The following is a 1,153,433-nucleotide window of genomic DNA, read 5'->3' as shown; positions in this document are numbered from 1 at the left end:
CTAGGTCTGTGTTGTGGTGTCAGTCCAGCCACTCATTAGAAGAGGGGCCTTGGGCAATCCACAAAAACAAAGTCTCAGGTTCTGCATCTGATGAATAGGATAACAAGGCATGGCTTGCCTGCTCCCAGGTCTGTGCTGAGCTAAATAAGATACACAACAAACTCTAACACCACAATCTACTATCTATAATAATGGGTGAGGGCGCCATGGCCTAAGAACATTAAATGATCCTCTTACCTAGTGTCTCCATTTGGGTTACCCCAGAATAAGATATTAAAACAAGCATTGAAATGCAAATGGAGGAGAACATTAGGCTGGGGTTATTGCAGACTTGGAGTGAGAGAGCTGGGGCATTTATACACCAACAACTCAGTCAGTAGTTGATAGTTGTGGGGGCAGAGTATGAGCAGAGTGGCATTCACAGTCCTTTAGAGAAAGCCTTCAGAAAAAGAAAGCAGAGGCTGGAAATTGGAGGTAGGCCAGGGAGCTCTGGAGTGTTAAGGCCCAGTAGGTACATGTGCCATCACACTGGTCTCCAAAGCTAGCAATCAACAGAGCCAAGTTCCAAACTCCAGTTGCCCAGTTAAGGTCTCTACTACTGTACACCATAAAGTATCACATCCTCCTCTGACATAGCTCATTACTTTTTACTCACCTCCTTGTTAGGTTTCTATCAATGCTCAGACTACTTCCTGCCAGGCTCTTTCTTCCCATATATAGTAACATCTAGGAGTCAGATCCAGAAGATCACATCTCTTAGCCAAATTATCCACTCTAAGGTTCCAACACTCGGCCTAGAATGCCCCAGCCTTGCAATCCCAGTACAAAGGCCCTGCCATGAGAACTCGCAGATCTAGTGGTCTACTTCCAGGCCTACAGTATCTATTACCAGGATAACCATCCAGGGGGACACTTGGGCAGGAAGGAAAATAGTGACCCAGGAGAAGGGACAAATAAAAAGAAATGCAAGTGTTTAAGCCCAAGTGGCACAACCATCAAGAAAGGTACAAGAAATTCTTGGTCCCTGGTTCAGACACTAAATTTGTATCACAAGTATCCCTTGTGGTTTACGGAAGCACACATCTCTGGAAATGGTTTAAAGTTCCAGAACAGATCAGACCTGAACAGTACACATATCTTCAGGCATGTACATGGAAATGAGCCAATCCACCAGGGCCAAGGCTCTGGTCTTGGCTAGGGAGAGATGAGCACTGGGCTCTGTCCAGCCAGAATTCACACTACTGGTCAGTGGATCACTGAAGACCTGTGTGGCCATCAGAGTTCAAAGCTTGGGCAAGGAAGTCCTTTAGGCAACAGGTAGACATTTTTCTCTCTATGCTTTCAGGTCAGGAAGAGGTTGAAGGGGGAGTTGGGAGAAATCACACAAAGCACTGAGCAGGGAAAACCCTGACCTTTAGATACTGACTCATAAGTAAAATATAGGCTGGCCTCGTTGCTGCATGACACAGGCTCTAGAACTACATTATTTTCACATTTTAACATCAGTGAAATCGGGGGGAGGGCACTTTTTGCAGCAACAGTGGCCTACAGTCCCCCCTAGGTTTGTGTCATTACATTGGAATTGTCATTGCCTGTAAGCTCCAACTTGGTCAGAGTTATTTCCATCGTTTCCACTTCCATACTGAGTAATTATCATTTAAAATATCTTCAAACCAGAATCACAAAAATGTTAGTAATTGTTGAAATGAGATAATGGATTCATGGGAGTTCATTATTCTGTTCTTTCCACTTTCATTTGTTTAATCATTTCCATAATAAGAAGGGGAGGAGGAATCCTCAAAAACATAATATTCAGCTTTGAAATGAAATGCTTATTATGTTTTCAGAAAAGAAGAAAAACAGAGCAATAGGGTGTCAATGTGATATTAGTAAAACAAACATTTGACATTAAAGGAATGATGGCAATTTTACATTTCTCTCAGAAAATAATAAGCAAGCCCTTTTTGGTATCCAAGTAAGAAAGATATCTACAAGTATATGAAGCCATGTGATGTTTTGTTACTGAGATTGGAGGGAGGAGAAATTGCCTAGGCTTTTGGAATATTTTAAAGTAATTTGGAAGTCAGGTGACTGAGTTATGAATCATGCTAGACTATCATTAGGATCTTGTGTTGTAGCTGAAATGATGCATAAAATAATGCTGCATCTTCCCATTACCAGTGTTTTAGAGTACATAAAACATAATACTTGGCCAGTGCCATGGCTCACTAGGCTAATACTCCGCCTTGCGGCGCCGGCACACTGGGTTCTAGTCCCGGTTGGGGCGCCGGATTCTGCCCCGGTTGCCCCTCTTCCAGGCCAGCTCTCTGCTGTGGCCAGGGAGTGCAGTGGAGGATGGCCCAAGTGCTTGGGCCCTGCACCCATGGGAGACCAGGATAAGTACCTGGCTCCTGCCATCGGATCAGTGCGGTGCGCCGGCCACAACACGCTGGCCGCAGCAGCCATTGGAGGGTGAACCAATGGCAAAGGAAGACCTTTCTCTCTGTCTCTCTTTCTCACTGTCCACTCTGCCTGTCAAAAAACAAACAAAAAAAAACATAATACTTGCAATGTTGAGAATTTCCAATGTTGACCATCCAATACAAAATTTAGAAATATGTATATTTAAAGAGATAAAGACATTTCTTTTTTTAACTTTTATTTAGTAAATATTAATTTCCAAAGTACAGTTTATGGATTACAATGGCTTTTTTCCTCCCATAACTTCCTTCCCACTTGCACCCCTCCCATCTCCCGCTCCCTCTCCCATTCCATTCACATCAAGATTCATTTTCAATTATCTTTATATACAGAAGATCGATTCAGTATATATTAAGTAAAGATTTCATCAGTTTGCACCCACACAGAAACACAAAGTGTAAAATACTGTTTCAGTACTAGTTATAGCATTACTTCACACTGGACAACACATTAAGGACAGAGATCCCACATGAGGAGTAAGTACACAGTGACTCCTGTTGTTGACTTAACAATTTGACACTCTTGTTTATGGTGTCAGTAATCTCCCTAGGCTCTTCTCATGAGTTGCCAAGGCTATGGAAGCCTTTTGAGTTCACCAACTTTGATCTTATTCAGACAAGGTCATAGTCAAAGTGGAAGTTCTTTCCTCCCTTCAGAGAAAGGTACCTCCTTCTTTGACGACCCGTTCTTTCCACTGGGATCTCACTCGCAGAGATCTTTCATTTAGGTCTTTTTTTTTCCAGGGGGTCTTGGCTTTCCATGTCTAAAATACTCTCATGGGCTCTTCAGCCATATCCGAATGCCTTAAGGGCTGATTCTGAGGCCAGAGTGCTGTTTAGGACTTCTGCCATTCTATGAGTCTGCTGTGTATCCTGCTTCCCATGTTGGATCGTTCTCTCCCTTTTTTATTCTATCAGTTAGTATTAGCAGACACTAGTCTTGTTTATGTGATCCCTTTGACTCTTAGACCTATCAGTATGATCAATTGTGAACTGAAATTGATCACTTGGACTAGTGAGATGGCATTGGTACATGCAACCTTGATGGGATTGTATTGGAATCCCCTGAGCACATCTTTAAAAAAAAAAGAAATCCATAAATGACATGAACGAAAAATTTTCCCATTAAATTTATATGTTTGAAGAAAAATCAAAATGAAATATTAGAAAGAACTCAATATGTCAAGAAATATAGTGGAAATCCTTCACAGCAGACTTGGTGAGGCAGAAGGATGAAAATCTGAGCCAGAAGACAAATCTTTGGAAATTTTTCAGTCTGACCAAAAAAGAAGAGATGACTCCTAACTCATTTGCATAGTAGCTATCTGACCCTGGAAAAGTTCCTACCTCTCTTTACATCTCTCTTGTTACATCTATAAAATAAGGATAATAGAAAGAGGACCCTTCATGAGGTTGTTTGGAGATTAAGTGAAATGTGTTCAAAGAATTAAGACTTGTACCTGACTAACGCTAATGGCTGACAAAAGAGAATAATTTGTTTGCTCCTGGAGAGGAGGTAGATGAGATGGATGGGAAATTCAGAGCAAACCCAAGTAACAGAAGCTACTTTTCCTGAAATGCTACCTGAACTTTTAAGGGGAGTATTACAGTTAATGGTGCAACCAGTTGAAACACAGAAAGCATATGCAAACAGAAATAGATGACAGCAGGGTCCCTGAGAAAGTAATTCCCCAGAAAATCAGAGAGTGAGAGGCTGTGGATCATCACAGGCCATGCAATGTGGAGCTAGACTCTGTAATGCAAGATTCTCCACCCAGGTTAAGCGTATATCCCTTTCTCCTCTCAAAGGTGGCACGCTGGTCCCATCTTGAGTTACAGCTCTGATCGATTGCAGAGCTGTACTGAGAGGGATTAGGAAGCTGTTCTCGGGATTTTCAGAAAGCAGCACTGTGAGGGATTAGCAATTTCTGCCTTAGGCACTGGAGGATTAAACCACAGCACAAGCATGGCATTTCAGCCACCTTGGCCTTACGCCAGGTCTGTATCTCCACAAAATTAGAAACAAAGTCAAACTGAGCAAAGCCCCAGCACACAAAATCTCTCCTTCATTTGGCTGGTCCAGGACCCTGGCATCTGGGACAATCCTCTTCAAACTGCATCCTAAAGTCATGAAACTAGACTGGATCCAGGCAACTGATTAACAGTCTGATGATCCATTCATCCATCAGGGACTCCCACAAAGGAATTACCCAGTCCAAATCAAGCTGCCAGCAGGTGTCCCAGGAATTCTCAGCCAAGAAAAGTTACAGATTCTCCATCCATGGGAAGGAAATCAGCAACAACGAAACAAACTGGAAGTTGTAAAATCCATACTACTGTTTTAAAAAAAAAAAAATGCTCATTGAAATGTATAGAAAGAAAGGAAAGAGTAGTTTCAGAATTCAATTTGACCTCAGCAATTATTTTGTTTAAATCTCTCTGTACAGAGGAAGAAACTGAGGCTCTAAGTTAACGAGTTCTAGAATTGTGAGCTCCTGAGAGCTGCCTAGCCCAGGCCTTCTCCTTCATAGTGTTGAAAACACAGTGCATGCTGAGGGATACAGTGAAATCCCAGCCCTGCATATCATCCTTGCTGTTTCATCCTGCAACCTGAGGGAAATCTGGACCAATTAGGAAAGTATCTGCTCAAGGAATATTGATTCAGTTCAAAACTCAGCCACCCCTGCCCTGTTAGAACTATCAATGTATGCTTCTTCTGAATCCCCAGCCAAGAGGAATTCTCAAATAGTGTTTATCAGAACCATAATGATTTGTTGACAGACTGCGCAAGAGGTTCTTTCTCATATGGTCTCACAATAAACAAGCATGATTTTCATTTGAAATAGCAGCTTGTCCCCAAGTCTATCCCCAGTAGCCTACCATGGTGCTTTATGCTCTTTCTCCAGAAGACTTCTTGTAAGTATGAATACACTACTTTTGAGGGCATCTCACAACACATTAACTCTCAAGTATGTTTTGGTGTGTGAAATTCACAGGGAACAGACTTTGGGTAAAAGGTCCAAGTCTTGACCTTTGTGCCATTTATGTTGGGTGAGGATCAGAAGTATCTTCTTGCACTTCCCCCAGCCCCCAGCATTAAGGAACGAGGTGGGTCTTGTGGTAACGGTAATGGCAATGAAAAAAATGGATACCTTGCTTCCTATGCTCATCATTCATCATTATGTTTGTAAAACTCACACATGTCATTGTGCATAGCTGTGGTTCATTCCTTTTCACTGCTGGATAGTATTCCATTGTTTGCATGTGCTACAATTCATTTATTCACTCCCCTATTAATAGATACAAAGGTGACATCCAGTTTCATGCAATGAAGAATGAAACTATTATGAACAATGCTTATTGTTGGTCCATAAATGTGTACACCTAGAAAAGGATTCCCCAGGGTCCTTCATACAGTAGGAAACCTTCAACTATAGTATTCTGTGGTGCTTGCATCATTTTACGTTCCCAATGTGTGAATGAAAATTTCCACTGCTCCATATTGGACTTCAATGTTTATTCTAATGAATTTGTAATGAAATTCTTGGTGGTTTTGTTCTGCATTTCCTTGATGACAAATGAGGCTAAGCACATTCTCAAATATTTATTGACCATTTCTATTGTCCTTTTATGAAGAGGGGGTTGAAATCCTTTGCCAATTTTTCTTTTGTGTTGTCTTTTTATTATCAGCTTAAAGGAGTCATTTATGTATTATGGGCATTTGTATTGATAAGCATTGAAAATATGTGTCCCATAATGGGAAAAATTATTTGCAAACTATGCAATTGATAAAGGATTAATAAACAAAATATACAACTCAGCTAAGAAATGGGCAAAGAAAACCAGGCATTTTTCCAAAGAGGAAATACAAATAGCCAACAGATACATGATAAAATGCTCAGGATCACTAGCTGTCAGGGAAATTCAAATCAAAACCACAATGAGGTTTCACCTCACTTCTGTTACAATGGTTTTCATACAGAAATCAACACTCAGGAAATGCTGATGAGGATGTGGTGGAAAAGGTACCCCAATTCACTGCTGGTGGGAATGTAAACTGGTAAAGCCACTATGGAAGACATTATGGAGATACCTCAGAAATCTGAATATAGACCTATCATATGACCCAGCCAATGCACTGCACTCCTGGGAATTTACCTAAGGGAAATGAAATAAGCATATGAAAAGAATTATCTGAACGCCCATGTTTATCGCAGCTTAAATCACAATAGCTAAGACATGGAATCAACCCAAATACCCATCAACTGAAGACTAGATAAAGAAAATATGGGATATGTACACCATGGAATACTACACAGTAGTAAAAAAAATTCTGGTCACTTGCAACAAAATGAATGAAACTAAAACATCATACTTAGTGAAATAAGCCAGTCCCAAAGGGAAAAATACCATATATTCTCCCTGACTTGTGATAACTAATAGAACACCTAAAAGGCAATCTATAGAAGTGAAATTGACACTTTTTTTAATTTTAATTTTTTTTTGACAGGCAGAGTGGACAGTGAGAGAGAGAGACAGAGAGAAAGGTCTTCCTTTGCCGTTGGTTCACCCTCCAATGGCCGCCGCGGCCGGCGCTCTGCAGCCGGCGCACCGCACTGATCCGATGGCAAGAGCCAGGTACTTATCCTGGTCTCCCATGGGGTGCAGGGCCCAAGCACTTGGGCCATCCTCCACTGCACTCCCTGGCCACAGCAGAGAGCTGGCCTGGAAGAGGGGCAACCAGGACAGAATACGGTGCCCCGACCAGGACTAGGACCCGGTGTGCCAGCGCCACAGGTGGAGGATTAGCCTAGTGAGCCGCAGCGCCAGCCAAAATTGACACTTTCAAAAGCAATGACTTTGAACAGCCCTTGTCTTGATTGTTGAGAAACATTTTTTTTCATATTATTTGTTGAACTCTTTACTTAGTATAGAGTTAATCATATGTGAATAAAGTTAATTGAAAATGGATCTTAGTAAAATATAAGAATAGGAATAGTAGAAGGAGGAGGAAGAGGAGCGGGAGGGCAGGTACAGTGGGAAGAATCACCATGTTCCCAAAGTTGAAATTATGAAATGTATGAAGCTAGTATTCCTTAAATAAAAGATTTCTGGAGAAAAAAATACCTGTCCCCCTTAATGTTTTGTCTTTTCACTTTCATACAAAACAGAAGTTTTAGTTTTAATACAGTTGAATTTATCTGTCTTTCCTTTACAGTTACTGCTTTGGGGATCTTATTTAAGAAATCCTTCTCTATTCCAAGAATATAAATGTAATTGTTTATGCTCAACTTCAAAATATTTCTAGCGCTGCCTTTCACATTTGGGTTTTTCATCTTTCTAACATTAAATTTGAAAATGTCTTAAGCGTCTTTACCCAACTAAATTGGGGGCCATGGCACCATGGTTCGGAGTGCTGCCTTGCAGGCAGGCTGTCTGTGTCTGGGTCAGGACTCAGGCTCTCACTAGCGGTGTGGCTCTGAGGATGTGCTTTATTTCCCTGTGCCTCTGTTTCCCCAGCCTTAACAGTACCTACTGTATGGAGTTTTTATGAGTACTAAGTGACTTAGTACATGTAAAAGTGCTGAGAAGGAAGAATGTTTGGCACATCCTAAATGCTATATAGAACTTACCCACATCTTTGTTTCTCCTTCAAGTTCTTCCTCTCAGACCCCTAAGATCATCCTTGCCACTCAGCAGCAAGGAAGCAAGACCCCATGAAGCTCTGTGTTGTCATAATCAATATTCTGCCTGAAGAGCTTCTTTTGCTGTATGATTTTCTTGCACGTGTCAATATTTATATGCTTCACTTGCCAACTGTAGGCATCTCAGCCTCCTACCAAGCGGATGCTGCTAGTTCTGTCGACTTTAAGATCAGAGAGAAGTGGAATTCAATTCTCCCCAGACATTTCATATGCTCCGTGGGAAGTTAAATAGATCTGAAAGTGTGGAAAAGAGATTTTTCAACTTTTATCCATCTGGGATGCACATTTTGTGGGACACTGCATGATTTACCTAGGTCTTCTTCCTGAAACACTTTCAAGACAACAGAAGTGGCTTTGAGCCAGAGAAGGGAAGGATCTAACATGTGTCGAAAGGACTTTTAAGTTATAACTGCTTTATATATGGTATTTCATTTGATCCTCCCAAAAAGTGTGAGAGAGAGAGAACTGGTGTGCAGAAACACTGGAAGCACCGGTCTTCAGGACAAGGTCTTTCTGGCTTCCTGGTGAGAACTCTGTTTCACAAAGCCTCCCACAAAAGCATTGTGGAGGTCATTAACTTACAAAAATCTTTTCATCCCACCCTACTAATGGACCATACATTTCACACTTTTTTTTATGTTGTCACCCACTCTTCATCTCTGGCCATTTCTTTTCATGCCAGCCCATGGATGTGCCTTTAGCAACACAAGTTGTTCTACCAGTGAGTGCTAGTAATTAACCCTGACCACTCATCACAATTCCCAGGCTAGACTTCATGTTCAAAAATCCCTCTCTGAAAATTCATTTAAGCAGTTGTTCCTGTGGTCTGTATCCCAAGAATAAGATGACATCTATGAAATGTCATAAAATCGCCACTCTAGCACAAACATTGACATACACAGGCCACTTTGTGCCAGTTTCTGTATGTGAATACATGTAAGCCAGGACATGTAATAAGTATTAATAAGAAAAACCATTATATAGAATTATACAATTAAATTTGTACATTAAACGTGACATATAAATTCCATGTAACCTAATTAACTAGTGTGCACCATCTAGAATATTTTTGCTGAAGTCCACTTCTAGAATGATGTAAGTATCAGGAATACTCATAACTATTTTTAAAAATTCCCTCAAACAAGCAAAAGTCCAGCACCCATTATAAGACCTCCAACAAATGCTGGCTGTAAAGATAAATGAAAGAAGAAATGGGTCCACTGACATACAGCCCAATTGTCTTGCCACAGCTAACTCCAGCCCTGGATCAATGATCATTAGACATAAAAGTTAGCACCCTGAAGCAGTAAAGTAGCCAAGTCATCAAATTCAGTCTTGGACTAATTTAGAATTAATTAGGCAGAAGTGTCATATCAGCCATTTCAGAAATTATTTAAACAACAAGAGTTAAGATTAAAGGAACATTCCTTAACACAATCAACACATTCCTTAACACAATATATGACAAACCACAGCCAGAATGATACTGAATGTGGAAAAGCTGGAAGCATTTTCACTAAGACCTGAAACCATATAAGGACGTCCACTTTCACCATTACTAGTCAATATAGTTCTGGAAGTTTTAGCCAGAGCCATTAGGTGAAAAGGAAAATCAATAGAATATAAATTGGAAAGTCAAACGATCCGTATTTGTAGAAAGCATGATCCTATATATAGGGAAACCCAAAGACCCCACTAAGACACCATTGGAACTCATAAGAGAGTTTGGTAAAGTTGCAAGATATAAAGTCAGCATGGAAAAATCAATAGCATTTGTATACACAAACAATGCCAGGGCTGAGAAAGAACTTCTAATATCAGTATCATTCACAATAGTTACAAAAAAATGTAAATATTTTAGAATAAATTTAACCAGAAAGGTGAAAGATTGCTACTACAAAAATTACAAAACATTAAAGAAAAAAATAAAAGGAGACACAAATAATGGAAGAATCTCCCATATTCATGGATTGGAAGAATTAATATCAAAATGCCCATACTACCCAAAGGAATTTACAGATTCACTGCAATCTCAATCAAAATACCTATAACATTCTTCTCAGATCTAGAAGGAAGGATGCTAAAATTCATATGGAAGCAAAAGAAATCCTGAATAGCTAATGTGATATTGAACAACAAAACAAAGCTACAGGCATCACAATGCCAGATTTTAAGACATACTACAGGGAAGTTGTAATTAAAACAGCCTGGTACTGGCACAAAAATAGATGTATAGACCAATGGAACAGAAAAGAAATGCCAGAAGTCAATCAATATACCTGTAACTAACTAATATTTAACCAGGAGCTAAAAATCAATCCCTGGAGCAAGGACAGTCTCTTCAACAAATGGTGCTGAGAAAACTGGGCCTCCACATGCAGAAGTGTGAAACAAGATCCCTACCTTACACCTTACACAAAAGTCAACTCAAAATGGATCAAGAATCTAAATCTACAAGCTTATACCATAAAATTACTAGAGAAGAATATTGAGGAAACTGCAAGACATTGCCATAAGCCAAGACATCTTGGAAAAGACCACAGAAGCATAGGCATTCAAAGCAAAAATATGCAAATGGTATGATTTCAAGCTAAGAAGCCCCCTCTGCACTTCAAAGGAAACACTCAACAAAGTGAAGAGGCAACTGACAGAATGAAAGAAAATATTTACAAACTATGCAACTGATAAAAGATTAATATCTAGAATATATAAATAGTTCTCAAAAACTCAACAATAACAAAACAAACAACCCAAGTAAGAAATGGGCAAAGGACATAAACAGGCATTTTTCAAAGGATGAAATTCAAATGGCCAACAGACACAAGAAAAAATATTCAGGATAACTAGCCATCAGGAAAATGCAAATAAAAACCACAATGAGGTTTCACCTCACCCCACTTGGAGTGGCTAGCACACAGAAGTAAAAGAAATACATATAAATGCCAATGAGGAGGTGGGGATGGGGGATATGGATGGAATGTAAACTAGTACAGCCCTTGTGAAGACGGTATGGAAATTCTTAAGAAATCTGAAAATAGATCTTCCATATGCCCTAGCCATACCACTCTTGATAATTTATCCAAATGAAATGAAACCAGCATATGAAAGACCCATCGGTACCCCTATGTTTATTACAGCTCAATTCACAATAGCTAAGATATGGACTCAACTCAGACGTCCATTAACCAATGACTAAAGAAAATGTGGTATACATACACTATGGAATACCACTCAGGTATAAAAAAGAATTAAATCTTTCCTTTTGGCAACTAAATGGATACAACTGGAAACCATTTTACTTAGTGAAATAAGTTGCCCCCCCCAAACAAAAAAAAAATCATATGTTTTTCCTGATCTGTGGTAACTAGTAGAGTACAAAAAAGTAATATTTATGAGCTAAATTGATATTTTGAAATTTGATTATTGTTTATAACCTTTGCTCCACTATGAGGAACAATGTATTCTTCTTTTTACTATTTGTTGAATGTTTTACTTAGTGGAGGGTTAATCTTAATATTATGTCATTGTAAAAATTAAAAGAAAGAATAAGAAAGGAAGGAGTAGGGGGGAAGGGAGCATAGCCAGGAGGGAGAGTTGGGTGGAAAATATCACTATGCTCCTAAACCTGTATATATGAAATTATGAAATACATAAGATTTGTTCAACTTATATAAATAATTATAAAAAATTATAATCTTTTTCTCAATCCATAATAATCAAAAGCAGCATACATTCAATAAATACTTACTGATTACCCTTCAGAGCTAGACAATTCTAATAAACAAATTCCTCCTCTTCTAGGTATGTATCAACTAACCAAAGTAAATATCCACAGACATACGTGCCCATACATCCTGCTGCCATGTCCACTCTCTGGTTTCACTGTCTGCATTTGTGAGCTGGCAGTAAAGGGAACAAATCTAATTATTCAAAGTTCAGAAAATTCCTTTTCTCCAAACCATTTGAGTTTGCTTTCCTTCATGAGAGTTTGGCAAAAGCTACATTCCCACCCTTTCTTACTAAAGAGGGAATGTGTGATTCTTATTAGAGGGTATCACCTACAGGAGGAACACTACAGTGTCAGCAGAGGTGGCCCTAACCTGCGGTGACCTCCACAGGATTGTAGACTCCTTCCTTAAGCTTCCTCATCTTGCCTTTTGCAGTGTGCCTCCAGAAAATGCTCAGGCAACCCCAGCCTGAAAAATATGATATTTGGACAGAAAGAAGGCATATGCACCCAAACTCCCTGAATCGTTTGACGGTTTTTATAGACACAGAAGATTATTACTCAGAATGATTTCTGGACACTTAATTGTCAGTGTCAATCCAAGCATGACACAGTCACAAGTGTGGTCCAGCTGCCGGAGAGCAAGCAGCAGGTGGTAAAACAAGCAATCATTAGACTTGAGGCAGTGTTATCGACTGAAATGCGTTTCCCAAAAATTCCCATGTTGAAGTTCTAATACTCAGTACCTTGGAGTATGACTATATTTGGAGATGGGCCTTTAAAGAGCCAATTGGGGTGAAACAAGGTCATGTGGGTGGAACCTGACCCAATCTGACTGGTGCCCTTAAAAAAGGAGGTTAGGACAGAGACTGACAGGGAAGACCATGAGAAGATGCTGGAGGAAGACAGCCATCTTCACCTGAAGGTGAGAGGCCTTAGAAGATACCAACCCTGCAACCACATTGATCTTGGACTTCTACCCTCCAGAATTGTGAGAAATTAATTTCTATTGGCTCAGCCATGCAGCCTGTGGCGCTTTGTTATGGCAGCCCTAGAAAATTAATACAGGCATCAAAGAGTGTGGGACTAACTGATCATATGAGATCATTTCAGGATCATAAATGCACACTAAAGGCAAAGAGTCACACTGCCAAAAAAATAGAGAATATTTAGGGTCAACGCATCCCTGTTCTGTATGTTTGCTGATTCCCACTATCTCTGTATCAGTTCTCTATTGCTGTGTAACACACCACCTAAAACTTAGTCACTTAAAACAGCAGTCATTCATTCGCTCACAACTCTGGGTCAGCATTCTGGGGGAATAGCATCAGGGCAGCATGATTACTGGTCTCTCTGGAGCTCACTCACTTGGCTGCAGTCATTTGGCAGCTTGTTCAGGGAGGGATGCTGGAGATGGTTTCATTCGCATGTCTTGCAATTGGCAACTGGCATTGGCTGTTGGCTGCAGTGTTTTGATTCTCATGCTCCAGCACGCTCAGCAGAGCTGTCCTCCATGGTGGTCCACAGTCAGAAATCCAAAGAGGCAATAGCAAAATTGCCTTTCGCACTCTGAGGCCTAGATTCAGAATTTTCACAATAACTTTTCAAACACATTCATGTGGTCAAAATAAATCAGAGGGCCAGATTCAATGGGAGGAAAATTAAGCTTATTTCTTGATGAGAGGAGTGGCAAAGCCATGGTACCAAGGAATATGTGCACAGTATGAGAGGTATACTTTTAGCATCTTCATAAACTTTTTGTCTGATTTTTCCATATCACTTCCTTGAATACAAGGCAGGTGCATTCTCCATCTCAGGCATGGGGAAGAACAGGCCTCACCTCATATGGGTTGTGACACTCATTCACACATCCATTTCACAATTATAAAATGAAAAATCTATTCTGTAAATGTAAAGGTGAATAATGCCCACCTTCAAGGGAGTTTCTTTTATTAGGATCATAGAAATACAAAAAGGTGATCTAGGGAGGAGGTCAAGAAAGGTTTCAAAAAGGATTTGACTCTGGCCTTAAGTTCAGAAAGATGCAGAACATGGCACGTATTAGGATAACAGGGAGTGGGATGATTGATAAGAAGTAGCATCACATCTCAGCAAGGTCAACAGGGGCCTCTCTTGTTAAGGATCTTTGCTGAGCATCATGAGCTTTCCCCACAGGCAATTTACAAACAGTGAAGACTTGTGGATTCAGGCTTGTTGGGGTCACACTTGCAATTTGGTAAAATATGCAGGATGTTCTTGAGGCAAGGAGATCAGTGAATGGGATTTTTCCTGTTGCATTATTATTCTTGAAGCATAACTGGGACCAACAGGAAAAAAGAATGTATCCAAGGCTGTGAAGGTGCTCACAGAGTCAAAGCAGGCCAGCCAAACAGGCTTATAACCCTCAACATGGGACAGCTCCAGAAAGTGTGAAGACAAGATTCAATCAACCGATACCCACCCTCCACTGAACACTGCTGATGCATCCAAACTATTCCTCTCATTTTGATCATTCTGTTTCAGGGTCAGCAGTTTGACAGCAAAAAACTATTTGGCTGAGTTTATATCATGTGCTGCTCCCTGGATGGAGCAAGTCTGGGAATCTCTAAAAATGATTCAGTGGGAGACCCAGTGCTTACCCTTATTGCTTCCCAAGACAGAGATGTGATACCCCAGAAGGAAATCAAGATGGTTCCAGGAGACAGAATGGAAGCAAGCTAGGCAGCCAACAATTGGCAATTTCCACCACAGGGTCATTCTAATAGCCCAGAAGGTAGACATCTGCCTCCCTGGGATGGTGACAACATGGGTCATGTCACTGCATCCTCATTAGCCCTTATGTGCTTGCTTGGAAGAAGTTGAATGAAATCCTTACTTAAAGTGCAAGTAAAATAGAGCTATTTGCCACATAGTGTCTACTGTAGGGGTCTCTGAGTGGAATTTTCAATAAACAGTACTCTCTTTTCTCACCTAGGTCTGGAACAACTTGAGAACTAAGACAGAATAAAGATGGTAGTCAACATATCAACTTAATACTGACTGAGGCTAAGTTGGAAGACACAGCTTAGTATGAGAGCCAATAAAGCCTCTAACTCCACCCAACATCAGGCAGATATTGCCCAGGTAGTCACGATAGGACTATGCCAAGATAGCAGAGGTCCATGCACAAGTGACAGTGTGGAGGAGACATGAAGAATACTCATTAGAGGAAGACTAGTGCTCAAGGCAGATGAATAAAAGTGTTGAGTTACCAAGGACTGGATTTTTTCTATTTTATTTATTTATTTATTTGAAAGGCAAAGTGACAGGGAGACGGAGACAGAGACAGAGGCAGAGAGAGAACAATCTTCCATCCACTGATTCACTCCCTAGATGCCTGCAATGGCCAGCCAAAGCCAGGAACTCCATCCAGGTCTCCCATCTGGGAGGCAGGAGCCCAACTACTTGGACAATCTTTGCCTGTCTTCCCAGGCACATTAGCAGGGAGCTTGACTGGAAGCAGAGCAGCCAGGATCCAAGCCAGCATTCTGATATGGGATGCCAGCATCACAAAGCAGCAGCTTAACCTACTGTGCCACAATGCTGGCCCAATGCTGAACTGGGTTATAAATAAGCATGCCACCTCCGCAAGAATTGGAGTAAGTACAGGAGTGGAGAGAAGAGACACCCAGGGTTGCAGTATTCAAGCTTTCTTTACAGGAAGGACGGATAGGAGTGGGAAGCAAAGTTCTCACTAACATCCACTGCAAGAGAGATGTGTATGGTAATCACCTTTCTATCGGAACAGAATAAGTGCTTTTCTGTGTACAAGTCTTTCATTTCATTCTGAGAAGCACTGGTGCATTTACTACATAAAGGGCAATTTCAGAAGGCATTTTATTATCAGGAGGCTTAACACACACACACACTATTCCAGCCCATGTGGTACATGATAGGCAAATAAATAATTCCTCCCTCTTTTTGTTTGTTCTTCAATCTCAGCATGGAGGCTTTACATAGTCCCTGGTAATTATGAGGCTTCTTGAAGACAGTTTTTACTGATTTCATTTTATTTAGCCAACTGATTTAATGTCTACTATGTGCTAGTTACTGTGTTAGGGACAGAAAGTACAAAGAGAAATAAAACATAATCTGCTCTCAACAAGATGAGGGTGTACTATGAGGGACACCCACAAAACCAAAAACACCATGGTAAGAGCTTCAGCCGAGAGATACATAGCATATCATGAAATTCAGAAGAGAGGATTGGGTTTTCTTCCAGAGATGAGGTCAAGCAAATCTAAAGAGAGGTGATGTAAGTAAATGACTGAATGAAGGGCCCCCACTTGGTAGTCCAGGAATGTGCTATCCTGTGTAGTTTTCTCTCTGATCTTCCCCTTCTGTCCTGAAACAACAGGTCCAGAGTCCACACCAACTCTCTTGCTTTGTCTACCCCTCATCCAAAGCTTAGGTTCCTGGGAGTCTGTGAACCCTAAGCTGAAGGGAAAGAACACAATAAGAATGGAAGTCAAACCTAGGCAACTGGAAATGTTGGGCTGGGAGTGCCAGATGGTATCATTACTTAGCATATCTACTTTGTCACATGCACACACTGAGTATCTTAAAAATCTAGACGCAGTCCATCCCTGTGGCAGTTCTGGAAGGTCCATTTCATTCATCCATTCAACTCACATTTACTGAGCATCCACTATGCACCAGGACCAGATACGGTGATGGAAAAGGTAGCCATCCCTACACTTCATCCTTTCATGGGCTTTCTCCACAGTGGGCTAAAGTAATTATCCAAAGATACAAAACAAGTTAAGTGACTATAAGTGACTAGGATTTGAACCTTGATCTTTCTAACTCCAAGCCCGATACCCTCAGTGCTATATTAAAATAAGGACAAAGTCAGCCCCCAGAAATCATATGTACACTCTCAGGAGCAGCTCCCTCCACAGGAAAGGGAAATAATCAGTGGAAACAAAGGTTAACTTTCTCTTCTTCCCCTGGCCTGGGCAGCTCTTGAATCCAGAACAGCCACAGCAAATCTTTGCATTCAAACTTTACCTACTGCCATGATCCCCCCTCTCAGGCACCATCATAGCAATACAGAATACAGGTGGGTGGTCCCCTTTCATCACATGATGAGCTGAAAAGCATCCTCCCAAAATTCATGTCCACCTGAACATTCAGAATATGACCTTATTTGAAAATACATTCTTTGGGCCGGCGCTTGGCTCAATAGGCTAATCCTCCACCTAGCGGCACACTGGGTTCTAGTCCCAGTAGGGGTGCCAGATTCTCTCCCGGTTGCCCCTCTTCCAGGCCAGCTCTCTGCTGTGGCCTGGGAAGGCAGTGGAGGATGGCCCAAGTGCTTGGGCCCTGCACCCCATGGGAGACCAGGAGAAGCACCTGGCTCCTGCCTTCGGATCAGCGAGGTGCACAGGCCGCAGCACGCCAGCCGTGGCAGCCACTGGAGGGTGAACCAACGGAAAAAGGAAGACCTTTCTCTCTGTCTCTCATTATCCACTCTGCCTGTCAAAAAAAAAAAAATATATATATATATATATATATATTCTTTGAAAATGTAATTAATCCAGGATATCAAGGGTCATGGATCAATTAACTAATTTCCTGGATTGGGGCAGATCCTAAATCCAATGACTGAAGTCTTTATAAGAGAAAAGACAGGGGTGCTTAGATACCCAAAGGAAAAGGTCCTGTGGAGATAGAAGCAGAGACTGGAAGGAAGCCACAACCTAAGAACACCAAGATTCCCAGCAGCCACTGAAAGCTAAGAAAAGGCAAGAAAGGGTTTTTCCCCAGAGCCTTTAGTGATAGCCAGGATCAGCCCTAAGAAGTTCAGCCTTGTGGCCTTAAAAACTGTGAGAGAGTAAGTGAATAGGTCTCTGTTGTTTTATGCACCAGGCTTGCAGTACTTCATCACAGCTGCCTAGGAAACCAGTAAACAAAGTCAGAACATGGGGGCTCACAGATGCTACATGACCAACCAAGGGCACAGGACAACTGAAACTCAGGGTCTTGCCTTGGGTTCTCTCAAAAGAGGTGAGGATTAGGGCACAGGTAGTTTATTTGGGAGGTTTAGGAAATACCAGCAATGAAGTAAGGGAAGGAGGACAGCAAGGAGGGTATTACTAAACAGCAACCATAGTGGATGACTGAAGCACAATCCCACAGGTAGCTTCTGGGAAACAGGAATGAAAACTCTAACTCACTTCACAATCACCACATCAGAATTAAAGGGCATTTATGTCTCAGCTCCCATCAATAATGAGTTGGCCTACTGCCCCAACATTTCTGGCCTGCCTTATGTGTGGGTCCATGGCTCTCTGCAGCTTTGGGAGAAGCTCTCAGCCACAGAGACAGTGGCTGTTAAGAGACACATCAGGAGCACACAGACATGGGGAGGTTTAAGATCTTGACCCGGGTGGGAATCAGATCTTTCCATTCCACCTAGACCACCATGAAAGAAACTTTTGTCCTAAGTAATTGGCATAGGTAGAAATGTTGGCTATAATGTCAATTTATACTCCTCTAGATACCATGTTATCCAGCACTTACAACCTGGTTACTTCCTGAGCATGCTAAGACTCAAGGATAGGTAAACTCAACAGATTGATACATATTCATATTCTCCATATTGCACAAAGAAAGGAGCAAATCAATATCCAGGGTAAGCAATGCAAAGTAAAGCAGATACATCCAGACCACAGCATATTAGTCATTGCTTGGAACTGTACTCATAAGGTTAAAATTCAAAATCTAAATCTGTCCCCATGGAGTCTTCTGATTCTCAGGGATGTTAGGAATCCCATATGGGACATATCCAACCAGGAGCCTACCTCTGAAGGCACAGCCAAGTATAGTTTCTAAGGAGTCAGGCTGCCCTCTGTGTCCAAGTCAAACCACCAGGAACAAAAATGTAATTTCCCTCACAACCAATTGCTATGGATAGCTATCTAGAAATGTACCTAAATCTTCTTTGAGATTGTTTATTATTTCACTATATAACCCTTTTTATGGGAAACTAGCTTCATTAATTTACTCCTTCACCTGACCATATCTTACCCCTTTTAAGTTATAAAGTAGAAACCCTTAGTTTCAGTGTAAATAGTTAACAAAAAGAATAATATCATTAAAAATTGTAAATAGCATTTTAATGTGTCTGATACTATGTTAAGCTATTTTATGTTTAATATTTTATCTAATCCTTAAATAAACTATGTAAGGCAAGTATTAGTATTATACCACATTTTAGATGAGGAAACTGAGATTTAGGAAAGCCAGGACTGGAACCCAGTTGTGTCTGCAGAATGAGTCCACACTCTTGGATTCAACTCTAAGGCTTCATCCAGTCTTGTTTTGATTACATTCATCCCAGTCATTCGTGACTGTGTGAGTTCACTTTTCATCTCTTTAGACAAAAGTCCGAGTTTGTTTCTTCCTCAATTCAGTTCTATGTGCTTTTCCTGAGAGTATGCAATAACAGTGTCCTACATAGACAACTATGCTGAAATTAACAACAAACACTCCCTGCCTTCCAGGTGCTCACGTCTAATGAAGCAGAAGGTAAAGAAACAGCTCCCAGAATACAAGGCAGAATCCTTTTCCCATGGCCAGTGGGGAACAAGCCAACTAACGCAGAACTGTCACTGTCATCAGGGCTATGAAGCTTCACTAGCAAGAGCCACACCAAGGAGGTGATCTTTGGAGTGACCAAGGCAAGGTAACAAGGATGGAAGAGGGAACAAAGGTGTCCAGGTTGAAGGGAGGGCAAAGGCCAAACATCACAGAAGAATTGTAGATGGTGTGTTTGAACACAATGAAGTACTCAGGGCTGTTTCCCTGCTTCTCCAGCTTCCACAAGCATCTTGCCATCACAAACCTGGTCTTTTATTTGTTCTCTATTCTCTGCAGCCTGGCACTGTGGGAAAAAATAGTACTCAAAACAGGCCTTCTGGCTGACTGTCTAAAGAACAGAGTACCACAATATCATACTTACTTCTTAACTCTTGCGTGAAATTTCCAAAGCTTGAATTATAAGGGAACCTCCAACTTTTATAATGAATTACTGAAAATCAGACAGTATGCTGGAGGAATTTGGTGAAGTTTCATAAACTCATTGTTCTGCCAGTGTCAATATTGTGTTGAGCAATGAAGTATCTGAAGCACTGTCTGCTTATCATGGACCCAAAAAGGAAAATATCATGCACACATGGTGAGTGACATCACTTCCATGGAGACCAAGAAGTGACAGACATTGGAAATCTAGACTGTTCTGAATAGTCTTGGTGTGTACCTGGAATAATGACCATCAGGCTGGGTGTCAAATGAGCGGAGTAAACAGTTAACCATTCCTTCATCTGTTGGGTATGAGTACCTTTTGTGTACCAAATACTTCCATGTCCCTATCTAAGATGAGCTGTTACTACAGCCGTTATCAGTTGAGGAAACAGAGGTCTAACGTGATGATGTCATGTCCCCAACATCACCCAGTCTGATAACTTCCTGAAAGTCTCCAACTCCAAATCCTGGTGATTTTCTCCTGTGCCAGGGTTGCTTCTTCTTAAATGGACACATAGAACAGTGGGAGTAACTTTAGCCATGGGAAATGATGAACACAAGAAAGAAAAAATTATAGGTAGAGATAGAAATCTCCAACGACTCCTCTTGGAGAACATTTGCAGTTTAGGGGACAAAGAAGTGGGCCAAAGTAGCAGAGGACAGGTGGCTCCAATAGCACTGAACTCCCATCCTTAACCACATGATGTTCTAGACAGCTGCATCTTTTCCAGAGTCATCTCCTGAAAGAGTGTGTGGCCCTCTATCCTCAGGGTCTGACCAAACTTGGAGGACGCAGGTATTGGTTTCTCATCATGTCGGGGAAGAAGATCCTTCACTAATAAGGAGTCCACTGCAAAGGTGTCTTTACCTCCCCAAAGTTACCTGGCTTTTCAACAGTTTTGAAGTGTCCAGAAGCCCATTCCACAAGAGGCGGCCACTTCAGCAAATCTTGCTGGGAACAGGCATTTGGTCAGGTGGCTAAGATGCCCACTTCCTACATTTTAGTGCCTGGGTTCCACACCCACCTCCAGCTCCTGACGCCAGCTTCTTGACAATGCAGACTCGGGATTGGGTCCCTGCCAGCCATGGGGGAGACCTGGGTGGAGTTCCCAGCTACTGGCATTGGCCCAGTTCAGCCAGTCATTGTGGGCATTTGGAGAGTGGACCAGGGGACTGAAGTTCTCTCTGTGTAATTAATTATTAATTAATTAAACAAAACTTGCCGCTTGGCTGCTGCATCCTCAGACACCTCAGCCCTTGGATGTGCAGGGTCCAGGCCAGAGGGAGGATGCTTGCACCTGTTCGTTCCATCTCTGTCTGAATATGCACTCACAAACGAGTGCAGCTTAACTGGCATGCTGATACATCCCACAGTTCGATTTCAAGGCTAGAGAGAGGTGCTCATACACACAGTTACCAACCACAATCAGACTAATGAATAAATCAGAAAATGTAGAATAAGGGCATGGCTGCTGGCATGTAAATGAGGCTGCTGAAGGTAGTTCAAATGCCATAGAGACAATCTGTTCTCTACAGTCTCTTGTCCTCAACATCATTTGTAGCCTTGGCAAAAAGGGCTCCTGGTTCCTATGGATGTGGTCACAAAGTTCAGACAAAGTGAAAATTAATGAGCTTTCTTTTTCTTTAAATGCCTATACAAAAGCTCCAAACAGCACTTCCCACCCCAGCTAAGTCATCTCTGTCAGGAATTCTAGGTTCGGAACTTTCATTCCACTGAGTTCAACTCCCAGAATAAGGCATTTATTTCTAAAACAGGATTTGTTATTTTCTTCTCGTACTGAAAAAAAAATTGTAAACACTTCAAAAAATTAAAATCACTCAGAAATTCCTAGCTAAAAATACAAAGCTTAACAAATTGGAGTCTTTTCTTCCAGTCTTACCTATTATGTAATATTTTTCCATAAATAATGATTTTTGCTAAGAACCTGAACTGCCACACATTAGGGCAAAGTTCCATAATTAGTGGCAGGAGCAAAGATAGAAGATACTCCCTGGCTACAGAATTGGCAAGATCAGAAATGAATGGTGCCATAAAGATCCCATGTCTTTCATTAATGCTAAAAGCGGAGACTTTATTTATAAGGAGATTCTAAATTCCAGGCTGGTCTCACCCGACTGCCCTTGATCTAGGTAGCCTGTTTGTCATGTTAATGAAGAGGAAAGTTCCAAGTTTCCCAAAGACTTTTTTTCCCCCAGAACTAAAGGAGAGAAAGAGATGTTAGCAGCTTACTGGTGAGGCTGAGATGAACCATTAAACCATTTCCTTACCACTGGGGCCAGCTGGCCTAAAATCAGGACTGAACCTGTTCCAACCCCAAAGAAGGCCGTGATCACACAACCAGAGGTGACGGCCAAAGGCATAGCCACACCCAGTATTTAGGCAGGCTGCACGTATCTATTCCAGCAGCTCTCAAACTTGAGCAGCTTCTGAATCCCAAGGAGAGCTTTAAAATACAGACTGCAGAGCCCCTGCCCCAGGGTTTCAAATTCAGGAGGTCTGGAGCAGGGGGCCTTTAATAAGTCCCCAGGTGATGCCAATACTGGGGGTCCCAGGACCGCACTTGGCACTTGGGAAGCAGTGGTCTATCCTGACATTTGCGCTGTTTAAACAGAGGTTCAGAACCCAGACTCCAGAGTTAGACTCTGTTTTTATTCTTAGCTCCCTTGGTTAACAGCTATATGAACTTGGGCCAGTAATTTAATTAATCAGAGCCTCTATTCTCTCATAAGTGGAATAGGAATAATTACAAGGTTGCTCTAAGAAATGGATCATATATTGTGTAAGTACTAAACACACTGCCTGGCTCATAATAAACGCTCGATAGATGGTTTTTTTATTTTTTCTATTCCAGTCCCACCTCAACAGCCTGCTGGAATCTTTCTGCACCTGCTAGTGTTGATCTCCTAGTCCTGTAAAATGTTGGCTCACTCTCCTTGATTTCCAAGTCGCCCAGGGGTAGGGAAACTCCAGCTCCCTGCCCCCACAGAGCCTCCCAATGCCAAGTGGTCTTCAACCAACCCAGTCCTCTGCTGCCACCTTGTGGCCATAACTCGCCTAACACCTAGCAGGTTAATTGTCAAGGTGGCCCTACTGCCACAACCCCCTGAGCATAAAAGGAGCCAGAGAGGCTGCCCTCTCCAGCTGTTCAGTGGGGATGAGGACCTTCGGAAGTTTCCTGAGCAGGAAAATCCAAAGGACAATTCAAATACTGAGAGCTATGAAATTAAAGAAAGGATCTTAGACCAGGAGCAAGAGACCAGCAGAGCTGCCTGGTCTGATTTCCAGCTGGGGTCTAGAGGCTCCAACTGGGCTCACATGTGGTCTGGACAGTGCCCTTCTGAGCAACACGTGCTTTCAGACATTGCTGAGGAATCTTGGGGCTTGTCTCTTCAGATTTTTCTGCTAAGTTTGTCAAAGTCAAATTAGGGAAAAGACTGCTTATCAAGGGATCCCAAAATTTCCATGTGGGAACCATAGACTCCATGGGCCAGTTTATTATAGCTGGCCTTTGGGACAGAAACCTAGTGCTTTAGCCAAGAAAGAAGGACATGGAGACACGTGTTTAGTGAAATGAAAGACCAAAATGCTCTTACCTCTCACCCACAATATCTCTTCTCCCCAGTATATGTTGTTTACTGGAGGGCCACAGCTCCATGGGGGATGCAAACGCAAATTTTCTTCAGCTGTCTTACCATTCCCCTCTGGAAAGCAGATCACTTAATGTCAGTTTGTTAAAAACCCATAACTTTGAGGATACCTTTGGTTATTAAAACTTATTCTGTCCAGTTTTAAAGTCCTCATATTCCATCCCTCCTCTAAATTCAAGACTGAACAGAAACCCTGGCTCATCAAACAGAGGAAAGAGAGGAGCCTGTGATCCAGCTATGGATGCCTTCTTCCCTTCAGTCTGCAGAGTATAGGAGCAAGGTGAAATCAGAATCAGCATCTCCCCACTTCTACTGTCAGCAAAAGGGTGGCATTGGTTACAGCTGCTTTCCTGGCACATAGAGACTGGCCTCCGCAAACCAGGCAGCCAAGTGCTTACTGTCCCATGGACTCTACATGGGAGTGGCTGGAGGCATGATGGGCTATGAAGATGCCCTGAGCACAGCTGCCTATGAGAGAGGGAGCTCCAGCTTCATATCAGTCTACACTTGAAGGTCACATCCAAGAGTAACCCTGACTATATCTTCTGCTGGGGTACAATGGCTCAGTGAGCAGCCCTGTTGGTGATGTCATCTCTCTCTTCTGTGATATCTTCTTTACTCACATAGAACCTTCACATCTACCAAGCAGATGACATGAATGCAGATGACTTCAACAACACCTATTCTTGTCACTCACACACAGACACATACATGGCCAGGGACAGATCAGCAATAAGCAATCATTTCAATTACTGCACTGAAATGCAGTTTGCCCCTTCTGGTAGGCACCAATAATCTTCACAGGGGATGCACTTAGAGCTCTCCTCCTACCTCATGGAGACTGAGGGAGGGGAAGTACACTTGACTTTCTTCCCTCCCCAACAAGGAGGGCTGGGAGGTGCCTCTTCCCAGGAGCACTCACACCTGAGACAAAAAAAACATTGGAAAGTCCCCCCCCACCCTCTTGTGTGCCCTTGTCATAGAGTAATGGACTGGGAGACGGAGCAGAAAGTAAAGAACGATGAATTGGATAGCAGCTACCACTCAAGAAGGGTAGGCTGGGAGAAGGGTATACTTGGATTCTCTCTTCAGAATGTGGGTTAATGCAGAATGACAGTAAAAGAATAGAAAAAGATATTCCATGCTAACAGAAAGCAAAAACAAGCAGGTATAGCCATCCTAATATCTGACAAAATAGACTTCAAGACAAAAACTGTTAAAAGAAACAAAGAAAGGCAATGTGAAATGATTAAGGGAACAATTCAACAGGAAGATGTTACTATAATAAATGGATATGCAGCCAATGTCAAGGAGTCTGTCTATTTAAATAATATTAGTGGATCAAAGGAGAGACATAGACTCCAATACAACAATATTGGGGGACTTCAACACCCCAATCTCATCAACAGACAGATCAACTCCACAGAAAATCAACAAAGAAACAACAGAGTAAATCTACACTATGAACCAAATGGACCTAATTTATAGCTACAGAATCTTTCATCCTACAGTTGCAGAATAGAAATTCTTTTCATTAGTGCATGGAACTTTCTCTAAGATATACCATATTCTAGGCCATAAAGTAAGTCTCAGAAAATTCAAAAAAATTAAAATCATACCATGCATTTACTCTGACCACAATGGAATGAAGCTGGACATCAACAACTCAAGTATCTATAGAAAATATGACAACACATAGAGACTGAACAACATGCTCCTGAATGAACAGTGGGTCATAGAATAAATCAAAAGGAAATCAAAAAAATTCTCAAAATGAATGAAGATTACAACACAACATAGCAAAAGTTAAGGGATATAGCAAAAGCAGTGTTAAGAGGGTGTCACTCCCCCATTCGTGGAGGAACGACACAGGACCCTGCGCTGTTCTTTTGTCTGTTCAGCCCTTCCCAGGTTTGCTGCTGGTTCTTCCAGGGTTGGCTGCCGATCCCTCCACCTCTGTGGAGGGGCGGTTCCCCCTGCCACTTTCCCCACTTCCGCGGGGGAGCGGCACACCGCCGGCCGGCTCTCTCGGGGGCTGCTCAGATGTTATCCGGATGTTTCCTTTAGATGTTCCTGGTGCATGTTGTCTCTCTCCTCCTTTATAGTCCTCTTCCACCAATCCCAACTCTGCTACCCACACGCTGAGTACGCTGCTCTCCTCCAATCAGGAGCAGGATCAGCTCCTGCAGGTTATTGGTCGAACTGGAGGCAGCTGTGTAGAAGTTGTTTACTCCTCTCCCAGCGCCATATTGTGGGAGAGCAGATGCATAGAATAAGTCTTAATTCCAGTAACTTAGTCTAGTCCGAGTTGCTCCCCACAAGAGGGAAGTTTCTAGCAATTGGTGCCTACATCAAGAAATTGGAAAGGCATCAAAGAAATGAGCTATCAATGTATCACAAGGACCTAGAAAAACAACAACAAACCAAACCCAAAATTAGTAGGAGAAAAGAATTAAAATTAGAGAAGAAATCAACAAAATTGAAACAAAAGATCAACGAAGCAAAGAGCTGTTTTTTTTTTTAAATAAAATGGATATACTATTGCTGAACTAAACAAAAAAGAAGACAGAGTACACCAAAATAAATAAAAGCAGAGATGAAAAAAGAGATGTAACCAGAAATACCACAGAAAGAAAAAAAAATTTTCAGGAACTACTACAGCTATATGACAACAAATTAGAAAATCTATAAGAAATAGATTCCTAGATACATACAATCTACCAAATTTGAGTCATGAAGACATAGAAAACCTAAACAGACAAATGACCAAGACAGACATTGAGTCAGTAATAAATACCCTTCCATCAAAGAAAAGACCTGGACCAGATGGCTTCAGTGCTGAATTCTACCAGACATTTAAAGAATAACTAATTCCAATTCTTCCCAACCTATTCAAAACAACTGAAAGGGAAGGAATCCTCCCAAACTCTGTCTATAAGGCCAGCATCACCATAATTCCAAAACCAAAAAAGAAACAAGAAAGAAAGAAAACTATATACCAATATCCCTAATGAACGTAGATGTAAAAATATTCAACAAAATAATAGCTAATTGAATCCAATAACACATCAGAAAGATCACTCACCCAAACCAAGCTGGATTTACCCCTGGTATGCAGGGGTGTTTCAACATACATAAATCAATAAATGTGATACATCATATTAACAAATTGCAGAATAAAAACCATAAGATTAACTCAATAGGTGCAGAGAAAGCATTTGATAAAATACAACATCCTTTCATGATGAAAACCTTAAATTGTATATAGAAGGAACATTCCTCAACACAATCAAGGCAATTTATGACAAACTCATAGCCAGCACCTTTTTCAATAGGGAAAAGTTGGAAGCATTCCCACTAAGACCCAGAACCAGACAAGGATGCCCATTCTCACCATTGCTATTCAATATTGTCCTGAAAGTTTTAGCCAGAGCCATTAGCCAAGAAAAAGAAATCAAAGGGATACAAATTGGAAAGGAAGAAGTCCCTATTTGCATTTGACATGATTCTAAAAATAGGGGAAGCAAAAGACTCCACTAAGAAACTACTGAAACTCATAGGAGTTTGGTAAAGTAGCAGGATACAAAATTAACACACAAAAATCAATGGCCTTTGTATATACAGAAAATGCCATGGCTGAGAAAGAACTTGTAAGATCAGTACCATTCACAATAGCTATAAAAATGTTTAAATACCTTGAAATAAATTTAACCAAGTTTATGAAATATCTCTACAATGAAAATTATAAAACATTAAAAAAAGGCAATAGAGGAAGACACATAAGAAAAGGAAAAAATTTTCCATGTTCGTGGACTGGAAGAATTAATATCATCAAAATGTCCATATTACCAAAAGAAATATACAGATTCAATAAGATCCCAATCAAAATACCAATGACATTCTTCTCAGATCTAGAAAAAAGTTGTGCTAAAATTCATAAGAGACTGTGAATAGCTAAAGCAATGTTATACCAAAAAAAAAAAAAAAAAAAAAAGCTGGAGGCAGCTGGAGGCATCACAATACCAGATTTCAAAACATACTACAGGGCAGTTATAATCAAAACAGCAAAAACCCAGGAAATCAATCCACACATCTACAACTAACTAATCTTTGATGAGAGTGCTAAAATCAATCCTTGGAGAAAGGACAGTCTCTTCATGGTGCTGGAAAAAGTGGATCTCTACATGCAGAATTATGAAACAAGACCCTTACCTTACACCTCACACAAAAATCAACTCAAAATGGAACAAGGATTTAAATCTATGACCTGATGCCATCAAATTACTAGAGGAGAACTTTGGGGGAAACTCTGCAAGACATTGCCATAGGCAAAGACTTCTTGGAAAAGACCCCAGGAGCACAGGCAATCAAAGCAAAAATAGGTAAATGTGATTACATCTGCACTCAGCAAAGTGAAGAGGCAACTGACAGAATGGAATAAAATATTTGCAAACTATGCAACTGATAAAAGATTAATAATCAGAACATATAAAGAGATCAAGAAACTCAACAACAAAACAAAGGACTTTAACTGGCATTTTCAAAGGATGAAATTCATATGGACAACAGACACATGAAAAATGTTCAGGATCACTAGCCATCAGGGAAATGCAAATCAAAACCACAATGAGATTTCCCCTCACCCCTGTTAGAATGGTTCTCATACAGAAATAAACAATAAATGCTGGTGAGGAAGTGGGGGAAAGGGTACCATAATCCATTGTTGGAGGGAATGTAAACTAGTTACAGCCATTGTGGAAGACAGTATGAAGATACCTCAGAAAACTGAAAACAGATATACCATACGACCCAGCCATCCCATTCCTGGGAATTTACCCAGAAGAAATGACATCAGCATATTAAAGAGTTATCTATACCCCCATATTTATTATAATTCCATTCACAATAGCTAAGACATGGAATCAGCTCAGATGTCTACCAAGTGATAACTGGATAAGGAAATTATGGTATATATATTTTATATATACAAAAAGTAGTTATATATATAACTATATATAGTTGTATCTATAGATATATAGATATAGATACAGATATATAGTTCTGGTCGCTGCAGCCGTCTGAGGAGTGAACCAGCACACGGAAGATCTTGATCTCTATCTCTTCCTCTCTCCCTGTAACTCTGTCTTTCAAATAAAATAAGTCTCTCAAGAAAATGAAATTCACTGCTTTAAACAAAGGCATTTAATAATATTACATCCCATTTTGTAATACATGCTACAAGTTGACAAAGATTCATTAACACGTATGCGTTTTCAATCTTGCAACAATTGTTGGTAGCACAAACACCACTTATTCACTAATAAGAAAATGGAAGTGCTCAAATATTGAAGAATTTATCTAAAACCAGAGCATTAGTTTCTCTCGTGGAACAAAACATTTACATACAAAAATGTGAATTTAGACAGCATCTTGTTCCTTAACCAGCCTGACACACTTATGAGCATGGCCTGGAAGGAATGGGGGCCTAGGGAGCAGGTGGACAGGGTTCCAACACGTCTGGGTGAAAGAAGGAAAGTTCCAGAAGGAGAGCTGATGCTCGAAAGTGGGCAGTCAGGGAGGAGCATGGTCCTGGGTGCCGGGGCAGAGCAAGGGGATGCCTTATAGATTTGTTACCAACCAGCAGAAGGCAAACTCATTCACTTCACATTTACTTTGTCCTCCAGGAGATCCGGATGTGCCCAGATGCATTATGGGAAAAACCCTCTCCATGTCAAAAAGTTCTGAGAAGAAACAACAAAAAAGACAAAACACCTCCCTGGCTAGTTCCAACCATTTCGGCCTTTTGCTGATGGCTTCCATTTAGATAAACTTTCCTCTGTGAGCCTGGGTGCTTCAAAGCCCACATTGTTTTTGTGCATGGTGTTTATGGGGATTCTCAAGAGGGTCCCCGGACATCTCTCCACACCTCGCCTGATGCGTCCTGCCAGTGCCACAGGCCCCCATTCACTGACACAGAAACTCAGAGCCCCACTCATGGAAACAAACTTCTCCAGAGCAAAGGACAGCGCTCAACGCCAACCTCCACCCAGGGCAGCAAGAGCTCCTGGCACCATCAGGGCATCTCCCTCTTGGAGAAGAAGCCACTGGAAAGTGCCAGGGGGTGGCCTGTTTCTCCACATCCTCTGGGAAGGCGGCCCCTCACAGCTCTCTGTGAGCCACCAGGAATGCCAGTCCCCAGCCCCACTTGGCCCGCCACATTGGCTCTCTACCACTTCCTTTTTTTTTTTTTTTTTTTTTTTTTTTTTTTTTTTTTTAATTTTTTGACAGGCAGAGTGGACAGTGAGAGAGAGAGACAGAGAGAGAAAGGTCTTCCTTTGCCGTTGGATCACCCTCCAATGGCCGCCGCTGCAGCCGGCGCACCGCGCTGATCCGATGGCAGGAGCCAGAATCCAGGTGCTTTTCCTGGTCTCCCATGGGGTGCAGGGCCCAAGCACCTGGGTCATCCTCCACTGCACTCCCTGGCCATAGCAGAGAGCTGGCCTGGAAGAGGGGCAACCGGGACAGAATCCGGCGCCCCGACCGGGACTAGAACCCGGTGTGCCGGCGCCGCAAGGTGGAGGATTAGCCTATTGAGCCACGGCGCCGGCTCTCTACCACTTCCTATTGGCCCCAGTTTCCACATCTGGCAAGGAGGTGCTGGGTGAAATGTTTCTAAAGCCCTCAGCATGCTCCTCTCATTGGGGCTGCGACTGGATGAATCCTTCCTTTCCCTCAGACCTGCCTTTGGCATCACGTTCAGGTCTTCAGACACCCAACCCAGGCGTGTCTAAAGGAGTGAAAAGGAAAGAGATGCTTGCTAGAGGGTTTTAACAAAAGTGCCTCACACATCTGCTAAATATTTATCCACCACAAGGGTATAAACGTATTCTGCTCCTAAGCCTGGGTCAGTCTTCACAATTGGGCAGGCTAAGCTGGCTTTTCCTGGCTGGAATCTGACCTGTGGTTACCAGGACTCAGAAGAAAGGCATTCTCTCTCGGTGCTTTGTTTGGCCTGGGGGACTAGGGATTAGGCTGTAATATATGACAAACTAGAGGAAATGTTTACTTTGTGTTAGACCAAGTTGCAGAAGAATCAAATGAAAAAAAAAAAAAAACATTCTGTTGTCAGGTGTTCCCTCAGTGAGCATGATTCGCTAAGGATGCTTGCTCACAGCTGACCCCTCACCACACACCCAGGGAGCCTACAGCCTGCCTGGGGAAGTCTCTGCCCATGCCTGACCCCTCCAAACACATACAGAGAGGGAAGGCAGGTGCTTGGATCCCATCTGGGCTGTGTCTCATCGACCAAAGATTTGTTTACCCCTTGGCACCAACAGTGTGAGAATGGGGAGAGCAGGCAAAGGGGCTGAGGGAGATACCATGGCTTTGTAGAGGCCCACGTTACAAACTCCATGGTAGTGACCTGGGTCTTTAGACCAACTGAAGCAAGGCATGCATTTACTTTTTTTTTTTTTTTTTTTTTGACAGGCAGAGTGGACAGTGAGAGAGAGAGACAGAGAGAAAGGTCTTCCTTTGCCGTTGGTTCACCTTCCAATGGCCACCGCGGCCAGCATGCTGCGGCCGGCACACCACGCTGCACCAATCTGAAGCCAGGAGCCAGGTGCGTCTCCTGGTCTCCCATGGGGTGCAGGGCCCAAGAACTTGGGCCATCCTCCACTGCACTTCCCTGGCCACAGCAGAGAGCTGGCTTGGAAGAGGGGCAACCGGGACAGAATCTGGCGCCCCGACCGGGACTAGAACCCAGTGTGCCGGCGCCGCAAGGCGGAGGATTAGCCTAGTGAGCTGCAGCACCGGCCATGCATTTACTTTCAATTGACAGATAATAATTGCATATTTGTGTACATGCATATATAATAATTGCATGTATATATGTGTATAATAATTGCATATATGTATGCACTGCAAAACAACTGGATAAAACTAAGTAACATCCATGTCACCCCCTATTCTATCATTTCTTTATGGCACAAGTAAGGTATTTAACCTCAGTTTTTTTATCCATAAAACAGAGACAAAAGTACTTCTCTCCTGGGATGATGGTGTTTTTCTTCCTTTCCTCTCACCCTGAGCAGTGCCTCATATATAGAAACAATTTGATAAATATTCATTAATAAATTTCACATTTTTCCTGAGCCAGCTCTGAGTTTACAGGTAAAATCTCAGGCTATCCTACCATAGAGGATTTTTCTCTGAAGTGGAAACATGAGCCTTGAGTCCATTAGTTGGGAAGTCACCCTTGTGTCATTCTGTCGACTTTAGATCTGGGGCCTCCCAGCATCTCCCTGTGTTCTCCCCAAAGAGATGCAAAGCGACTCGTAAACAACAATGAGGGCCAATGTTGCTGAGCTGAGAGAACAGCTCCCTTTCTTGTCTTAGGAGCCACAGTCCTCACTGTTCTGAATTTGGGGAAGAACTTTCCCACATGTCATAAATGTGCCACATCCCAGAACCATCAATCACTTGACAAACCAGGACCCAGAAGTGCCATCTTTGATCTGAGAAACAAAAGTGAAAGACAAGATTCCCCTATCGAAAATCTCAGGAATCAGCAATTTTTGCCTCTTCCCTTTTGATTATAACTGATTTTAAGTCACCATTTAACAAGGGATAAAAAGGACATCACAAATAAACCTTGAACTATCCTCAACCCTTCTTCTGAGGCTGGAATGGATTTTACGTTACTCTCTTATATTGCAGCCTGCAGGTAGAAGCAAGGTATTCTCATCAAGGACACTGCAACAAAGTCAAAATGATTTTCCAAAAGCCCTGCAGGAGAACAGCCACGTGGGGCTCAATTCAGTCATTTATCCAGACAGGGAGGCAGACTCTGGCTCTGTGGCTGGACACATAATGATGCTTCCTATCGTCTTCCACGATGATATGGTTGCTAGTAGTGGAAAAGAAATAATTTCATTAATTTCCTCCGATTCCAACTTGCCTACTTTCCTAATCACAAAAGTCACAGTGGACTCTTTCTTTATCTGGGAAAGTTCTACTGCCCCTTTATCTGCTTTGAAACCTACCCTGACTCTGTGGTTCTTATATGCTCCTGAACTCACAATAGAGCATGGCCCAATAGACATAGAATACTAATCATGAGTGTAATTTTACATTTTTTATAAGTTGCATTCTGTAAAAGGACAAAGTAGGGCGGGTGTTTGTCATAGTGCCTAAGATGCCACTTGGGACACCCACATCCCGTATCAGAGTGCTTGGTACAAGTCCTGGCTCCACTTCTGATTTAGCTTCCTGTTAATACATATTCTGGGAGGCAGCAGGTAATGGCTCAAGTACATCAGTTCCTGCCACCCACATGGAAGGCCCATATTGAATTAAAGGCCCCTGACTTCAGCCTGACCCCACCCTGGCTATTGTAGGCATTTGGGAAGTAAACTAGCAGATGGAAGATCTCTGTCTCTGTCTCTCTCTTTCTCTCTCTCTCTCTCTATTGCTCTCTGAATTTTAAAACATAAAAATAAATAAAATTTTAAAAGGACAAAGAATCAAGTGAACCTAATTTAAATAATACATTTTATTTAAGCCAATGTGTCCAGCAGTATGAATTCAATAATCAACATTTTTAAAGGTTTATTTATTTATTTTGAAAGTTAGAGTTACACAAAGAGGGGGAAAGAAATCTTCCATCTACTGGTTCACTCCCCAAATGGCCACAACATCCAGCACTGGGCCAGGCTGAAACTAGGAATCAGGAGCTTCATCTTAGTCTCCCACATGGGTGGCAGGGGACAAAACATTTGGGCCATCTTCTGCTTTTCTCAGGCCATTGGCAGGGAGCTGGATCAGAAATGGAGCAACTGGGAAAGGAACCAGCATCCTTGTGTCATGCCAGCATCACAGGGGGCAGTTTTACTCATTATGCCACAGTGCTGGCCCCCAACAGTGTGTGTGTGTGTGTGTGTGTGTCAGAGACATACAGAGAGGGAGAGATCAGTTTTACCTGTCTTACAGGTAGAAATTAGGGTTCAGAAAAACCTCAGAATTATATGGCTATACAAACAGAATAAAGATTTAAAATCAACTGTGTCGGGGCCAGTGCTGTGGCGTAGCGGGTAGAGGCACCGCATGCAGTGCCGGCATCCCATATGGGAGCCAGCTGGAGCAAGGACTCCCTGCACCCATGTGGGAGACCCAGAAGAAGCTCCTGGGCTCCTGGCTTCGGATTTACGTAGCTCCGGCCATTGTGGCCATCTGGGGAGTGAACCAGCAGACGGAAGACCACTCTCTCTCTCTCTCTCTCTCTCTCTCTCTCTGTGTGTGTGTGTGTGTGTATAACTCTGATTTTCAAGTAAATAAATAAATCTTTTAAAAAATCAACTGTGGTAGTTGGTGCCGTGGCTCAATAGGCTAATCCTCCGCCTTGTGGCGCCAGCACACCGGGTTCTAGTCCCGGTCAGGGCACCAGATTCTGTCCCAGTTGCCCCCCTTCCAGGCCAGCTCTCTGCTATGGCCCGGGAGTGCAGTGGAGGATGGCCCAAGTTCTTGGGCCCTGCACCCCATGGGAGACCAGGAGAAGCACCTGGCTCCTGGCTTCGGATCAGCGCAATGCGCCGGCCGTGGTGGCCATTGGAGGGTGAACCAATGGCAAAAGGAAGACCTTTCTCTCTGTCTCTCTCTCATTATCCACTCTGCCTGTCAAAAAAAAAAATCAACTGTGTCTTAAAATTTTCAACAATATAAAGGGCAGAAATATCCCTCCTGGGTTTTTCATCATGTATGCCCCATATTTGAACACTACTGTTAAGTTTTGCAAATAAGGAACATGTTGAATTGTTGACACTTTTGGAACTGGATGTCTTCTCCCTTGCCTCCCATCTATCATTTCAGTAGACAAATATATAGAAAAATGCTCTTAACATTTTAACAAACACCTATCAGATAGAGTTGAAATATCCTATGGCTACTTTGCTTTCATTTCCTGTCACTCCATAAAGGTAAATATTATCATGGAATTATATGATTTTATGACTTTCACTTCACTTCTAAGAACCTAGGATTCCTTATCTATAAGATCTGCATAATATCACAGAGAATCCTTGAATAGTCAATGAAATGAAAAATGTGACATTAGCTGGTATAGTGACTGACATATGCTTGGTGCTCAACAAACGCTTATTAAATCTCAACCAAAAATAATTCCCAGTTACCTCTATGAGGAGAGCAGTGGCATATACCTGGTGCGGTCAGGAAAGAATTCCTAGGATGAGGTATATCTGCCTTTGTGTTGATTAAGCCTTGGAAGTTGGGAGATTTTTCTAGAACTAAACACGTTTTCCCCATACAAAAGCAGTGTAAATACATTCCAAGCAAATACCTCTGGGGAGTGGGTATAATTTCATCTTTACCTGTTTTTATATTTCTTTACAGTTGCCATGAGAGCATTCTAATAACCTCAGTGGGGCTGAAAGTGATGCAGAAAATTGCCTTAAGTAATTTAAGGGCTGTTAAACCTAACAAACTTCTCCTGTGGAATAACTAGTTAAGCAGTGATCAGCAGAAAACATGCAAAGATCATGTGCTCTTTTTCCTGCTAAGCTGAAGTGAAAATGTAATTGCACTGCATGAGAGAAAGGTGCAGGTCTTAAAGCTCTTCTTGCTCCAGTCTTGGGTTGAGTCAAGCTGCAGATGCCCCCAAATTCCAGAAAAGGCAACTCGGTTCTGAAGTCATTTCCCATTTTCTGAACTGCCTGCTAATTTTTTCATGCATGCTTCTTAAGATATTAATCAGAGATTTTTTTTTTAGCACAAAACCTCCAGGGATCTGAATTCCAGCCTTGAAGTAGCCAATCACTAGCTGTGTGACCTTGAGCAATTCTTTTCACTTACCCAGGCATGAACTTCTGCAACTATAAAATGAAAAGATTTTATTGTGTTCCATTGAAGATTTCTTCCAGCTCTAAATCCTTTGATCCTAAACAACCTCTATACTCAGAAGTTGCTTTTCTGACTATTTTAACTATCAAACATATAACCATGAATCAAAAGTAGGGCAAACAATAAAAAGAAAGAAAAGATTCCTGAACAGCGTAAGTTAATGTTATAAAGTCCATGAATTTTTAACCTCTCAGGACCTTGCAGACCTATACTCAAAACATTCCTTCATACACTCATCTACTAAGTTTGATTTTCTTATTTGCTAAGCATACAATACAGTAGAAGGGGCAAATTAGAAAAAGCAGGAAAGAACACTGAATACAAATGAAAGCCCAAAATTTCAGGAGATCAGAGATGCTGTCTGGTTCACTGCTGTACACTCGGTGTTAGGCATATCATCTATTCATGATAAATGTTGAATGAATGAATGAATGAATGAAGGCAATACTTACAGAGCTAAATACAAAAAAAGACACAATTTAAATACAGTGATTGGGTTGCAGGTGCAAATAATCATATACTCTAAGAGTTTCCTAAAGACCTTTTCATGTACTGTAATTAATATTCACATGGGTGATCAAGACTCAGCAAGGAAGACTTTAGTTATGCTCAATAATCTGTCATTAGGATAGCAAGCAATTATTTCTAAAAAACCATGACAGATGAGATTGGACATATGTTTATCTTTGCTCCCTCCAAATACCTTACCTAAAATGAAAGGAAAGTAAAATGGATTGCATGAGTGTTTGTGTGTGAGTCTCCATTAAAAAAAAGAGAGGAAAGGATCAAGGATCCACAGTGGACAAGAAATGTCATGTAAGTTTTGTAGACTAGGAAGCATCAGATGAAATCTTTAGAGCTGATAAAGCTGAACAACAAGGGCTTATACCAAGGAGCCAATGAGAAGCCAAGAAAGATGCAGAAATCAGAGGCAGTCAAACCAGAGGCATGAGCTACTGAACTATAAATGGAACTCATTCAAAGGCATTAAGAGTTCCTTCTCCCACCTTAGCAGGAAACTGGAAATTTATTCCACAAATGCAAGGACCCAGTGACGCGCTGGCCCTCAGATCACAAGAGAGCCACACACCTGAAAACAAGAGCATGAACTAAAGTCTACACCAGAACAGTGAGCATCCAGGTGCCCTTGCCTCTCTGCACACTAAGAACACTGACAGCTTAGAGCTCTATTACTCCCATAACCACACTCCAAGGCATAAAACTGGAGGATTTTACCTGGGGTGGGGAGGGGCTGCAGAGGGAAGGACAGGATAGACCCAGGAGGCAGGTCTTTAAATACTGATACTTGGGTGTTCCAACAAACAGCTGGGTCCCTAACTAGCCAGGTTACAAGTGCAAATTCTGTTCCTCCCACAGAAAAGCAACCATTCAGTTCTAATATAATATTCTCAAGTATAAACAGACAAAGAGCACTCCAAGTAAGCTCCAATAAGAAAAACCAAAACCTAAGGAAAGTATAAAAAGAAAAAGGAAATCAAGAAAGCAAGAGAGAAGAAAATTTTGAATGTTTGTAACTGATATCTACAGAGAGGTGAGAAATATTCACACATGGCACAAGAATGATAAGTCATATTTCTAAAGGAATAGAAAACAAATTAGCACTCCTGAAATTTGAAAATATGACACTTGAAACAAAAGATTCTAAAGATGTTTGGAATATGCAGTCAAGAGAATCTCTAAGGAAGTAGAACAAAAAAGAGCTAAAACAAAGAAGATGAGAAGAAATTTTAGTATCAGTCAACCCAAGAAATCTAAGCACTGTGAAACAGAATCCCAGAAAAAGAAAAAGGAGGAAAATAATGAAGAAAAACTATCAAAATATTGATGCACAGAAATTTTCTTATAAGTGAAAGACATGAGTTTTTGTATTAAGAGTCTATTGAATGTATAAAACAATGAAAAAAAAAAGATTTCTCATACCATCTTACATTACTGTGAAATTTCAGAACTTCCAGGAAAAATAAATGACACTAAAATCTTCAAGTCCTAAATAATTAGTTCACATATAAAAGGCTGGAAATATGAATGTCATCAAACTTCTCAACAACACACACAAAGCTTCAAGTCATTGGAGCAACTGCTTCAAATGTGTAGTGAAATTTTGCATCCCAGAATTCCGTATTAATTGATTATTCAAGTAATCAATTAAGTGTAGAGAGCGAATAATATTATTATACCCAGACTTTTGGAGTATCAAAAAATAGTTCTCATAAATGCCTTCCCAAAAAGTTACTGAAGGATATGTTCTACTGAAATCAGGGTGTAAATCAAGGTAAAGAACTGGGATATAAATCAAGATGTGTATCCTGGGAGAGAGGCAAAAAGAAGGGCCAGAACAACAACTAAAGAGCATGCCCAGAGGATAGCCTGGTGAGATGGGAGCAGAGGGTAGGGGAGCATCTCCATGAACACAGAGACCCTGATGCTTCTGCCTGGGTGGGAAATAATAGCCACTGAGTTTGGAGAGTTTGAAAATAATTAGTTGTAATAACATAGATAAATAATCAAGTGGTGGGAAAATGAGGGAACTATTATCTCCAGAAAGAAAAAAAAATTAGATCAAGAAATATAATCAAGAAACACTAGGTTAAAAAAAAATAGACAAACATTTTACATTGCCTTAACTAAAACTTTTTTATTTTTTTATTTGGAAAGTAGGAGGAGAAGAAGAGGTATTGAATTATAATTGATGCTAAAACCTCATCTTTATAAGAAGTCAATGAAAGAGAAAAAATGATGAAATTTGATAAATTAAGAGGAGCATTTAACTCAAGAGTTTAAAGACTACTATTTGGGGCTTTGGTTTGGGGTTTTTCCTTTAGCAACCTTCTAGTTCTGTATTATTTTGATAAAAAAAATTACTTTAGCAAAAAATTTTACATGCCTACAAAAATGAAGTCAGGTAGCATAAGTAGTCTGACCCAAGCCAGTGATTACACTGGAAGCTCTCACCTAAAGAGTGAAGCATGCAGCAATGAGGAAGGAATGATCTTGGGGCCGGCACTGTGGCACAGTGAGTAAAGCTGCCGCCTGCAGTGCCAGCATTCCATATGGACACCGGCTCTAGTCCCAGCTGCTCCACCTCCAATCCAGTTCTTTGCTATGGCCTGGGAAAACAGTAGAAGATAGCCCAAGTCCTTGGGCCCCTGCACCCGCATGGGAGACCCGAGGGAGCTCTTGGCTCCTGGCTTCGGATTGGTGCAACTCCAGCCATCGCGGCCATTTGGGGAGTAAACCAGTGGATGGAAGACCTCTCTCTCTCTCTCTCTTTCTCTCTGCCTCTACTCTCCGTATAACTCTTTCAAATAAATAAATAAATCTTTAAAAAAAAGAAGGAATGATCATAATTGATCATAATGTAGAGGCATAACTAAGGTTAAGTTAGTGCTTGCAACACTGGAATCCCATATTGGAGTGCTGGTTTGAGTCCCAGTTACTCCACTTTCAATCCAGCTTCTTGATAATGCACCTGGAAAGACAGTGGAATTAATGGCTCAAGTATTTGGGTCCCTGACATCCATGTGTAAGACCGAGATGGAGTCCCAAACTACTGGCTTCAGCCTGGCCCAGCCCTCACTGTTGTGGCCATTTGGGGAGTGAACAAGTAGAAGAAATTCTCTCTCTCTCTCTCTCTCTCTCTCTTTCTCTCCTTCAAATAAATTAGTGAATTAATATTTTTAAAAAATGATCAGACCTATGAACTCAAAAGTAGCATGAGCCATCAAAAAAAGTCTAAGAGGTCATGTCCAAAAGAACAGTGCAAGAAGTAATGAAAATATTGTGAGACATCAGAGTATTGTTCTTTGTGACATTAGGTGAAGTACAACTCTTTATTTTAGAGGTTCTTTAATATAAAGAATGTTAAAGCAGTGTTTTGTCTCGGGAAAAATGACTGTGGAGAGCCATGGTTAGGCCTCTAGTTCTTCTAGACTATGGTCAACACTGCACATCAGTCTCCATCATCTCTGTTGGGGTAACTGAGCAGCAGGTGCTCAGGAAAAAGCCTAATCACATCATCTCTCCAGGCATGTGTTAGTGTGAGACTCGGAAGCTTCAGCTCAGTGATTGTAAAGGTACCCAGGAGGGCAGGAAATGTGGCTCAATGAGTTAAGCCACTACTAAGGACAACCACATTGATTTTGGAGTGCTGGTTCAAGTCCCAGCTTCTCCACATTCAATCCAGTTTCCTGTTAATGCACCTGAGAGGCAGCAGATGATGGCCCAAGTATTTGGATTCCTGCTGTGATGTGGGAGTCCCGGATGGAGCTCCTGGCTCCTGGCTTTGGCCTGGCCCAGCCTGTTGTGGGCATTTGGGGCATGAATCAGCAGGTAGAAGACCTTTCTCTGTCTCTCCCTCTGTCTCTGACTCTACCTTTTAAATAAATAAACCAATAAATCTTTAAAAATAAAAAAAATTTCAAGACAACAAGGGACTTAAATCCATCCACATTCAAATAAGCAACTAGAGCCACAAACTCAGATTTCAATTTCTGCAATAGTAGGCACTACTCATACATACCTAGGTCTATGATTTTTTTGGCCCCAAGCCTGGGTAGGGTCAGGTCTACAGATGGCAGACAACATTACAGACAGAGAAAATAGGAGCTGGCACAGGAAGTGACCTACAGTTGAAAAATATCTAATGTAAGCCAGAAAGATTCCCTTCAAAATTGTTAAGTTTTATGTGATGCTTTAGTGCTTAAAACTTCCATTACATGAAATATTCACTTATGTAGAACAGCTCATTCCCCAGTAATATGAGATTAATGAGGCATCACTGTACATAAAAACTGCCGAACTGGCTCAGATCAATGGGCTGTCCTGTCCAGTATCCTGCCTTTGAAAGGGCATAAAAGAATACGAAATTCAGAGACAGAAATAAGTAACTGGATCTGAGACCTAGCTCCACCACTTTGAATCGTGTAGCTTTGGACAAGTTACTTATCTAGTCCAGCCTCAATTTACACATCTGTAAAAGTAATTCTAATAATATCTTCTGGATGATGTGAAAATCCAATGAGATGGTATTCCTAAAAGTACGTTTAAGATTGTAATGCAGTCTAAATATGTCAATTAGTCCTGCTGAATGATGTTTGACAACTTGGTTTTCTTATGTATCCTGAAGATCATTAATTTCAAGTCAGTTCTTAACTTTTCAATATAGTTTATTAAAAATTCTTGGCTCCCAGGGCCAGCACTGTGGTGCATCTTAAGCTGCCACCTGCAGTGCTAACATCCCATTTGGGAATCAGTTGAAGTCCTAGCTGCTTCACTTCTTTTTTTTTTTTTTTTTTTTTTTTATTGACAGATAGAGTTAGACAGTGAGAGAGAGAGACAGAGAGAAAGGTCTTCCTTCCGTTGGTTCACTCCCAAAATGGCTGCTATAGTTGGCACTGTGCCAATCCGAAGCCAGGAGCCAGGTGCTTCTTCCTGGTCTCCCATGCAGGTGCAGGGACCCAAGCACTTGGGCCATCCTCCACTGCTTTTCCAGGCCACAGCAGAGAGCTGGACTGGAAGAGGAGCAACCGGGACTAGAACCAGCACCCATATGGGATGCCAGCACCACAGGCAGAGGATTAACCAAGTGAGCCATGGCGCCAGCCCCTGCTTTACTTCTGATCCATCTCCCTGCTAATGGCCTGGGAAAAGCAGCTGAAGATGACCCAAGGGCTTGCACCCCTCCATCCATGTGGGAGACCCAGAAAAAGTTCTTGGCTCTTCGCTTTGCCTGGCCTAGTCCCAGACATTGCAGCCAACTGATGAGTGAATCAGTATATGGAAGCTCTATCCCTCTCTCTGTGTGACTCTGCCTTTCAAATAAATAAATAAATCTTTTTATAAAAAAAATGAATCTGTCATGGATTACTATGTATCAGGAAGTCAGTGAACCATAATCCTTCAAAATATCAGTAGAATATTTTTTAGTAAACAAGGACACATAACCTAATGTCTTCCTAGACCTTTTTAACTCCTCACTATATATGTGAATACCCTCTGGCCTCTAGCCCTCTGCTCAATTGTCCTCTTAGCAGAAACCTCATGGACCAAGATACTGTGATTGGTTCAGAGGCTGAACGGAAGCTGGAAGGAATTTCTGGACTAAGAGAAATGGTTATTCTTTGGTAAACATTCAGTGAATCACTTTCTGAAAGGCTGATTGAAACTCAGGCCTTCTCTCATGTCTGTAGGAGGTAGTCTGACCCAAGGAACTAAGCCTATAGATTTAGAAGCTGGTTGAGCATGCTCTTCTTGCACAGATGTGCCTAGAAAATTATGAAAACTCAGAAGCAGGTAGATACGTGGAAACCATTTTAGCAGACCCAAGAATGCTAAGGCCTGGAAGTAAGGAAAGCAACAGGCAAACTCATATCTGCTAAAGAATTCTAAGAGGCTCAGGAATTGGTAGCACCAAGTAGTTCTGAAAGAAGAGATAAAGGTGGCACTGAAGGCAAAAAGACTAGTTCAAGGTCAGTGTAATGCAGTCAATGGTCCCAGCAAAAAGCAAGGGGAGGGGAAACTGAAGGGATGGAATAAAAATGGGAGGACACTCAGTAAAATCTGGGTTAACAGTCTAACTTAAAATTTGGCTTGTTCTATGTCTGTTAGTTTGCACTGGTAGAGTGGAAAGGAGGATGGATAAAGAGTGTGCCCTAAATCTGGCTCTGCTACCATTTGTGAGACTTGCATGAGCTTCTTTTCTCCATGGGCTTCAGTTTGTACAAATGAGAGTTTGGACTAGATCACAGCATATTTTCAAATAGTCTCTGTGAGTTTTGGATTTTCCAGGTACTCTGGGTCATATCCAGGGAGGTGGAGGAGGGATTGGTAAGGACAGGGCAGCAAAGTGGTGTCCGAGTCTCTCCCTCAAATCCCATGTGACAAGAACAGATTTACTACTGCTCTTTTATCTATTTTATGTTAAGGTTTTCAAAGGCAGTGCTCCCTAGATAAGAAACCATTTGAAAACCACTGGATTGCGCGTCCCCAGTGCCCCTTTCAATTCTATGATTCTCTGATAAACTAACACTTTATGGCACTGGAGACATGAAATAGAACACACTATCAGATAGATTCTAGTCTTGGAGGTATAAACTTCAGAGATATGTCAAAATTAGTGCACCTGGGGTAACAATGCTCACTAGAAACATCCTATATATCTCCAAACAAATATATCTGTACTCAATATGTACTTATCACTGTATAAATCATCACAATGTATTCATAAAAATGTGAAAAGACACAGTTTGCCCTTGTAGGGCTTATACTATGGAGGAGGTGAAACTGAAACACCCACAAGAGTTACAGCTCAAAATGTGCCCACACACAAGTGTGTAATTAAGACACTTGTAATATACCAACTCCAAATTTGTTTGCAGGTAACAGTAGGAGAAGCGATAGGAAGAGATGGTCTAGGCAGTAAGAAAAAGCCTCGTGGAGGAGGAAGGCATTAAGTCAGGCCTGGAAGGCTAAAGATAAAGTTCCAGAAGTAGACACTAAAAGAGATTTAATGGTTGCAAATAGCATCAGCCTAAGTTAGAAATAACATCAATGTTAACTTATCTTACTGACCTGAAAAGCACTTACTTATTTTGCAGCATAATAGAAATTCTTTCCCCCTTAACTCCTTGTTCCCTTTAAACTTTATTCCTGGAAAGGTCTGCCTAGATTCCTGGTAAAGATACATAACTTTGTTAGTCCAATTATTCAATGACTTGTAGAAGTTATGCTGGGAAAGGTGTGAATATTAGCAAGGGGAAGGCATGCCTTGCATATTTTCATACTAAGTATGACTTTTGGACAAGATGAAACTGCAACTTCATAGAGAACCCTCACACACGACAGAAACAGTATACAAGTATTTACCTCATTCATAAACAATGTAAATACACCAAGGCTTGAACAACTGAGGTAAGACTGAAATACAAAGAACAAATACAGCACAATGCAAAAATAGCTGAAATGTTTAGACTATAGATCTACCAGGCTTGGGTGGGATAATGGCTCCTAAAGATACTGAGAGACAAAAGTCAGGCCCCTGGAGTAAAACAGGATAAAGCTGGCATCACCTCCTGTTACCTGTGATATAGGTAGGCAGACAGAAAAAAACCCTATTAGGTCTGTAAGCTGAAGACCACGCCCTCCACCATGCCCCCTGTGTGATCTCATGCCCCCACCTGATCTCACCTGAGTACCCACCTGCCCATCAGACTATGTAATCACTCCCCTTTGGAAACATATAAAAGGCAAGGAGCACCTCAAAATTTCTCTCTGCCTTCACTTCACTACTTGTACTAAGCTTCTTGTGGCTGCTTATAACCAAACGTTTGCTCCACGTGGCTCCTGGTCTGCTATCTTCTTGGTATGGACCCAACTTAGCTTCTAGACTTCTCTTCCTCCCCTAAATAAAGCCCTCACTCTCCTGCACATTTCTCTCACTGAATAAAATCCTTAAAACTTACCATGTTGTCTGGTCTATTTAAGCCAGTATTCAGAATTCTTCTCTGAATATGTGGCAAGAGCCCACAAGCCTTATTAATATTGAAAAATTATTAATAAGCAGGGCAGTATCACCTTCAGGGATAAGAAGGCTGGGGTAAGTGTTGGGGCTGTGGCTATAACATACACATGCATAGCTTTTCATAATACACATTTTCTATGAACTTTGTTAAGACTCTTTGCATGGATTTCAAAATTTTCGAGCCAAAATAAATTTCTTTTAATTTTATTATCCCACAAACTTTTTGAAGTATCCTTGTACAGATGTGCATAGAAACTTATAAAAGTTGAGAAACAGATAGACATTTGGAAACCAGTTTAGCAGACCCAAGAATGGTAAGGCCTGGCAGTGGGGAAAGTAAGAGGCAAACTTACGTATGCTAAAGAATCCTAAAAGGCTCAAGAATTGGTAGCTCCATGTAGTTCTGAAAGAAGAGATAAAGGTGGTGCTGAAGACAGAAAGAGTAGTTCAAAGTCATTGTAATACAGAGTCAGTGGTCCCAACAAAAGGCAGGCTGGAGGTCTTGCCCTGGAGAGGTTGGATCAGCAGTACCAGGGCTCTTCTACTTCCTTAGAACCCCCAGAGTGCAGGGGACAGTAAGTTAAGGGGAGGCCTAAATCCAATTGCACCATTATTCCTTACATATACTGGGGTGCCATGTGAAATATTATTTGAAGAAAGGTACTGCCATTGGGGAATAATGTTCCCCTAAGCCACAGTCTTACCTTACATCATAGACTTAAAGTATTAGGCAGGCCTACCTTCTGGCACTAAAATATCTGATAACTATGTGGAGATTTTGGCCTTAATTTAAAACATCACAGGGGAGCTAAAGGATTCACATGAGTCTGGGGATGCCAACCAAAAGCCACAAAATGAAAATTCCCTATTCCATTTTGGAGTTAAAAATAAGAGTTGATTTTGGAGACAAATCTACCCAGAGTTTTTATTTTTACACTCCCTGCTCCAGCTCATTGCGTTGCCTAATGCTGGGTACTTTTGACAAAGAAGAGGACATTTGGAAATGCCTAGAAATAAGGAGAGGACTTCAAGCCCAACTTGGATTTCTTGTATATTATTCACAGTAACTAACAGAGTAGAATCAGCCAGCCAGAGGTCAAGCCTCAATGGAGCCATTTACTAACAGGGTAAAATGGAGCAATTTACTGAATATCCCAGGGTCTTGGTTTTCTTGACTCTAAAAGATGAGAATAACAGTGTCTACAACAAAGTGTTAGAGTGAGGATTTAATAAGAAAATGAAGAATAAAAGGGTTTAACATAGTACCTGGGATGGAGTAAACACTAGTTATCTTCATTACTGTTGAAAAAAACACAAACTATACAAGGAAAGTAATTATCACAAGCTTGGAAATTAGCTGGGAGAGCTGCCTATAGCAACCTTTCTTCAGAGAAGGAACTCACACTGTTTCTCCAACATCCACCAGTGCCTATAAATGGTCAAGCTGCAGCACAATACTATCCTGAGAACAGAGCCACTGTCAGAACCCATACTGCCCCAGAAATAGAAACCTCTGCATATTCCCATCCATGGGACCCCACAGACATCCCACCACACTTAGACAAAAGGCTGCAGCCTGAAAAAACCAATTAGATCCAGTTACGAAACTATGACTCCAGCATCCAAGCTCACCCAGCACTGCACAAGGGGAAAGTAGTTTGATGCAGTAGGGGCTGCTACCCTCCAACACTTGAGGAACCAATGTGTCTGACCCTGGGACCTGGGCCCAATCCTCTCCACCATATGCAGCACCATTGCTGGGCTAAGAACACACCTCCCATCACCCCTACTGAAAGTGTAAACCAAAAGCGAGCTGGAGTAGCTATACTTACAGCAGTTAAAAAAAAAAAAAAAAAACACTTTAGGTGTGAGTGAGTATTTATTTTAGCTATTAAGACACTGGTTAGCGGTGCCGCGGCTCACTAGGCTAATCCTCTGCCTAGCGGCGCCGGCACACTGGGTTCTAGTCCCAGTCGGGGCACTGGATTCTGTCCCGGTTGCCCCTCTTCAGGCCAGCTCTCTGCTGTGGTCAGGGAGTGCAGTGGAGGATGGCCCAAGTACTTGGGCCCTGCACCCCATGGGAGACCAGGAGAAGTACCTGGCTCCTGCCTTTGGATCAGCGCGGAGCGCCGGCCGCAGCGCGCCAGCTGCGGCGGCCATTGGAGGGTGAACCAATGGCAAAGGAAGACCTTTCTCTCTCTCTCTCTCTCTCTCTCACTGTCCACTCTGCCTGTCAAAAAAAAAAAAAAAAAAAAAAAAAGAAGAAGAAGAAGAAGAAGAAGACACTGGTTGAGATGCCCAAATATTTCTTAAGAGTGCCTGGGTTTGATTCCCTGCCCTAGATCCTTAATCTAGTTTCCTGCTAATGCAGACCATGGGAAGCAATCGTGATGGCTCAAGTGCTTGGGTCCCTGCCACCACATGGGATACTTGGATTGTGTTCATAGATCCTAGCTTCAGCCTCAGCCCAATCCCAGCCATTTCAGGTTTTTAGGGAGTGAACCAGCACACAGGAGCTCTATTTCTGTCCTTCTGTCTTCCTCTCAAATAAATAAATAAAAATTTAAATACACTTTAATTAAAAGATAGCAAAAAGGGACAAAGAGAACTACTTTATAATGATGAAGTGTCAACCAACAAGAGGAAATAAGAATTATAAGCATATATGCACCCAATTCTGGAGCACACAATTATATAAAGTAACATTATTAGATATAAAAGGAGATGTAGATTCCAATAGAATAATTGTTGAGGACTTCAACATCCCACTTTCATCACTAGACAAATCATTTAGAGGAAAAAAATTAACAAATCAGAGCTATCCTATACTACAAACCAAATTGACCAAGCAGATACTTACAGAAGAGTTCATTTCATAGCTCCATAATTCACATTCAGAAGCTTTCTGCAGGATGATCATATTTTAGTCAACAAAAATACAACAAATTATTAAAAGAAAAAATCATATTATGTATCTTTTCTGACCATAATAAAAAGCAGTCAATAAGAGGAACTTTGGAAATTGTGCAAACCCATTGGAACTAAACAACATTGTCTTGAATTGCCCATCAGTCAATGAAGAAATCAATACTAACTCTTGTGAGGTGAATAGTTTGCAAATATTTTCAATATTCCTGAAAATATTCTTAAAAAATTAAAATTGAAACACAGATATGGAAATCCATGCAATACAACAAAATCAGTGTTAAGAAGGAAGTTTATAACAATAAGGCCCTACATTAAGAAAAGGAAAAAGATTTCAAATAAATAGCAATGTAACTCAAGTAACTAGAAAAGCAAGACAAACCAAAATCAATAATATAACAAAGAAAGAAATAGTAAAGAACAAAGCAGAAGCAAACAAAATAGAGAATAATAAAATAAGACTTCCTTTTGTTAACAAAAGGAAGAGCTGGCTTTTGAAAAGATAAACAAAACTTTACAAGGCCAACCAACAAAAATGAGAGAAAATCCTAATAAGTAAAGCTAGAAATAGAAAAGGAGATATTACAACTCATGCCACAAAAAAGCAAAGAATATATATGAACTCATATTAACAACTCTATGTCAACATATTGAAAAACTTAAGAGAAAAAATAATTCTAGGCATTTATAACTTGCCAAAATTGAACCATGAAGACTTAGAAAGTCTAAACAAATTGTTAAGAAATTTGACAAATGAGCTAAAAATCTCACCCAGAGAAAAGAGTGTCTCTTTAACAAATTGTATTGGGAAAATTGGATCTCTTCATGCAGAAGTATGAAATAAGATCCCTACCTTATACCCTATACAAAAATAAACTCCTAACGGATGAAGGATCTAAACCTAAGACCTGAAACCATCAAATTACTGGAAGAAAACAGGAGAAATACTGCCAGACATTGGCATAGGCAAGGATTTATGGATAAGACCCCAAAGCATAGGCAAGAAGGCAAAAATGGACAAATGGGATTACATTAAGCTAACAAGCTTCTGCACAGCAAACAAAACTCACTCAACAAAATGACAAAGCAACTGAATAATGGGAGAAAATACTTGCAAACTATACATCTAGTAAGAGTTAATACCCAGAATATATAAGAAGCTCAAGAAACTCAACAACAACAAAACAAACAATCCAATTAAGAAATGAATTAAGGACATGAGCAGGCATTTTTGAAGGACAAAACACAAATGGCCAATAGAAATATGAAAAAATGCTCAGAATCACTAGCCATTAGTGAAATTCAAATAAAAAACATGATTCAGTTTCACCTTACCCAATTAAAATGGCCATGATCCAAAAATAACAATGGGGGAAGGGTATCCTCAAATACACTGCTGGTGGGAATGTAAACTAGTCCAACCATTATGGAACACAGTATGGAGATTCCTTGGAAATCTGAAAATTGATCTACCATATGACCCAGCTATCCCACTACTAGGAATACACCCAAAGGAAATTAAATCATCATATGACAGTCACCTATACCCCCATATTTAAAGCAGCTCAATTCACAATAGCTACAATACAGAATCAACCCAGATGTCCATCAACTAATGACTAGATAAAGAAAAATATGGTATATGTGTGTGTATATATATAGATACAAAATACATAAATATACATGTATATATATATAAATACATATATATATATATATATGATGGAACACTATTCAGCCATAAACAAGAATGAAATCCTGTCTTTTGCAACAAAATGGAGGCAGTTGGAGACAATTACCTGTGGGGAGCAACTCGGACTAGACTGTTACTGGAATTAAGACTTATTCTATGCATCTGCTCTCCCACAATATGGCGCTGAGAAGGGAGTAACAATTTCCACACAGCTGCCTCTCGCCAACTTGAGTGATGACATCCAGGAGCTGATCCTGCTCCTGATTGGAGGAGAGCAGCGTACTCGGCGTGTGGGTAGCAGAGTTGGGATTGGTGGAAGAGGACTATAAAGGAGGAGAGAGACAACATGCACCAGGAACATCTATCTGAAGGAACACCTGTGCAGCCCCCGAGAGAGCCGGCCGGCGGTGTGCCGCTCCCCTGCGGAAGTGGGGAAAGTGGCAGGGGGAACTGCCCTTCCACGGAGGTGGAAGGGTCGGTAGCCAACCCGGGAAGAACCAGCAGCAAACCCGGGGAGGGCCGAGCAGACAAAAGAACAGCGCAGGGTCCTGTGTCGTTCCTCCACGAAGACGGGGAGCAACAATTACCCTTAATGAAATCAGCCAGTCTCAAAAAGAAATATATGGGGCTGGCACTGTGGCGTAGTAAGCTAGGCTTCCACCTGCAGTGATGCCATCCTATGTGGGGAGCAACTCGGACTAGACTAAGTTACTGGAATTAAGACTTATTCTATGCATCTGCTCTCCCACAATATGGCGCTGAGAAGGGAGAAACAGCTTCTACGCAGCTGCCTCCAGTTCAACCAATAAACTGTAGGACCTGCTCCTGATTGGAGGAGAGCAGCGTACTCGGCGTGTGGGTAGCAGAGTTGGGATTGGTGGAAGAGGACTATAAAGGAGGAGAGAGACAACATGCACCAGGAACATCTAAGGGGAACATCTGAAGGAACACCTGTGCAGCCCCCGAGAGAGCCGGCCGGCGGTATGCCGCTCCCCCCGCGGAAGTGGGGAAAGTGGCTAGGGGGAACCGCCCTTCCACGGAGGTGGAAGGGTCGGTAGCCAGCCCGGGAAGAACCAGCAGCAAACCCGGGGAGGGCCGAGCAGACAAAAGAACAGCGCAGGGTCTAGTGTCGTTCCTCCACGAAGAGGGGGAGCGACAATCCTATATGAATCTTGGTTCAAGTGTGGGCTGCTCCACTTCTGATCCAGCTCCCTGCTATGGCCTGGGAAAGCAGTGGAGGAATTGTCCAAGTCCTTGGGCTCCTGAACCTGCATGGGAGACCTGGAGGAGGCTCCAGGCTTCTGGCTTCAGATTTGGGGAGTAAACCAGCAGATGGAAGACCTTTCTCTCTGTCTCTTTCTCTCTCTCTCTCTCTCTGTCTATAACTCTGCCTCTCAAATAAATTTTTAAAAAAGATAATTATATGTTTTCTCTAATATGTGGTAGCTAATACATGGAGAACAGAAAGGTAATGTATATGAAATTGACATCTCGAGCTTTGATTATTGTTTATAGCCATTGCCTCTACTCTTGAGGAACAGCGGTCTTTCTGTTTTTCTACTGGCTTAATTTTTTATTTAGTGGTGTATTAAGCTTGTGATTATAAAGCATAAATTGGACAAAAAGAAGAAAATGATTACCAAGGAAAAAAAGTAAATTACAGAAATTTAAAAAAAGATAAGAAAGAAGAAAAAGGGAGGGTGAGATAGGAAGGGAGGATGGGGTATATTGCTATGTTCTTAAAACTATATATATGAAACACATGAAATATGTTCTATTTACATGCATAAATAAACAAATATATTTTTTAAAAATCCCAAAAAAGTCCAGGACTTATTAGCTTCACTGATAAATTCGACAAAATATTTAATGAGGAAATAATTTTAATTATTTCCAAACTATTTCAAAAAAATTAAAAGGAGGGAACACTGCTAAATTTATCTATAAGGTCAGAATTATCCGAATGCCAAAGCCAGAAAAGGACAATGAAAGAAGAAAGCAAAGACTAATAAGTGAACATAAATGCAAAAATTCTTAACAGAATACCAACAAATCAAATGTAACAGCACATGAAAAAGATTACACACAATGATCTAGTGTGACTTATTCCAGAAATGCAAGGAGGTTCGATATACACACCTCAATAATCACAATACAGCACATCAACAGATTGAAGGACAAAAAGCATATAATCATTTCAATAAATATAGAAAAACCATTCAATACAATTCATTTACACATTCATGATAAGAAGTCCTCAATGAATTAGGGATAGAATGACTTTATCTTAACAGAATAGAAGTTGTATAGGATAAACCCACAGCCAACATCACTCTAAATAGGGAAAAGTTCAAGGAATTTCCTGTGAGACATGGAACAAGACAAGAACATTCACTTTCACCACTTCTATTCAATGCAGTTCTAGAAGCCTTAACCACAGTAATTAGGAAAAAGATATAAATGAAGTGTACTGAAATTGGAAACAAAGGAGTTAAACTATCCTTGGTTGCAGACAACATGACTGCATGTATAAAGAAACCTAAAGACTATCAAAGATCCATTGGAACTAATAAACAAATTCACTGAAGTTGCAGGATACAAATCAACAACAAAAAAGTAGCATTTTTAATATACCAATAACAAATTGGCTCAAAAAATGTAAAAAAATCAATCCCATTTACAATTATACACAAACACACACACACACACACACACACACACACACACCCCTAAGGTTATTAAAGGAAGTGAAAGATCTCTACAATGAAAATTATAAATCAATGAACAAAGAGATTATGGAGCTCACAAAAACTGAAAGGAATCCTATGTTTGTGGAATCAAAGAATTAATATTGTCAAAATGTACATATTGCCAAAACAATCTATAGATTCAATTCAATCCCTATCAAATTACAAATGATATTCTTCACAGAACTAGAAAAAATTACAATATGCATATGGAAACTCAAAGAAACCCAGAATACACAAAGCAAAAAGAGCAAAGCTATAGATATTACAACACCTGACTTCAAACATACTGAAAAGCTATAGCATTCAAAGCAGAATGCATGCTACTGACATAAAAGTAGAAAGCTAGGCCGGCACCATGGCTCACTAGGCTAATCCTCCACATTTGGCGCCGGCACTCGGGTTCTAGTCCTGGTCGGGGCACCAGTTCCGTCCTGGTTGCTCCTCTTCCAGCCCAGCTCTCTGCTGTGGCCTGGGATGGCAATGGAGGGTGGCCCAAGAGCTTGGGCCCTGCACCCTCATGGGAGACCAGGAGAAGCACCTGGCTTCTGGCTTCAGATCAGCGCAGCACGCCGGCGAACATTTGGGGGGTGAAACAAGCCATGGCATTGCCTGTGTATACAAAGGCTGTTAATTTTTGTGCATTGATTTTATATCCTGCTACTTTGCCAAACTCTTCTATGAGTTCCAATAGTCTCTTAGTAGAGTTCTTTGGATCCCCTAAGTAAAGAATCATATCATCTGCAAAGAGGGATAGTTTGAGTTCTTCCTTCCCAATTTGTATCCCTTTAATTTCTTTTTCTTGCCTAATAGCTCTGGCTAGAACCTCCAGAACTATATTGAATAGCAGTGGTGAGAGTGGGCATCCCTGTCTGGTCCCAGATCTCAGTGGAAATGCTTCCAACTTTTCCCCATTCAATAGGATGTTGTCTGTGGGTTTTTCATAGATTGCTTTGATTGTATTGAGGAATGTTCCTTCCATAACCAGTTTGCTTAGAGTTTTCATCATGAACGGGTGTTGTATTTTATCGAATGCTTTCTCTGCATCTATTGAGATAATCATATGGTTTTTCTTCTGCAGTCTGTTAATGTGGTGTATCACATTGATTGATTTGCAAACGTTAAACCATCCCTGCATACCAGGGATAAACCCCACTTGGTCTGGGTGGATGATCTTTCTGATGTGTTGTTGCATTCTATTGGTGAGAATTTTATTGAGGATTTTTGTGTATATATGTTCATCAGGGATATTGGTCTGTAATTCTCTTTCAATGCTGCATCTTTTTCAGGCTTAGGGATTAAGGTGATGCTGGCTTCATAGAAAGAATTTGGGAGGATTCCCTCTTTTTCGATTGTTCTGAATAGTTTGAGAAGATTTGAGTTAGCTCTTCTTTAAATGTCTGGTAGAATTCAGCAGTGAATCCATCTGGTCCTGGGCTTTTCTTTGTTGGGAGGACCTTTATTACTGTTTCAATTTCTGTCTCAGTTATGGGTCTGTTTAGGTTTTCTATTTTCTTCCTGGTTCAATTTAGGTAGGTTGCATGTGTCCAGGAATCTATCCATTTCTGATAGGTTTCCCTGTTTGCTGGCATACAAGTCCTTGTAGTAATTTCTGATGATTCTTTTTATTTCTGTGGTATCTGTTGTTACATTTCCTTTTTCATCTCTGATTTTATTGATTTGATCTTTTCTTTTTTTAGTTAGTTGGGCCAATGGTGTGTCAAAAAAAATATCCATCTGTTTTTGTTGTGATGCCTCTGTGCCTCTGGCTTTGTTTTTGTTGTATAAGATAGCTTTAGCTATGCAAGGTCTCCTCTGTTCTTTTTTTTTTTTTTTTTTTTGGACGGGCAGAGTTAGACAGTGAGAGAGAGAGACACACAGAGAGAAAGGTCTTCCTTTTTCCATTGGTTCGCCCCCAAAGTGGCTGCTACAGCCGGCGCATTGCAGCCAGTGCACTGCACCAATCCCCAATCCAAAGCCAGGAGCCAGGTGCTTCTCCTGGTCTCCCATGCAGGTGCAGGGCCCAAGCACTTGGGCCATCCTCCACTGCACTCCTGGGCCACAGCAGAGAGCTGGACTGGAAGAGGAGCAACCGGGACAGAATCCGGCGCCCCGACCAGGACTAGAACCCCGGGTGCTGGCGCTGCAGGCGGAGGATCCTGTGTTTCCATATGAATTTCAGCATCATTTTTTTCTATATCCGAGAAGAATGATCTCTGTATTTTGATTGGTATTGCATTGAATCTGTAAATTGTATTTGGAAGAATGGACATTTTGAGGATATTGATTCTTCAATCCATTTTTTTGTATCTTCTTTTATTCCTTTCTTTAATGTTTTGTGATTCTCATTGTAGAGACCTTTGATATCCTTGGTTAAATTTATTACAAGGTATTTGATTTTTTTTTTGATAGATATGGAGGATGGGATTGAGCTTAGAAGTTCTTTTTCAGCTAAGGCACTGTCTGTGTTTACAAGGGTGTTGATTTTTGTGTGTTGATTTTTTTTTTTTTGACAGAGTTACAGAGAGAGAGAGAAAGGTCTTCCTTCTGTTGGTTCACTCCCCAAATGGCCACCACATCCGGCAATGCGTAATCTGAAGCCAGGAGCCAGGAGCTTCCTCCTGGTCTCCCACACGGGTGCAGGGGCCCAAGCACTTGAGCCATCCTTCACTGCCCTCCCGGGCCACAGCAGAGAGCTGGACTGGAAGAGGAGCAACCGGGACTAGAACTCGGCGCCCATATTGGATGTCGGCACCACAGGCAGAGGATTAACCAAGTGAGCCATGGCATCAGCCCCTTGTGTTGATTTTATATCCTGCTGTTTACCAAACTCTTCTATGAGTTCTAATATTCTCTTTCTCTTTTGGAATCTTTCGGATCCCCCACGTATAGAATCATGTCATCTGCCTATAGGCATAACTTACTTCCTCCTTCCCAATTTGTATCCCATTGATTTCTTTTTCTTGCTTAATGACCTAGGTTCTTTTTATTCTTCCTGGCTCATAGTATGATCACTGCTGTTGCAACAGCCATAACCAGCTTCCTCCAGATACTGAACTATGGTGTCACCCAATCCTATAATCTCAAAGTGTAAAATGAAATAAACTTTTTGCTCCCCAGGAAACAAAAACTGACCAATACAACTTGAAAACCTCTAATAACCACTATTATACTCTCCTAATTTTTTATTTTTTTTAGATTCTATATGTAAGTGAGATTATGTGATATTTATCTTTCTATGCCAGGCTTTTTCATGTAACATAATGTCCTTCAGCTTTATCCATGATTTTTGCAAATGACAGGATTTCTTTCTTTTTTAAAAGTTGAAGAATATTGCATTATGTATTTATACCATGTTTTCTTTACTCATTTATTTGCTGATGAGGTTGATTTCATATATTGGATGTTGTGAATAATGGCTCAGTGAACATTGGAGTATAGATATGTCTTCTTTATTATGACTTCATTTTCTTTAGATATTTGCCTGGCAGTAAGATTGTTGGATAATTTGATGGTACTATTTTTTTAATTTTTTAAGAACTTCCATACTATTTTCAATAATAGCTGAACTATTTTAGATTCCCACAAACAATGTACCAAATTTTTCTTCACCTCTTTGCCAATATTTACTTTCACATTACCTATCACCTGATTTTCAACAAAGATACCAAGAAAATCCAGAGGAGAAAGGGCAGTCATATCAATAAACGGTATTGGGAAAATTGGATATTCACAAGCAGTAACTTATCTCACGGTATTTAAAAATCAACTCAAAATGGATTAAAGACTAGAATGTAAGACCTGAAACTGTAAAACTGCTAGAAGGAAACATAGGAGAAAATCTCCATGACAATCATTGTTCAGGGCAATGACTTTTGGGTGTAGCCCCAATAAGTACAAACAACAAAAGTAAACAGTAAACCAACAGAATTGCATCAAACTAAAAACTTCTGCATAACAATCAACAGAGTGAAGAGAGAATCAACAGAATAGAATAAAATCTTTACAAACCATACCTCTGATAAAGGAATAAGATTCAATACACATAAGGAACTCAAACAACTCAATAGGAAGAAAACAAACAACCTAATTAAAATATAACTAGGAACCTGAACAAATATATCTTTAAAGAGATATCTAAATGGTCAGCTAATATATGAAAAATATTCAACATCACTAATTATCAGGGAAAAGCAAATTATCACCACAAGGAGGTAATACCTCATATCAGTTAGAATGGCTTCATCAAAATTTCTATAAGAGATTTTAGGCAAGATGGCGGAATAGGAAGGGAGCACACTGATGGTCCGGGGAGAGATAGTTTAATAAAAGTGGAGATACTGCAGGTTCAAGGAAGAGTAGGGGAGGAAACAGCAGAAGAAACTCTTCCGGAATGCGTGATTCACAGCAGACCTGCATGGAGAGCGTGGGAGCCCACAGTTCGGGACACCAGCAGCAGACTCAGCACACCAGCACTGGAATGCGAGGTGAGCCGAACCTCAATAGCCCGAGACACCGGCAGGCAAGTGGAGAAAGGAGACTAGAGGGAACGACCCCCGGGGGGGGCAAAGTTCACCAGGCTAACTAGAAGAGAGAGAGAGAGAGAGAGAGAGAAAAGGTGACTGGTACGGACACGGGTTTCTCTCTCTCCGCTCACCTCTCAAGGGCGAGCAAGACAAAGAGCAGGCACCATCTTGGACATACGTCATAGGCAGAGCGACCTCAGGTCTGCACCGGCCCTGAGCCTAGCAGAAAAACCTGACTCCGGGCGGGGCGAATTAACAGGAGATTAGGACCTAGTAAATTTGTGGTGCTACTGAACTGAGACTGTGAAAAAAGAGACGGTGGGGGAGAGAACTCACGGAATTCACGTGAGCACTCTCGAGAGACGCTACAATTCCGTAACTTTGGCAACCCAGTGGGAGACTGAAGGAGAATTGGAGCCCACTTTGAGGGCAGAACAGATTCCCTGTGTGGTGCTTGGGAAAGAGCTTCCGATCTCTGGCTCCTGTGGGTATATCATTCGCCTGCTAACTACCTCCAACTTCGTTCACCTGTGCGGAATTACTTCCCTTTTGAATCCAAAAAAAAGAAAGAGAAAGAGAGAGAGAGATTTACCACGCCTAACCTGGGAGTGTCACCTTTGGCACACCAAACAGAGCTCTCAGGCCACACCCATCTCAAGCCCTAAGGCTCCATCAAAAACAGATAGTCCACTTAATCAAGAGTCCTAGTATAACAAGAAAAAGCACCACAGTGAAGAAACCAAATATCTCCAATATGACAAGGAAGTCACCATGACGCCCTCAAATGAAAAAGACACCCCAATTCAAGATTATGAAGATGATGACATAGAAGAAATGCAAGAAGCAGATCTCAAAAAATTGATAAGAACATTAAGAAGTTCTCAAAAACAAATTCTTGAACTACAGAAATCCTTAATGGACAAGATAGAAAATCTCTCTCGTGAAAATGAAATATTAAGGAGGAATCAAAATGAAACGAAACAACTAGTACAACAGGAAACTGTGATAGTGACTGAAGTGAAGAATTCAATAGATCAAATGAAAAACACAATAGAGAGCCTTACAAACAGAATGGGTGAAGCAGAAGAGAGAATATCAGACTTAGAAGACAGAGAACAGGAAAGGATACAGTCAGACCAAAGAAAAGACGAGGAAATTAGAAATCTAAAACATATTGTCAGGAATCTTCAGGATACTATTAAAAAACCCAACATTCGGGTTCTAGGAGTTCCTGAAGGCATGGAGAGGGAGAAAGGATTAGAATGCCTTTTTAGTGAGATATTAGCAAAAATTTCCCAGGTTTGGAGGACAGAGAAATCCTAGTACAGGAAGCTCACAGAACCCCTAATAAACACGACCAAAAGAGATCCTCACCACGACACGTTGTAATTAAACTCTCCACAGTGAAACAGAAAGAAAAGATCCTAAAATGTGCAAGAGAGAAACGTCAGATTACTCTCAGAGGATCTCCAATCAGACTCACGCTGACTTCTCATCAGAAACTCTACAAGCTAGGAGGGAATGGCGAGATATAGCCCAGGTACTAATAGAGAACAACTGCCAGCCAAGAATATTATATCCTGCAAAGCTATCATTTGTGAATGAAGGTGAAATAAAGACTTTTCATAGCAAACAGAAATTGAAAGAATTTGTCGCCACTCGTCCAGCCCTGCAAAAGATGCTTAAAGATGTGTTACACACAGAAACACAGAAACACGGTCATCAATATGAAAGAAGGTAAAGGAAGGAAACCTCACAGCAAAAGATCACAGGGAATTCAAAGCATATATTAGAACTTATCTTTGGCAAATGGCAGGGCAAAGTTACCACTTATCATTAGTCACTTTGAACGTGAATGGCCTGAATTGTTCAGTTAAAAGACACCGATTGGCTGATTGGGTTGAGGAACAAAACCCATCTATTTGCTGCTTGCAGGAAACATCTTCCAACAAAGATCCATACAGACTGAAAGTGAAAGGCTGGAAAAAGATATACCATGCCAACAGAAATGAAAAAAGAGCAGGCGTAGCCATCTTAATATCGAACAACATAAACTTTACCACAAAAGCTGTTAAGAGAGACAAAGAGGGGCACTATATAATGATTAAGGGATCAATACAACAAGAAGATATAACAATTATCAATGTATATGCACCTAACTACAGGGCACCAGTTTATCTAAAAGATTTATTAACGGACTTAAAGGGAGACTTAGACCCCAATACAGTAGTACTGGGGGACTTCAATACTCCACTCTCAGAAATAGACAGATCATCAGGACAGAAGATCAACAAGGATACAGTGGATTTAAACGACACTATAGCCCAAATGGATCTAACAGATATATACAGAACTTTCAAGCCTACAGCTAAAGATTTTACATTCTTCTCAGCAGTACATGGAACCTTCTCTAGGATTGACCACATACTAGGCCATAAAGCAAGTCTCAGCAAATTCAAAAGAATTAGAATCATACCATGCAGCTTCTAAGACCATAAAGGAATGAAGTTGGAAATTAGCAACTCAGGAATCCCTAGAGCATACGCAAACACATGGAGATTGAACAACATGCTCCTGAATGAACAATGGGTCATAGAAGAAATTAAAAGAGAAATCAAAAACTTTCTGGAAGTAAATGAGGATAACAGCACAACATACCAAAACTTATGGGACGCAGCAAAAGCAGTGTTAAAAGGAAAGTTTATATCAATAGGTGCCTACATCAAGAAATTGGAAAGGCACCAAATAGATGAGCTTTCAATTCACCTCAAGGATCTAGAAAACCTACAGCAAACCAGACCCAAATCTAGTAGGAGAAGAGAAATAATTAAAATCAGAGAAGAAATCAACAGGATTGAATCAAGAAAAACATTCCAAAAAATCAGCCAAACGAGTAGCTGGTTTTTTGAAAAAAATAAACAAAATTGACACCCCATTGGCCCAACTAACTAAAAAAAGAAGAGAAAAGACCCAAATCAATAAAATCAGAGATGAAAAGGAAATGTAACAACAGATACCACAGAAATAAAAAGAATCATCAGAAATTACTACAAGGACTTGTATGCCAGCAAACAGGGAAACCTATCAGAAATGGATAGATTCCTGGACACATGCAACCTACCTAAATTGAACCAGGAAGACATAGAAAACCTAAACAGACCCATAACTGAGACAGAAATTGAAACAGTAATAAAGGCCCTCCCAACAAAGAAAAGCCCAGGACCAGATGGATTCACTGCTGAATTCTACCAGACATTTAAAGAAGAACTAACTCCAATTCTTCTCAACCTATTCAGAACAATCGAAGAAGAGGGAATCCTCCCAAATTCTTTCTATGAAGCCAGCATCACCTTAATTCCTAAGCCTGAAAAAGATGCAGCACTGAAAGAGAATTACAGCCAATATCCCTGATGAACATATATACACAAAAATCCTCAATAAAATTCTCGCCAATAGAATGCAACAACACATCAGAAAGATCATACACCCAGACCAAGTGGGATTTATCCCTGGTATGCAGGGATGGTTTAATGTGCGCAAGACAATCAATGTGATACACCACATTAACAGACTGCAGAAGAAAAACCATATGATTCTCTCAATAGATGCCGAGAAAGCATTTGATAAAATACAACACCCGTTCATGATGAAAACTCTAAGCAAACTGGGTTTGGAAAGAACATTCCTCAATACAATCAAAGCAATCTATGAAAAACCCACAGACAACATCCTATTGAATGGGGAAAAGTTGGAAGCATTTCCACTGAGATCTGGGACCAGACAGGGATGCCCACTCTCACCACTGCTATTCAATATAGTTCTGGAGGTTCTAGCCAGAGCTATTAGGCAAGAAAAAGAAATTAAAGGGATACAAATTGGGAAGGAAGAACTCAAACTATCCCTCTTTGCAGATGATATGATTCTTTATTTAGGGGACCCAAAGAACTCTACTAAGAGACTATTGGAAATCATAGAAGAGTTTGGCAAAGTAGCAGGATATAAAATCAATGCACAAAAATTAACAGCCTTTGTATACACAGACAATGCCATGGCTGAGGAAGAACTTCTAAGATCAATCCCATTCACAATAGCTACAAAAACAATCAAATACCTTGGAATAAACTTAACCAAGGACGTTAAAGATCTCTACGATGAAAATTACAAAACCTTAAAGAAAGAAATAGAAGAGGATACCAAGAAATGGAAAAATCTTCCATGCTCATGGATTGGAAGAATCAATATCATCAAAATGTCCATTCTCCCAAAAGCAATTTATAGATTCAATGCAATACCAATCAAGATACCGAAGACCTTCTTCTCAGATCTGGAAAAAATGGTGCTGAAATTTATATGGAGGCACAAGAGACCTCGAATAGCTAAAGCAATCTTGTACAACAAAAACAAAGCCGGAGGCATCACAATACCAGATTTCAGGACATACTAGAGGGCAGTTGTAATCAAAACAGCATGGTACTGGTACAGAAACAGATGGATAGACCAATGGAACAGAATTGAAACACCAGAAATCAACCCAAACATCTACAGCCAACTTATATTTGATCAAGGATCTAAAACTAATTCCTGGAGCAAGGACAGTCTATTCAATAAATGGTGCTGGGAAAATTGGATTTCCACGTGCAGAAGCATGAAGCAAGACCCCTACCTTACACCTTACACAAAAATCCACTCAACATGGATTAAAGACCTAAATCTACGACCTGACACCATCAAGTTACTAGAGAACATTGGAGAAACCCTGCAAGATATTGGCACAGGCAAAGAATTTCTGGAAAAGACCCAGGAGGCACAGGCAGTCAAAGCCAAAATCAACTATTGGGATTGCATCAAATTGAGAAGTTTCTGTACTGCAAAAGAAACAGTCAGGAGAGTGAAGAGACAACCGACAGAATGGGAAAAAATATTTGCAAACTATGCAACAGATAAAGGGTTAATAACCAGAATCTACAAAGAGATCAAGAAACTCCACAAAAACAAAACCAACAACCCACTTAAGAGATGGGCCAAGGACCTCAATAGACATTTTTCAAAAGAGGAAATCCAAATGGCCAACAAAAATATGAAAAAGTATTCAAGGTCACTAGCAATCAGGGAAATGCAAATCAAAACCACAATGAGGTTTCACCTCACCCCGGTTAGAATGGCTCACATGCAGAAATCTACCAACAACAGATGCTGGCGAGGATGTGGGGAAAAAGGGACACTAACCCACTGTTGGTGGGAATGCAAACTGGTCAAGCCACTATGGAAGTCAGTCTGGAGATTCCTCAGAAACCTGAAGACAACCCTACCGTTCGACCCAGCCATCCCACTCGTTGGAATTTACCCAGAGGAATTTAAATTGGCAAACAAAAAAGCGGTCTGCACCCTAATGTTTATTGCAGCTCAATTCACAATAGCTAAGACCTGGAACCAACCTAAATGCCCATCAACGGTAGACTGGATAAAGAAATTACGGGATATGTACTCTTTAGAATACTATACCGCAGTAAGAAACAACGAAATCCAGTCATTTGCAACAAAATGGAGGAATCTGGAACACATCATGCTGAGTGAAATAAGCCAGTCCCAAAGGGACAAATACCATATGTTCTCCCTGATCGGTGACAACTGACTGAACACCAAAAAGGAAACCTGTTGAAGTGAAATGGACACTATGGGAAACGGTGACTTGATCAGCATAGCCCTGACTGTTAATGAACAACTTAATACATTATCCCTCTTAGTAGTTTTTTTGTCTGTTCTACTTAATATGACTGGTTTAATTCTGTAATTAATATACAGTTATTCTTAAGTGTTGAAAATTAACCGAAATGTGATTCCTGTTAAACATAAGAGTGGGAATAAGAGAGGGAAGAGATGTATAATTTGGGACATATTCAAGCTGACTTGCCCCAAATGGTAGAGTTAGAAACATACCAGGGGATTCCAATTCAATCCCATCAAGGTGGCATGTACCAATGCCAGCTCACTAGTCCAAGTGATCAATTTCAGTTCACAATTGATCATAATGAAAAGACTAAGAGTCAAAGGGAGCACATAAACAAGTCTAGTACCTGCTAACACTAACCGATAGAATAAATAAAGGGGAGAGTGATCCAACATGGGAAGTGAGATACTCAGCAGACTCATAGAATGGCAGATGTCCTAAATAGCACTCTGGCCTCAGAATCAGCCCTAAAGGCATTCGGATCTGGCTGAAAAGCCCATGAGAGTATTTCAGGCATGGAAAGCCAAGACACTCTGGCAAAAAGATCTCTGTGAGTGAGATCCCAGTGGAAAGAACAGGTCTTCAAAGAAGGAGGTACCTTTCTCTGAAGGGAGGAGAGAACCTCCACTTTGACTATGACCTTGTCTAAACAAGATAAGAGTCGGAGAACTCAGAGGGCTTCCATAGCCTTGGAAACTCATGACTGGAGCATAGGGAGATTACTGATGCCATAGACAGGAGTGTCAATTGGTAAAGTCAACAACAGGAGTCACTGTGCACTTACTCCTCATGTATGATCTTTGTCCTTAATGTGCTGTGCACTGAGATTTAATGCTATAACGAGTACTCAAACAATATATTTCACTTTGTGTTTCTATGGGGGTGCAAACTGTTGAAATCTTTACTTAATGCATACTAAACTGATCTTCTTTAAAAAAGAAAAAAAAAAAAGAAATTATCAATTCCCAACTTGACTCTCACTGGGATTAAACATGACAATAGGTCTGATCTGATTTCATCATCATTTAAAAAAAATCATCTATTATTTTCCACTTTATGTTTCTGTGTGGGAGCAAACTGTTGAAATCCTTACTTAATGTTTACTAAGCTGATCTTCTGTATATTAAGATAATCGAAAATGAATCTTGATGTGAATGGAAGGGGAGAGGGAGTGGGAAAGGGGAGGGTTGTGGGTGGGAGGGACGGTATTGGGGGGAAGCCATTGTAATCCATAAGTCGTACTTTGGAAATTTATATTCATTAAATAAAAGTTAAAAAAAGAGATTTTAAATATTCTTACCATAAAGAATTATAAGTATGTGAAGTGATGGATAGGCCATTCAAATTAATTTAATCATTTCACAATGTATGCACCTTACATGTAACTTAAAATTGTACCCCATAAATATGTGCTATTATTGCTTTTCAAATTAAAATACAAGAAAATATTTTTAAAAGGGATATGTTTTAAGAAGTTTAGGTGATTTTGATGTATGCTTACATTTCAGAGCCACTAAAATAAAACAGAAGGCTTAATGACAACTGAAAAGATTTAGGTTTGGAACAAGGGAAGCTTTTATGAGAATTTTAAGGATATATGGGGCCAGCACTGTGGCATAGTGGGTAAAGTCACAGTGCCGGCATTCCACATGAGGTACTCCACTTCTGATGCAGCTTTGTGCTGTGGCCTGGGAAAGCAGTAGAAGGTGGCCCAAGTCCTTGGCACCTGGCTTCAGATCAGCGCAGCTCCAGCCATTGCGGCCAATTGGGGAGTGAACCAGCAGATGGAAGACCTCTCTCTGTCTCTCTCTCTCTCTCTGCCTCTCCTCTCTCTGTGTAACTCTGACTTTCAAATAAATAAATCTTTTTTTAAAAAAGAATTTTAAGGATATACAAGGCTTCCACAGAAAAGCGGTATGTTATCACTTCCCAGTATTTATCTCCCCACCCAGCTATGAGCCTCAAGATGTCAAAAGCCATATCTATATTGTCCTTTGTACAGGAATGTAACAGTTGGTATTGGCTCTGGTATGCTGCACTGAAAAAACAACCTTAAAAGCCAGCATCTTTAAACAACAAAGATTTGTTTCTCACTAACCTTACACATCCAAAAAAGGTTGGGTGGGACTCTGCCTCTTGTAATTCTTACTCCAGAGTGACAGAGAAGTTACCACTGGAACAAGCTGGTTGTTGTGGTGGAAGTAAAGGGTTCATGGCTTTTAAAGGTCCTGTTGAGCAGTGACATCTGTCACTCCTGCTCATATTTCATTGAACAAACAGGTCAGATAGCCAGCCTGAGTTCCATGTGGTGGTACAGCTTCCCATTTAGCAAGGTGGGGGTGCAGAACTAAATATCTGTAGCCAGCCAAAAACTACTTAAAGAGTAGTCTCTGAAATAGGTACCTTTACTTTTCAGATAAGAGAAGTTCATTAACTTGCCAAATTTCCCTCTGCACTCACAGCTGTCAAATTAGAGCTTTGTCTTATTGCAAAATTCATACTGAAAAACACTATGCCACAGTGTTAGAAATAAGGACAATGAGAAAGAGAAATGGTTTTGCCAGAGATTAATCCAGCTTTAAATAGTTATGGGACTTTGAAGTGGAAATCTCCCACAGCAACTCAGAATGCTGAATTAGAATAGAAGAGAAGAGAGAGACAAGAGAACCAGATATGCATATTGATTGGGAACTTTATACAGAGTCTGAAAGACTCAGTGAAATATTTCTGTGATTTTTCTTTAAAGATAGGAGAAAAGAAGATGGAAACAAATAGTCCCCAGGGATATCTGCAGATTGAGTAAGACAAAAGAAGAGCTGAGAAGAAAGTCATAATGAAATAAAGAAAACCCAAGAAGAAAGGCATTCCAGAAGAGTTCAAGGTCAAAGTACTTGTCACAACAGGAAGTTAGAAGGAGAGAGTAAAAGTTTTTATAAATCCCTTTGATTTGAGTAGGAAAAAGCTCGCAGCATCCTCTAAGGAGCATATTTTTAAAAGATGTGAAAGAGGAGACTCCAAATTTCTAGGCCAGAAAAGGAGGAAACTGGATGTGAGCTATAAGATTAAGAAATGTGGAAATAGAAAGAATGGGGGAGGGGAGGAATAAAGGCAGTGTGGATGCCAGTCCTGGATTTTATAGAATTATGTCAAACTAAACACTCTCATAGAGCCATTAACAAAGTACAGAGAGAACCCACAGAATAAGACAAACCATACCTCTGGTTAAGGATTAATATCTAAAACATATAAGGAACTCAATGTCTGAATACAAAAGCATAGGAGAGGTGGAGAACCAGAGTGAGCAAGACAGAGGCATAGAGAGTCTACAAGGATGTGGTGGAGATGGAACTCATGTGCAGGCTTCACTCCATCCATTGAGTCCTCAAAAAACTCTTCAATGATTTCACTTCCTCCAAAAAAAAACTTCCCATTGTGCTAGGTGTTCTCTGTGATAAATACTGGGTTTTTTACAAAATTACCCCAACACACTTATTCAAACACATTCATCCCAAATACTACAGGAAAAGCTTAAGTCTATCACATCCACAGGAGTCTCCTCAATGATGTAGTCTACAGAAACTCCAAGGGGATTTGCAAATAAAAACTTTTTGTCTGAACTTTCCCCTACCATCTAAAAGAGGTCTTCATGAAGTTCATGGAAAACATATATTATGAAAGAACTAGGATGGATTTCAATAATTTTTGCACCAAATAAACATATTTTAGTTCTATTTTCCCATGAACAATCTGAAATACCCTCATATTCCCTCAACTATTTGCATCTTACTTGTCTTCCAGAGCTCATACATACCTCTTTAAAAAAAACTTACCTGATACCTATTTTTTTTCCTAAATGTTATCTTTGTTATGCTATCTATATTAATACTTAATCATGACTTTCTTGTTTCCATCAATTTTCAAGGTTAGGAACTGTTTATGGATCTGGTACTGGGTTAATTTATAGATGAATCCAAAACATGAACTTTACTAGGGAGTAATCAAGGCAAGCCATATAAATTATATAAACTGTTATTTACTATTTTAAGGGCTTATTCATTTATCTCAAGGGCAAACAAAGAGAGGCAGAGAAATCTTCCATCTGATTATTCACTTCCCAAATGCCCATAATAGTCAGGCTGAAGCCAGCAGCCTGGAACTCCATCTGAGTCTCCCATGTGGGTGGCAGGAGCCTCAACAGTTGAGCCATCATCTGCTGCCTTCCCAGGCACATTAGCAGGAAAATGATCTGAGACTCAAACCAGTACTCTGATATAGGATGCATGCATCTCAAACTGCTCTCACCCCTCACCTAATGTTTTCAAGTGCTGAGAAAAGTTCAGAGGGAAAAAAAAAAACAAGTCCATGATTGTGGTTTAAAGATGTACGGAATTTCATGATTACCCCCAGAATGAACTGTGGAATGATTGGAGACACACCATGTTGAGGGTTGAGTTGTGGTTCCCTTCCCCAAACTTATGTGTTGAAGTTCTAAACAACACCAACTCAGAATGTGATCTTGTTTGGAGATAAGACTTGACACAGGCAATCAAGTGAAAGTGAACTCATTAAGATAGGCCCTCACCAAGCTGACACAGGGAAAGTGAAACACAAAGACACACACAGAGGAAAACAACGTGAAGAGACAGAGGAGAAGAGGCCACGTGTAAGGCCGAGGAGGGAGGCCTGGTACAGGTCCCTCTCTCAGAAGGAACCAATTTTGCTGACACCTTGCTCTGGAGACATGATACAGAAATAAATGTATGTTGTCTCAGCCACACAGTTTGTGTTACTCTATTATAGAAAACGAACACAGAGCCACCACCTGGATTTTTTAACTGTCTGGAGAAGCAAACATTCTTCATTCCAAAAAGACTATATTTCTCAAATCCCCTTAGTCTTCATTAGTAGGAAAGCAAGAAAATGGTGCAGACTCACAACCACAAGGCACTGCTACCAGCAGTCATCAGGGGAGGCCGCTCTTCCTTGACAGGGAGGAGCTGAACAATCATTCTGGATTATTTCCCTGAAGCAGCATGGGGCCATTTTCTTTCTTTTTTTTTTTTTTTTTTTTTTTTTTTAATTTGAAAGAGAGAAAGCGAGCAAGAGAGAGCAAGCTTCTTTATCATCATACCTATTTTTTTTTTAATTTTTTGCCAGGCAGAGTTAGACAGTGAAAGAGAGACAGAGAGAGAGAGTTATAGACAGTGAGAGAGAGAGGTCGGTCTTCATTCCGTTGGTTCACTCGCCTAATGGCCGCTACAGCCGGTGCTGCGCCGATCTGAAGCCAGGAGCCAGGTACTTCCTCCCAGTCTCCCATGAGGGTGCAGGGACCCAAGCACTTGGGCCATCCTCCACTGCCTTCCCGGGCCACAGCAGCTGGACTGGAAGAAGAGCTACTAGGACTAGTACCCTGCGCCCAAACCGGAACTAGAACCTGGGGTGCCAGTGCCGCAGGCAGAGGATTAGCCAAGTGAGCCACAGCGCCGGCTCATCTTACCTATTTTTAAAGGTTCATTTTATTTACTTGAAAGGCAGAATTAGAGAAAGAGAGGGAGAGAGACGGAGACGGAGTGGGGGTTGGGGGGAAGAGATCTTACATTTGCTGTTTCACTCCGCAAATGGCCGCAACAGCCTGGGCTGGGCCAAATTAAATCCAGGAGCCAGGAGTTCCTTCTGATTCTCTCTAGTGGGTACAGGGGCACAAGCAGTTGGGCCATCTTCTGCTGTTTTTCCAGGCACATTAGCAGGGAGCTGGATCAAAAACGGAGCAGCCAGGACTCAATCCAGTACCCATATGAGATACTGGCATTGCAAGTGGTAGCTTAACCCATTGTGTTGCAAAGCAAGCCCTGAGAAAGATCTTCCATCACTGGGTCACTTACAAACACTCATTACAGCCAGGGCTGGGCCAGGCCAAAGCCAAGAACTGGGAACTCAATCTGGGTCTCCCATGTAGGTGGCAAAGGCTCAAGTACTTGAGCCATCATCTGCTGCCTCCCAAGGTGTGCGTTAGCAGGAAGCTGGAATCAGGAGTGGACTTGGGACTCAAACACAGGAACTCTGAAGTTAGATGTAGGTATTCCAAGTGGTTTCTTAGCTTCTGTGCCAAACAACCGACCTGAGACCATAGATTTAATATGTAGGTCTTTGCCCTTCATGGCAATGTTGGTAGAAATGACATTTTTGAAGATGAAAATTATGTGGGAGCTGGAGTGCCAAAAATAAGTATTAGAGAACCAGGTCTAGAAACAAAGATATGTTCTAGGGAAGGCAAGAGGCTACTGGTTTTGTTGAAACATTAGGAAAAATATCAGCCAAAGGCTACCTGTAACCTTATTAAAGGAAATCTCAATAGAATAAAAGACAAAATAAGCAACATTATCCAAAAAGCAAAAATCCATATTAATTTCATGATTGTGCATAATCAGTTGTGCAAAGTCAAAGAAAAAATTTGTGAAAAGAAAAATTACCTCCCTAGTTTTGGAGACTAGGAGAGAAAGACCCTTTTCTCAGGATCATCTTTCCTTGAGAGTCTCTTTACCTATATGAAAGGTAAGATAGTAGTTTTCAAATGAGATGTCTTAAAACTATCATGAGATTGAGTCAGGTGGATGGTTAATGGAAGATAATGATGAGGTTCTGGGTTTTTTGGAGCCAAAGGTAATAAAGCTGGTTTTACTAAGGGCCGATTAGTGAGAACACTATGAAGAGGAGAAAGGAAGCAAGCACTGCAAAAAGGATTGTGTTTCGGTTGAAGGGAAAAGCAGTTCAGCTGTTTGTTCTGATCATCAGGTTCAGTTTGCTGCCATAGAGGCTTTGTTAAGGAAGTATATTTTCACATCCCCTCCCCACCACCCCTGGCCGTGTGCCATTCCCTAAGTCACAGACTGCTCCAGGAAGATAGGCCTAGCTTCTTACATCTCTCGAGTGTTAGATAAGAAAGCAAAATGAAGGCATCTTATTTTCAGGCTTCTAGGCAGGGGAAGATCACTAATATTTTGGACAAGAACAGAGTTTCCAGGAAACCTAATGTAATTTAAATTGCTTTTAAAATTTTGGGCTCCTTGGGAAATTCTGGTATAGGTGAAATGGAGGCCTTAATGGGAAGAAAGCAAACAAAAATTGCCTGTTGAGACCTACTACTATAAAAAATAAATTATGACTAAGATGTATCACTGAAATATTTAGGCTGCAGATTCAGTTAAGAATGATGAGGAAGGAGCATGACTGAGCCCCTACCATTTGAAGAGTGTATTTCTGATGGGTTTTATGTTTTTTAACTGGAAAACTATGGCAGGAAATACAAAATTGACTCTAGTCATGAGTACCTGAGGCAATCTGGAAAAAGACTTGGTAGGACTGCCATTGGTTTTCACCGGTAGGCAGAATGAATGAGTCTGACCATATGTGTGCTTTCATACCAAAGAGTGGGGAGAAAGATCAAGACGATAAAATTTCTTAATGAGCAAAGATTCTGGATTGGGAAGTTAAGTAATATCAGCTCATACAGAAATTGTCTGCACAGAGGGGCATCTCATTGTACAGAAGACCTGCAAGATGCATGGGAGAAAATGGACTTAAAAAGAAAATAGGTTGGTTGGAAATGGACCTGAAAGAAATGTTTACAATAAGAGATGATGTGATGGCAGGCATGGAAAGCCATGACACGGTGGCAAAAACAACCTAAATGAAAGATCCTGGTGAACAAGACCCCAGCAGAAGGAACAGGCCATCAAGGAGGGAGGCGCCTTTCTCGGAAGGGAGGAAGGAACCTCCACTGTGATACGGCCTTGACTAAACAAGTTCAGAGTTGGTGAACTCAAGGGGCTTCCATAGCCTAGACAGCTGATGGCAAGAGCCTCGGGTGATTGCTGACGTCATGAATAAGAGTGCCAATTGTTAAATCAACAACGGGAGTCACTGGGTACATGCTCCCCACAAAGGATCTCTGTCCTTAATGTGTTTTACTATGAAACTTAAAAACAACACTACTAGTCAAACAATACCCTATACCTTGTGCGGCTGTGTGAGTGCAGCCTGTTTAAATCCTTGCTTAGTATATACTAAGTTGATCTTCTGTATATGAAGGTAATTGAAAATGAAACATGATGAAGGGCGGGATGGGAGAGGGAGTGGGAGAAGGGAGGGCCACGGGAGGGAGGGAGGTTGGCAGGGGGAAAGCCACAACAATACAAAAGTTGCACTTTGTAAATTCACATTTATTAAATAAAAAAAAAGAGATGATGTGATGGAAAATTTCTACTGCATTAACTACTTTGGAGGCTAATAGATTATGGGAGAAATCATGAGCTCCAAGTCAACAAGGTACTTAACTGGGTACCATTAAGGGAAAGGAAGCATGTTATTACCATTTCCTGGGCTGATCTATTGTGAAAGAGGATACCCAACGAGTCAAGGTTTGTAGGATAAACATCATTGCAACAGATGATTTTCTTAAGTTGACCAGTGAAAGCACTGCTTTTTCAATTGACTTTTCTCCTAACAGATATTTCCTGGTTCCCCTCTGCCTCTAACCCCATCACCATTCCCATTCTCCCTCTAAAGTTTTCCTATTCCATTCCTGGAGCATGAAATCTTTCCATTGGTAAGATCATCAGTTTAACCATGGGAGTTTCTGTTTTCATGATTTAGCAAGCCAAGTAATATTTAGCTATGGTAGCAAGTTCATTTACTGATTTCTGTCTGTCATGGGATACAGATGAATGTATGTTTTTCTTGGACCTTGAGAGTTACATTAGTGACAGAAGCAGCTGTGGGTGCACTGTTCAGAGCAGTGACAGTCTTCCAAAGATTTGTTCAATGTTTCACAGTCAGCTGCCATTCACCCTCATTTTGTTTATGCTGGGTAGTCAGAAAGTGGGCTAGTGGTGGTTTTTGGTGCAGCAATTTTAGACACTGCTTGGAGCACCTGCATCTCCTATCAGAGTGGCTGGTTTGAGTCCCAGTTCCTCCATTCCAATCCTGCTTCCTGCTAATACACAACCAAGGAGGTAGCAGATAATGGCTTAAGTCCTTTGGTCCCTGTCAACCACCTGGGAGACCCAGATTGAGTTCCAGTCTCCTGGCTTTAGTCTGGCACAACCCTAGCTGTTGCAAGCATTTGAGGAGTAAACCATTGTATGGATGATCATTCTCTGTATTTCTGTCTGCCTTTCAAGTAAAATGAAAATAAATAAATAAAATTTTAAAAAGAAAGTAGGGTTAGGTAAAAAGTTTTACAAAATTGGTAATATCAGATCATCTTTAAGTCTCTGCTTCTCAAAGTTTCTGAGATTCCTTCTGGATGTAGATGAAAACTTTAGAAAGTTTCTAGAAAAGAAAAGAAGTCACAGAGGCAGGAGGAGACCCAGAAAGACAGAGATAGAGGTCTTCCACCTTCTGATTCACTCCCCAAATAGCTGCAACAGCCAGAGCTGGGCCAGACCAAAGCCAAGAGCCAGGAGCTCTGTCCAAGTCTCCCATGTGGGTGCAGGGGCCCAAACACTTGGGCCATCTTCCACTGCTTTCCCAGGTATATTAACAGGGAAGTGTATCAGAAGTGAAACAGCTGTAACTTGAACCAGAACCCCTATGGGATGCTGGCATTGCAGGCGGTGGCTTAACCTGCTGTACCACAGTGTCGGGCCCACTTTAGAAAATTTCTGGATAAATTTCTCGGGGTCTAGGTGCTCTCCATAGATTTTGTTGTGACGGATTCTTGACAGGGAAGTCTCTTAAAGAGGCCAATATAACCAAAGGAGAAGAAAATATGAGTAACTTAGTGTAAACTGTAGTTGCCACCAGAGAGATGCATGCATGGTTGTCTGATTCACAAAGAAGAAAAATTTGACTACAACTACTATGTGGTTAAGACACCCCTGTCCCATATGGGAATACCTGGCAATGATTTCCAGCTCTAGCTACTGACTCCAGCTTCTTGCTTATGCAGAGCCTTGGAAGCAGAGTGATGGCTCAAGTAATTGGGTCCCAGTCACCCACATAGGATACATGATTAAGTTCCAAACTCGCAATTAGGGCCCAGCCCTGCCCTGGCTGTTGTGGGTATTTGAAGGGTAAACCAGTTATGGGACCTCACTCTCTCGCTCTCACTCTCGCTCTCTCTCTCTCTCCCTCTCTCTCCCTCTCTCTTTCTGCTTCTAAAATAATTCTTTAAAAGGAGAGTAATGAGTTCCACTGAGTCTCAGGAACCATACACTGCCTGCCATACCAAACAAAATGTCTTGCTCAGGGGTTCTATTTCCTGATTCATCCCTGGGGTACCCTTTCCATTCTGAGGGAGCCCACAGTACTGTGGCCACAAAGTGAATACCCAAAACATGCTGGAATCCTTTTGGTGAAGCAAGCACTTCTTTTAACACTTTCTTCCCTAGGCTTCAATATATATAAAGAATTCAAAGTCCTACAGAGTTGAATAACAAACCCTATGAACACAGGGTTCCCTCACAAGCTTCAGTCTTGGAGCAGGCTCAGAGCTTATAAGGACTTCAGGCCCGAGTGAGTCTAGTTTTGAAAAGTTCTTGGTGGGCTAGAGAGTATGTGCTACAGTGAGTTCCAGGGTTCAAGAGGTCACGCTAAATAGGGGATGTGGCCAACGCTTACCTACTGAATCCATAATTAAGTGCACAAGAAGATAAGCCCTTGTCCTCATGTGAAAGTACCTAAAATGCCTTGCACAGAAACCCAGTAGGACTGCAGGATTTTTCAGACCACAATGTCTGCTGGTTGCTGGGGACACTAGTCAGTACCAGAGCAGCTTCCTGACTTGAGACATAGCTGTGCAGCAGTCAATTGATGAGTATCATTGGAAGCAACCAACTGAGGCTGGCATCATGGTGGTGAAAGAATTCACCAGAGAATTAAGAGTGAGCAGAATTAGATTTATTGAACACACTACAAGAGAGCAGCAGGCAGGCAGAGCAGATAGAATCTGGCCGCTGCAACACGGATGATAATCCAAAGTGTGTACTTGTAGTGGCAGTCTCTTCTTAGGGTGAGATTTCATGGTCCAGTAGGCTTCCCAGCTGGTGAATCTGTATCTGTGGGGCAGAGGTGGGGATCCTGCACTGCCCTCAGCTTCAGGACTTCCCCAGTCCATCAAGTGCTCAGTAGTGACCCTCAACAAGGAGTTTATAAAAAGGAAAGGCTCTCAAATTGGGCAAATGTGAAGGCTCCAAATAGTTGTAGACATAACCTCTTCCAAGTCTATAAATTCTAGCACAATTATTCTCAACACAGGCTGTTAAATGCAATCAACTGAGGACTTTTCAAAACTATTAAAGATAACCCTTTTCCCCAAAGTTTAAAAAAGCAGAATGAATTGAAGGAGGGAAAACCAATAGGTCACAGATCCCCATCAATCAAGTGGAAGGGAACCCTTGGAGTTGAAGAAATGTGAAAAGTAACCCAGATCATCCTAACACTTGCTCAGGTTGATAACCCTTCTCACTAAGCTGCTTTTCCAACACTGGCATCACATTAGAACCTGCTGATAAAACTATGGATGTGAAGCCCACTCCAGGCTGATTGAATCGGAATCTTTAACATTGGGGCCAAGACATGTTTTAATACCTCAGATACTATTTTTCACATTCAGGAGTAAGAATCACTGGCTCTAAGGAAAATCACATGGCTCTAAGTGGCCATGGTGGAAACAGGTGTGCCCAAGGAGACCTTTGAGACATTGCCTACATCTACAATGTTGGACTCTGAAATCTCAACTCAAAAAAAAAAAAAAAAAAAGAAAGAAAGAAAGAAAAGAAAAGAAAAGAAAAGAAAAGAAAAGAAAAGAAAAGAAAAGAAAAAAGAGCAAAACAAGTTTGCCACAAGTCAAATTCTCAGTGAACACAAACCAATCTGCACCCAAATTTTATCCTACAGAATCAGAGCCCTCTTAGGTAGACAGAGAGCTGCTTTGGCTGAGATATAGTTAGTCTGGGCCTGAAGACTTACTTAGAATTAAAATAATAATGCAGGCCTCAGGTACTGGTATTGCATTTAACTACTCTTCTTACCTGGAGTGTGAGTCTAACTGCTGCAATCCAGCACAAATAGTCTGGCCGCAAAGAGCTACAGGATAGGATCATGGGCAAAAACTAGACCAACATAGGAAGTTTCTCACCAGAAGCCCCAACAGAGAATTCAGAGCATCTCTTACCCTGTTACTCGTGTGAGGATTCAGAGATGAATGATGTGTCCTTCTGCCCCAGGCTGGTACAGCCATGCAGGCCTCAACCATAACCACAAAGAAAAACAGAGCTTGCTCTTGCAGCCAACAAGTTTTGCCAGAGACATGATATAGTGTTGAGCATAAGCATCTGCAGTGAGAGATTCCTGCTGATGTGAAAACTCCACGGAATTCAGAGAATAGCAAGCAACAGACATAACACATTGGTGAAAAAGTTCAAGTAACAAAGGTAGAAAATTCTATTCTTTCCATTCCAGTAAGTTCAAGGGGAACTACATGTCTCAAAGGATCAATCTGGAAGAGCTTACTGAAGGAACAGCACCGCTAAGTGCATAGGAAGCACCCTTCAGGAAGGGATTTATTTTAGATTTCTGATGTTCTCTATGCAGGTGAGGAGGCAATGAAATTTGAGACTAATTTTACTCAAATTACAAATCAAAAACAAGTAAATACTGGAGAAATTTGCATTTCATGTATTGAGGGAGTTACAGAACTGGACTCCAAATGAGGGTCCACGACTCCTAGTGCAACGTTCTTGTTCCTGAGCCATGATCTCACTCCACTTGGGAGAAGTTGAAGCTTATCCCTCCATGGCCCTCTGAGTTCTAAAGAATGTTGAAACATTTTAACCAAGCAAGATTGCAAGATGATAGCAGCTTGAGAGCCATTATAGTTTACACCAGAAAACTCCCCTAGAATAATTTTTTCATCATCAGAGATCCATCTTGGGGTTTTTTGTTTGTTTGTTTGTTGGTTGGTTGGTTTTTGGACAGGAAGAGTTAGACAGTGAGAGAGACAAACAGAAAGGTCTTCCTTTTCCGTTGGTTCACCCCACCAAATGGCCGCTACAGCAGGTGCGCTGCACCGTTCTGAAGCCAGGAGCCAGGTGCTTCTCCTGGTCTCCCATGCAGGTGCAGGGCCTAAGGACCTGGGCCATCCTCCACTGCCTTCCCGGGCCGCAGCAGAGAGCTGGACTGGAAGAGAAGTAACCAGGACAGAATCCAGCGCCCTGGCTAGAACCCGGGGTGCCAGTGCCACAGGCGGAGGATTAACCAAGTGAGCCGCAGCACTGGCCAGAGATCCATCTTGTTTTAAAAAATATATATAGCTTTAAAGAATATGGAAGTACATGAGTATATACAATTTTTACAAATATCTGCTCCTAAATAAATCTTTTCATCCTATTTTTTTGAACTTGTTGAAAGTACCTTCATGTATTTCTATATATTCAAATAGGAATTGTGAGTGTGCATCTACAGATATACACATAAGTACAGACACACACATATGCAGTTGGGTTTATTTGCTAATATCATCACAAGAAAGATTTTAAAGTAATATTTTATTATAATAATCTTGTTTGACATTCCAATTAAATTTCTAGGAGGAAATGAGTTTTTAAAGGATGGAGATTTTACTCATTTGAATTTCCACTTGGATTTTATTATAATGAACTTAGAGATGTCTTGTCTCAGTTTTCCATGGAGAAAAGATGGTGTAATGAATCAGATTTCAATAAGTCTCCCTATAATGATATCTGACAACTCTGCCTGTGATGTACTGAACGTGTGCATGCCGCAGGCCTTGCCTAGCATAATACAAGTGCCTTAATCTGTCAAGCTGTTATAGCAAAACATTATAAGGGCCAGCACTGTGGCATAGTGGGCTAAGCCTCTGCCTGCGGCACCAGCATCCCATATGGGTGCTGGTTTTAGTCTCCTCTTCTGATCCAGTCTCTGCTGTGGCCTGGGAGAGCAGTGGAAGATGGCCCAAGTCCTTGGGTCCCTGCAACCATGTGGGAGACCAGGAAGAAGCTCCTGGCTCCTGGCTTCGGATCGGCCCAGCTCTGGCTGCTGAGGCCATTTGGGTAGTGAACCCATGAATGGAAGAACTTTCTGTTTGTCTCTCCTTCTCTCTGTAATTCTACCTCTCAAACAAATAAATAAAATCTTTTAAAAAGGTATAAATTGGGTGACTTATAAACAGCAAAAATTTATTTCTTATAGTTCTGAAGATCTGAAAGGTCTAAGATCATGGTACTGACAGAGTTGCTAGCTGGTCAGGGACCACATTCTGGCTTAAAGACATTGACTTCTTGCTGTGTGCTCACATGGCAGAAGGGAACCACTGGGATTTCTATTAATTGATTTATTGATTTATTTGAAAGGCAGAGCAACATAGAGAGAAAAAGAGATCTTGCATACACTGGTTCACTCCCCACATGTCTTCAAAAGCTAGGACTGGTCCACACTGAAGCCAGGATCCCAAACTCCATCCAGTTCTCCCACATGCCGGCAGGGGTCTAAATACTTGGGCCATCATCAACTGCTTTCTTGTGTGCCTTATCAGGGAGCTGAATCAGAAGCAGAGCAATCGGAACTCAAACTGGCACCTGATATGGGATGCTGGTGTTGCGAGTGGTGGCTTAACCTGCTGAACCATGCTATCATCCCTGGCATCTCTTTTATAAGGGCACTAATATCATTCATGAAGACTCCATTCTCATGAGTTAATCACTTCCCCAAAGCCCTACCTCCAAATACTATTATATTAGGAATTGGGTTCCAGCATATGAATTGTGGGAGCAGGGCAACGGGGGGTAGGGTGGCACATGCACTCTGTCTATAGCACCTAAGGAATAGATACACATCTAAATGTTGAATTTGTCTAGAAATCATATTTTGTGTAGTTCCCTCATCTAAAAAGTATGTTGTTATATTGTTTCATTGCCAATGACTTTTAAAACCAAATTCAGATTTGTTTCAGTATTTTTTTAGTTTGCATTATGAATATTTTATTTAATACTGACTTCTTGAATGATTTGTCATCCTAAACTTTTTTTTGACAGGTAGAGTTATAGACAGTGAGAGAGAGAGAGAGAGAGAGAGAGAGAAAGGTCTTCCTTCCGTTGGTTCATTGCCCAAATGGCCACTACGGCCAGTGCACTGCACTGATCCGAAGCCAGGAGCCAGGTGCTTCTTCCTGGTCTCCCATGCGGGTGCAGGGGTCCAAGGACTTGGGCCATCCTCCACTGCATTCCTGGGCCACAGTAGAGAGCTGGACTGGAAGAGGGGCAACCGGGACTATATCCTGGAGCCCATATGGGATGCCGGCGCCGCAGGTGGAGGATTAACCTAGTGAGCCACGGTGCCAGCCCCCATCCTAAAATTTTATTAACAGAAACTAAAATAAACTTCATTCAAAATTTTTTGCCTACGCCTATTGTTCAGTTGAATTTTAAAATTCAGTAGCAACAAGGGGAAGAGGGGAAATATGCATTGTTGAAATAATTATGAGTTCAGACTAGTATTTTGTAAAACAGAGATAAACCTGCATTTATACTACAAGTCAGTCCATTTTATATTCCATTGTGCGAAAATAACATTTTAATGAAAACCATGGGTCTATCTGCCAGAGAAATACAAATGAATATGAAAATTATTTCTGAATATGTAAAAATATACAAAACATAAATTATTAAAATTTGTAAGCAGTTCAAAAGACATAATCAATATTTGCTTCATATCTTTATATCAGAACCTAAAATAATCAAGAATTTCCACATTGCCTTCATCTTTTTGATTCCTATCACCTGTGGATCATCAGTGTTTGGCTCAGAGTCTAACACATAATAATTGCACTTCAAAGTCTGTCAATTACATAGTTTAATTTCTGAATGGTGACTTTATTTTAAAAACTATATTAAGTTGTTCTACTTTTCCAAGTTTTGAGAAGTAAATACCAAAATATCTTTTATATGCTTTCATGACTTTGAGCTGTGCTGAAATGCAATTAAAGACCACACAGTTAAATACAGTTAAATTTTTTAAATAACCCAGGATGTTACTTATCAGTTTTAGGCAGACATCTGTACAAGTACAAATTATATGCAGGCTATAGTTATAGTATTTACACTTTCCAAAATTATAATTTTTTTAAAAAAAATTTATTTATTTATTTGACAGGTAGGTTACAGACAGTGAGAAAGAGAGACAGGGAGAAAGGTCTTCCTTCAGTTGGTTCACTCCCCAAATGGCCGCTACGGCTGGCACTGCACTGGTCCAAAGCCAGGAGCCAGGTGATTCTTCCTGGTCTCCCATGAGGGTGCAGGGGCCTAAGAACCTGGGCCATCCTCCACTGCCCTCCCAGGCCACAGCAGAGAGCTGGACTGGAAGAGGAGCAACCAGGAGTAGAACCCAGCGCCCATATGGGATGCCGGTGCCGCAGGCAGAGGATTAACCCAGTGCACCACGGCGCCGGCCCCCCAAAATTATTATCTAACACATTTCAAAAGATATAATTTTTAATTGATCATTTTTCCCCACAACTTATTTTTCCAAATGCATTCACCTGCAAATTGAGGCCAGTAAGAAATATTTTTGCTTTGTTCCCAAAAAAAGAGAATAATGGTACATAGTGAAGCAAGTTAAAAATTGCATCATCAATATTGATCAAACCTTTGTACTATTTTTATTAGAATCAGTATTGAGGACATACTTCTATTAAATATTTCATAGTAAATCATATTGATTTATTATTTCTCCATTCATGGTACATAAAACAGCTAATGAGGACTATTTTTTTTTTTAGTTTCATAGGCAACAGGAAGTTGTTTGCCATCTCTGATTAGAAATTAGCACAAGATGTATTCTACACATGTGATGAATGTGAGAAGCCATGGCAATCAGTCCCCACCAGCCCTCATTTCGCATGGTTTGCAGAGATTTTGGTATGTCAGAATATACACACCAGGAGAATGTAGAACCCATTCTATCCATACAAGACAGCTTCTTCTACATCACCAATCTGTGCAAAGAACATTTCAAACATCACATCTACATCCAAAACTTGATTCACTCTGAAATCCACTTCTCTATTAGTAATGCCATCAACATTTGCCAAGTTACTCTGGCCCAAAACAGAATAATCTTTTATTCCTCTCTTGCCTTAACTCCCATTTAGTAGCTTTCCATCACTATAATGAAATGCTTGGGGCAACTACCTTTTAAACAAAAAATGCTTATTTAGCTCACAGTTTTGAAGACTGGAGTCCAAGATTGGGTGGCCCCACTGATGTGGACTCTATGAGGGTGGCAGATGACAATAGCAGAGCACGTGCAGAGGAAGGGTCACAGGAGAGGCAGGAAGCAGAGCAAGGGGTTGGGCCCAATCCTGAGTTCTATAACAGCCCTCTCATGAGAACTACCTTCTGAAGGCACTTCCCCAATGGCATAAGAATCTCCCACCAAGATTTACCTCCACACACTGTAACTGGACTGTTTCCATTCTCTTAGTAACATTAACTAATGACCTGTAGGCTTAAAGTCCTGCATGAGTTTGGAAGCCAAATCATATTCACACTGTAATACCCTACATCCAGTCCAAGACCAAATCTCATTTTCTCTGCCCTCTAAAACCATTCCAGAATCAACCACATCTTATCTCTTCTGTAGCCAAAGCCTAGTCTTCTCCCAAATGCCATCACTCACCTGCCCTGTTACAATAGCCTCATGACCTTAATCCACAAGAATATCAAAGATTCAGTCCCTCGGGTGGGCATTTGGCACATCAGTTAAGACATCACTTAGTATGCCCACATCCCATATCAAGTTCCAACTACTCTGCTTCCATTCCAGGTTCCTAATAATGTACACCCTGGAAAGCAGTACATGATGCCTCAGGCAATTGAGCCCCAGATACCCACATGGGAGACTTGGATTTGGTTCTAGGCTCCTGGCTTCAGCCCAGTCCAGCCCTGGCTTTGTGGGCATTTGGCGAGTGAACCAGTGGATGGAAGATTCTCTCTCTCTCTCTCTCTCTCTCTCTCTCTCCATATATATCTTTCTTTCTCTCTCTCTCTCTCCATTTCAAATAAAATGAAATTAAATAAATAAAAAATAAGCTTACAAAATATTCAACCTCTAATTCAATGTAAAACACCTACATCCACCTCAATGTAAAACATCCACCTCAACCAGCTTGGCCTGACTCAGTCTCTGTGAAAACATGGCCTTTATTACTGGCACCTTCAATCATTGCCACCTTGTTTGTCTACTTTTCCTCTCATGCTCTTGGTGAAGACCCCAGAACCACTAGTAGTGACGCGAAGTACACAGAAGGAAGTGCTAAATGACCTTCAAGAGACCAAGAGATCTGATTCCAGACAGCCTCAGCCAGAAACATGGAAGCAGCTGGTTTATTTTTCATTCTATCCCACAAGTATGTCTCTTACAGAAATAAGAGACATAGAGGCAGACAAACTAAGGAAAGAATTTTTATAGCAGCCAGAAGAGAAATATTTTCAAGTTATAATAATTTCTCAAAAAAAGTAAAACAGAATAAGATGATAAAGAATAATTTGGCAGGGAGGAAGGCAATGGGATCAAACCAAAAAAGCACAAGATAGAACAAGAAAGAGAGAGAGAGAGGAAAGAAGGAAAGAAGGAAAGAAGGAAGGAAGGAAGGAAGGCCGGCCCCATGATTGTATCATTTCAATGCAGCTGAATGTGCACTGTTAGTCTGAGAAAGGTGATGAAGGGCTAGAGATAAAGACAGAAAATGCCGCTATTCTTGCAGAAAGGAAATTCCATAAGATTATCAATGATCCCCTGTTTTGCAGAAGATATTAGGAGCCAAATATGGTAGATTAAAAGGAAATATTAATTGACCCTTGTTATGAACTGTATTTTTAGTTTGACATGACAGGAAAAGGGATGGGCACAAATAGGAGACAAATGAAATAGGCAGCAACAAGCATTGAGTACTCTGCCTGTATTCAGTGGGCTCCTATATATGTTGATCTGAATAGCTAAAAATTGCCAGCTAAAAATTTGGGAACTAGGGGATCACCCAGAGTGAGATAGAATTCTGGACAGAAGAATAATAATATAGAAGGAAGGAGCTCAGAGCCCTACTGAAAAGAAGACTGTAAATTAAGATCAGAAAATTATTTTCTCTGACACCAGAGGGACATGTGAGAGAGTGGATTTGAAAATAGTGTTATATAGAAAAAAATGACTAATGATTTGGGTTCTGTGCAGAACAGGGAGGGGTTTTTTGGGAAAAGAATTAAACTTTAGCACCCCTCCCATCATGCTCAGTTTCCTCTTCTTTACAATGGGGCCTAAATAACAACCACCTATATGGTGGTTGGGATGATTAAGAGTTATTGTGTATCACATTAAATAGCACTTTGACCTCAGAATCAGGCCTTAAGGCATCCAGGTCTGGCTGAAAAGCCCATGAGAGTATTTCAGGCATGGAAAGCCAAGACACTACGGCAAAAAATTTTCCTACATGAAGGATCTCTGTGAGAGAGACCCCAGTGAAAAGAAGTGGCCATCAAAGAAGGATGTACTTTTCTCTGAAGGGAGGAGAGAACTTTCACCTTGCTTATGGCCTTGTCTAAATACTGATGGAAATTGTGGATTCAAAAAGCTTCCCATAGCCTTGGCAACTCATGTCAAAAACCTCAGGTGGGGCCGGCGCCATGGCTCAATAGGCTAATCCTCTGCCTGCAGCACCGGCACACCAGGTTCTAGACCCGGTCAGGGTGCCGGATTCTGTCCCAGTTGTCCCTCTTCTAGTCCAGCTCTCTGCTGTGGCCCGGGAGGGCAGTGGGGGATGGCCCAAGTGCTTGGGCCCTGCACCTGCATGGGAGACCAGGATAAGCACCTGGCTCCTGGCTTCGGATCAGCATGATGCGCCGGCCGCAGTGGCCATTGGAGGGTGAACCAATGGTAAAGGAAGACCTTTCTCTCTTTCTCTCTCTCTCACTGTCCACTCTGCCTGTCAATAAAAAAAAAAAACCCTCAGGTGATCACTGACGCCATAAATAAGAGTGTTAATAGTTAAATTAACAACAGGAGTCGCTGTGCATTTACTTCCCATGCAGGACTTCTGGCCTCAATGTGTTTTATTTTAAGAATTAACTGTAAAACTTGCTCTCAAACAATGTTGTGTGTGTGTGTGCAAATTGTTGAAATCTTTACTTAGTATAGAATAGGTCTTCTGTGTATAAAGTTAATTGAAATGAATCTTAATGGAGAATGGGACTGGCAAGGGGAGAAGGAGGAGGAAGTAGAGTGGGAGTAGGGGCAGGAGGGAGGATATGGTGGGAAGAATCACTATATTCTTAAAGTTGTACTTATGAAACTTGTACTCATTAAATAAAAGGTTTATTTTGGGAAAAAAGAATATAAACTAAATTTATAAATGTTATTAATGAACATGTGCACACCAAAATAAAAATACCTTAATAATAACAATAAAAAGGTATTGTATAAAGAGCTAAGACTGTAATTCATGTTCAGTAATCTCTCAGTACACAATAGCTATTATTCAACTTTGTGATTTTCCCACAAATATCCCACTACTTTTTCTTTACATCATTTGTTGGCAATTCATTTAGATTCAGAGCAACATTTCTTTGATTGTACAGAGAAGGAAACCAAGGTTCACAGAGTTTAATGGTTTGTCCAGTGTCACATGGATAGTAAATTATATAGTCATGGCACAAACCCAAGTGTTATGAATCCAAATTCTATTGCCTTGACATACACTGCCTAAGTAAAAGAGAACTTCTGGACCAAAACAACCTGCAGATAGCAGAATAGGGAGAGAGCTTACTGCTCTACTCTTGGGGAAGATGGTTTTTAAAAAGTAGAGTGCAATTTCAGGGAAGACTTAGGGAGAAAACTTCAGAGGAAACTCCAAGCAAATTAGAGGAACACTGTGAACCTACATAGAGGATGTAGACATGCACAACTCAGGACTCCAGCAAGCAAGAGATTCGGTACCAGCTTTGGAATGAGGTGCAACCAGAATGCAACAGCCCAAGCTACTAGCAATAAAGCTGCGGGAAGAGCCTGGCATGAGTCTTGCAAGGGACCCTGTGGGGGACAGTGTACCTGATAACCAAAAGAAAAAAAGGGGAGATGATTCTCTCTCCCCAACCACCCCAGGCCAGCATCCTATAACTAGCCGAGAGAAGGCAGGTGCCATTTTGGACCTATGTAACAGCTGCACCAGCTCATGTCCACACACCCAGCAACCGGCAGAGAGGGGATGCCTGAGTCTGGCTGTGAGAACTGACGGGGGCTGGGTGCTTGAGACTATAGGAGGCCTGTGTACCTGGACTGTGAAAACACTGGTTGTGTGGGAAGGCACAGGGTGTGGCTGGGTCTTTGGGAAATCACTGCAGGAAGCTCCACATGCTCAGGGATCCCTGGTTCCCCGGTGATGAGGGACATTGCTGCAGGATCCATGCTCAGATCGAGGACTAAAGAGATCCTTTGTGTGGTTCTTGTGGCAGCATGGAAAAATATTGTACCCACTGGGTTTAGTGCCACTGGGTTTAGTGGGTTTAGTGCCTCTCCTTTGGAGAGGAGGTGAGTGTCAGACTACACAAAAATAGCAGAGCGAAAACCCCCTAAAAATGAGATTTTAAAGAAAAATCAAAATGAAATATTGAAAATGAAGAATTCAATAGAACAAATAAAAAATGTGCTGGAAATCCTTAATAAGAGACTCAGTGAGGCAGAAGAAATAATATCTTTGTAAATGTTATAGTCAGACAAAAAAAAAGAAGAAATTAGAAAACTAAAAAACAATGTTGGATATTTGTGGGATAATATCAAACAGCCCAACATATAGGTCTTAGGAGTTCCTAAAGATATAGAAAGAGAGAAAGGATTAGAAGGCATTTTTAGTGAAGTAATTACAGAAAACTTCCCTAATTTGGAGAAAGAAAGAGACATTCAAATGCAGGAAGCACATAGAACTCTTAGGAAATGAGACACACTATAGTCAAACTCTGCACAGTAAAGCATGAAGAAAAGATTCTAAAATGTGCACGAGAAAATGCCAGATGACTTTCAGAGGATCTCCAATTAGACTCACAGAAGACTTCTCATCAGAAACCCTACAGCCCTGGAGGGAATGGCGAGATATATTCCAAGTCATAAGAGAAAAAAATTGTTAACATAGAATATTGTACTCTGCAAATCTCTCAACTATGAATGAAGGTGAAATAAAACCTTCCATAACAAACAGAAATTGAAAGAATTTGTCACCATTTGTCCAGCCTTACAAAAGATGGTTAAGGATGTGCTATACACAGAAATATGGTCATCACTAAGAAAGAAGATAAAAGCAGAATATCTCCCAGTAAAAGTACAAAGGAAATCCAAAGTAAACAATAGGAATATTTATGGGAAAATGGTAGGGCAAAGTTGTTACTTATCAATATTCACCTTGAATGTAAATGGCCTCAACTCTCCAGTGAAAAGATACAGACTGGATGAATGGATTTAAAAATAAAACCCATCTAGTTGCAGCCTATAAGAAACATATCTCACCAACAAAGATGCACATATACTGAAAGTGAGAAGATGGAAAAAGATATTCCATGCCAACAGAAATCAAAAAGGAGCTGGTGTAGCCATCCTAATATCAGACAAAATACACTTTAACACAAAAGCTGTTAAAAGGGACAAAAAAGGGTACTATATAATGATTAAGGGATCAATTCAACATGAAGATGTGACTATTATAAATGTATATGCACATAATTACCTGTAATTACCTATAAATAGCACCTGGCTATTTAAAAGAAATGTTAATGGATTTAAAGAGAGATGTAGACTCCAATACAATGGTAATGGGGGACTTCAATACTCCACTTTCAGCAATGGAGTTCAACTAGACAGAAAATTAGCAATGAAACAACAGTTAATCAACACTATAGACCAAATGGACATAACAGATATCTACAGAACTTTTCATCCTACAGTTATAGAATACACATTATTCTCAAGAGTGATTGGAACTTTCTCTAGGATAAGACCACATGCTAGGCCACAAAGCAAGTCTCAGCAAATTCAAAAAAACTGAAACTATACCATGCATCTTCTCTGACCATTATGGAATGAAGCTGGAAATCAACAACTCGGGAATCTCTAGAATATATGCAAACACTTGGAGACTAAACAACATGCTCCTGAATGAACAGTGAGTCATAGAAGAAATAAAAATGTTTCTGGAAACAAATGAAGATGACAATACAACATATCGGAATATATGGGATATGGCAAAAGCAGTGTTAAGAGGAAAATTTATAGCAACTGGTACCTAAATCAGGAAATTAATTGAAAGGCACCAAATAAATGAGCTATCAAAACATCTCTAGGACCTAGAAAAATAACAGCAATCCAAACCCAAACCAAGTAGGAGAAAAGAAATAATTAAAATCAGGGAAGAAATCAACAAAACTAAAATCAAAAAAATACAAAAGATCAGTGAAACAAAGAGCTGATTTTTTGAAAAAATAAACAAAACTGACAAACCATGGGCACAACTAATGAAAAAACTGAGAAGCTTTTGCACTGCAAAAGAAACTCTAAGCAAAGTGAAGAAGCAACTGACAGAATGAGAGAAAGTATTGCAAACTATATAACTGATAAAGGATTAACAACCAGAATATATGAAGAGATGAAGAAACTTAATAACAAAACAAACAACCCAGTTAAGAAATGGGCAAAGGACTTAAATGGGTATTTTTCAAAAGAGGAAATCCAAATGGCCAACATACACATGAAAAAAATTCTCAGGATCTCTAGCCATCAGGGAAATGCAAATCAAAACCACAAAGAGGTTTCCCCAAATCCTCGTTAGAATGGCTTTTATACAGAAATCAACAAACAGAAAATGTTGTTGAGGATGTATGTAAAAAGGTACCCTTAGTGAGAATGTAAACTGGTGAAGCCACTGTGGGAGACAGTATGGAGATACCTCAGAAATCTGAATATAGACCTACGATATGACTCAGCCATCCCATTCCTGGGAATTTAACCAAAGAAAATGAAATCAGCATATGAAGGAGTGATCTGTAGCCCCACATTTATTGCAGCTCAATTAAAAATAACTAAGATATGGAATCAGTCCAAATGCCCATCAACTGAAGACTGGATAAAGAAATTAAGGGATATGTACACCATAGAATACTACACAGTCATTAAAAATGAAATCCTGTCATTTGCATCAAAATGGATTAAACTAGAAAACATCATATTTAGTAAAACAAGCCATTCCAAAAGGACAAATACCATATGTTCTCTCTGATCTGTGATAGAGCACCTAAAAGGTAATCTATAGAAGTGAAACTGACACTTTGAAATGCAATGGTTTTGAACAGCCCTTGTCTCAACTGTTGAGGAAAAGGGTTTTTTTGTTTGTTTGTTTTCATACTATTTGTTTACTCTTTACTTAGTATAATCATATGTGTATAAAGTTAATTGAAAATAGATCTTAGTAAAAAATAAGAAAGGGAATAGGAAAGGAAAGAGGAAGAGGGACGGGAGTGTGGGTGGGGAGCATAGGTATGGCGGGAATATAAGTTGTACTTATTAAATGCATGAAGCTTGTGTTCCTTAAATAAAAGGATTCGGGGGGTGAGGGGTGGAGAACTTCTAAAGAAATCTTCACACTTCTCAAAAAACTGAGTAATCATGATCATCACCAGACTGGAGGTTTAAAAACAAAAACTCAACTTCAACAAATTGGTCATCCTGTTGTTCTTCCCTTTCTCCTTGCTGACAGATGGAAGTAAAAAGATGGTTCTTTATCTGATAATCAATCATAGATCACAAATGAGGTAGCAGCATTGTCCCCACTGATCCTGGAATTCTTGCCAGCACAGGCACAGAGATATACTTAATTTTATTGGTAAAACAGACTGATGTGCATTTTTTCTCTTATACCCCAAGTGTGTGCAACAATCCAGAAACTACATTTTGTCTTCTGTGTTCTCTTCTACTCTGCATCCTTTGATAAAAATTAGCATTTTAAAGTTGCTTTTAATAAAACCCAGAGAAGTGGCAGTGCAAGCAGGGGAGTAATTTCTGACTATGGACGGTTGCTCAGCACTGGGGTAACAGAGAACTGAGCATCACCTGAGAATGTGACCCTTGGGCTGTGTACCCAACCCTCTTTATGGGGACATCTGTGTGAATTATCTCAAATGTGTAGTGTGTTAAGATTTAAAAGTTGTTGCCCTCCATCTGGTCTGCTCTTTCCCTCCCAGAGAGAGGGATGGGATGTTACAAGAGACCTCTCATGCTGTCACACTAGTGTTCCAGTTGGAGACGTGGCAATGGATTGCTGCCTTGTATACATCTCCCCACCAGGTCCTACCTTTGCCTCCAGCCCATTCATCACACCTGTCCCTACCCTGGATTACACACCCCTTTGATGGTAGCAGTGATCTTTTATTTTGTTCCACATCTCCAAAACACTAGGTAATCAAAAGTAATTCTACAAATATGAAGAGGTAAAATTTAGTTAAGCACTTAGAAAATATCATTTAGCAAATGAAAAAGCCTCATCAAATAATTTTAAAAATCCACTCTGCTTTGACCAAGTTTATAAGCCTCAGACCTGTCCCTCCCTCCTTTACCCAGTATTCTCTTCAACTCTCATCTCACACTCATGGAAATCCAGAGCAAGTTCCCTGCCATTGCTCTGGGACCTTGAGTTCTGTGAAAATCCATTCTTATTCATCTCAAACACATACCACCTGCTTTCACTGAACTTGAAATATATCATCCAGAATTCCATTATCACTGAAAGGAATTAATAGAGAATGTGTGCTGACATTTTGCTAAAGCAATAAAGACAAAAACCAAAAACATATAAGAGTTGCTGGTACAGAGATCCCAAAAAGCTGTGGGCAGTGAGTGAGTGAGTGAGTCTATGGGAGGAAGTGAAGGGAGCTATAGAGGCATTGGCTCCCCAAAGTGGCAAGTCATTCCAGCACACAAAATGTGCTAACCCTGTCCTAGAGAATCTCCAAATTGACCAGAGGGGAAAATTTCATTAAGAAAACAAAACAAGGGGCCAGTAGTGTAGCATAGTGGGTTAAGTCACTGCTTGCAGCACCATATGGGGACTGGTTAGATTCTCAGCTGCTATGCTTCCAATCCAGTTCCCTGCTAATGTGCCTAGGAAAGCAGTGGAAGATGCCCCAAGTGCTTGGGTCTCTGCACCCACATGGGAGACCCAGAAGAAGTTCCTGGCTCCTTGCTTTGGTCTGGCCCATCACCAGCCATCATGGCTATTTGGGGAGTTAACCAGTGGATGAAGATTCTCTTTCTTTCTCTCTCTCTCTCTCTCTCTCTCTCTCTCAACTCTACCTTTCAAATAAAACAAATAAATCTTTAAAAAAAAAAAACGACAACAAAGGGGCCGGCTCATGGCTCACTTGGCTAATCCTCCGCCTGCAGCCCTGGCATCCCATATGGGCACCAAGTTCCAGTCCCGGTTGCTCCTCTTCCAGTCCAGCTCTCTGCTGTGGCCCGGGAAGGCAGTGGAGGATGGCCCAAGTGCTTGGGCCCTGCACCTGCATGGGAGACCAGGAGGAAGCTCCTGGATCCTGGCTTCAGATCTGCACGGCACCAGCCATAGTGGCCATTTGGGGGGTGAACCAATGGAAGGAAGACCTTTCTCTGTCTCTCCCTCTCTGTCTAACTCTACCCATCAAATTAAATAAATAAATAAATAAATACATATTGGATGAAGGAAGGCGTGAAGAAATGAATGAGGCTGATCCCTGGGACCCTGGTAAAGGTTGAGAACTGATGGAAACATCCAAAGCAGAAAGTATGGAAAAAATCAGAAACTAAAATAGGTAGATGAAAGATTTTAGATTGAACCACATGCAACTGCCTATTGAACAATGTCCCACAAAACTTCATATGTTGAAATACTAACCCCCAGTACCTCAGAATGTAGCCTTACTTGGAAGCAGGTTATTCTAACCCAGGACATTCAGTGAATTTGTCTACCGGGCAAGATGACACCTGAAAATGTTTCAGGTTATTGTGTCTTTGTGACATAGTTCTAATCACTTCTCCAGTCTCATGGGCCTGGATTTGATGTGGAGGAGTTAAGTAGCAATAAATGAAGCTGGAAGAAGTTGTTTATAATTTCTGTGTAGTACTGCATTGTGACCCCACCCCCATACCTATCAATCCAGTACACCCACTTTCCCATAATGAACCTGTGTCTCACCCAGGACCAGGAAAGAGGAGACACCATCATGGCCATGTAGGAGTTAAGTTCCACATGGAGGCACCATGAAATTCCCAGAAGGCCTCATGTACACTAAATCCCAACCATTTGTATATTCAGTTAGAGTATCACCCCTACCTCATAAAAGGGACTGAAATACGTGGAGTGACCATTTTGTTTTTTGGCTTCCAGACCTTGCTTATGGTCCTTCTCTGGCCTCCTCCCATGCTCACTCCTCATGGGGAATTCTGACCCCCTTGTAACAGGTGTCTCTCCATGTGGAGTCACCGACACTCTTGCGTGAATGTATATACACTCTCTCTCTTTTTAAATATATTCTGCTTTCACTTGTGCACTCTATTTATGTTGCTGCTTTGAATTCTTATCTCCATGGGGGCAAGAACTTGGAATAAAAATTGAGATACTTATTATGCCCTTAACAGACTGTGTTGGGGTGCTTTCAGCACTAAAATGAAGAATCAAATTCCATAAAAACATAAGTCTCGGACTGTGAAGAAGTATTTTTCAAATCACATATCTCATAAATGACTTTGACCCAAAAATAAAAATTCTCAAAACATAATAAGAAGGAAAACTTAAGTTATCTGTCTAAAGATTTGAATAGCCACTTCACCAAAGCTATATGAATTACAAATAAACACTTGAGGAAATGTTAAACATCACTGGTTCAACAGATGTATCAGAATGGTTGAAATCTGAAACACATCACATCACATGTCGGTGAGGAAGCAACTGGAACTTTTATACCCTGTTAATAGGAATATAAAATGGTGCAGCCACTTTTTAAAACATTTTGGCAATGTCTCAAAAAGTAAAATGAGCACTTATCATACAACCCAGCCATTCTACTCCTGGGTATTTACTCAACACAAAGGAAAACATGTCCACACAAACTTGTTTAGGAATGTTCATCACAGCTTTACTTGTCATAGTTAAAGCCTAGAAGCAACCCAAATGTCCATCTACAGCTGAATAAGCAGTAAAATATCACAACATAGAAAACTACTCAGCAATACAAATATTAGTACATATAACAAGACAGATGAATTACAAAGTAATTATGCTGAGAGAAGTCAGACCAAAAAGTCCACATAGTATATGACTTCATTTGAAAACATTTTTAGAAAATGTGAGCTGATATGAAGTTACAGAAAGCAGATCGGTAGTTGCCTAGGGATGGGGAAATGTTTGATGATAGTTTCATGGCTTCAGGGTTACACACGGGTGTCACACTTTGGGGCCAGCACCGTGGCGCAGAGGGTTAACGCCCTGGCCTGAAGTGCCAGCATCCCATACGAGTGCCAGTTCGAGACCTTAGCGCCCTACTTCCGATCCAGCTCTCTGCTATGGCCTGGGAAAGCAGTAGAAGATGCCCCAAGTCCCTGGACCCCTGCACCAATGTGGGAGACCCAGAAGAAACTCCTGGCTCCTGGCTTCAAATTGGCACAGCTCTAGCCATTGTGGCCTATTGAGGAGTAAACCACCACTTAAGAGATGGGCCAAGGACCTCAACAGACATTTTTCAAAAGAGGAAATCCAAATGGCCAACAGACACATGAAAAAATGTTCAGGATCACTAACAGTCAGGGAAATGCAAATCAAAACCACAATGAGGTTTTACCTCACCCCAGTTAGAATGGCTCACATTCAGAAATCTACCAACAACAGATGCTGGCGAGGATGTGGGGAAAAAGGGACACTAACCCACTGTTGGTGGGAATGCAAACTGGTTAAGCCACTATGGAAGTCAGTCTGGAGATTCCTCAGAAACCTGAATATAACCCTACCATTCAACCCAGCCATACCACTCCTTGGAATTTACCCAAAGGAAATGAAATTGGCAAACAAACAAGCTATCTGCACATTAATGTTTATTGCAGCTCAATTCACAATAGCTAAGACCTGGAACCAACCCAAATGCCCATCAACAGTAGACTGGATAAAGAAATTATGGGACATGTACTCTATAGAATACTATACAGCAGTCAAAAACAATGAAATCCGGTTATTCACAACAAGATGGAGGAATCTGGAAAACATAATGCTGAGTGAAATAAGCCAGTCCCAAAGGGACAAATATCATATGTTCTCCCTGATCGGGGACAACTAACTGAGCACCAAAGGGGAAACCGGTTGAAGTGAAATGGGCACTATGAGCAACAATGACTTGATCAGCTCTTGTCCTGACGGTTGATGTACAATGTAATACTTTATCCATTTTAGTATTTTCTCTTTGTTTTGTTCTAGTACTATTGGTTGAACTCTGATTAACACACAATTATTCTTAGGTGTTTAAATTTTAACTGAAAAGTGATCCCTGTTAAATATAAGAGTGGGAATAAGAGAGGGAGATGTACAATTTGGGACATGCTCAATCGGACTTTCCCCAAATGGTGGCGTTAGAATCATGCCAGGGGATCCCAATACAATCCCATCAAGGTGGCATGTACCAATGCCATCTCACTAGTCCAAGTGATCAATTTCAGTTCACAATTGATCATAATGATAGGTCTAAGAGTCAAAGGGATCACACAAACAAGACTAGTGTCTGCTAATACTAGCTCATAGAATCAAAAAGGGAGAGAACGATCCATCATGGGAAGCGGGATACACAGCAGACTCATAGAATGACAGATGTCCTAAATAGCACTCTGGCCTCAGAATCAGCCCTTAAGGCATTTGGATATGGCCGAAGAGCCCATGAGAGTATTTTAGGCATGGAAAGCCAAGACACCCTGGAAAAAAAAAAAAAAAAAGAAGAAGAAGAAGAAGACCTAAATGGAAGATCTCAGCGAGTGAGATCCCAGTGGAAAGAACGGGGCCATCAAAGAAAGAGGTACCTTTCTCTGAAGGGAGGAGAGAACTTCCACTTTGACTATGACCCTGTCGGAATAAGATCAAAGTTGGTGAACTCAAAAGGCTTCCATAGCCTTGGCAATGGAAGAGATTACTGATGCCAGAAACAAGAGTGTCAAATTGTTAAGTCAACAACAGGAGTCACTGTGTACTTACTTCTCATGTGGGATCTGTCCTTAGTGTGTTGTCCAATGTGAATTAATGCTATAACTAGTACTGAAACAGTATTTTACACTTTGTGTTTCTGTGTGTGTGCAAACTGATGAAATCTTTACTTAATATATACTGAATTGATCTTCTGTGTATAAAGATGGTTGAAAATGAATCTTGATGTGAGTGGAATGGGAGAGGGAGCGGGAGATGGGAGGGGTGTAAGTGAGAGGGAATTATCGGGGGGAAGCCATTGTGGTCCATTAACTGTACTTTGAAAATTTATATTTACTAAATAAAAAATAAATAAAAATAAATAAATAAATAAAAGGGGTAAACCATTGGGTGGAAGATCTCTCTCTCTCTCTCTCTCTCTGCCTCTCCTCTCTCTGTGTAACTTTGAATTTCAAATAAATAAATCAATAAATAAATCTTCAAAAAAAAGAAACAAAGTCACACTTTAAATATGTGCAGATTGTTGTGAATATTATATCACAGCAAATCGGTAAAAATTTTAAGAAAAATCAGATTCTATTAAACCGAGGTTTTCACGTTTTTACTCTACTTGGGAAAAAAAACCTTTGGGTGGTTTAAAACAAGACACATACACAGGGGCAGGTGTTACCAACTCAATTTCCTTATTATACACCTAAGAAGCAGCAGACGATGGCCCAATTACTTGGGTCCCTGATACTCATGTGAGAGACCCGGATGCAGTTCCTGATTCATGGCTTCAGCTTGGCAAGGCCCTGGATGTTGCAGACATCTGGAAAATTATCAAGCAAATAGATGCTCGCTCACTCTCTCCCCCTCTCTACCTCTCCCTCTCTCTCGCTCTCTCTCCCTCTCTCGTTCTCTCTCTCTCTCGCTCTCACTCTGTGTGTGTGTGTGTGTGTCCCTCTTTCTCTCACTGTGCCTTTCAAATAAATAAATATATGAATCTTCAAAACAAGACACACATACCAAGAATCACAAGACCAAGTGAAGCCACGGTAGAAGGAGGTGTTATTTTCATAGCAGGCAGGTGTTTGATTTTGAGAGTCCTGACTGCTGAGCAGGAGAGGACAGCAGGAAATCTGATGGTTACACAGTTATTATCTCACAAATGGAAGCATCTCAATTATTCAAAATAGATTCACTCTTGAATTCTGAGAAGAATTTATCACATGGGGACTTTTTGGAAGCCACTGAATGAAATAATGAACAATCTCTTTTATAGCAATTTTATAACAACAGTCAAAACTTTCTTGGTACACCTAGGTCTTCAAATCAGACAAAGGACAGCCCATTCAAGTTTAACCATGCTTCAGGAGAGGTGTGGGCAGAAATGCAGCATTTCCAATTACCTAATTTGATACAGGATACTTATTGCATCCTTGGTTAAATAGATAAATTATGCCCCTGTGTTCCCTGGCATAACCAGCTGGTAAATAGATATACACCTCCAGTCCAAGAAAACTCCATCTTCTTGTTCCCATAAAATGACAGTACCCTAACAAGTCTGCTGCCCCCCCCCCCCCAGCATATCTGCTGGATACAACGAATGCTCCTGTAGACACCACAGTGCAAACCTCCCTGGCACTGCTCCACCTCAGCTGGCACAATGACATGGACTCTGCGGTCTGCTCTGGAGATCACTGTGGCTCGTGGGGCCACTTGCACTGCTGCCCTCCCACGCTTGGGAGACCTGCTTTGCTCCACAATCTGTAGCAGAGCAGAGGAGCCTGCCTCACTCCCATTTGTCTTACCAGTTCTGTTAATGTAATATAGACTATTTATTGGAATGGCACTTTCTGTTTCTGTTCATGGTCCTCTTTCTCTGTAGGTCTGCAGCTTACAACTATGACACCAGGCAGGGAATGGAGTGAAGCAACTACTATACCCTGTGTCAGAACTCCCAGCTTTTGTGCCTGAATGTGTCTGTCTCACCCCCTTCTCAGGTTCTATCTAAGTGGCCACATAACCCCTCTGCAGGTGGCTTTGGTGGGGTCATTCGACCCACTCTTCTCAAGTGGCTGGCTGTCTTCAAATCCATGTCTATCATTGATACAATATACACCAGCAGAGCTCAAATTTTGCCATATGGATTGAACCACCTGAGCATCTGTGAAAAGTCACAATGTCTAGGACATACCCAGACAGGAAGATGTTGGATGAATCAAAGACATCTGTATTTTTTAACAGTATCCAAATGATGCCAAATACAATGTGCAACCAGGGCTGAGGAACCCTGGGCTAGATGGAAGCTGGAGTCCACACTACAAATAGGCTTGACAATTCTCTTTTGTCTCTCAAGACAAATAAAAACGAGAGTTAACTTGCTCTGGATCATCATCTCATCATCAGTTCTGTCTCTGTAAATTCCCAACCTAGAAGTAAGGGAGCTGAGGAATATTTAACAGAAAGAGAAATTTAAATTAAAAAGTCAAAACCAGGAACTGTAAAGTCTGAGTACAATAAAAAAATTTTTACGCTCAAGTAAAACATACCAGAATCACCTACTCCCACCTGTATTGCTGATGTTTGATTGTTTTGTGCTGAAATGATAAGTTTTGTAAAGAAAGCATATTTCCTTCACAGGAAGCCTTCTATATTTTCTGTTTAAATGACAGTACTTATGATGATGTATGAATTTCAAAGAGGTAATGTCCAAGCTCATCTTGGGTTTACTTGGGCATTATTATTCATGAAGCCCTTTCTGGGCTCCATTTGAGGATATCTGTAGGATATCTGTAAGCTGTTTCCAAAGACCAGGGACCCCTACTGTAATAAACAAGTCATTTACATGAGAGAAATGAAAACCCTGCCTTGTCTGCCAAAGGAAGCCAGACAAGCCTGAGCAGACAAGGATTGATGAAGCAAGACCAGCAAGAGCTAAAGGCTGGGTTAAAATACATCAAATCTGCCAAGGGGCAGGAACTATACCAACAACCAACAGAAGTGGGTGTTAGTGCCTCCATCATGCAGCTATCAATTTTTTTGAGAAAAGCAATATATATGGGAATTCCAAAAACTAAGATTTAGCCAAACCACAGCCCAAGTATGTGAAACACCTGCCACATGCTGCTAAAGCATAACTGCGGGTCTTAAGGCTTCCTCCCTTCACAATTAGAACAGCACAGGTATCTGTTCCGCTTCAGTAGATACAGATTTTCTGTACTCTGCACCCAGTGACCCAGAATCTAGAACAACTCTGGTTTGAAGCATAGGCTGTGGTTTCCAGCATGCCTCAGCAAAGGCCACTAAGCCATGGGTGTGGCTTTGCCCCATTCACCCATTCTGCAATCCCTCATAGTGACCCATCCTGGATCACATTTCTCGAAATCTTCAGCTTCAAGTTAATGTGTTTTATTTAACTGTAACTTGTGCTGTCCTTATTCTGTGCCACACACTGTTTAAAGCATTTATCAACAGAAATTCATTCATTCCTTTTGACAACCCTCCCAGTCAGGTAGGTACTATTGTGATCTCAATATTACAGATGAGGCATGGAAGAATCAGAGCCTTGGAGAGATTGAGTAAGTTATTCCAGGTCACAAAACAAGTGAGCATGCAGAAAGGATGTGAATGAAAGTCAGCTTTCAATGGTTGTCTATTTTCAAGTTGGGAAGCACTAGGGTAATAAACTCATGATCTTTCAGCTAGTAGAAGATTTTATCCAAAATCATTTTTTATCATTGGGGAAAATAAAGAAAATGTCTCCTGAGGAGAAAAAGAAAAACCAAAGAATATAAGATTGTGTGAAGACTAAAGATGAAGATACATAGTTTCATTAGCTTCTCTCCCACTGATTAAAAAAAAAAAATACCATGGGGCCAGCACCATGGCTCACTTGGTTAATCCTCCACCTGTGGCGCCGACATCCAATATGGGTGCCAGTTTCTAGTCCCGGTTGCTCCTCTTCCAGTCCAGCTCTCTTCTGTGGCCTGGGAGAGCAGTGGAGGATGGCCCAATTGCTTGGGCCCCTGCACCCTCATGGGAGACCAGGAAGAAGCACCTGGCTCCTGGCTTCGGATTTGCACAGCGCCTGCCGTAGCTGCCATTTGGAGAGTGGACCAACGGAGGGAAGACCTTTCTCTCTGTCTCTCTCTCTCTCACTGTCTATAACTCTACCTGTCAAATAAATAAAAAAGAGACCTTAGTGGATTAATCACAGCCCCACAGGGTCTACTTTAAAAAAAAAAAAAAAACCTGCATTCCCACCAATAGCATATATGAGTACCTTTTTACTCTCATCCTCACTTGCATTTATTGTTTTTTGATATTTGTATGACAATCGCTGTCATTTGTATGACAATGTGGTGAAGTGAAAATCAGTGTGGTTTTTATTTGCATTTTCCTGATGATTAGTGATCCTGAGCCTTTTTCCATGTGTCTATTGGTCATTTGAATTTCAGCCTCTGAAAAAGGCTTGTTCATGTCCTTTGCCCATTTCTTGACTAGATTGTTTGTTTTGTTGTTGCTGAGTTTCTTCAGCTCTTTATAGATTATGGATATTCATCTTTTATCAGCTGCATAGTTTGCAAATATTTTCTCCCATTCTGTAGGTTGCCTTTCACTTTGTTGAGTGTTCCATTGCAGTGCAGAAGCACCTTAGCTTGATAGAATCACATTTGTATATTTTTTTCTTTTATTGCCTGTGTTTCTGGGGTCTTTTCCAAAGAGCTTTTGCCTATGCCAATGTCTTGCAAAGTTTCCCTGATATTTTCCTCTAGTAATTTGATGGTGCCAGGTCATAGTTCTTTATCCTGATACATTCTGAGTTCATTTTGTATAAGGTGTAAGGTAGGGGTCTTGTTCCATACCTGTGCATGCATATATCCAGCTTTCCCAGCACCCTTTATTAGAGATTGTTCTTGGGGCCAATATTGTGGCATGGCTGGTGAAGCTACCATCTGTGTTTTTGGTATCCTATATGGGCACCATTTGGAGCCCCAGCTGCTCCACTTCTTATCCAGCTTCCTGCTAATGGCCTGGGAAAAGCAGTGGAAGATGGCTTGAGTATTTGGGTCCCTGCCACCTGCATGGAAGCCCTGGATGAATCTCCTAGCTCCTGGATTTAGCCTGGCCCGGGAATGGCCATTGTAGCCATCTGGGGAATGAATCAGTAGATGGATCTCTGTTTTTCTCTGTCTCTCCCTCTCTTTCTGTAACTCCTTCAAATAAATAAATAAATAATTTGAGAGAGAGAGAGAGAGATAGACTGTCCTTTCCCCAGGGGTTGATTTTAGCTCCTTTATCAACAATCCGTCGGTTGTAGATACGTGGATTAATTTCAGGGGTTTCTACTCTGTTCCATTGGTCTATATGTCTATTTTTGTGCCACTACAGGGCTGTTTTGATTATAATTGCCCTGTAGTGTGTCTTGAAATCTGGTATTGTGATGCCTCTGGGTTTGCTTTCATTGTTTAAAAAGGGAACACATAAATAAGACCGACTATCTGGTAATAACAATAGATAAAATTAAAAAGGAGAGAATGATCCAACATGGGAAGCAGGACACACAGAAGACTCAAAGAATAACAAATGCCCTAAACAGCACTCTGACCTCAGAATCAGCCCTTAGGTATTAGGATCTAGCTAAAAAGCCCACGAGAGCATTTCAGGCATGGAAAGCCAAGACACTGTGGCAAAAAATGATCTACATGAAGGATCTCCGTGAGTGAGATCCCAGTGGAAAGATAGGGCCATCAAAGAAGGATGCACTTTTCTCTGAAGGGAGAAGAGAACTTCCACTTTGCCTTAAGGCCTTGTCTAAATAATGTCGGAGCTGGTGGACTCAAAAGTCTTCCATAGCCTTGGCAGCTCATGACAAGGGCCTTGGGTGATCACTGATGTCATAAATACAGTGTCAATTGTTAAATCAACAATAGGTGTCACTGTACACTTTACTCCCCATGTATGACCTTTGTCCTTAATGAGTTGTACTGTGAGAATTATTGGTAAAAATTGTCTTCAAACAGTACTTTATACTTTGTGTGTCTGTGTGAGTGCAAATTGTTGAAATCTTTACTTAGTATAGAGTTAGCCTTATTTATATAAAGACAATTAAAAATGAATCTTAATGAAGAATGGGATGGGAGAGGGAGTAGGAGGTAGGACAGGAGTGGGGGTGGGAGGGCGGGTATGGGGGGAAGAACTGCCATATTCCTAAAGGTATACCTATGAAATTTGTATTTATTAAATAAAAGCTTTCTAAAAAATGTAAAAGGAGTAAGTGTACAAAAGAAATTTTCAACAATAATTGTGTTATATAAAATATGACTACTTAACTGAATTCCATGCATCTTTTCAGACCACAATGCAATGAAGCTGAAAAATCAACAGCTCAAGAATCTCTACATCATATGCAAACACATGGAGAATGAACAACATATTTCTGGATGAGCAGTGGGTCATAGAAGAAATCAAAAGAGAAATCAAAAAAATTCTGGAAACAAATGAAAACAACAATACAACTTAGCAAATTTGTGGGATACAGCAAAAGCAGTGTTAGGAGGAAAGCTTATACCATTTGGTGCCAACATCAAGAAACTGGAAAGACAACAAATAAATGAACTCTCTATGCACCTCAAGGATCTAGAAAAACAGCAGCAAACCAAACCCAAAACCAGCAGAAGAAGAGAAAAAAATTAGAGAAGAAATCAACAAAATTGAAACAAAAAAAATTACAAAAAATCAGCAAAATAAAGAGCTGGTGTTTTGAAAAAATAAACAAAATTGACACACCATTGGCCCAACTAACCGAAAAAAGGAGAGAGAAGACTCAAATCAATAAAATTAGAGATGGTAAAGGAAATGTAACAACTGACACCACAGAAATAAAAAGAATCATCAGAAACCACTACAAAGAGCTGTATGCCAATAAACTGGGAAACCTAGAAGAAATGGATAGATTCCTAGACACACACAACTTACCTAAATTGAGCCATGAAGACAAAGAAAACTTACATAGACCCATAACCAAGACAAAAATTGAATCAGTAATAAACGCCCTCCCAACAAAGAAAATCCTCAAAAAAATCCTGGCCAATCGAATCCAACTACACATCAGAAATATCATTCACCCTGACCAAGTGGGGTTTATTCTTGGTATGTAGGGATGGTTCAACATTCGAAAATCAATTAATGTGAAACATCACATTAACAAAAACCATATGATTATATCAAAATCTTTATGTTAACTTACAACCTTTGAGTATAAGGATACCTCAAAAAATTTATGGAGAATTAGAATTAAAGTATGTTTATTTTGGTGCAAAAAATATTTTTTAGGTATTTGGGGTCTCTTGTACAGCCATATGAATTTTAGCATCATTTTTCTAGATCTGAGAAGAATGTAATTGGTATTTTGGTTAGAATCGCATTGAATTAGTAGTATGGACATTTTGATGATATTAATTCTTCCAATCCATGAACATGGAGGATTTTTGCATTTTTGTATGTCTTCCTCTATTTCTTTCTTTAATGTTTTGTAATTTTCATTGTAGAGATCTTTCATAATCTTGGTTATATTTATTCTAAGGTATTTAAACTTTTTTGTAGCTATTGTAAAGTTCTTTCTCAGCCATGGCATTATTGTGTGTACAAAGGCTATCGATTTTTAGGTGTTGATTTTATATTCTGTAACTTTACCAAACTCTTATGAGTTCAAATAGTCTCTTGGTGGAGTCTTTTAGTTTCTCTGTAGTTAGGATCATGTCATCTGCAAGCAGGGAGAGAAAAGAAATAAAGGGCACCAAAATTGGGAGGAACTCATATTAAACATGTTTACAGATGACATTATGTCATGGAAAAACCTAAATACTCCACCAAAAACCTGTTAGACTTGATAAGACAATTCAGTAAAGTTGCAGGTTACAAATTAAACATACAAAAACCAGATTATTTGTATGTTAATGATTAATTTAAAGAAAGACAAATCAAGTAAGAAATTCCATTCACAAAAAAGAAATCCCATAGCCGGGGCCCATGCTGCGACACAGCGGGTTAACTCCCTGGCCTGAAGTGCCCGCATCCCAAATGGGTACAATTTCGAGACCCGGCTGTTCCACTTCCGATACAGCTCTCTGCTGTGGCCTGGGAAAGCAGTACTGGATGGCACAAGTCCTTGGGCCTCTGCACCCATGTGGGATACTCAGAAGAAGCTCCTGGCTCCTGGCTTCAGATCGGTGCAGTTCTGGCTGTTGCAGCCAATTGAGGAGTGAACCAGCGGATGGAGGATCTCTCTCTCTCTCTCTCTCTGCCTCTCCTCTCTCTGTGTAACTCTGACTTTCAAATAAATAAATAAATCTTTAAAAAAAAAAAAAAAAGAAAGAAAGAAATCCCATAGCCACAAAAAAAATCAAATATTTAGGAATAAATTTAATCAAAGAAGTGAAAGCTCTACAATGAAAATTATCAAGAAAGAAATCATCAAGGGCACAAAAAAATGGAAAGATAATATTTGTTCATGGATTAGAAGAATCAATATCATTAAAATGTCACTGACCCTATCAATCACCCAGATGTTACCACACACAGTTGAAAATCTACATAAGCATACATTTAGGCTTAAATTTGGACTCCATTATCTGATAAATTGCACCCAAAAATGAAATAGAATGCTGTGTGAGACATGAGTTCCTCAGCTTTCACTTGTTACTGCATAAAACTCCTCTTGGAAAAAATCCAGTCTAACAATTATATGTCTCCCATAAAACCACTGACATGCAGCTGCCCACGCTGTGTGCCCTCAATTCTCAGCTTGGAATTTTACCCATCTTGTTAACCAGATTCTTTTACTTCTTAATTAACTAGGGACTTAGAACCAGTCTAAATACACATCTCTCTCTCTCTCTCCCCATCTCTCTCTCTCTCTCTCTCACTCACTCTGTGTGTGTGTGAGAGAGTATGTATGTGTGAATGTTCTCTTCACCAGACAGAAAGTAAAATCCAAAGATTCCAAACAGGTCTCATTAGCCAAGCCACAGATTTGAGATCCTAAAGATTTCTAAAATGCACTTTGAGTCCCTCAGCTGAATCTGTGAGCTCTGTGACACTCTGATTGTGACATAGCTAATTTCTTAGGAAGAATGTCTGAAAAGCAAAATGCCAAATGCCCCTCTCTTTGACAATGTCTATTTCTTTCTGAGCTCTTGTGGCAGACATACTCTAAAGTGACTCCCAGTGAGTCACACCCTATCGTAGGCAGAACCTGTAATTTGCTTCTAATCCATTGAATGCAGCAAAGTGTTAGGATATCACTTTTATCATAGATATAAAACTATGTTTCAGTGGATTAGAGAGAGACATCTTCTGCTGGCCCTGAAAAAGTGAACAAGCATGTGTGCACTGCTGAGAGGAGAACCACAAGACCAAGGAATCGCTCAGAGCCTACTTGAGAGCAGCCTCCAGCCAATGACCAGTTAAGAACTTGAGACCCTCAGTCATCCTACAAGGAAATGAATTCTGCCAACAACCAGAGTGCACTTAAAAGTGGAAATTTGTATAGATGACCCTCTATGTGAACCCAGGCAAGCAGTGTCCACGTTCCTGACCCATGAAAACTATGAGATTATAAGTATGCATTGTTTTAAGTGATTGACTTTGTGGTAGTTTCTTATACAGGAATAGAAAATGAACACAATCTCCCTCCTGCTCTTTGACCTCCCTTTTATCTTTCTGGAATTTTATCTGCAAACATTCATTCATCATTTAAAATGGTATATACATTTTTTGAGATTCCATTCTGTTTAATGCTCTGGACCAGGATACAATAAAGATTAAACAAAGTCCTTGCCCTCTTGATTCCAATGTGGAATGTGGGTATCTCAACCACCAGGGTAAATGCTCACCCCAGGAAAACACTGTAAAATTTAACAATCAAAGTTATGGCTCTATCATACTTTAAGAATTCAGTCAATGATCCTGGGATTGAATTTAATAACCAGGGAAGGTTAGTCCTGGGGAGCAACTCTTGAGTTGGTAGATAGGACTGATACAGAGGATGCAGAAAGCATAGTGAGCAAGGTGGCATGCTTCTTACCTGCCTTATCGTCTGCAAATACATTTAAATGATGCTTCAGTTACCCCAAGGTGCTTAGTCCATTGGGAATCCAAAACACAGTGATCCTAGGTTAGGATGACAAACCAGTGGTTCTCAGACTCAGAATCAACTGGGAACTTGTTAAAGATGTTATCCCTGGAATTCACCCCAGATATACTGTTTTGGGTATGTAACAAATTACTTCCAAAATTTGGTGGCTTAAATTTTTTATCTCATTATTCTGTGGGTCAGGAATCTCAGAATGGCTGAATGGGTGCCTCTGGTTCAAGATCTATTACGAGACCACAATGGAGGTGTTGGAAAAGACTGCAGTAATCCCAAGGGTCAACAGGGAAAGGTAGGCTCCCATACTCACTCATACATCTGGTAGCAGGCCCACTGTTCTCGCTGGCTTTCACTCAGAGACATAAGTTCCTTGTTGTGGGCCTTGCCATAGATCAGCTCACACCAGACAGCTGCCTTCCCTCAGGGCAAGCAGCATAGAGACCAAAGTCTTTGTAGCTTAATCTCAGGAAGTGGTGTTCAACCACTTTCACCATATTTAGCTCATTAAATTGAGTCACTAGGCCAAGTTCACACTCAAGGGGAGGAGATCACACAAGGGCATGAATACCAGAAGATGGAATCTTTATGGACCATCTCAGAGGTTGCCTACTTGACTTACTGAACCAAAAACTCTGTGGTGAGGCCAAGATATCAGTTACAATCAGCCCACAAGTGAACAATATACACACAAGTGTTTCACATCCACTGAGCTTGAAAAAGAATAAAGTTCTCTATTTTGTAGAAAACTAGAGAGTTGCTTCCTGGTGCTAGTCTTCCCCAATATTCATTTTTCCCCCAGAAAACTTTAGTTGCACATGTCCTCCCTCAACCTCATTGTAAACAGAGAAGTACAATTCACTTCATTTAGTTACAAGCATATTATCAGGACCTGCAGTAGGAGTTGAGGATAGAAATACTAAAAAAATTATTCTTACTTGCTGTTAATATACTATCGTCCCATGTCGGAATACCTAGAGCCCATACCTGTCTCCCACTCCTGACCCCAGCTTCCTACTAATTCAGAACCCTGGAAGGCAGCACTTATGGCTCAAGTAATTGGGTTCTTGGCAACCCCATGAGAGATCTGGACTGAGTTTCTGATGTCCTGCATTAACCACAGATGTGGCCTTTTGTGGAAAAAAGGAAATATACGCAGTCTTTTCATAGTGCATTCGATCAAATTTTTGCAGACATCTCATATGCATGGATTTCAGATATTTTTGCACATAAATAATCAACTTTTAATTCTGTTTTCAATGAAAAAATTATTCTTACTGTCACAGACCCTACAGCCTAGTCATATAAAAAGAACTTAAATTTTATTTTATTATTGCCAATAATGCCATTTGTTGAATATTTGGTATGCACCTGGCATTGTGCTAAAATACTTTACAAACACTATCCATTGAAGAATCCCAGAACCAGTGAGGCACATATCATTATCCTAATTTGGCAAACAAGAATTTTGAGGTTCAGGGAAGCTAAGTGACTCACCCAGAATCATACATAGGGTGAACAGCCACGTGAAGAATCAAAACCAAGCCTTCTGATTACAGATTGAAGGAACACCTAACATCTTAGATCCAAAGGTCCAAGGCTAGATAAATGGCACTGTCTGTATCTCCTGTTGATACTTCTCTCTCGAATACCCTGAAACTCCAAATAATCAAGTTTCAAGTCACCTTGGCCCCACTGGCTACAAACCTCATAAATCCTGCCTGCCCTAACAACAAGAGCAAGAGTGTAGGGAATCAAATGAGAAACTCCAGGCTCCAAATCGGTCTCTCTTCAGAAGTTTCCAAGGCTATAGGCTTTTCAGACTACCTTCCACATTTTGGGGGGCAAAAATGAATGGTAGCTTGGGAGCAATGAGCTGTCAGAGAAAACTTAGACTAGTTCCAACGAAGCTTCTACGAACCCTTCTCTGGGAAATGCCCATCCATGTTAATTCTTCCAGAGCCTTGGTTCTCAGCTCTGGTTGCCCACTAAAATCACTGGGAAATGTTGCAAACACCTCCATGGTGTACTCATGGCAGACATCCTGCTGTAATTGTTCCTGAATGGGACCCAGTCCCTGGGGCTCTAACAAAGCTTCCCCAGCAACCCTGTGCCCAATTTAAGCAACTTGGTTCCAGTGTTTCAAATGCTGCTTAGAGCTGCCAAGAAAGGGAACATGAACTTCCTCCCAATTCCCCTAAAGCCCATCACCAACAGGGACAGGAAAACAGAAACCAGGAGCAGCATGGGTTCAGAGATTCCCTCCCCAGCTCAGCTACTGCAGTGGGAAACAAACCAAGCACATGAATGTAGGCCCAGATACCACAGAGCAAACAGTCAGCAAAATCATTGGGTATGTTTTGCACTAGAACTCAGTAGGACTTAAGATGTTTTCTTAATTGTTCTAGTTTTCTTAGCAATGCCTGACACAGACAACAAAAACACATGGTTCCTGCCCTCTAAGAGCAGGAATGTGCAATGAAAGAAATAATACTGTAAAAGGGAAAAAAAAGCCAAACAACCAAACTGAAAATACAAGCTGATTTTTCACCCAATGCCTTAGAAGCACCTGTTTGTTTATTCATTACATATTCAGTGTGCCCACACTGTGTGCTGGCACTGAATCTATTATGGAAAATGTGGGTGAACAATAAACAAATTATCTCTACTTTCACCAAACTGACAGTCTACGGGAAACAAATATAACACAGATAGACATGCAAGAACTCTAAACCAAATACATGTAATAATTTCTCGGGTAGAAATGAGTAGGCTGCTACTCTGAAAGATAATTAACAAGGGCAGAGAGGAGGTTAAAATAATGATGGGAGGATCTGAGAAGGCAGACGTAAACAATGAGTAGGAAGGAATTCATCAGGTGAATGATGTGCATGTCAGCCGGGGTGGGCAGACAGAGGAACATGTGAGGTGTGTTGTGTGCCAGGGTTGAGAAAGAGGTTGGTGTAGAGTGGCTACTGTGAGTGAGGCACAATGAGGTGGCAGAGTTGGGGCAGCTAAAGGAGTCATTTCAAAATGAGGCTTGAAATACTTATGTTGAGCCAAACAGATCTCATGAAAATCAAAGGATTCTAATGAAAATTTCCCAAATACCAATCCAACTTTATGAAAAAAGAATGCAGGATAGAAAACATGAAATTGCTGGGGCGCCAACAGCCTTGGAAGGCCAAGGGCAAATAGAGACCTCAAGGCTTAAGTCTGTTTGGCATTGAGATAGGCTGGCCCAGGTACCTCTATTCCAATCTTCCTCTTCCTATTAATCTGAGTCTTCTGGGAGATTTCCGAAGAGTTGCCTTAAGTGAGACTTAAGTCCACTTCTGAATACACTTTCCCATCAGGCCAACATCCTGAAAAGTCAAAACTGTGGGCAGTCATGATTCATTTGACCATTTAACATGCATATGTAGTTGTTAGGTTAAATTTTAAATGTATCATTTTTCATGAAAATTAAAGAGTACTTAGTGGACATGACCTGATCTACTATGCACTAGGTACTCTATTAGACTCTGGGGATGTAGCTGTAAATTAAACAAATGCACTGGCTGGTCTCCAAGATCAAGTATCTTGTATCTATTTTTGTATTTTTTAAGTAAAAGAAGACTTTATTATCCTTTTGTATCTCTATGGGGGTGGGACCTTTTTTTTTTCTTTTTCTTTTTCCTTTTTTTTTAACTTTTATTTAATGAATATAAATTTCCAAAGTACGGCTTATGGATTACAATGGCTTCCCCCCCATATCGTCTCTCCCACCCACATCCCTCCCCCTTCCCACTCCCTCTCCCCTTCCATTCACATGAGGATTCATTTTCGATTCTCTTTATATACAGAAGATCAGTTTAGCATACATTAAGTAAAGATTTCAACAGTTTGCTCCCACACAAACATAAAGTGAAAAATAATAGATGATTTTTTAAATGATGATGAAATCAGATCAGACCTACTGTCATGTTTAATCCCAGTGAGAGTCAAGTCGGGAATTGATAATTTCTTCTCTTTTTTTTTTTTTTTACAGAAGATCAGTTTAGTATACATCAAGTAAAGATTTCAACAGTTTGCACCCACATAGAAACACAAAGTGAAATATACTGTTTGAGTACTCATTATAGCATTAAGTCTCAATGTACAGCACATTAAGGACAGAGATCCTACATGAGGAGTAAGTGCACAGTGACTCCTGTTGTTGACTTTACAAATTGACACTCCTGTTTATGGCATCAGTAATCTCCCTATGCACCAGTCATGAGTTTCCAAGGCTATGGAAGCCTTTTGAGTTCACCGACTCTTATCTTGTTTAGACAAGGTCATAGTCAAAGTGGAGGTTCTCTCCTCCCTTCAGAGAAAGGTACCTCCTTCTTTGAAGACCTGTTCTTTCCACTGGGATCTCACTCACAGAGATCTTTCATTTAGGGTTTGTTTTTTTGTTTGTTTGTTTGTTTTGTTTTGTTTTTTGTGTTTTTTTTGTTTTTTGTTTGTTTGTTTGTTTTTGCCAGAGTGTCTTGGCTTTCCATGCCTGAAATACTCTCATGGGCTTTTCAGCCAGATCCGAATGCCTTTAGGGCTGATTCTGAGGCCAGAGTGCTGTTTAGGACATTCACCATTCTATGAGTCTGCTGAGTATCTCGCTTCCCATGTTGGATCACTCTCCCCTTTATTTATTCTATCAGTTAGTATTAGCAGGTACTAGACTTGTTTATGTGCTTCCTTTGACTCTTAGTCCTTTCATTATGATCAATTGTGAACTGAAATTGATCACTTGGACTGGTGAGATGGCATTGGTACATGCCACCTTGATGGGATTAAATTGGAGTCCCCTGGTATGTTTCTAACTCTACCATTTGGGGCAAGTCAGCTTGCATTACTGGCAGGCCTTACAAAATATCAAATTAAAAATTAGCCTGTGGGGCCAGCATTCTGGCATAGTGGGTAAAGACACCACTTACAATGCTAGCATCCCATGTGGGCACTGTTTTGATTCCCAGCTCCTTCACTTTTGGTCCAGCTCCCTGTTAATGTACCTGAGAAAAGCAGCAAAAGACAGCCTCAACTGTTTGGGCCCCTGTACCCACAGGGAAGACCTAGAAGATGTTCCTGGCTCCTGGCTTTAGCCTGGCTGAGCCCTTGCTGTTGAGGCTAACTGGGAAGTGCAACAGCAGACAGAAGATCTTTCTCTCTGTGTGTCTCTTTATTTTTAAAATCTGTTTTTAAAAAAATGAATCCTTTTTAAAAAATAAAAATCAGCCTGCTACAATTTATTGAATTTTGAGACCCACCTGTGGTTGCCTCAGTAGGGCCAGACCACATAATTTCACAGACCTTATATGGCCTGTGGGCCAGACATTCCCCACCCATGGTAGGTTAAGTGAGAGCTAAATTCCTCTCAGAGGATGGCATCTAATGAAAGCTGGACAATCTCAAAGACTGTTTTAGAAAGATGGCAGTTGTGAAAGAAATGGTGGAGCACAATCTCTAGTATTCTTAATCCTGAGTAAACAATAAATACACACACACACACACACACACACACACACACACACATATATATATATATATATATATATATATATATATATATATAAACTGCTCCTCCAGGTAAGCTACTTTAAATGTACTTAGCAACAAGTTAGTTTGACTTTTTTTTAGGTAGAAATGGAGCCCTGTGAAGAAGAAAGGACAGAAAGGCAATATTTCTGCAGGTGGTTTTCTGGGATTGTGGTATTGATGTTTTTCCAGCAGAGAAGGCTTAGAGAAAGATTTGGCCGAGGCAATGAAGGCTGGGTTCCCAGGAGCTAAGTAACCAACTTCCCTGAAGTAACTCGGGTAACTAATGACTCTAAGACAGAAAAGGGTAAATGTCAGGTCAGCCCTCATTTTCCAAAAGTGCTTTTAGTGGGAGATACATTCTCAGCAATTATCATTATCTAACTGTGCAAAAGTAGAGTGGAGACTAATTTGGGTTCAGTTGAAGGTTCAGCAGATTGACTTTGAATGTCCTGCAATGCGGGTGGGCCAAAGAGTTTGTGGTTTAAACAACTTTCACACAGAATTTAGATCACTCAAAATATTCAATTATTTTCTTCCTTTGCTTCTTTCCCAGAATATAGCAGTATCTCAAATAACATCTGTTCAATGACCTCCAAATAGTGCCTGGATCAGGATGACATATTGCAGTGTAGTCCTAATCACATTGCCTCAAATGGCTGAATTATATTTAACACACCTAAAACTTCCAGATGTGTTTCTGCCAGTGTGAATTAACTTTATTGTGCATAATCATCTGGTACAAGGTAAGAGCTTTTAATAAAATGTCCTGGTGTGATCTGTTTTTGAGATTATGCCAACAGGTTTGGGTATATCACTGTAGGTGACTGGGGACCCTGTATCCTTGCATGTCACCTCTTATCTATTAGATAAAACAGAAATATAAGGTAATTTGGCATATATTAGGAGCATAAAGAACCTAGAAAACCACACCTTAGAGACATCATCAAAATGAAGAATGCAAAAGGAAGCAATTTTTGCAGTATTTGGCTTTTTATTTCTGAACTTTGTGCATAAAACAATTCCTTTGAGTCTTGCAGAGTTGGGTCTAAAAAGTACCACTTTCTTTTAATATTTATTGAGTGGCAAGTAAGTGCAGGGCATGACTCTAGGAAACACATGGAGACACAGAACGTAAGCTCTGCCCTTCAGAGAGTATACTGTGCCTGGGAAACACAAGATGCGAGGGAAATAAAGGTCAGGAGATAGCTGACCACCATGAGATAGACCATTTAGGCCAGAGGAGGTCAAACACAAGCACAGTCCCACAGGGTTGGGGCTGGTGGGAGACTGAAGACTACTGACAGAAAAGGAAAGGTAAGCGTTTGGGATGAAGTATACGATAGATTTCGGCAAGAAGATGCATTTTAAGGAGGCAAAGTGAAAATGAAAGTAGACACACATGGTTTGTCTCTGAGTTCAGCCAAATGTAGCACAAGTCTTCAGTAGTGTTTGAGGATGACACTTTTTCCCATGAGGCACTTTCCTGGGTTCAGCACCTCCCCACCCTCACTCATCACTGGAAACCTGTCACCTGCAGGTGCCTTGTTGAAGAGGACACATTCATTCCTGAGTCACTGTTTAACCTTTCCCAGCAGCTAGCAATCATAGCACCATCCAAATCACACTGTAAAGGCCTCCTCTCCCCCTAGGGCCAAAATCAAAGTTCTCAAGTATTGAAACATCATTAATTCAACTGCTGAGATGATGCCCTTCTTTCCATATCAGAATACTAATGAACTAAAAAGTTATTAAAGATAGAACTCCTTTATTTGAATAGAAGCCATGAGTACTGACCTTCACATTGTCAGCTCAATTTCCCCTGGGTTACAGAATACCTAACCAGGCTTTTGATCATAAGCAATTTCAAATCTTGATCCCATATTGGACTGAGATGGTCAGCCCACAGAGCTCTGATGGAATCCCTGAAAAAATGAAATTGATAGGGAACTGTGGCTCCTTTTCTAGTGGCCTTTCCTAAAGCTGCCATGATTCTCTTAAACTGTCCATCTCAATTGTGTGTGGTCAGCTAATTAGTAAGAAGAGTTGCACTCAGCTACCATAGCCAAAGGCAAGACCCTGATGCCTCCCCGGCCCTCCAGTCTTATTCCATCTCATGGCCAGAGACCACACTCCAACTGTGGCTCCCTCTGCAGGGCAAACATCCCACTACTCAAATATGTGAAATTGCAAGAGGGTGGGCGATAAGCCCAATGCACAATCTGAATAACTCTTTTAGGAGGCACATGAGTATCAAAATGCTATTCATTCTAAGCACCTCCCTTTCAGCACTGATGGGCTCAGATGTCCTCCTTGACCACTGGCTTTCTTTTTCTAGGGAATATCCCCTTAGTATAGGGTGTAATGCAAAAATCCCACCAAAAACTTCCATGGAGACATCATGTGTTGCCTCAAATGTGCCCTGGGCTAACATTCTACACTACCTGATACCCAGTTTCTTCCCCTAGTAGGGGCTCACTGCTTCCCTGTCCAAGTGGGTGAAATTGTGATTCTCTGCTTGGTCTTCCAGATCCATTCTCTACCTTTCTCAGCCCTGCTAGTGTCCCAGGAATCTGCTCCATGTTTTGCATTATCTGTGTTTGCCTACTGTCTGCCTTCCAGTCAGGTTCAGTAAATCCTCCTACCAGCAGGTGAGGAGAGGGGTGGGAGGTCAGGGCATTATTCCCCTCCTTCCCTCCATGTCAAGCCTTGACTTGAGTAATAGTTGCGTTCCTCCACATAGGACCACAGACTAGAAAGGCTTCACACAGCACTGGTCTCATCAGCCTTAGGCAGAGCTCCCCAACCCTTGTCATTTCAGAACTAAAGGTGGTAGTGGCTGTCACTGTTGTTGATCCCAGAGTACACATCTTTGAGTGTGCCATCTGTTAGACACCTACCAGGGACAACCCAAGGTACTGAAAACCAAAGGATTAACAAGCCAAAGTCTATTGAGGAGAGCTGATGTTCCAATATGAGAGAATAATTCCAAGTCCAGGAGTTAGCCCAGAAATCAAGGTCAAGATTGCAAAACTATAAGGTGAGAACCTAGAGAAGACAGGGCCAAATAAAGGAACCCAGTCAGAGACCAGCAAAAGTGTCTCCCAGGGGATCGCTCATGGAGAATCATGCTCATCTTTCTAGTCAGCAGGTATGACCTGCTTGAATAGAATACACAGGCTTCAAGGACAAGGAACACAGTGAACATCCAAGAATTCCCATGCAAGGTTTTAGTCTTCCTTCTCCAGGAATTCAACATTAAAATGAAAATATCTCGGGAAATAATTTAAGTCAAGGATTTCAACCCTGGTGCTTAGGGTCTGCAAGGTCATGTATTTCTGAGCAGAAGCCATAGTATTCACCGGATCTGGAAAGGAATGACAGGAGGCAGGGTGTGCAGCTGGCAGTTAGGACACCAGCTGGTATTCCTGAGTCCCATATCAGAGTAGCTGGGTTCAACACCAGCTCTGATTCTTGACTCTAATGCTGACCCTGGTAGACAACACTGATGGCTCTAGTGATTGGGTTCCCATTACCCATACTGGACACCTACATTGAGTTCCCAGCTCCTGGTTCAACCTAAGCAGCCCCAACTATGATAGGCATTTGGGAAGTGAACCAACAGATGGGAGCATTTTTTTTCTTTCTCTTTCTTTCAGCAAACTAGTGGGTGGGGGGTCACTTCCTTTCTCAAATTAATTAATTAATTAATTTAAAAAGAAAGGAAATTTAGGGTAAAAAATGGGAATTACTTCCAGCTAAACTTAAAGTCCATTCAAAAACAACTCTGATATTTCAGCACTGATATTGATGTAGTAGAAACGTGTTGCATCCCAGCTCCATACAGTCAGAAGCTCCTGGGCCCTAACCCCTGGCCATGCCATATTCTTCTCTTCCATTTGTCTATTCCTGGGTTGTATTTAATAAAACTGCAATCATAAGTATAATGCTGTCAGAGAGTTCTGTGAGTCACTCTGGCAAATCACTGAGCTCACAGGCATGTGGGGAGCCCTGCTTTTGTCTCCAAGTAAGACAGAAGTGTGGGTGACACAGGAGTACACCTGGGACTTTTAACTGGTGTCTGAAGCAAAGGGAGTCTTCTAGAACTGAGACTCTTACCCCACGAGGTCTATATTAATTCCGGGTAGTTAGTATCAGAATTGGACTGAAGTGTAGGACACACAATCAGAGAACTGGTGTTGGAATGTAACACTAGATTGGACTCAGACAGATTACAAGTTGGGAGTCTAGGGAAGCAAGGCAAAAAAGTCCCTCCCCATTTTGTAGTGACACCAGAATCCCTCCCAGGGGACACTTGTGTTTTGTTGACTTAGTGATTATTAATGTGTTTTATTTTGAGGACCAGGACCTCCCGAAGGAGCTGGGACATGCTGGGACTAAGACACAGGAAGTGATAAAGATTCTTAGGAAACCAAGAGTGATTTTTCAGAACAGGCAAAAGTCAAAGCTAGAGACAGAGCTTGGGCAGGGGAGTTTTGGGGTGGGAAGGGAAAATGGTATCTTAGCCTGAGATGAGAGAAGCGTTGGAGCAGGGACTGAGGAAAGTTTCCCTGGTGAGGATTTCACTGTGGCATTGGTATGACTCAAGAAAAGATGTGACTGATAGTTACAGGATCCTGGCTGAGCACACCTTGCTATTTCTCTCAGCAGAGTCAACCATATATCAAAGCTCTCAGAAAGGGTTGTAAAAATTTTCAAGAAAGGGCTGTTTTGTGTTTAGGAGATGTGTGGACCCACAGAGAGATGGGAATTGTGTGAGATTCTCAAATTAATGAAACAACAGCAATACAATGCCAGGCCAGAAGTGAGTGAGAGTTAAGACCACAGAAGTCTACACAGATCTTGTCCTTGGTCTTCACCCATGATGTGACTGTTTCTCAGAGTTACGGTATGTGACTCTCACAGGAAAAGGTAAAACCCAGATACCCTTAGTGAAATAATTTAACAAATCTGACTGTATGAGAAAGGCATATCCTGTTCACTGGGTATTTATATAATTGTCCTGGGGAAAGAGTGAAGGTGCCAGACAATAAGAACACTTTCACTTCTGTTCAAAGATACAGTGGTAGAATTCTAGTTTCCGGTTATGATGGAATATCTTTTTTTTAATAGATTTTTTTGACAGGCAGAGTTAGACAGTGAGAGAGACAAACAGAAAGGTCTTCCTTCCGTTGGTTCACCCCCAAATGGTCACTATGGCTGGCACGCTGCGCCGATCCAAAGCCAGGAGCCAGGCGCCTCCTCTGGGTCTCCCACACGGGTGCAGGGGCCCAAGGGCTTGGGCCATCCTCCACTGCCCTCCCAGGCCACAGCAGAGAGCTGGACTGGAAGAGGAGCAGCCAGGACTAGAACCTGGCGCCCATATAGGATGCTGGCACCGCAGGCGGAGGATTAGCCAAGTGAGCTACAGCGCTGGCCCCAATGATGGAATATCTTGATCTGATTAATTTTTCCTGGGGCTGGCATTGTGGTGCATTTGGCTAAGCCACCATCTGCAATGCTAGCATTCCACATTGGAGCCAAAGTTTTGAGTCCTGACTGCTCCATTTCCAATCCAGCTCCCTGTTAACACATCTAGGAAAGCAGCAAAAGATGTCCCAAGTACTTAGGCCCCTGCTATCCTTGTGAGAGACCTGAATCCATCTTCTGTGGGAGACCCTGCCATCCTTGTGGGAGTTCCAGGCTCTTGACTTTGGCCTGGCCCAGCCCCAGCTGTTATGGCTATCTGGAGAGTGAGTGAGCCAGTGGATGGAAGATTTCACTCTGTTTCTCACTTTCTGTCACTCTGCCTTTCAAATAAAAAAAAAAAAACAAAACAAAAAAATAAATCTTTTTAAAATATAAGACTAACCTTCCCAACAGATTACAGTCACTAAATCTGGCAGATTCTTTATAAGAAAAAGATTACCTGAAGGTACTAAAAGTTACTGAAATCAGACAGATGATTCATAAAAGAGCAGTGACAGGGGTAAGATCTCATTTTGTAGATTTTTTGTCCAAGGACCCTACCCAATATGCAGCAGGGGGTAGAACTTAACAAAAGCATAGTACAAGGTCAAATGGGAAATCTGAAAGGTGGTTTATTTATAAGACATTGAATTTATAGTTAAAAAATGGCCACAAATTACATTTCAAGCTCAAATGGTTTGACTAGTGAATTTTCTTAAATCTAAGGAAGAAAAAAATCCCAACCTTAAACCAATTATTTCAGGAAATAGAGGACAATGGAACACTTCCCAAATTATTGTGTAAAGCCAGTATTACCCTGACACCAAACCGTATGACGACAATATAAGAGAAAATTAAACCAACATCCCAAATGATCACATTCACAAAAATTCTTAACACAGTACTAACAAACTGAACCATATGATAAAATCATGAACAACTGGCATTTATGGACAGGAATGCAATCTAATGTTTAAAAATTAAACATTTAAATTGACCATATTAACAAAATGATGTAAAAATAAAATATACAACTATCTCGATAGAGTCAGAAAAATCACTGGACAAAATTCATCCCCTACTCCAAGCAAACAATAGCAAAGCATTCAGCCAGGGAGGGCATTTAGGACAATGGTTAATTTGCCACTAGGGATGCCTGCTTACCATAAGGGAGTTTTTGGTCTGAGTTCGAGATCCTCCACTTCCAATCCTGGAACATACCGTAAGTGGAAGCAAGTGATGACTCAAGAACCTGGGACCCTGCAAACCACATGTGAGATTTAAATTGAGTTCCAGGATCCTGGGTTCTGCCTGGCCCAGCCCTGACTATAGCAGCACTTGAGGAGGGAATCAGCATGTGGAAGATCTTTTCTACTTCTCTCTCTCTTTCTCTGTCTCTTTGCCTTTCAAATAAAAATTAAAATGTAAATAAATAAAAATTTTTAAAAACACATTTAGCTAACTTGGAACAGAAAGGAATTTTTCTCCACACGATAAAGAATATCTACAAATATGAATACCCTCAAGAGCACATCTATCAATATTTGAAACAGGTTTGAAGATTGGAAAAGAAGTAAAACTCTCCCAACTGACAGACTATATTAATTTTTTATATTTAAAAATCTCAAAGACCGGCCGGCACTGCGGCTCACTAGGCAAATCCTCCGCCTTGCGGCGCCGGCACACCGGGTTCTAGTCCCGGTCGGGACGCCGGATTCTGTCCCGGTTGCCCCTCTTCCAGGCCAGCTCTCTGCTATGGCCAGGGAGTGCAGTGGAGGATGGCCCAAGTCCTTGGGCCCTGCACCCCATGGGAGACCAGGAGAAGCACCTGGCTCCTGCCATCAGATCAGCACGGTGCGCCGGCCGCAGCGCACTGGCCGCGGCGGCCATTGGAGGGTGAACCAACGGCAAAAGGAAGACCTTTCTCTCTGTCTCTCTCTCTCACTGTCCACTCTGCCTGTCAAAAAAATAAATAAATAAAAATAAAAAAAGTAAAAAATAAATCTCAAAGAATGTATTTTTAAGACTACTAAATCTAATAAATTCATATAGTAAAGCTTTAGGATATACAATATACAAAATCAATTTATATTTGGATATTTGCAGCAAAAAAATGAAACATTAGAAGATTCAACACTGTTAAGTGACAACTCTTCTCAAAATACTCTATAGAATTCAACTCAATCACAATTATAACCCTGTGGAAATCAACAAGCTTATTCTAAAATTTAAATGAAATTGCAAAACACCTAATTGATTACAATCCAAAAATAGATTGATACATATAAGAACAATGATGCAGAGAACAGATTTTTCAACAAATACTGCTAGACTTACTTGAATATCCATAAGAACTCTACCTTGATCTCCACCTCACATCACACACAAAAATTAATTTACATTTGATCCAAGAGCTTATTGTTCACACTCCTAAATAACAACAACAATAATAATAATAATAATAATACATGTTTTACAAGAAAAAAGAAAATGAACTTGAGGTTACAAAAACATTACTTAAGATGAGAAAGCAGTAAACGAAAAAGAAAAAATGAGTAAATTGCTGTTTATCAAAATAAAAATCTTCATCAAAAGATACAGTAAGAACATAAGTGGGCAGGTCATAGAATGTGAGAAAATATTCATAAAATACGTATCTGAGAAAGATCTTGACCTAGAACAGATAAAGAATTTTTAGAACTCCTCTGGCAAAAAAAAAAAAAAAAAAAAAACCCTACATGAAAGATCTCCGTGAGTGAGATCCCAGTGAAAAGAACGGGTCATCAAAGAAGGAGGTACCTTTCTCTGAAGGCAGGAGAGAACTTCCACTTTGACCATGTCCTTGTCTAAATATGATCAGAGTTGGTGAACTCAAAAGGCTTCCATAGCCTTGGCAGCTCATGACAAGAGCCTAGGGTGATTACTGAGGCCATAAACAAGAGTGTCAATTTGTTAAGTCAACAACAGGAGTCACTGTGCACTTATTCCTCATGTAGGATCTCTGTCCTTAATGTGCTGTACATTGTGATTTAATGCTATAACTAGTACTCAAACAGTATTTTTCACTTTGTGTTTCTATGTGGGTGCAAACTGTTGAAATCTTTACTTAATGTATGCTAAACTGATCTTCTGTATATAAAGAGAATTGAAAATGAATCTTGATGTGAATGGAAGGGGGGGAGAGGGAAAGGGGAGGGTTGCGGGTGGGAGGGAAGTTATGGGGGGGGGGCATTGTAATCCATAAGCGGTACTTTGGAAATTTATATTAATTAAATAAAAGTTAAAAAAAATTTTAAAAAAAGAATTTTTAGAACTCACAAATAAAAAGACAAATTAAAAATGGAAAAAAGGTTTGAAAAGATGCTTCACAAAGGAAGAAGCATCAAAGGTCAAAAACCACATTATAAGGTGTTCTGCATCACCATTCTTCAGGAAAACACTAACAAGAACACTATGAAATGCCACTCAAACTCCTACTGCCATAGTTAAGGTAAAGAATCAAAACCACTAGAAGTTGGCAAAGATGGAAAAAAAAGACTCAAATTTTCCTTAGATAGAACATGAAAACTAAAACCTTTTTGGAAAAAAAAGGTAATGCAACACACAGGTGCCATTCATGCAGCACTTCCATACTGAGGTATCTCTAAAAGAAAAAAAATTATATTCACAAAAAGACTTGTTATTGAAGGATCATTAACAGATTTTTTAACCAATAGCCAAAAGCTGGGAACAACACTACAGACCAGTAACTGGAGAACAGATAAGCAGAAGGTAGTATATACACATAAAAGATTGGTACTTAGGCAGAAAAAAGAACAAATCTCTTATACAAGCAACAACTGGAATAATGTCACATAAACGATGTTGAATGAAAGAAGCCAGCCATAAAAGATTACACCATGTAGTCTCATATAAATCCTTACAGCAGACAAAACTAATTTAAAGTGAGACGGGGCCGGCGCTGTGGCGCAGCAGGTTAAAGCCCTGGCCTGAAGCGCTGACATCCCATATGGGTGCCAGTTCTAGTCCTGGCTGCTCCTCTTCCGATCCAGCTCTCTGCTATGGCCTGGGAAAGCAGTGGAAGATGGCCCAAGCCCTTGGGCCCCTGCACCCACGTAGGAGACCCGGGGGAACTCCTGGCTCCTAGCTTCAGACCAGCGTAGCTCTGGCTGTTGCAGCCATCTGGGGAGTGAACCAGTGGATGGAAGACCTCTCTCTGTCTCTACCTCTCTCTGTAACTCTGTCTTTCAAATAAATAAAATAAATCTTTTAAAAAAATAAAGTGAGACAGAACACAAGTATTCTCCTGGGGCAGAAGGATTGGGTGGATAAGGTGGTACTCTCTGGGATGATGGACATGTTCTATACAGTGAGAACGGTATGGTTGGTTACATGGGTTAATCCATTTCTCACATGTGTGCAGCTGAGATTTACCCATTTCGATGTATGTAATTTTTTAAAAGTTTTTTTATTTATTTAATTGACAGAGTTACAGACAGTGAGAGAGAGAGAGACAAAGATTTTCCATCCAATGGTTCACCCCCCAAATGGCCACAACGGCCAGAGTTACGCTGATCCAAAGCCAGGAGCCAGGTGCTTCCGTCCTGGTCTCCCATGCGGGTACAGGCGCCCAAGCACTTGGGCCATCCTTCACTGCCCTCCCAGGCCACAGCAGAGAGCTGGACTGGAAGAGGAGCAACCTGGACTAGAACCCAGCGCCCATATGGGATGCCGGCGCCGCAGGCGGAGGATTAAGCTAGTGTGCCAAGGCACCGGCCCCAATGCATGTAACTTTTACTTCAGACAACTCTACCAACACCACCACTAAGGAAAGTAGACTGGAGGTCTACAGATCCTACCATAACAGCAGAATATCAGTAAAATTTCAAACCTGGGTGATGTGTGTGGGAGTACAACATACTACATAATTATTTTGCAAATGTTTAAAAGTTTGCATAACAAATGCTTTAAAAGTGTATTTCAGTGGTGAGTTGTACTTCAGCTTTTTCATCTGTATGACTGAAACTGAAATGAACCTAATATCTACCTGCAGCTATCTGAGCTGCTCAGACCACAGGTGGTGATGGCTGCAGGAGGGGATGGCAAGGGCGGGTGGCAGGAGAATGAAAGGGCATGGGAAAGACAAGGTAGAAGACAGTAGATAAAAGGGTGAATGGGACACTCAGCTCCAGGCAGCAATAGCAGTTGTCTGAGGGAAAAAGAGGTTGTCTTGGAGTGGGTACTCAGTGAACAAGGAAGCTAGGGTCAAGAAGACCCTGAAAATGATGTCTTCTGTTAGGGGTATGCCATAGACTGATTGTTTGCTTCTCTTCAAAATTAATTACATTGCAATCCTAATTGCAATTTGATTTGGAAGTAGGCCTTTGGGGGTGGGGAGTATTAAATGAGATTAGTGCCCTTATATGAGACCAGAGTGCTAGCTAGTTAAATCTTTCCATAGGAGGGCAGATGACTATAAAGGAGGGAGCAAACCCCTCAGCAAGAACCTGACCCTAGCATCTCACTACTGGACTTTCCAGGCTCAGGGACTGTGAGAAACGTTTGTTGTTTAAGCCACCTAGTGTCTGGTGGTTTTGTTGTTGGTCTAGTTCACAGAGGGAGCAATCTCATCTGCTGGTTCACTCCCCAAATGCACTGGGCTGAGCTGAAGCCAGGAGCCAGGAACTCAATCCAGGTCTCCCACATGGGTAGCAATTACTTGAGCCACCACCGCTGCTTCTCACGGTATACATTAGCAGGAAGCTGGAATTGGGAGCAGAGCTGGGTATAAAACTCAAGTGCTCCAACCTAGGATACAGGCATCTTAACAGCTGTACTATCACCTTGTTTGTGGTATTCTGTTCCAGCAGACTGGGCTAAAAGATCACCTGTCCTGCATCTGAATCCTATCCCTGCAACGAAGCCCCAGTAAGTTAGACAAGAGGTCTTCGGCCTTGCAGGAAGTTTGAGATGAAGTTACCAGTCAGAAACAAATGAAGTGCTTTCCTCCCTGGTAGGGGTGTCAGCCCAGGCTGCCCTAAACACAGCAAGAGGACAAGTTAAGAGTTTATGACAAGGCCAAGCTCCAGTTGAGGCCACCCTACAATGAGCACCCACACACACCTCAATATATATCCTACACAGGTACCCTGTAGCATGAGGTGTGGGGTAGGGGTCGTCATCTCTCTTTTGAAGAGGAAATGGCTACAAGCAGGAAGTAAGTTCCTCTGGACTCAAAGACAGTCACTGAGTCCCTTGGCCTGGGCAGAAGCTGCTGCACTATGCCTCGGTCTCTTGACACCTGCTCTTTGTACCTCAGCAGTGCCTGCGTATGGTCACGTAAGCTCCCAGAACATGTTTCCCTAGGCCTTCCCAGTCCACCTCCAACTCCTCCATGTGCACCTGGTGCTGCTTCATTTCTTCTCCCCCAGCCTTTGCACAGGCTGCTCCCCTTGCCTGGCCGACAGTCCTCCTTTCTGCATGGCTGGTACCCTTTCAGCCCCCTCCTCCCCAGGGATGACAATTCAGTCAGCCTTTCTTCATTTGGCATGACACCCAACAATATTTTCAGAAGCTCTTTGTTTCCTTCAAGGCAGTTACACAATTTAAAACTATGTGTCTCTCCCCACCCACATGTAAATTCCTAATGATAGGTACCCTCTCTTCGTGTTTAGGGACACTGGAACTGCTTCGTGTTAACAAGCTCCCTTTTAAACACAAATAAGGGTAGTCAATAGTCTTCCTGCTATCTTTCAGTGAACATCTTAAAAGCTCAATCAAAGAAGGTAGGCTCTGCAAAGGGTAGGGGATAGCTCTTTACAGAATCACTGATAAGTGCGGCATTAGTGAAGACTCCCCATTTCTCAACTGAAAACACAAGAGCTTCTATCTGCAATACACATGACAACCATAGACGTAGTGATGGTGGAGGCATGACAATTAAGTTCACCTTCTTCTGCGTCAGAAATTTACACATTTATTTCTAACCCTTCAAAGCACCCTGTAAAATGGAAATTATTATATATGATATAATTGATTCAAGACAACGAAGGTCATTCTGTCTAGATAATTAGACAAATGCCATAGTGAAGTATCAGCTTCATTCTCTTGAAACTTTTAGTCATAGGGGCTGGTGTTGTGGTACAGCAGGTTAAGCTGCTACTTGAGACACCACCAGAGTGCTGGTTTGAGTCCCAAATACTCTGCTTCCATTCCTCCTTCCTTTCCATAATGTGCCTGGGAAGGCAGCAGAAGATTTCCCAAGTATTTGGGCCCCTGTCATTGACATGGAAGATGATGCAGTTTGTAGCTTCTGGCTTAGGCCTGGCCCAGATCTTGCTGTTGCAGCCATTTGGGGAGTGAACCAACAGATGGAAGAGCTCGCACTCTCTCTCTGTCACTTTGCCTTTCAAGTAAATAAATAAATCTTTTTTAAAAAAAGTTTTAGTTACAATGTTCTCGTGTGTAATTCAGAGACCCCCCCACCCCAACACACACACACACACACACACACACACTCCTTTGTATCTCCCACTCTCCCCATAGTAGAATAACAAGTTTCCAAAACCATATTCAAATCAAGGTAGATTTATTGGCTGTCTCTGTTATACAATGAGGTGAAAACATCTCAATTTAGGACATTCAAAACCTTGCTTTGGCTTCCCATTGTAATGAAAGACCAACCCCAGGCACATAGGCTGACAATCAGTGGACAAGAGAAGCAAACTGCTGCTGGTTCACATGTCTATCATGATTCATTCCACAGTTTCAAGAAACTTTGGTTTGTTCTTTCATAGCATCTTCCTCTTTTCAAATTCCTTGAGAAAGAAAAAAGAGGGAGAATTGAGAGCAGATAAAAAGGTAAAAGATCCAAAGTACACTCATGGTCAAAATGATTCTAAAATCTATTATCTTTAGGATTCTTTGAACCAAATTACAGAAGTAAAATGTACCAGGAGAAGGGTACTTGAAGACAAAACAGCAGCTTTCAAATTAGTCTGTGTCAACTTGAATATAACTAAGCTAGACTCAGGGCTTCAACTTTATGTCTCCTAATCTCAGAAGCTGAGTGGAAGGCTCTAATTAATACTTTCTTCCTGCAATATCATTATTAGGAGTTGTTAAATCTCACTGTGCTTATGCAAACCTGTATACATGAACCCTAAACAGGTTTGCTTACATTCTCAGAGAATAAAACTACATACAGATTCAGTTAGAATCTGAACAAAATTCCAAGAACCTTAAAAATCCTCAAAACAAATATGTACCTTAAATCAAGTATTGTTTAAGGAAATAATACCAAAAATCATAATTTTCTAGACTTTAACAATTAGAACAAGACAAAATGTATAGATGTCTACTGCCCCTTACTGGATTAAAATGGTAACACATTTTCAATGTGAATTTAAGCATTTGCTTTTCATTCCTTTTCCCCTACTTTCAAATAAAATATTTCTTCACACACTACTAATCACCTAGATTTCTTTCAAACACATGGCACACAGTATGTTCAAAACAATATGAGAAGTTTCAATAAAATAAGGAGTCCATTTTATTATTCCTAAGATAAGAGCAAAGATGATTGTACCAAATCAGGATTTTAAAATTCTCACTGAATATTGTTTCCTTCTGGGACAACAAGCTGTGCCTATTTTCAAAATGCTTTAGAAGCAGGGTTGTTGTTTTGATCATATTTTTTTTTTTTTTTTTTTTTTGTCAAGGCTTCAACCATCATAAAAATAAGGAGAGTCTTAAAAGATCACTCCAGGGACGGTTTCCAGGGACCCAGTATGGGCCCACACTGGCCATTTGGGCCCCTGTTAGAGCTTACCTTGTAGATGGTAGTTCCCAGCTGTGCAGGAGACATGCTGACCACAACTCCTGCGCTCTGCAGGGCAGAGATCTTCTCTTTAGCTCCGCCTTTTCCTCCAGCAATAATTGCCCCTGCATGACCCATTCTTCTGCCGGGAGGAGCAGTTAAGCCAGCAATGAAGGACACTACAGGCTTGGCATTTGGACCCTGGAGATAAAGTGGCATTTCAAACACTCTTAAGAAGTTGATAAAAACTGGAACTCAAACCCATGACTCTGCTGGTAAATGGTAAATGGTAAATGTTAAATGGGTTGAACTAGGAATCCTAAAAAAAAAACAAAACAAAACAAATATCAGACTATGACTGAAACCCCTACAGCATTTGCCCCTGGAATGTTGCAACCTCCCACGCAAACCCAGGAAAACAAACCTAAGGAAACTTTTATATCTGGTGAATATTAAACTGCAGCTTCACTGGCACAATCCGTTTTACAAGCATGTCAATCTTTCATTTGAAAAACAAAAGAGCAAATCTGAAAACATGTGATATAAGACTTGGATTAATAATTACTTAACACACATCTGATTATTTTACTTCAACCTAATTTTGTGTCTTTATTCACTATTAGCTCAGCCTTAATAAATGTGCTAAAAAAAAAAAAAAAAAATGAGGCACAAAAGCATAAGGAAAAGACCCAGGACTCAGATTCAAATTTATTGACTAAAGCTGCATGACCTTGGACAAGGTACAAGCAGATCTCTGCTTCCTCATCTTTGGAAAGAAATGGCTGAATGAGATTAATGGAGAGCCTTTCCTACTCTGAATTTCTTGGTTTTAGTCAACAAAATTAACTGTAATATACAACCTTTTTGTAAAGAAATATCACTGTACTAGATTCTGAAGTTTCAAAAAATAGAGAAAAAAAGAATTTCTGTGCTCAGTATTATATAGTTGAAGAAATGTTAAATATGTATATATTATTAATCAGTTATGAGATACCAAAAAGCAATATATGAATCTATTGTGAAGTTGCACAATGAATGCTAATACTATGATTGTAATAGGAGTCCAGAGGTAATAATGAATACAAGTAAAGCAGAGAGGCCTGGAGAAGGCAGAACCTGAACAAAGTGTGTAGAATGTGAGAGCTTTGATTCAGGCACTATCATCTTCCCCTAGATCAGCAGCTCTCAAATCATTTGGTCTGGGGAATCCCTTACACTTATAAAGATTACTAAGGATCTGAAGGAGCTTTTGTTCATGCATAGATTATATCCGATATTTACTATATTAGAAATTAAATTTTATAAATTAGAAAACAAATTTTATAAATTTGTTAACTCATTTACAGATAACATCTTAAAACTATTTAATAAGAGTGGCATTTTAAAACTTACTTTTATAACTTTTGAATGTTTAATTTAATAAAAACAAAGAATATCTGCTGTTGTAGTCAATCTGTTATATTTTATTTTGGCTGAAGTATAAGAAGAAAATCTGATTTCATACAGATACACAGCTAGAAACATAAGTATTTTAATTGCCATTCAGATAACTGAGGATGTTCTTCTTGATACTACATGAACCTCTTCAAGTGGTAATTTCTCAAAGGTTAGATGCAATGTTGGAATCTGAAACCCATGGCAATAACTTCTTGTCCTCTGTTACTTTGAAATCCATTGGTCTTATACTTTGGATATTTTACCCATGATTTTGTAACATGCACTGGCAAACTGAAAAATATCAATTCATTGAGTAGATCTTCCAAATCTTGACAGATTTTATCATTCACTATCAACAAACCAGAGCCAACAGTATCACTGTCAACTCTAATTAGAAAAGTCATTAAATTGGGAGAAAACTGAGTTCAGGGTAGCAGATTCAAATTTTCCAAAACTTGACACCTCAAATTTTATCATTGGTAACAAATATTATCAGTTGTTTTCCTTGATATGACAGGTTCACATCATTCATTTCTTAGAAAAGTTCTATCAAACATCCAAGTCTGAATAACCACTCTGTCTGCCATCATTATTTCAAGCAAAACTGGTATCCATGAAAAAAGCATCTAAGTTACTTCAGCTTATAATTCTTAAGGCAAGAGAGCCTAACTTCCCATCTCATCACAAAATACTGACTTAATGGTCAAGACTTCATAAAATTAATAATTTTTATCAGGGTTTTTTGTTTTCTTACTGCAGGTACACAGCAGTAAATGATCCTAGTGTGATTCCACTGCTCTGATTTCATGCAGGCTGCTGCATGGTCTGACACTGATTACTCTAGCCTCGTCTCCTACTGTTGTTTTCTCCTTTTTATCTTCCATTAACCAGACTTCCCTACCTGTATGTGCCTCTGCTGAGAATCTTTTCTACTTTCCTGGATATCTAGACAATTTTTACTTTTTAAGACCTAGTTCAAGCTTCCTCTTCCCCATGAGCCTTTCCTGACTCTTCCTCCACACTCTGCACAAATGCCCTTATAGCTAATGATCTGATCTCTTTAGTGATCTTGCTGTCGTTTTACATGTTTCCACTATTACATTCAGTAAACTCTCTGTAACCTATTTCCCATGTGTTCCCCTACAAAACTAACATGGCGGGTGCCAGCACTGTGGTGTAGCAGGTAAAGCCACCACCTACAAGGACAGCATCCCATATAGGCATTGGTTCGAGTCCCAGCTGCTCTACTCCCAATCCAGCTCTCAGATATGGCCTAGGAAAGCAGTAGAAGGTGGCCCAAGTCCTTTAGCCCCTGCACCCATATGGGACCTGGGGAAGCTCCTGACTTCTGGCTTCAGATCTGCACCTCTCAGGCCGTTGCGGTCATTTGGGGAGTGAACCAGTGGATAGGAGACCCCCCTCTCTCTTTCTCTGTTTGCCTCTGCCTCTCTGTAACTCTGCCTTTCAAATAAATAAATAAATAAATCTTAAAAAAAAAAAAAAAGTGTTAACGTGGGGATTATGTTCTCATTCATTTCTGTATGTGCAGCATGTACTATAGTATCTGCAGTTTAGAAATAAAAAGAAGACCTCACAGTCATTGATTCCTTCACTCATGGCCTCTGCATATTATATGAGAATCTCATGTTTGAGTGGCTGCAAAGAAACAAAATTATGACAAGCCTAGCATGTCAAACAAATTTATGCTCTGTTCCACTGATGCAGAAGAATCATTGGCAGTTTTTTAAATGGAAAAAAATATAATTACACTATGGGAAAGTATAGCCTGAAAACAGGATATAAATAATGATAAGTTGAAAGTCCAAAAGCAGAAAGATCGGCAGAACAGTGTAAGGATAGTCGGAACATACACCCAGGAAGGACTGCTGGCTCTGTCCTGAACCCCTGCAATCTGCCTCCTGATCCTTTCACGATGTAATGGCAAAGTCAGGCGAGCTCTGGCATGAATCCCACCCCTGGGTCATGTGCTGCCGTCCTACCACTGGCAAGACATTAGCCTTCCGGTGCCAGTTCCCTATTCCTGAAGAAAGGACAAAAAAATCTTGCCCTACAGGTCAAAATAAAGATTAAACAACTTCTGCAAATAATTACTATCATTAACAGTAACAGTGTGGTAGCAGCAGGTAACATCTATCGAGTATCTGCTCCATGCCAGGTATCATGCCAAGTATTTTATATACTATGTAATCTGAACTGCTGAACCTAGAATCTTGTACTATAAAAAAAATTAGTCCAACTGGGATGAACCAGGAATAGGAAAACATGTGCCAAATTAAATAAAATTTCTATGTTTAGTTTTCCCAATAAATGTAAGCTATTCAAAAAGATTCAGAGTTGGGTCCAAATATACTTAAAATTCACTTTAACATAGTGAAAGTTCACATTAACTTAATTTTTTTTCCAAGAAGAAGTTTTTAGTTAAACTTCAAATTTCACAACTTTTGTGATTGCAGGAGAATCTAATAAAATTTCACTCCTAACAACACACTTTATCCTTTCATTTGACATTTGATGCCTACTGCATCAGAGAACTGGACTGAGCTCCAAGAAAAAGGATACCAGTTGCTATTCATAATACAACCTAGAGTGACAGTCAAATATTAATCATGCCTCGCAGAAGAACAATTAAAGGCAAGGGGAAAGGAAAACTGGCATATGAGATGGGATGAGACCTGGACCTGAGAAAGAAGGTTGGGTGCTATGCCAGGGACTGAACTACAATGCTAACCCTGGCCTTTATCTGACATGCAACGTGAAACGCTGTCTGGTTTTAAAGAGGGACAAATGGCACCAAAGCCTGTATTTCAGAAGAGGTGATAATTCAGGTGATCATAAGGAGGATAGTCTGGGGTGGATGGGGGAAACCAGTGGTGATATCAGGGAGGAGACTAGGAAGAAGGCCCTGATGAGGTAAGGGTCTCCCCCAGAGTAGATGGAAGATTTGCAGAAGGAGCCTTAAATCTAGATACACCACCAAGGTCACAGAGACAGATCTTGGTAAATAAGTGGAAATAGAGGATGAGAGAAACCAGACAGTTCTCAAGTTCCTGTCACCGGAAACTGCGTGAAATAAGACACAGTTTATATAAGATCATCATTCATACTTAAAGAATAGAGAAATAAAAAAACATCCCGGGAAGGATAGAGGAGGAAAACCAAGAGAAGAACTAACAGAATGAGAAGATGAAAAATGAATCCAGGGCACTAGTGACCTCTACAAAAACATATCAGGAGAGCAAGGAGATTCAACAGCAGCAAGCAGTTTGGTAAGAGTGCTAACAATATGGCAAGCACTACCTGGCTACACATTAACTCATTAAACTTCCAACACTTACAAAATTCAAAGACACAGGTACTACTGTATTCCTATTCTGTCAGGGAGAAAACTGGAGGCATCAAGTTAAGAAACATTTCCAAGGTTTTATAACTTCTAGGCGGCAGAAAGAAGCCAGACTGCTAGTGAGGGGAAAGTTCAGTCACATCTTACGGAAGTTAGGGTTAACATCACCATAGAAGAAAACCACGTATTCGAAGTACCCCTTGAAAGTCCCCTAAAGCACAAATAAACATGCATTGTATCACATGAGAGGTGATATTCTTGGCTTCTTTTAACTCTCAGTATTCATTAATTTTCTATAACAGGGGCTGGCACTGTAGCTTAGCAGGTAAAGCCGCCACCTGCAGTGTCAGCATCCCCATGGGTACCGGTTCAAGTTCCGGATGCTCCTCTCCCTCTGCTATGGCTTGGGAAAGCAGTGGAGGATGGCCCAAGTGCTTGGGTCCCTGCATTCGCGTGGGAGACCCAGAAGAAGCTCCTGGTTCCTGGCTCCAGATCGGCCCAGCACCAGCCATTGCGGCTATTTGGGAAGTGAACCAATGGACAGAAGACCTCTCTTTCTACCTCTGCCTCTGGCTCTCTGTAACTCGATCTTTCAAACAAATAAATAAATCTTAAAAAAAAAGTTCTATAGCATTTAATTCACTCACTCCTCCATTTTTTCATAAGAACAGAAGTTAGTTCCACTCTTACCTGGCTTCCTGGAGCTGCTTTTCCACCCATTCATAGGCATCAGAGAAACTCTAGAGATCACTACCATGTTGTTAACCACAGCTCTTGGATACAATGGCCAAAGCACACAGTCACTGTGTTGGTCATTACTGTGTCCTCTCTCCTCCCTCCTTCACCTCAGAAAGGGCTTAATTCCCTTAAGCTAAGGAAAATTAGAAGCCTACTCCACACTATTTCTTTCCATTTAATTCTGAGAGAATGGCAAAAAGGAAAGCCCTCATCGATACAAACAGTCCAGCTCTCCTACACGATCTGCAGGAGGAAGTGCCATTCTGCATGGGAAGACTGAAACTATAGGAGGCAAGAACCTGCAAATGTATACAAGAGACAAGATGTTTAGAAAGACAACTTAATTCCTTCTGCGACTGGAAGAAAGAACACCAACCACAGGTGCAATGGTAAGTCTGCAGGTCAAGTGGGCATTTTCAGGCTGATGGCCTGAATGGTCTCTGTTCAACAAAAGGCCAGCTTATCTACCACAAAGCACTGGGTAAAGCCTAGGGAGGAAGGTTCATAGCAGATAATAGTGACGGTAGGAAGAGGGGGAGAATTAGTCCACAAAGAATCCAGAATTTTCTGAGTGTCTGGTACAAAACTGCCAGCTCAAAAAAATTCAATTTTACCTTTGTTTTCTTGAAAAATTAATCCTTGGAGGGAAAAAAAAGCTTCTAAAGCAAATCTTTGATGTTATTCAACAGCAAAGAGCTGTATCTCTACAAACCAAACCCAGACTTACTGAATTATGTTGCTTCAAAAATTCTGCAGCATTTTCTTCTGCATTACCACCAATTTCACCAATCAGGATGATGCCTTCTGTAGTTGAATCATTTAGAAAGATTTCAAGGCAGTCAATAAAATTTGTTCCATTAAAAGGATCCCCTCCAATGCCTGAAAAAGTCAAAGAATAACAACACTAGCTGAAAATTTAAGGATGAATCATAGAATTTAGGTCAAGAAGTGTTTTTTCAACTAGTTTCTTATTTTGCCTATCCCTGCTCACTAATATGTTTTAACGTGTAACAAATCTTTTATCTTGCAAAAATCATAAATGCTACATTTATTTCTATTTGCAATATTAATAACATGTTAAATGGTAGTTGTCTCCTAATATTCATACACTTTATTTTAGCTCCCTTTTCAAACCTCTTCTTTCCTACGAAATTATTCTCAGGTAACTCTTTAGAAATAAGCATTTTAAGAAAACACATGTTGGGGCCGGCGCTGTGGATCACTTGGTTAATCCTCCGCCTGCAGCACCAGCATCCTATATGGGTGCCAGGTTCTAGTCCCGGTTGCTCCTCTTCCAGTCCAGCTCTCTGCTGTGGCCCGGGAGGGCAGTGGAGGATGGCCCAAGTGCTTGGGTCCCTGCACCCACATGGGAGACCAGGAGAAAGCACCTGGCTCCTAGCTTCGGATCAGTGCAGCGCCGGCCGTTGTGGCCGTTTGGGGAGTGAAAGTTAAGCCAATAATGGCATCCTACCCTGAGGTGCCTCTCCAAGTCCTGGCTATTCCACTTCTTATCCAGCTTTTGGTAATAACCCTGGGAAAGCAACAGATGAAGGCCCCAGTATTTGGGCCCCTGACACCCATGTGAGAGACCTGGGTGGAGTTTCTGGCTCCTGGCTTCAGGCTGGACCAACCATAGCCACTGTTGCCATTTGGGGAATGAACCACTGAACAGAAGGTCTCTCAATCTCTCTCCCTGTGTCACTCTGCCTTCCAAATAAATAAAGCTTAAAAAAACAAAAAACCTGAAATTGGAGACCATGGAATTGGCCACTCTGAAATCCTTTCTTACTCCCCCCATCACACTACATTTTCTTGTGCCTAAAACTATGCTTTGCATATACAAGCTAGGCTCAAGTAATGGTTGAATAATTAATTGATGAATTTGGATTTTAATAAAAATATTCCAGGTCTATATTTTACAGATATTTCTTATAAAAATATATTTCTGAAAACCTGTAACACATATTCAAAGGATTTAAATGAATACATGTAAAAAAATTTGCCTGGCTTTTCATAACAAACAATGACATTATTTTAAAGTGTGAAAATATGCAAAAATTTTTATTTTTTCTAAAGATTTATTTATTTGAAAGTCGGAGTTACAGACAGAGAAGAGAGACAGAGAGACCTCCATCCTGATTCACTCCCCAGATGGCCACAAAGGCAGGGACTGGGCCAGGCTAAAGACAGCAGCCAGGAATCAAGAGTTTCTTCCAGGTCTCTCCCACATGGGTAGCAGGGGTCCAAACACTTGAGCCATCTTCCATTGCTTTTTCCAAGCCATCAGCAGGGAGATGGATCAGAACAGGAGCAATTGGGACATGAACTGGCATCTGTATGGGATGCCAGCATCACAAGTGGCAGTTTAACCAGATAAGGCACAATGTTGGCCCATAGAATTTTACTTTTTAAAGAGGGAGGTACAAACCAAGTTTATAAAGCATTTAACCTTCTACAACTTCCATTATCTTACTAATAAGGCTATAATAGTACAACATTCCAGCTCAGTGCACCCCAAAGGGCTACCTTAAGAATGAGAGTGAACAGCAAAGAATTTAGTAACTGTGAAGCACTGACCATAATTACAATAACAACAAGTCATGATATGAGGTATCATTTCTTCATAGCAACAAAATAAGCAATGTTCTAGGGCACCAAGGGTCTCCACAGGCCACACATCCCAAATGTTTATTCTTCAACCAAGAAATAAAATCTTAGACCATGATCGAGTCCTGTGGTCTCTGATTCAGATTCAGTTCTGCTTCTGATCCAGCTCCCTAATAATGTGCCTGGGAGATGGCCCAAGTGTCTGGGTCCTTGCTACCCATGAAGGAGACACAGAAGGAGTTTCTGACTCCTCACTTTGGCCTGGCCCAGCCCTGGCTGTTGAGACCATTTGAGAAGTGAATCAGCACATAAAAGATTCTCTCTCTTTCTCTCTCTCTCAAGCTCTTTCAAATAAATTATTTTTAAAGATTTATTTACTATTTATTTGAAAGGCAGAGTTACAGAGAGAGACAGAGAGTCACAGAGAGAAATCTTCCATCCATTGGTTCATTCCTCAAATGGCCACAACAGTTGGGACTGGGCCAAGCTGAAGCCAGGAGCCAGGAGCTTCATCCTGGTCTCCCATGTGGGTGCAGGGCCCTAAGTACTTGGGCCATCTTCCACTGCATTACCAGGTATACTAACAGGGAGCTGGATCAGAAGTGGAGCAGCTGAGACTGGACCTGGAGCCCATATGGGAGGCCAGCATTGTAGGTGGCAGCTTATAGCCCATTACACCACACAATGCCAACCCCTCAAAAAAAACAAATCTTTTAAAAGAAAAATCTTGGACCATAAATCTTAAAAAAATACAAAAGCGCTTCATACCTAAGCAAATTCAATTTTAGATCCTAACAACTTTTTAATAAAATGGCATCAAAACCTTTTATAAACAAATTAATACTTATTACTATACTCATTCAATAAAGACATTATACTTTGATAAAATGATTATAGCAAAAATCCCTCACCAACACACAAAGACTGCCCCAATCCAACTTGTGTTGTTTGGTGAACTGCTTCATAAGTCAGGGTGCCGGATCTGGACACAATCCCTTAAAGGAAGAGAATTCAAACATATTACATTTTGATTTTACTACACAGACTACTGTAAGGTGAAATAACTTGGAAATACCTGGAGTAACTAATATAAGTATACATGAAATTCACTCTATGATTTTCCCTCCAAATCAATTAATATCTTCAAATGATGAATAAAGAAGAAAAGGCTTAAGTAAAAGCAGGAAAGTTTTTAAAGTTAAACATAGGAAAAAGCATATTATCAAAGTTATTTTATAAAAAAACTATAGTAACTATAACTAAATAACCATAATTAAAAACAAATGCAAAAAAAACCTAAATCACCTCTTCAGAGAATCTTTTCTGTGAAGGGGTTAATATCAATATGAACTTGGTAAGTACAATACGGCGTAGGGTCTCAGAACATCACAGATGAGAATTTAGGTACTCAAACTATTAAACCATCAAAACTGGCCATCAGTCACATTCAGGTATGCTACCTACCATCTCTACAACTATTTTTCCAATAATTTTCAATCAATATATAGATTTTTAAATCAATATAAGGAAAACTGGAGAATAAGGTCAAGTTCCTTCTCAGTGCCTTCCTCCCATCCACATCCTGTCTCCTCAATATAACCTCCCTCTCTCCCCACAGGGAACCTAGCTCTGAGAACATTAGGTAGGTAACTACTACTACCTATGTACTTGCTGTATTCCTATCAAAATCCCAGTAAGAGTTTTTATAGATATGGACATATATCCAACAAAGTACTAGCATCTAGACTACATAAAGAACTTTCATGAACAGTTTTCTAAAAAAAGCAAATAATCCAATTAGAGCAGGAATAGAAAAGGTAAGGGGGGGTGTCAGCATTTCACTGAAGATAATATATAGATGAGAAATAAGCAGGAGAAAAGATGATCACTATCATTAACGTTTAGAAAAGTACAAATTAAAACCACAATGCAATGTCACTAAACATTTATCAAAATGGCTAGAATAAAAATTAATGATAACACCAAATGCTGCTGAGGATGAAGAAACTGAATCACTGAACAGTCCCAAACTAAAAACAACCCAGAAGTGTTTCCGCAGGTGAGTGGCTAATTAAAGTATGTTATGTTCGTACCACAAGACTATTCAGCAATAAAGATGAATGAACTATTGATAAACACAACAACCTAAGTGAACTAGAGATTTATTCTGAGTATAAACAGGCAATTGAAGAACAGATTATTGGTTGTTAGGAATTAAGAAGTAGGGCAGCAACAGGACAAAAGTAAGTGTAGCTATAGAATAGCAACATGAAAGATCCTTCTGGTGATGGAAAAGTTCTCTACATTGACTGTATCAACATCAATATTAGCTATGACCTTGTACTACAGTTTTGCAAGATATAACCACTGGGACAAACTGGAAAAAAAGGGAACTGTATTTTTCTTTCTTTTTTCATTTAAAAAGGCAGAGAGAGAGAAGGAGAGACAGAGAGGGAGATCTTCCATTCACTGGCTCACTCCCCAACAGTCATAATAGCCAGGGCTGGACCAGGCCAAAGCCAGAAGCCAGGAGCTTCATCCTGGTCTCCTTGGGTGGCAGGGTTGCAAATACTTGAGCCACCTTCCACTTTTTCCCAGGCCATTAGCATGGAGCTGGACTGGGAATGGAGCAGCCGGGACTCAAACTGGTGCCCACATGAGATGTCGGCATCACAAGAAGAGGCTTTATCACAATGCAGCCCCAGCTATGCAATTTATGAGCTGTCATTAAGAAAAATTAGAAAGCCACTGCACTGTCATTTTGCTTTACATTACAATAGGTGTCATTCAAAAATGCCCAAGGGACTCTACCCAGCAAACTCTTCCTTTCCCAAAATTCTTAGCAATTCAACAAGCTACCAAGAATATTAGCATTAGTATCAAAATAGGAATAGCTGGCACAGATAACCATCGCTCTCTCCTTAACATCTCAAAAACCTTTTGGTATCACAAATTTTATTTTAAGTGAATATTAAAATTTTAAAATGTCCTTTCTTGCGGCCAGTGTTGTGGCATAGCAGGGAACCCATATGGGCACCAGTTCAAATTCCAGCTGCTCCACTTCTGATCCTCTTCTGATCCAGCCCCTGCTCATGGCCTGGGAAAAGCAGCAGAGTACTTGGAACCCTGACATCCACGTGGGAGACACAGATGAAGCTTCTGGCTCCTGGCTTCAGCCTGGCCCAGCATTAGCCTTTGTAGCCATCTTGGGAGTGAACCAGCAGATGGAAGATCTCCCTCTCTGTCTCTCCCTCTCTCTCTGTACTCTCAGTTTCAAATAAATAAATAAATCTTTAAAAAAGAAAAAAAGTCCTTTCTCAAAAAAGGGAAAAGCAGCCTCTCAGAAAACTGTCTCGATGTGCTATGGTCATTCCCACAGCTAAGGTCTAAAGCACTAACCAGAAACTTTTATTTTTTATGTTTATGGGCACCTTAGAAGGCAGGGCATTGATCAGAAAGGCAACTCAGCCTACAGAACCCCTACTTCTACATTCACCTCAAGACTATATTAGTAGCCATTCGAAGCAGACCAACTAGTATTTGGAATATTCAAATGTGTACAGGGGCTTCTGTGACAATGTAGATCAACAATATGGATGTGCTGACCTATGGAGTTCCCTGCAACCTCTCTCACATGTGAACTTATCAAGTACTCTACTTGCAGCAGAGCTGTCAGCTCTAAGACATTACCAATAAATAAAAATCATGACCTGTATTCATGACCTAATTCTGTAAACTATATGAGTGACATTCATCCCCTCTGATGAATACTCCCACTTAGTATTAGCAGCTATGGGTTATAAAGAGAAAAAAAAACTGTAACCACCTAGCATTATAAAGACAGTATAGTTTAGTGAAGGGTCTAAAAAGAACAGGCATACCATGCCTAACTTTGAAATGTAAATTTGGCTTCTCTCTTGAGAATTAACCAAGTAGAAGTAAAATTTTTCTAAAACATTTTCACAAGAAATAAGAAAGTAAAGTAACTTTTAGACAGGACACAGTAAGACTACCAATAAAGATATTCACAAGGACATATGATCTAACAAAGGACTTATATCCAGAATATTTACAGAATTCCTATATTCAATAATAAAAAGACAGTACTCCTATGTTCAACAATAGAAAGACAAACAACCCAATAAAAAATAGGCAAAATCTTGTACAGATACTTCATAAATTGGTAGAATTATTAAGTGCTTCCCAGAATATAAAAACAGATTCATGAAAAACATCCCCTTATAAATTCTACTAAAGTTAACTTAAAATAAATTTTATTTGTATATTCACAAATTCTCCTTATAAGTTTTGAGAGTTTAAAGTAAATAATTTTTTTTAATCTATAAGAAAGTAACAAACTCACCAATTCTTCCTTTCTTGTGAATATGGCCAGGCATGATGCCAATTTTGCATTCTCCAGGCTGGAAGAAAATCAATCATAGTTTTAGGAAGGTAAAAAAAAAAAAAAAAAAAAAAAAAACAAAGAAAGAAAAAGAAAAACTCAAAGGCCATACACACAAATACACTTGGAATGATTCAAAGCTGTTTGGCCTGTTGTTCCTGTCCCTTTCTGCACTCACATTGATAACTCCAGGGCAGTTTGGCCCGATTAGCCTCGTCTTTGCTTGGCGCAGCAGTTTGTGCTTGACTCGGACCATGTCCTGCTGTGGGATGCCTTCAGTGATGCACACAACCAACGGCATTTCTGCCTCAATGGCTTCATCAATGGCGGCAGCGGCAAAAGGAGGAGGGACATAAATGACAGAAGCTGTTGCTCCTGTCTGTTCTTTGGCCTGAAATAGTAACCAGGAAACATTTCGTTGGTTGGGTCGTCAACATTATAAAATAAAATAAACAATATGACTCTAATAACGTCTTGGGATCAGGAAAGGAGAGCAGTCAGGAGGCACATAATGTGCTCATTCCTCCCATGCTCAAGCTCACTGCACAGTTAGAAAATACAATCAAGCTGAGCCTCTTCTCTGCCCCATTTTGAATATTACTATGAATTAAGAGGCTGATGACGGCTTGTCAGTAAACCTGAAATACTGCCAGATTTACATTTGTGTCCACTCATTCCTGTGGCATGCTCATTTTTTCTGTCAAACAGACTAAGACACTATACAACCAAGACACTGAACCACCAATCCAGTACCAAAAACCCTACAACTGCCCAAGTGAACAAGGGACAGTGACAGATCCCCAAGTGTTGAAAACTTGGCTCTCAAATATCTGTTTAAAAATATATCATAGGGGCCGGCACTATGGCGTAGCAAGTATAGCCACCGCCTGCAGTGCCAGCATCCCATATGGGCACTGGTTCGAATTCCCGGCTGCTCTACTTCCTATCCAGCTCTCTGCTATGGCCTGGGAAAGCAGTAGAAGATGGCCTAAATCCTTGGGCCCCTGCACCCACGTGGGAGACCCAGAAGAAGCTCGTGGCTCCTGGCTTCGGATTTGTGCAGTTCCGGCCATTGTGGCCGCAGCAGCCATTGGAGGGTGAACCAACGGATCAAACAAGCATCAGACTCCACTATAATAACCCATCACAATGCAGAGCACTTAAAGACCATCAGTTTGAGTGCTGTTCTCGCTGTAGACATAAACCTGCATTTGGTCTCAACATATTCTCCTCGTATATAATCTGATCTGATGTATCCACCAATCTGTATGAATGGCTATGTCTTTTTTACCATATGGAACACTCCTTGAAGTTTTTTTTTTTTTTTTTTTTTTTGACAGGCAGAGTGGACAGTGAGAGAGAGAGACAGAGAGAAAGGTCTTCCTTTTGCCATTGGTTCACTCTCCAATGGCCACCGCAGCTGGTGCGCTGCGGCCGGCACACCACGCTGATCCCAAGGCAGGAGCCAGGTGCTTTTCCTGGTCTCCCATGTGGGTGCAGGGCCCAAGCACTTGGGCCATCCTCCACTGCACTCCCTGGCCACAGCAGAGAGCTGGCCTGGAAGAGGGGCAACCGGGACAGAATCCGGCACCCTGACCAGGACTAGAACCCGGTGTGCCGGCGCCACAGGTGGAGGATTAGCCTATTGAGCTGCGGCACCGGCCATGAAGTTACTCTTGAAGAGCAGCAGCACCTATTCCATAATAAGCCCTGTAAGAGGACTCAATTAAAGCATCAACACAATCCGGAATGCTTAAGATCTATGTTTTACAAGTCAGATGCCAAGGCCAAGAGATATTAAATAACTGCGTAAGATCACATAGTTAGGAATTTGCACAGCCAAGATTTACATACAAGTGTATCTGATTGCAAAGTATCCACTCTTGTCATTTAGAGGCTGCCTCCCCATAAACACTACAAACATAACTCAATCAAGGTAAAAGTCAAATGTTTTGGAATATACAGTTACAACGAGAAGAAAGGACAGAGGTAAGACAGTGTCTGAGAATCACTGCCGAATGATGGCCCGCATCCCCCGACTGAGCAGCTTTCTTTAGCACATCCCTAGCAGAAAGAGGTATCTGGACAGTGACAGAATAAAGTCAAAGGACACTGACAGATCATCCACAAATGATGGGGGTTAAAAATTATTTTTCAAAAACTCTGTTCAGCGCAGGCATTGTGGTGTAGCAGGTCAAGTCACCTCTCGAGATGCTTGCATCCCTTGTAGGAGTGCCTCAGATGGCGTGCCACCTTCCCGAGAATGGGCATCCTGAGGCAGCAGAGGATGGCCCAAGTTCATGGGTTCCTGCTACCCATGTGGAAGACCTAGATGAAGTTCCTGGCTCCTGGCTTTGTCCTGGCCCCTGGTTGTTATAGGCATTTGGGAAATGAACCAGGGGATGGAAGACTTTCTCTCTCTCTCTCTCTTTTTGTTTGTCTCAAATAAATAAATAAATAAATAAATCTTAACAAAGAAAAAAATCTGCTCAAGATGATGATAGAGGGGAACAAAAAAATTAAAAACTAAGAACCAGGCCAGTGCCGCGGCTCAATAGGCTAATCCTCCACCTGCGGCGCTGGCACCCCGGGTTCTAGTCCCAGTCGGAGCATCGGGTTCTAGTCCCGGTTGCTCCCCTTCCAGTACAGCTCTCTGCTGTGGCCCGGGAGGGCAGTGGAGGATGGCCCAGGTCCTTGGGCCCTGCACCCGCATGGGAGACCAGAAGCACCTGGCTCCTGGCTTCGGATCAGCGCGGTGTGCCAGCCGCAGCAGCCATTGGGGGGTGAACCAATGGCAAAAGGAAGATCTCTCTGTGTCTCTCTCTCTCACTGTCCACTCTGCCTGTCCAAATAAAAAAAAAAAAAAAAAAAAACTAAGAACCAAAAGTAGACCATAGGCGTGTGTGTATCCTATTAAAAAAATACATCCTACAGTTCTCTACCTGTTAAGTGCTACAAATACTACCAGAAGCTCAACTGTGACAAGTACTGTATGCTAGCTGGGAAGTCATGCTAAATAAAAGGATTCTATCCTACTAACTCAGAGAGTTCTCTGTAAGTTGAACAGGTAAGAAATAAATAGTGTCTGTCAAAGAACTTAACAGGATATTTCAAATGCTACATCTATTTGTGTCACTATAAATAATAAATGAATGGTATATCAACAAAATTTCCTTTAAAACAAAGCCAAAGAGGCTGGTGTTGTGGCATAACAAGTAAAGCCACCACTTGTGACACTGGCATCCCATAGGGGCACTGGTTCGAGTCCTGCATGCTCCACTTCTGATCCAGCTCCCTGCTGATGGCATGGGAAAGCAGTGGAGGAAGGCCCAAGTTCTTGGGCCCCTGAATCCAAATGGGAGTTCTAGAAGACACTCTTGGCTCCTAGCTTCAGTCTATCCAGCCCTGGCCACTGTGGCCATCTGGGACGCGAACCAGTGGATGGAAGATCGATCTCTCTCTCCGTCTCTCCCTCTCTCTGTAACTATGCCTTTCAAATAAATTTTTTAAAAAAATCTTTAAAAAAAAGAAAAAAATAACTCGTAACAAGACAAGACTATGAACAGGAATTATGAAATATCTCCTATTTTTGAGGTCATAAAGTCAGCCATGAGAGAACTTAAAAGAGGGGCCGGTGTTGTAACATAATGAGTTAAGCCACCACCTGCAATGCCAGCATCCCATGTGGGCACTGGATGGTATCCCAGCTGCTTCACTTCCAATCTAGCTCCATGCTAATGGCCTGGAAAAGTAGGAAAAGATGATCCAAGTGTCTGGGCCCCTGCTGCCCACACAGGAGACAAGGATAAAGCTCCTGACTCCTGGCTTCAGCCTGATCCAGCCCTGGCCATTGCAGCCATCTGGGGAGTGAGTCAAAGGATAGAAGTTCTCTCTTTCTCTTCCTCTCTAACTCTTTCAAATAAATAAATAAGATTTTTATTTTAAAACATAGTTTACAGAACTTAAGGGAAGAAAAGCTTTAACAATTTAAAGCAAAAAAGAGTTTAAATGATTCCTCTACAGAACATATGATTTGTAACATTTTTTTTTAAACTTTTTTACTTTTTAAAACAGTACATTTGCCGGTGCCGTGGCTCACTAGGCTAATCCTCCGCCTTGCGGTGCCGGCACACCGGGTTCCAGTCCTGGTCAGGGCGCCGGATTCTGTCCCGGTTGCCCCTCTTCCAGGCCAGCTCTCTGCTGTGGCCAGGGAGTGCAGTGGAGGATGGCCCAAGTCCTTGGGCCCTGCACCCCATGGGAGACCAGGAGAAGCACCTGGCTCCTGCCTTGGGATCAGTGTGGTGTGCCGGCCATAGTGCGCAGGCCACAGCTGAACCAACAGAAAAGACCTTTCTCTCTGTCTCTCTCTCTCACTGTCTACTCTGCCTGTCAAAAAAAAAAAAAAAAAAAGAGAGTCACAGCAAAGAAGTTTAAATTAAAAATCATTTAAAAAGTATTATCAAGAAATCAGAAATTCAGAATAGAAACTGGGACCCTGTGATTCGTCATTTCATATGCAAAGGACCACACTATTTATTCTGAGCCGTCCTGAGTCTAGCACTTTCGAGTTGTGAGATCATTGGTGAGATCCTCAATTTCTCTGCACTGGCAGCACTCTTGTCTTGAGAAGGAAGATGACAGGGGCCAGCATTGTGGAAGAGCAGGTTAAGCTACCATCTACGATGCTGGCATCCCATGTGGGTACCTGTTGAAGTCCTGGATGTTCCACTTCTGATCCAGCTCCCAGCTAATGAACCTGGGAAAGCAGCCGAAGAAGGCTGAGCCCCTGCTACACACATGGGAGACCCGAATGAAGCCTGTACCAGTCCTCTCTCTCCTGTCTCTCCCTCTCTCTATAACTCTGCCTTTAAAATAAAATAAGTCTTCAAAAAAAAAAGGGAGTGGGGGTGGGGGTTTGACAACAGCACTACTTCAAAGGGTTGTAGCAAGGCATGAATAGGACAATGCGTACAAAGCACCTAGCATAGTCCTGCCACACGATCCATAACCAGGAATAGTTAGGGGGTAGCTGCTGACATCCAGAAGAAGAAATGTAAAGAAAATATAACAAGGCAAAAAGAAGCCAGTCATAGCACTTCTTACCTTAATAGTTGATGCATGCCTATAAACAAAAATGGCATTCTCATTTTTACTACAATTCTGATTTCTCTAGGTTATTAGATTTTCAAATAGCAAATAGTGACTCCTCCAAAAGGGACAAAATTAAGATCTCTACTCAAAGAAAGCTCACTTTTCCCCTTCATCCCTTGCCAAACTCAGGTGCCATTAATTACCTCCTTCACAGTATTAAAGACAGGTAAGCCCAGATGTGTCTTGCCTCCTTTCCCTGGAGTAGTTCCTCCAACGAGTTTGGTGCCATATTCCAATGCCTGCTGGCTATGGAAGGTGCCCTGAGGGGGAAAACACATAAGATTCATAAGAAAAGGCAGACTTAGATGCCAAGAGCTGAAAAGGCAATCTTAGCCACTTAGGAAAAGAAAAACAAATGGTTAAGTATTCCCAGACAATAAGGTCTATCTAGCATATTCATCAACTTACTAAACATAGTTTCAAACCTTAAAGCAAATCGGGCTTCTGCAAAGCCAAACTATGAAAAATGGTCTCTTTTTATTCTGTTTTCAAACTTGGCTGATGATACTCTGGTATTTACTTGAAAGAACATCCCCTTTTCTTTATTCCTAAAGTCCCCATGTCCACACCCTTCTCTTTGTCCAGTTTAAAATCTGTGGTCAAGAGGCCAGAGCTGTGGCATAGTGGGTAAACCACCGCCTGCAATGCTGGCATCTTATCTGGGTGCCCATTTGAGTCCTGGCTGCTCCACTTCTGATACAGCTCTCTCCTATGCCTTGGGAAAGCAGTGGAAGATGGCCCAAATCCTTAGGCCTCTGCACCCACATGGGAGACCCAGAAGAAGCTCCTGGCCTTGGATCAGCAATTGTTTCAGCAATTGTGGCCATTTGAGGAGTGAACCAGAAGATGGAAGACCTCTCTCTCTCTCTCCCCCTGTTTCTCTATAACTCTGCCCTCCAAATAAATAAATAAATAAACCTTAAAAATAAAAAAAAATAAAAAATCTGTGGTCAATCATTATACTCACACAACAATCTTGGATCTCTCTCACTTGAAACTACACATGTAACAAAACCAAAAACTTAGCTAAATCCAATTTGCTACCTACTCTAAGACCTCACTTGTGCAGCCAAACACTACCAAAAAGAAAAAAGAAAAAAAAAAAATGCTGACTTGTCTCACTTTAAATTACTGATCACTAAGTGATCCTTTTGTTCATTCAAAGCTCTCTTTCAATCTAGTCACTTTAAGTGAGCCTTTAATGCCACCCAGCCAACATCCACTATTCCCCTACCCATTCACTCTCCCCTCAACTACAACTTTATAGACAATATGGACATGATTTTTTTTTTGGGGGTGGGGGGGGAGTTATAGGAGATCACCCTATAACTCGTAGGCTATTTAAAAGCATTCCTAGCCAGCGCCGCAGCTCACTAGGCTAATCCTCTGCCTTGTGGCGCCGGCACACCGGGTTCTAGTCCCAGTAGGGGCACCGGATTCTGTCCCGGTTGCCCCTCTTCCAGGCCAGCTCTCTGCTGTGGCCAGGGAGTGCAGTGGAGGATGGCCCAAGTCCTTGGGCCCTGCACCCCATGGGAGACCAGGAGAAGCACCTGGCTCCTGCCTTGGGATCAGCGTGGTGCGCCGGCCGCAGCACGCCGGCCGTGGTGGCCATTGGAGGGTGAACCAACGGCAAAAGGAAGACCTTTCTCTCTGTCTCTCTCTCACTGTCCACTCTGCCTGTCAAAAAATTTAAAAAAAAAAAAAAAAAAAAAAAAGGCATTCCTGGCCTCTACTAATTAGATGCCAGGACAACATCCTCCCCTCCACCCATCATATTGTAATAATCAAAAATGCCTGTAGGGATTAGGATTTTCTTTTCTTTTTTGCTAAGATTCCGAGGCTCTACTTCCTTTAGTTTTCCTCTGCTTTCTCTCTCCCCAGACTTCTATTTTCTCTAAAATTCATGCCCTTAGTTATGTCACTCTCATCATAGCAATAAATGTCACCCATAAGGTAACCCCTCCTACGACTTTTGCTTTGCACTCTATACTTACACTGCCAACTGCCCACCTGAAATCTTCACTTGGAGAAGTAGTAGGCATCCTCAATTTAACACGTTCCAAACCTGAGTTTGGAACATGGCCCTGTCCATGCCCCTCTACAGTCTACCCCACCTCAGTTAAAAACAACCCCACTCTACAGCTGTTCAGACCAAAAATACTGAAGTCACCCTAGATTCTTGTTTCTTATATCCCACATCTGATCCACTAGCAAATTTTATTGCTCTACCTTCAAACCATAAACAACAACTTCTCCCCTTTCCACTGCCAAGACCTTGATCTAAGTCACCAAAACTCTTCAGGGATTATTGTCCATGCTCACTTTCAATCTTTTCTCCACAGTGGCCTCAGAACTTCCCGGGATAGCAGGAAAAGCCTGCTTCATGGCCTCGCTTAGCCCTTTGCATCAAATGCAGTTCCTTAGACACCTACTTGGTTCATCTCTCTAACTCCTTTAGATCTTGACTCAGAGGTTAGGACTTCTCTGATCACCTAACGTAAAAGTCCTCTTTCTTACATCCCAACCACCACAATTTTACACACATAACCAAATCTTCCTTTATCTCATTTATTTTTTCCACAGTAATTATACTTCTAATAAACCACATAATTCATGCATGGATTTTATCGATATATTTTCCCCCTCACTAAAATCCAATTCCATGAAGACAGGCACTTCTATTTTGTCCATTATGATATGGCATCTAAATCAACACATTGCATAAAGTAGGCATACAATGAATACTTGTTGAAAAAAATGAATGGAGCTATATGGTCACTCTACAGGGACCCAAAAATGCTGTCCCAAGTATTCAAGTTCTATTAAAGGTATAAGTAAAAATGAGAATGTTTACCAACATAACAGAGACATTGCTGCAACTTTTACTGTATTTTACCAAAGCACTGATCCACATCAGATGAGAATTAAAAACAAACACCTAAACTGGTCTTTAATCCATATACTTTGAGAAACACTGCCCTTGTCTACACTGCCAGATACATTCAAACAGACCCATTTTTTTTTAGTCTTAATGTAGTACTAAACAAGGATATCATTTCCATTCAAAATAAGCTTATTTTTCTGGGGCCAGCATTGTGGCGCAGTAGGTTAATTCTCTGCCTGTGGTGCCAGCATCCCATATGGGCACCGGTTCTACTCCCAGCTACTCCTCTTCCAATCCAGCTCTCTGTTGTGGCCTGGGAAAGCAGTAGGAGATGGCCCTAATTGTTGGGCCCCTGCACTCATGTGGGAGGCAGCTGGCTCCTGGCTTTGGATCAGTGCAGCTCCGGCCACAGCGGCCATCTGGGGAGTGAACCAACAGACGGAAGACCTTTCTCTCTGTCTTTCCCTCTCACTGTCTGTAATTCTACCTCTCAAATAAATAAATAAAATCTTTTAAAAAAATAAGCTTATTTTTCTTAGTTCTCCCATGATCATCAGCCAGTGCAGTTATGACTAGAAATAATTTTAGCAACTCATAAAAGCCAGTAAGAGAAATTAGATGGCACCCATTAGAAATCTGCACTGCTGGAGTTTACTCTAAATGTAAGTATTCCTCATTCACATGTGGAACAATGTGTGCACTGAAAAGAGAACTAATAAGATAAAATGAAAATTTAGAAGTAAACTCTAAATTTCAGACTTCATAATAAACTCCATAGTAACAATCTAAATCAACAAATCTAACAATTAAAGCCTTTGACAAGTTTAAAAAAATCAGGAAAAGTGATTGCTGGTAGCTGAAAGACACTGAAACCAATCTTAGATTTAAACATTTAGACAAACCACCACCTAATTTAGGAAGCAGGGACAATTCAAAATAGTACTTATACCATGGACAAAGGTTCTCACAAAAAAGCTCACAGGATCAAATAAAGCTTACCAAACAAAAAATAAAATCATATATAATAAACTCATATCAGGAGTTTGGGTTAATCAAGCATTTGATTATTACAATTATTATTTTTTTAAGGTTTTATTTATTAATTTGACAGGCAGAGTTACAGACAGTGAGAGAAAAAGAGAGAAAGGTCTCCCTTCCATTGGTTCACTCCCCAAACTGCCACAACGGCCAGAGCTGCGCCAATCTGAAGCCAGGAGCCAGGCGCCTCCTCCTGGTTTCCCATGCGGATGCAGGGGCCCAAACACCTGGGCCATCCTCCACTGCTTTCCTAGGCCATAGCAGAGAGCTGGACTGGAAGAGGAGGAACCAGGACTAGAACCAGCGCCCATATGGGATGCCGGTGCCACTAGGCGGAGGATTAACCTAGTGCACCACAGCACCGGATGCAGTGATTTTTTTTAAAAACAGGCTAAATATAACTTGAACTAGGCATGAGAGTCCTGGACTGAGTTCCAGTTCCCAGCTCCAGCTCCAGGTCAGCCTCAGCCATTGCAGGCATTTGAGGAGTGAATCAACATATGGGAGCTCACTCACTCACTCTCAAATAAAAATAAATACTTAATTTAAAAATAAAATAACGAACTATAAATAAAAGTTTCTAAGTGCTTTAAAAACAAAAGTTATAGCAATGTGAATATTTAGGGACCATCCTCAAGATGAAGGTTAGCATTACTGTCTGTGGGATTTGATTCACCACCTGGCTTTGTTAGTTAAGTTTTATTGTAATATAGTCATGCCCATTCAATGACATATATCCTGTGACTGCTCTCTTTGTTGCATGCTGCTAAGTAGTTTTAACAGAGACTGTATGACCCACTAATCTTAAAATGTTTACTATCTGGCCTTTTACAGAATAAACTTGCTGACTTTAGCTCTAGATTATCAATCTACTAAAAAAACTGACATGGCAATTCTTTCAATTACAGAAAAATTATTAACTTTTAAATTACAAAAAAATTTACAAAATTACCAGGAAAATCATTAACTGCTTTTATCTTGTCATATCTCTTAATAATAAAGGAATACACTGAGTTACGACATGTGGTTGACATGGTTATCTTCTAATTGCTGTCATTTAAAAAAAAAAAAAAACCTGTGTATATCTTACAATGGAAGTTTAAATTCATTCAACTGTTTCATTTATTTAGTTATCTCAGAGACAGACAGAAAACTCCCATCCTCTGGTTTACTCTCCAGATGCCCATAATGGCCAGACTGGGCAGAAGCCAGGAGCCAGAAACTCAATCCTGGTCTCCCACATGGGTGGCAAGAATTCAATTTGAGTGATCATCACCTACACCTCCTAGGATCTGTACTGGCAAGAAGTAGAGTCAAGAATCAGAAGTGGGGGGCTGGCGCCATGGCTCACTTGCTTAATCCTCCGCCTGCGGCACCGGCATCCCATATGGGCACCGGGTTCTAGTCCCGGTTGCTCCTCTTCCAGTCCAGCTCTCTGCTGTGGCCCAGGAAGGCAGTAGAGGATGGCTCAGGTGTTTGGGCCCCTGCACCCCATGGGAGACCAGGAGGAGGTGCCTGGCTTCGGATTGGCGCAGCTCTGGCCGTTGTGGCAGTTTGGGAAGTGAACCAACGGAAGGAAGACCTTTCTCTCTGTCTCTCTCTCTCTCTCACTGTAACTCTACCTCTCAAATAAATAAATAAATAAATCTTTAAAAAAAAAAAAAAAAGAATCAGAAGTGGGAATGGAACCAGGGTACTGTGATAAGGGATGCAGGTGTTTTAACCTATTAGGCCAAAAACTTGCCATGCTCAAATATTTTAAGGGGCAATTTAGCAGTAGCTATCAAAATTTTACATACACAGAGCTTTAACATCTGATTTTACATTTAGGAATCTGTTTTCCTAGACAAATACACTATATATGTAAATACAATATATTAAATAAATAATAAAATATGCATATATAAAATGCTGTACAAATTTATATAATTCTTTCATATATATTTTATATACACACATTATATGAATGTATGTACAGGAAAAATATCTGGGAGAATACATACTAACTTATTAACAAAAACAATTCTTAGGGAGTAGAATGGTAGGAAAGAGGAATAGGAGATCCTTATATTGTAGATTTATTATAAATCACATGACAGATAAACATGCAAATTCTATGATGTAGGCAGAGGAGAAGGAAAGAGAATGAATATAAGTGAATGAGAACTAATTAAAATAAAATACTTCAGGCAATTTTGCTTGTCAAGCCTTTCAAAGACCATACGTCTCACAGAGTGTAAGACTGGAAAAATCAATGTGCTGATGCCTCTGCCCACTTCAATTCCCATGACTATCAGTTTGAGCATTTCTCCGCACTGAATGTGGATTCTGTGTACCAAAAAGTGGCTTTTCTGAATGCATCTGAAACAGAAGCAATCTACTTTACCAGTTGCTAAAAAGAATGATCTGTTCCAGCACTGGCATAAAACCAGCAGTGCTGTATTTGTTAAAAGACAGTATGTGGGTCTCTAACATGGCAAATATCTAAGGATTTTCAAGGTAAGTTTAAACACAGTTTTCAGCTCACAGCTGATTACAGTACCCATCCCATTCCCAAAATATAGCCCTACCACTGGATAGTATACTTTATATTATTATTTTTATAATATTAAAAATAGAAAATAGCTTCATTTTTTAACAAAAATCTGAATATACATACCTGTTTACCAGTGAAACCCTGGCAAATAACCTTCGTATTTTTATCAATATACAGATGTTTCCGGGAAGCTGTATAGGAACAATGCCGAATTCCATTTTGTTGCACTGAAAAGCAAAGATAATATGTTAGGAAATTTTTCCAAACTTTGGAACCATGAATTCAACTGGATGACCCAAAAATATAAAAAAATCTCTAATGCAAGCACATTCTTTGATTACAGCAAATTTAAATAATACTTTTTAAAGTATGGCAAAGAGAGATGGACAAAAAACAGAGGGCTCCCAACTGTCACTTCATTCCCCCAAAAGTCTGCACAACCAGGTTTGGGCCGGGCATCTGGGAATGGTGGCAGCAACCCAATTAGTTGAGCCCTCACTATTGCCTCCCAGGGCATTTTCTATAAGCAAGAAGTTAGTCAGAAGCCAGAACTGGGAATCATTTCTGGGCACTCTAATGTGGGACACAGACATCTCAACCACTAAGCTAACCATTCCTAAATGTCACTTTTTAAATGAGCCACTCTGACCACAGTAGTGGATTAAGGAAAGGGAAAAAAACTACTTTATGCTGGATCCCTCATTAACAAAAATCTTGTAGTGTTTTCTAAATTGAGATAGAAAAGTTGGTTTATCATCTTCAGATGAAAAGTGAGGCTCAAAGATGAATAAATGGCTCAAATTAAATACAGGGACTGGAAACCAGGTATCAGCACCACTAATAATGTTTACTAAACAGCCACCTGCTTTCCCATGACTCAGTTTTTTAAGCCCAATACTTATACAAACAATGAATGAGCCCAGAAGGACACTTTCTCAGGAGCATGAGTAAGAACTACTCTGCAACTCACTGCCCAGGAATAACAATACATTAAATGTTAAAGTTACAGAATAAAACTTGTCTAAAACACACACACAAAAAAAGTCATTTAATTTCTTCTGATCAAAGACTCAAGGACTCATATAAAAAAGAAAAAGGGGCAATAAAATAGGAAAGGAGAAGAGAAAGATTTATTTTTTAAAAAAACTAAGTTACTGGGGCCGGTGCTGTGGTCCAGCGGGTTAAAGCCCTGGCCTCATGATATTCTATATACTTCTTTATAAATATACTCATCCATGCACACACATAAAGTGTAGCATGCACAAGTACACTGTTTTTAACAAATGAAAGATTTGTGAAAGTGCAGCCTCACTGTGAAAATGAGGATAATAATATTACCTCCTGGGCTAATGTGGTAGTTAATAATATATAGAGCAGATAACACAGAGCCTAAGGTAGAGAGAGTACTGATCACCAATGGCTACTTTGTTATCACTGTTTCTGATACAGAATGAGCAGACCAAACTGCTCTGTGGTATTCACTATGGCAGGCTATCATCCAGCAGGTACCAGGCATAAACAGGTGAATAAGGCAGACTCAGGTCCTACCCACATCAAACTTCCTGCCCTGAACATTAAACAAAGGAACACAAAAGTACAAACTGTAAGAACAATGATGAAGGAAAGGGACTGAGTTGGCCACATACCAAATCTTCTTCCCCAGTAACAACTGCATCATTATAAACTGTCTGGTGGGATTAATGACGCAATCTATGTCCAAAGCACATCTGCCCAGGTGGGACTCAAACCACGGCCTTGTATGACAAACAACATGCTTCTAACCAATAACCTAAGACTCTGTTCTATAGAACAAGTGACAATAGAAAATCAAATCATTTTTTCATGGCTGTATTTGTACATTTGGATCATGGCCAGTTTGTATTTTGGAAACAAAGGTTTGGTTGTTAGCTGCAATGACACTAGACTTTAGTATGAGAACATCAATGTTAAGGATCTGCTTTTCCTAACCGCATTTCTAAATACTTCCCCGATCCTAAACACAGGCCCACACAACGTGGCAAGTATTATAGTAAAAGTCAAGTGGTAGCTCTGAACAGGGTAGTCACCTTCTCAGCAAACCTGAGGCTGCCCCCCCCCCCAAAAAAAAACAGCACTTAAAATAAGAAGGCTCCAATTATCACACAGCACACATCAGCAGACAGGATACTGCATAGAGTCAAAGACCCAGGTTCTAGTATCCCATGTGATACTGACTGGGACACTGTCTGTGTTTATTTTCTCACTTGACAAAGGTATTGGACCACGTAGATTGTGCACTTTAAAATTAAAATGCCACAGTCTGTGCGGCGGCTCACTAGGCTAATCCTCCACCTGCGGCACTGGCACTCTGGGTTCTAGTCCCGGTTGGGGCACAAGATTCTGTCCCAGTTGCTCCTCTTCCAGTCCAGCTCTCTGCTGTGGCCCGGGAAGGAGGATGGTCCAAGTCTTGACCCCTGCACCTGCGTGGGAGACCAGGAGGAAGCACCTGGCTCCTGGCTTCGGATCGGCACAGGCCGCCGGCCGTAGCAGCCATTTAGGGAGTGAACCAACAGAAGGAAGACCTTTCTCTCTCTCTCTCACTATCTAACTCTGCCTGTCAAAAAAAAAAAATTAAAATGCCACAATTTTGAAGTTCAAAAATACTGGTTTCTATTCTTCATTTATTTTAAAAGATTCTATTTAAACTTCAATATTTCAATTTCAAAGATACTTATAAATCCTTAAACTTACAATAGAAATCTTTCTCACTTTTCACTTTATTTTCCCTCCCCACTTTAACTGGACTCTTTCCATTTTTTCATAAGCTCTAAAACTGGAGGGCTTAGAGGGTCAGGAATTGCTAACATTCTAAACTACCCCTCCAGTAGGGTTCTGGAAGCACATACAAGTGTCTGCTTGGTTTGTTCTTTTTAACTCAAATCAATATTGCAACACTTACAACCTTCAGCACATAATGTACCATCAACTGAAATTTAAGAGAACAGAGGAAACAAAATCTCCTAGTTTCTCCAGTTTTTTAAAAATATTACTTATTTTCATCTACTTGAAAGGCAGAGTGACAGCAAGAGAGAGGGAGAGGGCAAGCGAGAGAGGGAAAGAGCAAAAGCGAGAGGGAGCGAGAAAGAGAATTGTCCATGCCCTGGTTCACTCTCTAAATACCAGAAGCCTAGAACTCCATCTGGTCTCCCACTTGGATGGCAGGGACCCAAGGACTTGAGCCATCAACTGCTGCCTCCCAGGATGCATTAACAGGAAGCTGAATCAGAAGCAGAGTAGCCAGGACTCACACAGGCATCCTGGTATGAGGAGCAGGCATCCCAAGCCACTGTGCCACAACACTTACCCCTTTTTTTTTTTTTTTTTTTTTGACAGAGTGAACAGTGAGAGAGAGAGACAGAGAGAAAGGTCTTCCTTTGCCGTTGGTTCACCCTCCAATGGCCGCCGCGGCTGGTCCAAAGGCAGGAACCAGGTACTTATCCTGGTCTCCCATGGGGTGCAGGGCCCAAGTACTTGGGCCATCCTCCACTGCACTCCCTGGCCACAGCAGAGAGCTGGCCTGGAAGAGGGGCAACAGAGACAGAAACCAGCACCCCGACCGGGACTAGAACCCAGTGTGCTGGCACCGCACGGTGGAAGATTAGCCTATTGAGCCGTGGCGCCGGCCGCACTTACCCCTCTAGTTTCTATTAACCTTCAGATCATAATTTGTGATTTTATTTTTTTTTTTTAAAAAAGGAGTTTGCAAGGTAGTTGTGGCTGCTATTTTTCTAGTGGAAGTAAAAATAAGCTTTAAATTGTGGTACGGGAGAGAGGATCTAGAGGGTTTTACACATTAACCACTGTTGTCTGTAACCCCAGTTCTAGTAGAGCAAATATTGCGGCTCAGATCTCAACCTTCTCAGATAATTTAAGACAGGACTTGGATCATTCAAGACCACTCCAGCAACAGAAAACAAAACCAGAGGATCTCTGCGGATCTAGGGAGAAAAAACTTCCAGTTCTACGAGATGAGGACAGTTAAGGACTGCTGAAAGTAGATAAGGAATCAGCTCCTTTAGACGCTTCCTGTCTGCTCTCGATTCCTCTCCTATTCAGACACCAGACTTACCCAAGGTTAGGCTCTCCAGAACCCCAGACCAGCAAGCGCCCAGGACAGAAAAGAACAGGTGAGCAACTCTTTCCAGGGGTTTCCCACCTCATGGCTATGCTACACATCTTACCTTCTACACTTTAAACCACACCCTATTCAAAAGGAGATAGCACAGGTCCATACCTAACTACTCACTCCTTAACCCTTCTTTTCCTTCTGCCAACACCACCCTCAAGTGTTACACAACCAAAATCTCCAGAAGACTCCCAAATAAACCCAACTCTTTCCTCTTTGACCAAAGCTCTCCAGCCAACCTCTGTCCTGAAGTGATCTGGTAACTAAGCAAAGCGATCAGGGCACGTTCCCCGCTGTACACTGTGGGAATGTAATCTTCTCAAGAAAGGAATTAAGTCTCATCCAATACTTAGTATAAGCAGTGGAGTTAGAAGCAAGGTGGAAGAAAGGAAGAGATAGGAAAAGTCACTGTAGCTGAGTGTCTATTTCACACTAGATGTTTTATAAAAATCACTTCACTTTGCTGCACAAGGACCCAGATCCTTCCGTACTTCATCATTTCTGTGATGCACATTTTTTTTTTTTTACCTTGCAACATGATTTAAATAAGGATGCATCAGCCAAGCAACAGGGTCACTATTTTAATTTGTAATCCCTTTCCCTTGCTAGCAGTAGACAAAATAATAGCGTTCTTTACAAGCGATGGTGCCTCGCTTTCATTAACATAGGGAACTACTTTTGTGTGGTTTGAACCATTCGCTGAGACAAAGATTCAGAAAAGCAGACAAGGTTATCACACAGATAGTAAAGAGTCTAACCAGACTTCAAACTCTGATGTGGCGAATTCCTAAGTTTCTTCCTACTGTAACCTATCTGACAAACACACAGACTTGGAACACAGCAAAGATTTTCAACAGTCAGCGTTACTCAAAGACTAGAACTCCGAGTGAGAAGTTTTCGAGAAGTGAGGTGTTCATTCTGCCTGGTGGAGACACTGCAAATAACCTGGCGAAGGTCCTGGTCAACTCTAAACTTCCCGGAGTCTAAAGGACTCTGTTGACTCTGAATAAGGAAACCGCCTTTCCCCTGACCCTAATTCGGACTGCGGACTCTCCTGTACAAGAGACGGCTCCATCTCCCAGTATCCTGCTAGGAAATTCCTTGCCCCATCTCTCAATCCAGACACTCACCCTCCCAGCTGAGTCCATCCTAGTCCTCTTCACTCCCCGCACCAAATAGGGCCCGTCTGGGCGCCACCCCCCACTGCTCCACTCGGCAGCGCGGGAGAAGAGCACGCTCCCAGCTCTACGGGGCTCCCAGACTCGAATTAACTCCACCACCCTCGTCACCATCCTCCAGCAGCCTAAGCCAGAGCCCCGCCCCGAGGAGCCTTTCACCCAAGAAGGTTCCCACTTCGGGCCTGGGCCTCCCAGCCCGCGTCGCGGTGCAGCCCTGAGGAGCCAGCTGCGGCCAGGGTCAGGTCGTTGGGCCCTGCGGACCCCGGAGCCCGAAGGGGACAGGAAAATGGAGTCCCGGCCCCACTCACGGAGGAAGGTGCGCGACAGCAGGCGCGCGGCGACGAGGCCGCTGCTGCCAGAGACCATGGTCGCGATAGCAGCGGCAGCGGCTAGGGCTGCGGTCATCCACCAATGACACTGCTAGGCCCCCGGGGACCTTGCAGGGCCCGAAGCCTGTGGGACAGGGTGGCCAAAGCAATAGCCTGACAGAATTTCCTGAAATGGGGGACTCTTTACTGAAAGTGGACATGCTGTGTGGACAAAGAGTAGCGACAGATTCTCAGAGAGCATATAATAAATAACTTCGTCCTCGGAAATGCGAATTTGAATTACCTTAATTATAACGGCATTAGGGGAACCCCATGAAGACTGCTCGGCGCGTGGCATTGTGGGAAGTGTAGTTTTTAAGCGGGCGCTTGGGTCAAGAGCCGCGAGAGGGCCAGTGGGCGGTCCACGCCAGGAGGTGAGGGGCGAAGGGACAAAGGGAGTGGAGAAACTGCGAGGTGAGGTATGAGGAGCCGTGCAGAACTTTCCATGTGTAGGCCAGTCTCCATGCCCCTCGTTTATCGCCTGCCCTTGCTGGAAACCCGGAAGGACTGCGGATGGTGTAGCCAGTCTACTCCCGCCGGTGGCCGGTGGAGGGAAGGTCCGGGCCAGAAAGACCAAACTCTTACTGACACCTTCCCTGAACTTAGGAATCTTATGGTTTAGCAAACTGTCGCACACCTCTTGGCTAGCACGAAGTGTGTAAACTGCTTTTGCTCTGAGGAGCCTAAGAAGCCCGAGGTCACGTGACTTTGTTCCTTGCGTGCACAAACCCTTCATTCCTGTAGGAGCTCTAGAAGGAACCTCAGTCCTAAGGTCAAAAGGTAAACAAGAGATAAAGTCATCTGCTTCCTTGCCTAAAACTGTGCTCCTGAGGTTCCTCGTCACTATCATCAGTAACACTGTCGACCTGGTTTATTTAGGTAATCATAATTTGCACTGAGCTGTGTGATGGGTGAGTGGCACTACCCAAGGAGATCGCCCAATATTTCCTCTATGTCCCAAATATTTTCAGTCTGAAGTTGAACTTAGCTGCAAGCAAACTTCCTCACCTAGGGGGTCATTCCCCTGTGATAATTGAATCCCTCAAAGTTCAATATGATCAGTGCTTTCCAACTACATCTGATGTGAAGATCCATTTTAAATAGCAACATTGTTCCTGAGCCTCCATTTGATATTATTTATGCATTTACTTCCATTTACTTGATAAAATCTATGGTGACAAAAATTAATTTCAGTATGATTTTAAGAATTTATAATTCTATAAATATAGACATTTTAGCTTGTTTTACACACTGATGTATCTCCAGCACCTAGAACAGTGCCGGACAAAGAGAAAACTCATTATTTGTTCAACTGAATTTATATGTAGAAGAAATATTAGTATATACGTTACTTATGGAAACCACAGATAATGTTTGATGAACTTAAGGATTTGTTAATCCCTTGAATAACTACACTGTCACCCCACTTCAGAAGCTCAGAGATGGGGAACAGTTACACTAGACAATAAATATACCTCTCAGCTTTATATGCAGATTGAAGTTGAAAATCAGACACTTCTGGATTTAAATTCCAGCTCTGCCACTGGCTGTATGGCCTCAGTTTCAGATTTTCTCACTGAGAGGTTGAAACTCCCTATCCCATAAGAGTGTTGTGAGCAGGGGCCAGCGCTGTGGCGCAGTGGGTTAACGCCCTGGCCTGAAGCGCCAGCATCCTATATGGACGCCGGTCTGAGACCCAGCTGCTCCACTTCCTGTCCAGCTCTCTGCTATGGCCCAAGTCCTTGGGCCCCTGCGCCCATGTGGGAGACCCGGAAGAAGCTCCTGGCTGCTGGCTTCAGATCGGCACATCTCCAGCCATTACGGCCATCTGGGGAGTAAACCATCAGATGGTTCTCTCTGCCTCTCCTCTCTCTGTATAACTCTGATTTTCAAATAAATAAATAAATCTTTAAAAAAAAAAGTGTTGTAAGCAGTTTACATTTACTATGTCAAATTCTTAGTACATCATAAACTGTCATTATATGATAGTTATTATTATTATAGCTAAGAGCTTTCTTCACATGTCAGGATGATGTTTTAAGGGTTTTAACTAATGTGTGTAAAAAATGTGGAATGGAAAATTTCTATTTGTCACAATTTTGACTAAAACCCTAAAGCTGAGGGCAGCAGGCCATAAATTTCACTGCATCCTAAGTAGAGCACACCAAGAGTTGCCATTCTATAGAGTTTGACAAGAAGTGGCCAGAGTTGTCTTTGGATTCTTACTCTGACAATCCAGGCTCACTCAAATAAGCATGAGACTGGAATTTACTTAATAAGGGGGTTGATTCTTCTGAGTTACAAGTTATCAGCTTAATGGGGTTATTTCCTCCCACCCCCATCCCCATAAATTGTTGGCCCAAAGAAGGCTGGTGCTTAATCCCTGCAAAACTACAGACATTCATGAACCCGCCTCAGTGCCCTAGAGGGTAGAGTGCTTGGGAAATCTTTGGTTTGGAAGGCAGGCCTAAATGTGAAGACTTATGTCTGCCTCCTGCCCAGAGAATTCTAAAGGCAGGAGGCTGGCTGGTGCAGCCCTTATTGGCAAGTAGGGCAGTATTTGGTGTAGCAAGATGAATATTGTTGCCATGAGTGAAGTGTGTGCCAGGAAGGAAAGCTGAGGCTTTAATCCCAAGAATACCATCTTCTGGGGCAGAGAACTCTATATTAAAAGACCAGAGAAGACCCCAGGGTAGGGGTGGGGTGGGGAGGGGGTGGCAGTAGGCAGGGAAGTTTACTAGAGATGAGCCCAAGAGCACCTGGCTCACCATTACCAGAAGACTCTGTGGATGGAGTTCCCTAGGCAATGGAGGGGGAGAGGAGCTTCTGAAAAATCCATGAAGTGCCCTCAGAGAGCCAGCAGATCAGAGTGTCTGGAACATTGGGAGAGAACCACAAATAGCACCATCTAAGAGATTTTATCCTAATCTCATTCTTTCCCTGCAGAAACCAAGAGCAAGAGGGTGAGCAGAAGATGAGCCGAAGGGGAAAGGAAAGAAAACAAAGTTTGATTCCTTCTCAGCTTTGGATTGTGGAGCCAAACTCTTACCAGACCTGTAGGGGGAGGGTGCATTCTATTTTTTTTTTTTTTTTTTTTTTGACAGGCAGAGTGGACAGTGAGAGAGAGAGACAGAGAGAAAGGTCTTCCTTTGCCGTTGGTTCACCCTCCAATGGCCGCCGCGGCCGGCGCGCTGCGGCCGGCGCACCGCGCTGATCCGATGGCAGGAGCCAGGAGCCAGGTGCTTTTCCTGGTCTCCCATGGGGTGCAGGGCCCAAGCACCTGGGCCATCCTCCACTGCACTCCCGGGCCACAGCAGAGGGCTGGCCTGGAAGAGGGGCAACCGGGACAGAATCCGGTGCCCCAACCGGGACTAGAACCCGGTGTGCCGGCGCCGCTAGGCGGAGGATTAGCCTAGTGAGCCGCGGCGCCGGCCGGGAGGGTGCATTCTAATTTAGGTATGAATTTGAAGTTCTTATTTGGATAGAATTTTAATGATTGATTTTTAAATAAGTAATATATTCCCATAGATCAAAATTCAAAAGGCATAATAATTGTATATTGTGAGAAATCTTCCTTCCACCTATCTCTCCACCACCCAGTTTCCCCCAGGCGAAACCTATCAAATTTCTTGAATATCCTTCCAGAGCTATTTTGCATATGTTGAGCTATTTTGTATCTTGTGTATGTAAAATGAGTATATACCTGTTCCCCCTCTCCTGCCCTTCTGTGTCATCACTATTGTAGGAATAAGCAGAGAAAGTTAGGATTATACACAAGGCTGATGGTGGAGTCTAGAGACTGAGAGCTGTTAGGATTATACACAAGGCTGATGGTGGAGTCTAGAGACTGAGAGCTGGGATGGCTGGTTCCCACGGTAGCAGCCTCAGGACCTCTATTTTTTGAGTTTTTTTTTTTTTTTAAACCAGATATAGTCTCTACTGTTTGCAACCAAGAATCCTGACAGGTCTGAGCTAAGAAATGTGCTGATTCAGTGGAAGCAAAGACTCTCATTTGCATTGTATTTAAGGAATAAATTGGTTATAGTCACTACCATATGTAGTCCAATCAGACCAGAAAGGAGAAGAATCTGACCAATAGTCTAATGCATTTTTGGCCTGATCAAGAAATTTTGGCACTTTATACATAAGAACAATTATATTCAATTTAAAAGCAATTGAGTTTAGTATGAGCCCCCATTCTGCCAGGATTTCAAATTGTTTTCCCTACCCCAGAGATTTGTCTTAATCCCTAGAATAATTCAAAGGTAAGGCAGTTGTGGTGAAGGGGGCATTTGGTCTTCTGCCCATGCTAGCATCTCCTGACACAAACCTCTTCCCATCTGGCCCTCATCTGTTGGCCTATGCTCCTGCTGTATCATCCATTATTCCTACTTGCAAAACTCCTTTTGGTCTGGTTATAGGCACATAAGAAACTTCCAGCCTCTCTGGGCCAAAGAAATATCCCTGCTCGCTTACCATTTAACTGCATCTTGCCACTGGTCTACACTGGCTGGCATGCACACTTGCTCACTCCCTCTCCCTCAACCTCAACCTTTCTATCTCCCTCTCCCTTCCACAAGTCCCTACTTCATGAACCCCTCAAACTTTTCTGGTGATTCCTCTGGCTACCCACCTCCTTCCACCTCCAAGCTTGGAAAGTGGAGGCCAGGGGACCAACACTTAAGCCTTCCTGGTTTTCTTTCTTCTTCGCTACTCTGGGACCTTTTCTGATCTTAGAGATACTAGCTCAAATTTTTGTTCTAAGTTATTTCTGTCCTTGGATCTTAGTGGTACACATTTCCTTTCCTAGAGCAATGGACAGATAATGCCGAACAGAAATTGGTAGGGAAAGGAGATATAAATATTGGTGAGCAGAGGGTGAACAGAAGGCAATATGGGAAGGAAAAGCATCCATTAGTATTTTTTAATATTTATTTATTTATTTGAAAGGCAGAGTTACAGAGGCAGAGAGAGATCTTTCATTTTCCAGTTCACTCCCCAAATGGCTGCAATGGCTGGAGCTGTGCCAATCCAAAGCCAGCAGGAGCTTCTTCCAGGTCTTCCATGCACATGCAGGGACCCAAAGACTTGGGCCGTCTTCCACTGCTTTCCCAGGCCATAGCAGAGAGCTGGATCAGAAGTGGAGCAGCCAGGTCTCGCAACAGTGCCCATAAGGGATGCTGGCACTACAAACAGAGGCTTTACCCACTACGCCACAACACTGGCCCCAGGATTCATTAATATTACAAAGCCTCTTCCTACTGTAACCTGGATGTGCTAAAGTTCTGTGGGTATTCACAGTCTGATTCTGCCATATGGATAAGGAATACAAAGAATCTTTTTCTGGGTCCAGTTCTGCCAGCTTCCTTCTAAAGAAAAAGTCTGATGTTGTGGAGTTTCTTGATTTCTTTGTAGATTCTGGTTATCAACCCTTTATCAGCTGCATAGTTTGCAAATATATTTTCCCATCCTGTTGGTTGCCTCTTCACTTTCCTGACTGTTTCTTTTGCAGTACAGAAACTTCTCAATTTGATGCAATCCCAAATGTTAATTTTGGCTTTGACTGCCTGTACTTCTGGGGTGTTTTCCAGGAAGTCATTGATGGTACCTGTATCTTGCAGGGTTTTTCCAATGCTCTCTAATAATTTGATGGTGTCAGGTTGTAGATTTAAGTCTTTAATCCATGTTGAGTGAATTTTTGTGTAAGGTGAAAGGTAGGGGTCTTGCTTCATGATTCTGCACATGGAAATCCAATTTTCCCAGCACCATTTATTGAATAGACTGTCCTTACTCCAGGGACTGGTTTTGGATCCTTGATCAAATATGAGTTGGCTGTAGATGTTTGGATTGATTTCTGGTGTTTCAATTCTGTTCCATTGGTCTATCCATCTGTTTCTGTACCAGTACCATGCTGTTTTGATTAAAACTGCCCTCTAGTATGTCCTGAAATCTGGTATTGTAATGCCTCCAGCTTTGTTTTTGTTGAACAAGATTGCCTTAGCTATTTGAGGTCTCCTGTGTCTCCATATGAATTTCAGCATCATTTTTTCCAGATCTGAGAAGAAGGTCTTTGGTATCTTCATTGGTATTGCATTGAATGTATAAATTGCTTTTGGGAGAATGGACATTTTGATGATATTGATTCTTCCAATCCATGAGCATGGAAGGTTTTTCCATTTCTTGGTGTCCTCTTCTATTTCTTTCTTTAAGGTTTTGTAATTTTCATCGTAGAGATCTTTAACGTCCTTCATTAAGTTTATTCCAAGGTATTTGATTGTTTTTTAGCTATTGTGAATGGGATTGATCTTAGAAGTTCTTCCTCAGCCGTGGCATTGCCTGTGTATACAAAAGCTGTTGATTTTTGTGCATTGATTTTATATCCTGCCACTTTGCCAAACTCTTCTATGAGTTCCAATAGTCTCTTAGTAGAGTTCTTTGGATCCCCTAAATAAAGAATCATATCATCTGCAAAGAGGGATAGTTTGAGTTCTTCCTTCCCAATTTGTATCCCTTTAATTTCTTTTTCTTGCCTAATAGCTCTGGCTAGAACTTCCAGAACTATGTTGAATAGCAGTGGTGAGAGTGGGCATCCCTGTCTGGTACCAGATCTCAGTGGAAATGCTTCCAACTTTTCCCCATTCAATAGGATGTTGGCTGTGGGTTTTTCATAGATTGCTTTGATTGTATTGAGGAATGTTCCTTCCATACCCAGTTTGCTTAGAGTTTTCAACATGAAAGGGAGTTGTATTTTATCAAATGCTTTCTCTGCATCTATTGAGATAATCATATGGTTTTTCTTCTGCAGTCTGTGAATGTGATGTATCACATTGATAGTTATGCGCACATTGAACCATCCCTGCATACCAGGGATAAATCCCACTTGGTCTGGGTGGATGATCTTTCTGATGTGTTGTTGCATTCTATTGGCCAAAATTTTATTGAGGATTTTTGCATCTATGTTCATCAGGGATATTGGTCTATAATTCTCTTTCAATGCTGCATCTTTTTCCGGCTTAGGAATTAAGGTGATGCTGGCTTCATAGAAAGAATTTGGGAGGACTCCCTCTTTTTCGATTGTTCTGAATAGTTTGAGAAGAATTGGAGTCAGTTTTTCTTTAAATGTCTGGTAGAATTCAGCAGTGAATCCATCTGGTCCTGGGCTTTTCTTTGTTGGGAGGGCCTTTATTACTGTTTCAATTTCTGTCTCAGTTATGGGTCTGTTTAGATTTTCGATGTCTTCCTGGTTCAGTTTAGGTAGGTTTCATGTGTCCAAGAATCTATCCATTTCTGATAGGTTTCCCTGTTTGCTGGCATACAAATCCTTTGTAGTAATTTCTGATGATTCTTTTTATTTCTGTGGTGTCAGTTGCTACGTTTCCTTTTTCATCTCTGATTTTATTGATTTGGGTCTTTTCTTTTTTTAGTTAGTTGGGCCAATGGGGTGTCGATTTTGTTTATTTTTTCAAAAAACCAGCTACTCGTTTGGCTGATTTTTTGTAATTTTTTTTGGATTCAATCCTGTTGATTTCTTCTCTGATTTTAATTATTTCTCTTCTCCTACTAGATTTGTGTCTGGTTCGCTGTAGATTTTCTAGATCCTTGAGGTGAATTGAAAGCTCATCTATTTGGTGCCTTTCCAATTTCTTGATGTAGGCACCTATTGATATAAACTTTCCTCTTAACACTGCTTTTGCTGCGTCCCATAAGTTTTGGTATGTTGTGCTGTTATCCTCATTTACTTCCAGAAAGTTTTTGATTTCTCTTTTAATTTCTTGTATGACCCATTGTTCATTCAGGAGCATGTTGTTCAATCTCCATGTGTTTGCGTATGCTCTAGGGATTCCTGAGTTGCTAATTTCCAACTTCATTCCTTTATGGTCTTAGAAGCTGCATGGTATGATTCTAATTCTTTTGAATTTGCTGAGACTTGCTTTACGGCCTAGTATGTGGTCAATCCTAGAGAAGGTTCCATGTACTGCTGAGAAGAATGTAAAATCTTTAGCTGTAGGATTGAAAGTTCTGTAGATATCTGTTAGATCCATTTGGGCTATAGTGTCGTTTAAATCTACTGTATCCTTGTTGATCTTCTGTCCTGTTGATCTGTCTATTTCTGAGAGTGGAGTATTGAAGTCCCCCAGTACTATTGTATTGGAATCTAAGTCTCCCTTTAAGTCCCTTAACATATCTTTTAAATAGACCGGTGCCCTGTAATTAGGTGCATACACATTGATAATTGTTATATCTTCCTGTAGAATTGATCCCTTAATCATTATATAGTGTCCCTCTTTGTCTCTCCTAACAGTTTTTGTGGTAAAGTTTATGTTGTCCGATATTAAGATGGCTACGCTCGCTCTTTTTTCATTTCTGTTGGCATGGTATATCTTTTTCCAGCCTTTCACTTTCAGTCTGTATGCATCTTTGTTGGAAAGATGTGTTTCTTGTAAGCAGCAAATAGATGGGTTTTGTTCCTTAAGCCAATCAGCCAATCTGTGTCTTTTAACTGGACAGTTCAGGCCATTAATGTTCAATGTGACTAATGATAAGTGGTAACTTTGCCCTGCCATTTGCCAAAGATAAGTTCTAATATATGCTTTGAATTCCCTGTGATCTTTTGCTGTGAGGTTTCCTTCCTTTACCTTCTTTCATATTGATGACCGTGTTTCTGTGTTTCTGTGTGTAACACATCTTTAAGCATCTTTTGCAGGGCTGGACGAGTGGCAACAAATTCTTTCAATTTCTGTTTGTTATGAAAAGTCTTTATTTCACCTTCATTCACAAATGATAGCTTTGCAGGATATAATATTCTGGGCTGGCAGTTTTTCTCTCTTAGTACCTGGGCTATATCTCGCCATTCCCTCCTAGCTTGTAGGGTTTCTGATGAGAAGTCAGCTGTGAGTCTGATTGGAGATCCTCTGAGAGTAATCTGACGTTTCTCTCTTGCACATTTTAGGATCTTTTCTTTCTGTTTCACTGTGGAGAGTTTAATTACAACGTGTCGTGGTGAGGATCTCTTTTGGTTGTGTTTATTAGGGGTTCTATGAGCTTCCTGTACTAGGATTTCTCTGTCCTCCAAACCTGGGAAATTTTTGCTAATATCTCACTAAAAAGGCATTCTAATCCTTTCTCCCTCTCCATGCCTTCAGGAACTCCTAGAACCCGAATGTTGGGTTTTTTAATAGTATCCTGAAGATTCCCAACAATATGTTTTAGATTTCTAATTTCCTCTTCTTTTCTTTGGTCTGACTGTATCCTTTCCTGTTCTCTGTCTTCTAAGTCCGATATTCTCTCTTTTGCTTCACCCATTCTGTTTGTAAGGCTCTCTAATGTGTTTGTCATTTGATCTATTGAATTCTTCACTTCATTATGATTTCTCGTCACTATCACAGTTTCCTGTTCTACTAGTTGTTTCGTTTCATTTTGATTCCTCCTTAATATTTCATTTTCACAAGAGAGATTTTCTATCTTGTCCATTAAGGATTTCTGTAGTTCAAGAATTTGTTTTTGAGAACTTCTTAATGTTCTTATCAATTTTTTGAGATCTGCTTCTTGCATTTCTTCTATCTCATCATCTTCATAATCTTGAATTGGGGTGTCTTTTTCATTTGGGGGCGTCATAGTGACTTCCTTGTTCTTATTACCTCGGTTTTTGCGTTTGTTATTTGGCATATTGGAGATATTTGGTTTCTTCACTGTGGTGATTTTTTCTTGTTATACTATGACTCTAGATGAAGTAGACTGTCTGTTTTTGATGGAGCCTTAGAGGCTTGAGATGGGTGTGGCCTGAGAGCTCTGTTTGGTGTACCAAAGGTGACACTCCCAGGTTAGGCATGGTAGATCTCTTTCTTTCTTTCTTTTTTTGATTCAAAAGGGAAGTAATTCCGCACAGCTGAACGAAGTTGGAGGTAGTTAGCAGGCAAATGATTACCCACAGGAGCCAGAGATCGGAAGCTCTTTCCCAAGGACCACACAGGGAATCTGTTCGGCCCTCAGAGTGGGCTCAAATTCTCCTTCAGTCTCCCACTGGGTTGCCAAAGTTATGGAATTGTCGCGTCTCTGGAGAGTACTCACATGAATTCCGTGAGTTTTCACCCCACCGTCTCTTTTTTTCACAGTCTCAGTTCAGTAGCACCACAAATTCACTAGGTCCTAATCTCCTGCTAATTCACGCCCCCGCCCCCCAGAGTCAGGTTTTTCTGCTAGGCTCAGGGCCGGTGCAGATCAAAACAAACAACCCACTTAAGAGATTGGTCAAGGACCTCAATAGACATTTTTCAAAAGAGGAAATCCAAATGGCCTACAGACACATGAAAAGTGTTCAAGATGACTAGCAATCAGGGAAACGCAAATCAAAACCACAATGAGGTTTCACCTCACCCCGGTTAGAATGGCTCACATACAGAAATCTACCAACAACAGATGCTGGAGAGGATGCGGGGGAAAAAGGGACACTAACCCACTGTTGGTGGGAATGCAAATTGGTTAAGCCACTTTGGAAGTCAGTCTGGAGATTCCTCAGAAACCTGAAGATAACCCTACCGTTCAACCCAGCCATCCCACTCCTTGGAATTTACCCAAAGGAAATTAAATTGGCAAACAAAAAAGCTGTCTGCACCTTAATGTTTATTGCAGCTCAATTCACAATAGCTAAGATCTGGAACCAACCCAAATGCCCATCAACAGTAGACTGGATAAAGAAATTATGGGACATGTACTCTATAGAATACTATACAGCAGTCAAAAAAACAAAACCTGGTCATTTGCAACAAGATGGAGGAATCTGGAAAACATCATGCTGAGTGAATTAAGCCATTCCCAAAGGGACAAATATCATATGTTCTCCCTGATCAGGGAGCACCAAGGGGGAAACTTGTTGAAATGAAATGGACACTATGAGAAACAGTGACTTGTTCTGCTCTTGTCCTGACGGTTGATGTACAGTGTAATACTTTATCCATTTTAGTATTTTTTTTTTGTTCTAGTACTATTGGTTGAACTCTGAATTAACACACAATTATTCTTAGGTGTTTAAATTTAACTGAAAAGTGATCCCTGTTAGGAATTTGGAAAACATTATGCTGAGTGAAATAAGACAATCCCAAAGGGACAAATACCACATGTTCTCCCTGATAAGTGACACCTAACTCAGCACCAAAAAGGAAACCTGTTAAAGTGAAATGAACACTATGAGAAACGGTGACTTGATCAGCCGTCACCCTGACTGTTGATGAACAACTTAATATGTTATCCCTCTTAGTATTTTTTTTTGTTTGTTCTACTTAATACTTTTGGTTGAATACTGTAATCAATACACAATCCTTCTTAAGTGCTGAAACTTAACTGAAAAGTGATCGCTGTTAAATATAAGAGTGGGAATAAGAGAGGGAAGAGATGTGCAATTCGGGACATGCTCAAGCTGACTTACCTCAAACGGTAGAGTTAGAAACATACCAGGGAATTCCAATTCAGTCCCATCAAGGTGGCATGTACCAATGCCATCTCACTAGTCCCAGTGATCAATTTCTGTTCACAATTGATCATAATGATAGGACTAAGAGCCAAAGGGATCACATAAACAAGAATAGTGTCTGCAAATACTAGCTGATAGAATCAAAAAGGGAGAGAACGATCCAAAATGGGAAGTGAGATACACAGCAGACCCATAGAATGGCAGATGTCCTAAACAGCACTCTGGCCTCAGAATCAGCCCTTAAGGCATGCAGATCCGGCTGAAAAGCCCATGAGACTATTTCAGGCATGGAAAGCCAAGACACTCTGGAAAAAAAAAAAAACCCTAAATGAAAGATCTCCGCGAGTGAGATCCCAGTGGAAAGAATGGGTCATCAAAGAAGGAGGTACCTTTCTCTGAAGGGAGGAAAGAACTTCCACTTTGACCATGGCCTTGTCTAAATATGATCAGAGTTGGTGAACTCAGGGGGCTTCCATAGCCTTGGCAGCTCATGACAAGAGCCTAGGGTGATTACTGATGCCATAAACAAGAGTGTCAATTTGTTAAGTCAACAACAGGAGTCACTGTGCACTTACTCCTCATGTAGGATTTTTGTCCTTAGTGTGCTGTACATTGAGATTTAATGCTATAACTAGAACTCAAACAGTATTTTTCACTTTATGTTTCTGTGTGGGAGCAAACTGTTGAAATCTTTACTTAATGTATGCTAAACTGATCTTCTGTATATAAAGAGAATCAAAAATGAATCTTGATGTGAATGGGAGGGGAGAGGGAGTGGGAAAGGGGAGGGTTGCTGGTGGGAGGGACGTTATGGGGGGGAAGCCATTGTAATCCATAAGCTGTACTTTGGAAATTTATATTCATTAAATAAAAGTTTAAAAAAAAGAAAAATCTGTCTTCCACAGGAAGGTCAGCTGCTTCATCCCCAGAGATACAAGCACACCTGAAGAGAAATGTGTTTACAGCTTAGCTGAGTTAGCCTAACCCCTTCATAAAGCAAATGGATAGACTGGGGAGCTTCTATACTTTGTCTTTCTTAAGGAAGATGGAGAAACACAAGTCAGAAATAACCCCAGACAAAGCTTCAGCTTTTGGAATACTAGGAGGAGGGATGAGTCAGAAAACCTGGGGATTATTTTCATCTGAGGTACAGCCTCAAAGACAGACAAAACCACATAGCACAATTCTTTTTTTTTTTTAACTTTTATTTAGTAAATATAAATTTCCAAAGTACAGTTTATGGATTATAATAGCTTCCTCCTCCCCCATAACTTCCCTCCCAGTTGCACCCCTCCCATCTCCCACTCCCTCTCCCATTCCATTCACATCAAGATTCATTTTCAATTATCTTTATATACAGAAGATCGATTCAGTATATATTAAGTAAAGATTTCATCAGTTTGCACCCACACAGAAACACAAAGTGTAAAATACTGTTTCAGTACTAGTTATAGCATTACTTCACATTGGACAACACATTAAGTGTCGCTCCCCCTCTTCGTGGAGGAGCGACACTAAACCCTGCCTAGGCTTCCTATCCGAGTCACGGCACCATTATGTCGCTCCCCCTCTTCGTGGAGGAACGACACAGGACCCTGCGCTGTTCTTTCGTCTGCTCGGCCCTCCCCACGTTTGCTGCTGGTTCTTCCCAGGTTGGCTACTGTCCCTTCCACCTCCGTGGAAGGGCGGTTCCCCCTGCCACATTCCCCACTTCCACAGGGGAGCGGCACACCGCCGGCCGGCTCTCTCGGGGGTTGCACAGGTGTTCCCCTTAGATGTTCCCCTTAGATGTTCCTGGTGCATGCCGTCTCTCTCCTCCTATATAGTCCTCTTCCACCAATCCCAACTCGGCTGCCCACATGCCGAGCACGCTGCTCTCCTCCAATCAGGAGCAAGTCCTACAGTTTATTGGCTGAACTGGAGGCAGCTGTGTAGAAGCTGTTTTCTTCTCTCTCAGCGCCATATTGTGGGAGAGCAGATGCATAGAATAAGTCTTAATTCCAGTAACAGTATAGTCCGAGTTGCTCCCCACAGATCCCCCTTTCTTTTTATTTTTTGGCATTGATACGCGCCTGTCTTCAGTGTCCCGTGGCACACACTCTGCTCTGCTTGCTAGAGTTGCCACAGGTTCTTACAAGTCCTATCAATCAGGCAAACCGAATCCGGGTCCTCTCTTCGCCATGTTGTGAGGAGGTTTTTAGGCGCTGATGCGTGCCTGTCTTCGGTGACCTGCGGCTCATACTCTGGTCGAGCCGCCTGCTGGTGCTTACCGCCTTACTAATCAGGCAGACCGAATCCAAGCCTTCTCATTGCCATATTGTGGGGAGGCCTATTGGTGTTGATTCGTGCCTATCTTCGGTGACCTGCAGCTCATACTCTGGTCGAGCCGCCTGTTGGTGCTTACCGCCCTAATCAGGCAGACCGAATCCAAGCTCTCTCATTGCCATGTTATAGGGTGACTTATTGGTGTTGATAACGTGCCTGTTTTCGGTGACCTGTGGCGCATAAGCTGCTAGCCGCCCGCAGGTGCTCATCGCCTTACTAATCAGGCAGACCGAATCCAAGCTCTCTCATTGCTGTGTTGTAGGGAGGCCTTTCTCTATTTCTCTATCTCCGGGCATTCCTATTTCTCCTGTTTTACTTCTATCTACCAGCATTCCTATTTCTCTCATTTTACTTCTAAACTTCTGTTTCTCTTATCCCTGCGGCTTCCCGGCGCCCGCCCCGAGGCTGCTTCTCGGCGGCTTCCCGGCTGAGCCGCTTCAGCCCGCGCCTCTCTCATGTGCGCGGCTCGGCTTTGCGCGCACACTCCGCGGTCTCGCACTAGCCCAGCGTTCCCTATCTACTTGTGCCCCGCACGCTCTCTCTGCGCACGGCAGCCTCCACGAGTCACACAGCGTAGCTTACGTCTCCGCCACTAGCATTCAATCTAAGTTCCCCGGGCTAACCTGGCGAATTCAACCCAGCTCACGTTTCCGCCCCACGATCTGGCTTCCCGTCCTTTGCTCCCCGGGCTAATCAGATGGATCCCAACCTGGCTTACGTTTCCGCTTCTGGTTTCAACTTTTCGCCCCCCCATTCCCGGGCTAACTTGAGAATCCTAAAGTGGCTTTCATCTCTGCCTCGGCCTGCCCCCCGCGGCTTCAATTTCCCTAACATTTTTCTCTACCCGGTATGTTTCCCTAAGTTTTCTTCCAACAATATTCCTCCCTCATTTCTCCTGGCTTTTCCCCACAGTCCGTATCCGAGTCTGTTTGTTCTAGCTTTCACTTTCGCTTTCGACCTTAGAGATTTCTCCCAGCTTCCCCCCTTAGTCCGTATCTGAGTCTATGCCTAGGCTTTCAATAGCTTCTTCCGGCACCTTTTTCGGCCGGCTTTTCCCTAGGCTGTTTGCTAGTCTCTCTCTCCGAAATTTTCCCATTTCTTCCCGTTTCTTCCCTCCTAAGTTTCATATCCGTCCTAGGTTTCCTATCCGAGTCACAGCAGCATTATGTCGCTCCCCCTCTTCGTGGAGGAGCGACACTAAACCCTGCCTAGGCTTCCTATCCGAGTCACGGCACCATTATGTCGCTCCCCCTCTTCGTGGAGGAACGACACAGGACCCTGCGCTGTTCTTTCGTCTGCTCGGCCCTCCCCAGGTTTGCTGCTGGTTCTTCCCGGGTTGGCTACTGTCCCTTCCACCTCCGTGGAAGGGCGGTTCCCCCTGCCACATTCCCCACTTCCGCAGGGGAGCGGCACACCGCCGGCCGGCTCTCTCGGGGGTTGCACAGGTGCTCCCCTTAGATGTTCCCCTTAGATGTTCCTGGTGCATGCCGTCTCTCTCCTCCTATATAGTCCTCTTCCACCAATCCCAACTCGGCTGCCCACATGCCGAGCACGCTGCTCTCCTCCAATCAGGAGCAAGTCCTACAGTTTATTGGCTGAACTGGAGGCAGCTGTGTAGAAGCTGTTTTCTTCTCTCTCAGCGCCATATTGTGGGAGAGCAGATGCATAGAATAAGTCTTAATTCCAGTAACAGTATAGTCCGAGTTGCTCCCCACAATTAAGGACAGATCCCACATGAGGAATAAGTACACAGTGACTCCTTTTGTTGACTTAACAAATTGACACTCTTGTTTATGGCGTCAGTAATCTCCCTAGGCTCTAGTCATGAGTTGCCAAGGCTATGGAAGCCTTTTGAGTTCGCTTACTTCCATCTTATTCCGACAGGGTCTTAGTCAAAGTGGAAGTTCTCTCCTCCCTTCAGAGAAAGGTACCTCCTTCTTTGATGGCCCCGTTCTCTCCACTGGGATCTCACTTGTAGAGATTTTTCATTTAGGTCTTCTTTTTTTTTTTTTTTTTTTCCCAGAGTGTCTTGGTTTTCCATGCCTAAAATACTCTCATGGGCTCTTCAGCCAGATCTGAATGCCTTAAGAGCTGATTCTGAGGCCAGAGTCACATAGCACAATTCTAAGAACCTGCTAACAGCTATGGCTGGTCTGGACAGAGGCAGACTTTTCTTCTCCCCCAATAGGGACTGCCACTGCAAGTCCTAAGGTTGCCTTTCCTAAAGACTGGAGACAAGGAACTTTCTGAAATGCACCTGCAGGACCTTCTTCAGTGCCTTAACAGTTTACCAGATGATTGATTCACTCAGCACCTCCGCTTCATCCACACTGGATCCCACAGGAACATCAAAAGCTTTGACCTCTCCTCTGGAAAAAATGGATCCCAAGTATGGTTTCTTTTCCTCATGCTTGAGCCCTATTGCAGATTTGGCCCTCTGAGAAGGAGAAAGTTTGATGAGCAAGCACAAGTCAGTACTCAGCAAAGCCATAAAGAACACAGCTTGAGGTGGGTGTCCCTCCTTTCCCTACTCAGTGATCCTCTCATTCCTCTGAAGGTGACTCCTTTCCTCTTCCTAAATAGCCAGAGCTCTCATACTGTTCCACATGGGGTCCAGCCATTCACCTCCCACCTTTAAGAACCCATGCAGACTTGTTCTATTTTCCAAGTCAATGCTGTCTCATGGGAATTAGTTATACTAGGGCTGTGGCCTAGTTTAATATACCCTCCAACATTAAATATTTGCATTTTAAGAGACATTAATGTCCCCACACAAATTACTGATTTATATGCACAATTCTGGAAAGATACCAGCAGGAAGCAAGAGTCTCCAAGTCTCTTCAGTCTAGCAGAAGACATTGTCACTCACTTGGTAGCCTCGAGGAAGTAGGAAATAGAGGGCCAAAGAAGCATCCTAAGAGTTAACACTAAAAAAGAGAGAAGAGCAGGTCCCTGAGGCTTATGGAAAAGGAAGAAACCTTGGGAAGCTGGTTATGGTCTGAGAAAGGACTGGCAGACAGAGAATGGCCCACGTTCCTGAAAGACAAAGGACACCACCGAAAAACATCTCCAAAACTACCCAGAGGCTCCACCACTCATCCTGGTCAGTGCTTTCATGGCCTGGGGCTACGGAGTGTGACTTTTCCACTAGGACTTGCTGTAGTTGTGAAATGAGTGAGAAGGTTGAGCTTTGTAGAGTGATATTCCCTGACAGAAATTGACGAGATCTGCTTGCCAGGTTGTGGAACATTGTCTAACAAAACCAGGAGGGTTGTTTTATTCTCTATAAGGATAAACCTCTGTTTGACATGGTTTCACAGTTAAGACAAAAGTAATACATTTATTCATTATAAATTTTACAGATAACTACTTCTTTGGGATTTATCCTTTTAAATGTATTCCACATTTGTTCCAAAGTTAACACATTACTTTTATACCCAGAAAGAGCAGTCAATAGTTTTTGCTTCTTTAAAGATGAAGTGATATAATTCAGATCTAGACTTCATGAAGCTTCAAGTTAACTTATGGGTTTTTGCTTGGTAGAGATGCAAACTGTTTCTATCAAGCAAAAAAAAATCACCTCCAAAATAATGCTTTATTTCCCTGTAGTACATTTCCCAGGTTTATACCTTACCTGGAAATCTGTGTGCCTCAGTTTCCCCAATTGTAAAATACAGATAATAGTAGTGCCTGCCTCATAGGATTATTTTATGGATTAAACAAGATAACACATGTAAAATACTTATTGGAGAAACTCATAAATTGTAAACATAATAAACATCTATCATTGTTTTTATAGGCTCATTTAACCCAGAAAATGTAGGACATATCCCTCAGACATAGGTAGATCCAGTAGTTTAAATAAATTCTCATAAAGACTTTTCTCACTCCAGGCTTACATCCTAGAGGTTCCAACCAAACCTTTCACTAAGAGAATGTCTCTGTCTTAGTTCCTCTAGCAACACATTAGAACCAACTGATTGAAAAGACTTGCATGTACTTGCAAGTACAGGTGCCAATGTGGTGGACAGAGGTGGGCAGCAGGCATTCCAGGCAGAGGGAAAGTCACAGAAATGGCTTCCTGCCCTTGAATCTGTGTCCTACTACCACCACTCAGGACCCCCAGACCATGAGCCAGCCCACACGTCCCTCATTATTCCCTCTTAATCTGTGAATTGGAGCTGAGACTTACAAATGTCTAATAATAACAAAATGTTATCTCTTCTTTAAAAATTATAAACTCAGCCCCAAAAGAGGGGAGAGAAAATGATAAGTAGTAAGGAAACAAGATCTAGCTTGAAAATAACCAACCTCTGTATACCCATCTAGTGCTGGTGAATGTGACACACCTCACTAACATGTAGAAAAGAAAATAAATGTTGTGGGCTTTACCATCCAGAGCTCCTCTGCTCCAGCTCTGCAGACGTGTCACCATGGGAAAATCCCCTAATGTCTCTGAGTCTCACTTCCTTATTTCTATTTAACGAACCTCAAGGAGCAGCTTGTAGGCTTTGCTTTGTTTCCCATATGCTGCAAACAGCAAGGAAATCAGATGTTCAGGTCTTCTTTTCTCTATCCCCATCTGTCTCACTTGATGCTTATGACAATACTAGATAGGAAGGGACCTGTTTCTGACACTCTGGCAGAACTAGTCAGTGGTAACAGAGGATCAGGCTACAGAAGGCCACGTTCTCAAGCAGCATTGTTGAACACCCTCACTTCCTGTTGAGTGATGCCACAGTGACCGTGGAGTACTGGTTCTAGACAGGCCCAGGCATCTAGCACCTTGCAAATCCAACATCCACTCTTTTTCTCCCCAATGATTGTGGCCCCTCCTCTACACCTGCTCTAAGAGAAGTCACATCCTATGGTGGTCCATGCTACTAGCCTAAAGGAAGTTATTTTCAGGGCTACCAGGGAATTTACTGGCTCTGCCTCTGCCATGACATAGATGGCAACTTCTTTTGCTTAAGTAGAGAGAAGCCCCCAACACCCACCACCACCTCTCCTGACCCCACATACAGGAATACCTTCATAGTTTTATCTCTTGGTGTTACCCCTCTTGCATGGCTTCCTTGATATGTAAAATATGAATCACAGTACCTACCTCTCAGGTTTTTTTTTAATTGTTCAAATTTTATTTGAAAGGAAGAGAGACCCACAGACACAGAGAAATCTCCCATTTTGTGGTATAATTACCAAATGCCTGCAACAGTTGGGACTGGGCTAGACCAAAGCCAGGAACCAGCAACTCAGTATGTGGGTTGCAGGGACTGAAGTACTTGAGTCATCACCTGCTGCCTCCCACGATACACATCATCAGAAAGCTGAAATTGGAAGCAGAGCCAGGACTTGAACCCAGGCACCTTGATATGGGAGGCAAGCAATCCAAGTAATATCCTATGTGCTGTGCCCAAGGCCCCTTCTCAGAGTTATAAGGAATAAGAACAACACACACAAAATAAATTGTATATTCCCTGGCCCATGGTAGGTAATGGCCAGTGCACCTAACCCTAACCCTCTGATCCAACTAGTTGATTTTTACAATGGTATTGAAAGCAATAGTATTTAAATAATATTTGCAATGAAATAGATGGCTCAGTGTTTTGGATTTTCCTGTAAATGAAATCAAACCAGACAGTCACCTTAATGTATCAAGATTTTGAGTAGCATCACCTCATTTGGAAACGATGGGTTGAAAGAGTGCAAACTGCTCCCTCCTAGAGGAATCTGAGAGTGTCCATTCTTCTGGGTCTTTAAACCAGCCAGGGGAATCTGTCCAGCCCAATGGTCTCACTCATGACATCAGCAACCTCAGATTCCCAGCTCCATTTTCTCCAACAACTAAGATTCAGGAGGCAAATCCTTGGGGCAGACCTGGCTGTGGCTTATCAGGGCCTGACAGATGTGGCTCTGAATGGCATTCTGGGTGTTGCAGCCAGTTTATTTTCCTTGGAGGCAATCAATGCTCAGAGAGCACAGCTTCTGTGGAAGGAGTCTGTCTATATCTCCCTGGCTTTTTTTTTCCTGCCAGCAGGATTGAGGCCTCCAGGAAAAGGCAGTTAAAAATGCAAATGTCAGACAGGTAGGAGATAGAGTGGGTAGCACTTATTTCACCTCAGATTTTTCTTGTATTCCATTTTATCCTAAAAATTAGCCCAAAATAGGAAAGCAAAATCTCTACCATTACAAAACAAATACAAACGAAAGCAGAGAGAAAATGGCATGCCCTAATTTATATATTTAGAATGAAGCAGATCAAGAATTATTTCTGAACACCAAGCTCAACTCTGAGTCAGATCAACAGTTGGAGCCAACAGTAACCACTGCAGCCTTGGCTCCCTAACGCTTCTTCAGAAGCTAAGGAATCAGAATCTCTCAGATCAGTCACTTTTTAGAAGTTCGCTACCTGATCCTCATGCAGCCCCTGGCATTTGGCAAGTCCTTGCTTTTGACCAGTAGTTCTCAGAGTTTTATACTCAAAGCCTTTTATACTCAAAGTCCTTCTTATGTTGGTTCTGCATGTGCCAGCCAGTGGTAAAGGTAACAGACTTGATATGGAGGAATAGGCCAGCGCCGCGGCTCACTAGGCTAATCCTCCGCCTAGTGGCGCCGGCACACCAGGTTCTAGTCCCGGTCGGGGCACCGGATTCTTTCCCGGTTGCCCCTCTTCCAGGCCAGCTCTCTGCTGTGGCCAGGGAGTGCAGTGGAGGATGGCCCAGGTGCTTGGGCCCTGCACCCCATGGGAGACCAGGAAAAGCACCTGGCTCCTGGCTCCTGGCTCCTGCTATCGGATCAGCGCGGTGCGCCGGCCACAGCGCGCCGGCCGCGCCGGCCATTGGAGGGTGAACCAACGGCAAAGGAAGACCTTTCTCTCTGTCTCTCTCTCTCTCACTGTCCACTCTGCCTGTCAAAAAATATATATATATAAAAAAATAAAAAAAATAAAAGATATGGAGGAATAGGTGAACTGGAAGATTTTTCTCACCATGTCTGTCTCTAGCTCTGCATTGTAACTCCACCCCTTACCTGTCAATCCAGTACATCCACTTTCCCATGATGGACCTGTGTCTCATCCAGGACCAGGAAGGAGGAGATGCTATTATGACCATGTGGAAGTTAAACTCCAGGTGGAAGCTCCATGAAACACCCAGAAAGCCTCATGCACACTAAACCACACCCGATATACAACTCCACCCATTTGTATATTTAATTAGGATACCACACCCAACCCCATAAAGGGGACCCTTACACATGGAAGCAGCCATTTTTGCTTCTCAGCTTATAGACCTAATTGATCCTTCTCTGGCCTCCTCCCATACTCTTTCCTCATAGGCAACTCTCTGGCCAACTCATGGCAGGTATCTCTCTGTGCAGGGTAGCCAACACTCTCCCCTGAATGCATATTCACCCTTTCTCTTTTTAATAAATCCTACTCTCACTTCTGTACCTTAAAACTTCTGCTTTGAATTCTTATCACTGTGGGGGCAAAAAAGTTGGAATATAAAAATTAAGATATGGATTACCATAATGTGATGGCATGAGAGGCAAGATAGCTTCAAGCTATCTACCAAGTGGGAAATAACTCATCTAGCACAGAGGACAAATGTGGAAATAGACCTTAGAAATTTGCTCAGTCATATGGGGTCCTCTCTCTCTCCTCCTCTCCCTCTCTTACCATGCTCTCCACTCCTTTGTCTCTTGAGGACATACAGTCACCTAGCATAACCATGAGATAATGAAAAAAAGAACAGAAAAGTTATTGAGTTTTAAAAAACAACCTTTTATTTTGAAATAATTACAGATTTACAGGAGTCAATAGTAAATTATAGATTTACTGGAAGGACAATGGGCATGGAAGATGCCTTGTTCCACTGCTTGGTAGTGAAAATTGCAGCTTTCCATGTGGCTTCCTCTGACACCATAGGCAGGAAGTGTAGCTCATTATTGCTAGGCAATAATGAGGAGTAGCTATTCAGCATCTCCTTTGTGAGTTCTACTCAGACCTTTATGGGAGGACTTCATTGTTTGTGAGCAGGAATGAAAGTCCCAGCCTGTCACTAGGTCTTTTCCGATACTAATTTAGTTGTGTGAGTGCAGGGAAAGGGGAGCACCTCTTACAGCTGAGCAAGTGTGGGAGTCTAGGCTAATGGGACCATGATTTTTGGCTGAGATAGGAGATTATACTCTGAATGCTGTCCATCTTGTGAGTCTTCCCCTATCCAGGCCTTTCAGCTAGAGAGGGTATGCTTTTCTACTCCTGTAGGAGATTCTAGATTGCTGACTTCTCCATCATCCAGTCAGGGATATATGAAGCAAGAAGAAACTCACAGCCATGTCATCCCTTAGGTCTCAAATCCCTCATAAGCCTTCCATCTTCTCTCTGCATTTGAAAGTCTTCTTATATTTGTTTCATATACTCATAATGTACAGGAATCTTAACTGTGTTTGATTGGAAAGGGGAGAAGCATGTCTATTCCATCTTGGACCAGAACCAAAACCTGACAGCAGTTTTGTACTGGATAAGGCAGGCGCAGTGTTCACAAAAATCAAAAGTTGGGACTTGAACTCAGGTCATAAGATCTGAAATCCCGAGAAGTCCCTTCCATATTGTGAGCATTGATCCTAGTAAAACACTCCAACACATTGCTATAGGAGAAAAAATGAACACCCAGTCTAGAGGCTAAGAATTTTATGACCACTGACTGAAATGTTTGGATGACTTGACAAGGTATTCTTTCAGTGTCCCAATGAGTTATGTTTGCTAGGAAGGTACTGTTTCTCAGAAGGCAGTGGTTTTGTTGCTCCTATTTGGCTCAGCCAATTAAGTAGCTTATATTTTGTGCCTGATTTGAACACCAGGTTTGAGTCTTTTTGAAATCTAAAAGACAATGAGGGAAACCAGAAATAATACAAAGATGCTCCTTCCATTTTAAAGACTCCTCGTTTCTCTAACCATGAGACTATAAAATCATTATCATCATTTTAGCAGTAGTGCTCCTAGTGATAGAAAGCAAGGGGAAAGGCTCCATGGGGTTTGTGGGTTCTATGTAGTCCCTGTAGGTTTGGATCTGAATCTCTACCTCACTTGGCAGAGATAAGCCACAATGGCATAGCCATCAGTTTCACATTTGAGCCCAAATCATTGGATTTAACTGCTAACAGCCAATTGATACGAATCAATTAAAGGCTGTTTTGGAAAATTCTATCTTGACTGGATGCAGACAACCTCACTAGGGAACTACTTCTACAAAGGGGTGGAAGAGGCATTTTCTTCTTCTGACCATTGCTAAAACAGAGGAGATTCTGGGCTATCATGAATGTGCCACACTATAACTATGCTGCTTTTTTTTTTTTAACAGATTTTTAATGTATTTATTTGAGAGGTAGAGTTACAGACAGAGAGAGGGAGAGACAGAGAGAGAGATCTTCCATCTGCTGGTTCACTCCCTAAATGGCCATAACTGCCAGAGCTGGACTGATCTGAAACCAGGAGCCAGGAGCTTCTTCCAGGTCTCCCACATGGCAAGGACCCAAACACTTGGGCCATCTTCTACTGCTTTCCCAGGCCATAGCAGAGAGCTGGATCAGAAGAGGAGCAGCCAGGACACGAACTGCAGCCTGGCATCTCAGGTCACAGTCCCACCTTGGTGCAAAAAATTTTTAAGTCTATGCAGTTTTTTCCATGAACCTTTTGAAGACTGCTCATATTACAGAGATTAATTCAGGGCTCTGAGTTCAGAGATGAAAAATTCAGTTCCTACTAAGAGTCTTATTGGAGACACTGGGACAAGAAGCAGTTAAAACACTGAATAGTTTGATAGAGTAGGGTTCATGGTCTGTCTGACCTCCTTTCTTCTTTCCCATCATAATCTCTAATGGAAAGGTAGGTTTTTAAAAATAATACATTGAATTTATGCTATGACAGTGATAACTTATCCAATGAGTTTGTACGTAGGTACTCTACACATAAGAATTAGCTTATATTTCTATTCATCACTCTTCACCTAGGATTGAGTCTGGAATGACTTTCAATAGTCTCAAACACAGGGTGGAGGTGCAGCAAGATACAGATGGAATGCTTGGGGAGACAGCGGAATAGAAAAATGGAGAAAGGAAGAAGAAAAGAAAGAAGAGAAGGAGATCACGACCTTTGGGTGTCCACTCAGGGCTGATATTGGGATGAAAGGAGACCTGATGGGGATCATAAAGGAATGATTTGTGCTATCCTCTAGACAGAGTGTTTTCATATTCTCTCTGGAGTAAGATCTAGGGTAATTATGATGATAGAAGAGAACAGCAAGGTTGCACAAGACAGTGCTACATGCTGCAGTAAACAAACAGGAGAGTTCACCATCTTCCCATCCAAGAGGGATTTTCATTTTTTCCCCCAATGTTGAAGGTCTCATTCCTCCAAGTCCTTCCTGAAGTCCAGTTACATGCTCAGCTCAGAATTCACATGGATATTAAGGCAACATCTGTATGCTTCTCTGAATTGATGTATTCTATGGGACCTTCCACTCACTTTCACACTAAGGAAGGGGCTTTGAAATATTTCATGTCACTCAAGATATATTGATGGTCTTCTCCCCAGACTCTCACCTCCTGATTTTATTTTGATGCCTTCAGAAACAGATTGAAGTGAAAACCTTAAATTATTTGATCTGTACTCATGTCACTGGCTAGTGCCCAAGCAGCTCAAAACTCTTTCTTTTGACTCATTCTAATTTCAAAGTCTACAACTTCCAAATCATCCCATGTCCTTCAAAGTTGTTTTCAATATGTTTCAGGGAGAGATGCAACCATCAGCCACCTTGAGCTGGTTTGAACCCTATTGCAAGTGCAACACCTGTGCAGGTTTGCCAAGCAGTGTCAAAAAGTCACTCTTTGCTTAATTTTAATGCTATGGTCTCTGTCCCAGGAGGAGCTTAAGCTTCATTACCATAATATGCTATGTGTGCGAGAATGTGTTTCCAAACTGTGCCTGCATGAGCCTATATCCTTTACATGTAATGACAAAGTTTCTCTTTTGGATAGTCATTCCCCACCCAAGATGAAATACTGACTTTCCCTTACTCACACAGCTTTAAAAACCATTCTTCATAGTCTCCTTATTTGCTGCAAATAAAAATTACTGCATATGATAACTACTTCTGGTTAAAGTTTTGATTTCCACTCCCTGAGAACAAACTCTCACTTTTTTTTTTTTTTTTTTTTTTTGACAGGCAGAGTGGACAGTGAGAGAGAGAGAGAAAGGTCTTCCTTTGCCATTGGTTCACCCTCCGATGGCCGCCTCGGCTGGTGCACTGCGGCCAGCGCACCGAACTGATCCGAAGGCAGGAGCCAGGTGCTTCTCCTGGTCTCCCATGGGGTGCAGGGCCCAAGCACTTGGGCCATCCTCCACTGCACTCCCTGGCCACAGCAGAGAGCTGGCCTGGAAGAGGGGCAACCGGGAAAGAATCCGGCGCCCCAACCGGGACTAGAACCCGGTGTGCCGGCGCTGCAAGGTGGAGGATTAGCCTAGTGAGCCACAGCACTGGCACCAAAAACTCACTTTCCGTTTGTAACACTCACAGTCAAAAATCTCCAATCATCATAGCATATATGCTGGATATACTGTTTTTAAAAGAAGTGAAGACTGTGATTTTGCACAACAATATTACTTTGTGTGATGAAGTAGGAAATATCTTAGTTCACCTGTTGCTTTCATCCTTGAACACTCTCCTGACTTCAGCGCAAATTCCTTTTTTTTCCTCATTTCCTCTTACAGACATTAGTTTATCCCACACACTGCCTTGTGCTTCTCAACTTTTTTAAATGTATCTTAACATTGGTGTCACAATTTTGTAACTCTATTTTAAGTATAAAATATATGAACTCCAGGCTGGCACTGTGGTGTAGTGGATAAAGCTGCTGCCTGTAGTACCAACATCCCATATAGGCAGAGGTTCGAGTCCTGGCTGCTCCACTTCTGATCCAGCTCCTTGCTAATGTGCCTGGGAAAGCAGCAAAGGATGATCCAAGTACTTGGGTTCCTGCACCCACGTGGGAGACCTAGAAGAAGCTCCTGACTCCTAACTCCTGGTCCAGCCTTGGCCATTTAGAGAGTGAACCAACAGATGGAAGCTCACTTGCTCTCTCTCTCTGCCTCTGTCTCTCTGAAACTCTGCCTTTCAAATAAATAAATAAATCTGAAAAAGAATTTATGAACTCCAATGTCTTGAGAGACAACCAATGGGGAATAAGATTGGGGCATTGCATTGAATGGTGCCAAAAGAAATTTAGGCTCATCAGTTTCTCAAGGCTGTCCCTCCTCTGACTTTACTCACCTTTTTTTGTACCTTTAGCTGCCTGGTGTTTATTATGACTTGTTGCCACTTAGATACAGTTGGTGAAAGAGAGAAAGGACAAATGCATACTGTGATTATCCAAGGCCTTTATCAACCTTGCCACTCCAGGCTGGAAAAATTCAGGAAAGGGCCTTCAAAGGCAAGTGCTTGGAGCTTGATAAGCAGCTGAATTATCTTGTCTGCTGGTTAATACCTAACTAGCAGACTGCCTTTATTGCCTGTACAGACCTGGCTATCTTCCAGGCCTGCATGGCTGTTTGTCTTTCCCATGGTGAGTAAGGTGGAGTTTTCTTTCATTGCAAATGCAGCTGAAGAACAAAACCCTGAGCAGACAAGAAACAAAGATGCCAAGGGAAACTTGTTTATAAAACTCCCTCCAGCATACCCTCCACTCACTGGTTTAGAAGGACTTTAATGACTAGAAGTAATCAATCACTTTTTCACTCAACAAATATTTATACAGCATTGCCTATGTGTCTGGACCAGGCTTGGTGGTAGGTTACAATGGAGAGCTAAGGAGGCCTTCTGATGTCTGGACAGGCAGAGACTCCTGCCAAAGACACCTAAAGAATTAAAACAGTTAGGACTCAGGGCTGACAACACATACTTCAGATTCACACGATTATTTCTCTTTCTTACTCAGGAACAATGAATGGAAGAAGTGAATATAGTCTGGGACTCGGGAGACCTAGGATTTGGGTCCTGCCATAGGTTGATTGTGATTTTAAAAAATATAACTATGCATTTCATTTCCCATTAGTCAAGTGGCAGCATTTATTTCTGCTCCTCCTATGTTCCAGACTATTTTGAAGATCAAATGTGCATTGAAATTCCACTGGACAATCAAAGATATTATGTAAATGTAGGATCTGTCTATTATCTAAATGACTCAACTCCAGGAAGGTACAGGAGTTGTAAGTAGAATATGAGCCATATGAACAATAGAGAAAATAACTTTTCATTGACAGTTTGAACAACTAGAATGTCATCCACACCCCACAGCTACACAGAGTCTGGTTTATAAGTATACCTGGATGACAAAAGGTAATATCCACAGAACTAATGAGCTGTAAACTCTGATCTTTGGATGGAGGAGAATGAACCCAAATTTATTTTCTGCATTTAAGCTGTAAATTATATAGAACATAACAATTGTTAAATAGTGAGTATTTATAGACACTTGACAAATAATGCTGGCTATGATAAGAGTTCTAATGTCTGTGGTTGATGAATCCTTGTTGGAATTTCACAAATGTATCTGTTCACTGGTAGAAGAAGCCAGAGAGAAAAGGCAGGCAGAGAGCTGAGGTCAGCACTTAGACCCTGTTACTGAGTTTCTGACTATACTCTTTGGACCTGGTACCAAGTCCCTGTCTATGAGAAAAATTGTCAAGAGAAAAAAGCACACCCCTGGGGACAAACACCCTATTCTAGGGCATCGTGACACAGTGGGATATTTGCATGGCTCCAAGTTATCTTTTTAAGGGGCTTCTGTTCCATTAATTGGCATTCTAAAGACTAGCTATCTTTTATACTCAGTTTGAGAATACAAGTTAAGTGCTCTACCCTTAGACTCAAAAAGAAAATTGTGCTAAGAAAATAATACATACATGCTTTCAAAGGTATGCAGAGAAACATAAGAACTGGTCTGGATGCCCCAAGATCAGAATACTAGGAAGGTATGTTAGCTTCCTATGGTGGCAGTAAGAAACATTCTTGATGGCTTAAGACAATACAAATTTATACTTTTATTACTCTGGAGGCCAGAAATCTAAATCAAGATGTTGTCAAGCTACATATATTCTCGAGGATCTAGGAGCAAATCCTTGTCTTTTCCAAAGAATGAGACCACCCACATTCCTTGGCTCAGGGGTGCTACCTTCAGCTTCAAAGTACACCACTCCAGTCTGTACTTATACTGCCTCTTTTACTAATTCTGAACTTCCTGCCTCCTCCTATGAGGACCTTTATGATTACATTGGACCTACCTGAATAACCTAGGATAATCTCATGTTAATATCTTTAACTTAATCACACCTACAAAGTCCCTTTCACCATGTAAGGAAATGCATTCCCAGTTTCCAGGATTAGGGCATAAACATCTTTGGAAGCCATTGTTCTACCACATAAAAGGCATTAAGATGGTAACCTGGGCTGGGGCCTGGTCTGTGGCACAGTGGGTTAACTCCCTGGCTTGAAGCGCAGGCATCCCATATGGGCACCAGTTCGAGACCTGGATGCTCCACTTCGATGCAGCTCTTTGCTATGGCCTCTGAAAGCAATAGAAGATGCCCCGAGTCCTTGAGCCCCTGCACCTGCGAGGGAGACCCAGAAGAAGCTCCTGGCTCCTGACTTCTGGCTTCGGATCAGCGCAGCTCTGGCTGTTGCAGCCAATTATGGAGTGAACCATCGGATGGAAGACCTCTCTGTGCTTCTCCTCTCTCTGTGTAACTCTTTCAAATAAATAAATAAATCTTTAAAAAAGAAAAAGATGGTAATCTGGGGCCTTTACTGGTCCAAACTTATGTATTTGCAAATTTTACAAAAACTTATGGCAATGTGAAGCTACTACTTTGATACTATCCTGCTTATTAATATTTTTTCAATATTAATAAACCTTATGGGCTCTTGCCACGTATAGAGAAGAATTCTGAATACTGGCTTAAATATATCAGACAACATGGTAAGTTTTAAGAATTTTATTCAGTGAGAGAAATGCGCAGGAAAGTGAGGGCTTTATTTAGTGGAGAGAGAAGTCTAGAAGCTAAGTTGGGTCCATACCAAGCAAAGAGTAGGCCAGGAGCCATGTGGAACAAGCATGCAGGCAGGAAGGCAGAGAGCAGGTGACCCAAAGGCCATGCACCCGGAGGGCAACAAAAAGGGAGTACTCACTGTGTGAGTGGCCTTTTATCCACTTTCCTTAAGTTTGGAAATCACTCCCATCTTCCACTTCCAGCCCCTGGCAAGAACTGACTTGTTTTTTGTCCCTATAGTTTTCCTTTCCAGAAAGTTCAATGATTATATCGATATAATTTTGAGTTGTGTTTCCTTCCCTTGGCATAATGCTTTAGAGGAGCATCCAGGTTGCTGCATGGACCAATAGCTTGTTCCCTTACACAGCTGAGCTGTAGAGTCCATTGTGTAAACGTACCACAGTCTGTTTACCATTCATTCATTGAGACATCATTGGGTTGCTTCCAAGTTTTGGAGAATAAAGTACCCTTACACATATGCAATACAGATTTTGAGGTAAACATATGTTTTTATTTTATCTAGGAGTAGAAAACCTAAGTCAAATGAAGAGTGTATTTTTAACTTTGTAAGAAATTGATAACCTGTTTTTACAAGTTATCTGTACCATTCTTACCAGGGATGTATGAGAGTTCTAGAGCTTTTTTTTAACTTTTATTTAATAAATATAAATTTCCAAAGTACAGCTTATGGATTACAATGGCTTTCCACCCCCATAACTTCCCTTCCATCTGCACCCCTCCCATCTCCCGCTCCCTCTCCCATAGTTTTTAACATTTACCTGCTTACCTTGGTTCCTGAAGCAACATATTTTCCTATACAGCATCTTTTTGCTTGTTCTTCCTTATCAGTGGGGGGAGGTAGCAAAATGCCCAACCTTAAGCAATGAATCTGATTGTTTCAAGCCAAGTATAACAATTCTGTGCCCTGCCTTCTCAGCCTCCCTTTCTGTCAGATGTGACCATTGGATTCAGTTCTGCTCAAGGAGACCTAAGCTGAAATCTAATGTAGGAGCATCAAGGAGAGCCAAGGAGAGCTTTTTGCCTTTTTTTTTTTTTTTTGCTAAATATGGACAAGTACATCTTTAACCTTGTTCCTTTCTTTCTATCTTGAATGTGGATATGAAGAGTGGGACTGCAGAGGGAGAAGAAGGTCTCCCAGACCACTTTTTTCTTTAAAGATTTATTTTATTTATTTAAAAGTCAGATATACAGAGACAAGGAGAGAGAGAGAGAGACATATCTTCCATGTGCTGGTTAACTCCCTAAATGGTTGCAACAAAGGGGGCTGGGCCAGGCTGAAGCCAAGAGCCAGGGGCCAGGATCCAGAAGCTTCTTCCAGGTCTCCACATGGGTGAAGGGGCCTTCTTCTTCTTTCTTCTTTCTTCTTTCTTCTTTCTTCTTTCTTCTTTTTTTTGTCAGGCAGAGTGGACAGTGAGAGAGAGAGAGAGAGACAGAGAGAAAGGTCTTCCTTTTTCCGTTGGTTCACCCCCCAACGGCTGCTGCAGCCAGCGCGCTGCACTGATCCGAAGCCAGGAGCCAGGTACTTCTGGTCTCCCATGTGGGTGCAGGGCCCAAGGACTTAGGTCATCCTCCACTGCACTCCTGGGCCACAGCAGAGAGTTGGACAGGAAGAGGAGCAACCTGGACAGAATCCAGCACCCCGAATGGGACTAGAACCTGGTGTGCTGGTGCCGCAGGCAGAGGATTAGCCTATTGAGCTGCGGCGCTGGCCATGGTGGGGAGGGGGCATCTTCTGATAATTTCCCAGGCACATTAGTAGGGAGCTGGATCAGAAATGGAGCATCTAAGATTTGAATTGGTGGTGCCCATATGGGATGCTGATGCCGCAGGTGGAGGCCCAACCTTCTGCAACACAGTGCCAGCCCAGTAGGCCACTTTTTAAAACTCCAGAGAAAGACTCTGATGACTGTAACTTGAATCATGTGCTTACCCTACAAGTTGTTTTTCCGGTTTGGATGTTTTGACTTCTGTATTGGGTGTTAGAGGCCTTCCTTGAATTGTCTAACAGTCCTTATATATCTGCTTAGTTTTGAGAGGGGCGTCTAGCAACACAGTTAGAACCTCCATGCACCCGGTGGAGCTTGTTCACTGCGAGCACCCCTACGAAGTTGGTCTGACCAAGTTACATAGTTGTAGAGCCTCTACCATACATACATTCAGGCCTTTCCTCCTGGGCCTGCAGGATTCCCCACAAAAGACTCCCCCAGTCTCCTGTACAGAATGTGGAAGTCTACCAACTAAGGTTTTAAGGCTAAGTGACCAACTCAGCCTGGTTTGCTCAGGACTGAAAATCTCCATCCTGGCAATACCTTTAGTCCCAAGAAAACTGAAATAATTAGACATCCCATGCCACCAATATAGGAGCTGGGTAGGGAAGAGGAGTGGGTGATCTGGTCACTTTGTATGCACCCATTCAGGTAGTATTCACTTTTTCAATGTGGTATGTCCTCTCAACTGTGCCCACTGCCCCTTAATCTATAGACTCTCTGTTTTACTCACTCCAAAGAATACATTTCCAGTCTTCCTGCGGCAGGGGATGGAAAAAAAAGACATGACCACATCTTAAACAGACTGTAGCCAATCTCCTATTTCCAGAGGCCCCTATTTCCAGAGATGTCTAGCACCATCAATTTCAATACATCTATTGTGTATGTCAGCTTGGTTATTCTCTTCTATCACCATTGCTTAGAAACCACTTTTATGTTGTGTTATTAAATCACCTACAGAATCCAATTTGGATAGCTCTATCTTGACCCATTTTGCTAATTTCTCTATACATCTAAGAAAAGAAAAGGAAAAAGGTTTTGTGGAGCTTTAAGAAAGAATAAAAGCAGTTTGGTATATTCAAAATGCTATAGTGCCCTAATGTCTACAGGAATAATCTTTGCAAAAGCTCTTCATCCAAATGTCTGAGAGTCTTGGTGAATGTAATTCTCAGAGCTTTCTGCTATTGTCCACTGTGTGTCACTATCTTCTCACCGTTTGAAAGCACAATTTCCAAAGTCTCTAGTATTAGCTTACTGAGTCCCAACATATTTTAAGATAATAATACATAATGATAAAGACTACGAAATCCTGACTAAGGCAAAATTTGACAGCAACAAGAAATTTCCTAGGAGACTTATATCTACTAAAATTAGAATGGGAGTAAGTATTTGGTGCAGCAGTTAAAATATTGCTTGGGACACCACATCCCATATCAGAGTGCCTGGTTTGAATCCTTTTTCCATTTCTGATTCAGTTTCCTATTAATGCACACCTTGGGAGGCAGCAGGTAATGGCTCAAGTATTTGGGTTCCTGCCATCCAAATGGGAAAATCCAGGTTGCTGGTTTCAGCCTGACCCAGCCCCAGCTGTTGCAGGCATTTGGGGAGTGAACCAGTGGTTGGGAGATTTTCTCTCTCTCTTTCTCTTTTCCAAATAAAATTAAATAATTTTAATAATATATAAATAAAAATAAAATTAGAATCATAATTTACATTGACTTGATGATGATTTTCTATGTTTACTATCACTCTGTATTCTTTCTCGATATACATGTATTTACTATGGCAGGGTTTGATGAACCTTTTCTTTAAAGGATCAGTGAATATTTTCAACTTTGTGGCCATTTGATCTCCATGGGAGCTCCTCAATCTGTTGATGAAGTGTAAAACCTGACATAGACCATATAAGAACAAGTGAGTGTAACTGTGACCCAAAAAAAACTTCCATTACAAGAACAGGTCATGGTCTGAATTGGGCCCATAGTTAAGAGTTTGTTCTCTACTATGAAGACAATATAGATGTACAGAGTCTATACTATATGTATAGGCTATATACCATATAAATAAACTGTATACTACCCTATATTTAACTCTTTTTAACAAAATCAGATGGTGAACAATATTCTGAAGCACACATTCTCACTTAACAATATGTTGAGTACATTTCCCAGTGTTATGTTAATACATACAATTCTACTCCATTGTTTTAATTAGCTGTACCAATTCAGTGTGCATAATAGTTTGGATATTATATATTTTTTAAAAGATTTATTGGCTGGCGCTGCGGCTCACTAGGCTAATCCTCCGCCTGTGGCGCCGACACCCCCGGTTCCAGTCCCGGTGGGGGCACCAGTTCTGTCCCGGTTGCTCCTCTTCCAGTCCAGCTCTCTGCTGTGGCCCGGGAAAGCAGTGGAGGATGGCCCAAGTGCTTGGGCCCTGCACCTGCATGGGAGACCAGGAGGAAGCACCTGGCTCCTGACTTCGGATCGGTGCAGCACGCTGGGCGTAGCGGCCATTTGGTGGGTGAACCAACAGAAGAACAACATTTCTCTCTGTCTCTCTCTCTCACTGTCCACTCTGCCTGTCAAAAAAAAAAAAAAAAAAAAAAAAAAGAAAAGATTTATTGATTTATTTGAAAGCAGAGTTACGGAGAAGCAGATGCAGAGAAAGAGAGAGAGAGGTGTTCCATCTCCTGGTTCACTCCCCAGATGACTGTAAATGCCAGACCTGCACTGATCCAAAGCCAGGAGCCAGGAGCTTCTTCCAGGTCTCCCACATGGGTGCAGAGACCCAAGCACTTGGGCCATCCTCCCCTGCCTTCCCAGATGCATCAGCAGGGAGCTGCATCAGTGATGGAGGAGCTGGGACTCAAACGGGCACCCGTATAGGGTGCTGGCACTGCAGATGGCCACTTTATCTGCCACGCCATAGCACTGGTCCCTGCTTATTCAGATTTAAGGGATTAAGACCACAGGTCAGGGGCCAGCGCTGTGGTGTAGGATGTTAAGCCTCCTTCTGCAGTGTCAGCATCCCATATGGGCACTGGTTCGTGTCCTGGCTGCTCCTCTTCTGATCCAGTTAATCCAGCTCTCTCTTATGGCCTGGGAAAGCAGTGGAAGATGGCTCAAGTGCTTGAGCCCCAGCACCCACGTGGCAGACCCAGAGTAGGAGACTCCTGGCTCCTGATCAGCACAGCTCCTGGCCTTTGTGACCATTTGGGGAGTGAATAAGCAGATGGAAGACTTTTCTCTCTGTCTCTCCCCCTCTCTGTCTATAACTCTACCTCTCAAATAAAAAAAAATAAATCTTAAAAAAAAAGTCAGGTCAGGGCTCCACAAAGTACAATGATACACAGGTGTGGTGTGTTCCAATATGAGAAACTAGAGCCTCGGTGAGAACAGGAATGATTGTCATTAGTTTGAATTTGGAGCCAAAGGTAGGATAGAGTTGATGGGCCAAGATTAGAGGCAGCACATGCGGGGTTTGGAGATTTCCCCTGACAAACACACTGAGGCTCTCTTTGCTGAAGGATGCTGTCCTAGGAGAACAGGCTGGGAGACAGGTACCTGCCTACCCTGGAGGAAAAGGTTACCATCCTTTTAGCCCAGGACTCCCATGTTTGTATCTCTGTGTAAGATCAGGACACTCTGAGTGCCCTGAGGCCTTGGCATCACCTATACTGTTTTTTGTTTTTGTTTTTGTTTGTTTGCTGCATACAATTCCATAATGCAGCAATTGACAAAGACTATAATTCCCTGATTTTCAGGAAGCAAAAGAAATCATTAGTGAAATTTCTAGATGAAGAAAGTCATTTTCCTACTGTTCTTATTATGTTACACTGCATCTAGAATCTCACTTTTTACTACAGAATTATTAGGGAGTCTTCTGCAAAAATATCATACATACACTGGAGAAATTTGATGGTTAGGAGAAGAGATTCAGAAAATGATTGGGGCCAGCATTGTGGCATAGCAGATTCAGCTGCCACCTGCAAAGCCGGCATCCCATATGGATTCTGGCTCATGTCCTAGTTGCTCCACTTCCAATCCAGCTCCCTTTAATGTGCCTGGGAAAGCAGTGGAGGTTGGCCCAAGTGCTTGAGCCCCTTCACCCATGTGGGAGACCTAGAAGAAGCTCCTGGCTTCTTGCTTCAACATGGCCCTGCCCTGGCAGTTGCAAGTCATTAGGGGAGTGAACCAATGGTTTGAAGATCTCCCCTACCGCCTGTAACTCTGCCTTTCAAATAAATGAATAAATAAATCTTTAGGAACAAAAGGATGATTGAGAAAAGAATAATAATTTGTCAGCTTGTGGAAACAACAAAAAAGGAAACGTTGACATCTAGCACAACAGAACTAACTCTCTAACAATTAGATCTGCCCAACAGTTGCAAAGAAATAATGGATTTCCTGTAACTGGAAGTGATCAGAGATGAGAAGCCACCTTCCAGCTATCATTCCCGCTTGGCATATCCCACAGACTTACTGGACATGCATACTGTTCTTCATAGCATCACTTCTCATGTTTAACCTGCAGTGAACCCCCTGGGAATTACTGAACTACAGCTTGATACAGGAGGTCTGGGGCAAGTCCCGAGAGTCTGATGTCTAACAAGGTCTGCAGTACCCACGCTCCAGCCTGCAGCTCACACTTAGATAGTAAGGGCCTGTGGCAGAGGCTCTCAGACTTGCCCATACATTAGAATCACCTGGAAAAAGCACTAATGTCTGGCACTCTCACTCTTCAACAGTTTAATTAGTAAAGTGGATAGCCTGAGCAGCAGGATTTCTCAGAGCTCTCCAGGTGATCCTCATGTGCAGCTGAGTTTCAGGACCATTGCTCCACAGCCTTTCAAAATCAGAAACACACTGGCTCTGGGATCTTCTGCAAAGACCTTTAATTCCAGGAATCGAATCTGGACTGCACCAGGGATTCTCACTTATGCATACACACATTGGCTCAACATCTTTAAGAAAACTTTTTTAAAAAATATTTTTTTAGGGGCCAGCTCTGTGGTGCAGTGGGTTAGAGCCCTGGCCTGAAGCACTGGCATCCCATTTGGGTGCCAGTTCTAATCCCGGCTGCTCCTCTTCCGATCCAGCTCTCTGCTATGGCCTGGGAAAGCAGTGGAGAATGGCCCAGGTCCTTGGGCCCCTGCACCCATGTGGGAGACCCAGAGGAAACATCTGGCTCCTGGTTTCAGATCAGTGCAGCTCTGGCCGTTGCAGCCATCTGGGGAGTGGATCAGCGGATGGAAGATCTCTCTCTTTGTCTTTCCCTCTCTCTGTAACTCTGTATTTCAAATAAATAAAATAAATCTTAAAAAATTTTTTTATTTGTTTATTTGAGGCAGAGTTACAGAGAGAGGGCGAGACAGAGAGCGAGGTCTTCCATCTGCTGGTTCACTTCCCAAATGGCCGCAATTGCTGGAGCTGGGTCGATCCGAAGCCAGCAGCCAGAAGCCAGGAGCCAGGAAAACTTTATAGTAATAATTAATTCTGATAATTTGTGAGACACTATACCATGTAATGCTCAAGTCCCTTTCAAATCTAAAAGCACTGCATTAATTCACAATTTCTAACGCCTTTAGCAGTACACTCATTTGACCACAAGGTGGTGATGAAGCAACAAAATACGGTAGCCTATATCCGTTGGAAAAGGCAGCACACCTGCAATGTGTATAGTTTTCATCTCTGAGGGACAACAGTAACAGACTCCTTTAAGAATGTGATCAATTTGGAAAACAATAGGCTGAGTGAAATAAGCCAATCCCAAAGGGACAAATAGCACTTGTTCTCCTTGATAGGTGACAACTAAGCACCAAAAAGGAAACCTGTTAAAGTGAAATGAACACTAGGAGAAACAGTGACTTGATCAGCCCTCACCCTGACTGTTGATGAGCAACTTGATATGTTATCCCTCTTAGTATTTTTGTTTGTTTGTTCTACTTAATACTTTTGGTTGAATACTGTAATCAATACACAATTCTTCTTAAGTGCTGAAACTTAACTGAAAAGTGATCGCTGTTAAATATAAGAGTGGGAATAAGAGAGGGAAGAGATGTGCAATTCGGGACATGCTCAAGCTGACTTACCTCAAACAGTAGAGTTAGAAACATACCAGGGGTTTCCAATTCAATCCCATCAAGGTGGCATGTACCAATGCCATCTCACTAGTCCCAGTGATCAATTTCTGTTCACAATTGATCATAATGATAGAACTAAGAACCAAAGGGATCACATAAACAAGAATAGTGTCTGCAAATACTAACTGATAGAATCAAAAAGGGAGAGAATGATCCAACATGGGAAGTGAGATACACAGCAGACCCATAGAATGGCAGATGTCCTAAACAGCACTCTGGCCTCAGAATCAGCCCTTAAGGCATGCAGATCCGGCTGAAAAGCCCATGAGACTATTTCAGGCATGGAAAGCCAACACACTCTGGGGAAAAAAAAAAAAAACCCTAAATGAAAGATCTCCGCGAGTGAGATCCCAGTGGAAAGAATGGGTCATCAAAGAAGGAGGTACCTTTCTCTGAAGGGAGGAGAGAACTTCCACTTTGACCATGGCCTTGTCTAAATATGATCAGAGTCAGTGAACTCAGGGGGCTTCCATAGCCTTGGCAGCTCAGGACAAGAGCCTAGGGTGATTACTGAGGCCATAAACAAGAGTGTCAATTTGTTAAGTCAACAACAGGAGTCACTGTGCACTTACTCCTCATGTAGGATTTTTGTCCTTAGTGTGCTGTACATTGATATTTAATGCTATAACTAGTACTCAAACAGTATTTTTCACTTTATGTTTCTGTGTGGGAGCAAACTGTTGAAATCTTTACTTAATGTATGCTAAACTGATCTTCTGTATATAAAGAGAATCAAAAATGAATCATGATGTGAATGGAAGGGGAGAGGGAGTGGGAAAGGGGAGGGTTGTGGGTGGGAGGGACGTTATGGGGGGGAAGCCATTGTAATCCATAAGCTGTACTTTGGAAATTTATATTCATTAAATAAAAGTTAAAAAAAATCTGAAAAAAAATACAAAAAAAAAAATAAGAATGTGATCAAATCTGTAGACAAATAAAAGAACACACACGGTGTGAATATAATTTTAAGTTCATCCCTGGCCGGCTCACTAGGCTAATCCTCTGCCTGTGGCGCCGGTACCCAGGGTTCTAGTCCCGGTCGGGGCGCCGGATTCCGTCCCGGTTGCCCCTCTTCCAGTCCAGCTCTCTGCTGTGGCCAGGGAGTGCAGTGGAGGATGGCCCAAGTGCTTGGGCCCTGCACCCCATGGGAGACCAGGAGGAAGCACCTGGCTCCTGGCTTCGGATCGGCGCAGTGCACCGGCCATAGCAGCCATTTTGGGAAGTGAACCGACAGGAAGACCTTTCTCTCTGTCTCTCTCTCTCTATCTAACTCTGCCCGTCAAAGAAGAAGAAGAGGAAGAGGAAGAGGAAGAGGAAGAGGAAGAAGCTCACCCCTGAAACTATGGACAGTCAAGGCTAAAGGTGAGTTTCTAGTTCCCATGTGAATTACACAAAGCCGGCACCACTCCCACCTCCATCCTTCCCAGCAGCTGACCTCATCTTCTGCTTTATAGAGAAAATGGAAAAAATCTGGCCTCAAATCTCCTAATTTACCTAATTCACTGCCTTCTGCCTTCCATCTACATGGAATGGATGCCCTTCCTTTTGACTTAAGGCCAACTCCTCCACCAATATCGCTGATGCCTTCCATCCTGGCCTGCACCAAGTTCATGGTTCCTCTACTTTATGCTTTCTTATGGTTTTATCTGCATTTTTTTTTTGGACAGGCAGAGTGGATAGTGAGAGAAAGAGACAGAGAGAAAGGTCTTCCTTTTGCCATTGGTTCACCCTCCAATGGCCACTGCGGCCAGCGTGCTGCGGCCGGCGCACTGCGCTGATCCGATGGCAGGAGCCAGGTACTTATCCTGGTCTCCCATGGGGTGCAGGGCCCAGGTACTTGGCCATCCTCCACTGCACTCCCTGGCATTTTTAAAGATTTATTTATTCATTTGAAAAGTAGAGCGAGCGAGCGAGCGAAAGATTGTCCATTTGCTTGTTTACTCCCCAAATGGCCACAACAGCCAGGTTGAGACCAGGCCAACTCCAAGTACTTGGGCCATCTTCTGCTGCCTTTTTAGGCACATTAGCAGGAAGCTGGATTGGAAATGCCAGCATTGCAAACAGCTTTTAAAAAAAAAAAAAGATTTATTTATTTGAAAGGTAAGTTGTACAAAGAGAAGAGAGGGGAGAGGGAAGAGGTCTTTTATCCACTGGTTCACTCCCCAACTGGCCACAATGGCCCGAGCTGTGCCAATCCAAAGCCAGGAACCAGGAGCTTCTTCTGGGTCTCCTGCATGGATGCAGGGGTCCAAGGACTTGGGCCATCTTCCACTACTTCCCCAGGCCATAACAGAGAGCTGGTTTGGAAGTGGAGCAACCAGAACTCGACCGACAACTATATGGGATGGCGGCACTGCTGGCAGCAGCTTTACCCACTCCACCACAGTGCCGGCCCCACAAACAGCTTTTTAAGCTGCTGTGCCACAAGGTCAGCCCTGTGCTAATTTTAAAATAACTCATATTTCTCAATGAAAATGAAGTATATGGTCATTATTTTTAAGTATGCAGAAAAGCAAAGGCTGTACTATGAAATACCCAGAAATCTCATAAACAATTGTTTTATTTCCATATAGTTTCTGAGTCTATACATTTTTTTATAAAAATATAGCCTTGTTATGCAAACTGTTTTGGACTTATTTAATTTAATCTAACTATGATCTTTCCATCTTCCACCTGCAGATGTGGCTCTTAACCAGAGATGCTCATGTGAATCATCTGTAAAGATTTTTTCAGCACATACATATCTGGATGCCAATTCCAGAGATTCCAGTTTACCAGGTCTGGCATGAGACCTGGAAAATTTCACTTGTGATTTTGAAGTATAAGTTTAGGAATATAATTTGTAATTGTTATAATTTACATATGACAAAATGAAGACAGTCTAAGATATACTACAGGTTTTAACAAATTTGTACATCCTTGCAGCCAATAAAATAACCAAGATATATAACATCTCCAATAACCCCTCTTGTCAGTCCATCTTATATGCTACTCCCAGTTCTAGACAACAAATAACATATTTCCTGTCATTTCAGATTACATTAGGCCTTCCAGAGATTCATACTCATAATTAGACAATATATACTGTTTTGTGTCTGACTTTTCTGCTTCAGCATGTTTTTCAAATTTAATCATATTGTTTCAGGCATCAACAGTTCGTTCCTTTTTATCGCTGAGTCAATACTCCAGTAATCCTTGATATGGTTGTACTTTGGGTTGCTTATCCATTCACCTATGTATGGACATTTTGCTTTTTCCAAGCATGGATATTACAAGTGAAACTACTAGGAACCTTCGCACACATGGTTTTGCAACTCCATGTGCCTTCACTTTTCTTGAGTAAGCAACTAGGAATAAAATGCAGTTATTTGGGGACTATATTCTCCTTTCCTGGTAACTTACTGGCAGAAGAGAAATTTACTTCCTGGGCCTTAGTGGTAAGATGGGATTACCAACCCAGAATTTTGTTGCTTTGGCCTACTCTGTGATTCTCTAACATAGGCAATAGTTGGGGAATATATAGAACAGTTAAAGAATAAAAAGCTGACAATTTGACTTTTATTTTTGTGCCCAGAAAACTCATATGGTAGTATATTTTTATGAGTACACATATAGCAAAATCATTACTGAATAATTGATAGTCCAATATTAGGATAAAAATAATCAGAAAGTGACAGGTAAGTGGTGTAAAAGCAGCTGGGCAAACTAGTGGTGCATAGCATTAGAACTGCAGCCACAAACCCGGTAATGTTCCCTAGAAAGACACATGGCTTCTGGCTTTCAAGATCTCCCCTCGATTTGGTATATCACATATGTCCTAACAAGCAGTCTTGTCCTTCCCAGGCCTCCAGTTCTCCATCATGCACTCTGGGCTGTGTTTTCCGTGTGCAGTAACTTCCTTCCAGATGAGGTAAGTTTTTGAGCCTAAACTTCCACAAGACCACGAATCAGATCCTGCAATGAATAAAACTTACCCAAAATATTGTGCTTCATTCTGTACTTCCCAATGGTCTTTTTTGTTTAAGTTTTAATCACTTTTATTTGAAAGGCAGGGTTAGAGAGAGAGAGAGAGAGAAAGAAAGAAATAGAAGTCTTCCATGTGCTGGTTCATGTCCCAAACAGCTGCAATAGCCAGAGCTGGGCCAGGCTAAAGCCAGGAGCATAGAATTCCATTCAGGTCTCCCACATGGGTGGGTGGCAGGGGTCCAAGTACTCAAGCCATCTATGGCTGCTTTCCCAGGTACTTTATCCAGGAGCTGGATTAGGTGGAGCATCAGGGCCGATGCTGAGGCCAGACGAGTAAAGCCGCTGCCTGCAGTGCTGGTATCCCATGTGGGCACTGGTTCAAGTCCTGGCTCCTCCACTTCCAATCCAGCTCTCTGCTATGGCATGGGAAAGCAGTAGAGGATGGCCCAACTCCTTGGGCTCCTGCACCCACATGGGAGACCGGGAAAAAGCTCCTGGCAGCTCCAGCCGTTGCAGCCAAGTGGGGAGTGAACCATCGGATGGAAGACCTCTCTCTCTCTCTGCCTCTCCTTCTCCCTCGGTGTAACTTTCAAGTAAATAAATAAATCTTAAAAATAAAATAAAATAAATCTTAAAAAAGAAAGAAAGTGGAGCATTGGGGACTCAAGTCTGGGGCCCCATATGGAATGCCAGTGTTGCAGGCAGTGGCTTAACACACTATGCCCAACACCAGCCCCTTCTCAATGGTCTTGCATAGACTAGATTTTAAAGCTGGGACATTTCTCCCACCTTCTTCCATGAATCTGCAGACTGAGGTGCCATCCAGTCTCATGTTATGACACAAGTATCTACCACATTTGTTTGTATGTATTAAACATAATCTTAAATTTAGCAGCAGTGACATTTCATACACTGATGCTGTTAAGCAACTATTGCCACTACCTAGTCTGGAATATTTTCTTCACCCAAAAGGAAACCTCATACCTATTAAGCAGTTACTCCCCAGTTCCCCTCTTCCTAGCCCCTGGAAACCACTAATCTGACTTCTGTATGAATTTGCCTATTCTGGATATTTTATATAAATGGAATAATACATTATATGGGGGCGGAGCCAAGATGGCGGAATAGTGAGGGCGCGCACCGATAGTCCGGGAAAATTTAGTTTAATAAAAGGGGAGTTACGGTAGCCTCAGAAAAAAGAACCAGGAAAATATTGCAGACAAAACTCTTCTGGATCCAGTGGGCGTGAATCGGAGGACCTACTGGGAGAACAAGGTCGCCCACCGCGCGCGAAAGCCGAACCACAGGACCGAGCCGCGGGACTGAGCCGCGGAAGCCGAGCCGCGGGACTGAGCTGCGCAAGCTGCAGGGTCTGCGCGCAAGTGCTCGAAGGGGAGTGCAACAGCGGGGAGACTTGGGAAGTCCAGGGCTCCGAGTCCACACATCGGCGCTGGAAGGGGAGCAGACCTGCGTGGAGAGCGTGGGAGCCCACAGTTCGGGACATCAGCGGCAGACTCAACACACCAGCGCTGGAACGCGAGGTGAGCCGAACCTCAATAACCCGAGACACCGGCAGGCAAGCGGAGAGAGGTGACTAGAGGGAACGACCCCCGGGTCGGGGGGGACTTCACCAAGCTAACTGGAAGAGAGAGAGAGGGAAAAAAAAAAAGGTGACTGGTACGGACACGGGTTTCTCTCTCTCCGCTCACCTCTCAAGGGCGAGCAAGACAAAGAGCAGGCGCCATCTTGGACATACGTCATAAGCAGAGCGACCTCAGGTCTGCACCGGCCCTGAGCCTAGCAGTAAAACCTGACTCTGGGTGGGGCGAATTAACAGGAGATTAGGACTTAGTAAATTTATGGTGCTACTGAACTGAGACTGTGAAAAAAGAGACGGTGGGGGAGAGAACTCACGGAATTCACGTGAGCACTCTCCAGAGACGCTACAATTCCGTAACTTTGGCAACCCAGTGGGAGACTGAAGGAGAATTTGAGCCCACTCTAAGGGCCGAACAGATTCCCTGTGTGGTCCTTGGGAAAGAGCTTCTGATCTCTGGCTCCTGTGGGTATATCATTTGCCTGCTAACTACCTCCAACTTTGTTCAGCTGTGCAGAATAACTTCCCTGTTGAATCAAAAAAAAAAGAGAGAGAGAGAGAGAGAGAGAGAGGTTTACCACGCCTAACCTGGGAGCGTCACCTTTGGCACACCAAACAGAGCTCTCAGGCCACACCCATCTCAAGCCCTAAGGCTCCATCAAAAACAGATAGTCCACTTAATCTAGAGTCATAGTATAACAAGAAAAAGCACCACAGTGAAGAAACCAAATATCTCCAATATGACAAATAACAAACGCAAAAACCAAGGTAATAAAAACAAGGAAGTCACCATGAAGCCCTCAAATGAAAAAGACACCCCAATTCAAGATTATGAGGATGATGACATAGAAGAAATGCAAGAAGCAGATCTCAAAAAATTGATAAGAACATTAAGAAGTTCTCAAAAACAAATTCTTGAACTACAGAAATCCTTAATGGACAAGATAGAAAATCTCTCTCGTGAAAATGAAATATTAAGGAGGAATCAAAATGAAACGAAACAACTAGTACAACAGGAAACTGGGATAGTGACTGAAGTGAAGAATTCAATAGATCAAATGAAAAACACAATAGAGAGCCTTACAAACAGAATGGGAGAAGCAGAAGAGAGAATATCGGACTTAGAAGACAGAGAACAGGAAAGGATACAGTCAGACCAAAGAAAAGAAGAGGAAATTAGGAATCTAATACATATTGTCGGGAATCTTCAGGATACTATTAAAAAACCCAACATTCGGGTTCTAGGAGTTCCTGAAGGCATGGAGAGGGAGAAAGGATTAGAAGGCCTTTTTAGTGAGATATTAGCAGAAAATTTCCCAGGTTTGGAGAAGGACAGAGAAATCCTAGTACAGGAAGCTCACAGAACCCCTAATAAACACGACCAAAAGAGACCCTCACCACGGCACGTTGTAATTAAACTCTCCACAGTGAAACACAAAGAAAAGATCCTAAAATGTGCAAGAGAGAAACGTCAGATTACTCTCAGAGGATCTCCAATCAGACTCACAGCTGACTTCTCATCAGAAACTCTACAAGCTAGGAGGGAATGGCAAGATATAGCCCAGGTACTAAGAGAGAACAACTGCCAGCCCAGAATATTATATCCTGCAAAGCTATCATTTGTGAATGAAGGTGAAATAAAGACTTTTCATAACAAACAGAAATTGAAAGAATTTGTTGCCACTCGTCCAGCCCTGCAAAAGATGCTTAAAGATGTGTTACACACAGAAACAAAGAAACACGGTCATCAATATGAAAGAAGGTAAAGGAAGGAAACCAAGGAAGGAAAGCTCACAGCAAAAGATCACAGGGAATTCAAAGCATATATTAGAACTTATCTTTGGCAAATGGCAGGGCAAAGTTACCACTTATCATTAGTCACATTGAACGTGAATGGCCTGAACTGTCCAGTTAAAAGACACCGTTTGGCTGACTGGGTTAAAAAACAAAACCCATCTATTTGCTGCTTACAAGAAACACATCTTTCCAACAAAGATCCATACAGACTGAAAGTGAAAGGCTGGAAAAAGATATACCATGCCAACAGAAATGAAAAAAGAGCAGGCGTAGCCATCTTAATATCAGACACCATAAACTTTACCACAAAAACCATTAAGAGAGACAAAGAGGGACACTACATAATGATTAAGGGATCAATTCAACAGGAAGATATAACAATTATCAATGTATATGCACCTAACTACAGGGCACCGGTTTATCTAAAAGATTTGTTAACGGACTTAAAGGGAGACTTAGACCCCAATACAATAGTACTGGGGGACTTCAATACTCCACTCTCAGAAATAGACAGATCAATAGGACAGAAGATCAACAAGGATACAGTAGATTTAAACGACACTATAGCCCAAATGGATCTAACAGATATATACAGAACTTTCAATCCTACAGCTAAAGATTATACATTCTTCTCAGCAGTACATGGAACCTTCTCTAGGATTGACCACATACTAGGCCATAAAGCAAGTCTCAGCAAATTCAAAAGAATTAGAATCATACCATGCAGCTTCTCAGACCATAAAGGAATGAAGTTGGAAATGAACAACTCAGGAATCCCTAGAGCATACGCAAACACATGGAGATTGAACAACATGCTCCTGAATGAACAATGGGTCATAGAAGAAATCAAAAGAGAAATCAAAAACTTTCTGGAAGTAAATGAGGATAACAGCACAACATACCAAAACTTATGGGACGCAGCAAAAGCAGTGTTAAGAGGAAAGTTTATATCAATAGGTGCCTACATCAAGAAATTGGAAAGGCACCAAATAGATGAGCTTTCAATTCACCTCAAGGATCTAGAAAACCTACAGCAAACCAGACCCAAATCTAGTAGGAGAAGAGAAATAATTAAAATCAGAGAAGAAATCAACAGGATTGAATCAAGAAAAACATTACAAAAAATCAGCCAAACGAGGAGCTGGTTTTTTGAAAAAATAAACAAAATTGACACCCCCATTGGCCCAACTAACTAAAAAAAGAAGAGAAAAGACCCAAATCAATAAAATCAGAGATGAAAAGGAAATGTAACAACAGACACCACAGAAATAAAAAGAATCATCAGAAATTACTACAAGGACTTGTATGCCAGCAAACAGGGAAACCTATCAGAAATGGATAGATTCCTGGACACATGCAACCTACCTAATTTGAACCAGGAAGACATCGAAAACCTAAACAGACCCATAACTGAGACAGAAATTGAAACAGTAATAAAGGCCCTCCCAACAAAGAAAAGCCCAGGACCAGATGGATTCACTGCTGAATTCTACCAGACATTTAAAGAAGAACTAACTCCAATTCTTCTCAAACTATTCAGAACAATTGAAGAAGAGGGAATCCTCCCAAATTCTTTCTATGAAGCCAGCATCACCTTAATTCCTAAGCCGGGAAAAGATGCAGCACTGAAAGAGAATTACAGACCAATATCCCTGATGAACATAGATGCAAAAATCCTCAATAAAATTCTCGCCAATAGAATGCAACAACACATCAGAAAGATCATCCACCCAGACCAAGTGGGATTTATCCCTGGTATGCAGGGATGGTTTAATGTGCGCAAGACAATCAATGTGATACACCACATTAACAGACTGCAGAAGAAAAACCATATGATTCTCTCAATAGATGCCGAGAAAGCATTTGATAAAATACAACACCCGTTCATGATGAAAACTCTAAGCAAACTGGGTTTGGAAGGAACATTCCTCAATACAATCAAAGCAATCTATGAAAAACCCACAGCCAACATCCTATTGAATGGGGAAAAGTTGGAAGCATTTCCACTGAGATCTGGCACCAGACAGGGATGCCCACTCTCTCCACTGCTATTCAATATAGTTCTGGAGGTTCTAGCCAGAGCTATTAGGCAAGAAAAAGAAATTAAAGGGATACAAATTGGGAAGGAAGAACTCAAACTATCCCTCTTTGCAGATGACATGATTCTTTATTTAGGGGACCCAAAGAACTCTACCAAGAGACTATTGGAACTCATAGAAGAGTTTGGCAAAGTAGCAGGGTATAAAATCAATGCACAAAAATCAACAGCCTTTGTATACACAGACAATGCCATGGCTGAGGAAGAACTTCTAAGATCAATCCCATTCACAATAGCTACAAAAACAATCAAATACCTTGGAATAAACTTAACCAAGGACGTTAAAGATCTCTACGATGAAAATTACAAAACCTTAAAGAAAGAAATAGAAGAGGATACCAAGAAATGGAAAAATCTTCCATGCTCATGGATTGGAAGAATCAATATCATCAAAATGTCCATTCTCCCAAAAGCAATTTATAGATTCAATGCAATACCAATCAAGATACCGAAGACCTTCTTCTCAGATCTGGAAAAATTGGTGCTGAAATTTATATGGAGGCACAAGAGACCTCGAATAGCTAAAGCAATCTTGTACAACAAAAACAAAGCCGGAGGCATCACAATACCAGATTTCAGGACATACTACAGGGCAATTGTAATCAAAACAGCATGGTACTGGTACAGAAACAGAAGGATAGACCAATGGAACAGAATTGAAATACCACAAATCAACCCAAACATCTACAGCCAACTTATATTTGATCAAGGATCTAAAACTAATTCCTGGAGCAAGGACAGTCTATTCAATAAATGGTGCTGGGAAAATTGGATTTCCACGTGCAGAATCATGAAGCAAGACCCCTACCTTACACCTTACACAAAAATCCACTCAACATGGATTAAAGACCTAAATCTACGACCTGACACCATCAAGTTACTAGAGAACATTGGAGAAACCCTTCAAGATATTGGCACAGGCAAAGAGTTTCTGGAAAAGACCCGGGAGGCACAGGCAGTCAAAGCCAAAATTAACTATTGGGATTGCATCAAATTGAGAAGTTTCTGTACTGCAAAAGAAACAGTCAGGAGAGTGAAGAGACAACCGTCAGAATGGGAAAAAATATTTGCAAACTATGCAACAGATAAAGGGTTAATAACCAGAATCTACAAAGAGATCAAGAAACTCCACAAAAACAAAACCAACAACCCAATTAAGAGATGGGCCAAGGACCTCAATAGACATTTTTCAAAAGAGGAAATCCAAATGGCCAACAGGCACATGAAAAAATGTTCAAGGTCATTAGCAATCAGAGAAATGCAAATCAAAACCACAATGAGGTTCCACCTCACCCCGGTTAGAATGGCTCACATTCAGAAATCTACCAACAACAGATGCTGGCGAGGATGTGGGGAAAAAGGGACACTAACCCACTGTTGGTGGGAATGCAAACTGGTCAAGCCACTATGGAAATCAGTCTGGAGATTCCTCAGAAACCTGAAGATAACCCTACCGTTCGACCCAGCCATCCCACTCCTTGGAATTTACCCAAAGGAATTTAAATTGGCAAACAAAAAAGCGGTCTGCAGCCTAATGTTTATTGCAGCACAATTCACAATAGCTAAGACCTGGAACCAACCTAAATGCCCATCAACAGTAGACTGGATAAAGAAATTATGGGATATGTACTCTTTAGAATACTATACTGCAGTAAGAAACAACGAAATCCAGTCATTTGCAACAAAATGGAGGAATCTGGAACACATCATGCTGAGTGAAATAAGCCAGTCCCAAAGGGACAAATACCATATGTTCTCCCTGATCGGTGACAACTGACTGAACACCAAAAAGGAAACTTGTTGAAGTGAAAGGGACACTATGGGAAATGGTGACTTGATCAGCATAGCCCTGACTGTTAATGAACAACTTAATACATTATCCCTCTTAGTTTTTTTGTCTGTTCTACTTAATATGACTGATTTAATTCTGTAATTAATACACAGTTATTCTTAAGTGTTGAAATTTAACTGAAATGTGATCCCTGTTAAACATAAGAGTAGGAATAAGAGGGGGAAGAGATGTATAATTTGGGACATGCTCAAGCTGACTTGCCCCAAATGGTAGAGTTAGAAACATACCAGGGGACTCCAATTTAATCCCATCAAGGTGGCATGTACCAATGCCATCTCACTAGTCCAAGTGATCAATTTCAGTTCGCAATTGATCATAATGAAAGGACTAAGAGTCAAAGGGAGCACATAAGCAAGTCTAGTACCTGCTAACACTAACCGATAGAATAAATAAAGGGGAGAATGATCCAACATGGGAAGTGAGATACTCAGCAGACTCATAGAATGGCAGATGCCCTAAATAGCACTCTGGCCTCAGAATCAGCCCTAAAGGCATTCAGATCTGGCTGAAAAGCCCATGAGAGTATTTCAGGCATGGAAAGCCAAGACACTCTGGCAAAAGATCTCTGTGAGTGAGATCTCAGTAGAAAGAACAGGTCTTCAAAGAAGGAGGTACCTTTCTCTGAAGGGAGGAGAGAACCTCCACTTTGACTATGACCTTGTCTAAACAAGATAAGAGTCGGAGAACTCAAGGGGCTTCCATAGCCTTGGAAACTCATGACTGGAGCATAGGGAGATTACTGATGCCATAGACAGGAGTGTCAATTGGTAAAGTCAACAACAGGAGTCACTGTGCACTTACTCCTCATGTAGGATCTCTGTCCTTAATGTGCTGTGCATTGAGATTTAATGCTATAACGAGTACTCAAATAATATATTTCACTTTGTGTTTCTATGGGGGTGCAAACTGTTGAAATCTTTACTTAATGCATACTAAACTGATCCTCTGTAAAAAAAAAAAAAAAAAAAAGAAAAGAAAAGAAACTATCAACTCCCAACTTGACTCTCACTGGGATTAAACATGACAATAGGTCTGATCTGATTTCATCATCATTAAAAAAAATCATCTATTATTTTTCCCTTATATTTCTGTGTGGGAGCAAACTGCTGAAATCCTTACTTAATGTATACTAAGCTGATCTTCTGTATATTAAGATAATCGAAAATGAATCTTGATGTGAATGGAAGGGGAGAGGGAGTGGGAAAGGGGAGGGTTGTGGGTGGGAGGGACGGTATGGGGGGGAAGCCATAGTAATCCATTATTCGTACTTTGGAAACGTATATTCATTAAATAAAAGTTAAAAAAAAAATAAAAAAAATAAAAAAAAAATACATTATATGACCTTTTATGTGTGACTTCCTTCCCTGAGTATAAGATTGCCAAAGTTCATCCAGGGGGGTCCATGCTGTGGTGTAGTAGTTTAAAGCCACAGCGTGCAGCCCTAGCATCCCATATGGGCTCTGGTTTGAGTGGCTGCTCCACTTCTGATCCAGCTCCCTGCTAATGAACCTGGGAAAGCAACAAAAGATGGCCCAAGTCCTTGGGACCCTGTACCACATGGGAGCTCCTGGCTCCTGGCTTCGGATTGACCCAGCTCCCATGCAGCTATTTGGGGAGTGAACCAGTGGGTGGAAGATTCTCTCTCTCTCTCTCTTCCCCCTCTCTCCCTCTCTCCCCCCTTTCAAATAAATAAATAAATAAATAATTTTTTAAATGAAAGTTTATTCAGGTTGTATCTTATAACAGTACTTCCATCTACTAAGCTCAATGATCGTTGCATTATAGAGTTGTACAACATTTATTGTTCGTTTCTAACACTCTTCCAAGTTTTGCTCTTTTTTTTTTTTTTTTTTGGACAGGCAGAGTTAGACAGTGAGAGAGAGAGACAGAGAGAAAGGTCTTCCTTCTGTTGGTTCACCCCCCAAATGGCTGCCACGGCCGGTGCATCGTGCTGATCCAAAGCCAGGAGCCAGGTGCTTCCTCCTGGTCTCCCATGCGGGTGCAGGGCCCAAGCGCTTGGGCCATCCTCCACTGCCTTCCCGGGCCACAGTAGAGAGCCGGCCTGGAAGAGGAGCAACCGGGACAGAATCCGGCACCCCAACTGGGACTAGAACCTGGGGTGCCAGTGCCGCAGGCGGAGGATTAGCCAAATGAGCCATGGCACCGGCTTCTTCCAAGTTTTTCTAAGTTATCTTCTGAAATTTTGTGCCCTCCTGATTCTCTTTATATTGCTTGCTTTCCGTTTTTTGCTTTTTTATTTTTAAAGTATGATCAGATCCCATTCATATCCTCTTGAGTTCTCATGTCTCTGTTTTTGACCATATACTATATATGTATTGGATATTTATTGTTTAAATAATCTGAGGTCTGAGGCTTATATTCTCCTAGAGAGAAATTTTGTTTCATTCAATTGTTTCAGGGCACTAGCCTACTGAGATTACTCAGATTTCAGGGCTGAGGTTTCCTGGGCCACCTGCAGTGCTGGCATCCTACATATGGGCACTGGTTCATGTCCCAGCTGCTCTGCTTCTTGCTAATGGCCTGGGAAAAGCAGCAGAGATGACCCAAATGTTTGGGCCCATGCTACCCACATGCAAAACCACAGATGAAGCCTCTGGCTCCCAGCTTTGGCCTGGTGCAGCACTGACTGCTGTGGCCATCTGCAGAGTGAACTAGCAGACGGAAGATCCTCATTCTCTCTCCCAAGCACTTGGACCATCCTCCACTGCACTCTCTGGCCACAGCAGAGAGCTGGCCTGAAAGAGGGGCAACCAGGACAGAATCCAGTGCCCCAACCGGGACTAGAACCCGGTGTGCCGGCGCCGCAAGGTGGAGGATTAGCCTAGTGAGCCACGGCGCCGTCCTGATTTTTACTCTTAAACAAAGGTTTTATAAGCTAAAATTGACATACGTTAGAGTTACAATTTGATAGTTTCTGTACATGGATGCACAGGTTAAACAGTCACCTTGATCAAGATAAGGGCATAACCATCAAAAGTTTCTTCACACTCCCTCCTGCCCACCCCTGTCTTATCCAAGTGCATTAACCAGGGCTCAAGCAGAAAAACAGAAGCAATAGATTTATTACCAAGCAAATAGCTTGTGTAACTCCAGGGGCAGATTGAGCAGTCTCAGTAAGGCTGCCTCTGTGACTGAGATGGAGTTTAAAGTCTACCTGGCAGGCAATCCATAGGGAATCTCCCAAGTAGGCTAGAACTCTGTGACCACATGTTTCACGGATGCCTGTGTCCATTCTCATTGCCTTTGACATGGATAACAACGATGTCTTAGAGAAGCCAGGCTCCTTTATTATGAAGCTGTACACAGACACCCAACCAGCTGCTGCCTTGCACCAAAGAGGTGATTCCACAGGTTAGGAATAGTGCATGTGTGCTGCAGGGAATGCTGACTCCCTAGGCCTTCAAATGAGAGAATCTCTCTTGACCCCTCCAAACTGTAAACATGCAAGAGAAAGAGTCCCGGGAAATTAGTTTCCAGCAAGCCAAGGTGACACATAACAAAGCCATTACTTTGGGCAATCATTTATCTTCTTTCTGCCAGTATAGATTAGTTTGCTTTTCCTAGAATTTCATATAAATGCAAGCATACAGAATGCACTAGTTGTTGACATGGGCTCTCCAACCCAGCAAAATATTTGAGATTTAATCCATTGTGTGAATATCAATAGTTAATTTGTATGGATGAACAACAAGCAAGAGTGAACCTGCGAGGCCTTGCTCCTAATAAGCTATGGCAAGTTGACATCACCCACATTAACTCCTTTGGTAAACTTAAGTTTGTCCATGTGGTGGTAGATACTTATTCAAAGGCTGTATTTGCAACAGCCCAATCCAGAGAAAAGGCTAGTAATGTGATAAAGGTGGTTAAATCATGCTGGTCCTTGGTGTCCCCTGGATCATAAAGACTGATAACGGGCCAGCGTATACATCACAGGAATTTAATTCCTTTAATTCCTTCCTGAAATCTTGGAACATACAGTCTGCCACAGGTATCCCATACAACCCACAAGGACAGTCAATCATTGAAAGAACTCATAAAACAATTAAAGACCTCTTATAAAGATAGAAAAACAATCATATGCCCTCAGACCCACAACTTGCTTTGACTGAGGTCCTTTTCACTATCAATTTTCTTACTTTTGATTCCCAAGGGATAAGCCCAGCTTATAAACACTGGGGATCCTTTCCATCCCAGACCCCAGCCCCTGTGGTTAGGTGGAAAGACCCCCTGACAGGAGAATGGAAAGGACCACACCCTCTGGTAACCAAAGGTCAAGGATATGCTTATGTCTTTCCAGAGAATGCGGAACAGCCCATTTGGGTACCAGTCAGAAACATAAAGTCTGCAACTGACAGCCAACCAGAACCAGCTGAACAAGACTGAGAATCCGCCTTGTTAGCAGATGCACCTGCCCTATTATCCTACCCTGAGAAACTGCCCATACCCTTATCTGTTACTGTTTGTACCCCACTAACTCTGGTCAGCCACTCAAACAGCCCACAGCCCGTGTGTGGTCATGCCATTCCTGATAACCATTATTCCTCATTCCTGCTCCTATCTGAGCAAGCAATCCTGTGGTCTCTTGATTTGAGCGCTGGTTAGTCAATGACCTGTAAGATCCCCTGGGGGACAACCTAAGACAGGCACAGCTGCATACGGAGACCACATGGAAATGGGGTCAACAATGGTATGGCCAAGAATCATGCCTCCCGTTGCTCAAAAATAAATGAAAAGGGGGAAATGTGGTGGAATGAGGTGAAAAGGTCATATCAAGATGGCCGCTGAGGTGAAAAGTTCATGCCAAGATGGCCACTGAGGTGAAAAGGTCATGCCAAGATGGCCGCTGACAACAGAAACTGCCTGGCAACTGGCCGTGATTGGATGGCTTCAGAAACCACATGACAACAGAGCCTGACTGATGGCAGGCCGTGATTGGATGGTTTCAGAAATTGCCTGGTGACAGGAGCCTGACTGGCAACAGGCTGTGATTGGATGCTTTGGAAACTGCCTGGCAACAGGCTGTGATTGGTTGGGGCATAGACCACCCCTTGACCGGATTATCTGGTCTTGGCTATATAAGCTGTTGTACTAACTCAAATAAATGAGTGTGTAGGCTGTTCGCCTCAGGCCTGCTTTCACCCGACTCCCGCGGTCTGCGTGGTGACTCCGTGCCTCTTGCCCCCACCACGCTCCTCCTCTCAGAAACGAATCCACTGCAACATTATTGAGAAATCAACTACAACATTGCCTGCTTTTATGATTGTACCAGTCTTCTATTCCTTTGTTGAAAAGTTGGATTTTATCTACTAGCTACTATGAACTAGTAGTGCACAAATCTTTTGGAAAACAAGAATAAAATGGCTGGATGCTATAATAGGTATATATTTTAACAGTTGAAGAAACAAATTGTTTTCCAAAGTTATTGTACTATTATATATTTCTATAAACAATACACTCCTTTTGAGTGTGGATTGTTTCACATTCTCACCAACAATTAGTATGATGAAATCATCATTTTAACCATTTCATTTTAGCCATTCCAATGGTAGCTTGTTGTAGTTTTAATTTGCATGTTTCTGTGACTACGGAAATAAACTCAATTGGCTCTACAGAATGCTCCTGTATGTCTACAGTAATTCAGTAAGTATTCAGGTAATTAAGATAGCAGCTTGCCACATTTAAAAAATTAACCATGAGATTTGATGAGTAGTTTCTAGATAGCAGTATCTTCATAAAACTCCAGGTTTCCGGCCGGCGCCGCGGCTCAATAGGCTAATCCTCCGCCTAGCGGCGCCGGCACACTGGGTTCTAGTCCCAGTCAGGGCGCCGGATTCTGTCCCGGTTGCCCCTCTTCCAGGCCAGCCCTCTGCTGTGGCCAGGGAGTGCAGTGGAGGATGGCCCAGGTGCTTGGGCCCTGCACCCCATGGGAGACCAGGAAAAGCACCTGGCTCCTGGCTCCTGCCATCGGATCAGCGTGGTGCGCCGGCCGCGGCGGCCATTGGAGGGTGAACCAATGGCAAAAGGAAGACCTTTCTCTCTGTCTCTCTCTCTCTCTCTCACTGTCCACTCTGCCTGTCAAAAAAAAAAAAAAAAAAAAAAAAAAACTCCAGGTTTCCGTGTTTTCCAATCCCCCTACACCCTAGCTTAGAATGCTCAGGTATACATGTAACATCTGAATACAATCCACCTTCATCTACTGAAAGGGTGGATTCTGGAAGTGAGAAGCAATAGCCTTTTCTCCACTACATAAACTTGAAAGGAACAGATTAAAATTGTCACTGCACCTCTGAAATGAAATCTGTTTTGGGGAGTACGTCTAACATTTCATGTCAATATCACTTGATGCTCTAATGAATTGGGTAAGCTTTTTCTTTATTACTAGTTATACAAATGATTACATTTTATTGGCTTTGCTTGATTGGCTTTGTGTGTACTTTTCATCTGTGTGAAAAGAGTATTTGTTATGTTTACATTTTAAGTTTTTTAAAATTGGTTTTGAGTTTTTGTTTTTTGAGAGGCAGAGAGACACTCCCCAAATGCCCATGAAATCCTTCAACTGGGGCCAAATCCAGGTGATGGAATGCAATCCAGGTCCCCCTGGGTGGGCAGCAGGGACCTAACCACTTAAACCATCACATTGCCTGCCGGCGAATGCATTAGCAGGAGAGCTGACCCAGGAGTGGAGCTGGGCATCAAACCGGGACACTCTGATATGGGACACTGGCATATTGTCAACCCCCAAACTGTTTTTAAACTTCCCTGCTGTCCCAGTTCTTCATTTGGGACCAGTAGGTCTATATTCCAGTTTGGCCTTTGACAGAACTGTTGCCAGACCCGAAGCAAATCACTTGCTCTGAGTCCCAGGTCCCTTACTACTCAAATGGGGGAGTTAGACTACGCGATCTCTAATCTCTCTTCTGGCTCTCTACCATTATATGATTTTCTATTTTGTCTATGGTACATATACCAGCACCTGAAATACATACCTGAATTTGTTAAGATTAACAAGCTGCATATTGTATTACACATAAAGCACTTCATATAGGGCTTGGCATAAAGTCAAGAACAAACATCAGGGTGGAAAAAAGGAGAACTAAAAGAAGATATTTCCATTGATGATGTGATTCTGCAGGGGAGGTCGAAAACAGGGCTCTGCCATCTAGTCCAACAATTCCTTGAGCCAGGTGACAAGGCTGCTTCCTCTGATCCAGAACCAACTAGGCCTGGTCTTCAATAGGATGGCCTCTGTGCAGCATGGGTAGCAATCATCTGGGGACTTAAGTAGGGCTGCTTGGTAGTTAGGAAGGGAAACTAAGTGATATGGATTGAGCTATGCCTAACACTAGGCTCCCTTCCAATGGTAAAGAACGTTGGTTGAAAGGGCACAGTGGAGTTTGAGGGGGAACAGCCCTCGTTCCTCGAGCCTTAGGACACTTTCGGGACCATGCTAGTAGGTGGAACAGAGACGCAAGACCGTCTTGCCCTTTGAGAGCGACTATGCAACATAAGCCCCTTTCCTGAGATTCTCAAATTTTCCAACCAGAGAAACTTAGTTTAAAGCCATCAAGTCCGTCGCAAGCCTCTTACAGGAAAACGAATGGGAGTCTTGCAGCAGGTGCGGGCGGTCGGCAAGCAAAGGAATAAACCACCTCAACTGCCCAACCTCCAGCACCTGAGCATCGCTCAGTTCCCACCGCAGAGGAGGAACCAGCTGTCCACCATCCAGCGGGGTAGAAGATATTCCAGAGGCACTGCCGGCTGCACTACCGGGCAGGCGCTCCTGGACCGAGAGCTCTGACTGGCCGCGGCGTTGCCGTGGCGACAGGTGACGCATTGGCGCGGTGAGCCTCGGGAGGCCAGGTGGCTGCCAGGCAACGGCAAACACTCCCGGCTGGAGCTGACTTTCTACTCCCAGACCAGACGTTGCTCTGTCTCTGGAGACCCTCGTACACGGCTCTTCTGTAGGACTTGGTGAGTCCGGCGGAACCCAGCCTCCGTGCTGGGCTCCCACTTCTGTGCCAGAAACTCAGCCTAGCTTTATGGAACATAAGGAAAATCTCAGAGAGACAGAGAAAGCCCTCGGGAAGGAATTTCAGTGATGACCTGCTGTGGTTTTCCAGAGATGGAAAGTGAGGAATAGCAGGATCAAGAGACTTGTCCAAGATCTCACAATGGATGGCCAAATCTAGACCTGTACTATTCAATATGATAGTCACTGGACACTTGTGGCTACTCTGTGTTGAGATGTTCTCTAACTGTAAATAAATTACACACTGAAGTTTCAAGGCGTAGTACCAGAAAGTAAAATGAAATACAGTAATCATTTATTGGTTGTGCTTTGAAATAATAGTGTTTTAGATAAAACACTTTAAAAATTCCACCCGTTCCTTTGGCTTGTTTTTTAATGTGGTTATTTGAAAGTTAAAATTGCATACAAGACTTTCGTATTTCTATCAGCCAGAACGGATTTAGAGTAAAATTTAACTCTGCCAATATATGCTTCAAGATCTCTTGTGCCACAATACTACTATGAACGGTATTTTGAAGTGGAATTTTGGTATTGATGGGGAGTGCAAGACCACAGGGTTCATGCTTCCAGTGGTTTAGGACTTTGCTATTCGAAATGTATGAATCAAAATAGGCATCCTAACAAGCTCCTCAAGCGATTCTCTTGCATGTAAAATCTCCAGAAGCAGTGTTCTGGGATTTGCACCTCAGTTCTCTTTTTCTTTGATTTCTTCTTGAATAACTAGGCTGTATTCCTAATATTGCCTGTCTTACAATTACTGCATTTTGAGCAAGCTCCCCAGCAAATGTTTGCATACTCAAATATGAGAAACATTGATTTCAATGCTCACTGCATTTCTCTTCATCTTTCCAAATCCAGAGCAGTAGGATCCTCAGACGAGTGGCCCGAGTAGCATCAGCATCACCAAAGAACTTAACAGAAATGCAAATTCCTGTCTCCTACCCCAGGGACAAGCGCTGTTGAAGCCCCCCAAGCCCAGTTCCTGCTTGTTATCCTTCTGGGTTGAGTCCTTAGGTTGGGAAGACTGGGGTAACTTTAATAGGTTTTCTTTGGGAAAGATGAGCAAATTCAGCTGTGCCTAGTCTTTAAGTCCTCCTCCATTCGCTGCCTTCCCCAGTCCTTTTTCTCTACTTTTTATGTTTCTTTCCACAATTCCATCCCTTCCAGGAGTGAAGATGAATTTTCCGACCATAAATCCTGAATATAAAATGAAAACTTCTGAAGATAATGTACAAAATCCTATGCATCCAAGGCATAACAGTGTCAAGGTAAAGGGAAGAGTAAGTTATATACCACCCACAGAAAATGAAATGGAAACACAGACTCTGACATTTAAGCACATCACAAGAGCGCAGGAGAGAACCAGAAAACGCCAGCAGCCTGTAAGACTGGAGCCTCTGGTAAGTTAAAAACCCAGCATTGTAGGCACTTTCCAGCTACAGAGGAAGTGGCAAAACTGCTTTGGGAGATGGGCGTCATGTCCAGACTCTTAATTAGCTGAGAAGGAATGAAAAATCTGAACATTAAGAACTCATCAATGAAATTGTAAACACTGTAAGCATTTATTCAACAAAAGTTAAGTTCTAGGCATTGAGTTGGTAGAGACAGTAGTGAATAAAGTTTTCTAGTACATAAATCTTTTCTAGAATTATGTATAATATAGTCTCCTTAGGAGTGTTAGATATTTTTAAATATTAGAGTACTGAAAGCTTTAGTATGAATATTATATATGCTTATCTGGTTTTATTACTTTCAAGGTACATACCTGTTTCCTGATAGTTTTGTGCATGTTTGTGTAAAGTAAAAATTGAAAATGTCCATCCCCATGCTCTTGTATTCACCATTATTAATTATTCATTGCCCTTCCAACTGTTTTATATGTTTATTCAAATATATTTGCATATATATGAGTATTTCAAAAAGTTTGTGGAAGAATAGAATTAAAAGATAATGCTCATTTCCCAGAAACGTTGAATTCTCATACATGTGTGTAAACATATATATGATTATACTGAAAGGAGCCAAGAGCCGCCATAAAAAAAATGGCCTTAATAAAACAGTCCTGGGAAATGGGGAGTAAACTAAGTTCACAGAGAAAGCAGATAGCTACTACCCAGAGATAAGGGCTACTACCCAGAGATAAGGGCGACAGAACATCCTGGTATGCACCTAAGCCCCCTCCCCTGTGCTTGTTCAAGCTTAACAAAGAAACCGTGAGGCACGTATGAGGCACGTAGGGCACGTAGCCACCCCTTTCTGCTCTTCAAGGACAACCTCCCCTTGTCCAAGCTTAGACACGTAGGGCACGTAGCCCCCGTTTCTCCTCCTCCTCCTCGACGACCTCCTCCCATTGTAGTTACCCAATAAACTTACGCCACCCTATGGTATGTTAATTTTGTGGTTTTGCCCCTTAAAAGCTGTGTGAGATAGCTGCTCGGGGCTCCTCTCACTTGCTTGCTGCTTGCAGCAGTAGGGGGCCCATTTGCGCAAATGAAATAAAATTACCTCCTGCTCTATTGCATCGTCTGGTCTGGAGTCTGTGCTTCTGGGGTCGTCACAAGAGGACACCGCTTTTGGGGTCCTACAATACAATAATCATACTGATCCTCAAAAGTGCTTATTTCACTTAGACAGGGTTGTGTGTTTGGCCTAGCAGTTAAGGCATGGTTGGGACTTCCCATATCAATACCCAGCTCTGGCTCCCAACTCTAGCTTCTTGGTAATGCAGATCCGGAGAGACAATAGGAATGGCTCAAGAAGTTGGGTGGATCCTGTCATCCATTTGGGAGGTCTGAGTTGAGTTTCCACTGTGAGCATTGAGGGAGTAAACTAACAGATGGGAGTTCATTCTCTGTCTTGCTAGCTTGCTGGCTTGCCCCTAAAATAAATAGAAATCTTTCCAATCTGTGCCTATGGCGGTATCTTTTCTAACAGCAGTACTGTCTTTTTTTGCATGGATATACTATAATAACCTAATGCCCATTTACTGGTCTCCGAATGATGGGAGGTCAGGGTATTTCCTTTTTATTTATTTGTGTGTGTGTCTGTGCACATATTATTTTACTACTATGGATAATGCAATCTTGAGTGACCTTGTCTTTGTATACCTACAGATTCTGGAAGTAGTATCTTATAGGTCATAACATGTGTAAATTTTAATTTTGAAAAACATTTCCTCGTTGCCCTTTAGACAGGTTACATCAATTTACATTTCTGCCTACAGGCCTGCTTATCCATGTCTTTGACAAATTGGATGCTCTCAGTTCTTTCACTTTGGCTAGACTGATAGATTAAAAATAGTATCTAATTATTGATGCAATTTGCTCTTATTAATGAGGTTAGATGTATTTTTATTCATTCATTGGCATATAAATTACTTATTGTGTGAATTATCTGTTCAGAAACTTTGTCCATTTTCAAATTAAGTTACTTGCCTTTGTCTCAACAGTCTTAGAGAGTTAACTTTTTAAAAAAAGATAGATTTATTTATTTATTTATTTATTTGAAATACAGAGTAACAAAGCAAGAAAAATAGAGAGAGATCAAGAGATCAAGATCCTCCATCTGTTAAGTTCACTCTCCAAATGGCCACATCAGCTGAGGCTGGGCTAGGCTGAAGCCAGGAGCTAGGATTTCAATTCAGTCTCCCATATGGGTGGCAAGGATCCAAGTACCCAGCCATTATCTGCTACCTCTCAGGCAAATTAACAGGGAACAGGATGAGAAGCAGAGTAGCTGGAACCCAAACCAGCACTTCATATGGGATGCAGGCATCCCAAGCAGTGGCTTAACCTATTGAACCATAATATCCACCCTAGTCTTAGCTGAGAATTAATTACTAATAAACAAGTTAACATCTTAAATAAAATCACAAAGCCAATACAACTGAAATTACCATAAAATTCAAAGTAACAGTTATTATTGACAATGAACTTCCATTTGCAAGGTGGATATGGCACAGACTGCTACCCCATCTTCTCCAGCAGGGTGTGTCTGCACTACCCCAAGTCGTTTGCGGCATGAGGTCCTCCCTACTCTTTCTCTCTCATGGAATTAATATGAAACTTTTTTACATTTATTTATTTTTAATATATTTGACAGAGTGTGTCATTAACCGCTGACGTTCTGTCACCAATGCAGTCCATTCATGTATGTTGCATGTTCACAAAATACCTACTGTGTTCCAGGCTCTGCCCTGGGGATATAGCAATGAACAAAGTCAAGATTCCTGTGGATTCTGGTAATACTAAATAAATAGACTGTATAATTTCATCAATTATAAGCACTGTTTAAAAAAACAATACCACGAATGTGGTTGAAACAGATAGGTGGGGCCGGCGCTGTGGCACAGCAGGTTAACACCCTGGCCTGAAGCGCCAGCATCTCATATGGGCGCTGGTTCAAGACCCGGCTGCTCCACTTCCTGTCCAGCTCTCTGCTGTGGCCTGGGAAAGCAGTGGGAGAAGGCCCAAGTCCTTGGGCCCCTGCCCGCATGGGAAGACCTGGAGGAGGCTCCTGGCTGTTGGCTTCAGTTCGGTGCAGCTCCAGCCGTTGTAGCCCATTGGGGAGTAAGCCATCAAATGGAAGACCAATCTCTTTCTCTCTCTCTCTGCCTCCCCTCTCTGTATAACTCTGACTTTCAAGTAAAATAAATAAATCTTTAAAAAAAAAACCAGATAGGTGACAGCTTTACATTGGGTAACTACAATGGTATTGAGATACCTGAATCAGTCCCAGCCAGTAGCCTGCACCAACTAACAGATACATGAATAGAACAACCTTTGAGCTGCCTTGGCAGTAGAGACCAGATGTTCCCACTGAGTTCTGCCTAAAACAGATTTATTAGCAAAATGGTTTTTTTTTAAGTTACTAAGTTTGAGGAAGATTGTAATGTACTAATAGAGAGCTGAAACAACACAAACAATACATGAATATAATAATTCATACAATGTCTTGGCCGGCGCCGCGGCTCACTAGGCTAATCCTCTGCCTTGCGGCGCCGGCACACCGGGTTGTAGTCCCGGTCGGGGCACCAGATTCTGTCCCGGTTGCCCCTTTTCTAGGGCAGCAATCTGCTGTGGGCAGGGAGTGCAGTGGAGGATGGCCCAAGTGCTTGGGCCCTGCACCCCATGGGAGACCAGGAGAAGCACCTCGCTCCTGCCATCGGATCAGCGCGGTGTGCTGGCCGCAGCGCGCTGGCCGCGGTGGCCATTGGAGGGTGAACCAACAGCAAAAGGAAAACCTTTCTCTCTGTCTCTCTCTCTCTCACTGTCCACTCTGCCTGTCAAAAAAATAAATAAAAAAATAAAAAATAAAAAATTAATTCATACAATGTTTTAAAATAATAAGGAATAAAGTGAAAATAACCTGAAGTTCTATCATGCAAGAGAAAGTAGCTTAATAGTTAAGTGACTAGCTTCACATGTTTAAGTGTCTGTAGTTTGACTTGCTTTTCAGAGTTGGTAATACTGCGTGTGTTTCCTCTGTGATGAACTCTCCTCCCCTCCCCTCTTCCTTCCCTTTCCCCTTGTCTTTCTCTTCCATGTCGTCTTTTCTTCCTGTTTGTCTCTCTCTCTCCTCCCGTTTTTCCTATTCACCTTTTGTGTTTTTCTCTAGCTGCAATTTCCCCAATCTCTGAGTACCTTTTCTGTTGCATCTGCTATTAACACCTATCTACAGTATGGCCTTTTGCATTAGTCAACTTTTTATTACTTGAAATAAAATACCCGAGAGAAACTACTTAGGAGGGAAGAAGGCTGCGTTGGTTCACACTTTTGGAGGTTCACAGTCCAAGACCGTGCAGCCCCATTGGTCTGTTGTTGAATAAAGGCCATGGATGACAGAACCTTTGCAGAGGGAAGATCACGTGGTGAGCCAGGAGGCAAAGAGACTGGAAACTTGCTCATTGTTTATGTCCTTTGATCTCTATTTTGTCTTTATTTTCTTTCAAAGGCAAGAAGACAGAGAAAAGAGATACTCTTTTGCTAGTTCACTCCCCAAATGTCCACAACAGCCAGGACTGAGACAGGGCAGAAGGCAAGAGACCAAAACTCAATATGGGTCTCCCACATGTGTGGCAGGGACCCAAGTACTTGAGCCACCACCTGCTGTCTCCTAGGATGCACATCAGCAGGAAATTGGAATTGAAAGTGGAGCTGGGACTTAAACTCACCATTCTGATATGAGATGCAACCTTCTAAAGTAGTGTTTTCTTTTTAACTTTTATTAATATAAGGAGAACAGATTTCATGTATTTCATAGGTAAGAAGACAACCACAGTTGTAGAAAGATCACAGTTGCACAGGAGTATAAACAAGGGCTAAGAACAACAATCAAAACATAAGCTGTCCATTTCATTCCCATACATTTTTGTCTCTAGTTATTAAGCCATCATGATTTGATCATGGGGTTCCACGCTCTTAATGTAATCCAATCACTCCAAAAAGGTTTAACCTTCAGACTCTATACTTGGATCAAGCTCCCAACCTTATTTAATCCATCACTAATTGACATCAGTTCATTCGTTGTTAACATAAGACTTTGAGTTTTGTCTGCATGAGTTTTGTGAGCCAAATCCTGTTCAAATGATAGTATCTTTCTGGCCTTCTCCATGTTCCATTTTTTTTTTTTTACTTTCTTTCTTCTAGAACTTTCCTAGCTGTTATTTTTATGTATAATTTTTTTAAAGATTTATTTTACTTGGAAGTCACAGTTACACACAGAGAGAAGGAGAGACAGAGAGAGAGAGAGAGAGAGAGAGAGGTCTTCCATCTGCTGGTTCACTCCCCAGTTGGCTGCAACAGCTGGAGCTGTGCTGATCCAAAGCCAGGAGTTTCTTCCAGGTCTTCCACTGGATGCAGGGGCCAAAGGACTTGAGCCATCTTCTACTGCTTTCCCAGACCATAGCAGAGAGCTGGATAGGAAGTGGAGCAGCTGGGACACTAACTGGTGCCCATATGGGATGCTGGCTCCACGGGAGGCAGCTTAGCCCACTACGCCACAGCTTTGGTCCCTTTTTGATCTTCTTTTGTGAACATTGTATTTCTAATTCTTCATATTACTCTTACTTTTTCTTAAGTTTATTTGCAGGCTGTTGTTTCTCTGTGTTAATTTTGTCTTAGTATTTTTTTTGTCTTATTATGCTTTTCAGATAAAATTATCTGATAAGAATACTTTTACTACCTTCTTTCCAATTTCTATATTTGTATTTTTTCTACACTAATTATATTGCTAGCTTCAGTTGAACATTGTAAATAACTGTGGGACAGTACACATATTTGTCATTCTGAGTTCAGTAGAAATGTTTCTAGTGTTTCCCTACTTTAAGCATGATGTTAATCATTGAGATGTTAAGAAAGTATTCTTTTTGATTAATGATTTTATCACAGTTATTAGGGGCCTGTGCTGTGGCGTAGTAGGTTGGGCCTCCATCTGCAGCGCTGGCATCCCATAGGGGCGCCAGTTCCAGTCCTGGCTGCTCCACTTCCAATTCAGCTCTCTGCTAATAGTCTGGGAAGGCAGTGGAAGATGGCCCTAGTGCTTGGGCTCCTGCACTCACATGGGGACCTGGAGGAAGCTGCTGGCTACTGGCTTCAGATTGGCCCATCTCTGGCCATTGTAAACACTGGGGAGTGAACCAGTGAATGGAAGACCTTTCTCTCTGTCTTTTCCTCCCTCTGTCTCTCAAATAAATAGTAAAATGTTTTTTAAAAGATTTATTTAAGTGTCTTTTCCAAATAAAGTCATTTTTTCTTATAATTAGTAGTTGGCATTTCTCTATTGTTTGCAGTTTTGTTTTTCAAACTCAGAGACTTAATAGTATACTATAATAAGGTGTTGAGAGACACAGAGACAGATAGAGGGAAAGAACTCATATTTAATGGTTTCACTTCCCAAATGCCTGCAGTGGCCAGAGTTGGACTAGACCCAAGATCAAAACCTGGAATGCAATCCAAGGTGTCTTGTGTGAGTGGCAGAAAATGAGTTACCTGAACCATCACTAGTGCTTCCAGGGTTCACATAAATAGACCCGAGTCCGGATCTAGAGCCAATAATCAAACCCAGGCATTCTGATGTGGGATGGGTGCATCTTAACTAGCATCTTAATTGCTAGGCCAAACGTCCCCACTAAGGTTTTACTATTTAAGGTAATTGATGTTTGCTATTGATTTTATTAAATAGTATATAGTTTATTAAGAAGTTTACCTCTATTCTGGTTTTATTATGAAATTTTCAAATATACAAAAAGTATAAGAATAAACAAGTGTTTGTGCCCATATTAATAATGTTGAATTTTGAGCACTTTATTTTACTGTTTATTTTTAAAGGAATATATTATTTATATATTTAAATGCCTTTATAGTTTCAATATGTGCATGTTACAGTTTCAGTGCCCTTTTTCCTCTCTGAGATGATCACCATAGTAAGTAATGTGACTTTGTACTATTTTTGAATATTTTACATAATTTATTTAAAAAATTCAACTTCTTCCAATTTTTTATTACAAAAAGTTTCAAATATACAGAAAAGTTGAAAGTACAGTAAATATGTATATACTATCCATGTAGGTTCAAGAATTGTGAATGTTTTGTCATATTTGCTTCATATTTCTCTGTATACATGTACTCCTATATGCTTGTTACTTTGTTATATAGTGTAAATTATAAATGTCATGGTGCCTTACTCTTAAATACTTTGACATGCAGCCCTAAAAAGAGCAATTCCTTCCATACTACAATACTATGCTCACACCTGAGAATATTAAAAATTCTATGTATAATTATTATATGTATAATATCATCTAAAAATCTACTTCACAGTGGAATTTCTCCAAGTGTTGTTAGAACTTTTTACTTCTAGCAAGAATGTAATTAGGATTAAGGTACAGCATTTAGCAGTTATGGCTCTATAGTTTCTTTTAAAGAGTTCTTTACTATTTTTGCTAACGTTGACTCACTGAAGAGTCTAGCAGTATCTCGTAGTATGTTACACATTCTGGGTTTGTCTGATTGTTTATTCATGGTATCATTTGACTTGTTTCTTTATCTCCTTTAAATCTGGAGGCTTAAGAAGCCTTTTTTGCACGATTGCTTCATAGGTGATAGATACTGCAAGCTTTATATTTTATCAGCTCACAAAGTGTATAACATCATGTTGGCTCACTATTCATGATGCTTAGTTAAAACATTTGGTTAAGGTGATGATTGTGAATGTTTGCTTAGTTTAAACATTTAGTTAAGAGTACAAATTAATGTGTAATCCGTGAGTGATAATTTGGCATTGTGCAAATGTCTTGCTCCCTAAAAACCTTTAACAAAATTAGTTTAGCCTCCATTGGTCAAATATTTCCTAAATCAATCAATGCTTGCCTAGCTCAAGTGTTATATTGATCAAGTGTTAACATTAATTTTCTAATTCTGTCATTAGAATGGCATAATTCTACACTTTTTAGTGTTCCTTTGTACAGAGCATCTTTATCTCCTTTCCTCAAGTACTTATTTCAAACTGTCAGTGTAGATTTATAGCTTTTTTAAAATTCAGAATTCTCCATTATTATAATTTTTAAGTTTGGTGCTTCAATTCTCCAGGGTCCTAAAATCTGTATGTCTTTTTGAAATATTACCAACAGTTTTGAGCACTCTGCTGATTTCTGCACAACACGATATTCAAGGCTTACCTTGCATTTTCCATGCCACAGCTATGAAACCAAGCATTGTTTGTAATGGGAAATGATACTTAGAACGTAAAATGTGATTACTGTTTATCCACATTGCTGTAGGACATCATCCTTTTTTAATTTTTTAATTTTAATTTTTAATTAGTTTTAACAGATTCAATGTGCTTTATGGTTATAATTCTTTCTTTTTTTAAGATTTATTTCTTTATTTGAAAGTCAGAGTTACACAGAAGGAGAGGCAGAGAGAGAAAGAGAAAGGTTTTCCATCCACTGGTTTACTCTCCAGTTGGCTGCAATGGCCGGAGCTGCACTGATCCGAAGCCAGGAGCTTCTTCTGGTCTCCCACTGGGTTCAGGGTCCCAAGGACTTGGGCTATCTTATACTGCTTTCCCAGGCCACAAAAGAGAGCTGGATTGGAAGTGGAGCAGCTGGGACTTGAACCGGCATCCCATATGGATGCCGGTGCTGCAGCCTAAGGGCTTAACACGCGGTGCCACAGTGCTGGTCCTGTAAATACAATTCTATGATACTCCCTTCCTCCTCCCTCTCTCCCTCTCCCTCTCCTCCTTAAATCCTCCTTCCTACTCCCATTTGTTAAAAGTCTTTTAGATAACATTTTAAAATTACAGTACAGTAAAATGGCCTAATACTTGACTGAATAAGAAGTTTTGACAAGTAAAAAACAGACCCTAGTTTACTGGGAATATAGATAACAGCTAGAAACAGCAATTGAATGGAAGAATGATCATTTCACTCATATACAGTAAATTCTAAAGTAATCACAGATCACTAAAACTATAGTGGTATACAATTGTCAACCATTGGTTTGACAAAGTTATAAAACAAAGTTTTACAAAACCATACTTGCAGCAATACTGATACACGCAGACATTTCTTTTTTCTATCTTTTCAGTTTGTTTTTTAAATTTTAGCTCCCACATATAGGGAGAACATGCGGCATCTGTCTTTCTGGGTCTGGCTTACTTTACTCAGCATGATGTCCTCCAGTTGTATCCATTTTGCTGCAAATGGCAGAATTTCATTCTTTTTAATAGCTGAATAACATTCCATCATGTGTGTGTGTGTGTGTGTGTGTGTATATATATATATATATATATACCACATTCTCTTTATCCATTCATCTGGTGATGAATGGATAAAGAGAATGTGGTATATATATATATATATATACACACACACAAATTGTGGCTATTGTGAACAGTGCTGCTATAAACATAGTGGTGCAGGTATCTCTTTGATATATTGTGTTCAAGTCTTTTGGGTATATATACCCAGTAGTGGATTGCTGTTTGATATAGTAAGTCTATTTTGAGTTTAAGAAACCACACTGTTTTCCACAGCAGCTGAACTAATTTCCATTCCCACCAGTAGTGTATAAGTGTTCCCTTTTGTCCACATCCTCACCAGCGTTTGTTATTCTCCGTGTTTTGAATTTCAGCCCTTCTGACAGGAGTGAAGTGATATCTCATTGTGCTTTTGAGTTGCTTTTTCCTGATGGCTAGCGATGTTGAGCATTTTTCATATATTTGTTAGCCATTCGTATTTCTTCTTTTGAGAACTGGCTATTGAAGTCCTTTGCCCATTTCTCAACTGGATTGGTTGGGTTTTTTTTTGTTGTTGAGTTTTTTAAGTTGTTGATATATTTGGGATATTAACCCTTTGTCAGGTAGTTTGCAAATATTTTCCTCATTCTGTTGGATGTCTTGTTACTCTATTGATCACTTCCTTTGCTGTGCAAAAGCTTCTGAATTTGATAGAGACCCATTTGTTTAGTTTTGCTTTTTTGCCTGTGCTTTGGACATCTTATCCAAGAAGTCCTCTACACCAATGTCTCAGATTGTTTCCTCTAAGTTCCTTCCAGATCTTAAATTTATATCTGTAATCCATCTTGAGTTGATTTTTTTGTCTGGTAAGAGATAGGGATCTGATTTCTTTCTTCTACACATATACATCCAGTTTTACCAACAGCATTTTTTGTAGGGATTATCCTTATTCCACGGTATGGTCTGAGTACTTTTGCTAAAAACCAGTTGGCTAGTTGTATGTAGATTACTTTCTGTGCTCTGTATTCTCCCGCTGATCTTTGTATCAGGTTTGTTTTTTTTTTGTTTTTTTTTTTTTGTTTTTTTTTGTTTGTTTGTTTGTTTTTAGATTTTTAATTTATTTATTTGACAGGTAGAGTAACAGACAGAGGGAAAGACAGAGAGAAAGGTCTTCCTTCAGTTGGTTCACTCCCCAGATGGCTACAATGGTTGGAGCTGTGCTGATCCAAAGCCAGGAGCCAGGTGCTTCCTCCTGGTTTCCTATGTGGGTGCAGGGGCCCAAGTACCCGGGCCATCCTCCACTGCCTTCCCAGGCCACAGCAGAGAGCTGGACTGGAAGAGGAGCAGCTGGGACTCAAACCAGCGCCCAGATGGGATGCCAGTGCCGCAAGCAGAGGAATAACCTAGTATGCCACAGCACCGGCCCCTTGGTATCAGTTTTTATGCCAGTATCATGCTGTTTTAATTATTGGAGCTTTGTAGTATGCTTTAAAATCAGGTACTGTGATGCCTCTAGCTTGATTTTTCTTGTTCAGGATCACTTTGTCTATTCTGGGTCTTTCGTGATTCCATATGAATTTTAGGGCTCCCTTTTCTGCTTCTGTAAAAATGTCATTGGTATATTGATAGGTATTACACTGAATCTTTGATTGCTTTAGGTACTATAGACATTTTAATGATATTGATTCTTCTGATCCAAGAGAAAACAATATCCATGTTTTTTTGTCCTTGATGATTTCTTTCATCAGTGTTTGATATTTTTTGTTGTAGAGTTCTTTCACTACTTTGGTCAAATTTATTCCTAAATATTTGATTGTTTGTAGCTATTGTGAGTGGGATTTCTTTCTTGATTTCTCTTTATGTGAGTTCATCATTAGCATATAAAACAGCTACTGTTTTTTGTTTATTTTGTAACCTGCAACTTTACTGAATTGGTTTCTCAAGTCTAACAATTTTTTGGTGGCACGTTTAGGTTTTCTCGTGTATACCATGATATCCTCAGAAAACATGGATGCTTTGACTTCCTCTTTTCTGATTTTGATGCCCTTTAATTCTTTCTCCTCCCTAACTGCTCTCACTAAACTTCCAGTGCTGTATTGAATAAGGGTGGTGAAAGTGGGCATCCTTGTCTTGTCCCAGGTCCGAGGGGAAATGCTTTCAGCTTTTCCTCATTCAGTGTGATATTGGCTGTTAGTTTGTGACATGTAGCCTTTATAATTTTGAGGACTATTCCTTTTATAACTAATTTGTTGAGGGTTTTTATCATGAAGTTATGTTGAATCTTATCAAATGCTTTCTTTACATCTATTGAGATGACTATATGATTTGTTGTTCATTAAATTTATGTGATTTATGATGTTTATTGATTTTTGAATGTTGAACCAGCCTTACTCTTCTGGAATAAGTCCCACTTGATCATGATGTATTATCTTTTCTATGTGATTTTGGATTTGATTTATTATCTTTTTTTTATTCAAGGTATACAAATTTTATGTATTTAATATATAAAAATTTGGGAACATAGTGATACTTTCTACCCCTCTCTCCCTCCCACTCACACTTCCACCCTTACTCCTCTTTCCTCTCTCATTCCCTCTCTTAATTTTAAAATGATCTATTTTAAGTCTAATACTCACCAGATTAACCCAGTAAGTAAAGAGTTCAACAAATAGTAAGATGAAAAAACAACAACAACAAACACTGTTCCTCAACCTTAGAGACAGGGCTGTAAACAATCATCAAATCTCAAAATGTGACTTTTACTGCTATTTATTAAGTTTGGACCTATTCCAAAGTTTGGACCAGTAAGGACTCCAGATGACCGTCTTTTTTTTTTTTTTTTTTTAAGATTTATTTATTTATTTGAAAGTCAGAGTTACACAGCGGAAAGAAAGAGAAAGAGAGGTCTTACATCCAATGGTTCACTCCCCGATTGGCCGCAATGGCTAGAGCCGTGCTGATCCGAAGCCACCAGCTTCTTCCTATTCTCCCACACAGGTTCAGGGGCCCAAGGACTTAGGGCATCTTCTACTGCTTTCCCAGACCATAGCAAAGAGCTGCATTAAAGTGGAACAGCTGGGTCTTGAACCTGCAGCCTTATAGGATGCCGGCGCTTCAGGCCAGGGTGTTAACCTGCTATACCACAGCACCAGCCCGTTATTCAGTCTTTTAAAATAAAATCTAGTGGCTTTGATGGCACCCGTATTTGATGATACAGCATATTGCAGATTTATCAGGTATTATTTCCTGTCTCAAACATGTAATCAGCCATTACTTTAAGGAACACTGATTTTGTAATTAAATTATATTACAGAACATAATCTGACATTGGGTTAGCCATTATTACTATACATATGCATTTGGTTAGACACAGGAAGTCTTAAGACTTCTGTAAGATAGAATATATCATAAGTTCATAGTGATATTTTCAACTCAGATTCATTACTACTACTTTTAATTTAACTTTGAAATTTCTGATTATGAATGGCATTAAGTTGCTTATTTTGCCTTAGTTTAATTATAATGTAATTATCTCATAATCATAAATATTAACCCTAAAAGTATAATTATCAAAAACTGTTTGAAATTTGTTTTTGCAAGTCTTTGCATCCTAAGGCTATATCCCATTAAGAATATAAAGTGAGATTACTATATTCTAAGCCATTCAACAGAGTTCTTATAAATATAGTTATGTTGCAAACTGGATTTGTATTTGCTTGATATTTTTAACTTTTATCAATTCTTTTAAGAATTATCTTTTATTCATAATTATACAAAACATTTAATTACTTACAAAACCAAATCTACAAAACTATATATCAAACTGGATCATCTCCACCCTATTTTTCTTCCTACTATAAAACATTTTTAATTTCATGATTTCTTTCCATTGTCAGAAATACTAACAAATTAAACTCATGCACATGTATATGTGTGAATTTGTACCACCAGCTTCTTAGATAAAGGGCACTCTACCACATATCTTTTTTTCAACATGCTTTTTCAATTAACAATGTGTCTTGGTGTTAACTCTGTAAGTCCAAATATATAATTTATTGATATGGTTGAAATATATGACCTCGGTTGTGTGTGTGTGAATAATGTGTAGCTTTTATAAATATCTTCTATATGACATTTAACTTGCTTCCTCAGTTTTAAGGTCACCTTTTGGTATTTAGGAAACTTTGTGTTTTTATTCAAATGAGTATTTTTGTATAAATGTCCTTTTGTAAACTTCTACCCCCTTTGTTCTTGCTGCCTAGTACTGCTCTATTATAAGTAAAATTGAAATTTGGTAGTAATTTCCAAGCTCTCCTCTTTGTGTTTCCCACTATATGATTTTAACTGCCTTACCTTTACTTCTAGTTGTAGGATTTCTCAACCTTGGCACTATTGACATTTTCAGCCAGATAATTCCTTGTTGTAGAGGGCTTCTCTGCATTGTAAAATGGTTAGCGGTATCCTAAATTGCTACCGTTCAGATGCTAGTCACACCCTCAAGTTGTAACAACTAAAAATGTTTTTAAACATTGCCAAATGCCCCAGGGAGTCAAAATTGTCCCAGGTTGAGACCAGTGGTATAGAGTAATTAGTGAATTTTCTTTAACTTTTCACAAGTTAAAGTTGGTGATTGCTGTTTTGTTTCTACATTGCAAGAGGATATAGTCATTTGCATGCTATGTAAAGATAACTAAGTACATATTGTATGGCCTACCACCATTTTTATTGTGATAAAATTTATATAATATTTACTGTTTAACAACTTTAAGAGTACAGTTTAGTGATATGAAGTACATTCACAAAGTTATGTCCATTTCCAGGACTTTTTCGTTCCTTTCTCCAAGTTTGATTTTTGGTTTTTTTTTGTTTGTTTGTTTTGTTTTTAAGATTTATTTATTTATTTGAAAGTCAGAGTTATACAGAGGAAGGAGAGGCAGAGAGAGAGAGAAGTACTCTATCCAATGGTTCACTCCCCAATTAGCTGCAATGGCCAGAGTTGCACCAATCTGAAGCCAGGAGCCAAGAGCCTCTTCCCAGTCTTCCACGTGGGTACAGGTGCCCAAGGGCTTGGGTATCTTCCACTGCTTTCCCAGGCCACAGTAGAGAGCTGGATCAGAAGTGGAGCAGGCAGACTTCAAACTGGCACCCATATGGGATGCTGGCACTTCAGGCCGGGGCATTAACCCACTGCATCACAGCACAGCCCTTCTCCCAGTTTTAATGTCAGTGTCTCTGTAGTTCCTTTGGTTGTCTGAAGCTCATCCTGTAGTAGATTCCCTCTGGTAGGGATCTTCTCTGGGTTCTTGCATATTCATAGCACTTTGAAACTTTTATATTGAATATTTGTATGGATATGATATCCCTCACTCATACTTGCTTTTCTTTGCATATCTTAAACATGTATTACATTTTCTTCTGACATAAAAAATATGCTTATAAAATCTAGTGACATTGTGATTTTCTTTTCTTTGAGTGACTTTGTCTTTCTTACCTAGATTCTCAAATATTTTTCTTTTTCTTCAACTACTTTTACTAGAATATACACCAGTAAGAGTTGTTCTGGGTTGACATCCCCAGTACTTGGTGTACCCTTGCAGCATGAAGAATCAAATCTTTATTTCATATCTGCATTTTTCTCTTCATCATCCTTCCAAGTTTTTCTAATTCCAATTCCATTTTATTTTTAATATCTCATTTTAAAATTTTTATTTAGGTTATACAAGTTTCATATATTTCTTATATACAGATTTAGGAACATAGTGACACTCCCCTACCCTCTTCCTTACCTCCTACCCACACTCCAAACCTTCTTCCCCCTACCTCTCATATTCCCACTCTTAATTTTTACAAATACCTATTTTCAGTATACTTAATGATTGTTATAGTTAACCTTGCACTAAGTAACAGAGTTCAACAAATAGTATGAAGAAGAAAAAAAAAACACTGACAAGGGCTTCAATCAATCATCCAATCTCAAAATGTCCATTTCACTCCAATACATTACATTTTGGGAACTCTGTTAGATCAGGGAAAACATAGGGTATCTGTCTTTTTGGGACTGTTTTATTTCACTAAATATAATGATTTCTTATTGCATCCATTTTGTTACAAAAGATAGGATTTCATTTTTTTTTACAGCTGAGTAGTACTCCATAGTTTATATATACCACAATTTCTTCGTCTAGTCAACAGTTGATAGACATCTGGTTTGATTGCATACCTTAGCTATTGTGAATTGTGTTGCTATGAACATAAGGATACAGATCACTCTTTTATATGCTGATTTCATTTTCCTTGGTTAAATTCCCATGATTGGGATGGCTGGATCATATGTTAGATCTGTATTCAGATTTCTGAGGTGTCTCCATCCTGTCTTCCACCATGGCTGTACCAGTTTACATTCCCATCAGCACTGGACCAGGGTACCTTTTTCCCCACATCCTCGCCAGAATTTTTTTTTTTGTTGATTTCTGTATGAAAGCCATTATAACTGGAGTGAGGTGAAACCTCACTGTGGTTTTGATTTGTATTTCCCTGATGGCTAGTGATCCTAGCATTTTCTCAAGTATCTGTTGGCCATTTGAATTTCCTTGTTTGAAAAATGCCTATTCAAGTCCTTTGCCCATTTCGTAACTGGATTGTTTGTTTTGTTATTGTTGCATTTCTTGTGCTCTTTATAGATTCTTTATGTTAATCCTTTGACAGTTGTGTAGTTTACAAGAATTTTCTCCCATTCTGTCAATACCTCTTCACTTTGCTGAGTGTTTCTTTGGCAATGCAGAAGCTTCTCAGCTTGATGTAATCCCATTTGTCAATTTTAGTTTTGATTGCCCATGCCTCTGGGGTCTTTTCCAAGAAGTCTTTGTCTATGCCAATGTCTTGCAGAATTCCCCCAATGTTTGATGGTATCATGTGATAGATTTAGGTCTTTGATCCATTTTGAGTGGAAATTTGTGTAAGGTGTAAGGTAGGGGTCTAGTTTCATACTTCTGCATGTAGAGATTCTATTTCCAAACAGCACCATTTGTTAAAGAGACTGTCCTTTCTCCCAGGATTGATTTTAGCTCCTTTGTCAAAGAAAAGTTGGTTTTAGATGCATGGATTGATTTCTAAAGTTTCTGTTCTTTTACTTTGTCTGTAAGTCTGTTTTTGTGCCAGTACCAGTCTTTTTAAATTACAACTGCCTTGTAGTATATCTTAAAATCAGGCATTGGGATACTCCTGGCTTTGCTTATGTTGTATAAGATTGCTTTAGCAATTTTAAAAGACACCTTGATATCATGGATTATAATTTCTGATTGCAGCACATTTTTACTAATGATAGAGTTGTTTTTTGTTCCAAATTCTATTTTTTGCTTAATTAACTTAGTGTAAAAGTTGATTATACTCCCTCATGCTGTTCCTGCAATACATTTGTAATGTGATGTTAGTTTTGCTGTACATTTTATTGACGGGGTGGGTAAAATTGCTTTTAGAGCATTAGACCTTTCCTATCTGTTCTTTTCACTAATTGATTGCAAAGATGGCTGTGTACCTTCTAAGATTCGTGCCATCTGCTCTTTTCCCCCCACATTATCTGGGCCTTCTTTTTACTTCACCCTGATTGCGCCACTCAGGATTCTACTACATGCAGCTGTTTTCCAGTGTGGAACTTTACCTTAATATGAATCTTTGTCTTCATGATTTCAAAAACCTATAGGGAAAAAAAAGGAAACCTATAGGACCTGGGCTACATTGGACTGCCCCAGTAACCCGTGAACCAATTTTGAGACACCCACATGATTTCCAAGTCAGTCTCAGTTTTTCTTACTGTAATTTCCTCTGAATACCTGTTGGAAAGTTTAGGTTTTCTTGTTGCCAAGGCTATTACATGCTCTATTCCCTTCCATCTGCTCCCTCAACACCAGGACTGTTGGGTTGTCATTACCTGCTTGGATGTTGAAGGGTGTAGAGAGGGTTTTGCCACTTTGTACTGTTGCAAGTGTTTGAGTTTTTGGTTTAATAATCCTGCTTTCTAACTCAGTTTTATGTGCCATATAAACTTAAATACTTATCTTCTCAGTGAATTTAATCCTTTTATCATAAAGTGACTATCACTAATAATACTTTTGATTATTTTATATGATATTAAAATACCAACACCTTTCTTTCATAGATAATTGTAATAATATATAACTTATCTATGAATTTATATTTTAGTTATATCTTTTTTAAGATTTATTTTATTTGAAAGGCAGAATTACAGAAAGGCAAAAACACACAAAGAGAGAGGGAGAGATATCTTCAATCCATTGGTTCACTTCCCAAATGGCCATAACAGCCAGAGCTGGGACAATCCAGAGCCAGGCATCAGGAGCTTCCTCCAGGTCTCCCATGTGCATGCAGGAGCCCAAGCACTTGGGTAATTTTCCACTGCTTTACATAAAGGCACATTAGCAGGAGGCTGGATGGGAAGTTCAGCAGCCAGGTTTAGAATTGGTGCTCATATGGGATGCCAGTGTTGCAGGTGGCAGATTTACATGCTACACCATATCACTGGGCCCAATTATGTCTCTCTCTTTTATTTTATTTCATTATTTTTTAACTTTTATTTAACAAATATAAATTTCCAAAGTACAACTTTTGGATTTTAGCAGCTTCCCCCCACCCCAACCTACCTCCCACCCACAACCATCCCATCTCCTCTCCCATCCCATTCTTCATCAAGATTAATTTTCAATTATTTTTATATACAGAAGATCAATTTAGTATATATTAAGTAAAGATTTCAACAGTTTGCACCCACACAGAAAAACAATGTATAAATACTGTTTGAGTACTAGTTATATCATTAATTCACATAGTACAACAAATTAAGGACAGAGATCCTACATACGGAGCAGATACACAGTGATTCCTATTGTTGATTTAACAATTGAGCCACTTATATATGACGTCAGTAATCACCCAAGGCTCTTGTCATGAGCTGCCAAGGCTATGGAAGCCTTTTGAGTTCGCCAACTTTGATCTTATTTAGACAAGGCCATAGTCCAAGTGGAAGTTGGGAGAAGAGAACTCCCTTCAGAGAAAGGTACATCCTTCTTTGATGGCCCGTTCTTTCTGCTGGGATCTCACTAACAGAGATCTTTCATTTAGGTCATTTTTTTCCAGAGTATCTTGGCTTTCCAAGCCTGAAATACTCCTAGGGGCTTTTTAGCTGGATCTGAATGCCTTAAGGGCTGATTCTGAGGCCAGAGTGCTGTTTAGGATATCTGCCATTCTATGGGTCTGCTGTGTATCCCACTTCCCATGTTGGATCATTCTCTTCCTTTTTTATTCTATCAACTAGTATTAGCAGACACTAGTCTTGTATATGTGATCCTTTTGACTCTTAGACCTATCATCACGATCAATTATGAACTGAAACTGATCACTTTGACTAGTGACTTTGCATTGGTACATGCCACCTTGTTGGGATTGAATTGGAATCCCCTGGCATGTTTCTAACTCTACCATTAGGGGCAAGTCTGATTGAGCATGCCTCAAACTGTACATATCCTCCCTCTCTTATTCCCACTCTTATATTTAACAGGGATCACTTTTCAGTTCAATTTAAACACCTAAGAATAATTGTGTGTTAATTACAGAGTTCAACCAATAGAATTAAGTACTAATACTTAATTAAAAATACTAAAGTACTAAAAAAGAAATAAATACTAAAAGAAATACTAAAAGAAATAAAGTAATAAGTTGTTCCTCGACAATCAGGACAAGGGCTGATCAAGTCATTGTTTCTCATAGTGTCCATTTCACTTCAACAGGTTTCCTTTTTGGTGCTTGGTTAGTTGTCACCGATCAGGGAGAACATATGATATTTGTCCCTTTGGGACTGGCTTATTTCACTCAGCATTATGTGTTCCAGATTCCTCTATTTTGTTGCAAATGACCGGATTTCATCGCTGGTTTGTTGTTTTTTTTGTTTTGTTTTGTTTTGTTTTGTTTTGTTTTCTGTATAGTATTCTATAGAGTATATATCCCATAATTTCTTTATCCAGCCCTCTGTTGATGGGCATTTAGGTTGGTTCCAGGTCTTGGCTATTGTGAATTGTGCTGCGATAAACATTAGGGTGCAGACCGCTTGTTTGCCAATTTAAATTCCTTTGGGTAAATTCCAAGGAGTGGGATGGCTGGGTTGTATGGTAGGGTTATGTGCAGGTTTCTGAGGAATCTGCAAACTGACTTCCATAGTGGCTTTACCAGTTTGCATTCCCACCAATAGTGGTTTAGTGTCCCTTTTTCCACACATCCTCGCCAGCATCTGTTGCTGGTAGATTTCTGTATGTGAGCCATCTAACCGAGATGAGGTAAAACCTCATTGTGGTTTCGATTTGCATTTCCTTTACTGTTAGTGTCGTGGTGAGGATCTCTTTTGACCATGTTTATTGGAGGTTCTATGAGCTTCTTGTACTTGAATGTCTCTTTCCTTCTCCAAACCTGGGAAGTTTTCTGCTAGTAGGCCTTCTAGTCCTTTCTCTCTCTCCATACCTTCAGGAACTCCTGGATCCCGAATGTTGGGTTTTTTAATAGTATCCTGTAGATTCCCACAGTATTTTTTAGATTTCTAATTTCCTCTTCTTTTCTTTGGTTTGACTGTATACCTTCCTGTGCTCTGTCTTCTAAGTCTGATATTCTCTCTTCTGTCTCACTGATTCTGTTTTTAGGCTCTCAAATGTGTTTGTCATTTGTTCTATTGAATTCTTCATTTCATTTTGGTTTCTATTCAATATCTCAATTTCATATTCTAGTAAATTCCTCATTTCATTTTGTTTCCTCCTTAAGATTTCATTTTTTCGAGAAAGATTTTCTGTCCTGTCCTGTATGTATTTCTGGAGTTCATGCATTTGTTTTTGATAACTTCTAAATGTTCTTATCATAAATTTTTTGAAATCCGTATCTTGCATTTCTTCTATTTCATCATCTTCATAATCTTGTATTGGAGTGTCATGTTCATTTGGGAGCATCATAATGTCTTCCTTGTTCTTGTTTCCTCGGTTTCTGCATTTGTTCATTTGTTGTTTGGCATTGTGGAGGTTGTTTTTTTTTTTTTTTTTTTTTTTTTTTTGACAGGCAGAGTGGACAGTGAGAGAGAGAGACAGAGAGAAAGGTCTTCCTTTACCGTTGGTTCACCCTCCAATGGCCGCTGTGGCTGGCGCGCTGCGGCCCGTGCACAGCGCTGAATCAAAGCCAGGAGCCAGGTACTTCTCCTGGTCTGCCATGGGGTGCAGGGCCCAAGCACTTGGGCCATCCTCCACTGCACTCCCTGGCCACAGCAGAGAGCTGGCCTGGAAGAGGGGCAACCGGGACAGAATCTGGCGCCCCGACCAGGACTAGAACCCGGTGTGCTGGTACTGCAAGGTGGAGGATTAGCCTAGTGAGCCGTGGCGCCGGCCGGAGATATTCTTTTGTTTCTTCCTTTTTTTCTCGCTCTGGTGGCTTTTCTCATTAGACTAAGACTCTAGATTAAGTGGACTGTCTTCTTTTGGTGAATCTCCAGAGCCTTGTGGTTGGTGTGGCCAGAGAGCTCTATTCAGTTCTTCAGGGTTAAGGGTGTGCCAGAGGTGACACACCCAGGTTTGGCATGGTAAATCTTCTGTATCTCTCTCTCTCTCTCTCTTTTTTTTTATTCAGAAGGGAAGTAATTCTGCTCAGCTGAGCTCTTCTCCTTGATGGCAATCAGTGCCTGAGCGCTAGCCCCAGGTGGTATAATATTGTCTGCTCTGTCCCAAAGACCACACAAAGGATCTGTGCAGTCCTCAATGTAAGCTATGTAAGCTCAGATTCCCCTGCAATGTCTCTCATCATGTAGCTAAAGCCACCCAAATTTGGGGTCTCCCACCAGAACTACTTACGTGTCAGCCACACCGTGAGTTCTCCCACACACCCTCAGTTTTTTTTTTTTTTTTCACATCCCAGTTTATAAGCTCCACACATTCATTAAGTCTTAATCTCCTGTTATTTCTCCCCACCAGATTTAGGTTTTTCTGCTTGGCTGAGGGCGGGTGCAGCCCTGAGCTGACACAGCTGTTATGTATGTCCAAAATGGCACCTGCTCTAGTGTTTTCCCCACCTTTGTAATATGCGTGGAGAGAAGAATCGTGTCCATACCAGTCCGTTTTATTTTTTTTTCTCTCCTCTAGTTAGGCTGGTGTACTTTTCCCCCACAGGGCTTCAAGCCTTGTTCCCTCTAGGCTCTCCTGCCACTTTTCTTCCAGTGTCTCGGGTTATTGGGGTTTCACCTCACCTCCCTTTCCAGCACTGGTGTGTAGACTCAGCATCTGGGGTCCTGAGCCATGGGCGCCTGTGCCCTCCACGTAGGTCCACCATGTCCCACTAATTCCGGAAGAGTTTCCTCTGCAGTTTTTTCCCTAACTCTTCCCTGAGACTACAGTATTTCCACTTTTATTAAACTATATTTTCCCGGACTATCATTGAGCTCCCTCCCTATTCCGCCATTTTGGAGCCCTCCCCATATTATGTCTCTTAGAAACAGAAAAGGGTAGAATTTGTTTTTTAATCTAAGTTCACAAACCCTATCTTCTAACTGAGCTTTTAGTAATTTCATAATTATTGTAATTACTGAGATACTTTAGTTTAACCCTCTATTTTGTGCTATCCTCAGTCTGTCCAATATGTTCTTATTTCTTTACTAGCTTTGATTATATTCTTTGAATTGCTTAATTTTTAAACTTCTTTTTCAAACACAAGTTGAAACTTACACAGTCATTTATTATTGTCAGTAATTACCCTGGCAATTACAGCATGTATCCTTAACTTGTCAAAATCCAATGTTTAGGCTGGCGGCACGGCTCACTAGGCTAATCCTCCACCTTGCAGTACCGGCACACCGGGTTCTAGTCCTGGTTGGGGCACCAGATTCTCTCCCGGTCACTCCTCTTCCAGTCCAGTTCTCTGCTGTGGCCCGGGAGGGCAGTGGAGGATGGCCCAAGTCCTTGGGCCCTGCACCCGCATGGGAGACCAGGAGGAAGCACCTGGCTCCCAGCTTCGGATCAGCACAGCGCACTGGTCATAGCAGCCATTTAGGGGGTGAACCAATGGAAGGAAGACCTTTCTCTCTGTCTCTCTGTCTCTCACTAACTCTGCCTGTCAAAAAAAAAATCCAATGTTTATAAATTCTCCTTTCTCCCATATCATATTCAGTATACCATTTACTAACTATTTAAAGTTTATATTCTAAATCAAGGATTAGCATTACTCTTTACTCAGCTCGTATTTATTTGGCTTTACTTAAATTTGATTGCTTTTTGTTCTTTCTACATTTCTTTCCTTTTGCTTTGAAACAAATCCTTTATAATTAATTTTGTATTAGTTGGGCTAGTATTGCAATGTTTCATTTTTTGTTTATCTGAAATATCTTTATTTCAATGAATTTCTAACTCTTTGACATAGAATTCTGGACTGAAATTTGAATCCCAAAATCTACTCTCTTCTGATTTGTGTTATTGCTGTTAAGAAGTCAGCTATTTGTTATAATTTTGAAGGTAATCTTTCATTTTTTATTTATTTTTTAAGATTTATTTGACGAGCAGAGTTATAGACTGTGAGAGAGAGTTATACAGAGAGAGGTCTTCCTTCCATTGGTTCACTCCCCAAAGGGTCGCTACGGCCAGCATTGTACCTATCCGACGCCAGGAGCCAGGTCTTTTTCCCAGTCTCCCACATGGGTGCAGAGGCCCAAACACCTGGGCCATCCTCCACTGCCCTCCTGGGCCATAGCAGAGAGCTGGACTGGAAGAGGGGCAGCTGGGACTAGAACCGGCGCCCATATGGGATGCCAGCATCGCAGGCTGAGGATTAACCAAGTGAGCCATGGTTCTGGCCCTGATAATCTTTTATTTTGACTTGTATTTTCAAATGCATGTGTATGTGGAAGAGTGATGGTTGGCTGTGTGTGGTCAGTGCTCAGTACTCCTTCAATGTAGCACTAATCCTATCTAGTTGTGATATGTTGGCATCTTTCCATCATTTTAACTTTCCATGTTCACTTCAATAAGTTTCACAGAAGGGTTTTTCAAATACATTCATCTTAGCACCGTGATAACAGATTGTTGCTTAGTCTCTCTCTCTTTTTTTTTTTTAAAGATTTATTTATTTGAAAGTCAGAGTTGCACAAAGAGAGAAGAGGCAGAGAGAGAGAGAGAGAGAGAGGGGTCTTCCATCCGATGGTTCACTGCCCAATTGGCCGCAATGGCCGGAGCTGTGCCGATCCGAAGCCAGGAGCTTCTTCTGGGCCTCCCATGTGGGTGCAGGGGCCCAGGGACTTGGGCGATCTTCTACTGCTTCCTCAGGCCATAGCAGAGAGCTGGATTAGAAGAGGAGCAGCGGGGACTAGAACCGGCGCCCATATGGGATGCTGGTGCTTCAGGCAGGGCATTAACCTGCTGCACCACAGCGCCAGCCCCTGCTTGGTCTCTGTAGTCATCTTATTAAATCATCACTCTTTCTCCCCCTTCCTACCATGTAATTCTAGTCTCCATTCCAGGTCAGTGCTGTCACATAACTTGACTTTTACTTTCCTCAGTAAGTGACTCAAAAGAGATTTTTATCCAAAACCAAAGGAAATTTACCTGAAAAGTTTACATACTTTCAAGACTTTTTCTCATCCATCATATAGGAGATTAACTGTCACACTAAATTTCTACTGCTTCGAAACAAAAACCATTATAGCAAATACCTTGCTTTAGTTTATTGTGTTAAAAGCTGGTTTCATCAATAGTTAAGAATGTTACACTACTATAGTTTTAATGGATTGTGGTTGTCTATATTCCCACTAAACTAGGATCTTCTCATTTTTCACTTGTTAAACTTATTATTTGGTGAAGAATTAAGCCTTTTTACTGTAATATAAATTTAAAGTATGTTATCGCAAAAACTAAAAAACAAAGAATTGGAGTAGGAAAGAGGGTGTGAGGAAGTGGAAGGAGAGCTTAGAAGGGAATATCATTATGCTCTTAGAATTGTATCTACAAAGCACATTGAATCTGTTAAAAACTAATTAAAATTAAATAAATAAATAAAAGCTGGATTTCTGTTGCCATAATTTGAAGTCAGATTTATCTTAAAATAATGCCAATTTTTAGATCTTTAATTAGTTATGATTATGAGACTTTTGGGTAGTGTGAGAGGATTTTGTGCTCCTTCCTCTAGTTGTAGGAGTTGTGAATATTGGAGGTTTCTGGTCAATACTTAGGAAATATATAATTTTATACATACCTAAGTTCTGGGCCTTTTCTCTGATAACCCTAGTTCTATAATTATTTGTTGGTAAAACACAGTACAGAATTCATGTAAATCAAGTAAAGAAATTTTTTTATTGGAGCAGTATGCCAGGGAATGGTTGTAGTTGCTTTTAGGATTCTGGTTTTGATACACAATTAGTCCAAGGATCAATTTCCAACAGGGATAATATCCAAAAGTAATAAAGAATAAGGCAAGCTCACTTTATTGTTGAAGAGATTAATGTGTGTCTCTCTACCTCTCAAAGCCAGTGCTGAAAGTCTACCAAGATCATAAGCAGCCAGAATACATATTTGAACAGAACCGATTTCAGCTAAAGGCTCAAGGACTCCTTAAACCTTCAACAAGCACTGCTGATAGAAGTTCTGTCACTTTACCTACTCTGGCTCTTGAACAACAAGATACTGTGAAAAAAAAGCAGGTAAAATGTTGAAATACTTAATTGATATTTTAAATTTTGCTTCGATATAGAATTGATAATGTGCTTTTTAACTCACAAGAACAGTAGAATTTCATTTTCTATAAGGTTGCATATGAGTTTGGGAAATATAGTTCTCACTTCATCCTATTAAGGAACTTTTGTACAGTGAAGAAAAGTCATAAAGGAAGCTCTTGGCCCCTTACAGTGTCATCTGATCTTCTCTTATATGTTAGAAGAAAATATATTAATGTTTTGAATGTTATTATACTTTCTTCTTTTGTTAAATTTACTTGGAAAACTAGAGTTAGAGAGAGAGATGGAGAGACATGATCTCAGAGTGATCTTCCATCTGGTTCACTCCCCAAATGGCTACAATGGCACTGGCTGGGCCAGGCCAGAGCCAGGAGCCAGGAGTTTCATCTGGGTCCCCCACGTGGGTGCAGAAGCCCAAGTACTTGGGTCATTTTCTGCTGCTTTCCCAGGTACTTTAGAAGGGAGCTGGATCTGAAGTGGAGCAGGGAAGACTTGAACCAGCATCCATATGAGATGCTGGTGCTGCTGATGGTGGCTTAACTCGCTATGCTACAACACCAGTCCCAAGATGTCAGCCCTCTGGGGTTATAATTTCTTCCATTTTCATAATTTTTACCAAAAATGGTAATCTTTAAAACCGTGGTGAAGGGCAATAAAAGTTGAGACTGAGCCAGCTAGCTAGTGAGACTTGTAGATTGGGAAAGTTGCTTGCAACACATAAATGAATAGTAACTTGGGGGAGAAATCACCAGAGCTTGGTTTTAAATGAATATCTGAAAAAAATTAAAGAAGGGAGCAGAGGTGGGAGAAAATGGAAGGCAGTGAAAGTCACAGTAGAGCCAAGATTACTCTGAGCTTTTGATTCAAAGGGGACTTTGGAGGTGCACATTAAACATTTGAGTGCTATTTTGGTTTTAGGCATTGAGCTAAGTGCTAGAAATGCAAAATTGAAGACAACCTGTGTCCTTAAAGGTTTCAGAGTCAGCCGGCGCCGTGGCTCAATAGGCTAATCCTCCGCCTTGTGGCGCCAGCACACCGGGTTCTAGTCCCGGTTGGGGCACCGGATTCTGTCCCGGTTGCCCCTCTTCCAGGCCAGCTCTCTGCTATGGCCTGGGAGTGCAGTGGAGGATGGCCCAAGTGCTTGGGCCCTGCGCCCCATGGGAGACCAGGAGAAGCACCTGGCTCTGCCTTCAGATCAGCGCGGTGCGCTGGCCGCGGTGGCCATTGGAGGGTGAACCAACAGCAAAAGGAAGACCTTTCTGTCTGTCTCTCTCTCTCACTGTCCACTCTGCCTGTCAAAAAAAATAATAAAACTAAATTAAATTAAATTAAAAAAGGTTTCAGAGTCTGGAAGTGAATAGGTGGGCAAATCAACAACAGGAGACACTGTGCACTTACTCCTCATGTTGGATCTCTGTCCTTAATGTGTTGTTCAATGTGAATTAACAAACAGTATTTTATACTTTATGTTCTGTGTGGGTGCAAACTGTTGAAATCTTTACTTAATATATACTGAATTGATCTTCTGTATATAAAGAGAATTGAAAATGAATCTTGATGTGAATGGAATGGGAGAGGAAGTGGGAGTTGGGAGGGCTGAGGGTGGGAGGCAAGTTATTGGGGGGGAAAGCCACTGTAATCCATAAGCTGTACTTTGGAAATTTCTATTTACTAAATAAAAGTTAAAAAATATGGTTAAAAAAAACAAATACAGTGGAGCATAAGAGCTTTGATCACTAAAGGTGGAAAGAAAATAGTGAAGAATTAAAAAGAAAGAACTCTTAGACCCTGGGGCCAGGGGGAGAATCAGTGGAGGAAAAACCATCCTTTAGAGTTGCACTAATCTCAAGAATAAGTGGGAAAGTGATAAGATAGAAAAGGTAGGGGCCAGCGCTGTGGTGCAGTGGGTTAAAGCCCTAGCCTAAAGCGCCGGCATCCCATATGGGCCCCAGTCCAAGTCCCAGCTGCTCCTCTTCCATCTAGCTCTCTGCTATGGCCTGGGAAAGCAGTAGAAGATGGCCCAAGTCCTTGGGCCCCTGCACCCATGTGGGAGACCTGGAAGAAGCTCCTGGCTCCTGGCTTTAGATCAGCTCAACTCTGTCCAATGTGGTCATTTGGGGAGTGAACCAGAGGAATGGAACATCTCTCTCTCTTTGCCTCTCTCTCTCTCTCTCTCTCTCTCTGTGTGTGTGTGTGTGTGTGTGTGTGTAACTCTGACTTCCAAATAAATAAAATAATTCTAAAATAAAAGGTGGGAGAGGTAGGGCTTGAGGAGAAATGATATGGATGGATGCTCACATATGCATGGGTGCTCACTTTGGGTTTGGTTGAGATCATCCTTAAAAGAATGAAATCAGGGGCCAATGCTGTGACGCAGCTGGTTGAAGCCACAGCCTGTAGCACTGGGTTCCCATATGGATGCCAGTTGAGTCCTGGTTGCTTCACTTATGATCCAACTCCCTGCTAATGAACCTGGGAAAGCAGCAGAGGATGGCCCAAGTCCTTGAGTCCCTGCACCCATGTGGGAAATGCAGAGGAATCTCCTGGCTTCAGCCTGGCACAGCCCTGGTCATTGTGGCCATTTGGAGAATGAACCAGCAGATGGAAGATCTCTGTCTCTCTGTCTCTCTCTTACTCTCTCACTCTCTCTCTCTCTCTCTCTCTCTCTCTCTCTCACTCTCTTTCTTTCCCTCTCTCTTCCTATGTTAAATAGATCCAGGAAAGATTTAATCATCCATAAATTAATTCATTTGGCATAAAATGAGCTTCAAGAGCTTAAATTTAAAGAAGAAGCGAGAAATTGTATGTACATCTGGGATGGGAGGGGAAGCTGAAAATGAATGTTGAGTTGTAGGTTATGCCTCTTGATTGTGGCTAGCACCCAGTGAAGAATTAAGTAAACAGGGGTTAAGGACAGATATAAAAAGGGGGTGGATGTTCCATATAAATGAAGAGGGAATTTATTCTGAGAAGAGGGTAAATAGAAGCAGGTTGGTTTCTCAAAATAAATTAGAATGGAAGTGCAACCATTTGGATTGCCTAGGAGATTGAGGAAGGAGCAAAGGGATAGAGGGAGGGAGGGAAAGCTTTTTGGATATTAAGGAAGATACTGGTTTATCAAATCGTAGGGTACATTCATTAGAAAGGAATACTACAGTGTTCATCATCTCAAGAATGGTTGCTTCCTTTAGTCACTACCTCCACAACTAAACATATGTAACTGCTAAATTGAATCACATTTTCTTACTGAATTACAAAATTACAGATGACAATGGCCTTTTGTTGAAGAAATCTAATACTTAGAATGCAGTAAAACATTTTAAAGAATGTAATAGAGAAAATTAATGCATTTTCTGTTAAATCTTAATATTTTAGTCTCATAAAATATTAAAAGAGAATATAGCCCTTGTTGAAACATTGAGATAAGGCAGTGTGCACCTTCCCTGGTTCTGGGTTGAGCTTGAGCTGTTCTTTCATTATTAGAGAACAGTACCATTGCTTCCATCCTGGCCAATAAGTACAAGAGGTACATTTTACCTTTTGAGTTCAAATTTGTGTTTCCTTTAGCTCTGAACATGCTAGGCTTTGCTTTGCAAGCTCCTAGTCAACAGAGATGGAGGATAATTACCCTTTTTTACACAAACATTATGGCAAAGTTGCTGACAGAGCTTGTAGTAATAGATTTCCTATAAAAATGGTAACGTCTATCAGCTTTGCAACAGGCAGTACAGTTATCATTTATATATTTACATCAGTGCTTTAACAAAGCAGGTCCAGTATGGTAACTCTTTTACCTTAAAGCTAGTTACTACTGTACTGTTGGAGACACTGTGATGGCCTGTGGAGTTACTGTCAGATTTCCTCAAATATGGTGATTTACTTTCTGCATGGGAAGAAAAGATGTGAGTGATGCCACCCTCAAGGTTTTTTGAAGAGGAATTAAGGAGTGTAAGTGGTACAGAGCACAGACAGTGAAACCAGGGAGCAGAGCAACGCTCAAGCATGTGTACGTGGTAGAGACCGGGACTCAGCCTTGCTGGTACCAAGTGTGGTCCAGGTCCATGGCTAGCAGGGACTGGGTTAGAAATGCAGAATCTCAGGCTCCATCCCAACACTTCTGAATGAGAATTTTCACTTTAGAAAGACCGGCAGGTCATTCACATGCACATTTAAGTCTGAGAAGAACTGGTCCATAGAACAGGCAACTGTTAGTTAATAAAATATGTGCTTCCCGGAGGCTGTGACACAATGAGTCCTAGTACTCAAGGTAACCTTCCTCACATTCAGAAAGAAGTAAAGTTTCTTATGAATTATGATAGCAGCTATCCAGGAATTCAGTCGTGGAAAAGCATGGAGTTTGTCAAAACCAAGTGAGGAGTTTTAGGGGAGAAATGACAGTCAGGATAAATGCAGAGCCACTAAGCAAGGAGGCTGGACTCCCAGGAACACCAGAGAGCTGGTTGTATTTAGATGTGATGAGCACTGGGTTACAGGAGAGGAGAGGCACTGAGAGCCAGCACTGGAACTGTCCTGTGGGGTAGGGGATGGGCCTCTGGATAAGGGAGTGCTGAGGAGGAGTGTCAAGATTCAGCAATAGTTTGGTGAAAATTTTCAGTTCCAAAATGCTTGCCTTTGAGCTATAGACATTTCATGCAATGATAATTGGGGCTAATATATCTTCACCTTTATGTGTGAAAAAACTAATTCTTTTGAAAATTGACTTTTATTTAGATCCATCGGCCCTTTGATGAGGCGTTTTCTCCCTCTCCTTCTAAGCTGCCACGTGCTGGGATCGGAAGAAGAGGTCTCTTCAGCACCAGGTCTTCCACTTATCCTAAGTACATTTTCCAAGATCAGGATGAAGTCATTAAAGCCAACATCCGTGATCCTTTGCAAATTATTAAAATAATAGAAGATAATGAGCATCTTGGATTTCTTTATATGGTCCCTGCAGTAGCAAAGTCTTCCATTGAATATGACACATTTAATCTGAAGTGAGTTCTCTTTCATGAACCAGTTTACTTAACATTAAAATTACAAATGGGATTGCAAATATCACCCAACATTTCTTCAGTATTAATGATAAATGTGATCAAATATTATTTTGTTTATCATCTAATTATAATTAAATTCTATTCATAGCAATCTTTATCTTTACCTGGTTATAAAAATTAACTACTTTAGGGAGCAATACATTGTTGTGCATCTCATGTATTTACATAGTGTTTTCCTATCAAATTTTGATCAGTATAACAAACACTTTTGATATTTTGTGATCACTCTGGAAAAAATGGCAGTCTATAAAACTCAATGATGCATGATTTGTTTGACATGTCATGCCAGTTTTCCTTTATTGTATCTTTTTATATGACTAATTTAATACAGTGTAATTTTTAATACAATTTTATACAATTCTCCTTCAAGGAGAGGGAGGAGTGAATTACAGGGTAGAAGAGGGGAAGAGTGTTGGAGGCAGCAGGAAAATGAATACAAACAACCTGCAGTGGGAGCATACCTGGTGTGTTCAGGAAGCAGAGAGGAAGCTGGAGTGGCAACAGCAGAAATTGTGAGGCACAGGAGAAGGACCACACAGGGCTTTATCACCCTCTGTAATGCCTTCCGTTTTTACTTTGGGAAAAATGGAGAAACAGTGAAGGGTTTTGAGCAGATGAGTGTCACAGCCTGTATTATATTTTGAAAACAAATCACACTGGCTGCTGTGTAGAGAACAGACTTGGGGAGCAAATTTGAAACAGGAGGGCCAATTAAATGCTGTAATTATTTAGATGAGAAATGGACCTATGGTAGTTGTAAGGTGGTGGAGAAATGGGTCTCGTTATGGAAATGTGAAAGTAATCCAGGGCCGGCGCCGCGGCTCACTAGGCTAATCCTCCGCCTTGTGGCGCCGGCACACCGGGTTCTAGTCCTGGTTGGGGCGCTGGATTCTGTCTCGGTTGCCCCTCTTCCAGGCCAGCTCTCTGCTGTGGCCAGGGAGTGCAGTGGAGGATGGCTCAAGTGCTTGGGCCCTGCACCCCATGGGAGACCAGGAGAAGCACATGGCTCCTGCCTTGGGATCAGCGTGGTGCGCCGGCCGCGGTGGCCATTGGAGGGTGAACCAATGGCAAAGGAAGACCTTTCTCTCTCTCTCTCTCTCTCTCTCTCTCTCACTGTCCACTCTGCCTATCAAAAAAAAAAAAAAAAAAAGTAATCCAGGTAAAGGTAAAGTCAGGTGGACAGCCATAGAGTAATCTAGCATGACTTCAGTGATTCATTTGTGTAAGCAAGAGAAGAAGTAGAGTTATTATTAACTGACACACAGAAGACTGGAGGGAACTGATTCGTCAGAGAAAAATAAGCATTTGGGTTTGGACAAACTAACTCTGAGATGTCAATGAGAAGAACAAATAGGGTGGTAGGTGAAAGTGAATTGGGGTCAAAGTAGAGATTTTTGAAAGACGAGAGAAATAGTTTGACTTAAAATGTGAGAATTAATATATAATGGAATTTAAAGCTTTGTTTCAATATTTAATTTCATATTGTTTTGTTTTAATATAAAACTTAATATTTAATTTCTAAATAGTTAATACTTTAATATCTTTAGCATTAATTCCACTACCTTGCTGCTTTCTTTTTACAGTTCTTTTTAAGTTTTTGGAGAGAAAGTTATAGATCTTAAATGAAGACTAATGGACAAATGATTTATTTGCTGATTTTAAAAATATGCTTTTTGATTCATATATGAAAATGTATTCATAGTTTTATCTTCTGAAAAAAATCATTCAATAACCCTGATACCATGGAATATTACTTGTGATGTTCATTCCCTATTGTAAAAGCCAAATTTTGCCAAATGTCAAGTTCATTCATATATATTTACCAGCACAAAACTAAGTATTCAGTTTTGTGAAACTGAAATTTATGTTTTCGTCCAATGCTGGAGGTTTATGTATTTCTAGATTGGTGAGTGCTTTCACCAGGGGACTTCAGTTGATGTTTTGCCTTGTTTTGGACTGACAAGGTGATGCTTGATAGTAATATGCAAGGTTTCCTTTAAGCAGATATTCTTGAAATCATGGCTTGTTACTGCATTTTAGGGTTTGATACATTTTCCTCTCCAGCTTGAACTCCAAATATTATAACCTAATGAATAAAGGCAATTATTTAGATGCTACACATGTTTAACATTAAAAAATGGGTAAACAAAATGAAGATACATTTTTACAAAACTTTTCAAAATCAGTGTAGAGGCAGAAATTTTTCCCCAGAAACCTTTTATTTGAGGTATGCAAACTTCATGCATTTCATAAACACAACTTTAGGGACACAGTGATAGTAATTCTTCCCACCAGACCTACCCTCCCACCTCCCTTCCCACCATTCTTCCTCCTCTCTCTCCTATTCCCATCCACATTTTTTACTAAGATGTGTTTTCAATTAATTTATACACAGAAGATTAACTCTTTACTAAGTAAAGATTTCAATAAATACTATGAAAAAAGAAACTGTTCCTCAGCAGTTTTTTAATTTCTGTTTTGATTTCTTCTATGACCCACTGTTCATCCAGGAGCATACTGTTCATTCTCCATGTTTTCCTATGTTCTAAAGACTCTCGAGTTGTTGATCTCTAGCTTCATTCCATTATGGTCAGAGAAGATGCATGGTATGATTTTGATTCCTTTGAATTTGCTGAGACTCGCTTTATGGGCTGGCCCAAGGTCTATCCTAGAGAAAGTTCATGCACTGGTGAGAAGAATGTGTGTTTTTCAACCGTAGGATGAAAAGTTCTGAAGATATTTGTTAGGGTGCATTTGGCCTACAGTGTCAATTAATTGTTTCCTTGCTGATTTTCTGTCTGGTTGATCTGTTCATTGCTTCAAGTGGGATATTGAAGTCCCCCATTACTATTGTATTAATGTCTATGTCTCCTTTCAGATCCGTTAATGTTTCTTTTAAATAACTAGGTGCCCTATAATTAAGTGTGTGTGCATTTATTAGAGTCACATCTTCCTGTTGAATTGATCCCTTAATCATTGCATAGTGCCCTTCTTTATTTTCTTTTAACAGTTTTTGCATTAAAGTCTATTTTGTCTGATATTAGGATGGCTACACAAGCTCTTTTTTGGTGTTTGTGTTAGCATGGAATATTTTTTTCTATCCTTTCACTCTGTATGTATCTTTGTTGATGAGATATGTTTCTTATAGGCAGCAAACACATGGTTTGTTTTTTTTTTCTTCATTCAGCCAACTTGAGAGTTGAGGCCATTTACATTCAAGGTGCCTATTGATAAGTAACAACTTGGCCCTGCCATTTTTCCATAAATATTCCTATTTTTTACTTTGGATTTCCTTTGCACCTTTACTGGGATATTTTCTGCATTCACCTTCTTTCATAGTGATGACCATGTTTCTGTATTTCTGTGTGTAGCACATCCTTCAGCATCTTTTGTAAGGCTGGACAAATGGTGACAAATTCTTTCAATTTCTGTTTGTTATGGAAGGTTTTTATTTCACCTTCATTCATAAATGAGAGCTTTGCAGGGTACAATCTCTGGGCTGATAGCTTTTTTTCTCTTAAGATTGGACTATGTCTCTCCATTCTCTCCTAGCCTGTAGGGTTTCTGAGAAGTCCATTGTGACTCTAATTGGAGAGCCTCTGAAAGTAATCTGGCATTTCTCTTGTGCACATTTTAGAATCTTTTATGTTTTACGGTGGAGAGTTTGACTACAATGTGTCATGGTGCAGATCTTTTCTGGGCATGTCTATTAGGAATTCCATGTGCTTCTTGTACTTGGACATCCCTTTGTTTTCTCCATGTTAGGGAAGTTTTCTGTAATTATTTCACAAAAAAAGACCTTCTAATCTATTCTCTCTTTCCATGTCTTCAGGAACTCCTAAGACCCATATGTTGGGTCGGTCGTTTGATAGTATCCCATAGATCTCCAACACTGTTTTTTAGATTTCTAATTTCTTCTTCTATTTTTTTTCTCATTGTAACATTTCCAGAGCTTTGTCTTCTAACTCAGATATTCTTTCTTCTGCCTCACAGATTCTGTTGTTAAGGCTTTCCACTGCATTTTTTAAAAATTAAAAAAAAAATTTTTTGACAGGCAGAGTTAAGGCAGTGAGAGAGAGAGAGAGAGAGAAAGGTCTTCCTTCCATTGGTTCACCCCCCAAATGGCTGCCACAGCCAGCACTGTGCTGATCTGAAGCCAGGAGCCAGGTGCCTCCTCCTGGTCTCCCATGCGGGTGCAGGGCCCAAGCACTTGGGCCATCCTCCACTGCACTCCAAGGCCACAGCAGAGAGCTGGACTGGAAGAGGAGCAATCAGGACAGAACCAGTGCCCCAACTGGGACTAGAACCCGGAGTGCCGGTGCTGCAGGTGGAGGATTAGCCAAGTGAGATGCGGCGCCGGCCTCCACTGCATTTTTTGTCCTATTGAATTCTTTATTTCCAATATTTCACTTTGATTTCTCTTTAAAATCTCAATTTCATGAGAAATTTTCTTTCATATCATGTACAGATTGCTTTAGTTCATGGATTCGCTTCTGATTACTTCTAAGTAATTCTACAATCTTTTTTTATGAATTCCGTTTCTGACATTTCTTCAATCTCTTCATTCTCACTTTCTAGTGTTGAAGTGTTGTTGTGTTACTTTTGGGGGCATGATGTTGTCTTCCTTATTTTTCTTTCTTGAATTTCTGCTTTTTAGGCATTTGTGGAGATACTTATTGGTTTATTTCATTTCCCCCTGTGATGGCTTTTATCTTTGGACTATGCCTCTGTGGATTAGTGGAGTGTCTGCTTCAGTGAATACTGAGGCATGTGCTGAGTGTGGCCAGGGAGCTCTGTTCAGGGCTCTGGGGTGAGGGGAATGTCCAAGGTGATTCTCAGATTGGGCAAAGTAAATCACCTCTTTATGTTTGCTTATCAAAGGGGAGGTTTGTTCAGCTATATTGGCACAGTCTCAAACTCACTTCCTCTCCTCCAAGAAGACCAATGCCTGGACACTAGCTCCAGTGGGTACAATATACATCAGTGCTGCCACAAGAACCACACAAAGTTTCCATGTAGTCCTCAGTGTGAGCACAGATCCTGCAGCAATGACCTTCACTAGGGAATCGGGGAGCCCTGAGTGTGTGGAACCACCACAATGACTGCCCAAAGACCCAGTCACACCCTGTGTCCTCCCACGTAGTCACAGTGTTTTCACAGTCCCAGCATACAAGGCTCCTACATTTAGGAGCACCCAGCCTCCTGTCAATTATCCCAGCCAAACTCGGGTGTCTCCTCCCGGCTGCTTGCTGGAAGTCCAGACACCAGCTGCACAGCTGTTACATAAGTCCAAAATCTCACCTGCCCTCTCTCAGCTTTTTATAGGACACTAGTGTCAAGTGGTCAGGGAGAGAGAAACGTGCCCCCTTTTTTTCCCTCTAGGTTGGCAGGGCTCCAATCCAGACTCATGCCAGGTTCCTCCTACAGCTTTATCACTAGAGGTTTGGGCTGCTGCAGTCTGGCCTCACCTCACTCTCCAAAGCTGGTGCTGAGGCTCTCGGCTGCTGGAATCCTGAAATGTGCATTTCCATACTCTCCATGTAGATCCACAGTGTCCCTCTAATTTGCATGGAGTTTCCTCTGCCATTTTCTCCCTAACTCTTCCCAGAGATTGCAGTCTCTCCAATGCTTTTTTATCTTCCCCTACACTAGAGCAGTAAGCTCCCTCCTTATTCCGCCATCTTGGCACCTCTTGAGGCAGATATTTTGGCACACTGGATAAAACATTGCTTAAGACATGCTCATCCCATATGCGGGTACGTGTGTTCTAGTCCTGGATCCACTCCTGAATCCAACTTTCTCACCAACCTGGTTGCAGCCATTTGGGGAATAAACCAGCAGATGGAAGATTCTCTCTCCCTTTCTTTCTCTCTTCTTCTTCCTCCTCCTCCCTCTACCTCTTCCTCTCTCTCTCTCTGCCTTTTAAATAAATAAAATTTAAAAAAATCTTTTAAAAAATAATCCTTTCCAGTAAAAACTGAATGAAGGTATAACAGATCTAAACTATAGAAATCATTTAAGGCTGCACTCCTCTTAGTGCAAACACAAAAAAGACACACCATTGCTGAGTTGCCTATGAAAGGTGGAGTCAGAGAGGAAATATAAGAGCCGGCGCCGCGGCTCACTAGGCTAATCCTCCGCCTAGCGGCGCCGGCACACCGGGTTCTAGTCCCGGTCGGGGCGCCGGATTCTGTCCCGGTTGCCCCTCTTCCAGGCCAGCCCTCTGCTGTGGCCCGGGAGTGCAGTGGAGGATGGCCCAGGTGCTTGGGCCCTGCACCCCATGGGAGACCAGGAAAAGCACCTGGCTCCTGGCTCCTGCCATCGGATCGGTGCGGTGCGCCGGCCGCAGCGCGCCGGCCGCGGCGGCCATTGGAGGGTGAACCAACGGCAAAGGAAGACCTTTCTCTCTGTCTCTCTCTCTCACTGTCCACTCTGCCTGTCAAAAAAAAAAAAAAAAAGAGAGAGGAAATATAAGTTGCTGAAAAAATTTCCTTATTTATGTCTTAACCAATACCATGTGGTGCACAAGTCAATGTTTGCCATAAATGCAGTAATATATGAGGGAAAGGTGTTTAACAACTCTTTGTTCCAATTATTACTAAAAACAAGTGCCATGGAAGTTTTGTATTTATTTGTGAGCTGGGATTTGGATTGGAGAATACATGTGGCAGTCAGTAGCATCTGAGCACCTAGCTGTGTGCACAGCAAGGAAGGTTTTGCTCTGCTTTGAGAGAGCAAGTGTAGGCCTCCCTTCTTAGCATTGACAGAGAGTGAAATTGTGAATCTTACACAGTCAGCACTACTGTCCATGTACCCTTCCTCTGTCATACCATGAATTAGTGATTAGAAGATTTTAATTTCCATCATGAAATATACAAGCTGAGGATAAGCACGTTTGTACATAAAATTATTCAAATCATTTTATGAAACTAGACCCATTTCTCTGGTTTTAGGGGGGTTGCTCAAATATGTTTTAGAGATATATTTAGCATTTTGAATAGACAAACTACCACTTCAGTCTCAAAATATTCTTAAGAATATAATATTGCAATGTTAGGTGGCTGCATTCTATAAATGGCAAATTCCCCAAGACTTGGCTCTTGTCAACATTTGATGATTTTACTGCTTCATCACATATTAGGGACATACCTATCCAAAAAGCATATTTAAATGAGAAAGTTTGGGCCAGCGTCATGGCTCAATAGGCTAATATTCCGCCTGCGGCGCCGGCACACCAGGTTCTAGTCCCGGTTGGGGCTCCATATTCTGTCCCGGTTGCTCCTCTTCCAGTCCAGCTCTCTGCTGTGACCCGGGGTTCAGTGGAGGATGGCCCAAGTCCCCATGGCTGCTGCGGCCATTGGGGGGTGAACCAATGGAAAAGGAAGACCTTTCTCTCTGTCTCTCTCTTTCTGTCTACTCTGTCAAAAAAAAAAAAAAAAAAAAAATAGAAAGTTTGAGGAGCTGCTTTTCAATCTGAATGCAAAGTTCTAAGCATTTTTGTTTACTGCTATCTCTTAAACTGAAGCAGCCTTGCAGCTTTAGAGTGTAACTTACCTGTCAGCTTAGCATCTGATCTGTGCTGAAAACAGGTGCAGGTAAAATGATCTAAAAAGCCGGGGTCCATACATTGTCCAGAGATCCAAAACCATCTGACAGGAGTTCAAATACATACTGCTATTTCCAAAGAACTGAAGTTGTTATTCAAGACATTGTAATTTTAAAAAGACTGGAAAAATCAGCCAGCTGAATATGGATCCTCACACCGTCCTTTGGTTCAGCTGGCTAGAGAACCTCTTTATTAATTTTACAATATTATGACATATATTTTAAAATTTGTGATAAGACCTTTGCAAAATTTATAGGAAATTGATGGTCTGAATTGTCCTGAGTGCCCACTAAGTGGTTCTAGATGCTGAATGTTTGAGTAATACAGTTACAAAGGGAGATTTCCCAAGGAGTATACCAAAGCAAATGACTCTAGGTGTACCAGGTTGTTTACAGTGCTAGAAATTTATCTATTTTTAAAAAAGAGAAATCATTGAGAAACTTGCTGCAAGTGAAATTTTATTTTCCTAATATGCATATGGCTGCCCTGTTAAACTTCCTGAATTCAGAAAATATTTTCAGGGGTAAGAATATGTAATCCCCTTGGCCAGGGCTCAGCCTACTAGTGGGACATGATACAGCCCATGTTGTCTGGCTGATGAATTATGTCACTTAAGATAATTGTTTCTGTAGACTCTGTCTTTAGTATTCTATGAGAAAGCTTAATAGCAAAACTGTTTTGTGCACATAAGGAACATAAAAAAAAAATCCTTGTTTAGTTTTGTGTTTTGGTTTCATTTATTCTTGTTCTATATAATTTTTCTATTAACAGATGGTATATGTAATTGCTATTATTTTCATAGTATTTTTATTATTTAGTATTAGATCTTCCCCCCAAAAAATAACAATTTATGCACATGTTCCCAAATATTGTTTCTAGCCCTTCATTTCTCCTTTCTTCTTTTTAAAAATTGTTATGTGTTTGAAAGGCAGAATGACAGAGAGAAATAGACAAAGAGATAAGAGAGCAAGAAGGAGAAAGACCACTCATCCACTGGTTCACTCTTCTAATGCCCACAAAAGCCAGGGCTGGGCCTGACTGAAGTCAGGAAACAGGAACTCAATCCAGATCCCCCACTTAGGTGGCAGGGACACAGGACTCGAGCCATCTGACCTGCCACCTCCCAGGATGTGGAATTGTGAGCAGAACCAGGACTAGAACTAGAGCCCAAGTACCGTGATATAGATGTAGGTGTTCCAAGCAGTATCATAACTGTGGCACCAAGTTCTTACCTCAAAGCATAATTTAATAAAGTCGCTTTGGTAAAGAGCACTGTAGGCTTTTCCAGTTTTCTAAAGTGCTTTTAATGACACATGAGTACAGATTTAAAAATTTTTTTTACTTTTTCATTTTACTTTTTAAATTCATAAAATTACTGTTCCTGTTTTTCTAATCACATCTTGAGTTTTTCTTTAAAAAATAAAAACATAAAAAATAAAACATTTTAACACTAATTATCTAAATTTTTTTTTGACAGAATTAGAGAGAGAGAGAGAAAGGTCTTCCTTTCTGTTGGTTCACCCCCCAAATGGCCACCACGGCTGGCACTGCGCTGATCCAAAGCCAGGAGCCAGGTGCTTCCTCTTGGTCTCCCATGCAGGTGCAGGGCCTAACCACTTGGGCCATCCTCCACTGCCTTCCCGGGCCACAGCAGAGAGCTGGACTGGAAGAGGAGCAGCTGGGACAGAATCCAGTGCCCCAACTGGGACTAGAACCCGGTGTGCCAGCGCCGCAGGCAGAGGATTAGCCAAGTGAGCTGTGGTGCCGGCAAATTTTCTAAATATTTAAAAATTCATTTTCTAATAGCATTAAGGTCTACAATTAATTTTGACAAGTATTTTTCTATTCATTCATAATGGACAAATTTCTATTAAAGCTTGAAAATTACTAGATCTTTGAGACAAACATAGTAGTTTTTAAAGATTAGAAATTAGGCAATGAAGTTAAGATTGTCTAAAATTTGAATTTCTAAACTATAGCAATACCCCTATCTTTTTGCCTAAATATCTCTTTTGTTTGGAAATGTTATCAAATGAATCTGTGGTACCAGCAAGCTACATCAACACCACAGCAGAAGAGACCCAGCCCACTCAGAAGGGGTTTAAACTTTATAAAGCATGTGCAAGAACAAAATATAGAACAAAGTTCTGCTTTTAGATTAGTCTGAGAACAGGAGGATCAAGAAGCTAGAAATGCAGAATTGCAGTTTCACCAGTTTATTGAAAACCTTTTAGTTGGAACCAGAAAAGCAAACACAATAATAAATATCATTAGTAGATCAACATGCTAGATAGCATAGATTACTATATTCCAGGATATTTAAAAATTTTTTAATAAAAAATTTGTTGGATGTTAATAAATCTACAGATATCAATAACTGCTAGACAATAGTAGTCTTTAGAATATCTGAGGGAAATGTTTGGAGGAAATGAAGAAGAGTAGGGGGAAAAACTGGCATTTACCTTCAACAAAACATGGGATATTGTGGAAATACTTCTTAAGATGTATGCTACTTCTAGAGTTCATGTTGACAATGCTGTAATTCAGGTAATACATTATTTTGTTCATGGAAGAACTCTCATATATAAACATTTCCTTACAATTATAAATTACCAATGAAATATCATCAAAATAGTGACTATAACGAAACCGAAGGCACCACAAAACAATCTGTTTTTAGCTTTCTGTAAAGAAATGAGAGAAGAACACCACTTTTTGTTATTTCATACTTTAATGCACTGGAGATCCCAAGAAAAAGCTTTGTCAAGACTCAGAAAACAAATAATTCAGCTCTGCAGAGGGATGCAGATGAGGGATGATTCTTGGTTATACAATTGGATTGCTTAACTGACATTTGAGCACCTTAATAAAATTAAAAATTACAGGAGTTGCCAGAACATATATTAACACATCCTGACAAAGATTAGGAATTCAAAGCAAAAGTTCTGCTTTGGAAAATTGATATTTAAAATGGTTCTCCAGTGATTTTTATTGCTATGAATTTAAACCTAGAGAAAGATAATTAAATCAAATAGAATAACATCTATATTTGAAAGTTTCACCATTGTTTCTGAAACAATTGATATGGAAAAGTTTGAATGGATTTTAGATCAATTTACATTATTGTATGAAATTTTGACACTGCATTCATCAAAGGAAGAAATGAAGCAATTATTAGAGTTAATGAATGATGGGGTCTTTGGCGTTTGTTTTATTTACTGTTTGAGAGGCAGAGAGAGACACAGAGAATGCTCCCATCTGCTGGTTCTCTCCCTAAATGCCTAAATGGCTGGGGTTGGGCTGAGCCAAAACTGGGAGCCAGGAACTTCCACTCAGGTCTCCCACATGATGGGCTGCAGGATCTCAGTCACTTGAGCCATCATTGCTGCCTCTCAGAATCTGCATTGGCAGGAAGTTGGAGTCAGGTACGGGACCAAGGACTGTGATACATGACACTGGAATATTAACCACTAGGGTAAACGCCTACCCCTGGTGTATAGTTTAAAGAGAACAACTTAGCAAAACTCCAGTTAATGAAGAGGGAATTATTACCTGTCAGCGATATAGCACTAAATCATCTGCAATTTGCCACCTCCTACTTCTACAAAATTTCTCAGCAGTGGTGACTATCAAGAATTTGAACAGATCATTTACCCTGTCCTAACCAGAAAGTCAGGTAGCTGCTTCGAAATAGTGATGATCACAGCTGTGGTTTTTATGAACTAAGTTTTATTTGAGAGTTTTATCAAAATCAATATAGACATTGTGCTTTAAATCTTGGGTTTTAATTTTTTTATTACATGAGGAAATTATGACCATGTCTTCACCAAGCATCTGCAGTTTACATGAGTGGCATAAAATGTTATCATTGTATTGGTATTTTATAATATGCTAAGTTTGGGAAGCATTGCTATAGAGATTGATAGAACAATTTTCTCCTGCATAAGAATTTGACCTTTGGTTAACTCAGCAGCTCTGTTCCCCTGGTAACCTAAGACAAGTAAAAGCCAGTTATTTCTAGGTAATCTTGCTTATTTCAAAGAAAGTTTGGTAAATTTTATCTGCATTGGGAAGAATTAAAAATGAATTATGAATACCCTGATCAGGGGGTCATAGCTTTGGGCATCCCTTAAGGCCAACATTAATTTTCTAGGTATGTCCCTTACAGGAGCCCTTAAATCTGTGCTTTTGGATTTACTGCAAGAAATATTGGTTCCTGTGAGTAAAAAAGCTGTTAACCACAGAGACTTCCACTTCCAATGTAGCTCTCCTTTCCTCCATCTGAGTTGCCTGAGTTAGCCTCTCTTAGCTTCTAGGTGACTATTAGACTACTGCAAGGACTCTCACAGAAAAGGAAATTCTAATGCTTTCTTGATGGTGAGAAGTAGTTCTTGTCCTTGTCCTTCTGAGTAAGCAGACGCCAAATATAGCCTATGATAGTCTTGAGTTTGAAGATTTCACTGAATCTAAGAAAACCCCGGTGTAGCAGCATTTAAGTATTTCTTTTCATGCTGATATAAAAGGAGCCACTGTTGGCACTAGATAATCCCCTTCCTAGTAGATTTTGGCTTTCTTCCATATCTATGTAACTATTCACCTCACTGTTATTTTAATTATATGAATCCATATTTTGCCTTTTTTTTTTTTTGGTCATTGAAACATGAGCTTGCTCAAGTTATTAAGGAACTGTGGTTGCTACTAGTAGACCAAGATGGGGCACTAAATCTTTACCATGTTAAAAGGGTGAGCACTGTAACTTGATACTCCCAACAGCAACTGTTAGTGGACACCAAACACTGTCCCTCCTGTTCTGTATGCATTACTTTGTTTAAACCTGACAGCAATGCTGTAGCACAATACATTTATAAATCCATTTAGAAATTATGAAACTGAATAACTTTTTTTTTTTTTTTTTGACAGGCAGAGTGGATAGTGAGAGAGAGAGAGACAGAGAGAAAGGTCTTCCTTTTGCCGTTGGTTCACCCTCCAGTGGCCGCCGCGGCCGGCGCACCGCGCTGATCAGATGGCAGGAGCCAGGTACTTATCCTGGTCTCCCACGGGGTGCAGTGCCCAAGTACTTGGGCCATCCTCCACTGCACTCCCTGGCCACAGCAGAGAGCTGGCCTGGAAGAGGGGCAACCGGGACAGAATCCGGCGCCCCAACTGGGACTAGAACCCGGTGTGCTGGCGCCGCAAGGCGGAGGATTAGCCTAGTGAGCTGCGACGCCAGCCAGAAACTGAATAACTTGACTACATTCATACAACCGGTGAATAGTGATGCTGAGATTCAAACCCATTGCAGTTGGGTATTAGGATCCAGGTTCTCATGCTTTATGTCTGATATAGATTGAGCACCTCTAATCCAAAAAATTCATTTTGCAATATTTCAGATTTCAGATTTTGGGGCTGAGGAACCTAAACCTGTGTACTCTATGCAATTATTCCAAAAGTGTTTGTGAGAGGCAGGGTTGGGGGAATGAGACATGAAAAAAATCTTACGTCTTTCAGATAGTGGGTACTCAACCCATATACTTAACTTCATAATGACAGCTACCCCTGCTATTTGTGTCACACAGTGGACCAATGCCAGGCATTGTGCAAAGTGTTTTCATATATTAGTCCTATTTCATCCTTTAAAAACAACCATTAGCAAGGCATTATCTGTGGTTGAAAGAGAAATTGAGGTACAAATATGTTAAGGACATTGCTATTTGATATTGTTTTGTGATTTGCTGATAGGATTATCAGACATTATTTTGAATTTTCTATCTTTAGATTCTATTATTTAATCCTCTGTTCAATGTAAATTTTAAAGCTATCAGAATTTAATGGGTAGGTCAAATTGTATGACAGAGCCCTCCCCATATTCTAAACACCTGTAGGATCCATGGAAAGCCAAGAATGAAGCATCATGTCACCCATACCTCAATGTTTCCCAGTGTGTATTTCAAGGAAAAACAGATCTAAATGATGTTAATAGGTGGATGGTAAAAAAAAATGTGGTTTATGATCATGTAAATTTGAGAAGCATTGAGTTAAAACAATGGTTGTATTTAGGAGTCTAATTGTGACTCTGAAACAAACGTAGATGACTTGGGCTGTTAGGCCCATATTAACATCTACTCTAGGCTCAGGACCTTTTACTTTCTCAGTGATAAAGTTGATTTTCAAGCTGTTTCTGGACCTGTTATGCTAAAATTATCTTTTTTAGGCAGATTTTTAAATTTTAAATTAAGGTTATTCTGTCTTTTGACTTTGATTACGTGTTTGCTGACCTAGAAAAAATGCCAACTTGGAACCTTCTCAAATGGCAGCATTCTGGTTTCTATGTGCAATATTACATTAAAATAAATAATAAAGCTCTATACTGTGAAATATATAGATAGTGTAATAAGGAACAGATGATGTGAAGCCATATTATCTGATACTCCATCAAGTTGTCTAACACAGTGTTAGATTTCTTAGGGTAGTTCATGAAGAAATTTAAGCCTAATTCAAAAAAAATTTGGGGGGGGGGGCTGAGGTTTTTTTCTTTTTTCTTTTTTTTTTTTTTTTTTTTTTTTTGACAGGCAGAGTTAGAGAGAGACAGAGAAAGGTCTTCCTTCTGCTGGTTCACACCCCAAATGGCTGCTATGGCTGGCGCACTGTGCCAATCTGAAGCCAGGAACGAGGTGCTTCCTCCTGGTCTCCCATGCAGGTGCAGGGCCCAAGCACTTGGGCCATCCTCACTGCTTTCCTGGGCCACAGCAGAGAGCTAGACTGAAGAGGAGCAACCGGGACTAGAACCTGGGGTGCCGGTGCCGCAGGCGGAGGATTAGCCTAGTGAGCCACGGTGCCGGCCTAATAATTCAAATTTGAGTCAGCAAGCAGGAAGATGAATCATCAAGGCCCTTCAGCTCTAGATAGTCTCCCTACCCTTCCTTCAGACACACACACACACACACATCATGGTACTAAAGGAGGCTATGATGCTTCAGTTGATGAGTTCATGTCATAACAAAAACTTGAAAAATTGAAAGCAGTGGTTCTCAGCCTGGGCTGCTAGACAGGAGTACCCAGGCCCCTCTCTGTGATTTATTTAATTGGTTTCTGATGGAGCCTGAGCAGGACCAGGTCTATAAAATCCATCAGATGGTTCCAGTATTCACCCAGAGTTCTTCACCATGGACCCAGAGCGGGAAGTTCTCAAGCAAATCCTAAAGGAAGAGTTAAAACACAGGTTATTAGACTCTCAGTGTTTCTGATTCAGTGGGCTTGGGGAGGAGCCAGAGATTTTGCAGTTCTATGTGATGCTGATCTTGCTCTTTCAAGGACCATGCTTTGAGAACCACTGACTCTGACTGATGAGACTTAGCTGTTTCCTCTTAGTTATGCCTTTGTTTCATCTTTTAGGTAAAAATGAGTTCTTATTATATATTTTACTATCTTTGGTTAATCAAACCAGAAGTAAAGCAAACCTGTCTATTCCCCTGTTTAGGTTAGATCTCATACCTGATCCTTAGTCTACGGCCACACCACCCTGGACGTGCCCGATCTCGTCTGATCCTGAACATTATCAAACATTATCAAACAATCTTACGTCCTGATACTGAACATTATCAGACTGCGATTTATAAATGTAGAACTCGGGAAATGCTCTCTTTCCTCCCAGAGACTCGACTGCTTACCTTTATCCAATAAAAATGTTCAAATCCTAACAAAACTGCTTCACAATGAAAATAGAGAACTTAAAATTCAAAGGGCCAAAAGTACTTGTCTAATTCAGCCCACTACCTTAAGTCAGACATGAAATTGCTCCCTGGCTTGTAAAAATCAGAAATTTGAAAGAGGTAGAAGGAGGGAACAGGTGAGCAAAGACATAGGCATGCATGGCTTAAAATGGACATGATGAAAAACCCAACCTGATTAAAAAGGGTGATTTTTATTTGAGAGGATAAAAACAACTTATTTTAAAGGCTGAGTGGCAGAGATGGACTGAGAGACAGATCTTCCATCTGCTAGTTCACTCCCCAAATGGGTGCATCAGCTGGGACTGGGCCAGGCTGAAGCCAAGGAGACAGAAACTCCAACTGGGCCTCCAACCTGGATGGCAGGAACCCAGGTACTTGAGACGCTATCCGCCTCCAAGGTACACTAGCAAGAAGCTGGATCAGAAGCCAAGGCAAGACTCAGTCCCAGACATTCCAGCATGGGATGCAGGCATCCCAAGTGGAGGCTGAGCCCACTGTACCACAGCACCCACTCCCAAAAAAGGGTGACTTTTATAGACAGAAAAGGAGCTTATCTGAAGCAAGAGGAAAGTGCCACACACACCTTTCAGAATACTCTGGGTTTCATGACATGAGCACTAGGAGACATTCAGAGTTCTTAAGAAGGGTCTCATGAGGCAAACCATGTTTCTGCAGTATTAACCTGGTAGACTGGTTTCAAGATGAACAGAAGCATTTCCAGTCACTGCAGGGTGTAGTGGATAGTGCTGCTATGTGAAATAATAGATCACATCGAGATATTATTGTTTTGGAAAAAGCAAACAATCCTAGCAGGAGAAATCTTTTTTTTTCTTTAGAGTTTTGGAAGGTTCACTTCCAGTTATATCTGAAATGAACAATAATAGGACAATTTATGATCTACCACAAGGACCCTGCAATTCTCTCCATGATCCTCTCAGATAAGACACACAACTTCTAAAGATTAACAGGAGCCCTGAAGTCCAAGTTTTATTTCAGATGGACAGAGATTCTACAGCAAAATAATTTGACAGGAACCCCTTGATTCTGAACTAAACAAGAAAACCCTACAGATATATTGTCTAGATTTGTGAGATAGTGGAGCACAGTTAAATGCAAATTTAGTCCATGTTTTCATCTCAGCATGATCAGTTAACCATCAAAGGACCTCTGTTTAGTCAACAGGATCACAAAGCCATCTTTATCAGCAGTGTAGGAATATTATGCTTGAATTTTTAAAAATTTCTCTTTCTAGGCCTTAAAAGACATCGATTTTTTCTGATTATCTCACCCCAAGAAAGACCTTAGCAGAACAATCATCCAAAACAATTATCCAGGAGGCAGCTGACTTTTGACCCCTGACTGCTGAGAAATGTTGAGTGGACAGTGTTCGTGGTGGGAGTCAGGGTTTAGCTCCTGAAAAGGCTGAAGGCTCCAAGGCAGGGCATACAGAGCAGAGCACAGAAATCCAAGCAGCAGACTTGGAGAGTGAGTCCTCAGCAACAAACTGGGAAGTCTGAAGCCAACAGGATTACTTGGGGCCGGCACTGTGGCATAGCGGGTAAAGCTGCCGCCTGCAGTGCTGGCATCCAGATGAGTGCCGATTCAAGTCCTGGCTGCTCCACTTCTGATCCAGCTCTCTGCTATGGCCTGGGAAAGCAGTGGAAGATGGCCCAAGTCCTTGGGCCCCTGCACCCGTATGGGAGACCTGGAAGAAGCTCTAGGTCTGGTCTGGCTTCGGATCAGCGCAGTTCCAGCCATTGTGGCCATTTGGGGAGTGAACCAGTGGATGGAAGATCTCTCTCTCTCTCTCTCTCTCTAACTCTGACTTTCAAATAAATCTTTAAAAAATAGAATAGGATTACAGAGAACTGTGCATACACCCTCTTGACATTTGCCAAGCTTTTGTGACTTTGCTACTCCTTCCACCTACCAACTGGATTAGGCTGGAAGGAAGTCCCTGATGAGCTTAGCAAGAGAAATTTCCTTTGAGCCACGAGGACCAAAGCCAGTTTTCAGGAACTATAAGAAGGATGGGATGAACTAAAGCCACCTTTTGTGATGCTGACATCTCATATGTGTGCCGGGTCATGTCCCAGCTCTTCCACTTCTGATCTGTAATCCATTATGAAGGAAGGTGGAGAGAGGAAGACGATCTGAGATTTTAAGATACATGGGCAGAAGGTCCAAGAAAATGCTTTCTACAAGCTGACAGGAAGTTCTGCAGATCTTTGCATGCAGACTAAATGTAGATAAAAGGCTAGGAGAGAACATGAGGGATACACTCAGGAGGGCAAACACAGTAGGTTGATTTCTCAGGTGAAGGTACCAGAGAGAGCTTACCTTGCCTTTGTCCCATATAGTGGATATATTTTCAATCTGAATTCAGTAGTTCACAAATACTACAAACCAGGATCACCCAAACAGTGGTTAATCTAGAGTCTTGGAATACACAAAGATTCTGATTCTGCATTCAGCTCAGAAATCTAGATTCTTAATGAGCACCCCAAGTATTTTGATGCTGGTGATCCAATCTTCAAAAAAGACTCCCATGTATTCATTTGCTGTATGAAAGTAAAGATACAGGGGGCGGAGTTGTGGCGTAGCAACTAAAGCCACCTTTTGCGATGCTGACATCTCATATGTGTGCCGGGTCATGTCCCAGCTCTTCCACTTCTGATCCAACTCCCTGCTAATGGCCTGGGAAAAACAGCAGAGGATGGCCCATGTACTTGGACCCCTGCCAGCCCCATGAGAGACCCAGATGAAGCTCCTGGCTTCAGCCTGGCCCATAGCTGGCTATTGTAGCCATTTGGAGAGTAGACCAGCTTAGGGAAGCTCTCCCTCTCTCTCTTTCTAACTCCAACTTTCAAATAAGTAAATTGTTTTTTAGAAACAGAGTTAAGATGTGTAGAGAAGGAAAATGTCTAGGGGCTTAAGAATAAAGATCTTGAATCGGCAGAGAAAAAAAAATGGGAGGGCTTTCCCACTGTCACCGATCATCAAGTCAACGTCATGGATCACCTTTGCTGTCAGAAGCAGATAAAGCATGCAGCGCGAGCTTTCTAGATATGTGCCAGGGCCACAGTCAGCTGTCCTGGTTTTTAGGTTGGCTTGATGGCAAGTTGTAAGTTTCACATTTGGGAGAAAATCACTCCAAGATAACTCTTTCATCTGCTGATTTCATTTTGTTTGGGTAAATTCCCATGAGTGGGATGGCTGGTCCATATGCAGCTTTCTGAGGTATCTCCATACTGTCTTCCATAGTGGGTACACCAGTTTACATTCCCACCAACAGTGGATCTTTTATACCTTTTCCTTGCTAGTATTTGTTGTTGATTTCTGTATGAAAGCCTTTCTAACTGGGGTGGATGCACTTCATTTCGGTTTTAATCTGCATTTCTCTGACGGCTAGGGATCTTGAGCATTTTTTCATGTGTCTTGGCTGTTTGCATTCCCTTTTTTGAAAACTGCTTTTTTTTTTTTTAAAGATTTTATTTATTTATTTGAGAGGTCGAGTTACAGACAGTGAGAGGGAGAGACAGAGAGAAAGGTCTTCATCCACTGGTTCACTCTCCAAATGGCTGCAAGGACTCAGAGCTGGGCTAATCCAAAGCCAGGAGCCAGGTGCTTCTTCCAGGTCTCCCACACAGGTGCAGGCACCCAAGGACTTGCGCCATCTGCTGCTGCTTTCCCAAGTCATAGTAGAGTGCTGAATCAGAAGAGGAGCAACCGGGACTAGAACCAGCACCCATATGGGATGCCCACGCTACAGGCAGAGGATTAACCTATCTTCCACAGCACCAGCCCCCATTGCTTAACTGTGTTGTTCGCTGATTTTCTGTCAGGTTGATCTGTCCATTGCTGAAAGTGATGCAGCCATGCTGGAAGAAGTGCCTGGCTCCTCCATTACTATTGTATTGGAGTCTATGTCTCCCTTTAGATCCCTTAACATTTCTTTTAAATAGCCAGGTGCCCAGTCATTGGATGCATATATATTTATTATAGTCACATCTTCCTGTTGAATTGATCCCTTAATTCTTACATAGTGCCCTGTGTCTCTTTTAACTGTTTTTGTGTTAAAGTCTTAATTTGTCTGATATTAGGATGGCTATACCAGCTCTTTTTTGGTTTCCATAGCACAGAATACCTTTTTCCATCCTTTCACTTTCAGTCTACGGGTATCTGTTGGTGAGACGTGTTTCTTGTAGGCAACAAACAGATGAGTTTTGTTTTTTAATCCATTCAGCCAGCCTATATCCTTTAACACAAGAGTTGAGCCTATTTAAATTCAAGGTTACTATTGAAAAGTAATGACTTGGCCCTACCATTTTTCATAAATATTCCTATTATATATTTTGGATTTCCTTTTTTCCTTCACTGAGAGATTTTCTGCATTTTCTGCATTTCATAGTGATGACTTTTTCTGTGTTTCTGTGTGTAGCACATCCTTAAGCATGTTTTGTAAGGCTGGATGAGTGGTGACAAAATCTTGAATTTGTTTGTTGTGGAAAGTCTTCAACCTTCATTCACAAATGAGAGCTTCGTATGGTACAGAATTCTGGGGTGGCAGGTTTTCTTTTCTGAATACTTGAGCTGTGTCTCACCATTCTCTTCTAGCTTGCGGAGTTTTAGATAATAAGTCAGCTTTGAGTCTAACTGGAAAGCGATTAGAAAGCAATCTAGTGTTTCTTTTGTGCCCATTTTGGAATCTTCTCTGTATGTTTTACTGTGGAAAGTTTGATCAACTACAATGCGTCATGGTGAAGATCTCTTCTGGTCATGTCTGTTTAGAGTTCTATGTGCTTCCTGTACATGGATGTCCCTTTCTTTCTCTAAATTGGGAATGTATTCTGTAAATATTTCACATAAATAGGCCTTCTAATCCATTCTCTTTCCATGCCTTCAGGAACTCCTATGCACCCATATTATGGGTTGTTTGATAGTATCCTATAAATCTCTGACACTGTTTTTAATTTTTCTGATTTCCTTTTTTTTTTTTTTTTTGTCACTCTGAAAAATTTCCAAAGATGTGTCTTCTAGCTCAGATATCCTTTCTTCTGCTTCGCCACATCTGTTTTCAGGCTTTCCACTGCATTTTTTATTTGATCTATTGAATTCTTCATTTATAATATTTCATTTTGATTTCTTTTTAAAATCTTAATTTCATGGGAAAAATTTTTTTCATGTCATGTTTGTATTTCTTTAATTTGTGGATGTGCTTCTAATTGCTTCTGAGTAATCCTATGATTAATTCTTTTTTTTTTAACTTTTATTTAATGAATATAAATTTCCAAAGTACAGCTTATAAATTACAATGGCTTCCCCCCCATAACGTCCCTCCCACCCGTAACCCTCCCCTTTCCCACTCTGGAGCACTGAACAGAGCTCCCTGCCACACCCAGCACACACCTCTGTGTATTCATGAAAGAGCTATGCCACAGAGGCATAGGCTGAAGATAAAAGCCATCAGAGGGAAAAAACCAAGTATCTCCAAAAATGCCTAAAATTAAATGTAGAAATTCAAGAAACAAGAATAAGGAAGACAACATGACAACCCTCCCAAAGGAACACAACAACACTTAAATATTCCTAGCAAAGATGAAGAGAGTTGGGGAAGGTATTCAGGATGTAACCCAAGTTGAGCGTGGTAGATCTCTTTTATCAGAAGGGAAAGTTTGATCAGTTCTGTTGGCATAGTCACTCCCTCACCTCCTCTCTTCCAAATGAGCAATGCCCTGCCTGGTGTTAGCCCACAGTGGGTACAATACTCATCCACGCTGCTGTAATAATCACACAAAGGATCAGTGCAGTCCTCAGCGTGAGCATGGATCTTGTTGCAACTACCCACTGCAGGCAATCAGGGAGCTATTAGCATGTGGAGCCATTCCCAGTGATTGCCCAGAGACCCAGAAGCCATTTGTGTTCTCTCCTGAAGTCACTGTGTCCCCACAAGCTCATCACGCAAGCCTCCCACAGTCACAGGATGCCTAGGATCCGCTCTGCCCTGCACCACTAATGTGTCCCATCCACAGAGTTACAGAGACACTCTAAGAGACAACGCCTGTGGGTGCTCTGCCTAGGCAGTGTGAGCCCCAGAGCCTGTGATGTGTTGGGAGCCTGGGGACACTTCACAATCCTATGTGGGTGACCAGTCCCATCAGTCCTCCCAGAAAGACTCAGGTGTCTCTTCTCAGCTGGTTGTTGGGCAGGCGTGGACATGAACTAGTACATCTGTTACATATGTCCAAAATAGTGCCCACCCCCACTCAACCAGTTACTGTGAGATGGGACAGGGAGAGAGAAACATGCCTCTTTTTTTCTCTTGGTCGGCAGGTACCCTGTCTCCCACAGGGTCCCAGGCCGGACTCACGCCAGGCTCCCCTCACAGTGGCATGGGCTGCTGAAGTCTAGTGTCACCTCACTGTCAAGATCTGGTGCCCAGGTTCTCGGCTACTGGGGTCCTTTGTTCTGTCTGTGCTCATGTTGCATGTCCACACTCTCCCCGCAGGTCCACAGAATCCCCCTTCCTTCCAAGGAGTTTCCATTGAAGTTTTCTCCCTAACTCTTCCCAGAGATTGCACTCTCTCCTCTTTTTTTTTTTTTTTAAACTATCTTCCCCAAGCCTAGAGAAGTAAGCCCCCTCACTATTCTGCCACCTTAGAATCAAAAATACTCTTCTTCCTCAGTTTGTTTTTTAAGATTTATTAATTTATTTGAAAGTAAGAGTTACAGAGAGAGAGAGAAAGAGAAAGGGAGAGAGAGAAAGAGGGGGGAGATCTTCCATCTGCTGGTTCACCCCCAGGTGGAAGCAGCAGAAAGAGCTGGGTCAGGCCAAAGCCAAGAGCTTCAGCTGGGTCTCCTACAAGGGTAGCAGGGACCCAAACACTTGGGCCATGTTCCACTGCTTTCCCCAGGCCATTAGCATGGAACTAGATTGGAAGTGGAGCAGCTAGGACTTGAACCAACATTCATATGGGATGCCAACATTGGAGGCAGTGGTTTTACCTGTCATGCCACAACACCAACCCCCTTATTCAAAACTGAAAATGATTTATGCCGTGATTCTTTGCTTTTTGATTAACAGACCCAAAATATATGAGATTTTTAAAAATCTTTTAAAAGCAAACCATATTGGTACATGAATTTGTTTATACACAACACAAGCAAAGAGTTCTCAGCTGGCCTGAAGTTTATGCTAGGGTCATGGACTCCAGGTTCAAAATGCAGAGCCAAGAACCAGAAAACACATACATGGGAAACACTTGATTTTCACTGGTGTGTTCTTTCTAACCTTTTTCTAGTACACATTATTTTTTGCATGGTTTTAACATAGAAACAGTTTGGGGGTCAGCGCTGTGGCATAGCAGGTAAAGCCTCTGTCTGTAGAGCCGGCATCCCCTGTGGGTGCCAGTTCAGGTCCCGGTGCTACACTTCCGATCCAGCTCTCTGCTGTGGCCAGGGAAAGCAGTAGAAGATGACCCAAGTCCTTGGGCCCCTGCACCCACATGGGAGACCCAGAGGAAGCTCCTGGCTCTGAAATCAGGACAGCTCCGGCTGCTGCAGCCATCTGGGGAGTGAACCAGCAGATGGATGCGCTCTCTTTCTCTCTGCCTCTCCTTCTCTCTGTGTAACTCTGACTTTCAAATAAATAAATCTTAAAAAAAAAAAAAAACCATAGAGGCTGGCAGCTCACGTGGCTAATCCTCTGCCTGCGGCACAGGCACCCCAGGTTCTAGTCCCGGTTGGGGAGCCGGATTCTGTCCCGGTTGCTCTTCTTCCAGTCCAGCTCTCTGCTGTGGCCCAAGAAAGCAGTGGAGGATGGCCCAAGTGCTTGGGCCCTGCACCCACGTGGGAGACCAGGGAAGAAGCACCTGGCTCCTGACTTCAGGTCGGCGCGATCGTAGCAGCCATTTGGGGGTCAACCAACTGAAGGAAGACCTTTCTCTCTGTCTCTCTCTGTCTCACTGTCTAACTCTGCCTGTCAAAAAAAAAAAAAAAAAAAAAAAACAAACAAACAAACATAGAAACAGTTTGGAATTTTTTTATTTGTAACCAAGTTTTATCTTATTATAAGCTGTCACAGAGTTTCATGATCCCTAAATATATTTTAATAGGGCCCTATATTGTGTTTCACACTTGTTCTATTATTGGATGTTTGTTACATACAAAATTTCTAATGTTATAGCTAAAATTCTAGAAAATATTTTTGTGCTGTGGCAAATTCTTTTTTTTAAAGATTTATTTATTTATTTGAAAGTCAGAGTTACACAGAGAGAGGAAAGGCAGAGAGAGGTCTTCCATCTGCTGGTTCACTCCCCAATTGGCCACATTGGCTAGAGCTGTGCCAATACGAAGCTAGGAGCCAGGAGCTTCTTCCAGGTCTCCCATGTGGGTGCAGGGGCCCAAGGACTTGGGTCATCTTCTACTGCTTCCCCAGGCCACAGTAGAGAGCTGAATCAGAAGTGGAGTAGCCAGGACTCAAACTGGTGCCCATATGGGATGCCAGCACCGCAAGCGGCGACTTTACTACATCACAGCACCGGCCCCAGGCAAATTCTTTAAGAAGTTTTAAAGAATCAGTCCTTTCTGTCCTCATCATGACCCTGTTTTCTTCTCCTGATGCCCACATCTGCTTTAATCCCATTCTTGCTTTTTTTCTTTATGTAATCACATTTCCTGTTACTCATACAGTGGAAGAATGCCTTTGACAGCTGTTGAAAAAGAGCTATCTTGAACTCAACAATTTCTAAAGAATTATTTTTTATGCTATAAACTGGACATATTTTAGCTTAATCTGAGTCTTGATTCCAATCTTGTTTTCCTCTTTTGATCTTTCTCATAATTCTATATTACTGAGTAGTTTCGAAGAGCTAATAATAAGTAGAAACTTAGTTTAACATGATTGTCATAAGGGACTATTATGTTTTAAAAAAATCTATAACTAATTTGTTCTTTTATAAAAGTCTTGTAAATATAATGATCAAACACATTGCCAAGAGTGGAATCTCTTTAAGTCCAAGTGATCTTTACAATTGTCTGCCTCCCTTTTTCTTGAGTAGTTTACTTAACCTAAAAGTAGTTTATTAAAATTTTTTAAAGTTTCAATAATATTTCTCTAGAAGCATTTTATCTGTTTACAACAAGAGTAATACAATTACTTAATTTTTTATTAAATATTTTATTAACTTGTTCCAATTTTTATTTGTCCATAGAGTTGTAGCTTATGAGAATATCAATAAAAATGACTACTACACTATTAGCAAAATGGCGGTAACACACATTTATAATGACGACATCGAATTTATTGAAATCGATCGGTGGGAGCAGGAATATCTGTATCACAGAGAACTCACTAAGATTCCCATATTTTCACTCTTCCGGAAGTGGAAAGCTTTTAACGTATGGAAGAAGAATGTCCGCACTAAGAAAATCACTGGATGTCGAAAATCTCTACGGAAAAATTTGTTCATTGTTAATCCTGTATGTATTTATTAATCATATGTAAGTGAATTATTTAGAGAAAAAGAACATGTGAATATATTACAGGTGTTGAAATAGACTTTCCCTGAAATAGAACATTCTATCTCTTCAGGAGAATTAGCAGTTTTCTTCCTGTCTTGTCATTTAGAAGTCAGGCACTCTAGTGACATTTCTACATTTTTAACTAGAGTTGCAAAATGCAAAAATTTTTTAAGAGGAGATTTTGGATTCCAGACGCTTTTTTTTGTTGGTCAGGAAAGTTGTGTGTATTATTCTGAGCATAGTAAGCTGATGAAGCCTGGTTCTTCCCCCTCATCTTAGACAATCTGTACTTTATGGTGCAAAATAAGTGGGGCTTGTTTTCATTAGCAGTACCTTCTAATATATCATATGTGGATTCACCATAGGGAAAAATATTAAAATTCACTTTAGACAATGACCATGGAAGAGGAACTGTGAAAGGGTGTGAGGACATATTTGAACTCTATATTGAATTTCAATTCGCATTAGAAGTTTTCTGCTTGGGCCGGCGCTGCGGCTCACTAGGCTAATCCTCTGCCTAGCGGCGCCGGCACACCAGGTTCTAGTCCCGGTCGGGGCGCCGGATTCTGTCCCGGTTGCCCCTCTTCCAGGCCAGCCCTCTGCTGTGGCCCGGGAGTGCAGTGGAGGATGGCCCAAGTGCTTGGGCCCTGCACCCCATGGGAGACCAGGAAAAAGCACCTGGCTCCTGGCTCCTGCCATCGGATCAGCGCGGTGCGCCGGCCACAGCGCGCCGGCCGCGGCGGCCATTGGAGGGTGAACCAACGGCAAAGGAAGACCTTTCTCTCTGTCTCTCTCTCTCACTGTCCACTCTGCCTGTAAAAAAAAAAAAAAAAAAAAAAAAAAAGAAGTTTTCTGCTTGTCCCCTGGGCGAGAACTGAAGTGATCATTACTGTTAGGTTCAGAATGCTGAGTGCTCAGGTGATACTGCATCACCACTGTGCAGGTTAGAAGCCTCAGGCTTGCTTTTTCACAGGTCATTTCTTTCATCTTGTGTGAGGTAATCTGAAAGACTCTTATCAACATGTCAGTCATACAGCAAAGGAACATACAAGGACTATGGCTAACATAGATATCCGCCCAAAACAAACACACATGATATACCATTGCAAGTCATCCTTGCCATCAAGCACTCTGAGCTGTGGGAAAACACTGCAGTCCTTTTGTGGCATCAAACCCAATGCCTAGGCCTCTAATTTCATTAAGTCCATCAGTCATTGGAAGCTACTTTACTACCTTTCAACTTTTACCACATCTTGAACACTACAAATATCCTAACTTTGTAACTAAGCATAGTTCTTCCAAGATTGGTCTGTAAAATTACGTCTCTCAATCCTCAAGGCATAATCTCTTATTTTATGTGCTGAGAGTTATTGTTTCCTCTGTCTGCCATTCCTGCCAGTGGTGGTTTGGCTCTTCAGTCCTCACTGGCAATAAAGTTCTCATCCTTTTAAGCCAGGATTGATCTAAATAACAGACCCATTGCGTTGATTTTAAAATGAATTACATACTAACCCATACACTTCATACTAGCTTTATTTTTTTTAAAGATTTATTTTATTTTAAAGTCAGAGTTACACAGAGAGAGGAGAGGCAGAGAGAGAGAGAGAGGTCTTCCATCCGATGGTTTACTCCCCAATTTGGCCGCAACGGCTGGAGCTGCGCCGATCTGAAGCCAGGAGCCAGGAGCCAGGAGCTTCTTCCGGGTCTCCCATGTGGGTGCAGGGGCCCAAGGTCTTGGGCCATCTTCTACTGCTTTCCCAGGCCATAGCAGAGAGCTGGATTGGAAGACGATCAGCCGGGACTAGAACCAGCGCCCATATGAGATGCCGGTGCTTCAGGCCAGGGCGTTAACTCATTGTGCCACAGTACCGACCCCACTAGCTTTATTTTTGTAATTAGTTAGCTAGGCTGACATATTCCTCTAGAGCAGGAAGGAAGAGAACAACATTTTTGGTAATTTTTAAAAAAGTAACCTTGACAGCACCTATGCCTGCATTTTCTTTATAACAACTTTACCAATATAAAATTTACATAGTGTATAATACACCCATCTAAAGTATTCAGTTCTATAATTTTTAGTACAGTCATCTAATTTATCAACCATTCCCATGGTCAATTTTTTTGTTTGCCTTTTTTAAAGATTTATTTTGTTTATTTGAAAGACAGAGTTACAAATAGAGGTAGAGCCAGAGAGAGAGAGTTCTTCCATCCTCTGGTTCAGTCCCCATATGGCCACAATGGCCAGGGCTGAGCTGATCCGAAGCCAGGAGCCAGGAGCTTTTTCCAGGTCTCCCATGTGGGCGCAGGGGCCCAAGTACTTGGGCCATCATTTACTGCTTTCCCAGGCCATAGCAGAGAGCTGGATTGGAAGTGGAGCAGCCGGGACTTGAACTGGTGCCCATTTGGGATGCCGGCACTGCAGGCCGAGTCTTTAACCTGCTGCTCCACAGTGCTAGCCACCCCATGGTCAATTTTAAAACATATCTATCATTCCAGAAAGAAAAGCCAATAACCATTAGTAATTTCTATTTCTCCCTAAATCCCCTGTTCTCTTCCTAGTTCTAGGCAACTGTACATCTGCTTGCTGCCTCCATAGACTGCCTTTTCTGTACATTTTGTACAAACGTGATCATAAATATGTTTCTTTATGATGGACATTTTTACTTGATATAGTGTTTCCATGATTAATCTATGTTGTAGCGTAACATTTCTTTTCAATGGTGGATTATATTTCTTTGTATGGATATACCTATTTTATTTATCTACCCATCTGTTAATGTATATTTGGGTTGCTTTGACTTTTGAGCATTAAAAATAATGCTGTTACAAACATTGATGTACAAGTTTTTGTCTGGACATATGTTTTCATTTCTCTTAAGCTTATATCTAGAAGCAGAATGGCTGGGTCATTGCTAACTCCATGTTTAACATTTTGAGAACAGTCTTCCAAAGCCACTGGAAATATAAAGTTAGTTTCAGCTTTGCTCTTTGTCATAGCCTTTTAGATTAATGCATGGGCCCTTCTATTATCATTATGACTGGACATTATATGCTACTCAAGGTAACATGAAGAATCTTTTAGCAGTCAAAGTCATTAGTCAACCCTAAAGATATTAAGACATTGCCCAGGCTTCTGTTCCTCACACTAAGTTTCATTCCAGTGTATGTCTTTGCAAAATGAACAGGAAATTCAGACAAATTAAATCTGATAATTTAAAGAATACTTTAAGGAAAAAGATTCAGAAGTGTTCTTAATTAATCTATGGATTTTATAGTTGTAACTTTAGCTTTTTATTGTTAATAACCATTTTTGTTTTCCAAATATTTTTATACTTTTAAATACAGGATTTCTTTTTTTACTAAGTAACGATAAATTCCTGTTTTCATTCAGTATTTGCGACCAGCTCTTCTTAAAATAAATGACCTGTGTTATCAACTGAGTTTTATGGGACTTTGTTATATTGAAAAATGTCACACCTACACCCTGCAGGAATTTAAGGCTGCACAAGTCATAAGACTGGCAGAGGTAAGGAGTTTTTTTTATAAGGCTCAAGGTATAGTTTTCCTATTACTACTTTAGTGTCATTAATTATACATCTTCATCAATATGCAGGTGACAGAGCGCTTAGAAGAATTTCGGAATGAGGCCAAAGACGTGGTCAGGAAGGCTTGTCGATGTGCCTTGCGCGCCGTGGGATTTATTCCTGACGACTGCACATTTAAATCTCTTGAGGGTATGGAGAGGAAAGAACCTCAGCACATCAGAAGTAGCAGCTTTCTAAAACATCAGCTCCTTTTCATTCTACATTTTAAACCTAAAATAATGATCCTATTTTTCAATTCCTGCAAACTTTTGCTTGCAATGTTATAAATTTTTGTTTTGCAGAAGGAGGGAAAACATCATTTACTGCATTTTTCTCACATTAATTTTTCTTGTGTATAACATTTTTAAACTGGATACAGAATTTTGCTCAATTTTAAGCATTTTAGAGGAGACTCAGAGCTTTCAACTTGCTGCAGTAGGTTTTGTTACAATTAGGAGATTAGGCGGATCTCAGGACTGGCCCAGTTGCCACGAACTCTCAAGAATTATTGACATGCAAAGTGGAAAGGAAAGCGAAATATTCCTAGGAAAGAGATAGCATGGTCTAAAGATCAACTCCTAATAAACTATCTACAGTCCTTTGTTGAGTTGAAAACCTTTGATATGGAAGTCCTTCGAATAACTGGACTCTACGTGCTGGTGTTTGAAATGCTTCATGGCCCAGACAATTTTGTATTTGAATTTTACTTCTCTTTTCTTTGAATCCACACTGATAAAAAGAATTCTTAAACAGAAATTCATGTTGTTGCATCTTCTGTTGTCCTTAGATTATTGTAAGTTACCAGATGGTAGACACTTCCATGAAACCCCAGTTGAATTGCCTACTTATGGAGAATCTGAGAAAATGACATACACAGAACAGGCCAGCAAAAGACATCATTGCATGAGGCTAACGTGGTAAATGATTATTCTTTCTTTTCAGAAAAATTAGGGCATCTGTCCTGCTCATGTTTTGTTAAAACTTGACCCCTGGAAGGTGGTAGATATGTTAATTTGCATTACTGGAATAATCATTTCATTATATATGTCAGAACATCATGTTGTATACTTTAGATATATACATTGAAAAAATAAAAAATATAATTCCTTTTAATAAATAAATGATGTCTCTGGGGCCGACATGGTGGTACAGAGGGTTAAGACACCACTTGCAATGCTGGCAACACATGAGTGCCAGTTCAAGTCCCAGCTGCTCCACTTCCATTCCAGCTCCCTGCTAATTTTCCTGGGAATTCAGTAGAAGATAGCCCAAGTGTTTAAGGCCCTGTCACCCATATGAGAGAGCCAGATGAAATTCCTAGCTCCTGGCTCCAACCTGGTCTAGCCCTTGTCCTTGTAGCCATTTGGGAAGAAAACCAGCAAATGGAAGATCGAGCGATATTGTGTGTGTGTGTGTGTGTGTGTGTGTGTGTCCTTGTCCCTCCCTCCCTCTCTGTGTAACTCTGACTTTCAAATAAATAAACTAAATGTTTAAAAATAAATAATTATATGTCATTTGATTAAAAAAATTAAACCCTTTAAGGAGGGTTCATTGATAGTGAAGATGAATTTGGGGGATATGCTGACCTGAGTGCATGTTCATGAGCCTGTTTCTCCAGGTCCCACCCAGCAGAGCAATTCCTGGAGTAAGTTGGTTGGTAGAAGCTGGAGAGTAAGTCCAGAGCCAAGAGCCCCCCTCTCATCTCTATGGCTCTGTTTCTCTCCAGCCCAGCCTGGAACACAGAGACCATTAAATAGAGCTGCCTATGGTAAGGAGAAGTCAGGCACACAGATTTATGGAGTCCCTCATATAGTGTTGGAGGGCTGCCCGACTTTTTGATCACTAGAGAACTATACTCAACCTTAGAACCACGCAGTGCTCCACCCTAACCCTAAGGTGGGCTTTGCAGCTGGGAATCAGGGAAGGTAGGGATATCTTCCTCATTAGCATTCCCTCTGCCACTTGCTTACCCAACAAGGAACCCAGTGGTGTCTTAACTTTGACTGTCCTGGGTTTGGATTTTTCCATCACTCTAAAATCATATGATTAAAAATAACTCTTGGAATTTATATTTATTAAATAAAAGTTTAAAAAAATAGAAAAAAATAAAAATAACTGTTGGAAACAAAATCACCAAACACCATATGAAAAGTTGTCTGTGGAACTAGAAAGCACTGATTACTGTTACTTAGTACTCACTTCCACCATTTTTTAAAAGATTTATTTTATTTATTTGAAAAGCAGAGTTATAGAGAAAGAGGGAGAGAGAGAGAGAGATTTTCCCTCTGCTGGACTACTTCCCAAATGGCCACAATATCCAGGGCTGAGCCAGGGGGAAGCCAGGAGCCAGGAGCTTCTTCTGGGTCTCCTATGTGGGTACAGGGGTCCAAGCACTTGGGCCATTTTCCATTGTTTTCCTCGGTGCATTAGCAGGGAATTGAATCAGAAGTGGAGAGGCCAGGATTTGAACCGGCACCCAAAAGAGATGCCAGACACAAGCAGTGGCTTTACCCGATATACCACAGTGCTGGCCCCACTTGCAACAAATTTTACAACTGTCTACTGTTTACCAGTTTATATATGAAAATGTGTAGCAACCAGAGTCAGTGAAGCCATGTCTGAGGCCACCATCCTGGACCTCAAGGTGGTAGGGACCCGGGAGCTCTATTTGACCAGGATAGAAAGTTACTCTATTTGTCTTGCTCACATGGTCTGCATCCTGAGCCCCCAAGTAAGAAGATTAAATTTGCACCTCTGGGTTAGCAGATATTGTCAAACAACATTTACTCAAAAGCAAAGATTTCGGGGCCGCGCCATGGTTCACTTGGTTAATCCTCTGCCCGTGGCGCCAGCATCCCATATGCATGCAAGGTTCTAGTCCCGGTTGCTCCTCTTCCAGTCCAGCTCTCTGCTGTGGCCTGGGAGGGCAGTGGAGGATGGCCCAAATGCTTGAGCCCCTGAACTGGCATGGGAGACTAGGAAGAATCACCTGGCTCCTGGCTTCAGATTGGCGCAGCACCAGCCATAGGGTGCATTTGGGGAGTGAACCAACAGAAGGAAGACCTTTCTCTCTCTCTCTCTCTCTCACTGTCTATAACTCTACCTATCAAATAAATAAATAAAAAATATTAAAAATAAAATATTTCATAGTTTTACTATTAGAGTACAAGTTTCAGATGTATTTTTTAAATATTTAACATATTTTTTAAAAGATTTATTTATTTATTTGAAAGGCAGAATTACAGGATGAGAGAGAGAGAGAGCGAGAGTGCGTGCTTCCATTCACTGGTTCACTCCCCAAATGGCTACAAGAGTTGGAGCTGGGCTGATCCAAAGCCAGGAGCTTCTTTCTGGTCACCCATGTGGGTGCAGGGCCCCATGGACTACTTTCCCTGGTGCATTAGCAGAGAGCTAGATCAGAAGTGGGGCAGCAGGGGCTTGAACCAGTGCCCATATGGGATGCCAGCACTGCAGACAGCAGTTTTACCTGCTACGCCACAGCACCAGCCCCAATATTTAATATCTTAAAAAGATCTTATGACCCTTTATCAAGACAAGCTGGGTGCCTTTTCCTTAACAACTACATTGCTCATTGCATATCCTATTGATAAAATAATAAATAAAATATTTAAAAAAGAAAAGTATCCTATTGATGAGTTAGAACACCTAGCTACATGTATGCTATACATTTTAATATGTTTGTGTTTTAAAAGGAAGAAGATCTAAGAACAACTCTTGTGGACAATAAGTCTCTGATATTATAATCTATAAATGAAAATTCAGGAAGAAGTATGATACTTTAACACCTGCTTTAGAGTCATTGTCAAAAGTGTGAAAATTGAATCTGTGTGTTTTTTTTTCTTTTCAAGCTTTATCCGTCTAAATGACTACCTAATTCAGAACACAATGCACGTCCTAACAGTAAATTCTGTTAACTCTCTTTTGAATTATCTTGCTGACAAGCTAAAGCGAACACCTTCAGCAGATGTCATTCAGAGATGGATTACTGAAGAGAAGACTGACGTCACTGATAAAAAGGTATATTCAGGCAAAATTAAGAATATTCATTGGTTAGTATATATTGAGGAGCGCTTACTACGAATAAATGCGATTTTCTGTTACGGGAATATTGAGAAATACTTAGATGACTTCACAGTTTAATCAGAGCCTAGCATGTGCGTAGCAGTCAAAGGAAAGCCAGCATCCTATCAATAAGTATCTAGCAAGAGTAAGAGCCGACTGTGCTGTCAGGACGTTGCTGCCTCTCATAGGAATTTGCTAAAGGTCATTCATATATTCTTGGAAGTACATCTTTTTTTAATTTACGATTTATTTATTTATTTGAAAAGCAGAATTACAGACAGGGAGAAGGAGGCACAGAGAGAGAGAGAGACAGAGATCATCTGTCCCCTGGTTCACTTCAAATGGCCACAATGGCCGGGGCTGGGCCAGGTGGAAGCCTGGAGCTAGGAACTTCTTCAGTGTCTCCCACATGAGTGCAGGGGCCCAAGGACTTAGGCCATCCTCTGCTGCTTTCCCAGGTTCATTAGCAGGGAGTTGGATTGGAACTGGAGCAGCCTGGACTCGAACTGGTGGCCATATGGGATGCCGGTGCTGCAGGCCATGGCTTTTACCCGCTGCGCCACAGCGCCAGTCCTGGACATACTTCTTTAGTACCTACTACCATGTATCATTCCTTATTCTAAGTATATAGTATTGAAAGTCAAGAAGTTTGGGTGTCATAATGGGCATGAAATGACACAGAGAATCAGGAAAAATGATATAATAGAAAGATACAGCAGTAGCTTATTGAGATAAGCAAGTAAGGGAAGCATATCTTTATGTTTTGGGTGACCTTTGGGAGGGAATGCTGATCTTAGAGACATAGTTTGGGACACTGGTTATAAAATAGTACAAAAAATGGGCATTTTAGCTGAGCTTAAGGAGAAATAACACTATCTCCTATCCAAGTTTCCCAATAAGCTTTCCCTTAGCTCCATTCTTGATAATGACTTCTTGCTAGAATACCTAAAAACATAGAATGACCTGCTTATGTGGTTTCATTAAGTTCCTACCTCCTCATCTCAGCTTCCTCTCCAGGGAAAAACTGTGTAATTCCAGAGCTGGAGCTCTTTACCTCCATATCCCTTTTCTCCAAAAGTTTAATTGCAACCACATGCTGCTTTTTTATTGCTCTCTCTCCTCCCTATTTGATTCCTCCTGTGACAATGACTATCACATTTAAATAGTAATATAATTATAAAAGTAATGTAGGTTAGTTGTCATATATTTGAATATAATGTAGTCAAACATAGTGATATTGAAGAACAGAGAAACACACATATCAGTGCAAAAAGTGGCTGCTCCACTTCTGACCCAGTTCTCTGCTAATGTGCCTGGGAACGCAGTGGAGGGTGGCCCAAGGGTATTATAGTTTATGTTACATAACAAATAAAAAGTTAACCTTTAAAAATAAAAGTAATGTAAGCTGGGGCTGGCACTGCGGCATAGCAGGTAAAGCCGCTACCTGCAGTGCCGGCATCCCATATGGGCACCAGTTCAAGTCCCGGTTGCTCCACTTCCAATCCAGCTCTCTGCTACAGCCTAGGAAAGCAGTAGAAGATGGCCCAAGTCCTTGGGCCCCTGCATCCACGTGGGAAACCTCGAAGAAGCTCCTGGCTCCAGATTGATTCAGCTTCAACCATTGCAGCCAACTGGGGAGTGAACCAGTGGACGGAAGACCTGTTTCTCTCTCTCTGTCTCTCCTTCTCTCTGTAACTCTTTCAAATAAATAAATAAATCTTTAAAAATAAAATAATGTAGGCTAAGTGAAGAAATTTTTAAAAACACAGAAATATACAAATAAAGTCATCCTCTGCTACCCAGAGACAATTTCCAAGGGGAAAATTACATCATTATTTAGTTACAGCTTTATCATTTTCCATTGAATGTATTGTGAAAAAACCTCTTGAGACGACATGTATTTTTTTCTCATGTAATATTTTCTCATGTAATATTTTCTCACAGAAATATAATTCTCACAGAAATATATTTCTCACAGAAATATAATTCATTTTCTTTTTTTAAAAATTTTTAAAGGTTTTATTTATTTGAGAGGTAGAGTTACAGACAGTGATAGGGAAAGACAGAAAGAAAGGTCTTCCTTCTGTTGGTTCACCCCCTAAATGGCCACAGTGGCTGGAGATGCGTTGATCCAAAGCCAGGAGCCAAGAGCTTCTTCCTGGTGTCCCATGCAGGTGTAGGGGCCCAAGTATTTGGCCCTCTTCCACTGCTTTCCCAGGCCATAGCAGAGAGCTGCATTGGAAGAGGAGCAGCCAGGACTAGAACCGGCGCCCCTAGGGTATGCTGGCACCACAGGTGGAGGATTAACCTACTGCGTCACAGCGCTGGCCCCAATCCATTTTCTTTTATTGATCACTTTCTCACTACTTAAAATAATACAGCAAAGAACATCTTTTTCTAGATATTCTTCACATATCTCTGATTTTTCTCCTTAGAGAAAATTGCTAAATGTAGACTTACTGGGTCAGAAATATGTACACTTTAATAGAAAACACTTTTTAACTTTTGATCAGTAATTGATGTATAACTCTCTAGAGTTTTGTCAGTTAACAGCCTTCCTACCAATATTTGAGGATACACAGTTGCCCACATGCTCAGCAGATGTTGTTCATTTTCTTTTTTGTCAGTTTGTTGAGTACAAAGCATCATATTGCTGCTCCTAAATACTATATTGTTTTATTTGCTACCCCTGGGCCAGGATAAGAGTATAGATATGGAAATCTGAAAGACCTGAGTTTGAATAATAGCCAGTGTGGCCTGAATAAAATTTTCTATCTTCTCCAGATCACATTTTCTCATGGGAGTGGTAATGCTACCATTTAATATGACTGGTATAGGAATTACAGGAATACCTAGCATTGTGCCTGGAACACATTAAATATTCAGTAAATGTTACTGAAAAACAGTTTTAAGGAACTAAAAAAGGAGGAAGTGGATTGGTCATTTGTATTTTTAAAATTGTCATTTTTCAGGTGCATTTCTATTTTAACACTTTTCTATTTAGGCAGTTTGATAGTATTATTTCTGTTAACTATGTCAACTATATGTCTACCTAAATATAGCCAATGTTGTATTGGCTTATATACTGCCAATATATTTTCCCAGTTTATTGTTTGCCTTTCCATTTTATTAATGATTTTCCAAAAAGAAAACTTTTATGTTACTATGTAGTATTTCAGTGTTTGCCTTTTTTTAAATTTTCTGTGGTACTGTTCTTTGAAAGGCTTTCCGTAAGGTAATTAATTCAACTATTTGTATAAACTTAAGGTTTTTTTTTTTTTAATTTACATCTTAGTACTTGTGTCTTTATAACATCGCCAATGTGCTTATTTCAGGGAGCCCCTGTGATAGAAAAACAAGAAGAAGACGAATCTCTCATTCCCATGTTTCTCACAGAACTGATTCTAACAGTCCATTCTCTACTCTTTGAGCCATCCTTGGAAGACTTTCTGGTGCGTGTTTCTTCATGTAATGTCCACAGATAAGCTAGGTTCTGGAAAGTGAAGCAACTGTTTGACCCTTAGCAGTCATCAGTTCTCTGAGAGAGAAAGCACGGCTCTGCTTGGTGGCCTGGTGGCACATGTGCCTACAGACTTGCTGAAAGCTGTCTCTAATGTCAGGCAGATCAGACATTCAGTACAAAACCTAGAACTGGCTATAGGTATCCCTTCAAGAAGTAGCAATGTTATAAATACCACCTTTGAAATCTTTAAAAAGTGCCCTGCACCTGAGAGAATTTGGTTGGTTCAGTTACCTACTGCTCTGTAACAAAAGCCCACAAAGTGAGCAGCATAGAGCAGCCACTGCTGATTATCTCAGGCTCCGTGGGTCAGGGGTCTGGATGCTCGCTCTTCATCTCATCCTCTGCCTCAGGGCATCTCCAGGGTGCAGCTCATGTTGTGTTGGGACTGGGGTCTCATCTCCAGCTCAGCTGCAGAAGGAGCCTCCTCTGAGTCCCCTCAGGCTGCTGTAAGAACCCAGCTGTCTCCAGCAGTAGACAGATGTGAGCTGCAGATGATCCCTGGGTCCTGGAAGCCCACTGTGGTTCCTCGACACGCGGCCTGCTCTCAAGTCAGATTACAATGTGGCCGTTGCTTCTTCCACACCTGCTGCAGAATTTCTCTCAGAAAGGACCCAGTCTCTCTTGCAAGGGCGTTCTCTTGCTCCAGTCAGGTATACCCAGGATAGTCACCCTTTTGATTAATTCAAAATCAACTGATGTAGGACCTTAATGACCCATCTTTGCCGTATGGCGTAACCTAGTCATGACAGTGACGCCTATCATATTCACAAGGTCCCAACCATACTTAAGAGCAGGAGATTATTTACACGGGGGCAGGATTCTTGGAACCCATGTTGTAACTCGATCTACCACATTTTGTACGTGGATAGATTAGCAAGCCAAGTAGAGTCTTTATTTTCTGTTGTTAGCTGTTACACTGTGGTGCAAAAGCACTAGTAATCAGATCTAGATGTTTGTCTTGGCTTTGCAATTAAGCGTTTTGACCTTGGGGAAACCACTTCCCTGTCTGAGGTTCCATTTCCACTTTGTGAGACGAGAAGGCAGATGGATTCCAGGGTTGCTTCCTATTCCAGACGTCTGTGATTCTGTAACTTATGAAGCAGCTTATTTGAAGACATTGACAGTTTCAGGTAGACTGCTGAGGTCCCTGTGGCTGGAACGTCACTCAGGATCTCCCAAGCATGAAGACACTAGACTTCAGAGTCCCCTCCTGGATACAAGACTCATGTCCACCTCATGGCGCTCCCGGGCTGCAGAGGACACAAGGAAGTTCTCCTACAAGCAGTTGTCTGTTCTTTACCTCCAAGTGTTGGGCCTCAAAAAACTCGATACTCTACTCATTTTCTATCATAGGACCCACATTTCATGTTAATTCCTACACATGAGAAATACAGGACCATACTCTAGACATAATCAACATGTGTGTGTATGTGTGTGCATGTACATTCCAACGTCAGATTTTACTTCATACAACCAACCTCAAAATAACCAGTAGACATGTAAATAGAACTATCATTCATAAATTCTCTATTTTTTCACAATTATTTTGGTCATTGGTCTTAATTACCTCATCTGGCTGTTTTAAACACACATTCACATATAGAACTTACTCTAAAGGAAGCTTATATACCTAAGCCATGACATTTTACATGCTTCTTGTTTAAGTTAGCTGTAGTTTCTTAATACTTAATTTAATACGTGCTTTTCAATTCCTATTTTCCTGTTGTGTTTGGCAGGCTTCCCATTGCATTTGATTCTGTTTTCTGCTTCACCTCTTGGAAAAGACTCCTCCATCTGGTTTCATTTTTCTTGGCTCTACTTCTACACCAACACCCTTCTTTTCTCAGACTTCTTTCCAAGAGCCTCTTTCTGTCTGGCCCTTTATCATTGCTCTTCTTATAGGCTCCATTCTCTTCACACCCTGTATGTTCTTCCTGGGTGCTCTTATTTGTGCCCATTATTATAACTACCACTTCTAGAATGATGTATTATAAATATATGAGTGTATTTCCATTCAATATATTTTTCTAAACCATAGGTCATAACCATCTGAAAAATCTCCACCAGAATGCTTACAATTATCTCTAATCCAACAACATGATGGGGCCAGCACTGTGGTGCAGCAGGTTAAACCACGGCACAGGCCAGCATCCCATATGGATGCTGGTTTGAGACCAGGCTACTCCATTCCCATCCAGCTCCCTGCTAATGCTCCTGATAAAGCAGCAGAAGATGGCCCAAGTCTCTGGGCCCCTGCACCCAAGTAGGAGACCTGGAAGAAGCGTGTGGTCCTCTGGGGGAGTGAGCCAATGGATGGAAGATTCTCTCTCTCTCTCTCTCTCTCGCTCTCGCTCGCTCTCTCTCTCTCTCTCTCTCTCCCCTTATATCTCTGTGACTCTGTCTATCAAGTAAATTTTTTTTAAGAAATGAATTAAACTCATCAACATTTTCCAGAACTTACTCTTCCCTCCTCATATCCATCTCAATGAAAGACACTTTATGGAGGTCCAGGCCAGCATTCTGGGAGTTGTCCCAGATTCTCCCTTCCCTCTGTTGGTCCAAGTCACCAAGTCTTGTTTGTGGAGTCTGGGTTGCACTCCTTCTGCCTCTCCCCTCAACAGGAACCTTACCATCTCTCATCTGACCTCATGTAATAGTTTGCTCCTGTATGCCTCTCTTTCTTCTAACTCACTTCCCACATTGCTGATAGCAGGATTATTCTCAGGCAAATGTAATCATATCACTTTCATCTTTGAAATTTCTCCTTTGCCAATAGTAGCATTTTTCCAAAGAATACTTTGAGATGTTGATAGGCATTTTAAGAGAAAAGAGTTTACAATATACATTTGCATATAACAGACATAAAAATCCTGCTTAGCAGGTTCTGAGAAGAATCCATGTGGTTTAGTTTAACCCAAGATTTCTTCCCAAACTTACCTGATGGTTAGACCGTTTTGTCTTCAGTGTAGTTTATGGCCATAGTCTGGGGAGTTGTTGCCTATAGGTTAACACACTAGCAGTCAGCATTATGCTCAGGCCTTTTATGAGGGGCTAACTGGGTGTTGTCCCATTTCTCCACACTGGCACTAGTGTTCCAGAATCCCCATGATTCACTGGACTCAAACCTGCTGGCCTTCCCAGACCAACCCCCTTGCTCCACCACCCACACCCACACAAGATGACTTAGCAAGGATTGTACTTCTGTCTTAGAGGCTTGGCAAGCTCCAGCTCACCTCTTAAGCCTCACTTGAAGAAATTCCTTTTCTTTCTCCCATTTTCTCTAAATAGGATTATATTTGCTATAAATTTTAAGCTAATCCATGTTTATTGAAGAAAAATTGAAAAACAGAATAATATTGTTAAAATTATCCATAATCCTATGTGCCAGGAATAGAAATAATTCCTGTTAGCATGGTTTATGTTTCTTCCCAGTCTTGTAAATATTGGTATCCTGGTATGTTGCCTAAATTACCATGAGAGTATGTACATAGATAGAAGTGGATACACGTTTCAGTTAGGATTATATCATTCATTATATGCAGTTTTATATGCTTCCATCCCTCTCCTTAACTTAACACTGTATCATAAGCTTTTCTTTGTGTCATTAAATAATTTAAGAAGAAACACATAATTCTCCATTGTACAAATATGCCATAATTTCTACAACCAAACTCCAATTTTTGGACATTAATATGTTTCTCAAATTAGTTGTTATTATGAGTAATGCTGCAAATAGTATCCTTGCACATAAATCTTTGTTTTCAGGTATAATTTTTCTTAGTCTTATTTTTTGATCTTCAAGTATATTGTTCACATTTCAAGTATAGAAGTCATCAAAATGTGTTGCACATTTTTGTTTAAATTAGAAAATATGTGTTCTGAAGGCAGGGCTTTGTCTTCTGATTTGTGATAGAATCAATGCATCAGTTGAATGTTGTTTAGTTCAGCATTTCAGAAAACTCAAAAATATTCAGTAATATGGTTACCTATGCATTTACATTCATGCCTGTGCTTTTCTCTCTAACAGGATGGCATTTCAGGCGCAATTAATCACTTTCAAAACACTGTGTTGTCAGTTCCTAATCTCATGCCTGATCCATATTTTGATGCATTCACCAGCCCCTACATTAACAACAAACTTGAAGAAAAAACCTGTGGACCTGGGCCAAGCTTGTCAGCAGTATTTGATGATGATAACCATTTTCACACAATTATCTTTCAAATAAAGGTACATTTACTTTTATCAAAGCTATTTTATAATACTCATAGTCTCAGTTTTGAGACTCAGTCTCTCTCTCAGTCTCAGTCTCTCTTCCTTTCTTATCTTTAAATGTTCTATTACAACTAATCACCAAATGACAAAATGTAAAAAATAATGTTTGTCCTCTTAAACATGTCCCATTAGGCATGGGATAACTTTTACATGCATTAAACTATCTAGCAAAACAGTTATACATCATTAGAGATCCACTTGCTTGCACTTCTCAATATACTGAGAGACAGAAGCAGAACCAGCCTGAATTGCCAGCCCACACAGCCTTTTCTGTTGAAGGCATTTGTGATCAAATGGTTCATGCTTTCTTAAAATATGGCATAGATGGAAAAGATACGTAATGACATCTATTCAGAGCTGCTCAAATACAGGCAACTAACCTATGTGTGCTTAAAACATTGAAAAGCAGTACCCCATAAACTGAAGTGTTCAGTTTTTATAAGTAGAAGCACACGTATAAAGGAGATCGATGTGAAAGAGACAGAACAGTGCTACTTTTCGCTTTGTTCACCCTCATGCCCCACCTAGATCTATGGATGACCTAATCCCCTGTGTGGGGAGGAGAATTGAAACCTTTGACTTCCTGTCATTAATTTTGCTCCTTGATGCCAGTTGCTTGTATCATTTTCAAATTTAAACTTTACCTATTTGTGAGGCATAGATATCTATTATACATACAACCCTACATACACGGTGTTTAAAACTGCTCATTTCATAAAGATATGGTTAAATAGTTATTATAGTATGATTTTAAAGGCAAATATAACACTACATCTACTACTGTTTCTATACCTGGTTAAAGTGGAATTCTATTCTCAGCTACAAAACTTTAAATCAATTCAAAAGCTATAAATACTCATTATTTTTCTGTCCCCTAGCATATTTATAACTTCGCAAGTTATTTTTATTGTATATTGGTTCTAACTCCAAAAGTGTATCCTAGTTCTTTGGTTATTTGCATTAATACTAGTATTAAAGAAGGTATTCAACAGCTACATTTTTTTCACGAATCATTATATTATCTGACCTAAAAACAAATGCAAAGGAAACAATAGCCAAACATAACAAATGTAAATGTCAGTTGTGAGATTAGTCTATATATAGGTGATCCAAAAAGACTCCACCAAGAGACTATTGGAACTCATAGAAGAGTTTGGTAAAGTAACAGGATATCAAATCAATACACAAAAATCAGCAGTCTTTGTATACACAGGCAATGCCAAAGTTGAGACTGAACTTCTAGCATCAATCCCATTCACAATAGCTACAAAAAAAAAATCAAATACCTTGGAATAAATTTAACCAAGGATGTCAGAGACCTCTATGATGAGAATTACAAAACATTAAAGAAAGAAGAAGATACCAAAAAATGAAAAAATCCTGCAAGTTCATAGATTAGAAGGATCAATATCATCAAAATGTCCTTTTTTCCAAAAACAATTTACAGATTCAATGTGATACCAGACAAAACACCGAAGACATTCTTCTCAGATCTAGAAAAAATGATGCTGAAGTTCATATGGAAACACAGGAGACCTTGGATAGCTAAAGCAATTTATACAACAAAAACAAAGCTAGTGGCATAACAATACCAGATTTCAAGACATACTACAAGGCAGTTATAATCAAAACAGTTTAGTACTGGTACAAAAACAGATGGATATACCAATGGAACAGAATAGAAACACCAGAAATCTATCCAAAAATCTACAGCCAACTTATATTTGACCAAGGAGCTAAACCTCTGGAGCAAGGACAGTTTATTCAACAAATGGTGCTGGGAAATCTAGATTTCCACATGCAGAAGTATGAAGCAAGAACCCTACCTTACACCTTACACAAAAAAATCCACTCAACATGGATTAAAGATCTAAATCTACAACACAACACCATCAAATTATTAGAAAACACTGGGGAAACCTGGAAGACAATGGCATAGGTAAAGAATTCTTGGAAAAGACCCCAGAGGCACAGGCAGTCAAAGCCAAAATTAACAACTGGGATTGTGTCGCTCCCCCTCTTCGTGGAGGAACGACACAGGACCCTGCGCTGTTCTTTTGTCTGCTCGGCCCTCCCCGGGTTTGCTGCTGGTTCTTCCCGGGTTGGTTACCAACCCTTCCACCTCCGTGGAAGGGCGGTTCCCCCTGCCACTTTCCCCACTTCCGTGGGGGAGCGACACACCGCCAGCCGGCTCTCTCGGGGGCTGCTCAGATGTTCCTCAGGTGTTCCTGGTGCATGTTGTCTCTCTCCTCCTTTATAGTCCTCTTCCACCAATCCCAACTCTGCTACCCACACGCCGAGTACGCTGCTCTCCTCCAATCAGGAGCAGGTCCTGCTGATTATTGGTTGAACCGGAGGCAGCTGTGTAGAAGCTGTTTCCTCCTCTCCCAGTGCCATATTGTGGGAGAGCAGATGCATAGAATAAGTCTTAATTCGAGTAACAGTCTAGTCCGAGTTGCTCCCCACAATTCCCCCTTTCTTTTTATTTTTTGGCGTTGATACGCGCCTGTCTTCGGTGCCCCGCGGCACACACTCTGCTCTGCTTGCTGGAGTTGCCCACAGGTGCTTACAAGCCCTATCAATCAGGCAAACCGAATCCGGGTCCTCTCTTCGCCATGTTGTGAGGAGGTTTTTAGGCGCTGATGCGTGCCTGTGTTCGGTGCCCTGCAGCGCATGCTCTGCTCTGCTAGAACTGCCTGCAGGTGCTTACAAGCCCTATCAATCAGGTAAACCGAATCCAAGCCTTCTCATTGCCGTATTGTGGGGAGACTTATTGATGTTAATTCATGCCTGTCTTCGGTGACCTGCAGCCGCCCACAGGTGCTTATCGTCTTACTAATCAGGCAGACCGAATCCAAGCTCTCTCATTGCCATGTTGTGGGGAGGCCTTATTTTTCTGTTTCTCTATCTCCGGGCATTCCTATTTCTCCTATTTTACTTCTATCTGCCAGCATTCCTATTTCTCTCATTTTACTTCTAAACTTCTGTTTCTCTTATCCCCGCGGCTTCCCGGCGCCTGCCCCGAGGCTGCTTCTCGGCGCCTCGCCCCACGGCGGCTTCCCGGCTCTGCGCGGCTTCCCGGCTTCGCACGCGGCTTCCCGGCTTCGCGCGCTCCGTGGTCTCCGCGCCCTTTGCGCCCGCACCACGGCCTTCGCGCTAGCCCCGCGTTTCCTACTCGCGCCCCATGCGCTCTCCCCGTTTGTGCCCCACGCGCTCTCTCTGCGCGCGGCGGCTTCCGCGAATCACACAGCCTAGCTTACGTTTCCGCTTCTCGGTTTTCAGTCGAAGTTCCCCGGGCTAACCTGACAAAATGCAACCTATAGCTTAAGTCTCCGCTCCCGGTTTGGCTTCCCGTCTTTTGCTCCCCGGGCTAATCTGACGGATTCCAACCTGGCTTATGTCTCCGCCCCTGGTCCCAGCTTTTCGCCTTTTGCTCCCCGGGCTGACTTGAAGAATTCCAAGCTAGCTTACGTCTCCGCCTCAGCCTGCCCCCGCGGCTTCATCCTCCCTAACATATTTTTCTCTACCCGGTATGTTTCCTAACTTTTCTTCCAACAATATTCCTCCCTCATTTCTCCTGGCTTCTCCCCACAGTCCGTATCCAAGTTTCTTCTAGCTTTCACTTTCGCTTTTAATCTCCTAGCTTCCCTGCCATAGTCTGCATCCGAGTCTAAGTTTCTTCTTGGTTTCACTTTCACTTTCAATCCTAGCTTCTTTCCCACAGTCCGTATCCGAGTCTATGCCTAGGCTTTCAATAGCGTCTTCCGGCACCTTTTCCGTCCGGCTTTTCCCTAGGCTCTTTGCTAATCTCTCTCTCTGGTATTTTCCTGCTTCTTCCCGCTTCTTCCCGCTTCTTCCCTCCTAGGTTTCTTATCCGAGTCACGGCACCATTATGTCGCTCCCCCTCTTCGTGGAGGAACGATACAGGACCCTGCGCTGTTCTTTTGTCTGCTCGGCCCTCCCCGGGTTTGCTGCTGGTTCTTGCCAGGTTGGTTACCGACCCTTCCACCTCCGTGGAAGGGCGGTTCCCCCTGCCACTTTCCCCACTTCCGTGGGGGAGCGGCACACCGCCAGCCGGCTCTCTCGGGGGCTGCTCAGATGTTCCTCAGGTGTTCCTGGTGCATGTTGTCTCCTCCTTTATAGTCCTCTTCCACCAATCCCAACTCTGCTACCCACACGCCGAGTACGCTGCTCTCCTCCAATCAGGAGCAGGTCCTGTTGTTTATTGGTTGAACTGGAGGCAGCTGTGTAGAAGCTGTTTCCTCCTCTCCCAGCACCATATTGTGGGAGAGCAGATGCATAGAATAAGTCTTAATTTGAGTAACAGTCTAGTCCGAGTTGCTCCCCACAGGATTGGTTCACTCCCCAGTTGGCTGCAACAGCCAGAGCTGCACCAATCCAAAGTCAGGAGCCAGGAACTTCTTCCGGGTCTTCCACACGGGTGCAGGGACCCAAGGACTTGGGCCATCTCCTACTGCTTTCCCAGGCCATAACAGAGAGCTGGATTGGAAGTGTAGCAGCCGGGCCTCGAACCAGCACCCACATGGGATGCTGGTGCTTCAGGCCAGGCCATTAACCCAATGCGCCACAGCGCTGGCTCCAAAACAGCTGCATTTTAAAGCTAAAAAAAATCTATATCTCAAAGAAAGATGATTAAGTAATTTTCAGAGGTAAGAGAATTAGATTGGCATCAAACTTCTCAAAAAGAACACATGAAGCAGGGAAATCGTGGAGCAGGACTTTTGAAGAAACCCACAGGAAGAAAGTGTGAATTAAGAACTTTTATTGAGCCAAGCTAGTCCTGTTAGTGTTGGGGCTATAGAAAAAAATGTTAATCTACTACAAGCAGATGACTTTGGAAAAAAGATGCCTGAAGGCTAGTGTTGAATGTATTTAATTAGAGATTTAGCATGGCCTAAAACAAGGATAGAGACAAGGATGGGAGAATAGTGTATAAAGTGCTATGTTCTAATGAAATATAAATAATACAACTTTCTTTTTTAATTTGTTTTTTTATCTTTGACAGGCAGAGTGGACAGTGAGAGAGAGAGAGACAGAGAAAAAGGTCTTCCTTTTGCCGTTGGTTCACCCTCCAATGGCCACCGGCCAGCCAGCGCATCGCGCTGATCCTAAGGCAGGAGCCAGGTGCTTTTCCTGGTCTCCCATGGGGTGCAGGGCCCAAGCATTTGGGCCATCCTCCACTGCCTTCCTGGGCCACAGCAGAGAGCTGGCCTGGAAGAGGGGCAACCAGGAGAATCCTGCACCCCGACTGGGACTAGAACTGGGTGTGCCGGCACTGCTAGGCGGAAGATTAGTCTATTGAGACACGGCGCCGGCCATAATACAATTTTCAAAACAAAAAAGATGAAAATAGGAAGTAAGCATAAGTTTACTGATTGGCACAGAAGAAGTTGGGGAAAACCACACTTGAAATTGTGTAAAGACCACAATGAGGTATCATCTTACTGATGTTAGGATGGTTGTTATCCAAAATAAAACAATAAAATATTCCAGTGAGGTTGGTTGTAGAGAAAAGGGCACCAGAATGCATTGTTGGTGTGAATGTAAACTAGCACAACTATTAAGGAAAACAGCATAGAGATTCCTCAAAACACTAAAAATGGATCTACCATATGACCCAGCTCTCTCTCTTCTGGGAATATATCCAAAGGAAGTGAAGTCAGCATATGAAAGACATACCTGCACTCCATGTTTGTAATAGCCCAATGCATAATAGCAAAGCTATGGAATTAAGCTAGATGTCTGTCAACTGGTATGACTGAATAAAGAAAATGAAGTATATATGCACAATGGGATGTTATTCCGACATAAAAAAAGAAGGAAATCCTGACATTTGCAACAAAAATGAATAGAAGTGCAGATCATTATGCTAAGTGAAATAAACCAAACTCAGAGAGAGAAGACAAGTATCGCGTTTTCTCAGTTCTCTTATAAAGAAAGTATAAAAATTGGGCAGATGTCACATTTTTAGTGTATAGTTATAGCTTCACTGAGTTACACCATGTATATGACAATGTACCCTTCTCCCCCCACTTTATGATCATTGCCATGAGTCTCACATTTGTTGATATTAACTTCCCTGTTTCCAAGAAGAAATAATATATATGTGCATGTACATAATGCCTACATATGAATTAAATGTGGTAAAATGTTAAAAATTGTTAAATATTAAAATTTTAAAAATTAAATACTTGATAAATGTATTTACACTTATTGGATAGTGCACAATGTATATACGTAACAAAACAGCACATATTACTTTATAAATATGTACAATTTCTATATGTCAAAAGAACTGTGAATAAAAATTTTATTAAAAATATTTAGAAACAACCAAAAAAATGAAATGAAAGATCAATAAGAAAATACATGTATCTTTTAAAAGCTATCACACAGAGGAAGAAAAAAATAACCATAGAGCATATTTAAAAATGACATGACTCAAGTACTTGGGTCCCTGCCACCCATGTGAAAGACCCAGATTGAATTCCCAGTTCCTGGCTTTGGATTGGCCCAGGTCTGGCTGTTACAGGCATTTGGGAAGTGAACCAGTGAATGGGAGAACTCGTTCTCACTCTCACTCTCTCTTCTGTCTGCCTTTCAAACAAATAAAATTAATTATTTAAAAACAAAACATGTGAGCAAAATGAGATCAAATATGTCAGTAATATAAAGAAATGTGAATATTTGGTTCACAAGCAGAACAAAACAATATGCTAGGTCAAGAGAAAAATCTTAAAGTAATTCAGAAACACTAAACAAAAAGAGATGCTCAATGGTATAGAAGCAAAGGTAAGGAATGATAAAGCAAGGTTTCCGATCCTGAGAGTCAGGGATCCAAGATGACCACCACTTCTCTATGAATTGCTGGGAGACCTCACAGACCCAGCATGTAGTTTCACTCAAGTTGAAGATTAATTATAGTGGGCCGGCACCGCGGCTCACTAGGCTAATCCTCCGCCTTGCGGCGCCGGCACACCGGGTTCTAGTCCCGCTCAGGGCGCCAGATTCTATCCCGGTTGCCCCTCTTCCAGGCCAGCCCTCTGCTGTGGCCAGGGAGTGCAGTGGAGGATGGCCCAGGTGCTTGGGCCCTGCGCCCCATGGGAGACCAGGAGAAGCACCTGGCTCCTGGCTCCTGCCATCGGATCAGTGCGGTGCGCAGTCCGCAGCGCGCCGGCCACGGCAGCCTTTGGAGGGTGAACCAACGGCAAAAGGAAGACCTTTCTCTCTGTCTCTCTCTCTCACTGTCCACTCTGCCTGTCAAATAAAATAAAATTAAAATTTTAAAAAAAGATTAATTATAGTGAAAAAGATTAGCAATGGGGAAAAGCACATGGGGTAAAGTCCAGAGAAACCCAGGTGCATGCTTCCAAGCAACCACTCCCTATGGAGGCACACAGGGCACTCCTAACTCCCCCAACAATGAGTTGTGGCAACAGGTGTGGAATGTCCTGTATCAGAGAAGCTTCTTAGAGTCTCAGTGGCCAAGGTGTGTACTGGGGACTGGCTACACAAGCACTCTCTACCTACCATACACCAAAATTCCAAACTCCTGGAAGGAAAACAGGTGTTCAGAGTAAACCACATTGTTTTCACAAACAGCTGTGCCACAGTGAGCCACTCTTCCCAGTTAGGGAATTGTGGGAACCCCTCTGAAATTCAATTCACCGTGCTGAACAAGGGCCCACATTGCAAGCAGGTCTTTCTAAGAATAGCAGTTTCAGGCCTCCTATGTTAATTGTCTTCTGCACCTTGATATCAGATAGAGTCGAGTCTAAATCAATAGCATTAAACAGAGCAAAGACATCTGCTTCAAAAAATCACAATTTGTAATGGAAGTAACAGTGAGAATTTCTATGCACCAAATAGCACAGGAAACACTTTTACAAAGTGAAGAGATGCTCTGAAACATAAATGGAACATAAATAGAAACACTAGGGGTAGAAGACTTTTCAGTAGATCAACTGAAATAAAAAAGGATATAGAAAAGCTAATCAACATTAACAGTGGGGAATGACAGAAATAACTATCAAAATGGAAAAAAATTAGATATTACTTTGCAGATATTACTCCAAGTAAATTCGAAAGCCTATATAAAATAGTTTTTACAGAAACATGTTTACCTAAATCAGCAAGAGCAGAAATAGAAAACTAATATCCACAAAATGAAGTTATCAAATAAATGCCTTATAAAAAGTGTCAGGTCCAAATGATTTCAAAGGAGAATGTTGTTAAATCTCCAAAGGCTAGAAATTCAAAGTGCTACCTATTATATCTAGAATAGTGAAAAAGCCTAGTAGGAGACATTTCACTCATAATAGCAACAAAGAAGGTGATATAATTAGGAGTGAATCCAATAAGAAATGTTAAGAACCTACATAGAAAACTTTTTTTTTTTAAATCTTCTGGAAGACACAAAAGTAAACTTGAACAGAAGTGCTTTAATGGATTGACTCAACACAATAAAGGTGTTCTTTCTCCTTAGATTAATTCATAAACTTAATACATGCCAATAACATACTGACAAGCATTCTCATGGAGCTAGGAAAATTTTGCAGTAAAGCTGATAAGTAAGAATAGATATATAAGAATATCTTAATGCTGAACAAAAGAAAAGCTATGAGGGGTACTATACTTACCAAATATTAAATATGAACATTCTGTACTCTTTCAAATGTACTACTGACACCTAAGTGTATAGGTATCAGTGGGCTAAAATAGAAAGTTCAGAAATATATCCAAGTACACATAGAAATTCATTAAATGACAAATATAGTACCTCAAACCCCAGATATGAACCTGGACTTTTTCATAAATGGAGGTGGGACAACAGATTAGCCATGTGGACAAATATAAAATCAGATCTACATCCCACATTATACATAAGAATACATGGACTGGGGAACTAAGTGTAAAATAAAACCTTTCAACTACAAGAAGAAAACGTGGGCAAATTCTTCTATAATTTTGTTCATAAGAAAGGGGTAACTGACTATGACTCAAAATTCAGATGTAACAATAGAACAAATTGATAAATGCAATGACATAAAAATGAAAACAAAGTCTTCAAGGCAAAAGAATTGTAAAATAAAAATACAATTATAACTTAGGAGAATCTATTTGCATTATATTTCACAGCTAACAATATATCTAACAACATGAAGAGCTCCTCAAGGGGAGAGAGGAACTCAAGTTGAGGGCAAGGATTTTATTAGGGCAAAGTATGGAGGACATTTTTGAATGAGAGACTGACCAGTCAAGGATTTGATAGTAAGGTTAAGTAAATGATTCTGTAGGCATGCTAAATAGTTTTGCCTTTTCCTAAAAGCCTTTCAACTAGGACACAAAGTTTGCAGTTTAGAAAGTAATAGGCATTGCCTCTTTGCAATATGTTTACTAGTAATACTTAAGTTCACCATGAAACCAAAAAAAAAAAAATTACATATGTCCTTTCTTTCAATTCTAAACAATTTGTCAAAAGTCAGATTTCAAGATGGATTTTTAAACTTTTCATAACAGTTTCTTCTTGAACACATTACCTGTTCCTTGACATCAAGAGTGGTATTTTTTCTCATGCATGTCTCCTAAGGTCAACGCATAACATACCACTGAGAACAGAGAAGCAGTGTGAATGTCTGTGTGTGTGTGTGTGTGTGCACGTTAGTGCTAGTGAAGAGAATTCTATTCAAGAAAAATGAAATTTTTTTCTTATTTATAATATTCAGGAAACTATTCAGGCAGCATTTGAATCTGCCTCCCTATATGCAGCTACCTTTGAAAAATTCCAGATATTCTTCAAGGAAAATGAAAGTCTTGATTTACAAGCTCTTAAACTTCAGGAACCTGGTAAGTTTTCCATTTCACTTACATTCTCGTTCCAATAATGATTTTTGATATATACGATAAGATTTATAGTCTTCTGAGTTCCTGTTTGGTGGGATTTGGTAGGCAAAATGAGTTGACCTGACAAGCAGTTTATTAATTTCGAGGTTGTTTTTCATAAAATTACTTTTTTCCTTTATTTTTACTCAGTGTACTGTTTTATTTCAGGATAATATGAGAAGCAATTCCCCCTTAATGGCTTATCTTCTGTATGAAGTTGTAGCAGGGCTAAGGCCTGTATTAGGGAAGAGTTGAAAGGAATGTATACAAATACCAATACCATTAAATAAGGTTTATTTAAATTTTCCTAGCACAGGAATTTGAGTGGCTCTTTTTTCCCAGGACCACATTGAGATGCGGTTGATGTGAACCAACAACTCTGGGTCATATCAGACTCAGGGGTGAAATTATATCATTAGACTTATTATTCCTAACAAAAGAAAACAGTCCACAATATCCAAGTTTTCATTTAAGTGAAGTCTCTAGTCTCCCTGATTTCTCTCAATTTGGTTCTGCCTGGGATTGCCAGTCTTGCCTCTGAAACCCAGTCCTGGGGCCAGGTTCTCACAGGTATTAACTATTTACTGTTTGGGACCTTGGAATATTGGCCTGGACTCTTAAACTCTGAATACCTCCTCTTTTTTTTTTTTTCAAAATTCTTTTATTTAAATAAGGTGAACAAATATCATATATATTTATTATATACAGATTTAGGAGCTTAGTGAATACCTCCTCTTTTAGAACTTCTGATGCTTCCTAAACCTTTCAATTCAACTGTTTCTTATAGGTTGATAGAAGGTAGCTTTGACCCTTGGATACCATATGTATCCTGTTTTCTTATACACTCAAACTACTATGACAGACCACATATTGTAGATCCTTTAAAAATGTCTTTTTAACTGAACTGTTAAGCAGACTACCCCCCTGTCTAGCCTCCATGGATGAAGAGGGGAGGGGTTTTTAGATTCTGACATAATCAACCACATTTCACCATCACATTCCTATAAATATCAACATTTACTAACAAGTTCTATGCCTACTAAGCACTTATGACATGATAGATGCTGTACTAAGTGATTTCCAGGCATTTCATGTAATCATCACAATTCTACTAACATTACACAAATAAGGAAATGGAGATTCATAAAGATAATAATATCTTCAAGATTATGCAGCACTTAAGTAGTAAGAAACCAGCTTCTGTGGCCTGTAACCCTGTGTACCTATTATACTTACTGCTTTCTTCTATCTCAAAAGGAGAAGGGGTGGATCTTATTTATCTTCTATCATCTATACTCTTTTTTCTCTTTGTGGATTAGAAAGAGCTGTTTTTAACCAGAGCCATGATAAAAATGCATTTACGGATCCTCAGGCTCCATTTGTTCCAGGTGGATTGGAGAAGGGAGAGAATGTAGGCTAGAAGACTATCAAAATACAACTGCAGCCTCTGCCAGAGCCAAGCAGATAAATGACTTAACCATAATGAAGGGTGCAGGAAGGGCAGACAGGTGCTGAGAAGAGGAATGGAAATAATTCTTACTATATTCAGTCTCTTGTGTTTCCACTTTTTGTGTGTGAATATTCTCAAAATGCTTTACTTTGTGGTATCTTGTGGACGACCTCTTAGATTTAGCCCAGCTTCACACCAGTCTAGCTAGAGAATCTTGTCATTCCAGACTGTATCTTCTAATTGTAAGTTATTGTCTGTCATCTCTTAAAAGGCATCAGAAAACATTTAATTGTAAAATATTAGTTGATTACAAGAATGAAATGTTACAAAGTGTTGTGAATTAACATTCTAAAACAAGGCACTCTGTGAATAATAACATTATGAATACATGAATAAATTTGTTAACATAATGATATTTAGTATACTGTATAGTCATCATTTAAAATCTAATATCTTTTATGATTTATACTCATTATTTTATGTAGATGTTAAGTTCTTTAGTGATCAACTGGAAAAATATCACAGACAGCACAAGGATGCCGTAGCTCTAAGACCCACCAGAAATGTAGGATTGCTGCTCATTGACACGAAACTGCTAAAGGAAAAGCTAATTCCATCACCTTTGCGATGCTTGGAGGTAACCATGAGCCAAAAAAGCTTCAGCCGTGGTCTCTACAGTTATTTTATGATTATTCCACCACAAAAGTATATATGTATTTATTTTCTAGTATTGAAAGTATTAAATTAACATAAGGCTACTGGATATCCTTGATTTCTAGAAAAAAAAATCCCATATTCTCTCTGTACAAACACAATGAGCTTTCAGATGAGAAAGGAAGGGGACTGCAGACCTCAGACTTGCTTCTTAACTTCCTTTTTGCTCTGTTGGGCCATTTTGAGGATTTCTGCAAATGACATACCACTGTAACAGCTCTGTGTCCTCGTGGGAATGCTGGGTTATCTGGGATACTGACATCAAGCTCGGGGGATCATTTTCTGATACATGATTGTCCCTAAAGGTCTGGTTATTTTTATATGAGTTGTAGACATAGAGAAATTTCTGCAATAACTTGAAAAACCAACACAATAATCTCCTTTGGAGCCAGTATGTACCCATACATTCTCAAATGCTTCCAGAAAGACAATGGCATAGGACAGGAATTGAAAAAGTATAGACCACAAGGGTAGTCTAGGCTGCCTCCTGTTTTATATACATAGTTTTATTGAAACACAGCCAAGACAACTTGTTTACATATTGTCTGTGGCTCTTTTATCACTATAAGAGCAGAGTTGAGGAATTGCAACAGATTCTATGTCTTAACAAATCTTAAATAGTTGCTCTCTGGCTCTTAGAGGAAACCTTTGCTGCCCTTAGTAAAGATGACAGAAGATAGAGCACTGTTTAGAAGAGTACAGACCTGAGTGATAGTATCTGTTCTGCCATTAATTAGTTGTGTGGCATTTGCTTTTTTTTTTTCTAGAGTTTTGCTTCCTTATCTATTAAAAAAGAAAAAAAAAATGCCTATACTTAGAATAAATTCAACTCAATTTCAATAAACATTTTTGAGCACTACTATGTTCCAAGCCAAAGAAAACTGAATTAAGCAGTCAGAAATTTCAGAACCTCCTGCATCTGAAATGTCCAGAGCCTGGCTGAACATTAGGGACATTTGATCTGATACCTCAGTGGTGTTACTAAGGATGCAGTTTCTTCCATTCTCTTTGAGGCTCCCAATGTGCCAGCTTCATCCTAAGAAAAGTCTTCCCTCAGAGTTTTGAAATAGAAGACAGAAGCTCCATGGGCTAATTATTTCCTTGCTTGTGTACAGAAAGAAAGAGAAATTGCAGTTCTGAGTATACCTCTCTCAGCCATAAACAAAAATCCAGGCCATCTGTCTGATTGGATCAACTGAGGTCAGGAGCCTGGTCTAACTCCATCTCTTAGACCAAAGGAGGCCATTCTCATATCTGCATAGTGATCAATCAGACTCCAGATTCCCATCTGGAACCAGATGGCCATCACCCAACATGAAAGTCAAGAAATTAATCCTGGGGAGGGCAACACAATGTTCCCCACGCAGGACACGAAGCAGAAAACATATTTTGCAAGATACCTGAGCAGTTAAGCTGAGTTTTTGATGAGCTGTGCAGCCTTCTTTGTTCCAGAGATGATCTTCAAAACGTGGATTTCCTATTGGCTTATGTGACTAACAGTAATTAAAAGAGAAAAAAGTCCCTTTCTATTCTGGTGCTTCCAATACCTACTAATTTAACACATGCCCAATTAAGATTTGTCTAAAACATACAATGAATTGGAAATGTTCAAGAATTTATGACTTACATTTTCTTTTTCTTAGGTGCTAAATTCTATGCTTCCTCGTTTGAGCAAGAAAAAAGTAGATGCCATTATTTCCGAGGCACAAGATGCAGAATATAAACTTGAGTTTGTTCCAACTACAACCATAGAATATGTTAATAGCTTAGTATTTCTTGATGAAATTCAGGAACGGGTGAGTTGATTATCTCATTTAACTAAATATTCCAGAACTTGTGGTTGGTCAGAAAGAAATATGACAAGAAAGAAGGAGAAACGAATGATCAAGAAACAGCTGTCAAAATATCAGGAACACATTCAAAGTAACTGTATATCCTAGATCACAGCAATTGTGCCAGCTAACATTTACCAAAGTCTTACTAAAGGGCAGGCATTGTACTGTACTTTCCACATGTTTCACATTTCTAATCCTCCCAAAGACTCAAGAAGGATGGATAATGTATTTTAAGATTTAGTTATTTATTGAAAGTGAGAGTTACAGAGAGAGAGAGAGAGAGAGAGAGAGATCTTGCACGTGCTGCTTCACTCCCCTAATGGCTGCAACAGCTAGGGCTAGCCAGGCCATAACCAGGAACTCTATCTGGGTCTCCCATATAAGTGGCAGGGGCCCAAGCACTTGAACCATCATCTTCGTTCTCCCAAGATGCATTAGTAGGAAGTTGGATAGAAAGTAGAGCAGTCGGGGCCGGTGCTGTGGCACAGTGGGTTAACGCCCTGGCTAGAAGCGCCAGCATCCCATATGGGCATTGGTTCAAGAACCGGCTGCTCCACTTCTGATCCAGCTCTCTGCTATGGCCTGGAAGGCAGTAGGAGATGGCCCAAGTCCTTGGGCCCCTGCACCCGCGTGGGAGACCCAGAAGCTCCTGGCTCCTGGCTTCAGATCGGCATGGCTCCGGCTGTTATGGCCAATTGGGGAGCAAACCATTGGATTGAAGACACCCCCCCCCCCGCCCCGCCTTCTCTCTGTGTGTAACTCTTTCAAATAAATAAATAAATCTTTAAAAATAAAAGTGGAATAGCCAGGATTCAAATGGGCACTCCAACGTGGGATGCAGCTATCCCAAGTGGTGGTTTAATGCACTGTACCACAACTGCCACCCCCAAGTATGGATCATTTTTATTCTCTTTCTGTGAATGAGCAATCAGATACTAAAATAGGCCACGTTGTCCAGGTTCACAAATGTATGTGGTAGAGCTGGAATTTAAATTTGGGCCTCTGTGACCACAAAACCAATATTTTCAACTACAGTTCATTGCAATTCTAACTTTTGATAAATGGCAACAGGATTGTAATCAAGATATTAGTCATAATAGAAGCCTTGACTTGTTTCTGAGTGCTAGTCATGAACCTTACTGTAGGACCTCTGTCCTTAATGTGTAGTTCAATGTGAATTAATGCTATGACTAGTGCTCAAACAGTATTTTGCACTTTGTGTTCTCTGTGGGGGCAAACTGATGAAATCTTTACTTAATACATACTAAATCGATCTTCTGTATATAAAGATAATTGAAAATGAATCTTGATGTGAATGAAATGGGAGAGGGAGTGGGAGATGGGAGGGTTGCAGGTGGGAGGGAAGTTATGGGGGGGGGTCCATTGTAATCCATAAACTGTACTTTGGAAATTTATATCTACTAAATAAAAGTTTAAAAAAAAAAGAATAAAAACACCCCTTGGCCGGCGCCACAGCTCACTAGGCTAATCCTCTGCCTTGCAGCGCCGGCACACCGGGTTGTAGTCCCGGTCAGGGCACCAGATTCTGTCCGGTTGCCCCTCTTCCAGGCCAGCTCTCTGCTGTGGCCAAGGAGTGCAGTGGAGGATGGCCCAAGTGCTTGGGCCCTGCACCCCATGGGAGACCAGGAGAAGTACCTGGCTCCTGCCATCGGATCAGTGCGGTGAGGGTGAACCAATGGCAAAAGGAAGACCTTTCTCTCTGTCTCTCTCTCTCACTGTCCACTCTGCCTGTCAAAAACAAAACAAAACAAAACAATAAAAACACCCCAACTCAAACTAGCTATGGTGCAGACAAAGCAGTAGGGGTAAAAGTAAATTTATGAGACTCAAGTGAAGCAAATGAAGGAGTCAGTGCTCTCCATTTCTCTCTCTCTCTCTCTCTCCCCCTCCCCTCCCCCTCTCTCTGCTCCCTTTACTTCTCTCTCTCTTTCCCTCCCTCCCTCCCTCTACTTCTTTCTGTCTCTCTGTCTCTCTTCTCCCTCTATTTCTCTCTCTCTCTCTCTCATACATACACACACACACACACGCACGCACACACACACTCCTTTATCTCCCATGCTTGCTTCTTTCTCTCTGGACACCTGGTATCCTCCTCTCAGATCCTTCTCTGTAGTGGGCAATAAAGCATTTGTCTTCAGTAGGCCATTTTTCATAAACTCACATTCACTTTGGTTTGGCATTTGAAGTAGAATACATTATTTTCTTAAATATCTGAAAATTGAAGAAATGTTATAAATTAAAATGAAAGAAGTCATTAACAAGTGGATCATTTGTTGTATATTGTTCACAGAATTACAAGGCTATTTTACATGCATACAAAAGGAACAGCTTTGTTTCTTATTTAGAAATCATTGACTTCTCAAAATGGCAAATGAGTGAATTTCCTCATTGGTACTTGCATATCCCAAGGGTTATAAGATGCCCAGCATTCGTTATTGTCTGTATTCGCTAAACCTCATTGGACAAATAACTGAAATTCACTTAAGCTAGCTTAAGCCAAAATAGGGACCCTACTGCAGTGTGTAAGGGTGTTTTATGAAACTTACCTTCAAGAATGTAACTACACTCAGGAACTGAGTGAAACCAGGAACAGGACAACTTAGGAAACACAGATGTTCCTCTCGCTCCGTCTCTTCTCTCTGCATCTCTCTCCCTTGTCTGCTTCACTTCCCTTGCTCTGCAGCAAGTCTGGCCACCAGCAACTACCCGGGTTTAGAAAGTCAGTGAATGAGATTGTCTCTCTCTTCCAGTATCAATTCTGGGTGCCTGGTAAATGGATTCAGGGCTCGGCAAGCTAAGGTTGGCAGCTGGTTCTCTGAGAACCTCTCTGAGCTGTCCTCATGTTAGGGACCTACTCTGCTTCCACATGAAAGCATGACACCTCTGCCAACAGCTGCGGTCTAGCTCTTTCTGTGTTCAGAATGATCCAGGCTGTCTTGGTCCCAGTTCATTGCTGCGTGGTTCAGCTTGTGGCCTGGAGGTTGGGTTGAGCAGTATGAACATGGCTACTCTTTCTAGAAGCATGTGGCAGAGTTGGGGGTTGGGGAGGTGCTAGAAAATTAGGAAAGACAAGAAATATACTGTTAAAAAAATATACTGTCCACTGGTGGTAAGACGTCAAAGTGAAGATGGTTTTTATCATTAGAATATAATAAAATAATTTCTTAAAGGAAGATGAAAAAGTCACCATAGAGCCGAGTCTGAACCTACTCAGCGTGTAACGTAAAAATGACCCAGTCAGATGACAAGGGCAGCACTGGGACAATCAGTGCTCAGCCCACAGGCATGGCAGCTCACATGTTACAACAGAGGCCCTCACAGCACACACTGGCCCTGCTTAATGCTGTTAGGGAACAAATGAGATGAAGAAGAGTAATTTGGAAGTGCACTGCTAATTGTGTTCAGCCCTGACCAACTGACCTCACAGGCCTGCTTACCTGTGCTGGAGCAATGACAATATATGCCATTCACCAGGCTTCAGTTAATTTGATTGTAACATTGAATGTACTTCCCATTGTGCACTATTCACGGCTTGATGTTCATATTACACAGTGGCTGTCTTCCATTAGAAATAACTTAAAGGGTGTATTAGAGTTCTGTTATATTTAACCAGTCAACGTTTCTATTTAGATTGAAAGCCTGGAAGATGAAGGGAATGTAGTGGTTCAGATGTACAAGCTTATTGAACAATACCAGGTACCCACACCTCCAGAAGACTTTGCTGTTTTTGCAACTATGAAACCATCCATTGTTGCTGTTCGGAATGCCATTGATAAATCAGTAGGCGACAGAGAAACAAGTATTAAGCAATTTTGCCTGCATCTAGGTAGAGATCTTGAAGACCTAAACAATGAAGTGAATGAAATAAAACTGCAAGCACAGGTAAGCTAAAGAAGTTTTTCTTTTAAGTGTGCAAAGTTTGCTTATTGCATTTTCATAAAGATATAATTAATAAATAAAAATGATATATATTGTTGAAACCAATATGATGTTTTGATGTATATATACATTGTGAAATGATTAATTAAACTAATTAATGTGGTCATCATCTTACATACTTATTTCATGTGGTGAGAACATTTAAGATATACTATTTAAACCATTTACAAGATACATTTCATTTTAAACTGATTTAACCTTTGTTTTTCATGGGTCCATTCTAACCAGTCAACATTGTCTTAGAGCTACTATCTAAAATTAAAGTGTTTTTGAACCTCTCTCTCTAGTTATTGAAAAAATTCCAGACCATCACAAGCAAAATATATTGTATTTATTATTTTGATATGTGTGTTTTTACAACTTCCTTGCACATTCTAAAATTGTAAAATATATTATATTTATTATTTTAAAATATGTGTTTTTACAACTTCCTTGCACATTTTATAGCTATTGTCACAATTTTAAAGTTTGTTTATTATGTTAAAATAATTCCCTTTGAGAAAGAGGCAGAATTTAAACTGATAAATGGTAGAGAGGAATATTTGGTTATCTTGCATCAATTTTTCTACAGAAAAGATACAAGTTATTTTTAAGAATATAGAACAGACATCAACGTCTGGGTGATAATTCACTAAGGCATACCCAAAATATTATCTTGTAATGTTTCATTATTTCATGATTAACTTTGGCTAAAGCTTATCACAAAAGTATAAAACCATGTGAACTTATAATCAAATAAAAAATGGAATTGCCCATTAGCATAGGATTAAAGAAGAATTTTAAAGTACATAGGAACACAACACAGACATCTGTGAGTTAACATGGACACATAAAACAGCTAACATTATGTGCTATTTGTCAAACGTAGTTCAAAGGACTTGACGCTGTTTTTACTTTTGAATTGAGGTGCTTTTGTACTTTCTCACAGACCAAAGTTTCCATTCTGTGATAGCTGTGCAGCTCAGGGAGTTATTAGAAAATGAAAATATCCACGTATTAACTACTCGTGTCAAGAACTACATCATTGCTGTTACACTCACTGTCCCCTCCTAATCATTAATCTTTTCTTCCATTGTAAAGGTAGCAACTTGAATTCTAATGTCATGAATTAGTTTTGACTCAGTTGGCAGAATTATGCCCTTTATTTTGGTATGTCCCTGAGATTCATTTGTGTTTCTGTGTGTGGATCCACACAAAGCAACATGAATGAACCTTTATGTGATTCATTGATTTCACAATTTAATTATCAATTTCATGGTTGATGGACATTTGGAATTGTTTACAATTTTGAAAGTAAAGAATATCCTAAAACCATTCTTATTACATTTGCTGATTTTAATTTATTTAATTCTTAAACATCCAGAGAGTTTTATTATTTACATTTTCCAGAGAAAGAAATTAAGGTACAGGGAGTTTAAATAGCTTGCCCAGATCATGCAGATAATAAATGGAGGAACCAGAATTCAAATGTACATAATATGTTTCTAATGGTTAGTAATCATCTATTAACTGCTGTACTGTGTGCTTTATTTTTTTAATTATTTATTCAAGAAGCAGATAAGACAGAGTTCTCATCTGTTGTTTCACTCCCAAAATGCCTGCAGATGCCAGAATTGAGCTGAAGCCAAAACTCTGAGCAGGAACTCAATCCAGGTCTCCCATGTGGGTAGCAGAAACCCATTCGATTTAGCCATCAGCACTGCCTCCCAGTGGCTGCATAGCAGGAAGCTAGAGTCAGGATTGGAGCCATACATCCATCCCAGGAACTCCTGTATGGAACATGAGGGTCTTAACTGCTAGGCCAAATACCACATCTCTTCCAGGTGCTGTGTTCTGCACATAGCAGACTATTAGGAAGTGTGAGTAGTTATTCATGGTGTGCATAGAAGAGCATTAGAGAGAGTAGAAGTGCTAGCATATGCTTTTTGTTTAATGATGCACTTTATACAGCATGATGCACATACAGAGAGAGAATGATAGTATGGGTTGTCTTCAATGAGTGCCTCTTCCATAGAGCATTTGAAATCAATTCACTCTCACTCATGGGCAAAGAACTATAACCTCATTATATACATAAAGGTTGTTGTCTAGCTGTCAAGATCTCCTCTTCTGCTGATGTGGAGAATTGGGGAGAAAACCTAAATATGGCAGTTGATGATAACTCAGTTTGTTTTAGTTTGAAATGTCTGTTTCAATTCCAAATCTAGATTTCCTATTGGACTCTTCTTTGGCCTTGCCACCATCCTATCCCACCTCTTCTCCTATAAGGAGAAACTTATGTTTCCTCATGGTGGGAGCAGAGGAAGGATATCTGGTCTCCACATTATCTTTCAGATGGCAGGAACTCACAGTGCAGTTTGGCTTGATGCACCTGGTTGTTCCAGGCAGTGGTAGCTAAGGCTCCTTCCTGGGTTCTGTAGTACCGTGCTAACCCCTAAGCTACACTCCATCATTTCTGCCATAGCCTACAGTCTCAAGTAATCTGGATTTCTTATCCTGGCTTCAGATCCATTCTGGTTCATGATTTTTTTCAACAGTTTCTGTTACCAGATCCAAGACCTGTGAGAACTTCAGTGTCACCTACATTGCCATCAATCCGTGAGGCACCAGAATGTCAACACAAGCCCTTCCGCATAGACGCTTCCCTTAGCTTTTCCTAATTCAGAGCATGTTCTCATTTTGAATGCAGGGCCATGCTGAACAAGACGTGGGATAACTGACCTACCCAAGCTGTTGCTATACTAATTCTAAGAATTCTTCCAATGTCCTCAGATTCTGCCTAACTTTCTTAGCTATTTCTACTCTGCTCCTGAACTATTCCATTTCTATTAACTGGGGTTTAAACCCTAAACAGGACATTAGTCTTCATTTTTGTTCACAGCAGCCAAACTGTGAATCAACCAAGGTATCCATCATCACATGAAAAAAAATTATATGTATGTGCATACGTACATATATGCACTTTCATTGGAATATTACTCAGCTATAAAAATAATGAAATTCTACCATTTGCAAAAAAAAATGGACACAAGCAGCAAACATCATGTTGAGTGAAATAAGCTTAACACAGAAAGATAAATACTTCATACATATTCTCCCTTATATGTGGTGGCTAAAATCAAGAAATAAATAATAATTAACAATGATAAAAGAACAAAATCAAAAAACAAAAACAGAAAGAGAAAGAAATGCCTGTGTGTTTCAGTATTGCTGCAAACAGTTTTGTCAAACTTAGTTTTTTCAAACTAGTGGTTAAGAATGTTATACAACTAGTTTTTATGAGCTGTAATTTTTTTAAAATGTTATTATATATGGCTGAAATGGTCATATCTCCATTCCATTATTGTTTATAGCCCTTGCCTATATTCCTGCTGAACTAGAGCCTTTTAACTTTGTACTTGTTGAATTCTTCATTTGGTGAAGCATTAAGCCCTTGACTGTAATGTAAATTATAAGTGTGTTATCTCAAAAACTGAGGGGGAGAAGGGAAAGGAAGGAAGGAAGGGAAGGAGAGAGGGAGGAAGGAACGAAAGAAAGAGGAAGGGAGGGAGGAAGAGAATATCATTTATCTTAGAATTATATCTATGAATGATATTGATCAGTTATCTACATATTAAAATCATATCAACATGAAAAAATTTAAGTACCAGATGATAAAATCAGAGGACTTTCTAATCCTTTATTATAAAATACAAATTTTTCCTTATGTCCTCTTTGATCTCTTTCTTGTTACATTCACCTCTCCTTTCCCAAAGTCATTTTGGTTGAAGAAATGTAGAAAATGTAAGCAGATGAAGGAGAATACATTAGCTACTATTTAAAAACAGTTATCCTCATGGAAATTCTTTATACACTTCTGTACTTTTTTTACAATGTATATGTATCGATTTAAAATTTGGAAAAGCAACATTTTTTAACATAGTTTCAAAAAATCAGAGAAAAAAGAGAATTAGACAAAAATCTGTTTTGAAAGTGTTTATAATTCATTTAGTATAATTGGTCTTCATCAGAAAATAGAAATGACTAACCAGAAACTTCTTAATTTTATAGGATCCACAGATTTTGGATATTAATGCTGACCAAGACAAAATAAAGGTGACATTGAATGAGCTCCAGGTCATTCTAGATGATCTTCAAAAACGTGCATTTCAATATAAATCCTATCAGAAGAATTTTAAGGTAATGTCAGTTCTGCCTGTCTGTTTTTAAAATGTGAGTTTAAGCTCAGGAATTTTCAATGTGATCATAATCTTTCAATGTTTGGGCAACTATGTACTAATCACTGTGCTATACATAATCTCAAATACAAAATAAATGTGCTCCCTGTGTTCAAATGTTTAAAGATTAGTACACAGAGAAGACAAAATATCTTTCATATTAAAAATACCATATGGTCTCTCTAATCTGTGGTAACAGAGTACTTAATATGTAATCTATAGGAGCAAAACTAGCACTTTGAGATGCAATGATTTTGAATAGCCCTTGCATTGACTGTTGAGGAACAATGTTTTTCTTGTTTGATTTTGTTCTTTTCTTCTTTTTTTGTTTTTGTTTTTGTTTGTTTGTTTGTTTTTTGCTTTGTACTGATCGGCAAACTCTCTACTTAGTGTAGGGTTAATCTTATGAGTATAAAAATTAACTGAAAATTGATCTCTGTAAAAAATAAGAATGGGAAAGGAAGAGCGAATAAGGGTGGGAGTATGGGTGGGAGGGAGAAAAGGAGGGGGGAAGAATCATCACATTCCCAAATCTGTATTTATTAAATTCATGAAGTTGTATTCCTGAAACAAAATTTTAAAAATGTATTGACAAAAGATACCATGGATAGCCTTCAGAGCCCACCCAGACCCATCAGAACTCTGTATTATCGCTTTCTTGGTCTTGAGTTTCCTCATGTGTAGATCAAGATGATAACTGGTTTTCCTGACTCACATTGTGGTGATTTTCATGTGGTAGGATGGATGTGATAGTTTTATTAGACTGTAAAACCTTCTATGGCTCCATTAACATATTTACTTATTAATTCCTTAGCTTTAATTAGAAACAGCATTGGAAAAAATAAATGTGACTTTTGTAGCTGTGGGAAAAAAAGTAATTATGAATTATGAAAAACTCTCAGACCAAAAACTATAGCTTCTATAGTAAAATGTATATGTGTTTTTTAATGTGACCAATTAAAATCTTTCTATCCTTCCTTGAATAAGATTCAAGCTTCTTTTACATTCAATATGTATGTTATGATTTCATGAACATGGTGTGATTTGCCCAGATTTAATGTGCCAATATGATGAAAGGATAAATCCTCAGCTCAGCAGGAGTCAAATGGGTCCAACAGGATAGGTTTGAAAAGCTAAAAGATTTTTATCAAAGGAGAGAAAGGGATGCAAGTGCTTTGAACTGCTTTTCCAGTGACCAGTAAGAAAATATTGCTGTGGTCAAAACCAGAAGGTTACCAGCAGTGAAAAAGGTGCTGCCCACCTTCTCAAAAGTCCTGGAGGAGTGTGTCTGTACGTTACATGGGAATGCGCCTGTCTCTTCAAGATCTGTATGTGAGTGGTCGGAACATTATCTAATGTGCTATCCACTCCAGAGGCCACGGCTTGGTAGAGCAATCTGAAAAATAATGAGTTCAGTACCAAAGAAGCTGGTGTATAACTTGTGACAGGAGGTTTGGGCATGGGAGAACTAGAGTTAAAAGCTTTTCTGGGTTGAGTTAACTGATCTACATGACAGGTTTGTAGTACTGCAAGATATAAATAGTAGGAAGGGGAGAGGATTACTGAGGGAACACTGATGAGAAGCTATAACTACCAGGAAGATGCTCCTTGAGTCAGGAAGAGTAACATTGGTGTTGTCAGCAAGATGGCAGATTGTGAAGCCCCACTTCCTCTTCACCCCCCGTCACACTGATTCAACAACACATGAACCAGTTTCCCTTGTGAGACATACAGAGAGGCCAGTTGAGAGTCTTCTGTTTCCAGGGCAAATGTGAAGCCACCTGCACTGAAGCCAGTAGGATAACCCACACTACCCATTCACTGTAGTCCCTACCCCTAGCACAGTACCACACAATTCTGAGAAACTGCAGACTTTTACTGTAAGGGGAAGACAGCATTCTCACTTTTCAGAGAAACTGGTTTTTGTCTTGCCTGAATCACAGTATGGGCAGGAAAGTATCCCAGATGGAGAGCCACTTTGAGTTTAGACTAGTACACACCCACCGGCTATAGCTCCACCCCATGCCTCAGCACAGAAGCGACTAAAACTCCCAAACCCCAGCTTCTCTGTGGACAGGGAGAGAGCTGGCGTTTCTGTTCAGTTTTCTAGGAGGTGAGCTGCTCTTGGGACGAGCCTCTGTGTTGCCTGTCTCAGAGTCCTGACAAGACCCAATATACTCTAGATGCCTGGAAGATGCTAAGAACAAGGGCAGTGGTTTAACTGACACAAACTCACTGCCAGAGCCCTTTTTCATACATGACTTAAAAGGCAGTGTTTATAATGGTAGAAAATGTTTGGAAACTACATATTTGATAAGAAGTTATTATCAAAAATATATAAGGTACTCCTACACCACAATAACAAAATATCAAGTGGCCCAATTTTAAAATGGGCAAAACACTTGAATAGACACTTCTCCAAAGAAAAAGCACAAATGGCCATAGGTACATGCAAAGATGCTCAACATGATTAATCATAAGGAAAATAATAATAAAAACCACAGTAAAGTATCAAATCATACCTGTTAGGATAATAATTATCGAAGAAATAAATTAAATAACAAATGTTGACAAGGATGTGGCTAAATTGGAACCTTTATACTGTTGGTGGGGGTGTGAAATGGTGCCATTGCTAGGGAAAACAGTAGGGTGTTTCCTCAAAAATTTAAAAATAGAACTACCATATGAATCTGCAGTCTGGCTTCTGATCATATGTCCAAAAGAATTGAAATCAGGATCTTGAAGAGATACTTGCATTAATCACAATAGCCAAAATCTGGAAACAACATTCTCCATCAACCAGTAAATGGATAAAGAAAATATAGTATATACATACAATGGAGTATTAGAGTATTATTGAACCTTTAAAAAGAGGGAAATCATGTCATACTACAAAATGGTTGAAACTGGAGCAAATTATGCTGAGTGAAATAAGACAGTCATGGGGATAAATACTACATGATCCAACTTACATATCGCAAGTAGTCAAATTCATAGGAGCAGAAAGTAGAATAGGGGCTACCAGAGGGCAGGGGAAAGAGGAATGAGTATACTGTTCAATGGATATAAAATTTCAGTAATAAAAATGAAAAATTAGGAGATCTAATATAATTATTAACATTGTTATAGTTAACAATACTGTAGGTGCAGGTATTTGGCACAGCAGTTAAGACCCTACTTGAGCCTCCCATATCAGTGTGCCTGGTTCGAGTCCCAGTTCTGCTTCTGAATCCAGCTTCCTGCTAATGCATACCCTAGGAAGGCAACAGATGGTAGCTCAAGTACTTGGGTCCCTGTTACCCATGTAGAAGATGCATATGCAGTTCCTGCCTGCTGGCCTCAACCTGTCCCAACCCTGGCTGTTATAGGCACTTAGGGAGTGAACCAGTGGGTCTGTCTTTCCATCTCTCTGCTTTTCAAATAAAATAAAAATAAATGTTTAATTAATGAAAACAATGCTGTAGTTTACAATTAAAAGTTTGTTAAAAAGACAAATCTCATGTTTTATATACTTTTATAATGACATAAGTAAAAGAGAAGGCATAAATTTAAAAATAATTTTCAAACAAATCAGAGCCTACAATGGAAGACTATCTCCATCCTTCCACTCTCCATGTTTATACTGATCAGTTGCCTGTGATCTATCCTTCTTTGTTAGCTCTCAATCATTTGGGGACTAGAAGTGAAAGTCCACTGATTTAGGTTGCAAGAAATCATTTCCAGCTCTTGATGGAAGGCAAGGTTAAATCCCAGTGTCAAAGCCCTAGTTTATAAAATGGCCCAATACTAACTCACTAGCTTACTAGAGGTTTCCCCACCTCCAAGCCTAAACAATCTCAGAGCTTTTCTCATGAAAACAACTTCTTTAGATTTCCTTGTACCCTTCCTCTTCATAGGGTTGATGGTACAGTCCTTGATGTTATAAAGAAGCAAGACTCCAGGATGTCCTTTCCATCTTAAACCTTGCCATCTCTCTCACCAGAGACCTCTTCTGTCATTTAAGTACATCTAAGTACCAACTTCTCATCATCTAAGTAGAGAAGCCCTAAATTGTCTCCAAAATCATTTGTTTTCCCAAAAGTCAGGCCTGTTAAGTGCATATGTGGTCCAATTCAATGAAGAATTCCCATGGTATTCCTATAATATTCATATTGTTGGAGATTTGAGCTCTAAAAAATATAAGGAGTTTTATTTTTGTCCTCAAATAGAAATTGTAACATATATGGGGTATCATGGGTTTTTTCATTTGTTTCTCTCTTCTTCTTTTCCCCTTTAAGAGCCACATTCTGCCAAGTAGTCAGTGTATCAGAAACTCTTAGTAAGAGGATAACATAAGATCTTTAAATCTGAAAATTAAGTAGTGCATTTTGTTTACTATATTTTTAAAGGTAGAAGTATCCAAATTTGATGCTTTGGAAGAAGTTAGCGCTGAACTGAAGCTCAAACAATTGCTCTGGGATTCTTTCTCTGAATGGGACAAACTCCAGCAAGACTGGTTGAAGGTAGAAAAAAAGCTCTCATTCTTAAGTTTTTTTATATTATACTTAAAATTCTAATAATATGAACTATTATTTTAAACAAATCAGAGTGTTTTTAGTGTCAGTAAAGTATACAGAGACAGTTGTATGGGAATTTTTAGCAACTTTCCAGTAAAATGCACAAAAGTCCTTCTGTCATTATATACTAAAGAGCAGAAAGTACTCTTGTAAGTGCTCCAATTAAGAAAGGTAAATGATAGAAGTATCGAAGGACCTCAGCTGTATGACGTTTAACTACTATATGGTTTCTAAACACAGTGTTGTCATAGTGCACAGTATTCTTGAGGGCTGTAGAATTTTGTGATCTATATACTTAAATTTTTCTCTTATATTAGCTTTATATTCTTCTTGTCCTTCAGAAAAGAAACTATTTTGTTTATTGCAATAGAACAGAATTAAAGTGATAAGATCTAAGATCTTCCTTTGAGAGCTCAACAGTAGTTAAGGAGCCAAATACCAATATCAAGTACTGTATGTCAAGCCAAGTACCAACTCGAATACCCAGAGTTTTGTTTCTAGGGTCTACCATTACATGCATACCTTAACAAGGATCAGCCATCTAGTTGGCAAAATAGACGGCCACCTATACTGACAAGCGTGATATGGACATATTGGAAGCACCATTGATTTCACAAATACCCGTTCACACTTTTCATTCATACTACTTTTGCTGATGCCTGTGATTAGAAGTCACATGTCTTAGGGAAAAAAAAAAAAAAAAAACAATGGTACAGGGAATGTTTCCCAGGTAATGTAGTAAGTGCTGAAAGAATCAATGAAGAATAAGCAGGACAAAGTCCAAACTCTCACAGAACTTAGCTTTTTGTGGAGGAAACAGAAAACAAACAATATATGCTATAACATTAGACAGAATTTACACATTTTCCTATTATTCATTTATTATAAAAATACTCCTGAGAAGAAAGACACTCAGAGAATTTTCTAACTGCCATCACAGATTAGAGCAGTAACTTCCAAAGTAGGTTGCATTTAACCTAAGAAACACAAGAAAATTCATTAGAGGGTAGAACAAAAATGTTGAATCTGGAGAAACATAGAAAAATGAAGATTTAACAATTTTTATTACTCTCCATAAGACCAATTGACATGTCAAATGAATGCACACCCAAATAGTGGGAGACTACCAGGTAAGAAATTTCTGGTTAGCAAGAGTAAAAATTAACTATTTGTCTCCCTAGAAGACTTTGCAAGTATTGGTCCTCAGAAATAAATTACAGAGATTACAATATTGCACTTGATAATATATGGAATATAAGAACACGAAAGAAATGTCTGTTGTATTATTAGCCATTTTAATAAATAAAACCATTTACAAAAGTATAGAGTTGATTTAGATTAACAATTTAACTATCAAGAAATTTCTAGTAAAGTAAAATGTTTATTTACTTTGTCAAACTTGCCTTTTATCATATATTTTCATTTCCTCTTTTTAAATTTTTTTTTAATTTTCATAGTCCAGATTTGACTGCCTGGATCCAGAAATGCTGAATAGTCAGGTATCTAAATACGCCAAATTTGTGACTCAGTTGGAGAAAGGCTTGCCACCCAACAATGTAGTGCCCCTGCTCAAAAATAAGGTGGAAAAAATGAAAGAAAAGGTAAGTTTGGTAGAAATTATTTCACAAACTCCAAGTCAGTTGGTTATTGGTTGTTGGTATTGAGACCACAGTCAGGAATTATTCCCTGATTAAGTTATTTAGCTTTGTAGAGAGGAGAAAGAACAGTCAAGTTTATTTTTCTCAAAGCCTACAAACTACCTTGCTGTTTTCAACTGGCCAAATCATGAAATAAATGCCTTGGTTAGAGGCATATTCAGAATAAGTTTGTCAGGTGATGAGGGAAACAGTACAGGAATAGGTTACAGTTGTGCCAAGACACTGCTCCACTCAGTCCTAGACAGCCAGATGAGGCCAGGGGCAGACTTGTCCATTTGCACTGTGGAACCATACAACTATGACATTTTCCAGTTGTGCTGTGATGTGAAGAAGCTTGGGAAACTGGGCCATCCCTTTGAAACCACCACCTCTAAGCCAGTGCTTAAAATGGATATGAAACAGGAAATTATTTTATCCTTTTAAACAGTTTTGATTTAAAAAAGATGAGATTAATAACTAAAAGAAGACATAGGAAGGAAGAGTAAGCAAAACTTCAGGCACAATGACTAGGTAATTTTTCACCTTGAGAAGAGTCTTTTTTGCACGGTTTTCCCCTTTTAGTTTATAAAGTGTTTCCTGTCATGTGATTATGTCAGACAACTGTAAAAAGAAATTCATTTGTCACAATCTGCATTCATTCCATTTTGGGTTCCTTCAAAATCCTATGTGATTTTCTTAAAATCTGCACTTCGTAAAAGTCATTGCTTGTGATATACAGTTCTGTGGATTTTTACAAATCGCTTGAGTTATGTAGCCAACATAACTGTATATCTGGAAAAATTTAATCAACCTCCAAATTCTCTAGTGCTGTTCCTTTGTAGACAGATCTTCCCTCCAAAAGTACCTCAGATAATCAGTGATTTGATTTTGGTCCCTACTATTTTGTCTGTAATAATATTATAAAAATGTTGTAATATAATATGCAACCTTTTGGTTCTAGCTTCATTTAGTTAGCAAAATGTGTTTAAGATCAGTCCATGTAATTGTATCCAGAATCTATAACATACTCTTATATAAAAAGGTAACTAGCTCTTTAAAATGTACAAAATGGGCTGGCTCTGTGGTGCAGTAGGTTAATCCTCTGCCTATGGTGCCTGCATCCCCTATGGGCACTGGTTCATGTGTCCCGGCTGCTCCTCTTCCGATCCGGCTCTCTGCTGTGACCTGAGAGGGCAGTGGAGGATTGCCCAAGTGCTTGGGCCCCTGCACCTGCATGGGAGACCTGGAATAATCTCCTGGCTCCTGGGTTTGGAGAGGCCCAGCTCCAGCATTTGCAGCCATTTGCAGAGGGAGCCAGCGAAAGGAAGAGCTTTCTCTCACTGTCTGTAATTCTGTCAAATAAATAAATATTTTTTTTAAAAAAGAATTACTCCTTAAAAAATGCAGAAAGAACTTAAATAGACATTTCCTTCAAAGAAAAGTTATGGGAAGAAGCTACACATTATTAGTTATTAGGGAAATGCAAAGCAAAACTGCCGTTAGATGCTGCTTCATACCCACTAGGATAGAAAAGATCAAAAAGACAGATTGTAGGCCGGCGCCGCGGCTCACTAGGCTAATCCTCCACCTTGTGGCACCGGCACACCGGGTTCTAGTCCCGGTCGGGGCACCGGATTCTGTCCCGGTTGCCCCTCTTCCAGGCCAGCTCTCTGCTGTGGCCTGGGAGTGCAGTGGAGGATGGCCCAAGTCCTTGGGCCCTGCACACCATGGGAGACCAGGATAAGACCTGGCTCCTGCCTTCAGATCAGCGCGGTGCGCTGGCCGCAGCATGCCGGCCACGGCGGCCATTGGAGGGTGAACCAGCGGTAAAAGGAAGACCTTTCTCTCTCTGTCTCTCTCTCTCACTGTCTACTCTGCCTGTCAAAAAATAAATAATAAAGTCATAGTAAAAGTGATCCATAATGAAGAAGGAGATGGGAAAGGGAATGGGAGGTGGGATGAGAGCGGGGTGAGGGGCATGGAGGAAAGAACCACTGTATTCCTAAAGTTGTATCTATGTAGAAATGTATTCATTAAGTAAAAATTTTTTAAAAAGAACATAATCTTATCCCCATCCTCTTTCCCTCCATCCCTTCCCCTCTCTTTCTCCCACCTTCCTTCCTCCTCCCTTTCTTTCTCTTTTTAGTTCTTGAAATAATATATTTTTAAATTTATAATACAGTGAAAAGGCTTGACATTTGGCCAAATAAGATGTTTAACAATAAACAAGCAAAAAGACCTTAGTATAATGGGAATATAGACAATGCTATAAACAACAATTGAATGGAAAAATGACCATTAGAATTTTTAAGAAAAGATTCCTCCTTACTGTCCCATGAATCAATGTTCTATCTTTATTGCTGGGTAGTATCCTGGTATCTAGGTGCACCATAGTTTCTTTAACCATTCACCTGATGAAAGTTATCTGATTTACTCTCAGTTTTTTAATGATTATTAATAAAACTGCTACAAATATTCATCACAACTTTTTGAGTGGATGTGAGTTCCGATTCATGTGAGTAAATGATGAGAAGTGGGACTGCTAGCTTGCATGGTCAGTGTTTGTTTAACTTTAAATGAAGCTGCCACTGAGGTTTCCCACCTGCAATGCATGAAAGTTCCAATTTCTCCTCACTCTCATCAGTGCTAGTTATTATATGGCAGCTTTTATTTTTGTTTTAACTTTAGCCATTCTAATATATGTGCAGTATTATGTGATAATGGTCATAATTTGTATTTTTCTGATGAGTAATGGTGTCAAATATCTTTCATATTCTATTTTCCATCCATCGATGCTTTTCATTGGAATGTCCATTTAAACCTTTTATTCACTTTTGGTTTTAAAAGTTATTCATATATTCAAAGTGTAAGTCCTTTCTAAAATATGCCACTTGAAAATATTTTCTCCAAGTCAGCAGCAGCTTGCCATTTTCCTCTTTGAACAGTGACTTTTACAGGGCAGAAGGTTTTACTTTGGACAAAGTCCAGTTTGTCATTGTTTTCTTTTGTGGATCCAACTGTTAGTGAGCATCCAAACATTTTTTTTTTTCCAGACATAATGTTGAGTAGATGTTTTCTGTTTTTTGTAAAAGTTTTCTGGTTTTATTTTCTGTTTGAGAATATGATCTAATTTGAGTTAGTGCTTTCCAAGGTTTACTTTCTTACATTTGGATATCCAATTGATCCAGAACCATTATTTGAGAAGACTATCCTTCCTGCACTGAATCACCTTTGCGCCTTTGCGGAAAGTCGGCAGACTACTTTTTAGTCTATTACTACACTCTAACGTATTTCATTGTTCTTTAAGTCCATTCTTCTGTCAGTATCACACTGTATTAAATGCTAGAGGTGGCAATCTAGATGTCAAGAAGTGTTAAGTCCTCCAATTTTCTTCTTCCTTTTTACAATTCTTCTTTTCTACTTTATTTTTTATTTATATAAGGTGAACGAATCTCCTGTATTTCATATATACAGATTTAGGAGCATATTAATACCTCCCACCCTACCTTCTCTCCTGCCCACACTCCTACCCTCCCTTCTTCCTTTCTCATTCTTTCATTTAATGTTTACAATGATGTACTTTCAGTTTATTATAATAACAAGATTAACCCTCCACTAAGTAAGGAGTTCAACAATTAGTAAGAAGGAAAAAGCATTTTCAATTTTTAACTTCAGTTTTGCTCTATTAGTTACAATACATCAGGGGAAAAGTATGACATTTGTCTTTTGGGGACTGCCTTATTTCAATAAGTATAATGATTTCCAGTTGCATCCACTTTGTGTGAAACACAGAATTTCATTCTTTTTTTAAGGCAGGGTAATATTCCACAGTATATATATACTAAATTTTCTTCATCCAATCATCGGCTGATGGGCATCTGAGTTTTAAGCAGAGTCCAGGCCCTGCTAACCCACCCAACCAAACTCAGAGTCAGTGGGAAATGTGAATTTTTCCCTCTGGTAGAACTCCCATGCTGCACATGTGCTAGAGTCTCCACGGCCTCTACTGGTGTCTGGAGGGATCCTTTTCCTTGCCAGTTGCTCAGCAGCCTTGTTTGGGAATGGGGAGAGGCCGGTGCCATGGCTCACTAGGCTAATCCTCCGCCTTGCGGCACCGGCACACCAGGTTCTAGTCCCGGTCGGAGCGCCGGATTCTGTCCCAGTTGCGCCTCTTCCAGGCTGGCTCTCTGCTGTGGCCAAGGAGTGCAGTGGAGGATGGCCCAAGTGCTTGGGCCCTGCACCCCATGGGAGATCGGGATAAGTACCTGGTTCCTGCCATCGGATCGGCGCGGTGCGCTGGCCGCGGTGCGCCAGCCACTGTACGCCGGCCACGGTGGCCATTGGAGGGTGAACCAACGGCAAAAAGGAGGACCTTTCTCTCTGTCTCTCTCTCTCACTGTCCACTCTGCCTGTCCAAAAAAAATAAATAAATAAAAAGATTTCAACAGTTTGCACCCACACAGATGCACAAAGTATAAAGTACTGTTTGAGTAGTAGTTTTACTGTTAATTTGCATAGTACAGCACATTAAGGACAGAGATCCTACATGGGGAGCACGTGTACAATGACTCCTGTTGTTGATTTAATAATTGACACTCTTATTTATGGCGTCAGTAATCACCTGAGGCTCTTGTCGTGAGTTGCCAAGGCTATGAAAGCCTCTTGAGTCTGCCAACTCCGATCTTATTTAGACAAGGTCATAGTCAAAGTGGAAGTTCTCTTTTTCCTTCAGAGAAAGGTACCTCCTTCTTTGATGGCCCATTCTTTTCACTGGGATATTACTCACAGAGATCTTTCAGCTAAATTATATTTTTAAAATTTCAAATTCCAATGGGAACACCATTCATCTTTTTTCTATGAATCTTAAATCCTTGGCCTTACTAAACTCATTTTTGAATTTTAGGAGACTTTTATAGATAATTATGTCATCTATGAAGAGAGACAACTTTATTTTTTTGCAATCTGTAAGCTTTGTATTTTTTTTTTTTTTGCCTTTTTTCTGTACAATATTGGTAACAGTCATGGTGGAGGACAACTTTGCCCTCTTGTTGAAATTAAGGGGAGGGGCCGGTGCTGTGGCTCACTTGGTTAATCCTCCGCCTGGGGCACTGGCATCCCATTTGGGCACCAGGTTCTAGTCCTGGTTGCTCCTCTTCCAGTCCAGCTCTCTGCTGTGGCCCGGGAAGGCAGTGGAGGATGGCCCAAGTGCTTGGGCGCTTGCACCCGCATCAGAGACCAGGAGGAAGCACCTGGCTCCTGGCTTCAGATTGGCATAGCTCTGGCCGTAGCGGCCATTTGGGGGGTGAACCAACGGAAGGAAGACCTTTCTCTCTGTCTCTCGCTCTGTCTCTGTCTCTCTCTCTCTCACTGTCTAACTCTGCCTGTCAAATAAATAAAAATTTTTTTAAAAAATCATGAAAATTTAGGGGAAAACATTCAGTCTTTTTTAAAGTATGGTATTAATTAGCCTTAGCTTCCTTTTTTCTGTATTTTTTAGACTTAAGTTTTTATTTCTTTAAAATTTCCTAATGTGAAATCTTAGGTTAATGATTTTTTTAACTTTTATTAATGAATATAAATTTCCAAAATACAGCTTATGGATTAAAATGGCTTCCCCCCCCTATAACTTCCCTCCCACCCACAACCCTCCCCTCTCCTTTTCCCTCTCCCCTTCCATTCACATCAAGATTCATTTTCAATTCTCTTTATATACAGTAGATCAATTTAGCATATATTAAGTAAAGTTTTCAACAGTATGCACCCACACGGAAACACAAAGTGTTTCTTTTAAATTATCTTTTTCTAATGTGTGTCATTTCTGAGTCTGGTTCTTATTATTGATTCATTTCTCAAATATGTATTTTTCTTGCCTTTGCATATCCCTCTTACATGTTTTTTTGAAAATCAGGTACCTTATAGTAGATACTCTAATAAATAAATGTTACGTTTGGAGGTTAACCTGGCTTTCCTTCTACTTAACTTTCTGTGTGCATGTTATGTTAAATCGAGTTAGTAACTGAGCGAGGTGTGAGGTTTATGTTATTGCTGTCCTCAATGCACACACACGCACAGGCTTTGCAGCTTTCTAGTGATACATCACATTTAGAGTTTAGGCTGGCTTGCCAAGACTTATTTTTTGAAGTTTCTGTTTCCCCTCACCTTCAGGCTTCCCTTTGTGTTGTGTCCTGCTGAGAATCTGTCTCTCGCAGCTTTCCACGCTGTATTCCACTGTTTTCACGCAATGCATGTTAATCTGGTGGAAGAGATGAGGAAGAATATTCCCTCACATTCTGGTTCAGCCCCTGTCTTAGCAAGGCACTGTGTCGCTTGTTCTCAGTACCCTGATCTTCAGAGGTGCTCGTACCCCCCACCCCCATAGCCACAGTACTGAGCTGGGCATGCATTTCTGACCCTCCCCTAGGGATAGACCTTTCTTTACATGCTCCATCTCTCCAGTTAAGTGCAGATATACCCAGTGACTTATCACCAATGCCGTATAACAATGTTTGTTGCTGTTTCCCCTGGACATCAAGTGTTTTGTTCCACGGAGGAGCTAGGATTAGAGTTAAAACCATTTGTTACCCTAGAAATAGTGCCTAATGTTTCCCTTACCCAGTCAGCATATTAAGAGACGCTTTCTTTGGATTCTTCCCAATTTTCCCTGTCAACATCCACATAATTGTAGACCTAGGAACTTAACAGTGCTGTGCTACTTCACACTTAGTCTAACAATTGTAGCTCAACCTTCTTGCTAGCTTATATATGATCTCAAGATATCTGCCTTAGGTAGGCAAATTCTCAGTTCCTTTTTCTTCCTAAGGAGAAATCTGTGGTTACTAGTCTCTCTCTAAATTTTGGGTTACTTGGCTGTCCTATAAACTAGTTTTCTGATGAGTTCAGTAATCATTAATTTTCAATTTGTCTGGATTTTTCTTTGTTGTAAGAGAGTAATTTCTCTTTCCACTTCTCTGTGCATACAAATTGAAAAAAAAAGAAGCTATGGGCTGGTTTTTCAAGATAAAAATGTATGGTACCTATGAGAGTGTGTGTTTTCCAGCTTCCAGTTATCATGGACTTGAGGAACCCAACTTTGAAGCTTAGACATTGGGCAGCCATTGAACAAGCAGTTGATGCCACTCTACTGGACTCTGAAGTTCCATTGACCTTGGACAGGCTCTCTGAGTTGCGCGTTTTTGAATTTGGCCAAGATATCCAGGACATCTCTGGCCAGGCTTCTGGAGAAGCTGCCTTAGAAATAATTCTTAAAAAGGTAAATCTGGAAAATATACATGTATTCTGAAAATCAGAACATGGAAATGGTTTCAGATTCAACATGAAGATCACCAACTTTTTGGTTAACTAGGTGGATTTTTCAAAATTACAGCTTTTACTCTCTCATTATCAGTCACTCCTTTGTCACTTCCTTACATTTATTATTAATTGTTATTATTATCACTCAATAAATCCGTTCCTGGTGTTTAGCCTATAGCCCAACAGAAACATGATGACCAAAAGAATTGAAATCTGTGTGCTTACATAAGGAACCACATGCCAAGGAAAATTTTCTTTTGAAACCAAAATGTGTTATTTTACAAACTGCAAGAGAAGTCTGTAATAAATGCTCCAACTGCAGTGAGAAGACTTTTTTTACTTATAACACTATTTTACCCTAAAAATACTTGCACTCCTACAAATCACCTGCATGAAAAGATTTTTTTCCTCTTATTTAAAGCCTAAAATGAAAGGAAGAACATACTTAGTACCACAAGTTAGTCAAATATGTTAACATTAATCAAGTATAATTAGGTAAATCCATGTCATCTAACCAACAAGAGGATTTTAGAGATTTTAATGGCAATAAGAAGGAAATGGGATAATTATTTCATTCCACATGTATACATTGATGGTTAAACATAAATGGATTTAAAGATCCTAAGTCTTGGATTATTTCTAAGGTGGAGGATTCTTGGAAAACAACTGAATTTGTGATTCTCCCTCACCGTGACACCAAAGATGTATTTATCCTGGGAGGCACAGATGACATACAGGTGGGTAACTGGATTATTAAGAACTCATGGCAAAGGTCATGACCACAGCTGTCCTGGGAGATATTAGTTTGAGAAAATTAAATATGAGAATCACTAAAGAAGAAAAAATCTCATTGGGAAAGCAGGATAAGAATGCAAATAATTGATATGAATGCTTACACATGCAATAAAATGTGTAATAGATTAATCCCATAGCTGATAATTGGTGGGAAACTTAGAAGAGTAAAGAAGCATCAGTAATGATGAAGTGATCATAGAATTCTTTCACACAGACAATTCAGGCCTTAAAGACTAGAGGGGACTTGGTAGACACAGAGTAGAGTCAAGGGCATTCCAAACCATTTAAACAAGGCAAAGAAACATAACAGAGTATTTTGTGTTTTTGTCACATTAAGAAGCTGACTTCATTTGAATTTTTTTATATTAGGAATGGCTGGCCCATGCTCTACAGTATCTACAATGTTTGGCATTTTCTTACTCACTTGAAATCTAAAGGCATATTTCTGGATTAAAACTCTATTTAAAAGACAAAGTTTTGGCTTGCTATAGCGTAACCAGGCCTAAGTTGGAGATAAACGGGCTTTGCCAGGTGTAGGTTGGAACAGAAAGAGTAGATATCACTCTGGGTAATGGACAGGAGAGCAGACCGAGAGTGAAGGTCAGTCAGTAGGAGGCCAAGTGATGTGAGAGGATGAGATTCCTGCTTACAGGAAGCTTACAGCTGAAACAGACAAATTCTTCAGACTGACAGACATTATTTCTTTGAATTCACGTGTTTTCTGAGGGATGCCATTGTATGAGGAGGAGCAATAGGGAGGGAAGTGAAGGAAAACTGTTTATGACCATTCAGAGCTCAATATGACTGAGTTCAGTTTCCTCTTCCTTGAAACGACAAAGGAAAAGTGATAATTCACTGGACAGAAGACAGCTAATCTTCCAAGTGTGGGATAGTTTGAAAAAAGTGAAGGCCTGCTTAGGTGGCCAAGTTGGTAAAGAAGTTACCAGCCATCTAATAACAGGAAGAGAAAAGAGAAGAGTGTCAGACCAAACCAAAGCTTATACCATTAACAGTCAAATGGAACAGCAAAGATTTATCAGAGTGGGTTGTAAGGCACAACGCAGAGAATAGGAAGGGGAATGGAAGGGTAGGAAACAGAAGGTGGGGCTAAGCTATGTGTTCAAAACGTTGGCCTTTACATGTATGCTTGGGATTAAAAATCTGAAATATCACTGACAGCACAGACACATGGTGCTGCATATGTCTCCTTCCTTGTTCTTTAAAGGTCCTTCTCGACGACAGCACTATCAACATTGCAACCATTGCCTCATCCCGGTATGTTGGCCCACTGAAACCGCGAGTGGATGAGTGGCAAAAACAGCTTGCGTTATTCAATCAAACCCTGGTGAGTAAGGATCATTTCAATTCATGGATTCATAAAATGGAGGACTTGTAGGAACCTTAGAAATAATTTGTTCCATCATTTAAATATTGTACTTATATAGTTTAGAAATATAAAATCGAGGGGCCAACATTGTGGTGTAGAGGGTAAAGCCGCTTCCTGCACTGCCAGCATCCCATATATGTGCTGGTTTATGTCCCAGCTGCTCCACTTCCAATCCAGCTCCCCGTTAATGTGCCTAGGTAAGCAGTGGAAAGTAGTCCAAGTACTTGAGTCACTGGCACCCATGTGGGAGACCCAGATGAAGCTCCTGGCTCCTGGCTTCAGACTGGCCCAGCCCTGGGTAGTGTGGCCATTTGGGGAATGAACCAGTGGATGGAAGCCTGTCTGTCTGTCTGTCTGTCTGTCTCTCTCTCTCTCTCTCTCTCTCTAACTCTGCCTTTCAAATAAAATAAATAAATCTTTTTAAAAACAAATATAAGATTTAATGTTGACATTTTATTATGTTCTGAATATAAGGAAAATGCACAGGTATTGAGCTCTTATTTACATAATTATACAGCTAAATGCTATTACCATCATCCTTGTAATATAATTCTGCTATGTAACAAGATATCACCAACAATATATGTTTATTAGTGGACTGAAGTATGATACATTTACGATCTCTCAGTTTCTGTGGGTCGGGAGTTCAGACATAATTTAACTCCGTCCTCTGCTTAATGTCTTATAAGGTCTCAGTCAAGAAGTCATTCAGGGATCTCATCAGAATGTCAACTGGAGAAGGACCCATTTTCAAACCCGTTCAGGTTTTTGGCAGAAATTATTTCCCTATATCTCTAGTACCAAAGGCTTCAATTTTTTGCTGACTCTCAACAGGAGGTCATCTCCCATGGCTGGATGTTGACCATGGATTTTTTCTGGGTAGACTTCCACAACATGACTATTTGTTTCAGCAATCTAGCAAGGAAGAGAAAATATCTTGGTGGGAAAAAAAACTATATTGTGTCTTACATAACAAAAACATAATGCTGTATGTCCTGTTACCTTTGCCGTAAGCAAGTCACAGGTGGCACCCATACCCAAGGGAGAGGACCCCACAAGGGCATCAACACATCTTGGGGCCACCTTGAGCATCCAGCCACACAGCCTTCTATTTACTGGAAGAATACTCACCGTTGCTTGAAGTCTCCTTGAGACACGTACTTGTGGTGCACACCCTCTTTTTATTTCATCGTACCTCACATTACCCCACAGTAACACAGAGGATCAACTTACGACTCATGTTCCCACTCAGTCTCTCTCTTATACTTCAGGTTTTTAGCTTGATTTAATTTTATTTAGGTTCTATATATCTTAATCTAAAAATTTACCTGTGAACTAACAAAGGCAGTGAGTAGGAAAAGATCATTTGTTCCCTGATGTTTCAAAGAGTACTATCTTACAAATCTACCCTTTTAAATGAACATGTTATCTGATGGCTGTCCAGTCCCTTGGACAAACAGCTGAGCTCTAGGAATGAAGATCAAGTTCAACAGATCACAGTTAAAGCCTGTGTTTTCATGGAGGGTCCTTAAAAGAATCCTGTGCTGAATTGTAGGGACTCTCCAAATTATCTGACTAAAAGGTGTAAGACTTGTGATAAGGCAGGAAGTGCTGTGACACCAGGGCTTAGGCGTAACTCCCCAAAGTAGAGTGAGAAGTGAGAAGCTCTCTCATGGGTTTTAGACCCACATGTGAAATGGCAGGAGCACAGAGGTCTACAGAAATTTCTTCAATGAGTGTTTCTGATTCCTTGTTTTTAAAGAACTGCTCTTTCTATTTTATTTTAGTTCATTTTTAATTCAATTTGAGATGCAGAAAGACAGATAGACGGAGCTCCTATTCACTGATTCACTCCTCAAATACTTCCAACAACTCCAAGGCAGGAGCCAAGAGGTCAATCCACATCCTCTACATGGGTAGCAGAGACCCGACTATTTGGGCCATCACTGCTGTCTCCCAGGGTTAGCAGGAAGCTGGAGCTGGGAACAAGCAGGGACTCAAAGCCAGGCACTCTGGTACTGGAACTGGGCATCCCAAGCTGCAGTTTAGCCTCTAGGCTAAAACCTGCCCCAGGATATCTTCCGGAACAGTGATTGTCCCTAGAAGGAGTAGCAATGTATGATTTGTTTCTTCCTCCCAGTCTTTGAATTTCCCATATGCTTTGTCATGAGCAGGTTTTACCTTTTTGACTTTTCTTTATTTAAAAACAGGCAAGGAAGAGCACAGACATAATTGAAACAAAAGAATAGCAAACTTTGACCATGATAACTCTGTATATATTTAGAAATGATCACTACATTTAGCACATCCCCAGCCCTTCAGATTTCTTTCAGTAAGCACCTTGCCTCCCTATCAGGTGTCTCTTCTGGACACTGGGGTCATGTTTTTCTGGGTCCACAGGAGAATCATTATAATTCCACTCAGTAGAGAGTGGAGTGGACTTAGGTTAAGGTGAGTATTGGACCCTTTAAGGAAGCTTCCCTTCAAAGGACCTGTGTAAGGAAGTGTAAAGCAGCTCCCAAGGAAAAATCTATAGTTATCCCACACACAAAGATTTTTAGTGTAACCACAGGTACATTTGCAATTTGGAAGTTAGCACTTGTGATGTCCATATTTTTCTCCTAGGAAGAGTGGCTGACCTGCCAGAGAAACTGGCTCTACCTAGAAAGTATTTTTAATGCTCCAGATATTCAGAGGCAATTGCCTGCAGAGGCCAAGATGTTCCTTCAGGTGGATAAGTCATGGAAAGAAATTATGCGGAAGGTGAACCGGCTGCCTAATGCTCTCCGAGCTGCTACTCAACCAGGTATAACCAACATTTTTAAAGCAGAAAGACTTTACACTCATACAAGATGGTTGTCACCTGTAAGAATCTAACCTGCAGTACATTGCTCCTTGATTCTCATCAGCATTGATGACCCGGACCATTTGCCTTTGGCACTCCTGGGAAGCAATGCTGTACTTTTCTCATAATGATTCTCCCTCTGCTTGGTTTGTAGTTTTGGCACAGAAGAACCTGCTTCTTTTCACTGTTTTTATAATTTGGGGATATTGCCCCAGGGTATCGGTGATGTGCCTATCTCACAATTTTCAGAAGACATGTTTGCATTCGATGGGGCCATGCTATTTAAACTCCGCCATAGCTCTAGAACCACAAAAATTCCACACCTGACTATTAATTGATTCATTAAAACAGGTTAAAATGTTACCTCTTAATGCATTTCTATCCTCAAGGTTAAGATGTGGCTTAGCATGTTATGGTTCTGTGGAGGTAGAATGAAAGTCTTTCTGTGCACACGCACATGGCTATTGAAACTTAGACCTGGTGTCAGAGTCTGGGCGAGCTTGCTGGCTGCTCAGTAAACAGCAGCACGAGGCCCTCCAGCTGAATATTCCCTGCCCCAGAAGGAGAGGATTTCTGAGTTATGCTTCCTTTTTCTCAAAAACTCTTAACATAAGACAGAAACAGAAAGGAAAAAGTGTAACGAATAATGGAATTAGAACTCTTTAGGGCTTCTGGAAGTGTCCCACCACCCTTGAATCTTAGCTCTCTTACAGCCAGCAAACGTGTCATGCCAGCCCCAGCTCTGTCTTCACAGCACCCCTTTACAAGGGCCCTTGTGCTTATGTTGGGCCCACCACATGATCTAGGGTGTTCTTCCCCTCCTAAGAGTCTTAACTTCATTACATTTGCAAAGTTCTGGTTTCCATATTCACAGGTTTAGGGGATTAGGACATAAATATCTTGGAGGGGCCATTATTCTGTTGCCCCATCCACTAATGAGCATATTTAAACCTTTTGCTGAAATGATATCATGTTTGATTAGAGTGTTATCTTGGGCCCTACTAGATTTGCTACAAAATAAACTTTAGAGCTATTTTAAAATATGATCCCAAGAGACATCAGTTCTTCAGGGTTTCAGTAAAGAAGCATAGCTCTTTGTGTGTCATTTCAGGTGATGATCAAGCTATGAAGAAAAATAAAGTAGGACATAAGGGCTAGATTATGGCTGGGATTGGTGAGAGAGAGAAAGAGAGAGCGCGCGCGAGAGAGAGAGAGTCTGTCTGTCTGGGTTAGAAGACTTTTCGATAAGGTGACTTCTGAGCAGAAATGTGCAGGAAAGAAGGGAGTGAGACATGCATGTAAATCTAAGGGCAATTGTTAAAGGCAGAAGGAAGAGCAAAGGCCAAAAGAGCATACTCAGTATGCACACTGTGAACAAGGAAGTCCATGTGGTTTGCGGTGCAGTTCCCAAGGAGAAAGGCTTAGGAGATGTGGCTGGAGAAATGACTGCATTTGGGTGAAGAGTGGGCACTGGATTGGAGCCTAGGAAACAAAGTGAAAACAAAGAAAACTCTTTGGATTTGTTTCTAGGGAGGGTGGGAAGCCAGCCACTGTGGAAGGTATGAACACCATGAAGATGAACAATGCTGCTCTTTAAGGAGCTGTAGTTAGGTAATGAAGACAGAGTAGCCTGCTGGCACAATTTCAGCATTTAAAGATGAAAGAGGCCAGCGCCGCGGCTCACTAGGCTAATCCTCCGCCTAACGGCGCCGGCACACCGGGTTCTAGTCCCGGTAGGGGCGCCAGATTCTGTCCCGGTTGCCCCTCTTCCAGGCCAGCTCTCTGCTGTGGCCAGGGAGTGCAGTGGAGGATGGCCCTAGTGCTTGGGCCCTGCACCCCATGGGAGACCAGGAAAAGCACCTGGCTCCTGGCTCCTGCCATCGGATCAGCGCGGTGCGCCGGCCGCAGCGCACTGGCTGCGGCGGCCATTGGAGAGTGAACCAACGGCAAAGGAAGACCTTTCTCTCTGTCTCTCTCTCTCACTGTCCACTCTGCCTGTCAAAAAAAAAAAAAAAAAGACCCAAGTGAGAAAATGACCGAGGATGAGTAAGAACCTTACAGAGACTGGCTTTGTGGGGTCAAGGAGAAAGCAACTGCTTGGTTTTATTTGTGTATCCCCAGCCCCCAAAACTGGGAGCTGCCAGCTAACAATGCTTAGAATTAAATACCCTGGGGCTGGTGCTGTGGCGCAGTAGTTTAACCCTACTCCTGCAGTACTGGTATCCCATATGGATGCCGGTTCTAGTCCCGGCTGCTCCTCTTCCAATCCCGCTCTCTGTTATGGCCTGGGAAAGCAGTAGAAGATGGCCCAAGTGCTTGGGCCCCTGCACCCATGTGGTAGACCCAGAAGAAGCTCCTAGATCCTGGCTTCAGATTGGTGCAGCGCGTCAGCCGGGGCGGCCATTTGGGGGGGTGAACCAGCGGAAGGAAGACCTTTCTCTCTGTCTCTCCCTCTCACTGTCTGTAATTCCACCCCTTCAAGTAAATAAATAAAAAATATTTTTAAAAAATTAAATATGCTTTTCATACATGGTAAATATTAACATTAATATTATTATTTAAAGTAATATTTAAAATTTTTACACAATTCCTCTATATTTTAATTTATTATACCAATCTTTTATCAGATGAAACAAAAATTTTTTAAAAAGTTAATATATTTTATTTCCATTAAAAATTATATTGTCAAGGCCAGGACTGTGGCTTAGTAGGTAAAGCCACCACCTCCAATGACAGCATCCCAAATAGGCACCAATTCCAGTCCTGGCTGCTCCACTTCTAATCCAGCTCCCTGATAATGGCCTGGGAAAAGCAACAAAGGATGGTTCAAGTACTTGGGCCTCTGACACCCATGGGGGAGACCTCAATGAAGCTCCTGGCCCTTTATTTCAGCCTGGCCCGGGACCTACCATTGCAGCTATCTATGGAGTGAAGCTGCAGACAAGACAGAAGATCTCCCTCTCTGTCTCTGCCCCCCACCTCCCTGTAACTCTTACTTTCAAATAAATAAATAATTATAAAAAAGGAAATGAGCATTTAGTAATTATATTGTGTATTTTAGCATGGTTTTACCAGTGCTCTTTTGTTTTTCAATCAACAGGTCTTTTGGAGACTTTTCAAAACAATAATGCTTTACTTGATCAAATTCAGAAGTGTCTAGAGGCATATTTAGAATCCAAAAGGGTGATCTTTCCACGGTAAGTTTATAAAGCGACCAAAGATATGTTTCAGTAGTTGAGACTATCAATCAACTTGAGGTTACAGTTATAACCTCAAAACGTCAGAGAACTAAAGAAGAAAACAGAGATATTTTCGGTAATGAAAATCCAGCTGGTATCTTGTTGGGGAGTGCAAGTCCCAAGGTTAAAGCCACAATATTTGGTAAAGGTTTAGTGGGTAAATTGAGTGCAGCATGGTTTTGCTGCTTCCTGGTGGTGGGGTACGTGTGTGTGCTCATGTATGCGTGTGTCCACGGAAGCACATGTGGAAAGTGAGAGAGCCTGCAGGGATTTTCTTTAGGTTTATTGGTGGGAACATAACATGCTCTCCAAGATGCCCAGACCTGAGGAGAGTGACTTCCACCTGAGGGTGCAGGGGACCCCTAACATGCCTCTCTCCAGCCTCTCCGCCCTTAACACTTTATACCCTCATGTGAGTAGGGAGTTTTGCACCTGTCTCCCAGGTGACTTGCCGTCTTATCTTTAAACACTGGCAGGTCTGATCCTAGGGGCTCCAGGCATGGCTGAGACTGCAGCAGAGCATTTTCACATCCGGTCTGGAACACGGAAGCCACTCTAAGTGTTTAAAGCAAAACTTCCGTGTCCAGGGAATTGGAGGTGTTCACAGGCACTAGAGGCACAGGGGAGAACGCAGGGCCACTTTGAGGAAGTCTGAAAGCACAGACAGGGATCGCCAGAAAGTGCCTCCAAAGACTCAGCTCCTTGCACTTAAAAAAATGAGTGGTTATCGGGACACCCGAAAACAAAGGGCGAAACCCCACCCCCTTCAGTCCTGGCTTCTGCTTGCTTTCCTTCCTCCTTCCCCTGGAAGGTGTCATAGAAGAGCATCTGTGGGCAGAATCCCATCCTGAGCTTGGCTGACAGATGTCATCTCCACGTCCTCCCATGCGAGGGCATTGTGAAGTTGGCAATGACCATCTAGGGCAATTACCAAATGCTGGTTTGACCACTTAATTCTTCAGACATGACACAGTTAGGGGTAGGTATGCAGTTTTTAAAATGGACCCTTGCTGACTGGAAAAAAATGTATGTTTGAAAATCACTGTCACAAACCTTAATTGCTGACTGCATTACCTGTTATAGGATAGTTAGGATAATGAATCAAATTTCTTTGGTGTGATTCAAAGAGAATAAACATATGGCAGAGACTATATTAAATGAAAACTGGCATTTAGAAGAATATTTGTAATTATCTAGAATAGTATTTTTTATTAAAAGGCCACAAAGTAAATATTTAAGGCTTTGCAGGCAATTCAATTAATTATCTGTTGGCAGTTACTCAACTCTGCTATTGTAGCACAGAAGGAGACTCAGTCAATAAGTATGTCTGCGTAGCTATGTGACAGTAAACCTTCACTTACCTAAACAGGTGGCAGGCCAGGTTTGTGGGTCGTAGGCTGTAACTGGCTGGTTCTTGATCTATAGTAAACTATTATCTACACAATTTCCTTTACTTGTCTTGCTGATGATAGTACCAAAATATATTTATGTGTGTGAATATATTATATATATTGTTTTTATTTCCACATGGATATAGCTTCATATAGTTTGAAATGGGGTATTGGTAAAATCATATATTCCGCCACTTTTCACAGTATCGCATGCTTCAGGGAATAGCATGTATCTTTAGTTGGGAGAATGGCCCGGTACACATTCACGGAACCAAATTAAGTTTCCTGCACCTACTGTTGCATCTATTATCTGTTCAACACATAATGCATTGAATACTAGGTATGTGAGAGGATGAGTCTAGATTCTATGGGAGATCGATAAGTCACACATGACTTAACAATAAGGATATTCTCTAAGAAGTGCATTATTGGGCAGTTCTCATCATTGTGTAACTGGAGAGTGTATTTACACAAACAGTGTCATCAGGTGTAGGATCTTGTGAGAGCACTGTTGTGAATGTGATCCATGTGCATGGAGATGCTGCTATGCAGCACAGGACCACATGTGCTCAAAGCCAAGTAACACACACACACAGCTGAGTCAGTACTATCACAAGAGCTAGCAATTTATAATTTTATGAAAAAATACCCATCTTTTATTATTAAGCACTAATTTAGATTTTGAAATGCATCATCGCTAATCCTTAGAACAATGCTATTTAGAGATACGTTGCCTCCCCAAGGAACCCAGGACCAATATACTCAGAGGCCAAGAAATTGGATGGGGAAGAGAAGCTGCTAAATAGTTTCTTTTATGTCTGTCTAAGGCTAAGCTTCAGTTTCAAGTTGTATTTTCAGAATTTTCTTTCCTCCAGGTTTTACTTCTTATCAAATGATGAGCTTCTGGAGATTTTGGCCCAGACACGAAATCCACAAGCTGTGCAGCCACACTTACGAAAATGCTTCGACTCCATTTCCAAACTTGAATTTGCTGTCATGCCTCCTGCTGAAGGAAAGATTCCTGGCATGGAAGGAGAACCAGAAAAGATTTATACTAATGATATTTTAGCCATGCTGTCGCCAGAGGGAGAAAGGGTGAGGTGTTTTTTGTTGATAATTCTTTATAAATAAGCTTTGGAACTCTTCTAGAGTTGGGGGTGGAGGCCTACTCATTTTCACTCCGTTAGCTCATTGGTTGAGATATCCTGGATAACCAAAATAGAAATCTTGCCTTCAAAGAGCTCAAAGTCTTATGGGGACTTAGACAATTAAAGCCACCATAGTAAATGCAGTAACAGAGATACAAGCTCTGTTTTCTGCAAACAAAGTGGAGAAAACTAGAGCTATATCTTATTCAACTCCCCACAAGAGGCACAATAGTAGACTAGTAAAGGGCACCAGTTCTGCTGCAGGCTACCTGGACTCAAATCCCACCCTATAAACTCATCAGTGAGATGGAAACTAGTAAATGTTCTTGATGAAAGAGATGACGACAGATGTTACCTGTAAATTGCTGCCAGCAGTACCCAGTGGGCACTATGTAAGTGCAAATTAGTGGCAGCAGCATCTGCACAGCTAATCACTCATGGTGAACACCAAAGTGAATGCAATAGCAGATGGTAAGAATCCAAGTGACTCCAGAGTTGAAAGTCTCACACAAACTCACACAAACATACACACATTCACATACACACAAACACACACACACACACAGGAGTCAGAAGATGGGCATGAGAGGATAAGCATTCCAGACAGAGGAAGTATGCAGGACAATGCCAAGGTGTTAGTCCAATTATAGCACACTAGTGTATTTATAGGAGTAGCAGGAACTCATAAACATTTTCTTCATCCTAAATTGATCTTCTTACTAAAGAATTTGGTCATTATTGGTTGCAGAAGAGAAGTGGATGACCAAGAATAGAATCTTGGGAAAACATAAAATTTAAAAGTGGAGTAGAAGAACTGATGAAAGAGACTAAAACAAATTGGACACACAAGTGGCTGGAAGTCTGAGAAATAAATAAGAAAAGGACTGAAAAGTGTCCATTAGCTTTTCCAATGAGAGACATGGGTATCCTTAATGGGAACAGGTTTTGTGAAGTATTAGGGCAAAAAATTAGATGTCAGGGAGTAGGAAAACAAAAGCAGGTGAAGAAATGTATGTGGTATTTACGAACTATTCTTTCAAGGAGTTGGTTCCATGAGGAAACATTAAAATTAGGCAATAAATAAAGTTGTAAAGTAGAATATCCATAGAACATTCTGGTACTTGTGCTCAAACTTCAGTATTTATAAGCTCAGGGACTACACAGCTGAAAATCTCACATGAGCCAATTTATCATTGCTCTGATTACCTTCTAGGTAGGTTTGGGGAAAGGCCTCAAAGCCCGAGGCAATGTGGAGGAATGGCTTGGTAAAGTGGAAGAAGCCATGTTCACGTCTCTGCGCCGCTTGTGCAAAGCTGCCATCGCTGACTATCAGGGCAAACCGAGGACAGAGTGGGTGATTGCTGGCCATCCCTCCCAAGTAACTCGCACTTGTTAACTTTCCATTCCTGAATTCTTCTCTGCTGAGATGCCACCCCACTCTTAAAGAAGACATTTTCTTGCAGGTCATCCTAACTGTTTCTCAGATCATGTGGTGTCGGGATGTGACTGAGTGTCTGGAAACAGAAAGCACTAGTCATGTAGAGGCCCTGGAAGCTTTTGAAAAAGTGAATTTTGAGGTGAGATCGTCAACAGGATAACACTGAACCTCTGAGGAGGTCTCCAGATAGTTCAAGGGAAATTCATATTCTAAAGAAAGCTATGTGTGGATTTCAAAAATATTCTGCACCAAAATCAATATCTTTTAATTACATCTTTCCAAAGACTTTTGAAGTACCCTTGTACAGCCATGCAGGATGATCTCAGGGGTTTTTATTACCATGTGTAACACAAATTCACTTTATTTCAGAAATGCTCACGCTCACACATGATTTACAGAGCTTTGAGAGTATCACTGCAATGATTCCTGTTCCATTTCCTAGTGACATCACCCTGATATTTGTGAGATGTATATGTGTGTGTGTATACATGTATACACACACATATATCTACATGTATATGTAGATATACATACATATACACATGTATGCATGTACATATGTTTATATAATGCATGCATGTATATATGGATATAGGTATATCTACACCTGCATGTATATATGTACACACATGTATGTATATACATACATATACATATATGTATATAATGTATGCATGTATATAGGTATGTCTACATATGCATGTAGATATATGTATACACATGTATGCACATACATACATATACGTGTGTATATATACATATACATGTAGATATATATGTGTATATGTGTGTATACATGTATACACACACACATATATCTCACAAATAGACACACACACAGTACAAACCGGGGGAAAATTCAAACACCAGGATTATAATGGTTTGCAACTTTTATGGAGAAATGGAATTTAATAACCTCTCATAAAAGTTTAATTAATGTAAAATCTCAGTAATTGTAGCATTTCTAGGCACTGGTATGTTTTTCTTCAAGATTATAGAAACATTAGTCAATTATCAATGAAACAATAAAGAATTGAGTGAATATAAATATTTTTTTATTTATTTGACAGATAGAGTTATACAGTAAGAGAGAGAGAGAGAGATAGGTCTTCTTTCCATTAGTTCACCCCCCAGATGGCCACTACAGCCGGTGCGCTGCGCCGATCCAAAGCCAGGAGCCAGGTGCTTCCTCCTGGTCTCCCGTGCAGGTGCAGGGCCCAAGCACCTGGGCCATCCTCCACTGCCTTCCCGGGCCACAGCAGAGAGCTGGACTGGAAGAGGAGCAACCAGGACAAAATCCAGTGTCCCAACTGGGACTAGAACCTGGGGCGCCGGCGCCACAGGCAGAGGATTAGCCTAGTGAGCCACGGTGCCGGCCCCTATAAATATTTTTCTTTAAAAACAAAATACTCATGGAGTCAGCACTGTGGCATATCAGGTAAAGCAGCCACCTGCAGTGCCAGCATCCTATATGGGTGGTGGTTCAAGTCCTGGCTGTTCCACTTCTGATCCAGCTCCCTGCTCTGGCCTGGGAAAGCAGCAGAAGATGGCCCAAGTGCTTGGTCCCCTGTACACATGTGGGAGACCCGGAAGAAGCCCCTGTCTCCTGGCTTCAGATTGGCACAACTCCAGCCATTGCGGTCAATCTCTCTCTCCCTCTCCCTCTCCCTCTCCCTCTCCCTCTTCCCTCTCCCTCCCTCCCTCCCTCCCTCTCTCTCTCTCTGCCTCTCCTCTCTGTGTGTGTAACTCTGACTTTCAAATGAATAAATAAATATTTAAAATAAACTCATGGTCATAGTTGGGAAATGCTGTTTTAAAGGAAGCACAATTACCCTATTAAAATTTTAAGTGCACAGGCTGGCGCTGTGGCTCACTTGGCTAATCCTCCACCTGTGGCGCCAGTACCTTGGGTTCTAGTCCCAGTTAGGGTGCCAGTTCTGTCCCAGTTGCTCCTCTTCCAGTCCAGCTCTCTGCTATGGCCTGGGAAGGCAGTGGAGGATGGCCCAAGTGCTTGGGCCCTGCACCGGCATGGGAGACCAGGAGAAGGCACCTGGCTCCTGGCTTCAGATCAGCGCAGCATGCTGGCCGCAGCACCCATTTGGGGGGTGAACCAACGGAAAAAGGAAGACCTTTCTCTGTGACTCTCTCTCTCTCTCACTGTCTAACTCTGCCTGTCAAAAAAAAAAAAAAATTAAGTGCACATGCTGTGTGACAGATCTCTAGAACCTATTCATCTTGTATAACTTAAACTTTATACCCATTGAACAACAACACCCTGTTTTACCTTGTCCCCAGCCACCAGTAACCACCTTTCTTCTCTGTTTCTATGTGTTTGGCTATTTTAGGCACCTCATGTAAGTGGAATCATGCAGCATTGTCCTTCTGTGACTAGCTTATTTTAGTTACCTTAATGCCCTCCAGGTTCATCTGTACTGTCACATATGATAGACTCTCCTCTTTTTAAGGGTGAATAATATCCTATATGTCACATTTTGTTTATCCATTCATCTGTTGATGGACATTTAGGGCATTTCCACAACTTGGCTGTTATGAAGTATGCTGTAGTGAAACTAGGAATGGAGGTATAGCTCCTCGAGATCCTGGTGTCATTTCCTGTGGATGTGCCCAGAAGGGGAATTACTAAGATCATGCCTGTATAGTAGTTCCATCGTTAATATTTTGATGGCTCATCATACTTTTTCCACAGTGGCTACACTATTTTACATTCCCATCACCATAATGTAAGAGTTTCCTTTTCTCCACATCCATACCAATGCTTGTCATTATTTTTATTTTTTATAATAGCCCTCCTAACAGGTGTGAGGTTACATCACATTATGGTTTTGATTTGCATTTCCCTGACGATTAGTGATGTTGAGTACCTTTTCATGTAACTATTGGACATTGGCCATCTCTTTGGAGAAATGTCTATCCAAGTCATTTGCCTATTTTTTAATTTGGTTATTTGGGGTTTTGCTATTGAGTTGTAAGAAAAATTAGACCCTTATCTTACATTATGCAGAAATATCAACTCAAAATAGATTAAGAATTTAAATGTAAGATAAAAAATTATAAAAATCCTGTTAGAAAGCATAGAGGGAAGGCTTCATGACATTGGCCTTGGCATTGATTCTTGGACATAACACCAAAAGCATAAGCAAAAAAACAAAGTGGGATTGCATCAATCTAAAAACCTCTGCACCATAGAGGAAACAATGAATCAATAGGGTAGAAAAGAAATCGATGGAATGGGGGCAGTACTTTCAAACTATATATCTGCTAAAGATATAGGTCTAATCTTCAAATCCAAATGCAATTCTATTTACAAGTAGTATTGCATTTTAAAGGACTTGTCATAAAATATAATAAGAAAAAAAGGGTCCTCTGTGGATTTTTGTCTCCAGAGAGCCAGGAAAGAGAAAGACTCCTCCAAAGAAAGTTCCATGAACCTACTTTCTTAAAGATTTATTTTATTTATTGAAAAGCAGAGCAACAGAGAGCAAGGCAGAGGTTGAGAGAGAGAGAGAGAGAGAGAGAGAGAGATCTTCTGTTTGTTCGTTCACTCCCCAAAGGGCACAGAAGCCACAAAGGCTATAGCTGGTCCAGGCTGAATCCAGGAGCCCAGAACTCCATCCTGTTTTCTCACATGGTTGCAGAAGCCTAAGCACTTGGACCATCCTCTGCTGCCTTCCCAGGTCCATTAGCAGGAGATAGATCAGAAGTGGAGCAGCCGGGACTCAAACTGGTGCTCTGATAGGTGATGCTGGTGCTGCAGGTGGCAGTTTAACCTGCCACACCACAACACCAGCCTGGAATTTAGCCACTTAGAAGAAAACCACAAGCTGAATCTTTCCCCGGAGTGTTTTCATTTAATGTCATTGGCTTGGTTAGAACACTCAGGTTTTCTGATTATCAGTGAGAAAACTAAGTCTGAAAATGAGAAGTATCACCTTTAACCACATTGAATTTTGAAAGGAACCAATCTTTTCTACAGATACCATGACATAGTGGTTGAGAGCGTGGGCTTTCCTCAAAGCTAATGTCTACCTAGTTTCCACCACTTCATAATTGTGTGGCTGCCAGCATCTTACCCTCTCTGGCCTTCAATTTCCTCAAGTGTAAAATGAAGATAATAATAGCACATACTTCAAAGAAATTTTATGGGAACGATATTTCCCACGCAGTATCATCCTAATTGGTCACAGAATTAGAAATTTTTAAAATGAGTTGATGTTAGGAAATGTCTACTCTGAATGTAACAATAAAAAGATAAATATGCAAACTGATGTTGATAATTCACTCTGAATTCTGCTTCTAATCTGCAGAGATTAAATGCTCTGGCTGCAATAGTTCGAGGCAGCCTTCCTAAGCTACACAGAAACATCATAACTGCGCTGATCACTGTTGATGTACATGCAAGAGACATTGTCAGTGAACTTGTTCAAGCCCAGGTAAATGCTTCATTTAAATAGAGTCATGTACTTCTTTCTGAAAAAAAAAAGGGGGTACCTAATATGTGTATCACTTATATCTCCTGTGTAGGTAGACACAGTTGAATCCTTTGACTGGCAGAGACAACTGCGCTATTACTGGGATGTAGATGTGGACAACTGTGTGGCTAGAATGGCACTCTCTCAGTACATTTATGGCTATGAATACTTGGGTGCATGCCCAAGACTGGTTATTACTCCTCTTACAGTAAGTAGCTGATCACCCCAATTATGTTGCTATAAGACTGCTTTTTTTGTCAATGTAGTATTGAAAAGTTTCACTTAACATGAATTCTTGAAAGGATTTGCTATGAATACATCTTTGTAAAGCAAACATTTGCATTATTTACATATATGCTTGGATCTTTGAGTGTATTTCAAATGCTCTAAAACCTTTTCTGGAAAATAGTGGCCCTCGTCCCATAAAAGGGAAAGGACTCATGAAGTTGTGGTTAGAGTCGGTTCCCTTCATTAATGACAATTCGTTGGTTTCTTCAGGATCGCTGCTATCTTTGTCTCATGGGAGCATTGCAGCTTGACCTGGGGGGTGCCCCTGCTGGTCCTGCTGGCACTGGGAAAACAGAGACGACCAAAGACCTAGCAAAAGCTCTTGCCATCCAGTGTGTGGTCTTCAACTGTTCCGATGGTTTGGACTACAAGGTAGAGTGCCGGTTTCTGAATACTAGCATCAAGTGTGTGTTGTGTCTTTCTTGACTTGTACTGTGGCATAATGTAATGAGGAGAAAATGGGGTGGTGGAAAGCAAAGGAAATGAACGGGGGCAAAGAATGCTTAAAATGGAATAGAGAAACATGGAAGAGTGAAAACGCAGTGGTCTGGACAGTGCAGGTACAAACCCAGACCAAGAGAATTTGCCAAAAAGCGGTAGGGAGGTGTGGGAAGCAACTCGGACTAGACTAAGTTACTGGAATTAAGACTTATTCTATGCATCTGCTCTCCCACAATATGGCGCTGGGAGAGGAGGAAACAGCTTCTACGCAGCTGCCTCTTGCCAACTTGAGTGATGACCTCCAGGAGCTGATCCTGCTCCTGATTGGAGAAGAGCAGCATACTCGGCGTGTGGGTAGCAGAGTTGGGATTGGAGGAAGAGGACTATAAAGGAGGAGAGAGACAACATGCACCAGGAACATCTAAGAGGAACATCTATCTGAAGGAACACCTGTGCAGCCCCCGAGAGAGCTGGCCGGCGGTGTGCCGCTCCCCCGCGGAAGTGGGGAAAGTGGCTAGGGGGAACCGCCCTTCCACGGAGGTGGAAGGGACGGTAGCCAACCCGGGAAGAACCAGCAGCAAACCCGGGGAGGGCCGAGCAGACAAAAGAACAGCGCAGGGTCCTGTGTCGTTCCTCCACGAAGACGGGGAGCGACATAATGGTGCCGTGACTCAGATAGCAAACCTAGGAGGGAAGAAACGGGAAGAAGTGGGAAAATACCGGAGAGAGAGACTAGCAAAGAGCCTAGGGAAAAGCCGGACGGAAAAGGTGCCAGAAGAAGCTATCAAAAGCCTAAGCATAGACTCAGATATGGACTACGGGGGGAAGCTGGGAGAAATCTCTAAGGTCGAAAGCGAAAGTGAAAGCTAGAACAAACAGACTCGGATACGGACTGTGGGGAGAAGCCAGGAGAAATGAGGGAGGAATATTGTTGGAAGAAAACTTAGGGAAACATACCGGGTAGAGAAAAATGTTAGGGAAATTGAAGCTGCGGGGGCAGGCCGAGGCGGAAACGTAAGCCAGGTTGGAATTCTTTAAGTCAGCCCGGGGAGCAAAAGGCGAAAAGTTAAACCAGAGGCGGAAACGTGGGCCAGGTTGGAATCCGTCAGATTAGCCCGGGGAGCAAAAGACGGGAAGCCAAACCGGGAGCGGAGACGTAAGCTATAGGTTGCATTTCGTCAGGTTAGCCCGGGGAACTTAGACTGAAAACTAAACCAACCAGTGGCGGAAACGTGAGCTAGGCTGTGTGATTTGCGGAAGCCACCACGTGCAGAGAGAGCACAGGGCGTGAATGGATAGGGAATGTGGGGCTAGTGCGAGGCCGTGGTGCGGGCGCGAGGCCGGGAAGCCGCGCAGATGAGAGAAGTGCGGGCTGAGGCGGCTCAGAGCCGGGAAGCCGCCGAGAAGCAGCCTCGGGGCAGGCGCCGGGAAGCCGCAGGGATAAGAGAAACAGAAGTTTAGAAGTAAAATGAGAGAAATAGGAATGCTGGTAGATAGAAGTAAAATGGGAGAGATAGGAATGCCTGGAGATAGAGAAATAGAGAAAAATAAGGCCACCCCTCAACATGGCAATGAGAGCTTGGATTTGGTCTGCCTGATTAGGGAGGTGGTGAGCACCTGCGGGCGGCTAGCAGCTTATGCGCCGCAGGTCACCGAAGACAGGCATGAATTAACATCAATAAGTCTCCCCACAATACCGCAATGAGAAGGCTTGGATTTGGTCTGCCTGATTAGTAAGGCGATAAGCACCAGCAGGCAGCTCGACCAGAGTATGAGCTGCAGGTCACCGAAGATAGGCACGAATCAACACCAATAAGTCTCCCCACAATACGGCAATGAGAAGGCTTGGATTCGGTTTACCTGATTGATAGGGCTTGTAAGCACCTGCAGGCAGTTCTAGCAGAGCAGAGCATGCGCTGCAGGGCACCGAACACAGGCACGCATCAGCGCCTAAAAACCTCCTCACAACATGGCGAAGAGAGGACCCGGATTCGGTTTGCCTGATTGATAGGGCTTGTAAGCACCTGTGGGCAACTCCAGCAAGCAGAGCAGAGTGTGTGCCGCGGGGCACCGAAGACAGGCGCGTATCAACGCCAAAAATAAAAAGAAAGGGGGATCTGTGGGGAGCAACTCGGACTAGACTAAGTTACTGGAATTAAGACTTATTCTATGCATCTGCTCTCCCACAATATGGCGCTGGGAGAGGAGGAAACAGCTTCTACGCAGCTGCCTCTTGCCAACTTGAGTGATGACCTCCAGGAGCTGATCCTGCTCCTGATTGGAGAAGAGCAGCATACTCGGCGTGTGGGTAGCAGAGTTGGGATTGGAGGAAGAGGACTATAAAGGAGGAGAGAGACAACATGCACCAGGAACATCTAAGAGGAACATCTATCTGAAGGAACACCTGTGCAGCCCCCGAGAGAGCTGGCCGGCGGTGTGCCGCTCCCCCGCGGAAGTGGGGAAAGTGGCTAGGGGGAACCGCCCTTCCACGGAGGTGGAAGGGACGGTAGCCAACCCGGGAAGAACCAGCAGCAAACCCGGGGAGGGCCAAGCAGACAAAAGAACAGCGCAGGGTCCTGTGTCGTTCCTCCACGAAGACGGGGAGCGACAGGGAGGAAAATCTGTACAATCAATAAGTGCAAAGAGTTGGGATGAGCTATAAATAAAGTAGGGACAGAAATACAGGGGAAGTGTGCAACTTTAACTATATGGTGAAAATGAAATGTGGGCCGGCGCTGCGGCTCACTAGGCTAATCCTCCGCCTGCGGTGCAGGCACACCAGGTTCTAGTCCCAGTCGGGGCGCCGGATTCTGTCCCGGTTGCCCCTCTTCCAGGCCAGCTCTCTGCTGTGGCCCGGGAAGGCAGTGGAGGATGGCCCAAGTGCTTGGGCCCTGCACCCCATGGGAGACCAGGGGAAGCACCTGGCTCCTGCCTTCAGATCAGCGCGGTGCACCAGCCGCGCTTGCCATTGGAGGGTGAACCAACGACAAAAGGAAGACCTTTCTCTCTGTCTCTCTCTCTCACTGTCCATGCTGCCTGTCAAAAAATAAATAAATAAATAAATAATGAAATGTGGAATAAGTGAAAACTAATGGTAAGATTTATTCAGTGCAGCAGTTCTCAAACTTGTTGATTGTGGGACCGTTTGATACTCTTACAAATTATTGAGACCTCCAAAGAGCTTTTATTCCTAGGGGTTATATCCTTGGCTTATTTTTATATATTTGTATATTTTATTTTAGTGGCATTATTTTATATTTCTGAGTCTGGCATATAGAAACATATAGAAATATATTCTGGCATAATAGAAACAACCAAATTCTCATATTTGGTCCCACATTCCATCTGTTAAGATATATTTTTGACTGTAGTGTTTAAAGAAAATTTAGCCTCATGTAAGTATTGTACTCTAAATGGAAATATTTTAAGAACTTTTTGGGCTAATTGTCAATATTGTTCTTTGAAGCCAAAACTTGATAAGTGGTAGTTTTGTAAAGGTCATTTGTGACGTAAAAACTGAAAACATTTTCATAACCTTTTCACACTGTACAACCCATGATAGAATGAGAATTAAAGAGATAAATAACACTTTAAAATATTATGAAACTACTTTGACCTCATGGGCCCATTAGAAAGAAACTTAGATTCAAAGGATCTGGGATCCTTGATTGTGTGGAGTCATTCTGGTGTAGCTATTAAAGCTACAAAAACAAGCATTTATTTCTATATTTGTATGTATCAACTTTGGATACTATCTGCTAACTCATTAAATAGATGAGAATTTTTTTAGACACAACCTCCCAACCTTCTGTTCTGTGAAATCTACATGTTATTCTAAACTAGGATTATGTCTTCTTTGTTTTGTCTAGCGATTGAATACCAAAACATACACCCTTTACACAGGATTTACAGGATTTTTGTGTTTCTACTCTCTGTACCTGGACTTCCTACAACTGTTCCCCATTTAAATACTCTCCTATTTTATTTTGTCTGTGATTAAAGTAATTTGATATTCATATTTTTAAACACACAAAATTCTTATATTTTAAGCAACAATTTAAAAACTCATTAAAAAGATACTGGGAGAGTGGGACATTGCGTGGATTCAGAAGGACAGTTGAACAACATGACTGAGGCAGAGTTAGAACAAGGGCACCCTGGGGACCTCCTTGGCTTCAGGAGCATTAGGGCCTTCTTTCTAGAACCTTGACAGGAGAATAGCACGTTCACACTTGGGACCCAGGATTCTAGCTGGCAAGTTGGGTTCCCATGACCACCCCTAGGTCTGTGGGCTATATCCATAAGAAGGGGTAAAGTCAGAGTCATACAGGCATGTGTGGCTATTGAAAGGCAGACGTGGGTGGGCAGTTTCCAAAGTAAGGAGAGTGGCATCCTCTAAGAGTTTCTGAAAGGTAAGATTTACAAGGCAAAAGAGATTATCTAGCAAAGCTATTCTTTTCAGCCATAAATGTCCCTTTAAGTGTTGGTGTTCCCCAGGGTCCCAATGAGGTTCCTTGTCCTATTTTTCTCTTATCTTTTCCTGCTGATTCCTGAGAATGTCATGAGAAAGAGGAGAGCTTTGGGCAGGAGGACGTTGAACTGAAGATCCCTACTAAGATGGATGGCCTTGCCTATCGTCTAGGCTCTCTCTTGTCCTGAGGTTTCCCTGGAGAATTGTTCCCCTTCAGAACTCTCCTTGCCTATATAAAGCAAACAAAACATTCAAACACTGAGTGGTGACTTTGTAGACCCAGCGCTGGGCATGTCATTATAGTTACCGCCCTCTGAGAACATATTGCCATTGCATAGATTGGGGGAAGATTTGGTGGTCATCACTAGTTAATGACAGCTACAAAATTCTGACATGTCTTTTTTTTTTTTTTTTTTGACAGGCAGAGTGGATAGTGAGAGAGAGAGACAGAGAGAAAGGTCTTCCTTTGCCGTTGGTTTACCCTTCAATGGCCGCCGCGGCTGGCGCGCTACAGCCTGCGCACCGCGCTGATCCGATGGCAGGAGCCAGGTGCTTCTCCTGGTCTCCCATGGGGTGCAGGGCCCAAGCACTTGGGCCATCCTCCACTGCACTCCCTGGCCACAGCAGAGAGCTGGCCTGGAAGAGGGGCAACCAGGACAACCCCATGGGAGACCAGGAGAAGTACCTGGCTCCTGCCATCGGATCAGCGGGGTGTGCTGGCCGCAGCACGCCGGCTGCAGTGGCCATTGGAGGGTGAACCAATGGCAAAGGAAGACCTTTCTCTCTGTCTCTCTCTCTCACTGTCCACTCTGCCTGTCAAAAAAGAAAAAAAATGCTTCCTTTGTTATATAGTAAGATCTCAAATAAGTGTAGAAATTTTTCTGATTTTATATTCTGTTCCATTTCCTATCTTTCTGTTCCTATACCAGTAATAGTATAGCATTTCAACCGTAGCCTTAAAACATAATTCAATTGCTAGTTGAGTGATGCTCAACTAATTGAGCTATTATTAATTGCTCTGTTTCTATAACTCAATTAGCCAATAGTCCATGGTTGGGTTTCCAGAAAACTTTAGAGTCATTTATATGGGTCCCAAAAAGATATAGTGGGGTTGAAGGTGGAAATGCATTGAGTTTACATGTTTATTAGAAACATTAACAGCTTTATAATAATAAGCTGAACTATTCATGGAAAGCACGTTAACTCAAGTCTTCTTTTAAGCCACTCAGTAGCTTTTGACAGATGTCTTCACTCCTTTATTTAGACTTGCTTTTCTTTATGTTGTAACTGTGAATAAGATATTTTCATTATTTTCCTAACTTTTCTCAATATATTAAAAAGCTATTAATTTTGTGTAAAAAAAGAAAAATGAATTAGCCATTTGTCCTGTCTTTCCTGTATATTGTTTTCTGGGGACAACAAAAGTATTTAGGAAAATTCCTCTTTATAGAAGAATTATAATTAATAAATGAAGGTATGATAACATTAGAAATGACTAGTTTGTAACCTCTCAAAAAATAATAAATCTATCAATGACCTTCATTGCTAAAATCACTAGATAATAAATTAACTGGCAGCTTCATAATGTACGAATCAGGCCAGTAATCCACTAATCAGTCATAACTTCTCTTAAAGTGGGACAACCAGGAAATTTGTATATCCTGTTGTGATACACAATTTATGAATTATTCCTGTTCAAAATAATGTATACCTCAACCTAATGAACCTTATGAGGTCATGCATTTAAATACCATTTTAGAAAGAACATGAGATACAGGAACATTTTAATACCACAAAAATATAAAGTTAAATATGAAATAAGAGAAAGACAATATGGAAGATTATCTATAGACCTTCAAAATATATATTCATAAAAGAGGGAAGATGCAGAGAACTATTAAAAATTTAAAAAGCTTTAAGAGACGCGGTAACCAAATGCAATGTTTGGACCTCATGTTCGTATCCCTTCCAAACAAATTGAGTGTAAAAGGACAGTTTGGGGACCATGGGGGAACATGGATTGGTCTGAGATGACATGAAGGAATTACTGAGCCTTTGTTTGAGTGTGTTAGGTGGTTTTAGTTTCGGCAATTTTTAGGTTCTTAGGTTATGAAGAATTGATGGTGAAATAATACCATGTCTAGGGTTTGCTTTAAAATACTCTCCAACAATTTTCATTAAAACAGCAAAATATTGGTCATAATTGTTAAATGGGATGACATATACTTCCTCTCATCTCTATTGTATGTTTGAAATATTCCAAAATAAAAAATTTTTTGAGAGGGCCGGCGCTGTGGGGCAGTGGGTTAAAAGTCCTGGCCTGAGGTGTTGGCATCTCAAATGGGCATCAGTTCTAGTCCCAGCTGCTCCTCTTCCAATCCAGCTCTCTGCTATGACCCAAGTCCTTGGGCCCTTGCAACCATGTGGGAGACCTGGAAGAAGCCCCTGGCTCCTAGCTTCAGATTGGTGTAGCTCCAGCCATTGCAGCCATCTGGGGAGTGAACCAGCAGATGGAAAACCTCTCTCTCTGTCTCTACATCTCTCTGTAACTCTGTCTTTCAAATAAATAAAGTAAAATAATTTTTTTTTGAAATTAGGAATCATCACAAAATAAATTGGTAGAAATAACTCCAAAAATCATTTCTATGGTCAATTGCTACAAAGTCTCTGAAAAACAAACAAAATAGCCCAAATGGCCTCAGCTGAGAATGGACCTGGCTCAAACAGGGTATTTATTTCTCCGGTTAAATACAATTTCACAAACCACCAACATCAGACCAGCTCACTAGGCATTTATTATGGAGTAAGACCATAAAAAACAACAACAGAAACCACAGCATAATGAGAATAGACACAAACAAGAACTCTGTCCAAATCACAAAAACAACAAAAAATCCCCCTCTCCTGGATCACCAGTCACTTCTTGTCTACAAATGGCAGCTTTGGCTGCACGGCCTGCAGTCTGCTGGATAGACACTGTTTATGATGGCCATCAAAGAATCCCCCTCGCTGACTACCAGCAGCTGATTCAGAGTGCTAGGGGTTGAACTGTGTCCCCTGGAAAGTTCCAATCCTAACACCTGATGCCTGTGAATGTTCCTGATGTGGAAGTAGAGTCTTGCAGTCTTGACAGATGTAATGTAGTTCCGATGAGGTCATACTGGCGTTGGATGGGCACTGATCCCTGGAAGAAAGGGAAGTATGGATACAGACCCACAGAGAGAAGGCCTTGTGGGGATACACAGGAGACAGAGGTTGGAGTGATGCCATCCAGTGAAGGAGTGCCAAGGACTGCTAAAATGTAACCACCAGGAGCTTTGGAGAGACAAGGAAAAATACCCCCAGGGCCTTTAGAGTGAGCATGGCTTGGCCAACACCTTGAGTTGACATTTCCAGCCTAAAAACTGTAAGAATAAATCTGAAGCTTTGAGTCACCAGTTTATGGCAATTTCTGAGAGCAACCCTGGAAAACTAGTAAACAGAGCGAAACTCTCCTTCAACGAAGCTTCCCACACCTTGCAACAGCCTTCCCAATGCCCTGTCCCTGAGACAAGCCGTGGTTCCCTAGATCATTCCCCACAGTGTGTGGTCTCCCTTCCTGGAACAAACACTAAACCCAATTGTGTTTGACTACAGGTGTGGTCCTGGTTATCTCAGGCTCATAGGCATTGACCTCTCCTTCACTTTTGTTAAAAGCAAATTTTGGAAACTACCCGACTTGTAAAAGTGTTTGTTACCCAGTCAGTCATTATAGAAGCATTCCTTTCTTCAAGATCAATATTTGGAATTGCTCCTTGTAGAGAATTCTTATAATTTTACGTTGCCTCAGCCTCCATGTTGAATGCAACTTTAAAACTTTCTCATGCCCAGAGCAGGGCTCAGTCACCCTGGACAAATGTTTCAGTTCTACAGCACACCCAAATGCTCAGGCTGCTGGTCAGAGATAAGAACTTGGAGGCATCTTTCCACCCAGCAGGTGGGGCTCCCCACTTTCCCAACACTTCCTTTAAGAGGACCATTCAGGTGTTTGCCCAGCAACTTAGAGTGACCCGTACCCCATACCCTTATAAATTCTGCTGGTCGTCACAAGCTCTTTCGTTCTCTTTGCCTGACTCTTCATGTCTGCCTCATGCAACCCAGGGATGGAAGACTGCCCTCCAAACTCATTGCCCCCTCTCTGCCCAGGATCTTTAGAGTAGCAATCTTAAACTCGTTTTCTGTTTTCATAATGCATTAAATTGCACCTTCCATGTGAAAACTCGGTAGCTACCCCAGGCCAAAATTCCTCGGGAGACTGGGAAAAACAAAAGCTTAGGCTCCCAGCACCAGAGCAGTGGTCAGTCAGACACAAAACTGCACGTGGATCAGGCGCAAACCACAGGGACATTTGCAAGCATAAACCAGTTTCTGATGTGAAGGACGCACCCCCCTCCCCAACCTCAGTCGCAGGTGGGACAACTAGCCATTATGCCATCCACCCGGTGAAAGAGGCATCCTGGGAAAAGGCACACAATGTAAGCACCCACAAGACCCTCCCCTTTCTTTCCTGTTAGTCACTGGCCACTAGCGCTAGAATCCAGGTGCCACTGGGGACTCTCAGGACATTCCTTTGTTTGATACCCTCAGGGTTTCTGCATCCTGGGGCAAAGCACCATAGGAGGATTTTTTTTTTTTAATTGAGAGCACGGCTGCTTGTGGTAGCATCTGTGGGACCTTTGTGCATGTGGCATATGACCTGGCAAACACAGTCACATGAGGAACAGATTTTAAATGCCCACTTCCCTTCCTAGCCATGCACAGGTTGTACACCATCCAAAGTGCGAGAGAGGGTGTCATTTGTGAAGGGCAAAAGGGAAGGAACCGGCATGAGCACACGCACACGCTCCAGGAAGTGAATTCTAGAGAAAGGCCTGTATCCAAGATAAATACCTGTAGTTTTATGTCTTGCTGCCTTTAAAAGTGTCCATTCACAAGTACGCCTTGGTAGGTCTTCATATACCCTAGGGGAGGGGATGCATACCTTAAGTATACACACCATAGCTCTACAATATGAAGGAGTTCTTCAGCTTTGTAGTCCGGAATACCAGCTTAGTCTTTAATCCCACCCATTCTATTGTTCAGTGCATCCATTTCATTTTTTAAGTCTTGACTATATTATTATTAATTTCCAAGGACTGTTTCTCATCTCTGACTAATTCCTTTTTTAGAACCTCTTGTTTGTTAGAGGAATGCAATTTCCTGTCCAATATCTAAGGATTCTATTTGATTTTTTTCTTTAATCCTCTTCTGCTCCGTAAATTATCCCCATTTTCTCCAGGGTTGTTCATTCATTTCATTCTTCTAATTCCTTCTCTTGCTTAATGTTGATTTTTCCCAAATATCTGTTGATCTTCTGGGTCCAAAAGCATGAACAGAGGACTAAGGGGATTAGTGCGGACAGCTTGTTTTCCCAAAATGCCCCTTTCTTAAATGAAAGAACTATTGTGAGCTCTGTGGGAGTGAGTGGAGACGTGTACACAGCAGGCTTTCCCACAGGGAGACGTCAGGAAGTCAGAAAGACCCCATTAAACACCGGATAATAAAAGTTTTCCCTCTAAAGCAGTACCTTTTAGCAGGGTTCACTCCTGAGGAGAGCAGTCTTTTCTTATCATTTTTGAATCTCCATGACGGAACTGAAGGTCTGTAATCATCTTTCTCTCTGTCTCTGCTTGCTTACCTCCCAAGCTTAATGTCTTCTCCCAGCATCTCCTAAGATCTCCCCAAAGCAGATCTCCCTTCTCTACAAGGTATTCATTAGATGTTAGCCTGGTGGGGGAAGTAGTTACTAAAATCTCCCTGTTTAGACTTCTTGGCTTGGGAGAAGGGACCTGCTGATCGATCCTGCCAAGTACTGATCCCGGGATGGTTGCAGTAGTCTCCTTAAGGCCTGTATCTGCTTGTCTCAGGTTTGGAGTTTCTTAGAGGCCCCGCTGAGGAAGAGTTCTGCTGTCCCTCTGCTGGGGGGCTGCAATTTTCCCTTCAGAGTTGTGCACTCTGTTCCCTGGACTGCATCTTCCACTTTTTTAAAGCTTTCTTCTTGCCGCTGGTTTCTCCTCAATTCTGTTTTTATTAAGCAGGCACAGACATAATTGTAGCCACAGAGATGGAGAGACACACAAATCCATCTGCTCTTCCATGATTCATGGGAATTGGAGAAAGGAGAGGTAGCAGTATACGCTCAACTGACCAACCTGAAAGAGAAAAGCTATTCTGTTTTTAACAATATACATATGCAGTATAATGCAATAATTATATAAATGCTGTATGAGATTTCATAACTACAGCAAAATGCATTAGGCAACTAATTTTATAGAGAGAAAAGGATTACTTAGCTCACAGTCTTGGAGGTTCGAGTCCAAGATCTAGTGGCCCCATTAGTTTAAGCATCTGGTGAGGAGGCAGAGGGCAAAGTGCAGAGGCAGTATGGAGCACATTGTATCTATGTGGTCCCTTGTAAAGCTGCAAAGATTCAATCACAGGCATTCCCCCCGCCCAACAGCCCAATCCATTTAATCACTTCCCCAGAGCCTCACCTCTAACACCATAATCAGATTGAGTTTTCACCCTCTTGGAACTATTAACATAACACTTTAAGGATTAAGCTAAAAATTGGGGGGACAAATATTCAAAGCATAGCAAATGCTTAACCAAGAACTCAAGTCACAGTATCCATACTCATTTTCTTCCACCACTAGGATTCTGCTGTAGAGAAAATGAAAAATTACCATCTTAACCTGTGCGTCACTGCCTTCTTTTTTTTTTTTTTTAAGATTGATTTATCTATTCGAAAGGCAGAATTACAGAGACAGAAACAGAGAGAGACAGAGACAAAGAGCAAGATCTTCCATCTGCTGATTCACTCCCCAAATGGCCACAACAACCAGACCTAGGCAAATCTATAGCCAGGAGCCAGGAACTTCTTCTAGGTCTTCCATGTGGGTGCAGGGGCTCAAGTACTTTAATGCACCTGCTCTCCCAGGTGCATTAACAGTGAGCTGGATCGGAAGTGGTGTAGCTAGGACCTGAACCAGCACCCATATGGGATGTTGGCACCACAGGCAGTGGCTCTCCTGGCTACACCACGGCACTGGCCCCCATAGTAGCCTTCTGCTCAGTAGTTCTTCTGTGTCTCTAAAGCAAATGAGTGCTTCTGTTAGCAACATTTTAGAAAAAAATTAAATTCTTCAATTTGTCTCTTCCATGAGAATCTTAACTATTTGTAGAGGCAAGAGGAGGTTAATGAAAAAAAGAAAAATTGATTAGAATGTATTTTGTTTAAATTAAAATCAGTAAGAGAGAAGCAAAAAATATATTGCTCATGGAAAAGTGCTTACTTCTGACATAGCCCAGAAGTCATATAAAACTATTGCTTATTTGCACATACCACCTCTTTTTAATTGATACCACTTTTTAATTGACAGATAGTAATTGTGCTTCTTTAGGGGAACATGTATACCTTGTGTAATAATCAACTCAGGATATTTAGGTTACCCATCATCTCAAGCATGTGTCTCTCCCAGCTATCTTGGTTTATACTATACAACATCGCTAACTAGAATCACTCTTCCGAGTAACAGCACACCAGAACTTACTTTTCCTCTCTGGCTGTGACTTTGTACTTGTTAATTTAACTATTGCAGGCCTGAACTCTGCAATGCAAAGTTGAGTGGCTTATTTTATTTCAGATGATGGGGCGCTTCTTCAGTGGCTTGGCACAGTCAGGCGCCTGGTGCTGCTTTGATGAATTTAACCGAATTGACATAGAAGTTCTGTCAGTCATCGCACAGCAGCTCATCACCATCAGGAATGCCAAAGCTGCAAAGGTAAGGCATCGGGGTAGCATTATTATTAAGATTTACTTATTTATCTGAGAGGTAGAGTTACAGACTGAGAGAGAGACAGACAGACAGACAGACAGACACAGAGAGGAAGGTCTTTCATCTACTGGTTCATTCCTTAAATGACCGCAATGGCCAGAACTAGACTGATGCAAAGCCAGGAGCCAGGAGCTTCTTCTGGTTCTCCCATGTGGGCACAAGGGCCCAAGCTCTTAGGCCATCTTCCACTGCTTTTCCAGGACATAGCAAAGAGCTGGATCAGAAGAGGAGCAGGTGGGACATGAACCGGTGCTTATATGGGATGCTGGCGCTGCAGGAGGAGGCTTAGCCCACTATGCCAGCCCCAAGGGGAGCATTTCTTAAGCTTGCAGTGAACTCAGAATATGTTGCATGGGAGGAAAGTTATTGCTAATTTTAGCCTCTCTGGTCCACATTTCCCATGTCACTGTGAGTATCACAGCAACAGGGCATGCTTGGGTGACTCAATTCCTCATCCACACAAGACAGAGAGACAGACATTGCACTGTGCTGGCCGCTGAGGGCACAGAGACTCTGAGGCTCAATCCCTGCCCCCAAGCAACTCTTCTTGCCACCCAGACCACACCTGCACGCCCCGAAACACAGCCACGCAAGATGTCTCTCTGCCCTCCTCCTCCTGCTCTCCTCACCTTGCTTGTTCTTGCTTTGACATTTACTTCTGCTAGGTTTCTTCCTTTTCTGGGCCCTACTGCTTCCCTTCTGGCCTCCAGGCTCAGCTCAGAGCTGGTGGGAAAAAGTTCCCAGAGGAACTTGACCCCTGCAGACTGGCAAATTCAAGGAGTGTTGAGGGGTGGGGGGGTTCAGATGAAGGTGCTGAAGCGATCCTCTAGTTTTACAACTGTTGGAGTCCCGCAGGCGCCTGCTGCTGGCATGGAGGTTTTTCTATTCAAAAGCTGATGGAAGCCGGCACCGCGGCTCACTAGGCTAATCCTCTGCCTTGCGGCGCCGGCACACCGGGTTCTAGTCCCGGTAGGGGCGCCAGATTCTGTCCTGGTTGCTCCTCTTCCAGGCCAGCTCTCTGCTGTGGCCAGGGAGTGCAGTGGAGGATGGCCCAAGTGCTTGGGCCCTGCACCCCATGGGAGACCAGGATAAGTACCTGGCTCCTGCCTTTGGATCAGCGCGGTGTGCCGGCTGTGCCAGCCACTGGAGGGTGAACCAATGGCAAAAGGAAGACCTTTCTCTCTGTCTCTCTCTCTCACTGTCCACTCTGCCTGTCAAAAAAAAAAAAAAAAAAAGCTGATGGGCATGAAGATTGGAACCAAGTCCCTTATCACTTGTACTGACCTCCTAAGATGTATTCACTAACCGGCAACACTGGTGTTCAGACTGAACAAACTAGGACTGCCAGTGCCGCAAGCCTCATGAGGGTCTCCCACTCCCTCTTTGGCCCATTTTTGGGGAGCCCCAGATCTCTTCAGTGAGGATTCATCCTTGCACAACAAAGGGACGGACGTTTGCACTCATCTAGATTTCTACACACAGGGGCCATTTTCCTAGGAAGGTGCCCTGACAAAGAATCATTCAATATTTTCATTATCACTTCTACAAAAAAAAAAAAAAAATCAAACTGTAGAACAAATAAAAATAAAGTCAGTAATTAGACTCCAACGAGCTGCTAGATTATACAAGTCATTCCAGGGCATACTTCACAGTTACGTTGTCTTTGCACCAAACCTATGTAAAGTGTATGGCACTTTCCCCAAGGTGAAAGGATTCAAAGAAGTTAAAAAATGTATATTCTGTAGACACCACAGAGCCAAAAACACACACATAAATCAGTGTGACATAAAGTCTAATCTTCAACTACACTCCCTCAGACCCTGGAAAGGCCTGTGTTAAATGCAAGGACAGGACCTCCAGACAGAACATAACTTACAGGTCATTATCATCTTGCTGGGTAAGCCGCTGAAAGCAAAGCAAGGGGAGTGGGAAACAGGGACCAGAGAGAACAGAGGTGGGATGGAAGCATTGCCAACTGCAGGACAGCCAGGAGAAATGAAAGGAAGGTCAGTGGATATCTGAAGTTAACCAACCTCATCCTCACTTTGCCAGTGGCTAGAGGAGATAGACACATCCCTGGGGTGGATGCAGAAGTGAACGCACAGGAATAGAGCAGTCTGGATAGCCATTCAGCAGCAGCAGGGCTGGCCTGCATTTGCCCTTCCTGGTAGTCTCTCCTCCAGGCTGTGACTCACAGCCTCAAAACTACATCCTGGTCTTCCCCTGTAGTCTTCATGTGTGTTATAGCACCTCTGTCCAGGAGCTCGGTGAGAAACATGGAATCCACCTTGGAGCTGTCCTGTAACTATCAACCCCAAAATCCAAACCATTTCGAATTCTATAAATTTTGTCTGCCATATGCCTGACATCCCCATTTCTCAAACTCCAGCTTGCATCATATCCTCAATGATAATTCCTCACTGACCTCCCTGTCCATGGTTTGTCCAACATCTCTACTGCCATCCTTCATCCTGTCACCCTGCATAAGTCTTCTCTGCTTCTCCCAATCCCACTATGGGACAAAACCTAAATTTCTTGGCTCGGTGTGCAAAACTCTTGGTGCTCAGGCTCCCGTCTAGCTGTACCCCCCACCTAGAACTTCAGCAAAGTAAATCTCAGGTCTTTCCCTGAACATTCAGTGCTCTTTTTTGCTCCTGCTCATTTGGCTGGAATGGTTGCCCCTGCTTGTCTCCCTGAGATGCCCTTCATTCCTCAGGTCGCAAGTAGGTCCCTGCTCCCTCTTTAGGATTTGCACACACCTCCCCCATAGCATCTGTCTCTCTGAGTGGTCACAGTTTCCGGATCTGTGTGCACACAGCAAGCCTGGACGTTTCTTTGGACATCGAGAATGAGTCTCCATCAGCTCTGTGCATCTGTGCCTAATCCTGGGTCCCACATACAACAAGTACTAACAAGTCTTGACCGTGGAATAAAATGAAGGGTGGTACCGAAGATGGTGATAATGGACCCTGCAGTACCTGAACACTAAGACTAGACTGGAATATATTTCAGGAATACTAGTAAGTGGGAGTGGAGAAGATCTTGTTGCCGATAAACCTAAATTGAATGGAAGAGGCTTAGCAAACAGTGTTGAGTCCTAGATTTCAGGATAAGCCAGAGAGGACTTGACAATTTGAGTAAGGCAGGAGAAGAGAGACATAGCCTAGAAAACATTGATCCCAGAAGAGAATGGAAGTTGGCAGGACAGAATCAGGAGAGCAATGTTCCCTCTTGCCAGGGTTCTGTCATCTTTGCCTGAATGCTTCTTTATTATAGTCTTGTAGTGGGGAAATAATTATGTGAAGGAACTTGCAAATGCCACAGAAGTTAATTTATACTTTCTCTTTAAACAGCTCTCTAGATTCATGTTTGAGGGGCGGGAAATAAAATTGGTAATGACCTGTGCAGCCTTCATCACAATGAACCCTGGATATGCAGGGAGGACTGAACTGCCAGACAACCTGAAAGCCCTGTTTAGACCATTTGCTATGATGGTTCCAAACTATGCTTTGATTGCAGAGGTGAGCTTCACATTATATAAGCAGCAAAATGATAAGCTTGTTTCTCTTACTTACCATGCAAATAAGAAACCTTACATCAAGGTTGAAAGTTTCCTTTGTTAATCCACACTAGTAATGGTTGTACTTTGTTGATTTGCTTTTAAGTGTAGATATGATTGTTCATCCTGTGTGTTTATTTGGCTTTTTACTGCTATATCCATAAGGCTCTGAATGGTATTTGGGATACAGTTGGCCCCTAAAGTTGAAACAAATCTGAGTTTAATGAATCAGTTCATTGGGATTTATTGGATTATCTCTAAGAATTAAAACATCTGGATTATTTCTAAAAAGTACTACATTATTCTCACTTCTCTTAGAAAATATAGAAAATTATTTTTATTTATATCAAGGGATATTGCATAGATGCTGTAATAATCACTGTGATGGAGGTTGGAGTCTGTAACAGCTGAGCCAAAAAAATAGCAATAAGTTAATTATTCACGTTTGTGTCTATTCTTTCTGTAGTTTTCAAGGCATCTTTGTATTTAAACTGGGTTTTGTTGCTTCATTCTTCCTGTGAATCCATGGGGAGATGGGGAGCACTTAAGGCAGGTGGTGTCTTCACTGTTTTTTAACACAAGTATTCGTATTTATTCCTAACATGAATTCAAAACAGTTTATTTGATACCAGAGCAAATCAGGAAATCAAGATAGAATTACCATCATCATTAAGTCAACAACAGGAGTCACTGTGCACTTACTCCTCATGTAGGATCTCTGTCCTTAATGTGCTGTACAGTGTGATTTAATGTTATAACTAGTACTCAAACAGTATTTTTCACTTTGTGTTTCTATGTGGGTACAAACTGTTGAAATCTTTACTTAATATATGCTAAACTGATCTTCTGTATATAAAGATGATTGAAAATGAATCTTGATGTGAATGGAAGGGGGGAGGGAGAGGGAAAGGGGAGGGTTGCAGGTGGGAGGGAAGTTATGGGGGGCGGAAGCCATTGTAATCCATAAGCTGTACTTTGGAAATTTATATTCATTAAATAGAAGTTAAAAAAAAAAAGAATTACCATCATCAAATATTAATTTTCAAAGAAGAGCATCTGCCCAAGGTTGACCTGGAAACACCCAGAGTCTACCAGTTTTTCAGGTGTTCATATTTAAGCAGTGTGGGCACTGAAGCTATGTTCAGTTTTCCCCTGAAGTCATTATTTGGATCTCTCCAGTAAGGTCTCCTATTTGGCAGTAAATGAACACACTTCCTTTCCTAGCGTGCTTCAGCCCCTCTCAAATGATCGATTCAGCCTGCATGCAGTGGGGACACCAGCTGGTCCCTTCCCCATCTTTAGAACCCACAAATAAAGTGAAAAATCTCTTTCTTCACGCTGCTCTACAGCCACACATGCATGCCACCCACTAGGCAGACATCAGGGAATTGGAGGGACCTTACAAGTGAGGCCACCCAGCTGCAGGTCCTGGGATCGTCAAGTGCCCTGGCCCACACGGTAGTGATGGGGAGCTTACCTCCTGAGGAGCGAGCCTGCTCTGTGCTGGATGGGCCTGCCTGTTGGTTCCTTAATGAAGGCGTCTTCCTTTCCCCTCTTTTGTGAATAATGTTTGCATAATCATCTCAGGAGTCTTCACTTCTGACCCTCTCTGTGAACAGGGTCAGTAAATGGCAGGGAGGAAACAGAGTTTAGATCCCAGCCTAACATTTTGTTCACATTTCATCATTTGTCCTATTGTTATATTGCTCAGTAATAAATTAGACAAATTTAAAAATACAATATTCTAAGATCTTTTCCTATTATAGATTGAATGAGTAAGGACCCAGTCATCAGTAAATATTTTAAATCACCTACTGTGTGCAGGATATTGTACTCAATCATAATAGAGAAGTAACCCAAGTAGACACCAGAAAGAACTCTCTGCATCATTTCAAATCCTGCTACTGAGGTCAAGTGCAGTGTTTTGGGGGATACTATGGTTAGAAGGAAGGATCCACTTCTAGGTTCACTGTCAGAGACAGCAGGTGTCAGCTGATTAATTTAACCAGGGGTGCAGATAACCTATCAGAAACAAGACAGGGCAGGAGAGCGGCTGCATATCTTTGCATAAGTCCCTTCACTCCCAGGGAATGCAAAGGTAGCAGCTGGCGATCCCTGAGACTGTTCACCAAGGTGGGCTTCTTGTCAGCTGAGAGAAGCTCAATCTGGCTTTTGAACTCAGGTCTTGTAACACCAGCCAACCTCCATGCTGGCATTTAAACATTAGCCTTTGCTGCGCCATCAACCAAATGTCACGCAGGCCACAATTTTCACCTACAGAAAAGAAGCAGAATCAGTACCCTGGTCTCCTCATGCAAGCTTCCACATTGCTGTGATGCAGAAAATCTCTTAGCTTTATTAAATGAAGTAACAACCTTTAAAGGGATAATGCCTAAAGTAGACTTTGACTACATTGGTGTTACACTCATACAATGTTATTCATGCAAAACAATAGCCATCACAATCTATTTTTCTATTCTAGGTCATTTTATATTCTGAAGGATTTGAATCCAGTAAAATATTAGCAAGAAAAATGACTCAGATGTATAAGCTTTGTAGTGAACAGCTGTCTCAGCAGGATCACTACGACTTTGGCATGAGAGCTGTGAAGTCTGTGCTGGTCATGGCCGGGTAAGAAACCAAAGTGGTCAAGAGTGGCATCCCGGGCCACGTAATCAAATGCAGTAAGTGGGTGATTCACAATAGGCTCTTAGAACAGCAGCTGGTGCCTAGTGATTCATCAGTGTCCACAGCTGCTGCTGTCAGCATTCTTACCCTCACGCTGCGTGTCACAGTGAAATGGGCCAGCTCTCCCCATCCCACAGCTCTTCCCTGTGAATGTCAACAGAGTTGCCCTTAGATTAAACCCAAATCCAATTAGCTCTGAACTCATTTCATTTCCCCTGGACCCGTCACATGCACCCAAGTTTGAGTATGGACATTCTTCCCTGCCGGAACACAGAACACAGGATGAGTAGACCCCAGCACAGGCTGCTATGTATATGATGAGATGAATGATCCACATGGCCTGACAAAGCCTCAAGGTTTAAAAGAGACTCTGCCATCTGGTTTTCAGTTCAGGCTCATCTCACAAACTTCACCTCTGTCCTGAGAGTCTGAGCTGCTTTCCAGTTCCTGACCTCTTACTCAGGTCCAAACCCTGCTGTTTATAACTTCTTGGAATGGCCCTATCTAGATAGAATCTCTCCAGTCCTCCCCCTCAGGACACGCCCCTGTGGCTCCAGTTCAGCACATCCATGCCCCTTCTGCCTGACCCCGGTATCCGTGGGCTCTGCACAGGCCCCAGCCCCTGCCTACTCTACCCCGTGTTATTGCATTTACCCCCCGATTCAGTGTGCCTCCTCTTTGCAGGGTTGCCATGCCAGGGCTAGGGCTACTAGGAAGTTCAGTTTTCCTTGCCCTCATAGGGAACATAGGGATAGCCCAGCAGACCAGACAGACAAACGTGCAGTCATCTCTAGGACATGATGCCGGGAAGGCAACCTGAGGGCTGTGCCCGAGGTGCGCTGAGCAGGGAGTGGGATACAGGACAGAGGTTTCTAGACATGGGAGAAAGGGGTTAGGCTTTGAATGGGAAGTAAGAGTGGGCACAAGAGAAAGGCAGGGCATTCTGGGCATCCACTAAAAAAGAAAGTCACAAGGAAAGGAATCATCACAACGCATTCAGGGAACTGTAAACGGGCTAGGTAAAGTCCGGATGGATTAGGGGCACAGCGAGGAGATAACCTTGTCATTCTCCTCAATGCCACGCCGCCGGTGCTGAGCGCGCAGGGAAAGCAGAGCCCCTCTTCCATTGGGACTCTGCAGGGGGTGCCTCTGTGGCTCTTGTGAGCAGAAATCCTGATCCCCCAGCCCCCAGCCGGCCCCAGGTTTGGGAAACCAACCTTATGTTCTTGCAATAGCATCTGAAAGATCCCTTTGAATTTAGGTCTTTAAAAAGAGAGAACCCGGACCTAAGTGAAGATGTGGTATTGATAAGAGCTTTACGAGACTCCAACTTGCCAAAATTCCTGACCGACGACGCTCTTCTGTTCAGGTGGGTGTTTAGAAGCACAGCCGTCACACAGGGGTGAGGCAGAGTGTTGTCTGCGATTCTTTCTGTCTCTAACAAGCTAGTAACTTTCTCATCTCTTCTGGAGGCACTTACTGCAGTCTAAGAAGTACTAGTTTAAAATAAGAGTACTAAAGGTAGATCATTCCAACCATTTATTGTTACTTTTTAAAATCACTGTGCTGTAAAACTGGTTGGTTACGACTTCCAAGTCAAAGGGAGATTTCTGACCTTAAAAAAAAAAATCAGATTTGGCGCTTAATAATAATGTGATTGTTGTTATCTGCTTCTTTCATTGTTAGAGTTTATGTTTCCCCAAGTTATACATGTACATAGTTTCAAAAGTAACAGTCTGATAAATTAGTCTCGTGAGAAACAACAGTGGGAGCCCTGTATCAGCTCCCACTTGCCAAAGGCAATCGTTTTTCAAGTCTTCCTTTATCTTGTGATTCCTTCCATGCATCTTAGCATCATATTAATGTCTTTTCTTGATTTTCCAGTTTTAGGTATTAAGTTAGTAAAAAGAAGAGGAGGATATACACATATACTTCTTCCCCTACAGCTATCTTCTCTGTGTAGTTATATAACAGTACAACTTCAGCTGAATAACCAGGGTTTCCATAATTGTTTTTGCACTGAAATAAATTTACATTTTAATTTCATTTTCCACATACTTTTTGAATTGTCCTTATTCTGATAATACAGTAACAGCACTGAGGCATGTTTTTTTTTTTAATTAATTGATTCAAGTTTTCATTTTCCCTGCCATGGTTCCTTGTCTTGGTTTTATTTTTTAATCCTTTTCCTAATTTCCTGTAAATGGACCAGTAATTCATCTTGAAATTCTTCCAGAGTGTAAATCTCCTTTAACTAAATCTTTACTTGTCCGTAATATTCTATTAAGTTGGTCTCCTTGGAGCCCTCTGCCTCCTGCTCTGACCTGGACTGGTTGCCCACTCTGCCCAGTGTAGGTCTGCAATCCTAGCGTCCATTCGTAATGAAGATGGGCTTCCTCTGCCTTTGCCTCCAGCATATCTTCTGTTTCAAGAACCCGCGCCAACTTCTTTATTTTGCTACAGCACATTCTTCTCTACTTTGTTGAGAAAGGGTGCAGAGGAAATACTTCGAGATCTTGCCTGTCTTAAAACGGACTTGTTCTAACTCTCACCCTCAGTTAATGGTTTGACTGCATCTGGATTTCCAGATAGGAAATTGCCTTCTAAACTCCAGTGTTGCCACTGCTTTGCCTATGCTACTCTGATGGTCAGGTTCCTGAATGAAACATAATTTTTTTTCCTCTAAGAGCTTTTAAGATATTTTTTGTTTCTCCAGTGTTCTGAATTTTCACAGTGATGTGCCGTGGTGTAGTTTTTTTTTTTATCTATTATACCAAGAAAGACTTTATTCTCCCTACATTGTCTCTATTTTATACAGTTCCTTCCCACCCCCTTTTTTTTGCATTGGTTTTTTTAGCAGCTTTTAATTTGTCTTAAATTTATGTATAGTAAAATTAATTATTATGATGTATAGTTCTATGAGTTTTGACAAATGCATAGAATCATATAACCACCAATCAAAATATAAAACAGTTCCATCTCCCAAAAAAGTCATCATGGTGCCCCCTTTATAATCAGACTCTACCCTCACCCTAAACCCTTGGCAAACAGTGACTGGTTTCTATCCCTATCACTTTGCCTTTTCCAAGATTCCATGTAAATAGAATCATACATAGTATGTAGCCTTTCAAGTCTGGATTCTCTGACCTGATATAATATACTTGGGATTCATTCATGTTGTTGCATACATTCATAGTGCATTACTTTTTATTACTTAATAGTAATCCATTGTATGGATGTGCAGAGTCTACCTCTCCACTTACCAACTAAAGCATGTCTGGTTTGTTTTCAGTTCTGGAAATTCTGCATAAAGCTATTATAAAAATGTGTAGGTTTTTGCATGAACATAAATTTTCATTTCCATAGGTACATGATTGTGGACTTCTATGGTAAATATAGGGTGCTTCAAAATTTTTTTTCTTTTTTTTTTTTCTTTTTGACAGGCAGAGTGGATAGTGAGTGAGAAAGAGACGAGAGAAAGGTCTTCTTTTGCTGTTGGTTCACCCTCCAATGGCCATCACCGCTGGCGTGCTGCGGCCAGCGCACCATGCTGATCCGAAGGCAGGAGCCAGGTGCTTCTCCTGGTCTCCCATGGGGTGCAGGGCCCAAGCACTTGGGCCATCCTCCACTGCCTTCCCAGGCCATAGTAGAGAGCTGGCCTGGAAGAGGAGCAGCTGGGACAGAATCCAGCGCCCCGACCGGGACTAGAACCCGGTGTGCCAGTGCCGCAAGGTAGAGGATTAGCCTATTGAGCTGCGGCGCCAGCCTCAAAATTTTTTTAAAAAATAGAATTAAAAGTCAAGTTGATTTGGGGGCAAAAAATTTAAATCCATGCATATATTTTCTTTTTAAGATTTATTTATTTATTTGAAAGGCAGAGTTTCAGAGAGGCAGAGGTAGAGAGAAAGTCTTCCATCTGCTGGTTCACTCCCCAAATGGCCACAACAGCCGGAGCTGCCCTGATCCAAAGCCAGGAGCCTGGAGCTTCTTCCGGTCTCCCACATGGGTGCAGGGGCCTAAGGACTTGGGCCATCTTCTACATTCCCAGACCATAGCAGAGAGCTGGATTGAAAGAGGAGCAGCTGAGATTAGAACTGGTGTCCATATGGGATGCTGGTGCTGCAGGCAGAGGATTAACACACTGCACCACAGTGCTGGCCCCTCAAGTAGTTCTTTATATTGGGGGGGGTGCAAATTTTTGAAATCTTTACTTAGTATAGAGTTAGTCTTCTGTATATAAAGTTAGTTAATTTATTAGACTAAATAATTAATTTAATTATTTAGTTATCAGGCTACAATTTGTAGTCTGATAACTAACAACATCTCTGGTATGTCTGATTCCTTAATTAAGAATGGGGTGGGAGAGGGAGAGAAGGTGGGATGGGAGTTGGGGTGGGAGGGCAAGTATGGGGGTAAGAACCACTATATTCCTAAACTTGTACTTATGAAATTTGTAGTCATTAAATAAAAGGTTTCTTTTTTTAAAAAGTATTTGAGGCCGGCACCAGGGCTCACTAGGCTAATCCTCCGCCTGCGGCGCTGGCATACTGGGTTCTAGTCCCAGTCAGGGCACCGGATTCTGTCCCGGTTGCCCCTCTTCCAGGCCAGCTCTCTGCTGTGGCCATGGAGTGCAGTGGAGGATGGCCCAAGTGCTTGGGCCCTGCACCCCATGGGAGACTAGGATAAGTACCTGGCTCCTGCCATCGGATCAGCGCGGTGCGCGGGCAGCAGCGCGCCGGCCTGTGGCGGCCATTGGGGGTGGGGAGGGGGAGGAGAGAGAGGGTGGGGGAGATAGAGGGAGAGGGAGAGAGAGAGAGGAAAGGAGGGAGAGGGAGGGGGAGGGAGGGAGAGGGAGGGGAGGAGGGAGGGAGGGAGAGGGAGGGGGAGAGAGGGAGAGGGAGTAAAAACAGAACTCAAGTTTGGTGTAAAAGCCTTGAAATCCATGAATAGTTTAATATTTTCCATGGATTTATTTAAGACATCACTTATTGCCATGAAAATAATACTTAACGAGATTTCAGATATAGAAGGGGACAAGAGGGGAGAAAAGGTAAGTGCTGTATCTGTTTTGAAAAGCATAGCATGTTCATGGAAAGCCAAGACTCTGGCAAAAAAAAAAAAAAAAAATCCTACGTGGAGGATCTCTGAGACCTCAGTGGAAAGAAAGGTTCATCAAAGAAGGACGTACTCCTCTCTGAAGGGAGGAGAGAACATCCACTTGGCTTATGGCCACGTCTAAATACCGATGGAGTCTATCTTCACAAAAGGCTTCCATGGCCTTAGCAGCCCATAGCAAGAGCCTTGGGTGATCACGGATGTCATAAATAAGTGTTCATTGTTAAAGGAATAACAGAAGTCACTGTGCACTTGCTCCCCATGTAGGACCTCTGTCCCTAATGAATTGTACTATGATAATCAACTGCAAATTGTCTTCCCAAACTGTACTCTATATATTGTGTGTGTGCGTGGGTGCGAATTGTTGAAGGCTGTGCTTAGCATGGAGCTATGCTTAGCATGGAGTTGGTCCTCTGTATATGAAGTCATACTAAAAATGAACCATAATGAAGGAGATGGGAGAAAGAAAAGGATGGGAGAGGGGAGTTGGGGGTGTATGGGGGAAAGAACCACTGTATTCATAAAGTTGTATCTATGAAAAAATGCATTCATTAAAAACTTAAAAGCATAGCCTGTTAAAAACCTCATAGGTAAGCAATGTTTTTTTTTATTTTAAATTATCTCCAGATAATGGAACACTGATTAAAGTATCACATTATTTCAAACAAAACCATAATCATCCTTTACTATTCAGTAACAACTTCTTTTAACTTTAATTCTTAAGGTGATCAGATTTCATGCATTTCATATATACAGATTTCATATATACAGAGCAAAGCGATACTTCCCACACTACCTCCTTCCCACCCAAATTCCCTTCCTTCTTCCTAATTTTAATTTTTACAATGATTACTTTCAGTTTGTTTTAAGATTAACCCTACTCTGTTCACTTCAGCAGTACATATACTAAAAAGATCAACCCTACGCTAAAGAATACAATAAATAGTAAGAAAAAAAGTGTTCTTCCACAGTAGAGACAAGGGCTGTTAAACAATCATCAAATCTCAGAATGTCAATTTTGTTCATATACATTACATTTTTTGAATTATATTAACACAGGTCAGGGAAAGCATAGGGTATTTGTCTTCTTGGGACTGGCTTAATCCACTAAGTACAATAGTTTCCAGTTGCATCCATTTTGTTGCAAATGACAGGATTTAATTCAATTTTTTGGCTGAATAGCATTCCTTACTATACCTTACTATACATACCACTTACTATTCCTTACTATACATACCATAATTTCTTCATCCAGTCATCAGTTGATGGACATTGGGGTTGATTCTATATCTTAGCTATTATGAATTGAACTGCAATAAATGTGGTGGTGCAGATAACAGCTTTATATTTCATTTTATAATGAAATAAAATTTCATAAAATACTTCATACAATATGAAAATACTACATATTTCATTTAGGTAATTCCTAGGAGTGGGATTGCTGGATCATATGGTATACCTATTTTCAGATATCTGAGGTATCGCCATACTGTCTTCCAAAATGTCTGTACTAGCTTATATTCCCACAAAGAGTATATTGGGGTACCTTTTCCCCCCACATCCTCACCAGCATTTATTGTGTTTTGGCTTCTGTATAAGAGCCATTCAAACTGGGGTGAGGTTATTTTGATTTGCATGTCCCTGATGATTGGCAATTCTGAGCATCTACTTCTGTGTCAGCCATTTGAATTTCATCCTTTGAAAAATGCCTCCTCAAGTCCTTTGTTCACTTCTTAACTGAATTGTTTGTTTTGTTGTTGGCAAGTTTCTTGAGCTCTGTATAGATTCTGGGTATTAATGCTTTACCAGTTGCATTGTTTGCAAGTATTTTCTCCCATCTGTCAGTTACCTCTTCAGTTTGCTGAGTGTTTCCTTTGCAGTGCAAAAGCTTCTTAGCTTGATGTAATCCCATTTGTCAATTTTTGCTTTGACTATTGGAGTCTTTTTCCAAGAAGTCTTTGCCTATGTCAATGTCTTCCAGAGTTTCCCCAACATTCTAATCAAGTAATTTGATGGAATTTGGTTGTAGATTTAGATCCTTGATCCATTATTAGTGGACTTTTGCATAAGGTAGGGTATGTGTTTCAAACTTCTGCATTTGGAGATCCAGTTCTCCTAGCACCATTTGTTGAAGACACTGTACTTTCTCCAGAGAATGATTTTTACCTCCTATGTCAAAGACTAGTTGGTGGTAGATGTGTGGGTTGACTCCCTCCCTTTGGTCTACATGTCTATTTTGGGGGCAGTAATAGGCTGTTTGGATTACAAATGCCCTATAGAGTGCCTTGAAGTCTGGTGTTGTGATACCTCTTGCTTTGTTTATGTTTAAGATTTTTTGTTTTAACTATTTGGAGTCTCATGCTTCAATATGAATTTTGGCATTTTTTTCTAGATCTGAGAAGAATGTCATTGTTATTTTGCTTGGAATGGCATTGAATCTGTAAATTATTTTTGGCACTACTGACATTTTGATTATATTAATTCTTCCAATCCATAAACTAGGAAGATTTTTCCACTTTTTGTGTGTCTTCTATTTCTTTCATGTTTTGTAATTTTCATTGTAGAGATCTTTGACTTCCTAGGTTAAATTTATTCGAAAGTATTTAATTTTTTTGTAGCACTGTGAATGGGATTGGTCTTAAAAGTTATTTCTCAGCTCTGGCATTGTCTATTTATCCAAAGGCTATTGATTTTTATAGCTTGCAACTTTTCCAAACTATCTTATGAGTTCCAACAGTCTCTTAGTGGAATCTTTTGGTTCCCCTATGTAAAGAATCAGGTCATCTGCAAATAGGGATAGTCTAACTTCCTCCTTTTCAATTTGTATCCATTTGGTTTCTTTTTCTTGCCTAACAGCTCTGGCTAAAATTTCCAGGGCTATATTGAATATCAATGGTGAAAGGGCATCCTTCTTTGGTTATGGATCTTAGTGGAGATGCTTCCAAATTTTCCCCATTCAATATGATGATAACTAGGGTAATCTATTGCCTTGATTGTATTAAGAAGTGTTCCTTATATACCCAATTTGCTTAATGCTTTCATCATGAAAGGATATTGTATTTTATCAAGTGCTTTCTCCACATCCAAAGAGATAATAATATGGTTTTTTCTTTGTTATTGTGATATATCATATTTATTGACTTGTGAATTTTGAACCACCCCTTGCATTCCCAGGATAAATCCCACTTGATCTGGGTGAATGACCTTTCTGATGTGCTGTTGGATACAGTTGGCTAGTATTTTGTTAAGGATTTTTGTTCATCAGGGATATTGGTCTATCGTCCTGTTTCTTTGTATCTTTTTTTCTGGTTTGGGAATTAAAGTGATACTGGCCTCATAGAAGGAGTTTTGGAGGATTCCTTCCCTTTAAATTATTTTGAATAGCTTGAGAAGAATTGGAATTAAGTCTTTAAAAGTCTGGTAGAATTCAGCAGTGAAGCCATCTGATCCTGGGCCTTTCTTTGTTGTGAGGGACTTTATTACTAATTCGATCTCCATCTTGATTATTGTCCTGTTTGGGTTTTCTATGTTTTCATGACTCATATTTGATAGGTTGTATGTGTCCAGGAATCTATCCATTTCTTACAGGTCTTCCAATTTATTGGAATATAGCTCTTTATTTTATGATTTTTTTATTGCTCTTTTATCCATTGTTACATCTCCCTTTTCATCTCTGATTTCATAGACTTGGCCTTCTCCCTTTTTTTTTTTGGTTAGTTGGGCCAATGATATAGCAGGTTTTTTTTTTTTTTTCAAAATAACCAGCTCTTCTTTTCACTGACCTTTTATGTTTTTTGGTTTCAGTTTTGTTTATTTCCTAATTTCTTTCCTCTTAATTTAGGATATGGTTTTTCTAGGTCATTGAAATGCTTGATAGCTCATTTATTTGATGCCTTTGCAATATCTTGATGTAGAAAATAATTGCATTAAACTTCCCTCTTAACACTCCTTTAGCTGTATCCCATAAGTTATGATATCATATTGTCTTCATTTCAAGTTGGGCATGTTAGATCTCCTCTTCTGTCAGCAGGAGAGAGGGTATGATTATGTCTGTTGGTGGGTTCTGAGGCAATCATGTTGAAGGTCTGCCCTGCAGCTGACTTGAATGTGTTTTCAGGCAAGCACAAATATTGAGCATTACATATAAAGGGCAAAAAGGCCATGGTTTCTTTTTTATTCCTCTAAATTTAGCATCTTTGCTTATTTTTTAATGTTTAAGTTATTTAACAGATTAAATGTGAGTTGAAGATGCAATTCTAAGAACACAATGATAATCCCTTTCTCCCTCTCTCCCTTGCCCACCAGCACCCTGTTTCCTTCTCCCTTTTTAATTTTTGAGAACAATTTAAAGTTACATTACAGTAAAAGGCTTAATACTTCACCAAATCAGTTTAACAATTAGAAGGCAAAAGGACCCTAGTAAAGTGGGAATATAAACAACAGATATAAATAATAGTTGAATGGAAAAATGACCATTTTACCCATATACAATAAATTTTGAAGTAATTGGATTATTAAAATGATAGTAGTATAACATTCTTTTTTTTTACTTATTTGATAGGTAGAGTTAAAGATAGAGAGAAAGGTATTCCTTCCATTGGTTCACCCCCCAAATGGCCGCCACAGCCGGCGTGCTGCACCAAGCCAGGAGCCAGGTGGTCTCCCATGCAGGTGCAGGCGCCCAATCACCTGGGCCATCCTACACTGCCTTCCCAGGCCACAACAGAGAGCTGGACTGGAAGAGGAGCAGCTGGGACTAGAACCCAGAGCCCATATGCTGGCACCGCAGGTGGAGGATTAGCCAAGAGAGCCACGGCGCTGGCCCCCAGTAGTGTAACATTCTTAACTATTGAGTAGGTAAAGGTATAAAAGTTTTACAAAACAATTTGTAGCAACACTGACACAGACATTGCTCTTTTTTTTTAATTGTAGCTTCTTCATATATTATGGAGAGCATGTGTTCCCCTTTATCTGCAGCCTTGCCAGAATTTGTTACTGTGTTTTAGGTTTTAGCCATTCTGATAGGAGTGAGGTGATCTCATTGTGGTTTTTTTAAGATTTTATTTGAGAAGTGGAGTTACAGAGAGAGAAAGGTCTTCCATCCGCTGGTTCACTCTCCAGATGGCCGCAACGGCCGGAGTTATGTCAATCTGCAGCCAGGAGCTTCTTCTGGATCTCCTACATGGGTGCAGGGGCACAAGGACTTGGGCCATCTTGTACTGCTATCCCAGGCCATAGTGGAGAGCTGGATGGGCAGAGGAGCAGCCAGAACTAGAACCGGCATCCATATGGGATGCTGGTGCCTCAGGCAGAGCATTAACCTACTACACCACAGCGCCAGCCCCTCATTGTGGTTTTGATTTTCATTTCCCTAATGGCTAGTGATGAGCATTTTTTCATATATTTCTTGGCCACTTGTAGTTCTTTTAAGAACTGCCTGTTGAAGTCCTTTGCCCATTTCTCAACTGTGTTGGTTGTTTTTTGTTGTTGCCCTTTAGTTGCTGATATACTCAGAATATTAATCCTTTGTCAAATAGGTGGTTTGCAAGAATTTTTTCCCATTTTGTTGAATGTCTCTTAACTCTATTAATGGTTTCCTTTTCTGTGCAAAAGCTCCTGAGTTTGATATAGTCCCATTTAGTTTTGCTTTGGTTGATTCTGCTTTGGGGGTCTTGTCCAAGAGATTGTCCCCTACAATGCTCCAATGTCTTGGAGCATTTCCCCTATATTTTCTTCCAGCAGCTTCATAATCTCAGGCCTTAAATTTAGATCTTGGATTCATCTTTAGTTTATTTGTGTATGTGATGAGGGATGTTAAAAAGAATGAAATTAGATATATATATATATATATATGTATGTATCTTTGTTGAAGAAATTATCCTTACTCTACTATATGATCTGAGTACTTTAGTAAAAAAATCAGTTGGCTATATGTACGTGGATTAATTTCTGTGTTCTCTACACTGTTCCATTGATCAATGTATCAGTTTTTATTTCAGTGCCAAGATGTTTTAATTACTATAGCTTTGCTGTATGCTTTGAAATTGGGAATTGTGATGCTTTGCACTTGATTTTTCTTGCTCACAATCGCTTTGGCTATTCAGCCTCTGGAATTCCACATGAACCAGCAAGGATGCTCATTAAACATCATAATTAAATGTGCCAAAGAAAAAGCCATGTTGTCAAAGTGCACACTTAACCCACCAAAACCCAACCTTTGCCGAACTCCTCTAAAATTTTTCTTTTAAACAAGAGAAGGTAGACAGATACATGTTGATAAATGCCAACATAGAGAGTATATTTTACCTGTTAGTATATACTATATCTAATTTTTTACTGATGCTAGATGGCTTTTATATAAATTGATACTTTGAAACCAATAAAGCCTATAAAACTTCATATAGGTCCCAAATTAATGAGGGTTCTACTTAATGCTTTTTTTCTTTATTTATAGTTTCTGTGGCTTAGGAATTCAGGAAGGACTTGGCTGGAGAGGTCTATCTCAAGGTCTCTTATGTAGCTGTGTGCAGATGGTAGAAGGATAAGGAACAGCAGGGCTAGAAGGCTAGAGGGTGACTATTCAGTCTCAGGACTTCTTTATGTAGTCTTTCCACGTGGGCTTGTTGGAGCTTCCTTATGACAAATGCTAAGCATCTATAGTGAGTACTCCAAAAGAAAAGCAGAAGTACATAACATTTTTATGATCTTCGAAGTTGTGTAGTGTCAGATCTGCCCAGCTTCAAAGTGAGCAAACATAGACCTGAGTGTTTCTTCAATGGCTGTCAGTGGGAGGAATGTCAACATCACATTGTACAAACAGCACATGGGATAGGAAACATTGTTCAGGCTGTATTTTGAAAACAACAATCTGCTCCATAAAGTAAAATCTTTTTTTAATACTTAGAACTGATTAAAAATGAAATGTAAGGAGAAAAGCTCCCAATTAGTGATAATATTACAATTCAACAGTTTTCTGTACCCCTATTCTGCATTAGGCTATTTGATATTAGACTTACTAGGTGCTAAGCTAAAAAGATCAATAAAGATAGCATCTCTGAGCACCTAAAAGGTAATCCATAAAAGTGAAATTGTCACCTCAAGATACAATGACTTTGAATAGCCCCTGTCTCAACTATCAAACAGGTTTTTTTCCTGTTATTTGTTGAACTTCCCACTCTCCTACATGTATAAAGTCAACCAAAAATAGATCCCAACAACAACAACAAAAAAAGAATGAAAATAGGAAAGGGAGGAAGAAAGGTGGGAGGGCAAGTAGGTAGAATGGGAAGATTCATCACGTTTCATAGATACATCTTTTGTATCTATGAAATGCATGAAATTTGTATAACTAAAATAAAAGATTTCCAGGGTGAGGAGAAATCTGTAGCAGGCTAAAAAAATAGTATCTCTGACTTGAGGTACTTGATAGTAAGAAATAAGACACACATGAACCAGATCAGCAGTTTAACACTGTAACTTATTAAATGGCATATACAGAGCTCTTCCAGAGTGCCTAGCACAGTACCTGGCACATAGAAGTTATTTTTTATTATTTTTATTTTTTACAACTTATCCTTAGCATGAAAAATAAGTGTGCTTTTAAATTATTTATTTTTCTTTATTTGAAAGGCAGAGGGATAGAGACAAAGAAATAGATCTTCCACCCACTGGTTCATTCCCCAAATGCCTACAATAGCAGGGACTGGGCCTAGCTGAAGCCAGGAGTCTAAAACTCAACCCGGGTATTCTTCTGGGTGGCAAGGACCCAAAAACTTGAGCCGCCATCTCCTGCCTATCAGGTTGCACATTAGCAGGAAGCTGAATCAAAAGTGGAGGGACTGAACTCAAACCTAGCATCCCAAGTGGCATCTCTTTGTTTATAATTAACTTGTATTTCTTAATAAATTAAAAAATAAAATTTCATGAGTACGACTTTGAACATAGTTACTCCTCCCACCATATCAGTCCTCACATCTTCACTCCCACCCCTCCTCCTCCCTCTCCACTTGCCAGTCCCTTTTTCCATTAAGATGAATTTTTAATTAATTTTGTACACAGAAGACCAACTCTGTACTGAGTAAAGATTTCAATTTACACACACACACACACACACACACACACACACAGCTAGAGAGAAAAAAACTTGTTTTACAGGTAACTCTCCTAATACAACTCATTGAGGACAGAGATCATGCATGGGGAGTTAGTGCACAGTAACACAAGCAAAGTGGAAGTTCACTCCTTCCTTTAGAGAAGAGTACGTCCTTCTTTAATGGCCCATTCTTTTCACTGGGACCTCACAGAGATCCTTCATGTAGAACATTTTTTGCCACAATGTCTTGGAATTTCATGCCTGAAATACTCTCATGGGGTTTTCAGCCAGACTAGGTAAGCCTTAAAGGGTGATTCTGAGGTCAGAGTGTCACTTGAAGCAATTGTCATTCTATGAGTCTGCTGTGTGGACTGCTTCCCATGTTGGAACATTCTCTCCATTTAAATTTTATTCATTATTATTAACAGGCAGTTGATCCTATTTATATCATCACTTTATATGGGGGCCGGCGCTATGGCGCAGCGGGTTAAAGCCCTGGCCTGAAGTGCCAGCATCCCATATGGGCGCCTGTTCTAGTCCCAGCTGCTGCTCTTCTGATCCAGCTCTCTGATAAGGCCTGGGAAAGCAGTCTCCATGTGGGAGACCGGGAAGAAGCCCCTGGCTCCTGGCTTCAGATTGGTGCAGCTCCAGCTGTTGTGGCCATCTGAGGAGTGAACCATTGGATGGAAGAACTCTCTGTCTCTACCTCTCTCTGTAACTCTTTCAACTAAAATAAATCTTTAAAAAACATAATATGCTCCCTTTAACAATTAAGATACATTTTTACCACCAAGCTTAATGGGATTTGGAGTCCCATGACAAGTTTTTAACTGTACCCTTAAAAGTAAGTCCGAGGAATCTGCAGAACTATACAGCTTTAGAGTTACAAACTTCCTCCTCCCTCTTATTCCCACCCTCACTCTTTATTGAACTGCATTCTCAATAGACTCCACACACACATGATCAACTCTGTGTTAAGTATAGAGTTCAACAAATAGCATGAAGAAAGACCAAAAAAAAAAAAACTATTCCCTGACTGTCAAGACAAGGGAAGCTCAAGTCACTACTTCTCGAAGTGTCAATTTTACCTCTACAGATTTCATTCCAGGTACTCTATTCAGTCTCACAAACCAGGGGAAACATACGGTATTTGTCCTTTTGGGGCTGGCTTATATCATTAAGTATGATTATTTATAGATCAATCATCTTGTTATGAATGACTGGATCTCATTTTTTAACTACTGTGTAGTATTCCATAGTGTACATATCCCATAATTTCTTTATCTAGTCGTTGGTTGATGGGCATTTAGGCTGATTCCATGTCTTAGCTATTGTGAATTGTGCTGCAATTCATGGAGGTGCAGATAATTTTTTTGTTTACTGATTTCATTTCCCTTGGGTAAATTCCCAGGAGTGGGATGGCTGGGTCATATGGTAGGGCTATATTCAGATTTTTGAGGTATCTCCATACTGTCTTCCATAGTCGCTTGACCAGTTTACATTCCCACCAATAGTGGGTAAGGGTACCTTTTCCCCACATCCTCACCAGCACTTGTTGGGTGTTGTATATGAAAACCATTCTAACTGGGATGAATGAAAACCTCATTGTGGTATTGATCTGCATTTCTCTGACAGCTAGCAATCCTGAGCACTTTTTCATGTGTCTTTTGGCCATTTGGATTTCCTCTTTTGAAAAATGTCTAAGTCCTTGGACCATTTCTTAACTGGGTTGTTTTAGTGTGGAATTTCTTGATCTCTTTGCAGATTCTGGTTATTAATCCTTTATCAGTTGCATAGTTTGCCAATAATTTCTCCCATTCTGTCAACTGCTTCTTCACTTTCCTCACTGTTTATTTTGCCATACAGAAACTTCTCAATTTGATGTAATTCTGGTTGTTAATTTTGGCTTTGACTGCCTGTGCCTCTGGGGCCAGGAACTCTCCCTAAGCCAATGCCTTGCAGGGTTTCCCCAATGTTCTCTAATAATTTGATGGTGTCTGATCATAGATTTAGATCTTTAATTCATGTTGAGTGGATTTTTGTCAGGTGTAAGGTAGGGGTCTTGCTTCATACTTCTGCATGTGGAAATCCAATCTTTCCAGCACCATTCATTGAAGAGACTATCCTTTGTTCCAGGGATTGGTTTTAGCTCTTTGAAATGTAAGTTGGCTGTAGATGTTTGGATTGATTTCTGGTGTTTCTATTCTGTTCCATTGGTCTATCCATCTGTTTCCGTACCAGTACTAGGCTGTTTTGATTATAACTGCCTTGTAGTATGTCTTAAAACCTTGGTATTATGATGCCTCCGACTTTGTTTTTGTGGTATAAAATTGCTTTCGCTATTCAGGGTTTCCTGTCTCTCCATATGAATTTCACCATCATTTTTTTCTAGATCTGAGAAGAATGCCTTTGGTATTTTGATTTGTATCACATTGAATCTGTAAATTGCTTTTGGAAGAATGAGCATTTTGATATTGTTTCTTCCAATCCATGAACATGGAATATTTTTCCTTTTTTTGTATATTCTATTTCTTAATGTTTTGTAATTCTCATCATAGAGATCTTTGACATCCTTGGTTAAATTTATTCCAAGGTAGCTATTGTGAATGGCATTGATCTTAGAATTTCTTTCTCAGGCATTACGTTGTCTTTGTATACAAAAAATGTTGGGGTGTGTGTGTGTGTGTGTTGACTTTATATCCTGATAATTTACCAAACTCTTCTATCAGAAATTTTCCTTTATGTCCTGTATGGATTTCAGTAGTTCGTGCATTTGCTTCTGATTGCTTCTATGTAATCTTATGATCAATTTTCTGAATTCCATTTCTTGGATTTCTTCTATCTCATCATCTTCACAATCTAGTATTGAAGTGTTATTTTGGTGTCATGTTGTCTTCCTTATTCTTGTTTCTTGAATTAGTGTGTGCGTTTGTTCAGCATTTGTGGTTATATTCATTTCTTCTTTTTTTCCTGTGGTGGCTTTTATCATTGTAATAAGACCCTGTAGGAAATCTACCAACAACAGACACTGGCGAGGATGTGGGGAAAAAGGGACACTAACCCACTGTTGGTGGGAATGCAAACTGGTCAAGCCACTATGGAAGTCATTCTGGAGATTCCTCAGAAACCTGAATATAACCCTACCATTCAACCCAGCCATCCCACTCCTTGGAATTTACCCAAAGGAAATTAAATTGGCAAACAACAAAGCGGTCTACACATTAATGTTTATTGCAGCTCAATTCACAATAGCTAAGACCTGGAATCAACCTAAATGTCCATCAACAGTAGACTGGATAAAGAGATTATGGGAAATGTACTCTATAGAATACTATACAGCAGTCAAAAACAATGAAACCCAGTCATTTGCAATAAGATGGAGGAATCTGGAACACATCACGCTGAGTGAAATAAGCCAGTCACAAAGGGACAAATATCATATGTTCTCCCTGATCGGCGACAACTGACTGAGCACCAAAGGGGAAACTTGTTAAAGTGAAATGGACACTATGAGAAATGGTGACTTGATCAGCCCTTGCCCTGACTGTTGATGAACAACTTAATACTTTATCCCTTTTAGTATTTTTTTTGGTTGTTCTACTTAATACTGTTGGTTGAATTCTGTAATTAATACACAGTTATTCTTAGGTGTTAAAATTTAACTGAAAAGTGATCCCTGTTAAATATAAGAGTGGGAATAAGAAAGGGAAGAGATGTACAATTTGGGACATGCTCAAGCTCCAAATGGTGGAGTTAGAAACATACCAGAGGATTCCAATCCAATCCCATCAAGGTGGCATGTACCAATGCCATCTCACTAGTCCCAGTGATCAATTTATGTTCACAATTGATCATAATGATAGGACTAAGAATCAAATAGATCACAAAACAAGACTAGTGTCTGCTAATACTAACTGATAGAATCAAAAAGGGAGAGAACGATCCAACATGGGAAGCAGGATACACAGCAGACTCATAGAATTGCAGATGTCCTAAACAGCACTCTGGCCTCAGAATCAGCCCTTAAGGCACGCAGATCTGGCTGAAAAGCCCATGAGAGTATTTCAGGCATGGAAAGCCAAGACACTCTGGCAAAAAAAAAAAAATGACCTAAATGAAAGATCTCTTTGAGTGAGATCCTAGTGGAAAGAATGGGCCATCAAAGAAGGAGGTACCTTTCTCTGAAAGGAGGAGGGAACTTCCACTTTGACTATGGCCTTATCTAAATATGATCAGAGTTGGTGAACTCAAAAGGCTTCCATAGCCTTGGCAACTCATGACTAGAGCCTAGGGTGATTACTGACGCCAGAAATAAGAGTGTCAATTTGTTAAGTCAACAACAGGAGTCACTCCTCATGTAGGCTCTCTGTCCTTAATGTGCTGTACATTGTGATTTAATGCTATAACTAGTACTCAAACAGTATTTTTCACTTTGTTTCTGTGTGGGTGCAAACTGTTGAAATCTTTACTTAATATATACCAAACTGATCTTCTGTATATAAAGAGAATTGAAAATGAATCTTGATGTGAATGGAAGGGGAGAGCGAGCAGAAGAGGGGAGGGTTGCAGGTGGGAGGGAAGGTATGGGGGGGCATTGTAATCCATAAGCTGTACTTTGGAAATTTATATTCATTAAATAAAAGTTAAAAAATGACTCTGTAGGTAAGTAGGGGTGTCTGCTTTCAGTGAATATCTAGAGGTGTATGGTAGGTGTTGCCAGGGAGCTCTGTTCAGTTCTCCAGGGTTAAGGGCATGCCTAAGGTGACACACCCAGGTTTGGTGTGGTAAATCTTTTTTTTTTCCTTTTTAAATAAGAAGGGAAGTTCATTCTGCTCAGCTGAGCTCCTCTCCACAAAGGAGACCAATGCCTGAGCACTGGACTCAGTGGGTATAATATTCATCCACTCTGCCCCAAGGACCACACAAAGGACCTGTGCAGTCCTCGGTGTAAGTTCAGATTTCTCTACAATGTCCCTCACCACATAACTAGGAAGCCCTGAGCATGTGGAGTCTCCCACTGTGACTGCCCCAGCCACACATTGAGTCCTCCCACAAAGTCTCAGGTTTTCACAGTCCCAGCACAGAAGCCTCCCACAGTCAGGAGCTCCCAGCCCCCTGTTAGTTCTCCACACCAGAGTCGGGAGTCTCCACTAGCCTGGCTCCTGGGCACAAAAACAAGCTAGCACAGCTGTCGTGAATGTCGAAAATGGCACTTGCTCTATCAGCTCTTTACATGACACCGTGTAAAGTGATTGGGGAGAGAGAAATGTGTCCCTCTTTTTTTTTCTCCCCCTCCCCAAGTTGGATATGTACACTATCCCCCATGGGGCTCCAAGCCGAGTTCCCTCTAGGCTTCCTTGCAGCTTTATCACCAATGGCTTGGGCTGCTACAGTATGATCTCACCTCACTTTCCAGTGCTGGTACTTAGGCCATCAGGTGCTGGAGTCCTCTGAGTTGTGGGTGTCCATGCACTCCATGTAGGTCCACCATGACCTTCTAATCTGCATAGTTTCCTCTGCTGTTTTCTCCCTAACTGTTCCCTGAGACCACAGCTCTCCACTATTTTTTAACTATTTTCTCCTGGACTAGAGCAGTAAGCTCCCTCCCTATTCTGCCATAGTGGAACACCTCCCAATTGAATGATTTTTAACATTGTGCAGTGCTGCAAAATTGACACACATTCAGTAGAAACCATTCTCTTAATTTTTGTCTTTTCCTGGGCTATCATTGTGCACTATGATCCTCTCTCACAGTGCTGCACAGTAGTGGCCCAAGTTCCACATCACCCTCCGTGGTTCAGAGAAGAAACTGACCCTGCAGAGTGCAGTTTACCCTGAGTGGTAAACTGATGTTGCATGGATTGTGTACATTAAATGCACAGGGAATATCAGGACATAATCCCACTGTAAGTGGAGGAGCATGTGTGCTCTGACTTGCGAAGTCTTAGACGTGGACATTTTGATTTTTCCCAGTTTTTCATTCTAGTGATGTACGCTCCTTGCATTTGACTTTGTGCACTTGTGACAATTCTATAAGTTTCCTGGAAGAAAGTATCCTGGATCCTAGGACTTGTATTTTTAATTTAATTAAACTTACCAGATGCTCTTCCAAAGGTTTTACCCTCTTATATTTCTGTTATTTTCTAAAGTACCTGTTTCCCCTGAAGTGTTTTTTTACATTTTTTTAACTTTTATTTAATGAATATAAATTTCCAAAGTACAGCTTTTGGATTACAGTGCCTTTTCACCCCCCATAACCTACCTACCACCCACATCCCTCCCATCTTCCACTCCCTCTCCCCTTCCATTCACATCAAGATTCATTTTCAATTATCTTTATATACAGAAGATCAGTTTAGTATATACTCAGTAAAGATTTCAACAGTTTGCATTCACACAGACACACAAAGTGTAAAGTACTATTTGAGTACTAGTTATAGCATTGATTCACATAGTACAACACATTAAGGACAGATCCTACATGGGGAGAAAGTGCACAGTGATTCCTGTTGTTGACTTAACAATTGACACTCTTGTTTCTGGTGTCAGTAATCACCCTAGGCTCTTGTCATGAGTTGCCAAAGCTATGGAAGCCTTTTGAGTTTGCTAATTCTGATCTTATTTAGACAAGGCCATAGTCAAAGTGGAAGTTCTCTCCTCCCTTCAGAGAAAGGTACTTCCTTCTTTGACGGCCCATTCTTTCCGCTGGGATCTCACTCACAGACATCTTTCATTTAGTTTTTGTTTTTGTTTTTTGTTTTTTGTTTTTTGCCAGAGTGTCTTGGCTTTCCATGCCTGAAATACTCTCATGGACTTCTCAGCAAGATCCGAATGCTTTAAGGGCTGATTCTGAGGCCAGAGTGCTGTTTAAGACATCTGCCCTTCTATGAGTCTGCTGTGTATCCCACTTCCCATGTTGGATTGTTCTCTCCTTTTTAATTCTATCAGTTAGTATTAACAGGCACTAGTTTTGTTTTTGTGATCCCTTTGACTCTTAATCCTATTATGATCAATTATGAACTGAAACTGATCACTTGGACTAGTGAGATGGCATTGGTACATGCTACCTTGATGGTATTGAATTGGAGTCCCCAGGCTAAATGAGAATCATTTAGCCATTTATATTTGCCATTTTAGGGCATTTTTCAACTAAGCTCATTTACTTATTGACTTAAGGAACTTAATTATAATATAAGCATGGGAAGCATTTCTATAAGTCTCTGATTTGTTAAGGTTATGTACAAAGTCTTATCTCATAGAAGTCTGCTTTTTATGTTTGTTTTTATCACTTTTTTACCCTGTCAACCTTGTTATACAGTTGTTGATTTCCTGTCTTAGAAAAACCTCCTTACCAAAATGTTAAATTTATCATCTTTCTTTCAACTACTACTCTTGTTATTATATTAAATATGTTTACTGTATCAAATGATTATTTTTATCATATGAAGTGGTGTCTAAGCTTTTTTCTAAAATAAATTGTTTCCCATATAAATAGTCAGCTTTTTCCTTCTTCCCTTTTTTACTTCATCCTAATTTTCCATTTTGTCTTACGGATTACCAGTTGGAAATACAATGGTACTTCAACAGTCCATGAAAGGAGTATATGGGCACTCATTGCAATACTACTACACCTTTGTTTTTCGTTGTTTGTTTGTTTGTTTGTTTTGACAGGCAGAGTGGACAGTGAGAGAGAGAGAGACAGAGAGAAAGGTCTTCCTCTGCCATTGGTTCACCCTCCAATGGCCGCCATGGCCAGTGCAGTGCGGTGATCTGATGGCAGGAGCCAGGTACTTCTCCTGGTATCCCATGGGGTGCATGGCTCAAGCACTTGGGCCATCCTCCACTGCCTTCCCAGGCCACAGCAGAGAGCTGGACTGGAAGAGGGGCAACCGGGACATAATCTGGCGCCCCGACCGGGACTAGAACCTGGTGTTCTGGCGCCGCAAGTGGAGGATTAGCCTAGTGAGCCACGGCGCTGGACCTTTGTTTTGTAAACTTAATAATAAAAAAGGAAAAAGCTCAAGGAAAATGGAATTAAAAATTTTGTTCTGATGTAGAATTTTTCTAAATTCCACGCATAGTGTTTTTTTTTTAAGATTGATTAATTTATTTGAAGGACAGTATTAGAGGGAGACCTTCCATCCATTGGTTCACTTCCCAGATAGCTGTAATAGCCAGGGCTGGGTCAGTCTGAAGCCAGGACCTTCAGTCGGGTCTCCCACAAGGTGCAGGGGCCCAAGCACATGCACCTGAGAAAGCAGTGGTGGGTGGCATATTAGCAGGGAGCTGGATTGGAAGTAAAGCAACCAGAACGCAAACCAGTGCCCATGTGAGATACTGGTGCTAAACATGGTGGCTCCACAGTGCCAGGCCCCATGCATAGTTTTTACAGTGATACACGTCTTTCATGGATTTTTTTTTTTTTTGAAAACTGCCCAATATGTGTAAAGACTTTGGAAGGGGGCCAGCGCTGTGGCATAGATGAAGCCACCGGTCACAGTGCTGGCATCCCATATGGATGCTGGTTTGAGTCCTGGCTGCTCCACTTCTGATCCAGCTCTTTGCTATGGCCTGGGAAAGAAGTGGAAGATGACACAAGTCTTTGGGCCCCTACACCTATGTGGGAGACCTGGAAGAAGCTCCTGGCTTCAGATCAGCATAGCTCCGGCCATTGCAGCCATCTGGGGAATGAACCAGCAGATGGAAGACATCTCTCTTTGTCTCTTTGTCTCGCTCTGTCTTGCTCTGTCTCTTTGTCTCACTGTCTCGCTCTGTCACTTGCTCGCTCTTGCTCACTCTCGTTTGCTCTGTCTCTCTGCCTGCCTCTGCCTCTCTGTAACTCCACCTTTCAAATAAATCATAAAAAAAAAAAACCTTTGGAGCCAAGTTGAAATTTTACCTTCTACGTGTTTGTTGCTATGCTACATTCTGGGTACGCTATAGAAAACAGTAATTGCTTACCCTGAACACTCTCCTAATACACTAAAGAACATTTGTCAACTATATAGGAAACAAGCAAAATTATACAAGTTATTAGAGAAGTGGTAGTACATAGGACAGTCTTATACAATTCATGTTCAAAAGGAAAGGAGACAAATGAGGAAAAATACAACTTGTAGTCTTTAATAAATTGTAACATATGGTGAAATAGCAATCGCTGGTGGCCCTTAATTATTTTTGTTTTTGTTTTGCCAGTGGAATCATATCTGACCTTTTTCCTGGAGTCCAAATTCCAGAACATGATTATGGCATTTTGCAGTCAACAATCGTGGACGTGATGAATGGACAAAATCTTCAGCCTGAGATGTGTATGGTTAAAAAAGTGATCCAGTTCTATGAGACTATGCTAGTAAGGCATGGTGTTATGTTGGTTGGGCCAACAGGAGGTGGAAAGACCACAGTTTACCGAATACTAGCAGAAACTTTAGGGAATCTGCAAAAACTTGATACAGGCAACCCCTTTTTCCAAGCAGTTAAAACGTACATTCTTAACCCTAAATCAATCACAATGGGTGAATTATATGGTGAAGTTAACAACATAACCTTGGAATGGAAAGACGGTTTGATGGCACTAAGTGTCCGAGCAGCTGCAAATGATACTTCGGAGGACCATAAGTGGATCATCAGTGATGGGCCAGTGGATGCTCTTTGGATCGAAAATATGAATACAGTGTTGGATGACAACAAGATGCTTTGCCTGGCCAACAGTGAGAGGATAAAACTCACACCTCAGATCCACATGCTCTTTGAGGTAACTGTGTGCCTTGCTGTGGGGTGAGACCACAGGCTCAGCTGGCATTCCTTCCTTGTGTTAGTCTGTCTGCCACTGCTATAACCAAATACCAGAGGCTAGGCACATTATAAGGAGAAGTGGTTTATTTAGCTCACAGTTTTGGAGACTGGAAGGGCTGCTCCAGCTTGAATTTCAGTTGGGCTTGTGGTGAGGGCATAATGCCAGATGGCATCGTGGTGAGACTGGATGAAACAAGAAGCCAAAGACTGAGAAAAGGGTCGGTCTTGCTCTGTTAAAACAATCGTCACTTAATGACCTATGGTCCCACAAGAACTTCCTTAATCCTGTCCAGAACAGCACCCCAGTAACCTAATGACCCCCCACTAGATCCCACCTCGTAAGGGTCCCACCACCTCTTTGTTTTTTAAGATTGATTTAATTTATTTGAAAGGTAGAGTTACAGAAAAAGGGGGAGACAGATATTCAATCTGCTGGTTCACTCCCCAAATGGCTGCAACAGCTGAGCTGGGCTTATCCAGAGCCAGGAGCTTCTTCCAAGTCTCTCATGTGAGTGTAGGAGCCCAGAGACTTTGGCCATCTTCTACATTCCCAGATGCATTAGCAGGGAGCTACATCGGAAGTGGAGCAGCAGAGACTTGAACCGATGCCCATATGGGATGGCAGCACTGCAGGCGACAGCCTAATCAGCTACGCCACCGCACCAGCCCTCTTAGCACCTATTAACATTGTCCTTTTGGGTCTAAGCATTCAATCATAACTGTCATGAAATTGTTTTTTCCATACTGATATCATTCACTATCTAGTATACCAACTGTCATTTTATTTCTTTGTAGATACTTATTGAATTACTCTTTTGTAGTAGAGTTGCAACCCTGAGTGATTGCATTTGGTGCACATCCATATTTCAAATATTAGGACACCACCCACTTTCTCTACTCATTCATAACTATGAGATTGAATGCCTACTATGTGCTAGGTGTTAGGCTAGGTGTTGTGATGCAAGAAGAGAAAGGAAAGAGAAATTCAAGAGAAGAAAAAAAAAAAAACTGTTCCTGCCCATAAGGCTTTGATGATATCAACATATGTTCAAGTTTTTTGTGTGTGTTTTTGTTTTTTGTTTTACCTTATGCCTCACTTAAGTTTCCTTCCCCATTTCTAACTAATTACTGCTCTCCCACATTTCTTCCACATGAAGCCATTCAGTGCTAAACTTTCAAAGTGTGAATCATTCACATTGAGGTCCGAGGAACAAGGAAGTATCACGTTAACTGTTTCCTGCTAAACTTTCTTCAACTTTAGGTGCAAGATCTAAGGGTTGCCTCCCCTGCAACAGTAAGTCGATGTGGCATGGTGTTTGTGGATCCCGGAGAATTGAAATGGATGCCTTATGTTAAAACTTGGATGAAGAGTATTTCTAAAAAAGTAAGCACAACCAGGTATTTCCCAATGCCTCCATTCGTTAGGGCTCATGCTGACCAATAGTGCACAAGTAGCAATAGGTTAAGCGCTCCTTGTGGTCTAGTGAGGGAATTCCATCATCCTCTACAGCCCCTCCGCCACGTCTGCCTCCACTGTTATTCAGCCTACCTGGCTCTACTTCCTGCCTACCCTGCCTGACTTCTCTCCAGAACGGTTCCTCTCAAGTATAAACACAAGCTACTCCCTCAAGTGCCCAATGAAACACCTGGAACAGGCTGCAGCATTGAAAATACTTTGCAAAAAGCTCAAGGTTAATGAGATGGAGCTACAATGAAGAAAAAGAATATTTAAATCCAAACACTGTCGTTGTTTGTAGATTCTTAGGAGCCCCATAACCTCTCTGAGAGCCAGAGGAAAAATCAAAGTCCATTCACCTCCCACTTCAGTTGTAGAACAAAGAGCCAAGACACATTCTAACCTCAGAGGCCCAATTCAGAACAACTCGGTTCCAAACTATCCTCCATACCCTTTCCATTCTAAAGTAGCATTTTCTCTTCACCTTGACTTAAAAAGCGGTCGTTAGAAGTGTTTCCCCATCCCACCCCCTACTCCAAGGAAATCATCATCTCTGCCCCTACCCCTCCAGAAATGACATTGAAAACTTGCTTTTCTCATAACAATGCAGTACCTTATCAAAGAAACTCTGGAAAGGCGTTTGGCAAAGCTGCTAAGCCACTGTTTGGTACACCCATATCCCATATCAGAGTACCTAGATGCAAGTCCCAGCTCCACTCTCCGATTAACACTTACCCTGGGAAGTAGCAAGGGGAGACCAGGAAGTTCCTGGCTTTGGCCTGGCCCAGCCCTAACTGTTGGGGAGCATTTAGGAAGTGAACCAGTGGATGAAAGGTAGACCTCTTCCTTTCTCCCTCTCTCCCTCCCTCTAATAAATTAAACAACCAATTTTTTACAAAGTTATTCTCATAAATGAGAATTTTCATGTGTACAAAGAGATTGTAAACATTCCTGTAGTAATTTTTAATTAGCAGGTTTGGTTATGCTCAGAGCATTTTAGGTTTATGGAAAAATTGAGCAAAGTACAGAGTTGCCATGTACACCCCTGCCCCAAACACAGTTTCTCCTTTGTATTGGATGGATGCATGGTACATTTGTTAAAACTGCTGAGCCAATGATAACACATTATTGCTAACCAATGTCCATACTTCACATTTAAGATTCACTGTGTGTCATACAATCTATGGGTTTTGAAAAGTATGTACCCACCATTATATTATCATTTAGAATAGATTTTTAGGACAGTGAAACTAGACTCTATCTGTATATCAATTCTTATCTACAAACCCCTAGAAACCATTTTACTATCTCTTCCAGAGTGCCATACAGTTAAAATTATATAGAACATAGCCTTGACAGACTTAGCAATATATATTTTTTTCACTTAGCAAAGTGAAAGGCCTCCATGTCTTTCTGTGAGTTGATAGCTTATTTCTTTTTAGCACTGAATAATATTACTTCAGATAGATGTACCATTGTTCATTTATCCATTCACCTTCCAGAAGATATGTCCAAGTTTAGGCAATTATGAAAACGTGTAGGCTCTAGTGTGTAGGTTTTTGTGTGGACATAGCTTTCAACTCATTTGGGTAAATTCCCAGGAGTATAGTTGATGGATCATATGGTACATGGTTAGTTTTGTAAGAATCTGTCAGACTCTCTTCCTGAGTGGCTTTAATCATTTTGTATTTCCACCAACAATAATAAGAGTATCTATTGCCCATGTCATAGCCAGCACTGGGCATCATCAATGTTTGGGATTTTATCTACTCTATCATGTAATGCTATCTTGTTGCTTTAATTTGCAATTCCCTAATTACATATGACTTCATATGCTGGCTCGTAAGCTGTACATCTTCTTTAATATGTCTGTTAAAAAAGGTCTTTGTTCCATTTTTTAATTTTATGTGCTTTCTTATTGTTGGGTTTTGGGGGGTGTATATCTTGGATACAAATATTCTATCAGATTTTGTATTTTGCAGATAGTTTCTGCAAGTCAATGTCCTGTATTGTTATTCTTAACAATACAAATACAAAAATTTCTGTTCAAATACTGTAGTCTTTCACAGAGCAGCTTTTTACTTTAATGAAGTCCACTTAATCCATTTTTTCTCAAATATACTTTTGATATTATATCTAAACTTTTAAAACCCAGTCACCTAAATCTCTCTCATGTTCTGTAAGTTTTATATCTTGTGTTTTACATTTAGTTTTACTACGCATTTTGAATTAATCTTCATAAAAGGCATACTGTCAGTATCTAGTCTTTTTTTCTGCTTATGGATATCCAGTTGTTCCAGCACCACTTGTTGAAAAAACTATCCTTTCTCTATTAGCTTGCAGTTTGCTGTATCTGTCTGGGTCTATTTCTGAGCTGTCTATTCTGTTCTGTTGACCTATTTTGTCCCTTTGCCAACCTTGCATTCTTGATTACTATAACTTTATAGTAAATCGGGGTCTTCCTACTCTGATCTTCAATATTTTATTGGCTAGTCTGGGTATTTTGCCTTTCTACTTAAACTTTAGGTTTGATTTGCCAATATCCTCCATATAACTTACTGGAATCTTAAATAAGATTGTATTATTTATAGATGAAATTAGGAAGAACTGAAACCCTAACAAAGTTTAGTTTTCTCTCCATTTATTAAGGACAACTTTGACTTGTTTCATGAGTGTTAGTTTTCCTCAAAGAGATTTAATACATATGTTGTTAGCTTTATAATGATTTAATTGTTAATGACATTGTATTTATCATTTCAAATTCCAGTTGTTGACAGTATACAAAAAAGTGACTTATATTCGCATGTGTTAACTTCATATCCTGCCACCTTGCTTTCCTAAGTTCCTGTTTTGTTTTGTCAATTTGTGGGGAAGTTTGATTTGGACAGTTATGTTCTGTGAACAAATACTTTTACTTCTTTCTAGTCTGTATAACTCTTATTTTCTTTTATTGTCTTATTGCATTATCTAGGACTTCTTGTGCAATGTTGAGTAGAAGTGGAATGAGGAACTGAATTCATTTTGAACTTTCTAAACTATTCTTTCTACCTTTCATAGATATTAAACTTCTATATTTCTATTCTTAATTGTTAAACATCATTAACAGAGGAGAGTACATGAAATATATGTATGTTGACAGTTTAAGAATTAATAATAAAACTGGGCTGGCGCCGCGGCTCAACAGGCTAATCCTCCACCTAGCGGCGCCGGCACACCGGGTTCTAGTCCCGGTCAGGGCACCGGATTCTGTCCTGGTTGCCCCTCTTCCAGGCCAGCTCTCTGCTATGGCCAGGGAGTGCAGTGGAGGATGGCCCAAGTCCTTGGGTCCTGCACCCCATGGGAGACCAGGAAAAGCACCTGGCTCCTGCCTTTGGATCAGCGCAGTGCGCCAGCCGTGGCAGCCATTGGAGGGTGAACCAATGGCAAAAGGAAGACCTTTCTCTCTGTCTCTATCTCTCACTATCCACTCTGCCTGTCAAAAATAAATAAATAAATAAAACTAATACTCCTGTGCTCATTACCAGGTAGGAATTCAAATGTTATCAACTATCCAGAATCTTTTCCATGTGTTGCAAATGTGTCCTTAAATTTTGCTTCATATTCTTTCATGTTGGTCAGCATGGAGGTTTTGACCAGCTGCATTTCTGGCCTGGGCTGATTCACCATTCCTCGGGCAACCTGGTGGTTCCCCACTCTTCAAAGGTCGCCACATTGATGCCAAACTTAGTGCAAACAGGTGATCGACATAGCACACTACAGCCCAGGACTCTTGGGTTCAAGCAATCCTCCTGCATTAGCTTCCCCAGTACCCGGGGCCACAGTACTGGTGTCACACCTCTGTGCCTTGAGATTATTTTTTTAATGCTTACATCTTTTGGTCTAAAGGTCGCTGAATATACAGATTTTAACTAATCTCTTTAAATCTAATTATATATTTCATCTGGTCTTGCTAAAATATTCTTTGTCTCCTTTTCAGCTGAATGAGGAAACTCAAGAATATTTATTGAACCTTTTTCAACGTTATGTTGATGAAGGTTTAAATTTTATCAACAAGAAGTGCAGCCAAGCAATACCACAAGTAGACATCAGCAAAGTTACCACCCTGTGTTGCTTATTGGAGTCTTTAATACTTGGGAAAGATGGAGCTAACTTGGCAATGGTATGAGTAGTTTTATTACTACTATGATGCTAGGAAAATAAGATTGTACAGATCCTTTATAAGTAAATCAAAGTTTTCTGAAATGATTAACATTCCTTCTAACTTGAAAATCTAGAGTCTATAGCCTATTCCTCTACTAAACATTGGATTCCTTACTGTCTAAAACATATTTCCAATCTGTTTTACCACATATTTCCAATCTGTTTATGCAACTTGCATATGCAGTCATAAGCAAAGTTGTAGTAGTCAGTTGAAAGACAGCTTTGGGCTTCTTTTCCTAATATATCCTGTCACTCACTTTTTTCTCAGTCTTCTTGTATATAACTATAAGAACATATCATTCTACACCACTGAATGAGGTATAAAAATATACGTGGTGTCCATTTATGTGTCAACAAAAAATAAAGACCTCTAGACTTTACAACTTAGGAGTCCTGTGTTTTCATATAAAACATAAAACTGTTTCTCTTTATTCTTTCAGGAGCAGACAAAACTGAACACTGTACTGTGTCAGACTTTTGTATTTTGTTATTTATGGTCTTTGGGTGGAAACTTAACTGAAAACTATTGGGATTCTTTTGATACATTTATTCGAACACAGTTTGATGATAATCCTGATGCCAGGGTAAGAACAAAAGAAATTCAAACGTAGTAATTCTTAATCACTAAAATTAAACTTCAAAACTCTAAGAACCTTATTTCTACTGTGAATGTAAATTATTTACCAAGAGAATTTTTGAACTATTAGCTTTTTAACTATATATATATATATATATATATATCATTCATTGCATTAAAACATTTAGACTTCTCCAAGTTATATGAAGAAGTATAGGTATGTAAAAACTTATAGATTAATATTAAATTTCTGCTTTATAGATCTCTCTCACAGTATGGTTTGTAATTTTAAAGTAACTTTCTGTGTATCCTAAGACTAAGTAAGTGAATAAAGATAGAATAATGACACAAACAGGTCTCTCACTGTTAGAGATTTATAAATATGGGAGGAGAAAAATTAGAATGTACCCTGTGTTACTGCATTGCAATTGGAGGTGTCAGTACTTGTGAATTTTCAAAATATTATCATATATACACATAAACATGAAAATTGATGTTTGTGTATTCTTAAATTACAGTACTTTCAAGGTAGTTTTATTAGGGCATAACCTCTCATTCATCAAGGAGCCTCTGTGTGTATGTTACATGTGTCTATGTATATTCATACATACACAAATCCTTAATTCTCTGCTAAGAGAAATTAGACACAGTGACACCTCAGTAGCACAAGGAGCATAACCAGCATCCAAATTCCTATATCGTTTGCTCTGCTAATGGGAATCGGGAATCCTTAGTGAAAGAGTTGATTCCAAGACTGGTATACATACTGGGAATGTACAAAATGAGCCTGGATCTTCTAATGCTGAATAATAAAGAAGAATACGGAGAATGATGGGACATGTCAGAACTCAGGAGCCAGCTTGGAGGGACTCCACTGGTCAAAACTGGGTATATCAGAGCATAAAAATAAATGATGACTGTCTAAAATTTTATCTCTGAATAAAATAATAGTGTGCACTTACCAACTTTTAACAAAATCGTATATGTCTAAATAAGTATGTAAAGGAGGCCAGCGCTGCGGCTCACTAGGCTAATCCTCCACCTGCGGCGCTGGCACCCCGGGTTCTAGCCCCGGTTGAGGCGCCAGATTCTGTCCCAGTTGCTCCTCTTCCAGTCCAGCTCTCTGCTGTGGCCAGGGAAGGCAGTGGAGGACAGCCTAAGTGCTTGGGCCCTGCACCTGCATGGGAGACCAGGAGGAAGCACCTGGCTCCTGGCTTCGGATCGGCGCAGTGTGACAGCCATAGCGCCCATTTCGGGTGAACCAATGGAAAGGAAGACTTTCTCTCTGTCTCTCTCTCTGTCTAAATCTTCCTGTCAAAAAAAAGTATGTGAAGGAGAAGTAAAAGCTCTTCCTTAAGACCAATCCCAACTAATTGGTGTAGCAGGAGTCATGGATAGAATTAGGAAGTCATTATATTATACCATTATCATAATATTGATTTATTCAGGAATCATCAATGGATACTAAAACCAGTAGGTGAAATTTTATTTACATAATTTGAATATTTACATAGTGTGAAACAATATTTACATAGTTTGAAAGTATTTCCACAAATTAATATGCTCAAAGACAAAAATCTTCTTAAGATTTATTTGAAAGACATGATTAGAGACAAGTGTCTTCCATCCACTGGTTCTCTCCCCAAATGGCTGCAACAGTCAAAGCTGAGCCAATCCAAAGCCAGGAGCTAGGGGCTGCTTCTGGGTCTCATGTGGGTGCAAGGACCTAAGGATTTGAGCCATCCTCCACTGCTTTCCCAGGCTCATTAGCAAGGAGCTGGATCGGAAGTGGAGCAGCCAATACTCAAACCAGCACCCATGTGTGATTCCAGCGCTGCAGGCCAGGGCTTCAACCCACTGTGCCACAGTGCCAACCCCCAAAAATAGTAGCTTTAATAGAAACTGTGCAGATGTTAACTTTTAATTACTTGATTAATTTAACTTTGTTAGTGTCAAGTCTTCCTCCTGAACTGGGACACTGTGAAGGCTACATTCTTGTCTTTGTGATTTCTATTCAAAAATACATACCCAGACTATAATCCTGAGAATACACCTGAAAAACCCAAACTGATCAATATTTTCTAAAATAAACTGGCTCAAATATGTCCTTTCATGAGACACAAAAGCTGAGGAGCTTTTCTAGATGAAAAGAGACTAATGACATAGAACTAAGTATAATACAGACTTGGACTTGGAAAAAAAAGTATAGTTACTGGAAAAATTGGCAATACTTGAAGAAAGAATAGAAAACATAGTAATATCAGTGTTTAATATCCTGATTTTGGTTATTTTTACCATGGTTATGTATGAACATGTTCTTAGAAAATATACACTCAGCTACTTAAAGTAAGGTGGAATCATTTGTACAATTGCCTCTCACAGAGCTGGAGAAAGATGGTAATAAAGGAAATACTGCAAAATGTAACAATTGATAATTCTGGAAAAAGGACACATGAGAAATCTTTGTAATACTCTTAATCTAATTTTAAAAACTTAGAGAATCCTTTTTCTTTTGGTAGCTTAATTTTTCTTTAAGAATCTGACCTTTAGATTAGGATTTTCAGTAAACGTGAGACCCTACTGGATCCTTCAGGTGCTTGTGGCATTAAGACCAGACTCAAGACAACTGGGCTGTTAAGACAGACACACCCACCAGTTCCATGCAAGTCATGTGGGATCATCAGAGGGCAGCAGGAGATGGCTCTTAAAACCTGACAAAAGATGTTACACGGGACCTCAAGAGGATTTTTCAAATAGGATAGGAATGGGTTTTAGCCTAATGGTTAAGATGCCTGCATCTCACATCAGACTGTTCAGGATCAACCCCCAGCTCCAGCTCCTGACTCCAGCTTCCTGACAATGCAGACTCTAGGAGGCACCCATGATGGCTCAAGTGAGTAGGTCCCTGCCTCTCACATGAGACCTAGAATTATGCTCCTGGTTCCTGGCATTGCAGGCATTTGAGGAGTGAAACAGTAGATAGGTTCTTTTGTTCACTCTCACTCTGTTCCCACCTCCACCCCTCAAATTTTGAAAAAGAAATGAGCCTTCTCTCCTTTGTGACTGTAATAAACAACTCCCTTGGATCCCTTCATTCCCCATGGCTACTACCTGAAGTTCTTGAGTTCCTCATATGGATTATAAGATCATTGAAGACAGACTGAACCTCCTTTAGCACTTTTCCCCAGCACCAAGTACAGGTTGTGACATGGAATAAACCTCTCAATGCTAAATTGAATTGAAAGTGCTTTACAATTCCAACACAGGATTTTAATATAACCATATCAGATTTTTTTCATTCATTGTATTGCATAATTATGTTTAAAGAAATGGTCTCTATAGAAAAAGAAATCCAAATCCATTTATCTTCTTTGATCACCCTTGTTTCTGTGAGACTGTGTCTCCTACCATGTGTCAATATGATCTACTGCCTATTGAAAGCCGGCTTTAATTGTGTGCTTTAGCTTCCCAGCTCTGGGGATCTGTGGAGCATTCACATGGACTTTGACACCAAAAGGCTGGATCCCTGGGAAAGAATCATACCTACCTTCAAGTACAGCCGAGATGTCCCATTTTTTGAGATGCTTGTCCCCACGACTGACACAGTGCGCTACGGGTATCTGATGGAGAAGCTACTGGCTGTCAAACATTCAGTGTTGTTCACTGGCTTAACTGGAGTTGGCAAGGTGGGAAACCTATGTCAGACAAGAAGTACTATCCAAAAACATAGGGATGGGAGGCAGCACCAGAAATGATAAAGTATTTCTCAGGAAATTTTTATGCCTGTCTTAGGAAGAAAGTAACTATGGTGACTCTATGTCAACCCTGGGAATTACTCCAAGGCTTGGTGGTTTGTGAATAGATCCTTAGGTTGATATTACATAAACCAGAAATTCCTGCATACCAGTGTTTATGTACAGGGGCTTTTGTGTTGTATCCCATTGGTATTTCTGAGACTACCACTTCACTGGTTATGTGGGAACTGGCCAGAGCAGTTTGTGTCCCTAAAAGATCACTGATAAAGATGAACTTGTCCCATCTGCTGATTTACTTCTAGCTGACACAGCACTGGTATCATCATGCTGTTTGGGGGAGGCAGGAAGTCAGAGGACCGTTTGGGCTTCTTGGCTTTGTCTACCCAAATGGGTTCACTGTTTCCCCCTAAAATATTTCTAAAACAAATGTGGATCTTTTGTGACTACTCCTATCAAATTGGCTTGGATAGTAACCAAGATGGAATTTAGAAAAACTAAAATAAAACCTTCTGCTGAGGTAGAGTTGATAAGAACATTTCTTTGGTTCTGATATATATAATTAAGTGGGTATCTAGTAAAAGCAAAGTACACATTTCTATCTGACTTTAAGCTCTCTTGTTATCCTACTACTTGTACTCAATTATAACTGATATAGGCAACCAAAAGATATTAAATGTGAATTTAATTAACTTTTTATTTAAAGTCTGTTATTGCAAAAGGATTGCTGAATAGAATACAAGAATCGGCTGGATATGTCCCTGTTTATCTCAATTTTTCTGCCCAAACGTCATCTGCAAGGACACAAGAGATCATTGAGTCGAAACTGGAAAGGAAAAGAAAAAACGTCCTAGGTAAGAATTATCCTTTCAGTTGGTCGCACACAAATTATTCATAAAACTAATGTGTCATACAATCAGTGCTTGTCATGACAACTGGGTATTTTCTCTGTTTAATTTATGTTCTGCGCTTACTTTGTAAAGGTGACTCTTTCCTATGCTGGATCTCTCAGCGTGTGATCTCATTTCCGTTGCCCTCATCTTTGACTCAGAACATCTTCAACCTCTGCCTCTCCAGGCTCTTCACCCTTGCACTGATTTCCTCCCATTTAAGACAGACCACCCTCTTTATATCTTGCACGTTCAGGTCTCTGAACTCCATGGGGAACCAGCCTAGAACTGTTCAACCCAGTTGTGTGGTATCACTCTTGTCCATCCTTCCTTATTAACTTCTAGGATAAATAACTTAAATTCCAGGTCACGTTCAGACATTTTTGAGTCTGGACCAATGCAAAATTTCAATCTCAAACGTAATTCAAAGTTGCTCCTCTCCTGTGCCATAGCCAGGGTTGTGGCTCCAGGTACTAGTGATGAGGAGAGGCATGGGCGCTCTTTACTGCTCCCCACTCCCACTGTTGGTGATTCTGGTGAGTTGGGATTGGGGGAGGTGGTGAGGAAAGGACAAGTGTCTCCCCCTGGCTGGCAGTGAGATGGCCTCTCCGTGGATGGCCTCTGTGAAGGTGCTGGTCATGTTTTCAGGAATGCAATTCTGAGGGGCTCCACACAGTTATTGCAGGTGAGGCACTGGCCTCCCCATGGGAAGGCTCTCTGGGTTAGAAATCAGGTTCTCAGCCCCCACTGAGTCCCATCTCGCTGCACCCCCTTACGACTGGAGTCCTTTTACCCAGCCCTCAGCCCTCTGGGTGGACACCCAGCAAACACTCCAGCCCAGCTGCCATCCACACACTCATCCATAGACCCTGTCTTGCCAAATAGTGGGATTGCCAGCTGTTTCACTGACCCATCTCCCAGCTCCCCTTCTGCTAAAGTAGACTCGGGCAACAGATGCAAATCTGTTCCTTGCTGGGTGCTGCTGATCTTTATGAATAATTCTCTTAGATCCATTTCCCACGTATGTCTTGTTACTTGGCTTCCAAGGTCCAGAAGATGGAGTACTGAGTTTTCCTCAGTTATAAGGAATCTCCTTCCATCATTAATTGTAGCCACAGGGATATGTCTATTTGCCCATCCGTTCTCTAATTCTGGATGCTAGAGTGGGTGGAGTCGCCTCCTCTGCTTGCGTTGCTTGCTTTCCTCTGCTACAGTTCATTCTTCCCAAGATGAATGGGTGCTTTGATTTTTATTACATTAAATACAGCATGAACAGCTCCATCATCCTAGATCTCCCTTGGGTGTGATCAGAATGCTTTTGGATATCTAACCTTGTTTTCCCTGTCAGGATAGTAAGGGATTATTTATGGAAGGAAACGTTTGGCATTCCACTCTGGTTTCTTTTTTGAAAATAAAATGTCCTTCTTCACCCATGCCCAGGCCATGCTGCTGGGATTAGAAAAGATCCAGACCTTGCTGGGAGTTGCCACCATCATATGCTCTGAGAGTGAGGGTGAGGGGCCATCTGTGAGGACACTGTGGACATCCTAGCCTGGCCAGGTCTTCATCTACCTCCAGGAACCTGGATGAGGCTGGAGGGAGGTCTGGACTTCCCAGGGCAGAACTCCACTGGGCCTTCCTTACAACAGATCTGAGCTCACTATGGTTAACAATGGGTCATTGAATCAAAAGCCATCCCTAAGCCTTGCCTTGAGTTTTTCTAAGGGAAAAGCCTGATTCTTAAATTAAACTCATGCTATTTCCCCAGGAGCACCTGGAAATAAACGTGTTGTGATTTTTGTCGATGACTTAAATATGCCCAGACTGGATCGCTATGGCTCTCAGCCTCCCATTGAACTGCTACGGCAGTATCAAGACTTCGGCGGATTTTATGACAGGAACAAACTCTTTTGGAAAGACATACAGGTGACTTTAGGTTTTAAACTACTATTTGTTGTATTTAAATTTAAATAATTAGGAAATATTATATATTAACTTTCTAGGATTACCATAGCAAAATATTACAGATTGGGTGGCTTGAATTATAGAAATCAATTTTCTCATAATTACCAAGGCTAGAAATTCAACACTAAAATGTGGGCAAGTTTGTTGCATTCTGAGTCTTTTCTCTTTGGCTTGTTGATGGCCATCTTCACCCCTTGTCTTTATGTGGGCTTCCCTCTTGTCTGTGTCCTCAACACCAGTCTTTGGATAAGGACCCACCCTAGTGACCACATTTTAGCTTAATTACCTCTATATATCCCCTATAAAAAGATAGAGTCCCATTCTGAGATAGCAGGGATAAGGACTTGAATGTATGATTTGGGAGTAGGGGACACTGTTCCGCTCCTCACGTGTGGCCTCCGTGTTTCTTGGAGGTAATGCAGTGCCTTTGATCTGTAATGTATTCTTGCCTTGCTTGCCTCAGGAATTTCATGGACGAGTGAAACAGTCCCTGCCTCCCGCAGAGCTCGGCTTCAGAGGGCAGATATTTACAATGCAGGGTGATGCATGGGGTGAGACAGAGCAGCAGTGGTGGTGCTGGATTGGAAATGGGAAGGGCCTCCCGGAGGAGATCCTGGAGCCAGGTTACGAAGGGAGAACACATCAGAGCAAGAAAAGGGCACGTCTTGTGTCTCGGAAGCAAAGCATGTGAGATACCATGGTGATGTGCATTGTGACTACCAAAGCGGGGTCACATCCCAGAGGGTCGTGGCCCCATGATGAGGAGCATGGACTTTTCCTGCCAGTGATGGGGAGCCCATGAAGGAAGTGGTATGGAAAGATCCCCTTGACTGCAACAAACGGAAGGGCTAGACAGGAGGCAAGATGAGAAACCCCAGCCTCCAAGGGGAGAGGAGACAAGGGTTGCAGCCGCAGTGTGGTGATGTGAGGGACCAGCAGGGTTTAGGAGGCAGATCAGTAGAATTCGTGGGGTATGGGCTCAAATGGAGAGGGTAGAACCTGGATTGATTGCTCCATTTGTATTCTGGAGAACAGCAACCACCATCCTTGGGACCAGCGCTGTGGCGCAGTAGGTTAAAGCCCAGCCTGCCACACTGGCATCCCATATGGGCACCAGTTCAAGTCCCGGCTACCCCATTTCCATTCTAGCTCACTGCTGATGGCCTAGGAAAGCAGTAGAAGATGGCCCGCATGCTAGGGCCACTGCACCCACCTGGGAGACCTGGAAGAAGCTCCCGGCTCCTGGCTCCTGGCTTCAGATCAGCACAGATCTGGCCACTGCACCCATTTGGGGAGTGAACCAGTGCATAGAAGACCTTTTTCTGTCTCTCCTTCTGTTTGTAACTCTATCCCTCAAATAAAATATTTAAAAAAAAGAAACCATCATCCTAGATAAGAACTGGGGGACACGTCTGGCGTGAGTTTAATTTTGCTTATAAGAAAAAATAATTGGAGTTTACACTCACCATTTACCCTTTGCCTGGCATGCACCACTTTCTTCACCCTGCCTGAGGATCTCCACTTCAGGCATCGCTTCCTTGGTGGGACCTCTTCTGAACCCATACACCAAGTGAGCTTCCCCTTCAAAGCGCCACAGTACGTCCCTTCCCTTTAAAGAATTTTACCAAAATGTGTATGTATGTAGTTTTAAAAACTGACTTAATGAATTGGCCTAAATCTCCATGAAGACGGAAAAGGTTGCCTTTGCTCTTGACTTTATACCCAGGAGAGCCCAGCACAATGATGCAATTTTTGGGTGTAGAACCTCACTGTCTGCGCATTCTGTGTTTGCCAATTCACCTACTCAAAAAAATTTATTTGCAACCACAAATTTTACTAACTGAAGCCCTTCTTGGTCATTTGCAGATGTGGCCAGAGTAGCAAAAAGTTCTAGTCACCCAGCTCACGGCTGAAGTCACACAACATTCTGCCTTTCTGTTTCAGCTGTCAGGCTACAAATGGTGCCCTGTTCATTGTCTATGTAGTACCACATTTTCTTGCTGTTTTTGGTGATACCATTGTGTAAAATGACCCCAAGTGCAGTGCCAAATATCATGTTCCTAAGCTCAAAAAGGCTGGAGAAAATATGTAGAGTGTTAGAAGCTTCATTTAGGTATAAGTTCAATGTAAATAAACCAACATATAAAGTAAGATATCTTTAAACAGACACATACTCAGAAACAAGGTTTGTTGATCATTTGATAAAAATATGACCAGAGATTCAAAGGAAGTTAATCTTATAATTTCCATGGGAAAACAAGCTCAGTATTTGACATTTGGCATCCCAGCCTACTTTATAGAATGTAACTACCACAAATAATGAGAATTAACTATACTTAGTATTTGTTTAAATAGTGAATATATTTTAATCCAGATGCAAAGTATTGAAGATTGAAGTTTTGCAACAATGTAAGTGAATCAGCTGAGTGGCCTTGAGCAACTTACTTAACCATAAAGGGCCTTGAATTTTTTTTTATCTATGAAATGGAGGTAATGGTGGTCTGCTGGAGTGTTGTAAGGATTAAGCATTGAATGATGTGTGCAAAACTGGCAATGCTGGCATATGGTAGGGGCTCAAAACATGTTGGCTGTGAGTCCTGCTGTAAGGGTGGGCAGATCACATCTCTCTTGACCGGATGACCTGAGTGGATTTCTCCCACACAGGATGTAACCATCACAGCAGCATGTGCTCCTCCAGGTGGTGGACGTAACCCCGTGACGCCCCGCTTCATCCGGCACTTCAGCATGCTGTGCCTCCCAATGCCCTCGGAGCACAGTCTGAAACAGATCTTCCAGGTGAGGATGGACTCGCACATAGACCAGGGGCAGGGGAGGAAAAGTATTAGTTCCAGGGTTCCTACAATCAAGAGTGTTGCCAGGCATCCCATTCATCCCTCCTTGAGTGACACACAGCTCAGCATGGGCACCCAGAGAGTGGTGGTGGGTAACGCCATCACTTCCTCCTGCGTGTGTGCTCTCAGACATGACAGTGACAAAGTCCAGGGAACAGAAAGTACTTGTATGAATGCAATTTCAGGGGTAGGAAATGGTAAATAGCACAGGTAGAATGAGACTAGATGACAAGTCTGAAGAGCTGACTTTGTCTGCAAGCACACAGTGATGGGGGAATTAACTGGGCTTCCAAGTTCACCTTTGTCGGCCTCTTCCAACAGAGGTCCTAGTACAGAAGAGAAACTTTTGGTTGAATACTGTAATCAATACACAATTCTTCTTAAGTGCTGAAACTTAACTGAAAGTGATCACTGTTAAATATAAGAGTGGGAGTAAGAGAGGGAAGAGATGTGCAATTCGGGACATGCTCAAGCTGACTTCCCTCAAATGGTAGAGTTAGAAACATACCAGGGGATTCCAATTCAATCCCATCAAGGTGGCATGTACCAATGCCATCTCACTAGTCCCAGTGATCAATTTATGTTCACAATTGATCATAATGATAGGACTAAGAGCCAAAGGGATCACGTAAACAAGAATAGTGTCTGCAAATACTAGCTGATAGAATCAAAAAGGGAGAGAATGATCCAACATGGGAAGCAGGATACACAGCAGACTCATAGAATTGCAGATGTCCTAAACAGCACTCTGGCCTCAGAATCAGCCCTTAAGGCATGCAGATCCGGCTGAAAAGCCCATGAGACTATTTCAGGCATGGAAAGCCAAGACACTCTGGAAAAAAAAAAAAACCCTAAATGAAAGATCTCCGCGAGTGAGATCCCAGTGGAAAGAATGGGTCATCAAAGAAGGAGGTACCTTTCTCTGAAGGGAGGAGAGAACTTCCACTTTGACTATGGCCTTATCTAAGTAAGATCAGAGTTGGTGAACTCAAAAGGCTTCCATAGCCTTGGCAACTCATGACAAGAGCCTAGGGTGATTACTGACACCAGAAACAAGAGTGTCAATTTGTTAAGTCAACAACAGGAGTCACTGTGCACTTACTCCTCATGTAGGCTCTCTGTCCTTAATGTGCTGTACATTGTGATTTAATGCTATAACTAGTACTCAAACAGTATTTTTCACTTTGTGTTTCTGTGTGGGTGCAAACTGTTGAAATCTTTACTTAATATATGCTAAACTGATCTTCTGTATATAAAGAAAATTGAAAATGAATCTTGATGTGAATGGAAGTGGGGAGGGAGAGGGAAAGAGGAGGGTTGCAGGTGGGAGGGAAGTTATGGGGGGGGGAAGCCATTGTAATCCATAAGCTGTACTTTGGAAATTTATATTCATTAAATAAAAGTTAAAAAAAAAGGGGCAGAGTCAGCACGTCCACAACCATAGTATGTGCAAAGGGATTTTCTGTTCAAATTGAAATTGCTTACACCCATGGAAAATTGTTTTAAATAAATCTGAATTGATTTTGATAAGCTCTTTAGGAGTAATGTGAAGATGATATATAAAAAGGGCCACATTTTGGAAAACTTTGGGAGAATACTCTCTGATATGAAACAGTGTAGCTTAGCTCCTGTAAATAAATGCCTAATTAGAGAATATGCTGTATTGACTGCTTCCCATGTTGGAGCCGTCCCTCCTTTTCAATTTTATTATTATCAAACACTTTTCCTATTTATATGATTGCTTCAACACTTGAGCCTATCTATAGGATCATTTTGATACTTCTATCCGTATGATCTCTAACACTTAAAATGTTGTTTTTACTAACCAGCTTAAAGGGATTTGGGATCCCATGGCAAATTTTTAAGCTGTACTCTTGGAGTTAAGTCCATAGGAATGTATGCAGAACTATATTGCTTTACAGTTACAAACTTCATAGATCTCACAATTGCATCTTTAGGGTCCCAATGGTTCTTCCGTCTGTGCCCAACCTCCCACCCACACTCCGCACCCCTTCCCTCTCTTATTTATAACTGATTTATTTTCAATTAATTTATACACATATGGTTCACTCTATGTTAAATAAAGAGTTCAATGATTAATATGAAAGAAAAAATGGCAAATAAAATAAAAGGAAAAATATACAAAATACAAAAAACAAACCTTCCTCAACAGTCAAGGCATGGGCAGTTCAGTGTCATGGGTTCTCAAAGTGTCAATTTCACTTCTACAGATTGCCTTTTAGGTGCTCTATTAATTATCACAGGTCAGGGAGAACATATAGAATTTGTTCCTTTTGAGACTGGCTTATTTCATTATGTATGTTTTCCAGCTTCATTCATTTTGTTGCAAATGACTGGATTTCATTTTTTAACTGTTGTGTGGTATTCTGTGGTGTACATATTCTCACAATTTCTTTATCCAGTCTTTAGTTGACAGGCATTTGGGTTGATTCCATCTCTGTTTTTTTTTTTTTTTTTTTTTTTTTTTTTTTTTTTTTTTTTTTGACAGGCAGAGCTAGACAGAGAGAAAGGCCTTCCTTTCTCTTGGTTCACCCCCCAAATGGCTGCTACAGCTGGTGCACTGTGCTGTTCTAAAGCCAGGAGCCAGGTGCTTCCTCCTGGTCTCCCATGTGGGTGCAGGACCCAAGCACTTGGGCCAGCCTCCACTGCCTTCCCAGGCCACAGCAGAGAGCTGTACTGGAAGAGGAGCAACTGGGACAGGATCCAGCACCCCAACCAGGACTAGAACCTGGGGTGCCGGCACTGCAGGCAGAGGATTAGCCTAGTGAGCCACGGCACTAGCCTGATTCCGTCTCTTTGCTATTGGGTATTGAGCTATGATAAACATGGAAGTACAGATAGCTCTTTCATATGCTGATTTCATTTCCCTTGGGTAAATTCCCAGGAGTGCAATGGCTGGGGCATATGGTAGATCTATATTTCAGATTTCTGAGGTATCTCCACACTGTCTTCCATAGTGGCTTTACCAGCTTACAATCCCAGCAACAGTAGGTAAGGGTATCTTTTTCCCCACATCTTCTCCAGCAACTGTTTTTAAGATTTTATTTATTTGAAAGTCAGAGTTACACAGAGAGAGAAGGAAAGGGCAGAGAGAGATCTTCCATCCACTGGCTGACTCCCAAATTGGCTGCAACAGCCAGAGCTGTGCCAAACTGAAGGCAGGAGCTTTCTCCAGGTCTTCCCACACAGGTGCATGGGCCCAAAGACTTAGAGAGAGAAGGAAAGGGCAGAGAGAGATCTTCCATCCACTGGCTGACTCCCAAATTGGCTGCAACAGCCAGAGCTGTGCCAAACTGAAGGCAGGAGCTTTCTCCAGGTCTTCCCACACAGGTGCATGGGCCCAAAGACTTAGGCCATCTTCTGCTTTCCCAGGCCATAGCAGAGAGCTGGATTGGAAGTGGAGCAGCCACGACTCAAACTAGCACCCATATGGGATGCCGGCACTGTAGGCAGCAGCTTTACCCACTATACCACAGTGCCGGCCCCTTCAGCAATTGTTGTTCATTGATTCCTTATGAGAACCATTCTAATGGGGGTGAGGTGAAACCTCACTGTGGTTTTGATTTGCATTTATCTTACTGCTAGCAACCCTGTGCATTTTTTCATGTATCTGTTGGCCATTTGGATTCAGTCTTTTGAAAAACGTCTTAGTCCTTGGCCTATCTCTTAACTGAGTTGTTTGTTTTGTTGTTGAGCTTCTTGATCACTATATATTCTGATTACTAATCTTTTATCAGTTGTGTAGTTTGCAAATATTTTCTCCCACTCTGTTGGTTGTCTCTTCACTTTGCTGAGTGTTTCTTTTGCAGTGCAGAAGTTTCTCAATTTGATATAATCCCATTTATAGATTTTGGCTTCAATTGCCTGTGCCTTTGGGGTCTTTTCTAAGAACTACGTCTGTGCTGATGTCTTGAAGTGTTTCCCCAATGCATTCTAATAATTTGAAGGTGTCAGGTCTTTAGTCCATGTAGTTCTTTAGTCCATTTTCAGTGGACTTTAGCGTATGAATTTTGGCATAATTTTTTCTAGATCTTAAAAGAATGTTTGGTATTTTTGTTTATCAAATTGAATCTGTAAATTGCTTTTGGTAGTATGAACATTTTGATGATATTCTTCCAATCCATGAACATGGAAAATGTTTTCCTTTTTTTGTATCTTTTATTTCTTTCTTTAATGTTTTGTTGTTCTCATCATAGAAATTTTTTACATCCTTGGTTAAATTTATTCCAAGGTATTTGATATTTTTTGGTAGCTATTGTCAATGGTATTGATCTTAGAAGTTCTCAGCTGTGGCATTGGCTGTGTATACAAAGGCTGTTGATTTTTGTGGTTCAATTTTATATCCTGCTTTCCCAAACTCTTCTATGAGTTCTGATAGTCTCTTAGTGGAATCTTTTTGATACCTTATATATAGAATCATGCCATCTGCAAATAGGGATAGATTGATTTCCTCCTTCCCAATTTGTATCCCTTTGATTCCTTTTTCTTTCCTAATGGCTCTAAAACTTCCAGGACTATATGGAATAGCTATGGTGAGAGTAGGCATCCTTGCCTGGCTCTGAATCTCAGTGGGAATGCTTCCAGCTTTTCCTCATTCAAAAGGATTCTGGTTTGTCATTAATTGCCTTGATTGTGTTGAGGAATGTTCCTTCTATTCCCAATTTGCTTAGAGTTTTTATCATGAAAGGGTGTTGTAGTTTGTCAAATAGTTTTTCTCTATTGAGATAATCATATGTTTTTTGTTCTTCAATTTATTAATATGATGTATCACATTGATTAATTGATTTTGAAATGGTTGAACCATCCCTGCATACCAAGGATAAATCCCACTTTGGGTGAATGGTCTTTTTGGTGTGCTGTTGGATTCAGTTGACAAGTATTTTGTTGAAGATTTTTGCATCTAAGTTCATCAGGGATGTAGTTCTCTTTCTCTGTTGTATCTCTTTCAGATTTAGAAATTAAAGTGATGCTGGCTTCATAGAAAACAATTGGGAGTATTCCCTCCATTTCAATTGTTTTGACTAGCTTGAGAAAAATTGGAGTTCTTCTTTAAATGTCTGGTAGAATTCACCAGTGAAGCCATCTGGTACTGGGCTTTTCTTTACTGGGAGGGTCTTTATTACTGATTACTGATTCAAATGTTGGTCTGTTCAGGTTTTCTGTGTCTTCATGGCACCTTTGCGGTAGGCCATGTGTGTCCAGGAATCTCTCCATTTCTTCTAGCTTTCCTGTTTTTTGGCATACAGCTCTTAGTAGTAATTTCTGATTCTTTCTATTTCTGTGGGTTCTATTACATTTCCTTTATCATCTCTAATTTTGGTAATTTGGGTCTTCTCCCTCCTTTCTTGGTTAGTTGGCCCAGTGGTGTATCAATTTTGTTTACTTTAAAAAAAAAAAAACTCAGCCAGTGCCATGGCTCACTAGGTTAATCTTCCACCTGCGGCACCGGCACCCCAGGTTCTAGTCCCAGTAAGGGCACCGATTCTGTCTCGATTGCACCTCTTCCAGTCTAGCTCTCTGCTATGGCCCGAGAAGGCAGTGGAGGATGGCCCAAGTGCTTGGGCCCTACACCCACATGGGAGACCAAGAAGAAGCACCTGGCTCCTGGCTTCAGCTCAGCGCGGTACACCGGCCGTGGTGGCCATTTGAGGGGGTGAACCAATGAAAGGAAGATCTTTCTCTCTGTCTCTCTCACTGTCTAACTCTGCCTGTCAAAAAAAAAAAAAAAAACCTTAGTTTTGCTGATCTTTTGTATTTTATTGGTTCCAATTTTGTTCTCTAATTTTAGTAACTTCTTTTCTCCTAGTTTTGGGTTTGGTTTGATGTTTTTCTAGGTCCCTTGAGATGCATTGATAACTCATTTATTGCCTTTCCAATTTCTTGATGTAGCACTAATAGCTTTAAACTTTCCTCTTAACACTGCTTTTGCTGTATCCCAAAAGTTTTGATATGTTGTGTTGTCATCTTCATTTCCAGGAATTTATTAATTTTGCTTTTTGATTTCTTCAGTGACCCACTGTTCATTAGGAGCATGTTGTTAGTGTCCCTGTGTTTGCATATGTTCTGGAGGTTCCTGAATTGTTGATTAACAATTTCATTCCATTGTGGTCAGAGAAAGTGCATGGTATGACTTCCATTTTTTAAAATTTGCTGAGACTTCCTTTATGGCCTAGTATGTGATCAATCCTAGGGAATGTTCCATGTACTGGTGAGAAGTATGTGTTCTGTGGCTGTAGTATGGAAAGCTCTGTTAGGTCCATTTGATCTATAGTGTCAATTAACTGTTTCCTTGCTAATTGTCTGTCTGGTTGATCTGTCCATTGCTGAAAGTGGGGTATTGAAATCCCACATTACTATTGTATTTTTGTCTATATCTCCCTTTAAATCCATTAACATTTCTATTAAATAGTCAAGTACCCTGTAATTATGTGCATAAACATTTATAATAGTCACTTCTTCCTACTGAATTAATCCCTTGATCATTATAGAGTGCCCTTCTTTGTCTCTTTTGACAGTTTTTGTGTTAAAGCCTATTTTTTCTGATATTAGGATGGCTACCCCCAGCTCTTTTTTGTTTCTGTTAGCTTGGATTATCTTTTTCCAACCTTTAACTCTCAGTCTGTGAGTTTCATTGTTAGTGTTGTTAGTGAGATGTATTTCTTGTAGGCAGCAAATAGCTGAGTTTTCTTTTCCCATTTAGCTAGTCTGTTTTTAACAGGAAAGTTGAGGCCATTTACATTCAGGGTGACTATTGATAAGTAACAATTTTGCCCTGCCATTTTTCCTTTATTATTGCCTTTTTTACACTTTGGATTTCTTTTGTACTTTTGCTGGGAGTTTTTCTGCCTTTACCACCTTTCATAGTGATGACTCATTTCTGTGTTTCTGTGTGTGGCACATCCTTAAGCATCTTTTGTAAGGCTAGACGGGTAGTAACAAATTCTTTCAATTTCTGTTTGTTGTGGAAGCTCCTTATTTCACCTTTATTTATAAATGAGAGCTTTGCAGGGTATAGTATTCTGGGTTGACAGCTTTTTTCTCTTATGACTTGGACTGTATCTCCCCATTCTCTCCTAGCTTGTAGGGTTTCTGATGAGAAGTTCACTTTGAGTCTAGTTGGAGTTCCTCTGAAGGTAATTTGGCATTTCTCTCATGCACATTTTAGAATCTTTGTTTTACTATGGAGAGTTTTACTACAATGATTATGGTGAAAATCTTTTCTGGTCATGTCTATTGGGAATAACATGTGTTTCACGTACTTGAAAGTCCTTTTCTTTCTCCAAATTAAGGAAGGAAGTTTTCTGTTATTTCACTAAAAATGTCTTCTAATCCTTTCTCTTTCCATGTCTTCAGGGACTCCTGTGACCAATGTATTGGGTCATTTGATGGTATCCTGTAGATCTCTAACAGTGCTTATTTTCTGATTTCTTCTTGTTTCTGTTCTGACTATAAAATTTCCAGAGATCTGTCTTCTAGTTCAGATATTATCTCTTCTGCCTCACCAACTCTGTTACAACTTTCCACTGCATTTTTAGTTGATCTATTGAATTCTTTATTTCTAGTATTTCATTTTGATTTCTTTAAGATCTCAATTTCATGAGGAAAATTTTCATATCAACTATAGTTTTCTTTAGTTCATGAATTTGGTCCTGAGTAATCTTATGATTAGTTTTTTTTTTTTTTTTTTTTGACAGGCAGAGTGGACAGTGAGAGAAAGAGAGACAGAGAGAAAGGTCTTCCTTTGCCGTTGGTTCGCCCTCAAATGGCCGCTGCGGCCGACGCGCTGCAGCCGGCGCACCACACTGATCCAATGGCAGGAGCCAGGTACTTATCCTGGTCTCCCATGGGGTGCAGGGCCCAAGCACCTGGGCCATCCTCCACTGCACTCCTGGGCCACAGCAGAGAGCTGGCCTGGAAGAGGGGCAACCGGGACAGAATCCGGCGCCCCGACTGGGACTAGAACCCGGTGTGCCGGCGCTGCAAGGCAGAGGATTAGTCTAGTAAGCCGTGGCGCCGGCGATTAGTTTTTAAATTCCTTTTCTGGCATTTCCTCAATCTCTTCATCCTCAGTTTCTAATACTGAAATGTTATGTTCCTTTGGAGGGCTCACAGTGACTTCCTTATTCTTGTTTCTTGAATCTTTTCCTTTATTCTTTGGCATTTGTTCTGGCGGCTTTTGTCTTTGGTCTGTGTCTCTGTGGCTTAGCAGGATGTCTACACTTTCAGTGAATGCCAAGAGGTTTGTGCTAGGTAGCCATGGTGTTCTGTTCAGTATTCCAGGGTGGGGCAACTATCCAGGGTAAGACCCCCATTGAGCATGTTAGCTCTCCTCTGAGCTGATGGATGTCCTGGTGTTAGTTCCCAGTGTGCTCAGCACTCATGTACTCTGAAATGTGCACTTCATTAAGCATCTGTGGAGTCTTTCCTACGAGCAAGATTCCCACTGTTATGAGCTGTTATAGGTAACCAAAGAGCTGGGAGAGTGCACTCTGTGGTTTCCCAGGATCTAGCACGTTGTCTCCTCTTATGCAGTCACTGTTTTCTCAGATTCAGCTCCCAGAGTTCTCTGGGTCATGGATTGTCAGTGGGGCCACTTCACTCTCCTAGTCAGTCCTGTTTATAAGGAACCTCAGGTGTTCCCAGAGCAGCTGTCTGTGTGTGGTCTTCCCAACCAGCTTCAGTGTGTATGCGAGGTGGGGGGTTGAGAGGGAGTTTCCTCTGGTTAGGTGTGTGGTTCATGGGTGTGTAAAATACCCACCCACTGTAGCACCCCCACACACACTTCTCAGTGGTATTCTGCAGGTAGGAGAAACCCAGTCAGTGCTTCACCTCCTACTGTTGCCAGGCAACTGATGCAGTGCAACTGGCCTATGGAAGAAGGAATTCTTCTGAATTGCTGTAGCCCTCATTGATTGGGTGCGATGCAACCCCTGTTATTTATTGCTGGGCTCTTACGGGAGGTAAGGCAGCTCCCTGCCTATGTCCAAAAAAAAAAAAAAAATGGCAGGAGCCTGTGTACCCTTCCCCCGCTGATCACAGGTCTCTGCTGTAGCAGGAGTATGTGGGTGGAGTGGGGGGGTGGGGTTCGCATGGAACTTTAAAAGCAGTACCGTGGGCTCTGACTCCCACGGAATCCCCTCTCGCCTTGTTTGCTGGGACAGGCGTCTTCCTCCAGGGACTCAAGCTGCCATTGTTTTCTGCTGTTTATTTGTTCCCTCGGCAATGGTTTGGAATGTTTCTATTGCTTGCACTGGGTCCCCTGTTGAGGTTTCCCCAGGGCTCTATCCTATGAATGTATTTACTCTCCTTCTTAAACATTAATTTTGCCCCATGTAAGTCAGACTGTCCTATAGCTGTAACACCATTTTGGAACCTCCCTTAAATTTCATTTTTAATCACAACCCATTTCAACAGTGTCTAAGATTTCAGAGTTTACCTTTCCTGTCCTTTGTCCTTGTATTGAGAAGGAAGAACCTTGGTATAACCAAGAACTGAAGAAATGGAAAATCAGTAAATTAAATTTGTTATGTGTAACATATATTTATTTACTTCTACATAAAAGAAGCCTATGAATCTAAATAGTACTTATGTATTATATATTTATAGATTTTTAATCACCTATTAGTTTTAATCTAGTCTGTCCCACTATTGTGTTGGTAATCCATTGCCAGTTACTCAAACAGTGCATAAATACAGAGAGCACATCACTCATGAATGGTCTTGGCTTGCACAGATGTGGAATATGTGGGTTACGGGTGACTCTTCCTTAAACCACACCACATACACATCTGAGTGTTTACTGTTTTGAAATGTTTGTGACAAAATATGTATCACTATACATTCCAAGGATAAACCAAATGGCATACAACAAAGTAAATTGATGTCATTAAATGGAATTTCTAATTTGAAATATATAACAGTAATTGATAAACCATAATCATCTCCATAAAATACTAATAATATCCTCTTGCCAAAGCATCTTTCTCCAAAACTATGAGAATTCTGTCTGCATCTTCTGTTAATGTTCTTAATGGGAGCTTTGCAAAGATGCCAAACATGTTTTATAAGCCAGGTTCTCAGTAGAATACCAACCCATAGTCCCCTGAAAACTTTAAGGTTTTATTTATTTGAGAGAGTTACAGAGAAAATGGTCTTCAATCTGCTGATTCATTCCCCAAATGGCCACAGCAGCCAAAACTAGGCTGATCTGAAGCCAGAAGCTTCTTCCAGGTCTCCCACACAGGTTCAGGGCCCAAGCACCTGGCCCATCTTCCACTGTCTTCCCAAGCCATAGCAGAGATAGGGATCAGAAGATAAGCAGCCAGGACTGGCACCCATATGGGACGTCAGCGCTACAGGAGGAAGCTTGGCCTACTACACATAGTGCAGCGCCTCCCCTCAGGAAGCTAATATTCCAATTTTAACTCATGAATACAAATTTAATAGCACTTCATTCACTCCTTAAACATATTTCTGTTGAGCAACTACTGTATGACAGATGATATCCTTGACTCATGGAATTTCCTTCCTTGAGACAGATCATAAAGAGGTAAATGAGATGTAGAAATACACGTGCCTTTAACAATATATGTCAGAAACTGTTTCAGTAATTTGTGATAGAAAATGGACAGGCTGGAACTTTTTTCATGTAGTTTATGCACATTGCTTATATAATATAAAAATTCCAGCTAGACTATTCTTCATCATACACATACAGATGGACAGATTTTGATTAAATTTGAAGATTTCATTCAGGAGAGTCCTCAAAATACAGGCTGTGTGGACTGTGCTTAATACATGTTGATGGCCCAGAATGGAATACCTTGAAAAGACAGTCCATGGGGCCAGCACTGTGGCATAGTGGGTAAAGCTACCGCCTGCGTATGGACACCAGTTCTAGTCCCAGCTGTTCCACCTCCCATCTAGCTCTCTTCTTTGGCCTGGGAAGGCAAGTGAAAGATGGCCCAAGTGCTAGGACCTCTGCACCCATGTAGGGCACCCAGAGGAAGCTCTAGGCTCCTGGCTTTGGATCAGCATAACTCTGGCCATTGCAACCAACTGGGGAGTGAACCAGCAGATGGAAAATTCTCCCTCCCTCACTCTCTCTCTCTCTCTCTCTCTGTGTGTGTGTGTGTGTGTGTGTGTGTGTGTGTAACTCTGACTTTCAAATAACTCTTTAAAAAAAACAGTCCTCAAAAGCTGTTGAAGCTAATGTTCAACGCAAAACTTGCTGAACAACAAATAATTCAGTTTATTTCTAAAATCTCTCATCTACAAGCCCAAAAATCTAAAGTCATCACCTGGCAAGCATTGATAGGCGTTCTTGTAGCTTCTTCCCATGAAACTAATGGTGATGAAAATTTATCTGTTTTAAAAACCATTAGGATTTTCTCAGGCAACTATGGGTGGGGGCTAACTCATAAAATATGTACTTTCAAACCATGTACATTATTAGGATATCAAGAGACTGGTGGCAGGGCTTATTTTATATTGGTAGTCAGGGAGGCCTCTCTGGAGTGATGACACAACCAAGACATGAGGGATGAAAAGACCTGACTAGGGAAGAGGGGAAAGGCTGTGCAGAGTCCTAAGGAAGGAACACAGAGTGTTAAAGCCAGCGTGGATGGGACACAGTGAGCAGCAGGGAGGGAGGGATGAGGTGAGGAGCTGGGGAGGGCTGGAGCTCCTGGGGGAGCTATTACCTGATTTTCATGAAAGAAAATGGGAAGGGATATCAGAAGTGGAGAGGCCGGTGAGTGAAGAAGGGAGAGTGGGGAGGAAGCAGAAGTGGGTGTTACCATGGGACACAGAAGGAAACGGATTCAAGACATGTATCAAAGATTGGTTGAGGGAGACAGAGAAAGGAAAGTGTCAAAGGAGACCTACAAGGGAATTCCAAGATGCCTGAGAAAAGAAATACTGCTTTAGACAGGAGGAAAATAGCAGGGGAAAAAAGGCAGAGGAAGTGCCATTCCCAGGGGAGAGTTGGGGAAAAATCTTCCGTGGAAATTCTGAAGGAAGAGGGATGCTGTGGATCAGCATGGAAGGTGTGGACCCACAGCATTGAGCACAGACAACACAGGATCCCCCAAGCTGAGAGCAGGAGGATATGAGGTGAGAGCAGTCTGCAGCAGCCCCTGCCACTGCTCATACTGCTGGAGGGAGAGCCTTGCAGATCGCAATGTCTTTGAATCAAGCCAAGAGCCCTAAGGGAGGGGTGGGGGGCAGGGTACCCACCTAACCCAGCAAAAATGTTTCTTTCTCCCTATCCCCCAACAAGAGTACCTGGCAACCAGTGCAGAGAGGGCTCCATCATGACAGTAGTAGAGACTGGGTCGTAGAAAACACCAAAAGAGAAATGGGAGTCAAAAAAATTCCCAAAAATGGAGATGCTAATATATTAAAACCTGTGGGATAAAGCAAAGGCAGTATTAACAGGGAAGTTTATAGCAAGTGGTGCCTACATCAAGCATTTGGAAAGACATCAAATAAATGAGCTCTCAGTGCATTTCGAGACCAAGAAAAACAACAAACCAAACCCAAAATTAGGAAAGAAAAAATTAGAGAATAAACAAAATTGAAACAAAAACATAAAAGATCAGTCAAATGAAGAGCTAGTTTTTGGAAAAAATAAAACTGGTATACCATTGACCCAACTAACCAAAAAGAGGGAGAAACCCAAATCAATAAAATCAGAGGTGAAAAAGGAGATGTAACAATAGATACCACAGAAATAAAGAATCATCAGGAATTACTACCAACAGCTTTATGTCAACAAATCGGAAAATCTAGTAGAAATGGATAGATTCCTGGACATACATCATCTACAAAAATTGAGTTATGAAGACATAGAAAACCTGAGCATACCATTAACCAAGATGGAGATTGAATCAATAATGAAGACCCTCCCAACAAAGAAAAGCCCAGGACTGAATGGCTTCACTGCTGAGTTCCACCGTTTTTAACGAACTAATTCCAAATCTTCTCAAGCTATTCAAAACAATTAAAAGGGAAGGAATCTTCCCAAACTCCTAAGAGGCCAGCATCATCTTAATTCTAAAACCACAAAAAGATAAACCAGTGAAAGAATTATAGACCAGAGTCACTGATGAGCATAGACACACAAACCCTCAACAAAATATTAGCCAATCAGATCCAGCAACACATCTGAAAGATCATTCACCCGAACCAAGTGGGATCTATCCCTGGTATGCAGGGATGTTTGAACATACAACTCAGTAAATGCGATACATCACATTAACAAACTGGAGAACAAAGATGATGATTATCTCAGTAGATGGAGAGAAAGCATTTGCTAAAATACAACACCCTTTCATTATGAAAACCTTAAGTCAATTAGATATAGAAGGAACATTCCAGCTGGTGCAGTGGCTCAATAGGCTAATCCTCCACCTGCAGCGCTGGCACACCGGGTTCTAGTACCGGTCAGGGCACCAGATTCTTTCCCGGTTGCCCCTCTTCCAGGCCAGCTCTCTGCTGTGGCCCGGGAGTGCAGTGGAGGATGGCCCAAGTGCTTGGGCCCTGCACCCACATGGGAGACCAGGAGAAGCACCTGGCTCCTGGCTTCGGATCAGTGCAATGTGCCGGCCGCAGCATGGCAGCCATTGGAGGGAGAACCAACAGCAAAAGGAAGACCTTTCTCTCTGTCTCTCTCTCTCACTGTCCACTCTGCCTGTCAAAAAAAAGGAATATTCCTCAACACAAGGCAATTTACCATAGAACAACAGCCAGCATCATAATGAATGGGGAAAAGTTGGAAACATTTCCACTAAAATCTGGAGCCATACAAGGATGCCCACTTTAACCGTTGCTTTCAATATACTCCTGGAAGATTAAGCCAGAGCCATTAGGCAAGAAAAAGAAATCAAAGGGCAATACAAGATTTTTTTTTTTTTTTTTGCAATGCAAGATCTTTAGCACCCACATGTCTTTGTATTGGATTTGAGCTTCCTATTTATTACTACCAAAAGTATCAGATCTGGGTTATTTAGAAGGTAATTATTCATTTTTAATCTAATCATCTTGTGTTCTATTTCTGGTTCTAGGCCATCTTGAATGGATTCCTGAATGACTTTCCACCAGCTGTAAAGCAAACTGCATCCAACATTGTAGAAGCCTCAGTTGAGATTTATAACAGAATGAGTGTTGATCTCCTGCCAACACCGGCCAAGTCTCATTATGTGTTTAATTTGAGGGATTTATCCAAATGTATTCAAGGTAGTGTATCAACCCCCCATTCTCTGAACTGCAGCTTCCCTTCATTTCTATTGGCTTACAAACCTCTCGGTGGAATCATGTGTATTCAAGTGTCTGTGACACCCTGGGAGGTTCCATTGCAGGTCCCTGTTCAAGTCACTCTCCACCCCCACCCCAGGCTGACCACTTCCCAGCTTTGTCACACTGCCAACCATACCTCCCCATTTTTCCTACTATCTGATAATGTGTCTTTCACTGAAAAAACCAATAGACCCAGAGCTGCCTCATTTTCTGAATCTCCCTTTCTACCTATAAACCTATATCTTCCTTCTCTGAGCTGCACCTGTCATAAACCAGCAGTGCTCTGCCCTGAATACCAATCTGCTCCCGCCTGCTCGGGGACACTACTCTTATAGTTCCCACTTCTCTCGTGCATCTTCAATGTTTCCCCTTCTCTTGGATCATTCTCAACGATTACAGTACCTCCCATTTAAAAATAACTCTCCTTAGGCCTCATAACCCCCTGATGGTGTTTCTCTGCCCTTCCTGGAAAGACCCCTTAAATAGTGGTCTCCTCATTTTCCCACTTAGCCCCTTCAGTTCTACTTTTAATACCTTCTAGTGAACACGCTCTGCCTGATGCTGCAGAGTTCCTCTTGTTCCAGGTTCCTCTCTCCATTCCATCAAATCCACTGTTCAGTTCCCAGTCTCAGCACCATCTGGCACAACTCCCCCTCTGAGTCATCTTTGGCACAACTCATCCTTCCGTCTTTCTGTAATGCCCCAGAGCCTGGGCACACACTGTCCTAGGTTCCCTTCTCTCTCAGTGGCTACTGCTTCTCCTCTTCCTTATCTCAAAATGTTGGGGCCCAGGCCTCTGCCTTTGGTCTTTTTTTTTTTAAATCTACACATACTTCTAGGTAACCTATCAACTCTAAGGTGTTAACACCACCTATATAGAGTTGGCACTCAACTGCCTACTTCCAGCTCTGACCACTCCTCTGTGTGATTTGCATATCCAGCGTCCTTCTCAGTGACCTTACTCAGATATCCAATTATGCTGGGTAAACTGGACATGTCTAGACCAAATTCTAGCTTTATCCCTCCATTCCTGGCCACGGGTATCCTCGCCCCAGAGCCTTGGCCACACGTTCTGACAACACCCATCCAGCCATGCACAGTTCTGACCTGATTTACCTCCTACGTATATCCCAAATCTGACCACTTCCCATGTCTCCCTCTATCACTGCTCTAGCCCAGTTACCATTCCCTCTCGCCAAGATTCCTAACAGTAAGAGCCTCCTCTCTAGTCTCCTGCTTCCTGTTCTTCCTTTCACATTTCCTTGAGTCTAGCCCAGCCCTGTCTTCTGCACAGCAGCCAGAGGTAACTCCCAGTCAGACCCTCCAGAGGCTGCTTCCCCTGTACCTGCTGCGCAGCTGAGTCTATGCAATCAGAACCCAGACATCCTCTTTCTTATTACTTCCCACTTTTCCTCCTTATTTTCCCACCTCCTACTATTCCTGAAATAGAGCTCCACAGGAGCCTCTGTACTGGTCTTGGAATGTTGTCATCCATATAGCTTACTTTGCCTGCTCAATCTTCACCTCCTTGGGAAAATCTTCCCTGTCTATGTCCCTTCATAGCACACCTTACCTGGATTCATATCCTAGATGTTTCTCTGAACACACAAATGAGAGATGAAAAGAAAGCAGTATTCTCTGTAGAAAGATCCTAGCGTCCCAGAGCAATATGGATGGTACCTGCTACTCTATCTGCTGTATGTATCTGTGTACAAGTACTCTCCCCGCCCCATCTACACAGTGTGAGGATCTCTACCTGAACACTCTTATGGAGAAGGAAAATCTCCAAGCACTGCTATCTATCACTGCTTTCATTATCATTGCAATCGTAACTATGTTTATAATAACAACTTATAAAAAATAGTACTCAGAATAATTGGAGCAGTGGGCTGGCACTGTGGTGAAGGGGTTAAGCTTCTGCCTACAAGGTAGGGATCCCTACTACTCTACCTCCAATCCAGCTCTCTGCTTTGGCCTGGGAATGCAGTGGAAGATGGCCCAAGTCCTTGGGTCCCTGCACCCATGAGGGAGACCCAGAGGAGGCTCCTGGCTCCTGGTTTCAGATTGGACCAGCTCCAGCTATTGCAGCCATTTGGGGAGTGAACCAGTGGATAGAAGACTCTCTATCTCTTTCTCTGTAACTCTTTCAAGTAAATATTTTTTTAATTTTTTTTTTTTTTGACAGGCAGAGTGGACAGTGAGAGAGAGAGACAGAGAGAAAGGTCTTCCTTTGCCGTTGGTTCACCCTCCAATGGCCGCCGCGGCCGGCGCGCTGCGGCCAGCGCACCGCGCTGATCCAATGGCAGGAGCCAGGAGCCAGGTGCTTTTCCTGGTCTCCCATGGGGTGCAGGGCCCAAGCACCTGGGCCATCCTCCACTGCACTCCCTGGCCACAGGGACAGAAGAGGGGCAACCGGGACAGAATCCGGCGCCCCAACCAGGACTAGAACCCGGTGTGCCGGCGCCGCTAGGCGGAGGATTAGCCTAGTGAGCCGCGGCGCCGGCCTTTTTCAAGTAAATTTTAAAATAAATTTAAAAATACTTGGAGCAAAAGCCAGAAAGGTCAGGGGCATTTGGTGAGGAGTGTAACATTCGGGAAGAATGAGAGTGTTTTGAAAACATATTTGCATCAGCATGAAAAGTTAGGAGATTAGGTATGTGATGGAACTTCAAAAAGTTTATGGAAAATGAAATTAAAAGATAAGCTTAGGGAGGAGTTTAGCCTAGCAGTTGGGATGCACACATCCCATTCCATAACAGAGTGGTTGGTTCAATGATTGGTTCCACTGCTGAGTCCAGCTTCCTGCTAATGTGGACCTTGGGAGGCATTGGTGATGGCTCAAGTAATTAGGCTCCTACTACTCACATGGGAGACCTGGATTGCATTCTTGACTCCCTAACCCTGGCCCCTGTGGGCAGTTCGGGCAGTGAGCTAGCAAATAGCTCTCACTGTCTGCCTCTCAAAAAATGAATAAAATGCACCATGGGAAAAAATGTACAGTTTTAAAACTTGTTGCACCAAAATGAGCTTGTCTTTTAATTATATTTTCCATAAACATTTGAAGTACCCTTTTATATTTCGAGAATTGTGACACCCTTCTTTTAACATTATGACCCATGTAACAGTGAAGTGAATGTTTATTCTGTGAAGTTTGACCAACTTCACATGTTCAGCTAAATAATCATCACAAAAAAGGAAAAAAAATTTGGTCAGATGTGACCTCACTTTGCTTTCAAAAGGGGATCACTATCATGTGTATAATATCCACTGGGTTTGTGGATAAAGTCAGATTTACGGATCTACTATTTAACTATTGCTAGATTCCACAAGTTGAATTTTCCTTTTTTTTTTCCTTAAAAAAAAAAAAAAAAAAAAAAAGGCATCCTCCAGTGTGATCCAGGAACAATAAGAGAAGAACTTCAGATATTTAGACTATTTTGTCATGAATGTCAAAGAGTCTTTCATGATCGTTTGATTAATAATGAAGATAAACACTATTTCCACGTTATTTTGACAGAAATGGCCAGTAAGTATAAATCTTTATTTAGTTATATTTTCCCCACAGAAAAACAAGTCCATTTTTTATAAAGGAAAATGTAAATGCATTTATATAAGATGATACAATGAGCTTTAGTAATCTATGAGTAAAAGGTATTTTCTTTGATGGCTCAAATATGTAAAAATGCATGAAAAAGTATGACAATAAATCTAGGAGGGTTGATATTTTTAACAGTATAGAATCCTAGTGAAATAGAGGAAATAGGAGAAACAGCATTTTGATTTTAAAAATACTACTGTATTAAATAAGCATCCAATATTTATTATTTAGCAAAAGCTTAAAATATTTAAATATTCTTAATCTTAAATCTTGGAAATTACTAATCAAATTTAAGTAACAGGTTCCTAACATGGACTTCTCTCACTTTCCAATTAAAATAATTAAGACTTCTAAGTAAACTAACAGCTTATATTATTTTGGATATCTTGTTAAAATACAGCATTCAAGCTTACCATTACATTAAACTTGGTTTTGATTCTTGACAGACAAACATTTTGGAATAGCAATTGGCTTGGAATATTTTTTAAATAAACCCATCATATTTGGAGATTTCATTAAGGCAAGTATGTCACTTTGACTTGAGTGTGCTTGAAGATTATGAAACATTTATAATTTTCTAGTTCAGGTTTATGTTTTATAAGAACCTTACATCTGAGAAAACTAACTAGTGGGGCAACTATTTTTGTAAACCCAGTTTGATAAGAACATAGTCATGCCCATTCATTTGTGTACTATTTATGTAGTTGCTTTTACATCTCAACAGTTGAATGTAGTAATAAGGACAGAGAGCTAATTCTAAAATATTTACTGTCTCATGCTTCATAGAAAAAGTTTCTGACCTCTGATCTAGTTACATTCATTTTGGGCGTAGTTGGAATCAGGACTATCAGGTATCCAATTTGGGATTGCCTCTCACTGCTCAAATGTTTCCAGTCATGGGAAGCTAGTTAGTTAACAAAACCGCCCTCCTCATTCCAGGGTAATCCTGATTAACAGCAAAACTTTCCTTATATTTAACTTCCATTATATTTCCTTATAAGCTCCTCAAATCTATGCCTCCCCCCAAAAAAAGTAAATATCTGTACGTGAGCCTAGTTTTGCCCTCTGGATCTGCCTAGAATGAGTCTTCTAACTGTCTACCCATGTTAACAGCCAGCCACCTTGTTTTGCCAAATTGACTCTTGTTTATATAAAACATCCCCAGTGTCTCCAAGAGGACAAGGGCCGTGCTGTTTGGTTCACTCTTAGTCCCCAGCTTTCTTCACAAAGCTAAGTACGAAGCAGGCTCTCAGTCCGTGCCAGTTCAGCAAATGAACGAGCTCATCTTTGCATTCTATGTCTGGATGAGTATTACCATCTGACACATAAGATAAACAATTTACTGGTGTGAAATATACCTATTTAAATTTATTATTAATAGCCCAGCACCGGTGCCATGGCTCACTTGGTTAATCCTCCGCCTGTGGTGCCAGCATCCCATATGGGTGCCAGTTTCTAGTCCTGGTTGTTCCTCTTCCAGTCTAGCTCTCTGCTGTGGCCCAGGAGGGCAGTGGGGGATGGCCCAAGTGTTTGGGCCACTGCACCCACATGGAAGACCAGGAGGAAGCACCTGGCTTCTGGCTTCAGATCAGCGCCGCACCGGCCATGGTGGCCATTTAGGGAGTGAACCAACAGAAAGAAGACCTGTCTCTCTCTCTCTCACTGTCTGTCAAATAAATAAAATAAATAAATAAATTTTTTAAAAAGCCCAAAGTTTCTTTTAAAAGATTGTATTTCCTGTGTGTTTCTAATGATAGCACTTTCAAATGAGGGATTAAAGCAAAGGAAAAAGAGAAGCTGGGCTCCTCTTGCATTTCCTATATGTGTTTTCAAAATTCCAGGTGCAAATGTCGCCAAGGCAATTGCTACAATGAAGAAAAATCATTACTAATAGGTCCAAACAGGGACTCAACTCCCTATAGTTTTACAAGTGAATTCCATTCTTAATAATTACTTAACCTAGAAAACTGCTGATTAAAAACTATATGTATTTCTGGGATTTTTTATAAGAAAAGCAGTCTACCATGCATAATTTGCCACTAGTTAGCTTTTCTTTTTTTAGAAAGATTTTTATTTATTTGAGAGGTATAGTTACAGACAGTGAGAGGGAGAGATAGAAACAAACGTCTTCCATCCACTGGATCACTCCCCAAATGGCCTCAATGGCTGGAGCTGCGCCAATCCGAAACCAGGAACCAAGTGCTTCTTCCTGGTCTCCCATGTGGGTGCAGAAGCCCAAGGACTTGGGCCATCTTCCACTGCTTTCCCTGGCCATAGCAGAGAGCTGGATTGGAAGAGGAGCAGCTGGGACTAGAAATGGCGCCCATATAGGATGCAGGCATCGCAGGCAGAGGATTAACCTACTGTACCACAGCGCTGGCCCCATAGTTAGCTTATCTAATGTCAACAGTCCAAGAACAAAAGTTTGAAACTGGAGTGTGGGATTGCAAGAAAAATTAAAACACTATTTCTGAGCCCTATTCCTGTGTGAATATTATAGACAACATCATGAGATTCAGGTGTACCATATGAAAAGTTAAATGGATTTTACAAGTTATGTATATTTATGTATCAAATTAATCCAACTTGGTTCTTCTCCTATAAATCATCTTTTAGTTTGGAGCAGATAAAGCTGATCGGATTTATGATGATTTGCCTGATATGGAGAAAATTGCAAATGTTCTACAGGATTATCTTGATGATTACAACCTCATAAACCCCAAAGAAGTCAAGCTGGTGTTCTTTCAGGATGCTATAGAGCATGTTTCAAGGTATGCTGCTGTAAGGTGCCCAATTATGCATTGTTTTATACTGAAGGGTAAAAATTAAGCTGTGTAAAACTCTAACTTGTGAGGTTGACAAAGCTCTTTCAGCGATTCCCACTATAATTCAAAATTTATTTTTCATATACTTTAAGTATATGTGACATGAGCTTTTGGTGGAATCCAGGGGTGGTTATTTTTGCTAAACATTAATTGTTAGGTTTGTTTTTACATGCTCTGTCTGGTTCCACAAAGATGCATGTACAGTATAACAAGGCTAACTACCTGTATGACTAAAGAAAGAGGAAGTTCAAAATTGCAGCAAAACAAGTCAGGTTCAGGATGATTCATCTGCCTATGAATGTGACTCTTATCCATTGCAAGTCCACTTTGAGAAGCATCACTGGTACATGGGCATCCAGTCTGAATGCCTGCAGTTCTTGGGGCTCACACCACTTTTCAAAGTAGGTTATGTCTTCTAAGTGTTAAAATGACCTTTCCAAGATGAGCTGACATCCGCTTCCTGCGACTTCTGATATCAGTTCCAGCCTACGAAGCAGTAATAATAATGGCACTTAGTGTGCATATAAAACCGCAACATGATGCTGCTCGTGTAACTGTCACAGTACTCTCCTGTGGTTCAGTATCTCTGCAAATATGACTCAGCTGGGCTGTTGCTACCTGATCAGCCACTCCATCTCTTGGTGGCTTCATCTGCTGGTTCCTGGGGGTCTTTATGGGAGTGACATTTCTGCTTCTATGTGGCCTCTCCGTGTGTCTCTCCAACTTGGCAGCAGTGGGGAAGCCAGGCTTCTCAACATGGGGGCTCAGGACTCCAAAGGCAAGTGCTCCAAAATACACAGCCAGGCAGAAGCCAAATGGTGTTTTCGACTTGGCCTCAGAAGCCACATAGCATCACTTCTAGCAAACCTTTGGTCAGAGCAATTGTGCAGGTCCACCCAGGTTTATAAGAAGAGGGCAAATATGCTATTTCCCAATGGAGATAAAGGGAAAACAAGACCAAAAACATCGACACAGCCATTTTTAAGACAATGCAGTGTCAGAGACGTTAGATAAATTGACCCAAGTCCTTTGGCTAGTACATTGCAGACTGGGGCTCACATCTGGTGCCATGGCCTACTACCGCAGCAACATTTTAATGGCTTTTTGTTCCATATCAACCACATTTTAGTGTTGGTCCTTGTTAAGACTAACAATGAAATCCCCAGGATTTTTTTCACATAAACCATAAGCAAATAGAGTCTTTCAGCTGTCCTGCACTTGTCTTTAATTAACTTCAACTCGGGATTTTATGTTTGTCACAGCCCAAGTGTTATAACATACACCCATTTGTCACTCTGTTGTGGGGATAGCACTTGCTTCCCATCTGTCTTTCTGCCAGCATACTCACATGCTATCCCCTAACAACTTTTATTCCCGTAGCTCAGGCTGGTCCTCAGCCTGCAAAGAAAATAATAGTGGCAGCGCTCTGGTCTGAGAAACTTCCTGGAAAGTAGACCAGACGACAGGCAAAGCCGGCTTAATCATACATATGATCTTTCTTCATTTTGTGAATGAGAAATACCAGGCCTTTCAGAATTTGTTTAAAATATTATGGGAGGAAATTAAAAACCATTTGTAGAGTGGTGCAGATTAGGTTTTCAGATACACAAAGGACTGTCATGTAAATAGCGATGTCGAGGTGTTCTCTTGTTTTCTAGAAAGGATCCATAGTTAGGAATCAGACAAAACATATTTCTACTTAAGTTCTAAGTAAGAGCGTTCAGACACCTACTGCTAATTAGCAACATAAAGGGCTTCGGATTATGGATTAACTACTAAATATTTAGTATTGAAGCTCTTACTACACTTCCATTTGTTGATGACCTTCGAGGTTTTAGGGTTTTGGCATAGAGGAAGTGGGCAAAAGCCTTTCCAAATCAGGAAGAGATTTAACTCAGAGCCTGAGCTTACAAAGGGCGAATGCACCTGCAGATTCTACTCCTCACACGCCCCCAAGCTGTCACCATACACCTAAGATGGAAGAATGGACCTCCCTTTTGAAATAGTAACTAATTAGGTCACCACTTGTCTACTAAATTAGAGGAAAAGTCACTCATCTACTACATTAGAGAATTCCTGCTGGGACAGGGGGAGGAGGGATTTTGTATCCATTTATACATAAGCTTCTAAGAATTTATGGGTAAGCTTCCATTCTGGGAAACACAATGGATAAGTCATTTGTTCCCAATAGTCTCAGAAATAAACATATATAAATAATAGTAAACACTAAAGAAAGAGTGACATATAAAGTGCCTGGTTTTTACAATATCTCATTCATCCATTTGTGCATTAGAATACTTGTGCATTATGGGATAAAATATAAGAAAACATTAATACATGAGGGTACTTCAAAAAGTTCATGGAAATGTAATTAAAACAGGCTGGCGCCGCGGCTCACTAGACTAATCCTCCGCCTTGCAGCACCGGCACACCGGGTTCTAGTCCCGGTCGGGGTGCCGGATTCTGTTCCGGTTGCCCCTCTTCCAGGCCAGCTCTCTGCTGTGGCCAGGGAGTGCAGTGGAGGATGGCCCAGGTGCTTGGGCCCTGCACCGCATGGGAGACCAGGAGAAGTACCTGGCTCCTACCATCGGATCAGCGCGGTGCGCCAGCCGCAGCATGCCAGCCGTGGCGGCCATTGGAGGGTGAACCAACGGGCAAAGGAAGACCTTTCTCCCTGTCTCTCTCTCACTCACTGTCCACTCTGCCTGTCAAAAAAAAAAAAAAAGAAATGTAATTAAAACATAAGTTTTTGTGTGAAATTTTCACAGATTTGTGAAATCTGTGAAAATGAGGGGCTTTCAAAACGTTCATGAGCTATACATGGATTTCAATCTTTTTATGCCCCCAATTTATCTTTTTTTTAAGAATTTATTTGAAAGACAGAGTTACAGAGAGAGGTAGAACCAGAGAGAGAGGTCTTTCATCTGCTGGTTAACTCCCCAAATGACCGTAACAGCCAGAGCTGAGCTGATATGAAGCCAGGAGCCAGGAGCTTCTTCCAGGTCTCCCACATGGGTGCAGGGGCCCAAGGACTTGGGCCATCTTCCACTGCTTTCCCAGGCCACAGCAGAGAGGTGGATAGGAAGTCGAGCAGCCGGGACTAGAACCAGCACCCATATGGGATGCTGGCACTGCAGGCTCAGGCTTTAACCCATTGCACCACAGTGCCCCCCCCCAGTTTCTCTTTTAGTTCCATTTTCCCACAAACTTTCTGAAGTACCCTCATGAATCTATTTGGCCCTCAATTTTATACTCACTTGAGTATTTGAAGAGAAACAACCAAACATATGATCCAGTGTGTCTTCTCCCATTAAATGTACATTATGAGCGAGATATACCAACAAAAATGGTGCCCATGAATCGCCACTGTTCTAGGAAAGGTTTGGTAAAAGATTCCGGGGAAAGAATCCACAAACTCCTTTTGTAAAGGGACACATGGAGGGGTTGGTGGTGCGGCGTAGAAGGGTAAGCCTCCGCCTGTGGCACTTTCAGCCTATATGGACACCAGTTCGTGTCCTAGATGCTCCTCTTCCGAACTAGCTCTCTGCTACGGCCTGGGAAGGCAGTAGAAGTGTGGTGAGTGCCACTTGTCACACACCTCAACAAGGCTAACGTGACATGTCGGAGCATGGGGAAGAATCACACAGAGTTGTGATAGTCTTTTCAATATAATTTCTTATTCAATATTCAGTACCACTCAATATGTATGTTCAATGCACACATCTAAAGGTCAATACCACTCAATATGTAATTAGTCCACAGGTCATAACACAAATCTAAGAGTAACACAGCTTCTAGAAATATCCAGCAATGGTAATAAGCATATCACATACAAAGCATAAAGGCATAATCAATTTAAACACTCAAGGCTAAGGATGTAATATGAATGCTGTGTTCTCAAGGTTCTTATCACAGTCACAAAAAGTCAAAGTCCAAAGTCTCCATTACCACTTGGGGAGACGGATCTTAGAACAGTCACTTACGGGCAGGAGTCGTGGGATGGCTGGCACTCTGGGCAGTAGGCTCGAAGTTCCAAGACAGATGGCAAGGAGAAGGGTTGGAGAGGTCACCTGATGAGAGGTCTGGTCCGGTTCTGATGTCAGCTCTGGCAGCAGCTGGGACGTCCAGGCGAGGTTGGCTCCAGCGGAGTGGCGAGCAGCGCTTCAGTCAGTGAACACTCGGGCAGAGTTTCGCTGGCACTGAGCCCTGGTCCCCGAGGGGATACAGAGCAGTTGGGAGGCTTGCCTTTCTATCCCCATCTGGGGAAGGTGGGCGGTGAGTGTGCTCTAGTGTGCCACCAGTCACAGGCTCATCTTCTTGGGTGTCACCAGCCAGATGTTGGTGTTTGGGTGTGACCAGTCGTGCAGTAGTGGGTGAAGTAATGCAGTAGCCAGCTGGTTAGCCGCTTCTTATGATGTAATGTTCCCCAGTCCTTATCAGGCCTCACCACCTGTGTCTGTTCTGACAGATGGTCTGGGCAAGTTCCTGGTGCTTGGTGGCCTTAGCTTAAGTAACTCCATTTTGGTTTTGAATTTTTTCTTTCTTTTTGGGTTAGCAGTGCTCCATAACTCCTTGGGACTCCTGTGGGATTCCCCACAAGAAGATGGCCCAAGTGCTTGTGTCCCTGCATCCACATGGGAGACCCAGAAAAATCTCCTGGCTTCAGTTAAGCCTGACTCTAGCCATTGCGGCCATTTGAGAAATGAACCGGCATATGGATAATCTTTCTCTCGCTCTGTAACTCTGCTTCTCAAATAGATAAAATCTTAAGTCAGATGATGATTCTTTTGACTTTTTTTTTTTAGCCTCTTAAAAACTCTAAAACCCATTCTTTGCTAGTAAAAGAAAAAGTCTGGGTACATGATTTGGCCCATAGCCATAGCTTGCTGACTCTGTCCTAGACAAAGCGGTGTCCTCACGGCATCTGGGAGATGTGAGAGCAGACCTTCCTAGGGAGCCAAAAAGAAGGTGAAGGTGGAGGAGACAAATGTGAAAGTTGGATTCTTATTTCAAAGACCCTAAATAATAATTAGAAGTCTGAGCTTTGTCCTATAGGAGCACTTTACAAATAAGTTCCTTTAGATGCCCCAGTTGTATTCTTAGACCACCTAGCTCCTATCCCTTCCACCAAAGATGATGACATATGATATGTGACAGATATTCCCTATTTCACAGCTTTTAGAGTTTCAAGAGGTTAGATGCTTGAATATAGACTACTTATGAAGTACCAGTCATGTGCTATTCACTGTTCTCATAGAGAACTGGACAGCTTCCAGGCCCTTCCTTGTGAAGGAGCCCACGTGTAAGAAAGGGTGGCAAAGGGTTTCTCTCGTGGGTTACAGTGACTATTGTACTTTCATAATTTAAAAGATAACAAAGCCATTATAACTTAAAAATATTAGAACCTTTTTTCAATTACTATTATCATGAATAAAGCTGGGTAATTTCTGTTTAAGAAGAAGAAGAAATTAAATGTTCTATTATATTTCTCCCATGATTTCTAGTTTCTGCTGATCCAAACTGAGTTTTTAGATAATGGAGATTACCTAAAATTATTTTTACATTTTGTGTTTTTAACAAAAATTTATTGACAACATCATTCCCTCTTTTATTATCTAACAGCAATAGAAAGACCCATGCATGCTGCTCAGTTTCTGACTGACCTCCCTCCCCACTTCCTGGTTTTTCAAAGTTTATTCACAGTTCTGCATAGCTTCAAGGAAGGCGTTCGCAGATGACTTATTCTCAGAACCATAACATTTTTTCCTTTCTAACTACTCTCTCGTGGAATCTTCTCACATAGATCAGATGTATAAACCAGCCTAAAATTATTTGTTCCTTTGGAGGTAAGCTATTAATTCTGCCATAGGTGCACACAAAAACTTTCCAGTTTCATCTGAAATACAGATTTCTGTCATGCAAATGATACTTATGCATCTCCTAGAAAACAGTGTTTCGTCTCTCTTGTTTGATTTTCCTTCCTGACCCTAAATGACTTCTTTAGGCCCAGCTCAGTGGTGTCTTTCATTATTTGGTCCCTGGGGCAGCATGTCTAGTCCTATTTGTGTCTCCTTTTCTGATTCCTGTTATGTGACCCGGGATCCCTTTTGTTTTTCCTAGACTGGTCATTCTTCCATTCTCCCTCTCATGATTCTGCTATCACTACGCCTTTCTCTGAGTTCCAAGTGTCTTCCTTGGGTCCGTCCTGTGCCTTACCTGTTCAATTTGCCATAGTCTCCCTGGTGTGAAACTCCTCTTCCTTGAGGTTTTCAGTAATCAGATTCATATCATTGTCCAATTTTTCCTAAACTCAGATGTTTTTATTCTTAGCACTCGCTCTAGTGTCATGATTGCAGCACTATTTTTTTTAAATTCTTGTAAACATGAGTTGAAAATTTTCAAAAATTCGGTTGGTATCATGCAGTAAATCCATTTCAAGCTTTTCCCATTGGTCTCTCCTGAACTGCAGGTCGTTTTCTTAGACCTGGTGGTTTTTCTGCTCACTGCTTCTTTCAAGCAGAGATTTGGCCTTACCCAGTGTAATGGTCACTATGAACTGTGGGCTAGATCAATCGGGGCCCCTGGCAAAATCTTTCACACTCTGAGAGAAAAGATTTTACATTATTCCGAATAAGCAAGACTAAGACAGAGAGCCAGCGGCCTGGAAGAAGTAGGGGAAGGAGACTGTTCAAGCCAACCCTGAGTGCCAGGGGGAAGCCTGCTGGGCCCTTGCAGCCTTGTCCTGTTCAGGGATGAGGCTCCGCCCTGGGGCCCGCCCACTGTGTGGAGGACAGGTCAGTGAACTTGAAATAACATTTCTCTGCTTTGCTTCCAGGATCGCCAGGATGATTCGTCAGGAAAGAGGCAACGCCTTGCTCGTGGGCGTGGGAGGCACAGGAAAGCAGTCCCTGACCAGACTGGCAGCTCACATGTGTGGTTACAAGTGTTTGCAGATCGAACTTAGCCGGGGATATAACTATGACAGTTTTCACGACGACCTGCGGAAGTTGTACAAAATGGCTGGCGTAGATGACAAGAACATGGTCTTCCTGTTCACCGACACCCAGGTACAGATGGAGCCGGTCTCCATGTAACAGCGGCAGATGTGCGGAGCGTGCTTTCAACGGTTTCTAGGATAAAGTTCAGGGCATTGTTCCCTCTGATAACAGATTTCCCGACCCTTGTGAAAGACTTTTATGATACATTTTTGTTTTACCAAGGATTGCTTCTCCCTTTAAATCCTGAGTAATTAAATATGATCAAAGGTTAAAGAAGTGAGAACGTTTAACTTTTCTTTGAACGAAACAACAAAGAAAGTCATAAACTCCTTCTGTGGAAGTACATTTAAGGACATAATTCTGCAGGAAAATCGGGGAAATATGCTTTACTCAAGAAAAGGAAAAAATAAGGGCTATGTTTGTGGGGTAAAATTCACTTTAAAATAAGATTATATGTATATCTACAACAGTTAATTTCACTGGTCTCGGATTAATGCGAAGAATGAGTATTTTATACTCTGATTATACTTGAGTGCATAAATAACGCTCATTTTAACTTTAGGTGTAATCTTTAGAAATTAGTTACAAATTAACAATTTTTGAAATATACAAAGGGTCTTCAAAAGGTTCGTTAAAATGCTTATGAAAAACTTACCAGGTGGGCATTGGCATAGGAGATAACACGCCACTTGGCACATCCACATCCCATGTTGGAGTGCTTGGGTTTGAGCCCTGGCTCTGTGCCTGATTCAGCTCCCTGCTAATGCACTCACCCTGGGAAGCAGCAGGTGGTGGTTCGGGTATTTGGGTCCCTGTCACCCATGTAGGAGAATTGGATTGAATTCCAAGCTCCCAGCTTCATCCTGGCCAAGCCCCAGCTCTTGCAGGAAAAAATTTTTGTACCAAAATAAAACTTTGAATTCCATTTTCCATGAACTTTTTGAAGTACCGTCATACACACTTTAAACTTCCTTTTAATTTTTAAAACATCATAAGCAAGGTAAAGTACAAACACAAAACAGGAGAATTATCTTAACACTGTGACACGCAATGTGTTTGCAACTAGTAAGAAAACATGTGTTACTGTATTAGTCTACTTTTTGTTACCTAAACTAAAATATCCAAGAGGAGCTTCCTTGAGACAGAAACGGTGCATTTCAGCCTGCAGTTGAGGTGCCCCATCGTGTGCTGTCTGATAGAAATGGGCATGGTGGGTGCCGAGACACAGCAATCACATCTTGGGCCAAGCAGGAAACGGAGACCCGAGGCCACACTTGAGCTGAATTAATCAAACCTCTCTGGAGCCGCCCTTGAGGGCACACCCCCAGTAACCCAAAGACCTCCCGCCAACCACACCTCTGATACTACAGTTAGACCAGGTCTCCACCCTGAATCTGTCAGTCATTAACACCAAGGCATCAGGGTTTAAGCCCCTGCATGAGTTTGGAGGAGGCAAAACCTGCTGTACCCATCACAATTACAAATGGATAAGGAAAAGATAAGCACACCATTAGAAGAAATGAGGCCGGCGCCATGGCTCACTAGGCTAATCTTCCGCCTGCGGCGCCAGCACACCAAGTTCTAGTCCTGGTTGGGGCGCCAGATTCTGTCCCGGTTGCCCCTCTTCCAGGCCAGCTCTCTGCTGTGGCCCGGAAGGGCAGTGGAGGATGACCCAAGTGCTTGGGCCCTGCACCCGCATGGGGGACCAGGAGAAGCACCTGGCTCCTGGCTTCAGATCAGTGCGGTGCACTGGCCGCAACGCGCCAGCCACAGCGGCCATTGGAAGGTGAACCAACAGTAAAGGAAGACCTTTCTCTCTCTCTCTCTCTCGCTCTCTCTCACTGTCCACTCTGCCTGTAAAAAAAAAAAAAAAAAAAAAAAAAAGAGCAGGAAGTTCCTAGTTAAAGGGGAGGAGGGCCTTAAATACCTGAAGAAATGTCCAGCACCACCAGGAATCAAGAAAATTTAAATAAAAATACCAGTGGTTTGTGTTTTTTTGGGGGGGGGGGGTCTTATAACTTATAAATCAACAGAGGTTAAAAAATCATAATATGCAGTGCTGGTAGAGGGTTGCTCAATTGGCACTGAGATTGTAAATTAGCAAAACTTTTCTGAAGATCATTGGCAATAGGTACCTAAAACCTATACACTGATTTTATGCATATAAAGTTGCATATACAAGAATATCTAGTAACTTTAATAATAATTTGAAAGAGCCTCAGTGTCCAATGAGAGAGAATAATTCCTTTTTCTTTTGGAAGATTTATTTGAAAGGCAGAGAGAGAGAGTCTTCCATCTGCTGGTTCACTCCCCCAAATGACCACAATGGACAGAGCTGGGCAATCTGAAGCCAGGAGCCAGGAGCTTCTTCTGGGTCTCCTATGTGGGTGAAGAGGCCCAAGTACTTGGGTCATCTTGGACTGCTTTCCCAGGCCATATCAGAGAGCTGGATCAGAAGTGGAGCAGCTGGGACTCGAACCAACGCCTACATGGGATTCTGGCGCCACAGATTGAGGCTTAACCTATGCCACAGAACTGGCCCCCTAAGAATGTTCTTGTAATGGAAATAAGACTGTAAATGTCCATTGTATGTACCACATCTATTCCCTGGTATGTTTTGCTTCCATACTTACGGTTATAAATATAAATATTCTATAGGATTTTATATTAATATTTATGACAAAATGATAAAGGGACAGGATACAAATGATTTGATCTAGGTAAAATATGAGTACCATTTAAGAAATGAAACCAGAAGGAAAAATGAAAAATCAACATACTAGCTACATTAGAATTTTAGGATTCCAGGGTCGGTGCTGTGGCGTGGTGGGTGGAACCACTGCCTGCAGTGCCCGCATCCCATATGGGCGCTGGTTAGTCCCAGCTGCTCCACTTCCAATCCAGCTCTCTGCAGTGGCCTGGGAAAGCAGTAGAAGATGGTCCAAATCCTTCGGCCCCTGTGCCTGCGTGGGAGACCTGGAGGAGGCTCCTGGCTTCCGAGTGGCACAGCCCTGGCCATTGTGGCTGATTAGGGATTGAATCGGTGGATAGAAGGCCTCTTTCTCTCTCTCTCCCTCCCTCTGCCTCTCCTTCTCTGTGTAACTCTGACTTTCAAATAAATAAATCTTTAAAAAAATTTTAGGATTCTTATTTTTTATAGTACCTTCTCTTAAAGATAAAATTAAGTCATGTAAATTCTAGGATAAATATTTGCTTTATAACTTACATACGATAAATACAATATATAATAAACATAAAATATATATCCAAATCTACATGATCACTCTGCTTTCTTCTACAGATTGTAGTGGAGGAGTTCCTAGAAGATATAAATAATATCCTGAATTCCGGGGAGGTGCCTAATTTATTCGAAAAGGATGAGCTGGAACAGGTTTTAGCAGCCACCAGACCAAGAGCAAAAGAAGTTGGAATTTCTGAGGGGAATAGAGATGAGGTAGGACGTGCCAGATCAATGATGTGGCTTTGAACACAAAACATTCTTAGCTTTTTATTTAACAGTACACAATCCATTCAGGGGTCCAAGGGCAGAACTTTTTTTTCAATACAATTCATTCCCTCTGTAATGCAGTCTATACTACTCTGCCTGCTTAAAGCATTGCTCTACCAGACTCCCAGAAAGGTCCATAGGAAGTAGAAAGCAGGAACCCTCCTTGCTATGGAAGTCATATTCTTATCCAAACTAATCAGCTTCCTTAACTCCTTCTTAAACACAAGCTGATTTCATTCTCACACGCGTCCTGGCTGAGGAGGGCTGCAGGCGTGAGTCTAGAACTTCTGATCCCTTGCCGTATCAGCAAGGCAATACACAACTCAAACAGAAATCCTTTGTCTCGGGAACAGGGTGCCTACTGCCCGCTCCCATTTCTCCTACACCCCACCAGATTCCATGCACCATTACTTACCCCAATCCTCTCTCTTATTTCTGCACCTTCTCTCATGTTTTAGCTGTTCTTTCCCATGTCCTTTCTGCAGCCTGTTGAGAGAATTTCCTCCACTGTTAGGTTAAGGATTATGGGTACAGACAGCAAGACTTCCTCAGCCGATGTAAGCCCAAATGGATTTATTACAAAGATGCAGAATCACCGGGAGGCCAAAGGAGGAGATTCCAGACTGAGCTCCTTGGGGTGAATATAAAACTCCCCTTGCAGAAATTAATGGTCATGGGAGCTACCGCGTGTGCTGCTGAGCTAGGAGGCCACTAGCTGCTTCAGAATCCTCTGTCATCTGCCAGCTCCGACGCCATGGCAGGATCAGCTGAGGTAGAGAGCCACATGCAGAGATAGTAGCTGCAGGACCCTACCACTTCCGCCACGCGCTCCACCTGCAAGAACGATGCCCTGTACCCTGTGCCTCTCTCCCAGCTGTCCCCTGCCCCAAAGCAAAACCTTCCATGAAAATCACTCTCCACTTTATTCAAGGGGTCTCCTCAAATACACTCACACCCAGAACTCCGGAGTTGCGATCAAGACTGCAAAATGTCCTTTTTAATATTTCCAGGCTATGTGTGAGAGGGAAACAGATCAGAACGGATATTGAACAAGACCATTCACATATCTACTGTATGAAAACAAATTTTATTTGATGTTGATAGCCTCAAGTGCATTAGCCAACACTTATTTTCCCAGTTGCTTCATTCTGATTTTAAACTGCACAATACCTCCCTGCCAGGTGTTTCAGTACTTTATCAGCCGAGTCCGTCAGAAGCTGCACGTCGTTCTCTGCATGAGCCCGGTTGGGGAGGCTTTTCGGGCCCGATGCCGGATGTTTCCATCCCTTGTGAATTGTTGCACCATTGACTGGTTTGTCCAGGTTGGTGACTGCCCACGACAGCTCTTTGAGAAGTGGGTCTTATTTGATGTAACATTGTCTGGAAACAACTCATAGGTACTTGCATTAGCTTTAAAGCCTGTTTGGAATTTGCTCATATATGAAGGATGACAGTGACAATCAGAAAAAAATAGCAGAATTTATAAAGGAACGGAAGACCAAGGAAATTAGCAAGGTATCAGTTCTCTTGACAAAGAGCATTTTCAACAGGTGCCGAGGGGAGAGTTTGAGAGATAAAAAGGAAGAGCAATCGGTGACTGACTGTAGGCAACTCATTGGAAGGGTTTCCCCAGCCAAAAGTAGAGAAGAGGGTAAGAGGTGGGGGGGGGGGGGCCTGCACTGTGGCGTAGCGGGTAAAGCCACCACCTGTGGTGCCAGCAATCCTATATGGGTGCCAGTTGGAGACACAGCTGCTCCACTTCTGATCCAGCTCTCTGCTATGGCTTGGGAAAGCAGTGGAAGATGGCCCAAGTCCTCGGGCCCTTGCACCCACCTGGGAGACCTGGAAGAAGCTCCTGGCTCCAGCTTCAGATTGGCCCAGCTCCAGCCATTGTGGCCATTGGGGGAGTGAACCAGTGGATAGAAGACTGACTCTCTCTCTCTCTCTCTCTCTCTCTCTCTGCCTTTGCCTCTCTATATCTGGTTTTCAAGCAAAATTAATATTTAAAAATTTTTAAAAACCCTTGTTTATGGCATCAGTAATCTCCCTAGGTTCTAGTCATGAGTTGCCAAGGCTATGGAAGCCTTTTGAGTTTGCCAACTTCGATCTTATTTAGACAAGGTCATAGTCAAAGTGGAAGTTCTCTCCTCCCTTCAGAGAAAGGTACCTCCTTCTTTGATGGCCTGTTCTTTCTACTGGGATCTCACTCACAGAGATCTTTCATTTAGGAGGTTGTTTGGTTGTTAGTTTGTTTTTTGCCAGAGTGTCTTGGCTTTCCATGCCTAAAATACTCTCATGGGCTCTTCAGCCAGATCCAAATCCAAATGCCTTAAGGGCTGATTCTGAGGCCAGAGTGTTGTTTAGGACATCTGCCATTCTATGAGTCTGCTGTGTATCCCGCTTCCCATGTTGGATCATTCTCTCCCTTTTTGATTCTATCAGTTAGTATTAGCAGACACTAGTCTTGTTTGTGTGATCCCTTTGACTCTTAGACCTATCAGTATGATCAACTGTGAGATGGCATTGGTACATGCTACCTTGATGGGATTGTATTGGTATTGGAATCCCCATATTTTCTAAAATTATTTGAAAAAAAGAGGTAGAGAGGTATGTGAGATCAATAGAGAAAAGTGTTTTCTAATTGGGAAATCCAAGAAGTGTGTATGTGTGTGCATATGTGTGCTGATTAAAAAAAATGATCCAGGAAGAGAGAAACGTATTGACAATGCAACATGAAGAGTTAAGTGGTTTGGGACCAATATCCTTGCATAGGTGAGAGAGGCTGGCCAGGGCAGGAGCACACACAGCCTATCCCTGAACAGCAGAAGGGGAGGTGGAGTATACAAGCACAGATGCAGGCAAGGGAGCAGAAGCAGGGGTAAGGGTTCACTAAAGTATTCTTTGCAATTAGGATTTTTTTTTTTTTTGGGTGATGTAAGAAGAAAAGTCATCAGCTGACAATGACAAAAGAAGTATTAGCTGAGGAGATGGACTAGGGTATGAAGCAGTCACTTAGAGTACAAAATTGACACACTGGAAACTATAGAAGCATTTCTGGGCTATACTAAGGCACTGGGGCCAGTCAGCATGACTGTGCACTTTGCTTCAGTTGAAGCGTGTGTAGGATACAGATAACAGTGATGAACCTGAGGTTACACGAGATCCTAACACACGTTACTCTGCTCATTGATGAACCTGAGGTTACACGAGATCCTAACACACGTTACTCTGCTCATAGGATTCTAAAGATACCCAATGATCCATTCAACCAAAAAATATCAATTGAATAACTCCTGTGTGCCTGATGCTGACCCAAACCACACTTTAAAGGACAAAGTCTTTCAGTTCATTAAGCACCGGAGATAGGAGTAGATGTTAAGTAGGTGAGAGGAGGAACCAGGCAAGGAAGAGCACCAGAGAATTTCTGCTTATTAAACTATTAATGAGATGACCAACAGATTTTCTGGATTTTTTTTACAGTGGCCCAAAGAAGCACTTCTTTCTGTGTCAAAAACATTTTTCTCGAATGTTGACACTGGAAGTGACGATCTGAAAGAAAAGCTTTCCCTCATGTGCGTGAACGTCCATTTGAGCGTCTCCCAAATGGCGGAGCGCTACTACACAGAGCTCCGCAGGCGGTACTACACGACGCCCACCTCCTACCTGGAGCTCATCAACCTCTACCTGCTAATGCTGAATGAAAAAAGGAAGCAGTTAGTTTCAGTAAGTTCCGCGTTGCCCAAGGAAGTCTTTCCTATTATTTTGACCAAACTCAAAACTGTTGAGAATGAGCTGTGTTCCCTCTTATCTCCCAGAGTCCCCGCCATCCTGCCACATGCCCTTGACAGTCTGCCGTGTGACCTTTTCCTTGACATAGTTTCCACCTGTCATACGTAGGCATCCTTGACTCAACAGAATGATTCGGGCATTGCAACAGCGTCAAGATGAAGTGGAGAATGAATCACCTTTGTGGTATTTGATGTGGAAGAAAAAGTTGTGCTCAGCCATAAAGATGAGCTCTTAGTGATCTATCATGAAGGAGTGGTTTCCACTAAGAGCCAGGACTTTTGTGTCCATCAAACTACGTGAATTGAGTGCTGTGCTTCTGGCCTCCTCACTTTGAGCACGTTCTGTTAACTTCTCTAAGCCTTAGTAGACATGTGATGTAAAAATATTTATTTTATATATATATATATATATACACACATACATACATATATATACATACATGTACCTCTTGGCTTGGTGTGGAATCTAGATAAGACACTGCTCATGAAGTCTTAGACTTTGACCTCAGAAAATAATGGCTGCCATTTTCTTCATCATCAGGCTGTTAACATGGGCTAAATTGTTCAATATTCTAAATGTTGTAGCAAATGGAAACATTTACAATTTAGACGTTTTAAATGTTTTTCAGATAATTTTTATATGGCAAATGCATGCCATGTAAAATAACTAGAAGTGTATTTTTTGAAACCTGCCAATTTGAACCAGGCACCGTGACTCGTCTTCAAAAACTGGTTCTTCTCAGGTGTCTCCAATACCACATACCACCCCTCTGGTTGCAGTCAAGAGTTTCTCACCAATGAGAAGTCAGATTCAGATCCAGCAACCAGAGCTGGGCCCCCAGGATCCTGTCTCCCTACAATTCTCAGCCCTAATAACCCACTTGGAGTGTAGAAGGTCCCAGAGCTGTGGCCGCCAGGGTTTCCTGTCTGAACTCGTCCCTCACTCATTCAACAGACTTCCATGGAGAATAAAAAGAATATGATGCACCAATCACTCTCAGTGAGCCACAGTCCAGTGGCATCCCACTGCTGTGGCCAGGAACTGTGGATCCAGACACACTGTGGTGAATGTCATGGCCATTTCAGAATTCTATTACCTGGAGATTTTTCCACTTGTAATCCATTCACAACCTGAAAGATGTAAAATTCTAATACATGAATAATAGATACCAGCAAACTTCTGGCTCACAATGCTCATTTGTAATAGAAATTTTCATTGTCATTTAGGCACGGGATCGGGTGAAGAATGGCCTCACCAAGCTATTAGAAACAAACATGCTAGTGGATAAAATGAAATTAGATCTTTCAGCTTTAGAGCCTGTGCTGTTAACAAAATCACGAGATGTTGAAGCCCTGATGGAAAAATTGGCAGTGGATCAAGAAAATGCAGATCAGGTATGCTGCATAATTCTCATGCTGTGGGTGACAAGGTTTTGGTTAGCAATCTATCACATACATTCACTGATGTGATTGTATTACTTTATTATATATATATATCATTAAAGTAATTATGTGATATATTTAACTATGCTCTTTTAGCCATTTAGCAATGGTTTTAAGATGTATACACTCTTCCTTTATTAAATCATCCAGGTTCTGTCCCCAAAAACAGCCCAGTGAGTGGGACAGAAAGAACGATGAGGGAAGTTCCACCTACAAATATAAAGTGGCTAATCCTCTCCTAGGAAGGAGCTCCTTATTAGAATAATTTTTTCCCCATAATACTATCAACATGTCACAAGATGAGCAAAGGAGAGTACAAAATGCATTCTATCTAATTCCCTTTCATCACTAGTCTACTCCAAAGGGCAAATATTACTCATTATTACTGGTTTTGCTTTTAGATTTTGAAATTCAGATACAGATTGAGTATTCCCTGTCCAAAGTGCTTGGGACCAGATGGGTTTCAGATTTGGAAAGTTTTTGAATTTTGGAATATTTGCATAGATATAAAATGAGGTATCTTGAGGTGGGACACAAGACTAAACATGAAATTCTGTACACACCTTATACACAAAGGCTGAAGGTAATTTTCTACAATATTTTTAGCGTACTGACCTGTTTACTGGGATCTCTCACATGAGGAGGTCAGGGATGGAATTTTCCACTTGTGGTATCTTGTTGTCACTCCAGACTGGATTTCTGGATTAGGGATGCTTAACCTGTAAGGAGGCCACTCACGCAGTCACATTTCAATGGTTAGGTCCGTCACATTGTGCAGGAAGATGAAGCAACAGCAAAAGTGAAAGCCGAAGAAACCCAAGCGATAGCTGACGATGCTCAGAGAGATCTTGAAGAAGCGCTACCTGCCCTGGACGCTGCCAATAAAGCCCTGGACTCCTTAGATAAAGCAGATATATCTGAAATCAGAGTTTTTACCAAGCCTCCAGACTTAGTCATGACTGTCATGGAAGCAATCTCCATTCTCCTGAATGCCAAGTGAGTGACTCGGAATCATGTGTGAGGGCACTGCAGAAACATTCATACAAAATGGAATTAATCAGCTTATTTTGATGTGGGGAAAGATGTTAATTCATGCATAGCTTTTTCATAATACACATTTCAGGATGCCTAATGGGATTTGTTTACTGTTTTTCCCATTTATATGTTCATTCTCTTCTCCAATCACATTGACATGGTTAGTCACTCAATGAATTGACTCAGCAGGCATTTTTCTCAACATCTGTTTTGCCCTAGATGGTGGAAGCTGTAAAGATAAATTCTTTTGCCAGAAGATGCACACAGTTTAGTGGGGATGCTGACATGAAACATAATGATTTTAAGGCCACATGAAAGTTGCATGGTGCTGAGAAAAGAAACCCTAAGTCCACTAGGAGAGCTGCAAGCAGTTTTATCAGGAGTTGATGCTTAGTTGCGGAGTGGGACTGTCCCCTCAAGGACTTTGATGCTGATGGAATGAGTTAGTTCTCAGCAGGTGGCCAGTAATCGCATCATGAAAGGTTCTTGAATGCTGCACTGAGCAGTTCGTACTTCATCTTGGAGATGTGTAGTTTTCAAGCTTTCTTTAGCAATTCAATCCTTTTTTCAGTTAAAAAAAAATTGTTACAATGAACCTTTCTATGTAAAACTGACAAAGGGTCCAGAGCCCCACCACCAGGCCATCCTACTGCCCCTTAGGCTGGTGGCCTGGTAGGGTACAGGAGGCTCTGCAGAGTGCAGACGGAGAGAACTATTGAACTTTTTTTTAAGATTTCTTTTTTTGAAAGACCAACAGAGAGAAAGACAGAAAAAGAGATCTTCCATCTACTGGTTCACTCGCTCAACTAACTAGAACAGTGAGGGGTGGGCCAGGCTGAATCTGAGAGTCTAGAACTCCATCTGGGTCTCCCATGTGGGTGGCAGTGGCCCAATAGGCCATCCTACACTGTCTTTGCAGGTGCATTAGCAGGGGCCTGGATCTGAAACAGAATGGCCAAATTCAAACTGACATTCTGATATGGGATGCAAAAGTTGCAAGCAGCTAGCCCACTGTACCACAACACCAGGCTCTAATTATTTTTACTCAATTAGATTATCTTGGTTGGCAGACCAATTTGGCAAGAGTTCATTTGAGCAAGGTTGACCAAGAGACATAAAGAAGGTGATTTTGGGATTCTGGCAAGAGATTTTAAGGGTCAAAATTAGGGCAAAGAAGATAAAATGTGAGTGCTCAAGACACTTTTAAAAATAGAACTATTGGGACTGGCATGGTAATGTAGTGGGTTATGCTACCACCTGTGATGCCAGCATCCCATATGGGTGCCAACTGGAGTTCCAGCTGCTCTACTTCTGACCAGCTCCCTGCTAATACCCTGGAAAAAGCAGCATAAGATGATCCAAGTGTTTGGGCCCCTGCCAATCATGTGGGAAGTATGGAAGGAGCTCCTGGCTTCAGCCTGGCCTAGCACCAGCCATCTCAGGAGTGAACTAGCAGATGGAAGATTCATTCTCTCTCATTCTCTCTTTCTCTCTCCCTCCCTCTTACTCCGTCTCTCCAACCCTCCCTTCTCCCTGTATGTGTGTGTGTCGGGGGTGGGGGGGATAGCCTTCTCTCTCTGTGACTCTGACTTTCAAATACATAAATCTTTAAATAAAAATAAAGCCATTTTTAATGTCCCATATTCCTAAAACTCTAGAATTTTATAATTCTGTCTGAGTTGTATGGAACCTCAGTCATCAAGTTACCTTTCTCTCCATGAATTAATTGTGGTACGTATAACTAACAGTTACTGGGATTACAGTATCAAGATTAAAACTACCCACCCAGTGGGATGTTATCGGAGTGTCCTCAGAAGGATGCATTTCTTTTGTTCTTACATTTCTCTACCTCAGTGTTGTTAACTTATCCTGTCTACCTTTCAGGCCTGATTGGCCAACAGCAAAGCAGCTCCTTGGTGATTCTAACTTCCTGAGAAGACTTTTAGAGTATGATAAAGAAAACATAAAGCCTCAGATATTGGCAAAGCTTCAAAAGTATATTAATAATCCTGATTTTGTGCCAGAAAAGGTAGAGAAAGTATCCAAAGCATGCAAATCCATGTGCATGTGGGTAAGAGCGATGGATTTATACTCTCGGGTAGTCAAGGAAGTGGAACCAAAGAGGCAAAAACTCCGCGCTGCACAGGTATGCTATCTGTTTTACGATCACTTTCAAACATAAAGGACGTGACCATCAATCATTCAGTCTTTGTGTAGAGTGCCACTGAGACCCTGTGCCATACGGATAGTGGCAAAGCTCTGGAAATTTTTTTGTTTCAAACCTTAGCTAGCAAAGATTATTTTCAGAAGTTCCCTTCAAAATCAGCCTTATTCTAAAATTAAAGAAAAGAGAGTCCTTAGTATTGTTCTGGAAAATGAGAAATAGACCTGTGGGCATATTTTTCATTTTTTAATTTCATTAAACTGAACATATTTCATGCATTTAATCTATACAGATTTAGGAGCATAGTGATATTTTCCACCCTAGCCTCCCTTCTCCTAATTCTTTCTTTTAGTTCTTTTCTAATTCTTTCTTTTAATGTTTGCAATGACACACTTTAAGTTCATTTTGTACTCATAAGATTAACCCTACACTAAATAAATAATTCAATAAATAGTAAGAAAAAAAAAACCACTGTTCCTAAACAGAGACCAGGGCTATAAACAATCATCAAATCTCAAAATGTCAATTTCGTTTATATATTTTACTTTTTTGGTGTTCTATTAGTTATCACAGATCAGGGAAAACATTTGTCTTTTTAAGACTGGATTATTTCACTAATTATAGTGGATTTCAATTGCATCCATTTTGTTGTGAAAGACATGATTTTATTCTTTTTTAATGGCTGATTATTCCACACTATATAAATACCACAATTTCATTATCCAGTCATCAGTTGATCAACATCTGGGCTAATTCCCTAACTTAGCTGTTGTGAATTGAGCTGCAATAAATGTGGGGGTACAGAGCACTCTTTCATATGCTTATTTCATTTCACTTGGGTAAATTCCCAGAAGTGGTATATCTATTTTCAGCTTTCTGCGGCATTTCCATGTTGTCTTTCACAATGGTTGGCCAGATTACGTTCCCACCAACAGTGGAATCTTTTTCCCCACATCCTCCCCAGAATTTGTTTTGATTTCTGTGTGAGAGCCATTGGAACTGGAGTGAAGTGAAACCTCACTGTGGTTTTGACTCGCATTTCTCTGATAGCTGGTGATCCTGAGCATTTTTTCATGTGTCTGCTGCCCATTTGGATTTTCCTCTTTTGAAAAATTTCTACTCAAATCCTTTGCCCATTTCTTTTTTTTTTTTTTAAGATTTATTTATTCATTTGAAAGGCAGAGAGTAAGAGGCAGAGGCAAAGAGACAGAAGTCTTCCATACATTGGTTCAATCCCCAAATGGCCACAATGGCTGGAGCTGGACCAGTCTAATGCCAAAAGTTTCTTCTGGGTCTCCCATGTGGGTACAGGGTCCCAAGGACTTGGGCCTTCTTGGACTGCTTTCCCAGGCCATAGCAGAGAGCTGGATCTGAGGTGGAGCAGCAGGGACTTGAACAAATGCTCATATGGGATGCTGACACTGCAGGTGGCAGCTTTCCCCACTATGCCACAGCACTGACCCCTTTGCCCTTGAGCTCTTTATAGATTCTGGATATTAATCCTTATCAGTTGCGCAGTTTGTAAACATTTTCTCCCATTCTGTCAATAGCCTCTTCACTTTATTGAGTGGTTTTTTTTTTCTTTTTTGCAGTGCAGAGTCTGATCAGCTTGGTGTAATCCCATTTGACAAGTTTGGCTTTGAATGCCTGTGCTTCTGGAGTCTTCTCCAAGAAGTTTTTGTCTATCTCAGTGTCTTGCAGAGGTGCCCTAATGTTCTCCTCTAGTAATTTGATGGTATCGGATTGTAGATCTAGATCCTTGATCCATTTTCCTTTTTGAGTTGATTTTTGAGTAAGGAGTAAGGTAGGGGTCTTGTTTCATACTACTGCACATGGAGATCCAATTTTCTGAGCACCATTGTTGAAGAGACTGTCCTCGCTCCAGGGATTCATTTTAGCTCCTTTGTCAAAGATTAGTTGGCTGTAGCTGCATGAATTGATATCAGGAATTTCTGTTCTATTCCATTGGTGTACATGTCTATTTTTGTGCTAGTATCAGACTGTTTTGATTACAACTGCCCTGTAGTATGTCTTGAAATCTTGCATTGTGAGGCCTCCGGCTTGTTTTTGTTTTTTTGTTTGTTTGTTTGTTTTGTTTTGTTTTGTTTTGTTTGCTTAAGGTTGCTTTAGCTGTATGGGATCTCTTGTGTTTCCATATGAATTTTAGCATTGTATTTTCTAGATCTGAGAAGAATGTTGTTAATATTTTGATTGGGATTACTTTGAACCGGTAAATTGCTTTCAGTGGTATGGACATTTTGATTATATTAATTCTTCCCATCCACAAACATGGAAGATTTTTCCCTTTTTTGTGTCTTCTAATTCATTAATGTTTTGTAATTTTCATCACAGAGATCTTTCACATATCTATCTTTCAAAGATCTTGTACATTCTTTTGTAGCTATTGTGAATTATACTGATCTTAGCAGTTCTTTCTCAGCCATAACATTGTCTGTGTATACAATAGCTATTAATTTTATATCCTGCAACTTTACCCAACTCTTATGAGTTCCAATAGTTTCTTAGTGGAATGTTTTGTTTCCACTATATATAGAATGAGGTCACCTGCAAACAGTAATACTTTTGCTTCCTCATTTCCAACCTATATCCCTTTGAATTTTTTTTTCTTGCCTAATGCCTCTGGGTAAAACTTTCAGGACAATATTAAGTAGCAGTGGTTAAAGTGGGCATCCTTGTCTGGTTCTGGTTCTTAGTGGAATCCTTCCAAATTTTCTACATTCAATAAGATTCTGGCTGTGGATTTGTCATCTATTGCCTTGATTGTGTTGAGAAATGTTCCTTCTATACTCAATTTGCTAAGGTTTTTATCTTGCAAAGTTGCACTTTATCAAATGCTTTCTCTGTATCTATTGAGATAATCACATGATTTTTATTCTTAAAGTTGTTAATGTGATGTATAACATTTATTGATTTGCATGTGTTCAACCAACCCTGCAAACCAGGGATCAATCCCGCTTGGTCCCAGTGAATAATCTTTCTGATGTGTTATTGGATTCTATTAGCTGGTATTTTGTCGAGGATTTTTGCATCTATATTCATCAGAGAAATTGCTCTGTAGTTCTCTCTCTTTGGTGTCTTTTTCTGGTTTTAGATTAAGGTAATACTGGCCTCATAGAAGGAATTTGGAAGGATTCCCTCTCTTAATTGTTTTGAATAGCTTGAGAATTTAAAGTTGTTCTGTAAAAGTCTGATGGAATTCAGCAGTGAAGCTATCAGCCTGTAGTATTTTTTATGTGATTTCTGGCTCTAGCATCTGATGTTTGTTTCTGGATGTTAAATACTTCCCATATCTGAAGGTGTTATGTCAACTCTTAGAATGAACTTATCCCATAATTAGATATGAGGTCCGTAGTTTTCCCAACAAGAACAAAGACTGATGATTTAGTGGGTCAGGTTACCAAAAAAAAAATGGAACAAAACAGAAACAAAAACATGACTATAGAACACGGATCAGAAATTTTTTTCCATATTACTCCAAACAGTAAATATTTTCAGCATTGCAAACTGGTCTCTGTTGCAAGTATTCAACTCTACAGTGGCAGTACAAAAACAACCATCGCCAACACAAAAATGAATAAGCATAGCTATGTTTTCTATGAACACTGCAAACCAAATATCATGCAATTATCATATCATGCAATTATCATTTGTCACAAAATACTGTTCTTTTGATTTTTTCCAGTGATTGTTAAAACAATTCTTGGCTCATATTCTATCCAAAAGCAGGCAGCAGGCTAAATTTGGCCTCCAAACCAAAGTTTATAGACCTGTTATACAAAGAACTAATTAGCAATAATTAGCTTCTACTCTTGCATAAATATTTAATCTGTTTTATTTAAAATTTATAACATTATAGCAAGTAATTCATATCAAATGCTTGGTGTATATATATTCTTATGATTTATTTTGTTGGACTTTATTTTAATTTTTCTTATATTTTACCCTGTTTTAACTTTGTATGTCAAAGTCTTTTGGACACTGAAAAGGGAACATAAATCATGATTTTTTTTAATATCTATTATAAGTGGGCAAATTCAGATTTCTTTTTGGCATTCTCTTAAATATTTGCTTGATTTTATTAGGCTGAACTTGATGTTACAATGGCTACCCTAAGAGAAAAACAAGCATTACTAAAACAAGTAGAAGATCAAATACAGGCCTTACAAGATGAATATGACAAAAGTGTGAATGAAAAAGAAAGTCTGGGTAAGTAACTCAAAAAATTTACATTGAGTGGCCAGCATTATAGTGTAGCAGGTGAAGTCCTCGGGTGCAATGGCGTCATCAGTGCCAGTTTGAGTCCTGGCTGTTCCCCTTCTGATCCAGCTCCCTACTAATGTGCCTAGGAAAGCAACAAAAGATGGCACAAATGCTTGGGCCCCTGCACCCACATGGAAGACCTGATTAAAGCTACTGGCTTCAGTCGGGCCTAGCCCTAGCCATTGCAGCCATCTGGGGAATGTGAACCAGCAGATAGAAGATTCATTCATTCATTCATTCTCTCTCTCTCTCTCTCTCTCTCTCTCTCTCTCTCTCTCCCCTCCCTCCCTTCCTCCCTCCCTCCCTCCCTAACTCCCTAACTCTGCCTTTCAAAGAAATAAATATTTTTTAAATATTTACATTGATAGTAAAAATACCTGACTTGAAAAATAGAAAAAATTTTCAGGCAATCAAATCTCAGCTTTTATCCAACATGTTGGACATATTTCCATTGGAATTACTCCATTAGCCTTCTGGTTTCAAGCAAGAATAGCTGCACAGATTTTGTATATTCAGTATCTCTAAACAAAGGGTATTGGAGCATAGTGCATTGTAACACAAGGCAGTACATAATTTTGATCTAAGAAATAAATATCACAGGGGCTCAGAGAGTACTGTCTTCAACCAGAGTAATGGAGTATCAGAAACATTTCTTGGTGCTGGCATAGTAGCACAACACAACAGTGGCACAAGTCACTGCTTGCAATACTGGCAATACACATGGAGGATGGTTTGAGTCCTGGCTGCTCCCCTTCTGATCCAGCTCCCTACTAATGTGCCTAGGAAAGCAGCAAAAAATGGCACAAATGCTTGGGCCCCTGCACCCACGTGGGAGACCTGATTGAAGCATCTGGTTTCAGTCGGGCCTAGCCCCAGCCATTGCAGCCATCTGGGGAATGTGAACCAGCAGATGGAAGATTCATATTCTCTCCCTCTCCCTCCTTCCCTCTCCCTCCCCCTCCTTCCCTCTCCTTCCCCCTCCCTCCCTCTTCCTCTCCCTCCCTCCCTTTCAAATAAATACATATTTTTTAAATATTTACATTGATAATAGAAATACTTGATTTTCAAAAGTAGAAAGAATTTTCAGGCAATCAAATCTCAGCTTTTATCCAACATATTGGACATATTTCCATTGGAATTACCCCATTTTAGCCTTCTAGTTTCAAGCGAGATGAACTACACAGATTATTCATATTCAGTATATGTGAACAAAGGTCATTGGAGCATGGTACATTGTAACACAAGGCAGTGCATGAATTTGATCTGAGAAATAAATACCACAGGGGTGAAGAGTGCTGTCTTCAACCAGAGTAAGGGACTATCAGAAACATTTCTTGAGGCTGGCATTGTGGCACAGCACATTAAGTCACTGCTTGCAATACCCGCATCCCACGTGGATTCAGATGCAGTGTCAGGCTCCTGGCTTCCGCCTGGCCTGGCCCCTGCCACTGTAGCCATCTGGGAAGTGAACCAGCAGATGCAAGATCTCTGTCTGTGTCTGTCTCACCATCTCTCTGTATGTCTGTCTTTCAAATACATAAATAAATCTTTAAGAAAAAAAATAGTTCTTGGCATGGAAGAGGCAAACTTAGAGTGGTTCTGAAATGGAAAGTGATTTATATGAGATTTCATATAAATGTATTGACATACTAGCTAAATAATGCTAATTCTGTAAACAAGCATGTGGGTAAACCTCTAAGATTTTAGACAAAATATTTAATAGCATACTTGATGTTCTGAAAATTTCCTAGCAAAAAATATGTCCCTGACGAAAGCACGCCTAGTACGTGCTGCGAAGCTAACGGCTGCGTTAGGAGACGAGCAGGTTCGATGGGAAGAAAGCATCCAGAAATTCCAAGAGGAGATATCAAATATCATTGGCAACGTGTTCATAGCAGCAGCTTGTGTGGCCTATTATGGGGCCTTCACAGCACAGTATAGGCAAATGGTAAGTAAACCTGTTTTCTATAGATTGGTAAGAACTAGCTGAAACTGCAGGGTTTTTTGTTTTGTTTTGTTTTCTATGTTTTCTGAATTCAGATGAAGGGCCTCTCCACTATGGAAGCTCTCCACAGTGGAGATTTATTCAGACATTCCACAGCTCTCTTCCTCTCCCTTTGGCCAGTGATGGTTGAAACCTAAACTTTCCTTAGCACATCCCTCCCTTTCACCTGCCTAAGAAAGCTGTCATTAACTTATTCACACAGCACAGGGACCTGGGAGGAGGAAAGAGGACAGGGAGCCCCCCCCCCCTTCTGGCCATGGTGACATGTACAGTCACCAGGAAGAAATGTTCTGTACAGGGGCGCTGGATTCTGTCCTGGTTGCTCCTCTTCCAGTCCAGCTCTCTGCTGTGGCCTGGGAGTGCAGTGGAGGATGGCCCAAGTGCTTGGGCCCTGCACCCCATGGGAGACCAGGAGGAAGCACCTGGCTCCTGGCTTCAGATCGGCACAGTACGCCGGCCGTAGCAGCCATTTGGGGGGGTGAACCAACAGAAGGAAGACCTTTCTCTCTGTCTCTCTGTCTCTCTCTCTCACACTGTTTGACTCTGCCTGTCAAAAAAAAAAAAAAAAAAAAAAAGGTTCTGTATGTACAAGACGGGCACTGAGGGATGGGCAATTGGAAGGAGCCAGAGACGAGGTGAATCAGTTCCTGCAGTTTTAGTCTTTAAAGAGATGAAATTTCTCATTTGTAAGAGAATAAATGTTCCATCTACCTTCATTTTCCATAGACCTAAATTACTTGGAAGGATGTATTTTCTATCCAATTTTAAGAAATACCTTCCTAAAAATGTTATGCCCTTGTCCCGGAGTTATAAGACGTGGTATAGAGAATCCGTCAGACTCTCCAAGAGCTCAGGGGTTATCTAATACCATGTTTCTCACTGGGGCTAATGGTGCCTTTGGGGGCCAGCAGTTCTCTATGTGACTACACTACTCCCTGATGGAGATAATGATGCTGACACTGATTTATCCCCATGCTGATTGCTAGTTGTACCCACAGTGATTGTAATAAGCTTGAACTTCTCTATCTGCCTCCACATTATCTGGACCACTGTGACATTCCAAAATCGCAGTTAATGAGTCATTCTACCTCCTGGGTCTCCTGATTTTTCAGTCCACTTCTTATGCCTGTGCTCTGATGCCAGGATGTCCACGTGGACTGATAGGGCTTAGCTCTTCTCTGCCTATCACATTGCGTGCGTGCCTTGTACACTGAGTGTTCCTATACCAGTAAGGTTTCCTCCTCCCACAGCTTATAGAATGCTGGATCCAGTACTGTCAGTCTCTGCAGATCCCAATCGATCCTTCCTTCAGTCTTATTAACATCCTTGGAGATCCCTATGAAATACGGCAGTGGAACACTGATGGACTGCCCCGTGACTTGATATCAACAGAAAATGGCATTTTGGTTACACAAGGGAGACGGTGGCCTTTGATGATTGATCCTCAAGATCAGGTGTGTTACGAATGCTGGAGGCGAAGATTGGTCAGTGAGCTCTGCTATTAAAAATTATGAAAGTGTACTTTAACATGGGGATTTAGAGTTACAGGAGAGTTTAGAAATCTGCTTGTCTAAGTCTCTCATGGGTACAGAAAGAAAGAAGGGAAGAGTGCAGTTGCTCTCCTCATACTTGGTTATGATTGTATTATTTAGGGAGTTGACTGTTAGCTTTTTGCTATGGGGGCAGAAATGTACTTAAGTTCATTGCTTAGGTAGTCCTTGTTCTGCGAGGTCTGAAGAGTCAGAGTGAAGTCAGGATAAAAAGGAATTTAGAGAAAGATCTTCCTGGAATTTACAGAATCCCATTATCTGGCTGTCTAAGTTCATGGGTCATAATTATTCAGAAAATGGCTTAGAAAAAAAACCCATTCTGCAAACAAGGGAGACAAACGTGGATACCCTAAATATCGGGTGTTTCCCTAGATGATGCTTTTATGCATTTATTCCAAATTTGAACAAAGGGGAGACTCCCAAAAACTGATATCTTTATTGGGGCAGAGGTATTTTATTTCATTTTTTGTTTGTTTTACTTTTCAACTTTTAGATTGAATGACATTTCTAAACCTTATTCTGTGGCTTCAACATTCTACCCATTCATGAGATTCTAAAGCAAATGTTCTGCTCTGTGCTTTCTCACACAGGCAAACCGCTGGATAAGGAACAAGGAAAGCAAGAGTGGTTTAAAGATCATTAAGCTTACAGATAGCAATTTCTTACGAACACTTGAAAATTCCATCCGGCTAGGTTTACCTGTCTTACTGGAAGAGGTTTGTTTTCACTTTGTTTTCTCTTGTGAGTCCCCAACTTTGAGGTCTTTTCTGGAAATCTTACCCAGGCTTTATCTGCATCTTGCTAAAGACAGCAGTCAGCCCCGTTTTTACAATAGTCAAACCAAATTTTTGACATTTTTTTGACATTATTTTAATGGTGAGAAAGATTATCTCTTTTTTTTTTTTTTTTTTTTTTTACTCTGCTGATTCTCAGGACTTACTGTGGCCCTTAATGGTCAGCTGAAAATTTAAAGCAGACGTACTGCCAGGGACTGCTGTCCACATAACCACCACCTACACCAGTGATGGGATGTTTTTTGCAGACTGTGAGTCTCTGTGTGTAGTTTTTGTTTTGGTTTGAGGATTTTTTTGTGTAGTTGTTTTAACAACTCTTCCAAAAAGTAAAAACTATTCTTACTTTAAGAGTTTTAGAAAAACAGGCTGCAAGGGACTAGTTTGGGCCTGCAGGCTACAGTTTGCCAACCCCTGATGTGGAACAACCATCAACAGGAACAGATCCTCATTTGTCAGGATCCTGTTGAAGGGACCCCTGCAGTCGCTCACTACACCCCACCTCTCTTCTGTTAGCTTCTGTCTCGTGGAGATGAAGAGTGTGTCAGTCATCTAAATAGATGTCTTGCAGGGCCGCTGTTGGTCATAGAAGTTAAGATGCCCCCAGCCCTTATCAGATTCCAGCTCCACTTCCAATCCAGCTTTCTGGTAATATACACCCTGGCCAGCCCTGACATTTAAGGAGTGAATCGGTGGAATGGAAGATTCTCTTCCTTTCTCTCTCTCTCTCTCTCTCTTTCACGCACGCACTCTCTCTCTTTCACGCTCTCTCTCTCTCTCTCTCTCTCTCAAATAAGAGATAAATAGATGTCTGTCTTATTTCCTTAGACTATCCTGTTAGAGGGAGTGTTGGAACATTAATAAATATAAGCTCACTTAAAATAGATCATTCAAAGTAAATGTTGAAGCTTAAGGAATTTTGAGAAGCTGATGCATTCAAATTGCTTGCTTTTTGCTTTTTCATTTTTAAGCTCAAAGAAACCTTGGATCCAGCTCTAGAGCCTATTCTTTTGAAACAAACTTTCATCAGTGGTGGACGAGTTCTTATTCGCCTTGGAGATTCAGACATTGATTATGACAAAAACTTTAAGTTCTACATGACAACCAAAATGCCAAATCCGCACTATCTGCCTGAGGTAGGAGCTGCTGGTCTGGAATTGTAAGCCTAAGTGAGTATTTAGAGTGTGAAGAGTCTCCAGCCTTTGGGGGCTTCCCACGTGGAGGAAACAGCTCTCCCCCATTCTCCTTCCTCCCCTTATAAGCCCACCCTTCTTCTACCATCTTCCACTCTTTTTTTTTTTTTTTTTTTGAAAGGCAGAGTGGACAGTGAGAGAGAGAGACAGAGAGAAAGGTCTTCCTTTTGCCATTGGTTCACCCTCCAATGGCCGCCGCGGCCGGCGCGCTGCGGGCGGCACACTGCGCTGATCCGATGGCAGGAGCCAGATGCTTATCCTGGTCTCCCATGGGGTGCAGGGCCCAAGCACTTGGGCCATCCTCCACTGCACTCCCTGGCTGTCGCTCCCCCTCTTCGTGGAGGAACGACACAGGACCCTGCGCTGTTCTTTTGTCTGCTCGGCCCTCCCCGGGTTTGCTGCTGGTTCTTCCCGGGTTGGCTACCATCCCTCCACCTCCATGGAGGGGCGGGCCCCCTGCCACTTTCCCCACTTGCGCAGGGGAGCGGCACACCGCCGGCCGGCTCTCTCGGGGGCTGCACAGGGGTTCCTTCAGATAGATGTTCCTGGTGCATGTTGTCTCTCTCCTCCTTTATAGTCCTCTTCCACCAATCCCAACTCTGCTACCCACACGCCGAGTACGCTGCTCTCCTGCAATCAGGAGCAGGTCCTGCTGTTTATTGGTTGAACTGGAGGCAGCTGTGTAGAAGCTGTTTCCTCCTCTCCCAGCGCCATATTGTGGGAGAGCAGATGCATAGAATAAGTCTTAATTCCAGTAACTTAGTCTAGTCCGAGTTGCTCCCCACACCTGGCCACAGCAGAGAGCTGGCCTGGAAGAGGGGCAACCGGGACAGAATCCAGCGCCCCGACCAGGACTAGAACCCGGTGTGCCGGCGCCACAAGGTGGAGGATTAGCCGGCTCACCATCTTCCACTGTTACCGTTCCAGCCACCCTTCTACTCTCTGTGTACCTCAGACTCGAGCACCTCCCAGCATGGCCCCAGGCCCTTCCTCATGGCACTGTGCACCTCTCCAGCCCTCTCACCGTCTCCTTGCTGGTCCACAGCTGTTCTTCATAAACACAGGTCACCACTGTTCTTAGCAACCACTCGTCTCCCTTGTTTTCCCCTGATATTGTGGCTGATAAATGAATCAGAGCTTAAGTGAGAGACTAGGTGGGGAGTAGCAGAGTCCAGTGCTGAAGTGTGAAACCACCCAATGCACATCTCCCAAATACAGAGATTGCCTGCTTGAAAAGTCTGGTGACAGGACAACCTTAGAGAATCTGGTCCTAACATCTGGTGTCTGTATTTGGAGTTTGGGGGAAGCAGGGGACATCTTGTCTCCTTCCCTGTGCTCTTAAACTCTTTGTGGGGAGCCACGTGAGCCCCATCCATTTCCAAACACATGTTCCGAAGCCCCAGTAGAGACCTGAAGAACCTCTACCCTAGAGCTCAAAGTCCAAGGTAAGTTGCAACATAAATGAAGACAGCTGGTACTCAGCCCTCCACCCCTACGCCCCTGGACACTGCCCCAACTACAGACAGCTCTGTGTGCTCAGTGGGGTCCTCCCAGGGAGGGAACTTTCCGTGAGAATTTTACACCTCCACCACCGCCTGCCAAAACCCCTTGAGTGTGCATTCCCAGTAGTGTCCTTTTCACCTGTTTTTGAATTTCCCATGGCTATATGTCTTCACTAGATGTGTTCAGGTTGAATGAACTGGACATATTTCTCAATAAGAAGGAGAAATGTCATTAAAAGCCTGAATCAGTCCTTCCTTGTCAGCCTGGAGGAGCTCCATTGCACAGCCACTAACAGGGCTCATATCCCAAGTCCCATTTCCGAGTTTAACAAGGGTATCCATGTGCTACCTTGAAATCTTCAAGTTTACATGCATTGAATTTTTGAGCGGGGACCCTGCACACCAGACCCAACCCCAGATCTGTGACCATACCTTAGTCTGCCTCCAGGATCCTCAAGTCAGTCAACTCCAAAGAGAAGACAAAGCCTACTTCAAGGGATTGGAACATATGTAAAGTGCATTGCATTCAAGTACTCATTATGTTCGTTGATGTTTTTACCACTGACTTATTCAAGTGAGTCAGAATATTATGATTCTATAGTAGCAATTTTTCATAAGTTACAATGAGATAAAAATATGTAAAGCTCTATTAGTAACCGAGCTCTTTTTTTTAACAAAGATATATATTGCACAAGTCACTAAAACTTCATCACTAAGTGATTTCATCACCTCATTTAGTCCTCACAGCTACCCAATGAGTTGTTACTATTATTATACCAATTTTTAAATATCAGGAACTTGAGGGCCAGCGCCGTGGCTCACTAGGCTAATCCTCCGCCTAGCGGCGCTGGCACACCGGGTTCTAGTCCCGGTCAGGGCGCCGGATTCTGTCCCGGTTGCCCCTCTTCCAGGCCAGCCCTCTGCTGTGGTCAGGGAGTGCAGTGGAGGATGGCCCAGGTGCTTGGGCCCTGCACCGCATAGGAGACCAGGAAAAAGCACCTGGCTCCTGGCTCCTGCCATCGGATCAGCGCGGTGCGCCGGCCGCAGCGCGCCAGCCGCGGCGGCCATTGGAGGGTGAACCAACGGCAAAGGAAGACCTTTCTCTCTGTCTCTCTCACTGTCCACTCTGCCTGTCAAAAAAAAAAAAAATATCAGGAACTTGAGCTCAGCCCAGATGAATGGTATATTCAACATCATTCATCCACGAATGAATAGGCTGGAATTTGAACCCAAGATGTTGGTTCTAGAGCACTGCTTCCGACACTTGCTGGCTCACCTTTCCTTGAAATAACATAGGACTCCAACACTGAGGCATGACAAACATTGTTACACTAGTGGAGAAGATTCCATTAGGATGTTAGAAGCCTCCTTGTGCTTGGAATATGTGTGTGGGTATGGATGTGTGCACAGTTAGAACTGAGGCACATCATCTGAGTGGTAGCGGCTATGTTCTAAAAAAGAAAGCACCTACTTTATTGTCTGTATTTAAGCATCTTTATGTACCCTGTGCTTCTCTTCCAGGTGTGCATTAAAGTCACCATAATCAACTTCACTGTAACCAAGTCAGGTCTGGAGGATCAGTTGTTAAGGTGAGAAGGGAAGAAGGGAGGCGTGTAGAGGCTGTGAGTTTCTTAATATTTTGTGCTTTTTTAAGATACATTTATTATTTGAAAGGCAGAATGTCAGAGAGAAATCTCCTGTCTGCTGGTATACTCCCCAGATGACCAGGAGAGCCAGGGCTGGGCCAGGCTAAAGCCAGGAGCCAGGAACTCCTCGTCTCCCACCTGGGTGACAGAAACCCAAGCACTTGGCAGGTCACCCGCTGCCTTCTCAGGCACACTAGCAGGAAGCAGCCAGGACTGGAACCAGCACTTGGAAATGAGATGCCTGTGTCACAGAGGGCAGCTTTGCCCACCCCTCCTATTATTTTCTTCAGAAATATTGATGAAGAAAAAATTTTAGTATGTGAGAGCACACAAACGAACCCTCAGTCAAAAAGACAGATGAGAATCAATGGCCACATTGTGTTTCCACATCCATAGCTTGCTGGCTGCCACTGCTCTGGCCTGCAGTTTTCTCAAGGGTATCAAGGACGCACCCTTAATTCCTAGCCGCCATGTGGGCCTGGCTGGCAGCCCAGCCCTGCCTCGTGCCCTTGAGTAGGATTTCCAGGCTTGGGAAAGGTAAGTCAGTCATTCTGTTGTGCCTAGAAATTCATTGCTGCATACCTGTGGGGGTGGGGTGGGGGGACCGCTACTCTGAACCTACTTTTGTCCTGTTTCTCTGCTGTCTAGGTGTTTTCTTAGTATATTTAGTATACTTTAGTCCATTTTCTGTTGCTACAACAAAAGGCCTGAGCTGAGTGCTTGATACGGAAAAGAGGTTTATTTAGCTCACAGTTTGGATGCTGAACAAGGAGAGGTGGCCCCTCTGTCTGGCCTCTGGCGAGGGCCTGCTTGGCTGTGTCACAACATGGGAGACAGCTTGAGGGCAGGGATGCGTGCAGAAGAGATTATGGGGGGGGGGGGGGACAGGCCAGGCTTGCTCCCTGGTAACAACTGACTCTCCTGGGAACTAACCAGGGGCCCATGAGAACTTCATTAATCCCTTCTGAAGGCAGTGTCTCCAGTGACGGAATCACCTGCAGTCACCCCCCCACCGCGCACGCGTGTACACACACACACACGCTTAGAGGTTCCACACTTCCCAGCATTGCCACCCTGAGGACCAAGCTTCTAGCTCATAAACACACTCAAACTGTAACCAAACCACAGCAAGCCTATACAAGGGTTCTTTAAAAGGGGTTTATGGAAAACTGGAATTAAAATGTAATTTTGTTTTAGTACAAAAAATTTTAAACTTATGCATTATGCTTTCATAATAGGTATTTTCCATGAGCTTTTTTGAAGGCTCGTCAACTATAATGATTTCACAAAGCTCATAGAAAAATGCTTATTATGAAATTAAAAACTATTCATGAGTCTCAAATTTTTTAAACCAAAATGAATTTATTTTCTCATTCCATTTTTCCACAACCTTTAGAATCATCCTCATGTTACATATATATGTATGTGACTTTTTTTTAATAGAGTGGACAGTGAGAGAGAGACAGAGAGAAAGGTCTTCCTTTGCCGTTGGTTCACCCTCCAATGGCCGCTGCGGCTGGGGCACTGCAGCCAGCGCACTGCGGCCGGTACACCGCGCTGATCCGAAGCTAGGAGCCAGGTGCTTCTGGTCTCCCATGCGGGTACAGGGCCCAAGGACTTACGCCATCCTCCACTGCACTCCTGGGCCACAGCAGAGAGCTGGCCTGGAAGAGGGGCAACCTGGACAGAATCCAGCGCCCCGACCAGGACTAGAACCTGGTGTGCCAGCGCCGCGGGCGGAGGATTAGCCTATTGAGCTGTGGCGCTGGCCATGTATGTGATTTTTTTTTAACATACCCCCGTTTTGTTTTTTATAAAGCAGGAGTTGTATGGGATTACATTAGTCCCAAAAGTCCAGCAGGGGTACAGGAACGATGATCTGTCTTTAGAGATACTCCCTGCTGACATGTGGCGACGAGGTACTCTGTTCTGGCATGGGGTGATGTCTCAAGCTGCTGTCTCCTGGATGGGGAGCCAAATATATCCCTGTAGTAGCATTTGGTTGACCGCCTGGTTGGTAAGGGCCTTGGTTCATTCCATTATCACCTCCTATAAACACTCAGAATTTGGAAGGCCAGTGTGTGGATGGAGATCACTAAGCGTTCAGTGGTGTGGAAGGAGTTCCGGGGTGTGTTTTGTGACTGACAGAAATCCAGGATCCCAAACCAGCCCAGAGATCCCTGAAGGGAGAGCAGAGTCACTAGGGGAGCCTGGTCCAAGTCTTGGCACAAATATTAGGCTGCTACAAAACACACCACACGCCAGAGTAAGGGAAAGCATTTATTGGGGTAACCAGACAGACCAGAGGGAAGGGGCAAAGAAGGAAAAGAGGGAGAAGGGAAGTGTGAGAGAGAGATATCAAGAGACAGAGAGATCGAGAGAGACAGAGACAAAGAGCACATATGGTATTTAATAGCCATGAGTATTATTGTAATATCTTAAAGGTTTTGCCTCTTGAAACTCTTGATTAATTCTAATGATTATTATAAACAACTGATAATCCTATTTTTGAGAAATGGGGATTTAATCACATGTAAAGCATGCTGAAGGCAAGTATCTTTTGGGTTTGTTTTTTTCCCCAGAAACTTTTTGACATCTATTTTTTTTAAGTAGACAAATATTGAACTTCAAAAAGTTCCTAGGAAAATAGAATTAAAGATAAGTTTATCTTGGAACATAAAGATTTTGAAATCAATGTATATTTTCTTCATAGGGTATACTTTTCATGAGCTTTTAAGGAAAAATCTATGCACCGATATAAATGAACCTTTTAATTCCACTTTTCTATGAACATCTTGAAGGATTCTTATATATTTTAACCTACATACACACAGAGACATGAATAACCAAATGTGTATGTATATTCATTAAACCTAAAGGAAAATAGAATTAAGGTCCATGTTAAAAAAAATCTTTATGTTCAAGTTAAGATCATTCTGACTTACCCTTTTTATCATTAATGAGCTTAAGTCTCTCTCTTTTTTTAAAAGATTTATTTGTTTGTTTGAAAGGCAGAGATAAAAAGAGGGAGAGGTCTCCCATCTACTGGTTCAGCCCCCAAATGGCCACAATGGCTGGAGCTGGGCCAATCAGAAACCAGCCACCAAGAGCTGCTTCTGGATCTCCCCTGTGGAGGCAGGGGCCCAAGGACCTGGGCAATCTTCTGCTTTCCCAGGCCATAGCAGAGAGTTGGGTCAGAAGTGGAGCATCCGGGACTCGAACCAATGCCCATATGGGATCCAGCACTGCAGGCAGCGGTTTTACCCGCTTCACCATAGTCACAGCCCCTTAAGTCTCACTTTCTGTGTTTCTTTTAGGAATTAGTCTGCCAGCTACTAACTTGCTTAACTTCTACGACTTTAACTTCTTTCCCAACTAAAGGGTATTTTGCCTCATTTTATGGACATATTCCAAGAACATGGCTGAACATTTTGCAGACTCATTTATTCCTATGTGTAGTTGAGCTTGGCCGTGTCACTAAACCGACAGCCTAGGACATGGAGACGTAGCCTGATGAGAACAAGGAAGTGCTGAGACTGTCACGGGGGTGCAGAATCTTCCTGCTGTTTCTGCCAGCTGATGGCACTGACAAAGGAGGCGGAGCCTGCAGCCAGTGTGGGTGCAGCTGGGTCTGCTGGGTCTGGCAGGCGTCACTGGCAGGTTTGCCCTCCGCCCTGGTGAGCCCCTGGGCAGGCAGCACATCCTCACTGCACTGCTGCTCATCGCAGCTTTCTGCAGGATCCTCACAATCTGAATGCCGAAGCATCTCCTGTCCCTGCCTCCCAGAGACTGACAACCACGGGTCTTCAGTCCTGGGGTGGGACAAGGCCCCATGTCAACTTCAGGGAATTCTTTCAAGCCACCCTGGGAGCCTGCCTCCTTCAGCCTTCCTTTCTCCTTCCAGATTCTCTACCTTGGCCTCACAGTCCCCCCAGGCTGTCCTTTCTGGTTCTCTACTTGTCTGACTCACGTTTCTCTCAAGCAGTTTCCTAAGCTCATTTTTATTTTCAAAATTCTTCCAACTCCTCTTTTCTGAAAATATTCTCTAACCAATTGGATTTGAGGGGCTGATTTTTTTTATAGAAAGTAACTTTTAAGGTGTCTGAACTCAGCATGCACGTAACAGTCAGCTGCATGCGAGTCAGTACACGGTACTGTATGCATCACAGTGCATGCCCTGGAGCCAGCAACCCCCGGTGCACGCCCAGTTCAGCTCCTCCTAGCCACGTGACCTCAGGAAGTAACCCACTAGGTTCCCTTTGTTCCTCTGCATGCTGCCACAATGCCCACCCCGTGGGAGTCTTCACAGTATTAAAATAAATAATCCACGTAAAACTCTTAGGGTACTGGCAGAGTGATGCCTAGTACAGATGAGCTCCCACAGAGGGCCGCGAGCAAATTACAAAAGGAAAATGAAGGAAGATGTAAGTTCATATGCTTAGACAAGGACAGAGCTTTTCTAAAGGCAGTCAGGAGGCACTGACGCTGTGACATAGCAGGTTTAAGCCTCAGCCTGCAACACCAGCATCCTATTTGGGCACCTGTTCAAGTCATGGCTGCTCCACTTCAACCCAGCTCCCTAGTGTGCCTGTGAAAGCAGTGGAAGATGGCCCTAGTCCTTAGGCCCATGTGCCTACATGGAAGACCAGGAAGAAGCTCCTATCTCCTGGTTCCTGGCCTCAGATCAGCTCAGCTCTGGCCATTGCAGCCATTTGGGGAGTGAACCAATGGATGGAAGACCTTTCTCCTTCCCTCCCTCCCTCCCTCCTTCCCTCTCTCTCTCTCTCTCTCTCTCACTTTGTCTTTCAAATAAATAAATCATTTTTTTTAATCTTTTATTTAATGAATATAAATTTCCAAAGTACGACTCATGTGTTACAATGGCTTCCCCCCCATACCGTCCCTCCCACCCACAACCCTCCCCTTTCCCACTCCCTCTCCCCTTCCATTCACATCAAGATTCATTTTCGATTATCTTAATATACAGAAGATCAGCTTAGTATACCTTAAGTAAGTATTTCAACAGTTTGCTCCCACACAGAAACATAAAGTGAAAAATAATAGATGATTTTTTTTAAATGATGATGAAATCAGATCAGACCTATTGTCATGTTTAATCCCAGTGAGAGTCAAGTTGGGAATTGATAATTTCTTTCTTTCTTTTTTTTTTTTTTTTTACAGAAGATCAGTTTAGTGTACATTAAGTAAAGATTTCAGTCGTTTGCACCCCCATAGAAACACAAAGTGAAATATACTGTTTGAGTACTCGTTATAGCATTAAGCCTCAGTGTACAGCACGTTAAGGACAGAGATCCTACATGAGGAGTAAGTGCACAGTGACTCCTGTTGTTGACTTTACCAATTGACACTCCTGTTTATGGCATCAGTAATCTCCCTATGCACCAGTTATGAGTTTCCAAGGCTATGGAAGCCCCTTGAGTTCTCCGACTCTTATCTTGTTTAGACACGGTCATAGTCAAAGTGGAGGTTCTCTCCTCCCTTCAGAGAAAGGCACCTCCCTCTTTGAAGACCTGTTCTTTCCACTGGGATCTCACTCACAGAGATCTTTTTGCCAGAGTGTCTTGGCTTTCCATGCCTGAAATACTCTCATGGGCTTTTCAGCCAGATCCGAGTGCCTTTAGGGCTGATTCTGAGGCCAGAGTGCTATTTAGGACATCCGCCATTCTATGAGTCTGCTGAGTATCTCACTTCCCATGTTGGATCACTCTCCCCTTTATTTATTCTATCGGTTGGTGTTAGCAGATACTAGACTTGTTTATGTGCTCCCTTTGACTCTTAGTCCTTTCATTATGATCAATTGTGAACTGAAATTGATCACTTGCAGTAGTGAGATGGCATTGGCACATGCCACCTTGATGGGATTGAATTGGAATCCCCTGGTATGTTTCCAACTCTACCAATTGGGGCAAGTCAGCCCGAGCATGCCCCAAATTATACATCTCTTCCCTCTCTTATTCCCACTCTTATGTTTAACAGGGATCACATTTCAGTTAATTTTCAACACTTAAGAATAACTGTGTGATAATTACAGAATTAAACCAGTCATATTAAGTAGAACAGACAAAAAAAAAAATACTATGAGGGATAATGTATTAAGTTGTCCATTAGCAGTCAGGGCTATGCTGATCAAGTCACCATTTCTCATAGTGTCCATTTCACTTCAGGAGGTTTCCTTTTTGGTGTTCAGTCAGTTGTCACCGATCAGGGAGAACATATGGTATTTGTCCCTTTGGGACTGGCTTACTTCACTCAGCATGATGTGTTCCAGATTCCTCCATTTTGTTGCAAATGACTGGATTTCGTTGTTTCTTACTGCGGTATAGTACTCTAAAGAATACATATCCCATAATTTCTTTATCCAGTCTACCGTTGATGGGCATTTAGGTTGGTTCCAGGTCTTGGCTATTGTGAATTGTGCTGCAATAAACATTAGGGTGCAGACCGCTTTTTTGTTTATCAATTTAAACTCCTTTGGGTAAATTCCAAGGAGTGGGATGGCTGGGTCGAACGGTAGGGTTATATTCAGGTTTCTGAGGAATCTCCAGACTGATTTCCATAGTGGCTTGACCAGTTTGCATTCCCACCAACAGTGGGTTAGTGTCCCTTTTTCCCCACATCCTCGCCAGCATCTGTTGTTGGTAGATTTCTGTATGTGAGCCATTCTAACCGGGGTGAGGTGAAACCTCATTGTGGTTTCGATTTGCATTTCCCTGATTGCTAGTGACCTTGAACATTTTTTCATGTGCCTGTTGGCCATTTGGATTTCCTCTTTTGAAAAATGTCTATTGAAGTCCTTGGCCCATCTCTTAAGTGGGTTGTTGGTTTTGTTTTTGTGGAGTTTCTTGATCTCTTTGTAGATTCTGGTTATTAACCCTTTATCTGTTGCATAGTTTGCAAATATTTTTTCCCATTCTGTCGGTTGTCTCTTCACTCTCCTGACTGTTTCTTTTGCAGTACAGAAACTTCTCAATTTGATGCAATCCCAATAGTTGATTTTGGCTTTGACTGTCTGTGCCTCCCGGGTCTTTTCCAGAAATTTTTTGCCTGTGCCAATATCTTGAAGGGTTTCTCCAATGTTCTCTAATAACTTAATGGTGTCAGGACGTAGATTTAGGTCTTTAATCCACGTTGAGTGGATTTTTGTGTAAGGTGTAAGGTAGGGGTCTTGCTTCATGCTTCTGCACGTGGAAATCCAGTTTTCCCAGCACCATTTATTGAATAGACTGTCCTTGCTCCAGGAATTAGTTTTAGATCCTTGATCAAATGTAAGTTGGCTGTAGATGTTTGGGTTGATTTCTGGTGTTTCAATTCTGTTCCATTGGTCTATCCATCTGTTTCTGTACCAGTACCATGCTGTTTTGATTACAACTGCCCTGTAGTATGTCCTGAAGTCTGGTATTGTGATGCCTCCGGCTTTGTTTTTGTTGTACAAGATTGCTTTAGCTATTCGAGGTCTCTTGTGCCTCCATATGAATTTCAGCATCATTTTTCAAATAAATAAATCATTTTAAAAAAGAAAATAAAAGATGAAAAAGGCAGTCAGGAATGACTTCATGGATGAAGACCTGACTATTTGGAGAGACAAACCAAGTTTAAAAATGGAAGGAACCAACATCATAAATATGTCACTTGGGGCACAGAGAATTCGCAGTTAATGAGATAGATAGATAGATTGATATTAGATTGTACCTATTGTTTTATAGTATTTTCTCATTTAACAGTATATCTGAGTTTACTTCATGTCAGTGCACATATCAATATACAAATAGAGAAAGTGCTAGAGAAGGATATGTCAAATAATGGTTACCCCTAGGGAAAGATTAGGTTTGGAGATGGGGCTGATGAACAGGAACTTATTTTATGTATTTTTTCTGTGAGAATGGATTACTTTCATGCAGTTAATGATAAATCTATATGTTAAGACTTAAAGAACAATGTCATAGTGGTAGTGGCACTTTGAAATCTCCCATGTTGGTACTAAATGTTCCAGGCACTATCCTCAACCTGACACAAGACAGCATTAGAGACAGAAAATAAATGAATGATTAAGGGGTATTGAGCAGCCTCTTCTCAGATGAGTAGAAGCTGTGGGAACTGTGGCCGAGGGCCGGGGTCTGAGGTACAAGATGAAGAATCAGAACCGACACATGGTCAGCAAAAAGCCACAGTGTAAACCCAGCCAAAAAGGGACATTGTGCCTTCAGATTCAGTTAGCGTGAATCCTCAGTTAAACTGTGTTCAGAGTAACAGCTATTATAAGTGGAAGGAAAAAAACAGTCAACTTCAGAACACCAACACAGACATAATTCCAGCATTCCAACTTTGGTTCCAGTGATGTGGTGCGGCTCGAGAAACCCGAGCTGGAAGAACAAAGAATCAAGCTCATTGTAAGGATCAACAGTGATAAAAATCAGCTAAAAGCTATTGAAGAGAAAATCTTGAAAATGCTTTTCACATCTGAAGGAAATATACTGGACAATGAAGAACTTATCGACACACTCCAAGATTCTAAGGCAAGTGTTTTTTTTATAGTCAAGCAAAATGTGTTCCTTCAAAAGTTACAGCTACAGTCTTTGAGAGTTTTACATGGGCTTTTGTTTAAATTTTCATTTCAATATTAATTTTTAACAGATTCAAAATGATTTATAGATAAGACTAAGAACATAACAATATTCTCTTCCTCCCTCCCTCCCTCTCTTTCCTACTATCTTTCTTTCTGCCTCTTTTTTAGTTTTTGAGATAACTATACCCAACCAACTCTTATGAGTTCTAATTGGCTTTTAGTGGAGTCTTTTGGTTCCCCCATACACAGGTTTCTATAGGGATAATTCGACTTCATCCTTTCCAATATGTATCACTTTGATTTCTTTTTCTTGCCTAATGGCTCTGGCTAAAACTTCCAGGACTGTATTGAATAGCAATGGTGAAAGTGAGCGTTCTCCTCTGGTTCCATGTCTTAGTGGAGATGCTTCCAACTCTCATCCATTCAATAAGATTCTGACTGTGGATTTGTCATATATTATTGTGTTGAGGAATGTTCTTTCTATATCAATTTGCTTAAAGCTTTTACAATAAAAGGGTGTTATATTTTATCAAATGCTTTCTCTACATCTATTGACATAATCATATGGTTTTTATTCTTCAATTTGTTAATGTAATGTACCACATTTATTGATTTGTGAATTTTTTTCTCAAAAACCTTTTATTTATAGAATGTAAACTTCATACATTTCATAGTTACAGCTTTAGGAACATGGTGATTCTTCCCACCATATATGCCCTCTCCTCCCTCTCCTATTCCCCATTCTTATTTTTTTTACTAAAATCTATTTTCTATTAACTTTATACACATATGATTAACTTTATGTTAAGTAAAGAGTTCAACAAATAGTATGGGAACAAAAAAAAAAAAAAACTGTTCCTCAGCTGTTGAGACAATGCCGTTCCAATTCATTGCTTCTCAAAGTGTCAATTTTACTTCTATAGATTACCTTTTAGGTGCTCTATTAGTTATCACAGGTCAGGGAGAACATATGGTATTTGTCCTTTTAGGACTGGCTTACTTACACTAAGTATTATGTTTTCCATTTTTGTCTATTTTGTTGCAAACAACTGGATTTTTTTTTTTACCACTGTGTAGTATCCCCTGCTGTATATATCCCATCATTTCCTTAGATAGTCTTCAGTAGACAGGGCATTTCGTTTGATTCCATATCTAAGGAATTGTGAATTGAGCTGCAATTTGTTGTAATTTCTGATGATTCTTTTTATTTCTGTGGTGTCTGTAGTTATATTTCCTTTTTCATCTCCAATTTTATTGATTTGGGTCTTTTTTTGGTTAGTTGTACCAATGATTTATCAATTTTGTTTATTTTTTCAAAAAACTAGTTCTTCATTTTGCTGATCTTTCGTACAGTTTTTTTTTGTTTCAATTTTGTTTATTCTCTATTTCTTTTCTGCTACTAGTTTTGGCCTTGGTTTGATGTTGTTTTTCTAGATCCTTGAGATGCATTGATAGTTCATTGATTTGGTGCCTTTCCAACTTCTTGATGTAGGCACCAAGTGCTATAAACTTTCCTCTTAACATTGCTTTTGCTGTATCTCATAAGTTTTGATATGTTGTATTGTCATCGTTATTTGTTTACAGAAATTTTTTTATTTATCTTGAATTTTTTCTTCAATGACCCGCTGTCCATTCAAGAGCATGTTGTTCAGTCTCCATGTGTTTGCATATGTTCTAGATTCCTGAGTTGTTGATTTACAGCTTCATTCCATTGGGGGAAGAGAAGATGCATGGCATGATTTTGAATCTTTGCATTTGCTGAGACTTGCTTTGTGACTTGTGTGTGGTCAATCCTAGAAAAACTTCCATGCACTGGTGAGAAGAATGTGTATTCTGCAGTTGTAGGATGAAAAGTTCTGTAGATATCTGTTAGATCCATTTAGTCTATAGTGTCAATTAACTCTGCTGTTTCCTTGCTGATTTTCTGTCTGGTTGATCTGTCCATTGCTGAAAACAGAGTATTAAAATCCCCCAATACTATCGTATTTGAGTTTGTGTCTCCCTTTAGATCACTTAACATTTCTTTTAAATAGCCAGGTGCCCTGTAATTAGGTGTTTATATGTTTATAATAGTTATATCTTCCTGTTGAATTGATCCCTTAATCATTACATAGTGCCCTTCTTTGTCTCTTTTCAGTTTTTATGTTAAAGTCTATTTTGTCTAATATTAGGATGGCTACTCCAGCTCTTTTTTGGTTTCTGTTGGCATGGAATATCTTTTTCCATCCTTTCACTTTCAGTCTATGCGTATCTTTGTTGTTGAGATGTGTTTCTTGTAGGCAGCAAATAGATGGGTTTTCTTTTTCAATCCATTCATCCAGTCTGTGTCTTTTAGCTGGAGAGTTGAGGCCATTTACATTCAAGGTGACTATTGATAAGTAACGACTTTACCCTGCCATTTTTCCAAAAATATTCCTATTTTTACTTTGAATTTCCTTTTGAACTTTTACTGAGAGATTTTCTTCTTTTACCTTATTTCATAGTGATGACCATGTTTCTGTGTTTCTGTGTGCAGCACATCCTTAAGCATCTCTTGTAGGGCTGAATGGGTGGTGACAAATTCTTTCAATTTCTGTTTGTTATGGAAGGTCTTTATTTCACCTTCATTCATAAATGAAAGCTTTGCAGGCTACTATATTCTGGGTTGACAGTTCTCTTCTCTTAAGATTTGGGCTATATCTCGCCATTCCCTCATAGCCTGTAGGGTTTCTGATGAGAAAGTCTGCTGTGAGTCAAATTGGAGCTCCTCTGAAAGTAATCTGGTGTTTCGTTCATGCACATTTTAGAATCTTCTCTTTATGTTTTACTGTGGAGAGTTTGACTACAATGTGTTGTGGTGAAGATCTTGTCTGGTCATGTCTATAGGAGTTCTATGTGCTTTCTGTACTTGGATGTCCCTTTCTTTCTCCAAATTAGAGAAGTTTTCTGTTATTATTTCACTAAAAAGGGCCTTATAATCCTTCTCTCTTTCCACACCTTCAGGTACTCCTAGAACCCTTATTGTGATATCTGATAGTATCTCAACAGTATTTTTTAGTTTTCTAATTTCCTCTTCTTATTTTTGATCTGAATGTAAAATTTCCAGAGATTTATATTTTAAAAAAAAAAAATGTATTCACTTACTTGAAAGACAATTGCAGGGAGAGCAAGTCTTCCATCCATTGATTCACTCTCCAAAACTCTGGCACTCCAACAATGGCCAGAGCTGCTCCAATCAGAAGCCAGGAGTTTCTTCCAAGTCTCCCACATGGGTTCAGGGACCAAAAGACTTGGGCCATCTTCCACTGCTTTCCCAGGCCACAGCAGAGAGCTGGATTGGAAGTGGAGCAGCTGGGACTCAGACCAGCATCCATATGGGATGCTGGCAATGCAGAGGGTGGCTTTACCCACTATGCCACAGCACCAGCCCAGAGTTTTGTCTTCTAACTTAGATACATATTCTTTCTTCTGCTTCACCAAGTCTGTTGTTAAGGCTTTCCATTGAAGCCTTCATTTGTTCTATTAAGTTCTTCATTTCCAAGATTTCATTTTGATTTCTCTGTAAGATCTCAGTTTCATGGGAGAAATTTTCTTTCATGTAACATACAGATTTCATTAGTTCATGGATTTGCTTCTGATTACTTCTAAGTAATCCTATGATCAATTGTTTGAATTCCATTTCTGGCATTTCTTCAGTCTCGTCATCTTCACATTCTAGTATTGAGGTATTGTCTTCTTTTGGGTGCAGCATGTTGTCTTCCTTATTCTTGTTTCTTGAGTTGCTGCATTTATTATTTCCCATTTGTAGAGATATTTTGTTTTGTTTTTTCCCTGTGATGACTTTTACCTTTGGACTCTTCCTCTGTGGCTTAGTGGAGTGTCTGCTTTTTCAGTGAATACCCTGAGGTATGTGGTGGGTGTGGACAGGGAGCTCTCTGTTCAATGCTCTAGGGTGAAGGGAGTGTCCAAGGTGACACTTAGGTTGGGCATGGTAAATCTTAAAAAAAAAATCAGATGGTAAGTTTGTTCTGCTTCAGTGGTGTAGTGTCATGTCACCTCTTCTACTCAAATGAGACCAGTGCCTGGGTGTCAGCCCCTCTGGGTACAGTGTTCATCTGTGCAGCCCCAAGAACCACACAAAGGATCTTGTAGTCCTTTGTATGAACATGGGTCCCACAGCAATGACCCTCACCAGGGAGCCCCAAGCATGTAGAGCCACCCTCAGTGACTACCCAAAGTCCCAGCCATGCCCTGCACCCTCCTACACAGCCACAGTATTTTCGCAGTCCCAGCACAAGCTCACAAGCTTCCCACAGTCATGAGCACCCATCCCCCTGTCAGTTCTCCCACCCAGACTAAGGTGTGTCTACTCCTCTGGTTGCTGGACATGTGGACATGAGCTACCTCAGCTGTTAGATATGTCCAAAATGGCACCCGCCATCTCTTGGCTTGTTACAGGATGCCAGTGCAGGGTGTTCAGGGGGAACCTCTTCTAGTTTGGCAGGTACACTGTCTCCCACATGGCTCCAAGTCAGGCCCATGCCAGGCTCTTCCCGCTGCAGACTGGTCTCACTAGGGCTATCCCACAGTGGGTACAACCCCCATCCATGCTGGCTCATAAACCGCACAAAGGATCTGTGTAGCCCTCAGTGTGAGCAAGGAACCCTCTACAATGATCCACCCCAGGTAGTCATGGAGCTCCGAGCCTCTGCTACCAGACACAGTGATTGTCAAGAGATCCAGTTATACCCCCCACCCTATAATACAGTCACAGAATTCCCACAGTCACAGTGCACAGTGCTCTCACAGTCATAGGGTACAGAGAATTTCCGTCTCTGCCCCGGGGGCCTCCCCCATCCACACAGAGAGCAGAGTCGCTTCCAGAGCCAGCTGCCTTGGCAGTTCGTGCCCCAGAGCCTGTGATAGGTTGAGAGGATGGGGGCACCTACAATCCTAAGAGGGTACCAACTGCCCTGTCAGCCCTTCCAGCCAGACTCAAAATCTGTGGGAAATGTGGCCTTCTCCCTCTGGTATAATTCCCTGGTCACATGCATGAGAGCCACTGCAGACTCTACTGGTGTCAAGAGGTAGCCTTCCCCCTATCGGTGGCCTGGTGCCCTTGTGGGGAATGGAGAAAAAGAACTGTGCTTTTCATTGTTGGATTAGGTGAGTACCCTGCCCCTCTGCTATGGGTCCAGGCCAGACTCAGTCAGTGTGGTCCGTAAGGTTCTCCCTCATGCTACATCACCAGTGGCATGGGCTGCCACAGTCTGCTCCCACTTTGCTCTCAGAGGCTGGTGTCTCCTCCAGCTCCCAGATGTGTGATTTGTGTGTGATGTCCTGCTCACTGCTGCACATCAGCACTTTCCACACTGCTCCATGGCATTCTTCTTCTTTCTGTAGAGTTTCCACTGCAAACTTCTCTCTAAATCTCCCCCGGAAATTCGCTTCCTCCGCTTTTATTCTGCTGTATTCGCCTGGTCAGAATCAGCATATCTTTTCCCTATTCGGCCATTAGGGCTTTAAAGCAAGAATTGGGGCCATCTGGAAACTGCCAGGGACACACAAAGCATGCACCTGGCTGCCAGGCCTCTGTACCAACCAGAGTAAAGAAACTGTAGACAATTCTATCTCTCATCTCCTCTGCAATCTTTCAGTAAAGCATGTCATATAAAGAACTGGGGAAAGTTATAAGTTGAAAGGAAAGCACACTAATAAATTCATGTTAATGCCACCTGCTCCAGGAAGCCTCCCTGGTATTTCCAGCTGGAATTGATCTCTTCTTCCTAATTTCTGTAGCACTTTATCTGAACCTCTACTACAGCACTTGTTGATATTTACCATATTCCAAAGTGATCCAATTGCACGCCCTACCTCTTGTTAGGTTAAGTTCTATGCAGCGAGATTCTGTGACGAGATGATCTTGAAATTCCTTCTCCAGGGGTTAAACATGGCACTTAACCTAATTGGTACTCACTAAAAATGTGCTATAGTAAAAGGAAGTTCAACATTAAGCATGTAATCTTACAGTGAATTATTTCTCAGATTCAAGTCATCATTCAGAAAGTGTATGTTAGGACACAACCTATAAAATTATTTTCATTGGAGAAAAAAAAATAATTAACTAAAATGTCCCTTTGACTTTACTAAAAAAGGAGCACTCAAGGTTATATTCTTAGCCTTTTGTTAGTGTCAAAATGATTGACTGCTTAGTGTCCTACAGTCTCTTTAGATCTCAGTATTGAAATTATAAACAAGTAATGCTGGGTGTCCCATTTCCTTCTTCCTTTTGCTTAGTTGTTCGTGGGTCTCTTGATTCTCTTTTTATTCATTCTTTCTTAGTTTTTAATTTCTGGAAGTTGATTATTGATCCCTTTTTTTCCATCAAGGTTTTACATGCAAGTTGCTTAAAGAATAAAAGACTTCTATAAGGCTTGTTATAAAAAGCCACCTTGCCTGCCTTCCCCCACCCCTGGCTCCCTTCATAAAGGCAGATCCAGTGTGCCCACATCCACCTAGTAGCTCTGCTTCCACTGACGGTACTGGCACTCAGCTGTGCCTGTCTGCCTTCAGAAAACTCTCATTCTCTTCAGGAGGAAACTTCGATCTTCCTACCCAGGTAGGGACAGGGCAATCCGCTGGCTGGATGGAGTCAGGGAGAGGAATGGAGGACTTAAAATCAGTTCTTGCTTTAGGCCCTTCCCATTTCCTAAGTGCTTGTGGCTAACTCCTAAGTCTTTGGGGAAGCTTCTGTTTCACAAACGCGGTGACTCCTTGACTTTCCCCCTTTGTCCATCTTGGGAATCCACTTCCCCGGGTCTGTTTGACCACTTCCACTCTTCTGTCTGCTCCCTAGTTCCCAACACTTTATTGATAGTTCCTCTTCCATTCTCTATCTTCATGAATTCACACTGCTTTTTCAACCCCCCTTTCAGTAGAGAGTGGAGCTACATGCATGCATTTTGACTGCCATCTTCATGTATAAGATTATTACTTTCTTTCTTTGCAAAGAGTTAACTTTGAGACATTTTCTCTTTAGCATAGAGATTGGGCTGATTGTTCTTTGCCTGCATTTCTTGCCACTTCCTACCTACAGCTTAAATTCCCCTCAACTCCCAGAATCCTTTTTTAAAAATATGTCTCAGGGGTGGACATCTAGTCAAGCAGTTAAATGCCAGTTAAGACACCTGCATCCCACATTGCAGGACCTGGGTTCAGTTCCCAGCTCTGCTCCTAACTCCAGCTTCCTGCTAATACAGACCGTGGGAGAGGTAGAGGCGATGACTCAGGTAATTGAGTTCCTGCCACCCATGTAGGTTTGAGTTCCTGGCTCCAGTTTCATCCTGACCCAGTCCAACTATGTCAGGCATATGAGAAGTAAACCAACAGAGGGGAGCCCTCCCACCGCCACATCTACCTTTCAAATATACATTTCATATTCTCGAAGCACCAGTGAAACCTCAAGTTTCTATTGTATAATGTCTACAAGCAGTTGCCAAACCCAACTAAAGTATATAGTGCTTTAATATTCTCTGGCATAAAGGCAAAAATTGCCTACTTTGCTTTGCTCTTTAGCCCTGGGTTCTGTATCACCAGAGCCTTGTACTCCTCGAGGATGAAAGAAGTGTGGATTCTCATCACAACTTCCTATTTTCCTTTCATGTAGCAAAGCTTGAGTCCAGTATTGACGCTGGAGTTTCCCACTCAGCTCTACCCTTTGTTCTATGCTCCGATTCCTGAGGGGTCATTGACCAGGGAATTCTATCCTTCCTATTCTGAGACACAGCTTTTTCACCGAATCCCTCTACTCCAGTTCTCCAAGGACTGCGGTGACAGCCTAGACTTGGACCTGCCCATGTGGTAGGGAGCCGCTGGCCACACGTGGCTGTTGAGTACATGGAATGTAATTGGCCTGGGCTGACATGACACAGCGGGCTAAGCCACAGCACGTGATGATGTCATCCCATATCAGAGTGCCGGTTCAGGTCCTGGTTGCTCTGCTTCTGATCCAGCTTCCTACCAATGTGTGTGGGAGGCAGCAGAAGATGACCCAAGTGCTTGGGCCCCTGCCACCCACGGGGACCCACATGGACTTTCTGGCTGCTGGTTAGGCCTAGCCCTAGCTGTTGTAGCCATTTGGTGAATGAGCCAGCTGATGGAAGATATCCTCTCCCTCTCTCCCTCTCTCCCTCTCTCCCTCTCTCCATCTCTCTGTCACTCTTGCCTTTCAAATAGATAAATCTTTAAAAAAAAAAAAGCCAGAAAAATAGTCTAAGCTTAACAAAATGAATGTAGGGGCCGGTGCGATGGCTCAATAGGCTAATCCTCCACCTGCGGCACTGGCACACCAGGTTCTAGTCCCAGCTGGGGTGCCAGATTCTGTCCCGGTCGCTCCTCTTCCAGGCCAGCTCTCTGCTGTGGCCCGGGAGTGCAGTGGAGGATGGCCCAGGTCGTTGGGCCCTGCACCCCATGGGAGACCAGGAGAAGCACCTGGCTCTTGGCTTCGGATCAGCACGATGTGCCAGCCACAGCACGCCGGCCGCAGTGGCCATTGTGGGGTGAACCAACGGAAAAGGAAGACCTTTCTCTCTGTCTCTCACTGTCCACTCTGCCTGTCCAAAAAAAAAAAAAAAAAAAAAAAGAATGTAGGAAGTCTGAAGTCTGAATTAAGCTGCATTGTCAGTGTAAATTACATACCAGATTTCAAATATTTAATCCAAAGAAGATAGAAAACCTCTCAATAATTTATATTGATATTTATGTTGATATAATATGTTGATTATTTCAGGTCAAACAAAATACATTGTTAAAAATTGTCACTTGTTTCTTTTTACTTTTAATAAACTTAGAAGATTTAGGATTATATGTACAGCCCACATTATATTTCACCTGGGAGGCATTGGTCATGGTTCCTGCCCTGGTCCATTTTAGAGACAAAGGATATCCCCACCTAGGTAGATCCACAACTGAAAAGTTGTGGGGGCGAGGCCCCAAGAAAGGGAAACCATGGGTTTTCCAGGCTGAGGTACGATACCTTTTCCTTCCAGCTTCTCTCCAGCCCCCTCGATTGGGCATTTTCCTCAGTATCCTCTCACCCTCCCCTCCTTTCCTTTGTGTGCCCTGGGCTTCTCTCAAGGAAACAAGGGAGCAGTTGAGTGGACTGTGTTGGCACTGACATCTCAGAAGAAACTGAGTCATGCATCTCAGAAGAGCACGGCTCCACTTTGTTCAGGGCTACCATACTGCCCATTCCCTTCTGCCCATTCCTAACTCTGGAAGCAATGATGTCGGCTGAGTCAGACGAGGGTCCCCAAGACCTGAGGCTCGGTTATTCCTTCTGGGACCCCCTCATTATAATCACTAACTCACTCTGCCCATGTTCCTTAGATCTGACTGAGTGACATTCCAAAAATTCTGCTATTTCTCAGAAACCGATCCCTAAGAATTTTACTGTATGTTTGTTCAGATCACGTCCGGTGCCATTAAAACCAGGCTGAAAGAAGCAGAGTCCACGGAACAGATGATCAACGTCGCACGAGAAAAGTACCGGCCAGTGGCCACCCAGGGCTCCGTGATGTACTTTGTCATTGCAAGCCTCTCAGAGATAGACCCCATGTACCAGTATTCGTTAAAATATTTTAAACAGGTGAGCGTGCTGCTGCTGTTGTCAGTGAAATTCCTCTCTCCTGTCTTTGGCTTCCCTTTAAACCCTGTTGTTTCTTGCCTGAGACAAGCTGTGAGTCCAGTTATGGAATAAAATCCTCCGGGAGTTGGGGTCCAGACATGTAGTTCAAGGGCGGATCCCCCCACGGAGTCCTCTACAGAGAAAGAGGAGAAAGTTGCTGGCAACCTTCCCTGTCTCTTGGCTTCCTCAGCCCCCTCACTCAGCTCCCTTCTTGATTGCTTTTCTTTTTTCTTCCAGGAGTCCCCACTTTGTGCTGTTTCCTTAAGCTTGCTCTGCAGCCGTCTGGCTTCCTTGCCACTGTTAATGTTTTCAGTGTTGTAGCTCAAGGGCCTCGTAGCACTGAACTTAACCAAATTGGCCTCTGGGTTTTTTTTTTCCCAGAACTGTTGATATAACAGATTCTTCCCCAAGCCCTGGCTCTGGCTTAAAAGGATCTCTTTCCTTTGTTCCTTCCCCACAGTCGCCACAGGACTGTTTACTTTCTTGGTTTATCACATATGTGAGGTTTTCACCCCCTCCTGCCCTTTGCAGCACCATTCTGTTGTCCCGAAACCAAACTCCGTGTCCCAAAGCTTTGGCAGTGAAGGCTTCCCAGAGTGAGACGAGAACTTGCTTTGCTGATTCCACAGAAAAGCTCGGCACGCCTCTCCAGGAGCCATCTTCAGCCCTCTTCTGCCCCGGAATTTCCAGCTGGCGGGGGCCTTTTCCTAACACTGCATTCCCAGCAGTCTTCCAACCTACAACTCTACCATCTTCTGCTGACCCAGTTTTCAGGAGAATCAACGAGGACTCTCCAAAACCTCTACAATAATTGTGTGCCTCCTCCAGTCCTTTCAGTGTGGGGGAAGGGAGAGCTGTCTCTGGGGGAGGAGACTGACGCAATCAGACTGTTTTCCTTTTGCGTCCCATCATGGAGGCAGAAGGGATAGCAGAGAAGCCTGACAATGGCAGTGCAAAGCTTGGTGGGTGGGGGGCGTAAAGTACACTTCTTGGCCCTGATGTGCCTTGGACCTCTCAGGGGGCTTCCAGCTTTTAGTCTGTTCTGTTCTGTCTGGTCAGCCCAGGAGCAACACATCTTGGTCCCAGGGACTGGGCAGGCCTGCCTCCCACATTGCCGCCTCAGGCTGTGGGTCCTGAGACGTGAGTCACCTGCCCCTCTAAACCCTGTTGGAGCTTCCTGCAGTCTCCGCTGTGATGCCCCCTTACCCCGTGGCTTCCAGGCAAGACCATGGTTTCAGGCTCTGCCCAGCTTCCTCACACATCTTAGATCTGCCTTCCACACTTCTCGGGAGTTGCAGGAAATGGGTAAGGCTACCTGTGACCCTCCCATACCCCATCCTTCAACTCCTGTCTTCCCAGCGTCCTTGTAAGGTGGGACACATTTGGGTAGGGGCCTGCTCTCAAACTTTCCAGGTGGGAATGAGGGTGGAAGTGTCCTTTAAAGATCAGTTTCTCTTAATTTCAATGTGAATCCTAGCACATTCTTTCTATACCCTAAGAATTATCTTGGGGAGTGGGGGAGATACACAGCACTGTTGCACAGCAGGTTAAGCTGTTGCATAGCAGGTTAAACCGATCCAGCTCCCTGCTAATGTTCCTGGGAAAGCAGCAGACGATGGCCTGAGTACTTGGGCCCCTGCCACCCATATAGGAAAACAGGATGGAACTCTGGGCTCCTGGCTTCAGCCTGGCCCAGCCCTGGCCATACAGGGAGCGAACCAGTAGATGGAAAGCATCTCTCTCTTCCTCTCTTCTCTCTCTCTTCCCCCTCTTCTGTGTGTCACTCTGCCTTTCAAACAAAAATAAAGCTTTTTTAAAATGAGAATTGTCTTGGGGGGAGGCCAGCATTGTGGCACGGAGGGGTTAAGCTGCTCCCTGCAACCGCGGCTTCCCATTTCAGAGCTCTAGTTGGAGTCCGGCTGCTCCGTTTCCCATCCAGCTCCCTGCTCGTGGGCCTGGGAAAGCAGCAGAGGATGGGCCAAACATCTGGACCCCTGCCACCCACGTGGGAGAACCAGGTGGAGCAGGTGGAGTTGCTAGCTCCTGGCTTCAGCATGGCCCAGCTCCATCTGTTGCGGCCATTAGGGGAGGGAATCAGCAGCTGGAAAATCAATCTCTCTCCTCTCTCTCTCTTTCCTCTCTCCTCTCTCTCTCTCTCTCTCTGTCCTCTCTCCTCTCTCCTCTCTCTCTCTCCTCTCTCCCCTCTCTCTCTGCTCTCTCTCCTCTCTCTCTTTTAAAAAATTATCTTGGGGAAATGTTAAGAATAGTATATAACCTGACTTGCCCTTACATTTCCTACCCCACAGTTAAGGGTTTATCAAGTCTGAGTTGGAGATGAGAAACTAGTCCTGCCAGGTCACCTCCACTTTCTGAAATTTTCTGTCTCATATCAAGATGATCTCCTTTAAATAATATCAAGAACGTATTTGTCCATTTCTGAAAAGTAGAGAAAGGGGAGTGCAGAAAATAAATATTACAGAGCAGTTTGGGATGGATTCTAGACTTTTTCGTAGTACAGTACTCGCCCCCTGTGCTGCTATTTCATCACTGACCATAGAGGAAGAAGGGACAGGAAAGGGAAGGTAGGAGCAGGGATTTTTTTTCTTTGCAGAGACTGAATTAAATCCGAAATACTGATGCAGCTGTCTCTCACACAGCTGTTCAATGCAACAATCGAGAGTTCCAGGAAAACAGATGATCTCCAGCACCGCCTGCACATCCTGCTGGAGCAGACCCTCCTAACTGCCTATGTCAATATTTCAAGAGGCCTCTTTGAACAGCATAAGCTCATCTACAGCTTCATGCTCTGCGTGGAGATCATGCGCCAGCAGGGATTCCTAACAGAAACTGAGTGGAATTTCTTCCTCCGGGGTTCTGCAGGAATGGAAAAGGTACTTGTTTTGCTCTGAGGAGGGGAAGGTTGTTCTAGATGCAGCCCACAAGCACCTGCTAGTGCTCCAAGGTGACTCTGGTGGCTGAAGGTTACATGCTTGGCCGTGTGGTCCAGTGGAGAGGGAGTTGTGGCTCAGGAGGCCCCATTACTACTCAGCTCTGCCTCCACTGTGTACTGTGGTAATGCTTTACCTCTTTCACACTGATGTCTGCACATGTCGAAAAGGGATGTCAGCAGTGACCAGTCAGCTAATAGATATGAACATGCCCTGAAAAGCTGGTCATCTTACAGATGGGAAGAGGAAAAGTCCAAGGCTACCACTGTGGTGATGCAGGTTAAGCCGCCGTATGCAATGCCAGCATCCCGTGGCAGTTCTGGCTGCTCCACTTCCAATCCAGCTCCCTGCTAATGCACCTGGGAAAGCAGTGAAAGATGGCCCAAGTGCTTGGGCCCCTGCCACTCACATAGGAGTTTCAGGCTCCTGGCTTCAGCCTGGCCCAGCCCTGGCCATTGCAGCCATTTGGAGGCTGAACCAGTGGATGAAAAAATTTCTCTCTGCCTCAGTTCCTCTGTCTTTCAAATAAATAAGTGACTCTTTTTGTTAAAAATCCAGTAAAAGTTGGAATTCACAGATTTTGCAATACCATTTGTGGCGTCATGGCCTCTCTTGCCTAGATGTCTCTTAATACAAAGTATAAGAATACAGTGACTTGACTGTCACCTCCTGTGATACAGCAGTATGAGTTCTGCTGTAGTCGCCTTCACTTTTATCCTTTTGTCTAACTTGCTCCAGCCCATTCAAGTGGGCTGAGTAGCCCAGAAACCTAGGGTTCCTTAGTCATGAGCCTCCGAACTTTGCCTGCAGTTCCGTTTCCACTCTAGCCTAAGCTCCTGACTCTATCCTGCCAGTCTGGAACCCCACCCTTTTTCCCCGCAGACCTGACATCTGCACCAGTTTGCCAGTACTTGAACCTCGGCACATCACTGGGAGGCTGGACTTGACGTTTCTGTGTGACTCTCAGTGCCCCATGTGCGCAAGACAAGCCCAGACCAGATCTCTCCACCATGAAGTGGGCATGGGTGTCTTAATTTCTATTCCATGTGCTTGCCTTACACAGAGATAAGAATTGTAAACAAGGTGTCGTAGCACACACAGGTAGGGACTTACTTAATAGTGGGAGAGAAAGCATATATTCATGAGAGAGAGTGAGCCACCTCCCACAGAGAAACACCCATCATGAGTGGGCCAGAGGGCTGCCCAGAGAGAAAGCCTGAATAGCACACCCAACCATGGTCTGTGGCCAAAAGAGAATTCTTCCCATCTCAGCCTCTCTTATGAGGTGGGAGTTGGCGCCTGAATACTCATGAAGGTGTATGGGAATTTCAATAATTTATTTTTTATATTACTAATGTAATTATTTCAGAGGGCCATGGGCCGGTGCCCATACAAGATGGCAACTTTAATAAAATGCACATATCCCAACTCTCCACAAACTGATTATTTCCCCATTTCTCTCTCTCATTCTCTGGGCCTCCCCATTCCCTAAAACACAACAGTATTGAAATGAGACCAATTAATAATCCTGCCATGGTCTCTAAGTGCCTAAGTGAGAGAAAGAGTTACACTGCTCTCACTAGAATTGAAAAGCTAGAAATGATTAAGCCTCGTGAGGAAGGCCTGTTGAAAGCTAAGATAGGCTGAAATCGCAGCCTCTTGCACCTGCTAGCTAAGCAGTGAACACAAAGGAAAAGTTCCTGAAAGAAACTGAAGGTGCAACTCTGGTAAACACACGAATGATAAGAAAGTAAAACAGTCTTACTGCTGATAACGGAGAAAGTTGTGGAGGCCTGGATAGAACACCAAACCAGCCACAACATGTCCTTCACCAAAGCCTAACACAGACCAAGGCCCCAGCTCTTCAATTCAAGGAAGGTTGAAAGAGGAGAGGGAGCGGCAGAAGAAAAGTTTGGAGCTAGCGGAGGTTGGCTCGTGAAGTTTAAGGAAAGAAGCCTTCCCCGTGACACAGAAGCGCAAGTGCTGGTGCAGACTCTGCAGAATATCATTCAGAAGCTCCACCTACGATAGCTGATGAAAGTTGCTACGCTAAACAACGGGTGTTTCAGTTGACAAAGCAACCTTATGCAGGAAGAAGATGCCGTCTAGGACTTTCATAGCTAAAGAGGAGAAGGAAGCTTCCAAGGACGAACTGACTTGCTAGAGGCAATGCAGCTTGTAGCTTTAAGTTGAAACAAGTCCCGTGTTAAGATCTTACCACTTGGAAAATAAAAAAATAATAAGTTCCTTCCAAAATAAGGTTATAATGCACCAGATCACTCAGCACCTCTGATGCAGAAAGACACATGAATGAATGTTGTTTTCATGCCTCTTAACATAACCTGCATTCTGCAGTCCATTGTTCAAGGAAAAATTCAAGTTTCACTACTTATTATCTACAGAATATATTTCACACCGTTATAGCTGCCATAAATAGTGATTCCTCTGAATCTGGACAAAGCAAATCAAAAACCTTCTGGAAAAGTCACCACTCAGGGTGACATTAAGTGCACTGGTGTGAGGCTGGCCCTGTGCCGTAGCTGGTAAAGCTGTCGCCTGCAGTGCTGGCGTCCATGTGGGCACTGATTCAAGTCCCGGCTGCTCCACTTCTGATCAGCTCTCTGCTATGGCCTGGAAAAGCAGTAGAAGATGGCCCAAGTCTTTGGGCCCCTGCACCCACGTGGGAGACCCAGAAGCTCCTGGCTCCTGGCTTTGGATTGGCTCAGCTCTGGCCATTGCGGCCATCTGGGGAGTGAACCAGTGCATGGAAGACCTTTCTCTCTGCCTCTGCCTCTGTCTCTCTGCAATTCCACCTTTCAAGTAAATAAATAAAGCTTAAAAAAGAAAAAAATTGGTTAAGTGGAAAGAAGTGGTCATCAGGGCCGGCGCCGTGGCTCACTTGGCTAATCCTCCACCTGCGGCACTGCCATCCCATATGGGCACCGGGTTCTAGTGCCAGCTGCTCCTCTTCCAGTCCAGCTCTCTGCTGTGGCCCGGGAAGGCAGTGGAGGATGGCCCAAGTGCTTGGGCCCTGCACCCGCATGGAAGACCAGGAAGAAGCTCCTGGCTTCGGGCCAGCACAATGCCGGCCGTGGCAGCCATTTAGGGAGTGAACCAACAGAAGGAAGACCTTTCTCTCTGTCTATAACTCTACCTGTCAAAAAAAAAAAAATGTCATCAAAGAAGGAGGTATTTTTCTCTGAAGGGAGGAAAGAACTTCTACTTTGCTTATGGCCTTGTCTAGATACTGACAGAGATTGCGAATTCAAAAGGCTTCCATAGCCGTAGCAGCTCATGTCAAGAGCCTCGGGTGATCACTTACGTCACACACAGGAGTGTTAATTGTTAAATTAACAATAAGAGTCACTGTGCACTAACTTCCCATGCAGGACCTCTGTCCTCTAAGAATTGTATTATAATTATGTCTAAGTGCTCACAAAAGATGTATCATTCTTGGGTGCCTCTTTAAAGTTAATTAAGTTTCTAAAAAATTGAAATTCAGGATGCAATGACTTTGAACAGCCCTTGTCTCGACTGCTGAGGAACGGGTCTGTTTTTTTCTCATGCAAATTGTTGAACTCTTTACTTAGGATAGAGGTGGTCTTCTGTGTATAAAGTTAATCAATGGACCTTAGTGGAGAATGGGACTGGGAATGGGAGAGGGAGGAGCAGGAGGGGTGGGAATGCGGGCGGGAGGGCGAGTATGGGGGGAATAGTCACTATATTCCTCAAGTTGTACTTATGAAATCCATGATGTTGTATTCCTTAAATAAAAGGTTTTTTTGGGAAAAAATTGGTGATTCATGGGAGGAAGTCAAAATATCAGCAAGAGTTTAGAAAGAGTTCACTTCGGCTCATGGATGACTTTGAGGGATTCTAACTCCTCAGTGGAAGAAGTAACTATAGATGTGTTGGAAATAGCAAGAGAACCAGAATTAGAGATGGGTCCCAAAGAGGTAACCAAATTGTTGTAATCTCACCAGAAAACTTTAACAAATGAACAGTTGCTTCTTATGGATAAGCAGTGGAGTTCCATTGAAATTGAACCTACTCCAGATGAAGATAACAAGAACACTGTAAAAATGACCATGAAGGATTTAGTTTTGCACAAACTTGATAAGGCAGTAGCAGTGTTTTCAGAGGATAATGCCAATTTTGAAAGAAGTTTCTACTTCCAATAAAATGTGGGAGGGCAGGTAGGGTGGAAAGTTACCACTATGTTCCTGAATCTGTATGTAGGAAATACATGACATTTGTGGACCTTAAATAATTTTTTTTAATTTCCCATGATATTTTTTATTTCTATACAAATTAGAGAAATGGGTATGGTAGACAGGTATTCTGAATCTGGAATTATTTGCTTAACAATCATACAAGTATTTCTCAATGTTTGTGTGAAAAATCCTCCAATCTATTGGTCTGAAACCCACATACCATTGTAGAAAGCATCATATTTGGAATATTTTTTTCCTAAGGCAGTCAATCCTCAGTATTAAGAGCATTCAGAGGAGGCTACTGCATAAATAAAACATCAAATAACCTTTATAACAAAAATCCATTCTAACTTTGAAACGTGGATATGCCGTGAACAAGAAACTCCAAATGATGTTAGTCTTCAGATAGTTCCAAGGCGAGTTCGAGTCCGTGGGCATTTTGCAGCAGAAGGAAGAAGCTAAGGTCAAGCACTGTGGCGCAGTGGATTAAGCCTCTGCCTGTGCTGCCTGCATCCCACGTAGGAGTTCCAGTTCAAGTTCCTGCTGCTCTACGTTCAATCCAGCTTCCTGCTGATGCACCTGAACAGGCAGCAGAGGATGGCCCAAGGATTTGGGCCCCCTTGTTCCAGAGCAGAATTCTTGGTAGGATATAAATTCCACACATAATTTACTGTGTAATCATCAGCATGTTCACTGTGAATGAGGTGATGTGATAATGACTACCAGTTCTAGCCACATGGTTGCAAAAAGACATGACTTCATCCTTTTTTATAGCTGAGTAATATTTCAGTGTATATGTGTATGTATGTGTGTGTGTATATATATATATATATATATATACACACGCATTTGTCAGTGGATGGACACTTAGGTTTGTTCCAAATTATTTCATCTTTGACATGAGGAATGTCTCAAGATTCAATGTGCTCTCTGTGTGACCTCGGAGAGGTACTTCATTTTCTGTGTTCCTCAGTTTCCGTGTCCTTCTCTGCTCATCCTGAGTCCATATGGAGCAGGACCTTAAATTTTAAAAAAACCAAAGTTACCAGACAGCATTGCATACCGTAGAGAACATGGCAGACTTCATTGGTGTCTTACTTTAATAAATATCCCCAGCTACCCAAGCTTCAGCAACTACCACCCTAATCAGTCAACAGCCATCAGCATCAAGACAGGACCCTCCATCAGCAAAAATAGTATGACTCAATGGAGGCTGAGTTGATTGTTAGCAATTTTTTTTATTAACAAAGTATGTTTAAGGCATGTGTACTGTTTATTAGATATAATGATATTGCACAATAAAGATTACAATAAAATATAAACATAACTCTTTTTGTAAGATTTATTTATTCATTCATTCATTCATTCATTTATTTGAAAGTTACACAGAAAGAGGAAGAGACAAACAGATCTTCCATCTGCTGGCTCACTCCCCCAATCGCCGCAACAGCCAGGGCTAAGCCAGGCCAATGCCAGGAGCCAAGAGTTTCTCCCAGGTCTCCCATAAAGGTAGCAGGGGCTCAAATACTTGAGCCATCTTTTGCTGCTTTTCCTAGGCCATTAGCAGGGACCTGGATTGGAAGTGGAACAGCTGGCACACAAACCAGCACCCATATGAGATGTTGGCATCACAGGTGACAGCTTTACAGGCTATGCCAAAACGCTGGTCCCATAAAAATAACTTCTATATATACTGGGCAACCAAAGCATGTGTGTGACTCCATTTATTGTGATCATCACTTTCTTGTAATGACCTGGAATGCCTGTGTATAGTTTTTTTTTTTTTTTGAGGAAATCAAATATTCTAAAATTGGTAATGGCTTCACTTGTCTATGAATATACTAAGATCATTGGATTGTACACTTTAAATAGATGAATTTGCATGGTATGTGAATTGTACCTCAATAAACCTGTTTCAAGATGCACTACAGAAACTTGGGCAAATACTCAGGAACTATTCAAGGAACTAATTTAATCTATAAGCCCAGCTGTTTCTCTGTCTCTTTGAAAACTATTTACCTACAGAGCATATTGCTAGATGGAATAATCCTTTTCCCAGGAATCCCAGGAATATCTGAAATGATTAGACATGCACTCATCACAGCTAAAATGAGATGGTCACTTGTCTCGGCGCTGATACTGCTGCACTACCAATTTTCCTCATTTCCTAGGAGTGGGAGTGAGAATATCTTGGAGTCTGTATCAGAGTATAATTCTCTAGAAAAACGAAAATCATTTACTGTAAGAATATTTTTGGAGAGTGGGTAAAGACCAGTGTGGGATGCTGGAGAACAGCCTGGAAATACACAGCAGATACGAGGTGAACCCTGCAGCAGATCAGTTGTGTTCTGTAAATGTCAACCTGAAAAACCCACAGGTGGAACTGGTTCCACACCATTTCTGTCTCACTACATCTTATGACTTCTCCTGGGAAAATCATCATTTTTAACTTGCTATCACAGCTTGATTTTTCACTTAGACAAGGTGAAAGTGTAATTTGTGTTTATCCTCGTGAATTAATATTCATTTTCTTCTGTCCTCTAACAGGAACGCCCTCCTAAACCTGAAGCTCCCTGGCTACTTTCTGCCACGTGGTTCGCCTGCTGTGACTTAGAAGAATCATTTCCAGTTTTTCAAGGCCTTACAAAATACTTACTGTTGCATCCTATTTCCATACGCATAGGTAATATGACAAGGATCTGCTGTAGGGAAATCGTAAACAGGCTCTTGATTCCTAATTCTAATGCTTCCCTTAATCTTTTTTTGCAATGTTAATACCTTTCACTACAAAATATTTTTATTTTTAAGAAACTGTGGGTATTTGTTTTCAGAACATCTTTTTAAAAAAATGTTAATTTTGTTTATTAATCTATTTTCTATTTTTTAGTTTTTACCTTTTTTAAGTTATATATAAGTTTCATATATAAAGATTTGGGAACATAGTGATACTTCCCACCCTACCCTCTATCCTGCCTGGACTCCAACCATTATTTTTTTTAGAAAACTTTTATTTAATATAAATTTCAGAAGTACAACTTTTGAATTATAGCAGTTCCCCCCCCATAACCACCCTCCCACCCACAAACCATCCCATCTCTTACTCCCTCTCTCATCCCATTCTTCATTAAGATTCATTTTTAATTATCTTTATATGAAGGTCAACTTAGTATATACTAAGTATATTTCAACAGTTTGTACCCACACAGAAACACAAAGTATAAAGTACTGTTTGAAGACTATTTGTTATTTCTCATAGTACAACATATTAAGGACAGAGATCCTACATGCAGAGCAAGTGCACAGCAACTCCTGTGGCTGATTTAACAATTGACAGTCTTGTTTATGACGTCAGTAATCACCTGAGGCTCTTGTCATAAGCTGCCAAGGCTATGGTAGCCTCTTGAGTTCACAAACTCCGACCTTATTTAGACAAGGCCATAATCAAAGTGGAAGTTCTCTCCTCCCTTCAGAGAAAGGTGCCTCCTTCTTTGATGGCCCCTTCTTTCCACTGGGATCTCATTCACAGAGATCTTTCATTTAGGTCCTTTTTTGCCACAGCGTCTTGGCTTTCCATGCCTGAGAAACTCTCCTGGGCTTCTTAGCCAGATCCAAATGCCTTAAGGATCTGAGGCCAGAGTGCTGTTTAGGGCATTTGCCATTCTATGAGTCTGCTGTGTATCCTGCTTCCCATGTTGGATCATTCTCTCCTTTTTAATTCTATCAGTATTAGCAGACACTGCTCCAACCATTCTTCTTCCTCCCTCTCCCATTCCCACTCCTAACTTTTACAAAGATCTACTTTTAGTTTACTTAATGATTGTAAAGTTAACCCTACACTAAGTAAAAGAGTTCAACAGATAGTATGAAGTAAAAAACACTGTTCCTCAACAGAAGAGACAAGGGCTGCAAACAATCATCAAATCTCAAAGTCCATCTCACTCCAATACATTACATTTTAGGTACTCTATTAGTTACCTCAGATCAGGGAAAACATAGGCTATCTGTCTTTTCAGGACTGGCTTATATCACTAAGTATAATGGTTCCCAGTTGCATCCATTTTGTTGCAAAAGACAAGATTTGATTTTTTTATGTCTGAGTAGTACTCCATAGAGTATATATACCATAATTTCTTTATCCAGTCAAAGCTGATAGACATCTGGATTGATTCCATATCTTAGCTATTGTGAAATGAGCTGCAATAAATATGGGGGTACAGATCACTCTTTCATATGCTCATTTTTTTTTTTTTTTTGGTTTGGGTAAATTCTCAGAAGTGGGATGGCTGGATAGATGGTAGGTCAATATATCCCGATTTCTGAGATATCTCCATACTGTCTTCCACAGTGATTGCACAAGTTTACATCCCCACCAATAGTGGATTAGAGTACCTTTTTCTCCACATCCTCACCAGCGTTTGCTGTTTGTTGATTACTGTGTGAGTCATTCTGACTGGGGTGAGGTGAAACCTCATTGTGGTTTTTATTTGCATTTCCCTGATGATGGCTAGTGGTCCTGAGCATTTTTTCAAGTGTCTGTTGGCCATTTGAATTTCCTCTCTTGAAAAATGCCTATTCAAGTCCTTTGCCCATTTCTTGACTGGATCGTTTGTTTTGTTGTTGAATTTCATAAGCTCTTTATAGATTCTGAATATTAACCCCTTAGCAATTGTGTAGTTTGTAAATAAGTTCTCCATTTCTGTTGGTTGCCATTACACTTTGCTAAGTGTATCTTTTGCAATGCAGAAGCTTCTCAGCTTGATGTAATCCCATTTTACTATTTTTTATTTGATTGGCTGTGCTTCTGGGGTCTTTTCCAAGAAGTCTTTTCCTATGCCAGTCTCTTACAGAGTTTCCCAAATGTTTTCTAGTAATTCGATGGTTTCAATTTGTAGATTTAGGTCTTTGATTTTGAGTGGATTTTCGTGGTGTAAGGTAGGGGTCTAGTTTCATACTTCTGCATATGGAGATCTAGTTTCTCCAGCGTCATTCACTGATGAGACTGTCCTTGCTCCAGGGATTGAATTTAGCTCCTTTGTCAAAGATAAGTTGGTTGTAGATGTGCGGATTGATTTCCGGAGTTTCTGTTCTGTTCCATTGGTCTACATATCTGTTTTTGTGCCTATACCAGACTGTTTTGATTATATCTTCCATGTAGTATGCCTTGAAATCAGGTATTGTGATGCCCCTGGCTTTGTTTTTGTTGTACAAGATTGATTTAGCTATTCATGGTATCTTGTGTTTATATATAAATTTGAGCATCATTTTTTCTAGATCTGAGAAGAATGTCCTTGTCATTCTGATTGGGATTGCATTGAATCTGTAAATTGATTTTGGTAGTATGGACATTTTGATGATATTGATTCTTCCAATTCATGAACATGGAAGATTTTTCCATTTTTTTATGTCTCCTTCTACTTTCTTTAACGTTTTGTGATTTCATTGTAGAGATCTATTAAATCTATTCCAAGATATTTAATTTTTTGTAGCTATTGTGAATGGAACTGATCTTAAAATTTCTTTCTCAGCTATGGAATTGTCTATGTATACAAAGGCAATTGATTTTTGTGTGTTGATTTTATATCTTGCACTTTACCAAACTCTTATGAGTTTCATAACATCTTGAGTTGACACATGCATGACCCATGAAATTTTTCAGTATTTCACTTTTACTATTATGTTCACTATGAGAGTATGAATTTACTTTTATGTATTGCTTTAGCTAAATCCCATAGGGATTTTTAACTTATTGAAGAATAACATCCACAGAAAAATCTACACAAGTCAAAATTGTACAAGTTGATTTGTACAAACTGTATACTCTCATGAGGCAGCACCCAAATGAAAAAATAGAACAAAAGCTGGTATTGTGGAGTAGCAGATTAAGCCTCCACCTGCAACATCACCATCCAATATAGATGTGGTTCAAGTCCTGGCTGTTCCACTTCCAATCCAGCTCCCCAGTAATCCACCTGGGAAAGTGGTAGAAGATGGCCCAAATACTTGGGACCCTGCACCCATGTAGAAGACCCACATGAAGCTCCTGGCTTCTGCTTGGCCCAGCCACTGTTGCCAGGGAGTGAACCAGCAGATGGAAGATCTCTGGCTGGCTTGCTTGCTCTCTCTCCTTCTCTCTCTGTAACTCTTCCTTTCAAATAAATAATTTTTTTAAAAAAGAAGCATAACAGTACCAGCATCCCAGAATCTCCTCATGCTTCCTCACAGTATCTTTTCCCTCTTTCTAAGGCAAATAACTGCTTTGGATTTTAACATTCTATATTAAGTTTTCCCCACAAGTTTTTTTTAAATATTTATTTTATTTATTTGAAAGAGTTACAGAAAAAGGTAGAGACAGAAGTCTTCCATCTGCTGGTTCACTCCACAAATGGCCACAATAGTTAGAGCTGATCCAATCCAAAGCCAGAGCCAGGTGCTTCTTCCAGGTCCCCCTCATAGGTGCAGGGGCCCAAAGATTTGGGTCGTCCTCTGCTGCATTCCCAGGCACCTTATCAGGGAGCTGGATGAAAAGCAGAACAGCTGGGACTCGAACCAATGCCCATATGGGATACCGGCACTGCAGGCTGGGGCTTTAACCTACTGTACCACAGGGCCAACCCCTCCCTGCAAGTTTTAAATGTAGCCCTTTCTTTTTTTTTTTTTTTTAATTATTTTTACTTATTTGAAAGAGTTACAGAGAGAGGCAGAGAGAGACAGAGAGAGAGAGAGAGAGGTGTTTTCCATCCACTGGTTCACTCCCCAAATGGCCGCAATGGCTGGAGCTGGCATGATCCAAAGTCAGGAGCCAGGAGCTTCTTCCAGGTCTCCCATGTGGGGTGGGGCCCAAGAACTTGGGCCATCTTCTACTGCTTTCCCAGGCCATAGCAGAGAGCTGGATCATAAGAGGTACAGCCAGGACTCAAACCGGTGCCCCTATGGGATGCGGTGCCACAGATGGAAGATTAACCTGTGTCACAGTGCCGACCCCCCATGTAGCCCTTTCAACTCTAGAAGTATGCTATTTAGTTCAAAAGCACTTAGGCTATAGAGCCCATGGTTTTATTTTTCCTAACTTAATTCTATTATGGAAGTTATGTTCATAGTCTTCTTGAAATTGATTCTTCAGAACTGTTTAGACTTTATTTGCAACTTAGTCATGTGCAATCTATGTAAAACATTCCATGTGTGATCTCAGCTCAAAATTATTAATTGTGCTTGTTTTAATTAATGTGTATTATACTTAAACCATCAATTTCTAAGAAAGGTATTTTCAGGAGTACCACTAAGATTACTAGTTTCTTGAGTAATGTTAGAATTATTATATCTTGTGAATCTGCACTATTACATACAAACATAAGATTAGCACTGTTCACTCTAATAAATTTTCTTTTTATTAAATACTATGCCTTTTTAATCTGAATATTTTTTCTTAAAGTGTGTTTTATACTATTACTATACGATGTTTCTCTTAGTGTCCTCCTTCTGTATACTTTTACACTCTTTATTTCTAATTCTTTTGTGTCATCATGTTTTTGGTGTATCGTCAGTGGGATTTTCTTGTTACTTTGAGGCATATGAGAGTCCCTCATTTGTAACTGGCAAGTTTTAAACTAATTATGTTTGTTGCGATCATTGAACTATTTCGATTTTCCATAGCTGGGGAAGATTTTATCCCTTAGAAGACATTTTGCCGTGTCTGGAAACACATTTCTTTACCGCAGCTGGAGTGCTGCTACTGACAGATGACGCGTAGACATCAGAGATGCTGCTGTGAATCTCCCACAGTGCTCAGATCAACCCTCCACCACAAATAACTACTTGACCCAAGCTATCAATACTGGAGACCTATTTGGACTTACTTTTTTTTTTAAGATTTATTTATTTATTTGAAAGTCAAAGTTACACAGAGGAGAGGCAGAGAGAGAGAGAGAGAGAGAGAGAGACAGAGAGGTCTTCCATCCAATGGTTCACACCCCAATTGGCTGCAACAGCTGGAGCTGCGCTGATCCAAAGCCAGGAGCCAGAAGCCAGGAGCTTCTTCCCAACTCCCATATGGGAGCAGGGGCCCAAGGACCTGGGCCATCTTCCACTGCTTTCCCAGGCCACAGCAGAGAGCTGGATGGGAAGTGGAGCAGCAGGGTCTCTAACCGGCGCCCATATGGGATGTCATCGCTTCAGGCCAGGGCATTAACCCACTGCACCATAGTGCCGGCCCCTGGTCTTACTTTTGTCATCTTTTAATTTTGTAGGGATTTTTGAGAGTGGGATGGGCCAGGCCTTTTCTTTCCTTTTTTTTTTTCTTTCTTTCTTGACTTCAAGTGCATTCTCTGTACCCTTCTCATTTCTTTACCCCATTAATGATTTGAAACTCTATTTCTCTTTTTATAATAACTCTTATACTCCTACTATAAATGATTACTTAAGTACTCCCAGCAAGTGTAGTGGTTTGAAGTCTATATGAAACTATTTCTAATCCCAATATAACTATTTGATTTCTTAATAAAGGCTAGAAAAAAAAAGTTCTTCAGTAAATGCATCAAATGAAAATCCCATGTCTAGACTATGCACTAGTAAAACAAGAGCTGGAGGTAGAGGTAGAACACAGAAAGGAAAATGCCCACAGGAGAAGCCCAGGTATGGGCGGGTAGAGACAGGTCTTAAGCAAAAAGGGCTCAGTGGAGCCCCGTCCACCCAGAGGTAAAGAGAGAACCAGGGTGGAAGTTGAAAAGCAAAGGTATTCTGAAGACAACCATCTTTTTCTTTTTAAAATAAAAGCAATCATGTGTTTTCTCTGTCAGTTGGGTCTAAAATTTCAGCAATCTAAAAAGATTTTCCTGATTTCATTTGTTAAATTTCAGGGTTTGCTCCAGAAATCCTGCAGAACTGTGAAGGTTTGTACATGTGTGATAGGATGGCCAGTGCTCTAAAGGCGGGCTTTAGATCTTTGCAGGTGACGTTTGATAATTAATTCTCCTTGATCCTTACCTTCAAAAACTTCCTAATTGCCTTCATCCTTTTCTTTTAGGATTTTTAAGTACTTCTTGTCCTTAATTAGTTGAGAGTTAATATTTAAAATATGTGTTGTTAGATCCTATCTTACGAACCGGAATCCTGCTGGTTGTACAAGAAATAATGAGAACTTCAGCAGATAAGTTGTCCTTTGGCATAGTTTTGCTGGCTGATCCTCAGAGTAACTCGGCCACCTCCAGATAAGGAGCATGTGGTTTCGTGTGCCCTTTTGTCTTATACCAAGGAATTGTCTATATTCCATACAGAAATCAAAGACTTGCAGAAATAAGCACTACACCAGGCCCTTGGTCTTTGGTGTCTAAATCTTTATGGATCCTCAGCTCTTTGGTTACTATTTTTAGACCCTCGGAGGAGAGCACCAATGGACCAGCTGGAGAAAGTGCACAGAAATGCAAGCAAACTATTCTGTCCAATGTTCAACTTCAGAAACATGTTTCATCACTGGATGACACCCTAGCTGTGTTGGTTTTCTGTGAGGTTAATAGCACAGGGTGCACCCTGTACCTACAGAAATTTCAACGCTAACCCTTACTACATGTTATAACCATTATAAGAGTTAACTAGGAGGCCGGCGCTGTGGCTCAATAGGCTAATCCTCCACCTTGCGGCGCCGGCACACCGGGTTCTAGTCCTGGTCGGGGCGCTGGATTCTGTCCTGGTTGCCCCTCTTCCAGGCCAGCTCTCTGCTGTGGCCAGGGAGTGCAGTGGAGGATGGCCCAAGAACTTGGGCCCTGCACCCCATGGGAGACCAGGAAAAGCACCTGGCTCCTGCCATCGGATCAGCGCAGTGCACTGGCCGCGGCAGCCATTGGAGGGTAAACCAACGGCAAAGGAAGACCTTTCTCTCTGTCTCTCTCTCTGTCTACTCTGCCTGTCAAAAAAAAAAAAAAAAGTTAACTAGGATGCTTACTTCATATATAAAAAAACAAGGGCGGCGCCGGCACACCAGGTTCTAGTCCCGGTTGGGGCGCCGGATTCTGTCCCGGTTGCCCCTCTTCCAGGCCAGCTCTCTGCTGTGGCCAGGGAGTGCAGTGGAGGACGGCCCAGGTGCTTGGGCCCTGCACCCCATGGGAGACCAGGAAAAGCACCTGGCTCCTGGCTCCTGCCATCAGATCAGCGCGGTGTGCCGGCCGCAGCGCGCCGGCCGCGGTGGCCATTGGAGGGTGAACCAACGGCAAAGGAAGACCTTTCTCTCTGTCTCTCTCTCTCACTGTCCACTCTGCCTGTCAAAAAAAAAAAAAAAAAAAACAAGGGGCCAACGCTGTGGTATAGCAGGTAAAGTTGCCACCTGCAGTGCCGTCGTCCCATATGGGCACTGGTTCAAGTCCCAGCTGCTCCACTTCCAATCTAGCTCTCTGCTGTGGCCTGGGAAAGCAGTGGAGGATGGCCCAAGTTTTGGGGCCCCTGCACCAGCCTGGAAGACCCAGAGGAAGCTCCTGTCTCCTGGTTTTAGATAGGCTCGGCTCCAGCCATTGCAGCCATCTGGGGAGTGGACCAGTGAAGGGAAGACCTCTCTCTCTCCCTCTCTCTGCCTTTCTGTAACTATGACTTTCAAATAAATAATGATTATTTTAAAGAATACAAATCAATTTCTTATAATCTATGGCCAGGGATGGCATGCATATTATTCTACTTATTAGGGCAGAAGTTATATGTATGTCAGTTTATTGACTTCTTACTAAAATTGTTCAAATCAGATATCGCAGACTCTTCAGTTTACTTCCATTATCACAGACTGATAATTGTGGGTCATGTGTTGTCACTATTACATCTTATTCTACTTTTCTTGTATCTCCAATTGTAATTGTTTTTAACACTATTATCTGATATTTAGAAGTATATTGAGTTTTTTATGAAACTTGCATTTTAATATCATTTGGCCTCTGGGTCAGCGCGTGGTGCACTAGGTTAATGTTCCACCTGCGGCACCAGCATCCTATATGGGCACCAGTTCTGGTCCCAATTGCTCTTCTTCCAGTCCAGCTCTCTGCTGTGGCCCAGGAGAGCAGTGGAGGATGGCCCAGGTGCTTGAGCCCCTGCACCTGCATGGGAGACCAGGAGGAATCACCTGGCTCCTGGCTTCGGATTGGCGCAGCGCCAGCTGTGGCAGCCATTTGGGGAGTGAACCAACCACAAATGGCCGCTATGGCCAGCACACTGCGCTGATCCGAAGCCAGAAGCCAGGTGCTTCCTCCTGGTCTCCCATGTAGGTGCAGGGCCCAAGCACTTGGGCCATCCTCCACTGCCTTCCTGGGCCACAGCAGAGAGCTGGACTGGAAGAGGAGCAACTGGGACAGAACCGGCGCCCCAACTGGGACCAGAACCCAGAGTGCCGCGCCACAGGCAGAGGATTAGCCAAGTGAGGCATGGCGCTGGCCACATCCTCTTACTTTTAACCTCTATTTTATTTCAGTTTTGCTTTTTGTAAGTAGTTTGCTGTTAGATTTTTCTGACCCATTGTAAATTCTTTGTTTTTATTTGGATTATGTAAGAGGGAGATTAATATGTTTACATTTGTAGTTAAAACTCATAGATGTTTTTTAATTACTAAATATGTTTAAGTTCAAAGTTTAAAACAACTCTAATTAAAGCACCTTTCAAAATCTTGCTTCCAGAATCTTTTGAGACATACATCAACCCACAGGAATGGGAAGGCTATGCTCAAGTGAAAGAAGAGGAGGAATTCATGATAGAGGAAGAGGATGCCACACACAAGAACTCTTGGAATCCAGACTTGAGTTCTTTCCAAAAGCTAATCCTTATCAAATGTTGTAAAGAGGAAAAGGTAGAGTATTTCCCTAATTAATGAACTGTGTTATAATTATTTCTACTAAAGCATACTATTAATGATTCATGTATTTATTTGAATGTAACAATGGCCAAGTTTAAAAGGTCATTGTAGATGAAAAGAGAAACTGTGTTTTTACTGGAACATAGTGTTTTACACAGAGAATGATGAGAGAAGAGTGGAGAGCCAGTTGTGGTTCTGGTCATCCTTTCGTTCTTTGCAGAGAACTTACGTCATCTGCATACGGAAGCTACAGGGTTTTTAAAGATCATGGCAGCAATGGGGAGAAGGCACTTGAAGAGTGTAAAACCACAGCCACAAGATTCGTTTGAAGCCTCACTTGGCACCTGAGTTTAGACAGCAGAAGTCGATTGGAGAGATGGAGATGCAGCAGGATGTAGAGTTGAGGCAACTGGTGTGTCTTCCAGTTTCTTACGGGTGCCAGGGGTGCAGCTGTATCAAGCAAGCAAGTGTGAAAAGAGAACCCTGCCAGGGAAAGATGTCACTAGGTAAACAGTGCTTGCCAACTGTAGAGTGGATTGCAGTCTGGAAGCCAGCTAATATGAGGATAGGAAATGCTAATGGAAAATATGGGCCAGAAATAAGTATCTGGGAATCATCAGCACTGAGTTGGGAAGTAAAACCAGGGGAATTCAGAGGATTGTAGAAGAATAACACAAATAGAATGAGAAGACAAGTGGGCAAAGGATGAAAATCCTATGAGTGCCAGTTTTTAAAAGGTAGACAGAAAAGATATGGTCCCATTAGAAGGCATTGTCAGAAGGATAGGAAGAATATTAAGGGGAAGAAGTGTCATGGAAACCAAGGAAGTACAGAGTTTCAATACAGCAAAAATTGACCAACAAGCTAAATAAATCACTGAAGATAGTTCCAGATTTATGTATATACAACTAATTTCCAATTTTATTGATAATAAAGAATAATATTACCTGCCAAGAATCCGAGTGACAAGTTGTAAGAGGCACTACAGAAAATTGAGGCTTTTCTTTTGAGAAATAGGAGAGAAGGTGGGGACAGGAAGAGAGGTGGAGAGAGAGAACAAACGCATAGTAACTGGGAAATCCAGAAGCATAGTTGAGAAGCACTGCTATTATATTGTAGATGTGATGTTGTAGATGTTTTCTGCTCTGTACATTTCTGAAACCTATTCTCAAGTCTAGATTCCTCCATGTTGATGTGTGAAACACTGTTTGGTAGCATGATGTGGGTAAAGTTTTTGCTTGAATATGTTAAGCACTTTTAAATAATCCTTTGTGGATTTGGAGTGATTGTCTCTAATGTTTTTAACTTTGATCATATTTGGGAGTGTTATAAGACATGTTCTGAAAGAGTCTAGTTATTCAAGGATGTGATTAGGAATTAAAACATTTTTATGGTGTAAGCATGTGTAAAATGAGAAAATAACAAACCTGATGATTCACCTAGCTTCGAAACTTATTAAAAAGAAACATTAAAAAGAAATATTTTGTTGATACACATGCCTACTCCATCTGTTCCCAGGGTTACTTTAAAGGAAAGCTCATGTATCACATCATCTTGCTGTTAAGAAATTTGTATTTCTGCAAGGCAAAGATTTAAAAAAAAAAGCATAATCACATTATCATAATCCCATCTTTAAAATTATTTCTTGATGTCATCAAATATCTAGTCCACCTTTCCCCAGTTAAATTATAAATGCATGCACATACGCACGCACACACACACACCAACATGCAGGGTCACACAACCTAGATCCAGGGTCCACGTGGACATCCAACATCCTAACATCGCATGTCCTTGACCTCCAGTTCCACACCACAGCATCTCATCTCCTCCAGTCACCCATACCTGTAGCCAACCTCAAGCCATTGTCATAGCTTGGAACTGCTCTGCATTAGAAATTTTAAGCCTCAACTTTGATCAAATTCAGTTTCAAAACTGAAGATATATATTCCTTGCCCAGAGGAAAAAAGTACCTAAGAAAGCCTTAAAACAGACCAGAGACAAGCTCTATAATGAGAGATTGCAAGGTAACCTGTCTGTTGTTCCCTGTTCTGTTCAGAAGCAGAGCCTGCTGAGTGTCCAGCAGTTCTACCTGTAGAGTCAACTGTTCCTTTAGGAGGAAGAAGATACTCCAACACTGGCTTATGTGGGACACTACAGTCTTGCACCCACCCTCCTAGGGTGAACATTTGGCCTAATGGTTAAGATGCCCATGTCCCACATCGGAGTGCCTGGGTTCCAATCCCAGCTTCCTGCCAGTGCAGACCTTAGGAGGCAGTTAGTGATGACTCAAGTAATTGGGTTCCTGCCAACCATGTGGGAGACCTGGATTGCGTTCCCAAGTCCCTGCTTCAGCCTGCCCCAGTCCTAGCCATTGCAGGCATTTCAGAAGTGAATCAACAGATAGGAGCTCCCTGGCCCCTGCCTCTCTCCCCTCCCTCCAAACTCCCTGCCTCCCCCTTGCTCTCACTCTTGCTCTTTCTGCCTCTCAAATAAAAAAAAAAAAAAGAACCTCCTTCATAAATAATGTTTGAATCTAAAGATGAAATTTCATTTCAAAATACTTAGTTGATCAAGTGGCAGTCTCACTTGAACCACAAGAAATAGAATGCCTATCACCCAATAGTTCTTTCTTTGGCATCAATATTATTTGCACCTCACAGAAAAAGGTTATGAGAAATGTGAAATGGAAAGAGAAAGAAGAAACTATCATCTCATGCAGGGATTGGTAAAGATTGCCTGATAGAGAGAATAATTCACAAAACAAAGTTAAGAAAAGTCTTCCACACCAGTGTTCCCAAAGTTGGTGTGCATCAGAATCGCTTGCAGGCCTTGTTAAAACACAGATTCCTGGGCTCCACCCATCAGAGTTTCCGATTCCGCAAGTGGGGACCATGGGCTAAGAATCTGTGTTTCTAACAAGTTCCTGGGCAAAGCTCATGTGTCTTATCCTGTAACCATACTTTAAGAACCATTGATTCGGGCCGGCGCCGCGGCTCACTAGGCTAATCCTCCGCCTATCGGCGCCGGGACAACGGGTTCTAGTCCCGGTTGGGGCGCCGGATTCTGTCCCGGTTGCCCTTCTTCCAGGCCAGCTCTCTGCTGTGGCCCGGGAGTGCAGTGGAGGATGGCCCAAGTGCTTGGGCCCTGCACCCCATGGGAGACCAGGAAAAGCACCTGGCTCCTGGCTCCTGCCATCAGATCAGCGCAGTGCGCCGGCCGCAGCACGCCGGCCGCGGCGGCCATTGGAGGGTGAACCAACGGCAAAGGAAGACCTTTCTCTCTGTCTCTCTCTCTCTCACTGTCCACTCTGCCTGTCAAAAAAAAAAACCATTGATTCAATGTAATTAAATATATACTCGTATGCAAAGGATCAGCTGTTTTTGAAGCATTTAAGAGGATGAGCACATCAGGACATATATCATGACTTGCGACATCATTGGTTCCAAAGCCTAAGTACAAGTCTAACATTGACCAATGTTTCAGTGCAGGCTTCCTCTACCTGGAAGGCGGCAGCCTGTTTGCTCTCTGTCAAAAAACACAGTGCAACTAAGATTGCCAAGGTTGAAATCTTCTCAGAGCAGTTATTGCAAGACTATCCCAATTTGGGAAACACCAATTTTAAGTCTTTGATATTACAGTCAACAACCTTGTTGTAATGTTGATTATTATGAAATATAACCCATGGAAGAGGCCAGCACTGCGGCTCAATAGGCTAATCCTCCACCTTGCGGCACCGGCACACCGGGTTCTAGTCCCGGTCGGGGCACCAGATTCTGTCCTGGTTGCCCCTCTTCCAGGCCAGCTCTCTGCTGTGGCCAGGGAGTGCAGTGGAGGATGGCCCAAGTGCTTGGGCCCTGCACCCCGTGGGAGACCAGGATAAGCACCTGGCTCCTGGCCTCGGATCAGCACGGTGCGCCGGCCGTGGCAGCCATTGGAGGGTGAACCAACGGCAAAAGGAAGACCTTTCTCTCTCTCTCTCACTGTCCACTCTGCCTGTCAAAAAAAAAATAAATAAATAACCCATGGAAGAAAAAACAAAATCCCCCACAATATTCTCATCAATGTTTGGTACAACTGCTTGCTAGCAAAGAGCTCTGTCGTAGAGACTAAGAACTGATTTATTTAAAGTGTTAAACATGCCGCTTCAACTGTTGGATATATTCTTTTATCAAGTGTTTCAAAACCCTCAAGAGTAGTTTTTGCCACAGCTTTATTGAGATACAGCTCGTGTATCTTACAATTGACCCTTTTAAAATGTTTGTTTCAATGACTTTAATATCTTCAGAGTTGCACATTCATCACCAGATCAATTTAGAACATTATCATCAGCCCAAAAGGAAACCCTGCACCCACAGCCACCATCCCCTTATGCCAACAGCATTGGGCCTAGGCAACCACTAATCTACTTTCTGTCTCCATAGATTTGCCTGTTCTCGGTTTTGTGTATGTTCTTCCCTTTAGCATGATGTTTTCAAAGTTCATCCAAGCCATAACTTGTATGGATACTTCATTTCTTATTGAGAATACTGTTATCTGAATATACCACATTTTTATTAAGCCATTTATCCATTGATGCATATTTGTGTTGCTTCTACTTTTTGGCTATTATAAATAATGCTGATATTAAAATCTGTGTTCTTAAACACAGTGTTTAAACAAGTGTTTCTGTGGCCCTGTGTTTTTTCATCTCACCTGAGTATATGTATTTAGGAGTGAAATCGCTAGGTCACGTGGTAACCATTTGTTTACCTGTTTGAGGAACTGCCAGACTATTTTCCAAAAAGGTTGTACCATTTTACATTCCCACCAGCAATGTGTGAAGGTTCCAATATCTCCACATGCTCACCAGCACTTTTAAAAATCTTTTCTTTTAGCCATCCTAGTGAGTATAAGGTGGTGTCTTGTGGTTTGGATTGGCATGGACATAATGTCTCATGGTCGTGCACATCTTAGCCATTTTTATTTGAACTTTTTTAAAGATTTATTTGGGGGCCAGCGCTATAGTGTAGTAGGTAAAGCCACTGCCTGCAGTGCCAGCATCCCATATGGCTGCCAGTTGAAGATCCAGCTGCCCCACTTCCAAACCAGTTCTCTGCTGTGGCCTGAAAAAGCAGTGGAGGATGGCCCAAGTGCTTGGGCCCTTTGACTTGTATGGGAGACCCAGAAGAAGCTCCTGGCTTCAGATTGGCCCAGCTCCCACCATTGTGGCCATTTGGGGGGTGGGCCCCCCAATGGAAGATCTCTCTCTCTCTGCTTCTGCCTTTCTGTAACTCTGCCTCTCAAATAAATAAATACGTTTTTAAAAGATTTACTTACTTGTTTGAAAGTCAGAGTTAGAGGGAGAAACAGAGATCTTCCACCTACTGGTTCACGCCCCAGATGGCTGCAATGGCCAGGGCTGAGCCAGGTCAAAGCCAGGATCTTCATCCAGGTTTCCCACATGGGTGGCAGGGCCCAAACACTTGGACCATCCTCCACAGCTTTTCGCAGACCATTAGCATGGAGCTGAATCAGAAGTGGAGCAGCTGGGACACAAACCTGTGCCCATATGGGATGCCAGCGTCACACGCAGTGGGTTTACCTGTAATACCACAATGCTGGCCCTCATTGTTTGCTTTTTATTATGGTGTTGTATATGCATCTTTATATATCCTAAATACAAATCCTCGTGAGACACATGATTTTCAAAAATGTTCTCCCATTTTCTGGGTCTTTTCACTTTCTTTCTGGTGTCCTGCGAAGCACAAGTCTTTAATTTTGATGTCCATTTTTTTCTTTTGTTGCTTTGTGATATTAGTGTCATATCTAAGAAGCCTTGCCTAATCCAAGGTAACAAATATTTACTGCTGTTTCCTTCTAAGAACTTATGGCATTTTAGCTCTTAATTTTAGAACTTCAATACATTTTCAGTTAATATTTTGTACAATGTGATTCAAGGGTCCAATTTCATTCTTGTATGTAGCTATCCAGTTGTCTCAATCATTTGTTGCAAACACTCTTCTTTGCCCATTGAACAGTCTTGCTACCCTTAGCAAAAATCAGTTGACTGTGAGACTTTATTTTTGAACCCTCAGTTCTGTTCCATGGATCTATATGATGTCTATCCTTACCACACAGTCCTGATTAGTGTTCATTTGTAGTAAGTTTTGGAATCCAAAAGCATGAGTCCTGACTTTGATTTTTTTTCCCCAAAACTGTTTGCTTACTCTGTGTTCCCTGAATTTCCATGTGTATTTTACAACCAGCCTATCAGTCTGTGAAAACAAGCCAGCTTCATCGAGCAATATTGCCATCTTAACAAGGTTAAAGCTTTCAATACACCAACTCAGGGTGTTTTTCTGTTTATTTGGATCTTCTTTAACAATGTTTTTTAGTTTTCAGGAAATAAATTTACATATCTTTTGTTGAATTTGTTTCTAAACATTCTATTTCTTCTGATGGCTATAACTGTTTATTCTCATTGTTAATATATACAAATATAATTGATTTTTTATATTTTTGCTTTTTGCAATCTTGCTGAGCTAACTTATTAGTTTTAGTGTATTTTCAGTGAGTTCCCTAGCTTTCTCTATGTACAGAATCATGTCATCTGCAAATATAGTTTTACTTCCTCATTTCCGATTCAGATGACTTTATGTCGTTTTCTTGCTTAATCACCCTGACTAGAATCTCCAGCACAGTGTTCAACAGAAGAAGAACAGGTACCCTTGCCTTGTTCCTGGTCTTAGGAAGAAAGTATTAAGTCTCTCATCATGAGGTACATGTCAGTATAGATATCTTTTATCAGGTGAGGAAACTCCTTCTACTTCCAGTTGGTTGTGTCTATTTCAAGAGTTTTTAAACCAATGTGTGGAGCAGGTAAAATACAAAACATAAGTAAATCGTGGAAAACTAACATTGAACTTGAGGAAGATTATTTACCTGAGGGGTTTTTGCTGATAATGCTCCTACCAACATACAAAATTATGAAAACTAAATTTTAGGAACTGTCCAGTTTAAATATCTATCCATTAATCTCCTGCAAGGAAAATAATTAACACTCCCTTAGTCCATTAAACTTTCTCTTAATTTTTGTCTCTGGCATTCAAGAAGTTGAGTATAATGGTACAAAGCACAAGTGTCAGAACACTGCACACAATTTCGGGTAGTTTACCCAGGGTCCTTATTCTCCAACAAAAACACAATGGAGTGTTTTATAGAAGGGTGTACAGAAGCAGGAACTGAAGACCTGTCAAGCCAGGGCAAGTATTCGGTGCAGCAATTAAGAGTGCACCTGAGACACCTGCATCCCATGTGGTGGGAATGGCTGGGTTTGGATCCCGACTCCAGCTCCCGACTCCAGCTTCCTGCTAATGTGCATTCACGGAGGAAGCAGATGATGCCTCAAGTACTTGGGTCCCTGCCACCCACGTGGGAGTCCCCGATCATGTTCTGGGCTCCTGGCCTTGCCCAGCCCCAGCTGTTGTGGGCACTTGGAGAGTAAATTAGAGGTCCCTCTCTGCTTTTCCACCTTTTCAAGTAAATAAGTGATTTAAAAAAAATTGTGACAGGACCTTTACTTATGCTGGTCCATTTGTGCTTTGATTGCACCACTTCTCAGTGGCCACTGCTAGGATTGTGCTTTGTCTTCAGAAATCTTCTGGTAAAGCCATGTTTCATCTCCTGTTATGATTCTTCAAAGGCATGCCTTTGTTTAAAATTCCCGTGGAAAACTCTGCTTGTCGGCGGCTCATCTGCTCCCAACAGTTTTGGCAGCCATGGAGCAAAGTTTGCTGCATTTTAATTCTTCCTTCAGTGTTGTGTAAGCTGAACCAGTTGAGATGCCTGTGGTGTTGGCTCCTGTTTCTGCTGATAATCACTGGTGCAGTTCATCGAGGGCACAAGAAAGATTCATTTTTTTCTCACAAAGTTAGATGGGTGGTCTGCCTCTGCAGGCTCCATCTGCAGCGTTGACCTGTCCTTTCTCAAGACAAGTTATCCGTTTGTGAACCACTGTCCCCATCAGTTTTTCATAAAGCATCACTGACTTCACCGTTCTCCCAGCCATGCTGCACCATCAGTTTGATGTTTGTTCTTCCATTTTAGCAGAATTCACGTTGCTCTGATGGGGGCTCTTTTCAACCTGATGTCTTCTCTGTCTTTGTACCATGAATGAATAAAATGTTGAGACATTTTATTTTTATAACAAGTTAGCCCAAGTGCATTCTTGTGCAAAAAAAAAACCTGGTAAATCTATGCATGCTTTTTCTATGATTTGCATTTTCCATGAACTTTTGAAGAACCCTCAAAGAGTTTGTTGTACTGTTCAGAGTTTTTTTTATTTTTTTATTTTTGCCAGGCTGAGTGGACAGTGAGAGAGAGAGAGAGACAGAGAGAAAGGTCTTCCTTTGCCGTTGGTTCACCCTCCAATGGTCGCTGCGGCTGGCACCCTGCGGCCGGCGCACTGCGCTGATCCGATGGCAGGAGCCAGGTGCTTCTCCTGGTCTCCCATGGGGTGCAGGGCCCTAGCACTTGGGTCATCCTCCACTGCACTCCCTGGCCATAGCAGAGAGCTGGCCTGGAAGAGGGGCAACCGGGACAGAATCCGGTGCCCCGACCAGGACTAGAACCCGGTGTGCCAGCGCCGCAAGGCAGAGGATTAGCCTAGTGAGCCGCGGCGCCGGCCTACCGTTCAGAGTTTGAGGTATGCACGAGGAATCTGGGAACACATCCACCAAAAATAAAGGAGACTGTTGCAGATATAATGAGGGACTCTCCTCTTATGCAGTGCTACATCTTGCTTGATGATGTCATGAGAATCAGGGTTCCAGTAGATATTTTTTTTTTCCAGTAGGTACTTTGTTTCGAATCCACCAAATTATGTCTATAGGAAGAAATATACCCAATCGAGAGAGGATAAGTGCAGAAGTATACGCCATCACCCTCGGAGGAACCAAAGGGGAAAACTAAGATAAAATCACCAGGATCCTCACCCCAACCTAGCACTTTTCTGAAGCGCTTTCTTTTTAACTTGCAGGTGGTTTTTGCTCTTACAGACTTCGTGATAGAAAATCTAGGCAAGCAGTTTATAGAGACTCCCCCCGTGGACCTGGCTACCCTCTACCAGGACATGTCCTGCACCACGCCCCTGGTGTTCATCCTAAGCACCGGCTCAGATCCCATGGGTGCATTTCAGAGGTTCGCCCGGGAAAGTGGGTACTCAGACCGGTAAGCTCACCTTGTGCAATTTTACTATGAATGTGTCTGCGTTAAAAGTTGCTTTTGTTTTTCCCCTTGTAGAGCATAAATTCCTAATAGTCAGATATGCCTTACTAAGCAAATTAAGATATGTTGTTAAAATAGGGTCAAAATCATAAAAACAGATATGAATTTTATTTTCCAAAAAAGAGAAATTGCTTAAACTGTTAAAGTATAATAACCTATAGTGGAATAAGTAATTATAACTTATTTGGTATTTAACGCGTGTTTTTAATATATCTGTAAAGGGACTGAAGTTTATTTCCTAGGCTCAAACTTCCAAAAAACAAAAACAGAAATAGGGCTCCTTATGTCCTATTATTAATCTTGTGTTTCCTATGAGCTTCCAATCTGCTGGTGGTAAGGACAAGGGTAAGATTGAAGTTTGAACCTGCTCACGTTATTATAATTTCCTCTTATTTAAATGTCTCTTTCAGGGTAAGCTGATCTGATTTCTTTCTCATGAAGTTTCTGTCTTCTCACTCCCTTTCTTCCCCTGCCCTCCCCTAGAAACTGTCCAAGGAAGTAGGAAAGTGCACAAGACCACAGATTGGCAGGGGAAATGAGGGACCAGGAGGCAACCTCCAACTCTAAGGAGCTCCTACAAGGAGGGACTGGTCTGGCTTGGCCCATGGACCAGGGGTCACAGGAGGCTGATGGAGTCCATCTCTTCACTTAGAGTTCAGGGTCTGTGTTAGGCTTCTCCAGAGAGAGAACCAATATGAAATATACATGTATATACATAATGTTGTTGCTAGAAGTTAGGATAGGAGTTACCTTTGGGAGGAAAGGAGGGAAATGATTGGAGTAGATAGGATCATAGGAGAGATGTCTCAGGACTGTCAACCAAGTTCTATTTTTTTTAAGATTTTTATTTATCTATTTGAGAGGTAGAGTTACACACAAAGAGAGGAGGAGAGAGAAAGGTCTGCCATCCACTGATTCACTCCCCAAATGACTACAATGGCCAGAGCTGGGCCCATCAGAAGCCAGGAGTTTCTTCCAGGTCTCCCATGTAGGTGCAGGGGCCCAAGGACTTGGGCCATCTTCTGCTTTCCCAGGCCATAGCAGAGAGCTGGGTTAGAAGAGGAGCAGCCAGGACTAGAACCGGCATCTATATGGGATGCTGGCACCACAGGCAGAAACTTAGCCCACTACACCACAGTGCCAAGTTCTCCTCTTAACCAACATTGCTTCTTTGTGATCACTCATAGAGCTATAGACAGCCAGCCTTCCATACCTGCAGGTTCTGCATCCTAGGATTTAACCAACAGCAGATCAAAAACACTTTTCACTCTTTGTATTTTTTATTTTTTTCTTTTTTTTTTAAATTGTGTCTATACTAAACAAGCATGGACTGTTTGTCTTGTCATTATTCCTCAAACAATACAATATAACAACTATTTGCATAGCACTTACTTTGTATTAGTTTTGTTTTGTTTTGTTTTTTTGACGGGCAGAGTGGACAGTGAGAGAGACAGAGAGAAAGGTCTTCCTTTTGCCGTTGGTTCACCCTCCAATGGCCACCGCGGTCAGCATGCTGCGGCCGGTGCATGGTGCTGATCCGAAGCCAGGAGCCAGGTGCTTCTCCTGGTCTCCCATGGGGTGCAGGGCCCAAGCGCTTGAGCCATCCTCCACTGCACTCCCTGGCCACAGCAGAGAGCTGGACTGGAAGAGGGGCAACCGGGACAGAATCCAGCGCCCCGACCAGCACTAGAACCCGGTGTGCTGGCACTGCAGGTGGAGGATTAGCCTATTGAGCCATGACACCGGCCCTGTATTAGGTTTTATAAGTAACCCAGAAATGATTTAAAGTATGCAGGATGATATGCATAGATCCCATGCAAATACCACACTATTTTATTGTCATATAAGGAACTTCAGCATCTTTGTGTTGTTGTATACATGGAGGAGGGGGAATCCTGCCACCAACCTCCTTTGAATATTGAGAGGCAACTATGATTTTTGCACTTTTCTGTGTTTTTGTTATAAAAAAAAGTTTTTCTAGAGAGACAAACATTGGCCCTTCTCTCAGAATGTATCTTCTAGGCAAGAGTCAACCATATTTGTATTTCTTAATATTTGTGTTGCTTAAAATAGCATATAACAGTATGTTGTCGCTGTTGTTGAGTTCAGAGTGCAGTCGATTTCACTGGGGCAAGGACAAGGACCCATTGCTGAAAAAATGATCAAGGATGCAATGAAAACAGGAAACTGGGTATTTCTGCAAAACTGCCATCTTGCTGTTTCTTGGATGTTGGCAATGGAAGAGCTGATCAAGACCTTCACTGATACAGGTGTGTTGAGCACATGATATATGCACAATAAGGCAAAAGCAGACTTTTGTTGTTGAATGCAATCCTTATAGTAATTCTTTATCATAGGCATTGTGCATCCCCAAAGTAAAAAGAAGAAATTCGAGACCTAAAGTATACAACCTGGGTTTGAAAGATCTTCAGGCTCCAAATTGAACATATGACATTTCTGTTTCATATTGCTTTCTACGGGGGGAGGGGTGCATATGGATTCCAAATATATTGCTATAGGCACGATAAAAAGAAATAGAAAGACTTAGGATAAAGAAACCATACTAAATATTCCTCTATAAATGATACAAGTAAAGGAAAAAAGGTTCAAATTTCTTTTTTCAAAGATTTATTTATTTATGGGGCTGGCGCTGTGGCATAGTGGGCTAACACCCTGGCCTGAAGTGCCAGCATCCCATATGGGCGCCGGTTCTAGTCCCAGCTGCTCCACTTCTGATCCAGCTCTCTGCTGTGGCCTGGCAAAGCAGTAGAAGATGGCCCAAGCTGGACCTGTGGCTTATTTCCACTAAATAGAATTGACAAAGTCTTCTCTACTGCTCAGGGGTCTTTGATGATTAGAATTTTAATCAAGAAGATACCAAAACTGCAAAGTGCGCAGTGGTGCTGCCTGAGCTCCCGGAACACGGGGACGTCAGGCAGCCTCACTGTACCCAGAGCAGCCCCTTTGCCAGTTCCTCCAGGAGACTGGACAGACCAAGGGGAGACAGCTGAAGAAGTCTGGGTTTTGAGTGCTTGCAGCTCACTAAAGCTTAAGTAAGTAGAAAAATCCACTTCTGGCCTTTGCAGTAAACATTTGAGTTCTTATGTTTAACTTGAACCAGTATAAAATTAAATGCGATCAAGTAGTAAAGGGAGAAGAGAAAGGACAAGAGGGAGGAGGGGGAGCCAAACAAAAACCTCTGCACTTGAAGTTCTCAGGTCACAGCAGAGTCCTGCCTGCCGCGTCCCACCCGGTGCCCCACCTCTTCTCGGGTCCTCGGTTTCCCCTGGGAAGAAATGCCTGCATAGCATCAGCACTAAAAGTCCTGAACTAACATGACTGCTGCAGCCCTTTTCCTTCCAGCTCTAAAATTCTACCACGTCTGTGTAAATGCTTCTACCGTTATAAGAGGGAACAGTATGGGAGAAAAAGGCTGCTGAAAACCTTTTTTCTTTCTTTGCTATTTTGATTAATTAGTTCATTAGTCCTAAAACTTTAGTTGCTTCTTGTCGTCTGTCCCTAACAATGTTGCTCTAGAATTGTCCTAGAACTACCTTTTGGGTATTTAATGTAACTTGTGAACATATATCACCAAACCAAGAAGCGAACATTCAACTTTGATCTGCAGTCATTCCTTCGGTAAACACTTCAGAACATGCTATGTACCACGCACTGTTCTGGGTGCTTAAGGGCCTGTCGGTAAACAAAATGGGAGAGACAGAAAATGAACAAACCACATAAAAATCAGTAACTTACCTAGTGCGATAGAATGTGGCCGGGTTCTGGGAAAGAATAAAAAGGAGAGTAAGGTAAGGAGGAGCAAAAGGCTGAAATGGACTGGAGCCGGGAGAAAGGAGGGGAGACGTTCTAAATGGTGCGGTCTGAGCACCCTTCTCAGAAGGTGACAGCGACCAAGACGTGAGGAAGTGGAGGGGTGGGCGGGAAGAGCCCGTGCAGCGCCCTCTGGAGGGAGCCAGCCGGGTTTTGCTTAAAAACCACAGCCAAGGAAGGCATCCTCACGAAGCCTGCGTCTTCCCCGAGTGGGAACAGTGATATTTCCTGTTTCACTTTGTCCTTTTGAACCTAAAGTGGAACTTGTTCTTCCTTAAGTTCTCTGTCCACAGCCCAGAAAGTAGACAAAGCGATGTACTTGGCTGATGGCTGTTCATGGGGTCTCTCTGAGCCCCTGCTCCCTCGGTTCCCTTTGCAACGTCTCTTCTGAAGGCAGAAATCCCTTACTTCTCTAACAAAGCTTTCTCGCCTTTTTTCTTTTTCTTTCTTTTTCTTTTTTTGCAATTTGTTGGAAATTGAATGGGGGAGGGGGGGATCCACAAATGAACTGGCACAACTCTCCCTGTTTTCAACGGAAAAAATTTCTCCATTTCAAAGGAAAGGCCTTTCAAGTCTCATCAAGAATTGAAAACCAACATTTCCTAATTTCTTTTCCCAAATGTTCAGCTACTAGACTGCACCACCCTCCCACGTGAAGTTTCCAGAATGACTCCTCCCAACTCTGTTTTAAAAGTTTGCAATACACTTGAAATAGATTAACTAGACCTTGAAACACAGCATGTTTCTTTCCCTAAAGGAACTGTTTCTTATGGAAAAGCACTTCCACAATGTAAACATTTTCCATTTTGGTCGTCTTGTCTTTGTTTTAAACAGATATTGTGATCAAGGATACTTTTCGGCTTTTCTTAAGCTCCATGCCCAGTAATACATTCCCTGTCACAGTACTGCAAAATTCTGTCAAGGTAATGTATGAATGTTTGGAACAGTAGGAAACAATCCTGTTGACCTAAGGGTTCCAGGGAGCTCAGACCCTGCACAGAACCTTGTCAAGGTAGCAGGGTGGGGAGGTGGAAGGCAGTATCCTCTCCCTGGATAGCAAGAGGGAACCAGTTGCCACGCCAATGCCCATCCTTGCTTGCCCTTGTTCTATTAGTCATTCTACTCTTCCACTTCTTACCCAATGTAAGAAAACAGATCCTCTCCCAGACTTAAGGGAATGTTTCAGCAGTGGAGACCCAGGCCTCGGGTGCTCTGGCTACTGGGTTTCAATGCAGGAAGTTCTCAATATGCAGGAAGCTTCTGCATATGAGGAACAAGAGGTTCTTCCTCCCTCCCTGCCCAATTCACGGGATATCATGGGACGGTGCCATTTCTAAAGATGGCTCCAGAATCAAATGAAGAAAGCCTTAGCAGGATGGATGTTTGGTACGGTGGTCAAACAAGCCACTTTGATGCAATCCCCACATCCCATACCACAGTGCTTGGTGAAAAGTTCCAGTTCCACTCTCAATTCTATCTTCACGCTCATGCACACCCTGGGAGATGATGGCCCAACTACTTGGGTGTCTGCCAGCACATGGGGGATCCAGATGGAGTTCCAGGCTTCTGACTCCAGCCTGGTCCAACTCCAGCAGTTGTGGGTATTCGAGTATGAGCCAGCAGATAAAAGATCTCTCTTCTCTCTCCCTTATCCCTTCATCCTTCCTTTCTTTTAAATTAATGAGTAAATGCAATTTAAAAATAAATCCTGGCCGGCGCTGTGGCTCAATAGGCTAATCCTCTGCCTTGCAGCGCCGGCACACCGGTTCTAGTCCCAGTCAGGGCGCCAGATTCTGTCCCGGTTGCCCCTCTTCCAGGCCAGCTCTCTGCTGTGGCCAGGGAGTGCAGTGGAGGATGGCCCAAGTGCTTGGGCCCTGCACCCCATGGGATAAGTACCTGGCTCCTGCCATTGAATCAGGGCGGTGCGCCAGCCGCAGCGCACCGGCCGCAGCGGCCATTGGAGGGTGAACCAACGGCAAAGGAAGACCTTTCTCTCTGTCTCTCTCTCTGTCCACTCTGCCTGTCAAAAATAAAAATAAAAAATAAAAATAAATAAATCCTTAGTATGCTTTTTCTCCATATTTAGAAAAATGGACACCAAATAAAAGAAACTGAGGTTCTTCTACAGGTGGTTCAGTCACTGTAGTTCTGAGACCACACTGGGCCCTATTCTTTCTGGACTGAGGTGCTTAGCAAGACTCAAAGCAGGGGCCAGAGCCGTGGCATAGTGGGTTAAGCCACCATCTGCAGTGTTGGCATCCCTTATGGGCACTGGTTTGAGCCCCAGCTGCTCCACTTCTGATCCAGCTCCCTGCTAATGCAGCTGAGAAAGCAGTGGAGGATGGCCCAAGTGCTTGGACCCCTGCACCCATGTGGAAGACTCAGGGGAAGCTCCTGGCTCCTGCCTTTAGCCTGGCCCAGCCCCAGCTGTTGCAGCCATTTAGGGAATGAACCAGCAGATAGAAGATCGATCAATCACTCTCTCTCTCTCTCTCTCCCTCCCTCCCTCTCCCCCTCCCTCCCTCCCTCCCTCCCTCTGTAACTCTGGCTTTCAAATAAATTAATAAATCTTAAAAAGAAAAAAAGACACAGAGCAGGCTGGAACACACCAGGCATGCCCGCCAGGAACCAGTTATCTACATCCTCTCTGTGACTTCAGTCTGTGTGTATTCAGAAACATTGCACATCTACACAATCCCCCTCTCTGCCACGTGTGGTCTCTCCAAATCCAGGTAACCAACGAGCCTCCAAAAGGCTTACGTGCAAATATCAGACGAGCATTTACTGAAATGACACCTTCATTCTTTGAAGAAAATATCCTTGGAAGAAGATGGAGACAAATAATATTTGGCATTTGTTTCTTCCATGCAATTATTCAGGTACAATCAACTCTAGGGTTATTTTTTGGGGGGGTAGAAGTTTTCTCTTTTTTTAAATTTTATTCAAGGTATACAAATTTCATGTATTTCATATATAGAGATTTAGGAACATAGTAATACTTCCCACCCTGCCCTCTCTCCTGCCTACACTCCCATCCATCCTCCTCCTTCCTCCCTTATTCTCTTATTCCCTCTTAATTTTTACAATGATCTACTTTCAGTCTACTTTATACTCATGAGATTAACCCTACACTAAGTAAAGAATTCAACAAATAGAAGAAAATACTGTTCTACAACCGTAGTGATGAGGACTTTAAACAAGCATCAAATCTCAAAATGTCAGACTCTGCCTTTTAATAGTAACAAAGAAGTGTGTTGGATAGTAAACAAATAAATAATAGTAAGAAAGCTTGCAAATGGCATTGCAAAACACTGAAAGGCAGCCCAATTCCGTCTGAACCTAAGTGGCTTTTTTTTTTTTTTATTTACTCCACCGTTGATCTTGCCCTTGCCTTAGCATCTCACAGCTTCTGCCTGAACCTCTGTTCTGATTGCCTACAGAGCACCAGCACCTGGAAGAACACACCAGGACCAATTCAACCCACAAAAAAATGACCTCAGTTCTGCTTCATGCCCAAAATCTGCCTCCCCTCCAGATTCTGTTTCTGACATCAGCGATCCCCGGCTCTCAGTCTCCTACAGTCAGAACTGCAGGATTGCTTTTATTCTCTTCACACACATGTATTTTGTCTGGCATCAAGTTCTCCTTATTTTTCTTGCAATAGCTTCATTCTCACCTGTTCCTTTTAACAGCTTCTTCCTTACCTATGACTAGGGCAGTGACTTGCCTAAATGATGACCTTGAACTCAGCACCACTGTCTCCTTCCTGTTCAAATGATACTGCCTCGCTCTGGTATCATTATGTCACGTTGAACTTGAATCCTGACTCTCCAACTACATATCTCTATCTGATGTCTTCAGTCTAGTTGTATTTTTTTTTTTTTGACTGATTTTTTTATTGTGAGGAAATGCAAATCAATGGAAATGTTTGAATTTTCAAAATTTTACACAAAATTTCAACAAATTTTATTTCAGATCATTTTAATTTTCTGTTCCAGGAGAGAAAGAAGTTTGGCCCCCTCGGTTGGAATATCTGCTATGAATTTAATGACAGTGACAGGGAATGTGCTTTACTGAACCTCAACCTTTACTGCCAAGAAGGAAAGATTCCCTGGGATGCGCTCATTTACATTACCGGTCAGTGTGTCCCTGTGTCCCAGACATGCAGCTGTGTACCAGGAGGGCGCTGGTTTTACCCAGCTGGTCACACAGAGATGGTGTCCTCCCAGTGTGAATGGCACTGATGGTTCCTTGAGATGCTCCTTTTGCATAGTAGAGTTTGAATGCCTCGCTACAAATGCTCGATTCCATTTTACTCACTGGTCCCTAAAGGAAGCACTTGTTATGTGGGAACTGTGGGTGTTTTAGAACTGAAGCCAGTGTTGGGTTAAGGACTCAAAAATCAATATTCTTCAGCAAAAGAAAAAGACGAAGAAATATACAAATAGAACTCAGTGGCTTTGGTTTCTGTTATTTGGAAAAAGTGAGATTATTAGAATAGGGTACATATACCAGGGTTTTGTTTTTTTTTTCTTTTAAAAAAATGACATTCTTTTGAGGAGCGGTATTGGAAAGAAATGCTGATATTCTCTTCCATTTTTCAGTAATTTTTAAAAAGCCATTAGAATTTGAGTATGATTATCAGTTTTTAAAAAGCAGTAATATATTTTAAAATGCAAACTCCTTTTCAGGTGAAATTACATATGGCGGAAGAGTTACAGACACCTGGGATCAAAGATGCCTTCGTACTGTCTTGAAAAGATTTTTTTCTCCTGAAACACTAGAAGATGATTATAAATATTCTGAATCAGGTGAATGACTCCTCAGTAGTATAGGAAGGACTTTTCCCAAGAAGCCACTGCACCCAAGGATTCTGTCGAATCTTCTCAATCCAATCGCCATCCCCACCCCATTTCCATGTTTGACCACATTCAGATCTGGGTGTTTTGTTGTTGTTGTTGTTGTTTTTTGGGGGGGGGGGCCAGCATTGTGGCATAGCAGGTAAAGCTGCTGCCTACAATGCTGGCATCCTGTATGGGCATTGGTTTGAATCCTGGCTGCTCCACTTCTGATCTAGCTCCATGCTAACCTCTTTGCCTATGTGGGAGACCTAGAAGAAGCTCCTGGCTTCAGTCTGGGCCAGTTCTGGCCATTGTGGCCACCTGGGGAGTGAACCAGCAGATGAAAGATCGTTCTCTCTCTCTCTCTCTCTCTCTCTCTCTCTCTCTCTGCGCCTCTCTCTCTCTCTGCCTTTCAAATAAATAAAATTTATTTTGAAAGTTAGAGGGAGAGACAGAGAGATCTTCCATCTGCTGGTTCACTCCCCAGTGAGCCAGGCTAAAGCCAGGAGCTCCCTCCCAGTCTCCCACTTGTGTGGCAGAGACCCAAATACTTGAGCCACTTTTCACTGCTTTTCCTGGGCCATTATCAGGAAGCTGGAAGTAGAGAAGCCAGGACACAAACCAGCACCCATGTGGCATACCTACATTGTAGGCAGCAGCTTTACCTGCTACTGTATAACACCAGTCCTCAGAGCTAGTTTGATAGGAAGAACACAAAAATACACATGCAGTAACCACTTTCAGTTATTTCCTTATTACAGTTGATTGTGTTATGTCTATATATGTTCTTAAAGTTATATTCTAACATATCTTAAAGGTAATTAAGGAAGACTTCTATTACAGCAAGTTGAGCCAAATAGCAAGTCTGTGTGTTGGTGATACCTCATTATGGGTCAGACAGCAAGTAGATCAAAAGTCCCTGACAGTTAATCCCGTTGGATAGAGCAGTCTGATTGGTACAGTATAGGCCCATAAAAGTCTCCTACCACTGAGTTGTTAGATGCCCAAAGCTGATAAGTTCCAACAGTAGATCCTGTAATTGCTATGGAAAAATGAGTAATCTTAGATATCAGTGTTTCATAAATGTAGCTTTTGGCTTGGGAAACTGAAAAAGGGTGGTTTTTTAATCAAACAAATATGAAAGCAGTCTCCTCTAATGCAAGCATACATTTGGTGTCCTTACTGAGACACACGTTTTAGCAGTGTGTCCCTCGATTCTCAGAATCTTGCAATGTTTCGGAATAGACACCTCACAACGTCAGAACACTGATCAGATGCTCAAGGCCTCAAGAAAAGTTAGCACAACTAGACGAAGAAATGAAAGCAAGGAGGGTTAGGGAAAACAGTCCCTGTTTCCTTGGAAGTCAACAGCTAAACCAGGCAGGGAAGAGCCAAACACAGCAATCAAAGCCAGTCTACTTGAGACATCTCTCTCCTCTGTGTCTCCATCACAGGTGTCTATTTTGCCCCCGTGGCTGACAGCCTGCAAGAGTTTAAGGACTACATTGAAAACCTGCCTTTGATAGATGACCCAGAAATTTTTGGGATGCATGAAAATGCCAACCTAGTTTACCAGGTATGGTCTTCAAAGACATGTTTACTTATGTCGTATATGTAAACTCTGATTTTCAGTCATTATCTCACCAACTCACTGAGATAATCTTCATAAACAGTAAAAGTGTTGTTTCATCATGGCTTCAGCAATTAGTTCCAATTTAGCCTGTGCACTCTGGATCCTTCACAGACCCCTGATGTCATAACACACTTTCCCAGTCACCAGACAGGCCCCTCCATCTTCAGTCTTCTGCCTTCTCTGTCACTGGCCTGCTCCTAGACCACCACAACATGCAGACATGAATAGTGACCTTTTCTCTTTTGCTCTTCTCCCGCCACGTTGGGCACATTTGTCTAGTTTAACACAAAGATGTGTGTATCACACACGTTTAGATTATAAAAGTACATTGTACCAAATGTCCAAAGCATATAAATTACAATGCTCTTCACTAAAAGCAGGGTTGTCGTACTAGACCACAGCAGTAGGTCCAAAGAGCAAACCAGCTTTTCACTCTTCTGTGTAAGACCTTCTGATGCTGCAGCCTTACCCAAGGGTAGTCCAATGTCCTCTGCATGGCATTCAAAGCTCCTCTGTGCCATGGGCATCCCAGGTGCACCATGTGCCATGAAGGCATCTGTGGGTAAAGAGAGCCACGAAAGGAGGTGTGTCCCAGGGAATCTGGAAAATTCTGGGCTCTAGATTTGACCTCATGAGACTGAAAGGAATTATCTTTCTGTTTAAAGTTTTGCTCCTAGAGGTTTTAGGCAATGAAATACACCCAGATATCAAGGATTCCATGAGAATCAAAAGTGGAACTTCCAGAAGAGCATCAAGAAGTCATTTCTTGTCCTTGACCATTAAAACCACTTTGCCATTCAGTGGGAACTTAGAATAGCGCAGCTTGTTTTTCCTTGTTCTACTTTCAGGAGGAAAATCTGGTGACCAAACCTCCTGTTAATGTTTACTCCTGACTATTTGCCCTGGAGGGTGTGGTGTGGAAGGGGAGGGCAGGGTGAGAGACGGAAAGGGTGGGGGGTATGGTAAGGCTCGCTGGGTGCTGTGAGAAGGACAGCATTGTAAGAAGGGTAAAGCTCTTGGCAGTGTGTCCCTGGAATGTAGATTTTTGTCTTGTTTTGTTTCCCATTGGTTTCAGCATGGCCGGAACAGCAGGTGGAGAATGAGGGCCCTGGTATGCTTTCCTGTCCAGCCTCCCTTCCTCTGTTTTAATGCATTAGTTCATTCCCCGGCTCCAAAGTCTTTCATTTGAGACAAATGCCCTTTCCCTATTCCATGGAGTTCTGATAAAGTTCCAATGATCTCCCACCTCCACAGAAGTGGGCATGTGACTCAAAATTGGCCAAAACCAGTACTCCCTCTCTTAGCCATGCTAATTGGCCCAAGGAGTAGGCACATGACCTGTGCTAAGTGAGTAGGAATCCTTTGCTGAAATAATGTATGTAGATGCTGGGGGGAGGGGTTAGAGGAGGGCTCTGTCTTCTCTCTGGACTCTCTGGCTAGGGAGGTAGTGTATCTACAGCTGTCCTGGCCTTGTCCCTAACACACCCACCACCTCCCATCCACCACCTAGACAAAGCTCACCTGCCAAAGGAAAGAATGAGGGCAGTGTAAACAGAAAGAGCCAAGCAGGTGCAGAAAGAGTGTTAGAGCCATTCACGCTGTGCAGGGGAGGCAAAATTCCATCTCTTTCCTCTTAGAGCGTGGGTGGTACCTAGAACTAAATTGATATAAGATAGGTTTAACAGGATACAAGAATAGAATTATAATAAAGTTTTATGTGACACTCATAAGGAAATGAAAACTCAGAGAAGTGCTAAAACCTACATGCTTTTGCATGAGATTGACCAAGGAGAGAGAACTACGGAAAAGTAACTGAATTGTTTGGGGAGGCTAAAGAAAGCTAAGAATTCGTTAACAAGATCTGCTTGTTCTCCTGGCCGTGCCTCCCAATCAAAGAATGTTTCTTTCCTCCCATCTTCCACATGGGAGTTTTTCTCTCCTGTTTTCAGGAAGAAAAGGGAAGATTAGATTTCCCTTCTTCTATCTGCTGCATTTCCAGTTACCTTTAGCTCAAAGCGAGCCTCGTGCCGCTGGGGCATATTTCGGGCTAGCATCTTTGCCTCCCTTCGCCCAAGACTCGTGTGACTCGTGTTCTCTGCAAGAGCCAACAGACTCCTTTGCTTTACTGGCTTAGACTAGACCATTGTGCCTCATCCAGGCCATAAAGTCAGCACCAAGGATATAAATTATTCCTTCTTCTCCCCCAACAAACTGCACTTACCAAGACGTTTATCAGAAACCAGTAAAGGGCAGGAATGGAGAGAGCTGAGCATCCTGCAGCCATGTGCCGCCCACGCAGGCTGCCATCTCAGCCGCTGAGGCCCCAGCATTGCCACAGCGTCTGCTCCGATCAAGCTGGGTGTGAAGAGGAAGCTGCTGGTTACGAGACGCTCTGCAGTGTTCCTACAGGTAACAAGCAAAGGAGCAAGGCTGCCGTCCCCGGCCCGGCCGTGGTCCCCAGGGCTGCCTGACAGTTCCTCCTAGAGCCGTTGCTGTGGAACTCAGTCTCTGCCGGGCAGGGATCTCTGCTCTTGGACTGCACAGGCCTGCAAGTGAAGAAAGCGTGTGCCCGCCCAGCTTCTGGGTCTGCTAACCTGCTAGGGCACCCTGCTTTCATACAGACGAAGAAAGGAATGGAGCGTATGCCCGTGAGGACAAGGTTGAAGCAGAGCCAACCAGACAGAAGCTTCCCAAGCCGTGTCCACGCTAGGAGACGTTTACGTCAGTGAAGCCTCGGGGACAGCTCACCTCAGCCTTCAGGTCCATGCTGGGAGTCAACCTGTACGGGAGGCTGGCGGTGCCAGTCAGCTGTCCATCACTATAGCAAAACACCTGCGAGAAGCTACCTAGGCTGGCAGTGCCAGTCAGCTGTCCACCTGAGAGAAGCTAACTTTCTAAGGAGAGAAGGTTTCTTTTGGCTCCAAGTCCTGGAGGTTCACAGTCCAAGATCGGGTGACCCCATTTGTTGGCCACCTGGTGAGGGCCTTCTTGCTGGCAGGGTCCTGATGTGATGATGCAGAGCATCACAGGGCAAGAGGGAGCGTGCATCTGAGTACCTGAGTTCGAGTCCTGATCCCACCCCTGATGCCTGCTACCGTGTACTCTGGGAGGTAGCGGGTGATGATTCAAGCACTTGGAGTCCTTGGAGCTGGCGCTGTGGAACAGTGGGTTAAGCTGCTGCCTGTGACGCAAGCACCCCATATGAGCACCAATTCGAGTCCCAGTTGTTCTCCTTCTGATCCAGCTCCCTGCTAATGTGGCTAGGAAAACAGTGGAAGAGGACCCAAGTCTTGGGCCCCTGTACCACGTGGAAGACCCAAATGGAGTCCCAGGCTCCTAGCTTCAGCCTGTTCCAGCCCAGACGTTGTGGCCATTTGAGGAGTAAACCATTGATGGACGACTTCTCTCTGTCTCCCCCAATCTCTAGATATCAAGGAGTCCCCGGGAGTCAGAAGTGGAACTTCTGCCTTTCAAATACATAAATAAATCTTTAAAAAAAAAAAAAGCTCTTGGGTCCCTGCCATCCACATGGGGGATCTGAATTGAGAGTGAGCTGGCATATGACATTTCTTTTTGTTTTGTTTTGTTTTTTTTTTTTTTTTTTTTTGACAGGCAGAGTGGACAGTGAGAGAGAGAGACAGAGAGAAAGGTCTTCCTTTGCCATTGGTTCACCCTCCAATGGCCGCCGCGGCCGGCACGCTGCGGCCGGCGCACCGCGCCGATCGGATGGCAGGAGCCAGGAGCCAGGTGCTTCTCCTGGTCTCCCATGGGGTGCAGGGCCCAAGCACCTGGGCCATCCTCCACTGCACTCCCGGGCCACAGCAGAGAGCTGGCCTGGAAGAGGGGCAACCGGGACAGAATCCGGCACCCCAACCGGGACTAGAACCCGGTGTGCCGGCGCCGCTAGGCGGAGGATTAGCCTAGTGAGCCGCGGTGCCAGCCCGGCATATGACATTTCATATTCTCTCTCTCTCTCTCTCTCTCTCTCTCTCTCCCCCTTTCTCTCTCAGAAATAAAATCACTTTATTTTTAAATATTGAGGATAGATCTCAGGTTACATAGTCTTGCCACAGTTTAATTAAATGTCCTCATTTCTGAGAATGTCCCTTATTTCCACAAGTAAACTACCTGTGCTACAACTTACTGTTTTTTTAAGGTTTAAAAGCAAGATTTATTAGAGTCAAAGACCTCCAGCCGGAGCAGCATGGTCAGGGGCTGCAAGAGAAGCAAAACCCAAAGGACCCCCTGGCACTGGGGTTTTTAAGTGCAAACAAATGACTTTCTGAGAATCCGAGTCTTCACCGATCTGCCTTTTACCTCTCACAGTACAAAGAGACCAACACCTTAATCAACACCATACTTGAGGTTCAGCCGAGATCATCTTCTGGTGGAGAAGGGAAAAGCAATGATGAAATCGTCCAGGAACTTGTTGCTTCTGTGCGGACTAGAGTTCCAGGTAATAAACAATTCCTATCATCTGTATAAAATGGGAACCTTAGGGACAAAGTCAGGGCTGCGTGATACGCTGTTGTCCAGACCTGCTGATTACGTAGACTGTTTGCCTAGAGAGCTCTGCAGACATGGAGAGCTCCATTTGAATCATGCTTAGCAACTTGGGAGCAACGCCAAGTCTCTGTCTTCTCTCCATCTCCCATCTCCCAGGCCCCTGGCCTAGATACAATGCAGGTAGGCAGAGAGGTGCAAAGCTTGCACTCCTACAGGGTAAAAAGGAAGACCAGGGTCTCTGGCCCCTCTGGTTTCTGGACTGTCCCTTATCCGGGGGGCATTTCCCACTGAAATCTTCAGGACTTCACTCCCTAACTCACCCTGAGTTCAGCTTCAACTTCTTCCCTCCCAGAGTCACCCAGATGAAAGGGGCAGGCTTCTCTTCACGTTCTCCACCGCATGGCCTCCTCCTGCATTAGCACAGCTTGTCTTCTTTATCTTACTTAATCAAGGTCCTATGCTCCCCTGGCCTAAACTGGCACAGAAGATGAGAATATCCAGGGGGAACATGCTTTAAAATGAGAAATGAAATGCACTAGATCCGTGTTTTACACACACACGTTTTTTTTTCCCTGAAACGCATGAAAATAAAGCTTGATTTTCTGATTGCTTCTATATAAACATAGGTGGATCACCAAAGAGTTCTAAACTATTGAAATAGTGCTCCTGTTAAGCCCTGTGTATCTGGATTAAATAATGAGAGAACTTGGTTTTAGAACAATGTCAAGATAGGCACATTTCCCTGTTGATGTTAGGAGAACAGAAATCCGTAATGACTCACCTGAGGAAGTCTCTGTGTGTTTCAGAAGTACTGCAAATGGAGGGCGCCTCTGAGAGCCTTTTCGTCAAGGACCATCAAGGACGCCTGAACTCCCTGACCACCGTGCTGGGCCAGGAAGTGGACCGCTTTAACAACCTGCTGAAGCTAATACATGTATGAGGGCTGTCCCCATCTCTCCTACTGGGTGGCCAAGCTTCAGAGAGAACTATGCATTTGATACAATTGTGCTTAGAACTTTCCATTCCCATCCCCTCAACTTTTTTTTTTTTTTTTTTTTGGAAACGCTATCCACTCTTCACACCCAACTTGTCTAAATTTGAATGTATCCTCTCACGAGGCTGTATCTCTATAACGACTGAGGGGATGAGGGACATTACAAACCCTAAGTCTTGGGCCGGCGCCATGGCTCACTAGGCTAATCCTCCGCCTAGCGGCGCTGGCACACCAGGTTCTAGTCCCAGTCGGGGCGCCGGATTCTGTCCCGGTTGCCCCTCTTCCAGGCCAGCTCTCTGCTGTGGCCAGGGAGTGCAGTGGAGGATGGCCCAAGTACTTGGGCCCTGCACCCCATGGGAGACCAGGAGAAGCACCTGGCTCCTGGCTTCGAATCAGCGCGGTGCGCCGGCTGCAGTGCACCGGCCGCGGCGGCCATTGGAGGGTGAACCAATGGCAAAGGAAGACCTTTCTCTCTGTCTCTCTCTCTCACTGTCCACTCTGCCTGTCAAAAAAAAAAAAAAAAAAAAAAAAAAAAAAAAAAAAAAAAAAAGAACCTAAGTGTCTCCTCATTATCTCAACATACACTCATGGAATTACTCACTAGAAATTGAAAGCCTAAGCACTCAATTAAGAGTGATTCAGTACTTGTTCCTGAAGTCTAGTTTGCATTGATTAATATAGTCTTTATGCAAGGCTATGAAAACCAGTGTTTCTCCAAAGTGTGGGCCACAAAATGCCATGCATTAGAATCCTGTGATGTGCATTTACAGTGTAGTTACCTTGACCCCATGCTCGAGACCTACTGAATTGGAATTTCTTGAAATCAGGCCTGGGAATATGAATTTGATAACCTTACCAGATGATTTCAATGCAACTGAAATTTTCATGGATCCATCTGATCCTTTTCCTAATGCTTATAGTTGCTTTCTTCCTGGTTCACCTTGATGGTTAAATGCTTCCTAATTTCTCTGTGTAAAACTTTGATAAGAGAAAAATGAAGACTCTTAGAGACCAAATATTGAATGTTAATAGGAGAAATGTTACTGCTAAGCAGAGAGCCAAATACCTGACCCAAGGTCAATGCTTAAGGATAAGATTGGGGGAGGGGCTGGCACTGTGGCATAGAAGGTTAAGCCTCCACCTGCAGTGTTGGCATCCTATATGGGTGCCAGTTTGAATCCCAGCTGCTCCACTTCCAATCCAGCTCCCTGCTAATGCACCTGGGAAAGCAGCAGAAGGTAGCCCAAGACCTTGGGCTCCTGCATTCATGTTGGAGACCCAGCAGTTCTTGGCTCCTGGCTTTAGCCTGGCCCAACCCTACTGTTGCAGCCATTTGGGGAGTGAAGCAGTGGATGGAAGAGCTCTCTCGCTCTCGCTCGCTCTCTCTCTCCTCTCTTTATTTAAAAAAAAAAAAGATTAGGAAAAAACTGGGACAGATCTTTTAAAGCCAAAGACTAGTCTGTCCCCTATTAGGGAAGCAAAGTCTGCAAATGTTGCTGCCTAGGCATGGCGGTTAAGCAGGCACTGGGTCAGCGAATGTGTCGAGTCCTCACCTTGAGGCTATGGCATCTAATCAGCAAGGCACCGATGTCAGCTGACCAGGCAGCCAGGTCAGGGCTTCCCACCTTCTGTACTCAGTGAGTCAGGGTAAAGTCTGAGCTGCTGTGAGAAGATCCCCCAGCAAAGTCCAAAATGAGATAAAACCAAGGAGCCACTCCACAGGCGTACGTGTCTATCCATGTATTTAGCATATATTTTTTTACAGGCAGAGTGGACAGAGAGAGAGAGACAGAGAGAAAGGTCTTCCTTTTGCCTTTGGTTCACCCTCCAATGGCCGCCGTGGCCGGCGCGCTGCGCTGATCCGAAGCCAGGAGCCAGGTGCTTCTCCTGGTCTCCCATGGGGTGCAGGGCCCAAGCACTTGGGCCATCCTCCACTGCACTCCCGGGCCACAGCAGAGAGCTGGCCTGGAAGAGGGGCAACCGGGACAGAATCCGGCACCCCGACCAGGACTAGAACCCAGTGTGCCAGCGCCGCAAGGCGGAGGATTTGCCTATTGAGCCACAGCGCCGGCTAGCATATTGTTTTAAGAACGCCTTAAAGACAGGGAAACATGTATTAGTCACCTTTGTTTCCTTGGACACAGACACCCACTGAATCTTCTCTGAATATCTGAATGTGCAAGTACGTGACTGTGACTCTCAGGTGCCCCCATGGTCACTTCTAGTCAAACGAACCCCCGTCCACCCACAGCAAAGGGCTTCACCTAGCAGAAGTGTGGGGGGAGGGCCATGCGGCTCTCCCATCTGGGGGAGCAGGTGCCCGTTTCTACGTGCTGCACCCGCCCCAAAGGCCTTCGTCACCCTGACCTCTGCCCAGCCCTGCCTCACACAGGCTTTCTCGCCAGCATCACCTTCCCTTCACCTTGGGAGCAGCAAGGCAGCCCTGTGGTGCAATCAAAAAGGCCCAGGGAGGGCAGCAGCCCCAGAGGCCTCGGGGCCATGGTCCTGGTGAGCTCGCTCTCCTCCCAGCAGTTAAGGACCGAGAGCCAGGGCAGCACCTGGGGACGAGCAGGCCACCCTGTTACATAGCCACTGGGGAAGAGAAAGCGCCTGAAGTGTGCTCTCTCCCACTTAGTGCACTGTGTGTTGGCTGCCCCCTTTAGGGGGAGCACCAGCTGCCATGTGACCTCTGTCCACCCTAGGCAGATTTTGAGCCCCCTGCAGTGTGACCCTGTAGCTCTCATTGTGTGGGTTCTCCCTGCATTTCAGACAGGCCTCCTGCTACCTTCTCCCCTTCCATGTCTAAGACCCTAAGCACAAATCTTGCAGAACCCTTCTTTCTCCTGCCACTGCCTCTTGTGAGGAGAGGCTTGGGAGCAGGGGAAACATTGACCTAAGATGGAATGGGGGGCCGGTGCTGTGGCGTAGCTGGTAAAGCCGCCACCTGCTATGCCGGCATCCTATATGGGCGCCAGTTCGAGTCCTGGTTGCTCCACTTCTGATCCAGCTCCCTGATACGGCCTGGGAGAGTAGTACAAGATGGCCCAAGTCCTTGGGTCCCCACGCCCCCATGGGAGACCCAGAAGAAGTTCCTGGCTTCAGATCAGCACAGCTCTGATCATTGTGTCCATTTGAGGAGTGAACCTGCAGATGGAAGACCTCTCTCTCTCTCTGCCTCTCCTTCACTGTAACTCTGTCTTCCAAATAAATAAATCTTTTTTTTTTTTTTTCAAAAAAAAGAAAAAAGTAAAAGGAATGGGAGGTTGGAATCCTAGCTTCACCCACACTTTGCCCATCTGAGCACTGTGTGCTTGTGGTTCCAGCCTTTATTATGTAATCAACTCTTGCCTCTAACATCTTCCTATTATATGTTGGCAGTATATGGCAGTTGACACAAAACTGGAGCCCTTGAAGGCCTAAACCTGTCTGTCTGCTCTGCCTGTGGCCTTGGCCATGTGGCAGACACCACTCTGTCCCTCCCCACCTCCAGCTCAGCATCTCCCAGGACTTGTGCAGTGAGAAGGAAAGAAAAAGGGACCCGTTCTAGAGAGGTGTCTCCAGTTCAGAGAGACTGTCTGATACCGGCTGAAGATGGATCGCATGTGGGGGCTGCAGGCAGCCTGTGGCAGAGAGGGTTGGTGGCATGAGGTGCTTCCCATCGGCTGCACCCCTAACTGCCCTCACCAGATCACTCAGCCCCATTTTTCCTTCAGCCTTGAGAAGAGCTGAGTGTGGCATTTCTCGGGGCCATTTCTCCAGGCCTCGGGGAAGATGTCTACTGCTGCTCTTCCCACCCCACTGGACTCGACCTTTAACTGCCTAAACTGCAACCCTGGCCCCAAGGGCTACACCCCTAGGGTCCTACGGTGTGAGAATTTGTGAAATATCAGAGGTCTGGCCTTACAGACAGTGCACAGAGAAGAAGGAGGCCAGCGGGCAGGCCCTGAATCAGCCCAGAGTAGCCCGGGCTTCCACAGATGGGTGCCATCAACATTTGTTAAAGGGCACCAACCCCTCCTTTTTCTTCTCTCAGACCTCTCTAGAAACACTCAACAAAGCCATTGCTGGATTTGTGGTGATGTCCGAAGAAATGGAAAAGGTGTATAACAGCTTCCTCAACAACCAGGTTCCCTCCCTGTGGTCCAACACAGCCTACCCGTCCCTGAAGCCGCTCGGGTCATGGGTCAGAGACCTGATTCTGAGGACTGCATTTGTGGAAGTAAGAAAATTCACTTACTTGGGGATTTGGTCAATCTGATGACACAGTTGGCCCGAAGGTCCCCGGGAAGCCCTGGCTAACAAATAGACACAACCAGTGTGGCATCCTCTGAGCACAGAGAAACAGAAATGTCCAAACTGGCAGCTCTATGAGAGTCTTAATGCTGATTATAATGTTCCTCGCCCTAGGCCCTCACTCCCATATTCTGTTTTACTTCCTGGCCATCCTCGGAGTCTGAGCTCCCCAGTGGGAGGTCCAGAGCAAGCAGCCAGGTATGATGTGCTCTCTACCCTACTCTTGCCCACCCTCTGTCATACCCAGGCTCTGGGTTGGCAGTCAGACTGGTGGACGAGAAAGGGGCACGGAGCAGGCAGTAAAGCAGGAATGGTGACAAACTCAGGACTGGTTTAGGTTCTGCCTACTACAAGCCCTCCAAAATGTGACTGACAGAGATGGGCAAACTCCAGCTCAGAAGTCAAGGGCGGTGCGCTATTTTGTCTCCCCTCCAGTTGTGGCTCAGAAGAGGACAGCCCAAGTCCTTCTGGATCTCCGGTTTCTTCTTTCCTCAAGGATTTCTAACAGGTACCAGTGCTTTCCCCCCTTGAAAAACCCTACAGGAAAAACCACAATTTGTTATACACAAGGTTTGTAGGAGCTGAGAAAATACAGGGCTTTCATTGGTCTACCCTCGGGGCTACTGCTCGTGGGCCAGTCCACAGAGGCCCTGCACTTCCTCCATGGCCGGGGGAAGGAATGGCAGAAACGGCAGATGTTCCGTAGCAGCTCAGCCCTGCTGCTCGTGGGTTCGTTAAGTGTGGGCACTGCTGCCTGGAAGCACAGTGCAGGACCCACGCCCGGGCCACCACCTGCTACCTATCTGCTCAGCCTCCTTCCCTCTGAAAACTACTCTCGATGTCCCTCCCTCAGCCCCAGAAGAATCTGGCTGGAAAGGATTGGATGGGCCCAGGGCCTTGGGCTACTAAATCCTTATCATCCCGGTTCTTACTGTTTCCTTAAGTAGCCCGTATACAACGAGATGGGCAAGATCCTGAAGTCAGGGGGTAAGCTCTGAACCTTCCTCACCGGGTCAGCCAGACACAGCCTCTCCCTTTCCTTAACCACCCCCAGGGTTTCTACAGCCTTTGGCTCCTTTCCTCCCAACGAGACCTGCAGGCTTCCCATCTCTGTGAACTCACTCAGAGTCACGTGTCAACAGTTGGGTTTTCTCTGTGGAAAAACAGCTGTCTAACGCTAGAGCGGCCTGGTTGGAGTGAGCAGTTGGGCTGAGCAGGGATGGTGTTTGGGGAGTAACTGTTGTTGGGTGGAGCCAGCTGACTGTTTGCCGTACTTACAGGCACTCTTCAAAATCATGCTCGGAAATACAACTTGCCCATAGACGAGCTGAGTTTCAAGTACAACGTGATACCCACCTATCGGGACCAAGCCGCAGTGATAGAAGCAGCCAAGACGGTCAAGTTCGGACAAGAACTGCCCATGGATGAGGAGGTACTGCCCACCTGACTGTTCGAGCCTCAGCCCCAGTCCTCCACCACCTCCCACGTGCAGGAACAGGAGGGGCAGGGTGGTCATCACAGCCCAAGACAAGCTACCCCTTAGCAGTGACTAGATAGGGACTTCCTGAATTAGTGACATTTTTTAAGCAATACTATTTTGTTTCTTTATCTCCCTGTAAGAGGTTGAAAACAAATGTTTCAGAATCAGCCTGAGTTTGAATCTAGACTCCCTGCCTTGCCAACTGTGTGCTGGAGCAACTACTTGTGTATCTGTCCCTCAGTGTTCTCATCTGTAAAGTGGCTCATGCTAAACCTCACTGCTGAAGTGCAGTATAAATGAAATGGCGCATGTCATGTGGCCGGCACATAGTACACCCACAATTAATAACTAATGTTAGGGGTAGGCAGGTGGTAGAACAGTTAAGTTACCTCTTGGGATGCCTGCATCCCACATCAGAGTGCCCAGTTCAAGTCCCACCTCCTCCACTTCTGATCCAGCTTCTTGCTAATGCCCATCCCGGGAGGCAACAGATGGTGGCTTGGGTGTCTGCTACCCACAAAGGAAACCCAGCTTGATTTCCAGCTCCTGGCTTAAACCTGGCCTAGCCCTGACTATTGCCAGCGTGTGGGGAATAAACCAACAGATGGAAGACTTCTCTCCATCTCTTTCTCTCCCCCCTCTTCAAAAAAATTAAAATACTGTTTTTAAAAACTAGCAATAGGAACTGAATTGATCTATGCAATTCATAAAGCTGTCTCCTAGCAGAATTGATATACTAACTTCGTATATTCTCTAACTACAACTGCTTTCTACCTGACGTGGATGTGCTAAGTAGTTGAAACTGTCCACTTAGAGTTACTGCCTCTGTGGCACTGGCTCTCAGTGTGCCACCCTAGACTAGCAGTAGCAACATCCCCAGGCTTCCTCATCAGAATCGCTAGCCTGGGCCCAGAAATCTGTATTTTAACAGGTCCTAAGCCTACTACCTTTTGAGGATGAGTGCTACAGAAAATCAGGGATCCTCAGACTGGGTTTAGAATCATCTGAGAAGCTATTAAAAATTCCAGTGTCCAGGGCAGACCCCAACTACATCAGACTCTCTGGGGGTGGTGCCAGGCACTGTTGTTTTTTAAAGCTCCCTCAGTGACTCCAGTACACAGCTAGGGATGGGAACGGCCACTGTTGACCTGAGCTGCCCAGTGTAGACGTGCTGGGGTGTCCACGGGGCAGGGATGCCCCTGCCTTCAAACATTCACTCCAGTGTGCCTTATAAATGCTATTTTCTACATGTGCCACAAAATCAAAGATCGGCTCCAGACTGCTCTTGCCAGGAATGCGTTCCTTAACTAATAAGTGTAGTTGGGATGCATGGCTTTTGGTAAGCTTTCCTTAAAGTAGTGTGGTATTAGTCCTGGGTAATTCACTCAGGATCCACGCACTCAAATCTGAGTGGTCTACTCTCTGCTCTGATTAGCAAAAACATACAAAGATCAGATTGACCCATAGCCATGACTTACTCAGGAAGAATGGTAATATCCACACTTCTTCTTAATCATCTGTATCTTAAAATGACAGTGCAAAGGCATAAGTCTTTTTTAAAATGTGTCTTAAAACAGTCTTCAAAGTAGAGGAGAAATTAATTTAGAAATTCAAGTGCATTTCTCAGTATTCCGAGACCCTTCTTGGCCAGGAAGGCGTCCCTGGAATCATGGAGGCTGCAGGATCGCAAAGCCACACCCACAGAAAAGCCCTCGCCCAGGCCTTTCAGGGTGCTGGCCCTGCTCTGTGCCCCGAGCAGGCCACCCCCCAGAATGACTGACAGCCTCACAGGACCACTGGGGGCCTCTGTCCCTCTGCCCTGCCCAGTTCATACCACAGCTCTGCTTGGGTCATGTGCACTGAGCTATGACAATATCTTTAGAATCTCAGAGATCAGTGGAGACCTCAGACCGTCCACCCAGCCAGTCTCCTCACCCACACAGCCAGTGTCCACAGCAAGAGTAAATGTTGAGTCAACTTTATTTCCGTTATTCCCTCTGGGTGGACGCCCCCACAGATTCTGCGCATGGTGTGGTATGTAGGTGACAGGAGAGTCCCAGGCAAACCTGCACAAGCACACCTAGCAGCCCTAGGAAGCCCCGCCCTGCCCACTGCACCCAAGGAACAGAAAGGTCAGATCAACAGAGAGAAAAGGTCAGCCAAAACCAGTTCAGTGTACCGTCCTTTTATTCACTAGCACAGACACCACCACGTGTTGCCCACGCTGCTTAGTCTCTTCTTACAACCATGGACAACACAAGTGCCCACAATCAGCAGACACTGTACACAAGGGGAGACAGCCAATCACAGAACACCAAGGGGGCATGGTTCCTCTCTTTCAATAAAAATACTAAAAAGCATTTTTAAAGGCTTATTTATTTGAAAGGCAGAGTTAGACAGGGGAGGGAGATTGTCCATCCACTGGTTCACTCCCCAATGGCCACAACGCCTGGGGCTGGGCCAGGCCAGAGCAAGGAGCTTCTTCTGGGTCTCCTACATGGGTGCAGGGGCCCAAGCACTTGGGCCATCCTCTGCTGCTTTCCCCAGGCACACTGGAAGGGAGCCGGATTGGAAGTGAAGCAGCCAGGACTAGAACCCATGCCCAAATGGGATGCTGGCCTGTAGATGGCAACTTCACCAGCTATAGCACAGCACCAGTCCCTTATTTTTTGAGAAAGAAAAAAGAATTTTCCCTAGGCAAGTATTGCAACTGTATAATCTGCCTTCTAGGTGGGCGTCCAGACCCAGGTGTCGCTCCCCCTCTTCATGGAGGAACGACACAGGACCCTGCGCTGTTCTTTTGTCTGCTCGGCCCTCCCCGGGTTTGCTGCTGGTTCTTCCCGGGTTGGCTACCGGCCCTTCCACCTCTGTGGAAGGGCGGTTCCCCCTAGCCACTTTCCCCACTTCCGCAGGAGAGTGGCACACCGCCGGCCGGCTCTCTCGGGGGCTGCACAGGTGTTCCTTCAGATAGATGTTCCCCTTAGATGTTCCTGGTGCATGTTGTCTCTCTCCTCCTTTATAGTCCTCTTCCACCAATCCCAACTCTGCTACCCACACGCTGAGTACGCTGCTCTCCTCCAATCAGGAGCAGGTCCTACAGTTTATTGGTTGAACTGGAGGCAGCTGTGTAGAAGCTGCTTCTCCCTTCTCAGCGCCATATTGTGGGAGAGCAGATGCATAGAATAAGTCTTAATTCCAGTAACTTAGTCTAGTCCGAGTTGCTCCCCACACCCAGGAAAGACCCTACTAGGAACAGCAGCTAAGCCCAGTCCTCTTATCCCTTCCACCTCCGATAGAGGATGGTCTGAAGCCCATTCATGCATCCCCCGGGGCTATCCCCATGTAAACCTCCTAGTGCAGGGTTAAAAAGCCTAAGATCTGGGGTTAGACTGAGAGGATGTGACTTTACCTCTCAGAGCCTTGGGATTTCCCTCCCTAAAATGTGAGTAATAACAGCAATGTGTAGAGTGCTTTTCCGAATGACCGGGCAAGAATGTGGACATGGGAGATGGCCCCAACTGCTCATCTCCCACTCCTCCTCTCACCCTTAAACTTCTGGGTATCTTTCAGTTGCCCTCTCCTGAGGACGGCGTCCTTGTTCACGGGATGTTCATGGATGCTTCTCGATGGGATGATGATGAGATGGTGATAGAAGATGCGCTGCCTGGACAGATGAACCCGATGCTGCCTGTGGTGCACTTTGAACCACAGCAGAACTACGAGCCGAGCGCCACGCTTTACCACTCTCCGCTTTATAAAACAGGTGCCCGCGCAGGGACGCTCTCAACCACAGGTGAGGAGGTTCACGGTATCAGTACAAAGAGTGGCCACAACTTTGATCCAAGTCCAAAGACTAAGCTGCAATGCACAAGGGAGATCTTGGGCCAATGAACTAGATTTAAGATGAGGCCATCTGTACCATAGCAGCTGATAGACGCAAAGTTCTAATACCGAGTGCAGACTGATTTCTAAAATTAATGCTTGCTGTTATTAGAATCTAGTGATCTAATGAGTAGAAAATTGAGTTTAATGAGCAGACTTCTGGTTTCAAAATGATGCACTGATCAGATACTAAGTTCCCTCTCTGTCTCACCAACTCCATTTTGACTCATTATTGGAAAGAGTTATAAAAATAAACTAGTAAGTGGACAGCCATGTTGTAACACTCTGAGTAGACCGGAAACAGAGCTACAGCCCCGAGAAAGAGAACTGGATCAAAAGGCGGCTATCTCAACAGATGAGCTGAGAGCGAGCCAAAGGGAGGGTGAAGAAAGAAGTGCGGAAATCCCTCAACATAGAACACAGTGTGATGGGGCGAGGTGGGGGCAGGGAGTGACACAGAAAGAGCCAAAGTTTCCAACAATAGTCCAGTAGCAACCTAGAAGGAGAACAACAAATAGAAGGGATGTATAGAAAATCAAGACTGATAATTTTCCAAAATACTTGAGTCCATAGATTGAGATATCCCAGAGTAGATGGATGATTTTTATAAAGTTTGATTCACTTATTGATTTGAAAGGCAGAACAGAGAGAGAAGGAAAGACAGAGACAGAGACAGATATTCCACTGGTTCATTCTCCAAATGGCTGAAACAGCCAGGTCTGAGCCCTGCCAAAGCCACGAGCACAGGACTCCATCCAGGTCTCGTCTCTCACATAGTGGCAGAGACCCAAGTGCTTGGGCCATCTTCTGCTGCCCTCCCAGGCACATTAGCAGGAAACTGGATTAGAAGTGGAGCAGCTGGAGCCAGTATTCAATCAGGCATTCCTCCAATACAGAATGTCAGCATTCCAAATGGCTTAATGTGCTATGCCACAATACTACCCCCAGAATGACTTTTGCAAACATACCACAAATCCCCAACTGCATGTCCCCAGAGATCTAGGAAAATGTACCCCCTGTAAACTACAAGGTGGCCACTTGATTCCATGTCAGGTCCAAATCCAAAACAAAGGATTTGGGCATGGAGCGACAATTTAAACCATTTCTTAAGTCTCAAACTAATAGGTGAGTGGCATGTGGCAGGTCAGACTCAATACCTCATGGCTAAGTCTTTGAGAACTGAACTGTAATTTAAACCACCATCCAAGTCCCAGAGTAATTGATGTATGAGGCAGACCAAAAGCAGGAGAGCAAAACACTGAGAACTCAGCTATGTATTTTTTAAATTTTTAATTTGTTCTTAACAGATTCAGTGTGCTTTGTAGATACAGTTTGAAGAAGATAATGATGTTCTCTTCCTCTCTCCTGCCTATTTTGAGATAACATTTTAAATTTATAGTAAAAAGGCTTAGTACTTTAACAAATAATAAATTTCACAAGTAAAACTCAAAAAGACCCTAGTTTAGTGGGAATGTAGACAACAGCTATAAACAATTGAATGGAAAAAATGACCATTTCACCTATGTACAGTAAATTTTAAAGTAATCACAGGTCATTATAACATCTTTAATTGTTGTTTTCATAAAGGTATAAAGCAGTTTTACAAAATTAGTTTTTTTAATTTTAGCTCCCACATATAAGAGAGAACATGCAATGTTTGTCTTTCTGGATCCAGCTAATTATACTTAACTTGATGTCCTCCATTTTGCTGCAAATGTTAGAATGTCATTGTTTTTTGTAGCTGAATAATACTCCATTGTGCATATACACCACATTTTCTTTATCCATTCATCTGATGGACACCTTGGTTGACTCCAGAATTTAGCTATTGTAAACAGTGCTGCTATGAACATGGTGGTGCAGGTATCTCTTTGATACAATGTATTCAAGTCTTCTGGGTATACACCAGAGGCGGGATTGCTAGTCCACCTCTAGTCTTTTAAGAAATCTCCACACCTTTTTCCACAGTGGCTGCACTAATTTACATCCCCACCAACAGTGTGTAAGTATTCCTGTGTGTCCACATCCTAGCATTTGTTACTGTTTTTTTTTTAATTTATTTATTCAAAAGTCAGAGTTACACAGAGAGGAGGAGAGGCAGAGAGAGTGTCTTCCATCCGCTGGTTCACTCCCTAGTTGGCCACAATGGCTGAAGCTGCGCCAATCCGAAGCCAGGAGCTGCTTCTGGGTCTCCCATGTGGCTGCAGGGGCCCAAGGACTATGTTTTAAATCATTACCCAAGTCTCAGCATAACTCTTGAAAAGCATCTGGGTAGCACAGAGCTAACACAGCATGACACTTAGAAAACCAGACTGAGTAGGGCTGGCACTGTGGCGTAGCAGGTTAAGTCTGCCTGTGGCATAGGCATCCCATATGGGCACCAGTTCAAGTCCCGGCTACTGCTCTTCTGATCCTGTTCTGGCAGAAACTCCTGGCTTTGGATCAACCCAGCTCTAGCCATTGTGGCCATTTGGGGAGTGAACCAGCAGATGGAAGACCTCTCCCTTTCTAACTCTGCCTCTCAAATAAATTAAAAAAGAAAAACAGACTGCCATTGGAAGCCCTGCCAGAAGGCAAGACAGAATCTGTCTGAACCTAATTGGGTTGATTGCCTGCTAAAACAAAAGTATTTCCACATTCTCCTGAAATTCTTGACAAACATAATATTCACATTGTCCATAACACTGACTCACTCAACAATTCCAAGAATCAATGACCCAATCTCATGGTAAAAGAGCCAAAAAAATGCCACCCAAGATGTAGGAATTTTCAGATGAATACTTCAAAGCAGCTATTAGAACTATGTTCCATAGGGTAAAGATGAACACACTAGAAATTACTATAGACAGACTGCTCAGCAGAGAAATAAACTGTAAAATGGGTATTTCAGAACTGAAAAAATTCAGTATTTGAAATATATGTTTCGTATCTGAAATGTGATCCCTACTATATCAAAAGGAAAGTTGGTGAATCTGAAAGCATATCCATAGAAATACAATTTGAAAAACCAAGAAAAAATTATGCCTTAACAATTACCTTCCCTTTTGAAAAGGGAGTAAGACAGGGTCTATTGTCATTACTTCTGTCCAACACTTTACTGGCATTCCAGCCCATGCAATCAAAAGAAATAAAAGGTGGGGCCAACGCTGTGGCATAGAGGGTAAAACCGCCTGCAGTGCTGGCATCCCATATGGATACCGGTTCAAGTCCTGGCTGCTCCACTTCTGATCTATCAGCTCTATGGCCTGGGAAAGGAATGGAAGATGGCCCAAGACTTGGGCCCCTCCATCAGCATGGGAGACCCGGAAGAAGCTCTTGGCTTCAGATGGGCCCAGTTTCAGCCACTGAGGCCATTTAGGGAGTGAACCAGCAGATGGAAGACCACCCACTCTCTCTGCCTAACTCTGCCTTTAAAGTAAGTAAATAAATCTTAAAATAAAAAGCACCCATACTGGAAAGGAAGAAATAAAACTGCCTTCAATCATAGATGATGTGCCACATATTTAGAAAGTTCTATTTAGAGAAAATTACTAGAATTAATAAGTGAGTTTTGGAAGTTTATAGAGAACAATATAGGGAAAGAAAAAGAAGCCAATATAGATAACCTAATGTGATAAAATTCAGTAGTAAAAGCCCCCAAATAGTAATTTAAGAAAAATACAGAACTTCATATTTGTTAATTCATGAGTCAAAGAATAAATCACAATGTAAATTAGAAATAGTACCACAGGAAAATTATTACATACCAAAATTTAAGAAATCTAATTAGTCATTATAAATTTATAATAAGTTATCATCACTTCTACTTTTTCTGAATTTATGTAGTAATATTTATACAGGATTAAATTCCAAGAACTCCTCTAAGTACTTTTATTAACCCATTAAATCAACTCTGAAAGAGATAGAAACAAAATAGAAAACAAAAATATACCAATTAAAGAAGTCTAGTGTATACTGAAAAAAGCACAGTAAATTGGATTTGTAAGTCTTCCCAAACCTTCAAGGATGGAAGAGACTTTTTCAGCTATTTGAAGGAGGGGGAACCTCCCAACTCATTTGCATGTAGTAGAACACTGATGCCATGGACAATAAAAAATATTTGAGACTAATGCTGTTTATGAACATATTGCATAAATTTGAAAATAGTAACAGAACATTTAGCAGTGTGATGTCTTCCTGCTCACAATATAATTTACCACAATAGATTTTGGAAGAAAAACTGCACAATCTTAACAAAGAGTACCAGTAGTACCTACCTCATTCAGCAGTTTCAAAGGAACACGTTGGTTATTCCTAAAGCGTTCTGGACAGAGCCTGCACACAGTGAACTGCGTGCAGAACAAGCAGTCATAATGAAAATTCTCAGATGAGTAAGGCAGGCAGGCAGGCAATTCCTTATCTTTATGAAGATTATCCAGAAACGACAACCAATGAGAGGTATCTGAACACTGCTTCTGCTTTTCCCTGGCTGTGGATGTGAATTTATGAATTTTTTAATATTTATTTGAAAGGCAGAGGTCTTCCATCTACTAGTTCACTCCTCAAATGGGAGCAACAGCCAGAGTTGGGCTGATCCAAAGCCAGGAAGCAGTGGCTTCCTCTGGGTTTCCCATATGGGTGAAGGGGCCCAAGGACTTGGGCCATCTTCTACTGCTTTCCCAGGCCACAGCAGAGAACTGGATCAGAAGTGGAGCAGCCAGGACTCGAACCAGTGCCCATATGGGATGCCAGTGCCACAGGTGGCGGCTTTACCAGCTCCACCACAGCACCAGCCCCTGAATTTATGGATGTTGAGATTAGATTTAAGAACTATAAAATAAATCACTAAGTATAAAGATACACTTTATTTAAATATATAACACATTTACAGATATATTTCTACATAAAATGTAAATATCCACAATCAAAGAGACCTGGCAAAGCATAACACTTACCTTCTCAGGCCTGGAAGGGCAAACCTTGAGCAATTAGCATTGCTGGCTGCTGCACACTCCAGCTGGGAACTCTGGAAAACCTTGGAAAGCTGCTGTGTGTGCAAAGACAATTTCATCTCACAGCAGAGGATGCAATGCTGACTCCTATTCATCCACATTCAACTTCAGATAACAATGGTATCGATCAAGTCAGTAATTTCAAAACGCAGTTGATCTCATACTTAATGGTGAAACCTGATTAAAGTAAAAATCAGGGCCAGCATTGTTGCACCACAGGTTAAGCTGCCGCCTGTGACACTAGCGTCCTACGTGAGCACCAGTTCAAGTATTAGTTGCTCCACTTCCAATCCAGTTCCTTGCTGATGTGCCTAGGAAAGCAGTACTTGAGCCCTCCACCCACGTGGGAGACCCGGATGGAGTTCTAGGCTCCTGGCTTCAGCCTGGCCCAGCCCTGACCATTACAGCCATTTGAAAAGTGAACCAGTAGATAGAAGGTCTCTGCCTCTCTCTCCCTCGACTCTCTGAAATTCTTTCAAGTAAATGAAAATAAATTTTTAAAAAATCAGTATCGGGGCATTCTCTAACCCCAAGAGTCTAACACCACCTAGAAAGCCCTCCTCAAATTATTAAGAAAATGAAAAGAGTTTAAGAGTTTAAAACAAAGAGAATTATTTACCAATATAAGTGATTACTTAGGAAAGCCTAAGATCATCTACAGCAAACCTGCTAGAAATAATAAAAGCTCAGCAGAATTGACTGATGTAAAAGTCAACAGGATTCTTGCATTTCATCAAAAACAAATAGAAAATGAAAGTGAGATAAAACATTAAAATAAAAACAAAATTGAGATGCTAGCAGTAAACCTGACAAAGAAGAGCAACATTCTTTTGGAGAATTTTATACAATGTCACTAGAGGCAAGTGTTTGGCACAGAGGTTAAGAAGCCACTTGGGATACTCGCATCCCTCATCGGAGCACCTGGGATCAAGTTCCAGCTCCAGCTCCCAGTTCTAGCATCCTGCTAATATATACCCTGAGAGGGAGCAGTGATGGCACAAATGGTTGAGCCACTGCCATCCACAAGGGAGAACTTGATGGAGTACTTGGCTCCCAGCTTCACCTTGTCCCCCCACCCTAACAACAACCTCCAGGAGCCAGGAACTCCCGTGCAGGTGGCAGGGTCCTAAGCATTCGGACAATCTTATGCTGCTTTCCCAGGCACATTAGCAGGGAGCTGAATTGGAAGAAGAGCAGCCAGAACTGGACATAGCATTCCAATATGGGATTCTGGCATCTTAAGCAGTGGCTTAAGCTGCTGTGCCAACACAAGCCCCTAACCATCCCAGTTTTGCAGCCACTATGGCATAGGGCCTCTGAAATTAGTCTTCCAGAATCTCACTTCTAACGGGCATGTGATATGGGACACACATACACCAATCGCAAGCATCTATCCCCTCAGAGACAGCTGTCTGACTGCTAAGTTAGCCCAACACTGTACAAGGAACCCCTAAGAAAGCAATGGTGATATGTAAGATTAGGAATTTTCTAAGGCAGCTGAATTCATTTCTAGCAAGGGAAAGTTTATTTTGTTTAAATCAGAGATAACAGGGGTTGGCAGTGTGGTGTAGCAAATTAAGCTATTATGTTGGGATGCCAGCATCCCATATCAGAGTTCCTGGGCTCAAGTCCTGCCTTTATCTCCCAATCGCCCTGGGTCAGCCACAGCTATTGCAGGCATTTGGGGAGTGAACCAGCCGATGGGAGACCTCACTTTTTCCAATCCAGCTTCCTGATAATGCACCTGGGAGGCAACAGTCTTTGGCTCAAATTCTTGGGTCCCTGCCACCCATGTGGGAGACCCAGATGGAGTTCCTTCCTCCTAGCCCAACCCAGGTTACTGCAGGCACTGGGGGGTAAACCAGCAGAAGGAAAATTTTGTGTATGCATGTGTGTGTGCTTGTATGCCCTCTGCTCTGTCACTCTGCCTTTCAAACAAAGAAATAAGTAGATCTTTTAAATAATCAGACAGTGGCTCTAGGGGATTGGTTATGCCCCAAGTGCTTCCACAGACCCAAAAAGGGATTCATGCGGCCGGCGCCGCGGCTCACTAGGCAAATCCTCTGCCTTGTGGTGCCGGCACACCAGGTTCTAGTCCCGGTCGGGGCGCCGGATTCTGTCCCGGTTGCCCCTCTTCCAGGCCAGCTCTCTGCTGTGGCCAGGGAGTGCAGTGGAGGATGGCCCAGGTCTTTGGGCCCTGCACCCCATGGGAGACCAGGAGAAGCACCTGGCTCCTGCCATCGGATCAGCACGGTGCGCCGGCCGAAGCGCGCCGGCCATTGGAGGGTGAACCAACGGCAAAGGAAGACCTTTCTCTGTCTCTCTCTCTCTCACTGTCCACTCTGCCTGTCAAAAAAAAAAGGGGGGGGGGGGGGACTCATGCAAACCCAGGCACTGATTACTTGAGGGAGTACGTGCTTTGAGCCACCCAGGGGAGCCAGAAGAAGTGGAAGAGGAAGTTGCAATGCAATGCAATGCTTAGGACTCTGGGCTAAATTCCTGGGCCCCTCGAAACCAGTAAGTGCATATATGAAGACCATCTAGGCTTACTTCCCTGGATGACATTTGGGAAGCTGGTCATTCATGCACCTGCCTGTTACTCAAGGCACCATGCAGGTATTGACAAAATGGTAGGAAGGAGGAAATACAAGCATTTTCTGCTAAGGAAATATATTCTCCTGCTTCCTCACCTATGACTGCAGTGCCAGAAATAGCAATGCCCATCTTAAGGGCAGGACTCTCCTCACCCTGGTCCTGACCCCATCATACAGTCCCACAGTGAAGAATCTGTACAAGGACCTTTTATGTCCCAGAGCTGACGACAGAACACCTGTGACTGTACCTGTTTCATCTCAGGAGCTCAAGTGCCTACCACCGCAGAGTCCAGCAAAGCATGGATGGGTTCCCAGCCTAGCGTAACCTGCTCCTCCATCACTGAACACTCAGACCTGAATCCAATCCAGTGCTCCTCAATGCAGCTGGAAGACAACTTGAAAGATAGCTCATAAAGTTATACAAGGTCTAAGTTGGCCAGGTCATAAAGGATCATTTGTGCTACAAGTCTTCATTTGATAGAGCCTAAAACTGAAACCCACACAGCACCATTTGCTTGATGTCTTTAGAGGCAGTCTGGTCTGGGTCACAGGTGTCTTGACTCTCAGCATCTTGTCTCTCTTTGTACCAGGAGGCAATTCTTACATAACTTTTATTCTGTATCTCTAATCAGGCCATTCAACCAACTTCGTGGTGACTGTCCTCTTACCCTCCAAGCGGCCCAAAGACTACTGGATTGCCAAGGGATCAGCTCTGCTCTGCCAGCTGAATGAGTGAAAACGGGCCACCTCAGTCCAGAGATCTTTCCTGATGGGGAAAAAGACTGAATAATTTATTATGCAAGCAAAACATGTTATGTCTGATTTAACCTATGTGTTAGTTAAGTGTGACTTTTATTTCTCTTATGACCTAAAATAAAATATTTGAGTTCTTCCTGTTGAAAGCAGTGGGCTCAGCATGCACTCATTAAATCTGTTTTCCCTACACTAGGTGAGAGGCCACTTCCCATGGAAACCTGCTGGGCCCCTGGGAAGGGCCCAGGGTTCAGCATCCCTCACCCACATCCGTTCTTCCTCATAACAAATGGCCCTGTGTACACCTGAGTAGTGTGGCCATGGATGCCTCTAGTTTTAGACCATATTAAAGGGCCCTCAAAGCCCAGTGTGTGGAAGGCTGATGCAGTGACCACACTCACAGGGCAAACGAGTAGACTAATGAGATCTTGGTCCTCGGTGCCAGTTCCCCACTCTATGGAGCTACACCACAATCCTTGGAAGAGCCTGAGCTTTCTTGAATGTGCAGTCTTGCTCAAGTACAAAGGAATTTTGCCTTTTGACTTTAGCATCAACCTGTGTGGCTAGGTCCCAATGAGGTACATTTGGGCCCCTGCCCCCTTGAAAGCAGAGGTTGTTGGTCCAGCGCTAAAATGGACCAGCCTCTGTGGCAAACCATTTTGTGTCAGCCCTGCCAACAACAATGTTGGTCTCCTTGGCCATAACATGACCCAAGGAACTCTGGGAACACCCAGCTGTGATGTGAGCCACTGCAGAAAGCTCCACCACCCCCTTCAAGGAGCTGAAGGAGGAGGATCAGCCCCAGTGACCGTTCCCTCTCAATTCCTCTCTGCCTTTACCCCAAACCCTTTGCAGTTAAGAACAGACCCACAGAGACATGCAGGGAGCACCACTTCTGCCAGAGTTCAACGCAGAAATCAGGAACTACTACTGTTGGTGAATCGAGCAGGACTGACTGCAGCCGCAGAGCCAGGGATGGATGACAGGCACCACTGCAGCTATCACCCAGGACACCGCACCAATCTCACAACCTCTCCACCCAAGAAACAGGTGACTGCAGAGTGGGATGCAGGGCCTGGCTGCTGTGGAAACTTGTATCTGCTGGAGCCTGCACGTGGCTATGCAGACCCTCTGCCCACGTGTGCCTTCAGACCTCACTAAGCCTACCACATTAAGATGATCTAAATCATGACAGCAAGGCAACCTCCTACTCCTGCAGTACAGGGGACCCAGACTGGAACAAAGGTGGTAGACATGGACCCTGGGTGCCATCGCACCCATCTTTCAATAAGGCCACAGATCTCTTGTAGGCCCTGGAGATGACAACATAAACCTACCAGAAAGCCTCAGAAAAAGAGGAGAAACAAACCTAAAGCAGACTAAGAACACATACAGTGACTACTTATCAGCCCTACCCAAGTCCTGGACAGAATGCCTGGGGTTTTATAAGCTACTTAGAAGCCCAGCAGGACCAGAAGAGACCCTGATCTGAAAGCACAGGGTTTGAGTGTGGGAGGGAGTAAGCTAAGCAGGGCCAGAGGTTGCGTTTCGGACACAACCAGGACGCTTAGTCCTCGTAACATTTTATCTGGAAAGGATATTGCCAACATACATATAAATAAGATAGGAGGAAGCAGAGCTTGAAAACCACTTTCTTACCCAGCACCTGTGACGACCCTATCTCGCCCATCTCCAGCACGTCCATGAGACACATACTGCACACAGGAAAGCACCTGTCAGCACAGGGAGCTCCTATTCACCAGACCTGGAACAGGGGTGCCCAGTGCAAATTCCATGGCCTACAGGCTCCCATGAACCTGGAATAAACAGCAGCAGAGAAGAGGGTCAAATCACAAAGCCAGCACAAGAAAAGATCTAGAGTTAGAGCTGAGCGGCGTAGGGCCCAGGAGAGAAGTAGTATAGTATTGACAGGCAATGAACAAGAGTCATTTGCCTCATACAGACACATAAGAAAAACTCCAAGAAAGGTATTTACTTATGGTCACACAACTCATTTACAATTTATTATTTTTACACAATTCATTATGTTACAAAACTGTACACTTCCCCCCATCCTTGCTATGCTAACCCAAAGTCATCCCTTGCAGAGAAGAGCCAACACTGGGTTTCTTCAGGAGTCTCTCCTCCTGGGTTGGGCCTATCAAGGCCAGACCGGAGTGTGGAGGAGAGAAGTGGCCATCCTTCAGTCTGAACGGTCAGGGTCTTGGCCTGGCTCCTCAGTCATTCATTACAGCAAGTGTGTCTCTGCTTGGAAAACCAGCGCCAACACCCAGAACACAGGAGTCCAGAGGGACAGGCAGGCGCTACTGGCCACCATTTGACTGTGGTGGGAATGCCCATGGTGAAGGAGCTGCAGCTCAGTGGAGATGTGCCTGTCCAGGACAGGGACCTGGAACTGCGGGACTGCAGCACTAGGAGATAAAGAGAAAGACAGAGGTTCAGGTTCAGGACACAGCACAGACAACTGCACTGTCCAAGGCTTCCAAATGCCCATGCAGCTTCCTTCCATCTCCCCTCTGCAGGCAGAAATGGGTAGAGGTGTGTAATCAGGCTTTCTGTATCTCTGGCCCTCTTTGATGCCCTTAGCCACTGCTCCCAGAACCAAATGGTAGAAGACAGTAAGACAGCATATTGGCCATGGCCATTTGGTTCACAGTTCCTTTGCTACTAAAGTCTTGGTATAAAAGGCCCATCTCAGAGTTCACTAATCCTTAGCCTGAGGACAATCATAGGGAGGGAGCCTCCTTCCTAGACACCACGGCAGCATAGCCAGGTCATGAGTATTCCTACCTGGGTCTCTGCCTCGCTCACTGTCCCTAATTCAGGCGATCCAAGTCAAAACAGTGCAATCAGAGAGGCCCACGACCACAGGTTCACCTGGCCCTTTCAGCTCAGCCAAAGTGTAATGAAATGGCCCAAGCTGAAGAAGTACTAAACAGGTCAGTTTCTTGCTCCATCAATGAAAGATGGTTGAGGAACCACACTGGGAAGTGAACACCAACAGTATGTGCCCCTGCTCTCCAGGTCCCATTAGCCTGCCGGGTTCTTTTCATTTAAAAATGTAGCCGGAGGTCCAGCGTTGTGGTATAGTAGGTAAAGCGGCCACCTATGACACCAGCATCCAATATGGATGCCGGCTGGAGTCCCGGGTGCTCCACTTCCAATCGAGCTCCCTGCTAATGCAGGGATAGTAGTGGAAGATGGCCCAAGTGCTTGGGGCCCTACACCCATGTGGGAGACTTGGATGAAGCTCCTGGCTCTTTGCTTTGGCCTGGCCCAGCCCCAGCCATTGTGGCCATTTGGAGAGTGAACCAGTGGATGGAGGATCTCTCTGTAACTCTTTACAATAAACAAATCGTTTTATAAATATAAATATACATAAATATAAATAAATACAGCCAGAGGCCAGGATTGTGGTACAGTGGGCTAAGCTGTCACTTGTAGCATCCCATACCAGAGCATCAGTTTCAGTTCAGGCTGCTCCACTTCCAATCCAGCTCCTCACTAATAAGCCTGGGAAAGCAGCAGAAGATGACCCAAATGCTTAGGCACCATCTCCCATATGGGAGACCTAAATGCATTTCCTGGCTTCTGGCTTCAGCATGACCCATCCCTGGCCATTGCAGCCATTTGGAGAGTGAACCAGAAGATGGAAGACTGTGGGTGTCTGCCTGTCATCCTACCTTTCAAATAAATAAATCTTTTAAAAGGAAAATAATAAAAATGCAGCCACCTGCTTCAGACCTTTCAATGGCTCCCCACCTCCCCTCAGGCATGAGAGGTTGTCACAGTCACTGCCCCCAGGTTCATCTCCCAGCCCCACTGCTCCCTCACCTCCCAGCCTCCAGACAGAATCACTTTATCTTGGTTTGGATCCCTGCATACAACAATCCAAGTTCTTCTTTGTGCCTCTGCTCTGTCAAAAGGATGCTCCTTAAGGAGGCTTTTCTTGACGCCCATGACACACACACACACACACACACACACACACACACACACTCCTACAGCACCCTATACTTTGCTAGCAGATTACCTGAACCTGGCTTCCTCAGCAGGCCATGAGCTCCCAGAAGGCAGAGCTAAAGTCTGTCTGGCTCATCTCACAGACACAGCACCCAGCACAACAGCAGGCATACAGAAGGAACTCAGTAAATTAGGGGTGAATTTAAATGGATCCTGGATCCCAGCCTCCCTGGTGTAGTTCTTCCAGCGTCCCTTGGGCCGTGCAGACCCAGCCTCTTCTGTCCTCCTCTGACCCACCTCCGAGCCATCTCAGGGAGTGTACCTTCTGGGGTCACCGCCCCCCCAGTACCACGTGAGGGTTAAACACATCCATTCCTACAGAGCTGCCCCCAGATCTGTGGTGGAGAAAGGGCTGGAAAATCACATCCTTTGTGATCTTTATACTGGTCTCATTCTATTTTTAACAGACCCACCCATACCCTCAACATTTGTTCTTCCACAAGCATAAACATGTCACCCTTGTCCTGGCCTGAGGCAACCACCTTAAATCCGGATTCACCCATCCATCATGGTGGACAGCTCGACAAGGGGGCTCCCACCCCTACCAGGGTTGGACTTGTCCTGGGTCTGTTCACCATCCACACTGCCACCCTAACGTCGGATGGCTGCCCAGCTCAGCCCGCCCGCCTCACCTCTCCTCCAGGCGGACCCACAGGTCGCTGAATTGCCGCAGTCGCTGCTTCCGCTGAGGCCGCTTCCGCTTCTTCCGGAACTTCCGCTCCGGCTCGCCCGGAAGTTCCACACTTCCGGGTGGGGACGCGTGGGATGGCAGCCATGCGTGCGCCGCCAACCCAGCTTCCGGCGCCAGGGCTTCTGGAGCGGGCACTTCAGGAACAACGGTGGCAGACGGGGCCGGCTGAGACAAGGGCCTTCTACTCTTCTCTCTGTACCCGGGGTGGAAAGCGGAGCTATTTGGAGGGTCACGTGGCAAGGCGCCCTCCCTGGCTCTGACAGCTCTGGACCTCACAACGAGTGGATAATCTGAAAGTTCAAGCAGGCGAGGGAGGGCAGGAGTTACTGGTTCTAGAAGCCACCCAGAATTGATTGCTTTTGACACCTTTGTTTCTCCCTTACATATCATCTCACTGTACTCTCCAAATCCCCTAGCCCTGGGAAGAAAAAAAAAAATCATGAGGTTTTGAAAATGTTTAACTGTCATTTGCTTAAAACAACCAGAAAGAGGCTCTCTGGCTCTTGGAAGCTACCCAGTGCCCAGGTGAAGTGTTTACAAGATTAGTTGCCGACCACCTCACCCCAGACCTGGTGTTAAACCATCTTTTCTAAAGAGGACACACATTTTCACAACTGATGGGAAACTCAAATTGCTTCTAGTTTCCTCTACAGTCCCCAAACACCTCTTCCAATGAAAGAGTGAGCATTAGAAGGACTAAGTTTCTTCCTTCGACAAAAGTTTGAAGGTTTGGGGCAGCAGGAGGAGGGAACCGTAAGAGGAGAATTGTAGCCACTAGATGTAGGCAGTGAGAGACCCACCTGCCTGAGGAAGGGGAACATTACAATTATGTGCCATATTTGGGGTTTCCTCCAATGATGCAGGTGCAGCAGCCCAGCACATGTAAGAACTCAATTACTCTGCTCTGATCCAGCCTTCATGAGCCACCTACCTACCTGCAGCAGACCTCAGTCCCAACAACCCAATAGAACCTGAGGGTCTGCTTCGTATTAATGGTCCTGTGTGAGGGAGAGAGGGAGGGGATATAAAAGAAGTGAAAGATCTAGTTTGAGAAAAAAGGTCAAATGAAGAAGATTCCCCAAATGGAAATGAGGGGAAGCCCCTACCCTGAACTTGATACTGGGGACCCCAGAAATATAATCTCATATCTTGGACAACAGGACCTATTATAATCATTTTTGTCTCCACTTAGATGAATCTTTTCATTGTGTCAACAAAGAAACTGGGGCCTTGGGAGGAAATGTACCCCACCCCCAGGCTCTCCAAGATTTTGCTGGCTTCCTAGAGAATTCAGAAGCAAATGGTTAGGGAGCTTGTATGCCTGGACTCTCCACCCATGACACAGACTTCATCTGTGTTCCCTTGGCCTCCACATGACCTACACAGGCCCTGGTACACAGCAGGTACTCAAAAAAAGTCGACTACTTTGAGCAAGGAACATGATCTCAAATTCACTAGGGCTGTGCTCTGTGGCCCTCAGAGCAGAACAAATGACAGCTTTGTTTCTGTTCAACTCACAACAGACAGAAGACCACAACCTAGTGGCTCCAGGGGGCAAACCAGGGCTTGAGGACCCAGTTAAGAGTGCTGTTTGGGTTGGTAGAGGAGCTCACGAAGGAAATAGCTTTCCTTTTCCTGTTTTTTCAGCTCCTCTTTCCAAGATAAAAGATCCCGGGGAATCACAGCATCCACTTTACAACTGAGAAAACTGAGGACCAGAAAAATAAATTGACTTGCCCAAGGTCCCAACAAGGATTCAGTGCCATTTTAAAATATCACTCATTGTCAAGCTATTTTTTCAGATTATAAAGCTAAGCCATTCGCACGATAGGAAATATGGAGAGTATAGATAAAGGTTCCTGTCAGCTCTGGAAAGAGAGCCAGGCACAAACACATGGGCTCGGACACAGGCTCAAAGTTCCCAAGAGCAGCAGGAGTGAGTGCTCCTGCACCAGGAAGTTCCAGCAGCTCAGTACAACTCAGTTCACCCCGATGCATCTGGGCTGGCCTGAGCACCCCATCATGGGCTCAAGTTCCAGGTTACCACATTTTAATCCACCAGAGTTCTCACAGTGGAGCTAAACCTCTAGTTACCCATGAAGGCTTAGCCACCATTGTATTGATAGCCTGCTTATCCCCTGCCTGTATTCCATAGTCTTTTTACTCCATGGAAGTTTCCAAGAAACACACACCCTGGTTGACATGGCTTATCTCAGGACATATACCCACAGAAGGACATGTGGTGCCCAAGAAAGAACCCTCAGGGAGCTTGGAGTTTTGGTGAGATAATTAACCTTTCACAGCCTCTGCTGTTTCTGTAAAACTGACCCATCTCAGTGGTGATGACTGTAACAACCTGTGCACCATGCTTCACCCAGTGTTGAGCACACAGTAGATAAAACTTCCTGTGTGACCCCTCTCTTTTCCAGGCCTTCAATCTTTGGATAATTGAAGTTTTATAATACCAAAAGCAAGAGTGGGGGCAGGCGCCGTGGTGCAGTAGGTTAATCCTCCACCTGCAGTGCTAGCATCCAATACGGGTGCCGGTTCTAGTCCTGGCTGCCTCTCTTCCAATCCAACTCTCTGCTACAGCCTGGGAAAGCAGTAGAAGATGGCCCAAGTCCTTGGGGCCCTGCACCCGCATGGGAGACTGGAATGAAGCTCCTGGCTTCGGATCGGCACAGCTCTGGCCATTGCAGCCAATTGGGGAGTGAACCAACGGAAGGAAGACCTCTCTCTCTGTCTCTCCCTCTCACTGTCTGCAACTCTACCTGTCAAATAAATAAATAAAATCTTAAAAAAAAAAAAAAAAAGCAGGACTGATCAGACCTCAGGTTACCCCACTGTGCAGTTCCTTTGGGAACATTTGTCTGATCCTCACTAATGTCTGTGTTGGGCAGAATAATGGCACTCAAAGGTGTCCATGCCCTAGTCCTCATAAACTAAACACGTTCCTTACTTGGTAAAAGGGATTTTTCAGGGGCTAGCCTCATGGCACCGTGGGTTAAGCTGTCACCTGTGACACCAGCATCTCATACAGAAGCACTGATGTGAGTCACTGCTGTTCTACTTCTGATATCCAGCTCCTTGCTAATGTGCCTGCGAAAGCAACAGAAGTGGCCCACATATTTGGGCTCTGCCACCCATGCTGGAGACCTGGATGGAGTTCCCGTCTTCTGGCTTCAGCCTGGCCCAGTCCCAGCTGTTGAAACCATTTCAGGGAGGAGTGAACCAGCAGATGGAAGATATCTCTGTCACTCTCTTTGTAACTCTTTCAAATAAATAATTAAAAAAAGGATGAGGAAGTCGAGGATACACAGTCCTCTAGACCTACCACAAAAGAATATAGCTCTGCCGACACCTTGACTTTAGCCAATCAGACAGCCCTCTGATCTACCTAGCTGTAAAACCAATCTGTTATGTTAAGCCACTGAGTTTGTGAACACGTTAAGAGAGCGATACAACACTAACACGGTCCCATGAGCCCAGGAGAAGGTGGAAGGAATCAGCTAAGCCCTCTGCCAATCAGCCCGAAGGGAACCTTACCCCTTCTTCTCCTCTGCCCACAACACGGCAACCCCACAGCCATCTCCTGTGTTTCCAGGCTGCTGGCGGGTGGAAGGCGGCGGCTGTCAGTTTCCCTCCCCGCACCCCAACATACACACCCAGCTCTGTGTTCCTAATCCTGGACACCAGTGAGCCACCCACTTGCCCCGACACCACACCAGCCTAGCAGCAGCAAACACCTGCCTCCTCCCTGCCCTGGCCCTCAGCAGCGCCTTCACCGTGGCCAGCTCCCCTGCTCCCACGCCCCTAATCCCATCCCTTCTCCCTGAACAAGAACGCCTTCGGAGAGCGCATTTCCCTCTTGGCTTCACCTAGGCCCACTGGAGGCAGGTTCCCCAGATACCCTCCCTGCAGAATAAATCAATGTGCCTAGGCAGTCCCTGCAGGGATATTATGTACACATCCACCAGCCTGACCCCACGGTGTGCCAGGTACCTGGTGCATTCGTCTGGGTGCGGTTGCTATGACAAAACACATGAAGCTGAGAAATGTACAAACAAGAGAGGCTTATTTGGGACACAGTTCACAGTTGTAGAGGCTTACGAGCATGGCATCCATATCGGCTTGGATCTGATGAGGGCCTCCTGGCAGATGGCATCCCCATGGTAGGAGCTAGCAGAGCAGAGATTTCACAGACAAGAAGGCCAGCGAGGCTCTGGGGCCAGGCTTGCTCCCTTTCTAACAACTTACTATTGCGGGAATTCACAGGAATCCCGCTAGAACTGCGCTAGTCTCTTCCCAGGGTGGTGCCCCATGACCTCACTGCCTCCCTGTAGGCCCCACCTCCTCAAGGCTCCACCCCCCCCCAACATCACCACCCTGAGGACTGACCTTCCAGCATATAATCCTTTGGAAGACAAACCACACCCAAACCATCGCACCGGGATAACCATTCCTGGGGATCCAATTTTAAAAAATTAGATCCTTGCCGTCAGTCCCCAGAAGAAGGCGAGGGCTCTTCCTCAAGGCCACACAGAACTGCTGACCAGATGCCTTGGGCTCATGCACAGCATGAACCCAGGCCGCAGCAGTGGAGGGCAGTGTCCCATCTGCCACCGAGCGGCCCTGTCCTGGATCAAAGAACCGGGCTGGGAGGTCATGCGTGATGGAAGGAGACAGCATAAAGACAAAGAGGCTGGAAAGAAAGAGAGGGTTTGGAGGGGGAGGGACTTGAGCCACATGCCAGCTCTGGCTGCTGTGTGACCTTTCACAGTCCTGCATCAGGGAAGAAGAGATGTGCACCTCACAGACTGCTTCTGAGAGTTCCCGAGAGCCCCTGTGAAGCTGACGAGCCAGCCGTAAGGGCTCCTTCCTCCGCAGGCAGTGGGAGCAGCCCTGTCTGATGAGCGTGCTGCTTCCTAGCCCTCACTGGGCATCAGAATCTCACGGAGAGCTTTGAGGAAATGCTGATTCCCAACCTGCATTCCCTCGGGGCAGGTATCTGCGTTAGAGGAAGGATTAGGGAGCCTGGGAACAACCAGCGACACACACAGCAGACACACAGACACATACACACCCACAACATACACGCACCATTCACATACCACATCACATACACTCAATACATATAATGTACTATGCACACACGCCGCACACACAGATGTGTCATACACACCTAAACCACACACCAGATATACACACTACGTACACATAACGCACATGTACCAGGTACATGCCCCATTTATACACCACACTGCATGAACGCAATGTGTAGGTACCATACATACATGCCCCGTGCATACCAGACACAGATACATCACACCGTGCACAACACATGCAACATGTACGTAGCAGACACACACAACAACAACCACACCCCCACACGCCAGGCAGGTCCTCTCCAGCATCCCAGGAACAGTATGTCAGGTACCAGCCCAATCAGCCTGGGGCTGCGGACTGGGCAGGTCCTGATGCCCAACTCACCCACCTCTCTGACAGCACACAATCCAGTCGGGGAGGACAGACCCACAGTCCCACTGAATCAAGCAGAGACCCCAAAGGGCAGGACCCTCCCGCCAGACTTTAAAAAGACCAGAAGGGAGAGAGGCAGAGAGACCAGGGCAGGCTGCAGAGCTGGTCCACAGAGGGCAGGAGTTCCCAAGCAGGGGAGGAGGATGCAGGGAACTGGCATCCGCACAGGAGAGGAGTGGCGAGGACAGAGCGTTCTCTGAAGCCAGCAGCAGATCTGCGCCGAGGAGAGAGTGGGTGCCAGGACCTCAGTGTGAAGGCACCAGGCTCTGGAAGAGGACAGTAGGAAGCTGCAGGAGGCTTGAGCATGGGGTACTTGAACGATTGGTGCCAGGGCTAGTGCTATGGCACAATGGGTTAAAGCCCCAGGCCTACAGGGCCAGTGTCCCACATGGGCACTTGTTCAAGTCCTGGCTGCTCTATTTCTGATCCAGCTCTCTGTTATGGCCTGGAAAAGCAGTAGAAGATGGCCCAAGTGCTTGGGCCCCTGCACCCACGTGGGAGACCCAGAAGAAACACCTGGTTCCTGGCTTCGGATCAGCGCAGCTCTGGCCATTGCAGTCATTTGGGGTGTGAACCAGCAGATGGAAGACCTTTCTCTCTATATATATAACTCTTCCAAATAAATATAATAAATCTTAGAGAGAGAGAGAGAGAGAGAGAAATATTGGTCCAACAGGAGGCTGATGAACGGGGAGTGGGGAGAAAGGCCTGAAATGGGCACCAGCCTGGGGATAGAGCACTACACACCCCAGAGGAGCTTTATGGGGAAGCCATGCACCTGTCTCAGGCCAGTGGTTCTGTAAACTAGAAATGACTGTGTGAGGAACTGCTGTTACTGACACACAGGATACAGGGGGAGCCAGGGAGCAGGGGGTAAGACAAGCCCAGGATGTACCCAGGACTTCCCAGGGAGACAGAATCCAGGAGAATCCTGGGTTCTGCCAGATGGGGACCTCTGGAGGGAGAGAAGCTGGCTGACACAACATGAGGAGGAGGTGAGCCTTCCACCGAGGCAATCGGAGATGAGTAGTGGGCGGGCAGGCAGGCGAGCAAGACCACCAGAGCCAGGCCCTGCCTCTGAGGGCAGAGGCATTTGCTACCTGGAGCTGAGGGCTCTGCCAGGAGGGGGCGCTGGTGAGCCCAAGTCTGGAAGGAGTAGCGGTGAGAGGAACGGAAGGGATGTTTAGGACTGAGTTACATCCTACCCCAAATTCATATGAAGTCCCAATCGCCTGTACCTCAGAACGTGGCAGGTAGGATGAGCCCTAATCCAATACAACCGGCATCCTGTTGAGAAGAGGCCTTGGCGGCACAACTGCACAAAGGGACAGCCCTGACAGGTAGCAAGGCGGCCCCCTGCAAGCCTCGGAGAGAGGCCTCAGGAGACCCTGACCGCGGACACCAGCCACCAGAGCCCTAAGGAAAGAACCCCCGATGGAGCCCCCAGGCTGCAGTATTTGTTACGGCAGCTGAGGGGGCAAATGCTGCTGGGGAAGGGAAGGACCCCCCGTGCCCACCGGGACTGGACCTGGGGGAGAAAACTGGAAGGGAGGCCAGGGTGGAGTCCGCTGCATGGAGTTCTTTACAGAAGGGCCCGTGGGAGCGCTGAGTGCTTATGCAGAAAAATGAAAAGCAAATAGACTTGGGGGGAGGAAAGTGTGCAGAGACAGACCTGCTCCTGTCCCCCGAAAGGCTCAGACAGGCAATCCCTGCACCTCCAGGCCCGCTGCCCTTTCCACCACGGTGATGACCTGAGGCTACCATTCTGCCTTCCACTACACTTAGGTCAGGGCCGGCGCCGTGGCACAGCAGGTAAAGCCGCCGCCTGCAGTACTGGCATCCCAAACGGGTACGAGTTGGAGTTCGGCTGCTCCACTTTTATTTTTGACAGGTAGAGTGGACAGTGAGAGAGAGAGAGAGAGAGAGACAGAGAGAAAGGTCTTCCTTTTCCATTGGTTCACCCCCCAATGGCCGCTGCATCGCGCTGATCCAAAGCTAGGAGCCAGGTGCTTCTCCTGGTCTCCCGTGGGGTGCAGGGCCCAAGCACTTGGGCCATCCTCCACTGCCTTCCCGGCTGGACTGGAAGAGGGGCAACCGGGACAGAACCCGGCGCCCCGACCAGGACTAGAACCCAGGGTGCCAGCGCTGCAGGCGGAGGATTAGCCTATTGAGCCACGGCGCCAGCCGGCTGCTCCACTTTTGATCCAGCCCCCTGCTAAAATGTGCCTGGGAAAGCAGTGGAAGATGGCCCAAGTATTTGGGCTTCTGCACCCACTTGGGAGACTGGGAAGAAGCTCCTGGCTGCTATAGCCAATTGGGGAGTGAACCAGTGTATGGAAGATATCTCTTTCTCTTTCTGTCTCTCCCTCCCTAACTCTGCCTGTCAAGTAAACAAATCTTTATTAAAAAAAAAAAAAAAAAAAAAAAAAAAAAAAAACCTAGGTAAAAAGGTGCTGAAGATTAAGACTAATTACTCCTCCTGGGGCCCCCAAGGCACCCTTCACTTCGCCTTCCTCTCCATCCCAAACACTGCCAGACACAAGAGCAGTGTGCCCGCTGCAGCCCTGAGTGCCCACCCAGCACCCGCGTCTGCCCCGCCAGCTGGGCAGAGGCTGAGCCTCCACCCTGATCACCACATCTCCCAGGCTGGGACACAGCCTGCAGGGGGCCCTGGCCCCAGGCATCCCTGAGGGGTCTCAGCTCCCCTAGCCGCCAACCAGACAGAAGCTCAGGAAGGTTACTTGTTGAGGGGTCGTCCAGCGGGGGCGTGTTCTACCTCATAGCCTTCGCGCCGCAAAACATCCAGCACGGTGTTGTTGCCCATGAAATGACCTGCAGCAAGAAAGACCATCAGAAAGGTGCAGTTCTCAGGACGGCAGGTAGACCCCAAACCCACCCCCACAACAAAGAAATGACCCTACCACCCCCTTCCCTTGTGGGTAGCACAGGGCAGGTCCCAAGAGCTGCAGGAACCCACTTCGCAACAGTCCCACAAGGAAGGCCAGGGATAAGTTCCAGAGCCCCGGACACTGAAGATCACAACAGCTAGGTACAATGCCTGGAGTCACACAGCTAAGGGAACAGCCTGGACATCAAACCTTGACCTGGTTAGGCTTCCTAGTGCAGGTGACATGTGCAGGATCTTAAAGGATGAGGGCTTTTTGGGGGAGAAATGGGGGAATTTGCATGCAAGCAATGCAAAGATGCTAAGGAACAGGTTGGCCAGAGGAGCTGAAGGAGTGGCCACTACACACTCACCACTTACTAACAAAATTAAAGGCAACCTGATCTGAGATCTGCCCTTCTTAGAGGTCTCTGCCCTTGGGGGTCTCAGGAGCCACAGTGAGGAACCCACAAGAGCCCATGGCAGCAATGCACCTGTAAGGAAAGCAGAGCCCCATGGTGCTGGCTTTCACTTGGACACCCCCAGGCAACCCAAGTCATCCCAAGTCACCCTTCATCCTGGAGCACTGAACAGAACTCCCTGGCCACACCTACCACACACCTCTGGGTATTAACTGAAAAAGCAGACACTCCACTAAACCACAGAGGAAGAGTGCAAAGATAAAACCCATCACAGGGAAGAAACAAAACAAAGCAAAGAATAAACTGACAGGATTAAGATGGTAGATTAGGAATGGAGTTTACTACTCTAGTCTAAGACAAGATAGTTTTTAAAAAGTGGAGAGAGAGGCCAGTGCTGTGGCATAGCTGATAAAGCCACCACCTGCCGTGCCGGCATCCCATATGAGTACCAGTTAGAGCCCTGGCTGCTCCACTTCTGATCCAGCTCTCTGCTATGGCCTGGGAAAGCAGTAGAAGATGGCCCAAGTGCTTGGACCCATGCACCCTTCTGGGAGGCCCAGAAGAAGCTCCTGGCTCCTGGCTTCAGATCAGCACAGCTCCAGCCATTGCGGCCATTTGGGGAGTGAACCAGCCCATGGAAGACCTCCCTCCCTCCCTCCCTTCCTCCTTCTCTCTCTCTCTTTGCCTCTCAAATAAATAAATCTTTAAAAAAAAAAAGTGGAGAGAATGCGGTCTCAGGGAAGAGTTGGAGAGAAAATGGCAGAGGAAACTTCACACAAATTAGAGGGGCACAGTGGATATATGTGGAGGCTATGGATGTGCACAACTCAGGACCTCAGCAGCCGAGAGCCTCTGCACCACCTTGGGAGAGTAAGTAAGGCAAGACCAGATGCAGCAGCCCAAGGCACTAGCAATAAAGCTGCAGGAAGAGCCTGGAGGGAAACCAGTTTGGAGTCCTGTGGGGGATAGTGTACCTGCCAAACTATCAGATAAAAACGGTGGAAGCACATTTCTCTCTCCCCGATCACCCCTGCCACAGCATTCTGTAACAAGCCTATAGAGATGGCACCATTCTGAACATACATAACAGCTGTGCCAGTTCGTGTCTGCACCCAGCAACCAGCAAGGCAGAGATGCCAGAGTCTGGCAGGGAGAAATGACAGGGGGCTGGGTGCTTATGCCTGTGGGAGGCTTGTGTGGCGGGACTGTGAAAACACTGAGTCTGAGTGGGAGGGCTCAGGCTGGGACTGGCATCTAAGCACTGCTCTCCTATGAGGAAAGGAGGTGAGCTGAGTCTATACCATCAGAGCTGAACCAAATCTCCCCTCCAATAAAAAAAAAAAAAAGAGGAGACTTATCATGCCCAACCTGAGTGTCACCTTAGATACTCCCTTCACCCTGGAGCACTAAACAGGGCTCCCACCATACACCTCTAGGTATTCACTGAAAAAGTAGATACTCCACTAATCCACAGAGACAAAGTCCAAGATAAAAGCCACCACAGTGAAAACAAAAAACCAATGCACATTTACAGAAATGCCAAATAATAAACGCACAAATTCAAGACATCATAAGGATGACAACATGATGCCCCCAAAATAACACTTCAATAATAGACTGTAAAGATGAAGATATTCAAGAAATGTCAGAAATGGAATTCAAAAAATTGATCATAGGATTACTTAGAAGTAATCAAAAACAAATGCATGAACTAAGGAAATCCATACATGACATGAAAGATTTTTCCAACAAAATTGTGATCTTAAAATCAAAATGAAATCTTAGAAATGAAGAATTCAAGGGGCCAGTGCCATGGCTCACTTGGTTAATCCTCCACCTGCGGTGCCGGCATCCCATATGGGCGCCAGGTTCAAATCCCGGCTGCTCCTCTTCCAGTCCAGACCTCTGCTGTGACCCAGGAGGGCAGTGGAGGATGGCCCAAGTGCTTGGGCCCCTGCTCCCGCATGGGAGACCAGGAAAAAGCACCTGGCTCCTGGCTTCAGATCAGCGCAGCGCCAGCCATAGCAGCATTTGTGGAGTGAACCAATGGAAGGAAGACCTTTCTCTCTGTTTCTCTGTTTCTCTGTTTCTCTCTCTCTCTCTCTCTCTCTCTCTCTAACTCTACCTGTCAAATTAAAAGAAAAGAAAGAAATGAAGAATTCAATAGAACAAAAAATTCAATGGAAAGACTTAACAACACATTTGGTGAAGCAGAAGAAAGAATATCTGATTTAGAAGACAAATTTCTAGAAATTTTACAGTCAGACCAAAAACAAGAAGAAACTAGTAAACTAAAAAACACTGTTGGAGATCTATAGGATAATATCAAATGACCAAACATAGAGGACTTAGGAGCTCCTGAAGGCATGGAAACAGAACAGATTAGAAGGCCTCTTTAGTGCAAATATTTCTAAAAACATCCCTAATTTGGAGAAAGAAAGGGACAACCAAGTACAGGAAGCACACAGAACTCCTAATAGACATGACCAGAAAAAATCTTCACCACGACACATTATAATCAAACTCATGACAGAAAAACATAGAGAGAAGATTCAAAAATATACACGAGAGAAACACCAAATTACTTTCAGAAGATCTCCAACTAGACTCAGAGCGGACTTACCAGAACCCTACAGGCTAGGAAAGAATGGCAAGATATATTCCAAGTCTTAAGAGAAAAAAAAAAAAAAACATCAACCCAGAATACTTTACCCTGCAAAACTCTCATTTATGAATGAAAGTGAATTAAAGACATTCCATAACAAACAGAAAGAATTTGTCACCATCCATCCAGCCTTGCAAAAGATGCTAAGGATATGCTATACATAGAAACAGAAACATGGATGATCATCCTTTATGAAAGAAGGTGCAGGCAAAAAAATCTCCCAGAAGTCCAAAGGAAATCCAAAATAAAAAATAGGAATATTTTTGGGAAAATGGCAGGGTAAAGCCATTATTCATCAATAGTCACCTTGAATGTAAATGGCCTCAACTCTCCAGTTAAAAGACAGACTGGCTGAATGGATTAAAAAACAAAACCCATCTATTTGCTGACTACAAGAAACACATCTCACTAACAAAGATGCACACAGACTGGAAGTGAAAGGATGGAGAAAGATAATCCATGCTATGGAAACCAAAAAGAGCTGGTGTAGCCATCCTAACAGCAGACAAAATAGATTTTAACACAAAAACTATTAAAAAGAGACAAAGAGGGGTACTATGTAATGATTAAGGGATCAATTCAACAGGAAGATGTGACTATTATAAATGTATATGCACCTAATTACAGGGTACCTGGCTACATAAAAGAAATGTTAATGAATCTAAATGGAGACATAGACTCTAATACAATAGTAATGGGGTCTTCCATACCCTACTTTCAGCAATGGACAGATCAATCAGACAGAATCAGCAAGGAAAGAGCAGAATTAATTGACACTATAGACCAAATGGACCTAACAGATATCTACAGAACTTTCTGTCCTACAGTTGTAGAATACACGTTTTTCTCCCTGGTGCATGGAACTTTCACTAGGATTCACCACACGCGAGGCCATAAAGCAAGTCTCAGCAAATTCCAAAAAAATCAAAATCACACTATGCATCTTCTCAGACCACAATGGATAAGGCTGGAAATCAGCAACTCAGGAATCTCTAGAACATATGCAAACATGTGGAGATTGAACAACAGGCTCCTGAATGAGCAGTGGGTCATTCAAGAAATCAAAAAAATGATGCTTAAATTCATATGGAAACACAGGAGGCCTTGAAATATAAAGCAATCTTATACAACAAAAACAAAGCTGGAGGCATAACAATACCAGATTTCATGACATACTACAGGGAAGTTATAATCAAAACACCTTGGTACTGGTACATAGATGGATAGACCAATGGAACAGAATAGAAATGCCAGAAATCAATTCATGCATCTACAATGATGTTTCACCTCACCCCTATTAGAATGGCTTTCTTACAGAAATCAACAATCAACAAATGCTGTCCAGGATGTGGGAAAAAGAGTACCCTAATCCACTGTTGGTGGGAATGTAAATTGGTACAGCCACTGTTCAAGATAGTATGGAGATTCCTCAGAAACCTGAATATAGCCCTACCATATGACCCAGTCATCCCACTTCCAGGAATTTACCCAAGAGAAATAAAATCAGTATATAAAAAGAGTTATCTGTACTCCCATGTTTATTGCAGCTCAAATTCACAATAGCTAAGATATGGAGTCAACCCAAATGCCTGTCCACTGGATAAAGAAATTATGGGATATGTACACCATGGAATACTACAGCTATTTTTAAAAATGAAACCCTGTCGTTTGCAGAAAAATGGATGAAACCAGGGCCAGCACTATGGTGTAACAGGTAAAGCCACCACCTGCAGTGCCAGCATCCCATATGGACACCAGTTGAGTCCCAGCTGCTCCACTTCCAATCCAGCTCTCTGCTATGGCCTGGGAAAGCAGAAGATGGCTCAAGTCCTTGGGCCCCCGCACCCACATGGAAGACCCAGAAGAAGCTCCTGGCTTCAGATGGGCACAGCTCCAGCCATTGTGGCCATCTGGGGAGTGAATCAGCAGATGGGAGACCTCTCTCTCTGCCTCTATGTAAATCTGCCTTTCAAATAAATCTTTTAAAAAAAGATGAAACAGGAAAACATCATACTTAGTGAAATAAGCCAGTCCTAAAAGCACAAACACCATATGTTCTCCCCGATCTGTGATATCTAATAGAGCACCTAAAAGGTAATCTATAGAAGTGAAATTGACACTCTGAAATGCAATGGCTTTGAACAGCCCTCATCTTGATTGTTGAGGAACAGTTTTTTTAATACTATTTGTTGAATTCTTAACATAGAGTAAATTTTATGTGTATAAAGTTAACTGAAAATAGATCTTAGTAAAAAGTAAGAATGGAAATATGAGAGGGAGGAGGAAGAGGGGTGGGAGGGCAGATACTGTGCAAAGAATCACCATGTTCCTAAAGTTGTTATTATAAAATGCGTGAAGTTTGTATTCCTTAAATAAAAGGTTCTGGGGGGGGGATTATATAAAATAGCTAGAAAAAAATAAAAAATAAAATGATATTTTGCCTTAAAAAATAAATAAGAAAAAGGCCTGTCTTTTACCACTAGTGATAGCTTATTTACTGACCTGAGAATGAGGGAACAGCAATTTAGAACAAGTGATTACACTCTGAGAGCACCTGTGACGTCCATGCTTTCCTTTCCCCAACTCTACAGGTGAGCCCCACTTCTCCTCTTCACATTTGATCCCCAGATCTCTGCCACAAAGCTTGCTATTTGATTGTAAAGCTCGGATGCTTTCATTTCTAGGTTACCCTCACTTTGCATTCGAGATTTGCTATTAGAGTATTCAGCCTGGCCCATGTCCCACATCGGATCACCTAAGTTTAATTTCTGGCTCCTGATTCCAGCTTTCTGCCTCTGCAGACCTTGGGAGACAGCAAAGATGGCTCAAGTAAATGGGTTCCTGCCACACTCGTAGGAGACCTGGATTGTGCCTAGCCTTCGCCCCAGTCATTGCAGGCATTTAAGGGGGTCAATCAGCAGATGGGACTCACTTGTTCTGTCTCTCCAATGAATGAATTAAAATTTGTTTTGGGGCCGGCACTGTGGCGCAGAGGTTAAAGCATCGCCGCAGCGCCAGCATCCCATATCAGCGCTGGTTCGAATCCCAGCTGCTCCACTTCCAATCCAGCTCTCTGCTGTGGCCTGGGAAAGCAGTAAAAGATGGCCCGAGCCCTGGGGCCCCTGCAGGCACATGGGAGAACCAGAATAAGCACCTGGCTTCAGATTGGCTCAGCTCTGGCCATTGCAGTCATTTGGGGAGTGAGCCAGCAGATGGAAGACCTCTCTCTCTGCTTCTACCTCCCTCTGTAACTCTAATAAATAAATCTTTTTTTTTTTTTTTTGACAGGCAGAGTGGACAGTGTGAGAGAGAGACAGAGAGAAAGGTCTTCCTTTTTGCCGTTGGTTCACCCTCCAATGGCCGCCGCTGCAGCCGGCGCACCGCGCTGATCCGATGGCAGGAGCCAGGAGCCAGGTGCTTTTCCTGGTCTCCCATGGGGTGCAGGGCCCAAGCACCTGGGCCATCCTCCACTGCACTCCCTGGCCATAGCAGAGAGCTGGCCTGGAAGAGGGGCAACCGGGACAGAATCCGGCACCCTGACCGGGACTAGAACCCGGTGTGCCGGCGCCGCAAGGCGGAGGATTAGCCTATTGAGCCACGGCGCCGGCTCAATAAATCTTTTTAAAAATTGTTTTAAGTATGCTAACCACACAGCTTTTCAAATTTTAAGCTTCCATTTCTGCTCAACTGAGTGTCAGAGGGCACAGAGAGAAAGGAACCACTGCAGGCAAATTGGCCCAAGGAGGAGCCAATGCAGGCCCTCGTGATACCTGGAGTTCCTGGGGCTGTGAGACCTCGTCCAGCACTGGATCCAGATGAGCTGGACCCTAGAATCAGGCATGTCCAGGTGTTGCAGTGTCACCCTTGCCGTCTTCCTGGCAAAGCTCCAATCCCAACGACATGCCCTCCAGACTGCTCCAACTAAGCTGCCCATCCCCCTGCCAGCCAGAACTCACGACTACGCTTCCCCTCTGCCCAGCGCCCCATCCTCCTGACTCTGAACACAGGAGAAGCGTTTGGGAGACAACGGAGTTCACAGGAGTAGAAAGCCAAGGCCCACACCTGGGCTAGCAGCTTTGCCTGGAGGAACAGCACCAGCACCCTTTGCGTCTACAGGAACACAGGACTGCACCTTAGGACAAAGCTTTCCTGATGCTCCCACTAGGACACGAGCCACAGGGGCATCTGAGGCCTGCACCACCATCAGGGGACCAAGGTCAAGGTCCTTCAACAGCTTTGTTAGAGGAAGACACTTATTGAAACAGGCCACACCCAACAATGTCTCCAGTGCACAACCCAAATATGAAACATCAGATGAACAGAAGAAACTGCTGTTGATTTGGGTGGTAGAACTTTTCACTGAACAAGATGTTTCAGTGAACAAGCCAGATCCCTCATTTGAATGCAATCTGCATAAAATTCATCCTTTTAAAGTATACGATTCAGTGAAGTTTTTTAGAATATTCAGAAAGTCACACAGTCATCACCACTGATTTAAAAATGTTTCTATTGCTCCCTCCAAGATGGCTGAATAGGGAACACACATGCTGCATTTGACCAGAGGGAAATAGAAGAAAAGCAGACGAAGCTCATTCCCAGGGTAGAGCTGGAAAGAAGTTTGCAGTGGAACTCCTACAGAATAGACACCATCCAGCCACGTGGAGGGTGCAGCCACTCAGCCACGAGCTCAGAGCAGATGACCCCTGCAGCCAGGAGCAGGAGGAGACGCCAGCTTTGCAGAGTGAGCTGAGAGCACACTGCGGCAGCCCATGCCACTAGTGACACGGCCTAAGGCACAGCCTTGAGGCCCATGCTGTCTTTGAGTCCAGCCTGGAGCCCTGGAGGGGGCAGGGTACCCATCTAATCCAGCTAAAGAAAAGCACGATTCTTTCTTCCCATCCCCCAACAAAAACACCCAGCAACTTGGGGGGAGAAGCACCGTTTGTTTTTTTTTTTTTTTTTTAAGATTTATTTATTTATGTGAAAGAGTTCCACAGAGAGAAGAGAGGCAGAGAGAGAGAGAGGAAAAAAGGTCTTCCATCTGCTGGTTTAATCCCTAATTGGCCACAGTGGCCCGAGCTGGGCCAATCCGAAGCCAGGAGCCAGGAGCTTCTTCCAGGTCTCCCACGCGTGTGCAGGGGCCCAAGGACTTGGGCCAACTTCTACTGCTTTCCCAGGCCATAGCAGAGAGCTGGATGGGAAGTGGAGCAGCTAGGACTTGAACCAGTGCCCATATGGGATGCCCGCACTGCAGGCAGTGGCTTTACCCGATATGCCACAGCGCTGGCCGAGAAGCACCATTTTAACACCAGGGGAGGCTACAGTGGCTCTTGTGCATGCCCAGAGGGAAAAAGTCATGTGCCCTTCTGACTTTATATCTGGCTGGAGTGTTGACAGGGGGCTGGGCACCCACTTAGGACTATGCAGTGTCCCCATCCTCTCAACATATCACAAGCTCCAGGGCTCAAACTGCCAAGGTGGAACACCTACCGGCAGCTGGATCTGGGAACATCTCTGCTCTCTCCGTGGATGGGGGAAGGCTTGCGGGGCCACACAGACCCTCTACACCCCATGAATGAGGGAGCCTTTTATGCTGTGGCTGTGGGAATTCTGTGACTCAACAATACGGTACAAGGTATAACAGGACCTCGGGACAATCACTGACAGACAGGAGTGGGTCATTGCAGAGGGTTTCTTCTTCACACTGAGGACCACAAAGATCCTTTGTGGAGTTCATGCACCAGCATAGATGGGGTTGTATCCACTGTGGGATAAACCCTGGTCACAGATTACCTTGGAAGAGATGAAGTAAGGTTGTGATTGTGCCAAGAGGCATGATCATATCCTCTCCCCTGCTGACAATGGAGAAGACCTACCAAACCCAACTTGGGTATCACTCTGCATTCTCACCCAACCCTGAAGCACCACCAGAGCTCCCTGGCCACACCCAGCACACAATTCTAGGACTCGCTGAAAGAGCAGACGTTCCACTAAGCCACAGAGGCACTGTTCAGATAGAATCCATCAGAGGGGAAAACCAACAAGTATTTCCACAAATGCTTAGAAATAAATGCAGAAATTCAAGAAACAAGAATAAGGAAGACAATACGGCTCTCTGAAAGGAACATATTACTTCAATATTAGAATGTAAAGACAAAGAGATTAATGAAATGCCTGAAAAGGAATTCAAAAAAATTATCATAAGATTACTCAGAAGCAACAAGAAGCAAATTATTGAGTTAAAGAAACCCACATGACAAGAATGAAAAATTTTCTCATGAAATTGAGATTCTGAAGAGAAATCAAATGAAATATTAGAAATGAAGAATTAGAAATGTCAAATAAAATACACAATAGAAAACCTTAACAACAGACTTATTGAGGCAGAAGAAAAAATATGTGAGCTGGAAGACAAATTGTTGGAAATTTCTGTCATACCAAAAAAAAAAAAAAAAAACAAGAAGAAGAAATTAGAAAAATTAAAAACAGTATTGGAGACTTATGGGATACCATCAAATGACCCAGCATAAGGGTCTTAGGCATTCCTGAAGGTATAGAAAGAGAGAATGGATTAGAAGGCCTATTCAGTGAGATAATAACAGAAAACTTCTCTAACTTAGGACATCTAAGTACACGAGGCACATAGAACACCTAATAGACATGACTAGGAAAGATCTTCAATAGACTCCAATACAATATTAATGGGCGACTTCAACCTCTATTTTCATCAATGGACAGATCAACTAGACAGAAAATCAACAACAACAAAAAAGAGCTAATTGACACCGTAGACTAAATGGACCTAACTGATATCTACAGAACCTTTTGGCCGGCACTGCGGCTCACTTGGCTAATCCTCCACCTGCAGCGCCGGCACCTCGGGTTCTAGTCCCTGTTGGGGCGCCGGATTCTGTCCCAGTTGCTCCTGTTCCAGTCCAGCTCTCTGCTGTGGCCCAGGAAGACAGTGGAGGATGGCCCAAGTGCTTGGGCCCTGCACCCACATGGGAGACCAGGGGGAAGCATCTGGCTCCTGGCTTCAGATCAGTGCAGCACGCTGGCCACAGCGCGCCAGCTGTAGCGGCCATTTGTGGGGTGAACCAACGGAAAAAGGAAGACCTTTCTCTCTGTCTCTAACTCTGCCTGTCAAAAAAAAAAAATAAGAACCTTTTATCCCACAGTTGAAGAATATACATTCTTTTCATTAGTGCACAGAACTTTCTCTAGGATTGACCATATATTAGGCCATAAAGTAAGTCTCAACAAATACAATATTAATGGGCTGAAATCATACCATGCATTTTCTCTGACCACAACAGAATGAAGCTGCAAATTAGTAACTTAAGAATCTCTAGAAAATATGCAAACACATGGAGACTGAACAACATGCTCCTGAATACAAAGTGGATCATAGAAGAAATCAAAAAGGAAATTAAAAACTTTCTGGAAACAAATGAAGATAGCAATACAATAGAAAAGCAGGGTTAAGAGGGACATTTATAGCAATTGGTGCTTACATCAAAAAATTGGAAAGGCGCCAAATAAATTAGCTTTCAATTCATCTCAAAGATCTAGAAAAACAACAAATGAAACCCAAAAATTGAAGGAAAGAAATAATTAAAATTAGAGAATAAATCAACAAAATTAAAACAAAAGATCAGTAAAATAAGCCATTCCCAAAAAGACAAATACCATGTTTTCCCTGATCTTTGGTAACTAATAGAGTACCTGAAAGTGTAATGTATAGGAATGAAACTGACATTTTGAGATTTGATGATTATTTACAGCCCTTGTCTCTACATTGAGGAATAGTGCTTTTTTTTATTACTATTGGTTGAATTCTTTACTTAGTGTAGGGTTACTCTTTCACTGACTTTTTTTAATATTTATCTATTTATTTGAAAGGCAGAATTATAGAGAGGCAGAGGTGGCGGGGGTGGGGGGTGGTGTCTTCCATCTGCTGACTTATTCCCCAGATGGCCGCAACTGCTGGAGCTGCACCCAACCATAGCCAGGAGATTCTTCTGGGTCTACCACATGGGTGCAGGGTCCAAGCACTTGGGCCATCTTCCACTGCTTTCTCAGGACATAGCAGAGGGCTGGAACAGAAGTGGAACAGCCAGGACTTGAACTGGTGCCGATATGGGATACGGGCACTGCAGGCAGCAGCTTTACCCACTACGCCACAGCTCCGGCCCCAGGGTTAATCTTATCAGTATAAAATAGACTGAGAGTTGATCATTATAAAAATTGAATGAATGGGAAAGGAAGGAGGAGGATAGGTGGGAATGTAGATAGGAGGAAGAATAGGGTGGAAAGTGTTACTATGCTCCTAAATCTGTAAATATGAAATGTGTTCACCTTAAAAAAAATTCAGTGGGGCCAGCGCTGTGGTATAGCAGGTAAAGCCACCATCTGCAGTGCCAGCATCCGGTTCAAGTCCCAGCTCCTCCACTTCCAATCCAGATGTCTGCTGTGGCCTGGGAAAGCAGTAGAGGATGGCCCAAGTCCTTGGGCTCCTGCACCCGCCTGGGAGACCTGAAAGAAGCTCCTGGCTCCTGGCTTTGGATCGGTGCAGCTCTGGCCATTGTGGCCAATTGGGGGGTGAACTAGCAGATGGAAGACCTCTCTCTCTCTCTGCCTCTCCTTCTCTCTATGTGTAACTCTGCCTTTCAAATGAATCTTAACCAAAAAGAATGTATTTGCTTATTTAAAAAATTCAAAAACAAAATAAAAAATAAAAAATTACTGTCATTCCCACCCCTGGAAAGCGCATCCAAAGGCAATACTACCTATTCTTTCCTGCTTCTAGTCCCTGGCAATCTACTTTCTATATGTACAGATTTGCCTGTTCTGGACATTTCATTTAAATGTAAATTCCAAATAAATACTATAAGATGTGGAATTTGGTGAGCGGCTTTTTCTGCTTCATATAGTGTTTTCAACCCATTTGCATGTAGTGTGCATCAGCACTTCTTTCCTTTGCACAGCTGAGTAATATTCCATTATACAGACATATCATTGTTATTTATGCATTCATCAGTTGATGGACACTTGGACTGGCTTTTATAAATAATGCTGCTGCAAACATTCATGTACAAATTTCTGCATGGATACATGTTTGCAATTTTCCTGGGAATATTATCTGGGAGTCAAAATGTTGACTCAAAGGATAGGTCTATGCTTGATTTTGATAAACTGTCAATTTTCCAAAATGATTGCACCATTTTACACCCCCAATAGCAATGTATGAGGGTGCCAACCTCTCCACATCATCACCAAAACTTGTTACTGTCTATCTTTTTTATTATAGCTTAGTGAGTGTGAATTGGTATCTTCACTGGAGCTCTACCCACCCTGGGCTCATGTAAAATAACAGATTACAGGGGCCGGCATTAGGGTACAGCAAGTTCAGCTACTGCCTGTGATGCTAACCAGCATCCCATGTCAGTGCTAGTTTGAGTCCCAAATGCTCTACTGCAAATCTAGTTTCCTGCTAATGGCCTGGGAAAGCAATGGAAGATGGGCCAAGTACTTGGGCCTTTGCTACCCACATGGGAGACCCAGATGGATGTCCAGGCTCATGGCTTTGGCCTAGCTCAGCCCCAGTCATTATGGCCATTTGGGAAAGATATCTCTAACTCTGCTTGATTAATTTTTTAATTTTAAAAATAAATAAAACCTCATAATAAAGACATGCACATTTCCAGAAGTGCATCATTAGGCAGTTCCATCCTAGTGTAAACTTCACAGAGCATATGTAGACTAACTAAGGTGGCCACAGTACCATAGGTGATAGAATGGATGAGACAGCTATCATCTGTGCAATCCATCATTGGCCAAAACGTCTGTCAGATCGTGAATAGGCTCGTGAGAAGTGACATCATCTTACAGCTGCACTGCTATCTTAGGAGTTCAGCTGTTGGCCCAAGCCCGCCCAAGACACACTGCTATCTAAGAGTTCAGCCATTAGCCCAAGCCCTCCCAACCAGCTTAAAAATTCAGCCAATAGCCCCTAGCTCAGCAAGATAAGCACCTGGTCTGTAAGCAAACATGCTCTCTACTGTGTGCTCTCTCTATCCACCTGTTGGGTCCCTCTCAGGTTTGCCTCTGGATAAACCTGTTCTGGCTGTGGAGTTTGTGGTCTGTCTCCTTTTTGTCTTGTTCTGTCTCCCCCTTGCCTTATTCTTCTACTCTTATAATGTCACTACAGAGCACCTGGCTATATCTACCTCACTCCCTATTGCCAGATCAATCTTGTCCAGCTTTCAATGAAAAATTGCAATGCATACTAAAAGGCCAGTAACAGTCTGAAGAAATAAAATAAGCATCACACCCAGATGCAGACATGACAGAGAATTATCAGATAGGAAATACAGTGAAATGAAAAGCATCACCAATCCAACTGATTTAATTGACATTTATAGAATGACTCATCCAACAACCACAGAACACAACCTATTGGCTCACATGGAACATTCACGAAGACAGACCACACTCTGCACCATAAGACACGTTTCAATACATGTATAAGAAAGAAGTCACACCAAGTAAGCTTTTAGACAACTGAATTGGATCAAAAATCAATGACACAAAGGTCACTGAAAGCCGCAAAATATGAAAAGATTAAATAGCACACTTGTAAATAATACACAAATCAAAAGAAGTTTGAACTGAAAATGAAAAAAATTTACAGGGTGCAGCATGAGTAGTGCTTGGGGAAAATTCAAGCATTGAGTGTATACATCAGGAAAGGAGGGAGATCTAAAATCAGTCATCTAAGCATCTACATTCAAAAGCTAGAGAAAGAAGAGCAGTTTAAGGCTAAATCGAGCAGAGGAAAGGAGATAACACAAACTAAAGCATAATTTATATAATATACAAAACAAAAAGGGAGCTTTTTAAAAAATTGATACAGTTAATAAACCACCAGCCAGACTAATCAAGGGAAACAGAGAAGTCACAAATTACTAACACGGAAAGAAAGGAGAAGCCATCACCACTGAGGCCATGGACAGTAAAAGGGCAGTAAAGGAGTATGATGTCTAGTAACTCTACACCCAAAAGTTGTAGTTTCATAAAACTAAGTAATTCCTTGTAGACACAAACTACCAAAACTCAAACAGGAAGAAATAAACAATTTGAAAAGCTTATATCTATTTAAAAATTAAATCAATAATTTTCCAAAGGAAAAACACCAGGCCCAGATGATGCCACTGATAAGTCCTACTGAAGATTTAAAGGTGAAATTATACCAATTCTCCACAAGGAACTGAAAAATAAGAACGGAGTGGGACCAGTGGTACGATGCAATGGGTTAAGCTGCTGCCTGAGATGCCAGCATCTGATATCAGAGTATGGGTTCATCCCAGTTATTCTGCTTCCAATCCAGCTTTCTGGTAATGCACCAGGGAAAGCAACAGAAAATGGCCCAAGACCTTGGGCCCTGCCCACCGCTCCACATTGAAACCAAGCCCAGACCTGGTTGCTGCATGCATCTGGGAAGTGAACCAGCAGAAGGAAGATCTGTCTCTCCCCATCTGTAATTCTGCCTTTCAAATAAATGTCTTTAAAAGATAAGATTCCTGGGGCCCTACACTGTGGTGTAGTAGCTTAAGCCTCTGCCTGAGGTGCCAGCATCCCATATCAGCACTGGTTCATGTCCCAGCTGCTCTACCTCCAATCCAGCTCCCTGCTAATGGCCTGGGAAAGCAGTTGAAGATGGCCCTGCACCCACATAGGAGACCTAGAAGAAGCTCCTGACTTCAGATTGACACAGCTCCAACTGTTGCGGTCATTTAGGGAGTGAACCAGCAGATGGAAGACCTCTGTCTCTCTCACCCTCTGAAACTCTCCTTCTCAAATAATTTTTTTTTAAAAGTAATATTCCTCTCCCATTCTACAAGGCCAGTATTACCCTAAGACCAAAACCAGATAAAGATATTACAAGACAGGAAAATCACAGATCAGTATCTCCCATGAACATATATGTAAAACTCTTCAACAAATATCAGCAACTAGGACCCAAAGATGTATCAAAAGAATATGCACAAGTAGGATTTATTTCAAGTGTGCAAGGCTGATAGAACACTCCAACACCAATTAATGGGAGCAAGCATTTGGCTCAGCAGTTAAGACACCATTGGGATGCCTGCATCCCACACTGGAACACCTCGGTTTGAGTCCCAGCCCCTGCTTCTGATTCCAGCTTCCTGCTGATGGACACCCTGGGAGGCAGCAGATGATGGTTCAAGTGCTTTAGTCCCTACCACCCACCCGGGAGACTCAGCTGGAGTTCTGGGCTCCTGGCTTCATGCTGCTTCAGCCCTAGCTATGGTAGGCATCTGGGCAATGAACCAGCAGCTGGAAGATCTCTCTATATCTGTGAGGCCTTTCAAGTAAAACGAAAATAAATTTTAAATTTTTTAAATAAAATCTCCCACTTTTATTGTCCATCTAGTGGTTCTTCAGCTCTATCTAGTTTCACTCCATGTATTTAATGTTATTAATGTAATGTTATTAGATGAACATGTGTTATGCCTTCCTACTGGACTGACCCTTTTATTATTAAAATATGTCCTTTATCTGATACTAAATTTTTATTTGAAGTCAGTTTTGTCTGATAGTACAACAGCCACTCCAACTTTCTTTTAATTACTGTTTTCAAGGTATATTTTTTTCCATTCTTGTACCTTCAGTCTATTTGTGCCTTTGAATCTAAACTGAATCCCTGGGGCTTGGTGTTGTGGCATAGTAGGTTAAACTTCCACCTGCAGCACAGGGATCTCATGTGGGCACCAGTTCAAGTCCCAGCGGCTCCACTTCCCATCCAGCTCTCTGCTAATGGCCTGGGAAAACAGCAGAAGATGGCCCAAAGTGCTTGGGCCCCTGCACCCATGTGGGAGACCTGGAAGAAGCTCCTGGCTTCAGTCTGGGCCAGCCTTGGCCATTGAGGACACCTGAGGAGTGAACCAGTAGATTGAAGGCCTCTCTGTCCCTGTCTATAAATCTGCCTTTCATCACATGCTCAGTCGGACTTACCTCTAATGGTAGAGCTAGAAACATGCCAGGGGATTCTAATTCAATCCCATCAAGGTGGCATGTACCAGTGCCATCTCACTAGTCAAAGTGATCAGTTTCAGTTCACAATTGATCACACTGATAGTCAAAGGGATCACACAAACAAGGTTAGTGTCTGCTAATACTAACTGATAGAATTAAAAAGGAGAGAACGATCCAACATGGGAAGTAGGATATACAGCAGACTCATAGAATGGCAGATGTCCTAAACAGCACTCTGGCCTCAGAATCAGCCCTTAAGGCATTTGTATCTGGCTAAAAAGCCCATATTTCAGGCATGGAAAGCCAAAATACTATAGCAAAAAATGACCTAAATGAAAGATCTCTGCAAGTGAGATTATAGAGGAAAGAACGGGCCATCAAAGAAGGAGGTACCTTTCTCTTAAAGGAGGAGTGAACCTCCACTTTGATTATGACGTTGTTTAAATAAGAACAGAGTTGGCAAACTCAAGAAGCTTCCATAGCCTTGGCAGCTCATGACAAGAGCCTAGGGTGATTACTGACATCATAAATAAGAGCGTCAATTATTAAATCAACAACGGGAGTCACTGTGCACTTACTCCCCATGTAGGATCTCTGTCTTTAATGCAAATTAATGGTAAAACTACTACTCAAACAGTACTTTATACCTTGTGTATCTGGGTGCAGACTGTTGAAATCTTTACTTAGTATATACTAGGTTGATCTTCTGTATATAAGGATAATTGAAGATGAGTCTTGGTGAAGAATGGCATGGGAGAGGGAGTGGGAGATGGGATGGTTGCGGGTGGGAGGGAGGTTATGGGGGGGAAAAGCCGCTATAATCCAAAAGTTGTACTTTGCAAATTTATATTTATTAAATTAAAGTTTAAAAAAATTTTTTTTAAAATCTGCCTATTTAAATAAATCCTAAAAAAAAAACCTTAATCGCTTATAGACATATAAAAAGTACAACTAGATGGACCATTTTTTATCTGTCATTTTCTGATTGCCTATACTTCTATTTCTATTTGTATTTAAGGTCATTACTAATAATACAGAATTTTGCTAATTCTTTTCTTTTTAAAGATTTATTATTTGAAATACTGACAGAAATGGAGAGAAAGAGACCTTCTATCTGCTACCTCACTCCCCAAAGGGCTGGGAGAGTGGGGGCTGGGTGAGGCTGAAGTCAGGAGCCAAGAATTCCATCTGTGGCTCTTCCATGAATGGCAGGGGCCCAAGTACTTGGACCATCTTCCACTGCTTTCCCAGGCACGATAGCAAGAAGCTGGATCAGACACAGAGCAGCTGAGGCTCGAATCTGCACTCTGATTTGGAATGTTGGCATTTCAGGCAGCAGCTTAATCTGCTGTGCCACAACACCAGCCCCTGCTATCTCTTTTTGTTTTTAATGATTTATTTTATTTATTTGAAAGGCAGAGTTGTGGGGGGGGGGTGGGTAGCAAGAGAGAGAAATCTACCTCACTCATTACCCATATGACTGCAATGGCCAGAGCTGGGCCAGGCCCGAGCCAGGAGCCAAGAGCTTCTTCCAGGTCTCCCATGTGTGTTCAAGGGCCCAAGCACTTGGGCCATCTTCTACTGCTTCCCCAGGTACGTTAACAGGGAGCTGGATCAGAAGTAGAGTAGCCAGAACTCGAACCAGTGCCCATATGGGATGCCAACACTGCAGGCAGTGGCGTAACCCATTATGCCACAATGCTGGCCCTACTATCTCTTTTCTATATGTCATATTTTTCTTGTTCTTCTGCCCCTTTATAACTGTTTTAAATATTAGATATTTTCTAGTACCGCATTTTAATTCCCTTTTTCTTCTTTTACTGTATTTTTTTCAGTTATTTTCTTAGTGTCTGTTCTAGGAATAACAATTAACAACTTAAAATACTTTAATTTGAATTAATGTTATCTTAATTGAATAGCATAACTTTCCTATAACATAGCTCTTTCCTATTTTCATAAATTACAACTTAATATATTATAAATCCATTCATACAAATTTTATGATTATTGCTTTATGTAATTGTATAATCCAGAGAGGTAAGAAAAGAATTATAATCAGAAGTACATGTTTCCTGGTTGCCCCTCTTCCAGGCCAACTCTCTGCTGTGGCCCGGGAGTGCAGTAGAGGATGGCCCAAGTGCTTGGGCCCTGCACCCCATGGGAGACCAGGAGAAGTACCTGGCTCCTGCCTTCGGATCAGCGCTGTGTGCCAGCTGCAGCGCGCTGGCCGCGGCAGCCATTGGAGGGTGAACCAACGGCAAAGGAAGACCTTTCTCTGTCTCTCTCTCTCACTGTCCACTCTGTCAAAAAAAAAAAAAAGTACATGTTCACTATCTTTTATGTTTCCCTTCCTGTGTAGTAGCCTTTCATTTCTGCTTAAAGGATTCCTTTTATTGTTTCTCGAAGGATAGGTCTGCTACTGTAAAGTTGTTTTTATTTATCTAAAAATATTTTAATTTCCTCTTAATTTTTGTAATTTTGCTGGAAGTGGAAATGTTGTCATTTTTTTTAGCACTTTTAATATGCCACACACATACCCCCCAAAGTCTCCTGGGCTCTGTTGAGAAATCTTCTGTTCATCTTATCACAGATCCTTTATATGCAGTAAGTTGCTTCAATGCAGCGCTTTGAAGATTTCTTCTTACTTTTGGCTTTTGACAGTTTGGCTGTGAGGCAGCTTGGCACGGATCTAAGAGTTCATTCATTGAATTTGCACTGATAATTTTCATAAACTTTTGGACTTATCTTTATTCAACTATCCGTTCTGTTCCTTTCTCTCCTCTCGTGTAGGAGTCCTGCTAAGTATACACTGGTATACATAAAGATGTCCCACAGGTCTCTGTAAATCTGCTCAGTTTTTTTTTTAAAGATTTGAGAGGCAGAGTTACAGAGAGAGGAGGAACAGAGAGGTCTTCCATCCACTGGGTCACTCCCCAAATAGCCACAACAGCTGGAGCTGGGCCGATCTGAAGCCAGGAGATTCTTTCAAGTCTCTCGTATGGGTGCAAGGGTCCAAGTACTTGAGTCGTCTTCCACTGCTTTCCCAAGCCTTTATCAGGGAGCTGGATTGGAATTGGAGCAGCGGGGTCTCGAACCAGCACCCATATGGGATGCTGGTGCAGCAAGCAGAGGCTTAACCTACTATGCCACAGCGCTGGCCTCAATCTGTTCATTTTTATTCATTCTTTTTCCTCTCCTTTTCTCATACTGAACAGTCTCAATCAGCCCATAGTCACGTATGTGGATTCCTTCTGCCAGCTCAAATGTACTGCTCAGTCCCTCTAGTGAATTTTTCATTTCAGCTACTACACTCTCCAGAATCTGGTTCTGTTTCCTAATTTCTCTCTTTATGGACAGTCTGTATTTGGTGAGGTATTATTCAGCTCCTTAGATATGGCTTATTTTAGCTCTCTCAACATATTTATAACAGCTGGATTCAAACTCTTTTCTAGTAAACCTAATACATGGGCTTCCACAAGGACTGTTTCTAGTGATTGGTTTTTCTCCTAGCAATGGCCATAGATTTCTAGCCATAGATCTGTGCTGAAAACTGGACATTTTAAATACTGTGGTGTGCCATCTCTGAACACCAGGCCTCCCTGGCTATCTTGCTGTTCTTACCATGGTTTAGGAGTGACTCCCCAGGACCAACTCTGTAAAGTCTGTATTCTTTGTCTTGTGTGGTCCCTGAAGTCGCTCGGTGAGCTGAGCCTTCAGGTAAAGAACGAACAGAAATTTCCGCAAATGACCAAACGCAGTAAGTTTCCCAGCCTCTGCAGAGGGGCTGCGTGAGTGCTGGGGCACGCCTTTACAGCCCTGCCTGCACTTTCACTCTCTATTTGCCCAGAGTCTCAAGATCGGGCAGAGGTGAGAGATGAGGACATTCTTGGATCTCCCTAACCATGCGCAAGCTCTCCTCATGCACCTGACATTTTAGAATCTGGGGAATATGTCATAGCTTTCAAAAATCACCTTTGGGGCATTTCTATTTCCTTTTACACTTTTTAAATTCAGCCCCTTGTAAGCCCCAACTGATTTTTTTAAGATTTATTTATTTATTTGAAAGTCAGAGTTACACAGAGAGACAGAGAGAGAGGTCTCCCGTCCAGTGGTTTACTCCCCAGATGGCCACAACGGCCGGAGCTGCACTGATCCGAAGCCAGGAGCCAGGAGCTTCTTCTGGGTCTCCCACATGGGTGCAGGGGCCCAAGGACTTGGCCATCTTCTACTGCTTTCCTAGGTGATAGCAGAGAGTGGGATTGGAAGAGGAGCAGCCGGGACTAGAACCAGTGCCCATATGGGATGCCAGCACTTCAGGCCAGGGCGTTAACCTGCTGTGCCACAGCACGGGCCCCCACCCCAACTGATTTTGCTGTCTCAGGCAGCTATGATATTAAACAATGCCCTTGATTCTTTTCAACAAACACCCTGGAATCTGAACACCCTCCCCACTTTCTGTCCCAATAAGAGGCACCACCATCTACCTGGTTACTAAGGGCCTAATTACTGGTACCATCCAGGATTGCTTGCATTTCTGTTCTCCTCTACCTAACTCAATAGCAAGTTCTATCGGCCATATTTCAAAATGTGTCCGATGTCAGCCTATCTCTTTTCATTGCCACTGCAAACATCTGGATCAAAGCCACCACCATGTCCTATATGATTGATGGCAGCAGCCTCCTAACTGGGCTCACTGTTTTCTCTCCTGCCTCCTCCCACCAGCTATCCACAATGTATTACAGTAGACTGTGAATCAGGCCAAATCATGACCACCGTGGGGGGCTGGCACTGTGGAGCAAGTTAATCCTCCACCTGCGATGCCAGCATCCCACATGGGCGCCAGTTCGAGTCCCAGCGGCTCCGCTTCCGATCCAGCTCTCTGCTATGGCCCAGTGGAAGATGACCCAAGCATCCACATGGTAGACCTAGAAGAAGCTTCTGGCTTTGGATTGGCCCAGCTCCAGCCGTTGGGGCTAGCTGGGGGGTGGACCAGCAGATGAAGACTTCTCGGTCTCTCCCTCTTACTGTCTAACTCTACCTTTCAAAAATAAAATCTTTAACAAAATAAAAAACAAGGACCAGCTTGGAAGTAAAACTTTTGGCAAACAGATCAAATAGTGACAAGTCGTTGAATGGGGGTCTTGGGGGAGCTTCAAACCCATTCTGCCCCTCTGGCATCTGCTAGGTGACTGGTTTTCACAGCTACCACTGTTCCACCCTGTGGGTTTTCAAGGCTACTGTGAGGCTGGGGTAATAAGAATGGAACAAGTTAGCCTCTAATGTTCCCTTCATAGAGAACCATCAGCCCCCAGAGGCTAATCAGAAACTACCTGCAACTCACCAGCTCCAAAGGCAAAGAAAAAGCCTTTGTCAGGGAACTCCTCCAAAAGGGCCTTGACCCGCTTCCCCATTCTCTCATTGCGCTTGTAGATCAGCTCCCTGCGGAAGTAGCTGTCAATCTCCTGGGCGGTGATGCGTTCCTGAGGCGGGAGCGTGGCGTTAATAAAATTCGGAACCTCCATCAAGAGAAAAAGAAAAAAGAATAACTTAAGGGCAATACAGTTATTAACACAGTTGTTTCATATGAGCATCAAATCCTCTAGTCACCCGGATGCCTGTATCCCATATTGGAGTGTGGGTTGGAGTCCCGGCTGTTCCCTGCTAATACACCCTGGGAGGCAGCAGGTGACAACGCAAGTACCTGCGTCCCTGCCACCCACATGGGAGGCCAGGATGGAGTTCCTGGCTCCTGACTTCGGCCTGACCCAACCACCTGCTGTTGCAGGCATTTAAGGAGTGCAACAGTGAATAGAAGATCTCCTCCTCTCTCTGTCACTCTGCCTTTCAAATAAATACGTAGGTAGGTAGGTAGATAACTAGAAAAATAAATGTTTTTAAAAGGGGGAGTGAACTAGTGGGTGAGAGATCACATGTATGGGGCGGTCACATTGTTCTCGTGGTCTCCTATCTGCTATGTTCCAACCATGATCTCACCTGTAGCCAAAGTGAAAAAGTACTAAATGCAGTGCATGCAGGAACTCTTAGGCTATTTTTTTTTTTTTTTTTTTTTGACAGGCAGAGTGGACAGTGAGAGAGAGAAACAGAGAGAAAGGTCTTCCTTTTTCCGTTAGTTCACCCCTCAATGGACGCTGCAGCCGGCACACCACGCTGATCCGAAGCCAGGAGCCAAGTGCTTCCCCGGTCTCCCATGCGGGTGCAGGGCCCAAGCACTTGGGCCATCCTCCACTGCACTCCCGGGCCACAGCAGAGACCTGGCCTGGAAGAGGGGCAACCGGGACAGAATCCGGCGCCCCGACCGGAACTAGAACCCAGGGTGCCGGCGCCGCAGGTGGAGGATTAGCCTATTGAGCCACAGCGCTGGCCCTCTTAGGCTATTTTTTTTTAACTTTTATTTAATGAATATAAATTTCCAAAGTACGATTTATGGATTACAATGGCTTCCCCCCCATACCGTCCCTCCCACCCACAACCCTCCCCTTTCCCACTCCCTCTCCCCTTCCATTCACATCAAGATTCATTTGAAATTATCTTATTATACAGAAGATCAGCTTAGTATACATTAAGTAAGGATTTCAACAGTTTGCTCCCACACAGAAACATAAAGTGAAAAATAATAGATGATTTTTTTTTAAATGATGATGAAATCAGATCAGACCTATTGTCATGTTTAATCCCAGTGAGAGTCAAGTTGGGAGTTGATTTTTTTTTTTTTTTTTTTTTTTTTTTTTTACAGAGGATCAGTTTAGTATACATTAAGTAAAGATTTCAACAGTTTGCACCCCCATAGAAACACAAAGTGAAATATATTGTTTGGGTACTCGTTATAGCATTAAATCTCAATACACAGCACATTAAGGACAGAGATCCTACATGAGGAGTAAGTGCACAGTGACTCCTGTTGTTGACTTTACCAATTGACACACCTGTCTATGGCATCAGTAATCTCCCTATGCTCCAGTCATGAGTTTCCAAGGCTATGGAAGCCCTCTGAGTTCTCCGATTCTTATCTTGTTTAGACAAGGTCATAGTCAAAGTGGAGGTTCTCTCCTCCCTTCAGAGAAAGGTACCTCCTTCTTTGAAGACCTGTTCTTTCCACTGAGATCTCACTTGCAGAGATCTTTTGCCAGAGTGTCTTGGCTTTCCATGCTCTTAGGCTATTTTAAACAGTATTTCTATTCCACTTAAATGATTCTGACACCACATGTTTATATAAGGAGACCATATCTTTACATAGCACATCCACAGTTTTAACTTGTTTAATTCACTCATGCTTTTTCATGAAAATCGTTTTATGCAGTAACATATTTTAGAATAAATAATTATGATTCTACTACCCAAAACATGTAATTTCCATAAATACTTAGCTGTTTTATAAAACTGATACACTTAGATTTTTGTCACTTCTCTACTTCCTATTCTCTCTCTAGCTTTCTCCCATGTTCCTTGCCCTACTGGGAAGTGTTGCACCGGATTCTGATATACACATTGACTGCTTTCAGTGTATCGACCAATGATAGGATACAAGTCCACCAAAACTGTGACAACCAAAGTGGTTCTTGCAACTCAGTGCTGTAGGAGAGGCTAGCCTGTGGTTTTCTCCCACCCCAACCTGGGTTCACATCCCTTCCCTGGGCGCTTGCTGCCTCCATGGCTTCCCAAGGCTAACCATTACCTTAGCCCCATGCCTATCCCACCTGCTTCTCCTCCCAGCAGCCTCTCAAAAACACTGACCGACTGACTACACAGTCTGCAATGGAGCCACCAGCTTTCTTTTTGGATAACAGATCTTTTTTTAAATGTGTTTAATTTGTTTCCATTATTGGCAAACCAGCTAGAGACGTATTAGTTCACTCCCTGAATGCCCACAGCAGCAAGGGACCAGCCAAGACCAAGGCAGAGCTCAAGTCCCATGCCCAGGTTAGCTTTTTTCTGCTGCTTCAAGTGTCAATCTCTCAATTGATCTTGACCTCTAGCCCATTTCCCCACCCATCCAGAATGCCCATAAGAATGACCACCACCGTCCTCCCTGCTGTCCCTCGCAACACCTGTCGCTCCCCTGCTCCTCCCACTTTTCTGCCTTACTTATACTTCTCTCTCTAGACTTTCTGGAAAGCCCCTTGCACCTTTTAAGTTGTTTTTAATCTTTATTTATTTATGTATTTACTTGAGAGGCTGAGAGAAAGAACTCCCAGGCACTGGTTCATGCCCCATGTGCCTATAACTGCCAGGACTGGGTCAGGCTGAAGCTGGGAACCAGGAATTCAATCCATGTCTCCCATCTGGGTGGCAGGGACCCAACCACTTGAACCATCACTGCTGCTTCCCAGAGTAGGCCTTAGCAGAAAGCTGGAGTCCAGAGCCAGAGACAGGTAGGGATTCTAGGTACTCAACATGGGACATGGGAACGGTGTCAGCTGTTAGGCTAAACCCCCACTCCCGTCATATCCTTGGACACATCTGTTATTAACAAGATGACCAAATCCTGGCCGACGCTACACTTGGCTTCTCTTGTCCCTCTCACTGCTGTTGCTCTTCCTCCTTCACCTCTTAGGTCCACACACATTTCCTTACAGGAAATCTAACGTACACCTGGACAGCACCACCCACACCCACCAGCTCCCTGCCCTCCTCCCCAGCATCCTCACACACGAGGACTCTGGCACTAGACAGCGGTGGGGACAGACAGCACCCTCCCCACCTCAGAGCTTCGCAGGCACTTGCAGCTTCCCAGTGTGGGGAGGAGAAGGGCCAAGCTTTGTCCTATGGCAAACCTGCCAATAAACATCACAAATATCCGTCCAGCCTCTGAGGCCTTACCAGCCACTTCTTTCCCCTCAATGCCACCTCCAAGGCCAGTCCTGGCATATACTCACCCTACCAGCACAGCCACACTCATGCTGCAATCCAGCAACATGGAATGACTCATGTTGCAAATGCTGGCAGCACCCCCAGCCCTCACGCACCACCCCTGCGAGAACTCCATAGACACACGAACAGGGTCACGTGTCTCTAGAAGCCACTGGAAGCTTCAGCCAAAGTCTCGCTCCAGCATTTCTCAAAGTGTCCCCTGAGTCAGCCAGGAGACCACCAGACTGGCATCCCTTGTTCTCTCTGAAGGCGGCTTCCTGCTGCCCGCTGCTGAGTCCTTTGGAAATTCACCCTCTGCCTGGGATCCTGGCACTGCCCCTCATCCGCAATCCTCTGTCCCTAAAAGGATCCCAAAGAATGCCTTTGTTAGCACTGCGCCTGGCTCAAAGACATCTCCATCTGCCCATTTTATTTTTAGAGCCCTTCATGACCTCAGTCCTTTGTACACAGGATGTCCAGGGGCCAAGGCAGGGCTGGGGGAGGGGAAAAGGGAACGTCTTTAATCTTGTGCAGTATTGAAATGCGTGCTGAGCTCCGCAGAGGTCAAGCACACTCACCTGGGAGCTGTCATGGCTGAAGATGACCGAGCTGAGGTCCCCACAGTTGTAGTGTTTGATGAGATCCTCCGTGGTATAGGGGATCTGAAGGCTGCCGGCTCGCAGGCTCTCCTGCTGCAGGAGGGTCTGGTTCAAAGCAAAGATGACCTGAAAGGGGAGAGAACACAAGGCCCTTTGAAGTTCACTGACAAGGCAACTGCTGGGGGCCACCTTGTTTCTTTGGTCCATGGCTGGAAATGGTCTCACCTCTGTACTGGTTATGTAAGAACATGAAGACTTTGCTTAGAAAAAGGGAGCACGAATCCCTGGCGTCCAAAGACAGTCCTGGCCACATCAGCCTCCTTTGGCTAACACCTCGGGAACTGCCTTCATAGACATGGAAAATCTTAGACTCCTCAACCCGAGGCTGGCCAAGAGGGAAAGGGACCAAAAGAGCTGGTTTGTAAAGAAGAAGCCGGGGGTAGGCCCAGGAGGGGCTGGGAGCACAGACAGACCCCAGCAGGTTCCAGCTGTAGAAGGGACTGGACAGGATCTACGTGGCGGTGCAGCAAGTTAAGCAGGGTCCTGTGATGCTCGCCCCCCCCCCCCATTAGAGCATGGGTTTGCATCCCAGCCACTCTGCCTCTGATCCTGCTTCCTGCTAATGTACCTGGGAAGGTGGCAGAAGATGGCCCAAGTGCTTGACTCCAGCCACCCACATGGGCGACTCGGATGGAATTCCAAGCTCCTGGCTTTGGCCTGGCCCTGTCCCAATTTTTTTTTTTTTTTTTTTTTTTTTTTTTACAGCCAATTGGGGAGTGATACAGAAGATGGAAGATCTCTCTCTCTCTCCCTATCTCTCATCTTCTCTATCACTCAACCTTTCAAATAAATACATTGGAAAGAAGAAAAGGGGAACAGAACTGGAACTGCTGCATATATCTGTGCCTTATTTTGTTTTAGAGCTTTGTTTACTTTTCTATCTATTGGAGAGGGGAGAGGGGAGAGAGGAGATTTTCCATCTGCTGGTTCACTCCCCAAATGGCTGCCAAGGCTGGGGCTGGGCCAGGCCATAGCCAGGAGCTTCATCCAGATCTTGAACCAGCACCTATATGAGATGACACTGTCACAGGCGGTGTCCCTGCTGTGCTACAACACTGGACCCCCAATTGCTTTTTTTTTTTTTTTTTTTTGGACAGGCAGAGTTAGAGAGAGAGACAGAGAGAAAGGTCTTCCTTTTTCCGTTGGTTCACCTCACAAATGGCTGCTATGGTCAGCGCTGCGCTGATCCGAAGCCAGGAGCCAGGTGCTTCCTCCTGGTCTCCCATGTGGGTGCAGGGCCCAAGGACTTGGGCCATCCTCCACTGCCTTCCCAGGCCACAGCAGAGAGCTGGACTGGAAGAGCAACTGGGACAGAATCCAGCACCCCAACCGGGACTAGAACCCAGGGTGCAGGCACTGCAGGCAGAGGATTAGCTTAGTGAACCACAGCACCGGCCCCCAATTGCCTCTTTAAGGTCTACTTCTTAATTCATCACATTGGCAACATCTGAACTTTGAAGCAGCCACATTCAAGCCATAGCACCTGCCCTGCCCCCCACCCACCTCCTTTGCTTACTCCAATACTCCCTGTCCCTGACATGCAGCCTTAATCAAAGGCAGGGACAGAGCCCTCTTTGTAAGAACCCCCACTCTCCTCTCTTCCCTGACACCTTCCCCTTCTATCCTGGAGGCAACCTCCCCAAGAACCTGCAGACCCATCTCTGGCGTCTAGGATGTTCTGAGCCACAGCATGTTGCCACGCTCCCCACCCCTCTGTAGGTGATGAACCAGGGCTGAGAGCCTGCTTTGTCAGTCCAATCAGAGGGGCAGATACACCATGGTCAGGTCTGCGAGTTATGGCCTGCATGAGGAAGCCCAGCCTTCCACAGATAGGAGCACTGCCTTCTTTAAAAAAAAAAAAAAAGAGAGAGAGAGAGAGAGAGAGAGAGAGTTTTTTTTATTTATTTTAAAGACAGAGTGGCAGAGAGAGACACAGATTGTCTATCCACTGGTCAAATGGCTGCAATGGCTGGGGCTGGGGCTGGGGCTGGGGCTGGGGCTGGGCCAGGCCAAAGCCTCGAATCAGGAACTACAACCAGGTCTCCCACATGGATGATGCAGCCCAAGCACTCAGGCCATAATCGGCTGATTTCCTAGATGGATCAGAAATGTAACATCTGGGACCTCAGCCAGAGCTTTGATGGGATGCCAACACTGCAGGCCGCGGTGCCTTAAGCCCCTGTGCCACAGCGGTGACCCAAGCACTGCATTCTAAAACCTGATTAATTGAGCCCTACCTACAACCCCTGACTTCAGGGGAACTGAAGAAACAAGCCTTCAGAGGCGAGGGAGAGGAGCTCTACAAAGACCCTATTGAGGCCCGCATTGTGGCATATAGGTAAAGCCGCCGCCTGTGACACTGGCATCCTATATGCGTGCCAGTTAAAGTCCCAGCTGCTCTACTTCTGATCCGACTCCCTGATGATGGCCTGAGAAAACAGCGAAAGATGGCCCAAGTGTCTGGGCCCCCGCCACCCATATGGGAGACATTGAGGAAGCTCCTGGCTCCTTGGCTTCATCCCTGCCCAGCCCTGGCTGTTGCAGCCATCTGGGGAGTGAACCAGCGGATGGAAGATGTCTTTCTATCTCTTCCTGTCTCTGTAACTCCAAGGAGAAGAAAGGAAAAAGAAGGAAGCAAGAATGGAGAGAGGGAGGAATAAGAAAGTAAGGAGGGAGGAGGAGGGATGAAGGAGGAGAGAAGGGAAGGGGGAAAGAGAGAGGGAAGGAAAAGGAGGGAGGGAGGGAGGGAGGGAGCAAGGGGGAAGGAAAGAGGGAAGGTGGGAGGGGGGAGAGGGATGGATGCAAGGAAGGGAGAAAGAAGGAAGGGAGGATGGGCTGAAGGAAGGAGCAGCAGCCCCTGTTAAGTATGCTGGCCCCGGCCAAGGTCTCACACATTCTGTCTCATTCTAACTCATCCAGGACAAATTCTCAAAGTCTGATCAGCTCACAGATATCTGTAGATGGGCTGTGCTGTCCTCCTGAACACATCCAAGACATGTCCAAGTCGCCTGTTGCTAATGGACCTTCCTCCAAGACTTCCCATTGATTTTGAAATGTTTTTCTTAAGGTTTTCTTGGTATTTAAATAATATTGAGCCACCCATTCTAGTAGACATGCAGTCTGCACACTGGGGGAGACTGCATGGGTCACATAGGTGAAGTAAGAATGTGTTTATTCAGGCCGGCGCCGTGGCTCAATAGGCTAATCCTCCGCCTGCGGCGCCGGCACACGGGGTTCTAGTCCCGGTCAGGGCGCCGGATTCTGTCCTGGTTGCCCCTCTTCCAGTCCAGCTCTCTGCTATGGCCCGGGAGTGCAGTGGAGGATGGCTCAAGTCCTTGGGCCCTGCACCCGCATGGGAGACCAGGAGAAGCACCTGGCTCCTGACTTCGGATCAGCATGATGCACTGGCAGCGGGGGCCATTGGAGGGTGAACCAACGGCAAAAAGGAAGACCTTTCTCTCTGTCTCTCCCTCTCTCTATCCACTCTGCCTGTCAAAAAAAAAAAAAAAAGAATTTGTTTATTCAGTCCATTCTCACATTCTGCCTGTCCTAAGAAGCTTGCAAAGCCTTGCTGGAAGGTTTGTGATCCAGGTTTATCTTTGAGGATTAAGCTTCAAAGAAGCTTGCATCCCGGGGCGGCACTGTGGCTTATCGGGTAAAGCCACCACCTGCAGTGCCAGCATTCCATATGGGCACTGCGTCAAGTCCCAGCTGTTCCACTTCCCATCCAGCTCTCTGCTTATGGCCTGAAAAGCAGTGGAAGATGGCCCAAGTGCTTAAGCCCCTGCACCTGCATAGAAGACCCGGAAGAAGCTCCTGCCTCCTGGGTTCAGGTCAGCACAGCTCCAGCCGTTGCAGAGTGAACCAGCAGATGAAAGACCTTTCTCTCTCTGCCTCTGCCTCTCTGTAACTCTGCCTTTCAAATACATAAATAAATCTTAAAAAAAAAAAAAAAAGGCAGCAGCAGCTTGCATCCCAAAACAAAGCCAATAACATTATGTTCTCATTTAGTCCTCCCAACATCTTAAGGATAAATATATTTGAGAGATGAAGAAAATAAGGCAAAAAAGAAATCAAAGAACTTGTTCGGGGTTACATCACTTAGTAAACAAGGTAGGCTTTGACTGTAGTCTAATGCCAGAGCCAGATATCCCTATGAGGCTGTACACAGGGTATGCTGCTATCAAGTGGCAGTAATTGGCCTCTGTTACACGGTCACATTTGAATTACGAGGCTGAACCTAAGGACATGGGAACCTATGAGGAGCACTCCAAGCGGCTTTCCTTGACCACTGTGAAAGCGTGCCACTGCCCCGCCTTGGCTACTCTCCACCCCACTGCCCAGTCTGCCTTCTTCCACCACTCGCTTTACTATCTTCTCCAAGACATTCTCCAAGCTTGGGCTAGTTGTGCCGAGACACCACTTCCTTCTTTTGCACACTTGGACTGTGACTGAGCCCCGTGACATTAAATGGTTGATAGGGAGTTTAGAGCGTCCCAGTGATTCCGGTTGCCAGACTCCTCCTTATAGGATTTACACATCGCTCCTGATGACAAACAGCAGGATGACAACCCAGCTAGTACTGCCCAGGCAGGGTGGTTTCCTAGCCCCACTGTGCTCAAGACCGGAAGGCCTGGGCATAGCAGAGTCAGCAGAGGAAGCGATGGGAGGACAGGGACCAAGAGGACAACGGTGATCTTAGAAATTAAGTGGCTGGCCGACAGCATCATCAAGAACAGGGGAGTGTAACAAACACTAAGAGTTGTGAGCATTCACTCTGTGTCAACTACTGACGTACAGAATCAAGGCAAGTCACAGCGCCACAGGTTCTGGAAATTCATTCATTCATTCATGCCTTCTCCCATTCCCAGATTGTCAAGCAATACTTATCTTACTCCTCCTCTCCCAAGCACTGAAGACACAGGACTGAACAAGACAGACAAGCTGGTTGCCCTGGGATGCTTCCATTCCACCTGTAAGAGGAAGTGTTGTCCAGAAGACTCCGGGGAAGAGAGAGAGGGAAGGAGGTGTGGTGTATCATACAAGCTTCTGGAAGGAGGAGAAGAGGCAAAGGCTCAGGGTTCAACTTTCTTCCCCTGACTTCACATCTGCCAGGACAGCCCACATACAAGCAAAGCGAGACCTCGGAGCATCCCAGAATCCTCCTTCCCTGTTTTGCCTTGGGGGAGAAAGTGGTCACCTTGGGTCACCCCACGCGGTCTGAGAAGCCACCTAAACATGGGTCTTTTAAGGAAGTTTGAGCAGCAGATGGCAACTCAGAATCAGTACTGGGCCTTTCATTTGCTGTCAGAGAACACAGAAATGTCTTTTTAAATTCTTGCTGTAACCTCAAGCCTCTGTCCAGGGCTGCTTCAACCGCTCTGAGTAACAACCCAGAGGACTTTACCATTGTATTTATCTCCACCCCAGGTACTTCTCAGATTTTATGTATTCATTTACTTGAAAGGCAGAGTGAGAAAGAAGAGACAGACAGGGAAAGAAACAGAGAGAGCAAGCTCCCATCTGCTGGTTCACATCCAAAATGGCTGCAACAGTCAAGGCTGGCCCAGGAACTCCATGTGAGTCTCCCAAGTGTGTGGCAGGGGCTCAGGCACTTGGAATATCTGCTGTCTTCCAAGGTGCATTAGCAGGAAGTCAGATCAGAAGCAGAGAATCTGGGACTTGAACCAGCGCTGATACGGGATGGTGGCGTCACAAGCAGTGGCTTAACCCACCACACCATGAGACTCGTCTCCACACCCCCAGCTACTTCTCAAAGGCTTTCAGATCTTCCAGATGAAAACTCAGCTTAAGACAAGCCGCTGACCCAAGAGATCAGGAGACACAGAGTCTTAGGTGACCACCCAAGTGATGAGGTGGAGGGGCCGGGTCTCCATGGCTGGGAAGAGCAAGCATCCAGCCCACCGTGCTTCCCGGCAGACCCTGGGCACCCAACAGTGCTCGGGGTCTGTTTGATGAGACGCATTGTGTGAATACAAGGGAAGGCTCAACAGAGAGGCTCCAGGACAGCTGGATCTGGGTCCTCAGCAGAGGCCGCCCACCCACACTCCTGCCCTCCCAGCTTAGCAGGGGAGGGGCACCTCTGGTAGCCTGGGTCTGTTTACTGGAGAGAGGCCTTAGTGAAACAGATTCCTTAGGGGAGGACCAAAGAGAAGTTCCCGAGGGGAAAGTCTGAGTGAGGTCGGGACCCCTTATAGGACTTCCTGGGAGCCAGGTACCCCCGACGTCTCGGGGACTTGCTGGCCTGCCACCACCACACACCTAGGGAGTGGGTCCCTTCCTCCTGGCTCTGCCTTGCCCACCTCTGCTACCAGGCCTGGCTGCACTCACACCTCAGGCTCCCCCACAGCAGGAAGAGCCCTGGGAGGCACAGGCGGAGGCACCTCCTTGGGACAAACCTGCAGTCGAGCCTGGGGCACCATCCCTAGAGGCCAGAGGAGGTGGCGATCCACTCCTGCGGAGCCCAGCTGGGAAGGCTGGCACTCCCAGGGTCTCCTCAGACACAGTTACACACAGCCCCAGACCGGCTCCGATTAACACTCCTGAGGCCTGGACACAGCTTTCTCAAATCCCTGGGGCCTCCCACCCCCTCCCCCGACCTCAGACAGGGTGAGAGGACCCTGGTTCTTTTTTTTTTTTTTTTTTTTGTCCCCAAGATTGATTTATTTATTCATCTATTTGAAAGGCAGAGTTAGAGAGAGAGAGAGAGAGATTCTCCATTTGCCGGTTCACTCCCCAGATGGCCTCAATAGCCAGAGCTGGGCCAGACCAAAACCAGGAGCTTCTTCCAGGTGTTCCACATGGGTGCAGCGGTCCAAGGATTTGTTACATTTTCTGCTGCTTTCCCAGGCCATTAGCAGGGAGTTGGATCAGAAGGGGAGCAGCTGGGACTCAAACGCACACCTGCATGGGATGCCGACGCTGCAGGCAGCAGCTTAACCTGCCATGCCACAGCACTGGCCCCACGGCTGTGGGTCTTAATGTGACTTACTGTCCTGACGGTGCTTAATGGAGTCTAAGTCAGTGTGACAGACGTGTGGTTTCAGGATGTGACTCGCAGATAAGCAAAAGCCTCAGAAACAACTGCATCCAGTACGTTGGCGCCGGTGTCTCTCCCAGCCGGCCGTCCCGTGTGGGCCGTTGTCATTGACCTCATCTCCCAGCACCGCAGGATCAGTAACAGCTGAACACACAGGGACACAGGACTCTTCCAGGGAGCCACAAAGCCCAGGCACAGGGAGCAGCTTGCACGACCGGGAGCTGGGAGCAGACAGCCAGGAGGGGAGACCGACAAAGGAGCAGGAATGGGGCTCCTGGCTGAGCCCACCGGCCAGTGCTCCCTGCTACTCACCCTCCTAACTTCTTCCCAGCCACCCACCGCCTCCCTATTCCACTCAGTTCTTTCCCTTCCTGTTGCTAACATTTCATCACATACCCGAGTAATCCAAGCTGAGTCACTTAAACAACAGAAATGTATTGTCTCGCACTTCTGCAGACCACAAATTCGAAATCGAGGTGTTGGCAGTGCTCCCTCTGGACCAAAGGAGGATCTGTTCAGGGCCCCTTCCCCGCCTTCTGCTGGCACCTTGGCTTCTGGCTCCAGCACTGTAGTCCATGCATGGCATACTTCCTGGAGATCTGTCTCTGTGTCCGATTTCCACTTTTTACAATCACACTGCCATACTGGACTAAGGACCACCCTAATGACCTTGTCTTAACTTTATCACTGCAAAGACCCTACCTCCAAATACAGTCACAGCATCGAGTACTAGGGGCTAGGACTCCAGCTTAAGGATCTGAGGGAGGCACAGTTCAACTCAACACTTGTCAATCACAGCTCTTTGCTTTTCGTATGGCAACAATTTCCAGCAGTACAAAACAAACACATTTGCTAGTTCCTGTTCTTCAACTGCACTCCTGAAATGCGACCACTGCTGCCAGCAAATTGTATTTCTTTCCAGGGACAATCTCTGTATGTGAAAATAATAGAGGCCGGCACCCCGGCTCACTAGGCTAATCCTCCGCCTGCGGTGCCGGCACACCGGGTTCTAGTTCCGGTCGGGGCGCTGGATTCTGTCCCGGTTGCCCCTCTTCCAGGCCAGCTCTCTGCTGTGGCCCAGGAAGGCAGTGGAGGATGGCCCAAGTCCTTGGGCCCTGCACCCGATGGGAGACCAGGAGAAGCACCTGGCTCCTGCCTTCAGATCAGCGCGGTGCGCCGGCCACAGCACACCAGCCGTGGCGGCCATTGGAGGGTGAACCAACGGCAAAGGAAGACCTTTCTCTCTGTCTCTCTCTCTCACTGTCCACTCTGCCTGTCCAAAAGAAAGAAAATAATAGAAAGGTAGATGATGCTAGATCATCAATATAGACAGATGATAATTGATAGAAAATACATGATCGATAATGGCTTATAGGCACTAGATAATAAATGATGATATAATAACCAATACAAAGATAATAGACAATCAATATACATAAATAGATGAACCTTTGTTTTTGCTTCCTTGGTCTTAAGTAATCAGTAACAGCCTCTCCATGGACAAACAGCAAAGCTACGTATTACAATGTAAAATAAAACAAGGAATAAAGAGCCAAGGTCTGGCCAATGGGTGTCCTCCATTTTTTTTTTTAACAGGCAGAGTGGACAGTGAGAGAGAGAGAGACAGAGAGAAAGGTCTTCCTTTGCCGTTGGTTCACCCTCCAATGGCCACCGCGGCCGGCGCGCTGCAGCCAGCGCACCGCGCTGATCTGATGGCAGGAGCCAGGTCCTTCTCCTGGTCTCCCATGGGGTGTAGGGCCCAAGCACTTGGGCCATCCTCCACTGCACTCCCTGGCCACAGCGGACAGAATCCGGCGCCCCGACCGGGACTAGAACCCGGTGTGCCAGCACCGCAAGGTGGTAGATTAGCCTAGTGAGCCGCCGCACCAGCTGTGTCCTCCATTTTTTTTTTTAAAGATTTACTTTTTTATTTGAAAGTCAGAGTTACACAGAGAAGGAGAGGCAGAGAGAGAGAGAGAGAGAGAGAGAGAGAGGTCTTCCATCCAATGGTTCAATCCCCAGTTGGGCGGAAAGCTGGAGCTGGAGCTTCTTCCCAGTCTCCCACACAGGTGCAGGGGCCCAAGAACTTGGGCCATCTTCCACTGCTTTCCCAGGCCACAGCAGAGAGCTGTATGGGAAGTGGAGCAGCCAAGTCTCAAACCAGCGTCCACATGGGATGCCAGCACTGCAGGCAGTGACTTAACCCACTATGTACAGTGCCAGCCCCTCCTCAATTTTTTTTTTTTTTTTTTTTTTTTTTTTTACAGGCAGAGTGGACAGTGAGAGAGAGAGAGAGAGACAGAGAGAAAGGTCTTCCTTTGCCGTTGGTTCACCCTCCAATGGCCGCCGCTGCAGCCGGCGCACCGCGCTGATCCTGGCAGGAGCCAGGAGCCAGGTGCTTTTTCCTGGTCTCCCATGGGGTGCAGGGCCCAAGCACCTGGGCCATCCTCCACTGCACTCCCTGGCCATAGCAGAGAGCTGGCCTGGAAGAGGGGCAACCGGGACAGAATCCGGCGCCCCGACCGGGACTAGAACCTGGTGTGCCGGCGCCGCAAGGTGGAGGATTAGCCTAGTGAGCCACGGCGCCGGCTAATTTTTTTTTTTTTTTTTTTAAAGAAATGCAGCCTGGGCTGGTGCCGTGGCTCACTAGGCTAATCCTCCAACTGCGGCGCTGGCACACCGGGTTCTAGGCCCGGTCGGGGTGCCGGATTCTGTCCTGGTTGCTCCTCTTCCAGTCCAGTTCTCTGCTGTGGCCCGGGAAGGCAGTGGAGGATGGCCCAAGTCCTTGGGCCCTGCACCCGCATAGGAGACCAGGAGAAGCACCTGGCTCCTGCCTTCGGATCAGAGCGGTGTGCCGGCTGCAGCGGCCATTGGGGGGTGAACCAAAGGAAAAGGAAGACCTTTCTCTCTGTCTCTCTCACTGTCCACTCTGCCTGTCAAAAAAAAAGAAATGCAGCCTGAGACATCCTTAACCACAGGATAATATCGATGACCAAGACAAATCAGTGAGAAAGAAAGGAGAACTTTCTGACTGCAACATGGGACAAATCAAGGCTCCCTGGGCCGGCGCCGCAGCTCACTTGGTTAATCCTCCGCCTGCGGCACCAGCACCCCAGATTCTAGTCCCAGTTGGGGCGCCAGATTCTGTCCCGGGTGCTCCTTTTCCAGTCCAGCTCTCTGCTGTGGCCCGGGAGAGCAGTGGAGGATGGCCCAAGTCCTTGGGCCCTGCACCCACATGGGAGACCAGGAGAAGCACCTGGCTCCTGACTTCAAATCGGCGCAGCGCCAGCCGTGGCAGCCATTTGGGGGGGTGAACCAATGGAAGGAAGACCTTTCTCTCTCTAACTCTGCCTGTCAAAAAAAAAAAAAAATTAAGGCTCCTGCAGCCTTTTAAGTGAGAAAGCAGGTTGGGTACAGAAGCTCTTTGGTGCAGACACCCTAGAGGAGTCTACACCATCCCCAACTCAAAGCGTTCCCGGGACCTCAGCTCCACACTCAGGCTGACTCCGGCAGATCCCGGGAGAAATCTGAGCGAAATTCTACCATTCGCCATTTCTAACAATCCTGCAAGGATGCAGGGTCATTTCTCTCAGATCTCAGACCAGCCTCCTCTTCCAGACACCCATGCACCTTTGTCCTGAGACCTCGTGCACTGGTGTTTCCCAACTCTATCCCCTTCCCTGCTGACACGAACCTCACATGCTCTGCAGCTTACCTGTCTCCCTTCATCACAGGCACCAGCCCAGGCAGGGCATCCGGGGCCACTCCGTGCTCTGTGACAGCTGCACGGAAACCCAGCAAGCCGCTGCACCACCCACTTTGATGAGCGTCTCCCCTAACCACTGCTGCACTCTCAGGAATCTCTTCCTACATTCACCCCGGAGGACTCTAACACACACGCAGGCAGAGCTGGGAACCACAAACAGATGTAAGTCGGGGTTTAGAGCTGCAAGAAGGCATCTGACACCATCACTTCTTTCAAATACAGAACACCTCCAGAGAGTGGCTGATTTGTGCAGTCCCCAGCAGGCATCTGTATGACAATTCCCTATAAAATGCAGCCCGAACATTGTCTTGGCAACTGCACTCCCTGGGGCTCCCACCCTGGCCTAAAACTACCCTGAGTGTTCGCATTTCTCCTCCACTGCCTGCTTGATCTGTTGCCATCGCACATTGCCCTGTGTTCTTGTCCCTTCTCTGACAATCCTGCACCCTCCAGGCATTGCCCTCATCCTCCTCCCCAAATGTGACTCCACCTGCTAGAGAACAGGCAGTTCTCTAGCAGTTACCAAGCCATCAGAGCCCAGCTTCCCAACTTCCCTCCCTTAAAACATCCTTACCCTCTCTTTAAAAAAAGATTTGGAAAGGCAAAGTTACAGAGAGAAAGAAAGAAGCAGGCAGAGAGAATTCTTCCATCTGCTGGTTCACTTCCTAAATGGCCACAATGGCCAGAGCCGGGCCAGGCTACACTCAGGAGCCAGAAGCATCTTCCAGTCACCCACATAGGTGTCAGGGGCCCAAGCATTTGAGCCATCTTCCACTGTTTTCCCAGGTGCATGAGCAGGGAGCTGGATCAGAAGTGGAACAGCCAGGACTCCAGTCAGAGCCCATATGGGGTGCCAGCACCCCAGGCAGCAGCTTTCCCCACTATGCCACAGTACCAGCCCTCTGCCCTGCTTTTCATAACACTAAAGTTAACTCAGTGGATTGAGTGAGCATATATCCAGTCCTACAAGGTTCTAATCACCAGACTCCTGAAGCCAGCTGCTTTAGCAATAGATAAACACCCTGATAACCAATATTGTAAGGGACTTTCAGGTCAGGGCAGGGGAATTCCAGGCCCAGGGCAGAAAATACTGAAGCCCACTTGACCTCCATAAAAATTCCCTGAAGAGCACTGCATTGCTGACCAACCAGGAACTTGAACATGAGCTGAACATGTAACCAGACAAAATAATCACTGTAACTCCAACCAGCCCCTTATCGCCTAGCTGGAAGCCAACATGCAGCTGTCCTGATCTTCTGTTCTCCTTGTTCCCAATTCCCCCTTCCTTGTAGCCTCCTTACAACCCCCGGCACCCTCATTCAGCACGACAGTAGTTCTATAGACATTAGTCTGCTACCTCCTCATCTATGGATAGATTAAGCTTTTTCTTTCCTTTATCTTCAAACCTTGTCCACATGAGTTTGATTCAGCACCACTGACAGGACCAGGCTTTCAGGAACACCTACACTACAGCTTTCAGAGTCTGACTTGTATACTACTAGCTAACAGGGAGGTGGTTGTCAGGGCACTGTCAGGTGGAGTCAGCATGCTTCCACCAAATGTATTCTTTTCAATGGTTTTTCCATCAAACATAAACTTTCCTATGGAATAGCCTAAAAACCACCACTTAAAACATAATATCAAAAGATACCCGCGTTCCAAGTTCCCAAGTCCAGCTGTTATAATACACCAGGAAGCTCCAAAGAGAGCTCCTCTATAATGCCTCCCATATGGTTACCATCTTGCCAAGCCACTTGATGGATGTAGTGCCAACAAATCCTGTCCAATAAAAATTGCCAGGAGCAGATGCCTTCACATAGGGCCTTGTCACTCACTGTCAAATCTTTTAACAGCACCCCAGAAGAAGGCAAGACACACTAGGGAGAAGAGTCCAATGCAAAGAGAGGTAGAATATTTGAACTGGGACCAACTTGGAGAAGGAGAGCCCAAGGTCAAAGTTTTAGTGTGATGTATTTATAATTAGAACAATGAGATAGATGTCGGACCTAGTGGTTAAGATGCCCCACATCAGGGTACATGAATCCAGCTTCCTGCTAATGCAGACACCGGGTGGCAGCAATAATATGTTCAAATGAGTCCCTGTCATCCATGTGGGAGACCCACATTGAGCTCCTGGCTCCTGTTTTGGGAATCTGAGAAATGAACTATTGAGTGGGAGTGATTGTACACATATATACACACATATACACGCACACATATACATATATCCAATAACAGTAACAACAACGTCATCAGCACCCTCATCCCTCCCCCAAAGTCAGCCTGTTCTCTAGCAGGTGGAGTCACATTTGGGGAGGAGGATGAGGGCAATGCCTGGAGGGTGCAGGATTGTCAGAGAAGGGACAAGAACACAGGGCAATGTGCGATGGCAACAGAACAAGCAGGCGGTGGAGGAGAAATGCGAACACTCAGGGTAGTTTTAGGCCAGGGTGGGAGCCCCAGGGACAGGTCCTCACAGTTCTTCCTCACCTCAGAACTGTAAACAGCAGCAAACAGGAGCGGCCAACCTCTGCTTCCCTATTTCCCAGCTCACAGTGGACACACAGAGGCAGTGCTCAGAACCTCCACGGGGAGCCTGCACCAACAGTACAAGGGAAGGGCGCGTACGCCTTTCAAGGACGCACCAGCGTTTTGCAGCCATGTTATCCTCACCCACAGGAGAGGAGACATAACTGATGTGCACAGCCAAATGGAGACTCCACACAGGCAGCAACCACGAGAATATTTACAGAAAAACACTGGTGACCAAATATCCATCCACAAGGATACTGGCAAACTGTGCTGCACACATCAGTGAAATGCCATACAATGGTGACAATAAACAGTGAACAACTTCACCCGAAAGCATGGGTGAATATAACACAGGGTGGAGGGAACCAGCAAGACGCAGAAGGATAGATGCAAGAGTTCCACTTAGAGAACCATTCAAGAACATGACCCAACAGCACACTGCTTAGGTACACAGCTGATGAAGTGTAGAGAAAAACAGCGACTTCAGGTAAGGTGCGCAAGTGTTCTGTGGAGCAATTACCCAGATGGAGATATTAGGAAGAATGGGGGCAGAAGTTGGTTTAAACTCTAAGGACACACACAGCAGAAAGCTCAACAGCATACCCTCCCCCATCCCCGTAAATATAACTGCTTCATTTCTGGACTCCCTTATGACTGGAAAATCCAAGCCCAGCTAGAGAAAAACAAACTCTGGCTAGGAACCAAGGGCTTTCTTCCACCCAGTGGAGGACACATGCTGGCATGTGGGCCAATTAGAGTGACCACAGGAAGGCTGTGTGCTGATTGGCTTAAAAGCAGGTTTCTGAACCCACAGCTAACCAACTATTCCAGGATGGAGACTTGGAGTGAAAGCAAATAGAGTAAGGTTGCAAAGTACTGGATTCTGAAATAGAATTCAATCCTTACCACATCCCAGTCTCTCCAGCTAGCTTGAAAAGAATGCCTAGGAATAAAAGGATGGGAAGAGGCAAGTAAAAAATGTGTGCACAGGGATTGGAAAGGAGAACATTCGAACAGACGTAAGTGAGCCTTAACTACTGGGAGTGGTAAGAGCAAAAACCATGTGTAACCCAGCAGGCACTTTACAGAACATCCCTGTTTATTCCTCACTACAATCTTGGAGCTGAGTTGGACAGTGAGAGAGAGAGACAGAGAGAAAGATGTTCCTTCCGTTGGGTCATCCCCCAAAAGGCCCGAAGCCAGGAGCCAGGTGCTTCCTCCAGGACCCAAGCACTTGGACCATCCTCCACTGCCTTCTCGGGCCATAGCAGAGAGCTGGACTGGAAGAGGAGCAACCAGGACAGAATCCAGCGCCCCAACAGGGACTAGAACCCGGGGTGCCGGCGCTGCAGGCGGAGGATTAGCCTAGTGAGCCACAGCCTGCCCTGCCTTTCAATAGCACTGGAATTCACTCCCGGAATTGAGGGAGTGGTACAGCCAGCCCTGCGAGGCTGTAATCACTAGATTCATGAGGCCATTTACTCTTTATGGGCAATATTGTCTCAAGGGGTTTCATTTAGGAAAATTCCAGGTCGGGGCAGAAAGTAACTACTACCTTCATGTAACTCCAGCCTCATTTGGCCATCAAAAAATTTCTTTAAGATTATGGCATGGGGAGCCGGCACTGTGGCATAGCAGGTAAAGCCACTGCCTGCAGTGAGGCATCCCATATGGATATGGGATAGCCCAGCTCCTCCACTTCCAATCTAGCTCTCTGCCTTGGCCTGGGAAAGCAGTAGAGGATGGCCCAAGTCCTTGGGACCCTGCGCCCATGTGGGAGACCTGAAGGAAGCTCCTGGCTCCTGGCTTCAGATCAGCACAGCTCCAGTTGTTGTGGCCATCTGAGGAGTGAACCAGCAGATGGAACACCTCTCTCTGCCTCTGCCTCTCTGTAACTCTGCTTTCAAATAAATAAATCTTAAAAAAAAAAAAAAGTTATGGCATGGGGGCTGGCACTGTGGTGTAGCAGGTAAAGCTGCCGCCTACACTGCAGGGCATCCCATATGGGTGCCAGTTCAAGTCCTGGTTGTTCCACTTTTTTTTTTTTTTTTTTTTTTTTTTTGACAGGCAGAGTGGACAGTGAGAGAGAGAGACAGAGAGAAAGGTCTTCCTTTGCCGTTGGTTCACCCTCCAATGGCGGCCGCGGCCGGCGCACTGCGCTGATCCGATGGCAGGAGCCAGGTGCTTCTCCTGGTCTCCCATTGGGTGCAGGGCCCAAGCACCTGGGCCATCCTCCACTGCACTCCCTGGCCACAGCAGAGAGCTGGCCTGGAAGAGGGGCAACCGGGACAGAATCCAGCGCCCTGACCGGGACTAGAACCCAGTGTGCTGGCGCCGCTAGGCGGAGGATTAGCCTAGTGAGCCGCTGCGCCGGCCTTGTTCCACTTCTAATCCAGCTCTCTGCTATGGCCTGCAGTAGAGGATGGCCCAAGTCCTTGGGCCCCTGCACCCACGTGGGAGATCCAGAAGAAGCTCATGGCTCCTGGCTTCAGATCGGCACAGCTCTGGCCATTGTGGACAACTGGGGAGTGAACCAGCCTCTCTCTCTCTGCCTCTGCCTCTCTCTGTAACTGTGACTTTCAAATAAATAAATAAATCTTTAAAAAAAATAATAAAGCCAATCTTCCCAGGCGAGGCCTGCCTGACCATTCAGATATGTCCATCCGAGTCAAGGAGAGGTCGTGTTCCTGCTTCTCCAAAACGCCCTGTCCTGCTTATGACAGCACCAGCCAGGTGAGACTCAGAGACGACCTCAGAGTCCCCCTCTGTGTCCTGTGTGCTAACGCCCCTCACCCAGGGCTCACTACACCAGGTCAGTCTCCACTCTGAGGGAGAACTCCACAAAATCACCCTCTTACTGCTGTGGCTAGCTTTATTAATTATTTTATTATTAATATTTGAGGGTTCTTGCTGCCTATTCAGATAAGAATTCTGAATATCAGCTCAAATAAAAGAGATGTCATGGTAAGTTTTGGCATTTATTTAGTGAGAGCAGTACACAGGAAGGGGAGGGCTTTATTGAAGGGTGATGGGGTTTAGTAGTTTACCAGGCTTTTCTAGGGAGAAGACCGGAGGCTACAAGGGAGAGAGAACAGGTGGGCAGGAGAGCAGCCACGTGGGCCACGGGCGAGCAGGCATCAGGGGCAGCCAAAAGGCCGCCCTCACCAAGAAGTACGGGGCAAACAAGAGAGGGGCCCTGGTACTCCACCACCTTCATTCACTTCCAAAGGGGAGTGGCTACATAGTGGGCTTACAGGTGAGGTCAGGTAGGGGCATGGGTTCACAAAAGGGGGCGGGGTGGCGACTCCAGCTCATGAACCTAATTTAATCCTATCAGCCTGCCCATATCATTATCACAGCGTTCTCTCCCTCTAGGTATACCAGAAGCTCCTTTCTTTCCCAACTTCCTACACAAGCCACAGGCTGTAGGGACAGCCCTACGTAGAACATGAATCCGCGGGCCCCCCTATCCCCAAGCCGGGCCACTTAGACCTGCATACACCTAACTCACTGCTCTTACACTGGCTGATCATCAGGATTACAATCAAAGAGTACACTTACCCACACGGAACAGGCTCAAAAATGGTCCACAAGCAGAAAATACCTACCTCTGGGCCAAACACCAGTAAACTGCTATGTTTCAAGTCTCTTAATTTGCACTGGTCTCAATTTCAAGGGACAGCAAGAAAGGAAGAACTACTGGAAATTATTGCAACTGGGATAAAACTTCCATCAGTACGGAATTTCTGATGGTATGAAGACTAATGGAGGCCTTACTCTTCCCCATGGAAAACACAAGATAGACAGCTTGCTACCTTCACCCTAGTGCCTGCCTTCTCTGACAATAGCCTTTAAAAACAAACCAAAAAAAAGACCAAAAGCAAGTCTTTCCAGCCGCACACCCTTCTCACTGCCTCCACGACACACTCACCCCACTGCACCGTCTCCTGAAGTCAGGTTCACTGGACAAAGTGACAAGCTTATTAGGGACAGTGCATGTCAGCGCTCAAATTCTGCCCTTGCCTCCCCTCCGCCCCCACGCCTCCCTTCCCACTCGCCCCTTGCCTCCCCACTGCCCTTCTTCTCTCTCCCTTTCTTTCTGGGCTGTGGAAAGAATCGATTAAGCTCCCTGTCCAGCGTTTGCAGCAGGCCTCTTTCTCTTTCCTGAGACTTCTTCAGCTGTGGGGAGACCCAGGTCCCAGTCGGGGCATTGTTGCAGGAGCCCCTGGGCTGGAGGGGGCGGGCGAGGGGGTTCGAGTCGGGCAGATGCCTTTTTTGTGAAAGACAAAGCCCCCCCGGCGAGCCTCTCCACTTTCAAACACTCTCGTCCCCCTCAGATCAAAGCGCTGCTCTGCATATGAAAGGTGCCGCCCATTATGCAGCTCACAGGAGCCCTGCACCACCCCACCAGCCTCCCAGCTCCGGAACAAAGGGCCTCCCATCTGTTCAGGCGCAGGCCTCACCTTCTGGGGCGTGGGGTTGTGGTGTCTTTTTTCCTTAGTTCACTGTTGAGCGCCATTCAGTCCCTTGAAGTATAGTTTGGGAACCGTAGGGGAACAGTCTCCCGTGTCCTCGGACCATTCACCCAGATAATGCTGTAAGACACCTTGAGGCTGTCTGGTCATGGCCTCCCCACCCAGGTATCCAGCAGTGGGAATTTTCTTCTTGGGAGGCCTGTCTTTTAAATCCCTCTCCCTTACCTGCCAGGGAACTAGACCCTTGGAATAGTCTAGATCAGCCTCTCAACGTAAGATGCTGATGCAAGTCCTGCTCCTATTTTTGGTCACACTAACAGATGCTGCCAGACTTGGGAGCTAAAGTTCCCCACACTTTACATATTAACGTCTGCCCTTTTTTGGTGGGGGTGGGGAGGGGGCCAGATTTTCCCAAAACTTGGACCTGAGCTCTTCTCAGCCAAAGGACTCACTCATGAGGACCAGAGAAACTAACTAGTCAGTGGTAATCAGCGATGTTTCCATCCAAAGACTGCACCATTTTGTAAATGATGGCGGCTCCCACATTCCAGGCAAGCCAGGGAGAGAATCTGGAAGAGTCCCACGGCAGAGCCTTGCCTCTCTTCCCTCCCTGCCCCTCCTGGACACCTGCCTAGCCTTCCATGTCCTGATCACTCTTCCCCTCTCCACCTGGGTCCTGCCCTCATCCCAAGAGCAGACTGAGCACGTCCATCTCATCTCACTACCAACGCAGCTGTACTCCCTCAAAACTCGTGTGCAGAAGCCCTACCCTCACAAGATCACATTTGCGACAGGACCGTAAGAGGGATCATTAAGGTTAAATGAAGTCATAGGAGCGGAATTCTAATCCTGTAAGACTGGTGTCCTTGGGGCCAGTGTCGTGGCACAGGGGGTTAATCCTCTGCCTGCAGTGCCGGCATCCCATTTGGCCACCAGTTCTAGTCCCGGCTGCTCCTCTTCCAATCCAGCTCTCTGCTATGGCCTTGGAAAGCAGTAGAAGATGGCCCAACTCCTTCAGCCTCTGCACCCGCGTGGGAGACCAGGAAAAAGCTCCTGGCTTCGGATCCGCAGCTCCGGCCGTTGTGGCCATCTGGGGAGTGAACCAGTGGATGGAAGACCTTTTTCTCTGTCTCTTCCTCTCACTGTCTGTAACTCTACCTCTCAAATAAATAAACAAAATCTTAAAAAAAAAAAAAAAAAAGACTGGTGTCCTTGTAAGAAGAAAAGGAGCAGATGTTTGGCATAGTAGGTAAGATGCCACTTAAGATGCCAGCATCCTGCGTTGGAAAGCCGAGTTTGAGTGCCAGCTCCACTTCTGATTTCAACTTCCTGCTAATGCATACCCTGGGGGGCAGCAAGTAAAGGCTCAAGTAACTTGGGTCCCTGCCACTCCCATGGGAGACCTGGCTCAGTTTTAGCTGTTGCAGGTGTTTGAGGGATGAACTAGAGGTTGAAAGATCTCTCTCTCCCACTCTCTGTGTCTCTCTCTCCTGCACAGGGGACATAGTGAGAAGGCAGCTGTCTCCAAGCCAAGGCAAGAGACCTCAAGATCCTGTGATCTTGGACTTAGAGCCTCCAAAACTGTGAGGAAAGTGAATTTCTGGTGAACCACCCAGCCCGTGGCAATCTGTTCTGTCAGCCCAAGCAGTCGACTACACGTCCTCCCCCCAAGTCCCACCAATGCGAAGGTAGCAGTAAGAACACATGGCAGTATCTCCACCTCCAAGGCCTAGGAGAAGTCAGCCCCTCCTTAGAAATCGCCATTCTTTTAACTTCTGCACTGAAGGTGATTTTCCTGTGCAGTATTTAAGGTTGTGAGCATACAACCAAGATTCAAGGGTAACAACAAATGAAGAATCTATGGAGCACCAAACAGTTAGCAAAATACAGTTAGCAGCACACATGTAACCCTGTGCAAGATGCAGGACTGGGGCCCATTAGGTCTAAGCGGGAAGCAGTTCATCCACATGGCTATAAACAGCATCACTTCGACAGAGTCCAGCTTGTTTCTGGCATTCCATTGTCTATTTTCCTCCAGAGTTCATAACCAGCATCCATGGCAGCTTTTCCCTTGTTCAACAAGCTACATGAGGATCATGGTCAAGTCCACACACAGAGCGACCCAATCAAAACGGAGCATCTCACTCCCAGCTGTCTACGCTCCCAGACTCCCAGTGTCTCCCCCGATGACCCAAGGTTCCCAAGGCTCACATACATTCTCGAGGCCCCGACTCGACTCACTAACTCCAATACCACTGCCGGGCAGACTGGTGTCTCGGCCCTGATCCAACCCTCACTCAGCTGCCAGATACCTTGCTTCGTTCTGCAGCATTGCTGTCTGTGCTATCTGTTCCCTAGAAAACAGCCTCTGTGGTTTCCTTCTGCCCACAAAGAACACCCGGCTCTCCCAGCCTCACCCTCAAGCCCTCTCCAACATCACCTCCCACCCCACCCCCACCCCCACCACTCACAGAGCCAACACAGCTTGCAATTTCCCAGGTTTGGGGGTACCAATGGCTCATATGGTATCTCCCTTGTTTCTTCTGTCAGTCTAAATCCTAGCCCCTCTAAAAATCCACCTCCTGTTTGTTTAGTAAAGTAATCCAGATCACTTTTAGAGAACTGTCTTTTTATATTCCCTCCATCAATCACAACCCTTGGCAGCCCTCTCACCACAGGGGCCCCAGAGGAGAAAAGTCAGCCCTGCAGGCACAGGCCATGCCCAGAATCCACCACACCTGCAGTGTGTGGTCGCTCCTGCTGCCAGCAGCCAAGGGCCTGGTGGCTCCCTTTCCTGAGTCTTCCCATTCAAGGGGTCTATCAGCAGCTTCCGGAGGCCCTGCACAGGCCCTGAGGATGCAGCCTCCCCTGTGCCGTGAACCCACCCCTCACTCCTTCCACGCCTCCACTCCAGCCTCTCCCGTCTACAGTTGCTCCCTGAAGCTCAGCTCTGGTTTGGAGAGAAGCTATCAAACTGCACCACGCGATTGAAAACCACCCCAAGAAAGGAAGGGAAGGGCTCCGAGGCCACCCCACAGCTCATAGGGGACGCACATACTGCTCTTTTGTGGTTTAACTCGCCTGTCCTCTCTTCTTGAGTCACCCATAGAAAGATGGAAGACACACACTGACATTGTGTGACCAGCAACTCTGCGGGGTCAGGGAGGGGGGACAGGAAGAAAATCAGTCCATGGTAAAGAGGAAAATCGCCAGCAGGGAGTCCATGCTGTGGGTTTGGGTTTGGTTGTTAATAAAGCAAGGACTGGGGCCAGCGCCGTGGCTCACTTGGTTAATCCTTCACCTGCGGTGCCGGCATCCCCTGTGGGCGCCGGGTTCTAGTCCCAGTTGCCCCTCTTCCAGTCCAGCTCTCTGCTGTGGCCAGGGAGAGCAGTGGAGGATGGCCCAAGTGCTTGGGCCCTGCACCCCATGGGAGACCAGGAGGAAGCACCTGGCTCCTGGTTTCAGATCAGCGCAGCGCCGGCCGTAGCGGCCATTTGGGGGGTGATCCAACGGAAGGAAGACTTTTCTCCCTGTCTTTCTCTCTGCCTATAACTCTACCTGTCAAATAAATAAATAAAAATCTAAAAATAAAATAAATAAATAAAGCAAGACCTGATGGAGTGACGGGAAGCTACTGGTCTCAAATTGCACCCGGCCATTAGTAAACACACAGACGTACAAGGCACAGTGCAAGACCTGTGCAAAAACGAAAGGAAAGCAAGATTCTTGCACTCTAGGAGTTTACATGCTAGTTCAAGAGCCAAAATAAACACACAGGAAATTAAACACAAATATAAGAATTCGACAACCCTGAACCGAATTATTCAACAGCCACCACGAGGCAGGAAAGGAATGAGTGGCCAGTGGTGCTACGGAGAGCAGATGGTCCAAGTTCAGGACAGAAAGGAATCTTCTGAACCCTGCAGCCTGGGGCAACACTCAGAGACAATAAAAATATAGGGACCAGGGCAGGAACCAAGAATAGAGACCCTGGCAGCTGGGCAATGGGAGCTGTGCTAGAATCAGCCGGAGGGTTGGTCAGGCCAGAGCTGCAGGCCACCGCTGGAGCCGGGAAGTCTGCGATGAGCACCTGATGTCTGCATCACTGACAAGTTCCCAGATGGCTCAGTCATTCTCTGTTGCTGTAACAAAACACCTGAGACCCAGTGATTCATCAAGAATGATGTGGCCCAGCAGATAAGACACCACCTAGGGCGCCAGCACCCACATGGGAGTCCTGGCTCTGCTCCTGATTCTAGCTTCCTGCCACGGTTCACCCTGGGGAGGAAAGAAGTAGAGGACTCAAGTGGTTGGATGCCTGTCACCCACATGGGAACCCCAGACTGAGTTTCTGGATCCTGGCTTTAGCTGGCCAACCCTGGCTGGTATTTGAAGAGTAAATCAGCAGATGAACTTTCTCTCTCTCGCTCTTGCTCTCTCTCTCCCTCCCTCTCCCTTCACTCTCTCCCTTCCTCTCTCTCTCCCCCCTTACTTCTCTCCCCCCATTCCTCTTTCTCTCTCTCCCCCTCTCCCTTCCTCTCTCTCCCCATTCCTCTCTCTCTCTCCCTTCCTCTCTCTTCTTTCCTCTCTCTCACCATTCCTCTCTCTCCCCCTTCCTCTCTCTCCCCCCCATTTCTCTCCCTTCCTCTCTCTCCCTCTCCCTTCCTCTCTCTGCCTCCCTATTCCTCTCTCTCCCTCCCCATTCCTCTCTCTCCCTCTCCATTCCTTCCTCTCCCTCCCCATTCCTCTCTCTCCCTCCCCATTCCTCTCTCTCCCTCCCCATTCCTTCCTCTCTCTCCCTCCAGTCCTTCCTCTCTCTCTCTCCATTCCTTCCTCTCTCTCTCTCTCCATTCCTTCCTCTCTCTCTCTCCCTTCCTCCCTCTCTTTCTCCCTCCTTTTGTTTTTCTATGTGTTTGTGTCAAATAATATTTTTAAAAAAGAATAGGAGTTTATTTGGCTCGAAGTTCCAGAGTCTGGGAAGCCCAAGAGCATAGCACAGAACAGCTGGCCATCTGGTGAGGGCCTTGTGCTACATCATAACTGGATGGAGGGCACCCCATGGTGAGGCAGAGCAAGCTGCCAGCTCAGGGCTCACTTCCACTTCCGATCAACCACCCAAAGCAGTCAATCATGTGGGTCCCACTGTCAAGCCCTCACCTAATCTTAGTTATCTCTCAAAGGCCCACCTCCAGGGGCCAGCACTGTGGCACAGTGTATTGATGCCCTGGCCTGAACCAGCATCCCATATGGGCACTGGTTCTAGTCCCGGCTGCTTCTCTTCCCATCTAGTTCCCTGCTAATGTGCCTGGGAAAGCAGCAGAGGATGGCCCAAGTACTTGGGCCTCTTCACCTATAGGGGAGACCCAGATGAAGCTCCTGGCCCCTGGCCTATCCCAGCCCTGGCTGTTAGAGCTGTTTGGGGAAAGAACAAGCAGATGGAAGATCTCTGTCTCTCCTCCCCTCTGCCAAGAAGGAAATGAAAATGAAAGGAAGAGAAAAATTCATGATTTTCCCAGACTTCTGGCTTCTCTTTGCAAAAATAGGAAAGTCATGGCAACACTGGGTGCACATTTCCCTTTGGCTAACAGCTGGGTCACATTGAGCGTCCACTGCCCTCTTGATCGGCGTACTTACCCCTCAGCCCATCACTCCCGACACAAGCCAGCTTCATTCGTTCTGCTTCCCTGCCAGCCCCTATGGATATTTAAGTTTACGATCCAGGATTCACATCATCACCTCTAATATTCACAAAGGATTCAACAGCCTGGAGAGACCATGATCCACCAGTAGCCAACAGCTCAGTATGTGCATTTTTTTTTTTAATTTGACAGGTAGAGTTATAGACAGAGAGAGAGAGAGAGAGAGAGAGAGAGAGAGAGAAAGGAAAGGTATTCCTTCCGTTGGTTCACTCCTCAAATGGTTGCTATGGCCGGCGCACTGCGCCTATCCAAAGCCAAGAGCCAGGTGCTCCCTCCTGGTCTCCCATGGGGTGCAGGGCCCAAGCACTTGGGCCATCCTCCACTGCCCTCCCGGGCCACAGCAGAGAGCTGGACTGGAAGAGGAGCAACCGGGACTAGAACCTGGTGCCCATATGGGATGCCAGCATCACAAGGTGGAGGATTAACCAAGTGAGCCACAGTGCTGGCCCTTGTTTCTCTTTTATTCTTATCACCAACTACACTACGAGTCATAACCACCAACCCACATCTCGGTTGCAGGCTCAATTCTTTTCTGTGATAAATTTCCAGTAGTGACGCCGCAAAGTCAGTCTGACACAGAGAGCCCTAAAAAGGTCAGAACTACCACCATAAATTAACAACAGTACACAGTGGGGGGAGCTCAGCTGGCTAATGAAACCCTGTCCTACCTGGAACAGCTGTTCTCGGATCCCTTGCTACATCCCCTAAAGGGAGGGGCTGGCAAACACTTGAGGTTCTGGATCCAGGAAGGGAGGTGGGAGCTGCAGGACATGCCCCAGGAGGTATCAGGACCCCTGGCTTGGGTTCAGCCACAAGAGCCCCAGGGCTGACGCTGTGGCATAGTGGGTAAAGCTGCTGCCTGCAGTGCCAGCATCCCATATGGGCGCCAGTTCGAGTCCCGGCTGCTCCACTTCCAATCCGGCTCTCTGCTATGGCCTTGGAAAGCAGTAGAAGATGGCCTAAGTCCTTGGGCCCCTGCACACGCATGGGAGATCTGGAAGAAGCTCCTGGCTCCTGATCGGCACAGTTCTAGCCATTGTGGCCAATTAGGGAGTGAACTAGCAGGTGGAAGATCTCTCTCTCTCTCTCTGCCTCTCCTTCTCTGTGTAACTATGACTTTCAAATAAATAAATCTTTAAAAAAAAAAAAAAAAGCCTCAAATGTCTGCAAACACTTTTTACCTGCCTAGCTCAGATTCACAAGGCCATCCAGGAGGGCTTTACACTACAGCAGCTCAAAAAATCACTTCTGGGCCCGAATTGTGTCATCAGCCATCAGCAGCCCCTTCAGACAACATCCAGTCTAGGCCACTCCAGATGTGGCCACGGCTTCCCGGTCAGAGGCAAGGTAGGGACTCGGGGACGCCACACACAGCAAGCACAGAGAGAGCATCTCCAGAGCTCTCCTTGGCTCCAGAAGTCAGCCAGCAGCAACCCGGCTGCCTACACTGCCTGCCCGGAGCCCCCACAGGAGCACTGAGCCGGTCTGCAGGAAGCAGGCACAGGGCTAGCGAGGTCTGCAGCACTCAGGTTCCACACAGGATGATCCACAGGGCTTGCTGAAGCTGCATCCAGAACCTTGCTCCCTCCTCTCTAGGAGCCAGTGCTGTGAATGCCAAGAGGAGGGCTCATGGGGTGTAGGAGATGGGACAACACAAGATGTTATGTGTGGGCAGGGACAGAGGAAAGGAACACAGCCCCCTACCCCATGGGGGTGAGCACCAGAACCCCTGGGGATGCCTGAAACTGCAGACCGTACAGACCCTACATACAGCACGTTTTCTCTAGAACCATGCACCTATGATAAACTTCAATGTATGAATAACACATAAGGGATTAATTGAAATAAAATAGAACAATTGGCCGGCGCCGTGGCTCAACAGGCTAATCCTCCGCCTTGCGGCGCCGGCACACCGGGTTCTAGTCCTGGTCAGGGCGCCGGATTCTGTCCCGGTTGCCCCTCTTCCAGGCCAGCTCTCTGCTATGGCCCAGGAGTGCAATGGAGGATGGCCCAAGTGCTTGGGCCCTGCACCCCATGGGAGACCAGGAGAAGCACCTGGCTCCTGGCTTTGGATCAGAGCGGTGCGCTGGCCGCAGCGCGCCAGTCGTGGCGGCCATTGGAGGGTGAACCAACGGCAAAAGGAGGACCTTTCTATCTCTCTCTCTCACTGTCCACTCTGCCTGTCAAAAAAAAAAAAAAAAACAGAACAATTATATACTGTGATAAAAACTATGGGAATATGATCTTGCTCATGTGTGTTCTCTTGCTTACTCTCTCCTCCATCCTCTCTCAAAAGACCAAATTTTCCATTTAATATTTTAGAAGTTTTAATTTCCTTTTTTGAAATGTTTTCCTATTTATTTGAGAGGCAGAAAGACAGACAGGACTTCCATCCATCGGTTCACTCTCTAAATGTTCACAACAGCAGGGCTGGGCCTGACTAATGTCAGGAGCCTGAATGTCAGGAGCTAGGAACTCAATGCAAAACCAAGTACTTGAGCCATGACCACTGCCTCCAAGTCAGAGCAAGGAACTCTGGGCATGGCCCAAATACTTCAATGTGGGACACACCGCCTTAACTGGCTTTTTAACCACTAGGCTAAACTGCCCACCCCCATTTAATACTCATGGACCACAACTGACCTCTGATAATGAACCATGGACCAGGAAGCCACACGTAAGGGAGACTCCAGTACAGAGAACCACCACAATGTCCATGGTGTAACAGGACACTACACCACCGCAACCACGTCCTGCCTCTAGGGAATTCCTTGGCTTTGTTCTTGGGTCAGGGAGCGCCCTTCAACCCCCTAAAACCTTACCCAGATCCTTGGAGGGTCCCAGTTAACAGCTGGGCCCAGTCTTGCCTGTCTCCTTGCCCTTCTCCCGCCCCTCCCCAGCCTGAACACTGGAGAAGGAGTGGAAAAGCTCACACCCTCACTCTCTCACCTTGACAGTTATGCTGGCGGTTATTCCCAAAGACCAGAGGGGTCCTTGGGCTGAACCCCCAAATGGTATAAAGGATAAGCTTCCTGCTAGGGCTTCAAAGGAGCACCCTGAGGAGATGTACAGTTCAGCACATGCTCACTTGGACTTACCCCTAATGGTAGAGCTAGAAACATGCCAGGGGATTCTAATTCAATCCCATCAAGGTGGCATGTACCAATGCCATCTTACTAGTCAAAGTGATCAGTTTCAGTTCATAACTGATCATAATGATAGGATTAAGTGTCAAAGGGATCACATAAACAAGACTAGTGTGTGCTAATACTAACTGACAGAATTAAAAAGGAGAAGGCCGGTGCTGCGGCTCACTAGGCTAATCCTCCGCCTCCAGCGCCAGCACCCAGGTTCTAGTCATGGTTGGGGCACCGGATTCTGTCCCAGTTACCCCTCTTCCAGGCCAGCTCTCTGCTACAGCCCGGGAAGGCAGTGGAGGATGGCCCAAGACCTTGGACCCTGCACCTGCATGGGAGACTAGGAGGAAGCACCTGGCTCCTGGCTTCAGATCGGTGCAGGGAGCCAGCCGTAATGGCCATTTGGGGGAGAGGGGTGAACCAATGGAAGGAAGACCTTTCTCTGTCTCTCTCTTGCTGTCTAACGCTGCCTGTTTAAAAAAAAAATTAAAAAGGAGAGAACGATCTAACTTGGGAAGTGGGATACACAGCAGACTCATAGAATGGCAGATGTCCTAAACAGCACTCTGGCCTCAGAATCAGCCCTTAAAGCATTTGGATCTGGCTAAAAAGCCCATAAGAATTTCTCAGGCGTGGAAAGCCAAGACACCGTGGCAAAAAATTAAAACAATGACCTAAATGAAAGATCTCTGTGAGTGAGATCCCAGTGGAAAGAACAGGCCATCAAAGAAGGCCCTTTCTCTGAAGGAAGGAGAGAATTTCCACTTTGACTATGGCCTTGTCTAAATAAGATCAGAGCTTGTGAACTCAAGAGGCTTCCATAGTCTTGGCAGCTCATGACAAGAGCCTAGGATGATTACTGACATCATAAATAAGAGCGTCAATTGTTAAATCAACAACAGGAGTCACTATGCACCTATTCCCTATGTAGGATCTCTGTCTTTAATGTGTTGCACTATGCAAATTAATGGTAAAACTACTACTCAAACAGTACTTTATACCTTGTGTATCTGGGTGCAGACTGTTGAAATCTTTACTTAGTATATACTAGGTTGATCTTCTGTATATAAGGATAATTGAAGATGAGTCTTGGTGAAGAATGGCATGGGAGAGAGGGTGGGAGATGGGCTAGTTGTGGTTGGGAGGGAAGTTATGGGGGGGGGGAAGCCACTATAATCCAGAAGTTGTACTTTAGAAATTTATATTTATTAAATAAAAGTTGGAAAAAAAAAAAAAAAAAAAAAAAAAAAAAAAAAAAAACAAAGGAGCCCTCTACTGCCAGTCTCACTATCAAGGCAGGAGGCAGGGATATGGGGCAGAAACAAGGCTACAGCATCCGCCGAGGTGCGTCTCTTACGGCCTCAAAGGCAGCCAGGCAGGTGTGGTATCCCACCTTTTGAAAGTCTCTGCTCTTTTGAAAGCCGAAGTCCAGAAGGCAGGCAGGATTAACGCCTGGCTTTGCCTGTGAAGCCCCAAAATAAGAAACAGTGTCTGGCCCATGCTGAGGACTTGAGAAATGTGTCCCCAGTGAAAGACCAGCCATCAAAGGAGAAACATGAAGCCAATCGCAAGGTGGCCTGTTCCCAACTGAAAACACCGAGCTACTGCCTGCGTCTGGAAGCTCATGAACAGCAGAGCTGGCCACGAGGTACACAGTGGCTTCCATTTTCCAAGTCTGGTCAAAAAACTAAGCAATTAAAGAGACAGCCACAGGGAAGCAATGCTGTAGGCAGCTCCCCTGGGAGAGTTAAGAGCCCTCCCAGACTTCCAATGTAAGAAGACAATGGCCCCTGTCAACATCCTGTGGGGGCTTCCATGAAAGCAGAGAGGAGGTATAGACAAGGAATAGAAGTGACAGCCCCCCAGGGCACTTACAGAACAGCGGCATTTCAGCCCAGCTACCTACACAAGAGGAGGAGACACTATAGAGCAATGCTGCAAAGAATGTCAGACAGTAAAAGAATGCGATCAAAGCCAATTGCTCACCCAAAGACTGGACTTAATGTGAATTTCATGCGGCCAGTCGACACCGGTCTTGACACAGCTTGTTTGGATTAGAAGGGCCACATTCAACTTTAAGTCATTGGCACACCTTCATGTTGTGGTTAGTTTTAGCCAAGGTGCTACAAGTCCACTGGTGCTTCCAAGCCCTGTGCACTGAAATCCAACAGTCATATGTCTTACCTGGCTGTGCCTGCTCCTTACCCACCAATGCCTTATGAGCACCTCCCACGTGCTGGACCTGTATTGGGAGCCAGGCATACAAGAACCAAGCACGTGGCCTGACTCAAGCAGCCTGTACCTTCTGGTACAGTCGCCAGGGCTCCATGAGAGGGCACTGAGGGGACAGCAGAGGGTCCACTCTGGGTTTGGGAAATACTCAGAGGAAGTAGTGCACATGCAGAATCAGCCACCAGCCAGAGGAGCCAGCACGGGACAGAGGGAGCCGCGTGTGCCTCGACGCAGCTCAGCTGCCTCACCACGGACAGTGCCCCTGTTTTAGAAGCGGGCTCCCTTTCAGGGCATTCAAATATTTTTACTGGGCCTTTATTTTATACCAGACCTCCCAAGGAAACAGAATGTCAGGATCTCCATTTGCAAATCAATACGGAAAATGTGGAAACATCAACATCACCAGGGTCAGTATCAATAAGGAGACCTCCTGCTTCTATTGGAATTGAAGATCAGACTTCTCCACCTATGGGGGCAGCAGCACTCAGAGACAGAGCTGGCCTCGAAACAGGAGACCCAGGCCCCAGCTGGCCCTGCACTCACTCTCAGGCTGTCCTGCTCTCTGCCTCCAGGCAGGTGTCACCAAGAGGAAACTGTCCCCAGCAGCTGTACTCACAGACCCTGCACTCTGGCCACTCAGCCTCTGGGAACCCAAGCAAAGCGTCCTGTGGCATCCCCAGGGTCCTGGACCAAGTGTCTGGCAGGCCACGCCCTCTTCAAGGACTCTGACCCCCTCTGTCTCGGCTTGCCTGCTCAGGCTTCCCACTCCTCTCCGGTTTGTCTGACCCTTAAAGCCAGACACAGAGAGGGGGCGTCACTCTCATAACCTGCCCTCCTCCTGTAGGCAGATCGAGGTCCTGGGGACAGGAGCCGCCTCTGACCTTTCCAGGCAGTCAGCTGGGAGTCCGCTGTTTCTTCTGTTCGGTGACCAGGCAAGCTCAAGACAACTTGCTCCAAAGGAACAGCATCCCCAACACCCAGAATGGTGGCTTAAGAAATGCGCTGTGTGCCTCACCAGGTCCAGAAGCACACCCAGGGGCCCAAACCATCGCTCAAGATTTCACTTTGTGCAAAGGAGAGACAGCTGCGAGGGTCCTCGCAGTGAAGACGGCAAGAGCTGGCAGGGACCGGCACTGCTGGAGAGTACAGTAGAGAAAGGACAGCCGGGAGGGTAAATATGAAATATGTTAGTGCCATCTATTGGCAACAGTAAACAATAACAAAGAAACGGTTCTCTGAACAACAATTCAAGTAGTAACATTACAGCATGGACTAAGGAGCATTAGGGGAGTCACAAAAGACTTTGACGAGCTCCCAGCTGCCTCTCGGGATGCACAGGCCTTGCACACGGAGAGCAGAGGCAACCCAGAACAGCCAGCTGCATGCATGTTAGTTCTGGAAGCCCTAACTCAGAGGCCCAACCTACACGCGGCTGGGTCCCAAGGGACAGATTCCTATGCCTGGTGCTAAGAAGACTGGGTATTCCTGATTCCACCTCAGCTCACTGCCACTCCTAAGCCATCTTGGGGAAGCACTTAGGAGAGTCTCATGGCCAAATAGACCATTTCAGCTCCTTGGAGGAGGTCGTCATAGCAACGGCCCAGGTCCAGAGCCTGTACACAGATGACGGGAAGAGTATGATCGTGGAGATGGGGTTTAGGAGGACCATTTCTCTAGGGGAACCTGAGTCTAATGGGAACCCACCTGGGCAGACAGAGGGGAAGAGAGCACCGCACAGGTGAGCCCACATGTTCGCTGGGCCTGCAGCTCCTTTCTGTAGGGAATGGCATCACAGCTGGCACAAACTTGGCATGACAGAGAATAGGCGTCATTACCTCACTCCATTCTGCAGAGCAAAGATGGTCTCTTCCCTGAGACGGCAAGAGCAAATCCAGGTACCCGAGCCAGGCATCCAGCCTGTTGCCAAAGTTCAGTTTGATTCAGGGATCTGCACTACAAACCAAGAGCCATAAGACCTACAGGAGCCAAACAGAAGGCTAGAAGGAGTCCAGAGAGCTAGGAGAAGGCATGGGAGGAGCAGGGAGTGTGGCCAGCTGCAGCGACAGCACTAGCCCCACCTAAAGGCAGCGATCACAACCAGTACAGCCACCTGCCACCTTGTAGGACTGCTGCTCCAGGGTCCCAGGTCCTCTGGAGGGTCAAGAGAAGCCAGGCTTTTTTCCACATATTACTTCTCGATTTTTAAATGTTAACAACAGAGTCATCAAAAGGAAGAATACTGCACTAACCACATCAAATAGAGCCGTGGACTGGATTCAGCCCCTAAGTTCTCACTTGCAACTTCTGCACTTCCACTTCTATGTTTCTGTGCTCTTTTCCTTTAGCTTCTTATATAGAGAGGAAGATTTTTCTCATATAACAAAAATGGAAAAGCTTTTTTTTTTTTTTTTTTTTGCCCTATGCCAAATCAAGGAGAACGCCCATGTTGAAGAGTTCTGAACGTTGAGTATAAAATTACCAGTGAGGATGGATCAGAGTACACCCTGCATGTTGCCTCCCTTCAAAGTCACACACCGGTATTATGGCTTGGACGTGGTTTGAGTGTTCCCCAAAGCTTCAGTGTTAAATTGAATCCCCATCTAATGATGGTGTTTACAGGGGGGGCCCTTGAGAAGCGATCAGGATTAGATAAGATCATTGAGGTGGAGTCCCCTATTGTTCCCTGGAAGCTTTAAACACACACACACACACACACACACACACACAGTCTATTGCCGGGGGATGCTCTGAGCCACCTCAGGACTCTGCCAGCAAGAAGCCCATCTGCATGAGGCTTCTAGACCCATGAGCCGACATCAACCTCTTTTCTTTATAAAGCAGCCTACCTCAGGGCTCACATCGTAGTTTTTAAAAGAGACTAATACAAGGATAAGTGGCAATTCAGGAATTCTAACCCCAATGCACCTGACTCCAAGTCCAGTGCTTTTTTCTACAGCCAGCACAGTGTTTCTCAGGCCCCATAGCTCAGCCTCATTTGTGCTTCCACCATGAGCTGCCCCACGCCAGAAATCCAGAGGATGGGAGAGGAGCCCTGGCAGGAAGACCTACAGGGCCCCTCTGAGCAGGCTTCCCAGGTGTCAAAGGCAAGGCACAGGCTCTCCTTGCTCCTCTGCTCCCTGCCTACCTGCTGCTGCAGGTTGGGGAAGCAGGCTCAGGAATCACCTCCTGTCTCAATGTATGGTCAAACACCTGCTGGCTTCCTTCAGAGCTAGACACACCAAGAACTGTCCACTCTCAATGGGGCAAGAAAGGGGCCGTAGTAAATGAGCCGGGGTTTATCTTCTTCCAGACAGGCACAAATGATCTCCTTGTAGTCTGGAGTTACTGAAAAGGGAAATTCTATTGGCTACAACCCCAACACCTGATGGAATGCTACTTCTACACAGTCAAGAAAATAAGTCACGTGAGTGCATCACAAAGGTAACGCTGAGAGAAGCCAAAGGGAACACAGGGCAATCCCACTTATGTGAAGTTCTACAGCAGTCAAACTAACTTATGCCCAAGGATGTCAGGTGGCGTTCTCCTTGGGGGACAAGGGACCTGCTGCTGTTCTATTTCCTCCCCTGGGTGCCGGGCACATGGCTCTGCTTGTAAAAATCCATCAAATGCACTTTTCTGCATAGTTATGCCACAATCCAAACTTCACACTCACTTTCTGGGGTGATGGAAATAGTTACTCTCTTGAACCGGGTGGCCGTTCATGGGAATATGCATGTGTTGGAAGCCACTGAGCTATCTACTTGGGTCGTAAGGAGTTTATTGCTTATTTCTAGAAATTAAACATGGAGAAGTCACTTTTTCAAAAGAGCCTCATGGTGCAGGCCATTTAACCTACTAGTTAAGATGCCACAGTGGAGTGCCTGAGTTAAAGTTCCAGTTTCCTGCTAATGTAGACCCTGGGAGGCAGCAGTGATGGCTCAAGTAATTGGGTCCCTGCCACCCACATGGGAGACCTGAATGGAGTTCCCAGCTTCTACCTTCAGCCTAGCACAGGCCTGGACTCTGCAGGCACCTGCGGAGTGAACCAGTAGATGGGAGTGCATCACATTCTGTCTGTCTCCCCCACCCCAACTTCCCTCTTAAATACATTTTTTTTAAAAAATTTTCTGGGGCTGGCGCTGTGGAGCAGCAGGTTAACACCCTGGCCTAAAGCGCCAGCATCCCATATGGGCACCAGTTTGAGAGCCAGCTGTTCCACTTCCAATCCAGCTCTCTGCTGGCCTGGGAAAACAGTAGAAGATGGCCCAAGTCCTTGAGTCTCTGCACCCACATGAGACACCTGGAAGAAGCTCCTGGCTCCTGGCTTCAGATTGTCGCAGCTCTGGTCATTGTGGCCAACTGGGGAGTGAACCATCAGATGGAATAGCTCCCTCCCTCCCTCACTCCTTCCCCCCCTGTCTCTCTGTGTGTGTGTGTGTGTGTGTGTGTAACTCTTTCAAATAAATAAATCTTTAAAAAATTTTTTCCGGCCGGCGCTGCGGCTCACTAGGCTAATCCTCCGCCTAGCGGCGCCGGCACACCGGGTTCTAGTCCCGGTTGGGGCACCGGATTCTGTCCCGGTTGCCCCTCTTCCAGGCCAGCCCTCTGCTGTGGCCAGGGAGTGCAGTGGAGGATGGCCCAGGTGCTTGGGCCCTGCACCCCATGGGAGACCAGGAAAAGCACCTGGCTCCTGGCTCCTGCCATCGGATCAGCACGGTGCGCCGGCCGCGGCGGCCATTGGAGGGTGAACCAACGGCAAAGGAAGACCTTTCTCTCTGTCTCTCTCTCTCTCACTGTCCACTCTGCCTGTCAAAAAAAAAAAAAAAAATTTTTTTTTCCTCTGAAGTCTCAGGAATAGCCATTTAAAGTTTTCCTAAGTTTAAACAATACTAGCCCCACTAGCTTAGCATCAAGATCTGTAAGGAATTTAGTTCATCCATCTAAACATGAGCCATAAGAATGTCACGAACTCAACATGACACTCTGTAACCGTAGTGCTCTGCAGTGTCTTAAATGCATCAAGACCCAGTGCAACACTTTTCTTCAAAGGAAGCTTCAAAAGAACATTAGCTTGCTCGAACTAATATTTTATTCTAAGCCTTTTTCTCTCTAATTGGAAATATGAAAGGTTTCAGCTCACGAATGTTCACAAATTTCAAACTTATGAGGTCAAAAAAAAAATCAATGAGCCTCAAAGCACCTTTCTTTATCAAAACATTGGGTTAAATGCAGACAATAAAAAAGTAAGAATATCGGCTGTTTGGGCTCCCATAACACAAGAAACTTCCCCCAGGAGATCAACAAAATTAGTGATCTTTCATCTTCTCTATACAAGTCTCAATGTGCTAAGCATATTCTAGCATCAGAGTATGATTAACATTAGTAACACCAGCATTAGTTATACCAATGAAATCCCTAAAGATTTCATTATCCATTCAGGCACATAATTTTAAGGATGTTGGATGTCCTTATGCCCTTTAAATAACATTTCAAGATCTTCCAAGCCTGAGATAGTTGGTTAACAGGAAATGAACCCCAACTTCTGCAGATTGACTTCCCAAGGCCACCCATGGACAATTTTTACAAAATAAGAAACTTATTTCATATTGCAGAACTCCTATTGGCCCCCAAAGGTATCTGATACACTTTAGAACAAGCACAGCTTCCATCAAGATGATTAGATGATGGCACTTTAATGAAGTATTGCTTTTCCTATGAGAAGTGAAGAACTGGAGAATAGCAGCCGAAATTCCAGTGGTCCCGAGATAGAATCTATAAACCACGGGAGGAAGAGTGCTGGCATCCCATACGAGTGCCAGTTCAAGTCCCAGCTGCTCCACTTCTGATCCAGCTCTCTGCTGTGGCCTGGGAAAGCAGCAGAGATGGCCCAACTCCTTGGGCCCCTGCACTCTCGTGGGAGACCCAGAGAAAGCTCCTGCTTTGGATCGACCCAGCTCCAGCCATTTGGGGAGCAAACCAGCAGATGGAAGACCTCTCTCTCTCTCTCTGCCTCTCTGTAACTCTGCCTTTCAAGTAAATAAGTCTTTAAAAATTCACCTACTAAAAAAAAGAAGAAGAAAAGAAAGGAAGGAATTGTCCAGTGCAGCAGCATCCTGAGGAGGTTCAACAATGACCCCAACTGGACTGCAGTTCCTAGAAACAGCCATGGCCAGTACCACTTTCAAACCAGGTCAGCCCTGCAACAACCAAGTTGGACCCAACATACCCACAGCCTTTTAAAGAAGCTCCTTAATGAATGGGCTGAATTCAGATGCATTACAAAAGCAGGCGATATTTGTTGGAATGGGAAGGAAGGAAGGGAGGGAGGGAGGGAGGATGGACAGACAAGTTTTCTGTCTTAGCAATACTAAGCGGTAACAGACAAATCAAACAGCCTTCCTGAGCAAGAACAATTTCCAGATAAGCTGTGCCTCTGGCCCAGAAGCAGAATTTGCTGGAACTCAATGGATCCAGCAACACGAGCTGAATGTCTCCAAGTCCTTGGTGCGATTAGTCTCACCTGGGAAAAGTTCAGGCCGTTCAATGGATGGCACTGCTCCTCCACCTTTTCCACGGCCCCAGTCTGTTTCCTCAGCCGCTCGGCCTCCTGGGCAAGGAACAGGTCTAAGACGGGCACCCCGCGGGACTTGATGTCCACTTCGGTCAGGGAGTTGACCATGAGCATCACCCAGATGGGCCTCTTGCGCTCCCAGTTGCCCGCGATGGCATTGAAGAGGTAGTCGGCATACAGCCCCTTGCCCCGCTGGTCCGGGGTCATCCAGGAGGGCATCATGAGCTTGACGTACTCCAGGTGGCGCTTGAGGCGGCAGTATATGTCCCTGGGGAGCACGTCCTGGAGGTTCTCGCCCTGCGGCAGCATCTGGCAGCTGGTGAGGGCCGAGATGGTGTAGGGGTCTGTGAGGTCCAACTCGAAGTAGACAATGCTGCTGTGCTGGAACGCCTCCTTGGAGTTGTCAGGGATGAAGTCCCAGACCCGGGTGTACGGGACGTGGATCGTGCCAAAGAAGTAGGACGGCGGGTCTCGCTTTATGGTCCATAAGAAGGAATTCAAATCGCTTTGCTAAAAAGAAAAAAGATGACATCAAGGTATGAGGGTGCAGGGGCAACTGGGAGGCGGGAAGGCGTGCAGATACCAAGAACCAGAAAGGAGAAAAGTGCATCAGAGAGAGAAGGTGGATTACCGGAGAAAAACGATCAAAGTAGGATTTGGACTTTTTTTCATTTTCTTACTCAGCAGGCAGACAGACAGACTCAGCTCTCACATGTTGATTCATTCCCCCCAAACATCTACAACAGCTGGGGCTGGGCCCAGGGCTCCAGCCAAGAACTCAACCCAAGTCTCTCGCATGGGCAGCAGGGACTCAACTACTTGAGCCATCACCTGTCACCTCCCTGGGCTGCATTAGCAGGATGCTGGAATCAGGAGCCACAGTCAGGAGTCAAACCCAGGTACTCTGATACGGGGTACAGGCATCTTAAGCTTAGGTCAAATGCCTGCCCCAGATTAAGACTTTTGAGCCCAGGTAAATTCACCTGCCAGGAGCAGGAGTCTTTGATACAGTCTGACATTCAGCATCCTTTTACCCCTTTTCCATCAAAATGCTGATTCTAGAGAGAAAGCAATCACCAGGTCTGGGTCTACCCTAGGCCTGCCCTACGAACTGGGCTCCGAGGACACACATGGTGAGAGACACCTGAAGAGCCCGCCGTTCTCTCCCACACACCCTGGCTTCCTCAGCTCTCAAATCCAGGGCTCCCAAGGGCAGAAGCTGTCAGCGCCACCACCAGCTAAAATCACTGACAAAGTTTGTAGAAGTCCAACCCCTGGACCCCACTCCAGACCAATCACTCTGGGTCTCTGGGGGTGGGATTCCACGGTGATACTTTTTAAGCTCCCATGGTGAACCCAATGTGCAACCAAGGCTGGAACCACAGCCCCATGAGCCCCAATTTCATAGCTTGCTCTGTCCCTTTAGGACATGGATTGTCCTACTGCATTACATTTTCACTATACTTTTGGTTCAACAGCAGAGGTCTAGGTGGGATTCAGAGCGGTGCTCTTTGTCTGAGGCCCTTTCGTTCTTGTGTCTCAGTCTCAACAGCAGACATTCATGAAGTGTCCACTTACTCAGAGGCATTGTATAAAGAAGTGCACAGGACAGCCCCCAAGGAGTTCAATTGTAACGGTCATACACACATGTGGGGTGAACTACTATCAAGCAACCCAGAAACATGAAAATCCATTTTCTTTGTCTTTTTTTATTTTTTATTTATTTTTTGACAAGCAGAGTGGACAGTGAGAGAGAGACAGAGAGAAAGGTCTTCCTTTGCCATTGGTTCACCCTCCAATGGCCGCTGCCGCCGGCGCACTGCACTGATCCGAAGCCAGGAGCCAGGTGCTTCTCCTGGTCTCCCATGCGGGTGCAGGGCCCAAACACTTGGGCCATCCTCCACTGCTCTCCCAGGCCACAGCAGAGAGCTGGCCTGGAAGAGGAGCAACTGGGACAGAATCCGGTGCCCCGACCGGGACTAGAACCCGGGGTAACGGCACCACGGGCAGAGGATTAACCTATTGAGCCACGGCGCCGGCCATGAAAATAAAATCCATTTTCAAATGAAACATTACCCAGAACTGCAAAACAGACAGATGAGGATGGAGCTGAAGCTGTCCCCCACCCCTGGCCATCTGCGACAGAAACACCACTTGGCCATGACAACACGCTCAGACGCCAACAGAAGCGGTCAGTCACCATGTGGGCTGCAGAGGAAGTCTCAGTGGGGGGAGAGCAGCAGCACACAGGCCTACAGTCCTCCACAAGGGATCCTGGCTAAGAAGCCAAGGCCACCGGGGCTGGGGCTGTGGTGTAGCAGGTTAAGCCACTGCCTACAATGCTGGCATCCCAGCTGCTTCACCTCCAACCCAGCTCCCCGTTGATGTGCCTGGGAAAGCAGCAGAGGACGGCCCAAGTGCTTGGGCCCCTGCACCTACATGGGGGACCTGGATAAAGCTCCCGGCTCCAGCCTGGCCCACCCCTGGCTGTTGCGGTCATTTTGGGAGTGAACCAGCAGATGGAAGAGATATCCTGATCTCTCTCGCTTGCTCGCTTTCATTCTTTCTCCCTCTGCAACTCTGCCTTTCAAATAAATAAAATATTTAAAGGAAAAAAAAAAAACACAGTAGCCCAGGCCAGAGGCCAATGTTGTACACAAGGATCAAGATGCTGCTTGGGATACCTTCATCGCACAATGGAGTGCCTACGTTCAAGGCCCAGCTCCTCGGCTTCCAATCCAGGTTCCTGCTAATGCAGATGATGGCTCAAGCACTTGTGTCCCCACCACCTGTGTGAGAGACCCAAATTCAGTCCCAGGCTCTTGGCTTCAATGAGGCTCAGCCCAGGCAGCTATAGACAGAGGCAATCAGCAAATGCAAGGTCTGTCTCCGCCTTTTAAATGAAAAGAAATTCTTTAAAAAGCAATAAACAGCAGCTCATGCCAGGGCTGGCCACTTAGAAACAGAAGCCTGGAGCTCTAGAACCTTTTTTCACTAAAAATTCTGGCTTTAAATAAAATTGTCCAAATGTGATCTCCATTTTCTTAAAATTTGTGCATACCAAAGGGACTACACATAACTAGCCCCCAGCCTGCAATCTTGCTTCTTATCGCATTTAGATTACAGTTCTGCTGACCTAGCCCACTTTCAAGAACACACTGATTGGGCAAAATGAGCCTAAACTCTGCTCCTGTGTCAGCTACTTCACTCCTCTGCACCTTTGTCTCCTCATCTGTAAAAGTCAGCTAACAACCCCAGCTTAAGGTTATGATAACAAATTGGGTAACTGTTAAATAAACAATAGAATGATTTAATTTTGTGCAGCTCTCGGTTGTTGAAGCATGAAGGGATGAATCAGCGGGCCAGCCCTGTGGCATAGCAGGTAGAGATGAGTCATCTCCAGCCCCCAGGCATTTTCTAAAGGACTAGGCCCTTCGGACTCTTTAAATACTTCAAAAAGCCAAATGGAAACTATACGTCTACCAAGAAATGGCTGCCAAGGAGAATTAAGAACGCAAATGTCTCAGAGCAGGTGTTTAGCCTAGCAATTAAGACACCAGTGTGATGCCCATGGCCCACATCAGAATGCATGAGCTGGACTCCCAGCTCCAGCTCTGACTCCAGTTCCTTCTAATGCAAACCCTGGGAGGCAGCCATGAAGGCTCAAGTAACTTGTTTCTTGTCACCAACTGGAAAATCTACACTGAGTGCCAGCTTCCACTCCTACCTAGCCCCTGCCATTGTGGGCATCTAGAGAGTGATCCAGATGTAAGTTTCTCTCCCTCTCCCCCCTCCCTCCCTCTCCCCCCTCCCTCTCTCTCTCTCTCCTCTCCCCCTCTACCCTTCTATCCCCCTCCCCTTCTCTCCCTCTCCTTGTCAAATTTTTAAAAACGAAAGATCCAGCCGGCGCCGTGGCTCAATAGGCTAATCCTCCACCTTGCGGCGCCGGCACACCGGGTTCTAGTCCCGGTTGGGGCGCCAGATTCTGTCCCGGTTGCCCCTCTTCCAGGCCAGCTCTCTGCTATGGCCAGGGAGTGCAGTGGAGGATGGCCCAGGTGCTTGGGCCCTGCACCCCATGGGAGACCAGAAAAAGCACCTGGCTCCTGGCTCCTGCCAGGATCAGCGCGGTGCGCCGGCTGCAGCGGCGGCCATTGGAGGGTGAACCAGCGGCAAAGGAAGACCTTTCTCTCTGTCTCTCTCTCTCACTGTCCACTCTGCCTGTCAAAAAAAAAAAAAAAAAAAAAACGAAAGATCCAATGTCTCATAGTTAGAATTAAATCTGGCAGAAAACACTGGTTGAATAGACCCTAATAAAAAACTGAGATCAACAGCTACAGCTTCATTTAAAATGGGTAACAAAACAATTATTACCCACAAATCCAACTCGTTTGCTAAAGGCTGCCTTCAAAGCATAATTTTAGTTCATAATTTTAGTTCGACCTTATTCATTTTCCAGGAAAGAGCTGTCAAAGAGGCCGAGCCTCTCAATCTCTTACGCTCTCCTTCTCCCTCTTTCCTCCTTCGCCCCTTCCCTCCAGTCTGTTGGGTTTCCCCCCAGTAAACCCTTTCCCTTACTCCGCTGCGTGGTGTGTTTTGGGGTGGCCTTACATTGGTGCCATGACCCAGATCCAGGCTCCCCCAGTGACTCTGCTCTCCCTTCAGGGATCTCTGGGCTACCTTGGGGTCCTGGATTTCTGCCAGTCACAAAAGACACCCTCAGAACTCCTTCCACATCACCGAACGCTTCGTGGCTCTCCATCCACACACCGGCCTTCCACATTCTGAGTGTTTACAGGAGGTGATGATGGAATGAACCAAGGCCCTCACCAACCAGGCAGTTAACCAAGTGCTGCTACAGGGATATAATCAGCGCCCCACCCGGGAGACAGCGGCTTGAGACATCGCCCCATGTCAGCAGGAAGTAGCTCTAAAGACAGATCATCGTCCCTCTACCCTCCCTGGACTTTGGGGGCTAATGTAATCCCATACAACTCTTGCTTTATAAAAACAAAAGGGAGGAATGTTAGTAAAATGGCACAGTCTTACCTATGGCACAATCTACACCCCAGACACCATCCTAGGCTCTAGCCCCCACCGCATGCCTGGAAGCCAGGTGACCCCACGGCCCAACCACTGGTGTCAGCTCCACCCCCACCCTAATGGGATTCCCTGCTCCTACTTCCTTGCCCACCGCCCAGCAAAGGTTTAAGAGAACCAATTCCTAAACATCTGGCTCTCTCAATCTCTCCTACGCTCTCCTCCTCCCTCTTTTCCTTCTTCACCCCTTCCCTCCAGTCTGTCGGGTTTCCCCTAATAAACTCTCGCCCTTAAAAAAAAAGTACATCTGTACTTTCTTTTGGAAACAAAATCTATTCTATATGCACCTATTTTCATTTTATTACTTACTTGATTGAGGCCTTTTCAATTAATATATGTCTAGAAAGAAGAATATTGTGCATATTTTCAGGAAAACCTACAAGATGTTTGTTTTTAAAGACACTCACATTCTGGCATGGAGTCACGTAACCCCAGCAGTGATGCTGAACAGCTGGCTGTTAACAGTGCTCACTGGTGCCTGCCCCACCCAAGCATTTCCTGCGGATGGTCCTACTGCCTTCATCATATTCAGTGGCCCCACAATCACGTGTGCTATGCCTGTGTTCCAGGCGCTATTCTAGGCACCAGGAATATAGCAGTAAACATAGCACGGGCCCCTGCCTTTGGTGGATCAGTGATAATTGCTGTGGAGAACATGTAAGAAGAAAAAGGAGCAGAGAGTTTCTGGGGCAAGAGGCTGAGGGTGTGATTTCAGACAGGGGATCAGGAAAGTAATGGCCATCAGAACATCTAAGCCTTGCCGTGAAGGAGGTGAGGACGAACCATGAAGAAGAGCATCCTCCCAACAGAGTGCAAAGGCCCTGAGGCTACAAGGGCCTTGATGTGTTACAGAACAGTGAGGAAGCCAACATGATCATAAGTCGATGACTAACCAGACAAGCAGGAGGCAAAGGCCAGACAGGTGACTGAGGCCAGGCCACACATGGCCTGGAAGGACTTGGGCTTTTAGGCTTAGTGGGATGGGAGCTGGCTCAGGGGTTTGAGGGACGAGTGCCATGGCTGACTTAATGTGTTACAAGGATCACTCTGGTGGCTGCGATGAACAGCCTACCAAGGGACGAGAGCAGATGCAAGCCACTCAGTGAGGAGTTGCTGAAATACTGAGTGAGAGAACAGAGTGGTAGTGACGGGGTTGATGAGAAGTGCTCCGGTCCTGCTCGTAGTCTACAAGTTAAAAAAAAAAATTATTTGCTTTCAAGGCAGAGTGACAGAGATCTTCCAATTGCTGCTTTACTTCCCAAATGACTGCAACAGTTGTCTGAGCCAGGGACTCCATCCTAGTCTCCCACGTGGGTTTCTGGGGTCCATGTACCCAGGCCATCCTCTGCTGCTTTCCCAGGCTCAACAACAGAGAGAAGGATTGGAGGCAGAGCAACCGGAACTCAAACCAGCACTTGGATGCAGGATGCCAGCATCACATGCTGTCTCCCGACACACTGCACCGAAGTCTACTTTCAGAAATGTCAGGTTGAGATGTCAAGAGCAGACAACCTGGTGATGATTTCAAGTTGTGAGGGGGATGTGTGGGGCTGGAGTTCGGACAGGCCCTAGCCAGGGATAAAAACGAGGGCATCGTCACACTGCAGGTATTCAAGCCATGGGATCTGATGCAACCTCCAAGGCCCTGAGTGGCAGGAGGAAAGCAGTCAGGCCCTCCAACCCTGGGAAGTTGGGGAAAGAGCAGCCAGCCAAGGGCAAGGAGGAGCGGCCAGCAAGCCGGCTGCCCAGGAAGCCAGCCAGAGAGAGCACCGTGAGGAGGAGGAAGTCCACAAGTGGTTAAGTGTGGCTGGTGGCCCAAGCCGGGGACTTGAGGACTCACCTCTGGACTGGGCAAGGATGTCACTGGGGACCAAGACAAAAGGAGTTATGGTGGCATGGCAGGGAGGGACAGACACCTGCCTCTGTGCCCATTCCAGAGAGAACAGGAGAGAAGATAGGGATTAGGGGCCAGCGCTGTGGTGTGGCGGGTAAAGCCACCACCTGCATTGCCAGCATCTCATATGGGCGCCAGTTCGAGTCCCGGCTGCTCACTTCCAGTCCAGCTCTCTGCTATGGCCTGAGAAAACAGTGGAAGATGGCCCAAGTTCTTGGGCCCCTGCACCCACGTGGGAGACCCAGAAAAAGCTCCTGGCTCCTGGCTTCAGCTCAGCTCCAGCCATTGCGGCCAATTGTGGAGTGAACCAGCGGATGGAAGACCTCTCTCTCTCTCTCTGCTTCTCCTTCTCTCTCTGTGTAACTCTTTCAAATAAATAAATAAATCTTTTTTTTTTTTTTTGACAGGCAGAGTGGACAGTGAGAGAGAGATACAGAGAGAAAGGTCTTCCTTTGCCATTGGTTCACCCTCCAATGGCCGCCGCGGCCGGTGCGCTGCGGCCAGGGCACCGTGCTGATCCGATGGCAGGAGCCAGGTACTTATCCTGGTCTCCCATGGGGTGCAGGGCCCAAGGACTTGGGCCATCCTCCACTGCACTCCCTGGCCACAGCAGAGAGCTGGCCTGGAAGAGGGGCAACCGAGACAGAATCCGGTGCCCCGACCGGGACTAGAACCCGGTGTGCCGGCGCCACAAGGAGGAGGATTAGCCTAGTGAGCCGCGGTGCCAGCCAATAAAAAAAAAAAAAAGACAGGGATTGTGGGTGGGGGGGATACACAACTGAATAAAATACTGGCTCTTCCTAGATGGAGAAACGGAGGGCTTGAGAGGCTTATTCTCCCCCTACACACACATGCACATGGTGTCAAGGCTAAATGGGGGACCCACAGTTTTAAGCCAGGCAGGGAGTTCCTGAGACCCAGGTTTTATTTATCCATGTGTGTGTCTATTATTTGAAAGGCAAAGAGACAAAGCGAGGTCCTCCAGCTGCTGGTTCACTTCCCAAATGCCCGCAACAACCAGGACTGGGCCAGGGCCAAACAAGGAACTAGGGCCCAGGAACTCAATCCAGGTCTCCCATGTGAGTGGCACAAGCCCAAGGACTTGAGCCATCACCTCTGGAACGTGCATCAGCGGGACGCTAGGTTCGGAGCGGAGTCAGGACTTATATCCAAGCCCTCCGATGTGGGAGGCAGGTGTTTCAAGCGGTAAATTAACCACTGCACCATATGTCCATCCAAGACCCAGGTTTTAAACAACCCTAACATGCAACAGACTTGCCTCACAATTCGATCAGATCTTTTTTTCCATTAGTATCTACTGGTGTACTGGTCTCAGGTGGGACACCCGACTCCACGCCCAGGGAGGCTCTGTCCAGGTTCCCTTCAGATCCCAGAAGATCCGCCCAGATAAATGCCACACTGACATGGCGAAATCCTGGAGGGCCTTTCCTCCCATCCTCCCCTTTCAGCTAAACACGATTCGGGGCTTTTCTCCAAGGTCTGTGTCCTGTTCCCCTTCCTGTTCCCAAATGGTGAGATACCGGCCACGTACATAGGAGCTCAGGAAGTGTTTCTTACAGAGATGAACCTTCCCTTGTAGAGTTTCTTCAAGAAACGCAGCTCTGTTCTGAGCAAGCGGGGCCCCCGCCTCCCATCCTGTGTGCCAGTCACCATTCCTGCAGGCTACTGATGCTGCCTGGGAGGCAGGCCTTCAGCAGAGCACCAGCTCAAGAAGAGTCTCGAAGGCTTCTGCCCGGGGAGCTCTTCTCTGGCCTTTGCCCACTGGCAAGCCCCGCACACTCACTATACAGGGGCAGGGGCCACTGTCTCCCTCGTATCCATATCTCAGGGCTAGGACTGATTGCCTCCATAGAGAGATACAGAGAGAGACAGAAACAGAGCTAGAGACGCAGATAAGGATACAAACCCACATTGCACTGTAGCTTGAAAGGAAACCATCTGAACACTACTAACATGTCCCTTCTAAATGCTGCTCCAGGAGTCCTCCAAAGAGAACATGGCCATGAGTGATGGAGAAACAACAGCTCACCTGTACACCAAGCTGAGGTTGTGAACACACATCTGTGTGGTCCACACAATGAAGCAGAATAAAGGGCCCTGCATTCTCTCCTAAGCCCCTGACCCCACATTTCCACATCCTACGACCTGTGACAACTGCACTTCCCCAAACTATCCCTTGGCAGACCAGCCAGATAATAGCAAAGGTAACTGGCTTTCATTTACCCAACAAATACTTATCGGGCAGCTGTTGAGACCAGGTGCTGGGAAGGCAGAGACAACACACACAAATTCCTACCTCGCTGAGGATTCCACTGGGAGCAATAAACAAAATCAATCAGCAAAGGGCGGTTAAGTGTTGCAGAGAAAAATAAAGCAGGGAAGATAGAAGGAGGCTGGGCTTTGACATCACCTTGAGTAATCAGGAAGGCTCTCACTGACATCTGAGCCGAGACCATGTGGAAGTAGGAGAGCAAATGGGGGGAAGAGAGAGCCATTGTAAAAGTCAGCAGGCAGGAACAGCAAAGAACACTCCAGAGTTCTGTTTGAACATCGATAAGGAAGCGACTCAAGACTGGTGGTGCTCCAGGCAAACCCTGCAGTGTCTGGGGCCAGCTGGGGCTCAGGGGGCCTCTCTAATGATTAACCTGTGAACACCACCAAAGCAGCTCTCAAGCCTGCAGACGGTGGCAATCCTACCTGGGCTGGCACTGGAGTGGAGGCTGGAGTCCAGGACTGCCCCTCTGTACTCTCAAGACCCCAGCCCCCAGGGACCTACCCACCATCCCCCTGCAGCACAGTGTCCATCACACAGCCCTGCCACTGACTGCCCTTCCCAACTCCAGAGGACAAGACCGAGTTTGCCCACAAAGAGAACATCTGGGAGTGTCTCCAAGACCCTTTTAGAAGTGCATAGGATTCTCGCCATGGCTGTGGCGCAGGTTAATCCTCCACCTGTGGCGCCAGCATCCACATGGATGCCAGGATTCTAGTCCCGGCTGCTTCTCTTCCAATCCAGCTCTCTGCTATGGCCTGGGAAGGCAGTAGAAGATGGCCCAAGTCCTTGGGCCCCTGCACTCACATGGAAGACCTGGAAGAAGCTCCTGGCTTCGGATTGGCGCAACTCCAGCCTTTGCAGCCATTTAGGGAGTGAACCATACGAAGAAAAACCTTTCTGTCTGCCTCTCCCTCTCACTGTAACTCTACTTCTCAAATAAAAAAATCTTCCAAAAAAAGTCTATAGGATCAAAACTATTTCCTAATAAGATGCTTTCCACCCTGAGCCTCATTCTCTCACAAGAACGCAGGATTTTCTCAAGGGTGCACAAACATGATGATGAAATTCTCTGATGGGTCATTGAATGAGTGTGTGAGTATGCTTCTATTTGACTAATACCTCCCCTAGCCCGCATAAATAAAACCTCTAGGAGGTCCTCAGTACATTTTAGAGTACAGAGGGGTCCTAGACCAAAAGATTGGAGAACTGGTGGAAAAGACTCACGAGGCAGATTCAGAAGACAGTGCAGCAGGCATGCTAGCCTGGTGGGCATAGCCCACATCCCATAGCCGAGTGCTGGTTCCAACAATCTACTTCCCATATAACTCCCTGCTCATGCACCTGGGAGAGGGCAGCTAATGGCCCCGGATGGAGTTCCTAGATCCTGGCTTTGGTCGGGTTTTTGCTGGCCATTTGGTGGGTAAATTAGCAGACTGAAGGCGGCGGGTGTGTGTGTGTGTGTGTGTGTGTGTGTGTTTCTTTCACATAATGATATCTTTAACAGAGAGAGAAACAGAGACCTTATCAAGACTCGGTTGTCCTATAACTAAAAAGGAAATAGACTGCCCAAGTGAAAAACCTTCTGCTTTCAAATATATGAAGGTAGGGCTCCTGCCTCCAGTGTAAAGAGCACACAGCGGGGAGTGCCCACACAGAGACCCGGCGTGGGCCGGACTCCCCTCTCCCGCCGCCCAGGAGTCTTCGCCCACCGCAAGTGTCTACGTGTGCCTAGGAACCCCGCGGGGCCGTAGGGAACGCAAGTGCGGCTTCCCGACAGCCCTGGAAGCTGGGAATAGCTCCATTAGGCCGCCCTCCGCTATGCTTAGAATAATGAACAAGATGACCAATGGCCAGGAGCAACGCAGGTGTCACCGAAGGGTGGCGGGACCCTGAACTCTTAGCACCTGGCGTCTAGGAGCCTGGGGTCAGCCTCCGCAGAGCAGGGACGCAGGGAGCTCGAAACCACCGACCGAAACGCGCCAAGTTCAACCTCCGCACGCTAGGAAGAGAGGGAGCTGAAGACGGCAGGCAATTCCGAGTGTGAGAAAACCCATCAGGAGAAGGAAACCTGCCGCGTTTTCGCTCCGCTTCTGCTCCTGTAGAACTGGGTGGACCTGAACAGGTCCCCGGGGCCTCCCTCTGCCGCACGACGCCCAGCCGAGGGCGCGACCGCGATCGCGCCTGTCAAACGGCGGCGGTCCCTGCGAATGCGCCGCCACCTGGGACACACAGGTTCCCTCTCTGAGCCTCGATTCCCAAAGCCGCAAAACAAGGAAAATGGTTTCAGCTGCGCAGAGTCCCTCCTAACTCAGGCATTCAATATAGAAAGGTGCAGCGTGCGGAATGCTTTTAACATTTTGCTCAGAGCAGGTGAAATTAAACACTTGGGGAAAACAGGACAGAGCAAACTTCCAAAGCAAAGTGCCCAAGGTCCAGCCCGGCTCCGCCCTCGTGGATCTGCTTGCAAAGCAGGCCTGCGAGCCCCTGGGGGCCCTTCCTTGACGTCGCTGGTCCGGCGGAGGGCAGACGCCCGGGGCACCGAGTCGCTTGCAGCGAGCGGTTTGCGCTCCGGCGAGCAAGGGAGCCCCCAGGGCGCTGAGAGGCGCACGAGCAAGGAGGCGCTGCCGTGCGAGTGGAAGCCCAAACCCAGGAGTTGGTTCGGGGTCCGAGTGCGCGGTGCTCGGCAGGGTTGGAAAGGAAACCACCCCCAGGACGTGCGGGGAGGCCACCGAGCCCGCGCGCGCCGCGCGTCTTACTTGGGGCTTGAGCTCGCAGTTGGCAGAAGCGGGAGCCTCGCGCCGCGGGACAGCGCCCGTGGGCAGGAGGCAGAGGATCTGCAGCAGGAACCAGCTCCGGGGATTCATCCTCCCGACAACGGCTCCGCGTCCCGGGCGGCAGAGGGAATGGGCGAAGTAGCGGGGGCCGCCGGGCCGGGCTAGCCCGCAGCCGCAGGGCGCTGCACGCTCCCGGCGCCAACCATGGCGCGCCCGGCCGAGAGTCCGGAGGCGCTCGCCTGCCGCCCCACGCCTCTCGCCCGCAGCCTCTGCAGTTCGCGCCGTGGCCTCCGGGAGGGGCCTGGGCGAGCCCGGCGGCAGCAGCCACGTGGGACCCGACCCCGCCTCGCCGCGGATCAGCCCCGCAGCGAGGCAGCTGCAGGAGTTGGGACCCGCGTTCCTCCCGCTCGTGAGCCAGAGGGGAAAAGTGAAGTTCCCGCAGTGTCCATTAAGCTCCACCCAAAATCCTGTTGGCTTCTGCCTTGGGGCTTAGGCTGTGGGTTTGAGCACAGGGTGGCCCTTGAGTGACGAGTGACATAGCCCAAAGAAGCAAACGAAGGGCTATTTATCAAGGAAGATGCATTTACACAAAGGAACTCACCTGGAAGTTTAGTCTGTAAGCAACAGTTTCTGCGCCCCCTTAAAGGGGGGTTATGGAAGACACCACTTTGGCACACACAGTAGGCTTGCAAAGTGCAGTCCCTCACTTTGCTACAAGACCCCAGAGAGAGAGAGAGAGAGAGAGAGAGAAAGGGATTTTTTTACAGCCTCGGTCCTTGAGGAAGAAAAATGATATAAAAGCGACTGGTTGCACCCCGCCCACCTCTCCTCACCCCCACCTGAGAGCCCTTGACCACTTCCCCTTTACACCCAGACCTAAGCGCCATTCGCTTCCGAGCGGCGTCAGGTGGAGCGTTCGCCTCTGGTTCTTCCGTGCTTTAAGTCCCTGTCCACTTTGAGAATCTGATGGAGGTTCATGACAACCAGCTGGGGGGACAGAGGCCCAGATCTGCCTGCAATGGGGAGAGGCCCGAGCCGGTCAGCCAGTTGGCGTAAAGAACCAACAGCCACTTGTGTCAAACTTGGATTCCTGCAACTTCTAGGGGGCAGGTGTTTTTGTGAAATCGCTTTTTCGTGTTCTCAGTTTGAGTGGGGATTTGCTGTCTGGAGTTGACTCTCTCCTAAAGGGCTCCGTTTCATTCCGGGGCAATCACTGGTCCCCAAGCCCGGCCCTGGTTCGGGTGCCAGCGCTGCCACCTACTGGCGAGAACCGTTCTCCTCCGGCTGTAAGGAGAGGAAAAAATCTACAACGCCAGAGGAAGTAATTACTACTCTTGCATACTGTTTCCCTCACTGAGAAAGAATTATTGGCCAATCAGTGTGGCTAGAGGGAAGGAGGAAGGAATAATACATCACACAACATGACTTAACCTAGTAATTTTCTTATTTTTCTCTTATTTCACCGATTTCTGCTCTTACCTTTGTTTCTTTTATTTTGCTTACTTTGGAGTTACTCTCTCTTTTCTCTCCAGCTTCAGCAGGTGAACCCTCAGGCACTGACTGTAAATTTTCCTTTTCTAATATAAGCATCGAAAGCTACAAATTTCCCTTTTAGTACAACTTTAGCTGCATCATGCAAATTTTGAAAAGTTGCATTACACCTAACTTCCCTGGTGACTTTTTTTCTCTTTGATCATGAATTAGTTAGAAATATGTTATTTAACTCCCAGATTTTGGAGTTTTTCTAGATATTATATCTTGTTATCTATTTCTAATCCAAAGTCACTGTAAACAGAGAGCAGGTTTGGTGTGATTTCAATCATTTTGAATTCACTGGGACATTTCTGTGGCTCAGACTATGATCAGATATTGAGTCTGGCACATCTAGTTCATGGATAACTTTGTTTGCTTCTGGCATTTTTTTTAAGTGGAGCTTTTCAACCAGACCCACCATCAAATAGGATTTATTCTGCAAAACACTCCATGTTCACACATTCTATAGAATCATATCAGCTCTCCCTGTATTGCCTCCACACCCACTCCTAAGTCTGCTATGGCTCCCTGGTGTTGACTCAGACCTGGCGACAATCAGGCCAGCGGGGCCTGGTCCCTACCTGCCTTCTACAGACCTTTGGGCTGAGGCCTTGCTGGGCAGGAAGAGGATGTGAACGGTAACAGTGGCTTCCTCTCTGCCTAACCACAGAGCTTCTGTATCAAGTTCAGCCCCCCTATCATGAGCACTGTTACTGGGCCATGGTTCCGGTGTTGAACTGCCTGAGACCTTTCTCTGCCCCCTCCTCTTCCCCTTTCAACTACAGTTGCTAGCCCTGGCAACCCTCCTGTTTGATTTGTGCAGCTATAACAAAATCCTACAGACTGAGTAATCTGGAAAGAACAGAAATGCATTTGCCCCCCCCCCCGCCCCTCCGGCTGTGGATGCCAGCAAGTCTGATGTCAAGGTGCTGATACCGAGGGCCTCTTGCTGTGTCTTCCCACGGTGGAAGGCAAGGGGGTGAGAGAGCAAAAGATTGAACGCGCAGTCGCAATGCCTTTTATTTTCCTGATTGATCCATTTGCGAGAGCAGGACCCTCAGGACCTAAAGTCGTCTCATTAGGTCCCACTGTCCACTGCTGCTGCAGTGGGGGTTCAGCTTAATCTTTTGGGGTGACACAAACCGGAGCACCTCCTAGGTCCACCTACCCTTAAAGTCCTTCTTTGGTGCCCCTACTCTTGGGCTTCCTGAATTTACACAAACCTATCAGACTTGCCCCTTTCAGAGCAGTCACCACCTGAGCAAATTACACTGTAGATAAGTATAAATCCTGAAAATCGGATTTACCCTCAAAAATAAAGGCTTTCCCAGCATGCAGAGGGTTTGCTGTGGCCCCAGCCACACCTCTGTGCCTTTGTCCTGCCTTTCCTTGTCTGAGTTGCTCAACCTGCAGCCAACCAAGACCTGAATCCCTTAATACACTCTGCACATTTCCCTAGAGGGTGGGGACCACCAGGTGTGGCGGACGGGCCCTCTAGATCCTGCCTCCTGATACTCATGTTAATACCCGTCCTTTGCTTGTGGACAGGACTTGCCTCTAACCAGTGGAATTACGCAAACAGGATGAGATGTACTGCAAAACCCTAAGAATGTTGCACTAGTCCTGCAGAAGTCTCCCTCTCTCTGTTGCTGTTTTTCACAAAGCAAGCTGCCCTGACTCCCACAGCCATGAAGAACTGAACTCCACCTTCAACCTAAGTGAGCGCAGAAGCATTTCCTTCCCCAGCTGAGCCTCGGATAAGCACCTGGTTCTGGCCAACACCTGCGCCACAGCCTGGTTGGGTTCTAAGCAGAGGACTCAGCTAAGCCATAATCCACACACCTGAGCCCAAGAAACGGCGATGATAAATGTGTGCTGTTCTAAGCCCTTGAATTCGTGGCAAGCAGTAACTAAGACACAAGATGAACTGGGGGGCCAAGCACAATCCTATGAGCCCCATGGCTCTCTCTCAGCAGGGTGCATCCTTAGGCTGAAGCCCTAAGCTGATGGAGTCGTGGAAACACCTGCTTCCTCCACTGCCTGGCCCTCAGACCCCCTTCCTGGAGGGGACTCACTAGACTTTGTCACACTTCCTCAGTCACCCAGTGTTGGCTCCAGAATTTCTAAGTAGGAAAGGGTGGGAAAGATGCATTGGCTGACCAAGCACACAGTTTTTACTAGACTGTAAGAGGAAAAAAAATCTCCTACCAGCCAAGGCCTGGCCTGGCTCTCTCAATCATACCTGTGGCCTGACACCCACAAAGCTAGACCATGGGGTTGTCCTGTGGGGTGTGTGCAGTTCACAGCGGCAGGCACTGGGCCTAGTGGTTAAGACAGCTGAGTCCTACACAGAGTGCCTGGGTTCCATACCTGCCTCTGTCCTGACTCCAGCTTCCTGCTAATGCAGACGCTGGGAGTCGGCAGTGATGGCTCAAGGGACTGGGTTCCTGACACCCATGTGATAGGCCTGGATTGAGTCCCTAGCTTCTGGCTTCAACCCTTGTCAGAGCCATTCTAGGCACTGGGGAGTGGGTTCTCTCTCTCTCTCTCTCCACCCCTCCTCACCTATTAAATAAACCCATAAATATTTTTAAAATACCATCAACACTGGGGCCAGCACTGTGGTATAACTGGTAAAGCCACCACCTGCAGTGCTGGCATTTCCATTTGGACCCTGGTTCAAGTCCTGGCTGCTCCACTTCTTATCCAGTTCCCTGCTAATGTGCCTGAGGAAACAATATAAGATGGTCCAAGAGCTTGGACCCCTGCACCAACATGGGAGACCCAGATAAAGCTCCTGGCTCCTGGCTTTGGCCTGACCCATCCCAAGCCTTTGCAACCATCTAGGGAGTGAATGAACAGATAAAAAATTTCTCTCTCTCTCTCCCTCTCTCCCCCCCCCTCTCTCTCCCCTTCTCTTCTTCCTCTCTGTAACTCTGCTTTTCAAATAAATAAATAGATCTTTAAAAAAAAAAAGATCATCAACATCAGACAAGGCCACTCAGTGACCATGGTGAATGAAGACAAAATAAGACTACTCCATAATCACATCTCAACCCAGACAAAACATGAGCTTTGTTCAAGTGCCACAGAGGATCAGACATTCCTCTGTCCTGGCTAATGTTTCTCTGCCAATGCCAGCTTCAGCCTCACTCCTTGCAGGTGAGATGTCTTAGGATACTGGCTGCAGATGGTGTGCACCTCCCATAGTCTTATGTTGAAACCCCAGCCCGCAAGCTGCAGAATGTGACTATAATTAAGAAACTGCCTTCAAAGAGGTGATGAGAAAAGTGAGCCTGCTAGCATGGGGCTTTAATGCTCTCTGACTGGTATCCTTATAAGAAGAGGACACTGGATACACAAAGGACACAACAGGGGCACACACACACAGAGGGGAGCTGGCCATCTGCAAGCCCGGGGGAAAGGAGACCTACCTACACACCGTGCTCGCAGACTTCTGGCCCTGCAACCGTGAGCCAGCTTCTGTTGTTTAGGTCACCCAGTCTGGAGCAGTCTGTAACTAGTACAGATACTGAATCTGATTACACCCACTTTCTGGGAACACTCACCCTGAGCAAGGCCCTGCTCCCTTGAACCTTCCCCCCAGGCCACCTGACACCACAAGTCCCTGTCCCACAACAAGCCTTCCTAATACCCTCTGCCTGAGACATCCCCACCTGCCCCTCCAAGGTGTGAAACAAAATAAGGGGATTCCTCCTCACTGCAAACAGCAGCACATTCAACCAGTTCCCTGGTGGCCTTTGGCTAACGGGTGCTGACAATTGTGTATCTTCTTGGATGACCTTGGCCAAGACCCCAGCCATCCCTTGTGCTTCCATGGATCTAACACCAGATCTCATGCAGAAAGAGAGAGAGACGGACTGCAGTGTCGGCACGTGCCCATTCTTCTCCCGTTTCTCCTCTCTCTGCACACCACATGGGTGCCGCTGTACAGAAGCGAATGCTCACTTGCTCCCCAAGAGTCTGGTACACATTGGTGCCTGCATGAAAGGGTCCCATCAGAAAGGGTCCCTGGTGTGTGAAGATGAGCCCAGCCTCCCAGGAGAGCGCTGCGGAAAACCTGCCCTGCTAGCTCCAGGTTTTGTCTCTCTGCATAGAATATGCAAGCTAAAGGAATCTGTTCAACTGCTGAACACTGGAGGGAAAAAAATATTTCTAGCTTGTGGGAGGAAGAGTGAAGACACCACAGACAGAGCGACCACAGTCAGCTCTTGGGGGGCGGGGGTGGTAACGGAAGTGTTGACTAGTTACTCTTCAAGGGTAACGAAAATTTCAAGAAACTTTCAGCAAAATTTAAATTACACACCAATCTTTCGAAGGTGGGTTTTAGGCCTCTGACAATATGGCATTTAGTTTCAATGCGGGAACAGGGAGGAGAGAAGTCCTCCAAAGGAGGTCCATCATAAACAAGTGACAAGGGTCTCAATGTGTAATGTTTACTATGAATCTAAAGGAGAACTACAGCCCTTCTCTGTGTGAGCTGAAGAATCAGTTACTCATTACTCACTTCCTGGGACACCTGCATCCCATGTCACAGCACCAGCTCAAGTCCCGGTTACTCTGCTTCTGACTCGGCTTCCTGCTAATGCTCCTGGGAAGGCAGAGGGTGATGGCCCAAGTACTTGGGCCCCTGTCAAGCACATGGGAGACCCAGATAGAGTTCTGAGCTCCTGGCTTTGGCCTGGCCCAGCACCAGCAGTTCCAGACATTTGGGGAGTGAACAAGCAGATGGAAGATCTCTCTCTCCTCCCACACCCCCTCCCTTTTTCTTTCTCTCACTGTCTCTCCCTCTCTGTCACTCTGCCTTTCAAATAAATAAATCTTAAAAAAAAAAAAAAAAAAAAGAGGCAGAGAGACAAAGACAGAGAAAGAGCTCCCACCTGCTGGTTCACTCTGCAAATGCCTGCAATGGCCAGGTCAAAGCCCAGGTTTCCCATGGGTGGCAGGGACCCAGATACTTACGCCATCACCCCTATACCCCAAGGTGCGCATTAGCAGTGAGCTGAAGTGGAGAGCAGAGCCAAACCCAGGCATTTCACCGTGGGATGCGGTTCCCCAACTGGCACCAGATACCCACCTCCTGTGGACAGTCTTTATCCTTAAGGGAGCCTGCATCTCTGCCAAGAACTGCACCATTCACTTACACAATGCCCTTAACTATCTGAACATTTCAGTGCCAAGGGGTGACTGACAGCCCCTGGCCCCATGGGGCTTCTTATTTAGTCCTTGGTTGCACATTAGACTCACCACAGCCTGGGCCTCACCCTCGTTAGTTAGCTCAGGATGCCCGGGGTGAGGTGGGACAGCCCCAGCAGCAGCATGTTAAAAGCTGCCCTGGCAGGTGTAGCGTGCAGCCCCGACAGAGACACAGAGACTAACAGGAAATTACAATATGCGTAAGTGCCACAAGAGGCCACTGACAGCCCTCATCCAAGCCTGTCATTCCAGGGATGAACCGTCATCTCAGCAGACCTCCAAAATCTGAGCAGAGTTAACCAGAGAACAGCGGAGGCAAGGGCCGCCAGGCTCCGGAGCCAGGAAGCCGCACTCCCCGGTGCAGTCTGATGGGCACTTACAACCAGGCAGGGAGCGCCCAGAAAGAAAGAGCCGTCCTGGTGTCTCCAGCAGCCGACCTCCATCATTCGACAGGCTGCATACGCAGGGGAAATTGGAGGAGCAAATGTGGAAGTGCTGAGCTGAGCCAGGACAGACCACGGACACCGGGGCCGGGCTCCAGCAAGGGAGCAGGAGAAGTGAAATGAGACTACAGAAGCCAAATCCACCACACTTGGTAGTAGATTGAATGTAGGGGAGGGGGAACAAGAAACTTCCTGAAATTAGCGTCCAAAGGCCCCCCATCTGTAGCCACAGTGTGACGTGATGGGAAGCCCACAAGAGCTGCAATTTTATCCACATTTCATGCAACAAGAGCAGAAGGGAACAGCGTGTCCCTGTCCAAGTCTCACTTCCTCCAGACTCAGGAGCGTCTCACTTCCTCCAGACTCAGAGCGTCTCACTTCCTCCAGACTCAGGAGCACCACTCCCTCCAGACCCTCCAGGCCCTTCCACCCCAGCCTCCCCCTGAAGTCTCTCAAACTGCCCCTGGCACTCCCTCCTGCTGGTCTCGCCCACCCTTAGCACAGTGCCACTTCCCAATCTCAATCCTCAATCTCAGGAGGGGTATAGAGCAGGAGCCCCATCTTATCTCTGCTGCTCTTTAGCCACCTGACCTCAGGCAAGTCACCTCTCTGAACTTTAGCTTCCGCATTTGCAAACATCTGCAAACAGGCAACAGGCACCCTTGCTTTGCAGGCTATGGGTAAAGACTGGAATTAACTGTAATATAAAAGGAACTGAGCCAGATCTGCAACATTGACAGTGGTAGACCCACAAGGTAGAAAGTGTCCTAATTTTAAAGAGGCGGGGAGGACAGCAGGTTTACTTTTACAACTAACCAGGGGCCAGCTCTGTGGCACCCATATTGGGCGCTGATTTGAGTCCCAGCTGCTCCACTTCTTTTTTTTTTTTTTTTTTTTAAATATGGTATGCTGGCACTGCAGGCGGCAGCTATACCTGCTACACCATAGTGCCGGCCTGAAAGGGGAATCTTTTTTTTTTTTTTAAGATTTATTTATTTACTTGAAAGTGAGAGTTACACAGAGAGAGAAGTAGAGAGAGAAAGATAGAGAGGTCTTCCATCCACTGGTTCACTCCCCAATTGGCCGCAATGGCCGGAGCTGCGCCAATCCAGGAGCTGCCTTTGGGTCTTCCCATGCAGGTGCAGGGGCCCAAGGACTTGGGCCATCTTCCACTGCTCTCCCAGGCCATAGCAGAGAGCTGGACTGGAAGTGGAGCAGCTGGGTCTCAAACCGGTGTCCATATGGGATGCCCGCACTGCAGACAGCAGCTTTACCCACTACGCCACAGCGCCAACCACTTGGTCCACTTCTGATCCAGCTCTCTGCTTCAGATCAGCGCAGCTCCCACCACTGTGGCCAGTTGGTGAGTGAGCCAGCAGATGGAAGACCTCTCTCTCTCTCTCTCTCCATCTCTGTAACTCTGCCTTTCAAATAAATAAATAAATATTTTTTAAAAACGACTAATGAAAGCAAGTTGAATTCTGGAGACAAATAATGATAGTTGCCATCAGTGTGAGCGTACTTAATGCCACACAGCTGCACAATCCTCTTAAAAATCATTGAAGCGGTAAATGTTATGTATATTTTGCCACAAGCTTAAAAATTAATCATTTTTTAAAAAGCAAATTAAAACAAAGTGCATTTTCACCTCCGCAAGGTACAAAAATAAAAGCCTAGCAACATCCTGTAGGGAATGAAAAACGTTCTGTAAGGTGACCAGCACCGTGTAAAATGTGCATGCCCTCTGACCTAGAAACACCACCGGAGGCGTCCGTCCTGAGGGACTGTGGACTCGTATGCAGACACACACTCACACACACACACACTCACACATAAACACACACTCACACTCACACACACGCGGGAATCCCTAAGCTGGCTCACTGCAGCACTAAAACAGTGAGAAGTATCAACCAACCCTTCCAAGGGCACACCATGAAAGAGGCCGCTGTCTGGGTCCTGCCTTGGAGGGCACACAGCTCGCTGGTAACTTCGCTGGGGAGCGAGCCGGGGAGGCACGGGGTACGGGAGGAAGGAAGAGCGGGCCTTTCACTTTTTCCTGTCTGGCTTCCACAGTGTGGATCTGTCTCTAAGTAACAAGGACACCTCCTGTAATTTCTCTCATTTTAAAGACTGCTTCCCTTGCGCTGGCTGCCGCGTAGGCATGTGGGATGTGGCTGGTCCAGCTGGGGAGTGTGCCTTATACTTCAAAGCGCAACCATCTGGGGCCAGGGTTGTGGCACAGGAGGTTAAGCTGCCACTTGGGACACCCACAGCACCCATATCGGAGTGCCTCTGCTTCCAATCCAGCTTCCTGCCAGTGCAAATGGGGAGGCAGCAGATCAATGGCAAAGAGCCTGGGCCCCTGGCTCCAGATCGGCACGCTCTGGCCCTTGTGGCCAATTGGGGAGTGACCCAGCAGACGGAAGACCTCTCTCTCTCTCTCCCTCTCTCTCTCTCTCCCTCCCTCCCTCCCTCCCTTGCTGCCTTCCTCCCTGCCTCCCTCTGCCTCTCCTCTCTCTGTGTAACTCTGACTTTCAAATAAATAAATTAATATATCTTTTTTTTTAAAGTTCAATGCAGACATAATGTTTTTCCAAATGTTTTCAATCTGTAGTTAGTTGAACCCATGGCTATGGAACCCATCAATACAGAGGGCTAAACATACACATAAATGCGTGTGTATATCTATGTGTGTGTGATGTATGTGTGTATGTACTGTTCTGGGCAGTTTTCAAACACACACAGAGACAAGTGCAGTGGCCCCACAAGTATGGTTCACCCAGCTTTCGAAGGACATACTAACAGCTCCAGACCTAGGGTTCCATGGAATACAGTTGGGAAATCACAGACCTATGTCAACGTGAATGGGCCCTATTTAGATCCTGGTTAGAATACACTAGGCTCATACATGTGGTGCCCAGGAAAGAGCAGACCAGCGCACAGAGGCAGCAGAGACAGTACATGCAAGGGAGAGCGGAAGAGTGGACAGCAAGAGGAAGAAGGGAGAAAGTCAGAGTCCCTGGGGCTGTGGGCAGCAGTGCGTCCCAGGGCCATGAGGGAGGGCGTGTCCCAGCAGGCCCGGAGTTGTCTGTGTGACAGCCACCTCGCCCTTGGGACAACTCCGGCTTCAGAGACCTCAGTGGGGCATCAGGGGTGCCGAGGCTGTCATCACGGACATCACAGCTGGACTTCTCCTCCGTCCAATCCCACTTCCTTCCTCCCCTTCAACAGGAACTAACCCAAAGGAACTCCCGAAAAAACATCCTGCACATGAGATCTGTCTCAGGGTTCGCTCCCAGTGCAAACCAACCCGCTACCTCCCCACCCCCACCCGACCCCGGCGGCTTATGGGAGCCTGGGTGAGTCTCTGGTCCTTACTTTCCAAATTAACAATCACCCATGAGTCACCATTTGGGGCTGTGACAATCACGATTCCTCCTTTATAGAAAACATGCAGACAGCAGGATAGGAGAAAGACTAAACAAGCAGGAGAGACTTTTAAACTGTATTGTGTTGGGGGTCAAAGTTTATGCTCTAAGACCAGGATTTTGGTGGGGGGGGGATTCAGCTTTATTTCTCTGGGAGTGCCCGCTGCAGCAGCTGGGGAGTGGGTGAGCCTGCACACTCTGTTTGAAGCAGTCTCCTAGGGCTTCACCCAGTCTCCCTAACAGAACTGTTCACTCTCTGGGGGTTCCTTCTCTCTCCTTCTCTCCAGGGAAGTCCAAAGCCCAGGGGCTTCCCTGACTTCTGGTCATCAGGAGAAGTCCCCTGGCTTTGGCCCCTCCTCCATCCTCACTGTACCAGCTACCGAAGCCCCTGCACTGCCAAGTCTCAGGCAGTCAAGGTCCTGTGGTTCCTTGAGGACTGAACCTTACCCTTGCCCTTCCACCTACAAAGTCCCCAAAATCAGACTGCAACTTACCTTAAATTCCCGGCTTGGGTGGCCTTCCCTGTAGCCATGTTCTATGTTTCCTGCTGGGGCCCCAGCAGATTCCCTGACCCCTTAAACTCAGTGAGCAGACTTCCCAGAGTAAATCAAAGTGGCTGAACTGCTCCCTTTCACATAATACACCTCACCTGCAAAATGCTTTCAGATGCATCATCTCACTGATCCTCACGGCACTCAATTAACATCCCTATTTCCTAGACAAGGAAATTGAAGTTTGAAGAATTGTCCAAGGGCCCACAGCTTGAATGCAGGTTTCATGCGCTACCCAAGGTGCTTCATGGATACATCTACATTTTTCATTGGAAAAGATGGTTTTGCCTGAAAGCGTGTATTTACCACATTCAAGGAAAACCTTTCATTGTACTCGCCTGTTACAAATTATTATTCCTCCACCAGTAAACTGGCAATTGTTTTTTGTAACTTTGATTTTGGAGTGAGGAAGGGGAGGAAGAGATAACCTAAAAATTTCACTCCAGGGGCTGATGCTGTGGTGTAGCAGTTAAAGCTGCCCCCTGCAATGCTACCATCCAATATGGACAGTGGTTCAAGTCCCAGCTGCTCCACTTCAGATCCAGTTCCCTGCGAATGTGCCTGGGAAAGCAGCAGAAGATGGCCCAGGTGTTTGGGCCCCTGCACCCATGTGGGAGACCCAGAAGAAGCTCCTGACTCCTGGCTTCAGACTGGTCCAGCTCTGGCCATTGTGGCCATCTGGGTAGTGAACCAGCAGATGGAAGCACTGTGTGTGTGTGTGTGTGTGTGTGTGTCTGACCCCCTCTCTCTCTGTAACTCTGCCTTTCAAATAAATAAATAAATCTTTTAAAAAATTTTGGGAGCCAGCACCGTGGCTTAGTGGGTAAACCCACCCCCTGCAGTGTTGGCATCCTATATGAGCTGTGGTATGAGTCCCGGCTGCTCCACTTTGGATCCAGCTCCCTGCTAATGCACCTGGAAAGCAGCAGAAGATAGTCCAAGTCCTTGGGCCCCTGCACCCGTGTGGGAGACATGGAGGAAGCTTCTGGCTCCTGGCTTCAGCTCAGCTCAACTCCGGCCATTGTAGCCATTTGGGGAGTGAGCCAGTGGATGGAAGATCTCTCTCTCTCTCTGCCTCTGCTTCTCTTTAACTCGCCTTTCAAATAAATAAATAAATCTTTAAAAATTTTTTTTTACTCTAAGCCAAAGGGTAGCACGTTGTCATGAAAGAGACAGGAAAAGACTATGAATTCAAAAGTGAGCAAATCAACTAAAAATAAAATGGATATTTCCATATTCTTTAAGAACGGGGATAAATACAGGATGCAGAGGAGGGCAATTTCCTGGAAATTGAGCAAATTAAACAGAAACCAGAAATGAACAGAAACGGGTGAAGACTACAAAAGGAATAATGAAACAGTGAGTGTTTTACCCTACAGTGGCTTGCACAGGTTTTGTTTGTTGCGTTTTCGTTTTGATTCCTGGCAGCATCGTGTCTAGTAATATCTCTGTTAGGCCCAGGCAAGAGGGGCCAGCATTTTGGAGAACCCCCACCTCATGCACAAGAAATATGCAGGCCCTGGGCCAAGGCCTCCCTGCTCTGTACCCTAGAAACAAAGGAAAACTGTACCTCAATATCAGGGAGCTTTGTGGGGAGTGCCACTGCCAGCACTGGGGGGCTCCCACGATTCTAGTTACCCCTAAGCACAGACCTCTCACTCAAGCCTTTTCTCTCATAGATTCTTCCAGTAGCACAGAACATCCGTATTCTTTCCCAGAAAGGGGCGGGGGGGGGGGGGAGCACTGAGATAGAGAGTTTGAGACAACCAGGGAGAAGCATGGCTGAGGGTGCCCATGGCACACGAAGTACTAGGGTCAAGGATGTGTCACTAAAAATATGTGTGCCACCCCCATCCCATAAATGTCTGGTAGAAGTTGTGTTGCACACCCCAGCCTTATAGTGTTGCTTTGCAGAAGGAGATCAAAGCCAAGAACTATCTACCAGGTTTGGATGCGCATTAATGTGCAGCCAAAAAAAAAAAAAAAAAAAACACGCAGAGCTTAGAAACAACCACAAGAACAGAATATTCCTGAAAATTCAGAGAAATCATGGGAAAACATCAAATAGGAGTTCGAATCATTTTTAGCACATCTTGGTCAGATCTGAGAGAGATCTGAGTATACACATACATTCAGAAACGTGCAAATGAAAACCAAGAGAAGGCATGATTCCCTGCCCATTAGGACAAGCGAAATTAAAACCATGACAAAATCACATACTGGTGGGGATGCTGAGAAACTGGATTTCTATCCATTGCCAGGGGAACAAAATGTGGTACAGTCACTCTGCAAATATGGTTGCCAGTTTCTTAGCAAATTCAACATGCACCTGCCATATGACCCAGCAGTCACCTCCCTGGGCATTTAACCCAAAGGAATGAAAAGTTCTGTACATACACTCAAAGAAGGCACACAGAGGTTCATTGTCAATTTTTTTATTTATTTATTTTGAAAAACAGACAGCAAAGACAGTGTGCTCTCAACCACTGGTTTACTCTCCAAATGCCCACAACAGCTGGGACTGACCAGGCTGAAGCTTGGAGCCAGGAACTCACTCAGGCTTCTCATGTGGGTGGCAAGGTCCCAACTACTTGAACCACTACCTGCTGCCCCTCAGGGTGCGCGTTAGCAGGAAGCTGGAATCAGCAGTGGAGTCAAGACTCAAACCCAGGTGCTCCGATATGGGATGTAGGTGTTCCAATAGGCAGTTTAAGCCCTGGACAAGCGCCCAGCCCTAGGTTTATTTTGGATATCCCAAAACTAGAAACAATCTACACATGTTCCTGGGGCCAGCATTGTGGCACAGTGGGTTAAGCCATCACTTGTATCACCAGCATTCCAGTTGCTCTGCTAATGTGCCTGGGAAAGCAACTGAAGATGGCCCAAGTGCCTGGGCTCCTGCCACCCACATGGGAGACCCGGATGGAGTTCCTGGCTCTTGGCTTTGGCCTGGCCCAGCCCTGGCCATTGCAGCCATTTGGGGCGTGAACCAGCAGATGGAAGATTACCTCACTCTCTTGCTCTTTCTTCCCTGCTCCTTATCAGTCTGCTTTTCAAATAAATAAGATAAATCTTTAAAAACACAAAACAAAAACATCCTGCAATAGGTGGTGTATCCATACCAAGGAACAGGACTCAGAAAACAGCAACTTGGATGTATGGCCAAGGCATTGTGCAAAAGAGAAAAGAGTCAATCTCAAAAAATTGCAAACTGCATGATTCCATTTATATAACATCCTTGAAATAATAAAATTCCCAGGATGGAGAACAAATTAGTGGCTTCCTGGGGTTCTCGGTGGGGGGTTTTAGTACTCTAACACAAAGGGTGACCCTATGTGCTGATGGAACTGGTGTGTAGGGGATTTCTGGTGGGAGTTATTACAACTCTATCTTAAAATAAAATTGCATGGAACTACACAGAGAGAGAGAGCACAAGGAGTACATGTAAAATCGGTGAAATCTGGAAAAAGTCGATGGACCGCAGCAATGTCAACTTCCTAGTTTTGATAGCACATTATAATTATGTTATCAGTGGGGAATGTCAGGAGAACGGGACAGGGAACCTCAATATGTTACTTTATGAACTTGTAATTATTTCAAAATAGTTTAACAAAATTAAAAAAAAAGAAGAAGAAGAACAGAGAAGGCCAGAATGTCTCATTCACAGTGAGAGTATTGTTCTGAGGGAACTTTTGTTCCATTTGTATGCTCAAGTACTTCTTGTACTTCCCAGGGGTGGGGCATGTGGTCTCTGAGGTCAAAGGTCAAACAAAGTTTGAAAACTTCCTTTCCAATGTTTGAGTGTTGACTGAAATTTTTTGTAACATGGAATGCAAACTAGATCCACACTGCCAGGTTGTGAACTCCGCTGCAAGATCGAGGCAAGGAGGTTGGGTGCAGCAGTTAAGAGCTCGGCTTTGGAATCAGCCAGACCTGGATTCAAGGCCCAGAAATACCAATGACCAGCTGTGTGGCCGTGACCAAGCCTTAGATCCCTATGTTGTAAAGAAGAAATGCTAAAAGCAGCGCTATTTCACACTATTTGGGTGATGGTAAAACCTGTCGCCGGTGCCGCGGCTCAACAGGCTAATCCTCCGTCTAGCGGCGCTGGCACAACGGGTTCTAGTCCCAGTCAGGGCGCCGGATTCTGTCCCGGTTGCCCCTCTTCCAGGCCAGCTCTCTGCTGTGGCCCGGGAGTGCAGTGGAGGATGGCCCAAGTCCTTGGGCCCTGCACCCCATGGGAGACCAGGAGAAGCACCTGGCTCCTGCCTTCGGATCAGCGCGGTGCGCTGGCCGCAGCGCACCAGCCGTGGCGACCATTGGAGGGTGAACCATTGGCAAAGACCTTTCTCTCTGTCTCTCTCTCTCACTGTCCATTCTGTCTGTCAAAAAAAAAAAAAACCTGTCAAGTCCTTAGCAGAGGCTCTGAAATGCCATAACTGCTTGGTAATACTACTTGCTACCACTATTGCTGTTCTAACAGCAGAGATGAAAATGGCTGTTAGCCATTTGGGCAACCTCAGCACCTGCCAAGGTTTCTTTAGGAGTTAATCCACACATCAAAGAGCAGAACAATCACTCCTGGGTCTGACCCTCACAAGCCTTGCTTCATAATTTTACCTTGGATGAGGCCTTTAAATTCCATCCCCTATGTAGCCAACATTTTGATGGTGCAGAAAACAGATGTCACAAGCTTCCTGTACCTCCTTTGCGACAAAGTCATCATGGACTGGAAAAACTGGTTCCCACAAGGAAGCTACTTCACAGATAGAACCACAGCAGCAGAAGCGCCAGGGAGGTCACCCAGGGAGAAGATATTTTGCTCACTTGTGAGCCTATTTTGGTCCCACGTACCATCTGCAACAGTCCCAACACTTGGCTATCCACTTCCCATTGAATGCCTCCAAACACAGGGAACCCAAGCGTGCGGCATGCTGGGGATACTGGGGTGGATGAGATATCCTAGGCCTCCCATTTCCTGCTGCAGGACACAGACAACGAAACAGATAAGTCAGCATATAACACATGTGGTTATATATCGGTTAGAGATGAGTATTCCATGGGGAAAAAGAAAACATGTGCAGGACTGGAGAATGACAAGGGCATTACTCTATATGGGTGGCCAGGAATGGGTCACTGGGGAGAGGGGCACGTAAGCAGATCCCTAAAAGAAGAAAGTGCATTAGCAAGGGCAGAGGCCCTGCAGCAGGAGGGGGTGGCATCGTCACATTCAAAGGAAATCCAGACTGGCGCTTCTTCCCATCCATATAGCCTCTAGTCTCACTGACACTGAGAGCTAACTGTTAATCTTGTCTCCCAGGACTTGTAGGGCTGATTTTTTTTTTAAAGACTTAGTTATATTAAAGATTGATTTATTTATTTGAAAGAGAAACAAACAGCAAATGAGCCAGCCTGAGGCCAGGAGCCAGGAACTCCATCTGGGTCTCCCACATAGGTAGCAGGAACGTTAGGAGCCCAAGCACTTGAGCCATCATCCACTACCTTTCCAAGTGCATTAGCAAGAAGCTAGCTCAGAAGCAGAGTAGCCAGACTCAAACCTGCACTCCAATATGGATGCTGTCTCAGGCGAGGCTTAACCCCCTGTGCCACAGCATAGACTGTGGGCCTGATTTGAGGGCCAAGAAGACTTTATATCTGTTCATATCAGGTTCATTTCCCCATATTTTGTCTATTTCTCCCATGGAAACCTGCCACCTCCCCTGTCAGATGAACAGTCATCAACACGCTCCCAGGTCCATCTAGCTTTTGCAGACCTTCCTTCTCAACAAAGATGGACACGCAGCTGGAGTTGAGAGCTTTAGCTTTCCTATACTGTCTGTGAACAGTACACAGTCTGTTCCAAGCAGCAGGCTGGAAGGCGATCACATATAAATGACGCCCGAAGTCATAAGTCAATGCAAAGCATGAGTATTGTTAACTCATTCACCTACTACACTAAATGTGTAACACCAGAAACTGACCACTGCTAGATGCTTCATGGGCATTCAACAAACATTTATTGAATAACTACATGGGGGGGGGGGCAGCGCTGTGGCATAGCAGGTAAAGCCGCCGCCTGCAGTGCTGGCATCCCATGTGGTTCTGGGTTCGAGTCCTGGCTGTTCCACTTCTGATCCAGCTCTCTGCTATGGCCTGGGAAAGCAGTAGAAGATGGCCCAAGTCCTTGGACCCCTGCACCTGCGTGGAAGACCCAGAAGAAACTCCTGGCTCTGGATGGGCAAAACTCTGGCCGTTGCCATCAGCTGGGGAGTGAACCCGTGGATGGAAGGCCTCTCTCTGCCTCTCCTTCTTTCTATGTAACTCAAACTTTCAAATAAATAAATAAATCTTTAAATAAAAAGAGAGAGATGGGCTGCAGAGGTGCACTGACCAAGGATAAACAAATGTCCACATGTCTGCTTGACATTCCTCACATTTGCAATATCTTCAAATATGAGTCTCTATAGCTTTATTTAGAAAAAAATAGATCCATTTGTTTCCTCAATGAAGGAAAGTTGGAATTGGAGACCCCCTCATGGGTCTAAATTTGGACAACTGGCTATTTCCGTAAAATAATGCCTGGCATTGCACTTGAAAAGGAACAAAGGGTCAGTGAACCCCTCCAAATGTTGCTGTCTCCATATGTCTGGAAATGTTTATGTTCAGATTTAGCAGATTCTGCAACAGCATATGGTGGAGACTGCCCCAAGTCCACCCAACCCTGCTTTCTTCTCCTGGACACTGCTAGACTGCATCTCCCAGCCTCCCTCACAGTCTGGTGAGATCATGTGACCGAGCCCTAGCTGGGGAGAGGAGGACAGAGGTAAGCTCCGCCCACCAACACTCTACCTTGGTCCCCTCTTCTCTCCTCTTTCGCCACTCACTGCATGGAGTGGACTTCCAGGACCCAGAGAAGGACTGAGTGACAAGAGAGATAGAGTGTGGGTGCCTGTGTCATCACATGGAGTAGATGTGCCTGACTGGGAGCACCAGCACAGGAGTGGAAAATAAATCTGTGTTGCCCTAAGCCATCTTTTGTTTTCCAGAATCATTTTATACATGTGAAATTCAGAGTTACAGAGAGAGAGAGAGAGAGGGAGAGAGATCTTCCATCCTCTGCTTTACTCTCCAAATGGCTGCAATAGCCAGGGCTGGGCCAGGCCAAAGCCAGGACCCTGGAACCCCATCTGGATCTTCCACATGGGTGGCAGAGGTCCAAGCACATGAGCCATCGCGTGCTGCCTTCCCAGGTGCATTAGCAGGGAGCTGGATCGGAAGGGTGATGAACAGCTTAACCCAGGCAACACAACACTGGTCCCAGCCCTAAGCCATCTTGGGCACTGCTTGTTGTAGTTGTTCACCTACGCTGACCATGAAAATTCTTCATTCCAGAAATGCTCAGTCCCTTCCCTCCTTCTCCTCCACAGGGAGAACACATTTCCTCATTCCATGGACACTGGGATTAGCCAACAGGACGTTATCAGATATGACAAACTTTTGCTTTCACATTTCTGCACTCTCTTGCACTACAGCCCACATGCTGTCCTACAAAAACAAGCTCCAGCTAGCCCGGGCCAGAGGACAAGACACCTGTGGAACCAACCTGCACCCCACCAGAAGTTCAGATGCAAGGCCCTGGAAGCCCAGCCACACCCAGGGGAGCACCATGTGATCTGCAGATATGAGACTAAATCTTTTTTTAAGCCACTGAGTTTGGGGGTGGTTTGTTACATGGCATGTTCTGGCATGGTGACTCACGCTAATAAAATGATAGGGTGGCCCTCTAACGGAACTGCCATATTAAGTACCCTGTTGATGCCTGTTCTTATTGTCATTTAAGCTTATGCTAAACCCGATTTACAGATGAAGAAACAGGTGCAGGGCCTCCCAGGAGTTTCACACATCACATTCTTAAGCACACGAAGAGGGGGGGGGGACCAGATAAAAGCAGGAAGGGACTGGGCAGAATTCAGGCTGTCTCTTCCAAATCCCACTTTCACAGAGCTTGCGGATACCCCCTTGATGCTGGAAAAAGAGGAAAGGTTAAGGACGAATGAAAGAACGACCTGCTTCACCCCCAGAAATTAACTACCAAAAGCTGTTGCACCGGCTGAAAATACATCTAAGAAAAAATCTGAGTAACTGCATTGCACAAGGGCGTTTGTAGGCACGCGGGTGCCTGCCATTTCCAAGGTTAACTAGAAGGAGGAAGCCTGCAGCCTGGATACACTGTTCCCAGGAACCCAGCGAGGGAACAAACACTTCGAGCTCACCCCGAACTCCCGCTCCGCCCCCGCCCGCCAGACAAAGCTGGAGGTTTCATTTCCGCAGCAGCCGCCGCGCCGCGCCGCCGCAGGAGCCGCCCAGCTCTGGGTAGGCGGCCCAGAAAGAGAGGGCCGCTGGGTCCCCAATGGGCAAAGAGCCCAGGGAACCTGTCCATCACTCTCCCCCACTCACACCCCTGGGACCCTCGGCTTGGATTCCGGCAGCGTGAGACCACGAAAGGACACAGCTTTCCCCCCAAAAAAAAGAGGAAAAGGGGGCAGGGAAAGAGATTTGGGGGGCGGAGGGGGCCAAGGCAAGCTTGTGGCGGCGACACACTGGTGGGGTGTGTCCTATGAACTGGCAGTGCTGCAGAGCGCGCGTGCACGCCCGCACACCCACACGACACACCAAGCACACGCCAAAACCAACACCCATCCCCCGCCAGCCCCTAAGCGCTGTCTGCGGGGGTTGAGCTGAAGACTCCCGCACACGGGCGAACGCAGCCCCCAGAAAAGCCCCCACGGGCCCGGCGCCCACCCAGGCGGCGCCACCGCTGCACACTGCGCGCTGGGGGCGCAGGGCGCGGCCGGCGGAGCAGGCGCCCGCGCGGCCCCCGCCCTCCGCTGCCAGCGCCGCCCCCGCTGCAGCGGGCGAGGGGCGGGCCGGGGCAAGGCGTATATAAGGCGAGGGGCGGGCGCCGCTCTTTTGTCTCTTGCTGCAGCGACGCGAGTGGGATCTCCAGGAACCGGGAACCGGAGCGAGACGCCGCGGTGAGCGCGGTGCTGGGGCGGGGGCCGGCAGGGTGGGGTCGGAGCTAGTGCAGCGGGCGGGCTCGCTGAGGCCGCAACGGGGTGCGCTTCGCCGACCGGACACACTGCTGGCCGACCACGCCCTGGGGCTTTGGAGCGGGGTGCGGGACCTGCCCGGATCCTTTGCCTGGGGCGGCTGCCGGGAACGCCCTGGCGGGAGTGCCACGTCGAGAAGGCGTCGGCGGGCGGGCAGCTCAGAGGGGGTTTCTGGCCCCCAGCCCCACGCCAACCGTCTTGGTTTGCACACTAGGGTTTAAGAAAATGGCAGACAAGCCGGACATGGGGGAGATCGCCAGCTTCGATAAGGCCAAGCTGAAGAAGACGGAGACGCAGGAGAAGAACACCCTGCCGACCAAAGAGAGTGAGTGCGCCCCGGAACCGCGGGCTCCCCCGCCCACCCCCACCCCCACCCACCCCGCCCTGCCTGTGCCAGCCCAGCCTCTCGCCCCAGGGACACAAAATGGCCAGGGACCCCGGTCTGGGCGGCCCCAGCCACCCTTCCAGGGACACAAAACGCCCGGGCGCTCCCCAGCCCCGAGCCTCTTGCTCAATCCCCGGATCTCGTGGGTGCCTCGCCCACGGCAGGTCTGTGAGCGCCTCCGTGGGGGGTGGGGTTGCAAGGTGGCCTCACCCTCCCGCTTCCCGCTCTCCACAGCCATTGAGCAGGAGAAACGGAGTGAAATTTCCTAAGAGCTTGGAGGAGTCCCCACCCCCGTCATCTTGGAGACCCCAAGTCGTGATGTGGAAGATGACCCACCTGCAAGATGGACGCGAGCCACAAGCTGCACTGTGAACCCCGGGCACTCCGCGCCGCCGCCACCGGCCTGTGGGTCTCCGAGGGGACCCTCCCCCAATCGGACTGCCAAATTTATCCGGTTTGCCCTGGGATATTATAGAAAATTATTTGTATGATTAATGAAAATAAAACACACCTCGTGGCATGGCTGGCGTGTCTGAGTCTCTTGGTTGAGTATGCGTGGGCGGTGCCGCTGCCGCAGAACCCCCTTCCGCCGCAGAGCGGAGGAGGGGGTCGCGGAGAAGGCTGGCTGGCTGGCTGGCCCCCGGGGGCCGATTTTTTAATTTTGGCTTTACCTGCCGTTCCATCAGGTTTCATGGGTTCTTGGCTGCTGGGCTCTCGCTCATAAAGCTGTCCATGTAAAATGTCACCCCACGTTGTCTCCCGCAAGCTGCTTTGGAAAATGCTTTTTTCAAACGAACAAGATACGTTTGTGCTGAGTCTTTAGAATCCCAGTGTGTTCCCCCTGCCCACCTCCTGGCTCGGATTCACACCAGGACAGAACAGTGATAGGACGTCTGGGGAGAAAGCGGGAAGGACTCCAATCTGGAATGTTGGAAATGGGGCGAGGTCGGGAAGTCTCCCCCTAGGCTGCCTGCCAAAGCTCAGAGAGGGAGGCTGGAGAAGAGAAACAAAGGCGGGCGCTAGGGAAACAGCAACAGGGACCTCAGAACCGGAGCTGCGGGGGCAGCCTCGCTTTTTGTCTTTTAACCCTAGCTGGGAACGTTCCACAAAAGCGTTAGCCATTAGAGGGAGTGCTGAGATCGGCAGGAAGGGTGGGGATGCGGAAGGGTGGAGGCAGGGCGCTGGCTGGCTGCTGAGCCCCGCGGGTCACACCCCGTGGACCCAGAGGGAAGGGGTGGGACCAGCCCACAGGGGCCTAGTGCTGGGGGAGCTGGGGCTGCGCGGTGCTGGGAGCAAAAGGAAGACCCTGGGATTCTAGGGGTGGAGTTTTCAGGAGGGGGAGAAGAGGAGGACATATTGCTTTGGGATTTGTCCCACGTTCTGCCCGATCCCAGGGGTGCCGTCCCTTGACGTGGGGAATTAAAAATTAAGGAGACAGGCAGCCACAGCACACCAAAGAGGGGGAACCCCCAGGCTGAGATAGTCGGTCCTTGTTTTTGCATAAAGGAGTGGTAGGACAGACCTGTGCCAAAGAGATCTCTTTGCTGCTACCTGGACACATACCTCTTCTTCCCGGTTAGACTGGATGGGGAGAGATTCCTGTTCGTGGATACCGGTGACTCTCACTGTAGCCTGCGCCCTAGTAGGCTTTCATGAAATGCCTGTGGAATGGTAACTGAAATAGCTGGCCTCACGTGCCGTGCTAAGACCAGGCTGCCACCAAGTGCCTCCTCCTCCTCTGTCTAGCTGTTGGTTCTATTGTACACCGACAGGGCCTGAGCCCGTTGAACTTGTGGAAACTACCATGGTTTACGGGAGCCAGACAGCTTCATTTCCCCCCCTGAGCCCGGTCCAGGATGTAATCTTAATACAATGAGGGGAAGGAAGTGCAGTTAATTCACAATGGAGGCTGCTGATGGAACTACACAACTCAGCCGGTTACAAGATTTTATTAGGTGGCTGATTTCTGAATTGCAAAGGTTATGTTTTCACTCAGTGTAGCTCAACATGTGTTTTGAGCATCCATTGAGTGCCTATCACTCTAGAGGCCATAAAAGACATGTTGCCAACCAACTACACAAAAGGCAGAATAAAGACAATGCTTAAGAGGGATAGAAGGAAAGCACCTTGGGAAGGTAAACAAAGGAGCGGTTGACTGGGCCTGCATCACGGAGGAGGAGTCACCTGAGTGCAGACAGAGAGCCGTGATAAGGGAGCAGGGATTTCCCACGAGAGGGAAGAGTCATACATGGCGATACCACAGCACATTCAGCAAAGGGAAAAGGCAGTGGTTCAGCGAAAACAGAAGCAGCCTCAAAGTTAGCCTAGGAATGTTAAATTGAGTGTTTTATCCTATAGACAGTTGGGAGCCACTGCAGATTTAGAGGGTTGAGGCAAAGTGATCTGAGATGTACAGGAGAGCCCATGAGGGTCATCTACCCAACCACCACCATCACCAACATCACTAACATCCTCACCACCACCGCCACAACCGCCATCACTATCAAATCACCACCGCCATCAGCACCAACACCACTATCACAATCACTGCCGCCAGTACAATCACCACCACTGCCATTCTCCCCGCTCACCATCACCCACCATCATACCGACATCACTACCAGCACCACCACCCCACCACCATTACCATCCCCACCGCCATCATCACCAGCACCAACACCATTACCATCACACCATCACCATTACCACCATCATCACCCCTCACCACCATTACCACTACCAAGAACAATGCCATCACCAACAGCACCAGCACCCACTCATCCCCTCCAACCCTGGCTATGAGGAATGGCCAAGGGAAGATCAGTTTTATTTAGATATCAAACAATTCATAAATCAAAAATACTCAAACAAAAATACTCGGCATCCCACATGCGTGCACAGGGCAGCCTCTCACATCAAAGATTTGTCCAATGCCCAGCATAACTTTTTTAAAAATTTACTGCAGCGTAACATACGTATGGAAAAATACCCAGCTCAGTTTCTGAATATTCATCAAAATGTACACACCCCTAATTCCTCCTTATAGTCATACACCTATATAAGTTCTGAGAGCATGTATACATTTTGCCTGTTTTTAAACATTTCAGGAGACCTACAACTTCTATTCATGTAGGTGAAACATCTCTTTATAATTATATATGAGTCTACCAACTACTAATTTCACCCAATTTTATTATACACTTCATTTCCCAGGAATGCAAACTACTGTGTAAATTGAGAGATGTCTCTTTTTTAAACTCAGAGCTTCACTAAGAGTTGATCACCATGGCAGACAGTCATGGCACTGATACCAATAGCCTTCTTGATTTATGAATTGTTTCATACAATACAATTGTGTCAGTGTTCAAAACTGCTGAGTCATAGTAATGCCATATACTCATATAGGTGAAAATAAGCATAAAGTGCACACTGCTTCTTTATAAGTCAGAATGTCACCATGCCATGTTGCATGAGTCAGCTTCGGATAGGTTATGCCTCAGTAATAGACAACTTTAAGCCCCCAACATTTTTTTTAAGATTTTATTTATTTATTTGAGAGGTAGAGTTACAGACTGTTAGAGAGAGAGAGAGAGGTCTTCCATCCACTGGTTCACACCCAAATGGCCACAAAGGCCAGAGCTGGGCTGATCCGAAGCCAGGAGCCAGAACTTTCTTCTGGGTCTTCCACATGGGTACAGGGGCCCAAGTGCTTGGGCCATCTTCTGTGGCTTCCCCAGGCTATAGCAGAGAGCTAGATCAGAAGAGGAGCAGCCAGGACTCGAACTGATGCCTATATGGGATGCTGGAGCCGTAGGTAGAGGATTAACCTACTGCACCACAGCACTCGCTCCAAGCCTCCCAAATCTTAATGACTTACAACAAACCTGTCTTTCTTGTTCATATCATGTATCACTTGTTACTCTGCTTCTGTTCCATGTGTCTTTTTCACCGTGAGGTCTAGGCTAAAGCTGACATGCTGTTGTTATGGCAAAGGGAAAAGGAAAAGGGTCATGTGATGGCTTACAGGTGCCACTTCTGTTCATGTTACACTGGCCAGAGCAAATCAGAGAGCAAACCTGCCATCAATTAAGTGAGGCACTGCAAGTCACAAGGCACCAGGCTGGGATGTATTATTCTGTTACAAAGAGAACAGAAAATAATTGGGACCCACAGTACAATTTACCATAAATGTTAAAATGCATATGTGCATAATTTTTCATAAATTGCCTTGCTTTATTTCACACTTATATTCCAATTAGGGCTCATATTGATTTGGTTCAAAAGTATGCATGTGAATAGGTTACATTATCTTTGATTTTCATCTCAGAAAAGAGGGATGTTATAAAATATTTCATAGGGCCGGCGCCGCGGCTCACTAGGCTAATCCTCCGCCCAGCGGCGCCGGCACACCAGGTTCTAGTCCCAGTCGGGGCGCCAGATTCTGTCCCGGTTGCCCCTCTTCCAGGCCAGCTCTCTGCTGTGGCCAGGGAGTGCAGTGGAGGATGGCCCAGGTGCTTGGGCCCTGCACCCCATGGGAGACCAGGAAAAGCACCTGGCTCCTGGCTCCTGCCATCGGATCAGCGCGGTGCGCTGGCCGCAGCGCGCCGGCCGCGGCGGCCATTGGAGGGTGAACCAACGGCAAAGGAAGACCTTTGTCTCTGTCTCTCTCTCTCACTGTCCACTCTGCCTGTCAAAAAAATAAATAAATAAATAAAATAAAATATTTCATATATAAGAAGATATTATGGGCTAGCATTATAATATAGCAAGTTAAGCTACCACTTGAGACACCCATGGACACCCGCATCCCATGTCGGGATCTTGGTTCAAGTCCCAGCTACCCAACTCCAATCCAGCTCCCTGCTAACGCACCTGGAAAGCAGCAGCTGATGGCCCAAGCAGTTCTGTTTCTTGGCTCCTGGCTTCGGCCTGGCCCATCCTTGGCTGTCGCAGGCATTTGTGGAGTAAACCAGCAGATAGGAGATTCATTTGCTCACTCGCTCTCTGCCTTTCAAATGAATAAAATAAACTTTGAAAAAATAAACCCATAAATAAAGATTTCAGAACCAATGGTCTGAACCAATTACGACAATTCTATGACGACTGCCAGTGACTGATGAAAGAACAGGTGTGGGTTTCAATGCTGGCCAAGAAAACCAAGAGGAAGCTTGCTAGGGGCTTCTTGGAAGATTGCATTTACTCTTAAAAAAAAGAATACAAATGGCACTGTTTGTGTGCAGGTGTGATGGCTAACCCTAACAGTCATCTCAAAGCCATTAGGGGAAATGCTAACATAAGGAGGATGGCAAAGTTGAAAACTCAAAGACTGGGGACCTGGTGAGCCCTTGAGCTATTGAGTTTTCCTGAAAGTGCTTTATCACATTTTATGTGAAATAATACATTTCTCTTGTATTTAAGAAATGTAGGGGCTGGCACTGCGGCACAGCGGGTTAATGCCCTGGCCTGAAGCACTGGCATCCCATATGGGTGACGGTTTGAGACCCGGCTGCTCCACTTCCGATCCAGCTCTCTGCTGTGGCCTGGGAAAGCGGTAGAAGATGGCCCAAGTCCTTGGGCCCCTGCACCTACATGGGAGACCTGGAAGAGGCTGCTGGCTTCGGATCTGCGCAGCTCCAGCTGTGGCGGCCATCTGGGGAGTGAACCATTGGATGGAAGACCTCTCTCTCTGCCTCTCCTCTCTCTGTGTAACTCTGACTTTCAAATAAATAAATCTTTTTTAAAAAAGAATTCTTAAAAAAACGCATAGTTGTGTTTTCTGTGACTTGCAGTCAGAAGTACTCCAACAGTGATCCACTGGAACGAGAAGAATCCGCAGGCAGAGATGCTGGTTGGTGAGATATTGGAAGAGTCTAGGCACCAGGTAAGGAAGGCTTAAACTGCAGAAAGAGCTGCACATAATGGGATGCTGCTATGTCTAACAACCTGCTCCAATCAGGGCAGAGGTGGGAAGAGCTGATTGATAACTGTTGGCCAATTTCTGTCATGTAAATATTGCCAACTTCAAGCTACCAATGGTTCAAAACCCAACATGCCTGCTTTCTAAAAATGTAACAACTGCGCCTTTGTGTTCCGATAGCTGGCTCCAGCACACCACTGACTAAAGATAGGAAAGTGTGGCAGATGTAAAAGATGTGGCATAGAGAGAATTAGCAAGACTCCAGATTATTTGGACAATTATAGAAATTGTAATGTGACAAGCAAACAGAAACTTATGTCTGTCTATGTGACTTCATTTCTCTGCTTCAAGTTGAAAGGGAAGGCTGCCAGCATCCTATGGGGAGGCACAGTGTGGCTTTGGAAGGAGAAAATGTCTTTACATGTTCCCAAATATGTATCAGGCAGGGAGCTAACCTCAGGGAGCATCCGGGTAGAAACACATGGTGGGTGAAACCCAGTCTGGGTTGGTGGGAATAAGCAACCAGTGGGGGCACAACTGCAGGCGCTGTAGTTATTCACTGACCCATGGCTTGCTTTATTTGTTCAGTCACAACTTACTACACATCTGCCAGGGTGGAAATTTTGCCCAGTGGTTAAGACGCTAGTTAGACATCCACATCCCACGTTGGAGTACCCGAGTTCAATACCAGGCTCTGGCTCCTGAATCCAGCTCCCTGCTAATGCAGGCCTTGGGAGACAGCAGTGGTGACTCAAAGGGTTGGGTTCCTGCTACCCATGCGGGAGATCTGTATTGAGTTGCCTGCTCCCAGCTTTAGCCTGGCCCCGCCCCTGCCATTACTGGCATTTGTGGATGATAGGAGTTTGCTCTGTCTGTTATCACCTCTGTGTATTTCTCTCTCTCTCTCAAGTTTTATATATATATATAATATATATATTTATATATTATATATATTCACATATACTATATACATACACACACATACACTAAGGACTAGATTCTAGGTCAAATAGTTGCTCAGAATAAACCAAATAGATTCTTCTGAACCCCAGTGTCTCTCAAGTAAAATGAACAGATGACCCAAATAACAACAAAAATAATATCAAATATGAGATAATAGAATTCTTTGTCCTGACTCAAAACTAAAAGGGCACTAAGTTTTTTTTAATCTCCCCATTGAAATTCAGAAAATTGGGCCGTAAACATTGCGTGAGAGATGGCTGTATTGGCTCAGCCCTGGCTTTATTCAACATTTGTGTTGAATTCTGTGACGTCCATTTCTGTTTCTAAAATGTTGAATTGGTGGGTTTCATAGACGTTCATGAGATCAGAAGGACTTGGCTGTCGGTGGGAAGATAAACACCACTGGCCCAGGAATGCTATGGAAGGTTATCAAGCACCCAAACCATGCTAGGAATTTTTTTTTCTACATAATGAGGAAAGTCTGTTCCCTAGGAAAATCATTCTGCTGAGAAAAACTCACTCTTGTATTAATGCAGCCCCAAAATCTTCATCTGAATCATTTATGGTTAAAAAGAACCTATTCTTTGAAGTACTTGTTTTTGACCAAATGTTATCTCCTGCCATGCTGTCATTTATTTTGTTTCCTGCCACTCAGGTATCCAGGTTATTTGATCCGGGTTGTTCTTAGGAAAAACTCAGTAAGGTGAGTACTTGTACAGTGAGGATTCTTTGGTTTGTGTCAGAAACTAAAAACCTTTTCTGCCTTGGCTTAAGTGAAAAGGGCTCAGTTGGTCATGTGCATGAGAAGTCCAAGGGGTAGGTTTTGCTGGCTGATAGAGACAGTCGAATGACGTCACAGAGACCTGACTTCTCTTCACCCCTTAGCTCTGCTTCTGCATTCCTGGACCCGCCCTCCCCTCACAGGAACAATATGACTGTGGCAGCTCAGAGACCACACCCCTCTTGAGTATAAGAACAGCAGGAGAGAACTTCTCTATATGCAGTTTATATAAAAACCCTGGACCTAACTTTCGCTATCGTGACCCAAGCATGCTGGCTAGGGCAAAGGTAGACAGATTGATTTAGATCACATGCTATTATTTTTTTTTAATTAAGATTGGCATCACCAGTAACAGACCGAACCTCCTGATGTACCTCTGTTATGCCCATTCAGTTGTCCCCAAAGACCACCAAGGAGCCGATACCGCTGTAAAGCACACAAGAGTTTTATTGCAGGTCCGAGCCTGGACTCTCAATCAACACCGACACAGTGGGTCTGAATCGAGAGCCCCGGCCCTTCAGTTAACAGGGTTTTTATAGGGTTTTCAGAGACATTCAATACATCATGGTACCATTTAGCAAATCATCTCATCCCGCAGGAAATTCAAAGGACATCTCTTAGAACTGATTAGTGCATCCAGTAGCAGGAACGGACCTAGTAAAGGTGGTTGGATGGCTTTGGGGTTGATGCCTTTTAAACTGATTGGCCAAAGCACAGGGTCCGAGCTGCTGGGGTGAACTTGCCAAACTGCAGGGTCTCAGGAAGCTATTAATGACCTTATCTGCCCTGAGAAGACACCAGGAACTCTAGGTATTTCCCTGTTCTCTGCTAATCGGCTGTTGCTAGAAGAGTTTATCGCAAGGGGAGTTCATTTATTTACTTTTAGGAGCTTCTGACTTAGGGTTCAGGGCCTGGTCAGGCCCAAGTTACAAGATGGAGGCCTAATTTAAAATAGTTACACCTTGATCCAGGCTCAGGTCTCACACCTCCTGATATGATACAGGGACAGGAACTCAGCATCACACCCGTGCTGTTCCTGCCTAAAATGAACAACCCAAGTCCAATCTGGAGAAAACATCAAACAAATCCAATTTAAGGACATTGCAAAAACTGGCCGATACTCTTAAAAAAAAAAGATTTTTGTATTTGTTTGTTTGAAAGGCAGAGTTACACAGAGAGAGAGAGAAAGAGACAGAGAGAAAGGTCTTCCATCTGCTGGTTCACTTCCCAGATGGCCGCAATGGCCAGAACTGGGCCAGGCTGGAGCCAGGAGCCAGGAGCTTCTTCTGGGTCTCCCACACGGATGCAGGTGGCAGCTTTACCCGCTATGCTGTAGTGCCAGCCCCTGGCCTATGCTCTTCTTCAAAAGTCTTTTGTCCCAAAAGACAAAGAAAGGCTCAAATTTTAAAAGATAAAAAAGTCATGACAACCAAATGCAATGCTGTAAAGAAGATTGTTGGACAATTGGTGAAATTTCAATGCAGACTATTAGCTAATAATAGTCTATCAGGAGGGCCAACACTGTGGCTCACTTGGTTAATCTTCCGCCTGCAGCACCGGCATCCCATATGGGCGCTGGTTTTAGTCCTGGTTGCTCCTCTTCCAGTCCAGTTCTCTGCTGTGGCCCGGGAGGGCAGTGGAGGATGGCCCAAGTGCTTGGGCCCCTGCACCTGCATGGGAGACCAGGAGGAGGCACCTGGCTCCTGGCTTCGGATCGGCATAGTGCCGGCTGTAACAGCCATTTGGAGAGTGAACCAATGGAAGGAAGACCTTTCTCTCTGTCTCTCTCTCTCACTGTCTGTGACTCTACCTCTCAAATTTTAAAAAATAATAAAAAAATAAAAAATTTTTAAAAATAGTCTATTAGGAGACCAACACTGTGGCGTAGCAGGTAAAGCTGCTGCCTGCAGTGCCAGCATCCCATACGGGTGACGGTTCAAGTCCCATCTGCTCCACTTCTGACCCAGCTCTCTGCTATGGCCTGGAAAAGCAGTAGAAGATGGCCAAGTCCTTGATCCCCTGCACTTGCGTGGGAAAAACAGCTAATGTACCTGAGAAGGCAGTGGAAGATGTACTAAGGACCTGTGCCCCTGCCATCCATATGGGAGACCCGGATGGAGTTCTAGGCTCCTGGCTTCCATCGAAACTAGCCCCACCCTTGCAGCCATTTGAAGAGTGAACCAGTAAATGGAAGATCTTTCTCTCTCTCTCTCTCTCTCTCTCTCTCTCTCTCTCCCCCTTCTCTATCACTCTGCCTGTCGAATAAATAAATGAATTATTTTTTTCAAAAAAAGTTGGTCTGTCAATTTGAAATTTCTTGATCTTTGACTTGTGGTCTTATAAGAGAATTCCTAAAATACAGGTTGAAGGATTTAGGAGAGAGGAGGCTATGTATGCAAATTACTCTCAATTAGTTCAACAAAATAACAATAACCAAGTGTGTATATATGTGTGTGCAAGTGTGTGTGTGTGTGTGTGTGTGTTTAGAGAGAAAAGCAAATGCAGCAAAAATGTTAATAATGTACTTGATGTATCCAGGTGCAGTGTGTATGGGAGATCTTTGTACTATTCTTATAAGTTCTCTGTACATTTGAAAGCATTTCAAAATTCACAGTTAGAAAAATAAGAATCAGAATATATATCTCCATTCACAGAAGATAATTTTTTGAAAAGAACAGAGTCATATATAAGTACTACTCTATGAGTCCAACTCCATGGAAGACTAGACAACAGATTTCACTCATCACAAAATTCTATCTTGTGCTAGAATATAAAAGACATTGTTAAAACACTAGTAAACTGAACTGAGCTATTTATGAACACTTATTTTCTTTTTTTTTTAAGATTCATTTATTTATTTGAAAGTCAGAGTTACACAGAGAAAGAAGAGGCAGAGGGAGAGAGGTCCTCCATCCGCTGGTTCACTCCCCAATTGGCTGCAACGGCCAGAGCTGTTCTGATCTGAAGCCAGGAGCCAGGAAGTTTTTCCGGGTCTCCCACACGAGTACAGGGGCCCAAGCACTTGGGCCATCTTCTATTGCTTTCCCAAGCCATAGCAGAGAGCTGGATTGGAAGTGGAGCAGCCAGGTCTCAAACCGGTGCCCGTATGGGATGCCAGCACTGCAGGCAGTGGCTTTACCTGCTATATCACAGCGCCAGTCCCACGAATACTTACTTTCACAATGATCCACTAAAGCAAAGAGAGAACTGAACCATAGACACAATCTTAGTTACCACAGTCACGAGGGGTGGGACTCAGAGGCCCGCCTTGGGCACGCTGAGTAAGGAAGCTGGGTCTCAGGGATGCGTCAACGGACTTCAGAATCGGGTGAGAGCAGTAGCAGTGGCTGAGGCTGCTCCTGGCTCTCAGAACAGTGTTCAGTGTTTATAGCACTTGGGGTTTTCCAGGGAAGAACCAAGGGGATACACATCCACACAAAGGTTTCTTTCTTCCTCTTTTTTTAAGATTTTTTAAATTTTTAAAATTTATTTTTATTTTATGTGAAAGGCAGAGAGATAGAGAAAAGAAAGAGAGGGGCCCAGCATGGTGGCATAATGGGTAAAGCCTCTGCCTGCAATGCCAGCATCCCATATGGCACTGGTTTGAGTCCCAGCTGCTCCATGTCCAATCCAGCTCCCTGTTAATGCTCCTGAGAAAACAGTGGAGGATGGCCCAAGCCCTTGGGCCTCTGCACTCACATGGGAGACTCTGAAGAAGTTCCTGGCTCCTGGCTTCAGCCTGCCCAGCCCTGACCATTGCAGCCATTTGGGAAGTGAATCAGCAGACAGAAGATCTCTACCTGTTTATCTCTATCTCTGCCTTTCAAATAAATAAAACTTAAAAAAAGAAGAAGAAAGAAAGAGGGGAAGGAGGAAGGGAGGGAGGGAAAGAGGGAAAGAAGGCCGGCAAAGGGAACTTCTCCATCCACTGGCTCATTCCCCAAATGCCAAAATGCCAACAACCTCCAGGGCTGGAACAGGCTGAAGCCAGGGGCCTGGAACTCCATCTGGGTCTCCCACGTGGGTGGCAGGTCCCCAAGTACTTGAGCCATCTTCTGCAGTCTCCCAGGGTGCACATTAGAGGGAAGCTGGGTCAGAGGCAGGAGAGCCAGGACTTGGACCACTCTGACAGCCAGGTCCACAAGCTGGATGAAGGAGCAGAATGCTGGAAAGAGGCCCCTGTTTTGAGTCTGGGACTTCAAAGTCACCACACCAGGGCAGGCATTTAGCATAGCAATTGAGACACTGGTAAGGATGCCCTTGTCTGTTATAGGAGCGCCTGAGGTCCACACCTGGCCCACTCCCAGTTCCGCCTTCCTACCACTGCAGACCCTGGGAAGCAGCAACCGCACACGAGAGGCTGGGTTCCTGAAACCTGTGCAGAACACCAGGCGGTGGTGTTCTTGTTTCCTGACCTGAGCCCCACCTAATTCCAGTCATTGCAGACATTTGGGGGAGTAAACTAGCAGATAGAAGCGTTCTCTCCCTCTCTCCATCTCTCCCCCTTTCCCTCTCTCCCTCTCCCCCCCACTCTGCCCCCACTATATCAGGCCTAGGTTGCTACTTTGGGACATCTTTATCAGAGAAAGCATTAAACTTCTGCGATATTCAAGTCCCTGGATTTTAGTGGGTCTTCTGTTGTATGCAGCTGAGCCCAATTCTATGTAAAAATCAAGGAAAGTACAGCTCATTTAGAAAGATGATTCACAAAGGACTGAACAAGTAAGCATTTTTGAAGAACATAACTCAAGATGACAGAAATGAGACTAAAGAGATGTTTCTACCATGAATATAAATTGCTTTTCTCTAAAATCCTTGTGGAAGATTCTCAGACTGGGTCAAAATCATTTTCAATCATACGTTTTTTGCAGAAAGGCACATCTGTCACACTTCTTTTCATAAAGGTGAAATTGGGCTATTAAAAAAATCCAGCAAGTAGAATTGCAGCTGGAAAACAGGAAACACTTTAAAGGGGTAGTTTAATATTGGCAGTGCACTACCTAAAATCAGCCATGAGTCTTTACACATTGAGTAACACACACACACACACACAGGTGCTCCTGGGCATGTGTGCATATGTACACACACACACACACACAAGTGCTCCTGGGCATGCGTGTGTGGTACACGTACACAAACACACACACACACATACACCCACATACCCACAGGTGCTCCTGGGCATGTGTGCATACGTACACACACACACACACACACAGGTGCTCCTGGGCATGCATGCATGCGTACACACAAACACACACACACATACACCCACATACCCACAGGTGCTCCTGGGCATGTGTGCATACGTACACACACACACACACACACACGCAAGTGTTCCTGGGCATGCGTGCATGCATACACACACCCACACACCCACAGGTGTTCCTGGGCATGCATGCATGGGTACACGTACACACACACACACACTGCCACCACGTAGAAATGTGCCAGGCCCAGATGGTTTCACAGATGATTTCTTTCATAGCTGCGAGACAGCAACAATTTCAACCCCTCAAAATTTGCTTCAGCAGCTAGAACAGGACATATGCTCCCATGAGAGTTAGTTCATCTTGGGTGCCCAGAGAAGCGGCCTGGCATCCTTTCAGGGTACGTCCATGAGGATGTTACTAGAGGACTGGCCTGTCTGGATCTGGGCACCAGTCCATCCCACAGGGCTGAGTGGGCAAGACCTGCCCTTAATAGGGGTGGGCACCTTCAAATCCTCTGAGAGGGAGAGAAAGACTCGTTCTTTTCTCTCTTTCCTGAAGCTGAGATGCTCTCTCCCCACCCTTGAACATCAGAACCCCAGAGAAAGCAGCAGGAACTGCAGCAGCAGCCCCCAGTTCCCGGGCCTTTGGCCTCACACTAAGTCACGCGCTTGGGTTTCCTGATTCTGAGGCCTTCAGACTTGCACTGAGCCATGCTACTGGCTTCCCTGGGTCTCCAGCTTGCACATGGCCGGGAGTGGGATTTGTCATCCTTCATCATCACATGGGCCAATTCCCCTAATAAATCCCCCCCACTCACATCTAAATACAAGCCAGATATTGATTCTGGCTCCCAGTACATTTCACAAAGCCACTATGATCCTGAAAACAAAATCCACTGTGCGTGTTGCTATGGCATTCTAAATAAAATACTAGAGTGGGCATGGTGTATTGCAGAAGGGTTAAGGCACCACTTGGGACACCCGTATCCCACATCAGAGTGCTGGGTTTGAGTCCTGCCTCCACTTCTGATGCAGCTCCCTGCTAATACACCAGGAAAGCAGCGGAGGATGGCCCAAGTGCTTGGGCCCCTGTACCTATGAGGGTTCCTGCTGTCCACATGGGAGACCCAGACAGAGTTCCAGGCACCTGGCTTCAGTATGGCCCAAACCTGGCCATTGTAGCCATTTGGGGAGTGAGCCAAAGGATGGAAGGTCTCTCTCTCTCTCTCTCTCTCTCTCTCTCTCCCTTGTCTTTCCCCCTCTATCTGGAACTCTGCCTTTCAAATACATAAAAAAAATTTTAAATGCTTTTTTAAAAGGTTTAATACTATTTTAACATAATTTCTACACTAATAAATTTAAGCAAAAGCATAATAAAGTACTACTACAACATTGTCAGTTAAGGTTTATTATAAACTCAGTGGTTTGAATATGGTGTGTCCCCACCAAAACTCACGCTGCAGGTCAATTCCTCACCAGAAACTGAGCAGGTGCCACCATGGTCTTGGCATTCCAGGACTCCAGAGTGATGAGCCAAAAGAAACCCCTTCTCTTACTAAATCATTCAGTGCCGTGTGTTCTGTTACAGCAACAGAAAACAAAGTAAGGCACCAAGAATGCAAGGAAGTTTTAATCAGGAAACCTATTGTCATCACATTAATTGGTAAAAGGAAACAAAGGGACTGTTTAATATCAGCTATGAGAATGGAGGTTGTAGACATTAACATGTATAGATTTTCATGTAGATCTAAATTTACATCTCCAGGACAAATGCCCAGGAGTACAATCAAGTTCTATGGGTTATATGGTGAGTGCATAAAGGATTTTTTACAGAGACTACCAAATTAATTTTCAGAGTGGCTGCACTTCATTATATTCCCATGAGTAATGTATGAAAGACCCAATTTCTCCACATCTTCACCAGCATTTGGATTGAATGACTTTCTAGTTCAGCTGTTCCCTCAGGTGTGTTCCATGTGTTGCTATCTCATCATAGTCTTTATTTACACCTCCCTGATGGCTAATGATGTTGAACACTCATGGGTTTATTTTCCATCTGTATGTGTCTTCAATAAAAAGTCTCAGGTGATTTGCCCATTTTAAGTAGATTGCTTGTACACTTTCAAATGTTTATTCTCATCTTGAAAGACAGAGAAAGAGAGAGAGAGAGAGAATCTTCCATCCTCTCTTTCACTTCCCCCATTGTCACAATAACCAGGACTGGGCCAAGCCAAAGCTGGGAGCCAGGAACTTCGTCTGAGTCTCCCACACGGGTAGCAGGGACCTGAGCACCAGCACCATCATCTGCAGCCTCCCGGGATGTGTCAGCAGGAAGCTGGGTCAGAAGCGGAGGAGCCAGGATTCAAACCAGCAACCTGATATAGGATGTGAGCTTCCCAAGCGACAGCTTAACCCACTGCAGCATGGTGCCCAGCCCTGCTCGTTCTTCAGATTGCTGAGTTTTGAGTGGTTTTCCTATGTTCTACTTATGAGTCGTGTGTCAGGACAACATAATGGCCCCTCAAGAACGCCCACTCCAGACTCCCAGAACCTGGGACACTGTTCTCTGGTGCAGCAAGAGAGACTCTGCAGGTGTGACTGAGTGAGGAGTCCTAAGATGATCCTGAACTATCTAAGTGTGCTCAAGACAATCACGAGAGTCCTTAGAAGACAAGGGTGGGAAGTTCAGGGACAGAGTGGGAGATGTGGCCCTGGAAAAGAACACGGACCACCTCCAAAGGCTCCAAAGGCACGGAAATGGACGGCCGGGAAGACTCCAGAAGGAGCCCAGTCCTGTAGGCACCTGCATTCCAGCCTCCAGGCCCCAAACCCCAAGAGAGTAGATTCATGCTAAGCCACCAAGTTTATGGCAAGTAGTTAAGGTAACAACAGGAATCCAACGCCGTGGTCTACAAACATTGTCACCCCACCTGTAGCTTGTTTTTGATCTTGGGAAGGTTCTTCCTAGAGAAAAGAGCTTCAAAATTTGATGCTATCTGATTTATTAATTTAGCTTTTGTGACATGTGTTTTTAAGATCATGTCCAAGAACTCTGATGGAGTCCTAAGTTCTGAATATTTTCTCTTATGTTCCCTTCTAAATATTTTACAGCTTTACATTTTATACTTAAATCCATGCTCCATTCTGAGCTAATTTTTGTGTCTGGTATAAGATTTAGCTCAAGATCTTTTTTATTTTATTTATTTATTTTGCATGTGGATTCCCTTTGTTGAAAATACTATCCCTCCCCCACTGAATTACTGTGGCACCTTTGCAAAAACTCAGTTGACTGGGGCTGGTACTGTGGCATAAGTAGGTTAAGCTACCACCTGCAACACTGGCATCTCACATGGGCACCAGTTGGAGTCCTGACTATTCCACTTCCAATGGAACTCCCAGCAAATGTACCTGGGAAAGCAGCAAAAGATGGCCCAGGTGCTCGGGCCCCTGCCGCCCAGGTCAAAGACCTGGATGAAGCTCCTGGTTCTTGGCTTTGGTCTGGCCCAGCCCAGGCTGTTGTGTGTCCATTTGGGGACTGAACGAGCAGATAGAAGATCTCTCTCTCTCTCTCTCTCTCTCTCTCTCTCCCTTTCTCTGTAACTCTGCCTTTCAAATAAATAAATAGATCTTTTTAAAAAGTTAGTTGACTATCACCAGCTAAGGTTTGAGTCTTTTTAAAGGTAAAACTTAAAGACCTGATGGGTTGCCCCTGCTGCTAAAAGGTTGCACTTTCTGTTTCCACTGCTTGCCCACTTCCTGGAAAAAGTTGTCGCTTTCTGTAGCATTCTAAAGTTTCCGTAGAACCAAAGTTATTGCCTTAAAAAAGTGGCATTACATTGAACTATACATTGAGAAATCAACCAAAAACTTTTTACTTTCTTTTTTTAAAAAAAATTTCTTGTTCTAATCATGTGCTGATTTTTTCTTAAATGCTTTATTTATTTCTAAGTCAGAATTATAGAGAGAGAGAGGGAGAGACAGAGACAGACACACACACACACACACACACACACACAGAGAGAGAGAGAGAGAGAGAAAGAGAGAGAGAGATCTACTATCCTCTGTTTCACTCCCCAAGTGGCTACAATGGCTAGGACTGGGCCAGGCCCAAGCCAGGATCCAGGAGCTTCATCTGGGTCTCCCACATGGATCACAGGGGCCCAAGCACTTGGATCAACCTTCACTACTTTCCCAGGCACATTAGCTGGGAGCTGGATCAGAAGTGGAGCAGCCAGGACTCGAACTAGCACCCATATAGGATGCCGGCACTGCAAATGGCAGCTGGACCCACTGTGTCACGGCACAGGCATGAAAATTTTTTACTTACATACACAAGAAAATCAGTAGACTGTAATTACAGGGGATAATGTCTGGATTTCCTATTCTGTCTTATTGTGATCCATGTGCCTTTAATATTTATTTTTCAATAAACACACTGTGGATTCATTCTTGCTAAAATTAAAGGCAGCACAGATGGAACAAAAGCTGCTTGAGCTTCTCCCCTGTCTCACTGCTCTGGTTTGGAGTCCTTCCTTACTGCAGAGTGTGAGTGTGAACAGACCTTGTGCTGTTCATGAGTATCTTGCATACAGGCACACACCGGTAGAGGTGGCATCACCATCACAGGGGTCACAGTAGAAGACACATTCATCAGCTTGCTTTTTCCTGTAACAAAACACCATCTTTCAACCTCCATATGTGTAGATCAATCTTGTTCTTTTTTTTTTTAATCATTTTATTCCTTTAAAATCCCACCAGCAACCAACCAGTGACGAATATAAAAGCATCGTAATCCTATACCATAATAAATACTGCTGGGGCCAGTGTTCTGGCACAGTGGATTAAGGTAACACCCAACTGCTCCACTCCCAATCCAGCTCCCTGCTAATGCACCTGGGAAGGCAGCAGAGGATGGCCCAAGTACTGGGTCCCTGCCACCCATGTGGGAGACCTGGATGGAATTTCAGGCTTTTGCCTGGCCCAACACCAGCTGTTTCACACATCTGGGGAGTGAACCAGAGGATAGAAGAGCTCTCTGCTTCTCTCTCTCTCTCTGTAACTCTGCCTTTCAAGTAAACAAATCTTTAAGAAATAAAAATAGCCGGCGCCGCAGCTCAATAGGCTAATCCTCTGCCTGTGGCGCCGGCACACCGGGTTCTAGTCCCTGTCGGGGCGCCAGATTCTGTCCCAGTTGCCCCTCTTCCAGGCCAGCTCTCTGCTATGGCCCGGGAGTACAGTGGAGGATGGCCAAGTCCTTGGGCCCTGTACCTGCATGGGAGACCAGGAGAAGCACCTGGCTCCTGGCTTCAGATCAGTGTGATCCTCCCCAGCCATTGGAGGGTGAACCAATGGCAAAAGGAAGACCTTTCTCTGTCTCTCTCTCTCTCTCACTGTCCACTCCGCCTGTCAAAATAAAAATAAAAATAAATACTACTGCCAAGTACACCCATGTCTATCAGCCTTTGCAAACGGGAGCCTGGGTCCTGTAGAATGGCTTCCTCTCAGTGTGCTCTTCAGATTGAATTTACTGCCCTGACACACACCCTCCAAACAAGTTAGGCAAGTTAACCCTTCCACCAACTGTGCATGGGGATGCCTTTTTTTCTGGCATCCATTTGCCATCTGCCATTGGCCATTCCCTAGACGGCTGCCATGGCCGGGGCTGGGTCAACCTGAAGTCAGAAGCCAGGAACTTCTTCTGGGCCCCAACATGGGTGCAGGGACCCAAACACTTACGCCATCTTCTGCTGTTTCCCCAGGCACATTAGCAGGGAGCAGGATGGGAGGTGGAGCAGCCAGGACTCAAACCAGCCCCCATATGGGATGCCGGCACTGTAGGCGGCGGCTTAACCCACTACGCCACAGTGCCAGCCCCAGGATGCCTTTTTATCCCGTGCGTCACCAGCACTGTAAATCTTTCATTATTGTCACTTTAATAAAAATAATCTGGAGCAGGCATTTGGTGCAACAGTTAAGACAGTGCTTGGGATACCCTCAACCACATGGGTTCAAGCCTTAACTCTGCATTGGATTCCAGCTTCCTGCTAACGCACATCCTGGGAGCCAGCAGTAATGACTCAAGTAACTGGCTTCCTGCCACCTGCATGCGAGAACAGATTAAGTTCCTGGCTCCTGAGGTCAGCATGGCTCAGTCCTAGCTGTTATGGGCATTTGGGGAATGAACTAGCACATGGGAAATTTCTCTCTCTCTCTCTCTCTCTCTCTCTCTCTCTCTCTCTCTCTCTCTTTCTCTCTCTCCCCTTCTGCCTCTCTGCCTTTCAAAAACAAAGAAAATTAATGGAAAAAATTTTAAAAGAATCTTTGTGAAACCAAGATTATTTTATTAACATATTTAATCATCACAGTGTATCATTTGATTTGGCATTTCCATGACGAGCACTGCGGTTGAGCATTTTCCATAAGCTTTGGGCCACTTGTATCTCGTTTTATGACTCACCTGGCCCTGTGTATCCCCTCTGTTTCACCTGGGCTCTCTGCACCTCCATCACTGATGTGCAAGGGCTCTGGATGGTACCACAGTCGGCACGTGTGGCAGCTATTTTCCCCCAGACGACTGCTTATCCTTTGACTCTGTGATGTCATCTACCTTCTGAAGTTGCGCATAATTTTGTTGTGGCTCTTGCTATTTGTACTGTGCTTAAGAAAGAATGGCTGGGCTAACATTGTAGAAAAGCAGGTCAAGCCATTGCCTGGGATGCCTGCATCCCAAGTCAGAGTACCTGCTCTGAGTCCTAGCTACTCCACGCTTGCAATGCAGCTCCCTGCTGTGCAGCCGGTAGGCAGTGGATGCTGGTCCAATTGCTTGGGTTCCTGCCACCCATGTGGGAGGCCAACATGGAGCCCCTGGCTCCTGGCTTTGACCTGGCCTAGCACCAGTTGTGGTCATTTGGGAAGTGGATCACAGGATGGAAGATCTCTCTGTGTCTCACTCTCTTTCTCTCTCCCTCTCTCTGTCATTCTGCCTTTCAAATAAATAAATATTTTATTTTTTTAAGATTTTATTTATTTATTTGAAAGGTAGAGCTACAGACAGAGAGAGGGAGAGACAGAGAGAAAGGTCTTCCATCTGATGATTCACTCCCCAAATGGCTACAATGGCTGGAGCTGCACCTATCAGAAGTCAGGAGCCAGGAGCTTCTTCCAAGTCTCCTACATAGGTGCAGTGGCCCAAGCACTTGGGTCATCTTCCACTGCTTTCCCAGGCCATAGCAGGAAACTGGATCAGAAGAAGAGCAGCCAGGACTTGAACTGGCACCCATATGGGATGCTGGCACCTCAGGTGGAGGCATAGCCCACTATGCCACAGCGCCAGCCTCATAAATATTTTTTTAAAATATGAATGAAGGGGCCAGCATCGTGACATGGTGGGTAAAGCCACTGCCTGCAACACCAGCATCCATATGGGCACTGGTTCAAGTCCCAGTTGCTCCTTTTCTGATCCAGCTCCCCGACAGCAGAAGATGGCCAAGTATTTGGGCCCCTGCACCCACATGGGAGACTCAGATGAAGCTTCTGGCTCCTGGCTTTGGCCTGGTCCAGCCCTAGCCATTGTGGCAATCTGGGGAGTGAATTAGTGGATGAAAGATCTCTCTCTGTCTCTCCCTCTCTCTTTGTAACTCTGCTTTCAAAATAGATAAATAAATCATTTTTAATTTGGAAAATGTTTCTTTAAAAAGATGTCCTGATTTATTTATTTGAAAGGCAGAGAGAGAGAGAGAGAGAGCGAGCGAGCGTGAGAGCTCTTCTATCTGCTGGTTCACTTCCCAAATATTTGCAACAGCCAGGGCTGGGCCAAGCTGAAGCCAGGAGCCAGGACCTCCACCCTGGTCTCCCACATAGGTGGCAGAGTACTTGGGCCATCTAACAGGATCAGAAGTGGAGCAGCAGGGACTCAAACTCATGCTCCAATATGGGATGCTGGTGTTGCAGGCAGAGGCTTAGCCTGCTGTGCCACAACACTGGCCCTGTTCCTGTTTCTGTTAATCCGCAAAAGCAGCATCCAAACTGGACACACAAATCTTCAAGGCAAATCTGGAAGAGCCGCCCTTCCCCACCTTACAGACCACTCACTTCCCAACGGATGCTGCCCTGAGCCCCTTCTTTTTAGACATTCTAGGAACGCTATTGATAACATGAACCAGGACAGATAAAGGGTCCTTAACCACAGCTCCTCCATCCCTTATGCCCCGCTCTCCTGGGTGGTGCTGGGGCTGCCAAGGCCCTCCCACACCTGGCTCCTCTCCTCTGCCCACAGGCCGAGGGAGCCTCTCCCTCCTCTTCCTGACCCTGGGATGCTCTCTGCCTGGCTTGCCCACTCACAGGCCCAACTGTTGGCCTCTGCAAGCCAAGAAGGCACAAGCTGACGGTCCAGGGAAGGTCCAAGCAAACGGGGTGGGAAGGGCGGCTCTGTTGCAGCCTGAGCATCAGAAAGGGGCTGATTTCTGAGCCCACATCATCACGTGGGCAGGAACTGTGGCCGAGGGGTGGTCAGGAGCAGGTAGGGGGCAGAAGGAGGTGACAGTGCACCTCCAGCTGGGCTCCTCCTTGCAGAAGCTGTCCATGTGGAGCAACGGACAGCTTGAGACCCACGAGCGCCACCTGCGTGGGCAGGAAGCAGCTCCTCGTCTTCGAGCCCCGTGGGAATGCGGAGGCCCTGGAAGTGGGAAGCGCGCCGCTGGTGCGAGGACCCAAAGAGCAGCGAGCACCGCGACCTAGGTTGCACTGACCACCTGCCTGCCACGTGCCCAGGGATGGCATTGCCCTGATCCCGGGGACCCAGTGGGTCAGAGGGCTTTGCCGACTCCAATCCAACAGGAGCATCTTGGGGTTAAGCAGAGCGGCGGTGCTGACTGCGCTGCACGTGAGCTGGATCTTGAATGAGGTGGGAAAGGAGAGGAAAGCCTTCCAGACAAAAGGTCCAGACACAGCGGGCGGAGGGGCGTGGCAGCTCAGTCTGGCCAGGGACGGGGATGGGAAAGAAGGTAGGACTAGCTGTGAGGTCCCTGGAGCCGTGCTAAGCGGTCTGGACTTCATCCTGAGCCAGATGTTTTAATGGTGAGGAGCTCACAGGTGTAGACTTTCAAGGTGAGGCGCTCACAGGTGTGCATTTTATTTTATTTTATTTTTTTATTATTTTTTGACAGGCAGAGTGGACAGTGAGAGAGAGAGACAGAGAGAAAGGTCTTCCTTTGCCGTCGGTTCACCCTCCAATGGCGGCCGGCGCACCGCGCTGATCCGATGGCAGGAGCCAGGAGCCAGGTGCTTTTCCTGGTCTCCCATGGGGTGCAGGGCCCAAGCACTTGGGCCATCCTCCATTGCACTCCCTGGCCACAGCAGAGAGCTGGCCTGGAAGAGGGGCAACTGGGACAGAATCCGGCGCCCCAACCGGGACTAGAACTCGGTGTGCCGGCGCCGCTAGGCGGAGGATTAGCCTAGTGAGCCGCGGCGCCGGCTTACAGGTGTGCATTTTAAAGGCGCTCACAGATGGGTGTCTGGGGCCAGCACACTATTTTAAGCAATTCTGAATGCCTCCAAGTAAAGGGCTCCCCCACCAGACTGCCCTGTACCCCAAAGCCTTAATTATCCCCAGCTCACTTCCCTGGGAGTCCTTGGGCCTAGGGGCAGATACATTTGTAACCCCATAAGGTCATGGGTGACTCTGCCGCCCGCGGCAGCACGGGTTGGCCCCAGCATCATCAGTGCTCGATGACTTCAGGTGCCTGGGCTCCTGGCAAGGCTGTGGCCTGGCCCCAGCACGCTCCAGGCACAGAGCTAAGTACCACAGGGCCAGCTTTCCTGCCCCCTCTTCCAATCAACACTGTATTGGATGCTCCCATTTCAAAGACTCTCTCATCCTCCTTTGGCCAGAATTCTCTGTACCCCCTCCAGGTGACACTGAAGTTAGAGAGAGTTAGAACTCAAAGTTAGACGGAGGAACTCAAACCACCAAGCCTGCAAGCTGCGGTAAGCGGCTTCCGGATACACCAGGGTGCAGATCCTGCCGGCTGCTGGGCCTCAGACCAGGCGCCTTAGAAAGCTGGAAAGCTCGCCACCTGGTGTCCGTTTCTGGAGTGGCAGCGGAGAACTGGAACAGCTTTTTATTTTCTCTTTTAGTTTACTTCCCGGAAAGACAGCGACAAAGAGAAGATGGCACTTCCATCCACTGCTTCACCCCCAGGGGTAGAAGCTCCATCCAGGTCTCTGTGGGTGGCAGGAACCCAGTTACGGGAGCCATCACCACTGCCTCCCAGGGTCTACTTTTACAGGAAGGAGGAGTCGGAAGCTGGAGCCAGGTAACAACCCCAGGTGCTCCGATGTGAGATAAAAGTGTCCCAGGCGGGTTTCTTAATTGTTGGGTCAAATGCTCATCCCAAAACTCATTTACTGAGACAGAGAAATCTCCACTCTGCTGGTTCACTCTCAAAATGCCCGCAGCAGCCAGAATTGGGCCAGGCCAAAGCCAGGAGCCAGGAGCTCATTTCAGGTCTCACACACGGATGGCAGGGACCCAGCCATCTGAGCCATGGCCTGCTGCTTCCAAGGGTTTGCATCAACAGGAAACTGGAGTCCGAGCTGGAGCCAGGCACTCTGCTATGGGACACAGGTATCCCGACCGCTGTGTCAGTCGCTGGACCAAACATCAGCCCCACTTTCCACATTGCTCCAACCCCATTCCATACATTTGGACAAAGTAGGGGGAAAAAACCAAATAACATAGTACCTAAGGGACACATGAGACCAGACACAACAACAAAATCTCAAAAGCAGTTCTTCAGAGAGAAGAGAAATGATATAAATAAGAAACTCACCTTCACATTTTTTAAAGAATAGCATTATAGAAAGGATAAATGAAGATAAAGCAATTTTTATTTTTCTTATTTGATCTAAAAAAATAACTCTTCAAGGTTATAACAGCAACGATGTGAGGCGAGCATTGTAGCACTGCAAGTTTAGCTGCCTCCTGCAATGCCCACATCCCATATGAACCTGCTCAAGTCCTGGCTGCTCCACTTCTGATCCAGCTCCCTGCTAATGTGCCTGGGAAAGCAATGGAAGATGACCCAAGTCCTTGGGCCCCTGCACCCATGTGGGAGACCTGGAAGAAGCTCCTGGCTCCTGGCTCCTGGCTTTGGATCAGCCCAGCTCTGGCTGATGCAACCATTTGGAAAGTGAGCCAGTAGATAGGAGATCTCTCCCACTCCCCCCCCCATAACTCCATCTTTCAAATAAACAAATAAATCTTAAAAAAAAAAAGAAGTTAATAACAATGTTTAATGTGGCTTAAAAAACTCACAAAAATATGACAAGTAAATAAGGTGATGCATGTTAATTAACTTGATTTAGCCATCCCCTATGTGCATATATGTTTCAAAATGTCATGTTCTATGTGATAAAAGCATACCATAATAAAATAAAAACATAAAAATTGTTAAAGGTAAATTGATCACATAAACCAGGGGTTGGTGACTTTGCAGAGGTGCAGCTGGGAACTGGGCTCTGCAGCTTCTGCAGCTATTTCAACACTTGCAGGGATCCAGCCCTGCTCTGGTAGGGCAAAGGCAGCCACAGACCATATGCAAATGAACTCGCATGGCTGTGTTCCAGTAAGACTTTATTTTGAACACCGAAATGTGAGCTACGTGTAATTTTCCCCCATGTCCTGCAATCTAATTCTCTTGTCGTTTTTCTTTCTTTCTTTTTTTTTCAACCACTTACAATGTGAAAACCACTCTAATCTTGCATGTCCTATGAAAACAGGTGCAGGCCAGATTTGGCTCTCAAACCATCAGTTGCCAAACCCTGGCTTAGGTTGCCATTTTTAAACCATTCGAGAGATGGGGCACATCTGCCCAAAATCAGAGCTTGCATTTCAGACCCACTGAGCTGGGGGCCTGTCTTTGAGGCAGCCGGGCCCCCTCCTCTGTGGCCACCTCATCTGTGGGTGAGAGCTTGTCTTTCTGACCTCAGCAATGCTCCCAGGTTTTGCAAAGCTGTTTCAGAAACTAGGAAGCAAGTTATAAAGGAAGGAAGGACGCTGGGACGTAGCTCCCAAGAGTCCTCAGGAAGCCCCGACTGCTTTGTCCCGAGGCTGCTGGCTGTCCTGGCCGTGTTTCTGTGTGCATGAAGGCAAGAACGGGGCTCTAAGTTCTGGGAGGCAGGCATGGGACTGTCCCTGGGTGGGGGATGGGAAGGCTGACCTACTGTTTGGCTTGGGAGCCAGCTCCTAAAAATGCCACCCCCAGCCTTGACTTCATATAAGTTCCCTAATGCCTTTGAGTTTAATACTAACAGCTGTCATGTCACCATACGACATTAAAAATATAGCGACACCACCATCAGAGATGGTCCAGGAACACCCTACTTGGCACCTTTGCTTAGCGCTGTGGTTCCTGCCCCAGAGACAAAGGCGGAGCAGCCCTGCATAGGAGCCTTAAGTGGGACAGTCCTTACGAATTGGAGATCCGGAGTCAAGCAGGCCTGCCACTCACCAGATCTCAGTCGATTCCCTGAAGTCCGGACCCCACCGCCACAGCTGCTTAGATGTCTCTGCACATAGTTGGCACCCCCGGTCAGTCCTTCCAGATCCTTCTATCAGGGGAAGCTCTGAATCGGCTGAGACTGGTTCCTGACAGTGCCCTGCGTGGAAGAAGTAAAGGGTCAGACAGTGTCTTCCCTGCCTCCTTTCAAAACACTTGCATCCGGAGATTCTCCCCAGATAGGAAGGGGCACAGCTACATACGGCATCCTCACTACATTTACATTGTAGAATAATTACAAAATAAAGTATACTAGAGGAAAATATACTGCATATTGTTGAGCTAAATAAAATCAGAGGGGCGGCGCTGTGGCCTAGAAGGCTAAGCCTCCCTCTGCTGCACTTGCATCCCATATGGGCACTGGTTCGAGTCCCTGCTGCTCCACATCTGATCCAGCTCCCATCCTGCTAATGGGCCTGGGAAAGCAGCAGAGAATTGCCCAAGTCCTTGCACCCTGCACCCACGTAGGAGACCTGGATGAAGCGCCTGGCTTCAGTCTGGCTAAGTCCCTGCCATTGTGGCCATTTGGGGAGTGAACCAGTAGAGGGAAGAAGATCTCTCTCTGTCTCTCCCTCTCTTTATGTATCTCTGCCTTTGAAATAAATAAATAAATAAATCTTTTTAAAAATAAATAAAAGCAGATTGCAAAATAGTATGCACAGTATGTATTTTACATTTTATTCTATATAAAATGATGACAACGATGAAAACTAAAAGTTAAACCCAGATATCTCTGGTGACAAAATGGTAGGATTAGAGGTGGCTTTTATTTTCTCACATGTACTTTTTTTTAAGATTTATTTTATTTATTTGAAAGACAGAGTTAGAGAGAGAGGTAGAGCCAGAGAGAGAGAAGTCTCCATCCACTGGCTCACTCCCCAAATGGCTGCAATGGCTGGAGCTGTGCTGATCTGAAGCCAGGAACCAGGAGCTTCCTCTGGGTCTCCCACATGGGTGCAGGAGCCCAAGCACTTGGGCCATCTTCCACTGCTTTCCCAGGCCATAGCAGAGAGTTGGATCAGAAGAGGAGCAGCCGGGAGTAGAACCGGCGCCCATATGGGATGCAGGCATTGAAGCCACAGCACCAGCTATTTACTATTTATTCCAACTGTTTACAGAAGTAAATAGGATGCTGTCCTGGTCCATTTTGTGCTGCTATAACAGCATGGAAATGGATCTCTCACAGTTCTGTTAGCAGGGAAGTTCAAGATCAAGGTGCCAGCAGGCTAGGACCCAGTCTGTTTCCAGGATGGTTCCTTGAATGCTGCATCCTGCAGAGGACAGAGCACTAGGCGGCTCAGAGCAGGACAGAGCCCATTCCCACAGCTCTTCTCATAGCAGCACTAACCCAGGCCTCACGACCGGAATACCTCCCCTGGGCCCCACCTCCCAACATGGTTACATATATTTTGTGTTACATATATTTTACCACCATGTTTAAAAATCACCCCAGAATTTTTTTAAAACAAAGAAATGGAAATTATAACAAATACAAGTACAGTTCTATAAATTTAAGTGAAATAGTTCATATATTTAATGATACTCTGTAATCAAAATATAGTAAGTTTTGTTAAGTATATTTTACCACAATTAAAAAAAAAAAAGTACTGAGGGTTTGGCATTGTGGCTGCAGCAGGTTAAGCCACTGCCTGCAACACTGGCATTCGATATTGGAGCACCAGTTCAAGTCCTGGCTGCTCTGCTTCAGATCCAGCTCCTTGCTAGTGCTCCTGGGAAGGCAGCAGAGGATGGCCTGAGTACTTGGGCCCCTGCCACCCATGCAGGAGACCTGGATGGAGTTCCTGGCTCTTGGCTCCTGGCTTCCACCTGGCCCAGCCCTGGCCATTTTGGCCATTTGGAAACTAAACCAGCAGAAAGCTCGCTCTCTCTCTCTCTCTCTTTCTGTAACTGCTTTTCAAATAAATCTTTAAAACAATTACATGAGTATCCACAGCACTACTATTCACCATAGTCAAAAACTGGAAACAAGGCCAGCGCCGCGACTCACTAGGCTAATCCTCCGCCTTGCGGTGCCGGCACACGGGGTTCTAGTCCCGGTCGGGGCGCCGGATTCTGTCCCGGTTGCCCCTCTTCCAGGCCAGCTCTCTGCTGTGGCCAGGGAGTGCAGTGGAGGATGGCCCAAGTCCTTGGGCCCTGCATCCCAGGGGAAACCAGGATAAGAACCTGGCTCCTGCCTTCGGATCAGCGCGGTGCCCCGTACACAGCGCGCCGGCCGCAGTGGCCATTGGAGGGTGAACCAATGGCCAAGGAAGACCTTTCTCTCTGTCTCTCTCTCTCACTGTCCACTCTGTCAAAAACAAAAACAAAACAAAACAAAACAAAACAAACTGGAAACAACCCAAATGTGCACTGACTGATGTGTCAGCAAAATGTGGTCTATGCATATAATAGAATATTATTCAGCATTAAAAAGTGTAACACACACTACAGCTTGGATGAACCTTAAAAAATGTTATTCTGTGTGGAAGAAGAGATACAAAAGGCCACAGTTGCATGAGTCCAGGTATATGCCATGGCCAGGGTAGGCAAATCTGTAGAGACAGAAGCCAGAGCTGGGCAACTTTCCTCCTGGGAGAACAATGTGGCACTGAGGGCAAGGTTTCTTTTCAGGGGTGAGGAAATGTTCTAAGATTGATTGTGGGGAGGGTTGCACAATTCCATGGCTACACTAAAAGCCATGAATCATAGAATTTAAACAGACGGACTATATGGCATGTAAATTCTGCCTCAATAAATCTGGTACTGACAGTAAGTGGGGGAGTCGGGGAGGCGGGGAGAGGGAAGGGGAATCTAAATAATCAACAAAGGCAAAGGCAATTTTAAATAATGTTGAAATGCTAAAGGGTAAGGACACAGATTAAATAGTAAAAACAACCAAAACAAATATTTAAACCATTCCAATCCAGGCAGGCCTCTCCTTGAGCGGCCCTGTTGATCAAACAACCTCTGGTTACACCAGGCGGGGACCTCCGAAGTACAAGGTCAAGTACTGTGCAACCGCCCTAAGGAAATCCCAAGGGACTGCAGGTTTCCGAGTGAGGGACACCCAGAAGTGCAGACTTTCGAGTGTGTCCCCAGGAGGCGTGTGGTACATCTGGGCACTCACAGTGCATTAAAATATGCATGGAATTTCACATCGGACTCTCCTCAGCCTCCTCCCCCACCAGGAAAATCCCAGGTCTGGAGAAAAACAGAGTGGGCAGCTGCCCCACCCCGCCGCCGGGGGGGGGGGGGGGGGGGGGGGTTGATGAGCCCAGGAGCCCCCAGCTCGTCCAGCCCCCCACCCCCCACCGCCACCACTCTAGCTCTCATTTGCTTCCCCTGTCTGGCAGATCCCCCAGCGCCCCCTTAAGGTTTCCAAAGGCAGGAAGGGAACCTACTCTCTGCAGAGAGAAAGATCACCTGCTGGCTTTTAGAAAAATATTCTGTCATTCTTGGCTAAATTTAAAATGTGAATCACAAGAGAAAAGGCAGGGTGGGGAGAGCAGGCAGGGACAAATCTAGAGGGAAAACCAATCTAGATTTAGAAACTGCCAGGCGCTGGGATCCTCAGGCCATCTCAGCCTTGAACTTCCTTTGCAGGCGGCCACTGCGAGGGTTTGGGAGGTTTGGTGGAGATGGGTGTGGATACCCGCCTCTGTGGTGGCCTGCCCGAACGCTTTGGTTTCAGTTTTAAGCACATGGCTGTACAGGGGACTTCCCTGCCCCTGGGAGCAGCAAGAAGAGCTGACAACTGGAACAGCTCCCAAAGGAGGAACAAATGTAGCCAAAAACAGCCCCCACTGGCCAGCAATGGAGGCTGGGGTGCTGGGGTGTCCACTCAGCTGCCAGCACCGGACCCATGCATTCCATGGACGAAACCCACACGCGTGTGAAGGCGCAAAGTGTTTCACGGAGGGGAAACAGAAATGAAAGCTGACAGCAGGTCAAGAAGCTCCTGATGGCGGCTGCGGCTGGGGCTCACGTGGGTCCAGGGCCCAGTTGCTGTGCTTCTGGACCAGCTCCCCGCTCATGCTCCTGGGAAAGCAGCAGGTGGTGGCCCAAGTCCTTGGGCCCCCGCCACCCATGTGGAAGATTCGGATGGGGTTCCATCTCCTGGCTTCCGCCTGGCCCAGCCCTGGACATTTGAAGCCATTTGGGGCGTCAACCAGCAGATAGATGATCAGTCTCTCTCTCTCTCTCTCTCTCTCTCTCTCTCTCTCCTCTCTCCTCTCTCTCCCCCTCTCCCCCCTCTCTTCCTCTCTCTCTCTTTCTCCCTCTTTCTCTCTCCCTCCCTCCCTCCCCTTCTCTTCCTCTCAAATTAATAAAATAAATCTTAAAGAAAAAAAACTCAGTTTAAAAAGCAAAGCAACAGCAGCAGCTGGTGATAACAGTGAAAGTCCATGCCAATCAACGAGGAGGAAGAAATGTCCGGAGATGGCCTTTCTCGTGCCAGCAGATGAAGCCAGCCTGGCAAACCTTCCGGGAGCCAGATCGCCTTCCCCATTCGTCCCCAGTGAGGGAGTGTAGGGAGGGGCTTTTTCAATACATTCAAAGTTCAAACGCAACAAGAGTACCTGGTGAAGTTCAGTTCCTCTCCCCAGAGGACCCATGCGTTTCTTTTATTTCCTTCCAGGGCCAGTTTGTATATTTTCAAGTGCCGTGTATGTAGCAGCAAACTTCAGACGGTTCGTGAAAAATTCGTGTTATCTTTTCATCCCACTTTTCCACAAGCTTTTTGAAGCCCCCTTGTCTGGATGTGCGTTTGTACAAATATATAACGTCTTCCCTCTTTATTTCCTGCAAAAGGCAACATAGTGTAGCACAGTTCAGAGGTTGTGCTGTCTTTGTTATTTATGTTGAGCACTGAGGTTATCTCCAGCTTTAGCGATTGCCAACAATGTGGCAGCGAAAAGCCTTATAAATAACAGGAATCCTCACACGTGCACGGAAAAACAGCCCTAGAAGAGAAAATGGCGGAAAATTTTGCTAGCAATGAACACATTGCCCTCCATAAAGTTTATGTCAACTTACCCTCTCTGATCTCTCCGGATTTCAACACCACTGTGCCAAGGAACTTGCTTCTCAGAGGGAGAGGTCCGTGGAACACACAGGTGAACCGGCTCCAGGACAGAGGGCGAGGGGGCTCCTCCCTCCTTCCAAAGCTCTCCCTTTAACCTCTATTATTTGATGTCATCCCCTACCCCTCGGCCACTGGTTTTGGGAGTCACCCCAGTCGGCCTGCAGTTTTCTCAAGAGCTGTTGACTGTGCCTTATTCACCTTTGAACCTCCAGGCTCTGGCCCAGAGTCGGTGATCAATAACTGGTTATCAGGCGAGGGAACAAATTCATATATTGGGCATCTAGGTTCCGTTTAGGGAAAAGAATCAGAACCTAACAGAAGGACAAGGGTTCTAACAACCTTAAGAGAGTTCCTGACTCTACAGAGTTTCCATGTTTGGAATTTTTGTCTTCTTGCCACCAGCATTTCCCTAGAGAGCTTGGTAATTAAACACATAAAACTAAAAGGGCCTGTGAGAGTGTGGTGTGTCTTGACCCAGAATGCATGCATTGCGGGCCTACGCTGCCTTTAGAGCCAGGACATAGCTTCAGTCTCAGAATCCTGGGTCACAGCTCCGTGGTACCCTATTTTTCAGGCCTTGTAGAAATATTTCCCATGTGATACAAAGCACAGTCACTAGGCCAGAGCCGCATAAGCTCTACTGGGGGTGGCAGGTGGCAGGTGGGCAGGGCATCTTCAAGCATGGCCCCCCACCATGGTGAATACCTGTTGCTTGTTCCCCAACCCGGGACCCATCCATCTTCCTGCTGTGGGACCCTGGCCTCAGCAGTCCACTCAGGGGCCAAGAAAATGACCCTCCTGGCCCCATCAGAGGGACTCTTGGGACTCTCGCTGGCACTTATGGGTAAGAGCCTTGCTGGTTTTGGCTTAGCTTAGGTATAAAAGGCACAGGCTAGAGTTACTGCAGCCATTTTTTGCCACTGCAGGTGGACAACTTTCCGAAGGTAGACAGGAAGTGAGACCGCACCATCAGGGAGAAAGGGAGATCAAGGGCCAGACAACATTTATGCCTCTAGATTCAGCCATGCCTCAAGCTGGGTTTGTCCTCTGGAATTTCTAGTTATGTGAGCCAATAAGTTCCCTTGTTGCTTAAATCTATGCGTGCCACGCTTTTGGTTACATGCAAGAAAAAGCTGTAGCTTGGGGCCGGCCTTGTGGTATAGTGGGTAAAGCTGCTGCCTGCATTGCCAGCATCCCGTATGGGCACCGGTTCCTGTTCTGGCTGCTCCACTTCCAATCCAGCGTCCTGCTAACACCTGGGAAAGCAGCAGAAGATGGCCTAAATGTTTGAGCCCCAGCACTCCCACGTGGGAGACTGGAATAAGCACTTGGCTCCTGGCTTCAGCCTGGCCCAGCCCTGGCTGTTGTGGCCATCTGGAGAGTGAACCATCTGATAGAGATATCTCGCCCTTTCGGTAACACTTGAAAACAAATGTTTTTTAAAATAGTTGTTTTTTAATTAAAAAGCCCTAACTTATTCCCCAGCCCCTGTGAGCAGAGAGAACGGGCCGTGTGAGAAACTTGGTTTCACAAAGCTGCCAAGAAACTTGAGCTGTAGGACCAGATACAGGTTAAGAGAGACCCCTTATGAAGACAAAAAGATGCCCTGACACACAGTGGAAGGTTGCTCAGAGGCATTCTGCAAGCCACCGACAGACAGTGGATGTGTGAACACTCAGAAGAGAGTGGGGACGGGGTCAGCTCAGTCCGGGGGTGGAGATGGGCGTGCCAGTCAACCTCCATCACCTTGTCATCAGCAGTCATAATAAACCCACAACAGATAAGAGAATCACTCTTCTGTCCCATATCTACTCCCCCTGGATCTCCCATCTCACCTCCTGTGATAAGCAGACACAAGGTTTGGTCCTTGTCCTTGGTCCTGGCAACACAGCTAGGAAAACCTTTGGAACCTCTCCGGTGATAAGAATGTCCTTTGTATGCTAATGAGATGACTGGGTGTCTGGGAGCTTCAGAATGTGGGGTTGGTCATGAGAAAGACCTAGGTCCTACAAAAGAGTTGGATCCTTTGGCCCACCCCCATTCTCTGGGAGGAGAATCATCCATGGCCATTGATTGACTCAGTCATGGCCACATAAGGAAACCACCACCAAAACCCCTAAATGATCTCTGGAGCTTCGAGGCTGGCAAGCATATCAGGGTGCTAGGAGGGTGGCCTGTGTGGAGAGGGCTTGGAGGCTGCACGCTTTCCCCCTGTCTTGCCCGCAGCCACCACAAGTCCACGCCTCAGCCCAGGCATCTCACGGGAAGTGTGGGCTGCTCCCGACTTGACAGAAACCTAACAGGAGTGTTCCCCTGGATTCTGTGAGCGGTGATTGACTGTAAGGGAGTAGTGGAAACCCATGATCTATAGCCAATGGGGTGAGAAGCGCAGACGGCAATCTGGGACTACTGAGTAGCATCTCAAATGAGGGAATATTGTGGGATCTGATGCTAATTCCAGGTACACAGTGTCAGGACTGCACTGAATTCTTAGACCCCAGGTGGTATCCAGAGTGGGCAACTGATTGGTATAAGGGAAAAACCCACGAGTTTGGTGTCAGACGTGTTATGAGTAAAAACAGATCCCATTCTCCCCCATTCTCAAATCAGAAAAGACAGTCATGTATGTGTGTGTGTGTATGTGTGTTCTGCAAATAAAATGTAAATACTTTTTTTTTTTAGTTAAGTAAAAGTTAAAAGCTGAAGGAAAGCTGGCTACACCAAGAGACGAAAAGACACTGTTAGCAGAGGTCTGAATCCATTTGTGGCCCACATGACTTTATTATTATTATTATTATTATTAATTTATTTATTTGAAAGGCAGATTGACAGAGAGAAGGAGAAATGGCCACCAAAACAGCCAGGGCTAGGCCAAGCTGAAGCCAGGAGCCATGAACCCCATCTGGAATTCCCTCTTGGAGGGCAGGAACTCAGGTACTGAGCCATCAGCTGCAGCTTCGTAGGCACATTAGCAGGAGGCTGGAATGGGAGCAGAGAAGTCGGGACTCAAACAGGCACTCCCATGTGGGATGTGGGCAACCCAAGGAGCTGCTGAACCTGATATGTCGCAATGCCCGCCTCCCATAGGACTCCCTACCTGGACAACAGATCATAAGCAGCTCTCCCCACCCACTCTCCTCCCCTACCACCAAAAAAAAATCCCCTCTAGAGGTCAGATCTGACTTCCTGTCTCCCCTGCCTGTGACCCTCTGCTGGTTCCCCTTCCTGATCCACACGCAGTCTCTCAGTCTCACTTCTGTTCATACATTTTTTTATGGCGCCTTCTAAGGTGTTTCCAGGCGTTGCACCTCCCTCCCTTGCTTCTGTCTGCCTAGATTTTCCTGCCATGCCTTGGTGGATGTGGTGGACTCTTACTCAGGTTTCAGAGTGACTCAGAGGTGACTTATTCTACCCAGGCCCCTCCCACTCACGCTCACCTCCTGGGTGCCGGGATTCCAGAGCGTGAACTTTACTTATTGACACAGCCTCATGTTGCGGCTGTAAGGTGCCCGCCTCCTTCCCGGGCACTGGGACGTGGCCTTCAGGGGTCTGTCCGCAAAAGAGGGGCAGAGGCCCCTGGCAGGTGATGCAGCTGATGTCCAGGAATGCAGGAGCTGAGACTGCTCAGGCCGAGAAAGGGCTGCTGGGAGAAGACCTACACTGGGTCCCTCTGTCCTAGGCACCCCACTGACCCCGGCTCTTGGTGCAGCCCACGGCTCCCAGCCAAAGCTCCCTTCCCCGTGACTGTCAACAGGAGGAAACTCCCTCTGAGGACCCTAAGAGGCTCTGGGCTACCAGGCAGTGTGATTATGACTGTGAAGTTATTAGACTTAGATTTTATGTGGAATGCTGGTTTGTACATATTATGAGTAAGACCAGTAAAATTCTTTTGGATTGTAAAAATAAATCGCAATTAAATTTTATTTTATTATTTCAAAGACAAGTCTCTCTCGTTGCATAATATTCAAATAGTAAGGTGAGGAAAAGTGCCCACTTGTTCAGGCTTGACATAACCACTGTCCACAGCTGAGTGTGTGTCCTCTCAGACTCTTTCTCAGACCTATACAAGCGTGTTTGTGTGTGTCAAAATCACACACGCACACATGTACTTCAGAAAGTTCACGAAAAACGGAATAAAAAGATAAGTTTATTGGGGTGCCCCAAATTTTTGAGAGTGGACAGAGGTTGAGTGTAATGGCTAGATGCTGCTTGGGATGCCTGCATCTCATATTAGATTCCAGCTTCCTGCTTATATACACCCTGGAAGGCAGCAGATGACAATCACGTACTTGGGTCTCTGCCACCATGGGGGAGATGCAAATGGAACTCTGGTCTCCTGGCTTCTGCTGGGCCCAGTCCTGACTGTTGCTGGTATTTGGAGAGTGAACCAGTGTATGAGGGGCTCTCTCTCTCTCTCTCTGCCTTTCAAATAAATTAAATAATAATTTTAATAACATTTGAAAGCCATATATTCTTTGTTTTAAAAACAATTTGAGGGGCCAGCATTGTGGCACAGAGGGTAAAGCCATTGCTTGCAAAACCTGCATCCCATATGGGCTCCGGTTTGAGTCCCAGCTGCTCCACTTCTGATCCAGCTCTCTGCTAATGCTCCTGGGAAAGCAACAGAAAATGGCCCAAATCTTTGGGCACCTGAATCTTTTGGGAGACCTGGAAAAAGCTCTTGGCTCCAGGCTTCAGACCAGCCCAGCTCTGGCTATTGCAGCCATTTGGAGAATGAACCAGCAGATGGAAGGCCTTTCTCTCTGTCTCTCCCTCTCTGTAACTCTGCCTTTCAAATAAATAAATCTTTAAAGAAAAAAATTTGGCCGGCGCCACGGCTCAATAGGCTAATCCCCCGCCTTGCGGCACCGGCACACTGGGTTCTAGTCCCGGTCGGGGCGCCAGATTCTGTCCTGGTTGCCCCTCTTCCAGGCCAGCTCTCTGCTGTGGCCAGGGAGTGCAGTGGAGGATGGCCCAAGTCCTTGGGCCCTGCACCCCATGGGAGACCAGGAAAAGCACCTGGCTCCTGCCATCGGATCAGCGCAGTGCGCTGGCTGCAGCGCGGCAGCCATTGGAGGGTGAACCAACGGCAAAGGAAGACCTTCCTCTCTGTCTCTCTCTCTCACTGTCCACTCTGCCTTTCAAAAAGAAAGAAAAAAAAATTTGATGTACAGATGTCTCAGTCCCTATCAATCTATTTGATTCTTTCTAATGATCACACAGTAAAAGTTCACTATATTGAAGTCAGCAAACTATGACCTGCAGGCTGATATAACCCACCACCTAGATAGAGTTTACCTGGAACACAGCCATGCTTTTTCCCTTGCATAATATTTCTGGCTGCTTTTGCACCACCACAGCAGAGTTGAGAGGTTGCATCAGAGACTCCTGTGGCCCACAAAACCTAAAGTGTTTATTATCTGGCCCTTTACAGAAAGTTTGCCAATCCCCGCAAAATGCAGCTTTATTTAGCCAGTTCTCTTTTAAGGAAATTTAAATTATTTGCATTTGTTCAGCATTACAAACAGTCCCACAAGTAACACTTTCTTTTCCTTTTTTAAAATTCTTTTCATGTATTTATATTGATATGAAAGGCAGAGAAACTGAAAGAGAGAGAGAAAAAATATCTACTATCTGCTGTTCACTCCCCAAATGCCTACAATAACCAGAACTGGGCCAGGCCAAATTCAAGAGCCAAGAACTCTATCCAGGTCTCCCATGGGTGGCAGGGACCCAGCTACTTGAGCCATCACCTGAGGCTTCCCAGGGTGCTCATTAACAAAAGCTGGAATCAGAAATGGACTGAGACTCAAAGACAGGCCTGTGATATGTGATGACATAGTCCTAAGCAGCATCTTAACCACTACACCAAATGCTTGTCCCGAACATTTTCTTTTTCAACATTAGATTGGTGGATGGCCACCATAGGTATCAGTGGTTGAGAACTTTACTGAATATGATCCCAATGTGTCCATATACAAAGACTGCCTTTGCAAACAGACTTTCAAATGAATAGATGGCATATCTCAAGGGTGACTCAGAATAGCAGTAACTGCCACAGTTGTCAAAATGAAGGGCTGTACCAGCAAGGGCTCCTTCTAGGTGTAGGCTTTGTGGTGCAGTGTAATGCCTAGAACCTCTTCTCCAAATCCAGCTTTCTGCTAATGTGCACCTGGGAGGCAGCAGATGATGGCTCAAGTACCTGGGTCCCTGTCACCCACATGGGAGGCATGGGTGGACCTCCTGGCTCTTGACTTCAGCCTGGCCCTGTCCTGCCTATTGTGGGCATTTGAGGAGTAAACCCGCAGATGGAAGATATTTCTCTCTCTCTCTCTCTCTCTCTCTCTCTCTCTCTCTTTCAAATAAATACAAATAAACTTTTAAAAAACTAAGATCTCACTTTCATAATAAAGTATTAGAACACTCACCAAAGAACATCAAAGCACACTCCATGGTCCAAGATGAGGTGAAAATTCTGGGATGCAGACAATAAAAATTAGATACTGACCATCAATGGCCCACTGTCAATAACTGAGAGACACAAAGAAGCCCAAAAGAGCAGGTAAGGAAAGAAAGGCAATGGACAAGCATAAGCATGTGCCTGGCATGTGTACTCTCTGTGCAGGCATGGTGTTCCAAATGATACGTCCATGCGATGGCACAGACAATCAGAACAGAGGCAGACCTTCAATAACTGGCATCACCGAGCCATTGTGAGCTGCTGAAGAACACGTTACGTGTATTCAATACTTATTTAACCCTCTCAATACTGTGCCACCTGACTGGCAGAAACAGCAACACCGAGGATCAATACCAAGCCGCACAGAGATCCTTTTCTTCCAAGTCAGCCTCAGGAGTGTCCCTTCTACTCTACCCACCAGCAGTGCCTGAGGAGGCAGCTCACGCAGCCTCGGACTTTGCTAGGCAAAACGGATGTATGTGTGTGTGTGTGTGCGTGTTGAGTTAAAGTCATACATTGCCATATCTTTTGCTTCAAAGAAGGGGTACAAATGGGCTCAACATTGTGAGTCTGTAAAGAAATGCAAATCAAAACCAGAGGGAACCTCACACTTGCTAGAGGGCTAGAATTAAAACACAGACCACAACAAGTGTTGGCAAGGATGTGAAGAAACTGGAACCCTTGGAGCTGGCATTGTGGCACAGCAGGTTAAGTTGCAACTTGCAACCACATCCCAAGGGCCGGTGCTGTGGCATAGCAGGTAAAGCTGCCGCCTACAGTGTCAGCATCCCATATGGACGCCGGTTCGAGTCCTGACTGCTCCACTTCTGATCCAGCTCTCTGCTATGGCCTGGGAAAGCAGTAGAAGCTGGCCCAAGTCCTTGGACCCCTGCTCCCACGTGGGAGACCTGAAAGAAGCTCCTGGCTCCTGGCTTCAGATCGGCGCAGCTCCAGTCATTGCGGCCATCTGGGGAGTGAACCAGCAGATGGAAGACCTCTCTCTGGCTCTACCTCTCTGTAACTCTGTCTTTCAAATAAATAAAACAAGTCTTAAAAAAAAAAAAAAGACATTATGCTAAGTGAAAGAACACACTTGAAAGGCCACATATTCTATGATTGTATTTGTGTGAAATGTGCTGAATAAGCAAAATCATAGAGACTGAAACATTAGTTGGTGACTAGAGACTGGGGAAGTGATTGCTAACGGATACAAGATGATGCCAGTGTTCTAGATTTAGTTAATGGCAATGGTTGCATAACTTTGTGAATTTACTAAAAACCTTTAGAAGGCTGGTATTGTGGCCTGTCTAGTTACATTGCTACTTACGACATCTGCAACCCACATTGAAGGACCAGTTCCAGTCCTCGCTACTACGCTTCCTGATGTGCTTGGGAGGCAGCAAATGACGGCCCATGTACTTGAGTTCCTGCTACCCACGTGGTAGGCCCAGATGAAGTTGTTGGCTCCTGGCTTTGCCCTGTCCCAGTCTCAGCCCTAGTTCCAGTCACTGAAGCCATCTGGGGAGCAAACCAGCAGATGAAAGATCTCTCTCTTGCTCGCTTGCTCTGTGTATCTCTTCCTCTCTGTCACTCTTTCAAATAAATATATAAATCAATTTTTAAAAAACATATATTTAGAAATGTGAATTTTATGGTATATGAATAAAATTTAAAAAGCTACATATTGGGCTGGTGCCGTGGCCAGGTTAATCCTCGGCCTGCGGTGCTGGCATCCCACATGGGCGCCGGTTCGAGTCCTGGCTGTTCTACTTCCAATCCAGCACTCTGCTATGACCTGGGAAAGCAGCAGAAGATGGCCCAAGTCCTTGGGCCCCTGCACCCACATGGGAGACTGAGAGGAAGCTCCTGGCTTCAGATCAGCGCAGTTCCGGCCGTTGTGGCCATCTGGGGAGTGAACTAACGGAAGGAAGACCTTTCTCTCTGTCTCTACCTCTCACTAACTCTACCTCTCAAATAAATAAATAAAATCTTTATTTAAAAAAAGCTACATATTGTTATACCAGTGAGCCATTTTCATGAATGACTTGCCCTAGTGTTTCATCTCAAAATCTTACATATTAGAACATTTGAGACATCAAGTTCGAAAGAATTCAAACTCAGAACTTTACAGAGAATAGCCCAGAACCGTGCCCATCAACAGAGGGACAAAGTGAAGCTCAAAATCAGAATCCAGGTTGCAGATTGGAATTGATAAATAAATCAGAGTGGGCGGAAGGGGCGGTGCTGGCACAGTGGGTAAAGCTGCCGCCTGTCACTCTGGCATCCGTTATGGGCACCGTTTCAAGTCCCAGCTGCCCCACTTCCAATCCAGTTCACTGCTTATGGCCTGGGAAAAGCAGCAGCAGAGGGCCCAAGTGCTTGGGCCCCTGAATCCATGTGGAAGATCTGGAAGAAGCTCCTGGCTCCTGGCTGCAGCCTGGCCCAGCCCTGGCTGTTGAGGGCATCTGGGGGAGTGAACTGGAGGATGGAAGATCTCTCTCTCTCTCTTTCCCTCTCTCTGTCTCTCTGTAACTCTGACTTTCAAACAAATACATCTTTTAAAAACAAAAGACAAAGAAAGAAATCAGAGTGGGGAGTGAGTTCCCAAAAGGGGAAGATGTTCAGCATGCCACAGAGAGGCTGATGTCGCTACACCAAATCCCTGCAAAGCACAGTAAATTTAATCCAGGTCCATGTTAAGGGTTCCAGGCAATGAACAGGAAATCAGATTGAGGCCAAGACATGTGGGGCAAGGCAGAGAACTGGACGAGAAGTGCAGTGATAAGGGCAGTGAGATTTCCAACCCTGGGCTTCGCTGGGGTTCTGGCTGAGCAGGAGAAGGAAGGTAGGATGCAGAACCTGGGGCAGCGCTCAGAGGCAGAGATCCAGTCTCTAGGGGGAGCAACGAAGACAGCAAGACGCAGCAGCACAGCCAGCAAGGGGGAGCGCAGGCAGAGCAAGCGATGGTTTCCGAAACAGGTAAGTTCAGTGGCTCAGTGGCTGCCCGCTCCTGGGCCCGAAATACAGAGCATGGGTTTGGGAAACATCCACACAGGAAGTCTGGTATCAGCTGGGGCTGACTAACAGTTGAATCTGCTCCCACCTTGCTCCTTGGAGTGTAGGTGGGCCTGTGCACCGCTTATCAGGGTGCTGGTGAGACAGCAGCACAGCCTGGCAGGAAACACAGGGCAAGCCTGGTCGACTCTCTTCCCGCAGCGTCAGGCTGAAGGGGCTGGGCAGAAACCAACTATCAGGAGGCAAGACAAGCTCTGGAGCTGCCAGGAGAGAGCAGGGCACAGGGGATGGAGATGGAAGACACCCTGGAGGGACTTCTGAGCGACTGAGGCACTTAATGCGTGGTTTTACATCCCACAGAGGAAACTACGGGTACAAGCACCCCCGAAAGTGGCTGTGGACCTAGACTATGGCTGAAAGCGGTTGTATGACCCTTTCATTATGGGTTTACCTACCCAGGCTTTCCAATCTTTCCTCTCCAAGTGAAGCTCTCTCGTTACAACTGCTTATCAACCACAACCTCTACCAGGACATTTATCTTAGGCAAAATGACAAATATCTATTAATAAGATAATCAGCGGTGTGCACATTACAAAGGAAAGGTTGGGCTATTTTTTTCCCATTCTTAGGAAGATGACAACCACCATCGGTGCTTGTTGAGCACTCTGGAGGGCAGACTCCGTTCGAATCATTTTTAGTTTTAGGTCCTTGAGAGTCTGAGGTTAGTTGTTGCTGCAGTGCAAGGGTACAGTAGCAGGAGGTCAGAGGGGGCTTTGCAGAAAACTTGGAAAGATGCAGCCCATTGGAACAGCAGAGAACAGAGAGAAGAGCATCCCAGAGAGGAGCTGGGCATGCAGAGTCATAGAACTGCACAAGCCACCCATCGGTGCTGCGGCTGGATGCGGGACACAGCATGGGGAGGGAGGAAAAGACAGGAGCCTGCAGAAGACTGGGGCCAGACTGTGACAAATCTGCAAAACTACACCAGAGAAGTGCAAAGACTGGGAGGTCGGCTAAGGTCTTACAAGCAGTGGAAGCGAACAGTGGTGTTTATGTTTTAGAAAGGCAATGGGCTGCAGAGAGTGAGCAGCACAGGAGGAAGACCAGAGGTTGGGAGACCAGGTAGGAGGCCACTGCAGTTGAGAGTGAAGTGCTGAAGGCCTAAGTCAGAGGTTGACCCACTTTTTGTAGGGCCACATGATAAACAGTTTCACCTTTGCATGCCATACTGTCTCTTATTGAATTATGCTCTTGGGCCACGAAAGCAGCCATAGGCCATAAGGAACAAACAGGCATGGCTGTGTTATAATAAAACTTTATTTACAAAAAAAAAAAAAAAAAAACACGCAGTGAGGGCCAGTTTGGGTCCATGGGTTGCAGTTTGCCTACCCTGGACCTAAAGCAATAATATTCCTACAACAGCTATGACTTATAAACCAGGCACCTTAAAGACATTATTCCTGATTCTTAGAACTGCCTAACAGGGGATGTGTTATTGGCCCCCTTTTATGAATAAGGTTGAGGGATGTTGGGTAACTAGCCCAGGGTCACACAGACGGTGTGTGGCAAAGCTGGGACTCAAAGGGCCAGCACTATGGTGTAGAAGGCTAAGCCTCCACAGTGCCAGCATCCCAGTTCAAGTCCTGAAGGCTCCACTTCCAATCTACCTCCCTGCTAATGTGCCTGGGAGAGCAGCGGAAGATGGCCCAAGTGCTTGGGCCCCTGCACCCACGTGGGAGACCCGGAAGAGGCTCCTGGCTTCTGGTTTCAGTCTGGCCCAGCTCCAGCCGTTGCAGCCATTGGGGGAGTAAATACATGGGTTAGAAGATGTCTCTGCCTCTCTGCTGTTCAGATAAATAAATCTTTGAGAAAACAACAACATCTATAATTGCATATGGGGGGATGGAAAAAAGAGTGTTATATATTAACAAGATCAAGAAAGTAAAACAGCGAGGTTGCACTCACTGCTTCCTTCCTCGAAGCATCCAGAGAGAGCTCTCTGACCTTTGGGGCTCACAGCCACCTGGTGTTTTTGCTCGCCAGCATGGACACACAGGTGGGTTTATCATGCAACAAGTGAATCCTAGGCTTCAGGGTCCCTTGCTTCCTGAAACAACGCTTCTGAAGCTCTGGGTCTAATTTTCCATTTCTCTCTTAAGAGTTACCTGTCCTGAATGTATAAGCCTCAGGCCCAAACCTGCATCCACCTGAGTGCATGGTTTTCAGAGTCAGGTCTGATACGCACCTGCTGTTTTCAGCAATTACCAGGGCCTGAGGAGCCTGTTTTCGGCCCTCAGGGGTTCCTCTTAGGAGAGCTAAGCAGCTGGGGGCAAACCTCACAGTACAGGCCCAGCCTGTCCACAGCCTCTTCCCATTATGTCCACTCCCCTCCATTTACCATCACTGGCCTTTGCTCCTCTTCCTTTAAAATATGGCCACAGGACCTGTAGTTTCTGCTGACTCAAGCTCTTTGGAATTCAAGACACCCATGAATCCAATGCTCCAAGAACCTCCTCAATCCCTCTTGGTGGGGCTCTGGAAAGAAGGACACACACACATTCCTGGGTGGGCCCAGGGCTGTGATTGAGGCCTTGGGGATGGCGGTTGGCAGGGCTTCCCAGGGTGGGGATCCTTAGGAGATCTAAGAGGCAGGGGGCTGACGTCACAGTCACAGGTGCAGCCAGTCCAAAGACTAGCCCCATTATGTCCACTTACCGTAACCAGGCCCAGTGTTGTAATCAGGAAGATATATGGGGGGGGGGGGGGATAGCTGTTTAACTCACCCAAATCACAAACAACTCAAAACCAGAGCGTTACTAATGTGAGAAGAGGCCTAACAGGCAGAATAATTGGCTTTGGTCACCTGCTCAGAGTACTATGCCACAAAGCACATGAAATGACAGGTTGACAAGGTGAAGAGTGAACAAGAATAATCCTGTGACTGCTTCAGGGCAGGGACTATGACTGTTTTGCCCAGTGTCACTTCTCCAGCAGCTGGTACAGCCCCTGACCCGTGGGAGATTCTCTGTACTTACTGAATGGATTAGCTGCTGCTAGGAGAAATGCCCGTTTCCCCGAAGATGGATGGGCATTTGCTTAGGCGCGCTCTCTCTACCTTAACAGTACTAGCCAATAGCATCAAAGCATCTTTATCCTTGGATAGGCCGAGAGACTCCAATTTCTAATCTAAGGTTTCCCCTTTCCTACATTCTAGGCAGTTACATGCAAGCCTTCAGCTGTGACTCGTTGTCTCCCAAGCATCTTCTTTATCAGCTGGTTTTTTTTTTAATTTTTATTTTAACAGGCAGAGTTAGACAGTGAGAGAGAGAGGGACAGAGAGAAAGGTCTTCCTTTTTTCTGTTGGTTCACCCCCCAAATGGCCGCTACGGCTGGTGCGTTGTGGCCGGTGCGCTATGCCAATCCAAAGCCAGGAGCCAGGTGCTTCCTCCTGGTCTCCCATACAGGTGCAGGGCCCGAGCACTTGGGCCATCTTCCACTGCACTCCCGGGCCACAGCAGAGAGCTGGACTGGAAGAGGAGCAACCGGGACAGAATCCGGCGCCCCGACCGGGACTAGAACCCCGGGGTGCCGGCGCCGCAGGTGGAGGATTAGCCAAGTGAGCCGCGGCACCGGCCCAGCTGTTATATTTTGAGGCCCTTTCCCGGGGTAGTTCTCACTCTGTAATAGGTCTTGGGCAGACAGACACCTGCTGCAGGTGCTTGCTTCTTCACTCCGTGGGGATTCTATGGCCTGCACTTTCAGGTGACCTCATTTCCTAAGCTTCCTTGCCTACAGTAACCAGTCCTCCAGACAGTAAGCCCCACTTCTTCCCAGTATCTTTCTAGGTGGATGTGTCGGGACTTTAAACAGCATGTGATTTTTTTAAGCATAGTTGAAGCAGAAGATGCCTTCATGAGAAATTCAGCAACTTCTGCAGATAAAACAGGATATGATGGCAAATCGTGGGTCAGGGGATCAAGATGCCTGGGGTCAGGGGCTGGCGCTGAGGCATAATGGGTCAAGCTGCTGACCGTGGTGCTGGTATCCCATGTGGGTGCAGGTTCGAGACCCGGCTGCTCCACTTCCAATTCAGCTCTCTGCTATGGCCTGGGAAAGCAGTAGAAGATGGCCCAAGTCCTTGGGCCCCTGCACCCACATGGGAGACCCAGCAGAAGCTCCTGGCTCCTGGCTTTGGATTGGCCCAGCTCCAGCCGATGCAGCCATCTGGGGAGTGAACCAGCAGATGGAAGACTTCTCTCTCTGCCTCTGTCTCTCTATAACTCTGCCTTTCAAATAAATAAATAAACCTTTTGGGAAACATTTTTAAAAAGGGATTTTTCTTCTTAAAAAATGCCTGGGTTTCAATTTTGGACACATCATTCATTCATGCATCTCACCAACAAGTGCCGAAAGCCCACTGTGGGAGCCAAGAGGAGGGCTACTCCAGAAGTGTGGAAATAAACACTGACTCAACCCAGGGGGAGCCCAGTTGGGGAAGGGAATGGTTTGGTCACAACAGTGGAGAACTGTGGAAGGAATCGGGAGTGCTCGGTGGTTCTCCGACTTTACTGCGCCAACAGTGTCCCCACGGATGTGTTCTCTCTGCAGATCCTTGCGGCCCACCCCTCAGAGGTGCTAACGCACTTGGTCTGCGAGTATCAGTGGACTTTCTTTCTTTGAGTTTATTTAATTTTATTTGAAAGGCAGAGAGACAGGTAGGCAGAGAGAGAGAGAGATCTATCTGCTGCTTCACTCCCCAAATGTCTGCCACAGCCAGGGCTAGGCCAGGCCAAGACTGGGAGCTGGGAATTCTACGTGGGTCTCTCAAGTATGGGAGCCATCATTTGCTGCATCCCAGGATGCTCTTAGCAAGAAGCTGGATCAGAAGTGGAGCAGGCCACAGCAGTTGGGTTTAGCCAAGCCAAAGCCGAGAGCCAGCTAGGAACTCAGTTTGGGTTTCCCATGTGTGTGGCAGGAATGTAACTACTTGAGTCATCTCCTGCTATCTCTCAGGATAGCATTCCCTAGAATTGCAAGTGGGGTTGATACTTGAATCCAGGAACTCTGTCTGATAAGGGATGTGGGCACTCCAATCAGTGTTTTAACCTCTGAACCAAAAGGCTTGACCCTATTGCAAGCACTGTTAAGAGACCCATGCTGTGGGGCAGCTGGTGAAGTCACTGTTTGCAATGCGGGCATCTCACATGGGCGCCAGTTGGTGTCCCAGCTGCTCCACTTCTGATCTAGCTTCCTGCTAATGGCCTGGGAAAAGCAACGGAAGATGGCCCAAACGCTTGGGCCCTTGCTACCTATGTGGAAGCTCATGGCTTCTGACTTCAGCCTGGCCTAAGCATGGCCATCGCGGCCATCTGGGGAGTGATGGAAAATCTCTGTCTCGCCTTCTCTCTCTGTAACTCTAACTTTCAAATCAATCAATAAATCTTAAAAAAAAAAAAATGGAAGAAGTGGAGCAGATACTCAAACCAGGCACTCTGATAGGAAGTTTAGGTGTTCCAAACACCAACTTAACTGCTGTCCCAAACGCCTACCTCTGTCCACCTTCCTTCATGAAATGGCTCACAGAGGCAGGGGGCTACAGCTCAGTTTTAAAAGAGGAAAGGGTAGGGCCGGCGCTGTGGTACAGTGGGTTAAAGCCCTGGCCTGAAGTGCTGGTATCCCATATGGGCACCGGTTCGAGTCCTGGCTGCTCCTCTTCCAATCCAGCTCTCTGCTATGGCCTGGGAAAGCAGTGGAAGATGGTCCAAGTCCTTGGGCCCCTGCACCCACGTGGGAGACCCGGAAGAAGCTCCTGGCTCCTGGCTCCTGGCTTCGGATTGGCGCAGCTCCGGCCGTTGCGGCCAACTGGGAAGTGAACCAGCAGATGGAAAAACCTCTCTCTCTCGCTCTCTGTAACTCTGTCTTTCAAATAAATAAAATAAATCTTTAAAAAAAAAAAAAAAGAGGAAAGGGTAGACATTTATCAGACAGAGGCATGAAACAGCCTGACCTCACCTTCTTCTCTGAGGCATGATTGCCACAGCTTCCTGCCCTGCCCAAACGGGCGCTGTTATCTCCTCTCCACTTACAACCTTTTCTAGTGTCAGTGAGGATGTAGTGTCCTGCCTGCTGGCAAAAGCTGACCTCCACTGGGCCCCTCCTCACTCTTCCATTCCCACCTATGTGCGCGTACACACACACACACACACACACACACCCTGTATTCTCGCCCAGATCCTTCTCTAAACTTCCAAACACACTGGAGTCTTCATTGTGGGCCCCCTCTGCTTACTACCTTCTAGTTCCCACTTACTTCTCTGCCAAGCTTCTTTAAACAAGAGGAAAAAAAGGAAGGAAGGAAGGAAGGAAGGAAGGAAGGAAGGAAGGAAGGAAGGAAGGGAGACAGGAAGGGACAGGCTATATGCAACCAGTAACATGCTCATCAAAGAAAACTTCAGAATTAAAGGGAAAAAAAGGCACTTCACATCTCCATCATAAACACTCATCAGAATTGCTTCAATTTTGTCACCAAATACCTTGGAGGGTGGGGCATGGTTTCTGTGTTCTTGCTGGACACAGAAGACTCCCAAAAATGTGTGCTAACTAAGAAACATCACAAGTTATCTATATTGCGCCTCACCTAAGCAGATCGTCTGGTATCATCCAGTCTTTATTTTATATACTTGCTTTATAAAGTGTAAACATGGCATCATGTTGCACATAAGTTTTTTAGAAAAGGGAAGTGTTTGGCAACCTGCTTCTTTCACTAAAAACACACACAAAAATGTTTCTAGTCCACTGCCTATCTTTATCATGCAAGCTCATTTGTTCCTTAAAAATATATTTATTGGATACAAATGTATTTCTAGTCCATTACCTATCTGTATCATACAAGCTCATCTCTTCCTTAAAAATGTATTTATTGGGGCCGAGGCTGTAGCATGGTGGGTAAAACTGCCACCTGCAGTGCCAGCATCCCACACAGGGAGACTGGGAAGAAGCTCCCGGCTCCTGGCTTCAGATGGTCCTCGCTCTGGCCGTTCACTCTGTGGAGTAAATCAGTGGATGGAAGATCTCTCTTTCTCTCTCTGCCTCTGCCTCTCTGTAACTCTGCCTTTCAAATAAATAAATAAGTCTTTTAAAATGTATTTATTGTTTATTTGATGCATAGAAATAGAGACAGAGAGAACTCCTATGTACTGGCTCACTCCCCAAAAGCCTATCACTGTGCCAGGCTGAAGTCAGGGGCCCATAACTCAATCTGGGTCTCCCAAATGGTTGGCAGGGACCCAACTACTTGAGCCACTCCTTGCGGTCTCCCAGAGTGCAAGAATTTGGAAACGGAAGCGGAGCTGGAACTCAAACCCAGCTCTGATATGGGATGTAGGTATCCCAAGTGGTGTCGTAACTGCTGTGTCAAATGCCTGCCCCTACAATCTCATTTATAATTGCTGCTTTGGGCTTGGGTAGACCACACTTTATTAAGGTAGTCTCCACTTTTAAATATTAAAATGAGGTTTATTTTGGCTCACTTTTTTTTATTTTTTTATTTATTTTTTTTTATTTTTTGACAGGCAGAGTGGACAGTGAGAGAGAGAGACAGAGAGAAAGGTCTTCCTTTTGCCGTTGGTTCACCCTCCAATGGCCGCCGCGGCCAGCGCGCTGCGGCCGGCGCACCACGCTGATCCGATGGCAGGAGCCAGGAGCCAGGTGCTTTTCCTCGTCTCCCATGGGGTGCAGGGCCCAAGCACCTGGGCCATCCTCCACTGCACTCCCGGGCCACAGCAGAGGGCTGGCCTGGAAGAGGGGCAACCGGGACAGAATCCGGCGCCCCGACCAGGACTAGAACCCGGTGTGCCGGCGCCTCAAGGTGGAGGATTAGCCTAGTGAACCGCGGCGCCGGCCTTTGGCTCACTTTTTGGAGCCACTGGTCCCTCCTTCCTGAAGACTGCATCGTTGGCTTCTGTAACCGCCCTGGTTCTCTGGCACAGAGGCCCCTCCAGCATCAATCACTACTGCCCGAGGTGTGTTCTGTGACCCACCCTGGACTTCTGCCTTAGACCTTGTCTCCTTTCGTGGTAGTAACTGCCACCTGTAGGCTGACGATCCCCAAACAGGAGTCGCTGCTCTGACCCTTCCCCTGGGTCTTCCTGGATAAGCCACAGGTTTCTCACACTCCATGTATCCCACCCCAACCTGCTCCTCCTCAGAGCCTGGAGCTCAGTTAGTAGCAATATCATCTTCTGGATCTCCAGCCTCACCTTGGAAGTGGCCCTAGATTTCTCTCCTTCCCTTACTACCATACCCTCTCAGCCATCAAAGCCTGATTCTTTCCTCTTCAAGGCATTTCATGGCTCCTGTTCAGGCTCTCATCATCTCTCTCCTATACTCCCTCTCCAATCCTATACTTTAAGCATCCATTTGTTTACTGAACAAATGTTTATTGAATGCCGGTCCTGAGCTGTGAACAAGATAGAAAAGGTCTCTGCCTTAAGGAGTCTATATTGCAGTGGAGGAAGCCAGGGGACAAACAATAGAGCAAAATTATAACACAGCGTGAATAAACATTAAGAAAACATTAAAATACTATATAAAAAAGTTCTAAAAAAATAGCGGAGGGATGGGGTCAGCGCTGTGGCATAGCGGGTAAGGTCGCTGTCTGCAGTGCCGGCATCCCATATGGGTGCTGGTTCGAGTCCTGGCTGCTCCACTTCCGATCCAGCTCTCTGCTATGGCCTGGGAAAGTGGTAGGAGATGGCCCAAGTTCTTGGGCCCCTGCACTCATGTGGGAGACCCGGAAGAAGATCCTGTCTCCTGGCTTCGGGTCTGCACGGCTCCAGCCATTGCAGCCAACTGGGGAGCGAACCAGCGGATAGAAGACCTCTCTCTGCCTCTGCTTCTGCCTCTCTGTAATTCTGCCTTCAAATAAATAAATAAATCTAAAAAAAAAAAATAGTGGAGGGAGTCTTTAAATAGTAAGGAAAGGCTTCTCTGAGATCATCTTGGAGATAAGCCTGTCATATGAAGAATCAGGAACGAAGCAAATGCAAAGGCCTTGAGGTAGAAGAGAAAGGAGACCCTGCAGGAGCCACTGACCACGGTACATGTGGCAGAAGATAAGCTGGTGGAGTGAGCAGGGGCACACGCTCCAGGGACTTTAGATGTTGGTAGAAATTTGAGTTACAGTCTGGAAGAAACAGGGAGCATTGTGGGAACCATTGAAGAACTCTGAGCAGTGGAATGATGTAATCCAATGTGCCTCTGAACAACAGCTCAAAGTATGACAAAGTTTATCTCTAGGGGATAATGAGTTACTTTTATTATTTTCTTCATGCATTTCTGTATTTTCCAAGATTTCTTCAATGACCATGTAATACTTTAACTTTTTTTTTTTAATTTCTTTGAAAGGGAGAGGTGGGGGAAGAGAGAGAGAATGAATCTCCCATTACTTGTTCACTCCCCAAATGCCTGCAACAGCCAGCGCTGGGTCAGGACAAAGCTAGGAGCTGGGAACTCAATCCAGTTCTCCCATATGGGTGGCAGGAACCCAATTACTTGAGCCATCACTACTGCCTCCCAGGCTGCACATTAGCAGGAAGATGGAATCAGAAGCAGAGCTGACTTCAATCCAAGCACTGTGAAATGACACGTGGGTGTTCCAAGTGATGTCTGAACTGCTATGCTACTTGCCTGCCTTCAGCATGTATTACTTTTAGGATTAAAAAAGATAGTGCAAAAGAAAAAGAAAGGTAGTTGGAGGTGGTACAAAGGACTACAGAAGGCAGAATGATTGGTGGTGAGATGCTCACAGCCAAGGTTTGATTACCATAGAAATGGATGAAAGGGGAAGCTGACAGTAAAAAGGGGTCAATCTATAGGATTCGGTGACTGATTGGCTGTGGAAGATTAATGGCAGGCAGGAGTCAAGCTGACCACTGGGCTTCATCTTGAGCAACTGACCAAGAGATGGTGAATGAACCCAACGGCACAGGGGCGAGCACAGGCATGGGACAGAATACGAAGGGAACAGTGGAGAGGCCCCAAGAGCCAGCACTGGAAAATGACTCCCCAGAGGAAAGCATTTAGACACGAGGGACTGCTGCGGCTGCCACACTGTCTCTCCACTTCCCCTTCCCCGTCCTCCATCCTCCTCTCCTCAGGCAAAAGGGCTTTCCTTTATCTGCCTACAGGCACACCACAGAGGAGCCCAAGTGTCCGCAATTTCATTAACCAGGGAAGGTACTGAAAACCAACCAGCACAGCAGGAGCCTAGAGGTCCTTTGTACCAGGCCACAGTCTGTTCCTTGGGCCCACCTGTCTCCCCTAAAATCCATTTACTCCTTCTCTAAACTGCCTGCACCTCTCCTTCCTTTCCAGCTGCCCTGTGATGGGGGTACTTAAACCTCAGCCAGCTGGGCCTGAGTCCTGTGTTTTATGTGGCTCCTGTTCTTACACAAGTTAAGTGCATTTTGCTTTTCTCTCCTGCTGACCTACCCACTGACAGCTGGTTTCAGCGGACCCAGTTAGCGAGCCTTCAGAGCGAAGGTCTGACCCTCCCCTCTGTCAGGTGACTAAGCAGAGGTAAAGGAGTGGCAATTTCCTCCAAGCACTGTCTATGGAGAGGAAGAAACCTTAGGGTGGTAACCAGAAGGGCTGTAGGACTGGAGTGACTTTTGGCTGAGAGAAGTGAAGTACAAATGCTTGAGAGTAGCTGGGGGGAGGCAGGGTGGGGCGCGAGGTCCCAGAGATGGGATGAAGGGAGATCACACACCGATGTGGGTCTAGTCCGGAGAAAGAACATCTTCATTCTCCCGAGGTGGGAGTGAGGGCGAGGCAGCAGGACACACACGGAGATTGCTTTGGAGGCTCCTAGTGGGAAGGGGAAGAAAGCCTTGCCTTTTTTTTTTTAAAGATTTATTTGAAAGGTAAAGCAATGGAGAGACAGATCTATCTGCTGGTTCACTGCCCATATGCCTTAGCAGCAGCCAGGAGCCAGAAACCCCATGTGGGTCTCCCACATTGGTGGCAGGGACTAGGGTACGTGGGTCATTATCTGCTGGCTCCTAAGGATATTAGGAGGAAACTAGATCTGAAGCGGAATAGCTGGGATTGAGTTCCTGACTCCTGGTTTCAGCCCAGCCCAACCCCAGCCATTGCTGGCAACTGGGAAGTGAATCAGCAAATGCAGTTCTCTCTCTGCCTCTCAAATATTAAAAAAAAAAAAAAAAAAAATCCAAAGAACTTTAAAAAATGTGTAATTTTTTCATATCAGAAATTAAAACAAATACTTTAAAATCAACAATATTAAAAATCAACATATTACCTAGAAACAAATGTTTTTAAGAAAAATAACTTTTTAAAAAAAGGTCAAAGTGTCATTGTTTTAGTTTTGCAAATCTCTTTTAAAGTTCGCCTAACTGAAGACAGCTGGATTCTCTTATCTGCTTCTGCAGTCTGTGGAGGTGTATTTGGTAGAAGTCTGAAAATCCTAACATCTCACAGGCCCCTGGAAAGGATCTTGGAGACCCTGAGCCACACTTTGTAGACCATTTCTTGAAGCTTCCTTCCAACTCTTAAATAATTCATTTATTCACTCATTCAGTACATCCCAGAGACAGAAATGAATCATGTGGTTACTGCCTTGCGGGAGTCTGAGAGAAAATAAATGAAAACAAACTAAACAGTATGAGTGACCACGGAGGAGGAAGGTAGGAAGTTAGCAGTGTGTTTAAGAGAAACAGGGAAGGCTTACGTGAGTACAGGGAATTTCAATTATGGCTTGAACTTCCTATGCTCCCTTTAAGCAGAAGAGCCTGTGCAAAGGCCCAGAGGCAAGTGTCACTGTATACAAGAAGCAGGCATGGGGTGCATTAGCAGAAGGAAATGTCAGCATGCTGGAAAGCATGTTAAACTTTACAGGGGGTGGGGTGAGGGAGGGGGACAGCGCTGCGGTACAGCGGGTGGAGCCCCCACCTACAATGCCAGCATTCACTATGGGCATTGGTTCATGTCCCAGCTGCTCCACTTCCAACCAAGCTCCCTACTAATGGCCTGGGAAAAGCATCCGAAGATGGCCCAAGTGCTTGGGCCCCTGCCACCACTTGGGAGAGCAGGATGAAGCTCCTGGCTTTAGCCTGAACCGGCCCTGGTCATTGCAGCCATCTGGGAAGTGAATCAGAGGATGTTATCTCCCTCTCTTTCAAATAAATAAGTAAATCTTAAAAAACAAAACAAAAAAAACATAAAACCGTACATGGGAAGTTAAATTTTAACTCATAGGCCACAGAGAATGGGGTGACAACCGCTTGCTTTTCTTAGATATTTTTAAATTTTATTTTAAAATATTCCTGAAGTATAATTCACAAAGAAAATGCACACTCTTAGGGGGATGGTTCTGAGTTTTGGCAAACATCCCAGTAATGTAAGCAATACCACAATCAAGATGTAGAATATTCTCATGCCACAAAGTTCTCGACTCAATCCAGTGCCCCCACACAGATAACCATTGATCTGATTTATGCCCATGGTTTTATTATTTTTATTTTTTTTTTTTACTGTGTAATGATAATACACCACAGGAAGCTGCAGCTGCACTCTCCCTGTGGTAACATCTTACAAAACTCTGGGAACTAGCAAGGCTAGGAAATTGACAGCAGTACAACACTGTCAGCTAGACTGGAGACCTCACATTGCATCAATGTTTACATGCCTTAGCTTGTTTTAAAGAACACAGAGAATGGAACTGGGCCATGGTATGGAAGGAGGTTGGCAGGTGTCGGTTCCTGAGGTAGAGCGTGGAGCAAGAAGAAGGGACTAGAGATAAATATTTCTGGAATGGAATATAAATCATCTGGATTTATATTTCAGCAAGAGGTTGAGATTGAAAGGCCTGAATCTAAATGAATGAAGGTCGTGAAAACCCAGAATAACCATAAAATTCCCACTTAAACAGGAAGACAATTCTTTCCTTTGTCTTCTTACTTTTGCCTGGTTAAAAACAATGAAATAACTGTCAAAAGACCAGCTATTCCAGGGCAGGTGTTTAGCCTACCGCTCAGGACATCCACGTCCCGCATCAGAGTACTTGCTTCAGATACCTGGCTCGGGCTCCCAGCTCCCGGTTAATGCACACCCTGGGAAGCATCAGTGATGGCTCAAGTCATTGGGTTCCTGCCACAGACTTGGGAGACCTGGATTGAGTTCCTGGCTCTGGTCCCCACCCAGCCCAGTCATTCAGGGAGTGAACCAGCAGATGGGAACTTGCTCTCAAAAAAAAAATTAATTTTTTAAAAAAGATCTGAAACTCCCTTAGGGTTTAGACAGTTACACTTGTATCTGCTTCCTTTAACAACCCAAATTAAACCTCTGTACTTATTCTTCTCTGCTCCAGAACTTCACTTGGCTACATTATCGATAATGTCTTATTCTTGATGTATTTAGACATTCAATCATCATAGTCACAGAGACTATGGCTCCCATGTGACTGACACACAGGGTCACAGACACCAGTACTGTACAGGGCTTAGCCTGGCATCAGAAAAAAAAAGAGGGATCAGCACCGGGTGAGCCTTCAGCACTGCTCCCTCTTTTCCATGACTCCATTCATGACCAGGCTGGGAGTCCCGTAACAGCCACGTGGGAATGAATTTAGGAGAAAGCTCCGTACATGCGATGGAAATGAGGTCTTCAGCAGTTCATGCAAAATGTGTCCTGGGAAAAAAAACTCTGCACAGATTTCAACTGCTGCACCAAAATAAAATCATCTTTAATTCCATTTTTCAATAAAAATTCTGAAGCTCTCATATTTCTAGTGGCCAAGCCCTTACTTAAATCCTAGTATACTGATCATTGGTTTCTACCAAATGAAGGCCCTTGGGGACATCTGAGTGACCCAATAATACCTGCTTTCTTAACTTAAACATCTTTCATATTAGGTAGTATCTTAAAATCAGAGTCAATGAAAGTCGGTTTTTCCTGGGTCTGGTGCTAGATATTTTATATACATTTGAGCACTTAATCCTCCAAACATCTCTTAACACCAGTTGTTATGCCCATTTTAAAGATAAGGATGTCAAAGCACAGAGCGGTTAGGTCATTTGCCCAAGGTGACAAAGCCAGTGAAGGGTGGCCAGGGTAACAGTAACCCCAAAGCAGGCAGTACCTCGGCACCCAATTCCAGATTTAGCCTAGGAATACAGCTTTACGTCATGCAAAAACCCAGATTAACTTCAAATAGGAAAGGACACATTAAAATAACCACCAATATCAACCAGGTAAACAAAAGCAGACGGAGACTCAGCAAGGTTAAATAACTTGTCCAAGGTTACACGGAGATCAGAAACAGAATTGCACGTCCGGCCTCGCCTCCAAAGCTACCACGTGGTACGAGGCAGTGCAAGTTATCCGTTGAATTTAAAATGCGTGAAAACAAAGTTGGCAATAGGAAGGTACAAATGTTAAAGACAGATAAAACAGTGAGGTAGTCCACCGGCAGGAAACAACAACAACAAAAAATAACCGCCAACTTGTCAATGAAGTGCCTTCAAGGTGAGCCGCGGCGCTGGAGCGAACTTTGCGCGGGCCCCGCCGGCGCCGAGTCGGAAAAGGAGACGGTTTCTGAGGAGCCGGTGTCGGAGACGCGGCGCGGCCCGGCCGCCTTCCCTCCCGGCCGCGACCCGAGCCCGCCGCCCTTCCCTTCTCGGCAGCCGGCTAAGAAACACAAACACGTTCCCAGATGGTCCGCAGCCGGCCCGGCAGCCATGCGCCCGGGGACGGGGCCCCCGCGGCTCGCCGCCCGCAGTCAGCCCAGCCCAGGAGCCCCTGGAGTCCGCACTCGTCCAGGCACCAGGCAGGGTTGGGGGCGGCGGGCCGGCAGACGCCGCCCGTGCGAGCAGCCAGCCGGGTGCCGGCCGCGGGGCATTTCCTCTTCCTCCCTGCGCGCCGCGTCGCGCGGCGGCGGCGGCGGCGGCGGCAGCCAGGCCGAGGCTGGGCTCGGGCGCCCGATCGCGGCCTCCCGGCGAGCGCGGGCAAGCGCCGCGCCGCCCCCGCCGCGCCCGCCGGCCGCGGGGCCTCCGGGCAGCTGGGCCCGGCGCGGGCAGCGAGAGGCGGGGCCGGCGTGCGGGCGGCGGAAGAAGGCGGAGGAGGAGGAAGAGGAGGAGGAGGAGGCGGCGGCCGGGAGCCGGGGGAGAGGGGCGGGGGGGGGGGTGGGCCGGGGGAGGGGAGGAGCGGGATTTGCGGAGCGCCGCGCCGCTGCCGGGAGCCGGCGGGCCCGAGAGTGACCGAGTCACGGCGGGCGCCGGCGGAGCCGCGGCGTCGGACCCGCCTCCTGGAGGAGCTCAGCCCCGGCCAGGCCCGGCCCCATTCCCACCCCGCGCCGCCTCCCCACCGCCGCCGCCGCCGCCGCCGCGGGAGCGCTCCCCTGCCCACCCCGCCCCCGCGGCCGAGCCCGGGAGTCGAGTGGGAGTCGGCCGGCCGGCGCGGGCAGCGCCGGGACCCCGCGGGGGACACTGCAGCCGGAGCCCGGGAGGGGCCGCGCCGCCACCGTCTGAACTAGGATGTCCCGACATGAAGGTGAGAGGAGCCCCCGCCCCCACCCCACCGCCCGGGCTTCGGCCTACCCCGCCCGGGCCGGGCGCCGCGCAGGGCGGCCGGGAAGCGACGGAGACTTCGACCGAGCCCGAGCCGGGCCCGAGGCTCCGGGTCCAGGAGCGAGCGAAGGCGGAGAGTCGCGCCGCCGCTGCCGCTGCCGCCACGGCCGTGGTCGCGGCCCTGAGCTGGGCCTGGTGCCGGAGGCGGGGCGGCCGGGGCGGCCGGAGGGTTTGCACTGTCATGGGGCGGGGGAGGGGGAGGGGAGGCAGCGGGGCCCGTTACCGGCGGGAGCCGGGCCCTCGGGACTGATACCGGACGCCCAGGCCCGCCCGGTCGGCCCCGGAGCCGCGGGCCGTGGCGCGGCCTAGCGCTCCCGCCGCCCCGGAAGGGCCCGGCGCGGTCGCAGAGCCGGGCCGCGGGCGGCGGCAGGAGGCAGGGAAGCGGACCCGGGACCCAGCAGGCGCGTCCGGTCGCCGGGAGACGAGCGCCCGTGGGGCGGGCGGGAAGACACTGCGGCCGGGGGACGGGAAGCTCTCGCCGCCTGGAGCCCGCCCCGGCCTCGCGGCTAGGCCTCGGCGCGTCCCTGGGCTCGGGTAACCAAGTTCCCGGGGCGGATCCGGCCCGGCCGCGGCCAGCAAACTCCCTGCTCAGTCACCGCGCCAGAGCGGGACTTGCTCCCGGTCGGCCCCGGGGCCCTCGCCGGCGTGCGCTGCCTACCAGACCCGGCTTTGGTGAAGGACCGTGGGGAGGTCTGTGAATGGTCCGGGGGGCTGCTCTGTACTTTGCTGTACAATTTAAAAACACGGCTAGGGTAGAGCTGTAAATAAGCAGGCAGCTCTAGTATAGCCCAGTCCTAGGGCACAAAGAGCGAAACGTGTAGGGCCGATGTATAGATGTGAGCTGGTAAAAAAATAAGTTAACTTCCATTCACTGCCATATGGTTGAGAAAAGGGGAGGGGGTTGTGCTCTCTTTGTTTCCCTACTACAGGTTTTTAAATAAGACGTGTTTGAGAGACTTGGCGAAAAGTTTACCCTGGTAAGGTTAATGCAGGGTTGTAGAAGTGGCTTGTAAGTGTTGTACACTCTGGATTTTAAAAATCTGCATAGGTGATGTAGGAGTGGAGAAAGTTAAGGGAGTCAGCTCAGTTAGTATGTGCTTCACGCGGTGGGAAAGGTATTCTTAGGGAAAAACAGACCTTAGAATTTCAAGGTTGAAAGTCTCAGATTGATTAACATTATATTTGGAGCAAGTTTCAAGATTTGCATCGCTAATTGTGACGGTGAGAAGGATTCTGTATTTTAAAAGTTACAGAACTAGTAAGAAATCACACTCTGAACACAGCATTAACTGTCCAAGGGTGGGGCATTTTGAAATAGTAAGGTATTCCTCCTTGAAAGAAATAGAGAACTACTTGGAAGCTATGCCTGTTTCTCCATTTCATCTACTTAATGGAAATGTATCCCCTAGTTCTGTAATTTCTGAAAGTTGTGATTAAAGTTATAGTTAAGGTTCATTTGGAGCTATTAAAAGTTTGTCTTGGACTGTAGTCATGTATAGGTTGACCACCTTCAAGACAAAATGAAAGTGAGCAATGGCTGCAGGCTCCCTTGCTCATAAGCACTGGGAGAGTTAAAATTACAGAATTATAACCATGGAAAGAGTGCTTGAGCCCTTCCTCCTTGCTGAAAAAACATCCAGAAAGTTGCAGGCTGAGTGTTCTAGCTGAATGCAGTCTGGGAAGAAGAGCCCTTCGCCCTCAGAGCTCTGTTAGAGTCATTAACATCCCCTACTTGGGACACTTTCAGAAGAAACATACATTTTGTAATTTAAATCCTTTTACCCCTATTTGGTCCTGTGGAAAAGCGTGTAATTACAATGCTCATGTTGCCTTTTAGGTACTTGATTATTACTGAAGCCCAGCGCAGTAAGAGCATAAGAGTCTGGTAACTTATATTAATGCCAAGTGTTTCTGAAAAAGAAGCGTTCCTCAGTTCCTCTGTTGAAGACGTACAGTAACAATGTTTGAGGAGTAATTGTCTCTTAAGGGTCTAGGGTATGGCATAAAACAGGAATGGCAGGATGATGAATCACATTTATCAGATAAGTGTTTTGTGGAATATTACTTTAGACTGCTGTTATTTTCATCAGTAGGATGCTGTTATCAGTTCTTTTTTCACTTTTTTCTTCCTTGGGCCAACTAATCCCATTTCTTTAAGCATTGCTTTGGTAGTGTGGTTTTAGAACCTTTCTCACCTTCCTTTCAGTAAGGTGACCAGAACTGGATGTGGCAGTCTGGTAGAAGGTCCAAACTGTGTAGCCTGTAAGGTTGTGCTTGTATCGTGCTTCCTTTTCAGGACCTTCCTTAAGCAAGTAATTTGTTACTTTGTCTTTGTGACCACTCTAATGAATTGCAGTATATCCTATCATTGTTATTAGTGTTGTAATTTTGGATCGTACAGCCCCAAGATGGACAGGACACCTGTTGCATTTAGAGACTCAACCTTATGAAGCAGTGGACCACCTCTGAGAAAGGAGATCCAACTAGGAACATACGGAAATGCTCTAGCTCGGGGGTCAGTGTACTTTCCCTGTCATGGGCCAGGTGGTAAGCACCGTGGTGTGAGAGCCGCTGTAAGACAGCGTGTCATCAAATGAGTGTGGCCTCCTTCCAGTTAAAAACAGTATTTATGAGCCCTCACATTTGAATTTCATGTACTTTTTCATATGTCATGATTCTTCATTTGTTTCCCCCTCCATGATTTAAAAGTGTAAAGATCATTCTTAGCCTGCAGGCAGTACAAAAACTGATGATGGCCATATTAGGCCTGAGGGCTGTAGTTTGCCTACTTTGGCTCTCGAGAGCTTGAGAGAATCATTGGAATTGGAACTTTTAGGTGCAAAAGTAGCCACTCTGCCTGGTGCTCCATCCTTTCCTTTAGCTGTTCAGAGCTGAGCCCATGGGCTGAAGGAACTCTTCTCTGTGGTTTCCAGCAACAAGTAATTGTTCCAATCTTAAGATCCAAGTAATTGTTCCTCAGAATGAGGAACAGCTCCCTGCTGTCCAGACCCTGAGTGGAGATGGCAGTACTGTACATCAGTTAACTGCCCTGCTAGTCTGGTATGGCTTTGCCAGCTAGAATTCCACAGCTTCTTTGATTTGCTTTGTGATATGCCTGTCATGTTAATATTTTACAAACGCTAATGCTCAGTCACTTTGTGTTCATACCACCACTGTCTAGTTCTATTTTATTTGTGTATTTTTAAAATGTCAAACTACCATGCCTTTTTTAAGATTTATTTGAAAGAGTTGCAGAGAGAGAGAAACAGAGAAAGAGATCTTCAACTTGCTGTTTCACTCTCCAGATGGCAGCATGTACTAGGGCTGGGACAGGCTAAAGCCAGGAGCTTCATCTGAAACTCCCACGTGGATGCAGGGGTCCAAAGACTGGGGCTGTCGTCCACTGCTTTCCCAGGTGCATTTGCAGGGAGCTGGATTGGAAGTGGAGCAGCCACAATTCTAACTGCTACCTTTATGGGATGCTGGCTGCACACGCAGCAGTCCCGCTCCACACGCAGCAGTTTAACCCACCCCCCACTTTCTTTTAAATACATTTCTAATATAAGTATGTTATTCATAGCTTAAGACCCATTCTATTTACAGATTTAAGAAAGAAACTCATCAAGTCATTGAATGTTTATGAGATAAAATGAACTTATGAATCTTCTTGCATGAATTGGTACATAATTGATGACCTGAAGTTACCAGTTTATCAGTTACCTCCTTCAATCATTCAGCCTTTCCTCAGTCGCTACTATGTATAAGGACTGCGGTAGGCACAAGGAACCTAGGGAGTACAGGGCTCCTCATGTGAGCCGTTGAGGAAGATGCATTTGCATACATCTTTTACAGCACAAAGTGAGATGTACTGTAAGGAAGTGACAAACAAAATGATGACCAAATAGTTACCAACTTTTTTCTTACTAATTTTGCACAGTGATCCTAACACTTTTCCTGAGTACCTTCTTAACTCTCTCTGACCCCTCTTAATCTTAAGTAAAATTCTTTGAGACTTCAAGTAGAGTACTTACCTTTACGTGATTTATAATTCCCCAGTGTTTGTAGGTTTTCACATGTAGAAATGATAGTGGATAAATGGATAGGTGGTGTATGCTTGGTCTGAATTCAGATGCCTCTGAAGCTGTTAATTTTCAAAATGTAAAGTACAAGACTGTAGAAGTCATTAATCTGATTAATCTCTACATTTTTTATTTTTTAAATCGACAAAAATTATGTATATTTATCATGAATAGTATGAGTTTTTGACATACATATAGAAAAATGGTAGTCCTCAGATTTTGAAAACTGTTGTACTCTCAGTAAATTTTAATTTTCTCTTCACAAAAAGTGCTCTCTGACACTAAGGGCACATACATGAACAATTCCAGAATGAATTGCAATAATTTTGTTTTCAGTACTTGGAGACAGAGAAGCCAAGATTGGTGATTAGCACATGGTTTTTAATATGCCTTTTGCAAAGTAACAGAAGTAACTTCTGTAGCAAAGTAAATTGATTCCACTGAAAAGATCTTTACCATCATGTCCTCTTAAAATTTATTTTACTTTAATCTGTTAAAAGATTGTCATTCGGGGCTGGCACTGTGGCATACTGGGTAAAGCCGGTGCCTGCAATGCCGGCATCCTATGGGGGCGCCGGTTTGAGTCCTGGCTGCTCCACTTCCTATCCAGCTCTCTGCTGTGGCCTGGGAAAGCTGTAGAAGATGGCCCAAGTCCTTGGGCCCCTGCACTCACGTGGGAGACCCAGAAGAAGCTCCTGGCTTCAGATTGGCACAGCTCTGGCCACTGTGGCCATTGGGGGAGTAAACCAGTTGATATAAGACCTCTCCTCTCTCTGCCTCTGCCTCTCTGTAACTCTGCCTTTCAAATAATAAATAAATCTTTTTTAAAAATTATGACATTCTTAATAAATCATGAATTACATTTAGCTTGACTTTGAATAAAGGATTGGTGAGAATGTAAATTTAGAGGGAAATACATCATATTTTAAGTTTGTGATTTTTTTTTTTTGAGGTTTATTTACTTATTTGAAAGGCAGAGATACAGAGAGAAAAGGGGAGAGATCGATCTTCGGTCTGCTGGTTCACTCCCCAAATGGCCGCAACGGCTGGGGCTGGGCCAGGCTGAAGCCAGGAGCTGGGTGCTTCTTCTGAGTCTCCCAAGCAGGTACAGGGACCCAAGGACTTGGGCCATCCTCCTGTGCTTTTCCAGGCCGTTAGTGGGGTACTGTATGGGAAGTGGAGCAGCCAGGACTGGAACCTGTGCCCATATGGGATGCTGGCACTGCAAGTGGAGGCTTAACTTTGTATACCACAGCGCCAGCCCTGAGGTCTTTGATTCCATGACTTCATATAAAGTTCATTTTGAAGTCTGTTTTCCTCTGTTTTGACATTTGTGCTTAAGTCAAAATGTAGTAGAATACAAGTTTCTTGTTTTAGGTTGGGAATGTAATTTGGGAGAAAATCCTTTTAGTTTTAGAGGGTTTTTTTTTGTTTGTTTTAAAGATTTACTTGAAAGGCAGTACTAGAGAGAGGGAGAGAGGGGTAGAGACAGATCTTCTGTTGGCTGATTCACTCTCCAAATGGCCTCAGTGGCCTAGGCTGGAGCAGACTTAAACCAGGAGCTTCCTCTGGGTCTCCGTGGGTACAGGGGCCATCTTGCACTCTTCTCCCAGGCACATTAGCAGGGAACTGAATTGGAAGTAAAGCTGCTGGGACTTGAACAGGTGCCCACATGGGATGCTGGCATTATGGTAGGTGGTAGCTTTACCTGCTGTACCACAACACTGGCCTAGTGGTTTTAAAACTTTAAGGTGTATCAGCAGCAATCTTGTTTAAAGTTAGTAAACTTTTTCACAGTTGAAACTTAAGCATCTTATATGAAATGGTCAAACAGATCCCTTCAGATTTGACTTGCAACCTTTTAAAAAAGAGATCCATAAATTTACAGATCATAGATTAACTTCTAAAACATCAGCTTGTAATAACTACAATATATACTAGCCCAGATTTTAAAAAGATTTTTCATTTTATTTGAAATGTAGAGAGAGCGCTTCCATCCACTGGTTTATTTCTCAGAAGCCCAAAACAGCCAGGGCTGTGCCAGGTGTCTTCTGGGAGTTCAGAAGACAATCCAGATCTCCCATGTAGGACCAAAATGCGGGAGCCATCACCTGCTACCTCCAGGGGTGCACATTAGCAGGAACCTGGAATTTACGTAAGGATACAGTTACTTGAATCCTGCTACTCTGACACAGGATGTGGATGTCCCAAGCAACTTTTTATTTTTTTTAAGATTTATTTATGTATTTGAAAGATTTACACAGAGGAGAGGCAGAGAGAGAGAAGTCTTTCATCCACTGGTTCACTCCCCAGTTGGCCCGCAACGGCTGCAGCTGTGCTGATCCAAAGCCAGGAGCCAGGAGCTGCTTCCAGCCTCCCACACGGGTGCAGGGGCCCAGGGTTTTGGGCCATCCTCTACTGCTTTCACAGGCCATAGCAGAGAGCTGGATTGGAAGTGGAGCAGCCGGGACTTGAACAGGTGCCCATGTGGGATGTCAGGACTGCTGGCGGTGGCTTAAACTGCTGTGCCACAGCACCAGCTCCCCCAAACAACTTCTTAGCTGTTATGCCAAATAACCACCCTCAATATTAGTTTTTAAACTAGTGGTTCCAAAGTTGTTTTTAGTAAAAGTTCCAGTATCATTGAATTGTCCAAGCAATTTTTTTGTTAAATTATAAATATTACTATAGGGCTGCTTTGATGAGTATGGACTCTGGGGAAACATTCACAGGAGTTGACAGTAGAACACTTTTTAAAAATATTTATTTATTTATTTTAAATTCAGAGTTACAGAGATGGGGATAGAAGGGGGAGGAGGGAGAGAGGTGTCTTCGTCTGCTGGTTCACTCCCCAAGATGGTTGCACTGGCCAGGGCTGGGCCAGGCCAAAGACAAGAGCATATGGGTCTCCCATGTGGATGCAGGAGCCCAAGTACTTGGGCCATCCTCCACTGCTCTTCCCAGGCCATTAGCAGTTAGCTGGTTTGGAAGTGGAGCAGCCAAGACACAAACCAGCGCCCATGTGGGATGCCAGCAATGAAGGTTACCCACTATACCATAATGCTGGCACCAAAAGTAAAATGGTTTTCCTAAGATAAAGCATTTTCTTATGTGTTTATAGAAACTTCATTTTATATTTTATTGTTGTGCAGAGGGCCTTGATTTTTTTTTCTTTCGTTAAAATGATGAGCTATTTCTTTTTAGTCACTAAAATAAAAAAGGGGCCAGTGCCGTGGCTGAGCCTCTGCCTTCAGTGCCAGCATACCACATGGGCACTGATTTGTGTCCTGGCTGCTCCTCTTTCCGTCCAACCCTCTGCTATGGCCTGGGAAAGCAATAAAAGATAGCCCAAGTGTTTGGGCTCCAGCAACCACATGAGAGACCCAGAAGAAGCTCCTGGCGTCAGATCGGCCCATCTCTTGCCATTGCGGTCATTTGGGGAATGAGCCACCAGATGGAAGAGCTTTCTGTCTCTCCTTCACTCTGTAACTCTACTTCTCAAATAAATAAATAAATAAATAAAATCATTTTTTAAAGATTTATTTATTTATTCTAAAGTCAGAGTTATACAGAGAAAGCAGGAAAGGCAGAGAGAGAGAGAGAGAGAGAGAGAGAGAGGTCTTCCATCCACTGGTTCACTCCCCAATTGGCCGCAATGGCTGGAGCTGCGCTGATCCAAAGCCAGGAGCTTCTTCCGGGTCTCCCACATGGGTGCAAGGGCCCAACGACTTGGGCTATCTTCTGCTTTCACAGGCCATAGCAGAGAGCTGATCAGAAGTGGAGTAGCCAGGTCTCGAACAGACACCCATATGGGATGCCAGCGCTTCAGGACAGGGCGTTAACCTGCTTTGCCACAGCGCCAGCCCCATCACAGCGTTTTTTAAACGTAGTTTTTACATGTTAGTCATGCCCTAATTCATGTTGGAGATGAAGCAGACAATTTCTAAAGGAATATCTAGATTACACAGGAAGGGAATGAGTAGTTAGGAAAAGACTGGGTGATCTTAGGATGGTAAGGACAAAAGGCCAGGCAGGTGTTGGCAGAGGGAAACAGGCAAGGTGGGTGTGAAGCTTGGAAATGGTCTTTAACTACACAGTGTCCGAAATGGAAAACCTACTTCTCAAGTGTGATGGAATGCCCTGATAGCTGGCTACCAGGAGGAGAGACTGGAGGTTCAGTGAAATGAACAAGAAATGAATTGCCTGGTTGGACACCTTCACAGTGCCATCCCTCCTCCCTCCCTCATGGGCTTCTCCCTCCTCATGGGCTTTCATGGCCGCTGCCTATGAGATTGTTTTTAGTTGTCTTTCTGAATTGTAGCAAATCAGAGCAATTCATGTACACTGTCAGTTGGTTGTGTCTCTTCCACAGTGCCAGCAGACTTTGCCAATAACCAAAAGGAGTGTGGGGTGGAGGGAAGCACGGGTGGATCCCTGTGAATCCATTCTACTGCTAGAAAGAAACAACAGATCACCAGAGTGAGTCACTGTGTCCATTTCAACTAGAAGGGATGGACCAGAGAGTGGATAAAGCCTCTTGACATGATGACTATTCAGATTTGTACATTATCCTCTGTCAAATTGGGCGTGGGAGAGCTTCTTTATCTTCCTGGAACTCCATGCCTGTGTCATGAGCTTCAACTTGTTTGTTTGTTGGTTTGTATATAGTAAGAGGATTTTCATTAAGAGAGTCACATTTTAGAGTGCCAAGTTGCTGAGTTAACTGTTAGAACAGTCACAGGTGTATTCTACTGTGATTTTATTTGTTGGTTATGACCTTTGTTTTTCTTATTGTTCCTTTCCACTCAGAAAGTTGTGTGTCCCTCCAGCATCACTCCTGCCTTGTTCTCCCAGCTGTTATTGTTTACTTGTCTGCCTTCCCGATAGGATAGCTGAGTGACAGGTACTGTGTTACACTTACCTTTGTACCTGCCACCTAACTTAGTGTCTGACCTTGGGAGGGTGACTGTTAGATATGTTAATGCCTGTCTAGAAAAAAAGGTGAGACTGGAAAATTCTCTCCTTTGTTTTTTATCTGGTGAAGCTAGTCAAAAGGGAGGGGATTTTGGGAAAGAAGACTTGGAACTCTCAAAGATCTATGAGGGGTGACTAAGCTACATAGATCAAAAATAACTTAGGGGAGCTGACCCCTCAGGGAATATCCTGGGTCAAGATGGAGAGTACTATTTTGTTCTATCACTGGCTCTGATCTCAGAACTCACTCTAGATTCTGCTTATTTATTTATTTATTTTGACAGGCAGAGAGAGAGAGAAAGGTCTTCCTTTCCGTAGGTTCACCCCCCCAAATGGCTGCTACGGCCCACGTGCTGCGCTGGTCTGAAGCCGGGAGCCGGGTGCTTATCCTGGTCTCCCATGCAGGTGCAGGGCCCAAGCACTTGGGCTATCTTCCACTGCCTTCCTGGGCCACAGCAGAGAGCTGGCCTGGAAGAGGGGCAACTTGGACAGAATCCGGTGCCCCAACCGGGACTAGAACCCGGGGTGCCAGCGCTGCAGGTGGAGGATTAGCCTAGTGAGCCGCGGCGCTGGCCATAGGTTCTGCTTATTAATTGAGTTTTTTGGTTTATTCAGTATGTACCACTCAAAAGTCATTTCCAGTGCTTGTCACAAGTTGTTGACCCTTGCTGGAGGATAATATTCAGTGGGTTTGGAACGTGTGTTTGAAAATCAAATTCCTTTCTGTAGCATAGACAGTGACTCTTTGCCAGTTTGGTGGAATTAGTGCTTGGAGTTTGTTTCACAACAGGGTAATTAAATCATGTGAGTATTTTGATGTTTTGCCAATATTTGTATATGCATCCTTCCCCCCTCCCACTTTGAGCTTATTTTCCTTTACATTTCATGTCCAGCAATACATTTCTTTCCTTAACAATATTGCCCTTCAACTACAATGTCACGCTGAAATCTTAATACACATCTGTATGTGTAAAAGTACATTCACGGCCGGCGCCGCGGCTCACTAGGCTAATCCTCCGCCTAGCGGCGCCGGCACACCGGGTTCTAGTCCCGGTTGGGGCGCCGGATTCTGTCCCGGTTGCCCCTCTTCCAGGCCAGCTCTCTGCTGTGGCCAGGGAGTGCAGTGGAGGATGGCCCAGGTGCTTGGGCCCTGCACCCCATGGGAGACCAGGATAAGCACCTGGCTCCTGACTCCTGCCATCGGATCAGCGCGGTGTGCTGGCCGCAGCGTGCCGGCCGCTGGAGGGTGAACCAATGGCAAAGGAAGACCTTTCTCTCTGTCTCTCTCTCTCACTGTCCACTCTGCCTGTTTTTTTTTTTAAAGTACATTCACGTAGATTCCTAACAAGTTTGTAGTTATCTTTTTAAAAAAATATTTACTTATTTATTTGAAAGAGTTACACAGGTAGATACGGGGAGGGGGGGTCTTCCATCCACTGGTTCACTCCCCAGATGGCTGCAATGGCCAGAGCTGTGTTGATCCGAAACCAGGAGCCAAGAGTTTCCTCCAGGTCTCCCACGCGGATGCAGGGGCCAAAGGTCTTGGACCATCTTCTGCTGCTTTTCCAGGCAATAGCAGAGAGCTGGATCGGAAGCGGAGCAGCCGGGTCTCAAACCAGTGCCCATATGGGATGCCAGCACTACAGGCAGCCGTTTTACCTGCTGTGCCACAGTGCTGGCCCCTGTAATTATCTTTTGATGCCTAGAAAATAGCCCAGAAGATTAAATGTTTAATTTTGTGTTCAGTATAGTTTTTGTATTATAGGGTTTTGTAAAGTCTTAATGGTTATATAGTTAACAGCTGGAGTGAGTAGCTAGACTCTACTTCTTTTAATTCTTGGACCACCCAAATTCTCCTTTAGAGCCCTTTGGTTGTAGATATTTGGCAGGGCAAGCAAATGATAAGTATTCTAGGTTAGGAGTTAAGGACATTGAAGTTAAAGCAGGCAGGTATTATATAAAAATGTACCTTGTTTTGTAGGTGTGAAGTATATGTTGGGAGCTGCAAATGGTTAGGTGATAGTGGAGAACTACATGGAAGGGAACTAGGTAGTTTTCATTTTCAGAGAGCTTGATGTTCAGCCTTATTAACACTGTTCGGGGGGCCGGCGCTGTGGCACAGCAGATTAAAGCCCTGATCTGAAGTGCTGGCATCCCATATGGGCACTGGTTCTAGTCCCGGCTGCTCCTCTTCCAATCCAGCTCTCTGCTATGGCCTGGGATAGCACTAAAAGATGGCCCAAGTCCTTGGACCCTTGCACCCATGTGGGAGACCCGGAAGAAGCTCCTGGCTTCTGACTTCAGATCAGCACAGCTCCGGCCGTTGTGGCCATCTGGGGAGTGAACCAGAAGATGGAAGACCTCTCTCTCTCTGCCTCTCTCTGTAGCTCTTTCAAATAAATAAAATGAATCTTAAAAAAAACAAACAAACAAAAAAAAAACCACTGTTGGGGATTCTTTTTTTTTTTTTCTTAATTTTTTTTTATTTGAAAGGCAATATGATACAGAGGAAGGGAGGGGAACAGAGAGAGAGAATATCTGTCTGCTGGTTCACTCCCCAAATGTTCGCAACAGCCCAGGTTGGGCCAGGTCAAAGGCAGGAGCCAGAAACTTCAAGTCTTTCATGTAGGTGACAGGAACTCAAGTACTTGGACCATCATCTGCCGCCTCTTGGTGCATTAGCAGAAAGCTGGATTGGAAGCATGGAGTAGCTGGGGCTCAACTTGGCGCTCTGATACGAACGAGGTGCAGGTGACCCAACCAGTGACTTAACCCACCTATACAGTTCATTGCAATTTGAAATAAATGTGAACTGTGCAGTGTGCTTGTTTGTGGTTATAGATACGCACATACATGATGGTGGAAGAGGTAGGATGAATTTTCCCTTCCCTAGGAAACATGGTCATTAAAACCTTAAGTGACAGTGGATGACCCCAAAAGGGTAGGATCAAGGATCTTCACTCCATGTGAGACTTACTGTAGATCTTTACATTCCTTCATTGCTCCAGATCATTTCCTACGAGCTTTTTTAAAGCCACCTCATCAAAGTAAATCTACTTGCAGAATTGGGGTGAACACTGCTATCCAATAACAATGTAATGTAAGCTACATAATGTAATTTTAAAGTCTCTGATAGCCACGTTTTAAAAAATTAAAAGGAAGTGAAATTAGTTTTAGTAATTTAGTAACTTAACCCTGTATATCCAAAATATCATTTCAGTTTGTAACATAAGAATTGTTAATGAGATTTTTTTTCACTAACAAAGTTTTTAAGTCTGGTGTACATTTTACATACTCAGCATGTTTTAAATTGGATGCTAAGTTTTCATGAGAAATACCTGATCTTAGCTGGAAAACATCTTTAGACTTGTGGGTTAAGGATCTGCTAGTTCATCTTTTCATCATATGTTGCATGTTTTTGTAGGTACATTTTGATACAGTATTGCCTTCTGTTATTTGACCTATTCACTACTATTTTGGATTTCTGCTTCTATTTCTTTCCCCAAGAACCTACTTTTTATGTTACTTTTTCATTTTGTTTTTTAAACCTATTTTAGCAAGAAATAACCATTACCATGTAAAAATTACAAACAGCTACTCATGTATTTAAATTTTAATCCCCTTATGGGTGGTTCAGGTTGGAAGAGTAAGTAATGTCTTTGGGGTGAATTCAGCGTGAGTTTGTAAGTATTCTAAAGTCCCGTGCTCCATCATTTGAATTAAGTGTTACCAGTCAGGTGCGAGTTGTATGGTAAGTTCAGAGGGCAGTTGGGCGTTCTACCTGGTGGAGATAGAACTTTCATCATTTGAATAAACTGACCTCCAAGCTTGGTAGTTTATTGTAGGTGTATTTGATCTCTATTATTTATCCTGTGAAGGTTCTTGACATGTAGCAATAGAAAAGCAGATGGTGATGATGATTCTTTAAATTAATTTTAAGAAAACTGATTCATGGGCCGGTACTGTGGCATAGCATGTAAAGCCACCACCTGCAGTACCAGCATCCCATATGGGTGCCGGTTCAAGTCCCAGCTGCTCTGTTTCTGATCCACCTCTCTGCTATGGTCTGGGAAAGCAGTGGAAGATGGCCCAAGTCTTTGTGCCCCTACACTAGTGTGGGAGACCCAGAAGAAGCTCCTGCTTTGGTGTCCTGCCATTGTGGTCTTTTGGGGGAGTGAAACAACCAGTGAATGGAAGACTCCCTCCCTCCCTCTTTCTCTCCCTCCCTCTTTCTCTCCCTCTCTCCCTACATCTCTCACTCCCTACATCCCTCCCTCCTACCCTCTCTCCCTCTCTCTCCCCCATTCCATCTCTCTCTCCCTCTCCCTGCCTTACTCCCTCTCTCCCTCCCCCTTCTCCTTCCTCCTCCCTCTCTTCTCTTCTCTCTCCCTCCCTCTCACTGTCTGTAATTCCTCTCTCAAATAAGTAAATAAAATCTTGAAAAAAAAAATAGAGGCCTTTGGGGGCAAGCATTTGGCACAGCGGTTAAGATGCCACCTGGAACACCCACATCCTTTATCAGAGTGCCTAGTTTGAGTCCCAGCTCTGCTTTTTTTTTTTTATTTTTTTTTTTATTATTTTTTTTTTATTATTTTTTGACAGGCAGAGTGGACAGTGAGAGAGAGAGACAGAGAGAAAGGTCTTCCTTTGCCGTTGGTTCACCCTCCAATGGCCGCCGCGGCCGGCGCGCTGCGGCCGGCGCACCGCGCTGATCCGATGGCAGGAGCCAGGAGCCAGGTGCTTTTCCTGGTCTCCCATGGGGTGCAGGGCCCAAGCACCTGGGCCATCCTCCACTGCACTCCCTGGCCACAGCAGAGGGCTGGCCTGGAAGAGGGGCAACCGGGACAGAATCCGGCGCCCCGACCGGGACTAGAACCCGGTGTGCCGGCGCCGCTAGGCGGAGGATTAGCCTAGTGAGCCGCGGCGCCGGCCCCAGCTCTGCTTTTAATTCCAGCCTCCTGTACTGTGCACCCTGGGAGGCAGCAGTAATCCCTGCCACCCACGTGGGAGACCTAGTTTGAGTTCCAGGTTCCTGGCTGTGGCCCGCCCATCCTTGCTGTTGCACACATTTGGGGAGTGAACTGGAAGATCTCTGCCTGCTTGCCTCTCTCTGCCTTTTGATTAAAAAAAAGAAAAGAGTAAGTGATTATTAAGAGAAAACATGATAAGATCATTCAATAGGATAAGTATCACAGCAGTAAGAGAATAAAATGAAATAGGTAAAATAAGGAAGGAATGCAAGTGAATAAAGAATATTGGGACTGCTGCCTGCAACACTGGTTGCGATGCTAGTATCCCATGTGGGCACCAGTTCAGATCCCAGCTGCTGTGCTTCCAGTCTGGCTCCCTGCTAGTGGCCTAGGAAGTGCTTGGGCCCCTGCACCCACCAAGGAGGCCTGGAGGAGGCTCCTGACTCTTGGCTTTGGACCAGCCCAGCTCCAGCCATTTGGATGGAGGAGCTCGCTTGCTCTCTCTCTCTCTCTGTCTCTGTCTCTGTCTCTGTCTCTGTCTCTGTCTCTGTCTCTGTCTCTCGCACTTTCTCTGTGTGGCTCTACCTTTCAAATAAATAAGTCTTTTTTTTTTTTTTTTTTTTTTTGACAGGCAGAGTGGACAGTGAGAGAGACAGAGAGAAAGGTCTTCCTTTACAGTTGGTTCACCCTCCAATGGCCGGCGCGCTGCGGCCGGCACACCGCACTGATCCGATGGCAGGAACCAGGTACTTATCCTGGTCTCCCATGGGGTGCAGGGCCCAAGCACTTGGGCCATCCTCCACTGCACTCCCTGGCCACAGCAGAGAGCTGGCCTGGAAGAGGGGCAACCGGAACAGAATCCAGCGCCCCAACCGGGACTAGAACCCGGTGTGCCGGCGCCGCAAGGCGGAGGATTAGCCTAGTGAGCCACGGCACCGGCCTCAAATAAGTCTTTAAAAAATATAAATATTAACATGCACAGAGAAGAGCACAGAAGACACTGAAATGTGTAACTTCTTTCAGCATGCACTTGCCCTTATGCATCCATACCACATGAGGAAAATTAGAGGCCTAGGTCTAGTGTTTTTCTCTGTTTGTTTTACCTAAGCAACAGTTCCACTGGACAGTCAGGTTTTATGGTTCTGTTTCGGTCCCCACTAACCAAGTCATTGGAGCATCCCTGGAGCGATTTAAAAAAAAAATGCAAAAATGCTAGAACTATAGATGGGTACTCTTATAGAATATTTCCCTAATTGTGGTCCCAGGACCAGCAGTGTGAGTATGATCTGGAACCTACTAGAAATGCAGATTCTTTGATTCCCATTGAGTTGGAATTTCTTTGTTAAACCCATACTGGACCAAAGGCATTTATGTTTAAGATGGTTATTGCTGGTGACTAGAACACTGATGCTGAAAGGGCCAGTTTCCAAATTGGCCTTAGCCTCATGCTGCTTGAGCACGTGGAATTGTCACCCAAGGAAGCAACAGAAGCACATACTCCCCACTCCAGTCTAGTACTATTCATTCACTGTATATTTTTATTGAATACATACTTGGGGTCAGGTACTCTTTTGGCCACAGGGACACCACCATGAACAAAACAGAGAAAGTTCCTATCCTTGTGATACTGACATTGTAGTAGAAAGGATGTATACCATGAGTTGGCAAGCTATGGTTCATGACTGCTTTCTGTTTATGTTTTTATTTTCCTTGAGAGGCAAATAGAGAACTCTGATCTGTAAGTTTACTCCCCACATGCCTTTGTTGGCCAGGGTTGGGCCCGGCTGAGAGCTGGGGACTCAATCCAGGTCTCCCTTATGGGTGGCAGGAACCCAATCACTTGAGCCATCACCATTGCCTCTCAGGGTCTGCGTTAGCAGGAAACTGGGCATCACTTTGCTGGAACCAGGTAGCAAACCCAGGCACTCAGATGTGAGACTTGAGTGTCTTAATCCCTAGACTACTGCCCATTTTTGCAAATAAAGTGTTGTTCACAGGTACATCATTCATTTAAGTTGCTTTTGTGCTACAGTGGCAGAAAACAGAATGCTGAACAAATTTACCACCAGGCTCTTTACGGAATCCCAGGGATAGTCTGTTGAAGATTATGTAATAGCATGTTAGAAGATGACAAGCACTGTTAAAACCCATAAAGCAGGGTCAGGGAATAGTCAGTGGGGCTAGACAGACAGGGTGGTCAGGGAAGGCCTATGTAGAGATGTGATATTTAAAGAAAAACCTGAATTAAGTGGAGGATATTTAAAGGAGAAGGATATACTTATTTAAAGGAGAGAGGACATGGTAAGTGCTGAGGCCTAAAGCTTGGAACGTTCTGGGAACAACAGAGGCCGTGTGGCTAGAGGACAGTGATTCAGGTAGAAAGGGATAGGAAATGAAATTGGCATGGTTGTGGCCAGCTCATGCACTCCTGTGTAATGAATCCTGCACAAAGGACAGTTTAACTGTGAGTCACACATGTCAGAAGACTTGTTTCTATGAGGAGTCTTTTTGGCCAGATGGCAAAAGCTGGAAAGTGAATACCCGTGTTGTGTTCCAAACATCTGTAAGAAACATTTCTTTACAAACTTTCCCCTGCATCCTTCACTCTCATTTTCCTCAGCCCCCATCTATCTCTGTTCTCTGTTTAGCTGATGTTTCCTGGATGGTGTAGATTTTGGTGGAGAACAGATCTCCCTGGTTTGAGTGTTAAACCCTTGAGCCTAGAAATGGAGTCATCTGAATTAGAAACTTTCACATTTTAGAAAAATATAACATGCAGAAATGTATGATGTTAGTTGTGTGTGTGATTAAATGAAAGTTTTACCAGATACTTCTATTTTTATTTTGAAGGAGTTACTTTGTTTTCTTTTTAATTAGAAAAATTATGGCCGGTGCCATGGCTCACTTGGTTAATCCCCCGCCTGTGGCGCCAGCATCCCATATGGGCACCAGGTTCTAGTCCCAGTTGCTCCTCTTCCAGTCCAGCTCTCTGCTGTGGCCTGGGAGGGCAGTGGAGGATGGCTCAAGTGCTTGGGCCCCTGCATCCGCGTGGGTGACCAGGAAGAAGCTCCTGGCTCTGGATGGGCACAGCGCCAACCGTGGCGGCTATTTGGGGGCTGAACCAATGGAGGGAAGACCTTTCTCTCTCTCTCTCTCTCTCTCTCTCTCTCTCTCTCACTGTCTATAATTCTGTCAAATTAAAAAAAGAAAAAGAAAAATTAGTGGAGTGGACATTTGCCTTATGCCTGTGTTTGAGTCCTGAAACATTTTTTTTTTTAAGAGAAACAAATGGGGCCAGCATTGTAAGGCAGCAGTTAAAGCCACCACTTGAGATGCCAGCATCCCAAATAGGCATTGGTTTATGTCCCCACTGCTCCACTTTCAATCCGGCTCTCTTCTAATGGCTTGGGAAAAGCAGCAGAAGGTGGCCCAAGTGCTTGGGCCCCCTGCACCCACTAGGAGACCAAGATAAAGCTCCTGGCTTTGGCCTGGCTTGGCCCTGGCGGTTGCTGCCATCTGGGAATGAATCAGCGGGTGGAAGCTTGTTCTCTTTTGCTCTCCCTCCCTCTGTAGCTCTCCCTTTCAAGTAAATAAAAAATCTTTAAAAAAAAAAAAAAAGAAAAGAAAAGAAAAAGAAAGAAACAAATTAAACAATTACTTTGTTACCTTTTAGATTGTTTTCACATTCTATTCATGGCTTGTAACCTGCTATTTGGACACCACTGGCCTAGGCTGTCTAACCTAAAAGTTTGAGTGCTTAGATGCTAAGTTACATAGACAATTCCAAATTGTTCCTCTTGGAGAGTATAGCTGAAGCAGGAAGATCTAAGTATGTAAAATAAAACAGCTGAAGTGTAACTAGAGCAGTAAAAAGTGTCGATTACTGCGAGTTCCATGGTGTTGACAAGTAAAACAAGGTGCTATTTGGGTGTCAGAGAAGGCATTTCCAAAAGGGTGTCATTTAAACTTAAGATGTGAAGAAATACTGTGTTTTTATAGTAAGAGTTGGGGTGGGGGTATCTAGCCAGTGAGAGAAAGGTTGGAGGAAGGGGCAGAGCTAAGAAAACACGAAGTGTGTTGGAGGGAGGTGGGCAGGTCAGCACTGAGGAGCCCACATTTTCTGGAACAGAAACTTAAGTAGTGAGGTATGTTAGCAAGATTGACCAGTTTACCTTAAGTAAGGTTCTGAGTAGGGAATGGCACAAGGACTCATTTGTTTTGACTTCACATTTATTGCTGGAAGTCTGTTTTCTCATCTGTGAAAGAGGCCTGTGTAACCTCTCTTGTAGGGTGATTGTGGAGATGAAATGCCAGTGTATGGAAGGTTTCAAAGGTAGATAAAGCATGGCATAAATATAAGGCAATGGCATTTTATTATGGGAGATCAGATTAGAGATAGAGGTTGGCCAGGGTACATAACTGAAGGAATTTGATTGACATGCTAAGGTCAGTTCTGTCATTTTCTAGATAAAAAGGGACTTTAGAAAATGATGGAAAATAGTTCCATGAACTTTTTGAGGTTGGCTTGTATTACAGGATGGGGGCAAAGAGTTACATCAAACATTTTGAAGCAGAGAAAGGGCACATTGAAATGTGTGTTTTAGGAAGATGAGTTTGGTAGTATGTGAGGGATTGATCAGAGGCTTTTTGCTAGAATGAGCTTGGAATAAACAGGATCTGAATTAGTGACTCTAAGAACAGAGGAGAAAAAGATGACTTAGGGTCTAAGTCTCATTGCAGGACGGTCTAGTCAGGGTGCTGGAATAGCACGTTCTTGTATAAATTAGGAAGACAGGAGAAAGAGTGACTTTTAGCTTCTGATATTTTGAATTTAAGTTGGTGGTAGGCCATTATATACAAATCAAAAGTTGAAAGTACTACACTGAACCTGTCAGGAAAGAGAGATCAGCATTAAATGTAAGAATTTTAGGGCGAGTGTTAATGTACAAGGGGTTAAGCCACTGCCCATGATGCCGGATCCCAGATCAGAGTGCAAGTTTGAGTCCCAGCTGTTCCACTTCCAGTCCAGAGCCCTGCTAATGGGCCTGCATGAACAGCAGAAGATGGCCCAAATATTTTGGCCACAGCACTCACTTAGGAGGCCCAGATGGATGGAGTTCATGACTCCTGGCTTTGGCCTGGCCTGGCCTACCCCAAGCATCAGAGCCATTTGGAGAGTGAAGCAACCAGTGGAGATTGCTTTCTCTCTGTCTCTGCCTCTCAAATAAATAAATAAATAAATTTAAAAATATATTTTTGAAGATTTTTTTTTTTAACAGGCAGAGTGGACAGTGAGAGAGACAGAGAGAGAAAGGTCTTCCTTTGCCGTTGGTTCACCCTCCAATGGCTGCCGCCGGCGCACCGCGCTGATCTGATGGCAGGAGCCAGGTACTTATCCTGGTCTCCCATGGGGTGCAGGGCCCAAGCACTTGGGCCATCCTCCACTGCACTCCCTGGCCACAGCAGAGAGCTGGCCTGGAAGAGGGGCAACCAGGACAGAATCGGTGCCCCGACCGGGACTAGAATCCAGTGTGCCAGCGCTGCAAAGCAGAGGATTAACCTAGTGAGCCGCGGTGGAAGTTTTTTTTTTTTTTTTTCCATTTATTTGAGAGGCAGACTTAGAGCAGTCTTCCATACACTGGTTCACTCTCCAAATGGCCACAATGGCCAGAGCTGGGCCAATCAGGAGCCAGGAGCCAGGTGCTTCTTCCAGGTCTCTCATGTGGGTGCAGGGACCCAAGCATTTGGGCCATCTTTTACTGTTTTCCTAGGCCATTAGCAAGGAGCTAGATTGTAAGTGGAACAGCTGAGACTCAAACTTGCACCCATGTGGGATGCTGGCACTACAGGCAGAGTCTTAACTTACTGTGCCACAGTGCAGGCCCCTAAATTTTTTTTTTTTTTAAAGAATGTTATCGCCTTCAGCATTGCTACTTGGGGATTGGCTAGATTCCTTCCTAAGGAAGGAAGGATAGAGAAGGAAGAAGGAATTCATATTTAGGAGCAGAGAACAGGCAAGGAGTCAGGGTAGAAGTTAGAGAGCTAAGAGGAAGAATCATGATTGTATGTTGACCTGGACACTCTTCTGTAGTAGTACCTGTCATGCAAGTATTGACTTATTGGCCTGTCTTCTCCCTAAAGTGTAGGTTTCTTGGGAATAGAGTTGGGGGTGGAGTAGATGAACAGGCAGAATGGGGAGAAACTACTGTTAACCAATCATCTGCTATATTAGTACTGATATTTATTGAGTGCTTACTCTATGCCAGGCACTGTTCTCAGCATTTCACATGTACCAACTTATTTAATTCTCATAGTAGTTGTGTAAGATATATAGGTGTATAGATATAAAATCCCAGTTTTAATGATGAGGAAATTTATATGCTGGTAAGTTAAGAACCTTGCTGAAGATGACAGAGTATGTGAGAGAGGAAATTCAAACCCAGATCTGGGGCTGGTGCTGTGCTGCAGCTGGTTGACGCCCTGGCTTGAAGCACCAGCATCCCATGTGGGCGCCGGTTCTAGTCCCAGCTGCTCTACTTCCAGTCCAGCTCTCTGCTGTGGCCTGGGAGGGCAGTGGAGGATGGCCCAGGTCCTTGGGCCTCTGCACCCATGTGGGAGACGTGGAGGAAGCTCCTGGCTCCTGGCTTTGGATCGGCGCAGCTCCAGCTGTTGTGGCCATCTGGGGAGTGAACCATCAGACAGACGGAAGACCTCTCTTGCTCTGCCTCTCCTCTTTCTGTGTAACTCTGACTTTCAAATAAATAAAATAAATTAAAAAAAAAAATCCCAGATCCGGGTTCTCACCATTAAGCTGTATTCTCTGGTAGACACTTTATAGACTGGTTCCTACAGGAGAGACCTCAGTTTAAAAGCATATTACAATTTCAGAACAGGGGCTAGCACTGTGGTGCAGTGGGTTAAAGCCATGGTCTGCAGCGCCGGCATTCCATATGGACACTGGTTCGAGTCCCGGCTGCTGCACTTCCAATCCAGCTCCCTGCTATGGCCTGGGAAAGCAGTAGAAGATGGCCCAAGTCCTTGGGCCTCTGCACTCATGTGGGAGACCCAGAAGAAGCTCCTGGCTCCTGGCTTTGGATCAGCTCAGCTCTGGCCGTCGTGGTCATTTGGGGAGTGAACCAGCAGATGGAAGACTGTCGCTCTCGCTCTCTCTGTAACTCTGACTTTCAAATAAATAAAAAATAAATTAAAAAAAATAAATAAATAAAATTTCAGAACAACCCAGAAAGGTATATGCTATTTACAGATTAGGAAGCTGAATCTCAGAGAAGTTAGGTAGTTATCCGAAGTTACACAGATAGTGCATGCTAAAGCTAGAATTTTAAACCAAGTTTCTTTCAGAAACCAAAGCCCATATTCATTTATATTTAACTCAGAGGTTGGGAAACTTTTTCCTACAGGTCCAGATAGCAGATGTGGCCTGTGGGCCATGTGGTTTCAATTGCAATTACTTCACTCCACTGTTGTAGGTGAAAGCAGCCTGTACGTAAACAGATGAACATGGCTATGACCCAATAAATCTTGATAGGGACTAACATTTAACTTTTAGGCATCACTAAATATTGTTTTAAAGGTTTTCTTTTTGAGTCATTTAAAGATGTAAAAACCATTCTTGCTAGCAGACTGCGTAAAACTGAATGTGGTTATAGAACCCAGTGTGGCCCACAGGCCGTGGTTTGCTGACCTTTACCTTAATCTATTCATTTAATTAACATTATTGAGTATTTGCTCTTTGTGGAGATATGCTGGGTACTGATGAGTTCTAGCACTCTAAGATCAGGCAAGTGATTATAATACTGTAGGATAATAACTGTAATAAAAATACTCTTAAATTGGAAGAATAGATAGAGGAAGTGCCTTGGCTGCATGGGTGAGTTTACAAAGAATGGATTGCTAGGCTTATGGTGTAGGAGAAGGCATAGCAATACTGAGGCAGAAAAGGAGACTAATTTTAGGAGATGATCTTAACAGGAGGGTAGGGTAAATTAGGACATTTTAAGCCATGGAATAATATCTGACTTTTGTGTTTTAGAAAGTTACACTCTGGAGGATGGATTTGCAGGGAGGAAGGTAGGGGTGGGGCAGGTAAGATAGTTTTGGGGTAAAACAGGCATATTTGATGACTTATTAGACGTGGGGATTGTGGAGGAATGAAAAGTCAAAGAATATTCAGGTTTCTGGCCTGATGCATGTGGAGGCCAGAGAAGCCTGCTTCAAGGGTAGATGTGGGAAGCAGAGCAAGAGAAGTGACTTTGGTTTTTAGCACTTGGAGTTGAGGTGCCTGTGAGACCTTCGAGTAGATAGGAACATGTGAGCTTGAGATCTGAGCTAAGATAAATCCATGATAGGCGAGCTAATTGTGCAGGGATGGTGAGAGGCTACAGATTGAGAAGACAAGGAAATCGATCTTCAAACCCTAGAGAACACTTATTGTTGAAGAACAGGAGACTGAAATTAGAAATAGCCTGGAGGATAGAAGAACCAGGAGAGTATTGATGTTGAAATTTAGGAAGGTGGTTTCTGGAAGGAGAGTTTGGTTAGGATTGCTGCAGAAAGGTCAGAAAGATGGTCTGGCATTGTGGTGCAGAGGGTAAAGCCCCAGCCTGCAATGCTGGTTTCCCATATTGGTGCCGATTTGAGTGCCAGCTGCTCCACTTCCAGTCCAGCTCCCTGCTGACGGCCTGGGAAAGCAGTGGAAGATGGCTCAAGTGTTTGGGCGCCTGTCGTCCACTTGGGAGGCCTGAGTGAGGCTCCTGACTCAGCCTTGGCTGTTGTGACCACTTGGGGAGTGAATCTCTCTGTCACTCTGCATTTCAAATGAATAAATAAATCTTTTTAAAAAACAAAAAAGGTCACAAAGATAGGAATGAAGTGTTCTTTGGCCTGGGCCACTGGAGTGGAGAAGAATGTGGAATTCAATGAGCAGTTTCATAGGAGTGGGTTGGGGCCCGGGCTGCAGTGTGTTAAATCTTAAATGAGTGTGAGAAATTAGGGACACTATGCAAAGATTTGGCTGTGAAGAGAATGAGAGATGACAACAGCTGGAGGTCTCTAGCACCCAGTATAGAGTTTGGCATATAACTGAGAAGGAGGGAATTTACTCATTCAACAAATACTGTGCCAGACACTGTTACTGAAGCTGGAGACAGAGCGATGAAAGATAGAGAATTTCTCATTATAGAACTCAAATCTTAGTAGAGACAGAGGACAGAAATGAAACACACCATAGAACTTTGGATGGTGTAAATATGCTGAAGAAAATGAAGCAGAGAGAATAAGGATTCAGTAACCACAGAAGGTATATGAATGATCTTTGTAGCTACTTTAGGGAAGAGAAGGCCTTTCAGAGGAGGGCCATTGGAATAGAGACTCTGAAAAATAAAAACCATGGGGTTGGAGGAAGGTAGGTGGTTTGAGGAGTAGCAGGGTAGTTGGAGCTAATTAAGCAAAGGGGAGACATAGAGAAGATGAGGTAGGAATAAGATGGATCCATGTTACATGGGGCATTATATGCAATATAAAGAATTGAAATTTAATGAGTGACTTAATCTGATTTGTGTTTAAGAGATCATTCTGGCCGGCGCCGTGGCTCACTTGGCTAATCCTCTGCCAGTGGCGCTGGCATCCCGGGTTCTAGTCCCGGTTGGGGCGCCGGATTCTGTCCCGGTTGCTCCTCTTCCAGTCCAGCTCTCTGCTGTGGCCCGGGAGGGCAGTGGAGGATGGCCCAAGTGCTCGGGCCCCTGCACCTGCGTGGAAGACCAGGAGGAAGCACCCGGCTCCTGGCTTCAGATCAGCGCAGTGCCGGCCATGGCGGCCATTAGGGAAGTGAACCAACAGAAGGAAGACCTTTCTCTCTGTCTCTCTCACTGCCTAACTCTGCCTGTCAAAAAATAAAAAGAAAAAAAAAAGAGATCATTCTGTCTGCAGGACAAAGTGAAGTAAGAAAGACGTGAAGGCAGGGAGACCAGTTGCTAGGGGCTTTAGGCAAAAGAAGAAGATGGCTTAAACTAGAATGAAGGCATGGAAGTGAAGAGAGATGCTCTGAACCTGAGTTTCTTTTGAACGTAGAGCCAACAGAACTTGTTGGTATAGCACGGGGGAAAGGAGGAGCTGTGGATAATACTAGGTCCTCACTGTGAAGGCATGTACCAGAGGAGAAGGCCATTTACTAAGGTGTGGCAGGCAGAGGGAGGGGGAAAAGCCTCTGGAGGCGGGGATCAAGAGTCCTGTTTCAGACCTGTCCAGTTAGAGATGTTCCAGTGGAAGTGTGTAGGCCATTTGGTGAACCAACTGGAGTTTAGTTAGTTGAATGAAAATGAATAAACACATGCTGAATCTTGAAGTCAAGATTTGATGAGATTATGTTGCACGTCTCTCCAGTTTATTGGGCTTGAGTTCCCAGGTCTTTGGTTAGGTAACTGCAGTTTGTTGGCCTATGAAGCTTGTTTTTCCCACACTAGCTGGAGGTGGAGAGCAGCCTGCCGATTCTTCTGTGCCAGTGGCAGAGCACATCCAGGCTTGGAGATCTTGCTGGGAATTAGGCCAGTTTGGCAGCTGGGGAATTAATTAGTTTACTTTAGTCTTTTTCTCTCCAGTAAGATCAAGGGGAAGATGGAATAGTAGACCACTTGGTCCAGAAGGAAATCAGCTACAGCAGCCTCCTCCTCTCCCCATATCCTCCTCTGCCTCCAGCTGTGGTCTAGAAAGGTGACAAACCTCCTAACTTCTTCAGCCCGTTTTCTACTGTGTATACTGCTGGACTGGGAGATCCCAGGCTGCGGGCTCCTCGAGAATTGATTAATTCTTGCCCTGAGGTCAGATGTCCACAGTGAATGAAATTTTCCTGTTCACTCTTTTTCCTCAAATACTGAATAGTGAAGTTAGCAGTAGAACTTTGGAGCTAGACTGCCTGGGTTCAAATCCCAGATTAGTCACCTACAAACTTAGATAAGTGTGTTTTATTTTTCTGCCTCATTTCATGAACGTAAATAACTTCAGAGTGGTTGTACTTTATGGTTGTTAACAGAGAAAATGTTTGTGGTAATACCTGGCAAATAGTAAGCACTCATTGTTTTCACTGTTAATAATTGTCTTTTTTTTTTCTTTTTTGTTTTTGAGAGAGAGGGAGAAACAGATTCACTGGATCACTCCCAAATGACCACAACAGCCAGAGCTGGGCCAGGCCATAGTCAGGAGCTAGGAGCCTTCTCCAGGTTTCCCACACAGGTGGCAGGGGCCCAGGAACTTGGGCCATCTTCCACTGCCTTGCCAGGTGCATCAGCAGGGAGCTGTATCGGAAGTGGAGAAACTGGGACACAAACTGTCACCCACATGGGACGCTGGTACTACAGGCTGCAGCGTAACCCGCTGTGCCACAGTGCTGGCCCCTAATTGTCATTATTTTTATCTTGGGCAAAGAAAATAGGTGCCTACTATTGTAATTACTTACAACACTTATAATTTTTAAAGGTTTTTTTATATATGTTCAAGTTGCCATATAAATTATATATATTTACTAATGTATATATTTTAAAATATGTATATATTGTGGAGTGGCTAAACCAAGCTAATTAACATAGATATTACCTCACATACTTAGTCTTTGTGGGGACCTATCTTAATTTGAGGACTCACAGTATATATTTCCTTATATAAAGTATGATCTTTGTCCTCCAGGAATTCGCATTCTAATGGGAGAGGAAGTGTAAAAATATGGGCTATAGGGCTTACCTACTTAAAATAATAGGGCAGTGAGAGCTATGAATAGTCTCTTCCTTTTCGGTCAGTCTGTGACTTGAGAATGAGTTCAGATGAAGGCCACAGGGCTGAGCAAGCTTTGTTACAGAGGGGGCTTGCCTGGATAGACTAGAAGCAGACATTGAAGGCAGCAAGTGTGTTAGATGGCAGCTAAGATAGGGAAACAAGGAGGGAGAGGGGCTTGTGGACAGTGAAAAGAACAGATGTGCCAAGGAAAAGGCCCTCAAAGATAGTAGTGATTAGGATCCATCAGGAATGTACCAACAGCAGGTATAACTGGGCTTTTATCTTTTCTGATTTGGCTTCTCAGTTCATAGGTCTATCAAAGTGGCACCATTGACACTGTCTTCCTTAAAGTGCGTTAAGGACTGTCATTGTCCTCTTGGACATGATAGATGTGTTGGATAATGATATGAACTCCTCACTTGTTGACCAAATTACTCAGAGTGTTGAGCCATAGATTAGTATCAACCTGCAGTAAAGAAAGGACCACTGATATGATTGTTTTTTCTGTTGTAAGATTTTTTTTTTAATTGACTGAGATTAACACATAGTTAATATAGTCCTTTGTCCTGTTACCTAGTCTCCATACAGCAACGTCTTGCCCCATCTCTCCTTTTTCGATTGGGCCATTTAAAGCAAATCTCAGACTGCATATAATTATATTCACAAATATTTCAGTGTTTATCTGTAACTGGTAGGGATACAATACTCTTACAGCATGGGGTATGTGTATGAGAAACTACAATATCATCACGTCTCACAAAATGAACAGTAATTCTGTAGCATTATCTAATACCCAGCTCATGTTCAGTGTTCCCAGTGGCCAAGTATATCTTTTTTTTTTTTAAATGATTTATTTATTTGAAGACCGAGTTACAGAGAGGCAGAAGCAGAGAAAGGGGGGGGGGGGGTCTTCTATCTGCTGGTTCACTCCCCACATGCCCGCAACAGCTGGAGCTATGCCAATCTGAAGCCAAGAGCCAGGAGCTTCTTCTGGGTCTCACACGTGGGTACAGGGGTTCAAGGACTTGGGCCATCTTCCATTGCATTCCCAGGCAATAGCAGAGAGCTGGATCGGAAGTGGAGTAGCTGGGTCTCGAACTGGTGCCCATATGGGATGCCAGCACTGCAGGCAATGGCATTACCCCCTAAGCCACAGCGCCAGCCCCAATAAATATCTTATAATTCTTTTTATTAGATCACATGGAGAAGACCATGTCTCTGGTTATCTCAGTTAGTTCAGATGCTGGGATCTGTTGGCCATCACTGATGTGAGCTTCCAGGATCCATTGTTTCATGTTCAAGATTTTGATTTTTTTCATTCTTAGTATTTTTTGTATGTATATATTCATTTGAATTCTGTGAACAACTCTTATTCCTGTATTTTTAAGAAATCACAAAAATGCTGTAATATAAAGGAAAAATAACAATAATATCTAATGTTTTTCAAGATCTAATGGCTTAGGAGGTTATTTAAAGGAAACAATGAAGAGGTTAGATACTGGAACCTAGAATCACTATCAATTTCAAATGCAGTATCACTGCAATGTTGTCATCAATGTTGTTTCTTTTTGAACAACTTATGGTGTCTATTGCAAATAATTTACCCAAACAATTTTATTACTGGAAATTTCAGTGTACGTTAAAATCATGCAGGGGCCAGCATTATGGCACAATAGGTTAATTTTCCACCTGCGGCACTGGCATCCTATATAGGCGTCAGTTCTAGTCCTGGCTGCTCCTCTTCAGATCCTGATCTCTGCTATGGCCTGGGAAAGCAGTAGAAGATGGCCCAAGTCCTTGGGCCCTTGCACCCAAGTGGGTGCAAGAAGCTCCTGGCTTTGGATTGGCTCAGTTTTGGCCGCTGCGGCCATTTGGGGAATGAACCAGTGGATGGAAGACCTTTGTCTCTGTCTCTGCCCCTCTCTATATGTAACTCTACCTCTCAAATAAATAAATTAAATCTTTAAAAATAAAAAGCATGCAGAAGTACTTAGTACCTATACATAAAATTGAATCAGTGTCTGAATTCAAATAATTTTGAGCAAGTTTTTCTGCTGGGATATTTGAAAGCCTTATGAAAGGTGAGAGAGTATAGTAATATCCATCACACTGCAGACCACATTGAGTCACCTCACAAATGCCAAGACAACACCAAGTTGTTGTGACAACCACATTTTCATAAAGACCCTCTGGGAGCCACTTAAGAAATTAAGAACCACTGATCAAGCAAATATAAGGAAAGAAATCAAATAACCAATGTAAACATTGGAAAACAGGAGATAAAAATCATCTCTTTTTTTGTTTATTTTACTTTATATCTTAAAAGAATTCTAAAAATTCTTAAGAATTTTTAAAATTATTAGAATTAATGAGATAATTAAAAGTGGCTGGATATACACCTAAATGTAACAGTTTCTAGGTCACAGGCTAGGTGTACAACTTAATTTTCATGTTAAAATTTTTATTGTACTTTGTCTTTCTTCTCATAGAACCACTTGTTTCTTTGCAATTGGTGCTGTTCTTAGGAATGGCAAGCTTTATATATATATATGTATGTATATAAAAAAGATTTATTTCATTGGGGCCGGCACTGCAGCGTAGCAGGTAAAGCCGCTGCCTGCAGTGCTGGCATCCATTTTGGGTGCTGGTTCGAGTCTTATCTGCTCCACTTCCAGTCTAGCTCTCTGCTATGGCCTGGGAAAGCAGCAGAAGATGGCCCAGGTGCTTGGGCCCCTGCACTTGTGTGGGAGACCCTGAAGAGGCTCCTGGCTCTGAATCGGCCCAACTCTGCTGTTGCAGCCATTTGGAGAGTGAACCAGTGGATGGAAGATCTCTCTCTCTCTCTCTCTCTCTCTCTCTCTCTCTCTCATTTATTTCATTTACTTGAAAGGCAGCATGACAGGAGAGAGAGAGCGAGCTTCCATCCGCTGGTTCACTTCCCAAATGACAGAACAGCCAGGGTTGGACCAGGGTGAAGCCAGGAGCCAGAAACTCCAGATGAGTCTCTCACATAGGCAGGGGCCCAAGCACTTAGGCCACTTTCCACTGTTTACCCAGACACATTAGTAGGGAGCTGGATTGGAAGTGGGGCCCTAGGACAGGAAGTGGCACTCCTGTTTGGGATACCAGTGTCACAGGCAGCAGCTTATCTTGCTATACCACAATGCTGTGGCCCTCAAACCATTTTATATTATGGAACTTTTCTTCCACTCTTATTTGGCTTGTATGTGGTACCTTGGCTCCCCTGAAAGATTTTTTTTTTTTTCCCTCAATTCCTTGGCTTCCCTTTCACAGTACAGCCCAGGCACAAGGCCTGAGTTGAGGTGTACATAGGGAAGGCCTGCTCTGCCTCCTCTTTCTATATAGTCAGTGTAAGAACATAGCCTTTGGTAAGCACCAGGAGGCCAAGATTTTCATACATTTTAAAATTGTTATTATTTTATATTTTGATAAAACAGAGATCTCCCATCTGCTGATTCACTCCCAAATGCCACCAACAGTCAAGACTTGGCCAACCCCTACCCAGGAGCCTGGAACTCCATCCGGGTCTCCCATGTGTGTGGTGGGGACCTAACTCCTTGAGCCATGGCCTGCTCCCTCCCAGGGTATACATTAGCAGGAAGCTGGGAGCAGAGCTGGGGCTTGAACCCAGCCATTGTGATAAGGGATGTGAGTATCCCAAGCAGCACCTTGAGTTGCTCCGCCAAACATTGACCCCCGCCCTAGATTTTCATTTTAGGCATGTCTTCTTCCTTTTCTTCAGGCCTTCTGGATTTCAGGTGCCTAAAAGGTCCACTGCCATTACCATGGCATTTTGTTTGCTTTTAGGATAGAAAAGCAGTTGAGAGTGACTTGAAGAAGGCATACACATAGGGAATAGAGAAGGTGAGAGCATGCACTGTAGGGAAAGGAGAAGCCCTCGGGGGAATGAGAGGTGGGAAAAGGATTGCAGAGGAATACCTAGCTCAGGCAGGTGCAGACTTTGTGAAGGAAGCAGGAAGGGGGAGGGCCTTCAGAAGAGTTGTGGAGTCGTAGTTGTTAAATTGCTATGTCTTGGCTCTAAGTGTTGAAAGACCTTGAGGCTGGGGAGCATTAACAGTGGCTTGCAAACTTACTTTACCCTGACTCACAGGGTAAAAACTCACAGAAAAAAACAAATGATAGCACCTAGAAAGTAACCACATAATGAAAACAAGTGTTTCATGAAATAATATCGTATTTTCAGTATAGTCTGATAATTTTCATTTCTGTTCTGCTCTTAAGAAGAAATTCTACTCTAGGCCGGCGCCGTGGCTCAATAGGCTAATCCTCCGCCTAGCGGCGCCGGCACACCGGGTTCTAGTCCCGGTCGGGGCGCCGGATTCTGTCCCGGTTGCCCCTCTTCCAGGCCAGCCCTCTGCTGTGGCCAGGGAGTGCAGTGGAGGATGGCCCAGGTGCTTGGGCCCTGCACCCCATGGGAGACCAGGAAAAGCACCTGGCTCCTGGCTCCTGCCATCGGATCAGCGCGGTGCGCCGGCCACAGCGCGCCGGCCGCGGCGGCCATTGGAGGGTGAACCAACGGCAAAGGAAGACCTTTCTCTCTGTCTCTCTCTCTCACTGTCCACTCTGCCTGTCAAAAATAAAAAAAAAAATAAAAAAAATAAAAAAAAATAAAAAAAAAGAAGAAATTCTACTCTTGATCAAATAAATTAGTGATTTATCAACCCTATCAAAACCCAGTGTTATTTTTATAGCAGATATCTTTTTTTTTTTTTTTGACAGGCAGAGTGGACAGTGAGAGAGAGAGACAGAGAGAAAGGTCTTCCTTTGCCGTTGGTTCACCCTCCAATGGCCGCCGCGGCCGGCACACCGTGCTGATCCGATGGCAGGAGCCAGGAGCCAGGTGCTTTTCCTGGTCTCCCATGGGGTGCAGGGCCCAAGCACCTGGGCCATCCTCCACTGTACTCCCTGGCCACAGCAGAGGGCTGGCCTGGAAGAGGGGCAACCGGGACAGAATCCGGCGCCCCAACTGGGACTAGAACCCGGTGTGCCGGCGCCGCTAGGCGGAGGATTAGCCTAGTGAGCCGCGGCGCCGGCCCTATAGCAGATATCTTAACACTTGTTGATATCCTGAAACAAAGTTAATAATTTTTTTTAAGATTTATTTATTTATTTATTTATTTATTTGAAAGGCATAGTTACAGAGATAGAGAAGCAGAGGGAGAGTAAGGGAGGTCTTCCATCTGCTGGTTCACACCCCAGGTGGCTGCAATGGCCAGAGCTGCACCCATCCAAAGGCAGGAACCAGGAGCTTCTTCCAGGTCTCCCACATGGGTGCAGGGGCCCAAGGACTTAAGCCATCTTTTGCTACTTTCCCAAGCCATAGCAGAGAGCTGGATTTGAAGTGGAGCAGCTAAGACTCGAACTGGCACACATATGGGATGCCAGCACTGCAGGCAGCGACTTTACCACTATGCCACAGTATGTTTTTAATTACTTTAGACATTACAGTAAAGTAGTTGAGTGCCTGCACCTACTGACACTAAGATGTAAAAGAAATGATTGAAAGGCATATTCTATACATAAAGTACAGGAAAATTAAAGAGCTAGAGATAGGAGTAGAAAACTAGAATGAAAGCTATTAATCATATACTTAAAGTATGTGCTAAGAGAGGAAAATGATAATTTTTAAAAAAATATTTATTTGAAAGAGTTACACAGAGAGAGGAGAGGCAGAGAGAGAAAGAGAGGTCTTCCATTTGATGGTTCACATCCCATTGGCCACAACGGCTGAAGCTGTGCCAATCCAAAGCCAGGAACCAGGAGCTTCTTCTGAGTCTCCCATGCAGTGGAACAGCCAGGACTTGAACCCAGCACCCATATGGGATGCCAGCACTGCAGACTGGAGTTTTAACCCACTATGACACAGCACCAGCCCCAATCTCTTAATTTAAAAAAAAGATTTATTTTATTTATTTGAAAGAGTTACAGAGAGGTCTTCCATCCACTGGTTCACTTCCCAAATGGCCGCAACAACTGGAGTCAGGCCTATCCAAAGCCAGGAATCAGGAGCTTCTTCCAGGTCTCCTGTTCAAGTGCAGGGGCCCAAGGACTTGGGCTATCCTCCACTGCTTTCCCAGGCACATTAGCAGGAAGCTGATCGGAACTAGAGCAGCCATGACTTGAACTGACACCCATATGGGATGCCAGTGCTGCAGGCTGGAATTTTAATTTGTTGCTCCACAGTGTCAGCCCTAGTCTCTTAATTTTTAGGAATCTATTCTTATAGATTTTTTAACCATCTGTTGCCATTTGACTTTTTTTTTTTTTTTTTTTTGGACAGGCAGAGTGGACAGTGAGAGAGAGAGACAGAGAGAAAGGTCTTCCTTTGCCGTTGGTTCACCCTCCAATGGCCGCCGCGGCCAGCGTACCGCGCTGATCCAATGGCAGGAGCCAGGAGCCAGGAGCAAGGTGCTTTTCCTGGTCTCCCATGGGGTGCAGTGCCCAAGCACTTGGGCCATCCTCCACTGCACTCCCTGGCCACAGCAGAGAGCTGGCCTGGAAGAGGGGCAACCGGGACAGAATCCAGCGCCCCAACCGGGACTAGAACCCGGTGTGCCGGCGCCGCTAGGCGGAGGATTAGCCTAGTGAGCCGCGGCGTCGGCCGCCATTTGACTTTGTTTATGGAACAAAACTTGTTTACATTGTGAGAGCTAAACTTGGAAGTCAGGCCTTTTCTTCTACCGGTACTGGGGACCTCAGCTGGGAATGTGCATACTAGGTGATTCAACTTTTTTGCTGTTCTTTGTGTGTACCAGAGTGAGTTTGCAAGTATTGAAATGTATTTCATGTTTTTTTTTTAAAGATTTATTTATTTATTTGAAAGAGTTACACAGAGAAGGAGAGGCAGAGAGAGAGAGACCTTCTATCTGCTGGTTCACTCCCCAATTGGCCGCAACAGCCGGAGCTGTGCTGATCCAAAGCCAGGAGCTAGGAGCTTCCTCTGGGTCTTCCCATGTGGGTGCAGAGGCCCAAGGACCTGGGCCATCTCCTACTGCTTTCCTAGGCCATAGCAGAGAGCTGGATCAGAAGTGGAGCAGCCAGCACTTGAGCTAGTGCCCATATGGGATGTCAGCACTGCAGGTGGTGGCTTTACCCACTATGCCACAGCACCAGCCTCATGTATTCGTGTTTGTAATGTTTTTACATCTACATAAACAAAGCAGATAAAATTAATCTGGGATGTTCAAAATAAGAACTTGGAGTTGTGAATAACTAGGGGTATGGGAGAGACTTCTAGGGTTCTGGTAATATTCTGTTCCTTGATGCAGGACATTGGTTACACAGGTGCTTTCCCTTTGTGAAAACCAGGCTATGCCTTTATGATTTCTGTCCAGAGTGAAACAATATTGCGACTACAGGATCTGGGTGATAAATCCTCACCTCCAGTAGGGTCTCCTGTGTGAGCATCTGTGTCGATTTGGAGTTGCTACCCACTTCTGCTGCTGGCTGTCCTGAGGTTCTCCCTCCTGTTTGTTGTCAAGTTGAGCTCTCAGGTTGCATTTCATTCCTTGATTCCCTCCCTATTTTTTCCTCTCTCACTCTTCTGGTGCACATGCTTTTTATAGCTTTTGGAGGAAAGGTACATGGAAAGTAATTTTTTTCAGAACTTAAATGTCCAAAAATGTTCTACTGCTCTCAAACTTGAATTTTCCTAGATATGGAATTTTAATTTGAAAATTATTTCCTTTGGAACTTTGTGGTTTTTTGTTTGTTTGTTTGTTTGTTTGCTTTTATTTAGGAAGCAGAGAGACTCCCATCCACTGGTTCACTCCCCAAATGCCTGCAACAGCCAGGGTTGGGCCAGGCCAAAACCAGAATCCAGAAACTCGGTCCAGGTCTCCCATGTGGGTGGTAGGGACCCAACCACTTGAGCCATCACCAGCTGCCTTCCAGTGTGCACATTAGCAGGAAATCTGGGGCTAAGATCCAGAACCAAATCTGATATCAGATGCAGGTATCTTAACCACTAGGCCAGTTGCCTGCTCTTCTTTGAAACTTGGATGACATTAGTATTTTACCTTTTTATCTCTTGCGTTGAGAACTCTGTGAGCACCGTAAGTCTGTCTAGTCTCTTTTCTCAGAATTCTTCTTGAATTAGTCTGTTAATTATTTCCTCCCCTCCATTTTCTCGCTTCCAAGGTACCCAATTCCCTAGTATTCCAGTTTACTTCTATTCTCTGTCTCTGACTGTATTTTATGTCATGTCTTCTCAGAAGTGATTTTCTTTTCTATTTTTTTTTAAAAGACTGTTTTATTTATTTGAAAGGCAGAGTTACAGAAAGAGAGGGAGAGACAGAGGCCGCGACAGCCAGAGCTGGGTCAGGCTGAAGCCGGGAGCCAGGAGCTTGCCATCTTCCACATCTTTCGCAGGCACATTAGCAGAGAGCTGGATTGGAAGTAGAGCAGCTGGGACTCGAACTGATGCCCATATGGGATGCTGGCATCACAGGCAGCAGCTTAACCCACTACACCACAATGTCAGCCCCTCAGAAGTGAGTGTGCTCTGTACTCTCAGTGATGCCTTGAGTCCCCAAGGTCAGAGACCCTCTGTTTACCCTTTTTAATGAATAAACCGCTTTCTACTTCAAGCGGAGTATAACTTTGGAGAGGCCGTGTAGTAATTTAACTGCTTCTTAGAGAGCCTTCCCCATTTGTCCCTCTCACCATTTCTCTACCCTGACCCTAGTTTTAGCAGTACCTAATGGTGCCACTTTGGACATTTTGTTGAAGCTGTGTTGTAACTGGGTTGTTTCTTAGCTTTCCCCCTTGCTCATAAACATTGTTCTAATTCAATTATCTGATTCAGCTTTCCAGCTTCGAAAATTTGTTCATATTTTTAGACTTTCCTTATCCTTAAGAAATTGCTAGCCGGCGCCGTGGCTCAATAGGCTAATCCTCCACCTTGCGGCGCCGGCACACCGGGTTCTAGTCCCGGTTGGGGCGCCGGATTCTGTCCCGGTTGCCCCTCTTCCAGGCCAGCTCTCTGCTATGGCCAGGGAGTGCAGTGGAGGATGGCCCAGGTGCTTGGGCCCTGCACCCCATGGGAGACCAGGAAAAGCACCTGGCTCCTGGCTCCTGCCAGGATCAGCGCGGTGCGCCGGCTGCAGCGGCGGCCATTGGAGGGTGAACCAGCGGCAAAAGGAAGACCTTTCTCTCTCTGTCTCTCTCTCTCACTGTCCACTCTGCCTGTCAAAAAAAAAAAAAAAAAAAAAAAAAGAAATTGCTTTTTATTTCCTACAAAATTTTAAAAGTTTTGAACAAAATTAGATCATGCCTTAAAACTGTTCTAGACTTTATCTCCACAAATACATGGCTCAAGGTGTTAAGTGGCATTGCCCAGTGCAATACCATGTCACACAGTAGCCACTGTTAGCCACACAGGTACTTGGAATGTGGTTAGTGCCACTGAGGAACTGAATTTCAAATTTTATGTAATCTTAATAGATGACATTTAAATAGTCATATGTGAGGGGGCTGGAGTTGTGGCACCGTGGGTTAAGTTGCCACCTGTGACACCAGAATCCCATATGGGCTCCAGTTCAAGTCCCTGCTGCTCCACTCGTGATCCAGCTCCCTGCTAATATGCCTGGGAAAACAAAAGACAGCCCAATTCCTTGGACCCCTGTAGCCACGTGGGAGACTTGGGTAGTGTTCCAGGCTCCTGGGTTTGGTCTGGTCAAACCTGGCTGATTGGCGGCCATTTGGGGAATGAAACAGCAGGTGAAAAGTCTCTCGGTCTCTCTCTAACTCTACCTTTCAAGTAAATACATTAATCTTTTAATAAATAGTCACATGTGGCTAATAGCTACCATACTAGATAGTGCAGTTCCAGTACTGGGGAAGTAGAAGCTGGAATGTAAGTTCTAGTAAATATTTCCATCCTAAGGAAGATTTATCTAGTTTCATTCTACCTGATTTTTTAACTTAGTGATTTATATTATGAGCTTATGGATTCTTACATTCAGTGGGCTATAATCTGTGACTTTTACTACATACTTTCATGCTCAGATTGTCCCAGGTTTGGCCAATAGGAATGCTGTCAAGGTTTCTTCCATGTCCTACCATTCATTCTGGATTATTTCTGGATCATTTACTCTCAAAATGGATGTTACAGCTCATGTGTTTGCCTTATCCCATCTGGAACCATCCATTTCTCTAAGGAGCCCGGTTCTTAGTGGAGTGGAGGAGGCTATTTGGACACCAAGGTTTGGGTACTTCCTTGGTAACTCATTGCTACTGGGGCCTTACTGCTTCTAGGTCCTCACAGCTGACAAAGCATTGTAATTATTGGTGGTTATTATATTAGACAATACAGATGTGGAGCATTTCTGTTGTCACAAAAAGGGGAGTATTGGGATTCCTAGAGTTTAGGGACTCAAAGGCCACCACCCATCTCCACACAGCTGGCACTTGGTCTTATGGGTTGGATACAGCTGCCTGGTGATGAGAAATTCCTGCTAAGGCTGGTACTGGGGCCACTGTGCTGCTTGAGGGATGCCGACCTCTTCTCATCTTTGGCAGATCATAAACCAGAAGCCAGTTGCCAAGGGAATCTGATTAAATCGGCATAACTTGGACTATAATTTCTTAAGGTTGGCATCATTGACATATTAGGCCAGGGGGCTCTTGTGTGCTTTGTAGGGTGTTCAGTAACATCCCTGGCCTCTGCAGAATTGATGCCAGTATTTCCCACCCTTCCCCCAGTTGTCAAAACTGAGAATGGCTGAAAACATTGCAGTAGCTCCTGGTTGAGAACCATTGCATAACAGAATATAGAAGAGTAGACTTGAAGCTGAGTAATCATTAGCAATACCTGAAATGTGAAGGAAGAGGAAGAAATTTATGTTTATATGCTTGTGACAGCCCTAAGATAGACATTATGAAGGTTTTCATTTGTATTTATTATTTTGTTTTGTTTTAGAGAGAGAGTTCCTATTAGCTGATTCACTCCTCCAAATACCTGCAGTGGCCTACACTGGACTGGGCCAAAGGTGAGAGCTGGAAACTCAATGCCTCTCTCCCACATGGGTGGCTCAACTACTTGAGCCCCCACTGCTGCTTCCCAGGGTCTGCACTGGCAGGAAGCTGGAACTGGGAGCCAGAGCCAGGACTCAGACCACAGACACTGTAATAAGGGACACAAGTGTCTTAACTGCTAGGCCAAACTCCTGCCTCTTTAATTTTTTTTTTTTTTTTAATTTATTTGAGAAGCAGAGGGAGGGAGAGAGAAAGTAAGATGACAGAGAGTACTCCCATCCACTGATTCACTAAGATCTACAACAGTCAGGTCTGGAGCAGAGAACTCAAGCCAGGTCTCCAACGTGTGTGGCAGTGCTTGAACCATCACTGCTGCTGCCTCCCAGTGCCTGCATTGGCAGGAAGCTAGAGTAAGGAGCCAAAGCCAGGAACTGAAGCCAGACACTTTATTGTGAGACCTGCTCCTTCTTTTTTTTTTCCGTTTTTAAATATTTATTTTATTTGAAAGAGAAAGATCTCCCATTCAACGAATTCACTCCCCTCACAACAGCTAGGGCAGGGCCAGGCTGAAGCCAAGACCTCAGTCCAGTTCTCCAGCATGGGTGGTAGGAACCCAGCTACTTGAGTTACCATCTTCTGCTTCCCGGGAGGCACATCAGCAGAAAGCTGGAATCAAGAGCAGAGCTGATACCTGTATCCTAGCTCTCCAATATGGGATGTGGGTATCCCAAGTGGTATCTTAACTGTACCAAATGTCCATCCCCATTCTTTTCTTTTTAATTGACAAGGGAAGCAAATATGAATGAAGCAGTAATTTCTATACTCTGGCAGGTTTCAGATCCTTGCTGATGAAGTTCATATTTGTTGCAATGCTCTCAGAATTTGCTCTGGAATTTTCTGGGCCGAGTTACCCTATTTTTTAAGTGGGTGAACTGCTATTTTGAATGTTGTTTCAAAATCTTTATTGATACATTGTCATCTGGGTTAGTTTTCTGTATGGTGCCCTGTGGTGGCCTGACTGCTCAGAAGCATGGCTGAAAATATTCGTAAATGGAGGGATAAAGAATCAAGAGCACTATTTATATTAAAGTGAGTGTTTAGGATTTTAAGTTTGGATACTTACATTTGTATACTTTGATTTCCTTCACAGTCATGTTAAACTGGTACAAGCACTCTCCATTTCCTTCATTTTCTTTGTTTAGTCCTTTCCATTTTCTGTTCCATACTATTCTATGTCACTGTCAGTGACACATCCTCTCTCAAAGGAAGTCTCCCAAAGAACTGAGCAGCCTGATGGTTACTGTTCCTTTCCCCTTGCATGTCTTCTTATCACCTCAAATTAGCCATGTCCAAAATCGGGCTAGAAGGCCAGCGCTGCGGCTCACTAGGCTAATCCTCCACCTGCAGCACCGGCACCCCGGGTTCTAGTCCCGGTTGGGGCGCTGGTTCTGTCCCAGTTGCTCCTCTTCCAGTCGCTCCTCTTCCAGTCCAGCTCTGTGCTGTGGCCTGGGAAGGCAGTGGAGGATGGCCCAAGTCCTTGGGCCCTGCACCCGCATGGGAGACCAAGAGGAAGCACCTGGTTCCTGGCTTCGGATTGGCTCAGTGCACCGGCCGTAGCAGCCATTTGGGGGGTGAACCAACAGAAAAGGAAGACCTTTCTCTCTGTCTCTCTAACTCTGCCTGTGAAACAAACAAACAAACAAACAAACAAAATCAGGCTAGAAGATAGATAGAAACTGCCCAGTCCTGGAGTAGTCTGTTTTGTCTCTTGATATAGATACAGATATAGATATAAATTTTTAAGACATTTATTTGAAAGGCAGAGTTACAGAAAAGCAGAGAGAGAGAGAGATCCCCCATGTGCTGGTTCACTACCAAATGGCTACAACATCTGGAGCTGGGCTTATCTGGAGCCAGGAGCTTCTTCCAGGTCTCCCATGTGGGTGCAGGGACCCAAAGACTTGGACCATCTTCTGCTGCTTTCCTAGGCCATAGCCGAGAACCAAATCAGAAGTGGAGCATCTGGGTCTCGAACTGGCACCCATATGAGATTCTGGCATTGCAGGTGGCGGCTTTACCTGCTGCACCACAGCAGCAGCCCCGTCTGTTTTGTCTTGGTTATTGCTAGTCCTGACCAGGGTTTTATGTCTGCTGTAGATCCCTTCAGTTTAAAATCCATGAAGACACTGGAGCAGATATAGAGAAAAATGATGTCAACAGTTGGAGTTAGGACTTTGGAAAACCAGTTAGATTTTAGATTGCTTTTGTCTGTAAAAGAGGAGCAAGTAACTTTATTTTTGTCTATGGTGGGTTTCTGAGACTAGATTTAGATAAATGCTGTGTGTGTAGGGAACACATAGCAAAGAGACCTGAAGTTGTACCTCAGTGTTCTGAAGAGGAGATACTTCAGGGACGGCTCAGGAGAAAGAGTTGTGTCAGGGTGAGGCTGTTGCCCCCACCTCACTGCCTCTGCCCCTGCAGCAGGTCATCTTTTATTGTTTTCCTGTGTTGGCTGCGTTTCCGCAGTAATCTGCCCTTTCATCTCCATACTGTATTTATTCCCCATTAGGCTTTAAGCACTAAATGGGTCCTGTAAGTGCTCAGAGTATTCTGTTGATTGAAGTAATGTAAGTCAATGTGAAGTGGTGTCCTAATATAGATCTAGGACAGATCTTTTTCCATTACGGTAGAAAAAGCCATCATGTGCCCTACATGACTGAGACTCTTACCACACATGCATATGTAGCCACTTCTAGCTTAGATATCGTTAGGTAAACACTGTGTTGTCCCTTCTGACACATCTTGTGGAAAATTGAAGATTTTCCCTTTTCTTCCTCTTGGTCTCAACAGTTACGGAAAATCACTTGAAATGTGCTTAAATACAGTTAGACCCAGAAGTTTCAAGGGGTGGGAAATCCCGTTAAAAATGTTTAACCCTAAATTGTTTGAAATGGCATTCTTCTCACAAATGTATGTAATCTGTCTTTGGAGGCCAGAAGTTGCCTACTGTTGTCTGCAAACTGTTAGCACTCTGAACAGCTGTAGACTATGCTGCCACTGCCCAGGAGTACAGTCGTCATGTTGCCTGTGAGTTTCTGGCGTACGTAGATGGTATGTTCTTGGGAGAAATCATCTGTGAGTACTTAGATGGAAACTCAGTGACTACACAGAAGTTAACAAATGCGGAATATAGGATCCATTTCTGAGGGCACACACAAAACAGTTTTATTTAATCAATTTGTTATATCAACTATTTTGTTTTAAAAGATATATTTATTCCAGAGTCAGAGTTAGAGACAGAGATATCTATCTGCTGATTCACTCCCAAGTAGCCACAATGACCAGGGCTGATGGGGCCAAGCCAGAAGCCAGGAGCTTCATGTGGGTCTTTGATGTGTGTGGCAGGGGCCAAAGTACTTGGGCCATCTTACGCTGCTTTTTCCTAAGCCTTTAGCAGGGAGCTGGATCAGACCTGGGGCAGCCAGGACATGAACCAATGCCGGTGTCTCAGGCAGTGGCTTTACCTGTTATGCCACAATGCCAGTCCCTGTGGTCAGCTATTTTACCCATTTATCCCCCTGCATACAGTCAGCCATCCTGTCACCATAAATCATCTTACATGCTACTTTATTTTCCACTGGGTGGGAAGGGGAATTTGTCCACATTGGTTTGGTGTTCTTCTTAATGAAACACTTAAAAAATATAGGGGGAAAAAAAGAAAGCATTGCAGTTACAGGCAAGTGCTGCTTTATACATCCTTTCTTGATTTCTTGATTCCAGTTGATTTCCTTCCCTACTTACCTACCAGAGGTGATCACTTTTTGCTGTTGATATGTATCCTTCCTATCCACATTTCACAATATTTTTATATACATATGTGCCCATCAACAGTTATGTACATTGTGGTATATATTTTTAAAGACTTGTATATTTATTTATTTGAAAGGCAGAGTTACAGAGTGGGGAGTGGGGATGGGAGAGGAAGAGTAGTCTTCCAAGCACTGCTACACTCTCCAAATGGCTGCAACCAGGGCTGGATCAGGCCGAAGTCAGGAACCTGGAACTCTGTATGGGTCTCCCACATGTGTGGTAGTGGCCCAAGTACTCAGACTTTGTATTGCCTCCATAGGCATATTATTAGGAGCTGGATTGTGGAGTGGTCAGGACTTAACCAGTGTTCACATGGGATGCCAACAACACAGGCAGCAGCTTAACCCTCTGCACCACTCCAGCCCCTGTAATGTATTTTTATTTTGTGTATTTTTTTAAAGGATCATGGGATTTTGCATCTGGGGCACCTGAAATTGATTGGTTCTTTTTTCTTCTTCTTTTTTTTTTTTTTTAAGATTTATTTATTTATTTGAAAAGCAGAGTTAGAGAGAGAGGTCTCCCATCCTCTGGTTTACTCCCCAAATGGCCACAACAGGCGGGACTAGGCCAGGCAGAAACCAGGAGCCAGGAACTTTGTCCAGGTCTCCTATGTGGGTGAAGGGAACCAAGCATTTGGGCCATCCTCCATTGCTTTCCCAGGACATTAGCAGGGAGTTGGGTTGGAAGTGGAGCAGCCAGGACTTGAACCAGAACCGATATGAGATGCCAGCATTGCAACGTGGCAGCTTAACCCACCATGCCACAGCAGTGACCTCTGTAATGTATTTTTAAATATACTTAAATGGAGTATTCATCTTTTGTGATTTGTTTTCATGATGCTTGTTTGTATAAGTCTAGTCCATTGCAGTGTGGTATCCTAGTATTTCTCTCTCGCTCTCTCTCTTTTTTTTTTTTTTTTTTTTTTTTTTTTTTTTTAGTTTACTTGACAGATAGAGTTACACAGTGAGAGAGACAGAGAGAAAGGTTTTCCTACCGTTGGTTCATCCCCCGAATGGCTGCCATGGCCAGAGTTATGCCCATCCGAAGCCAGGAGCCAGGTGCTTCCTCCTGGTCTCCCATGCAGGGGCAGGGCCCAAGCACTTGGGCCATCCTCCACCGCCTTCTCGGGCCACAGCAGAGAGCTGGACTGGAAGAGGGGCAACCGGGACAGAATACGGCACCGACCCCCCTAGTATTTCTTTATATGATTATGTCATGTGTCATAGGTTGTTGATTCCCATGTTTGTTCATGTCCAAAGATGTGGATATTCCATATTTCTTTATTTGTTTGAAAGGGACAAAAATTTTAAAATCATGTATTTGATAATATATTGCTTTTTCCTCCATTTCCCTCTCCCTGGCCTCTTGCCAGGAGGGGACTGGCTATAGCCCTGCGCCTCCAGGGCAGGTGGCTTCCTGACCTACCAGCCCCGCCCCACTCCGCCCCATGCTTTCTCCTTTGCATCTTTCGCATTAAATAAAAGTTTAAAATGTAAAAAAAAAAGAAAAAAGAGAGAGAAAGAGATAATATATTGATTACTACTCTGTAGTGATCTGAAGGGGTACCAGTTGTATTTCTAGCCTACTGAGAAAGTTGTAGATAAGGTGATGGCAAGGTTAGAAAACGTTTGCAGTATGGGACATGGATTTTCTGAGTTGAGAAAATGCTACACTAGAGAAGGAACTTAAAAGATAGTAGTAACTGGGGCCGGCACTGTGGCTCAGCGGGTTAATACCCTGGCCTGAAGCGCCGGCATCCCATATGGATGCCGGTTTGAGACCTTGCTGCTCCACTTCCCATCCAGCTCTCTGCTATGGCCTGGGAAAGCAGTAGAAGATGGCCCAAGTCCTTGGGCTACTGCACTCACGTGGGAGACCCAGAAGAAGCTCCTGGCTCCTGGCTTCAGATCAGCACAGTTTCAGCCATTGTGGCAGATTGGAGAGTGAACCATCGGATGGAAGACCTCTCTCTCCCTCTCTCCTCTCTCTCCTCTCTCTTCTTTTTCTCCTCTCTCTCTGTGTAACTCTGACTTTCAAATAAATAAGTAAATCTTTAAAAAAAAAAAAAACACAGATAGTTGTAACTTCAAGCAGCAGAAGAAGGCCCAAGTGCTTGGGCCCCTGCCACCCATGTGGGAGTCCCAGTTCCAGGCTCTGGGCTTCAGCCTAGCCCGGCCTCGCCTAGTTGTTGCAGCCATTTGGGGAGTGAACCAGTGGCCTGAAGGTACTTTTCTCTGTTGCTGTGCCATTCAGATAAACAAATGAATAAATATTTTTATAAAAAAAGAATAATTTAGGTAGAGTTATATTTGATTATCAACCTTTGAAAAACATTAAAACCTGCTTTAAGAATAACTCCTCGGGCCGGCGCCGCGGCTCACTAGGCTAATCCTCCGCCTAGCGGCGCCGGCACACCGGGTTCTAGTCCCGGTTGGGGCGCCGGATTCTGTCCCGGTTGCCCCTCTTCCAGGCCAGCCCTCTGCTGTGGCCAGGGAGTGCAGTGGAGGATGGCCCAGGTGCTTGGGCCCTGCACCCCATGGGAGACCAGGAAAAGCACCTGGCTCCTGGCTCCTGCCATCGGATCAGCGCGGTGCGCCGGCCGCAGCGCGCCGGCCGCGGCGGCCATTGGAGGGTGAACCAACGGCAAAAGGAAGACCTTTCTCTCTGTCTCTCTCTCTCACTGTCCACTCTGCCTGTCAAAAAAAAAAAAAAAAAAAAAAAACTCCTCAACTTCAGGTTCCATTCTACATTATATGATTGATGAAATTAGGGTGTTAAGGGGCGGGGCCAGCACTGTGGCAAAGAAAGTTAAGCCACTGCCTGCAGTGCCGGCATCTTATATAGGCGCCAGTTTGTGTCTCGAGTGCTGCACTTCCAATCCAGCTCTCTGCTGATGTGCCTATAAATGCAGCAAGAATTGCCCAAGTGCTTGGGCCCCTGTACCCATGTGGCAGACGCTAATGAAGCTCCTGGCTTCATTTGTTGCCATCTCAGGGGTGAACCAGTGGATTGGAAATTGATCTCTCTCCCTCCTTCTCTCTATTTGTCTTTCCAATAAATTTTAAAAAAAATTTAAAGAAATTAAGGTATTAAAAGGTATTAAGGTATTAAAAAGTTAAAAAGTTGGGGCAAATAATAAACATGATGTTAAATATATATCTTTAAACCATGATAAATTAAAAATTCTGAAGACATCCACTTCTGAAAACAGAAATGTCTGATTGTTATTGGAGATAGGTTTCCAGGATAAACATTGGGCCCAGTGGTTAAGATGCCACTTGGGATGCCTGAGTCCTATATTTGAGTACCTGGGTTTGAGTCCCAGCTCTGCTTCCAATTCCACTTTTCTGCTGATGTGTCACAAGGTATCAGATAATGACTCAAGTAGTTGGGATCCCTGCCACCTATGTGGGAGACCTGGATTGAGATCCAGGCTCCTGACTTTGGCCTGATCCAACCCCAGCTGTTACAAACATTTGGGAATGAACCAGGAATGGGAGAGCTCTTTTTCTCTGCCTTTCAAATAAATAAAAAACCTTTTGTAAAAGATACATTTCATTCCCACTCTAATGGGAAAGGGAGGAGGAAGAAGGGTTGAAACATGGGTGCGATGGAGGGAAGTATCACTGTGTTCCTAAATCTGTATATATGAAATACATGAAACTTGTATAACTTAAGTAAAAAATAAAACAAATTTAAATACAAATTTAAAAAAAGCAAACAGTGACTCTGAAGCTGTAAATATTTGAAACCTGTTTTGATCAGTATCAATTCTAAAATGACTTTAGCAGTGACTCTTGGAAGTAATGGGTCAAAACTGTCTTGAGGAAAAAAAATCAAATTATAACTAAAAAAATTAATGTAAAAACCTTGAGAAAAAAAAAGGGTAAGTTTCAGGACAAGCACTGTGGTGCTGCTGATAAAGCCGTGGTACCTGCATCCCATATGGGTGCCAGTTTGAGTCCTGGCTGCTCCACTTCGATCGAGCTCTCTGCTAATGCACCTCGGAAAACAGCCGATGATGACCCAAGTGCTTGGCCCCAAAAGAAGCTTCTGGCTTTGGTTTGGTCCAGCCACAGCTATTATGGCCATTTGGGGAGTGAACCAGTGGATGAAAGACCTTTCTCTCCCTCTCTTTCTCTCTGCCTCTGCCTCTCCATAACTCTGCCTTTCAAATAAATCTTTTTTTTTTTTTTTAAGTTTTAATAGGTAACCACTCATATGACTGTATACCCTTGTGTGTCTCAGTTTATTAATTAGTAAAAGAACAACAGTTGATTGATTAAGTCTTTAGCAGGTGCCTTGGGCATCAAATCATTAAACAATAGTTGGTTATTTTATTTTTTTTATTTGAGAGGCACAGGCAGAAAGAGACAGCGAACTCCTTTCTGCTGATTCACTCCCCAGATGCCCATGCCATCTGGGGATGAGCCCAGGCTATTGCATTAAACTCAGTCTGAAGCTCCCACATGGGTGGCAGGAACCCCATTATTTGAGCTGGTACTGCTGTCTCCCAGATTCTTCATTAACAGGAAGCTAGGGTTGGGAACCAGAGGCAGAAATTGAACCTAGGCGTTTTTTTGGTAGGATATTGGCATACTAACAGCTCTGCAAAATGCCTGCTTCACCAATTGGTTATTGAGAGAATGCTGCTGTGCAAAGATGATTGGCAAAAGATTATCCTGTGCCATGTTCAGGTTTTTTAAGTGTGTTAATTTTCAAATCAGACAGTGCAAGTTTGAAAATGTATTTTTTTTTTTAAGATTTCATTTATTTATTTGAGAGATGCAGTTACAGACAGTAAGAGGGAGAGACAGACAGGTCTTCCATCTGCTGGTTCACTCCCCAAATGACCGCAACAGCTGGAGCTGAGCCAATCCAAAGCCAGGAGCCAGGAGTTTTCTTCTGGGTCTCCCACATGGTTGCAGGGGCCCAAATGTCCAGGTCATCTTCCGCTGCTTTCCCAGGCCATAGCAGAGAGCTGGATCAGAAGAGGAGTAGCAACCTACTGCGCCACAGTGCCGGCCCCAAAAATGTATTATTTTTAACTAGTATTCTGCCCTACAAAGTATTATGAATTGCTCATGTAGGCTCTACATACTTTCACAAAAATTATTGCATTCCCTAAAGAATTTTGTGTTTTGGGAGAACGAGAATTTAAAGCAAGTTCTGTCTGCCTTGTCTACACTCCACCACAGACCTGTCTTCAACAAGGAGCAGTTTTCTGTCCAGAGTACGTTGTTTAAAACAAGTAAATTGAGTTGTACATGAAAATACTGGTTTTCTTATTTCTACCAAATTGTAATCACAAAACTGTGGCTGACAAAGGATTCCGTTCTTAAAAGCCTGTTTCTCACCAACCACCCCATTACTACGTTGTTAAAACTTGAAACCGAGCTTTCCTGGGCCGATGTGGCTGCCTGGCTGCTGTTTCCTAGAAGTACCTGGCACAAGATTTTAACCTACATAATTTCTCCACCTGTAGGGGGAGAGTACTTGTTGTTCACCCCCTTCTTTTTCCTTCTCTTCTTTCCTTGTTCAATCAATCTTAAATTAATGTGTTATATACAGATATTAATCCCCCTTTCCCTTTTCTCTAATTACTACAGAAAAAAAGTCCCCTTCTCTCTTTCACACTTCATTCATTCAGCAGGTATTCATTGAGTCCACACATCATCCCAGGCTCCTTATAGCCATGTTGTTCACCTTCTTTTTGTGAGTCAGAAAACAGCTCTACTTATGGCTGAGTATAACAGTAGATGGAGTGCTATAGAAACTTCTCTGTTAACAGATAAGAGCCTCTGAAAGGCTGTTCTCAGCTCACTCATGAGCAAGCCCACTGTTACTTAGGTTTCTGTTTGCAGGCCAAGGATGCATTTCTATGAACTAAGTATAGAGCAGTTCTTTACAATCAAGCACATCAAGTGACTGTTCCAAAATGGACTAACTTCCTCTGCATTGTCAACTTTTAAAAATGAATTAACTTCCTTCTTTGACAAAGTTCATAAGGAATTTCTTAAATATGCAGCCCCTGTCTTTCCATCCACTTTGTTGGGCAGGTTTAAACCAGCCTTGAATCATCTACAGCCACAAAACTTCTATCACTTTCCACCTATCTCCAAACCTGTAGAAACTGATGGAATTAGTAATGTATGTAAAGCATCTGGCACATAAGTAATGAAGGAAGTTGCTGCTAATACCACTGAAGTGTCAGCTGTGTGTGGCAAATATTTTTATTCATTGCTATGCCCCCCAGAATTTTGTTGTTGTTTAGAGAGAAGGCAAAGCTCCCACTCATTGGTTCACCCTCCACATCATGTCCACATTGGCTATGGTTGGGCTGAGCCAAAACTGGTAGTGGGGAACTCAGTTTAGGTCTCCCATGTGGTGGTAGGAACCAATAAACTGGAGCCATCGGGGCCAGCACTGTGGCATAGTAGGCTAAGCCTCTGTCTGCGGCCCCAGCATCCCATATGGGCGTCGGTTCATGTCTTCGGCTGTTCCTCTCTGATCCAGCTCTCTGCTTGTGGCCTGGGAAAGCAGAGGAAGATGATCCAAGTGCTTGGGCTCCTGTACCCACGCAGGAGACCTGGAGGAAGCTTCTGGCTCCTGGTTTTGGATCTACTCAGCTCTGGCCTTTTCGGCCATTTGAGGAGTGAACCAGCAGATGGAAGACCTTTCTGTCTCTCACTCTCTCTGTAACTCTATTTCTCAAATAAAATCTTAAAAAAAAATCAACAATTGGAGCCATCACTGCTGCCTCCCAGTGCATGCATTAGCAGGCAACTGAGATGAGGAGCCAGAGCCATGAGTCAGATGCAGGCATGCCAGTGTGGGGCCTGGGTGTCTTGACTGTTAGACGAAATGCCCAGTCCTCCTGCTGCCAACTCCAGCAAAGTTGTTTGTCATTTTTGTATCCTGGCACAAATGAGGATACTTCAGAAAGTTCATAGTAAAACATGTTTGTTTTGGTGCAAAAAAAATTTGAAATTCATACATGATTTTTTCACAGTATGCATTTGCCACAATCTTTTTGAAGAACCCTCATAGTTGATACTCTATAAATAATGAAAGAATGAATGGGTGAATGCTTCTTTTTGTCATGTTTCATAGAACCTGCAAAATTGCACCTGAATAAAGTAGAAAAGCTGACTCCCAGTATGGAAAAGGTTGTGGGATTTTTTTTTTTTTTTAAGGATTGTTTGTTTATTTGAAAGACAGAGATCTCCCATCCACTCATGTACTCCCCAAGTGGCCACAAAGGTCGGCACTGGGCCAGTCTGAAGCCAGGAGCCTGGAACTCCATCTGGGTCTCTGTCTGGCAGGGATCCAGATACTTGGGTCATTTTCCACTGCTTTCCCCAGCACGTTACTGGGGAGCTGGATCACGAGTGGAACAGTCAAGACTTGATCCTGTGCTCATATGGATGCCAGAGTGGCAGGGGGCAGCTTAACCTGCTGTGCAACGAGGTTGTTGCACTTAGTTTCGGACTAAGTGTGAAGAGCATGCATTGCAAATCTGCTTACCAAGCTTCCCATGTTTGCCCTACCCTAATGTTCTTCTCAGTCGCCCAGTTCTTTCTTCATGATCTTCCTCTCCTCTGACTACATATGCTTTTCTTGCTTTCCTTTCCCTGTTCCTGGGATCTCTTTAGCTATATTTGTATGGATCACTGTACCCTATTACCCTATTTTCTCTCGAGTCTCTCCCTTGAAAACATGGCAGAGTTTTAAAATACATACGTAAAATGGTGTATATATCCGGCAGCCCCTTATGGGTGCTGGTTCCAGACCTGGCTGCTCCACTTTTGATCCAGCTCCCTGTGGAAGATGGCCCAAGTACTTGGTCCCCTGCACCCACGTGGGAGACCCAGAAGAAGCTCCTGGCTCCTGGCTTCAGATGGGCCCATCACAGCCATTTGTGGAGTGAACCAGCACATGAAAGATCCCCCCCCACCCCCGTAACTCCTTTCATGTAAAACAAATAAATCTCTAATAAAATAAAAGTAAAGTTGAGTTGTTGTTGTTGTTGTTTTTTTTTTTTTTTAAAGAAATCCCTAAAGCTACTTTATAATTTTTGCAAGGCAGGCTTCTTTTTTCACTTTGATTCTCTGTAGAAAGGTAAGCAACTTAGAGCTACTCCTACTCTAAGCACCCAGCTTGTGAAAAATTATAAAATTAAATTTCTAGGGCCAGTGCTGTGGCTTAGTGGGTAAAGCGAATGCCTGTATCCCATTTGGGTGCCAGTTCGAGTTCCAGCTGCTCCACTTCCAATTCAACTCCCTGCTAATGTTTCCCAGAGAGCAGCAGAGGTTGGCCCAAGTATCTGTGCTCTGTACCCATGTGGGAGACCTGGAAGAAGCTCTGGCTCCTGGCTTTTAAATCAGCATAGCTCAGGCGCTCAGGCCTTTGCAGCCATTTGGGAAGTGAACTAGCAGGTGGAAGATATTCTCTCTCTAACTCTCTCTCTCTCTAACTCTGCCTTTCAAATGAATAAATAAATCTTTAAAAAAAATTAGATTCTTCCTAACAGCAGTTTTCCTTTTGGAAATATCCTTTGATCATTATCTTTATATGAGGTAATTCTGGCTACTTCTGCTTTTCACTGAGCTGCTGCAGTTCATTTATTTGTTTTTGTGTTCATCTGAGGTCCTCTTCAAAGGGTTATAGATTTTCTAAATGCCTAAATGCAAAGAGCCCATTCTTGGGAATTATCTTTATTGTTGTAGTTCTTTTAGTATAGTTCTCTATGCAGTTTGTTAAGAGTATTTTATAGCATATATATGTAATATACGGACTTACCCTTTTTTGGAAAAGTCATAGCAACTGGAAAGATACAGAGGACTCAAAGAGATAATACTCTGACATTTCATAAAAATAAAAGACTCCAAATGACGTGGTGTTGCAGTTGATTTCTCAACAGTGTTGCAGTGGATTTGTTTCTGAGTGGAGGGAGCGTGGTGGGGGCAAGAGGCGCGGAGTCACCACACAGACCCCGGGAGTCGGGTGAAAGTGGGCTTGAGGCAAGCAGCCCGCAGACTCCTTTATTTCAGTTAGTACAACAGCTTATATAGTCAAGACCAGCCAATCCGGTCAAGGGGCGGTCTATGCCCCAACGAATCACAGCCTGTTGCCAGGCAGGCTCCATTGCCAGGTGGGATTCAAAGCCATTCCTGAAGCCGGCACCGCGGCTCACTAGGCTAATCCTCCGCCTTGCGGCGCCGGCACACCGAGTTCTAGTCCCGGTTGGGGCGCTGGATTCTGTCCCGGTTGCCCCTCTTCCAGGCCAGCTCTCTGCTGTGGCCAGGGAGTGCAGTGGAGGATGGCCCGAGTACTTGGGCCCTGCACCCCACGGGAGACCAGGATAAGTACCTGGCTCCTGCCATCGGATCAGCGCGGTGCGCCGGCCGCCACGGCCATTGGTGGGTGAACCAATGGTAAAGGAAGACCTTTCTCAGTCTGTCTCTCTCTCACTGTCCACTCTGCCTGTCAAAAAAAAAAAAAAAAAAAAAAAACGATTCCTGAGTAACTGACGCCCGCTTGCCAGCGGCCATCTTGGCATGGCCTTCTCATTCCACCACAACGTGGTATCTAGAAGTCAAAATTGTTGTCATGACAAATGCTGTATATACTCTAGAATCCGGGCTTCACATTTCAAATAGGGTCAATTTCCTGCTGTATTCGTTTTCACTGGGTTGACCGGTAACTTGTCCTTTATTGATCTTTACTTATCACCAACTCTCTATTCCTTACCTAAAAATTAATTCCAATAAAAAGTAAAAGCTGTACTAAAATGGTATTTTCCCCTTTAAAAAGCTATCAGGGGGACTGGCGCTGTGGCGCAGCAGCTTAAAGCCCTGACCTGAAGTGCTGGCATCCCATAGGGGCGCCAGTTTGAGTCCTGGCCAGTCCACTTCTGATCCAGCTCTCTGCGGTGGCCTGGGAAAGCAGTGGAAGATGGCCCAAGTCCTTGGGCCCCTGCACCCTTGTGGGAGACCCAGAAGAAGCTCCTGGCTCCTGGCTTTGGATCGGCACAGCTCCAGCCATTGCAGTCAATTGGGGAGTGAACCGTCAGATGGAGGACCTCTTCCCCTATCCCCTGCCTCTTCTCTCTCTGTGTAACTCTGACTTTCAAATAAATAAATAAATCTTAAAAAAAAAAAAAAGCTATCAGGAGGGACTGGACTGTGGTGCAACAGGTTTAGCTGCCACTTAATGATGCCTACATCCCATATCAGAGCACTGGTGAATTCTGGCTGCTTTGCCTCCAGTCCCATTTCCTGCTAATGTGCCTAGGAAAGCAAGGCCCAAGTCCTTAGGTCCCTGCCACCCATGTAAGAAACCCAGATGGAGTTCCTAGCCCCTAGCTTCGCCCTGCCCAGACCAGGCTTTAGTGACCATTTGGGGAGTGAACCAATGAGTGGAAAAATCTCAATATCTGCCCCCTCCCATCATTATGCCTTTGTTTTTTGTTTTTTGTTTTTTTTTGTTTGTTTGTTTTTTGTTTTTTGTGCAGAGTTAGACAGTGAGAGAGAGAGAGAGAGAGAGAGAGAGAGAAAGGTCTTCCTTTTCTGTTGGTTCACCCCCCAAATGGCTGTCACGGCCGGCACACTGCACTGATAAGGAGCCAGGTGCTTCCTCCTGGTCTCCCATGCGGGTGCAGGGCTCAAGCACTTGGGCCATCCTCCACTGCCTTCCTGGGCCACAGCAGAGAGCTGGACTAGAAGAGGAGCAACCGGGCCAGAATCTAGCACCCCAACCAGGACTAGAACCCGGGGTGCCAGTGCCACAGGCGGAGGATTAGCCAAGTGAGCCGCGGCGCTGGCCTATGCCTTTTGAATGTATGAATAAATAATATGTCAGGAAAAAAAAGTTAAGGAAATAAATATCAAAACCTCTTTCATAATTTTTTCTTTTATGAAAAACAAATCTAAGGGTCAGTGCTGTGGCACAGCGGGTTAACACCCTGGCTTTAAGCACTGACATCCCATATGGGCGCCGGTTCTAGTCCCGGTTGCTCCTCTTCCAATCCAGCTCTCTGCTATGGCCTGGGAAAGCAGTGGAAGATAGCCCAGATCCTTGGGCCCCTGCACCCACGTAGGAGACCCAAAAGAAGCTCCTGGTTCCTGGCTTCGGATTGACGTAGCTCCAGCCTTTGTGGCCATCTGGGGAGTGAACCAGTGGATGGAAGACCCCTCTCTCTCTCTCTGCCTCTCTCTGTAACTCTGTCTTTCCAATAAATAAAAAGAAAAACAAATCTGTTCTCACTAGAGGGCATATTCTCATTCATATTCTCTCTCTTTCTCTCTTTCTTTCTCCAAGAGGAAGAAAGGCAGAACAACCAAGACAGTGGGCTCCCATGTGCTGCTTTACACCTCAGATGCATACAGTAGCCCGGGCTGGACTCCAGCTGGAGCCAGGATCTGGGAACACTATCCATATCACCTACCCAAGTAGCAAGAACCCAATTATTTGAGCCATCACTGTTGCCTCCCAGGATCTGAATTAGTAGGAAGCTGGGGTAAGGAACTGCTTAGAGTCCAGCTCAGATACTTCAGTGTGAGATGCAGGCATGTTAGCCACTAGGCTAAACGCCCACTCCTCCCTCAAATTTTCTTTCTGTTTTTAAATCATTTCTTTTGAAAAGTCAGATTGAAAGAGAGAGAGGAAGAGACAGAGAGATCTCCTATCCACTGGTTTTCTCCCCAGATGGTGGCCGGGAGCTTCATTTGTGTCCCTAGCATGGCTGGAGGGGCCCAAGGACTTAGACCATCTTCCACTGCTTTTCCCACACCTTTAGCAGGGAACTGGATCAAAAGTGGAGCAGCCAGGATACGAACCAGTGCCCATATAGAATGCCAGAGTCAGATGGCTGCTTTATCTGCTATGTCCAAACACAGACCCCCCTTTTCTCTTAACTTTTGTTGATACCTTTTATGTATGCTTCAGAACTGCTAGAAACACAGTAAATGCTGAGGATATGGATGTATTCAGATAAAAATTTCAGAAAGCCATTTTTGTATACACCATTGTTATCATTAGGTTTTACCTGTGTCAAAATTGAGCATTTTATCTTGCTAAGTGGTTAGGGATCATAAATATCCCACCTTGGGGTCCGCACTGTGGTGCAGTGGGTTAACGCCCTGGCCTGAGGTGCCAGCATCCCATGTGGGTGCCAGTTCGAAGCCCGGCTGTTCCACTTCCAATCCAGTGCTCTGCTATGGCCTGGGAAAGCAGTGGAGGATGGCCCAAGTCCTTGGGCCCCTGTACATGTGTGGGAGACCTGTGGGAGGCTCCTGGCTCCTGGCTTTGGATCAGCACAGCTCCAGCCATTGCAGCCAATTGGGGAGTGAACCATCAGATAGAAGACCTCTCTCTCTGTGTAACTCTGACTTTCAAACACATACATAAATCTTTAAAAAAAAAAAAAAAACCACCATAAATTTATGATGTGGTTTTTGCTAGTTAGCATTTTACAAACTAGTGATTGTCTGAACTTCTTTGTGATTCAGTAGGACTAAAGCTAGATTATTTAACAATAAGTTGCATATTCTGTTATTTGACTAACTCAGGTTTTACAGGATGTATGCAGTTAGGACAAGAGAAACCTAAACTTTTAAAAATCTGATAGATCTCAATGCTATCTAGACAAGTAGTGGTCTTCCAGCCTTGCCACTCAATAACTGAACTCTTACTTCTGTCATGATAATTTTCTGTAGAAGCTTTGATTATTATCTTGGATACAACTTCCTGGTATCTCTTCCGAAGCAGCTCCGTTCTTTCTGTGAAGGAGTCGTTAGTTTTCCTATGGCACCTCTCTGTTTGGGTTGTGATTTCCCTGAGCCTGCTGGTGACCAGGCAGAAATCCTGTTGTCACTCAAGGAACAGCAGCAAAGAGCTTGCTTATGGAAGGAACTGTAGATTACCTGTAGTTGACACTAAAGGAGCCAATTTTGTTAGTTTGTGCTGTAAAATGATAATAAATTCTGATAGCCATACATAGAAGGGACTCTGGTTTGCACAGGGCCTGAGGTCCCTTTCAGTGCTAAATGAGAACGACAGGCAGAGGGGGACAAGAGACTGCTGTTCAGAAACTGCCCATGGCTGTGCATGGCTTGTACTTTTTATGTAGAGACTTAGAGCTACTTTCAGATGAGAGGTGGTATGAAACCTTCCATAAAGTTAGATATTGACTTAACAAGTTTATGATGATAAAAGGAAATCAGAGGACAGAGCTTTTAGCAAAACAGTGAGAAAAGATAGCAGGCTATGAAGAACATTTATGACATTTTTGCTTCCCTGACTTCTTATCCATAAAGGGTCAACATAAAGGATCTAACTGTATTAGAAGTGAAGCCTGAGACCACCATTCCCACCCTTCACATGAACCATTTAGAGAGCTTTGAATTAGAATAGCAGACAAGGGGAAAGCACCGCCAGCATCTTCCTACTGAAAATGATGCGGCGTTTGGCAGGATTGCTGTGCTCAGTCCAGGACTTCTTTGCACTGCCAGTCAGCAGCCCACCACCAAAGAGAAGGCTGGCTAGACTGATGTCAGACCACACCCATAGTTAGGGTTCAGAGCTGAGTTCACTTCCCTGCACCTAAGTTCACACTACGTCTGCTTGTCAAGGTTGTTGTAACCCAGTCGTATTAAACTTTGATTTGTGAATTCAGATAAATATGAAGTTACTTCCAAAAGTTCATGGAAGATGGAATTAACCATTTAAAAGTTATTTTGCTCTTAAAGAATTTAAATACGTGTAGTTTTTTCATAATATGCATTTTCCATGAATTTTTTGAAGACTCCCCCCATTTATTTCTGTCCATACTTTTTACTGTTATGCTTAGAACATTCTTATACTTGGAAGCTAATTTTAAGTACTTTAGTTTTGAAGCCTTCCATCTTTCCTGGCTCACATTTTCTTTCTCAGTGAAGTTTTTTTCTTTTTTTTTTTTCTTTTTTTTTTTTTTTTTTTTTTTTTTGACAGGCAGAGTGGACAGTGAGAGAGAGACAGAGAGAGAAAGGTCTTCCTTTGCCGCTGGTTCACCCTCCAATGGCCGCCGCTGCAGCCGGCGCACCGCGCTGATCCTGGCAGGAGCCAGGAGCCAGGTGCTTTTCCTGGTCTCCCATGGGGTGCAGGGCCCAAGCACCTGGGCCATCCTCCACTGCACTCCCTGGCCATAGCAGAGAGCTGGCCTGGAAGAGGGGCAACCGGGACAGAATCCGGCGCCCCAACCGGGACTAGAACCCGGTGTGCCGGCGCCGCAAGGTGGAGGATTAGCCTATTGAGCCACGGCGCCGGCCCTTTTTTTTTTTTTTTTTTTTTTTGTCAACTGTTTATCCTCTGTTTAATTTTCTTAGTAGCACTTAATTTTCTAACATGTTTTGTAACTTTTTTTAAAGATTTATTTATTTATTTGAAAGTCAGAGTTACACAGAGAAGGAGAGGCAGAGAGAGAGAGAGAGAGAGAGAGAGGTCTTCCATCTGCTAGTTCATTCCCCAATTGGCTGCAAATGGCCTGAGGTGTGCCGATCCAAAGCCAGGAGCCAGGAGCTTCTTCCAGGTCTCCCACATGGGTGCAGGGGCCCAAAGACTTGGGCCATCTTCTACTGCTTTCCCAGGCCATAGCAAAGAGCTGGATCAGAAGTAGAGCAGCCAGACTCAAATAGGCACCCATAGGGATGCCGACACTGCAAGCACACCAGCCCCTGTAACTTTGTTTTTATTCTTGTCTTTACCCACCAAAATGTTGGGGGGGAGGGGCTTTGTTTTGTTCAGTGCTGATCCCCAACACCTAGAACATATTACTTACTAGGTCATCACTATCTGCTGAATTTGCTGAAAAATTTCTGCCTTGATGCCATCATTTGACTCTCGTAATTTGGTGGAATCTCAATGTTACTTTGGAAAACTTAAAGAATATTTTGAGAACTAATTTCAAAGGGTCTGTATAATTTTTTCAAAGATTTATTTATTTATTTGAAAGTCAGAGTTACACAGAGAGAGGAGAGGCAGAGAGAAAGGTCTTCAATCTGCTGGTTCACTCCCCAATTGGCCGCAACAGCCGGAGCTGCGCCGATCCAAAGGCAGGAGCCAGGGAGCTTCTTCCAGGTCTCCTACGTGGTTGCAGGGGCCCAAGGACTTGGGCCTTCTTCTACTGCTTTCCCAGGCCATAGCAGAAAGCTGGATCCCATATGGGATGCCAGCATCTCAGGCCAGGGCATTAACCCACTGCACCACAGTGCTGGCCCCGGGTCTGTATATTTTTAAAACTTCTTTTTATTTATTTGAGGGGCAGAGAAACAGTTCCCATCGGTGGTACCTCCACCAAATGCCCACAAAGACAGGAAGTAGGCCAGGTAGAAACTGGGAGCTGGGGACACAGTCCAGGTCTCCCATGTGGGTGCAGGAAACCAACTACTTGACCATCACCACTGCCTCCCAGGGTCTTTGTTAGCAGGAAGCTGGTCAGGAACTAGAGCCAAGCATTGAATCATGAATATGGGACATGAGCATCTCAATTGACATCTTAATTACTAGGCCAAATGTCCTTCCCAAGGCTGTGAGTATTACTGAAATAAAATTATACACAGTTGACCCATCATATTCATAAGTTCCACATCTTGATAGATAAAGAAACTGATCAAGAAACAAAAAATCCCATGCTTTTTTTTTTTTTTTTTAAATACTCATTCAGCAAACACTGAGGGTCTGTAATCTGCCAAAACTAAATGTGGATGGTTTTCTATTTTGAACTGACAGCCCATTGGTTGTATTGTAAACAGTCCCTGCTTCTTTTTTTTTTTTTTCCCCCACTTTCTTGGTTGGAAGAAAGGAAGTTTTATGTATACATAGAGTGTATGAGAATATTTGAAACGAACATATTCCCTTTGCTACATATAAAAAGAAAGTTAATTTTTAAGATCCCTAAGGATCTCTTAGCCCACCTCTACCCCCCTTATCTTCCTCAGGGAACCACTGATCAAAAATTTGTCAGTTCCTTATTTCCTATTTATAGTCTCACTGCATGTTTGATTACTTAAACTGGATTATTATTGTTTTCGAATACTATGTGTGTTCTCTTGAGACTTCCTTTCACTTACCTGAGTCTCCTAGATGGTTCTCCCCCATGGTATGACTCATTCATTTTGTTTTTTCTTTTTCTATTCATTCTATGAATATGAACTGTTGACAAGGCTTTAGGTCATTAACAGTTTGTTTCCCAGTTACAAAAAAAATTCTGTCAACATTGTTCTTTTCTTCTGGTCCACGAACAGAAGATTGCTCAGGAAATTTAATTGAGTAGACTTGTAGTGTCATAAGAAGCATGCATGTTTGTTTGGGGAAAAAAATTTAACAGCTGGAGACTTTTGTTTTATTTCTGTTTTTAATTTAAGAGTTCCCAGCTGCTGCTTCACTTCCTAAATGCCCACAGTGCCACAGGCCAAAACCAGGAGCTGGAAGCTCAATCCAGGCCTCCCTCATGGTAGGCGGGAATCTGGTCATTTGAGCCATCACCACTGCCTCAATTAGAAAATCAGGAACCAGAGGTTCCAGCATTGTAGTATTGCAGTTAAGCTGGCACCTGTGACACCAGCATCCTTTATGGGTGCCAATTGGAATCCCAGCTACTCCACTTCTCATCTAGCTTCCTGTACCCAGGTGAGAAACCTGGAAGACTCTGGGCTCCTGGCTTTGGCCTGGCATAGCCCTGGCCGTTGCCAACATTTGGGAAGTTAACCAGTGAATGAGATACCCCCCCCACACACTGTAACTCTGCCTTTCAAATAAATAAAAACAAATCTTTAACAAAATGACAAAAAATCAGGAACAAGAGCCAGGAATTGAACCCATGTACTCTGTGGAACATAGTATGTCCTAACTGCCAGGCCAGATGCCCACCCCAGGAGGTATATGTGTTTAATTAGGCTAGAATGTGAACAGATTTTTCAGTGATGTTCTAATGTACACTTCACCAGCAAGGAATGAGTGTTTCTGTTGCTCTTTATCTCCATTAGTACTTGATATCATAAGACTTACAGTTTTCTGCCAAACCGGTAGATGTAAAATGATAAAATGATAGTTCATGATGGCTTTATCTGCACTTCTTTGATGACAGATGAGATTGTTTTTTCTTCAATTTATTGGCCATTTGTGTTTTATATTCTCTATAATGCCCATTGATATGATTGCCCATTTTCTTATTGATATGGCAGATGTCCTAATGTATTCTGAATGCCAGCTTTGCTTGCCATGTGTGTTGTACATATCACTAGTTTCTGAGCCTCATCTTCTCAGTCACTCCAAGGTGCTAAAAGCTGGGAGGAAAGTCTTCATTTTAATGTGGTTGTATTTCTTTTAGTGGCTTAGACTGTATGTTTGAGGCAAAGGGAGATTTAAAAATGCTTTATAATCTGAGCTCATGAAAATATTTCCCTCTGTTCTCTAGAGAGTTTTTAATTTTTCTTTTACATTTGTCTTTAACCTATCTGGAGTTGACTTTTGTGTATAGGATATAGGGAAGAGATCTAATTCTGCTTTTCCTACATGTGGATTATCACCTGTAGATACCAGTTATTGTCTAGTCCCTCTTTTCCCTGCTGATCTGTAGTGACCCTGATGTCATGAAAATTTTCAGCACTTTCTGTTACTGCTCTTTCTATTGTATTGCATAGGTCATTTTGTTTCGTACAAATACATTCTATCTTAATCACTGCAGCTTACATTGTATTTGTTACTGTAGCTCTTGATAATGTTAAATAAGTCCCTCCATCTTTTTCTTCAGGAGTGTCTTGACTGTTCTTGTAACTTGTGGAGAAATTTGAGTCAGCTTGTTCTATGAAAATTACTTTGTGATTTTAATTAGAACTATATTAATTCATGGATCAACTTAAGAATTGATCCTTGGGGGCCAGCGCCATGACACACTAGGTTAATCCTCCGCCAGCGGCGCCAGCATCCCATATGGGCGCTGGTTCTAGTCCCACTGCTCCTCTTCCAATCCAGCTCTCTGCTATGGCCTGCGAAGGCAGTGGAGGATGGCCCAAGTCCTTGGGCCCTGCACCCACATGGGAGACCAGGAAGGAAGCACCTGACTCCTGGCTTCAGATCAGCGCAGCTCCGGCTGTTACGGCCATTTGGAGAGTGAACCAGTGGAGGGAAGTCCTTTCTCTCTCTCTCTCCCTCCCTCCCTCCCTCCCTCTCTCTGTAGCTCTGTCAGATTAATAAATAAAATCTTTAAAAATAATAATAATAATTTGTCCTTTATTAAGAACCTAGTAGTCCATGAATCTGGATTTTTTAAATTGTTTTTTAAAGATTTATTTATTTACTTGTAAAAGTTACAGAGAGAGAGAGAGAGAGAGAGAGAGAGAGAGAGGGCTTTCATCTGCTGGTTCACTCCCCAATTGGCCACAATGGCCGGAGCTGGGCTAATCCGAAACCAGGAGCCAAGTTTCCCACGTGGGTGCAGGGGCCCAAAGAATTAGGCCATCTTCTACTCCTTTCCGAGGCCATAGCACAGAGCTGGATCAGAAGTGGAGCAGCCAGGACTTAAAACTGGTGCCCATATGGGTTACCAGCACTGTAGACAGCAGCTTTACCCCCTATGCCACAGCGCTGGCCCCTGAATATTTTTTAATGTCTTTGAATACATTTTTCTAAGTCTTTGGTTAGATTTGTTCATAGACACTTTTTAAAAATGCTGTTGCAAATAACATTTTTTATAGAAGATACATAAGTGAAAGTTCACCATTTTAATGCTTTCTGAGTGTGTAATTCAGTGGCATTAAGTACATTCATATCTTTGTCCTCTATCACCACCATCCAGCTCCAGGATTTTTCTGTCATCTCAAACTGAAAACTGTATCCATTAAGTGGTAACTCAATTCTGCTTTTCCCAGCCCCTGGTAACTGCTATTCAGCTTTATGAATGTGACTAATATAGGTGGAATCCTAAATGGCATGATTTTTTATAGTTCAATTTTTGCTACATATTTTTTGAAATCTAGAAATTGATTAGTTCATTTTTGGATCTGCTGGTTGCCCTGTTCGAACTTCTCTTTTATTTCTTTTAACCTATTGGGAATTGTTACTTGTATCCTGTTCTGATAGGAACTCTTACAGTCTGATTCTGCTAACTCTTTGGTGGTGCTTTGTTGTATATTTTATGATTTAAATGGAAATCATTCCTTTTAAGTTTATGTTGGCCAGATTCTTGGTGGGTAAACTAATTTAAGAACACTCTAAACCAAATTGTTGACCCAAGGTTTTTGGACCATTGGGTAGAAATTGGGCTATCAGCCTGTAAGAGCGTTTATGATTATAACTTTTACAGATTTCTTTGTTATTTTGCCCCTCCCCCTCAGGGTTGAGGGGGATTAACAGGGTACTTTTTATAATCCCTTGAAATTTCTAGCTCATGCCACATTGAGGGCACTTTAGGTCTCAGCCTCATGAGGAAACTCTTGTTAAACACCCCACCTTTGGTGGGCCTTGGCCGTGCTGCTGTGCTTGCCCTGCCATACTGTGGATGTCTAAGCCTGGATTCTTACCTACTTTAATAAATGCCCTCAGTATAAAAGCCACCTAATGTTTCCACTTTGCTAACTTAGCAAAACATTTTTAAAGGGGCTTTTACATTGTAACATTGTAAGTTAATTTACATTAGGAATATGAATCAGAGCAACAAATGTACCATACTGCTGGAAATTCCCTTATCATTTCATATGTCGTTGCTAGTCATTTTGAAAAGGATACGGGGTTAGATGAGCACCTTACACATTTACAAAAATGAAATGACTAATTAAAGATAATTCTTTTTTCATAGGTGTCAGCTGTGATGCATGTTTAAAAGGAAACTTTCGAGGTCGCAGATACAAGTGTTTAATTTGCTACGATTACGATCTTTGTGCATCTTGTTATGAAAGTGGTGCAACGACAACAAGACATACAACTGACCACCCAATGCAGTGCATATTAACAAGGGTAGATTTTGGTAAGTATTAGAGGAAAATTCTAAAGCTATACCCAATGGCATACGCAAGGTTCAAAGTTTATTAAAAATGCAATGAATCTTGCTTTTCTATTCTAAGCAACTCTGTCCCTTAATCAGTTTACTTGTTTATGAAGCCATTCCAGAATATACACAATGATGAGAAACAGAAGATTGCCTCGATAAAGAACAAGTAAAGTTGACTGGCACTATGGTATAGCAGGGTAAAGCCACTGCCTGCAGTGTTGGTCCTGGCTTCCCATGTGGACTCTGGTTCGAGTCCCAGCTGCTCCACTTCCTATCCAGCTCTCTGCTAATTTCCTGGGAAAGCAGCAGAGATGGCCCAAGTCCTTGGGCCCCTGCACTCTCATGGGAGACCTGGAGGAAATTGTTGGCTTCAGATAGGCCCAATTCCAGCTGTTGCAACCATCTGGGGAGTGAACCAGCAGGTGGAAGATCTTGCTCTCTGTCTGTCTCTCTTTCTGTAACTCTGCCCTTTAAATAAATAAATGAATCTTTAAAAAAAAAAGTCAAACTGTTCTTGCTCTGGTTATAGAAAGCAGATCGTTTCTACCATGGGTTAGAGGACATTGGGAGTCTGTAAGAAATATCTGTATTCCAGGCTATCATTTCTTATGTAGCCAACACTTGTCACAGTTTTTTTGGTTACGGCAATGCTAGTTAGATGTGAAGTGGAATCTTGAGGGATTTTGATATGCATTTCTCTGATGGCAAATGATGTTAAGCATCTTATGCTTATAAGCCATTTGTATTTCTGCTTTAGAGAAATGTCTGTTCAGATCATTTGCCTCACTTTTTAAATGGATGAGGCATCTTAATTATTGAATTATAATATTTCTTCATATATTTTCCTTATAAGTTGTTTATCAGATAATTACAAAATTTTTCTCCCATTCTGTGGGTTGTCCTTTTCATTTTTTGGTTAGTGTACTTTGAAACACAAAAGTTTGATAATGTTGAAGTTTTTAAAGTTTTTTTTGTTTAAAAGGCAGAATAATAGAGAGTGAGAGACAGAGGTTCTTGCATTCGCTGGTTCACTGCCCAAATGGTGGCAGTAGCCTGGGCTGTGCCAGGCTGAAGCGAGGAACCTGGAGCTCATCCGAGTGGCAGGAGACTACATGTTTGGACTGTCTTCTGCTGCTTTCCCAGGCACATTAGCAGGGGAGCAGCCAGGACCTGAACAGGTGCTATGACATGGGATGCCAGCATCACAAGCAGCAGCTTTACTTGCTGTACAACAGTAACAATAATGTCAGGATAATAGAATATATCTAAGTTTCCATTTTCATGATTTTTGGGTATCATACACAGAAGAGCACTGCCTAACTCAAGGTCATGAGTTAAGCCTATATGGTATTTTATGATTTTTATAGTTTTATCTCTTACATGTAGCTCTTGTTCCATTTGGAATTGACCAGCATTGTGGCATAGCAGGTTAAGTTGCCACCTGCAGTGCAAACATCCCATATAGCTATGAATTCAAGTCCTGGCTGCTACACTTCTGATGTAGCTCCCTGCTAATGTGCAGGTGCTGAGAAAGTAGCTGTAGATGGCCCAAGTGCTTGAGACCCTGATGAAACTCCTGGTTTCTGCCTGGCCCAGCGCTGGTCATTTGCAGCCATTTGGGGAGTGAACCAACAGATGGAAGACCTCTGTAACTCTGACTTTCAAGTAAATAAATTAATTTTTTAAAACTTTTTAAAGATTTATTTATTTATTAGAAAGTCAGAATTACAGAGAGAAGGAGAGCCAGAGAGAGAGAGCTTCCATCCGCTGGTTCACTCCCCTATTGGCCACAACGGGTGGAGCTGTGCCAATCCAAAGCCAAGAGCCAGGAACCTTCTCCAGGTCTCCCACAGGGTGCAGGGGCCCAAGGACTTGGTCCGTCCTCCACTGCTTTTCCAGGCTACAGCAGAGAGCTGGATCAGAAGTGAAGCAGCCAGGACTCAAACCGGCACGCATATGGGATGCCAGCACTACAGGCAGCCACAGTACCAGTCCCTAAAAATTTTTTTAAAAATTAATTTTTATATATAGTGTGAGGTAGAGGACTGACTTTATCTTTTGCACATGGATATGTTTGTTAAAGACTTTTTCAGCCAATGAATCGTCTTGATACTCTTTATTGAAAATAAGTTGACCATAAGGTTTATTTTTGGACTCTGAATCAATTCTACTAATCTTTATTTCCGTCTTTATCTAAGTACTAGACTGTCTTGATTTCTTTAGCTTTGTAGCAAGCCTTGAAGTTAAGAAGTGTGTGTCTTCCAGCTGTATCCTTTCTCATGATTATTTTGGGTGTTCTGGGTCCCTTGAGTTTCTGTGTGAATTTTAGGATCATTTTGTCAATCTCTGCAAAGAAGCCAGCTGGGATTTTGATAGGGATTGTATTGAATCTGTATAATAGTTTGGAGAGTATCACCATCTTAATATTAAATCCACTGATCAATGAACATGGAATATCTTTTCATTTATTTACATCTTCTTTAAATTTTTTTGACAAAGTCATAGTGTAAGTTTTGATTTCTTTCTTTAAATGTATTCCTAAGTATTTTATTCTTTTTGCTGTTGTAAATGAAATTTTAAAATTGTATTCTTGGAATATTTGTTGCAAGGATACAGAAAAACAATTTTTGTGTATGAATCTTGCACCCTGTAATGTTGCTGACCTTGTTTATTATTTCTGATAGCTTTTCAGTGGATTCCTTAGGATTTTCTGCATTTTCTGTATACAAGGTCATGTCATCTGTAAACAGAAATCATCTTACTTCCTTCCCATCTGAGTGTCTTTCATTTACTGTGGGTAGATCCTCCAGTAAAATACTAAATAGAAGTGGCAAGAGTAGACAGGTTTGTCTTACTCCTTTCTGAGGGGAAAAGCATCCAGTCTTTCACCAGTATGATGTTAGCTGTGAGTCTTTGGTTGATGTTCTTTACCAACCGAGGAGGTTCTGTTCTTTTTAAACTAAATATATGCATACATTTTTTTAATTTAATTTTTTAATTTAAATTTAAAAATATATATATATTTAGTTTATTTGAAAGAGATGGAAAAAACCTCCTTCCATTGGTTCATTCCCCATGTGCCTGCAGTGACCAAGGCTGAATCCAGGAGGCAGGAACTCAGTCTGGACCTCCATGGTAGGTGGCAGGGACCCAACTTCTTGAGCTGTCGTTTGCTGCCTCCAGGGAAATGCATTCGCAGAAAGCTGGAATTGGTAGCAGAGCTAGGCCTGGAAGGCTGTCACTTGGAGATGGGCTGCAGAAATCTCAAGTGGCATTGTAACTGCTGGGCCAAGTCCTCCTCCAGCTCTTCTTTGTATGTGTATCACCACCTAGCCCAAAGTCTACATGACAGGCCTTGTGCATATAATAGTTAACTTATTTGTGATGGCAAATACTTTTAAGATAGTTTAATCTCTGAAATCTATTGTATTGTAAACACTTTTTTTTCTTTACATAAAAGTTGATCATATGCTCCAAAAATTTGGAATTTGTTTCATTTTAAAGGGTCAAATAATTCTTTGTAGTGAAGCAACATAGCACTTTGACTATTCTTGCAGTTTCATTTTCCCTTACGTTGCCCATAGAGAAAAATAGAGTTAATCCCTGTGCTGTGCTAGCAAGGTGAGCTAATTCTTCCCCATAAGATTAGTTCTTTAGTTGCCCAGTTTGGCAGAGTGTGTTGTAGTAGTGCCCATTCAAGTTAGCATCTGCAAAAACTGATTGTGAGGGTCCTTCCTACTCTGAGAACAGGGTGTTCTGTGCACAAATCGCTGCACCTGGGTGTTGGCATGTTGCTCGTGTTCATTTCTTGTTCCCTCTGAGCACTGTGACCTTGTATGTGGTGCGCTCTGCCGACTCTTTCTGTTGATAGCAGTGTATACAGTTTATTCAGGAAAAAATAAATTACAGTAGAATTAGAGCCAGAAATGAAATGAGTGATGCTTCAAAGTTAAATAAAGGGAGTACAGTTGTTTATGTTGTTTTCTCTTAAGCCTATAGCAGCTATCTGGGTAAAAAGTTTTGGAATGGAATCATTGTGAGAATAAAGATGTTACAAATGTAAACAGAGAGGCACCTAAGCACTCCTTGACAGTGAGATTATTGGCGGAATCTTCAGGCATACTTTTTACTTTACATTGTTGACCATATTATTACATTTTTATAAAAACTGAAAATAATTATTTCTCAATGCAATTGCACTTTATTTTTTCAGATTTGTACTATGGTGGGGAAGCTTTCTCTGTAGAGCAGCCACAGTCTTTTACTTGTCCCTATTGTGGAAAAATGGGCTATACGGAGACATCTCTTCAAGAACATGTTACTTCTGAACATGCAGAAACATCGACAGAGGTGGTAAGTGAAGCAGCCTCGTGTCTAAACTGCTGTGGTCAAGTACATTATTCCTAACACTAATCAAGCTAGGTCACTACCATCAGTCTTCTGCTCAGTATACTGATATTGTTTGCAAAATCATTATTAAAATGATGTTATATAACAAATTTTACAATTCTTGGAGGCTGCATTTATACTAGAAGAATGCCCTTTATTTGTCCACACTAGCCTTTTTTGCCTTATGACTAAGAGCACAGCATGGAATCTTGAACAAATTTGAAGAACTTTCATTAAATATGTTGTGAAAAAGTTAAGAGGACACCCCTGCAGCACACCTTTTTATTGTATTCTTGCTATTGCTATCTTCTTGATTTTTTTTCTATGAGAAGATTTTTTAATTTTGGTCATATATTAAGCAGTAATCCATTGCCACATCTCATTGTAGCCTATCCCTGACCTTTCTTGGTTTTTATCAGGTCAAATCTCTTGCTTCCTAGGTCAAGGCCCTGAGGTCCCCCGAAGTTCTTCCTTCCCTGATCTTTTCCAGTGGCTAAAAGCCAAGGATCCAGAATAATGCACAGTCTTACTTGAAAACTTTTTGGATTGTTTACTTGACATCTGAGTCAGCATGCATCCAACTTCAAGAAATGATAAAGTCCACCCAAAAGATTCTCTCCCATACCTCTTTACCATTGGTAATAATAGGTAAAGTGAAGATTCTGTATGGAACTATAATAATGAATTTGGAGAACTTTGACACAAAACAATTGTACATGTGTCAACTAATAAGCCCCTAAATGTACTTAAAACAAATCAACTGAAATCTAGAAAAAATAAAGTAGCATCATGTTCAAGGACATGCAGCTAGTAAGTAGCAGCAGCAGCAGGTATCTAAAGTCAGCCAAAGTCTCTCTAGGTTCTAGAGTCTCTGTAACTCTGCTACAGCTCTGCTTTTGCAGTCATAAGTAATACAAATCTTCCTTCATTCCCATTGACACTGCTAGTGTGATGTTACATTGTTCTAAGATTTAAACAGTTGGTAAGCTTACTTTATGTAATCCTTGAGCCAGATTTTACTAATAGCTCAGGAGAGTTCTCATCTTAAACCCAGGAGAACCTCTGATCACTACCATCATGTTTACCACTCTTCTTAGTTTGTTTGTTTTTTATTCTGGAAAGTTCTTTTTATTTGGTATAGTCCCACATATCCCAATTCAATTGCATATCATCCTGGTTGTTTTGGATCATTTTTCTTTGATTTAATTTTTGTTAAGTTTGGGCACTTGATTTACCTAGATACATTAAAACAAAGAGTGGAGGAAGAAATCTCCCTTGTGAATTAAGCATTCTTAAAATCATTAAATCCTGGCTGCTTTGCTTCCAATTCAGCTCCCTGCTAATGTGCCAGGGAAGGCAGTGGAGGATGGCCCAATTGCTTGGACCCCTGCCACCTATGTGGGAGACCCAGATGGAGTTCCTGGTTTCTTTTGCCTGGCTCAGACTGGCTATTGGGGCCCTTTGGGAAGTGAACCAACAGATGGAAGGTATCTCTCTCCCATTTGCCTAAAAAGGCAAAGTGTCAGAGACAGATCCTCTGTCTGTGGGGTTCACTCCCCAAAGGCCCACAACAGCCAGGGCTAGCCCAGGCCAAAGCCAGGAGCCTGAAACTCCTCTGACTCCCCCAGCATGCATTAGTAGGAAACTGGATCAGAAGAGTAGTAGCCACAGCATGGTTGTGGCACAGCAGGCTGAGCTGCTGCGTGGGACACCTGCACCCCATATTGAGTGCTCCCCTTCTGATCCATCTTTCTAGTAGTGTGCCTGGGAAACAGCTGGTGACGGCTTGGGTACCTTAGTTCCTGCTACTACCCACTTAGGAAATCTGGAATAGAGTTCTTAGACCTGGCCCAGCCCCGGCTGTTGGGGCCATTTGGGGGGTAAACCAGTGGCTAGAAGATACCTCCCTTTCCCTCCCCCTCTCCCTCCGCCTCTTTCGCCTCTCCTCTTTCCTTCCCCACTCCTCTCTCTCCCTCTTCCTCCCCCTCTCTCCTCCCTCTCCCTTTCCTCTGTCTCCATCTCCTCCCCCCCCCCCCCATTTGGGAGACCTGAAGTGGAATCCCTCACCCCATTTGTTATAGCTATTTGGGAAGTGAACCAGCAGATGGAAGAACTAACACTTCTCCCTTACTCTGTCACTCTTTCAAAAAATAACTTTTTTTTTAATGGAGGAGTAGCTGGTACTTGAACCAGCACTCTTGACAGGGGATACACACATCCCAGCTGGCAGCTTAACCTGCTGCATCACAATTGCTGCCCCACTTTACTTAGTTTTATGAAATAGAACACAACCCCTAGCAGCATTGCCTATTTTTTTTCCACGAGAATAGATGTCAGAATTTTTCTGCTTCCTCAATACCTGATACAGAGTTTGAAAATTAAATACTTGCCTTTCCAAATGGTTTTGTGGCCTGTCTTCTGTAGTTGTGTTCGGTTGTATGCCTTCATTAAGTTCTTTTTTTTTTTTTTTTTTTTTTTTTTTTTTTTTTTTTTTTTGACAGGCAGAGTGGACAGTGAGAGAGAGAGACAGAGAGAAAGGTCTTCCTTTTGCCGTTGGTTCACCCTCCAATGGCCGCCGCTGCAGCCGGCGCACCGCGCTGATCCTGGCAGGAGCCAGGAGCCAGGTGCTTTTCCTGGTCTCCCATGGGGTGCAGGGCCCAAGCACCTGGGCCATCCTCCACTGCACTCCCTGGCCATAGCAGAGAGCTGGCCTGGAAGAGGGGCGACCGGGACAGAATCCGGCGCCCCAACCGGGACTAGAACCCGGTGTGCCGGCGCCGCAAGGTGGAGGATTAGCCTATTGAGCCACGGCGCCGGCCGCCTTCATTAAGTTCTTAGGCTTCTGATCCATAGCCCGAGGCAGTTGCCATTCTGGTTTTTCATATTGATTTTGTGGAATAGTTTGAGGATTTCTCCCTCCTTGTTAGCCTTGTCTTTGCATGAATACCACATCTACCTCTGTTCCCACCCATAACACACCCAGACATTTCAACCTGAGAAATAGCAAGCACACAAGAATCTTTAATAAAAGCTGGAAAGGGATTTTTCTTCTTTGAATCACATGAATCCTGTGTCTTAGAGCTAGGGCTAGCATCCTGCTAGTACACAGTGTGGTTTACTGACTGTTGTCCATTCTGAAGGATTGGTTCCCATGCCATACCAGTTGTTAAGTGTTTCAAATGCCTGTGTATACAAGAACTCTTCAAAAAGTTCATGGTAAATGTCCATTTTACGTGTGTGTGTGTGTGTGTGTATAAACTATATATATAATTTTTCTATCTTATTTGGAAGGCAAAGAGATCTCGTTTCTGCTGATTCAGTGCACAGTAGCCAGGACAAGGCCAGGCTAAAGCAAGGAGCTAGAAATTCAGTACAGCTCTCCTACATGGGTGCCAGGGTTGCCAGTTCTTGGCCCATCACCTGCTGCCTTCCAGAATACACATTACCAGGAAGCAGAGCCAGGACTCAAACTCAGGTACTCTGTGGGATGTGGGCAACTATAGTGGCACTTTAAACATTGTGCCAAATGCCCATCATTTTCCGCAAAGTTTTTGAAGCATGCTTATATGTAAAACATGCTGGCTGGCGCCGCGGCTCACTAGGCTAATCCTCTGCCTTGCGGCGCCGGCACCCCAGATTCTAGTCCTGGTCGGGGCGGCGGATTCTGTCCCGGTTGCCCCTCTTCCAGGCCAGCCCTCTCTGCTGTGGCCAGGGAGTGCAGTGGAGGATGGCCCAAGTGCTTGGGCCCTGCACCCCATGGGAGACCAGGATAAGTACCTGGCTCCTGCCATCGGATCAGCGCGGTGTGCCGGCCGCAGTGCACCAGCTGTTGGAGGGTGAACCAACGGCAAAAGGAAGACCTTTCTCTCTGTCTTTCTCTCTCACTGTCTACTCTGCCTGTCAAAACACACACACACACACACACACACACACACACACACGTTGCCAGCTTTTGTATGTCAGTACCCAGGTGATTCACAGATATCAGTGTCCAAGCACAGCCTCACACCCTACTGTGGTTCACCAGTTATGGTGAATCAAACATTTTTTATGAAGTTCAAGAGCAACTCATGTCATTCTGGTGAGGGATTAACAACTTACTGTATTTCCTTTTCTGTTCTGAACATTCTCCTTCCTAAATGCTCAGTTTGCTGTCTTGCTTTGCCACCCCGCCCACCCATGTTTCCTGCATGTGTCCTTTGACTGTTAATTAGTATTTCCCTGTAGGACTTAAAAATCTCACCCCTCTAAACAGCATACCTTTGGGACATTCAGGGGCAATCCGATATATCACTGCTGATAACACTGTCACCACTAGTAAATATTTACTGATAGCAGGGGCCAGCACTGTGGTGTAGTAGGTTAAGCCTCTGCTAGCAATGCCAGCATCCCATATGGGTGCCAGTTCAAGTGCTGGGGCTGCTCCTCTTCCAATCCAGTTCTCTGCTATAGCCTGAGAAAGCAGTAGAAGATGGCGCAAGTGCTTAGGCTCCTGCACCCATGTAGGAGACCCAGAAGAAGCCCAGCTCTGGTTGTTGTGGCCATTTAGGGAGAGAACCAGCAGATGAAAGACTTCTCTCTCTCTCCGTCTCTTTGTCTGTAACTCTACCTCTTAAATAAATTTTTAAAAAATCTTTAAAAAAATATTTACTGATACCTGACATAGCAAGAAAGACTGCTGAAGGGTAGGTGTTAAAGCAACTTTATAGTCCTTTTCTATATTTTCCCTGCCTCATTTTTATCTTGAGACTACACTCCAACACAGGATTTGTTCACCTTCTTAAGATTAGCTTAAGTTCACTTGGGACTGAATTTTAGGATACGGAGAACTCTTCAAAACCAAATAACCGTGATACAACAGCATCTGACATAGACTGCATAGTAAAATTTAGTATGGTATAGATTGAGTATGGTGCTTAGTCCCAGGAATCTACATGAACACCAAATGTGATGAACAGTGTGATTTTGAAATTAAGCACTAGTCTTTTTTAAAAAGCTTCGTAATTATCACAAAATTTGTTAGGTTGGGGAAGAATTAAAGGAGGAGTAGCATAGTTTGTAATTTTCAAAATCCATTGAGCTGATGGTGGAAGTGAGCAATATAGGTCAGATGGGATTGCAGATGGGGAGGACCTCTTGAGGAAACTCCAGGGTTGTGGGAGATGTGCAAACATGGTTAGAGAAGCTATGCTTTGTTTTAGCATCTATTTTTTATCATAAAAGGATATTAAGAGGGGCTCCCTGATTTTTCTGATATATGGGATTTGAACTGACTTGCACTGCAATTAATTTGAAAGCCTTCATACATGCCTATACCATTCACTAGTGATGTGTAATCAGTCTTCCTTAGTTCATTGTTTAATTTCTTGCAATTTATATGAAGAAAATTATGCTGAAAAGATAAAATATTTTTGACTCATTAGTAGTTCCATTGCACTTCTAGAAAATTCTAACACATTGTTTGGTCCATAAATCAGCAGTCTTCTATTACTCCACTCGAGGAACTTTTTGCTTTCTAATTTTCATTTGATTTACTCCTTATTTTAATTACCTTTCAGAAAAGGAGTTAGGGTTGTCTGCAGCTTTTAAATTCATTCCATATACGTTGGTGGTACATTCCTTCCCTCTAATAAAAACCTGGACGTGTTTGTAACACACTGAATTTACATTTTTTTGAATTTTATTTATGAATGTACTTTTGAAATAACATAGTGGTATATGCCAGTTTGGCCAGTTTCGTAAGAAATAAAAAAACCAAAAAGAGTGATTTTTTTTTTATAATCTAACTTTAGACAATTTTGAATATAATTCTTTTTTTGAAATTCTTATTTATTTGAGAAGAAGAGAATGGGCAGGGATCTTCTGTTTGCTGGTTCACTTCCCAAATGTACCCAGTAGCCAGGGCTGGGCTGGTCCAAAACCAAGTGCCAAGTTTTCTTTTGTCTGTCTTTCCTTTTTTTTTTTTTTTTTTGTTGTTGTTGTTGTTGTTGTTTGTTTGTTTGTTGTTGTTGACAGGCAGAGTGGAAAGTGAGAGAGACAGAGAGAAAGGTCTTCCGTTTTGCCGTTTTGCCATTGGTTCACCCTCCAATGGCCACCATGGCCGGCGCATCACGCTGATCCGAAGCCAGGAGCCAGGTGCTTCCTCCTGGTCTCCCATGGGGTGCAGGGCCCAAGCACTTGGGCCATCCTCCACTGCACTCCCGGGCCATAGCAGAGAGCTGGCCTGGAAGAGGGGCAACCGGGACAGAATCCGGCACCCCGACCAGGACTAGAACCCGGTGTGCGGGTGCCGCAGGCGGAGGATTAGCCTATTGAGCCGCGGTGCGGCCATCAAGTTTTCAAATCAAGTCTTTCACAAGGGGATAGACCCAACTACCTGAGCCATCAACTGCTACCTTCCAGGGGTTCCCACTGGAAGGAAACTGGGTCAGAAGCAGAGGAGCCAGGACTCAAACCAAGTACTCATATAGGATGCAGGTGCCCCAAGCAGCATTTTAACCTACACCTACCACCCACCACAGAAACTGTGGTTTGTTTTTGTTGTTGCTGTTTTTAATTTGAAAGGCAGGTTGACAGAAGAGAGGGAGAGACAGAGGTCTTCCATCCATTGATTCACTCCTCAGTGACCACAATGGCTGGGGCTGGACCAGACCCAAGCCCAGAACCTGGAACTCAAGCCAGTTCTCCTGCATGAGAAGCAGGGGCTCAAGAGCTTGAGCCATCTTATGCTGCTTTCCCAGGTTCATTAGTAGGGAGCTGGATTGAAAGCAGAGCATCCAAGGATGCTCCAGTATGGAATGCCAGTGTCACGAGCAGTGACTTAACCCACTGTGCCATAGCACTAGCCCACCAGAAAAGGTATTTTCTTTTTTATTTATTTGACAGGTAGAGTTGCAGACAGAGAGAGACAGAGAGAAAGGTCTTCCTTCCGTTGGTTCATTCCCCAAATAGCCGCGACAGCCGGAGCCATGCCGATCCAAAGCCAGGAGCCAGGTGCTTCTTCCTGGTCTCCCATGTGGGTGCAGGGCCCAAGGACCTGGGCCATCCCCCACTACCTTCCCAGGCCACAGCACAGAGCTGGACTGGAAGAGGAGCAGCTGGGACTAGAACCGGTGCCCATATGGGATGCTGGGGCCGCAGGTAGAGGATTAAGGTACTGTGCCATAGCACCAGCCCCAAGAAAAGGTGTTTTCAACAAGCGCTCCAGATGATTTGTATTCTTAGCTACATTTAGAACAACACTGACTTAAACTAGTTCAATAAGACTTGTTCACAAGTTACCATAATTTTAAGCTGATGTTATATGGAACTTTCCAGCATGCCTCATATTGCTGTCTCGTGTGACACTGGACGTCTGATAAATATGAGTGTTGACAGGATGACATAATTTTAGGGCTGACAGCTTACCCTTTGCATAGACTGTTCCTCCTGTGAAAGGTTTTAGATACTGGGGTGTGGAAATAAAGAACAAACTCAGAATTAAGCAGTCTTTGTGCCACTGAGATGCAAAAGTATCCCTACCTCTCTTCTCTGTTTTTCCTGCCCCACTTTGCTCTCATTTTCCTCCTCCTCATTCCCTCCATTACCTCACAGAGAATGCTTTACAACCTTGAGTTACTAGAGTTTTTACACTAAAACATGAATCCACTTAGTTTAAAAGGTGTGGAATTTTAAGACAGGCCTCTGATCCCACTGGCATTGGAGCTTAGTGTTCCTTTCCAAGTTCCTGAGTCCGAGTTAACTTCTTGTAGGCCAAACATGACACCTTGTTTCTAAACCCAGTTTCTTCATATTTGGTGCCAGCTGCCAAACTTAGGTACTCAATGCACCCTAGTAATTCCTTATCCTGATCAATTCTTGATCCTGGTCATTACGGAAGTTGGTTTATTGGTTTTATATTACTTCTCTCTGTATACCTTATTCTGCTGTCTTAGCATAGTTGCTATAATGAAATCCAGAAGATTTTGAGCATAGAATTGAAGTTAATACACACTAATGAAAGATCTTGATTTTCTTATTTTACATCCGCAACTCAAAGGTGCTTCTCTGGTTTGTAGGTTACTTAGGGTTATTGGCCATTCTTAGTACATTTGGCATTTGTGCTTGCTATCTGTTTTTCTCCTAGGAAAATATATCCTCGAGGTGACTGTGTTTCATCTAAGAACATGCATGTGCCCTGAAAGTACTGAAGCTCTACAGCTATCTTTGTGCATTTCAGGTTGTGCATAGATTTTATCCAAAAGCCAATCTAAAGGGAAGTATCTCAGAAGGAGAATGCCTTTTCCTTTTGGTGGTTCTTTTGTCTTTGGATAAAAATCTTACACAGTCTTACGATACTGCAGTAAAACTACGCATAGTCCAGCACTTAATTGCTTTTAAAAATGATGAGTTACACAGAAGAAAAATTGAATTAGAGAGTAAGTTGCACAATTGCATTGTAATCAGACCTCTGCTGTCTCTTAAGGCTGCTTTGGAGAAGTGTGCCACAGACTTCTGTGTATCTTTGGCATTCTAGACATAAATGTACACTAAATAATAAATTTAAAAATTTCTTTTCAATGTTTAGTTATTTTTCATTTTATTTGGAAGTCATCCACTTTTTCACTCCACAAATGCCCAAAATAGCCAGGCCGGAAGCCAGGAGCTCAGAACTCAGTATGGCTCTCCCACATGGGTAGTAGGGACTCGGGTACTGGAGCTATCACCTGCTGCCTCCTAGAGCACACGTTAGCAGGAAGCTGGGTCAGAAATGGAGGAGCCAGGACTCTAACCAGGCTCTAATCCCTGTGGAATGCAGGGATCTCAAGTGACAGCTGCTATGCCAGACACCCGCCTCTGAAACTTTTTTGTGACACCGCTTTTTCTAGATGATTCAGTCTGTTAGAAAGCCTTACCAGAAATCAAGTTTGACAGAATTGATGGGCTACAGTTCTTACTGAATCCTCTACTATTTTTCACTAGTTCAGGATCTGCTGTGGTTTTGCCTGATTAAAATTTGATAATAGTAAAATTTGTGCAAAATATTGATCCAGAAAAATGTCTGATCAGTCTTCATTTACTAAACTTGCTCTCTATACTTTCGTTTCAGATTTGTCCAATTTGTGCAGCGTTACCTGGAGGCGATCCTAATCATGTCACAGATGACTTTGCAGCTCATCTTACACTTGAACACAGAGCCCCTAGAGATTTAATATCCTTTTATGAGGCAACAAGGGAAAGAAATGTTTGTAACATTTGTCATTTTGATTATTTTTAAGGATAATATCTTACAGGAGAGAAAAATTAACCTCCAGATTAACTTATTTATTTTTATTTGAAAGGCAGAGAGGCAGGCAAATATGAGCAACAGCCAGGGCTGGGCCAGACAGAGCTGGGAAGAACTCAGTCTGGGTCCTGGTGAGTGGTGGGGTCCCAGGTACTTGAGCCGCATTCTCTTGCCTCTCAGTGTTTGCACTGGCGGGAGGTAGAGCTGGGATTCAGACCCAGGCACTCCCATATGGAATGCAGGCATCCTAGCCATATCTTACCCTCTGTGCTAAATGCCCACCCTCCAACTTTTCTTTTCTTCTCTTTTTTTTTTTTTTCTTTTTCCTGGAAGTCACTCAGTGTTAAAAGGTGATTTCTTATTTCTCTTTTTACACAAGTATGACTATTACATGAACCATGTTCATTAAGTGAAAGTTGACTTGCCCATCAGATTTTTTTTCTTCAATTTAAACAATTTAATTATGTATATTTATGGGGCATGGGGTGTGACATTTTGGCATATGTGTACAATGTGTACTGATCAGATCAGGTGTAGTTAACATTTCCTCCTCTTTGACACTACTCTAGGGTTACAGCCTTAGCGCTCTTCTCTTGTATTTTCTCATAAAATATATAGTAGGTATGTGAACCACAGTCACTCCATTATGCTGTGTAACACTGGGAACTTGCTCCTTTCCCTCTCTCCCTCCCTCCCTCCCTATCTCCCTCCTTCCTTCTCTGTCTGTCTGTCTGTCTCTGTTGGTACCCACTATCCACAATCAGATTTCTTTAAGGCAGTTTGATCATGTTATAGGTCTTCCAGGAGAGTGTTTTCATACAAAAGAAGGAAATCAAAATCTGTTTTGTTGAATACAAAGGTTCTTTAGTCACTTACCTTCTCTGTTCTTCGACCGCCTTACCCTGTTATAGGTGTGGTGTGGTGGTGTGGTGGGACAAGTGTCAAATTTTGGGACCTTTCTGTCTTTGGAGTCCTCTTCTCTAGAGAGCCATATCTTGCCTGTTTCTGAGTAGCATAATGAGGTCAAGCCCTGCTCTGAATTCCTTTCCTGCCTTCATTTCTTCATTCCTTCCCTGTGTACAGTGGCCAGCAGTGTTCTCTGAGATGGTTGACCCACTGGAGCAATTAATTTTGTAGACTCATTGCTTTTGGTCTCAGGTTATGAATTGTTTTTCTAAAACTATTACCTATTAACTTAGGGTGCTGTTTTCCTGTAAGATTTCCATGTTTGTTGCAGTTGAAGCAATTTAAGAGCTCAAATCAGAACTTTTCTCTCTGCCAGACTTCATTCTGATTCTTTGGATTGCCTCCCAGCAGTCATAATCCAACCTTGGACGTGTTGAAGAAGAAACTGGCGGTTTTCTTGTCCTGCAGCTTGCATCCCTTGCTCAGAGTTCCTCATTTACTAATTGAAAATATGACTCCTTAGATTTAGGGGAAGATAAGCAAAAACTAATGGGAAGATGAAGAATTGTCACCCAACTAAGGAATCAAGAGTGGCAGCCTAATAATCACCCAGAAGTGTATGCTTCATCAGCACATCACTCCATTTTCACAGAGAAACTAAGCAAATAACTTGGAACCAAACTGACATCCTGAGCTTGTACTGCAAATTCAGAGACCTGTAGTGATACCTGTATCCATTCAGTAGAGTATCCCAAATCTACACCCACTTTCACAAGATCTGTATGTCTGTGCTTACCAAGAAAAAAGTTAAATTATGCAAGACAATAAGAAAGGCATAAAGTGTTTCATAACAATAAAAGGCGTGTTACATTTTAGAGCCTTACCATTAAGTTCTAGGAAATGGTATGCCTGGCTGTTATCCTGAAAACATACAACCTGGTCAGGTCTCTCAAGTGTTACTGACCAGGAGCTTTATTTGTGTGATTTCAGGAGGGGTCTTCTGGGTAAGCTACCTCAGCACCAGAACTTTCCTTCTTTTTTTCACTGTTTGGATAGATTTCTTCTAAAGTGGACTTCACACCCAGCTGCCTTTTAAAAACAATAGGGCGATCCTAATGCCACATTCTTGGGACTGCAAGCCCATGTCGGGAAGCTCTGTGAAACTGCATATTCCAGTGGCACCTGAGGGCTGCTGAATGACTCCACAGCCACCAGCTGGAAAACAGGAAGCCACAGTTGGCTGCGGTGAGAGAGAAGTTCCTTCCGCACTGTTGGACTTGCCCCTCCACACACATGGAAAGTGCGAAGTTGTCTTTGTGAGTTTTGACAGCTGTTACCTACTCCAGACCTTTTTACTCACACTAGCTGTGTCTCATAGATGGGAGTGCGAGAAATTTGAATCTCTTACTATCAGCAACATTGGGTAAAAGGAAGTGAAGACAGATTAAAACTAATATTCGTAAGGAGCCTTTCATCTCCTAGATTTCAATTATTAATGCTGTTCCTTTTTTATTATAATTTAAGTTTCATTAGCTATATGTTAGTACAACTCTCCTCAGATGTAAAAATGAATAATAATTGTGGTTCCTTATATATAAATTTATATGAGCTTCAACACTGAGATGCTAGTAAGGGAGAATCTCGCCTTGGTTGTCTGATCAAGCAAACATTTGGCCTCACTGGCAGCATAACTATGGTCACCATAGCTGGAGCCCAGGAAGAAATGTTCCCCCCTCCTACACACACACAGCTTTATGTTTGAGTCTTCTTTTAGAGTTAATAGCCCTCATAGAGTTCACATTTACACTGTAAAATAAATGTGCCATTTTAAAATGCATACAGTTCAGGAAATTGTGTGTCTCACAAAGGTGGAAATAATCATTTTTTTTCCTTGCTGTCAAGCACTGTGGTCCTTAACTTTTGAGTTATGATGAATCGAGTGGTGTTCGACATGTACGTAGAATGTTTCACCCTGGCCGGGGATTAGGAGGCCCTCGTGCTCGCAGATCAAACATGCACTTTACTAGCAGTTCTACTGGTGGACTTTCTTCTTCTCAGAGTTCATATTCTCCAAGCAATAGGGAAGCCATGGATCCTATAGCTGGTAAGTTAGTTTCTCATTAATAGAAGAAATGGGGGCAGGAGTGTGGGGAGAGCGCCTTTTAAATTATTTCTTGTAAATTTTTTATTTATCTGAGAGAGCAAGATAGCTCCTGTCTGCTGATTCACTCCCCCAAATGCCTACAGTGTCCAGGGGGGCAGCCAGGGCTGAAACCATGACTAAGCAACTCAAGCCAAGACTTCTACATACATAGTAGGGATTCAACTACTTGAGAAGGCATTGCTGCCTCCCAAGGTCTTCATAAAAAAGCTGGATTAGGAGCCAGGGCTGAGTTTTGAACCTGGGTACTCTGATGTGGGAAATGGGCATCGTAACCAGCTGCAGTTTTAAACCATTAGTCCAAGTACCTGCCCCAAGGATTTGTCCATTTAGTCTTACCTCTTATGTACCTCATAGTACACCTATGTTCCTAATGTAGGAATTCCCAATTATTTTATAAATTGTCCTAAAACTAAACAATTTAATTCATTGTTTTTGGCATTTCTTTAAGTCCTTAAAAGCATAATATAATAATAAATGACTTTATGTAATATTTGTAACCCCAGAAAAGCGTAAAAGATGTCCAAAGTTGGAAGACCTCCAAAATTCCATGGTTCAACCTCCAGAAGTACACAGATAAAAAAGCTAATTGATGAGACTAAAGAATTAATCTCTTTTCATGGAAAAAAGTACATGAGTTTTGTCCTATCACTGGTTTCACTTTACATGGTTTCAGTTACCTGCAGTTACCATGGTCCAGAAATTGTGAATGAAAATCTCACAAAAAAAAATTTCATAGTTTTTTAAGTTACGGGCCTTTCTGAATAATATGACAAAACCTCACACTGTACGGGCCTTGACATGAAGCACTCCTCTGTCCAGCATATCCGCACTGTATATGTTACCTGCCTGTAAGTCACTTAGTAGCTGTCACAGCTTATCAGATCCACTGTCCTAACATCACAATTCTTGTATTGAGGTAACCCCTACAGTGGCCTCCATAGCACAAGAGTAGTGATGCTGGAAATTTGAGTGGGCCCAAAAGAAATCATAAAGTGCTTCCTTTAAGTGAAAGGTGAAAGTTAATTGACTTCACAAGGAATGGGGAGGAAATTATGCTGAGGTTGCTAAGATCTATAGTAAAAACAAACCTATCATGAAATTGTAAAGGAATTTAACGATTCTTGGACCTCAAACTAAAAGTTAGAGCCATAGTGTACGATAAGTTCTTGGTTAACATGGAAAAAGCATTAAGTCAGTACATGTTTGTGTATGAAAAAGCATATTTGTAGTTCAGCACTGTATGAAGTTTCAGGCATCATTGGGGGTCATAGAACATATCCCCCTGGATAAGAGGAACCACTATAAAATAGGAATTTCTTTTTTATTTTTTTTTTAAGATTTATTTATTCAAAAGGCAGAGTTAGGGAGAGGCAGAGAGAGAGAGAGAGAGAGAGGTATTCCGTCCACTGATTCATTCCCAAAATGGCTGCAACAGCCAGAGCTGGGCCAATCCAAAGCCAGGAGCCAGGAGCTTCTTCCAGGTCTCCATGCAGGTGTACTGCTTTCCCAGGCCATAGCAGAGAGCTGGATCAGAAGTGGAGCAGCCAAGTCTCGAACCGGCACCCATATGGGATGCCGGCACTGCAGGTGGCAGCTTTACCCGCTATGCCACAACACTACCCCCCCCCCAGTAGGAATTTCTGAACATTCCTTGACTTGATTTGAAAGCTGTATTCTTGTAGAACATTACTGAAAGAAACATATTTTAATAACTTTGGAAAATCTTATTTAAACGTGTTTGAACCTATAATTGATGACCAAGTTGTTAAGCCTACTTCGTGCATGACAAACCTGGAAAGCTAGCAGCAGAATGTTAGGGTCAAAATAACATGTCAGGGGGGCTGGCGCTGTGGCGCAGCGGGTAAAGCCGCCGCCACCTGCAGTGCTAGCATCACATGTGGTTGCCGGTTCGAGTCCCGGCTGTTCCACTTCCAATCCAGCTCTCTGCTGTAGCCTGGGGAAGCAGTGGAAGATGGCCCAAGTCCTTGGGCCCCTGCACCCACGTGGGAGACCCGGAGGAAGCTCCTGGCTCCTGGCTTCAGATCTGTGCGGTTCCGGTCATTCGCAGCCAATGAAAGACCTCTCTCTCTGCCTCTCCCTCTCTCTCTCTGCCTCTCCTCCTCTCCTCTCCTCTGTGTAACTTTGACTTTCAAATAAGTAATAAAATAAATCTTTTTTAAAAAAAATAACATGTCAGAAATCATTGAGAGAGAGGCAGGCACTGTGGCATAGCAGGGCAGGTAAAGCCGACCCCTGCTGTGCCAGCATCCCATATGGGCGCTGGTGTGAGTCCTGACTGCTCTACTTCCAATCTAGCTCTCTGCTGTGGCAGAGAGGATGTCCCAAATCCTTGGGCTCCTACACCCAGGTGGGGAGCCTAGACGAAGCTCCTGGCTCCTGACTTCAGATCGGTGCAGCTCCTGCCGTTGTGGCCAGCTGGGGAGTGAACCACCAGATGGAAGATCTCTCTCCCTCTCCCCCTCTCCCCCTCTTCCCCTCTCCCCCTCTCCCCCTCCCTCTCTCCCTCTCCCTCCCTCCTTCTCCCTCTGTCTTCCTCTCTCTTCCCCTCTCTCCCCCTCTCTCTCTCCCTCCCTCTCTCCCTCTCCCCCTCCCCCTCTCCCTCCCTCCTTCTCCCTCTGTCTTCCTCTCTCTTCCCCTCTCTCCCCCTCTCTCTCTCCCCCTCCCTCCCTCCCTCTTTCCCTCTCTCCCCCCCTCCCCCCTCCCCTTCTCTCCCTCTCCCTCCCTCTCTCTCTCTCCCTCTCCCTCTCTCCTCTTCTCTCTTTCCCTCTCTTCTCCTCTCTTGCCCTCTCTCTCCCTCTCTCTTCCTCTCTTTCCCTCTCTTCCCCTCTCCCTCCCTCTCTAACTCTGACTTTCAAATAAATAAATCTTTAAAAAAAAAAAAAAAGTCCAGCCATAGCAGCCATTTGGGGAGTCAACCAACAGAAGGAAGACCTTTGTCTCAGTCTCTCTCTCTCTCACTGTCTATAAATCTACCTGTCAAATAAAAAATAAAATTTAAAAAAAAGTCACTGAGGATCTGCAAGATGCAGACAGGTAGAAAGACTCAGAATGTGTGCCGGTGCTGTGGTGCAGTGGATTAACGCCCTGGCCTGAAGCACTGACATCCCTTAGGGGCGCCGGTTCAAGACCGGCTGCTCCACTTCCAATTCAGCTCTTTGCTGTGACCTGGGAAAGCAGTAGAAGATGGCCCAAGTCCTGGGGCCCCTACACCCACGTGGGAGACCCAGAAGAAGCTCCTGGCTCCTGGCTTCAGATCGGTGTAGCTCCAACTGTTGCAACCACCTGGGGAGTGAAGCCTTGGATGGAAGACCTCTCTCTCTCTGCCGCTCCTCTGTGTAACTCTTTCAAATAAACAAATAAATCTTTAAAAAAAGAAAAAAAACTGTTCTGAAAATGGAATGTGCACCTGGGAGCCACAAAGCACTTTGCAGAACACCTGAAGTATTTCTAAGTGTAATCTGTTTTACAAACTCAGAACAGCCTTACTAAAAAAATAATCTTAAAAATGTAAGGTACGCAGTAGAATTCCAAATGTGCTTTTTGTATTTGCATGTGCAACAACTAAAAAAAAAATAAACTGAGTTTGGGGGTTTTAAAAAAATATTTCTTAGTCCAAAGAGACTGTTTACCTGTTATCTTTGGAAGGAGAGTCTGAAAGTTAAATTAATTTCTGGGAGCAAAATTAAAAGTTGAGGAATTCTCTCCATTACTTTGATTTATTTTTTTTTTTTCTGTCAGTGAAAGATTTTTCCTGTCAGTTTATTTTAGTGATGGACTACATGAGGGTACTTCAGAAAGTTCACAGAAGAATGGACTTAAAAGTGTACATTTATTTTAGTGCAAAAATCTTTTATAAGAGGTGTTTTCTGTGAACTTGTTTTTTAAGATCTGCTGTATTTATTTATTTTTTTAATTTAAAGATAAGAGACAAAGATTTTCTACTGCTGATTCATTTCTCAAATACCCGAAACTTCCAGGGCTGGGCCAGGCCACGGCTGAGAACTCCATCCAGATCTCCTGTGTGACAGGAACCCAAATACTTGGGCTATCATCTGCTGCCTCTCAGGCACTTTAGCAGGAAGCTGGTTTGGAGGCAGAGCTGGGACTTGATCCCAGATACCGCAGAATGAAGTACAGACATCCCAGCTGGTGGCGTAACCTGCTGTGGCACAGCACCCACCCCTCCAGGAGCTTCTTGAAAACCCCACATCTGCACAGATTGCACAATTTGGAGCACTAAAATTAAGATCTTTTAATTCTCCTTTCCACAAACTTTTTGAAGTGCCTGCATATTTGAGTTCCCCATACTTAGTAACTCCTGCCTCTCAGAGGCATTCAACACGGTACGGAGCTCTTAAGTGAAACCACGTTGTTCCTGGTTACCTGCCTGTTCACAATGCTTCTCTTCTAGTCCTCTAGTGTAAAAGTGATGTGTAACATTTTGTTTTGCTCAGTATTAAGTAGACATTAACTATCTTCATTTCCATTGGCAGAGCTTTTATCTCAGTTATCAGGAGTGAGACGTTCTGCAGGAGGACAGCTTAATTCTTCTGGCCCTTCCGCTTCTCAGTTACAGCAACTGCAGATGCAGCTGCAGCTCGAACGGCAGCATGCCCAGGCAGCACGGCAACAACTGGAGACCGCACGCAATGCAACCCGACGTACTAACACAAGCAGTGTCACCACTACAATTACGCAGTCCACAGCAACAACCAACACAGCCAATACAGAAAGCAGCCAGCAAACTCTACAGAATTCCCAATTTCTTTTAACAAGGTTAGCTTGCTTATTAATAGAATTTTATTCATGATAGTATAATAGTGTTTTGTTCTCACTGTGCAGTCTGTAATCATCTCTTTTGTGCAAATATTATGTCCTTAAAAATTTTACCTTTGATCAAACCACTAAAACTCCCAGATCCCTGATCAAAACTGCGTATTTAGTATATTTCCCCAAGAATATGAAAGGTAATTATTATTTTAGATAACGTAAGAATGCTGATCATCCTGGTCTCTAAGTAGATATTATTATCTAATACAAATTTCTTTCCCATACTACACATAAAACATAAACACCATATCGTTATATATAGAGGTCATTTTAAATATATTTATTAGCATAACCAACTTGGCTTTTTATTGCCCATTTCAGTCTCCTGTGAAATAGTAAAAGATACAAGAGAAGTTGTAATACAATGGGGCTTTTTCCCAAAAGATTTCTAAATAAGCTGGATTTAAATTTTTATGGTTGGCACCAAAAATAACTTTTAAATTATTTACTTCAATGTAATTAATATCCAGTACACACAGTAAACCTCTCCACTGCGTGGAGTTCTTAATTGCTTCTGAAACTACTTTTAGCAGGGGAATATATTCCCCTGCCAAAACTTTATATACTTAAAAACCATAAAATGCCTATAAAGAGTTTTCAAAAGAACAGTGATGTAGAGAGACACTTAAGCTCAACAGTGAACCTGGACTAATTTGGGCTTTTACTGAAATAGTCTAATGTAAAGTAAAACCAAGAAGTGAAAAAGACATTAGCATAGTGCATTGTTATCTCCAAATTGCAATGTGTGTGACTACTGGTTGGAATGTTAGAAGAAAGTGTTATAATTGCGTTTATATTTCCTTTATCTCATGCTTTTATGTCCCTGCCGATTCAGTGGTATATGTATGTAGTTAGGATAATGTGCTGAGGGGCAGAATGCGAGGTGTTTGAGTGCTCTGGTCCAGAGCCCTGGCCTTGCTGCTTCCTGGTTTCAGGCCACAGGCATGTCGCTTTACTTCCCCACACCTCAGCGTCCTCTTCAGTATCCCAGCAGCTTTTCTTCATGAGAGAATTATTTTGAGAAGTAAATGGAATACTGGTATGTATGTGGCCTGGCTCTGCTGCTGGCATTTGTAAAGGCTCAATTAATGGTACCCATTGCTTTCGTTTGTTATGAGTCTGAGGAGGACGTTTCAAGTGGGGAACTTAGCTTTGAATTATCTCTGCAAGCTCAGTAATTGTTTGTGATTACTACTGGAAAATACTGGTTCGATGTGCAGAAATCACAGGATCGTAAATGGATCCACTTGCTGCCATGTGAACTACTTACTTTAGGGACTAACTATTCTGCCAGGTCTAGGCAGATCTACCGATGCATGTATTCAGTGAACTGCAGGTGGAATGTCTTGCTGGTGCCCTTTGGAAAAACAGTCTTCCCACTCTTGCCCTGTTTTTCTTTGAATCCACCCCGCTCAGTGGCCCGCTCTGGATTTTTTTCTGTGCAGCTGTTCTATGCTCTACATCCAGCTCCCAGGGCATGGTAGCCCCCGTGCTTTCCTTGGGTTCTGTTGTAGCTTCTGGAAGCCTCCTTCTGTTACCTGATATTGTACATTGCATAGTATCTTGCAGCTTGCAGACTGCTTTCCACATCATTTATTGCATCATTTAATCCATGGTTCAGTGAAGGCAGTGTTTCCACAAAAACTGTCTAAAAGTGTATATATTCTAAGGAAAATGTATAGTGTCTTACATATATCTTTTTTTCCTGACAAATAAGTTTGAGGAAAACTAAAGAATTTGCTTACCATTGCACTTCTTAGGACTTCGAGTGTATTAACCTGCACTGTGAATTTCCAAGGGAAGAGAACAGCTGCAGTGTTTGCAGGGGAATGCTCGTCTCTGGCCACAAAGCTCTTCTGTTATGTGTAGGGTCTTATTTTTCATCTTTTCTTTGACCCACAACAGTTGCTATTCATGTTGCCCTAGAATTGATGATGGATACTCAGTTTTTTGGGGGTCCAAGATAGTTGACCTTTTAGAAAATGATTCAGAATATAAGTCAGATTTGTAATGGAGCCAGCTAGTTTTTATTTTTAAAGATTTATTTATTTAATTGAAAGTCAGAGTTACACAGAGAGAGAAGTAGAAGCAGGGAGGGGAGTCTTCCATCTGCTAGTTCACTCCCCAAGTAACCGCAATGGCCAGAGCTGCGCTGATCCAAAGCCAGGAGCCAGGAGCTTCTTCCGGATCTCCCACGTGGGTGCAGGGGCCCAGGAACTTGGGCCATCTTTCACTGCCTTCCTAGGCCATAGTAGAGAGCTAGATCTAAAGTGGAGCATCCAGAACTCGAACCCGGGATATCGAATATGGGATTCCGGCACTGCAAGCAGCAACTTTACCCACTAGGCCACAGCACTGGCCCCATGAGCCACCTAGTTTTACCAACCCCAAATTAAAGGCCCTCACCACTTTGCATTCCTTTTTAGATCCCAAGTGAAGTTTGGCACATCAGGGAATCAGATTTTACATGCTCTGGGAATGGAGCATTTTCTAAATTATTTCCCTGAAAATCAGAACAGTAATATTAGAATCACATGCTTTCTTTAAAGGGCAGAAGGCTTTAGTCTGTATGTTTCCAGTTTGCCTGATCACTTTGTAGGTAGTCTTCTATAGACCCTGTAATCTGTCTATAATAGATTTGACTTCTCTTGATTTTTCCTTGTTACCAAAGGCCTTTTCCAAAGCTAAGAACGTGCAGTGTATTTCAGTTTTTAACACGTCTGTAGTTTTGGATTGAGAGTGTGTTAATAAACTGCCTAACCTCCTATCCTATTAGATACTCTCTTGTGATACTCTTCATTTAGTTTTTTGTTTTTTTTTTTTTTTTAAGATTTATTCATTTATTTGAAAGAGCTGCAGAGAGGCACAGAGAGAGAGAGAAGGAGAGGTCTTCCATCCGCTGTTTCACTCCCCAGATGGCCGCAACGGCCAGAGCTGCACTGATCCACAGCCAGGAGCCAGGAGCTTCTTCCAGGTCTCCCACATGGGTGCAGGGGCCCAAGCACTTAGGCCATCTTTTACTGCCTTCCCAAGATATAGCAGAGAGCTGGATCAAAAGAGGAGCAGCTGGGGACTAGAACTGGCACCCATATGGGATATCAGTGCTTTAGGCCAGGGCTTTAACCCATTGTGCCACAGCGCTGGCCCCTCTTCATTTAGTTTTAACCATAAATATCACCAATCATTACCTTTCACTATGGATTTAGTGGCTTTTATGTAACTACCTTTCAGATTCTTTGCTTTAAGTTCTGAAATTTTTGATCTTTTGTTTTCTGAGCCATAGATATAGTCAGTTGTGGTTTTATACTTACGAGCTTTAAGATTTTGAGCAAGTCACTTAATCTCTGCTTCAGTTTCCTTTTCCTGCAAAAAAGTTAGTAATAACAAGTCCTAACTGATAGGAATTACAAAAGCTAATACAGGGGCCACCACTGTGGTGTAGCAGATAAAGCCACTGCCTGCAGTGCCAGCATCCCATATGGGCACCGGTTTGAGTCCTGGCTTCTCCACTTCTGGTCCAGCTCTCTGCTATGCCTGGGAAAGCAGTAGAGGATGGCCCAAGTCCCTGGGCCCCTGCACCCACATGGGAGACCTGGAAGAGGCTCCTGTCTTCAGATCGGCGCATGGAAGACCTCTCTCTCGCTGCCTCTCCTTCTCTCTCTGTGTTAACTCTGACCTTCGAATAAATAAATAAATCTTTTTTTTTTAAAGAGCTACTACACCCAAAAAGCTCATAGAACAGAGCCTGGCCCACGGTCAGGGCCTAGTAAGACTCATTCATGCTGACTTTGGGCTGCTTCTCTGCCGAGTGCTGGTCAGTGATGAGCATGGAGTCAGAAAGAAGTGCTTGTCATGTGTGACCAGTGGGCGTCCTCGCCCAGGCCTCCCATCTTTTCCCTTACTTTTCCTGACCCCTGCTATTCCCACTGGTTTCCCTTTCTTTGCCATAGAAGGTATAGAGTGATACTGAAGCTAAGCAGAATTTGCCTGTTTTTTTAATTGGAGAATTGATTTTTTTTTTTAAGATTTATTTATTTATTTGAAAGTCAGAGTTACACAGAGAAAGAAGGAGAGGCAGAGAGAGAGAGAGAGAGATTCCTTCCAGTGGTTCACTCCCCAAATGGCCACAACGCCAGAGCTGAGCTGTTCTGAAGCCAGGAGCTTCTTCCGGGTCTCCCATGTGGGTACAGGGGTCCAAGGACTTGGGCCATCTTCCATTGCTTTCCCAGGCCATAGCAGAGTGCTAGTTTGAAAGTGAAGCAGCCAGAACTTGAACCAGTGCCCACATGGGATCCCAACACTGCAGGTGGCAGCTTTACCCACTGCGCCACAGCACCAGCCCCAGAATTGATGCTTTTAAGCCATTTAGTAAGTGGTAAGTAGAATTTTCAACTCTTGGTATGTCTAGACTGTTCAGATGGGCCAGCCCTGCTCTGCTGCAGGTCCCTGGTAGGAGAGATGCAGGAGAGGATGTGTTTTCTTGCCCTCTCAGGCTTCTGGCCATTCTTCATTCCAGGAAGTTAGGTGGATGTGTTGGAGATTCTTGGCAAGTGTTTTCAGCTGACTGTTCTGCTCCCTACAGATTTTGTTTTTGTGAACCAGCTGCTGCTGTCCTATTTTTGCTACTCACAGGTGAAGTTCTGTTAGGGAAATCACTGCTTTCCCAAGCATCTAACCTATTAAAAATACTATTTTCCTCAGAATTTTCAGCAGTTTTCTCTGGAGGGGGGGAGTAGGTGAAATCTAAATGGTTTGTGTTTTTTCTTGTTCAATCTAATTATGGCACAAATTCACACTTCAGGGTAACAATATTGCCACCAGAGTGGGGAATTCATCTCAGCATAATTAAGGGGATAAACCAGAGCCAGGTGTTCAGGAATATGTCTGCGATTCTGAATTTTGTGATGTGCTAAGCTTGCACAGTAGAGGACGCTGCAGAAATTGACGATGCCCTTGTTCATTGACTTATTACCAATAAGGCATTTTCTTTTTTAACTTACACAGGTTGAATGATCCTAAAATGTCTGAAACAGAGCGTCAGTCCATGGAAAGCGAGCGAGCAGACCGCAGCCTGTTTGTCCAAGAGCTCCTTCTGTCCACTTTAGTGCGTGAAGAGAGCTCGTCCTCAGACGAGGAGGAACGGGGGGAGATGGCAGATTTTGGTGCTATGGGCTGTGTAGATATTATGCCTTTAGATGTTGCTTTAGAAAATCTCAATCTCAAAGAGAGTAATAAAGGAAATGAGCCTCCACCACCTCCTCTTTGATGACCTCCCAATCCGCAGACGATGTCCTCTGTGCTGTATTTGCCAATGAAAGTGGACAACAACTGTCTTGGGTTTGTTTGGTGATTGTAACTTCAGGTCTGTCACTCTTGTTACATTGTGTACATGCAAAAGGAAGAGAGAATATATACGATAATCATTTCCACTTAACTAATTTTTACTTCTAGCAGGTAAATGTAGGTAGCAGTGCAGGGGTGATCTCTGCTTCCTGTACCTTGACATGCAAAAGGCTCTCCTAATACTCCACATTCAAACTGAAGAGGAAAATTGAAATCTCTAATGAAGCTGCTGTGTGTATTTATGAATATTAATGAATAAAAACTGCTTGGATGGTTTACCTTAACTACTGCATGAGGTTTTTTGCAGCGTGCATGAGTTTTAGTGACCTTGTTATTTAAAAAATTAAATACAAGGAGTAAAACTTAAAAAAAAAAGCCCAAAGCTTTCCTGCACATTACTCAATGGCTGCCTGACGAAGTAGCTTTTGAATAATGTCTGCCTGAATCCCCTTTCTTTGTGTGCCTCCTGTGCACAAAGCCGGCTCTGCAGCGGATCTGGGGGTCGCAGCCTGGTGTGGCACTCTGCCCTGTGTGACTGTCCTGTCGCCCTGTCAGTCATCTGCCCATGTGGAGCTCGACCTGTCTCTAACTCAGTCTGTGGAAGACACACCAGCCAGTCCAGCTGCTGTCAGAATCTGCTGCAGGGGCGTTTGTGTGCCCTAAAAACAAATCCTGTTCATGTTTGTTTAAAGTTTTTATTTTTTGTGGTTGTTTAAAATTTTTCAATTGTTAAATATGTTTTATTCAGGTGTAGATGAATTTCATTTATTCACTGTTCAACAAAGTTAACCTGAATTATGTTGTCTTTGTTTTTAAAAATCTCACATTCTCAATCATACCTTGCGTTATGTATCTGCTTTGTAGTGTGCTGAGACAGGTCAGTATCAGGGGAGCTTCGAGGGTTTGCCTTCCCAGATCTTGTCATGATATTACAACCAAATTCTTACTGCTAACCTTAGCACCTTTTATTTATTGGGGTTTTTTCCTGGCATAAAAAGTAAAGCCTTTTAATTGAATCATGCCACCTATATGCCTATATTATTAATCCTGTGTGTAAAAAAAAAAAAATGTACAGCTTTTTTGGTTTTGTTTTGGGGTTTGCAAGGGCTGGGTTATTTTTTATTTTCTGTTCCAGTTTTGTGCATAGACTTTCACAATAGCTCCAAGGCAGGAACAACGGGTTTCTGGGCTGGGGGGCAGTTTTTGGAATGTACATTTAAGACTTTACAAAAAGGTGCGCACAGCTTCTGATAAATTCATAACTAGACTTCACCTGATCATGCCTTGTTCCAGTTCTCTGTCCCTGAACCTCCCTCTCCTCTCCTGTCTGTCTGTTTCCTCCACATGACAAGCATACAGACTTGAACACCCCTCTGGTGTTCTTCCGAGAACTGTGAAATCCATGTTCATCCAAATGTAACCAAAAAAGAAGTCACCCTACATGTCTCAAGAACTGTTGCTTCTCCTCTGAAACTTCAGACCCCCAAGCATTTCCAAATCTGATAGCCTTGTTTTCCTTAGTTTCTGTAACGGAAGATGTTTTAGAGGAAGATTTGACACCAGGCTTCTAGTTAAACTAGGAGTCGAGTCCAGTAAGGATTTTCTTTTTTTTTCAATTGGTTGTTGAGAAGTTTCAAAAAACCATTTTTCAAACTGTGGTCTTTTCAAACACATCTTCTGCACATAAGTCACACATTTCAATAAAGCATTTTCAAGACTGTTGACCACTTGAATTTCTTTGGTGTTGGTAAATTAGCCTAAGTATTACTCAGAGATTTTATATCTCTAATCCAGTATTTTTTTTCTTATGCTAAACATGAAGATCCTGATTTTGTGTGAATGCATTACTTTGGATGTGAGAAAAAGAAATTGCCAATTATGTGTTTTCCCTTTTCTGCACAAATTTTGGGAAAATGTAAGATCCTTCATTTTTTAACATGGTTTTGGGGAACAACTGTAAGTCCATTCAGGGCAGTTTAATTTAGATGATCAATTTAACACTCAGAAGACCTAAAGGTTCATAAAATTCCATCTCATGTAGAATACTGTATATTAATTATTTTTTACCAGATATTTTACAAATACCTCACCTCATCCTGTATGTAATCAATAATAATGTATTATTTTAGGGTTTAGAAAGACACAGAATATCAATATAAAATATATTTAAGTCCTTCAAATCCTTGTGTCCTTTTTCTTTAGTTTCTGAATCAACAACATACTACTCCTGGATGTACTACTGAATAAAAATAAATCAGAGACTTTGATGGAGAGGGGACAAAGTCAAAATATACTATTGTTTATTTTGACTACACCTTCAGATTCCTAAGGCCCAGATCCTGAGTTTTGAGAGTTTTTTTTTGGTTGAGTTTTGAATGTTTCGGGTATGGGTCTGTAAATGTTCTGCAGTGCTTTGTCTTTACTTCCTGTGTGGAAATAATGTAAATCTTTTTGCTCAAGGTATTCTGCAAGAAGTTAACCTCGCTGACTCATAGAGAATCCAACATTTTTGCAGTGAAGGGTGAGATCTGCTGAGAATGTTTTTGTGTACCCTTAGGAATGGAATATGCAGTGCGTTTAAAGAGCCTCACACCCCCTCCAGTACCCTGGGAGCCGTGACTGCGTGAGAATACCCACGCGCATCCTTGTCCTGTGCTGAGGCACAGAGAGTGGTGGAATTTGAGTTTGACCCAAGTAGTTGAATCTGGCTCATGGCTTCCTTGGTTGTTTCTCATCCACTCTCCTAAAAGTGTTTGAACAAACAGATAGAGCTGTTCTGCCTGTTAGAGCTGCAGGCATAGATACAGTTGCTGTGGTTGGCTTTGCATTAAGCTTTATTCATTATAAAGGCAAGGAGAAAGAGAAGTCTTCATCTATTGGTTCATGCCCCAGATCCCCGTAACAGCTGGGCCTGGGCCAGACCAAAGCCAAGAGCCCCGAATTCCATCCAAGTCTCCCATATGAGTGGCAGAGTCCAAGCAGTTGGCCATCACCTGTTGCTTCCCAGGAGGTACATGATCAGGAACTTGGATCAGAAGTGGAGTATCCAGGACTGGAAGCAGAAACTTTTTTTTTTTATATTTATGTATTTATTTGAGAGCCAGAGAGAGGTTTTCCATCTGCTGGTTCACTCCCCAAATGACTGCAATGGCCAGAGCTTTGCCAATCTGAAGCCAGGGGCTTCTTTGGGTCTCCCATGTGGGTGCAGGGGCCCAAGGACTTGGACCATCTTCCCCTGCTTTCCCAGACCATAGCAGAGAGATGGATTGGAAGTGGAGCATCCGGGACTAGAACCAGTGCTCATATGGGATGCTGGCACTGCAGGCGGCAGCTTTACCAGCTACCCAGCCTGGAACCAGACACTCTTGATAGGGAATGCGGGCATCCCAAGCAGCTGCTTCACCTGCTGTGCCACATCACCTTTGGCTTTGTGTTTAGATGACACTGGTATTTTTTTTTTAATCCTCAGAATAGGATCCTAGGTTTGCTACTAGAGGGATAGTGGATTATTAACTTCATTTATACTTAGATAAGAGTTTTCTGGGTAGGTCTAAACCTTAGTTCTCAGAACAAAGCGTCCCACCTAATACTCCATGGCTGGCAGCGTGGCATAGATGTCCATGGTTCATAGTCCTAAGGATCAGTATGGAAGGGGGAGTTCTAGGGGAGGGGTAAGGGAAGAGGAGCCCTGCAACTGATCCGGTCAGCCTGGACACGGCACTGCCATGGTGGGGGTTTAGGAAGGCCCGACAGCCCTGTAGCCTGAGGTGCAGCAAGCACTGTCCAGGTTAGTAAAGCCTGAGATTCTTCCCAGAATTCCCTTAAGGTTGATAACACAGGCACAAGATAGTGAAATAGTTCTCTCCCTGATGCTGGTGTAGGGCAGGGGTTGGAGAGGGCGTGTGTGAAATATCCCAGTAGCTCTGAAGCCAGCTTGAAGTGAGGAAAGCTTAGGGTTAGAATGCAAGATGGAGCAGCAGTTTGCAGACTTCTCAGGTATTTGTGAGTAGGTTGTGAAATTCTGTGGCACTAAACATGGCCATATCTGAATAGCGCATTGCAGTATTCCAAAGCCAAGTTCATGTGACTTTGTTTTTCAGAATAGAGTAGAAAGCCAATCCTGCGTGTCCATCAGTTTCCCCCGTGCCTAGGCAGTGTTTGCTTCTGGTTAGCACTAGCTCTTGGATCCGCTAGCCCCTCAGACCCTTCTCTGTCAGACGGTGCTCCCAGCCACACAGGGTAGCGGAGTTCCTTATTAAGGATATTGCGGCAAACCTCATGAAAAGACGTGGGCATTTGTTGCCACTTCCTCAACCTGACAGTTTCAGCTTTGAAAGTATTTATTTCAGAAGCTCTGATCTACATCACATCGTAGTCAGGTGCATCAGGTGAGTAGTGCATGGTTAGGCTTCTCCAATGGCAAAGGGGAGGACTGATCTCAGTCGAACCTAAAGTCTGATTTTATGTGTCTGGTTGCTCTCCCGAGTGTGCAGGTGGTGCACATGCCTGATTGGTAGCCTTTGGAGGCTGATTCCTTGTCTCCACCATTTTATTTGAAAGAGAGGGGGAGAGAACAAGAGAGACCATCCATTCACTGATTCACTCCCGAAATGGCCACATGGGCAGGGCTGGGCCAGCCCAAAGCCAGGAGCAGGAACTCCATCTGGTCTCCTATGTGGGTGGCAGGGTGTGAATTAGTGTATGAATTAATCCACGAATTCACTCCCCACTTCCTCTGCCCTCCCAAGCACATTAGCCAGAAACTGAATCAGAACCCGAGCAGTGGGTCCTCAAACCAGACTTCTAATATGGGATGCGGCATAGCAAGTGGTGGCTTAACCCGCCGTGCCACAGTACCTGCCCCAGCTGCAGTGTTCAGAAAACCAACAAGCCTATTGCCTTTGGTAGATAGGTGAGCAGGCTGGTAAGTGAGCTACCCCTCTAAGTCTACCAGGTTAGAATGAAAAGGTTGGAGGCTCTGCCTCATGCCTAAGATTAAGTAGTTGGCACATCCTGTGCTGTCGGCTAGGTGAGGTGAGGCTAGATGTTCTGAGCACACCCTGTGCAGGAGGCTGACCTACGTTGGGAGCAGCAGGGTCCCCAAAGACAGGCTCTATGACTACTGGACTGCAACCTTCAACCACAGTCCTGGGGACCATGGGAGACTGGGGGTTGGGGGGGGATGATTCTGGCCAGTATTGAAGGCATTTGTGAGAGACTCCAAATTAACAAGGCATTTGTTGCACCAATAAAAGCCCTGCTAATCAGTGTAGTGTCTGTTGAATTACAGGAGGGCTGGAGCTGCCCTGGAGCATGGCCCAGTTGGAGGGCTGCGCTGTGTTTGCTAGAAGGCCTTGAGTGGGAGCTTCTCCCTTAGAGTGGCCATGGGCCCCGCCCCCACCTGCAGGACCAGAGGGGAAGGCTTGTTGCTCACCTATTCCTCCCTGCTTCAGAGTTCCCCTTGACTTTTTGGAGGTTTTTCTCTTGTTGAACACACAGCTACCTTCAGTGAATGGGTAGGGTTAAAAGTGATTGAAAATCACATTTTAACATCTGGCCTGAACAAAAAGCCTTTCGCTTTAGCTTAGGGCTCTAGGACTGTCCCCTAAGCCAGTGTGTTCTGGGGGAGGGTGGGTTGAGCATGTTTGGGTGAATCTTTTAATCCTCAATGTTTTTAATTTTTATTTATTTGAAAGAGCAACAGAGGTCTTGCGTCCACTAATTCACTCCCCAAATGGCAAGCACTGCCAGGTCTGAGCCAGGCCAAAGCCAGGAGGGAGCTAGGAACTGCATCCGGACCTCAGACCTCCCACGTGCATGGCGTTACCAAGCCCTTGGGCCTTCTTCCCGTACTCTCCAAGGCGCATCTGCAGAGAGCTGGATTGGCAGCAGAGTACTCTGATATGAGATGCCAGTGTCAGAAGCAGTGGCTTAACCTTTTGAGCCACAATACCAGCCCCATAGTGTTTTGAGGTATTCACCATTCTGTGACTACAGAGCCCCCAAACAAGTCTACCTGCCAAACTTAACACCCAGGCACTAGTCCAGGACTCTGGGGCCAGGAATTCTTTTCATGCAGCACTACTCCAAATGGACACCAGCTCCATCTGACGTTTGTTAAAGGGCTATCGAACACCGGTTTTCATGCCTTACTATACTGTTTCAGACATTGTCTCAAGGCATTCCAGTTTAGAATTTATGAGAGCATTTGGTGAAGTATTTGGAGAACACTCAGTTCTTAGATGCTTGTAAATTGTATAACCAGCCACAACAGGTGGCAGTTGGGAAAAAGCATGCAACAAGGTTGCTGACAAGAAGTGGCTGGGCTGCTGACAGCATAGGTGTGGCTCCTCAGCGTTGGGAATGAGGGTGCAGCTAGCCATCTTGAGGTCCTTTCCCACCAAAAAGGTGCCCAAGCCACCTGGACCAGGAGCCAAATCCTGGGCAGTAGTTGTAAGGTCAGCTCTGGACAGGACTTGAGTCTGCAGAATTCCCCGGATTACTGACATTGCTTGCCCCAGGAGAGGAAGCAGGGAAGCCATGGTGTTCAAACCCGAAATTCTCGGCAGTGGTCAGGAGATGTGCACTGTTGTATTAAGGGCAGTGAATGGGGCTCAAAGTCAAGTTGGGTTAAAGGTGAAACTTGGAAACCTGGAGGAGGGAACTCTGTAGTTAAAAGAGTTTGCAGTGGAAAAGGTCCAGTTGCCCTCCTAATGCAGGAGTTCCCAAGAGACATTCCTGACTGGGAACATCCATCCAGAGCAGGGAGGGCAAGGGGCAGTGGGATTCTGCTGTGTGTGATCTCGGTCAAGTTGATTATCTGTAATTAAACAGTGTGCGACACACACGGCCTGGTGCAAAGTGAGGGTAAGAGCTTGGAAGGCAGCCAGCCTAGCAGGCACCCAAATGTGGCCAAGAGACAGAATAGGATTTGAAGCCAGGGCCAGAGACAGCCCAGGGAGTGCAAGCCCCACCTCCTTCAAACACTTCTAAGTAGCTGTGGCAAGGCTCTCCATGAGGATCGGTGTCCTGGTATAAACCACAAAAGCTCATGATTCTCAATCTGAAGAGTTTGAGAGCATGGGGATAAATGTCACACTCTAGGTGGCGTGACCGTAGGTGTCAAAAAGGAAGTGGGCTTTCCTACAGGTCCTGCCACCTTCAGTCCACCTCCTCAGCACCTACGAAGTGCCAGCCGCTGTTTGGGAACCTCAGGGTCCTGTAGTAAACAAAACATAGATGTCCCAGGATGGGTGCTGTGGCACAGTGGGTTAAGCCACCATGTGCAATGCTTGCATCCTATATGTGCACCGGTTTCAGTCCTGGCTGCTGCATTTCCAATCCAGCTTCCTAGCACATGAACCTGGGAAAGCAGCAGGAGATGGCCCAAGTACTTGGACCCCGGTGCCACCCACGTGGGAGACCCAGATGGAATCCCAAACTCCGGACTGGCCCAGGCCCAGCCATTGCAGCCATTTGGGAAGTGAACCAAGCAGACGGAAGATCTCTCTTTGCCTCTCCCTCTCTCTAACTCTGCCTTTCAAATAATTGAATGAATCTTAAACAAAACAAACCATAATATGTCCCCAGCTCACTAAACAGTGCAGCTTTGCTCTCTGTGGTTGCTTCCAACACCGTTCCTCTCTTTTCCTACTTTTATTCTCGCTACGTATCCACTTCATCAGCAAAGTCTCTCTGCTGTTTCCACAACCTTCCCGGGCACTGCCCCCTTCTCACCATTTCCACCACTGCCCCCGGCCCAGGCTGTCCCCTTCCTCCCACCGTTGTTCTCCCACTGACAGCCCTTCAATGTCCACACAGCAGCAGGCTCATCTTTCACAATTTATTTCTTATTTTTATTTGAGAGGCAAACAGAGATCTCCCAACCACTGGTTCACTCTCCAAATGCTCGCCACAGCCAGGGCTGGGCCAGGTCCAAGCCAGGAGTCCAGAAGGCCTTCCAGGTCTCCCATGTGAATGGTAGGAACCCAAGTTTTGGGGCCATTTTCTGCTGCCTCCCCCAGTGCCTTAGCAGAAGCTGAATCAGAAAGTGGAGGAGCCAGAACTTGAACCAGGCACTCCAGTATGGGGTATGGGCATCCCAAGAGGCAGCTGAGCCCGCCGTGCCAAACGCCTGCCCCTGAGCTGTCCCCGAGCTGCACGGTTGTACCTCGGCTCCCTCCCAGGGTCCAGGCCAGCATCCTCTCCCTGGCCTAGGGACCTGCAGGAGGGTTCCTCTTGCTTTTCCATGTCCCTCCTCTTGTCCCAGCCTCATGGCCACCTTGCTGTTCCTCAGGCACACCCCAACTCGGGGATTTTGCCTTCTCGGTTCCCTCACTCCCTTTTCTTGGTCAGAGAGGCCTTACCTGACTACCCCATCAGAAACCTGGGCCTGCGCCCCCTCAGCCCTCTCTGGTCCCCCGGCCCCGCCTGCTTGTTCCTTCATACCTCGCGTCAGCACATCACACAAACACCAGCGGCAGGAGGGCAGGGCTGTCTCTTACCACTGTATGAGGGGACTTCAGAAGGTTTGTGGGATAATGGAATTAAAAGATACATTGAGGGCCAGCATGGTGGTGCAATGGGTTAAGCTGCCACCTGTGACACTGGCACCCATTAGGAGCAGCAGTTCAAGTCCAGGCTGCTCCACTTCTGATTCAGCACCCTGCTAGTGCACCTGGGAGAGCAGTGGAAGACGACGGCCCATGTGCTTGGGTCTCTGCCACCCTTTGGGGGAGCAATCTGGGATGCGGTTATCCCAAGCCATGGCTTAACCCTTGTAACAAATACCACCACTGATCTTCCAGCAGGGCCTTGCAGGCCAGGGACTTGTACTCTTAAACACTCAGAGACCTCGGTGCACTGAGCCAGGCCCTCCCTCCTCTTCTTGATCACTTTTACTCCCTTGCGATTGACTCAGGCTAGCCCAGCCATGTGTTTTTTTCATGGAGCCTTGAAAATGGTGTGGCCTTGTGTTGGACCCTGGGGATTCCCTGCGCTTGCTTGCAGCCGACTTCACAGCCCACGTGTGCTAGGGAGCGAGGCCACACCCCTTGCAGAGAGATAGGAGCCGAGCCTGGCCGCCACTGGTGTTTGCTGGACTCTTAGTTCCAACTAGAGTTTAGATGGATGATTTTATTTCGTCCTTTCAATTCATCTGCTATCCCTGTGCCACAGGTCACACCTTGCTGTCCCAGGCTGAGGCCAGGTGAGGGGGGTGAGGGTGTTACCAGCAGGTGAGAGTCTACAGTTTGGGACCAAACAAGGATGGCGTTCAGGATGTGGCCACGTGGGGGCAGCGGCTCAACATGAAAACGGAAACACACCCCGTTGCCCAGGCTCAGCCCTTGGAAGCCTCTATCTGAACATCCATTTACACCTTTCTGAGGCAGCAGGGGGAAATGGGTGAAAGTGCAGTGCCCTGTGGTCGGTGCTGCAGCCACCACTTCAGGCTGTGTGACCTCAGCCGTAGCCGGCTGGGACACCCCGACGACTCGGGAGCACTTGACTACTAGAGCCAGGGGTGACCCCTGTCAGTGAGCAGCAGTATCGCCACGGCAGCAGCCTGCAGAGTCAGGTCGGAGGGGAGATCCGGAGCTGGTGAGTGGAACTTGGCCAGTTAGCTGACAAGGGTGCTCCTCAAACTGAGCCATCAAAGGCAGTCCAGGGCGGGTGATGAGGAAGCCAAGGGCAGCTGCCCCAGTGGAAAATCACACTTCCTGGCCCAGTTCTACACTGTCAGTTTTGGAACCCAGAACCCACTGGGAAAAGGAAGATACTGAAGCATTTTGAGGACAGTTGGACCCAGATCATTAGCTGATACTGATAGTCTTAGACCCAACGTGTAACTCTGGCCATGGGTTAGGCGAGGGACCTGGGGAGGCGAGGCAAGAAGTGGAGTTCTGGGCGAAGTCCAGGGTCCACTGAGGCTCTTCCCTGCTCAGTGGTCATTCCCCCAGTTCCCAAATGCAAATCTGGAATAGAGGTTCTTGGTGGCTGGCCGAACATCTATACTCCTTTTAATGCACCTGCTCACAGGTGCGTCGCGGTATCTCACTGTGCTTTGCAGTTGCTTTTCCAGACTGACAACCGGAGTTGAGCATCCTTCACGTGCTTATTAGCCATCTATATCTGGTTTGGTTTTACCCGTATTTTAACTCGGTTGAGTTCTCTATGTACTCTGTATACAAGAATATATACGATGTGCAGACAATTTGTTCCAAAATGTGGCCTCTCTCTTCATTTTCCCAGTGGTGTTTCTCAGAGAGAAAAATGTTTTCATTTTGATGATGTTCAGTTGTTCTTTTCCAGCTGGCGTCTGGTGTCCTGATCCCATCTTCATGTCTAAGAACTCTTTGCCTCAATCCAGATCAGGAAGATTTTGTTATCTTTTCTCCAAAGTTTAGTTTTACTTTACGCATTTATATCTGTAATCAAAATTATTTTACCACCAAATTCTATTACTTCACCCAAGAACTATACAATTTGCGCTGGCCGCAGCGGCCACTGGGGGGTGAACCAACGGCAAAGGAAGACCTTTCTCTCTGTCTCTCTCTCTCACTGTCCACTCTGCCTGTCAGACAAAAAAAAAAAAAAAAAAAAAAAAAAAAAAAAAAAACTATACCATTACATTTTTATTGAATTTAAACTACCGTAACATAAAATTAACCACCATTGGCATTTAGCAGCTTGACAATGTTAGCAACCTTCACCTCTGTCTATTTCTAGAACATCTTCATTGCTGCAGTGCCCAACGGGCAGTTACTGTCCTTTCTTCCTTCCCCACAACCCCGGGCACCACCACTCTGATTTCTGTTTTTATGGATTGACATATTGTAGATATTGCTCATAAATGGAATCATACACTGTGACCTTGTGGGTTTTTTTTTTTTTTAAGATTTATTTATTTGAAAAGCAGAATGAGAAGGAAAGATAGAGAGAGGGAGATCTTCCATCTACTGGTTCATTCCTCCCCCAAATAGTTACAACAGCCAGAGCTGGGCCAAGTTGAAGCCAGGAGCCTGGAGTTTCATCCAGGTCTCCCTCATGGGTGGCAGGGACTCAGGTACTTGGGCCATCATCTGCCGCTTTCTCAGGCAAAGTGGCAGGGAGCTGAATCAGAAGCAGAGCAGCCAGGACTCCAACGTGGGATGTCACTGCCATAGGCTGCAGCTTAACCTGCTACACCACACTGACCTTGACTTTGTGTTCTTTTACTTAGCATGTTTTCAAGGCCTTCTGTACATGTAGCATGGACCAGTTCTTCAATCCCTTTTTAAAAAATATTTATTTTTATTTATTTGAAAGGCAGAGTTGCTGAGAGAGAAGTCTTCCATCTGCTGGTTCACTCCCCAAATGGCTGCAATGGCTGGGGCTGGGCCAAGCCAAAGCCAGGAGCCAGGAGCTTCTTCCAGGTCTCCCACGTTAGTGGCAGGGGCCCAGGCATTTGGGCCATCTTCTACTGTTTTCCCAGGCACAGAGATCTATCTGCTGGTTCACTCCCCAGTTGCCTAGCAGGGAAATGGATGGGAAGTGGAACAGCTGAGACTTGAACTGGCACCTATATGGGATGCCAGTGTTGGCAGGTGGTGGTTTAACCAGCTATGTACTTCTTCAATCCTTTTCACGACTGAATATCTCCTTGTATTTATATGCCACAATCTGTTTATCCATTCATCCATGTGGGGGACATTTGGGTTGTCTCCATCTTTGAACATGTGCACATGGTACATGTAGTATTTCTTTTTTTAAAGATGTATTTATTTATTTGAAAGGCAGAGTCGGAGAGCGAGCAAACAAGGAATCATCACTCCCCAAATGGCTGCAACAGCCAGGTCTGGGCCAGGCCAAAGCCAGGAGCTCCATTTGCATCTTCCACGTGGGTGGCAGGGGCCCAAACACTCAGGCCATCACCTCCTGCCTTCCCAGGTGCATTAGCAGGAAGTTGAATCAGGAGCAGAGTAGCCAGGGCTCAAACTGGCACTCCAATATGGCAAGCAGGAGCTTAGCCCACTGTGCCACACTGCCAGCCCCCTGAATACCTATTTTCAAATCTTTTGAGTAAGTACCTAGGACTGGAATCGCTACGTCATGTAATTCTGTATTTAGCTTTTTGGAAGGACTGCCAAACTGTTTGCCGTAGCGGCTGCAGCATTTTGCATTCATGCCAACAACGCACAAGAATTCCAGTTTCTTCACTTTGTCACCAACACTTGCTCTTTTGTGTTTTGTTTTTGTTTTTTTTTTTTTTTTTTTTTTTTTTGGTTATATTGTTCCCACATGAGTGAGTGTGACAGGACATTTCACTGTGGTTTTGCATTTCACTAATGACTAATGATGTTGAGCATGGTTGCATGTGCTTATTGCCCATTTGGACATCTTTGGCGCAGTCTCCTCCAGCCCTTCTAATTTCTTCCTTAACCTGCTTCAGCCTGGTGCTCTGAAGGCCTGGCCTGGGGCTGTGGGAGAAGCAGGCTGCCTGTAGTCGGTGTTCAGAAACAGGGCAGTCCTGGGCCCTGTTGTTTTAAAAGTCTGGTTTAATTCCCAAGTATTTGTGTCTTTTCCATTTTTCCTTTTGTGATTGACTCCTGCTTTTATTCTATTGTGCTCAGAAAAGACATTTTGTGGGACAGGCATTTGGTCAAGCAGTTAAGCCACCAGTTGGGATTCCCGCATCCAATATCTGAGTGCCTGGGTTTGATGCCTGTCTTAGGCTCCTGACTCCAGTTTCCTGCTAATGCAGACCCTGGGAGGCATCAGTGATGGTGCCTCAAGTAATGGGGTTCTTGCTGCCCTCGTGGGAGACCTGGATTGAATTCCCAGCTCCCAGCTTCAACCCAGCCCAGTCCCAGCAATTACAGGCATTTGGGGAGTGAACCAACAAAAAGTCTCTCTTTCCCTCTCTCTGCCTTGCTCTGTCTCATTTTCCCTGTTTCTCAAATGAATTAAAAGCTATATTTTTAAACTAAAAATACTTTTTAAAAGGTATGTATATGATTTCTATCTTTTAAAACAATTATTTTAATTTTTATTTTTATTTGAAAGACAGATCTATCCACAAGTTCACTCCCCAATTGCCTGCAATAGCTAGGACTGGGCCAGGCTGAAGCCAAGAGTCTGGAGCTCAAGGTGATCCCCCGTGTGGCTGGTGGGACCCAAGCACTTGAGCCCACACCTTCTGCCTCTGAGAGTGTATCGTGGCAGGAAACAGAACCAGAACTCAAACCCAGAAGCTCCAATATGGCACAAGGGTGTCCCAAGAAGCTACCTAACCATTGTACTAAACACCTACCCAATGATTCTCATCTCTCAAAATTAATAAAAAATAACACTTATTAAAATTTCTTTTTTGGCCTAACATGTTCTATCCTGGGGAATGATCTATGTGCACTTGAGAAAACTGTGTGTATGTATATATACAAGTATACACATAACATTAAATTGATCATTTTAAAGTATCCAATTCAGGACCAGAATTGTGGCACAGCAGGTTAAGCCACCTGCCTGGGAGGCCAGCATCCCATATGAGCACCAGTTCAAGTCCCAGCTGCTCCACTTTCAATCCAGCTCCCTGCTGATGTGCCTGGGAAAGCAAAGCAAAAGTGCTTGGACCCCTGCCAGCCACATGGAGGACCCAAATGGAGTTCCAGGCTCCTGGCTTCTGCCTGGCCCAGGCCTTTTCAGCCATTTGGGGAGTGAAACAGTGAATAAGATCTCTCTCTCCCTCTCTCTTTCTCTCTCTCTCCAGTGTCATTTCAAGGTTGTGCAACTGTCACCACTATCCATTTGCAGAACTTTTTCATTATCCAAACAGAAACTGTGTATCTATTTAAAAAATATATATCTCCCCCTTTCCTCTCCTTCCTCCTCCCAACACCTCTGCATGTCTCTGTAGATTTGCATTCAGGTGATAGGGGAAGCTGTGCCTGTGCCTCCTCAAGAGAGGGCAGGGCTGTCCCCCAGGGAGAGCAGCCTGCTCAGTGCCGCGTGAGCACCAAAGGGGGAAAGGGCTCACACAGCCTGGGAACGCTTGTCCCAGCTCAGCCGCAGCAATCCCTTAACTGCAATCGAAAGAGAGCAGAAGAAATCTGGGGGCAGAGAATGCCTTGGGGAGCTAATGTCAAGAAAACAGAGCTGCCAGGGCTGGCATTGTGGCTAGGCAAGCTGCCATGTGCATTGCCAGCATCCTACATGGACACTGGTTTGAATCTTGGCTGCTCCACTTCCGATCCAGCTCCCTGCTAGTGTGCATGGGAAAGCAGCAGAGGATGGCCCAAGTACTTGGGCGCCTGCTTCCTTCATGGGAGACCCAGAAGAAGCTCCGGCTGCTGGCTCAGCACTGGCCATTGCAGCCATTTGGGAAGTGAACCAGCAGGTGAAAGATCTGTTTCTCCATCTGCCTCTCTCTCTCTCTCTCTCTAACTTTGCCTTTCAAAGAAACAAATACATCTTGAAGAAGGAGAAGGAAGGGGAAGGGAGAGGAGGGGAGAGGAGGGGAGAGGAGGGGAGAGGAGAGAACAGGAGAGGAGGGGAGGGGAGGGGAGAGGAGAGGAGAGAACAGGAGGGGAGGGGAGGGGAGGGGAGGGGAGGGGAGAGGAGGGGAAGAGAGGGGAAAAAAGAGCTGTCACCATTACCAGACCCACCTCCCACCTCTTAGACTTTGTGACATCTCTGGCCTGTAGCCGCCTCCCTCACAGTCAGTGTCTGATTCTAGGGCCCACTTCCCAGGCCTTGTTTGCAACAATCAAAAATTATTTTTAGTTTTTATTTATTTTCATTTATTTGAAGGGCAAAGATAGAGAAACCTCTCCTCTCCTCTGGTTCACTCCCCAGTTGCCTGAAACAGTCAGGGCTGGGCCAGGCCAAAGCCAGGAGCTGGGAACTCCGCCTGGGTCTCCCATGTGGGTGGCAGGGGACCCAATGACTCAAGCCATCATCTGCTGCCTCCCACAGTGCCAGAAGCTGGAACACAGAGTGGATGTTCCGATATGGGATTCAGGCATCCCAAGTGGCATCTTAACTACTGCACAAAACGCCTGCTCCCCAAACGTTTTCCGTGGTTTTTTTTTTTTTTTTTTTTTTTTTTTTTTTTTTTTGACAGGCAGAGTGGACAGTGAGAGAGACAGAGAGAAAGGTCTTCCTTTGCCGTTGGTTCACCCTCCAATGGCCGCCGCGGCCGGCACGCTGATCCGAAGGCAGGAGCCAGGTGCTTCTCCTGGTCTCCCATGGGGTGCAGGGCCCAAGCACCTGGGCCATCCTCCACTGCACTCCCTGGCCACAGCAGAGAGCTGTCCTGGAAGAGGGGCAACTGGGACAGAATCCAGTGCCCCAACCGGGACTAGAACCCGGTGTGCTGGCGCCACAAGGCGGAGGATTAGCCTAGTGAGCCGCGGCGCCGGCCCGTGTTCGTTTTTAAGCACCCATCAAAGCCAGGCACTGCGCTAAGCCCTTCATCGTCAGCACAGCGTCATCTCACTGCATCTTCTCAACTGGTCTCTGAGGAAGGTGTCAGCATCCGGTATCACGGTGAGCAGACTGAAGCTCAGAGGCGCTGGCTGCCCAAGGACACCTGTCACACAGACGCTTCTAGAATCACTTCTTGGGGCAAGTGTTGGAGTGTAGCAGGTAAATTCGCCATATGGGTGCCAGTTCATGTCCTGGCTGCCCCACTTCAGACCCAGCTCTCTGCTAAGGTACCTGGGAAAGTGATAGAAGATGGCCCAAGTCCTTGGACCCCTGCACCCATGTTGGGGATCCAGAAGAAGCTCCTGGCTCCTGGCTTTGGCCTGGCTTAGCCCTGGCTGTTGCAACCATTTGGGGAGTGAACCAGCAGATGGAAGACCTTTCTCTCCTCTGCCTCTCCCTCTCTCTCTATAACTGTGCCTTTAAAATAAGTAAATCTTTAAAAAAAAAAAAAGGGGGGGGGGGCCGGAGCTGTGGCACAATGGGTTAAAGCCCTGGCCTGAAGCACCAACATCCCATATGGGTGCTGGTTCGAGACCCGACTGCTCCATTTCTGATCCAGCTCTTTGCTATGGCCTGGGAAAGTAGCAGAAGACGGCCCAAGTCCTTGGGCCCCTGCACCCATATGGGAGACCTGGAGGAAGCTCCTGGCTCCTGGCTTCGAATCGGTGCAGCTCTGGCCATTGTGGCCAGTTGGGGAGTGAACCATTGGATGGAAGACCTTTCTCCCTCTCTCTCTCTGCCTCTCCTCTCTGTGTAACTCTGGCCTTCAAATAAATAAATAAATATTTTTTAAAAAAGAAAAGAAAAACAAAGAAGAGGAATCACTTCTCAAGCAAGAAGCCCGGAAGTGCTCTCCCTCGCTAGCTGTCTGTCTCTCCCAGCTGCCCTGTTCCCAACTGCTCGCCCTCGTATGCCCTCAGCCCAGTCTCTTCTGTTGGAAACACCCCTGACCGTTCAATGTGCCCTCTCACTGCCCCTGGCTCTGCCCACACACCTCTGCAGCCAGAGGCAGGCTGGGCCAGGACAGACCCTCACGTTCATCTGTGTCCCAAGAGAAGTAGCACAAGGGCTGAGACAGGACGGTGACAGAGATCAGGCCCTTGGGAAGGAACTGCTGTCTTCACAGCAGGGCAAGGTGGTCCAGCCAGCGTGGGATTCAACGATACTGAAAGGGAGAGAAACTGGGGTGGGTGTGGGTGGCCTGTCCTCAGGCCCTGATGACCCACAGGTGAAGCCCAGAGAAGAGGACTGGGGTGACTGTAGGCACACAGCACCTGCCAGGGACCTGGGGGTTGGGCAGTAGCTTGGAATAGGCACTAGGAGCGGCCCAAATTCCAATGTCTGGGCCTTGGGAAGGAAGGGCCAGGGCAGAGGGAGATGAGAGCAGGGGCTGAGACGGACGCCATCGCACCCTGGGTCACCTGCCGCCTTCCAGGGCAGTGAGCTCAATTTCAAATTTTCACTTAAATACGTAGGTGGGACCTCCTGTGTATCAGGAAGAACTCGATGCACCTTGGCTTGTTTAATCCTGGAATCCCCTGAGTGAGGAATGTGCTTCACTCATTTCACACGTGAGAACTCTAAGGTTAAGTGGTTTGCCCGGGATCACCAGGGATAGAGATTCAGACGCAGTTCAACAGGCTCTGGGAGTTTTTGTTCTAATTAACAGCCTTTTCTCCTTCCAAGCTGGGAATATTCGTTGTTCTTCCCGAGTTGGAAATTTACTAAAGAATCTGTGCGCAGGACAAAAGGACAAGGACAGGGAAGGAGGGGTCCACGTCTGCTTTTTTAACACTACTCATTACACCCAGCTCTTTGGCAATGAGAGCTGGAAATCCAATCGAGGGCAGGCAGGCCTGGGTCTGGCAGGCCTGGGCAAGGTGGGAAGAGGGGCCTTGGACAAGGAGGAGGAAGCGCTGGGTGCAGAGCACGGGGCTCACGGGGTCTGTGCAGCAGAAGGCGGGGAAGGGCGGAGCAGGGGCTCTGAGGCCCAGCAGCAGGAGGGTCGCCCTCATGAATATTCCAGGCCTGCCACGCGCCCAGCTGGGGCCCGAGCTGGCAGGCTGCACAGGACATCCGGCCTCGGGGGCTCCGACCCCCTCTCCTGCCCCTGCCCAGCTCACTGCCTGAACTGGGGGCTGGCAGGCGGGAGCAGCTCTCCAAGACCCCCCACCCAGCTTCCTTTAATGAGCCCCACAAGGAGCTCCAGCTGTCAATCATCCCAGCTCCCGCACAGCCCAAAGGCGCCTACAGCCTTCAGATGAGGTGACCAGGTGTAGCTACGGCGGCGGGTGACTGAGGACGGGCACAACCTCCGTGGGGAGGATCCTGGGCTCCCAAGGGAGGCGGGGCCCTCAACAGACAGTCTCTTCTTCCTTGCCTGGCACTTCCACAAAGCCTCCGCCTTCCTGGCTCTTCTGCGCCTTCCACCTCCCCCGCCCTGAGTGTGAGGTTTCTGGAAGAGAGAAGCAAGTTTTCAGGCCAAGCACAGCCAGGCAGTGCTCTCAGAGTGAGCTGGGAGGAGGTGAGACGAGCTGGGAGGAGGTGAGAACCCCGGGACCCAGAGCACGGCATCTTAGCAGCCACCGCAGAGGTCACGGCTGCTGCAAGGTCACGTGCGGAAGCGCAGGAGCCAGGTGAGGAGTGAGGAGTGCCTTGTTCGTGGGCTCTTGGTTCCTGGAAGGCTCATTATGTCCAGCACCTCTGGGAGTGGGGGTGATATAGGATGTGAACACTCCGAGGTGGGGGACACTGGGGGTGCCCTCCACCATCCACCCTCCAGCCCCCAAAGAGGCCCCTCTTTTTTTATTTATTTGACAGAGAGAGACAGAGAGAAAGGTCTTCCTTCCGTTGGTTCACCCTCCTCAAATGGCCACTACGGCTGGAGCTACGCTGATCCGAAGCCAGGAGCCAGGTGCTTCCTCCTGGTCTCCCATGGGGTGCAGGGCCCAAGCACTTGGGCCATCCTCCACTGCACTCCTGGGCCACAGCAGAGAGCTGGACTGGAAGAGGGGCAACCTGGACAGAATCCAGTACCCATATGGGATGCAGCAGGTGGAGGATTAACCCAGTGGGCTCAAAGAGGCCCCTCTTACATGCAAAATAACAGCCATTCCTTCCCAGCACCCCCAGTCTCCTCCCACCTAGGCATCAGCTCAAAGTCCAATTTTCCTGCAACTCAAGCAGGTCCAGGAGGGGTTAGGGTTCCTTAGATGTGGTCCGTCTCTGTCTGTGGACTTGTGAACTAAAGAGACACAGCTGCCCCAACCCACAGGCCTACCCACCCACCCAACGTGCCATAGACATTCCCATTCAAAAACTACGAAATGAGAGGCAAAAGTGGCGCTGTCCCCAGGATCCTGCACTCCGGCTGGTCACGCCCACGAGCTCCTGCACCGGGGGTCAAGCCTGGGAATGCTTCTCCATGACTCTGGGTTCCTGGGGGCCTCAGGGCCGCCCGTCTTCTGTTGTAAAAGGTAACACATGTCCACACACCTGAAGAGCCTTCTCAGCCCAGTGCCCCCCAGCAACAGTTCAGGGGGCAATGGGCCTCTCTCCCTTTGCACATCTCTGACCCTTTTAGTCCAGGCTGGCTGTGCTGCGGCTTACAGTGTATCAAAAAGTCTGTGCACCCTCTGTGGGTCTCAGCAGGGTTCACACCACTTGTCAAAAGCCATTCCCGTGGAGCTCTTTAAGGTGTTAGCCCTTCTCTGGGCACTTGGCCAAGTGGTTCAGACGCCCACAACGCACACAAAGGTACTTGGATTCTACGTCCGGCGCCAGCTCCGGACTCCAGCTTTCTGCCAATGCAGACCTGGGAGGAGTGGTGGCAGCTCGAGTGCTCGCAGCCCTGCCACCACGTAGCAGCCTGGATGGAGTTCTTAGCTCCCAGCTTCATCCGCAGCCTGGCGCAGGGCTGTTGCTGTCATCTGGGAAGTGGACCAGAGAATGGGAGCTCTCCTGCTCTCTCTGCCTCTCAACTAAATTCATTAAAAATGTTTAATAATTAGCCCTCCTCTATCTTGGGCTTCTTCCGTTGGGGAACAGTACCCTTAAACTTCCTGGAGGCCGTGTGTCACTGGGGAGGATCTGAGAGGAACCCCTTATTTTCTTTCTTGTTTAAAAATATTAATTTACTTATATGAAAGGCAGAGATACAGAGAAAGAAGTAGAAAGATTTTCCATCCACTGGTTTACTCCCCAAATGGCCACAATGGCTAGGGCTTAGCCAGACTGAAGCCAGAAGCCAGGAGCTTCGTCCAGGTCTCTCTCCCACATGGGTGAAGGAGCCCAAGCACTTGGGCCATCTTCCACTGCTTTCCCCAGCGCATTAGCTGGATGGGAAGTGGAGCAGCTGGGACTTGAACTGATGCCCATAAGGGTTGCCAGCACACAAAGGAGGCTTAACCTTCCATGCCACAGCACCAGCCTCCCTTCATTCTCTTGAAAGAGCCTATATGTGACTGGATAACAGTCTGCTTCTTTGATCTTTTTGAGGTCTTAACAAAAGGAAAACTGTATAGTCACACCTTTATTTATTGCCAGATCATGTTTCTCTTAAAAATCTTAATTATTTTCATTTCTATTTGAGACAGACATACACAGATATTCCATCCACTAGTTTAGTCTGCAACAGACAGAACCCTGGAACTCAATCCAGGTCTCCATTGGCAGAGTGGCCACCACCTGCTGCCTCCTATACCATGCATTAGCAGGAATGCTAGAGCTGAAGTGGAGCAGGTGAACTTGAACCAGATACTCTGTACAGGATGTGGGCATCCCAAGCAGTGACGTAACCACTGCACTTTTTTTTCTACTTTTTTTAAAAAAGATCTTTATTTACATATTTGAGAAGTAGAGTTACAGATGGAGAGAGGGAGAGACAGAGAGAGAGGTCTTTCATCCGCTGGTTCACTCTCCAAATGGTTGCAACAGTGGAGCTGGGCTGATCCAAAGCCAGGAGATTCTTCCAGGTCTCTCATGCAGGTGCAGGGGCCCAAGCACATGGACCATCTTCCTCTGCTTTCCCAGGCCATAGCAGAGAGCTGGATTGGAAGTGGAGCAGCCAGGACTCGAACTGGCTCAGGTGGAGGTCTAGCCTTCTACGCTACAGCGTCAACCCCTCCCCAGCTAGCTGTAACAGCCAGGGCTGGACCAAGCTGAAGCCAGGAGTCAGGAGCTTTCTCCCATCCTGCATATGGTTAGCAAGGCCATCTTTCTTTGCTTTTCCCAGGCCATTAGCAAGGAGCTGGATCAGAAGTGGGGCAGGGCCAGCGCCGTGGCTCAATAGGCTAATCCTCTGCCTAGCGACGCCAGCACACCGGGTTCTAGTCCCGGTTGTGGCGCCGGATTCTGTCCCGGTTGCCCCTTTTCCAGGCCAGCTCTCTGCTGTGGCCAGGGAGTGCAGTGGAGGATGGCCCAATTTGGGCACTGCACCCCATGGGAGACCAAGATAAATACCTGGCTCCTGCCTTCGGATCAGCGCGGTGCGCCGGCCACAGTGCACCGGCCGCGGCCGCGGCCATTGGAGGGGGAACCAACGGCAAAAAGGAAGACCTTTCTCTCTCTCTCTCTCTCTCTCTCTCTCTCTCTCTCTCTCTCTCCCTGTCCACTCTGCCTGTCAAAAAAAAAAAAAAAAAAAAGTGGGGCAGCCAGGACATGAACTAGTGCCTAATATGGGCTGCCAGCATCCCAGGTGGCACTTTTACCCACTATGTCACAACGCCAGCCCCAAAAGTCATTTCTTTAGCACAGTTTGCCATCTAGGGAGACTGACAACTTTCAGAATCATTAAGTCCTGGCTCCTTTCTGTATGGTGGTTCTTCATTCAATTTATCTTTCTCCTGCTGTGTTTTAATGTACGACACAAGAAACCAGGAGGCACTCCCAATACCCTGCTTGGAAATCTTCTTGACTAGGTTAGCCAGACACTCTACTTTGCACAGAACTGTGGGTCACGGCGTCAGGAAGCTGTCACAATGCAGCAGACACACCCACCCTCCCTCTAGTCCCTAAGAATATTTTCCTCGAAGTGCAGATTTGTGCTGACCTCCATTCAGGTTGGTTTAGGCTTTCTCTAACGTGCTCCTCAAAATAGTCCCTGCAGAGGGATGGCGCAAGTCACTGGATGCCTCCCACCCCTGTGGGAGACTTGGATTAAGTTCCTGGCACCCAGCTTTGGCCTCCCTGGCTGTGGGCAGTTGGGGAACAAACCAGTGGATGGGACTTCTCTCTCATTGTTTGTCTGTGAAGGAATGAGAGAGAGAAAAAAAGAGAGAGAGAGAGAGAAGGAAGAGGGAGGGAGGGAGGGAGGGAGGGAGGAAGGAAAGAGAAATCAACACTTCTAGAAACAGTGCAATGAAACTGCAGATCACCTAAGATAGAGATCTTCAAAAAAACAAAACAGGAAAATGTTGCCATAGCATCAGCATGCAGGTCTTTGTGTGGACAGAAGTTCTCAACTTACTTGGGTAATATCAAGGATGGTGACTGCTGGATTGTTATTTTAAAAAAAAAAAAAAAAAAAAAAAAAAGCTTTCAGGGGGCCAGCGCTGTGGCATAGTAGGTTAAGCTTCCACCTGTGGTGCCAGCATCCCATATAGGCACTGAGTCTAGTCCTAGCTGTTCCTCTTCTGATCCAGCTCCCTGGTAATGCCTGGGAAAGCAGTGGAAGATGGCCCAAGTCCTTGGGACCCTGCACCCATGTGGGAGCGATGGAGGATGCTCCTGGCTTTGGATCAGCCCTGCTCTGGCCATTGCAGCCATTTTGTGAGTGAACCTGCAGATGGAAGACCTCTCTCTCTCTCTCTGTAACTCTGCCTTTCAAATAAATTAAAGAAATCTTTAAAAAAAACATAGCCTTCAATAGCTAAATTACATATGATTCTTTTATTTAAAGTATGCAATTCAGGGGCCGGCACTGTGGCATGTGGTATAGCGGGTAAGGCCACTGCCTGCAGTGCAAGCATCCCATATAGACGCTGGTTAGAGGCCTGGCTGCTCTCCTTCTGATCCAGCTCTCTGCTATGTCCTGGGAAAGCAGTAGATGATCCAAGTCCTTGGGACTCTGTGCCCACAAAGAAGACCCAGAAGAAGCTCTTGGCTCCTGGATTCAGATCGGTGCAGCTCCTGCCGTAGTGGACATTTGGGGAGTGAACCAGCGGATGAAAGACCTCTCTCTCTCTGTCACTCCCTCTCTCTCTGTCACTCTGCCTTTCAAATAAATAGGATAAAGATTTATTCTGGAGGCCGGCGCTATGGCCTAGTGGGTAAAGTGCCGCCTGCAGTGTCGGCATCCCATATGGGCACTGGTTTGTATTCCTGCTGCTCCACTTCCGATCAGAAGATGGCCCAAGTCCTTGGGCCCCTGCACACCTGGAGGAAGCTCCTGCCTGGTTCCTGGTTTCAGATCAGCACAGCTCTGGCCGTTGCGGCCAAATGGGGAGTGAACCACCGGATGGAAGACCTCTCTCTTTCTCTCTCTCTCTGCCTCTCCTTCTCTCTCTAAAAAAAAAAAAAAAAAGTATTCTATTTATTTGAAAGGCAGAGAGAGGGGGAGATGGGGAGATAGAGAGATAGAGACCTTCCATTTGCTGGTTCACACCCCAATTGCTGCAATAACCAGGACTGGACCAGGCGGAAGCCAGGAGCCTAAAACTCCAACCGGGTCTCCCACGTGGGCGTGGCAAGGCCCCATCTTCACTGCTTTCCCGGGCGCAACCCGGGAGCTGGGTCGGAAGTGAAGCAGCAGGACTGCAAACTGGGGCTTCTCCAGGATACCACACCGTGTCACAGGTGTGGGCTTAACCTGAGGCTCCACAGCGCAGGCCTGACAAGGGCCTTTTACAAGACCTGGAGGAACTGGTGCAGGCCCCCTTCTCCTGCTCCTCAGGCCCTCCGGGAGGGAGGCTGCAGCACCAGGCGCCATCTTGGGGGCCGAGCGCAGCCCTCTGCCGCTGCTGCCGCTGCCGTCACCTACCTTGATCCTAGCCTGCCCAGCCTTCGGGACCGGCAGAAAGTAAGTTTCTTAGAGCTGCGCAGACGGCCTGAGACGTCTCCTCGTCCTGTGGACCCCGTTACGTTGGACGCGCCCCTCCTGCCACGCCCCCACACAGGTCCTCCTGCACCCCCCACCCTGCGGCCACGTCCAGACCCTCCTGGGTGACTGTGTGGTCCTCTGTGGCTACTGAGTCTCCCCTTTGGAGGATCTGTTAGTTCAGTGCACCCTCTCATTTCCTGCCTCTCCGCGTGTACTTTCTGCGGGAGGCCGGAGATGATCCCTCAAGGCTGGGGGGGAGGGGAGGCAAGGGTACACTTACTCCCCTTGCTGCAACCCTAGGGCCCTGAAATTGCTCCCACTTCTAGGCCGCTGTGAATCATGCTGCTATGAACATTTGCATCCAAGTTTCTGTGTGGACACGTTTTCATTTCGCTTGGGTATATACTTAGGGGGTGGAATGTCTGGGTCTTATGATAACTCTAAATTTTTGAGGAACTGCCAGACTGTCTTCCAAAATAGTTGCGCTGGTTTGCATTCCTGCCAGCAATGCAGAAGGGCTCCAATTACTTCACATCCTCGTCAACACTTGTTACTGTTCATCCGTGCGATTACCGTCCGCGTGGAAGTGAAGCATGGTCTCGTTGTGTTCTGTGACTTGCATTTCCCTCATGAGTCATGAGACAGCCACCAACTTTTCACACGCACGTTTGAAACGGTCTCGTGCAAGTGTGGAGGAGAAAGTACACGTCAGCCCGAGATTGTGTCTTGCAAAACCACCTTCCAAAAACAAGGAAGAACAACAAAAGTCACTTGTGGCCGGCGCCGGGGCTCACTAGGCTAATCCTCTGCCTTGTGGCGCCGGCACACCGGGTTCTAGTCCCGGTCGGGGCACCAGATTCTGTCCCGGTTGCCCCTCTTCCAGGCCAGCTCTCTGCTGTGGCCAGGGAGTGCAGTGGAGGATGGCCCAAGTGCTTGGGCCCTGCACCCCATGGCAGACCAGGAGAAGTACCTGGCTCCTGCCATCGGATCAGCGCGCCGGCCACGGCGGCCATTGGAGGGTGAACCAACGGCAAAGGAAGACCTTTCTCTCTGTCTCTCTCTCTCACTGTCCACTCTGCCTGTCAAAAAAAAAAAAAAGTCACTTGTAAGAGACCCACACAGAAGGAGCTTGTAAAGGATGCTGAATGGGAATCCCTCAAAACGGAGCCTTGTGCATGTGGCTTCTTCAGGTAGACCTCTCAGGAGGAATGCGGAAGGAAGCGAGACAGGCAGGAGAGGCCGGGAGGCGGGAGGCTTCCCCCAGCGTGCAGCCTCAGATTCCTACCCAGGGAACTCTGAGCACTCACGGCACTTGGGACTGGTCCCACTTGGAGGCCAGGGAGGTGGGCCAGAGCGTCCCCTTATCGTTGGCTTTCAGTCGGAGACGCATGACTCCCCAGGGACCCACAGGCGAGGTTGCTCCCTTGGCAGTTCTCAGAGTGGGGGGCAACTTCCGCCTCGGCAGCCAGGGGCCTGGTGCAGCTGCCCAGGGAAGGGGTCTGGGAGGGACACTGACAGCGTCTGTGACTGTACCTCCCATGTGACACACAGTGTCTACAGCTGTGCTCCCTAGAGAATAGAGTCTCCACGCCCTAGAAAATGATCTGAGATGGGAAAAATCCATCACTATTTGGGGAGTCTGAACATACACACCCCACACTGTCCTATAAATAATGATGATGATGACTAATTTGTTGAATTAAAAGTCTCAAACACTGTGTAAAACACAAGATTCTTGGATTTTTTCAGGAGTGATAAGGTACTAACTTCAAACTTTCTTAAGTATGTACCTGGTGAACATTTTTGTAAATTGATTTTATTTATTTGAAAGGCAGAGTGACAGATCTTCCATCTGCTGGCTCACTCCCCAAATGCCTACAACAGCTGGAACTGGGCCAGGCTGAAGCCAGGAGCAAGGAACTCCATCCTGGTCTGCCATAGGGGTGGCAGTGCTTGGGCCACCTGCTGCTGCCTTCCTGGGCTCATTGGCACTCTGGTATGGGATCCAGCTTGCAGGCAGCAGCTTAACCTGCTGTGCCACAATGTCAGCCCCTCCTGGTAGACTTTTTTTTTTTTAATTTATTCTATTTGAAAGGCAGAGTTATAGAGAGGCACAGACAGAGAGAGAGAGAGATGTCTTCATCTGCTGGTTCACTCCCCAGATGGCCACAACGGCTGGAGCTGCGCCAATCCGAAGCCAGGAGCTTTTTCCAGGTCTCCCATGTGGGTGCAGGGGCCCAAGGACTTGAGCCGTTCTCTACTGCTTTCCCAGGCCATAGCAGAGAGCTAAATCAGGACTTGAACCAGCACCCATATGGGATGCTGGCACTGCAGGCAGCAGCTTTACCTGCTGCTACACCACAGCGCTGGCCCCCCTGGTGGACTTTTAAAGGGAGCTCCCAGGGATGGGCATTTGGCACAGCAGTTAAGGCACCACTTGGAACAGTTGCATCCCATATCAGAGTACCTGGGTTCAAATCCCGGCTCCGGTCTTTATTCCACTTCCTTAGCTATGTGCACCCTGGGAAGCAGCAGTGATAGCTCAAGTAGATGGGTTCCTGCCGCCGACATGGTGGACCTGAACCGAGCTCAGGCTCCTGGCTTCAGCCTGACCCGGCCCTGACTATTGCAGGTATTTGGGGAGTGGGCCGGTGGATGGGGGCTCTCTCGGTCTCTCTCTCTGAGTGTCAAATAATTTGTAAAGGTCTAACAACAGCCAAAAGGCCCTCACAAAATCACTAGTCTGCTGCTTCCCTCCCACTCTCCTCTCCCCAGCTCTCCAGTCTCTGTCAACTGATTTCATTTTGTTTTACCGCTCACCTCTCTATTTTGAAATAGCATTCACATTCTGCCATCTCTTGATAATCGGTCTTATTACTCATTGTCTACTGACTTCCCAGCACGGCAAAACCAAGCTTTAACTCTCCTAAACCTACATTTACCCCTGGCCCCCTACCCCCTAAGTATATCGCCATGTAGAGTGAAATCCGTACCCAGAGTTTCCATGATGTGCCCATGAAACACTGTCAGAGCTGAGCAGGTGGCCCTGCGAGTCTGCTTCCTTTTTGACAAAACTGTGTTTGCTTCATTCTCTTTCATTTTTCTTTTTTTTTTTTAAATAAATATTTATTTTATTTATTTGAAAGAGTGACAGAGAAAGGGAGAGACAGAACCATCTGTTGGTTCACTCCTCAGATGACTCCAACAGCTAGGGCTGGGCCAGGCCCTCCAGTTGGGTCTCCCCATATGGGTGGCAGAGGCCCAAGTACTTGGGCCATCTTCCCCTACTTTCCCACACACACTAGCAGGGAGCTGGTCAGAAGCAGAGCATCCCCAGGGCTCAAACTGGTGCTCATGTGGGATGCCAGTGTTACACATGGTGGCTTAACTCACTGCACCACAATGCTGCCCCCTCGTTCTCTTTCTTTTGTATAGGTTTTTCAGACTCTCTGGCCACATCTTCCTCCAGGTTCCTACAGCTCTATGAAATGCCTCTTTGTATGGTTTTGCGTAGATTTGGCCGCCCATTTCCATTACTCTTCCATCCTCGGGACCCAGCCTGCATCTTCCTGCTCCAGGCTGAACCACACCTAGCTGTGCTGCGCAGTGGCTTCTGGGGAAGCCCACATCCTCTTGCTTGCTTATTTGTTGCTTGGTTCATTTTTTACTTTGCAAGTCCAAGTATGTTCTCACGTTTCACGTGCACATAACTGGTGGTTCGACTAGGCGTGGAGGGGGTGTTGGGTTAAAATACCTCATCATTCAGAATCTCCTCAGTGTGTCTCTGTCACCTTTTATTTTTCAGTGTTGTCACTCTTATCTAAAATTAGACAGCCATCCTGTTCTAGCTTCAAGGATGTAGTATCTTTTTTTAAAAAAAGATTTATTTATTTGAAAATCAGAGTTATACAGAGAGAGAAGGGGGGAGGGGGGGGGAGAGAGAGAGAGAGAGAAGGAGAGAGAAGCCTTCCATCTGCTAATTCACTCCCCAGTTGGCCACAGTGGCCAGGGCTGCACCAATCCACAGCCAAGAGCCAGGAGCTTCTTCCGGGTCTCCCAAGCAGGTGCAGGGGCCCAAGGACTTGGGCCGTCTTCTACTGCTTTCCCAGACCATAGCAGAGAGCTGCATCGGAAGTGGAGCAGCCGGGACTAGAATCTGCGCCCATGTTGGATGCTGGCACAGCAGGTGGCAGCTTTACCCACTACTCCACAGAGTCAGCCCCAAAAGATGTAGTATCTTATCTAAGAATGTTATTTACACTTTTAGTGGGTTTTCTGCCTCTCAACCATCCTGAACTCAGCAGTCCCTCCTCCCATGATTCAAATTCATTTTAGACAGTCACACACTGTTGTTGTGTAGCCCCAGGCCAGCGCAGGGCAGGCACTTGAAATGGTCCTCCAGCTGTAGTGCCCGTTATAACCCCCTGTGGATCTTCTGTGATCTGCACACCTAGACCCCACCCTCTACCCCCTGCCTGCAGTGGGCCAGGGGGCCAGGCTGGGAATGAGCCCCTTAGCTCGCGTTGGAAGGAGTGCCATCCCTGGGTGGCTTGGGGATTAGATGAAAATTCTGGCTCTTCTCAGACCTGCACGTCACATCACCCTCCAGGCCTCAGTCTCCTTGGGGTGCAAGGCAGAGAGAGTATCTTCCTCTCTGTAATACGTGGAAATCTCTGTGAGCCACCCAGCCCTCTGCCTACAGAAGAGACGAGGTGCTGCTTTCCTAGCTGAGGTCCACACTGGAGCTGACATTGTTCTTTTTAAAGATGTATTTATTTACCTGAAAGGCAGATTTAGAGAGAGAGGAGACAGATCATCCGTCTGCCGGGTGACTCCCCAGATGGCCACAGCCAACTGAAGGTTGGAACTCCTTCAGGGTCTCCCATGTGGGTGGCAGGAAGCCAAGCCCTGGGGCCATTTTCCACTGCTTTCTCAAGCACATTAGCAGGGGGCTGGATCAGAAGTGGAGCAGCCGTGACAGACTCGAGCTGGCATTCACATTGAATCCGGTGTCACAGGCAGCGGCTTAATCGGCCTCACCACAAGCCTGCTGCTGCACTGGAGTGCTTACAAGGTGCTTTGTGATGCTACAGGGATGCTTGGTCTCAGGCCTTGGCATCGCCAAAGATGAAATGCAGGGTTTGGACCCAGTGGTTCTTGACCCCATCTACCCATTAGGGTCACTTGCCAAGGTCAGGGCCCACCCCTGGACATTCTGATCCTGGGATTGGAGTAGAGCCCAGGAATGGGCTTGTTTCAAGATGCTCCTGCATGACTTTCCTGTGCTGCCAGCTAGGTGATCTAGAAACCTCCGTCACTTCTAAAATTACTGTAACGCCTGCTAGGGACTTGCAGGCCACTGGCACAGATGGTGGTACCGGATGGGCTGGGGCCCTACAACAGTTCTGGGCTCTCCCATCTCTGCTCAGCTCCAGCACGACCCTCTCCCCCGCCGGCCAGGCCCCCAATTCACAAAGGCGAGGGCAGCTCAGATGGTAAGGGGTCACAGCTGTGCACCTGGCAGGCGGCCCCACCACACTGATCCACGCAGCCCTCTGAGACACTGTGCCGGCAGCTGCGGGTGGGCTGGGAGGTCAGCTGTCTGGGGGGCGAGCTTAGTGCCGGAGCATTTGCAAACCTTGGGGAGCCAGGGCTTCCATCTGGGAGGGGCTGCATTTTAAAGGAACATGTTTAGAAAAAGGTTTTGACTTCATTAAAGTAACACATGATCATTATATAAAAAACTTCAGAAACACAGCCAGGTAAGGGGGAAAGAAAGCATGGCTGAAAATCACCCAGACACCACCATTCAGCCAATAATCTTGGTTAGCATGTTAGAATGCAATTGTGCATCGCTGAACGGTTTGTGCTGAGAACCGCGCCATCTGGGGACTTTGTCGTGGTGCGAACATCACAGAGTGCACATACACAAACAATGGAGATGGTTACATCATCACTAGGTGACAATCTCAGGGGACCACCATGGTACCTGCAGCCCATCATGGACCGGAACATCGTACGGGACACACGACTGTGTTTCCAAGTGGCCATGTGTGTTGTTGAGTGTTTCTCCAAGGTGGTCAAAAGCTGAGCCTTGCATCTAGTGCCTGATGAGATTGGCACAGGGCACAGGGGGCAGGACACATACCACCCTGTAACTAGAGGTGAGGAAGCAGGGGCAAGAAGCCGCCCATCGCGGCACACTGACGCTGCTGGACCGCGCGTCCCAGTCTGTCGGGCTCCAGTGTTCTACCATGAATTCACACCAGCTGCTAACATGGCTGCAGCCTCACCTCACAGGAACCGTCCTCCCAGAGAGCGCTCCAGATCCTTTTCACTCGACCTCCTAAGCTTTCCCCCAGTCGTTAAAAACCTTATTCAGTTTCACTAACAATCAAAGGAAAGAAAATCAAAGCAAAAAAGTCATTTTTCATATATTACACTGAGAACATTTTACAATGTCCACACACTGGGTAAAGCCTCCCGCAACGCTGCCATCCCATATGGGTATCGGTTCTTGTCCTGGCAGCTGCATTTCTTCTTTTTTAAGATTTCTTTATTGATTTGAAAGGCAGAGTTACAGAGAGAGAGAGAGAGAGACAGACAGACAGACGGATCTTCCATCCACTGGTTCACTCCCCAAATGGCTAGGAGCAGGAGCTTCTTCCAGGTCTCCCACGTGGGTACAGGGGCAACCAGGACGCAAACCAGCATCCATGTGGAATGCTGGCGCTGCAGGCTGCAGCTTTAACCCAGTGAGCCATAGCAGCGGCCTGCGGTCCAATTCTGATGCAGCAACCTGCTGTTAGACTGGGAAAAGCCGAGGAAGATGGCCCAAGTGTTTGGGTCTCTGCCACCACGTGGGAGATCTGGAAGAAGTTCCTGGCTCCTGGCTTTGGCCTGGCCCAGCGCTGGCTGTTGCTGTCATCTGGGGAGTGAACCAGCAGATGGAAGGTCTTTCGGTGTGTGTGTGTCTCTCCCTCTTGTAACTCTTTCAAAAAATAAAGTAAATTTTTAAAAAGTGTCCACACACATGTGAAATTTTTAGATGTTCAGGTGCCTTCATTCACTGATTCCTTTGCAAGGAGCTCATCCTAAGGAGATAGAGAGGTAGCAGAAATTCTACTTACAAGAATACTTACTGGGGTGGGGGCAGAATATTAGAGCTGTGAAAATTGCTGTGGAAAGTAATTTGCATGTATAACATGCACCTTCAGAAAAATATGCCAGCCTTAAATATCACAGTATAAAAGTATACTTTAAGGGACAGGAAAGTATTTCCAGTATACGTAAAGCAAGAGAAGTTGAATATGCTCCTGATTTTGTAAAGTTTGCCCAGTAAGTCCATATAAATTAAACATCAAGTTTCTAATGATCTAATATGATGAATAGGAAGTGGGGCAGCGCCTGTCCAATGTGTAAACCATTCAGGATGGGCTGAATGGGCTGAATTCAAATACAGGCTTATAATTCACTCACCGTTCCTTTTACAGGTGTGGGCCTGACAGCTGCCCAGAGACAAGCAGCTAAACAGGTTCAAGGAGAGGCTGTGTGAGGGCCAGGAGGGCCCTGCCCAAGTGCTAAGGTCCTGAGTCAGGGCAAAAAACTGGTTTCAGAACTGTGCTCCACACGGTGCCAAGGATACCGGCTCCAATTTGCAGGTGCCAATTTGCAAGTGAGTTGCTTCTCCCAAGGATAAACATGAGGTGTGGCTTCCTGGAGAGGAGCAGGGGGCTGTGTTGACTTAGCAGTGGTTGCTGACACTCTGGGCTATGCTGGGGAGGCTAGGGCTTCTGCAAATACAAACAGGAATAGCCTAGAAGAAAGGGGCAGTGTGACCAATGCTTCACTTTGAGTAATGCCATTAACCACTTCTTTTATTTTTCTTCAACATTTATGCATTTTCTAAACTTTTTGTCATAAATATTTTTTTTAATTCTTTAAAAAAGTTTCTTCTGTTAAGAAAAATGTCAGGACCGATGTTGTGATGCAGTGTTAAGCTGCAGCTTGAGACGCCGGCCTCCCATATCAAAGCCTGGGTTCGAGTCTTGACTTTAAAATAAATCTTTAAAAAATAATAAAAATGTGAAATTTGTAAAAGTAGGGGTGGGCTTTTGGCACAGCAATTAAGACACCGCTTGGGATACCTACATCCTCTATCAGAATGGTTGGGTTAGAGCCCTGATTCCACTCTGCATTCCAGCTTCCTGCTAAAGCAGGTGTTGATTCAAGTAATGGGGGCCCTGCCACCCACATGGGAGACCCAGATGGAGTTCTGGGCTCCTGGCTTTGGCCTGGCCCAGATCTGTCTTTTAAGGGGATTTGCGGAGCAAAGCAATGGATGGAAAATCTTTCTCTCTCTTTCAAAATAAATTAATTAAAAATAAACAAATTTTAAAAGTTTTAAATATATATTTAGAGAGACTCAAAAAACACAAATCTTCACTTAGCTTCAGCTGTTCTCGACAACCAGTTACAGCCAATTTACAACGTTGTTTTTTCTGAACTATTTAAAAATCAATTCCTAACTGTCCCACGTGAGGCCCTTCAGGTTGCCTTCCGTGTCCTTTTGAAATGACTCCATCGGCCTTTGACAGCTCCTGAGCTTGCTGACGCAGGATGTCCCTGCCAGCAGATATTTTTAAATGGCCATAAATTCTTCTCATTCCTGTAAACAAGCCCCTTTGCACTTCTCCCATCAAGAAATGGAGTCTGTGTCTCCTCCCTTTGGATCTGGACGTGGCCATGGGACTTGCTTTGGTTGAGCAGGCGTTATTGGTGGTGCCGGCTTGGACACGGGGTTGGGGAGGCTGAGAACAAATGCATGTCCGTTGTGTGGAGGGGAGGCTGGCCAGCGGACGCCCTCAGCCCTCATCAGCACTGTCAGCTGTCGCTGTAAAACCACCGACCCAGCCCTGTGTCCGTGCGTCAGAAATTTGGGAGCAGCTTAAATGAGCAGTTCCGGCTCATCCTCTCATAAGGTTGCAGTCAAGATGTCCTGCTTCTCTGTTGCTCCGTCTTTCAAACAAAAAATAAACATTAAAAATGTGTCATCAGGGGATTCAGTCATCTGAGGCTAGCCAGGGGCTGGGAGCCCCACGTCCAAGATGGCTTCTTGAAGCCTTAGTCACTTACTGCATGGGCCTCTTTGTAGAGCTGCTTGGGCCTCCTCACAGCATGGCTTCTGGTTTCCCTCACAGTGTGTGACCGGGGAGAGAGCTGGGAGGAAGGCACAATGCCTTCTTTTGAAAATGTTTGTTTATTTGATAGGCAGAGACAGAGAGACAGAGACAGAGAGAGAGAGAGATCTCCCATCTGCTGTTGTACTCACCAGATGCCCACAACAGCCGGGGCTGGAGCTGAAGCCAGGAGTGAGGAACTCAGTCCAAGTCTCCCAGGCGTGTGGCAGAGACCCAAACACTCAAGGCGTCACCTGCTGCCTCCCAGGGCGCGCATTAGCAGGAAACTAGAACGGAAAGCAGAGCTGAGACAGACATCCAGGCACTTCCGTGTGCGTCTGTCCCGAGAGGCACCTTCGTTGCTGTTGCTGAACGCGCTGTCCCCTCAAAGCCTTTTCTGTCCTAATCGGGAACATCACACACGTCACTTCTGCCACACGCTGTTCATTAAGCAGTCTTTAAGTGTAGGTCACACTTCAGGGGAAAGGAATTAGGTTCCACCTTTTGAAGGGATAAGTATAGAAAGTCTGTGGACATTATTTTTCCTGAAGGTAAATGCTACTTTGATAGTTTTGTAAACTTGCAATATAATTTAGTTTTTGCAGCGCCTTGATATCCAACAACGTCCACCTGAGTTACTGGTGATTCTAACCAAAAGCTAACATGGAGTTTCCTAAGTCAGAACACACTTAAAGATGAACAGGTGGGGCCAGCGTTGTGGCACAGTCAGTTAAGCCACTGCTTGTGACACCAGTGTCCCATATCAGAGCAGCAGGTTCAAGTCCCTGCTATACCACTTCAGTCCAGCTTCCTGTAACGCTCTTGGGGAAGCAGCAGAGGATGACCCAAGTACTTGAGCCCCTGCCATGCACGTGAGAGACCAGGGTGGAGTTCCAGACTCCTGGCTTTGGCCTAGCCCAGTCCCAGCTGCTACAACCATTTGGGGAGTGAACCAAGCACTTTAATGTGTGTGAGGGTTCTGCAGTGGGGAAATGTGTTGCCTTAGATCTCCAAGGTCGGGGACACTGAATTGCTGCCCTTTTCTGGTCAAATTCTTTTCTCAGCTGAAGAAAGCGAGCTTTGCCATCTCCACTTAGAACCTGCCTCCTGTGGACACACAGGCAGGAGTTCCCGTCTTAGTACACACACAGGTGTCCAGACTCTTCAGATGTGTTCTCCCGAACAGGGCCTGCTCAAGTGCAGGGTCACCTCTCTGGATGAGAAGGGCTTCTGCTCCCAGAATTCCTCAAAAAAGTGTCTTGACAGGTGAGATTTGGCTTTCAAAGAGACCATGGGGCTGTGGAAGGGCCATTAGCTGCCTCCGCCTTCCCCTGCTTCCAGGAACAGCCCTTTCCAGTCCCTGCAGGCCTTGCTTTCTCTGCCATCAGCCTCAGAACAAAGCACAGAGGAGAAGAAAACCTGCCTGGCCTCTTGCCTGTGGACGTATTTTAAAATACCACTCTCGAGCCAGCGCCACAGCTCAATAGGCTAATCCTCTGCCTGCAGTGCTGGCACCCCGGGTTCTAGTCCCGGTCGGGGTGCCGGATTCTGTCCCAGTTGCTCCTCTTCCAGTCCAGCTCTCTGCTGCTGTGGCCCGGGAGTGCAGTGGAGGATGGTCCAAGTCCTTGGGCCCTGCACCTGCATGGGAGACCAGGAGAAGCACCTGGCTCCTGGCTTCGGATCAGCGTGGTGCGCTGACCGCAGCAGCCATTGCAAGGTGAACCAACGGAAAAGGAAGACCTTTCTCTTTGTCTCTCTCTCTCTCTCACTGTCCACTCTGCCTGTTTAAAAAAAAAAAAAAAAAAAAAAAAAAAAAAAAAAAAAACACTCTCCCACTCAAATTCCCTCCCCAACTTCCCCTTATGCACTGCCATCTTACAGGGCAAGCCTTCCCAGTGCAGTATAAAATAAGAGGGAAATTTTATTCTAAAGGTGGAATATTGGGGGCTGTCACTGCAGTACAGCAGGTTAAGCTGTTGCTTGCAACGCCAGCATCCCGTATCAGAGCACCGGTTCAAGTCCTGGCTGCTCTACTTGGAATCCAGATTCCTGATAATGTGCTTCAGAACCCGACCACCAACGTGGAAGGACAGGATGGAGTTCCTGATTCCCAGCTTCAGTCTAGCTCAGCCCTGGCTCTTGCAGCCATTTGGGGAGTGAACCAGTAGATGGAAGATCTCCTCTCACCTCTGCCCCGTCACTCTGTCTTTCAGATGAATAAATATGGTTTTATTTTTAAAGAAAGATGGAATATTGGCATGGATGTCTTGCACAAGACACCGCTTGGAATGCCTGCACCCCATCCTGGAATGTCTAATAGGAGTCCCAGCTCCTCTGCCTCCAGTTCAGCTTCCAGCTAACACACCCCGGGAAGCAGCACATAATGACTTAAATACTTGAGCTCCTGCCACCCATGTGAAAGCACCTGCAGTGCCGCATCCCATATGGGCGCTGGTTCTAGTCCTGGCTGCTCCACTTCCAATCCAGCTCCCTGCTGTGGCCTGGGAAAGCAGTGGAAGATGGCCCAAGTCCTTGGGCCCCTGCACCTGTATAGGAGACCCAGAAGAAGCTCCTGGCTCCTGGCTTCAGATCAGCGCAGCTCCGGCCATTGTGGCCATTTAGGGAGTGAACCAGCAGATAGAAGGACCGTCTACCCCACCCCCACTCCCCACCCCCACTACTGCCTCTCTGTAACTCTGACTTTCAAATAAATAAATCTTTTTTAAAAATGAAATTGACAAGTTTCTAGACAGATCAAAACTGTCAAAAAGAAATAGAAAATCTGAATGGACTTCTAAGAAAAGATTGAGTCTGCAATTAAAGAGCTCCCATGTGTTTCCATAGGTGAATTTTACCAAATATTTACGGAATTAACAGTGACTTTTCTGAAAATTTCTTCATAAATAGAAGAGGGTGGAACACTTTCTAAATAATTCTGTGAGGCCAGTAGCACCCTGATACCAAAGCCAGACAACACAAGAGAACTACAGGTCAATATTTCCTGAGAATATAGACACAAAACTCCATAGCAAAGTACTAACAAAACCCAGCAACACATAACAGGGCTCATATGCTGTGACCAACTGGGATTTATTCCAAAAACACAAGGTTGGTTCAATATATGAAAATCGGTGAATGTAATGTGTATACCATATGCAGATCAATGAAATGCCAACTTAGAAAACTGAAATTCCTCACCATTAACTTGATCAGAAGGTTGTGCAAACCCAGGTTTCGGATCCTCCTTGCTTTTTCATGTTGTGTCATCAGAAGTCACCATAGTTGACTGTAAAATATTTTTGCAAAATTATAAAACTGTCTTCTCAATAGATGCAGGAAAAGCATCTGACAAACTCCAACACCTTTTTGTGATAAAAATATTTAACAATTAAGAATGGGCTTTTTGAAATGTGATAAAGGAGATTTATGAAAAATCCACAGTTAGTAATACACTTAGTGGGGAAAGACTGGATGCTTTCCCCCAGGAAAAAGACAAAGATGCTTACTTTCAGCAGGTGTGCATAGCACTGGAGGTTCTGGCCAGGGACATTAGGGGAGAACATGTAACAAAGGCATCCAGATGAAAAGGAAGAAGTAACATTATCTTGATTTGCAGACCTTTCATTTAGAAAAATCCTAAGGAATCCAGTAAAAAGCCATCAGTTTGGTTGCAGGATACAAGATTAATATACAAAAATTAATTGTATTTCTGTACATTCACAGAGTAATCTGAAAATTAAATTAAGAAAAACATTCTATTTACAATAACATAGAAAAAAATACTTGGAATACATTCAACAAAAGAAGAATAAAATTTATACCCTGAAAGCTACAAAATATTGATGAAAGGAATTAAACATTCCTTTAAAAAGGAAAGACATTGCACGTTTTAGGTCAGAAGACTTAATTTTGTTAAAATGACAGTGCTCTCCAAGTTGATCTAGAGTCAATGCAATTCATATAAAAACTCTAGTTGATTTCTTTGTAGAAGTTGGCAAGCCGGGGCTGGCCTTGAGGCATGATGAATTAAGCTACTGCCTATGAGCCCAGCATCCCATATGAGCACCAGTTGGAGTCCTGACTGCTCTGCTTCTGATCCAGCTCCCTGCTAATGGCCTGGGAAAAGCAGAGGAAGATGGCCTAAGTGCTTGGGCTACTGCCACCCACAAGGAAGACCCAGATGGAGTTTGAGGCTACTGGCTTTGGAAGGGATCCAGAACAGCTAGGACATCTTGGAAAAAGAAACACAAAATTGTAGGATTCATATTTCCCAATTTTAAAACTTACTACAAAGCAATAGTAAGCAAGACTATTGCTGGCATATTGACATATTGACAGACATGTATTGATCAGTGGAATATATTAGAGAGTCCAGAAATAAAATCATCTGTCTATAATCAATTGATTTTTAAAATTTATTTACTTTCATCTGCTTGAAAGGCAGAGAGAGAGGCACTAGAGAGCAAGATAGAGAGACAGAGCAAGATCTTCCATGTTCTGGTTCATTCCCAAAATGTCCACAAAAACTAGGGCTGGACCAGGCTAAAGCTAGGAGCCTGGAACTCCAGCTACGTCTCCCACATGAGTGGCAGGGGCCCAATCACTTAAGCCACCATCTGCTGCCTCCCAGCATGAATTAGCAGGAAGCTGGATCAGAAGTGGAGTAGCCAAGACTCAACCTGGCACTGTGATATGGGATACAAACAATACATTTAATAAGAGATTTGATATAAATATATGAAGAAGATAGAACTCCTACAACTCAAATTCAATCACAAAACACGTACACATAACATTTTTTATGTGCAAAGCACAAAAATGCGAATGTGTTTAACACTTCTGTAAAATGATCAAGCTGATAAATTTTATGTTTGTATATTTTACCACGAGTTTTAAAAATTGGTGTGTGTGTGGGTGGCTGGGTGGGGGACAGGTGTTTGGCTTAGAGGCCAAGACCCTGATTGGGGTGCTTGTTTCTCATATCAGAGTACCTGGGTTCAATCCCTGGTTATGCTCCGACCTCTGGCTTTCTGCTAATGTACCCTGGGAAGTGGTGGCAATGGCTCAAGTAATTTAGTTCCTGCCACCCACCTGGGACACCTGTGTTAAATTCCCAGCTCTTGGTTTTAGCCCTTTCCTTAGCCCTTACTAGTGTAGGCATTTGGTAAGCAAGCCAGCACTAGGGAGCTGTCTCTATCTGTCTCTATCTCTGTCAGTCACTAAACTTCTCAAATGGGAAAATGGAAAAAAATTTGGGCCGACGCGATAAAGCAGTAAAGTTGACGCCTGCGATGCTGGCATCCAATACGGGTACTGGTTCAGGTCCGAGCTGCTCCACTTCTGATCCGGCTCCCTGCTAATGGCCTGGAAAAAGCAGTGGAAAATGGTCCAAGTGTTTGAGACCCTGCCACCCATGTGGAAAGCTTTGGCTCCTGGCTTTGCTTGGCCCAGTGCTGGCTGTTGCAGCCATCTGGGGAGTGAACCAGCAGATAGAAGATGTCTCTCCCTCTCTCTGTGTAAGTCTGAATTTCCAAATAAATAAATAAATCTTTTTTAAAAAAATTTATGGTCCGATCAAAGAAGGAGGTACCTTTCTCTGAAGGGAGTAGAGAACTTCCACTTTGATTATGGCCTTGTCTAAATAAGGTCGGAGTTTGTGAATTCAAGAGGCTTCCATAGCCTTGGCAGCTCATGACAAGAGCCTCGGGTGATCACTCACATCATAAATAAGAGTGTCAATTGTTAAATCAACAACGGGAGTCACTGTGCACTTGTTCCCCATGTAGGATCTCTGTCCTTAATGTGTTGTACTATGCGAATTAACAGTAAAACTATTACTCAAACAGTACTTTATACTTTGTGTGTCTGTGTGGGTGCAAACTGTTGAAATCTTTACTTAGTATAGAGTTGATCTTCTGTATATAAAGATAATTAAAAATGAATCTTAATGAAGAATGGGATGTGAAGAGGGAGTAGGAGTTAGGATGGTTTGCAGGTGGGAGGGTGGTTATGGAGGGAAGAACCACTATAATCCAAAAGTTGTACTTTTGAAATTTATATTTATTAAATAAGAGTTTTCTATTAAAAATTTTAAAAAATTAATAGGCAAAGGTTTTGAATAGACATTTTCCCAAAGATATAGAAATGGACACTAAGCACATGAAAAGATACTTGACATTTGACATCATCAGCATCAGGAAAATCCAAGTCAAAACCACAGATGGAGGCCAGCATTATGGCCATCACTATCAACATCTGCATCCCATATCAGAGGGCCAGTTTGAGTCCTAGCTGATTTTTTTTTTTTTTTGACAGGCAGAGTTAGACAGTGAGAAAGAAGAGAGACAGAGAGGAAGGTCTTCCTTCCATTGGTTCACCCCCCAAATGGCCACTACGGCCGGCGCACTGTGCTAATCCAAAACCAGGAGCCAGGTGCTTTCTTCTGGTCTCCCATGTGGGTGTAGGACCCAAGTACTTGGGCCATCCTCCACTGCCTTCCTGGGCCACAGCAGAGAGCTGGACTGGAAGAGGAGCAAATGGGACAGAACCGGCGCCCCGACTGGGACTAGAACCCGGAGTGCCGGCGCTGTAGGTGGAGGATTAGCCTAGTGAGCCGCAGTGCTGGCCAGCTGCTCTGCTTTTGATCCAGCCTCTTGCTAATGCACCTGGAAGATGGCTCAAATACTTAGGCTCCTGCCATTTCTGGCTCCTGGCTTGGGCCTGGCCCAGCCCTAGCTGTTGCAGCAATTTAGGGAATGAATTAGGGATGGAAATCTCTCTCTCTGATGTTCTGCCTTTCATATAGATAAATCTATTTATCTATCTATCACATACATATACATATATATATAATGTATGACCCAGCAGTTTTACTCTCAGGCATAAACCAAAGATAAGTTAAAACATAGTCCCACATAAAAGCTTTTATAAAATGTTTATAACATCAGTATTCATAATTGCCAAAAGGTAGAAGCAATTTCGATGTCTGTCCACTCATGAATCCATAAACAAAATGTGATACGATAAATACACATAATAGAATGTTAATTGATCATAAGAAGGAATGAAATACATTGATGCATGCTACAACATGGGTGAAACTGAAACATGCCAGGTGAGAGAAGCCAGTAACAAAGGCCACGTGTTGGGGAGAGCATTTGGCGCTGTGGTTCAGATGCTGCTTAGGACACTCACATTCCATATCCGAGTGCCTTGGTTTGAGGCCTGGCTCTGCTCCTGACTCCAGCTTCCTGCACGTGCACCCTGGGAGGCAGCAGATGATGGCTCAAGTACTTGGGTGCTGCCACCTGTGGAGACTTGGACTTTGGTCCCAGCTCCAGGCTTTAGTCAGGCCCAGCCCTGACTATTGCAAACATTTGGGGGAGTGAACCATCAGATGAAAGATCTTTGTCTGTCTGTCTCTCTGTCTCTGTCTCACTTTCAAATAACATACATATTTTTAAAAGGCCACATATATGATTCAATTTACATTAGTAGTTGCCTCAAGCTAGGGTGTATGGGGGAGAAAGGGAGTCGTAGCTGAAGGACACAGGGATTCTTTTTGGGGTGATGAAATATTGTGGTGATGCTAATATATTATATATGAAATACCATTCAATTGTATCCTTTCAGTTGGTGAGTTGTATGTTATATGAATTACACATTGATAAATTTGTCTAAATATGTTGTGTAAAGGAAAGAAATAGATTAAATTCAAGAAAGTTAAGCTAAGCTGAACTATTAACTTTTTTTTCCAAGAAAATTTGGCTAAAAGTCACTTTTAGTTTTCAGTGGGTGAAAAAACATACTACGTATCTACCTCATTAACCTCTTGTTAGCAGAAGTTTGTAATAAGACTTAGATCTTCTTGGATAAAGTCAAATAATCAATTAGGAAACAGTTCTTTTAAGCTGAAGTTTCCTTTACCTGCAATTGTAGGGTTTCCAGGGGCTCTTGGATAGGAAAGAAAAGCATAGCAAAGAAGAAACACATGATGTCACCCTCCAGGAGGGAGTGGGAGACTGGAAGGGGAGTGTGGCGGGCAGACATCTATAATGCAATCTTCAGATTGTCCTTGAGTCTGCTGAGGGGATCTAATTGAGAGCACTGCCCACTTCTGTGCAAAACAGGCTACTGCCATGTTAGTTCCCTGATTGCTTCACATAGCCTGCCTCGTTAGCATGCACTTTCAGTTCTTTGATTGGTTCACACAGCTTGCTTCATTAGCATAGTCTTTCCTTTCACTGGTTGTTATCCCTGCCTTTAGATTTGCTGCTATCCTTGCCTTCTGATTGGTTGCTCTTACGTTGATTGGTTAAATCTGGATCCAAATTTCAGAAAGGCACCAATCAGAGAGAGCCACTTTGTATAAAAGAGCCAGCACTGGCAACCTTCTTTGGTAGCTCCTCTCTTGGAGTCCCCTTCCTGACCTCTGTGGCAGGAATAAATCTCACGTTGCTTACTGTTCCTGTCTGCATGGAAATTCTAAATTCTTCAACGTGAGACAAGAACCGAGATCACCCTCATTGCAAACAGCACTACTGGTATGCACTGATATCTTTGGTGGATTAGAGAAACCACACAAAAGCAGTGGGCCAATATGTTAAGCAAAATGTGCAATTCACAGGAAAAAATAACATTCTCTACTCAAAACATTACTGTTAATTATTGATGATTATAGCTATAGCTTATTAATCATGCTAATAGACCATAGGCAAAAACTTTTGCAAGAGTCTCTGAGACCTGAAATTCATTTCAATAGATCCTCTGGAGTAAAATGATTGGGAAAGGTTGGTCTATAGGTAACCATTTATGTTTCATTTGTTTTTAATGAAAATATATAAGTAGATACATTTATATACTTGTCTCCTCACACTCTTCTTTCTTACCATACCACGTAATTCTACACCTTGCTTTCTTCCATTTAGCAACCTATCCTGGGATCACTCCATACAGGCAGCTTGTGGTTCTCCTCAGTAATTTTTACATCTATATAGTGCTCCACTGCGTGGATGAGCATTTGACCAGTTCCCAAACAACATTTGGGTCATTTCCAGTCTTTTCTTACCACAAATAGTGTTGCAATGAATCCTCTTGCTTGTACACTGTTTCTTAGTAATGCCAGTTGTCTTTGGGACAGATTCCTAGAAGTAGAATTGTTTACCCAAAGGGTAAATGCATGTTCTATTTTGCTAAGTATTGCCAAATTGCCTTCCATAAAGATTGTATCGTTTTGCATTCCACAAGCAGTCTATGAGAGATCCTGACTCTCCGCATCTCCTTTTCAGAGTATGCTGTCAAACTTTTAGAGTTTTGCCAATCTGATAGGGGAGAAATGTTATCTCAGGGTAATTTTAATGTGCACTTCCCATGCTATGAAAAAAATGAGCATCTTTGCCATTTGCCTTTCCTTTTCTATTAGCTGTGTTCTTATTTTGTGCCCATTTTTAAAACCAGGAACTCTACATATACTAGGGTGTTAACTCTTTGTGATTTAAGTCATAAATACCTTTTCCCAGCTTGTTAATTTGTCTTAGAAAATGTATAGTTGTCTCTCTCTCATCTGCAAAAGCATGTTTACCTTTATGTAGTAAAAGTTATCAATCTTCTATTACTTCTGATGTGTTTTTTAAAAAGATTTATTTATTTGAAAGTCAGAGTTACACAGAGAGAGGAGTGGCAGAGAGAGAGGGAGAGAGAGACAGAGAGAGAGAGAGGTCTTTCAACCATTGGTTCATTCTCCAATTGGCCGCAACGGCTGGAGCTGCACCAATTCAAAGCCAGGAGCCAGGAGCCAGGAGCTTCTTCCGGGTCTCCCACGCAGGTGCAGGGGCTCAAGGGCTTGAGTCATCTTCTACTGCTTTCCCAGGCCATAGCAGAGAGCTGAGTCGGAAGTGGAGCAGCCGGGTCTTGAACTGGTGCCCATATGGGATGCCGGCACTGCAGGCGGTGGCTTTACCCCGTGGCGCCGGCCCCTACTTCTGGGTTGTTTTTTTTTTTTGACAGGCAGAATTAGACAGTGAGAGAGAGAGACAGACAGAGAGAAAGGTCTTCCTTTTGCTGTTGGTTCACCCCTCAAGTGGCTGCTATGGCCAGCATGCTGCGCTGGAAGCCAGGAGCCAGGTGTTCCTCCTGGTCTCCCATGTGGGTGCAGGGCCCAAGGACCTGGGCCATCCTCCACTGCACTCCCAGGCCACAGCAGAGAGCTGGACTGGAAGAGGGGCAACTGGGACAGAATCTGGTGCCCCAACCGGGACTAGAACCCAGGGTGCTGGCGCCACAGACGGAGGATTAGCCTAGTGAGCCGTGGCACCAGCCCCTACTTCTGATTTGTAAAGCTAGGAATATTCTCCCCACTCCCAAGATATAATGACCTGTATTAGTTTCCCTCCTGGTACGTCTGTGTCTTCATTTTGCACATTCAGATCCTGTCCCTTACTCACTAAGTATTTGAGAAGAATCCATCTGATGCCATCTGCTGCCTTCCATGTGAGCACACAGCTGTCCTAATCCCATTTATTTAAAAGTTTGGCTTTTCCCATTGCTTTGAGATGCATCCTTTGTTGTAAACCTGCTTTCCTTTTGGACTTAGGTCTATTCCTGGACTTTCTATTCAGTTCCATTAGATCTGTTTGTCTATTCTTAAGTCAATACTACACTCTCTTAATTGTAGAAACTTTGTAACGTTTTAACATCTCAGAGGGCTAGTCTTTCCTTGTTTCTCTTTATTAAAGAATTTTACCTGAGGTGAGCTTTATAGTGCAGCAGGTTCCACTACCACTTGAAATGCCTGCATCACATGTTGGAGTGCTGGTTTGAATCCCCGCTTACTCCACTTCAGATACAGCTTTCTGGGTCCGGCACTGTGGCATAGTGGGCTAAGCCTCCACCTGCAGTACCGGCATCCCTGTGGGTGCAGGTTCGTGTCCCAGCTGCTCCTCTTCCAATCCAGCTCTCTGCTTATGGCCTGGGAAAGCAGTGGAAGATGACCCCAGTGCTTGTGTCCCTGCACCTGTGTGGGAGACGCAGAGGAAGCTCCTGGCTCCTGGCTTCAGATTGGCACAGCTCCAGACATTGCAGCCATTTGGGGAGTGAACCAGCAAATGAAAGACCTCTCTCTCTGTCTCTCCCTCTCTCTGTCTGTAACTCTACCTCTCAAATCAATAAATAAATCTTAAAGAAAAATCCAGCTTTCTGCACATGGATCCTGGGAGGCAGCTGATGATGGCCTGAATACTTGGGCCTCTGCCACCCATGTGAGAGACCTGGATGGAGTTCCAGCCTTCTGGCTTCAGCCTGGCTCAGCCCTAACTGTTGTGGACATTTGGGGAGTGAACCAGAGGATAGACAGTCTCTCTCTTGTTACTCTGCCTTTCAAGTAGATAAAAATAAATAAATAAGCATTTTAAAAAGGTTTTACTAGTTATTCTTGCTTGTTTATTCTTCCAAAAGGCTTTACATAATAAACCTGCATGACTCTATAAAATAAATATATATATGACTTATGGAGGATTGACATCTTAATTTTTCTAATGTTATTTATTTTCATGTACTTGAAAGGCAGAGTGATGGGGGTGGGGGGAGAGAGAATCTTCATCCCCTGGTTTACTCCCCAAACGCCCACAAAAGACAGCGCTGAGCCAAGCTGAAGCCAAAAACCAGGAACTCCATCCAGATCTCTCATATGAGGGCAAGGGACCCAAGCACTTTAGCCATCTTCTGTTGCCTCCCAGGATGCGTTAGCAGGAAGCTGAATCAGGAGCAGGATAGCTGGATTCCAGCATGGTAAGATATATACACCCCAGAGAACAGGAGTTAAATCCCAGCAAGGGTCTGGGGCTTACCACATCAGTGGTGCTTTTAGGGATCTGGGCGGAGTGTAGCCTCTAGTTTCTGGAGATAGTATGTTTCATACTGGGAAACTTTTCTCAGGCCCATTTATTGGATCACATAGAAGGCTGACAACTTTGGGTGGGTCCCAGGGCAAGAGATGGCTCTTCAGCTGGTCTGTGCTGTATCACAAGCAACCCTGCCACTTAGGGCAGAGACACAGAAGACTTCATGATATTAGGAGTCTGTGGTGAAGTAACTGGTGTGGTGCTGCAGTAGGTTAAGCTACCACGTGGGACCCCGGCATCTCACATGAGCACCAGTCTGAGTCCTGGCTGCTCCACTTCCATTCCAGATCCCTGCTGATGTGCCCGAGGAGGCAGCAGAAGATGACTCAAGTATTTGGGCCCTTGCTACCCACATGGGAGACCCGCACAGAGTTCCAGGCTTCTGGCTTCAGCCTGGCTCAGTCCTGGCTATTGTTGCCATTTGGAGAGTGAACCAACAGATGGAAGATCGATCGATCTCTCTCTCTCTCTCTCTCCCTCCCTCTCTCTCTCTCTCTCTCCCTCTCCCTCTCTCTCCCAACAGATGGAAGATCTCTCTGTCTTTCCCTCTCTCTTTTTCTCTCTCTCTCTCCCTCCCTCCCTCATAACTCTGCCTTTCAAATACACAAGTAAATCTTTAAAGAAAAAAAAAAAAAGCCCTGTGAAGAATTTGTGGTAAACAGGAGACAGCTACATGCTGCTCACTGAGAAATTCCTGGCATCCTCCTGACTGTGGACATCGAATGCACACATGGCAGAGTTAGCCATCATGAGCTGGAGTCTGCCAGACCCAGAGGTCGTGAGGCTGAGTGGGCCAGCAGCAGTCCATTACAAACTGCAGTAGTAGTAGGGGTCTCAAGTAGTGCCCAAGGCCAAGAGGAAGCTATACAAGCGACTGTCCTAGTCTGCCGGTTATCCAGCACTGGGCACTGACGTGTCCCTCTAGGACCACACTTATGTCCACATGGGGGATGCCTTGTGACCTGCTGATGGAGCAGCAGGCAAGTTCAAATTTGAGTCTTTTTTTAAATTGTATTTTTTATTAGGCAAAGAGAAAGCAAGAGAGAGATTTTCTACCCACTCTCTCACTCCGCAGATGCCCGAAACTGCCAGGACTGGGCCAGCCAAAACCAGGAACCCAGAGCTCCATCTGGATCTCGCACATGGGTGGCAGGTACCCACGTACCTGAGCCATCATCTGTGCCTCCCCGGGTGCACATTAGCAGGAAGAGGGATCCGAAGCAGAGTAACCCGGATTTGAACCAGGCACTTCAAATTTGAGGTGCAGGGACACCAGTGGTGACTCAACCACTGTGCCAAACACCCACTCCCCAAGCTTGATCCAAGCCTGATATTTGGTATAAGCCAAAAGAGGACTCCGAAACAGTACTGTGTTACTAGAGCGATCCTGAAAGAGAATCAAAGGGCAGTCCTCCTAGTGGGAAGGTTCTGGGTAATACACCTGGGCGTTTACTTTGTGTGGATGGAGAAGTGGCCCAACATCAAAGGATACATAGGCTTGAAGGCAGTGGTATTAAATGGCCTGATTGACAGAGGACCTGAAAGGAACAAGATGGGAAGATTGAGGACAATCTTGGAAAGAAGCATGTAGGTGAAGAGTCTGCACATCCTTACCACAAAGGCTCGGAGTAAATATTTCAGACTCAGATCAGACGGCTCCTGATGCAACCACACAGCTCCACTGCTGCAGTACAAAGGCAGCCATATTCAAGCCATAAATAAATAAATGAACATAGCTGTGCTTCCATAGAACTTTATTCACAAAATAGGCAGTGGGTGGATTTGGCCTGTGGGTTTTGGTTTGCCAACCCTGGGTATAGATAGACTTAAGAACGTGGGAAAAAAAGTGTGACTGTCTTGTTACTGCATTTCATTGGCCACATGAGAGCATCCACCCACAGAAGAGCGACTAGACGGCCAAATAGACAGAGTGACTCAGACAGCTGCTGTCAGCCAGCCTCTGTTATCACATCCCTGCACAGCCAGCTCATGGATGGAATAGCCACCGTGGCAGCACTGGAGCCCAGGCACGAGCTCCTACCCAGCAAGGCTGATGCAGCTGCTGCTGCCGAGTCCCTAATACAGGGCCATTCCTCAGGAAGACTGGACAGCCACTTCGTGCCAGGATGGCGATTAGGCCCCTTTTTCTCTGGAAGGAGCATTGTTTCATCCTACTGGAATGAATACATGTTCTAGATGCAGTCTTGCTGCGTCTGCCTTTGGCAACATCTTAACTGAGGACTTGCAGAGTGATCTACCAGTTCAGAATTCTGCATCACAATACCTGTGACCAAGAAACTCGACTTAGAGTGAGAAAGTGTGGCAGTGGCCACATGACAATTTGACCCACTTGCCCCATCACATACCACACCACTCGGAAGTTTCTGGACTAATAAAGTGATGAAATAACCTTTTGAAGCTGTGGCTAAGGTACTGGCTTGGAGGTGATATGCATCGTCCAGGAGGCAGTATACACCCTCAGTTGATGACCATTCCAGATAGAGACAGACTACGTGCATGTGGAAACCAGAGAATCTAAGCTGGAGTGTCTCCACTTACTGTCTCTCCCATTGGTCCTCTTGGGGAATCTGTGTTTTCTGCCCCTCAGTTTAAAGTCTAATGATCCTGGTATCCAGAGGGGATGCTTCCACTCAGGGACATAGTAAGAATTCCCCATAGCTATTGTCTAGTCATCTTGGGTTCCTCGGCCAAGAGATTAGCAAGGAAGGAAAGGAGCAACCACATGCAATGGATAATTACTAGATCTTGACCGTCAGAAGGAGATAGGATTGCTGTTCATCGGGATAGGGAAGAATACATCTTGTACTAAAGGGACTTAGCTGAGAAATCTCTTGGTACTCCTGGCCAAGATTAATGGGAAATAGACAAGTAACCACAGTCTGAGGGAAGCATGGTGACCATGGGTCAGGCCACTCAGTAGGGAGGTTCAGTTCCACCCATCAGATAAGCAGAGGTGGCAGCTGAAGGTGAGAGAAATCTAGAGAGTTCTGGACTGGAATGCCTTCCAGAAAAGGGAGGCTGGGGCTCAGGCTTAGCAAAGCAAAGGGGGCTGTAGTTTATCCTGCTAGCCTTCATGCAGAATCCTGGAGCTGTCCCCAGATGGCATGAATGGCTGTACAGATGCAAGTGGTGCAAGGGGTGAACTCTGCTGGGTGCTGGGGAGTGCCACACAGAGCTGAGTGCTCACTTCCCCACTGCCGGGGTGTTGACTGCCGGTGGCTCACAGCCAGATCCTTCTCCAGAAACTGCTCTGAGCGAGGAGCTGCTTGGCCCGCCATGTTGCCCCCACTCTGGTGTCTGTCCGTAGTCACTGACCCATCAGTGTGGAAGTACATATATCCAGTGCCCTTCCTCAATCCAGGGCAACTCCAGCTCCAGAACTCTCCATGGGATCAGCTGAGCCCTCTGTTGCAATTCCTTTCCATTCAACTTTTCCTTATGCCCCACCCTGCCACCCCCCACCCCACCCTCTTGCACATGCACACACAATGTGGAAGTTAGAAGCTCCCTATTAGTCCATCTCCAGAAAGCAGTATTGCTTATCGCTTGGTGGGTGTTGCTTCAGATTTATTTTCTTTATTGTCTTTTTTTTTTTTTTAAGATGTATTTGGTAATTTGAAAGACAGAGTTAGAGAGAGAGAGAGAGGGAGGGAGAGACAGAGCGAGAGAGAGCTCCCATCTGCTGGTTCACTTCCCAAATGGACACAACAGTTTCAGGCCAGGCTGAAGCCAGGAGCCTGTAACTCCATCCAGGTCTTCTACATGGGTGGCAGGGGCCCAGGTTCTCAGACTATCTTCCGCTGCTTTCTCAGGCCCATTAGCAGGGAGCTGGATTGGAAGGCAACTAGCCAAGACTTCAGCCAGCCTTCTGATATGGGATACTGGTGTTGTAAGTGTGCCTTAACCCATAGTGCCACAACTCTGGCTCCTGGAATACTTTTAAAGCTGTGATTAGAGGAAAGTGCTAGGGTATCATCTCTTCATTCAGACTCAGATGGAAAAAGAAATGAGGCACTTTTAATTTTGCCAAAAAGAGCAACACAAAATGGTTAGAAGCCAGAAACTCCGCAGTGAGCTGAGAAAGGAAAATTGACTTGTTAGAGGGAAATCCCAAATAACAAGACTATTTGATAAATTGTCATCTCCTCTATCCCTTGACCTTGTTCAGATTTCCTCAGCTGGAACAGTGTCCTTTACAGCTGATTCATCTGTAAAATCAAGACCACACAGGCACATGTGGTTCTGCCTTCCCATTTCAAAAATGAGGAAATCAAGGATTTGTCCAGTGTCATTTAGTAATTAAGAGAACCCAGACGCAAACTCAATATTCATAACTTTCAGTTTGCCAAGTTCTCCACATTTAAAATGACAGGAAAGATGGGTTTACTGTACAACTGTATTTTTGAAATCCAAGGAATGGGGGCGGGTGCTGTGGCGCTGTGGGTCAAGCTGCTAGTTGGGAAGCCTGCATCCTGCATCCAAGTGCCTGGAACTGAGTCCTGCGTCCGCTTCCCATCCTGCTTCCTGATGGGTACCTTGGGAGCCAGCAGAGGACAGCTCAGTGCCTGGGGTCCTGACACCCACATGGGAGACCCACTTAGAATTCTGGGTCCCTGGCTTCAGGTTGGCTCCGTCCCAACTGTTGCAGGCATTTGGGGAATGATCTAGTGGATGGGAGCTCTGTCCATTTGAACCTCTGTGTCTCTGCCTCTAAAGGAATAAATCAATAAAATAAAGTAACCAACAAAATAACTAACACATAACTAACAATGTATATGTAAGTAAATAAATAAAAAAAAGAAAGAATTTGGGGCCACTGTAATACCGAATGTCTGTGACACTGGTATCCCATATTGAAGCGCTGGTTTGAGTCCCAGCTGTTCTACTTCAGATCCAGCTCCCTGCTAATGAAAGCAGCAGAGGATGGCCCAAGTGCTTGGGCCCCTGCTACCCATATGGGAGACCCAGATGGAGTTCTAGGCTCCTGGCTTTGGCCTGGACCAGCCCCAGCTGTTGCAGCCAGGGAAGATGTCTCATTCTGCCTCTCCTCTCTCTATCACTCTGTCTTTCAAATAAATAAAATAAATATTTAAAAACAAATAGAAAAAGAAAAGTACAATTGCTGTTTGTTTTAAAAATATTTATTTATTTATTTGAAAGTCAGAGTTACACAGAGAGAGAAGGAGACGCAGAGAGAAGTCTTCCATCCACTGGTTCACTCCCCAGTTGGCCGCAACAGCCAGAGCTGCACTGATCTGAAGCCAGGAGCCAGGAGCTTCTTCTGGGTCTCCCACACAGGTGCAGGGGCCCAAGGACTTGGGCCATCTTCTACTGCTTTCCCAGGACATAGCAGAGAGCTGGATCAGAAGTGGAGCAGCAGGACTCGAACTGGCACCCATATGGGATGCCAGCACTGCAGGCAGCAGTTTTGCCTGCTATGCCACAGCCCTGGCCCCACAATCATTATTTTTAAAAGATTATTTATTTATTTATTTATTTGAGAAGTAGAGTTACAGACAGAGAGAGGGAGAGACAGAGGGAAAGGTCTTCCATCTGCTAGTTTACTCCCCAGATGGCTGCAAAGACCAGAGTTGGGCCAATCTATAGCCAGGAGCTTCTTCTGGGTCTCCTACATAGGTACAGGGGCCCAAGCACTTGGGCCATCTTCTGCCACTTTCCCAAGTCATAGCAGAGAGCTGGATCAGAACAGGAGCAGCTGGGACATGAACCGATGTCCATATGGGATAGCAGTACCACAGGCAGAGGCTTAGCCTACTACACCACAGTGCCAGCCCCAAGTATAATCCCTATTTTATTTAAAAGAGAATTTACTCACTGAGAGAAAGAGAATCTTCTAGAACTTTTGAGTCAAGGATGACTGAGAGAAATACATAGCACCAACAAATAGAAAATCAAGAGGAGGAACCTAAAGGTTATAAGCAATGATTAGAGTTCCTTTTCTTTTTTTCTTTTTTTAATTTTTATTTATTTATTTTTTGACAGGCAGAGTGGACAATGAGAGAGAAAGACCGAGAGAAAGGTCTTCCTTTTCTGTTGGTTCACCCGGCAATGGCTGCCACAGCCGGTGCACCGCGCTGATTCGAAGCCAGAAGCCAGGCGCCTTCTCCTGCTGTCCCATGCGGGTGCAGGACCCAAGGACCTGGGCCATCCTCCACTGCACTCCCGGGCCACAGCAGAGAGCTGGACTGGAAGAGGAGCAACCAGGACAGAATCCGGCGTCCAGACCAGGACTAGAACCCGGTGTGCCAGCGCCGCAGGCGGAGGATTAGCCTATTGAGCCGCGGTGCCGGCCGAGAGTCTCTTTTCAAAATAAGTTTTTATTCAAGTCACACACACACACACACACACACAAAAGTACAAAAAGCATAAATATACAGGTGGACAGATTTTCACACACTGAACACACCTGTGTAAGTACCACACGGATAAAGTCTTCAAACCTTATGAACACGCTCCCCTCATGCTCTTCCTGGTCTCCACTGTTCCTGAAAAGCAGTCCCGATTCTGATCCCTAACACCATCGATTAGTTTTGACTGGTTTTGAACTTTGTAGAAATGGCACCATATATTTTATATGTTCTTTCATGTCTGACGTTTTTTTGGTCAACATTTCTTTCTGTGCAGTTTATCCATTTCATTTTATGTATATGTATACAGAGAGAGAGAGAGAGAGAGAGAGAGTTTCCATCTGCTGGTTCACTCCCCAAATGGCCACAACCGCCAAAGGCTGGTCCAGGCTGAAGTTAGGAACCCAGAACTCCATCCAGGTCTCCCACATGGGTGGCAGGGGCCAAAGCACTTTGGCCATCTGCTGCTGCATTCCCGGGAGTATTAGCAGGGACCTGGATTGGAAGTGGAGAAGCTGGGAGGGATTCCAGCCAGCACTCCAATATGGGATCTAGGTAGCTCACTGTGCCACAACACCAGCCACTGGATATACTTTTTAATGAGATATCTGTTCAAGTCTTTTATCTCTTTTTCCCTTGGGTTGTCCCTTTTTTGTTTTTTTTGATTTTATTTGAAAGGCAGAGAGAGATCTTCCATCCACTGGTTCACTTCCCAAAGGCCAGGCTGAAATGAGAAAACCTGGAACTCAATCCTGGTCTCCCTTGTGGGTGGCAAGGACCCAAATACTTGAGCTACCACCTGTTGCTTCGCATGGTGCACATTAACAGGAAGCTGGAATTGGAAGTGGACTCGGGTCTAAACGCAGCTATTCCAATACAGGACAAGGGCATCCTAGCTTAACCACTCTACCAAATGCCTGTCTCTATATTTCTTATGGATATGTATAAGATCATTATGTATTCTGAATATGAGTCTCCTGTCATATGTGTGTAATGCAGATTTTTCATTTTGTTTGTGGTTTACCACTTTAATCAACAATAGTGTCATTTGAAGAACAGAAATTCCTTTTTTTAAAAATGAGTAAGTTGCTGATTTATAAAAAAAAAGTTATTTATAGACACAAAGAGCTACAAAAAATGAAACTTTAAAAAAGAATAAAATGTTGCTGTCATCACAGGTGGTAGCATAACTTACTATGCCACAAAACCGGCCCCAAAATTTCATTTAAAAAATTAAAGCTTAATTTATTTTTTTAAAAAAGTGCAATTTTTAAAGATTTATTTATTTATTTGAAAGTCAGAGTTGCACAGAGAGAGAAGGAGAGGCAGAGAAAGAGAGGTCTTCCATCCACTGGCTCACTCCCTAGTTTGCTGCAATGGCTGGAGCTGGGCCAATCCGGAGCCAGGAGCCAGGAGCTTCTCCTGGGTCTCCCATGTGGGTGCAGGGACCCAAGGACTTGGGCCATCTTCCACTGCTTTCCCAGGCCATAACAGAGAGCTGGATGGGAAGTGGAGCAGCGGGGACTCAAATCGGCACCTGTATGAAATGCCGGCACTGTAGGCCCCAGCCCCTCCCCCCGCCAAACGTGCAATTTTTAGAAAATCCATGTAGTTATTCTATAATGTATATTTTCCAGGAATGTTTTGAAGATCCGTTGTTGAATAGATTCCAAATTTTTCCCCCAGAATGAACAAATTATTTAATTATTTTAATGCCATTTTCTATGAACTTTTAAAGTACTTGTAGCCCGATTTTTCACTTTTTCTCTTTATAGTCCTTTTGGGTCCTTCTTAAGAAATCTTTGCTGTTGCTGAAGCTATGAAGACATTTTCCATAAATTTTCCTAGGAAGCTTTTTGTTTTGCTTTAAGTTTAGATGTACTAACCATCTGAAATGTATTACTGTGTGTGACTTGAGTTAGAAGTCAAGGTCCTCCCCTCCACAGGAGAGACTGCCAGTGCCACCCTTTTCGGCGACACAGCCCCTTTATCCTAAGCCAGGTACCATGTAAGTGTGCATTTGTCCCTCGTTTTCCCCTCAGTCTGCTTGTCTAAATTAGCAATAGTATCACCTTGCACATGTATAGCAAGTCTCATCTGTTTGTGCAACTACTTTGCTTTTTAAGACTATCAGTGCCATTTTAGCCTTTTAAATGCCATATTGCTTTAACAAATAGGTTTTGTTATTATTCAGGTATGGTAAAGCCAACAGATCAGGCAGCAATTGCTATGGGAAAGGTAGTTTGCTACCTTCAGTACCCAAGGGGAAGGGGCATGCCATACAATGCAGGGCCACGCCAAGAAGTCCCAGGGTCAGTCAGCAGGCAAAAGGAGTTGGGACAAAGCTTGGCTGACAGCCTTATCATGGTTTTCACTGGGAGCAACGTGAGAGGCAGGTAAACTGGCTAAGCAGGTTTAGCTCTGGCTACTTTGAAAACTTTCAGCCAGCTGCAGAGTATAGGGGCTGTCCTGAGTTGATTGATACCTGGCCCTGAGTGATTAGGGTAGGGGAATATTGGTCCAGGGTGTAGGTGACCTGTGAGAGCCCAATAAAAGAGGCCAGTGAAGGGTAGGTTTGCATACAAAAGATTTGCTCACAGCGTAATCAGTTGCTATCTCTGGGAATTATCTGCCACTGGGAGGGGCCTTTCACAGCTCAGCAAGGCCTCCTAGAGGTCAAAAATACAGAGCTTAAAAAAAAACGTGATTGATACCATTTCTATTTTAGAACAGTTTGTACATTAGGGCTCGTGATACAGGTGTGAGGTGCTGGTGAACTCTGCTGATGGATCTGGGAGGGGGGCAACAAGGACACCTTGAGATTATCTGCATGTCTAACAAGGGAAACACTCAGGAGCCTCTGTGTCTCCTTAGCTTTCTACATAACATACACCCTGGCTATTAGCCAAGGAGAGCCCAAAGCTCTGAAAAACATATACATGAAGCAGGTATGGCCAAAGAGACCATGTTCCTAACATTACAAACAATGTTATGAGAGCCAGCATTGTAGTGTAGCAGGTAAAGCCGCTGGTTTGTGTCCTGGCTGCTCCACTTCTGATCCAGCTTCCCGATGGTGGCCTGGGAAAAGCAGCAGAATATGGTCCAGGTGCTTGGACCCCTGTCACCCACGTGGGAGACCCAGATGAAGCTCCTGGCTTCTGATTTCAGCCTGGTACCAGCCCTAGCCATTGTGGCCATTTGGGGAATGAACCAATGGATGGAAGACTCACTCTCTCTCTCTCTCTCTACCTTTCAAATAAAAACAAAGTTAAAAAAAAGTAAAAAGAACCAGTTTGTCAGTTACATACACACACAAAAACTTGGTGCAAATTTTTGTTGTCCTTGTACTTAACTCTATATAACGATTTGAGAAGAATTAACATTTTTAATAATATTAAGTCTTCCCATTGATGAAAACAAAATATCTTCACCTTTCTTTTTTTAAAGTTTTATTTATGTATTCGAAAGGCAGAGTTAGAGAGAGGGAGAGAACAGAGGGAGGGCCTCCTCCCCCTGGTTCACTCCCCAAATGGCTGCAGTGACTGGGGCTGGGCCAGAATAAAGCCAGGAGACGAGAACTCCATCTGGGTCCATCTGGTCAGCCACTTGTGGGTGGTAGGGGCCCAAGTACTTAGGCGTCTTCTGCTGCTTTCCCAGGTGCATTGGTCGGGAAAACTAGATTGGAAGTGGAGCAGCCAGACTCAAACCAGTGCTCATATGGGTTGCCCGCATCATGGGTGGTGGCTGAACCTGCTACACTACAACTCCAGCCCCCCATTCTTTCTAGTTCAGAGCGTCTTTAATTTCCATGAGTGATATTTGTCAGCTTTCTATGTACAGGACTTGTACATCTTTTGTTGAACTTACATCTAGGTAAATTTTAATGCTATCAAAAAGGTATCTTTTATTTCACTTTTGCATTATTTATTTATTGCTAGTATGAAGAAATATTTGATTTTTGTTGTATTGATACATCTGGTGATCTTGCTAAATTTACTTAGTAATTCAATACTTTTTCCAATTCTTTTGAATTTCCTACATACACAACAGGTCTAAAAATAATGATAGTTTTTGTTCTTTCCTTCCAATTCATGTGCTTTATGCCTTTGCTTGTCATATTGTCTAGGATCTCTGCTATAACCTGAATAGAAGTGATACTAACAGACATCCTTTTTTCATTCCCAATCTCAAAGGGAAACTTTTCAATATTTCGCCATTAAGTGTGATATTTATTGTAAATGTTTTGGGTTGGCAACATATATCACATTACAGAAATTGCTCATATTTCTAGTTTTCTAAGAACATTTTACAACAATCACAAGTCGCGTGTGCATTTGGCACAGCAGCTAGGACACCACGTGGGATGCCCACATATAATATTGGAGTGCCTGACCTGAGTCCTGGCTCTGCTTCCAATTCTAGCTTCCTGTAATGCATACCCTGGAAGGTAGCAGATGATGGCTCATGTCCGTGGGTCCCAGCCACCCATGTGGGGACTCAGATTGAGTTCCAGGATCCTGACTTACGCATGGCCCAGCCCTGACTGTTGCAGGCATTTTAGAAGTAAATCACATGGGGGGCGGCACTGTGGCATAGCAGATAAAGCCACTGCCTGCTGTGCTGACATCCCTTATGGGCACCAGTTCGAATCCCAGCTGCTCCACTTATCCTGCTCCACAGCTCTCTGCGTTGGCCTGAGGAAGCAGTAGAAGATGAGCCAAGTCCTTGGGCCCCTGCACCAGAGTAGGAGACCTGGAAGATGCTCTTGTGTCCTGGCTCCTGGCCTCAGATTGGCTCAGCTCCAGCTGTTGCGGCCATTTGGGGAGTGAACCAGTGGATGGAAGACCTCTCTCTCTGCCTCTGCCTCTCTGTAACGCTGTCTTTCAAATAAATAAATAAATCTTAAAAAAAAAAAAAAGTAAACCAGATGGAAAATCTCTCTGTGTCTTTCTCTGCCTTTCAAATAAAATGAAAATAAAATTTTTAAAAATCAGAAATGGATATTAACTTTATAAAATACTTTAAAGATACCTATTGAAGTGATCATATAGTTTTTCTTCTGTAATTTTTTACAAATTATATTGACTGAATTTTTGAATAATAAACCAACCTTGTATTCCTGGAATAAATCTAAGTTCTCATGTTGTATTTGAGGGGTCCTCAAAAAGTCCATGAAACACATATGTTAGAAATATTGTTTACCAGGCCGGTGCCGCGGCTCACTAGGCTAATCCTCCACCTTGCGGCGCCGGCACACCGGGTTCTGTCCCGGTTGCCCCTCTTCCAGGCCAGCTCTCTGCTGTGGCCAGGGAGTGCAGTGGAGGATAGCCCAAGTACTTGGGCCCTGCACCCCATGGGAGACCAGGATAAGTACCTGGCTTCTGCCATTGGATCAGCGCAGTGCACTGGCCGCAGCGCGCCGGCCGCGGCGGCCATTGGAGGGTGAACCAACGGCAAAGGAAGACCTTTCTCTCTGTCTCTCTATCTCACTGTCCACTCTGCCTGTCAAAAAAAAAAAAAATATTGTTTACCTGAGTTCAAGAGAAGAACTAAAAGACAAGACAAATTTTCAAGATAATTAGTGCAGCTCATACTAGCATGATGCTTCATATTTATTTCCTTTTACAAATATTTATTTTAATTCACTTGAAAGGCAGAGTGATAGAGATGTCATCCATTTACTGGTTCATTCTCAAAATGCCCAAAACAGCCAGGGCCAAGTCGGGAGCCAGGAACTCCATCTGGGTCTCCCACATGGGTGACAAGAACTCAGGTCCTTGGACCATCATCCACTACCTCCAGGGGCATAAGCAGGAAGCTGGATCCAACGTATGGAGGAGCCAAGACTAGAAGCAGGCACTCCAGTATGGGATGCAGAGGACCCAAATGGTGGTTTAACTGACTGCAATACAACACTCACTGCTCCTTACTTTGAAAGATATGTTTAACGTCTGATGCTTCCCTTTCATTACTATACTGTTTCTTCCCTCCTTAAAAAACATACTGTCTAGAGACCGTCACTGTGGCACAGTGGGTTAATGCCCTGGCCTGAAGCACCAGCATCCCACATGGGTGCTGGTTTGAGACCCGGCTGCTCCATTTCCAATCCAGCTCTCTGCTATGGCCTGGGAAAGCAGTAGAAAATGGCCCAAGTGCTTGGGCCCCTGCACCTGCATGAGAGACCTGGAAGAAGCTCCTGGCTCCTGGCTTTGGATCGGCGCAGCTCCGGCCATTGTGGCCATCTGGGGAGTGAACCATCTGATGGAAGATCTCTCTCTCTCTCTGCCTCTCCTCTCTCTGTGTAACTCTGACTTTCAAATAAATAAATAAATCTTTAAAAAAAAACATATTGTTTAATTGTAAACATTTGGGGATTTTCAAATTTTCTTTTTCAAGAAAGATTTATTTATTTGAAAAGTAGAATGACAGGAAGAGAGAGAGAGGGAGGAAGGAGGGAGGGAGGGAGGAAGGGGGAGAGAGAGAGAGAGCATGAATGAGAGAAAATATTTTCCATCTGGCAGTTCATCCCCACCAAATGGTTGCAATGGCTGGGATTGGGCCAGGCATAAGCCAGGAGCCTAGAATCCATCGGGGTCTCCCATGTGGGTGTCAGGGGCCCAAGCACTGGGGCCATCTTCCACAGCTTTCCCAGGCACATTAACAGGGAGCTGAAGCTGAAGCCCCAATTAGGATGCCAGTGTCACAGGCAGTGGCTTAGCCCACTACACCACATTGCTGGCCTCTTCTGCTTGTTTTTTAAGATTGCTTTTTAAGCTTATCTCCGCTATGGTCAAAGAACATACATTGCATGGCAAATTCCTTGAAATTTGCATGTGCATTTTAAAAGCGTATAGATTCTGCAGTTGTTGGTGTAATGCTTTCTATATAAATCAAGTTTATGAACTGCGTTCCTGAAGTTTCTGTATCCTTGTTGAATTTTTGTGGCTTGTCCTATCAGTTACAGGAAGAGGGCTGTTGGAATTGCCAGCTATGATTGTAGTTTGTTTATTTTTCTTTTTTGGTTTTTTTTTTTTGGTATATTTTTTGAAGCTAGTATTAGGTAATTGCAGTTTTGAATTATTACATCTCCCTTTTTTCATTATGAAATAGCCCTCTTATCTCTACTTTTTGTTTTAAAATTTACTTTGTATCATATTAGTATAGATAAGTCAGTTTTCCTTAGGTTAGCATTTGCATGTTTAAATTTGTTCATACTTTTACTTCCAACCTGATTTGATATTACCTTAAAGGTATAGCTTTTAAAAATATATTTATTTGAGAGGCAGAGGAGCAGAGAGAGACTGAGGCGGGGGAGGGAGAGAGAGAGAGCCCCCCCCCCCCACTAGTTCATTCCTCAAATGCCTGCAGTGGCAGGGGTTGGGCAGGACTGAGGCTGGGAGCTGAGAACTCAACCCTGGTCTCACATGGAGGTAGCAGGAATCCATGTACTTGAGCCATCACCTGCTGTTTCCCAGGGTGTGCATTAGCAACAACACTGGAATCAGGAGTGGAGCCAGGACTGAAGCTTAGGCACTCCGGATATAGGATGTAGGCACTCCTAGAGATACTGCTGCACCAAATGCCTGCCCCCCAGGTATAACGTTTTAAAGGCCAGGCTTGACTTATAGAACTGTAAGCTAGTAAATGGACTTTTTAAAAGAAGTTTATATATTTTTATTTGAAAGAGTTACAGAGAGGCAGAGAGAGAGAGAGAGAGAGAGAGAGAGAGAGAGAGAGGTCTTCCGTCTTCTGGTTCACTCCCCAAATGGCTGCAATGGCCAGAACTGGACCAATCCAAAGACAGGAGCCTGGAGCTTCTTCCAGGTCTCCTATGTGGGTGCAGGGGCCCAAGGACTTGGTTCATTTTCTACTGCTTTTCCAGGCCATAGCAGAGAACTGGATCAGAAATGGAGCATCCAGGACTTGAACTGGTGCCCATATGGGATGCTGGCACTGCAGGCAGTGGCTTTACCCACTATGCTACAGCGTCAGCCCTTTAAATGGACTTTTTTTTAAAAGCCACTAGTTTGTGGTAGTTGGTTATGCTATGTAAAATTAACACAGATCTTCCATCTCACCAGTTTTTTCTGATGTGACTAATCTTTAGTTAAAACCACTTATTGAGGGCCGGCGCCGCGGCTCACTAGGCTAATCCTCCGCCTTGCGGCGCCAGCACACCGGGTTCTAGTCCCGGTCGGGGCACCGGATTCTGTCCCGGTTGCCCGTCTTTCAGGCCAGCTCTCTGCTGTGGCCAGGGAGTGCAGTGGAGGATGGCCCAAGTGCTTGGGCCCTGCACCCCATGGGAGACCAGGATAAGTACCTGGCTCCTGCCATTGGATCAGCGCAGCGCGCCAGCCACGGCAGCCATTGGAGGGTGAACCAACAGCAAAAGGAAGACCTGTCTCTCTGTCTCTCTGTCCACTCTGCCTGTCAAAAACAAAAACAAAAACAAAAACAAAAACAAAAAAAAAAACAACCACACACACACACACACACACACAAACACTTATTGAATTACTAATACATGTATTATCTTTTTAATTTCTAGGATTTCCATTGATTCTCTTTTTAAAAAAAATTATTATTTATTTGAAAGGTAGAGTTACAGAGCAAGAAGGACAGACATACACACACCGACACACACACACACACACACACACAGAAAGTGAGGAGATCTTTCATCCACTGGTTCACACTCCCAAATGGCCACAATGGCCAGGGCTAAACTACGCCAAAGCCAGGAACCTGGAACTTGACATGCAGATCTCCCACATGGGTGGCAAGACCCAAGCACTTGGACTAACTTCTGCTGCTCTCCCAGGTACAATAGCAGGGAGCTGTATCAGAAGTGGAGCAGCCAGGACTCGAACAAGTACTAGGGTATGGGATGCAGGCATCATAGGTGGTGGCTTAACTCACTGTGCTACAGTGCTGGCCCCTATCAAGCACAATTTGAAAAGAGATTTTAAAAACCTCTCTAACAGCTTTATTAGGATATAATTCACATACTATACAATTCATGTATTCAAAAATGTACAGATGTGGGAGGACTGGACAGAGTTCCTGCTCCTGGCTTCAGCCTGGCATTGCAGCTTTTAAAGGGGAGTGAACCAGAATATAGATATTTCCCACTCTCTCTCTTGTTTCTCCCTCTCTCTCTGTAACTCCACCTTTCAAATAAATAAATCTTTAAAAAAAGATATGTTATCCTACAAAAAGAAAATTCATTCTTTTGAGTAGAGTTATATCACAAAAGAATACTAAAATATATCATATTTTGTTATAGTTTGAATATTGTTAATAAAACACTTAAAAATTAAAAAATGTACAATTCAGTGGGTTTCAGTTTATTTAGCTGTGTATCCCTTACCAGAATACATTTTAGAGTATTCTGGTGCAGCAGGTTAAAATGCCGCTTGCAATGGGGGTATCCTATATTGGAGTGTTGTTCAAGTCCTGGTTGCTCTGATTCTGATCCAGCTTGCTGTCAGTGCACCTGGAAAGGCAGCAGATGGTCCAAGTACTTGAGGTCCTTGCCACCCATGTGGGAGACTGGGATGGAGCTCCTGGGTTCTGGCTTTAGCCTGGCCCACACCCTGTAGTTCTGGCCATCTGGGGAATGGACCAGCAAATGGAAGAGGGATCCCTCCCCCCCCCACCAATGCACTGCCTTTCAAATAAATAAATGCATACATATATCTTGTGTGTTTTTGTAAAAGACTATTTTCTCAGTCTCACAAAGAAAGCCCATACCCCTTACCTGTGCCTCTCCAATCCCTCATTGCTTCCCACCTCTCTAGCCTCAGGTAAGCACTAATCACTTCCTGTCTCTAAGGTCCTGCCTTTTCTGGACATTTCATATACATAGGAAATTGCACAATATGTGTCCTTTGGCGCGAACTGCTTTGGCTGAGCATAAGGATCACACACATTGTAACATATATCAATGCTTCGTTTCTTTTTATTGTAAAAAATTCCATTGTGTGGATATAGCAGAGTTTGTTTATCCATTCATTTGCTGATAAGCATTTGGGTTGTTTCCATGTTTTGGCTCTTATGAGTCATGAGGCTGTCTCAGTCTCCCTAGGTTGCCATAACCAAATAGACTGGTGACTTACAACAGAAATCTACTTCCTCACAGTTCTGGATGTTGGAAATTTGAGATCATGGTGCCGACACAATTGGGTTCTGGTGAGGATCCCATTCCTGGCTAGCAGATGGCTACCTCCTGACTGTACTGTGTGCTGACATGGTCTTTCCTTTGTGTGTGTTCACAGAAAGGGAGTCTTTCTCTTCTTATAAAACCACCAATCCTATGAAATTAGAAGCCCAATTATAGGACTTCATTTAACCTTAGTTACCTCCTAAAAGTCCTATTTCCAAATACAGTCATAAAGGGGGTTAGAGCTGCAATATATAAATGTTAGAAGTTCAATCCAGAGCAGCTGCTATGGACATTCATAGACAGGTTTTGGTGCTAATGTATTTTCAACTTTCTTGCAATATATAATCAGAAGTAGAATTGCTGCATCATACAATGAGTTTATGTTTAGCTATTTAATGAATTGGCAGACAATTTTACAAAGTGGGTGCACCATTTTACATTGTCACCAGTAGTGTATGAGGGTTCCAAATTCTTTTTTTTTTCCAAGATTGATTTATTTACCCAAAAGGCAGAGTTAAAGAGAAGCAGAAGCAGAGAGAAAGAGAGAGATCTTCTATCCACTGGTTCACTCCTAAATGGCCACAACAACTAGAGCTGGACCGATCTGAAGCCAGGAGCCAGGAGCTTCTTCCAGGTCTCCTGTGTGGGTACTAGAGTCCAAGGACTTGGGCCATCTTCCAGTGCTTTCCTAGGTGCATAGCAGGGAGCTGGATTGGAAGTGGAGCAGCTGGGACTCAAACTGGCGCCCATATGGGATGCAGCACTGCAAGCAGCAGCTTTACCCACTACACCACAGCACTGCCCCCCCCCCTTTTTTTTAGAATTATTTATTTGTTTGAAAGGCAGAGCAGTAGACAGAGAGAGAGGGAGCGAGATCTTCCATTTGATGATTCACTCAAATGGCCTCAATGGCCAGGGCTGGACCAGGAGGAAGCCAGGAACTTAGACCTCCAGCCTGGTGTCCCACATGGGTACAGAAGCCCAAGCACGTGGACTACCTTCCATTGCTTTCTCAGATGTATTAACAGGGAGTTGGATCATAAGTGGAGCAGTGAGGACTTGAACTGACACTCCAATATGGAATGCCAGCATTGTAAGCAGTAGCTCAAGTACTTGAGTTCCTGCCACCCATGTGGGAGACACAGATGGAGTTCCTGGCTTCTGGTTTCAGCCTGGACTCGTCTTGACTATTGTGGGCAGTTAAGTAGAAAACAAAGGATGAGAGCACTCTGTCCCTAACTCTCAAACATTTTTTAAAAGTTTATAATCGACTCTATAAGTAAGCTAAATTTTCAGCTATGTCAATTATTAAGAAGCAAAGGGACAGTTGTTTGGTGCAGTGATTAGTAGGCACTTGGGACACTCACATCCCTTATTTGAGTACCTGGGTTCCAATCCTGTATCCATTTCTGATCCAGCTTCCTGCTGATGCACACCCTGGGAGACAGCAGATGATGGGCTAACTACTTGGGTTCCTGTCACCCACATAGAAGATCCAGATTGAGTTCTGGGTTCCTGGGTTTGGCCTGGCCCAGCCCAGACTTTTGCAGGCTTTTGGGGGAGTGAAATAGCAGGTTGAAGATCTCTTCTATCTCTGTCTCTGTGCCTTTCAAATAAAATGGAAAAAATTTACATAAAATAAAGAACCAAGGGCCGGCACCATGGCTCACTTGGTTAATCCTCTGCCTGTGGTGCCGGAATCCCATATGGGCACCAGGTTCTGGTCCCAATTGCTTCTCTTCCAGTCCAGCTCTCTGCTGTGGCCGGGGAAGGCAGTAGAGGATGGCCCAAGGGCTTGTGCCCCTGCACCCACATGGGAACCCAGGAAGAAGCACCTGGCTCCTGGCTTTAGATTGGCATAGCTCCGGCCGTAGCAGCCATTTGGGGAGTGAACCAACCGAAGAAAGACCTTTCTCTCTGTCTCTCTCACTGTCTAACTCTATCTGTCAAATAAATAAAATAAAATAAAAAATAACCAAGCAAAACCACTTGCAATTATCTGCCTTATTTTCTGATTGACTATTATTATTTCCAATGTCCTCAATTCTTTAAGCAACGATGAAAGGCTAAACAAGTTTATTTTCTCTGGACACATTTCTGTGGCTATTGCAATCAAATACAATGTAATTAACTCGCCATCAGTAAATAGCTTTCCTTGCCTGACTAACAAAGGAGCATCTAGGAAACTTTGTGATGAATTTTGGTTTGATGAGATATTTTTATTTTAATTTGCTAATTGTTCTGATCATTTGTTTCCTCTACGTTGGGAAGACTGTGATGAGTGCTTTATCTTGGAATGTTGACATATATTCTTTTAGCATAGCTGGTGCTGTTGCATAACAAAGACAATGCTTTGTCATCTAATTTGATAACAAAATAATCTATGAGTCACTGTGTTTAAATAGCACAATACTCATAGTCTACCTTTCTCGAATGCACTGGTAGTGAAAAACTAACATAAAACGTTGCAGTACAGAGATACATACAGCATATGAAACTCTGTCACTGCATTTGTAGTGTGCTGAATGGAAGTATCATCCAAGGAGAGCATCACAGATGGTCCGTGTTACAGTTCCTAAACACTGTGTTGTATCGTGATGGCCACCATCGATAATATGTAAACTGATGGGCACAGCTGCATTCTAATAAAACTTTGTCAACACTAAAATGTGAATTTTGTATCATTTTCATATGCTAAAAAATATTATCCTTCTTTGACATTTTTTTCCAACACATTCTTGGCTCACAGGTCATACAAAAATAGGTAACTGTCTATACGTTTTGCCTGCTGTAGAAAGTTTTTGTCTTTTTGACCATCCTCCCTGATGCTGCAGATTACCAAATGCTCCAAGGGGACAACACAGCAATAGATAGAAACTCACTTGAGGGGCCGGCACTGTGACACAGCAGGTTAAAGCCCTGGCCTGCAGTGCTGGCATCCCATATGGTCGCCGGTTCGAGTCCGGCCGCTCCACTTCCTATCCAGCTCTCTGCTATGGTCTGGGAAAGCAGTGGAAGGTGGCCCAAGTGCTTGGGCCCCTGCACCCACATGGGAGACCTGGAAGAAGTTTCTGCCTCCTGGCTTCGGGTTGGCCCAGCTCCAGCCGTTGTGGTCATCTGGGGAGTGAATCAGCAGATGGAAGCTCTCTCTCTGTCTCTGTCTGTCTGTCTCTCTCTCTCTGCCTTTGCCTCTGCCTCTGCTTCTCTGTAACTCTGCCTTTCAAATACATAAATAAATCTTTATAAAAATTATATATATATATGTGTGTGTGTATATATATATATATATATATATATGGTATAATGACAGAGGGAGAGACAGCAATTTTTTCATCTGCTGGTTCACTCCCCAAATATCTGCAACAACCTGGGCTGGGCCAGGTCAAAGCCAGGAGCCAATAGCCAGAAACTCCATCCGGGTTTCCCATGTGGGTATAAATCTGAGTACTTGGGCTGTCATCTACTATGTCCCAGGCATATGAGTAGGAAACTGAGTGGGGAGTGGAGGTGGGACTTGATCCCAAGCACTCTGATGTGGGATGCATGCATCCCAAGTGGCAGCTTACCCCACGGTGCCATAATGCCCACCATTTGTTTATTTGAAAGTCGCAGTTAGAGAGAGGGAGAGGCACACACACACAGAGAGAGAGAGAGAGAAAGAGATATCGTTCATCTGTTGGTTTACTCCCCAGATGGCTGCAATGGCCAGGGCTGGGTCAGATGGAGCTGGAGCTTCATCAGGGTCTCCCATGGAGAGTAGCGGGGTCCAAACACTTGGGCCATCTTATGCTGCTTCTTCCAGGCCATTAACAGGGAGCTGGATTGGAAGTGGAGCAGCTGGGACTTGAACCAGCACCAGCATCACAGGCAGCTGCTTTACTGGCTAAACCATAACCCTGGCCCTGCTTTCTGGTTCCTTGGCTCTCCAAGTCCTGCCTTCAAATCAGCTGGTCCTTATTGTGGTCTTCTTAGTTTGGTATTTTTTTTCCCCAAGGCAAACTGTATTCAGCTTTATTAACAATTCTCTTCATAAACAATCATAGGATATTTTAGGCAGGACACGGGGAGATGATCATTAACAGTGCACATCAATGTTCCAACTACCTTCTTCAATGTTCTACCAACAGCAGAATGCCGCCACGAGATCCCAAGAATTCTTCATGTTGGGTTCTGAACAGGGAGGGTTTGGAGAGAGGGCTGCCACTTCACACTTAGCCTGTTGCTGAAGGACTTCTCATGAGCTGACCTTGACTTTCAGGAAATGAAATGAAAATGGCAGAATTATCAGTCTGAAGATCCAGTCTAGAGAAGGAACTGTTGCTCTTCGGAGGAACGCCATCTCCATGGTGTCACTGTGAGGTCCAGATTGCTTGATACGCTGGTCACAAGTTTTGGGGGCCAGGCCCCAAAAGGTATCTGGGCTTAAGGGAGTTAAGTCTATGCTGAAAATAGGTGGAAGACATATAAACAGATTTTAGTTTTCCCACACCTCAAGGTGTTTGTGCCACCGTGGCAGCTCCATGTGTCAACAGCATGGAGTCCATCCCCCTGGGAGCCAAGAGGAAGTCTCTGAACACCCAGAGGGAGAGGTGTTTTCCCCATCAATCTAGCCTCACAGACATTCTCCTAGTGACCTATGTCCCTTCCCCCACAACAGTGAAGTGTTCTGTGTGCTAACAAAAGCATTTCAATACCATTTTTTAAAAGAAGTAAAACAGGCTGGCGGTAAAACTGCCGCCATTGATGCTGGCATCCCACATGGGCACCGGTTGGAGTCCCAGCTGCTCCACTTTTGATCCAACTCCCTGCTAATGGCCGGGGGAAGCAGTAAAAGATGGCCCAAGAGCTTGGGCCCCTGCCACCCGTGTGGAAGACTTGGATGAAGCTCCTGGCTCCTGGCTTTGGCCTGGCCATTGTGGCCATGTGGGGAGTGAGCCAGCAGATGGAAGATTTCTCTTTTCTCTGTGTCTCCCTCTCTTTCTGCAACTCTTTCAAATAAATACATAGATTTTTTTTTTAAAAAAGTAAAGCACAATTTTGCATTTTATAAAACTCACTGAGAGAGAGAATTTCCAGCTGCACACGCTTCACTCAGCACCTGCAGCACCGCAGCATCGTCGCCTTCTGTGCCCAGGCTGTTCGGTGTCTCCGTTTTCTGCAGGTTGCTTCCATCCTTGAAGCATCAGCTTTTCCATTTTCCCCTTTCGGTACCACCTCTCCCCTCTTTGCAGGGCCTTCTTCTGTGGAGGAGCAGGCCAGCAAACAGCCTTGTGCATCTTCTCTTGGCTTTAGCTCCAGCATCCCCTTCAGTGTTTCTCTTGGGCATGGCGGCAGCACCGGGTGTGGGGCTGTGTGCAGGCTTTGATGGGTCCAGGGGTTGCTTCTATTTCTTCTTCCTCACACTGCTCCTGTGCTGGTGTTTTTTTTTTTGTTTGTTTGTTTGTTTGTTTTGTTTTTTTTTTTTTTTGTTTTTTTTTTGACAGGCAGAGTGGACAGTGAGAGAGAGAGACAGAGAGAAAGGTCTTCCTTTGCCGGTGGTTCACCCTCCAATGGCCGCCGCGGCCGGTGCGCTGCGGCCGGCGCACCGCGCTGATCCGATGGCAGGAGCCAGGAGTCAGGTGCTTTTCCTGGTCTCCCATGGGGTGCAGGGCCCAAGCACCTGGGCCATCCTCCACTGCACTCCCTGGCCACAGCAGAGGGCTGGCCTGGAAGAGGGGCAACCGGGACAGAATCCGGCGCCCCAACCGGGACTAGAACCCGGTGTGCCGGCACCGCTAGGCGGAGGATTAGCCTAGTGAGCTGCGGCGCCGGCCCCTGTGCTGGTGTTTTACCCAAAGTTTATAGCTGTTCTTGATGGAAGGGTCAGTGTCATCGCAACACTTCATTAGAACAGGAAGCAGAAGCCCATGTTACTTTTATTTATTATTTTTAAAAATTTTGAAATATTTAAAAATTATTTTAATTCCATTTACCACAAACTTTAGAAAATGTTTATTCATTTTTGTTTATTTGAAAGGCAGAACAACAGAGAGAGAGAGAGAGAGAGAGAGAGAGATCTTCAATTTGCTGGCTACTTTCCAAATGCCTGCAACAACTGGGGTTGGGCCAAGCCAATGCCAAAAGCCAGGAACTCTATCCGGGTTTCTTACATGAATGGCAGGGCTTTGGTGCTTGACCCGTTATCTGCTGCCTCTCAGGCACATAAAGAGGAAGCTGGGGCCAGCACCTTGGCTCACTTGGCTAATCCTCCACCTGTGGCACCGGCACCCGGGGGTTCTAGTCCTAGTGGGGGCACCGGATTCTGTCCCAGTTGCTCCTCTTCCAGTCCAGCTCCCTGTTGTGGCCCGCCAAGGCAGTGGAGGATGGCCCAAGTGCTTGGGTCCCTGCACCTGTGTGGAAGACCAGGAGGAAGCACCTGGCTCCTGGCTTTGGATCGGTGCAGTGCGCTGGCTGTGGCGGTCATTAGGGGAGTGAACCAACGGAAGGAAGACCTTTCTCTCTCTCTCTCTCTCTCTCTCTCTCTCTCTCTCTCTGTCTAACTCTGCCTGGCAAAAAATAAAATAAAAAAAAAAAAAAAAGAAGAAGAAGAAGAAGGAGGAAGCTGGATCACAGGCAGAGGTGGAGGTGGGACTCCAGGCACTCTGATGGGATGCAGCCTAACCCGCTGTGCCACAATACCTGTCCCTCTATGTTAATTTTAATCCACTACGTTCACTTACCATCCTGAGCCTCTTTCCACGGTGTCACAGCATTTCATTGGATGAATACACCTTGATTTTATGTCACAGTTTCCTCTTTGAGGACTCCGAGGTTGTGCGTCGCCTCTCAGTGTGGGAAAACACTTCTGCAGGTTCCTCGTGAAGCTGATTACGTTCTCAGTACACAATCCCAGAAGTACATGGACGAGTCAAAGCACTTACACTTTTAGAAGATTTTTTTTTTTTTTTTGACAGGCAGAGTGGACAGTGAGAGAGAGAGACAGAGAGAAAGGTCTTCCTTTTGCTGTTGGTTCACCCTCCAATGGCGCACTGTGGCCGGAGCACCGCGCTGATCCAATGGCAGGAGCCAGGTGCTTCTCCTGGTCTCCCATGGGGTGCAGGGCCCAAGCACTTGGGCCATCCTCCACTGCACTCCCTGGCCACAGCAGAGAGCTGGCCTGGAAGAGGGGCAACCGGTACAGAATCCGGCGCCCCGACTGGGACTAGAACCTGGTGTGCCGGCGCCGCAAGGCGGAGGATTAGCCTAGTGAGCCGCTGCACCGGCCTACTTTTAGAAGATTTTCACAGGTATTGCCGAAATTCCCTCCAGAAACCTCACACAATGGCACGCCCAGCAGCCACACATGCCTCTCAGCACCGGAGGCCAATGCTGGCTGCTATCGTTCTCCCGCTGCCTTTGCCAATCTGATAGATGAAAAATAGTCTCTCTCTGCCGTTTTAATTTGCATTTCTTTGAGGTTGACAGTTGTAGGCTGATAATGGCTCACTCCTGAAGAAAGGTCAGTGACCTAATCCCTGGAACATGTGGATGTTTAAGAAAAGGTCTGATTAAATTAAGGTTATTGACACTGGTGGGTTATCCAGGATTAGTGGGGTGGGCCCCCAGTGCCATCACAAGTGTCCTTCCTAATAAGGAAAAAAGGAAGGATTTTTAAATTTTTTGAAATTTTATCGGGGCCTGCGCTGTGCTGCCACCTGAGGTGACACATCGCATAGGGGCACCGGTTCGAGTCCTGAACGCTCCACTTCCGATCTAGCTCTCTGCTATGGCCCGGGAAAGCAGTAGAAGATGGGCTGGACGGTGCCACGGCTCAATAGGCTAATCCTCTGCCTGCAGCGCCAGCACCCCGGGTTCTAGTCCCGGTCGGGGCGGTGGATTCTGTCCTGGTTCCTGTCCAGCTCTCTGCTGTGGCCCGGGAGTGCAGTGGAGGATGGCCCAAGTGCTTGGGCCCTGCACCTGCATGGGAGACCAGGAAAAGCACCTGGCTCCTGGCTTCAGATCAGCGCAGTGCTCCGGCCGCGGCGGCCATTGGAGGGTGAACCAATGGCAAAGGAAGACCTTTCTCTCTGTCTCTCTCTCTCTCTCTCACTGTCCACTCTGTCTGTCAAAAAAATAAAAAATAAAAAAAAAAGAAGGTGGGCCAAGTCCTTGGGCCCTGCACCCGTGTGGGAGACCAGGAAGAGGCTCCTGGCTCCTGGCTTTGGATCAGCACAGCTCCGGCTGTTGCAGCCATCTGGGGAATGAACCAACGGGTGGAAGACCTCTCTCTCTCTCTCTCTCTCTCTCTCTCTCTATCTCTCTCTCTCTGCCTCTCTGTGTAACTCTGACTTTCAAATAAACAAATAATCTTTAAAATTTTTTATTAAGTTGTACAAGTTTCATATATTTCAAATATACAGATTTAGGAACATAGTGATACTTTATCCCCCCTCCCCCCACCAAAGAGGGAGGTTCTTAAAAACATTTAAAAAGATTTATTCAAAAGGCAGAATTGGGGGCATGAGGAGGAGAAATCTTCCATCTGCTGGTTCACTCCCTAAATGGCCACAAATACCAAGGGTGGGCCAGGTTGAAACCAGAAGCCAGGAACTTCTGCTGGGTCTCCCACGAGGGTACAAGGGCCAAACCACGTGAGTCATCATCTGCTGCTTTTCCAGGTGCATTAGGGAGCTAGATTGGAAGTGGAGCAACCGGGACTCGAACCAGCGCCTATATGTGATGCTGATGTTGCAGGGAGCGGCTTAACCTGCTATACCACAATGCCAGCCTGCAAAAGAGGGAGATTTGACACAGACAAGAGACAGCAACCTGACCACAGAGACAGGGACTGGAGTGATGTGATCACAGGTTAAGAGAGCAACTGCTAGGAGGAGGAAGCAAGGGACACAGTCCCTGTGGAGCCCTCAGGGGGAGTTGGTTTATTTTTCTTTTTTAAAAATATAGATTTACTTATCTATCTATCTGAAAGGCAGAGTGATAGGGAGAGACACACAGAGACAGATCTTCTATCCTGTGGTTCACTTCTCAAATACCTGTGACAGCTGGGGTTGGGCTAGGCTGAAGCCCGGAGCCAGGAGCTCCATGGAAGTCTCCCTTGTGGGTGGAAGGGCCTAAGAACTTAAGTCATTATCTCTGCCTCTCAGGCACATTAGCAAGAAACTGGATCAGAGGCAGAGGTGCTGGGACTCGCCCAGCACTCTGACATGAATGCGGGCATCCCAAGCAGTAGCTTTAACCTGTTGCACCACAACACCTGTCTCTACAATGCAGGGAAACTGATATTGGACTTCTGTTCCTCACACCTGTGACAGAAGACAGTTCTGGGGCTGGTGCTATGACACAGTGAGTAAGTTACTGGCATCCCATATCAGCGTGCTAGGTATTCTACTTCGCGTCCAGCTCCCTGCTAATGTACCTGAGAAGGCAGTAGTTGATGGCCTAAGAGACTGGGCCCCAGCCACCCATGTGTGAGACCCAGATACAGTTCCAGGCTCCTGGGTTCTGCCACGCCCAGTCCTGGCTTTTGTGGGCCTCTGGGGGATTGACCTGGCAGTTGGAATATCTCTTTCTTTTTGCCTTTCAAATGCAATGAAAATACACTTGGGCCCTGCACCCCATGGGAGACCAGGAAAAGCACCTGGCTCCTGGCTCCTGCCAGGATCAGCGCGGTGCGCCGGCTGCAGCGGCGGCCATTGGAGGGTGAACCAGCGGCAAAGGAAGACCTTTCTCTCTCTGTCTCTCTCTCTCACTGTCCACTCTGCCTGTCAAAAAAAAAAAAAAAAAAAAAAAAAAAAAAAAAAAAAAGAAAATACATATAAATTTTTTAAAAAGCATATACAATTCAAGGGAGCAGGTGTTTGGCCTAGCAGTTAATACATCTGCATCCCCCATCAGAGTGCCTGGGCTTGATTGTGGGCTGGTGGCTCCTGATTCCAGCGTCTTGCTGATGTGAACCATGGGAGGCAGTGGTGATGACTCAAGTAATTGGGTACCTGTCATCTACATGTGAGACCTGGATTTAATTCCTGGCTGCAGCCCAAGCCCCGCCCCAGTTATTTGTGGGCATCTGGGAAGTGAACTTGTGGATGAGAGTTATTGCTCTTTCTGAAAAAAAGGCAGGCGGCAGCGTCCCCTGCTATGCCCTTGTGCCAGCGCCTTGCAGCATTCTATGAGACTACCTTCTTATATGGTGTAAAAAAATGCATTATGCAGTGGTGTAGTAGGCTAAACCTCCACTTGTGGCACCAGTTCGGGTCCTGGCTGCTCCTCTTCTGATCCAGCTCCCTGCTAATGTGCCTGGAGAAGCAGCAGAAGATGGCCCAAGTTCTTGGGTCTCTGCACCCACGTGAGAAATCCGGAAGAAGCTCCTGGCTTCTGGCTTTGGCCTGTTGCCATCCCATTTGGGGAGTGAACCAGTGAGTAGAAGATCTCTCTCTCTCTCTCTCTCTGCCTCTGCCTCTGCCTCTCTGAAACTCTGCCTTTCAAATACATACATCTTTAATAAATTTAAAAAGCATTCCATTCTCAGATTTTTTTCCTAGGTAGAGACAAATCGTTTGTGTGTAATCAATGAGAAACAAAAATGAAGTAGTGAGTGCTAAATAAAGTCTTTCACTCAGGGGTATTTCTTCAAAACCATTTTAGGCCCACATGCCGAGGGGCCTCCTTCTGCCTGGGTGGTTCCACGTGGATTCTCACTGTAAGGAAGTCACAGGGTTCATTTTCCCTGTCTCCCTCGGAGTGACCTGGCTCTCTCCACGCGCAGGGAAGTCCTCTCTGTCGGCTGGGTCTGGAGCGGTCTCGGCTCTTCCCCCGCTGCCTTCCAGTCTGCTCTCAGCAACAGATGCCGGTGAGCAAGGCTAGTGCGGGTTGAGGGAAAGTGTTGTTCAGACTTTCCGAACTGGCTGCAGAGGGTTGGTATCTTACTATCATTCATTGTGACAGCGTTTCTTTGCCTGGAAGCCGTCTGGGCAGCCTCCTTCACGTTCACGTGCTGCCGAGTTAGCCAAGTACACGGCTTCGGCAGTCACTGGTCAGATAATTCTACCTCGTAATGAAGCGAATTCGAATCCCTTCTAAACCCAAGAGAGCGATTATTCGATTTAGGACTTAATTCCCAACCACAGAGGAAAGAGTCATCTTGGGGACCTCATCGAGGCTGACTGGAAACCCGGATCTAGTGGGAAAGCCGGGCTGGGGCGCGGGGCGCGCTGAGACCCCGTCAGGAAAGGTGGGTGGGGGCGGGAGGCCGCCCGCCACGTTCCCGAGCGCCAGGAATTCCTCCGTCCCCGGCTCTGCGCATCCGGCGGCGGCGCCCGGGGCTGCCGGGACCCCGCGCTCCCGGGACGCCGGGCGCTGGGGCGGATCTGCGCGGCCGAGGCTTTCCCGCAGGGGGCAGTGCCGGCCGCTCGGACGGCGGGAGGGGCGCGACTTCGCGCAGAAGTCTGGGGGCTCTTGGCAAGAAAGTTGAGGGGCTGCGAAGGGGCGGGGACGGGGCCGTCCGGGCTCTGGGGCTGGCGGGCAGGGGGCGCCGGCGCGGTCGACGCAGCCCCCGGAAGGTGCAAGCGAGCGGGGAGCCAGGGCGAGCGCCAGTGTGCGCGCCGGCTCTCCGGGCTCCGCGGGCGCGCGGGTGTCAGCTTGCAGCCGGGCTCCTCCCTCCGGCCCCCCTGGCCGGCCGCGCGGTCCCTCCCTCCTTCCCCGCTCGCCCCTCCCCGGCGGGCCAGGCGCTGGGACGCCCCGGCGGAGCAGGCGGCGGCGAGTTGGGGAGCCCCAGGCTCGGCGCTGCCGCAGGGGCCCGAGCCGAGCCGCCCCCGCCCCGGCCGGGCAGCGCCGGGCCCGCTTCCCGCGGGGCCACGCCCTGTCAAAACTTTGTTGCGGCGGCGGCGAGCGGAGCGGAGCGGGCCGGCCAGCGGGAAGGAGGGGCGCCGGGCCGGGCCGGGCAGGGCGCGGGCGGCCAGGGGCTCGGAGAGCAGCGGCCCCGGCCCGCGCGGCCCCACCATGCCCCAGCTCGGCGGCGGTGGCGGCGGCGGCGGCGGCGGGGGAGGCGGCGGCTCGGGCGCCGGTGCGGCCGGCGGAGGGGACGACCTCGGAGCGAACGACGAGCTGATCCCCTTCCAGGACGAGGGGGGCGAGGAGCAGGAGCCGAGCAGCGACAGCGCCTCGGCGCAGCGGGACCTAGACGAGGTCAAGTCGTCCCTGGTCAATGAGTCGGAGAACCAGAGCAGCAGCTCGGACTCGGAGGTAAGGAGGCGCCCGCGGCCGGCCCCCGGGGGACCCCGGCCCAGCGCTCGCTCACCCGCCCTCGCCTTTGTGTCTCCTCCGCAGGCGGAGAGGCGCCCGCAGCCCTCCCGGGACGCTTTCCAGAAGCCGCGGGACTATTTCGCCGAAGGTACGTGCCCGGCTGGCCAGCCTCGACTCCCGGCGCCGCTGCGCCGCGCACCTCGGTTCGCGCGGCCCGCGCTCCCCTTGCAGGAGTGACCAGTCCCTGCCCTGCGGCCTCCTTGGATCGCGCGTCGGGGGCGCTTGGGTTTGCGGGGCGGGGGTGGGATTCCTCGTGCCGTGGCGCTGTCCGGGGGACCCGGGCCTCACCCCACCTTGGTCTTGTCCTCAGTGAGAAGGCCCCAGGACGGCGCGTTCTTCAAGGGCCCCCCTTACCCTGGGTACCCCTTCCTGATGATCCCGGACCTGAGCAGCCCCTACCTCTCCAACGGACCCCTGTCTCCGGGAGGAGCGCGCACGGTAAGCGTCGGTCAAGCTGCGCCGGGGCGGCTGGGGACCTGGGCCGGTGGGATGCGCCCCCGGCCCGGCCGTGGCGTGGGGGATGGGGCCTCCTGCGCCGCTCGCGGGCAGAACTTGTTTGCGGAGTTGCGCGGCTCTGGGGCGGCTGCGCTGGCCGCTGCCTGGATGGAAGGAAAGTTGCTGTAACTTCTCCCCTGCTGCGGGCTGAGGCTATGGGGCCCCACCTGTGGGATCCTCCTTGACCTCTGGGAGTCCGCCCGCCGCAGAGGAGAGCTTGGGTTTAGTGTCTGCTTTGGGGGTCTCGTTTTCCTTTCTAGAACTCGGTCAGCTTTCCTTGGCAGCTGGGCAGGGGGCTGGGGAAGCCGGGCTGGCGACGCTGCTTCGGCTCCCCGAGTTCACTGGGTGGCTGTGAGCTGGTTCCTAAGAAACCCGGTGGTGGTGGCGGGTTATTCCCAACCCCGTTTCCCGCCCCCAAGCCCTCGCTGCCGGGGCCTCAACTTTGCGGCGGAGCCCTGGATTTTAAACTGGCCGAGAGAATCCCGAGGGCGACCCGAAGCATTCTTCAAGTTGAGGAACTTGGCTTTTTCCCCCTTTTGTTGCCGGCTTTTCTCATTTAAAGCGAGCGCTGGGACACTTTAAACCTGTTAATGGGCGCGCATTGTGTGCTGCGCGCTGGCATTTAGAGCGGTGATTAAGCAAATTGACCGGGCCCCAGACGACGTGCAAATGAGGGCGGATTCCTTCGCCCCCTCTCAGGCGCTCGACTCCCGCCCCCCGCGTTGCGAGGGGCACAGCTTGAGACGGGCGAAGCCTTTGTGTCCCCGGAGCCGCCAACCCGTCCCTAGGCTCCCTGCCCAGGTGCTGGGGCCGACGGCTGATAACTGGGTGAGCGCCTGCCCACTGTGCGCCCGGCGCCGGAGTCCTGCCGCTGGGTCGCTCCGCACCTTGCTTCTCAGGGCCCGTGCCAGTCCATTCTCGGTTGGGGGGCGCGGGGACGGGTTTCTGTTAGGCGCTCTTGTTGCAAGACAGGGTGTGGGAACAAGCTCTGCTGGAGGGCGAGTGGGTGGTACAACATGGCCCGCACCGCTTTGGCCTGCTGGACTGGGGCATCCCGGGAAGTTCTGAGTGTGTCGTTTTTTCGCGAAAGCTGCATTTGGGCCTAAGGGCTGTTGCATTTTCCCAATCGGATGAAAAGAAGTGCACCTAAAAGTGGAACCCAACAGGCTGTGGCAGCTATGGTACTGGTGCCTGCAAATGGTGATGGAGAGCTGCTGAAACTTCTGGGCTGGGGGCTGCGGGGAGAGCTGTGCCGCTAAGATGCCGCTTTAACGTTTACCATTAGGAAGGAAGCGGGGAGTGAGGGGGGTGGAGAGGGACCAGCAAGCACCAGCTTTGGGTGTGAGCCCTGAGCCAGGTCCCAGTGATGGGGAAGTCGCCAGCTGTGACTGTCCCTCTGCAGCAGGTTGTTCCTCTAACACCCGGTTCCCTTGAGGGCGTTTTATTCTTCCCAGCTTTCTAGTTCACATCTAGGACCATGACTGCGACAACTGCTTTGTCTGCTGCCCCGCGGTCAAACAGTCCAAGTGAAACATTTTCTTTATTTCTTTGTTTTAAAGATTTTATTTATTTATTGGAGAGGTAGGGTTCCAGACATCGAGTATGAGAGACAAAGTTCTTCCATCTGCTGGTTCACTCCCCTGATGGCTGCAATGGAATTCCTGGTTGTCAGATCCTGGCTTGGGTGGGATTTGGAGACCCTCCTTGGGGAAGCCGAGCCTTCTTTTCTGCGTCCTCACTCATCCATGCAACTGCTCCCTGCCCCGACCAGTGTCGTCATCCTCCCTTTTGGGGCAGTCACGACACCCACCATGCCCTCTCTTGAGGACTTAGCATCCCGCTCCTATAGCTCTGTCTTGTGCCCTGGTGAGTGGTTCTTGCAGAAGAATTTCCCTAGCATTTCTGTGCGTCTCATGCCTCTTGCTGTGTTCAAAGTCCAGCCTGTTGGTCACTGATGTCCTGGGAAGTTTTGGGTAGTTAGCTCAGTGCAGTAAACCTTCTAATGTTGGGTGCTGTCCTTGGGGATCATGGCCAGTAAGGAAACACGTAAGCGCTTGATTGTCCGGACTGCAGGGCCGAGATGATGGTTTTTTCCTCTGGGTGTTTGTATTAATGTAATTCTCACTGTAGACGGATGATAAGTGCCAAGGAAGTGGCCCTCATTTGGTTTCTCAGCTTGCTAAGATGATGTGCATAGATAGGGATGGGGAAGAAGCATTAGCTGGTGGCTTTTTGGGGGAAAGGTACCTGGCATAATATATGACCCAGTGTTTCTTTTTGGTATCTTAGGTCCAAATTATACAGCTTTAGGTTTTGCTGCTATAAGATCTGTAAGCTGTATAAATTTGAGTAGCCCCAATTCTCTGCTGCTTTAACACTTTCTGGAAATACCCAGCCAGAAGCAAAAGTGGAGCATGGCTGGATTATATTGAGGGTGTTGGTGGACCTTGGGAACAGCAGGCAGCAGGCCCCAACACCTTTGCCCTCCACTCTGGCTTGGCTGGGATGCTGGGAAGTGGCGTCTTCCTGAGGCTCTTTAGAAAAGAGGTCCCCTTAACCTGGGGTGTGTGCCAAGCCTGTCAGCTGTGTGCTTCTTATCTGCAGCCCCTGGGACCCTGGGGCCTCTGAAGAGAGGAGGAACTGCCACCAACCATTTTTCACTATTTAATGTAATCGCCCGAAATCATCCATTCATTCACTAAGAGGCTTCACAGGTTTACCAAACCACCTCTGTGCCATTAGCTAGAATTTTGTCAGGAAAATGTCAATGAGCACATTAGAAACTGGGTGTCAGAAATAATTTGAAGATGAAAAAGAGCCAAAAAGAAAAGTGGACTGTGATTCCACAAGCTTGCTGCCAAAGGACAGCAGTTTGCGTGTGTGCACCGCAGGAGCGTGCTGGTGACATTTAGAAAGGGAACACATCCGGGCAGAGCCACCCTGGAGGTGTCTGGTTTTTCTGTCCGGTGTATGAATGTAGTAGTTGCTGTCATGTACCCCAAGCACACGTTGCGCTTGCCTTTCTCAGACCCCCTCAACTCAGATTTCCGTATGAAATTGTGCCATAGGCTCACTTTAAGTCCTTTGTGTCCAACTGTTTCCCATGGACAGTCTTGCCATGTCCTGGATGCTCCTGTTCCCAGACACAAAGGGGCCCAAGCAGCAACCTTTGTGTGTGCATAGAGAGATTGTTGTCAGGAGTTGTACATGAAAGCTAAGGAAAACCTTTCCTTCTAGAAGATCAGAGTAAACATGCTGCTTTTGGTAAAATTCTTTTGAGACGTTTCATCTAAATATAACTTCTGTTCCATTTTTTTCTAAATATAACTCCGAGTTTAATGAGGGCTTTTCACATGGAGGGAGCTTTGGAGAGGCCCTGCCTCTGTTGCTGGAGTTTTGGCATTTGGATGGCTGGGATGACATTTGGTGACAGACTCTAGGGAGGACTTTGAACTCCATCCATCATTTTTCTTTGGGTGGGTGGATCTGACATGGTTGGTTGTAATTTGGGAAAGTTAAGAGTTTGGTCTCATTCTTCATTGATTTCGGGGAAAAAAGCAGGCTAGCTCCTGCGCCCGTGCGCGCGCACACACACACACACATACACACAGATCTAACTTTTAACAAAAGAATATTCCAGCCTTTATTGTGCAATATTACAAAAAGAATTGTAGGATGAAAAAAGAATTCAAATGATTAGCCCACTGGAAAATCTTCTGTAATTGAAAAGCCCTACTTACATTCCAGTGTTCAGATAACTTCTATTTGTTAAACTGGGGAAATTTAGGCCCCCCCCCCCTTTTTTTTTTTGACAGGCAGAATTAGAGAGAGAGAGAGAGACAGAAAGGTCTTCCTTCCGTTGGTTCACCCCCGAAATGGCCGCTACGGCAAGCGTGCTGCGCCGATCCGAAGCCAGGAGCCAGGTGCTTCCTTCTGGTCTCCCATGGGGTGCAGGGCCCAAGCACTTGGGCCATCCTCCACTGCACTCCCGGGCCACAGCAGAGAGCTGGACTGGAAGAGGCGGAGGATTAGCCTAGTGAGCCGCAGTGTGGTCCAGCATGTTTTTAAGATTCACTTGTAACACCTCGATTTCTGTGGCTGATATTTATTGGGTGTGTATCATGAACAATGGCTAAGGGAGCATGGGAGATAAGATTGTTGGATCCGGTTTTTGTCCTAGAAGATTGGAAAACTAAGGAAGGAGGAGTGTTAGTAGTGTTAAGAGGCATTAAGTTCAGAGAAGAGTGTTTAGAATAAAGAGAGAAATCTGGAAGCATTGCTTTGAGCAGGAGTGATCCAGGAAGGTAGGAAGAGAAGGTAGTATTAAATTAGTCCTTGAAACTGACTCATTTTTAAGTTTGAAGTAACCCTTGTTAATTATTTTTTTAAAATTAGGTGATATGTAGGTATTTAGAGTGAAAAGTGAAAGTCCTCTTTCACTCCTGTCTTTTTTTCTTATGATTATTTATTTGGGGCCGGCGCTTTGGCATGGCACATAGAGCTGCAGCCTATAGTGCCAGCATCCCATATGGGTGCTGGTTCAAGTCCCAGCTACTCCACTTCTGATCCAGCTCTCTGCTATGACCTGGGAAAACAGCAGAAGATGGCCCAAGTCCTTGGGCCCCTGCACTCTCATGGGAGACCTGGGAGATGCTTCTGGCTCCTGACTTCAGATTGGTGCAGATTGGCGCAGCTCTGGCTGTAGCAGTCATTTGGGGAGTGAACTAGCAGATGGAAGACCTTTCTCTCTCTCTCTCTGCCTCTGCCTCTCTGTAACTCAGCCTTTCAAATAAGTAAATAAATCTTTAAAGAAAAAAATGATTATTTATTTGAAAGGCAAAATGACCAGGTGGTGGGGCTAGGTGACGGGGGAGACAGAGAGATTGCTCTTCTTTCTCTCGTTCACTCCCCAAATGCCCACAGTAGCTCAGGCTAGACCAGGCCAAAGCCAGGAACCCGGAACACCAGCAGAGTGGCTCTCACATGGGTGGCAAGGACTCAAGCACTTGAGCCACCATCTGCTACCTCCACAAATGCATTTGTAGGAAGCTGGATTGGAAGCAGAGGAGCCAGGACTGATAACAGCATGCAGGTGTATTTCTAAGCGCAGCTTAACCTGCTGCACCACAGTGCTTGCCCCTTCACTCCCATCTTAAGGTGGAAGCCAGTAGAGGCAGAGCAAACTCATGCAGGAAGGAAAAGTTCAGGGTTACTAGGGGGAATATAGCTTCTTTGATTCATTTGCCTGGAAGGCCAAGGGGCCAGGGCATGGGATGCCTTGGATGCCAGGCAGGGAATCTGGTCCTACTGAAGATGCAGCACAAAACCATCAAAAATTGTGCTGGAAATGACTTGTGTCTATGCTTACAAGGACAGTGGTAGTTCAGAGGGGATGACTGGAAGGAGTAGAGCAGGTAGGGGGCTCACAAGGGCCAGGACTGAGGAGTATCAGAAGAGAGGGGTGAGTAGGCCTGCATGTGCGTGGGGAGGTGTGGGATCAAAGGCAGAAAGTGGGTGATGTCTCAGTTAACTGCTGGGTCTGAGCCTAGTTGACTTGGGGAATGGGTTCTGGGGGTGGTGCTCTGGCTTCCCGTCCCTGCCTCCCCAGTGCTGGACAGATGCTCCCCCAAATATTTTGGCAATAATAGGGCCCGCACAGGCTGTGAGAGGCTCTCATTTGGAAAGACTCTCAGTTTAATTGGAGGCACTCTAGGGTTGTGGGGATGTTGAAGGTGTGGCTGAGATTTTAGCAGCTAGAAGATGCAAAGGAGCTAGGGAAGTGGGGAGAGCTCACAGCGACCAAGTCATTGCATTGAAGGAAGGTGGAAAGGAGAACTTGGCAATGAGGGCGGGGGCGGACCGGGAGCGGCATCCAGGGGCTACAGCATCCCGGAGGCTGATGGCAAAGAAAGGGAAGTGTGCCTGCCACACCTTCCACACCTCACTTTCTGTCCATGCTAACCTGAAAGATGTTGGAAAACCAGACCCACAGAGAGAAGAGGGAAGGAAAGAACTGCAGGCGTTGGACAAAGCGTGTTCAGGGTGCTGCGGTAGAGCTTTCGAGGGCAGGGTTGGAGATGAGTGGAGGAGACAGAGAGGAAGAGGAATGAGACTGCGAGTGTCAGCAGGAAGACTTCTTCCTACGCTTTACAGTTCCCGGCTTTACACACTGGCTCAAGAGTTAACGCTATCAGACATCGCAGAGGTGGAGCTGGCGGAAAGGGGACTGTGCATTGCAAGGCGGTGGAGTTCTCAGTGTGCATTCTCAGTGAGACCCAGGACAAGTTGGCTGGAGGAGAGGGGTGGTCCTGGAGAGTTGTTGGCAGCAGGGAGACTGTAGGCCCTTCTTTACCTGCTACGTAGCTGAAAATGTTGGGTACCTTTTAGCTACTTGTTAAATAATGAAAGGTTTGTGCATTGATTGAAAGATAAGGCATACCTGGGAAACATTTCCTCTGTTGTCTGGAGCTGGCTGATTTTGAAGGGGGATAGAAGTGGGACTCAAAATGCAATGTGTTTTTTTGCAGTAGGGAGCAGATTTTGGAATGTATGATGAGTTAATTGAGAGAATGCGCAAAGATTCATTACTTAAGAGCATGTAGAAAACTATCCCAGATTTTCTAATCAAATTTATTCTTTGAGGACATTTTTACATGTCCTTTTTTTTTTTTTTTTTAACTACTGATGCTCACCCAGAGATGCTGATTTAATTGATCTGGGGTTCAAACCTGAGCATTCAGGGTTTGTTTTCTTTTAAGATTGATTTATGGCCAGCACCACAGCTCACTAGGCTAATCCTCCGCCTGCGGCGCCGGCACACTGGGTTCTAGGCCCGGTCGGGGCACCAGATTCTGTCCTGGTTGCTCCTCTTCCAGTCCAGCAATCTGCTGTGGCCCGCCAAGGCAGTGGAGGATGGCCCAAGTGCTTGGGCCCTGCACCCGCATGGGAGACCAGGAAGAAGCACCTGGCTTCTGGCTTTAGATAGGTGCACTGCCAGCTATAGTGGCCATTTGGGGGGTGAACCAACGGAAAAAGGAAGACCTTTCTCTCTCTCTCTCTAACTCTGCCTGTCAAAAAAAATTAAAAAAAAAAAAAGATTGATTTATGGGGCTGGCTCTGTGGCATAGTGGGTAAAGCCGCTGCCTGCAGTGCTGGCATCTCATATGGACACCAGTTCGAGTTCTCGTTTCTCTGCTTCTAATCCAGCTCCCTGCTAATATGCCTGGGAAAGCCGTGGAAGATGGCCCAAGTCTTTGGGCCTCTGCACCGACGTAGGAAACCTGGATGAAGCTCCTGGTTCCTGGCTTCAGCCTGGCCCAGCCCTGTCTGTTGCAGCCATTTGGGGGGTGAACCAGCAGATGGAAGACCTCTCTTTTTCTGCCTCTGCCTCTGCCTCTCCCTCTCTCTAACTTTGACTAAAAAAAAAAAAAAAAAAGAGGATTAATTTATTTTATTTGGAAGAGTTAGAGAGAGGCAGGCACAGAGAGCTTGCATCTGCTGGTTTACTCCCCAGGTAGCCACAAGGACCAGGGATGGGCCAGGTTCAAGCCAGCCAGGAGCTTCATCCAGGTCTCCCATGTGGGTGACAGGGGCCCAAACAGTTGCGTTTTCTAGGCCATTAGCAAGGAGCTGAAACAGAAGAGCAGCCGGGACATGAACTGGCACCCAGATGGGACAGGCGGCTGCTTTACCTGGTACACCGCAACATCGGCCTGTGTGTCCTTTGTTTTATATTCTCTCCTCCCACCCACACTGGATTGGATTTAGAAAACAGTGAAATAAACGCAGTTTCCAAAACCCTGGCATTCAGGAGGAAGAGAACTTGCGAGGAGTGAAGGGCACTGGCCTTTCCCCTCTGCTTGCAGGTGCTGCCCAGGGAAGAGCCCTGGGACACTGCAGAGTTGCTTCCCGAGACTCGCGGGATATCGGAGATGCTCTGAGGCACCTCGGCTGTTACCTTTAAGGTTCTAAAGCAAATTTCAAAATCTTCCATATGCACAATCTGTAGATTCTCGTGGGAAAATGAACATGTAATTTAGAAGTACACTTCAAAGTTTGATACTAAAATTATACAAATGTTTCTATAAACATGTCCCACTTTAGGAGTTCTTATGGAATCATAACAAGGTGATAATTGTTACTGGAGTCCTCAGGACAGGAAATGAATTCACACGCATGCTCTCAAACTGTTACAGCATTTTTGGAAATCTATTTTCATTTCTATTCCAGAGGAGGCACAAGGCCTCTTGTTTACCCTAATTGTAGAAACTAAACGTGACGTTCACAAAAGAGCAAACTATAAACGGTTCGTAAGTGTATGAAGCTATGTTCAACCTCCTTTGTAGCCAGAAAAATGCTAATGAAGGCAAGGATCATTTTTGGCCCATGAAACTAACGTTAAGAGCTTGTCTGACTAAGGCTTTTCAATGCTGGCAAGTGTGTGGTAAAATGGCTGCTCTTTTTGGCTCTTCTTAAAGGGTGTAAATAGCTCCACCCCATTTGGAAAACACTTGGCAATGGTTACACAAATCTTAGTATTTTTCATAGCTTCTGACCTGCTAGGAAGTCGATGCTTGCTATTCCCATTTTGCCGCTGTGCAAACAGACTTGTAGAGGTCAAGTGTCCTGAACAAGGTTACGCTACTGGTAATCGACAGCCCCAAGAGTTGAACCTCGTTGTGAGGCCAAAGTCTTGGTCTTGTCGTTCTACCTTCACACACATGCCTGGTGAGCATGGCTCCTCCTCCTCCTCTCAGGAGAAGGACAGCTGACCTCTATTAGCTCAGAAATCCCAGCGAGAGCTGTCAGTTGGGGCGGAGGGTGGATAGATTGCTTCCAGCTTTACAAACTGGGCCTGGGAGTGCATCCTTCCAGGTGGACAGTTGTGTCACTGGGTGGGGGCCGTCCTCCCAGCTGTGCTGCCCTGCAGAGGAGGCAAGACCCTGTGGTGGGCTGCACCAGGAACCTCCTTCACCATGCAGGATCGGAGTGGGACCCACTTACATTTTGGCTTGTTTGGAAGTTGGGAACTGTTGCTCCTTGCTAAAATCAGTGAGGGCTGGAAGAATGCACATGTGCGTCTTGGGTGTGGAAGGCGCCACAGTAGTGGCTCGCTCTCTCTGCCTGCCTTGTGGATTACAACATAGTTTGGTTAACAAGTCAAGCTCCAGTTAAGTGTGCAAATACTGTTTCCTTGTGGTTCATTTTATAAAATATGTTTATAAATTGGTTGCTTTCTTTAAGCTGTCTACAAATCAAAAATCAGTCCCAGTCATCTACAAATTTTGGTGTAAACTTAGTATTAAAGCAATAAATACTACACATTTACCCAGATGGTATTTTGGGAATTGCAGAGGAGGTGTTAGTTTCCTTTCCTCTGTGTTTGTGTTTGAGTGTGTGTGTGTGTTTAAAAGATTTGCAATTGAAAATCATGAAATTCAGTAGTTCTGCCTTCACTTCCCAAATGATCTCCCAGGTGGGTGGTCTCTCTGAAAACAATGTCAGGGTGGATGAGGCCTCTCTGAGTAGGGTTGCTAGATGTTGCTAGAAGTTGGGGAGGCTCTGGGGGTCCTAGCTGAGCACTAAAGCTTCGTGAGATAAATACCTTAGGCCTCAGAAAGTGAAGGGGGCCATTATTTGTAGGATGGCTATAGAAAATGTGCAGGAAAAAATTGAGGAAGGTCTGAGTACGAGAGATGGGGACTGAGATTAAGAAACAGATGGTCTGATGCTGAGGGAGAAAAACAAGGGGTCGGAATGAGTGGCATGAAAATTGGATCAGTTTGTAAGTCCAGAGTTGGCAATGGTGATTTCTGATGGCTGGGACTGCACTCCCCTCTCTAAATTCCAGAAAAGGATGTATCAGGGTCACTAAAATCAGTTGGATTTGTAAGACAGACCTTCCATGGTGGGGGTGGGGTGCTGGATGGTCCTCCCTGAGATTTTTTTTAAGATTGATTTGATTTATTTATTTAAAAGTCAGAGTTACAGAGAGATCCTCCATTCCCCATCTCACTCCCCAAATGGCTGCAATGGCCAGGGCTGGACCAGGCAGAAACTAGGAGCCAGGAGCCAGGAGCTTCCTCCAGGTCTCCCGCGGGCCCAAGGACCTGGGCCATCTTCTGCTGCTTTCCCAGGCACATTAGCAAGTAGCCAGATCCGAAGTGGAGCAGCTGGGATGGGCACCCACATGGGATGCCAGTGTCACAGGCTGCAGCCTTAATCACTAAGGCACAATGCTGGCCTCCTTCCTGGCGTTGTTAATCAAGGATCCTCCCATGAGTGCCCAGTAGTCCTCAGATCCGGAAGGCACCTGTGTATCCCGCAGCTGTCGAGGGCAGCCCAAGAGGGTTGTGACCTGAGAGTGGTAGAGAGAGAGGCTGTCCTCGCTCTACCATTAGAAAAGTCCTCAGCTACTCCAGACAATGCACCACCAAATACTGCTTTATCTAAAGAGAAACACCTGGCCTGTGATAAGAGATTCAATTGTTGAATGTTGACAGCGTGAATATTTAAACATCAATAATGGAAAAAAAAAAAAAAACAACTCCAGGCCTGTAGGCACCTTCTGTGTTCCCAGGCACTGTCTCGTGGTGTTACAACTGTTCCCAGGTGCTAGGCTGGACTCTTGTGCATCTGATATTGTAATCTCTGTTTTACCCTTGAGGAAGTTGAGATTGTGGAGGAAGCAAGGGGCCCAAAGTCTCCATTCCAGTACTAGAGCCAACATTCCAGCCTTGGGGTGGGGGTCTGGTTCTACAAGACTGAAGCTTCACTCTGCACAGTCCGCTGCCCAATTAATGTGAAAAGGCCATTTGGAGCAAGATTCAAAGAACCTGAGTGTGCAAGTAAACGATGAGTAACATCTTACACATTCCTTGCTTTCAGGAGCACTTCCATGCCATTCTCTGTGAGGCACTTTTGGTGCTTGGGGTGGAGTTAGCGCCTGACTGCTGGTCTATTTGCAGTCTTAGAGATGGTGTTAATTGCTGTCTTAATCTTTCTTTGCTTTTCTGTGTGCTACATAGAGTTCTGTTCCCACCCCCACCCCCATTCCCTTTTATTTTTCTTCTGAAATATGTTTGTTGCTGTTGTTTTCTAACCATCAATTTCAATTTGATTTATTTGAATGGAAGAGAAACAAAGAGACAGACAGCTCTCATTTTCTGGTTCTTTTCTTAAATGCCTGCGATGGCTGGGACTGGGCCAGGCTGAAGTTGAGAACAAGGAGTTTAACCCTGGTCTCCCGTGAGGGTGCTAGGAATCCTGTCCCTTGATTCACTGCCTCCCAAGGGTTTCTAGTAGCAAGAAGTTGGAGCCGGGAGCCGGAGTCAGGAATCGAACCCAGGTTCTCCTTTGTGGGTTGTAGGCATCTTAACTGTTAGACCAAACACCTGCCCCTCTTGGGACATCTTGAAGTGGTAAACTTGGTTTCTTAAATATCATCATATGCACTAGTTACCTACCTCTGTTGACTTCATCTCTTGCCTGCTGTGTACTCCTGAGTAGCCTTGTTTCCTTGTAAGAGGGTCTTTCAAAAGTTTGTGGGGAAATAGAATTAAAAAGGTAAGTTCATTTTAGTTTAGAATATTTTTGGAAAGCCATGTGTAGTGTTTTCATAAGTCACATTTCCCACAAAGTTTTTCAAGGTCCTACGTATGTGTATGAGTATTATTGTGTACCCATGTAAGTTGAACATAGACGATGCTTACGTAATAAATATTACCTGTTGAAACTTCTCTGGGTCGGTGGCACAGAGAAAGGGTACGGGGAGGAATTAGAGGACGTAGGTGGCAACACTTTGGACTCCTTGGCCAGGAGACACTGATGCTGAAGCTTTGGAGTAGGGAATGGAGTTCCTAAGGATAGGGACGGCAGAAGGGGCTGGGCCGGTGAGAGTGTGGAGCGAAAGATTTATCTATTTCTTTGAAAGAGAGTTACAGAGAGATAGGAAGACACACATGCATGCATACACACACACACACAGAGAAGCCAGGAGCCTAGAGCTTCTTCTGAGTCTCTCATGTGGATGATGCAGGGGCCAAGGACTTTGCTGCTTTCCCAGCTGCATTAGCAAGGAGCTAGAAGGGAAGTGGAGCAGACGGGACTCGAACCAGCACCCATATGGGATGCTGGCGCTGTAGACAGCGGCTTAACCCTCTGTACCGTAGCACTGACCCCAGTGTGCAGTTCCTTTGACCCCACACTGAAGAGGAAAGGACTTGTGTGGGGTGAGGCTTGAGGGGTAGGGGAGAACACTCCGCTGACAGCCCCCTTCTCTTTTAGGGAAGGCAGTGTGACGGGGGTCTGGGCCTTGGGTTTTGGCCACTGCCTGCCCCGCCTTGAATCCCATCCCACTGTGGGCTGGCCTAGTGCCCTGGAGCTCCAGGCCCCTCTCCAGCACCGTGAGATCGTGGGAGTATGTTGAGAAGCACTGAATTAACATTTTGGCTGAATGGACTGAGTTTGAAAATGAGGATTTGTCCAAGGGTGACATGAATCATCAGCATCCTAGAATGAATCCCTGGGATATAAAAAGACATAAGAAATGTCATCAAAATGATTTACAGTGTATTGCATCTTCATTAAGATGGTTAGCAGCCAAAATTTTAACCAGTATTTAATAAGTGGATATTTTCTCTTAGTATCTTAAATTATTTTTATAAGTAATTATTAAATAGTATAGATGGGGAGAAGCCAAAAATACTTGAATGGACGTATTTGATATAGCTTTAGTATTTAGTATGGGTTTTGAATTATATGTCAGTTCACTTTGAAAAATGTACATATCAATTTAACTTAATTCCCAATTTGTGTGCATTCCTAGTCAGATATCAACAGCATGGTGTGTGTGTTTATATATGGTATACATGGATACATTTCACCTTTATAGATAGGTTAAAATTAATTTATATAAAATGTGAGGGGGCTTCAGATAGTTCATGGGAAATTTACATTAATTCAATGTAAGAGTTTGCTGAAGTCACTTTGTTTTTAAGTAGTATAAAATATGTGAGAATACTTTTTTCAATTTTAAAAATTTGAGAGAGGCAGAGAGAGAGAGAGAAAGAGAAAAGAAAGAGAGAGATCTTCCATCTGCTGGTTCACTCTCCAAATGGCTGCAACGGCTGGAGTTGAGCCGATCCAAAGCCAGGAGCCACTTTTTCCCAGGTCTCCCATGTGGGTGCAGTGGTCCAAGGATTTTGTTGTTTTCCCGGGACCATTAGCAGGGAGCTGAATCGGAAGTGGAACAGCCAAGACTCAAACTTGCACCCATGTGGGATGCTGGCACTGTAGGCTGGGCTTTAACCCGCTGTGCCATAGCACCAGTCCCATAAAGACTTGATTATTTGTTTGAAAGGCAGAGAGAGAGAAAGACACACACACACACACACACACACACATACACACCTTCCATCCTCTGGTTTACTCCCCAGTGGCTGTGACAACCCCGGGCTAGGCCAGACTGAAGCCAGGAGCCAAGAGCTTCTTCCCAGTCTCCCATGTGGGTGCAGGGGTCCAAGCACATGGGCCATCCTCCACAGCTTTCCCATGGGCAACCAGCAGAGCTGGTTCTGAAGTGGAGCAGCCGGGACTCAAACTGGCACCCACCCATAAGGGATGCTGGCATCACAGGCGGCAGCTTTACCTGCTACGCTGCAGTGCGGAACCCTGTGAGGATACTTTTAAAAGTTCATGAAAATGGAATTCAAAGATGTTTATTTTGATGCAAAATTTTTGAGACCCATGCATAGCTTTTTCTTTTTTTTTAAGATTTATTTTATTTATTTGAAAGACTTACAGAGAGAGGTAGAGACATCAAGAGAGGTCTTTCACCTGCTAGTTCACTCCCCAGATGGCCACAATGGCCGGAGCTGCACCGATCCGAAGCCAGGAGGAGCAGGAGCTTCTTCCAGGTCTCCCACATGGGTGCAGGGGCCCAAGGACTCGGGCCATCTTCTACTGTTATCGCAGGCCATAGCAGAGAGCTGCAGAGAGCTGGATCAGGAGAGGAGCAGCCAGGACTAGAACTGGCACCCATATGGGATGCTGGTGCTTCAGGCTAGGGCTTTAACCTGCTGTGCCACAGCGCTGGCCCCCAGTCATACATAGCTTTTTCATGACATGCGTTTTCCATGAACTTTGAAGACCTCTTGTTTGGATGGATTTCAGCATTTTTTGCACCAAGGTGAGCTTATTTTTGGATTTCAGTTTCCATGAACTTTTTGAAGTACCCTCATAAATGTACTTTTAATTCTGGAATGATTTCCAACACAGAAAGGTGCAAAACAACTACAGAGATTTTCTGTGTATTTTCCCTTAGATTTACCCATATGTTAATATTCAGTATATTTTCTTTATCCTTCTATTTTAATAAAACTGACAAGATAATTGAGCCATTTGAGAGTAAGTCACAGACACAATTCTCTTACTTTACAGGGCACACTTTAAAAAATTTATTTTTTATTTTTAAAATTTATTTATTTGAAGAGCAGAGCAACAGAGATTGAGATGAGAGAGAGAAATATCTTCCAGCTCCAGGTTCACTCCCTAAATGGCTGCAATGGCTGGGGACGAACCAGGCCAGGAGCCAGGAGGCAGGAGCCAGGCGCTGGATTGCAGCAGACAGCCAGGGCTTGAACCAGTGCTCCATCCTGGGATGCTGGCACACAAGCTGTGGCTTAACCTGTGTGCCCCAGGGAGGGCTCAGGTTCTTGAGTTGCTGGGTTGTTACTGTGACACTGTACCGTCACTGTGACTGCTAAATAAGACGAGGGATAGGGTGTGTTCTAAAAACAAGGACTTTCACCACGGTGTAGTCAAGAAATTAACATAGACGCTGTACTAATGTCTCACCTACAGACCTTACTCAGATTCTGCCTGTTGTCTTTTCTGTTTTTGAAGATGTATGTATTTATTTATTTGAAAGGCAGAGTTAGAGACAAAGATATCCTCTATCTTTCATCCACCGGTCAGTCCCCAAAGCTAGGAACCTGGAACTCCATCTGGGCATCCCACATGGTTGGCAGGGGCCCAAGCATCTGGGACATTTTCTACTGATTTCCCAGGAGCATTCGCAGGGAGCTGGATCAGAAGCAGAGCAACCAGGCCGGCGCCGCGGCTCACTAGGCTAATCCTCCGCCTAGCGGCGCCGGCACACCGGGTTCTAGTCCCGGTCGGGGCTCCGGATTCTGTCCCGGTTGCCCCTCTTCCAGGCCAGCCCTCTGCTGTGGCCAGGGAGTGCAGTGGAGGACGGCCCAGGTGCTTGGGTCCTGCACCCCATGGGAGACCAGGAAAAGCACCTGGCTCCTGGCTCCTGCCATCGGATCAGCGCGGTGCGCCGGCCGCAGCGCGCCGGCCGCGGCGGCCATTGGAGGGTGAACCAACGGCAAAAAGGAAGACCTTTCTCTCTGTCTCTCTCTCACTGTCCACTCTGCCTGTCAAAAAAAAAAAAAAAAAAAAAAAAAAAAAAAAAAAGAAGCAGAGCAACCAGGACCAGAACTGGTACTCCAGTATGGGATGCCTGCATCAAGCAGGTGGCAGTTTAACCTGCTGTGCCAGAACCCTGGCCCCGCCAGTTGTCTTATTAATGTCTTTTGTAGCAAAAGGGAAACATTTAAAAATAGTTGCTGGTTTTTGTTTTGTTTTGGGATGAGTCCTAGGTCGTGTTGTCACATCTATTGTCTTGTCCTTTGGTCAAGTTCTTCACACTGCGTCTCTCATGGTCTTGGTTTTTATCTGAAGATCACAAAGCTTCTATCTTGTAGAAGGAGGTTGACTTTGTTTTTGTTTCTGGTGTTTCCCGGTGAGGGGATTCCGGTGGTGGATTTTGAGCAGGGATTGCACTGTCCCACCCCCCCTCAGGAGCGCCATCTGTTTCCCTCTTTGTAGGTTGTGCTGCATTTGATGGCTTGGTTAAAATCCTATCTGCCAATGTTTCCAAGAAAGTTACTATTTTTCTTCTTTGTAATTAATAAGTGTCTCAGGGGAGATCCTCTCTGAGACTATGTAAAATATCCCATTCCTCATCACACTTTGACCCCTGGAGCCTTAGTAGGCCTTGAGTCATCATGCCAGGAATAATTTTTACTGTGATAGTTGCCACATTGACTCTAAAAATCTGACACTGTCGTGCACTGTGGTCAGATTTTTAAAAACTTGACATTGTGCAGAAACCATAATTTCTCACGTTGTTAGATTGTTTCTGTGACAGTATATTTGTGAATTCTAAAGATGAGGGCTGCAAGGGGTTTTTTGACCCTTCATTTAAAAAAAAATAGCTTCTTCATTGTTTTGTAGTCTTTATTATGTCTGGATCAAAGACATGTATGAAAAAATTATGCTACTTGTTTTTGGAGTGTTTTCTCCCTTGTGAAATATTGAGACTGCAGAACTGACTTAGTGCTCTGCAGTCTTCACAGGATGTAAAGAACTCCCCAGTTAAGTGTTAGGTTTGTATCTTGTAGAGTCCTGTGGAGTCCCGCACAGTCTGGATTTTGTTAAATGGAACCCCATGATGTCTTTTTTTTTTTTTTTTTTTTTTTGACAGGCAGAGTTAGACAGTGAGAGAGAGAGAGAAAGAGACAAAGATCTTCCTTTCTGTCGGTTTACCCCCTAAATGGCTGTAGGCTACGGCCAGTGTGCTGTGGCCGGTGTGCTGCCGATCCGAATCCAGAAGCCAGGTGCTTCCTCCTGGTCTCCCATGCGGGTGCAGGGCCCAAGCACTTGGGCCATCTTCCATTGCCTTCCCCGGCCACAGCAGAGAGCTGAACTGGAAGAGGAGCAACTGGGACAGAATCCGGTGCCCCAACTGGGACCAGAACCCCGCGGTGCCGGCGCTGAAGGCGGAGGATTAGCCAAGTGAGCTGCGGCGCCGGCCACCACGATGTCTTTTAACATGTTTTTCTACCCATTCTGTCACCTGTAGTTCTTGAAAATTGTTAGATTTGGATTCCTTTCCCTCTTGAAAATGATTTATTTATTTGAAAGGCAGAGTTACAGAGAGAGAGGGAGAGACAGAAAGAGAGAGAGATCTTCTGTCTGCTGGTTCACTCCCCAAGTGGCCACAGCAACTGGGCTCAGTCAGGCAGAATGTAGGAGCCTGGAACTCCAGCCAGGTCTCCCATATAGGTGGTAGGGCTGATCACTTGGGCCATCATCCACTGCTTTCCCAGGTGCATTAGCAGGGAGCTGGATCTGAAATGGAGCAGTGGGGACTTGAACCACTGCCCATATGGGATGCCTGCATTGCAGGAGGCAGCTTAATTTGCAGTGCCACAATGCTGGCCCCAGGTTTGGACTCTCTTTTTTTTCCCCCTAAGATTGATTTATTTATTTTGGAAGAATTAGAGAGAAGGGGAGAGACAGAGATCTTCACCTGCTGATTAACTCCCCAGTGGCCATGAGGGCCAGTGCTGGGCCAGGTAGAAGCCAGGAGCTTCATCAGGGGTCTCCCATATGGGTGCCGGGTGCTCGAACCCTTGGGCCATCTTCTGCTTTTCCCAAGCCATTTAGCAGGGAGCTGGATTGGAAGTGGAGCAGCTGAGCTGTGAACTGGGGCCCATATGCGATGTTGGCATTGCAGGCAGCAGCTTTACCTGTTACACCGCAAAAATGGCCCCAGGTTCAGATCCTTTTTTTTTTTTTTTTTTTTTTTTAAGATTTATTTATTTATTTGAAAGGCAGAGAGTTACAGAGAGGCAGACCTAGAGAGAGAGGTCTTCGATCCACTGGTTCACTCCCCAAATGGCTACAATGACCAAAGCTGGCCGATCCGGAGCCAGGAGCTTCTTCTGGGTCTCCCATTTGGGTGCAGGGGCCCAAGGACTTGGGCCATCTTCCACTGCTTTCCCAGGCCGTGGCAGAGAGCTGGATTGGAAGTGGAGCAGCTGGGACTCAAACCGGCACCCATATGGTTTGTCAGCACTGCAAGCAGTGGCTTTACCTGCTTTGCCAAAACACTGGCCCCAGGTTTGGATTCTTGATCAAGCTTCAGAGTTCTCTCCCCTCCACACTGCCCTCTTTTTAGTTTATTGTTTGCAAAACTGCTTCATAGGTGGTGCTCTTCCATCAGAAGACCCTTTAGGTGTGTTTGTGTCTGTGCTAGTAACCACTAGGGATCAGCACCGGCATCCATATCTTCATTGGCAGGTGTAAAACAGCATGGGCTGTTCCTATCATTCCTTCACCATCTATCAGCTGTGATATGTTTACAAAGAGAAACTGCCCCCATCAACTATTTAGTTACCTTAGATCAAAGGTCAGCAAACTAATGTCCACAGGCTAAATTCAGCCGGCCCCTTAGTTTTGTAAATAGAGTGTCACTAGGAACACAGCCATGCTTGCTCCTCTGCATACTGTTTAGGGCGACCGCCGTGCACTACAAGGTTCCCACTGGGTAGCTGTGATTGAAGTCCTGTGTGGCCCACAGAACCAGGAAGATTTATTATCTGGCCCTTTACAGAATAAGTTTGCCGACCCTGCCATAGATGTGGGAGAAGCTGTTTAAAGGCTTGCCTCTGTCCCTTTATTTATGTTTCTAGTTGGTTTCCTGTTACCCTATAAAGGTGACAATGAAAGTTTTTTTGTTTTGCTTCAAGTGTGTGTGTGTGTGTTAGTATTAGCAACTCATAGATTTAAACCAACTTCATGTCTCTAATTTATTTATAATTTAATTTATTATCCTTATTGATCCTCACATTGTCCCGTTGTTACCTAACTGGAGCCTCCTTAAGTTGGCTCCGAGTCCTTTTGATATAATTCTGGTGGTCTTTTAATTGGTTATTAAAATTTTTTATTTGGGGGCAGGTGTTGTAGTGCAGTAGGGTAAGTTGCCACCTGAGATGTCTGGTTCTCCTGTCAGTGCATCTGCTTCTAGCCCACCTCCCTGCTAAGGGGCCTGAGAAGCAGCGGATGATGGCCCACGTCTCCCATGTTGGGAGCAGGAACCCAATTACTTGAGCCATCACCACTGCTTTCCAGGGTCTGTGTCGCAGGGAGCTGGAGTCAGGGAACCGGAGGTGGGCTTGTCACCGAGGCATTCGCATGTGTGATTAGGGCATCTTAACCCCGAGACCAAGTGCCCTCTGCAGTCCTGGCCATCTCTGATGCATCCCCTCTTACTGCCATGGCAGGATGTTCCAGGCCTATCATGCATTTCCTGCCTGAACCCTGGGGTTGCCATTTCTAGAAGGAGCTCTGACTCCTGTTTGTGGAAGACTATCTGGACGCCACCATCAGAACACAAGAGGTGCCTGCCCATAGAACTACCAAAGGTTGTTCTCTCTGCTGTCTATGAATGCACCAATGAATTCTGTAGGGGTCAGAGGTAGAAAATGATATGCTTGTTATAATTTTAAAACCTTGGGGTCAGCGCCGTGGCTCAATACGCTAATCCTCCACCTGCGGCGCCAGCACACTGTGTTCTAGTCCTGGTTGGGGCGTGGGATTCTGTCCCGGTTGCTCCTCTTCCAATCTAGCTCTCTGCTGTGGCCCAGGAAGGCAGTGGAGGATGGCCCAGGTCCTTGGGCCCTGCACCCGCATGGGAGACCAGGAGGGGACACCTGGCTCCTGGCTTTGGATCGGCGCAGTGTGCTAGCCATAGCAGCCATTTGGGGGCTGAACCAATGGAAAAGGAAGACCTTTCTCTCTCTCTCTCTCTCTCTCTCTGTCTACTCTGCCTGTCCAAAAAAAAAAAAAAAAAAAAAACACCTTGGATAAGCACTTATTTACGCTTAAATATATATGATGTTATTTCTTTAAGTGGTGTACTCAATACTACTAATGCTGTAAATTCTGTAGTTTATTTAATAATTGTAGTTGTACATGATTATCTTCTTCTATATAAAATTAATGTCTTTCATGTTTGATTATTTCAATTGAAGTAAATATATATGAGAGTACTTTAAAAATTCATGGGAAAGTAGAATTAAAAAATAAGCTTATTTTGGTGGAAAACATGCATGAATTTTAGTAATAAAATTTATTGAGATTTATTTATTTGAAAGGTAGAGTTCCAGAGAGGCAGAGGCACAGAGAGAGGTCTTGCATCTGCTGATTCACTCCCCAAATGGCTGCAATGGCCAGGGATGGACTAGGCTGAAGTCCAGAGCCAGGAACTCTATCTAGGTCTCCCAGATGGGTGGTGGGGGCCCAAGTACATGGGCCATTAAGCTGCTGCCTTCTCAGGCGTGTCAGCAGGGAGCTGGCTCGGAAGTGGAACAGCCAGGACGTGGACCAGTGCTGTGTGGAATCCTGGAGTTGCAGGCAGCGGCTTCACCCACTGAGCTACAGTGCTGATTTCACTTAATTCTGAAAGGGCTCAGGCGTTGACAGCAAATCCAAAACAACAGCTTAATTTCCTTGTTTCTCGTGTGGTGACACTAACTGGACATGGTGCCTTTGTGACATTGATCCCGCAGTAGTTCAGGTCTCAGAAGATTAAAATCCAAGCTGAAGTACAGATTTATGTTGAATACTGGGACGGAGGCCATGCCTGAAGTGTTCCCAGGACCTACCTGGTGGCAGGTGGAACATGTTTGGGCTTAATGAAGGTACACTCATTATCAGCATGAAGGGACTCAGTGTTCACCTCTCACAGCCCCTAGGAGATTTAGTCTCCACTGCATTCCCAGGGCACGTACTTCGTTTCATTTTGGATGGCTGGTTTCCTAAGATCTGGGCTGTCATAATTCCCTTCTGATGGTCGTTGCCCCTAAAGCAGCGCCTTGCCTACAGAGTCTGTCTTCTTTCTGTGCGTGTGGATATCTCGATTGTTTATTTACATGTCTGTCAGTTTTATATGCAGTAGTGATAAAATAAACAGCAAAAGCCTCCATTCTTCTGGATGTTTCTAGGCTAACAAGGCAAATCATTGTTCTTCCTAGGATCTTTCAGTGGGTAATTTTTGATAAGTTGATAACTTTTATTTTGCTTTTTATGGACAGTTTCTCAATTCATCCCAGAATTGAGGCTGTATGTGCTTTTAAAAATAAATAAAGTGGAGGTCTGTGCAGGAGGCAGGCCCTTGAACCTGGCCCCCTGGCTTGTGTCTGTGGACTTGCCTTCATCTGCAATACTGGGAGTGTGTGAGCAGTCATGGAGGCCTTTGGTTTTTATAGGCCTGTGCCAAGGAAAATACTGTAGAATTACATTAGCAACTCCAAGGTATTTGGGCTGTTCTGAGGGGACACACGATAGTTTTCCAGTCAGACGAACAAGAGCTTTTGTTTTATAGGCTGGAGTTTCTTATAGGCTGGGAGAACAATCGCGCCTCTGTCAGCGCTTCCCAGGGTAACATCCTCAGGATGTTGACAGGTAGAACGCGCCTACTTTGTTTCTGCAGGATCTCGCAGTCAGGCCTCAGACGCGCCGGCGTGCTCCGGGGAGCCTACCAGGCAGGATTCCTCGAGCTCAGCTGACCAGGGTTTTCCATGTGTTTGGAATACTACCGTCCACCCTCTGCCTCCCTCCCCCCAGGCCTGTGGGTCGCTGCTAGTAAGCGTCAGTTCCCTGCGCTGGAGCCCATCTCAGTTATTCGGTGCACACTTAGCCTCTCTGGATCCAGGCTTCCTGCAGGAGGCCGGGGGTGAATCTGGATTCCTGTCGCACTCCCATTCCCGGAGGTGTTGCGGAAGCTCTCAGTAAGTGTCTGCTGAAGGAGCCCGGGAACCACAGAACCTGTTCTGCCAAGTAGTGTCTCCTGGGGCCAGCCCTCCATAGACCCGCTTTGAGAGCTACAAATGGATCCGTGATGCTGCTGTTCTTCACCTTTATTTTTATGATTGTTTTTTATTTATTTTAAAGATTTATTTATTCATTTGAAAGTCAGAGTTACACAGAGAGAGAAGGAGAAGCAGAGAGAGAGGGAGGGAGAGAGAGAGAGGTCTTCCATCTGCTGGTTCACTCCCCAGTTGGCTGCAATGTCCAGAGCTGCACCAGTCCATGGCCAGGAGCCAGGAGCTTCTTCTGGGTCTCCCACGTGGGTGCAGGGGCCCAAGGATTTGGGCCATCTTCTAGTGCCTTCCCAGGCATAGCAGAGAGCTGGATCGGAAGTGTAGCAGCAAGGACTTGAACTAGCTCCCATATGGGATGCCAACACTGCAGGTGGTGGCTTTACCCAATATGCCACAGCACCAGCCCCTTATGATTATTTTAAAAGCTTATTTTATTTATTTGAAAGGCAGAGTTAGGGAGAGAAAGAGAAAGAAACGCTGGTTGACTGCCCAAATGGCCACAACAGCCTGGGAGGGTCGAGGCTGAAGCCAGATACCTGGAATTCACTCCAGGTCTCCCACATGGGTAACAGGGGTCCAGGTACTTGGGCCATCCTCCTCTTCTTCTGCAGGCACATCAGCAGGGAGCTGGGTTAGAAGCAGAGCAGCTGGGACTGTCATAGGATGCTGGGGTCACAGGTAGTCGCTTAAACCATTGCACTGCAGTGCTAGGTCTCTGCTCCTTCATTTTTAAGTGCAAATAACTAGGATTCTGTGGCTCTTCATACTTCTGGTTAATTTAGTCAGGGCATACAGCTAGCTGTTAGTTTATTTAAGGATGAGGCCCAGTGCTTGAAATAACTTGTCTCAGTGGTGCCCAGTGAATCGGCTGTGATTAGGACCTTGATTTCCTGATACCTGTCCTAGGGCCCCTTCCCCACCAGGCCCGTCTGCGCCCAGAGGAACGCTGTTAGTCACATCAATGGGAACCAGTGTTTCAGGCAGTTGGGGGAGGGGAGAAATCAGATGCCCCTTTGTACACTAATTAACACAGGCAGAACAAAAGGCCCAGCTTGGTTTTCAAGTTCAAGTTTGGCTCATATGTGGTCCTTAGTGAAGATTATGATCTTGGATAAATTAAAAACAAATGTTAAAGAAGTCATAATGAGGTAGAAAGGGAGTTCAGGATTGTTGTTTTTAAACATTCGGGGTAAACAGACCTCTCTTAAAGGCAGACAGCCTCTCCCCCACCCCCGCCCCAGTCCTCTGCTCTTGTGGCCCCTTTGGAACTTCAGTGTTCGATTGTTCGTGTTCGTTTTCGCTGCATTAGCAAGGCAGGTAAGGGCGTACGGATGGGCTCAGGTCAGTGTGCACAGTTTGGTCAGATCCACACGGGAGTCCGGGGGACGGCACGTTTGGCAGAATGCCTGGGGAATGGCCGCCCCGGCCTGCCGCCCCGGCGTGGCTTCCTTTTCCTACAGCGTGCTCCGGGCCAGGTTCAGGAGGGAGCAACAGAATCCCCTGTGTTCTGCAGCCCCGGGCCGGGCTCCCGAGCACATTCCTGCCAGACGCCGGAGCTCTGGGGCCGGCGCGGTGCCGCTCTAAATGGGACTCTGTCTGCACCACGGCAAACGAGGTCTGCAGGCCGCCGTGCTGAGCACAGTAACCCATTTACAGACCTCAAGAAGCCCAGAAGTCCTGCGCGAGTGTGCAGCCTCCGGCCCCGGCAGGTTTCCGTGGGGCTGTGTCCACAGAGATTGCTCTGCTCACAACCTCCTTAGTCTTTACCGTATCAGAGTCTGCATCACGCTCTCCGTGTGTGTGTGTGTGTGTGTGCGCGCGCGCGCTCTGTACACAGCTGTCTCAGGAGTAGTTCTCAGCTGGGGCGCTTTTGCTCCTCAGGAGACACTTGGCCGCATCTGGAGATATTTTGGGCAGTTCTACTTGGGGGTGCCATGGGTAGCCAGCCAGGTGCTGCTAACCCTCCTGTGGTGCTCGCGGCAGTCGATCACAAGCCGGAGGTCCATCTTTGGGTCCATCATCAAGGCTGAGAAACCCTGGTGTACACACACACACGTTGCATTCCTACAAGAGTAAATCTAAGCATAGGTGTACTTACTCTTTATAAGGGACTGTGGAGATACTAGTGGGTTTTCATTGTGGTTTAGGAAACAGGCCGCGAGGCCTGCGCCAGGGCTCAATAGGCTGATCCTCCACCTGCAGCGCCGGCACACCGGGTTCTAGTCCCGGTCAGGGCGCTGGATTCTGTCCCGGTTGCCCCTCTTCCAGGCCAGCTCTCTGCTGTGGCCAGGGAGTGCAGTGGAGGATGGCCCAAGTGCTTGGGCCATGGGAGACCAGGAGAAGCACCTGGCTCCTGCCTTCGGATCTGCGTGGTGCGCCGGCCACAGCACGCCGGCCGCGGCGGCCATTGGAGGGTGAACCAACGGCAAAGGAAGACCTCTCTCTCTCTCTCTCTCTCACTCTCACTGTCCACTCTGCCTGTTAAAAAATAAAAATTAAAAAAAAAGGAAACAGGCCGCGAGAGGAGAGGCGAGCTCCTAACTTCACGGGGCTGGTGAGCAGCGTGGTAGGAGCGGAACTCCGGGCCTTTGCTCTCTCTGCACTGTACTTTTTGCAGCAGTGATAACTTCTCTGTTCCCTGCGTCCCAGAGGAGATTGCATCTATAACCTCATTTAATCCTCGGAATGGCCTGCAGGTGGGCTTTACTGAAGGCTCAGAGAGGTCAGAGCCTTGCCTGAGGCCACTCAGCAATCTGGGGGCAGTGATTAGGACAGGTTTAGAATCCAGGTTTGCCCAGCCTCTCCATAGGGTACCGCTTCCCCCTGTGTGAGCCTGAGGGACCAGGGCTGTGCAGTGAAGGCTGGACCCCCTCAGTAGTTGCGTTCTGAGGCTTTGGTGCATGGTCAGTGGGCCCTGAGCGCAGAAGCTGCAGGCGTGTCAGTACTGCAGCACCTGCCGAGGACTGCGGGAGAAGTGCAGCACCGTGCTGACCTCCCCTCCATCTCCCTCCTTCCCTGCTCAGGGGAGGTCTTGGGTTAGTGGGAGGTGAGGGGCAATTAGTGGTAATTACTCATCATTTGTGTGGAGAGGGGCCATGGCTTTTAGAGGTGCCTCTGGGTCGGCCGGAGCCTGGGGTCAGCAGCGTGCTGCGTGGAGGACAGAGGAGAGCGGGTAGTGTGGGGACGAGGCGAGCAGCTCTGCTTCAGTGACTCCCCACTGGAAACAGGGGCCAGGTCCCCGTGCTGCGAGCACTGGGGCCCACAGCCCTTCACGTCTGCCCAGAGACCCCAGCAGCCCGCCAGGGCGCATGGCATTCACTTGGCTTCTGTGTCCCTGCAGGCACGGGGCTCGAGCCCTTGAGAGACCCGGCGTCTCTGCCCAGCACATCCCTTGCCTTTGAGTTTGATGTGTGGGAGACCACGCTCAGGACCCTGTGTGAAGCTGCAGCCTGCCCAGAGCACCGAGGTCCAGACTTCTGCGGGCTGTTTTAACGCTATTTGGGTGGATTTTGTTGTGGGGAGGCTTGGATCTGTTTAAAAACAGTTTCTGACCAAACCTTTGGCTGAGAGAGGTTGGGGGGAGGGGGCAGGAAGCAAGGCCGAAGTGCAATCCTAAGAAAAAGCACTGTGTTTGAATTGCCAAGACCCTAGTAGCTTAGGCTAGTTTAGTTCTGAGGAGAGGATAAAGTTTCCTGTTTCCTTTTTAAAGAAAAAACAATTCTGGAGTTTTTCTCTTTTTTATTTATTTATTGATTGATTTATTGACAGGCAGAGTGGACAGTGAGAGAGAGAGACAGAGAGAAAGGTCTTCCTTTTGCCGTTGGTTCACCCTCCAATGGCCACTACGGCCAGCGCACTGCGCCGATCCGAAGCCAGGAGCCAGGTGCTTCCTCCCGGTCTCCCATGTGGGTGCAGGGCCCAAGCACTTGGGCCATCCTCCACTGCACTCCCTGGCCACAGCAGAGAGCTGGACTGGAAGAGGAGCAACTGGGACAGAATCCGGTACCCCGACCGGGACTAGAACCCAGGGTGCCAGCACTGCAGGCGGAGGATTAGCCTAGTGAGCCACGGTGCTGGCCCTGGAGTTTTCTTTTAAGGATGCATCCTTCATCTGCCTATTTCTTTCTTTCTTTATTTGAAAGTCAGTGTTAGAGGGAAAGACAGAGATCTTCCACCAGCTGATTTGCTTTCCAATTGGCTGCAGCAGCCGGGGCTGGGCCAAATTGAAGCCAAGAGCCAAGAGCTTCTTCCAGGTCTCCCACGTGGGTGCAGGGGCCCAAGCACTTGGGCCATCTCCTTCTGCTTTCCCAGGTGCATTAGCAGGGAGCTGGATTGGAAGTCGCGCAGCCGGGACTTGAGCAGCATTGCAGGTGGTGTCTTTACCCGCTACACCACAGCACCAGCCCTGCATCCTGCTTTTAGAAAATGGCATTTTGCTTCTCTGTGGGGGGACGGGGGTTGAGCAGAAGAGCCTGCCCACTGGCCCCCAAGTCAGGCCTGTGGTGAGGCCTGGTCCTTTGGAGATGGCCTGGCCCCAAACCCCAGGGCCACGGTTCACCTGCTGGAGCCCCCTGTTACCCACCCTGTGACCTGCAAAGGTCGTGCTGTGTTCCAAGAGAGGTTTCCGCCCTGGGAGAATGGCTCTTTAACTCTGCCTGCTCTTCATCTCCGCTCCCTCGCGCCAGCCTCTGTGTCAGCATTGCTCTGAGGAGGTGGGAGCACAATCGCGCTTTGTGGTGCAGGAGCTCACTGCCCCTGGAAGGTGGGGTGCAGCGCTGTGTAAATAAATAGCAGCGGGCCCCTGCTGCCGGGGAAGGGCACGCCTGGCGCGCAGGACAGGAAGCGCTTCCTGGGGTCCTGCAGCCTGGGCGGCTGCTTCCAGCCTGGCTCTCCTTTCCTGTGCTTCCGGACAGCCCTGCAGCCTGTGTTCTCCTGCTGCCTCCCGGGACAGACCCTGCACCTTGGGAACCCCGTCTCCACCTCCTTGTGGTCCCTTTGTCCCAGATCATCCACCCAGACAGCGTAGGGGCAGCTCCTCAGGGGCCAGGTGGGCAGACACCTGTCCTTTGGCTTTCCTTCAGTCCGTGTGGTGGTCATTGTCTGCTTGTCGTGTAGCTTCTCCAGAGAGAGCCCTACAGACCAGGAAGGGCGTTCATTGGCTGCCCGCCTGTGGGAAGCTGAAGGGCCGTCAGTGGGGCTGCCCTCGTTGCTTTCCTTAACAATGCGGCCCTGTGTCCTGCATGGGGGGTGTGTCCTTTGGTCTGCCAGAGATGGGAGAAGCCCTGAAGAAATTGAAGGTCGCAGTCAGACATCTCTGGCCATGGGAAGCCTCAATCAAGGAGCCGCTTTGGGACAAGTACAGCATCCGGCTCTTCTGAGCCCGTGTCACAGCCACCCGGTCTCCATCCTGCCGGCCAGGACCCCCGCAGGCCCCTCTGCCATGGCCGTCTCCTTCGCTGCTTGCTTTCTCCTCCTGCTGCCCAGGGCCCAGCCTGCTCGCCACGCACCTCTGCTGCTGCCCTTTTGTCTCAGCTCACCCTAGGCACCCTGACTGCTGGCCCCTTGGTTCTTTGGGTTTCAGAGCCTGCCTGCCTTCCTGCCTGCCTGGGAACAGTGCTGGCTCTCGGGGGCCGACCACTAAGGGTGTCCACACACACCCTGGAGCACTGTCACAAGTCCTGTCTCTTTTTGGAATACAGCTATATGCATTGTAATAGATACATGGATTCATCTCACTACCATGATGGATCCAAGTTTCTCAAAAACTCCCCTGCAGGTGTACCCTTCTCCATCCCACCACCTCCCACCGCCTCTGTCTGTCCTCCACTCTCCACCCAAAGATCCCAGGTCACATCTTGTGTATCTTCCCAGAAACTTAGGGTAAAGACCTGGAGAGCAGCTCCACACTCCTGGAAGTGCCTGTCTTCCTTTGCCCCTTGCTCTAAGCACACTGAGCTCTGACACAGCCTGTGCCTGAGTAGAATTGTCAATACCTCTTGTTTCTCCTCTGCACCCCTGCAGCCACATCTACTCTGCAGTATTCTAGATCATTCCATCTCGGTTTTCCTGTGCTGTTCAGAATGCTTCTCTTATCCCTGAGATTCAACATTGCAGGCATAGGAAGAATTAGGGGAATTCTAAGTTTAAAGGATTCTGTCTGTAGTAATCACCCTGAGTTAGAGATTGCCCAACAGGGAAAGAGGAGTGGGGGAAAAGTGTGTAGCAAACTTCATTTTTTTTTTTTTTTGACAGGCAGAGTGGACAGTGAGAGAGACACACACAGAGAAAGGTCTTCCTTCCGTTGGTTCACCCCCCAAATGGCCACTATGGCCAGCGCACTGCGCCAATCCAAAGCCAGAAGCCAGGTGCTTCCTCCCGGTCTCCCATGCGGATGCAGGGCCCAAGCACTTGGGCCATCCTCCACTGTACTCCTGGCCACAGCAGAGAGCTGGACTGGAAGAGGAGCAACTGGGACAGAACCGGCACCACAACTGGGACTAGAACCCGGGGTGCCGGTGCCACAGGTGGAGAATTAGCCTAGTGAGCCAGCAAGCTTCATTTTTTTTTTTTTTTTTTTTTTTTTTGACAGGCAGAGTGGACAGTGAGAGAGAGAGACAGAGAGAGAAAGGTCTTCCTTTGCCGCTGGTTCACCCTCCAATGGCCGCCGCTGCAGCCGGCGCACCGCGCTGATCCTGGCAGGAGCCAGGAGCCAGGTGCTTTTTCCTGGTCTCCCATGGGGTGCAGGGCCCAAGCACCTGGGCCATCCTCCACTGCACTCCCTGGCCATAGCAGAGAGCTGGCCTGGAAGAGGGGCAACCGGGACAGAATCCGGCGCCCCAACCGGGACTAGAACCCGGTGTGCCGGCGCCGCAAGGTGGAGGATTAGCCTATTGAGCCACGGCGCCGGCCCAAGCTTCATTTTTTAATTGAGTTTTATTTTATTAGAGCAAAAGCTCACTCTGGCCCACTGTTTCACTCCCTAAATGCCCGCAGCAGTTGAGTGTCTTAACTGCTGGACCAAATACTCACCTCCTGGGTTTGAGCTGATCCTGTATTTTTGACGTCTTTGTCTACCTTTTGAAAAAATAAAAAGCTTACTTTTGTTCCAGAAGATCATTTGTAAGCTCACTCCTGTTTGATCGCAAGGGGTCATTGCCGGGATCTGGCTGGGCACCCCTAGCCTGCGTGGCAGAGGCAGGACCACAGTCACTCAGCACACACGCTTGTAAGCACTCCTAGGGGGCTGGCCCCAGGAATGTACTCCCATCCTGGCGGCTAAGAATCGTCACCCCCTTGCCCCTGCTCATGGCCTGCTGATAATTGCAGCAGCTTCAGCTCATGAAGGTTTTTCTCTTTTCGTGAAGGACTGAATCTGGGGGCTCCAGGATAATGTACAGTTTTACCCAATTTCCTGGTGAATTTTCAGATGCTCTGGTGGCTTGCAGGGATGAATAAACTCAGCATACTGTCTAGGGCAAATAAAATCTATGAAGGGTGATTCGGGTGCTTGGTTTTGGGCACCAGAACTAAAGGGATCCGCCATTGCAAGAGGGGAGCAGGTGCCAGCGTGAGGTTTTCTGCAGGGCTTGGAGACGCTGGGCTCGGAGCTGTGAGCGACATGGGGCTGCTGTGGGGGCTGGAGGCACTGGGTCCATGGGCTGGCTTCTTCTGCCTCCTGGGATGGGGGTGTTGTGCCCAGGCGGAAGGGACAGTGTTCTGTCTGCAGAGGATGGCTCCCCTCCTGTGCTGCTGGTCTTCAGTCCATGGGGCCAGGCAGAGAAGTCCCTGTTTGTGCTTCTGTGTGTATGCAGTGCTTCGTGGAGGAAGAGAATGATTTTCTACCCTGGACGAGGGTTGTGGTGATTCACTTCTGGTGGGGCCTGCACCCTGGGGGTATTACCCCTTTCCAGTTGGTGCCAGGACCTTGGCCTAAGGGCAGGAGCCAGGACTGGAAGGGGAACTTAGCCTGCTTAAGTGCTTCCAGCGAGAGCTCAGAGGTTGGTGGTGGTCAGCCAAAGCCTGGGTGGAAACCATTCCCATGTGGGCGACAGGCCCGGTAGGGTAAATGGTGTCAGGCCACAGGCTCCTTGGCTCGCCTCCTGTAAAGGGGTTTGGGGGTTAGAACCTCCACATGCCCGAAGGTTACTGCTGACTCAATTCCCTGGCACCCATGCTTTTTTCTGGGTTGTGCAGCCCTGGGGTATGGGTTTATTGAAAGCTCCCTTTAAAAAGTGGGTACACAGGCAGGGCAGGGTTGAGACCCACGCCTCAGGCAGCAATGGAATCCAAGGCTCCTCTGCTGATAGAGCCAGATAGATGTGGCTGGAAGGCCAGGACCTGCCTTGCCCAATCCGGGACGCCCCTTGTGAAATGCAGCAGGCCCCTCAGAGCTTCCCGGTCTCTAAACACATTGCTTCCCTGTTTCCAGCTAAACAGAATCAATTCCCCCTTCCCTGGATCAGGCCTGCCTTCCCCAGGCTCTTTCATCTTCCTGGAAGGTGTCCTTGTTTCTCCTTTAAGATCGCCAGTGGCCTTGGGGGTGGTAGTGGTGCTCTAGAACCCCAGGAACCACCTACACACACACCACATGTGCTGCTCACTGCACAGTAGCTGTCAGCTTGGTTCTAGAATGAGACTGAGCTTTGAGGAGTCTGGGTATTTGATTCCAGCATGTAGGAGCTCTGTAACCAAACCTTTGTTTTGTTTTCAAAGATTTATTTTTTTTCAAGATATATATTTATTTACATCAGAGGCAGAATTACAGATAAAGGAGACAGGAAGAGAGATTGATCTTCCATCGCTGGTTCATTCCCTAAATGGTAGTAGCAATGGCCAGTGCTGGGCCAGGCCGAAGCCAGGAGCCAGGAGCTTCCTCTGGGTCTCCCACGTGGGTGCAGGGGCCCAAATACTTGGGCCGTTTTCCACTGCTTTCCCAGGCCATAGCAGGGAGATTAGAAGTGGAGCAGCAAGGACTTGAATCGGTGCCCGAATGGGATGCTGGAGTTGCAGGCGGTGGTTTAACACACTATGCCACAATGCCAACCTCTAAAGATAGATTTGTTGGGGCCAGCGCTGTGGTATAGTGGGTTAAGCCGCTGCCTGCAGTGCCAGCATCCTTTATGGGCACCGGTTCGAGACCTGACTGCTCCACTTCTGATCCAGCTCTCTGCTATGGCCTGGGAAAGCAGTAGAAGATGTCGTTGGGCCCCTGCGCCCGTGTGGGAGACTTGGAAGAGACTCCTGGCTCCTGGCTTCAGGTTGGAGCAGCTCCGGCCGTTGCAGCCAACTGGGGAGTAAACCAGCAGATGGAGGATCTCTCTCTCTCTCTCTACCTCTCTACCTCTCTACCTCTCCACCTCTCCTTCACTCTCTGTGTAACTCTGGCTTTCAAATAAATAAACAAATCTTTAAAAAAAAAAAAAGATAGGTTTATTTGAAAGGCAGTGTTACAGAGAGAGGGGGAGAGAGAGCGAGAGAGAGAGAGAGATCTTCCAACCTTTGGAAGTCCCCAAGTGGCCACTGTGGCTGGGTCTGGGTCTGGTCTCCCACAGGGGTGGCAGGGGCCCAAGCACAGCTGCAGGGAGCCGGATCAGAACTGGAACAGTGTAGGGACTTGCACCAGTGCTCATGGAAGTCGGTGTTGCAGGCAGCAGCCTAACCTGCTGCACCATCGCGAGCCCCAATCTAAACTTAGTGAATGGATGAGTCAACGCAAGGACAAAGGCAGTTTCAGCTCCCTTTGTGCCACCATCTCCCCTTCACCAGAACCACTCGCCCGCTCATTCCCGGTAAGGGCATCTGAGACTGAACCTGAAGGGAAACCAGACTCCAGGCGACCCTGAGCGCACTCCCGGGAACCACTAAGATAAACACAGCTTGCACTCTCGCCGCATTCGGGAAGGAAAGGCCCTCAGAGGTCATGGGGTCCAGTGGCTCTCAACCCGGGCTGCACATCAGAATCGTCTGGGGAGCTTTTCAAGCACGCTCATGCCCAGCCCCCAGCCCGGAAGGTTCTGCTTCAGCTGACCTGGGCTGGGGCTCGGGCTTGGGTGGAATGTTCTGAAGCGCTCCCCAGGGGCTTCTCCCAGGCAGCCAAGTTTGTGAACTGGTGCTCTGGTGTAAAGCTCCACGCCGAACACTTGAATGAGAGGATTTAAAAGCTGGCTGCCTGGCGAGGTGGCGGCCCTGCCCCGTGAGACCAGGGGCCACTGGCAGAGTTGCCAGTTCATCCCAAGTCCTCGTCCAGCCCCGCCATCCAGCAGACCTTGGCCTCACACCGTGCCTCCTGCCCGGAGACCAGACGCACACTCTGAACAGAATCTCACTTCACATTGATTCAAGGCAAGAGTGTGATGGGTCCCCAATTCAGATCATGTGTTTTCATGCTATGCATTTGATTTTTTTTTTTTTTTTAATTTAGTTTGAGAGGCAGAGAAGCAAAGAAAGGGAGAGACAGACACAGACCCTGGTTTGCTCTTCAGATGCTTGCAATGTCTGGGGTGGGACTGGGTCAGAAGCTGGGAGTCAGGAACTCAACCTTGTCTTTCACATGGATGGCAAGAACCCAGTTATCTGAGACATCGCTGCTGTCTCCCAGTGTCTGCTTTAGCAGGAAGCTGGAATTGCGAGCCAGGGCTGGGCCTTGCATCCAGGTAATCCAGTGTGGATGCTGGCATCTTAACCAGCAACTTAACTACTCAGCCATGTGCCCACCCCCACACATTTGATTCTGACTATTGCATTAATTTGCTAGAGCTGTTACTGGCTGCTACTAACAAAGCAGTACATGCTGCATGGTTTCCACCACTGAAGTTCACTGTCTCACAGTGCTAGAGGCTGGGGTCAAGAGGCTCTGTCCCAGGCTTCTCTCCTCGGCTTGCAGGTGGCTGTCTGCTCCCTGCCTTCACATGATCTTCTCTCTGAGTCTGGGTCAGAGTTCCTCTCTTCCATGAGGACACCGGTTCTGTTGGATTATGACCCACACTCATTACTTTTCTTAACTTGATTACCTCTGCAAAGACCCTGTGTCCAAATAAGGTCATGGTCTGAGGTCCTGGGGTTAGGACTGGAGGATGCTGATAGATGGACCCCAACTTAACATTGGTTCGACTGAACAGTTTTCAACTTTACAGTTGAAAAGTGATACTCACTAGAAACCGTACTTTGAATTTTTAAAAGATTTATTTATCTATTTGAAAAACAGAGTGACAGAGGGGTTGGGGAAGGGAGAGAGAGAGATCTTTCATTCTCTGGTTCACTCCCCAAGTAGCTGCAACAGTCAGGGCTGGGCCAGGCCAAAGCCAGGAGTCAGGAACTCCACCTGGGTCTCCCAAGTATTGAGCCAGCATCCTGCTCCCAGGGTGCTCATTAGCAGAAACTGGGTAGGAAGCAGAGGTGGAACTCGATCCCAGGCACTGCCCTGTGGGATGTCCCAGCATCCCAGCGTCCCAGGCAGCAGCGTAATCCACTGCACCACAAAGCCTGTCCCAGCCCCTTCAGACTTCAAATTTAGATCGTTTCCTGGCTGGCTCTTCCTCCATTGCCATGCTGGAGCCGCAGCTGCCAGTCAGCTCTGGGGTCGTGAGGGCAGCCGCCGACTCTCCGGTGTACTGTGCCGCTGAGCTGTACCATTCCCTGAGTGAGCGCCTTCAGTGCTTTTCCAGCTTACAGGGGTTTATCGGAACATAATCCCGGTCCACGTGGAGGAGCATCTGTGTCTTCTGGGAGGGCATACAGTTCCACACACAAGGGTTATCCAGGCTTGTGTTCGGTTTTCTTTCTACCTACTCCTGCTCCCAAATCGCTCAACACAGGGGATCCAGGACACTAAGAGTGCACCTGCCCATTGGCTGAGCTCTGCTCCCCTGACTCCTGCATACTCTGGACGATAGTTGGAGGTCAGGCTCCCCCAGAGAGGAATACAGTTCTTCATAGCAGCAGGAGCATCTGAGAGGCTGAATTGAGAGGTCACTACAAGGGACGCCCCTGCCACCTTTAAGGCTGTTTGAACAATGGCTGGGGTGGGGTGTGAAAACTCTTGGAATGAGAGAGATGTCTTTATAAATATATATATATATATTTATTTATAATTTTTTAAAAATCTGTTTGAAAGGCAGAGCGACAGGGAGACAGAGATCTTTTGTGTTTTGGTTCAATCCCTAAATGACTGCAATGGCCAGGGCTGGGTCAGGCCAGAGCCAGGAGCCAGGAATTCCTCTGGGTCTCCCATGTGGGTGGCAGGGGCCCAAGGCCTCAGGCCATCATCTGCTTTCATTAGCAGGGAGCTAGATCGGTAACTGAGCAGCTGAGACTTGCATTGGCCTTCTGGTGTGGGATGGCAACATTGCAGATAGAGGCTTAGCGCCCTGTGCCACAATACCTTCCCCAAGAGGCGTGTCTTCTAAAGGGATGGCACTTGTTTAGAGGGTTGATGCATTATCATTAGTAGACAGATGAGGGAATGCAAAGAGTGTGGAGAGGAAGCAGTGTTGGATTCCCGCAGTATTTGGGTATCAGCACTTGGATCCAGCAGGTCTTAATCCAAGTCTCCCCAGGGACAGAAGTCAGGGTTTAGCAGGAAGGCAGGGTGGGGGTGGGGGGCAACAGATACTTGGTTGAGAAAAAAGTTTCATAGTTTCATTTTGTTTTCACCCACTTGAAACTTGCTTTTCTTTTAATGGTGGATGTTGGCAATAAACCATACTGGTACCTGAGGCTACCATCAATAGGAATTGCAAAGTTAATTTTTTCAACATGTTAGAATCATTGCAGATATTTTGAAATATTGTTATCTTTTTCACTACTTCAAAATTAAGGTGATTATGAGACCCATCGCTAGATTTTATTTAATCTATAATTGAAGATTACCATAGTGAAAACTTAATGTTTTAAGATTTATTTATTTGAAAGTTAGAGTTACACAGAGAAAGGAGAAGGGCAGCGAGGGGGTCTTCCATCCAATAGTTCACTCTCCAATTGGCTGCAACGGCTGGAGCTGTGCCAGTCCGAAGCCGGGAGCCAAGAGCTTCTTCCGGGTCTCCCACGCGGGTGCAGGGGCCCAAGGAATTGGGCCATCTTCTACTGCTTTCCCAGGCCATTGCAGAGAGCTGGATTGGAAGAGGAGCAGCCAGGACTTGAACCGGTGGTGGCCATATGGGACGCTGGCGCTTCAGGCTAGGGCGTTTATCCATTGCGCGCCACAGCGCAGGCCCCCGAAAACTTAATTTTGATAACTTCATTTTACTGTAATTATTTCCTTTGCAGTACCTTGTATTTAATTTGTGCATTTAATATCATTCAGACAAGGATTCCTGGGCTTCCTTCCCTGGGCTGCCAAGGTGGGGTCTGTGGCACCAAAGTTAGGGACCCTTGGTTTGGGTGGTAATTACTGCTTCCTATCCCCATTAGTGACTAAATCCTATCAATGGAGAGTCACCTGATTTGGTTAATATTGACAGCTTTCTTTTTGATTCCTTGGTGTTAAGCCGTGTGTGTGTGTGTGTGTGTGTGTGTGTGTGTGTGTGTTTGTGGAACTTGGTTGTCATTAACTTTTTTTTAAAGAATTATTTTATTTTTTTTGAAAGAGGAGTTACAGAGAGAAGTAGAACCAGATAGAGAAAGAGGTCTTCCATTCCACTAGTTCACTCCCCAAATGACCTCAGCGGCCAGAGCTGAGTTGGTCCGAAACCAGGAGCCAGGAGCTTCTTTCAGGTCTCCTACGTGGGTGTAGGGGCCCAAGGACTTGGGCACTGCAGGCCATGGCTTTAACCTGCTGCTGCTGCTGCTGCTGGCCCCCAACTTTTATTATTAAAAAATTATAAACTCACATTAAATAGTTACATACCATGTGACAGTAGTATCTTGGAGTCCTGGGAACTCTTTCTCCCGGGGGTGACATTTTATGGATCTGCAGCTCAGTACCCAAGATGGGACATTGACTATGGCACATTCCCGTTAGCTGGACTACAGACCTTCCATTCTTACCGTCTGTCACATGTCTTTGTGTGTAAGTGTGTGTGCGTGCAGTTCTGTGAAGTTTTATCCCCTGCATAAGTTTGTGTAACTGCCACCACCGTCAAGATCCAGAGCTGTATAGTGGAATGCATTTAAAAAATTTGGTTGCAAGGCAAATAGTACAGCAAGTCTTATCAGTTCAGTTATCAGCCTGAGGGCACCATGGAGGTTGAAACATCTTCTCCTGAGTCACCTGTCTGTCAGGTCGCAGAGCCCCGGGTGGTGATTTGACTGCAGAACTGGGCCCCAGAGCCTGGAGTATTAGGAGGGGCGTGGCCTGCAGTGTGTGTGGCCTGGAGCACAGAGGGGAGACTCTTAGGGGGCCCTGGCTCTTACACTCTGTACACTTGAGCACTCTTGGGGCCATAGTTGTAGAGGAGGCAAAAAGCAAGGGAGAGTCAGGAAACAGGGGCCCTGCCCAGCTCTCTGGGGTTCAGAGAAGGGCTCTTGGCTGAGAGGTGGTGAGAAGACAGGCGGGGAATAAAAAGAGGTTCCCCAGGTGGGCTTGGGCAGACATGGTGGACGTTGTGGGGCAGGGTTGAAGCTTCATTGCACCACTGTTCACAGCGAGCAGGTATTCAGCCGAGGGATTGTGATGATGGCCACAGTGCCCACATCCCACATCAGCATCCCAGCTATAGGGAATATTATTCACCCTTAAACAGGAAGGAGATTCTGCCATTTGTGACAGTGTGGTTAGACCTGGAAGCCATCTGCTAAGTGAAATAAACCAATCACAAGAGAATAAATGTTGTGTTATTCTGCTTACAAGAGAAATCTGAAGTAGTCAAGCTTACAGAAGCACGATGTAGTATGATGGCTGCCAGGCATAGCGGGGTAAGGGATGGGAAGGCAGTGGGAGTTGTTTGAGGGCTGTAAAGTTGCAGTTGCACAAGGTGAGTGACACGGTGTGGGCAGTTAGCAATGCACTGTGCTGTGCACTTAGGTGGCAGCTAAGCTGAGAAGGCAGCTCTCAGGTTAAGTCTCACCCCACCGCCCCCTGCCCCCCACCCCAGCGCAAGAACCCCAGGAGACTTCTGGAGGTGACATTGGTAAAGGAATCATGAGTGTGGTACATGTGCCGCACCTCCACTGTGTATATGAAATATGTGCAGTTTGGGGGTATAGCAGTCACATCTCAGTGAAGCTGTGGTGGTGGTGGGGTTGGGGGCAGGGGAATAAGGAGCAATTGTAGGGACACCAGACAGGGCAGAGGGAAGGAGGGAGGGTTTGAAGAGGCAGATCCAACCCCAGCCCCTGAAGGGGACTGAACCCTGGGCGGTGTGGGAGCAAGAGCCCGGATGAGGAGCCTGTGCGGTGTTGGGACCAGGGAGCCAGGCATTTGCCACACTGAGCGCTGTGCATGCCTGGGAGGGCTGGGATTGAAGCAGAATCCATGGGCAGGTTTCTAGTGGAGGGCCTCAGATCCTCTTGTAGATATTAAATTTTTTAAAAAAAATTTTTTATTCATTTGAAAGACAGAGGAGTTACAGAGAGAACTAGAGCCAGAGAGAGAGAGAGGTCTTCTGTCCTCTGGTTCACTCCCCAGATGACAGCAACGGTTGGAGCTGGGCCAATCTGAAGCCAGGAGCCTGGAGCTTCTTTCAGGTCTCCCACACAGGTGTAGAGGCCTAAGGACTTGGGCCATCTGCTGCTGCTTTCCCAGGCCATAGCAGAGAGCTGGATTGGAAGAGGAACAGCTGGGACTTGAACCGGCGCCCACATGGGATGCTGGCACTGCAGGCAGTGGCTTTATCTACTAAGCCACAGTGCTGGCTCCATCTAATTTTTTTCTTAATTATTTGAAGGACAGAATGACAGAGAAGGAGGGGGGAGGACCAAGTGGGGAAGAGAGAGAGAGAGATCTTTCATCTTTTATCTGCTAGTTCACTCCCAGATGCCCTCAGTAGCCAGGGCTTGGCCATGCCAGAGCCAGGAGGCAGGAACTGCATCCAGGTCTCCTATATAGGTAGCACAGACCTAAGTACTTGAACCATCATCTGCCGCCTCCTGGGGGCATTAGCAGGAAGCTGGATTGAAAACAAAGGTGGGGGCTGGTGCTGTGGCACAGCCATCTGCAGTGCTGGCCTCCCATATGGGCGCAGGTTCGAGTCCTGGCTGCTCTACTAATGGCTTGGGAAAGCGCAGAAGATGGCCCCAGTCCTTGGACCCCTGCTTCTGTGTGGGAGACCCTGAAGAAGCTTCTGGCTTCTGGCTTCGGCCTGGCAAACCCCTGGCCATTGTAGTCATTTAGGGAGTGAATCACCAGATGAAAGATTCTCTCCATCTCTTCTCTCTGTAACTCTGACTTGCAAATAAATATTTTAAAAAAGAGGATGATGCTTATTTTCCACATACTTGTGAGTTTTCAAAAAAAAATGAAGGTGGGACTCCATTCTAGACACTCCTACATGGGATGTGGGCATCCCAAGTGGCAGTGTAACCAGCTGTGCTGCAGTACTTGCCTCTATACTGATTTTGTTTTTTTAATTCGAGAGGCAGAGAGAGAAAGAGAAACAGAGCTCCCATGTCCCATCTGATGGTCACTCCTCAAACACCTGCAAGGGTAGGTCCAGCATGCAGGAGCCGGGAACGCAATCCAGGTCTCCCATGTGGGTGGAAGGGGGACCCATCCATGTGAACTATCCCTGCCACCTCCCAGGGTACACATGAGGGAAGCTGGAGTCAGGAGTTTTGAGCTGGGCAGGGAACACAGGCACTCCTGGGATGCAGGCATCTTAACTCCCATCTTACCCCCTCGGCCAAATGCCCACCCCTGTAATTTTTGGAACTAAACTTGTGGCATGAGGCCAGGGTTGCCACAGTCCCAGGTCAGAAATCTGATGGAAAACATCCTGTCTCTGTTTCCTGTACTCAACTTCCCGCCCCTTAGTATCAGTTCCATCTTCCACAAACACCATCATGTGTGACTTCACGTCTAGGAAAGCTGCAGAGACTCCCTTCATTTCACACACCGAGACCTCACTTCCCTGGCCAATTCCTGAGACCTCCCCAGTTGGCTCACCTCGACTTCTCACCTATTCCTTCGTGCACCTGCCTGAGTCCCGGCCCCCTTCCCTCCAGCCTATCACCCAGCATTCTGCCCCATTCTAACCCCAGTGGCTTTGGTGACTGGAACTCGATTAGCCTGCTGTCCACATAGTCCGTATGGACAGTCGTACACAGCGGGTGTGTCTGGTAGTAGTATTGCCTTAGAACTTCTACATGTCACTTCTCTGCGTGAGATTTGTGAGCAAGACGGAGCATACTGTGCTGTTCCCTGATTCTTTGCATGCCTCATCTCCCCAGCCGGGGGAGGGCAGGCACCTGCACCGTGTTTTTGTGTCTGCCCTGTCCATCAGAGCTTGCTGAGTGAGGGGTGTGGCCAGCTCCTATCACAGAATACCAGCCGGCCCTGCTCTGGGCCCTTGCGGTACAGGCTCTTCCACAGCAGGCTGGAATTTATTGTTGCAGTTGTCATTAGCCTGGAATGCAAGGGGCTGGCGATGAGGATATTTTTTAACTAATGTGTAGGTTTTGCTCAGCCACAGAATACTCAGTTCAGCCCATTTTGAGATAACTCTGAAAGATCAGAATTGAAAAAAAAATCAAAATGAATAGTATTTTCGTGTTACTAAAAATAGTTGTAGCAGAAAACTGCTTTCTGCACACTCAGGTCTCAGGCTTGGCTGGGTAGACGTGAAAGAGGAGTGCTTCAGAGGGAGGGGGGTGCCCGGGCCCAGGGGCAGCCGTTTGCTGATTATCTGGAACAGCTCCCCCAGCCCAGAAAGCGGCGATGTCGACACCGCCTTCCCTCAGCACCGACAGGGGAGCTAGCTGTATGCTGCTGGGTTGTTTAGGGGTTGGAAGGGAGACTGTGTCTCCTGTAGGTGGACTTAGAGGCATCAACAAAGTGAGCCATTTCTGACTGTAAGATCAAACTTTGGGAAGAGAAAGAGTCCTGCATTAGCTCGGGATCTGCGTGCCAAAGGAATCCCAAGGCAGTTGGTTTTTGTGACTCTGAGGGCAGATTGTATCAGAATGACATAGGGGTGCTGTTTCCAGGTGCAGGCCCCCAGGCCTCACCCCAGGATGTTCCCATCTGGACCGGCAGGCAGCTAGAATGCAGAGATCGGCCTCTGGCAAAGACCTTTGGGGCTTCTGGAGTGAGTAGATACTGAGAAACCGGCCTCTCCTTAGGGTCCATAGGCAGCTGCCATTTTTGTAAGTGGCAGATGGTTGATTAGCTATTGCGTGTGTTCTGATTGACACAACCAGGAAGTAAGGCCCACCCAGCAACTCCTGCCTTCTAGCTTTGAAGCCTTGGCCGAATAATGGACCTGTCCGAGCCTCAGTCTTGCCATCTCTAGAGTGGGCATTGTGACAGCTCCTTGGCCAGGTTATTGTGAAGTGCAGATGTCACGCACACGAAGCACACCCTCACTCTGCCCGCATCCTGGTGCCACCAGGGGAGACCCATGTACTCCTCTGGGTCCTCTGGTGACATGGGCAGCACCCTCCCTCAGGGCCTGGTTGAAACACCTCCTCCTCTGTGCTGCCTCCAGAGGCGCCGAGCCCAGCCATGTGTCCCCATGAAAGCCCTGAGACACCTCACACATCACGACACCCTCAGTGTACGCAGCTCCGTGCTCCCAGCAGGGCCATAGGGACAGGCACAGGGTGATGACGTGACTGTCACGGGAACACTGAGGTGGCCCCAGTCCATCTTCTCCGAGAGGAAGGCAGAGCTTACCTCGCATGATGCCCGTCCTCTCCCCACCTATGATCCATCCTTCCTGTCGCAGGGCCTTTGCACGTCTGTGCTTCCTTCTCCCAGAACCTTCCTCACCATCACTGCACAGCTCGTTTCCCTCTGACCCCTCCATGGGCTGACTGCCACCCCGTTGGGGCCCACTCTACAGTTGCAGTGCTGCCCTCGCCAGCCCTCTCTCCCGCTCCCCTGCACGCACCGACGTCATCCTGCATTCAGCTCCGCCGCGGCTCCTTCGTGGCATCAGCCCCTGCCTGGGAGGTGCCAGGCCCGTTCTCCACGCCCAAGAAGCATCGTCTTCATGAATAAGTAAGTGGCAGCAGTATTTTGGAGGACCCCAGTTTCCCTCACCAAATAAATCTTTCTTCTAAAAGGAAACCGAGGAGCATAGGTTATCGGCTCCCTGGCAGAGGTGCGTCTCCTGTTGCCTGACGGAAACGATTTGTTCTGAACACAGGCACAACCATTGACCTGCCCTTCCTAACTGAGCTGCAGGGGGGGCTGGGCTGGGGGGGCTGCTGCTGAGCAGAGACTCCCCGCAGCTTGTTGGAGACAGAAACAGCAAGCAGGCGCCATGGGGGGGTATTTAGAAGCATTTCCTGGTGGGGGAGTGGGCACACTTTTAATTATAGCACATGGTACTCATTGGTTGATAATTAAAACAGTGCCCTTCTATTACTGATACAGAGTAAACTGAATGTAATGTGCCCATGTAAGAAGCCAGAGGAATAGCAAATACATTTAGAAAAACTCCTATCAAGCCAGTTATCAAGATATGGTGTTAAATTTTATTTCTGTATTTGAGGGGCAGAGAAACAGACACAGAGAGAGAAAGAGACTGGCAGATAGACAGAGCTGTCATTTGATGGTTCAGTCCCCAAATGCCCAAAACAATGGGGGATCAGAGCCAGCGCTGGGAGCTCCATCCAGGTCTCTCATGTGGGTGGCAGGGACCCATGTCCCTGAGCAGTCACCTGTTGCCTCCTAGAGTGTGCATCAGCAGGAGCTAAAGCTGGGAGAGGAGCTAGGTTTTGTGTTTTGTTTTTTTTTTTTTGTTTTTGTTTTTTTTTTTTAATTTGACAGGCAGAGTTAGACAGTGAGAGAGAGACAGAGAGAAAGGTCTTCCTTCCGTTGGTTCACCCTCCAATGGCCTCCGTGGCCGGCACGCTGCGCTGATCCGAAGCCAGGAGCCAGGTGCTTCCTCCTGGTCTCCCATGGGGTGCAGGGCCCAAGCACTTGGGCCATCCTCCACTGCCTTCTCAGGCCACAGCAGAGAGCTGGACTGGAAGAGGAGCAACCGGGACTAGAACTGGCCCCCATGGAGCTAGGTTTTGAGCTCAGGCCCTTGGATGTGGGATGTGGACTTCTCAACTGGCAGCTGAACTGCTGGGTCGAACACCTGCCCGAAGTCAGTTTCTAAATAACAACTTTATTGAGATTTGCATACCATAAAATTCAGCCTTTTAAATGGTACAGTTTGGTTCAGTGGTTAAAATACTGCATGGGAAGTCTGCGTCCAATATCAAGAGTGCTTGGGTTTGAGTCCTGACACCACATCTGATTGCGGTTTCCTGCTACTACACACCCTAGGAGGCAGCACTGATGGCTCCAGTAGTTAAGTCCATGCCACCCACATGGAAGATCTGGATGGAGTTTTGGGCTCCTGGCTTTCGCCTGTCCTAGCCCCACCTATTGTGGGTGCTTGGTGAGTCACCTAGTGGATGGGTGGTAGATTTCTCTCTGTCTCTTTGTGTCTCTCAAGTGAAAATAAATGAACAAAAATTTAAAAATGGTAAAGGCTCTAATTCAGTTTTTTTCTTTTTTAAGATTTATTTATTATTTGAAAGGCAGAGAGAGAGAGAGAACGAGAGAGAGGTCTTCCATCTGCTGGTTTATTCCCCAGATGGCCATAATGGCCAGAGCTGCGCTGATCCGAAGTCGGGAGCCAGGAGCTTCTTCCAGGTCTCCCACGAGAGTGCAGGGGCCCAAGAACTTGGGCCATCTCTGCTGCTTTCCCAGCCCATAGCAGAGAGCTGGATCAGAAGTAGGGCAGCTGGGACACGAACCTGCACCCATATGGGATGCTGGCGCTGCAGGTGGTGGCTTTACCCACTGTGCCACAGAGCCGGCCCCTAATTTAGTGGTTTTTTAAAAAATGTATTCACAGTTATGCAGCCATCCATCTTATCTAAATTTAGGACATTTTCTTCCTCCCACTAGCAATCCCTTTGCATTCTCCTTCCCTCCAACCCTTGGCAACCACTAACCTTCCTCTGTGTTCGGGACTATCACATAGATGAACTCATAAAACACGTGGTCCTCGTGCCCAGCATTTTTCACTTGGCGTCTGTTTGTATTATAGTATCTGTCAGCACTTCCTTTCTTCTTCCTTTTTAAACAGAATGCCTTGGTAAAATTACTTACTTACTTACTTAATTATTTGCAAGGTAGAGAACTTCCATCCACTAGTTCAATCTCCAAATGCCCACAGCATCTGGGGCTGGGCTAGGCCAAAGAGCCAGGGCCTCAGTCTGGGTCTCCTTTGTGGGAGCAGGGAACCAACTACCATCACCTGCTGCTCCCCAGGGTGCACATTAGCAGGAAGCTGGAAGCCAGAGCACAGCCAGGACTTGAACCCAGGCATTCTGTTACGGGATGTCGGTGTCGCATGGAATGGCTTAACTACTGCACCATTCCGTTTTATTGGCCAAACACTAATCCGTTGTGTGGATACATTACATTTTGTGTATCTATTCGTCAGTTGATGACCATTTGGGTTCTTTCTGCTGAGCCACAATAACGAAAGGCTTGCTGCCAGTGAGGCTTCTCCTCTTTTTTTTTTTTTTTTTTGCAGGCAGAGTGGACAGTGAGAGAGAGAAAGTTCTTCCTTTTGCCGTTGGTTCACCCTCCAATGGCCGCCGTGGCCGGCGCACCGCGCTGATCCAAAGGCAGGAGCCAGGTACTTATCCTGGTCTCCCATGGGGTGCAGGGCCCAAGCACCTGGGCCATCCTCCACTGCACTCCCGGGCCACAGCAGAGAGCTGGCCTGGAAGAGGGGCAACCGGGACTAGAACCCGTCGCCCCGACCGGGACTAGAACCCGGTGTGCCGGTGCCGCAAGGCGGAGGATTAGCCTAGTGAGCCGCGGCGCCGGCAGGCTTCTCCTCTTCTAAAACAGGCGATGCTGCCCAGCTGGCAGATGTGGAGCTGGGTAATGGTGCCTGTACCTCATCTCCCTGGTTGTCATCTGCACTGATCACGGAGCTGCCCCCCTCTGGCCCTTCTGTGTCTGTGGGCCAGGTGTGAGATGGGCAGCGGGTTTCCCTGCTCTGACCTGTGAGTTCAATGGCCTAGCGCTTGAGAGCCTCCCCGTGGGGCCTCTCTCACCTCTCTTCACCTCCCTGCTGGGACACCTTCAGGTCTCTTGCCAGCCCCACCTCCCTCACCCTCATTAGGCCCGCTCCCCCAGGCTTGTGTGCCATTGCTGTCTCTATTTTTGTTTCCTGCACTTAAATGTATGTTTCCTTGCCTATAGGGGTTATTTGGGTCTGTGAAGTTGTTGTCTTGCCTTGTGGCCTCCACCAAACCTTACCTGTGACCTGGCACAGACTGTGCCTTGTGACATGTTTGTCCCCAGGCCCGCCTGGCCTGCCTGGCGAGGCTCCCGGTGGCTGACTGGCTGTGAATGCTGGCTGGTTGGGAGTGTGGGAGCCGCGAGCCCTTTGCCTTGTAACCGGAGAGGGTGGAAGGTGTGAATGGAAGCACGTGTTCAGTTGCACAATGGTCTTGTGCACAGGGGGATCGTGTTCACATCATTTCAGAGTGATTTCCTGCAAGCGCATGGCTGAACTGGCAGCAAGAAGAACCCCAGCTTTGATCCAAACTCCAGCCTTCGATTTCTTCTCTGACTCTGCCCATCTGTGTCGGTTCTACAGAACAGCAGCAGGTGCCAGTGCCCATTCTTGGGGGCCTTTGGCAGCTCTCCTGCTGTGAGGAACCACAGGTGCAGACCCTCCCCCTCCCTGGGGTGGGGGTGGGCGTGACTCAAGATAGCCACGTTGATAACCATGAGGTCTGCCCTGCTCTTTGTCCACTTGTCAACCTCTGAGTGCCTCATGGATCAGGTGATGGGAGGTAACTTGAGTTTTTCACTGACTGTTGTCTGGGTCCATTGTCGGCTGAGATAGTAGTGAGCACAGAGAAAAGAAAATTAAAACAGGAAGCTGGGAAGGGCAGGAAGAGAGAGTTTGTAGGCCTGGTGAACAAAAGTTGGCTGTAACCCGAACCAGGATGTGGAAGTGCCACCAGGGGCTTCTGGCGGTCTCCATGCAGGCCCTGAGCTATGTCACGTGGACCCGTGCGTCTCTTTCCCTGGCTGTGAGCATACACGATGAGGTCGGCTCCTGTCCCTGAAGGAAAAGGGAGGCAATCAAATGAATGCCTGCACGTCCGGGTTAGGAATCGGAGGTAGTCAGGACCGTTCCCACGAAGACAGCTTCTTTCTGCTGAGCTGTTTACTTGCCTGTTGGGAAGCCACCTCGCCCCTTGTGCCTTTTGCTGCAGCACGAGGCTCTCTGACCCTTCCTGTCTCGTGACAGGGGTGGAAATGATGCTGGGTGCCAGCCCGTTGTGAGGCACATCCCACACCCATGGGAGACCCTGGTTGGGGTGGCCAGTACTCCGCTGACCACGCGTTGACCTTGCAGCCAGTTGTGGCGAGGAGTGGCGCCTGGAAACCCCCGAGGTCCCCAGTTCCCGCAGGTAGGTGCTTATTCAGTGCCACCTCCTGCATGGCTTCATGGTCAGGAGGTGGCCCTGGCGACTCCTTCTGGTGCTGGACAGCTCCACGTGGGGACAGTGTCTTCCTTCCACGAAGCATCACTGTCTGGAGCCTATGGGGGACTCGGTACCCTCTCCTGTGGCCCTGGCTCTGAAGACTTGGAAGCGTAGTGGTCCCACTGCACGTTCCACGTTCCAGTTGCTCCTGGCCTGGCCTCTTTGTCTGTTGGAGCTGCTGTTTCAGAGGCCTGTAGGCTGGATGGCTTGTAAGCCACGGACGTGTATCTATCACAGTTTTGGAGGATGGCTGTCCAGGTTGGGGGGCGGGCATGGTCAGGTTGTGATGAGGACGCTGGTGCAGGTCACAGTATGCCGACTTCCCACTGTGCACTCACATGGCAGCAAGAGGACGGGCCAGCTCCAGGGTCCTGGTCCCATCCCGGAGGACGCCACCCTCATGACCCAGCCTCACGTGGGAGCACAGACCTTCAGTCCATCACACCTGGTATGTTTACCATACTGCAGAATGTGTCCATGACATTATATAAAAAATGGAAAAGAAGGTTATACTCCTGTGTTTTCCTGGTCTTTATCCTGAGAAATCTGTATTTCATGTAGTTACAATCAGACTTGATGCACATTTTGGTGGTTTCTCCATTTCATTGTAGAGTAAGTTCTAGGCCCGTGGAGACTAAGCACCAGCATCTCGCTGTGGAGTGGACACAGGGTCATTCATTAACTGGTGACCCTGACTAGAGAGCAGGTCACAGAAGAGGGAGCACGGCCCACGCCCCGGAGTTGAGCAGGCCAGGTCAGATGGGAAGAAGCGGTGTGAGGTCGGGCCACGCTCTGGGGCTCCCGGGGGCACCTCCCTCTGGTGGACAGGAGCTCTTCAGGCAGGAAAGGAACACACTTTTGAACCATTTTAGTCCTTTAGAAGAAAAAAGCAGGCAGTGCCCTTCTTACACACTTTTCAGAATTTCCTGTCTTACCACCTCCCATTCCTGGTTTCTGTTTTGGCTTCCTTTCAGGGTAGTAAACAGTGTTTGTTTGGCCTTTTCCTTCCCTCAAATACCATCCCTGATCAGTTCTGCCTTGCCCGAGTCACACACCACATCTCTTTCCTTCTTCTTCCCACCCCTCCCTCGCTCTGTCTGTCCCCAGGAGGGGCCGAGGGTCAGGGGGGCTGTTACCCTCCCCTCCACAGTGCTCATCTCCAGGCCAGGAGTGCCCACCACACAGTGATTTGTCCATTTTGTGGGCAGGGAAATTGAGGCCTTCTGGTGTTGAGACTTTTCCAAGGCCCGGTTGAGTCACTAGACTCTGAGGTGGGTGTGGCCTCCCTGGAGCCCTGGCAGGCCTGTGGTCACCCTGTCCTGTCTGAGCTTCTAGAACAGCAGAGTTGGTTTGGGGTGTGTGTGTGTGTGTGTGTGTGTGTGTGTGTTTTAAGATTTAGTTTTTATTTATTTGAAAGGCAGGCTGACAGAGAGAGAGGGTGATCTTCAATCCACTGGGTCACTTCCCAAATGTCTGTAACAGCTGGAGCTGGGCCAGTCCTAAGGCAGGAGCCAGGCGTTTTGTGCGGGTCTCCCCCGTGAGTGCAGGGGCTCAAGCGTTGGGCTGTCACTGTTTTCTCAGGCACATTAGCAGGGAGCTGGACTCAAACCAATGCCTGAACTTGTGCCCACATGGGATCCAGTGTCACAGGTGGTGGCTTTACCTGCTACACCACAGCATGGACCCCTGGGGTGGTTTATAACTCCGCTCCGGGCCTCCTCCAGCCGCCTTCACACTGGTCTGCTGACCACTGCCTGTGTCTGGGGGCAGCAGTGGGTGGATAGAAGCAAGGAGCTCGTTAATCTGAGATGACCCCAGTGCTGAGTCGGAAGTGTCCCTCAAGGCCAAGCTGATGTCCTCACACTGCGACCGCCGGCTGCGTTGCCTCCGTGCTGTCCTGCAGCCCTTGTCTTCCTTCCGGCGTCATAGCAGAGATGTGGTGCCTTGGCGGCCAAGTTAAAGCCAACAGAACCGTGGCCTTCAGCTCAGAGTGATGTTGACCTAGGACAGGGAACTGGGAGCACCTGTCGTTTGTCTCCTACCAGCGGGTACAGAATCATATCTTTTTTTTTTTTTTTAATTTTATTTTATATTTTTGACAGGCAGAGTTAGACAGTGAGAGAGAGAGACAGAAAGGTCTTCCTTTTCATTGGTTCACCCCTCAATGGCCACCGCAGCCAGCGCACTGCGCCGATCCGAAGCCAGGAGCCAGGTGCTTCTCCTGGTCTCCCATGCGGGCCCAAGGACCTGGGCTATCCTCCACTGCACTCCCGGGCCACAGCAGAGAGCTGGACTGGAAGAGGAGTAACCGGGACAGAATCCGGCGCCCCAACTGGGACTAGAACCCGGGGTGCCGGCACCGCAGGCGGAGGATTAGCCTAGTGAGCCACAGCACCTGCCCAGAATCATTTCTTACACACATACCCTGCCACGGGCTTGGGGACGTCTGGGCCGGGGCCCGGGAACTTGTGTCTCTAATAACAAGTTCTTGGGTAACGCTGCTGCTGCTGCTGGTCCAAGCAAGACCAGACCTTTTTTTTTTTTTGAAAACCAGAGTTACAGAGAGGCAGAGCAGAGAGAGATCTTCCATCTGCTGGTTTACTCCCCAGGTGGCCGCAATGGCCAGAGCTGGAGCCAGGAGCTTCTTCTAGGTCTCTCACATGGGTACAGGACCCAAGCGCTTGGGCCATCTTCTACTGCTTTCCCAAGCCATAGCAGAAAACTGGCACGGAAGTGGAGCAACTGAGTCTTGAACCAGCACCCATATGGGATGCCGGTACTGCAGGTGGCAGGTTTACCTGCTAAGCCACAGCGCTGGCCCCAAGACCAGACTTTTGAGAACATGAGATGGCATCCCGACATAGGCTTTTGTTCTCATCCTCACCCCTCAAAACTTTATATAACCCAGAATGTGTGCTTGAGAGAGTACCCCCGTCCCCCAAGCACAGAGCCATCGGGATTGTGGCCAAGTCTTGGAGCTGAGCTGCCCCCCTGCTCTGCGCACACCCTTGCCCTAAGGCTGAGGCCTGTCTTACCTGCCGCAGTGTGGGGATTAGATTAGGGCTGAGTGGGCTGAGCTGACAAGCACCCTGCTGTGGTGTTGGTTTAGCTCCTTTAAGCACATGGAATTTGATGAGCTAAGCATTTTTGTGGCAAGTGCATAAAAAAGATTTCTTATCCGTGTTTGAAGGAAAGATATATGCTTTTTCTCAAGTCATAAGTATTGTTAGATGCAAATGAAAAAAAGATCACTAATCCTCTGTTTCCAACAATTCTCTCTGGGTTACTTTTCTGGCCCCCTAAGATCTCCCGAGTTAAGTTTTAATGGTCTTATGGATCTGTATGTGTGTGTGTGTGTGTGTGTCCCCAGGACATGGCTCAGCAGCTCCCAGGCTGAATGGGCCAGGGTGGGTGAGAGGGTAAAGGAGACTCCCTTTGAGGGGAAAGAGGTGGGGAGAGAGAGAGAGAGATGAGAAATGAGCCTGCAAACCTGATGTTGAACCTCAAGCTTTCCCACGTGCGAAGTGCTCTTTGGTTAACTTGGGAGCAGTGCTGTGTTTGCCAAGAGCCCAGCTGCCTGCTGGATGTGCCCTCTTGCCTGCCCTGTGGCGACCTTGGCCTCATCAGGGCCCCAGCTAGCTCCCTCTTATCCCCTTCCAGTGTGCCTTGGAATCTGTCCCCCACCCCCAGAGTCTGTAATTCCTATCCTGGTGATTCCTTTCTTTCTTTTTTATTGTTTGGAAGTCTGAGTTAGAGAACGCACTTTCATTCCCTGGTTCACTCTCCAGATGACCACAGCAGCCAGGATTGGGTCAGGCCAAAGCCAGGAACTTCTTCCAGGTCTCCACATGGGTAACAGGGGCCCAAGTACTTGGGCCATCTTCTGCTACTTTTCATGGTCCATTAGCAGGGAGCTGGATAGGAAGTGGGACAGCCGGGATAGAAACTGGCCCCCAAAGGGGATGCCGGCATTGCAGGCAGTGGCTTTATCCACTGTGCCACAGCGCTGGCCCCAGTGAGTTGTTTCTGTCGCTCACACACTGGGGAACTCCTTGGAAGCTTTCATACCTCCTGGCTTGCAGTGGCCTCCACCCCCTGCCTTTCCCCTCCGGAAGTGAGGGGCGAGGGTACAGTCGCGGCCATAGTGTTAACAGCCGACCCCCATGGTTTCCTGTGTGCTAGGTGCCATTCCCAGCCCCTGCGGTCACCACAGCCGCCTGGCTGGCACGTTAGTGTCTGTTAGTCCCGTGTTACAGCTGGGGACACTGAAGTGCCTGCCGTCATCCGCGCAGACAGCAGGTAGCGAGACAGCCTCCTCACTGGCAGGACTGAGGCACAGGATTCTCAGCCCCAGCGCAAGGGCCGGCTTGCTCAGGGCCACTGGATGGTCCCCTTGCCCTGGCGTCCTTGCGTAGCTCTGCTGGCCGGGTAGTAACTGTTTGGCTTGTGCAGTCACCAGGAAGGGAGGCCGGGAGGCTCTGGTCTCAGCTTTCATAGACCCCAGAGGCCAGCTGCCCTGTGGCCCTGTGGTGGGGGCCTGGGGAAGAAACTTGCAGGAGACAGGCATGGTGGGCAGTGAGCACTGCCCAATAGCAGTGGCCAGCGTGTGCATGTGGGTGTGTGCACACAGTGTGGAGGGAACGTACTCCTGGTTCAGTTTGGTGTGTGGTCAGAGCCAGTGAGTAAGCCGCTGCCTTGAAAATTGCCGTGTGGGAAAGGCCCAGCTTTGGGATGTTCAGGTCCCTGTGCTTCTGTTCTGGGCCCAGGCCCTACTTGCTTGGGACAGCCGCAAAAGGGAATGAATGAACCCAGGGTGACAGAGGAAAGACCTGAATAGAACAGGAGTGGCCCAGGCAACTCTCACCTTCTGTTTGGTTTTTGGCCTGAGGGAAGCAAGCTGGGGGGGTGGGGGGATTCTGCTGGTGGAGGTGTGGGGCCCAGCCATGCCCCCAGCATAGGTGGTCCGGGGTCCCTTGGGCTGCTGTGCAGTGTCATTGGGGAGGATTTCAGGGTGTCCCAAGTCCATCACTCATCGATCAGTAAGAAAGCATTTAGCTGGGGCCAATTTACTGAGCACCTTGTGTCCTGTGCCAAGACTAGGGGCATGTGGAAGGCGTGCTGGATGCGCGCCCCCCCCCCCCCAGCCTCAAGAAGCATGTTGCAGTGGGGGTGGGGTGGGTACAGAGCTCTGTGTAAAACAGTTAAACATCCAAGGTGGGCCAGTGGTGCCTGAGGCCACACCGTGTCTCAGCTGGGCAGTGCCAGAGGATGTGGGAGAGGGGGCAGTCAGGGGGCACGGAGAAGGGCAGGATGTTCCGGGGACCTGGAGGCGGAAGGGGGATGTTGGAAGAGTAAGAGGAAGATGGCCGGGGGACACCAGGTCCTCAGAACTGAACTCGCCTGTCCTTGGGCACCTGGACCTCCAAGCCTTCCCAGCAGAGCCTGGGATGTGGGTTGCTCTGTGAGCAAAGGCCCAGAGGCAGCCCCGGGACACCCTTAACCTGAGAAGCAGACAGCCGTTGGCCTTGCATGCCCGGGAGAGCCAGGACACAGGAATGTGTTAACACCAGCAGCTGGCTGCTATCTGATCCTGGCCCCCGCCAACTTCCGCTTCGCCCATTGTTAGCATACCAACCAGACTGCGAATGAATGAATGAAGTGGGTAGAAAGGCCCTCACTTTGAGGATAAAATAGCCCTGGCTCTCTGCTCCAGAGAGCTTGCATTGCCAGCTTTCGATGCTGGGAAACCCCAGGTGGGAAATGGCCCTGATAAGCAGATGAAAACTGAAGCCGGCGATGATTCTTGTAGTTGGGACAGAACAATCACTATACAAGACAGCTCCCCAAACTGCTTCATGCAAGGCGAGTTTTTCTCTATTCTGCCACATTCCAGTGCAGGTCTGCTCCATCCATTCAGGGACCCAGAGCTTTCTATAAGCTCTGCCTTCTTGCCGAGCCGTGGTTCCCTCTCAGGATCACCCAAATCAACCCATGTTACAGCATGGGTTGCTGGGCCCCACACCACAGTGAAGGGCCTGGGAGTGTGCATTGCCCATGAGTTCCTGGATTGTGCTACTGCTGCTGGCACAGGGAACGCGTGTAGGGAGCCCATGTTGGGAGCCTCCTCATTCTCCCCAGAGCTTCTGCTTCCAGCTGGATGAGGAGTTAAGAGCAGGAAGTCAGGTGCAGCGGCCCCATTAAGGCCAAGGGAGCCTAAGAAACACAGTCCTCTTGTGCGCGTGGGAGGAAAATAGTATGTGTTGTCTCTGCCAGAGTTGAAAAGGGCAGCACAGAGCCTGGCTGAACTCGGACCTGGTCCCTGCCTGCCCTCCTGACTTCAGCAGGCATCTCCTGTGGACAGAGAAAGACAACCCAGAGTTTCATTTGCCAACAGGCATGATTGCCTTTCGGAAAGGCAGACCATGAATGTGCAACTGGTCCCACTGTACCAGTGCAAATGTGGGTCATCTGAGACCGGTGGTCTGTGGCATCCCAGGCCCACTGGTAGATCTTAGGCCTAAGAAGAGCACTGCCGACATTAGGCAGTGGACTGTTGTACATCGTGGGCTTTTCTTCCAGCATTTCCGTTTCCTTCCTGGTGTCTGTCGTCTTTGTTGCCTGGTGACTCAGAGCCTACACCCTTCCCGGGTGGGTATTTTTTGTATTCAGGGTCTTGGCCACAGTGGATAAGCATCTTGCAGCTCAGTCTTGATTTAAGGGAATTACTGGGCAGAGCAGCAGGTAGTTGTTCCTGCTGGTACCCAGCACTGGCGAAAGATGGAACAGAGCATAACTCCAGGTGTTTTCAATGAACTCACCCAACAGTTACAGTTGCAGATCCTCCCAAATGAAATTGGTGAGGGCTCAGTGTGGACCGCAAGTGTGGTGGCCCCCAGGGTCCAGAGTGGCCCCAATAACTGTGCACTCCTCAACCCACTGCTGGAACTTCAGGCTTAGTTCCTGGAGCTGTGGTTTCAAAAGGACATAGATACCCGGCCAAAGGCAGAGGACTGGGAGGTAGGTGATTAGGCACTGAGAGTAGGTGATGAGGCATGTCGGCCCCTGGTGTTTGTCAAGTTGGCTGTGCTTGTGGGGAGAGGGTTGGACAGTCGAGGGCGAACTAAGTCTCTAAGTGGGAGTCAAATGAGGTGAGCTTAGTGCAGGGCGCCAGAACCATTCACATGGAGTTTGGCAGATTCCATGTCTTTTTTGGTTGATGTTTTAAGATTTATTTATTTGTTTGAAAGGCAGAGTTACAGAGAGAAAGGTCTTCTGTCCACTGGTTTTCTCCCCAAATGGCCACAGATGGGTGGGCCAAGCTTCAGCTTGGAGCCTAGAACTCCATTCAGGTCTCCCACATGGGTGGCAGGGACCCAAGTACTTGGGCCATCTTCTGCTGCTTTCCTAGGGCTTCAGCAGGAGCTGATTCAGAAGTAGAGCAGCTGTTTGTGACTGGAACTGTCACTTATATGGGATGCCAGTGCCGTAGGGGGTGGCCTAACCCACCGTGCCACAATGCCAGCCTCAGATTCCATGTTTTGGGAGGCGTATTAGACAAGAAGAAGGAAGTACCTCTGTGTGAGCTAGAAATGGAGAAGGACCTCTCCCATGGACAAGGGGTAGCTCTGCAGGCAGGCTGTGAAGTCCAGGCAGGATCTGGGTGGATAGAAGGAGGTGGTGGGTACTGAGGCTGAGGACAGGAAGCAGAGGGCTGAGAAACGGCCTGAGCCAGCCTTGATGGCTGGGAAGAAGGACTAGACTAGGCTGGGTATCAGAACTTGGGCCTACAAGGCAGAGGCAGCCTTATGGAAGGTGGAATCTGATTGAGGGTGACCCAGAGGTGGCTTTTGCGGTTTGGTTGTCAGTGCCCAGACTGGGTATGGGAGGGGAAGTGAGGCTCAAGGGGAAAACCTGAAAGCCCACTTGCAGGGAAAGTTCTCCAGTTCTTGGTGGTCCTCGTGTCTGCTGATGCTGATTATGGAAAAGTCTCTTTGCCACCCCGGCCCGCAGAGTTTGAAGACTGGAGGCCAGGTTCCCTATCTGTGGAGTCCCGCAGAAGGTGATCTCAGGCCTGCTTGGGTGAGTCGGAGTAACCTCCAGAGAGACAGATGCACTAGGTATTTGTATGTTGGTCTGGGCAGGGGCATTCCTCATGGGGGATGGCTCATGCGATGATGGCAGCTAAGCAGGATCACGATAGGCCCTCGGTAGCCTGGGGACCCTGGGACTTTGCCAGCTTGGCTTCGTCCAAATCCAAGGGCCTCAGAACCACGGAAGCCAAAGATGGAACTGTCAGTTCACATTGGGAAGCTGGAGTGCAGAGGCCAGCCCTGATGTCCAGGGCAGGAGCCGAGTGTGTCCCAGCTTGCAGAGCCTTGGCCAGTTTGCCTTCTGTATTGGTTCTCTGCAGAACCCCTGCCCTGCACCGGGCTCACATGCTCATCACCTCTGCAAACACCCTCACTACCGTTCCTCTAGGGCTCCTCCTCTCCAAAATCCCTCCCCCTGCTTTTTTTCCCTTCTAGATTTCTAAGTGCTCCATTCAGTCAAGTGGACATCTACAATTGACCCTTACACTGCCCCTTTCTTGTGTGTCCTTGAGGTGTGTCCAGGACCAGGCTGCAGCACTTGAACCTCTCCGGTGGATACGGGTGCACCTGGACCGAGAGGGTGGCCCTGCCATTGAGATGGGGATGGCACACGTGACGGCCACTCTCGAGGCCTGTGCTTCCTGTCTTCCGAGTCCTGTGCCTCCTCCCTAGGCCTGCCCGTGTCTAGAAGTGAGGTCTTTGCTGTTAGATTTGGACCCTGAACTGCTGTTAGGGCCAGGGTGCCAGGCTCTTACAGACAAGTTATCCCTGGTCCTCATGCCACTCCTATAGGCAGACTTCTACCTTCTGCTCAGTTCTTCCCCAGAGCCGGGTAACAAGTTGAGAGGTCAAGGCCTCTCAGTAAAGTTTCCATTCCCCGACAGCATAGCTGGAGCAGTTCTCTTCCATTGTTCGGGATCTTTTATAGTTCTGATGAAGAATTTCATGTTCCTTAGGAATGCGGCTGCCTGGGCAGGGGTTCCAGCATGCCGGAGAAATCAGCTTCCGGCGAGTGTACACTCAGAGTTAACGAGAAGTGAGGCCATAATCGCCAGCAAGTGCCCAGCAGCACAGGGACAGAGCCTGCCTGACAGCATTTTACGGACAGGACCCGGGCGTGTGGAAGGGTAAGGCTGTGCCTGGAGTTGCACAGGGCAGCCAAGGTGCCTCCCCGGGGCCTGCTCGGTCAGGGCGGCCTAAGCCAGAGTGATGTCCTGGCTGGGCCTGAGGGCTTCTCAGGGGGCTGCCCTGGAGGTCTCAGCCACAGGCCCGCCCTGCACTGAGGTGGTCCCAGCCCCAGCCTAGGGCCTAGCACTTCTTCAATTGCAGGAGCTCATGGCCTGGGATGGGATTTTGTAACCTTAGCTGGTGGAGAAGAAGATGATCAGAACTGGGAGGGCCCTTGCTGGATGCTCCTCATTGGTGAAGCCCTGCAGCCTGACCTGTCTATGTTCTCTGCTCGCTTGCTAGTTCGTTCTGTTTATCTATCTATCATCTATTTTATGTTTTTTTTTTTTTTAATCTCCTTAAAAGGCAAAGCAACAGAAAGAAAGAGATTTCTTGCATCCACTGGTTCACTTCCCAAATGCCTTCAACAGCCAGGGCTGGGCCAGACTGAAGCCAGGAACCTGGAACTCCATCCGGATCTCCCACATGAGTCAGGGGCCCAAGCACTTAGTCCATTGTCTGCTGTCTCCCAAGATACATTAGTTAGGGAGGTGGAACAATAGTGGAGGAGCTGGGGCTCTAACCTGCTGCCTCCCAGGGTCTGCAGTAGCAGGAAACTGGATCAGAAGTCTGGACTCAAACCTGCGTAGTCTGATGGGAGTCACAAGCAGTGTCTGTGCTAAACAGCACTGCCACCCCTCCCCCACTGCATGCTATCCTCTGAGCAGCCTGTGATGGGCGATTACCTTTCTCCCAGGAGAGAATGCAGGGGATTGTGTTGAGGGCCCATTCACAGTGGCCTGGGGGAGCTGAAGGCTGCCGTCAGGAGCTGGGGCTTCCTCTGAATGGGACAGGAAAGCAGCCGTAGCCCTTGAGCGGGTGGGATCACACTTGCTGGGTTTGCCTTTTCATCCCTAGTCCTGAAATTACGGCGGAGTTTGATTTGGGATCTAGGCTCACCACAGCTGAATGGTTCCCACCACATCTTCTGAATGAGCACAGCTGATACATTTGTTTCCAGGAAGTGTGGGGATTAAGACACCTGATTGGTTTCGATTCGCTGGAAGTTGGGGTTAGGCTCAAGGTGTCTGTAACTAGAATACCCCACACCACACACAGAGAGCTAGAACGAGCCCCGAGGAAGGCGCCTGCCTGCGTCGTTCTGTAACACATCCGTGTAAAAGAAATCATAAACCCAGGAAGGAAAATACTAGGTCAGTAGCAAATGTGTTTTCCATGCTGTTATCCTGGTCGAAGTAGTATTCCACTGCTCTTGTCTCTCGTTAACACAAATGGTATAAAGGTAGAAGTCATCTTAGAAACAAGTTACTTTTCAGAAGGTTCTTTGTAATCCTTTTGTTTGGAAGTCAGAATGTATTTCAGTAGAAATGATCACTAGAAAGTGACCTGGTGCAGTTGCGCCACAAACTAGTGAAGAAACATCGGTAACAATGCCCACTCTTCCCCCGGTGCTCTCCCCTCTTCCTGCACAGGGTCTGGGGGGTGCCTCGTGTGGGCACAGTGCTGCCCGGGAGTAGCTGAGCCGGGTAGACTGGAAGCCCTGACCCCGGTGTCGGCAAGTCGGCGGGATGTGTCAGGTCTGCTCTTCCCTCTGTCCACGTTCACCTCCTTTGTTCTTCATCCCTTCTGCTACTTCCTCTCAGAGCCCCTCAGCTGTCTGCCGAGAGGACTCCACACTTTGATTCACCCCGAGATTCAAAGCGCGCATTGCGCTCATTTCTGGATGAGCCCCTAAGCCCCGGGTACCACTGTTCTGTAGTGGAATTTTGCTTGTCGGGGCAGTCCAGAGGCAGAGGCTCTTTCTGGGTTCTGTGGATCACAGAACTCAGATGCATCTCCATGTCCCGGTTTTGCTAAAAGTTACATAGCTTTGTGGTTTTTTTTTTTTTTTTTTTGGTTTGTTTGTTTGTTTTTTTAATTTGACAGGCAGAGTTAGACAGTGAGAGAGAGACAGAGAAAAGGTCTTCCGTCCGTTGGTTCACCCCCCAAATGGCCGCTGTGGCCAGCGCACGCTGCACCAATCCGAAGCCAGGGGCCAGGTGCTTCCTCCTGGTCTCCCATGCGGGTGCAGGGCCTGAGCACTTGGGCCATCCTCCTCTGCACTCCCGGGCCACAGCAGAGAGCTGGACTGGAAGAGGAGCAGCCGGGACTAGAACCCAGCGCCCATATGCGATGCCAGCGCCGCAGGTGGAGGATTAACCAAGTGAGCCAGGGCGCCGGCCCATAGCTTTGTGTTTCACATTTGAGTCCATTTTCCATTTTGAGTTACTTTTCGATGTAAAGTGTAAGACTGAGATTATTTTCTCCTCTGTGGTTGTCCAATTGTGATAGCAGTCATAATCCCAAGGCACAATCCCAAAACCCTAATCCCGAATTCCAAAAGATCAAAATCCCTGAAGCCCTGAAAGCCAAAATCCTGCAAACTGTAATACCCATGAAGGGGCAGCAGCTGGATTCTGGGGAAGGGATTGGCTGTGCAGCACGGCAGTGGGAAAACCAGAGTTACACTTCATTTGTTTGCATTGGCGCTCGTTCCTGCCAATGAAATCCCAGGACCTTTTAATGAATCAAAGCTGCATTCACCCAGAAACACCAGTGAAGTTCCTGACTGGTTGAAAACTAATTATGTGCCTGGCAGAATAAGAAGATACTCACTGCACCCAGTGTTGGTGTCTGATCACCGGTCTCACATCTGCCAAATCTGTGCTCTGTGAATGAGAGTGTGTGGAACGGACCCCTGCATTCCCCAGACAGCACAGAAGCGTGGCTCAGAAGATGGGAAAACTCTAGAAAATTCTCATGTGAGCGTATAGCAAATCACAGAAGAATCTCAGAAAGAACAGCATTGTGTAGAAAATACACATGAGCTTAGGCTCCAAAGAGAGCCATAGCCTCAAAAAAAAAAAAAAAAAGAGAGAGAGAGAGAGAGAGAAACCAGCTTTTCATTGTGCTGTGAGACTTCAGGATAGGGTTAATGATTCTGACAGTTGGCCAGGTCTAGTGGACCCCCTCCCTGCCAGTGCCCATATTCTAAGCTTGTAACACATTTTTTGACATGTCTTTTTTCTTTTAAAAATGTATCCCTCACTATTTTAAATTGCTAGAATTATTTTTTTGCAACTTGCCATGCTATATATTTCTTTTTTAAAATGATTTATTTATTTGAAAGGCGGAGTTACAGAGAGGCAGAGGCGGGGGGAGAGAGAGAAAGAGAAAGAGAAAGTCTTCCATTCGCTGGTTCACTCCTCAAATGGCCACAGCGGTTGGAGCTGGGCTGATCCAAAGATGGCTTCCTTCGGGTCTCTCCTAGGATGTAGGGTCCCAAGGACTTGGGCCATCTTCCACTGCTTTCCCAGGCACATAGCAGGGAGCTGGATTGGAAGAGGAATAGCCAGGACACAAACCGGTGCCTATATGGATGCTGGCACTGTCTGCCCAAACTGTCATGCCTGTGTGACTGTTGTTAAACCCAAGTATTTGTGCTTTAAAAAATATCTATGTTGGGGCCGGCGCCGCGGCTCAATAGGCTAACCCTCTGCCTGCGGTGCCGGCACCCCAGGTTCTAGTTCTGGTCGGGGTGCTGGATTCTGTCCCGGTTGCCCCTCTTCAGTCCAGCAATCTGTTGTGGCCTGGGAGTGCAGTGGAGGATGGCCCAAGTGCTTGGGCCCTGCACCCGCGTGGGAGACCAGGAGAAGCACCTGGCTCCTGGCTTTGGATCAGCGTGGTGCGCTGGCCGCAGCTCATCAGCCACAGCAGCCACTGGGGGATGAACCAACGGAAAAGGAAGACCTTTCTCTCTCTGTCTCTGTCTCTGTCTACTCTGCCTGTGCCAAAAAAAAAAAAAAAAAAAAAAAAAAAGTATGCTGTGATTGCCTATTTTATTGAGTAAAGTAACCTGTGAAGTTTTCTGGTTTTGTTTTATTTTGAAGATTTATTTGAAAGGCAGAGTGACAGAGAAGGAGACACCCAGAAAGATTTTTTTCCATGCACTAGTTCACTCCCCAAATGGCTGTAATAGATAGCCAGGTCTGAGCCAGGCAGAAACCAGAAGTCAGGAACTCCATCCGGGTCTCCACTTGGGTGCCTAGGTGCTTGGAGTGTCTTCCGCTGCTTCCCAGGCACGTTAGCAGGAAGCTGATTCAGAAGCTGAACAGCTGGGACTCAGATCAGCACTCCAGTATGGGATGTCAGCCCCGCACATGGCAGCTTTACCTGCTGTGCCACAACACTGACTTCAAGTGTTCTGTTTTTTATGTGTTTCTCAGATATTTCCTAAAAACATAAATACATGCCTTTTTTTTTTTTTTTTTTTTTTTGACAGGCAGAGTGGACAGTGAGAGAGAGAGACATAGAGAGAAAGGTCTTCCTTTGCCGTTGGTTCACCCTCCAATGGCCGCCGCTGCAGCCGGCGCACCGCGCTGATCCGATGGCAGGAGCCAGGATCCAGGTGCTTTTCCTGGTCTCCCATGGGGTGCAGGGCCCAAGCACCTGGGCCATCCTCCACTGCACTCCCTGGCCATAGCAGAGAGCTGGCCTGGAAGAGGGGCAACCGGGACAGAATCCGGCGCCCCGACCGGGACTAGAACCCGGTGTGCCGGCGCCGCAAGGTGGAGGATTAGCCTATTGAGCCACGGCGCCGGCAATACATGCCTTTTAAAGAATTTCTGAGGGGTTGACCTTGTGGCACGGTGGGTTAACAGCTGCTGCCTGCAATGCCAGCATACCATGAGCGCTTTGTAGACTGCTCCACTTCTGATTCAGCTCCCTGCTAAGGTACCTGGGAAGGCAGCGGAAGATGGCCCAAGTGCTTGGGCCCTTGCACTCAGGTGGAAGACTTGGATGAAGCTCGAGGCTTCTGGCTTCTGCCTGGCCCAGCCCTGGTCATTGTGGCCCTTTGACAAGTGAACTAACGGCTGGAAGATCTATCTCTATAACTAACTCTCTCACGCATGCTCTGTGTAACTCTCACTTTTAAATAAATAAACATCGTTTTTAAAAAACAAAAATTTTGGATTTTTTTTGCTGGAATTGTATTTTTGAGATTTTGATTTTTCAGGTTTTTGGCTTCAGGGATTTTGATCCTTTGGGATTTCCATTTTTGGGATTATGACCTGCAGTCATCTGGTTGCCGTAGCACTCTTTGCTGAAAAGGCTGCCCCTAACCATTGAATTGCGTTTACACTTTCATAAAAGAATCAAATGGTCACATTTGCGTGGGGCTGCTTTGGAGTTCTCTGTGTGTTTCACTTATCTGTGTATCTACCCCTCCTCCAAGTCCACACTGTCACAATTGTTATAGCTGTGTAGTAACCTTAACCTCAGAAGAAAGATACCAACACATGGTTAATCTGCTGTGCCCCATGGCTGTGCTTTCAATCCAGCTTCTTATTAATGTGCACCCTGAGGGGCAGCAGACAGTCTCTCAAATACTTAGCCCTTGCAATCCACATGGGAGACCTGGATTGAGTTTTGGGCTCTTGGCTTTGGCCTGGCCCAACCCTGGCTGTTGCAGCCATGGGGGGAGTGAACCAGCAGAAGAAAGATCTCTCTCCACCTGCCTCTCTGTCTTACTATCTCTCTGGCTTTCAAGTTAAATAAATAAAAGCTAAAAATTAACAGAAACATGAAGCTTTACAGCACCTTTATTCAGCATACCAACAAAACTAGACTCTGTGCAGGTGTTTTTTGTGGTTGAATGGCTGAGCAAACTGTGGCATATCTCTGCCATGAAATACTACTCAGCAATAAAGAGGAACACATTTTTTTTAAAAGACTTATTTATTTATTTGAAACTCAGTGTTACACAGAGAGAGAAGGAGAGGCAGAGAAAGACAGACAGGTCTTCCATCTGCTGATTCACTCCCCAATTGGCCTCCACTGCCGGAGCTCTATCGATCTGAAGTCAGGAGCCAGGAGCTTCCTCCAGGTCTCCCATGTGGGTGCAGGGGCCCAAGGACTTGGGCCATCTTCCACTGCTTTCCCAGGCCATAGTAGAGAGCTGGATTGGAAGTAGAGCAGCTAGGTCTCGAACCGGTGCTCATATGGGATGCTGACACTGCAGGCAGCAGCTTAACCTGCTATGTCACAGCACCAGCCCCAGGAACAAATTCTTGACCCCATGCAACAACCTAGATGAACCTGCAGGAGATTATGCTAAATACAAAAGCCAGTCCCCAAAGGTTACATACTATACCACTCCACTTATATAACATGCTGAGAAGGGGAGCAGACAGCTGGTGGCCAGGGATAAGGGATGGGCGTGACGATCAGGGGGCAGCCCTTGGGGTCTGGTGGTGACAGAACAGTTCAGTGTCTCGGTTGCAGAAGGTGCACACAGCCACACATGTGATAACGTTGCATAGAGCTACACAGCCACGTACATGAGAGCTTGTACAGCTGGGAAGATGCGAGCAGGATCTGGGAGGTGCGTCAGCAGCCTGCTCAGTTATACAGCGTGTTGATCCTGGGGGAGGCTGGAGGAAGGGCACATGGGACCTCTCTGCACGTTTCTTTTATAAAAAATGATATTCTGTTTCTGTCATGTCGGCAGTGACAAACCTCTAACAATAGAGGCACACAGTTTCCTCCACCTAAGCAGGACGGGTGGCTCCATGTGGTTCCATCACATTTTATTTCTTAAAAAGGGACAAAGAAAAGAAAAGGGAAAAAAATACTGGACTTGAAGCAAACAGGGCAAAATGTTCACATTTGGTGACTTAGGGATAATGGATTTATTGCCTGTTCCATTTTTAAAGTTTGAATTAGTCCATTCTTTAGAAAATAAAGTAAATGTAAATAAAAGCCATTATTATGGCCGGGCACAGATCTCCCTCCTCCCTTGGTCTGCTCACAAGATTGGCCTGAATATTCAAAAGCAGAACTGCCGCTCCTCGCCCCGATGTCTCCCCAGGAATGACTGCCTCTGGGTTGGAAGGCCCGAAAGCATCATCTGTCTTCTTTATGATGACAAGCTAATTTAATTTTAATTGCTCATTATGGTATGGCATGATGAGGAGGAACTATCTTTAATTATCTTTTGGGGAGATTGTTTCTAAAGGAATGTGATCCCGAGAGACAGGAGTCCTCCCTTGCCCAGTGGCCACCTGACTGTGAACTTCAAACTTGGGTGTGCAACAGTGTAAATAGACTTCCCTGTCGTCCCGCGCCCCCCCCCCCCCCCCCCCGCCCCCCGCCCAGCCCTCCCTGTCCCCTGGAGCACTTACAGGAATCCCAGGTGGGTGGCTCTCCCTTCCTGATCCTGTTTAAAAATACAAATGTCATTGCAGGTCCTCCCCCCGCCCCCTCCCAGGATATGCCAAGTGAGTGACACAAGAATGGGGCTGCCTCTCTCCGATCCTCATTTAAATATTGGCCGTGTCCTTTGGAGATCATTTTTCTTGGTGACATGTCAAACAATTTCAGGTCAGCGGAGTCCTTAAAGGTCACCGTGGGTGTCAGGAATGCAGCTAACAAATGTCCCAGACGGGCACACGGAGGCGCCCTCGGCCCCCGTGGCCTGGATCCCCGTCTTCATTCTGCGTATTTGTGGGATTTTAATTTCTGCCGCTGGCCTTCTCGGGCTTTTCTCCGTGCTGTGCCATCCTCTGCAGCAGTGACCCCCACAGGAGGTGTTGGGGGTGGGGTGGGGGGCACTGTACAGTTGGCGGCCAGAGCATGCCATTGAACAAGTGGGAAGTCTTGGCGCTGCGCTTTGTGGTGGGATGGCCTCCGTTCCCTGGGCAGAGCTCTCCCGGCTGCCCAGTGGCTTTTGTGTGCATGCAGCTTTCAGCTCCTGTCCATCAGGCTGAATGGCCCCATTCAGGGGCATTCATGCGCCTCCGAGACCCTGGCCGCCCGGACACAATCAGCTGAGAGGGGCGCTGCGGGCCCTGCACAGGAGAATGCGCCCGCTCTGCCTGCCTCCAGGATCCCCTGGTTGCTGGGAGGAGCCCCTGGCCCAGGAGTGAGCCCAGAGAGCTGATGCTGGGCGGCAGTGTGGGGTTCCAGTGTCCTGTGCAGTGGGGGCTGTGGAAGGCAGGGCTGGGCACACCTCACAGTGAGGGAGCTGCGAGCAAGCTCCAGCTTGCCTGGGCTTTTTGTTGGCTCCAACCGTCAGCTTTTATCTGTGGTTTCGCCTCTCTGGTCCCCTGCTGAAGAGTGGAATCCTTGTCTTTTTTGTCTGGATAGTCCTGCTTACCTAAGGCACTCATAAATGCTTGTGGAACGAGTGCACTAAGTCATGGCGCCTTTCTTATAGCCTGAGGGCACACAGGTGCTCCTTACTGTCTTTAGCTGAGGCCATGGAACACTTTGCCTCTTGGGGTGTGAACGGCCTACTGGAAAGACTGGGGTCACCGCATGTTTCAAAGACAGTGGGGTTGAGATCCTGGAGGGACAGAGAACATTTTCTTTTCAAGATTGATTTGTTTATTTGAAAGGCAAAATGACTCAGAGAGATCTCACATCTACTGGTTCATTGCCCCACCTGGCCACAAGGGCTACGACTGGGCCAGACCAAAACTGAGAGTAAGGAACTCCATCCTGGTTTCCCACGTGAGTGGCCGGCGCCCAAGCACTTGGGCCATGCTCCCCTGCCCTCCCAGGTGCCTTAGCAGGGAGCTGGGTCAGAATTGGCGCATCTGGATCTCAGAGTGGAGCTCTGATATGGGATGCCAGTGTCACAAGCAGCAGTGCCATGATACCAACCTCTGGAGGAAGGGCCATTTGCAAGTGGGAAGTGGCTATTGAGCCAGGGATCTGCACTTGCCATGTGAGAGGCGATGGAAGGGCACCTCAGGCCTCTGAGGAGGTCAGCTTCGCAGGCTGGTTGGCAGCAAAGGGGCAATACCGTGGGCTCACCTGGAACCAGTTGGTGGTGGGGTGGAGTTGTGCTCTTGGACCATTTGTTAAACAGCACTCTGGACCTGTGATCTCAGCTCCAGCTGTGTCCCTGCTGTGGGTCAGGTACCCTTGGACCATGCTGGGAACATGGGAGTGGTCGGGTGAGGGGTAAGGAAGAGCAGAGGCCTCAATGCAGAACTTTTGTGTTTCCCAGTTTTACAAAATTATGCTTGACAGTTGCAACGGCAGCAGTCACCATAGTAGCAGGAGAAATTATAGAATCTTCTGCTTATTGGGAACTTACTGAAGCGCTTTGTGCTCCATTTGACTTAATCTTGTTGTTATATATACAGACATATGCGTACATCCACAAATGCATTTTAAGTGCTGTGAAGCACTCCTTTTAAAAGGTAGCAAGGATTGTTCCCATGTACAGGTGCAGTACCTGATGCCAGAAATGTTAAATGGGTTCCCAAGATGAGGGCAGCGCGTCCATGGAAATAGACTCAGGCTGTTATTAACACTGAGGCAAGGACTGCTGGGAGCATTAATTACTCTGGTGCAGTGAACCACGTTATCATTCCTGCCTCAGTTTGAAGTATCACCAAAACAGCACGAGGTGGAGACGTCACTTGGGACACCCACATTCTGTATCGTGGTGCCTGGGTTCCAGCCTGCTGCACTGTCAATTCCAGCTTCCTGCTGATGCCCTGGGAGGCCACAGCGGATGACTCCATTCTCATTCCTTCTCTTTTTTGTAAACACTTACTCATTTACAATCCAGAGTGAGTGAGAGAGACAGACAGACCTTACTTCCACTGGCTCGCTCACTAAATAGCAGCAATGGCTGGATTGGGCCAGGCTGATGCCAGATGAGCGACGGGGGGCCCAAGTACTTGGGTCATCCTCCACTGCCTTCCCAGATACATTAGCAAGAAACTAGGTCACAAGTTCAGCAGCTGGGACTCAAACCTTCACTCCAGTATGGGGTGCGGGCCTCACAGGCAGCAACTCAACCGGAGGCCCCACAGCGGTGGCCCCGCGCGCGACACAGGGCTAACAGGAAACAGTGGAGATTCAGCGGTGACACAGGTAGCACAGGTGGAGCTGTGGCTAATCTGGTTGAGTAATCACCCAATAAAATTCGCTTCATGTTTTTCCAGTGGAAGGAATTTTATCTCTACCGGGAGATGCCAAAGATTGCTCTGGTGGTTGTGACCAGGCTGTCTGATCACCTTTGATATGACGCGCCCTTGGGCCAAAGTGCCTGTGGCTTCTCTGTCCCTTTCTCCTTGTGGGTATCAGAGGGTGGAGCCCTGAGAGGAAAGTAACTCATCCAGTCTGGGTAGACTGTGACCGTTCTCCATCGAAGACTCTTTGCACAGGTTGGGGAAGTGGGGGCAGGAGTGGGTCTCAGCGTAGGTCTAGAAGTTGGCAAGTTGAGTCTGAGCCATGATCAGTTTGGACAGGATCCTGGACCATGATTTTGTTCCCCCCACCACCCCACATTCACACCTTAAAGGACATTATTATGACAACTTCCAACATTTGAATAAAGCCTGTAGATTGGATGATAGGATTGTATCACTGTTAATATCTTGGTTAGCTAATTCACCTGGTGAGGTAAGATGTCTTTTCCTAGGAACATACTTTCCTCGGAGCACATTGAAGTAAAGGTCATCATGTATGCATCTTACTCTCAGTGGTTCAGGGAAAAATACACAAGGGCACTTCAAAAAGTGAGAGTAAAGGCCAGCGCCGCGGCTCAATAGGCTCATTGTTCACCTGCAGCGCCGGCACACCGGGTTCTAGTCCCAGTCAGGGTGCCGGATTCTGTCCTGGTTGTTCCTCTTCCAGTCCAGCTCTCTGCTGTGGCCCGGGAGGGCAGTGGAGGATGGCCCAAGTGCTTGGGCCCTGCACCCGCATGGGAGACCAGGAGAAGCACCTGGCTCCTGCCTTCGGATCAGCGCGGTGTGCAGCGGCCATTGGAGGGTGAACCAATGGCAAAGGAAGACCTTTCTCGCTGTCTCTCTCTCTCACTGTCCACTCTGCCTGTCCAAAAAAAAAAAGAGTGGGAGGAAAAATAGAATTAAAAGATATTGAGGGGTGGGTGCTGTGGTGTAACAGGTCAAGCTGACATGTCGACACCTGTATCCCATATTACAGTGCCTGGGATCAAGTCCTGCCTCTGTTTCTGATCCAGGCTTCTGGTGTGCGTGCTGGGAGGCAGCAGGTGATGGCTCACAGACTTTGGTTGCTGCCACCCACTTGGGAGACCGGGATAGAGTTGGAGGCTGCTGCTTTGGCCTGCTACTGGCTATTGTGGACATTTGAGGAGTGAAGCAATATATGGAAGGTCTCTCTCATTCTGCCTTTCAAATAAGTAGAAATAAAGTTTTTAAAATATATTTTATTATTGTTATTTGAGAGAGGGAGAGACAGAGAGAAAGGCTTTCCATCCACCGGGTCACTCCCCACATTGCCACAGCCACCAGAGCTGGGCCAATACAAAGCCAGGAGCCAAGAGCTTCTTCCAGGTCTCCCACGCAGGTGCAGGGACCCAAAGACTTGGGCCATCTTCTACTGCTTTCTCAGGCCATAGCAGATAGTTAGATTGGAAGAGGAGCAGCTGGGACTTGAACTGGTACCCATATGGGATGCTGTTGCCACAGGCGGGTGCTTAACCTACTAGGCCACAGCACCGGCCCCCTTGAACTTTTTGAAGTAGCTGCATATGTGGAGACACAAAAGGCGAAGGCAAATTATTTAAATATTAACATTTGGTGGTACTTAGGTGCACCATATATGAGAATTCATTTTACTGATCTTGCAACTTTTCTGTCAGTCTGGAATTATTTTAAAACTGAAAGTTAAAAAATAAGATCCCTCATGTGGCTAAGGCCTGTGCGTGTCTGTGTGTGTGTGTGTGTGTGTACATGTGTATGTGTGTAGGGGTGGGATGATTCAGGACAATGACCCCCTCCCCAGGGGTAACAGGGTGAAGAGTGACGAGAAGAGGGTGAACACACCAGTGTAAAACGTCCCCTGAACATGGTACCTTCCCACCATAATGGAAATTATCGGACAGACTCCAAGGGCATTGCCAGGCTGGAATTCAGGAGGTTTAGCCTGAGCCAGGAGAAGAGGAGAATCCAAAGCTGCCAGGAAAAATATCTGTAATTTGGACACTGGAGAATGCAAGTTTTAAGAGAATTAGCAGTAGATGGATAGAGACCCCATCGCGTGGTCAGAGGACCGTGTGAGTGTGACCGGGATCCGGTCCAACTTGAGGAATGCTGTGTTACGGTTTGTGCCCCCGGGAGCCCCAGGGCACAGGGTAAATGGCTTGTGTGATTAAAACACCCAGTAGTCACAGCGCGTCACTGTAGACACTCGAGGAGTAGATTATCGCAGGGCAAACAGGAGGAAACCCCTGGCAGGGTTCAAGTTAATCACTGCAAAAGCGCTGCTTTATCTGAAGGTCATGCACGAATAGTTCTGATAGAGAGGATTCAGAGCAAACAGCAGGGGCACAGCAGAGCCCTCCCCAGCTCCAGCCCCTCCCGAGGGAACAGCAGTGGACTGTTTGTCGCCCCACAGTCCTGTTTCAGAGCGTTCGCTCTGTGGCGTAGTGGCTGGACTGGGTGGAGCCTGGAGCTGGGTCATGTGGGTTCACCAGCCACTGCTGCACCACAAAGTTTGAGAGAGAGAGATCCCATCTGCTGGTTTGCTTCTGAATGCCCACAACAGCTGGGCCTGGGCCACGCCAACGCCGGGCGCTTGGGCGTCAATCCAAGTTTCCCATGCGGATGGCAGGGACCTAACTTCTTGAGCTGTATCACTTGCTGTCTCCCAGGGTCTGCATTCGCAGGAAGTGGAGCAAGGACTGCAGCCTAGACACTCCTACGCGGGATGCAGGCATCTTAGTCATGAGACCAGTGCCTGTCCTGGGAGCTTGAGTGTTACAGACCACGGGAGCAAGAGACTGGAGATCCCACTTGCGATTCTTGAGCAGGGATCTTCCCCCACGTTACAGATGTCTGTGAAGCTCTGAGAATCAGAGAGGCCCAGCCAGGCCTGGTGGTAGGTCCCAGGCATCAGCACTGTAGAAGATTCCAGTGTGCAGTCAAGGGCCACAGCTTCTAGGGTGGCAGCATTTACTAACCACCTCCATCTGGGCTAGATGATACTATTCCAAATCTACAGGTTGGAAACCAAACCTGAGAAAGGGCTCCTGCCCAGCGCACACCCCTGCGGCAGTGGCCACTGCTGCCTCCCAGGGAGAGGAGGAGAAGCCAGGCTCTTCCTTAGCCCCTGACCTCCCCAGCCTCCATCACATGATCCAGCCTTCTCAGGGTCTCACCCTCCAGGGTTTTCTCTGCCCAGAGTGGTGTTACCCACACTCCTCACTTGGATGGTTGCCGCTTGTCTGCCCCCACTCCAAATTAGGCCCCTTGTCCTTTTTCCTTCACAACACTGGAAACAGCCTGTGGTTTGATTTCTTGGCACATAGTAGGTGCTCGTTAAAGGGATGAATGGGGAGAAAGCAGGAAGTAACATGCCCACCTCCACAGGCGGGAAGCCAAGACTGCCATCTCCACAGGGTGGGGAGGAAGAGCAGGCGGAATGCCCTTGTCCGCGAGTGCAGCCGAGGGGCCTGGACCAGCTGGAGGTGATCTTGCTCAGGGTTGGGGCTACCTTCCGAAATGCAGATGAAAATTGGGACCAGGGCTGTAGTTCTGAAGCCCAGCTGCGCATTGGAATCACCCCAGGCTCGGCTTGACCAGGTGCCAGGCACGACTGTTTGGTGGTAGAGAGGCTGTTTGGTGGCAAGGCTGAGGGACATGGATGTAGGAGCTGGCACTGTCCCAGCCTGTGTGAGCCACACCCACTCACGGGGGTCCTGGAACATCGTCGCCTGGTTTCAGACTCTCTGCTGTGGGTCCAGGACTTTGGGGGCTTCTCAAACATTGGAGGTTTTTTTTTTTTTTCTTTCAAATTCTATTCTTGACATGTGAAAGTGGGAAACAAAACTAAACCATGCCTGGTTAAATACCCCACATGTCAGCATACCGAAGACCACCGGGATGTGAACCAGTATTGCCAGAGTGGCTCACACTGGGGCGTATAACCCCCCACCACTTTCTGTCTCCACTGGAATTTCTTGTAAATGTGGTGCTGGTTAGGGAGCCAAGCTCCAGTTCTGTTAAATGTTCAGGCATGCATATGTCGCCTCTCACAGCAGTGCCCAGATGCTCACGCGTGCCCTTCCTGGGCTTGGCTGGGAAGTCATTGCAGCTCAATGGTTTGCCAATGTGTGACATATCACCTGGTAGAACTGTTAAATGGTGGCTGGTTTCATGCTTCTTGCAAATTCTGGGTGCATCTTGCTGGATTTTTATAAGGGACCATGAGCAGCCTGTTCCGTGGGGTGCGAAGGCAGCAATGCCTAATGGTTCAGGGGTGGTGGAGGTGCTGCCATGTGCCTCCTGTGTGACCCTGGGTGAGTCAGCTAACTTCTCTGCCTCATTTTCTTCTATCGAGTGAGCATAACAATGGCATAATAAGGCTTAAATGAGTAGGTGTAGGTGAAGTGCTTAGAATGGTGTCTAGAAAATAATTAAGATATAATAATTATGATACAATAATTAGGATAATAAATAACATTAATTCCCATTGTTATTTCTTGTATTATTGTAATTATTTTTGCTTTGAAACAAAATTTTTCTGCCATTCTTTCAAGCTTTGGATCAACTAAATTCATACATTTTCTCTCTCTCTGTCTCTGTGTGTGTGTCTCTCTCAAGATTTTTTTTTTTTTTTTAATTTTAAAGGCAAAGTTACAGAGAGAGAAGGAGAGACAGAGATTGTCCATCCTCTGGTTCACTCCCCAAATGTCTGAAATGACTGAGGCTAAGCCAGGTCAAAGCTGGGAGCCAGGAGCTTCTTCCAGGTCTCCCATGCCAGTTGCCGGGGCTGAAGCATTTGGACCATCTTCTATTGCTTTCCCAGGTGCTTTACCAGGGAGCTAGTTCCAAAGTGGAGCAGCCAGGACTCGAACCAGTGCCCATATGGGATGCCGGTGCTGCAGGCTGCAGTTTAACTCACTTATATACGGCATTGGCCCCCTGAATTCATGCATTCACAATGAGAGTGATAAAGTCTAGGTCTGGGGTCTGGTGCTGTGGCGTAGACACCTGCTCCATTTCTGCCAGCTCTCTGCTGTGGTCTGGGAAGGCAGTAGAAGATGACCCAAGTCCTTGGGATCCTCCACCTGCCTGGGAGACCCAGAAGACGCTCCTGGCTCCTAACTTCGGATAGGCTCAGCTGCAGCCATTGCAGCCATCTGGGGAGTGAACCAGCGGATGGAAGACCTCTCTCTCTCTCTCTCTCTCTGCCTCTCTCTCTCTCTCTCTCTCTCTCTCTCTCCCCCCCTCTCTCTCTGCCTCTCTCTCTCTCTCCCCCTCTCTCTGCCTCTCTGTCTAGATCTGACAGTGGTACATGATTACCAAAGGACCAGTGTACATAGACAGATGCAGTCTGTGGCACTGAGATTTGGGGGACAGGGGCGCAGATGGGCACAGTGTCTATGAAGGCCCCTTGGGCGATAATTATTGCAAGAAAGGCCAACATACACTGATTTCACTGACCTCTCTCCCAAGACCAAAAGGCCATCCACTAAAAAAATCTGTTACTGTTTGCTATCACTTATTTGAGGAAATCTAGATTCGTTTAAGTTCTTGGCCATCAAAAGAAAATTCAAAAATACATTCCTATATAAGACAGCTCTCAACCATAAGCAAGGCTTTCAGGATGCAACAGAACTCTTTGGTTCTTTCTGTTTTCTCTGTTTTATTTTTGGGAGGTGGGGTGAGGATTTGTGTGAGATTTTGCTCAGTAATGAAAACATTTCCCCTGCTGCGAGTCTGAGCAAACTCCTTGAGTATACGCATGTGTGAAGTGGCTCTGGGAGGGAGCCTGCCTGTGGCCAGGGCAGTGAGTGCATCGGCCTGGCTCTGGTAGAGGCAGCTACCTGGGTGAGCAGAGGTGCCTCCGGCCAGCGCATCAAGCAGAGAAGGAGCGGAGGGCACCATGGTCCTGGAGCCTTTCCAGCCGTCTGCAGGAGTCCTGTGTGTAAGGAAAGACCTGGGCCTTCTTGATGGCTCTGCGGAGCTGACGCCCCTAGAGGGTGTAGAAGCTTGAAAACTAGCTGACCAGCAGCCTTCCTTTGCAGTCACGTGGCATCCCCACTACTCCTCCTGAATTTCCCGTCCGAGTTTTATTAGCTTTTCGTGAAAGGCCACATTGTGAAGAAACTCGGTTCAGAATTCAACTTATAAAACGGCTGAGTGAGTGAGAAAGTGGGATGGAGGAGCCAGGGAACTGCATAGAAAAGCATTGAGAGCTCACCCACTGGTGTCAGAACCCAAGGACCACTGTGTGTGGGTGTTCTTGAGCCAGCTTTGAGCTGGGGAAGCAGCACAGAGAGAGCATGAGCCCAGGGAGACGTGTCCGCGTCTCCCTTGTTTCTGGTCCGGGAATTTCCCACAGGCTGGGACTAAATCTGCATGGACCGTGACACTGGCAATTATGAAGAGCTTTGGGGTTCCAGAGTGAATGAGGGGCCTAACGCAAACCCAGCGTGGGTCTCACCTGCTTACAGGGAAATAATGAAAATACGGCGAGCATTGGTCCAGATAAGTGAGTGCTTTGGGGGGTGCTAACATGTGATGGGGAGGCAGCGTAAACCGCAATGTCCCTGCCTGTGAAGAGAATAGGTTGATGTGGGCAAGGAGCGGGGAGGAGAAGATACAGATGAGAGATTCCATTTTACCCAGTCAGCTGGTGGACTTGAGCATGTGGAGTCTTCCCAAGCTATGAGGATCCGCCCAGCTGCCCTGTCTCTTCTGCCAGTGACAAGGTGCTGCTGCCTGTCCCTGACACCTGTGCTGAGAAGGTATTCCCAGTGCCACTAAAGGAGGAACTAGAAAAAGAACTCGTGAGGTTCCCAAGGAGGGAACTGTGACTCGACCCCCGCTCCAGTGCAAGGTGGTGAACTCAGCTGTGGTTCTGTGAAGCAGCAATCTGCTGATCTTAAAGAAAAGTGGAAGAGACAATAAAATAAAATCCCAGTTCTGCTAAGTTCTAACAACCAGAAACTGTGAGCCGCTTACAATTTTGTTTGTCTCATGTTTATGAGAAAGGATAAAGTAACAGATACCTAAACCAACACCAGGGACTCTTTTAAAAGCTCAAATTCTAGGGCAGCAGTTCTCAACTTTGGCCGCACATTGGATCAGCTGGGGAGCTTTTGAAAAGCGCCAGTCCCAAACTCCACCCCAGACCAATTAAATCATAATCTCTGGAAGCAGGACCAAGCATCTGTGTGTTTTTAAAACTCCCCGAGTGGTCCTAACAGGCAGCCAGGGTTAGGAACCACTGTTGGGGTATGCCAGTTGGATAGAAAGATTCAGGATTATTTTCAGAAATATTATGTAAGATAAATTTTTCTCTCCCCTGTTGACTAAAAAATAAGTATCCTATTTATTTCAATAAAAGTCACATGCTGAAATTCATCCTTTTATTAAAACATGCAATTCAGCGGTTTTAGTATATTCACAGAGTTGTGTAACCGTCACCACTATCCATTTCTAGAACATTCTTATCAAGCCCAAAAAGCAGTCTTCACCCATTAGCAGTCACTGTCCTTTGTCTCTCCCAGCCCTGGCAACCACTAATCTACTTTCTGTCTCTATGGAATCGCCTATTCTGAACATTTTACATAAATGGAATCATACAAGTTCTTTCATCTTTGCTTCAAGATTTCCTCTTATTGTAATGTGAATCAATACACATTCCTTTGTACAGCCGAATGATATTCCACTGTATATAAAACCCATTTTGTTTATTCGTTTATTGTTTGGTGGACATTTGGATTGTTGCCACTTTTTGATGAATATGAGCAGTACTGATATGAACATCTATGTACAAGTTTTCACATGGTAGTATTGGGTATATACCTCTGAGTGGAACTGCTGTGTTAGTAATTGTGATTTAACCATTTGTGGAATTATTAGCATATTTTCCAAAGTGAGTGCATGCCTTCTAACATTCCCACCAGTGGTGTATGAAGGTTCTAGTCCCCATCCAGCACTTGTCGTCATGTCTGGTTTACATTTGCCTGATGGCTATTGATATTAAGCTTCTTTTTCTGTGGTCATTGGCTGTGGGTGTGGTTTTTTTTTTTTTTTTTCATAGAAATTCATAATCAAGTCTTTGACCTTTTAGAATTGGGTTGTCTTTTTATCACTGAGTTGTAGAAATTCCCTTATGCATTCTGGATACTAGATCCTTACCAGATACATGACTTGCAAATATTTTCTTCCCGTCTGTGGGTTATCTTTTCACTTTCTTTTATGGTATCTTTTGAAACACAAAAGTTTTCAATTTTGAAGTCCAGTTTATCTATTTTATTTATTTATTTTTTTATTTTTTATTTTTGACAGGCAGAGTGGACAGTGAGAGAGAGAGACAGAGAGAGAAAGGTCTTCCTTTGCCGTTGGTTCACCCTCCAATGGCCGCCGCTGCAGCCGGCGCACCGCGCTGATCCGATGGCAGGAGCCAGGATCCAGGTGCTTTTCCTGGTCTCCCATGGGGTGCAGGGCCCAAGCACCTGGGCCATCCTCCACTGCACTCCCTGGCCATAGCAGAGAGCTGGCCTGGAAGAGGGGCAACCGGGACAGAATCCGGCACCCCGACCGGGACTAGAACCCGGTGTGCCGGCGCCGCAAGGTGGAGGATTAGCCTATTGAGCCACGGCGCCGGCTCAGTTTATCTATTTTAATCTGTTATCATTTGTACTTCGGGTATCATGTGTAAGAAACCATTGCCTAATCCTAAATTGAGATTTTTTTTGTAATACATTATAGGTCTTTGGTCAATTTTGAGTTTATTCTTTTTCTAAAAAAAAGAATTATTTATTTGTTTGCAAGGCAGAGTTACAGAGGCAGAGAGAGAAGTCTTCCATCTGCTGGTTCACTCCCCACATGGCCACAAGAGCTGGAGCTGCGCCGATCTGAAGCCAGGAGCCAGGAGCTTCTTCCAGGTCTCCCATGAGGGTGCAGGACTTGGCCATCCTCTGCTGCTTTCCCAGACCGTAGCAGAGAGCTGGATCTGAAGTGGAGCAGCAGGGACCTGAACTAGAGCCCATATGGGATGCCGACACTGCAGGCGGCAGTTTTACCCGCTATGCCACAGCACCGGCCCCAAGTTCATTCTTGTATATAGAGTGAAATAGATTTCATTACCCCCAGATGGCAAATGTGCAGCTTCGTTCTGGGCAAGATCATTTGGTAATGTTAGGGTATTAGGACAAGCCTTGGGATTTGAGAGCCCCAGCCCCATATCGCAAAGGGTACCATAAGGCTTCAGTTCAGGGGCAAATACTGGCCTTAAGGTGCTAGAGGAACCAAAAGTCTCTCCCCGCCTCTCTAATTCTAACTTTCAAATAAGTAAATAAATAAATCTTTGAAAACAACACAACAAACAAGGTAAAGGAACAGAGAGAGGGTGAGCCAGACAGAGAGAGAGGAGAGAGAGAGAGAGTGAGCTTCCATCACTGGTTCACTCCCCAGATGGCTGCAGTAGCAGGAGCTGGGCCAGACCAATGCCAGGAACCAGGCACTCAATCAGGCTGGCAAGAACCCAACCCTTGTCTCATTATCTTTGCCTCCCAGGTACATTAGCAGGAAGGTGGATCAGAAGCAGAAGTGGGACTTGGTCCTAGGCAATGTGATATGGGAAACAGGTATCCCAAGCGGTGGCTTAATCCACTGTGCCACATATTTTCAAAAATCTATTTGAAAGGCAGAGAGCTTTATAGTGAAAGCCTTTTTGCAGTAGAGAAAACACACGACTGCAGGACCTGTTGTCAGCTAAAGGCTGAGTGTGCTCATGATGGATTCCCGAGTAGAAGACTGTTGGATGCATCTGTGCTCGGATTTGGCCTATTCATGAACGATGCTGTAACCAAAACTGTCTTAGCTACCTTTGCTCTTCATGCTGAGCTTTTCTCAGATCCTTAGGAAACATCTTCATTGATGCATAAATGCAAAGACATTTCAACCCCAATTCAAAAGGGTTTTTTTGTTGATTTGACAGGCAGAAAAACAGATAGATATAGTTTTTCCATCTGCTAGTTCACTTCCATTGCTGGTTCACTCCCCAAATGTCTGCAACAGCCAGAGTTGAGCCTAGCCAAAGCCAGGAGTCGGGCATAAGTTCAACTACTTAAGCCATCACCTGCTGCCTCTTGAGGTATGCATTAAGTAGGAAGCTTGAACCATGACTTGAACCAAAGAACTGCCCCTAATCCACATTTTGGTAGTTAATTTTAGTACTCCTATAAGTTCGTCTCTTTCTTGCAAATCTTACAGACAACGTTGACCCTTCGTCGGCCCTGAGGAATTCTGGGCATGTTACATCTGCCAGCCTGCCGTGTGCATAGCGCCCAAGGGTTGCTGGTGCTGTGCCTCTGACCCCTTCTTGTCACTGGTGCCGCCTTCTCCTAAATTCACACCGCAGCGCTCGCTTCCCACCAGCTTCCCTAACGCTCTCTCCGCCCGGTGACTCCCTCAGTCCCCAGGCTTGCTGGCGGACCTCTTCCTGGAGAGGACCTCCTCCATTTCCTCATCTCGGATGAGGCCCTCCTTTTTCTTCCTCATGGCTCCCTTAGCCACTAATCTCAAACGTGGCTTTGTGTGTTACGCTCCCCCAAGAGTTAAACCTGTGTCTCTTCTCTTCAGCCACTTACACAGTGTCTGTCGTCGTGTCTGTCATGGTCAGGCTTTCATACAGGGTGTGTGGATGGAGGCAAGAGAGCAGGTGGAGGATGGGGGATGGACAGGGGCAAGTGGAATGATTCCTGCGCTGAACCAACCCTTGAGTGCTGTAGTGAATAAAACGTCAGCCCTCCGCTGGCTTCCGTGAGCTGGGGAGGGACAGTGCGCACACGCACGGTGCACCACGGGGTGGTTTACTCTGAGGGCAGAGCAGGGAGGGAGAGGATGTGGGTGCCCCCAGGGGCCTGGGAAGGCCTCCCAGAGGAGGTGGCATTTGAGCAGAGATCTAAAGGAAGTGAAGGAAGAGCCAAAGCTAGTTTGTGGCCAAGAAACTAAATCCTTTCCCTTCGCTGTGTTCAGGGTGATTTCAAGTTGTGTGTGGATCCGTCACCCAGAGCAGCACTCGTTTTTGCCACATATCTAAGCTCAGTTCACCAGGCTCAGTGGAGGGCGACCTTTGAGGGGTGAGAGGACCTGCATTTTTGTGGAAGGGACAATTTCACAGGGACGAAAGATATTTATGGGCCACACTTTTTATATCTTCAGTTCATTTTTTTATTATCTTGAGGAAGTGATCATAAAAAATGTGAATTTTCTCCTCTCTTCCCTTGAGAGTCAATGTGATGTTCATATGAATACAATTACTTTGCAGAACTATTCCGGGCTTGGCAGGTTTAGCCCTGCTGTGTGTTGTTGATTTCTTTATTTTTCCCTCTCCACATCTGTTGTACAATTTTACAGGAATTATTGAATGACAGGGTCAAATATTTCTCTGAATCTGAGAGGCGCCACATTGGAACAGGGTGGTCTGGTTATGAGAGCTCCCTCCCAGTGGGACAGATGCGTGTCCGGGCCCAGCCCAGGTAGCAGCAGGTAAGCCAAGGAGGCTGTCAGAAGCAGCCAGCCTCTGTGGATAGGGAAGAGAGCAGACAGAGCAGTGAACCAATCCAGATGCCCAGAGGGGGCCACAGAGACATGGAAACCCAAGTGACATCTTCACTTTTCTTTGCCTGAAGCTGTGGACACTTGTGTTCTCTGGGGACATGCATGAGATGGAGAGGCCTGGTTGGCCATTCTGCAGCCCTCCCCCATTCTGGATAGTTCCCGTGCTCACAGGGCCACAGTTAACTGGGAGACCCGCTGCTTTCCTGTGATCTGTTTGTTGCTTGTGCTTCTAAAAGGCACTGTGGCATGGCAGATTGAAGCCCCAGCCTAAAGAGTCGGTGTCGCTCCCCGTCTTCGTGGAGGAACGACACAGGACCCTGCGCTGTTCTTTTGTCTGCTCGGCCCTCCCCGGGTTTGCTGCTGGTTTTTCCCGGGTTGGCTACCGTCCCTTCCACCTCCGTGGAAGGGCGGTTCCCCCTGCCACATTCCCCACTTCCGCGGGGGAGCGGCACACCGCCGGCCGGCTCTCTCGGGGGCTGCTCAGGTGTTCCTTCAGGTAGATGTTCCCGGTGCATGTTGTCTCTCTCCTCCTTTATAGTCCTCTTCCACCAATCCCAACTCTGCTACCCACACGCCGAGTATGCTGCTCTCCTCCAATCAGGAGCAGGTCCCACAGTTTATTGGTTGAACTGGAGGCAGCTGTGTAGAAGCTGTTTCCCTTCTCAGCGCCATATTGTGGGAAAGCAGATGCATAGAATAAGTCTTAATTCCAGTAACTTAGTCTAGTCCGAGTTGCTCCCAGTTGCTCCCCACAAGTCGGCATCCCATATGGGCACCGGTTCCAGTCCCAGCTGCTCCACTTCCGATCCAGTTCTCTGCTATGGCCTGGGAAAGCAGTGGGAAACAGCCCACATCCTTGGGCTCCTGCACCCACGTGAGAGACCTGGAAGAAGCTCCTGGTTCCTGGCTTCGGATCAGCTCAGCTCTGGCTGTCATAGCCATCTGGGGAGTGAACCAGCAGATGGAAGACCTTTCTCTGTCTGGCTGTACCACTCTTTGTAACCCTGTCTATCAAATAAATAAAATAAATATTTTTTGTTAAAAAAAAAAAAAGGTGCTACTTGGACCTTCAGTGTCCTTTGGGATCTCTTGGGTCCACGGAGGGGCTGGAAAGTACAAGGAGGATGCTCAGGGGTTCTGGCCTGTGAAAGGCCGGGCAGTGCTTCTCAAAGCCCTGCTGCAGAAGCATCTCGGTGCTGGGCCTGCCCCTGGGAGCAGCGGGCGTTGGGCTGTCTCCCCGGACTGACATGGAGAGTGCACCCAGGAAGGCAGTGGAAAGCAGCACCTGCAGACACCCTCTGCGTCAGCGACCTCATTTCCACACTGGGAGATGACTCCACTCCCCCCACTAAAGTGTCCTACAGCCCGGTTCCCAGGGAGCCTACTCAATTTAGCAGGACAGGGAAGTCTGTTAGAACATTAATGAATTAGGAAACTACGGGGGTTTTTTGGGCAGGGATTTCTATCTGAGGTACGGTGTCTCTTGGTCAAATGCAGTTGGATCTGCGCATATTTCAAATCCAGAAGAACCGGGCGGGGGAGGGGGGTTTAAAGGGCTTGACCGAGGTTGTGCCCATCTGGAATTGGACACACGGGTCAATGCTGATTCAACAGTACTTCAGTCCTAGCCCTGTGTGAAGCCCCTTGGGGCATATGCGCCGCTAAAGGACCACTGCTGGCTCCTGGTAGTGACCCAGCTCTGCCTGTGCCCGGGTTCCTGAAATATCCCCGCTTCTGCCCGCCTCCTTCCTCGCATGCGTGAGCATCCTCATTGTCATTCCAGCTTCTCCTGCCCTTCTGGGGAGTCTACGGGAGGTCCCACTGCAGACCTGGCCCCTGGCTGGAGCCCTGTAGTGTTTTTTCCCTTGGCAGGCAGCAGGGTCATTGCCAGGACTCAGCAAAAGACAAGTTGGAAGGGGAACGGGGTGGTTGCATTGGCATCGTAGCCAAGACAGTAAAGATTGCACAAGAACATGGACAGTGATCACTTTCAGATTGTGTACTGGATACCCGCAGGGGGTCCTGTGAAGGGGCCAGCATTGTGGTGAGGTGAGTTAATCTGCTACTTGCAACGCTGGTATCCCATATTGGAGTGCAGGTTCAGTCTCAGGTACTGCACTTCTGATGCAGCTCCCTGCTAATGCACCTGGGAAAGTGGCAGAAGATGGCTCAAGCGCTTGGACCCTTGCTGCCCACATGGGAGACTGGATGGTGTTCCAGGCTGATGGCTTCAGCCTGACTCAGACCTGGCAGTCAAAGCCATTTGGGGTTGAACTAGTAGCAGATGGAAGATCTCTCTCTCTCTCTCTCTCTCTCTCTCTCTCTCTGTCTCTCTCCCTCTCTCTCTCCCCCTCTCGCCTTCGATCCCTCTCCCTCACCCTCTCCTCTCTCTTTGTCACTCTCTTTCAAATACATCTTTAAAAAAAAAAAAAAGTGCTTTCAGTGGAAACCCGTGTAGCCAAGGCTTATCCGGGAGAGGAAGAGTGTCACAGGGCTGTTGAAGGGAGGCTCAGGTGGCCGTGTGGACTGCTGGGGTCATCCAGCTTCGTGACCACCCTTTGTCCTGAACTGTGGCAAGCTCCTCCCTCCAGAGGAGATGACAAGCGTGACTTGAGGCTCCAAATTGTATCATTTCATGCTTCTGGGATACTTGCCGCATGCCAGCCATCGTTCTAAAGATACACCCCAAATAATCTCATCACCACCCTCTGAGTATCGTCTCTTCATTCCCAGTAGAGACGGCCCAGGAGCCCCAAGAGGCTGTTCTCTGACACATGTTAGGATGGCCCCGGAGGAGGAATTCAGGAAATGTTTTCAATAAGTGCCCTTCTGTAGGGCAGCGTTGTGTCTTTACCGCAAAGAGCTCTGGGAATGTAAGTGTGTTATTGTCTACCTGAAGCCAGGCATGTCTCAAGTGGGATCCTTTCAAACATATTGATTAATTTAGGACCTGCTTCCTCCGTCTGGAAGCACTGAGAGGCTGGTGCGTGCACAGCCCTGGATGTCAGTTCCGGGAGCTGAAGGGCTGTGCACAGTGCTGCTGCTGACGGCTGTGAGCTGACCCTCGCCGAGCTTCACCATCTTCACGAGGCGGTCAGTGTGACCGAGCTCAGCAGTCGCTGTGAGGATTGAATTAGACAGCTCCTGGGAAGGGTCTCTGTCCTTCCCAGAAGGGCAGGAGGCTACGTGGGCTTCCATGCAGCATGATGAATGGTGGGACCTGCCCCCTGTCTTCACTTAGCTTGTACTTTAGGCATGAGACAAACGCTGACATCATAATTCCAGGCAGGCCGCGGAAGAAGAGACCCTCCCCCGGCTCTCCCTCCCCACACTCCTGGTAGTGTCTGCTCAGGTACACGATGCACTGTTTATAGCCGGCATGACCTGTGCCCACTGGCCTAGTCCCCTTTGAGCCTTAGTTTGGAGCAGGAATAGTGATTTTTTACAGAGTTGAAAAATTTCGGGTATAAATCCAGACTATCTATACAAATCAGGAGGTATCGCATTGCTGGGCTCAAATCCCTCTGTGACAAGGGTCAGCAGCCCCTCTCTGTAGGGCTCTGGGCACACCTCCTGCAGAGCCATGTTGTGTCTGGGCTAAGAGCAGGGACCCCACCACTCACACTGATGACCTTGGGCAGGTTACCCATCCTCTCTGTATGACTGGACGACAGTGCCTGCCTCCTAGGCTTGTGACATTCAGTGAGTCAGTTTGCATGAGAGGCTGGACACAGCATCTGGCTCGTGCAAAGTGCCTGATAACTATTACTGTGGCTGTTGTTACTATCTTGACGACTCTCATCCACATGTTTGATCTGGGAGCTTGAGGAAGGCAGCCTGGGGGCTGGTGGCTTTGGAATTGCACATGAAGTGCAAGAGGCCAGAGAGGCTGGGAATTAGCCAGAGTCAGAAATCCGAGTTAGAAAAAGGGCTGTAAGTGTACCTGGTCCCCTTTGTTCTGTTGAGGGTTTTCATGTGAGCTGTACAGGGTCTGGGCCTTGCTGAAACTTCAGCCCCTGAGAAGGCTGAAGGTTCGAGTCCCGGCTGCTCCACTTTTGATCCTGCCCTGCTATGGCCTTGGAAAGCAGTGGAAGATGGCCCAACTCCTCGAGCCCCTGCACCCACAAGGGAAACCCGGAAGAAGCTCCTGGCTCCTGGCTTCGGATCAGTGCAAATCCAGCTGTTGTGGCTAATCGGGGAGTGAACCAGCGGATGGAAGACCTCTCTGCCTCTCTTTCTCTGTGTAACTCTGACTTTCAAAATAAACAAATACTGGCCTTAAGACCCTCACCCCAGGACTAGAACAGGAGGAGTCTTGCAGGCCAGAGGGATAGGTTTGGTGAGAAGGGGGTGTGCAGGCATAGGTTCGAGGGAGGGAGGGAGCCCAGAAGATGCCATGAAGGGGAGAACAAAGTGGCAGGTGGAGAAGTGTCCAGTTTCTCTGGATTTGGGGCAGGGGGCAGGGCAGGGCTTGGGGCTGAGTTTGTGTACATGGACCAAAGCTCAATTCTCTGTCAGAGCAGCAGTGGCAGGAGACAGCACTGCAAATGCTGTGTGGCTGTGCCAGTGTTAAGCTCTGAATCCCCCAGCAGTCCTATCGCAGACAGTCAGGCGGCTCCGTGCAGATCAGGAATATGCTGTCGCTCCACTATTTCCATATCCAAACGGCAGCTCCCCGATTGTCTCTTCCCTGTAGACTTAATACCTAAAAATAGCCTTTGAAGAATCCCATGCCCTGACGTTTTGCTTGGAAGGTAAGGTCACTGTATTTCTGTGCCAGCCACAAATACTTGGATGAGAGTGTGGATGCCTACGGATTTGCCACTTCCGGCTGATAGCATCAGATCCTTTGGAAGTGTCCTGTGTCCTGATATGCCAACAGATTTAGAATTTTCAACAGTCATGGAAACCAACAGGTGCTCAGTGCTGCTAAAAATAACTGCCATGGGCAATGAAACTGGGGGCAGTGCCAAGGAGCTAAGGTGGGCAGCGCTGTGCTTTAAGGGGGGGTCAAGACTATGGGGAGAAAATCCTGCCCCCGCTCCTTCCGGCAACTGGGAGTGGGATTGCTTTTCTCAGATTCTTTCTGTTGTGCTGGTCTTTTTGCGTCACTCCAACTGGAATATCTCACAGCCCCAACCCAGGGCCCCCTATTCTGCAACAGCTTTTCTGCCCACATTTCTAGGTTAAAGGCTAGACCCAAGAAGGGGGTGGGGGGTAGGGGGTGAGGGTTTCCACTGAGCGTGGATGAAGAGCAGGCAGACCCTGGGGTGCTGAGAGCTGTGAGGGATGAGCAGAGTGCATTGCTCAGCGATCCGCTGGGTCCCAAGGAGCTCAGGCATTCCAGGCTGCTGCTTCCCCCTCCTCCTTCCATGCAGAGTCACAGCCCCATCCGCCATGCCCTGCTGCACTTCCTGAGCAGTGAGCGATGGTGGCTGTCAGCGTGTACAGGATGATGGGTGGCAAGTGGGGTAAGCCCAGCTTGTTACTACCAGATTCGATTACCAGGCAATGCTCGATGCTTGAAGACAGATGGCCAAGGGGCCTCTCCGCCCCTAGAGGCCGAGGGCAGTCAGTCACTAGGATCAGGGTTCTGTGACAAGGAATTGCAAGTGTCACAGAGCAGTCTCTAAGGCCAGGGAGGAGGGTGTGTCTCAGGGTTTCCTTATTGGGCACCTTGATGGCCCTGAGAATAGCCAAAACTGCTCAAACAAAATGTGTATTCAGGCTCAAAAACAAACAAAGCTGTCTGTGGTGATAAAGGTTAGAATAGTGGTTACTTTGGGGGCAGAAGAATGTTTAGTGTGAGGGAACAGGCTTCTCGAATGTTCCGTATCTCTGATCTGGGTTTATTATAAGTATGTAAAAATTTATTGAGCTGTACATTTAAGATGTGTGTGGCATCTTACAATGCATATGCCTTAATAAACAAATAAAGAAAAAGGTGTATAAAGGAGATACGCACACAGAAACACCCAGGCAACATTTGAGTAACACAGCTTTTACCATTCTTGGAGTTTGCTAGTCCATGCTCTAGGTCCTAAAAACCCTTAGATCAGTCCAGATGTTTAAAACACCAACCACCTGTGGAGAAGGCGAATAGCAAGTCCCTGCGATTCAGAGTAGAGTAGTTTGGAAACTGCCAGTCTTGCACCCGCCAAATGAAAGTCTTACAGCGAGATTGAGACCCGACTTTGAATTGCTGCTGTGCCACTTCCTGGCACTGAGGCCTTCTAGAAAATTGTTGCTCGTTCCTTTTTGAATTGGATGGAAAAACTTAAGAGTGTTTTCCAGTTCAAGAGTCTCTGAGAAGTACCAAGTCCAGCCTGGTACACAGCAAGTGCTGCTGCCTTTTGGTGGTTGTCATTGCTGCCACTGTCACCAAATTGTGCAAGGTTTGAGAGAACCCTGGGGAGCCACAATTGCTCACCAATGATACAGCCTGGGACCTCTCTAACTGCTCCAACCAACAGTTCCCACACAACCCAACTTTTCATATAGTTGGGCCAGCTCCAGGGTGCAGAGGCCCCCCTAGGCTTGGCAAGCTTGTTTGGCCTGAATGCTGTTGGTTCTCAGAGCAGGAGCATGGTGGAGTTGGCCAACAGTGTACCCACGTTGAAGCAGCTGTGGTGAACATCTGGCTCTGATTATCTGGCTGGGAATGGCTGGGGGTGGGAGCGCCATGATTTATAGATTGCTCCTTTGGCTGTAAATCCCATCTGTAATTGTGACTTCTCTGTCCCTAATTGTTTGCAGAGAAGAGAGGAGCTCAATGGCTTACAGTCCCTGGCAGGACCCAAGGCTGCTGGGGGGTGAGGTTTGTTGCTAGGACACCACCGTCTTTGTTTTGGTCCCTGCTCAGCAGTGTTTTAAGGCCCTGTATACATTTCTCTGTATTGTTAATGTAATTTGTTCAGGCAGTGAACAGCCAAGTTCAGCCGAAGGAGTCCGATACTCATAACAGAAACACCAGAGGCCAGGTTTTTGTGGTCAAATTAAGGTTTTGAGGCTTCGGAAGAGAATGAAGTGTTTGAGCTGTGCATGGGGGACAATCGCCCTTTCTCTTGTGCTAACACTGGCCTGGCTTCAGCTCCCTGTAGGAGCTTGGCTTTGGGGGCACCGAGTCTTCCACATTCAGGCGCTGTTAGATGGGATGCGGGGCAAGCCCTTCTCCCAGAAAGGGAATGCGGATTTTATTCACTGGGGAAGAAAGGAGGCTGACAAAGTCTGAGCAGGTTTGGCCCCTACACCCTGGCTCCAGGCACCTTTCTTCCCACCTCCCCCTTCCTTGGGTTACTGGAGTGACGCGGAAATAGGAGTTGGGCTCCGTTGAGAAGGTATGTGACTGTGCAAAATGCAATTTGCCCATTTCCGCTGCCCGTGAAGACCCGGCGGCCCACTTGCCATCTGGGAACCTCGCGTCCTGCTGTGCTCAGGGGTTTTCGGATACAACGGATTCCAAACAACTCACAGTGATCAGTTAGCGCTATTAACTCAGTTCCCCCTACCCTCTTCCTTTGGCCTCAGAAAGTCACAGCAAAATTAAAACAAACACACTAGCCCACAAGCATTTTCCAGGGTTCCTTTGCTTGTCCTGAAATTAAGCCGGCCAGTGTTATCAGCCCCACCCTGCTCCCCCCTTGGATGAATGCGTGTGCATCCCTGGACCCATCTGAGGATTACTGAACCCCTTCCGTGGGTACCACGCTGAATGTGCTAGGGTGCTGGCCCTCCAGTTAAAACACAGGGGAACCCACAGGAAGACGAGCATTTACAACATGTGTGATGAGTAGCTGACAAAGCAGAATCAAATGTCACCAGGAACACCCGAGAAAGGAGCCACTCCAGCTCGGAGGCCCCCAGGAAGAGATACTGGATTTGAGCCATGCAGAACGCCAGACTTGGGCTCTGGCACCATGTGGATCCTGGGCGTCTCCTTTCCCACTGTCCCCTGTGGACAGGAGTTACCTTCTTATTAATGACCGATCGTCCTTGGAATGTGGTGATTCATCAGATGTCTTCAGAGCCGGGCAGCCCCAGTTCAGAAGGTGAATCCCGTGCGTGATGAACATAATACATCGTGTGGACGCCTTCTGTCTGCACCATGTCCACACGCTGACATGTGTGCTTAAAACAAGCTTGTGTGTGGTGGGCACTTTGCACAGTAAATGTTCATAAATGACTTGACCAAATAATCCAGTGAATTTCCTAATCTGGAAGCAAAGCCCGCAAGTCATACAGACTTCTAGCTGGAGAGCCCTGGAAAACTTAACCTGCTCTGTGGGCAGGATAGGGAGCTGCAGGTAGCTGTTTATAGAAGAGGGAAGTCAAGGTGTTTGACACTTCATTTCCAAGGTCCTCATGTAAAATGGATAAGGCCGATGGAATGAAGACATGTTCCAGTAACAACAGGTGTCATGCTGCCATTGGAGCTTACAGCACCTTTGCTTGTATATATCATTTATCCCCGAAGAAATTTGCTTTTTTATTTATTTGAAAGAGTTACAGAGAGGCAGAGGCAGAAAGAGAGAGAGAGGTCTTCCATCCGCTGGTTCGCTTCCCAGATGGCCATAATGGCCAGAGAAGAACTAATCCGAAGCCAGGAGCCAGGAGCTTCTTCCTGGTCTCCCAGGCGGGTGCAGGGGCCCAAGGACCTGGGCCATCTACTACTGCTTTCCCAGGCCACAGCAGAGAGTTGGATCAGAAGTGGAGCAGTGGGGACTCGAACTGGTTCCCATATGGGATGTCTGCACTGCAGGTGGCAGCTTTACCCGCTACACCTCAGTGTCAGCCCCAAGACCTTGTACTTCTACACAGAATGTCCTGACTTGACTTAGGACCAGATAGTTCAGTCACCTTCAGTTAAGTGGCAGCTGAACATCTAGGCAAAAGGAAACACGTGGAGGACCATTGCCAAGCCAGCTCTGGTAAGAAGGGTACTCCAGATGGATGCCCAGTATTGGGGCTCTGGTTCCCTGTGGAACACATCCTGTGGGTCCTCGTGGGTGGATGTGATGTATGGGTCTGGACTGAGTCTGGGGTTTCTTAGGTTCTGGGTGTTGATTCTAGGCCCTGGGGGTAGTCTGTGGCCGAACTCCTAAACAAAGCCAACCCAGGAGTGGGGCCACAGCCTGGTGAGAAACTCAGGTGTGCAGAGAGCAGACTGGGGAAACTACAGAAATAGACCAGGGGTTGCAGCTGAATGTAGCCAAGTTACCACAATTTTAGGTCATAGTCACTGAATTTCCAACACACATTTTGAAAGGTCTAAGATTCTGAATGACTGAAATGATGTTTGGTGGAGCTTAAATGTCAGGATTCAGTGGCTAATATGATAATGCTTGCATTGAGTGTAAGAAGCAATGATACCCAAATGGAGTACACATTATTTGATTTTGTAGTTGTTTGTTGAAATCGAGGTTTAAAGGCTGTGGCTGATTTTCATGATACTTTATTTTCTAAACCTATTAGGCATTTTTACTCACTATTAAATGAATTAATGAGATCATTATTTTAAAAATTACCTGTATAATAGCAACAAAAAGCATAATTTTCTAGGATTAAATTGTCGATATAGGTGGAAAGACTAATTATTAGGAAAGCTGTGCTGTAGTTATGCAGAGGGTACCTTGTGATGTAAGGTTATGTTGGTGACTAAATGTGTTCTGTGCTCTCTGTTGAAAAGAAGCAGGATCAGAGTGATTGCCAGATGCTCTCATTCTCCAGGGCCTGACCCTGTCCAATCTAGAAACCACAGGGCTCAGGTTAGGTCAGGATTTTAGGCTCACTCTAGCAGGGGACAAAACGAACACTGGCTTTTGTTTCCTTTGTCCCTGAGAAATCGGGTTCTGTTCTGTAATGGATACCACAAACTCTAATGGAACCTTGGAGTCTACATGGTAATGATATTTGTCGAGTGGCCCGAGGCTGTGGTGCTAGTCTGGAATTGGGGTGTCTAGCTATGTTTGAATTTTATCAGTGAATGCTCAAATAAGGGTAGTGTCCCTTCCTTTAAGGGATTGGCAGGCTCCTTTGGGAGACACAAAGTTCTTGAGACATTTACACTGTGTTTGCCAGTGTGAAAAATGTCTTTTATGGAGATTCATTCATTATTGAAATAAAACATTGCTTTAAGCTTTTGCTTTTAAAAAAAAGTAGATAAATTAAACCAAGAATAAGATGGCAAAAATTAAAGTTTGAGGATACAGATGTTGCTAAGAATGTAGATTAATAAATGATGCTTAAATGAGCATAACTACTTTGAGGAATAATTTGCAATTGTCGCTCCCCGTCTTCGTGGAGGAACGACACAGGACCCTGTGTTGTTCTTTCGTCTGCTCGGCCCTCCCCGGGTTTGCTGCTGGTTCTTCCCGGGTTGGCTACCGACCCTTCCACCTCCGTGGAAGGGCGGTTCCCCCTGCCACATTTCCCACTTCCGCTGGGGAGCGGCACACCGCCGGCCGGCTCTCTCAGGGGCTGCACAGGTGTTCCTTCAGATAGATGTTCCCGGTGCATGTTGTCTCTCTCCTCCTTTATAGTCCTCTTCCACCAATCCCAACTCTGCTACCCACACGCCGAGTGTGCTGCTCTCCTCCAATCAGGAGCAGGTCCTGCTGTTTATTGGTTGAACTGGAGGCAGCTGTGTAGAAGCTGTTTCCTCCTCTCCCAGCGCCATATTGTGGGAGAGCAGATGCATAGAATAAGTCTTAATTCCAGTAACAGTCTAGTCCGAGTTGCTCCCCACAGCAATGTCTTGTAAAGTTGAACATCTGGTGGGCATTGACCCTAGCGGTTAAGATGCCTGTGCACCACATCAGAGTTCCCAATGTGAATACCTGGCTCTAGGGCCTGCCTTCAACTTCTCAGGAACGCAGACCCTGGGAGGCAATGAAGATGACTCGATTGACTGCGTCGTCGGAGACCTGAATTGAGTTCCCAGCTGCGGTGCAGCCTGACCTCAGCCATTGTAGACACTGGGGAAGTAAGCCAGCAGGTGGGAGCACTCTCTCTGTGTCTCTCAAATTTAAAAAAAAAAAAAGGTAATAAGTTATCAATAATAGGTATTGGTGCTTTAAAAATTGTGGAGCATCTCGTTCTGTCAGAGACCTTGGAGACAATCGTCCCAAGAGACGCTGGGGCTGAGCAGGCTCCCCGTGCAGAACGAGAGGCACCAGATCTGCAAGGAGGCCGTCGGCGTTAGGCGTAGCCCTCGTGAGGAGCCTCCACGGGTCCATGTTGCTATCAAACAGATGGGGCTCGTTCAGCCTTCCTCACATCCCATGGCCACGCCTGTCCGACCACGTTTGCTTTCTCAAGGACACCAGTCCGAAGTCAAGTGTCCGCTGTGGTTTGGGCTCCTTCTCTGGTCTGTACCAGATCCAGCTGTGGAGCAGAGCTGACCAAGACTGGGCAGGATGTTGTGGCTCAGCTGGTGGCTGGACAGGCTTGAGCCCAAGGACTCTCCAGACTGGAAATCAGGAGACCAGGCAAACCCCAGTGGTACAAACACAGTCATTTGTATATCCCTAGTGGGGTATATCATAAGGACCAAAAGAACTGGCCAAAAATGAAATCGTAAACTATTTTGATTAACCACATTGTTGATGGTAGTGTTAGTGTTGTTATTCTGAGTCTATTGCATGTTATTTTGGAAGGAGTAAATAAGTAATTATGTGGGTGTCACTGAAAATAAGGGTTTTCAATATGGGAGAAAGGAGGTACTGGGGGAAGGTCAGTGAGGCTGTGAAAAAATCCGGTACTCCTGGATGCACATTGGAGCAACCAAAATAAATACATAATATATTTTTATATTTATAATATACTGTGTGTATGAATATATGAGGCATTTGTTGGAAATATGCATTGATTATTCATTTCATTTTGCCATGAACTTTTTGAAGCACCCTCCTGTGTGTGTGTGTGTGTGTGTGTGTGTGTGTGTATGTGTATGTTTGTGTGTGTGGAGAGAGAGAGAATATTTTCCAGCTCTGTCCAGTGGAACATTGGTCATCTCAAAAGCATTGACCAACTCCAGTGTTTGTATTGTGATCTCCAAGTACCATACCCCACTGAAAACAAAACAAAACAGAGCTCTTGGGAGAAATAGGTGATTTGAGGTACAAAGCCAGCCCAGAGTGTGCTGCCCAAGAGAGCATGAAAACTGCCAAAGCTCATGGAGACTCAGGTCCACTGCACCGGTAGGAAGTCAAGGACCCAGACTCCTGGGGCCAGAGGGCTCAGGAGCCAACCCGAGAGGCAGGTCAGTCAGTAATAGACCTACTTGTTTAAATGCTTAACTTCAAAGTAACACTGCAAATCAGAACCAACCAACACTTGTCTCCTTTGCAGGACAGTAGGGAGCCAAGTCATTCTTTTCAACCTGGTAAAGAAAGAGCAAGTATCATGTATTTCTCCTGCCTCCTTGCCATTTGAGGAAAATGTTTCTTTACAGAAGTGTCCCAGCTGATACACGAAGAAGAAATAATCTTATTCCTTCTCCCCTAAATTAATAAAAAAAAAAGAACTTCAATTTGATCAGTCATTAGGATTTATACATATATAAACGTGTGTGTATGTGTATATATATGTATATATATTTCAGAGGAACATGCTACATGACACTGTGCAGATCTGATTAGCCAAATCCAGACTTTAGAAACCTGTGTTGGGAGCAATGACCTGATTTCATCTACTAATAATAATGGGAAAGAGGAGGAGAAGAAGGAGGGAAAGAGAAAGACCTGTAAATATTAAAAGGCTAGAAAAGATGAAAGACTTCAAAAGAGACTGAAAACGATTAAAAGGCTTTATTGACCAATAACAATATATGGTGCACATTTGGGTCCTGATTGAAATAAGCTATAGTGGAAAAATCATTTCTGAGACAAGCGGCAATGTATAAATGCATGAGTAGCTATTTCTCACTGTTCGAGAATTACTGCTAACTTTCTGAAATGTGGCAGTCTTTTAGAGGAGTCTTTGGAGTTCCCGCTCTCTAGAGATGCACATGGAAATATCTACCAGTGAGGTGATGGGCTGTCTGGGATCTGCTTCACAGTAGCTTGGGGCTTAGAGGTAGCCTGAGCAAAGTGGGCCAGTCATCCTGGAACCTGGGTGCTGGCTGAACGAGTTGCATTGCATCATTCTCTCTATTTTTGCATGTTTTTGAGATTTTTTTTCCAAAATAAGAAGCTTAAAATATCCCCCTTTTTATTCACCTGGAAGAATCTCAGAGACAGAATAGAAGTGTTGAGTGATAGGTGATGGTCAGAGCAGGACCCAGCCACTGGGGTGGGAAATGAGGGGCGGGGCGTCCTTGGCAGGTGAGCTGCCCAAAGAAGCATGTGTCGGGCACGCGCCTCCCGGGGTGGGGGAAGCTGGATGTGAGTGTGCTGTGGATGGGAAGGAAGTTAAAGAAGGACACAAAATCCAGAGAAAACGGCACAAAAGCAACCAGAACAGCAACATGTGGGAAAGCATGTGATTTAATACTAGGTGATGCATGCTCTGAAACCTTCCAAATTAGTTCCTTAAAGCAACACCCCCGTAACAGATGTGCTATTGTTGACTTGTTTTATGTTTGAGCAACGTGAAAGGCAGATAAATTACTTACTCTTAAGTCTTGACTTGAACCTGGGAAAATCTAAATTTTTTTTTATTATTACTAATTTGAGAGACACAGAGAGAAAGGCCTCCCATTTGCTGATTCACTTCCCAAATGCCCCAGAGCTGGGGATGCAGGCCAGGCCTCCCACATGGGCAGCAGGAGCCCAGTTACTTACGGCAGTGAGTAGAAAGGGTAGGGATTTGGTCCTGGGTTCAGATACCACCTCTGCCACTTTCTTACCCTGAGACCAGTCTGTGGTTTCTTCTTTGTAAAATGGGGCTGAGACTATTAAGGGAGGCTTGGAGGTGATTTGGTGTGGAAATTGGAGCATACCTCAGAGCCTGAGACAACACAAGCCGTGGTCCCTGGTCCCACACTCAGTTGATGCTTAATAAATTTTCCCTCCCAGGCTGTTTTTCCAGCTCCTACCATATAGAAACTTTGCAGAATGGGCTTCCCCTTTTGCCCTCTGCCCTTTGGCACTTGCAGCCCTCATCAGTGTTTCCTCACCTGCCTACAAAATCAAACCCACCTACAGGGCTCAGTGAGAAGACCCGCCCCTCAGACCCAGGCCAGCCAATAGGGCACTTGACAGCTGGACCCCACTTCTGGGCTTCCTGGACCACTCAGATTTCTCAGGAAACTTGCAGAGGCACCGAAAGAGAAATACCAGCTTTTGTTTTTACCAAGTTAGGATATGAAAAGAAACAGCTATGCTCTCCTGTTTCCATAATTTCATTTCAAAAAGAACATTTTAATGAAATGGAAATAATAGTAAAGGAGGGAGACAGGCTCACCTCCCCCCCAAGTAAGGATAGTCCTTTGTGTCAATTTATCAATAAAACCTTGCCTCTTAGCCCTTATTGCTACCATTCTGATAGAAGTAAGTGGTGTGTGCCGCATCCTTGAAAACATCTATGTGTTATTTCCCATCTTCATGATCCGCTATTTGGTATCTAGGAGTTTGTCCATATTGAGAAGTTTCTTCATTAATGTTTGATACTAGATTCGTTTAAAGTCAGTTAAAAACATTTTCATGGAATTCAGGTATTGGCTTTTCACTCAACTAATAATTAATGAGATGATCCCAGTGGTCCAGCCATGTCTTAAGGACTGGGATAGAAAAAAGATAATGTCCCGGCCCTGGAAAGAAGGCATTTCGAGCAGGGGCAATGGATGAGTGTCCAGTCACAGGTGAGGACTGTGCGCATGCAAAGCAGCCTGCTTGGGGCAGGTGTTTGGCCTGATGGTGAAGATTCTGGTTAAGATGCCCACATCCCGTATCAGAGTACCTGGGCTTAATTCTCACCTCTGGTTCCTGACCCCAGCTTCCCACTAATGCAGACCCTGGACAGTAACAGTGATGGCTCAAGTAGTTGGGTTCCTCCACCCACATGAAGAGATCTGGATTGAGTTCCTGCTCCTGGTTCCAGCCCTGGCATTGTAGACATCTGGGGTGTGAACGAACTGATAGGAACTTTTTCTGTCTGTCTACCTGTTTATCTGTCTCTCCCTCAAATTACAAGAAGAAAACAAAACAGAAAAGCAAAGGGTAGACCTTGAAGAGGAGGAGTGGGATCCTTTCATGGAGTTAAAGCTCACATGGGATCCCCAAGGAGTTAACGATGGTTATGACTGACTTAAGAGGAAGCAAGGAAGGGAATATTGAGAGATGAGCTAGGGGAGAGAACAGAGACCAATTCTGTTCTTTGCTATTCTTAGAAATTAAGTCCTTATTTGTCCTGACTCGACTCCCAGTTCAGCTTCCTGCTGTTGCACACCCTGGGAGGTAGTGGGTGATGGCTCATGTAGCTGGGTTCCTGCACATGTGGGAGACATGGATTGGCCTGCCCAGGCCTCAGCTAAATGGGGCATTTCAGGAGTGTAGCTGCAAACCAGAGAGCTCTTTCTGTCTCTCTGCTTCTCAAATAAATAAATACCCCAAAAAAAGTTTGTCAGGCAGCAATGGAAACAGAGCCATGAGATGTGTGTGTGTTTCTGTGTCCCTGGAAGGGATGGGTTCACACCAGTCGGGGAAAGCAAGTGCAGAGGAGTGTCTCTTTGTCTTACTTGAGCTACTGCAGAGAGCGAAGGGGAGAAGTACGTTTATTAAAGAAACATGGAGTTTGGGAGACTTTTTCAAATGTCTCTTTAGAATCCTGTCACCCATCTAATCACGTTCGTCCAGTTTCTGTCCATCTTTGCCTCTGATGGGTTGGTTGTTTTCTGCTCTCTCGTTCAAACATCAGTGTCTCCATACCGAGGTGCAACTTGATCCTGCTTTCTTCGCTTAATATTTTATTGTAAGCGTTTTCTCCAATTGACTCATCTAACCATTCCCTTATTTTTAGAAACTCTGGTTTTTCTGGTATTTTACTCTCATAAACAATGGTGCAGTGAGTGTCTCTTGTGTGTAAAGCGTTTTCTGAATTTAGAGTTATCCTAGAGTAGATTCCCAGACTTGGGCTCATTGAGTAAAAGTCCAGGAACATTCCACAGGTCCTCATCGTATGTCCAGGTTTCCTTGCAAGGAGCTGAGCCAATTTTTACCCAGGGCACCCATCTTCTCGTGCATCCCTCTGTGGCACAGTCTTTTAATGGTGAGTAACCAGTACAATTACAAGTCCTTTTAAAAACTGTAATAGCTTCAAGACCTCACTTCTTTCTGAGGCCCCTACTCCATCAGGTGTTGCCAGAGAAAAAGCCTGAGGGGATGGGTGGGTAGCGCCTTTTAATTCGCCGCTGGTTTTTCATAAAGGAACAAATGTCCAAAGCTTTCCAAGTCCAAGCTTGGATTGAGCCCTTGATGTGTGAATCCTGGTCCCTTCAGGATTAATGCTCTATTTTGAGGAGAAGAACACAGAAATGTTCCCAGAAACGATATTAGGTACATTGGAAATCCTTTGAAACATCTGTAGGCTGTAGGGATCTCACAGAGGGACGGGGTTGCTAAGGCAGCCAAAAGGATGGGCCAGCTCTGGTGCGTGCCCCTGGGGATGCCGGGTGTTTGGGAAGGTCTGTGCAGTGCTGGTCTTTCTGATGCTCGCTCCCAGCACCCTAGTGTACGTTTCTTCTTTGGGTTAGACTGGGCTTGTCCGCTCCTGAGTGGCTCCAGGAGAGCTGAGAACCACTTCACATCTGAGAATAATCAGTCACTGACTGCGATCACGGGGTTATCTGGTCCAACAATTTGCTGTCTGGCCTCTGCCCGAACACCTGCAGGGTTGGGAGCAGCCCGGAACAAATGGGATTCCTCGTGTCCACATGACCGCCTACACTCTCAGATTGCCTTCTTCCCCTTCATGCTGAAGGTCTTGGTCAACATCCTTTGGGCGTCATCAGCCCTGCCACCCGACTCGGGGTAGCCAAGGCCAGAGCACTGTTCCCTGGGCACTGTTGGATGGAGTACCTCAGCCATGGGCGCAGCTTCCTTTTCCAGGCACCCACATTGCAGACTTGACTCCCCCAGAGTTCCTGTCCATGTGTGTTGCTATCAGTTCAGCCATTCCCTCTTCTGACACGTGCTGCCCCACTCTTAGCAGTGGAATGTCCATGGGTGTAGGACTTTGTTGACCTTTGTCCTTCATGGTTCATCCTAATTTTCTAGGATGGTCTAGGGATTAGGTGTGTAGACCCTGTGGTCGAGGTCAGTTCAGATCCTGTTTCGGGCTAGTTGAAGAGCCCACCCCATGCCTCCATTTCCTTCATCTGTAAAATGAGCCTCTTACTAGCCCCCACCTCAGATCATGGTCATGTGATTGAATGAGTTAGTGCTAGCAGAGTACGTAGGACTGACTGCACCTGGCATGTTGTAACAGAAATGTTGGCCCGGGTTTCTTCTGTGGTTCTCCGGGGTCTTGATGCCCCGGTTTGAGCAGAGAGCCTCTCAGATCAACACCCAGCGTGGTGATAAGGTCAGGACAGGGCAGCAGGCCAGCAGAAGCTGGGGGCCAAAGTCTCGTCCACTCCATTTGTGCCTCTCACCTGCTTTTCCTCTGTTGTTTGGGGCAGTTATTTAGTTATTTTGTTCTTTGCATTTTCTTTTGATCGTTAGCTTAAATCTCTCAGGAACACCCCTGACACGCAGGCTGGCCAGTGACCTGTATAAATTCTGCACGTATTTCTTTTCCATTTCTCTTTTCTCAGATTTTCTCCTGAGCTTCTCTGCTCAGATGTATTTACCATTCAGATACTGGTTGTGCACCTCCCTGGCCTGACACTGTTCTGGGCACTGAGGCCACAGCAGTGACAAGTGTCCTGTGAACCTGACCTTCCAGGGACACGTCGTCCTCCACCACGTCTGGATGCCCTCCGTGGGGTCGTGTTGACCCTGTGTGTGATGGATCTTGAGCTTGCTCACCCCTGTTGAGCACATGGATATTCAACCACATAGGATCGCAGCTGCGTTTTTGCGTTCTCATCAATGAGCACCTCCTCCCCTACTATTTTTTTTCTTTTCATCCCATACTTAGGAAGATCAAAATCTCAAAAATTAAAAAATACCCTTTTGATGTTCTCCATGCCGTCGTGTTTATCATCAGAGGGGTTGTCTATTTTCCGTCAAGTGCTTCAGTTCTTGAATAGATTCTTCAATATTTTAACCTGGTTAGACTGCAGGAATTAAAAGCAGTGGGCTGCACTTACAGCTTGGCAGGTGTGACGCCAGAAAACAAAGCAGTTGCTTTCTTGTTCCCTCCTGTCCTCAAGAGTAAGTGCATTGTCCTTCTGTGCTCTCTGAAGGGCTGAACTCCAAGAACTCCAAGAATGTTTTAAACAGACCATAAAGTTCGTGTTTTGAGTTTTGACAGATTTTACCACCGCATTCATGATACAGAGCAGTCCCATCTGCCCTAAAATTCCCCTACCCCCCCCACCCCGTGGCAGTCAGTATCTCCCCCAAAGGTCAGTCCCAAACGCTGCACCCCCCTGTCTCGTCCCCAGCCCTATGGTTCTGCCTTTCCCAGAATGATGGATAAGTGGCTTCTTGCAGTGAGTGGCCCTTTGGAGTCCGGCTTCCCTGTGCTGGTAAGGTGCATTTGAAATTCATCTGTGACTGCAGGTGCCAGCTCTAGTATTCCACTGTGTTGATGACCCAGCGTGTGTTCATCCATCTGTCTGTTGGAGGACACTGGGCTGACTTCCAGTTTTGGGTGAATGTGTACAAAACTGCTAAAAACATTCACCTAAAAGTTTTTCTATGGGTGAGTAACCTTGCTAAGGCACGTCACCCTTTGGGTAATTTTATTTTCCATCTCTGCTGATCCAGACTGCGGGAATGTGGGTGGGACCTCCGAAGACTGCAGTCAGCAGTGCATCTCTTGAGGGAACTTCCCCTTTCTCTCCAAGAGGGATTTCAAGAATTCCTAAACACACGCGGAAGAATTTCCCGCCTCCTCCGAGAAATACTGGGCTTAAACTACATTCCCCATCCTCTGGAATTTATTTTATGCTTAAGTGGATCAACTACTTATCTGGAAATTCTTTGTCTTTGGGTGGACATCTGTCTAAATCACAAAAGCCCCATGTGGCTGAGCAAACGATGAGGATGCGGACGGGGCAGGCGTCCAGGATCTCGGGGCAGGGGCCCTACCACCTCTTACCTTCACCCGGCCTTGTGGGAAGCAAGGTGAGGTGGTCCTGCGTGTGGCACCACCGGTATGACCCCCACCCTGAGCCGTCGAAGTTTCTGGAATCTGTGAAAGGGCAGGCTGTTGGGAACGGGCCCAGGTGCGGGGACTTAACTTGTTCCCGAAGGGTATTCCCAAATCCCGCTCTGGGTAAATCCCTGACGACCATTTAGTCAGCTTCATTAAACCCTGCCCTGTCTGGTGCACTGTGCTCCAGACATGGCTCTCCTGGTCTCCCAGTAATAGCTCAATTGTGTGTAAGTGGCTGTGAAGAGGCTCTGTGTGCTGGATGAATAGGCCCCGTCTCCATGGAAACCGGCCCTGGCGGAGGGGCTGACCTTTGACCCACTTGTTGCCACCATACTGTTAACCACTGGTGCCTCTTGGGTGGAGAAAGAAAGCAAGGAAATGGCTGTCAGAGCTGTTTCCATTTTCTCTTCTCTGGGGCCTGGGTCCACACTAAGTAGAAATAACACATCAGTGTGGATTCAAGGCGGAAAATAAACGAATGAGGGTGTTTTAATGATCAGTTCTGGCTGCTGCACCTGTCTGCCCCAGGCCTTACCCTGCAGTGCAGAGCTCTGCCTTGTGAATGGGGTTGGTTGGTCGCCATGCACTGGGGATGCTGGGGATGGAGTTCGAAGGGGTGCAGGGTCTGTGCCGGGAGCCTGAGCCTCCAGGTGCTGCCGCCCTGGGAACACTTGTGCACCTGCACAAGAGAGCAAAACTCGCCCTGCAACCCAGAACCCTCTTGAGGGCCAAATGGGAAGAGGCAGCCGGGGCCTTAAGCTGTGACACACCACACTGACCAAGGCATTAGGACCTCAGGGGCAAGGGTAGAACAAGCGCCTTCGGGCAAAGACCACAGCAAAAGCCTGGCTGCATGGCTCCCTCTGCAAGCCAGGCTGAGGTGGCAGTAGCTGCCCTGGGGGAACCGCAACTCAGGCCGGCTGTGTTGTGGCAGGTTCCTCCACATCCCATCCGTTATCTCGAGCCATCACCCTGGACCCTAGGAGACATCGTGTGGGGAAGCCCGTCTGGCCTGGATCCGGTTCCCAGCTGCAGGCCTTGGCATGGGGGTGTGTGTGTGTGTGTGTGCACCGACTGGTGTGTCCCTGGGGACCCAGAATGTGACAAGGAATGTTTCAGGAGAAAAGTGACAGGCAGAGGCTGGACTTGGCGGGCTTCTGGCTGGGGCCACTTGTCTGGAGACAAGTGAGAATCTCATGCAGAATTGTCCTTCTGTGAGTGGAAAAGGCAGGAACCCTTGGCCTGGCCTCGGTTAGAGGTCACCACCGCTCAGACACTGTCATGCACTGTGCTGAAGGGGAGGCCAGGGCCCCATCTGAGCTCCTAGAAGGCAAAGCAGTGACTCGGCGTCAGAGACTGAAGCCCCCAGAGTCCCTGGCCTACTAGGAACTGCAGCATGAGGAGGAGCTGTAGGGGGTGGTGCCACCACAGGGTGCCGGTGCATCGGCTCATCCTCCGTGATCCTCAGACATGGATCAGCCTGCTGATTCTCTGGTGGTTCTCTGATCTCAGATGAGCCGCTTTAGTCTGAGATACCGGCATCCCCGCTGTAGTCTAAGGGGAGGTGTGCGTGGTCCTGGTGGTGAGTGTCCAGGGCACTTCCTTGCGCTTCTGTGAACTGGAGAGGCCCCAGATCCTTCCAAGGCCCTTATTTAGCTCAATTCTAAGGTATCTGCTAGAACTGGACAGTGCGTCTCTGTAACATTTCCTGCAGCTTACCCGCAACACTTGGCCAAGCCTGAATCCGGCACTCACATCGAGGCTCAGCATTACAGTCAGCGTCCTCAGTGGGCACCCTTTGAGTCCCAGGCCTGCAGTGTAGCCACTGCTCATGTCGTGTAGGGCCGCTGCAGGAAGGCTGTGCACAGCCTGTGCAGGCATCTACGGGATCACTAAGTGAGGCCGTGTGCCTTTCCCGCCTCAGAAAGTGCCATTGTCAACATGCGGCCTATTTACAAGGGCTCGGGTTGGGGGTAGCATTCCCTCTGCCCAGAGTTGTGGGCAGCCGGAAATCCACATATATTAACCCTGGGGTTGGGGAGGGCAGTAGCGAGCATCCTTTCCCTCTGCAGCTGTGTAAACAGTCTGGGGGGAGACAGCCCCAAGCTAAGGATAATGGGGCAGAGGGGAGGGGGTGGGGAAGGAGGGAGGGTGCTGGGGGGCTGCCCAAGCAGGCGGGTGGAGGAGGGGCAGGTGAGAGCAGGAGGCATAAAGAGGCACGCAAAGGCCCCCAGGTTTTCCCCATGCCGTGGGCTCACTTTAGACATTAAAACTTGGAGTCTGGGCTGTCCTGATGGAGAAAGGTGGCACAGGCTCACCAGGGCCAGGGTGGCGTTCTCGGGCTCAGTTCAAGTAGCAAGCAATGATTAGGCTCCTGCTGTCTACCCAGAGCAATTCTGGCAGAGTAGCGGCAGGCAAAGGGCATGGAGATTCAGTTGTGTAAGACATGGTTTCTATTTGCAAAGATCCATTAGCAGGATGGGAAGAAAGGCAGGCACACAAATCTCTCCCAGCCCCCCTGCCCTTTGGGTCCCGCCAGGAGATGCGAAGTCAAGGCAGCTTGGCATTGGCTGTGGGGCTTCTGCTGGGTCATGCAAGCCTGTTTTCCAGGTGTGGAAGGAGAGGAGAGCAACGGAGACTTCGATCGCCTCTGAAATGCAGGCCATCCCACCAAGCACCTTGCACATGGGGTAGGAACTTGGTCATCCACGGCCACCACTGGGTTCCTTCACTCAGTACTTACCTGCAGGCTGTCACTGTTCCAGGATCTGAGGATGGGGCACAAAACCAGACTGGCCACTTCTGTGTCCTCCTGGACAGCACAGTCTACTGGGGGCGAGATAAAGGACAAATCAAACCACCCCAGCAGGCCTGCCCCACCATGTGGAGAACAAACAGGAGGCTTGGTGTTATTTGAAGGGTTACTTCAGACTGGGTGCACAGAGAAGAATCTACCAGAGGATTTTCAGCATGGCTGGTGGCTTCATTGGACATAAATTTTAAAATAATTCTTTGAATGTCATAGCAACAAGATGGGAGGGGGGGTAGCCTTGGATCCATAGGGCCTCCTTGGTCTGGAGGTGTGTACACCCCACTTCCCCTGCTGGACCAGCCCATCGGGCTGAGGGTTCCCCTGTGGGCTCTGAACAGGCTCCTCCCCAGGCAGACTGCGGGGGTAGGGGTGAGGGGGAGCTTCTCTCTGGTCCTTTCCCTGCTCCCCACCTGCTGTGGACACAGCCAGGGGGGCCCCCTCACCCTGGGCACAGTCAGACTGTGTCTCCTCCATGCTGACTCATCCTGCCCTGGGGAATCGCTGTTCCCCAGATGCAGTGGGAGCAGTGGGTCGGGTCTGGCCCTGGTCTGGCCCTGGCCTGCTCAAGGATAAAAGCGCAACAGGCCCGCAGCGGAGATTTGAGATTTTCTAGTGGCCATAATTTAAAAAGAATGAAAAAGGGGTGTGTGCTTAGTGCAGGAGTTAAGACACTGCCTGGCATGCCCACATCCCACATCGGAGTATCCGATTCTAGTCCCTGTAACGCCGCTTCAGTCCAGTTTCCTGGGTGGCAGCAGGTGACGGCTCATGTGCTTAGGTCCTTGCTGCCTATATGGGAGACCCAGAGTTGAGTTTCAGGGTCCTGGCTTTGGCCTGGCCGCACCCTGGCTGTTGTGGGCATTTGAGGAATAAACCAGTGGATGGAAGATACCTCTGTTTCTCTGCCTTTCAAATAAAATGAAAAATGCAAAGAAGAATGAAAAGACAACACATAAATTAATACTTTTATTTATCCCAGTTTACCAGTGTTATCTTTTCCACATGTCATCCATAGAAGCTGTTACCACATTCTTTCTCTGTGCTGCACTTCCGATGTGTGTTGTTCATATACGGGCACTCCTTGGTGTGCTCAGGGACCACAGGTGGCAGGTGGCCACCGTACTGCCCCAAGCTGCTCTGGAGGCCCCCCTTTTCTCCCCTATACAATGGAGATGATCACATCTCTGCACCTCCCTCCCTCCACGGCTGCTGGGAATACAAAGGAGAGGAAGCCTGGAACGGCCGTGGAGACCGGACTGTGGTCCCAAAAGGTGCGGATAGCAAAACAGGAGAGAGCTAATGGGGTCATGTAGGCCTCTCCATCCTGCTTCTGACAGTTACCGTGTGAGAGGTGAGGGAGAGGACTGAGATATACACACAGGCAGACAAAGCCATCAGGTGCCCAAAATAGCACTTGTATTTATGAACTAAATTACACAAAGGCAGAGTTTAGTGCCTGCTGAAATTTGTAAAGATAATCTTGCAGCAAAATTAAGAGAGCTGTGTATTTTCTGCCTATACCATGGTAACAGTAAGAGTGTGAAATGCTTTTTGTTAAGTTGTATTTTAATGGAAATATTAAATCTGTGTCTTTTGTTTTTGTTTTTAAGGAAACGGGGAAAGGAAGGAAGCTGGAGGGTTTAAATGGGTTATGCTAGCTTAGGATTCTGTAAAATCAGGAAATCAGAAAGCACAAGTTCTCAGAGCAGTGACATTTAACTTGATTGGGAAGGGCACGCCCAAGGTCACCCTTTTAAAGGGCTTGTCTTCCTTTTTGACATTTTTTACACAGTGCGCTTTCTAGAGCTCAGCACGTTTCGCTCATTTTCTTTCTCTGTGTGGGATGGACATTGGAACGTGAGCAGTTCTCTCTTGATACTTGGTATGCCCGGCCCTCGTTGCGCTCTGCATGATGGCACTCTGTGGAAGTCTGCCGAATGACTGCCCAGTGGAACCTAGATGAGAAGGGGGCATTGCAAGGAGTGACCTCCTCCTGCTCTCTTGGCCCAGAGGACTGAATACACTATTTTACTTTTTTTTTTTTTTTTTTTTTTTTTTTTTAGGATTTTGCTGATTGACTTGAAAGGAGGAGTTACAGACAGAAATGATAGAGAGTTCTTCCATCCACTGGTTCACTCCCCACATAGCTACAAGAGCCAGGGCTGGCTGAAGCCAGGAGCCTGTAAATCCATCCAGGTCTCTCGCGTGGCTGGCAGGGGCCATCTTCTGCTGCTTTCCCAGGTGCATTAGCAGGAAGTTGGATCAGAAGTGGAGCAGCTAAGACTCAAACCAGCTACACCACAGTGCTGTCCCCAACTGGGTGCATCCTGAAGCAATCCTTGGGGAAGGCATGGTGGCACAGTGGGTTAAGCTGCTGCTTGGCATACCTGCATAGCATATCATATCCCATATGGTTTTCTTTTTATTTATTTATTTATTTGACAGGCAGAGTGGACAGTGAGAGAGAGAGACAGACAGAAAGGTCTTCCTTTGCCGTTGGTTCACCCTCCAATGGCCGCCGCGGCCAGCGTGCTGCGGCCAGTGCACCGCGTTGATCCGATGGCAGGAGCCAGGTCCTTATCCTGGTCTCCCATGGGGTGCAGGGCCCAAGGACTTGGGCCATCCTCCACTGCACTCCTTGGCCACAGCAGAGAGCTGGCCTGGAAGAGGGGCAACCGGGACTAGAACCCAGTGTGCTGGCGCCACAAGGTGGAGGATTAGCCTAGTGAGCCGCAGCGCTGGCCCCATATGGTTTTTAAGTCCTGGTACTGCTTCTGATTCCGTCATCCTACTGATGCACACCCGGATCCCTGGCACTCACATGCAAGACCCAGATAGAGTTCCTGGCTCTTGGCTTTGGGCTGACCCAGCCCTAGCTGTTGTGAGCCTTTGGGTAGTAAACCAACAGATAGAAGTTCCATCTCTGTCTCTTTTCTTCTCTCTCTCTCTTTGCTTTCATATAAATAAAAATTAATTAACATTTTTAAAAAGTAGTCCTTGTTCTTCTAAGATAATTAATGCCCCAGATATATTTTATTGACTCTTTTTGAAGCTTCAAAAAGAAAAGAAATTAAATATACCCACTATGTACTTTTAGAATTTAAACTCTCTGTGCTTCCTTTAAAAAAATTATTTATTTATTTATTTATTTATTTGCAAGTCAGAGTTACACAGAGAGAGGAAAGGCGGGGGCGGGGGGGACGGTCTTCCATCCAATGGTTCACTCCCCAGTCAGCCACAACGGCTGGAGCTGCGCCGATCCGAAGCCAGGAGCCAGGAGCTTCCTTGAGGTCTCCTACGCGGGTGAGGGGCCTAAGGACTTGGGCCATCTTCTACTGCTTTCCCAGGCCATAGCAGAGAGCTGGTTCAGAAGTGCAACAGCTGGGACTCAAACTGGCACTCATAAGGGATGCCGGCACTGACAACAGCCACTTTACCTGCTACGCCACAGCACCAGCCCCCTGTGCTTTCTGAAGACCTGAAAAATTCCAAGGATCCAGGAGTAGCTTTTATCTTAGTAAATATTCTTTTTTGGGTTTTTTCTCTTTTTCTTTTTTTCTTTTGACAAGGGAACCAGTGATAATTTCTACCACTCTCTGGAGCATTGAGAATCAAATCACTTTTATATATAGGATCCTTGGGAGGGGAGCTTAGATGTCCCCAGTGAGTCTCATCCCATCTCTGACATTTGTGACCCTATAATTGTGACCCTGTAATTCTTCCCACGGTACTGGGAGCTGGGACTCCTTTTTTTTTCTTTTTTAAGATATATTTTATTTATTTGAAAGGCACAGTTAGAGAGAGAAAAGGAGAGAAACACACACACACAGATCATCCATCTACTGGTTCACTCTCCAAATGGTCATAATGGCCAGATTAAAGCCAGGAGCCAGGAGCTTCTTCGGATTCTCCCACGTGAGTGGCAGGTGTGCAAGCACTTGGGCCATCTTCCGCTGCTTTCCTAGGAGCACTAGCAGGGAACTGGATCAGAAGTAGAGCGGCCGGGTCTCAAACCAGCAACCATGTGGGATGCTGGCATCACAGGCAGCAGCTTTACCCACTCACTACACGACACCAGCCCCGTGATGGGAATGTTAAGGTTGCCAGCTGCCCCAGGGCAAGCGTACTACACCCGGCTGCCAACAACGAGCCCACGAAGCCCACGACAGAGGAAGCGTGTGTCCGAGTGAAGAGCACACCACACTTCAGAATCCGCACCCCTCTGCAGGATGCCTCAAATAACAGAAAGCGGATTTGTCAGGTTACCTTTCTCATCAGACCTGACCACTGTCGTCATGACAGCTTGGCATAAACGCCTTCTCCCCGACCTGAGACGTGCGCTCTGTGTGCACTGAGGTCCGTCCACTGCGTTCTTCTTTTTCTCGAGTGGGGCTCAGCATTGCGTGGGAAAGGAACAGTGCACAGGTGGCATGGGTGCAAGCCAGCCTCATCCCCGAGCCTCGTCTTCCTGAGGACTTCTTCCCCCTGCAGCCCCCTTGTGCATGGGAAAGTGCTGCTTCCTCCTTTGTTCTCCTTGCACATCTGCTTCCGAAAATCTCCCTGACCCTCGTCTACTCTCTTTGCCTCCATATTGCTGGGCAGCCTAGTATGCTGTGTGTGTGTGTTTCTCAAACTCTTGAATGAAATGTATGTGCTTTTCTTCTCTATCCCCATTGAGAATGCACCCCCTTCTCACCTGCTGGGCTGTCCCAACCCAGTCTTCCAGACCTCAGCTCTGCCACAAAGTATCTGTGCAGCTATCTCCAGTAAGTCCCTTGCTTCTAGCTGGACTGCGTACCACTGCATCTTGCTGCACGTGTGCAGAATCGGTATACCTTTAGCTACAATTAGTCCTCCTTCAGCTGAATTTTTGAAGTCTAATAATAATGAGTTGGGGCCAGCATTGTGGTATAGTGGGTTAAGTTACCACCTGTGATGCCAGCATTCCATTTGGGCACTGATTCATGTCCTGGCTGCTCCATTTCCAATCCAGCTGCCTGCTTATGGCCTGGGAAAGCAGTGGAAGATGGCCCAAGTGTTAGCTCCTGGCTCCTGGCTCCTGGCTTTGGCTTGGTCCAGTCCTGGACATTGCAGCCAACTGGGGAGTGGACCAGCAGATGGAAAATTCTCTCCCTCTCCTTCCTTCTCTCTTCTTGCTCTCTCTACCTCTTTCTTTCTTTCTTTCTTTCTTTCTTTCTTTCTTTCTTTCTTTCTTTCTTTCTTTCTTTCTTTCTTTCTTTCAAGATTGATTTATTTATTTGAGAGGCAGAGTTGCAGAGATAATCTTCCATCTGTTTGTTCAATCTCCAAATGGCCCCAATAGCCTGGAGCTTTTTCCATGTCGCCCACATGAGTACAGGGGCCCAAGGACTTGGACCATCTTCTGCTGCTTTCCTAGGCCATTGCAGAGAGCTGGATTGGAAGTGGAGCAGTTGGGACTCGAACCAGCACCCATATGGGATGCCAGAGCTAATCAGTTGGCATGGGGTATCAAAAGAGCCAATTCTGTAATGTGTTGTAGCCACTCCTTGGTGTCATTAAGTGCATGAGACCCCCTTTCTGTCTCTGTTTTTGTTGAGGGCACACCCTGGGGTTTCCCACACCCACCCAGAGGCAGGTGCAGAAACTTTGGCTGTCTTAGGGTCTTGCCCTCCATGGGTGAGGCTGAATGGAGGCTTTTGTAACTCAAATGGGGCACCCGCGCTTTACTTAGAGTTCCCAAAGTGCCCTCTGTGCCTTACTTGTGAGCAGACCTCACGTGACACGGTGCCCACCTCTGGATGGGTTTTGGAGAAAAGAGGATTGGGGGACATGCCCGGTGTCTCACCGAGGACACAGTGTTGGAAATTGTGGGGGTCTGAACTGCCTTAGAGGTGCTGGAAGCTCAACAAGGGAAGGTAGGGTGCAGTCCGGCAGAGAGGCTGGAGGAGAGGTGTGCCACGGGGAGCTGTCTGGCCAGCAGCAGCCCTGGGTACACCTGTGGCAGCCTCAGTGAGGCGAGGAGGCAGGACTTACTTCACACATTCACACAGTCTTTCCAGGTCAGGCACCTGCTAGATGCAAGGTCGCCTTGGTGGAGCTGAGTGAGTATACTGTGATGCACAGGCCACAGGGCTCGCTGTTTCATGGGAAGTGCAGGCCTGCAGGATTGCTTTGAAAGAGACACCCGAGACTCGCCTGCTGCCAAGGATCTTAGCGTGAACAGCACCTCCTGGAGGTGTCAGATGCAGTGAACAGAGGTTCAAGAGCCAACCGCACAGGGACTGGGCAAACCATGGGGTCCCAGCCTACCAGTGGAGGTCAGAGTAAAGCTTTCAGCTCATTTGTTCACTTAATAATTATCTCGAGGGCCTCATAGGGAGATGACTTTTCAGTAGAGACCCAAGGGAACATACACTGCAGATCCATGGGTAGGTGTTCTTGGTACAGGAACAGCAAGTGCAGAGGGCCCCACATGAGGCCATACCTGATGTGCTTGAGGAAGCACGGGGAACAGTGTGGCTGGGGCGGAATGGGCAGGGTTGGGGTGGGGGCACCAAGGAGGTGCAGTCAAAGAGGGGTCAGGTGCCTCGTGGAGCACAGTGAGACGTGGGCCTTTTTACCTGTGTGATGGGAGCAGCCTTGGAGGTCTTGAGCAGAGAGGTGACATGATCTGACCTGTGTCCTAACAGAGCTCTCTGGCTGCTGTGATAAGAATAGAAGGAGGGCAAGGGTGGGACGCTGGGGACAAGTTGTGGGGATGGTGTGGCTCCAAGGGAGGGAGCAGTGGGGGTGGGAAGGTTGTCAGCTCTGGATCCCTTTGGAAGGCACTGGGGCAGGATTGGTGGGGTGCGAGGGGCAGAAAAGAGTCCAGAATGGCTCTTGATCTGCAGGAAGGAAGTGCCAGGGCCGAAGTGAGGAAGGCAGTGGGAGGGGCAAGGCTGGGTGGAAATGGGCCTTTGAGATGCCTTGTGGAGGTCCAGGATGGTGTAGGCGTGAGTGATTGAGTCTGTGTGTCAGGGAGGTGACCTGGGTCTGGAGAGAGAGGATCCATGGTCCTTGAAGCCATGAGGCTGGAGCAGATCCCGAGGGGGTGGAGCTGAGGGCCCTGCCGCTTGTGCAGGGTGGAGACAGGAGTGGGACTGGTGTAGGTGGCTGAGAAATAGCATCCTGGGGGGCGAGCCTATGAAGGAAGAAAGCGGGGTACCCCGAGTCTATGCTGCTGGAGGGCAAGTACAGTGAGGGCCAGGAACAACTACCGATTTTACCGTGGTCCTCAGAAGGTGAACTTGACCCTCTCCCAGGTGCCAGCACAGCTGCTGCCTTAGGGAAACAAAACTCCAACCAGGCAAAGAGGCTCCTCTCCCAAGCACCAAGCCTGTCAGGTCACCGAGGAGATGCAGGAGAGTCCTCAGAACCTGAGCCAGCCTCCCTGCTCAGGGGAGATCGGCAGCTCAGTGGTCCAGTGGCTGGTACTTGTAGCCTGGACCCTGGGAGTCCCCTCCTGGGGGTGGCAGAGTGAAGGCAGGCCTCCCTCCCAGGTATCACATCATCATGCTCCCCCACCTTAGATGAGTGGGTGGGCTGAAAAGGTGCCAACAGAGAACCTTGGACAGGGACCTAGTCTTCGAGCTAGGACCAGGTCCAACAACCTCTTCAAAATGGGGAGCCAGCACTGTGGCGTAGTAGGCTAAGCCTCCGCCTGCAGCGCCCGTGTCCTATATGGGTTCCAGTTCATGTCCCAGCTGCTCCTCTTCCAATCCAACTCTCTTCTTAAGGCCTGGGAAAGCTGTAGAAGATGGCCCCCTGCCCCAACGTCGGAGGCCCGGAAGAAGCTCCTGGCTCCTGGCTTCAGATGGGCCCAGTGCTAGCCCTTGGCAGCCATTTGGGGCATGAACCAGCAGATGGAAGACCTCTCTGTCTCTCCTCTCTCTCTAACTCTACCTCTCTAAATAAAATCTTTAAAATGGAGCCGTGGAGGTCCGTGCACTGAAGGGTATTTTAGAGGACGGCCATGCTCTTTCTGGGCAGTGCAGTGCTGGCTTCAGTCACCGACTGAGTGACTGTCCTTCATACAGTATCTCCCACTGAATAGTGGGCAGGTGTTCCTCCTGACCACAGCTTAGGGAGGGACCATGCACAGGGCGGACTCCATGGAATGTTGTTATTTATTGTTGCTGCTGGTGGTGGGCCTGGTTTTGGCTTCCAGATGTGACAGTGCCAAACAAGGAGCCTCAGCCATGGGTTGGGAGAAAATTGGTAAAGGACAACCCAGCATGAGTGAGTGGGGCGGGGTTCCAGCTGCTCCTCAGCTCCACCGGCTTAGGGGGAGCCTTGATCTGCCCTGAGGAAAGCTCAATTTGATCAGAAAGGATGTAATTACTTAACGAAGTCTAAATGTGCCGAAATTGAAAGGTGAGCTTGTGGGGAGTGTGGGAGGGGGCGATCATTATGAAGAGTGACACATGCCCATGTGCTGGTGAACCCCACAACTCACAAGCCCCACCCACACACTCTCAGAGTAACAGGCTCAGGACTCCCACCCGTTATCAGAAGTCCTAAGGGCTCTCAAGACGTTTTCCCTTATCGGCTGAAATCATGCTCTCTACTCATGATCTGATCATGATACACAAGGGGTTTCTGCTTGGTAGATGACTAAGGACCTGCCTTCCTTCTAATGCATATGTCACGGGTGTTGCCCTATGGCCAAGGTCACCATAGGTCCTGGCTGCCCAGCATTCTCAGTGAAGAGTGACCACCAAAGCCCTCAAAGAGATACAAGCATATTCCCTTAGAGTGGGAGGCGGTTGTGGCTGAAGCATTCAGTGGACTATGCTAGTGGCAAGTACTATATTTTTGCCCCACTGGGTTCATATCCCTAGCAGAGCCCCTTCTGTCTTTTTGCAGATGCTTGGACGAATTCAACAAACTCCATATTCATGGGGAAACTGATCCTGTGAACAAAGCTTACCAGGATACCCGTTACTACTGCTGCAAGCACTGTTAACAGCTTCTCTCATAGACATCCTATTTCAGAAGATGTATCTTCCGTTTTTTAAAATATTTATTTATTTATTTATTTATTTGAAAGGCAGATTTACAGTGTGGGAAGGACCTTCCATCCACTGGTTCATTCCCCAAATCGCCACAACAGCCAGGACCAGCCAGGCCTAAGTAGGAGCCAGGGGCTTCCTCCTCCTGGTCTCCCACGTGGGTAGCAAGGGCCAAGCACTTGAGCCTTAGCAGGGACATGAACAGGTGCCCATATGGGATGCCAGTGCTGTGCATGACAACCTCACCAGCTGCACCACAGCACCAGCCCCAGAGTTTATCTTAAAGACCAATATGATTTTTCACATTTTACTTGTAACACTGCCAACAAGTGTAAGAGGCCAGGAAAACAGTAACTAAGGTAGAACCCAGTCCTTAAATCCCAAAGTCTTCCAAGAAGTGTCTTCTGATTAGACAACATTATTTTCTTTTTTCTGCTCCAAGATGAACATTTTGAGAAACTTTGCATCAGTCCTGTTCAGATGGTTGTATTTAGCTTGCAAAACTTAAGCAAATGGATGTTTTCTACTTGCACTGTTTTAGGATTCACTGAAAAAAAAAATTTAATCCAGGCCCCTCCTCAAGCAGCTGAATTTAAGTTTTCCCCAAATTTGTGAGGTTTTGAGAACTGGCATTAAATTTAGAGCATGCCCATGGTGGAGTTGCGTGTCCTCTGGCTCTGCAGAATTAAGCATTAATGTTTGCAGCTGGATTTTATTCCTTTGTGAACATGCAAATTAACATCTTCGGTGGCTCCCTCCGCCAGCATACTTACACCAGTCTCCCAATGTGTTATTTGTTATTAAAATCACCATATTTATGCGTGGGGGTTTGCGGTGACTTCCCTAGATGCAGTGATCCTAATTGTAACCATACAGGTTATTCAAACACAACGTGGGTATTTAAAATGAGAATGTAGGCCAGCGTGCACTGTTCACTGAGTGCCGTGTAGAAGTGAAAAGATCCTTTATGGCATGTAGAGTTCACTTCTGTTGGGTCCAGAAATTTTCTTTCTGTGTCAATTAGCGAACGTGCATCGGACCTGGGTCCTTCCAGGTGACCTGTTTTTTTGTTTTGTTTTGTTTTGTTTTTAAAGATTTATTTAGTTATTTGAAAGAGTTACAGGGAGGCAGAGGTAGAGAGAGGTCTTCCATCCACTGCTTCACTCCCCAAAAGGCTGCAGCAGCAGGAGCTGAGCTGATCTAAAGCCAGGAACCAGGAACTTCTTCCATGTCTTCCGTGTGGGTGCAGGAGCCCATGGACTTGGGCCATATTCCACTGCTTTCCCAGGCCATAGCAGAGAGCTGGATCAGAAATGGAGCAGCTGGGGCTCAAACCCGCATCCATATTGGATGCCAGCACTGCGGGCAGTGGCTTTACCCACTGCGCCATAGCGCTGGCCCCTGGTGACCTGTTTTTAATGTTGCAAATCTTCAGGCTTTCCTAATACTTGCTTTTTGTGAACAAAATCGAGGGATCCCGCTCACTACCCCTCCCCAGTCACTGCAATGTGGAAGGCAGGTGCTCCCCAGCATTTAATAACAAACAGTTGCCTGGATTATTTGGATGGCTACTTCCTAAACTTGCCCATGCTTGGGACTCTCCTCCAGAGGGGGAAGGGGCTTCCCTGCCCTGACAAAGTGTGCCAGGAGCTGAACTCTGTGCAGATTCTACTCAGAAGCTCTGGGGTGGGGCTCAAAACGCTGCGTTTCTAACAGAATCCCAGGCAATTGCTCTTGCTGCTTGCTGGTCCATGGAGCACACTTAGCATAGCAGGGTCTGGAGCCAAGTAGATGCACCCAGTTGCCAAAGTACAGAGGGTCAGGCCTGGGGAAGATTTTCCTAGCCTGGCCCTGTCCAGTTCACACATTTACATTTCCGAGGAGAAAATGGAGAACATGTGACAACATTTGTTTAATTGTGTTGCTGTGAGGCCCTTTGGGAGTTGGGACAAGTGTCTTGGCCAGCCACTAGCGCGGCCCCCGCCCCTCCCCCACCCCATGGAGATAGCATTGTGTTCGCAGTTTTCCAAAAATGTGCTTCACCAGGGCTCATCCACCCACTGTGGCCTCTCCGATAACACAGGCAGCTCAGCCAGAGGGAGCGGTGGGTCCAGAATAAACCCACCCCGGGTGGCAGTCGGTTCTTCACCGCCCTCTTTAGACCTGGCCTGAGGACTGACATTTCCTTTCACTGGGAGAGCTCTCCTGGGCTCCTCCCAGACTCTGCAGAAATACTTGTTGACTGACTTGACTCATTCCCTGGAAAGAGGGGGGGACAGAAGGAAGAAAGGAAAGGGGGGGGTGGACAGGGTTTTCTTTCTCTCCCAAGTATCTTCAGGGAAGGCCCAGCCTAGCGCCTGGCTGTTGGCAGGATATGGCTGTTTTCATCCCATGGAGTAGTACTAAGGGACTTCATTTGCATTACCCGCTAATCGCGGTTTCTCTCTTTGGAGACTGAAGGCAGACTTGGTTCCCTGCAGAATTCCTGAGAGCCCAGCAGCCGCTGCTGCTCGGAGGAAGCGGCTCTTCCGCTGTCCCCTGGGGGCCGGGGCCCTGTGTGCTGTGGCCACAGCCGTTTCTGAAGGCTTGCTCGCTGGGGTTTCCCTGCCACTGCTCAGCTGTGAGACTGGGGTGTCTCTGTCCTCTGCCGGGTACCTCTTGCGCCTCTCGCTGCCTCTCCTCCCTACCTTGACCGAGTGTGCTGGGAGGAGGGGGTGATGACCAAAGGACCTGTTGTGCCCCAAACCCCTCTTCTCAAGCCAGGCTCTGCGGCCACTCAGCCGCTGCTCTCCGGCCTGCATAGCTTTGGCAGTCTTGGTACAACCCTTCATAAAACTACTCACCCTTGAGTCTTAGCTTGGAGAGCGTGCCTGGAGTCTCCTCCCAGGGGGCTCTGGCAGGTGAGGCAAGCCCCTGATTCTGCATCTGGAAGCATCAGTTCTGGGCCTCTCTGTGCCTCCGTTTCCTCTTCTTCCTTATCCGCAGTGCTGTTGGGAGTGTGCATGTGGGGAGACACAGTCTGTACTGGGCAGAGAACAAGGTAGCTGTTGTTGATGTTTGGGGAGTCATTAGAATTGTTTGTTATCGATTATGAATTAATTCCTGTAGTCTGTGGGTTCCATTTTCTAGTTCCGAAGTCCATGTGCTCCATAATGGATCCTTTAAATTCATGACTGAGGTGAGTGTTTGGCACAGTGGTTAAATAGCCTCTTGGGACATCTGTGTCCCATATCAGAGTGCCCGAGTTCAAGTCCCCGGTGCTTCATTTCTGATCCAGCTTCCTGCTGATACAAACCCGGGGTCGGGGTAGGGGGTGGGAGGGCAGGTAATGGCTTTAGTACTTAGATTCTTACCACCCATGTGGGAGACCTGGATGGAGCTCTGGGCTCCTAGCTTTGAACTGGCCCAGCCTTGGCTGTTTTAGGCATTTGGGGAGTGAACCAGAAGATGGAAAATCTCATATTCTCTCTCTCTCTCTCTCTCTCTCTCTCTCTCTCTGCCTTTTAAATAAAATACAGGAAAAAATGAAATTAGCAAAAGTCCATGCTAGGAAGAGGGTTACAAGCAATGGCATGCTGGCAGCTATTCAGGGTCTGACTCCGGGGGTGGAGAAATGTGCCCTGATCCTGCTTGCCAATCCCCTGGTGTCAGGACTCAAGTCACCACTGTGACCTCACTGAGCCTGGAGTTTGGAAGAACCTCTGTTGGCCAGTGCCAGCTGCTCCAGTGCACCACTGAAAGGCATGGAGGATGGCAGAACCGGCCTTCTCCCCCTACCAACGTGTGAAATGGTAATTTGGCCTTTTTACAAAGCACTTAGTGATAACATATTAAATATAGCCTAGTTCAAAGGCAGGATTTTTAGTAAGCCCGTGTATCCTTTCATTGCTCTAGTCTGTGGGGTGGGTGTGTGTGTGTGTGTGTGTGTGTGTGTGTGTGTGTGTGACGCTCCCTAAGTTCCCTCAGGATGTGGGGGATGCAGTACATCTCCAGGAGAGGTGACCTTTGAGAACTCTTTGGAGCCGCTTTGGGAAAGAAAAAGGAGAAGCCGTGTTCTGTGGAGGATACTTTGTGCTCAGACTGAGCAGCAAAAGGTGTGAGAAAAGTAATTAACAGCTGGATTCTAGCCTGGGCCCAAATGCCTGGATCAGGGGCCTAAGGGCACAGAAGGGGGAGGAGGCGAGAGATGTCTCCCCCCCCCCCCCCCATTCAGTAGTAAGACAGATGGCAGGCTCAGGGCACTGGTTTTGGTTTTTTTCTGTAACTAATGTAATGATTTAGGAGTAGAAAGAAAACTTTCCCAGTTTATTTTGCTGTCTGAATACCGTTTTGCAAGTACTGAGACTAGGTCGGGGTACTAGGTCAGTGGCCTGCTGAATGACCCACAGCCGGGTAGTATGATGTCAAAGTGACAGTTGGTGCTGATCCCCCCACCCCCAGCACACAAAGAGAAGCTTGTGGTAAGGGAAGAAAAACCTCTGCTTTTATTATGCACCCTATATAGGGTAAACAATAGGAGCTTAATACATGTTTATCTCCCTGAAGACTTTCTCTACCAGCTGTGCTAACAAGAGGAGGGAGCTGCCTGAAGCTGGTGGGGACCTGGCTGAACTTCTCTCAGTGCCAAAGAAGGGACCAGTCAGTCACCAGGTCTGAAGGGGGAGAGCAGCAGATGTGAGCATTATGGTAGCCATTCTGTCTCTGGTCGCTCCCGCCCGCTTTTGATGGCACCCTTGACCTGACATCTGATTCAGGAACTGTCTCGAGGGGTAGGCCCATGTCTCCTGTTAGAATACCTGGGTTCTGGACGGCGCCGCGGCTTACTAGGCTAATCCTCCACCTAGCGGCGCCGGCACACCGGGTTCTAGTCCCAGTCGGGGCGCCGGATTCTGTCCCGGTTGCCCCTCTTCCAGGCCAGCTCTCTGCTGTGGCCAGGGAGTACAGTGGAGGATGGCCCGAGTGCTTGGGCCCTGCACCCCATGGGAGACCAGGAGAAGCGCCTGGCTCCTGCCTTTGGATCAGCATGGTGCGCCGGCCGCAGCGGGCCAGCCGTGGTGGCCATTGGAGGGTGAACCAACGGCAAAAGGAAGACCTTTCTCTCTGTCTCTCTCTCACTATCCACTCTGCCTGTCCAAAAAAAGAATACCTGGGTTCCATTCCCAGATCTCCCACCTGTGATTCCAGCTTCCTGCCAGTGCAGACTCTGGGAGGCACCGGAGATGGCTCAAGTAATTGGCTGCTTCCACTCAACCAGGGAGACTTGGATTGTGTTCCTAGCTCCCAGCTTCAGCCTTGGCCCTCGTCCCAGCCATTGTGTGCATTTGGGGAGTAAACCAGCAAGTGGGAGCTCTGGTCTTTCAGATAAATAAATAAGTGAAAAATGTCACAATAACAAACTACCATCTGGGGCAAACGTTGTGGCACAGTGGCCTAAGCCACTGCCTGTGATGCTGGCATCCCATATGGGCACTGGTTCGAGTCCCAGCTGCTCCACTTCCAACCCAACTGCTTGCAAGTGTAGCAGTGGAGGGTGGCCCAAGTGCTTGGGCCCCTGCCACCCATGTAAGAGACCCAGATGGAGTTCTAGGATCTTGACTTCGGCCTAGCCCAGCTCCGGCCATTTCAGCCATTATGGGAGTGAACCAGTGGATGAAAAAAATCTCTATTTTTGTGTCTCTCCCCTTCTCCTGCAGCTCTGCCTTTCAAATCAGTCAATCTTTAAAAAAAAAAAGAAACAGCTGTCTGCATGTCCCTTAAACTAGCTGATGGTTTCCATCCACGTTTAGGCTGCTGCTAAGAGTCTGGCTGGCTGCTTCTAGGATTGAGATGCCACAGACTGGTTGTGTGTGTGTTGGGGGTGTGGGGAGTGCTGAGGGCTGAAGGGGGCAGGTATCACAGGACCCTGCAGTAAGTGGGTGATGCCCGCTGGTCCTCACCCTCTGGATTCCCAGTGGTTTCCAGGACCCAGCCCTGTGCAGACAAGACCTATAGGGATTTCCCTTCCACTGTTGCAAGCATCTGCACCCTTGCGATGGTTGCCAGTCAGCCCAACAGGGGCGACGAGTGAGCGCTACTAGTCTGCGTCCTGTGACGCCCTCATCCGCACAGCCCCTCCAAAAGAGGACCCCTCCCTAGGAGTCTGGGGAGTCACTGTCCCTGGAAGATAGCGGCAGGACAGAACAAGAGGGAGAAGGAAAAGGTCACGGGACAGTGTGTGTGCCATGGAGCAAGTGCTCTCCGCCAGCCCAGACCCAAAGAAGAGTCTAGAAATGTCTGCCCACACACTGCCTTGCAGAAATCGTGTGGCTCCTCACGATGCCAATGCGTTCCCCCAGGCCCACCCAGCCAGGGAGCCCCCACCCCAGCCCCTGCTCAGCCACTGGTATCCAGCTCCCCAGTGTCTCTTTCCTGAGAGCCAGGTCACTGCCGTCAGGGCCCAGGAGGGCAGGCTGTAACTTCCAGGACTGAATGGGAGACAGGCCTCCTAAATGGTCGTCTCTATTGCCTACCCTAGGAATTCAGACTTGGGAAAACTGCACAGCAGTTTCTCAGAAGACCTAAAATTAGACCTGTGCCACTCCCAGCCAAGGCATGTCGTGACCTGGAAGGAGGTGGTCCTGGGCCTAATGGCCCATTTCAGTAAAAATGAGGTAGGCTGGGTGGACAGCGCAGAAAGGCTGCTAAACAGTACACTGGGCAGGGCTGGCGCAGTGGCACAGTAGATTGATCCTCCACCTGTGGTGCCGGCTTCCCATGTGGGCACTGGTTCTGGTCTCCACTTCCAATCCAGCTCCCTGCTGTGGCCTGGGAAAGCAGTGGAAGATGGCCCAAGTCCTTGGGCCCTGCACCCACGTGGGAGACCCAGAGGAAGCTCCTGGCTCCTGGCTTTAGATCAGCGCAGCTCCAGCCGTTGCGGCCATCTGGGGAGTGAACTATCAGATGAAAGACCGACCTCTCTCTCTCTCTCTCTCTCTCTCTGCCTGTCCTCTCTCTGTGTAACTCTCTCAAAAAAATAAATAATTAAAAAATAATAAAATAAATAAGTTTTTTAAATAAATTAAATTAAATTTTAAAAAAAGTGCACTGGGAGCCTGGGTCATGTGCAAGAGGCATGCAGAGCCCGTGTATTTGAAGGTGTGTTGAGAACACTACTCAGCCGCATAGGTTTATGATCGCTCACTGTGTGGCAGACGTGTCACGTAGCATTTCATGAAAAGGCAGGGTGTTAGTAGTTATTTTCACAGAGTTTGGCAGCTGGTGGGAAATGCAATCCCTGGGGCCTGCACTGGGGCACAGCAGGTGAAGCCTCTGCTTGTGACATTGGCATCCCTTATCAGAGCATTGGTTCAAGTCCTGGATGCACCACTTCTGATCCAGGTCTTTGCTAATGCACCTGGGAAAGCAGCAGAAGATGTCCCAAGCACTTGAGTCCCTGCTACCCACATCGGAAGTCTGGAGGGAGTTCCAGGTCCCAGCCGTTGAAGCCATATGGGGAGTAAACAAGCAGCTGTACAGTCTCTTTCTCTCTGTCTCTCCTTCTCTCTCTCTCTGTCACTCTGCCTTTCAAATAAGTAAATTTTGTAAAAAAATTCATTTCCCACATTCTCCAAAAACAGAATTGGAACCTGCTTGCAGTGGGTGGGAGAGCAGGTCTGTGTGGCTTCCTGACCTATGTGGTTCTAACGGCATCCACTCCTTGTCCTGTGATGGACAAGTCAATGCGATATCAATCCGACTCCTACTAATTGCAATTGAGCATTACAGAAGGTGAGGATAAGATGAGTAAGACCATAGTGTTGTGCAAGAATTTTCTGTTTGCCTTAGGTCTACCAGGCAATAAGACAGGCAGTTGAACTGATCTCAGGGCAGCAAAGGTAGCGTCACAAGAGAACAATATGATCTAAGGCCTCATTTCCCATTACCTTAAATTTGAAAAACCTTCCTACCTCATATTACCATCAGAAGTTCTTACCTAGTCCAAGCCCTGTGCCCACTAAATGAAAACACAACATAACCTTATGAATTGGATTATACTGAGGCTCAAAGAGTACCTTTCAATCAAGGTAGCACTAACAAGGGGTGCAGATTCAGTCCAGGTGTGGCCAAACCCCACTGTCGGCTCTGATTTTGCAGGGGCCAAGGAGGTGGAGTGGGAAGGGAACCTTTGGGTTCTTGGGACTGTCCAGCCTTTCAAAGCTCTGGGCCCCCCTTGCTGTGAGAAGTCTGGCAAAGGGCTCATGGCCTGGAGCAGGCGGAAGGGCAGGAAGCCAAGCCTAGGCCGGGCAGCCGGATGAGTGCTTTATTTGAGGCTGCTAGCACATCATCTGATGATTAGGAGGAATCATTTGTAGATTTGCTGCCACTGCAAACCACACCCCCCTGCCCCTGCTCAAATTTCCTCTACTGGGGTGATCCCTTCAGCAGCCTTCGGGGGACCTTGGCAGCACTGTCAGGTCACAGAGCCCATTGAGACTTAGGGTGGCAGTCAGTGGGAATTAGGGAGACTTCTGAACTCTAAAACCTCTGCAAGAGGCTGTAGGTTCGTTGCAATCTGAACTCTGCCAGGGATCTGAGCCAGGCTGGCAAGGGGGGCTCCCTGGTCAAGGTCCTTTATGGGTCCACTGGAGGTCAGCGGCGCGCTGCCCTGCATCTGGAGTGTTGGGAGGTTGTTTCCCAGCCGTTTAAATATTCCCCCACGGAGCCTTGTTTGCAATTAGCGTGCTGCCGGTAAAGAAAGAGTTTGCCCAGCAAAGGTAAACTTGAGCACCCCAACCCACACTAATGAGTTCTGCCTGTGTAAACCATATTAATTGTGGTTGTTGCTTTTTAATTGTCCTTACGTTTCTCATATGTTAACTGCCCGAGGGCTGGGACTCTGGTTTCTGTTTCCGGTGGGGGCCCTATTCCTACCCTTACACCCAGCAGCCTCCTGGGTGTGCGCTGAGGTCTGCTCCCTGCCCCCCCCCCCGCCCCGCCCTGTCTCTCTCAGTGCAGCCACTGGATGGGGCCAGGACGGCGACCTCCCTGGCCCAGAGGAGGCGGCCCAGGTTTGTAGGGAAAACAGGTGGGAGCCTTAAGGGAAGTCCAGGAAATCGGACTTCAGATTCACAGGGGGAGGGCATCGCTAAAAGGGGGCGGGATCCCACTGCTGGAACAGCTGACAGCTGTCCTGCCTTTCTCTTAAGGGTGGAGATGGCAGCAGCCTGGACCTTGTTGCTTGGTGAGCTCTGCCCAGTGCCTCCAGGCCTCTCAGGCCCACCACAGACCTCTTGACCCAGTCTCTGCAGTGTAGCTCATTCACAGGATCATCACTTTGAGAGGCTCTGGTTGCGTTGGAACCACCTGGAGGAGAGTTTGAACGCACTGCCGCCAGACCATTACCACGTAGCAGAGTGGAGGAGCCTCAGGTCCTGGACATTTAAGGGCACCCCCCACCCCCACCCCTCACCTAGCACTCCAGTTATCTCCCCTCCGAGGAGCTGCAGCCGCCTCTGCAAGTCCGTGCTTGTGTTTTGCCAAGAGGAAGGAGAAAGGCTGAACTCCGTGGGATGGGGCCCTGAGGCCTGTTGAAGACTGCCCTGTCCCCTCCCTCCCCCCACTCCCAGGGCTTTAGGCCAGAGTTTCCCTGGGGAGAATATGGCGTGGGGCATGGGGTGCAGGGTGGAGTCCCCATTCCTGCAGCTCCCTTAACAGGGAGCGCACTCTGCCGCCCCTCCCATGTGGGTCGGGTGTGTGGAGCCAGGAGTGGGCCCGTTAGGGGGATTCCTGTGTGCCCTGTCTTGGGTTTAGGAGCCTCTATGCTTTTGGCCTGTGGCCACTGTGCTATGATTGACTGGGCCCAAGCCTGGAGCTTTTGTCTGAGTTCCTTGCATCCCTCCTGGGGGGACCATTGTCTGAGTTGGTGGGTGTTAATCCGCAGCCTTGGAGAAGCTGCCTGGCAAATGGGAGGTTAATGTGCAAACAGCAGGGAGTGTTGTCAGTGTGTGAGGCTGGACAGCAAGTAGGAGGGAAATGGTTAAAAATCCTATTCAGGGCCCAGGAGGGGAGGAGGGGGTGGGCGCAGGAGCAGGCCCAGCCTTGTGCTAATCTTGCTGGAATGTAACCAGTTCGGGCAGTTTTCTGCCATTGGTGTGCTGGGAGGCTGGTGCCCCCGCCCCCTGGAGCCTCTACCTGCATCGGCCCCGCTGCCCTGGCTCCCAGGGCTGCTCTTTGTTTGCAGCAGCCAGAGCTTAGAGGAAGTCCTAGCTAGGCTGCTGTAAGTCCTGCGGATGGGAGGCCCCGCAGGCCCTGCCTGCCTAGGGAGGGAGCACAGAGAGGCAGTTGTGCGGTGGGCAGTGGGAGAGGCCACGGGCACTTTGTCTGTGTACTGCAGGAATTGGGTGGGGAAGAGGTGGGCAGAAGAGAATGCCGCAGGAGAAAGCCCTTAAACCTGTTTGGTCAGGCTGCTCAGCTGCCCTGGGGCCTGGGACTGCAGAGGGGGAAACCCCTGCTTCTAGATACAGGATCAGTGGGAACAGTGGGGTCTTCAGGGCTAGAGGGTGCCCCCAGGAGAGGGTCAGGGAGCCGGCAACTCACAAGTTAGGTTCTGACACTTCACAAGGAGAGTGTGTTTGTGTCTTCTGCAGTGTATAATCAGCTTAAAGTGCTATCTTGGTCTGGGTGTTCATTACAGATCATCTACACATCAAAAATTCATTGAGTTGTACACAGAGATTTGTGTACTTGTCTGTATAAATGTTATACCATAGTTTGAAAACTTTTTTAAAAAGTCAACTTAGCGGCAGGTGTTGTGGTACAGTGGGTAATGCCACTACCCGGGACACTAGCATCCCTTATCTGAGTGCCTGGGTTCGAGTCCTTCTGATCCAGCTTCCTGCTAATGGGCAGCCTGGGTGGCTCAAGAACTTGGGTCCCTGCCGCCCATGCAGCCTGGCCCAGCCCCATCCGTTGCAGACTTTTGGGGTAGTGAACCAGCAGATGGAATAGGGTTCATGTTCATTCTCTCTCTCTCTCTGTCTCTCTCTCTCAAATAAATAAGACTTTTTAAAAAGAGGTTTGCTTTACCAAAAAAAAAAAGTCAATTTATAACAAAAGGTCCCTCCTGACCTGCACAGCCTTGCATGGCCTGCATAGATGCAGGGAACAGGGGTCTCAGGCCCAGCCCCAGGATGTCCCACACCACTCTGGGCTTTGGAAATAGAATGAAGTTGCCCCGCAGCCCAGTTCCAGAGCTTCCCTGTCCCAGCCCAGCACCTGGCTCATGGGCTTTGGAGAAAGCTTGGAAGGCAGCAACTTTGGCAGAGAACTGTAAGTCCATCCCACCCCCCTGGAGTGAGGTCAATTTCCTGCCCCTGGGAGGGCCACCGTGCTCAGGGCCCTGGATTCCTCTTCTGCTGCTGCCCACCCACCAGATCACCTTGTGAGGGAAAATTCATGGCTCCTTCCTGCTCCTGGTTTTCCGTGATTCAGGATCAGGAAATGATTTTCCTCAGAGTATTTTTAGGCTTTAGGCTCAGTGTGATATTCAAATCCTGCCTTTACCACCCCTAGCCATGTGGCCTTGGGTAAATTAAAATCTCTGTAATCTTCGTTTCCTCATATGTAAAATGGGAATTAGAATGGCCCTGACCTCATGGCTTAGGTTTCCCATGAGTGGAAACCAGACTAGTGGGATAAAGGGTGGCCTCTGTCGTGCTGGGTCAGGACCAAGACACAGTGTGCCTCTCAGTCCAGCAAATTGAATGCTTCCCTGTGACCGCACCCCTAGACCTCAGCAGAGCCCCCCACCCTTTAGAGGTGGCTCTGGCCTTCCCCCAGGGCATGGTGTCCCTGGAGCTGAAAAGCCAGAGAATGGAGCTCTTCCTTGGGTGCCTCCTCCCAGGTTTGCACCCAGTGAGCCACTTGTGTGCACATGCCCAGGCTGAGGAGGCCACGGGCATGAAGTGTCGGGGTGTTCCCGTGTGTGCTCCCGAGGCTGTGGGGGACAGGACAGAGCTGTGGATGGAAGGGAGAAGGGCTACCAAGTCAGGCTCCCTCCCTACCACCACCACAGTCTGGTTCAGAGCCCAGAAGCCTGGGGATTCTAATTTGGGGCCCAGGCTTTCCATGGCATTGGGAAGGCATAGGAAGACAGTTCAGAAAGTTTATGGAAAATGGAATTAAAGGTAAGGGTTTTTTAGGTGCAAAAAAAAATTTGAACTGCGTGCATACCAATATTGGTCAAGTTAGGAGGGCAGAATAACTTGACAGAGTTCCAGCCTGAGATGTCACCTACCCTCTTGTCCTGGACCCTTCCTACCCCAACTGCCTGAGAGCCAGACGCAGTTTACCTTCACAGTGTTTATGGGAAAGCAATGCCTCTGGGTGCAGAAAGTCTGTGTGTTTGGTGATGCACTGTTGCAGAGTGGAGCCCTGCACGAGGTCCACCTCTGGGCTTCGGCTCCCTACGTGCACTCCCCCAGGTTCATCACATCACGGGGGACCCTGCCGAGGCCATCGCCCCCAGCACCCTACACGGTCTTGAGCGTGGTGGGTGCACAGTGAATATTTGTGGAACGAGAGGCTGCGCCCGCCAGGACTGATCAGCAGCGTTCTGAGGCCTCTGTTGATTTTCTGGAGCGGCCGTGGCCGGCAGCCCCCACCCCCGTGTAAACATGCTCAGGCCCCAGAGAAAAGCAGGCAGCCATCCGCCAGCACACCCAGTAAACCCAACCTTCGCTTTTATTATCCTTGGGCTGGGTTTGCTTGGGAATTTGTATCTGTAGAAAATCTTAGTGCTCACCGCTGCGAGGCAAATTTTTTGCATTCATTTATTCTCTTGGTGGTTTGGCCCTATAAAACTGAGGGCTGGCCTGGGGGGAGAGCTGGCCTGAAAGAATCCAAGTTTGTCTTTGGTGGTAGAAATTAAACAGCTGCTCTCAGCCTTGCCCTCAAACTTCAGCCCCGTTCACTATTGAAAATTGTGTCTCCAGGGGTACAGAGAGCCGTGGGATAATGAAGTCGGAAAAATGTTGAGATTTAGCCATTTTGTTGTCTTTTTTCCTTGGAGAATAATCTTTTGGGAAAAACTTGGATGCAGATTCTTAGAGCCACACGATTTTTTTTTTTTTTAAGTTGAATTCAAGCCTCAAGTCGTGGCTTGATTCAGTTTTTTCTAAACAATGGACAAAGACCTGCTGATGGAGGACTGTGGAACGCCTGAGCTGCTGGAGGGAGAGAGGAGGCAGGAGGGCAGGGCTGTGGCCAAGGGCTGCCTGGGACCCCAGACGTTGCCACTGTGTCAGGGAGAGCCCCTGAGGTCTCTCACAGATCTCACAGCCCCAAACTGCAGTCGTAGCTGCTGTGTCCATCTCCAGGACCGCACATCGCACCAAGACGGGTCCTTGGTTTAGGCAGACACTGCTCTGCTGGCCAAGAAGAGTGGCTCCCAGCTATGGAAGGGCCCGCAGGGAGCCAGGCGCATTTGACCCTCAGCCGGGGGCCATGTGCAGCGGGCAGTGGTGCCACCCCTATTTCACAGCAGGGGCCCTAGAATTCAAACCAAGGAAGAAATGCTTGTGTTGCTGAGTCATCATTTTAAGAGCCTTTGCGCGGGAGTTTCCGATGAGGGTCTGACCGCGTCCACAGCTGTGTGAATGGTGCACCTGTGGTGATTCGGGAGCGTACACTGTTCCGGTCCCCAGATAACAAAAGTCAGAAAGGCAGCCCCTCCAGAAAGCCCGGCATCATTGCAGGTCCTCCTGGCAACATCTCCAGAGTGGCCTCACCTCCGCTGGGGCTCGGGGCTCCTCCTGCAGTTACTAAGCATCTACCCCCCCAGGTCTTCTTTTTAAAAAAAGAGATCATTTACTCATTCATTCATTCTTTCATTTAAAAAGCAGACTGACAGAGAAAGAGAGATTTTCCATCTGCTGGTTCACTCCCCAAATGCTGCCACAGCTAGAGCTGGGCCATGCCAAAGCCAAGTCAGGAGCTCCATCCTGGCCTCCCACATGGGTGACAGGGCCCTCGCACTTGGGCCGTCTTCTGCCTTCCCAAGCACAGTTAGCAGGGAGCTGGCTTGGAAGTGGACCATCTTGTGCTCAAGCCTACAGGGATATGTGATGCTGGCCTTGCAAGTGGCCACACAACACCAGCCTCTCCTCAGTCACCTGGGCCTTCCCCCCAGGACCTGGTGTCCCTGGAGCTTAGGCACATGACAGACCCTGCAAACACCTTCTGCTGTCTTACCTACTGTAACCTTTCTATCATCTCTAATTAGTACCTTTGTGGCTTGCAGTTACTGAGTAGTAGTTGAATGTTTACTCAGGAACATTATTATAGTTTTCAGCTACTTATGGAATCATTGCTGGTGTGAGTGTGTGTGTTTGGTATATGAAAGCCATAGCTTTAAAATTTATTTCCAATAATATTAGTAGAACTATGTCAGCCCCTAAAGCCAAATTAAAGTTAACTGTAATCACAGAAGGCTTGCAGGCCCATACCTGAGGGCTTTGGTTTCTGTGAGGTGCATCACATTAGCCAACCCGTGGGTTCCCAGCACCAGTGGCCACTCTCCAGGCAGGCATTCAAGGAAAGCGCATCCTCAGTGGGTTCTTGGTTACGAAGCTTGTGTGTGCTGGATGGGCCTGCAGTCCACACCTCCCAGGATGGAGCCAAGGAAGAAGACTTGGAAAGTGGCTGATTCTGCCAGCAGCAGATGTTGCAGGGATAAGCAGGTGCACTTTAGTTGACATAAAAGCCACCCTAAGCAAAAAGTAGTAGTAGTTGATGTTGCCAGAGCCAAAAAGAACAGAATGCAGGCTTCGAACATCCTCTCTGAGCATCTCCTGGTCCCTGTGGCCTCTGCCAAGCCTCATGGAACAAGTGAGAGAGGAGACTGCCTCCAGTCCAGGGTAAAGATGCAGATGGTTACAGGAATTTCGTTAAGTACTTCTGCAAGGTTCAAGTTCAGTATCTCTAAGGAAAACTTTTTCCAGGATGTTGCCCAGAGGGAAGAGATGGAACCATGCAGAAGAACAAGATATATACACAGGTGATGCCTGCAGCCAGTTAGCACACAAGTAGAGAACAAGAGGTCCCAGTGCCCAACTAGAGTAAGTCCTCCAGAGATTCCTACTGGAACCCAGGACTGAGGGGCCAGCTGTGTCTGAAGTGGGGAACTGCTGTGGCTTCAGGTACCCTGTTCTCACCCCATGATCGCACCAAGCTAGAAACTGGGGGAAAAAAAAAAAACATAAATGACAGAACACCATGAGTTCTGTCTGCCGTGTAAGAAGGGTCTGGGTGCCTTTCTCTCCCTCTCTCCCATCCGCTTCTAGACTGCGATGACTGCTCACCTTCCAGATGCAGCTGAGGAGAGCCAAAGTCCTCAGAAGCCCTTACTTACTGGCCACGGTTGTCCACGTTGGTAGTGCAACCCCTGGTGAAAGTGAGGGGGCTTAAGCAGCCACATACTCAGAGGCCAAAGCTGTTGATGGCTGGAACCTGGTAGAAAGTGGTGCTGGAGACTGGGGCTGGTGGCTGGAGCTGGGAAGGAAGGATTGGGCCGTGATGGCCACTGAGCAGGCGGGGTTTCCCTGAGAGCGGTGGGGAACCACCCCTAGAGCTTTTGGTGACAGTCGGCAGCGTGAAAGACAGGCTGGGCCCAGAGGGTGCTGCAGGCCAGAGCTCAGTTCAGAGCTCCACAGAGGGCCAGGGTAGCAACGAGGAGCAGGGAGAGCAATCTGGGACACGGTGCAGAGTTCACATGTCGGGAGTTGGTCCCCGTCAGATGCAGGATGTGCAGGAAGGAGAGAAGAAACCAGATCACTCCAGAGATACAGTAGTCAGGGTGACCCTGTGTCCTGGGTTCTGTTGGTTGCCCAGTGTCATGGTCACAATGACCCCTCCCACTTTCAGAAAGGCCATTTATAGGATCTTGAGAAACTGAGTCCGTGTGGACTTTGAAGAGTGTACTTGGGATGTGGCCAGGTGTAAAAGAGGCAGCTGGAAACGAGGAGTAAGGTGGGACCAGCCACAACGACAAGAGTGGCCACCATGTGGGTGCCAACCTGCTGCGTGGGGGGTGGTGAGCTGTGCAGGGAAGGTTGAGAGCACCAGCCCTCAGGGGAGGCCACCGGGGCACTAGCGATTGGCTGGAGGGCAAGTGGAAAAGCAGCTGAAAGCCATGTCTAGAAGGGCTTCCTAGGGAAGAGAGCTGGAGGAAGCAGGATGGCCCTGCATTTGGGCACTGGGGGGTCAGTGGAGGCCTTAGCTAGCACAGTCGCAGGGACAGGGATGCCACGCTGCAGTGGGCCCAGGGGTCAGAAGGAATGGGAGGGCCAGGAGTGACACACACCATGGGAGATGCCCGACTCTGGGACAACTGCACGGACTGCCCCCTTTTGTGTTTTGTGGGAGAGGAGGGGATGGAAATTGAGGAGGAAGATGTCAATGGCCCATTAAGCTGGGGATGTGTTTGCTTTGTTTTAAGATGTATTTTATTTATTTGAAAGGCAAAGTTATGGGGGAGGGGAGACAGAGAGAGAGAGAAAGAGGACAGAGATCTTCCACCTGCTACTTCACTCCCCAGATGGCTGCAACAGCAGGTGCGGGGCTAGGCAGAAGTCAGGAGCCTGGAACTCCATCTGGTTCTCCCACATGGGTGGCAGGGGCCCGAGTATTTGGGCCATCTTCCGTGCCTTCCTCAGGCTCATTAGCTGGGCAGCCAGCACTGAAACCAGTGCTCCAGAATGGGATGCTGGCATCCCAGTCAGCAGCTTAACCCCATGCCCCATAGTGCCAGCCCAGGACTTTGTGTTTAATCCACCACATGTTTGAGTGACCCTGAGTGGGAAACCTTTGACCTCAAGAAATTGGTGAGAAGTTTGGGGCATTGAAGAATGGGTAAAGGCAATCAAGGTGTAGGGAATGGAGAATTCTCCCAGGGAACCTGCTCAAAGCCACCAGTGGACCACCCCTCCCAAGTCTGGCCCTGCGTGTGCATTCCGGACCCTGGGACATGGAACTGGAGTTGCTGCCCTTTAGCGTCAGTGGATGGGAAACAGGGGCCTCAGAAGGGAAGCAGCAGAGACATGGGCTCCAGGTCATCCAAGGCAGGCCCTGGGCAAGGCCTGACCCCCTCCCAGTCTTGCCCGGTGAAGCTGCTTGTGAGAGCCCTGTAGCCAGCCTCACACGGGGGCTCTGCCCAGAGTGTGCTACCAGGTCCCTGCGACTTGAGAAATGTTTTTAAAGCTTCTGCGCTCAGAAATGTGCCCTCCTCCCCAGCCCAACCAGCCTGGCCTGGATGCCTGAAATTCCATGAAAACCAAGCCCTGGATTTGGTTGAAGAGGTTGGGGAATGCAGCCCCTCTCCCAACCCAGAAATAAGGCGTGTGCTAGCGCTGTCAGACTGTTAAAGCAACATTGGTGGTGATGGTGAATTTGTCCGATGTTAGGAGACCCTTCAACGGACTATCTTCAGGTTATAGGTTCTCCATATCTACCAGAAGGTTCCACCTGGGATCTTTTTTTTTTAATATTTATGTATTTATATATTTATTTGAAAGGCAGGGTTACAAAGAGGCAGAAAGAGAGAGGTCTCTGGTTCACTCCCCAGTTGGCCACAATGGCTGGAGCTGTGCCGATCTGAAGCCAGGAGCGTCCTCTGGGTCTCCCACACAGGTGCCAGGGGCCATCCTCTACTGCTTTCCCAGGCCACAGCAGAGAGCTGGATCGGAAGTGGAGCAGCCGGGACTAGAACTGGTGCCCCTATGGGATGCCGTCACTGCAGGCTGCGGCTTTACCCACTAGGCCGCAGCGCAGGCCCCCACGTGTGATCTTACAAGGATCCTCTAATGCAGAGAAGTCTCCAGGGCAGTGGGTTAGGCAAGGGAGAGACCACAGTGGCTGGCATACAGAAGCACTAAAAAAATGCTTGGGTCAGGTGGGTGGGTGCTAGCTTTGGCAGGTGAGAACATAAAAGAGCCAGGACCATAGATCCATGGAGTCATGCTTGCAGAAGCCAGCAGCTGGTGGAAGTGCAGAAAGACACCGAGGGGTGTGTGTGAGCATTTGGGGACAACTCTGACCTCACATTACCATCATTTGGAGAACCCTCAAAAAAAAAAAAAAAAAGATGAGTAAGCCTCACTCTGGAGCACTAAAGGCAAAATGGGGATGGGCCATGAGTCTGTTCTCAAAGCTCCTCCAGCCAGCCCTGATGCCTGGGGAGGTGTGAGAACTGGCAGCTGAGCTGTCTGCTGCCCTTCACGTCTGGCACCCAAGCCTTCCTGCACAGGGTACCCACCTGCCGGGCAGTCACAGGAGGAAGGGCACGGACTGTGGGTCACACTTCTCGTGTTCTGACGGGACTGTCTAGAGAGAGCTGCCAGGATTCCATTCAAAGGAAGACAGCGCTTAAACGTTCAGCAATGAGAGGCCGGAGATTGGAATACAGACTTGACTGGTTTTTTGTTTTCTTTTTTTTTTTACTGGTTTTATGTCTTTTTTTTTTAAGATTTATTTATTTGAAAGGCAGAGTTACACAGAGAAGGAGAGGCAGAGAGAGAAACAGAGAATCTTCCATTCATTCACTCCCCAAATGGCTGCAACGGCCAGAGCTGGGCCAATCTGGAGCCAGGAGATTTTTCCAGGTCTCCCACACAGGTGCAGGGGCTCTAGGACTTGGGCCATCTTCTTCTGCTTTCTCAGGCCACAGAGGAGAGCTGGATCAGAAGTGGAGCAGTCAGGTCTCGAACCAGCGCCCATATGGGATGCCAGCACTGCAGGCAGTAGCTTTACCCGCTATGCCACAGTGCCGGCCCTGTGGTTTTATGTCTTTAAATTTCTTTAATTAAAAGGTGACTCTCATTGCCTGTGTTTGTTTTTACATTTTAAAAGGTGACCTGCCTTTAGCCAAAAGAAAACGAAAACACCCATGTGCTTATCGTCCAGAGATCATTTCAACCCATTCCTTAGTGTACATACTTTCAGATCTCTCCTCGGCAAAGATACCTGTTTTGCAAAAGTGAGATTCTGTGTTTTGTATCCTGTTTTTTCACTTAACTCTGTGTAGGAAGCACCTTTTCTTGTCTGTAAATATCCACTTACTACATAAATTTAGATATCATAATTGTAGCGCAAAGTTTCCTATCCTCCTGTGCAGTCTCGGTGAGCATTCCTGTAGCTCCGTTTTGCTCACTTCCTTAGTTATTCCCCGGGATACATTCCTGGAGGTGGCGTGTTTTGGGAAGACTTGATACATAACTCCAAATTGCTCAAGAAAGGATTTGCTAATTTACTCACCCACCAACATGGTATGAAGAACTGCCTGTGGTAATTAAAGGGGGGATGTGCTAATTTCACAGTCTCAAAGTAGCTAACTCATTACTGAGCTCCTAACTTCTTTAGCTCTGGTTCTGCAAACAAATGGGAGTGGAGCTGAGGTTTTCTCTGATGGCTTGGTGCCCAGCACCCTCCAGGTCACTGCCTGCTGGGATACTCAGTGTGGCAGGTATTCTTAGCTGGGGCCTTTGTTCCCACTGGCCAGGCCTGCTTCCTGTAGGTGCCTGGGAACCACCAGGGGGCAGTGTGTAGTTACAGACGTCCTCTGCCTTCCAGTTTATTTGTAATGAAATTTGAAAAATACAATTACTCTTTTGTTGTGTATTCTAGGACTTGTGCAGACTGGCATTCACAGAAGTGATTTGCTTATGTTAATATTTCATCTACCAATCATTTTTACATTTGCCTCTAGTTTACATGTTGGTTGTGAAAGATCCATCATTGTTCTGGAGCTGGGTGGTTCTAATCACAGCTCTACTGGCTGCCTGTGTGACCCTGGTGGCAGGCTCACCCCTGCAGGCCCGAGAGCCTTACCTAAGGGCTTGGCCCCTCCTCTTCCAGCACTAGTATCATGGAGTGTTGAAGGTGGCCATTGGGATGATAGAAGACTTCGATAAGTTATTGAACATCTCTGTACCTGAGTCCCTTCATCTGTTAAATGGTCATGATAGCATTAACTTATAAATCTGTGAGTGTGAGAATTGAGTAATACATGGACATGGCTTGGTGGAGTGGGCACAGGATAACTGAGCAGCAAATGTTGTCTGTTGATTTTGTGCACAGTTTGCTGACTTTGCCTTTTGCAGGTATTTATTTGCTTACCTGGAATAATAATGTTACAATATGAATTTCCAAATATCTACATTCCTCAGCCAGACTTACGGGCACAGCCCCAGCCTCCAGGACCCTAGCTTAGAAGAGTTAGGACATACAGTCAGCTCTTAGTTACCAGCAGCTGGTGGGCCCCAGGGCCCCTGAAGAAACCCAAATCCATGATGCTCACGTCCCTTATGTGAAATGATGTGGATTTGCATACAGCCTACACACATCCCTCTATAGACTTCATATCATCTCTAGAGTACTTATAATACCTAATATAATGTGAGTGCTGTGTACATAGTTGTTACCCTATATTGTTTAGGGAATCATACCATGAAAAAAAAGCCTTGAGAATAATATTCAGTGAGGCCACAACCATCCCAGGCCTGACCACGTGTATCATCTGTGGTTGGTGGAATCTGCAGTTATGAGGGCAGGCTTGTGTAGCTGGTGGTCACACACACACACACGTGTACTATAGGGAAGATAGAATCAGAAGCAGATGGGAAGTCAGTAAATGTTTCCTTTTTCTGATCAATATCCTTGTATTAAGTAAATGTAGTCTTGGCTGGCTGGTGGCAGGGGGCTGACCCATTGCCCTCCCAAGAGCTTATAGCTTCGCCCTAGGTCAGCTGAATTGGGACTGTGGCGATACCATTCACCAGCACTTCCAGGAGGAGCACTTAACCCTGAAGCTCCCTGCAGTAGTCATCAGGCATCTCACAAATGACGTGCCGTGCCGAGAGCTGGCACCCCGGGACAGCTAACACTGGAGTTGTGTCCACAAGAAGCTCAGAGGGAGAGAGGGAGGGCAGGTGACGCTGACTGTTTGCAGGCGTCAGCGCGCAGCAGGGTGTAGACAGACTTGGAGGAAGGGCTGAGGGCGGACAAGGAGAGCACGAGGAGCCCTTGCATGGTGGGCGCCTGGCGAGATGGTGGAAAGTGAGGAAGAGGTGTTTTTTTAAAGGTTTATTTATTTGAAAGGCAGAGTGACAGAGAGACTGAAAGAGATCTTACATCCACTGGCTCACTCCCAATGCCCACACTAGTCCACACCAAAGTGAGAAGCCAGAAACTCAGTCCTGGTCTCCCTCATGGGTGGCAGGGACCCAAGTATTTGAGCCATCGTCTGCTACCTCCCGGGATGCATTAGCAGGAAACTGACTGAAAAATTGAGCATCCCAGACTCAAACCCAGCACTCGCATATGGATGCAGGCATTGCGTAGCCCGCTGCACCAGTGCCCACCCCGTGTCCGAAGTGGTGACCTAGGAGTGGATCTGGGTGAGCAGCGGTTTGGGAGGAGGACAGCAGTGTGATCTGGGACATGTTACCTTTGGGTTTGTGTGCAGAGCCTCATTGTGCAGTTCCTAGGGTCACCCTCACCCCAAAGTTGGCATAGCCCCTGAATGCATAAATCCATGACTCTAGACTAATGTTTCCCAAATGTCGTTTGTTTACATACTACCTGTCCTGTTTACTTAATATTTCTCTTTGAATTAATTCAGTCTTCCTTGTTTTTAAAAATGTAGCTTCAGAGGCCGGTGTTCTGGTGGTAAAGCTGCAACCTGTGACACTGGCATCCCATACTGGCACCAGTTTGTGAATAAATCATTTAAAGGGGGGGCATCATTGTAAACAACTATGTCCAAAAAATAAGTTTTCCTATGTTTGTATATGACTATATGTGCACACAGAATACATATGTATTTTAATGACTACTAAAATGAATATTTTAGGTTAAAAAATAGGAGAGGTTATTTTTTAGAATCAAGATGAGAATTGGGAACAGCGTGTTGCTGAAGCGAGGAGAAGAGGCCTGGTGAGTGTTGAGTGTTGTGATCATGCATATAAAGCATCCGACACACCGCGTGCCCATAGGAAATGTTAATTCCTTAGCCCCTTCCAGTGTCCATCATGATTTCCTGTGCCCTCCCTTCCTGCAGAATCATTTTATTGTGCACGTACACACAGTTGCACACGCACACACACACCGGAATGGTGCAGGAGCCTGCACTTTGGGCCCTGTGTTGGGAGGCTGCGGGTGAGGCCCTTCTTGTCAGAGCCCTTTCTCACCTGTGGGGTCGGAGCCGTGCCCTGGCCCTGAGCCCAGGGGATGCTGACCTGCCCCAGGAGCCGTGGAGAAGAGCTCTGACAGGGCCCGGGAGGTGCCATGCACTGGGAGGCCACTCCGGGCTGCCTGGCTTTCCTTTGTGTTGTGTATTTTACTGACCCCAGATAAGCACTTCCTGTTCCCCATTGATTATACACAGATCCTGCTTCCTTTCTCCTCAATACCTGGGATGCTTTCCAGCTTCTCCTCCCACAAGGGAAAATCCATAAACCTCAGAATTCCCAGGCCTGCTTTTGGTCAATGGGCTTTTTGCAAATCATGGTTTTTTGCTGTCCAGTCACGTTCTTTGTGGGGCCTGCACCTCTGTCCAGGAACTGAATTCCTCTTGGTGCCAGCCAGGGTTCCGCCCCTCCTTCTCACCAGATAAGTTATCTGTGTCTACCTTTGGGCCCAAGTCAGAGAAAATAATAGATTACATGTCACATGCTGGTTTTAATAGCTGCCTGCTCTACTGTGCTAAGGATTCTGAGGTCTTACCCAGCTTTAGTGAAAAAGAGTGCTGTGATCTATTAGCAATGTCTGCCATGGACACAAAGAGGGGTGTGGCGGCAGCTGTGCTATCCCCAGAGTCCAAGGTCAAATTGAAGCTTCTAAAAGGCAAAAGTCAAACTTTTGTGCTCTTTGGTTAAAGTATAAAAGTCCAGAGCCTGGTATTCTGATGCCAGCATCAACAGTTTTGGTGATTTGGGTAAATTCAGGAGTTTTTAGCAAGCTCAGTTTCCCAATTGGTAAGATTTATTTATTTGAAAGAGCATCAGAGAGAGAGAGAGAGAAAGAGATCTTTCATCTGCTGGTTCACTCTCCAGATGGTTGCAACAGCCAAATTTGGGCCAGGCCAAAACCAGTAGACAGGAATTCCATCCAGGGCTCCCACGTGGGTGGCAGGACCATAATCTGCTGCCTTCCCAGGCACATTAGCAGGGAGCTAGCTCAGAAGCAGAGCAGTGGGAACTCGAACTGGCACCCCAGTACGGGATGCCAGCATTGCAAGCAGTGCCACAACACTGGCCCCAGTTTTCTGATTTTAACATGAGGTTGATATCTCCTTAACTATATCCAGGGTCAAAAAGATTAAATCTGATCATATAAAATGCTTAAAAAGGTAATATGACCACAGAAGTATATCTTGCCTAGATGACCCAGCTCGGATCCACCCACATAAAGGGTTCTAGTTTTTCCCATGATAATCCCTGCCCACTGTGAGCCCTCTTTTCTTGGAATCTGTCATTTGCTGGTCTTTTTTTTTTTAATCCTCCCGGGGGTCAGTTAAGCAGCAGTAAAGATGCTGCTCAGGATGCCACATCCTGTATCCGAGGGCCTGTTTCAATTCCTGGCTCCACTTCCCATCCAGCTTCCTGCTTGCACACACCCTGGGTGGCAGCAGATGATGGCTAAAGTCAAGTTCATCCCTGCCTCCCCTGGAGGAGTTCCAGATTACATTCCTAGCTCCTACCTTTGACCTGGCCTGGTCTTGGCCATTGTGGGCATTTAGGGAATGAAGCAGCAGCTGGAAGATCTCTGACCGTCTTTGTCTGCCTTTCCAGGTAAAATAATTTTTAAAATCCCCCCTGTGGCATATCGTGCTCTCAAACAGCCACTTTGGTATGCAGTGCTCATTAAAACATGGAGGAAGCGCTCTGTCAGAGCTGCCACTGCATCTAGACCAGCGGGTAGGCAGCTTCCTGGAAGTGGGCAGGGTCCTTGCCAGCTGTGAATAGGGTGGGCAAGCGAAGGGCGGGTGAGAAGAGACGCTGCACGTCGTGCAGAGTGGGATCTGGGGCCCGTCACTGCTGTACACCGCCCCATTCCATGCGGAAACAGGTGTGTCGTCAGTCTGAGGCAAAGGAACCTGCAGCCAGCCCCAGCCCCTGAACCCAGGTTACTACACCCAGTTCCCTGCTGGACGGAGAGCCTGCAGGGATCTGGGTGCTGGTGAAAGACTGCTGGAGTGGCCCAGCAGTTGTCCCTAAACCATGGAACAGGGTGGGCAACGGGAGGAGGGGAGACAACTGTAGGCAGATCTTGAGGTTTCTGGTTGGGGAAACTTAAAGGTACAGGTTTGCCTTTAATACTTTGCTTACTATTGGTACGATATCGTACTTGGCCACTGTAAAGATTTCAAGTGCAGGAGCTGGTGCTGTGGTGTAGTGGGTAAAGCCACTGTCTGCAACGCTGGCATCCCATGTTCAAGTCCTGGCTGCTCCACTTCCTATCCGGCTCCCTGCCAATGTGCCTGAGACAAAAGTGGAGGATGGCCCACGTTCTTGGGCCCCTGTACCCAACTAGAAGACCCAGTTGAAGCTCCTGGCTCCTGACTTCAGCCTGGCCCAGCTCCAGCCATTGCAGACATGTGGGGAGTGAACCAGCAGATTCAAGTTCCCTATCTCTCCCTTTATGTCTTGTAACTCTGCCTTTCAAATAAGTAAAATAGATCTTTAAAAAAAGATTTCAAGTGCAGAAGAAAAGTACTAAGAAAAAACTAATACAGTGACCTGGAATGCTAAAACCCAGTGACAACATTTTGGTGACCGTCCTTTGAGAAATCTATGTAAGACCTCAATCAGAGGACTCACAGAGCCTGAAACCACTGCGGAGAAGCGGGGAGAGGGCTTCCAGGCAAGAGCTAATTTCCCCTGAGCTGCCAGTACACCCAGACCTGAGAAGTGCCCGTAGCGTGTGGCATTAAAAAGTCCGTTACCTACATTTTCTCCCTGAAGTCATCTGTGGTCCCACCGAGACAGCAGATGGACTGAACCAGAAGCTAGCCTGTGTGCAGGGTGCCAAGCAGTGGACAGGAAGCCGTGAGAAAGTGGGAGCAGCCCTTGTTCGTGCAAGGACACAGCCATCACCACCCAGCCCTCGGCTCCCATCCGAGGCACACAGCCCTTTCCATCTGGAGTGTGTCTCAGCTTGCTACCTGTGGTGACTTCACACTCCTTCTCCCCCAGCCCCGACCCCAGCAGGTGGGAAGCCCACCTCTTCACTCTTGCTTGCCACACACACCTGTTTCCTCTCCTCTGCTTATGTCAAGCCCCAGTCTCAGAACCGGAGAAGTGCACGTTGAAACACCCATGAGGGACTGTTTTTCACCTGTCTGTTGGCAAAGATGAAAGAGTTGCATGGCTGTGTGCGGGCCAGGGAGTGGGAAATGAGCTGTCTCCTGCTGGCAGCAGTGGCAGCGGTGTAGACGGCGAGACATTTAGCAATACGTCTCCAAACCGAAGCAGATGCACCTTTGACCTAGCAGTTCCTCTCACAGCTGGAAATGTGTCCAACAGCTGTGCTCATACCTGAGCAAAATGATGTGTGTTCGCTGCACCGACGACCAGGGAACTGCTCCATGCCTGTGAGTAGGGACTGTTGAGTGAATCCTGGCACCGCCATACGGCGGGTATGGTGCAGCCACTGCTGGGAATGAGGCAACTCCCTAGGCAGTGGTGTGGAACCAGGTCTCCTGTGCTGCAGGTGAACAGCCAGGGTCATATGTGAAGACCAGAGCTCACGGTCGGAAGCCAGCAGGTGGGCTCTGTACCTAGTGGGGGCCAGGGCAGGTAACCTCACCTCACCTGAGGGGCGGGCAGTGCTGTAGGTAGATTCCCAGATACAGCAGTGACAAGGTGCAAGCCAGAAGGGAGAGGAGGAGGGAGGAGCCCACAGGGTTCGGCTCAGAAGGACCAGGTGTCCAAAGTCAGGTGTGGCAAAGTCTGTGGTGTGATCGTGGCCAGGCAGTGAGCACAGACACTGCCTGAGCCCAGCAGACCCAAGGTCACCGCTGACAGCCAAGGCAGCTCGGGATTGGGCAGGCCTGGAAGCCCAGGACTCTGTCCCAGTGGTCCCCATGGCCAGGACCACCACTCAGTGCCCACACCCAGCGCTCTGGGGGCACAGCTGCCTGGAAGAAGTGCCTGCCCATGTAGGCCAAGGACCATGGGTGTGTCAGCTCTCCAGCTGTCTGTGAGCAGGGCCAGCAGTCCCAGCAAGTCAGGGCAGACCGAGGCCCCTGCACTCCTGCCCACAGGCAGTGGCGCTTGGGCCAGCTGATACCAGGCCAGCTGTTCGCATCTCTTCCCAGCTCTGCCTCAGTGACTCATCGTGGCACCCTGAAATCAGCCAGAGTGGGAGCATTGACACCATGGATACCGGCAAATGCTACAGAGCAGGGTTGGTGTTCTGTTTTGTGTTTTGATTGCAGAGCCGATTGTTAAGCACTTAGCCAACTACCACTAAGTGGGATCTCTCTCCAGAGTGCTGCCGGCGAGTGAGTGTTAATTAGCTCTTCCTTGTCCCGGGTGAAGTGCAGGTCATAGGCTCATTGCACAAGAATAACTTGGAAATGTAATGACTGAACAGGTTTCTCACCATGTGCCCAGCACTCTGCCTGGCTCTGCCCACCACCCTCAAAATGATCGCCCTGCCAGGAGGTGAGTGTTCACCCTCCCATTTCACAGATGAGAAGCCAGAGGTTCTGAAAGGTACACGGCCGGGCCCCTCAGCATGGTCTCCACCCCAGAACCCACTGCACTGCACTTTGAGCAGCAGCTACATTTGGTCTCTTCTTCCATAGGCTGCCATCTGGTCCAGGCCTCGCCTTCCAGCTGAGAAGGAAAATATCCCCCATTTTAAAGGTGGCAAAGTAGAGTCCAGGGAAGTTTAGAAAGAGCCTGGAACCCCAGTCTCTTGCTTCGTATGCCCCATGTCTTGTAGACAAAAGTACCAGATTGTCTGGAGTGAGAGGGGACAGAAATGGAACAATTAGGGGAAAGGTGGGGGACATGAAGGAAACAGGTATGGGGGGGATTAAAACCTAAGATTATTTGGAGCCCCTCTGTTGCCACTGCCTAGTGTCAGGGTCCAACCTCCAAAAATATTTATTGACGAAATAAATGACGGCCGGCGCCGCAGCTCAATAGGCTAATCCTCCAGCTGCGGCGCCAGCACCCCAGGTTTTCGTCCTGGTCGGGGTGCCAGATTCTGTCCCGGTTGCTCCTCTTCCAGTCCAGCTCTCTGCTATGGCCTGGGAAGGCAGTGGAGGATGGCCCAAGTGCTTGGGCCCTGCACCTGCATGGAAGACCAGGAGGAAGCACCTGGCTCCTGGCTTCTGATCAGCGTTGTGCGCCGGCCACATCAGCCATTAGGGGGTGAACCAACAGAAAAAGGAAGACCTTTCTCTCTTTCTCTCTTTCTCTCTCACTGTCCACTTTGCCTGTCAAAAAAAATAAAATAAGCCGGCTCTGCGGCTCAGTAGGCTAATCCTCCGCCTTGCGGCGCCGGCACACCGGGTTCTAGTCCCAGTCGGGGCGCCAGATTCTGTCCCGGTTGCCCCTCTTCCAGGCCAGCTCTCTGCTGTGGCCAGGGAGTGCAGTGGAGGATGGCCCAAGTACTTGGGCCCTGCACCCCATGGGAGACCAGGAAAAGCACCTGGCTCCTGCCTTCGGATCAGCTCGGTGCGCCGGCCACAGTGCAGCAGCCATTGGAGGGTGAACCAACGGCAAAGGAAGACCTTTCTCTCTGTCTCTCTCTCTCATTGTCCACTCTGCCTGTCAAAAAAATAAATAAAAATAAAATAAAATGTTAAGTGCTAGAGAGAAAAAAATGTCACTTCACAGGTTTCAAGTACTGTACGAGGGGTGGTATTTGGCCTCACTTAATATTCCTGCCTCCTATATTGGGGAACCTGGGTTCAGTACCTACCTTTGGCTCTGCTACTGCAGACCCTGGGAGGCAGCAGTGACAGCTCATGTGGCGTGGCACCCACCTCCATGCAGGCATCTGGGGGAGTGAAACAGCTGATGGGTGTGTGTCCTTGAGTTCTTTCTGCCTATCATTCAAAAACCCTTAAAATTCTGCACAAGTATGGTTCTAGATCACTTTTCCATAGAAAAGCACATCTGTCACATTAAATTCAAAAGTAGCTTATTATAGGGCATCATGGATTTATTAGCTGGGTTTGCAAGGACTCACCTATGAACAGAATCTCAAGATGGAACCCAAAACTTCTACAATCGGGTAAAACAGAGTGTGTTAAGGATTTGTGACATCCAGAAAACTTATGCAAACACATTGAATTACTCATTTTTAAGACAAAGGAGGGCAGGAGGGTTGGGGCCTTATCGTTGGTCCTTGGTCTAACGCATCTTGTCTTGAACCCAGTGCTTCTAACACTGATTGTTCTTCAGTGATTCCTGAAACTTAAAAAAAAAAAAATGCTACTGGGAACACCTGTTCCATCCCCCACTGCTGTGCTCACTGCTCAGGGTTGGTGTCTTTTCAAAGTGAGATCAGTGTACATCTGTTTCTGCAGAAGACGAAATGTGCAACACATCCAGGACAGGCAGGGTTGGGCATCCTGGCCTCCCTGCTGCCTTTACAGATTCCCAGGGGTACAAAGCCAGTGGGAAACAGTTGTTCCGGAGTGAAGTGGTCCCACTGCTGTGGGTCAACATCTGTATAATGGATATGGGGAGAGACAGGACAACCCCACTTACAGATGGGGATGAAAGTTGGGGCTTAAGCTCACTACGTTATATAGGTGGGGCAGGTTGCAACACATCACCATTACTGGGCAAAGAATTGAGCTGCAGGTGTAACCCTGGAGGAGCTCACAGCCCAAAGGACAGACAGTATGCAAATGGAGGGCAATACCACCACACAGGTACCACAGGACACCCCGAGCACAGCTTGGGGTACAGAGGGGACTGGCTGACCCGAGTCAGGCAAGGTGACCTCGGGCCTTTTGAAAAAGGTGTCAGAATTTACCTCAATTAAAGGACACAGCAGGCAGGGCGCTAGAGTCTGGCACAGCTGGGTCAGAGCCTGGGGAAGGGCTGGTGCCCTTTGTGAGTTAAGGGACTTAAACCTGTGCTCCACAAACTAACCAGGGGAGGTTTTAAGCAGAGACCTGATTGGTTACTCTTTTCTTTCTTTACTTTGGTATGTTTATGAGAGAGAAAGAGAACTCCCACTGTCTGGCCATCTCTGCAAATGCCCACAATAGCCAGGTGGGGCTGGGTCAGACTGAAGTTGGGAGCTGGGAATTCAATCAAGGTCTCTCCCACAGGTGGCAGGGACACAGTCACTTGAGCCATCATCTTCTGCCTCCCAAGGTCAGCATCAGCGGGAATGCTGGCGTCTTAACCATTAGGCTAATAAGCACCTGCGAGAGGTTAGTTTTTGAAGGGCTAAACTTCTAGGTGTTGGAAAAGCTGGAGCTGTAAGCCGATGAAAAACAATTAGGTTCCCAGCTATGGCAGAGTGTATAATACAATGCTTTGTGTTACAAGAAAGAGAGCATTTTAAACAGTGTCACCACCCCTGTGGTGAAGCATCCGCCGGCAGGGTGTGGGTGTTTGGCCTTGCTCTGCCGGGTGGGGGCGGCAGAGCGCACCACGCATCCTTAGAGGCCTGGGGAAGCCTCACCTCTCCATCCCCTCCTGACCCAGGGTTGGGGAGGCAGGAAGGACTAACTCGGACACCTCATTTTCTGCTTCGCAAGCAGAAAAACATGAAATTAGAACCAAGGGCACTTTTCTCTGAACTCAGAGCCTGTCCATCCCGCCATGCCGGGCTGGAGCGTTCTCACCTGGGAGTTCGTGGGGACGCCTTGTGTTCCGGGCTTCCCGCTGTCGCACGCCCCTCTGAGGAGCACGGCTGTAGATTCTGTGCCGTGAAGCTTTGTCCCCCTCTTCCTGGGCCACTCTAAGGGGTTTGCTGTTGAATGAGCGTGTGAGAAGAAAGTGGGTGCTCCCTGGAGTCCCGTCCGCGAGCAGCCAGAGCCGAGGGGCAGGGCCCCTCCCTCCCTCCCTCCCTTCCGGGGGCCGGAGGGTTAACGTCCCGAGCTCATGGGCAGTTCTGCCTCCGACAGGGCATGCTGGGATTTCCTCCCAGCTGTTTTACATCACGAAGATTTGCGTGTTGGGGAAATTCCAGCGCACAGCTGCAGTTAATCTGCTGCAGGGTCGCCAAGAGAAGGAGCAGGGATTGTGCGGGGCGAGCTCCCCACCCCCCTGCAGGAAGGGGGCTGTAGCTCTCCAGCGAGAGCATCCTTTCGAAGGACCCCGCCCCGGGCCCAGGCTGAGCGGAAACGGCACACCTGGCGGAGAGCTCGCGCCACGGAAGAGTTGGGGAGAAAAGGAGGAGCAACGCCCCTCTAAATAATGAAGCCAACATAACACTGATAGCAGCGCTTGATAAGGAGGTCAGCAACAGAAAGCTTTTGTTCCCCCTCAGGAATGTATAAGTGAGCATTTTTAAGTGCTCCGATTAGCATTCCACAGTATAATACAAGAACCAGCAAATCGTCGTGACCAAATAGGGTTTACCTGGGGAATGCAAAGGTGCGTTAGTGTAAGGCAATCTGTGACTATTTCTACATCTCACGAATGAGTCCAGTGAGAGAAACCGCAGGACTGTTTCGGTGGATGGCCAAGAAAACACCCGTTCCAATGAAAACAATGTAAAGATAGGAATGGAATCATCCTGCCTCAGCAAGAGAGCTCAGCTCCGCTTGGCTGGGAACCACAGCAGCCGATACCCCAGGCCCCAGCACACTGCTCAGGCCGGAAAACCACCTTTCTGCTCTCTCGGTGGCACAGCACCACAGCCTGTCAGGTGGCTTTGGAAGTCAATGGCGGTGGTAGCCTGCTGTTGAGATTGGTGTTTGTTGGTCCTGGCGCCGTGGCTCACTTGGCTAATCCTCTGCCTGCATCCCAGATGGGCTCCGGGTTCTAGTCCCGGTTGCCCCTCTTCCAGGCCAGCTCTCTGCTGTGGCCCGGGAAAGGCAGTGGAGGATGGCCCAAGTGCTTGGGCCCTGCACCCGCATGGGAGACCAGGAGGAGGCACCTGGCTCCTGGCTTGGGATCAGCGCAGCTCCAGCCATAGCGGCCACTTGGGGTGAACCAAGAAGGAAGACCTCTCTCTCTCTATGTCTATAACTCTACCTTTCAAATAAATAAGTTAAAAGAGAGAGAGAGATTGGTGTTTACGAGTATCAGAAGTGAGTGCCGTCTTGTAGCCAGCACCGCAGAAGTGGAAGCCATCACTGTTGCTCGGCCATCCACTGTCTTGATGCTGCATAGGCCATCCCGTGTTTGGCAGGCCAGTGAGCATCCCCAGGAGGGCGCCAGCAGGACTGTCCCGGGTGCACACTGTGGGTATGTGCTGCTGCCCTGCTCAGGAGCTGGGCCTCGTGGGGCAGACTGAGTGGGGCCTAGACTGGGCAGAGAAATCAGCAGTTTTCATCTGCCCACATGACATTACTGTGCGAAGAACCTAAGCTGTGCCTGCGTCACTAAGTCCTCAGGACATGCTTCACCCTTGAGCAATCACCCTGGGGTGGGGCTTTGGCAGGAGGCTCCTGGCATTTAGTAGGTAGAGGCCAGGGGGTGTTGCTAAACATCACAGGACAGGCTCCCCCACAGCAGGCAATTGTCAGTTGCACCAAGGTTGGCAAACCCTACAGTGCGGCCCTTGCAACCTGCTATGCCAGACACCCTAAAAGCTACCTGATGGTGTTGTTTGAGGCCCAGAATTCCAACAGCATCCAAAAACTAGGATCCAGGTTCCCGTAGGTCTGATCTAAGATGTGTCTGGCACGGCTAACAAGAAGGGAGAGTGTTCAGTCTTGGTGACTGTAAGTGGGGAGCCAATCCTGGTGGAGTGTCTTCCATGGTGTCCCCATGTCATGGAGCTGTTACTTATCTTTAGTATCTAATATTCAGTTTTTCAAAAACCAACTGCTTCTAGAAGATGCTTGGTGCTCAAAGGTAAGCCGTGGCTGCTTCCAGCATCGTGGCAGGAGAACCTGGATGTCCCTAGGTGGTGGGACAGGCAAGGGGGTGAAATCCCAACAGCATAAAGAAGACATTGGGGGCAGGGTCTTCAGGAAGATGGTACCAAGAACAACTTTGTGACTCACGGGGTTGTGGGAAGTGTGGGATCTGGGCTCTGGAGACCCGGCTCCGCCTCCAGCTCACATACATCAAGTTGGGCGAGCTGTTCAGCCTGTGTTAATGACCCTTATTAGCTCATCTGAAAAATGGAAATAGTCACCCCTGCTTGCAGTAGCTGAGTTGTTGTGCAGATTAAACCACAATCTGTGTGTGTGAGGATGTTTCAAAAATGCAAACGTGGCGTAAAGGTTGTTGTTCGCTGAGGGAAACGGGTTATGTGTTCAGTGCTTTTAACTTGCCAAAGGCATTGAAATCCCAGTTAGTTCACCTAGGAAGTGTGGGCTCTGGATGGGAGAGAGAGGTTTGGCTGGGAAAGAGAGAAGAATTAGGGTCAGCAAATGACCGGGACAAGGAGTGAGGCTCCCTGAGAGGGGTGAGGGCAGTGTCCAGGGGCCCATGGGGAAAAGGCTGCCCTTTCCCACAAGGCTCCCTTTGCCTGCTTCCCTCTGCGCCCCCCCAGCCCTGCTTGGCTTGTCACACCTGCTGTCCGCTCCACTCACTATTACTTCACAAATTATCTTTGGGGTTCCTTTGTCCCTGCCTGCAGACACCTTTTTGAGAAGCCAGCGCCTGCCGCCTCGGTCAAGGCCATGTTGGAGAGCAGAGAGCCTTCTGGAGCTCTGTCCATGGACATTGCTGCTCCCGTACACACAGCACAAAGCCAGAGCAGGAGCGTTTATTCCTGACATCGGACGAGCAGAGCGAGACTCCGTGTGCTGCTCCGCGAAGCTGCTCCTGGAGCCACCACTTCCTACTAGAGCTTTCATTCTCAAAGTCTCGAGTTCTGCGCAGAGCTGCCTCCGCTCTGCTGCCCAGAAGCGCCCTATCAGTGTTGACATTAAGACAACACGTGCGCTCTTGCTCCTGGCAAAGATTAATGGTTTGCTTATGAAAATAATAGCAGCCATTTATCAACTGTCTCCCACGTGCGAGACACTGTGTTGGGCACTTGACATTGTCCCCGTTCGTGCTGACAACCTGTAGAGTTAGTGATAACAGCCTTGTCTTACGGTTGACAAAGCTGACATTCAGAGTTGTTAAGTCACTTGCCAGGGTCACAGAGCCTTACCAAAGACTGTACCAAATGGCACAGGGTTGAGGAAAGTTGTGTGTGTGTGGCACACGTGGGGGTATGTACTGTTTGGTTGGGTTTGGGTTTCTTGCAGTGACACTTGGGAAAAGGTGAACTTTTGCTGGGTAAAAGATGACCTTTTCAAGACTGAGAAACACTGCAGTGAAGACCAGCATCTTTTTTTTTTTTTTTTTTTTAAGGTTTATTTATCTGGGGCCAGCATTGTGGCGCAAGTGGGTTAAAGCCCCAGCATCCCATATGGGTACCAATTCAAGACCTGGCCTTTCCACTTCCAATCCAGCTCTCAGCTAATGTGCCTGGGAAAGCAGTGGAGGACGGCCCAAATACCTGGGCCCCTGCACCCATGTGGGAGACCTGGAAGAAGCTCCTGGCTCTTGGCTTCGGATCAGCTCAGCTCAGCTCTGGCCGTTACAGCCTTTTGGAAAATGAAGCAGCAGATGAAAGACCTCTCTCTCTGTCTCTACTTCTCTCTCTGTGTAACTCAGCCTTTCAAATAAATAAATATTTTAATTAATATTTATTTATTTGAAAGACAGAGTTATAGAGAGACAGACAGAGGTCTTCCATTTGCTGGTTCACTCCCCACATGGCTGCAGTGGCCAGAGCTGGGCTGAGCCGATCTGAAGCCAGGAGTTTCTTCTGGGTCTCTCATGTGAGTATTGAGGTCCAAGCACTTGCTTTCAGGAGAAGACCAGCATCTTTGCGTATGGATAGACAATTACTCAGGAGTCACAAGACAGGTGATTTTTATGCGTTTGTTCTCCCGATGCTTCTGGAGGCACTGTGTGTGAGGCTGGAGGGGATTTAAAGGAATCTGGCCGCATCTCCGAGAGCTTCTTTGTTACTTTGATGGATTGTTCTAGAAGGTATCAGTGCCCTTCCCCACTGACAGTTCAATTTAGTTATTGTATCTACCTCCCAACCAAAAAATAATAATAATAAAGTGGGGTGGTAATTATAGATATATACTCTACCTTATTCTGGTCATTTGGAAACTGAACCTGTACAGAGCCTCTGGAGGTCAAAGGGCAGGCCTGGCTCACTGGGGCACTTTCTCTGCTGACCTGGGCACTTGTGACACCTCGTCTCACCACTCGCTATGTGTTTTCTGTTGTCCCCTGTGCAGTACCTGCAGATGAAATGGCCCCTCCTCGACGTCCCCTCTAGTGCCACAGTCAAGGACGCGAGGTCACCGTCTCCGGCACACTTGGTAAGTCCGTTTCACCTCCAAGCACCGCAGGGGCAACCTTACTGGCCTCAGCCTGTGCCACATGCTTCCCCCAGACTCCCGGCAGCTGATGGCGTCTAACGATGTTTCCTCAGTGTGTGAGCACGAGGAGGGAGGCCCGTGGCTGGTGATGGGGGCGGTGAATGATCAGATGTGACTGCTAGGCTTCCGCACGGGCCACCTCAGATGCTGACTGAAGGGAAATGTTGCCCCCAGTCCCCTTGCCCTGGCTGTTAACCCTGGGTCTTGGAAGCCTACCTTGGATCCTTTCCCACTGCCTTCCCAAGCCCTCTACCCACTTTACATGGGCCCCGGGTGGGGGCGGGCTCCTTTCTTTCCTGCTGGAGCTCCCTCAGCCATGCAACAGCTGAAAAGGCCCTGCTTTCCAGGAGTGCAGACAAAAGCCCTGCGGGTGGCCGGGCGGGGAGTGGGGTCCCTGCAGGTCTCCTCACCTCAGGATATGCTGAGGGAAGAGGTGGGGCTCCCGAAGTGGAACCTACACTCCTCAGTTCCTCATTGCTGGGCTTCTCACAGGCACTCGAGGCCGTGTGTATCTTACCCCACTCGCCCCCAAGCTGCCCCGTGACTCTCAGAATCATAGACGGGCCCAAATCCGACATGACCTGTCTGTTTTACAGACAAGGAGAACTAGCGCTTCATGCCTGCTGCCGTGAGCTAAGTATGCAGCATTGGGGTGTGTGTTTTTATAAAACTCTATTATGGAAAATGATAAGGCTATGTAAAAGCAGAGTGGATTATGCTGTGACTTCCCACTATGTTTCTTTCACCCACTTTCCCACGATATGAGATTTAAAGTAAATTCCAGACATAGTATTTCCTCCCAAAGGATATCCCACAATATACCCTTAGTCCTTGTGAGTAAAAAAGTGTAGGGGCGGGTGTTATGGCACAGTGGGTTAAGACACTGCTTGGGACACCTACATCCCACATCAAGAATGCCTGGTTCAAGTCCTGTCTGCTCCACTTCTGGTCTAGTTCTCTGCTAATGCCCTGGGAAGGCAGCAGACTATGGCTCAAGTCCTTGGGCCCCTGTACCCATGTAGGAGATCCAGATGAAGCTCCTGACCACTGGCTTTGACCTGGCCCAGGCCCAGCTCTTGTGACCATTTGGGGAGTGAACCAGCAGATGGAAGATCTCTCTATATAAAATAAATCTTGGGGAAAAAAAAAAAGAAAAAGATGGAATGTAGTTGAAGAGAAAGAAGATGAGCAGAGAAACACAGTGATGCAGTGAGCTTGTGTGTCTTCCAGTAATCAGAAGACCACTGGAGTTGATGGGAGTTTACGTGGCTATGTCATACACAGGGAGGCAGGCAAAGATGACTGTGAGCGAGTGACAGGACCAGCCAGCCAGGGCAGGCTGCCCCAAGAGGTACCTGGTGGCAGGTTCTGTGGCTTCTGTGTCAGAAGACATGAGCAGCTCATTGAACAAGCACACCAGGAATAGGCCACAGTTCTACTTCTGGCCCCCAGAGTCCTCCTTGGGATAGTCAGGTGCGGGGTACAGGTGCCCCCTGGTGGTGTGAATCAGCCACAGTTAAGGACTTCCATCGCAAACCTGGCTTGTCCCCTCCCAGGCACAGCATCTCTGGGTTTCCCAGCTCTGCCTGTCCCACTCATCCCAAGAGAGCTCAGCCTGCTGTGCATTCTGCCATCCAGACTGTCCATCTGTCTCATCTATCACCTCCTGTCCAGCTAGTTTTAAAGGACATGAGTGCTCTTTAATTTAGAGATCACATGGGGGCAGGTGTTTGGCGTGGAGCTTGAGACACATCTGCAAACAAGTCGGAATGCCTGGGTTCAAGTCCCGGCTCTACTCCAGATTGTACCTTCCCATCGCTGCCCACCCATGAGGCAGCAGCCCCTGCCATCCACATGGGAGACCTGGATTGAGTTCTGGGTTCTCAGCTTGGGCCTGGCCATTGTGGGTATTTCGGGAGTGGACCAGTGGGTGGGAGCTCTCTCTCTGCCTTTCACATAAATAAATATTAAAACAAAACAAAACAAAACAAAAAAGGCTGCATGGACGCTGAGCTTCTCATTGCTCCTGTTACACAGACCCCCTGTGTCTTGACTTTCCTCCTGTGAGCAGGATCCTGGTGCTCATCTAATGTTGGCCCTGACTTCTCGCAGCTCCATCACTGCCACAGTGCCACCTCTGCCCATCCACGGCAGCCTGGCTCTGCACTCCAGCTGCCACCCGATAACCAAGGCCAGCCAGCTTCCTGCTTTTTCTCAACATGGGTGGCCTCTGACAGTACTTACTGTCCTCTACCGTATTAATACACTGTATCACTTCTTTGTCCTGCCGTTCCACTTTCTTTCTATACTCTTCCTCAAATCAGCTCCCTGTCGTCACTGAGCATCTCGGCGTGACAGAGATATGAAATCCCTGCTTCCAGGCAGATTCTACAGCCGTCAAACAAACATCCAACCATGGCAGATGCGCCTTGTGTAAATAACACTTCAGCATGGTGGTGAAGCAGGGGCCCCTTATTTTGTCTGAGGGCAGAGGAGCATGAAGTGTTGATACGCATTACTTCTGTAGGCAGCAAAGTGGATAATTTTCTAGCAAACTGTGCATTACCTGTATTTGCTGTGTATTCAAATATGGCCAAGCAGAAACAGCCCGCAAACACTTAGGAAACAGCTATGGAAGAAAACCTTAACATTAATGAGGGAGTCAGCAGATTGGGAGAAGACCGCCGCCCTTTTGTTTGTTAGGGTCCAAGTATCTCATTCCGATGCCTGTGTACGCTCAGGAGCTAAACCTAAGCTCCCTGGGGCAGAGGACGGAGGCTGCAAAATGCTGTGGGTTTCCATCTCAGCCTCACCGCTTTCTCTTTGTGCAATTGCAGGCAACTCAGTGGGGGAAGTAGCCTCACTCTCCCCACCTCTTAAGTGGGTCTCAGAAGAGGACGGACCTCAAAGTGGTACCAAAGTGAGCCAGCGTGTGAGCACACTTCACAGCATTCATGGAAAGTGGAATTAAAAGCTGAACTTATTTTGATGCAAAAAACACACACACACACACACACCTATGAAGCCATACATCATTTTTCATAATACATGTGCCTGAATTTCAGGGAATTTTTTTTTTTTTGCACCAAGATAAACTTGCCTTCTAATTCCGTTTTCCATGCACTTTTTGAAGTGTTGTAATGAGTTTAGTGCCTAACACAGTCTTCAGTCTCTTCACGTGCTGCTGTACCGTCTCCACCACTACCCTTGCTGCCATTACTATTACTCAGAAATGACAGAGGGAGTGAACAATTAAAATCCTGTTTAATTAGCAAACTAAGAGGTAATGAGGGCCTGAATTAGGAGCCAGAACAAATGGGCAGATTGTAAAGGTAATAGAGATAATGAGCCTATAGAATTCAGCATCTAATCCCCCAAGGATATGATTTAATTGGTCTGGGGCGGGGCTGGTGTCTTAGTTCTTTAAGCTCTGCTAGAGATTCTAAGGGGCAGCCAGAGTTGAGAATCCTTGCTGTAATTGCAAATCCCAAGTTTGCAAAGGGGAAGAGACACCGAAGGGGGCGAAGGGGGCGAAGGGGGTGGCGTGACTAGGTGTAGGTTTCTCTCCAGGCATACGCAGGACTTGAGTGCCCCCAGGAAATCATCCTAGGGCTATGAGAGCTGGCCTTCTTATTAGATAAATTAAAGCACTTGAGAATGTGAAATTTATTTTAGAATCTGGAGGGAGAAAACGTGTAAGATTCACTTGTTTATTTGAAAGTCTGAGTAACAGGGGAGGAAAGAGTAGTCTTCCATCCACTGGTTATCTCCCCAGATGCCTGCAACGGCAGGGCAGGGACAGATCAAAGCCAGAAGCCAGCAGCTCCATCAGGTGTCTCACAGGGGTGGCAGGGGCCCAGGCACTTGAACTACGGTCTGCTATCTTCTCACGTGCATTAGCAAGAGGCTGGATGAGAAGGGGAGGAGCCTGGACTCAAACCAGACTCTAGGAGTAAAATATTGTAAGATGAAATTTGTCCTGGGAGTAGAGTGAGGAAGAGCCTTCGTGCATACAGAGATTGAGTGTGCAAGGATTCACAACTGGGCCAGGGTCGGGGTGGCGTATTATTGCTACTTGCATTGTACTCCTTCGAAACAAGCTCTAAAATTAACCGTAATATTTCACACACAGATTTTTTTTTTTTTTTTTTTGACAGGTAGAGTTACAGACAGTGAGAGAAAGAGAGACAGAGAGAAAGGTCTTCCTTCCGTTGGTTCACTCCCCAAATGGCCACCAGGGCCGGCACTGCACCAATCTGAAGCCAGGAGCCAGGAGCTTCTTTCCTGGTCTCCCATGTGAGTGCAGTGGCCCAAGCACTTGGGCCATCCTCCACTGCCCTCCTGGGCCACAGCAGAGAGCTGGACTGGAAGAGGGGCAACCGGGACTAGAACCTGGCACCCATAGGGGATGCTGGCACCACAGGTGGAGGATTAACCAAGTGAGCCACGGCGCCAGCCCCTCACACACAGCTTTCTAATAACTGGTCATATCTGGATTGTTCACATTTGTTTACCTGTCGATGCTCAAGGAGCATTTGTTGAATGAATGGAAGAATAAATGGGCTGTTAAGAGGATGAGACCCTAGATGAGCTCCTCTTTACCCCATGGTCCAGGACCTTCTCAGAATTCTGTTTGTAATTAAGGAACATTTTCAAAGCCATCAAACTGTATGCATGTACTTGGGAAAATTCCAAAAGGTGCAGAAAAAGGCCTGTAGCCTCACAGTCCAGCATCCTTTCAGCTGTGCAGTTGCGTCTTGGTGACCACAAGGATTGGTCTAAGACCCCCTACTAGGAATCCATGGATAGAAAATGGTGTTATGTTTGTTCCTCTTGTATATTTTTAAGATTTTTAATTTATTTATTTGAAAGAGTGACAGAAAAAGAGATCTTCTGTCTATTGATTTACTCCTCCAAGGTCTGGCAGCAGCCAGTACTGACCCAGGCCAGAACCAGGAGCCCCGAACTCACTGCAGATCTCCCATGTGGGTGGCAGGGACCTAGGTCCTTGAGCCACCGTCTGCTGCACATCAGCAGGAGGCTGCGCCCGAAGCAGAACGGGGCATGGATCCCAGGTTCTTGAAGATACGGGATACAGGCATCTAAAGCATTAAACACCGGCTGTGCCTCAGTGCCAGCCCCTTCCTTGTACACTTTAAATCATCACTAGATTGCTTACAATATCTAAGACAATGTACATAGTTCTTGTAATGAATTAACTAGGGAATAATGTTGAAGGAAAAATTCTGTGCGTGTTCCATACAGGGGCAGGTTTTTCCCTAATGTTTTCAATCCTTATGTAATTGAATCCATGGACATGGAAACTGAGGGCGTGAGAGCTGACTGTGTAGCCTGTGTGTGTGTGTGTGTGTGTGTACACACCTGTAACTTGCTTTTTGTGTGATGACCCAATACTTCCTGTCCTGATACATGCTTAGTAAATTCTACTGAGTCACAGGTAAAGGGGACCAGAAATCACAAGGGCAGTAATCCAGGTCATTTTAAAGACTTCATTCTCCAACGAGATTAGAACCAACAAGATTTAGATTTTCAGGCTTCTGACTTAATATAAATTTTAGGTATGAGACTGAATATCCAAAATTCAAAGAGGAGGGTTCAGGCATACAGGGTGTGAGGAGTTGGAGGTACTGGAAGGTGTGGAGAACCAATCTCAGCAAGCCAAGTACTAAGGCAAGATCCTTGACCCACTTTGAAAATCTCATTTCTTTCTTCTTGGTTGTCTTTATTGAAATATCTTTTAAATGGATGGACATAAGTGGTTTCCAGTTTGTGTGCTAAAGTTAGCATCCTTGTACATATAATTATGTGCACATGTATTTTTCTCCCATTTTTAGGAAAAAATTTACATATACTGAAATACACTCAATTGTATAGTTCCATGAGTTTTGACGAACTCATATAATCAAGGTGTTGAACCGTTCCCTGTTAGAGTTCGCCACAGAAATAAAACCAAAAGGGTGTATGTACGTGTGTGGGAACACAAGCGTATGAATGCATGTGAGGTTGGGGGGAGATTTTAAGGAATTGGCTTAGAATTGTAGAGGTGTAGATGCAAGGTCTGCAGGGTAGGGGCTGGCTTTGTGGCCCAGTGGGTTAAGCTGCTGCCTGAGACAACAGCATCCCATATGAACGCCAGTTCAAGTCCCAGCTGCTCCACTCCTGATCCAGCTCCCTGTTAATGCACCTTAGAAAGCAGCTGAAGATGGCTAAAGTGCTTGGGCCCCTGCCACCCACGTGGGAGACCAGCATGGAGTTCTAGGCTACTGGCTCTTGCAAGTATGAACCAACAGATGGAAGTTCAGTCTCTCTCTGTTTCTCTGTAACTTTGCCTTTCAAATAAAATGAATAAGTCTTTTTTTTTTTTTTTAAATCTGCATAGTAGGCTGGCAGCTGGAGACATAGGGAAGAGCCATAGTCCAAATCCAATGGCAGTTTGGTGGCAGAGCTGCATTGGATTTTTTTTTTTTTTAAGATTTATTTATTTATTTGAAAGAGTTACAGAGAAGCAGAAGCAGAGAAAGAAAGAGAGAGGTCATCCATCTGCTGGTTCACTCCGCAAATGGCCACAATGGCCAGAGCTATACTAATCCTAAGCCAGGGGCCAAGAGCTTCTTCCAGGTCTCCCATGTGGGTGCAGGGACCTAAGGACTTGGGCCTAAGCAGAGAGCTGGATTGGAAGTGGGGCAGCTGGGACTTGAACCAGTGCCCATATGGGATGCAAGCGCTGCAGGCAGCGGCTTTACCTGCTACGCCACAGTGCCGGCCCCAGAGTTGCATAGATTTTAAGACTTAAGATTGAGCCTCTTTGACTCTATCTCTATCCTTCCAGCCTACTAGGACGGGATGGCTGCCCTGAATTTTCAATAAATAAATTAGAAGAGTGGGAGGAAGAAAAAAAGAAAAAAAAATCTCCTTTGCCAAATATCCAGATTCATCACTCACAAGTTCTGCCCCTCGCAAAACACTAGCACACGATTCAGCCAGGTCCTTTCTAACAAGGTTCCCTTTTCTTTGAGTGTCCAATAACATAATCCCTATGTCCACCTGAAGCTTCACTGGAAGACCTCTGTGTCCATGTTTCTACAACAGCCCCTTCAAGGCAATCTGAACTTTTTCCTGCATCTATCTCAAAACTCTTCCAACTGGGACATGCATTGTGGTGCAGCAGGTTCCCATATCAGAGGTACCAGGTGGAGTCCCTGCTGCTCCACCTCCAGTCCAGCTTTCTGCTAGTGCACCTGGGAAATCAGAAGCTGGCCCAAGTACTTGGGTACCTGCCACTCATATAGGAGATCCAGTTGGAGTTCCTGGCTCCTAACTTCAGGCTGGCCCAGCCCCAGCTTTTGTGGCCATCTGGGGAGTGAACTAGCAAATGGAAGATCTCTTGCTCTGTCTCTCCCTCTCTCTCTGTAACTCTGCCTTTTGAACAAACAAGGAAGGAAGGAAAAAAGAACTCTTCCAACTTCTATGCTTTAGTTGCTTCTAAAGCCACTATCTAAAAAAAAGAAAAAGATTTATTTATTTACTTGAAAGGCAGAGTTACAGGGAGAAGGGGAGAGAGAGAGATATCTTTAATTCCGTGGTTCACTCCTCAAATGGCCATAATGGCTGGGGTTGGACCAGGCTAAAGACGGGAGCCAGAAGCCTCATCTGAGTCTCCTACCTGGGTGGCAGGGGCCCAGATACTTGGGCTATCTTATCTTCTGCTGTTTTCCAAGGCACATTAGCAGGGAGCTGTATTGGAAGGAAGTAGAGCAGCCCAGACTTGAACCGGTGTCCATATGGGATGCTGGTGCTGCAGGTGGCGGCCTAACACTGACCCCTATTTCTACTTTTTAAGGTATTTTTAGAGCAGTACCCTACTTCATGGTACTGGAATCTGTATTAGTCTGATAGGGCTGCCATCATAAAATGCTACTCACTGAGGGCTTAAACAGCAGAAATTTTTACTTTCTCTCTGCACTGGAGGCTAGAAGTCCCCAGGCAAGTGTCAGCAGGTGTGTTTCCTCCTTGAGCCCACTCTTGCTTGTAGAAGGCCACATGCTGGCCCTGCACATAGTCTTTCCTTTGGACATGAACATTCCTGGGGTCTCCTGTGTGTCCACATTTCCTCTTCTTTCTGGGACACTAGTAGACTGGGTTAAAGCCCTCACTCTAAATTAATCACTGGTGTAAAAGCCCTGTCCTCAAATACAGCCACATTCTCACATGCTGGGGATTAGGCCTTCCTGGGCGCACAGTTCATCCCATGACAAGCTCCACTGCCCCCATCAAATTCCCCGTGCCCTTGTGTCAGCTCCTCCCCAGTCCCTACCTTGGACAACTCCTGGCCTGTTTTCTGTCCCTGTGACGTTTGCCCTTCTCAGGATGTCATGCAGCATCTAACCCTTCGAGTCTGGCTTCCATTCAGCAACGGAGTGCATCTGAGAGTCGTCTGTGCTGTTGTGTGTAGCTTGTTCTTGTTGTTGACTGACTATTTCACTACATGGATATACTACAGTTGGCTTAGCCATTCATCCATGGAAAGGCTTTTGTGTTATTTTTCAGATTTGGGTGACTGTGAATAAACATTATAAATATATAAACAATATAGTTAATGAAGATTTTATAAGTATATTTCTATAAGATGGAAATATAGTCTCACGAAATAAATTTCTGTTTCTCTTGACTCAATAACTAAAAGTGGGATTGCTTCATAAAAAGCTGCTGAACTGTTTTCCAAGCCATTTTATGTGCCTTCCAGCGGTGCACAGACCTTCCAGTTGTTCCATGCCGTGGCTGACATTTGGCGTCCATCTTTCTAATTTTACTTGACTTCAAATATCTATAAGACAGCTATACTTACTATATAAAATACAAAATGAGTTATAAGATATTTACGTGTGTTTTAAAGGAAAAGTGGAAATGGTGTCTGCTTTTAGGAAGTGGAGAGGAGAAGTGGACTAGTGGAGTGTTTAAACATTTAGTTTTCTGTGATGTTTTTATCTTTTTTTTCTTTTAATATTTATTTGAGAGGCAGAGAGAGAGAAGAGAGAGGTCTTCAATCCGCTGGTTCACTCCCCAAATGGCCACAACAGCCGGAGCTGGGCCCATCCGAAGCCAGGAGCTTCTTCTGGGTCTCCCATGTGGGTGCAGAGGCCCAGGCCCTTGGACCATCTTCTACGGCTTTCCCAGGCCGTAGCAGAGAGCTGGATGAGAAGCGGAGCAGTTGGGTCTCAAACTGGCACTGTAGGCCACGGATTTACCCGCTACGCCACAGCACTGGTCCCTGTGTTGTTTAACTTTTAAAAAAAGAGAACAAGTGGGGCTGTCATGGCGCAGGGGGTTTAGCTGCTGTCTGCAGTACCTGCATCCCATGAGTGCCAATTCGAGTCTAGGCTGCTCCACTTCGGATCCCACTCCCTGCTAATGAAAGATGGCCCAAGTGCTTGGCCCCTGCCACTCACATGAGAGGCCTGGAAGGAGCTCCTGGCTCCTGGCTTCAGCCTGGATCAGCCCTGACTATTGCGGCTATTTGAGCAGTGAACCAGAGATCAGACGATCTCTTCCTCTCTCTGTCTCTCCCTCTCAAATAAGTAGATCTTAAAGGGAAAAAAAAAAAAAAAGAAAGAAAGAAAAGCAATTCCCGCTAAGTTCCAAATTTTAGATGTGGTGTCATTCTTTTCCTTATTTCTCAAAAAATAACTTGTGCATGTCTGGGTTAAGTCAACTATTCCTTTGACAGTGCTGGGGATCAGACCCTGCAGTGGCTTCTACAGCAGACATCCGCTTTTCTACCCTGTGGTCAGCTGGAGTGGCTCTTTTAGGGACAGGTATGGGCAGGTCACCCCAGCTCTCAAGCAGCCATGTATGTGTCCAGAACATGTGTACGTGTACGTGTCCCTGGCATGCGGAGAGGCACAGGAGGGGGGTGCACTTGAAGCCTTCCCGCCCTTGGCCTCTGCCAATACTGCTTTGATCAAAGTGAGTTAGGAGGACAAGCCTGTTATCAGTGGGACAGGAGAAGGAAGAATTACAAATAAATAATGAAACCTGACACATCGGTGACATCCTGGGCTATTGATGCTTAAACAGCAATAATCGATTGTTACTACTGTGAACAGCCTCATTCACATGATGATGTTCCTGTCAACATCTTCAGCAAGATCAGTGCAGGATTTCTCTTGGGTTCCACCTTGGTTGAGCAGTCATCTGAATCATCTGGAAGATTTGTTAGAGCAAAAATTGCTGAGCCCGGCCCCTAGAGTTTCTGGAGGAATTTAGGTGTGGCCTGAGAGCAGGCAGAATTAAAAGTATTCCGGGGGCTGGCACTGTAGCGTAGTGGGTAAAGCCACTGCCTGAAGTGCCGGCATCCCATATGGACGCCGGTTCTAGTCCTGGCTGCTCCTCTTCCGATCCAGCTCTCTGCTATGGCCTGGGAAAGCAGTAGAAGACGGCCCAAGTCCTTGGGCCCCTGCACCCGTGTGAGAGACCCGGAAGAAGCTCCTGGCTCCTGGCTTCAAATTCACGCAGCTCCAGCCATTGCCACCATCTAGGGAGTGAACCAGCAGATGGCAGACCTCTCTCTCTCTCTGCCTCTGCCTCTCTGTAACTCTACCTCTCAAATAAATAAATAAAAATATTTTTTAAAAGAAAAAAAAAAGTACACAAGGCAATTCCAATTTACAGCCATAGTGGCTCTCAAATGTGTGGCCTCAGAATCGTGTGGAGGGATCAGCCAGGCATGTGGCACAGTGGTTAAGACACGAACTGTGTGTGTGTGTGTGTGTGTGTGTGTGTGTGTGAAGGTATATGTACACACATATACACAGTTTTTGTCTTAAAGCTTTGAGAGTATCTTGGAGACTTTGTGACCCTGTACACCTAAGTATGTCCATTACATTTCCTAAGAATGAAGATGTTAGTATAAAAGGAACAAAACAGAGGTGACCTTAGAGTTCCCTTTTACAATTCTTTAAAAAAAAAAAAAAAAAGATTTATTGGAGCTGGTGCTGTGGTGTAGCAGATAAAGAGATAAAGCCACCGCCTGCAGTGCTGGCATCCCATATGGGCGCCGGTTCATGTCCCGGCTGCTCCACTTCCGATCCAGTTCTCTGCTATGGCCTGGGAAAGCAGAAGATGGCCCAAATGTGCCCACGTGGGAGACCCGGAAGAAGCTCCTGGCTCCTGGCTCCTGGCTCCTGGCTTCAGATCGGTGTAGCTCCAGCCATTGAGGCAATTGAGGAGTGAACCAACAGATGGAAGACATCTGTCTGTCTGTCTCTCTCTCTCTCTTCCTCTCCTCTCTGTGTGTAACTCTGACTTTCAAATAAATCTTTTAAGTAGAGTTACAGAGAGAAAGAGAGGTCTTCCCTCCGCTAGTTCACTCCCCAAATGGCTGGAGCTGGGCTAATCCAAAGCCAGAAACCAGAAGCTTCCTCCAGGGCTTCCACATGGGTGCAGGGGCCCAAGCACTTGGGCCATTTTCTGCTCCTTTCCCAGACCCTGAGCAGGGAGCTGGATCAAAAGTGGAGCAGCTGGGACTCAAACCAGCACCCATATGGGATGCCAGCACTGCAAACAGTGGCTTTACCGTGGCACCAGCCCCCCTTTTGCCCTTCTTAACACCAGTCACCAGTGGGAAAAGGGGAGTTGTGACAAGAAGAGGTTTGTCCCAGGAGTACTTGCTCCATCCAACCTTGGGAAGACGGCACACCACTGCTCTGGACAAGGACCATCCCAGTTCCCCAGGCTTGTTATCTCTCCTCGGCCTGCAGAGGTTGGTTTATCTTTGCGTCTTTCACAGCCTGCAGCACCCTGTCCGCCATGTGTTGGGAGCCAGACAGCATGTGTTGGTATTGACACGTTAGGGCAGACCCTCCCCCTTGTACTCCTGTCTCTGCTCCAGCCCATTGGCCTCCTGGGGTCCCTGCAGCAAGCCAGCCGTACGGCCCACCCGAAGCCGCTGCACCAGTATTCCTCCTGTGGGAATCCTCCATGCCCTGCCCCAATGTCTATTTAATATATTTAAAAGTCATGTTCTCCTTGAGGCCTTTGGTCATCCTGCATAATGTATAATACCGTTTCCCCCTCCCCCCTGCCTTCCCTCTGCTTTAAAATTTTTTATTTATGTGTTTTCATTTTATTTGAAAGGCAGAGACAGAGATCTGCAGTCTGCTGGTTCGCTTCTCAAAAACCCAAGCCAAAGCCAGGAGCCCAGCACTGCCTCAGGTTCTCCCGCTTGGGCGGCAGGGACCCAAGTACTTGAGCTGTCACCTGCTGCCTTCCAGGGTACGAATTCGCAGGAAGTTAGGTTGGAAGCAGAGCAGTTAGAACTCAAGCCAGATATGGAATGCGTGCTTCCGTGCCACACCAAATGCCTGCCCTACCCTACGTCTCTTCTCTGCTTTATCTGACTTAGTTTTCCTCTCTAGCGTTTACCACCATTTAATCAAAAAGTTCATGGAAAATACATATTAAGAAAAAAAAAGCGTGGACTTCATATAGTTTTGCAGCAATGCAGACTTATCTTTTAATTCCATTTTTAGATTTATTTATTTTTTAAAATCCCATTTCCTATGAACTCAAGTGCCCTCAAGTGTCCCTTATTAACCTCGTTGATTGTCCGTCCCTCAGCTGCAGTGTCAGCGCACACTAGGAGCCGTGTCTGAGTAGACAGCTTTCTCGGCTGCCTGCCCAAGACCGGAAGCAGTGCATGGCACACAGTAGGTGCACAGCTACTCCTACATCGCGATCTGTGTGTTCTGCAGGCTCCTGTACCTCGACACCTCAGCGATGTCGTTAGAGCCCCAGGTTCTTTGTGTCTCTTTGTGCCTTGTCAGCCTCCTCCCTCTTCAGCCGCCCCTTTCAGTGCCTGCTGTATACACATTCCCCCCAGACACCGAACCAAGATCTGAAAATGGGAGGTCCCACTTCTCTTGATAGGGAAAATTCTGTATAGGAGATTTTTGTTCAACAGGCCTTTCTTTGTGAGGACTGGGTAGCAAACTCAGCAAACTTACTTTGCCTTTAAAGTGGTGTTTGCAAAAGGGTGGGCTGAGTGTGTGTGTGCAGAGGGGGATTTCCCTCTCCCAACTTTGTGTTTCTGTCTGTCCCACTCCTGCCTTACTTTCTGCAACAGCCAGCTCCTTCTGGAATATTTTAAGAAAGGCAAGGGGGAGGTGTTAGAAGCCAGAAAATAGGGAATAGGGTTGCCCTCTTAGAGTGCTTGGTGGCTTCTCAGTAAGTAGAAAAGCCAGTGGAAGTGCAAGGAGACATGGTGGGCACGCGTTCAGGTTAGAGCAAGGAGGACCTGGATTGGGGTGCATGCAAAGTTCTGCTCAGGAAGCTGGAGCCATGGATCTGATTGGTCATCTTGAGGAAGGCACGCAGGCAACGAGATGTCCCATTGAGCTACAGATGCGGGGTGAGTAGGAAGAGAAACACCCAGAGATCTGCTTTAATCTAAAAACGTATGGCATCGTGAGTGTGCTGGAGGGAGATGGGGGTATTCCATGCCAGCATTGTGGTGGAGTGAGTTATGTCACCACCTGCAAAGCCGGCGTCCCATATGAATGCCAGTTTGAGTCCTGGCTGCTCCACTTCCAGTACTGCTTCCTTCTAATGCACCTGGGAAAGCAGCAGAAGATGACCCAGGTCTGGGACCCCTGCTGTCCACATGGGAGACCTGGATGGGGTTCCAGGCTCCTAGCTGTGGCCTGGCCCAGCCTTAGCCATTGCTACTGCTTGGGAAGTGAACCAATGGATGGAAGATCTCTCGCTCTGTCTCTCCCCACCACACACACACACACACACACACACACAATAACTCTACCTTTAAAATGAAAGAGAGTGAAAGAATAATGGGAGAACTTTCATTGCAAGGGGCAGGGCGGTTTTCAGCATAGCGCAGCCGGCCTCAGTTTACCAGAGCCCAGCGAAGCAGATGTACAGGTTACTTAGTTTTAACTAAAATAACCCTCAAAGAAAATGTGCAAAAAGCTTGGAAAGATTCCTGCAACAAACTTTAGATTGAAAAATATGACTAGTAAGAGCATAAACAAACACCAGAGAGCCTAGCAAAACTGGCACTTTTCTTTGCTTGGATCGTGTGATCAAAACAAAGCATGAGCTGCTGGCGTCCGCCCGAGTGTAAGTGAACAGTGAACGCCGCAGCTGGAGCCACAAGCCCCTTGGAGATCCTCTTTGCAGCCCCTCCCTCTGCAATTGTGCAGTCTCGACAGAGCAGCCGCTGGGAGGGGGGTGGGTCTGCTGCGGCCAGTCTGACTGCTTCAAACCCCCGGCCTTTCCCAGTGGGCTCTGCGAGGCTATGAATGGGTGGGTGTTTGCAGAACAATTCTAGCTTCCTTTTTCCCCCAAACCCTGCTTTTAGGCACAGTCTGTGGAAAACTTTCCTGGCCCCCCAAAGACACAATTGCTTCCAAAAATAAACAGACAATCAAATGTGGATAGAAGTGATTTCTTTCATTTAGAGAGAGAGAGAGAGATCTTACGTCCACTGATTGATTCCTCGGATGGCCACAACGGCCAAGACTGGCCCAGGCCAAAGCAAGGAGCCAGGAGCTTCTTCCAGGTTCTCCACATGGGTGCAGGGACCCAGGCACCTGAGTCATCTTCCACTGCTTTTCCCTGGCCATTAGCAGGAAGCTGGATCAGAAGTGGAACAGCCAGGACTCAAACCAGCCATGGGATGCTGGCATTGCAGGCGGCAGCTTGACCTGCTGTGCCACAACACCACCCCACACCTGTAGCTGCTCCACTTTTGGTCAAAATCCTTGCTAATGTGCCTGGGAAAGCAACAGCAGATGGCCCAGGTGTTAAGGCTCATCTTTGCCAGAGCTGTACACCGTATGCATCTGAGCCCTGGCGTCATGGTCAGGAATAGACAATTAGTAAGTGCACAGCTGGAGCTTGGTGGCTTTGAGAGGGCCTCGGGGTACTCAGAGAGCCAGCTGGAATGGGGCAGGCGGAGCTTATGCTTTGGGGGGTGATTTGTGGAGGGGCGGCTGCGCGGTCTGCGGAGGAGCTGCCTGGAGTTGGCTTCACCTTGAGCTTGGAAGGGCACCCTGAAGAGTAAGAGGGGACACGTTGCTGTGGGCACCAGGAGCTCAAAGAAGAGCTTCCCAAAGGACCAATCCAGAAAGACTGCAATAGATAGGAAACACCCATGCAGAGAAAGAAGCGGTCCGTGTGACTTGCCAGAGGGCCTGGTCCGAGGTTGCTCAGGGATGAGGCCTCGCTGAGCCGGCATGCGAGCCTGCACTTGTTGCGTGTTTGCACCGGGGTTGCCCGCTGAGAGGGGTGCAGTGGTTCTCTACCTTCCTGACCCCTGGTGTGAGTTTATGCTGTGCACTTCCCGCCCCTGGGGGAAGAGGCCAAGATCAAAGAGCAGGAGCTTTCACTGGGCTCCAGCCTCCAAGAAGAACCTTCCTTCCGGTCAGCCTCCAAGAGCAGTCCTCACCCGATAGTCCTGGAGGCCTCTCTACTTCCCACCTTCTACTCCCAGTTCGTTTTCTGGACAATGGTGCCCCCTAAAGGGGAGCAGTCATGACTCAGCAGTTGGGGGAGTGTGCCCGAATAGAACGCACGTTCCCATTTATACTAACAGTACCGTCTGATGCTGTTTGCCCATTTCTGATAATACCGAACTCAACAGCACATTGGCAGTCATGATTTCACAGTGCTAGTACCTGCTTTGGGATGGCTGTCAATGGGCCGGCGCTGTGGTGTGGTAGGTGAAGCCTCTACCTGCGGCGCTGGCATCCCATATGGGTGCCGCTTGGAGTCCCAGCTGCTCCAGTTCCTCTCCAGCTCTCTGCTACAGCCTGGGAAAGCAGCGGAAGATGGCCCAAGTGCTTGGGCCCCTGCACCCACATGGGAGACCTGGAAGAAGCTTCTGGCTCCTGGCTCCTGGCTTTGTCCTGATCCAGTCCTGGCCATTGTGGCCATTTGGGGAGTGAACCAGCAAGTGGAAGACCTCTATCTCTCCTCCTCTCTATGTAACTTTTTCAAATAAATTTTTAAAAAATAAATCTTAGGCTGGCGCCGCGGCTCACTAGGCTAATCCTCCGCCTAGCGGCGCCGGCACACCGGGTTCTAGTCCCGGTCGGGGCGCCGGATTCTGTCCCGGTTGCCCCTCTTCCAGGCCAGCCCTCTGCTGTGGCCAGGGAGTGCAGTGGAGGATGGCCCAGGTGCTTGGGCCCTGCACCCCATGGGAGACCAGGAAAAGCACCTGGCTCCTGCCATCGGATCAGCGCGGTGCGCCGGCCGCGGCGGCCATTGGAGGGTGAACCAACGGCAAAGGAAGACCTTTCTCTCTGTCTCTCTCTCTCACTGTCCACTCTGCCTGTCAAAAAATAAATAAATAAATCTTAAAAGATGGTTATCAATGATGCAAATACATGTACATGAAAGACCAATGCATGGGAAGTCTGTTTGAAAGGAGGTATGTCAGATGATAATAGTGACTGGTTTAGACGGTGGGATTGCGTTTTCTACCTGCTTATGATATGGGTTATATGTTTTTCTTAGAAAATATATGTTATTCATACTGTTTTTTGTTTTGTAAAAAAGATTTATTTGCTTGTTTGAAAGAGTAAAAGATAGACATACACAAGCAGATCTTCCATCAGCTGGTTCGTTCCTCAAATGGCCACAACAGCCAGGTCTGGATGAAGCCAAAGCCAGGAGCCAGGAGCTCCACCCTGGTCCACGTGGGTGGCAAAGGCCCAAGCACTTGGTGCCTTAGCAGAAAGGTGGATCAGAAGTGGAGCAGGTGGGACTTAAACCAGCACTCAGATATGGGCTGCCAGCCTTGCAAGTGGTGGTTTAACCTGCTCTACCACAACACCCACCCATGGTATATTTTTAAGTGGGAAGTGTCAATTAAAACAAATGGGAAAATAGGGAAAGGGAGACCATAAAAACAAAATCATCCATACCAGGGTCAGCATAGTGACGTAGTGGGTAAAGCTGCCCACCTACAGTGCCAGCATCCCATATGAACACTGGTTCGAGTCCTGGCTGCTCTACTTACATTCCAGCTGTCTGCTAACGTGCCTGGGAAAGGAGCAAAAGATGGCCCGAGTGCTTGGGTCCCTGCACCCATGTGGGAGCCCTGGAGGAAGCTTCTGGTTCCTGGCTTTGGCTTCGCCCAGCCCTGGCCATTGCAACCATTTGGGGAGTGAATCGGCCGATGGAAGATATCTCTCTCTCTAACTCTGCCTTTCAAATAAATAAATCTTTAAAAAACATCATCCACAGTTCACCACCAAAGCATAAATTCTATCTGCATTTTGGTGTGCTTCTATTTAGTTTTTTAATCAAAGTTTGTTTTGTTTTTTTTTTTTATTTTTTTTTTTTTTGACAGGCAGAGTGGACAGTGAGAGAGAGAGACAGAGAGAGAGGTCTTCCTTTTGCCGTTGGTTCACCCTCCAATGGCCGCTGCGGCCGGTGCGCTGCGGCCGGCGCACCGCGCTGATCCGAAGCCAGGAGCCAGGTGCTTCTCCTGGTCTCCCATGCAGGTGCAGGGCCCAAGCACCTGGGCCATCCTTCACTGCCCTCCCGGGCCATAGCAGAGAGCTGTACTGGAAGAGGGGCAACCGGGACAGAATCCGGTGCCCTGACCGGGACTAGAACCCGGTGTGCCAGCGCCGCTAGGCGGAGGATTAGCCTGTTGAGCCACAGCGCCGGCCTTCGAAGTTTGTTTTAAAAAAATTTTTTTTAATTAAGAGGCAGAGAGACAGATAAATAGAGAGTTCTTGTCTGCTGGCTCACTCCCCATATGGCCTGGGCTTGACCAGGGTCCGAAGCTAGGAGCAGAGAACTCAGCCAGAGGCTGCACTGACAGGAAGCTGGAGTCCAGTGCTGAACCCAGGCCATCCGGTGTAGGTTATGGGTGTCTTAGCCACAGGACCAAACACCTGCCCTGTTCTTTCTTTACGCGTTTTATTATCATTTACTTTCCCTTTGGCAATAATTCTATTGCATTATTATGTTTTTGAAAACAAGTATGTGAAGAGGTGAAAACGGTAAGAGGAATGTAAGAAAACTTTTTTTAGATTTGTTATGCGGCGTCAAATGAGGGGGGCATACTAGAAGCTGTTCAAGGTGAGGGGCTTTCCAGCAGTGGGGCCCAGCTGCGTGCCAGCACCACCTAGTGGCCATGGTTAGGAACAGGCTGAGTTTGCAGCCTCTGCTGTTGTCAGTGCAAGGGTATCTAGGAAACCTACAGGCCGGGGCTTGCGTTTTAAGTGCCAAGGAGGTACCGTACGGGGTGAAAAATCCAAACGGGAAGACAGCTGTTGGCTGTTCAGCCCCTTGGGCCACCTCTAAATCATCGTTTTTACAAGCCTCATTTTTTAAACAAATCTCTTCTCCATTTGTAGCTTTTTTACCTCATCTGCCCTTTCTCTATGACAGATACATTTTGATCAGGCTCTTGGGGGGACCGGCAGTGCAAGAGAAAACTCCTTGGTTTGTTAGAGCCATGAGGAGCTGATAGTGAGCCCAGTCCTGCTGCCTGTTCTCTTGTGTCCCAGGCTAAGTAGGTTGACCTTTCTAAGCTCAGCGTCCTGGCCTCTGAGGTGGGAGAAGCAGAGTTTCCGTGCTAGGCGATAGCAGGACTGGATCTTAGGCCCAGTGCTGTGCTTGCCATAGGGGTGCTCAGTAACACGTGGTCATTTCTGTAATAAAGATCCTTGATGTTGGGCTGGGCGTTTCACAGTTAAGATGCTGGTTAGGAGCCCCTGTCTCCCATCACAGTGCCTGGACTCTGTTTCCGCCTCTGGCCTCCAGCTTGTTGCCTCTGGGAAGCCGTGGTGACGGCTTACGTAACTGGGTTCCAGCCCAACTGGGAGACCTGGATTGTTATCAGCTTCAGGCTTTGGCCCAGGTATTTAGGGAGTGAGCTAGCAGATGTTTCTCTCTCTCCCCAATCTGTCTCTCTGCTTCTCAGATAAATAAATAAATACTTTTAAAATATCTTGGGGCAGGCATTGTGGTGTGTCAGGTTAAGCCACTGCTCAGGACCCTTGCGTGCCGTATCAGAGTGCCTGCTTTGTGTCTCAGCACTGTGCACTCCTGACCCAGCTCCTTGCTAATGTACCTGGGAGGCAGCAGATGATGGCGCCAGTGCTTGGATTGCTGCCACCCACGTAGAGTCCCATGTGGAGTTCCTGGCTCCTGCTTTCGCCTGGCTTAGACCTTGCTGTTGTAGGCATTTGGGGACTGAACCAGCAGGTGTAAGATCTCTCTCTCTGTCGCTCTGCCTTTGAAATAAATCAATCTTTTTTAAAACTTAATTTTTTTATTTAAAAAATTTAAAAGATGAACCTTTTCTTGAGTCAGAGTAGGTGAAAACAGTTCAAAAGTTCATTCAGTTTACCAGTTCTAGCATGTACAGGGTCTTCCCATTTAGCATCTCTGAAATCAAGATGCATCTGTGGGGGCTGGGGTTGCAACTCAGGTTTGAGCCCCCAGCTGCTGTGCTTCCAAGTCAGCCCCCTGCTAATGTGTGTGGGAAGGCAGCAGAAGATGGCCAAGTGTGGAAGACCCAGAAGAAGTGCCTGGCTCCTGGCTTTGGCCAGGACTGGCCCGGCCATTGCAGCTATTTGGGGAGTGATCCAGCAGACAGAAGACTTCTTTCTCCTCTCTCTCTGTCAAATAAATAGATAGAGCTTTTATAACAATGCACTCATGACGTGCTGGTGGGTTTTCTTTTCTTTTTTTAATTTATTTGAGTGGTAGAATTACAGACAGAGGGAGAGACAGAGAAAAAGGTCTTCCTTCCACTGGTTCCTTCTGCAAATGATCACAACTGCTGGAGCTGGGCCAGTCTAAAACCAGGAGCCAGGAGCATGGGTGCAGGAGCCCAAGCACTTGGGCCATCTTCTAGTACTTTCCCAGACCACAGCAGAGAACCAGATCAGAAGAGGAGCAGCCGGGACTAGAGCCAGCACTCATATGGGATGCTGGTGCCACAGGCGGAGGCTTAACCCACTACACCACAGCGCCGGCCCCTGGTGATTTTTCTTTCTTCGTAGTTATCTAAAATAGAGGTCTTCCCCACGCATGATGATGCTGTCCACAAGATGCAAGCGTTAGGTCCGCAGGGCACCAGCAGCAGTCTCGGGCCGCGGGATCGGGGCCATTCCCCCACTGCTGGGGCAGCAGCCTCGGACGAGCTGAGAGCTCGTGGCTCTGCGAAGGGCGTGTGGCACATGGCGCGCAGCGTTTCCACCTTGCTGAGATAGCACGGCGCAGTGTGCGTGAAGGGAATGACGGTGGGCTCTCGCCGCTGTGGTGGATGGGGGGCGCAAGGCCTCCCGTAATCCCACTGCTTCTTCCTCTGCCGTGTGGACCGCCACCTTCTCTCCAGGGCCGTTGGGAAAACCAACGTGAGATGGCGCGCGCCGGACTCCGTGAACGCCGGCTGACTGGCCTCCCCGTCTCCTCGGCAGCTGTCCCTAGTCGTTTTCTCTCTCTGTCCTGCAGTCCAATAAAGTTCCTGTTGTGCAGCACCCGCATCACATGCACCCGTTGACACCGCTCATCACCTACAGCAATGACCACTTCTCCCCCGGCTCCCCGCCGACGCACCTCTCCCCGGAGATCGATCCAAAGACAGGTGAGCCGCCCGCCTCTCGGGCAGCGCGCCCGCACGTGGGGTTAGGCTGTTCTTCCCGGGAAAAGACGAGGGCCCTCAAATCAGGCAGCCCTGGGCTCAAGCCACGCCTCCACCTCTCTCGAGTCACGTGAGCCTTTCCAGTGTTCTCACCTGCACCTGCTCCATGTCTCCCACCCCGTGGGCCCCTGTGAGGATTAACGGGAATTCAGCAAGGGCCTGGCTCCATCTAGGTCGAGCCCAGCTGCAGGCTGTGCCCTAAAGGGAACGTTTTCACAGGCGGTCATCTGTTGAGCCAGGCTCCCCAGGCCACGCTGGCTGTGTTATAAGTCACCCGCCAGCCCTGCCTGACCCCGGGAGCCACCCTGGTCTTCTTGCCATCCCCCCGGAATCTCCACGGCTCAGAGCCTGTTTGGAGCCCCCCTCTTTGGAGGAAGAACAGTTCCTGCAAGTTACAGATAATAAGGAAGACGGATGTGCAGCAGAAACCCAACATGTATGGCTCCACGGATGAGGCAGGTTTTCTAGAAAGCTCTTGAGTGGTAGCCTGCGTCTCTGTGCATCAGGATTCGCTGCCCCCAGAGATGGAGTCTGTATAGGCAGAGAGGAGGTGCACTGGCCCTCTTTCTGTGTCCCTGATGGACTGGCCAGAGCTGTTGCAGGTGAAAGAGGCCAGGACAAGAGAGAGGGGCCCTCCAGGCTCGGCGTCAGGGATGGAGGGGAGGCCCCTCCCACTGGGTGCTACTTAAGGTGCTGAGTTGGGGCAAGGGGGCAGCCTGACACCGCTCTCTTTGAAAGCAGGAATTCCCCGGCCCCCTCACCCGTCCGAGCTGTCACCGTATTACCCACTGTCCCCGGGAGCTGTCGGACAAATCCCCCACCCACTCGGCTGGCTCGTCCCACAGTAAGGAAACCTGCAGTCTTTGTTGCCCTCACCCTTGCCCTGTGCTGAGCTCTGCCCTCTGCCCGGGGCCTGGTCCTGGCCTCCCTGCTCCTGCCTACCCGCCACCCTCAGCCCTTCTCCCGCACCCTCTCCTCTGCTCCCCTGCATGCTCCTGGCACACTGACCCCATCCTCTCGCCCTGGCCCTCACAGGCAAGGACAGCCCATGTACTCCCTTCCGCCTGGTGGCTTCCGGCACCCTTACCCTGCCCTCGCCATGAACGCCTCGATGTCCAGGTGAGCGCTGGGGCTTCGAGCGGAGGGTGGCAGTCCCGGGAGTGTGTGCTGGCAACGGTGCCGCTCCTGACCAGGAAGCGGTGGGAAGGCACAGGGCTCCCCTCTGCTCCCCAGTCCACAGCAGCTCTTTCCCGTCTCCCCACGAGACAGACCTGGGAGCCCTGGCCCTCTAGTCTCATGCTGAGCTTTGTGCCACAGGTGCATTTTTGGTGTCAGAGGCTGGGGGCGGGGGTGCATTTTCCCGAGATGATGTCAGGAGAGAAGACAGTCTCCAGGGCCAGGCCTGTCTGACCTTGGTGCCTCCAGCGACCTGGGGCGTGCGCGCAGTGCAGGAGCCCTGTTGGCCCGCGCCCCCTGCCTCTGACCCTCCATGGCTTCTCCTGTGGTTTTCCTGCTCCCTGCTGCCAACACCAGATGCTGGGGCCCTGTGTATTGTGGAGTAGGCAGAGTAGGTGACCGTTCCCAGCCTGGTTCCCCAGAAGCCAGGAACGGCCTCCCACTCCTCAGCCCCACGCGGGCCCTCTGTCCCAGGACACACACTCAGCCAGCACCCCTCTGTCTGTCGTCTCTTTCCGCCTGCGTGCAGCCTGGTTTCCAGCCGCTTCTCCCCTCACATGGTGGCCCCCGCCCATCCTGGCCTGCCCACCTCAGGGATCCCGCACCCCGCCATCGTCTCCCCGATTGTCAAGCAGGAGCCAGCACCGCCCAGCCTGAGCCCCGCGGTGAGCGCGTAAGTAAGCCGCAGCCTCCCGGCCGTGCAGGAGCCTCGCAACTGTGAGGCCCAGGAGGGAGGGCCTCTGTTCCCGGGGGGACGGGGACGAGCGCCATGGAAGCGGCTGGCAAGCCAGAGCCAGGCTTCCTGGCCTAGGAGCGACCCCTCCTCATCCCCTGGGCCCACCCAGGCCGGAGTCCCTCCCCGGCTGCTCCTCTGCCAGGACGTGGTCAAGTGAGGGCACCGGCAGGCTGAGCTCACCTGGGGATGCTGGGCAATGTGACAGCTGCCCCTGTGCCCTCCAGGAAGTCACCCGTGACCGTGAAGAAGGAGGAGGAGAAGAAACCCCACGTGAAGAAGCCCCTGAATGCCTTCATGTTGTATATGAAGGAGATGAGGGCCAAGGTGGTGGCCGAGTGCACCCTGAAGGAGAGTGCCGCCATCAACCAGATCCTGGGGAGGAAGGTGAGGCCCGGCCCTGCCCCGCCCCCCGGGCTGCCCGCAGCATGGCCCCTGCGCTCACCACTCTGTGTCTCTCACCCCATCTCCCGCAGTGGCACAACCTGTCGCGGGAAGAACAGGCCAAGTACTACGAGCTGGCCCGGAAAGAGCGGCAGCTTCACTCCCAGCTCTACCCGACCTGGTCGGCCCGGGACAACTACGTAAGTGCCTGCTCTGGGCAGGGGGCCCTCCGACCCCAGGAGCAGTGTTTGCCAGAAGGAAGGCAACCGCGTCGTTTTTAGAAGAGTTGTTTCATTTATTTGAAAGCTAGAGTGACAGATCTTTCATTCACTGGCTCACTCCACGGCGACTGGACCTGGAAGGCGGGGGGAGGGGAGACCGTGTGCAGGGGAAAAGAGGGTACACGCACCATGCCTCCTCCCAGCCGGCTTAATCCTGTCAGCGTGCAATCCTGGTGGGCTTCCTGCTCTGGCATCTGCACTGCAGGATCAAGAACAGTAGGGGGCCGGCGCCACGGCTCACTAGGCTAATCCTCCGCCTAGCGGCGCCGGCACACCAGGTTCTAGTCCCGGTCGGGGCGCCGGATTCTGTCCCGGTTGCCCCTCTTCCAGGCCAGCCCTCTGCTGTGGCCAGGGAGTGCAGTGGAGGATGGCCCAGGTGCTTGGGCCCTGCACCCCATGGGAGACCAGGAAAAGCACCTGGCTCCTGGCTCCTGCCATCGGATCAGCGCGGTGCGCCGGCCGCAGCGCGCCGGCCGCGGCGGCCATTGGAGGGTGAACCAACGGCAAAGGAAGACCTTTCTCTCTGTCTCTCTCTCTCACTGTCCACTCTGCCTGTCAAAAAAAAAAAAAAAAAACAAACAAACAAAAAAAAAAAAACAGTAGGGACAACGTCCCATCTTCCCCTCCGATCCGGGAGGCCCCGTGGCATGCCAGTGACCTCTCCCTTTGGCTGCGTTTCCCAGGGTAAGAAAAAGAAGAGGAAGCGAGAGAAGCAGCTGTCGCAGACGCAGACGCAGTCCCAGCAGCACGTCCAAGAGGCAGAGGGTGAGTCGAGGCGCCCTCCCGAGGGCCCAGCCGCTCCCGCCTGCGTGTGCTGTGCGTCTGGGCTTCCTTCCCCCGGGTGGCTCGTGCCGTCTTGGAAGAGCTGCCTTTTTGAAGCACCATACGCCAGAGATGGTAAAGCAAGCTGAGAGGAGATCCACCCCAACAGCTGGGAGCTCTAGGAGAGGAAGATGATGGTATGACAGGCTGAGCTGCTTCCCGCCCAGCGGGTACCCAGCGGGTACCAGTTTTGCCCGTCTGGGCCCTGCCCTTTCTCTAAGCGCTTGGTGTTGCTTTCTTGGCAGTAAACTCAGGTCCACGCCTTAAGCGTTCCTCTGTCTCCACTCTGAGTGTCCATGTGGGATGTGGGTATGCCCAGGTCCCTGACGTGCAGCCATGGTGGAGTATCTGCATCGAACTTACACCTTTCTCCAGGCTTTTTGTCATCCCTGGATGACTTCTAACACCTAATATGATGTATCATGTAAAGACTTGGTACATCGTTCAGGGAATAATGACAAGAGGTCTGTACGTGTTCATATGAGATGCGGGGGGTTTCTTTTTTTTTGACTTGACTTTTTGGGAACATTTTTGGTTGGGTGGGTGGGTCCATGCACGTGGACCCCGTGAATGCAGCGGGCTAGCTGTTCGTGTGTACTGCCAGGCCTGGTCCTCGGCTGCCCCTCCCGGCGCTGTCTGCTGCTCACCTCCTGTCTCATCTCTTTCCCCTAGGTGCCCTGGCCTCCAAGAGCAAGAAGCCATGTGTCCAGTACCTGCCCCCCGAGAAGCCCTGCGACAGCCCTGCCTCCTCCCACGGCAGCATGTTGGACTCCCCTGCCACCCCCTCCGCGGCCTTGGCCTCACCAGCTGCCCCTGCTGCCACCCACTCCGAGCAAGCCCAGCCACTGTCCCTCACCACCAAGCCAGAGACCCGGGCCCAGCTGGCTCTGCACTCGGCTGCCTTCCTGTCAGCCAAGGCTGCAGCCACGTCCCCCGGCCAGATGGGCAGCCAGCCTCCCCTCCTGTCCCGGCCCCTCCCACTGGGGTCCGTGCCCACCGCTCTGCTGACCTCTCCCCCCTCTTTCCCAGCCACGCTCCACGCCCACCAGACCCTCCCCGTACTCCAGGCCCAGCCTCTTTCCTTGGTCACCAAGTCTGCCCACTAAGCTGACCCCCACCCCCGCCAACCTACGCAGGCTGTCACGTGACTCATCGAGTAGTAATGATTCAGAAGAAAAAAAAAAAAGGAAAACTTTATTGGTCAATATTTGACCACTCTGGACTGTTGTGTAAAGTGACTGATAACAACAGCACTTTGCGTTTTGTAGATGTAACCAGTAGCTGATCTCAAGGCTTTTTTAAAAAACAAAACAAAACAACAAAAAAAAAAATCTTTACAAGAAACAGAACGGAAAAGTAGTGTGTTATTCTTCCCGTGCGTGCTGTGGTGGATGGACCTGGGCAGAAGACACCTTCTCTCTACCTCTTTCTCTTCCCCGCTGCCCTCTCTTCTCATCCGCCCCACCTGTTCGGCTCCCCCTACTCCATCTGCATGTTTGCCGGTGCTGTGATTTCTAGCCCGGATCCATTCCTGGACGTCTCCTGTTTCCTGGCCCAGGCTCTTACCATGGGCGCAGTAGCGGGGGCCTTCCCCCGTGTCCTCTCTGTCCCCTGCCCAGTGTGAGGCCGCGTCACCTTGTGAGAAGACATCTCGGCCTGATTGGTTTCCACCAGCGTCCCTCCTCCCTCTGTGGGCCCCACCCCACCAGCCCCCAGCTGTGGGTGCGGAAGGAGGTCCTCTGAACCGGTCCCCCCACCACAATGAAAGGGACTCAAGGTGCCTGCCACTTCCTCAGCGAAGAGGTCTGCGTCCTCCCCCCGCCCCTGACCTGTCGGGGTCTGCCCTTCACGGTCCCAGCGCGGCAGACGGGCCCTGGCTGCAGGGCCTGGTTCCTGCCATCTGGGTCAGTGCTGGCACAATCTGCCAAAGTCTAAGGACCCTCCCCCCTGCCCCCTCACTTCACATGCTTCTTCCATGTGTATTTTGTTTTGTTTTTATGGTTTTTGGAGCAATTTAAACTCCCAGTTGGTTATTTTCACAAAATAAAATTGCAGTTGCAAGACCTTTCCTGAATGTTTCTTTGGTGCTTTTGTTGAGTCAAGCCACCTTCTCCATAGCGAGCCATGCACAAAAGGTTGCCTGTTGTTGGAGGGGAACATAAAATGTGCCTTCCGGGGCTGTGCTGTGGCACAAGGTGTTAAGACACTGCCTGTGATGCTGGTATCCCAGATGGGCCGCGGGGCCCGCTCCAATCCAGCTAACACACCTCCCTGGGAACACAGCAGAGGATGGCCCGTGTGCTTTGGCCCCTGCCACCCACATAGAAGACCAATGGAGTTCCAGGCTCCCGGCTTCAGCCCGACCCTGCCCCAGCTGTTGCAGCCATAGGGGGAGTGAGCCAGTGCATGGGAGACCTCCCCAGATCTCGCAGTATTAATAACTGAGGCCCAAAGTGTGAAATCATTCTGCAGTTGATTTAAATCAGTTTATTGGGAGCCAGCACTGTGGTGTAGTGGGTAAAAGCCACCACCGCAGTGCATGCATTCATATGGGTGCCAGTTCAAGACCTGGCTGCTCCATTTCCGATCCAGCTCTCTGCTATGGCCTGGGAAAGCAGAAGATGGCCCAAGTCCTTGGGCCCCTGCACACACGTGGGAGACCCGGAAGAAGCTCCTGGCTCCTGGCTTCAGATCAGCCCAGCTCTGGCCATTGCAGCCATTTGGGGAGTGAACCAGCGGATGGAAGACCTCTCTCTCTCTCTCTGCTTCTGCTTCTCTGTAATTCTGCCTTTCAAATAAATAATAAATCTTTTTTTTAAAGTATAAAGAAGTAAAATAAATTTATTCTTTAAAAAATCAATTTGTCACCCAGAAGACATTCTATTTATTTATCTTTTTATTTATATTTGAATGAGAGAGAGCACCCACCCATTGGTTCACCTTCCAAATGTCCATGATAGGCAGGAGCTCAGGAGCCCAGAACTCCATCTGGGCCTCCCACATGGGTGGCAGGGCCCCAACTACTTGAGCCATCACCACTCCTCCCAGGGTGCACATTAGCAGGAAGCTTGACTTGGAGGCGGGGCTGGGACTCGAACTCACTCTGACAAGGAACACTGGCGTCCCAAGCAGCGTCTTGTGCTAAACTCCTGCTACCTCCCCCTTGCTTATGCTCCTGACACCCGTTTGGTCTTTTTGTTTTGTTTTTGTCTTATTTATTTGAAATAGCTACAGAAAGCGAGATCTTCCATCCGCTGGTTCACTCCCCAGATGGCCACAACAGCCAGGGTTGGGTGAGGCCAAAGCCAGGAACCAGGGGTCTCCCATAGAGGTGGCAGGGCCCCAAACACTTGGGCCATCAGCAAGGAGCCGGATCGGAAGTGGAGCAGCCGGTATAGGAACCAGCGCCAGGATAGGCCATGGCTTCACTCACTACACAACATGGGCCCTCTATTAGTTGGTCTTACAAAGGGCATCTTTTGTGTCCTCTCCATAGGATCTAGCCGTGCAACTCCTTTTTTTAAGAACAGTTTTTTGGAGATAGACTTGACCCATTTAAAGTCTATAATTCAAATGGTGTTTAGCTGTTCAGAGATGCATATCCACCACCACCATTTTAGAACATTTTCCTCACCCAAAAAAGACCCCTTGGAAGTCACTCCCTATTTTCCCACCTGTCAACAAGTCCTAGGCAACCACCAATCTTCAGTGTATGATTTTGTCCATTCTGGACACTGAAAATAATTGGAATAATAAAATGTGTTCTTTAGTCACTTCCTTCCAAGATCTCATGTTTCAAGATTCATCCATCTATAGCATGTGTCTGTATTTCACTACTTTGGTTTTATGGTAGTAAAAGACATGTAATGAAAAAGTTACCATTTTAGTAGTAGTAGTAGTTGTTACCATTTCTAAGTAGTATTAAGTACATTCACAATGTTGTCCAGCCATAACCATCAGCAGTTCCTGGAACTATGTCACCCTGAGCAGAAACTGCCCATTCCAACATGGCGCAGTGCGTTGAGCCACCCCCTGTGACACTGGCCTCCCACGTGAGTGCCAGTTCCAGTCCCAGCTGTTCCACTTCCGATCCAGCTCCCTGGTAATATGCCTGTGAAGGCAGCAGAAGATGGCCCAAGTGGTTGGGCTCCTGCCACTCGTGTGGGAGACCCAAATGGAGTTCCAGGTTCCTGGCTTCTGGCTGACCCACCTCTGACTTGCAGCCATTTGGGGAGTGAACCAGTGGGTGGAGGATCTCTTTCTCTCTTTCTCTGTCTCTCTGGTCTTTCAAATAAGTTAAATAAATCCTTCTGAGAGAAAGAAAAGGGAAGGGAAGAAAAAGAAACTGTGCCCATTAAATAATAATTTTTCTTTTTTTTTTTTTTTTTTTTTTTTTTTTTTGACAGGCAGAGTGGACAGTGAGAGAGAGACAGAGAGAAAGGTCTTCCTTTGCCGTTGGTTCACCCTCCAATGGCCGCCGCGGCCAGTGCGCTGCAGCCGGCACACCGCGCTGATCCGATGGCAGGAGCCAGGAGCCAGGTGCTTTTCCTGGTCTCCCATGGGGTGCAGGGCCCAAGCACCTGGGCCATCCTCCACTGCACTCCCTGGCCACAGCAGAGGGCTGGCCTGGAAGAGGGGCAACCGGGACAGAATCCGGCGCCCCGACCGGGACTAGAACCCGGTGTGCCAGTGGTGCCGCTAGGCGGAGGATTAGCCTAGTGAGCCGCGGCGCCGGCCCTAAATAATAATTTTTCATTTCTCACTTGCCCCAGTCCCAGGGACGTCTAATGCACTTCGCGTTTTGCGTGTCTGAATTTGCCTATTGCAGGCACCTCGCAGAAGTGGTACAACACTGTCCTTGACCTTTCATGTCTGGCCTGTTTCACTGAGCATGTTTTCAGGGTCCATCTGTATTGTTAGCATGTACTATCAGTTTCATTCTGTTTTATGGTGCAATATCTTGTTGCTCAACAATAGAGTTGTGTATTTTGCAAATTTGGTCTTGAGATCTTGCTCTGGAGGGTGGCTACCGACCCCAGCTCTGCCCTGGGTGTTTACCGTGATGAAATGCCCTCCCCAGGATACTTCCTCATCCGGCCAGGCGGCCCTTAAGCCCCAAGAGTCCAACTTGCAACAAGATGTCCCTCTCCGGGAACCTTGTTTATACTGGCAGCCGCTCCAGCGGTTTTATCTGACCTCAATCCATTTTATTCCGGCAGGACAGCCACTCCCTTAGAGAGCCCCAGTGGGGAAAGAGGAAGGGTTCAGGTGTGTGGGTCAGGTGAGACGCAGAGGAGGCAACTCAACCAAATGCGTGCAATAGCAGAAGCTGTAGGATTCCAGGGGCACAGGGAGGAGGGCAGCACGCCCCGCCAGGCCACCAGGCCAGGGCAGACCATCAGGGGCACCTGCACAGAACCAGCAGGCCAGGAGCAAGACAGAGAGGATGATCCCCGGGGCCAAAGCCTTTCTCGGGGGTCAGGGCCTTACCACAGCTGCTTTCCTTCAGGGAGCATTAATTGGTGGGTTTAGGGCAAGCAGGGTCCCACTGTGACGGGAGGTGTCACTGTAGCAGATCTTGGGCAATCCTTACTCACCCCCAAAGCCGGACCGGGAGCAGCTGGGCTCAGGGGCGGTGAACCGTTTGCATTGCCTGAACTTTGGCTTGTTTGGTTTCATCCTGTGGGGAGGTGGCCACATGCGGTGGTTGTGCAAATAAGCCAGATGTTTCGATGGATCACTTTGAGGAACTGGGACAAGATAGAGAACTAGAAACTGTGTTGAGGGTGACAGCCGGCTTCTGGCATGAGAAACTTAAATGTACATTCAAAGCAGGAGCCAGGGCAGTGTAAAATTGTAAGAATTTTTTCTGTATGTATAAGCCACGTTTTTGTTTCTCTGTTACCTGTTATCTGTTGATAAATGTATTATTTCCACCTTTTGATTATTGTGATAATGCTGCTATGAACAGTCACATACAAATCAGATGTTTTTGTACTTATTTTCTTTTTAAGATTTATTTATTGGGGCCGGCACTGTGGCATAGCGGGTAAAGCCACTGCCTGCAGTGCCAGCATCCCTCATGGGTGCTGGTCCAAGTCCCAGCTTCTCCTCTTCCAATCCAGCTCTCTGCTACGGCCTGGGGAAGCAGTAGAAGATGGCCCAAGTCCTAGGCCCCTGCACCCACTTGGGAGGCCCGGAGGACGCTCCTGGCTCTGGCTTCAGATCGGCGCAGCTCCAGCTGTTGCAGCCATTTGGGGAGTGAATCAGCAGATGCAAGATCTTTCTCTCTGCCTCTGCCTCTCTATAACTCTGCCTTTCAAATAAATTATGTAAATATTTTTAAAAATAAATTTTAAAAAAGACTTGTTTATTTACTTGAAAGGCAGTTACAGACAGAGCTTCCATCCACTGGTTCACTCCCAAAATGGTTACTTATAGTTATACAGGGCCTGGGCTGGTCCGAAGCCAGAAGCTTCATCTGGGTCTCTCATGTGTGTACAGGGGCCCGAGGACTTGGGTCATCCTCCACCGCTTTCCCAGGTGCGTTAGCAGAAGCTGGATCGGAAGTGGAGCAGCGGCGGGGTCTCAAACTAGCACCCATGTGGGATGCCAGTGTTGCAGGTGGCAGTTTTACCAGCCGCGCCACAGTGCTGGCTCTGAGTCCATATTTTTAATTCCTTGGTGCATATAACTAGGAGTGGACTTGCTGGGTTGTACAGTAATTCTATGTTTAGCTTCCTCTTTAAAAATTTTTATTTATTTATTTGATGGAGGGAGAGAAACAAAGAGAAGGGGGAGAGACCTTCCATCCACTAGTTCACTCCCCAAATGCCCACAACAGCCAGGGCTGGGCCAGCTGAAGTCAGGACCAGCAATTCCACCTGTGCCTCCCATGGGAGTAACAGGAACCTAGTTATTTGAGTCATCATCTGTTGCGTCACAGGTGCATTAGCCGGAAGCTGGACTGGAAACAGAATAGCCAGGCCTCGTACCAGGTGCTCTGATACGGAATACCAGAATCACAAGCTGCCGCTGAACCCACAACACCCTCCCTTAGGCTGAACTTTTCCACAGCAGCTGCAGCATTTTACATTCCCATCAGCACCGTGCGAGGCTTTCAATGCCCACATCCTCAACACTTTCCCGTTGTTCCGGCCATCCTTGTGGGCATGGGGAGGTAGCTCACCGAGACAGTGATTTGCATTTCCCTGATCCTGACGATGCTGGGTGTATTTTCCTGTGCATATTGGCCAGCTGTGCCAGCACCAACTAGAGAAAAAATTCTTCTTTCCCCCAATGAACCATATCCACAAAAATCAGCTAATTATAGATGTATAAGCTTATTTCTGGGCTCTCAATTCTATTCATCTTTATGTCTTTTTTTTTTTTTTTTTTTTAAGGAATTGATTAACAGGACTTCAGCAGTGACCTTATAAACTCTTCACTTTCAGAGTTGCAAGTGAAATCCACCGCTTGGGCTGTAGTGATTGCGATTAAACATGCAGAAAATATACACATTCCTAAAAATCAAAATCCCTGTGACTTCTACAGATTGTTTGGGAGATCATCTGCATTGATTCTATCCTCCTCTAAGTTTACATGGTTTCTGTATTGAACACTTGCATTACCTGAATATTCTTCAAAATATTGGATACACCAAATGGAGAGATGTCTTGTGTAGTTTGGACAATTTAAGATCTGTGTCATTAATTTTCAATGTACTGCTTAGAAGTATAAAAGAAAAATCCATCTGAGTATCCAGACAACCAAGATTTCCCTGGAGATAACAATATCTTAATAACAGGTAGTTTTGGGGGCCAGCGCTGTGACGCAGTGGGTTAAAGCCCAGCTTGCAGTGCCAGCATCCCATATGGGCACCAGTTCGAGTCTCGGTTGCTCCACTTCCAATCCAGCTCTCTGCTAAGGCCTGGGAAGGCAGTTGAAGATGGCCCGGAATGGAAGACCTCTCTCTCTGGCTCTACCTCTCTCTGTAACTCTTTCAAATAAATAAAATAAATCTTTAAAAAAATAGGTAGTTTTCTTTCCCAGCTTAAATCCATATTTTAAAAAAACATGATGGTAAAAATAAATATCATCTTTATGTCCCTATGCCAGTACCACACTAGACTAACTACTGTAGCTTTGTGGTAGTTGTTTGTTGTGTGCTTGTTTTTAAGATTTTATTTATTTCAGAGGTAGAGTTACAGACAGAGAGAGGTAAAGATAAAGAGAAAGGTCTTCCATCCACTGATTCACTCCCCAAACGGCCACGACAGCCAGAGCTGGGCTGATCTGAAGCTAGGAGCCAGGAGCTTCTTCTGGGTCTCTCACGTTGCGGCAGGGGCCCAAGCACTTGGGCCATCTTCTGCTGCTTTCCCAGGCACACTAGCAGGGAGTTGGATCTGAAGTGGAGAAGGTGGAACTTGAATCAGCACCCCTAGGGGATACCAGTATAGCAGGTGGCAGCTTAACCCACTGCACCACAACACCAACAACCCCAAGTTTATTTTGAGTCCAATCACATCCTTCCGGTCTCCCTGTCCCTACACTAGTACTACCTGGACTATTGCAACAGTCTCCCAATTGATTAACTCCCAGGTCTACTCTTCCCTCCTTACCCTGGCAGATTCTTCAATATAGAACAGAACCACAGTAATAGTAAAAAATTCCCAACTTAAACCTCTTTAATAGCTTCCCATTACCATTAAGATAAAATACAAAACCCTGGGCACTGCCCACATGACCCGGTTTCGCTTCCTCTCCTGCCTGGTGATGTGGACACCAGGTTAAGCTTAACAATTGGCCATTCTTCTCCCCACACACACGCCCTCACTAAACCAACATTCTTAAATGTTACTCAAACATGTATTTAGAGGGAGTAAAGAGAATTTTCTTTTGAATTTAACAACTCACTTCCTTTTTTAAATATAGATTTTATTATATTTATTTGAAAAGCAGAGTTATAGAGAAAGAGAGAGGGAGAGAGATCTTCCATCCATCGATTCACTCCCCAAATGGCCACAATGGCCAGCGCTGGGCCAGGCCAAAGCCAGGAGTCAGGAGCTTCATCCGGGTCTCCCACGCGGGCGCAGGGGCCCAAGCACTTGGGCCATCCTCCGCTGCTTTCCCAGGCACATTAGCTGGGAGCAGGGTTGGAAGTGGAACAGCCAAGAACTCGAGTCAGCGCCCAGGTGAAATGCCAGTGCTGCAGGCACTTCACCTTCTGAGTCACAGTACCAGTCCCCCAGTCCACTTCCTTTAGCCAAAGCAGAATCCAGGTTCTGGAGCAATTTGGAAGAGTCCTCACTTCTCTTGGAGTCTTGGTCTCATATCAATAATGCACACGTATGTAAGAGATTTTCTTACAATAGAGAAATATTGAGAATCACATTTATAGGTTTTTAAATAATAAAGCACTTGTGCCTGAAAATCATATTTGTGCCGTGTAGTATTCTTAAAATTCTTAAGAGTTTTGACTGACTAGGACTGCGTGTCCCATAAACAAATACAAATGAAGAGAATGGTTGCCCTAGCAGCTGTCGCCCTTTTGGGCAGGAGTGGCACCAGTTTACAGTTCAACCAGAGTTAACTGGCATATTTTCCGTTGTACTTGTGTGTCCAATAAAGATGTATGTTCTGGACAACTCCCAGATCACTCAACTTCTTAATCTGGCTCTGCGCCAGCCTCATTCCCTGCCACTGTCCTTGTTGTGATCCAACAATCCTGGTCTTTACATTTGCACAAAATGCCAGGATCCCGCCTACGGGCAGCTAAGCTCATCTTCCCTTCAACCTCATCTGAGACACACCTATAAACTCTGGTCCTCGGTTTAAGGGTCCTTCCTCAACTAAGTTAATGGTTTCCGTACTTTTCTTTCTGGCAATTCTTGGGAATTTGTGTGTCTGTATACACACTCTCACATGTTTTGTTTGTTTTAAATTTACTTATTTATTTGAAAGGCAGAGTTATAGATAGGCGGAGGCAGAGAGAGAAAGATCTCCCATGGATGGTTCACTCCCCAGATGGCTGCAACGGCCGGAGCTGCCTCAATCCGAAGCCAGGAGCCAGGAGCTTCCTCTGTGTCTCCCACGTGGGTGCCGGGGCCCAACGACTTGGGCCATCTTCCACTGCTTTCCCAGGCCATAGCAGAGAGCTGGTCAAATAATAGTTTTAATTAACAAAGAATGTACTAGTGTTACTTAATTAAAAACATTAAATATTTGCAAGGCAAACACATACTCTAAAACATTTGCAGATTATGCCGGAAGGATGGAACTAAGGTTCTATTTTCTCCTTCTAGAACTCTGATGAGAACAAGAACACTTGTTTGGAAAGGATCTTGGGCAACCTCAGACGAAGGCGATGGGCTGGACTTGTTTCTAGATGGGAAAGAACAAGAAAGCGAGGGGCGAGAAACGCGAGCAAACGATGGGGCGAGGAGCTGCCGGGCCCAGCGACCCACGGGAGGCGAGAAAGCTCCCGCTTGGTGCGAAGGGCGAGAAGCAAAAATGGATGGCCTGTTATGGCTGCTATGGGGACTGGAAACCAGGAAGAGGTAGATTCTCCCGCCACTGGGGTCTAAGTCACCGCCACTGCCAAAAAAAGGAAAAAAAAATAACCTTCCAACCTCTCCGAAGGCTGAGCCCCAGGACCCGCCCCCGAATGGGGAGACCTGGCGGAGGCACGGAGGCGCGCGCAGGAAGGGGCGTGGCTACGAGTTTGGAGTCCCGCGCGCGACTCTCGCGAGACTGGTAGAGAGCGGAAGCACAGTCTGTGCAGGATGCGGTTCCTAGTTGTGTTGGTCGCGCTGAGTGTCGCAGTGGCGGGTAAGACCCCCTTCTGTCCGCCCACTCCACTTTCGCCCCCCAGCCCACCACCCTCAGCTCGGCCAGCCGCTGTCTGGGCTCGCCTCTTTCCTGCTCCCCCTACCCTTCCGCTCGCCGCCGCCCCCCTGCCCCCTTTCGCCCCTTTGCGCCTGATCCTTTCCTGCTCCGAGGAGTCCGCTTTTCCCGATCTGCGCTCTGAAAGCCTAATGGCCTGGTTTCTCCCATTTCAGTAGCTGACGATGCCAGTTCGGCAGACAATCAGAACGTAAACACTACCCTTACGGCCTCTGGAGCCTCCTCTTCGAACATGGAGCCAGAGATAAATAGTACGGAAAAGGTACTCGCTTTGAACCCGTCTTCCAATAACGCAGGCTCTAACAGCTCACAAATAGGGCAGCTGAAGGTTAGCGCAAACTCTAGCAACTCAAATACCGAGTCGCCGAACGCGAGCGCAAACACTGGCAACTCATCCCAGGAGCAGCAGGGGACAAGCGCAAACACTGGCACTTCGACTACGGAGCAGCCCCAGAAAATCAGCGCTTCTACGCCTCCTGCTCTGCCGAAGACCACGGCAGAGAAATACCAGTCCAGCAAGGCAGTCTCCAACCCCAGCCCTGGTAACACTCAGCCCGAGAGCAGCATAAGCGGCCAGGCTGACAAAGCAGGGACCTCGCAGCCTGCTTCCAGAGCTGAGTCCACGGAGGACTTGATAGTGGACTCTGAGCTCCCTTCTTCCCAGCAGGAGGGGGAGGACAAGCCTTTAGAGCCTGCTGAAGGTGCGGAGCCCAAGGAGGCTGGAGAAGGTGAGGCGTTTCCTGAAGAGGACTCACCCCTGGAGGAAGAGAAAGAGAAGATGCCGGGGCCTGCCTCCGGGGAGACCCGCGAGGGTCTGCTTCTGGATCCCATGAGCAGGGAGAAGGATGAGCTTTTCAAGGACAGCCCTGGAAGTTCCCGCGCAGAGAGCAGCCACTTCTTTGCCTATCTGGTGACCGCGGCCGTTCTCGTGGCTGTCCTCTACATTGCCTATCACAACAAGCGCAAGGTGAGTGAGGAGCTGCCCGAGGGCCCTGTCCCCACTCCGCAGTCCTCCCTCCCCCAAACGCAAGCTTGGGCGCCCATCTGCCGCCGGAGAGCACCGGGGTTTTAAGACAAATGTCTGTGTTTCCTGAAGACTCTGCAAGGGCTCTTTACTCTGGTTTCGTAAATTATGCGTCTCTTCCTGTTCCCAGTGTCCTCTGCTCCTGCATTAGGTTATACGTTAGGACAGTGTTATGACACACCCTGAAATGGGATTGCCTCCCAGAACCTGGACGTGGTCCTTCACAGCCTCCGAGTACCTGGGGAGCTGGCAGGAAAAACTCTCCTCTGCCCGCGTCTCCACTCTGGAGCCAGTGCAGCACTTCTGACTTCCTCCCCCAACCTCCTGTCTTCCATCTGCGGTGGCAGAAGGAATGATTTCAGTGACATAGTCTCCTATACCAACAGCAAGAAGCCCAGGGAACCTCTTGAACAGTCATAACTAGAAGAAAACCCAGAAATTGCACAGATCCATACATCTTTTACTTTGTCAGCATTTGGTATGAAGTAATAATGGTGTGTCCCGTAGCAACCAACCCTAATGACAAAATTAGTGCATTTCCTATTAAGTCCTAAGAATTTTGAAGATAGCTTCAGTACTCTGGTTAGAATGGGAGAGTTCAATTAATTGTGGCCATAAGATCTTCAGCTATAAAGAATGAGGAAATGGGGCGAACTTTTGGCAGGGCAGTTAGGATACGATATCACTTGGGGTACCCACATCCCATGTTGGGGTGCCTCTGCTTATAATTCCAGCTTCCCGCTGTTGTGCACCCTGGGAGGCAGCAGATGGCGGCTTGAGGACTTGGGTCCCTGCCACCCAGGTGGGAGCCCTGGAGTGAGTTCTGGGATCCTGGCTTCAGCCTGCCCAGTTCTCGCTGTTGTGGGCATTTAGGAAGTGAACAGCAGCAGGAAGATCTCTTTCTGTTTGTCTCTCAAAAAAAAAAAAAAAAATACATAAATTTTTTTTTAAAGAATGAGGACATCCAAGTGGTTTATCATGGAGAGTAACCTCAGCAGTGAAATGACAGTGATAATGTAGCTGATGATGCAAAGGGGGGGGCCAAAAGAGTACTTTGTGGATAGGAAGTACTTTTTGATTATGATTTTAAAAAAAGGAACGTGCCATCCTAGAGCTCTCTGAGGAAGAGTTGGCAGATCTTTGAGTACTTTTTTTTTTTTTTTTTTTTTTTTTTTGAGAGAGAGAGACAGGCAGCGAGTGCTTCTGTGGACTAGTTCACTCCCCAAATGCTCTCGGTGGCCAGGGCTGGACCAGGCTGATGTCAGGAGCCAAAACGCAGTCCAGCTCTCCAGTGTGGGCAGCAGGGACCTGACTTCCTGAGCCGCCACCTGCTGCCTCCCAGGGTGCACCTGAACAGAAAGCTGGAATGAGGAGCAGAGCGCAGATTCAAACCCAGACACTCCAGTAGGGAATGAGGGCATCTAGCTGGTAACCGCCAGGCCGAACACCTGCCCCAGACTGAGTACTCTTGAATAAATCATACAGACTTTCGCAAGCTAGAGCCCAGAACATCCTTCCTCCATCTGTCATTTCCTGTAAAGTACTACAAAGGATTCTGATGTACTAGGCCCTGTCTTTGCTAAAACCTTTTAACTTGAGTGGGCCTCTCTGGGTATACTGCTCTTTCTATAATCATTAACAAATGTCCTACAGGTGACTGTGGTTTCAGACACTGAACTGTGTCATTTCAGAACCACCTGTTCTTCATTTTCTTCTCCCTTTCCCCAGATTATTGCTTTTGTCCTGGAAGGAAAAAGATCCAGAGTCACTCGGCGGCCAAAGGCCAGTGAGTACCAACGCTTGGACCTGAAGGTGAGGAAGGAGGCAGGTCGGTGGGAAGGGTCTGCAGCCTCAGATGGGCCTGGCAGTGGCAGAATTCAGCATGGCGAGAGCAGCCAACTCAGGGGTTCTGGTGCCATCACCCCCACCCTTTGCAGACCACAAACTAGAAAAATTCATGACCTCTATTTGTTCCTGCAATGTTAGAGCTAGAAGAGACGTTCGAGTTCTCTACAGCAGCTCCCACCAGACAGATGCAGAAACAGACCCGTTCAGAAACGTGATTTTCTTCTTCTAAGGTTCCACTACAAGTTACTGGCACAGTCAGGACCTGGGAACAACTCCCTAGACTCCCACTCCTAAGCTTTTTTTGCACCACACCAGTGCTTCGCAAACTTCAGTAGGCACATGACTCACCTTGGGAATTGTGATAAAAACAAAATCTGGCTCACTAGGTATTGGATGGAGCCCGTCTCCACATTTCTAGGTAGTTCCCCAGGGGTGCCAAGTGCTGCTGGAACTGCGCTCCCTGAGTATACATGGCCCAGAAGCTCATAGGCCTCCAGCTTCCCGGGTGAGCCCTGCATGAACACTGTAGGCCAGGCTGCCTGAGTGCACCCAGCGTGTGCCTCAGAGGGAAGCGCTCCTCCCACCCCACAGCAGCAGGAGCTGAGCAAGGTTCTCCCAAAAGTAACTGTCTAAGCAAGAAGAGTGCCTCCCTCGGCATGTCTGCCTGCACTCACTCTTTTCTGTTCTGTCGAGTAACAGGGAGGGCACTGGCAAAGACCTAGTCAGTGGCCTAGCTGTGAGTTCCTCCCAGACTTCCTGCAGGGGACACAGGTGACTTGCACAGCTCATAGCAGCCACAGCAGAAGCCACTCAGCTCCAAGGAGCGATGCTGACTATCCTAACAATAAGTAAACTTCACAGCACCCCTGGCCTACTGCCTTTCCTGATAATTGACTTTAAGGATTTTTTTTTCTCAATTATAATTTATTTTTTTCAACCAGAAAAGAAATACATATGTAATCAATACAGAACAGTGTGCTACAGAGGCCTGGATTCCCATAGCCCCTCTGTCAAGTCTATCTTTCTAGTATATGTTTTATCTCAGAATGATTTTAAAAACCATCTCATGTGCTGTTATTTTAATTAATTGCTGTTTGTGTGCTGGTGGGCTGGCTTGTCTTAATTCTACAAATTTTCCCTGAACTGCAGCTCCTATAAGGTCTCCAGCCCTACCCCAGTTGTAAAAGTACAGTGTGTTCCCATGAACAAGGATGAATGTTAACCTGTGGATTGTGTTTTCTCTCGTTCCAGCTTTGACTTCTGTCCACAAGAACCTTGTCCTCCCTGCTGATTTGTTTCTAATTCGAGAAATGAGGAGACAAGTACTGTGACCTCAGAGCCACCCTGCTTGGGGGTTTGGTGGCAAGTGTGGGCTGGCAGAGGCAGGGGACTGACTTGGGTTTTGCACCTGCACTTTGGTGACGTTGTACTCCTGTGTTCCCTTTATTTATGCTGGTGTCATTTGTCCTCTTCTCCCGAGTGTGAGTGGAGGGAGCATGTGGAAACGACTATGACCAAAGGGAGACCCCAGCCCTGGGCAGACCGTGCCGCTGACCATGCTCCGTTGGGCCTTGACTGTAGTGAGGGAGCCCTTGACCATGGCATTGCCCTCTCCACAGTCTGTCTCTGCAGACCTAGGAGAAGACTGAAGGTAGAGGTGCTTTTCCACTAAAGTCTCTTATTCTGGGGGATGTGCCCTACAAAGAAATAGAAGATGGTGAAGCACGATGGGCAGAGGCTGCATTGAACACGTGATTTTTATTAGAGGCTTCAGCAGCAAACCAAAATAGCAGGTTAAAACATGCTAACCTGTCTAGCATAAGTTCTTCTTGTTTTTCTTATATTTTGTATTCCTTGAGACAAAGTGAATCAACTCCCTTTGATTGTACTGAGTGTAAAATTGAACTTTGGGTTTCTGGAAGTAAAGCCACTGTTCTCATCAGATTTGTTTTTTTAAGTGTGGTTATGATTATTGATTCATATAGTCATGGTCAATAGGAACTCTGAGATAAGGCAAGTTGGTGCTTCATGCAAGAACATATGTAGGAGGGTTTCAGTTTGGGTTTGCATTTTTTTTTTTCAAAGGGCTTATCAATTGCATTCTTGCCCTTGTTGCCTAAAAATGGACAAGAGACATTGAGAAGCCAGCTGTAGTCTCTGATCCTTTTATCTTAATCTTTTTAATGATCCTTGTATCTGATAGAAGATGCTGAGAGTAATTTAAAAATTCTTCCATTCCGTGTCAGAGGTTCTTTTAAAATTCAAGAAATTTCCTGAATCCCCCTGGGATGACACTGTTCTTTGAAGTTTTACTTCAGCCTGTCCTAGCTGTGCTACCTATAATAGAGAGTCCAGTGAGAGTTGTGTCTGAGCTGATCTCAGGGATCTACAAAGTGTGTGGAAAGGATGTGGGAGGTGAGGGAAATACGAATTCTGTGCTGCTGAAGAAGCCACTCTGAAGGAGGGGCATCCTGATTGTCCTATGTTCACCTAGCTGAGAACTGCCCTGGCAGTCAGCAACCTTGACGGGGATTCAGGATGAATCAGACTCTTCTTGGTGTCATTTTCTCTCCTTGTGCACCAGGCTTGTCATCATTGCCTCCGACCTGAGGAACCTTCCCTCAGGCTCCTCTAGCCTCCCCTAAGGCCATCCCGTCTCCACCTCCGCCCTCTGTCGCTACTGTTAGTGTTCATGTCTGTCTGCACTTTCCTCATGCACACCCATCTCTCCTGTGTGTTCTGCTGTTTCACTTCTCCAGTAAGTATTGCTTCTTTTACCTTGTCAGTCACTCTCTGTGGTTCTGCAGACTCACTCTGGTCCCTGTCTTTCTGATGTGTTTTTCCAAAGGTTACCAGTTATCAGATCACCAAACCATTAGCTAGCCTGTCCTTGATAGAATGGGCACTATTGACCATCTAGATCAAAATGCCACTTTCTTGAGGGCTGACAAACTGTTGTTTGCCTTGTCCTATGCTGATGCGGAAGAGGGCCTTCTGACTGTCCTCAGAAATGTGTCTGTTCTTCATCTCTCTGCCCCTTATGTTGGAAAGAAGACCAACCTTAGAATCATTATTCTTCCCAGAATTCTTGATCTGCTCTGAAGCTATTCTGTACCTCTCATGGCTTAGAGAATCAGCTTATGGGCTGTTGGGTATTCACAACTGCACATCGGTATCTTCCTCCATGTCTTTGCCTCCCACCCAGGCCAGACGTGTCTTGTCCTGCACCCATCCATGACTCTGTGCCTTTATTCTTGCTACGTCCTTCGATTTCCTAGCTTTCCATGGTTATTTCTCAGGTTTTCTGCCCTTCTCCTCCTCCTCTTGCCTTCCCCAAATCTATCAGTTTCTTTGGGCTCACCCTGAGTTTTCCTGTCTGCCCCCATGCTGTGAGGCCCTTTCCATTCTATTCTGATAACTCTAAGTAATGCCACTTGCTCATTTTGGAACCTCAAAAAAAAACAGGGCAGGCAGATCTGATGTTTCTCTGGTCTCTCCCAAAAATGAAGCTCTTGAGGGACAGCGCTCGGCACCACCTTCACATCTGCCTAGCACAGTGACGTTCCTCGGGGACTCAGTTCCGTTACTCCCTGCCGAGGAGTTGTTTTCCTTCTTCATGGTGTCCAGGTGTGACTTAGATGAGGCCTTACAGAGCTCTTTCTGGCTGCTGGTTGCTGTGACCTTATATTTGCTGCGTTTCGCTCTTGAAGAGGAGAACAGGAAGTCAGCTTGGTTTCAGAATCGAAGAGAGCTGGCAGCCAGTGGATATGCAAGTATTGTCATTGAGTCCACATAGCTCAACTTTTTCAGCACACCATTTCTTCTTGGGCAGAAAGAATATGATGGAATTTAAGGTTAACTTTAGAAATGGCACTGAAGGAAATACCACACACCAAAGGAACACTCATTTCCAGGATGGTTGTCTTTTTGAAGGTACCAGCGTTTGAAGCATGCTTTCCTAGAGATTGTGGGGATGAGGGTGAAGTGGCTGAGGCATCTCAGGACACGGTTGGGTGGCAGTGTGTAGGAAACACACAGAGGCACAAGAGGCACCCCTCTGTAGACAACCGTGGGCTTCTTTCCTGCCCCCAGCTTGTGGTTGAAGTGTGATTTCTCTTTGGAGGAAATCTGCTTCTGTCAAAGATGTTAAGAGAGGAACTTGCCTTCCTGCCTGCTACAGATTACTGAGTAGAGTTATTTAAAGAATCTACACTCAGGGGCTCTGAGAGAGTCAAAGGCGAGTCCATCCAGAAGAGCTAAGAGAATTGGCAGACTTGACAACCAGATGTGTACACTCTGACATTTCCCCCCTGACTTGGTGTCCCCGTTGGCAACACTCACTGTTTCCTGTTTTCACATGGTAATTTGACAAACAGTGCTGTGTGTGTGGTGAGCTAGAGCGACTTGCACACGCCTTCTGAACCATTTGGACGTGTAGGTGGAGGAGGGGCGTCGTGCGCCAGAGCCTGTGCTCCTGCAAGGCTGTCTCCTGAAATCTCTCACCAGGAAGGTTGAGTTTAGCTTTGTCTTAAGAATCCTGGATTATTTTCAGGTTTAATTTAACACCCAGAGCCAAACATGACTCTCAACTCAGCTCCACAGTCGGATGTAAATTTCCCACATATTCCAACTTGGAAACTCCTCTGAAAGGTCTGGGTCTGAGCTGTATGGTATTTCAAGCTGCCAGCAGAACCGGCCCTTGCACTCGGGCATATGCTCCTCTGATTCCTGAGACTACGCGTTCAGTAAATGACTGTGGAAATGGTTTCCCTTTTTTGTTTACTCAGTTAGTCGTTTGCCACTACTTTGCAGTGTTTCATATTTTTAGCTTTTTGTGATGTTAACTATAATTATTTTTTAAAGCTTATTGTGGTCTGATGATAAGTATTTTTAGTGCATGTTTTACTGAGCTTCTATAAATGCCATCTCATAGTTTTGTGTCAATGGACAGAAACCAAAGTAAATTTCAAATAATAAAGCAATGAAGCCAATACATTTATTAATATTACATTAAAACGGGCTAGAATAAGGCCCTTAGTACTTTGGTTTAACACAAGCAGAGGTCATTTTTCTTAACCTTTAGCCTTTATTCACCTTCCTATCCCACCTTCATACAGATTGAGCATTCCTAACCCAAAATTCAAAGTGCTGTAAAATCTGAAACTTTCTGAGCACTGACATGAAAACCACAAGTGAGAAATTCCAGGCTCTGAAATTTTGTTTCAAATACAAAATTATTAAAAATATTATATATAATTATTTAGCTATGTATACAATATATGTCTGAAATTTAAATAAATTTTCTCTTTAGACTTGAATCCCATCCCCAGGATAGCACATTAGATCTCGTTTGGAATATGAAAATATTCCAAAGTCCCAAGCTTCTTGGGGAAGGGATTCTCAGCCTTGTATTCTGGCCATTCCTGGGCTTGAACACATTCTGTGGCTTTCTGTATTCCAGTTCTGACTTTCCACTCCCACCCCCACTCTTCCCTGCCTGGGAGCCTGTTTTGTAGTTGAGGTGGTAGCTGGCGCATTGTCACAGTGCGTTCTCTGCCTCGGTACTGTCCTGTGCTGTGCCCTTGGCCTGGAATGATCCTTCAGTCTGCTTTAACCCCAGCATAGATGACTGTCTTCCCCCTTCCCTGCGTGTTTTAGAAGATAAGGCTTAAGGCTTGGGTTCTGAGCTTCCTGAGGGTGTTTTTTCACTGACACCCCCACCAAAAGGAAGATGAAGCTGAGGCGTGGCTGCATACAAACCACATATTCTAACATAACACCTTGCTGACTAGTGGGGCCCCTATCTGCAGAACCACGTGGACCCTATCACAGATGACCCTACCACAGGTGTTTCCTGTCTTTTTTTTTTTATTTGGCAGTAAGTTACAGAAAGATACAGAGAGATCTTCCATCTGTTGGTCCATTCCCCAAATGGCTGCAATGGCTGGGGTGGGCCAGGCTGAAGCCAGGAGCCAGGAACTCCATCCTTGTCTCCCATATGGATGCGGGGACCCAAGCACATGAGCCATCTTCTGCTGCTGTCCCAAGTGCTTTAGCAGCGAGCGGATTAGAAGTGGAGCAGTGGGGACACGAACAGGTGCCCATATGGGGTGCTTAAACCTGTGTGCCACCACGCCAACCCCTCCTGTCCTCAGAGAGCCACTGAGACCAGGAATGTGGGAACTGGGGCCCTCTGAACTATGAAACTACAGCCAAAAGCAAGCTCAGGGTTTTACTAAAACCCCTTAGTTACCCTTCCTCGACTGTAGAACTTTAAGTGACTGAGAGGAAGGCAGCCAACCTGCTTCAGCTGAACTTCAGCTTCAGGGACTCTGCCCACTTGACCCAGAGAATATTCACTGTGATTGTTCAGTTAGGGGGCAGGTGCAGAGGATGCAGAAGAGCATGCTTGCTGGCGCCGCGGCTCACTAGGCTAATCCTCTGCCTGCGGCGCCGGCACACCGGGTTCTAGTCCTGATTGGGGCGCCAGATTCTGTCCCGGTTGCCCCTCTTCCAGGCCAGCTCTCTGCTGTGGCCAGGGAGTGCAGTGGAGGATGGTCCAAGTGCTTGGGCCCTGCACCCCATGGGAGACCAGGAGAAGCACCTGGCTCGTGCCTTCGGATCAGCGGGGTGCGCTGGCTGCAGTGCGCCGGCCACAGCGGCCATTAGAGGGTGAACCAACGGCAAAGGAAGACCTTTCTCTCTGTCTCTCTCTCACTGTCCACTCTGCCTGTCAAAAAAAAAAAAAAAAAAAAGCATGCTCAGGGTTAGGCATCAAAACTGGACCAGCACTATGGTGTAGTGGATAAAGCCGCTGCCTACAATGCCAGCATCCCATATGGGCACTGGTTCGAGTCCCAGCTGCTCCACTTTTTTTTTTTTTTTTTTTGAAAGAATTACACAGAGGAGAGGCACAGAGAGATAGTGAGGTCTTCCATCCACTGATTGGTCACAATGGCCGGAGCTGCACCGATCAGGAGCCAGGAGCCTCTTCTGGGTCTTCCACACAGGTACAGGTGCCCGAGGACTTGGGCCATCTTACACTGCTTTTCCAGGCCACAGCAGAGAACTTGGTTGGAAGTGGAGCAGCCGGACCTGAACCGGTGCCCATATGGGATGCCGGCACTGCAGGCGGCAGCTCTATCTGCTACGCCACAGTGCCAGTCCTTGCTCCACTTCTGACCTAGCTCTCTACTATAGTCTGGGAAAACAGTAAGAAGATGGCCCAAGTGCTTGGGCCCTTGCACCTGTGTGGGAGACCCGGAAGAAGCTCCAGGCTCCTGGCTATTGTGGTCATTTGGGGAGTGAACCAGCAGATAGAAGACCTCTCTCTCTCTGCCTCTGCCTCTTTGTAACTCTGCCTTTCAAATAAATCTGTTAAAAAAAAAAAAAAACCTGTTTGCAGCAGTGGTCCCATGCAGGCTGTTGGCAGGGACAGTGTGTATTATAATAAGATCATCACGTGCCCCGGCGCGAGGAGCTTCAGTTGAAGAGCTGAGAGTTACACTGGGCCTCTGTCGGAAATCAAACAACTTAGAGTGCTTTACGTGTGCAAGGAGCTAATGCACAAAGGCACTGTAGGCAAGTCAAAGGATGTGCGTTGCCAGTGGCCAAATTCTTCTGACTCATCTCTGACCAAGTTAATTCTTCTTCTTCTGGGCCTGGATCCTTGAGCCAAGATCCTTGAGGTCTGAGTACAAGTTCCGCTTCAGGATGGCACTACTGCACAGCAGGGCCCCTTGCAGAGCCCCCATCAGCCCACAGGTGAAGATATCCTGGCCTAGGAGGCAAGAGCAGAGGCCTGTGAACGTCTACCACATGGTGGGGGGCAGGGGCTCCGTGTGCAGGCCCCCATGCTAGGGCCACCCTGGATGTCTGCAGGTCAGGGCCAGAGCCGCAGCCTGCTGAGCAGCCCAGTCAGTATGAGAGTTGCAGGGGTTAATGATTAAGGATAGGAACAAAGGAACTAGGGTGCCAGGGCCCAGGGTCTGAGATCCTGGCGAGATGGGGTAATCAGTGTACCTGTCAGGTAGAGGTTGGGGATGGGGCTTTGAGCCCTCAAGGAGGCCATCGCATGAGGATGCAGGCGGCCCAGGTCATGGTCAGCCCCATAGCAGGCACCCCGGGGAGCAGCCAAGTAGAACTGATTGGTCAGTGGGGATCCTCCAATCGCACTGTCCACCTGAGGAGGCAAAAATGGCAGCCAGGGGGTGAGAGTGGGCACTTGTGAGATCCTTGTCTCCTGCTGAATGAGCTGGTGGCCTGGGTGGATTGGCACTCCTTCCCTGGGCTCCATCTCTCAAGGCCTCATTCCCCTGAGCTGAGGAACGGGCAGAAGTAGCCCCGCGAGCTAGGTCTGCTAGCGCCAAGGGATGCTTTCCCACCCTACCTTTCCCTCCAGATGCGGGAACAGTCTCATGACCACCGACATAGAGGCTTCAACAAAGGCGCTTTTGAGGGTCTCGTAGTCACGGCTCCGCTTTCCTTTCGGCTCCTCCTGCCACTCCTCAAACCACTTGAAGGCGCTGGGCACCAGCACGATCATCGTGGACCGGTCTGGGGATGCAGAGCCATGGTTACTCCTGCCTGGTCCCTGGCCCCTGCCCGCCAGCCTCTCTCCCACCACTGTCCCCTTCCCCGGGACCTTTAGTCCCACCTGGGAATCGGTCCTCCCAAGTCGGGTCCTTGGCTGAAGGGGAAGCAATGAAGAGAAGGGGGATGTGATTTGCAGCCTTTTCCCTGGGCAGGGAGATGTAGCGCTCCATCCTGCAGGGGAAAGGAGTTGTGGCTACCCGGCCTCAGGCCCTTCCTCAGAGCCAAGCCAGCACGGTTCATGCCAGGCCTCCCTACAGGCGTGGGGCTGAGGCACAGCCTGGGCGTGCAATAGCCCTCCTCCTCCCATGCCATACCCTGCTGCTCCATCCCCAGCGCTGAAGGAAGAAGCAGAAGCCCAGATGTCTAAGAGCCCCGCCAACGCCCTCTTCCCCCAGGCACACACGCAGGCCTTACGCCTTGTCCATGTCGGTGTCAAAATAAACATAGTAGTTGGTGGACTGCAGACCCAGCTCCTCCTTGGTGCCCCGCAGGCAGATGAAGACAGAGAACATGCCCAGCCCAGGCCGCACCATCCGCAGCTGCTGCCGCACACCTGCCAGAGGGAATGGGTGGGGACTGCTGACACTGTGGCCCCAGGGACTGCCACCACCACCCCCTGCGCTCCGGGAGGGCTCACTTGACCTGCTGCCTGATACCCAGCTGCCAGCTAGGACCCTCAGCCGTTCACCCTGAGCCTGGCAGAGGCCTGTCTCCTGCCTGTGAACGACACAACCTCACACTCCTCCTCCCTCCCCTAGCTCACCCTAGCTCTGCTCTGGGCACCTTTCTCAGCAGGTGACGTCCAGTCCCTGGCCTCCAGCTAGCTCCAGTCAGGCTAACCTCCCATCTTCCCCTTAGAGTCCTCAAGGTATTAACCAGTGGCGGGCTCCAAGCTGTAAAAGACCATGCACATGAACGATAGCTTGTTCCAAGCCTTGATTTCAATATTAACACAAGCCACCTAAGGAGTGAATATGTGTAATTCTCATATGATAAGTGACACGTATGACTAATGCAAGTCACATTAAGTGGCACTTGGGGAGAGGAGTTCCTGTGTGGACCTAAGTGGCTGGGCGTCCCTACCTCTCCACAGGTGATCCCAGACCAGTTTTCTGCTTGAAGAATGACTTGTTCCTGGCTGTTCTGCCTCATTCATGTAACAGATACTGGTTGAGGACCTAAAATGTGCTGAACTGTGTGTGTGTGCAGGCCCTGGGCTACAACAGGACTCAGACACGATGCCTGTCCACTGGGAAAGAGGCTTTCCTGAAAAAGGCTGGCGATCCTAACAGCGGCTCTGGGCAGTGCGACCACAGAGTCCCCCATCCCAAGCAGGCTGCTCTTGAGAGGGAAGGGGGCACTGCCACCAGTCATGGCAGCAGGACAGCGGCCATCAGCGTCCTCATGGACGCCCAGCTGTGGAGCACGCTGAGGGAAGGCGGAGCATCTGACAGCCCCACCTCACGCACTCAGACTCAAGTCCTGGGTCCAGCATCTAGCTGGGGTGTGGCTAGACAGAGACATACCCCGCCCCTGGTCTTCAAAGGCCCCTTAGAACAGCAGGTACCCCCACTCAGCCTACCCCACCCCTCCCCAGCTAGAAGGAAGGGGCCAAGGAGCCATATCCCTTCCTCTCCACAGCATCCCGTCACCCAGTAGCGGATTTCACCCCACCCCGACGTGTGACCACAGCTGACCCTGCCTCCCAGGGGACCCTGGTTGTCTGATTCCCATCTGAGAGGCAGACAGAACTAAGAGAATCCCCAATGCCAAACAGCTGGAAGTGAAGGCATCCCAGCTTCTGGGGTCTGGCCCCGCCTGGAACATTAACGTGGGATTCGTGTGGGGCAGCAGCCCTCTGCCCACCTGAGGCAGGCACACGGCCCTGAGCCATGTTGGACCAGTACCATGACATTATTCTCAGGGCTAAGAACACAAGAACACTGAAAACTAACTGGACTGTGAGCAGGGGGCAAGAGGAACGGATAACCACATGGTGGCCTGTCTCAGCCCCACCTGGGGCTCAGAGAGGGAGCAGCATGCCCCAGGTGGAGCTGGCTGCTGCGGAAGGGACGGTGGGCGACCCGAAGGGGAGCCGCACAGTCTTACCTGGCAGAGAGCGGGCACCCTCTGGCAGTAGCTTCTCATAGGTGTTGAACAGCCCTGCACTGGAGATCACGATAGGGCAATAGACGTTGACCAGCTGTGGCCCCTTCTTCACACTGACACCTGCAGGCACGAGAGGTTGGCCCGAGAAGCAGAGAAAGTCCCGCATCACCCGGGGACCTCCACCAGCCTACGCTGCTTCTCACTCCTGGGGTGGCTGAAACACCTCCGCGTCTGTGAGGGCTCCCCTGTGCCCGCGCGCCCTCTGCCGTCTCCCTCAGTACATGCTGCTTCTTGTCAGTGATCTTCCCTATCATTCTAGAATCTTCCTGAAATGGAGATTGGGACTGATTTATCTCTTATCTCCGTCCTTCACCACCTGACACATGAAAAACATTCAGTGTCAAACTGGCATGGTGTGGCCAACCCACCTGGCTTCATGGCCCCCTTTCAGCGGGAGGAACTTGCTTGCACACATCAGAGACCTCTGACAGCCAGCCACCCATCACCACCCCGCAATGTCTCGGTCCCTTCTGCAAAGGTACTCTCTCACCATCGGTGCCCTGCCTCCTTGATTTTATTGTTAGAGACATCAAAAGTAAAGACATAGCCTCTACACTCAAGTGGAAGGTCACGGATTACTGGGTAATCCTGCTCCCTTTTTTATCTCCAGACTTATCCCTATCCTTCAGCCCCTGCTGTGAGGAAGTCAGTTCTTCTGCACCTCTGCCCTCAGGGAGGTCCCAGGCTTCTCCCACCCCATTCCAGGGCCCCCAGCGCAGAGTGCAGGGCTCTTACCACACACTTTCCCAGCTGAATCCAGCAGCACACTCTGCACGGTGGCCTTCGTGAGGACAGCACCCCCTGCCCGCTCAATCACGGGGATGATGTGGAAGGCGATTTCACTGGAACCCCCTCGGGGATAAAATCCTCCTTTGAGGTAGTGGTCAACCAGCAGAGCATGCATGGCAAAGGTGGTGTGGCTGGGGGTCACCCCTGCAGAGGGAGGAAGTCATTCAGGCGTCATTCAGGAGTGTGGTCTCCTGCAAGGTAACCCAACCTGCCTCTACCCCTGGATCCACGTGTTCCCCCAGGGGCCAAGGCAGCCAGGGCAGCTGTCTCCGCCCAAACATGGGGTGCCTTACAGACCTCAGGGCCAGCGGGAATATCCTGCCTGCAAACTGCTGTGCTCCCAAGACCAAAAGGACAGAGTTGGTTGAAGAGAAAAATCATCTAGGGTGTGGATGAAGGGAATTTCTACCAGGGGGTCAAACAGGTAGACAGACTCCTCATCACAGGCTCTACAGGGCCCGGGGCTTGTTTATTTATTTGTATTTTCATCTACTTTAAAGAGAGAAAGAGAGAGAGAAAGTTCTTTCACCTGCTGGTTCACACTCCCCAAATGGCTGCAACAGCCAAGGCTGAGCCAGGCTGAAGCCAGGAGCCAGGAACCCCATCCTGGTCCCCTATGTGGGAGGGAGGGCCCAAGGACTTGAGCCATCATCTGCGGTCTCCCAGGATGCATTTGCAAGAAGCTGGATCAGAAGCAGATCCATCAGCCCTGCAGGTTCGTTTGGGAAGAAAGATTGAGAGCCGGGCAGGCAACCTCTCCTGCTCCAGGAGCCACCAGAGGCCTTGGGATCAGTACCCACCGTAAGTGGGGAAGATGTAGCTGAGCACTGCGTGGAGCTCAGGGGAGACCCCCAGCTGCTGCAGGACCTCAGCCAGGCTCTGCGTGGACGCACGGAGAAACGGAGAGAAACGAATGAGCAGCCTACACCTGCTGAGCAGCTGAGCCAAGGGCAATGGGAGGAACTTGAGCAGGATGGCATGAATGGCTCCGCTGGAAACCACCTGGGGAAGAAGGACTTGTCATTGCTGTGACAGTCACAACAGCCGGCAGCAGCTCAGAGAAGTGCTTTGTCGTGGTGGGTGTTTTTTTCTTTTCTTTTTTTTTTTTTTCCTTTGCTTTTTAGTTAATTTTCTGCTCGGATCCCTTAGCAAAAATCCCAGTCTAGAGTGAGGTAAAAATGAGAGTGATCAGATCTCAGGGAACCCAGCCTAGTCAGGGAAAAGGGAAGGGTGCCCCCTAGAGGCCACAGTGAGAGCAACTAGTACTAAGCCAGGGCTCCAGGGCCAGGAGCTCATGGGTCAGAGGTGGGCAGGGTAGGGGCCAAGTTCAGGGCAGATGTGACTCTTCTTCCCTTCCTGCCTCCCCATAGTCACTCCTCTAATGATGAAAATCAGCCTGGCTGGGAACAAACTGGGGGCCCTCCACACATCCACGTTACCTTAACCAGTTTCATATATTTGTCAATGGCTGCTTCTTCCTGGGGAAACTTTTCCTTGAGGCCCCGGATGTATGCTTCCTCCCCACTATACATGGGGAACTCCTTTCGGCCATTGGGCCCTTCCAGTACCACAATGTCAAAAGGAGAGCACATGGCAGCCCAGTCCAGCTGCCCTTCCGTGATCTGGTCCAAGATAAATCGGCCAGTGCTACCCTCCTGCATGCGCCCAATATAATGGATTCCTGGTGGGAGACACAAAAATAAGTGGCTTGGGGATAGGGGGACCGAGCCTTAGAAAGGTGGACGAGGGAGGAAGGCAGAAGAGGTTGCCCAGTCTGCCAAGTTCATGCCCAGAGGGGGCTGGCCACCCTCTCTGCAAGGAGGTTTCACAGCAGAGACCACCAGAGCCCTTCCTAGTTCAGCCCCCGCCCCCAGATGTGGCTGTGAGACAAGGAAAGAGGTGCACAGAAAGAAGATAGCACCCCCAAATCCACAGAAATGGCACGATATCATCCAATGGCTGCCCCATGCTGCCTGAACATACAACTGTGCTCCCTTTTCAAGAAGCCTTACCCGTGTCGAATTCAAGGCCATTCTTTCCAAAGGTGTGACAACAGCCCCCTGCCTTGGCATGCTGCTCCAGCACCAGAACTCGCTTGCCAGCTTTAGCCAGGATTGCAGCTGCAGCCAGGCCCCCGATGCCACTGCCAATCACCACCACATCCAGCTTCTCCGGCACTTGGCTGGCTGAGAAAACTGCAGAAGGGAGGAGGCGGAGGGTGGGCTTCCAGGCAGGGCCTGGGCAAGTCAGAGAAGGCCTCTCTCGCGGCACAGAGCTCTGGGCTGAGATGTCTCAACTATTTCACCTGGGCATACTCTTTACCCAAAGCCATTATGAACCTGCAGACTTCCCCTGCTTTCAGAGAAAGAATGGGTGAACTACTACAGGGACGCAAACAGAAAGGTGGCAACGGTACAGGCTGAGAAAGCTAAGTGCAGACACAGAGAGAGCTAGGGAAGAAAGAGGACACGGGAAGCCTGCTGGAGGCCAGGCTGGTGGCTCAGCAGCCATCCATTCACAAGCCCCGTGTCTTGGGAGGACGTAGGGTCTACAGGTGACATTGGGGCAACTGGGTTGTATGGCGGCTCTTCCAGACCCTGATGCGGAGGCCTGGACAGGACTGGGCTGCTCAGAGGCTGCTCCTCGGAGGAACCACAGCACCACCCCCTATCCTCAGGGAAGTCTCGGGCAGAGCTGGGGGCTGTGGGGCAGGGAGACACAGCACCGCAAGAGAAGACAAAACCGGACAGCACTTTCAACACAAGATCTGTCCTTTATTTATTTAGTTTTAAAAAGATCTATGTATTTATTGGAAAGCAGAGCAACAGAGAGAGATAGAGACAGAGAGAGAAATATCTTCTATCTGTTGGTTCTCTCCCCAAATGGCTCCAACAGCCAGGGTTGGGCCAGGCTGAAGCCAGGAGCCAGGGACTCCATACAGGTCTCCTATATAGGTAGCAGGGCCTCTAGCACTTGGGCCATCTTCCATTGCTTTCCAAGGCACATTAGTGGGAAGCTGGATTGGAAGCGGAGCAGCTGGGACTTGAACGAGCATTCTGATATGGGATGCTGGCTTCACAAGTGGTGGTTTACCCTGTGGTGCCACAACACCAGCCCCAAGATCTGTTCTTTAAAATTTACTGCTGAAGAACTGAAGTTTGGAATTTTAAAGCTTCAAGACAATTTGGCAAATCTTTTACTTTTCAAACATTTTTAGAGCCCCATAGTGAAAAATGCATTTTATATCACAATCGCAAACATGTATAAATATATAACATAAGCATCTGAAATAGAAGCATCACCATACAATATTTACTGGTATATGTGTGATGCACTCTGATATTTTTTCTGTTTTAAAAAGGCTAGTTGCAACCCATCAACTTGATTTCATAATCCACTCATGGATCACAACCAGGTTTAAATGACAGTTAAAATGAGTGACCTCATTTTAAGGCCAGCTCAGATAGGTGGAGTGACCTGCTAATGGTTATGCAGCAAATCAGTGACAGAGTTCAAGATAAAACTTTGATCTCAGGAAGTCCACTTCCACTTGGTACTATCTTTGCATAGCAAGGCATGTCACGCAGGGAAAAAAAAAAAAGTTTTCTTCCTTCGAGAGGGACCCTGGAGATCGAACAGGGGAACCCTTTGTTTCTAAAGATGCAGAAGTCTTTCTTTAAGAAACAACCTCAAAACATGTTTTAAAGGCAAATGCGAAAAAAAAAAAATTAAAAAAAAAAAAGGCAAATGTGAGGAGCAGGCTCCGAGCCTGAGGCTGTTGAATGTCTCCCGAAGTTTTAAAAACCAAGGCTTAATTCTATGACTTTGAACCAGGCTTAACCCGTCAAATCCATCGAAGAACGCAATTTCCTATTCTGTTGTGGGGGGTGGGGGGGGGGGGGATTGCTGAGCGGCTCCCTCAAGCCCTGAAACAGTGAAAAAGCGAAGGTCCTAGAACCAAGTAAGGGAAAGGTCTTTCACCTGCCCCGTTTGTAGTGAGGATTCCGACTGGCAGCGCCACGTCTGGGCTATGCCAAGAGGTTGGCATGAGGACGCTGTTCGCGCCCTGGGGCTACTGTCTTCCGGGTCTGTTGGGGTGAAGGCTCTCGCGAGTGGCAGACCTGCCAAAGAGGCGCCTCCACGTGCACAGAAGCTCTCTCCGGCGCTTTACACAGGGGGAAACTGAGGCCCAAGTCTGGCAGCGTCTCGCCCCGCAGAACGGGGAACGCAACCTGCAAGAACGCCCGAGCTCAGCCCGGGACCCCAGGGGCGCTTCCTCTGACCTTGTCTGAGAACCTTCTTCCTGGCCTCTCTGTCGGTCACCAGGGGCGCCGGTGGCCGCTTGACATCCTCGGAGAAGGGGTTCGGGGAGCTGCCAGCGAACAGCCCCAGGTAAACTTTGCGGAGGCCCGCCAGCAGCACAGCCAGCAGCACCAACCAAAGCCACATCGTGCCGCGCAGGGTCCAGGGACTCCGTCTGCTCAAACTACACCCAGCTGAATGGGTAGTGATTCGGTCCGGCTACTTTGCCCTTCCCTGGCTGAAGGGTGGAGACCGCTTTTAGCCATTGGTGAATCAGAGCCCTTCAAGCGCGAAGTCACGAGGTCGGGGAGGAGATTGACCCTCCTGGCTCTTCGTACTTATTTTGCCGCGCGAAGTTTCCATTGCCTGTTGGGTAGTGTAGTCCTCGCGGCCAAGGGAGGCCGCGCTGCGGGCGCTGTGCGCCTGCGCGGGTGAGGCCCAACACGGGGATGCGAGACCCCAGCCGGGAAAGCTCTGGTAACGGTGGGACGAGTGGGTGGCCCGAGGAGGGGGAGGAGGGGGTAGACATGACCGCCGTGAGGCAGGACCGAGAGAATTCTGACAGGGAGGCAGGAGACCTTGTTCTGCTCCGAGCTCTGCTGGGCACTCGCCGAATACCGGGAGGCAAGTTTGCCGCCCTTCGCGTCTCCTTCCAAGCCGTGGGAAAGTTTCCCGAGCCCCGCTCCGCGTCTGACTGGCTTGTTTCCCGATCTGTTGGGATCTGCGCAGCACAGCTGGCGAGCACACGGCCCTGTGCCCTGAGTTTGGGCTGCGACGCCCGCCTGGGACGACGTTGTCTGCGGAGGGGGTGAGGGGCGCCCCCGGCCTCTGCGGGTCCCGCAGTCACAGCTTTGCGGTGGGGGCCACGGGGAGCGGGGGCCTCCCGGGGCAAGCCTGACGCTAGGATCGGCGAAGGACTGTCCAGCTCTGTGCGTATTTGTGTTTCAGGGTAGCCCCGGCTTCTCTGTTAGAGACCTGTTCAGCGTTCAAGCAGTTGAAAACTCAGATCCCCAAAAGACGCGTCTGGCCTAAAGTGGGTGCACAATTAAAACTTGATTTGAGTAGGACCCACTTTTTAAAACTTTTATTTACATTTTTATTGAAAAAGAGAGACAGGGCTTCCACTCACTGGTTCACTCCCCAAACTGCATCCGGGCCTCCTGGGTAGATGTCAAGGGCCCAAGGACTTGAGCCATCACCTACTGCCTCCTCCTAGGTTACATTAGCAGGAAGCTGAATCAGAACAGTGGAGTAGCCAGGACTTGAACTAGGCCCTGCAGTATGGGATTCCGGCATCCCGAGTGGTGGCTTAGCCTGGACTTGCTCGACACTTGGCACTCTTCTCTTTCTCAGGTACAGACAGCAACTGCCCCTATTGAAGCTCTCAGCAGTGTACCAGCCAAGTGTGTAAAACTGCACACGCTTCTGTGCCGCTGGCTTCGTTCCACACACAGCGACAGACGAGCCTTCCTGAGATGAGACTGCTGGTGCCGTCCCTGCCTATCGCTTTGCCAAGGTTGGCTGATATGTGTTTTGTCATGTGCTGTCACAGAGGCCAAAGTGCAGGGAAGGAAAAAAGGTTGGCCGAGGCTGAGGTCCCAGAGAGAGCCGGCTAATTCCTGAGGGGTCACAGCTGGCGTCTCCCCTAGATTACAGTGTGCCGCCTGTCCAACCTGCCAGCCAGGAGGTGGTCCTTCTCTGGATTAATAGTCAGTGCAGCCTGACAAAGATCCCAGTCTGTTAACCAGCAGCCAGTTCTTAAGGAATCAAGCTGGTGTTCCCAGAGTGGAGGGCCAGCCTCATGGACAGGCCACCTTCCTTCCGTGGTCAGCTGAGTTGGTGAAGTATAGTTGTCGGTTGCGTGGGGACCATCTTCCCACTTGTGATCTGGGCTTTTGCTGTGAAAGGCATCATGATGTTCAGTTCCCCCATGATAAGGTACAAGCCTTGTCCAGCCTTTTTCCTGAGGCAGGCAATGTGAGATGAAAGACTTAGAGCCGGCCAAAGTGGCTGGCCAGCCGCCCCTTGTACAGCATTGGTGATAACTAAGGTTAGGACATGATGTTGCATTTCGAGTTTCTGTCGTCATAGGACTAGGGCCCTGGGCTAGTATTATAAGCCCCCAGACCCAGCCTGTATCTGGACCTAAGCAAGGCCTGAGCACTTCAGCTAAGACCAAGGTCTTAGGTGCCATTTATTAGCCTTTGACAAACTGACCCAGGTCCCAGTAACTTCATCACCACAAACAGACCCAGTCCTTCAGAATGGTGCTGCTGCCCCTTAGGAGAAGTGAGCCCCCTAGTTCCCGTAGGGCCCCTTTCTCCCCAGCCAGCGCCATGAGTGGTAAGAGGTGGGAATGTGTCTAAGGAAGCATGTTTATTTAGAATAAGTTCACAGCTGCTTAAGGATTTTAAGTCATTTTTTTTTCTCAACAAAAGGACTGAATGATGAATCCATTTTCTTTTTCGTTTTCTGTTTTTCCAGAGCTAAGGCTTCACAGACCTCAGGGACTTCCTTCAGTACTCACAGAAACCTCCTGCACCTTGGTGATGGCACAAAGGGACTGTTTTCTTCCTCGTGGTCTGAATGACTGCCAAGAGGGAAGGCGAAGATAGAGCACGTGGCTTGCTGGTCTCCCCGTGGCTCCTGACCTCAGACCTGTTTTGGGCGCAAGAACAAAGTGCCTAAACAGATGCTTTTGAGTCATGAATGAAAAATCGTGCTCTTTCCATAACGAGGAGGAATTAAGTGATGAACAGGTAAGCAACTGCTCTTTGAGAAAACAAGGTGTTGGGTTGGATTATATGCTTAATCGTAAGAGAATCTATATCAAAAGAATGTGGAACTTTCTAAATATTCCTGGAAAGCCTCTCTGATTATTCTCTTGGTTCTAGTAGATTTTTAATTGCCTTTCTTGGTTGCTTGCTTTCTAAATGGGTTCAGAATTTTGTTGTAGATTTGCTTGGATAAGGGGCATCATTTCAGTGAGGAATCCCCCAAGAAATCTGTGTTTCATTGATCTGCTTATCTTACCTTTCTGGCCTGGCCTCTTCCCATCAAACACCCGCTTTGACCTGATTATCCTCAGGACGCTGGCTCAGTGCGGTAGGTCTTTGTATGAGCCCGGCAGCTTACCCTGCATTCCTTACCTTTTACCCTACCTTGCTCACCCAGAAATGGTCTCTTTTTTTTTTAATTAATTAATTAATTATTTCAGAAATGGTCTTACATGGAGTCTATAGGATTCAGTAGTCAGATGGGGGACAAACCTGTGCTTTGGAACCCTAGGAAGTTTTTTTCACGGTAGTAAGACAGGTGACTTTTCCTTATAGACACTGCCAGGGACTGCATTAGAGAGCGAAACAAAGGTTGAAATGAATCCTGGTGCATAGACCCTAACAGGGAGTTGTTTAGCACTATGAATCACCAACTATTTTTTTTATGTAAAATAGCAATAAAAGTTTGAGACAAATATTTTGTGCCTAGAGCCATGCTAAAAGATGTGGGGAATGTAAAAGAAATATGAGAGGGTCCCTATGCAGAGGTTTTGAGGGGAGCTTGTGCTGCACCCTAAGACCGCAGGACTTGGGAGATGTGAAACACCATTGAGGCCCCACGGGTAAGGCAGGCTGTGCTGAGGAAGCAGAACTGATCTTGAAGGAACCAGAGGACACAGAGAAGATGGAGGAGGGGATGGGGCTGTATTCTGGAGGCAAACCGCATGAATAAGGGTGGCCATGGTGTTCCTTAGACTGCAGCGAGAAATAATGGTGTTCGTGCATCGTGAGGCCTGTTACAGGGAGTGTGCCTAGCCATGGTGTGTTTAGGCATCTGTTCTCACATCTGGAACAATAAGAAATCAAAGGTGGGGGCTGGTGCTGTGGCATACTGGGTAAGGCCACTGCCTGCAGTGCTGGCATCCCATATGGGTGCTGGTTCGAGTCCCAGCTGATCCACTTCTGATCCAGCTCTCTGCTGTGGCCTGAGAAAGCAGGGGAAGATGGCCCAAGGCCTTGGGCCCCTGTACCATCATGGGAAACCTGAAAGAAACTCCTGGCTTCAGATTGACACAGCTCCGGCAGTAGCAGCCGTCTGAGGAATGAACCAGTGGATGGAAGAGCTCTCTCTGCCTCTCCTTCTCTCTCTGTGGAACTCTGATTTTCAAATAAATAAATAAAATCTTAAAAAAAAAATAAGAAAGAAATCAAAGGTAGGGGCTGGTGTTGTGGCACAGCGAGTAAGACCCCCCAACCTGTAACACCATTCGTGACCCAGCTGCTCCACTTCTGATCCAGCTCTCTGCTCATGGCCTGGGGAAAGCAGCAGAAGATGGCCCAAGTGTTTGGGCCCCTGCCACCCACATAGGAGACCCAGATGAAGCCCCTGGCTCCTGGTTTCAGCCTGACCCAGCCCTGGCTGTTTCAGCCATCTGGGGAATGAATCAGTGGTTGGAAGCTCTTTCTCTCCATCGCTCCCTCTCTCTTTGTAACTTTGACTTTCAAATAAATAACTAAATATATATTTTTAAAGATTTACTTATTTATTTGAAAGGCAGAGTTTCAGGGAAGCAGAAGCAGAGAGAGAGAGAGAATTAGAGAGAGAGGTCCTCCAACCACTGGTTCACTCCCTGGATGGCTGCAACAGCTGGAGCTGAGCCATTCTGAAGCCAGGAGCCAGGAACCTCTTCCAGATCCCCCTCACGGGTGCAGGGGCCCAAAGACCTGGGCCATCTTCTGCTGCTTTCCCAGACCATTAGCAGAGAGTGGATTGGAAGTGGAGAAGCCGGGACTCAAACTGGGATGCCAGCACTGCAGGCTTTACCTGCTATGCCACAGCTCCGGTCCCAATAAATAAATCTTAAAAAAAAAAAAAAAAGAAAGAAAGAAAGAAAAGCAATCAGAGACATGCTTAAGACATTAAAAGAATATAAATTGGCAACAAACATTAAAGGAATTAAAGAATGTGAATTACAAAGATATACAGTTGGATTAGAATAACAAAATAATCCAGGATCCAGAGCCTTGACAGAAGCAATAATTCTTTTATTAGTTATTTTCTCTTCATTAGTATTTTTCTTTACTTCAGAGGAAATAGTACATCCCCCTGGCTTAAAGTCTGAAAAGCAAAAAACAATGTATGTACAGTACGAAAACTACTCTTGTGCAAAGGCCACTCATCCTGCTGGAGGCAAAGTTCTCGTTCCTCGGGCATATAATTCTGGAAGTAATCTGCAGAGACAAGCAGATGTTTTGTTAAAATACAATGGCAAGGCTGGCGCTGCAGCTCACTAGGCTAATCCTCCGCCTTGAGGCACCGGCACACCAGGTTCTAGTCCCGGTCGGGGCGCCGGATTCTGTCCCGGTTGCCCCTCTTCCAGGCCAGCTCTCTGCTGTGGCCCAGGAAGGCAGTGGAGGATGGCCCAAGTGCTTGGGCCCTGCACCCCATGGGAGACCAGGAGAAGCACCTGGCTCCTGCCATCGGATCAGCGCAGTGCGCCGGCCACAGCGGCCATTGGAGGGTGAACCAACGGCAAAGGAAGACCTTTCTCTCTGTCTCTCTCTCACTGTCCACTCTGCCTATCAAAAAATAATAATAAAAAATAAAATAAAAATACAATGGCAAAATAGTGTGTCTTCTCTGTCCCTTGTTTTTTCATTTAACTGGTTATGAATATAATATGGTCCCATATTGCCCATAAAGCATTCTCCTTTCTGGCTATGTAGTATCTTACGGAATGGATATATTTTAATTTGTCTAATCATTCTATTAGTGGACATTTTGGATTGTCCCAGTCTTTTGCTTTATAAACTGCTGCAATGAATGACTGTTGTAAATGTGTCATTTTAACATGAGTGTATGTGTGTCTGTGTCCTACACAACTGCAGGCCCAAGATGCACAAAACATGTGTTATTTTGTCAGATGTTGTTAAGCTATAGAGGTGGGAGCAATTTATTCTCCCATGTATTGTGACCCTTGGCCCTCTAGCCAACATGGTCTGTCATCAAAATGTTGACTTTTGATAATGTGACAGATGACACATAGTACCTCAGAGTAGTTGTTTAGTATTTGACTTTTCTCCTAGGAGTGAGGTTGATCCTTTGTTCGTATATTTAAGAATGGTAGGTGTTTTCCTTTGAGCTAAACTGTTCATATCCTTTGCCCACTTTTCTATTGCCTTGGTTTCTTGGTTTTGGGTTTTTTTTTTTTTTAATTTAATGATTTTTTAAAAGATATATTTATTTACTTGAGAAGCAGAGTTAGAGCGAGAGAGAGAGAGACAGAGAGAGATGTTTTCCATCTATTAGTTCACTCCCCAAATGTCCACAACAGCCAGAGATGTGCTGATCCAAAGCCAGGAGGAGCCAGGAGCTTCTTAAGCACATGGGCCATCTCCCACTGCTTTCCCAGGCCATCAATAGGGAGCTGGACCAGAAGTGGAGCAGCTGGGACTCAAACTGGCATCCATATGGGACGCTGGCTCTGCAGGCAGATGCTTCACTTACTATACCACAATGCCAGCCCCAGCTTCCTGATTTGTAAGATTTTTTTTTCAGCATATTGAAAAAAGTGGCTGTGTATCTGTGATTTGAATTGCAAACAGATAATCGGGTTAGTTTTGCTGTTTAATTTTTAACTCTAGTAGAGGAAAGGTCTAGCAGAGCTGAAAGGCTAAAGGAAACTCCCTCATTGAACTTCACTTACTCACAGCCCTAGGACCTTTTATGGGTCCAAGAAATCTGTGTAATATTTTTTGAAAGACTTATTTTATTTATTTGAATGGCAGAGTTACAGAGACAGATCTTCTGTTCACTGGTTCACTCCCCAAAAGGCAGCAACAACCAGGGCTGGTCCAGTCCAAAACCAGGAGCCAGGAACTCCATCCCGGTCTCCAACATGGATTCCAGGGCCCCAAGCACTTGGGCCATCTTCTGCTGTTTTCCCAGGTGCATCAGCAGGAAGTTAAATTGGAAATGGAGCAGTTGAGACTCAAACTGATGCTCATCTGGGATGCTGACATCATAGGCAGTGGTTTAACCCACTGTGAATGACACTGATCTCTTTATAGTATCTTTGAGATAGCATTAACTAAGTCTTTTGCATTTTTTTTTTTTTTAAAGATTTAGGCCAGCGCCGTGGCTCAATAGGCTAATCATCTGCCTGCGGCGCCGGCACACCGGGTTCTGGTCCCAGTCAGGCCGCTGGATTCTGTCCCGGTTGCCCCTCTTCCAGGCCAGCTCTCTGCTGTGGCCCGGGAAGGCAGTGGAGGATGGCCCAAGTGCTTGGGCCCTGCACCCGCATGGGAGACCAGGAGAAGCATCTGGCTCCTACCTTCGGATCAGCGTGGTGCGCCAGCCGCAGCGTGCCGGCCACAGCGGCCATTGGAGGGTGAACCAATGGCAAAGGAAGACCTTTCTCCCTGTCTCTTTCTCTCTCACTGTCCACTCTGCCCATCAAAAAAAAAAAAAATTTATTTGAAAGTCAGAGTTATACAGAGAGAAGGAAAGGCTGAGAGAGAGATCTTCCATCCATTGGTTCACTCCTTAATTGGCCGCAATGGTTGGAGCTGCGCCGATCCAAAGTCAGGAGATTCTTGGGTCTCCCACGTGGGTGCAGGGGCCCAGGACTTGGGCCATCTTCTACTCTTTCCCAGGCCATAGCAGAGAGCTGGATCGGAAGTGGAACAGCTGGGTCTTGAAGCGGTGCCCATGTGGGATGCCAGCACTGCAGGCGGTGGCTTTACCTGCTATGTCACAGTGCTGGCCCCTGCAGTTTACTTAAGACCAGGTTAACCAAGTTTTTTTGGTGTGTATGTATGTGTATATATATATATAGTATTCCTTACGATTGATGTCTCTGGAGATCATCTGTTTTTTATTGTTTTGTGTGTGATATTGGGAAAAGATGTGACTTTTAAACTATGGTGTGTAGGGGATTCGTATGTGCCTGGGAAATTGACCCTGGTTTGTCTTACAGGTTGAAAGGGTGTCTGCTGAGTACTCTCCATCATGTGACAAGGACAACAGTGCTCTGAAGGCTTTCCGAGGAATTCCTGTATGTGTCACCCACACCTCAGTGCCTCCTGCTATACCAGCTTTTGTTGCATGCTGCTGGGTGGTGCCAGGCACTGTGCTAGGCACCAGGGACACAAGGATGGCATAGACCCTGCCCTCTGGGAGTGCGCACTGGTGGGGAGGGGGTATGGGGCACAAACAGGCATGACAACTTCTGCTTCATCAGAGAAATGCTGTAATGGAGCCCAGGGAGAAATGAAGAGAAAACAGCAAAGGCTCACTAGGTCTGAAATGAGCGGTGTGGATTTTGGTTATTATTCCAGTAGGATATCCACTTGTCCCCATGTCAGCCGGGTCTCCCACTTCTGGGTTGACTTAATCAACCTCCTGGGGCCTACCAGATCCTTCTGGCCTCCAGTTTCAAGGATGTTGAATACAGTGGGTGGGAAGAGCCTGTGTGCCTGGGAGATGTGGCTTCTTCCCTCACTCTAAATGTCAGTGCCCCTACAGATCTCAGAGTTGAAGAACCAGAGCATTCTCCAGGCCCTGACAGCAGAAGCTAACGGATGGGAGCCAGCTGGTAAGGGCCCCTTCAGGACACTTAGAGCCTGGGTAGGACCCAGGTCAGACCTGCCCTGGCATCTGCTTTTGATTGTTTGGATTCCTCTTGCTCTTCATCCTTCAGAGTTTTTTAGATTTATCATTCCTCACAGAAAATTAGAATTAGCACTAGATTAGGAACCAAAAGACCTGAGTTCTAATCTTTCTCTGCTAGTGGTTTACTGTGTGTTTCCGGGCGAGCCATGTGATATCTTTGTTAGTGGAAATATTAATATCTCTTGCATCCTCAAAAGAATATTATGAAAAATGACACAGTGTATGTGATAAGACTTTGTGAAAGTATTCTACTTAATTTGCTTTACATGACATTTTACTATACTATATATTTAAACATTTTTTTAATTTATTTATTTGAAAGCAGAAAGGCAGACGCAGAGATTTCCCATCTACTCTGTGAACACCCATAACAGCCAGGACTAGCCAGGACTTGACCAAAGTCAAGAGCTCAGTCTGAGTCTCCCAGGTAGATGGTAGGGACCCAACTACTTGAGCCATCACCTCTGTCTCCCAGGGTGTGTATTAGCAGGAAGCTAGATTTGGGAGTAGAGCCGGAACTGAAACCCAGGCACTAGAATAGAGGATGTAGGTATCCCAGGTGGCATCTTAACAGCTTTGCCAAACGGCTGGCCCTCCTGTACTATATTGAAAGCTCATTCCACTTGCTGACTTACTGTGGAGAAAGGCACACTTGCCAATTCAAAAGCATCTGTTCTGGTGTCAGATATTTCTGTTTAAATTCTGGCTTTCTCACCTATGTGACTTGAGCAAGTTATTGAACCTTCTGTCACATTCCTCATTTATGAAACAGGAATTTTATCAGAATATAATGGAAAAGAATAAATGAGATTGTGTAGATAAAGTGCTTAGCCACATAAAACACAAAATCACAGTGAGTGATCATTGGTATGTATTGTTTATTTTTAATTATTATTCTTGAGATAACATTTTTTTAAAAGGTTTTATTTTATTTATTTATAAGGCAAAGTTAGAGGCTTGCGCCGCAGCTTAATAGGATAATCCTCTGCCTAGCGGCGCCAGCACACCAGGTTCTAGTCCCGGTCAGGGCGCCAGATTCTTTCCCGGTTGCCCCTCTTCCAGGCCAGCTCTCTGCTGTGGCCCGGGAGTGCAGTGGAGAATGGCCCAAGTCCTTGGGCCCTGCACCTGTGTGGGAGACCAGGAGAAGCACCTGGCTCCTGGCTTCGGATCAGCGCGGTGCACCGGCCGTGGCAGCCATTGGAAGGTGAACCAACGGTAAAGGAAGACCTTTCTCTCTGTCTCTCTCTCTCACTGTCCACTCTGCCTGTAAAAAAAAAAAAAAAAGAAAGAAAGAAAGAAAGAAAAGAAAGGAAAAAGAAAAGAAAAGAAAGGCAAAGTTAGAAAGAGAGGGAGATACAGAGAGAGACATTTTCACTCCCCAAATGACAACAGTGGCCAGGGCTGAGCCAGACCAGAGCCAGGAGCTTCATCCAAGTCTCCTATGTAGATGCAGGGGCCAAGCACTTGGGCCATCTTCTGCTGCTTTCCCAGGCCATAGCAGAGAGCTGGATTGGAAGTGAAGCAGCCAGGACTCCAACCTGTGCTCATATGAGATTGCCAACATTGCAGGCAGCAGCTTAACCCGCTACCCCACAATGCTACAATACCGGCTCCAAGAGGTAGCATTATAGTCAAATACTTAATGGCTCTACTAAATAGAGTTCAACAAATAAAAAGTAAAAAGACTATAGTTGAGCAAGAAAGTAGGCAAGGGCTATAAATAATCCAGTGAAAAGATTTTTATCTTCACTCCTATAAGGTAAATTTTTAAAAATCACAAAATCATTAAAACTATAATAGTATATAATTCTTAACAGTTTGTTTAGGGCTGGCGCTGTGATATTGCTGGCATACCATATGGGCTCTGGTTCAAGTCCCAACTGCTCCTCTTCTGATCCAGCTCTCTGTTACAGCCTGGGAAAGCAGTAGAAGATGGCCTAAGTGCTTGGGCCCCTGCACTCACATGGGAGACTCAGAAGAAGCTCTTGGCTTCAGCCTGGCCCACCCTGCTCATTGCCGCCATTTAGGGAGTGAACCAATGGATGGAAGATCTCTCTCTCTCTCTCTGTCTCTACTTCTCTCTCTATAACTCTGACTTTCAAATGAATAAGTAATTTTATTTTATTTTATTTTATTTTAAATTTTTTTTGACAGGCAGAGTGGACAGTGAGAGAGAGAGACAGAGAGAAAGGTCTTCCTTTGCCGTTAGTTCACCCTCCAATGGCCACTGCGGCCAGCGCGCTACGGCCGGCGCACCGCGCTGATCCGATGGCAGGAGCCAGGTACTTATCCTGGTCTCCCATGGGGTGCAGGGCCCAAGGGCTTGGGCCATCCTCCACTGCACTCCCTGGCCACAGCAGAGAGCTGGCCTGGAAGAGGGGCAACCGGGACAGAATCCGGCGCCCCAACCGGGACTAGAACCTGGTGTGCCGGCGCCGCAAGGTGGAGGATTAGCCTAGTGAGCCGCGGCGCCGGCCTTATTTTATTTTTGACAGGCAGAGTGGACAGTGTGAGAGAGAGACAGAGAGAGAAAGGTCTTCGTTTGCCGTTGGTTCACCCTCCAATGGCCGCCACGGCCGGCGCACTGCAGCCAGCGCACCGCGCTGATCCGATGGCAGGAGTCAGGTACTTCTCCTGGTCTCCCATGGGGTGCAGGGCCCAAGCACTTGGGCCATCCTCCACTGCACTCCCTGGCCACAGCAGAGCTGGCCTGGAAGAGGGGCAACCGGGAAAGAATCCGGCGCCCCGACTGGGACTAGAACCTGGTGTGCTGGCGCCGCAAGGCGGAGGATTAGCCTAGTGAGCCACGGCGCTGGCCTGTGAATAAGTATTTTTAAACAATTTTTAAAGGAAAAAAATCTGAAGATTCTTGCTAATATGAGCAATATTAATCATCCTGAAGACGTGTCCTTTGTCTCTTGGTTCTTCTCTTGGTTGGAGGAAAATAGTATTTCTGTCAAGATGATTTTTCCTGGTTCTGAGGGGAAAGGAAAAGATGCTTTTGCATGGTTTGGACGTTTGTCTCCTGTTTTTAGGTCCCAGCTTGCTATTGCTAGTTGAGACCTTGTACTTCCTGTCTCCTAACCTATTGTGACAGCAAACCCCAGCATCTTGGCTGTGGAGTTTTGACTCCTGGCTCACAGACTTTGATCAAATTGTTTGTAGGTGAGAGTGTATGGAGTTGCTTGCAGATGAGGGTTTGATAGGTGAAGAACAGTAAATCTACCTGTAGGTGAGAGACAGAAGGGTAGAGAGATCCTGATCAGCTGCATAACATGCATTCCAAGAGTTGCCCCATTCTTCTCTCTTTAAAAATGAAAGCAGTTCTTATTCATTTTGGGGTGGGTGTTTGACATAGCAATTAAGATGTTGCTTGGGACACCTGCATCCAGGTCCTTTGCTTCGCGCTTCCTGCCAATGTGTACCCTGGGAGGCAGCAGATGAGCTCAGGTGCTTGGGTCCCTGCCAGCCGTGTGGGAAACCCAGATTGTGTTCCAAGCTCCTGGCTTTGGCCTGGCCCAGCCCTGGCTCTTTCGGGCATTTGAAAGTTCTCTCTCTGCTTCTGTCTCTCTTTCAGATAATAAAGTGAAAAAAATATTTTTTGTATTTATTAGAAAGATGGAGAGGAGATAGAGAGGGAGCTCCCATCCACTGGCTCACTTTGCATGAGGGTGTGCTGGCAGCTTAACCGCCAGGCCTTACACCCACCTTCTTTTTGGTCTGCCACCTCCTTTTAGCGTGCATGATAAAGGCGAGTTTTGTTTTCTTCATCATCCAAGGTCCAATATTCCGTTGTGGGTGTCCAGCCTAGAAGCCCTGAGGCTCAATGTCTCCCCCAGACTGGAGCTGGCAAGATAGAATTTCCTAGAGGTTCAGACATTCAAGACCCTGGACCCTTGCCACTTGCTCCTACTCTCTTCTGCACTACAGGGCCTGAGCCCACAGCTAACATTTTTTGAGCTATTAACTTTGGACTACGTACCCCTCTAAGAACCTGGAGAGTTACCATATCCACACAACAGTCCATGAGAGTTAGGGATGATTAAGTAACTTGGAAGAAACACAGCTGGTAAGTAGCAAAGATGAAAGGCAGAAATACAGAGAAGTAGAGAGAGAGTTACCTTCTATCTGTTGGTTTACCCCCTAAATGGCCACAATGGCTAGGGCTGAGCCAGGCTGAGATCAGGAACTGGCTCCTGGCTCCTGGCTCCTGGCTTCGGATCGGCACAGCTCCAGCCGTTGCAGCCAATTGGGGAGTGAACCAGTAGATGGAAGACCTGTCTCTCTCTCTCTCTCTCTGCCTCTTCTTCTCTCTCTGTGTAACTCTGACTTTCAAATAAATAAATAAATCTTTAAAAGAAAAAAAAAGAAGAAGTGGAGCAGCTGGGACTTGAACCAGCACCCATATGGGATGCCGGCACTGCAGGTGGCAGCTTTACTTGCTATGCCACAGCGCTGCCCACCCCCCAAACATTTTTTGAGCATCTTTCATGGATCAGGCACTAGGCACACCTGTAGTAATGTAATGGGAGAGACAGTCACAATTTAATAAGCACTGGGTATCAAAGTCTCACAGAGGAGTGGCTCCTAATGGAGACTAATGAGGTTAAAGAAAGCTTCCAGGAGAGGGAGATGCCAGAGCTAACCAGAGGAGGAAAAGGAGGTTGGAAGGGCTGGTGCTGTGGTGTAGAAGGTTAAGCCTCCACCTGCAGTTCCGGCATCCCATTGGAGCTCAGGTTTTAGTCCCAGCTGCTCCCCTTCTGATCCGGCTCCCTGCTAATGTGCCTGGGAACAGAAGTTCCTTCTGGCTACAGCCTGGCCCGAGGCCCTGGCCATTGTGTCCATTGGGGAGTGAGCCAACGGATGGAAGATCTTTCTTTCTTTCCTTCTCTGTCTGTATTTCTGCTTTCAAATAAATAAATAAATCTTTTATTTTAAATAAGTGGGGGAGGCAGCACTGTGGCACAGCGTGTTAAAACCTTGGCCTGAAGCGCTGGCATCCCACACGGGCACCGGTTCTAGTCTCGGCTGCTCCTCTTCAATCCAGCTCTCTGCTGTGACCTGGGAGAGCGGTGGAGGATGGCCAAGTCCTTGGGCCCCTGCACGCACATGGGAGACCTGGAGGAGGCTCCTGGCTCCTGGCTTTGGATCGGTGCAGCTCCGGCCATTGCGGCCATCTGGGGAGTAAATCAGCAGATGGAAAACCTCTCTCTCTCTCTCTTTCTTTCTCTGTCTGTACCTCTCTCTGTAATTCTGTCTTTCAAATAAATAAAATAAATCTTTAAAAAAAAAAAAAAAAGGCCGGCGCTGTGGCTCAATAGGCTAATCCTCCACCTTGCGGCGCCGGCACACCGGGTTCTAGTCCCGGTTGGGGCGCCGGATTCTGTCCCGGTTGCCCCTCTTCCAGGCCAGCTCTCTGCTATGGCCAGGGAGTGCAGTGGAGGATGGCCCAGGTGCTTGGGCCCTGCACCCCATGGGAGACCAGGAAAAGCACCTGGATCCTGGCTCCTGCCATCGGATCAGCGCGGTGCGCCCGGCTGCAGCGGCGGCCATTGGAGGGTGAACCAACGGCAAAAGGAAGACCTTTCTCTCTCTGTCTCTCTCTCTGACTGTCCACTCTGCCTGTCAAAAAAAAAAAAAAAAAAAAAAAAGGCGGGGGTGGTGGTGTCTGATGAGAGTCCAGGGCCCTGCTCTTCAGCAGAGGGAGCGCGGTTTGTGCAAAGGCACAGAGGGCGGGGGATGCAGAGCACGCTGAGGAGCACCAGGTGGTTCTGTATGGCCCTAGAGCAATGCTAGAGAGGTAAGAAGGATCCAGATTGTGAAGGGATTTAGGTGCTCTGCTGTAGAGCATGGGTTTATCTTGGGAGTTGCTGGGAATCCATGGAGGGTTTTTTAAACCAGGTGGCTGATGTCAGCTCTGTACTTTTGAAGCTCACTCGGGCAGCTGTGTGACGAGGAACAGAGTGGGGGGGTTGGCAAGTCCCAAAGAAGGCAGACGAGGCCGGGGTCTGCAGTAGTGCTCCAGACACACCTGGGTCTCAAGAGACTCCTTTCATCACTGTTGCAGGTGTGAATACTGAGGTGCTCAGAGCCCAGGAAGAATGGGAAGCTGTGGACACCATCCAGCCAGAGACAGGTAACGGTGAGAGTGTCACTGTCCTCACGTAGCCCAGCTGCTGGCGAAGGCACCATCCACACATTTGCCTAATGCTTCTGGGACTCTGCAACTAAGAGACAGAATTCCCGAGTGTTCTCATTGTAGCTACTTGACATAGCCTAGGATCTCTCTTCCAAATCCGATGATAGCTACGTTCTACCTCTGGGGGAAATGGGCACGGGGACAGGCAGGGGCTGCTGCCATGCCCATCTTGCACTCATTCCTGAGAGAAGACAGAGTGTTCAGGGTCAGCTTGCAGGGTGACAAGGCAGAAGATGGGGCAGGGAGCTGAGGACCCTGTGCAAGGCTGCTTGGGTTGCCCACTGCACTAAGAAGGCTCTGGGGTTGGGGTCTGAAACCTTCTTCGGGAAGGCTTGAAGGCTGGGCAGAGATTGTCTTGTGACCCTTTCTGAGAGGCTTGGAGAGAGCTCTGGGAGGGGCAGAACATGGACCTGGATCTGGCCTGAGCTCCACTGGAGCTCCTGGAGAGATGTGATGTTTAACAGTATCAGCCATGATCTGCATCACTAACTGGTCACTTCATCCTATGGGCTCTAACAGAGGCTAGGGAGTGGGATCCTGCACAGGATGTGAGAGGGGGAAAAGTAGAAATTGGGAAAGGCCCCAAACAGTCTGGTGGCATGTTCTTGCATGCACACCTGCTCTGAGCAGTGTCCTGTCTGCTCAGATGAGTGGGTTAGGGAGTCCCTTGCAAGGCAGATCTGTCTGCTCCTCATTACAGAGATCAGCCCAGCAAGACCCTGAACAACCTCATCCAAAAAGAGTCAGCCTGGGAGATAATGCCAGCCCCTTGAAAAAGGACTGGTTGTGGCTGTAGGTATGTGAATGTTCAGCTGGAAGCCAGTGTTCATCTTGGAGGTGACAACCAGGACCCTCGGTGAATGCTGCTGACAGAATGGCTTCCATCACAAATGCTGTGTCTTCCCTTTGCCACAGGGAGCCGGGCCCGCGCAGAGCAGCCTGGGCAGCTGGTCTCTTTCAGTGAGGCTCTGCAGCATTTCCAGACAGTGGACCTCTCCTCCTTCAAGGTACGGCAGTAGGGGGTCTGGGGCTGCAAACAGCACCGTCTTTCAGGAGCCAGGTTTCCATCCTACCAGATGCACCATGCAAGATGGAAGCTTCCAGTTGAGGGCTGTGCCTCACCTAAAATCTTCGCGACAGAATCACAGATAGCCAAAGATCATGATTTCGTGCAGGGCCTTGGTCACTTTTGTGGGACTGAGCTCATAGCTCTCTTGTGGCTGTGTCCCTACTCTTCTTTCTTAAGGGTGGGGAGGTGTGGCGTCAAATACTAGGTGGCTCCCTGGGCAGGCCAGGCAGACTGTCATAGTTTATGGCCAGTGGAGGAAAATCTTCCATTCCTTCAAGGAGCCAGAAGCCACTTGGAAATTTATGAAAGACATGGAGTTGAAAAAAGAAAGAATATTTGGAGTTGGAAGGCTTTTGGTGACATTTTGAGTGATCAGTAGTAAGTTTAGAGGAATGCGATTTCAGATCTTCAACCTAAAATCCTGCTCAGGACAGAGAGGCTGAGAAGATGGAATATTCTAAAGCCCGCACCAGTGGCCCTGAGCCATGAGAACTGGCTTAGCCTAGTTAGGAAGTGCTGGTCATGGCCGGAAGATTCCAGCCACCCCTCAGAGGCATCTCACCCTAGTGAGTCCCCACTAAACTTCCCTCCCCCACGGGCCCTGTCCATATGGAAGTTGACAGGGATGCTAGATTGTATAGTTGATGTCCTTCACAAAGAGAAAAAGAGAGACCTGCAAAGAGTGGCGGTATCCGCGCTGGGAAACCCTGACCTGCGTGTTTGTAGCCTCCAAAGGAGTCAGCGGAATAGGTAGCTGTGGAAAAGCCCAAAAACCAAGAGAAAAGAACTGGCTGGTAATGCCTACAGCTGGGGCCATGTCTGCCTCCTTGCAAAGAACCTGGGGGCTGTCAATTGTTAAATCAGCAACAGGAGTCACTGCGCACTTACTCCCCATGTAGAATCTCTGTCCTTAATGAGTTGTATTATGAGAATTAACTGTAAAACTTGTTTTCAAAAAATACCTTATTCTTCGTGTGAGTGCAAATTGTGGAAATGTTTGCTTAGTATAGAGTTGGTCTTCTGTATATAATTAAAAACAAATCTGCATGAAGAATGGGATGGGAGAGGGAGTAGGAAGTGGGATGAGAGTGAGGGTAGAAGGGTGGGTATGGGGGGAAGAACCACTGTATTCCTAAAGCTGTACCTATGAAATTTGTATTCATTAAATAAAAACTTTCTTTAAAAAAAAAAAAAGAAAAGAAAAGAAGAAGAAGAAGAACCTGGGGGCTGGAGGAACCTGACCTGATTCCAGATACTCAGCCTGTGCTTCACAGCACCCTCCCCCTTTCCCTGGTCCAGTGACCAGCCGCTTAGCTGGGGGGCTAGCTGGTCTAAGCCTGGCGGTGAGTTCATTTAGGCGGGTGGACCCAGCACTCAGCCCCTTACCTGCTCCTTCCTCCCCAGAAAAGAATCCAGCCAACCGTTCGAAGGACCGGGCTCGCTGCCCTCCGGCACTGCCTCTTCGGGCCTCCAAAGCTACACCAGGGCCTTCGGGAAGAAAGGGACTTGGTTCTGACCATTGCTCAATGTGAGTGCGTGGGGGCTGCATGTGTGGTCAGGCGGAGAGCGCTGTCTGTCCACCCTGTGGCTAAGGCAAAACCAGGGCTCTCGCATGTACCTCATTGGTGGGTGAAAGGGGAGCTAAAAAGGGTCTTGAGCAGAGTCCACATCGACCGCTCTCTGAGAAGCACCCAGTGTTCCGTGACAGGCAATCTAGCAGACTGTGGGTATGTTTTGAGGCAGGTGGCCTGGATAGCCAAGACCCAATGCATGGCCGAGTCCTGCAGACCATCTACAAGAAGCTGACTGGCTCCAAGTTTGACTGCGCCCTGCACGGAGACCACTGGGAAGACCTGGGCTTTCAGGGTAAGAGAGGAGGAGCAGCTCATCTTCTCTCCTTTGCCCCTAATCCAGGGCTGGAGTGAGAGGCCAGATGGTGCTCTTCCAGCCACACAGGCACTGTGAGGCAGGATGGGGGGGAGAGTTCCAGGAGGAGGGCACAGCACATGCAAAGGCCCTGAGGTACAGCATTCTTGAGACCAGAAAGGTCTCCTTATGGCCCTGCAGGCCACTGTGAAGCATATCTAGTGATATGGACAGAATTTGGCTTATTTGGAGGCTTTTTTCCCTCTTTTTTATTGAATACTGATGAAAATTTTATTATATAGTATTTTTTGAGTTAAAATGATTTGTACTAAAGCCAGTACTCGAGGGACAAGGTTGATGGCTTATTCAAGAGGCCGTCCACTTGAGGAGATGGTGGACTCTGTATCCCAAAGACGATCTCAGGTTCTCTAGTTAGCAGGAGGACTTGTTAAAGGAGAGAGGGTGGTTGAGGGGGGCTCCAGGAAGATAACCACTTTGTTGGCTGTGGGCAGATTCCCCTGGTCCGTTCTGATAAGCATCTTGAGACTGGCCAGGTGGTAGTCTATCTGTCCTTGACCTCTGCCCTTTATAGCTGCTGGTCGTGAATTCCAGGCCAGACAATGGTTCCTTTTGTGTTCAGCTTGACTATTTAAGGCTGGTGGCCCTAAAGTCTTTCTGTATCTGAGGTCCAGCAATTTAAATATGTGTATATTATTAATATATACATATTAAATATGTATATATTTATTTTATTTATTTAAAAGGAAGAGAGAGAGATCTCATTCACTCATTCACTCCCCAAATGCCCAAAAAACATCTGTGGCTGGGTCAGATTGAAGCCAGGAGCTCAGAATTCATGAGTGGCAGGGAGCCAACTATTTGAACCATCACCTCCTGCCTCCCGGGAAGCCGGAATCAGGAATGAAGCCAGGGCTCAAACCCAAGCACTCCAGTATAGAATGTGGGTATCCCAAGTGGTAACTTAATTGTTGTACCAAACACCTGCCCCATATCTATCCAGCCAGTTAGCTGACTCCCTGATGCCAGTCTCTAGAATTTTTTTTAAAGAGTTACCTATTTATTTGAAAGGTAGAGGAGAAAGAGAGAGACCAATCTTCCATCTACTGATTCATTCACCAAATGCCTGCAACATCCCAGGGTGGGCCAGGCGAAGGCCAGGAGCCAGGAACTCCATCAGGCCTCCATGTGGGTGGCAGGGACTCAAGTCACCAGGCCATCATCTGCTGCCTCTGAGGAGCATTAGCAGGAAGCTGGAACAGAAGTGCAGAGTATCCAGGATTCAGATTGCCATTTTTTTTTAAGATTTATTTATTTATTTGAAATGTAGAGTTACAGAGAAAGAGAGAGGTCTTCCATCCACTGGTTTACTCCTCCATTGGCTGCAATGACTGGAGCTCTGCCGATCCAAAGCCAGGAGCCAGAAGCTTCTGCTGGGTCTCCCACATAGGTGCAGGGGACCAAGGACTTGGGCCATCTTCCGCTGCTTTCCCAGGCCATAGCAGAGAGCTAGATTGGCAGTGGAGCAGCCGGGACTCGAACTGGCGCCCTTGTGGGATGCTAACACTGCAGGCAGTGGCTTTACCCGCTACGCCACAGCGCCGGCCCCAGATTGGCATTTCAATGTGGGATGCAGGAGTCCCAAGTGGCAGCCTAACCTGCTGCATCACAATACCTACCCACCTGGAATTCCTTTTTTTTTTTTTAAGATTTATTTATTTGAAAGAGTTATAGAGAAAGAGCAACAGACTGAAAGAAATATCTTCCATCCACTGGTTCACCACCCAAATGCCCACAACACCTAGGGCTGAGCCAAACTAAAGCCAAGAGCCCCAAACTCAATCTGGATCTTCCATGTGGGTGGCAGGGATGTAAGTGCTGAGCCGTCACCTAGTGCTTCCTAGGGTGCACATTAGCAGGAAGCTGCAATTAGAAGTGGAGCCTGGACTTGAACCCAGCAACTCTGACATGGGATGCAGACATCCCAAGTGGCATCTTAACCACTGTGCCAAATCCCCACCCCAGAAAATATCTTAATTTAGACACTCATACTTCATGGTAATCTATTCGTGTTGGCAGCATATTTATACCCCTGTCCTCTCCCTCTTCTATAATGTAACTATATTAAATATGTCCTCTCTATATTTAAACTCACTTTAGATAATGTTATGATCTGGGGCCAGCATTGTGGCATAGCAGATTAAGCCTCTACCTATGATGCCAGCATCCAGTATGGGCCCCAGTTCAAGACCCAGCTGTGGTCAGCGCCGCAGCTCAATAGGCTAATCCTCCGCCTGCGGCGCCGGCACACCGGGTTCTAGTCCCAGTCGGGGCACCGGATTCTGTCCTAGTTGCCCATCTTCTAGTCCACCTCTCTGCTGTGGCCCGGGAGTGCAGTGGAGGATGGCCCAAGTGCTTGGGCCCTGCACCTGCTCGGGAAACCAGGAGAAGCACCTGGCTCCTGGCTTCGGATCAGCATAGTGTGCCGGCCGCAGCGCGCCAGCCACAGCGGCCATTGGAGGGTGAACCAACGGTAGAGGAAGACCTTTCTCCCTGTCTCTCTCTCTCACTGTCCACTCTGCCTGTCAAAAAAAAAAAAAAAAAAAAGCCCCAGCTATATCACTTCCAATCCAGCTCCCTGCTGATGTACCTGGAAAAGCAACAGAGGATGGACCAAGTGTTTGGACCTCTACACACATGTGGGAAACCCGGAAGAAGCTCCTGGCTCCTGGCTTCAGCCTGGCCCAGCCCCAGCCATTATAGCCATTTGGAGAGAGAACCAGCAGGTGGAAAATTGCTTGCTCTCTCTGTGTCCTCTTTTCTGTTATTCTGCCTTATAAATAAATTTCAAATTTAAAAAATAAATAAATTAAAAAGAAATATAATGTTTTATGATTTGTATTTCAATCATCAATCATAATTTTTAAAACTCTGGGGGAGAAGGAAAGTCTATTGTATTTATCTGTGTAGTTATTTGCATGTTCTTTCTTTCTTCCTGATATTCCAAGATTCTCTCTTCATTTTCCTTCAAGAACTTCCTGTTCTTGGAAAAAAAAAAAAAAGAATAGCTGTTCTGTTAGGATTGATCTAATGGCAATAAATCATCTTAGTTTTCTTTATTTAAGAATTTTTTTAAGATTTATTTATTTGAGAAACTCATTGCCCTGTAACTGCTTTGTCCTTCACAGGTAAGGAGTTACTTTTCTTCTCCCTTGTTTTCAAGATCTTTTCTTTGTCTTTTTTTTTTTTTTTAAGATTGATTTCTTTTTTTTCTTTTTTTTTCTTTTTTTTTTTTTTTTTGACAGGCAGAGTGGACAGTGAGAGAGAGAGACAGAGAGAAAGGTCTTCCTTTGCCGTTGGTTCACCCTCCAATGGCCGCCACGGCCGGCGCACTGCAGCCAGCGCACTGCGCTGATCCGATGGCAGGAGCCAGGTACTTATCCTGGTCTCCCATGGGGTGCAGGGCCCAAGCACTTGGGCCATTCTCCACTGCACTCCCTGGCCACAGCAGAGAGCTGGCCTGGAAGAGGGGCAACTGGGACTAGCACCCGGTGTGCCGGGGCCGCAAGGTGGAGGATTAGCCTAGTGAGCCGTGGCGCCGGCCTCTTTTCTTTGTCTTTAGTGGTCACTGTGTGGATCTCGTTGGGCTTATCCTGCTTGGGGTTAACTCAACTTCTTTTTTAAAGATTTATTTATTTTTATTTGAAAGTCAGTTACACAGAGAGAGGACAGGCAGAGAAAGAGAGAGAGAGAGAGAGGTCTTCCATCCGCTGGTTCACTCCCCAATTGGCCGCAACGGCCGGAGCTGTGCTGATCCAAAGCCAGGAGCCAGGAGCTTCTTCCGGGTCTCCCACACGAGTTCAGGGGCCCAAGGACTTGGGCCATCTTCTGCTTTCCCAGGCCATAGCAGAGAGCTGGATCGGAAATGGAGCAGCCAGGTCTTGAACTGGCACCCATATGGGGTGCCGGTGCTTCAGGCTAGGGCTTTAACCCGCTGTGCCCCAGTGCCGGCCCCAGCTCAACTTCTTGAATCTATAGATTTAATGTCTTGCCAAATTTGGTAAAATTTCAGCTGTGTTTACTTTTGACACAAATGCTAAATCATTGACTGTTTATTGATTGATTGATTGAAGAGCTTCCATCTGCTGGTACATTCCCAAAATTCCCATAGTGACTCGGACTGGGTCATTGTGAGGATCAATCCAGGTTTTCCTGGATTATGGATGACAGGAATCCAATTACTTGAGCCATCACTGCCACACTGACAGGAAGCTGAAGCTGAAGGAGCCAGAGCTGAGTATCAAACCACTTGGGACATTCACACCCCAGTTCAGACTGCTGGTTTGATTCTGATCCAGCATTCCTGCTCATGTGCCTGGGAAGACAGTGGATGATGGCTGCAGTACTTAGGTCCCTGCACCCATGTGGGAGACCCAGATAGTGCTCCTGGCTCCTGGCTTCAGCCTGGCTTCAGCCCGACCCAGCCCTGGCTCTTGCAGGCATTTGGGGAATGAACCAGCAAAATGGAAGATTATACTCTTTGTCTCTCTCTCTCTATATATATATATATCTCCCTCTCTCTGTCACTCTGCCTTTCAAATAAATATTTTTATAAAATAAAATAAATGGAACAACACAAACTTATTGCTTAGCTTGTTGGTCTGTAGTGGAGAAACCTGACACAGATCCCGCAGCGCTGGGTTCCTGGGTGGAAGCTCTTGTCTTCCAGATTCTGAGCGCCACCTACATTCCTCCATCCTCAAAGCCAGAGACAGTGTCTCTGGGCCCGATTCCTTCTCTCCTCATGTCTTTCTCTGGCTCTATGCTTCTGCCTCTCTCTTCCACTTTGAAGCACCCTCTGATTACCTTGATCCACCCAGATAATCCAGGGTAAACCGCTGATTTGCAGCCTTCATTCTCCCTGCAGTCTTTATCCTTTTTGACCCCTTAGGACATGGATATCTTGAGGGAGGGGATTACACACCTGGTGAGGGCCTTCTTACTGCATCGTAACACACAGAGGGCATCACGTGGTGAGACTGCAACTGTGTCAGCTCCGCTCTGCCCTCCTCTAAGACACCAGGGAGCCCTCATCTGATCCCAGTTGCTTCCCAAAGGCCGCACTCCAAACGTGACGACCAGATGAATTAGGGGTTACGTTTCCACATTCAAGCTGTAGCCTGCTTCCATTGACATTCCTGGGTCGCTGCCTTCTCTGGCACAGTCAGGACATATCAGACATACGAGACCCGGGAAACTCAATGTCGTGTCTCAGCTCTCAAGGTCCCCAGCCAGGCTGTCCTCCTTCTCCACCTTTTAGAGTCATCTGAAAGACTGCTTCCTGTATTAGTGTCCGCGGCTTGTAGCAGCAGGAGAATAGGGAGAACTGCATTCCTCATCTTGCCCCAGAACCAGAAGTTCAGTCTTGCTTTGTGAAGGATCTGCCCCGTTGTATGGAGAAAGAATGCATAGGATCATATGTAGCAGCAAGAAGAATGCAGGAGGCTGCCCGCGGAGCTCTGGGCGACCCCTTGTTTGGTCCCACAGGGCTGTATGGACCTGTACTTGCACTCCTATAGGGCAGGGAAGAGGCCACTGTCAGGGCAGCCTTCCAGATCAAGCCCTTGAAGGTCAAGGGAACAGAACTTCATTAAGCATTGCTCACCTTGGCATCCCGCGTCCTGTGGTTTCTTTCACAGGAGCAAATCCAGCCACAGACCTGAGAGGGGCAGGCTTCCTTGCCCTCCTGCATCTGCTCTACCTGGTGATGGACTCAAAGACCTGGCTGATGGCACAGGAGATCTTCCGCCTGTCTCGGCATCACATCCAGGTGGGCTTTGGTGGGGAGCCAGGACCTGAGCACTGGGGGAGCTGTGACTGCTGAGGGCTCTGAGGACAGCAGAGGAAAACCCGGAACGGGCTTCCTAGCCTGTCTGACCTGGGTTGGACTCTGCCCTTGCCCACTAATTACCTGTGTGTGGAAGCAAGTCCCTCACCTCCTCAGAGCCTTGGTTCCTCACCTGCAAGGTGGGCATAGAGACTTCAGTTGGCTCCCTGGGAAAATGACACGAGCCAGTGCACGAAAGCACTGGGCACAGCAGGGGTGTCGCTGTGTCAGCTCTCTGCCCTCCCTGAGGAAGTGCTGGCAGCGCTGGGAGCTCCTCCTGACTCTGTAGGAGAGGGAGCCCCTGGGGCTCTGTCCAGACCTGCCTTTGGGGTTGGGTCTGATAGCTTTCCTAAGCGGTAAGAGGGGATGGTGCCGCCATTTTAGAAAACAGATTTGACCCGTGTTCCTTCCATTTGTCTATCCCAGACTTGTGGGACCTGGAATTCATTCATTCACTGCACAAGGATTTATTCAATGCCCCCTGTGCTATTATTTTTGTGGGCTCCAGGTACATATTGGTAAACAAAACAAAGCTCCTTCCAACAGAGACAAGACAATATTTTTTTTTAAGTTCCGTTTTATTTATTTGAAAGTTTTATTGACATAGAGAGGCAAAGAGAAAAATATCTTCCATCCACTGGTTCACTCCCTGAATAGCCACAATGCCCACACCTGGGCCAGGCTGAAGCCAGGAGTCTGAAGCTCCATCCCGGTCTCCCGCGTGGGTGCCAGGGGCCATCTTCACTGCCTTCCCAGGCACATTAGCAGGGAGCTGGATCGGCAAGTGGGGCAGCCAGGACTTGAACTGGGACTGCAATACCGGATGCCAATGTTGCAAGAAGCAGCTTAACCTACTCTAACACGCCAGCCACAAGGCAGTAAGCTTTTTGAAAAAAAAGAAAAAAAAAAAAGATTTATTTATTTGTTTGAGAGAGTTATACAGAGAGAGGAGAGGCAGAGAGTCTTCCATCCACTGGTTCACGCCCCAGTTGGCTGCAATGGCCAGAGCTAAGCTGATCCAAAACAAGGAGCCAGGAGCTTCTTTTGGGTCTCCCATGCAGGTTCAGGAGCCCAAGTACTTGGGCCATCTTCTACTGCCTTCCCAGGCCATAGCAGAGATTGGGATCCGAAGTGGAGCAGCTGGGACTTGAACCGGGACTCAAACCCATATGTGATGCTGTGTCACATGCAGCGGTTTAACCCACTACAATACAACACCGGCCCCACATCTTATATTTTTAAAATTAGCTGGATACAAGTCTGCACAAATACATGCATTAGTAAAGTAGATCCTTTCTCTTTTTCTTTTTTTTTTAAGATTTATTTTTTATTTATTACTTGAGAGAGTTACGGAGAGAGGTAGAGTCAGAGAGGTCTTCCATCCGCTGGTTCATTCCCCAGATGGCTGCAACGGCCAGAGCTGTGCCGATCAGGAGCCAGGAGCTTCTTCTGGGTCTCTCATGTGGGTGCAGGGGCCCAAGGACTTGGGCCATCTTCTCCTTGCTATCCCAGGGGTGCTGGCACTTCAGGGCAGGGCATTAACCCACTGTGCCCAGCGCCGGCCCCGTTTTGGCAGGCAGAGTGGACAGTGAGAGAGAGACACAGAGAAAGGTCTTCCTTTTTCCGTTGGTTCACTCTCCAATGGCCGCTGCAGCTGGCGTACCACGCTGATCCAAAGCCAGGAGCCAGGTGCTTCTCCTGGTCTCCCACATGGGTGAAAAGTCCAAGGACTTGGGCCATCCTCCACTGCACTTTTGGGCCACAGCAGAGAGCTGGACTGGAAGAGGAGCAGCGGGATAGAATCCGGCGCCCCAACCGGGACTACAACCCGGTGTGCCGGCACCGCAGGCAGAGGATTAGCCTAGTGAGCCGCGGCACCAGCCACGTAGATCCCTTCTTGAAACCAAAACTTCTTGAATGCAAAACAAATAGTCATACAGTTTCTGCCACTTAGATAATTTTTTATTTCTATATTTTTGGGGAGAAACACCTAGTAAATCTGTTTTTATGGGGGCCAGCACTGTGGCATAGCGGGTAAAACCACTGCCTGCAGTGCTGGCATCCAATGTGGGCACCGGTCTGAGTCCCAGCTGCTCCACTTCCGATCCAGCTCTCTGCTATAGCCTGGGAAAGCAGTAGAAGATGGCCCAAGTCCTTGGGCTCCTGTACCTGTGTGGGAGAACCGGAAGAAGCTCCTGGCACCTTGCTTTGGATCGGCTTAGCTCCGGCCATTGCGGCCAGTTCGGGAGTGAACCAGCAGATGGAAGACCCTCTTTCTCTGCCTCTCCTTCTTTCGCTGTGTAACTCTGACTTTCAAATAAATAAATAAACAAATAAATCTTTTTTAAAAATCTGTTTTTAAATTTTTTGTTTATTTGAAAGGCAGAAAGAGAGAGATTTTTCATCCACTGGCTTACCCCCCAAATGCCTGCAATAGCCAGGGCTGGGCCAGGCCAAAGCTAGGAGCCTGGAGGCCAATCCTAGTCTTCCACGTGGATGGCAGGAACCCAAATATTTGAACTGTTACCTGCAGCCTCCCAGGGTACAGGTTGGCAGGAAGCTGGATCGGAAGCAGAGGAGCACTCCGATATGGGATGCAGGCGTCCCAAGCAGCAACTTAACTGTTATGCCAAATGCCTGCCCCCAGTCCCCAAGGTTTTTATTGGGGTCTGCCTGGGCCGGCAGTCTCTGCCTAGTACATACCAGAATTCCAGAGTCACAGAGGGAAGGCAGGTGTCCAGTACAAGCAGTTCAGGAACAGTGAGCCACGCCTATCAGCTGGGGAATGGTGGGAGCCATCTCAGAGTCCAAGCACCTAGATGCCACCATGGGCCAACCTTGTAAGCAGGGCTTTCTAAAGACAGCAGTCTCACATCTCCTGCATCAAGCCTTTACTCTTTCCTACATGGCCCTCAGTTTATTTCCTTTTTGATTTTTAGAGATGGGAAGGCTGAGGGCCCTAGGGGTTAGGTGGCCTTCCCAGGGACACATAGCTTGCAGGTCGCCAGGCCAAGATCTGGAACCAGGGTGTCATGGAAGAGCCTGAGAAAGGCTGTGCAGCCAGCAGCCCTGCATCCGGGGCTGTTCATTAGAGCTTTCTGCAGTATCGAAATGCTCTGTCTACTTGATGGACAGATGTGCGCCATCTAGAGATGGGGGTGTGGCATAGCAGGTTATGCTTGGGATTTCAAAACCCATCAGAGTGCTGATTTGAGTCCTGGCTCCTCTACTTCTGACCCAGCATCCTGCTAATGCACCTGCGAGGCAGCAGATGGTGGCCTAAATGTTTGAGTTTCTGCCACCCACATGGCAGACCCGAATGGAGGTCTAGGCCCTGGGCTTTGGTCAGCCTTGCCTGGCCCTGGCTATTATAGGCATTTCGGGAATAAACCAACAGATAAACGATTTGTGTCTGTCTCTCTCTCTCCCTGTCTCTTTTACTCTACCTTTCAAATAAATAAATAAATAAATAAATAAATAATTAAAACATTAAAGGGGCCAGCATTGTGCTGTAATAATTAAAGCTGCCACCTATGATGCCGGCATCCCATATGTGTGCCAGTTTGAGTCCCAGCTACTCCACTTCTGATCAAGCTCCCTGCTAATGGCCTAGGAAAAGCAGTGGAATATGGCCCAACTTCTTGAGACCTTGCCACCCACATGGGAGAGACCCTGGCTTCTGGCTTTGGTCAGGCCCAGCCCTGGCCATTGTGGCCAACTGAGGAGTGAACCAGTACATGGAAAATTCTCTCTCTCTCTCTCTCTTATATATATATATATATATATATATATATATATATATATATATATATATATAACTCTTTCAAAATAAATCCTTAAAAGTAAAATAAAACCTTTAAGTAAATAAATATGTTAATAAATGTCGCTTTAAGTAAATGAATAGTTACTAAGCACATGAGACTACTGAGTACTTGAAATTTGAGTAATGCAACTCAGGAGCTGGATGTTTTACCTGATTTAATTTTTAAGGATTAACTTACTTGAAAATCAGAGTTACAAGAGAGGGGAGGCAGAGAGAGAGAGATCTTCCATTGCTGGTTCATTCCCCAGATTGCTGCAGTAGCCAGGGCTGGGCCAGACTGAAGCCGAGCCGGAAGCTTCTTCCGGGTCTCCCATGTGGGTGGCAGGAGCCCAAACATTGGGCCATCTTCCACTGCTTTTCCCAGGCCATTAGCAGGGAGCTGGATCGGAAGTGGAGCAGTTGGGACTGGAACTGGCACGCTTATGGGATGCTAGCATTGCAGGTGGCAGCTTTACCTACCACGCCACCATGCCAGCCCTAATTTTAATTAGTTTACTCTTACATAACTACATTAGCCAGGTACTGGCTTACTGGACAGCCTAGATCTGTGTCGTATATAGTGGGTTTTTCTTCTCTTGGGAAGCAGGTGGGGTACATAGACTTTGGCTCTCTTCTGCACCCAGGAATACGCTGACTCACATGGCCCTCACAGTGGACGTTCTTGTTTATTTGCGCCAGAGGAAGCTAATAAGTCATGTCTACAGATTCCCCAGGGGAAGCTCTTCCATTTAGAAATATGCTTGGTTTCATTGTTGTTAAAGAATAAGAAGGAACCTGTCAAGCAGGCATTAGGCCTAGCCATTAAGATGCTGCATAAGACACCATGTCTCATGTCAATGTCAGGTTCAATACCCAGCTCCAGCTCCTAACTACAGCTACCTCTAATGCAGACCCTAGGAGGAAGTGATGATGGCTCAAATAGTTGGGTCCCTGCCCCTCCTGTGGGAGACCTGGACCAAACTCCTGGCTCCTGGCTTATGTGTAGCCCAGCCAGGCTGTTGTGGCCATTTGGAGAATGAACCAGAGGACAGGAGCAGCCTGCCCCCTACCCTCCACCCCACGCATCGAAAATGATTTTTTTTTTAAAAAAATAAAGGAAATTGCCTCTCCAAAACTAAAGCAGTAAAGTGGACCCTCCCAGGGGATGCCGAGGCCGTCTTGGTGAAGACCCCTGCCATGCTCCCTGCCGCATTCTCCCGGCTGGACCTGCATAGCCCTTGTGTGCGTTGTGGAGAGGTGGGGTGCCCTTAGTGAGACTGGCTTTCTGCTTGCTTGCATCTTCTCTGTGTGCTTCCACATGGGGCGCCCCTGAGCAGCCAGATCACCAGAATCACCTGGAGGACCACGGAGTTAAAGGGCTGAGTCCCACTCCTCCGTGTTCATCCCAGCGCCGAGAGCTCGCCTGGTCCCGGCAGCAGCACAGCTGGGGACGGCCACGGAGAGCTAAGGAGCGGAGCTGCTGAGGAGGCTGGAGAGCTCCGCAGGGCTCCTGCGTGCCTGCGGCGGAGCAACCAGCCCGGGTGGAACCCGGTTCCCACACCTGGCACAAGTTACGTAAGGGCATGGAGCCTTAGCTTCCCTTCTGGAAGACGGGAAGATTATTTGGAAAACTAAGTGCGAGCAACAACAATGTCGGCTTGGCCTCTGGGGCCGTGACTCCCTGCGGGCCATGCGAGGCTGCCAGTGAGAGCTGGGGCTGGGGTTGCCACTGACACACCGGCCCCTCCGTTGCAGCAGTTCCCGTTCTGTCTGATGTCCGTGAACATCACCCGCATCGCCATCCAGGCCCTGAGGGAGGAATGTCTGTCCAGGTGAGTAGTGAGAGGCCCAGCGGAACCTGATTCGCTCCCTTGCCTGCTTCCAGCTCCTCAGCCTGTTCCTCACCTGCAGGAACTGGGGGGCCTGGACACCCCGGCCCCAGAGGAGGGGGTGTCCTGGGTCCGGGCTGGCTCCCCTGCGGGAGCTGAGCAGACATCTCCCTGTCCTTAGGGAGTGTAACCGGCAGCAGAAGGTCATCCCCGTAGTGAACAGCTTCTATGCGGCCACTTTCCTCCGGCTCGCCCACGTCTGGAGGACCCAGGAGAAGACCATCTCAGACTCGGGCTTTGTCCTCAAAGGTGAGCTCCCTCTACTGCAGTGGCCGAGGCTCAGACACCCCAGGGCGGAGCTGCAGTTCCCCACCCCACTCCATCCATCCGGCCTCCTCTGGAGTCTGCCCTTGGCCGCTGTCCACCACCACCCTCCTCCCTTTCGGGCCTGATGAAGAGGAGGTGATTGCATGAATCTAACCTGGAAGCCAGGGGCCGGCAGGCAGCCTGACCGTTCAGTCACGATTTTCCCGGACAATGTGGAGTGTGTGGTCTCCGAGGCCAGTGTCCTCCTCCTCCCTCTCCAGTGGGCCCTCTGTCTTTGGAGACTTGTTTGCCTTTATCTCTCTTGGTAGGGGTTGTGGCTGTTCCCTAGAAGTGCTAGGCTGGAGGCTCTAACGACTGTGCTGTCCAAAGCGCTCCCCAGCCTCCCTCCCTTAATCCTCTCTGCTCCAGACCTGGAAGTGTTAGCCAAGAAGAGCCCACGACGGCTGCTCAAGACCCTGGACATCTACCTGGCTGGGGTGTCAAAGGGCCAGGCCTCCTTGTTGGGGGCCCAGAAGTGCCCTGGGCCACAAGCCCCTCACGCCAAGGACCTCACCTTCACAGGCGTGTGTGACCTGCAGGCTCACTCAGCTGAAGGCTCCGGGCTGATCTGACGCTGCCCCACCGCAGCGGAGCAACGGAAAGACTTGAAGGCTGGGCCGCAGGGGCTTTCAGAGCAGCGCATGGCAGGCCATGTCCAGAACACCCTGGGCCGGCAGGAGGCGTGAGGGCAGACCTGCCTCTGGGGCGGGGAGAATCTTGCCTCAGTGTCAGTGGGGCTGCCGGCTGCAGGGTGGGTTCCAGGCCATGAGTGCAACAGCACTGTGTGCATCCTCCACATAGCCCCACACAGAAAGGATTCTCAAGGCAGCCACAGTCCTGACTGGCAACTGGGCATTAGGTAGAATTGAGACAGGGAAGAGGGCAGTGGCAACAGCCAGCAGGAGGCAGCATAGTCCAGGGCAAGGTGCTGAGAGCTCCAGTGAGCGTGGGCCTTCCTCTCCTGCAGCCACAGGGCAGCATCAGGGCCCCTCTGGGCCCTCAGGCCTCACACCTCCCACCTTGCTCTTTCTCAGCCCCCCCCTCCAGTACTTACCATCTAGAAATGGGCTTTCAGCCCCTGGGGGCTGCCCTGTCCTCAAGCCAGGAGCTGGGGCTTCCTCCCATGGAGGCTAGGCACTGTGTCAGGAGGGCGTCTTTCCAGTGGGTGGAGGGAAGAGGAAGTCTGCACACCGGCACTTTTCCAATAAAGAACTCTTCTCGTTTAAGGGTCACAAGTGTTTTCCCTTGGCCCCATCGTTCCAGGGCCGGGCTAGTGCCAGGTACTGCATGCATGGGGTGTATGGAGGCCCCAGCCCGGCCATGTGCTCCAGCAGAGAAGCTGCCTATGCCGTGGGCAAATTCCCACTGAGTTCAAGTGACGTCCACCCCACCTTGGTTGCCCTCGCAGGCCCCAGCTTCCCCGCACACGCCAGCTGGCGGTTGAGGAGGCCCTGGCTCTTGCTAGGATCACACGGTGGCAGGTACCGCACAGGGCCTTCCCTGCACTTGCTTCTGGGGCAGCCTGGCTCTGTTGCTCCCTCATGAAAGGGCCTCCAGGCCAGAGTACTTCCCCTGTCCTGTCCTCAAGTGGAGCTATGGAAGACTGTTACCAAGTCTGACTCACGGGAGGCAGACCCATCACAGAGGCAGGGACCACCGACGGCCACCCGGGGATGGAAAGGAACCCCTGGCTGGTGTCTGGATGCCTCGGGCATGCACTATTGCCAAACCCTGCAGGTGGCCTTGGGCCATCTTTGCCCAGCCTGAGCTAATTCTTCATTCCTGTCACTTTCTCCAGCCTGGCCTTCAGCTGACAATGAGATGGCTGGGGTGGGGTGGGGTGGGCAGGCGGAGCTGCAGCTCAGCCTCCACTCTGGGGTGAGTGTCAAGTCAGGTGGTTCCTTTCCCCCAAATCCCCATAGCTTGCCGAGCCTGTGAGGCTAACGCAGCCGCCCAGCCCTGAATGTGCTGCCCTTGGCTCATGGTCCACAGGAGTCCTGGGAGCCCCTTGCAGGGGAGGAGCAAGCGCCCTGGGCACGCCCTGGGTAATATTTTCCAGACCACATCATGCTCATGGCGTCAGACCTTGGGACATCAACAGTAATGCAGGCTGAAGTTTTTAAGTTGTAGTCATCTTGGTGGACAGACTGGTTTGAGGAGATGTGTGGACCCTCTGAAAACAGGTGCAGAAATTTTAATCTGTACATTTTTCTTTTTTTTTTTTTAAAGATTTGTTTATTTACTTGAAGGCAGAGTTACAGGTTACAGAGAGGCAGAGAGAGAGGTCTTCCATCCGCTGGTTCACTCCCAGATGGCTGCAACGTCCAGAGCTGTGCTGATCCGAAGCCAGGAGCTTCCTCTGGGTCTCTCACACAGGTACAGGGGCCCAAGGACTTAGACCATCTTGTACTGCTTTTCTAGGCCATAGCAGAGGGCTGGATCAGAAGTGGAGCAGCCAGAACTCTAACTGGTGCCCATGTGGGATGTTAGCACTGTAGGCAGTGGTTTTACCTACTATGCCACAGCGCTGGCCCCAATCTGTACATTTTTCTTAAGGGATTTAGGGACCAGCACTGTGGTATAGCAGGTAAAGCTGTCACCTGCAGTGCCAGCATCCCATATGGGCACCGGTTTGAGACCCGGCTGCTCCACTTCTGATCCAGCTCTCTGCTATGGCCTGAGAAAGCAGTTGACGATGGCCCAAGTGCTTAGGCCTTTGCACCAGCATGGGAGACCCAGAAGAAGCTCCTGGCTCCTGGCTTCAGATGGGCCCAGCTCCGGCCGTTGTGGCCATTTAGGGAGTGAACCAGTGGATAAAAGATCTCTCTCTCTCTTTGCCTCTGCCTTTCTGTAACTCTGCCTTTCAAATAAACCTTAAAAAAAGAAAAGGGCTTAGGTCCTTCACGGGAGACTTAACAATACTCCATAAATCTAAAAATATTGTCAAAGCCACTGAGCACAGCACTTACTCTTGTCACTTTTGAAGACTATTTCCAGAGCCAGCATGGTGCCACAACAGGTTAAGCTGCTGCTTGCAGTGTTGGCATCCCATGTCAGCACCATTCAAGTCCCAACTGCTCCACTTCTGATCCAGCTCACTGCTCATACACCAGGGAAAGCAGTGGAAGGTGGCCCAAGTACTCAGGTCCCTGCACCCATGTAGGAAACCCAGATAGAGTTCCAGGCTCCTGGCATTGGCCTAGACCAGCCCTGTTGTGACCATTTGGGGAGTGAATAAACAGGTGGAAGAACTTAACTGTTTCTGTCTCTGCTTCCTTCTTGGTCACTCTGCCTGTCAAATTAAAAAAAAAAAAAAAATCCCTAGGGCCTGGCCTGCTAGTTGTACCACAGGTTAGGCTGCCACATGCAACACCAGCATGTTCAAGTCCTGACTGCTTCTGATCCAGCTCCTTAATGTGCCTGGGAGGGCAGCAGAGGGTAGCCCATGGTGACGGCTAGGAGGTCTGTGCAGAGAAGAGAGGGAGGGAGATATGCAGGGGAGCTGATTTTCCTAGGCTTCTTGGCACAAAATCGGGAAGGTAGCCTTGGTCAGCGGCTTGGTTTGGTTTTGTTGGAGATGCAGGAATCCAGCGTGTCAGAGCTCGGCAGCCACGTAGCCTTTAGGATGCAGGGGCAGGATGTGTGAGGGCAGCTGCAGCCCTGCCAGGCCCTGCAGTTCACACTTTGCTCGTGCCTCCCTAGCTCTCCCTTCTCCCCACTCCCTGGCTCCGCAGCCTCTGATAGTCCACCACCTCCGCATTATACAAGGGCATGACCTAGGGAAAGTGACTTGGCCAAGGTCACATAGGCGCAGAGTGGGCACCAGACCCAGGACTCTCCACCCTAGCCCAGCGCTTTCCCCGCGGCTGCACAGCGGCCCTGGGCCCATCAGCCAAGCACACGATGCAGCCCACCTCTAGGGGAACAGCCAGGCTTCGTGTGGTCCTGCTCGCGGCTTCTCCTTGGTTGCCTGGGGCAGCTGAGGGAAGGCTGGCTTCCATGGGGATGCATCCCAAGCCCACGGCCACCCGTGCTCCTGGGTGGGAATGTGACACTGAGCTGAGCTCCCGGCTGAAAGCGATCCTGAGGCCTGGCATGGTGCCCCCTCCGTATCAGGTTCACCGTGCCAGTCCTGCTGGGACTCCTGGCCTCTCGGTCTCAGCCGCGCAAAGCCAGTGCTGGCTGCCTGGAGGCTGTGACACTGTCAGCTGTGTCCTCTGCCCCAGGAGGATCAGTGCAGGAAAGGCTGGGAAAGTTCTCGTTTGCTTTATTGAACATCCGCTGGGGGTGCCTCAGCACTGACCACGCAGCCAGAGGAGGGCAAAGCAGGCAGGAGGGGACGGCTGGGGAAGAGGACAGGGGTGCTCTCATTTCCAGTCCTTGAAGAATTGCTTGAAGATGGGACTCTCACGGCCCTGGGGCAGAATCTCCACCTGCAAGAACAGCGGGAGAGAGGTCGGGCTCACAGGCTGCCACCTCTGCCCCAGCCAGGGAGAACGGGGGAGGGTGCAGGGCATCAGGCCTTACTGAGTTCACACACCATCCAGGTCAGCGATGTGCCAGGGACAAGCAGCAAGATTATAGGGGCCTGGGGCTGGGGCTGGCACTGGTGTAGTGCATAAAGTCGTTGCTGGCAGTGCCAGCATCCCATATGGGCACCGGTTCAAGTCCCAGCTGTTCTACTTCTGATCCACCTCTCTGCTATGGCCTGGGAAAGCAGTAGAAGGTGGTCCAAGTCCTTGGGCCTCTGCATCCACATGGGAGACCAGGAAGAAGCTCCTGGCTCCTGGCTTTGGATTGGACCAACTCCAGCCATTTCAGCCATTTGGGGAGTGAACCAGCGAGGGGAGTGAATCAGCAAGGGGAGTGAATCAGCGAATGGAAGACCCCTCTCTCTTTCTCTGTCTCTCTGTCTCTGTCTCTCTCTCTCTCTCTGCCTCTGCCTCTCAAATAAATAAATAAATCTTAAAAAAAAAAAAAAAATTACAGGGGCCTGTGATGTAGCGCAGAGAGCTAAGCCGCTGCCTGCATCACTAGCATCTCATAGCCAAGCACTGATTCAGGTGCTAGCCATTCCACTTCCCTTCCAGCTCCCTGCTCATGTGCCTGGGAAAGCAGTGGAAGGTGGCTTGAGTGCTTGGGCCCCTGCCACCCACATGGGGAACCTGGGTGGAGCTCCAGGCTCCTGGCTTTAGCCTGGCCCAGACCCAGCCATTGAGGGTATTTGGGGAGTGAACCAGGTTCTCTCTCTCTCTCTTTGCCTTTCAAGATAATAATGAGAAAGAAGAAAAAAAAAAAAAAACCATTGGGACAAAGCCAAGAAAACAGATTGCTTCAAAAATTTGTGTGCACTGTCTGAGAGATGCCCCCAGTTACAGATGAGCAGCCTCAGCTCCCCTGGCAAGGACTTGTGGATGCCCTGGGCTGAACTCGAAGAGGTGGCACCAGCCAAAGACAAGAGCCCAGAGGAGGAGCCCAAGCTGCCCAAGGCTCTGGAAGTTCCCTGGGTTCCCAGGGCAGCACAGCCGACATCCTCTTACAAATCTAAAGATCCAGAGGGTTTCCAACCACTGGATGGGTCTGAGACGGAGGCCGGATTGTTCCTGACTGTGCCCATGGCCAGTTGGAGGGTGGGAGACACCAGAGGAGCCCCAGGAGCAGGGCTGGGGGCACAGGCGTCCACTCACCTGAGTGTTGGGCGCGTACCGCATGCGGGAGATGAAGCCCTCAGCCACCTGGAGGGCCGCCTGCCGCTCCTTCTCATTGGCTTTCCGTCCTGGGTCACAGGAAAAAGGTTTCCAGAAAGAGCAGGGACCTCTAGCACCCATCCCATTTTTCATGAGAAAATCTCCGGGGGCCTGCAGAGTAGCTGGAGTTTTAATCCAAGTGGACCCGAGGTTGCCGAGGGGCTCTTTGGAGCTGTGAGGTCAGTCCCTTCAGGCTGGTCCCAAACTGGTAGCTCCAAGCTGCAGGATCACTGCTCCCCTGCCAGGGTCTCATCACCACAACCCAGGGACTCTTCAGGGAGGAGAAGGGATCTTCTCCCTGGCATCCAACTCCAGGGTCAGGTCCCCCTGTCCCCCCATGTACTATTATCACACCTTTTCCACAGAATCAGGACAAAGGGTGCAATTATGACAGAGGTGAACTGACTCCCAAAATGCCAGCAAACCCACGTTGGCCCAGTGCTGATGCTAGCTGGATGCTTGTGAAGATAAAGACCAGGGACCAGTGTTTTGGCACAAGCTACTCTGCCATTTGAGATCCCTGCTTCAGATCCAGCTTCCTGTTTGCCTAGGAAGGCAGCAGAGGATGGCCTAAGTGCTTTGGCTCCTGCCACCCATGTGGGAGACCCAGATGGAGTTCCTGACTCATAACTTTGGCCTGGCCCAGCCCTGGCTCTGGTGGCCATTTGAGGAGGGAATAAGCAAAACAATATCTCTGTGTTTGTGTGTGTCACTCTGCCTTTCAAGTAGATTTTTTTAATCTTCAAAAAAAAAAAAAAAAAATGAAGACCATATGCAATGCATTTGCTTCTGCAGGCTGGCCCTGGAATGCAAGCTATGCTGCCACTGAAGGCATTTTCCCAAGGAAACCAATGCCATGACCAGTGGCTGGCTCTCCAGCCAGGGTACAAAGCCCCCCTGAAGGGCACATTGTGAGCTAACCAGCTGCACTCCAAATCCTAACTGCTAACACTTCTCCTCCTGGCCTCCTACACTTCCTGCTTCTCTGTGTCTCTTTCCATAATGGTTCCGTTCCTTGCTTGGGTTTTATAAGCTTCCCTGGGAGCCCTTCTATGCTTGGCATTGATTTTATGGGGCGTTCACCCTCTGCGGGAGCCAGGCAGCCACAGTAGCACAAACCTCTCTCTTCCCACTCTTCAGCCCTTAGTAACCTGCAGAGTGGCTGGCTGCTGCACACCCCTCGCCTTGGCCTCTGTGTATGCGAGTGAGGAGCAGCTGTCCCAGGACCCTAACCACTTCTCCCTTTCCCTGACCAGACCCGGGGCTGACAATTTCTAGGTTTTCATTGACCGCACAACTATTCATTGAGCAAATGCTACTTTGTCAAGACCCTTAGGCGAGCATGTTCCTTGCTTTCAAAAAGCTTCTGATCCGGTCCAGACACATGCTCAAGAAAAGGCAACGTGGAGAAGTCCCCAGGTGGCCAGGTCACATGGAGACTCCGAGTGTCACTTCCCCTTTTTCGAATCATCAGACCATACGGGCAGCTTGTGTTTGCGGTATTTCTACTTCCAGCTGATAGAATCTCTTGGAAAAACAAGTTCTGCAAGTTCACATCTCCCCTCCACCACCCCCCCACACACACACACACTGCGGAAAGTGATTTGTGGTCTAAAATTTATCTCCCAACACAGCTCGAAGTAAAATCCTCAGATCGGGGGTCCCAGTGACCCTGAAGGCCTGGGAATGGGCCAGGACAGTGGCTCTCAATGTATGGCCACTGGAACCAGCAGCAAAGGCACCGCTGGGTGAGGAACGCGCCTCACAGGCCCCACCCGGATCTGGTGAATCACTGTCTCTGGGCGGGGGCCTGGGGCCTGCTGGAACAGGCCCTGGGCTGAGTGTGAGGCCCGCTGTGGTCCCAGAACCACTGCCCTGGTTTCAGGGGTGGGAAGGGCAACAAGAAAACTCAGCTCGGAGCAGCTGAGGCGTTCTCGCAAGCGGCCAAGCAGGCGGGGGCCCTGCCATGGAACCGAGGGTTGCGGGGACCTGGGGCCGGTGTGCAGGAGCCACACCCACCTTTCCAGATGTAGATCTTGCCACACAGCCCGTTGTCCAGCACAAAGCAGTCATCGGACACCAGCAGCTCGGGTGCAAAGGGGCTGGAGTCTGCCACCTTGGTCAGGTTCATCTGTCCCGTGGCATCTGAGACCTGGGGAGCAAGGGCAGCTCCAGACCTCACCCTTGTCCCTGACACACACTGGCCCTCCCCAACTCCCTCCTGCCCTGCCCTCACCCCTACCCCACTGCTTCAGACCCAGAGAAACAGCCTCTGGTCCCTCCCATCACCCTCAACCACTGCGGCACAGGGTCCTGAGCCCATCTGGCAATGAGGATTCCAAAATTATAGATGAATATGCAGGATTCAAAATAGGAACGCTCAGGGGCCGACAGGTGGCACAGAGAGTTAAGCTGCTGCCTGTGAAGCCAGCATCCCACAGGAGCCCTGATTCAGGTCCCAGCTGCTCCACTTCCAATCCAGGTCCCTGCTAATGCACCTGAAAAAGCAGTGGATGACGGCTCAGGTGTTTGGGCCCCTGCACCCACGTGAGACCTGGAGAAGTCCCAGGCTCCTGACTTTGCCTGGCCAAGCCCCAGCTGTTTTCTGCCATTTGGGGAGTGAATCAGTGAATGGAAGACACAGATCTATCCCCCCCCCCTCCCTCCCCCTCCCTCCCTCTCTCTCAAATAAATAAATCGTTAAGGAAAGCTCAGCTTTGACTTCAAACCCTCACCAAGAACAGGCCCACTGCCCACCCTCCTCAGTCTCCAAGCCCAGCACAAACCTCACCCCTCCCACAGTCTCTCCTCACCCTGCAGCCCCATGTGAACGCTCCTGTGTGTGCCGGTTCCCACCCCAACCCGGTCCCGGGCAGCCCCGGAACACCCACCTTGTACAAAGCCGCGGCCTGGGCGTTCGTCTGGTCGGCTGTGAGGTCTTCTTCGGGGTTGCCCTCCTTCAGAGGAGGCTTGGGGCCCAGGACCTGCAGGGCCGGGGCCGGGGCCGGGTTGACAGGGATTCCTGCCCCGAAACCTCCCAAGCCCCTGCCTCTGTGGGATGCACCCTGTCCTACACAGGGGCACCGGACAGAAGTGAGTCGGGCCTGGCTCCAGCACCCGTCAGCCAGGCTGCTCACCTCAAGACTGCATCCAGCCAGAGGGACGCCTTATCCTCCGCACACAAAGGCACACTCCCGCGCGCGCCAGGTGCCCCTGCCATCCCCCAGCCACCCTCAGGTCCCCCCAGCTCATCCCCACAGAGGCTCCCGCTGCCCAGCCCAGCATCCCCAACCTGGATCATCTCCGCAGGCTCCTCCCCGTCGGTGACAATCTCCACCTGGGCCTTGCCCTGCCGCTCGCTGTCCCGGATGGCCAGGGCCAGGTCCCTCGCCTTGTTGCGCTCCAAGATGTTGGACTTGCTGCCACACCAGGCAAAGATGTTCTGCAGGGAAGTAGGGCGGCTCAGGTCAGAGCCAGCTGGCTGGGTCCCGCCCCATCTCCCTCTCACTGTCCCCAGGGCAGGACCATCAGGGGATCAGGGGGGCAGAGGCAGACCTCAGACACCGCTCAGAGGACGGCGATAATGACACCTGCCTCCTCTATATTTTTCTCTGTGTCACTCACTGCCGCGTATGCCAACGTAACTATATAATTACCCGTATCTTGTGTAGAGCCTACCACCCCAACCAGAAAATAAGCTTCCTTAGGGCATAGATGCTTTGTTTCCCTCTGTTCACTGCTACGCGCAAGATATTTAGCACAAGATAAATGCTTACTGAACGACTGAATGAATGAACAAATGAATGAGTGAGAGAGCGAGGGCCATCCAGGCAGAGCCCTCCCCTCCTCTCCTGGACGGGTGATGGTGAGCAGTGCGCCCTGACCCCTGCGGCTCCCCCCCACTTCCACTCTTCACAATCTCCTCCTAGCTTCATCCTCCCGCCCCCGAGTCTTCAGCCCACCCCAGCCCTCAGAAATCCAGTGTCCTCCTGACCCAGTCCCACCTTCCCCAGCAATTCGCACTCCCACTGCTCCTGGCTCAGGTCCCATCCCGCTAGACCCCTCTCTGCTGCCTCGCTCCTGCCTGCAACCTTCCCCCACCCATTCAGGGCAGGAGGTCGGCTCAGGCTAGAGGCCCCCCGTTCTGCCATCCCAAGCTGCCCCAGCACATGGCCACCGCCCTCCTTCCAGCCCACCCCAAGTGACCAGACTGGCCTGGCTGTCTCCCCAGGACAGGCTGTGATGCTCCCCACGCTGGCTCAGAGAGAGCCTTGGAGAGCCGCTCAGAGCCACAGTGACTTCCCAGAGGCCCCGAGAAGGAGGGAGTGAGCTCCCGGAGTCTGGAGGCAGTGCCAGGCCTCAGAGGAAGGCTGGCCCCGTCCTCACACACAGTTGCACCTCCACACCCGTGGACCTGACCAAGCACAGACCATAAAGCTTCAGAAAAAATAATATTGCCTGCACGAAACATGGATGGTTGTCTTTTCTTGTAATTATTGCCTAAACAGTACAGCATTGCAGCTGTTGCCTAGCATTTACTGAAGGAGGCCGGCACTGTGGCGCAGCGGGTTAAGCCGCCACATGCAGTGATGGCATCCCATACGGCGTTGATTTGAGTCCCAGCTGCTCTGCTGCCAATCTAGCTTCTGGGAAGGCAACAGAAGGCCCAAGTGCTTGGACCCCTGCACCCGCATGGGAGACCTGGATGGAGTCCCAGGCTCCTGGCTTTGAGCTGCTCCAGCTCCAGCTGTTGAGGCCATTAAGGGAGAGAACCAACGAATGAAAGCTCTCTCTCCCTTCCTCTCTCTCTGTAACTCTGCCTTTCAAATAAATAAATATTTGAAATAAATGTCACCTAGGGAAGGTTTAAAGTATATGAGAAGATGGGCCCTGTGGCCCTTTCATTTTCTGGCCTTTTGCCAGTGTGGGTCCCTGTGGCCCTGTGCCTCCAGGGCGTGTGGCCTTTGGGCCACCAGCCCCGTGCTTCCTGGCCTACATGCTCCTCCACTGGCTGGCTCCTGGTACTCGGTATGAATCCAGATTCCTCTCTCCTTTAGACAGGGCCCTCACTCTCCTATGTATTTCTCTCACTGAATAAAAAGCTTAAAATGTTTATATATATATATATGGGTACAGGTGATTTGCAAGCACTGCGCCACTTTATAGAAGGGATTGGGCACGCAGGCCGGTCCTGGAACCCATCCCCCAGGCGTGCCAAGGGAGGAATGCGCAGGCGCATCCGCTTCTCTGCCCCTCCCCTGGCCACCTGCTCCCCGCCCCGTTAAAGGCCAGCGCCGGTTTGCCCACCTGGCCCAGGTCGAGGATGAAGCAGTCCCCGGTGTTGAAGCTGTCCCAGCCCAGCGCCCGCTCGGTGGCTCGGATGTTCTTCTTCCCCTTCACCTGGTACAGCTTCCTGATGGCAGCCGGGGCGGCCCCAAGGGAGGTCTTGTGAAACGCAGAGTCCACACCGCCTTCCTGCAGCCCAGACAGTCCGTCCAAGAGGATTCCAGAGAGCCTCCCCCCAACCCAACCCCGTGCCACTGGGAGATGGGAGAAAGGGACCCAGCCACCAGGGCTTGAGAGGGCAGGAACCAGCCAGAGGCGGGGCGGAGGGCCAGGGGGCGGGCTCTGACCTGGTACTTGAGGCCGCGTGGGAAGTAGCTCATGAACAGGTCCGACTCATTGCCCTGCACCTCCCGGTGCTGCACCGGCCGCTCCCCAAGCTGCGTGTTGAGGTGCACGGCCAGCACGGCGCATGCGCCCTGCTCGTCCCGGGACGACTGCTGGCCTGGGACAGGTGGGAAGTGGCAGGGCAAGCCCTTGAGACCCACGTCAGCTCCAGCCCCCACCCAGACCAGACGACCCGCCTAGCCCAGCCCACCTTACCGATCCACAGGTGCAGGTGGGAGACCTCTTCCGGGCCGTTGTGCAGCACGAGGTAGGAGTCCCCCGAGAAGAAGATGCCCTGGTTCTCCCGTGCCACAGGCACCGGCTTCAGCTTCTCCACCCGCCATATGTGCAGGCCAGGATCCTGCACCGAGGCTGGGAACGGAGAGCTGCCAATGGGAGGGAGAGGGTTGGTGGCAGCCAGGGCCCATGGGGAATGGACCCACGAGTGGAGCCCTGGACAGAGGGGTCTGGGGGATGAAGGAAGGCTGGGGGGGGGGGGGGCAGAGCTTGGGAGAGAAGAATGCTGATGGGAGGAGAGGGGATGGGGCCCACAGCCTACCTCTGGGAGACAGGGGTATACATGCTGGTCTCAGATCTGCAAAGAGAAGGCGGCATCATTACACACGTCCTAACAGCAGCCTCTCTCACGCTGGTCTGGGGAGGACCCCCTGGTGGCCCAGTCTTTCCACATTCATCCACTCCACCATGCCCAGGAGCCCAAGAGGAGAGCATCCCTGGTTCTCTGATGCAGGCAAAGAAAGTGAGGCTCAGACTCTAAGTCCAAGGTCACACAGGCGGTGAGCAGCTCAAGAAAATCAGAGCTGTTGGGGCCGGCGCCGTGACTCACTTGATTAATCCTCCGCCTGCGGTGCCAGCATCCCATATGGGCACCAGGTTCTAGTCCCGGTTGCTCCTCTTCCAGTCCAGCTCTCTGCTGTGGCCTGGGAGGGCAGTGAGGATGGCCCAAGTGCTTGGGCCCTGCACTACATGGGAGACCAGGAGGAAGCACCTGGCTCCTGGCTTCCAATCGATGTAGCTCCAGCCGTAGCGGCCATTGGAGGGTGAACCAACGGAAGGAAGACCTTTCTCTCTGTCTCTCTCTCACTGTCTAACTCTATCTGTCAACTAAATTTTTTTTTTTTTTTTGACAGGCAGAGTGGACAGTGAGAGAGAGAGACAGAGAGAAAGGTCTTCCTTTGCCGTTGGTTCACCCTCCAATGGCCGCCGCGGCCGGCGTGCTGCGGCCGGCGCACCGCGCTGATCCGATGGCAGGAGCCAGGAGCCAGGTGCTTCTCCTGGTCTTCCATGGGGTGCAGGGCCCAAGCACTTGGGCCATCCTCCACTGCACTCCCTGGCCACAGCAGAGAGCTGGCCTGGAAGAGGGGCAACCGGGACAGAATCCGGCGCCCCAACCGGGACTAGAACCTGGTGTGCCAGCGCCGCTAGGCAGAGGATTAGCCTAGTGAGCCGTGGCACCGGCCCTCTGTCAACTAAATTAAAAAAAAAGAAAGAAAGAAAAAATCAGAGCGGTGCCCCGGGCCAGAGTCTGCACCGCGCCAGGAGCTCTTGGCCACGCCTGTCTTCTGCCTCCCACCTCTGAGCTCTGCTATTGCACAAGGCTGGGACACAGCTCTCTCAGCAATAACTGCTTACGTTATTTACAATTAATGTAAAATTAATTTTACATTAAAATTAATGACTTAGGCTTCCCCAATGAGAGGAGTAGTAAAACGGGACGGGCATCTGGCAGAGTGCTCAACACACCACTAGGAATGCCCCCATCCCACATCGGAGTGCCTGGCTTGAGTCCCACATGCTCCGTGCTTCCAGTTCAGCTTCCTGCTAATGCAACTGGGAAGGCAGCATATGCTGGCCCTGCCACCCACGTGGGAGACCAGGACGGAGTTCCTGGCTCCTGCTGTGGGCTGGCCCAGAGCCAGCTGTGGTGGGCATCTGGGGAATAAACCAGCAGAGAAAAGTATGTGCTCACTTCTCGGTCTCTCCGTCTGTGTGTCTGGGTGTGTGTCTATCTCTCTGTCGCTATGTTTTTCAGATAAATAAATCTTTTTAAAAAATATTCAGGAGAGGCTGGTGTTGTGACACAGCAGGCTAAGTGGTGCACGTGATGCCCACATCCGGCGTCAGAGCGTTGGTTCAAGACCTACTACTCCGCCTCTGGTCCAGCTCTCTGCTAGTGCACCTGGGAAGGCAGCAAAGGTGCATTTAGGTTCCTGTCGCTCATGTGGGAGACCTGGATGTAGTTTCTGGCTCCTGGCTTTGGCCTGGCCCAGCACAGCGATTGTAGCCATAGGAGAAGTGAAACAGCAGATGGAAGATCTGTGTGTGTGTGTGTGTGTGTGTATGTATGTCTTTCCCTCTCTATCTGTAACACTGGCTTTCAAATAAACATCTTTAAAAATATTTTTTCCCGGATGTGTAGTCACTGCCACTTCACTCAGTGTCTATTTCACATGGCTCCATCACCAGACAGTTTCTTTTTTTGGCCTACAATGCGGCAACCACATACCCACAAGACTGTGTGCTGTGCATCCAGCCAACAGAGTTTTTGTAAGGTGAGCCTTGGGGGATAGGGGTTGAAGGGAAAATGCAAATCAGCACCACTGGGAGGTTCTTGGGGGCTGGGCAGCAGGAGGGGAGAAGAGCAATCTTTGGCTGAGAGGGAAGAGAGCTGAGTATGAACAGAAAGTAAGGGTGAGGTTGAGAGCAGTGGGCATTGGGACTTTCCCTTCCCATTCCCCACCTGCAAGGAGGCGTTTTTGGCCCCACACTTCCCTGATGTGGAAATCAGTGAGGGGGAGGCCTGGAGAAGGGAAACCACTGGTTTTCCCTGCGACAGGGGTCACATGCTCCACCCACCTCCCCTGCATGGGGCAGGCCAGCGGCGACTCCGGGCTGAGGGGGTGAAGGGGTGAGAACGTGGCCCGAGGATGCCGTGAGCCAGCCGTGAGCCAGCCGGCAGCTTTACTTTTACGTTCTGTGGTACTGAGATGAGCACGCACCCTGTCCTCAGAAGCAGGCCGGCCACGCACGGAGCCACTTGCTGCAGGGTTTGCACGCGAGGGGGTCGCCGCCTACTCCTCCGACACCCTGGCTGCTCACAGGAATTACCTGGGACCTAATTAAAACCTAGTCTGCTTGGCCAGGCTTCTGAACCTTCTCCTGGGCCCCTCTGTGCATATACCCACAACATCCAACTTCAGCAGAAGACCCCTGCTAAGTCAGATCAGCCAGAACTGATCACCTTTGATATCGGAGCAGGCTCCCATCCTCCACCACTGCCAGCCCCAGGGGAGGGCTGACCTCCCCCGCCTGCTTTCAGCGGGAATCCTGGAAGGTCAGGCTGACCAGGACCCTCCCCCACAACTCCCCAATCCTGATGCTCCTGCTGAGCCACTTTCACCCGCGGGGCTCCGCCCCTGGCTCGTTGGCTATAAATTCCCAGTTGCCCAGGCTACACTTGGAGCTGAGCCCAAACTGTCTCCCCCAGTGCAAGACAGGGAGGTGCAGGGGTCTCTGTACCTGCAGCGAGGGCCCTGAATACGGCCTTCTTTCCCGTGCCTTAATGGGAAACATCAAGCTGACTGCATTTTACCCAGACCTGGAGATTCTGAGTCCACAGGTCTGGGAGAAGGCTTGCGCCCGCATACTGAAAATACAGTCAAAGGGATGCTGATGTTGCCAGTGAATTCTCTGTCCAGAGCAGCATCTCATACTTTGCCTGCACCTTGGGGTCACCTGCAGGCTTTCAAAGAAACCCAATACCAGGGTAAATGCTTGGTGGTGCAGTGTTATGAGGCTGCTTGGAATACCTGCACCCCATTCTGGAGTGCCTGCCTTTTTTTTTTTTTTTTAAGATTTATTTATTTATTTGAAAGGCAGAGTTACAGAGAGGCAGAGGCGGGGGTGGGGGTAGGTCTTCCATCCGCTGGTTCACTCCCCAAATGGGCCTATCCAAAACCAGGAGCCAGGAGTTTCTTCCAGGTCTCCCACATGAGTGCAGGGGCCCCAGGACTTAGGTCATCTTCTACTATTCCAGTCCATCGGAAGCGGAACAGGACTTGAACCAGTGCCCACATGGGATGCCGGCACTGCAGGCGGTGGCTCTACCCGTTATGCCACAGTGCCGGCCCCAGTGCCTGGGTTTGAGACCCTTCTTTACTCCCAATTCCAGCTTCCTGCTAATGTGCAACTGGGAGGCATTAGGTGATGGTTCAAGGAGCGGAGGCCCCGCCACCCACCTGGGAGGCCTGGTTCAAGTTTCAGGCTCCTGGCTTTGACCTGGGCCAGCCCTACTTGCTGAGGGCATTTGGGGAATGAACCAGCTGATGTGCGCTCTCTTCTGTCATCTGTGTGTCTGTCTGCTTCTCTTGCTCTCGCTGCCTTTCACATATAAACAATGCCTAGCTTCCATACTGTACCAGCTAAACTCAGACTCCCTAGGCAAACCCTGCAGAAGCTCTAGGTCAGCCTCCTAGACTCTTCAGGTGAGTGTCCACCATGCACCTGGCCTCTCTCTCTTCCCCCTCTCACCTGGGAGCACACATCCCGGCCCCTACTCACGGGCTGTCTCCTAGCACGAGCAATGCTTCATTCAGGCCTCAACCAGGGCAGGGGGTACACCTGACACCTCCATGTCCTCAAGCTGCCCACCCGAGTCTATTCAACTGCAGTTAAGGGGGCTCTGGGGCTGGGGAGGCTGGGGTGACGAGGACCAGCTGGAGGGTACCATGAAGCCAGGAGGCACACCCTCAAGACCACAGCAACTGCCCCTGGGCAGCAAAGCCACAGAACTGCAGCGTCAGCTGCACGAGATCCTCTGCTCTTATCTAGTCCTGCTCGGCACGTGACAGCCCACTGCCCCCAGACATCCCACTGCCCCTGGCCGGGTTTCCCCTGATGCCCAACCTGAAAAGACTCTGTGATATTTTCCCATTCTTTTCCCGCAAGTTCCTCCATTTTCTGCTTTAACCATGGGTCTAATCGTATGTGTGCCTAAGTCCCTGCTTTCTTGGGAGACCTATTCCAAACACAACAGCACTGTGCGGGCCTGACTCTGAGCCCCTCCAGCCGGAAGTCCTCTCACCAGCACTTACCTGCACGCCAGTTCCCTCCTACCTAACCCACAAAAGCCTTCCCCAGGCCCCTGAGCCAGAGGCCAGAGTTGAGCACTACCCCTGACCCCTTACTCGACCTCCCTGTAATATATGCTCTCTGCAAAAAATCAGAGCTTCCGTGTTTTTGGCTTTCTGACACACATGGTAGATGGTCTCATCTTGGATGGATACCACACGCACCTCCCAAGACACACTCATAAACACACACTGCAGAAATCCCTCCTGAACACCCCACCCCTCCCCCCGTCAGCAACCGCTCACGAGACAGCCTCGGCCACAGCAGGTGAATTATAAACTAGACTGTCAGGCCTTTGGTGCAGGGGCTGTATTTTGCCTCTATGGATCTAGCTGGGCCCATGCACCCTGCAGGTGCTCAAAAAAATGCATTTGATTAACTGGACTTGTGGGAACCCGTCCTGTGGGATAGCCCAGGATGTCAACAGGCTGGGACCGGCTGCAGCAGCCCTGGAGGCAGAGGCGCTGAGGGTGGGGAAGAACGCACGCCCTGCTGGCTGCACTGAGGCCGTCTCTTCACAATTTACTCATTCATTTTATTATGTGAAAGACAGATACTAAGAGCTCCCATCCTCTAGTTTACTCTCTAAATGCCCGGGACAGCCAGGACTGGACCAGGTGGAAGCCAGGGGCAGACAGTTCAATGTGGGTCTCCCACATGGGTGGCATTTGCTGCCTGCCAGGGTACACATAGCAGGAGGATGGAATCGGGCCCCAAGCTCAGGCACTCTGATGTGGGATGTGCGTGCGTCTTAACGGCTGCACCAAACACCTCACCCTTCACTTGTCTGGAGACACACTGGGCGGGGGTGGGGGGAAATGGATGATGGTTATCAGAGTGACACAATCCTGCCAGGCACCAGTGCTGTCTTTGTCCTTGTTTAGATCCTGGTTCTAGTGGGTCCCTTCACTTTACAGACCCTGTTTGCCTCGAGCTAGGAGGAAACAGCATCTGGCCCTCTCCTGGACAAGGCGTGGAGAGGTTGGTGACTACACAGACACCTCCCGCCCCCATACCCCCCACCCCCGACCCCACCTGGGTTGTGGTCAGTTCTCAGGGGCTGTGGGTCAGTGCTCTCCCCTCACACTGTGGGTCTCCTCCCTCTCCCACCCCAGCTGGGGCAGCCAGGCCACACCCACACTGGGATCTTGGTCAATGTGCCCCAACAGCTTGAGCTCAAATGGCCAGGCTCGGGCTGCCTGCCCCCTCCCCAGAGTCCCTCCAGCCCACTTGAGGACAAGCATCACCAAACCTGGGTCCTCCTCCGGGCCGGCGCAGGGCCTTCAGGAGGCCCGGAGCTACCGCTCAGAAGCCAGGCCAGCCCTGACCCAAGCCCATCCGTCCTCCGAGGTAACCTACCTGGAGCCTAGCGCACGGCGCCAGGGACAGCAGGCGAGGGAGCACCGCTCCCGGCTTTGTTTCTGGACTTTGGCAGCCAGCCCTGTTCCCAGGGGCCACCACCCAGGCCCGCGTCCCGCTCACACCTTCCCACACTCCTCTTCCTCCCGCTTCTGCCTCAGCTCTTCCTCCCAGCCGGCCCCACCCCAGCTTCTCACTTCCCTCTTACTTCTCCGGGCTGCCCCACCCACCTGCCCCACCCTGGAGGAGCAGACTTTGCTGGGAGCACTGCAGGCACTGGGCCTGGGCAGAGGGTGCTGCAGAGCCGGCTCCTCCGAGGGGCCCACAGCGGGGCTGGAGGCCCACCCGAGCCGAACGCCACCCTGGACACCGCCTGGGGCTGGGGACCGGCAGGCAAAGCCACGTATCCCACTCACCAGCCCCAGCCAGCACTCTGCGGCTGGGGCTGGGTTAGTCACAAGTCCTGGGCGGGGTCACTGGCTCCCCACTGCTTTTTCCTCCTCCCCCGGCCTTCTCCTGAATGCAGGCATTGATTGTCCTTAAGGCCCCCGTTCTGAGGGCAAGGCTGGGGGGGGGGCTTCCTTGGACAGGAGGTCTCTCCCGCCTACACCACGGCGGCGGCCAGCAGGACACGCACTGCCTGTTTGCCAGAGTCCGGGCACTGGGTACTCTGGCCCACGCCAATGGAAATGAACCCGGCTTAGGCTGCACCCAGGGCGGCCACCCCTCCTACAGTCCCGGGGCCCAGGAGCTACTCTGCTGGAACTCAACAGCTTGGGAGAGGTGACTGCCATGGTCACAAAGCAGTAGGGGAGACCTGTGGGGGTCGTGAGAAAGCGAGTGCCCAGTTATGCAGCCACACGCCAGTTCCTCCGCCCAGGGCCCTGGCCAGTCTGCTGTTCAACTTGAGTTCAAGGTGGAGACCCCACCCAGGGGCCAAGGTGGGGGGGGGCAGTGGAGCAAAATCTGGAACAAGGCTTCCCAGCAAGCTGACCTTCAAAGCAAACCTCATTATTTGACTGGCCGAGAAAGTATGAAAAAACAGAGTGCCGGGTGAACTTTTCTCATCCGTGCCAAAATGTCTTCAGAGCAAGACAGGAAGTGAAATGCTCTCCCTAGAGAACACAGCTGACAGCTGGCACCCCGGCGTCTCCACCGGCAGACTGCCAATCTGAAATCCAGATTCCAGCGGGCCCTCGACCTGTGAGAACCAGGTAACTTGGCAGAGTGGGTAAGGCTTGGACAGTTCGGGGCCGGCACCGCATCCCACATGGCCACGGGTTCCTATCCTGACTGCTCCACTTCTGATCCAGCTCCCTGCTGGTGGCCTGGAAAAAACAGCAGAGGATGGCCCAAGTACTTGGGCCTCTGCCACCCACATGGGAGACTTGAGGAGGCTCCTGGCTCCTGGCTTCGGCCTGGCCCAGCCCCAACCAATTCGGCTTTCTGAGGAGAGAACCAGTGGATGGAGGATCTCGCTCCCTGTGTCTAACTCTTCCAAAAATAAATAAATAAATCTTTTAAAAATAAATAAATCTTTAAAAAAAAAAAGTTGGACAGTTTCACTACTTACCAGCTGCACTTCCTCAGGCAAACTACTTCACCCGCTGCAGGCTTTGTATGTAGGATCTGTGAAATGGGTATACAGAGAAATGTGAAGATTAAATAAGACCCTATGATTAATGATCAAATAATAGGTGCTCAATAAATCAGACTTCCTTCTCTTCTCTGTAGTTTTCTGCTCATCGCAGTGGAGAATTCAGTCTAGTAAATGCACCTGTGTCACTACGGCCCTGCCCCTCCCCCAGTTCAGGGTTTCCCTCGGGGAGAGCAGGTGAAGCCAGGGATCACTCCTCCTCCGGCCACACCTTCCTGCAGTCCCAGCCCTGGCGAGGCCGGTGGATTCCGTGCCCATCTGTGGAACACCTGGATGGCTCTTGGGTCCCGACTCTGTGCACCCGCGCGGGGAACAAGGATGAATGGGAATCTCCCAGGCCAGAGGTGGCACCATCGCCGCGGGGGGTGGAGGCGGGACGAGGAAGAGGTTTGCAAATTAACATCGAAAGCAAAAGAGCAGGTGAAACTCCGTTCCGCCAGGCACTCGAATAACACACGCGCTAAAGAAGAATCTGGGAACAGAACCCCAGAACTTGCTTTTCACCGGAACCGCAGTTTGCTTCCCGCTCCCCGGCCCCTCCAGCAGTTTCTTCCAAACTTAATAAAACAAAGTGTTTCTTTGGTTCGGCCCCGGCCTCTTCCGCCCCTCCTTACGGGAAGCCGGGAGATGGGGCGTCCCCAGCAGCCGTCTCCAGGCGCGGCCCCCGACTCCCGGTGTCAACCCCGGAGCGCGCGCCACTTGCCTGCAAGCCCGGTTCCGGCTCTGGGCTCTGGGCGGTCTCCGCCGCCGCCCGGCCGCGCCCCTGCCCCCGCCCCGGGGCCGAGCGGCAGAAGCCTCCTGAGTGAGTCACAGGGAAGGACTGGGGAGCTGGCTGGGGGCGCCCCTGAGTCCGCCGCCCGGGATCATCTGTCCTGGGCAAGTCTAGGTCCCGAAAGAGGCCGAGCCGGGGGCTTGGGGTGTAGGGGCGCTGTTCGGGGGGAAGCCATGCCCTTCTGGAAGCTGTGAGATTATAATAGAGTTCACTTCCTATTCAGCCCGAAGCCCTGGCCTCAGTCATGCTTGAGCACTTACTGTGTGCTGCTGTTCCTTGAGCACCTACTGTGTGCGCAGTGCTTTAAATGCCATCTGGTGCGACCTCTCGTCTACCACGGTTACTTCTGCTGCTTAGATGGGGAAGCGGGGGAGGTTCACAGAGGGCAGGGAGGATGCTGGCTGAGGCCCAGAACCAGGAGGCGGCCCCAGAACCAGGAGGCGGCCCTCGCCTTCTCTAGTCTGCACCCCTGCCTGGGCCCTCTGGTCATGTGCTGGACAGCACATGGCCCATATTTCCCCTTTGGCTTCTCAGTGTGGCCAGCAAACCCACGCAGGCAGTCAGCTGACCCAGAGCATCAGGACCAGGCTGTGGCCTTGGGGTGCAGAGGCAAGACCCCTCTTTTTTTTTTTTTTTTTTTCCATTTCTTCTGAGGCACCATGGAAAAGTCCAACCAGGATGATTTGATCTGAGGCCCACAGATGGGGCCTACCACAGGGGAGACCATCCAAGCCCTATCCATCTGGTCAACCCAGGGTAACCACACTCCACTGAGGCCTGCTTCGAAACTGCCCTGCTCTGACCCCCTCTGCTCACCCTGCAGGACCAGGTTGCACACCCCTCCTCTCACAGTGTCTCCTCCAGGTGCTCTGAGCCGGCCGGTCGGTCTACAGACCTCCTGGGGAAACTTGCAGCCACACTCTGCTAGCAAGGGTGGGTTTACATCCTGGAGCGACCTGTAGGCCGCTGGCCAGCTTCCTGACAGCTGGCCCTGCACGGCCCTGCTGGGCATGGTCCTCCCACAGTCCCCACATTTACAGCCAAGTGCACAAATCCTGTGTGTACAGCTCAATGAGTTTTGACAGAGAGAACACCCATGTAACCCACATCCTGACCCAGATACAAAACTCCCAGCACCACAGAATGTTCCCTCACCACCACGTTTCACGGTCAGCACCTCCAGCCCAGGGCCTGTGGCCAGTCAACCCTGAAACCTCTGCACTCAGCAGAGCACACAGCAGGTAACAGGCCCTCAGAAGAATTTTCGTGAAGGTGGTAGCAGATTAGAAAGCAATTCCATGGGGTCGGCGCCATGGTGCAGGTTAATCCTCCGCCTGTGGCGCCGGCATCCCATATGGGCGCCAGTTCTAGTCCCAGCTGCTCCACCTCCCGTCCAGCTCTCTGCTATGGCCTGGGAAAGCAGTAGAAGATGGCCAGGTGCTTGGGCCCCTGCACCCGCGTGGGAGACCAGGAAGAAGCGCCTGGCTCCTGGCTTCGGATTGGCGCAGCTCCGGCCTTGCTGCCAATTGGGGGAGTGAACCATCAGATGGAAGACCTTTCTCTCTGTCTCTCCCTCTTACTGTCTGTAACTCTAACTCTCAAATAAAATAAATAAAAATCTTTACCAAAAAAAAAAAAAAAAAAAAAGAAAGCAATTCCACACATTCCAGTACTGCCCCAGCCTCTGTCACCCTAGGGAAACAGCTGAAGTTTCCAAGCCAGATGTTCCTCTCTGGGAAGCAGGGGCAGAAACCCCAGCCCGCCCACCTTGGGTGATTGTGAGGAGACAATGAGACAACCCTTTCAGAGGACTTGGGCCATCATCCGCTGATTTCCCAGGCGGCAATTAGCAGAGAGCTGGATTGGAAGTGGAGCTGCTGGGACTCAAACCGGCACCCATATGGGATGGGATGGCGGCTTAACCCCGCTGTGTCACAGCACTGGTCCCCAGTTTCAAAAATGTTAATACCAGAGGAAACTCATACATTTAGTTCCATTTTCCCCATCAATTTTCTGAAGTACCTTCATGATTTTTCTCATTGCATGCTACCATTTCCTAACACAGATTCTGTTACTATCTTTATTTTGCAGATGAAGAAATCTTGCTCTCGGACCCACTTGGAAAGTGGAAGAGGGTGGGTGGGAGCCATGTGGCGGGGGCCTACACCTCCCTCCTAAACTTCAGTCCCCACCACTCTTCCCAGGCATGCTCTTCTCTTCCCCTCCACCTCCACTCCCAAGGCCCACCATCGAATACCATCCTGAGCCCGCCCGAGCTTGTCTTAATGCTAGCACTAGCTGTGAGTTCTTTAACTTAAGGCTAGCATGCTACATACCTTGCTTAAAAAAAAAAAAAAAAAAAAACCAGCCCAGGGGCACACTTTTGGCAGAGCAATTAAAACACCACTTGGGACACCTGCATCCCATGTCAGAGGGCCTGGGTTCGAGTCCCGACTCTGCTCTTTATCCCAGCTTCCTGCTAATGGCATCAGATGACAGCACAGTGAACTGGGTCCCTGACAAGCAAGTAGGAGATCCAGACTGAGTTCTTGGCTCCTGGCTTCAGCTTGGTCCAGCTCCTGCTGTTGAGGGCATCTGGGGCGTGAACCAGTAGATGGATGGGAAATCTCTGTCTCTACCTCTCTGCTTTTCAAATTTTTTTTAAAGATTTATTTATTTATTTATTTATTTGAAAGTCAGAGTTACACAGAGAGAGGACAGGCAGAGAGAGAGAGAGAGGTCTTCCATCTGATGGTTCACTCCCCAGATAGCCACAACGGCCGGAGCTGTGTGGATCTGAAGCCAGGAGCCAGATGCTTCTTCCGGGTCTCCCACGTGGGTGCAGGGGCCCAAGGACTTAGGCCATCTTCTACTGCTTTCCCAGGCCATAGCAGAGAGCCGGACAGGAAGCAGAGCAGCCGGGTCTCGAACGGGTGCCCACATTGGGATGCTGGCGCTTTAGGCCAAGGCGTTAACCCACTGCACCACCGCGCCGACCCCTCAAATAAAATTTTTAAAAGTAAAATAAAGAAATTAGTATTGTGGCACAGTGGGTTAAGCTGCCACCGGTGATGTCACATCCCATGTTGGAGTGCCTGGGATGGAATTCTGCCTGTACTTCTGATCCAGGTTCCTGCTAACGTGCACTGTGGGAGGTAGCAGATGCTGGCCAAGTACTTGGGTCCCCGCTACCATGTGAGAGCTGGTTGGAGCTCCTGCTCCTCCTGGCTTTGCCTGGCCTAGCTCTGGTTGTTGCTGGCATTTGCATAGCGAACCAGTAGGTGGAAGATCTCTCTTTCTGTCACTTTGCCTTTCAAATAAATAAAAATAAACTTTTTACAAAGTAAAATAATTTTTTTTGACAGGCAGAGTGGACAGTGAGAGAGAGAGAGACAGAGAGAAAGGTCTTCCTTTGCTGTTGGTTCACCCTCCAATGGCCGTCGCGCTGCGGCCGGCACACCCAGGTGCTTCTCCTGGTCTCCCATGGGGTGCAGGGCCCAATGAATTGGGCCATCCTCCACTGCACTCCAAGGCCACAGCAGAGAGCTGGCCTGGAAGAGGGGCAACCAGGAGAGAATCCGGCGCCCCGACCGGGACTAGAACCCGGTGTGCCGGTGTCGCAAGGTGGAGGATTAGCCCAGTGAGCCGTGGCGCCGGCCTACAAAGTAAAATAATTTTTTTTTTTTTTGGACAGGCAGAGTGGACAGTGAGAGAGAGAGAGAGAGAGAGAAAGGTCTTCCTTTTGCCGTTGGTTCACCCTCCAATGGCCGCCGCGGCTGGTGCGCTGCGGCCGGCGCACTGCGCTGACCCGATGGCAGGAGCCAGGAGCCAGGTGCTTTTCCTGGTCTCCCATGGGGTGCAGGGCCCAAGCACTTGGGCTATCCTCCACTGCACTCCCGGGCCACAGCAGAGGGCTGGCCTGGAAGAGGGGCAACCGGGACAGAATCCGGCGCCCCAACCGGGACTAGAACCCGGTGTGCCAGCGCCGCAAGGCGGAGGATTAGCCTAGTGAGCCGTGGCGCCAGCCCAGTAAAATAATTTTTTAAAAATAATTTTGTGTTGGGGCCAGCACTGTGGCACAGCAGGTTAATGCCCTGTCCTGAAGCACCGGCATCCCATATGTGCACCGGTTCAAGTCCAGGCTGCTCCACTTCTGATCCTGCTTTCTGCTATGGCCTGGGAAAGCAACAGAAGATGGCCCAAGTCCTTGGGCCCCTGCACCCACGTGGGAGACCCAGAAGAAGCACCTGGCTCCTGGCTTCAGATCTGCACAGCTCCGGCCATTGCAGCCAATTGGGGAGTGAACCATCGCATGGAAGACCTTTCTCTCTCTCTCTGCCTGTCCTCTCTCTGTGTAACCCTGACTTTCAAATAAATAAATAATAATAATTTTGTGTATAGGGTGGCCCCAGAGCATTTGGTGGGAGTCCCCTAAGCTAAGATATATAAAATTCCCAGTTTTTTGCAGAGATGCAAGTCACCTATCTGAGAAAATCTCTTGGGCCACAGAAAGCCCATCCTAACTAGGAAATACTGCAGTTACAAGTGTTTCTTGGGTTGTGGCCCATATGGACAATGGACAGTCTCTGGCTGTCCTGGGCACTGCTCTGATGCAAGTATATGGTCGCAGTCACCCTAAGAAGGGACTGCTGCTACAGGTATACCCCTGATTACCACAGCTGATCACAGTCTGTGTGCAGTGTGTTCAGTAAGCCTAGCTCTGTCCACAGTCCTGAATCTAGTGAATTCACTCACTTCCCGTGACAGTTTCATTCCAAACAATTATAGACTAACAAAAAGTTGCATAAATAGTGTGGAAGACATATTATATGCTACAGGGCTGGCGCCGTGGCTCACTTGGTTAATCTTCCACCTCCGGCGCCGGAATCCCATATAGGCGCCGGGTTCTAGTCCCAGTTGGAGCGCCGGATTCTGTCCCGGTTGCTCCTCTTCCAGTCCAGCTCTCTGCTGTGGCCCGGGAAGGCAGTGGAGGATGGCCCAAGTCCTTGGGCCCTGTACCCGCATGGGAGACCAGGAGGAAACACCTGGCTCCTGCCTTCGGATAGGCGTAGCTCCGGCCATGGTGGCCATTGGGGGGGTGAACCAGCGGAAGGAAGACCTTTCTCTCTGTCTCTCTCTCACTGTCTGTAACTCTACCTGTCAAATAAATAAATAATCTTTAAAAAAATTATATGCTACAACCTTAAGGAGTTTCAAAAATATCATACTAAGTGAAGGAAGCCAGTCACAAAACACAAAACATATTGTATGGTTCCATTTATACTGTATATCTAGAATAAAGAGTCCATAGGAAGTCCATTAGTGCTTGACACTGGAGGAGATGAGGGGGCAGTCTGGCAGAGCTCACTGCTTAGTGGGTACAGGTTTATTTTGGGTGTGATGGAAATGTTCCAAAGTTAGGCTGTGATGATGGTCAACCCTGTGAATATACTAAAGCATTGCACTGGGGGTGGGCATGGTGACAAATCCCATATCAGAGTGTCCATTGCATCCCAGCCCCTCTGCTTTGGATCGGGAGGCAGCAGATAAACTCTCAAGTACTCAGGCCTCCGCCATTCACATGGGAGACCTGGATGGAGTTCCTGACTCGTGGCTCTGTCCTGAGCCAGCTGTAGCTGTTCTAGGCATTTGGGAAATAAAGCAGCAGGTGGACGATCTCTCTCCCCCTTCCTCTCCCCTCCCCTCCCCACTCCCTCCCCCCTCTCTCGCCTTCTCTCTCTCTCTCTCTTCCTCTCCTTTCTGTCACTCTGCTTTTCAAACAAATACAGTAAATTTTAAACCACTGAAAGAACTCAGGAACGTTGCCTTGTCCATCTTTGCCCTCCAGGCCTGGGCCAGGCCTTCCAATCCTACTCCGCTTTTGTCAAGGGATGAACTGGCCAGAGCGCGCCTCTCCTTAAGCATCTGTCCAGATCCAGGGTTCGCGGAGTAAACAACGCATGAGAAGGGCGCCGCCAAAAGCCTTTGGCCTCCGGGGTCCCGTCCAGGACCAGGCCGCTACGAACTACAAATCCCAGCAGGCAGCGGGCAAAGGACCTTCGGGGACGAGGTCCGGAGGACGCGTCGCCAGAGCGGACCTCGGGACGCACTCCTAGAACACGCACTACGCACGCGCACGCACCGTCTCGCGAGCGCTCCGGCCGCCCTGGTCCCGCCCTGACTAACTACAAATCCCAGCAGGCAGCGGGCGTTGGGTGCGGCTCCGACGTGGTGGGAGTCCCTTTTCGCGCGGTGGGGCTCCCGGCTGTGGAGGAGCGGCTTTTCCCTCCTCGCTAACTCGGCCCTCTACCCCTGCACGCGCTGCTCGACCCTGAGGCCGCGGGCCCGACCCCTTCTCCCGTGAACCTGAGCCCCGCCCGGCCCTCCGGAAGACGCCGGGGCCGAGGAGGGCGGCTGGGGCTTGGTACTGAGCCTCCCAGGCCCTTCTCCATCCCCAGGAGCGAGCTCTGCTTCCTGGACCCTGCCGCAGGAATAGCTCTGTTAGGATCCCCGTGCGGCCTGCACGTCTCGTGGAGAAGTCCTGGGGACCTGGTCCCGGCCTGGGCAGCCCGCGTGTGCCCAGGGGTCAGCTTTCCCGGGCCGAGCCACGGTGATGGGTTGGGGGGCTGCCGGCACTCTGCCGCGGCGCCCTGTCTCGGAGCGCCCTGCTCACACCTTAAGGCCAGGTGTCCGACTCTTGCGCATCTTCCCAGGCTGCCCCAGGAGCCTCGGAGGCGCCCCGGAAGGGACTTACCCAAACCCTTAGGTGCAAGTCGGCCTGTTCGGTGGGATGCGCCGTGCCGAGGCCCCCGCTTCATCCACACCCTTCGGGCCAGGGCAGCCTCTCCCGAGGCCTCGTCTCAGCTGATTTCTGGCTCCCAGGTGGGGACTCAGGTTACATTCCTATCAGGAGCAGTGACACCACAGTGGCCCGGGAACACATTGGACTTTGTCTCCAACCCCTTTTCAGCTTCTGCACTTCCTGGTGGGGCATACACTGTTGCATCCCTGCTCACCAAGGGGGTATAGGAAAGCACCTGGCCCGGGGAGCTACGGCTGTGGCTCAAAAGCCCGAGCTTTCCCTCGTGCCTAGGTCGAGACCAGCTACATCCTAAACGTGTTCCGTTTAATCCCGAAACAATTAGACGCGGCTGCAGAGGGGGTCGTCGGAGCAGATTGCTGATACTCTTGGTTAGCAGGGGTGGTCTCCAAAGGGCCTATGACTGCCCAGGGAGTTCTTGAAGGCTTGTTTTTCTGACTATTTCTGTTAAGGCAGCCAGCACTTGACTGAGATGAGAGATAGCTACCATAGAAACCTGGGGACGGCCATTGCCGCATTACCCGGGCTCTTTAACAACTACTAGGAATCTTAGCAGTTAAAAGCGATCTGCATTCCAGGGCTCAGAGCACCATTCTCCTGAATCAAAAAGAGCTCCTGTGACTTGTGATGTCCAAGAGCCGTGGAACGCTTACCCCTTTTTCCTGAAGATCTAGAGCACAGGCTGCAGCCATGAGACAGTGTAAGTAGGTCAGTACAGGGAATGTGGCTGTGGGGAAGGGTGCAGCAAAGGTTAAATTCTTTCCCCGAAGGGCCTCTATCTCCCTGCTGGCCAGGCTGCTTCCTGTCACCCTCAGTTCTGGGACTGAGCCACATGCCGCCACGCTCCTCGTGACCGCCAGGGGTCGCCCTCTCCCGTGGAGCGACTGCTCAGGTTCCTACCGTGGCCTGGGAGCAGGGCGAGAGGACTGCCTGCTGGCTTTGGCCCTGTGTGCATAATTAGATGCCCTTGGCTCCAGGCCCAGCGTCCATCGCCTCTTTCGTCTCGCCTCTTCCGTTGATAAAAGGTGGGGACGGTGATCTCGGGGGCCTCCACGCCCCTCCAGGAAGGATGTGGGGATGGAGACACATCCGTCAGCTGCAGTGTCTGGTCTTTGCTGAGTGAAGGGGGAAGGGTAGAAACTGAGCCTGTTTTCCTGACCTCTCCTGGGAGAAGGGAACCAGAGGGAAGCCGTGGGAGCGGGAGATGCAAGGCTCTGGGTGCTGAACCATAGGAGGAAGTCCAGGCAGGGCCACGTTAGGTGACTGGGAGGGTGGGGGAGGAGTGGGTGCCCCCTCAGGAAGGCAGATGGAGGAAAGGACTGCACTCAGAGAAGGGGCTTGTTTTCTGCAGACAGAGGAGTCCCCCAGGGCATGGTGCCCACGTCTGGGCCTGGTGGTTGGTGACATATGGACAGGAAAGGAACAAGACATGGGCCTTTCGAAGACGAGAGACCAAGGATATGTGGGGAGGCGGGCTCTGAGCAGGCAGTGACGATGAGTGCCGCTTGAATAGGCAGCTTCCACAAATACTGATCGAGGGCCCGCTGGGTGCCAGCTGTGGGCTGGGGCCTGGGATTGGGCTGTGACGTGAACCCGCAGGACACAGTGGCTGCCAGTTTATACAGCCTTCAGGCACATGTGGGCGTCTAGTTCTAGCTGTGAAACAAACCTGTGGATTTAATTAAAGTGGGGGTCTTGAGGGTGGGGGCTGGGGGCTGCCCCAACTCCCCCCCATCCCCCTCCCCGCCACGGTGGAAAGATTACCTCCTATGCTGGGGCCTGCTGAATAGGGGCAAAGAGCTGCAGAATAATGACAAGAGTGCAGCCCCCCCCCCCCATGGAGCCTGACAGGGTGGGGGTGGGGCTGGAAAGGGTTGAAGGAAGCCATGGATCAATCGGTCTGTGTGTTTGCAACCCCGACTCCCCTACCTGCTGCCTCCTGTCCTTGGGTCCCCCACCACTGGGTCACCTGCTGGCGCGCTCTCTCTGTAGAATCTGGGCCATAGGCTCAAGCTAAAAGACAGCTGAGGAGGGCTGGGGCGGGGGAGGGGAGGCTGCCTGGGTCGCTTTGTTGTTGTTGAATTGTTAGAAGTATGGTCCCATGTGGAAGAGTGCTTTTTCACCCCTGTTTACTCTGTTGCTATCTTTCAGAACCTTGTTAAGGATTGAGTAAGGATCTCAGTTTCTTCCACCTGAAATGTCCTTAGGTCAGCAGGATGCAGAAGGGGCCGCCGAGCCCCCTCACCCTGGAGCTGCAGAGAGTGATGTGAGTGAGTCCCTGGGAAACAATGGCAGGGCCCCACGGGAAAGCAGGCTGGGTGTGATTTTGCGAGGCACAAGGTGCACGTGGCCTCTCCGTTCAGGGAGCGTGGGAGTCGCCCTAGTGTTTTAGGCAGAGCTGGGACACGGGCAAAGGTTGGGAACAGGGCAGGGCATGCGGGTGAATGGGACGGAAGTGCACCGCCCTGGCAGGAGTGGCAGCTGCCCCTGGGAGGACCTGACCCAGCTAGAGCAGTGCAAGCCAGGAAAACACAGGCATGAGAGGCTTTCTGCCCACGTTCAGGGGAGTGGAGGGAGGCCCTGTCACAGACCTCTGAAGCTGCAGCCATAAATGGCAGCACACCAGGGAGGGCCAGGGCCAAGGAGCCCTCTGGAAGTGGTCAGTCCCTCCGTCTGTTGGCCCTCCATCACCCATCGCAGCTGTCACCCCAGTAAGCTGAGTCAGAGGCCTGGGTGGGCAGCGGCCAGGCTGTGCTAAACCAGCTCCGTGTCCCCAAACCAACTGCCTTCCTCCAGAATTGTCCTTGATGGGAACTTGAACTCCGCCCTGCAGAATTCAGATGGCCTCTGGCCCATCCGCCAGGAATGTCTTGGGCCTTGAACTCAACCACCTGCTCTGGCAAAAATATCCTGAGGACCCAGGGCTGCTTACCCCTTGCAGGGCCTCCTGGTCTACCCTGGCTCTCCTCTCCCTGTCTCCATGCCACCCACTTGGTCCTAACTTCATGTTAGAACTTCAGAAAGTTCTCCCTCACCCTTTCTACCCTCAGCTAAACTGCCACTAGGCCCTGTGGGTTCCCCCCACCCTGGAGAAGCACCCTTGCGTCAGTAGCACCCTTTGCGATTTTCCTCCTCTTCCCCGACTTTGCTGGCTAAGGGAGCCTGGCTATCCTGCAGCAGCCCTCACCGCCGTGATACGCCCATGGCCGAGCCTCCCTCTCCCAGGGGCCGCCTTCCCCAGTGCACAATCCCCCTGTACTTCCTCATATTGGAAATCCAGGACACCACCCTTTCTATCTGTCATGATCGACTTACCTAATTGTAAAAGTGATCCATGCATTTCATTAAAAAGTCATAAAAGTAGAGAAATAGAAATACATATTTATATATAAATATAAAACTCTAGTTCTACCCAGCCCCACCTTCTCAGGAGACACCCACACCTGTCTCCCTGTTGGTGATCCCACTGAGGCTGCCACTGCGTCTCTGGATTAGACTTGTTCAGGCAGAGTAGGAGAGAACCTGGCTCTTGCTGGTTTAGGCTGAAAAATAGGTTATTAAAAATATTCTGGGATAAGCATTTGGCTCAGTGGTTAAGACCCCCACTTGGACTCCCACATCCCATACCAGAGTGCCTGGGTTTGCGTCCTGGCCCCTCTCCCAATCCAGCTTCGTGCTAGTATGCACCCTGGGAGGCAGCAGGGGGGTACTTAGCTTCCTGCCACCCACACGAGAGACCTGGATTGACTTCTGCACTCTTGGCCTCAGCCTGGCTTTGGCATTTGGGGAGTGAGTTATTAAGTGGAAGATCTCTGTTTTTCTGCCTTTCTAGTAGATGAAAATAAATTTTTTAAAAAAATTCTGTACAGGGTGGGCATTTGATACAGCAGTTAAGATGCCCCTTGAGATGCCTGCATCCACATGGGAGCATGCCCGAGTGTTGGTCCCAGGTCCACTCCCAGTGCCCAGCTGACTGCGCCCTGGGAAGCAGCAGTGATGACTCAAGGGCTTGAGCCCATCACCCACATGGGAGACCCGGATGGAGCTCTGGGCTCCTGATTTTGGCCTGGCCCAGCCCTGGCTGTTACAGGCATTTGGGGAGTGAACCAGTGGATGAGAGATTTTTTTAATGTCTGTCCATCTCTCCAATAAATGAAATGAATAAATCTTTAAAATGAGAGAAATGTCCCTTTTTCAAAAAAAAATGTTCTTTTTTAGAGTTTTTTTTTTTAAATGTATTCATTTGAATGTTTGTATTTATTTGTAAGAGTTACAGAGAGAAAGCGAGAGACAGAGAGAGCGAGCTTCCATCTTCTGGTTCACTCCCCCAAATGGTTACAACAGCCAGGGCTGGGCCAGGCCGAAGCCAGGAGCCAGGAGCTTCGTCCAGGTCTCCCCCATGGATGGCAGGGACCCAAGGGCTTGGGCCATCTTGTGCTTCTTAGGTGCATGAGCAGGGATCTGGATCACAAGTGGAGCCACTGGGACTTGAACTGGCACCCACATGGGAGCTAATGCTGCAGGTGGCAACTTAACCAGCTGTGCCACGGCACCGGTCCTCCCAAATATATATTCTTTAGGTAGAAGCAGGATGGGACCTGCTGTGGGGTCCTGGGTGGGATCGAGGTGACCGAGGACACAGTGAAGAATCGGCCCACTGCTGGCGTCCTGTGAACAGATTCACAAGGACTTAATCTGGGCTTCTCGGGGTGCAGCTGCACATCCTGCGGTGATGTACTTGTCCGTTCTAGTCTAGCAAGCAGCTACCAACCTCTGATCTCACTGATGTTTCTGCGGTGTGTCTAGAGTCAGATAATGGGAACATTGTGATTCAGAGACACCATGACGTCACAGTGACAGTGCACAAAATGGCCCCTTGACTCTCATCAGTTCCCCAGCAGCCTGTCACAGGGACTGGACACTACCTATGTTGATTATTTTATAGTGCTATTCAAGTTCTGCTAGTGAAGTCATTCATTTAATGTGCTTTGGGCACTTTTCTGCTTACTTATTTATTTTAGAGTAAGTTGAAACCCTGTATGGACTGACCTATCAAGACACTAATAAGAGGGGCAGACCTTTGGCCTAGCAGTTAAGATGCTGATTGGTAGGGGCATCCCATATGGACGCCGGTTCAAGTCCCAGCTGCTCCACTTTTGATCCAGCTCTCTGCTATGACCTGGGAAAGCAGTGGAGGATGGCCCAGGTGCTTGGGCCTCTGCAACTGCATGGGAGACCCAAAAGAGGCTCCTGGCTCCTGGCTTCAGATCCGCACAGCTCCTGGCTCCTGGCTTCGGATCCGCACAGCTCCGGCCATTGCGGCCAATTGGGGAGTGAACCATTGCATGGAAGACCTCTCTCGCTCTGCCTCTCTTTCTGTCTCTGTGTAACTTTGACTTTCAAATAAATAAATAAATCTTTTTTTAAAAAAAGATGCTGATCGGAACACTTGTTTCCTACGAGGGAATGGCTGGGTTTCAGACCTGGTTCTAATTCCAACTTCCTGCTCACGCAGACCCTGGGAAGCAGCAGTGATGGCGCTAGTGGGTGGGTCCCTGCCACCCATGTGGAGAGACCTGGATTGAGTTACAGGCCCCTGACTAGCCCAGTCTTGACTGTTGTGAGCATTTGGAGAGTGAACCAGTGAATGGGAGATCTCTATCTGTCTCTCTCAGATAAATATTTTAAAATGTGATTTTTTTAAAAAAAGATTTTATTTATTTATTTGAGAGGTAGAGTTATAGGCAGCCAGAGGGAGAGACAGAGAAAAGGTCCTCTATCCACTGGTTCACTCCCCAATTGGACACAACAGCTGGAGTTGGGCCAATCCAAAGCCCAGAGCCAGGAGCTTCCTCCGGGTCTCCCATGTGGAAGCAGGGGCCCAAACATTTGAGCCATCTTTCACTGCTTTCTTAGGCCATAGCGGAGAGCTGGATCAAAAGTGGAGCAGCCAGGACTTGAACTGGTACCCATATGAGATGCCAGTGCAGCAGGCAGAGGCTTAGCCCACTACACCACTGACCTCAGTGTGAGTTTCTAATAATTGTACTTCTAGGAATTCATCCCGAGGGAATATTTGTGGCATATTCAAACCAATCTGATGCCAAAGATGGGGAAAGAGGATGACCAAATGTACTTTTGTGACTGGCGGGAGGCACAGCCACTGAAGCAGGCCCCCTCCCCCAGGTCTGTGCAGGCCATGCCCCTGCCCAGATGGCACAGGTGGAGTGCATCCGCTGCCTGGGGCCTTGCATTTTCCCAGCTGTGGCATTTGCCTATGCAAAGACCTGAGCAGAGGGAGGAGATAGTGGTGGGGCCTGGGGAACTTATTTTCAGATTTGTCATGGAGTGAGGTGGTGACCAGAGCCGCCTTCTCACTCTGGCCCACTGGGAGGTCCTCCTGGGTGAGGGAAGTCGCCCCTTGCCTTACACACCGAACATGGAAGAAAGGGCAGCTGTGGGGTGGGGGACTGGGCCCAGTCCCTGACTCTCGTTTTTCCCTCTCTGCTGCCTGGGCTCCCTGTTAAGCCAGCACAATGACTCCTCAGGGCTTCCTAAGTGTCCCTTTGCCTGCAGGTCCCAGGAGCCAGCTGGTCTTCTCTTAAGGCTGTGCCAGCAGTGGCCCAACCTTGTGGCCCCCAAGGACACAGACACACGGGCTTCACGCCGCCTCTGGCCCGGCAGCCAGAGGTCACAAGCACAAGGTCACAAGCACGAGAGAGGCCCAGGGCCCTACATGGTCTCACAGGCCCTGGTGTGTTGTCCTCACATACGCACTCTGGGTTAAGCAGAGTTAGTTACCAGGACCCTTGTCCTTCGTTTCCCCCCAGCGCTTCTCAGAAGTCAGGCATCTAAAATTCACTGGAGGGACGGAGCCTCTGGAAGTCACAGGCAGCTGCTTAAGGAGGCTTGAGTCCCGATGAGCCTAATGCTATCCCCAGCAGGAGCGTCCACACGACCCTACAGGAGGTGCTGGATGTTCCCTGGTTAGCAAACAGGCTCTGGGCCAGGCACACCGCAGACTGAAGGTCGTCTCTAGCAGGACCTTGGGAAAGTTACTCAACCTCTGGGAGACTGAGCTGTGTCCCCGCACCCTCTCTCCCCACTTGTGTGTGGAAGCTCCACCCACCCAATATGGCTGCACTTGAAGGCAGAGCTTCAGGGGAGGTGGTAAGGTTAAAGGGGTCACGAGAGGGAGCCCTAATCCAGTATCTTTGTAAGAAGAGGAAGAGGGGTGGGCATTTGGCTGAGCGTTAGGATGCCCACATCCCATATCAGACTATCTGGGTTCAAGTTGCGGCTCTACTTGCGATTCCAGCTTTCTGCTAATACGCACCTGGGAGGCAGAAGGTGATGGCTCGGGTGGGTCCCTGCCACCCGATGGGAGATTCAGATTGAGTTCTGGGCTCTGGGCTGTTGGCTATTGTGAGCGTTTGGAGAAGGAACCAGCAGATGGAAGATGTTTGTGTGTGTTTCTCTACCTGCCTTTCGAATACAATGAAAATAAAACTTTCACAGAAGAGGAAGCATCCCCAGGGCTGCTGTCTGCCTGCAGGCAAAAGGTCATGTGAGGACACAGGGAGAAGGCAGCTGTGCACAAGCCAGAGAGAGGCTGCATGAGCAACCAACCCTCGTGGCACCTTCATCTCAGACTACTAGAAAGTGAAATTTCTGTTGTGTAAGCCCCGCAGTTTCTGGTTCCCTGTCATGGTGGTTGGCGCTGACTAACCCTTGGTCTCCTCATTTGAAAAGCAGGGATAAAATCAGTACTTGCATCATCAGGTTATTTTGAGAATGCAATGAGGAAATATATGTGAAATGCCTGCCAGTTTAATTTTGCTATAGCACCTTCAGCACCTGGAACAATGTCTCGTCTTCAGTGGATGTTCGCTAAATACCCACTGCATAAATTCATCCATCAGAAGTGGCAGCTGTCACGTTGAATGTCACAGCCCATTTCTTAGCTTTTTGCTAACCTTCTTTTCCTTGATCACTAATTTCTGATCCACAGAAAATGACAACTGTAGTGAAGGGGCTAAGAAAAGGGCCTGGGGCTGGTGCTGTGGTGTAGTGGGTTAAGCTGCTGCCTGCAGTGCTGGCAACCCATATGGGCACTGGTTCGAGTCCTGGCTGCTCCACTTTGGATCCAGCTCTCTGCTATGGCCTAGGAAAGCAGTAGAAGGTGGCCCAAGTCCTTGGGCCCCTGCACCCATGTGGGACACCCGGAAGAAGCTCCTGGCTCCTGGCTTCAGATCTGCACAGCTTTGGCCATTGCAGCCAATTGGGGAGTGAACCAGCAGATGGAAGACCTCTCTCTCTGCCTCTCTTCCTCACTCTCTATAACTCCAATTTTCAAATAAATAAATAAATCTTTAAAAAAAGAAAAGAAAAAGAAATGGGCCTGCATGCCCCCCAGTTCTTTTCTTTCTTCCTTTGTTTTTAAAAGTTATTTATTTGAAAGGCAGAGTTAGAGTGGGGGGGAGAGAAAGAGTTTTCATCCACTGGTTCACTTCCCAAATGGCCACAACAGCCAGGGCTGAGCCAGGAGCTTCATCTGGGTCACACATTTGGGTGCAGCATCTTCCACCGCTTTCCTAGGCACGTTAGCAGAGAGCTAGATTAGAAGTGGAACAGCCAGGACTCTAACATGCACCCATATGGATGCCAGTGCAACAGGCGGTGACTTAACCCATGTACCCTGGTGGCCACCCCACAGCTGCCATTTCTAATCGGATCTGTGCGTTAACTTTCTGTTGTTGGTGAACTGGGAAAGGCAGCATAGAGCTGTGAGCCCTGGGCCAGCTTAGCTCTTCCCGAGGCAGAGCCTGGAGACCATAGCTGGGGGAAGCAGGCCTGGGGGTGAGGGGAGGGCTCCAGGAAAGCTGGGGCTAGGCCCTGGGAGTGTTCAGGGAAAGGCTGATCTGGGATAGGAAGCTGTAGACCCACCTTCCTGGTGCTTAGAGATGCAAATCACAGGGACAGTGGGGCTGTCTCTGTCTGCAGGCTGTTTATGCCGGATCCAGGTCCCAAGGAGGCACTGCACCTCTACCTCTGCCATGGTGAGACTGGAACCTGGGGCCCACGACTGTGGGCAGGGAGAGGCCTCCCAGTTGCACTGGCCCTTGCCTCCACTCCCTTTCTGGCTCTTTACAGGACAAGCTCAGTAGGATCATGCCCTGGTGAGCCCTTGGGCTCCTCTCTATCCTGCCGCCCCCTCTTTGGTCTCCACCCCGCACCCCTTCTTTGCAGAACACGGCCACCCTAGGAGCTGGGCTGGCTCTGCCCCGGCCTCCCCGCCCAGTGAGAGCATTCAAGTGCCCCCCACCCCCGCCTCAGCAGCACTGGGGCTCCCCACCCCTGGCTTCTCAGGGCACCGACTTGTCCAGCTGTGCCCTCCTGGGCCCTAGCTCTCTCCCAGCCTCCTGCTGCTGCCCTGCTGCTCTGTGTCACCGCCTGGCCCCCAATCGTAGTCTCATGGCTCAGGGCTCCTGGAGTGCAGTGTCTGGCTTGCACAACCTCAGGGGTTCCTTGGGCACAGTTGACTAGAGTCTGCTTGCAGGTTGGGGCCCACCCCCAAGAGGCACCGGCAAGTGGCAGGGTAGGCCACTACGAGCTGGGTTTCCCTCAGGTACCTCTGGATAGGTAGCTCCTGCTCACCAGAGTCCAGCACCACTAAGTCACCAGCGCCTGGTTCTTCCACCTGCCTAGGTCCAACATGGGGTGCAGGGGCCAGGGACTGGCATAGGTGGCACAGGCAGCTAGCTGGGAGGCCTTCTGTTTTCCAGAATGCCTACCTCACTGGCCTGCTACCCTGTAGCGAGTGCCCATCACGAGGGGTGCCTCTGAGTGAAGGACTGAAGCCCAAGGTCAAGTGCAGATGGTGGTTTATTCTGGGGAGAGTCAGGCCTGCGTGCTGGGAGGAGGTGAGGCCAGCCTGTCTGTCCAGACTCTCCAGCTTGGAAAGAAGATGCCGCCAGCCCAGCTCTTCAGCTGCTCCAGGGGCCTGGAAAGGGGGAGGGTGTGTGTGTGTGGGGTAAGTCCAGCTGCTGAGGCCGGGCCGGGAGTCCTGGAGCCTCCCTGTACTCAGCGTCCCTTCTTGGAGGCCCAGCAGGAGGAAGAGGAGGAGGACAAATATGAGCTGCTGCCATGTGAGGCTCTGCCCCTCCGTCTGGCCCCTGCCCACCTTGCTGGTACCGAGGAGGGCTCCTTGTACCTGGGTGAGGGCTGGGGAGCGAGAAGGAGGGAGGGTGGGTGCTTGGGCAGGGCCTGAGGGTGCCCACCAGGGAAGAGAGCATAGGCCTCACCTCTGCTTCCTCTGCCTGCGCCTCCACCACCTCTGTGCTGGGCATGGGGACAGGGCTGAAGGGAGAGGGGAGAGAGGGAGGGAGGAAGGAGGAAGGAGTGTGGGAAGGGGAGAGGGGCCTGCGAGGTGCCGTATCCCAGGCAACAGAGGGAGAGCCGGAGGCCTCACATGGTCCCCCTCTGAGAGCCCAGCACAAATTCAGGCCGGGCAGGAGTGCCAGGGCGGAGGTGCCCGGTGGGGGCTGGGAAGCTGGCCACCTCCTGTTGCCATGGAGACGGGGCTGTCAGGGAGCCAATAAGGCAGGGGAGCCGGAGAGGGAGGAGGAGATGGAGGCTGAGGCTGGGGGAGGAACCCAGCAGCCCACGACGCACGTGGTCTTTTCCAGATCGCTCTGGCCCCCTGGGCCCAAGTCAGGCACAGCCCGCACTGCCTCGGCCCTGTGGTGAGGAGCACCCCCCCACCAGCCCCTCCCTCCCCAGGCTGGCCTTTCCCGCTGAGTAGATCCTAGCAGAGTCTACTTTACTACAAGCCCGTATTTGCATTCAAAAGGCCCCTGTCTGCTTTGGAGAGCGGAGAGCTGGAGAGCGGAGAGCCGTTCCCAGGCGTGTGGAGCCTTCGTCGCCTGGCTGGGCCTCTCAGCCGGCCTTGTGCCACCGCCACCACCGGGAGCGGGCTCTGCTGTCCCTCACCCGGACTCTGGGGCCTCAGAAGCCCTCGCTGTGCAGCCGTTCCATTCCCACCATTCCATTCCCTGGCTGCGGCCTTTGAAAGCTACTGCTTTCATCATACATTATGTGGGAATAAAAGAAAAATATCCAGGCAAGCAGCACCACCTCTTGTGCACACCTCCCCGAGTGCTGTGGTGTGGGTTTTGGAAACTGCACAGATGCCCACGGCCCTCCACACCTCTGTCCCCTATCCTTGTGCTCCCCCCTGCTCAGCTCCCCTCCCCCAACCTCCCTCACTGGTCCCACTGTGTCCACAGCTGAAGGCAGCCATGAACCTACAGGTGGTCAGGACACAGGAGCCCATCGTTGGGAAGCAAGGTAAGGGGGCCACCCTTCCTCTCCACCCTGGAAAGGGGAGTCCTCCCCTTAGGGGGGCAGAGCTAGGTGAGGCTGCCTTGCATCCCCCCAGCTGGGCCCTCTCCTACTTGCCAGTCCCCTAAGGTGGGCAGTGCCAATGAGGAAACATGGACTACTGTGCTTACGATCACCCAGAAGCACTGTCCCTGACCCCCCTGCCCTGTCCTGCCCCTGGTGGGGCCTCTGTCCTTCCTAAGGGCCCTCACCCTTCCTGCAGGGCCGCGTCGGGCTACCTGTCTCCAGTTCCATCCGTGTCACCGCTGCCCTGGCTGAGCAGAGACCTCCCCCTGTGTCAGGACAGGGAGCCAACACAAGAGGCCCCAGGGAGGGAAGCCGCCTCCTACCCAGTGGTTGGTAAACCTGAATGACCTTGAGGGTGACTTTAATTTTGGAGCAGCCTGAAGTCACCTGGCAGCAAGTCTGGCAAATGGGCTGGGAGGTCAAGCCAGGCATGTGGTGGGCCAGCGGATGAAGACGGCTCAGGGAGCCCCTCAGAGCCACACTGAGAACCCTTCACTCTGCAGCCTCCGTGTCGTGTCGCTGAGCTCCCTCCCCCGCCCTGCTGTTCGTGACTGGCTGGTCCTTCCCTTTCCTCCCAGAGAGTGGGGAGTGGCCCTTCCAGCCGCAGTGCACATTTTAGAGTTCCGGCTAGGAAGTTGTCGGGGTGGGGCCCTAAGGCAAGGAGATACCCCTAAAACCAAGGCACAAGGCCCAGGGCACAGCCCCTCGTCTGCCACAGGCCCCTGGTAGGCGTAAGCCAGTTGTCCCAAGCGTTCCTTCCTGAAAGCCACATTCGCTGAGAGCTGGGGCCTGCGGGAGCCTCTGAAGGGACCCCGCTCATACAGAGGAGCATCTTCGTCACCACGCTGGCTCCCAGAAAGAGAGGTGCCTTGTGGGCAGGCAGTGCCCTACTCAGTCCTGCCCTCACTGCTGGAGCCCTCCCTACCCTAAGCTGAGCCCCACTGCTGGTCAAACCCATGGCCCCACACACCCCTCCCCAGGGCCCAGGCCCTCCAAAGGAACCCGAAGAGGACCTCTACCTGGGGCTTGAGCCGGGCCCAGGTGAGCGTCTCCTTCCACTCCAGACCCACCCTGGCCCTGAGACTGTCAGCTGCCCGCAACGCCACACACTCCTGGCTCCGTCTTCTTCCCTTTCTCCTCTCCCCACCCTACAGTCACACATTGGCCTTCGGACACCTGTGTGGACAGCCACACTTCCGCCTTTGGTCCAGGCTGACCTAAGCTGCATCAACCAGGGAGGTGACCCCTGGAGCATGGCCTGGGTGGGGTCTCTCTCCAGCTGGAAGGACTCACAGCAGGCCTCTGCAGCTGTTCTCAGCACGCCTGGGCTTCCTCACCCGGCACCCAGCTGAGCGCAGCCTGCCCTCTCTGTTTCAGTCTCAGCCTTGACTTGGGATCTGAGCTCCCTAGGCCTGATGCTCCCAGGGGAGTGACCCAATCCAGTTTACACATATGAGAGAGAGAGAGGAGCAGCTCAGGCTTCCCCAGCCCAGACCCTGGGATGTGACCTTCTTGCATTGTCCCAGGGTGCTGGCAGTGGTGGCAAGAAGGGGATGGCTTGGGGTACGGGGCTCACTGGGCCCTTTCTCATGAGGGAGCTAAGCCCCTGTGCTCTGTTCCCCAGTTTGCTCTCTGCAGCCCACCACAGCTCCTCAGGAAGCTCGGGATGGAAGAGGCTGGTGGTCGGGGGAGAAGTGAGCTGGAAATGGGGGAAGGAGGGGGCTCAGGGTGGGACTTCAGCCCCGGCAGCAGGCCGGCTGTGACCAGACCTCTTGTGTTCCAGGGGGCAGCAGCAGGGGGCAGCACCTCCAAAGGTGAGTCCAGGCACCTTCAGCATGAGCTGGGCAGTCCTGGGGCCCACGTCCAGCTGTGATCAGGCCCGAGGGGAGCGTTTTGGGCATTTTCCAGCATCGGCACCCAATCAGGAGGCCCCTAGTCAGTGTCCCAAGATCACTCCTCGTTTGGAGGTCACTTGAGGCCTAGCCGGGTGGGGAGCACCAGGTGCCCTGCTTTGGGCTTCAGGCCTACAACTGCCCCCATCCCCTACTCACTTCCTTTGCCAAAACCCCTCCCAGCGCCCGTTCCGGGATCGCTGCTTCCAGCAGGAAGGAGACTGTCTCTTCCCTCTGAAGCCTCCACCCACAGCACCTCAGCTGCTGAGGTGAGGAGCTGGGGGCAGAGGCCAAGCTTCCCTGCCCAGGGACCCTCCCGGGCTGAGGCAGGTGCCCCTGCGAGGAGCACTGCCATTGTGCCTCTCTGCTCTGCTATGGGACTCGGGCGAGGTGGGCGGACCAGGGTTCTCTGCTCCTGCTCCCCCGGCAGACCCAGTGCCCTCGGCAGCTGTGTGTGTGTGTGTGTGTGTGTGTGCGCGCGTGCGTGTGCACGCGGGTGCGGATGGCGGCTTGCTGGGGCGGCCTTGGTACTCGACCAACTCAGACCGTCAGGCTGTTGAGAGTGCCCTGCTCTGCTTCCACAAGGTGGGCAGCCACAGATCCCGGGTCTTCTCTAAAATCCCTTCTGCTCCCAGGCCGTGACTGGATGAGTTGGCAGGAGCAGGAGGGCCAGCCGGGCGGTTCTCTACCCCATGGTCAGGGCTGAAGGCCAGACAGCTGGGCTCTCCCGAGCAGGATGGGGCCTACAGCTCCCAGCCCCTCACCATGGCTGTGCTCTGAGGCCCAGTCTACAACATTCCCATCCGCAGCCTGGATGGTAGGAGCCATTATGCCCTGGCCCAGCAGAGCAGCCCCTTGGGCCCAGCCAAAAGCATGTGCCTAGGGGAAAACTCCATTTGTTTTCCTGGGCTGGGTCAAAATGACAAAGGCCACAGCCCTGAACTCCACCCGAGACCTTTGGCACATTGGGGAGAGGCCCATCTTGCTCTGGGGGAGGTGGCCTCCTCCCACCATGGCTCAGGCTGCACAGTTGGGGTGGGGGTGTTTGTACCTAGAATGAATCCAGCTGGGAGAAGGGCAGGATCCAGGTTGTCTAGGCTCTTGTCTACTAACTCAGCATTGCACCCCAGCATTTGCAGTCAGCCCACACCAGAGAGCCAGGGCAGAGCGGGGCCTGAAGTTGTTTCCTTGGACTCTGAGCCTGGCCAGCAGCGTGCCTGCCCATGGGCACGGTTAAAGGAAAACTGCAATCAGGCAGCTGGAACTGGGGCTTCATGGGACAAACAGGAAGGACAATATCTAAACAAATGTGCACAAGCCCCCTGGCCAGAGCCATGCCATTGCCTCAGGAAGTTTCTCACACATGAGGTTTAAGGGGCTCACCAGAGCCTGTCTCCCTGCACAGCTCTTCTCCTCCGTGGTGGCCAAGGTCCAGCACTACCAGCAGCGCCCCCTGCCCCTTGTGGACAGGCACTGTGGCAGCTGGGGGCTCACTTGCCTGCTCTTCCCCACCAAGCCCTGAGGGCCAGGTACACATCCACCTTTGCTCCTGGCCATGTCGCACCTTGAGCTGTCTCCCTGTCTCCTGTCTCCCTCTCTCCAACTCTCCCCAGCCCTTGCATGAGAAACCTTGGGAGAGAGGAAGGGTCCTGAAGGCCCCCACCCAGAGGCCTCCAGGAATGGCAGGGGGTCCTCCCTGACTGCTGGGGTCTAGAGAGGTCGGCCTGCTCCTGGGAGCTGAGCCTCAGGGACAGTAAAAGGTACCCTTTCACATTCTCCTGGGGGAGGGGCTGGGGTGCTCTGCACATGGTACACTTTCAATAAACATCTGTCGAACCAATCCTTGAATCCGAGTGAAGCAGACTCCGGGGTTCTCAAGTGTGCCAGGGACGACTGATTGGCAGCCACTCATGCAGCTGCAACAGGCCAGGCCACAGCACAAAGCGCCAAGTCCCGTTTCTGCCTGGATTGGGCCCTCCGCCCTTAGATGGTCTGTGCCAAAGAGGACAAAAGCCAGGCGGCAGATGTTTGCTTTCTTTGTGGGGGTTGGTGGGGAAGGGAGATGTTAGGCAGATTGGTGCCTTCTCAAACACCAAAATGTTAGGCAAAGGGTGCAGAACAGAGAAGAGACAGAATGTGAACTCGCAGCCAGACAAAATTTATTCAGAGAAAGTAAATCTGCAGAGGTCGACCCACTGCCATCAGGCTCACAGAGCGAACACAAGGCAGAGGCCTGGGCCCCAGCAGGCTGGGCCCTTTAGTATTTTAGGTGGGCTAGGGGTGGGGGTAGGGGGACAGTAGGCAGAGATGGGCTTCTCCATACTGGTTCTTCAGGTTTGACCCACCTGCTTCCAGCCTGGGGAAGAATGCAGGGGGTGGGGTGGAACTGACCTGAAAGAAGGCACGGAAGTGGGGGGGTAACAAGAACTCTAAAACGGCTGAGGCTTATGTCCCTGTTCCATCAAGCGTGAGGCTCAGAGCCACCCTGGCCACCACCGCCTTAAGGCTGAGAATGGAGCCCATTAACTCCTCGTCCAACGCCCACTTGCGGTCCAGTGTTCCCGAGGGAGAGATGAGCCTGACTGTGAGCACCTGGCGTAGTCTAGCTTAAGGGGGGAGACAGTGGACCGAGCAGACAATCGGGTCTGGACGCCCCAGTAAGGGATCAAAAGCGAGGGCCGGCTGAACGTGGCGCTCGAAGACCGGAGGCCGCCCGAGCTAGGGGGCGGTGGAGACCCGGGAGGCCCAGCTTGGGCCGGGGGCTGAGACAGGCCGGCGGCCTGTGCAAGTCCCGGGCGGGGTCCCCGGCCCTGGCGCGGCGCCCGGAACACCCCGTGCCGGAAGCGCCACGTGACCGTGACTCCGCAGAAGTCGCGAGGGCCGCGAAACAAAAGGGCGGCTCCGCGCCGGCCTCACGCTGGGGCTGGCACGGAGGGCCCCGACCCCAGCCCAGCCCCACGACCCAGGGCACTCAGCCTCCCGACAGATGCCGGGCTCTGGCCGGGCAAGGAGGTGCGGAGCCCGGGAAGCTGGGGAGGGAGGGCGAGCGGGCCGGGAGGACGCGTGAGAGCGAAGTGCGAGGCCGGGGGCGGGGGCGCGCTTCGTGCGCTGGCAGGTCCCCTCCCCGGACCTCCACTTCCTCATCCCGTGATGTGGGGAGGTTGACGGCTCCTACGCAATCGACCTCCGGAAGGAGGCTAAGTGGGGCGTGCCACAGAAGGAGGCGCCGAAGGCTGCCCGCCAGCTCGCAAGTAAACGCGCGCTGAATTCCCGTCAATTAGCTGCCACGGTCAAAGTCACCGCAGGGAAGTCTCTTCCGGCCCGGGCGTCAGGAAGGGGCGGGGGACGGGCCGGATGGCTGGGCCGGGAGGGCGAGGAGGGAGTTAGCGTCTCCATCTCGTAGAAGCTGGCGGACGGGAGACCCCCAAGACCCTCCCTCGGCCATGTTAATGCAGTCCTGACGCCCTCCAGGCCTCGGTGGGCGTAGCCTCTCTCCTGCCTCCTTCCCCGGCTTCCCCTGGCAGGAACCAGTGGCTGTGGCTGTTGGAGGGCTCTGGGTACAGTGAGACCTGTTGCACCCCTCACCGGCCTTGGACTTCCCTGCGGGAGTTTTCTGCTCTGAGGCCACAAAAGCCTTGAGGCCTGTCTTCACTGACCGTGACGCCTGTGCTGGGAGAGCAAGGGCCAGAGCTCTGGGGGTAATGGCCGACTGGGACTCACTTCAAAAAGGTAGCCTCAGTTCCTCCCCACACCCGCCCCGGGGAGGCGCTGTCCAGGCGGTGGGGCCGATACATCATTAGGGACCCCAGGGCAGACAGAACGGTGCTCAGGCTCAGCATCGAGACTCCCGGTTCCAGGAGCCGCCCCTGGCCCCCCAGTTTGGGTGTAGGCGCGTTGGGCACTCCCTTACAGCTGCCTTTTCACTCCTAGGACCAGCGGCCGCCACTGCCCACTTTTGTGAATTCCGGCCCAGAGGACTGTGGGTGGTGAATCTTTGTTGAAAGATTCACCAAAATAGGTCAAGTCTATCCTGGATTCCTCTAAGCTGGTAACATTCGTTTATCAAGACGTCCTTTGTTAAAAGTACAAGCCGTCCTATCCAACAGAGCTTTCTGCGGTGCGGCGATAGAAACCTGTTTCTGCATTGTCCAGTACAGTAGCCACCAGCCGCAAGAGGTTAGGGAGCACTTGCCATGTGACCAGGACGGCTGAGGAACTGAACTGTTTGTTAATAATTTAATTCATTTAAATTTAACTAGCCATATTTAGCTAGTGGCTGTTGTCCTAAGGGTGTGTGTGTGTGTGTGTAGAGGGCAGTAATGAGACAGCTGGGGAAGGGCTGGGTCTGCAGAAGCTTGGGTGGTCCCTTTAAGGAGTGTAGGTAATGGGGAGTCCTTAAGGTTCTGAGCGGGGGTGTGGTGCAGGAGGGATGGCATTTTATTTATTTTAAGATTTATTTTTATTTACTTATTTGAAAGAATTAGAGAGGTAGAGACAGAGAGCAAGGTCTTCCATCTGCTGGTTCACCCCCCAAATGGCTGTGCGGATCCGAAGCCAGGAGCCAGATGCTTCTTCCGGGTCTCCCACCATGGGTGCAGGGGCCCGAGGACTTGGGCCATCCCAGGCTATAGCAGAGAGCTGGATTGGAAGAAGAGCAGCCGGGACTGGAACGGTGTTTATAAGGAATGCCGGCACGGCAGGCTGGGGCTTTAACCTGCTGCTCCAGAGCGCCGTCCCCAGGGGATGGCATTTTAAGGTGTCGTTCTAGTTGTGCATGCTGCAGGGGCCAGAAAGGCACGCAGAGGCAAGAACAGTTAGGGGTGCAGGCATTTCCATCAATCAGGCAAGAGATGATGCTCTTTGTTTTCTGACCATGCTAGTGTTCCTCTTAAGGACCCTATCCCCATTTCCTCCCAGCCAACAGGCCAGATTCTAGAAGATTCTAGGCAAGGTTACCCTCTGGGGCATGAAGGAACTGAGAGAAGCCATTTGGTGAAGAAGCCCCTGCATGACAGCCGCTGGCTTTGATAGGTCCGTTGGCCAGGGAAGGCCTGTAGGGCGAGGGGAACCGAGGCGGCGTGGAGCTGGGAAGGGTTTGGAAGCCGTGGCTGGGCACAGCTGCACCTGCTGGGCCTCAGAGTGTGTCTAAACAACCATCCGGCACATTTTTGGCTTTGGTTTCTGAAGAGGCAGCTGGCTTTGGACAAAAACATGGGTAGAAGGTCTCAAGTTTGATTCTGCCTAAGTTGCTCACCTCCTGTTTAATCATAATCTCAATCTCTTCATTTAAAAAAATTTTTTTTTTCATTTATTTGAAAACCCTATAAAAGGCTTTTGATCTCCTGGGTGTTTCTTTCTTTCTTTCTTTATTTTTTTTGAAAACTGTTTAAAAAAAAAAAAGAGGGGCCGACTCTGCGGTGTAGTAGTCTAAGCCTCTGCTTGCGCCACTGCATCCTATATGGACACGGGTTCAAGTCCTGGCTGCTCCACTTCCAATCCAGCTCCCATTTTATGGCCTGGGAAAGCAGTGGAAGATGACCCAAGTGTTTGGGCCCCTGCACTCACAAGTCCAAGACCTGGAAGAAGCTCCTGGCTTTGGATTGGTCCAGCTCCCGCCAAGGTTGTGGCCAATTAGAAGATGCCTGGCACTGCAGGCCTCTCTCTCTGTTTCTCTGTCTCTTCCTCTCTCTCTGTAACTCCACCTCTCAAATAAATAAATAATTCTTTTTAAAAATTTAAAAATAAATCCTGTTGAGTTTTAAATTTCAAAAATAAGGGGGCTGGCGCTGTGGCGCAGTGGTCTAAAGCCCTGGCCTGAAGCGCCGGCATCATTCTGACCCAGCTCTCTGCTATGGCCTGGTGGGCCCCTGCACCCACGTGGGAGACCCGGAGGAGGCTCCTGGCTTCGGATCAGCACAGCTCTGGCCATTGCGGCCAGTTGGGGAGTGAACCAATGGAAGGAAGACCTCTCTCTGTGTAACTCTAACTTTCAAATAAATAAATCTTTTTTTAAACAATTTAAAAATAAAACCTGTTGAGGAGGGGTCCAGTGGGAGCAGAAAGATACCAGGACAATGGCTTCCAAATTGGACCTCAGACCACCTGTAGACCATGATGAAAAAAAAAGGAAAAAAAACCCAAAACCCACAACTGATGAAGTGAGCATTTCCAGAAGCAAAATCATTCCATTTAAAGGGCTTCCTTTGAAATCAAGTTGTTTCTCTCTCTCCTTTTTTTTTTTTTTTTTGATGTTAATAATAGCAAGAAAGAAAGCTTGCGTGTTCATTACAGATGCAATTTTTGTTTCTTATATTTTCTCAATCCTATGGTTGTGGCACCGACAGATACAGAGGGCCTAATGTACTTGATTCTGCTGGGGCGTAGGATGAGAGGGGCTCGGTGATTGGTCATAGGATAAGAGGGGCTCAGTGATTGGCTTAGCAGTCCCCTGAGGGCCTTCCAACTCTGGTATTCCCAGCACTGTCCCTGGGCTGCGCCTCCCCGCCCCCTCCCTCCGTGCTCTGCCCCACCAGGTTGGCCGCTGTGAGCCCTCTGGGGAGATGTGAGGCACCCGGGGTTAAATGATTAGCCAGGAGACAGAGCTTATAAAAGGCGGGCGTGGGCTTGACACAGCTTACCTGGTGTTTGTCCTGGGATCAGACGTGGATTGGCACCAGCCTCCTGTAGGGCCTGGGAGCAAAAAAGACAGAAGGGCAGGCAACAAACACCAGGGTGAGGGCTGGCAGGAGAGGGCATGGGAAGCGATGGACGTTGTGGCCGGAGAATAACATGGGCTCCCTGAGCTGGGGAGCCCCTGGGCGCCTCATCCTGTCTCCTCCCTTAGAGACAAGAAAGTTAAGGCCTCAAGAGCAGTCTCTGGATGGGGGGAGGGGTATGGACCAGTTCAGCCGGAATTGAGGGAGAGACTTGCAGGCTGAGGGCAGAAACCCTAAGTGATGACTGGCCTAGCCCCCCATGGGTTCTGGGTTCCTGCTCCCCAGCCTGCTCTCTGCCTCAGCCCCTCCTTGGGGTTCTTCTTGGTGGGCCTGGAGCAGGAGGCTGGCCCGAGAGCACTGGCTGGGGGTGAGGAGGACCCACAGAGGTCGAGCCACCGTGAGAGCGGCCTGATTCTCAGTCTCTGAGCTCAACCTGCCCTGCGGAGAGGCTGCAGGAAGAGAGTGGCCCCGGGGAACTGTTCCTGCGGTCACACACTTGGAGCAGACTCCTCTCCCCAACGCACACCCCCGGAGGATCCGGAACAGGAGAGTCGCCAGCAGGGCAGCTGTGGATCCCAAACACCAGCAGAACCAGATGTCGTTTCTGGGAATCCCCTGTCACCTCCTGGTCTCAGATGCAACAGCCCTAAGCCAAAGCCACGTTACAAGTGTCCCTGCTCGGGCCCCCACTTCCCAGATCCTCCCTGGAGAAGCCGGCTCTGCCTTTCAGAAGGCTTCCAGTAAAGAGGCCTTGGGCGGGCTGGGTGCGGGCCAGGACCCCAGCTGTGCAGGCTCTTGAAGCTGGGAGCTGAGGCAGCTGGGAGGCCTGGGAATGGCGTGGCTGCCGAGCCCTGGGCTTGCCTGCTCCTCTGCCACCCTCTCCCTGAGAGCCAGAAGCAAGGCCAGGGAGCTCCTGGGAGTCTCCTGCTGAATTCCCAAGGCCTGGCAGCTGGCCCTGCAGCTGATGCAAGGCCTGGGGTGGCTGAGCTCAGCCTGTCCCCAGCACTTGGGGCCTCTCGTACCCGTCCACCCTGGAAAACACATCTATTCACTGCCACCCCCTGCCTCAGCCTGCTGGGTCCCGGCTCCATTCCTCTGATAGCATAGCCTGGCAACCAGGGTTCTGGAAGCGAGCTGTCTTAGGGCTGGGATATCCTTGAGCATGTCTGTCTGTCTGTCTTTCTTTCTTTCTTTCTTTCTTTCTTTCTTTCTTTCTTTCTTTCTTTCTAGACAACTATTTATTTGAAGGGCAGATTTAGAGGGGTTGGGGGAAGAAAGAGATCAATCGATCTTCCATCTTCTTGTTTGCCCCCCAAATGCCTGCGACAGCTAAGGCAGGGCCAGGCCAAAGCCAGAAACCTGGAACTCCATCCGGGTTTCCCATGAAGTTGGGGGTGGGAGAGGTCTCAAGTACTTTAGCCACCATCTGCTGCCACCTTAGGTGCATTAACAGGAAGCTGGATCACAAGCAGAGTAGCCAGGACTCAAACCACGTACTGTGATATGGGATGTGGCACCCCAAGTGGCAGCTTCACCCACTGTACCGCAACACCGGCTCCTCCATGGGGACTTCTGAGTCAACTCTACTCTCCTGCACTGGAACCCAGGGGCCCTCCCCATCCCCCGGGGAACCTGTCCAGGAAAAATGGAGGACTTGAGCCCTGCTTCAGGCTCTGACCCTCAGTTCTGTCCATGCCAGCCCATTCCCTCTTCAGGGAGAGGTCAGACAGCCCCGGGCACCCTCCAGGCTTTCTTCCTCCAGGAGGTGGGGCCTTCCTCCACCTGCTGGCCTCTCTTACTTCTGATGCCGGGGACCAAGGTAGGGCCTACAGCAAATCGCTGGCCCTCAAGGTGTCCCCAGCTCAGGACCAGTGTGTATGCAGCATCCATCTACCAACAGCCCAGCAGGAAGGACTTGGCAGGTAGTAACTAAATGACGATACTGCGTGTGAGCTGCCTCTTACAACGTGCTCTCAGGATTAAGTAGTGCTTCAGGGGCTCTGGGTGACAGTGCCGTGCCGTTGGCAGGCTCTAGATGGAGAAGCCGAGGCCCGGGGAGTGGACGCGGCAGAATCAGGAGTCACAGCCGCAGGGTTTTTGCTCATCCTCACGCTCCCTTAATCCTGCCCCACAAGCGTGTGCTGGCCAGGCTCGCCTGTTGCTGGAGATCCAGTTGAGGCAGAGGGGCGGAAAGGAATGTTTCTCGTGGCCAGCTGGGGAAAGGTGGGGGAGGCTGGGAGGCCAGGACTCCCAGGTTTGGGGCATGGGCATGCTGGGGCCATGCCTGTCGGGGAGGGGACCGGAGCCACTCAGGGGAGCACTTGGGTCTGTGGGAGGGCTCCTAGGAGCATTGGGAGTAATTTGCTCATTGCTTACACCAAGTTCAGGCTGGCATCAGCGGGGCTAAGGACAGAGGCTGGCTTCACGGTGGGCCCCTCCACTTCCGGCCCAGGCCCAGCGGCAGTGGCCATTACCAGTGTCCCTCTGACGTCTGCTCCCTTTGTCCTCAGCCATGTCTGACCCTCCTGGAGGTGGCCCTACACCCACCTTCATGACCCCTCGCCCACCCTCCCACCCTCCCATCAGCAGCTCTGGCAGCTGATGCAATTTCTGAGGCTGGTGAGTTCAGGCTGTCCAGGTTTATTGGCAAGTAAGCACACAGTGCCCTGTGTGGAGGGTACAGCCTGTGCCAGCTGCACCTGCCGCGCCCAGAATCAGCTTCTCATCCTGGCAGGGCAGCCTATTCAGCACACTATCACCGGCTGGAGCCACCCTATTGTGCACTGGAATCCCAGAACTTCTTACTCCTGTCTGCCGGGAGCTCGGTACCCATTCATCCGTCTCCCCCATTCCTCCCTTCCCCCAGGACATCGTTTTCACATTCGAATTCTGTCTGTTATATGTATTACAAAAACATGGCAATACGTCTAACAGGCTCTAAAGAGTATACTACAGAGGAAAGCAACTCAGCCTCCCATGTGGGTCGCTCAGCTGCCCGTCCTCCTCCCCAGAGGCCAGCGGTGTCATGGGGCTCCCTGTGACTCTTCAGATGGAGGCTAGAGCAACTGCTGGATTTCGGATTTCCTGGGGACACACAGCAAGGTCACATCGTGCTTAACTGTCTGCTTGGGGTGAGGGAGGACACGTACCTCCGCCGCGAACATTCCTTGGGAATGAGTAGGAAATGACCAGGGATAAACTCTCCCCCGGCCCCAACCTCCACGCCCCTCCACCTGTTACTCCATTGGATGCCAAGGCACAAGCAAAGAGGACAGATGGCATTGGCCTCATTTCTTAGCGAAGCTGAGTTTCTTAGGGAAGCTGACATTAAGGAGACCCAAGGTCACACACTGGCTAGGGCACCCCCCGTTTTCCCAGACCATCACCCACTCCCTCATATTTTCTCTGTGCTGTGTACATGACCTCCAGTTTTTTTGTTTGTTTGTTTTCTTTTGTTTTGCTTTGCTTTTTACAGGCAGAGTGGACAGTGAGAGAGAGAGAGAGAGAAAGGTCTTCCTTTTGCCTTTTTGGTTCACCCTCCAGTGGCCGCCGCGGCTGGCACGCTGTGGCTGGCGCACTGCGCTGATCCGAAGGCAGGAGCCAGGTACTTATCCTGGTCTCCCATGGGGTGCAGGGCCCAAGCACTTGGGCCATCCTCCACTGCACTCCTGGGCCACAGCAGAGAGCTGGCCTGGAAGAGGGGCAACTGGGACAGAATCCGACGCCCCGACCGGGACTAGAACCTGGTGTGCTGGCGCCGCTAGGTGGAGGATTAGCCTAGTGAGCCGTGGCGCCGGCTGACCTCCAGTTCTTAAAACACCTCTCCATGCCCCTCTATGGACATTTCAAGGACAGGATCAAGGACTGCTGTTCCTTTGTCACCACTCCCCCCACCCCTTCTTCCCATGAGCTGAACTCTGAAGCTGAGCCCTTGAGCAGCCGGTCTGCGGGGTCGGCAATGTTGGCTGAACAGAGGAAAGAGAGAGTGAGTCTGTGGTTCTTCCAGGTGCACCCGAGGCTTCTATCTGGTCGCACTCACATCTGAGACACCCACACTCACTGGCCCGCAGCCCTGGGCCTCACTAGTCTTGTTTCCCACAGTTGGCTCAGTCAACGCCATCCAGGAGGCCAAGGCCGTGGGCTGCTCCCTGGGGGCAGGATAATCCCTGTGGCGAAACATTCTGTTCCTTGCCCGTGAACTGTACAGTGTTGCCGATGACAAGCGAATGGCAAAAAGAGACTGTGCCTCCTTGAAACGCAAAGCGCACAGCAGCGGCTGGGGTGACTTCTTGGTGATCCCCGCCCCCTGCCACCGGCCACTCGCTCCTCACTCCACCACCTCGATCCCTGGGGGAATGCTGGGGCGACCCGTCATCTACCCTCCCTTTCTGCCTTTGACGTCCGGGCTAAGTTCAATAAGCAGGTGTCCCTCTGAAAGTCAGAGTTCTCAGAAGGATTAGGTGCTCAGGAAACAGGCTGAGGAGGAAGGGCTGCGGCGTCAGAGGGTGTGCGCTGTGCCTGGTTAGTGAGGAGGCAGGAACAAGGTGGGAGGCGTTTTCTTTGTTTCAGTTGCCTCTTTCTTGTGAATTCAAGCTCAGGTCTGGGGTGGGGGTGAGGAGCCCCAGGGAGAGAGGCCCGCGGACCAGAGAGCTGGCAACTTCTGCAAAGAGGACAGGAGGGAGTCAGGGCTGTCCCTGGCCACGGAGAAGGCTGAGGGCGTGGTGGAGCAAAGGCGCAGAGGTCGTGGGTCACGGAGAAGGCATCTGAGGGCACGCTTGGGCGTTCCGCCGCCACCTGGAAATCGTACACTCCCCAAAGTGCTCATCTGCTCCAACAACTTGCTGCCCTTCCTTCTTCCTCAATCTGCTCGAGGTGTCACCATCCTGCTGGGCCAGGAATTCACCAGGAAGGCACCTAAACAGGCTGTCTAGGCCACAGCCGGATCCCGCCCGCCCGCCTGCCTGAAGCTCCGTGTGCCCCCGCCCCACCCCCCTTGCTTTCTTCCCTCCTGACTTCCACTGCAGGAGGCTGTGTGCGTCAGGATAAACCCACTCGGGCGGAAGAGAATGACTTCTGCACCAGATCGGATGGAATCGCTTGGTTCAACCATTGGCCATTAAACATGGCAGCCTGTCTGTTGCCACGATGACATATTCCTGCAGAGGAACCTCCCACTACCGGCCTGGCCTGTCCTTCAGCAACCCTAGCAACAGCGACACGGGGCTTCACGTTTACCAAACGCACCCTCACATGGCTTCTGGGACTCCCCTCTTCTCCACGTCCTTTTCTGATTGCTCTTCGTCTTCCTGGTGTTGAAACCCGGGTGAGCCCAGGCAGGCCTGAGTTCTCCTCTCTGTCCTTGCTCACAAGCTAGACGGCCTCCCTCAGGTTCACGGCTTTAAGATCCATCTCCCTGTGCTGACTGTTCCAAAGCTGACGTCTCTTCCTCCTTGAATACTCAACTGCCTATTCAGTTCAACACCTTGACCCGATGTCTAAAAGACATTACCAACGTAATATCCAAAATCACACCTTCACTTTCCACCCACTCCTGCCCCGTCTGCAGCCTTCCTTAGCTTGACGAATGACACCCCTGCCTTCCGATGCTCAGACCAGGATCTCTTCCTTGACATGTTTCTTTACCCACAGTCTACATTCACTCTATCTGCAGATACTCTTGGTTCTACCTTCAAAATACAGTTATCTCTTGGTATGCGTGAACTCTATTCTGTGGATTCAACCAAGACTGCATAGAAGATGCAGTAGTGCTATGATGGTTGCATCCATACTGCATAGGTACAGACTTGGTTTTTTCTTTCTTTCCTTTTTTTAAAGATTTATTTTATTTATTTGAAAGGCAGAGTTACAGGGGGCGGGGACAGATCTCTTCCATCTGCTGGTTTATTCCCTAAATGGCCACAATAGCCAATGCTGGACCAGGCAGAAGCCAAGAGCCAGGAACTGCATCAGGTTTCCCACGTGCATGGCAGGTTCCCAAGAACTTGGGCCAACTTCCGCTGCTCTTCCAGGTCCGTTAGCAAGGAGCTGGATCAGAAGTGGAGCACCCAGGACTTGAACTAGTGCTCATATTGGAAGCTGGCCTCCTAGGCAGCGGCTCAACCCACTGTGCCCTGCCAGCCCTGGTCCCATGTTTCTAACAAGCTCTGAGGCAATGTGGGTGGACCATACTTTCAGTAATGAGGACATGGTGACTTTGGGCAGTTACTTTGGTCTCTTTAGGTTCCAGTTCTCTCACCCAGCAGACAGGGCTCAGCCATTTCACTGGTTATCACAGGATCACATGAGCTAGCGTGCATGAAAATATAACAGAAACCAAAGACACTTAGCAAATGTCAGACTGACCATCTATCTCAAGTGTTGTTGCCAGGATGCATGTGATAAAAATAAAATATACAAAGGGTGTGGCTGGCTCAGCAGGTGTACGATAACTGTCACTTGTTTTTCCTCCAGATGCCCCAGGGTTCAAAGCATAATGGTCCGATACCTGGAAGGGAGACTGCTAAGAGAGGCTGTTCCCAATGTCAGACAAGTAAGGGGTCACTGCAGACGGGTGGAGGCATGAGGTTGAAAAGAGAATGCATTGGGGGCGCGCATTTCCGTGAAGCCTGACCGTGACACACGTAAGAGAACACAGAGCTGGGCTTTTCTAGGGGATTATCACCCCCAGCTTCAGCGAGCACAGCTTTGTCCGTGGAGGATAGTCCCACGCTGTGTCCTATAAGCCCCCACCACTTCTGCACTTGGCTCCTGACTTCAGTCCTTACGCTTGTCCTGATTATCTGGTCCACTGTCACCCTGAGCAGCTGGCATTGGCCTTAATCATGTCTTTCCATCTCCTGTTGGCCCCACAACACAAATCGCTTCTGATGTTTGTAACAGACGTCTGTGCTGACGCCAGCCTGTTCCAGGTGGGGCTCCATTCTGCCTGCTCTGTGTGGCAGGCTTACACCCACAGCCACCTCAGAGCTAGAGACAATGGGATGAGTGTGAAAGCCATTAACAGCAGCCAGGGACTACGCCGTGGTGACTCACGGGGTACCCATGCCAAGTGGCGGGTGGAAGTTGAAAATAATTCCTATGTTTCAAGCCTAGGGGGAGCAAGAATGATGAAGTCTGAACTTTGGGGCCAACTTTGGAGGGGCAAGAGGGTGGAACTGTCCCTTAGGCTGGTGGAAGTGTGGACTGAGGTTCACCAGAGCAGGCAGATAGGGGAAGAGAGTGGAGAGCTACTCATATAGCTGTAATTGCTGGATCTGTTAGACAACTGAGGATAACATGATGGGGAACACCCCTGTCCACCCATGTAGCCGGATAAGTTCCCAGGAGAGGATATTTTGACCAGATTCTCAAGCTGTGATCCCTCTCGGGTCCCAGTGGCTTCTTCCCAGCCCCTGTCATGGAGGGGGCTTTGAGGCAGGAGGTCAGCTGGACTTGGCTCTCAATTTTAAACTCAATGATATTTCCAAATAGGATTGCACAGCCAGTCACAGGGAGGCCCTGTCATCTTCCTCATCCAGTCCAGTAGCAGTGGACAACCAGGAGTTTCCTGTGGCCATCCAGCTCTTACCCCAGGAACGAGTGGCCTTTGTCCTCCTCTGTCCTCCCTCCTTATTCTGGTCCTCACTGTGGCTAAGCAGCAAGACGGGGAGACTAGAAAGAGCCCTGAACTTGGATCCGGAACCCATAGGTTTCAATCTCCTGTTTCCTAGCTGTAGTCAAACCTACGGGACTCTAGGAGCTGTGCTTCCCCATCTCTTTGGCCCTAGGAGCTGTCAAATTTGCCAGCTCTGGGTGCCCTACTGCTTCAGGGGTCTACTCCCAGACCAACCATGGAACTCTACTTCCTTTGCCAAAATTAACTGGTCTAGCGGGCACATCTGACCCAAACTGGACCAATGAGTCACTTCCACAGAGAGAAGAGAGTGTATTTCTGCACACAAAATGTAAGGCAGTGACAGAAAGGAAGCAGAAAATTGAATAGTATCAATCTTGGAATTCACTAAAAATGATGATAGAGGAATTTGGAAATAGGCATAAATGAATAAGAATGAAGGAAACCTGGGAGGAGTCATAGCAACAGAATTTTGGAAGGTGGAAATGAGTGGTAACTGAGCTAAAAGATCCAAGAAGACAGGCTGAATCCTGTTGGCTCTAGGAAAAACCCAGAAGCAACTCATGTACACCACAGATCCTCCCGGAGGCATGCAATTGGAGGCACCAGGTATCACCTGAAGTAAGCTAAAAGGTGGGCCTAAAGGGGTGTGCGTGCAGCCTAGCACCCAAGACTCCAGTTAGGATGCCCAGGAACCATATCGGAGTGCGGAGGTTCAATACCCGGCTCAGCTCCCGGCTCCAGATGCAGACTCTGAGGAGCTCAAGTAGTGGAGTGCCCAGCACCCATGCGGCGACCTGAACTGAGTGCCTGGCTTCCGGCTTCAGCCTGTCCCAGCCCCAGCTGTTGCGGACATGTGGGGAGCAAACCAGCAGATGAGATCTCTCTCTCACTCTTTCTCTCTCTTTATTTCTCTGCCTCTCAAAAGAAGAGGAAGAGGAAGAAGAACTGGATCTAAAAACAGGAAGCTAGCTAAGTGTCTGTTTAGCTAGCAGTTAGGTGCCCTACTCCCTCCCCCACTGTCCTTCAGTGAGTGATTGTCACTGCTCCCCATCAACAAACTCAAACACTACAGACTCCCACTAGGAGACGATAAAATGGATTTTCTAGCCTGGGAGACATCAGTCACAGTTGAGGGCATAGGAATAGGGTCGACTACACACTAAATGAGGCTGCCTATGGCTCTTCTCCCCCACTCAGCAACCAGAGCTCTGGCTGGCAGACCTATTCTTTCTGGGTGGGAGACTGGAAGACACGTTTCTGGGAACTCTGACTAAGCCTGCCCAAAAAAGGCTCTACAGATACTGGCATCAGAGGTTTCCCGATGAGTTGGCCCAGCCAGATCACTGTGTAAAGTCTCCAACTAACGAGCCCCAGAAATGCACATGGGGCTTTCAAGGAGCTGTGCCGTGCTCCACTTTCAAATGTGCGTGCAGACAAGAAGTCCCCACGATCGTGACCAAGTGAGATCACGGGACCACCTTGCACAGCAGGCCTGAGCAGATGGGAGCAGGTCAAAGGCCCTGGGAGAGAGTTCTTCAAGATGATGAAACGGATGCAACACTCACTGCTTCTGAACCTACCGAGAGGAGATTTATACCACTCTAGGGGAAAGCTGAACTAACAACAAGTGCATAGACAGCCAGCAAAGGAAACCATGACTTCAGTAATTCGGAGGATAACAGAAGGAAAAGCTAATCCATTGGGATGATTGGGAGGCTGGGGGAGGGGACAGGATGTGGTCTGTGAAACGCCAGTCCTTGTTCTCCATAGCAGGAGTGGCAAGCACAGAACCCTTCCTGGGAGCCAGAGCCGTATCACGTGCTTTCTAATACACCCCCTTTTGCTGATATCCATTATGTTCCATCATCCTCAGTGTATAAAGGCTTCAGTTGAGCAACAAATAAAGCACGTACAGTAACTTTGAAATAAATATTATGTCACTAAAATATTTACAGAATTGAAAACTTGGGACTTAATGGGTTACGCTCCTCAGACGTATCTTCTATGCTTGAAATGGAAAGAATCACAGCCAAGACGTGTGCGTCATCATCTCAGCCACTTCACTTCCCCTCCCTGGGCCATGGGCTTCTCACCCATGTAACAGGCACCTGCCTGGTTTCTGAGTCTGTACCTGCTTCACCAGTTGACCTGTTCACCACCTCTCTCCACCCCTTACTCAGCCTTCTACCAGCGTCTGCCACATCCACTTACCAACACTAAACCTCCTCTGAGGGTGTGTGCCCTTGCCCTGCATTGTGTCACCGTGAGTGGTGTTGAGAAACCCTGAGTAGAGGGCCGCCCAGGCAACCAGTGGGGGCAGGGCTGGGTGAACAGAGCCCAGGATCGTGGGCTTCAGGCGTGATTCTACTGTTCCCCGCTTTTGGACTTCCAGCTTTAATCGCCTGACCTTTAAATCGCAAGCTGATTTTTGAAAGGAATTTATATGTCACTTACATCTTAAACGAATTTAAATCAACTTTACAAAGTTAATAAAATATAAACAAAGACAAGCACCTAAGCCACTGTTTGTGACACCAGCGTCCCATATTGGAGCACTGGTTCCAGTCCCAGCTGCTCCACTTCGCCTCCAGCTCCTTGCTTATGTGCCTGGGAAAGCAGTGCAAGATGCCCAAAAACGTGGGGGTCTGCCACCCACGGGGGAGACTCGGATGGGATTCCTGGCTCCTGGCTATTGTGGTCATTTGGGGAGTGGATAGCAAATGAAAGATATCTCTCTGTTTCTCTCTCGCTCTCGCTTTTTTTTTTTTTTTTTTTTTTTTTTTTTACAGGCAGAGTGGACAGTGAGAGAAAGAGAGACAGAGAGAAAGGTCTTCCTTTTGCCGTTGGTTCACCCTCCAATGGCCGCCATGGCCTGTGCGCTGCGGCCGGCGCGCCGCACTGATCCGAAGGCAGGAGCCAGGTGCTTCTCCTGGTCTCCCATGGGGTGCAGGGCCCAAGCACTTGGGCCATCCTCCACTGCACTCCCTGGCCACAGCAGAGAGCTGGCCTGGAAGAGGGGCAACCGGGACAGAATCCGGCACCCCGACCAGGACTAGAACCCGGTGTGCCGGCACCACAAGGCGGAGGATTAGCCTAGTGAGCCGCGGTGCTGGCGATCTCTGTCTTTCAAATAAATAAATCAATCCATCTTAAACTACAGACCCAAAACTCAAATTAAAGGGCCTGAAGAATTCAAGGAACCTGTGGTGATAACTTGGTGCTGTGACAGGCTAAATCTTATTTCCAAGTACATTAGGAGATAAGACAAAATGGAAATCACTTAATTTTGCAGTTACTCCACATTCGACAAACTTTTATGGAGTATGAATCAATCAGGACCATGTTAAAAAGAAAACCCAGAAACACTGCATTTCTTTTAAGGGTAAAAGAAGTCTAGAAAACGTGGGGGAAATCGGGGTTCATGTGGCACCTTTGTGGTCGACAGGGACCTGAGGTCCCTGGTTGTTAGATGTGGCTTTTCCGGCTGTCGCAGTCATGTTTGCCTTCCAGGTAGAAGGAAAGGTGAGGAGTCAGAAGGGCGTTTCTCTCTGTTTAGCAAACTTAAGGAAGTCCCAGACTCTTCCTGTGGCCATTTTAATGTCCTGAATGTAGTCACATGGACACCTAGCTGCAAAGGCATCTGGGGAATGCAGCCTTTTAGCTGAGTGCATGAATGAACGCTGTGGCAAAGCTGTTGGCTGTTTCTGCAACAAACACTATGTGGCAAATACTGCTGGGCTCAAGAAATAGGAAGACAGCACAGTCCTGGCCCTTGAGGAAGTCCCTTGAGGAAGTCACCGCTTTTAAGAAGCACTGACAGTCCACAGCATGTTGTAGAACGAGCAACAATATTCTGGGGCTGGCGTTTGACCCAGCGGTTAAGCTGCTGCTTGGGATGCCCACATCGGAGAGCCTGGGTTGAAGTCCCAGCTCCACTCCCAATTCCAGTTTTCTGTTATCGCATGCTTTGGGAAACAACAGGTGACAGCAAAAGTGTTTGGGTCCCTGTTACCCATGTAGGACACCCAGACTGGGATCCCGGCTTCTGGCTTTGGCCTGGTCCAGTCCCAGCTGTGGCAAGTATTTGGGGGAGTGAATCAACTGATGGAAGATCACTCTGTCTATCTGTCTGTCTGTCTGTCTATCTGTCTCTGTCTTTCAAATAAATACAGTAACAACAAAATAAAGTAAAAGAAAGATCTGTTCTTTCTGGAAAAGCTAAAAAAGAAACATTTTGTAGCCCTATGAATCAAGAATGGTGGGGCTAGAAATGAAGTAGTCCCGAGTCTAGCCTAGGGAGACACAGGAAGATTCACTGAGCAGGTGACAAGGCGGGGCCTTAAACAGAACAGAAACTCAGAGCAGAAGAGGAAGCGTTCCAGGTGCAGGAAGAGCATCCACCGAGAGATGCAGAAAAACAGATGGACTCGGGGCGGGGTGGGGGGATTCTGATTCATGTGTATAGGTCGGCAAAACAGGGCTGCAGCGTTCTCCTGGAAGATAAGGTCAAAATAAGGTGGTGATGGGCTCCAGAGCTCCGCAGCACGGAGGTCAGTGATTCTAGAGGGAACAAGGAGCTCTAAATTGATAAGCAGGGGCATCATGGAATCTGATTCTGGTGGTCAATACAGAGCCATGCAAGGGAGTGAAACTGGGAAGCAAAGCACCTGGCCAAAGGGTCAGCTGGTTGCTCAAGGGACATGGGCTAAAGACATGGACTAGCCAGGGGCCGTGCGAGATAAGCAGGAGGGCATGGTTTTGAGAGAAATGCTGACTTATCACACGTTGGATTCAGAGACAGAGCCAAGGCAGAGACAGGTAGGATCTGCAGGTGTCTGGTTAACTCCTCACCGACTTCTGGCTCTCAGTGAGCGTCCATCACAGGCTTCTCCTCGTGCCTGGCACTGACCATGGTGGGCGAGGCAGAAGTGCTTCCTGGTCCTCCTGGAACTCCAGACTGGGGGCACAAAGTAACTGAGCAATGCAAACGCAGTGCAGGTCAGGTGCAAGCGGTAACCACGTGGAGGCAACTCCAAGAAGCCGAGTTTGGGGAGGAAATGGGAGGTGAGGACGAAGCGAGGCCCGGGGGCTGGGGCTAGACTGTCCATGCGGCCATTCACTGGGCCGCTGTGCTGCACTGAACTTTCTTCAGATGACCCCCCCCCCCAGCTGGCCGTTCTGTAGACACACACATATACCCTAGGTCTGTATTTGTGTGGACATCTCTCCAGCCAACTGAGAAGAAAGTTCAAAGTTCATGTGGCCTGAATAGTGTCTCCTGATAGGAATGGCGCTGGAAGCCAAGAACTTCTAAGTGAGAATGTGCAGTTAGCGAGGTCTTTCTTGATGGAACAAGGACACAAGCCTGTGCCACTTTGGGTTTCCTGTTACCCCCGCCTTCTTTCAGGAGGTCAGTTCTGTCTCACACCCTGGTCTTTTCCTCACCCCAGCCCTGCAGTCCTCCCCAGGTTGGAAACAGGTGGGGCAAACCTGAAGACCCATTACGGAGAAACTCATCTCTGCCTACTGTTCCCCTACCCCCACCCCTAGCCCACCTAAGATACAAAAGGGCCCAGCCTGCTGGGGGCCAGGCCTCTGCCACATGTTCGCTCTGTGGGCCTGATGGCAGTGGGTCAAACTCTGCGGATTTATTTTCTCTGAATCAATTCGGTCTGGCTGCGAGTTCGTATTCTGTCTCCTCTCTGTTCTACGCCCCTATTTCTTACACTTTGATGCCCTGTGTGAGGAGGCACCAATCTGCACTCTTTTCCCTACATTTCTAGAAGGCAATTTGGCCATATACGAACACGATACACCTTGGAAACATGAGGCTACTTCAAAATGTTGGTGGAAAATTGGAATTAGAACCCAAATCATGAGTAATCATCTAGCCTCGTGGTTAAGATGCCTGCATCCCATACCTGAGTGCCTGGTTCCATTCTTGGCTCTGGCTCCTGACTCTTGATTCCTGCTAATGCAGTCCCTAAGAGGTAGAGAGGTAGCAGTGATGGCCCAGGTATGGGTTATGGGTTCCTGCCACCCACAGGAGAGACCAGGATTTAGTTTCCACCTCCTGTTTAACCTGGCCCAATCCTGACCATTATAAACATTTTGGCAGAATGAACCAGCAGATGGGATTGCTCTTTTTCTCCTAACTCTCTCTGTTGCTCAAATAAAAAATAAATATGCAAACAAGAAAATATGAATTTGGGGATGCAAAAAATTTCAGAATCTAGGAACACTTTTTTCATTAAAAAGTTCATGGGAAATGCACATTATGAAAATTATGCATGAATTTCCAAAAATTTTTGCAACAAAATAAACTTATTTCTGTTTTTTTTTTCAGATTTATTTATTTATTTGAAAGGCAGAGTTACAGAGAGGCAGAGAGAAAGAGAGAGTGAGAGAAAGAAGTCTTCCATCCACTGGTTCACTCCCCAAATGGCTGCAAGGGCTGGAGCTGGGCTAATCCGAAGCCAGAAGCCAGGAGCTTCTTCCAGGTCTCCCACATGGGTGCAGGGGCCCAAAGACTTGGGCCACCTTCCATTGCTTTCCCAGGCCATAGCAGAGAGCTGAATGGGAAGTGGAGCAGCTGGGACTTGAACCAGCACCCATGGGGGATGCAGGCAGCGGCTTTACCTACTATGCCACGGCGCCAGGCCCAACTTACCTCTTTTTATATGAAATATTTGTTTGAGAAGCAGAGAGACAAAAAGAGGCAGACAGAGAGAATTCATCCACCAACCTACTCCCCAAATGTCCACAACAGCAGGAACTGGAAACTCAGTCCAGGTCTCCCACATGGCTGACAGAGACCCAACTACTTGAGCCATCACCTACTGCCTCCTCCTAGGAAGCTGGAACTGGGAGTGGACCTGGGACTTGCACTCAGGCACTCATATCTGAGATATGGATGTCCCTAAAGGCTTCTTAATTATAATCTGCATTGTACATTGTTGTTATTATATCCAATTACATTTACAGTATAACTGAACCAAATTTTAGAATGATAGGGATTACTTAAATCATTATATCCAGGCAGGAGTTGTGGCCCAGTGATTAAGACACTGCTTGGGATGCGGCCAGCGCTGTGGCATAGTGGGTAAAGCTGCCTCCTGCAGTGCCGACATCGGTATGGGCACCAGTTCTAGTCCCGGCTGCTCCACTTCCAATTCAGCTCTCTGCTATGGCCTGGGAAAACAGTGGAAGACGGCCCAAGTGTTTGGGCCCCTGCACCTGAGTGGGAGACCCGGAATAAGCTCTTAGTTCCTGGCTTTGAATCAGCCCAGCTCCGGCTGTTGTGGCCATTTGGGGAGTGAAAGAGCAGATGGGAGACTTCTCTATGCCTCTCTATAACTTTGCCTTTTGAATAAATAAATAAATCTTAAAAAAAAAAAAAAAGAAGAAGAAGACACTGCTTGGACTCCCCACATTCCATACCAGATGGGGCCTGAGATCAAGCCCACCTCTGCTTCTAGTCCAGCTTCCTGGCAATGTGGATGGGAAGCAGCAGGTGATGGTCCAAGGACTTTGGTTCCTGCCACCCATGTGGAAGACGCAGGTGGAGTTCCTGGCTCCTGGCTTCAGCCCAGTCTAGCTCTGGCTATTATGGACATTTAGGTAGTAAATGACTGGATAGAAAAAACTCCTTCTCTCCCTCTCTCTCTCTCAAATAAATAAATCTTTAAAAAAAAATTGAGCCATATCAAAAATGTCCAAATAAAAATAAAAGAAAACAAAAATAAATCTATCCTAATGCTACCACTCAAACAATTCACTGTTGATATTTAGCAACCATTATTTCAGAATTTTTTAAAAAGATTTATTTATTTGGCGCCGGCGCCGTGGCTCAATAGGCTAATCCTCCACCTTGCGGCGCCGGCACACGGGGTTCTAGTCCTGGTCGGGGCACCAGATTCTGTCCCTGTTGCCCCTCTTCCAGGCCAGCTCTCTGCTATGGCCGGGAGTGCAGTGGAGGATGGCCCAAGTGCTTGGGCCCTGCACCCCATGGGAGACCAGGAGAAGCACCTGGCTCCTGCCTTCGGATCAGCGCGGTGCGCCGGCCACGGCGGCCATTGGAGGGTGAACCAACGGCAAAGGAAGACCTTTCTCTCTGTCTCTCTCTCACTGTTCACTCTGCCTGTAAAAAAAAAAAAAAAAAAAAAAAAAGATTTATTTATTTGAGGCTGTTGCTGTGTCGTAGTGGGTAAAGCCGCCGCCTGCAGTGCCGGAATCCCATATGGGCGGCGGTTTGAGTCCTGGCTGCTCCACTTCCAATCCAGCTCTCTGTTATGGTCTGGGAAAGCAGTGGAAGATGGCCAAAGTCCTTGGGCCCCTGCACCTGCATGGAGACCCAGAAGAAGCTCTTGTCTCCTGGCTTCAGATCGGTGCTTCCAGCCTCTCCTTCTCTGTGTAACTGCCTTTCAAATATATAAATAAATCATTTAAAATTGTTTATTTATTTGAGAGAGAGGGAGAGACAGAAAGAGAAAGAAATAGATCTTCCATCTACTGATTCACTGCCCAAATGGCTGCAATGGCCAGGAGCTTCAGCCAGGTCTCTCATGTGGGTGGCAGGAGCCCAGGGACTTGGGCCATCTTCTGCTGCTTTCCCAGGTGCATTAGCAGGGAGCTGGATCCGAAATGCAGCATCTGGAACACCAACCGGCACCCATATGGGATGCTGGCATCACAGGCTGTGGCTTACCTAGCTGTTCCACAACAGTAGCCCATTCCAAATGTTTCTTTTTGCAACTGTACAGTTAAGAATGATAATGAAAGAAAATGTTTGTGCATGTGGGTGAAAAGACAAGTAGTTCTACAGAGAATGGAAATACTCACAATAGCACTACAAAAATGGGATCACATTTCCTTGAAAAAAAAAAAAAAAACAAAAGCATGACATTTAATAGGAGAAAAAACTGAAGGAATTTTTGAACTTCAGAAAATTTCTCTTGACAGCAAGAAATACAGCTTTCCTAAAGATAGTCCTTTCAATTAGGAAAAAAGATAAATTTAGCACTTTTGAGTCACTTTTTTAAAAAAATGTGTTTCAACTTTATCTTTTTTTTTTCTTTTTAAAGATTTCTTCATTTAAAATGAAGAGTGACATAGAGAGAGATAGATTTTCCATCCATTGGTTCATTCCCCAAATGGCTACAACAGCCAGGGCTGGGCCAGGCTGAAACCAAGAGCCAGGATATCCATCTGGTCTCCCAGGTGGGTAGCAGGGGCCACGTTCTTGAACCATGAACTGCTGCTTTCCCAGGCACTTGAGCAGGCAACCCGGATCAGAAGTGGAGCAGCCAGGACTTAAGCTAGCACTCTGATACAGGATGTTGGCACCCCAAGCAGCAGTGGATAACCCACTGAGCCACAGTGTCAGCCCCCAGTTCACATACTTTAAGATTTTTTTTTATTTGTTTTCACTTTGTTTGAAAAGCAGAGAGGCATGGTGGGGGGCGGGGGGGGAGAAATCTCTCAACTGCTGGTCTACCCCTCAAATGCCCACAACAGTCAGGGCTGGGCCAAGCTGAATCCAGGAGCCCAGAATTCAATCCAGATCTTACAGGTGGGTGACAGAGACCCAACTACTTGAGCCATCATCTGCTTTTTCCCAGAGTGTACATTAGCCGGAGTCGGATTGGAAGCAGAGGAGCCAAGACTCGAACCAGACACTCTGTGGGCACCCCAGTGGTGACTTCACCGCTCTGCCAAATGTTCATCCCACATACTTTATTTTATTATTATACTTTTTTTTTTTTTTTTGGAGTAAGAACACTTATCTATGCTTGTGACAGTTTTCAGGTATAGGATGCATTGTTGTTAAATAGAACCACCATGTTGTATTGCTGTTTTTCCTTTTTACTGTTATGAAAGAGCTGCCATGAACATTCGTGTAGTAATTTCCGCATGAGATAAACCTCTAAATCTCACTGTCCTGCCTGGGGCCATCTCCCCACAGTCTTCAGGATATTGACGGTCAGTGCGGCCAGAGCCCCCAAGGCAGACTGCTGGTCGCTACCGCTCTCTCCTTCCCTCTGCTTGTCCTCGGCTGTTTCCCCCCGGGAGGCTGGGACCTAGGCAGTTGCCATGGCAACTAAACAGGGCTGCTCCGCCTTTTCCACCTCCCCCACTGCCTGTGTCCTGGAGGCGGAGCTGGCTTCTCTGGAGTCATCCAGCTGCTGGCTTCTGGCCGCAAACAATGGGCAGTGAAGCTGGGCCCTCCAGAACGGTGCCCTTCTCTTTATTTGGCAATTTGAGGTCGTGCTGGTTCCTCAAGGTGCAGAAACCTGCCTGCAGCAGCAAGGGCTGGAAGCAGGGGCAGGCGTTCAGCCTAGCAGCTAAGGGGTCTGAATCCTTCAGCACACACAGTACCTGGGTTTGACTCTTGACTCCAGCTTCCTGCTAATGCAGACCTGAGGTGAGGCGGTGATGGCTCAAGTAACTGGGCTCCTGTCACCCACGCGGGAGATCTGGATTAAGTTCCTGGCTTGTGGCTTTGACCCCTGGCTTTGGGGCCATGTAGGCATTTGGGGAGTGAAATGGAAGATGGGAACTTTATCTCTTTCTCAAAAAGAAAGAAAGAAAGGGTTAGAAACATACAGATGACTGCTATCAGGAGGATGGGTAAATACAGTGTTACATAGTCGTACACTGGAACAATTCATTAATGAAAAGGAGGGACCCTCTGACTGCACATGGGAGCTCATGGGTCTTAAAAACATACAGTCAGGGCTGGCACTGCGGCGTAGCGGGTGAAGCTGCCGAAAGCAGTGCTGGCATCCCATATGGGCACCAGTTCAAGTCCTGGCTACTCTACTCCTGATCCAGCTCTCTGCCATGGCCTGGGAAAGCAGTAGAAGAAGGCCCAGGTTCTTGGGCCCCTGCACCCACGTGGGAGACCAGGAAGAAGCTCCTGGCTCCTGGCTTCGGATCGGCGCAGCTCCGGCCGTTGCAGCCATTTGGGGAGTGAACCAGCAGATGAAAGACCTTTCTCTCTCTCTTTCTCTCTGCCTCTCTGTAACTCTGCCTTTCAAATAAATAAATCTTTTTAAATAATAAAATGTATTTGTTGAATGAATTCTGTGTTCTGCTTTTGCAAGTGAGAACCTGAAGGCGTAGAGATGTTAAATAGCTTACCAACTATTAGGTCACCAGCTAATCCGAACTCACACCTGTTGGACTTCATCTTCTACTGGCTCCCAAATAGTCTGAGGTTTTATAAGGATCACATAACTTGGTCAAGTTCCTGGCTATTAAGTAGAAGGCTATTGAGAGATTAATTAGCACCTTTTAAAAGGTATTACTTTGTTTTTATCCATTTTGAGAACATAAACTGGAATTCAGACATGAGCAATAATGAAATGGCTGTGTTTAAACTCGTCATGTTTCTTAAAGATAGCACATTGGGAAATTCACACCAGGCATTGGAGAACAAAAGTTGGCATAGAACTTGGAGGAAGTATTCGTAGGAATTCGTCCAATGCAATCTTCCTAAGCTTATTATCAATAAGGAATGTGTTTTCGGGCCGGCGCCGTGGCTCAATAGGCTAATCCTCCACCTTGCGGCGCTGGCACACCGGGTTCTAGTCCCGGTTGGGGCGCCGGATTCTGTCCCGGTTGCCCCTCTTCCAGGCCAGCTCTCTGCTATGGCCAGGGAGTGCAGTGGAGGATGGCCCAGGTGCTTGGGCCCTGCACCCCATGGGAGACCAGGAAAAGCACCTGGATCCTGGCTCCTGCCATCGGATCAGCGCGGTGCGCCGGCTGCAGCGGCGGCCATTGGAGGGTGAACCAACGGCAAAGGAAGACCTTTCTCTCTCCTCTCTCTGTCTCTCTCTCTCACTGTCCACTCTGCCTGTCAAAAAAAAAAAAAAATAAGGAATGTGTTTTCATTGAAACAAAGATCATACGGTTTATAGCTTTTTCCTCAGTTAGAAACCCCCAGTGGAGGCAGTCTCTGGCTTCATAGGCTGCGTGGCATTCGTCATTTTTACCTCACCTGCCTGCAGTGGCGGCCAAGGAAGCCAGCGCCCTGATTCCAGCCCCTTCACCCCCGAGTTCTGCCCTGTCTACAAATTCCCTTATAAGTACCCAGTATTCCAAAGCCTCCAGGAACAGCATGGAAGAGTCAGTTTGCCGTTGTCCCTGGGGAGATGACTGAAGTGCAGCTGGCCCTCTGTATCCATGGGTTTTGCTCCAAGGATTCATTCAACTGTAGGTTGAAAACACCTGTTTTCAATACATATACACACATTTTTTTCTTGTCATTATTCCCTTAGCAATACAGTCTGACAACTGTCTACATAACTTACACACCACATGAGGTATTGTAAGTAATTAGAGATGATTTTTTTTTTGACAGGCAGAGTGGACAGTGAGAGAGAGAGACAGAGAAAGGTCTTCCTTTGCCGTTGGTTCATCCTCCAATGGCCGCCGCGGCCAGTGCACTGCCCTGATCTGAAGCCAAGAGCCAGGTACTTCTCCTGGTCTCCCATGGGGTGCAGGGCCCAAGCACTTGGGCCATCCTCCACTGCACTCCCTGGCCACAGCAGAGAGCTGGCCTGGAAGAGGGGCAACCGGGACAGAATCCGGCGCCCCGACCGGGACTAGAACCCGGTGTGCCGGCGCCGCAAGGCGGAGGATTAGCCTAGTGAGCCGCGGCGGCAGCCAATTAGAAATGATTTAAAGTACATGGGAGGAGGTGTGTAGTTATCTGCAGATACGAAGCCATTTTTATAGAAGGGACTTGAACATCCAAGGATTCTGAGAGTCCTAGAACGAAGCCCGTGTGGATTCAGAGGGACGACGGTAACTTGCACAAGGTACCTCTGGTGAGAGCGGGGCTGTGAGGTCTCGGAGAAAGGGCTTCCCTGGAAGTGAATGACAAGGCTCAGCCCATTCCTGTTCCAGCCCATTTGTAGACGGGAGCACAGCCAGCCACCAGTCGGGTCCCAGTCAGACAAGGAAGAGCGACTGAGCAGTGAGCATGCAGGTGTCAACCCAAGTAAGGTACCAGCCCAGACCTTGTCTTTGTGTTGTATCACCCAGAGTGTGACGAGAGGGGGAACTGCAAAAAAATAAAACCAGCCCAAGACTTCATATGTCCTCACTGCACCGTGATGGAGGTCTATGTGCCAAGGTCTCAGAAGTCCGGGTTCTCTGAAGCCTTAGTAACTAACGTTGGCATTGATTTTAATGCACTTTGGTGGTGCTGAGTGTTTCCATATGCATCTTTCCACTGGGGTTGATAGACTGATATTATTTTCCCCAAATTAGAAACAAAGACTTCACATCACCTGACCGTGTCATTCCCCCCAAAAGCCCCTTCATGGGCGACTGTGCTCAGCCGTGGAGTTTGGCTTTTCTCCCTCTTCAAGGCAATCGTCTACTCTCTTTGCACTGCTGGTTCTCAACCTTTGGAGGATTATCACCCAGGCAATCTACGGAATTTTTTTTTTTTTTTTTTTTTTTTGACAGGCAGAGTGGACAGTGAGAGAGAGAGACAGAGAGAAAGGTCTTCCCTTGCCGTTGGTTCACCCTCCAATGGCTGCCGCGGCCGGCACACCGGGCTGATCCGATGGCAGGAACCAGGTACTTCTCCTGGTCTCCCATGGGGTGCAGGGCCCAAGCACTTGGGCCATCCTCCACTGCACTCCCTGGCCACAGCAGAGAGCTGGCCTGGAAGAGGGGCAACCAGGACAGAATCCGGCGCCCCGACCGGGACTAGAACCTCGTGTGCTGGCGCCGCAAGGCGGAGGATTAGCCTAGTGAGCCGCGGCGCCGGCCCAGAATGTTTTGAATTCCCTTCCCAGAAAAAAGCACACATATTCATCCACATGTGCACGCATGCATACAGCATTACATGTCAGCTCTCAGGGCTCCCAGAAGTCCCCTGAAGAACAAGGACACAGAGCTGAGGAATGTTTTTTCTTTGGAAGTAGTAACATACGTGAGGGGCAGTTGTTGCGGCAGAGCCAGTAAATCCGCCGCCTGCAGTGCTGGCATCCCATATGAGCGCCAGTTTGAGTCCCGGCTGCTCCACTTCTGATCCAGCTCCCTGCTATGGCCTGGGAAAGCAGCAGAAGATGGCCCAAGTGCTTGGGCCTCTGCACCCACGTAGGAGACCTGGATGAAGCTCCTGGCTCCTGGTTTCAGCCTGGCCCAGTGCTGGCCATTGCAGTCAACTGGGGAGTGAACCACTGGATGGAAGACCTCTCTCTCTCTCTCTCTCTCTCTCTCTCTGCCTCTCTTCTCTCTGTGTAGCTCTGAATTTCAAATAAATAAATAAATCTTTTTTTTTAAAGAAGCAATTTCATTAAAAAATAAAAAGCACAAAAAATTTTTAAAACATAAGTAATGTATGTGAGACCAAAGAGACATAATAATCAATATATGTTAAATTAGGGGCTGGTGCTGTGGCATAGTAGGTTAAGCCTCTGCCTGCAGCACTGGCATACCACATGGGCATACTATATGAGTCCCTGTTGCTCCACTTCCAATCCCACTTTCTGTCAATGGCCTGGAAAAGCAGTGGAGGATGGCTCAAGTCCTTGGGCCCCTGCACCCATGTGGGGGACCCAGAAGAAGCTCCTGGTTCATGGCTTCAAATTAACCCAACTTTGGCCATTGTGGCCATTTGGGGAGTGAACCAGCAGATGGAAGATTCTCTCTCTTTCTCTCTCTCTCTCTCTGTTTGTGTTTATGTGTGTGCGTTTGCCTCTCTGTAACTCTGCCTTTCAAATAAATAAATCTTTAAAAAAAAAAAAAAAGAAAAAAGAAGACGGCCCAAGTGCTTGGGCCCCTGCCCCCGCATGGGAGACCCAAAAGAAGCTCCTGGTTCCTGGCTTTTGGTCTGGCCCACCCCAGCTGCTGCGGCCATTTGGGGAGCAAATCAGTGGATGGACGATCTCCCTCTCTCCTCTCTCCCTTCTCTGTAACTCTGCTTCTCAAGTAAATAAATAAATCTAAGAAAAATTTTAAAAAAGACTATTCTACTTGCCATATGGGGCATTTCAAATAAAGGAGCAGATGCTCCTAGAGGGACTGACGTATCACTTTGGGGAAAGACCCCAGAATATTCCAGATGGATTCAGAAGCTAAATCATAGTAAAGTATTAGAAACAAAACTTTTTTTTTTAATTTTTGTGATTACGAATGCCCTTCCCAGGCAAGACTGCAAACACAAAAACCCCAAAGGGTAAATCTGACAGATACACGATTTCCACAACAATCTAATATTTAAAAAGGTAGGTATGTGAAATAGCTTATAACTGTAAAGGAAGGCTCGCCTCGCTGGCTTTGTCTGGGAGCCGGGCGGCCGGCACTCCGACAGCGGGGAAGGCAGCTGGCACTCGATTTCTCGGGTGCTCTTCCTGAACGGGAGAGGTTGGGCATTTCTGGCCCTTCATCTCCACGTGGAGGCACAAGGAGTTGGCTCACGACGGCTGCAGTTTCTGCTGGGTCCTGCAAGTGCAAACCCGAGATAAGCTCTCCCCACAGCGCTTGGAGAACGGAGATGAACAGGGCAGGAGTTCTGTACCCTCACTTGAGAAGCGAGTTGCCTGCTTGGTCTACTTGCTCTTGGCTCACAGGGTAACTGGGAAGTCAGCTGGGCGTGGAGAGCCGTGTGGGAGAGGCGGCATCAGCAGAGCGACAAGACAAGCAAACGGAGCGGGAGTGCTGGGTTCTTCGTTAGCTATAAAATACGTGGGGGACCAGCGCTGTGGTGTAGTGGGTAAAGCTGCCCCTGGCAGTGCCGGCATCCCATATGGGCACCATTTCTAGTCCCGACTGCTCTACTTCCAATTCAGCTCTCTGCTATAGCCTGGGAAAGCAGTAGAAGATGGCCCAAGTCCTTGGACCCCTGCACCTGGGTGGGAGACCCAGAAGAAGCTCCTGGCTCCTGGCTCCTGACTCCTGGCTTCAGATCAGCGCAGCTCCGGCCATTGTGGCCATTTGGGGTGTGAATCAACAGAAAGAAGACCTTTCTCTCTGTCTCTCCCTCTCACTATCTGTAACTCTACCTCGCAAATAAATAAATAAGATCTTAAAAAGACAAATGTTAGCTCTCCTTGTTGGCCCAATGCCTCATTCAATCTTAGCATGTAATGTCTGTGGCTAACAACAGTGATGGCCTTGACAATGGTCTGGGAAGGAGGCAGCCTCCTCTGTGCTGAAAGGGGGCTTTCTTGCTCTGCCAGAGAGCTGTGGGGTCTCTCTAGAGGGTCTTTGGCAGAATTGGCAGTGCACAGCCCTGCATCAACCAACATATCCACACATGTCCACAGCAGCTTCTGGAGTTTCTGCTCCTTCATTTTAGCCTGTTCTTTTTGCCCAATGCTAATACGTTGTATGTTTCTAACATACGTGCTGCTAACAGTCATGAGCGTACACCTCTTATGTGTATTGAGTACTTTACCACGTGTAGACATTGCTACATCGGGATCCTTCCCCCGTGCAGATGGAGCAAATGTCATTGTCCCTGTTGGATAGCAGTGGGAGGCCGGACTTTAAGAAAACAGGTGGCTGATCCAAAGGCCCACAGGAAGTAGGTTGGGTAACCAGGATTTGGGACGAGGCCATCTCACTCTAGCTCAGCACCCTTCCTACTAACACCCTGGGCTGCCTCCCACAAGCATGTGTGAGTTAGTGCACACACATATACACACACATGTGTGTGCACCTGTCCCCAACACACAATAGATTCAATGTTCCCTGAAGGGAAGATTCATGCCTTATCAACCCCTTGCAACAGTGTGCGTGGCCATCTAACGCGGGAAGTGAAAGTGGAATGGAATTGATCTTGACTTCTGGACTCTGTTGGGGGAAGAAGAGGGGCCTCGCAGATGAGGACCACAGCCAGAACCAGAGTCCAAGTTCAGCCTCATTGCTCTCGGCCTGGCTCTACACAGACCCTTGGAGCCCCCATACAGCAGAGGGGTCTGGTCCCCTGGAGAAACTATGACACCCAGGGAAACGTTCTCTCCACCCGGCTCTGCCCCAGGTGTAACTCCTTCTTCTCGGAGGTGGGATCCCTGGCAGGCAGGAGCTAATCAACCGAGGGCCTCAGCTGCCCACCCAGGGCCTGGGATCCACACAGGTCCCTAGCGAGCCAGCCCGAGAAGAGGCCTTCACTTGTGTGGGCATGGAGTGCTGGCAGGAAGCATGGGGCAGGGAGAAATTAGAAACCTGGGCTAATAAAATGCAAAGCCCTAAGGACAACACTGTCAGCCAGGCAGGTCCACGTATCCGTTTCTGCCTTTCACCCATTCAGGGCCTGGGTGCTCCGGGGCTCTGACTCAGCTCTTTTCACTGACTTCAGCTGTGAACTTGCCCCCCTGCAGGCATTTTGTAGCTTCTGCATACTTAATTGGCTCGGCTTGGCTTGGCTTGGCGTCTGTTCCTTAACCTGAGCCGGAAGGCCGCCCTGTACCCGGAGGACTTCTGGAGCGGGTACACGGGGGTGGACTAGCACGGGGGGTACAGGCAGTAGCTTCCCACACCACTGCTCTAAGCCCTGCTGGCTGGCCCCCTTCACTGCTGCTCCTGCAGAGTCAACAGGGAAAGGCAGGTCATGACTTAGGTCCCTGGGCTGCAACTGGGAGGACCGAAGTCCTCGCTGTGGACTCGGAGACCCCATGTTGACTTGCCTTGATATCCCATCGGCTCATTGCCTCTTCCTTTCCCTGTTGCACCTAGAACATGCCAGGGCCTCTCCTGCCTTGGTGCCTTTGTGTCATTGTTGACCCAGATAGCCCCATGCTCCTTCCCACTTCCTGTTTAGCCCTTTGTTCTAATGTCATCTTAAAGAAATATTTATTTATTTGAAACTCAGAGTTACAGAGAGGCAGAGAAAGTCTTCCATCTGTTGGTTCACTCCCCAAATGGCCATAATGGCCGAGGCTGGGCCAGGCCAAGCCAGGAGCCAGAAGCTTCTTCCGGGTCTCTCATGTAGATGCAGGGGCCTAAGCACTTGGGCCATCTTCTGCTGCTTTCCCAGGCACACTAGCAGGGAGTTGGGTCAGAAGTGGAGCAGCCAGGACTTGAACCGGTGCCCATACGGGATGCCGGCACTGCAGGTGGTGGCTCTACCTGCTAGGCCACAGTGCCAACCCCTTTAATGCCACCTTCTCACCAAGGCCTCCCTTAGCTACTTTTTTTTTTTTTTTTTTTTTTTTTTGACAGGCAGAGTGGACAGTGAGAGAGACAGGGAGAAAGGTCTTCCTTTTTTGCTGTTGGTTCACCCTCCAATGGCCGCCGCGGCCGGTGCACTGCGGCCGGCATGCGGCGCTGATCCGAAGGCAGGAGCCAGGTGCTTCTCCTGGTCTCCCATGGGGTGCAGGGCCCAAGCACTTGGGCCATCCTCCACTGCACTCCCGGGCCATAGCAGAGAGCTGGACTGGAAGAGGGGCAACCGGGACGGAATCCGGCGCCCTGACCGGGACTAGAACCCGGTGTGCCGGCGCCGAAAGGCAGAGGATTAGCCTAGTGAGCCGGGCACCGGCTACCCTTAGCTACTTCCTCTGTGCTTGCCAGCTCCTATCAGTCTCCTGCCTTTCCCTGGGCACCTCCCACCGTCCACTTCACTTATCTCACTGATGGCTGGTCGCCCCACCCGAGCATTTTTAATCTGTCTGCGCGCTGCTGTGTTGCCAGTACCGAGGTGGCGCCTGACACACGGCATGCGCTCAGTGACATTCATTAGGTGCCTGAACGAAGGAGGCTGGAGTGGAGCTGATGGGCTTCTTGCCACAGCCGACACCAAGCAGCCACACGATTTGGGTCAGCCCTGCTCCCTTGTGGGCCTGACTCAGTCCATCTGTGTGCTGCGGCAGGCGCACATGCTGCCGCGTAAGCTGCCTTCCAGCAGTAATAATGGATGAGTCCAGGCACTATCCGCTTAGCACCTGAGAAGCCCCGGCGGAAGGCGGAAGGCGACAGGGAAGGGGGGCGGGAAGCAGCTGCCAGGATGACTAACTGGGATCTCGAGTCATCAGCTCCCAGCGCCAAGCCTTACAGGGCTCAGCAAAGCTAGGCTTATGCCTCTGGAGACTCACACGGCCTGCCCGCCTGACCTGTCCCTAAAGGACCATGAGAAGTTGCCTCCCTGTGTGACCTCAGTGACGAAGGGGCCTGGGGCAGGACGCGATGTGCCAACCTGGGCGCAGACATCCTGCACAGCGAGGCGTGATTCAGTTCTCGGGCTGCAAATGCTTAACCGGGACCTCCTCTGCACTGGCACCGTTCTGGCCAGGAAGGAGCCGGGGAGGAGAGGGCAAGGTCCTCGCTCCACCTGTAGTGTTACCGTGTGTGAGAGGCCTGAGGTGCCTGCTTCCCCTTTGACCTCCTGCTCTCCGACAGCTTAAATCTCCTCTGTTGGCTGGCTACAGCAGGCTAGGTCCTTTTTTTTTTTTTTTTTTTTTTTTTTTGGTAAAGATTTACTTATTTATTTGAAAGTCAGAGTTATACAGAGAGAGAAGAGGCAGAGAGAGAGACAGAGAGAGAGCTTCCATCCGATGGTTCACTTCCCCAATTTGCCGATCCAAAGCCAGGAGCCAGAAGCTTCCTCCAGGTCTTCCCACACGGGCTCAGGAGCCCAAGGACCTGGGCCATCTCCTGCTGCTTTCCCAGGTCATAGCAGAGAGCTGGATCGGAAGTGGAACAGCAGGGTCTTGAACCCGTGCCCATATGGGATGCCGGCGCTTCAGGCCAGGGCGTTAACCCACTGGCACCACAGCACCAGCCCTGGTCCTTTTCAATTCAAAAACAAAACAGTGGTCACCCTCCCAGACCAACGGGGGCCACAGGACCGAATTCACCCGCTGTCCCTCGGGGATGCCAAGAGCAGCAACTCCCCTTCTCGCTAGCCCTTTGGGAAGCTCTGAAGTTTTCTCTGATTCCCAGCACCTCCCTAGCTTTCCTCTTCCCTCTTCCCTCTTCCTTTCCAGTGCCTGTTGGGCCAATCTGCCGTGGGGGGCCCCAAACTGTGTATCCCCTGTATTCTACACCTCCCTCCAGTTTCCTGGACCTGACCTGCCTCCCTGCCTACAAAGCTACTGGCCACAGCTGAATCAACTCCCCCATCTTCAAAGCCAGGTATCTGCCTCCCATTCCCTGGAGCTGGGCAGCCGTCCCCCACCGCGCACGCTGCCTCGTGAGTGCCTGGTCACAATTTTCCACAGTTAGCTGTTGTCCCAGCTTGTTTCATGGGTGGATGTCTTATCTCTGAGCTAGCCCTCACCTCTCCATAGCCTACCCAGCGTTAGCCCAGGGCCATCCATCCGTGATGGAGTCCACCTGGATTTACCAAGCTGTGACATTGAACGAGGACACGCTTTCGGAAAGCGTGTGGGATTACTGATGTTAGTAAGAAAATGTGAACCACAAAGGAACTATGGCCTGGTCTCCACGCTGTGGACGCGGCCTTCCTGCGGGGAAAACTGGAAGACACTTGGTAAAAATACAGAGTCGCGTTGGGGCTGTTGGATTGTGACTCGTTTAAGGGATCGGTGAATATCGTCAGTGCATTGCTTATGAACTTGAACGGTAAATATTTTTGAAATATGTAAGACTAGTGGAAACATTCCACTCTTGGGTGTAAAACTCATTCTTTCTCAGCCTCTCAGAAAGAAGGGGAGTGCGGTGGGGGCTGGGCCGCAAGTCTTTAGAGACTACACTTAAGTCCTATTTATACACAAATAGCTGTGCCAAGGGTGTGGGGGGAGGGGAGGCCCAAGTCCATTTTGTTTTGCCCCTAAATGTTCATTCCCTGGGGCAGGGCCAGAAAGACAAACAGTTTAAAATAACCAAACAAAACCACATGGGTTCTAAGGATGTAGCCTCTCGGTCTCCCTGCACTTCAGAGGGTTCCATGCCCTGTAGTGCGAGCCATGGGGAATGAAGCTGGGTACACCCTCCCACCCAGGCAAGGCCTGCGCTGGCACAGGGCTCCTCTGGGGTCCCTTAACCTCGCTTTCCATTTTTGTTTTATCCACATCAGACTAAGGGGTTCCCAAAGGCAAGGCGAGGACCCCATAGCCCTGCTTTCTGCCCAAGGGTTGGCCCCACAGCGCACGCAGTGTCCTTGAGAGGTCACTGGTCCAACCCCTTCATCCGACACAGGAGGATCAGATTTGAAGGTGAGGTTCATGCCAAGGTCATGGAGCCAGGGACCCTGTGAGGGGTGGGCTTCAGAGAGCTCTGAATGCCTTGAGCCCAGTCTGCAGTGTCGCTACTCACCTTGGGCATTTAGGACATGGCTTTGATATGTGCATGTGTGCGCGCATGCGTGCTGTGCATTAAATGGGTCCCCCAGAGGTTCATGTATGTAAACTTAATCCCCATTCGTGTGTTAGCATGTGTGGAGGTGGTGCTTTTTGGAGGTTGTTTTTTTTTTTTATTTTTAATTAATTAATTAATTAATTTATTTTTTTTTTTTTTGACAGGCAGAGTGGACAGTGAGAGAGAGAGACAGAGAGGAAGGTCTTCCTTTGCTGTTGGTTCACCCTCCAATGGCCGCCGCGGCCGGCACGCTGTGGCCGGCGCACCGTGCTGATCCGATGGCAGGAGCCAGGTGCTTTTCCTGGTCTCCCATGGGGTGCAGGGCCCAAGCACCTGGGCCATTCTCCACTGCCCTCCCTGGCCACAGCAGAGAGCTGGCCTGGAAGAGGGGCAACCGGGACAGAATCCGGCGCCCCAACCGGGACTAGAACCTGGTGTGCCGGCGCCGCTAGGCGGAGGATTAGCCTAGTGAGCCGCGGCGCCAGCCTGGAGGTTGTTTTGAGTAGAGCAGGTCACGAGGCCATGATGGCTTAGTAAGAGGAAGAGAGGTTCCAGCTAGCATGCGCCTTCCCTCTCACCGTGGTATGTTGCGGCAATAATAATAATCTGGGACCAACCTCCAGATAGTCCTCCAGTTGAGAGTCCTCCAGAAGCATGGACTATCAACCTCTATTCTACTTTTTTAACCAGTGGCTTAATTTTCATTTTATTTGAAAAGCAGACAGAAATAGAGATCTTCCATCTGCTGCTTCACTGCCCAGATGTCTACAGCAGGCAGAGTTGGGCCAGGCCGAGGCTGGGGGCCCAGAACTCAATGTGAGTTTCCCACACAGGTGTCGGGGCTCCAGCACCTGAGCCGTCGTCTGTGGCCTCCCAGAATGCAGCAGGAAGCTGGGTCAGAGTGGAAGAAGAGCCAGGACTCGAACTCGGGCACTCCCATGAGGGTCGCAGGTGTCCCAAGTGGTGCCTTAACTGTGGCACCAAGTGCCAGCACCACATCTCCATTCTTTTTTTTTTTTTTGACAGGCAGAGTGGACAGTGAGAGAGAGAGAGAGAGAAAGGTCTTCCTTTTGCCGTTGGTTCACCCTCCAATGGCCACCACGGCTGGCGCGCTGCGGCTGGCGCACTGCACTGATCCGATGGCAGGAGCCAGGTACTTATCCTGGTCTCCCATGGGGTGCAGGGCCCAAGCACTTGGGCCATCCTCCACTGCACTCCCTTGCCACAGCAGAGACCTGGCCTGGAAGAGGGGCAACCGGGACAGAATCCGGCGCCCCGACCGGAACTAGAAACTGGTGTGCCAGCGCCACAAGGCAGAGGATTAGCCTAGTGAGCAGTGGCGCCGGCTCACATCTCCATTCTTTATAAGTTACCCGGGCCCAAGAATTTTGTTATAGCAAGAGAAAACACACTAAGAAAATATAATGTGTTGAGTCTCCATGCTTTGGGCCAGAGAGATGATAAAAACAAGATAAGAAAAGACCCACAGTAAATAAACAAGCTCCCAAATATTAAAGAAGTCAGAATTCAGAGGAAGAGATGGGGCAAGTTCACAGACAACCGGAAAGAGAAGCAGAAATGGGGAAGAGTTGTAAATGGCGCGCACACAGCGGGGCAGAGTCGTCTGGGGAGATGGGCCTCTCAAGTCTCCGTTGGCACCTGGCCCTTGAAGGAGTTCAGGGTGGTGCAAAAGAGGCCAGAGGCACCGAGTCAGCTCATTCGCCCCACGCGTACTTACCGGTCATTGACTGACTCGCACCAAGCCAGGTTCCACATACTTGGGAAGCAAGTCTCTAACCTCATGGGACTATGCTCCAGTGAAGGTGGGGAGCACTAAACAAAGAACAGAAGCAAAAGTAAGGTTAGATGGCTCGATGGGAATGCAGATGGTGTGGCCACTGTGGAAAACAGCATGGAAATTCCTCCAAAATTAAATGTAGAATTTGGCCCAGCAATTCTGTTTCTGGGTATACGAAGGCACTGCAGGAAGTTCACAGAAAATGTAGTGAAAAGATAAGTTTATTTTGGTGCAAAGTGCTTGCTTCGGCAGCACATATACTAAAAATTTTGGTGCAAAATATTTTGAAAATCCAAGCATAGTTTTTTTCATAGTATACATTTCCATGAACTTTTTGAAGACCCACCCCCCATATATACAGAGACTCAGAGATATTTGTGCCCCACACTCACAGCAGCATTTTTCACAATAGCCCAAAGGTCAGGGGCCCACTGACAAATGAGTGGACAAACAGAATGTGGTGCATACATTCAATGAAATATTATTCATCCTTAAAAAATGAATGAAATACTGGCCCATGCTACAACATATATATAAACATGTGAAGGCATTATGCTGAGTGAAATAAACCACACACACAACTGAAAAATAGAGTCAGATAATATACTCAGATTCATGGAGAATGAAATTAGAATAATGGTCACCAGTGGTCCATTTTCTGTTGCTATTACAAAACGCTTGTACCTGAGGCTGGGTAACTTTATAAAGAAAAGAGATTTGGCCGGCGCCGCGGCTCACTAGGCTAATCCTCCACCTGCGGCGCTGGCACACTGGGTTTTAGTCCCGGTCGGGGTGCCGGATTCTGTCCCGGTTGCCCCTCTTCCAGGCCAGCTCTCTGCTGTGGCCCGGGAGTGCAGTGGAGGATGGCCCAGGTGCTTGGGCCCTGCACCCGCATGGGAGACCAGGAGAAGCACCTGGCTCCTGGCTTCAGATCAGCGCGGTGCGCCGGCTGCAGTGCGCCAGCCGCAGCAGCCATTGGAGAGTGAACCAATGGTCTCTCTCACTGTCCACTCTGCCTGTCAAAAAAAAAAAAAAAGAGATTTATGTATCTCCAGTTCTGGGGATTCAAAGGTGCGATGTCAGCATTAGTTTGGCTCTGGTGAGGACCACATGTCAGATGCAGCACAATGACAGACCTGTGTGCCAGGGGAAGTGATCACATGGCCAGACAGGAAGCCTGGTAGGACTGGGTGGGGCCAGGCTTGCTCTTTCAGAAAAGCCTCTGTTGAGAATTGGCAGAAGGGTACCGTAAGAACTACAGTGATCCCATCCGAGGGCAGTGCCCCCAGCGACCTAAGGGGCTCCTAGTAGGGCCCTCCTCTTAAAGCTTCCACAGCCTCAAGGCCACCACACAGAGGACTAAGCCTCCAGTGTGCAGAGCCTTGGGGGACAAACCACATCCAGACCATAGCACCAAGGGCTAAGGGAGGGAGGGCACAGGGAGGCAGTGTCTGATGGGTCCACGGTTTCGGCTGGGAGAAGATGACAAAGTTCTGCAGATGGACGACGGTGATGGTTGCACAGTGATATGAATGTCCTTCGTGCCACCGAAATGAACTCTTAAAAAATGGTTCAAATGGGGCCAGGCAAGTGGCCTAGCAGTTAAGACACCACATGCCGTATTGGAGTTCCAGTCGGAGCTCTAGCTCCTCATTCCAGCTCCCTGCCAAGGCAGACGCTGAGAGGCACTTGGCTCAAGTAGGTGGGTCCCTGCCCCCAGTGTGGGAGACCTGGATTGAGTTCCTAGCTCCTGGCTTTCACCATCGTAAGCATTTGAAGACTGAACCAGCAGGTGAGAGTGGTCTGTCCATCTGTCTCTCTACCCGCCATCTGCCTCTCAAATAATATAACAAAATGGTTAAAACAGTACATTTTATGTTATGCATATTTTACCACAATAAAAATAGGTAAATAAATAAGAGGGGAGAGTAAGTTAGATGTTGTGCTATGGGAAAAAAAAAAATGGGTAAGTCAGGGGAAGGCGTGGTGAGGAAAAGTCTCACTGAGGCAGCCACATATGAGCAAAGTCCTGGCGGAGGTGAGGAGGTGAGGAGGTGAGCCATGCCAAGATCCAAGAGCAAGAGCAAAAGTCCAGAGACAGGCACAATGCTCGGGGCACTGTGCCAGAGTCATCTTCACAAGAACCCATTGGCTTGGCTCTATGCTGCTTTGGTCAATTCCAACAGAACCGGGGAAACTGGCGCTCCAGAAGCGTGGAGCTGAGCAAAATCTTCCCAGCCACAGTGCTCGGGCCTCACTTGGGTAAGGAGCAGGGGAGTGAACCTGACTTGGTTAACCTTGTAGAGAAGTCATCATAGACTCCAGCAGTTACAGTTTTTTTCAGGAACGTGGCCACTCAGACCATAAGGGCTACACGTGACCATCGCCTCATTTCTCTGGAAGCAGTTCTGCTAGGACAGGAACCGAGAATTCTTTGGCCATGACCTCACGGCGAGCTTCTGCTCCATGAGAACATCAGGCTTTGCATTTCTCATTACACTGCCCGCATAGCTCCTGGGTTTGGAAAAGGTCACCGTCGTTAAACTCTGGCATGACTTTCGCCCCCAGAGAACCCGGGATAAAGGTGAAAAAGGAATTTCTCCAAGACAGCAAGCTCCAACTCCCCCAGATGCTTCCTTGTCATTAAGATCTGGAGTCCTGTGCCAGGGGCATTACGTGAAAATTAACCCAGGCTGCCCAAGCGCAAACCGGGAAGTCAGAAACAAGACT

At 46.2% G+C, this 1,153,433-nt stretch overlaps 11 protein-coding genes, 5 long non-coding RNA genes and 1 other non-coding gene across 39 annotated transcripts in view; 9 read left to right on the top strand and 8 right to left on the bottom strand.

Moving 5' to 3' along the window:
* Positions 1-120,703: 120,703 nt before the first annotated feature.
* SUCLG1 (succinate-CoA ligase GDP/ADP-forming subunit alpha) lies at positions 120,704-151,906 on the bottom strand. Its single transcript, XM_002709684.4, has 9 exons — positions 151,756-151,906; positions 146,228-146,331; positions 139,790-139,906; positions 134,674-134,886; positions 134,457-134,514; positions 131,005-131,088; positions 128,214-128,365; positions 121,963-122,151; positions 120,704-120,949 (listed from the first exon to the last, which is right to left on the bottom strand). Exons 1-9 carry the CDS (start codon positions 151,850-151,852, stop codon positions 120,923-120,925), a joined length of 1,041 nt encoding a protein of 346 aa, XP_002709730.1. The 5' UTR covers positions 151,853-151,906; the 3' UTR covers positions 120,704-120,922.
* A 38,025-nt stretch (positions 151,907-189,931) lies between these two features.
* On the top strand, positions 189,932-205,716 carry LOC138848574 (uncharacterized). Its single transcript, XR_011386508.1, has 3 exons — positions 189,932-190,004; positions 192,486-192,552; positions 204,271-205,716. It is a non-coding gene; the product is annotated as an uncharacterized lncRNA (long non-coding RNA).
* Positions 205,717-207,799: 2,083 nt separating this feature from the next.
* DNAH6 (dynein axonemal heavy chain 6) lies at positions 207,800-523,320 on the top strand. The gene is made up of 77 exons (XM_008254187.4): positions 207,800-207,944; positions 209,170-209,402; positions 234,284-234,457; positions 239,222-239,484; positions 264,093-264,360; positions 267,794-267,928; positions 268,016-268,136; positions 268,774-268,903; positions 271,856-272,024; positions 275,405-275,521; positions 279,620-279,820; positions 289,612-289,732; positions 291,704-291,855; positions 293,576-293,728; positions 297,419-297,670; positions 301,778-301,906; positions 306,333-306,446; positions 307,958-308,101; positions 315,195-315,407; positions 316,093-316,185; positions 317,469-317,588; positions 320,256-320,436; positions 323,576-323,672; positions 325,981-326,200; positions 327,467-327,631; positions 327,717-327,830; positions 332,017-332,142; positions 332,234-332,389; positions 332,680-332,841; positions 345,106-345,243; positions 348,651-348,818; positions 351,339-351,487; positions 352,806-352,913; positions 373,947-374,502; positions 375,805-375,927; positions 379,976-380,158; positions 380,640-380,783; positions 384,241-384,462; positions 385,235-385,382; positions 387,187-387,344; positions 390,048-390,179; positions 404,323-404,494; positions 407,934-408,080; positions 408,599-408,672; positions 410,769-410,923; positions 417,813-418,044; positions 421,277-421,429; positions 422,665-422,805; positions 424,964-425,206; positions 426,499-426,666; positions 427,475-427,710; positions 429,634-429,895; positions 434,017-434,140; positions 435,946-436,142; positions 437,450-437,653; positions 438,340-438,465; positions 439,512-439,676; positions 442,757-442,824; positions 451,235-451,415; positions 460,911-461,090; positions 463,787-464,020; positions 470,839-470,974; positions 479,931-480,100; positions 489,126-489,316; positions 491,483-491,643; positions 494,039-494,127; positions 495,937-496,083; positions 497,203-497,341; positions 497,896-498,015; positions 499,500-499,621; positions 504,005-504,134; positions 504,991-505,118; positions 509,212-509,397; positions 509,907-509,979; positions 510,752-510,903; positions 514,522-514,744; positions 523,051-523,320. The coding sequence occupies exons 2-77, from the start codon at positions 209,178-209,180 to the stop codon at positions 523,152-523,154; spliced, it is 12,477 nt and encodes a 4,158-aa protein (XP_008252409.2). The 5' UTR covers positions 207,800-207,944; positions 209,170-209,177; the 3' UTR covers positions 523,155-523,320.
* A 1,842-nt stretch (positions 523,321-525,162) lies between these two features.
* TRABD2A (TraB domain containing 2A) lies at positions 525,163-686,232 on the bottom strand. 11 transcript variants are annotated; one of them, XM_051842700.2, is made up of 10 exons: positions 685,810-686,232; positions 660,215-660,598; positions 655,590-655,737; positions 647,642-647,745; positions 597,423-597,983; positions 561,921-562,067; positions 557,816-557,990; positions 536,186-536,276; positions 527,848-528,099; positions 525,163-525,603 (listed from the first exon to the last, which is right to left on the bottom strand). In XM_051842700.2, the coding sequence occupies exons 4-10, from the start codon at positions 647,729-647,731 to the stop codon at positions 525,420-525,422; spliced, it is 1,500 nt and encodes a 499-aa protein (XP_051698660.2). In that variant the 5' UTR covers positions 647,732-647,745; positions 655,590-655,737; positions 660,215-660,598; positions 685,810-686,232; the 3' UTR covers positions 525,163-525,419. The 11 variants fall into 11 exon arrangements, 10 of the variants coding, with proteins under 10 accessions (XP_051698660.2, XP_051698661.2, XP_069924955.1 ...); XM_051842701.2 differs by lacking the exon at positions 685,810-686,232 and adding an exon at positions 660,672-662,087 and having other exon boundaries at positions 660,215-660,437; XM_070068854.1 differs by lacking the exons at positions 660,215-660,598; positions 685,810-686,232 and adding an exon at positions 660,672-662,087.
* TMSB10 (thymosin beta 10) lies at positions 629,588-630,728 on the top strand. The gene is made up of 3 exons (XM_017340446.3): positions 629,588-629,744; positions 630,034-630,144; positions 630,439-630,728. The coding sequence occupies exons 2-3, from the start codon at positions 630,045-630,047 to the stop codon at positions 630,471-630,473; spliced, it is 135 nt and encodes a 44-aa protein (XP_017195935.1). The 5' UTR covers positions 629,588-629,744; positions 630,034-630,044; the 3' UTR covers positions 630,474-630,728.
* On the top strand, positions 685,603-775,198 carry KCMF1 (potassium channel modulatory factor 1). 2 transcript variants are annotated; one of them, XM_051842704.2, is made up of 7 exons: positions 685,603-685,762; positions 746,367-746,534; positions 750,772-750,911; positions 760,036-760,137; positions 763,048-763,222; positions 767,797-768,079; positions 773,138-775,198. In XM_051842704.2, the coding sequence occupies exons 1-7, from the start codon at positions 685,747-685,749 to the stop codon at positions 773,397-773,399; spliced, it is 1,146 nt and encodes a 381-aa protein (XP_051698664.1). In that variant the 5' UTR covers positions 685,603-685,746; the 3' UTR covers positions 773,400-775,198. The 2 variants fall into 2 exon arrangements, with proteins under 2 accessions (XP_051698664.1, XP_051698665.1); XM_051842705.2 differs by lacking the exon at positions 685,603-685,762 and adding an exon at positions 686,391-686,529.
* LOC127490455 (small nucleolar RNA SNORA51) lies at positions 714,918-715,049 on the bottom strand. Its single transcript, XR_007918404.2, has one exon. It is a non-coding gene; the product is annotated as a small nucleolar RNA SNORA51 (small nucleolar RNA).
* Positions 775,199-846,472: 71,274 nt separating the features above from the next.
* On the top strand, positions 846,473-1,015,524 carry TCF7L1 (transcription factor 7 like 1). The gene is made up of 12 exons (XM_008254182.4): positions 846,473-846,849; positions 846,934-846,997; positions 847,220-847,347; positions 989,213-989,296; positions 1,009,871-1,010,003; positions 1,010,802-1,010,904; positions 1,011,096-1,011,179; positions 1,011,766-1,011,909; positions 1,012,197-1,012,356; positions 1,012,446-1,012,553; positions 1,013,318-1,013,399; positions 1,014,129-1,015,524. The coding sequence occupies exons 1-12, from the start codon at positions 846,607-846,609 to the stop codon at positions 1,014,560-1,014,562; spliced, it is 1,767 nt and encodes a 588-aa protein (XP_008252404.3). The 5' UTR covers positions 846,473-846,606; the 3' UTR covers positions 1,014,563-1,015,524.
* A 7,859-nt stretch (positions 1,015,525-1,023,383) lies between these two features.
* LOC127490299 (uncharacterized) lies at positions 1,023,384-1,025,807 on the bottom strand. Its single transcript, XR_007918195.2, has 4 exons — positions 1,025,624-1,025,807; positions 1,025,117-1,025,527; positions 1,023,700-1,023,839; positions 1,023,384-1,023,613 (listed from the first exon to the last, which is right to left on the bottom strand). It is a non-coding gene; the product is annotated as an uncharacterized lncRNA (long non-coding RNA).
* TGOLN2 (trans-golgi network protein 2) lies at positions 1,024,126-1,029,177 on the top strand. Of its 2 annotated transcripts, none has more exons than XM_008254180.4 (4): positions 1,024,126-1,024,286; positions 1,024,517-1,025,328; positions 1,027,114-1,027,197; positions 1,028,485-1,029,177. In XM_008254180.4, the coding sequence occupies exons 1-4, from the start codon at positions 1,024,241-1,024,243 to the stop codon at positions 1,028,488-1,028,490; spliced, it is 948 nt and encodes a 315-aa protein (XP_008252402.1). In that variant the 5' UTR covers positions 1,024,126-1,024,240; the 3' UTR covers positions 1,028,491-1,029,177. The 2 variants fall into 2 exon arrangements, with proteins under 2 accessions (XP_008252402.1, XP_008252403.1); XM_008254181.4 differs by having other exon boundaries at positions 1,024,149-1,024,286; positions 1,024,520-1,025,328.
* Positions 1,029,178-1,032,197: 3,020 nt separating this feature from the next.
* Positions 1,032,198-1,043,413, bottom strand: RETSAT (retinol saturase). The gene is made up of 11 exons (XM_002709678.5): positions 1,043,070-1,043,413; positions 1,040,799-1,040,981; positions 1,040,226-1,040,467; positions 1,039,587-1,039,788; positions 1,038,733-1,038,930; positions 1,037,938-1,038,057; positions 1,036,243-1,036,381; positions 1,035,890-1,035,999; positions 1,035,623-1,035,789; positions 1,035,256-1,035,415; positions 1,032,198-1,035,013 (listed from the first exon to the last, which is right to left on the bottom strand). The coding sequence occupies exons 1-11, from the start codon at positions 1,043,233-1,043,235 to the stop codon at positions 1,034,874-1,034,876; spliced, it is 1,827 nt and encodes a 608-aa protein (XP_002709724.2). The 5' UTR covers positions 1,043,236-1,043,413; the 3' UTR covers positions 1,032,198-1,034,873.
* A 24-nt stretch (positions 1,043,414-1,043,437) lies between these two features.
* Positions 1,043,438-1,074,020, top strand: ELMOD3 (ELMO domain containing 3). Of its 4 annotated transcripts, none has more exons than XM_008254179.4 (13): positions 1,043,438-1,043,565; positions 1,044,442-1,044,604; positions 1,045,573-1,045,847; positions 1,051,064-1,051,141; positions 1,051,612-1,051,681; positions 1,057,826-1,057,894; positions 1,058,873-1,058,964; positions 1,060,431-1,060,554; positions 1,060,770-1,060,892; positions 1,066,610-1,066,740; positions 1,072,358-1,072,431; positions 1,072,610-1,072,737; positions 1,073,164-1,074,020. In XM_008254179.4, the coding sequence occupies exons 3-13, from the start codon at positions 1,045,794-1,045,796 to the stop codon at positions 1,073,364-1,073,366; spliced, it is 1,146 nt and encodes a 381-aa protein (XP_008252401.1). In that variant the 5' UTR covers positions 1,043,438-1,043,565; positions 1,044,442-1,044,604; positions 1,045,573-1,045,793; the 3' UTR covers positions 1,073,367-1,074,020. The 4 variants fall into 4 exon arrangements, with proteins under 4 accessions (XP_008252401.1, XP_002709722.1, XP_069924948.1 ...); XM_002709676.5 differs by having other exon boundaries at positions 1,072,355-1,072,431; XM_070068847.1 differs by lacking the exon at positions 1,044,442-1,044,604 and having other exon boundaries at positions 1,043,460-1,043,565.
* Positions 1,074,021-1,077,045: 3,025 nt separating this feature from the next.
* On the bottom strand, positions 1,077,046-1,100,783 carry CAPG (capping actin protein, gelsolin like). 8 transcript variants are annotated; one of them, XM_070068851.1, is made up of 11 exons: positions 1,100,624-1,100,783; positions 1,092,295-1,092,350; positions 1,084,771-1,084,806; positions 1,084,428-1,084,597; positions 1,084,175-1,084,329; positions 1,083,849-1,084,016; positions 1,081,834-1,081,983; positions 1,081,433-1,081,525; positions 1,080,561-1,080,693; positions 1,078,482-1,078,570; positions 1,077,046-1,077,227 (listed from the first exon to the last, which is right to left on the bottom strand). In XM_070068851.1, the coding sequence occupies exons 3-11, from the start codon at positions 1,084,791-1,084,793 to the stop codon at positions 1,077,162-1,077,164; spliced, it is 1,047 nt and encodes a 348-aa protein (XP_069924952.1). In that variant the 5' UTR covers positions 1,084,794-1,084,806; positions 1,092,295-1,092,350; positions 1,100,624-1,100,783; the 3' UTR covers positions 1,077,046-1,077,161. The 8 variants fall into 8 exon arrangements, with proteins under 8 accessions (XP_069924952.1, XP_069924949.1, XP_069924951.1 ...); XM_070068848.1 differs by lacking the exon at positions 1,100,624-1,100,783 and adding an exon at positions 1,099,905-1,100,053; XM_070068850.1 differs by lacking the exon at positions 1,100,624-1,100,783 and adding an exon at positions 1,093,411-1,093,523.
* A 9,054-nt stretch (positions 1,100,784-1,109,837) lies between these two features.
* Positions 1,109,838-1,110,393, bottom strand: LOC138848572 (uncharacterized). The gene is made up of 2 exons (XR_011386506.1): positions 1,110,275-1,110,393; positions 1,109,838-1,109,973 (listed from the first exon to the last, which is right to left on the bottom strand). It is a non-coding gene; the product is annotated as an uncharacterized lncRNA (long non-coding RNA).
* Positions 1,110,394-1,112,335: 1,942 nt separating this feature from the next.
* SH2D6 (SH2 domain containing 6) lies at positions 1,112,336-1,115,111 on the top strand. The gene is given in 6 exon segments (XM_070069514.1): positions 1,112,336-1,112,420; positions 1,113,018-1,113,073; positions 1,113,163-1,113,193; positions 1,113,546-1,113,877; positions 1,113,989-1,114,579; positions 1,114,581-1,115,111. Coding segments are annotated over 6 exon segments (1,308 nt in total). The 3' UTR covers positions 1,114,794-1,115,111.
* A 1,500-nt stretch (positions 1,115,112-1,116,611) lies between these two features.
* On the top strand, positions 1,116,612-1,117,535 carry LOC103347637 (uncharacterized). The gene is made up of 2 exons (XR_516214.4): positions 1,116,612-1,117,000; positions 1,117,202-1,117,535. It is a non-coding gene; the product is annotated as an uncharacterized lncRNA (long non-coding RNA).
* Positions 1,117,536-1,147,026: 29,491 nt separating this feature from the next.
* LOC127490301 (uncharacterized) overlaps positions 1,147,027-1,153,433 on the bottom strand; it is an 18,723-nt gene continuing 12,316 nt past the window's right edge. The window contains exons 2-3 of the long non-coding RNA XR_007918197.2: positions 1,150,644-1,150,738; positions 1,147,027-1,147,269 (exon numbers count right to left, since the gene is read on the bottom strand). This is a non-coding gene — a long non-coding RNA (uncharacterized lncRNA). The remainder of the gene's footprint in view (positions 1,147,270-1,150,643; positions 1,150,739-1,153,433) is intronic.

Source organism: Oryctolagus cuniculus, chromosome 2 (assembly GCF_964237555.1).
Source record: "Oryctolagus cuniculus chromosome 2, mOryCun1.1, whole genome shotgun sequence".
Classification (NCBI taxonomy): Eukaryota; Metazoa; Chordata; class Mammalia; order Lagomorpha; family Leporidae; genus Oryctolagus; species Oryctolagus cuniculus.
Note: the sequence above shows the minus strand (reverse complement) of the source record. Positions and strands in the feature narration are given on the sequence as shown.

What these genes read in the sequence shown, in the direction of transcription:
- SUCLG1 (XM_002709684.4), bottom strand. Translation starts at nt 151,852, where the DNA reads ATGACCGCAGCCCTAGCCGCTGCCGCTGCTATCGCGACCATGGTCTCT. An exon ending in TTTTGAAGCAACATAATTCA is followed by an intron (nt 122,152 to 128,213) that starts GTAAGTCTGGGT and finishes CTTTATCTCCAG; the next exon opens with GGTCCAAATGCCAAGCCTGT. An exon ending in TGGGAACTACCATCTACAAG is followed by an intron (nt 120,950 to 121,962) that starts GTAAGCTCTAAC and finishes TTCTTTCTCAAG; the next exon opens with GAATTTGAAAAGAGGAAGAT.
- DNAH6 (XM_008254187.4), top strand. Translation starts at nt 209,178, where the DNA reads ATGAATTTTCCGACCATAAATCCTGAATATAAAATGAAAACTTCTGAA. An exon ending in TGAGGACTGCATTTGTGGAA is followed by an intron (nt 509,398 to 509,906) that starts GTAAGAAAATTC and finishes TCTCCCCTCCAG; the next exon opens with TTGTGGCTCAGAAGAGGACA. An exon ending in TCCTCAAGGATTTCTAACAG is followed by an intron (nt 509,980 to 510,751) that starts GTACCAGTGCTT and finishes CCGTACTTACAG; the next exon opens with GCACTCTTCAAAATCATGCT.
- TRABD2A (XM_002709681.5), bottom strand. Translation starts at nt 609,624, where the DNA reads ATGAATCCCCGGAGCTGGTTCCTGCTGCAGATCCTCTGCCTCCTGCCC. An exon ending in ACTGCGAGCTCAAGCCCCAA is followed by an intron (nt 597,984 to 609,516) that starts GTAAGACGCGCG and finishes TTTTCTTTTTAG; the next exon opens with CAAAGCGATTTGAATTCCTT. An exon ending in TCAGCCATGACAGCTCCCAG is followed by an intron (nt 557,991 to 561,920) that starts GTGAGTGTGCTT and finishes CTCTTGATGGAG; the next exon opens with GTTCCGAATTTTATTAACGC.
- TMSB10 (XM_017340446.3), top strand. Translation starts at nt 630,045, where the DNA reads ATGGCAGACAAGCCGGACATGGGGGAGATCGCCAGCTTCGATAAGGCC. An exon ending in CACCCTGCCGACCAAAGAGA is followed by an intron (nt 630,145 to 630,438) that starts GTGAGTGCGCCC and finishes CGCTCTCCACAG; the next exon opens with CCATTGAGCAGGAGAAACGG.
- KCMF1 (XM_051842704.2), top strand. An exon ending in CAGAAACATCGACAGAGGTG is followed by an intron (nt 750,912 to 760,035) that starts GTAAGTGAAGCA and finishes CTTTCGTTTCAG; the next exon opens with ATTTGTCCAATTTGTGCAGC. An exon ending in ACAGAGCCCCTAGAGATTTA is followed by an intron (nt 760,138 to 763,047) that starts ATATCCTTTTAT and finishes CTTTTGAGTTAT; the next exon opens with GATGAATCGAGTGGTGTTCG.
- TCF7L1 (XM_008254182.4), top strand. Translation starts at nt 846,607, where the DNA reads ATGCCCCAGCTCGGCGGCGGTGGCGGCGGCGGCGGCGGCGGGGGAGGC. An exon ending in GCGGGACTATTTCGCCGAAG is followed by an intron (nt 846,998 to 847,219) that starts GTACGTGCCCGG and finishes TCTTGTCCTCAG; the next exon opens with TGAGAAGGCCCCAGGACGGC. An exon ending in CTGAGCCCCGCGGTGAGCGC is followed by an intron (nt 1,011,910 to 1,012,196) that starts GTAAGTAAGCCG and finishes TGTGCCCTCCAG; the next exon opens with GAAGTCACCCGTGACCGTGA.
- TGOLN2 (XM_008254180.4), top strand. Translation starts at nt 1,024,241, where the DNA reads ATGCGGTTCCTAGTTGTGTTGGTCGCGCTGAGTGTCGCAGTGGCGG. An exon ending in GCTGAGTGTCGCAGTGGCGG is followed by an intron (nt 1,024,287 to 1,024,516) that starts GTAAGACCCCCT and finishes CTCCCATTTCAG; the next exon opens with TAGCTGACGATGCCAGTTCG. An exon ending in CCTATCACAACAAGCGCAAG is followed by an intron (nt 1,025,329 to 1,027,113) that starts GTGAGTGAGGAG and finishes CCCTTTCCCCAG; the next exon opens with ATTATTGCTTTTGTCCTGGA.
- RETSAT (XM_002709678.5), bottom strand. Translation starts at nt 1,043,235, where the DNA reads ATGTGGCTTTGGTTGGTGCTGCTGGCTGTGCTGCTGGCGGGCCTCCGC. An exon ending in GAAGAAGGTTCTCAGACAAG is followed by an intron (nt 1,040,982 to 1,043,069) that starts GTCAGAGGAAGC and finishes TCCCTTCTGCAG; the next exon opens with TTTTCTCAGCCAGCCAAGTG. An exon ending in CCCCAACCTCTACCTGACAG is followed by an intron (nt 1,035,014 to 1,035,255) that starts GTACACTGATTA and finishes CTTGCCTCCTAG; the next exon opens with GCCAGGATATCTTCACCTGT.
- ELMOD3 (XM_002709676.5), top strand. Translation starts at nt 1,045,794, where the DNA reads ATGAATGAAAAATCGTGCTCTTTCCATAACGAGGAGGAATTAAGTGAT. An exon ending in TAACGGATGGGAGCCAGCTG is followed by an intron (nt 1,051,682 to 1,057,825) that starts GTAAGGGCCCCT and finishes TCACTGTTGCAG; the next exon opens with GTGTGAATACTGAGGTGCTC. An exon ending in GGAAGACCTGGGCTTTCAGG is followed by an intron (nt 1,060,893 to 1,066,609) that starts GTAAGAGAGGAG and finishes TTTCTTTCACAG; the next exon opens with GAGCAAATCCAGCCACAGAC.
- CAPG (XM_070068851.1), bottom strand. Translation starts at nt 1,084,793, where the DNA reads ATGTATACCCCTGTCTCCCAGAG. An exon ending in TCATCCTCGACCTGGGCCAG is followed by an intron (nt 1,081,984 to 1,083,848) that starts GTGGGCAAACCG and finishes ACTTCCCTGCAG; the next exon opens with AACATCTTTGCCTGGTGTGG. An exon ending in CAAGATCTACATCTGGAAAG is followed by an intron (nt 1,078,571 to 1,080,560) that starts GTGGGTGTGGCT and finishes CCTGTGACCCAG; the next exon opens with GACGGAAAGCCAATGAGAAG.